Here is a 1,143,172-nt window from a genome sequence, read left to right as displayed (position 1 = left end):
CCTATATTTTCCTCAAAGCGTTTTATAGTTTTGACTCTTACATATTTGGCCTTTGGCCCATTTTGGGTTTATTTATGCTTATATTGCAAGGTAAAGGTCTGGCTTTATTCCTTCGGGTGTGAACATCGAGTTTTCCCAGCACCTGCGTGTTGAAATGTCTGCCCTTTCCTTTCGAGTGGTTTGGCACCCATGTTGGCAATCTTAATTATGCTTGGGTGTGTATGTGTGAGGATGACAACAGGTTTCAGTGTACTCTGTGTCTAAATGTGAAAAATAAAATCGCAACAACTGACACTTGCGTAACAGAACATGCTTGTTGGTCTGGGGCACTGGTTTGGGGGAAGTCGGGCTGGCTGGCTTGGAATCCTGGCTTCACAGCTCACTGCTGGGTAACCTAGAGTGAGGCACTCCCAAGCCTCAGCTTCCTCATTTGTAAAATGGGGACGACGCCATCCACTTCGTAGGATCGTTATGAGGATTAAATGAGATAATTCACATAAAGCGCCTGGCGCCCTTCCCAATATGCAGCAACTATGTGGAACACGATAGCTATTGCAACCGTTATAGTCATCATTGCCACCATCTCGTGGAGTGGTTTATATCCATTACTTCCTGCGATTCCCACGGTAACCCTCGACGTAAGCGCAGCGGTAATAACAGTCTCATTACAGAGATAAGGGGAGGCTCTGCTCTGAATGTGTTTTCCTGGACCACGGCCACGTGGCAAAGGAGTAACAAAACAAAGGATGGGTTTTTCCCACCACCCTAAAAAGGGACATTTCTCAGAAATTAACTCACTTTTGCTTAGAAATCTGCTCCCTGGGCCAAAGTTCCTTTTATGTCTTGTTGGCCTTCACTCACCGTGCAGTGGAGACCAATTACTCTTCTGTACCTTTAACAAAAAGCAAACTATGGCCCCGGAAGGGTCAGAGTCCCGTGTGTAGCAGACGAGAAATCAGGAACAGGGGCTTTCAGAGCCACATCTCACGGAACCGGTAAGAACCACCAGGAGCTTCTCAGAACGCTTCTTTGGGAATGAGAAGGGTCCTCAGTATGCAACAGCAAATTCGTGCCACACCACCTCCTGGCGTCCGCACCGAGTGGAACCCCGAGCAGGCACTCTTTTGAGTGTGGGAACTGCCGAGAAAAAAAAAAAAAGGCTGAGCTCAAACTAATGGAAAGACGCCGCTTAGCTTCACCAGAGAGGCGGATGCGTGTGCCTAAAGAGACAGGAATCAGGCGTGCACCCTGGGCAGGATGTTCAGGGGGTGTGCACGCACAGCGAGAGTGATCTTGGAGAAGTCTGCAAACAGAGAAGAACTGGAAACAAGGAAGAAGCACTGAAGGCAGCAAGTTCAGAGTGCCTGCCCAGCTTCTCGTGAACATTTCAAGCCGTCCCTGTCAAAGAAGAGGGGAGCCGGAGGTCCCTCCAAAACAATGTCCCACAGGTGACTCATGACCAAAATCTGGCGTGGCAGCTTGGGGCGCTCCGGACTGCGCCCTCAGCGTGCAAAGCCTTCTCCACGTCTCCAAGCACTGAAGGGAAACACGGCCGTGCTGGTGCAGTAATGGGGTGGAGGGTGAAGCTATAAATTTATTGGGATTTACGATCTGGCTCTCTCCCTCACCTCCATCTGTGCCAAGCCAGCCAGGGACGCTCCTGATTAATCACCCGGGGAAGAAGCACACATCGGCCGGGTGCACGTTCTCACTCTAAGTGCTTTCCACAGGGCCCTGGGAAGCTAACGAGGGGCTTTTAGGAAAGCCGCAGAGCAGAGGACAGCAAATAGTTGGCCTTTTCTGTATACCTCTCTGCTGTTCATAGCTGGAATGGGAAGAAATGCTTGCAGGCTCAGGAAGAATAGAAAAGCTACGCAGACTTGCACCGGCACTTCCGGTGTGAGGCTGGGCAGCTGTCCAGCAGGTGAATCTCAGAGGGTCATGGTCCTGTCAGTCCTGAGAGGACAGAACCAGGTGCCAGTGGCAGCCCGATGGAGCAAAGCGAGGCAAGCTTTGGAGACAGATGGGTCCCAATTTTGGTTCTGCTACTTTGGGTGTGGGCCAAGGTGTCAAGTTTCAGTTTCCTTTTTGAGAAAAGGTGAGAGAGTTTCCAGAAGTTCGCAGTAAATGGAACAAAAAGGTCCCATTTATTTTGGTGCAAAGGTTTTTCAAAACTACACCTAGGTTTTTCAGTCACGTGCACTCCTTAATGAAGGTTTTAGAGGTGCCTCATATACATAGATTTCAAAATTGTTTGCATCAACTCAATCCATCTTTTAATTCCATTTTTTCATGAATCCTTTGAGGCCCCCTCCTATTCTCTAGAGCGGCTGTCGTAGTGTCCCTATCTCTGGTATGTATCCCCTTTGCTAATCCCATCCCCCACAGGGTGCACAGGACCCAGCAACCTGCTCTCAGGAGGCAAATCCTGCAGGGTGATGCTTCTGCAACTGGGCTGTAAAGTCTGACTTCTGTCTCACTTGTCTCCCTCTGGCTGCTCCTCCGAAACAAGCCATGGGTTGAGTATCTCTTATTCAAAATGCTTGGGACCAGGACTGTTTGGGGATTTGTGAGGATTTACAGATTTGGGCATATTTGCATATACATCATGAGATGCCCTGGGGACAGGACCTAGGACATAAGTCTGCACACAAGATTCACCTATGGTCCCTACCCCACGGAGCCAGGAGGTAATTCTGCACAATATTTTAAAGTCATTGTGGGCAGGAAGCAGTTACTTGGTGTGGGGATTTTCCACGTGTGGCTTCATGGTGGGACTCAGAAAGTTTCCGATTCGGGGGCATTTCGGACTTCAAACTTCGGATCAGAGATGCCCAACCTGCCCCTTGCTGCCAGCTGCCCTACGTAAGATCGGGGTCACCAGGAACTCACTGCAGCCTCCAGCCAGGAGCTGCTGGGGAACGGAGACCTCCAGGCTGCCAGCCAGCAGGGCACGGAATCCTGCCAACAGCGCTGTGAAGGGGTTCAGGAGCAGAGCCTCCCTCGGGTGCAGCGTTAAGGTGCCTGCGGCCCTGCCAGCACCTTGTTTGCAGCATAGGAGACAGAGGACCCACCTAAGCTGCCTGCAGATTCCGGAAGTACAGCAACGAGGAGATAATAGCTGGTGACGGCTTCAGAACACTAAGCTTGCGGAGTGATTGATTAAGTGGCAATGGATCACTAACAGGAAGGGACCTCAAAATGTTCATGGAAAAGCTTGGTTTTGGTACACAAAAAAATTGGAATCCAGGCATGGTTTTCTCACGGGACGTGTTGTCCATGAGCCTCATAGAGGCCTCCTCACGCAGAGGTCGTGAGGGTTTCTTAAGGCGCCGCGGACGCCGTCCGTGCAGGAGCGGTAGCTGCTCTCGTGAGAATGAGAAAAACTAACTGCCGCCAGTCCATCTGTAGCACCACGGTGGCGTGAAGGGGGGTGGCATTTTCCAGGAAATCACGAACTAAGCAGAAACTAAAAAGAGAAACAGAGCCAAATGCCAACAATTTCGTGACATGTCATCATCTCCCTTCTCCACGGTCCCAAAATATTTCATCTGTGCCACTATTATGGGACCAGCCCGGCTGGCGTGTGTGTGTGTGTGTGTGTGTGTATGTGTGTGCGTGCGCGTACAGTCTCCCCCTTCCCCCGGTCCTGTCCTCAGAGACAGGGGCTGGGCCTGCTTGCTCAGAACCCATCCCAGCCTCTGCAAATGGCCAGAATAAGAACGGCCTCTGATTATTCTTCCTCCCATTAAAAAAAACGAAGATGCGATGTTGGTAAGTTGTTGCCTCTCATTCTTCGCCTGTTGAAATCCTCCCCAGCTTTCAAAGTCTAGTTCACGAGGGTCTGCCCCTGCATAGTCTCTCATTCGTTGCTCCTCTCCGGGCATTTTTTGCTCCTTTCCTTAAATGGCCATCCTGTTATCAGTCCCCCCACCCTGGGGAGGGAGGGTGCTGCAGCCATCTCCACCTCTCAGTAGGCCTCAGCCCCCTCCGAGCTAGCCGAGTGTGCCGGTTTTGTGTGATTCTGCAGCTTTCTCTTCCAAGCGTGTTGGAGAGCCTTTGACTGGCACCATTCCCAGGACAAAGAAAATGGAGCTGTTAAAGCTGCGCTCACAGTGAAAGGAAGACAGGTAAGAGAGTGCAGGTTAGAAACACGGCTCAAGAGTGGACAACACACAGACACTTCGGGAATTTGTCACCAAAGTCAAAAACCAACCCACACTCTATGACCCCCTCCCTGGCGCCAGTACACCATACATCAAGACCCCAGTGCAGCAGAAATTCTACCTTGGTACAGGCCCTGCTTCTCTGCTGGGAAGAACGGAAGCCTGGGCTGGTATTGTGGGCGAAGCCGCCACCTGCAATGCCGGCATCTCATACGGGCACTGGTTCGAGTCCCGGCTGCTCTACTTCTGATCCAGCTCCCTGCTGATGGCCTGGGGAAAGCAGTGGAAGATGGCCCAAGCCACCCATGTGGGAGACCTGGAAGAAGCTGTTGGCTCCTGGCTTCGGGCTGGCCCAGTCCTGGCTGTTTTATCCATCCTGAGAGTGATGGAAAATCCCTCTCTCTCTCTCTGTCTCCCCATCTCTCTCTGTAACTCTGCCTTCCAAATGAATAAAAAATAAATCTTTATTCAAAAAAAAAAAGAATAGAAGCCTCTGGAGAGTTACGGTTCCCCGGCTTCCTTCTTGCAACAGGACAGGGGCAGCCGAAGGAAGCCAGGGACGGGGCTCCCCAGCATCAAGGTCACGGGTGCAGAGGCAGCAAGGCAGCTAACTCCCCAGAACCCAGGCTGGGTGGGAGAGCCCCTCTCCGCCGTGATCTCAACAGCCCCAAACCCTCCTCCTGGGGGATAATCTCAACAACAAGTTGGCCAAGCCAGGATGAGGCCCCTCTACCCTGTCGCACCCCCACCCCACCCTCTTTCGCGGAAGCAAGGCCCCAGGCATCACCTAAAGGCAACGAACAAGCCACAGGCAGGCCCGACCGGATCTTGCTGCTTCAGGGGCACTCACACGTGGTGGGGACTGGTCGGAATAGCCCGTACAGGCTGGCTAGTGGTTAGCACCTGCCTGCCTGGCAACGGTTGCTCTGCGCACACCTGCTGGACAGGGAGGGGTCAACACTTGTCTGTGAGCTGGCGAGCGGTCACACTGGCCAGCATCCTCCCCCGACCTAACAAGGCATCTTGTCACCTGTTCTTCTTGATCTTCACCGCAACCTGTGATGTGATACGTGCTGTTTTACACAGTATTCATTCATTTATTTAACAGACGTTTGGAGAGCCCCTATCCTGGAGCCAACTCTTGGGAAGGTCTGGGGAGAGAGCAATGTTTGCTCTCAAAGTGCTCGAACTCCATTGGAGGAGGAGGCAGACACATCACCATGCTCATCCCTGAAGCAGCCAACACCACAATGCACCCCTGCATGCCAGGCACTGCTCTGAACACTACGTGGGGAACAGCTCGTTTTCACTCTGACAACTCTGTGACGTACATACTATTCTCTCCATTTTACAGATAAGAAAACTGAGGCCCAGAAAGCGTAACATGTCTCAGCTCTCACTGTCGGCAAATGGCAGTGGTTTTAACCCAAGCATACGGCTTGGGAGTTTACACACTTACATACTGTGCTGGATGATGAAAGTCGGGGTGGCGTGTTCAGTGTCAGCTTAGAAGTGTCCTTGCTTTTGCAGTAAAGAGCAGTAGCAGAAAACAGAAGAATCTGGGACAGGAGTTTTTTTTTTTTTTTAAGGTCTATTTATTTGAAAAGCAGAGTTACAGAGAAAGAGAGAGACAGAGACAGAGAGTTCTTCCGTCTTCCCCAGATGATCACAATGGCTCAGGCTGAGCCAGGCCAAAGCCAGGAGCCAGGAGCCAGGAGCTTTTTCCAGGCCCCAGGGGTGACAGGAGCCCAAGGACTTGGGCCATCATCTGCTGCTTTCCCAGGCCATAGCAGAGAGCTGGATTGGACATGGGGCAGCCGGGTCATGAACTGGTACCCATATGGGATGTTGGCATTGAAGACATCAGTTTGGCCCACTACACCACAGTGCTAGCCCCCAGGAATTGGCTTAAAGAGGGCCTTGCAGAGCCCAAAGGCTTCACGTCACTTCCATTTGTGACTCTTTGGTATGTTAAAATAAATATAAAAAATAAAAGTTTCAACATTTCAGTGTAGCTTAAATGTTCATATTTAATGAATGACTTTCATGCATATGCAACAAAATGCAATGGGACTCTGCTATTCACAAGAAGACCCCAAGATTATAAACACGTGTTGGTTCCTTGTACATTTCAGGTGGACAGTCCAGAAACAGGGTGCGAGACACATTGCTGTCCTCTCAATGTACTGGAATCTTTCAAAAACCTCGTGGAAACTGGAATCAAAAGATATACTAATTTTGGTGCAAAAAAGTTTCTGAAATCCATGCACAGTTCTTTTATAATATACATTCTCCATGAACTTGGCAAAGACGCCCTAGTATCTGCAGGACTGAATGAGCCCTTTCTCTTGGGAAAAAAGTCAACATTTTAAATGTGTTGCCATCTGTGATTGAGGGTCTGGCAGCCAAATGGCCTTTCAGGTCTCCTGTGATCTTGAACTTCAGCAATGTCTTAAAATCAGAGAGGCAGTGCACTAAAACGTGGCTAAAACGGTCATTCTACAGCAACACTGCATGGGCTCAAATCTCCATTTGGGGGGCAGGCGTTTGTCTAGAGGTTAAGACGCCCACATCCCATATTGGAGTATCTCAGTGGGGGTTCCGGTTCCTCCCCACATCCCAGCTTCCTGCTAATGTGCACCCTGAGAGGCAGCAGGTGATGTCTCCGGTGCTTGGGTCCCTACCACCCATATGGGAGACCTGGATGGAGTTCCCAGCTCCTGACTTCAGCCTCATCCAGCCCTAGCCATGGCAAGTATTTGGGGAGTGGACCAGTGAATGGGAGTTCTGTGTGTGTGTGTGTGTGTGTGTGTGTGTTGAATAAAAAAACATTAAAAATAGTGTATATAAAACAACCTCAGTTCTGCTGTTTCCTCACTCTGGGATTTGAGTAAGTCACTTGAATGATCTTTGCCTCAGTTTTCCTACCCATAAAATGGGGATGATAATAGCACCAGCCTCCCAGGTTTGCTGCATTAAATACATACCAGCTACAGGAGAGGAACACACAGCTCCATTCTTTGGACATGTGGTATCCCACCCTGAGCCAGGCTCCATATGTGGCCCCAGGAGGCGCACACAGGAGTACACCGTGTCAGCCCAGGACAGTGGCTCAGGCTGGGCTCCTTCAGAGCGGTGGATCCCAAGCCTGCCTGTCAGAGTCTCTGTTGGGTGGCAGAATCCGGGCCCTGGCCTGGCTGCTCCCCGGTGTGGAGCGAGACAGCTGGAGAGGAGAGGGCAGTCGCCACGTGGGTAGATCCCACGCACGTGGTGAGCCACGTGACTCGGGCCCTGCAGGTTTGCCACTCTGCTGCTTCCTAATCGGTACCCAAAGCGTGATGCATTTGGCTTACTAACTGCACTCGTTTCTTACAGTGATACACAATCCAATATTCTACCTTGGAAATTACATTTTACTTAGCGAATTTTAAAAAGTCACACTTTTTAGCAATTGCAGGAAATTTGGGGGGGGGGAATAAACCCAAAAAGAGAAAATCAAAATCACCCATCACCCCACCACCCAGAGGCAACCTCCATTCACTTCCTTCCAATCCTTTCTATATACATTTTTAACACAGTTGAGATCATACTGTATAATCAATTTTGTATCTTGCCTTTCAGAAATGTGAATTTAAAAGTCAAGCACCCAAGCACCCCAGCTATCTCATCAACACTTCAGATGCCTCAGAAATGCATCAGAATTTTTAAAAATTGATTCTACAAATCTCCCCCCGCCCCAGCAGCTCCACTTCTCTGAGGCCACGTGAGGCTCGCAGCAGAACGCACACGCTGTAGACACAACCCCTGAAGTGTAATAGATTTGAATTGCACACAAGTCCGTGAATGAATGTCTAAATAATTCGGAAGTTAATTAATTTGAAATATAGGCGGCTGAGAGAAACGTGAAGCAACAGTTTCAACCGAGAGCTCTGAAAGCCGGCCCTGCTGATGAAAATAGAAGGAACAGAGAGATCAGAGCAGGGAAGGAGAAGGTTACAGAGGCAGCTGGCCTGGCCGGCCGTACGTGGCGGGCGTCAGCCTCCTGCAGACCTGGCCACTTGACTGGCCTGTGCCTGTAGCCCCCAGGCTTCGGGGCATCTCAAGCCACAACGTTGACAAAAGAATGAAATGTGCAGGTGCTAAAGCCAGACGGTCTAGGTTCAAACTCAGGCTTTGCTGGTCATTAACATGCTTAATCCTGGACAAACGGCCTCCTGTCACAGACCTCAGTCTTCTCATCTATAAACAGGGGTGATAGTCACAGTGCCTACCTCATAATGCTAAAATGATTAATTCAACCCATATGCATAAAAGCATTCCCAGCACACACGACTATGTCACCTCTTACTTGCTTGGAAGCCATGTGTCTACAGCTTTCTCATATTTTTGACTATGACTGCAGTAAGAACTACATTGTACATCATGGCCCAGGACACAAAAACATATATGTTACGGCACACACGTGTGTATATCCTGTGTATGTAAATACGTATATATGTATCTCATTAAATGCCAGTTACCCTTACCCATGTGATGCGGCCGTATTTTCTATTGTATTTTATTTCATTTTGGAAAATGTTGGTAGCAACTCACTGACCTGACTTCCAGACTCACCATGGGGGTCTCAGCAGTCTGCAAACCGCCTGTGTAATACAAAGCATAGAGACTTCAGCCTAAGAAAAACCTGGGCCAGAACTCGGCTGGGCCACTGACTTGCTCATGGTGATACAGGTACAATCTCTCAGTTTCCTTGTCTATAAAACAAGGACACTGCCTGTTTTAGTGGTGTCGAACAGGGCCTGGGACCTGGTACTTAGTAGGTGCTCAGTAAGCTGTGGGTTTGTAATTTATCCACTTTGTTATGCAAACAGGGCTTTGAGACCATCTTGCTTCCATTACCAGTGCCCTTCGGGATCTCCAAATGCAATTACCATGAGGTTTTGTCTCAGGAGCTGGGATGGAAGCCACTTCCAAGGTCTGTGATACCCTCACTTAACAGCGTGCTTCCAAGTCCCGCTATTTGGATTTGATTTTTTAAAGTACTTCCTTTATTTTAATTCAGACCCCAGGGACCTGAAAAGTACACCGCCGCTTTTTCCCAATAAAAATCAGGCCGGCAATAAGCATATTGCATTTGAGCTGGTGGCGCTGGGCACGCCGTCAAAAGGACACCGCATTAGGACTTGGCTCATGCCCAGCCCGCGTTAGAGCGTGGATTTCCCTGGAGGCAATGGGACGTCCTGCTGCGGTTCTGCAGGCCGCTCGGCTACACAAGAGACCTTGGCTTTAACCAACTCCGTTGTGACTGGGACGATGAGACACTCGGAGGGGAAGCAAGTTGTCTGTGACACACAGCATGTGAGTGGCAAATCGGGACTCATCCTCTCCAAGTCGTACCCCAGGCCAGAAACCCTGAGCGAGAGGGAATTATCCAGCCCTCTGGGGGCTCCCCCAGACCCCGAAGCTCTGCTTCCCTAGACAAACCCTGCTATCAGCCGCATGTAACTCCCTGGGAGCGTGCTTTCAAGATGGCTATAGTTCCAAAAGCGGTTTCAGTAGTAGGGTTTCAAAAAGTTTCCGTGTTCTCTTCTGATTCCGCTCTCCAGAAAGCCGTCTCCTCTAATTTATTATTTGTTAGGTGCCAGCCACGATTTCCTTGCTTTATGCATTTCACTCATTAAATTTGCACAGCCAAATAAGATAGATCCGACTGTCATTACCCACATTTTAAGGATTAAAAAACCAGAGGCACAAGGGAATTAAGCGATTTGCCCAAATCCCCATGGCTAGGAAGTGGTAGGTCTGAGGTTTGTACTCAGGTGGTCTGGCGGCAGAGTCCCTGACCTTGGCAATGACATGAGGGCCCGCCAGCAGCCAGGCCTGTCCGCATGGTCATTCCTTAAACTCTCACTACAGCCTCCTGCGAAAGGCATCGTTGCTAGAGGTTCTCTTTACTTTTTTATGCAAATGAATGGGCTACAGTGGCCTATGCCCCATCTGCCTGTGCCCAGATCTGTGGTCTCTGGCAGCTCCCAGGACAGAGAGCTGTGCAGGAGCCTCCACTCTGAGGCAGCGTGAGGACCAACTCACCCGAGAGGAAAGAAAGGTTTTGTTGGCCGCTCGTGGCCTCCTTTGTAAAAGAGGCGGTGGCGACTGACCCATTCACCCAACGTGCATTTTTCTAATGACCATGCCGGGCACTCGGTTGGGCTCTGAGAATGCCACGGCACACTCATCCCAGCTTTCAACTAGGTCACAGCCTAGGACCGAAAAATCTTGCCGGCTCTCCTTCGTAAGTTCCTGGTGTGGGTCACACCTGGCGCTCAGAGCTCCCCACAGAGAACCACTGTGCCCTCTTAGCAAGACTGATGGACCATGCTATTCTTACTCCTAACTAACCAAACTAAGTGGACATCCTAGTTGTTATCCCAACATCCAGTTCAGCCATCCTCCATTGTGAAATAGCTCCTCTCTCAGCTCCCAGGGGTTAGGAGTCTAAATTAATCTAGATGATGCCGTCCCGTTTCATGGTGATTGGCTCACAACCCCGATTCAATCCCATCCACACCAGTGCATGGGCACCTGCACGAATTGGTTTGTGTGGTGGAGTCAGAGATGACTCTTCTGATCACAACAGGACGGCCAGCCTCCCTTCCCTTGCGTAGGGAAGCAGGAAAGCATGGAGCCCTGGTTGCTGCTGGCTGCAGTCTTGCAATGAGGGAGAAAGCTGGACTAAGGGTGGAGTCAGAGTTTAGGTTAATACAGCAGTGGAACAGAGCCAGAGCCCTGAGAACCAGGCCTGAAGCTCACTCAGTCTGCCTCTTAGATCATTTATGTGGGTCAAGGTCTCCTTGTCTGGAGACTTCCTAACCAACATCTAAGATGTTGAGGGAGAGATGGAGATTTCCAAAGCTCACAGTTCTCATTTTACTTATAAACTTTCTTATCTCTTTTGCCAAATCAGTATGACAAAACTACCAAACAGCTCACAAATGAAAGAATGTATCAATTTGGTTAATAAAATGCTTTCTAAAAATTTAAGTTTTCTAAACCAAAATAGAAAAACAATTCAAGAACATGCAACACCCCAGCAAATATATTTGCCACCTGCTCTGGTTTGAATATGGTTCATCCCCTGAAATTCATGCAAGAGTTTAATCCTCAAAGTCATATAGTGATGGTAGTAAGAGGGTAGAAACTTAATCTGAGTGTGGTGCTGAGGGTGAGGCTCACATGATTCAGCCTTGGTGGTTTTATGAGCAGAAGGAGAGAAATACACAAGTATTGTCTCTCTCCTCTCTCGCTGTGTGATATGCTGCGCCACCTTAGGGACTCTGCCATCACCGGATGAGAGCCCAGGCTTTGCCCTTTCAGAACCACGAGCTAAAACAAACCTCTTTTCTGTGAAAGTAGCCTGTCTCCGGTGTTTCATTATGGTAGAAAAAAGCGAATCGAGCACTCATTTTGTAGTTACGTCTATCTCCATTCATTTGCATAAAAAAGTAAAGAGAACCTCTAGCAAATAAATGAGCCTAGGACATGAGCAAGCATCTGGTAAACTGTAAGAAAGAGACAATAAGCAAAAATGTAAACAACAGTTACACCTGTGTAACCATCCAGTGACACCTGGATATTTACCTCCCGGATGGGCAAGGAGTAGAAGAGATGGTAGTAAGGGTGTGGACTTCAAAGTTTATGGAAGCTGGGAGTAAAGCATAAATGTATTTTGGTGCAAAAATAAATAAATAAAATTCGTGCATAGTTTTTTACATTACAGGCATTTTCTGTGAGCCTTTTGAAGACCCCTCACATGTCCTCAGGGCTGGAGATCTCTCAGGCCCTGCTGACTTAGGAACAAGGCTGCAGCACCCCTCTGGGGCAGAATTCAGCAACAAGTATCACAATTTTCAAGCGTGCATACCGTTGGCATCACCCGCTTCTCTTCTTGAAACAGGGTCAGGACATACTGCAAATCATCTGCAAAGTTACATATTCGAGGACATTCACTGAATTTTTTGAGGGATAATAATGAAAACAATCAAAATACTCAACAGTAGGTGCTCAGTAAAATAAACTGTGGCAGTCCCATGTAACAGTGTTCCATGCAGCTATTGGAAAGATAATATAAGCAGATATATTTAAAAATAAATGGGATGGGCATCGTTATCCCTTCTCAGAGGGCCTGAGTTAGAGTCCTGGCTTTGCTTCTGATTCCAGTTTCCTCTAATGTGCACCCTGGGAGGCAGCAGGTGATGGCTCAAATACTTAGGTATCTGACTCCCACAGAGGAAATTCAAATTGAGTTCCAGGCTCCTGGCTTCAGCCTGTCCCAGTCCTGGCTGTTGCAGGCATTTGAAGAGTAACCCAATGGATGGGATCGATCTCTCTCTCTCTCTCTCTCTCTTTGCCTTTCAAATTAAATAAGTAAATGTTTTTCTGAAAACAAATGATACATTGTTTGTATCATTACAGAAACAGTTTACAAAACAATATATACAGAGAGCATATATGGTCTACATATACAAGAGCACTTGAAGATGTTCATGGAAAATATAATTTAAAAAGTTTATTTTGGTGCAAAAAAATTGAAATCCATGCATATGAGTATGTAGAAATGGTAAGATATTTTATCTGTGAATCTAAAATTAAGCATCTAAAAATTGAAAGTTTTATTCTAAAAGGGTGATAAAAGAAAAATTCTGAGATGTCCTAAATTTAGTTACAAGGGCCAGAGGATGCTTGGGAGAGATAAGGGAGCTGAATTAGGCAAGAGCTTCAGGTGAAACCAACAGAAATATTGTTCGTGTTGAGACATTGGCTTAAATCCCATCACAGGCGACCGCCAGCATCCTGGTGCCCTGTTTACATATGAAGGGGCTTCAACTCATTCGCAAAAAAAATGAATTATAAGAGAAGTTTATTTTGGTGCCAAAAATTTTGAATTCCATGCATAGTTTTTCATAATATGCATTTTCCGTGAAGTTTTTGAAGGCCTCGCCTATGCATGGATTTCAATTTTTTTTTGGCATCAAAACAGACTTCTCTTTTATTTCTATTTTCCATGAACTTCTTAAAGTCCCCTGCTATAAACTTTCTGGACTGTTGACCCCTCTAATTCAGAAGCACTAGTTATTTTTATAGCACTTTTCTTATGAATAGTCCTCTTCTCCCAAAGCTGGGTTGTCTGCTTCCTTGAATCCCATGCCTATTATCTATATCCCATGTATGTTCCACGTAAACGGGTTATGCCTTCTTTCCTCCAATTTTCCTTGTGAAAACATCTCTGAGTTCTGGTCTGGCAAACTCCCAGCTCCTACCCAGCCCTGCTGCTGGGAGCTGTGGGAATTCCTCCAGCTAGGGTAACCGCCCTACAAACCCTTTCATTTCAGAGATTCCTTGTCTGCAGAGCTTTGGTTTAGCAAGGGTTTTTCACAGTTGCTTTACAAATCCTCTTCAGGTCATAATGAATGAGCCGGTTGCCCCTGTGAGTAGAGGTGGAGACTGGGGTGACCTGCAGCCCCTAATAGACAGCCCGAACAGGGTGGGGCTGGCTACCACCTGTCAGAGGCCATTTCCTATAGTGAGAACCCTGTCCCACGGGAGCAAGACCAGGGATGAGCCTGCTGCAGGTGCTACGGATGACGTCCAGAATTCAAGGGAATTTGTAAGGACAGGCTTGGCAGGGGCAAGGAGCTTTACTAGTGCCGTTTTCCGGAAGATCTGCAGTCACCACAGATTCTGAGGCTACATCAGCTTTGCCACAACTCCATCTGAAGATCAGGAAAGATTTCTTGGTAAATAGAAACATAGCATACATTTTTAAAAAATTTATTATAGAAATGCCTTTATATAATATTTTGCTAGCTTTATTTTTATGGGGCAATTCATTAAGAAAATATAGTATTGTGTTTGCATCACTAAACATAAAGGTTTCAGGTCAGTTTATTTTTCTATTTTCAGATAAAAAAAGACATTTTCAACAAATACAGCATGATATTTGTCGTCTATACTTCAATAGATTCACAAGACACATTTATATTCAATAAACCATTTTGCACCTCTCATTCTTACCACCAACCACATACCAGAGTTTCTGTCTAATGGATTTTTCTGTCACTGGGCTCCTTTCAAGTTAAGAATCTGAATCCCAGACACATTGTTAACATAAAATAAGTCAGCATCCAGACCTTCTGGGTATCTAATCTCTGCATGTATGTATCAAAATATCAGCAGTGGCTGTCTGCGGGTGGCTGGATTATGGGTGATTCAAATGATGATTTTCTTTTTTTTTTTTTTTTTTTGACTTGCCAGGTGCCAGGCCCTCGGTGGGTAGGAGGCCCCTGGTTCATCTACATGGGTCACTTCTGCATGTCTCTTCCAGAACTGGCTCCCCACCTAGTCTCCTGCCAAACCAGGACAAACTCTGGGCTGCTGTCTTGAACCCGTCCCTGCCTCCCCACCACGAAGGAGCATTCTGCAAGACTCACCGCCACCCACGCTCTGCTAGGGGTGAGGGGAGGACCCTCCCAGCCCATTGGAAGTAGCTGTCACTCTAGCCCTTCCAACACTAAGTAGGTCGGATGGGACGGAAGGCAGGGCATAAAGCTGCTTCATGTCTTTAATTTAGCTCTGCCATTTAACACTTGTGCTTTTTCTCTGTCCCAGTAATTTTATTAGTTCCAAAGGAGTGTGTATGCAGAAATTGAAAAAAAAAAAAAAAACCTGACTCTGATCAATCACACATACTTCTAAATCTTTTTTGCTTTTGTAAGTAAAGTCTCAAGAATTTGACTTTTTCGATCAGTGATCTTGCTGTGTCACAGGTGCTATTGCACCCATAGTTTGTCATTTAGCTTTGGTTTTTAAATAAGCAAGTAAATCAATACAGGAAGCAACAGAGTTAATCCTTACTCTACTTTTATCTTGCACAATCAGTCTGAGACTCAAGTAAAATAGAATGTGAGCAATAATGTCATACTGTACTGGCTGGGTATCAGGGAACGTTTTTGGTATTTTACCTGCGCGAGTTCTGCTGACCGCAAAATAACTCTTAATGTAGGTGCTACTATTCTTTCCACTTCACAAGTGGGCAAACTGAGTCAAAGAAAGGTGATATAACCTGTCCAGGGGCACGTAGTTTGTTAGTAAGAGCCAGGATTCAAACACAAGGGTTAGGCTGCAGAGTCCACGCACCTCTAGACACTAGCAAATTGCACCTGCTGATGATGTTGTCTGCTAGTGTTGTCTGGCCAAAGATTACCCGTCTGGCTTAGTAGGTTCAAACCTGGGCCTAGAACCCAGGTCTCCTGATTCCAACTGCCATTTTTTTTTCTTTGAATCTTTTTTTTCCCCACTTTTTGAGGCTGACAAAGCTGATAATTTTTCATACCAAGGCCAGTGTAAAACTACCAACCACTTGCACGCAGAGTGTCTGTGGAGCATAGCTCTGATCTCTAAGTCGAATCCAGAGCAAGACTGTCATTGCTTAACGTTCTCAATAGATATGATTGTCAGGTCCAGCTCGTGGGTTCAGAGAGAACTGCTCAAGCACAAGGCAGGGAAGGCGACACTCACTCAGCAGCAGTAGTCAATGAGGACATTCTCGGGGCGGGTGGGGGGCGGTTCACTGCCATGGCGCTAAGGATGAGTCAGCATTCTACACGCAGCTTCTCAGGTGCTCTCAGGCTGTGTGAACGCATGTGTCCCAGTGTCCCAAGGAAGGGATGTCCCCCTTACCTGAGCCCAGGCTCATTTCTGGATGCTACAAACAGCATTCAATCTGCTCTTGAGCCGCCGAAGAGGCTATGAGCTTGGTGGGAAGAGGGTTGGAAGGCACGGTCAGAGCTGGAGCTCGTATGCATGGAAAAGCACACAATTCAGGGGCCATGGCTTCTGTCTTTAGAACTCTGTTTTGTAAAGGAAGGAGGGAGAAGCCTGTGGATCAAAAAGAGTGAGCCGAGGGGCAAGTGTTCGACTCAGCAGTTAAGACACCTCTTGGGAGGCCTTCATGCCATATCTGAAGGCCTGGGACCAAGTCCCATTCCTGCTTCTGATCCAGCTCCCTGCTAATTCACACCCTGGGAGGCAGTAAGCGATGGCTCAAGTGCTTGGATCTCTGCCACCCACGTGGGAGACCCAGATTGTGTTCTGGGCTCCTGGATTTGGCCTAGCCTTGCCCTAGCTATCACAGGCATTCGGAAAAAAAAAAAAAAAAAAAAAACAGCAGCTAGAAGATCTCCCTTTGTTTCTCTCTCTCTCTCTGCCATTCAAATAGTTTTTAAAAAAATCATGAGAATAAATAAATAAAAGAGCAAACCCAAGGCCCCAAAGTGGAAAGAGAGTGAGAGTGGGAACGGGACCAAGTGAGAGGACCAAGGTGTCTGTGTCTGGGAACACAGGCGTTGGGTTAGACAAGCTGGGCTTAGTCACCACTTGGAGTAACTTAACCCCGCGGAATCACGAGCCTCCTCCCCTGTAACACAGAGGAAGCAGCAGCCCCCGCCTCACAGAATTCTCGAGAGACTGAGTGAAAGAATCCATGACAGTGCTGAGCACTCAGCAGGTGGAAGTGCTCCGTAAGTGCTCTCTGCAATAGTTACTGCTGCAGTGTTGCCAGGGCTGTCTAACAGTGGGTCGTGCTGCCCTGGGCAGCACAGGCCCCTCTACTCTGGGTGCGTGTAGCAGGTATTCAGACACGACCCTCGGTGAAGATGTGCTGAAGTAGACTCAGGCCCTGGGCTTCAGGAAGGGTTCCAGGATCTCCAAGAGCTCCGGTTTCTGCCTCTTTCTGCCATGAGCCACGAGTGCCCTTCATAGCAACACCACCTACCCACCGGTTCTGGGGTCTCAGAGCAACCTCATGCACCTGGCACTCCCTTTTCTGGTGAGAGTGGTCATGCCAATTGCCGGGAGCAACCTGGCCTGGGTCCCGCACATACGAGCAGCAACTGCCCATTCCCAGGCAGTACCCACTGAAGGTGATGACAACAAGGTGCTCAGTAATGACCGTGGCTCTGCCCACACGTGGTGTGACAATGAGCCAGGAAATGCCTATGGAGTGCCCCAAAGCAAAGGCAGGCGGCAGGCAGCATGCCCGATGACCTGGCTCCTGACTCAAGGTTGCCTGCATGTCTCTGGCAAGCTCGAGGTTAAGCACAAGGCAAATGTTGCAGGGGCTCCTTACAGAACCCTGAGGAAGGGTGGACTAACAAGGAGAGGCGTTGGGGTAGATGGGGCAGGTGCACCCTGTGTGGGATGAGGCAAAGGAGGACAGTGTATGCCAGACCAGGCTGGCAGCTGTGTGCCCAGCCAGCCCCCATCTGCACAGGCATGAGTCCTGGAGAGGTGAGAAGCAGAGGCAACTATGATGTGTTTTCAGAGAGGAAGCCCGGGGTGGGGTGGGGGTGCTGGGAGTCCAGGGCAGCCTTCTTAGGCTCTTCGCAAACCCAGTGCACCTGGCTGCTCCTCGCTCTGTCCCGTGGGACTGTGGGGGAGAAAATATGCTTCCCACTTCATCAGGCAGGTCCTGCACAGGTGCCAGCTTGGCCCAGGATGATTTTAGCACCATCCATGAGAGCCTGCTCCTGTGGTGGTAAGCAAACTCGCAGCAGCTAACCCCTTCACCCACCAACACATTAACTGGTTCATTAAATAAGTGATATTTTGCTGATCACCTTAAGTTTATGTTGTCAGTGTGAGCTGCAGGGTGTGTTGCAGTCTGTTTTCTGTTGCTATGATGGAGTTTCCAAGGCTGGCTACTTTATAAAGAAAAGAGGTGTATTTTGTGCATAGCTTTGGAGGCTGAAAGTTCAAGATAGGGTGGCCCCATCTGTTCAGCCTCTGGTGAGTGTCCTCTCGGTTGCGCCACACCACGGTGGAGAGAGACAAAGGAAAGTGGCCACAGGCAGAATGGGTGGGAGGTGGGGCAGGAAGTCAGAGAGGTTCAGGGGTGGTGCCAAGCTAGTGATCGCCATAGCAACTAAAGAGGGGAGCCACATCAGTCTTTTCCAAGGTCAGTGCCTCCGTTGACTTCTACTAGACCCCTCCTCCTGAGACCTCCACCTTGGAACCCACTAGCACGAAGCTTCCAGCTCACCAACTTCTGGGTGACTTGCTCAAGCCATGCCCAGAGCACAAGAAGACATCTAGACATTTGACCAAACACCACCCTGGGTGCAGGACCTTGAGGGTGCTTCTGGATGAAGGTACACTTAAGTCACAGACAGAATGAAGCAGATTGTCTTTCCTAGTGTGAGTGGGCTTCAGCCAACCACCTAACAGTGAGTACAAAAAAAGGCAGAGCAAGAGGGAACTTGGCCTGCCCAGCTGAGCTAGGACATTGACCTTCTGTCCTTGGACTAGAACTGACATCATCAGCTCCCCCGGGCCTCCAGCTTGCCAGTCACTGACCTTGGAACTTCTAGGCACCCATAATTGTGTAGGTTGCTTACTTGTTAGATTTCTTTATGTGTGTGTGTATGAATAGACACCCACATTTGTTCACACGTGCATACCTCCTATTAGTTCAATTTCTCCAGAGAACCCTAATATGCCTGTTGTATGTCATATGCTGTACTCTGTGCTCAAGTAGCTTTTTAGCAGTAGACCTCAGAGAAAAAAGAAACAGGTGGGTACCGTACCCAAGTGACAGTTGTTTGTGAGCACATGTAAGGCTCACTGAAATGATCTGAGGGGTGGGGATGACCAAGAGGATGGGAATCCTAAAATAAGCGGCCAGGGTCAGAGCCAGTCAAGGACAAGCTGCGGATTTTAGGTTGCTTTGGGAACGCAGTCTTTGATCAACACAGAGTCCTAGGCTTCAGGCCTCCTAGTGAATCCTGAGATTCATGTAACTCATCAGACAGGGATCACGTGGGGAGGATGATGCTGGTGCCTCTGAGTCCCGAATACAGCTCTGCAGACGAGACCAGAGCAGACAGAGCAGCTGGAGGGTGTGTGTGTGTGCGTGTGTGAGATTTCTTTCCATTTGATAAGGGTACTTTGTGCCCACGGGCCCCCTGGAATAGACCTGAACTCAGGGCCACACGTGCATGGATGGGAATATTGGGCATCAAGGCTGGCTGGTGAGGTGAGTGGCCATGGCTGCTGGTGCTGCCCCAGGCTCTTGCCTAAGCTCCGAAGCGCTGTATCAGGGCTCCTTAGGCTGGCTCACATTCTCTGTCCATTGTCCTGGCTTCACTTCCCAGGCCGGCTGCAGACTTCATTCTGCAAGCACAATGAGTCTATACCAGGCCGGGGACTGTATTAGATACAAACAATTCAGACTTAAATAAGACATGGGCCTTTTCATAGTGCCCTGGAAATCAGGCAGCTTTTCCCTTTTCCTTTCTTTTCTTTCTTTCCCATCATAGGTAAGCAGGAAGACAGAGGCCTGGGAGTCCCACACTACGCTTCATCTCTTCGTACACAGCTGATTGTTTCCTGAAGTTAGATTTTTGGAGTGAGCTTGAGTTCTACCATTTTCTGCCCTTTCACAAGTCTGGGACTAAGAGAAAAGACACAGGACACAGATGGAAATAAAAATATCAAAAGGTCGGGTGATTTGAAGAGCATGGCTTTAGACACAGGGCCACAGTGGGCTTCTCAGCGCTTCACTTCATGGTCCAGTTTGCCCACCCAGCAAATGGGCTACTGTAACGTGCCTGATTCAGGGCAGGGCCTGGAACCCAGTGCTGAAGGCATCCTCCCTGCAGGAGGAGTCAAGAAAACACAGCAAAGGCTGCGCTGAGCATGCCCAGTGTTGTCTGTGAAACTTGCCCCTTAGAGAAATCAGCCTCCCTTTGGGGACCAGCTAGGGAAGGGGTCCAAGGGCCAGCATTGCTTCTGCTGAAACTCCTGTCCTTCAGGCACAAAGGGATGGCGGCTCCTCCCAATGCTGACACCTCTGTCCAAGTTCTAGGCTGCTGGTAACAGGCAGGTGAACTTGGGATGCAAAAGCTCGTGGGTACCACAATGGAGAGCTCTGTACCTGGTGTCTGGATGCTGAGTCTGCACCTGGCTACCCAGGCAACCTTGGGTTAACCATCTTACCTCTGCAGACCTCAGCTCTGTCCTCCGAGAAACACAGACATCCCTCCTGGTTCTGTGGAGGTGGTACAGTGAGGACAAACTGGAGCTTGTGTGTGGACGGACAGAAGGATTGTGCTTGCTGTGATTTCTGAGGTCAGCTGGCCCAGGAGGGGAGGTGGTGCAGTGATGGAGTCTAGCCTGCACTTGCCCTTCATCCTGAGGCTCTGAGCAACTTGAAGGAAACAGGTAACTTGTAACCATAGGTCCTGTTGAATCTCGGCTGTTTTAGAAGGTCCTCAGGCCAGGCTGAGACCAACCCAGAAGGCAGCCTACTGCAGACTCCCCGTCCTTCAAACGACCTCAACATCCTTGGGAAGCTCGGGGAGGGCCTTGTATCCACTAAAATACTTTACATCTTCAGCTCTACTCCACACCACACACACACACACACACACAACACACACACATAGATACACATACACACATATACATGCACACAGATATACATACACACATATACATATACATACACACATACACACAGATACACATACACGTACATACACACATATACATGCACACAGATATACATACACACATATACACACACACATATATACAGATACACATACACATACATACACATATACATGCACACAGATATACATACACATATACATACATACATATATATAGATACACATACACACATGCACACAGATACACATACACATACATACACACATATACACATACATACACACATATACATATACATACACACAGATACACATACACGTACATACACACATATACATGCACACAGATACACATACACACACATATACACACACACATATATACAGATACACATACACATATACATGCACACAGATACACATACACACAAATACACATACACACAGATACACATACACATACATACACACATATACATGCACACAGATATACATACACACATATATACAGATACACATACACACATGCACACAGATACACATACACACATACACACACACTCACACATACACACACTCACACATACACAGAGACATACACATACACAACATATATACAGATACACATACACGTACATACACACATATACATGCACACAGATACACATACACACACATATACACACACACATATATACAGATACACATACACATATACATGCACACAGATACACATACACACAAATACACATACACACAGATACACATACACATACATACACACATATACATGCACACAGATATACATACACATATACATACACACATATATACAGATACACATACACACATGCACACAGATACACATACACACACATACACACAGATACACATACACATACATACACACACACTCACACAGACACACAGACACACACAAGAATCTGTCTCAAATCTAATGGCTTAGTTGTTTTTCAAGTACAGAGAGAATTTATAAACAGTCCCTCAGAAGTTAAAGGAAAGGAAAAATATATATATACATCCTGCTCAGAATGGATTGTAAAAAATCTCTCTAAGACTCAAGCTCTCCCTTCCCCTGAGAGATGATTACGGTTTCTGCCTTCTTCTCCCTCAACAGCTTCGTGTGCATTGAACACCCCACGTGGAAGTAGCTGGGGCAGCTTGCTGCTCTCTGCTGCTCCTTCCGGGCACCGAAGGGCTGCACTCCTGGCTCCTTGCGGCTGGATGCAGGCAGGTGATGAGTTCTGGTCAATAGTTGTCAACAGAAGTGACATGTGTTGCCTCTGGGCCAGAGCATTTAACCGGTGAGCTGCCATTGTGAGTCCTCCAGAGCATGCATTCTCTCTCTCTCTATCTCTCTCTCTCTCTCTCCCCCCCCTCCCCCCCCTCCCTCCCTCACTCCCTCCCTTTCTCCCCAACCCCCCGCTATGTGGCCCCTGTCAGTGCTCAAGATGGTGGCTGCTCCACTGTGCAGACCAGGTCCCTCGTGAGGACGCACAGGGCACAGCCCCCTGTGACCTGTGAGCAGCCCGTGGATGAGCAGGAAGTCACCTTTCCTGTCGTGAGAGTCGTTTGCTACTGCAGCTCAACCCCGCCTGCTTTGCCGGAGCTACCCGTAATACATGAGAAAAGCATGTATGCAAGGCAATTGGTCCTGACGAAGTGCCCGTGTCCTGGGGAAGCCAAGGTGGCCGGAGATGACACCAATTCGTGGGAGACCAAAAACATCCCGGCTCCGCCAGGTTCACTTTCACGGTCTGGCTTCCAGAGAAGACGGCGCTTCCCAGAGACCTGGCTTAGCCTTTGCATTAAACATCAGGCTGCTTCCTCTACCGCGTGGCAGGTTTTCATCTCCTCTGAATAATTTTTTAGCAACTTGAGAAACTGCAATCCAAACATATAGTATTTTTGGCTGGAAATTAAAACACGTCACTTTTAAAACATAAGCAGCATGCCCTGAATGTTTATGGTAAAAAGCTCACTCCTGGCCAGACTGCAAAGCTCGCATTACCGAGAGGCAAACCCTGGAGCATGCTAGCAGTTTGCCTCCCAGTTCGTCCTTCCCACACAGTGCAGCGACTGTGAATCATTTCTCCTCTGGCACCTGCACGCCCAGGCTTTATGGCTCCTTCTGTATCAAAGAGAGACTGGCTCAAATCTCCCCTTGCTGGAAGGGGACAGCTAGAGAAATGGGAGACCAGGCTTCTGTCCCCTGTGCTGCCCTTGTGATTAACCAAAGATGTCATTCAAACAAAATGTCCAGTGACGCTGCACTGAGGGCTCCGGGGATGGAGGCTCTGGTTGGAGGGAGCCATCCTGTTGCCCTGTGTACACATGCGGGTAGCTCACGGATGGGCGCATTCGATTGTTAATATTACAACTAGCACATGTCTGTGAAAGACGCAGCGAGGGACCCAAAGACAAAGATCATCTCTGAGTCTCAGGAGCCTGACTCTGACATTGGAGGCATCTGGAGGGACAGATCCTGAGCCAGCACAGTGCACTCTGGGAATCTGGGGGAAGGAGATAGAGCAGGGAGCTCAGGAAAGGCAGGAGGAAGGAAAGAGCATGTTCCGTGGCCGGTAATCTGTCTTACTTCACTGCGTTTCTTCCATGCCTTCCTGAGCTAGGAATTCGTTCACGCGTCAGACAAAGCAAGCAAGCCTTGGAGATGCAGGTCAGGAAACCATTGGGAGAGTCATGTGTCTGGTGCAGCTTCATCTGAGTCACAGACTGATGTCCTGGAGCTCCACCTCCCCGAGCCACCACTTACCCATCTACGGAATGCAGACAGAAAGCAAGTCCAGATCTCATGGAGCTGTATTTTTTTTAAAGATTTATTTATTTATTTGAAAGGCAGAGTTACAGAGAGGCAGAGAGAGAGAGAGAGAGAGAGAGAGTCTTCCACCTGCTGGTTCACTCCCCAAATGGCTACAATGGCCAGAGCCAGGATGATCTGAAACCAGGAGCCAGGAGCAAGGAGCTTCTCCCAGGTCTCCCACGTGGTCTCTCACACATCTTCCAGGTCTCCCAAGCACTTGGGCCATCTTCCACTGCCTTCCCAGGCCATAGCAGAGAGCTGGATCGGAAATGGAGCAGCCGGGACACGAACCGGCGCCCATATGGGATGCTGGCACTGCAGGTGACACCACAGCGCAGGTCACCAGTGTGAATATTATTACAGGCACCCTCTGTACTGCAGGCACCTGCTCAGTACTTTGCAGATGTGATTCTTAACCTCCTTTTAAGGACAGGGGGAGCGAAGCTCAGATAATTACGTAACTTGTCCAGAGTCAAGGAAGTGTTCACAGTGTTGGATTAGGACTGAGGTCTGTCTGACTTGAACACCAGTGCTCTTTCCACTCAGCCCAGGTGTCTTTCAAGGTTAAGTCAGAGGCCGCCACAGGCCTCCTGGGAGGTGAGTAGAGCTCATCACTGTACAAGCCTACACTCCTGAGCGGTAAACAATGTGTCATCCAAGTATACTTCAAAAAGTTCATGGAAAATGGAGTTCAAAGGTAAGTCTCTGGGGGCCAAAGAATTTTGAAATCTTTACATACAAGGGGTCTTCAAAAAAGTTCATGGAAAATACATGTTGCAGAAAAAGCTATGCATGGATTTCAAAATCTTTGCAATGCTCTCAAGAGCACGGGCTTTGTGTGGTCCGGGCAGCTCCATAGGTTCCTAGCCCTATGACCTTGGGCAAGCTACTCAACCTTCTGAGCTCTTCAGAGGCTGATGTGAGGATTAAGCGCATGACGTGTTTAGCAAGGTGCCTGGCACATAGACAGATCTCAATGGACGTGAATGTCGGTGACGACGATGGTGATGGTGATGATGGTGGTGGCGGTGGTGGTGATGATGCTGGCATCACTGAAATAGCCTGTGGGACACATCCACACAAGCTGCCACAAAAGAGGAGAAAATCTATTTGTAACGATTGCCTTGGCCAGCACACACTTCTGCTTAAACACAGAATGTGCAGGATGCAACAAGCTAAGGAACAGTGGAGAATGGTGATCCCTACCAGAATCAGCACACTAAGAAAATGCATTTTCACGGCATTGCTTCTTTATGTGACTTCTTAAAATGTTGGTTGGCGACAAAGCCAGAATCCTCTTATCAAAATGAAATCTGTAGAATACAATTTTCAGCTCAAACAATGTGGTTTACATAAAGCGCCACCCTTGCATGTCAGATGAGGAAATAGAAAACTGTTCCGTAATGGATCCATTGTTTGCACACAAAAAGACTTGTGAATCCATGTTTCATGCCAGGTCCCATTTGGCATCTTTAGTGAAAGGGGAAAATGCTGTGTTCTCCAGAGGGAACTCCAAAGGAGACCTCGACACCATCTTCACTGTCACCTCTGCTCCTCCCACGGCCTCTTTGTTCACAGGACTCCAAGTCCCTGGGAGACAAGAGGCCTGGCTTTTCCCATCCTTGGTCCATTTCGCAAGGCTGTGAGGACTCCGGGTGGCTTCCCCTACAGAAATGTATGGCGAGCCCATGGATTCCCAGCACTGGCCGTGGCACTGCACTGAGTACCAAGTAGATTAGACTCAGCCCGAAGTCCGCATCCTTCCCTCAATGGTGTGGGGGAAGGGCACGCCCATGAAGGCGAGGCCGATGGGTGCCCTCGTGGGACAGTCACCCACGCAACCAGTACCCTTCCCCCACTCTTTTGCTGTGTGCCTACTACTTGCAAAACGTGGATGGCCCACTCCTATTCTAGGAAAATTAAGGGTCCACGTGCTCTAGGACCTCAGCTGGATGGGAGAGAGCGTTTAATGGAGAACCAGAGGAAAGTTTTCAGAAGGATCTTAAAGGGACCAGGAAAATGCCACACATAGAGATGTGGCACTATCCAAGGACCAAGACCCAGATCAACCAAGGTCAGTTCCACGGGCGGCAATCAGGGACTGCTCAGTGGGTTTCCTGCCTGTGCTGGAGCTCCGAGCCACCACAGCTCTCTCCGGACACCTGGGGGCCGTGGGCATCCAGTTCTCCCAAAGCCCCAGCTCCTCGGTCTCCCCAGAAAAGTCCTTTTCTGTATGGAGACTTGGGAGGTGAAAGGACAAAGCTCCTCCAAGGAAGCAGAGGGGGCTTCACCCTCCCTCTCCCAGCCCAGGGGCAGGCCTCCCCAGGGGGGCGAAATTTGCAGGATTCCAACCAAGTGAAGAGCAGCCGGGGTCTCCTGGGATGGAGAAACAGAAAGTCAAGTGGCCTGAGGCAGCAATGAGTTTGGTGAGTTCGAGAACAGAGAGGGAGGCTGGAGCCAGATGCTGGGAGGCCCTGGCAAGCCCTGTGGAATTTATTCCTAAGCCAGTGGGGGGCGGTGAGCAGGCTCCTGCGATACTATCTCCTTCTTACCAGTTCCTCTGGCGGCTGGTTGAAGGATGGATTGGCAGAGGCAAGACAGGACAAGCCAGGGGGCTCCTGCTGTGGACCAGGGGCGAGATGGGGACGGGTAGAACCAAGGGAGACCCAGCGACATGGGAGCAAAGGAGAGGGGCTGGGATATAATTTTTAGGTAACATGCGTTGGATGTGTTCACTGATGTGAAAGGAGAGGGAAGGAAGAATCCAGAATGACTCCTGGGTTTGCAGGTTGAGCAAGCAGAACGTGCTACTTAGTGAGTATGGTGGATAATAGATCCTGCTGTCACTGATTGCATCCTGGAGAAGGCCGAGCTTTGGTGGAGAAAAAAAAATCCAGAGTTTTGTTTTCAGCATTGAAGCTCTGAGCTGTCCGTGGGGCACCCTGGCTGAGCCACGGAGCAGGGCATCTGTGATTCTGGGGTTGGGGGTGCAGGGTAGCACTAAAAAAGAGGATGCTGTGGCGTCCGCACTGAGACGGCATTTAAGACCAAGGGCATCTAAGGAGAGAAGCAGACAGGGCGAGGGAGGGCCAGGGACTGAGCCTCTAGGTTTCCAACAAGCCCTCTGGGCTAATCCCAAATCTCCCCTTCCCACCGCAGGATAATCCTTGGAGGGAAAAGCCGAACCCAACCCGTGAGCCCCATTGTAACCTCATTTGAATACTGTGTGTACATAATTAAAAACATTTGGCCCCAAAGATTAATAACTCCTTTTGCATCTTCCTCTGACAGTCGCTCTGATTTGTCAGGCGGGGCGGGCGGGTGCTTTCTGAGTTGATTAACACCTCCACGTTGCTTTGAGCAAAGTGTGGGGCGGCGACAGAAAGTGCCACATTACAGACGCCTGGCTTGGGGATGGGACTCTGACTTCACGCCTCCTGATACAGGCAGAGACTCACTTCTGACGGAGGGAAAGTATTACAAAAATATATATGTAACACATATTCTATTCCTGATTTAGGTCTATAATCTTATGAGCCAGACTGTAATGAATAAAGTTATAATTAGCTGTAGATGAAGAACACGCAGCCGTGTTTTCTAGGGTGCACTTTGGGGCTCGGGTCCAATCTGCACATTTACAAGCTGTGCTATTTGCATTGACTTCTACAGACTCCGCTTGGAGACAGAGGAGGCTGCATTACTGATGGCAGCGTGCACATCTTGCTTATCTCGTTACTACACCCCGTGGGGTGTGGAAATACAGGAGGAGGGGCCAGCCAGGAAATCCGGAAAACACCACCCCACCCCGTCTTCACAGAATATTTCCCCAAATCACAGCAGCATCAACGTTTATTCCATACCAGAAAACCTCTGGCATCCCCCCACCCACCAAACTAGATCTCCTGGAATGGACTGAACAGATGGCTGAGATGTGCTGTGTGATCTCAGGCAAGTCACTGCCCCTCTCTGGGCCCCAGTTTTCTACTTCCAAATGAGAAGTTGGGCTCGAATATCATTAATGTCCTTTCCAGCTTTCACATCCAGGGGTCTACAACTCCATTAAAAGAAAACCAAATAACATCAAAGTTTTGCAGGACTGGGGCTGACTCTGCTGCCAGGGGGTCCACTCCCGACACACCTTGTCGGTGCCTTAGATGAGGCACGGAACAGCATGCTGGGAGATGCTCACCAATGAGCTCTCCAGCCAGAAAGCCCCGACTCACAGTGTGTGCCAGTCCTCGTGGTGTAAATGCGCCCACTGCGATGGGTTTCAATCTGCCAACACAACGTCATTGATACAGAGTGGGGGAAACGATGCACAGGTTCAGGGCTGGTGTTGTAGTGTAGCAGGTAAAACCACCGCCTGCAGGGCCAGCATCCCATTGGACGCTAGTTCAAGTCCCGGCTGCTCCACTTCCAATCCAGCTCTCTGCTATGGCCTGGGAAAGCACTAGAAGATGGCCCAAGTCCTTGCGCCCCTGAACCTGTGCGAAAGACCCAGAAGAAGCTCCTGGCTCCTGGCTTCAGATCGGCACAGCTCTGTCTGCTGCGAGCATCTGGGGAGTGAACCAGTGGATGGAAGACCTCTCTCTCTCTCTCTCTCTCTCTCTCTCTCTCTCCCTCTTGGTAACTCTACTTTGCAAATAATAAATAAATCTTTTTTTAAAAAAAAAAAGCACACAGGTTCAGCTCTCCTGGGCCAGCGCTCCCACCAACGGCTTTGTGTTGGGAATGACTGGCAACTCATCCCCTCTAGCTTCTCTGCTTCTCCTGGTGGAGAGGTTGCACGCCGTAGCCAGCATCACTGGCATACAGTGTAGAGGGCGGCTTTGATCCCGTGCACAGTGTCCCGCAGCGTGGCCCTTCCCATGACACCCAGGGCCCCCATTCTGGCCCTGACACCAGCAGGGCAGCCTTGGTCAAGCGATTGGCTTCTCTGACAGATGAAAGCAGGGATAGGAAACCTACCTGCGGGAAGACATCAAAGAGTTCATGGGAAAATGGGTTCAAGAGATGTTTTTATTTTGGTGCAAAAAATTTTGTAACTGTATATGTATGAGGTGCCTTCAAAATGCTGAAGGAAGGTGAGTATTATGAGAAAACGACCTCTGGATTTCAAAAATGTGTGGGCCAAAATATATGGAGCCTTTAGCTCTATTTTCCCATGAGTTTTTTGAACTCATACCTCATAGGCATATGGGTGGCTTGGACAACAGGATTTGTTTCTTCACAGTTCTAGAGTCTGAAGTCTGAGATCGGGGAGCCAGCACGGCTGGGTTCTGGCTGAGGGCTCCCCTCCCGGCTTGCAGAAGGTGGCCTCTCACTGTGTGCTCAGACAGCAGAGAGAACTCTGGGGTCCCTTCCTTTCCTTACCTACGTGGTAAGCACTCAGTATATGCTAGCTATTGTTAGATGTTTTCTTTAAATAGATCATGATTAATTTGAGTTTGACCTGCAAAGATAAAACCAAAAAACAAACAAACAAACAAAAAAACACAGAAAGCAACTCTGGCATAGACTTTGTAACCAGAGAATTCAATTTCCTTGCAATATCCTAAGATCCATCCCAGGCCAAAAAATGTCGCACCTGGTGGTCAATTCAATCCACGTGTTGGCCTAGGAGCTCTGCACTTGGATTTGGTGTTGCACTCTGGGCAAGTCCCCAGTTTAGGGCGAGAGCCCTGAATGCCTAAATGTGGGATTCCATCGGATTCGTGCCCTGGAGTGAGCGTGCGGCTGGTGACTGGACAGAGAGGCCTGAGCACCTCTTGCTTCTCGCCCCTGCAGTCCTAGGGAGACGCGTTCCTCACGCTGACAGTCGGACTCTGGGGGCCGATGCTTGCAGACCCCAGGAGAGCCCTCCCCAGAACAGGAGGGTCTGCCGCAACTTCCTGTGACTCCCTCCACACCCAGCCCCGCCCACTCGTAAGGAAGCAGGTGAAGAAAAGAGAAGCTTGGATGAGAGTGGAGTGGGAAAGGCAGGAAGGAAACGCCCATTTCTTGGGCACCTCCGGCTGCCAGGAATGGTGCCCGTGCTTTGTGCCCCTCCCTACCCAGATAAACCCTCCAAGCCACCCTCAGGGAGAGCCTGAGGTGGTGAGCCTGATGCCCCGGCATTGGCACACAGCTGGTAAAGGTGGAGGAGCTGGGACTCAAACCCCATTTTGTGCCACTCCAAGCCCACTACAACAGCTTTGACTCTGCCTATCATGCCAGAGTGCAAATGAAGATAAGATGGCCGGAAGTCCTGACTTGGCCAAAACAGTCCTGGCTTCCGACAGCTGAGCCTCATGGTCAGGTGACCCCGAAAGTCTTGTTCCGGATACCCCTGAACCGTTGCTCACCTACATCCCATGGAGATGGAGCCAACTTAACAAGACCAGCTATCCTGTTCACAAGGGAGTGGAGGGTCTGAAGAGCCATTTCTCCAAAGAGGGCCAAAGGTGCCCAGGATCATCAGTCACTAGGGAAATGAAAATTGAAACTGCGGTGAGATGTGACTTCACACCAATGAAGATGCTATGCTTAGGAAAACCAAAAAACTGAAAATGGATGGAAGTGAGGCTATGCAGAAGTTGGAGCCCTGTTCAAGGCTGATGGGAAGGTGAAATGGCACAGCCCCGAATGGAAACGGTGTGATGGCTCCTTAGAAAATTAACCACAGAGCCTGTCAATTTCATGAGGTATAGACCCAACAGGTACCCAAATACTTGTCTGCCAGAGTCTGTAGCAGCACTAGTTGCAGTAATAAAAGATGAGACAACCCAAACGCCCATCAGTGCATGAACGGACAAACGGAAGGCAGCATACCCATTCAATGGACTATCACTCAGTCGTGAAAAGGAGTGACATACTGACACGCGCTGTGAGTCGGGTGAACTTGGATACGCTATGCCAAGAGAAAAAAGTCAGACACACGTCGTAGGGTTCCATGTATGTGAAATATCCAGACACGGTAAATCCAAAGAAACAAAAAACACACCAAGGTTGCCAGGGACTAGGATGGCAGGGGAACTGGAGCGACCCCAGCAGGTACGGGGATTTCTTTGGAGGTGACCTGAGTGTTTTGGAACTTGATGTAGCTGGTGATTGCACTGTATTGTGAATGCACTGACTCTGCCACTCAAGTGAACACTTTAAAGTTGTCAATTTTATGTTAAATGAATTTTATCTCAATTTTTTAATAAGTTATTTATGGGGCCGGCACTGTGGCACAGTAGGTAAAGTTACTGCCTGTGGTGCTGGCAACCCATACTGGAGCTGGTTCGAGGCCCGGCTGTTCCACTTCTGGACCAGATCCTTGATTCTAAGCCTGGGAAAGCAGCAGAGGATGGCCCAGGTGCTCGGGCCCCTGCACTCTCATGGGAGACTTGGAAGAAGCTCCCAGCACCCAGCTTCAGCCTGGCCCATCTCTGACCATTGCAGCCATTTGAATAGTGAACCAGAGGATAGAGAATGGAAGACCCTCCCCCCTCTCTGTAACTCTGCCTTTCAAATAAAATAAACAATCTTTAAAAAAAAGTTATTGACAGTTCTAAGTATTTTTGAGCTGTAGCTATTCGCCTTAGACAATGACATGAGAAACTCAGAGCTCCACTCAGAAGCAGAGGTAGGAGGTGACCCCCTAATCACAGGGTCCAGGGCCCGCCTGGGAGAAGAGAGGAGAGGAATGGAGGGGAGGAGTGGAAAGGAGGGGAGGGGATGAGTGGAGGGAAGGGGAGGGGAGGGGATTGGAGGGGTGGGGAGGAGAGGGGTGGTGGAGAGGAGAGGAGGTGAGGAGGGGAGGGGAGGAGGGGATGAGAGGGGAGGGCAAAGGAGAGGAGGGGAGAGGAGAGGAGAACTCCCTGTGACGGGGCTCCTCGCATGCCCTTTCTCCCAGCTTCGTTCATATCATCTCCCACCTCGCCCCACGTGGGCCCACTGCACTGGCTTCCGTCCGTTACAGATTGGACCGATCTAATAATCCCAACAAATATCTGCAGGCACTTAAAAAAATCCATGGAAAATGGAATTAAAAGATACGTTTATTTTGGTGCAAAAAAAAAAAAAAGCCCTTTGAAATCCATGCACAGTTCTTTTACAGTATGCATTTTTCATGAACTTTTTGAAGATCCCTCATGTGCATGGATTTCAAAACTTCTTTGTGCCAAAAGAAACTTATCTTTTAATTTCCTTTCCCGCCACAGGAGGGCTTTAATCCCACTTTACAGAAGCGGAGACTGAGACTCTGAAGTGTGGGGACCTGGTTTGGAACCCAAGCCACCAGACTGTGCAGCCTCAGGCTGTCCCATCAGCAGGTGTCCTGGAGCCAGGGCCCTCACAGCCACCGCCACCACCAGCATGGGCACCGGTGGCAGGGCAGGGGTCTCTTCTGCACAGCCAGGTTGGACTCTCTTGGCTGCCCCGTTCCTCCATCCTCCAATCGACAGGGTAAAGTGTGGCCCCTTGGGTAATTGTCCCCCTCTGCAGCAGCTGGATGGCAGAGAGTTCACCCCAGGAGAGCAGCTGCCTGGGCTGCCCTGGGCCTGGCAGTTACATGCGAGGAGTTCCAGAAGGGCAGGTGGTGTCTTTGACCTTGGTCTTTACAGCGGCGGGGGGTGGGAGTGGGGTGGTTTTGCACCTTGGCTCTCTGTCTATTTGGACAATCCTTTGGTAGCACCCACTGGGGTGCCCCGATTTCTCAGAGGGAAGCCACATGCACTGGCTGGGACACAGTGGGGCAGAAGGAGCCTGTCCAGCTTCTAGTCTTGACTCTCTTGGTAAATTTTTATCTATTTCCATTTTTACTTGCAAGGTAGAAAAAGAGAGAGAGGGAAGACAGAGACAGAGAGGGAGACCTTCCCATCCATTGGTTCTCTTCTCCAAATGCCTACAACAGCCAGGGCTGGGCCAGGCTGAAGCCAGGAGTCCAGAGCTGGATTTTGGGTCTCCATGTATTTGGAGACTAAAGCCGTCATCTGCTGGCTCCTAAGCAAGAAGTTGGAGCGGAAGCAGAGGACCTTGGACTTGAGCCAGGCACTCTGATACGGGATGCAGGCGTCTCAAGTTCTTAACTGCTGCCTCAAGCCCCTGTCCCTAATCCTCGCTCTTTCTGGGGTGCTGCCCGGCCTCCTCAACAAATTTTCTTTCCTCCTAGGGCCTCTGTTCCTTCCGGGGGAAATGAGGGGGGTGCACTTCCATCTTTAAAATGTCGCGGATTCTCCCTCAATGCTTTAACATTTGCCGAGAAACTTGGCAATGGGATGCGGGTATAGGTGTCCTCAAAAGTTACGCATGAATCAGATGCTTGGTATGGAACACACTGTGTAAAGTGGAGAGCCGTGGTGCTGTGTGAAGAACCAGCCTCGAATTCATCAAGCTGGACATCAGGCGCTCGGCAGCGAGACGTTGTGAGTTTGGAGTTGGCACCTTTGTGCTTCCGCTTGCTGGCAGGATGACCTTGGACCCGCCGCTGACCCTCTCTGGGTGCATTTTCTTGTCTGGAAAATGGGGGCACAAATACCTACTAAGTACTCTATGAAACAGAGTATCTGAAGGGCTTACCCAGGGCGCTTAGCAGGCACTCAGGAAAGTATCAGGTTAAAAGCAGACAGAAGGGTGGAAGGAAGGGTTTGGGGAGGCGAGGGGTTGAAGTTCATGAACCGGACCCATGCATTTTCACCCACATCACCCCCAGGAACGCACACAGAAGCTGGCCGTGAAACTGAGGGACTGGGCCTGCTTCTGGAGCCAGGAGGCAGAGGCAGACGCAGGATCCTCTCCAGGCTGCCCCCGGATCCCAGCTGCTGCTGCAGACGACCACGGGCCCGGGCTCACGGACATGCGCACTCACAGGCATTTTCAGCCACTCGCTTGCACACCCTCCCACTCACACGCAAGCCCAACCAGGTTTGCGTGGCCAAGGTCAAGGCTTCTCCTTGCAGGAATCAAAAGCAGTTGCCTTGTTCTCACTCTGCATTGATTATCTTAGCAGCATTCTCCCTGCCTCAGCCCGGGCTCAGTTCCTGTGTCACGTGGCTGTCAAAGCTCCTTTCCTGCATGGCACATCATACATATACACATACATACATGTACACATGTCCGTGTACATGTACACAATTACTCCGTCAGTGTCTTCTCCCCCTCCTAGACTCTCTTCGGCTTTGGAGCTAGGGTAACCAGATCAGTCGAGCTCATCCTGCACCTAGCACCAAGGCTGGCAAACAGTAGGAGTTTAATAAATGCATGTGGAAGGTTGAAATGAGTGAATGAGCATAGCAATGAGTCTTTTCAAACTCGAGGTCTCAATACCCCAGACCCCCCGCCCTGCACCTGCCTCACTGCCCGGCCCTTGGCCTTCTGTGAGGCTCTCGCCCCAGGCCCCCCCCCCCCCCCCCCCCCCGTGCAGGCCCCTGCCTCTGCTCTTTTGCCTTCTTGGCCAGGTGGGGCGCACTTTCTGGAATCCATGCCTCCTTCCTCAACAGTATGCTTAAAATCTCTCTTCCAAAAAGAGGGGCAGGGACCCCACTTGGGCTCTGAGCTGGGGACTCTGTCCAGCGCAATTAGGATACAATTACCCCCCAAGGGCAGTGACCCTTTCCCTCGCCCTTCCTGCCAACCTCAGCCTCGGATTCCCTTTGAAAAATCTTTACATGACTGCCCTTGTGCAGAGAACTGTGTCCATCGCATTAATAAATTCAACTCTTGCCCAAGCCTGGAGCAACGCTGGAGGGTCCTGGGCGTGTCCCAGCTGCTGCCAATCCTCCCGTATGGGCCTCCCGGTCGCGCCCCTTCCACACTGCCCTGACCCCTGTGTCGTGATCTGTTCCCTTCCCCCCCCCCCCCGCAGGAGCCAGGGCCCATTCTGTGCCCTCCCCCTCATTAAATCAGCACCATCAGGCTCCCGAGACAAGACAGCGGCAGCTGCCCGCTTCCCAGGAGGGAGTGGGCCCAAGGGGTTGATTAGCATAATGCTGCAGGGAGCCAAGCTGGAGTGGCCCTGGTTCCTGAAGAACCTCCCCGAAGGTTCCCTGGCCCTCCACTGGCCAGGGGCAGCCCGACTCTGCCCTCCTGTCTCCCCCTCCTCCCCTCTCTCACCTCCCCTGCCTGAGTCACCAGGGAGAAGCTCACCTCCTGTACAGACAGCTGGGCCGCCTTCCCTGGACCCAGGAGCTGCTGGGCCTGGAAAGCCACCAGAGTGACAAATCTTGGGACAAATTACTGATTTCTCATCTAATTTACATCCAATTAGCGTGAGTGAGATGAATCACGTGATCAGCCCCTCTGGGAAACATTCAGATAACGAATGCCCGAGGCTCCTCTCCTGGGGAGCCCCCCAGGGCCCTGGGGGGAGTCCATGACTTACCCCTGGGTCAGAGGGCCCCTCCCCTCCCCCCAGGCAGGTCACTGCAACCCATAGATCAACCCCGCCCCCTCCCTGCCAGCCAGACAAGCTGGCAAACGATGGGGTGGGTGCGGCTGAGACCTCCGCGTGGGGACTGGGGACGCACTTCAGGCCAGGATGCAGCAATGAGGTTTAGAGAAAGTGCCATGTTCTGGGCTGGTGGCTGTCACCACCTGGACCTCTGCCACCGCCACCAAGACCCAGGCACGCAGGCTGTCCTGGGTGTTTGCTGCCGCTCCCCAAATGCTAGTCCTGCATTAGGAACTTTTTATTTTTTTTTTTTTCTTTAAGATTTGTTTCATTGATCTGAAAGGCAGAGTGTCAGAAAGAAGGAGACACACACACACACACACGGATCGTCATCCACTGGTTCACACCCCAAATGGCCACAAAGGCTGAGTCTGGGCCAGGCTGAAGCCAGGAGCCAGGAGCTTCATTGGGGTCTCCCCCCTGGCTGCAGGGGCCCAAGCACTTGGGCCATCTTCCATTGCTTTCCCAGACATATTAGCAGGGAGCTGGATCGGAAGTGGAGCAGCAGGGATGCTGACATCGCTTAACCCACTGTGCCACAACGCCACCCTGGGGAGACAGGAGCTTTTAGACTTCTGCCTCACTGTGAGGGGTCGGAGACCCAGACAGGGCTCACCCAAGATTCATGGCCAGGCAGCTGCGGGGCTGAGGGCTTTGGACAGCAGCGGCGCAGGCCCGAGTCCAGGTACCTCTGTCTCTTTCTCTCGTTTCGTTTCTTCAATATAGTGAGGCGTGGAGGAGTGGGGTGAAGCCTCACTGGCCAAGGTCACGGAGCACATTTTATGGATCAGAGCTTCCCCAGCCAGGACTTCTCCTCCCAGTGCCACTCACTCACTGCTCAGGGAAGCCGTGAAGCATGGCTGACTCCAGGATCCGGAAACTGTTTCCAAGGTCATTGCCATCACCGAGAAGAAAAGCAAAGCCAAGCGCCCCTTGGGGTGCCTGGGTCACCGCTCGCTCGCTCCTCCATGCAGGAAGAGCAGCAGGTGGAACTCGGCCCGCTGGAAAACAAGAATGATGACTCTTGGGAACCAGGAGCAGTGGGGCAGACCGGGGCACGGCAGGGCGGGGCGGGGGGCGCAGGGGTCTTGTCTGAACAGTGCAGGAGCTGCGTGTTTGGGATGAGTTTGATCTTCCTGTGTAAACTTGTTTCTAGTCTGCTATTTAAAACCTGGCATATGGATGGGATCTCAGCTTCCAGTACTGGCAGTTCTCAACATTCACAGCGACTAAATAAAAAAGGGAATTTTAAAAACCAAATGCAGTTTTACCCCACAACGAGGCAAAGAGAGAACTACTAAGAAGTTAACAACTCCCGAACTTGGGCCCAGCCAACCCTTTAAATGTTGGGAGCTCTCCAGTGCCGTGTGGGGCGAGGAGCGAGGGAACTGACATTTCCTGAGTCGCTGATGTCAGCCTCGCTTTTCTGTGCTGGGGGCCCTCATCCCAGGGTCAGGGGTAGGGGAAAGGGCACGGCCTCCGCCGTCTGGCCACCAGGGGTGCCACGTTCCGTTCTGGCACTCGCCGGATGGTGACCTGGGGAAAAGTTACTTGCCTCCTTTGAGCTTCCTGAGCCTGAAATAGGCCCTGACTTGTGAGGCCACCGTACAAATTCCGGGAGCTCATGTCTGCAAAGTGTACAGCGTGTTGCTCAGCACACACTAAGTGTACAAAGCTCCAGGAAGCATCCTCTCACCTGCTGGGCCCCGAGGGTTAGTGCCCCAACTTTCCAGCACCGGCAGGCGGTTCGGGAAGCTGCACATGCACAGAGTGGGGTGCCTGACCCATTTCTTTCAAGGACTGAAAGCAACCCATGGTTCTAGGAGTGCGGTGAGCACAGTAGGAAGAAGCCTGAGGTGGACAGGAATGGGGACTCCAACAGCAGGCTGTGCAGAGAAGATGGGGTGGGGGGGTTCCTGGGGACACGTGGCTTAGGTCACTACGGGCAGCAGTGGAGTCCAAGGCTGCTGGGGGAACGGCTGGGATGATTCCTCTGTCAAGTCCCCCAGGCCCAACAGCAAGGATTACATGCTTTCTAGATGCCTGGCACGGTCCTAAGCTTTACAAGTTTTGTTCTGTTTTTTTGTTTTGTTTTGTTTTTGTTTGTTTGTTTTTTTACATAAGTCTCCAAATGGCTCCTTGGAGTGGTTATTATTATGTTTTGAAGACAAAATAGGGGCTCAGGAAAGTTAAAGACCCAAGGTCACCCAGCCAGACAGTGGGTGAACCTGACCTGGTGAGATTACTGCGGCTGCCAGCACAGGTCCTGGCACCAGGGGGCGTCCTGTGGCAGAGGACAGAGGCTGGTACGGGGAGAGCAGACTCAGCTCCGAGTCCCAGGCCAGCTTCCTGGAGCAGAGGCGCCTAGGACCCATCTGGGACTCCTCACGCAGCCCTCCCTGACAATCAGACCAAGGCCCCTTGAACAAGCAACCTCCTCCATCGAGGGGACCACCACTCGAGTGCAGTTTTCTGATCTGTACAATGGAAGGATCATTTCAATCTGCATCGTAAGATTGCTAATGAGGGATTAAAGCAAAGCAGGCAAGTATCTAATAGGTGATGTAAACCACACCTGGCATGGACTTCTCAGTTTCCGGGGCTGTGGTTACCAAGAGGAAACTGAGCTTTAGGCTGGGACTGGGGGAGAGCAGACCCACCTAGCAAGAGCAGGTGCCACTCATATCCAAAGCATTCGATTGGCTCACAGCTTGCCCAGGGGGCTGTGCAAAGGCGGCATGGGTGTTGCTGGAGGCCAGCGTCCAGGGCCTGCGTGGAGAATCCAGTGGCCCGAGGACCACAGTCCTGGTGATGTCTTAGGTCATCTTCCCCTCCTGTGTCCCCAGATACATGGCACTCTTGGCAGCCGCTTCCCAGACACAGCCTGTCCCAGCCGCCAGTCTGCGGAGCCTCCCTCAGGCAGAGGGACAGCGTCCTGACTGGGAGATCTGCCCCCCGGCGCCGAGGACGCGCCGGAGCGGGGCTCCTGCCTCAGAGCCTGCCACCGCCAAGACTTATGGCTGCCTCATCTCTCCTCTCTCCCCCTGGCTGGGTCTGGCTACATCACTTATCTCCCCGACGCTGACCTGCCAGCAGCTGCAGGAGGCTCTCTCCGGTAACATTTGATTAATGAGGTTCAGCAGCAACAAATCAGTCTTATGGAGCAGCCTCCCCTCTCTGGGACACACTCGCACAACACCCGCTGCATACAAACGCCCCGGGGTGCGGGGCAGCTCCAGCCCTGCCCGTCTGCAGCCCGCGGCTCCGCACCCCGACTTTCGCCAGCAGGAGGTGCCTGCTCCCCACCCCTCATCTTCAAGATAATAATATAATTTTATGCCAGTGTACAGAATGACAGCTACTATTCGGATAAGCGCCACGTGCTAAGGCACTTTGTGGTGTTATTTAATCGAGAGTCCTATGAAGTGAGAATCCCCTTAGCCCCACTTTACAGATGAGAAACCCAAGAGGCAGGTGGTCTGGTACGTTGGCCCACATCATGCAGTTAGAAAGGAGGCAGAATTTGAGGCTTGGTGTGCTAACCTTTAATTCCCCATCTTAACGATCCCTGCGTTGGGAGTCTTACAACCCTTTGGAAACATGATGAAAACAATGGACCTTCTGGGAGAACAGGCACGGATGGATGCCCATGCTGCCCCCTGTCTCCAGCACAGGTGCACTGCTTTCAACCCTACCCATGGGCCTGAGGAGCCCCACGCTCGGTCACTGGGAAGCTTGCACGCAGCCCTTCCGACCCTCTGAGCCGGCAGCTCTCCAGCAAGGACAGGCCCCTCCGGCTGCTCCTCTCTGTATCAGGTGTGTGGTGCTCACATCCTGTCCCCCTCCCCCACTCACGCTCTCCTCTTGAGTTTCTGACCCCTCCACACGCACCATGCACCCCACTGCTGCTCCTCGCCCTGACTGTCTTATTGGAACTGGTGGGTTTTCAGCAGTTACAGGAAGCCCACAGCAAGCAGAGCGTGGGCCATTGCTCTATGGTGTGACCTGGGCATCCCTCAAGTGCATGCCTCCCCCAAGCCGTTGGTGACCTCGTGGCACCTTTCTGAAGGGGGCACCCTGTCAGGCTGTGCCTTGCCCCACCCCCAGCCTCGTCACCCCCACTTACCCCTGGCCCCCCCCTTCAGCTCCCCTCTGTACCTTCTCCAAAGCCCTCACATCCCAGAAACATTTGTCAGGGATTTGCCAATAGTCCCTTTTTCATCCGCCGGGGCAGGCGTCATCTTTGCATATAGATGTTTTGTAATAGATGCTGCATTGATTATGTAAAGTTCTTTTGGGAATCGCCCGGCCATTTCTGGGTCCTCGCTGACCAGTCCCACCCCCGACACACATCTCAGATGTCCTGGGTCAGGAGAACTGAGCCACCTGAGCCAGAAGCTAGGGAGCAGGGCACAGCCCCAGACTCTCCCCACCCAACTCGGAATTGTATCGTCTGCTCTCCTTTGGACGGGTCCACAGGGAAAGAGCCATTTAACCCGAATATGGCCTGTTCCACTGCTGGCAATTATGACCATAACCCTGGTGATAAACATTTAAAAAATTTTTTGTCTTAATTTGAAAGGCAGAGTTTACAGAGAGAGAATGAGAGAGGGAGAGGGAGAGGGAGAGGGAGAGGGAGAGGGAGAGGGAGAGAGGGAGAGAGGGAGAGATCTTCCATCTGCCGGTTCACTTCCCAGATGGATGCAATGGCCAGGGCTGGTCCTGGCTGAAGTCAGGAGCTAGGAGTTTCTCCCAGCAGCCCAAGCACTCGGGCCATCATCCACTGCTTTCCCAGGCATATCAGCAGGGAGCTGGATCAGAAGTAGAGCGACCAGGACTCGAACCAGTGCTCATACGGGATGCCAGCGATGCAAGCAGCAGCCCAACCTGGGGAGACCCCAAACCTTTTTTTTTTATGTGCTTTGCCATGTACCATGCAAAGTGCCTGCCTCCAAGAGCTCATTCCATCCTTGCAATGACCTTGTGTGTGGGTGGGGGGGGGTTGTTACTCCACCCACCCTGCAGGTAAGGAAAGCAAGCCGTGGAGAAGGGACTTGCCCAAGTGTATGTGACTCAGGCGTGGCTGTTCCAGCCCTGGAGCCCAACTCCTTGGTCTGTGAGCTCTGTACTTTTCCTCTGACCTCACCTTGCTGAAAGCACATTTGTGCCGAGGGGTGTTGGCCAGGGGCTCTCAGATGTTTTTCTGAGTCTCTCTCTTCCAGGAGCAGGCGGGGAACAGCATGAGGTTATGTGCACCTGTGCCGGGGAGCGATGGGACTGTGCGTGCGTGGGGGTTGGAGAGAATGGAGAGTGTGGGTTTCTATCCCTGTGCAGCTTGAGGGTGTGTGTGAGGGAGTGGGTGTGGGTGAGTGGGAGGCGCAGGTGTTGGGGGGCTGCCGAATGTGCCATGGGGTGTGCAGTGAGCGCTGTCAGGGGTGTGGGCCTCTGTCCCACTTCCTCCTCTGCTGAGTCACTCTGCACTCTGTCTTTAGAACCCAAAGCCTGTGGGTTTCAGCCTCTGGAGGACAAGAAGACTGGACGGGGCTGCTGTGGTGGTGTCTTGGATTAAGCAGCCACTTGAGACAGCGGCATCCCGTAGGGAGTGCCAGCTCCCCGCTACTCCACTTGGGATCCAGCTCCCTGCTAATGCACTTGGGAAGGCCGTGGATGATGGGAGACCGGGATGGAGCTCCTGGCTTCTGCCTGGCCCAGTGCTGATCATGCGGCCATTTTGGGAATAAACATGTAGGTGGAAGATCTTTCTCTCTCTCTCTCTCTCTCTCTCTCTCTCTCTCTCTCTCTCATTCTCTCACTTTGCTTTCAAATAAATAAAACAAATCTTAAAATGAAGAAAGGGGAAGACCAGATGGGTCATCATTCACAGCCTATTTGGGGTTGACTGTAGAGCAAACACTCCGACCAGCTTGGCCAGCCCCCTTAGCAAAGGCATCCCCCTGAAATCTCAGACTCAGCCCGCAGTTTTGGAGTCGGGCTTTTCAAAGGAAAGTATCTTTGGAACAAGTGATCAAGCCACCAAGTATTCGAGCCATCGTTTTGTAGGTGTTGGCCACAGGCACGGAAGATCAGCGTGGGATTAAGCCAGCAGCTCCAGGAGGCAGAGGCGTGGGGAGGACAGGTGCAGGGGTGACAGGGCTCGTGGGGGAGGTGGCAGGGTCATTGAGACAGCTGGGCGGGGCCACCGAAGGTCTTTGTCTGGAGGTTGGTGGACCAGCTGAAAGCCTGGACGTCCCTTGACTCTTCCTCCCGCCTCCTTTCAGCACTAGGCTGATGAGGTCCAGAGAGGCCTCCTGGCTGGGTGGCCTCTGGGATCCGGTGGTAGCAGAAAGAGCTCACAAAGAGAGCTGGAAGCCCCACCGTGGCCTCTGCCCAAACACTGGAAGCAGCCCTCCACCCTTCAGAAACTCCCGTCTAAAGGCGGGGGAGACCGGGGCCGGTCAACTTGCTGGACGCCCCACTCGCCCACACCAAAATTGGCAGAAAGCCCCTCGCGGCCTGTCCCCCCCACCCCCACCCCGCCGCCCCCACTAGCATTCCCTGCAGTGACTCTGGAGCTTCCCCTGGAGCTTCCTGCTCTGGCTTCTACCTGAACTTGGCATCCCCACATGCCAATGACAGTCACACCTCCCATTCAACCAGAAGCACATTTTCCAGCTTGCTCTTCCACCAGGCTGGGCTCCAAATGCCTCTTGTGGTTGCTTCCCGAAATCAAATCCAAACTCAAAGCAGGAAGGTTTGCCATTATTAAAGACGAGCAAAAGCATATGCCCCGGGCTCTGGAGGGAATTTCTAATGAGGATTCCAAAGATCACAGCCGACTCCCGGGCTCTGGGAACCCAACAGGCCCTCTCATTACGCTCCCCGCACAGCCCTGCCATGCCGCGCCTGTGACAGGAGTGCGAGTGATGTAGAGACCGTGTTTAAAGGCAGCGTGGAAAGGGAAAAACCAGGCATGGTTGAAATCACCCTGACAAATCCCCAAGGAGGGACGCCAGGGCACCAAGCAGCACAGCTGGCTTCCCCTCCAGCGCTGGAACAAATCACTTTGCTCTGGGTTAGGGACCAGATGAGCTTCTTGGCTTGAGTTGCAGGGCTGCGCCTGGGAAAAGACACATGTCCTGGGATGCTAGTCTGTCCCCGCAGGGTGACGCAGTGGGCGAGAGGCCCCAGAACCCCCAAACCACTGGGGAAACGGCAGAACCCCTCTCCACATTGTGCCTGTCCCTGGGGGTGAAATGGAAGGATCAGATCCTCCACATGTACCCAGGGTTGTGCGTCATTGCTGTCACTGTGCTGTGTGTTTGCTCGGTGGAATTCGGAGACATGAAGAATGAGCGTCCCGGGAGATTCACCCCCTGCTTTATAATATATTTACATCCTCCGAGAATCCTTCAGCATGCTAGATGTCACTTCCTCCAGGAAGTGTTCCTGGACTGCTGCAGCAGGAAGTGGTCTTCCCCAACCACAAGTCCTTAGGTACCCTAGCTGCAGCCAAATGCTCTACGCCTGAGCTACACCTCATCAAGGTGCCCCATTTGTCCCCATGTGATGACCGAGGCCGCCCTGAGCGTCTCGTCCTAGTAACAATGCACATATCTTAGTTCCTCGAATGTGCCAGGGTCCCTGTCTGTTTCACCTCTCGGGGCCCCCTGGTACTTGGCTCACTGTCTCCCTTCCACCCCTTTTCGATAAACATTGGTTCAAAGACTAGACACATGAATGAATGAATGAATGAATGGATGACAAGAGTGGTTCGTCGTGGGCGATACACAGGTCTCCGCTGTGCTGACACAGAGGCGCTGGACGCCGGGGCTCAGGACAGGCTGGGGGAGGGCCTCCATTCAGACCTGACCCCACCAGGGATCATGCACTTTGGAAAGTGGCTCTCCATCAGTTCCCCACTCCTGCTGTCCAGACATCCGATTCCTCCCACTGGATGAAGCCTGGAGAGCAGCCTGGAGGCGGGAAGGGTAAAATAGCAGTGATCTCCCCACCCATGCATCAGGGAGCCGTGGCTGAGGAACAGCCGGGCCTTGTATACATACGTCAAACCCTTCTGCGTCCTTTCTTTGATTGATCGCGTGCTGCCCCAGGATGGAGACGCCACTTGGTCCCGGCCAAGCATCCCATTATCTTAGGGAGACTGGGGCGAGGCCAGGTGCAGGGCATCCCTGGTCCGTGGCAGCACCAGGGGCAGAGTTCATTTAGGAGGCTGTGGGCAGAGGGGTCAAACCCACGCACGCCTGGACCGTGCGTGTCAGCAGCTCACCTGCCCCCTCCATCCGGGTCTCTCAGGGTGCTGAGGTTTCAGGGTTTCCTTCTGGGACCTGCTGCCCAGCCCCAGGCCACACACCATGGGCCAGATCCCCTTCCTCCTTCCCGCCCGTCTCCATGTGGCTCAGGACTGTCTCCACTGCACGCCTCCCCTGGGGTGGAGCTAGTGGCTCTGAATTCCAATCGTAGCTCCGCCTCTAACACTTGTCTGTTAACAAGTCGCTTCACCAAGCTGAGCTGCTCCGTTTGTAAAAGCATTAGACTAATGCACACATCTGAGGTTGCTGATATGAAGTTAATGACCTGTGAGTAGCAGGAGTCTCAGTCCCCAGACCTCATTTAGCTGGATTCAGACTGATCTGGAAGGCAAGCCACACAGCGGTTAAAAGCAACTCCCAGACTCCACATTTATTTGCATGCTGTGTGACCCTGGGAAATGGAGTGAATGTCTCTGTGCTTCGGATTCCTCATCAATAAAACAGGGGCAGCAAAATAGCACTGAGACCGTGGAGCTGCTTTGCACCAAAAGGAGCTAACTCACATTTGCAGCTTCCCACAGTGTCTGGCACTGGAGCAGGGCTCGTGTCGGCCATTGATTATCAACCTTACTAATTCTGTTCACGGATGGGTGGGCGAGTCCAGCAGGAGCAGCAGGCTTGCTCGAGGAAGGCAGAGGTGCTGGCCCCCGGCATCAGCCTGGCATCCGAGCCCAGCTGAGAAGGGAGAAGAGCCATTTCCAGGGGCCAGGGAGCCACGTGTGACACCAGCAGGAAGGACAGTGGTATTTTCAGGGAATGTAGGGTTCCTATCTGATGAGCGGCTGTTGGGATCCTGGGCCTGGCTTGCACTAGGGAGGGGGTAGCCATCCCTGCCTCCTAGTCCACAGTCCTTGGATGCTCCTGGATCTGCACAGCGAGGCACCTGCCTGAGGGGGCGCCCCAGAGCTTGTGGCGGGAGCCGGCTCAGCAGGACAGGCAGGCAGGAGGAGTCTGGGGCAACAGAACCTCTGAGAACCTTACTGGGCTCACAGATGACATCCAGAGAGCTTCCAGCAACCACAGGGTGAGCAACGGGGGGCAGACGTTACCAGGGGACAGTGCTAGAGTGACGTGAGGGTGATCTCGGTGGACGGTCGCCTTGCTATCTCAAGGCCAGTGAGCCCTGGGGAGATGAAGGACCCGGTTGTGGGGCCCCGTGGATGGGGTGGCACCACCTCACTGGGTTCCAGGCCCACCCAGACAGAGTCTGCTGCTACAACACCCCCTACGGATGATTCTGCACGTGTGTGTTTAAAACATACAGCCACGGTGACATGGCACAGCAGGTTATGCCACCACTTGTGACTCGGGCATCCCATTATGAATGCTGGTTCAAGTCCCGGCTGCTCCACTTCCAATCCAGCTCCCTGCTAAGGTGCCTGGGCAAGCAGTGGAAGATAGCCCAAGTGCGTGGGCCCCTGCCACCCACGTGAGGGCCCTGGATGGAGTTCCAGTGTCCTGGCCCCGTCCTAGCTGTTGGGAACATTTGGGAAGTGACAAGTGAATGGAAGATCTTTGTCTTTGTCTCTCTGCCATTCAAACAAATAACTTTTTTTAATAAACAACCACAGAGCCAGCACACACTGAGGTTCCCACAGGGCACACTCAGGGACATGCACCTTCCAGGTGCTACTGAAACCAGAGTCCTCTGCCGTCGGCGGCATCACACACCCCGCTCTCCTCTCCCCTCTCTGCAGCGCCCTGTGGGCTCCAGGGCTGGACAGCCCGAGGGCCCGATCCTGGCTCTGTCTCTTGTTAGCTGTGTGACTGGGGAGAGTTAAGACCCTCTCCGAGTCTGTTTCCGGGACCACCAGGTTGCTGTGCGGAGGCAGCGAGCTCATGAGGGGGACGTCCTTCACCCAGGCCCTGGCACACACCAGGCGCCCCTGCCCACCCCAGCCAGACACACGAACTCCTGTGACCTCTCGCACAGCACCCGTGATCCTGAACATCGCAGCTCCTAGCCTGAAAGACCATCTCACCAGGCCACAACACCCCCCCCAACACACAGCACCCCAAAGATCCCCAGGCGGACCCTATCAGAAGGCCCCCACATGCACCTTCATCAAGAGGGTCCCAGGAGCCAGATCTGCAGGCAAGCTGCAGGAGCAGCTGTGCACATGGGGGCTGGGCCGGGGGCCTCAGACCCAGAGTGCTTCCCTCCGCTCCTCCCCAGCCCCCACGACCCTCCAGCATCCACTCAAGACCCCGGATCCACGCTGCTCCCAAGCCTCTGTTATCTCCACTACTTGGAGAGAGTTCTCTTTCCTCTCCCTCCACTCCTCTGATGCTAATCTCCCTCCATAAATCATACCCTCTAATCTTTTCATCACCTTTCCCTGATTAAAGCAGCCTCGGGGGTTGGGAGTCCCAGTCCTCAGCCACTCGGATGCTTTGATGTCCAAAGACAACCCCGTAGGCGGGGGCGCAGGCCGTCGCGCCTCGCCCACCACGTGCCAGCCTGGCGCATGCGCCCGGCGTGCAGCCTGCAGCCGCCCAGGGCTGTCCTGCGCCGTCCTGGGCTGCGGCGCCGCCCGGCAGCTCGAGGATTTCACAGAGCTCTTCATGAATATTTCTCGCTACATACTGGATGTCATTATTCTATTGAGAATCAATTAGCCCAAATGTTGTTATGACAGCTAGAGAAAAATGATATTTTTAGCTTTGCTTTATGCTGCTCTGTCTCTGAGCAGAATTATTGAAAACCTTAAAACTAATCTATTGGTGACAGGGGCCGGGAGCGATTGATCTGGGAGTGTGAGAATCGGGCTTTTCTCAATGAAGCGGCAGCTCCTGGGAAAGACACCTTCAGAGACGAAGCAAAGCGGGGCCTCGGGTGGGCGATTAACCCTCGGGAGCCCGGTGCCTGCGTTAGCGAAAGGCAGGGATAGCTGCCTGCCTTCTGGGTTCTTATGTGGATGATATCCGGCACCACCCCAAAAGCACTGAACCGGGCCGTGTGGCCCCCGTGTGGCCTCCCCCAGGGAGGCTGCCCAACGCAGGAGTGACATTGTTGCCAGCGGTTACGGCAGGGAGCCCAGGAACAAGGTGTCCCAGGTTCAAGTCTCACCGCTGACCCGGGAAAGGTTACTGAACTTTCCTGTGCCCCAGAGCTGGTGTCCATAAAACGGAATTGATGACACCTGTAATGCTGTTGTGAGGATTAAGTGAGCGAACACGAGCAGAGCCCTGAGAGGCCTGGTCTGGCTCAAAGAAGGCAGCCGATCTTGGCAGGCATCTGGCCCAGCAGCTAGGATGCTGCCTGGGACACCCACACCCCACGCCAGAGTGCCTGCAGAACTCTCTCTCTCTCTGTCTCTCTCTGTCTCTCTCTCTCTGTCTCTCTCTTTCTCAAATAACAAAGGCATCACTTTTTTAAAAATAAAAAAGATTTTACTTATTTAAGAGGCAGAGTTATAGAGAGTGAGAGGGAGACACAGAGAAAAATCTTCCATTGGCTGGTTCACTCCCCAAATGGCCACAATGGCCAGAGCTGGGCAGATCCGGAGCTGGGAGCCTGGAGCTTCTTTTGGGTCTCCCACGTGGGTGCAGGTACTTGGGCCATCTTGTCCTGCTCTCCCAGGCCATAGCAGAGAGCTGGACTGGAAGAGGAGCAGCTGGGACTCGAACCGGCATCCACATGGGATGCCAGCGCCACAGGTGGAGGATTAACCCCGCTATGCCACAGCGCCAGCCCCGGCATCACTCTTTTTAATGTGGAAGCTGTCACTCTCATCTGCCGTTCCCTTTGCTCACCGTGGCCTCTCAGCTCTGATCTTCCCAGGCCTCTTCTTGCAAGCCCAGATGCCCTGCTACAATAGCATCTAGCTCAAGCGCCACCTCGCCACTGAGCCTGGCAGACTGCCACTGGGGTACTGGGTCTAACAATCGCCAGGGGACATTGAACAAGGCAATGGCCTCTTGACTTAGATGTTCCTCTTCAGGAGTAAAGATAGTCGTTTCCCGACACTTCACCTGGGGGCAGAGGGCTGGCCACGGTCACCCCTATGGCCCTGTCAAGTCCAGAAGCTTAGTCAGCGGCTCCTCATTCAAACACCAGTTCTCCTGGAAGCCATTCCTTTAAATGCCTGCACACTTCTTCCCTCTCCAGGAGCCGTGTTCCAGATGTGCAGCAAACAAGGAAGCTGTTTCGTGGCAAACAGAAACAGTCTCAACTTCAGCCAGGAGAGAGGCAGTTCCGGGAGGCAGCCGGCAGCGCGTGCTCTGCCAAGACAGAGCTGGCAGCAGGAAAGACGTCCACGCGTTCTGAGCACCTGCGCTTCTGGCCGAGTCGGGCCCCGCGCGCCTGTCCGGCTGATTTTGTCCAGCTGGAGCTTAACAGCACCTGCTGGCTGACATCTTTCGGCAGGGATGGGGCCAGCAGAGCAGGTGGCGGAAGACCCCAGGGACCGGCAGCGTGCCCTGTGTCCTCTGCTGCCCCCCTGCAGTGCTCTGGGACTCAGGGGGACATCAGCCCTTGTGACAAGGCCTCCCTCGGCCCTTCACGTGGGATTACCTTCTCCTTCCTACCCACGGCCCCCACTGCCCTCTTTCTGCCCAGTGCCGCAGCCCATGCCGCAGTCTCTGCTTCTGATCCCAGTTCATTGTGTGCAGGGTTGCCGCCACCCCTGGACTGTGAGCAGAAAACCAAGTTCTGCACCGCAGGCGCTCAGGGTTTCGGGGACTCTGCTCTCCTTGTCTCATCACCACACTGCTTCCTGGACACAGCCGTCTTCCCTGAAGACTGCCTCACCAGGGCCACCCCCTCTCTGACCTCTGGAAGAGCATGCCACCCAACCTCGCCCAGGGGCGCCTGGCACAGCCATGAGGCTGCACCCTACACAACTCTAGGATGCCATTTGCACGGTCCCAGGAGCTGCTGCAGCAGCAGCTCGGCCTGTGCTCAGAACCTTTTTGTTTGTTTCTTTAAGATTTTATTTATTTATTTGAAACACAGAGTGACAGAGAGAGAGAGGGAGCAAGGGAGATCTCCCATCTGCTGATTCACTCTCCCAAGTGGCTGCAATAGTCAGAGCTGAGCCAGACCAATGCCAGGAGCCAGGAGCTTCATCTGGGTCTCCCATGCAGGTGCAGGGGCCCAAGCACTTGGCCCATCTTCTACTGCTTTTCCCAGGCCATCAGCAGGGAGCTGGATTGGAGGTGGAGCAGCTGAGACAAACCAGTGCCCATATGGAATCTGGGCATCGCAGTGGTGGCTTTACTGTTATTCCACAGCGCTGGCCCCACTCAAGGGCTGTGAAAGACTTTCTCGCTGGTTCTTGATACTTGGACTGCTGCAGACCCCACCCCACATAGAAACTCACTCACACACTTCAGTTTGTAATTTCTTGCTATAAAAGCATTTTGAGAAGGTTTTTATAATTTGACTTTTGAAATGATTTGGCTATAGCAACTGATTGATGTTTGGCCATGGTTTCTCAGCAATCATAGTTCATTCTTCAGGATTCTTGAAAAAAGAGAAAAATCAAATCTGTAAACTGGTTTCAAATGTCAAGCAATTTTTAATCAACTTAGCCATGAGTGAAGTTGACCTCATGTTTCATAGGCATTTCATTAAGCACTTAATTCTTTTTTATTTTATTTTACTATGTATTTATTTTTATTTGAGAAGCAGAGAGACCAAGACAGAGGGAGACCTTCCATCCTCTGGTTCATTCCTCAAAGGCCTATAACAGCCAGAGCCTGGCCAGACTGAAGCCAGGAGCCCGAACTCCATCTGGATCTCCCACATGGGGTCAGGGACCCGAGTGCTGCCTCCCAGGGTGCGCATGATCAGGAAGCTGGAATTGGAAGTGGAGCCGGGATTCAAACCAGGCACTCCCAGATGGGGCGCAAGAGTCCCAAGCGGCGTCGTAACTGCTGCACCAAACAGTCACCCCATCACCTGTTCTCCCTCATCTCCAGTTTCCTTTTCATGCCTTGGAAACAATAATTCCCTGGACCTCCAGCATGACTGCAGTCCTAGCTCCCTGTCCCCTGCCCCCGACAGAGGCCAGTCTGTGAAGATCCTCCACTGAAGCGTGAGTGAAAGCAAGTGTCACGTGGCCCATTTCTTCTTGCAGTCTGGGTGCAACTGTTAACAGCTGCCCCTCTACCTTCCAGGGTATAAACTGCACGGTCACGTTGCAATAAAGGAAGAAAGTCCCAGAGAGAGAAGGAGGGCCCAGGCCCAGACCCGTCCCTGCATCCCTTGCAGGACAGACCCTGGGCCCTTCTCCTGGCTGGGCCCCTATGGCCAGGGGATCTCACCTTGCATCCCACCCCAGTGCCCCTAGTAATGCCCCAAGATGCTCACACAAAGTCCGAAGCAAACTGCCTCCCAGCACCACCCACAGAACATCTTCCTCCTTCCCCACTGTGGCCTAACTTGCCAGAGCCCTCATTTCCTGTGGCAGGAGTGACATCTTTCTTAGAAGGCTGACAATGGACGCTTTCATTTCCTTTTGTGAAAACCTCACTCCCATCCAGAAGGGTGTGCTCTGGACCTGTGACCCCAACAATACAATGGCAGAATAGCTCCACACTGATTCACAGCCCAGAGTCTGAATCTACATATCTTTCAATCTTAAATCTTTCATAGAACAAGGCAGAATATCAATCAATCAACCAATCAACTTCTTTTTTTAGCACCAATCAGATGGTATTAGGACTGTGCCCATGGGGCCCCACCCTGGAGCATGAACTCCTGGGGAGGGATGGGGGTGTCTCATTTGTCTCTGCATCCCCAGTGCCAATCTCCATTTGGCACACAGAAATGCTTGCTGAACTATGAGGAGAGGAATAAGAGTTATGGGAATATTCTGTTAGGCTGTGAGTTCTTTAAGACCAAGAACTGCACTTGTGCACTTGCGCCTTCTCCATAGCGTGTGATAGCATATGGCAGAGGATCACTGGAGGACAGAGACTCATGGAACATTTGACTGGGTAGATGGATGGATAGATGAGTGGATGGATGGATGGATGGATAGATGGTGGATGGGTAGATGAGTGGATAGATGGATGGATAGATGGTGGATGGGTTGATGGGTGGATGAGAGTGTAGACGGATGACTGGATGGAAGGATGGTGGATGATGGATAGATATAGATGATGGATGAGTGAATGGATGGATGGATAGGTGGGTGGACAGGTGGATGAGTAGGTGGGTCAATGAATGGATGGATAGATGCATGTATCACAAAACAGATGCTTGCATAGGTGAGAGGTCTGGTGCAAGACTGGATGGGTGAATCCTGAGCCTGGGATATTGGGGTCCAGGCAGAAGATAGAGTTACTGGGACCAGCTCTGTGGTACAATGGGTTAAGCCACCACCTGCAGCACTGGCATCCCATATGGGTGCTCGTTTGAGTCCCAGCTGTTCCACTTCTGATACAGTTCCCTGCTAATGTGCCTTGGAAAGCAGTGGGAAATGGTCCAAGTGTTTGGGCCCCTGTTACCCACGTGGGAGACCTGGAAGAAGCTCCTGGCTCCTGGTTTTGGCCTTTCCCAGCCCAGCCATTGTGGCTATTTGGGGAGTGAATCAGTGGATGAAAGATATCTCTTTTTCTCCTTCTCTCTCTGTAACTCTACCTTTCAAATAAATAAACAAAATAATCTTGAAAAAAAAGAAAAGAGTTGCTTTGACATCCCAGTGGCTTTTCAGGTCTGAGCATCAATTCCTATAAGACCTGCCAGTCCTATGGTTTCCATCCTTGGTTTCCTTAGATAATTTTATATGTCATTACAATAAACTCCCTTTTATCTGAGTCAGTTTGATGGATCTGGTTTTTTGTTTATTCGTTTGTGTTTTGTTTTTGTTTCTCCTGACTCAGCCAGGAGCCCTTCTCCCAGGAGGAGTTGGTGGTGAAAACAAACTCAGGCCTCTTGCCTGCCCCGTCAGTGGGTCTTAGGAGTCCTGGCAGGTTCCCAAGACAGTGCCACAGGGCTGGGCTGGTTATCAGAGAGGTGGTGGCTCAGTTCAGTTCAGTGGCTGTCCAGGGAGGGCAGCTCTGTCCCCAGTGTTGGGGGACCTTATAGTCCTTGCCCTGAAACTGGCCTCCAGCTGCTGGCATAACCCCCAGCTGTCTCTGTGCCATCTCAGCTTGCTTGCTCGCTCACTGGCCGAGCCTCCATCCTGCATCTGCAAGGTAAGCAGTTGGAAGCAAGTCCTGAGCCTTTCCTGCTTTAACATTTTGAGGTTGTGTGACTTGCCCAGCGTTGCCAATATAACCCCGTTCTAAATGACTCCCACCCTTTGGGTGGGAAAGCAGCTTCTAGTTTACCAATCCCGATGCAAACCCCACCCCTTTGCCAGCTTCCCCACAAGCAGAGATCATAGTGTGGCTTTGTCATCTCTGTGGGTCCATGGGGGTTCACCTACTGCCCTACTCTTTTCCTCACTCCCAGAATTCTTCCCTCAGTTTCCTGTGCTTGAATCCAGCCCACCCTCCTAGGCAAGTCCTAGCCTCTGGAATGCTTTCCCTGAGCTCCCTGTTTTGGAAACTGGCCCCATCCCTAGCCCCCCACCTGTAGGGTGAAACACCAGCCTTGGGTTGCAGCAGGTCCCATCTCCCTGGTGTGATCCAACTTCCCCTGCAGGAGGGAGAATTCCCAGGGGACAGCCAGAGAAACGCTATCATCCCTTTCCCCTGAGACGGGCTTGCTCAGGGCTCTCCACACAGTAGACACCACTGATGCATAATGATATGGATAGCCTGGCAGTGATTTTTATGCTACTGTAGAGGATGGTGACCTAGTAAATGTTCACAGATTAGTGTTAGATTTTTTGAAAAAGCATATCACAAAACAGCAAGTCTTATATGGGATGGCATTTTTCTAAAACATTTTTTCTGAAATGTGGGGAGACGTGTGTGTGCCCAAGCCTTTCCTTCATGGTGGCAGGATATAGGGTGACTCTCATTTTCTTCTTTTGGAATATTTATATTTCTCAATGTCCTAGAATGAGCATGTATTATGTTGGGGATGGAGAAAAGCTATTGTAAAATAATATAAATATTTGTTTTATTGAATAGTGAATGAAGGCCCAGGGCTCCGGTGTGGGAGGAGAAACTCTAATTTGGAGCTGGACCGAGGAGCAAAAGCTGTCCTCCACCAGCCAAGTCTCCCTCACCCCCAGCCATTGCCAATGGCACCGCAGCCAGGCTTCCGATGCACAATCGCTTCCATGCCTTTGCAAGGCCCCGCGATCCCTCGCTCTGCACGAGGAGTCCCGGTGGTGCTGCCTTTACCGACAGCAGTAATCACAAGCCCTCCGAATACACGGTGCTTGACAGTTTACAGCCTGGTTTCTGTGCACACCCACATCTGCTCCTCCCAATCCTGGGAGACAAGTGTTAATGCCTCCAGTAGCCATGTGGGACCTGGGGCACAGACAGTATAACTGATGAAGTGGAGTTCAAGGTCACCCGACTGGCAAAGGGTAGAGCCCAGATTTGGAGCTCTACTTTTCCACAGGAAGGCCACTCTTCCTGTGCTGCAGATCAACCACATGGCACACAGATGAGGCAGGGAATCAGGGTACAACAGTACCCACACTTCTGCTTGCAAGGCGGTGGTGGTTCAGTCCCCAGCACAGCAGGGCTGGGCACATGCATTTCTTCCTCGTCCTCTATTGTGCTCAGGGATGAGCCAAGCAAGGCCTCTCTGCTGGAGCAGACCCTGCTGGAGGGTGGGTGTCTGCCACAGACCCCCACAAACCGCTGTCGTGGCTCAGGTGGCCGAGCCTAAGGTGACAGCAGGTGGGGAAGAACAGGCTGACGTGTGTGGAAGAGTGGGTGGTGATTCTGCCCTAAGACAGAGCCAGTGTCTAAAACCAGAAGTGTGGTCATCTCCCTAGAGTGGACTTAGTGCTGAGCTAGGGGTTGCACTGCGACCAGGAAGAGGCACAGCAGTGGCTCCATGAACTGAGATCGTTCGTGGCCCCTGGCTCTTGAAAAACACCTCACTGATGGCAGAGATTGGCAAGTAAGCGGACATTTACTATCTCTGCCACCGAATCGCCGAAAGCCCATTAGACCTCATCCAGAGCCACTGAGATGTGTCTAAAAATTAATGCATTTTCTTTATGAATATAATAAGAAAAGCAAACCACAAAGTTCCTAGGGGAGATATTAAGTATTCAAGGTTTTCTAACAGATTTATTTATTTGCAAGGCACTCTGTGTGTGTGTGTGTGTGTGTATGTATATGTGTATGAGAGAGAGAGTGAGAGAGAGACAAAATTTTCCACCCACTGGTTCACTCCCCAAATGCCCACAACAGCCAGAGTTGGCCAGATAGAAACCAAGAGCCAGGAACTCCATCCAGGTCTCTCGTGTGGCAGGCAGGGACCCAAGCACTTGGGCCATCATCCGCTGCCTTCCCAGGCACACTAGCAGGAAGACGACTTGGAAGCGGAGCAGCCAGGACTCCCCAGTACTCTGATACAGAATGCAGGTGTCCCAAGTGGTAGCTTCTCCTTGAATATTGAGTTCGTATGTAACTACAGAACAAAATCCTTTCAAATGTTTTTATGAGAAACTTGTTTCTGTCTGGAAACATGCATTTATTTCTTAAATGTCTTCTTGGGAAAAGGTATTTTTAAAATTTATTTGGGGGGGGGGAACATTCCCATCTGCTGGTTCACTTCCCCAAATGCCTGCAAGAGCCAGGACTGGGGTAGGTGGAGGCTAGGAGCCAGGAACTCCACCCAGGTCTCCCACAAGGAGGGAAGACCCACTACATGAGCCATCACCACTACTTCCCAAGGTCTAAATTAGCAAGAAATTGAAATCAGGGGCTGGAACAGGGACTGCAACCCAGGCACTTTGATGTGGGACATAGGCATCTTAATCAGTACATTAACCACTGCACCAAGCACCCATCCCAGGAAACATACACATTTTTAAATATCAAGTGTTGTGGTGGAAATGATTATACACAATTCATCAAATGACTCTGCAGGAATAGTCAAAGCTTTTAATGAGGATCTTTTCAAATCCCTAGTAGGCACCATCAATGAAAATGTTTGTTCTCACACATGATAAAGTATTTAAAATCATTTTGAGTAACTATTCTTTAATATTTATTTATTTATTTGAAAGCAGAGTTACAGAGAGGTAGAGGCAGAGAGAAAGAGAGAGGAAAGGACTTCCATCCTATCTGAAGCCAGGAGCTACTTCCTGGTCTTCCATGCAGGTGCAGGGGCCCAAGCACTTGGGCCATCTTCTACTGCTTTCCCAGGCAGAGAGCTGGATAGGAATTAGAGCAGCTGGGACTCCACAGTGCTAACCCCTGAACAAGTACTTAACACAATGATGGAAACTATATTTACACACATGAATAGACCTTTTCTTCATGAACACAAGTAATGAAACTTCTCGTGCTAAAGCAAGTGGGCACGGTCTCAATGCCCTTCCCCCCTGTGAATTACTTCCCAGTAACAATGCAGGTCTATCTGCAGACAAGAAACGCAGCATGTGGGGCATCAGCCTGCAGAATGCACTGCGGTAGCACCCAGCCTGGGGAAGTGCAGAGTGGGAGCACCCAGCCTGGGGAAGTGCAGTGTGGGAGCACCCAGCCTGGGGAAGTGCAGTGTGGGAGCACCCAGCCTGGGGAAGTGCAGTGTGGGAGCAGCCAGCCAGGGGAAGAGCAGTGTGGGAGCACCCAGCCTGGGGAAGTGCAGTGTGGGAGCACCAGCCTGGGGAAGTGCAGTGTGGGAGCAGCCAGCCTGGGGAAGTACAGTGTGGGAGCACCCAGCCTGGGGAAGAGCAGTGTGGGAGCACCCAGCCTGGGGAAGAGCAGTGTGGAAGCACCCAGCCTGGGGAAGAGCAGTGTAGGAGCAGCCAGCCTGCAGAATCACTGTAGAAGCACTCTGCCTGCATAAATGCATCTTGGAACAGTCAAGAATACCCCATCATGCCCCAGGGTCCACCTGGTTGCTGGGGGTAGGGGTAGTCAGTTTTTCTTGGCCCATCGGGTGGGAGACCCTGGTTTGGTGGCTCCATCTGCTAAGAGAGGCCTTAAGGTCTCAAGTTAGCCAGAAAGGATGTCTCCACTAGCCTTGGCAAGGCGATGGACAACTGTGACTGGGGGATCCGGAGCCCAATGGCAAACCGGGCCAGCATTGGAGTAAACACCACTGGAATGTCTGCCTGTACTGGTTGACCATCATGCCCCCCAAACCACAGGAAGTGAATTCTTATTGTTTCTGTGGAAGAAGAGGAGGAGGGAGAGACCGGAAAATCGGGGACGAGGAGTCCGCAGGGGAAGGGAGGGGATTGGGTTTTCTTGGGGAGAGATGAGGATGGAGAGGCTGGACAGGGAAGGAGCCGAGGGGACTCGGGATGGGGACTGGGATTGGGACAGGAAGGGAATTGGTGGGGAGACGGAGGCAGAGACCTGGCAGGGGTGGACAGGGGGCCAGCGAGGAGGGGCAGTGCGAGCGGTCGGAGCAGCCACGGAGACGCAGGGAGCATTCGCCTCGTTCCTCAAACACAGGAGGCGGGCGCCCTTTGGAGAAGCCACGCTCAGCGGAAGCGCTCACTCCATGGGCAAGTGCAAATGTAAAGAGGCCCTGAGAGCACTTTGTGCAAATATCAGGCCGGGAAGTGCTGCGCCCGCGGAGATGCCGGGCGCCCCGGCGCCCCTGCGCCCTCGGCTGCAGCTAATTCACTTTGCCGTCACTTCCCCTGGCGGGGTCGGGCAGCCCGAGCGCGCGGAGGGCGCAGGGAGCTCGGCCGGGCCAGGGGCCGCGGCCCTGCCTAATGGAGCAAAAGACAGATCAGCAGAAGCCAGGCAGGTGCGGCGGGAGGGGGAGCGGGGAGAGCCGGGAAGAGGCAGAGAGCCGCAGAGCCTGGAGCGGAGTGGGCGGGGCTGGGCCTGGCCTTGACTGGACCGCGGAGCTCCCAGCTTCTGGGGGTGGGTGCGGGTTAGGAAGGCGATAAAGTTCACAGCAGCCGGCTGGTAACAGTGAGAGCTCCCCTTTGCGTGCTTGGCACTTGATGGCAGCCTCTAAAGGCGCTCCATTGACTCAAGGGGTCCTCTTAACAGCTCCATTTACACCCATTTTACAGAGTACAGAACTGAAGCACCGGCCGGCCGGCTGTGTGGATGAGCAGTGGGTTAAGCCACTGCCAGCCACGGCTGAGCCCCAGTTCGAGACCTGGCTACTCCACTTCGGATCCAGTTCCTTGCTAATGCTCTTGGGAGGCAGCAAATGATGGCCCAAGTTCTTGGGTCCCTGATAGCCACGTGGGAGACCTGGATGGAGTTCTGGGCTCTTGGCTTCAGCCTAGCCCAGCCCCCGGGAAGTGAACCAGCAGACTGAAGATCTCTGTCTCTCTGTAACTCTACCTTTCAAATAAATTAATAAATCTTAAAAAACCCCACTGAAGCACAGAAGGGCCAATGACGCGTGCTCAGCCCCACAGAGCACAGCTGGCTAGTGGGCCCTGCGGTCTGGGTGCAGGGTCTCTGCTGCTCGGCAGTATCGGACATGGTTTATTAACGCCTGCATTTCACATGGATGAGAAGGAAGGTTTGAATGCTGGGCCCTTGCTCCGTGTCCCACGGGCAAGGGAACAAAGCCGGGGCTCGAGGCTTTGGACACAGAGAGTCCATGGGAAGAACGCGTCCCTTGGGTCCGATGCCTCCTTCTGCCACTGTGTGACGCTGAGGGTTGATTCTGCTGTGTGCTAAGAAATGCTGGCCAGCTCCACAGGGTTTTAGTAAAGAATGAATAAGAAAAAAGTGTATGAGGACCCAGAGATCTAATTGACACCCACTGAATTCCATCAATATTACTGAGCTTGTGCCGGTTCTCCGGATACAGTAATGACCAAAAGAGAGACCGTCCCTGCCCAAGGAGGACCTGCCTCATGATCAGGGAGGAAGGAGACAAGGAAGGGAAGGGAACCTTCTCAGATTGTGACCAGGAAGGCAAGGGACAAAATGCTGAGGCTCTACAACAGATTCCAACCGAGAAACTGACCTGGAGAAATCCGGGAAAGCCTCCCGGAGGAGGTGGATGTTGTGGCTGAAAGAGGAGATGGAGCCAACCAGGAGAGGGGCTGAGAGCCATGTCCGGGAGGGAGGGCAGCCAGGAACTGAGGTGAGGGAGCAGAAGAGAAACTCCAGGCCTTGGTGGTGGAAGCACCGGGCGCGGGGAGCACAGTACCAGAAGAGGGGCTCGGAAGTCGGCTCAGCCAGGGATTTGATCCTCAGCTCGATGGGAAGTCAGGGCAGGCTTCTGTTTTTGAAGTTAGTGTGATTTATTTGAGAGGCAGAGAGAGAGTGAGAGGGAGAGAGAGTGTGCGAGAGCGCTCTCTTCCACTGGTTCACTCCCCCAAGTGCTCCCAACAGCCCCTATCTGTGGCCAAACCCCGAAGTCAGGAATTCAGTCCAGGCCTCCCACTTGAGCTGCAGGAACCTGATCGCTTGAGCTATTGCTGCTGCCTCTCGGAGTCCACACCGGCAGGAAGCTGGAGTCGGGAGTCAGATCCAAGGATCACACCCAGGCTCTCTGATGTGGGACATGGGTGTCCTCAACGGTCTTTTTTGAAGATTTATTTATTTATTTGAAAAGCAGAGTTACAGAGAGAGAGGGAGAGGCAGAAAGAAACAAATTTTCCGTCTACTGGTTCACTCCCCAAATGGCTGAAACAACTGGGGCTGGGCCAGTCCGAAGCCAGGAGCTCGGGACTCCATCCAGGTCTCCCCCAAGGGTGCAGGGGCCCAAGCACTTGGATCATCTTCTGCTGCTTTCCCAGGTGCACCCGCAGGGAGCTGAATCAGAAGTGGAGCAGCTGGGACTAGAACTGGCGTCTGTATGGGATGTCCATGTGGCAGGTGGTGGCTTAACACGCTGTACTACAACTCTGATCCCCTAAGTGGTGTCTTGATCCTTAGACCAAATGCCAGCCCTGGAAGGCTTTTAAGCAGGGGTGACAATCCAACTGTAGAGCAGTGTAGAAGGGCGAGGAGCCATTAAGGAGTGAGGGTTCTGTCCAAGCTCAAACCAAGAAATGTCAGTGGGGATGGGAAAACTTGGGTGGATGGAAAAATATTTTATTATAGTACAAGGGTTCCTCAAAGAGTTCACGGAGAATCAAATTAGAGGACAAGTTGATTTTCGATGCAAAAGATTCTGAAATTCATACCATTTTCTCATAATAAATAACACATTTTCTGTGAACCTTTTAAAAAATCCCTCTTATGAACGGGTTTCACATTCCTTTGCACCAAGATGAATGTACATTTAATTGCATTTTGTCCCATCAACCTTTTGGAGTCCCTACTATAAATAAATGCTGGTTGCTGCTTGCCTTTTTGGCACTGATGGGTGCTGTCGGGTCTCAGACTCAGTGTTCGGTGGATGAATGGGCTTTGCAAGCTCGCCTGGGGGCACAAGACCCCCTGACACCTACAGCTGACCTTGCTGCCCCCATTGCTTTTCTTGAGCTGAGCTGGGGCTGCGGCTGTAGATCTTGGCGTGTGGGCACTGACCTCAGGATGCAGAAACCCAAATCTGTCCTCCCCCCTCCTTCTGTCTGCTGGAGGTGGCCTGTGACATTGGAAGGCATGGCTCAGCCGAGGTCACTGCCTTCAAGGTGAGGGATCTGGCAGGTGGTCACTCCGAGGGAGATCTCAGGAGGACAGGTCGGGGTGATCCTGTTGTGTTGCTTGAAGTTGTTGAAATGGAAGTGAGGATCCAAGCTCATTTGAATAACAGAATCATAGGAGAAACACCCTCTAACCACAAAAATGAATATTCAGCATTCCCACCTTATCTTCGTGGCTTCCTAGCGCTGTTTCTCAGCTGCATATTAAACGCCCCGTCATGGGAAGCTGGCAGAGTGGTGGTTTTGCGAGACAGAAATGCTGCTGGGTGAAGGCACTAAATTCAGAACATTCTGGGCTCCCAGAATTTCAAGGATCTTACAGGGACAGGCCTCGAGCCAAGAGAAAGGTGGGAGGACTGGGGAAACTTTGGGTCAAGACCCTGGAGTGGGCTGGCCTTGTAGCCTAGCAGGTGAAGCTGATGTCTGGGATGCCGGCATTCCATATGGGCGCCAGTTCGAGTCCCAGCTGCTCCACTTCCGGTGCAGCCCCCTGCTTAACGGACTGGGAAAAAGCAGTAGAAGCTGGCCCAAGGGCTTGCACACCTGCCACCCACATGGGAGACACAGGTGAAGCTCCGGGCTTTGGCCTGCTCAGCCCTGGCTGTTGCAGCCATCTGGGGAGTGAACCAGCAAATAGAAGCACTCCCCCCACCCCCACCTTCTTGTTTTCGCTTTCTCTCACCCTCTCCCTATAACTCTGATTTTCAAATAAGTAAATAAGCCCCTGGAGTGTGTTGAGTGAGAACTGTTGTCCCTGATCGGCTCTCCATTCCTGGAGGTTGCCACGCCTGTCCTGGCCCTGGTGGGGCTCACAGGGAAACCCTCAAGCAAGGAGCACCTGCTTTGTGGGCATCTCAGACAGCAGCCCCACTGAAGGAGTACTGTGTGCCCATGGTGCCAGAGTGGAAAGCCCATAGGTTGTGTTTACATGGAAAACTGAGAGTTCTCTGGAACTCACAGCACTGGGGTTTTCTGTTGCCCTCTTCCCAGCCAGGCAGGGCCTCTGCATACCCAGCCGTATGAGCCAGACGCAGCACACCACGTGCAGTTTCCCGGACACAACCAAACTTTCCAGTCGCCTTGCCTGTGCCTGTGCGGTGCTTTCCTCCCAGAGTGCCTTTCCTTTCAGTTGGACTCCTAACAAACACACGCTCGCTGCCACCTGTGCTTGCATTTCCTGGGACAGCCCTGCCCATGTTCCCACGGGGTGGACATGTCGTTCTATGCTGCAATCCCCTGTGCCCACCAAACTAGAGTATGGAGGCCCCCAGAGGATCTCTGCAGCTACAGCAATTGGCCAGAGCCTGGCATGAGGCCCTGAGCCACCCGGGCTTATATATGCACAAATGAGACATGGGCAGCTTTGGGGTGAGACCTGTGGGTGACAAAAAATGGGAGAATGTTGGCTATGTTGGGTGATGGGATCGAATTGCGAAAGATCTGTCTTGCTGCATCAGTAGGCTCAATCCAACAAAAATCAGTGCCATGGCCTGTGGTTCAATTTCAAACCAGTGGCTCCAGAACAGATGCACAGGGAGAGAAGTCAGAGAGGGAGCAGCTGGAGCAGCCCCTGCCATGCAAAAAAGCTTGGAGTGATTGACATTGCCTTTATGCAACAGGCTGCTGTAAAAAGCAAGCTCCTCCCAGGCAGAATTAACAAAGCTTTTGTGCCTAGAACCAGGGGCACTGGAGGAAGGACCATCCTGATGAATTAAAAGCAGACTGAGTGATATCACAGGAGGCACCTCTCGAGGGAACAAGATGAAGACACGAAGAAGAGCTGGCTTCAGCTCTCCAAGGCGCTGGCCGAGACAGGCAGTTGGGTTCTGCGGGGCTTAAAGGCTGATGGTAGGAAGTTCAGGATAAGGAAGAAATATTGGCAGACAAGCATGAGCAAATGTGGGTGATATGGCCTCGGGTAGAGGGAAGCTCCCAAGCCTGGAGACGTGCAGGCAGAAGCAGGACGGACCCCTTGGCGGGAAGCTGGGAGCCGGCTCTCCTACCATTCTCCTCCCTACTCCTGTCTTCCAGCCACCCTGGCCTCCTGGCTGTTCCTCGGCCACACCAAGCTCAGCCCCCACCTCAGGGCCTTTGCGCTTGCTATCCTCACAGCTTGAGAAGCTCCTCCCACCCCACGTATCAGCATATTTCTGCCATCAGTCACCCCAGAGAGGAACATTCCTCACCTGTCTCAACCTCACATCTGGTCATTGTCTGCTTCCCCCACTAGAATGCAGTCCCATGGTTTTATTTGTTGCCCCATCCCAGTGCTTACAAGAGCCTGTCACATAGTAGGAGCTCATTAAACCTTGGCCAAATGTAGGGGTGCATTATCACATTTATGCTCCCCAGTAACGCTTGCTCAACGTGGTTTCCACCAAAGTTTCTCGTGGAAGATGTAGTGAAGAAAGACGTTACTGGGTGGGTGATTGGGGTGCTGGTTAAATGCTGCTTGGGTGTCCACATACCATATCAGAGTGCCGGGACCGAGTCCCAACTCCACGTCCAGTCGCAGGTTCCTGCCGCCTTGGAGGCAGCAGCTGAGTCCTCATTGCCCACACGGGACCCCTAGGTTGAGTTCCTGGCTTTTGGCTTCCACCTGTGCCAGCCCTGGCTGTTGTGGGCACTGGGGGAGTGAAACCAGCAGATGGAGCATCTTAATCTCTCTCTCCCTCTCGCTCTGTGACTTTGAAATTTTCAAAAATGGAAATTAATGTTAAAAGGTCCATCATCGATGGCGTGTTCAACAACTGCATCAAGGCGATGAGGAAGAGGAGGGCGTGCGCCCTGCCTGGCACTGGCTGCTGCCCCACCGTTCCCTGGGCCTCGCACACCTCGCTCCATCCAACCTCTACCACAGGGCTCTGAGGTGCAGTTATTCTCGCCAGATTTCAGAGCTCAAGAGGCCACGTAGCATGAGGCTGTGCTGTCGTGTTTGCTGGTGTAAGCTAAGAGGGAATCCAGTGGAAGGAAGGCCCGGGGTAGATCAGATGTTCTGGAGTTCAGGGCGAACAAGCGGACTTCAGGAAAGACGGGGAGGCGAGCAGTTTGGGGACCTGGAGTGAGGCTGTGAATGGCTCCTTGTGACTGTTGAACTCACATTTCCGATTCCTCCCAAAGAGACAATTTGGTGGGCTGAGCTTGGGTCACCTGAGTCCCTTCACCCGGGAGAGATGAGAACTTGATTGACAGGCTCACAAACAATGTGCATGATGGGAGATGGGACTGCCCGGAGGAAGTGGGGATGCTGTTAGTGCCCCAGCAGGGAGTGGGTGCTGGACTGGCAAAAACAGGAGCCGATCCCTTCCAGGGCTCACGGAGGGACAGGCTAATCTCCTGCTGGTGCAGAGGCTCAGCGGGGGCAAGTGCTCAGCCTGTGGTCACACAGGGGCAGGCACAGGCCTGGCACACGGGGCTCCTGGCTCCAGATTTGCTGTGACAGCTGCGTCTCCTCAGCGTGGCATTCAGACTGCTCCACTTCACACAAGCCCTGGAGGCACAGCTCTCGCTCTGGTCGCGCTTGGAGGGCTGAGCAGCGCCATGCACTTTCTCCACCGGTCTCCGAATCCAGGCCCTAAAATACACCCCCAGAAAGGCTTTTACAGACTCCTCTCGCTGCAGCTCCGATGGCCACTGGATCTCAAGTGAGAACTCACATTGCCGACTTCAGGAAGTGACTGTCATAACTAATTTATTTCCATGTCTGTTACGGAGCCCTCCTGGGGTGGTATAATCCACAGATACAAGCCCGCTTCACCTCTACTAGAAGGGTTTAAAAAATGAAATTAGACATGTTTTTGAGGCAAAATCTCTCCCAGTTAACTCCCGGGTTCGGCACAAATTCTCTTAGCATTCGTGACCAAAGCAGACTCCTCCAAACCATTTCCTGTCATCTCCTCTGAGCTGTCAGCTTTGATTATCCCTTTCCTGGTACTGTGCCTTTTCTTATACTAAAGGAATAATAAATACCTCCTTTCCCCTCTCCAAATCTAGGGCTCTGGCACTTTTTCTTTCCTACTCTACTCAAACTTCTCAGAAAAAAGCACAAAGGCAGTACCAGCAGGTGCAGTCAGTCACTAGGGAATGAGATCGAGGATATTTTTGGGCTCTGACCCAGAAACTGGCTTGTTTGTCCAACACGTGGTGAACCTACTATGTGCCGGTCCCTCCCCTCCCGTCACTGGGTGATCGGCAGTGAGGTTTTGCACCTATTGGTCTCTGGGAACTGCTAGTCCTCACCCCGATTACCCTCTCTGGCAATGTGACCTAACCTCTGCTTGTGGGTCTTCCCCACCAGAGTATGAGCTGTGTGAGGGGACACAGGTTTGGATCATCCCTGGTGCAGCCTGCTTCCTGCTCAGAAGACGCTCCACCAACAACTGTGGAGTGAATGGACGAATGGGCCAATGAAGGAATGAATGAATGGATCCCCTGTCTTCTTGAAACTCCTTGGATCCCAGGACACCAGCACCTTTGGACTCTAGCACAATGCGCGGCACACAGTCAGTGCTTTGCATACTCTCCTCCCACCTCTCTCGCTGCTCCTTCTCCTCCTCCCTCAGTGATTTCATTCTCACCCTGCCCACCTGTTCCCTTCATTAAATGTTTCCATTCCTCGGGGTTCTGTCCTCACTGTCCCCGTACCTCTGCTCTTCCCACTCTGCCAAGAAGGCTCTGCGAGTGATCTCATCCCCTCCCACATGTTCAACTTCTGTCCCCACACCGAAGCATGACGCCAAAAGTGAAAAAATAAAACACAATCCAACTCATGGAGCTGGGAGTCCTTGGCTACCTGAAAGCTTGGCAGGTGGAAGGTGTGGTGGGAAAATGCATGGAACATCTCATTTACATTTTGTTTTCCCCGATGTAGAAGACTCAGAAAATGTTGTGTATTTTGTTCTCTGTCCTTTTTCCTTGTCAGTTCTGCAACAGTAGCAGGACTTCTGGCCTCAGGGAGTGTGGCATTGGCTAGGTGGACAGCAAAAGCAGCCTGAAGCCTGGCACTCACCATTGAGAACACAAACTGAGCAAGATTGCTCTCCATCAGGGTCTCTGCGCCTGAGCGCTGTTGACGTTCACAGATGAGTCCCTCTGTTCAGAGAGGCTGCCCTGTGCAGCGTGCCTGCTCTCTTTCTAGGAGGTGCTAGCAGCCCCCGCCACACGAGTTGTAGCAGCTGAAGACTCTCTAGACAATGCCAGCCATCCCCAGGGAGGTGGGGGGAGGGCAACAATTACCCTGGTTGAGACCCACTGAGCTAGGTTAGCCAAGAAAAAATAGAAGATAGGCCCTGTGGACACGGCCAGACTTGGGGACTAGACAGCTTCCCCTACACCAGGAAGCAGATGCATCGGGGGTTCTAGGAGTCACCTTAGCCTCTAACTTTTATTATGGGATAGGCTACAACCAGACACAACACAAGACCTTCTTTCTCAGGATTCTCCTGGCTAAGCATCGCCCCAAATCCTTGTAAGGTGGCATCAGTGTGAGGCAGAAAGGGAGTCTTGGTGTCCCCAGATATTGCAGGGCTGCTTCCTCGGGCTCTTCTGTGCCGAATGCCAGCTTCCAGGGATCCTGTCCTTTCCTGGCTGGGCCCGTGGACCAGAGATTCCTGTCCGACCTCTGAGCCCTGGCTGCCCACTTCCTGTCAGGGGGCTCCACTGCAGCCAGACACTTAGATAAAATCTGTGGGGGGGGTTGGTAGTCAATACTTTTAAATAAATATATTAATGTTCACCTTATTTGAAAGGCAGAGAGAGACACAAAGAGACAAACAGGCAAAGATCTTCTATCTGGTGATTTACTCCCTCAGATGCCCACAGTAGCCAGGGCTGGACCAGACTGAAACTAGGAGCCTGGGACCCCATCCGGGTCTCCAGTAGGAGTGGCAGGGACCCAAGTACTTGACTCATCATCTGCTGTCTCCCAAGGAAATCTTTGTCTTTTTTTAAAGACTTGTTTATTTATTTGAAAAGCAGAAGAACACTGAGAGAAAGAGAGAGAGGGAAAGGGAAAGAGAAAGGAAGGGGAATGGAAAATGAGAGAGAGAGAGAGATCTTCTATCTACTGGTTCTCTCCTAAAATGGCCTCAACGACCAGGGCTGAGCCACGCTGAAGCCAGCCCGGAATTCCATCCTGGTCTCATGTTGGTGGCAGGGGATCCAAGCACTTGGGCCATCTTCTGCTACTTTCCCAGGAGCATTAGCAGGGAGCTGGATCGGAAGTGAAGCAGTAGAGACTCAAACCTGTGTTTGTATGAGATGGCGGCATGAAAGGCAATGGCTTAACCCTCTGTGCCACAATGCGGGCCCCTAAGGTAGCTCATAAACTGCCTACGGCATCCCTCAAATTTGCTAAATGTGGTTAGACCTCCAAGTCTGAATCCCTTGCAAAAACTGACTGCTTCCCCCCATCTTTGTTCCCTCTGCGTCAGAGGGACGCAAAGGACAAAGCGTCCAAAGAGTGACTATTTCTACCTCGTCAAGGGGCCCCGGGCATTTTATGGAAACTCCTGTTCCCCCGAGTGCTGATGATCAGGTGACACTGCCCCCGCACGGTGACGCATCTCAGAGTTTCCTCCCCAGGTTGCAGCGGTGTCCCTGCCATCTGGGGAGTCCTGCAGGACAAACAGAGGACGTTTTCTCCCACCAGGAGACGGTACGACGCCCTTGTAACTCACCACAAGTGGCCCTGCATTTCTGCCACACTCTCCGGAGCATCCCAGATTCAGCACACGCCAAATTGCTCGCTCTTGGTTTGTTTAGCATCCTGTAGTGCACGTAGAGTCTCTCTCTATTTTTCTGGGCAACCATAGATGGAGTCACAGATGGACTCTTGGACTTAGGTAAAACGCTAGGAATAAACAGCTTCTTAACTTGTTCTTGAAATACTTTGTGAGGAGGCCGGCGCTGTGGCATAGCAGGTAAAAGCTGTCGCCTGCAATGCCAGCATCCCACATGGGTGGGTGCCAGTTCAAGACCTGGCTGCTTCACTTCCGATCCAGCTCTGCTACGACCTGGAAAAGCAATGGAAGATGGTCCAAGTCCTTGGGCCCCTGCACCCATGTGGGAGACCCGGAAGAAGCTCCTGGCTCCTGGCTTCGGATTGGCGAAGCTCCGGCTGTTGTGGTCAATTGGGGAGTGAACCAGCAGATGGAAGATCTCTCTCTCTCTCTCTCTCTCTCTCTCTCTGCCTCTCCTTCTCTGTTTAACTCTGACTTTCAAATAAATAAATAAATCTTAAAAAAAAAACACTTTGTGGGTAGAGTGACCCTTCTAGAATGTTTTCTCTCTTCCAGAAGTTCCTCCTTTCACAGCCTATCCATGAAGAGAAAACATCTTCCAGCTTAAGGCTTCCCAACCAACATCTCTGTCTATTCTTCAAGTCCTAGAATCACCAAAGTCAAAACAGACCCATCCCTCCGGGAGGCCATGGGCTGAAGCATGTCAGAGATTGGTGTCTAAGTCGTGCTCAGTATCAGCAAAAGGGGTGCACGCTGGTGAGTGATGACTCAGCCCTGGTCTGCCCACTGCTAAGTAGGGTGCAGAGGGAGTATGGGGAGACGGGCAAGACACTGACACCAGTATGTCACCCATGAGGGCAGGCTAATGTCAGAATGAGCAGAGACTTGGTCCCCCTGGGTGGCCTGTTCTTTCCAGGGTACTGAGATAATTTCTCCACCCAACACACACACAGCAGTGCCACAGCCTCTGAATCCCCACCACCCACCCGGAGAGCTCAAACTCCCACAACACCCCCCAAACCCAGTCACTCTGCACCTGGTTCACGCATACCAGGTCCCAACAGCAGGTGTAAACAAACACCGGCCAAGTCATGGTCGCAGAATGAGCGAAAAGGCATAGCAAATGCTCTGAGTTTTGTACTCCCCTTCCTTCATATGCCTGGATGGCTACGCCTGAGGTCTTGGTTCCCTAGCACTGAAGAGAAAGGCCTGGGACTGCAGGATGGCAGCTTCAGCAGCCTGGCCTTGGCTCACAGGCAGGTTTGAACCCATGGTTTCTTGGGCCTGACTTGCTCTGGCCTTGGGTGGGGAGCCACACCCATTACTCACACTTTGTGCCACAACCCCACCCACTGGTAGGCCCTGGCACCCTGCCTGGCTGAGCGACAGCAGCCCCACACACTTCTCCCCACAGTGCGTGCAAGATGCAAGTTGCTGTAGCACTCTGAGATTGGCCTTGACCTACGTACTAGGCCATCACTGAGCTGCAGTTTTGCCCAGGGCCCTGGGAGTGGAACTCTGTCTTTCAGTCCCAGCCTGGGGGACTCTTCCCAGCCTCCACAACTTCTGTTTCACTAAGGTAGATCGCTCTGAACCCTGTCCCCACAATCTTTTATGTTTGGAATAAGCCAAGCAAGGGCCGATCCCCAAATCGGAGCCCTCAGAAGTCTCTGCTTCCCCTCTCGCAGAGGACTGTGACCCCTGGGCTTGTTTGTCTCCTCTCCCCCAACACCACACCCAACATGGAGGCTCCAGATGCCCTGGACAAGCCCTGGGCTGATGGGTAACAGAATCCTGTGGTCTTGGGATCAGTGACTGTCTACACTGTTCAGTGGGCTATGGTCAGCCTGGGGATGAGGCTAAAGCTTCGGTGTCCTGCACCAGCATACACTTGAGGGGTGGAAGCGGGCAGCTTCGATGCCAGGTGCTGTGCTGAGTGTTCCCACAGAGCCCAGCACCCCGGGACCTGGATGAAGGCACTGGGGGCCGACCAAGCAGGAGACCAGGAGAGGCGGCATGGAGCCAGACGCAGCATGAGAAGATACCGCGGGCTGGAGCAGGTAAAGCAAGAAGGCACCGGAGTCCCATTGTGGATCCTGAACTTGCAGCAACACAGGGGACAGAGCCCACGCAAAGTCCCCTCCTCGCCCCTCCTGACCCTGGCCCTGGTCATCTCCCACTGCCACTTAGAAATGCTAAGAGAAATAGAACATTAAGGGGCCACATTGTGGAGTAGCTAGTAAAGCTGCCACAAGTTGATGCCAGCATCCTACCTGAGTGGCAGTTGGTGCCCTGGCTGTTCCACTTCCCATTCCGCTTCCTGCTATGACCTGGAAAAGGCAGTAGAAGATGCCCCTAGTGCTTGGCCCCTGCCACCCATGTGGGAGACTCACATGAAGCTCCTGGCTCCTGGCTTTAGCCTGGCCCAGCTCTGGCCGTTAAGCCACAACTTGTGACATCAGCACCCCGTATTGGAGGGTCAGTTTGAGTCTCCGCTGCTCTGTTTCTGATGCAGCTTCCTGCTAATGCACCTGGGAAGGCAGCAGGAGATGGCCCAAGTACTTGGGCCCTTGTATTCATGTGGGAGACCTGGATGGAATTCCTGCCTTCTGACTTCAGCCTGGCCCGACCTGGCTCTTATAGCCCTGTGCGAAGTGAACTAGCAGATGGAAGATCTCTCTCTCTCTCTCCCTCATTCTGATTTTCAAATAAGTAAATCTTTGAAGAGAGAGGGGGGTAAAAGAAGGACTCCAAGAGTATAGCCTAGTAGTTAAGACAGCCACACATCAAAGTGCCTGGATCTGGGGCCGGTGTTGTGGTGCCACAGGTGGCAGCTTTACCTGTGGCACCAGCATCCTATATGGGCGGCCATTTGTACCCTAGTTGCTCCACTTCCAATCCAGCTCTCTGCTAATGCACCCGATAAAAGCAGCAAAAGGTGGCCCAAGTGCTTGTACCCCTGCCACCCTCGTGGGAGACCTGGAAGAAGCTCCTGGATCCTGGCTTTGGCCTGGTCCAGCTCCAGCCATTGGGGCTATTTGGAGAGTGAACCAGCAAATGGAAAGTCTCTCTGTCTCTGTCAGTATGTGTCTCTCTTAGTTCTGACTTTCAAATAAATCTGGGAAAGAAGAAGAAGAAGAGGAAGGGGAAGGGGAAGGGGAGGGGGAGGGGAGGGCGGAGGGGAGGGAAGGAGGGAAGGAGGGAAGGAGGGAAGGAGGGAAGGAGGGAAGGAGGGAAGGAGGGAAGGAGGGAAGGAAGGAAGGAAGGAAGGAAGGAAGGAAGGAAGGAAGGAAGGAAAGAAGGAAGACAGCATCAAAGTTAGGAACAGATAATATGATCAAGCTTGGGACCAGGAGTCACTTAGGGACCTCAAAGCCACAAGTAGAAACCAGTGACTCCTAGAGGCCTTGGACCTGATGTCCTGGGGGCTGGGATTAGACATTTACAAAATTATTGTTCATACAAGAGGCACAGAGAAAGAAAGACACTCACATGCTGGTTTACTCTCCAAATGCCAGCGATGCCAAGACAGGCAGGGCCGGATCTCCCACCCGGTGGCAGGGACCCAATTCCTTGAGCCATCACTGGAGTCAGGAGTGGAGCTAGGAATCAAATCCAGGTGCTTTTTTTAAAATATTTATTTATTGATTTGAAAGCCCCTAAAGATTTATTTTTTTAAATTAATTTGAGAGGCAGAGAGATGGAGAAGAAAAAAAGGGGGACAGACAAAGCAAGAGAAAGGCAGAGTTCCCATTGGCCAGTTCACCCCCAAAATGCCCACAGCTGCCAAGACTAGGCCAGGCTGAAGCCAGGAGCCTGGGCATCAGTCTGGGTCCCCATGTGGATGGTGGGGACCCAAGTGGTTGAGTCATCACCAGCTGCCTCCCAGAAGGTGCTTTAGCAGGAAGTTGGAATGGAGAGCAGGGCTGGGGCTTGAACCCGGGTACTTTAGTGTGCCATGCGGGATTCCCAAGTGGCGGCTCACCCACTGTGACAAGTGCCTGTCGGGAGCTGTGATCCTGATGCAGGGGCAGCACCGTGACCCCCAGCCTGTGCAAGGTGAGAGCGTAAAGGGGCCAGAAAAGCTTTGTCCGTCAGCTCACAGAAGTATCAAATGAATTGCCAGGACCAGAGATGGAAACAAACTTAAGTCATCTGAAAGAATTCAGAATCCAGGTGACTCTTGTGTAGGCCTGAATTTATATTCTCTGGGTGGTACTGGAGCCCCAAGTTGCTTCTCTCTCTCTCTCTCTCTCTCTCTCTCACACACACACACACACACACACACACACACTGGGATGATCTGAATCATTAAGGATGTTCTCCCATCCAGGAAACAATCTGAATATACATCAGGAGATTTAGTCATTGTAGAGTCTTCACACAGCTAAATAGTATTACGCAGCATTAAGAACAAGGCATAGGGGCTGGTGCTGCGGTATAGCTGTAAAGCCCCTGCCTGCAGTGCCTGCATCCTATATGGGCACCGGTTTGAGTCCCAGCTGCTCCACTTCTGATCTGGCTCTCTGCTATGGCCTGGGGAAGCAGTAGAAGATGGTCCAAGTCCTTGGGCTCCTGCACCCACGTGGGAGACCTGGAGAAAGCTCCTGGCTCCTGGCTTTGGATCAGCCCAGCTCCAGCCGTTGTGGCCATTTGAGGAGTAGACCAGCGGATGGAAGACATTCTCTCTCTCTCTCTCTCTCTCTCTCTCTCTCTCTTTCTCTCTCACTGCCTCTGCTTCTCTGAAACTCTGCCTTTCAAATAAATAATTTTTTAAAAGAACAATGCATAAATACATGTATCAATGCAATCCATTCCTACAAATTATGATTTTGAGAACATAAAGCAACTTTCAGAAAGATTTCACTTTTTCATTTTTCTACATGAATTTTATAATCACTTTGTCACTTTCCTATTGCCTTTCTCTCCAAAAAAAGTTATTGGTAGCTTTTTTTTTTAAAAAAAGAAGTATTTCTTTATTCAAAAGTTATAGTTACAGAGAGAGAGGGGAGAGAAGAGAGGGAGGGGGAGAGAGAGAGAGAGAGAGAGAGAGAGAGAGAGAGAGAATCTTCCATCAGCTGATTGACTACCCAGATGGCCACAACAGCCAGCACTGGCCAGGCCAAAGCCAGGAGCCAGGAGCTTCATCCAGGTCTCCCATGTGGGTGGCAGCATCCCAAGCACTTGGGCCATCTTCTTCTACTTTCCCAAGAGCATTAGCAGGGAGCTGGATCAGAAATGGAGCAGCCAGGACTCAAACCAGTGCCCATATGGGATGCCAACATCTCAGGCAGTGGTTTTACCCGCTATGCCACAGTGCTAGTCCCAGTAGTTTTATAAAGCTAGTGTTAGGCTTAAAAATTAATTTACAAAAAGTTAATTGAGGAGAAAATGAAATAGTTGTGACATCCACTTTTGCCAAGAATACAGGCTTCTCATTTGTGGGGATTCTTCCCGTTGCCTACACAGGTGGTAAAGGAGGGATCTGTGTCTGGCTTCATTTCACAGGTGCCTTGGACAGTTCCTACAAGCCCCAGACACTGCATCTTTGCATTTCTTCCTCTGTCTTCTAACTGGCTGTCGTTGGCAGAGGAAACCTAATGACCTCTGGGCATTTATTGTCTGCGTTGCCAGCTAACTGAAATTTCTAATTGTTGGTAGTAGTTCCTAAGTATATCCTCCAGTATTTCCCAGGTATACCATCATATCTGAGAATTATCATTCTCTTCCCCCTCTTACAACTTGTATACGTCTACATTCTTCATCTTGTTTTGTTTCGTTGGCTGTTACCTCGAGGCTAATATCAAGTGAAAGTGCTGAAAGTGGGAATTCTTCTCCCATTCCTGACTGTGGGAGGAAGTCTTCTCTCATCTTCATATTACATTTTCTCATCTTAAGGAGACAGTCATCAAGTTTTATTGAGTTTTTAAAATAAAAAGTTGATTAATAATTATTACCTACTTTGATATGAAGAATCATTTAAACTGGTTTTAAGATGCTTACCCATCCTTGCATTCCTCAATTCCACATGGGTATAATATACTACCTTTATAAAATGTTTATTTATCTATTTTCAATTACTTGAAAGAGCAAGAGAGAGAGAGAGTATGGAGACAGAGAGAGAGAATCCATCTTCCATCGGCTGGTTCATTCTTCAAATGCCCATAATAGCCAGGGTTGGGCCAAGACAAAGCCAGGAGCCTGGAACTCCATCAGGGTCCCCCTGTGGGTGGCAGGGACCAAAGTTCTTGAGACAGCACCTGCTGCCTCCCAGGGTGCACATTAGCAGGAAGCTGGATCAGAAGCAGAGCAGGAACTTGAAACTAGAGTCTGCTATGGGATGCAGGTGCCTTAACAGCCGAGACAGATGCCTGTCCCTCTGTTCAGCTTGTTGGCTCCTCCTCCTTCACTGTCCCCTGCTCCGTCTCAGCTGGCTATGACAGCCCTTTCATCTGAATTCGAGCCTAGGAATTAAATCAGGCCTCCTAGTTTTACTGAAAGTGGAGTCTGCAGACTTTGTTATTCTAGTTGCGGCTTTGCCACATTTCCAGGAGCACGGGGGGGGGGGGGGGTGCTGCTTTACACAGCCTCATGCAGGAAGTCTCTTCCGGTGCACAGCGGTTAAGCCGCCACTGAGACCTCTACATCCATGTCAGAGGGCTGGTCTGAGCCCTAGCTCGGCTCCAGCTTCCCGCGACTGCACACACCGGGAAGCAGTAGGTGTCGGTTTAAGTACTTAGGTCCCTGCCACCCACTTGGGAGGACCCAGATTAAATTCTGGGCTCCTGGCTCCAACCTGGCCCTGTCCCAGCTATTGTAGGTATTTGGGAAGTGAACTAGTAAATGGAATATATCTCTTTGTCTCTTTATCGGTCATTTTGCCCTTCTAATAAATAAATAATTTTTTAAGAAAAAGAAGACTTTTCCAGTTGCTAAATAATCATGACCAATTTAAATCACACTTTAAAGGTTGTTAAATCACATCAAATGCATCTGTGGGTCCCATTCAGCCCATGGTATGGAAACACAGGACTTCCCCGTAAGCGTCAGTCACAAAGCTCGGGAGACGCCAACCCAGTGCTGTGCATTCAATGTCCCCTCAGCCAGGGACTGTCCACCAGGAGCCTATGAATATGACTGCTGCTTGGAAAAGAGTCTTTGCAGATGTTAGCAAGAGTGTACTCATGAGCTCATCCTGTGTGATCTGGGTGAGCCCTAAATCCACAGCAAGTGTCCTTCTCAGAGGGGATGAGAGGTCGGCAGAGGAGAAGGCAACATGGAGGCGGAGGCAGAGGCTGGAGCAGTGCAGCCACAGAGCACATAGCTCCCCTGGCCCTCTCCAGCACCTGGTACCCATGCTCCCACCTTGCCTCAGCAGGTCGAGGTCGGTGAGCGTTATGGATTGAGTTGCATCTCTGAAAGAGGAAATGTTTAAGTCCTAACCCCTTGCACCTCAACTATAACCTTGTTTGGAAACAGGGTCTTTACAGGAGGTATTGAGTTAAAATGAGGCCATCGGATGGGCTTCTCTCCAATACGACTGGGTCCTCCGTGATCCAGCCAAGGAATGCCATCAGTCATCAGGAGCCAGAAAAGGCACAGAACAGATCCTCTTCCTCAGGGCTCTAAACAGAATTAACCCTGCTGACGTCTTGATCTCAGAATTCCACAGTTTCCAGAACACATTCCTGTTGCTTTAAGCCATACCCCCAGTCTGAATCCAGTCTCTACCAGTTCCCAGCTATGAGACCTGGAGCAAGTCTTCAGGATGCAGTGGGAAGAACTGGTGGGAAAAAAGCATGAGAGCATTCAAAGCTTTGCAGGCATGGCCCTTGTAGGACAGCCGTGGTCCCTGTGTGTGTGTGTGTGTCCCTAGAAGACCAAGCTAGAACAAAGAACAGTTGGATCATAATAGGAGCAAGATACTCAGCTTTGAGCAACCGCAGGAGCCCTGCCCTTGATATAAGCAAGGAGAGAGGAGAAGCACCTGCCACATGAATTGTAATGGACAACTCCCCCTCCCCGGGGTGGGGGGCACTCAGAAGGACCAAGGTTACGATCCTGACTTCAGGTTTCTTGGCCTCAGGTGTCTCGTCTGCAGTCTGGGGACAACAGCGCCGAGGGTCGTCATCAGGATGCCTGCCATGAGAATTACCATCAGAGGAGCACTTTCTATGTGCCAGGCACTTGTGGCAAGCTTTGGCATTGACCAGTGAGTACTGCACTAGTGGGGTCCATCCTGATTTGGGGCTGGTGGTCTTCTATAGCATGCCAGAGAGCTCTTACCTGGGAGCTGGGCTAAACCCAGGGACGCCACAAACCCTGCCCAGGTGTGTGGGTAAATGGATGAGGACATGTGTATTTCTGAAGAGTGAATCCACAGTTGTCTCCTGAATCTCACAGGCAGCCATGGCTCAGAAAATCATAGGAAATCCACAGAAAGGGAATTGGAGTCTGTGGCCTGGGAGACCTGAATGACACGGAGCAAATGCCATCCCAGGCAACTGTGAATCCAGAACAAAACGAGTGGCGCAGGGGTCCCGGCTGGTGCGAGGTGCTCTGCTCCCTCCTGCCTGATAGCAACAGGCCACATTCCAGCGGGGGAAGCATCCAGAGAAGAAAAAAAGAAATTTGCAATTTTGATGCACCAGAGATGATTTCTCCAGACAATTCTGGGTGCCCCCAAACGCCCTCCACCTCCAGGGCCTCCAACCCGAAGCCCAAGGAGCATCCTTTTCCATTCCTGTCTCGGAGATAATAAGTTGGAGAGAAGCTTCATATTTCAAATGAAAACTATTTTCCAACTAGGGGAAGAGCAGAAACTTTTCAGGCAAATTTCATATGCAGTAACACAATTTCCTCCTGTTCCACTTCTTTTTTCACCTAATACTTGATAAATATTCACGATCTCCTTGAGGAAGCAAGAACGCAAAGCTGGGCGGTGGGATCGTCACGGCTGCGCAGTGGAGGCAGCCAGTGGGCGTCCAGAGGTCCCGCTCCTTTGGGGCTTGCCTGGGTAGCAGCCCCCGCCCGCCCTGGAGAGCCCTCGCTCCCTGGAGAAGCCACCATGGCAGAGCCCCACAGGATAGCTGATGAGTACTTCTCCTAATGGCTTGGAATGTCCATTGGGAAAATGCCTTCAAGAGGTGCTCAGGCTAGGACCCTTAATGATCTGGGAGCTTCATCTTCCAGAGGCCACAGCCAGGGGACAGGAGAGGCGGAACCCTCAGGGATAGGGCATTGGTAGAAGGGCGATGCCTGGGGGCCTGCGGTTGAGAGCAAATGGAACCTCCCTTCCGCCAAGAGAGAAGATCCAGCCCCGTGCTAGTGGGCATTTGCCATGCACCCAGTGCTACCACGGGTAGCTCTCACAGCACCACCAACAGGTGGGAACCTTGTACAAACAAGGGAGCCAAAGCTCAGGAGGCAGAATTGCCTAAGATTATGCTGCTAGCAAAGTAAAACACAAGCCACAACTACACAGGCTCCAGGGCGGGGAACTGTGAAAAAGATCCACCACGCCAAGTACTGGCAAGGATGCAGGGCAACTGGAGCACGCATATGCCACCCGTGAGCACGGAAAATGGCACAGCCACTTTGGAAAACTGGCCACTCCTAATACGTGCAAATATGCACTACACTTAACCTACCAGCCAGAGTTCCACTCCTAGGTATTTGCCCAAGAGCAACGAGTACGGATGTCCACAAAAAGTGTCCAAGTATGTTCACGAGAGCCTCAAGCCAGAAAGCTCCAGCTGTCCGTGAGCAGACGCATGAGCAGGCACCTTGGGGATCCACATGCAAGGGAAGATGGCTCAGAAGTAGAAAAGGGAAAAGACCAACACACGCAACACGGATGAATCTCAGACTGATCCAGCCGAGCAAGAGCAGCCACACAAACAGCGTGTGCTGTGTGATCCCAGAGGTGGGCTGCAAGGGGGAACCAGAGTGAGGGAAATGCCCTGTGTCTCGACGGCGGTGGCAGGTACATGGGGATAGACAGCTGTCAAAATCCATCCCGTGGACGCTGAAAATGGGTGAGTGCTGTGGTGTATGAGCAGTCTTTGAAAAGTTCATTGAAAATGTGTATTATGAAAGAAAACTGCATAGATTTACTAACTTGAAAGGTGGAGCTACAGCAAGAGAGGGGGAGAGAGAGAGAGAGAAAGAATCCTCATCCACTGGTTCACTCCTTAAATGATAACAACAGCCAGGGTTGAGCTAAGCTGAAACCAGGAGCCAGAAGCTTCTTGCAGGTCTCTCCAATGGGTGCAGAGACTCAAGCACTTGGAACATCCTCTTCTGCTTTCCCAGGCGCATTAGCAGGAAGCTGGATTGGAAATGGAGCAGCTGGGACTCAAATAGGAACCCATGTGAGATGTCAGCACGGTAGGTGGCAGCTTATCCCATTACACCACAATGCCGGTCCCTAGATTTCGAAGTTTTTGCACCAAAGTAAACTGATCTTTTCGAGGTCTTCTTGCATTTGTTTGCCATCTGTCTCTCACGTGAGCAGCCCCGTGAGAGCTGGGACTTGTTCTCTCCTGGCGGTGCTCTGAGCTCTGGAACCACAGCTGGCGCGGCAACCATGCAGCCACCCCTCAGTGAATGAACGAGCCAGGCCCTTCCCACACAGCTTTCCCTCTCCCATTCCCCACCGTCCTTCCCCTAAGAAAATAAAGAAAGGAAAAATCCTTTAATACAAAATCTCTTTCCCAGAAGTCTTTTTTTTTAAAGCTGCCCTGAGATAGAACTTCTGTATCTCTTCTTTTTTTTTAAGATTTATTATTTTATTTGAAAGTCAGAGTTACACAGAGAGAGAAGGAGAGGCAGAGAGAGAGAGAGAGAGAGAGAGAGAGGTCTTCCATCCACTGGGTTCACTCCCCAACAGGCCACAACAACTGGAGATGCACCAATCTGAAGCCAGGGGCCAGGAACTTCTTCCAGGTCTCCCATGTGGGTGCAGGGGCCCAAGGACTTGGGCCGTCATCCACTGCTTTCCCAGGCCACAGCAGAGAGCTGGATAGGAAGTGGAGCAGCTGGGACTCTAACCAGGACCCATATGAGATGCTGGCGCTGCAGGTGGCAGCTTTACCCATGAGGCCACAGTGCTAGCCCCTCTGCCCTGCCTCACTGATCACCCTTCTTCATGTGATTTTTAATTTACATAATCAAGATTTTACAGCCCAGCAAGTACAGTTCTGTGTCCTGTTTCTCTCACTTAACATTATAGAGTATTTTCCCAGGTCAATTCAAAATTCTTGGAAAATACAGTTATTAATGGCTGTGGAATGTTAGATCATATAGATGTACTATAGTTTATTTAAGCACTATCTTAGTGTGGAATATTAAGGTTGTCTCCTTTTTATTTATTGATTTGAAAGGCAGAGTGACAGAGAGGGAGAGACAGCAAGACAGAGGGAGATCTTCCATCCTCTGTTTCATGCTTTAACTGCCCTCAACAGCCCGGGCTGAAGCCAGTAGCCAGAAGCGCCATCTGAGTTTCCCATGTGGGTGACAGGGACCCATGTACTTGGGCCATCATCTGCTGCCTTGCAGGTGAATCAGCAGGGAGCAGGATTGGAGGCAGGGCGGGGCTTAGTGCCAGCCATTCTCATCTGGGATGCGTGCATCCCCAGTTGTTGCCTTTTGAAAACAGAGGAGACTCACTATTTGTGTGTTAAGTTTTCAGTGTGTGGTCCCAACTGGCTTCCAGAAGACAGATGCTGCTTTGAACGACCTATAAATAATAGGACAGGAGAGCACTGTGCTGCTTCACCCCACGAATCCTGGGCACCACCAGCTCCTAAAACCCTGCAGATTTAGTGGAGAAAGATGCTATTTTGTCTTAATTTCTGCTTCCTTAATTACTAGTCAAGTGGAACATCTTTCCACGTGTTTATTGACTATTTCTATCTCATCTTGTGCGAATTATGTTATTTTCTCATTTTGTAATTGAAGTGTTTACTCGGTGCATTGTCAGAGTCCTCAGTGGATAAGAAGGCTATTAACCCTTTCTGCTGAGAAGCCCTGCTTTCCAGTTTGCTTACCCTTAGGTGCGTGTGTGCAGCTTCCTGAAACACACACATTGTAAATCCTCTGTAGTGTTGCTGCCGGTGCTTTGCTAGAAGTCCTTCCCCACGGAGGATGGGCTTGGAGCCCTGCTGAGTATCAGGAACAGGTCTGTTGCATGAGTGGTCTCCTGCCAGCCCCCAGCCATGGAGTAAGGAAGGTGTTATCAGCCCTGCTTGCTATATTTCATTATGTAAAAAAAAAAAAATTTGGGACATGCTCAATCGGACTTGCCCCAAATGGTGGAGTTAGAAATGTGCCAGGGGATTCCAATACAATCCCATCAAGGTGGCATGTACCAATGCCATCTCACTAGTCCAAGTGATCAATTTCAGTTCACAATTGATCACACTGATAGGCCTAAGAGTCAAAGGGATCACACAAACAAGACTAGTGTCTGCGAATACTAACTGATAGAATAAAAAAGGGAGAGAAAGATCCAACATGGGAAGCGAGATACACAGCAGACTCATAGAATGGAAGATGTCCTAAATAGCACTCTGGCCTCAGAGTCAGCCCTTAAGGCATTTGGATCTGGCTGAAGAGCCCATGAGAGTATTTTAGGCATGGAAAGTCAAGACACTCTGGCAAAAAAAAAATAAAAAATAAAAACAAAAAACACCTAAATGAAAGATCTCTGCGAGTGAGATCCCAGTGGAAAGAACGAGCCATCAAAGAAGGAGGTACCTTTCTCTGAAGGGAGGAAAGAACTTCCACTTTGACTATGGCCTTGTCAAAATAAGATCAAAGTTGGCAAGCTCAGGGGGCTTCCATGGCCTTGGCAACTCAAGACTAGAGCCTGGGGAGATTGCTGACGCCTTAAACAAGAATGTCAATTTGTTAAGTCAACAATAGGAGTCACTGTGTACTTACTCCTCATGCGGGATCTCTGTCCTTAATGTGTTGTCCAATGTGAATTAATGCTATAACTAGTACTCAAACAGTATTTAACACTTTATGTTCTGTGTGGGTACAAACTGATGAAATCTTTACTTGATACATTAAATCAATCTTCTGTACATAAACATAATTGAAAATGAATCTTGATGTGAATGGAATGGGAGAGGGAGCGGGAGATGGGGGGATGCAGGTGGGAGGGAAGTTATAGGGGGGAAAAAGCCATTGTAATCCATAAACTGTACTTTGGAAATAATATTTACTAAATAAAATTTTAAAAACAACAACAAACAAACAAAACTTCCAACATACACAGAAGAAAATAAATATATCGATTCTGGGATTTGCTTCAAGGTAACAGGTGGAGGGCAGGAAGAGAAGTGGGAGAAGTCCCGGGTCTGGTGACAATGTCCATGAGTGGGTGACAGCTGTGACAGGGTTCTCTCTATAGTCGTAAGATGACGTGACCTGTTGACATCTCAGGGGTCCAAAAGGAGTAGCTGTTTCCTGCCTCTTCCCTCTGACAAGCAGCAACTGCCCCAGGATCCTGGAATCATCCCACTGAACCCCAAGACATCCCTAGGAGGAAAAATTATTAGCCCCATTTTACAGATGAGAAGACTGAGATGCAAACAGGTGAATTGCCCAAAGTCACATGACTGGTGAGTGCAGAACCAGGATCTGAACTCAGATCACCCTGACCTGATTTTCATGTTCCTTCCAGTGGGCCAGAGTATCTCCTTGAAGGGAGATTAAATGAAAGATCAAAATAGAAGGGCCTCTCTCTCTCTTTTCTTTTTTAAAGGTTAATTTATTTATTTGAAAGGCAGAGTTACAGAGAGGCAGAGTCAGAGAGAGGGAGATCTTTTGTCCACTGGTTTACTCCCCAAATGGCCACAACAGCCAGAGCTGGGCAGATCCAAAGCCAGGAGCCAGGAGCTTCCTACCTGTCTCCCACATGGGTGCAGGGGTCCAGAGACTCAGGCCATCCTCTACTGCTTTCCTGGGCCATGGCAGAGAGCCGGACCAGAAGTGGAGCAGCCGGGACTCTAACCAGTGCCCATACAGGATGCCAGCACTGCAGGCAGTGACTTTACCCACGACGCCACAGCGTAAGCCCCAAGAAGATCCTCTCTCACAGAGCATGGCATAGCCACACTCCCAGGAAAGGGATCAGATTATAAATTAGTCTTATTTCTTAGAGAATAAGAGATGTAATGCTTTTTGTTGGGCTGAATTTATAGGTCAAGATTCAGGCCTGCTACTCATTTATCAGTCATTATTCCTGCAATTATTTTGAGCATCAGTAGTGCTCAAATTGATTCGAGGTTAAAAGCAAGAGGGTAGAGAAGTTCGAAGAGCCCAACACCAGTCTTGTCAGGGTCTGCCCACCCTGAGTGGCTTTCCGGATCCCGGGTCACAGACGTTTGGCCGAGAGCTTTCTCGCTAACACAGCGCTATAACCCACATCCTGGAATTCCGGTCAGCCACTGTCACTGCGATTACGCTGAATGACAAATGACCCCCAAATCCCAGCGGCTCACAGCAGCAGCATGTGCTGCTCCCCCAGTGTCCACAGGTCGGCTTCTCCGAGGGAACCAATAGCCCTCATCCTTTTATCTTCTCAAAGGCACAAGAATCCACCAGGATTCTAAAGCCCAAGACATCTAGATTTTTGGTGACACCAAAAGCACTTTGAAGATACTGACATCTGGCATAGACCCATATCCTGAGCAAAGGCCAAGGCACAGATGAGACTAGGCAGGGACACAATTCCCAGTCCCCTGGTGGCAACTGTCTCGATCTTACTCAGAAATCCTGTTGGAATTGGAGAAAGGGAGAGTGTTATCACGACAGCGAGGACCTTCGTCTGTTCTGATTTATCGTTAAAAAACAATCACTCATAGCCCTGGTAGGTAGTTTACTATTCATGCCAAATCACCCATGGTATATTGTCACAGCTCTACCAGCCAAGAGCAGCTGGCTTACATAGCTTAGTTAAGAATGGCAAGTTGTTCTAGCAATGTGGGTAGCATAAATTAATTAAGCGCCTACTAAACTCCAGGCACCAGGGAGATCCTGGTCTCACAGGGCCATAGTTAGATGGAGCAAGAAATAAATAAACGCATTTTAACAATATCATTTGAGGGCCGGCGCCATGGCTCACTTGGTTAATCCTCCACCTGCAGTGCTGGCATCCCATATGGGCACCGGGTTCTATTCCTGGTTGCTCCTCTTCCAGTGCAGCTCTCCACTGTGGCCTGGGAGGGCAGTGGAGGATGGCCCAAGTCCTTGGGCCCTGCAACTGCATGGGAGACCAGGAGGAAGCACCTGGCTCCTGGCTTCAGATCAGTGCAGCGCACCGGCTGTAGTGGCCATTTGGGGGGTGAACCAATGGAAAAGGAAGACCTTTCTCTTTGTCTCTCTCTCTCTCACTGTCTAACTCTGCCTGTCAAAAAAAAAAATATATCATTTTAGTAAATGATAAGTACAACAACCTTGAGGGAAATAAAGAATGAGGGGTTGGGAGTTGGGCCTGGCAGTTCAGCCACTGGTTAAGTTGTCTGCACCCTGTAGCGGAGTGCCTGGGTTGGAGTGTTGGCTCCACTCCCGGTTCCAGCCTCTTAGCAATGTCTGTGCTGCAAAGCAGCAGGGATGGCTCAAGTGCTTCGGTCCCTGCCACCCAGGCAGGAGACCTGGATTGCATCCCCAGCTGCTAACTGCTGCTTGACCCAGCCCAAGCCATTGCAGGCATTTGGGGAAGGAACCAGCACGTGAGAGCTCACTGCCTGTCTACATGCCGGTCTATCTCTCTGCCTCTCAAGCAAATTAAATAAATCCATTTTTAAAAATAAAATAAAGCGTGGCAGTGAGATGGAGTGGGAGGAGGCTGCCAGGGCAGGCTCCTACAGGGAGGCTGATTGGATTGAATCTTGCCTGGGGAGGAGTCAGAAGCAGAGCAGGCCTGGCAGAGGGACCCGCAGGGAAGCCATCTGGAACAGAAAGAAGGCCGGCTTGGCGGGAGCAGAATGCACGAGGGGAGAGGGTGGACTCAGGATGGGAGGAAGAGGCGGTCCCAGAGCACCCTGGAGGCCTGAGGAAGGGTGCGAGGTCAGCTCCCAGGACATCCGAGGAGCCCGAGAGCTTCCGCAGGGGACAATGGGATCGCTCTGACCGCACCCCGGGACCGCCAAGTGTGGCGAGCTCATTGGCTGAGTGGCATGGCCGGTCTCCTTTCCACTTCCCAAGGCCCTCTCCGAGGACACACACCCTGGGGGAGTGGGGAGGGAGGAGAAGAGGAGGAGCCCGTGTGGTCCTGGAAAACCAGCGGCAGGGCCTCCCTCCTCCTCCCTACGGCAGAGGTAGCCACGGTGCAGGGGTGGCCACGGTGTTTTCTCCCTCCACGCAGCTCTGCCACCTTCCCACCAATCATCAGTGCCCACAACAAGCTGCCTCTGAGGCTCGGATGCTGAGAGCACCGGGCCTGGGAGCTGGGAGGACAGGGGAAGCTGGGAGGGAGCCGCTTTACAGCTCCACACCTGAACTGTTAGGATTCCCAAGGTACCAGCCACCCCTACACCACCGCCAGGAGCCTTTGATCCCGTGGCTCTCCGCAAGGTGACACTCCCATGGAGAATTTCCACGGAGACGGGTTGGGGGTTTCCTGAGGAGCTGCACCTCACCTGAGCCCTCAGCAGGCAGCGAGGGCGGGGCTATGCAACCCATTCATAAGCCAGAAAGCTGAGGTGCAGAGCAGGGGAGTTTGAGCCCAGGATCGTGGAGGCCTAAGTGACAAGGCCAGGGATCGGACTGGAGTCTTTCTGTCCCAAACCCTGTGCTGTTTTATTCTTGGCTCTCATAGCAAGCCACAGTGACCCCAGGACAGTCTACCACGTGCTTGGCACTGTTCTTAGGTTTTATACTACTAAAGAAAAATCTTATAAGGTGGATATTATTATTATCCCCATTTGTTAGATGTAGAAACTGAGACAGGAATATTAAATAACTTTTTCAAGATCACTTGCTCAAGATCAAGCTGGAGTGGCATTGGCCAAGACCAGACAATATTTTTTTAAAGATTTATTTATTTATTTTAAAGTCAGAGTTACACAGAGAGAGAGGAGAGGCAGAGAGACAGAAAGAAAGAGAGAGGTCTTCTATCTGCTGGTTCACTTTCCAATTGGCCACAATGGCTGGAGCTGGACCAATCCAAAGCCAAGAGCCAGGAGCTTCTTCCAGGTCTCATATGAGGGTGCAGGGGCCCAAGGACTTGGGCCATCTTCTACTGCTTTCCCAGGCCATAGCAGAGAGCTGGATTGGAAGTAGAGCAGTCAGATCTCTAACTGGTGCCCATATGGGATTCTGGCACCACAGGGGGCTTTACCCACTATGCCACAGCGCTGGCCCCCAGACAGTATTGATCCTTGTGCGCCTGCTTTTGCATGCACGTGCGCACAAGAGCATCCAGGTGTGGTTTTACATGTGTTTTCTCTGAAGTGCAGATATGCACACAGACATGAGTGTGTGCATTTGCCCACATACACAAATGCTTCCTGCCCCATATATGTGCCTCAGACATGCAGATATGCTTTGTGTGGGGGTGTGTAACCATGTGCTTTTGCTGGTGCTGATGAACATGGCTTTGAGGGCAGGTGCACCAGCTTATAGCTGGTTGGGGTGCCCAGGAGTGCACATCCTCTCAGGGTCTGCTCTGCCCAGTTCAGCTCCAGCCAGGGCTCCACGCAGAAGACACAGTGAGTCCCAGGATTAGAAAAAGCCCTCTGCAGGGCCAAGCTTCAGCAGCATCACCACCAGAACTCCGCAGAGAAGCGGTTTTGCAAGCAGTGAAATGGATATGTTTGTTCTCTAGATCCTTTATCGTTTCCCTCTTGGCTTTGGGGCATTTGGAAGCTGCCTGCAGCACCATGGAGAGATCTTTCATGAACCAGGTGCCATTTGCCTGTGAGCCAGTGCTGAAGGACAGCTGAAGGTCACTTCCAAGCGAGCTCCACAGAGGGCTCTGCCAGCAGCAGCTGCCCCCTTCCCTGCCTCAGCCCCGGCCCTGCCCAGCCTGCACTCACATCTGCAGGCCAGGTTACAGGCAGCGATTGTGCAAACAGGGGCACGGAGGCAGGAGCTGCAGGGTGAGGGGAGGGAGGACTTGGCCGGTGCTGTGAGGCCAGGGCTGGGCGGTGGCTCTGTCTTAACAGGCCTTTGTTTTACAGCTCCACACCTGGATTATTAGTATTCCCAAGAGTATTTGAACTGAGGCACCTGGTTAACCAAGGACTAGGGGATGTTCAGCCTGAGTTTGCACAACTCCCAGGATGGGCAACTCACTGCCTCTTGAAGCAACCGGTTCTCACTGGACGCGTATTAGGAAGTGAGCTCATTCAGCCTTTCCAGCCCTCTGTGTACCCAGCACCATGCCTGGTGCTGTGCAGCCAGGAGGCTCAGATGAGGCTGCATGCCCCAGGTGTCGCTCCCCGTCTTCGTGGAGGAACGACACAGGACCCTGCGCTGTTCTTTCGTCTGCTCGGCCCTCCCCGGGTTAGCTGCTGGTTCTTCCCGGGTTGGCTACTGTCCCTTCCACCTCCGTGGAAGGGCGGTTCCCCCTGCCACATTCCCCACTTCCGCGGGGGAGCGGCACACCGCCGGCCGGCTCTCTTGGGGGCTGCACAGGTGTTCCCCTTAGATGTTCCTGGTGCATGCCGTCTCTCTCCTCCTTTATAGTCCTCCTCCGCCAATCCTAACTCGGCTGCCCACACGCCGAGTACGCTGCTCTCCTCCAATCAGGAGCAGGATCAGCTCCTGGAGGTCATCACTCAAGTTGGCAAGAGGCAGCTGTGTAGAAGCTGTTTTCTTCTCTCCCAGCGCCATATTGTGGGAGAGCAGATGCATAGAATAAGTCTTAATTCCAGTAACTCAGTCCAGTCCGGGTTGCTCCCCACAGATCCCCCTTTCTTTTTATTTTTGGCGTTGATACGTGCCTGTCTTCGGTGCCCCGCGGCACACACTCTGCTCTACTTGCTAGAGTTGCCCACAGGTGCTTACAAGTCCTATCAATCAGGCAAACCGAATCCGGGTCCTCTCTTCGCCATGTTGTGAGGAGGTTTTTAGGCGCTGATGCGTGCCTGTGTTCAGTGCCCTGCAGCGCAGGCTCTACTCTGCTAGAACTGCCTGCAGGTGCTTACAAGTCCTATCAGGCAAACCGAATCCAAGCCTTCTCATTGCCGTATTGTGGGGAGACTTATTGGTGTTGATTCGTGCCTATCTTCAGTGACCTGCAGCTCATACTCTGGTCGAGCTGCCTGCTGGTGCTTACCGCCTTACTAATCAGGCAGACCGAATCCAAGCTCTCTCATTGCTGTGTTGTGGGGAGGCCTTTCTCTATTTCTCTATCTCCGGGCATTCCTATTTCTCCCATTTTACTTCTATCTACCAGCATTCCTATTTCTCTCATTTTACTTCTAAAACTTCTGTTTCTCTTATCCCTGCAGCTTCCCGGCGCCCGCCCCAAGGCTGCTTCTCGGCGGCTTCTCGGCGGCTTCCCGGCTCTGAGTCGCTTCAGCCAGCTTCTCTCATCTGTGCGGCTTCCCGGCTTCGCGCCCGCACCACGGCCTCACACCAGCCCAGCATTCCCTATCTACTTGTGCCCCGCACGCTCTCTCTGCGCGCGGCAGCCTCCACGAGTCACACAGCCCCAGCTCACATTTCCGCCACTAGCATTCAATCCAAGTTCCCCGGGCTAACCTGGCAAATTCAACCCGGCTTACGTTTCCGCTTCTGGTTTTAACTTTTCGCCCCTTATTCCCGGGCTAACTCGACGAATCCCAAAGTAGCTTTTGTCTCCACCTCAGCCTGCCCCCGCGGCTACATCCTCCCTAACATATTTTTCTCTACCCGGTATGTTTCCCTAAGTTTTCTTCCAACAATATTCCTCCCTCATTTCTCCTGGCCTCTCCCCACAGTCAGTATCCAAGTCTAAGTTTCTTATAGGTTTCACTTTCACTTTCAACCTGCAGTCCGTATCTGAGTCTAAGTTTCTTCTTGCTTTCACTTTAAATCCTAACTTCTTTCCCACAGTCCGTATCCGAGTCTATGCCTAGGCTTTCAATAGCTTCTTCCGGCACCTTTTCCGTCCGGCTTTCCCCTAGGCTCTTCTAATCTCTCTCTCCGGTATTTTCCCAGTTCTTCCCATTTCTTCCCTCCTAAGTTTCCTATCCGAGTCACGGCACCATTATGTCGCTCCCCCTCTTCATGGAGGAACGACACTAAGCCCTGCCTAGGCTTCATATCCGAGTCACGGCACCATTATGTCACTCCCCGTCTTCGTGGAGGAACGACACAGGACCCTGCGCTGTTCTTTCGTCTGCTCGGCCCTTCCCGGGTTAGCTGCTGGTTCTTCCCGGGTTGGCTACTGTCCCTTCCACCTCCGTGGAAGGGCGGTTCCCCCTGCCACATTCCCCACTTCCGCGGGGGAGCGGCACACCGCCAGCCGGCTCTCTCGGGGGCTGCACAGGTGTTCCCTCAGATGTTCCCCTTAGATGTTCCTGGTGCATGGCGTCTCTCTCCTCCTTTATAGTCCTCTTCCACCAATCCCAACTCTGCTGCCCACACGCCGAATACGCTGCTCTCCTCCAATCAGGAGCAGGTCCTGCTGTTTATTGGTTGAACTGGAGGCAGCTGTGTAGAAGCTGTTTTCTTCTCTCCCAGCGCCATATTGTGGGAGAGCAGATGCATAGAATAAGTCTTAATTCCAGTAACTCAGTCCAGTCCGGGTTGCTCCCCACACCAGGGGCTGTGCACAGCTCCGTTCATCCCACCCATTCTCCTGCTCCCTGCACCTGCCCAGCTAGTGGCTCCCTCCATCCCAGGACAACCTTGCAGAAGTGTGCACTCCTTCTCCCTCCTGCAAACAGCCCCCTTCCTCTTACAGCTCTCCAAATGCTGGGCACACACTGCTGCATCCATGTTCCCCTTTGTATTCCTGCCATGGCCCTGCCTGCCACCTCTCCTCCTCTCTCCCTACTTCCCAAAGGAGATCCCCGCAGCCTGAGGTATGCAACCTGCTGGCTTGGCAAGGCTGTAGGGTGCAGGCAGCTCTCAGGCCCCTGAGGCCCAGAGGCTGAGGAGAGAGGAGGGAAAGGAACCCGCAGGTGCTCTCTTGGCATGAGATGAGGTCTTCTGGAAAAGGCGGCCTCTCCTACTCAGTCAACCTCTGGACAGTTGGTCAAAGACAGGGCATGAAGGTCTTCAACCACACCAGTGAGAAGGCCACACTTTCAACAATGCAAGGGCTGCATCTCTGGCTAACGTGATGGTGGTAGAAGACTGGGGGGAGGAGGGGACAAAGATTCACAGGGAGAGGGAGCAAGACAGAGACACCAAGACCAACAGAAATAAAGACAAAGAACGTGCACAGAGCAGAAAGAGGTGGAGACCGACTCAGAGAGAAAAAGAGGAGAGGCACAGGGGCGGGTCCTGTGACATAGCAGATATAGCCTCCACCTACAGTGCCCATCCCATATGGGCACCAGTCCGAATCCTGACTGCTCCACTTCCAATCCAGCTTTCTGCTGATAATATGCCTGGGCTCCTGCACCCAAGTGGGAGACTCAGAAGAGCTCCTGGCTCCTGACTTTGTATCGGTCCAGCTCTGGCCATTGTGGCCATTTGGGGAGTGAACCAATGGATAGAAGACCTCTCTCTCTCTCTCTCTCTCTCTCTCTCTCTCTCTCTTTCTCTCTCTCCCTCCCTCCCTCTCCCTCTCTTTCTCTCTGTAACTCTTCCTCTCAAAAAATTAAATAAATCTTTTTTTAAAAAAAAAAGGATGAGTGGCACAGTGATGGGAACAGAAGGACACTCACACATCCTCAGTCCTTTCTTGCCTAATTCCAAAAAAAAAAAAAATTTATTTAATTTGAAGACACTTTACAAAAAAGATCTGTGTGCACTAAATGGTAAACATAGAAAGAACAATTCAAAGTTAAACCATGATGGAAGAAGAAAAAAATAATTACACCAAAGACCCACATGGAGCTATGTTAGTGACCACAGTGAGCCACCTGGTTTTCGTGCCCTGTGCACTCCTCTTGCCGTGATTCTGGGCTGGCCCTGGGATGGGCTGCAGCCCCTAGGATATGGTAGGTGTGACACTGTGTCTGTTCCCAGTCTATATTTTTAGGAGTCCTGGCAGCTGTGGTTGTTTTGCATTCTGGGGAAAAACAATGACCGAGTTAGAGGTCCGACCACACCGAGGTCACCTTGCCATTATGAGGACGCCCAAGCTGACCACGTAGACATTAGGGAACTCAGTCAATAGCGAGAGACATGATCCCAGACACGGGACCCACATGGAGCCGTGTCACAGCCCACAGCAGAAGCCGCACCGAGCAGAGACGAGATGGCCCCACCAAGCCGTGCCCATGTGGCAGACTCACAGCAACATGGTCAAGGTTAAGTCGTTAAGTGATTTTTTCTGCAGCATGAGAAAGCTGAAATACCGAGCTAGCACAGCTAACAGTGTTTTGGCTGAGGGGTGGTAGGGGAGACTGACAGCGTGTCCTTCCTGACCACACTCACCCTTCACTGGAAAGCCAGCACAGGTCCATCAGGCACAAACAGAAAGAATGTGGTCATCACACACTCACCTGCGGCAGGATGGCACTGTCCGTGCTGCTGCTGGCCAGGGATGCACCGGCCCTGGGGAAGAGAATCGGAGCAGTTGATGTGTTTATTGAAAGGCAGAGTGACAGATGCATGTGGGGCTGGGGGCCTCCCATCCACGGGATCTCTGCCCCAGGTCTGAGCCAGGCCTCAGCCTAGAACTTGGAGCCCAATCCAGTTCCCCCTTGAGAGGGGGAGGCACCCGACTACTTGAGCGATGCCCGTTCCTCTCGGGGAGTGCAGTAGCAGGAAGCTGAGCAGGATCCCAAGCCCAGGTGCTTCAATAGGGGGCACAGCCTTCCGATAGGGTCTTACCTGCTACACCAAACACCTGCGCAGGTTTTTTTTTTTTTTTAGCACTTACCCTGTGCCAGTTCACTCCATTTTATAGATGACAAGAGAGAGGCACAGAGATGTGAAACGGGTGCCCAAAATCTCCCAGCCAGGACTTGTCAGAGCCAGGATTTGAGCCCAGAACCCACAGGAGGGCTCTTAGTGCTCAAGAAAGTGAAGCAGAACAAACTGCACTCGAGAAATTCAATGAACAGTCACCTTCTGCATCTTCAGGCCTGGACGCTCACCAGACCGCAGGCGGTTGGCCCTGGAGAAGGGGCAGGTACTCGCCTTCTCCCTGGTGGGGTCCATTTATCCAGACCAGCCCCCTGGGGAACGAACACCCCACGAGGCTCCCCGCCGGTCCCCACCCTGACAGGACCCTGTGCACCTGCCAGGCACTGCACCAGCCTGGGCCAGCGGCCCCAATTGCAAGGCCCAGAGGAATCGCTTGACTCTGAAATCGGTTCCAGGAACACTCTTGCTCCATTATTGCACTGCCTTCCCTGACACCCCCTCCCCCAGCACTTTTTTTTCCCCACTAAACTTTCTCTGAATTCACCTGATTTTTCCCATCTCCTTTACATTCTTTATGGCAATGGAGAAATAATCACCGCTTCTCCGGCAGGGTGATGGGAGTGTGCAATATTAACTGTAAATCAGGCAGAAATTGGTGGAAGGGGAAGGGTTTGATGAGGTGCAGAGACATTATATCATTTTAAAGCACTTTTCTGGTCTGCAGTAATCCCCATGTAAATGAAAAGGAGGCGACGTGCCTCTCTCCCCGAGGCTGCCTTGGGGATGCAGAGAAAGTGTTCCTGAGGAGAGGAAGGCTGGCTGGGGCCTGACGGGGGAGGCGGAGATGCCCAGGGCTGCACCCCACCCCCAAGCTGGACCTGCACTCCAGGACTCCTGGAATAACACTGTGACTTCCTGGAAGATGAGGAGCCAGGCACCGAAGTGGGATGAGGCTGGGGCAGGTCTGCACCAAATCAGGCAGCTCTGGTGGCCCCGTGGGCTCACTCTGCAGTGGCCCTGCCCCCCAGGGGCATCTGGAAGGTCCTGGGGCTTTGGGAGATCTTGTCTGTGGTCCTATAAGACTCGGCAAAAGCAAGGATGAGGCCAGGATGCTGTAATGCATGACACACCTCCCCCCTCTCCGGTAACCAAGATCTGCCCCTCCCCAAATGCCAACAGCCCCCCTCCATGCTGTCCTCCCGCCAACAGGAGTTGGTTCCTGAAGAATGAGCATCTCTCAGGATCCACAGCCACAGAGACCATCTCCAGGGAAGATCCGCCCCTCTTCCTCTCCCAGGTTCCTCCAAACGTAAGGCAGTTCACCCAGGCTCAGAGATCATGTGGGCAGACATGTCTACGTGGCCTGGACCAGGACAGTGCAGGAGATGTGCCAGGGCCAAAGGGCTGGCAGACTTAGCAAATAAAAATATAGGACGCCTAGTTACATTTGAATTTCAGATGAAAGCCAAGTAATTTTTAGTGTATCTTCCAAATACCCATTAAAAGAAAAATGGTGGGGCAGGCGTAGTGGCACAGCAGGTTAAACCACCACCTGTGACGCCAGCATCTGTATAAGCACCCATTTGAGTCCTGGCTGTTCTGATTCCAATCCAGCTCCCTGATAAAGCACCTGGGAAAGCAGTGGAAGATGGCCCTAGGGCTTGGGCCCTTGCACCCATGTGGGAGACCTAGGTGGAGTTTCTGGTTCCTGGCTTCAGCCTGGCCCAGCCCTGGCTGATGCAGCTATTTGGAGAGTGAACCAGGAGATGGAAGATCTCTCTCTCTCTCTCTCTCTCTCTCTCTCTTTCTCACTCTCTTTCTCTCTCCTCCCTCCTCCTCTCTATGTAATTCTTTCAAATAAAATCAATCTTAAAAAAAAAGAAAAAAGAAAGATCAAATTTACTTGGGCATCCTGTAGTTCATCAGGCAACCCGATTGCAAGACCTACTACAAAGCTAACTAACATGTGCAGATGTGGCCGGGATGCCTGACCCAGCTCTGGGTTCCTGTGTCACCCTGGCTGCTCCACTGTAGGCCTGAGCTCAAGGTGTGGGCGAAGCTGGGCTAAGGTGGCCTGGTCTGACCTTTATGACCAGCCTAGAATCAGCCTGAATTTGGTTCATTTATCACTGCACGCAGTCCTCGAGGAAGCCGGGGTAACGGGGAGGGCTCAGGCCAGGCCCACACCTTGAAGGTCACACAAGGAGACACACCCGCATGACCCAAATGGGCTCCACCAGAGATGCCCAGCACCGAAGCAGAGACTGCCTGGGCCGCGTGGAGAGCTTCCCTGGACCAGGGTATACGTCGGACAAGCAAAGAAGAAAGACGCTTCAGGCAGAGGGAATCTGTGCAAAGCTGCAGACACGGGAAGGCACCAGGGCAGTTCCAGGGAGAGTGAGAAGTCCGTGCACTGGCGGAGGGAACTGGTCTGGGCTCCAGGCTCGGCAACCTCGTCTCTGCGTGACCTTGGCCAGCTGTTGACCCCTCTAAGCCTCAGCTGCCTGACCATCAGAGAAATGCTCGCCCTCAGAACCCGCGGAGTTCCAAGCAGTGCAGACTGAACACCAGCACTGAAGGCATGAGATTATTGCAGGATTTCAGACCCGAGACGCACCCGATCAGCTCCGTGTTTTAACAATAATCCCGCCCGTCGCAGGCCCGGATGGAGCGTTCACCGTATGCTGAACACGTGGCGCTCATTAAAAATGTTGAGTGGCTGCCGTGGACTGTGTTCCAAGCACAGCCACAAGCATTTCCCTGTGCTGTCCCATTTGGTCCTCACCGTGTCCCTCTGGGGGTGGTGGTTATTATTCCCATTTCATAGAGAAGGAAACTGACACTCGACCCCACACCCTGACTTGCTCCAAGTCCCACTGGCGTGGGAGGCAGGGCTAGCACGTGGGCCCAGTTGCCATGACTCCCTGAGTGACTGCAACTCCTGGAAAGCTGCAGAGCTTCCTGCCCGCGTGGCATGTTCTGCAGCTGTCCCTGGGAGAAGTCTCATCTCTCCAGGCACAAAGAACAGCTGGAATCAAAATTCCATGTGCATCCTAATTTCTGTGCATAATATTTTAAGTGACAAATCAGGCTGCAATTAGAAAGCCCCTAGACCAGCTTCGAGCCTGGTGCAGACGGGCTGTGGTCAACACCCACACAGGGATCTGCTCCGCTCGGCTCAGGGAGCCACGTCTGAGGGGTGGGGTCGTCTCTGAACTGGGGTCCCCCCAGGGAACACAGCCTAAGGGACCAGAGGCAGGCGTCTGATTTCTCTGCCAAGTGCCTGCAATTACAGCAATTCTCTCAGAGCTGCAGACTCCCGGGGAAGAGTCGTCTGTCGTTCGGTTAACTGATTAGGGATCACTCTCTCGGTTTCAGTCATGCCTGAATCGCAGCAGTGTGCAGAGCCGCTGCCCAGGCTGCCGAATCCACGTGGATCTTAGCCGCTTCGGGGTGAGCCCGGATGCCTTCGGCGGACTGGAGACTTCTGGTTCTGTCCTGTGTTCCCCACCACCACCACCACCACATTTACTCATAGCCTATTCTCTGGTAAAAGCAGTGTCCACTTCTTCCTGGCCACCTTGGGAAGTTCTAGAAGCTTCTCCTTACCCCAGCCAAGGGCCAGTGGCCCCTCTGGAGCTTGGGTGGGCCTGGATAGGGTTAGAAGGCAGCCCACAGTGTGGCCAGTGGCCAGCCTGTCATGGGAGGGAGCACCCTGACTCCTGGCCATGAGGGTCACAGTTTCTCTGTCATGCCCAGCTCCTTGACAGCCACAAGGTATTCCACAGCATCCCTCTGCAGGAAGTTTCTCATGTGGTTGGGGTCTTAGTCAATTTCTTGTCCCGTAACAAATAAGCCCACCCTCTCAGTGGCTTACCTCAACACACGTTTATTTCCAAATTTGTGGGTCTTTAAGTTGACCGAGGTTTGACTGATCTGGAGTGAGTTCCTGTGGACCAGGTTGGCCCAGGCTTCTGAGCCAGGTGCAGTGCTCCTCCACACGTCTCATTCTGGAGCCCAGGCTGGATGGGCAGTGGCCCCTTGGAGCATGCTCTGTCCATAGCTGATCACAAACAGGGGCCCCAGAGGGCTGAGGGGAGACAGTGCTACATGGTAGGGTGTCAGCTCGGTTACTATTGCCCACATGCCACTGGCCAGAGCGAGCTATGTGACACGGCTCATCATCAAAGGGCGGGGCAACACACGCCACTCCTGGCAGCTGCAAGAACTTCAAAGTCAGTTATAAAGGGCGTGGATGTGTAATCCTAGAGCAGGGAGGGAGTAGAGAATTAGACCAACAAAGACAGCGTCATAATGCGAGTTCCCACTTGGACACTTACTCATGCCTGCAACAGGAGACCCCGATGCACCTGCCAAGAGGCAGTGAAGCCAGACCCCGGGGGTGTTAACGTGCACACACATCTGGAGCTGCTTGGGAGAAGGGTGTGGGGCTGGGGTTCATTCCGGCTCCTTTGTGGACCTGCTGAGACCCACGACCTCCCCGGATGGTGGCACAGCTGTCCTGGGAGGATGCTGCATGGACATGGATGCAGAACCACTTGAAAGTCTGGAGCCACAGGCACAGCCCAGGCATCTAAGAGGGAGGTCCGAACCTTTGCCATCCACAGGGAGAGCGCACTGGGTTCAACAACAGTCCTGTGTGTCTCAGGGCCCAGGCACACACAGCCCAGCCAGGAATGTCAGTTACCCCAGCGTCGTGGCTCAGAGGTGCTCCACAGCAGGCCTGGAAGGGCACACAAGGGGGTCCCACGTGTGCCAATGGGGAAATCGAGGCCCAAAGAAAGAAAAGCACCCGTGAGGGCCAGCAGCAGGAACTCCCTGTCTCCCACCTCACCCAACACCCCTGGGAGCCTGGTGACCCCACGACCTCCTGGCCTGCCGCTCCTCCCATTCCCCAAATCTCCCACCACCCTTGCCTTGCTCTGGCCTGGGCCCGCCGAGCATCCTGGTGAGAGCTGCTGGGCCAGCCAGGCCCGTTCCTTCCAAGAGGAACGACGTTCTTCCCAAGGAAGAAGAGTCAGTGACAGAATGAGACAGGAACCCATCCAAGGAAGCCAGGCGGGGCCGATGCAAGGGCGACCCGGCTTCCGCGTCCGACGAGCACCCTCTGGCCTGAGAGCTGCGGGCGAGCTGGCTTCTGAGCAGCTGCAAGGGCACGGGCCGGCCCGGCGGCTGGCGACGGCACTAACTGGGTGTCAGGCGCGCCAGCCCCCACCGGCTCCCCTCTGGAAGACCACCGCAGACAGCCGAGGGGCGGAAGGCAGCTAATTGGTCCGGCTGGCCTTGCACCCCCTTCCTGCGCACTCTGACGCTCTGTCACTCAGCCTCCTTTGTCTTCTGTTTCAAGGGCTGGGAAAGTTGCCCACTTCGGCGCGGAGTTTGCTGTAGACCTCAGGGTGGGAGGAGAGCTTCTTTGAAAAGCAGCTGTTATCCGAGGCATTTTGGCACATTTTCCGCAGTGGCCCTGGTGGCCTGGGCTGTGGGGAACCATGGGGACACCCCTCCTCTCCCCACCATCACACTCCTGCTTGTCGGTGTTTTTGGACAAGATTTTCCATGTCACCCCAAAGCCAGCGATATGCTTTTTGTCAACTCCTGCCTCTCAGCATCACTATTCATTTAGGAAGAAAAAAAACTATTAATGATACTTAATCACTCGCCCTGAACTTTAACATGAAGAGAACACCTGTGCCCTAGAGGAATCCAGAGCAGACACCCAGACATCAGTAGACCCTCAGGTAAGTGCCCCAGACACTAAGAACATTAGATTTAAGTCACAAGGTAAGGCCAGGAGGCAACAGGTGAGGCTGGGGTGATATTTCCCATTTCCTTTATTTATTTGAAAGGCAGAAAGAAAGAGTGACAGAGAGGGAGAGGGAGTGAGAGGGGGAGATGGAGAGGAAGTGAGAGGGGGAGAGAGAGAGAGAGAGAAAGGCTGTCCACCGGTCCACTCCCCAAATGCCTGCAAGAGCTGGATCTGGGCCAGGCTGCAGCCGGAGCTGGGAAGTCAATCCAGGCCTCCCACATGGGTAGCAGGGACCCATACTTCAGCCATCACCTGCTGCCTCCCAGGGTACACCAGCAGGAAGCTGGGAGCAAACTGAAGACATGAGCCCAGGCACTCCAGAATGGAATGCAGGTGACCCAAGTCACATCTTAACCACTGATCCAAATCTCTACCCCAGGATGACACTTTGGGATGCAAATCTGCCCAATCTGTGGTTTTGCCTCCTCATGCCCACCCCAGGAAAGTGGTCATCCCTCTGCTCACTGCTCTGGGAAGCCCCCATGAGTTGGCCTTGATCTCCAGCATCCACAGAGCCCATGGAGGCTTGCAATGTGCTTTCCCTTGCATTCCTCATTGAATCTCCCTATGACCTGTCCTCGCAGGCTGGGGAAGTCATACATGAGCTCAACATAAAAAGGTAACTTGTCCGAAGTGCCCCACAAAGAATCCCAGCAGGGCCAGGGCTCACACCCAAGTCTCAGCCTTGGAGGAATAAAGACGCACACGCACACACACACACCCCGCACTGGGGATGAGGCACACAGCCAGGGAGGAGCCGCAGCCGGGACCAGAGCACCAGCATCCACCCACTCCAGGACTCCAGGGATGGAGAGGGCAGCCCAACCTTGTGAAAGTGTTCGCTGCAGCCACCTGCCCACGAGCGAGCGCTGCCTCTGTGTTCCTGGAACTTGGGCAAAGAGGACAGTGACGTTCTCCAGCAGGGGTCAGAGACCAGGCCTTCCCCACCAGGACGTCCACACCCTGGGCCTCTATGCGTAAACTGCTGACTGCACCCCTGGAATGTTTGCCCCAATTCATTATCAAACCGTTTGCAATTATCAAACCGTGCTCCCTTGAGCTGCCCTTTAGCTGGGGAACAGCTATATTTAGAGAAAAGCAGCCCTTTGCAATTACCCCCACTCAGATTACTTAAAGGTCGGCTGCAGATGTGACGGTTTGATCCGTGGGAAGGGCTGTTTCCAGGATCCCTGGGTAATTACTCAAACCAGACAATAATTAGCAAACATTTGCTGCAAATGAATCCATCCCTGTTGTTCAGCCCCAGAAGGGCGCTCAGAAGGCTCCCTGGGCCGGAGCCGCCCCTGCTGCTATCGCACCGGCAGGTTCTGCTGCACACGCCTGCACAGTCCGCAGGTCTCCCTGCCTGGCCTCGTGTCCTGGTCAGCCAGGGCTGTGAGACCCCATTGCTACTCTTCAGATGAGGAAACTAAAGATCAGAGAGGTGGCGTCACTTTCCCAGAGTCACACAGTTGGACCGAGACTTAAACCCAGGTCGAACGGCTCCGGACGCCTTGCTCTTTCTTAGGAAAATCACTCATTCAAAAGCAAGGCGCTGGGCCTCCTCCTGCAGGAAGAAGAAGGAGAAGGAGACCCCGGCACTGTCCCTGGTCTTCAGTGTGTGGGGAGAGGGGGACAGCAGAGACAGGAGCTGTGGGCCCTGTGGAGGCAGTGGTGTCTCCAGTTAGCATCCGTCACTCCCCTGCGGGAAGAGTGTTGGGCATCAGAAGTTCAGAGTCGATGTATTTGGAGAGGTGAAGGGTTTGGGGTACAGATGAAGCAAACCCAGTGGACAAAAACTCCAGATCAAGAGAGAGAAAAAGGCCTGAAGCTGGAGCCTCAGAGATCCTGACCATCGCATGTAAGCACCGAAGTGGTGAAGTGGCTCAGCCCCCTAGTCCCCGGGTGAAGAGGGCCTGGGCGTGTGAGCCACATTCCCTCAGGCCAAATTGGCTTGGTTTTCAAGGGTGTTCCTGGAGCCCTAGGGGTTCCTTGGCAGGACTTGGGCAGGGCCAGTCCTTAGCTTCATATTCCTCCTATCTGGAAGCCCCGTTTATATCTGTTTAACAGTGGGAGCTCCTGTGAAATGGAGGATTTTATTTTTTTAAAGATTTATTTATTTATTTATTTATTTATTTATTTATTTATTTGAAAGGCAGAGTTACACAGAGAGAGAAGGAGAGGCAGAGAGAGAAACAGAGAGAGAAAGAGGTCTTCCGTCTGCTGGGTCACTCCCCAAATGGCTACAATGGCCAGAGCTGCACGCATCCGAAGCCAGGAGCCAGGAGCTTCCTCTGGGTCTCTTACAGAGGTGCAGGGGCCCAAGGACTTGGACCATCTTCCACTGCTTTCCCAGGCCATAGCAGGGAGCTGGATTGGAAGTGGAGCAGCCGGGACTCAAATCAGCACCCATATGGGATGCCGGCACTGCAGGCAGTGAGTTTACCCACTACACTGGCCCCTAAATAAAGGGTTTTTAAAAATATAAAAGCTTCCAGCTGGTGCCGTGACTCAATAGGCTAATCCTCCGCCTATGGTGCCGGCACACCGGGTTCTAATCCCGGTCGGGGTGCCGGATTCTGTCCTGGTTGCCTCTCTTCCAGGCCAGCTCTCTGCTGTGGCCCAGGAGTACAGTGGAGGATGGCCCAAGAGCTTAGGCCCTGCCCCCCATGGGAGACCAGGAGAAGCACCTGGCTCCTGGCTTCGGATCATCGCGGTGCACCAGTTGCAGCATGACAGTTGCAGCATGACAGCTGCAGCGGCCATTGGAGGGGTGAACCAACAGAAAAGGAAGACCTTTCTCTCTGTCTCTCTCTCTCACTGTCCACTCTGCCTGTCAAAAAAAAAAAAAGCTTCCAGTTTATAGGTTTGCTTATAGGTATTTACAAAGGGGGGCATGAACACTGACCTCACCATGTCTTATTTTAATAACTTTATTTATTTTTTTTATTTTTATTTGAAGAATTTTATTTCACCTGCTGGTTCACTCCCCAGATGCCTTCCACAGTCAGGGCTGGACCAGGCTGAAACAAAGAGCCAGGAACTCAATCCAGGTTCCCATGTGGGTGGCAGGAACCCAACAACTGGAGCCATCACCCCTGCCTCCCAGGGTGCTCATCAGCAGGAAGTTGGAATTAGCAGCAGAGAAGTCAGGCCCTCTGACATGGGATGCAGCCATCCAAAGGGGTGGCTTAACTGCTGCACCAATGCTACTCCCAATTCCTTTTCTTTTTTTAAGATTTTATTTATTTATTTGAGAGGTTGAGTTTAGAGAGAGAGAGAGGTAGAGACAGAGAGAAAGGTCTTCCATCTGCTGGTTCACACCTCAAATGGAAGCAATAATTGCAACTGGGCTAATCTGAAGCCAGGAGCCAGGTCTCCCATGTGGGTGCAGGGACCCAAGCACTTGGGCCATCTTCTGCTTTCCCAGGCCACAGCAAAGATCTGGTCATAAGAGGAGCAGCTGGGACACAAACCAGTGCCATATGGGATGTCAGTGCCACAGGCGGATGCTTGGCCCCACTATGCCACAGCGCTGACCACCTCTCCCACTTCTTTTTTTTTTTTAACTTTTATTTAATGAATATAAATTTCCAAAGTACGGCTTATGGATTACAATGGCTTTCCCCCATAACGTCCCTCCCACCCGCAACCCTCCCCTTTCCCATTCCCCCTCCCCTTCCATTCACATGAGGATTCATTTTCAATTCTCTTTATATACAGACGATCAGTTTAGCATACATTAAGTAAAGATTTCAACAGTTTGCTCCCACACAGAAACATAAAGTGAAAAATAATAGATGATTTTTTAAATGATGATGAAATCAGATCAGACCTATTGTCATGTTTAATCCCAGCGAGAGTCAAGTTGGGAATTGCTAATTTCTTCTTTTTTTTTAACAGAAGATCAGTTTAGTATACATTAAGTAAAGATTTCAACAGTTTGCACCCCCATAGAAACACAAAGTGAAATATACTGTTTGAGTACTCGTTATAGCATTAAGCCTCAATGTACAGCACATTAAGGACAGAGATCCTACATGAGGAGTAAGTGCACAGTGACTCCTGTTGTTGACTTTACAAATTGACACTCCTGTTTATGGCATCAGTAATCTCCCTATGCACCAGTCATGAGTTTCCAAGGCTATGGAAGCCCCTTGAGTTCTCCAACTCTTATCTTGTTTAGACAAGGTCATAGTCAAAGTGGAGGTTCTCTCCTCCCTTCAGAGAAAGGTACCTCCTTCTTTGAAGACCTGTTCTTTCCACTGGGATCTCACTCACAGAGATCTTTCATTTAGGTGTTTTGTGTTTTTTTTTGTTGTTTTTTTTTTGTTTGTTTGTTTTTTTTTGCCAGAGTGTCTTGGCTTTCCATGCCTGAAATACTCTCATGAGCTTTTCAGCCAGATCAGAATGCCTTTAGGGCTGATTCTGAGGCCAGAGTGCTGTTTCGGACATCCGTCATTCTATGAGTCTGCTGAGTATCTCACTTCCCATGTTGGATCACTCTCCCCTTTATTTATTCTATCGGTTAGTGTTAGCAGGTACTAGACTTGTTTATGTGCTCCCTTTGACTCTTAGTCCTTTCATTATGATCAATTGTGAACTGAAATTGATCACTTGGACTAGTGAGATGGCATTGGTACATGCCACCTTGATGGGATTAAATTGGAGTCCCCTGGTATGTTTCTAACTCTACCATTTGGGGCAAGTCAGCTTGAGCATGTCCCAAATTGTACATCTCTTCCCTCTCTTATCCCCACTCTTATGTTTAACAGGGATCATATTTCAGTTAAATTTCAACACTTAAGAATAACTGTGTATTAATTACAGAATTAAACCAGTCATATTAAGTAGAACAGACGAAAAAAACTACTAAGAGGGATAATGTATTAAGTTGTTCATTAACAGTCAGGGCTATGCTGATCAAGTCACCGTTTCTCATAGTGTCGATTTCACTTCAACAGGTTTCCTTTTTGGTGTTCAGTCAGTTGTCACCGATCAGGGCGAACATATGGTATTTGTCCCTTTGGGACTGGCTTATTTCACTCAGCATGATGTGTTCCAGATTCCTCCATTTTGTTGCAAATGACTGGATTTCGTTGTTTCTTACTGCGGTATAGTATTCTAAAGAGTGCATATCCCATAATTTCTTTATCCAGTCTACCGTTGATGGGCATTTAGGTTGGTTCCAGGTCTTGGCTATTGTGAATTGTGCTGCAATAAACATTAGGGTGCAGACTGCTTTTTTGTTTGCCAATTTCAATTCCTTTGGGTAAATTCCAAGGAGTGAGATGGCTGGGTTGAATGGTAGGGTTATATTCAGGTTTCTGAGGAATCTCCAGACTAACTTCCATAGTGGCTTGACCAGTTTGCATTCCCACCAACAGTGGGTTAGTGTCCCTTTTTCCCCACATCCTCGCCAGCATCTGTTGTTGGTAGATTTCTGCATGTGAGCCATTCTAACCGGGGTGAGGTGAAACCTCATTGTGGTTTTGATTTGCATTTCCCTGATTGCTAGTGACCTTGAACATTTTTTCATGTGCCTGTTGGCCATTTGGATTTCCTCTTTTGAAAAATGTCTATTGAGGCCCTTGGCCCATCTCTTAAGTGGGTTGTTTGTTTTGTTTTTGTGGAGTTTCTTGATCTCTTTGTAGATTCTGGTTATTAACCCTTTATCTGTTGCATAGTTTGCAAATATTTTTTCCCATTCTGTCGGTTGTCTCTTCACTCTCCTGATTGTTTCTTTTGCAGTACAGAAACTTCTCAATTTGATGCAATCCCAATAGTTGATTTTGGCTTTGACTGCCTGTGCCTCCAGAAATTCTTTGCCTGTGCCAATATCTTGAAGGGTTTCTCCAATGTTCTCTAATAACTTGATGGTGTCAGGTCGTAGATTTAGGTCTTTAATCCATGTTGAGTGGATTTTTGTGTAAGGTGTAAGGTAGGGGTCTTGCTTCATGCTTCTGCACGTGGAAACCCAGTTTTCCCAGCACCATTTATTGAATAGACTGTCCTTGCTCCAGGAATTGGTTTTAGATCCTTGATCAAATATAAGTTGGCTGTAGATGTTTGGATTGATTTCTGGTGTTTCAATTCTGTTCCATTGGTCTATCCATCTGTTTCTGTACCAGTACCATGCTGTTTTGATTACAACTGCCCTGTAGTATGTCCTGAAATCTGGTATTGTGATGCCTCCGGCTTTGTTTTTGTTGTACAAGATTGCTTTAGCTATTCGCCACTTCTTAATTAAAGTGCAAAAACTGAAAAGATAGTTATTAAGAGTATTTTTTCAAAAACGCATTGCAACTTTTGACCAATCATCAAATTCTACCAAGATCAAGTAACAATTAAAACAATGTTACTATTAATCATCAACATATGTTTAAAACATAATAAATATTAGGGCCTCTTCACAGTGCTTTAGATGGGTTAACTGGATTGTCTCCACAACCCATGCGGTGATTGCTACAGAGTCTCTTACCGTCTCTGTTTCACAGGGGCACAAGGGGCACTCACTCGGGGTCACGTATTTAGGGCGAGTAGCACCAGCTGTGCAGAGGTTGGGGCAGGAATCTGCAGAGAAAGAGCGACCAATTAGGAGCCAGACGGGGGAGCTCTGGCCATGGTGCTGCAATCAGCGCACAGATCAACAAGGCTACCAGATCAGTAGGAAGGCGGACAGCTCTGCTCTCCAGTGGTGAACACCCACTGGTGAGCCAAAAGCACAAGGTGGGTGGACGGGAGCGGGCCGGGTGGCTGCTGAGTCCGCTATAATTCAGATTCCTAAGCTTCCACAATGCCCAGTTAGAGATGGAGACCCCATTTGAACAACCCAGATGCTGAGTGCACAAGGAAGTCCAGGGGGACAACATCCTCACTGCCCAAAAGCTCAGGGAGGAATTTAGGTCATAACTAACGCTGTTCTCCCGGGAACGAGTGGTTACAAAAGAAGTGTGACTTCTTCAGCTTCTTCCTGTCCCTACTTGCTTGCCTTTCGGCGTGTTAGGAGGCAGCGGGAAGACCCTCACTGGAAGCCGAGCAGATGCTGATGCCGTGCGCTTGGACTGTGAGCTCCATACCCTCTGTCCTTGCAAGCTACCCATTTTGCTACAGTGGCAGAAAACACACTAAGACAGGGAGCAGCGAATACCTCACACAAACAAGAGTTTGAGATTTGCTCGTGCTAGGCTTGCAAGAGGTGGAGGGCGAGTAGAGAGCGAGGAGGAAAAAATGACACAGACTTAATGAACGCGCGGATAAACTCCACCATAGAGATACTGTGCGACTCTAGGGAAGATATGCATCCAACACTTCAGAAGCACTCATTTGTCTACAAACAAGATTTATTTTTCCACTTATGACGTCAGCCTCCATTATTCTATTCATTAGTGCAACTCCCGCAAGACTTGCCCTGGCGGCATGCCTTCCGTCAGCTGGCCCTTGCTCTGCAGCCTCCCGCCGTCAGTCACTAGGTGGGGCTCTGGGCGTCCAGTGGTGGCAGAAAGGCCTGGAAGTTTTTGGATCTGCACTGTGCACCACTTAGCGAATGGCCACATGTGGTTTATTTCAATTCAAGTATAATTGAGTAAAATGAAATAAGATTTAAAATTCAGTTCCTCCATCACACGAGCCACGTTTTGAGTGCCCAGCGTGTGGACAGCACTGCGTCTCTCACAAGGCAGTGCAGACGGAGATCATTTCTGTCATCATGGACGGTTCAACCTAAAAGTGTTGACAGGGCAGGTGTCTGGTGCCGCAGATAAGAGGTTAGTTGGAGTCCCTGGTGTTGAGTCCAGCCTCTGCTTCCAACCCAGCTTCTTGACAATGCATAGCCTGGAGGGCAGCAGGGGATGGTTCAAGTACTTGGGTCCCTGCCACCCATGTAGAAGACCAGGACTGAATTCGTTCCTGGCTCCAAGCTGGTATAGGTATCAGGGCAGCTTCCAGCAGATGAAAGATCTCTCTCTCTCTCTCTCTCTCTCTCTCTCTCCCATCTCTCTCTCTTCCCCTGTCTTTCTCTCTTCCCCTGTCTCTCTCTCTTCCCCTATCTCTCTCTTTTTCCCTTTCTCTCTCTCTTTCCCTGTCTCTCTCTCTTTCCCTGTCTGTGTGTGTGTGTGTGTGTGTAAATCTCTGCCTTTCAAACAAATAAAACAAATGATAAGAAAACAAATTATTTTCTTTACAAACAGTATTGACTGATGAAGCCTTGGGTGGGAGGTTGGCCTACTTTAATCGCTAGCTATTCTGTACAGTAATGATTGTCTACCGTTCTCCATATCTGATAATTCTGGGTTTTAACCAACTCATACTGGCTCAAGTCAGATTGGTCTGAATTAGTAGGGCAGAGCTAGTTAGCAGGGTTCGTTAATTTGGATATCAAGAACTTGTAGAAAAAGCTTTTACGGGGGCTATAACATGTGGATACAACCAGACAACAGTGTGCAGTGCACCTGTTCCTCTGTACCTGTGTGCTGCACATGCACACACGCATGGACTCACAAGTGCTCACACACACACACTCACACACGTGCACATTCCCGAAAATATCTGCTCACTTAGATGCACACGTGCAAGTACACAGGTACACCCGTTGGTTAACCCACCAATGCTCAGACACACACCCCTTACACACACACACACACAATTTTATATGCAATCGCATCCAATTGTGCAGATACTCTGTATGTTCACACACACACACACACACACACACAAAGTGGTTTACACAAAAGCATCCTGCCTTGCTGCCAGGTTGTCCCACATGATTGAGTTGGCTACAGTTGAGTTCTGTGGCTTTTTGCTGTCCTGATATAATACAGAAACAGAAGGGCCAATTTTTCTTGCATTTTCCAGCTTCAAGATTAATGTCAGGAGCTCTGCGGTAACCCTGTCCTTGGGATCCGTCTATTCATTCACCATTCAGCAAACATTGATTGAGGGCCTAGAAATCGACAGACTCACGGGGGAGGTTTAGTCCTAAACACAGAAATCCCACAATGAGAATCAGACTCAGCCTGGGCAGGGGAAGGTGTCAGTGTATAAAACTCAGGAGGCAGTGGGCTCTAGCCTGTGTGTAGACATGCAAGCGGTTACTGCGTCCCCCACACCCCTAGACTGTGTGTAGACATGCAAGCAGTCAACATGTCCCCCAGCCCTTCTAGGCTCAAGGGAAAGAGAGTGGAATGACATTTACAGGAATTACCAGACGCTGTGGATTAGAGCGTCCGAGGGAGAAAAATCTACCAGGCGCAGCCTCACTTCCTGCTTTCTCTCTTGTCTGCACCTGCAGCCTCTCTCTTGTGCCCAGCACTGCCCTCAGCTTCTAAACATGCCCAATCTTCCCATTTAAAAAAAAAAATCTGATTGTATCCCAAATCCCCCTCCCTAACACTCAGTTATTGTCTAAACCCTCTGGGTCACAGCAAAACTTTCCCAAAGAATTGTCTACACTCGCTGCCTCCACTTCCTCATCCCAGTGGATTCTGGAACCTTCCTCAGTACAACTTCTGACTGTCCTTGCCGCTCCATGGAACTGCACTCCTGGAAGCCCCAGCGGCCATGACCCTGCCAAGCTACATAGTCCCTGCTCACACCTCGTCTTAGCAGACCCCTGCCCTTCACCTCCCCTGGCCGCACGGTCCCTCTAGAATCCTTTGCAATCCTCAGACTCTGCCATGCGCCAACTTCACTGGGTAACGCTGACACGGAGGGGCCTGAGGTGCTGCTGTCTGGGGACCTGGTCCCACTGGCTGCTCTTGGGAAGGTTTATGCTTATGGTTTGGAAGAAAATGATGTTGCCCAGCAAGGAGGAGGGCAGTAAGTGGTCGCCGGGCAGCTGTATCCCCAGGTTCATCCTTGCCTCCCTGAACTCTGGAGTCAAGGGCAGTAGAAATAGAGATCGACTCTGGGATTCATTGGTTCTGGTTCTGGGTTACCAGTCCCTCATAGGGTGGTTGTCAATGTCATCGATTGAGACGAATCCCACAGGGGTAGGACGGGTGCTTAATCCGATCCGCAGGGTGCCCACATAAGCCGTGGGGACACACAGGGCGCAGGGGCACACGTGACAGGTGCAGCTGTGCAGCTGCAAGCAAAGCTGCTTGGCAGCAACAGCAGAAGCCCAGACGCTCCCCTAGAGCCTGGGAGATGGGGCCCCGCCCGCAGCTCCACTGGTGACTTCCGGCCGCCTGAACCTGGGCTGGGAGGCTGCAGCCACCCGCTAGGGAGTGACACAGCCGGGTCCTCTGTGTTTTGGAAAAGGAGCTGATCACGGTGAAGCCCCAGTGAGGGAAGGTCTGCCAGAGACCTCCAGCTGCCCGCGCGGGGGTTCCCAGGAGGAGCTGGAGCTTCCGAATCAGACAGACCCGAGTCCTGGCTCCAGCGGGACCTGCAGCCCCTTGGCTGCTTAGCCCTCTGGAACCCGGTTCTCCTCTACTGAGTGCTGCGTGCAGTGAAGGGGTCGTGTGTGTGCTCTCAAGAGTCTCCGGCTGGAAAATCGGGGCATTGTCTTCTAACGGCCAGTTGAGGTGGCTCCAGGCCTTCTGGACGTGACTGATGGCCGCAGGCTTCCCAGAGCATCCCCATGTTTGTTTGTTTGTTTTTAAGAGTTGCTAAGGGAACCCTCATACCCTCCCACAGACCCAGGCGGCTGGATGCCCACCACCCAGTGTTGGACCTGCTCTCCCTCTCCAGCTCGGTTCCTGCCTGTCCGTGCCCCTCTCCTACCACGGAGGTCCTTGAGAAGAGCGGTCTCCAGGACACGCAGTCAGCAGCTACCTGCGGGGGATGGGGGGCAGCCCGCGTCCAGTGGCTGAGCCAGGTGGGCCTGAGCGCCAAGCACTTCTGCTGGCTGCGGGTGCTGCTGAGCCGCCACTGCCAAGTCCACATCCATGAGGTGGGTGGGGGGACATACTTCATTAGGCTCGCATCAGGCTTCTCCTTCTTCCGCCACCCAGCCTGTCCCTGTCCCCTGTAGCTGTGGCTCCCCAGCGACAATGTGTGTCCTAAACTCCTTGGCCCCTGCTAATGTGGACTGCAACCTGCAAGCACCATTGCACAGCAGCCTTTGGCCTTTGTCTACACCGACAGGGCTGCCCCTGGATGTCTCCAGCGCTGCCAACCTCTGGGGTCCAGACAGAGGACACTGTCCTCTTCCGGGGCAGTGTTGCTTAACCCTGAGCCTCACAGACTCTCCCTGGATTTCTGTCATTGCTGCTAGGATTTCTGGCCCAATCTTCCCCCGTGACTCACGGAAAAGAGAGTCTTGTCCACTCCTGGCATTGTCTCCCAACCATCATGCTCAACCCAGGCTACTGCAGGGGCTGAATGGGAAACACACCAACCTCCCCTGCATCCTCCCCATTCACGCACCCCCCCCTTCCCCTATGCAAATCAATGGTCATGAACCAGACCAGAGTGAGACCCTGGGAGAGGAGCAAAAGCAGGCCTGATTTCGCATGTAAAACACCTAGCCTTGTGCCTGGCCCACAGCAAGTGTCCAATAAATGATAGCTATTATCATCATTGTTATTACTATGAACGACCCAGCTATTGCCCGTGGTTGGTCTACTGGCAGCGGGAGGCAGTGTGGGCTGGGCTGCTCCCTGCTCCAGTTCACTAACCCAGGCTAAGCGGTGGCAATTACGACTGTGAGGAGTCCTGGTCACTGTGCCAAGTTCCAGGACAGCGACAGCCACAAGTCAAGAGGCGTCTGGCTCTGCTCCGGGCTGGAAGGCTGAGCAGGGACCTGCACAGCAGGCCATGTGGCAAGCAGAACGGAAACACTGTGGAAGAAATTCTCCTTCCTGGTACCCAGAAGAGGAGGGCCCCTCACAGGCATGCAGGGTGAGAGGTGCCGGCACCACCATGCAGAAGCAGCACAGGCCTCCTACTCTGGTGCAGTGACCCCAGTCGCAGAGGCCCAGGCTGCCTGGAAGCCCCTCTGTGCCTCACTCACCTCTGGTGGGCCTTGCTCCAAAGGGGAGCCACTGATGCCTCTGCAGCTGGGTCAGACCCTGGCCTGGGGATGCTTTCTGCTGCCAGTGACTTTGCCAGGAAAGCCCCCTGGCCACCAAGAATTCTGGGCAGATGCTCAAGGCCACCTCCACTGGTTACCAGCAGCTCAGCTGTGCGTGAGGCTTGGGGCTCAAGGAGTTGGTGCCTTTCATTCTAGAACACTGATCCACCACCACAGCCCCTACAGTTTGCCCCTGCCCTGCCCTTCATGGCCACAGGACAGTGGACAGGCCCAGAAGAGCCACAGTGACAGAGAGGGCAGCTGAGGTTATGCCTACCAAAGGGTTTCGTCCCTCCGCTACTCCCTGCGCCTCCTTCCCTTGGAAGGCTGGTCGCCCCAGGAGCAACAGGACAGGACAAGGCACGGCAGGCCCAGCAGCGAGCTTCCGGGGCCCCCGTGCCTTTCCTCTACTTCCTGCCCCTCCAACTGGCAGCAATGGTGTTGCTCTTCTCCCAGAGTCCCCCTGAGCTCAGGCCTGAACTCCTGCTCAGTGTGGGGAGTGAGCTTCCATCCCCACATGACAAGGCAATGCGCTCTGCACCCAGTCCTCTCCCTGAGATCCAGGCACACTGACGCCTCAGGCTCTTCCTGCCTCCAAGCTGTTGGCACATGCTACTCCCTCTTCCTGGAGGGCTCTTCTCTCTCTCTCTTGTCCACCTGTGAACCCTCAGTGATCGGTCAAAGCCCATCTCGAGAGTCAGCTCCTCTGTGCCTCTCCCTGACCTCCCTCTGCCTCCACACCTTCCCAGGGTTGCCCACTGATTCTTTTGTAAGATTTATTTTATTTATTTGAAAGGCAGAATGAGAGGAAGAGACAGAGAAAGGGAGAGATCTTTCACCCAGTGATTCACATTCCAAATGGCTGAAACAGCCAGGGCTGGGCCAGGCCAAAGCCAGGAGCCTGGAATTCCATCCAGATCTCCCACATGGGTGCAGGGGCCCACACAACTGAGCCATCTTCTGCTGCTTTATCAAACACACTAGCAAGGAATTGGGTGGGAAGCCAAGTAGCCAGGACTCAAACCGGCCCTCTGCTATGGGATGCTGAGGTCACAGGCAGCGGGAAGAGCAGGAGGGAGAACAGGAAAGAAAGAGAAAGAGGGAGGGAGGGAGAATGAGAGACACAGAGAGATGAGCACAGGGGTGGACGCGCATGGGCAGCTTCTTTCACGCCTCCCGCAGGCAGCCCTTTGTGCCAGGGGCTGCTGCAGAGGGGCCGGGGCTCCAGGTGCCAGGCAGAAACCCCACCAAATACGCACATAGAGGAAGCACTGCTGGTGTCAAGGCGCCCCTAAACCAGTAAAACCCCTGAGTTTGAACTCTGCTGACTCCTGCGTTACCTCCCAGCGTCCAGTCTGCCCACCTGTGACCCTGACCCTGACCTCCTCTGGCCTTCCAGGTCTCCTGCGTTCCTTTCATTCTTTATCTTGCATTCAAATCCCACAGGACATCTCCTGGGTCCTGACTTCCTCTGTCGCTGCCCAGTCACGCCTGGCTCAGGAGATAAACACCATACGGTGACTCTAGTGTGAGAGATGCTCTCACTGATTCCCACGGCCTTGTTGCCTGCACTGTCTACCTGCACTGACGTGAGACTCACACCTGCTTTTCACACTGTGGCACAGGAGATGTGCCCTGAGCCTGCACCTCACTATAAATTGTGAGCTTTATTTGCTTACTAGTATTTCAAGTCACATTTCTCCCAGTGAATTACAGGGACAGCAAGCCCAAGGGAGTAAGGACATGCACACAGACTTGGCCCCTGGGTTCCCAGTTCTGGTCCTCTGCTCGGATGCTGGGAGCAGCCCCACACTCCCAGATCCCATATACTTTGGAAATCTGTAGGCCATTTTCACGGTCAGCAACTTGAGTGTGAGCATATACTGGGCAGGACCTCCCAGGTGCAAGTCCAATACCCTCCATCCTGCATAGGAGAGGCCTAGCAAATGCCTCCTGGATCAATGAATGACTGAAGAAATAATGAATGGATGAGTGTGAACAAATCAGTGAATGAGTCAATGAGTCGGGGCTGAGGAAGACTGGTGGAGTGGCAGAGGATGCTACAGTTGTCCAGAGGGCGTGGTCGCAAGGCCAGCCCCTGTGGTCTTGGTAAGCCCTTCCTTTGTGCCATTACAAGTGTGATCTTCTGCCTTTGGGAAAGACCTGGGATATAAGCACATCGTCCTTTTCCCTTTAATATAAGTCCTCATGGTCTTAACCACCATACTACTCTTAAAATAATACCAAACATTCGTCAGCCTCCCCATGGTGGATGATTTTCTGTCTCAGACCTCCACGGACAACCCTCTACTGAGAAGAATGGAACTGTTTGGGGTCAGGGCACCCACAGAAGACACGAAGTCCTGCAGGAGGTAGGGAGCTCCCCATTGCAGTCATGGCAAGGCAAGTGTAGCAGAAAGTGGGCTTGGATAAACCAAAGTGTTTAGACACTGGGCATGTTGAAGAAGACTCACTCCTCTGATGGGCACGGTCCCATCCAAGTCTGAGTTTCTAAGTGCTGCACATAAGTAGAAAATCTCCCAAGTCCTTCTTCCTAGTTTTTCCCTTTGAGTGACACTTAGTACCTGATAAAATGGAAGAATTCTGTAAATAATAGCCATTCATCTGTGGAATCAATGGCTGCATCTCCAAGTGCATAGACTCCATAGCACCTCCTGGTGGCACTTGTCATGCTGCAGTTTTGCATTGACGGGAGGAGAGTCTGGTTCCCCTACGGGGAGACTGAGGGATGTGCCTTACCTTGTTGGAGGAGGCAGGTAGTGAGTGGAGTTCATGCTCTGTGTCTTCTATACTGTGAACTTCTGTACTGCATGACCTCTGGCAAGCTACTTACCCTCTCCGGGCCTCAATTTCCTCACTTGTAACAAGGAATTACATGGTGTGAATGTTACATGAAATAATTCAGCAATTCAGTATGCCAGGCACATAGGAAGTGACAAAAGCTGTCATTATTACTTTAATGTTTATAGGAAAAACTATAGAGTCACAATCACATTTCCTCAAATTTTGTAAATATTTTCCACTACATGAGGGGTCTCCAGGAAATTCATGAAAATGAATGTTATGAAAAAAACTGCATGGATTTCAAAAAAACTTTACACCAAAACACATGTATTGTATACTTCATTTTCATGAACTTTTTGAAGAACCCGTATAGTTGAGCACAATTCGGGGATAAATCAGATAACAATCAGATCCTCTTTCCTGTTGGTTTCTCTGATACTTGTAGGATAGTCGCTCAGTCTTGAACTCAGTGCTTTTTCTCAACCGTAGTTGGAGATTTTTAGTTGAAGAAGTTTTCCAACTCAAGGATATTTTCTTCTAGGATTTCTTTAGTAATCATTTCACCTCTATAAAGTTCTCTCTAGGACTCCATTAAGTGGAGGTGGATCCTTGGGAGCAGCCCCGGTACCTAATTTTGCTCAGAGATCCATTCTTTCTCCTCATAGTTTTCTTTTGAGTTTTGGAAGAACTTTTCAAACTAGAGTCTAGCATTAATCAGGCTGGTTTTCTGAAACGCCCGTTCTGCTGTGCAAGGCCTCCAGGGGGTACTTTAACTTGGAAATCATGCCTTTCCTTTCTGAGAACACTTTGGTGTTTTCAGATTGATCCTTTTAAAGCAACATAACAGAATTTCTAATGTTACTAAATATATAATTAAGCGGGCTTTTAAAACTTCCTCTCTATTTCTTTTGCTGGGTACAATTTGCACTAAATGTTCAGATTGGTCCCTGAGCTTCTCTCCTTAAATTGCTGAGTCTTTTCCCAACACCAGCAGCTTTTCACCATCTCTACATACTTGTTATTAACACCTATGGTGGTTTTACTTTGGATAATCCATTGGTAACTAGTAAGTCACTACATTTTTCTCCCAAAGTGACAGAGGTAGTCTACATCTAGGGCTTATCAATTAGAATTAACTTCAGCTGCAAATGACAGTAAATCTAAAACAATAGTGTTTTTTTTTTTGACAGGTAGAGTGGACAGTGAGAGAGAAAGAGACAGAGAGAAAGGTCTTCCTTTGCCATTGGTTCACCCTCCAATGGCCGCCACGGCCGGTGCACTGCGGCCAGCGCACAGTGCTGATCCCATGGCAGGAGCTAGGTACTTATCCTGGTCTCCCATGAGGTGCAGGGCCCAAGCACCTGGGCCATCCTCCACTGCACTCCCTGGCCACAGCAGAGAGCTGGCCTGGAAGAGGGGCAACTGGGACAGAATCCGGTGCCCCGACCGGGACTAGAACCCGGTGTGCCGGCGCCGCAAGGCGGAGGATTAGCCTAGTGAGCTGTGGTGCTGGCAACAATAGTGTTTTAAATAAGACATAAATTTATTTCTCATTCAGGCAAAATAAATTCAAAAGTTAGCAGGCAGGGGCTCATACAGTGTCAGTGCCCGGCTGTTTCAAGCTCAGCGTTCTGCCTCCCTCAGCCTGTGGTATCTATTCGTAGTCCAGAGTGGATACACTAGCTCCAGCCATCAAGGCTAGATGGGCATTCTGGGCAGCAGCAGGTAGGGGGAGAGACTTCACATACTTTCCCCTTAGGAACACTTGCTGGAAATGACTCTCACCATTTCTACTTGCATTCTGGGGACTGGAACTTAACCACATGACCATACCTACCACCAAGAGAGGCTAAGAAACATAATCTTGATTCTGGCTGTCTGCTTAATCAGCTACAAGCTCCATCGTTAGAAAAGAAAAGGAGAATGCATATGAGGGGACCACCAAGGTTTCTGACTTAGAGCCGTTCTTTTTCTATCTCCACCTGCATCGCTGTGACCCAGGAAGCATGAGGGGACTGGGGCAGAGTGGGAACTGCTTCACTGAGCGCCCCAACCAGTGGACAGCAGTGTGAGTCATCTGCACAGACCTACATGCTCTCTCTTCCTCCATTAGTTTTTTTTTTTTAAACTAAAGCTCTCTGGCTGGCGCCGCAGCTCACTAGGCTAATCCTCCGCCTAGTGGCGCCAGCACACCGGTCAGGGCGCTGGATTCTGTCCCGGTTGCCCCTCTTTCAGGCCAGCTCTCTGCCATGGCCCGGGAGTGCAGTGGAGGATGGCCCAAGTGCTTGGGCCCTGCACCCCATGGGAGACCAGGAGAAGCACCTGGCTCCTGGCTCCTGCCATCGGATCAGCGCGGTGCGCCGGCCGCAGTGCGCTGGCCGCGGTGGCCATTGGAGGGTGAACCAATGGCAAAGGAAGACCTTTCTCTCTGTCTCTCTCTTTCTCACTGTCCACTCTGCCTGTCAAAAAAAAGAAATAAAAAGAAAAAGAAAAAGAAACTAAAGCTCTCAGAGGTTGCAGCTAAGCAGGTAAGACCTCTGTGTGGTTTCAGTGATTAACATGAATTTCCATGTCACTTCGGCTTCATCGCTTCAGCAGGAAGAATGAAAAGAAAGCACATTTGAGAACTGAGTTGGCATCATGTTCAAGAGCCTGAAGCATAATTTTGATCATATGACTCCATCGTTTAAATATACACATGAAAATATGTCAATTAGGGAGACACCAATTAAGGAACAATGAGATAATACTACAGACCCAGCAGAGGGGCTGCTGGATTCCCATACACTGGCAAATGTTACTGCTTTGGAAAAGAGATGGTAAAAGGTACACAAATGCCTATGATGGGATCAGCAATTCCACTCCTAGATACTTGCCCCAGAAAAAATGAAAACACACAACCACACAAATTTTTGTACCTGACTGTTCACAACAGGTTTATTTGCAGAACAGGAAAACCACAAAGAGCATCCATAGGCAAATTGATAAGCAAATTGTGGAGATCCGTATGGTGGACTCAATCCAGCAATAAAAAGGAATGAAGTCCTGATACCCTCGATAACTATGCTAAATCATAAAATAAGCTAACCTACTCCAAACAGTGACAAATCAGATCAGCAGTTGCCTGCACAGGGAATGGGGATTGAACATAGACCGACATTCAGAAATGTTGAGGGGCTTAGAGAGTTAAGCCACTGCCTGCAGTGCTGGCATTCCTTATGGGGGCTGGTTCATGTGCTGGCTGCTCCACTTCTGATCCAGGTCCCCACTAATGTGCCTGGGAAAGCAGCAGAAGATGGCCCAAGTACTAGGGCCCCTGCACCCACGTGGGAGACCCAGAAGAAGCTCCTGGCTCCTAGCTTCGGTCTGGCCCAGCCCTGGCCATTGTGGCCATTTGGGGAGTGAACCAGCGGATGGAAGACTTCTCTCTCTGCTTCTGCCTCTCCCTCTCTGTAACTCTGCTTTTTGAATAAATAAATAAATTTTTAAGAAAAATACTTATTTTTAAAAAAAGAAACTTTGGAAGATGGAGGAGAAAATTCTACATCTTGACTATAGCTATGTTTGTGGGAGTGAATGTATCTATTAAAAGTCAACAAACCAAACACTTGAAATGAGGCATGGGTACGTTTTGCTGTGTATAACATGTCTCAGTAAAGTTGATTTAAAACAAAACAAACCCCTGCCCTGCTTCCTGCACCCTTAAGGATAAAGTTAAAACTCAAAAAAAATGTGCAAAAGCTTTCATAAGCTGACCCCTGCCTTCTCCCCCCGCCTTCAGATCCACGTGGTCATGGTGACCCTTCACTGCTCAAAACCACACTCACCTATGTCTTTGAGGAAGACTGTTGTGGGAAGGAAATCCATTATTGCTTAATAAATGCAGTATTCTTGGCAGGCACCACCTCCGAGGTCCTGAGATGTAGCAAAGTCGGGAAAGCAGACCATCCTGCTACAGGGAGTAGCCATGGTGAGAAAGGTTCTCTCTGGGTACCCCCAGCTCTCACAGTCTTGGCCTCAGCCCACCAATGCCCAGAAGTGCTCACCCCATACAGCAATGTGCTCCAAAAATGTGACTTTCCTGCTTATGAACAAGTGTTAAATGTTGAAGGGGGGGAACCCTCTCAGGTGCTTCTAGGCCTTCTTTCCATACCTCCCGTGATATGTCACACTGTCTCGAAATCTCACCCTATATGGTTTGGCTTTAATGGGTTCAGCATTTAGTGAGCTAGGCATGGATTATGTGCAAAATGCATTAACCTCTCACATGATTGTAAAAATTGCCTTCATAAAATAGAGCTCAATCCCACTTAATAGCCATAAAACAGAAGCCACTGTGTTTCAGGGATGCTAATGACCCGTGAGTCATCCCTTTTGATTTTAGAAGGTTGAGCATTTGGAATTTGTCCCTTTTTTTATGAAATTTTAAGCACGGACAGCTGCTGGAAAATCACACAAGTTGAAATAATTTTCCTGCTCAAAGATAACAGGAAAGCCAAGAAACTTCCATCACCCTCACAACTCCGCCATCCGGAGACAGGCTTCTGGGGTCACAGATGCAAATGACAAAAAGGAGAGCTCTGATTATAATAAGGAATGTTGGCCCAGAGCTTCGCTGCTTCCGAAGCTCTCTTTGACCTGTATCAGGTGACTCAACTCATGGACGCGTTTGGGGAGTGGAGGCTGTACTAGTATCTCCATTCTGCATGTAAAGAAATCGAGACTCAGAAAGTAGAAGAATTTGTCCAAATTCTCGTAGACAGAAGGATGAAGAGCTATTCATTGGATCCCAATTGTCTGAACTCAAGTTCCACATGGTCCCACACTGCTGCTTTCATGTGATCTCAAACAGCAGTCACCTGCTTGTGCAGCTCAGGAGAGCGACAGGTGCTCAGTAACTGGAAAGTGGCAATGCTTTGGCTCCTTCCCCTTCCCAGCCATGTCGGGTTTACCACGGCAGCCTCTCCTAACCTCTCTCAGAGCCACAGATGCTGTGGTCTGGCTGTGGTGTGCATGTGTCCCCCAAGCTTGATCCTCAGGGTGGGGTGGTGGGCGCTTATGAAACCTCTAAGAGATGGGACTTAGCGCATGGTCATTAGCGCTGCCCTTAGAAGGGACTGATCCTAACTCAAAGAATGAGGTTTTGTAAAGATGTATTTTTTTTTATTTGAAAGGTAGAGTTACACAGAGAAAGAAGGAGAGGGAGACAGAGATCTCCCAGCCACTGGTTCACTCTTCAAATGGCCGCAACGACCAGGGCTGGGCCAGGCCAACGCCAGGAGACAGGAACTCCATCTGGGTCTCTCACATGGGTGCAGGGGCCCAGGCACTTGGGCCATCCTCCATTGCTTCCCCAGGCTTTAGCAGTGAGATGGAGTGGAAGTGGAGCAGCCGGAATTCGAATCAGCACTTACATGGAATGCCGGCACACCTGCCCTGGCTCAGCTGTTCCTGAGAGAGCGAGTTGTATGAAAGAGTACATCTGATCCTGACGCCCTGTCTCACCACGTGAGCCTCCCTCCTTCTCTCTCTCTTCCTCCTTTTCTCTCCCTCTCCTCTCTCTCTCTCTCTCTCTCTCTCTCTCTCTCTCTCTCTCTCGCAGGCACTCTTGCCATGATGCCATTAGCCCTGTGGTGACACAGCCACGGGGCCCTCACCAGGACTTGGGAAGGAGTGTTCCCAGCTCTTGGACTTTTGGCTTCCAAAACTGTGAATGCAACAACCTTCTCCTCTTATACACTCTGCAGCCTCAGATACAAGGCTACTTCTAAACGTTTGTGGAAAAAAATGAAGTAAAAAACAAGTTTTCTTTGGTACAAAAAACTTGAAATTCACACATCATGTGTTTTTTTCTATAAGCTTTTTGAAGTACCCTCATATTTTGTTATTGCGATGGAAAAATGAACTAATACAATGGTTTCTAGCCAATCCTTGCAATAACTATGTTAATAATTATTATTATTACAATAATAATAGCAGCAACAGGCATAATAGTGACTGCTATCCCCACTGTGTACTGAAACTGCTATTGTTACTGAGCACTGTAACAGGCAATATTAAGTGTTTTGCACGTTTTGTTTAATTTAATCCTTGCCACAGTTGAAGTAGGTATTATTATCCCTCCACCATTTTTCAGATGAAGAAATTGAGGATTAAAGGAATTTTAAGGCTGGCGCCATGGCTCAATAGGCTAATCCTCCACCTTGCAGCACCGGCACACTGGGTTCTAGTCCCGGTCGGGGCACCGGATTCTGTCCCAGTTGCCCCTCTTCCAGGCCAGCTCTCTGTTATGGTCCAGGAGTGCAGTGGAGGATGGCACAAGTGCTTGGGCCCTGCACCCCATGGGAGACCAGGAGAAGCACTTGGCTCCTGCCATTGGATCAGCGCTGTGCGCCGGCTGCAGCGCGCCGGCCGCGGTGGTCATTGGAGGGTGAACCAACGGCAAAGGAAGACCTTTCTCTGTCTCTCTCTCTCTCACTGTCCACTCTGCCTGTCAAAAAATAAATAGGCCGGCGCCGCGGCTCACTAGGCTAATCCTCCGCCTAGCGGCGCCGGCACACCGGGTTCTAGTCCCGGTCGGGGCGCCGGATTCTGTCCCGGTTGCCCCTCTTCCAGGCCAGCCCTCTGCTGTGGCCAGGGAGTGCAGTGGAGGATGGCCCAGGTGCTTGGGCCTTGCACCCCATGGGAGACCAGGAAAAGCACCTGGCTCCTGGCTCCTGCCATCGGATCAGCGCGGTGCGCCGGCCGCAGCGCGCCGGCCGCGGCGGCCATTGGAGGGTGAACCAACGGCAAAGGAAGACCTTTCTCTCTGTCTCTCTCTTTCTCACTGTCCACTCTGCCTGTCAAAAAAATAAAAAAAATAAAAATAAAAATAAAAAAATAAATAAATAAATAAATAAATAAATGGAATTTTAAAATGCGACCAGTCATGGAGCGCTAACTGCAGACTAACTGAAATTGGCCCACTTTTCCACCCTGCCTTATATCCATGGCCTTTGCAATTGGACTGTGGAGACTCTCACAAGGAAGTAGAGATGTTTCCATACCCTTGGATCTGGTCTCCAACTTGCCTTTGCCAATAGGATGCAGCCTAAGTGACGATGGGCCACTTCCGAGCTTGTGCACTTCTGCTCTCTTGTGGAATCCAGCACATTCTGTGAGACACTCCCTGGCTTGTCTATTGGGCACTAACACAGAGCAAAGCTGATTTGTCCCAGCTCAGGCCAACCAAGGCCTCCTAGGCCCTAGCCGTCCCAGTAGGTGAACCAGGCAGACGCAAGCCCACCCAGTCAGCCGAGTCCATCCCAGAAAAACAGAACCTCAACCAACCCATAGACTAGTGAGAAATTATAAATTGGTTTAAGTTAGAAGTAGCACATTCCTAATTAAAACACACACACACACACACACACACAACAGAAATCCAAAACAACCTAAAACGCTGAAAACTTTGAGGCCTGATATGACTCTTGCAGAAGAAAATTCCATAGCATAAAACTGTTTCACGCCTAAAAGTATTTCAAATATTCTGTAAAATTACCTTCAGGCTTATGTGTATAAGGTGTGTGTGAGACATAAATGAATTCTGTTTTTAGACTTGGGTCCCACCCCCAAGATATGCCGTTATACATATGCAAATATCTCAACACAAAAAAGAATCCAGAAGTGGTTCCAAGCACTTGGGATAAGGGACACTCCACCTGTACTGGGTTTGGGGGTGTGGTTAATTTCATGTGTCCATTTGTCTGGGCTAAGAGCTGCCCAGGGTGCAGGTAAAACATTATTCCTGCATTTGAATCCATAGATTGGATAAAGAAGACCCTCCTCATCAGTCTGGATGGACGTCATCCATTCTACTGAGGGGGCACCTAGAACAACCAGACGAGCAAGTCCCCGGCTCTCCTGGAGCTGGGACGGCATCGTCTCCTGCTCCTGGACATCGGAGCTCCTAGTTGTTGGGCCCTCAGGCTCCAGGTCTCCACCAGTGCCTCCTGCCTGCCTCTGGGACCCATGGACTCGGGCTGAGTCACTCCACCAGCCTTCCTGGTGCTCGAACTTGCTGACCACATATTAGGAGATTTCATAACTGCAGGAGCCATCTCCCACACTCTATCTCTTCTTGTGCATCTGTATGTATCCTATTGGTTCTGCAGCAAAGTTTTTTTTAAGATTCATTTATTTCTTTGAAAGTAGAGTTACACAGAGAGATGAGAAGCAGAGAGAGAGAGAGAGAGGTCTTCCATCCACTGGTTCACTCCCCAATTGGCTGCAACTGCCAGAACTGTGCCGATCTGAAGCCAGGAGCTTCTTCTGGGTCTCCCACATGGGTACAGGGGCCCAAGGACTTGGGCCATCTTCTGCTGCTTTCCCAGGCCATAGCAGAGAGCCAGATCAGAAGCCAAGACTCAAACTGGCCCCCATATGGGATGCTGGCACTGCAGGCAGTGGCTTTACCCACTACGTCACAGCGCCAGCCCCTGTAGTGAAGTTTTAAATTTACTCTTTTCCTTCTGTGGTTTCAATCACTTTAGTCTATGAGATGAACTGACAACAGACAGTTAAACAGGGCAGAAAACAAACTTCATTAGCCACCTAAATACAGGAGCCCCACAATACAGCAAGAGGCTCAAGACTGCTGAGCCTTGTATAGACCTTAACAAACGGATAGGGACTTGGTCCTTTAGGGCAAAGGAGACGGCAGCAGGTTATGGGAGTTTAGGGGGAATAGGTGCATGGTTATCTTGTTAATAAAAATGAGGTCTCCCAGGTAACTCATCTCTCTGGCTACCAGACAAGTTCCAGTTTGCCCTCTTGATATGCGGTCTCAGATTCAAGGGTCCCAAGGTCAGCCCCAAGGTCCCTGTGAACAGGGCTGCTGGGCACAGATGTGCAGGTTCACAGGCACCTGGCTCAATGAGTAATAGACAAAAGAATCTTAAATCAGCTTCCCATTGGGAGCCACGCTGGGCACCCTCTAGGCTGCTTCCTTCCAGAAGGGGCTCCTCTTCCTAATTCTCACTAGGCTGCATCTAGGCTATTCCTATAGAGGAACCACAGCACACCAATGCCTCCTATGATGTCTGCTGATCTAATTTCCCCATTGCATTGTGTGGGGAGGATGCCTTCCAGAAAATGCATCGTCACACAGACATGAGAGGCCGTCACGGATGCAGCAAGCCAAGGATCCAAGGCTTCAGGCACTGAAATCAATCCTGCCCCTCCTCTTTAATTAATTCTCTCATCTTCTTTGTGTTTAACACAGGCTGGGCATGCTCCTCAAATTAGTTCATTTGTCTCTGCAAGAGAGAGCTCTCAGAGAAGCGGATTTTAAACATCCCAACTTTTGTCAGTGTAACTTATGTGATTAGGGCTTTCCACTGAGCTCTGTTGCCATGCCAAATGGCCCTTTTCCCTTGAGACTGGCCTTAGGAATGATAAATGATCCCCTGCTGGGCCCAGGGCGCAGCGTGGCTCTGAGCACTGCAACACTATATTCCTCCCATTGCCTTTAGGAGCAGGTCGCTTAGTGCTGTAACTGGAAAACTGAGTCTACCCAACTCCAAGGCTAAAACTCTTGCCTTTTCAGAGTAATGTCTTAGCCTTCTATAAGAACATCACTTTATACCAAATCTTGCGCCTGGTTTTACAATCATGTGAAACCTCAGTGAAACTGATACCAAGCTGGCACCAAGAAGAGTGCCTGTGTTGCTCCAAACGAATGATGTTTCTCAACCTTTGACAACAGGAATCTGCTACGTCACCCAATGATGCTATTGGTGCTCCAGTCACAGTGTGACAATCCCCCCCTCCCCATCCCACCTGCAGCTACACAGCTCCCCTCACCCTGGCCTGGGACTTCCAGGACCAGCAGCCCCGTATGGGTGTTCCAACTGACCCTCCTGCTGAGCCAGAGCCTTCGGCAACCCTTCCTCTGCTACCTGGCTCCAGGGTGCTGAGTCCAGCTAGGATCTGTTGGGCACAGCAAATGGAGATGTGGTTGAGAAGTCACAAAGCACCACAGAGTTTATAAGCTCTCATTGGGGCGGGAGTTTGGTGCACACATTCCGGATCAGAGTGCTTGGGGTTGAGTCCTGACTCTGCTCCCAATTCCAGCTTCCTGCTGGTGACTTCCCAGGAGGCAGGAGTGATGATGGCTCAAGTGGCTGGGTCTTGACCACTCACAAGGGAAAGCTGACTGCACTTCTGGCTCCCAGGCAATTGGGAAGTGAACTGGCAGATGGGAGTTCTCTCTCTCTCTCTCTCTCTCTCTCTCTCAGATAAACTTAACTAATTGGGGGCTGGCACTGTGGCATAATGGCTTCAGCCTCTGCCTGTGGGGGAATCATCCCATTTGGGCACCAGTTCGAGCACCGGCTGCTCCACTTCCAATCTAGCTCTCTGGGAAATGCACCTGGGAAAGCAGTGGCAGATGGCTCAAGTGTTTAGGCCCCTGCACCCATGTGGGAGACCAGAAAAAGCTCCTGGCTCCTGACTTCAGATTGGCCCAGCTCCAGCTGTTGCAGCCATTTGGGGAATAAACCAGCGGATGGAAGACCTCTCTGTCTCTCCCTCTCTTTCTCCATAACTCTGCCTCGCAAATAAATAAATAAATCTTTAAAAATCAATTAGTTGGTTATTTTAAAAAATGTTTGTGAGATCACATTATGATCCTTGCATGCACATCCTCACCTCCATCCCCTTCCCTAGTCCTTGCTCTGGGCTCAGCCACAACTTGGTTTCAATCTCTGTTCCTCTCTTTACTGATTGCATCATCTCAGCTGCATGGTCCAATCTTCCCCACCTCAATTTCTTAATTTACAGGTCAGAGATAAAAAGTAGTTCTCACCTCGTGGGATTATGAACAGCTCATGAGTCCAAAGTGTTTCTCATCCCCATGCCTGGCACAGAGTGAGGGATGCATGACCTGTCTACACTTCCCAGCCTTGGCCCTTTCTGTTCTCTCTGCCCCCAAAGTGTCTTCCTCCCCTCCTCTCGCCCTGGAGAAGTCCTCATTTCTTTCAGGGTCCACCCTTGATGCTATCTCTTGTAGGAACTTTCCTCCCACACCCCCACACACTGAGCCCTGCACAGCCCCCCCCCCCCCGTGCTCCCACAGGAGAGCACCAAGATCTTCCCACAGTTCTTGCACCCCGGCTATGAAGTCCTTGAGGACAGGAATTACATCATCCATCTATGGACCCCCAAATAAGGCTCCATGCATGGGACAAAATGGATGCTTCAATGGAGGTGGCTGACTCATAAGTAATGAATTAGTTACTTTCATTGATGGGGAGAAGCAACAAAAACACACAGAAAATCCGACAGCCGTGGAAAACATAGTGGGATGATGTATCCTTTTGAGCACTGTGGCCAGGGGGTACTACACCTGCCCTGTGATGCTCCACTCTGACTTAGTTGATCTACAGAGGGACCCAGACCCATTAAAATACTTTAAAACTCCCCAGCGACCTGCTCTGGCCTCATGTGCCCTGAGTCCAGTGTGTAGGCAATTCCTGGGCTTCCCTAGGGAAGTGCCCACTGCAGGAGCTGATCCTGGGGCTCTGATTGGACAGCTGAGAATCATGGGAAGGATGGGGCATGGTAAGGAAAGAGGGCTGGACACATGTGGAGGGTGACGAGGACAGACAAGGGGCCATGAGCTGAGGAATACATGCCAAATCAAGCCCTTCCAGACCGAAGCCAAACCCCACTTCCTCACTTCCTCCATGCCCCAGAAGCTCTCCCTCAGCTCCACACTAGCCCCCGCCTGAGTCTCTACAAGCCTGAACCCGTCTGTGAATGCCTTCCCTGGGTCTCTCAGTCAGCATCCCCCATGCTGGGCCAATACCGACAGACCAGGCATAGCATCAAATGGGTGTTGAATGCCAAGGCAAAATGGGAAGTCTGAACTACAGAGTAGTTGTCGGGAAAAGCACTGTGTCTCCCACTGCAGGAAGTTCTCCCACTAAAGCTTAAGTGTCCGGGGCAGGTATTGTGGTGCAATGGGTCAAGCCACTACTTGGGAGGCTGGCATCCCATATCCAAGTGTCTGGGATCAAGTCCTTCCTCTACTCTCCATGAAATATCCTGCAAATGTTCCTGGGAGATAGCAGATGATGGCCCAAGTACTTCAGTTCCTACCATCCACATTAGATTCAGAGGGAACACCTGGCTCCCGGCTTCAGTCTGCTACAGCCCCAGCTGTTGTGGACATTTGGGGAGTGAAGCAGCAAATGAAGATCTCTCGGGGCCAGTGCTGTGGCTCAGTGGTTAAAGCCACCACCTGGAACACCAGCATTCCATACGGACACCAGTGTGAGTTCCAGCTGCTCCACTTCTGATCCAGCTCCCTGCTAATGCACCTGGGAAAACAACAGAAGATGGTCCAAGTGTTTGGGCCCCTGCACCCATGTGGGAGATCTGGATGAAGCTCCTGGTTCTTGGCTTTGGCCTGGCCCAATCCTGGCTGTCGTGGCACTCCATTTGGGGAGTGAACCAGCAGATGGAAGATCTTTCTCTCTTTGCCTCTCCTTCTTTCTCTGTAATTCTGACTTTCAAAAGAAATAAATCGTTTTTTGTTAAAGATTTATTTATTTATTTGAAAGTCAGAGTTACACAGAGAGAGGAGAGGCAGAGAGAGAGAGAGAGATCTTCTATCCACTGGTTCACTCCCCAGATGGCCACAATGGACAGAGCTGCGCCAATCCGAAGCCAGGAGCCAGGAGCTTCCTCCAGGTCTCCCATGTGGGTGCAGGGGCCCAAGGACTTGGGCCATCCTCCACTGCTTTCCCAGGCCACAGCAGAGAGTTGGATCAGAAGTGGAGCAGCCAGGACTAGAACCGGCCCCCATATGGGGTGCCGGCACCTCAGGCCAGGGTGTTAACCTGCTGCGCCACAGCACCAGCCCCAAGAAATAAATCTTTTTTAAAACAATGAAGATGTCTGTGTGTGTGTGTGTGTGTGTGTGAGACTCTGTCTTTCAAATAAGTATAAATTAATTAATTAGTTATCTATCCATGGGTGAATGAATAAAGAACATATAGTTGGTATATATGGAATCCTACTCAGCTATAAAGAAGAGGGAAATCCTGGCCACATGGACGAATCTGAAGAACGTTATATTAAGTGAAATTAAAAATACAGATACTACGTGTTCTCACTGTGTGTAACCTAAAAATAGTTGACTTCATAGAAGTACAGAGTAGAATAGTGGGTGGCCGGGCCTGGAGAGGGTCGGGGGAGGGGATGATGTGGGGAGGGTCCGAGGGCACAGCACTACAGTGAGGAGGAGCGAGGCCCAGCGCCTGCAGCACAGTAGGCTGCCTGTGAGAACAGTAGGGCAAGAGCGCATGTCAAATAACTAGAAGAAAGGATTCTGAGTGTGCTCACCACCGCGATGTGATAAGTGAACTGATAGATGTGCTAAGTAGCATGGTGGGACCATTACACACCTGTACACGTATCAAAATATCACACTGTGCTCCATAGACATGTAGTTAGTATGTGTCAGTTAATACAAAACTTTCAAAAAAAAGTGAACAGACCAGATCTGGGAGCTGGCTTTGTGGAAGCCACAGTAGTTTGCAATTAGCACACTGTTGTGTAAGCAGCAGTCTTTTTTTTTTTTTTTTTTTTTCTGACAGGCAGAGTGGACAGTGAGAGAGAGAGACAGAGAGAAAGGTCTTCCTTTGCCATTGGTTCACCCTCCAATGGCCGCTGCAGCAGCCGGCGCACCGCGCTGATCCGAAGGCAGGAGCCAGGTACTTATCCTGGTCTCCCATGGGGTGCAGGGCCCAAGCACTTGGGCCATCCTCCACTGCACTCTCTGGCCACAGCAGAGAGCTGGCCTGGAAGAGGGGCAACTGGGACAGAATCCGGAGCCCCGACCGGGACTAGAACCCAGTGTGCCGGCACCGCAAGGAGGAGGATTAGCCTGGTGAGCCGCGGCGCCGGCCAAGCAGCAGTCTTGAAAACATGTTGTTGGCCTGCATTACCCTGCTCTTGCTGCACTATGAGAACTCTGGCCTAGCTTGGCTTCCCTTCACTTCCACGCCTTGTATTTTTCACTCTCTTACTCATAGCTTCTAGGAAGCCTGCTGTTACGAGCTTCAAATCATGCTCAACTCCAAACCAGTACAGTCTGAATCAATGAGCTTGAGCTGTGTGCACCTGCACCCTAAAGCTGTCCGGGCTCCCGGCACAAGGGTTCCTCCAACAACAAAACCTTCTTCCTGGTAGCAAATTCTTTCACAGTCCCCCCGCCCCCACCATCACAGTCCCATCCCCTTTTTATTTACTTATTTATTTGAGAGACAGAGTTACAAACAGAGAGAAAGCAAGGGAGAGAGAGACAGAGAGAGAGGACTTCCATCCACTGGTTCACTCTCAAAATGGCCGCAATGGCCAGAGCTGTGCTGATCCGAAGTCAGGAGCCAGGAGCTTCCTCTAGGTCTCCCACGTGGGTGCAGGGACCCAAGGACTTGGGCCATCTTCTTCTGCTTTCCCAGGCCATAGCAGAGAGCTGGATCAGAAGTGGAACAGCTGGGACTCGAACTGGCGCCCATGTGTGATGCTGGAGCTGTGGGCAGGGAGTGTAGTGGAGGATGGCCCAAGTCCTTGGGCCCTGCACCCGCGTGGGAGACCAGGATAAGCACCTGGCTCCTGCCTTCGGATCAGCGTGGTGCGCCGGCTGCGGCAGCCATTGGAGGGTGAACCAACGGCAGAGGAAGACCTTTCTCACTGTCTCTCTCTCTCACTGTCCACTCTGCCTGTCAAAAATAAATAAATAAAATAAAATAAAATAAAATAAAATAAAATAAAGAGCAGATTATGTCCACATTCCACATCAGAGTCCAATTCCTGGCTCCTGGCTCCTGGCTCCTGGCTCCTGGCTCCTGGCTCCTGGCTCCTGCTAAGGCAGATCCTAGGGAGACAAGGGGGTGCCTCAAGTCCCTGCCCTTCCACAAGGGAGTCCTGGATTGAGCTCCCGACTCCTGGACCCAGCCCAGGTGTGCATTTGGGAAGTGACCCAGCAGATGGGAGTTCTTCCTGTCTCCCCCTCCCTTCCTTTTCCCCCTCCCCCTCCCCTGTTGCCTCTTCCATAAGTAAATAAATAAATAAATAATACATGTTTACATAGCCTAGCTAACCCAGGATTGGAGCCCAGGGCCTCCGCCCCATGCCTGCATTTGTAATTGCCAAAGCCCAGTCCCACAAGGAGAAGCTTGGTCGTCACTGGGACTGAGGGAGGAGGGTGCTGGGGAGCCACTCTGTTACAGGAGCCGAATTTTGGTGCAGAATGACAAAAAGTTCTGGCCACGGATGGTTGTAAAACAGCACCAATGGGCTAATCCTCCGCCTGCAGCGCCAGCACCCCGGGTTCTAGTCCCGGTCGGGGCGCCGGATTCTGTCCCGGTTGTCCCTCTTCTGGTCCAGCTCTCTGCTGTGGCCCGGGAGGACAGTGGAGGATGGCCCAAGTGCTTGGGCCCTGCACCCGCATAGGAGACCAGGAGAAGCACCTGGCTCCTGGCAGCGGCCATTGGAGGGTGAACCAACGGAAGGAAGACCTTTCTCGCTGTCTCTCTCACTGTCCACTCTGGCTGTCAGAAAGAAAGAAAGAAAGAAAGAAAGAAAGAAAGAAAGAAAGAAAGAAAGAAAGAAAGAAAGAAAGAAAGAAAGAAAGAAAGAAAGAAAGAAAGAAAGAAAGAAAGAAAGAAAGAATCATCAATGCACTTAACGCCATCAAATCCTGGGCTTCAAAATGGTTACAATGGCAATTTGTACATTACACATATATTTTCCAATAAAAGAGGTCCAAGCCAACTCTGCCATCAACTGCACTGTCCTGTGACAGCCTGCCTCTCTGTGAGTGAGGACAACACACCCACTTCTAGGGCTTGTCGCGGGGATGAAACGCCAAGGGGCCTGTGAAGTCTTCAGCATAGCAGCTGCCATGCGGCACCAATTTAACGAAAGGCGGAGTTACCACTGCCTCGTTCCTGCCGATGCCTATATTCTTTGCTCTCAGCTCCTGTGTTTTACAGGTGAGAGAGCCAAGGAGTGAGGCGAGGCATCCTTCCCAGTGCCCTAGGGCTGCTGCATGAAGGGCAGGCAGGGCGCTGAGGTTCCAGCCTCCCAGCTGGGTCCTGCTGACGCCACAGAGCACCAGGACCCGTCACAGCCACACACAGGCGCACACACACGTGCACCGAGGAGCACTCTTGGCACACATCATGCAGCTGGGGACGTTGCTTTGTCCCCCATTGGCTCAGGAAGCCCTTCCACATGGGACACAGTAATAGGAATGCTGGGAGCACCCATGACTGTACCCTTTAAATCCTGTAGTCAAAACCACACAGGGAGGGGTGGTACTGTGGGGTAACAGGTTAGGCTGCCATCTAGGATGCCAGCATCCCATATGGGCGCTGGTTCATGTCCCAGCTGCTCCACTGCTGATCCAGATCCCTGTTTATGGCCTGGAAATGCAAGTGTTTGGGCCCCTGCCCTTAGGGGAGAGCTGTAAGATCCTGGCCCAATTCCAGCCATTGTGGCCATCTGGGGAGTGAACCAGCAATGGGAGATCTCTCCCTCTCTCTGTAACTTTGACTTTCAAATACATACATAAAAATCCTTTAAAAACCTAGTCAGGCGGCCAGAGAGCAGGCTCCAACCTGGCAGTCCTAGCTTTGTCTAGTTGTTTGGGGGAGTGAGTGGGGTGCCTCCCCCTCTCCTCGGAAAGAAGCAGAGGTGAAATGCCAACCCCCCATTGGGGAGACTCCCCACCCCTGCTCCTGCGCCAGCACCATCTCCCTACCCAGTGTCCCCTCCCAGGGCAGGACCCAAGCCCCCACGCAACCAATCCCTTGCCTACAATCTGAATGAAATACGGGAAACAGTGTTGGATGATAACCAAAAGTATAAAAGAAATATCTGTGAGTCGATGCTGAGATAAATACAGATGTTCCTTGATCTATGATGGATTACATCCCAATAAGCTCATAATAAATAGAAACTGTGGTGAGTTGGAAATGTGTTTAATCCACCCACCCTGCCAAACACCATAGCTTAGTCTAGTTACTTTATGGGAGTTCAGAGGAGTAGACAATTGGCGTAACTGTTAAGTTGCCACTTGGAATACCCACACCCATATCACAGCACTTAGGTTCAAGGACCGGTTCTGCTCTCAATTCCAAGTGGCTGCTAACGTACAGCCTAGGAGGCAGCAGGTGATGGCTCAAGTAGTTAACTTCCTGCCACTCATGTAATTGATCTCCCAGCTCCTGGGCTTCAGGCCGGCCTAGCACTGGCTATTGTGGGCATTTGGGGAGTGGCACAGAAGATGGGAGCTCGCTCACTCACTTGCGCTCTCTCTCTTTCCTTGCCTTCTGATTAAATAAGATAAGGAAATTAAAAACATAAAAATGTTTAATATGCTCAGAACACATTCACCTACAGTTGGGCAAAATCATCTAACACAAATTCTATTGTGTAATAAAGTGCTGACTATCTCATGCAACCTGTGAACACCTGTATCCCACAGAGCCTGGCCACATAGTGCACTACAGAGTAGTGGTGGTGGAGCTGTCTGGGAGTTGTGGCCCACCGGGGCCACCCAGCATCACCGAGAGAGTCTCACTGGTTCAGCATCTCATTAGCCTGGGAAAAGATTATCATTCAAAATTTGAATTTTGCATGGTGATTTCTACTGAACACATCTTACTTTCTCTGCATTGTAAAGTCAAGCCATCGTAAGCCAGGCACCTTCCCTAAATGAGTGGGAAAATAAGTAGAAGGGAGCAAAGACAAACCTCCCTTGTAGAAAGATTCCAAATTGTTGTGCAGCTATGTGCAGTGACTTCCTTCCCAGGAGTGCAGTGGCAAACTGGGGCACAGTGGAGACGCCTGGCAAACAGGACCTCAGCCAGCTGGTCAGGGTCAACAGCACAGTGGTGAGTCAGGTTGACGGTCAAGAGGGCACTCTGTGGTCACACACACTCACACACTCTCACACAAACTCACACGCACATTCACACACAGTCACACATACACACTCACACATTGTCACACATACACACACCTCACACACACTCATGCACTCACACATTCTTATACACTCACACACACTCACACAGTCTCATACTCACCCTCATACACACATTCTCTCTCATACACACTCTCATATACATTCATACACACACCACACACACACATTCTTACACATACACTCTCACACACATTTACACAGTCTCCTACACACACTCTCATGTACTCTCATACAAACACACACACTCTCTAACCACAAGGAAATCATCAGACAAATGCAACTAAAGATGTTCTGCAAATCAGCAGGCCAGCACCCCTCACAGTTATCAAGGTGGTGAAAAAGAAAGTCCAAGAAACTGCAGTGGGCCGAGCCGCTCTGCCAACCCTGACTGATACGCTGAAATCTTATTCCCGGGGGCTGGCGTTGTGGTGCAATGGGTTAAGCCAGTGCTTGCAATGCTAGCACCCCATATCAGAGTGCGGGCTCAAATCTTAGCCGTTCCGCTTCTAATTTAGCTCCCTGCTAATGCGACTAGGAAAGTGCAGCAGATGGCCCGAGTACTTGTGCCCATGTCATCCATGTGGGAGACTTGGATGGGGTTCTGGGCTTCTGGGTTTGGCCTGGCCCAGCCCTGGCCATTGTGGCATTTGGGGAGTGAATTAGTGCATGGAAGATCTGTGTGTGTGCGTGTGCATCTGTGTGTGTGTGTCACTCTGACTTTCAAATTAAAAATAATCAATCTTTTTAACAAAAAGAGAGAGAAGTTTTATCCCCCAAAGTGATGGCATGAGGAGGTGAGGCCTTGGAGAGCCTCCATGGTTGGTATGGGCAGCCTTTTCAGAGGCACAAGTGTTGGGTCTCACTCTCCCCAGGAGGCAGCAGCCGGCAATGAGCTCTTGTTAGATGCTGAGTCCTCCCCCACCTTGAACTTGGGCTTCCCAGCAGCCAGAACGGTGAGAAACAAAGGCTTGTTCTTTGTGCCACCCAGTCCATGGTACATTGTTTCAGCAGCCTGAACCAGGAGGGCACCCGTCACAGCCAGGGGGCCTTAGGAGAGAAGAGCACTATGGTGATGCTGTGTCCTGGTGGGGACCTGAGACGTCAGGGGGACCCGAAGGCCGCCTGCATGAAGTGTAGACAGCGGCTAACAGGACTGTGTCAGCCTGGCTCAGTTCACTCATGAGGGGTGACCCGTATCAGAGGAAACTGGCTGTGGGTTACGTGGCAACCCTCTGTGCCATTGTGCACTTTCCCCACAAATCTAAAACTCCTCTAAAACAAAAATTTACTTAACAGCAAAACAGAAAGGAAGAAAGCCTCAGTGGAGAGTCGAGTCCAGCACCTGCCTCTGCTGCATTACCCTGAACCATGAATAAGGCAGAAGGGGCCAGGCCAGCGCTGTGGCGCAGCAGGGAGAGCCGCTGTCTGTAACGCCGGCATCGCTTCTCAGAGTGCCGGTTTGAGACCCGGCTGCTCCACTCCCAATCCAGCTCCCTGCTAATGCACCTGGGAAAGCAGCAGAGGATGGCCCAGGTGCTGGGGCCCCTGCATTCTCATGTGAGACCCATATGGAGTCCCAAGCTCTTGGCTTCAGCCTAGCCCAGCTGCAACAGTTGCAGTCATTTGAGATTTGAGGAGTAAACCAATGGATAGGTCTCTCTCTGTCTCTTTCTCTCCCTCTCCCTCTCTCTCTTCCCCTCTCTCTCTATCTATGTGTATGTGTGTGTGTGTGTGTGAGAGAGAGAGAGAGAGAGAGAGACAGAGAGACAGAGAGACAGAGAGACTGTGCCTTTCAAATAGAAATGCTTTTATAATCTCTTTAAAAATGCAGCAGGGCCCTTGGTTCAACTGTTTGCAAGTTCCTGGGCACCTCCAGCCCCAGCCCCGCCAACTCCCTTTTCATCAGCTTTATACACTCAGCTTCCACACAGCACTTTTAACTGAAACATGGGATTCCTCTGCTCAAAAGCGATCGACAACTACTGACCTGGTCCAACCCCGTCATACAAGATGCAGAGCGAGGGGCATCGTCAGAGAACTCGCCAAGGAAGGGTGAGGGCTGGGGCTGGGACCACCATGGCGGGTGCCTGAGACTGCTCTCCAGGGGTTGCTGTGGCACTCACCTGTGGGTCCGGAGCTCCCTGGAGCAGGAACTGTGCCTGGTTCATCTGTGTAGGACCCAGAAGAGCACTTGAGGCAGGGGGGAACTTAACAAGCCCCACGGGAGAAACGAAGGACCCTGTTCCCATCACATGACTGCTCCCAAAAACACAGCTGACTTGTCAGATAAATGCAAAGGAGACAGCCCCCCATCTGTGGCTATAGACTTGATTTTAATAAAGCAAAACTTTTTTATAAAAAGATTTACTTTATTCATTTGAAAGGCAGATTGAAAAAGAGAGAGATTTCTTGCATCTGTTGGTTTACTCTCCCAAATGGCCTCAATGGTTGGGGCTGGGCCAGATTGAAGCCAGGAATCAGGAACTCCATCCAGGTTTCCCACAAGGGTGCAGGGGCCCAAGTACTTGGGCCATCTTCCACTGCTTTGCCAGGTGCTTTAGCAGGAAGCTGGATAGGAAACAGAGCAGCCAGGACTTGAACCAGCGCTCATATGAAATGCCAACATCACAGGTGGTGGCTTACCCCACTGCACCCCAATGCTGGCCCCTATTGCAAGCTTTCCTGTGGTTCTCCTGGGGCCTGTGCACTGCAACCTGGGTGGGAGGGCCGTTCATGCCTCCATCCACTCCTTCACTCATAAAACCTCCCTGAGCACCTGTGATAGGTTGCTCACAGTGTCAATCATAACCGTGTGCCTTCATGGGGCACCAACTACAGTCAGGCCCAGTCCAGTGCGCAAGATATAACCCCGAGCAGGACACCCATTCCTACCCTCACATGGCTTCCATCCCAGTGCCCTCACAGGGCTCCCTAACTCAGCTGCTTCCTGGGTGCCAGGCACAGCACTCCGATTTCCTGTGCAATCCTCGCAACAGCCAGTGGGGTCCATACTGATTTCTCCTTTGTTCAGATGAGGAGATGGAGGCTGAAGTCAACAAGCCGTTGAGATGGGTGTTGAACCCAGGCACCCTGGATGAGGGACACATGTTGTTCTCAGTTGTCACATTAGACGGCTGGCGCGGGTCACAGGGGCCAGGTTAGGGAGGCACACTCAGCCCTCCCCGGGTGTATTGCTGTCAACTGGAACATGACTCGTCTCTGTCACTGGTGACAGCTCGTGCGTTCAACGGCCCTTCTCCAACCCTGCGAGGAAGGCTTTCTGCTCCTCCCTCAAGTAGTCATCCCAGCCAGTCAGACCGGCACCCTGTGCCCATGGGAGGGGTTAGAGCCGGCGCTCCCCAAGTGTGAAGGAGGCCGGCGTTCTGATCCACAAGCAGAGAGGAAGCGTGGGACAGAGGGATATTCCCTGCTGCTCTGTGGGCACGCTGCACTGGGCACAGGGGCCGCAAGGGCAGTAAAGCGGGGCTGCAGAGGGAGTCAGACCACAGCAGCTGGGCGCTTTGTTGGGGAACATGGCTTTTTGTTTTTTTTGTTTGTTTATTATTATTATTCTTTTTTGGATAAGCAATGAATCCAGGGCTAAGTCTTGAGATACTTGGTTTTCTCAGGGGAGGGAAGAGCTGTGGGTTGGGGGCTTATGTGCTCAGATCTTTGACTTAGATATTTATCTTGACAACTGGTCTGAAGAATTCACTGTCCAGGCTGGCGCTGTGGCGTAGCGGGTAAAGTCACTGCCTGCAGTGCCGGCACCCCTTATGGACTCCAGTTCAAGTCCCAGCTGCTCCACTTCTGCTCCAGTTCTCTGCTATGGCCTGGGATAGCATAGAGGATGGCCCAGGTCCTTGGGCCCCTGCACCTACATGGGAGACCCGGGAAAAGCTCGTGGCTCCTGGCTTCGTGGCTCCTGTTGCCATCTGGGGAGTGAATCAGCGGATGGAAGGTCTCTGTCTTTCCTTTTCTCCCTGTGCCTATGCCTTTCCAATTAGAAAAAAAAAAACTTTAACTGTCACACCGCCATTCAAATAATTACTTGTCATCTACCATTTCCCCGGTGCTCCACATCTGGGCAAGAGACGAAGCAGCAAACTGAGCAGACTTGATCCCGGCCATCAGGCGAAGCTAGATATCAAATAAGTATTCAGTTCCCATGTGGCTACAGAGGAACAGCCCAGCGCGACACCTATATGGGGAATCTAGGACCTACTGGGGACCTCCGAGAAGGCTGCCCTGAACAAGCAGAGCTTAAGGGGAGCCCCGAAAACTCCAGGGGCTCCAGGGGCAGGGGAAGGGTTCCATGTGGAGGAACAGCATGTGCAAAGCCCTGGAGGTTGGAAGGAGGTCAGTGCAGTGGAAAAACCCGAGGTGGCTCTGTGCCTTGTGTGCGGCAGTGCAGGACAGAGTGGCAGCTGAGGTGGGCAAGGGGACCACAGCAAATCAGAGCAGGGCCTCAAAAACTGTGGTAGAGGCCAGCACAGTACTGTAGCAGGTTAAGTCATTGCCTGAGATGCCGGCAGCCCATATGGGCGCCAGCTTGAGTCTCAGCAGCTCCACTTCCAATCCAGCTCCCTGCTAGTGGCCTGGGAGAGCAGCAGGGTTGCCCCAGGTATTTGGATCCCTGATTCCCATGTGGGAGACCCTCATGGAGTTCCAGGCTTCAGACTGGCCCAGCTCTGGCTCTGGTGGCTATTTGGGGAGTAAACCAGCAGATAGAAAATCTCTGTCTCTTCTTCTCTCTTTGTAACTTTGCCTTTTGAATAAATAAATCTTTTTTTTTTTTTTCAAAAAAAATTATGGTAAAAATCTTAGACTTTTTCTCATATCCAGAGTCACACTAGTAAAGGATTTTAGGCAAAATGATGATGAGATCTCATTGCATTTTAGACAGAGTTTTACCCCTGTTATGTGGAAAACACACTGGCAGAAGTTTCCCTGAAAGCAGAGGGGTCAGGGGCCAGCACTGTGGCGTAGTGGCTAAAGCCACTGCCTGAGACACCACCATCCAACAGGGGCCCCAGTTCATTTCTGGGCTGTTCCACTACAATCCAGCTCCCTGCTAATGTGCCTGGGAAAGCAGCAGAAGATGGCCAAGTACTTGGCCCCTGCCCCCGCACATGGGAGACCCAAAGAAGCCCCTGGCCCAGCCCCGGTTGTGGCAGCCACCTGGGATAAGAGCCAGTAGACGGAAGGTCTCTCTCTTTCTGTGTCTCCCTCTCTCTCTGTAGCTTTGACTTTCAAATAAATAAACTAAGAAAAAGAAGGATGGGCAGGATGTGGGGATTGTCTCGGGGACGGAGGGGCCGGTAAGCTGAGACCAGGCAGGAGCAGCCCAGAGCGGTAGCGGACGGTGGCAGGGCCCAGCACAAGAAACCTCCCTGCAGCCCATGCTGGAGAAGAACAAAAAACCAGCATAGCCAAGCTGGCTGTGCAAAGAAGCGAGAGGCCCAGGCTGGAAGACAGGCTGCGAGGGGCAGCTGGCGGAGGTAGCCCGAGGCCTCTAAAATCCACCGCTCGTCCTTCCGGGCCCCTGTCCCGACCCGACCCCACCCAGGCGGGCCATCCTTCCAGCCGCTGGGTGGGGCGGAGAGTGGACTTGTGGGAGAGCTCACAGGATGGTGAGTTTCTCAGATCCCATGGCGGCCCCAAGGAGGAGCTGAAACATATTGTACCCATTAGAAAAGAAATGCAAATCAGTAAGTCGGGCATTTGTGTCCATGACAACAGGGGGAACGGATTTTGGCAAATCTGAGTTCATTTCTATTCAAATAAATATTTCAGTCTATGACTCTGGCACTTTTTTGCATGAGATATTTCAGAACCATATTGAATGTTGCTCTCATGCTAAGAACTTGAGAATTAAAATGAAGGCAAATTTCAGTCTATCCGGCTCCAAGCTTTGGGGGCTGCTTTTACCTCCAGGAACGAAAAGGAATGATCGACCAGGGGTGATTCAGCACATTTGTATGAAGCCTTTTTAATCGGAAAGGCCAGTTCAATATTAGCCCCTGCACGATCCTTCACAATGGGAAAACTGGCACAAGTGAGGCCAATGGTCACACAGAAAATTAGTGGAGAACTCAGGACAGCATCTCCCACACATTCTGCAGGATGTCGGGAGGCACTAGAAGATGGGGGGTGGGGGGTTGTGGCAGGTGTTGGTCCTGCCAGATAAAGGCTCCCGACCCGCATCAGAGTGCCTGGGTTTGATCTTCGACTCCAGCTCCCAAATCCTGCTGATACACACCCTTGGCAGCAGCCATGATGGCTCCAGTAATTGGGTCCCGGCTACCCATGTGGGAGACCTGGATTGCACTCCTGGCTGCTGGCTTCAGCTCGGCCCAGTCCCAGTTATAGCTGGCATCTGGGGAGTGGCCCAGCAGATGGGAGCCTCTCTCTCCCTGTGTGTGTATGTGTGTGTGTGTGTGCACACGCCTCTCAAATTTTTTTAAAGAGGAAAACCTGGACACATCATCAAGTGTTTTTTTCTTAAGGGAGGACATTGCCCTTTACAAAAGCCATTCATAAACTTTGTGGAAAACAAATTCCCCCAAACTCTGAAGATATTATCTCTAGTAATTCCTGTAACTCCTTATACAATCACAGAAACATTTTAACACATTTCCTTCCAGCATTTTTTCTGTGCATATATCTTGTACATAGATGAAGTCTTAGAATGCATATGCGTTTGAATCATAAGCATTTCCCCAAGTCATTAAAGCTTTTTCTGTACAAAGAAAAGCTAATGGAGAAATGAATAATATTCCACCCTACAAAAATACTGTATATGCCCTAAGTCACTTATGTAACTCACTATTTGATATTTAGGTAGTACTTGATATTGTTATTGAAATAATATGATATTCACCACCTTTGTGGGTATGTGTGTCTTTTAAATGACAGATCAAGTTCCAATCCACTGGTTTTCTCTTCAAATGCCTGTGAGCCAGGAACTCAATCCAGGTTTCCCACATGGGTGTCAGGGACCATCATCTGCTGCCCCCGGGACACGTATCAGCAGGAAGCTGGGGTTGAGGGAGAGCCAGTACTTGACCCCTGACTCTCTGATATGAGATGAAGGTGTCCCAACCAACAGCTTAATAACTGTGCCACTGTTATCTTTGCATTTTAACCTATACTTAGACGTCAGATTATTTCCAGGGACTGCACTCAGACATGGGGTTTTGGGGCGCAAGGGCACATACAGCAAACCCCTGGATGCATGGTTTTACTTTGCAAGATTTCAGTTACCCCACAGTCAACTGTATCCAAAATTATAAAATGGAAAATTTCAGAAATAAATGATTCACATGTGTTAAATAACTCTGTATCAGAGTATATTGTTATAATGGTTCTCTTATTATTATTGTTAATCTCTTGCTGCACTTAATTTATAAATTAAGCTTTATCATAGATATGGAAGCATTAGAAAAAACATGGGCTATATGGGGTTCAGCATCATCCATGGCTTCAGGAACCCAGCACGTACCCCTCAGATGGCGGGGTGGCGAGGACTGGGGGCGGGGGCTGCTGGGGACTAATCTAATTTTGCTGTTGGTGGCTTTTGGAATGCAACTCTCGCCACAGCCTGGTAACATAGGACACACTGCCCGTTCTTCAAGAACACACAGGAGCTGAGACAACAGAAGTCCAAATGAGCAGTCTGCTCCCTCATTGCGGAGACGTGAAGCGAGGTGCCCAAGCTGCCTGAGCCGGCTCGTGATTAGATGCTCACGGCTCCCGCGGAGAGTCCGCCACGTTCATGGCTTTCTGTGGCTCCTGACTCCGGGCTCTCAGGACTTGTTCCAGGCCCATGATCTCCCCGGCCACCGCGGAAGCAGGTGTTGACGATTGTTCCCTTCCTTGCGGCTGGGCAAGTTCAGGGACGCCACAGTTCTTTTAAGGCTCATCAGCCAAACCCCTCTTTCTTATCATACCTTGCCAAAAGCTGGAAGTCCAATCCAGCTCGTGTCACTGCCCCGATGCTCTTGAGCTGTGCTCCCTGGAGCACCAGGCTCAGTGGGCACGCGGTCTGTGTGCTGTCAGAGGTGACAGTGTCACCCGTTTGCTCTCGAATATCCTAGGTTTCCGTATTTCCAGGCTCTAAAGCCAGTGTCCTTGCTGCCGGCCGCCTGAACCCCAAGCTGCTATTGTGAATTTTAGGCTTCTGTCACAGCAACATCCCCCACGTCTGACAGCAAGTTCTGTATTAGTTCAAGGAATGAGCTGCTGGAGCATAAAGCCCCTGATCCTAGAGGTGTCACCTAAGGGGATTTCCCATTCCCCTGAAGTCCAAAAGCGAGGCGTTTTAGTGTGGCCAGGGGCCACTTCCTTTGCCAGTGGCTCCCTTTCCTGCATCCTTCTCATCTGATGACTCTGTCGTTTTCAGTCCTGGGCTTCTGCGTCTCTGTGCTCATCTGAAACAAGCTGCGAAAGGGAAGGAGAAGGGGAAACCGAATCTTAGGTAGTCCATGGCCAGGTCGGAGTGGCTCACGTCAAGTCCACTGATGTTCCAACAGCCAAAACTTGGTCACATAGTCACACTTCTCTGCAGAGGTGGAGGAGACATGTAGTCCACCTAAAACCAAGAAGGTTGGGGCAGGTGCAGGTGTAGCGGTTAAAATCCTGCTTAAGGCACCTGCATCCCGGATCACCGTGGCTGGGTTCAGATCCTGGCTCTGCCTCCTGCTCCAGCTGCTTGCTTATGTGCAACCTGGGAGGCAGCAGATGATGGCTCAAGTACTTGGGTCCCTGCCACCCAAGTAGGAGATCCATGGCGAGTTTCAGGCTCCTGGCTTTGGCCAGGACCAGTGCCAGCTGTTGAGGACATTTGGGGAGTGAACCGACAAATGGAAAATCATCTGTCTCTGCCTCACTTTCTCTCTGCCTTTCAGATACATAGAAATGAATAAATCAAAGCCAAAAATGGCTTCTGCAGACCCCATTACCGTGTTTTCCTCACCTGCCACAGCTCAACCCTGCGCTTGGCTGGTTCATCTCACTTCATCCGAATCCTGGCCCTGTCCAGAGATCCTGTCTTTAATTAAAATGTTGATATTTTTTAATCATAGGTTTTTTCATTAATTTTAATCTTTAAAAAATATAGCATTAAACTATTACTCTTGATTATTGAGTCTTTTTGGACACCCTTACAATTTGCCTGCTCTAATCCCAGCCGAGAAGAAATTTGTGGGGACTAATTTTTCTCTAACTTGAACGGAAGACTTTCCAGTTCCCTCTTTATAGAAGAGTCTGCCCACGGGGCTCCTCCATCAATTCTTATTCCACTCCATCAAACCAAAGCACAACCACAGACAAGCTGTGTAGCCTGACACTAGTTCCTTGGTGCACTCCGTGTGTGTGTGTGTGTGTGTGTGTGTGTGTGATCTGTTAAATAAGAACCACAAATCCTGGGTCCTGGATTCCTGGGTGAAATGAGATGGCACATGGGAAAGACCTCAGGCACGCGACACATATTGGCAGAATAGGAGTACAAAACATTTACTGAAAATCCAGCCTGGCCGAGGTTGTGCATGAAACACAAAGCAAATGTGTGTCCTCGTGGATCTGGTGCCTTACTGAGCTGTCAGTGAGAGATCCCAAGGAAGAATCAAACCCGCTGCCCATCTGCGACCACAGAGAAGCCTGGGTGCTGCCTGTGACCACTGCTGTTCAGTGTTTGCCTTTCTAAACAGGCTGCGTGGTGGAGCAGGGCAGGGGACGCCTGCAGTGGGACAGGGGCCGGCGTGGCTTCACATCAAGTACCAGGGCTCCCCTAGCAGCATCCTTCAGCCTGGAATACCTGCCAGAGTTCTTCCCCGAGGGCGCCGCAGCCCTCAGCACCAGACATTTTTAGCGCATCTAAAGCAGAATCCCGAGCACAGAGTGAAAGTGGTCCTGTGACATCATGCGGGGAAAATATAGAAAATTTCTATGAGCAGAATGTTTGATTGAGCTTCATTGTCAGTCGCACATCTGTCTGGGACAGCTGCAGAGGCCAGGCACTATTCTGGGCACTGCGGGCAGAAACAGAGCAAGGGGTGCGGCATCAGCTCCTGAGAGCCTCACTGTCGGGGCGGCAAGGCAGGAGAGAGCCATGGAACAGGAGAGCGCCTTCGGTAGTTGGAGATCTTTGGGGTGCATGAGATAGGCGCCCTACTCAGGCAAGCGTGAGCAAAGCAGGAATTAATAATGAGAATGCTGGGTCTTAGGAAACCCAAGGAAGAATCAGAGCCAAGGGGTTAAGTGCTGCCAGACCTCCCATGTGTGACAACCGCAGTCTTTCATCTGCTTTGCGGCCTGGCTCTCTCCTTCCCTGCAGCGACAACAGGGCTCTGTGAGCAGCTGCAGAGCTTGCGGTGTGATGCCCCCATTGCCTCCGGGGAGAGACGGATCTCGCAGTCCTAGGATCGAGCCGTTGCTTCCTAGGGAAGGCGGCAAGGGCTCGTTTTCAGACAGGTGCTACCCCTGGAACAGTCATCGCCCCAGTGGACAAAAGTCCAGTGCCCCGTGGAGGGCGTGCAGGAGCGGGGGAGGGTGTGCCTGAGAAAGAGCTGCTGGAGGAGCCTGCATAACCAGCACCAAGTCGGGGACTTCAGCAAGAGGTCAGAGGAGGAAGCAGAGAAGGTCGGTGGAGCTCAGGGTGAGAAATAACCAATGGACTTGCGTTCCCTCCCTTCTCGGATGGTGAAAAGGGGTGCTGGGGGTGCAGGAGAGAAGAAATGACAGCCCTGGTCAGCTCACTCCCTGGGGATGGGACGGCTCATAGGTATTATCAGAATAATCCTCACAAAAAAAAAAAAAAAAAAAAAAAACCTGTGCGGGAAAAAAATGAGTATCCGATTTTACCAACAAGAAATCAGAGCAGCCGCAGAGAGAAAGTAACTTGACCCAGATCACCCGGGGATGTGTGTGTGATGCCACAGCCCCAGCGCGGCACCCCTCCACTACTGAGGGGTTTCTGGATTAAAATGAAGCCTCCAGAAAGAGCTGTACGTTTCCTCCAGAATGTTCTTTTGAGAAGGTCTCTGGGAAGCAGAGACCACCCAAGAGAGGGTGTAGGGAGGCACCTGTGAGTGAGAGCAGGGAGGGAGCCAGGAGAGGCTGGGACCCTGAGGGACGGGAGTCGGGGGGCAGGGAGGTTGGGAGGAAGCGCCCGCCGGGGACTGTGGGGCAGTTCTAGGGATGGCTCGGCAGACTTCAGAGAGCGCCCAAGCCAAAGAGCCCGTGTCTCCCTGGGAACCAGCTGGCCTTCATATCCCCGCCCTCGCTCTGTCACTGGCTGGGAGCAGCCAGTAGGAAGCCTGGCCCCCAGGCCAGCACATGAGGAATTTTTTTTTTTTGACAGCAAGAGTGGACAGTGAGAGAGAGAGAGACAGAGAGAAAGGTCTTCCTTTTTCCGTTGGTTCACCCCCCTAATGGCTGCTGCAGCCGGTGCACTGTGCTTATCCGAAGGCAGGAGCCAGGTACTCCTCCTGGTCTCCCATGGGGTGCAGGGCCCAAGGACTTGGGCCATCCTCCACTGCACTCCCGGGCCACAGCAGAGAGCTGGCCTGGAAGAGGAGAAACCGGGACAGAACCCACCCCGACCAGGACTAGAACCTGGGGTGCTGGCACCGCAGGCGGAGGATTAGCCTATTGAACCGCGGCGCTGGCCATACATGAGGGATCTTCAGAGCTCAGTAATGGGGCTGCTGCCCAGTTACAATCCTGGTCGTCAGAAATCACAGAGGCACATTCCCACCATCACTACGGAAGGGCTGCATCAAACTAGCATCCATTGTCTTAAGGATTTTATTTATTTATTTCAGAGGTAGAGTTACAGACAGTGAGAGGGAGAGATAGAAAGAGAGGTCTTCTATCTGCTGATTCACCCCACAAATGGCTACAATGGCCAGAGCTGGGCCATTCCAAACCTGGAGCCACGAACTTCTTCCAGATCTCCCACATGAGTGGCAGGGAGCCAAGGACTCGGGCCATCTTCTACTGCTTTCCCAGGCCATTAGCAGAGAGCTGGATCAGAAGTGGAGCAACCAGGACATGAACTGGCATCCATATGGGATGCCAGTACCACAGGCAGAGGCTTAGCCCTCTATGCCACAGCACCAGCCCTTAGCATCCATTTTAACCATTATCTAGAGTATATGAATGCTCACATCCAGGATGGGAGAGGCAGTTTTTACAAGAATTTTCAATGAATGATAATTCTCTTATCTTTCTCCCATGATTGACACATGTTGTCCTGTTGCCCCATTTATCACTGGCTGGTTCAGATTTTTTCCTTGTCTTTACTTTCCTTATTAAGGTCTTACCCAGTGATGTTATTTCTTTCTGTCTCTCATGGGATCTGAGCCCTCTATAGTTGTTTCCTCTTCACATCTGTGTGTGGTGCTAGATTTGATTCCAGAATTCTAGGAACTCAGGGTTGTAAGTCTTTAAACATTGTCTCCTCCATGGGCACACAAAGCACTAGGGACTTCCTCTAGCACAACGAACCTCGTGGATATTTTCTTGAATATATCTCAACAAATAAACTATGAACTCCATGAGGGCAGGGACTGTGACTGATGCAGCATACTCCCAGTTCCCTAGCACAGGGTTTGGTTAAATAAATAGTTCTAGAATTAATAAATCATCCAACGGCTGGCACTGTGGCCAGCACCAGCATCCCATTTCAGCATGGATTCGAGTCCTGGCTGCTCCAGTTTTGATCTAGGTCCCTGCTAATGCACCTGGGAAAGCAACAAAAGATGACCTGAGTTCTTGGACCCCTGCACCCACATGGGAGACCTGGATGAAGCTCCTGCCTCCTGGCTTCAGTCTGGTCCAACTGTGGCCATTGCAGCCACTTGAGGAGTGAACCAGTGGATGAAAGACTCTCTCTCTCTCTCTCTCTCTCTCTCTCTCTCTCACTCTCTGTCTCTCCCTCTCTGTAACTCTTTCAAATAAATAAATCTTTTTTAAAAAAAATCATAAGTTTAGTCTCATATTTTTATCAAACATATTTGATGATTGATTGCTTGGTTTTTTTTTTTTTTAAATTTTTGACAGGCAGAGTGGACAGTGAGAGAGAGAGAGAGAGAGAGAGAGAGAGAGAAAGGTCTTCCTTTGCCGTTGGTTCACCCTCCAATGGCCGCCGCTGCAGCCGGCGCACCGCGCTGATCCAATGGCAGGAGCCAGGATCCAGGTGCTTTTCCTGGTCTCCCATGGGGTGCAGGGCCCAAGCACCTGGGCCATCCTCCTCTGCACTCCCTGGCCATAGCAGAGAGCTGGCCTGGAAGAGGGGCAACCGGGACAGAATCCGGCGCCCCGACCGGGACTAGAACCCGGTGTGCCGGCGCCGCAAGGTGGAGGATTAGCCTATTGAGCCACGGCGCCGGCCAATTGCTTGGTTTTTACTCAGTGATAATCTAATGATATTTCACCATTTCCAATTGACCAATTTCCCCTGAGAATGTATTTGATTTTCTTTACTGGAAGCAAACTAAACTTCATCTGGGAAAGGGCCCCAGAATCACCCGAGGCAGACACCTCTCTCCCAAGCCTTGTCTCCCTGCTGTCTCCCATGTCACTGTGACCCCCATCGTGACCCCTTTGTGCTGAATAGAGGGAGCATATTTGCCATCCTATGAAAAGCATGAGAGCTTTGCACGTGGCAGGTCTTTGAGAAGAAGCGTAGAGAGAGCAGAGTTGAGATTCAAGGCACTGTACCCAAAGTCAATGAGTAGGTTGGACAGCAGAGGAAGCAATAAGCCTAGATGCAGGAGATGAGTTAGGAGACCATGACATTAAGCAGCTGAGAAACATGGACAGTCTTGTGCCCACCTAAGTCCCCATCCTGACTCCATCTTCCTGCAGATGCAGACCATGGGAGATAGCAGTGATGGCTCAAGTGTCTGTGTCCTTGCCATCCACCTGGGAGACCTGGATTGAGTTCCAGGCTCCCAGCTGCCAGCTCCAGGCCATGGCAAACAGGAAGCTGACAGTCAGGCTCTTGCTCCTCACCCAAGCTTCTGCTCCTCCAAGAGAGCTTGCTCTCTCTCTCTCTTTCTCTCTCTCTCTAATTTAAAACCTCCCCTTGCCTCAGTCCCCTTGAATACACCACGGTTATTACAGCATATGTATTCCCATGGCAGTGCTCTGTTATTCCCAAAGACATATCATTATTCTTTGAGAATCTCTGTTTCTTTTTAAGGATTGACATGTGTAAATCAGACACCCATTATGTCTCTCAAACTAGAGGAGGTATGCATTAAGCTCCCCACATGATTGCCTCTACCCATGAAGCAAGAGGCAAGCATCCTCTCTCCATCCCTCAGGGCTCACACACTGTGGCCTCCATTTCCAAAACTCCTCTCCCCAGTCCACCTCTCCTATGGTTCACCATTTGGTTTAAGATTAAGAGGTAGCAGGTGCACCCCTCCAGGGGGTGAGGGCAGAGCCCTCAGCAGCTTTCTCTGAATAAATCCACCCCACCCCAATCTTTGACTCCTTCCTGTCGCACTCTCAATATGGGAGAGGAGTTAAGGGACTGTCTACCACACCCTTGAAAACTTTCCACCTGGTCTAGCTCCACACTCTCCGACACAGTGGCCACCCACCACGGGTGACTCGAGATCACCTGAAACATGAGATGGCTTGTAAGTATGAAACACACAATCAGCTCTGAAGACCAAGCACAAAGAATGCAAAGTAAATGTCTCCTTAATAATTTTAGCAATGATTATGAGTTAAATTACAGTATTTTGGAAATACTGGGTCAAATAAAATAGATTATTTTTTAAGATTTATTTTATTTATTTGAAATATTTACAGAAAGAGGGAGAGACAGAGAAAGCGAGAACTTCCATCTGCTGGAATAGCCCCAATGGCCAGGAGCATCTTCCAGGTCCCCAGCCTTTGGATGAGGGAGCCAAGGACTTGGGCTACCTCCTGTTCCCTTTGCAGGGACATTAGCAGGGAGCTGGGTTGTGAATAGAGCAGCCAGGACTCAACCCAGTGCTATATGAGATGCCGGCATCACAGGCAGTGGCTTTACCTACTACGCCACAATGCCAGCCCCAAATAAAATAGATTGTTAAAGTTAATTAATTAATTAATTTAATAAAAATGTAAACAACTCATTCTGCCAAAGATAATTAAGAGGAAAGCTACAAACTAGGGGAAACATTTTCTTTTTTTTTTTTTTTTTTTTTGACAGGCAGAGTAGACAGTGAGAGAGGGACAGAGAGAAAGGTCTTCCTTTTTGCCGTTGGTTCACCCTCCAATGGCCGCCGTGGCCGGCGCATCACGCTGATCCTAAGCCAGGAGCCAGGTGCTTCTCCTGGTCTCACATGGGGTGCAGGGCCCAAGCACTTGGGCCATCCTCCACTGCACTCCCGGGCCACAGCAGAGAGCTGGCCTGGAAGAGGGGCAACCGGGACAGAATCCGGCACCCCGATCGAGACTAGAACCTGGTGTGCCGGTGCCGCAAGGCAGAGGATTAGCCTAGTGAGCCGCGGCGCCGGCCAAGGGGAAATATTTTCAAACCTCATGTCTGACAATAGATTTGTATTAAGGATATATAAAGAATTCACAAAGCACAATGAAAGAAAGGCAAAGGAGTTGAACAGACACTTCACCAAGGGGATATTAAGAGGTCAAATAAGGATATGAAAAGATGCTCAACATCACTAGGCATTAGGAAATGATGGGATGTCACCTCACACCCATAGAACAGCCAAAATAAAAATTATCAACAATGCCAAGTGCTGGTGAAGAGGAGGAACAACAGGTACTTTGACAAATTGCCATGGAAACGCAAGTGGCACAGACACTAGCGAACAGTGTTTGATGGCTTCTTAGAAAATTCATACGCACACCTACCATGTATACTAGCCACCCTACTGCTGGGCTTTTCCCCTCATAAAAAGAAAATTTGGGTTTACACGCAGTCTGTACGCAAACGGGCTTAGCAGCCTTCAATGCGGCAGGCAGGAGCAGGAACTAACTCAGGGGTCCTCCTGAGCCCATGGACATAGCACAGTGCATTCACACCAGGCAGAGTGCTGAGCAGTGAAGAGACGCAAGCTACTGATGAACGCATGGGCTCCAGGGAATTCTAAAGACGTGACGGCCAGGGAAAGATGCCCGCCGCCCGGTGTTGCAGGGGGTATGGCTCCACTTATTTGATATTCTTAAAAAGACCCAACTGCAGAGGTGGGAAATGGCTGAGGGCTGCTGGAGAGTGTGGGTTGGCAGGTCTGAGGACAGGGGAAGCGTGGAGGTGCTGGGAGGGAGAGCGCCGCTCTGTGCTCCGTAGTCATGGCTACGTGCATCTATTGCATGGGTTAAAATTCATAGAACTGAACTCAAAAAGAGAAAGAAATCAATTTTCCAGTATAATTTTCAAAATTATACAGGAAGGGGCCAGTACTGTGGTGTAGCACGTTAAGTCACTACTTCCAACACCGACATCCCATATCAGAGTGCCAGTTCAAGCACCAGCTACTCTTCCAGTCCAGCTCCCTGCTTATGTGCCTGGGAAAGCGGCAGCTTATGGCTCAAGTGCTTGGGCCCCTGTCACCCACATGGGAGACCCAGATGGAGTTCCTGGCTCCTGGTTTTAGCCTGGCCCTGCCCCAACTGTTGCAGACATTTGGGGAGTGAACTAGTAGATAAAAGATATCTCTCTCTCTCTCTCTTTCCTCTCCCCTATTCAAAAATTTTAAAAAACTCTAAAAATTTAAAATTTGCACTTGCGGCTCATGTTGCACACATGCTCTTCATTCTTGTCATCTACTGGATGTTTTAGTTCAGCAGCAGAGCACACTGTAGAGTATGGGCTGTTCCCCTCCCAATTGTGTGGCTGCCTGGGAGCTGCAGCACCACAGGGAGTATCAGAAGTCTAAAACTCAAAGTGCAGCTACTATTGAATTCTTATGACCTTCCCTGTATCATACAATAAAACAATCTTAAGTTGAACCATCACAGGTCAGGGATCATCCTTACTCTTATTGGATTGTGCTGGCTCAGTTCCTCCGTTGTATCTGTCTGACTTGAGCCTGAGCAGACACACCTGTTGCCTTCTGCCTCTGCACTTTCTACAATGGTGATGTAATCTGGACCGATGACCCTCTCCACTGCTGGGCTGTAAGCACCCTCTGGTCAAGAATTTTTTTCTGGTGTCCAGTCTCTGGAACAAAGTAGACGCTTACCATCATTTGCTGCATGGATGAATGACCGCATGAGTCAATAGACTACAAGAAGAGATTTTGCAGAATTCAGGTCAATCAGTAAATGAAGTACTTTCTGAACCTTTCCCATCCTCTATCACAGGATCCCAAGCTTGAGAAAGACCTCTAGGAACAGAGGCTGGAGGTGTGGGTGGAGCTGACCAGCCTTCATCAGTGAGATGCAGAGGAAAGGAAACTGATGTCCAAGTCCTGGGAAAGTTCACCAGTGAGAAGGGAGGGGATCAACAGTGGAGTCTGGAGCCATGAGTGGGCCAGACGCAGGGGGCAGGAGCTTCCTGTAATCCTGGAAGGCAAGGTCTGTGAGCAAAGCCTCCAGGCAGGGAAGGAGCCTTGTCCATGCACACCACCAGCTCACACTACTAATTTCACAGTTTAGCATTCTTTGGAAGGTTGATGCCCAAAAGCTAATGGAGAAATACGACGTGCACTCTCATCGATACAAAGTGGCCATGTTTTCAGCCTGGTGCATTTTCCAAGGCAAATGCAAATTGTTATGAAAACAATTTATACCCAGCAGTCATGGATGATTGCCCAGGATGACCTTTTGCCAGAGAAAATGGGTCTGATAAAGAAAAAAATGCGAGCTCATTAGGACAAATTAGAAAAAGCAAATGATTGCTCTTAAATTATGGAAATTCCAAGACGAGTGAATCGCTCTGTCCTTTTAGGACATAAAAACAATAAAACACAAAAAGAAATTGTTTATTCAGAAAAAAAAGCATTGCAATTTGTGTGACTAGATATGGTTTTGTTTCTTGGAAGGTTTTAAAGTGGAGATTTTTTTGTAAACTAAATGAAATTCAATTGACTTATTAACTCTACTATGAATTCTGCTTTCATAAATCTAGCAACAGCTCAAAGACAAGGAAAAAAAGCATTGAGAGTGGGCAAAATTAACCTTTTGTTCTATAAATGCTATCCAAGGAATGTTCCCACCAGGGCAACATGATAGAATTGGGAGCATAATGTTGATATTTCCATGAAAAGAATGTGGGTTCCCAGAATTGCAGAGGAGAAGTGAGAACAGTGGAAGTGAAGACCTCATTCATGAAAGTTCGAACACCCTCCTTCTTCCCTGATAATCACCCCCTGGCACATAGAGCTTTATGGTTTGCTTTGGTTTGGATGGGCTTGGTCCCCCAAGGACTGATGTGTTGGGTGCTTGGTCTTCCACGTGGTGGTGCTGAGAGGGTGGAAATTCTCCTAGGCAGAGACTAGTAGGAGATGGTTAGGTCATGGGGACACTGCCCTCAAAAGGGATTAAGGTGATTCTCATGGGATCCAGGCTGGTTCCTGAGTTGAGTGAGTTAGTAGGAAAGAGCAAGCCTGAGCCCTGAGTCTCCTTTGCTTCCTGTCTCCCACGTGACCCTTCTTGCTTGCATTCCTGCCATGCCACCACCTGCCCTGAGGCCCTCACCAGAAGCTGAACCATGGAGCCACTGACTCTTAACTTTCAGCCCCCAACTTGTATACTAAACGAATGCCTTTTCTTGATACACTACCCAGACTCCAGTGTTTTGTGATGGAAAATGGGCTAAGATCCAGTTTATAAATTGACTTCACAGATACTATTGCCCCACAGCATCCCCTTTTATTTGTGTATACCCAATGCACATGTAAGGAGACTGAGACCGGACATGAAGTTGCTTGTCAGAAAGGGACAGGCAGGCTGAGAATCCAAGACAACCTATGCTCTCTCCCAAGTGATCCCGTGCCCTCACTTGATGTTAGGTACTCTTTATACATTAGAACCTGAAATTACTGGGTTGATACATTTATTTGTATGGAAGAAGATGGGAAAGGTGAGTGGAGCAGAGAAGGGGTAAGAAAAGGCCTTTTCCATGCAAATGAAACCAGGACTCTTAAAACTATATTCAGCCTAGAAATGCATATTAAGAGGGATAAACTAACTCCCACGACTGACAACTCCAAACTCTGTAAGGAAGATTTGTGAGGTTGGTGTTGTGGCATAGCAGGTTAAGCTGCCACCTGTGATGCCGACATCCCATATGGATGCCAGTTCATGTCCCAGCTGCTCCACTTCTGACTCAGCTCCATGCTAATGTCCTGGGAAAAGCAGCATAAGATGGCCCAAATAATTGGGCCCTACCACCCATATGGGAGACCTAGAAGAAGCTCCTGGCTCCTGGTTCAGCACTGGTCATTGTAGCTATCTGGGGAATAAACCAGAGGATGAAAGATCTCTCTCTCTGTCTCTGTCTCTCCTTCTCTCTTTGTAACTCTGCATTTTTATTTATTTGAAAGACAGAATTACAGGGAGAGGTAGAGACAAAGAGAGGTCTTCATTCCACTGGTTCACTTCCCAGATGGCCACAATGGCCGGAGCTGCGCCTACCTGAAGCCAGGAGCCAGGAGCTTCTTCCTGGTCTCCCACGCAGGTGCAGGGGCCCAAAGACTTGGGTCATCTTCTGCTGCTTTCCCAGGCCACAGCAGAGAGCTGGATCGGAAGAGGAGCAGCCGGGACTAGAACCGGTGAAATAAATCTTTAAAAAAGAGAAAGAAACATTTGCTTCTCCATCATAGTGCTCAGTACAGGTCTGTGGGTGGGACTCTGCTCCATGCAGTCATTCAGGGACTCAAGCTCCATCACCTTTTAGGGGCCCAGAGTTCTCTCTAGATCTCCGGAAAACAAGGAAAGAAAGAGAGCGTGGGGGATCTTTTGAGGGTCAATCCTAAAAGGAATACTCATGAGTGATCATGTCACTGGCCAAAATGAGCAAAATGTAGTGTGCCATGGAAGGAGGGGAAAACACAGATATTAGCATTAGCAGTGTCTGCTATCAATTTTTTAAAGATTGATTGATTGATTTGAAAGAGTTACAGAGAGAGGGAGAAAGGGAGGGAGGGGGAGAGAGAGAGAATCTTCTATCCACTGGCTCACTCCCAAAATGGTTGCAATGGCTGGGGTTGGGCCAGACTGAAACTAGGAACTCCACCCAGGTTCCTCAAGTGGGTGTCAGGGACCCAAGCACTCAGGCCATCTTCTGCTGTTTCTCCAGGCACATTAGTAGGACCTGGATAGAAAGTGGAGCAAGTGGGACTCAAATTGGTGCTCATATGGGATGCATATGTCATAGGTGGTAGCTTTACCCACTGCCCCACAATGCTAACTCCTGCTACAAATGTTTTTAAAAAAGTTTATGTACTTTATTTGAAAATTAGAGTGAGAGATCTTCCTTCTGCCAGTTCACTCCCCAAGATGACCACAATAGCTGGGGTTGGGCCAGAAGTCAGTAGCCAGAAACTTCATTTGGGTTCTCCCACATAAATGGTGATGGCCTGTGGGGAGCAACTTGGACTAGACTAAGTTACTGGAATTAAGACTTATTCTATGCATCTGCTCTCCCACAATATGGCACTGGGAGAGGAGGAAACAGCTTCTACACAGCTGCCTCCAGTTCGACCAGTAACCTGCAGGAGCTGATCCTGCTCCTGATTGGAGGAGAGCAGCGTACTCAGTGTGTGGGTAGCAGAGTTGGGATTGGTGGAAGAGGACTATAAAGGAGGAGAGAGACAACATGCACCAGGAACATCTAAAGGGAACACCTGAGGAACATCTGAGCAGCCCCCGAGAGAGCTGGCCGGCGGTGTGCCACTCCCCCTCGGAAGTGGGGAAAGTGGCAGGGGGCACCGCCCTTCCACGGAGGTGGAAGGGACGGTAGCCAACCCGGGAAGAACCAGCAGCAAACCCAGGAAGGGCCGAGCAGACAAAAGAACAGTGCAGGGCCCTGTGTCGTTCCTCCGCGAAGAGGGGGAGCGACAATGGCCCAAGTACCTGGGCCACTGTTGGCTGCTTTCCCAGGAACATCAGCAGGAAGCAAGATGGGAAGTGGAGCAGATGGGACTCGAACAAGTATCCCAGATATGGGATGCCAGTGTCAAAGGCAGTGGCTTGGCCCACTGTGCACAATGCCAGCCCTGCCACAATTTTCGAAGTGTTTCTTGGCGTGTGAATTATTTTCCCAGGTGTCCATGGAGGATCATTTCTGTGAGCCCCAGTCAAGCCCTCACCCCTTTGGTGATTCCCCAGGTGAGACCTCCTGACTACACAGGGCTGGACCAAGCACTTTTCCTTTTCTTTTTTTCTTTTTTTTGGGGGGGGGGGTAAGAGGAAGTAGGCCTTTCAGGCTTATAGAGCAAAATCTCTCTATATATTTTCTTCCAACGTAGCTGAGTGAAAGGGCAAACAGAAATTTGAAAGCGATGATTGCTTCCTTTGTGGGGGAGAAGGATGCCCACTGAGTTGGGAACATATATGAATTCTGATTTGCAATCATTTCCACTATTTATGAGGTCACTGGACTTACTCCTGCTGAGTCCAATTTACAAAGAGCTTTGGCTGGATCAGGGAAAGGAATATTAGAATCCCGTTGACTTGGTGATGGTCAGAGGACTACAATACCAAATGCACCGAATGTATCCATGAACTGCAAGGAAGCAAAATCCTCAACATCAGCTCCCATCCAGATGGGTGGGCAAACATATCCCTCCAGGGAAATCAGCAGTGTTGCGGCCACCACCACTGCAACTTCAATACACGCCCCAAAAACAGATGGGCAAATTTTCCAAGTAAAAAACTTGTTAGAAAAGGGCCAAGGGGCCAATGACAAGCAAAACAGCTCTCCTTATACCCACCTCAGATGTCACACCTCAGGGCAGCTGTGGGATGCTGTCTAGTTGTCGGTGTCTCTAGGACTGACCCTCTCTGAAGTTTTACCTCAAATATCCAGCATTCCCCCAAATGCTATATATATCTATTCCAGCATGTTCAATCCTGAGCTCATCTTCCCCACTCCAGCCCCAGTCTGCATGCCCTCTTCACCATCCATCACCATCTCAGAAAGCCATGTTCACACTATACAGTTCCTGGAGCCTCTGACCTAAGGATGATAACTCTGTCTCCTTACATGTAGCTCTACCCAACCAAGTTCAGTCAACCCTGCCTGCCAAATCTCTCTCTCCTTTTTTAAAGGTTGTATTTATTTACTGGAGAGGTAGAGTTACAGAGGGAGAGACAGAGAGAAAGGTCTTCCATCTGCCAGTTCACCTCCCCCTCAAAGTGGCTGCAATGGCTGGAGCTGTGCTGATCCAAAACCAGGAGCCAGGAGTTTCATCCAGGTCTCCCACATGGGCGCAGGGGCCCAAGCACTTGGGCTATCTTCTACTGTTTTCCCAGGCCATAGCAGAGAGCTGGATCAAAAGAGGAGCAGCCAAGACTAGAACTGGCACCAATATGGGATTCCGGTGTTGCAGCTGGACATTTAGCCCACTATGCCACAGCTCTGGCCCCCAAATGTCTTTCAAATCCATTCTCTCTCTTTCACCTCCACTGCCACCATTCTTCTGGATGAGAACAACTGCCTCCCCACCCTGCGGCCACCATAAAAAATCAGCCAGCAGTAACACTCCCTGCTTAAGCCCTTCTGTGGTTCCTCATTCCATTCAGGAGAGAATCTAAATGCTTTCAGTTGCTGGGAAGGCCCCTGCTCAGCCTGTCCCCTGAGGCCCATGCCATTTCCTGGTCAAGCTGCCATCGCCTGCTCACCCTGAGCTTTGCAACATCTGGCTGTTTTCACCTCTCCTAACTCTCTCCTGTTTGCTGTTGGCTCTGCTGCAAACGCTTCCCCATAGGTGTGTCTGTAGCTAAACACGCAGCTGTGCATCAGCACCATGGCCAGCTCACTCAGAAGCCTTGCTAGGACCTCAGGCAGGCTGATGCATCTGGAATACTGCTTTTCTGGAAGCTCATCACCTCTGTGCTTACCCCTGAGACCGCGTTTGGGATGTTGTGGTGTTCTCAACAACCTTCCTTCCCACCACACTCACCCCACGAGCTTCTTAAAGCCAGGGACATGTTATTTGAACTCCCTTGTCACCAGCACAGTGTCCTACAGAGAGGAGATGACCAGTAAATGCTGACAGACAAGCGTGTGAATCAGCAAGTGCATGATATACAGAAGTAAAACCCTGTCCAAGGGACTGGCACTGTGGCACAGCAGGTTAAAGCCCTGGCCTGAAGCGCCGGTATCCCATGTGGGCGCCAGTTCTAGTCCTGGCTGCTCCTCTTCCCATCCAGCTCTCTGCTGTGGCCTGGGAAAGCAGTAGAAGATGGCCCAAGTCCTTGGGCCCCTGCACCAATGTGGGAGACCCGGAAGAAGCTCCTGGCTCCTGGCTTTGGATTGGCTCAGCTCCGGCCATTGCGGCCATCTGGGGAGTGAACTAGCAGATGGAAGACCTTTCTCTCTGTCTTTACCTCTCTCTGTAACTCTGTCTTGCAAATAAATAAAAATAAATCTTAAAAAAAAAAAAAACCTTGTCCAAATGGTTTCGTCCCTGGGGTGGAGATGGGAAGGTGATGAGAAGCAGATCTCAGGTGAGCCAGACAATTCAGACGGCCGTGTGCCTGACAGAGGTGGACTATCACAGAAATACAGCAGATTCCTTAGTCTCCAAAGCAAATACTCGGGCACGCTTCAAGTACATGCTTTGAAAAAGATTCTGTGAAAATACAAAGCAGATGTTGTCACCGATACTGCAGTCAAACAGGATAAACCCAGAGGGGAAACAAAATCCTTGGTGAAAACTCCTGTGCTAGTCAGGATTGCTGGGTGCCAAGAATCAAAGGCTCAGACAAGCCAGTGAATAACAACGCAGTTTGGGTGTTTTGTCAGTATGTTGCCATTGTTTCTAATAATCCCAAAATGCAGTTATGGAGAAATGAGAAGCACAGTTCTAGACAGAGACTGCGTGGATCCAAAGCCAGTTCTGCTACCTTCCAGCAGCAGAAGACACAGGTGAACCTGTGTCCTCCGCTCCCAGAGAGAGACTAGACCCTACCAGAAGGCTGTCATGAGAGTGACATGGGATCTTCTGTGCTAAGGTTTAGCATAGACCCTGGCATATAAATCCCATTATTTTTATTTCAGGAGAATGTCTAGAATCTTCCTGGAAAAAGAAGAGCATTGGCTCCAAGGAGATGATCTCTTGTTTCCTATTGCCTTCTCAGAGGCCCTGCCTCACCTATCTCGCCCCCTGAGCCGTCTCCTCCCATCAGCAGTGTCTGCTCCCTGGCGCTTCAGCTCGTCCAAGGCTCTGGCTGCCTGGCTCCCACCCTCACAGGTTCCCAGTCTTGCAGCCCCAGACAGGTTCATCCTCTCTGAGCAGCAAGCCTCATTCTGGAAGAAAGATAATGCTCAGAACAGCTGGAGATCAAGGGGGCATCTCTGTTCAACCAGCCGTGGTTGGGGTGGGGATGGACAGAGGAAAGGGGAAGAGAGGTGAGGGCCTCGGTCACCTCACATTAATGTGGGTTTAGGACCAAAAATACCTGGGTTTGAACCTCAGCTCTGCTATTTATTCTCATTTTTGAACTTGGTCACATTTCTTAACCTTGGAAACCCCAGTCTCCAAGTCTTCTTGTTAAGTGAAGATAATAAAGAGAACTTTATTCATGTTTTAGCATTTTTCATGTTTAGCATTTTAAAAGTGAGGCGTCTTACATTGGACTCATGCATGCATTTACTGTGATAGTGTCCTCCGCCTCCCAAGAAATTAATCAATAAATGATGTGTCCTACAAGTGAAGAACTACAAAGCCAAGATCTCCTGCATGGGACTGTGGTACAGATCACATGAGCCAAGTCAAGTGAGGGCTTCACAAAGGGTCCAGCACATAGGAAATTTTAGTATAAGGCCTCCAAGTTAGTGTAAACAGGACAGTTAGACCTTCTCCCAGTGAAAACGGGAGCCCAAGAAGAGATTTCATTAGGAAGGGGGAGTGTCTGAGAAGGTGATGACTGGCATTTCCAACAGATAGAAAGTTGGCAATTCTAGAATTACCTGAGAGACAAAGACACATTCACATGAAAAGTCTTGTTTGAAGCAGGATTTGCCTAGAACATGAGGATCAGGCAGTACTGTGCATAGACTCTAAAGGGCAGTAGAGCTGGATCCCAGACCCTTCTCCACCACCACCTCATTGTGTGATGTTGGATCAGGGCCTTGGTTGGGTTCCTCTAGAAGAACCAGAGAAAGGGATCTGAGTACAGGTGGTTTATTTGGAAGGTGGAGGAAACACTGGCAGGGAAGTGGGGAACTGGATCAGAGAAGATTTGACAACAAAGAGTGCATTTTTGCTCCATTTGCTGCAGTGGCCAATGGAGCCTCATCCCACTAAGGAAACTCAAACAATCAAGGTAGGCCTGCATGCAGAGCTCTCCCACCCCCAGGGAGCAAGAACAATGAGATGCTATGTGCCACACCTGTCAGTCATTGGTTGAGGGCTGCTCTGGAAGTGTTAATTCCCCTGGCACTTCTGCCTACCACAGAAGCATTGACACAGCAAAAAGTCCTCTGGCACAGCTAGAAGCACACTGAAGAGGTAGAGGCCAAAGGAACCAACAGCATCTGCTGCAGACCATACTTTCCCCTAGTCTCAGTTCATCTGTGAAATGGGAACAATAAGCCTAATTTGAAATTTTCTGTCTCCAACCTTTGATGTAACCACCTCTGTTCAACCTGGATGGATTGATCCAGGTCCAACCAGGAAAGAGAAAGCATACAGTAACTTAAGCAGGGGACATTTGATGCAAGAATTAGTAACTACAGCAAAAGGATGGAATAGCAAAGATTATGAGATCTCTGAAGAATATAAAACAGAAAATATAAGAAACAGCCACCAGCACCCCACGGGCTGACAGCACCCAAGCAAGCCCCATGCTGTGATCCAGATCTTGTTGGGGGGATCTGAGTGGGCCCCATGCAGAGGCTGAAGGAAAACTCGCTGCAATTTTTTGACCTGGAGCCTCAAAATGCATCACAAGGATTTGCTTAACATTCTGCTCATGGTTATCTTGCCTTGATAAGAAGAAAGCAAAATAGTCAGCTCTCTCTGGATCCACAGGCTCTGCACCCACAGCTCAACCAATTGCACAGCAAAAATATCTGGAACAAAATAGTGTCCATACTGAACAAGTAGAGATTTTTTCCTTATCACTATTCACTAAGCAATACAGTATGACAACTATTTGCATAGCATTTACATTGTATTAGATATTGTAAGTAATCTAGAGATGGCTTAAAGCATATGGAAAGATGAGTGTGGATTACATGCAAGTACTACACCATGATCTTACAAAGGACTTGCGTGATCAGGATTTGAACATCCGCGGGGGATCCTGGAATCAATTCTCTATGAATACTGAGGCATGTTCTTCAAGAGCAGTGGTAAGAAAGCAAAAGTAATTTTGCCTCTACTGGCAAATGTTGATACAAAAATGCCATCCCTGGCATTGCTATATTTTGATGTACTGAGATAGATGCGGTTGGTCCAACGAGCTTTCAAGTCAAAAGCCACATGGGGTATGTGTGAGACCATAGGAAATAAGCCTCCCCTTCTAATACAGCCATGCTAGGGGAGACAGGCCAATGAGGAGCCGGCGCCTGTGTCTGACATCAGGAGCAGGAGAATACTCTGCATACAATGAGGTCTGGATTTGGGCCAGGACACAGGATGCATGAGTGCTCTGTTTGTTGGCGGTGACATTTTGAGACCCAACTCAAAGGGGAGTCTTCTCCTTTTCCTCCCATTTCCCTCTCGGCTCAGAAGGTGGCTGTAGAAAGCAACACCCAGCTCCTCTCACATCCCTGTGTCTCCTTCTCTTGCTGGAGGAGAGACAGTTGATCCACTGGGCTGAATTTAGACATTCACTGGAAAGGTGGAAAAAGCCCTGTGGTTATTGGCAAGAAGTAGGACACCCCCTTCTTCTTGCACAACAGGAAGACTTTTTTTTCTACTTCCTGAGCAACACTGGCTCTTAGCTAAGCTCTCTCTATCCTACCCATGCCTGCAGGACTGAGGCAGAGTCCCATCCTCCCTGTCAGTTGCAGAAATGGGCAGGGGCGACCTGCATTATGCTACACCACTGGGTCTGTTTGCTCCTTAGGCTCAGCCACATTTTGCTTTTTGAATTTCATGAAACACCCCAACATCCTTAAGGTAAACCTCTACTTTTGTTTTGTTTTGTTTGTGCTACTGCAACTGAACTCATGCCAGTTGCAAGCACTGGCCCTAATTAATATAGAGAAAATGCAATGTGGATGATTTTGGGATAGATAAGCCAATGGAAAACAGACCCTGCTTCAGATGAAAGGACAAGAGGGGACAGAGGGACTAAAGAGCTGGAATGTTCAACTTACCTCCCTGGATACTTGGAGACCTGGCTGAATTTCCTGATTTCCTGAATTACCAAATTCCTGAAGTCAGGTGCCAGGAATTTAGCTGTGATCCAAGAGCAGCCAAGTCCATCTCAGGGAAGGAAGAGAGATCTGCAAGGTAGCTCCCCTGAGCTCAGGAAGAGCAACTGCAAGAACAGGGAATCAGCTCTGCCTTCCCATCACATCCCAAGTAAACAGACCTCTGCCACAAAGTTGGTGCCTGCTACTATGCTCAATTCCACAAATCCACTTGGGCAAGTTGGAGTAAGTCACTTCTCCCTGATTCTGGGGCTCTGCGAAGGTGAGGTCTCCTGTGAAAACAGTGCTATCATCATCTCTCTCCAATTCTTCCTGCCTTGCAGACGTGTACCTTCCCCTGCACTGTCCTGGCCTCCCTCTGCCCTGTGCTTACCTTGCCTGGTGCAAAAACTCCATCTAAAGCTAGTTAGTGCTCACCCAGGCTCTTCATCTTGGAACTTACTTCCTGCTGAAGTTCTCTTTTCTCCCCCACTCTGTTGGCTTCCCCATCCCATGTCCTCATAGCTCCCTCGACCTCTCCTCCGCAGTCCCCTCACCACTTGTGATTTTACAGTTGGGTGAATGACTGATGCCCGCCTACCCCCCCTCCCCCAGGACTGTTAGCTTCCCAATGATCAAGACTGCATCTGTTTTGCTCACCATTCATTTCATGACCCTGAATAGAGTGGGCATGTGTCTTGGTCTGTTCAAGCTGCTGTGACAAAATGTCTTACACAAGGTGATTTATAAACACAAATTTATTGCTCAGAGTTCTGGAGGCTGGGAAACCCAAGATCAAGAAGTCAGCAGACCCAGTGTCTGGCGAGGGCCTGCTCCTGATAGATGGCAGCCTCTTTGTGTCCTCACATGGAGGAAGGACACAGGGGAGCTAGCAAGCTCCCCCTGGCTCTTCTAGAAGGACACTAATCCTCTTCTGGAAGGGCGAGCCCTCACGATCTACTCACCTCCCCAAGGCTCCACCTCTCAATGCCATTGTGTTGGGGCTTAGATTGTAACATACGATTTTGGGGACACACAAACAGACCATAATAACACATAATCAATCAGTGAGTACATCTGACATAGTCAAGGTTCTAGAGTCAAACTGGTTTAAATCAGATCTGGAGGGTAATATGGAGTAATGGTAGTAATTGAAGGGTTGTTGGAAGGACTAATGAAAACATCTACAATAGCGATGGTAGGTGTTCAATCGCTGATTAATAGTGGTACTGTCTTTTCTTAAGTCATTAGTCTTATCTGCACTGGTGGAAGGGGTGAGAGGGCATTGTGGATGCTGCTCAGTTGGGGTCTCTGGTGTGTGTGTGCACTGGGCTGTTGAGGAGTGGGCACTGGCCCCATGAGTTCCACTCAAACAGAAGATCCAGTAGGTGACAGGTTCATGTTCCTGGAAAGGGTCTGTTTATTAGCTTTGCAGCTAGTCAGAGCATGCTATTTCCAGCACTAGGTGACTTTGAAGTTGCATCTCATGGATAGTTCATGGCCCATTACGTGGCTGGGAATGAACTGGCACCCTGAGAACAGTGTCATCAGGTTCTCACCTTAAAGTAACCCATGTTGGGAACAATGGAGGGAGAATGCTTCCATTGATGATTCTGTGACATCCAGAATCATAAGGCAGAGAGAGACATCAACATCCATCAGGGAGGACCACATGATTTCCACCTGTTCTTCCAGTTACTGGGAGAACATCTTACAGGAAATTCAGTGCATAGACTTTAAAGAATGGGACAGCCTTAGTTCAACTGGATACCCAGGACCCCATCTCTTCAGCCTCCCTCCCAACCCTCAGTGCCCATCTAAATACTTCCAAGACAAGGAGTGAACATTTTTGTATGACTTCCTGTTGTGAGAGACATGAGAAACTTTGCTGTCCATATTAAGTTTCAAAGCATCTGGGAATGGACACACTCCCTTCTCTGGCATCAGCCAAAGAAGACGGAGGCTCTCCCTGGAAATATGGGTCTCCCTGTGCCTCCTATTTGAGATGACTTGAGCTTTGGTAGGGATGAAAGCGTAACCACAACAGCCACGCAAGCACTACTGGATGACCAGGGCCAGCCTCGTGGACACTTGCACAATCATACAGAGCCCTGTGGCTAGAAGGGCCTGCGTTTGATTTAATCATTTGCTATCATTGTCTTCAAATTTTTAATAATATTTTTTTAACAAGGAACCGCACATTTGCATTTTGCTCTGAACCCTGCCAATTGTGTGGCCAGCGTTGATGATCTGTAGACATGGCCCTTCCTTCTGAGCTTTCTGCCTTTGGAGACTGGGTAGGGATGGCAGCCATACAGCTGGTCTAAGCAGCCTGCTGGCCCAACAGTGCGCTCAGGAGTCTAGGAGCCAGATACCATTCTTGGTTTCTGGAAAGGATCTGTTTATCAGCTTTGCAGCTAGCCAGAGCATGCTATTTCCAGCTGATAAACAGACCCTTTCCAGGAACTAAGAATGGTATCTGGTTCCTAGACTCCTACCAGCTATGTGAACATAGGCAAGTTACCTTCTCTTTCTAGAACCCAGTTTCTTCATCTGCCAGATGGGAATGACATCCTTTCCCTCTTGGGTTGCTGTGGGATCCAGGGAGAAGCCAGAAGGCGCCCACAGTTTGTTGCCACCACTGTTTCCTCGCCCTGTGCCTCATCCTCAAAGGCTTCTTGAAAGATCACCAGTTCCACCTATCATACTGGCCACCTTGCAGGCTGTCACGCTCATGTACAGCACCGACATGGAGGCTGCTTCTGTGGGGCTCCCCCTCCGACAGTGTCTCCTCGTTACCCAGCCCATCCCCCACAAGGCTAGAGTGACCTCTCAGATGGCCATGAGCTCCCAGTTCCCTTCACGTTCAAGGCTAAAGTCCATAAGCATGCTGCCCTAGGCCTGGGGAGGTCCAGCCTCCCTCCCTCCCCACCCTTGTCTCTTTATCACCACCTGCACACACAGCCCAGTGAACTTCCAGGACCTGTAGTCCATTTTTTCATATCTCTAGACAATGGTCTTGCTGGTGCTTTTCCTAAGATGCCCCCTGGGCAAACTGATCTTCAACAACACCTCCCTTGGAAGGTAAAGCCCTTCTCAGAAACACTTCCTGTCTCTTCCTCAACTCTCTACTTAGGATATATGGGACGCTCCCATGAGGCCAGGCATACCCCTCACTAGAGGCATCATCCCTGTGAATCTTAATGGACTGCTTATGTATTTGTTGTCGTGAAACCACATTAAGCCGGCGCCGCGGCTCACTAGGCTAATCCTCCGCCTTGCAGCGCCGGCACACCGGGTTCTAGTCCCGGTCGGGGTGCCGGATTCTGTCCCGGTTGCCCCTCTTCCAGGCCAGCTCTCTGCTGTGGCCAGGGAGTGCAGTGGAGGATGGCCCAAGTGCCTGGGCCCTGCACCCCATGGGAGACCAGGAGGAAGCACCTGGCTCCTGCCTTCAGATCAGCGCGGCACGCCAGCACGGCAGCCATTGGAGGGTGAACCAACGGCAAAGGAAGACCTTTCTCTCTGTCTCTCTCTCTCTCACTGTCCACTCTGCCTGTCAAAAAAAAGAGAGAGAGAGAGAGAGATGGAGGCAATGTCATTCTCCTTGACTGAAGGGGCTCATGAGTGCTTCAACAGAGGGGTCACAAAAGTGTTGTTGTGTGACTTCCGAGACTGGGTGCTGAGGGGGCGCACAGCTCCCACCTGGTTCACTTGAGGCACCCATTCAGAGCCAGCCTCCATGGAGAAAGTCCAGCTGCTCAGAGAGCACTGTTCTGGGGAGGACACACGTTGGTGCTCCTGTCAACAGCCATAACTGAGTTCCCAGCCGGTGGCCAGCATCAACTCCAGCCACACGAGGAGACCAGGTTGAGTGTCCAGTCCACCTCCGCCTTTGGGAGACAACAGCATCAACAGAGATCTGTGAGGTAAAATGCTTGTTGTTGCACACATTAAAATGTAAGAGAATCACCATGCAGCAATTGCTACTGCAACATGGACTCACTTTGTTGTGGGTTCCTTGAGAGCACAAACTATCTCTTTTTCTTTTTTTTTCTTTTTTTTCTTTTTTGACAGGCAGAGTGGACAGTGAGAGAGAGAGAGATAGAGAGAAAGGTCTTCCTTTTTCCGTTGGTTCACCCCCCAAGTGGCTGCCACAGCCAGTGTGTTTCAGCTGGCGCACTGCGCTAATCCGAAGCCAGGAACCAGGTGCTTTCTCCTGATCGCCCATGCAGGTGCAGGGCCCAAGCACTTGGACCATCCTCCACTGTACTCCCGGGCCACAGCAGAGAGCTGGCCTGGAAGAGGGGCAACTGGGACAGAATCTGGTGCCCCGACCAGGACTAGAACCCGGTGTGCCAGCGCCGCAAGGCGGAGGATTAGCCTAGTGAGCCACGGCGCCGGCCCAAACTATCTCTTTTTCTTCTGTACCTCTAGCACATATATTGTGCCTGCTGCAGACTTGCTAATAATTCCCCTATCTCAATTCTATGATAGAGGACCTAGAAAGGCTGTGGTAGGAAGATCTTCAAGTTAGAGACAGAGATCATCTGGAGATGTTCAGAGATACATCCCTTGGAACCGGGCTCTGTTCTTCCAGGAGATGCTGCATAGTTACGGTGAACTGCTACATACGCCATGCCTGGCACACAAGTAATGTCCCCGACTATGGTTTGGATGTCATTTGTCCCTTGAAGAGTTCATGCACAGAGGTTTGGTGCCCACTGTGATTGTGTTAAGAGGTGGTGGAACTTTTACGAGGTAGAATCTAGTGCTAGGCAATTAGGTCATTGTCCTTTGAAAGGGGTTTATGTTCATCTCACAGAGTGAGTTAGTTTCTGTGTGAGTGACTTGCTATAAAACAGTGAGCTTGCTCCTGAATCCTTCTCACTTCCCATCTCACCATGTAATCTCTCATATGTGGAGGGCCACAACGCCATCCACTACTTTGTGACTACAGCCAAAAGAGCCCTCACCAGAGGCCATATTGATAGGGCCACCCAACCTTGAACTTTCTGCCTCCAAAACTCCAGTAAACCTCTTTTGGGGATGGGAGCATTTAGCCTTGCAGTTAAGATGCCCGCATTCTGTATGACAGAATCTGAGTTCAATACCCAACTCCAGCTTCCTGTTAGTGCAGATCCTGGAAGGCAGTGATGATGGCTCAAGTAATTGTGGGTTCCTGCCACCCACATTGGAGACCTGGATTGTGGTCCCAGACGCCAGCTTTCGCTCCAGCCTAGCCCCAGCCATTGTGGGTGCATTTGGAGGGTGAATCAGTGGATAGGGGGCACTCTCTCTGTGTGTTTACCTCCATCTGTCTGTCTCTCTCAAATAAACAATTAAAAAAAAAAAACAGAAGCCTCATTTCAAGCTATTTTGTTATAGCAACAGAAAATAGATCTGTACAGCCCCTAGAGCTGTCCATGTCCTAATCTACATAGTAATGTCCACACACTAATAATATGTTAAGGTGGCAGAGATGAATTAAGTCAGCAGATGAAGTTAAGGTTGCTAACCAGGAGATAAGGAGACAGTCCTGGAGTATCTGGGTGGCTTCGTATATTCAGCAGGGGCTGTAAAAATGGAAGAGGAAGGGGGCAATGTCAGAGGAGGTGAGGATGGAACACTTTATAGACTGAACAGGATTTGGCTCCCTAAGTTCATGCAGACATCTAAGCCCAAAGTCTTATGTTAGTGGTTAATGGATTAATGTCAATGGTTGTTTGATTTGGGTAGAGACTCACTGAAATTATGATGTTTGAAGCTGGGGCTTTGGGGAAATGATCGGGTTGGATTAGGGTGCTGGGATGGAGCCCCTGTGATCAAATCAAGACAGCATTCTGCCGGTGCTGCGGCTCACTAGGCTAGTCCTCCACCTGCAGTGCCAGCATACCAGGTTCTAGTCCCGGTTGGAGAGCCAGATTCTGTCCTGGTTGCTCCTCTTCCGGTCCAGCTCTCTGCTGTGGCCCGGGAGTGCAGTGGAGGATGGCCCAACTCCTTGGGCCCTGCACCTGCATGGGAGACCAGGAGAAAGCACCTGGCTCCTGGCTTCGGATTAGCGCAGTGCGCCGGCTGCAACGCACTGGCTGTGGCTTGAGGGGTGAACCAACGGAAAAAGGAAGACCTTTCTCTCTGTCTCTCTCTCTCTCTCACTGTCCAACTCTGCCTGTTAAAAAAATTAAATAAAAATAAATAAATAAAGACAGCATCCTAAAGAGAGATCACATAGAGTAGCCAGTGCTGCTGTGGCATAGTAGGTTAAGCCTCTGCCTGTGGCACCTGCATCCCATATGGGCACCAGTTCAAGTCCTGGCTGCTCCACTTCCAATCCACTTCCCTGTTGATGACCTGGGAAAGCAGTGGAAGATGGCCCAAGTACTTGGACTCCTGTGCTGGTATGGGAGACTGTAAGAAGTTCCTGGGTCCTGGATTTGGATTGGCTCAGTTCAGGTTGTTGTGGACATTTGGGGAGTGAACCAGTGAATGAAGACCTCTCTCTCTACCTCTCCCTCTCTGTCTGTAACTATGTATCTCAAATCTTTAAAGAGAGAGAAAGAGAGATCACATGGAAGATAGAAGAACACACTCCCTGTTTGCTTCCTGATACACCATGAGAGTGCTCCTCTGTACACACCCTGCCATTGCCTCACCAGATGCTAAACTGATGGGGCCACCAGTCCTTCCCTCCTGTATTACCCCTCTCAGTTACAAACAGCCAAACAACACCAAGTCAGATGGATGCAATATTGCAGGCTTTTAGATGGAGGAAGAGGCCACAAGCCAAAGGGTCTTCATGAGCCAAAGGACCACAGCATGCCTGTATCCACAAAAAGGGAAAGGAGAGCAAATAGATCTTCCCCTAGAGCCTCCTGTAAGGAATGCAGCTCTGCCACCAGCTTGATTTTAGCCCAATAAGATCCTCCCCAGATTGTAACCTACAGAGTTGTAAGATGATAAATTTGTGCTGTTGGCACTGAGTTTGTGGTGGTTCATCCTTTCAGGAATCAAAAGCAAATAGATCACCTTTATACCCTCATCCAAGTCACCATTCTCCAGCCAACTCCATAACTCTTTAAAAATGAGCCTTTTTCCTCTTCCCTTCTGGCTGCCTCCCCCCAACCACATACACACCAATCCCATGCTTTGTGCTAGACAGGCATGAGCAAACATTTGCTAAATCAATGGGTAAGTTCCTTTATTAACCAAGATTTCAGAATACCCTAGATCCTAGCTTCTAGAATGTAGTTAACACCAAAATGATTCAGAACAGTCTAGGATGTTTCTCTGATGATTCAGAAGATCTGTCATTTTATGGCAACTCACAGGTATTAAGGATGGAATCCAGTGTGTGAACAAAGGCACCCATTGACCCCATTGACTCCCCAGAATTCTGAACGGTCTTGGGAATCTAAGAACAGAAGGTTCTTGCTGACCCTGGGCAGGGAAAGCAACATCCCACTGAGCTTAGGAGTTGACAGTCTCGTCCCAGCTCTACCATTTTTTGGCTCTGGGGCCTTGCATAAGTTTCTAGTTCTTGGATAAAATGAGTGTCTTAGACAATATTATCTCCAGTCCTTTCTGATGTCAGCTTTTCTAGCAACTCCTTTGTGGCATCTGCCAGAAACTCCTGGCATTCTATAAACACTCAAGAAATTGGACTTGCAAACTGGACCTTTGGTTGATAACTGACATATCTGGGTTTCAGTGTTGTCTCCTGATGATAGATTGTAGGAAAATACACAGTCTTGCGGGGAAATGCGGCCTTATAACTTAGCTTCTCATCCCACGGAGGAGTCCTATACATTGGAAGGAGGAGCTGTAGGACTCAGGGAGTCATGGGCATACATGTGCAGTACAGAGAGAGCCACCGTGAGCAGAAGGCGGGGGCATATCCATGAAGGCTGTGGAAAAGGATGAAGCTGCAGAACTTGATCTAAATCTTTGCTTTGCTTCTCATTCTGGTCAAATCACTTCCAGTCTCTCTCTCTTTTTAATTATAAAAGATATAATTCCAAAAAAAGGGTTTCAAACACCTATGTACCATCTGGACAATAATAACAAAGTGAAAATCCATGCACTCACATCCTATCTGGAAAACAGAAAAGATTCCCACATCCTTTCCCTGTGTTTCACACTCTCTCCCATCAGCCACATCCCATCCCAAGGCAACCACCACCCTCAGTTTGCTTTGAATCATTCCTTAGACCCTCTCCATTGTTTTATCACCTTTATATGGATCTTCAGCAAAATATTATTATGCATATCTGTTATTAATTTTATATAAATAGAATCACACAAAGTAGGCTTTCAGAAAGTTCATGGAACATGCGTATTATGAATGAACTATGTGTTGTTTTCAAGTCTTTTACATCAAAGTAAACTGAAGCTTTAATTCCATTTTTCTAAGAACTTTTTGAGGTAGCCTTGTACTATAGGTCTTTGTCTATGACTGCCTTCTTTTAGTCAACAATGATTCTCAAATTCATCATAGACAATATATTGAGTAGTAATAAACTTGTTTTTACTGCCACATAGCATTCCAATGTATAAGTTTAACACAATTTCTCTTCCTGTTATGCGGTGGATAGACACTTTGGATAAGTCTGTTGTCTCTGCTGTTGTGGAAAATGATGCCATGAATACTTCTGCACATATTTTATGTACACCAGAGTTTCTTGAGAGTATACTCAGAACAGAATTGTTGGGTCATAGAGTAGGTGTATATATCTTCAACTTTGATAGACAACTCCAGTCTTCCAGAATGTTGTACAAATTCACATTCCCAACAGAAGTAGATTCACTCTACAGCCCCACCAGTATCTGGTATTGCTGACTTTTTCATTTTTGGCAATCTGGTCAGTTTATTGTATATCTCACTGCAGTTTTACTTACAACTTTCCAACTATCAGTGAAGTAGAATATAGTTCCTTTTTAAAAATAATATTTATTTATTTGAAAGACAGTTACAGAGAGAGAAGGAAAGAGAGAGAGAGACAGAGAGATCTTCCATCCACTGGCTCATTCCTCAAATGACCACAACAACTGGGGCTGGGCCAGGCCCAGGAACCAGGAGCTTCTTCTGGGTCTCCCACGTGGGTGCAGGGGCCCAAGGACTTGCAACATCTTCCACTGCTTTTCCAGGTGTACTAGCAGGGTGCTTGATCAGAAGTGGAGCAGCTGGGATTTGAACCAGCAGCCATAAAGGATACTGGCGCTGCAGACTGCAGCTTAAACCACTACACCACAGCGCTGGCCCTGAGTATCGTTTCCTGTGTTTATTCCATTCATGTTTCCTCTTCGGGAAAGCACCCACATGTGTCTTTTGCTCACTGCCCTCTTACAAATGCATTATTCCTACATATTGACCATCATCCCTTATCCATCCTGGATGTCAGTCGTATTGGTGATGTATGTAGCAGAGGTCTCTTCTCCCACGGGTTGACTCAGCTTTCCACTCTAGGGTCTTATAAGGAACAAGTTCTTAGCTCTAATGCAGTCACATTTGTTAGCCTTTTTCTTCATAGTGTACATGTTTCAAGACCTCAAGGTTATAAAGCTATCCTCGTGTGTTGTGTTCTAAAATTTGTCCAGTTTCTTCCCTTCATTTTTAGATTTTTAATTCACATGGTATTTTTGTTTGCACAGATGGTGAAGCAAGAACCAAATCCCTTTTCTTCAGTAAAGATAACCAGTTTTCCCAGCAGGATCAGTTAACTATTCCCTTCTTTCTCCGCAGATCACCAGTGTCCACTCAATCAAGCATCAGGTTTCTATGCACTCATGATTCCTTTCGGGGCTCTCCCTTCTGTCCCACGTCCTCTGTGGATCATTACTCTGAAGCTTTGTGAAAGTCCCCTGCTGCTGCTTCCTTAAAAGGCTGTTGGTCCTTTGTTACACCATGTAAATGTAAGTGTTGCCTTGTCAGTTCCAACTTTGCTGAAGATTGAAATGAAATTGCCTTGAAAGCTCATTTGGAGGGGCTGGGCTTGTGGCATAATGGGCTAAGCCTCCACCTGCGGTGCCAGCATCCCACATGGGCGCTGGTTTGAGACCCGGCTGCTCCACTTCTGATCCAGCTCTCTGCTATGGCCTGGGAAAGCAGTAGAAAATGGCCCAGGTGTTTGGGCCCCTGCACCTGCATGGGAGACCCAGAAGAAGCTCCTGGCTCCTGGCTTCAGATCAGCCCAGCTCCAGCCATTGCAGCCATCTGGGGAGTGAACCAGTGGATGGAAGACCTCTCTCTCTCTCTTTGCCTCTCTGTAACTCTGCCTTTCAAATAAATAAATATATCTTTAAAAAAAAAAAAAAAAACAAGGTCAGTTTGATGGATTTATATCTTTATAAAAAGTATGAAATATTTTGTTCAAGGACATGATATATTTTATTTAGATCTTAATCTGACATATATTAGTAAAATTCTATAATTTTCTCCATAAAAAACTTTCATAGTTTATTTTACATTCACTCTTGATACTTTAATGTTTTTGCTGCTCATGTGAATGATTTATTTTAAATTAAAATTCTCAACTGATTGATAACAGTACATAAAAATTGAATTGACTTTTGTATATCAATTTTGTATCCAGCAACCCTCCTAAAGCCCCATTTTTATTCTAATATTTTATCTAAAGTTTCTTTTGAGTTCTTGACACAGTTAAACACAGATAAACACTGTCTGTTTCTTGTCACCTAATCTTTATACTTCATATTCAATTTAAAAAAAATAAATCCTGGCTTTAAGCTAGAAAATGAAGTAAATAAACCATTATTCCCATGTTTGCAAATAAGGAAACTGAGCCTCAGAGAAGTCAACTCACTTGCCTAAGAAATAGACAAAGTTAGGACTCAATGCTCCATTCAGCCATTTCAAAATCCGAATTATCATCCTCCACACTGTAGATTGCTTTCTTCTTCCCCAAAATGCAAATATTTCTACATTTTTAAAGATTTATTTATTTATTTATTTGAAAGTCAGAGTTACACAGAGAGAGAGAGAGGTCTTCCATCCACTAGTTTACTCTCCAATTTGTCACAACGGCTGGAGCTGCGCCAATCCAAAGCCAAGAGCCAGGAGCTTCCTCCAGGTCTCCCACACAGATTTGGAGCCCAAGGACTTGGGCCATCCTCTACTGCCTTCCCAGGCCACAGCAGAGAGCTGGATCAGAGGTGGAGCAACCGGGTCTCAAACCAGCACCCATATGGGATGCTGGCACTGCAGGCAGCAACTATGTGGCAGCTCTGGGCCTTCCTACATTTGATTTGAGTAAATCTTGACACATAAAAGGGAAATAAGTTTTCTTTGTTTCTTTGAAGGAAAAAAAGATGATTTTCAGTTGACCAATGCACCTGCATCATTAAGAAGCAAACAAGGAACTAACACATTGTTTTCTATGCATTCACTCATTCTGTCCTAACCATCAACTTGAGTGTTGGTGTCCCAGGTAGGCAGCTGAAGAGACTGAGACTCAGAAAGATGACTATATAAAAGCAATGGCCCAAAACTGGAATTTTCAACTACAGAGAGACTGGCAAAAAGTGTGCATTGCATCAAAAGTAAATACCTGGAATAACTTCCAAGTATAATTTCCAAATTAGTGATACAGCCTCAAATAAACATTGAAGGATGACAGCTTGGAAAGCTTCCTCAGGTGTTCTCTGCAGTCCAGGGAGCCAAGGTACTCCTCTGTGGGCTGGGGGGGGGGGGGGGGGGATGAGAATAGGTAAGCCATTTGTGCTTTTGCACCAACTCATTCATTCATCTAAGAACTATATATTTGTCAAGTTGTGGGATTCCTGTTGAGAATACAGCTGCAAGCGTTCCCTGCCCTCAGGAAGCTTCCAGCCCAGAAGGACAGTTGGCCAGCATCAGGGGTCCCCAAGCCCAGCCCCCACCATCAGGCTAAAGGACACCCTGTGTGAGGCTCTAGGAGACCATGCTGTGTTCCATAGCATCCCCTGGTCCCCATCTGGGAGCTGCCACAGCCCTGCATTGGGCTGGGGACCCCCTCTCTATCCCACCCTCCCCAGGTCTCCAGCAGCCCTGAGGTTGCCAGGAGCTGTCCATCAGAGTGCCAGCCGCAGGGGAAATTGAATCCAGGGGCTCTTTCTAGTCGTGTTTGCTCACTTTTTTCTTAGCATGATCTTTAGTTTCATTATATTTAGGTATTTCTTTTATTTACCCATGCACCAGGAAAAAAGAAAAAAAAGAGAGAGAGAGAGAAGGAGAAGGTGCCTCTTTAAACCAAGCGTGAAATGTATTAGGAACCTAAAGTTGAGAATAATGGGTTTTTTTCCCCCTCCTGGAAAGCTAGCCTACAGGAGGAAAAAAAAATCCATTCAAATAATTTCGTTTAGTCCTAAGTATAAAATAAGCGAAGTCAAGGTGTCTCTGCTGTTATTATTTTTTCTGATGCTTTTGACACCCGCGTGTGGAGTTCTCCGGCGCTCACAGCTTCCCGAGCCGTGAGCTCCCACTTGGTATATTCGTAATACTCCTTAATATTTTCATTTTGATGTAATTTGCGGCCCCAGCTTTTTAAATATCCGCTCTGTAATAATGTTTAATTTCAGGGGTCACTCCGCCAAGGAGTATATTAAAGCTTATAAAACTCATTTCCAAAGCTCAAATATCAAGCTGTGATCAGGTTAGGAGGGCAGCATCTGTGAATATTTCATCTTTTATCATGCTGATAATAAGGAGATGACAGAGGCACATTATTACAATGAGAGAATTGCTCATTTCAGGCCTGGTGCTGGAAGCTGGGGTCTGCAGTGTGCATTACTCAATAAGAGCAATTCTGATATGAAAAGCAAGTTTACTGAGGCACCACTGTGTCTTATTTGATTGGAATGAATAATATATGGAGCTGCTGTTCGGGTGGCTGCCGGCCGGGGGAGGGGAGGTTTGCTTGGAGAGGTGTATGTGGGGATAGACAGCGAAATAATTTATCAAAGGATGTGTTTTATGGCCTGAAAATAAAGTTAAGATAACCACTGTTTATTAGAATCATTATTTCGGAAATCTGTATCCTGGAAATCTTTAACATGTGCTGGCTTACGCACGAGAAGAACGGTGATCCATTCCACTAGTAGAGCAGCCTCGTAATTATCTATTTGCACAGAGGGGCTGAGTGAGTTTGACACCCGGGCTGATTCCTGCCGCATTCTCCATTGGCAACTTTCATTATTGCTTTGCGTCAAGCCAACTTCATCAAGTGGGAACCTTAAAAGTCTGGTCTTCCCGGTAGGGAGATGATGAACCGGCAGCAAGTGTGAGAAGCCAGCGCCTAGCGCCTCTCACCCTGCAGCCAGCACTGCACCTGCACTCCCCTCCCCCGGCCCCATCACGGTGGAAGAGGACAGCTCCTCCCGCAAGGACAGTCCTCTTGGGGCCACGGCTCTTGTCCCTTCCTACCTGTTCTGACCCCACCACGGTGCCACTTTGCCCCTCGCCGGAGTCCTTCACAACCCTCTTCCAGCTGGCTCCTTGCCCTCCGTCTGTGAACGTGATCAAAACTCTCCCATCCCAGTAGAATATATATGTATTTATTATAAATATGGTATATTTATAATATATATTATACTAATGTAATATATATTACACACTATATATTCCTTAACCTTGTGTCTCCTCTAGTTCCCTCACCCTAGTTATTTTCTTAACTTCCTGTTCAGGTGTCTCTTGCGAGTTGAATACACCTCCCGCCCCACCAACTCACGCCACATCCGGCCCCTGCTCATTTCATTTTGACTTCCGTACTGGAGGTCCCAATAAGACCACTCCCACCAAGGTCGTGGATGTTCTGCTAACTAGCAAATGCCCTGGGCACTTTTCATCACACACCTGGCCTGACCTCCCAGCGACATTGGCGGCCACTCTGCTGGTTGTCCTCCTGCCTCCTCCTCCTGTCCTCTGCTCCTCCTCTGGCTCCTCTCCAGGAAACCTCCTACCCTCCCTGAAGCCTGCGGTGCTCATTCCGCAGGAGTTCGCCTCTCCCTCACCTCACTCTGTCCCCTCTGCTGGGCAGTAGCATTCGCTGCTGTGATTGTACTTTACTCACAGCAATTACTTTGAAATTCAGCTTCTTTCTTGGAGCTCCAGAACGCTGTGTCCATCCGGGTGCCCCATGGGCATCCCAACGGCAACAAGTGGAAAAGTTAACAGCTAACACAAGTGTACACACACCCTTCTCCTGACATCTCTGTCTCAAGTGGGGCCAGAGCCCTCAAAGCAGTCACCCAGGCTGACAAAAAGCCAGCACCTTCGACACCTCCATTTGCCCCATGCTCTACTTCTAGCCCCTTACCAAGTCCTCCTGATTTTATTTTTTTGAAAGTAAACAAATCTACTGTTATTTCTGATCATAAAGGTAACACGTGTTTTTAAAATTTTTTCAAATAATACATAAATGCACACAGAAGATAAAAATCACAAATAATCATTGTTAACATTTTGATGTTGACATATCTAAACTTTTTTTAAAAAATTGTATAGTGAGTCAATATTTACTTAGAGCCTCCTATGTATCAATCATTGTTAGGTGCATATACATACATTTCCTTCCTTAATGCAAAAGCATGGGTTTAGCTAGACCCATAACATCTTTAATTTCATTTCATTAAATACAGATCTGCATATTCCATTTACATAGTTCAATAGTTTTCCACTGAATGCCTACAGCCATCTCTATTGATGACTATTTAGGTAATTTATAATATTTGTTATTATTTATAATTTGCAATAAACATCTTTATACACAAATATTTTCTCACTTGTCCAATTATTGCTTTAGAATAAATTCTTGGAAGTGGAATTACATGATCAAGAGTGCACTTTTTAAGGCTTTTGATAACTATCAGCAAATGCTGTATCCATTGCTCTCCCACCAGTGTGAATATTTCCTTACATCCTCTTTGATACCAAATCCATTTTGTTAACCTTTGCCTATTGGATAAATAATATTTATTATTTTTAATTTGTCTTTACCACTATTAATATTGAGCATCTTTTCATACTTTTGTTGACTATCTGCTTTTTGTTTTTTTACAAAATACTGTCCATACCTTTTGCTCATTTAGTTAAGAAATTGTTCTTACTTTTCCTATGACTGTATATGAACTCTTTATACATTAAAGATAACAACCTTTTATCTATCAGATATGTTGCATACATTTTTAACCAGGTGGTAATTCGCCTTCTATATTTGTTTATGACATCTTTAGAACAACAATATACAATTTTTATACTGTGTAGTCTAACCTAGTAACATTTTTCTTTATGGTTTCTAGTTTTGGAGTCATGTTGAGAAAGAATTTCCATACCACTAAATTATAAAAAAATACATTCACCGATGTTTTCTTTCTGTAATCCTTAAGTGTTAATTTTTCCTTTTTAAACCTTTTCCTTCCAAAATTTCTTTTGGTGTAATATGTATTAATTTTAACAGAGAAAAATAATAAAATCAATACAAATGTGGGGCATAAAATTCAAATGTAACTACAAAAAATGTATAACTGAATAAGAAGCTCCAAACAAACTCAGAACAGAAGGTAATTCCCCAATCTGAAAAGTGCATCTTTGAAAACAAAGAAACAAGAAATGACAGTTAAACATTCTGAATGCTCTTCTAAAACTAGGAATAAGCTGATGATGATCACTCTTACCATTTTTATACAATACTATATTGGAGGTTGCAGCCAGCACAATGGAAAAAAAAATAAGAGAGAATTAGAAAAAAGAAAGACATAAAAATTATAAAGAAGCTAAATGAATTTTAATGACATAATTGCAGAAATTCCAAAGAATCTACTCAAAAGACATGTAATATAACAAATAAGAAAATTTATCAAAATCACAGAATAAAAGATCAATATGCAAAAATCAGCTGTAAGGGCCGCTGCTGTGGCTCAGTGAGTTAAAGCCCTGGCCTGCAGCACCAGTGTTCCATATGCACAGCGGTTCCACTCCTAGCTGTTCCACTTCCTATCCAGCTCCCTGCTAATGCACCTGGGAAAGCAACGGAGGATGGCCCAAGTGTCTGGGCCCCTGCACCCATGCAGGAGACTTGAAAAAACCTCTTAGCTCCTGGCTTTGGCTTAGCCCAGACTTGGCCGTTGCGGCCATTTGGGGAGTGAACCAGCAGATGGAATACCTTTCTTTCTCTCCTTCTCTCTCTCTCTCTGTAACCCTGCCTTTCAAATAAATAAATAAATCTTTTATTTAAAAAAATCAGTTATACTTCAACATCCTAACAAAAAAAATGGGAAAATGAAAAATTTTAAATGATACTATTTGTAATAGTATTAAATTAAAGAACAAAATACATAGAATAAATTTAAGAAAAGATTACAATATTTCCACACTGAAAACTACATGTGTTAGTGGGAGAAACTAAACATGACCTAAAGAAATGGAGATTTGGACTGCATTCATAGATTAGAAGACTCCTTAAACTACCTATTCTTACCAAATCTATCCATATATTCAATGCAATATTAATAAAATATATCCTTGACAGATTTTTTGTATAAATTAATAAGATGACTCTTAAACTAAATGGAAATGGGAAGAAGCTAGAATAGCTAACAGAAATCTGAGAAAAAAACAAGTTGAGAGATTTATTTACACTCCCTATAAAGAAGACTTATACTATAAAGCTACAGATATCAAGACAGAGTGATATTGCTATAAGCTCAGTCACACAGAGCAATTGGAAAGACTAGAGAGTCTGGAAATAGAGCAACGTGTGTATGGCCAATTGATTTTCAACAACATAGGCATCAATATAATTCAATAGGAAGAAGATGGTGTTTTAGACAAATGGGGCTGGAACAACTGGTAGTCATCTGAAGGAAAAATAAATTCAATTCCTATCTCATCTCATACCCAAAAGTTAATTTGAAATGATCATAGGGATAAATATAAAACCTAAAAGAATAAAATTTTGGATTAGGCAAAGATTTTTTTGACAGAAAAGAAAAAGTGGTAGCCACAAAAGAAAAAAAATGATAACTTAGACCTCATCAAAATAAACAACACAATCAAGAAAGTGAAAAATGCAAGCCACAAAGTTGGAGAGAACGTTTGCTTCATATACATCTGTCAAGGAACTGAAGTCCAGAATACGCAAAGAACTCTAATGTGGGGCTGGCACCGCAGCACAGCAGGGTAAGCAGTTTGAGTCCCAGCTACTCCACTTTCTACCAAACTCCCTGCTAATGCACCTGGGAAGCAACAGATGCCGGCTCAAGTACTTGAATTCCCGCCACCAGTGTGGGAGAGCAAGATGGGGTTCCCAGCTCCTGGCTTCAGCCTGGCGCAGCTCCAGCTGTTGCAGCCGTCTGGGGAGTGAACAAAAAGATGGAAGATTCCTTCTGTGTGGGGGGGGGGGGTCACTCTCTCAAATACATAAATAAATCCTTTAAAACAGAAATCTTATGACTCAGTAAGAAGACAAACCACTCCATTTTTTTAAACAAGCAGAACTGAGCAGATACTCCTTAAGAGATACTTCAAGGCCAATCAGCATAAGAAAAGATGTTCAACAACACTAACCACCAGGGCAATTAAAGCCGCAATAATACCTACTTCACTGCTCCAATGGCTAAAACTGAACAGACAGTTCCAAGATCAGATGTGGAGGAACCGAATGGTGAACCACTGACCCAGCAATCTACTGCTATGTGTCAATCCAAGACAAAATGTGTGTGCATGTGTGTTTGGCAAGGATACTTCAAAATGTTCATAGAAACATGGAATTAAATGATAAGTTTGCTTTGGTGCAAAATTTTTTGAAATCCATGCACAGTTCTTTCATAACAGCATTTTCACGAACTTTTTGATAACCCCTCATATGCATGGATTTCACAAAACTTATACCTAAATAAGGCTACCTTTTAATTCCATCTTCCACCGATTTTTAGAAGTACCCTGTGTGTACACGCATGCACACACACACACAGACTTGTACACGAATGTTCATAATAGTCCCAAACTAGAAACAAGTGAGATGTTCATCAACAGGTGAATAAACAAATCATTCTGTACCCAAAAGAAGAATACTATGCTACGATAAAATTATGCTGAGTATGGGCCAGCTCTGTGGTGGACTGGGCTAAGCCTCCGTTTGCAGCAATGGCATCCCACAAGGGCACCGGTTCATATCTCCGCTGCTCCTCTTCCAGTCCAGCTCTCTGCTTATGGCCTAGGAAAGCAGTAGAAGATGGCCCAAGTGCTTGGGCCCCTGCACCCATGTGGGAGACCCAGAGGGAGCTCCTCCTGGCTCATGGCTTCAGATAGGCCCACCTCTGGCCATTGTGGCCACTTAGGGAATGAACCAGCAGATGGAAGACCTTTCTCTCTGTCTCTCTTTCTGTCTTTAACTCTTCCTCTCAAATAAATAAATAAATAATATTTTAAAAAATTATACTGAGGGCCGGCGCTGCAGCTCACTAGGCTAATCCTCCACCTGCGGCTCCAGTACCCCGGGTTCTAGTCCCAGCTGGGGTGCAGGATTCTATCCCGGTTGCTCCTCTTCCAGTCCAGCTCTCTGCTGTGGCCCTGGAAGGCAGTGGAGGATGGCCCAAGTGCTTGGGCCCTGCACCCGCATGGGAGACCAGGAGGAAGCACCTGGCTCCTGGCTTTGGATCGGTGCAGCACGCCAGCTGTGTTGGCCATTGGGGGGTGAACCAACAGAAGGAAGACCTTTCTGCCTGTCTCTCTCTCACTATCTAACTCTGCCTGTCAAAAAAAATAATAATAATAAAATAAAATAAATTATACTGAGTAAAAGAAGCCAGATACAAGGAGACACATATGCTGTGATTCCATTTATGCAGTATTCTGGAATAGGCAAAATTAATAATCAGACCAGTGGTTACAGCAGCACCTTGACACAGGGACTCAGGGAACCTTGTGGGTAGACAGCGATGCTCCATATCTTCCCTGGGATGGCAGTTACACATGATACATGTTCCTTCACTCATCAGTCTGTAGGCTTAAAACACATGAGTTTTATTGGAAGTGCATTACAGCTCAAAAAGTTGATTAAAAAACAACCAGAAAAGGATTTTGACAGCATCCCAAAGCTGGTATCTTTTCCTTATGCTGCTGGTTCTTGCTTCTCCCGCACCCTGCCACTGTTCACATTGTTTAGTAAGGAAAGAATTGGCTGGTACATGGCAGGATTACACTCATCAAGGTTCTTTTGGTGACAGAACTCCAAAGTAGTTTAAGGCAAAAAAGTTTTCCTGGCTTGAACAAGTGTCTTGGGGTGACCAGCAGTGATGCTGCACTGGAGGACTCTCTACCATATCCCGTTCAGTGAATGCTGAGGCCATGGGCACCCTAGTGCCCTGTTATGGACCCTGGCAGGGAAAGGAGGGATGGTGCAGAGCTGCCAGTGGGAAGCTTGGATCTATACAAACCATCCTTACATTTGACATTTAGCAGCAGACTTTGCAATTGTTTCTCCCATTTATGAGAACTCCAAACCTTTCTGTCCCCTGTGGAGAGAGGCAGGTAGAGAAAGACATAATTCTTTGACTTAGAGTTATCAGAAGAGATAGAAAATTCTGTTTTGCAACTTAAATACATCTGGGTAGACACTGCAGTATGTAAAATGATATTCTCTTCAACCCCCATGGATTGTTGAAGGCTCTACCAGGCTTTTGTTCTTTTGAGTTCAGGCGGGGGGGGGGGCAGATCAGCATGTCAGAATCTATATGAGAAAGGGACCTCTTGGCAGTCACAAAGAGACCCAAATGCAAGTGAACTCTGAGTACTCAATACAGAGCCTGGCTCTATATCCAGGGCAATACAGGGCAATAAAGTGCTTTGAGAAAAAATTAAAGAAGAGAGGGAAGGAGGGAGGGAAGACAGGAGGAAAGGAGGGAGCAAGGAAGACAAGCGGTAAGGGAGGAAAGGGAGAAAGGAGCACATGAAACCAGTTATTCTCCAGCCAAACTGAACAATCCATTGTTCCTTGGTGCCACCTCCCCCTCCGCCTCAGTGCCACAGTCCCAGTGCCTTGGAGAGCCCCATCCCATTGCCCTGGCCTCTCCAAGTTCTCCACATATACAAATACCATCCATCCTGTAGCAGAGGGATTGGTCCCAGTTCTGGGACAGGGCCACCCTCCATCAAGTCTACCGGCTCACCTTCCCACTCACTCGGCCACTCCATTAAAAGACCAGACCAGGCTTATTAGCAAGTCTATAGCCTCAGAGGCAGAAAAAGTGCCACTCATCCCATTTATTGGGCATATTATTCTCGTCAATGGCTTTTAGAGGATTTTGCTAATGGCTCAGGGACTGTATGCACCATCACAATTAAGACATTGCTAATAAATTAAGTTTTATGGACATAAATCAGCAGGTATGCTTATTCAGCTGTTACACCTCACTTAGAAGTAGGCTCTGCACCTTAAGATGAAGTGTATTTCTATTCAGGAGTTGTAATGGCCTTGTTAATGGAATATTAATTACCTCGGTTGTTGGACAGCAAGATGTCTGTTCCTGCTCTCTTGCCACAAGTGTTCTTAGAGAAACACATTTTTCTAACTTTTGTCACTAAGGCTGTTGAATCTCAGCCAAGCCCACTCCATTGTCCCCAGCAGAAGGACAGAATGAAGTTCACCCTCCTATGCTCCACACCCCAAAGAAGTTGGTTAAACAAAGCCTTAAGCCGTCCCTGTGGTACCATTCACCTTGCTACCTGCTGCATCCCACAGCAGTGAGTTAGAAAAACCTTAGACCATTGCAATGCGAGTGTGTGGTTGACTCTTGCCAATAGACACTGGGGTGAAGAAAAGGAGGGCAGAGTCTGGGCCTGGCTTCTCTTGTCTTAATTTTGGCTGCTAAAAAACCGGATGGCTTAAACAGCAGACTTTCCTTTCTCACAGTCCTGGAGTTAGAAAGTCCAGATTCCTGGTGAGAGCTGCTTCCTCACTGAGGGTCAACTATCCTCACAAGGCTGTTCCTCCATGTATGCTCATGGAGAGAAAGAAAAAGAGAAAGAAAATCTCCGGCCTCTCTCATGGGCCCATCACAGGCCCCATCATGATAGGGCACCATCCCCATGACATCATCTAGACTACTCCCCTGAGGCCTCACCTCCCAATACATCCCATGGGGAATCAGGGATTCCACATATGGACTTGGAGGGGACACAAACATTCAGCCCCTAACACCAGCACTCCAACAATAACCAGCATCATGACCTTAGGCTGCTCACTTAAACTCTCTGGGTCTCTGTTTTCCATTTATTACATCATTTAATAAGACAACAATGGATAAAACTAACCAAAAACCCAACTCTTAGAAATACATCAATCACAAACTACTTTGTGATTATCTTTCCAAGACCAGGGAAGAAATACCCATCCCCAAGGACAGGAATGGATATTGCCTGGGAGAGAGTGAATGTCCATATTCCCATAAAGTTGTTAATCCAGGAGAAAGAAATGAGTCAGGATGGTGAATAGAGGCAGTGGCAACTTCTCTCTTTCTGCTGAAGCACTAGAATTTCTTTGGCCTCATACTTTGCAGCTAGGGAGGTGCTGGAGAAGAGTGGGCTGCCCCAACAGCATGAGGTAGACCAGAAAGAGCAGTGCAGCAGACCCCCACATTTTAACAGCAGCATTGGGGGTTGCAGCAGTTCAGGTTCTGCAAAGCAGGGAGGCAACCATACTCAAGAGAGTATCTAGGTTAACAGGGACATGCCCTGTTGCCAACCAGGAGTGATCCTTTGGACACTAGGAGAGTAAGGCCACACCATGAGAAGAGCTAAACACTCAATGAGGGTTATTTTCCAGTGAGAAGATAAGTGATAGCTACTAAGTTCATAGAAAATTGAACCACGTGCTATGATCAGCCCTGTGCTGGCCTTGGTGCTGAAAATCTGCTCTGCGAAGGAAGAGCCCAAACAGAATATGGCACACCTGGGCCCCAGCCCCTGTTCTGCCCCCAAATAAATCATTGTGTGATCTTAAGCAAGTCACCACCCCTCTCTGACCCTGGGTCCTTTCTCTTAACCAATGACCTCAAGGTCAAACAGCCTCTGCCTCTGAGAAATACCAGTTGAAATTGCTTTAGAGAGTGCATCACCTTTCTCTTCTTCATCTGGGGAGAAAATTCTTAAATGAGGGGACCTGCTGGAAGAATTTCTTTCTTTGCATCCATTTAGCATATCAAGTCTCACATTTTCTGCTTGAACTTCAGAGCAAAGACTCAGAAAGCTGAGCCTTTGCCTAGTTAATGCACGGTTTTGCATATTCTCCTCGACTCTTCAGGGCCCTCTTTGCCCTTGAGTTGCACACTGCAGACCTGCCCTGCTTCCTGGCTGAGACAAGGCCTGTTCTCTGCACAGCTAATTGGAGCAGAAGCCCTTCCCATACACCCTCCACTCCTCCTGTGGAGAGTCAAAGTCCAGGGATGGAGGGAAGGGATGGAGAATGAGAAATGAGCAATGGGCATCCCAGAAGGGGGTTGCAGAAAGAGGTGGCTAGAGAGAAGCTATGGTTTGCAAGACTGATGAAACAAAACCCAAGCTACTGGGGCTCTGTGTTGAGCCTGTGGATTTCCACAGAGACACAGGCTCTCGCGTGAGTCTCTGGGTATGTTAATGTCAGCAGCCTCCAGGAGTCCCTTCACTCCTTCCACAGAAGGCCCACCTGTGACAAGTGCCCTTCCTCTCCTGTGGCACATTGTCCTTCACTCACTCCACAATGAAATTATAACCTCAAAGAGAGAAATCTACTTTTTAGCCAAAAATGGCCATTTGGAAGTGCCTCCATCAGCTATTGATGTGTAACATGTCACTTCAGTCACACACCACAAAGGCGTTCAATTTACTCAGGAATCTGCAGGTCAGCTTGGAGCTGTCTGATCTGAGTTGGGCCTGGCTGGGCAGCTCCAAATGGCAGCTTTGATCTGAATCTGCCCCATGTTTCTCTCAGTTTCCTTAGACCATTGGGTTGACCAGGGCCTGTTCTTCTCATGGCAATGACAGAGACTCAAGACAGCAAGTGAAGTACACATTCAAGGCTGTTCAAGGCCTAACTCACTTTAGTACCGTATGCTCTCTGTGTTTTCCATTGGCCCAAGCAAGTCACATGACCAAACCCAAAGTTAAAGACCAGGGAAATACATTTGGCCTCAGTGGGAAGAATTGTGAGGTCATGTGGAAAAGGGCACAGATACAGCGGTAATGAATTAAAAACAATAATGTAATCTGCAAAAGGGCTGGGTCCCACAGCACTTCATAGTTGATGGGATGTGCTTTCATACTTTCCTTAATTTACTTCTCAGAACAATCCCAAGATATAATGATTGTATCTCCGTTTTATGGATGAAGAAATTGACACTCTGAAAGAAAAAAATACACCCAAGAAAATACAAATCATCTGAATGTAAAAGTGTGTATTGATCTCTTTCCACCCTTAAGCCCAAAATCTTTGCCATAATCCCAATGCTGATTTCTATTAGGAGACCCTAGAAGACCCAGTATTTGTGTAAGAGTTCCCCATTATGGGCATTCAGTGTCAAGTTTTATGTAAAGCAAAAAGGACCTTGATTTTTTACCCACAAAATAAAGGACTTGGAAGAAATCAGGAACAGAAAATATCTGGCACACATGCTGTCACTCACCACTCTCACATCCACAGCAGACATCACTAATCAACGATGGCACTCTTCTTGTGAGATTCAGACTCTTTCTCCATGCAGCACCGCTGGCAGCACTGTAACTAACCCAGAGCTGACACAAATGATGAAGACTATTTGTAAACACTGCATAAACCTTTCCTGTAGCTCATTCAGCCCCAATCACCTATGACTCTGAAACTGACTATAATGCAGAACAACAACATGGAAGCAATACTTGGCTGGGATCAGAAGAATTGATTCTAGTTCAAGCTCTGCTATAGCTGTGACCTTGGAAAGACATTAAGCTTCTCTGAGCATCATTGCATCAGTTCTATGACCTCTAAAACCAATTACTTCAATTCCATAAACACTAATTGAGTGCCTTTTGTGTGCCAACCACTGCTCTCAAGGGACTAAGGAAATGAATGAGACACCTATCAGAAATGAGACTGCCTACCCTGGAAGGAAGGCAGGGCAATAGGGGAGTGTTCTGATTTCTTAGGTCCAGTCCAATACTCTGCTAATAACATTCAAAAGCATAAGACATTATATTTCTGTGACACTCAAATCCTGCAGCCTCCCAAGGCTTAAAGTTCTCCTCCCAGGCAGGAGTGTGGGGTTACTGACAAGACTATCCTTGTTCCACTACCTCCTGTTCCACTACCTCCACAGCCCTAGAGTGAAAAACAAATGTTCCGTCTGAGCCAAGCCTCGCTAGATTCACCTTCCAGAGTTGGACAGACTCCCTGTGAGAATCCCTGGTCTGCTGTAGATTGCCAGCCTTACAGCTTGGGGCCATCCACTCACTCACTGAACCCTGGATTTCTCCCCTGGGAAATGGAGAGAACGCTCACTGCTGCTGCACGGGCTGTCTGGTACACCATGAGACAAGCACGCCCACACCAGTGCAGGCGACACACAGACGCCCCGACGAGTTCACATCCCTACCCTCTTCCCTGTCGTGTGCCCCTTACCCAGCTCCAGGGTGGAGCTGCTCCCCCTAGCTGCACCGTGGGGCCTCTGGGGACCTTTTCAAACGAAGAGATGTCCAGGGAGTCGAGTTTTTGGACCCACTGCCTGCTGCTCCCTACCAAGTGATGCTCATGTGCAGTCACAGTTGAGAACCACTGCCCTGCCCCGTTAGCCCAGGGGGACAGAACCAATACAGACAGACAGACAGACAGGATGTTGACTATAAAGAATTGCATTGCATGATTATGAAGGCTGAGGAGTTCCTAGATCTGTGGTTGGGGAACTCGAGACCCAAGAGAGCCAATGGTGTAAGTTCCAGCCGAGTCCGCAGGCAAGAGAAGATTCATGTCCCAGCGAGAAGAGAGGCGGAAGAATCCTCTTCCTCAGCCTTTCTGTTCGATGTAAGCCTTCAGGGGATGGCATGAGGGCCACTCACACTGGGGAGAGCCATCTGCTTTACTCAATCTGCAATTCAAATTCTAATCTCACCCAGAAACACCCTCACAGGCACACTCAGAGCAATGCTGCAGCAAATATCTGGGCACCCCATGGCCCACCTTTTGCTACCCAAACTCCCTACCCAAAGGACCAGCTCTCTCCTCCAGGGAGCCTCCCGTGAGCCTCCTGGATTTCTGGGAGCAGAATTGCTCTGGAATGAGCGAGATGACGCCATCCGCACCATGCAAGTGCTTGGCCCTGGAGGGCCTGGAGGCCTTCACAGCTTTGCACCTGCACCGCACTTCCCTGTTGCCGTGAGGCAGGGCAAGCACATGGCACTGACCTTTATGGGAGCAGCTGGGGTGTCTGGGTCACCAGCGGCAACTCTGCAGGGATGCATTTGGTTCAGGGTACACTAACAAAAAGAACCCCATTATCTCCAGGACTGACAGGCCCAAGGGCTTGACTGAGGTCACATGCTAGGATTATTCAAATTCCTCTTTCCCAAGCTGCCTACTGTAAACTCTAGCCCCACAAATGCGACTCCTCTGCCCTATGGGAATGTCCAAGGGGCCTGTCAGCTCACAAATAATGTTCTTGTGTGTGTGTTTTGTTTTAAGATTTTATTTATTTATTTGAAAAGCAGAGCTACAGAAAGGCAGAGAGAGAGAGAGAGAGAGAGAGAGAGAGAGAGATCTTCTATCTGATGGTTCACTCTCCAAATAGCTGCAAAGGCCAGAGCTGGGCCTATCTGAAGCCAGGAACCAGGAGCTTCCTCCAGGTCTCTCACATAGGTGCAGGGGCCCAAGGACTTCAGCCATCTTTCACTGCTTTCCCAGGCCATTAGCAGGGAGTTGGATCGAAAGTGGAGCAGCCTGGAACTGGTTCCCATGTGGGATGCGGGCCCTACAGGCGGTAGTTTTACCTGCTACGCCACAGTGCTGGCCCCACGCTCTTGTCTTTGTTGTCACTGCCACCTTCAGAAGTGTCGGGGCTGTCACCATTGCTCCCTTCTCCAGTGCCCTCAAGAAGAACTCCCTGCACCGTGTGGAATGCTGACACCACAGTCCAGTGCCCCCTGCTAACCCAAAGCCACACTGTGCATCCAGGAATAGTGGGAGTGGGGCTTTGTACCCAACCCTGTGTCATGCATTCTGCCAGGCTCCAGCCATGCTGACTGTGCCTTCAGTCACAGTGTCACCAGAAAACACAGCTCACGGCATGGATGTTTGACAAGGTGGCTAAGGTGCCTCTTGGGATGCCTGCATGGCATATCAGAGTGTCTAGTTCATGCACAATCCCAGCTTCCTGCTAATGCACAGATGACAGCTCAAATACTTGGGCCCCTTGCCACCCATCTGGGAGACTCAGATTGAGTTCCAGGCTCCTGGCTTCACCCAGGCCAGGTCCCAGCTGTTGTGGCTGTGGGCATTTAGAAAGTGAGCCAGTGTATAGGAAATCAAAATTTCCCTCTCTCTCTCTCTCTCCCCTTCTCCCTTCCCCCTTTCTTATATTTTTAAAATAAACATAATAAATGAATTATTTTTAAAGAAACACAGCTCAACCCCTATTTAGATTCCAGCCTTTTTCCTCCCAAGCCCCACGCTCAGTCCTCATCCTGGGCCAATCGACAACACAAGTGGACGGATGCCAAAGATGTGACCTGGCCAGGCTCCGTGCTGATGGGATTTCCACTTAGTCTTATTGGCAGCCCAAGAATCATTCTTCAAAATGCAGGCGGAGGGAAGAAGTGCTTTGGACAGAGTCGTCCAGTGTCCGGGAGATGGCGAGTACAGTGCGTTTGGTACCTGTGTACACATATGTGGCACACACCTACTGTGTGTATGTGGAGTTGTATGTGCTAGTGTGTGGGAAGTGATGGCTCACACGTGTGTGGTGCATGGCCCCTGTGTGTGGAGCCTAGGCAGTGTGGATGTGAAAGCCAGTGATGTGGTTCCGATACCCAGCACATTCACTGCTTGAGCAAGCAGTCCAGGATGTGACTGTTCTTTGGGGAGTGGGCGTGCATGTGCATGGATGGGGTGGGTGGGTGTTTGAGGGGATGAGAGGGACCTACAAGAGATCCAGGCTGACCTGGCAGGAGGCAAGTGAGCCCTTTCTCAGCTGAGCCCATCAGGCCTCCCCACAGTGGGGAGAAGCAGCAAGAGCATCAGTCACCTGGGAAGTGGCTTCCAGTGGACACCAACAAGAGGCTGATCCCAAGAAGAAAACCATCACGAGTCAAGGTTAGGCCCAGGAGACCTGATGCATGTGGTTGGGGGCCCAGAGCAGGCATCTGGCTCTTCCCTGGGACAAGGAAGGGAGGGGCCACTCAGAACAGGAAGGCAAGGGAGACACTCACCCAACACCCCCCAAGGGAATCGTGGCACCATAAGGCCCTGCCTGTGAATCCGGGTCTTGTGTGACCACAGCCGGCTGATTTAACTTCACGCAGCCTCAACGTCCTGATCCACAAACAGGAATGCTTAGAGACTGAGGTGAAGAGCTAGAGAAAAGGGTTAGCATGGTGCCTGGCACGCAGTCAATGGGTGGTCACGACCACCACGTCTCAGGAGCCTCTGCCGGCAGACGAGGCTCTGCTGGCCCAGGAGGACAGGGAGGCTTTGCACCCCCATCTCCACCAGGTGGGTGTCCTAGCCCTAGAATGCATGTCGCTTGTGCCCCTGCCCCACCCCAGCCAGAGCTGGAGCCTGTCTCACACAGCAGCTGTTGCTTCAGGAGGTGATGTGTGGTGTTGGAGAGAGGAGAGTGCTTGCGTGTGCTTTTAAATCTTTTAAAATTTAGTTTTCATCTTATTTGAAAGGCAGAGAGATCTTTCATCCCATGGTTCACACCCCAAATGCCCACAAGAGCCAGAGCTGGGCCAGGCTGGAGCCAGGAGCCAGGAACACAACCTGAGTCTCCCATGTCAGTGGCAGGGCTCCAAGTACTTAAGTCATCATCCTCCACCTCCCAGGATGTACATTGGAAGGAAGCTGCATAGTAAGCAGAGCAACGGGGACTTGAACTTGCATTCCCAAACATCAACTTAAGGCACTGTACCAAATGCCCGCCCTTGCTTGTGTGCGTTTTAGGGCAGCTGCCTGCCCTGAGGCTGAACCCACAAACAAATCCCAGGGAGCCGTCGCTCAAGCACCTATTCATTCACAGATGTGTGGACATGAGGGTGATAATGATAGAGTCTGTAGGTGTTCCAGCGTTCCAGCATCACTTGCCAATTTTAAGCACCAAAATATTAATGTTTTTGCTGGCATAAGACCATTGCTTCAATATCTTTTGTAACTTGCATTGTGAATTATTTACAACTTGGGGGACACCCAGAAAGTCATACGCTATCCTAGAAGTTCTAACCGATTCAAAGACAACCCCTTTAGAGATCTGCCTGTCCACATTTCTCCCTTGCTGCTCTTACCTTCATGGTGAGTTGCTTCATTGGTCATGACTTGCTTTTTCTCTTGATTGTTGGTTTGGATGCTGTTAGTCAATTATAATCTCAGAGCTAGACTGGGTTCTGCTGGTCTTCCAAAGATCCTCACAGGGTCTCTTGGGAATGGGGATGAAGGGTTCCAATAAGGAAAATAAGAGGCCAATATTGGAGCAGGAGTGAGGACAGGAAAGGAGTGGAGAAGAGTACAGGGAACAAGGCTCCCAGGGCCTCTCACCGCCCCTTCCCTGGGTCCAGATGGGCTCTGTTCCCCTCCCAAAAAAGGGCCAGACCCCCCCCCTTGGGGCTGCCTCCCCTAGAATAGCATCTTGTAGTCTATTTTTACTCTTACTCTCATTCTCCTGGAAGAGCAGACTGTCCCAGTCCTTTACTCTGCCTTCACTCAGGGAGAACTTGGACAAAGTGCAAAAGACGTGGAGGTCATTCTCATCTCTTGAATGAAATGCCAATATTTTGGTTTTTCTCCAAATACCATATAGTTGGTTTGATCCAATGCTAAACCCAGTACAGTACGATGATGAGCAAGGTCAACCCTGGAGTAATTTATGTTTTAGTTGGGAAGACCCATTAAAGAACTGGACACCTACATCAGATAATTCTAGATGCTGACATGGGTTGGATCAGTCAGCTTTCTCTACATAACCAACCATGCTAATGCTTTGTGATTTCCTTGCTCATGAGAGAAGAGATGAGCTTGGCAGTTCTGCTGGTCTTACCTGGGCTCCTTCACGTAACTACAGTTGGCACCAAGACAGTCAGATGGCTCATTTCTGGGAAAGACAGGTGGTGGGCTGAAGTGTCTAGCCTTCTGCCATGTGTGCTCCCATCCTGCACCCTGCTGGCCCTGGCCCTGTTCCATGACCCTTGGCGCAGTCAAAGAGCAAGGGTGGAAGACTGCAAGGCTCAGATCTGGTACATCTTTGTTTCCTAAACATTCTGTTCATCAGCATAAGTCATAAGTGCAGCCCAGATTCAAGGAATGGGGAAATACCTTCTGTCTCCTGATGGAAAGTACTGCGGTCACAGGTTACTCCAAAGAGGCATGGGAAATTACGGTCACTTTTGCAATCAGCAGTATGGGTTTTTAAGAAAATAAAAGGGAGTGGCCGGCGCCGCGGCTCACTAGGCTAATCCTCCGCCTAGCGGCGCCGGCACACCGGGTTCTAGTCCCGGTCGGGGCGCCGGATTCTGTCCCGGTTGCCCCTCTTCCAGGCCAGCCCTCTGCTGTGGCCAGGGAGTGCAGTGGAGGATGGCCCAGGTGCTTGGGCCCTGCACCCCATGGGAGACCAGGAAAAGCACCTGGCTCCTGGCTCCTGCCATCGGATCAGCGCGGTGCGCTGGCCGCAGCGCGCCTGCCGCGGCGGCCATTGGAGGGTGAACCAACGGCAAAAAGGAAGACCTTTCTCTCTGTCTCTCTCTCTCACTGTCCACTCTGCCTGTCAAAAAAAAAAAAAAAAAAAAAAAAAAAAAAAAAAAGAAAATAAAAGGGAGTAAGGAGATGGGAACAACATGGGGGAGAAGCTTCTCCATAAAGAGTAGTCAAAGAAGACCTCTCAGAAGAGAGAAAGTCTGAGGCAAGAGCTGAGAGACAAGAAAGAACAGTCAGGGGTTAGGTAGATGAAAACAGAAAGCAGAGTAGCAGGTGCAAAGGCCCTGAGAAGCAAAAGAGACTCAGTGATGTTTGGGATTCAGAAAGAAGTGGAGGCTGCCCAGAGTAGATGGATGGAGGAGGGAAATATTAGAGGACATTAAAGAAACAGGCAGGGAACCGCCATGTCTGGCCTGAGAGGGTGTAGTTAGGCGTCTGGGTTTTATGTTAAATGTGATAGGAAGCCATTAGAGAGTTTGAACAGAGATTGGAATGATGTGATTGAGAATTCGAGCAGGCTACTTTGGTGGTTGTGGAGAGTAGAGGCTGAAGTGGGGATAGGGCTAACAGGAGCAGAAGCCTTGGAGGAGTTGAAGAGTGCAGGGAGAAATTCCGTGACAGAGACAGAAGTGGGGGTGGTGAAGGTGGCAAGGCTGTGAGCTTCTGCAGGGTGGCTCTGAAGCACAGCCCAGTGGACTAGATGTTGGAGAAAATGGGCAAAAAGCTGGAGATGGCCCCAGAGCTTTGGCACCGAGCCTCTGAGTGAACAACGAGAGCGGTTGTGGGGACGGTCCTATTCCAGATTCGCATGGCGACATCCTCACCCACAACACACTAATATAAGAAGTGGGGCCTTTGGTTCACGGTGGTAGAGCCCTCGGAAATGGGATCAGGGCCCTCTTATTATAAAAGGTCTTTCTGCCAGTTGTCGGCGCAGTGAGAAGACGTGTAGCTATACAGGAAGCAGGCCCCTGCAAGACACCACACCTGCCGGTGCATAGGTCCTGGCATTCCCAGCCTGCAGAGTGATTCACATAGTCTATGGTATTTTGTTAAAGCAGCGCAAACAGGCTAAGACAAGAAGCTACTGAATAAAGTGTATAGCTCACACAGGAGGACCGTGAAAGGAACAATCTGGGGAGAAAGCAGAGTGATGTAGGAACCTTACCGTGGGCAAGTGGCCTAGAAGATATCACAGCGAGAGGCCATAAAGGAAGGAGGAGGTGACGGTCTGCGGTTCAGGGTGGATGTGGGGCCACAGATACCCATTTGGGAGCCAACAGCATATCCAGGAGAAGGCTAGGTGGATCCATCAGCTGAGAGAACGGATGGAGAAGAGAGACGACCTCCGGCTCAGGGCATGCCAATATTCATACGTAGGTTAGAAAGAAGATAAAGAAGAAAAAAGGAGACTGAGTGCCCAGTACAAGAGAACAACAAAGAAAAAAAGAAGGGGAGATTCAAGAAGGATGGAGAGATCACTCTGGCTTTGAGTCAAGATGGAGACCGTATACTCTCACACCTTAAGTAACTGGAATTTCAAAACATTGTTTATCCTAATAAGAGTTTTCAGTTCCTGTATAATAAGCAGCACAGAAATTCAATCCTTCAGAGAAGGGAAACGAGCAAAATAAATCAGTCATTGCACCAGCTCACTGCCTAGAGGCGACTTTCAGGCCTGAGCAAAGGAAGTGGAGACCAAAACAGAAGCCAACAGTCTGACTAATTTAAGAAGTCAGAGATAAAAGTTTGGGGAAGCCAAGAAGTTAGAATTTGTAAGGTAAGGCAGCAAAGAGGAGGAACCTGCACACACAGAGGGCTTCAGGGGTCTGCAGAGGGGTTCCTGCAAGTTTGTGACTGATACTGATCTGCACTATCCAAAGATATAAAGAAAGAGCCATCTAGAAAATACAAGCATAACAGTTATCAGAGTTACACAAGACGGAATAGGCCTCATCACACAAGCAGCATTGGGCAGAATCTCCAGAAGTAGTTGCCTTAGTATTGGTGATAAAAAATGTGTAGACTAAATGTTGCTTTGGACCTGCCACAGCAAAGCTTAACAGGGCTGAAAGAACTTAATTGGTTCCAAATTATTATGTGCCAGGAAAAAAAGCACTACTTAAGTAAATAAAGCCAGCAACCAATCAATAATGTGCAATTAATAATATCTAGCATTGAATCAAAAAATTCCAGGCATGCAAAGAGTTAGGAAAATGTTTTCTCCATGCCAAGATAAAAATCAACCCATAGAAGCAGACCCACAGATGGTGGAACCAGCAGAGAATAGTAAGCTATTGTAAATATATTCTGTTTATCAAGAAGATAGAGAAAAATGAATATGACAAGAAAACTAGGTGACATAAAAAAGAAGCAAATGAAAACTCTAGAGATTAAAAAATGCAATATATGAAATTAAAAAGTACACTGGATGGGGAATGGACATTTGGTGCAGTGGTTAAGACATCACTTGGGACACCCACATCCCATACCAGAGCACTGGGGTTTAAGTCTCAGATTCACTTCTGATTCCAGCTTCACGTTACGTGCTTGCTGGGTAGCAACAAGTGATGGCTGAAGTAGTTAGGTTCCTGCTAACCCTGTGGAAGACCCAATTCAATTCCAAGTTCCTGGCTTTGACTTGGCCCCAGCCCCACATGTTGCTGGCATTTGAGGAGTCAATTGATGGAAGATTTCTATCTATTATCTCATCTATCTATCTATCTATCTATCTATCTATCTCTTCCTTTCAAATAAGTAAAAATAAATTTTGAAAATGTTTAAATACGCTGGATGGAATGAACAGATTTGGCACTGCAGAAGAAAAGATCAGTGACGATAACCTTGAGAATATAGCAATTTTAACGACCCAAAATACAGCACTGAGAAAAAAGACCAAGAAATGCATTAGTGACCTCTAGAATAGTATCAAGAAGGCTAATATATGTGTAATTGGAGTTCCAGGAAAAAAGGAGGAAGCAGAAGTGATATTTGAATGAAAAAAATTTTTTTCTTCAAATTTAGTAAAAGTTGTAAACCCACCAATCTAAGAGACTCAATAAACTCTACAGTGGAAAAATGTCTAAAGAAAACCACTTCAAGGTACATCATAATCAAAATGCTGAAAGTCTTGTTAAAAAGAAAATCATAAAGGCAATCAAACACATTCTATAAAGAAAAAGATTAAAATGACAGCAAATTTCATGTCAGAAACTATGCAAGCCAAAAGAAAATAGAAATGCACCATTAAGATACAAAAAGAAAGAGAAAAAAAAACTGTCAACCAAAAATTCTTTACCCAGTAAAAATCTCTTTTTAACCTGAACTTGAAATAAAGGTCTTTTAGACAAACAAAAGCTGGGACAATTTCTTGCGTCAATATGTACTACAAGAAATGATCAAGGAAGTTCTTCAAGCAGCAGGAATTGATATCATATGAAAATCTGGATCAATGCAAAAAGAATGAAGAATAGTTCAAACAGTAAATATGTGAGTAGATGTAAAGATAAATAAAATATTTTTTCTCATTTTGGATCTCTTTAGAAGATAATGACAACTTAAATTTTAAGTATGTACTATGAAATTTTCTGCATATGTACAAATAAAATCTATGAAAATAATAGCAAAAACCAGGAGGGAGAAATGGAAGTATATTGTATGGAAATGTGGAAAATGAAAGTATGTTGTGAAGTTCTTAGATTATATGAAGTGCTATAAAACCATCCGAAGTATGACTATGGTGAGTTAAGGATTATATATAAACCTTCGATTAACCACTTAAAATATAACAAAGAGAGATAATAAGCCAGTACTGAAGGTAAAACAGAATGTTTCCTACAAACTTATGTATTACAAAAGGAGCCAAGGAAAGTGAGGAGGGACCAAAGAACAGATGGGAAAATAGGTGAAAAAAAACAGCCAGAAAGGAAAGCTAGACCCAACTATATCAATAATTGTATCCCATAGAAAATTTTTTTTTTTTTTATTTTTTTGACAGGCAGAGTGGACAGTGAGAGAGAGAGACAGAGAGAAAGGTCTTCCTTTGCCGTTGGTTCACCCTCCAATGGCCGCCGCGGCCGGCGCGCTGCGGCCGGCGCACCGCGCTGATCTGATGGCAGGAGCCAGGAGTCAGGTGCTTTTCCTGGTCTCCCATGGGGTGCAGGGCCCAAGCACCTGGGCCATCCTCCACTGCACTCCCTGGCCACAGCAGAGGGCTGGCCTGGAAGAGGGGCAACCGGGACAGAATCCGGCGCCCCGACCGGGACTAGAACCCGGTGTGCCGGCGCCGCTAGGCGGAGGATTAGCCTAGTGAGCCGCGGCGCCGGCCTGTATCCCATAGAAAATTTAAACATCCCAATCAAATGGTGGAGAGGATCAGAGCGGGCCCTTCTGAACGCTTCCTAGGAGAAATCCACTTTAAAGAGAATGTAGGTAGAGTATAGGTTGTAAAAATAAGTTGTCTGCTAACATGAATAAACAGGAAAGCCAAGCTGGGCTGTACCGACAAGCACACACGTATTAAACAACAGAAGACATCTCTTTTCAAGGTCACAGGAAACATTCACTAAGATCACTGGGGCATAAAATGAACCTCAGATAAATTTAAGATGATTAAAATCACGTAAAGTATGCTTACTGATCATAGTGGATTTAAGCTAGAAATCAACAACAAAGATTTTTTTCTTAATCTAAAATCCCTCATCTGGAAAGTAAACCGCACAGTTCTAAATCACCCACAGATCTGAAGAAACCAAGAGAGAACTGTATATGTTTTGAGCCAAATGAAAATGAAAATGAAGCACATCAGAAAGTGTGTATTATACTAAGGCAATGCTTAGAAGAAAGACTCATAGTGTTAACCATCTGTATTAGAAAAGCAGAACATTCTCGAATCAATGATCTATGTGTCCACCTTAAATAATTAGAAAAGGAAGGGCAAATGAAATTCGAAACAAGCAGAAAGGAGTAAATAATTAAGAAAAGAAATCAATAAAATAGAAAACAGGAAAACAATGTAACAAGTCAATGAAATAAAAAACTGGCTCATTGGAGAGACCAATAATCTTGATAAAACTATCCAGACAGGAAAAAAAAAAAGAGAAAATAAAAAACAGTTACCAATAATATCAAGAAATTAAACACCACTACAGATACTAAAAGGATTGCAATGAAATGGTGTGAATCCTTTTATGCTAATAAATTATCCAACCTAGATGAAATGGACAACTTCCTCACAAGACACAAGCTTACAAAGTTTACTCAAGAAGAAATAAATAACCTGAAGAGTCCTATATCTGTTAAAGAAGTTAAATGTATAACTAAAAACCCTTCTGCAAAGAAAACTGCAGTCCCAGACGGCAGCACTGCTAAGCGCTAGCATTTTAGGAAGAGAGAACAACTATGCCACTCAAACTCTTCCGGAAGCCAGAAGGGAAGGGAACATCTTCTCACTCATTTTACCAGAACCAGAGAACGGAATCACAGGGGATAAGAGACGGCACCATTCCCTGCGTGACCACAGATAGGTCTTTAATAAGCAGCAGGGGTGGCCAACGCCGCGGAATTCTGCTGGGGGCGAGGGGTGAGGGTAGGGGATGCTGGGTTAGCACCCTGCAGCTCCATGTCTTCACCTTCCACACACAAGACCTCTGCCTCCTGGAAACCCCTGTGGTCCCTTCACAACCTCTCAGACCACCTCCCCCGCTGCCTTCTGTCCCCCAGCTCCCGCCCACCACTCAGGTCATAGCCAAGCCTGGGATTGTGGCAGACATTTGCTCTGCCTTGCTCCGAGCTAAAACTGCAAACTGCAAGGAAGGTTTGTGATGAGGGAGGTGGAGGGAGGTGGCGCCTTCCGGGCTACCAGGGCCAACAGGTGCCTCAGGCCACAGGGGTCGGGAGTTATCAGAAGCTAAAACTGAGACTGGCAGACTGTTCTTGAGGATCTCCCCCGGAGGTCCAGCAACACCCCCCACTCCAAATGGTTTGTAAGCAACCGCTTACTCCAATGCTAACAACTGGCACGGACCCTGGTGACAACTGCGTAGAAAATTGAACAAGGCAGGCCGGAGCAAGACCTCTGGCTTCTCCCTTCTGGCCAGGGCACAGCGGGCGCACGCTACCTGCTCTCAGAAGGGAGGGATCCTAGTGTCCCTCACTCACTGAGCCCCAGGCAGCAGCTGCGCCCATGCCAGATGCCACAAGGCAAAGCCAGCTGCCACCAAGAGCACCATCCTTCCCAGAGCCTCCATTCTATTCCCTCTAAGCCACACTAAGGGCACAGGTGATGGATGAAGCTGCTTCTCTCTGAGCATGTGTCAGCTCGGTCCCTCCGGGAAGCAGGAGCTAGGGCAGAGTAGAAGGATGAGAAATTTATTGCAGAGAAATGACCGCGGAGGATAAAGTGGGGAGGAAGGAAGTGTAGGCACGGGCAGCGGCCAGTACTGGGGCGCACTGGGTTAAGCCACGTCCTGCAATGACAGCATCCCCTATGGGCACCGGTTCAACTTCCAACTGCTCCACTTCTGACCCAGCTCCCTGCTAATGCGCCTGGGAAGTAACAGAAGATGGCCAAGTCCTTGAGCCCCTGTGCCCACGTGGGAGACCTGGATGAAGCTCCTGGCTCCTGGCTTCCACCTGGCTCAGCCCTGGCCATTGATGTCATTTGAGGAGCAAACCTGTGGATGGAAGATCTCTCTCTCTCTCTCTCTCTCTCTCTCTCTCTCTCTTTCTCTCTGTAACTCTGCCTTTCAAATAAATAAATAAACCTTAACCAAAAAACATAGGTGGGGAAAACTCCAATATCCAATATCTGTGAAAGACAAAGAAGAAGGAAGGAGGATTGGATAGGAAGAGCCTTGGACGTCAGTGCAGCTCTGAGAACATCTTGGCCAGGCCAGTAGGGAGCCACGGAGCACAGAGTGTTCTAGAAGAATCCTGCTTGGGCAGAAAGTGGCCCAGCTCTGGCACTGCCCTCCCCTACAGGCCCCAGAGGTTGGGCAGGTGCAGTGCAAGGAGAATGAAGCCTCAGGCGAACATCACAGGGCCCACAGGCCAGCACCTGGAGGCCCCGCCCCTCACAGCCAGCTCTCGTGAAGTGGGGGGGCCGAGCGGCACCCTGCACAGCCAGCCCCCATGGCTGATTTCAACGCTCAGATGCTTCATCCACAAAGGATTTATTAAATGGAGTGGCAAAGGACACGTCTAAAAGGGTTGAGAATGAACTAGAAGAAAACAAATCAAAATGAGGCAGTGAGAACCCAAACCAGAGTTAGGACACTTTGTTGTCTTTTCTTGTGGCCTTGTTTGGTTTTAGCAATTTTGGTTGATTAAAGCGACTTGACTTTTGGGGGTTTATTTACAATGACGTCTGAGGAATGCTGCTGAAGTGTTTTCCTGAAGTTGATCTTAAGATGCCAATCTAAATCAGTTCAACCTCGGTCAATGAAAATTCAGACTCAAGCCCCATCCTGGTCTGAGCAAGTGGCCGGGAGCAGAGAGAAGGGAGACCTGAGCCCAGCACCGCCCACAGCTCTCCTGCTGTCCTCCAGGCTTCTGTAAACCCACTGTGGGCCCAGGAGCGAAGTCTGTGGTCAAGAGCTGATCAAGGGGCTGGCATCGTGGTACAGCAGGTTGGGATGCTTGCCTGAGACACCAGCATCTCATATGGGCACCGGTTCAAGTCCTGGCTGCTCCACTTCTGATCCCATTCCCACTAATGCCCCTGGGAAAGTAGCTGAGGATGGTCTAAGCGCTTTGGGCCCCTGCACCCACATGGGAGACCCAGGTGAAGCTCCTGGCTCCTGGCTTTGGCCTGGCTGCCCTGGCCATTGAGACCATTTGGGGAATGAACCAGTGCATGGAAGATCTCTCTCTCTCTCTCTCTCTCTCTGTAACTCTGCCTTTCAAATAAATATATAAATCTTTAAAAAAAAAAAAAAAAGAGCCAATCAAGTAAAAAAAAAATCAGCTGCAGATTCTTCAGGCAACAAAGAACTCAAGACTAAGCAGTTCTGAAACTGATAGTTGAGGCAACATTGAAATAAGGAGGTGGGAGGGGAGGCAGCCATGAGGAAGGCCACGGGGAAGGTCACGGTCCTCCAGCCACAGGATGGTGCACATAAACGTGGATTGAATGAATTCGTGAATCTGCACAAGGGTGACTTTATTCCAGCTCAATGGGGATTTGGGGGAACCATAGATAAGACCCCCCCTATCAAGAGGGACTAAACACAGCTCCAGAGAGCCCCACCAAGAAGCCAGTGTTGGGCCAAAAGAGGTCAACATGGAACTGAGAGCCACTCCATGGGACCAGGAGTTGGACAGGAGAGGATATCAGGCAGGCTCCCTGGAAGTGGCAGGAAGGTGGCAGCAGGATGAGGTACCCTGGTCATCCTCAAGGAACAGGGGGTGAAGAGAAGAATAAGCCTGAAGTGGGGCCTGAGTCACAAGGACACCGTTTTTTTTTTTTAATATCCTGTGGCCATTCTCTTACCCCTAAACCAGTAGGACCTAAACAGGCCTGGATCTCCCAGCTGGAGGCACTATCCTCACAACAGCAGTGAGAAGTCAGGGTTCCGTCTCCAGGGCAGCCAGGGTGCACCTGCAGAAGGCAGATTACAGAATGGCCAAGGAGAACTTTGAAAGGAGGGAGTGGTCGGCAGCAACACCATGGGAAGAGGAAGTCACGGACACCTGCCCTGGGGATCCAGAGCCTGCGGACAATAGGAGCCAAGAGAAGAGAGGAAGAGGCGTGAGAACTTCTTCCCTGGGGGGAGGGGGTGAGAGGGAAAGCATTCAGATGCTGTATCAGAAGTCCTCGATCCAACTTCCAAGTCGAGGGTGCAAGTCATGTAGTCCCTCTGATTCTCAGTCTCCTTGTCTGTAAAATGGGCTCATATTTAACACCTAGCTCCAAAGCACCAGTGGATTTCAGAGGTGATGGTGCCAGGGCAGGAGCTTCAGTCCCCCCGGATCTCATCATTCCCGGGCACAGAACTCGGGGTACAACTGGTACTCAAACTATGCTGCTTACAAGGTTGGGAATGCACCCCCAGGATCAGGCCTCGGAGAGAAGCCATCCTGACCTCTGGGTCCTGACCCAGGAGCCAAGCAGAGGCCAGCACCAGCCTCCCTCCTGGACAGGTTTGCTCCCTAGGGGCACCTTGTTCCCTCTTGGTGCACTACAAGCAAACAGAGCGTGCACTGGCCGCGCTGACTGCAGGCTGGCAGAGCAGGTGTGAGATGAATGGCTTCCCTGGACAACACAGACCTTCTTGCACAGCAGCAGAATTCAATATGCAAACCCCTCCGCCCTGGCCTCACACCCCACCCGCCCAGCTCGGTGGACAGCAGCAGCTCGAACTCCATAATGTATGCACGCTCCGGCTGCTGGGCCCAAGTTATTATTCATTACAGTTTTCTATTACCCAGTGATAAATGACGCCCCCAGGCTGGCGTTGCCCCCAGAATGCTTATTACAGCTCACTTAAGTAGGCGTTGATTTAGCTTAAATCGGTTGTTCTGTTCAGCCCAGACACCGGCCTGCCCCAACTCTGCCTGGAAGAATCCCTTCACCAGGGCCTAATTGAATTCTAACTATGCACAGCCTCCTATTAAGGAAGAGTGTGGTAGGCGGCCCCACGCAGGGCCACAGGATGGCCCAAGCCCCAGTGGTCTGTCCAGCCCGATGTAACCCTAATTTGATAAGGGACTTTCCTTTGACTCTAGCCAATAAATTCTGACAAAGCAACCCCAGATCGGCCACAGAGAACTTTCTGGATGGATTTAGCTCACAGGGAAAGGGTGGAAGCCGCCATTGGGTGCCCACGGGACTGTCCCTAAGTGCTGCCTCTGCAAAGTGTGCAACCCACCATTGAAATTGTTGGCCAGAGTGACCCTGGCCCTTCAGAAGGATCCAGCCCAGCCGGGTGTCCCTGGAAGGAGAACTACATAATGACATTGGGGCTGCACCACGCACCCATGCAACAGACTGACTATGCACGCCGTTTGCATGAGGTACTGGCTGAGGCATTATATGACCAACAAGACAGACAGGGTGCTGTGCCATCAAGGAGTTCACATTCCCAGCTTTTATTTATTGATTTTCAATGATATGACAGACACTGTCTTAAGGGCTTAGCCCCTAGGGTCGGCATTGTGGCATAGCAGGTAAAGCCGCCACCTGCTACACTGGCATCCCATAAGGGCGCCGGTTCATGTCCCGGCTGCACTATTTCCAATCCAGCTCCCTGCTAATGCACCTGGGAAAGCAGCAGAAAATGGTCCACGTGTTTGGGCCCTTGCCACCCACATGGGAAACCCAGAAGAGGCTTCTGGCTCCTGGATTCTGGCTTTGTCCTCACCCAGCCCCGGATGTTGTGACCATCTGGGGAGTGAACCAGCACACGGAATCTCTCTCTGACTTTGAAATAAATAAATAAATACTTAAAAGGAAAAAGGGATTTAACCATACCACTAAATTCATAATTTTTAAGATTTATTTTATTTTTTTAATTTATTTTATTTATTTGAAAGACAGAGTGCAAGAGAGGGAGAAACAGAGAGACAAAAATCTTCTATCTGCTGGTTCACTCCCCAAATGGCCACAAAGGCCAGGGCTGGCCAGGCCCAAGCCAGGAGCCCAGAATATTCTGGTCTCCCAGGCAACTTGGAGCGAGCATCTCCCACTGCTTTCCCAGGTGCATTAGCAGGGAGCTGGATCAGAAGCAGAGCAGCTGGGATTCAAACCAGTGCTCCGATATGGGATGCTGGCATTGCAAGCAGCACTGCACCCCAACTACCCCCAAACTTAATTGTCATCACAACCCCATTGTGATTTTCTGCTTTACAGAGAAAGAAATGAGTCTTGGAAACACTCAATGATTTGCCCAAGGTCAGTTACCTGATAAAAATCAGTAAGCGATGTTGCAAGATCCGAATGCAAGCTTATAACCATAAGCTGTACTCCCTCTCCTTTCTGTTTCTATACATTATTACACAGTCATATCTTCTTAGCACAGTAGCAATTACAGCATACTCTTCATATTCACTGGTGATCCCCACCACAGCCTCCTGGACAGCAGGTATTACCGTCACCATCTCAGAGCTGCAGCCGTGAAGAGCAGGGCCTCATGGTCCCACGGGCCTGCGTAGAAGCCTTGCTCCGTCTCCTCTTAGCAGTGTGATCTTGGCCAAGTTACTTCTATGCACTGAGCTTCCTCTTCCATGGCTGTGAAATGGGTGATAATAATACCACCTTAAAGGCTGTGGAGTTAAGGTAGACATCACACATGGAGCCTCGTGTGTAACAAGCTGTAATCCCGAGTTCTTGGCAACGCTAGAAGGTTGACCACTGTTGGTGGGAACTAAAGCTTCTTCGGTGTGGAGAAGGGTCAGGAGAGTGTCGGCTGGAAGTCCGACCTCAGTCCTGAGAAAACCGGGGCTGCTTGGGAAAGAGAATTCCTGCAGGAACAGTCGGGGGCCCTGAATCATAACGGCGTAGGACGTCTTTGGTTGCCTTTGTGCCTTTCCTTCTCTTTCTCCTTCAGTGAAGATGTTAGTAATAATGATAATTAATAATAATAATAATAAAGCCTACCTCAGTAAAGAGAAAGTCCACCTGCTTCATCATCTGGGGAGCCACGAGAAGGCGCACTTGGTAAGTAGGAACAATAACGACCGTGACAAGGGCTGGCATGTATAAGACACCAAGAAAGTACCGGGTCTGCACCACACGCTTGGCCCCAACTCCGTGTTCAGTATAACCCCCTAAGGCAGGCACTTCCTTTCTCATCGGTTTTACAAACAAGGAAACCAAGGCCCCCAGAGAGGAAGGAATTTGCCCACATAATTTAACCATAATTAAGAAATAGCTAAACTAGGACAGCAAGGGCCCTGTCCCATTTTTACCGCCCTTGCCCGCTGCCACCCGGGAAAGTGTTAACAACCTCAGGCCAGGTGGGAAGCTGAGTGGGCTGTATGAGCCTGTTTCCTTCTCCTTGCTGCTAACTTCTCAGAGAGAAGGAGAGAGAGCCGAGAGGTAGAAGCAACACAGCGCAAACAGACCTAGGAGATGGTCAAAAACCACAGAGCAACACTCAGCCAACGACGGGGCAGGTGACAAAACGCCCTAGATCATCAACCACATGCCCAGCGTAGGCTCCTCGCTTTCGTTTTTGTTTTTGTTTGCTTAAAAGTAGAGGGATTTGCTGCAGGACAAAGTTGCTTTCCTTTCCAAGCGTGCACACTTGCTGCTCAGCTCTTGGCTAGACCCTATGGGAGACACAGCACAAGGACATTTCAATAGAACAGGAGGTCCGGGTGTTTCTGGGACTCTGAAAGCTGAGCTGCCTTCCTTGTGTGCAGCATCTGCAGGGCGCAGGGTGTCAGCTCCCCCTCCGTGGTTTTCCAGGGGAATGGGACACACAGGTGTCCACAGCCCCAGGGTGTGTGCCGCACGCCACCCTGCCCTGCCTGCATTGATCCCAGGCCTGGAGAACATCTTCCATAGACAAGGTCACCTTTGGCTGCTAATAAGGCTCAGCGGTAGAATTATTCATCAGCTTTTAAAAAAATACATCATTTTCATCATAAAAAATAATATAACTATGTTACAGAAGAATTGGAACAGAAAAAAAAGGAAAGAAAAATAAGCCATAATTCATTCATCCTGACACAACCACTATTAGCATTCTTGTTATGTTTCCTCTCTCCTGAGCTCCGGCTGATACTTCACAGTAACCAAGTGCACTCACAATTGTATATCCCATTTTTTTGTAGTGTAATGGTACACTCTAACATTTGTTGGCATCATATAAGATCTAAATAACTGTCTTTTTAATAACTGCCCAGTACTCCATGGCATTGTGCCATAATTTACTTAGCTGTTCTATTGGACTATCGTAAGTAACGCTGCAATGAATAGCTGTATATTAGTTATTTCTTGCCCCAGTGTTTGGGATTATTTTCTTAAGATAATGTTGCCAAACAACACCTCAACGAACACCCCCAAACCTGGATCTGCTTGCCCCAAAGCCAATACTGGGGTGCTGGAAGAAAGGAGGTGCTTACTGCAAAGCCCAGAGCAAGAGCAAGGACCTGGGCAGCTTTGGCTTCCTTCCTGGGCTCCCCCAGGAGTTAGCAGTGAACGTTGTTATAGGTTGAAATTGGGGCTGAGAAGTAGGTGATCAGCTCATGTCCAGGTTCCTGGTGGTCAGTTGTGCTCTTGACCTCACTGGGGGATTTATTATGGCCAGGTGGGCTGCAGTTGGCCTGGGGGTTACATGTCAGTGGTCGTTATCTTCTGCCCCAGACCAGTAATTTCGCTGCCTGGACCTGGACTTCCCCTAAGCAAACCCCTCTGGACAATACTGGCCGACAGGGTTTTATCTATTGGAGAAGCAAATGACTTCTTGAGCGTAGGGATTAGAACCTTGTCAGGCCGGCTGTCTCACTCCCTCAATTCAGTGAATTCCTTTTGCTAAAGGACAGGCAAGGACACCCTGGGCTAAGGGAGACAGACAAGAGGCTGAGTCCTGTCTTCACATTATGGAGGTTTGGTCTCAATAATTTTTTAATCTATTGCAATATTTGGGTGACGAGTTTTATTTATTTGTGAGTTAGAGAGACAGTGAGTAACAAAGAGCTCCCATCCACTGGTCCTCTCCCCAAAGGCTGCTGTGATGGAGAGGAGTGTTAGTGAAGCCAGGAGCCTAGAACTCAAGTCAGGTCTCCCACATGGGTGACAGGAACCCAACTACTTGAGCCATCACCACTGCCTCCCAGGGTGCACATTAACAGGAAGTCAGAGTCAGGAGCTGGAGCCAGGAATCAAACCCAGGTACTCTGATGTGGGGCATGGATGTTCTAACTGATGTCATGAGCCCTGGCCAAAAATGCACCCTGTGACCAGCTGTGTAGCCCAGCATTTGTGCCACAAGCATAAGCCAATGTCTCATTCACTGCAACACTGTCAACACTGATGGTGTCCCTTTACAGTTGTTTAACAGGCAAACAAAAAAGATGCCTCTTTGTCATTCTAGTTTGCTTTTCTAGAGAATGGACACAGTATCATGTCAGTTTTAAGAGTTAAAAACTTGGGATTCATATGAGCTGGAGTTGAAAATCAGATTCTGTCATTTCAGTGGCTATGTTGCCTTCCTTCCCACTCTCTAGCCTTATCCAGCCTTCCCATCCATGACACTGCGATGGCACTACCTCCTGCCTGCCTGGTTGACATTAGGATCATGTGAAATAATTTGTCTTAGTCCAGTTCCGGGCAGAGTATCAGCATCCATGTTTCTGATTGAAATTTGCCAAAACGTTAAAGCATGAAAAAGTCGGATCACACAATGAACATCTACGGTGCTCTGGAGATGCAAGAATGAATCAGCCATTGCTCTTGTCCTTGAAGAGGTCCAGCCTTGTGGGCAAAAGCCAAGAAAGACTAACCCAGCTGCTTAGAGCTGCAATAAAACTCAAAATCAAGTAGTGTTTAGAGGTACAAACTAGGGCCACATCTAGGCATGGGGGAAGCAAACAGGATGTTATGGACAGGGCACAAGTGGAGATGGGGTGGAAGAGTGGGTGGTGTTCTCACGGGTAGACCCAGGGACACAGAGAGGGGCAGGACAGGTAGAGGGAGGGGCGCAGCTAAGACCTGGAGGTGGGAGCCATCACCCAGCCGCACCGGGTTCAAAGGCTGCAGACCTGGCCACACTGGGTAGCTGAACTGAGTGCCGGATGATTGTTTTTCCCTCCTAAACACTCTGTGGGCACCCTCCAGGCCTTCTCATTAAAGCTGATACTCAGCATGGCTGGGAGAGGGGAACAGTGTTGAACTTCCTCTTGGAACTTACTCTTAGCACTCTCTGAGATAAAAGAATGCTAAAAAACAAGACTGTGTGTAGGTGCGCTGGGAGAATCTTCCTCAGGGTCTAAGTGCTGCCTGTCCGCAGCCCCAGCAGGGCAGCACCAACAGGAAGTGTTGATAAACTCCATCCTCCAAGACCTAATGCCAGTCCTCTCCTATCAAGTCCCCCTCCCTCCTCACCACCACGCCCAGCACTAAGCAAGGACTTCCTCCCGCTCCGGCTGCTGCTCCGTCCCCTCCTCTCTCTCAGCCCCGTCCACACTGAATTTCTGGTTAGCCACAACCGTGTCTTACCTCCTCTCTCACCTGCTGGATGGGAAGTTTCTTGAGGGCAGGCTGTGTTCTGTTCAACTTCTTCCTTCGTGTCTTTCCTTCCTGTTCAGCAAACTAAAGCAAAAATAAAAATAATAAAAAAAATCAAGAAAATGGATTTACCTAGACATAGATAAGACCAGATCACCATGAACAGAAGCAGCACCAGGACCAGGAACCCAAGAACTTAAGCATCCTTACGCCTCTCCCCTCCTCCCCTGACCCCTTCCCCTCCTCTGTCTCCTCCTCTTCCTCGCCTTTCCCCCACCTCCTCCTCTTCCTTCTTTTCCTTCTCTCCTGCTTCTTTCCCCATGTCCGTCAGACCTCCTGGCTACCCCCCAGACATATGTTCCCTGCTCCCCCATGGAAACTAGGGCCTCCTTCCTCAGGGCCCAAACGGCCTCCCTACGACGTCTCTGTTCAAATTTGAGTGTCCCAACCTCACTCCACTCTTGATTCCAAATTTCAAAGAAGAGAGACACTCCGACTGGCTCAGCTGTGTCAGATGTCCACCTGGGGCGGAGAGCACCCTTGAGAGAGAACATTAAAGGACACGTCTCCAGTGGCAGGTGCTGCTCATACGTGGACTAACTCACCTCATCATTACAACAAGCCTTTGCGGTAGGTGTCACTATTAGCCTCGTGTTACGAATAAGGTCAGTACTGTAACAAAAGTCTGATTTGTGTGAGCAAATTCACACAGCTGGTGAGTGACGAGACCCAGCAGTGTGACCCCAGAGCCCGGGCAGTTAATGTTACTGGAGATTTGTTTTGGACATTGTGGCCCGTGGACAGTGTGGAGCTACAGCAAGCCCATTCTCAAAAGTGAGGCAGTCATCAAACACCATCCTTAAGAAATATTTCCCTTCTGCCCAGAGTAGTGGGGAGTGAGTGGATGGACAGATGATGGACAGATGGATGGAAAAGTGATAGCGCTATCTCCTTGTTGCTCAGCGCATTCCACAGCCAAGGAGAGAAGGGAGGGGTGGGCCATGAGGGTAGTTTGGATGCCTGTATCCCATACTGGTTCAAGTTCTAGCTCTGCTGCTTCCAATCCAGCCTCCTGCTAATGCATACTCTTGGGACACAGAAGATGACGGCTCAAGTGGTTGGGCCCTTGCCACCCATGTGGGAGATCCAGACTGAGTTCTGGTCTCCTGGCTTTGGCCTGGCCTGACCCTGACTGCTGTGGGCATTTGGAGAGTAAACCAGCAAATGGAATAGATTCTCTATCTCTCCCTCTCTCTCTCTTTCCTTCCCTCCTTCCCTCTCTCCCTTCTCTCTCTTTCCCTCTCTCCCTTTCAAATAAAATGAAATACCTAAAATTTTAAAAATAAAATAAAATAAGGCCAGTGTTGTGGCATAGCAAGTAAAGCCACTGTATGCAATGCCAGAATCCCATATGGGCACCAGTTGGAGTCCAGGCTGCTCAACTTCCAACTTAGCTCTCTGCTCATGGCCTAAGAAAAACAGTGAAAGATAGCTCATGCCCCTGGGTCCCTGCCACACACATGAGAACCCCAGATGAAGCTCCTGGCTCCTGGCTTTGGTCTGGCCCAGCACTGGCCATGGCGACCATCTGGGGAGTGAACCGAGTGAACCAAAGGATGGAAGATATCTCTGTGTGTGTCTCTTCCTCTCTCCTGTAACTCCTTCAAAATCAGTAAATAAATATTCTAAACTAAAAAGAAGATAAAATAAAATAACAGGAAGAAGAGAAATTGACTAAGGTTTTTGATTTCCTTACCTCAAGGTCTTTGTTGTTGAAGGAGCAAAAGCTGAAAATCCAGGACAGGAGAAGACAACTCACTCCTGCCTTTATTCTCTGGATTATCGCAGAAAGGGAAAGATGGAAGAGAATCCAGACGGTCAAGCCATTGGAAAGAGGAGGAAGTGACAGAATGGAGTTCTTTTTTTAAGATTTATTTTATTTATTTGAAAGAGAGTTACAGAGAGAGGTAGAGACAGAGAGAGAGGTCTTCCCTCCGCTGGTTCACTCCCCAGATGACCACAACAGCCGGAGCTGCGCCCATCCGAAGCCAGGAGCCAGGAGCTTCTTCTGGGTCTCCCTCATGGGTGTAGGGGCCCAAGCACTTGAGCCATCTTCCACTGCTTTCCCAGGCCATAGCAGAGAGCTGGATGGGAAGAGGAGCAGCCGGAACTAGAAGCCCACTTCAGTCCAGGGCTTTAACCCGCTGTGCCACAGCACTGGCCCCAGGATGGGGTTCTTAGGGACCCGTGAGTAGGGCACACAGTACCCACGGTGAGGGGTTGCTGTAATGAGGAAGGGCATAGGTAGGAGAAGGAAATTAAACACTAGGGCCTGTGGCCTTGGATCTACGTGAAAAGACCTCGGTGGCTGAGTGTGGCACAAGAGCTGAGGAGCACCCATTTCTAAACACTGAGCAGGCCTGGCCAGGAAGCTAATCCACAGTGACCTGAGTGGCCTGAAGACCAGGGTGGCCTGAGTGAGCCCCTCCAGCGTGTTTGAACTACTCCACGGTATGGGGGGAGATGCAGGCTGCAAACACTACTGAAGACTGCGTCTCACCCGCCTCGAGCGATGGGCCCGGAGAAGAGGCTGATTCTGACTTGCAGAGTTAGGACAGCTGTGCCAGCTCTCAACTCTGGACTTGGGATCCAACTTGAGGTGCTTCCTCAAGTGCAATCCCAGTGCTTGTCCCAAGGTGGGCACAGGCCTGTGAGTCCCCAGCACCCGCACCCCACGGCTCAGTTCGCTTCCCAAGTTGATGTTGCTTTGTCTCCCTAAATACGGAATATACCGTTGTGCTGCTTAAAACCCCGCAGTAACCCTCCACTGCCCCAGAATCACATGTAAACTCTCCAGCTGGCCTGCGAGGGCCTTCACACGATGCCCCCAGCTTCGTCTCCCCACAGCCCCTACCGCTCACATCACACCGGTCTTTCAGTGTCTTGAGTCAGCCCTCTTGTCTCAAGATCTTGGGGCACTCTGTTCCTACAGAGCTCACCCTCTCACCGGGTCCTTCTTAGGAATCCCAGCAGCCAAGCGCATGGCACAGCAGCCTGCCCGAGAGCCAAGTCGTTGTTTCTTGCCCATGTTCTAGACTGAATTATTATAGCCAGAGGGAGCCATTCATCAGCTCTGACACCGCAGGAAGCGTCCTAGGCAAACAGCTTTATTGCTGTGTGAGATTAACCCAGACTGTAGTAATTTGTAACAAAGATAAGAAAATTGCACTGGTCTCTCAGAAATAAATATGAATTTCAGAGTGGACAAAGGGGACTTCAACTTGAAATCTGCTTTTTCAGATATAATCAAATTTATAACAGCCCCTGAAGAGCAGAAAAAGCCAAGTGCTGTTGGAGATGTCACGTCACAACCCAACCTGATGGAACCAGTCTGGCTGGGAGTCCCACCCCTGCCTGCCTTCCACGGAAGGTGACTTGGCCTATCTGAGACTCGTGCCCTCGGCCACCTGCCTTCAGGATATGAGGCGGTGGAGAATGAGAGGCGGATGTGGGGTCAGGTGACCCGCCTCTTACCAGCTGTAAGATCTGCCTGAAACAGATGATAATGCCCCCCCCAGAGCCATTGTGAGGATTAAATGAGATAAGAACATGGAGAGTGGAATACGATGTCAGTTATTAATGAGTCTGGTAGCCTGAGAGATATCATGGCTTGAGCTTGTAGAACGGCTGTGGGGTGAGGACTTCACCTTGCCAGCATGGTGTCATCTCATCTTCCCAACGATGGCAGGATGGCACTATAATGACCTCCATTTACAAAAGAAGAGACTGAAGACCAGAGGGGTCACAGAACCTACCCAAGGTCACAGAGCCGGCAAATGGCGAGACGCGGATTTGAACACCTGTTCTTAGCCACTCTGCTGCGCTTTCTGCTATGCCACAGCCGCTCTGCTGGCCACAGGGAGGTGAAGATGACAATCTGGTGAGTGCAGAGCTGGAGGAGCACACGGGCTAAAGGTAAGTACCTTTACCACAGCATATTAAGTCAAGTCCACGGAGCACGTGTATGCACCAGGCACTGTTGTAGGAGCTTTAGACAAACCTCATTTGGTGCCTTGGCAACCAGAGGGGAAGGCTGATGTTGCCATTACCCTCACAGTGTGGATGAGAGGAGGCTCTGAGAGCAGACACAGGGAAGCTGTGGAGCCAGGAATTTGCGCTGGGCTGCCTTCTTCCTTCTCTACGCGTTGCAGGAGCCCACACCAGGAGACAGACACACTGGAAGCACCGTGGGAATCAGGGCTTGAAAAGGGCCCAAGAGTCTCCCTACTCCTGAGCTGCATGTGAAAGAGAAGCAGGAGTTTGTGCAAAAAAGGGGAAAAGCAAGCAAAATCTCAGGTTGCCCTGCGCCCCTGGCTGATCCGACCCTCGATGCGCGGGGCGCAGGCCTTGTGGTGCAGCTGCAGACACAGGCAGGGGCCGGCCAGCTGCACGGAGCTGGCCGGGCTGCGTGTTCATCTAGAAGGCACGTCGCCCCTGTCACCCATCTCCACACTCCAAAGGCACACGCAGGGGTCTGGTCCGAAGCAGGAGCTCGGTCCCCATTTTTGCACTTGAACCTGGAAGAGCTCGTGGAAGACGGAGTCCTGAGAGTCCCTCATTTTAGAAGCAGGAAACTGAGAGGCAGAGAGGGAAAGAACGGGTGAGACCTTTCAAGTTCATGTAGACAAGGACCCCAGGGTCCAGAGCAAAGGTGGCAGGGAGGAAGTAGAATGCAGTCAGTGGAATTCCCCTGTGTGTGTGTGTGTGTGTGTGAGCCAGATCAAGGCTGGAGCCCAAGTTCAGGTGATGACTTGGGGCAGAAGTGGTAGAAGGAAGCAGTATAGCCTGGATGTTGCTGCCACGTAGTTATTGGATTAAGTTGGGGTTCTACTTCCTGCTGGCTGCACAAGCTTGGACAAATTAACCTCCTTGAACCTCAGTTTCCACATCTGGAAAATGGGGGTAATAATCGGCCTCATAAGCTTGCTGTGAAGACTAAGAAGAATGATGCGTGCAAAGAACTCAGCACCATGCCTGGCACACAGTAAGTGCTCAACAAACAGTCCTGAATCCTGTAGTCCTAGTAACACTCTTTTTTTTTTTTAAGATTAAATAAATCTTGAAAGGCAGAGCTACAGAGAGCCAGAGGCAGAGAGAGGAAGAGAGAAGTCTTCCAGCCACTTGTTCACTCCCCAAATGGCCGCCATGGCCGTAGCTGGGCCAATCCGGAGCCAGGAGCTTCTTCCGGGTCTCCTGCATGGGTCAGGGGCCCAAGGACTTGGGCCATCTTGTATTGCTTTCCCAGGCCACAGCAGAGAGCTGGATCAGAAAAGGAGCAGCCGGGACTTGAACCAATGCCCATATGGGATGACGGTACTGCAGGCGATGGTTTTACCCGCGCCAGCCCCGAGTAGCATGTTTTTTGCAGATCCCAATCAGCTGCCTATTGAGCTGCTTCAGCTCAGCCTACCGTCTTCATCACTGTTCTTCCCGACTCTCAGAGCCCCTCCCAGGAACTCAAAAATTCAGCAAAATTGGCGCAACTCAGTGATGACTCAGCCCCGCTAAGGTGCCCTCACGGGGAGACAGGAGAGGAAGGCGGCCGGGCCTTTGGCTCAGCAGTTAAGTTCCCACTCCAGAGGCCCACGTCCATGTCCCGCGTGATGGTGCCTAGGGCCAACTCCCAGCTCCCTCGGTGTAGGGTTAAGCTTATGAGGGTAAAGTAAACTGAAAATAGATCTTTGTAAAAATTAAGAGTGGGAATAGGAGAGGGAGGAGGAGGAAGGGGGGAGCATAGGCGGAAAGCATCACTATGTTCTTAAATCTGTGTATGTGAAATACATGAAATTTGTATACCTTAAATAAAATGGAAAAGTAAATTAAAAAGAATGCAGCACAGCTGGGCAGTGGAAAAATAATATAAGCTACATACACCTTTGTATGTAAAATTTACATTTTTCTATTAACCATATCAGAAAAGTAAAGAGTTGGGTAAAAAAAAAAATCCCAGCTCCACTTCCAATTCTGCTCTGCTGATGCACACAGTGGTCGGCGGCAGGTGGCAGTTGAAATGCTTGAGTTCCTGTCAACCAAGTGGGGATCCTGATGGAGTTCTGGGCTCCCGGGTTTGGCCTGGCCCTGCCTTGTCTGTTGCAGGCATGTGGGGAGTGAACTAGCTGATGAAAGATCTCTTTCTTGTCTCTCTCCAGTTCAAGGAAGTATTTTTTATTTATTTTTATTTGAAAGAGTTACAGAGAGAGGCAGAGAGAGAGGTCTTCCAACTGCTGGTTCACTCCCCAGATGGCCACAATGGTTGGAGCTGCGCCGATCCGAAGCCAGGAGCCAGAAGCCTCCTCCAGGTCTCCCACACGGGTGCAGGGGCCCTAGGACTTGGGCCATCCTCCACTGCTTTCCCAGGCCATAGCAGAGAGCTGCATCGGAAGAGGAGCAGCCGGGACTAGAACCGGCGTCTATATGGGATGCTGGCACCTCAAGCCAGGGCTTTAACCTGCTGCACCACAGCGCCAGCCTCTCAAATAAGTATTTTTAAAAAGAGAGAGGAGGGGGAAGAAATGGATGTGGGTTTGTGCAAGCATTGCCTTCACTAACAGGTGTGGGCAGAAGACTCACGGGAGAGTGACCCCAGGTCGTGCCCCAGCCTGCCCCCCACTGCCACCGCCACCCCCAATTGAGAAAAACAAACCCACTTAAAAGTGGGCAGAGTGGTCCCCTGGGTACCAAACTCTCTCATCTTTGCCATCCTCAGTAGCCACACAGGGTGTCTGAAAAACAGGCACACAATTTCCAGGTTGTGCCCCAGAGCCAGATCCCTCCTGTTCCAAAGAGGGGCTGGGGTAGCTCATTCTTCCCCGAAAGGTGCCCCAGGCAGAGGCCAGCACTGGCTGGGTCACGATGCCAGCAGCTCCCGCCCCGCACTCACTTCCCCCAAACCATTCCTTCTTTGAGGGTCCGGCAGGATATCTCTCTGATACTTTGCCTGGAAAGAAAGTAAATATTTTTCAATGAAATTCAACGATCAATTAAACACCGTTCTCTCTTTAATATGAACGTTGAACCAACAGCCGCTGCACATTCCAACAAGAGCGTTTAAAGCAATTAAACTTTAGCTACTTTTAAAACAAATTCTTTTAAATGCTAATGACCATTGTTTTCACACTTGGTAAGTAAAATTTTGTGTCGAACAAGGTTAGATGATTGCAATGATTTAATTGTACTTCTCAAAGAAAGGAAAATGTTAAGAAAAAAGCTAAGATGGACCTCTTACCACATCCCTACCGCAAAATGTCCTGTAACAATAGAAGCGTGATTTGCTGAAATTAAAATGCTATTATGGGGAAATTAGGGCTTCAATATTTTTAGCAGCTTTAATAGGCCTTGCATTTTAAGGGACATCTGATAATAGATAATTACATTTCATCTTAAAGAAACGGAGTTGTTTTCTTAAGGAAAATACTTTCCTTTCTTCCAGAGAGGTTAAAGCCGAGCCATCATTAGAGGCAGCGCGGAGCTCCAGGTTCCTGCTTCAGCTTGGGAAATAGAGATTAGCATATAAATAGCCTTCGGTGCCTGCTTGATTCCAGCTATTTTGCGTTTCAATGTGGCATCAGAATGCACTTAGCAAGAAATGTTGGAGAGGAGAAAGAGGTTTGTAATATGTCGCTTTTATAGAGGGGGGAACTTTAAGTATAAAAGATCATCCACTCCACTGTGGGCCTTTTTTTCCGTATCCTTTCAATGCCCCAATTACAGGCTCCAAGGAGCCAACAGGCCCCCTAGAAGGAAGCCTTGGTTGACGCAGTGGCTCTTTCTTTGGATCGGGAAAATAAGTCAAAATGGTGCACAGGAAATAAGATAAATATGCGGCTTCCTCCTGGATGCAGCGGGCGTCCTCTGGGGGCGCGGCCACGGCCTTCCTCCTCGCCCCCACCTTCCCATCAGCAGTGGGGACAGGGGCGGCTCCACTAGGACTCATTTGCTGGAGCCATGAGGGAGACTCCTGGCTTCCTGCCTGAAGGCCTGCTTCCCTCCTGGGAAATCACAGGGGCTGGGCATGGAGCCCGAGGTTCTCTCTGCCTCCTTCTTCCCACCTCCCACTCCGCGCCCGGAACTACACACGCACACACACACACGCACACACACACATGCACACATGCATGCACACACGAAAATTCCCGCTGCCTGTGGCTCAGGCTGAGTCCTGGGCTGCAGCAAGGTGATCTGCAAATCCACTACTTTTCCTGGCTGGCACAGGGTGCTGGGCAGTTCTGAGAAGAACGGTGCTGGGAGCCCTGTAGGGGTCATGCTTCTTCCCAGGGGTGGCCGTGGTAAGGGAGCCAAGCAGTGGAAATTTCCAGTCCCATGCCTGGGATGGCTTGGGCCAACCCAGGGCCCTGGGCTCCAGTGCAGGCTCCTCTGTGAACTTGTTGTGATGCAGAGAGCAGGCAGGCAGGTGAACCTTCTCCTGCCCACCGTAAAGGGTCACGGCCAACACCCATATGAAGAGAGAGAGGCTCACAGGGGAAAAGCATGACAAGTTGGTGTAGCATCCTTGTGCACCATGCAGGAGCCTCAAAGACCCAGGTGGACTACACTGAGATCCAAGAGGCCACGTGGAAGTATGGCTGGACAGAAAGGTACGAGTGGATGGAAACAGACTGAGTGGACCCCAGCAAACCTGTCGGTTCTGCTCCCTCTGGGCCTCTCTGGGTAGCGTTTCTTCCTCCTGGGTGTAGGGCAGGACCCCTCTGGAATAAGGGTCTTCATTGCAGGCCAGCTCTTATACAGGAAGGCGGGGGCGGGGGCTGAGGGTGTCCTGTCCAGGGCCTCCGGCTGTCTTTGGGGGAATGGATCTTGTTTCCATGACCCACCTCGGGGAGGAAGGGTTCGAGCTGTTGTGATAGGAGGAGAGGGGAGACTTTGCCTCTGAGCCTTCACGTTGGGGTGTCACTTCCTGAGCCCCATAGACATCCTGCCAGTGCTAAGCCTGAGCTCCTCCTTCCACAAAAAGGCAAATTACAGATCCTGCCCCACCCCTTTACGGGGCTTCCTCCTAGGAAGCAATGCACAGTGGGTGGAGAGAACTTTGTGAGGCCCTTCCGTGCCAGGATGCTGGCGAGGTCACAGGACTCCAGGTTGCTAAGGCTCGGCCCAGCCCCATAACCGGCAGGTGAGGGGCAAGGAGTAAACGCTCTTTCAGGAAGCCAGTGAGGAGGTAACAGCACACACATGCCCGCACACACACACACACATGCACATGCCCGCACACACACACACATGCACATGCCCGCACACACACACACACATGCACATGCCCGCACACACACACATGCACACACACGCACACACACAGCTATTTGGAGACAGCTGCAAGGACCAGGCTGGAGTTTCAGGGCTGGGGCAGAACCCCCTCCCCCGGGCATGTTCTCCGCTTCCAGAATCTCTTCTCCTCAAACAGGAAATGCCCATCGTTTGAGGCTCAGCATGGGAAGACGAGGGCCAGAGGCCTTCGGGAACCGTACAGGCTGTGTGGGCCCCGACATTCCTCTTTGGGCCGGCAAATGCCAGCCAGGGGTTTCCCCGCGAGCTTCCCTGCCTTCGGGGCGGACCCTCCGCAGATGCTCAGCCCTGTGACCCCCTCCCCAGCAGCTCATCAGCAGGGCAGATAGACACCTATGGCAGCCAGAAGACGCAGCTGACCACACCCAGAGCCCACACTGACCTCGTCCCAGGCCATGGCCTGTTCCGTGGGCCCATGCCTCTCCCCCAGAATCCTTTACTCTCACACTGACTTTGTCCACTTCCCTTACCTCCCCTTCCCCTAGGAAGAGGATGGCTTCCAAGTCTCACTGACTTGTCGGAGCCTCAGCTTCCTGGGACGCCCATGTGCACAGAACCAACGTGACAGCGTCTCTCCTGTTGATCTGTCTACTGCCACCTACTTTCTCGAACCTCCAGAAGAGAAGTTTCCTTTGCCTGGGCTCTTGCGTTCTGGCAGCCTGTCCCCTGCCAATGCTCCCTTCCCAGGTAGCACCACGGGAACGTGCCCTGCTGGGCTGGGACACTCCCTGGCTTCTACACATTTGGCCCAGGCTCTGCAGGATCCCTCGGGGTGGGGGTGGGGGCCACACCACATTGTTGAGAAACTGGTGGGAAGAATCCAGGTTGGTGTCCAGCAGTTCAGGAAAATGACCAAGACCAGATGCAACAGTGAGAACAGAGGAAGTGAAGCTTTACCGGAGTAAGACCTAGAAAAGTTCCCAGCAAAGGGAGAGGCTGGTGGAGAGGGACTGAGCCACAGAAACGTGTAGTCTAGGGGTATTTGTATGTCTTTAACCCGTCCTCTCCAAAGAGCGACTACAGTGGTTATACATTAGCTATTACAAAACCAGGGGCTGTTCTTGATGGAATTTCTTCTAACTCACTTTTGTCAAACCCTACATCTTGCAGTCGGTTGGCAAATACTGTTATAACAGGAATCGCATCCTGTTTCCTTCAGTGTTCAGTGTGTACATGCTGGTAGGGATCTGGGAGATGGAGGCTGGTAGGGATCTGGGAGATGGAGGCAGGGGTCTGATCTAACATGGAGTTACTCAGGCCTGTTCCTAGCCCCAGGCTACCTTCACATCTTGGAGAAAGAGAGGAGGGCTCACTACCACTCCCAAGAGAGCCCCAGTAAGCCAGACTTGGGGGGTATCGCTCACCGTGGGTAATGTGCCAACAGCAAAACCTTGATCCCCTCTCCCGCTGCATCCCCGCGGGCTGACAGAACGCTGGCTCTGGACTTCATGAATGAAGACTGTTTTTATCCCCCAAAAGCCATGCATTTGGAGCAGGGGGGCTTCTCAGAGGAAAGCTGAGAGGCTGCCCGGCTGAGGGGTGATGGCTGGCTGGGTGGACCGGAGGGCAGTGGCTCAGCCTGTGGGCTGTGCTCTCTGCTGCCTGTCTTGAGTGAATTCTTTCCACTGTGCAGCGGAAATCCCCATCTACAACATCAGCACTCAGCGTCCCCATCTCCAGGGCCCTTCCTGCTCAAGCATCCTTCATATGTTACCCTTCTCCCGAGTTTCCCGTGGCCTGAGTGCTTTTCATTCCAGCCAAGCTGCTCAATGCCATCCCTCTTGCTAGCCAGTCAACTGTCACATTAGCCCTCATTTACAGGGTCTTCTGTTCTCCTTAACAGTAAACTGGAGCTCCGAGAAGTGGACTGATTGACCCCAAGCGGACGGCCAGGTTCCAACCCAACTCCAGTGGCCCAGGTTTTCATTCCTCCCACACTGGCACCTGCCCAGCCAGCTGTGCTAGCTGACTATGGGCTATAATTCACATGGATTGTTACAGGACAATCCATGTCTCTCATGCCTCAAACTGGTCTCCTAATCGTGACACAAGGAACTCAAATTTTGCAAATGTTAATAGGTTTTCCTTGAACAAAATTTTCATGAACAAAGGAGTTTGACAGTGGGTAAAGCAAGTAACACTTTTCATTTCAACTACAGGACTTTTAGTGCTTTTGTGAACAGGTACATTTAAAAACTGCAAGAGGCTAAGGATCTCCAAGCCTAGTTGTCCAAAGACCTGTACTCCTTTCTCTTCTTTTTTTTTAAGATTTATTTATTAATTTGACAAAGAGAGGGAGAGAGAGAGAGAGAGAGAGAGATCTTCCATCCATGTTTTCACTCCCCAGAATGGCCACAATGACCATGGTTAGTCCAAGCCAAAGCCAGGATCCTGAAACCCCAACCGGATCACCCACGTAGGTGGCAGGGCCCTAGCCACCTAAGCCATCTTTTGCTGCCTTCCTAGGAACAATAGCAGAGCTGGATTGGAAGTGGAGCAGACAGGACCCAAACCTGACTCTTACGTGAGATGCCAGTGTCTCAGGCAGCAGCTTTACCTGCTGTACCACAACCCTGTTTCTCTTTTCTTGAGCAACTTAGGTTCCACTATCAAATTAAGGTTCTACATCTTTCCACTCACAGTGTGATCCCCAGGCCAGCAGGATCAGGCATCACCAGGAAACAGAAATGCAGAATCTAGGTCCCCACCCAACAAGGACTTCTGAATCAGGTCTGCATTTTAACGAGTTGCCCAGAAGGTTCATGTGACCACAAAGATTGGAGAAGCAATGGCCTACAGTAGACAGCTTGGGAAACTAGGCTGATTGATTACAGACCATAAAATCCAGTGGTGAAAAGAGCATCCAGGGGCTGATGTTCTAGTGCAGTGGGTTAAGTCACTGCTTGTGACGTCAGCATCCCATAGGAGCACCAGTTCAAGTCTCAACTGCTCTACTTCTGATCCAACTCCCTGCTGATGCACCAGGAAAAGCAGTGGAGACTGGCCCAATTGTTTGGGCTCCTGCCACCTGTCTGGGAGATCCAGATAGTTCTGGGCCAGTCCCAGCTGTAAACAGCCAAGTGAGGAGAGAACCAGCAGATGGGAGAGTTCTCTCTCTCTCTCTCTCTCTCTCTCTCTAATTCTGCCTTCCAAATAAATAAATATATTCAAAATCTTTTTAATTTACAAAAAAATGGGGGGAAAAAGCATCAAGCATAATTTGGCATCATGTGGACCCAACCGCTAGATTTGGCATTAAGTTGAGATTCTGTCACATCTCACAGACATATCCAAAAGAGTTCCCACAATGGAGAGCTTCTTCCCATTCCTGACGGGAGGTAAAAACGGCTGGAGATGAAGGAATGATCAGTGCCCATAGCTAAAGCCGTTCCTAGAGTGTAGACAAGGTAAACACTGCATGTCCCTTCCTGAAAGCTGGGGGTCTGTTAATTCTTAGAAGGAGGTGCCCCTATTTCCTTTATCCCCTCTCTATTGCCAAAGTAGTTTGGTTATGGGATATCCTGGGTTCCTCATTTGGGATACCCTTGGAACGGGCACATTAGCCCCTACCTAACCTGGGGACTGCACAGACAGCCGCAAGGGTGCAGAAGCTTGTCTCAAGGTTTTAAAAATCACAGCTGAAATGACCCATTCATGCAAGATAAGACCTATGCCTAAAGAAAAATGCCTTTGCTTTTGGCTGCAATTATTTCAATTCATGTGGTCACACTCTCTCAAGTTGACCTGACATTTCAAGCTGCAGCTTGATCTATCTTTGTACAACAAAAGATGGGGGGAAGAATTAGTTCTTACTTAATGACTACAATGTTTGGGGAAACAAAAAATCCTTGACAGTACATGCACTAGAGATTCAGAATCTGCCCACAGTTGGTGACAGTGTCTAGAAAGCACTTAGATTCACCTGACTTCCAAGTCAGAACTCTGGCCACTATGAAGGCAACCCAAGGACACAAATGTGGCTGCCATACTCTTCACAGTTGGTTCTTATGGAGACTACTCTTCCCTAAACCCTTTCTTTTCTAAGGCAGAGTCCTGCTGCTAAACTTATGTCCCAGGGCCAGCTGTTGTGGTACAGTAGTTCAAGACACTCCCTGTGAAACCAGCATCCCATATGAGTCCCAGTTCAAGGCCCAGCTGCCCTGTTTTGGATCCAGCTCCCTGCTAATGCTTCTAGGAAACAACAGAAGGTGACCCAAGGACTTGAACCCCCTGCCACCCACATGGGAGACCTGCATGGAGTTGCAGGCTCCTGGATTTTGGCCTGGCCCAGCTCCAGCCATTGCAGCCATGTGGGGAGTGAACCAGCAGATGGAAGTCTCTCTCTCTCTCTCTGTAACTCTTTTAAATAAATAAATTTAAAACCCTGTGATCCTCCCCACTACCTCACCAGTTTTCTGTCTTTGGGTTTAAAACCTTTTGTTCACCTTTACTGAAATAGTTTTATCAGTTGCTGTCCAAGGTACCAGTTGGCCAAGATGTTTCCCCCATTCCAAACTGCCACACAAATCATTTTTCTAGCACTCCCCACAAATAGGGTAACTCTGCCTCCTTGAGTCAAGGCCTGAGAGCCACAGTCCTCTCCAGAAACTCATTCACTAGCAACCTGTCAACCAACTTAGATGCATCTCACAGTCCAGGTACCCAAAAGGTACCTCTGCACCTGATTCCTGCTCCAGGATTCACCTGCACTATAGCACCACCATCAATTCACTTGGGTAGAAGAAAAATAAAGTCTATTCCTCTTTTCTTCCACCCCTACATCTTATCCACCAGCATATCCTTCTCAGTCAGCTTCCAAGGCAAGTAATAAATCCACCACTTTCTGCCTTCACCACAGTCACCACTAGATCTGAACCACAGCCACCTCCTACCTGGACCACGCACGTCTCCATTCTGGCCTTCTTGCTTCTACTCAGGCCCTTCCAGTGCACCTTCTACAAGGCAGCCAAGAGGATCTCACCTGAAACAGGGTCAGATCACACCCTCCTCTGCTGCAAACCATTCTCTTCCAGAATGCAAGATCTGGGAACCAATTTTCTCTTTTTCGAACATTTACCTGTTTCTTTGAAAGGCAGAGCTACAGAGAAATAAGTAGAGACAGAGATCTTCCATCTGCTGGTTCACTCCCCAAATGGCCACAACAGATGGGGCTGTGTCAGACCAAAGCCAGAAGCCAAGAGCTTCATCTGGGTCTCCAACATGGGTAGCAGGACCCCAAGCACTTAGGCCATTTTCTCTTGCTTTCCCAGTTGCATTATCAGGGAATTAGAAGTGGAGAAACTGGGACTTTAACAGACACCCATATGGGATGCTGGCACTGTAGGCAGTGGCTTAACCCACTGTGCCACAGTGCTCCCCCAGCCCCCAGGACCCAACTTTGTTATTCACCTCTGTTAAACATTAAATAAGTAGCCCTATTTCTCTTTTGGTTTCTCTTTTTAGTCTAACAATATGCCTGGCCAAATCTAGTTTTAGGAGAGATGTCAGTGTATCTAGACTCTAAGCAATTTATTCCTGGCTTACCCTCCAGCCAGCAGAGGCAAAGGAAAAGGAACACGTGACTTACACGCACAGTTGCACCTCGCTTCAGTTCTGCTGCCCGAGACTAGATGGGAGGTTATGCTGATTGAACTGGACATTTTCCATTTTTATTATTTTAATTATAAACATAAACTATTGGGGGTAAAAACCAAATGGAAGTCTGCCTATCAGTTTCACAATTAACATCTCATTTCAAGAGACCAATCAACTCAAATGAGGGCCAGTGACCTTAATCTTTCCCCCAAATACAGTGCTTGATTCCTCTTATTAGTTGAAAATCTCCAAACTACAAAATGTGTGGGTTAACCCCATGTTTGCACCAATGATGCCTTCGCCGTATCTAAGTAAGTCAAGCAAGCCTTGTGACCTTTGTGTTATGTTTTATATGGACAAAAGCAAGAGGGCTAAAAATGTAGGAGAAATTACAAGGCCACTCAAATAGGCTCTCTTTTTTCACTTATTTTTATAAGACTGTGGAAGGAAGTGCGATTTTTAGAAAACTTATTTTGCCACTGATTAACTAAAATTAACCCAAGAGAAGAAGAAAGCCCAGAAGTCAAGAACAGCTCATTTTAACCGTAAACGACTGTTAAAAATCCAATAAAAATTCATTCTTTTTGTGATATAAAAGGGATAAAACTGCTTTAAAAGAGCAAGAAACAGGGAAAAAAATAAATTTCACCTAGCAAGCATTGCATCAATGAACCTGTAAGGATTAGAACAAGGCCATCTACAAGGCAGGGTTAATTGCTACTCCCCCAAAACCTAAAGCTACATGAGAGATACATCAGACATACACACCAACCAAGCATGAGGACTGGACAGGCTAACTGCAAATGGGTGTGTCAAACAGCTATCCAAGCAATTCACAGAGTGGACGGGGCGGGGGTGGGGCACAAGATGTTTAAACTGCCCATGAAACAGTTCAAGGTCAGCCAAGAAACTCCCGATCTGATCCGTCTGCCTCCATTGATTGATGTGCCTTGAATAGCTCCATCCAAAGTCTTTGCTGAGGTGACTCATTTTTCTTCAACTCACTTGCATGGATGATTGGCTGTTCTGGATCTGTATGGTTAGCATTCTTAAGCTGCAAGAAATAGAAACCAACATAAGCTAAGCTGAGGCAGGAAAGGGGAATTCATTAAAAGGCTGTAAGATTGTTTTTTGGACCTCAAAGGCAGTAACTCAAGAAAGAACTTGCTCCATGTCTCATTTCTATGCTACTCATTACACTTGCTTTTCAGTCTCAAGGAAGAAAGAGAGGGCCACCCTTTGCTCCCAGGTTCCCATCTGATCTATTCTACAAACCACCCCCGCCACTACTGGAATCTTCAGGTCTCAAGTTCTCAGAAGAAAGAACCTGAATCACCAACTTTGGGTCGGGTATCTGTTCTGACACACTCGACCATGGCCAAGCGGAAGCTCCCATAGCACAGCTGTGACTGTAAGGGCTGCTGGCCAAGGATGAGAAAAGCAATTTGAGAAGATCTACGTGGGCTACACAGCATCCCCAAAAAGTACCCAGTGAGTGACTGCAGCGTCACAGCCAGGGCTCCTGAACTGTGCACAGAGCCACAGTCAACGCGAATGGTCCACCCCCTTCATACTTCTCATCAGCCCATCTCCCTGGGGTGAGAGGCAGCACCCAGTGGGAACTGAGACCCTCGAGCTGCACACACTGGGGGAGATGAGTCCTGGCTATACTCTCGACAGAACACTGCATTATTTTTTATCCTGCTTATTATAGTTTATAATCTTACATAATCTATATTTTATAATCTTACATAATCTTATTATGGTTTATAATCTTTAAACTCAAGTAATGGTCATCTCCCTCCACTCCTCATCTTGAGGCCCTATGAAGTCAAGTACTATATTTTCAGTCCCTTCGTCTTCCTGGCATCATGTCTTGTACATGATGGACACTTATTAAAGAGTTGTTGAACAATGAATGAATAAAAATTAATGAATGATGCCGGCGCCGCGGCTCACAAGGCTAATCCTCCGCCTTGCAGCGTCGGCACACCAGGTTCTAGTACCGGTCGGGGCGCCGGATTCTGTCCCGGTTGCCCCTCTTCCAGGCCAGCTCTCTGCTGTGGCCCGGGAGTGCAGTGGACGATGGCCCAAGTGCTTGGGCCCTGCACCCCATGGGAGACCAGGAGAAGCACCTGGTTCCTGCCATCAGATCAGCATGGTGCGCCGGCAGCAGCGCGCCGGCCACGGCGGCCATTGGAGGGTGAACCAACAGCAAAAAAGGAAGACCTTTCTCTCTGTCTCTCTCTCTCACTGTCTAACTCTGCCTGTCAAAAAAAAAAAAGTTAATGAATGAATGAAGTTGAGGAGGCCAGGGAACATTTAAAAAATTATTGTTTATTTTTGTTTTATTTCTAAGGCAGAGAGACAGAGAAAGATCTTCTATCCATTGGCACACTCTCCCAAATATCTGCAACTGTCAAGACCAGATCAGGTCAAAGCTAGGAGCAAGAAACTCAATCTGGATCTCCCATATGGGTGGCAGGGACCCAAGTACTTGAGCCGTAACCTGCTATCTCCCAGGGTGCACATTAGCAGGAAGCTGGAACTAAACAAACCCAGGCACTGTGATGTGAGATGCTGACCTCCCAAGCAAGGGCTTAACCTCTGCACCAAACTCCTGCTCCAGTCAGGGGACTTTTGCCAGATGATTTGGTGTATGAGTTGAGTCTTGAAGGACCAATAAATGTCTTTTAGGAGAACAAGGGAGCTAGAGGCGGAGGCCAACTGGTGGCTGGTCTAGTGCAGAGAAGGCAGGACTTGGAGCTAGGAATTTTGTGTTCAGATTGTAGACACACCCATCTGATGGGAATGCGAGTGCAGGGATGTGATTAAGAAGTTCATGTGGTCACCCAAGAGGAAACAGCAAGAGCAGTGAGATGGGGAAGTAAAGATTTTTAAGAGCGCCAGGAGAAGGGGGGATAAAAGCACTTCAATGCACCCAAAAATACTGGAAGCCTTAGGCAAACACCAGAGTCAAATGCTTCAAAAAGCTGAGACCGAACCTGAACACACACCAGCAGCTTCCGGCCTTAGGAAGCAGTGCAAGTGAGTGAAGGTGTTTCCTTGCTCTGTGCTCGGTAAGCATGCAGTGAAGAAATGAACGAATGAGCAGATGCCTTCTGCCTGTTCATGGCAATTTTCCTTTTTAAAAAAGAGTTAGGGACCAGTGCTTAGCACAGAGGTTAAGAAGCCATCTGGGACACCTGCATCCCCTATCAGAGTGTCTGGCTCAAATCCTCATTCCTCCACTTCTGATCCAGCTCCCTGCTAATGCACATCCCAGGAGGCAGCATGTGATGCTCAAGTCCTGGGGTCCCTGCCACCCATGGGGGAGATCTGGAGGGAGTTCCTGGCTCCTGGCTTCAGTCTAGCTCAGCCCTGGCTGCTAAGGGCATCTGGGGAGTGAGTCAGTGGATAGAAGATCTCTCTGCCTCTCCACCTCTCAAATAAAGTGAAAATAAATAAGTTTTTAAAGTCAAGACTGGAAATATACAATTAGCCTTTATTATAATCTTGATCTATATTACTCAGAAGCTTAAAAAACAGAGTGAAATTTAAACACTATTTCGTCTCAATGAAAAGTCTTATACGAAAATCATAAAGTAACTGGAGAAGTTCGTTCAGGCTGCTGCTCTCCACACTCAGGACAAGGCTGGCCTTTTGACCTTTACTGCAAATGACACTTTCCCCTGCACATGCTTCAGTGGCAGCTACCCTAACACAAGTCCCAAACAGAGCTCAGGGGCAATAATCAGCCCAAGACTATTTCAAGGTTTTTGGCCTTAAAATCGCTGCTATCCTATCAGTCGCTGTTTACCCATAATTACTTTGATGGAAACTTTCTCTCCACGGATATCAGGGTCACTGAATCAAGCACTGTAAACGGGAAGATGGAAAGGAAGAGAAAGCTGCACTTTGTATAAAACTTAAACTGTAGCATCAATATTTTGATTGGTTTTCTTATCTCATTCTGATTATGCAGGTTTACGCTATAGTGTTTCCTCATGCCATTTGAAAACCTCTGCCAAAAGCACTTTTAGCAGGAGCATAGCATTCCTTCAAGCAGCTGAGCCAGGGCTTACTTAACCATGAACCTTGTTGTGGGCAATCAGACCTGTGTCCATATTGTTCGACTGCACACAACGCTGATGTGAACATCCCCAGGCTTAATGCAGTCTCTATGTGTCAGGTGAGCAAGCTCAAAGTGCTTCTTGGATAAGCAACTGAGGGAGATAATAGGCACATTCATGCGCATTTAAAAGAAGACATTGCCTTTGTGCCCTGCACAGATAATGAAGAGTATCAAAGGTTTGACCCCTGATCTCTAAACTCCTTCCAGGTTGAAGAATTACCCAGTCCAAATCCCCCAGGATTGGCTGCCTCAGGATCCCAGGGTAGGGCCCAGGGAAAGAACCACTGTGCCACATGGTTCCCAGCTCTCAAAAGACTCTCTGGGCCCGGGCTGTTTGTTACAAACAGCTGAAGCCAGTTGTAGGTGATTTAAGCAGCACAGGAAGACTATCTGGCTGCTTGCAGGAGAACCAACTCACAAACAGGTGGAAAGCCTGCAGTCAGTCTCAGTAGAACACTACTGCTGCCGCCTCTGGAGACACCACTCCACCCACGGGCCCCACAGCCACCACAATGCTCTGTGCATCGTGGTCCAGTCAAGAACCACTGCACAGGGCAGGAGCACTGGCTAAGCATGGAGCACGTGGGGACTGGGCCCCACTCGATTTCTGTATGGGAAGCAGAGCGCTCCCTCCCACACAGCCCTCAAGTAGGAAGAGCACTTCAATTCTGGGCAATCCCAAGAGACAAGGAGCTGCCGGGCATCCTTTGGCCTCCACCACTTCATCTGACTTCCCCGAGAACCCCAAGACAGGAGCAGAGCAGGAATCATTCCCCGTCTTCCCAGTGAGGAAGCTGAGGCTTGGCGAGCCACTGATTTCCAAGCGGATGGCAGAGGTGGAGGTGAGCTCCTCCTGCCCCCCAGAACTACCCCCTTCGTGGTCTGACTCTGAACCATCAACAACGAATGTCTCTCGGTCAAGCAGTGAGCTATTGGAAGAAGACCAGCTAGCACAACCATTAGACACCACACTCCATAAACTTTACTGATCGGCACATCACTCATCTTCTGTTTCATTGTTGTTAATACTTTTCAGCCCTGGAGACTCGACCGAGCAGTGAGCTCATCTGTCCTGCCATTCAATGTATTAAATTAACACCTCAATGCACGGACTACAAGTCAGAGGGGAAAATCCTGCCCTGGCAGCCAACACTGAGTATCGTTTCTTCCCACTTCGCAGGTTAGGAAAAATCTGTCTAGAAAGGCAACTTTGATGTCCATTGGAAGCAAAGATGCTAGCTGCCTTGTTTAGAGGACTAAATAAATCTCAAAGACAAAAGCTGGGCCTTGTGAAATTTGAGAATGGTGCTGCCTCTCTGTGGCATCTGGCCTCTATGTGCTTTGTGTTTTGCTGGGCTTCGGAGGCAAGCTGGGAAGGGCTCCGGGCAAGGACTCTAGGGAACTTTCTGGAAAAGATGATATTTGAGATTGATGGCCGTGGAGAGCAGACTCACAGGAGGCTCTCGGGAGATAAAGGCAGGTGGTGAGCTCGGTGCCCACAGGAGACCCTGGGAGCCAGCAGGAGCTGAGGCAACACAGGGCAGAGCCATCTCTGATTTGGCCTATGGGCCAAAGGACATGGACTTAAACATGGCCATTAATACCTCATCTGTTTTACTAGCAGGATAGTGGGTGGTGGCATCCTTGCCCCCTCCTGAGCCCCCACCCCATCTGGTAATATTAAATGGTCAGAAATGGTGTAGAACAAGGATTGTCTGTGGCACAGTCATTTTATAACAAAATAACTGTGCATTAGCATCTGTTCCTACTTGAGTTTATACATGCGTAGGGACAACTCCAGACCACCACCACAGCCCCGGCATCTCTGAGACTAGCGGGATTCTAAGGGATGCTCACTTCCTACATTATGGATTATTACAAGGTTTGGATTTTCTTCAAGCAGAAAATATTTATTTTGCCATCAGGATATATGAACAATAAAGATAAATATCAGGTTTTTTTAAGAGTTATTTATTTTATTTGAAAGAGTTACACAGAGAGAGGAGTGGCAGAGAGAGAGAGAGAGAGAGAGAGATCTTCCATCCGCTGGTTCACCCCAGATGGCCACAATGTCCGGAGCTGTGCCCATCCGAAGCCAGGAGTCAGGAGCTTCCTCTGGGTCTCCCATGTGGGTGCAGGGGCCCAAGCACTGGGACCATCCTCCACTGCTTTCCCAGGCCATAGCAGAAAGCTGGATCAGAAGTGAAACAGCCAGGTCTTGAACCGGTGCCCATATGGGATAACGGCACTGCAGGCAGTGGCTTTACCTGCTCGCCACAGTGCCAGCCCCTCTTTTTTTTTTTAGATTTATTTATTTTATTTGAAAGAAATGTCAGTTTTAAATGATGACTTTCCAGTCTGTCATTCCATGCTCACATGGCCACGTTAAACACAAAGTGACCACACCAACATGGCAGCACCCACGGGCCCTGCTTAGTGCCACTGAAGGAGCAGAGTAACCAATGTTCTGCCGCTCCCTGACCTCCCACCAAGCTGCAGCCTCTGGCCTATCCCCCTGGCCCATCCCAAACTCACGGGGACCCAAGAAGAAGCGCTTTGGCCACGGCTAGAGTTTGACACTTTACAATCCCCACGTTTCCCGCCTGTCATCGAGGGAGAAAGCCCAGTCTCCACAGCCGTCTCACGGTTTTCCAGGGACTCAGTAGAGAAGTGTGTATAACATATAAATAATAGAACGCTGAGGTTGGGGGAAGACTCGGGGAGTTCCTAATGACCTGACCAGAAGATGAATGAGGGAAGAAATAAGGTGAATGTGAAGTGATCTAATTCTGGATGGTTATTAGAATTATGAGCAAACTGCCGCGGGCTTCAAGTCAAGTCAGATCGCCACCGAGTTGCTGTTTGGAGACGCGCAACGGGAGCGTGAGAAGCTTTTCAGACTCAGGCGTCGGGGCTCAAATGTCATGAATGCCGTCCAGTTCCGGAAGGACTTAATAATGTTAGCCTCTCCTGCCTGGGCCCGGCTGAGACTTCCATGGTGCAAAATGTCAGTGCACAATTCCTCATGCCCAGCACAGGCATCTCTGTTCCCAGGTTGCACAGGGAGTCTTTGGCAGCCAAGGGAGCAGCCTAAAGGTGTGCTGAGTCCCAGGCCACCCCCCCTGCAGGGCCCCCATGAGGGGAGTCCGGAGGAAAGGCTAGCCTGGCGTGGACCAGGGCCTGTGGATGCAGGGCTAGTGCCCAGTGCACCTGTTGGCCTCGCCCACCTCCAGAGCCCAAGCTGTGGGCAAGAATCTAAGATGCTAAGGCTGCCAAGAGGGTCTCAGAGCCAGCAAGGATAGAACCCGGTGCCAGGGACAAGTGACCTATTGTGAGTGGTGCCTGTGAATAAAACCCCTCTGTGCCTACCCACACAGACCTCGCAGCCCGTGGGGGAGACTGACTTGAGGCCATGACTACAGAGCAACCCCTGGGATTGCAGCTGCCAGTGTCAAGAGAGGACGCTCTGAGCAGTCAGACTCGGTTCAGACAAGGAGTCAGGAAGTCTTCTGGGAAGTGCCACTGGGTCGGGAGCTTCAGAATGGAGAAGTGAGTGTGCCGTTAGCATGTGCCAAGGCCCTGGGCTGGAAAAGTGCCACAGACCATCAGGGAGTGGACAGGAAATCAGTGTGACTGGAGAGCTGGAAGAAAGGGCAGGAGTGACCTGCACTGGGCCAGGGAGGCAGCACAGAGAGCAGCAGCCAAGGGCCTGTGCTTTGGAGCCAGCCAGACTTGGGTTCAAATCCTGGCCCCACCAGCAATGAGATGAGCTCATCTCTTCAAACACATGAAAAAGAGGATAGTAAAAAAAAAAAAGAAGAAGAAGAAGAAGAAGAAGAAGAAGAAGAAGAAGAAGAAGAAGAAGAAGAAGAAGAAGAAGAATCTGTCCCTATGCCACAAAGTCAGGGTCATGGTGAAGTCATGGAACACACACAGGCAAATTACTTTCTGGGTGCAGCAATGGTCCAGGGTAAATATTCAGTGAATGAAAGTTAGGATTGCTGTCAAGGTCACCAATGGTCTGGGAGTCGCACGCTGTGTCTTCGCCTGCTGCCATTTGCCCTGGTGTCACTTTTGATTTTGACTCTGACCTCTGCCACCCCAACACAAGCCCTGTGTCCTCCGTGGAATCCATGGAATCATCACTCTCAGTTATTCTGCAGCTGTCAGTCTCCTGCTCACCCCTCTCCCCCTGCCTCACATCATCCTCTCCCACCCTGAGCTCTGCGACAACCTGCACCAGCCTCCGTGCTCCCAGTGGCTCAGCTGTGATTGCTGGGCTGGCTCCATTGCCACTCAGAGTTCCAGGGGCAAGTCCTGGCGCCCACAGAGCCCAGATCACCTCTGCCCAGCCCGGGCTGGCCGAGCTCTCTGGTTTCAGTGACCTGGCTCTTTGTCTGCACAACTGTCCCAGAACTCCCTATCCCTGGCAGTATGATCAACGCTGGTGGCCTGTTCCTGGCCCCTGCTTAAATCCTTCCCAGTTGCCTCGTGTCTAGGGGAAGGCAGCTTTGCCCATGGGACAGTCACATCTGGACAGAGCTTCCAGGGTCAACAGCCACCCGTGGGAGTCTCAGAGACCCCTATCGCTTGCTTCCTGCCCCCAAGCCACCCACTGGCCATCCCAGGAGCACAAGGGCCCATGTCCAGTCAAGTATGCCACACTTTGGCACCAGGGCCTTCGGTCCTACTGGCCACTCAGCCTGGCCCCAGAGGCCTCCTCTCCAGCCAAGTCTTTACCCAGGTTCCACCCCCTTGTTCCATTCCTGAGCCCACTTGAGTCAAAGGAACACAGTGGATTTCTACAATGCCACCCTCCTTCTCATCCCAGCCCTCCTGAGGACATCGGCGTTAAAACGCTACCCTATACCTGTGGAAGAGATACCCGAGAACCCAGATTCAAAGCTGATGGACTTCCTATAGCTGAATTAGGTGAGCATTTGCAATACACCAGCTATGATGTGAATGGTTTAGATGTGTCATCTCAGTTGGCCCTTGGGAAGTAAAAACAAAAACCAAAAACCCAACCAAGGACTCTGAAGTAGGCACCACTATTACCATTATTTAATAGTAGAGGAAATTGTGACCCAGAGAGGTCAAATAATTTGCCTAACATCACACAGCTAATAAGAGGGCTGGTGAGATTCAATCCCAGGGTTCCCAGTGTGCCCCTGCACATTACACCACACTACCTGCCCATCAGCAGAGACCCCGGGCACCCAGAGCAAATGGAGGCTCAGAGACAAGAGCACTGGGCCTGGCAAGGTCAGTGAACCCATGGCAAGGCCCAGGGCCTTCCAGGCTCTGTTCTCCACAGCAGCATTGCAGCACTAGCAAGGTAAGCACAGGACCTGGGGCCAGTGGTGGCAGCCCCCAGCCTCGGGGAGATTACTGGACAACATACTCTGAGTTTAGAAAAGAGTGAGACTCTATCTGCTCAGATACACCTCGGGAGATAGATGACAATTCTGTTGCAGTGGATTCGTTTCTGAGAGGAAGAGTGTGGTGGGGGCAAGAGGCACAGAGTCACCACACAGACCCTGGGAGTCAGGTGAAAGCAGTCCTGAGGCAAGCAGCCTGCAGACTCATTTATTTCAGTTGCCACAGCAGCTTATATAGCCAAGACAGCCAATCCGGTCAAGGGGCGGTCTATGCCCTAACCAATCACACCCTGTTGCCAGGCAGTTTCCGAAGCCATCCAATCACAGCCTGTTGCCAGGCAGTTTCTGTTGCCAGCAGCCATCTTGGCATGGCCGCCTCATTTCACCACACAGTTCCTCAAGAACTCTCCTGCCTGGAAAGTTCCAAGGGGCCCGTTAGGGGGTCCCAGAGGCTTCAGTGACCTAGGAAAGACTGCTGCCTATCCTGACATGGGGCGAGTTGGAGCCGAACTCGCCTCTCTCCCGCCACAGCTTGGGCAGCCCAGGTCTTGCCTCCCTCATCCATTTATTCCTTTAAATTCTCTGAGTGCCTTGTGTTTTCTTTTTAAAAGTTTGTTATTCATTGATTTTCATTTTATCTGAAAGGCAAAGAGAGAGAGAAGGAGAGAAATCCTCCTCTTTCACCCACTGATTCATTCCACAAATGCCCACAGCAGCCAGGGCAGATCTAGGCCAAAGACAGAATCCAAGAACTCCATCAGGTCTCGCACGTGGGCGGCAGAGACTGAAGTACTTAGGTCATCACCTGCTGCCTCCCAGGGTGAGCATTGGCAGGGAGCTGGGTCAGAAGTGGAGGAGTCCAAGCATGCACCAGGCTCTCTGAAATGGGATGGGAGTAACCTAAGCAGAGACTTGCTTAAGCACTGCACCTAACGCCTGCCCCTCTCACCCGTCTGCTGGAGCCCAGGACTGGATCTGCTATGGGCTGAACGTGTCCCCAGTGGCGGGCCCCACAGGAGGTGCGAAGGTCATGCAGGCAGAGTTCTGGCGAATGAGATGAACACCATCGTACAGGGCTGGAGGGAATGAGCCTGGCCCTCTCCCGTCTGCCCTCCCACCACGTGAGGACACAGCACTCATCCTCTCCGGAGGTCACAGAACACAGCACCATCCTGAAAGCCCAGAGCAAACGTCATCAGACACCGACTCTTCCCGAGCCTCCGTCTTGAACTTCCGGGTCTCCTGGACTGTCAGAAATACATTCCTGTGTATAAATGAGCCAGTCTGTGGTATTTTGTTATGGTATCCCAAACTTACTCAGAGTCCAAAGGCCTACATTTGGGTCCATACAAGGGATGACAATAATTGGTTTCCCTTCCAAATGCCATTTTAAAAATGAGCCATCCTGGGACTGGTGCTGTGGTGTAGTGGGCTAAGCCTCTGCCTAAAGCACCGGCATCCGGTAGGACACTGGTTCAAGTCCCAACTGCTCCTCTTCCGATCCAGCTCTCTGCTAATGGCCTGGGAAGGCAATGGATGATGACTCAAGTGCTTAGGCCCCTTAAAGCTGTGTGGGAGACCCAGAAGAAGCTCCTGGCCCCTGACTTTGGATCAGCCCAGCTCCGGCCATTGCAGCCATTTGGGGAGTGAACCAGCAGAATGGAAGACTTTTATCTCTGTCTCTCCTTCTCCCTGACTGTAACTCTGCCTCTCAAACTAATAAATAAAATCTAAAAAAAAAAAAAAAAAAAAAAAAAGGAAGGAAGGAAGAAAGCAAGCAAGCTATACTAACAGCTCTAGAGTACCATGTGTCCTTATTACACTCGGAGCCGAATGGCCATGGATGGACACCCACGCCTGGCTGGGCCAATCAGATGGCATCCTGCTGAGGGTTCAGACAAGGGCACAACACAAGGGCCTGTGTTGGTTAGGCCTGGGGCGGGACCGTAGTGGGTTGGATGCAAGCAGACAGGGGAGCAGGGCTCAGGCTGTGGTGGACAAGGAGCATGAAGAAGTCCTGAGGACATGAGAGGTCATGAGGCCCTGCTCCTGGGGTCATGCTGGGCAGAGCTCCATGGTGTCCCACAAAAGCCCAGACAGTGCCTCCTCCACATCTCCAATCCAGCACCCCCAGCCACTGCAGGCCTCCTGCACTTCCAGGGCCTCTGCCCCCCATTTCCAAAAGGTGTGACCCGCAGAGCAAGCGGAAGGCTTTTCCAACAAAGATCCCTTCCACACCTGCAGCCACAAGCAGGCAGAGGGAGTCAGGTCAGTGACCACGTCCCCCACCCGTACACACGCCTTCTTCGTACCTAGCCGGGCAGCTTTCCGGGGCTTTAGCAGTAAATGCTTGTGAGAGTATCTGGGCCCTTCTAGCCTGCTGCCTCACACTGGTCCAAGGAACAGCACTTGTAGTAGACATTGCAGCTGCTTAGAATCTGTTCTTCCCCACAGGGATTGAGCCTGTCAATCACATAGCCCCACCTCCCCAATCGAAGTTAGCCAATCAAAATGCCCCAGAATGCCCAGCAGGGCAAACCTGAGCCGGTCATCTTCCTGCTGCTGGCGACAGTAGCAGGGGCCGTGTTTTGGGTAGGACAGGCTCTGCTGGGTTGCAGGAAGAACTGAACTACAAAATCCCAGGGGCTTAAACAATCAAAGTTATTTTCTTTTTTGAAAGACTTATTTATTTATTTGAAAGGCAGAGTTACACACAGAGAAAAGGTGATGCAGAGAGAGATAGAGAGAGAGAGAGAGAGAGAGAGAGAGGTCTTCCATCCAATGGTTTACTTCCCAATTAGCTGCAACAGCTAGAGCTGTGCCATCTGAAGCCATGAGCCAGGAGCTCCCTCCAGGTCTCCCACGTGGGTGCAGGTGCTCAAGGACTTGGGTCATCTTCTACTGTTTACCCAGGCCATAGCAGAGAGCTGGATCGGAAGTGGAGCAGCCGGGACTTGAACTGGCACCCACATGGGATTCCAGCACTGCAGGCGGCAGCTTTACCCACTACGCCACAGCGCTGGCCCCTCAAAGTTAATTTCTTAGAAAAAGTCTGATGTGAGTCAGGCTACCCCTCTTTGTCGGGAATATTTGGTTCCCAGTCTGCAAGTAGAGGCAAACAGAGAGATGGAGAAGGCAGACCAGCTTCTGACATACGTCACCGTCACTCAGATTGGCCAGAACTTGTCACAAGGCCCCGGCCTAAACGCGAGGGAGCTTGGGAAACGGAAGAGTCACATAGCTGCTTGCTGGGTACTGTTGCCATCAGCCACGTGACATTTCTTTTTGACTCTCCAAATATTATTTGAGCCAGAGTTCTTTGAATTTGTTCCAGGACCCTAAAGCACCCTGGGTTTTAGAAGGAAACCCAGAACCCAGAAGCCTGGGGGTCCTCTTGCTTATGTGCCTTGAGGGAGCACCTGCCCAAGTCATGGAGGAGAGAGCTCTCAGACAACGCCAGCGCGGCCCCAGAGTTGCCCCACACGGAGACCCCGGCGTGGACCGGGCTCCGCGGCTGCCACCCCAGCACAGCACCCCTCTCCAAGCCCCTGGGGAGCCCTGGCAACTGGGCTGCTGGCCTCCACCAACCCATCTAGGCTGCAACTTCTGTGAAAAATGCTCTTTCTGAGCAATTAGGCCAACACAAACAAATTGGCCCGGAAAATCAAGGCTCCCGCAAGCGCAGGGACTTGATCTTGAAGGAAGACAGCATTTGCAGCCTTGTACCTCTTAATCAAGACAATTATGCAGAGTCCTTTGCCGACAGTCCCCCTGCTAGTCTCTCCTGGGCCCCAGCTACTGCTCGATTGGTGAGAGCCTAATTAGTGGGGAGAGGGGAGCCGGGAGGGAGGGAGGGGCAGCTGCTGCCTTGCCTTCGAGGAGGCCGCGTCACCTTCAAAGGCGCCATTCCGAGCCAGTGGAGGGCCTGGAGCTGGAGGTGAGGGGGAAATGGCAGCTCCACGCTTGTACATCAGCGCTGCCTAATGTAAACAGTGTGCGCTTCCTGCTTCTAATGAGCCCATTTCCCCGCAGCTGGAAGGGGCCGGCCGTGCCAGGGAGGCCTTTGATGTGATTCCCGGAAGCCTGATGCTGCGGTGAGGCGCGTTGGTAGCAGGCTGAGCCCTTTCATCTCAGCAATGACAGAACCCCCCCCCCCACACACACACACACGCACACACACGAGCACGCGCGCACGTCGCTGGCTCACCTGGAAGACGGCTCTTCCACAGCAGCACTCCTGGAATCGGCTGTAGAGGAAAAGCAGATGGTTTGCTTTCGCTCGCCCTGATCACATTAGTCTGGATGCTGTCTGGCTTCCTAGAGGCAAAAGGAGTGGGTGCAGGTGGGGCAGGTGCAGAGGAGCTGGCTGGCCGCAGTGGAGTGGATTCTGCCAATGTATTCATTTGTATGTTCTTAAGGAAATCAGCTGAATAAATTAGGAAAAAATTGCTCCATGATCAGTGGGCGGAGTTAGGTCAAACTCCTCCAAATAATGTGTACCCTTCCCTCTCCCGCACCCCACTGTGGTTGCCAAGAGTGCCGTTCCCTCTCCTTGCGTGGCCAGAAGGTCAGCTGAGGGCGGTAGGGTAGGAAGGGCCAGAGGTGGGAGCAGGCGAGAATCCCAGGCCACCCTCATAAAACACAGCAGGCCCCCGAAGGGCAGGGGACAGGGACTTCCGGGCTCCCCAGGCTCCCGTGGGGGAGGCATGCTTTCTCCCGGTTCGGCTTCCACCTCCCTCCGCTTGCAGCTCAGGTGCTGGTCGGAGAGAGCTGAGCGAAGGACACATCCTCCAGGCCCGCTCTGTTCTGTCCCCCAGATGCCTCTCTCTGACTTGGCCTCTGGCCTTAATGCCACCTTGGTTCTCGCTGGCCCCACCTTCCTGGTGCTGCCCCAAAGCCAGCCCTTTCCGTGCAAGGCTCGTGCTTCCTGGGGAAGCCTCAGCCCCTCTGTACCCCGATTTCTTCCCACCGCAAGGCTAGGAAGTCAGCAGGCTACCACAAGGCACCCGGAGACTGCACACACCATACTCTCACGTCCCTCCTTCTCCCCGAGACAAAACCAAGGCCCTAAGAGGTTACACAATGCAGCCCAGTTTACCCGGTCACTGAGTGGCAGAAGCACAAGAACAGAACCTGTCTTGAAGGTGCCAATTAAAGCCAGTGGCGTCTGCTTCATCGCTACTTCCTCCCAGCCCCTGCCCAGAGGCCAGCTCTCTTTTAGCATCCATGGGAGGCCAGGGCAGGCACCCATGTGTCCATTCACCCAGCAGTAACTGAATTTTCCAGCAGATCCAAGGCAGGACGTGGGCGTGTATCTGGGGACCCTCCACATGCACACACCCCCCTTTTGTGTCCACTAATGGACATCCAGCTAAGGAGACGTCTGTAAAACTAACTCAAAGAAAGTCTGCAGCTGGGGTCGAGGTAGGTGCAGGCCATTTACAGGCAAGCCGGGGAGTTGGGTTCCTGCAGATGTCATGTCTGAAGGAGGGCCAGGGGGTCCCGGGAAAGAATCAGACTTAGAGGGAGAGTCTGTTTCACCCACGGCCCGAGGACCAGGGAGAAGCTCCTCCCACCTGCTTCTCCCCAGCCAGAAGGGAGGACAGAAAGACATGCAAGCATAAACCCGGGCACACTGGAGCACCTTGGGCCAGAGCAATGGAGCCTCGGCCCCTCCCCCTCAGCTGGCGGCAGTGACAAGGATGGCCCTGAGGGGCAATGGCTGGAGCTCCAGGGAAGAAGGAGGGGTGAGGGCAAATCAGAGCAGCACCCGCAGCACAGACCCCGGAGCAGAGCCGTGGTGGTGCAACCCCGGGCAGGGGGCGCGGGGGCAGACATGGTGGCTGCAGCCACACAGGAGCTGCGAGAGCTGGAAACATGCTTCCCAGAATGCCGTGTGGCACCCCTGGAGCCTGCTGAAGACCCTGGGGCAGGGGTGGGAGGTTGGGAGCATCTCCAAAAGTAGGCTCTGAGTCTTAGTTCTGCACACAAGGCCTACTGGGCCCAGAGGTCTACACAGTAAGGGGACCTCATTTGTACCCAAAAGCTGTGCGGCTCCAGCAAACACTCAGGTTACATACCTAGTGCTATGGGACACCTCTTGTGGGTCTACTCCTTGTCCCCAGGGAATACAGGGACATACTCACCACTCTGTCTACACTCAGGGAGCTCCCTAGTGTAGGTAAAGAAAAATGGGGAAAAAACAGTAGAAGCTCCTTAGCTCTGGTCTAAAACATGACCGGGTGGGGGTGCAGTGGGTTAAGCTGCCGCCTGCCATGCATATCTGAGCTCTGGTTTGAGTACTGCCTGCTCTGCTTGCAAACTATGCACCTGCACCTAGGAGGCAGCAGATAAAGGCTCAAGTATTTGGGACCCTGCTGCCCACATTGGGACTGGATGGAGTTCCATGCTCCTGGCTTCTACCTGGCCCAGCCCTGCCTGTTGTGCCCATTTGGAGTGAACCAGCAGATGGAAGACCTCTCTCTCTCTCTCTCTCTCTCTCTCTCTCTCTCTCCCTCTCTCTCCCTCTCTTACTCCCTGTCTCTCCCTCTCTCTTTGTAACTGCTTTTCAAACAAATAAAATAAATCTTTAAAACATACATAATAATGGCCGGCGCCATGGCTCACTAAGCTAATCCTCCGCCTGCGGCGCCAGCACCCGTTCTAGTCCCGGTTGGGGCACCGGATTCTGTCCCGGTTGCCCCTCTTCCAGTCCAGCTCTCTGCTGTGACCCGGGAGTGCAGTGGAGGATGGTCCAAGTGCTTGGGCCCTGCACCCGCATGGGAGACCAGGAGGAAGCACCTGGCTCCTGGCTTCAGATCGGCGCAGGGCACCAACTGTAATGGCCATTTGAGAGATGAACCAACAGAAAGGAAGACCTTTCTCCCTGTCTCTCTCTCTCTCTCTCTCTCACTGTCTAACTCTGCCTGTCAAAAAAAAAATTCCTATCGGTCATTTGATTAAAAAAATGAAAAAAAATACATAATTAATGAGTGACGCATGGAGAAGGGAACAGGCAGAGAGAGGAAGTCTTGCAGAAGCCTGGCAGTGGGCGGGCACTTCTGGGCTCCCCACCGGTGGATGTCGCCCCCGGGAAGGGGAGCAGAAGCAGAAGTTGAAGGCGGGTTAACAAAGACCGTGAGGCCACACCTGGCATTTGCCTTTCGCCCACATGCAGGACACAAGCATGATGTCATGGGGACCTCCTTCGGTGCACACCCTGGGGAGACAGCAGCGTCTCAAGGCTGCAGCCCGGAGCAGGAGCCCCAGGCTGCCTGCTGTAAGCCTGTTCCGAAGTTTCGAGGACGACCAGAGGAAACGGGTCCGGAGAGCAGGACAGGGCAGGCAGCCTGGCTGCTCTTCGCTTTCCAATGTACCTTGCAATGTGGGGGCCCCAGCTGTCCCCTTGTGCCTCCACATGGACTCTCTGTCCCCAAAGCAGAGGGGTGAGGAACTCAAACACATGGTGTGCACAGCAGGGCAGCAGTCAGCAGTCGCCTCATAGGAGGCACGGTGGCAGATTTGAACTCAGAGCCCAAGACTCCGGACTCCTGCTTGAGGGTCTTCCTACTCACACCCTCTGTGTTCTCTACCCTCTGTGGATTACAGTCTATGCTTGCACCATCACAGGCTCCCAGAACTGTGTTTGGGATCCAATTACTAAAGGAAGGGGAGTCATTCTATCTCCCCCCACCCTCCAACACACACACACACACACACACACACACACAGCTGCAGGATCCATCATTGCAACCCCAAATATAACAGTGATCCAGCTCTTTGTTTCTTTTTTTTTTCCACTTTATTTGGAAGGTGGAGGACGAGAGACATGTGGAGAGCGATGTGCTACATGTCCCTGGTGGTCTAGTGGCTAGGATTCCCATCTCTCGGTTTACTCTGCAAATGCCTGCAACAGCCAGTGCTGCACCAGGCTGAAGCCAGGAGCCTGGAACTCAACCCAGGTCTCCCATGTGGGTGACAGGGACCAAAGCACTTGAGCCATCATCTGCTGCCTCCCCGGGTGCACATTAGCAGGAAGCTGCATCAGAAGCAGAGGAGCCGGGATTCGAACCAGGCACTCTGTATCTGACATGAGGGAGTCCCAGTGGCAACATTTAAGCACTGTGTCAAATCCTCCCCCCGCCCCCCACCAGCTCTTAATAAGTACTTCCTCAAGGCAGCCTCCTGGGGATCCTGTATGTGAGGGACTGGCATTGCTCTATTTTCCAGATAAGAGAAATAAGACTAAACACAACTGATACACAAAGAAACGTCCTCTGGAATTGCTAGGTGACACCATGTCACCCTTGCTCAACTCAAAAGGTAAACCTGGCCTCTGGGAAGCCACAAAAGACTGGGGGAGCCCAAACACAGCAGAAGGACCCCAGACTCCAACCAGGACTTTTAGGTCCCCAAAATCATCCAGCCTTGCACACTGCAGCCCAGTGAGATTTTGCCACTGAAGGGGCCAGGTGGCCCCCAATCAGCAGACTGTCTTCACCTGGGCTCAGGTGACATCGCAGCCTGTCCTATCAGGGAACACACACTTTTTTTTTTCTTTTTGACAGGCAGAGTGGACAGGGAGAGAGAGAGACAGAGAGAAAGGTCTTCCTTTGCCATTGGTTCACCCTCCAATGGCCGCCGCGGCTGGCACACTGCAGCCGGCGCACCACGTTGATCTGATGGTAGGAGCCAGGTGCTTCTCCTGGTCTCCCATGGGGTGCAGGGCCCAAGTACTTGGGCCAGTCTCCACTGCACTCCTAGGCCATAGCAGAGACAGAGAGCTGGCCTGGAAGAGGAGCAACCGGGACAGAATCCGGCGCCCCGACCCGGACTAGAACCCGGTGTGCCGTCACCGCAAGGTGGAGGATTAGCCTAGTGAGCCGTGGCACCAGCCCGGAACACACACTTCTGTTCCTCACCCAAACCACTGCCACAATCGCCTGGCTTCTCTCACTCGTCCTCGCACTGCCCAGGCGTCACTCACTCTCCATGGAGAACCCTGTGAGTGAATGCGTATCTGATAACTGCGGCTTCAAGCCTTTTAAAGGCTCCTCATCATTTGAAAGAATACCTGGATTCCTGCACTGGCCCACAAGGTCCTCCCTCCCTGAGTCTCACTCCTCTCCCACACGCCCACTCGGGATTTCTTTCATCTGGCCTAGGCACGCTCTGCTCCCTTGTCCCTGAGCTTTTGCACACGCTGTTCCCTCTACCCAGGACACTCTTCCCAGTCTACTGGGTTCTGCCATTCTTTAAGGCTCAGGTTAAATCTCCCTGCTCCTAAGACGTCTTCCCTGACCCTGCCCCACCTGCCCTCCTTCCCAGGTAAGTTCCGTGTTTGTTACCCTATCACAGCACCCGCACGTCCCCATGGAATCCCAGCTGCCTCGTTGTTAACCTTTGTCAGTGTTGTGTTGTAAACATGTATGTCTTCCTTGCTAAACTCCCAGGGGTGGGGAACCTATATAACAATTATAATAATAATTATTATAATTGCAATAATATTTTATATTAATAACATCATTCACAGGCCCTACAAAACCATCAATTTAAGAGTTAGCCTGCTGTAGACTTACTGAATTTCGAGTCCCCAATGTGGTTGCCTGGACAGGCTCAGACCAAATGATTTCGCCAGCCTTATACAGCCCGTAGGCCACATGTTCTACATTCTGGCCAAGCCCAAGGGGAACAGCAGCCGTATGTCTTGTTCTTCACTGTATTATATTCCTAGCTCCAAGTGCAATGTCTCATTCATAATAGGGATCCATGGATATTTGATGAAGAAAATGAGAAGGAAAATGAGGGAAAAAACGGAGGAGGAAGTCCTTGTCCCATAAAAGCTGCCATCCCCTTCACGGGGGAACTGACCGAGAAAACCGCCCTCCATCACCCTAAGGAGGAAGGGTGTCCCCAGAGCGTTCCACCTGCCAGGCACTTCCTAGCGCCTCACTTGACCCGCACCACAGCGTCATGAAGCAGAGACGATCGTTAGCCCCTTTGGAGGATCAGGGTCAGAGAGCCCAGGCGTCTTCTCCAAGTTCACACAGCCATCAGGGACGGCGGGATGTGAATTCAGGTCTGAGTGCAGAGGTTTTTGGCCAGCACGGTTCCAGCCCTCCTGGGAAGCTCCACCCAGCCACACAGGCCTGTGAGTGTCCTCTGCAGGCTACACCGAGTCGGCCAGAAAATGAACACGAAATCACATCTCCACCATGAGTTATGTGGAGGGAGAAAAAGTTTAATCTTGAAACCTTTAGAATATATTCACATAAAGCCCCATTCAGTCACTCCTAAACAAGCCGAGTCTCACATTATCACCTGTTATGGGAGTCAGAAAAGGCAAGTAAAATCTTCCCTGTGGAGCGTGTCCGCCGGGAAGATAAGGCAGGTTAGAGACAAGGGTGACCTCCCAGACTGCAAAGCAGCGGGAAGGGAAGTGAGGATTTCACTTTAGGGTGAGGGGGCCCCGGAAAGGGGACTGCCTCTTCCCTCCACACCCAGGAGGTGGGCAGTCTTGGCCCCTTGATCAGGCCAAACGAGGCCTCCCTGGGGATACAAGGCCCTCAAAAAGCTCTTGGAAAATGAGGATTATGAAGAAAAACATTCATGGATTTCAAAAAAAAATTTTTGCACCCAAAAAATAATTTAATTCCATGTGTATCAGCTTTTTGAAGTCTCCTTGTAGAAGGAAAGGACAGAAACTGGCAAAGGGCTCTAAGCATGCGGATGTTTTCTGTCCTTTCTTAGAAATGCAAGTCGGCTTAGGGTGCATAGCAAGGCTGGGCGTGATGTGACAATTCGGTGGTTGACTACCCGATGTCATTTCGCCCTCTCCCTGGCTTACGGAAGCCCAGTGTTGTTCTGGTACCAAGAGGTCGTAAGCTCGTAACGGGTCTGCTCTCTCTCTCTCCTGCCAGTGATTGGTTCCGGCATGGGTACAGGGTATGACCCTAGCCCATGAGCTGGAAGGAGGAATCTGCTGAAGGGTTTCTGGGCTCTTTCAGATCTTTGACCTGGAGTCGCTGCAGCTTGTTACGACCAGGAAGGAAACACTGAAATACAGAGGATGGCAGAGAGGACAGGTAGACAGAACCTGAGTCCCTGGTGAGGCCACGGGTGACAGAAATAGCCAACCCTGGAACTGCCCTAGGTTACATGAGCATTAGACTATCTTGCTTTACACGTGGAGTTGCAGCGTCAGTTTCTCATAGCTGGAAGCATCCTAATTAATTCATGTTATGGGAAAAGCACTGATCTCGGAGTTCAAACAGATTAAAGTTCAAATCTCAGCTCTGCGATCTCTTCTTGGGCAAGTAGCATCACCTCCCTGGGCCTCACCTTGTTCATCTCTTTCTGGGAATGGAATTAAACTCATTCACATGAAAAATTGCACTAGATACCTAATATGGAGGCTGTGAAGATGAATGGTATGGTCCCTGCCCTGGAGGAGCTCTGTTTGGAGGGAGAATTCTGAATCTTGCACAAATAATTACCGTATTTCCTGTAGTATACAATAGTATTGATCATTAGATAAATCATTATTTTTGGCACTAGTAAGAAAGAAAATGCAACAAATGAAACTAAGACACAAGGTCTTTTATTGCAGAATTTTTATTTTATTCTCATCATTTAAAAAAGACTCTCTGTTCAACTTAATTAGACCTGGGTTGATTTCTATCATATGGCACTTTTAAACATAAAGAAAACAGTAAGCGAAATCAATGCTTAAGTTCTCTAACTCTTCTTCACATTCAGAATGCAACCTTCTGAATCTGTTTTCTACTCAAAGTGAGCTATGGTGCACTTTTTTTCATATCACACCATCCTCTGTGACACCAAGAGCATGATAATGCTGTGTTTATTCAAAGAGGGCTCCATTACCATCTCTGGGATTTTCTTCCAAGCTGCTGACACTCATTTTGCAAGTTTTGATTCTGGATGTTCTTGCTCTTGCCAGAATGTGTCAACAGAAAACTTGCAGATGAAATCCCAGGCTCATATTCCTTCCTCAAATGGCCTTTAATTGGCTTGTGACTGAAACATCGAGGGACTGCAGCTGTGTGGCCAGGCCCCCAGGAATAATCCATTTCTGCATGCACAGGCAATGGTAACCTCCTACCTATCCAACAGTGATTGTGACAATGTCATGCCTTGCAAAAACGTGTCCCAATTTCAGAGACAGAACATGTGGAAAATCTGAGAAGTGATGAAACACAGCCATTTGGTAATTGCACTTGCGTGTGATCTGGGCTAACTAGGCTTAGACAGTACTAGAAGCTGCCAGAAGAACTGATGCATGCAGTTTGGTAGCAGAGGTGGCCTTTGAGCAGGACCCTGAAGCATAAAGTGAAATGTTCTGTAAGGTCAGGGGAGGCCCTTCGAGGTTGATGGGTGAGCCTGTGCCTTATCCAGAGGCATGAAGAATCTAGGCACATCTGGCAGACAGTCAGGACTTTGGTAAGGCTTAAACAGGGGGAAATCAACAAAATATGAAGCTTCAAATATGCTTTGAGAGATGCGTATGTTAGGCTGAGAAACTTGGACTAAAGTCAGCGGACGTTGGGAGCCACAGAAGGATAGTCACATGGTCAGATCTGCAACCTGGAATGATTGGTCTGATTGAAGAACTTCCTGGAGCAGAAGGGACAGAGAGCAGCATCACTGTTAGGAGTTTGTGCATGGAGAAGCTGAGCCTTAGGCAAAGAGGAAGGAGGGGAGCTCATCTGTAGCACCGACAATGCCTCTTAGCCCTGTATGCACGAGCTGCTCTTCACATCAAGAGGTGGACATCATTTCCCTTGAAGCTGGGTGGATCTGTGATCTGCTTATCCTTAAAACGAAAGGTTTTTGTGAGTTGACTGCTTCTACTTTCTCCTCTGGAAGCCAACTTCCTGGTAAAAAAGCTCAAGCTAGACTTCTGACCATCTTGGGCTCTGAGATGAAACCACACACGTGATCTCAGTTATAGGGAGCAGAAGAACCATTCAACTGAGCCCAACCAACTCAGAGAATCAGGAGAAATAACAAATTGTCATTTTAAGCCACTGGTTTTTGGTGTGCTTTGACACCCAGCAAGGGCTAATACTTGGAAGGATGACAAGATGAGAAAGAATGGGAAAGAAACCCATGAGGATGCAAGGAAGAAAGGGGTAGGGGGAGACATCGTGAAGACTATTTACAGGGGTTTCTTTGTGTGGGAGCCAGTGGGGAGGTGGAGCTTCCCAGAAGAGCTGCTGCACATCAGAGCAGACTCCAAGCAGGAATTTGTGCACTCTTTTCATAACGCATACTCTTCCCAAACTTTTTGAAGACCTCTGGTATGCATGGATTTCAAAATTTTTGCACCAAAATAAACATCTTTTAATTCCATTTCCACAAGCTTCTTGAAGCACCCTTCTATTCTGGAATCCACAGGACAATGTCGAAAGGCAAACATCCTTACTTCTGATGTGATCTGACAGGCAGCTACACACCCTCTAAGGGCAAGCTGCTGTTGACGCCAAGGGGCAGGGCCCTACCTGAGCTTCCTGGGGGGTCCAGGGCCCAGTGCCACATGGAATAAAGGAGATTTAGAGAAGGGAGAGAGCATGTCCAGTGGGAGAAGTCAAGCTGGGCTTTGTGAAAGTGGAGAGAATTTCAATTATTCCTTCAAGAACAGAAAATTCTGACAAGACCTGATAGGTCAAGAGAGCATTCTAGAAAGAAGGAACAGTGTGTGCAAAGGCGCAGAGGGGACCAGAGGTGGGGGGCAAGTGGGGTACATGGGAGAGGGAAGACGGAAGAGTGTAGTGTACCAATGGGGTTCTTTTTTTTCTTTAAAGATTTATTTATTTATTTATTTATTTGAAAGGCAGAGTTACAGAGAGGCAGAGGCAGAGAGAGAGAATTCTTCCATCTGATGGTTCACTCCCCTGATGGCCACAATGGCCAGAACTGTGCCAGTCTGAAGCCAGGAGCCAGGAGCTTCTTCCGAGTCTTCCACATGGGTGCAGCAGCCCAATGAGCCATCTTCCACTGCTTTCCCAGGCCATAGCAGAAAGCTAGATCAGAAGTGGAGCAGCCGGGCCTTGAACCGGCACCCATATGGGATGCTGGCACTGCAGGCAGCGGCTTTACCCCCTATGCCACAGCGTTGGCCCTGACCAATGGGGTTGTAATGGGAGCCTGCACAGGGGCTGAGTAAGATGTGCGAGTCTGCTCACTGCCATTATTGTCCTCTCACCTGGGGCTCTAAGGCAGTCCGGTACTAGAAATGCCAAGAGCCTGAGCTCCTACACCACGCCAACATTACTTCAATTATTTAAAAGCCTTTGTAACCCAAATGGAAGGGAGGACTTGGGAGCAGGCATCGTGGCTTCTGGTCCAAAGGTTGTCAAGCCTAGCAAGGTGACTCTGGAGCCACACCTCTAAGTTGGGTGAGCTCCAGTCTGACCTGGAAGGCAGGAATGGACATCATTCCCTGCCTCCCAGGCTGGTTGTACAAATCAAACAAAACAAGGTATGTGGCAATATTTTTACTTTTTCATGGGATTTTTTTCCCTCCCCACCACTGTTTGTCTAACTACTCCTGTCTTCTTGCCTTGCCTTTGTCCCTCCTCAGCTGATGGGTGAGCTTAGGAGAAGAACTGCCTCACAGTAAGCCCTGCCTCCAACACTGTCGGTACCAGTAATAAAACTGACCCTTCAATCTGGCCCTGTCTCACTCTTTTCTATTCTCTTCAGTTAATGCAAAGCCTAGATGGGGAAAAGAGGGGTATTTATTGAGCCTGCTCAAAACCCAATAATCTTCCGTGTAAACACTTTTCAAAATTTCAGGAAGCAAAAAACAATAAAAATTGTTCAATATTAGATCACCCAGAAATCACATTCTTAAGCTATTTCTGTGTGTGTATATATTTTTAAGCAAAGTCATAGTATGTGGAATGTTTTATATATACTTCTTCATTAAAACAGAATGAATGATTTTCCTTGTCATTAAATATTTTTGCAATGTGATTTTTGGTAGCTGAATATTATTAAGTTGTGTGACTGTTCTATGATTTCTTTGCCAGCCCCCTATTGGTGGGGTGCCACAGAGTTTCTGCACCCTTTTCTACCCTCTCTGGAACTCCCTGGAGCCATTGGTGACTCCTGTGCCCAAGAACACTGTGGGCTCCCAGCATGGCGGAGAGCAGGGCAGAACGAGGCTGTGACAGAGGCCCAAAGTCAGCCACAGAAGAGAGGCCTCCAGGCAGAGCCGTGGTCATGATGGCCCCAGGCACACTCTCAGTCCGTGAACCCAGCCCTGGCCACTCTGAGGACCAAGTAACAAAGAGCAGCAGTCCTGAGGGCAGAAGTCATTCTCTCCTGCACATAAAGTGGCCAGAGACCAGAGCCTCGGCCACCACCGCCAAAGCACGCGCAGAACACCACAGGGCCCGGGTCTCCTGCCTACACACCGGCGTTCCCCTCCGCCCCCAGCGCTGCGAGTCACGAAAGCCTTTCTGCCCAGAAGCCCTCTCGGCTACAAGCGCCCCTCAGCCACCGACAGGCAGGAACGCCCTGGGGAAACCACACTCCAGCTTCCTGGGGAGCTAACTCAGAGCCCTGCGGGCGAAGCCCCCGGGGAATGGCAGCAGAGTGCCCGGACACCCTCACTTCTCAGGCTTCTTTTCTTTCCCTGTTCTACTTCCCTACTCCCCCATCGAGATTTCCTGGGATCAGCTCCCAAATAAACTCCTTGGACTCAAATCCTTGCTTGGTGACTTTGTAATGTGGCAACCTGGCTAGGACAAACTACATTTCCCAGAATTCCACTTCCTACCAGTTTCCGGTAAAGGTCGTTCACAGACGACTTCCTGTGGGGGCCTTGGAGGGAAGAAAGGAGGCGGCAGCCATTTTGTGCCTCGCACGGCTTGTGGTGGGCAGTGTGGACTCACCTGTTTGGCGTGAGGGCCACAGCGGCTCCCCTTTTCCCAAGACCTTTCTTCATCCTCTCTGTCAGGGCAGGCATGTGTGTTTAGCTGGGTGACCCAGGACCTGGATTTAGCAGGACGTTCAGCACCGTCAGAGGCAACAAACAGCCACACCAGCTTGAGAGAGTTCTCGTAGGCTCAGCCTCAGTTCTGCCAAGACCCTGTTCTCCCTCACGTCCTCTGTGACTTCTCGTCCTGACTGCCACTTTCCCGGCATCAGTGAGGACAACGTTACAGAGACTCCCCCAATGTGTAAAGTCAAATCCTTATAGCAAATCCCTTAAACGTAGTATGTGTTCTCCCAGAAGAAACGTCAGAGACAAAGCGTATTAGGGTTCAGCTGGGCCCCACCAAGAGACTTGCATGGCGGTTTTATTTCAGATGTTGGAGTAGGGGGTCGCGGCAGGTGCAAAAGGATCCAGGTACTTGCTGCTAACACAGGAAAGAATTACAGGGCAGGACGCAGACGAAACCCAGTGGGAAGGAAGGATTTGTTGGCAGAGCCAAGGTACAACACCCCCCAGGCAGGGTGGTAGCAAGTTTGGAGGGTGCTGCAGCACCCCAGGCTGAGGGAGATCCTTTTATAGGGTTTTCCAACTCAGGGTGGCTCCCTTTACTGACTAGCAGGTTCTTTACCATGTTCTGGGTGGGTCCCTGTTGGCACAGGCAGTTGGGATAACATGCTTTAACATACATTGTATGTTTATTAGCAATCTTAAGTCTTTTATCAGAGATGTGTTGCTTGCTATTAAAATAAGGCAATGTTTGGTCAGCTGCTCAGTTTGGTAAAACTGATTTTTGCTGAGCTGTCCCATGTAAGGAGGTAGTAGGGGTCTGAAATGAACTGTTTCTTGATAAGACACAGTGGTGACTTCATCCATGTTTGCTGCATAGGGGATCGCCTGCCTAAGCCAATCCTTTTTTTTTTTTTTTTTTTTTTTTAGAGAGAGAGAAATTTATTTATTTATTTGAAAGGCAGAGTTACCGAGAGGCAGAGAGAGAGGAGTTGTCTTTCATCCTCTGGTTCACTCCGCAGATGGCTGCAAAAGCCGGAGCTGCACTAATCTGAGGTCAGGAGCTTCTTCCAGGTCTCCCATACAGGTGCAGGGGCCCAAGGACTTGAGCCATCTTCTACTGCTTTCCCAGGCCACAGCAGAGAGCTGGACTGGAAGTGGAGCTGCTGGCACTGCAGGCAGCAGCTTTACCTACTACACCGCAGCGCCAGGCCAATTCTTTACCTGTCCTGACTCAGTGAACCAGCCATCCAGCCATCCTGCCTCTGTTTTGCTTTATCCTGGTGGTGGTTGCACTTCTCTGATTGAATCCTCACTGACTCAGTGTCTGCCTCAGCAGGACCCCAAGGCAAGACATTCAGGACCTGCGGGAGTGAGTCAGCTAAGGCTGGAGCTCCCCCGGGTAGACTGAGGCATAGCATCCTTGGGCCGCTCACTGGGATACCATCTTGACCCCTCCTCCCAGTTGTTGAGGCCCATATGCTACACAATCAAGCTTTATCCTCACACCCCACACTTCCTCCTGTTCTAAGAAAACAACATTGGCATTCTCTCTAGCATCCAACAAGAAATATTTCTGTTAAAATGTCAACAACATTATCACTTTGTTTTTAAGTGGTGGCACATTCCCTGGTGCTCAAAACTGAGAACCTCAGTGTAGACTTGGTCTGTTTTATTACTCGATTTCCTGGGCTTGAATCAGAAACCACGTACTAGGGAGTTAGAGAAGGGCTACACACCCAGTGGCCAATGAAAGCAGCTCAAGAGTTGGCTAGAGTCAGACTGGGATGCTTGGAGGCTGGCCCCATGAGGTTTGACACCCTGCAGCTTCACAGTCACCACCATGAGCAAAGCTCTGTGGTCCTCTCTGCCGTACCACTGTGCTCTGAGCTAACATGCACCAGGCTGCTGACCACCAGGCCACAGTATTTCTGCTCCTATGGACCCTTAGCTCCTCCAGAGCAAGATCCGGGTGGACTCACACCTGGCCCATTAGACAAGCTCAGGTAGAATGTAGTGAATAAAATAAAAAGAAAATGGGCTGGTGCCAGTGTTGTGGCATAGAGGGTTAAGCAGCTTCTTGCAGCACCAACATCCTATATGGGCACATGTTCAAGTCCCAGCTGCTCTACTTCTGATCCAGCTCCCCACTAATTCACCTGGGAAAGCAGCAGAAGATGGCCCAAGCACCCACGTGGGAGACCCGGAAGAAGCTCCTGGGTCTTGGCTTATGGATTGGCCCAGCTCCAGCTGTTGTGGCCATTTGGGGAGTGAACTAATGGATGGAGGACTTCTCTCTCTGTATGTGTAACTCTGCCTTTCAAATAAATAAATAAATCTTAAAAACAGAAAAAGAAAAGTAAAGAAAATGGGCCAAAGCGCTCATGGTTCCAAAACACGACATGTGCAAGGGCCTTCAAAGAACTTCCACTCCAACCTGCTCTCTATACAGACAAGGAAACGGAAGCACTGGAAGGAGAAAGTTGCCGTGAATTCCATGAAGCACAAACGATGGCTTGTTTAGCTCCGTGTTCTCAGAGTCAGCACAAGATCCAACACAGAGCAGGCATCAGTCGCTGCTGAAAAAGGAAGAGGGAGCTAGGAGAGAGGGAGGGAGGAATGCAGCTGATGGGAAAAAAACCTAGAAGTCAAAATTCCAGACCTGCCCGTCTACCAGAACCTTCCCTCTGCCCTCATGCCTCCCCCACTCCACTCTCAATCTTACTTATATCTAATTTTTTTAGAGATTTATTTATTGAAAGGCAGAGAGAGAGAGAGGTCTTCCATTCGTTGGTTTACTCCCCCAAATGGCTGTAATAGCCAGAGCTGTGCTGACCCAAACCCAGGAGCCAGGAGCTTCTTCCGGGTCTCCCATGCAGGTGTAGGGACCCAAAGACTTGGGCCATCTTCCACTGCTTTCCCAGGCCATAGCAGAGAGCTGGATGGGAAGTAGAGCAGCCAGGACTCGAACAGGCACCCATATGGAATGCCAACACTGCAGGTAGCACAGGCCCCCTGATTCTTTAAAAGATGACCTTCACCCAGAATCCCCTTGGATTGGTCACCCAGAATCCTCACTTATCATCTCAGAAAGTAGAACTTTTGGAACACCAACAGAGGCCTTTGAGTGTAACGTCATGAAAATCCCGGTTGCTAGAGCAGCCGTTCCACGTCCACGGGCTGAGCAACCCCCGCTGTGAAAGGAGCAGAGCATTAGACAGCTTTCAGTCCTCCCATCAGCATTACCTGCGCCCTGGCTTCCCCACACGATGGTCACTGGGAGATATTAGCATCTAAATTATTTTAAGGAGACGTAATAAGATTCACCCAGCAGGCCATTAATGAAGAAACAGATTATGATTGGAAAAAATCCAAGACTGACTTTGAGCAGCGTTGGTTCATCTAAATGACCCTTGCCCTGCACCCCAGATCATCCTGGTCCCCAGAGAGGACCCAGACTTGAAAAAGTAACTGCCACGGAACATGCCCACGTTTGCGCAAGAGAATCTCTCGGAAGGAATCCCTTGGGAAGTGGGGTCAGGCGTGCGTAGCAGCGAGATAAATGAGATGTTCCCTGAATCGTAAGAATCCTCTGTGGCAGAATTTACAGGAAGCGTCTCTAGTCTTTGGATTTGGCAGGCATCCAGCCAGAGTTGTCAAGTATTAGATTAATTTTAATTCAATGCAAAAAACCACATTAGTGGAGTGTTGCAATCGAGAATTGAAACATACAAAAGCCAAGAGTCCTTGAAGTGGATCATTCCGAAACCCAAGCATGCTTTCAAGTGTCCATCAAAAAAGGCACAGTCTCAGAGCATTCCCCAGCTACCTGCTGCCTTCCAGTCCTGCTACTGAGCCAGGGAAACGAGGGGCTTGGCGGTGACCCGAAGGAAGGGAGCTGTTGATCAATGTCCCTCCATAGGTCCTGGCTACGGCAGTTAAAGCTCAAACTCTTGGCATTCAAAACCCTCCGCAATCCAGCCTCTGATGCCCCTACAACCTCTCCTCTCAGCTCAGTCTCCGTTTCACAGGCTGCAGCCATGCTCCCGCCACAGTTAACTCGCACTGCTAGTTTATCCACTCCGCTCGCACCGGCTAACAGTCGCTCATACCTCTCAAAGGGAGCAGCCCCAAGTACTGTATTTTCCCAGAGCCCCCCAAGGCTCAGTTTATTGTTGAGAGGGGAGCACCCATCACAGGGGAGGCAGTCCATTGGCTACCCGTCAGCCACTCAGATTTCTCTTGAAGTAGAAGATCAAAGTGATAGCTGTTGGGTCTTGAACCCATGAATGAAGATTTTTTTTTAAATGTTTATTTATTTGTGAAGCAGAAACACAGAAGGAGCACTCACACTGCTGGTTCACCCCCCTAGATGCCTGATATGGCCCAGGCAGGGTCTGAAATCAGAAGCCAGGAACTCAATCCAGGTCTCCCACATGGGTGGCAGGATCCCAATTATATGAGCCATCACCCCTGCCTCCCAGGGTCTGCATTAGCAGGAAGCCAGAGTCAGGAGCAGAGCCTGGAACCTAACCCAGGCACCAGCATGGGATCTGGGTGTGTTGACCACTCGATGGGACATCTGCCCCGGGAAAACATTTTGAGGCAGCATCCAATGCTGAGCAAGCAATGAGAGGATGGGATGGAGACCACAGGGTGGGGGTGGAGAGAGGATGTGCCAGCTCTCTCGTTCCCAGTCCCTGCCTCTCTCAGGACTCTTCACTAGGGGTAGGCGCCTGGTGTGGCAGTGAAGATGCTGCCTGGCATACCCACACCCCATGCTGGAGTGCCTGGGTTTGAGTCCCAGCTCTGCTGCTGATCCCAGCTTCCTGCCTTGCACACCCTGGGAAGCAGCAGGTGATGGTTCAAGTATCTGGGTCCCTGCCACCCACGCAGGAGACCCGGATTGAGTTCTAAGCTCCTGGCCTTGGCCTGGCCTACACCCAACTGTTGCAAACATCTGGGGATAATCCAATGAACAGAAGATGTCTGTGCATAGATGTGTGTATGTGTCTGTTTGCCTCTCTGCCTTTCAAATAAAATTAACTTTTTAAAGGAAGACTCCTCACTGCACTGACTTTCTTGGGGACTGTGAGATACCCCTGTAACCCAATGATCCATCTGTATCACAAACCCTCCTAAGTACATGGCTTTCATAGTTTCCTTGAAAATGTTCCCCCTGGGGACATGCAGCAGTGGTATTTGGTTTGGTGCAGGCAATGCAGCAGGTGGCCAAATAGATGGCCCTAATGACTGCCCCTCGAGTCTGCACCTGTCGATGCACCCCTCCAGCCTTTCTGCTGAGGCTGCCTCTCCCTTGGATGGAGGCCCTGTGGGTGGTGTAATAGGCTCTCCAGAGAAACAAAACCAATAGGGTGTGTAGAGGTAGGGAAAGATTTATTTTAAGGAATTATTTAAATGTCTATGGTAGGGGCCAGCGTTGTGGCATAGTGGGTAAAGCTGCCACCTGCAGTGCCAGCATCCCATACGGGCACCGGTTCAAGTCCCAGCTGCTCCACTGCCAATCCAGCTCTCTGCTGTGGCCTGGGAGAACAGAAGTTGTCCCAAGTCCTTGGGACCCTGCACCCATGTGGGAGACCCGAAAGAAGCTCCTAGCTTCTGGCTGCCAATCAGCGCAGCTCTGGCTGTTGCAGCCAGTTGGGGAGTGAACCAGCGGATGGAAGACCCCTCTCTATCTCCCTCTGCCTTTCCTTCTCTCTGTGTGTAACTCTGACTTTCAAATAAATAAATAAGTCTGTTAAAAAAAATGTCTATAAAAAAATGTCTATGGGGACTGGCCAGTCCAGAATCTGCAGAGTGGGCCAGCAGACCGAAGACCTAGAAAGAACTGGTGCCACGTTTCAAGTCCAAAGGCCAGGCCATCTCTTGCAGAGTTGCCTCTTGCTCAGAGGAGGCCACTACTTGGTTCTGTTTCATCCTTCAGCTCACTGGGTGTGGTCCACCCACATTAGAAAAGGCCATCTGCGTTACTTAAAGTCTGCCAATTGACACGTTCATCACATCCACAACACCCTTCCCAAAACATCCAGAATAATGTCCAACCAAAGAACAGGGCCCGCTGGTCCGGCCAAATTGACATAAACTTCAACAGCATGGGCCGGTGTTGTGGCACGGCGGGTTAAGCTTCCGCGTGCAATGCCAGCATCCCACTTCAGAGTGCCGGCTGGAGTCTCGGTTGTTCTACTTCTAATCCTGCTTCTTGCTAAAGCACCCAGGAAAGCAGCAGAAGACGGAGCACCTGCAGCCCTTCCACCCATGTGGGAGACCCAGATGGAGTTCCAGGCTCCTGGCTTCGACCTGGCCCAGCCCTGATCACTGCAACCTTTCAGGGCATGAACCAGCAGATGGAAGGTCTCTCTATCTCTGTGGCTCCCCTCTCTCTCTCTCACTTTGTCTTTCAAGTAAATAAAGCAAATCTTTTTTAAAAATCAGCCATCACAGATGACGTTTGTTTTAAACGATTCTGTTCACACCCTCTGGTTGGTGGAAGGTCACTGTGGCCACAGCCACTTCTGCCAACCTCTCAATGTAAACTGTGTTTTAGCCAATGCTGGACAAGACTTCCCTGAGTATCTCAAACTCAAGGGTAACACAGACACATAAGCCCACCCTACCCCACTCCATGAACCTAGGACTCGGGGGAGAAACGCCCCGGCACTCCAGTAACTTCTTGAAGATTGTGCTAGAACCAAGTCAAGACTTAGAGCCAATCATGCTTACATCTTCTCACACTAGCTTGGGTGGGTCTCCGTCTCTTGGGAGACCAGCCCTTGCTGGCTTCAGAGTTGAGTCCAACCTCTCTCTTTTACTGCAATACCCTTATTTTCAATAGTCCCAAACAAATTCTTCCTTGTCATTTTTTAAGATTTACTTATTTGTTTGTTTATTTATGGAAGCAGAGAGAGAGAGAGATTTTTTAATTTATTTTATTTATTTGAAAGGCAGAGTTACAGAGAGAGGTAGAGACAGAGAGAGAGAGAGAGATCTTCCATCTGCTGGTTCACTCCCCAGTTGGCTGCAATGGCCGGAGCTATGCCGATCTGAAGCCAGGAGCCAGGAGCTTCTTCTAGGTCTCCCACGTGGGTGCAGGGGCCCAAGGACTTGGACCATCTTCTGCTACTATCCCAGGCCATAGAGAGAGCTGGACCAGAAGAGGAGCAGCAAGGACTAGAACCTGCTCCCATATGGGATGCCTGTGCTTCAGGCCAGGGCGTTAACCTGCTGCACCACAGCGCCAGCCCCAGGATCGATCTACGATAGCTGGTTCACTCCCCAGATGGCTGCAACAGCCAGGACTGGGCCACACAGAAACCAAGAGCCAGGTATTCAGTCCAGATCTCCCACATGAGTGGAAGGGGCCATCTTCCACTGCCGTCCCAGGTGCATTAGCAGGAAGCTAGATTAGAAGCAGAGTAGGCCAGCGCCACGGCTCAATAGGCTAATCCTCTGCCTGCAGCACCGGCACCCGGGCTTCTAGTCCCGCTTGGGGTGCCGGATTCTGTCCCGGTTTCTCCTCTTCCAGTCCAGCTCTCTGTTGTGGCCCAGGAGTGCAGTGGAGGATGGCCCAAGTGCTTGGGCCCTGCACCAGCATGGGAGACCAGGAGGAAGCACCTGGCTCCTGGCAGCGGCCATTTGGAGGGTGAACCAACGGAAAGAAGACTTTTCTCTCTGTCTCTCTCTCTCTCTCACTGTCTAACTCTGCCTGTCAGAAAAAAAAGAAGAAGGAGGAGGAGGAGGAGAGTAGTAGTCAAAACTCAAAGCAGCACTTGGCTATGGAATACCAGTGTTACAAACGGCAGCTTACCCCGCTGCACCACAATGCCAGGCCCCTTCCTTTCAGTTTTAACAAATGTCAGAACAATTTCATCTTTAACATTGATACAATGAGGATAACGATAAGAACAATACCCACTATGTTAGTTCTCTTTTGCTGCTGTAAGAAGCCACAACGGGGCTGGCACTGTGGCGCAACAGGTTAACACCCTCGCCTGAAGCACTGGCATCCCATATGGGCACCGGTTCGAGCCCCGGCTGCTCCTCTTCTGGTCCAGCTCTCTGCTATGGCCTGGGATAGCAGCAGAAGATGGCCCAAATGCTTGGGCCCCTGCACCCACATGGGAGACCTAGAAGAAGCTCCTGGCTCCTGGCTTCAGATCGGCATAGCTCCGGCCATTGCAGCCAATTGGGGAGTGAACCAGCAGATGGAAAATCTCTCTCTCTCTCTGTCTCTACCTCTCTCTGTAACTCTGTTTTTCAAATAAATAAAATAAATCTTTTAAAAAAAGAAAAAGAAGCCACCACAGGGGGTGGTGTTGTGGCGTAGCAGATAAGGCTTGCCCCTGTAATGCCGGCATCCCTTATGGGTGCCGGTTTGTGTCCCAGCCCTTCCACTTCTGACTCAGCTCCCTGCTGGCCTGGGAAAAGCAGCCCAAGTGCTTGGGGCCCTGCCACCCACACGGGAGACCTGGAAGAAGCTCCTGGCTCTTGGTTTTTTCCTGGCCCAGCCTTGACCATTGCAGGCATCTGGGGAGTGAACCTGTGGATGAAAGTTTCTCTCTCTCTCGCTCGCTCGCTCTCTCTCCTTCTCTATAAATCTGTGAAATAAATAATAAACCTTTTTAAAAAGTAAACCACCACAAACATAGTTACTTAAAACAACGTGGATCTGAGATAGGCGTTCGCCCTTAGTAGTTAAGATGCCACTTGGAGCATGTGCGTCCCATATCAGAGTGCATGGATCCACTCCCAATGACACCAGCTTTCTGCTCATGTAACCTTGGGGGGCAACAAGTAATGACTTAAATAACTGGGGCCCCGCCACCCACATGGGCAACCTGGATTGTGTTGCAGATCCCAGCTTCAGCCTGAGCCAGTCCTGGCTGCTGCAGACATCTGGGGAGTGAACCAGCAGATGGGAGATTCTCTCTCTCTCTCTCTCTCTCTCTCTGCCTTTCAAATAATTTAAATAAATAAATGATGTTTTAAAACACGCACAGTTTATTATGTTAGTTCTGAAAGTCAGGAGTTCGAAATGGGTCTCCCTGGGCTGGCGTCAAGGAGCCAGCAGGGCTGCGTTTCTCCTGCGGGCTCTGCAAGGGAGCAGCCTCCCTGTCCGTGCAGCTCTGGAAGCCACCCGCACTCCTGGCCTCGTGGCCGCTTCCTCCGCCTGTGAGCACGACCCTTCTGCCCCCGTCTCCCCTATGTCACAGGGGTGGGGAGCGCCCGTATGAGGCCTACAGAATCATTCAGTCTGGTCCTGCCAAGGCAACCGCAGACAAGGCTCAAAATTCAATAAATGCATAACGGACTAACGTATAAGTTGATCATTTTGTATAGCCTGTGAATGATGCTATAAATATCCAAATGGCCAGAAAAATGTGCCCTACCCCCTGCCAGCCTAGGAGAACCCCGGGGGTATATTGGGTCCCCTGAGATAATCCAGAATTAGCAAATTGCTCAGGACCCTGAACTGAACCACACCTGCAAAATCCCTTTGCCTTGTAAGGGAATCTACAGCATTTCCAGGTTCCTGGGCCTAGGATGTGGACGTAACTCCTCCATTACTCTTCCTACCACACCTGCCCTGTGGGATTATTTCTAAGGATTAGATGCAGAATGCATACAAGGAGCCTTCACCCAGAGTAGTGTCAGGCGCTTGGTAAACTGTTACTATTGTCCCACCCCCACTTCCACCCGCACCTACTGCAAATACTCAGGACATACCAGCTAGTGTAGGTGGTGCCACTGTTGTCAGTGGGCCTCTCCTGGGGCAGTTGTGACACCACACTGTACTTGGTGGCTTACATGTCTCATCCCCACCTCTGCCTCCTTGGGGACCGTGACAGAGCCAGGCAGCCGTGGCCTCACACAGGGCCTGGAGTCCAGGGGGCTTCCAGTGACCGTCAGCATCAGGCCCTGGGGGCACCTCCCAGGGGTGGGCACCACACCGAGGGCGGATTCTGGGGACGAAGGTGACAGGCACCACCCAACTCAGCTTCCCAAGGCGGCCGGAGATTCGCCACCATCAGCCCGCTGAGCTGAGCTGGGCTGGGCCACCCCGAAGACAGTAGTCTCCCAGAGGAGGGAGTGTTCAACAGGGACAGGGAACCTGCGTGCATGGGAGCCTTGTGTGGAGCAGAATGGGACATAGGTTGCATTTGTTCTTTGTCCAAGTGCGTGACTGGGCTGTCCAGCCACTGGCCTGGGAAGTGGCCGTTTGGCAAACATCCATCTTCCGTGGGGAGAAGGAGCCCAGGGCAGAAACTTGATACATCTTGGCTCTCTCAGCTGCAAGAGTGCAGAGCAAGGTGCAAGAAGAACCAGGGACCGTGGAACCCTCGCCTCAGTTCCCAGGACCAAGGGGATCGGCGATGGACGGAGCCGCTCATTTACAGCCCCCGTCCCTCGACTCTGCCCTCTGTCTTGGACCGCCAGGGTGGCCGAGCCCTCCAGGGCCCCTGTTTCCTTGGGGAGATTTCTCTGAAGACAGGAGGTCCAGAAAGGGAGCAGAGACTGCTGTATGAACTCTTCCTTTCCTGGCTCAACGCCTGAGCCCTTCGCAGAGTCTGTACTGATCTCCTCCAACCACAGGACCCAGCCTCATCTCTCCTGGCCCCCCAGACACCACAGCACATGTGTGCACGTGTACACATGTGCCATTACACATTCACACGCACACATGTGCATGTGTGTGTGCATGTGCATCTACACGCACGCATTAGACTGCTTCCTGCACTCACCATGCTTTCTCCTCCTGTGCACCCCCGACACCTGCCAGGCCTTTGCACCTGCTTCCGGAATTTACCTTACACTTCCCCTTTTCACCCAGCTGCCTCTCAGTGTTACACCAGCACTCTCAACTGTGATTGCCTATTTGCTCCTCTAAGCATCAAAACACAAACAAGTCTATTTCACCCAACTTTATATCAATAGCATGAGCCTCATTTGACAATCTGTGAAATGGGTGGATGGCTGGATACAGAATCAGTCACTAGCTCATAGCCACACTTACCTCATGGAAACTGAGTGAGCCCCAGCCTCTGGCCCCCCATGGGGCTTCCAGGATGTCTCGTCTATGCCCCCAGATGGCCACAGGCATGGCTCACTACGCACTGCCTCCTTCAGTGTCTTGGGGAATCTCCAGGATGCGGGGTGAAGGGCTCCCGTGGTTTGGCCATCATCCAGAAGCATCCTCGAGTTCTGCAAACAATTCGCATCACATGGACAGCCTGGTCTTCCCACAGCGGAAAGCCCACAGCTGTTAGCCCCTGTCTCCCTTCAAACTGATGGCCCTGCCAAGTTGAGAGAGAATGCTGAGGGCTCCCGGGAGGAGCTGGTGGCTGAGGACAGCGATGAAGAATGGCATCCTCGTGCTGGGCTTGCTCTGAGACGGAGAGAGAGGTCCCTGTCTCGGGGGAAGCACTGTGCCCAGTTGTCTCTCCAGGGCAGAGTCCGGTGGTTTGTGAAACTTACAGCTCCGCCCTCGTCCCATGAAGCCTGCACCTGGGCCAGCTCCAGCTCAGCTTCCACAAAACAGGCCTCCCCCGTGTCCCATTTTTTCTCCCCATTTCACACCCCATGGCCTGCTCCTCCTCCTGGGCTCCCCACCTTGTCAGTTTCACCCCTAAATAACTCTCCCCCAGGGGCCCCCGGCCCGCCCATCCTTCCCAACCTGCACTTCTGCCCCCTCCCAACTCCATTTGCTCCCCCGAGGCGTCCTTCTAACGTAGATTCAATCCTTTGAACAAATGCATGTCTTTAGGGGCCGGTGTGGAGGCCATATAGGTGCCGGTTCAAGTCCCGACTGCTCCACTTCCGATCCATCTCTCTTCCTGGGAAAGCAGTGGAAGATGGCCCAAGTGCTCGGGGGACCCAGAAGAAGCTCCTGGCTTTGGCTTGGGCCAGCCCTAGCTATTGCTGTCACTTGGGGAGTGAACCAGTGGGTAAAAGATCTCTCTCTCTCTTTCTCTCTCTCTTTCCCTCTGTAACTCTGGCTTTTTAATAAATAAACCTTTAAAAACATCTTTGGAGCACTTTGTTTGCTGCTGAGAATATGCAAACGAGTGAGACCCGGCTCCGATGACACCCCTCTCCTGTTCAGAAACCTTTGTGGCTCTGCACTGCCCAGGGTTCATTTTCCCTAGCACAGCCACCAGGCCAGCCATGATGAGGCCTCAAACATGCCTGCTGGGCCACAGCGCCCTCCCAGACCCTAAGGATCAAATGGCACGCGAGGCCTCCAGTCCCCACACTACAAGTCCCCCCTGACTCCAAGCCTTTCTCTGCCAGGGTCTCTTTCTCTTCCCCTTATCAAAATCCCCCTTGTTCATCAATGAGAAACAACGCAACCGACATTCCTTCCGTGGAGTTGCCACAATGCCCCAGGTTGAAATTCATCACCCAGTCTCTCCCCAAGCATGGCTCTAATACCAGCATTGTAACATTTATTTCTTCCAGGTTCACGGCTGAGGTAATGAGCTGGGGACATTATCATCCTACGGCTGACACCAGGATTTCTCTTGAGTGGGAAGATGTTATCCTTTGGGAAAAGCCTTCAACTCTGGGCCTCAGAAATCATTCTGCCGCTCCTGCGTTGGATCTGGTTTGAGTGTGTTCCTCCAAGTTCATGAGCTGGAGGCTTGCTCCCCAGTGTGGTGACATTCACGGGTCATGGGGTCTTTGGGACCTAGCGGGAGGTCCTTATGTTGTGGGGGACCCTGCACATTCTGATGGGATGGACGTGGTCGTTCTCGTGAGACCCCCAGTGAGTTCCCAGCAGACAAGAAATGAGTTCTCTCCAGATGCCTGTCTCACCGTGTGGTCCCTCCCTCCCACAGGTGCACTCGCACAGTGATGCCATCTGCTAGGAGCTCCAGCAGAGCGAGCAGGTGCAGCCACCAGGCCCTGGAGCCTCCAGATTGATGAGCTAAAGAAACCTCTCCTCTTTACAAGGTGCCCCACCTAAGGTGTTGTGTTACAGTAGTGGAAAGGGCTAACGCAGAGGGGCAGCAGGATGTAGGAAGATATCACAGGCCAGGATGGAGGATGGGTAGCAGGGCTGGGGGTGGGGGAGGGATTCGAGCAGCAGCCCCAAGAGAGTGCCTTGCTTTCCTGTGGCTTCTGTAACATGTCGGTGGCTTAACAACACAAATTCCTTCTCTCACAGCTCTGGACACCAGAAGTCCCAAATCAGTTTCACTGGGATAGAGCCAAGTGTGTGTAGGGCTGGTTCCTGGAGTCGCCTGCGTTCCTTGGCTCGTGGCCCCTTCCTTGAATCACTCCAGCCTCGCCTTTTGATCCTCGCCCCTACTTCCTCTTCAGCAGTTGAACTCCCTCGGCCCCCCTCTTATAAGGACACTTGTAATTACATTCAGAACCCACCCACCCAGAGCATCTAGAGCTACACCGCACCCCCATCTTAAGACCCTGAGTTCACTCAACATCTACAGAGCCCCTTTTCTCCGTAGAAGGTGCGTTTCCAGATTCCGGGAACAGGGCACACACATCCTGGGGAGCCGCGGTCCAGCCTGCCAGAGGTGTGTGCAGGCAGAACGTGGCAGCTGATGCAATTGTGCGGGTTGAAGGGAAGGGAGGCGTCCAGGACGGTTCTGTGGTTTCTGGCTTGGGCTGCCACCCAGGGCTGCCTCCTGCAACCTATAGAGGGCGGTTTGGAGTGTGGCCTGCAAGCCACAGAAACGTGGCAGGGAATAAGAGTGGGCAGGAGGAAAAGGAGCCTTTTCCACCCTGTGTCTTCCCGGGGGGTTGGACATGATATCGTCACCACTAATAAACACACACACGAGCACTGAGAGGCAGTGCTGGGGTTCAGCTGTGCGTCCTTACTTTTGAACCAAGTGACTGCATGGACGGTTTTACCTCTCTGTTGCTGTTTCCTTATCTCTAAAAATAGAATGGTACCCATGAAATATGTGGAGTGCTTATTATAAATCAGGTCATAGTTAAAAGACACAACCAACCTGGTTTTAAATTCCATCTCCACCACCTATTAGCTGGGCCACCGTGAGCAATTTCCCTGTGCCTCAATTTCCTCATCTATAAATGGGGCTGCTATGGGTAATTATGTCGCCCTCACAGAGTTATTGTGAGAATTAAAAACCCTATCACGAGTGAGTACACCTGCTTCACTTAGAAGAATGTCTGGGGCCAAGCATTCAATGTAGCAGTTAAGATGCCACTTGGACATTCACATCCTGTATGTGTCTCCTGGCTTGACTTCTAATCCAGCTTCCTGCTCATGTGCACCCTGGGGTGCAGCAGGTGACGGCTCAAATACTTGGGTTCCTGCCACCCATGTGGGACACCTGGATAAAGTTTTGGGCTCCTGACTTCAGACTGGGCCAGCCCTGGCTGTTGCAGGCATTTGGGGAGTTAACCACTATATGGAAGTGCTCCCCCACCTCTCCTCCCTCTCCCCCTCCTCTCAATTTAAAAAAAAAAAAATCTTAAAAAAAAAAAAAACAGGCCGGCGCCTCACTAGGCTAATCCTCCGCCTAGCGGCGCCGGCACACCGGGTTCTAGTCCCGGTCGGGGCGCCGGATTCTGTCCCAGTTGCCTCTCTTCCAGGCCAGCTCTCTGCTGTGGCCAGGGAGTGCAGTGGAGGATGGCCCAGGTGCTTGGGCCCTGCACCCCATGGGAGACCAGGAGAAGCACCTGGATCCTGGCTCCTGCCATCGGATCAGCGCGGTGCGCCAGCCGCAGCGCGCCGGCCGCGGCGGCCATTGGAGGGTGAACCAACGGCAAAGGAAGACCTTTCTCTCTGTCTCTCTCTCTCACTGTCCACTCTGCCTGTCAAAAAAAAAAAAAAAAAAAAAAAAAAAAAAAAAAAAAAAACCAGTACCTGGCACAGAGTAAGCATCTGTAAATATTAGCTCTTGTTATTACTTAACAAAGAAATATTAGTGATTACTACAAATATGCATTGCATGGTTATTTTTACTTAAACAAGATATATGGCTGCCTTAGGCAAGAAGTAAATCTGTTGAAAGCTATTGGGGTGCTCCTGGACAGGATGGGAGCTGGGGACCAGGCTGAAGAAAGACGTGAGATGGGCGGGAACTGCAGTGAGGTGTTACCACACAGCTCTGTCTGTTACATAACAGTGTCTACCTTCTTGGGAGGTATTTTCACATCAACATTTAAAGACGCACCTTGGTCTTTTGAACCGCTGCATCCCTGGCTCACTGCACTTGCTCATGCTAAGGAAATCCCCACCCTATTTAAGTAGTCCCCGGCTGCTGGGCACTTAGGTTGCTACCAGCTTTCTGCCTCTATCAGCAGTGACCATCTGTGCTCTGTGCCAACGCATGTGGGTCATCTCCGGAGCAGGTAACTCCCAGCGGCACTGCAGGGCGCAGGGGATGTGCATTTTGATCTGTGACAGATGCCGCAGAGTGACCCTGTCCTGAGGCCTCATGAGCCCACATCCCCACCCACAGAGCACGAGAGGACCCACCTCCTCACCACAGCCCCACGTGCCAGAGCTTAGCACACTGTGCTCACGTGGGTCAGCCCAATGAGAAAGCTCGCTGTATCTTGCCCTTCCTTCTTGCTACCGCAGTTTCATCAGTGTGACCATGCGTGTGTCTCATCTATGACCTGCTGGTCTGCAGACTTCATCTCATTTCCTGTTGGGTTGTTTGTCTTTCCCTTACTGAGGCTAAGGGCTTGGAGACTGACTGGGTGTGGAAAGGGTTCAAAGGCACGCGTTCAAGCATTCTTTAGGTCTACACAAAGCTGGAGGCCATGGGACCGTTCACTGGCATGGGGAGCACTTGGCATGGGACTGCGCCTAGCACTCAGGAGGGGCTGCTGGGCACAGGGCTGGATGGAGGCTGGGACTGCACTCCAGGTCACGGTCACATCCCCACCGCCACCTCACACACGGGGGTCTGGCCTTTGGAGGCTTCAGGGCTTGGTGGGTCCAGACCTGTAGCATTCGTGACCATCATTCTCCCACCAGCCAGCTGCTGCGGAGGGCTTACCACAGGCCAAACCCCATCCTAGGCCATGGGGACATAGATGGACAGACAGACAAGATCACAGTAAGGAGAGGCACACCGTCAAGGTCACCTATAATCAACCGAGACCATCTCAGATCACGGCACGTGCTGCAAAGGCAGTAATACAGCGACCTGATGGAGGGAGCCTTTGGGCAGTCAGAGGGGCCAACCCTGGAGTCCAGATCTGGGAGAACTGCCCCTTCCGGGTGAGCAGCGAGAGCCGGGGCCAGAGCCAGACAGAGGCTCAATGCACGGGAATGGAAAGAAACCTGTGTGTTTGCAGGACAATGAAGAGGAGGGTGTTGGGGGAAGGCATAAGAACAAGTTGGAGACATGGAGAAGGACCAGGTCCCACAGGGCCCTGGCAGCCCTGGCAAAGGGCTGGGAGTTCATTCCCTGGGCAAAGGGCAACTGAGGAGGCGCTAGGCTCCTCCACCCGCTTCCTGAGATGGACGTGGGATGGAGGCGTGTTGGGTCTGCCAGATCCTAGTCCCTGGTGCTTTGGGGCTCAAAGATGCTGGGTGTGATCCAAGGTCAGTGTCGTAGTGGCAGCAGGTGTGTGAGGGTGAGGTCCTCCCTAAGGCCTGAACTTCCCAGCCATTCCTGGCGCCACATCTCACCTTTCTTCAGCCTGGTTCCCCAGCTCCCACGCATCCAGGAGCACCCCAGTAGCCTCTCAGTAGACTGACTCTGCCTAGGGCAGTGTTCACTCAGGAGCCCTGACTCATCCATAGGTGATGTTCACAGTCCTACGACTGCACGAGGCCTCCTGGGGAAGCCGTGGGGAGAGAGCAGTGGAGAAGGGGATGAATTCCCTTCCAGATGAGCTATATTTGGAACAAAGGCTGGGAGACCGAGACCTCCAGGGCACCAAGAGCTCCCAGTGGAAAAGGCAGTGCGGGAATCCCCAGTAATTAGCATAGCCCAGAGCACATTGTCCCAAGAGCTGGACTGGAATAAGGAGCAAGATAAGGCCTCTTACCTGGGGATCCTGGCTTAGGAGAAGACGGGAAATTTCCTTTAAGAGCAGAATTAAGGGCTGGCACTTCGGCACGGCAGGTTAAGCTGCTGCCTGTGACACCAGCATCCCATATGAGTTCCAGTTCTTGTTCCTGCTGCTCTACTTCCAATCCAGATCCCCTCTAATGGCCTGGGAAAGGCAGTGGAAGATGGCCCAAGTGCTCGGTCCCTGCCCCCACGTGGGAGACCCAGAGGAAGCTCCTGGCTCCTGGCTTCAGCCTGGCCCAGCCTCAGGCATTGCGGCCATTTGGGGAGTGAACCAGTGGCTGGAAAACCTCTCTCTCTCTCCCTCTCTCTCTCTTTCTCCTTCTCTCTCTCTCTCCCTCTCCCTCCCTCCCCCTCTCCCTCTCTCCTCTCCCTCTTTCTCTCTTTCTCTCAACTCTGCCTTTCAGATAAGTCTTTAAAAAAAAAAAAAATAGAAAAAAGAAAAAGAGCAGCATTGGGGCTGGGTATGGGAAGAGTTCCGAAGGATTCATCCCCAGTGTTGGCCTGCGAGCAGGGAGGGAGCGCCTGTCCCTGTGGCCACTGGGAGGCAGCAGCCACATGGGAGGCAGAGACGATGCCCAGCCCTGGTCACCACCGGTGGTGTTCGTCCCAGAGAACGCTCACCACCCTGCCACCCCATGTCCTTGCCCCTGCCCCTTGGTCGCTTCCAGCACGGCTCCAGCAGGGAGAACCTGGCTTCATCTGAGAACAAGAGCAGGAAGAAGGAGTGGAGATTCGGGAGCTGGAGTCAGGATCTGTGAAGACTGGGGTGGGGGAGGGGCACCTGCTGCTGGAGGCTGGGCAGGGTTGAGGAGCACTGAGCTGAGGGAGCCCGGGGGGAGGGGCTCCCCCCACCCCCGCAGGGTATGGTGAGTTGGACATGGAAGCTGAAGATACTGGGCCTGCGTTCCCGAGCGTCACTGCTGAACATGCCCGTGACCCAAGAAGCAGATTCCCTGGCACCTGTATTTTCAGGGCGCTGTACTCTCTAGGTGACTGAGAAACCCAAGCCTTGGGGGAAGAAATCTTCCCAACGGGCGTGCTCATCAAATGGGCTGCCGTCTGCAGAGGCTGGGAAGTGTCATTTCCAACCGGTGCTTGTCTTGGAAAGACAGGGAGATGGGAGGGGCGGGGCAGCAAGGAAAAGAGGAAGGAAGGGGAGGGGAAGGGAGGGGGAAAGGGAGGGGAGGAGAAGAAGGGGAGGGGAGGGATAGGAAGAGAAGGGAGAAAGGAATGACAGAAAAAGACTTCAAAAAAAAAAAATCCAAGCCAAGCTGCAGCTTCAGTGAGTATAACCTTTAACCCCTCAGAAAGCCCCACTGTGGCTTTCAAGTGTCAATCTGCGCGCCGAGCTGGAATTAGATAACCTTCAGCTCTGAGAGCCGCAGCGAAGAGGTCAGGGGGAAACTGTAGGACGTGGCAGGAAGTTTCTCGGCTTGGGACCCTTGAAAGGCGGCAGACTTTCAGAGACGGACGGACACAGCCGCCGAAGGCACCCACTTAGAGTACAGCAGCCCGGGCTGAGCGAGCCGCACCCTCAAACCAGTGTCCCGTGATTCAGTGTGGTGCCTTCTCGCCTCCGTGGTGAGGAGGAAAACATGGCACTGCCCTCTGGCTCCTGGGCTTCAGACCTTGCGGGGGCTGCCCCGTGCCCAGCGCCCGTGACTGCGCCCCTCCAGAAGTTAGGGAACTAGACGTGTGTGAAACACGAGAGAAGGACTTGTCAGAGCTCTCGCTTGTGTCCAGGTGGGGTGGCCGTCCTCAGGGCTGGACTCTCCGGGCCCGGTTTCTGCACCTGATTCAGACCCCAGGGGCTTCAGAGAGCATCGCTCAGGGCGATGGCTCCAGGGAGCACCCCTGAGACTCAGGGCAAGCCCCTCGTCTGGCACCGAGGCTGCCCACACCTGGCCCAGCCCCTGTTTCCAACCTGCCCCCCTACACATACACACTCACCCACACTCTCACACACTCACACCTGAAGCTCTAACCATCTACCTGCCCTCCACAAAACACTGGGCACCCGTTTAAGTCCCTGCTGCTCCACTTACGATCCAGCTCCCTGCTATGGCCTGGGAAAGCAATAGAAGATGGCCCAGGTCCTTGGGTCCCTGCACCCACGTGGGAGACCCAGAAGAAGCTCCTGGCTCCTGGCTTCAGATAGGCCCAGCTTCGGCCATTGTGGCCATCTGGGGAATGAACCAGAAGATGGAAGACCTTTCTCTCTTGTCTCTCCTTCTCACTGTCTGTGACCCTACCTTTCAAATAAATAAAATAAAATCTTCAAAAAAAAAAAAAAAAAAGCCGGCGCCGTGGCTCAATAGGCTAATCCTCCACCTTGCGGCGCCGGCACACCGGGTTCTAGTCCCGGTTGGGGCGCCGGATTCTGTCCCGGTTGCCCCTCTTCCAGGCCAGCTCTCTGCTGTGGCCAGGGAGTGCAATGGAGGATGGCCCAGGTGCTTGGGCCCTGCACCCCATGGGAGACCAGGAGAAGCACCTGGATCCTGGCTCCTGCCATCGGATCAGCGCGGTGCGCCGGCTGCAGCGGCGGCCATTGGAGGGTGAACCAACGGCAAAGGAAGACCTTTCTCTCTCTGTCTCTCTCTCTCACTGTCCACTCTGCCTGTCAAAAATAAAAAAAAATAATAAAATAAAAAAATAATAAAATAAAAAAAAAAAGAACACTGTCTATGGAAACAGCTTGACATCCTAGATGTACACACGACTCAAGGCAAGTCAGGTGCATGCAAAGATACAGCAAAGATGGGAGGGGCTGTCCTGAAAGGAGTTCCCAATCCTTCCTTCTTTCACCTCTGGCTTTGCCTGTAACACACCTCTGCCCTACCATTGCCTAACACACACCTATTCTTTCGTTAACAGTCGGTTTCAACCTCACCTCCTCCAGAAAACCTTCCCTGATAGCACCCCACAGGCTGGGTTCGATGCCCCTGTTGTGTGTTCCTAGGGACTCTGTACTTGCCCCACTGTGGTGGACCATCCACAGGACTCTTAACTATTTGTTCTATTGCTTGGGTTCCATAGTAGGCCACGAACAGCACAAAGACAGGAAGCCCATGCCATCCTCGGTAACTGGCGCAGTACTCAACACCCACGAAATCCACGCTTCCTGTTTGTCATAAGATACGTTATCCACGAACTTTCTGAAGTCCCTTGATAAACAGGCCTTGCAGAAAGCAGAAGGGCATCTAAATGAGGCTCTGTAGCACGGATCACCTGCAGGCTACGCAGCTGCCCATCTTTGGCCACATTAGTTCGGCCTTGTTCAGGGGCCTGCAGACGGCCTTGGTCACCATCTCCAAAGAACCAGGGGAGCCACGGGCAAGCGCGAGGTCTCCCCAGGCTTTCTCCTGCAGCCTGGGATCACCTTCCAAGAGGCAGGATGCAGAGCCACGGAGCAAACACAGAAACTTACATCACCCAGAGCCGGGAGGTGCAAGCTCTGAGTCTGCCACTCCCCGGCCAGGGCCGTGAGCGAGTCTCGTCACCCCTGCATCTGCGCGAGAGCTGGACGCAGCGCTTCCTGCCAAGGGTGTTTGAGGAGATGCAAAGAGACAAGTCGGAGAAGCCGGGCCCATCCTAAGTGCCCGGTGCACGTGGGCTCTCCTTGACGGTGCGCGCATCTGTGAGGACAGAACGGTGCAGAAGCGGTGACCCAGTTTATAACCGCCTGCCTAGGCTGTCGCTGGAGCCCCAAGGAGGTTTGCTGTTGGGGAGGGCTTGACAGACGAAGAGAGGATGCTTCTTTGGCAGAGGGAGCTACTGACCCCCAGGGAGGATGGAGATGAGGTCAGGGCCAGCCTCTGACAGATGCGGGCAGGGGGCGGGGCAGGAGCCAATTTTAGGAGCAGAACTTTCGCCCATTTTTCTCCCAGGACAGTTTTAGAAATCGCCCCAGAGCAAGTGGCTCAAGAGCTCCACAGAGTGCTGGACTCGAAGCGCTTGGATTCTCCTCCTGGACCTGCCTCTGGTGTGCTTGGGACCTGGCCCGCTCTGACCTCAGCAGGGCTCGGTGCTCAGGCCAAAGTGCCTCGGAGTTCTGCAGTGGACTGGCTTCGGGTTCTACCCCTTTAGAAACTCACGCTCACGGGGCATTTAACCCCCCAGAAGCAAGTCTCAAGCTTAGTCTGTGTGAACTGGAGATTTTCAAAGTATCCGCTTCCCAAGACCTCCCTGTCTCTGTTCTCCCACCAGCTCTTCTGAGGATTAAAGGAGGTAATTACATAAAGCTCTTAACCAGCCCTGGCACATGAGCACTCAATAAGTGGCTCTGTCGGGCTTATTTTTATTTGATCATTCCCTGGGCTCTTGATGGCGGTGAGACCTGTGGAAGGCTCCCACGGCCGTGCACTTGACAGACACGCATAAATCCCCCCGCCCCGAGGAGGCCCAGCTCAGCCACAGGGCGGGGAGGGCCTCCGTCCCAGGGCTTTATAGCTTTCGGCTTCGTTCAGCCTCAAAGGCCCTTTGAAGCGGCCAAGCACCTTATCGAGGTCCTCGGCTCAGATCCTGGGCTACGCTGCGGAGCCGGAGCCGATGCTTTCTATCCCCGGCGGGGGCTGACCCCCCTCAAAAGAGAAAACTCTGTGCTGGAGGAATCTGGAAAACAGAAAGCTGTATTCCTTCCAGGCTCCTGGCTTTTAGGTTTTTGTTTTTGTTTTGTTTTGTTTTGTTTTGTTTTGTTTTAATGAGGCCAAAGAACTCTGGTTCTGCCAGTGGTGGGGCTGGAGCAGACAACCTGAGTGGCCATGGATGGGCGTGGAGGCACTTGAGAGGGGTTTGATCCCGCCTGGTCCAGACGCACAGTCCCCACCCCTCCCAGCCCCGCCCTTTGCCACTTGCTCAATGACTCTAGTTCCTTCCTCCTCTGGACATCTGTTCCCTTGCCTACAAGAGGCAAGGATTGGACTGCACGGCTTTTTAAAGTCTAAATTCCTATAATCTGGGGCTCGCACTGAACTCCGAAAGGCAATTCTCACCTGCACACCCATCTGGTTACCTAATCACACCCCAACTCCGTCTTTTGTGGTGATCTAAATTTGCCACCTTTAAGCCTTCAGGTGTGCTTGGGGACAGATGACACTTTTAAATCAATGTATTCTTTGCCTTGGGACTTCTTGGGGGCCCAACACCAGCTTTAGGGACGGAGAGTCTGGGCTCAGCTTTGAAGGCTGTCACTTTCTCAGGGTGCAGGGTCACTCACCTCTCCTGACCTCAGCTTTCCTCCCCTGTGAAATGAGAACAAGGACAGCGTTCCCCCTGCTGGACCACCACAAAGATCCCAAGGACCAGGCGCTCTCTCTCTTCTGCTGGATTTGTACCAGGTGTTTGCTCAGCACCCCTGACCACCCGCCTGGGCAGGGCTGCCTCTGGGAAAAATCATCACAGAGAAGGCACAGCCAGAAACCAGACCTGGGCACAGTCACGGAGCCCCATGCCCATCCACGTGCTGCATGTCACATGAGACAAAATGCCAGCTCTTCTCTTTTTATAAAGATTTATTTATTTGAAAGACAGAGTGACAGAGAGAGGGAGGTGGTTCACCTTCTGGTTCAATGCCCCAAATGGACACAACAGCCAGGGCTGAGCCAGCCAAATGCCAGGAGCCCAGAAAACCGCATCCAGGTCTCCCACGTGGGTGCAGGCATCTAAGCCCTTGGGCCATCCTCCGCTGCCTTCCCAGGTGCATTAGCAGGACGCTGGACCAGAAACAGAGCCGCTGGGACTCCCACTGGGTCTCAATTATGGGACACAGGCGTTGCAAGCAGCAGCTTAACCCACTAAGCCACAACACTTAAACACCAATTTCATTGTTTTCCAAAGCAGTTCAGTAACTTTTAACATAAATGGGTCTTCCAAAAGTTCATGGAAAATGCACATCATAAGATAATAATTAGCATGTGGAAAGCCAAGGCACTGTGGCAAAAAATGTCCGACATGAAGGACCTCAAGGGGTGAGACCCCAGTGGAAAGAAGTGGTCATCAAAGAAGGAGGTACTTTTCTCTGAAGGGAGGGAGGAGAGACCTTCCACTTTGTTTATGGCCTTGTCTAAATACTGACGGAGTTTGTGGACTCAAAAGGCTTCCACAGCCTAGGCAGCTCATGTCAAGAGCCTCAGGTGATCACTGACGTCATACATAAGAGTGTTAATTATTAAATTAACAACAGGAGTCACTGTGCACTTACTTCCCCTGCAGGACCTCTGTCCTCAATGAGTTGTACTAGCAGAGTTAACAGTGAAACTTGTTCTCAAAGATTTATTTTGTTTTAGTGTATTAAGTGGAGGAAAGTCCTATGTCTCATAAGTTTCAGTTACGCCTAAGTGTCCAGCTCCATTGCTTGTTTTCTTAGGCGCTTCCTTAATTAATGATAAAACTCCTTCTCAAGCACTAACTTTCTTTTAATGTATTAAGTGGAGGATATTCTTATGTCTCATAAGCTATAGTTATGTCTAAGTGCTCGCAAAAGATGTATCATTCTTGGGTGCTTCTTTAAAGTTAATTAAGTTTCTAAAAAAAAAAAAGTGAAATTAACTTCAAGATGCAATGACTTTGAACAGCCCTTGTCTTGACTGTTGAGGAACAGGGTGTTTTGTTTTGTTTTGTTTTGTTTCTTGTTTTGTTTTGTTTCATGCAAACTGTTGAAATCTTTACTTAGTACAGAGTTGATCTTCTGTGTATAAAGTTAATTGAAAATGGATCTTAGTGGAGAATGGGACTGGGAATGGGAGAAGGAGGAGGAGGAGGGGTGGGAGAGTAAGGTGGGAGGGCGGGTATGATGGGAAGAATCACCATGTTCCTGAAGTTGTACTTATAAAATGCATTAAGTTTGTATTCCTTAAATAAAAGGTTTATTTGAAAAAAAAGATAATAATTCACAGACTCCAAAAAAAGTTTTGCACCAAAATAAACATATTTGCAATTGCCTTGCCCATGAACTTTTTAAACCCCCCTCCTATAACGCACACTTTACCATGTTTGTCATTTACTGTCTCTCCCTCACTAGAATGGAAGCTCCCTGAGCACAGTCTTGTCCCTTTTGTTCACTGACACCTAGCACCTGGCCCACAGTAGGTGTTCAGTAACCAGCTGCTGGATGAATGAACGAAGATGCCTCGAAATCCCAAGAGTGCAGCAATCGTCTGTCATCAAAGCCATACACCATTTCTCATAAGACTTTTTTTTTCCCAAGGTCAGCATTGTAGTATGGTGCAGGTGGTGATGCCAGCACCCCTATGAGTAGTACAGGTTCGAGTCCCAGCTGCTCCACTTCCCATCTAGCTCCCTCCTAATGCACCTGGAAAGCAGAGGCAGGTGGCTCAAGTGCTTAGGTCCCTGCCACCCACATGGGAGACCCTGATAGAGTTCCAGGCTCCTGGCTTGGGCCTGGCCCACCCTATTTGTGGAGTGAACCAGTAGATGAAATATCTCTCTCTCTCTCTCTCTCTCTTTCTGTGTGTGTGTGTGTGATCTCTCTCCCTCTCTTCCTTTTTTTTTTTTTAAAGATTTATTTATTTATTTATTTGAAAGTCAGTTACACAGAGAGAAGGAGAGGCAGACAGAGAGGCCTTCCATCCGCTGGTCCACTCCCAAGTTGGCTACAATGGCCAGAGCTGGGCCAATCCGAAGCCAGGAGCCAGGAGCTTCTTCCCACAGGTCTCCCACGCGGGTGCAGGGGCCCAAGCACTTGGGCCATCTTCCACTGCTTTCCCAGAGCAGAGAGCTGGATCAGAAGAGGAGCAGACAGGACTCAAAGCGACGCCCATATGGGATGTCAGCACTGCAGGCAGAGGCTTTACCCGCTACACCACAGCGCCGGCCCTCCCTCTCTTTCTCTAACTCTGCCTTTCAAATAAATAAATAAAACTCTTTGAAAGGAACTTTTTCATGTTTCTTTAGCCTTTGCTGATAGGATTTGCCATCCAGCCAATAACCACGACCAATCCAGATCCCCTCAGGCCTCCGACGCTGGCCAGGCTTCAAGGCTGCGTCTCCAAAGGCACAGAGCGGCAGCAGCCCCCTGAGTCTCTGCACTGGGAGGTTTCGCTCTCCGAGAGGCTGCCCGAGTCTCTCAGGGTCCTGTCCTTGACTCTGATCCTCACTCCCCAGGAGCCCCCTCTGTGAGCCCATCTGGGGCGATAAGCACCTCTCCTAACAGCAGGGCAGCCCGGACTCCTCCTCCCGCCCTGGCTTCCAAAAGCAGACAGCAAGCAGCACACTTGGATTTTCTCTGGGATCGCTGCACACGGGATCAGTGCAGACGTCTTATTTACAATGTATTATTATTCACAGTATTAGGAATGTAACGACAGTGACAGCTGGAGCAATCCACCAAGTGCAGAGCTCTTTGGAGCACAGGGCTACTGGCCGGGTCACACACCCCTGACACTGGGTGCTATGACCTTGGCTGCAGACTCTTCCGACTCAGCAGGTCCACACTTAACTCCTGCTACTCCCACGCCAGCACACTCTCCCTCACCCCAGGTGGCCCACTGAAGCCTCTGCCCCTCCTTTCCCCCAGTCACTCCATTCCTGCACTTGCCTCCTGGAACCACACCCCGCCGCCCACCCCACACCCACTGCAAAACCACTGCCTCACTGCAGCCAACCCTGAAGGCAGAGAGGGCCTGAGGGCCCGGCTTCTCCTTCCCTCTCCAACCTGGACTTCGTCTCAGTCCCTCCCATCTGCCCTTTTGGTTGCTGGAAATTCCGTTGCTCATCCCCGTACCCCAGTCCCCTTCCTGGACAACCTGGGCTCCAGGTGAACAGCTCCCCTGCGAACTCCCCAGGGCTCCTGCTTGCTCAGCCCCGTCACAGCGCCACTTCGGAGCCGGAACAACTCCTGTTTGCTGCCCCAGACCCTCTACGGATGATGAGCTACTGAGGGTGACTCTGCGCCCCACTGCTTCCAGGGACGGGCATGGTGCCTGGCTACGGGGGTGACTGCAGCCCCACCTGGGCCAGGTTCTCAGTAGGAAATGGAAGGTGTTGAGCCTCCAGCTGATAAACCAAAATCAGACAAAACTGGGCGGGCATCCTCCGCGGCAGTTCGCACATCCCCTCTCCGAGTGCCTGGGTCCAAGGTCTGGCTCCACTTTCTGATTCCAGCTTCCTGCTAGTGCACACCCTGGGAGGCAGCAGGTGGGAGATCCAGGTGGAATTCCAGTATCCTAGCTTCAGCATGGCCCAGCCCTGGCTGTTGTGGGCATCTCGCCTGTCTCTCTCTCTCTCTCTCTCTCTCTCTCTCTCGGCCTTTCAAATAAATGAATATTGTTCATTTTTTTAAAAAACAGTCTTTTTAGAGGAGACATGGGAGACAGCATCCACACCAGCCTACAGGTGTGTTTCCAGCCCTAGTGTGTATTGCAGGGCACTGAGGGCACACTGAACACCGGCACAGCCGCACTGCCGGGGTCTTCTGGAGCAACACCGAGGCTGGCTCACACACCCCCCCCCAGGGGGTGGGCTAAGGCACCACTAACATCTTGGGTCCTTACGAATTTCCTTTTTTATGGAAACACGAAGAAAAGCAGATCCCTGGATGAGAAGCAAGCATGTGTACTCCCTATGACTTCATTCTCTGGTGCCCTGATCATTTAAAAACTTGAAAGGGAACAGGATGTCTTTCCTTTACCCGCATACCTAATTATCAAGAATACTGAAACTGTTTATTTCATTTTAGGGGAATAAGATAAGAAAATATCTTAAGAGGAAACATGACCCATACTTTAAGAGATGGACATCATATGCGGGAAAACATTCCGAATGAGATCAATAGAAACAGGGTTCATTGTATTTTAAATAGTGGGATTTAAGTAGGCTTTTATTCATAACGCAATGGACAGCCCTTTAAATTATGCGGAAGCATCAGGGACAAAAGGAGAGAGGGGACTGAGTGATGGCTCAGAAGGCCTATCTGTGAGACCCTAAATGAAGCAAAATTGGAATGCATTTTTCCAGAAAGCCAAACAAATTAGAAGTAGGAACAATTAGGTAATGACAATTCCTCTAGTAGGAGAAACATATATTTCTGTTTTCTTATTTATAATGGAGCTCGAAGGTGTCAGAGGCCTCCCGTTACTGTGGGCTGCCTTGCAACAGAGCTTCAATTTAGGGTCAAACTCCTGTCTCCAGCAAGTGTTAGCCAGGTGGTGCAGATGCCCACAGCCCACACCAGAGACCCTGGTTCGACACCGGGCCCCAGCTTCTGATCCAGCAGCCCCTGGGAGGCAGTGGTGACGGCTCCAGGAATCAGGCTCCTGTGAGTTCTGACTGCAGCCTGGTTCGGCCATTGCAGGTAGTTGAGAAGTGAACCAGCAAAGGAGAGAATCTTCTCTCTCTCTCTCTCTCTCTCTCTCTCTCTCAGAGGGTGTTCTCTCTCTCTCTCTCTCTCTCTCTCTCTCTCTCTCTCTCTCTCTGCTGTTCAGAGTGTCTCTGCTCTCAAAAAAAAAATTTTTTTGTAATACCCTGGGAAGAAACCACGGCAGGGACTTGGGTCCAGATAGAACTGTGACCCCCCCCCCCCCTTCGCCAGCTGGTCAGCACCAACTCTTGCCTAAGAAGTCAGCAGAGAAGGAACGGTTCAGCCTGAAAAAGCCTGGGTCTGGCTTGGCAAGCAGTGCTTCTCGCTGTCTGCAGATGCAAGTCACCCTGGGAGGACATGCTCCCAGGAATGCCACCCAAAGGCTCCCCGGGAGACAAGCTGGTCCTAGGGGGACAGGAAGGAGCTCCCCGAGACTCCTGTAGACTTTCGGGCCCAAGTTCAGCAGGCAGTGCTCAGCAGCACTTTGCAAGGCGTCTGGTTAAAGATTCCATTTTGATTGCAGTGGAGAGACCCGTCACATCTGCAACCCAGGCCAGCTCTTGCCTGCTCTGGCCGCGGCGCTGCCCAGGGAGGCGGGCAGGAGGAAGCCTCGCGCCCCGGGAAGCAGCCTTGCTGCACGTGGAAATTTCTCATTTACCGACAGAGAACTCCCGGGTTAAAAAACAGGCTAGCTAGTCATCTATTTAAAACCACGGCTGACATGATAAATGAAACAGAATTAATGTATACAGCCAGAGAGCTTCCTCGGGAACACGAGGGGACCACGGCGCTTCTGCTGACAGCGACTTTCCCGTCAGTGGCCTGTCTCTCTTGGAGGCAGCTGTCAATCACGGGCCAGCGCGAGCTCCCGGGGGAGTTCATTGTGCCCGCAGACAGTTGTGGAATAACTGCTCCTAGGCGTCAGAGCAGCAGATGGAGTGTATCTGTCAATCATTGTCACTAATTATTAACTTCTGTCACTCAGAGCAAGGCAACATCTCGCCTCCTGATCCGCTGTGGTTTGATCTGCCGCGCCACCTCGGCGCAGCCCGAGCAAGCCCTCATTCCGGTCACACTCACAGCTCTTTGCCGGGTCAGCCTCCATGACTCCTGGCCGGGCGCACGCGGGAGCGCACGCCGCTCGCCGCTGCCAGCGGGCCCACCGCCGCCAGGGGCCGCCCCCGGGGGCCCCGGGGCCAGGGGCCAGGGGGGTTCCTGTGCAGTCACTGAGAAAGGCCGCTGATAGAACCCACGCCACAGAGAGCGAGAAGCCGGATGCGGAGGGTTTTCTCTTCTCCCTGCCTCACCCTGGGACTTGGGTTTATCCACCAGGTTCACGCAGACCCTGTTCCTGCGATCTTCCCTCAACCCTCAGATTTGGGAGCTGGACAAATCAGCCTGAAACATCAATTAAGGCCTCTGTAGCCGAGGTGTTTGCTACCAGGGGCTCCCTCAGCCTCTTGGCGATGAGACTGGGTGTAAGCGATCTTAAGTGAGCCCAAGGTCCCCCGGAGAGGAGACACCTTGCTCAAGGTCACAGAGCCACTGCTCCCACCCGTGCATACACACGGAGCATCTCTGCTAGTGGGCCCCTTGGGAGGACCTGGATTCTGAGCCCGCTGCCTCTGCGGGTTTGGGAAGAGCTGCAAGGCCCTGATCTTCCTTCTGGAGAGGCGCGATTCACACAACCACCCACCCGGGCTCTGCAGTCTGCCGGCTGAACCACCTTCCCCGGTCACTTTGCCTCTCATCCATGATCACCTTGAGGGAGGGATGGGGGTGCAAGGATAATTACAGAAGCTTCCTGAGGGGCAAATGGGAGTCTTCCCAGTGCAAGCAGCTGGCCCGGCACCAAGAAACAGTAGCAATGATTTTCTGCACCGGGCCAGCTCTGCAGCTGGACTACCCCCAAAAAACAAAAGTTGGACTTTCAAGAACTATGGGGAGACTCATCAATTATTGCTTTTTTAAGTACAAGTGACAAGACCAACATTAGCCAGGCTCTACATCCAATGAACCTGGTTGTGGTTTCCATAACTAAGTCCTTAGGGGCCTGCTTCCGTGAGTCAACAAGGGCTCGGGCGGGCATGTCTGCGGTTTACGTGTAAATACTGAGGCGCACTTGACTGGGTCGCTTCAATCAGGTGGAAGCTCTCCCCTCCCTCCAGTAGCTGCTCCTATCGGCTTCTGCAAGCCCTTTCTTGACGGAGGAGGCTCTGGGGAGTTCTACCCCAAGCCTGATTAGAAACTAAACCAAATCCCAGACTCTAAAATCACAAGGCTTTACTGAGACAGTGCACCTGCCAGGGATGCTCTGGGCCACCGGGGATGAAAAGCTGGTACTCTTCCCACTCTCCATGCATCCCACCGGGCCTGCCGCCCCAGTTACCATGGCTGTGTAACAAATCACCTCCCAAAGCTAGCAGCATACACATCTCTTTGTTATGCTCACGGGAGCTCAGACGGACAGGGAAGCTAGTCTCTGCTCTGTTATCTCTGGGGCATCAGCCAGAAGCTGGGTGGCTGGGACTCCTGGGGCATCCGTCTCCCTAAGGGGCTCTTCCTGTGATCTCTCCAGGATGTCAGCTTCAAGGTGGTCGGGTTTCTTTCCTGACAGCGCGAGGCTCCCAAGGGGCATGGAGAGGAGAAGGAAGAGGGACAGTGGAGGGGTTGGCAGGGGAGGGAAAGGAAGGAAGCCACCTGTGGCCGTTGATGCCCCAACCTCCAAAATTCTTATAGGAATCTACCCAGGTTCAAAGGCATGGCCACTCCCACATTGAAAGAAGAACATGAGTCAGCTGTATACTGGTACAGCCAGCTTTGGAAATGATAATCCTGCACACCCACTGTGGATGCTCTCCTGGAAGGAGCTCTAAGGAGAATGTGACAAGCCAGGGAACTTGATTCAAAGTCACACATAGGAGCTGGCACTGTAGTGTAGCAGGTTAAGCCTTCACCTGCAGCACCAACATCCCATATGGGCGCCGGTTCAAGTTCTGGCTGCTCCACTTCCAATGCAGCTCCCTGCTAATGGCCTGGGAAAGCAGCTGAAGATGACCCAAGTGCTTGGGCCCCCGCACCCACATGGGAGACCCAGAAGAATCTCCTGGCTTCGGCCATTGCAGATATTTGGAAAGTGAACCATTGGATGCAAGACCTCTCTCTCTCTCTCTCTCTCTCTCTCTCTCCCCACTTCTATGTTTGTAACTCTGCCTCTCAAATAAATAAATAAATCTTAAAAAAAAAAAAAGTCACACATAGACCCTCTGGGGCCCTAAGTGGGAAGAGTTCTAGAGGTGCTACCTTGAGATCATGTTTGGTCTTTGCACAGTACAGTTCGATCAAGGCCAAGGCTTTTGCCTGGACCTCTCTACCCTTTTCCTAGGCTGAGGGATGTCCTCCAGTTCCTAGAATACATGATTCCCCCTCCTGCCTTGAGGCCTTGGCATATTCTATGCCCCCTGCCGAGAACCTCTCCGACCCCCAGCCCATATTCTTGCTGACCCCCTACTCAATCTTTAGGTCTCAACCCCATTGCCACTTCTTCAGAGAAACCTTCCCCAACTGAGCTCCCTCCCTGGTTCAAGTCCCATCTCTTCAAACACAACGCATGTCTCTCTCCTATCACCTACCACAACTGTAATTAAATTATTTTTAAATGTGCCTGGAGTTTTGTTTTCATCAGGTACAGTAGGATAATTGTCACAGACACAGCTGTTAGGAAAGAAGAGTTTGTCACCCTGCCGAGCATGGCCACATGGGGAAGCACCAGGCTCGGACAGGGGCCAGAGCCAGGGGTGACCCTGGTCCCCAGCCTTTGCTGTGGTTCCCAAGGGAAGGAATGAGAAAGGAAGGATAGGCAAGTGTGGCAAATTTAGGAATGGATGGCGTGAATCTCAGAGGGCGCGGGGCTGTAGGAGTGGCCTCTGGTTGTCCAGTCCACCCTTGGTGGTCCTGGGGTGATCTGGGCCAAGGGAAATATGTGAGGCGGCTGGGTGTATGAGATTTGGATCTGTGGGATCGCCTGTGAAAGGCATGTTCTCGGGCAAATTATGGACTGTTTTTAGGAATTAGCTAGCCCTGAGAGGGCCACATTAGCAGGCTCCTAAGACATGAATGGATTTTGAAAATCATAAAATGCAGAAAATAAAGGACAGGGCTAATATATAGGACTATATAGGCTATATATATAGGACTCGGTGGTGTCATTTTTGCTTCCTGTTGGCCTTCCCTTCAGAAAGTCCTGACCCCGTGCAGGCAGCAGCAGGCTGGGTCTTACGGCAAAAGCCCCAGGGCCAGCTGGAAGGGAATGAATGCCAACCTAGCAGAGTCATGTGACGGGGCCCCACTGCCCCCCAAGCCCATGGCTGCTATCAGCCTCACTCAAGGACAGCCCAAGGTCGTTGGTTCCTTCCTATGCGCAGAGGCTCCTCCTAGCTCTCTGCCACTGCGCAGTAAGTCTTGCTGTCTAAACAGCATTGACACATGCAGACTTCACAGTTTTGTGCCTCGAGTATGTTCCAGCACTCCAGCGTGGGGCGCCAAGTCCAGGGCCTCGTGCAGATGCTGCCCGACAGCACCTGCTGTGATGATGGCTGTGTCTGGGCTGGCCAATTCAGGGGCCACTAGCCACGAGCGGCTGTGGACCCACAAGGCAGCCAGTGCAACAAAGTTTCCATTTCAACAGTGAACACACGCTTTCATCTCCTTCTATTTAAATAGCCACACGTGGGTATTGGCTGCTGGATGAAGCTGCACAGATTCCACAGGCAGGCTTGAGAGCAGTTCCAACTCCTGTGGCAGGAAGGAGGTGTGTAGCTCAAGGACAAGCCTGCAAAAGACAGGCTCACCTCTGTGCCACCAGCCCCTGTGGGTCCTGCCTGGCTGGTGTGGAGCAGCATTGAAAGAAGAGTAACGGAGAAATTACAAACGCTGAGTTCAGAACCCTTGACTACAGATTGCTCCATTGACTCCAGCCTTTTTTGAAAATCATATTCAGACTGCTTCACTCACTAAATATTAGACGGCCAGAGAGCTGGAATCCCGCATCAGAAAACCAATAGGCTTCTGCCCCAAGCAGCCTCTCCATCTTCCCACACCTGCACGGAAAGCAGACAACAACCGGGACCCATTTTTTTTTTCTTTTGATTCATAAAGCCCAGAAGGCCAAGGCCAGGCTGCCAGTGGTAAAAGGGATGTGGAGTATGCCAAGGAAAGAATGCAATAACACCAGGAACGGCCACCAGCTCTGAGGGCACCAGGCTCCCAAGCAGAACCAGCGGCTCCATTATACACCTCATGAGCCAAGTGGACTTATGCCCCTGACCTTGTTTGGACTGGTTTTTGCCCCCTCAGCTGCCGAGTGGAAGGAATTTTGTAGAGATGTTCAGTGATTTGCCATTCCCAAGGCCAGGGCGGGGTGAGGGGGTGTCAATTTAAAAAGCATCAGGGAAGGGCATCATTGGATTTCCGCATTGCTTATGCTGATCATTTAAGATTGGGTTTTGCCCTGCGGGGATGGTGGGAAAAACAACGGTAGTTGTAGGGCTTTTGATACAGAAAAAGTTCCCGGGGAGAGCATTTGGCACAGCGGTTAGGGCTTCCCTTGGGACACCTGCGTCCCACGTTGGACTGCCGGGGTTTGAGTCCCAAAGCTCTGCTTCTGAATTCAGCTTCCTGCTGATGCAGACTCTTGGAGGTGGCAGGTGGTGGCTCAAGTAGTTGGACCCCTGCCACCCACATGGGAGACCTGACTTGAGTTCTGGGCTCCTGGCTTCCGCCTGGCCCAGCCTGGCTACTGTGGGCATTAGCGGAGTGCATCAGCAGATGGAAGATCTCAGGGTCTCCCCCCAACACACACCTCTCTCTGCCTTTCAAACAAATAAAATAATAATAATAATTTTTTTACAGAAAGAAAAAGCCCTCTTACTGATGAGTCACGGTGCCATCCCTCATCTCTTCCTGCCCAAAGGGGTTTGGAATCCTTCAGCTCCATCTCCCAAGTGTTGCATATCTCTCTCTACTTCCCCACCGACTCAACACTTGGGGTGCCCAGAAGAGGAGGTCCCACGTGGAGCCCGTCAGGCCGCCTAACTCTCCGTAGACAAACGCATTCGCCCTACACGACACACATGCATTTTCCTCTCCTGCAGACCTTTCTGGGGGAAGCATGGCTGCGCTTCCTGCTGAAGAATTTCTCCCCAGAAAACGGGGAAATGAGCCCAGCCAGCAGCACGGCCCCCTGCCCCTCTCCCTTCTCCAGACCTTGGCCAGGAGCCACCAGCAAGCCTCTCGCTGTGCTCTCATAACCCCTGGCAACTCGAATCGCTAACAATATTTCCGTTGGAGGAACTTTTATAAAATATTACAATCAATTCGATTGCATTAACACATTTGAACCTCTAAGTTCAACACAGTGGAAAACACAATACTTCTCTATTACATCAAGTGTCTGGTCAGATATATATCACTCGGAACTGAAACCAGAGGCACCGAGGGGATCCTGTTTATCCCAACTTAGCAAAAGGAATTATCTGACAGTTGGAAATGAAAAACTACTAATAAACATTACGGTTTATTGAAAAGTTTAAACAATAAGATTAAGGAAACTTTTGCAATATTAAGAAATGTATATTATCCTACTTTACCTTGCTTGGGGAATTCCTCAAGGATTTATTATTCTGTTACACCACCAAAAAGACTGTGTTATGTTAAGGGAGTCTGCCTTCCCGCCTGCATTCCACATGAATCTAAAATTAAGAGGCAATCTTTCTTCAGCACATTGTACTCCCCTAAATTAGGTTTGGTTTCCAGAGCAGAATTTGGAAGTCAGTTTCTTTTTTTTTTTTTTTTTTCCTTCCGGGTGCCATTGGTCCCTAATAATAAATGCTCAAGAGAAAAGATCCCTCTTTTCTCTTGCGCTTCTGTTAGTGGTGCTGAAATGCATGCACCTGATACCTGGGGAGGGAAGCCACCCGGCCTGCAGAGCCTGGGGTGTGGGGTACAAAGCAAAGGAGAGGAGCCTGGGGCTGCGGGAACGGATGTGGCCTGTGCTGAGCCACAAACACAGAGGCCCAAAAAGAAGCCCCCAGAACCCATGTAGATCTTGGGCTCGGTGGCCTTGACCCATGGCAAAGCCCTTCTTCCTCTCTGCCTTATCCCCTGCCTCTACAGTATAGCCCTCCAGGGGTCACCACTCAGCCCCCCGAACAGCAGACCTGTCCTCTCTCCAGGCCACAGACGTTTCAGGAGCCGTGGGCTGGAGCGTGACTGCCAGTACTGAAAGCTCCAGGTGGGGAGCGGGCCCAGCCCAGAGTCTTCCACTGTGAACTGGGGGTGTTGACAGAGTGACCTGGATGTAACCGCAGCCTGGAAAACGTGAAGGGGAGCTTCCCACGCCTTCCTGGGTTGTAGATGGAGACCCAGACTCACGTGGATGTCTCCTGGATGCTACTCTTCTGCTCTCCCAGGGCATGGCTGTCCTGCCCCACATCACCCCAGGTGCGTAGCTCAGCCCCTTGGCCAAGTCCAGTGGAAGGCCCTCCACACTGAGCGCTGGGGGCCTTGAAGCAAATTCGTGAGGATACTAGCTATAGGTAGAAAGGAGACAGGAGGGGCCAGCACCATGGTGCGGCGGGTTAACACCCTGGCCTGAAGCTCCAGCATCCCATATGGGCGCTGGTTTGAGAACCGGATGCTCCACTTCCGATCCAGCTCCCTGCTATGGCCTGGGAAAGCAGTAGAAGATGGCCTAACTAAGTCCGTGGGCCTCTGCACTCACGTGGGAGACCCAGAAGAAGCTCCTGGCTCCTGGCTCCTGGCTCCTGGCTTCAGATGGGCACAGCACCTGCCGTTGCAGCCAACTGGGGAGTGAACCATCGGATGAAAGACCTCTCTCTCTCTGCCTCTCCTCTCTCTGTGTAACTCTTTCAAATAAATTATATATATATATATATATATATATATATATATATATATATATAAATAAAGGAGACAGGAGTCACTGCAGACAGCACAAAGCTCCGCACCACTTTGGCCCTCCATCCCAGCTGGGACTGGTAAGCAGCCATGGTCATGCCGCCACCCAGGGACGCTTCCTCTACAAGGCCACCTAGGCCTTGAGTTGTTGCTACAATGGGGAGATGGAGCACTGTGAGTCATCCACACTCTCAGCCTCCTGCAAAGGCAAACCTCAGCCGACCTCCTTCGCAGGCGCAGGCGCAGGGCCTTCATCAGCTTCCCAAGGTCTCTCTCCTCCCTCTTGCTAGTTAGCACCTGCAGAAGGAGGGTCTGTAATCCTGGTCGTGTGCACGCAGCCCAGCCTAAACAAGAGTCCCCAGCTGCTTGGATCGTGGAGAAGACCCACGTGGAAGATCAGAAAAAAAGCAGACGTGGGTTATTGTCTCAAGGTCACCTGATTCCTTGGGTGGCCTCTAGAAATCTCTGTGTTTCCACACCTGTTTCCCGCCACTGCAGAATGGACATCTTTCTCTGACCATATTGGCACTGGTTAGATCATCACCAGTTCTGGCACATTTTAGAAGCTGAATCTCCAAACCAAAACTATGCTCCTGTCCCTGGATTGCTTCCTCTTGCTAACCTCCCCCTACACCTGCTTGAATCCGACCCCTCCCCCTCCCAGCCCCTGGGTGGGGGCAACCATTGCTGTCTCCAACCTGAGGACAGAGCTCTGTTCCCACAGGTTAGCTCATTTAGACTTTGCTTTCAACTGTGATGCTCATGTACGTTGGAAATTTCCCCAAATGCATTTTAATCTCCATCTGCCATTATAGGGAAATTTTCCCAAATTTTTTCATTATTACATCTTGTAGTTCTAGAATACCGTGTTTAACCATCAAACCTCAAGACGGGCTTGCACTTCAAATCTTTCCTCTCCTGGAAAATGTCTGCATCACAAACTGCAAGCTGAGCACCCAAAAATGTAACGGTTTGCCCTGGCGTCTGGCTACATTTGCTCCCCCAGCACTCCAACCTGACCTTCCTCAGCCCACGGCAGCTCACAAGGCGGCCACATTTCCAGGCCAAGAGAGGTCATTTTGTCAAAGTGGATCTCCCAATGACAACAACAAAATCTAGGGGAGATAACCAATAGGCCAGCTGCAACCGAAACCAGCGGCAACCGAAACCAGTTGTCCCTGGCCCTGTGGCACAGTGCCCGTGGGGATGACCCTCTGATGCCGAACCTTCTGAAAGCAATCACTGCCTGTGCTTTGTGGGAAACATGAGGGTGGGCTGCCCAGGGGGGACAGCTGCCAAAACACCTGTGTTCCTCGTACGCAGCATTCGAGGAAAGCCCCCTGCCTCACGGAATCTCCAAGGGCAAGCAGGCAGCACCTCATCGCCTTCATCCCAGGGACACTTCTCATCCTCCTGTGAGACAGATGTTATCGTGCCATTTCACCGATGGGGAAACTGAGAAACTGAATGCAGTAATGTGCTGGACATCATACTACCAGGGAGTCAGAAAGATGAGCTTCCTCTGCAGCTCTGGCCACCTTGCAAGCTTAGTCCAAGCTCCCACATCCATCCCCGTGCCCACCTCTGTCACCCAGTGCCTGAATCCTGGCTACAGCAACCATACCTAGGAACCATCCTGCCTCTGCTCAAACATCTGCAGAGAGAGAGGTCATGGCCTGTTCCCCTTTTAAAATATTTATTTGTTTGTTTGCTTGTTTGTTTTTTGCTGTTTGAAAGGCAGAGAGAGACAGAGCAGGTAGGAGTAGATATCCTATCTTCTGATTCATTCCTCAAATACCAGGCCAGAGACAGAGAGATCTTCCATCCACTGGTTCACTCCCTAAATGGCCGCAACAGCCAGAGCTGTGCTGATCCGAAGCCAGGTGCCAGGAGCTTCTTCCCACAGGTCTCCCATGTGGGTGCAGGGGTCCAAGGACTTGGACCATCTTCTACTGCTTTCCCAGGATATAGCAGAGAGCTGGATCGGCAGTGGAGCAGCCAGGACTCAAACCGGTGCCCACATGGGATGCCGGCACTGGAGGTAGTGGCTTTACCGGCTGCGCCACAGCGCCGGGCTTGAGAGAGATTCTGTCCGCTGGTTCACTCCCCCAGTGGCTGTAACAACATCTCAAGCACATTCCCAGGGAGCTGGATGGGAAGTGGAACAGCCACAGCACTCCAGCTGGCATCCATACAGGATGCTGGTGTTGCAGGCAGTGACTTAACCTGCTGCCCCACAACGCTAGCCCCCTCCCCACCCCAATTCCCCTTTGAAGCAGCCCTCCTCCTATCAGCTTCCCTACGCTTTGTTGCCTCCCCAGTGAGGACAGGCAGAGAGCTGTCTGCTGCTACAGAAGTAGGATGATAAAAATCATCCTTAGAGCTAGCTTCTTAAAAAGTAAAAATTAGAAAGAATCATGCCAGACAAGAAGAAGACAGGAAATGCCAGGAACCCAGCCTGTCCCAAGAGCTCATCAATTTTATTTTAACCAAAACAGCAGCAGGTGAAATAAGTGGTGATGGAAAAGACATCACTCCAGGCATCTCATCTCTGTAGGACCCGGTGGGTCAGGCTGGACCCACATGGGAGATGACTCCTGAACTTCCCAGGACACAGCATGGCATCATTACTCTGCGTCCAGAAAACGCAGAAGGTAAAGGACACTGGTTTTGTGGGGTAGCAGCGAGCTCAATAGTTGGACTGATTCAGCTCAGCAGGGTGGCCAGAAGTAGCTTTGCTGGGCTGTCTGCCGCGTACTACAGTGTGCCAGCTGCTGTGAGAAGTACATTTACCTACTCCTGCACCTCCTTACTGCCCTCACAGGAGATGCTATGATTTCCCAGTTTTATAGGTGAGGATGCGGATGCCTTCTTTGTCTCCATCCTCTGACCCGGTCATTTGCCTCTCTCAGCCTCAGCAGCCCCGTGTGCTAGCTGGTGGTAGGGCTGGAATTTGTCCCCACTGGGTCCAAGAGCCTGTGCCCTGTGCCAGCAGCTGCACTGCCTCTGTATATGGTGTGTTCAGGCACAGTGATCCCAAAGCAGCAAGCAGCAAGTTTATGAGGGCAAATTAACCAACCAGCCAGCTGGAAAAAAAAAATACAGAACTCATCGATCCAAAATCACTGGATCAGAGCAGAGGAAGCTAAAATGCTTCCAAATTCACTGATACCAAACACCCAAAGACAGTATCCACTATGAATTGTTGTTTTTGAATTGTCTGAAATAATAATAGTCTGAAAATTAACATATGACTAAATAGAGTTCATCTTGGGAATGCAAGGATGGTTTAATTTGAGGAGACATATTATTATAACAACAGAACAAAGAACAGAAACTATTATACATATGCTAGGAAAGAACTTTATAAATTTTAACATTTATTCAAGATTTTAAAAAGACCTCTTAATAACATAGGAATAGATGGATACTTTCTTAACACAATTTACACATATTAAGCATGGAAACAAAATTCAGCATGTTGGTGAGGACATGGAGCGACCAGTGCTCTCACACATGTTGAGAGATATACAAAACACTCTGGGGAAAGTTCTGATGCTTCCTTATAAAATTAAATATATTCCTACCCTGCCACTCAAAATTGTACTCCCAGGTATTTTCCCAAGAGAAATGAAGGACTATGGGCCTGAGAAGACTTCTACTTGAATGTTCATAACAGCTGTACTCAACTTGTAGGTTTTACTAAAACCTGGAAAGAATCCAGGTGTCCACCAGTAGGATGCTGCCTAAAGAAACCAGGATTAACTAAATGATTAACATTAAATAGTTAACATTCATAGTTAACTCAGACTGCCATAACTAAATACCATTGTCTAGGTGGCTTAAACAATGAAATCTATTTTCTCACAATTCTAGATGCTGAGAAGTCCTTGATGGAGGTGCCATCAAGGTCAATGCTATGGTTGAGCTGTGGTTTGTCCCCAAGGTTTCAGATATTAGACTCAGTCCCCAGTACGGCAGTGTTAAGAGGCACGACCAGGTGGGAGGGCCTTAGGACAATACTCTCAGAAGGATTAACCTTGGTTCTCCTCATGGGACCCCAGCTGCTCCCTGGTGTCCTGTCTCAACACATGACTGCACTCTCTCGCACATGCTCTTTGCTGTAAAGCCTTCACCTATGAGATGAGGCAGCCAGGGAGCCCTCACCAGAGCTAGCACCATGCTGTGAGTCCAAAACTGTGAGCTAATGAACTTCTTTTTCTCAGTATCCAGCCTCAGGTGGTTCATGATAGTCACAGAAAGCTGTGTTCTAGAAGGTTCTCTCCTTGGATTGCTGATGGCCACCTTCTCACTGCTTCCTTACATGGTAGGGGGAGAGCAAGCTCTCTGGTGTCTCTTCCTTCAACGGCAGCTATCCCATTAGACTGGGACTTTCTCCTCAAGACCTCATCTACTCCTAATTACCTCCAGAAGCCCCCACCTTCAAAACACCATCAAATTGGGTGCCAAGGCTTCAAGACATGAATCAGGGGAACACACAAACACACACTCCCTAACAATAAAACACTGCTCACCAATAAAAAAGGGACTGTTGCCACCTGTAGCAACATGGGCAAATCTCAGGAACAATCCTTCTGCAAAGGTGCGATGCCTTTGATATGAACTTGTAGAACAGATCAAGCTAATCTGTGGTGGAAAAAACTGAAACAATTGTTGCCTGAGGTGGGAGAATGGGACTAAACCAGGACACTGAAATGACAGTGCTTTCCTATATCCAGACAGGGGTTATACAAGTGTGTTAATTTGTCAAATACATGTAAAATAGTATGCTTAAGATCTCAATACTGAATTGTGTGTAAATTTTACCACAAAAAATTATAAGCAAATATTAAACTTTGATTAATTAATGCATCCCAGAATTTTTAGAGATAAAGCCTACTGATATCCTCAATTTATTTTGAAATGCATCAAAAAATTAAGAGGATTTAAGGAATAGATGAAAGGAACAATAGATGGATAGAGATGTCATAAAAACCAAGCACAGGAAAATGCTAACTATAGCAACCAGGTGCTGGGTATGGAGTGTTCAACTTTTCTGCATGTTTGAAATTTTTCATAATCAAAAAGAATAAGAGCCAGCTTCATACTTAACATAAAGCACTAGAAGCTTTTCCATTATATTCAAATACAAGGCAAGAATACCTACTGTCACTAATACTATCTAATGTCATTCTGAAAGTACTAGCAAGGTTTCTTTTTTTTTTTTTTTGACAGGCAGAGTGGACAGTGAGAGAGACAGAGACAGAGAGAAAGGTCTTCCTTTTGCCGTTGGTTCACCCTCCAATGGCCGCCGCGGCCGGCATGCTGTGGCTGGCACACTGCGCTGATCCGAAGGCAGGAGCCAGGTGTTTATCCTGGTCTCCCATGGGGTGCAAGGCCCAAGGACCTGGGCCATCCTCCACTGCACTCCCTGGCCACAGCAGAGAGCTGGCATGGAAGAGGGGCAACCAGGACAGAATCTCGGCACCCCGACCAGGACTAGAACCCGGTGTGCCAGTGCCGCAGGCGGAGGATTAGCCTAGTGAGCTGCGGCGCCGGCCACTAGCAAGGTTTCAAACTCAGATGACTTCAGGGACCATGCAGATAAGCTAAAAACGTGAAGAAACATGGTTTTTGTTTTGTTTTGTTTTGTTTTTTAAATAAGAATGAATTCTGGGAGGTGTTTAGCCCAGCGGTTAAGATGCCAGTCTTCCACATTTCATGTGTGTGTTTGAATCCTGGCTCCAGCTCCTAACACAGCTCTCGACTTCCTGCCAATGCAGACCCTAGGAGACAGTGATGATAGCTCAAGTAGTTGGGTTTCTGCCATGCACAGGAGAGGTCTGGATTGAGTTCCCAATTCCTGGCTGCAGCCCCGGCCCAGCACTGACCATTGTGGGCATTTGGGAAATAAACCAGCAAGCGGTAGCGTGTTTGCTCTCTCTCAGATTAAAAAAATATATGTAAATACATACATAAGGACTAAATAAGAATCTAGAGCTTGTGAACTCCAGTGGACTTTCTCCTGTAGGAATGCCACCCCAGAGTTGTCAAATCATCCAAAAGTTCAAGAAAAGCTATGATTCCAACTTTTGGTATACATTTCAAAAAAACAAAGGTTTGTTTGGCAAAAAAACAGAAAATATACCTGACCTTAGAGCAGTTTCAACCTCCATATTAGCAAAAAAAAAAAAATAAGAAGAAAACAATAAAAGGAAAGATGAAATCTAAGGTAATATACTAAAAATCTGTTAGAAAATCTGCAGGGGCAGGCCTTTGACACAGCAATTAGACTTCGCTTGGGATCCTGCATTCCATATCAGAGCCCCTGATGTGAGTCCTGGGACATTTTTTTTTTTAAGATTTATATATTTATTTGAAAGGTGGAATTACAGAGAGAGAGAAGGAGAGACAGAGAGAGAGAGATCTTCCATCTGCAGATTCACTCCCCAAATGGCTGCAATGGCCAGGGCTGAGTCAGGCTGACTCCAGGAGCCACAAGCTTCTTCCAGGTCTCCCACGTGGGTGGCAGAGACCCAAGGACTTGGGCCATTTTCCTCTGCTTTCCCAGGCACATTAGCAGGGAGCTGGATTAGAAGTGGAGTAGCTGGGACTTGAACCAGTGCCCATATGGAATGCTGGCACTACAGGCAGCAGCTTTACCCACTGCACCTGAGTACCGGCCCCCTGGCTCCACTTCGATTCAAGCTTCCTGCTAATGTACACACTGGGAGAGAGCAAGTGATGGCTCAAGTACTTGGATCCATGACACCTACATGGGAGACCTAGATTGAGTTCCTGGCTCATGGGTTTGTCCTGACCCAGCCCAGGCTGTTGTAGACATTGGATGAGAGTGAATCCATGGATGGAAGATCTCTGTCTCTTTCTGTCTCTGCAAAATAAATAAAATTTTTAAAAAGAAGCTGCAAAATGTAGGAGAACAAATGAAACAATTGATGAACATTTACTGCCTGTTCCATTTATCCCAGGGTAAATGGAAGCCATATTGTGGTCTTGATTTAAACTCAATTGAGGGGCCCGGCTTTGTGACACAGTGAGTTAAGCCCCTTGCTGTCATGCTGGCATCCCATATGAGAGCCCATTAGAGTCTCAGCTGCTCTATTTCCTATCCATCTCCTTGCTAATGCTGCTGGGAAAGCAATGGAAGATGATCCAAGTGTTGGGACCCTTGCTTCCTGGGGAGACTCAGATGGAGTTCCAGGCTCCTGGTTTTAGTCTGGTCCAGCCCAGCCATTGCACTTGGGGAGTAAACCAGAGGATGAAAGACCTGTCTTTCTCCCTCTCTCTCTCACTCTCTTTTCCTCTGTAACTCTGCCCTTCGAGTAAATTAATTAATCTTAAAAAAAAAAAAAAAAAAAAAAACAAGCCGGCGCCGTGGCTCAATAGGCTAATCTTCCACCTTGCGGCGCCGGCACACCGGGTTCTAGTCCCGGTTGGGGCGCCGGATTCTGTCCCAGTTGCCCCTCTTCCAGGCCAGCTCTCTGCTATGGCCAGGGAGTGCAGTGGAGGATGGCCCAGGTGCTTGGGCCCTGCACCCCATGGGAGACCAGGAAAAGCACCTGGATCCTGGCTCCTGCCATCGGATCAGCGCGGTGCGCTGGCTGCAGCGGCGGCCATTGGAGGGTGAACCAACGGCAAAGGAAGACCTTTCTCTCTCTGTCTCTCTCTCTCACTGTCCACTCTGCCTGTCAAAAATTAAAAAAATAAAAAAAATTAAAAAATTAAAAAATTAAAAAAAAAACAGAGATATCAACTGTCTCTAAATTATGCTATAAGTTCAATGTGGTCCCCGTTAAAGCACCAATTGGATATTTCTCAGAATAAGGCAAGTCAGCAGGGCACCCCCATCTGTGGTTTCCATTTCTGCAATTCCAGTTACTCACAATCAACCGAAGTCCAGAAACATTAAGTGACAAATTAAAAAATTAATAACTCATATGTTTTAAATAACTTTTACTACAGGATATAGTCTAATTGTTCTATTTTATATTAATCATCTGGGAAATACAAATAAAAATACAGTGAGATACCACCTTGACCTAGTTTGATTGGCAATTATCAGCGACAAAGAGGACGAGAAGTGGCTACCAAGGATGGCAGCCAAGGGCACCCTCCCACTGTTGGCAGGAATGTACACTCGTATGGCCATTGTGACATTGCCTCCCAAATATTGAAATTAGAAGGGCTAGCGCCGTGGCTCACTTGGTTAATCCTTCACCTGCAGCGCCGGCATCCCATATGGGTGCCAGGTTCTAGTCCCAGTTGCTCCTCTTCCAGTCCAGCTCTCTGCTGTGGCCCAGGAAGGCAGTGGAGGATGGCCCAAATGCTTGGGCCCCTGTACCCGCGTGAGAGACCAGGAGGAAGCACTTGGCTCCTGGTTTCGGATTGGCATAGCTCCGATCATAGTGGCCATTTTGGGGGGTGAACCAACGGAAAGAAGACCTTTCTCTCTGTGTCTCTCTCTCACTGTCTAACTCTATCTGTCAAAAAAAAAAAAAAAAATAGAACCCCATCTGACCCAGGACTCACACTACTGCGTACATATCCAAAGGAAATGAAATCCGCCGGCTGGACACACATCTGCACTCCCTTGTTTATTGCAGCTTTCTTTGCGACAGCCAAGATACAGAGTCAACCTCCGAGACTCGCAGTTGGTGAACAGATAAAGAGAAAGTGGAATGTGTGCACAATGGAATCCTATTCAACTATAAAAAGGATGAAATCCTGTCTTTTTTGGCAACATGGAAGGGACTGGAAGATATAATGTTAAATGAAATAAGCCAGGCACAGAAGACAAATACTGCATGATGTCACTCAAACATGAGTTTTTAAAAAGTTGATCTCAGCGAAGTTCAAAGTCAAAGAGCGCTTGCCACAGGCGGAGAACGGCAGGCGAAGGTCAACAGAGCCTCAGTTCCACTTGGATAAGAGAAGTAGATCTGGTGTTCCAACATACACAGTGAGTACAGATATTAACACTCTAGAACAGACTATATGTCCCAAAAAAGCTAGAAGAAAGCATATTGAATGTTTTCACCCAAAAGAAATAATACATGCTTGAGGAGATAGGCTTATCTTGACTTGAGTATTAGACAATGTGTTGAAACATCACATGGCACCCACAAACATGTACACTTGTTCAATGTCATATAAAAAATTTCTTAAAATCGTGATATTTTATTCTTGGCTACTGTTGCTAATCTCTCACTGGGCTTAATTTAGAAACTAAACTTTGGGGCCGGTGCTGTGGCGCAGTGGGTTAAAGCCCTGGCCTGAAGCGCCGGCATCCCATATGGGCTGTTCCACTTCCCATCCAGCTCTCTGCTGTGGCCTGGGAAAGCTGTAGAAGATGGCCAAGTCCTTGGGCCCTTGCACTCACATGGGAGACCTGAAAGAAGCTCCTGGCTCCTGGCTTCCGATCAGCCCAGCTTCAGCCGTTGCGGCCAGTTGGGAAGTGAACCATCAGATGGAAGACCTCTCTCTCTCTCTCTCTCTCTCTCTCTCTGCCTCTCTGCCTCTCTTCTCTCTAACTATGACTTTCAAATAAATAAATGAAAACTTTATCCTGGGTCTGCATGGATAGGAAAAACCACAGTAGGTACAGGGGCTCAGGACTAGCCAGGCTCGGGGCACCCTCCGGGGCTTTTCCAATGCATCCTGTCCCAACGTAGCCTCGGAGGATAAGAGGGGACCACTGCTACCCTAAAGCTCATATGCCAAGCTGAACTAGTAAGGACAACCAGGAAAATTCCGGACAAAGCAGAGCTGCACACGAGAACTAACCCTCGCACATTTTAGAACACACTACAAAGCATCAATAAATAGAACACTCTGACACTGAAGCATGAACTGACAGATCCATCAATGGAAAGCACAGAGGGTCTAGAAAGAGATACAAGCATGCACACAGATGTGGCATAAAACAGAGATGGCATTTTAAAACAAAAGGGAAAATTTTGATTATTTCATAAATGATGTTGGGACACTGGCTGGTCTTCTTGGGGGGGGGAACTAGATCTTACCTCATTTTTCAGACTGAAACATATAATGGATCAATAAAAGAATTAATAATTTAAAAATAAGTTATAAAGGCACAGAAGAAAGTATGAAAAATAATTTCGGAATTTTGAAAGGTAAGATGTGTATCGCAGGAATTATTTTTATTCTTTTTAATTTATTGGGTTTATTTAAAAGGCAGAGTTACAGAGAGAGAGAGAGGAAGAGAGAGGGAGAGAGAGAGAGAAAAAGGAGTCTTTCTGGGAAAGCAGTAGAAGATGGCCCAAGTCCTTGGGCCCCTGTACCCGCAAGGGACGACCTGGAGGAAGCTCCTGGCTCCTGGCTTTGGACTGGCACAGCTCCTACTGTTGCAGCCATTTAGGGGGTGAACCAGTGGATGGCAGATCTCTCTCTCTCTCTCTCTCTCTCTCTCTCTGCCTCTGGTTCTCTGTAACTCTGCCTTTCAAATAAGTAAAAAAATATTTTCGAAAATAAAATTTAATTTTAAAAAATATCTCTTTCTTTCTCTGTATCTCTCTCTCTGTCAGGCTGCCTTTCAAATAAAAAAAAATTCTTTCCTTTCCCCATTTAAAAATTCACTTATTTGTTTTACTCAGTTGTAAGAGTTCTTGATGAGACCCCAGCAGAAGGAACAGGCCATCAAGGAGGGAGGCACCTTTCTCTGAAGGGAGGAAGGAACCTCCACTGTGATACGGCCTTGATTAAACAAGTTCAGAGTTGGTGAACTCAAGGGGCTTCCATAGCCTAGACAGCTCATAGCAAGAGTCTCGGGTGATTGCTGATGTCATAAATAAGAGTGCCAATTGTTAAATCAACAACGGGAATCACTGAGTACAGGCTCCCCACGTAGGATCTCTGTCCTTAATGTGTTTTACTATGAAACTTAAAAACAATACTACTAGTCCAACAATGCCCTATACCTTGTGCGGTTGTGTGAGTGCAGCCTGTTGAAATCCTTGTTTAGTGTATACTAAGTTGATCTTCTGTATATGAAGGTGATTGAAAATGAAACTCGATGAAGGGCGGGATGGGAGAGGGAGTGGGAGAGGGGAGGGCCGCAGGAGGGAGGGAGGTTGGCGGGGGAGCCACAACAATACAAAACTTGCACTTTGTAAATTCACATTTATTAAATAAATTTAAAAAAACTTTAAAAAAAAAAAGAGTTCTTGATGTACGTTGGATGTAAGTTCCTTACTGGCTATATGATTTGCCATGTTTTAAGCCACTTTGGTGTCTTAACTTTTCTGCAGCACACAGTTTTAAGTTTTGATGTATTTTATCGCTATTTTGTGTTTTTGGCGTCAAATATAAGACACCATTGCCTAATCCTAGTACGGATTTCCTTCCACATTTTCTTCTAAGAGTTTTATAGTTTTCGCTCTCCCAGCTGCGTCTGCGACCCATCTGGAGTTACTCTGTACCTGGAGATGCGGCTCTCCAGTAGCCCAGCCCCGCATTGTGGACAGGACTGGTCTCCCATTGAGATGTCTGGACACCGGCGTCCGAACATCACTGGCCCCAGAGGTCAGGGTTTGCTTCCCGCCACTAGTTCTAGTTCTAGCCCCACCACTCCGCGTGGATCACTGCAGATTTGCGGGAGTTTCGGCTGCTTTCCCTTCGCGCAAGACTGCCTGGGAGGGAGGGGTTGTGGGGCTGAGCCAGGCAGCCGCCCGCCGTGACCCATGCCGGGGCAGGTGCATGCTTCTCCCTGTGTCCGGCAGGTACGGGGCTTCTCCAGCCGCCTCCTCTCAGCGCGCGTCCAGGGCCAGAACGCTTCGCTCCCGCACCAAGTATGCTCCGCAGTGCTCCCCGGCGGCCAGCACCGCCCCGCTCGGCCGCTGTGGCGGCTTCCCGGCTCTGGGGACTACACCCCTGGGACCTTGGGCGGCAGTAAGACGCACCTCTCGGGCTGCGGAAGGAAATACGGGGTCAAGGGTCGGCCGCTGAGCGATGGCGCTGCAAGGATTCGGTTCCCGGCTAGGTTGTCGCCCTGGCCTCATCTCCGGGCTCCGGGAAGTGGTGGCACCCACAAAGGAGGCCCCGGGCCGGCCACGGCGGGCTCGGGGCTCGGGGCGCGGGGCGCGGGGCGCGGGGCGCGGGGCGCGAGGCGCAGGCCCACCGGTCCGGCCGTACGGCCCGGGAGAAGCCTCAGTGCGGCCCCCGGCCCTGCCCAGGCACGAGTCTCCCTGCGTGGCAGGAGGAGCGGCCTCAGCGGTTTCTCAGCGGCCCCTTCCAAAGGCCACCTGCCACCGCAGAGCGCTGAGGTGCAACCGTTAATTTCACCTTTCGCCGGCTGCTGGCCGCACCCCGAGGCCTGAGCTGCCCCGTCATTTACTCATCCCCATGGTTCCAGGAGGCAGCGAAGGAACAGGCACAGCGCGGCACGGGGAGCTGCCCCTGGTCACCCAGGCCAGGGTCCTGACTGCACTCTTGCTGTTGTCCCAAGTCGCTGAGCACCAGTAGGCAGGTCTTTGCTGTCCCGGCGCAAGCCTGGCATCTGTGTGTCTGCGTTCTGCTGTTTGCGTCCTGGCGATTGCAGCCCTGTGAGCTCGAGCTAGGGAGTAAAGAACCGAAACTGAATTTACTTGAATTGAATTCATAGCAACCCAAAGGGTATGAAATGCCAAGTGCTTCTCCTGCTCCAGAGTCCCAGCCTCCTGGCCCGGGACACCCTGCCAGCAGTTTCTTGGGCATCTTTTGAGAAGTTCTCAGTGCATATGGATTCCCATAGAAATGGCAGCACCTGCACCTTGCCTTTCCCAAGTAACACTGGACCCAGAGATGGCTCTATAGTGGCATATACAGATGGAGGTCATTCTTTTCTCTCTCTCTTTTTAAAGATTTTATTTTGTGAGGTAGAGTTACAGATAGTGAGAGGGAGAGACAGAGAGAAAGGTCTTCCATCCACTGGTTCACTCCCCAAGTGGTCCCAATGGCCAGAGCTGAGCTGATCTGAAGCCAGGAGCCAGGAGCCAAGAGCTTCCTCCAGGTCTCCCATACAGGTCAGGGGCCTAAACACTTGGGCCATCCTCCACTGCTTTCCCAGGCCACAGCAGAGAGCTGACTCTGAAGAGGAGGAGCTGGGACTCGAATTGGTGCCCCTATGGGATGCCAGCACTGTAGGCAGCAGCTGTACCCACTATGCCACAGCACTGGCCCCAGGGAAAGAATTTAAAAAAAAAAAAAGATTTTATTATTTATTTGAGAGGTAGAGTTACAGACAGTGAAAGGGAAAGAGAGAGAGAGGTCTTCCATCTGCTGGTTCACTCCCCAGATGGCCACAACAGCCAGAGAAACTGGGACATAAACTGGCACCCATATGGGATGCCAGCACTGCAGGCAAAGGATTAACATACTGTGCCACAGTGCCGGCCCCAGAAAGAACTTTAAAAGATGTTCTTCTGAAAGATTTACAAGTGGCCAATAAACATGATAAGATGCTCCTTATTATTCATCATTAGGGAAATGCGGATCATAACTGGTTCATACCCGCTAGGATGACTATAACCAGGCAGGCAGGATGTAGAGAAGATTGGAGCCTTGTGTAAAATGGTATAGCCGTAGAAAGTAGTTTGAAAGTTACTCCAAAAGTGAAGCGTAGAGTTACCATGCGACTTTGCAGTTCTAGATGAGGTATATACCCAGAAAATTGAAAACATATTCACACAAAACATGTACTTTAATTTCATAACAGCCAAAATGTAGAAAACGCAAATGTCCATCAGTGGTGAACAGGTAAATAAAATATGGCCTATCCATGCAATGCAATATTATTCAGCCTTAAAAAGAAATTAAAGAATATTTGGCTTCACAGTTAAGCCACCAGCTAGAACGCTATATAGGAGAGCCTGGTTTCCATGCCTGCCTCGGGCTCCCTTCCAGCTTCCTGGTAATGCAGACACTGGGAGGTAGCAAATGACCGCTCCAGTAACTGGGTTCCTACCACCCACGTGGAAGACCTGGGTTGAGTTTCCAGCTCCTGATGTGAACCAGAGGATGTCTTGCTCGCTCGCTCTCTCTCTCTCATGAGTAAATTTTTTTAATCTAAAAAATAGGAATAAAGTACTAATCCATACTACAACATGGATGAAAACATTATGCCAGGTGAAAGAAGCCAGCCCCAAAAGGCCATTTGGGTGTGACCCTGTTTACATTAATGTCCAGAGCAGACAGTCCATAGAGGCAGAAAATAGACTGGCAGCTGTCAGTGGGGGAGAGAGGATGGGACTTTGAACATGCACAAGGCTTCCTTTGGGAGTGATGATACTAAACTTCCCTGGGCTGTACATTTTTAACATGTGGATTTTATGCTAAGTGAATTATACCTAAATAACATTGTTCAACCACTCAAAGAGAGAAAGGGTTCATGTGTTATTAGTGCAGGTAAAAATCACTTTAAAAGCTAGGCATGGGATAGGTGGTGTGGCACAGTGGTTGGAACACCGACATCCCCTACTGGAGTGCCTGAGTTCGAGTCCCACCTCTGCTTCCAAGCCAGCTTCCTGCTAATGCACACCATGGGAGGTACCACATGAGGGCTCAAGTACTTGGGTCCCTGCCACCCTCGAGACAATGATGGAGTTTCTGGGTCCTGGCTCTGGCTTGGCCCCAGCGCTCGCTGGGGAGTGAACCTGCAGATGGAAAATACCTCTGTCTCCCCCTCTCCCCCTTCAAAGCTCTGAGCTGAGAAGAGGCATGATGGCGGAGTGGAGGAGGTCGGGGCAGGGGGATGGAGGCACGTAGTGGGCGTCAGAGGGCAGTGCATGGGGCCAGATCAGGAAGAGTCTGATGGGCCACACCGACACAGGCAGGCTTTCCCCCAACAACAACGGGCAGCCAGACACAGGTGCACAGTTCCGGGCTCACAGCCCTGCCCATCCTGGCTGCTCTGTACCGACAAGGCTGCCCTTAACCTTGTCTTCTGGGCTCCCTCACCCTGCCACTCTCTCTCGCCCCTGCACACGCTTTTCCTTCTGCGTGGAACGCCCATCATTCCTTCACCCACCTGGCCACTGCTTACCCATCCTTGCAGCTGCAGCTCAGATGTCAAGCCTCATTGGAAACTTGCTCCATGAGTCTCATGAGCACCCAGCATCAGAGAGGGCTTGGGGGCTGCCATCTGCTCTCCTTGTTCCCAAGGAGACGCCCTGAGGTCCCATTATCCCAGGCCCTCCAGGCACACAGGCAGTTCTGCCCGCATCTGCCCCTCTGCCGGCCCTCTGAGGCTGTCTTCTCTCCCTGGACCTGGGGACTCCTGCCCTCTCCCTCTCCCAGATCCTGAGGCCCTGTCTTCTCTGTCAGTGCTTTGCCAGTCACCTCCCACACCTGGCGTCATTTATACAAGGAGCTTTGGCTCTGGAGGGAGAAGGCCCCACTCCTCAGTCAACACCTGCTTCGCCCGTGCAAGAATCCCTGTGGCAAAAGATCTCAAAGGCCAGGCCCTTGGCTTGGAGCACAGAGATAGGAAAAGAGCAAAAATGTATCCGTAGGACAAAAACAGATTCTGCCACAAGCATGCACCTCAATGCTTTAATAGACTGTGAAGGGCCGTGCCTTGGGCAGGAGTCAGACAGAGCCAAGCCCAGCCTGTGTGGTACTTGTCACCTTCACGTGCCAACAGCATCCTTTGGGAAAGGCCGGCCGTCGGGGGCCGTTAGTGAACAATCGTGGAATGAGGGATGAAACAGCAGGAAGTTCTGACTCCTGCAGTCCCAAGCAGGAAGATTCTCTGGCCCATCTACAAAAAGCAGAGGCCGCGAGGTCAGACCTGACATCGGCCCGCGGGCCCTTCCATGTTGTTCTAGACCCAGGGCAGCACTGGAATTTGGAGACCTGAGTTTTGTTTGCCTGTGACCTCAGCATTTTGGTTCCCCCTCGGGGGTGTGGGGGGGCTTCATTCCAGGACAGCCTGGCAGATGTATGGCCCCAGTCGTCCCGGCATACCTCACTCAAACCACTCGCCCTGCCTGCCCTGGACTCCTTCCACACCACCTGCCCCCGGGCCTTTGTTCAGGATGCCTCTGCCTGTGAAGTCCCCTCCTCTGCCCTCACTGTCCATCCAAGTCCTGCTCGTCCTCCCACGTCCTGGCCAGGGGCCTAGCAAAGATTAGTAAAACAGTGCACGCAAGAGCTCAACAAGTCGTAGGCATTCCTGTCATCTTCCTCTTTACAAAGCTCCTCCAGAGCAGACAAAGTCTTTCTCTTCTGCTTCTGGAAGCTCAGCATGGGGTCCACCCAGAACGCGGCTAAACATTTTTTTAGAATATATAAAACAGGCCGGCACCGCGGCTCACTAGGCTAATCCTCCACCTTGCAGCGCCGGCACACCAGGTTCTAATCCCGGTCGGGGCGCCGGATCCTTTCCCAGTTGCCCCTCTTCCAGGCCAGCTCTCTGCTGTGGCCCGGGAGTACAGTGGAGGATGGCCCAAGTGCTTGGGCCCTGCACCCCATGGGAGACCAGGAGAAGCACCTGGCTCCTGCCTTCGGATCAGCGCGGTGCGCCGGCTGCAGCGCGCTGGCCACGGCGGCCACTGGAGGGTGAACCAATGGCAAAGGAAGACCTTTCTCTCTGTCTCTCTCTCTCTCACTGTCCACTCTGCCTGTCAAAAAAAAAAAAAAAAAAAAAAAAAGAATATATAAAACAGCCAAAGGTGGTTTCAGAGGCAGGCATTTGACACAGTAGTTAAGACACAGCTTGGGATGCCGGCATCCCACATCAGAGTGCCTGGGTTCGAGTCCTGGCTCTGGTCCAAATTCCAGCTTCCTGCTCATGCAGGCCCTGGGAGGCAGCAGGTGATGGCTCAGACAGTCTAGTGCCTGCCACCCACTCAGGAGGGTGAATTGAGTTCCTGGCTGCTCGGTATTTGGGGAATGGACCAGCAGAAGGGAAGTTTCTGTCTGGCCTCTGCCTCTTAAATAAAAGAAGGAAGTTTTCAGGCTGTATGAGTGTACTCATAAGCAACCTCATTAATAATAGCCGGAGTGTGGAAGCAACCCAAGTGTCCATTCACAGCCGAATGGAAAAGCAAATTACGAATACACAGGCAAAGGAATGGTTACTGAGCCTTAAAAAGGAAGGGTATGCTGACTCACACTACGAAACAGGTGAAAATGGAAGACGTTGTGCTGAGTGAAATAAGCCAATCATGGAAAAACACACATGGTAGGACTCCATCAGTACAGGCCCCCAGGACAGGCAGAGAGCAGAATGGTGGTGCAGGGCCACAGGGATGGGGCGTGGCTGTTTAATGGGAACAGAGATTCAGTTCTGCAAGATGAATCCTACCGGAGACAGAAGGTACACTTGAAAAATGGCCCGGATGGTACATTTTTTGTATCTTTCACCACAGTTAAAAATAAAATAAAGATGGAGCCGGCCTTGTGGCATAGCAGGTAAAGCCTCCGCCTCCGATGCTTGCATCCCATATGGGCGCTTGTTCATGTCCTGGCTGTTCCACATCCAACCCAGCTCCTTGCTAATGTGCTTGGGAAAAGCAGCAGAGGATGGCCCAAGTGCTTGGGCCCCTGCACCCACATGGGAGACCTGGATGGAGTTTCTGGTTCTTGGCTTCGGCCTGGCCCAGCCCTGGCAATGGTGGCCACTTGGGGGAATGAACCAGCAGATGGAAAATCTCTGTCTCTCCCTTCCTCTCTGTAACTCTTGCACATAAATAAATATTTAAAAATAATAAATAAATAACTTTTAGGACTTAAAAAAAAAAGGAGTGTCAGGCTGCACTCTTTAAGGACCTTAGGAGGAAAAGACGCAGCTGAACAAATGCACTTGAAGTTTAAAATGTTGGGTAGAAATACTGTTCAACACCCAGGAGCCTGGCCAGGCATGCACACCCTGAAAATGAGCTCATTTTTCTCCTCCTAACTGCTCTGAAGGGTGACATGGAGATCATCTGCCCAGGAAGGGTCTGAAGGACCTGCTGATTACAGGATAATATTCATACAATGAGGTTAAAAGCACTGGCTGAGAAGTTCTTTCATAAAACCTGCTACATGGTTAGAGAAAATAATTTATGAGAACATGAACAATTAGCACTTTGTAAAAAAGAAATAATGCACTTAACTTGATCCCTATATTTAACATCAATTAAAGATTATCCTCATGAATGAAACTCGACCTGGAAATTAACAAGGGATTTAAATTGCATTATGCAAGCGAAACGGAGAAGCCGGAGCGCTGGTTCAGGGCTGCCCACATTCGGCTGGGATGGCACCTGCGCCACGAGGCCTGGCCATTTCTGCACACTCCTCTGAGCTGCAAGATGTTGCTGAAGCTTAGAAGGGCATTTGTTTTCCCACAAGAACAACCACGTGATTAAAAAAAAATCCCTAGGTGGCTGCAAACACAAGGTTGGCACCCTCCATTTTTAACAATAACTTCTGGGTCTTTTTTTTTTCACCAACAAAACTCACCAAGAGATTCCCTAAAAAAGGGTGTCAGTGCTGCTCCAAGATTTGAATTTGGATCACTTCCCTAAGATCATTCATGTGAACCTATAGGGTAGAGCTAGATTAGAAATTATATCCTGGATCACCTGGTACCAAGTCATAGAATGCTTTGCTCCCTAAGAGGAGCAGCTAGAAGCATGTAAAATGGGTCTTTAAAAACAGGCGTGGACTAGGGCATTGAGCCAGGTTCTGCTGAACAACCCCCAACCCACCAGGCCAGTGTTATCGGCTCCATTGTACACACAATCAGACTGAGGCTGGGACAATCGCTTACCTGGGTTCAAAAAGGCAGATCAAGCGTGGGGGCCCCCGCACCTCTGTTCCCAGAGCTCATGGTCAGCAACCGCTACTCTTTACTGGGGAGGGCAGCCCCGTACGTGGACGCCCTCTGCGAGGGTACCCCCTCCAGAGCCTGCACCTGGGACCAGAGGCTGAGCTCTGTCAGTCTGTCCTTTCTCCTCCAGAGCCTTCTGCCGCCGCCCCCCAGCCCTCCCCCAGGGCACATGTCAGCACCACGGCTGGGAAGCTGACTGCTCAGTCACCACCTGGGAGGGGAAGCAGGACACTTCCTGCCAACTTTCAGAGCCCCTGGAAGAAAGGGTCTTGTTCACAGCCTAGAAACTGGCTTTGCTGTGTTTGGGGTGTGTGTGTGTGTGTGTGTGTGTGTGTCCTGTCACTGTCACTCTTCCTACATCTAAGTTTTCTGGCTGTTGTGTCTAGTGCTGGATTTGGAGGAGAGGGGACATTTGCCTGTCGACCGAGAGTGAGGAGGACAGGCAGAGAGCATGCACCCTCGTGCGCAGAGCACCGGCCACCCACTGTTATCTTGGGAAAAGAGAAGGCAGCCGGTACCCCCTGAGACTTCGCCTTGCTGCACTGTGAAATTCTGCATTATTAACATTCCAAAATCCTTCCACTCTTGTCTGTCTTAGATGGGAGTGAATATTTGAGAACTCAAGAATGTGCAGAGGATGGAGACGGCAGAAGTTTATTAAATTGGCCCAGGGCAGTTTTGAAATTTAAAAGTTCCTCGCACTCTGTGGCTCTGGGCCAACTCACAGCTAACTGGGCCGAGCCGAGCCGCCCGCACAGGCCTTTCCCACCAGGCAGCCCGATTCTGGCTACACGCAGTGGGGAGCCAGCAGCACTCCCCACACATGGGAAACGGGGCCAGGGCTCCGGAGCACAGGGGAGGCGTGGTGAAGTCATGGATACTTTCTTACGAAAACAAGTCCAAGACAGCTTCTGCTACCTCCTCCTCCTCTGCTGAGGCTGACCCACAGGAGAGTGACAGGCCTGCCTCTGGTTGTTCCGCCCATTTTTGAGAAACAGAAAGACAGCAAAATCGGACATCCACTGGCTGCGGAACTTCTGGTTCCAGCTTCCTTCTGGTTCCAGCTTCCTGCTGACGCTCACCGTGGGAGGCAGCAGGTGAAGATGAACTGCCTGTGGGAAATCTGAATGGAGTTTCTGGCTCCTGGCTTCAGCCTGGCCCAGCCCTGGCTATTGTAGGCCTTTGGAGAAAAAAACAGCAGATGGAAGTCTTCTCTCTCTCTCTCTCTCTCTCTCTCTCCCCCTCTATTTCAAAGAAATTAAATAAATAAATGTTTAAAGGAGAAAGAAAAGTCATATATTAAAAAACTGTAACATGATTTTTAAAAGATTATTTATTGAAAGGCAGAATTACACGGGAAGGGGGGCAGGAGGGGCAGAGAGAGAGAAACATCTTCCATGTGCTGGTTCCCTCCCCCAGCGGCCACAAGGGCCAGGGCTGGGCCAGGCCCAAGCCAGGAGCCAGCAGCATCTTCCAGGTCTTCCACATCAGAGGCACAGCTACTTGGACCATCTTCCACTGCTTTCCCAGGCCATCAGCAGCGAGTTGGATGGAAAGCAAAGCAGTCGGACACAAACCGGCACCCATATGGGATGCTGGCTACGCAGGCGGCAGCTTAACCCGCTATGCCACAACGCCGGCCCCAACATAATTTTAAATTTAAATAATTTTCCCAACATACGAATGTGCTTTGCAACAAGAGAACAGCAAGTTTCCGTAGCAGCACAGCAGTACAGCCAGGGCTTCAAAATCAGAAGGACGCAGGCTGGGTGCTGCCTGTCGCTTGCCAGCTATGCCACCTTGTCCACGTTAACTAACATCTCCGATCAGTGTGCTCCCCTGTAAAATGGAACTGCTCTGAAGATTAAATGAGATCACAGATATAAAAGGCCCAGTGTCCAGCACACACGTAAGCCGTTGTACATCAGTATTTCCGCCATCATTACTGGCGAGGTCTCTGTAAAGCACCCTGCACCCCACAGCTCCTGCCCCGGAGCCACCGTGCTTTTGCTTCTCATCAGGGAGGAGACTCAAGGTGCCCCCTGACCGGAAGCAATCTGTCAGACCAGGGGCCCGTCCAGCAGGGGGAGCTTCCCCTGCGCGTCCCTCGCTCCCCACGCGCGGGTTTTCACTGCAGAATTCCCAGATCTGCTAAGATCATCTGGAGTGCAGAAAAACAACACAGAATGTAAGTCCTGCCCTGCGCCGATTAACCTGGGCCCTCAGTGAAGAGACTTTAGGATGGGGAGACGACGCAGCCGCCCCTCTGATCGCTGGCCCTTCCCAGGGGTCACCTGCCCCACCCCGAGTGGCCCCTGAGAACAGGTGAGCCTCAGGAAGAAAGGCCCCTCGGGTTTGTCCTAAAGAGTCCAATGGTGGGGAGGGTAATGCGAGACTCCCACAAATCAGACTGAAGCCGAAAAGGAGGGGCTCACCCCCTCAAAGCAGCCACTAGCCAGCCCTGGGGCCACGCACTCCGAGCCCACGTTCCCCAGCAGCCCGGGAGGCCCAGCGAAGCTCACCGAGGGAGCTCTGCCTCCCAAGCAGGCAGCCACCCGGGAGCGGAGCGGCTGCAGGGGTCTGGGGGCACGTGAACCTGGTCCCCTTTGCCCGCCCCCTCGCTGCTCCCCGCTGGGCCGCGCGGAACCCAGGAGCAGAGCGCGCTGCAAACAGCTTGGCCCGGCCTCTGAGAGACAAACGCCGCCCACTCAAGTCTTCCCTTCTCCGCCAGCAGCCCCCGCTCCGGCCCCAGCACGCGCGCACAGGCGCCTTCTCCAGAGCGGGCTCAGGGGTCCCCGGGGGAGGCCAACCCTCCCCCCACCCCCGAGTCGGGGGCCCGGCGAGGTGCAGTACACCAACGGGGGCCTGAGAAGTGCGGGTCACAGCCCGCAGCGGAACCGCTTCTGATGCCCTGCGCGTCCTGCCCTGCGTGGCAAGGCCGGTTAACGCCTCCACTCCCGCCGCTTCCCCCGTGCCGAGCCACCGAGGCCTATGCCAAGCGGCCAGGCTCCACTGGATAGCACCTCTGCCATGGAAGCTGTGGTGGCCACAGAGAGGCAGGCAAGCCCACCTGCGTGACCATGGGGCCGGCACCGGGAAGGCACGGCCTAGAGACCCACTCACAACAAGGCCTCGTCCTTGCTGACCACTCCCAGGCCTAAGAGTCCATGTTCCGGGACAACCTTGTGAAGCTCCACGCAAGGTGCAAAGGCCTTGGGGCTGAAGAGGGGAGAAGTCCCCTGCACTGGCCCTGCAGCAGCCAGAGTCCCGCAGTGGGAGGCCAGATGCCACAAGTGACCCCGGGAGAGGCCGACCTTCCCTGGGCATTCCCGCTTTAGGGGGCCATGACAAGTCCCCATTTCTCAGAACATGAAACCCAGCAGCGCTCCGTCTCTGCGCAACGCACCAAAGTGGCTGCAAGACCAGGCCACATCCAGGAGCCCCTTCCTCCTGAGGCGGAAGCCGGCTGCGGGTAGAGGCCCGCACGCACGGCCAGGAAGGCGCACGGAGGCAGCCACCCTGGGACTTCACGCTGAAAAGAAGGGGGTGGGCTAGCAGGCGGAGTCCCTAAGCCGCAGCACGCTCTGCAGACCTGAGCCGCGGTGGGGCAGAAAGAGGCACGGAGACGCCGGCGGCCCCGCGCCCCAGGTGTGCGGGCCTCTGAGCCCCGCACCTGGCCGGGAGGTGAGCGAGGACCGATTCTCGAGCACCACACGGATAGTTTAGGGCTCAAAACGCCCAAGTCTAGAGGACTGGGGCCGGGGGGCCGGGGAAGACTCGGCCGTGGGTCGCGGCTCCGAATACGGCCAGGTGGCCTCCCGCCGCGCATTTCCCGCGCGCGCCCTCGCCCCACGCCGCCCCTCCGGGAGGGGGCCTGGGCACGCGTCTGGCCTTGCCCGGGCAGGGCAGGGGCCGCTGTGTCCCCGGAGAGCGCTCCCGAGCCAGGGCCGCCGCACCCTCGGGCCCTGAGCGAGGAGAGCCCGAGACGAGCCCCGGCTCTGTGCTAGACAGGGGAGGCCCTGGGCCGCTTCCAGAAACTCTTCTTCGTCCGTTGGTCACTTTGTCCCTGTGAATCTGGCCTGGGGTGCCACCGGCAGCGCCTCCCACAGAGCAGCCCGTGGGGCCGCCGCGCCCTCCGAGCCCCGGGGGTTGGCCCGCGTGCGCCGCGGAGACCAAGGCCGCCATCTAGCGGGCGCCGTCGGGGACCCGAGGCGGCCGAGCGCAGAGGACTCGCGGCCTGCGGACGCTCGCCCGGGCTCGGAGGCCCGGAACTCGGGCGCGGGGTTCCGCGCGAGCTGTTCGGCCCAGGGCAAGTCCCCAGCCGTCTCCGAGTCAAACCTGCTTTCCCCGTGAGGCGGAGAGGGCCGCACTACTGGGCTCCGGGACGCCCGGGAACGCCGGGCCCCGGGGGCATGGGGGCGGCGGCGCCTCCTCCTTCCCAGACCACCCGCCCTGTGCGCCCCACGGCCCGGCTCGGGTCCCGCGGGGTCTGCAGCGAGCCTGTCCCCCGCCCCCAGAGCCGAGACGTGGAAGCGGGGACTGGGGACGGCCCGCAAGGCAGGAACCCGCACTGAACAGCGGGATCTTTTCTAGGAATCGTAAACCCAGAATTGTAAATAAAATGCTAATGATTTATTCGTGCTCAAACTCCGGGGGCTGGCGCAGCTTTTGAAGACAATTCTGAGCGTGGCTTTCCAGGAAGGCGGGCCTCTGCGCTGCGCCTTGCAGGGCTCCCTCCGCCCTGGCCGCTGGGCCCGGCGCGGGGGCGGCCGGGGGCCCTGACCCGTCCTTCGCCCAGGCTCGGTGCGTTCTCCTTCAACGCACAGCTGAGCATTCACGCATCATTCAGTCAACAAAGACTTCATCACCCAGTACCCACTAAGCCCTCCGCGCAACACTGGCAGCCAAAACAGGCATGGCACTCCCATCTGGTGCGGAAGGGTTGGCTTAATGAACAATCCCACAAATAAATACACATTAGACATGGGGGGAGGGGGAGGGGCATACCTACAGGTCCTTAACGGCCAGAAGGGATTCCAGGGGGTAGCTTCTCTAAGTCTGGACTGTTCTAATATTTTAAGGTGTTTTTGTAAAAGGTGAGCTTCACAAGTTTTTGTGTTTTTTTACCAAAAAAAAAAAAAAATAAAATAAAAAAAAATTCAAACTATACGCCTTGGCACCTGCAGCTGCCTGGTACCCGACCTGATCCAGTAAGGTGGAGGTCACCCAATCCAGGCAGGTGGAGATGGACAGCACTGAACCCGGCCAGAACTGCTGCCCAGCATGGCCAGCTGAATGGAGGGGCAGAAAGGGCCTCGCCTACAGCTTCCTGTCCCATCTCAGCAGGGAGGGGCTCAAGACACCGCAGCCACTGCCTCAGAGCCACCAGAGAGGCTTCTGTGACCTCCACATCAGGGCCCAGGACCTGCAGCAGCCCCACCCAGCTCTGCAGAGCTCCCCCTGCAAAATCACAGTGCAGGCTTCCTTTGTTTTTAATAACAGCCTCTCTTCCACACACTCCTTTTATGTATTTTCTGGGGAAATAGTGAGTCTCTGATTCATGCTGACCCTTCTGGGGTCCTTTTGAATTTAAGGCACAAATGCACTGAAGATGATCAAGATTCCTGCCTCCCACAGGGGTTAAGTTACCACTTGGGACACCTGCCCCCCACATCGGAGCACCTGGTTCCTCCAGTCCTGGCTCACGGCCTCCAATCCACCTTCCTGCTAATGCACACCCTGGGAGGCAGCAGTGATGACTGAAGAGCTGGGTCCCTGCCACCCACATAGGCCACCCAGAATGAGTTCCAGGTACCCGGCTTCAGCCTGGCCCAGTCCTGGCCTTTGCAGACATTTTGGGAGTAGACCAGCACACAGAAAATTCTCTCTCTCGCTCTTGCCCACTCGCTCGCTCTCTTCTTTCAAGTAAAATGAAATTGTAAAAAAAATTTTTTAAAAAAAAAGATCCCTGCCTCCACCTTCAAGCTGGGTTGGCCCCTGGGAGGGCCTCCATCAGACCACCAAGGAAGCAGTCCCTTGGTCACTGTCACTCTGATGTAGAGAGCACAGCTGAGGAAGCTCCAGCATCCTGCAGAGGTGCTACTGAGAAACCTTTATTCTTTCGTTCAGTGGGCAAACTGAGTGATCTCCTGTGGACTGACACAATGCAGGGGGAGGGGGTTGTGAGGAGGGGGTTGTGGGGCGGGGGGGGGGGGGAGGGACGGGTAGAGGACAGGTGAAACAACCCCTGCCCCCAGGGGGCTCACACTCCAGGTCAGGTGCCTCCTCGGCAGAGCCCCACCCCACCCACAGCACAGAGTTCTGGACCCTCCTGCACCAGCCTGTGTCCCTTAAAACTAATGCCTAGTTTTTTAATTTTGGATAATTCTTGGTGCTATCAGATCCCTGAAAGAAAAAAGAGGAGGAGGAGGAGAAATGACTTGATTAAGGCAGCCAGGAACAAAATCAGAAAACTCACTTTTTTTGGCCATCGTTTGTCCAATATCCACCCTCTCGGCAGAGCTATATCAAGGATCACACTTGGAGCCAGTGCTGTGGTGTAGTGGGTAAAGCTGCCACCTGCAGCTCCAGCATCCCATATGGGCGCCAGTTCAAGTCCTGGCTGCTCCCATTTCCAATCCAGCTCTCTGCTATGACCTGAGAAAGCAGTAGAAGATGGCCCAAGTCCTTGGGCCCCTGCACCCATGTAGGAGACCCGGAAGAAGCTCCTGGCTCCTGGCTTTAGACCAGTGCAGCTCCAGCTGTTGCAGCCATCTGGGGAGTGGCCCTCGGATGGAAGACCTCTCTCTCTCTCTTCTCTCTGCCTCTGCCTCTCTATAACTCTGCCTTTCAAATAATAAATAAATGAATCTTTAAAAAAAATACTGGGGCAAAAAAAATTATGAGAACATGAATCAACATGCTACTTGCTACAACGTAGATGAATGTTACAGTGTTCAAGTAGAGAAAATAAGGTGCAAAAAAACACACCTGAAGTAGGACTGCAGTTATGTAAAGCTGACATGCAGGCAGCAGCAAGCGATTTGGGTGGAAAATCGCTAAGATGGGCAAGGACACGGTCACTGCCAGCGTGAAGCTTGCTCCCAGGAGGGGGAGCTGAGCCCAGGGAGGCTCTTTTCACGGGGGAGGCTGTTGTGGGCCTGGCCGCAGGCAATCTGTGACTGGGTGGTGTCACAGAGGTATTTGCTAATAGTGCATCTGTCCTACCCCTCTATATACGTGTTAGCTCACGGTAAAAATAAGAATAATAATAATTAGTTAATTAATTTTAAAAACATCCTGGCAGGCGCCACAGCTCACTAGGCTAATCCTCTGCCTGAGGCGCCGGTACTCCAGGTTCTAGTCCCGGTCAGTGCGCCGGATTCTGTCCCGGTTGCCCCTCTTCCAGGCCAGCTCTCTGCTGTGGCCCGGGAAGGCAGTGGAGGATGGCCCAAGTGCTTGGGCCCTGCACCCCATGGGAGACCAGGAGGAAGCTCCTGGCTCCTGGCTTCAGATCGGCGCAGCATGCCGGCCTCAACTCACCAGCTATTGTGGCCACTTAGGGGGTGAACCAACGGAAAAAGGAAGACCTTTCTCTCTGTCTCTCTCTCTCTCACACTGTCTAACTCTGCCTGTCAAAAAAAAATCCTAAAAAAAAAGGAATAAAGGGACTATGCAGTCTGTTTTCAAATTGTAATCCTCTCCAACCGAATTCTCGAAGTTGTTTATCTGTGCCTGCCTGGACTCTCTCCCTGCCAGCACCAATCCTTCTTCGATGGCTGCAGTGGCTTCTCATCCCGACTCAGCCTTAAGAGCGCAGGGAAGACAAAAGGCTTGGCCCGGAAGCTGCGGGCCTATCTCTCACCGCCGCTAATTGCTGCAGCCCCTTCAGGAGGTCCCTCTCCTCTCCAGGCCTCAGTTTCCTCTCCTGCACAATGGGAGGACTGAGAGGTGGTTTCCCAGGTGCCTTGCGTGTTGGGTGAAACCCAGCAACCCTGCGATGACATCATGCTGCCCCTCTAAGCCAGCCTCCCCATGGCAAGGCCACCAGCCACCCAAGGTGGTTCCCAGAACTGCCAGGGAGACTTCCGGGAGGCAGGTACCCCACCTCTTACCACCTCCCAGAGTGCACACGCGATCCTTCCCCTCTGCAGGCGAGAGCTGTCTTCGGGCCGGCCGCCCCTTGGGGATGGGAACACTGCTAAGATCCCATTGATTAATCGGGTCCCCGCCCCAGACCAAGGGCTGGCAGTAGTGAAGCTCAGCGTGGTTTTATTAGTCTGGCTGCCCTCTTGCAGATGTTATAGATGAAGAAATAAAATGAGGAGGAGAGGGAAAAAGGACAAAATCATTAGTCTGAAAGGAGCGAAAGAGCAGCATCTCTGTTTTGTATTCAGATTTGGAGCACACACGACCACCCATTTGTATGCAGCCTCCTGAGTCAGCTCAGCCTCCTGATCTCCCATTCTGCCTGCTACCAGAAGCCCCTTTCTCCCCGGGCGCCTTTGGTCCGGCCATTTGACAAGGCTCCAAAAACCCCTGGTGTCACATTCACTTGGTCGCTCACCTTTCTCAGGGGCAGAAGGCCTTTGCCTGGTGGAGGGAGGCAAGCCTAACCACCCACCACATAACTGGCGCTGAAGGGCCGGCCCTGGCACATGACTTACAGAGAGGCCACCTTGCCACCGCTGTGGTTGCAACAGAGGAGACCCAGGGCGTGGCTGGCCACAGCTCTCCCGGGAGGTGCTTTGAATTAAGCCCAGCAATGCTTTTAAAGACTTCAGTCCCCGGTCTTCTAATGCTGACCTCTCCCTTAGTTTTGTGATAGCTTTATCCGCCTTTTTCGATCATTTAGGTAGCTATAAAAAGCTAAACACCTCCTACTAACCCCATTAGGATGAAAGCGGAGGATTTTATTATTCATTTTTAATAGGGAAAAGCTCAAACTCCCCCAGGAAGTGTAAAATGTAGGATTTTGATGCACCTGGTTATGGCGAGGTTGCAACAAGGCAGACCTTCCAAGAACAGGAATGTCTGGTCAGGGAGTGATCGGAAAGGGTTTGATGAGCACTGTCTGCTCGGTCACCTCAGGCAGGGGCTGGCTTTGACCTAGAAAGTAAGACAGAGCAGGGATGCCCACTTTCCCGTATGTAGCGTCTGGGCTTGCTGGAGTCCCATTCCAGCTTCCTGCTGCTGTGCAGCCTGGAAGGTAGCAGCTGATGGCTCTGGTGCTTGGGTTCCTGCCTCTTGGACGGGAGACCCAGACTGAGTTCCTGGCTCCCAGCTTGGGCCTGACCCAGCCCCAGACATTGCAGGCATTTGGGGAGTGAACCTGCAGATGGGAGATCCCTATCCATCTGTCTTTCTTTCTGTGTGTGTAGCAAATAAATAAATAAACAAACAAAAAATGTTCAATAATGATAACCTCAGAGAGCTCCCTGAGCTTCCTGCTGCAGCCCCGTGGTGTAGACAGATTCCAGGGCCTACCTGGGGTTCCAGGAATAACCCAGCTCCCTGAGAACATAGTCTTCTGATAATTGTCCGTTAAACATTTGCAACACACACACAGGTAACTAAACGGAATGGTTCCCTCCAGGACCGTGCTGTTCATAGCGGTAATGAAGCCCCTGCCACAGACACTGTCATTATCCAAACGCCATTAACATCAATATTCGTATCAAACACCATCTGGCAGAGAAGCCTCAAACCAAAACCCCTCCTACTCTGGGACTTCCCAGCCTGGTGCGGAGGGGACAGCCGGAGGCCGCGGGCTCCTCCTCCTCCCACACGCGCGGGAGCTCAGGGCAGCAGGGAGCCAGGCCTGAGACTCCCCAGCCCCACCAGCAGGTGCCCCCGGGGAGGGCACTGGAGCATCCAAGGAAGAAAAGGACAGGGAGGTGGAAAACGGGCGTCTGATTTATTCTCCGTCACTGAGCTCTCCTCAAGTCTTAATTATGAAGATGCGACCAACTGCTCCTCAACGTTGTCATAATAGGAAACCGGTTGAGTACGTAAACCTCGGAGGGATCGTTGTCTTGAAGAGAAACAGAACTCAACCTTGCAGACCATGTCAAACGCAGAACCCTGTACTTAAGTGGGGAGTAATTATGCGACCCCAGAACACTACTGCTTCCTGGAGAGACAGGCTGGGAGCTTGGGGCACAGCTCAGCTCCTCCTCTCGACTGGATCCTGCTCCTCCAGGCACTGCATCGGCGTCTGGCCTATGGCCTCCTGAGAACCACTGGCATGGCTGAGCCTGGGTGTGTGCATGGCAGGAGGCAGTCTGGAGCAGGCTTCCAGGAGGGCTGACGACTGGCCAAGCCTCGGCTCTCCCTTTGTTGGTTTTAGCTGTTAGGATTATAAATATCTGTCCACGGATAAGCGAATCCCTGCAGCATAGAGTTGGGTGTGGTTGGAATCATTAGTAGAAATGATGATAATACTAAAAAGAGCTGTTTGCTGAGTGTACCATACACCAGGTGCCAGGCTGAGTGATTCACATTTTATCTTCTTTTAATCCTCACTATAACACTGCCAGGTTCAAAAGTACTTATCCATTTTCTGCACCATGAAACAGAGGTTCAGAGAAGTTAGGTCATCCACCAGAGCGAAGGAAGCCAGTGAGCAAGGGAGGGCGGGAGTTTGAGCCCAAATCTACCTACCCCTAGTGCCCAAGAGAATCCACGATTCTCTTCTCTACCAACAGCTTTCCATGAGCTCTGCGGCCCGGAGTACAGGATCTCCAGTCCCTGCTCCACCATATCCCAGCTGTGTGACCTGGGGTTAGTTGCTTTGCCTCTCTGGACACAGTGGTAGTTCCGCTTTGATGAGATGAAGGCTGAGACTGAGGGCTCCTCGCAGTGGGTAAAGCACAGCAGTGGATCTGGGGAGCAGTGGCTTTAGGGAAATGCCAGGGTAGGAAGCTCTGAGCCCAGGTTCTGGGACAGGCAGAGTGACCACTACTGAGAGCTCTCTGGAGAGCAGGCGAGGGCCAGAGTGATACTGCTAAAGACAGGCCTCTGGCCCACCCAAGCCTGCTTGGGGACAACCACACCTCCAGCACCAGGGCCATCCTTCATCCTGAGACGTGACTGGCTGCTGACAGCGCTGCAAACTGCTTTGATCACGCTGACTGGCGGGGGGGGGGGGGGGGGTCCTAAGCCAGGAAGCGCTTTTCTACACCCACTTCAAGTCCATGTAGGACATAGTAAACCCAGAAAAAAATAAAAGAGAGGTCCCCAGTATTAGAAACAGTCCAAGTCACTACCTGTGACCCCAGCATCCCAAATAAGCACCGTTTCAAATCCCGGCTGCTCTACTTCCGATCCAGCTCCCTGCTAATGCGCCTGAGAAAGCAGTGGTAGATGGCCCCAAGTGCTTGGGATCCTGCCACTCATGTGGGAGACTCGGATGGAGTTCCTGGCTCCTGGCTTTGGCCTGGCCCAGCCCCACTTGTTATGGCTATTTAGCAGATGAAAGATTCCTCTCTCTGTCTCTCTGCCTTTCAAATAAATACATAAATAAATCTGAGAGAGAGAGAAGGAAAGAGGGAGGGAAAAGGAGGATGGGAGGGAGGGAGGAAGATCCATCCTAACCTGCCAGGGTGTTCTGGAGAGGAACTTCTGCAGCGAGAAGAAGGTCTTCAAGTCCCAGAGCTTGGTTTCCATGATCACACAGCACAAAGCCTTCCACAGAAGACAGCGCCAGGCTTGGGGAAGGGACAGGGCATCTGCCAGGGAGACTCTGTCCTTGACGGCAGTGCCACACCTCCCAGGATAAAGTCTTCCCCTTCCGCAGCCTGCACGCCCCTTGGGACTGAGGTGGTGAACCCACGGGGCGGGCCTAACCCAGGGCAGGTTTGGAGGCCAGAACAGAGCTGGGGTTCCCTCACCTGGCAAAGCAGGAGACAGCGGGGACAGAGAGGAGCAAAGTTGGGGTGGAGCGCAGAGGGCAGAGGGTGGAGCAGGGAGACCCTGCAAGGGCAGCCAGGACCTGCTGGGAAGGGGCCGGCTTCCCAGGCCAGCAGCTTTGGGAACTCACCTTGAGGGCTAGTGGGGGGCGGGGCTCGGCTTAGGCTTCACCAGCACTGGGGAGGGAAGGGGGAGCGGCCGCGGGCCAGCACCTCCCTGCCCTTGACCGCTGCAGGCACAACTTTTCCCTTTCTGCTCTTCCCTGGCACTTCCAGGCGGGAGAGTCATTCATACTTCACAAGGAGTGAAGAAAATCAAAGCGGGGAGACATTTTTTTTTTACTGTAGTTTTTAAACATTTGGGGAAGAAAAGTCAGATGTCAAAAAGAAAATCCCCATTTACATCTTTGAAAATACAAGCAATTAATGTTTTCTGCGGAGGTTCACGCCCCTCTCTTCATTCTGTTTGCAGGTATTGTCAGACAGCCTTTGTAATTTGTTGCGCGTTTAAATATGCCGTCTGTATTTCATTTGGGCTACACATTTAATTCAGCCAACATGTTCATTTTAAGATCAATACTGTCATAACTATGTTGAAAAATTAAATTATTGTAACTTTATTTACATTTCTTAAAAGTACTGTGAAAATTATTCTTAACCAGGACCTAATCAATGTTAGAGTCTAAAAATATGCCACTCTGCATGAAGCTATAAAAAGATTAATGTACATTTTTTTACAAGAAATTAGTAGCTTAATGAAGTGGATAAAAACGCTGTCACAATTTTTATTGGATCTAAATTGCATAGTGGTGGAGGTACAGTAAGTGCCTTCTACATAATGACATAATGAGTCATGACTGGTGCTGGAAGGCTAATTTGCCCTTAACTGACACAAAACCAGGGAATTAACATCCCAGTCGCGCGACGCCAATAGCAGATGCATTATTTCATTGCACAGCAGGGTTTTTAACTAAACTCTTAACTGTAGAAATATTGATCTATTCTTCTGTGAAATGATGAAATTGGAATTTTTTAAAAGGACGTCTTAAATTATGGCTGCTGCACTGACATTTGCTTCCACACTCCGCTGCCTGCCTACGGAGTGGATGCAACAATGAAGTTTGGGGAGGCTCCTACCTGTGTTTTAGTTTTCCTCTTCAGTCAAGGGAGAAGCAGGGGGCGGGGTTTACATGGGAGCAAATGCTGGCATTCAACCACCATGAAAAGAATCACAGCCCGTCTGTGTGAGCCCAAGTTCTGAAGGGAAGGCTCTTGAACACGGCCCCAGTTCACAAAAGGATTTACATTGGAAATTACTCAGTGTTTGCAAGTTGTTTGGGATAAAGCATCACCCAAACCATGATACTGAACTTAAGGCCCCAGTACAAACGTGCTGATGGAAGTAGAATAAGAAGCAGTCGAAGGGGCTTCGAGACCCCTATGGAAGACAGGAATGAAGCCAGAGATGCCGCATTGCTCCGATTTCAATTTTGTCATTCATTCATTCATTCACCCTATAATTACTGCATGCCTGTGTAGCACCGGGGATAGATAAATACGGTAGCCACCCTACAGTAGCTAGTCTTTGCTTTCACCAAACAGTGTAATGCAACATTTTTGTTTGTTTGTTTGCTTAACCAAGTTAATCAAAATGTATCTTGCTTTGAAATTCTCACAATAATCCCTTGTACTAACTGCAGCTACTTTGAGCTAACACAACTCAGGAAGTTGGAAGAAAAAAGAGTAACGTACTGACTCACAGATCTGCATCTGACACCTCTTGTGGGTCTGTTTGACGCTTTGGGTTGGCACCAAAAAAATAGAGAAAGAAAATAGCAGCAAAGTCAGAATTCTTTGTGCTTGAGGAGCTGTGAGCCCAAATCCATTTAACTCAGCTCCATGAGCCTACGTCCCATGACATAGACCTAGACACTGAACACAGCCAGATGCAGCTGGATCCAGCCTAGAGGCTGATGGGTTTCAACCTTAACTCACATTAAGGCACATGGGAACAGCCTCAGTGACCTGGGCTGGGACAGGCCTGGTATCACTAATTTTAAAAATCATCCCAAATGATTCTAACATGCAATGAGGGTTAAGAACCACTGTTGAAGACACACACATGAAAAACAAATTGGGAGGCTGGCTCTGTGGCATAGCAGGTAAGGCTGCCGCCTGAAGTGCCAGCATCCCATATGGGCACTGGTTCGAGTCCCGGCTGCTCCAATTCCCATCCAGCTCTCTGCTATGGTCTAGGAAAGCAGTAGAAGTTGGCCCAAGTCCTTGGGCCCCTGCACCCACATGGGAGACCTGGAGGAAACTCCTGGCTCCTGGCTTCAGATCGGCATTGCAGCCATCTGGGGAGGAAGATCTCTCTCTCTCTCTCTCTCTCTCTCTCTCTCTCTCTCTGTTTTCTCTCTGCCTCTGCCTGTCTGTAACTCTGCCTTTCAAATAAAATAAAATAAATCTTTAAAAAAAAAAGAAATAAATTGAAACTGCACAGTGTGTTCTCAGAGGAGGCAGGACCTGGTGACCAGACTGCAACCAGGAGCTAAAGGAAGAGAGCCACAGATGGGCCAGGGGAGGTTGCACAGGCCGAGGGTGATTCGCCAGGCTGGAATCTGCAGACAGTCACCCTTGCTCTGAGCCTGGGACTACATTCTGTGACATGCTCAAAATAGGGGTTGGGTCTGGCACAACAGCAGCTGGGCTGCCATTTCAGAGGCCCACATCCTGTATCAGTGTGCCTGCCTCAATTTCCAGCTCCTCTTCTTCTGATTCGGCTTCCTGTTAGTGCACGCCATGGAAAGCAGGTGATAGCTCAAGCACTTGGGTCCCTATTGCCCACACAGGAGACTCAACTGATCTCCAAACTCCTGGCTTTGGCCTGGCCCAGCCCTGGCTATCGTGGGCATTTGGGGAGTGAACCAGCAGACGGGAGATCTTTCTCTCGCTCTCAGATAAACAAAGCCCAACAAATAGGAGTAGGCATTTGACCTAGCAGTAAAGACACTGCATCCCATATCAGAGTACCTGGGTTTGAGTTCCAGCTCTGTGTCTAATTCCAGCTTCCTGCTAATGCAAACCCTGAGAGGCAACAGATGATGGCTCAAGTAATTGGGTCCCTGTAATCATTGAGAACTGGACTGAGTTCCTGACTGCTGGTTTGAGCCTGGCCCATCTCTAGCCACTGTGAGTATTTGAGGATGAACCAGTAGATGGAATCTCTCTCTCTCTCTCTCACCCTCAAATTCTCAAATGAAATAAATAAACAGTGGCCAGCACCATAGTGTAGCGGGTAAAGCTGCAGCCTGCAGTGCCAACATCCCATATGGGCACCAATTAGAGTTTTGGCTTCTCCACTTCCAATCCAGCTCCCTGTTAATGTGCCTGGGAAAGCAGTGGAGATGGCCCAAGTGCTTGGGCCCTTACACCCATGAGAGAGACCCTGATGAAGCTCCTGACCCTTGGCTTTGGCCTGACCCAGCCCCAGTCATAGTGGACATTTGGAAAATGAACCAACAGATGGAATATCTCACTCTCTGTGTGTCTGTCTCTCTCTAGCTCTCTATGTAACTCTGCCTTTCAAGTAAATAAATCTTTAAAAATAAATAAATTAATATTTTTTTAAAAAACAACAAACAGTGGCCAGTATTGTGGTATAGTGGGTTAAGCCACTGCCTGAAACAGTGGCATCCCATATGGGCACCAGTTCAAGTCCCAACTGCTCCACTTCTAATCCAGCTCCCTGCTAATGCACCTGGGAAAGCAGCAGATGCATTTGGGCTGGAGTCACACATGTAGGAGACCCAGTGACATTTCTGGTTCCTGGCTTCTGCCTGGCCCACCCATGGCCACTGGGGTCATTTTGGAGTAAATCAGCAGATGGAAAATCTCTCCACTCTCTCTCTGTTGCTATAATTCTGCCTCGCAAATAAATAAATTTTTTTTAAAAAGCAGCAAACAGTTCCTCATCTTCTCTTCAGTGTTTGTAGGATTTTTAAAATGCATATGTGTATATTGTTAATTATAAAAGGATACATATTCATTCATTGTAGAAAAATTGGAAGACACTGTTAATATGGTTTAAAAAAAAAGTAATGAGACTTTTCAAATCTATGTTATTTTTAAGAAGTATAAGAATCAATCTATTTAAGAACACCCTAAAATTGGTTGCAAGAACACGGATGAACACTCCTGCTCTTGTCAACACGGAGTAGCAGCCTTGAAAAAATGCCTGTTTGATAGAGAGAAAGGAAGCACATTAGTTTCATTTGCATTTCCTCTATTACTAGGGAGGTTTTATGGTTTTTCGTGCTTTTGGCCTCTTCTACTTTGGGTGTCACACAGTTTCTCATTTTGTTTCAGAACGCATTTCCTACTGATTTGTAAGATCCTATGGAAAGCATTAACTTCGGAGGCAGGTGTTTAATCAAATACCAATGAGGATATCCGTATCCCACATGGGAATGCCTGCCTCCAGCTCTCTGCTAATGCAGACACTAGGAGGCAATGGTGAGGGCTCAAGTAATTTGGCTTCTGCCGCCCAGGTAGAAGACCTGGATTGAGTCCCCCAGCTCCCGGCTTGGGCCTTGCCTGGTCTCAGCCATTGCAGGCATTTGGGGAATGAAATAGCAAATTGGCAGCAGTGGTTGTGGGAATGGGGGTGGGGTGCTGGTGTTGTGACAAAGCTAAGCAGCCACTGCAGTGCTGGCATCCCATATCAGAGCACTGGTTCTACTTCTGCTTTAGCTCCATGCTAATGTGCCTGGGAAAGCTGCAGAAGATGGCTACAGTACTTGGACTCCTGCCACCCACACGGGAGACCTGAATAGAGCTCTAGACTCCTGGCATCAGCCTGGACCAGCCCTGGCCATTGCTGCCTTCTAAGGAGTGAACCAGCAGATGGAAGATATCTCTCTCTCTCTCTCTCTCTCCCCATAAAATAAATAAATCTTTTTTAAAAAATATAACAGGTGGGAGTATGCTTTCTCTGTCCTGCAATCTCTCTTTCTCTCTTCCTTCCCCCCTCCCTCTCTGCCTCTTCAATCAATAAATATGTAAAAGAAGATTAAATTTGTCTATTACGCATAGCAACCATTTCCCCTAGTTTCTCTCATTTTGCTTATAATACTCTTGACATCAAGAAGCTTTTCAGGGCCATAGCAGGTTAAGTCACCGCTTGTGACACCAGCATCCCGTAGAGGTGCTGGTTTGAGACAAGTTCGGGCTGCTCCACTGCTCCAGCTCCCTGCTAATTCACTTGGGAAAGCAGCAGAAGATGGCCCAACGCCTTGGGCCCATGTAGCCACGTGGGAGACCCAGAAGAAGCTTCTAACTCCTGGCTTTGGCCTGCCTGGTCCAGCTCTGGCCACTGCAGCCATGTGAGGACTGAACCAGCAAATGGAAGATTTCTCTCTCTCTCTCTCTCTCTAATTCTGCCCTTGAAATAAATAAATAAGAAATAAATATTTTTTAAAGAAGCTTTTCATTCTTGTATAAAAACATACAAGCAAACAGGACTCTTTAGCAAATTGTCTCTGTCTCTCTCCCTCACCCACTGGGTGATCAGCAAACCCACAGGACTTGGGATCAGAGAGCCAACACTCAGCTGCCTCTTCACTTCCCCGAGCCTGCTTTCCGGCACCTGCATCCTAACGTTGATCAGAATGAAATTCAGTTGGCACCATAACGGCAAGGCTTCTGCTCTCTGGCTCACTGCTATGCCCCAGGACCTAGAACAGAGCAGTGTGAATACCTGGTGAACGGGAGAATCGGTGTGGGGCTTGAGGCCTTGCCCAGAGCAGACGCTAAGCTTGGCCAGTGCTTGCAACCATGTACAGCTGGCCCTCCAACGTCTATGGCAGCAGCAGAAGTGACACTCCCAGCACTGCTGGTGCCATTTTTCCATCATCCCCAGCACGGTGCAGTCTGTGCTGAGGGTGCAGAGGGAGGCCGGCCCTGAGCCAGGCCCCTCGGGTGGAGACACAGAGAGCAGGTCTTGCCCATCAGCCATGCAATGGCTCTTGGGGGATTTTGTTAGACCTGAAGCCTAGTTGAGAGAAGAAACGAGATCTGCTGTAAGGGGGACCAGGAGTCTGACTGCAAAGGGAGAAACCTGAAGGGAAAAGCTGGATCAGGAAGTCAGCAGGGGCCGGCCTGGGATCTGAGGGTCGGTGACAGCTCGGCCACGCGGAGCAGAGGGCGCTAACAGGCCGGGCGGGGGCTCTGCCTGGACTTTTCCCCCCAGGACCACTTACTGGTCTCTATGGACCACGAGACAGTCATGCCCCCTATCCTTGATCTCCTTTGCTCGTTGACACCTGTGCCATATGCTAACAGGTGGGCACCGTGGAATGCTCTCCCAGCCGGCGCTGTGGTGCCACGGGTTAAGCCACCACCCATGATGCCAGCATTCACGAGGGCACCAGTTCGAGGCCCAGCTACTCCACTTCCCATCCAGCTCCCTTCTAATGGCCTGGGAAAGCAGCGGAGGACGGCCCAAGTGTTTGGGCCCCTGTCACTCACGTGAGAGACCTGGAAGAAGCTTCTGGCTCCTGGCTTCAGCCTGGTCCAGACGCAGCCATTGCGACCATTTGGGAAGTGAACCAGTAGATGGAAGATATCTCTCTCAATCTCTCTCTCTCATTGTAACTCTTTCAAATAAATAAGTAAATCTTAAAAAAAAATGGAAAAGCTCTCTTTTTATAGTCGTTTATGTGTGCTCTGTTTGGTTTTACATACATGGGGTGGGGGCAGAATTGGAAACCCCAGAGCAGGAAAGGTGACCCGCAGAGCCTGCATCCAGGTCTGACTTTGCGTTTCCAGCCTGACTCAGCCTCGAAGCAGCTTGTGCCCAGACTCCCAGCGCCGCCTTCCCCTTCGGGAGACTGGCATGAGAGGTCGGGGTCCCTCTGTCCAGTTGCCATGTGCAATTTGACAGCCCATCCATGGGCTCCTAGGATCGCTCTGGGGACTCCTTGCCCTAGAACTCGCCCTGAAGCATTTCCGACAGAGCCCAGACTCCACATTCTGCCATCACTTCAAACTCTTTGGCCTGGGCAATTTTTTTTGTCTTTTTTGGCATTTTGCAGCTTGTTCAGATCCAAAACTCAGAGCTTCCCGTGTGATTCCTTTGCAGATGTTATTTTCTTTCTCACTCACTAGCCAAGAATCCTGACCACATCGCGTGGAGGTGTCCAGGCCAGGACAACCCTGGCTGCTCCAACAATTAAAGCCCCCCCGGCCCCAAAGGCTGAACCCCAGAGACCCATGCATCATTGCAGTGTGAGTGTCTCTGCTCTGCCCATGCGCCTTCCACAGCTGACCCGGGATCCAGTGTCCTTCCACAACCAAGGCTCTGCGTTTTCCACCAGGCTGCAGCGCTCACGTGCAGCCATCTGCAGGGAGGGGACAGAGCCTGGAGGACCCCGCAGGAGGGGGTTTTAGGGGCTGGGCCTGCAGGAGGGAAGCAGCCTTGGCACTCACATTGCCTCGGGAGCACTGGCAGAGCTAGGCTGTGTCTCAGGGGAGGCTGAGTCAGCCCTGTGCCCAGGAAGAAGGGAAAGTCTGTGTGGCGAGCAGGGAGCCGGCCCCTTTCACCCTGGGTGGTACAGCCACTCCCCAAGAGCTCAGTGCAGTTCAGTGGCTCAGAGTCCCCCACCCCCCAGCCATTTCCTCCTTTTCCTTTGTAGCCTCAGCCCTTCAGGAGCTCTGCCACTACCCAGGAGGCAGTCTTTGCTCTGCCAGCAGACAGGTGGGACTTCCGGTCTAAGCTCTACCAGCAAAACTAGCCATGGATTCTTGCGCATTCCTGAGCCTCTCTGGGCCTCAGTGTTCTCCTCTGTCAAAGGGGCCACCAGAGTAGCTCCAATCCATGGCTCTAGGTGGATCCGATGAGAAGGCACAAGCCTTAGAGCACCCAACACAATGGTTGGCAACTTGGAACCAAATATTAAGACACTGATGTCGCTGCTAACAGTGCTATTATCATGATAGGCTAACCTAGAATTTTTTTTTTAAAAGAAGAATCTAAGAGACTTCGATAAGAATTGAGATAACATGGCAAAAGTCCAGTCTGGAGTGAAATGAAAAACAACATCAGTTAAAGAAGCGCTTTTCCAACCATTACCTTGGATCCTACGGACCTCGCTGATGACACAAAGAGGGAAGTCGATGCCTGACTGGGGCAGGAAGTGGGCCCTGACCTCCAGTTTGAAGGTCTTTCAAGGTCACCAGTATTCACAGGCAAAATCAAGTCCTTGTCGTTCAGGTCTGTGTGCCCTTCCAGGAGCGAGCATTCCTCCCTCTCCCCCTGGCTTCCTCTCACTACAAGAATCACAGGTGCTGGGGCCAGCGCTGTGCTGTAGTGGGTAAAGCCGCCGCCTGCACTGCCGGCATCCGGATCGAGTCCTGGCTGCTCCACTTCCATTCCAGCTCCCTGCTATGGCCTGGGAAAGCAGTGGAAGTTGGCCCAAGTCCTTGGGCCTCTGCACCCATGTGGGAGACCCAGAAGAAGCTCCTGGCTCCTGCTCCTGACTTCGGACCAGTGCAGTTCCCACGGTTGCGGTAATCTGGGGATTGAACCAGAACCAGCAATGGAAGCTCGCTCGCTCTCTCGCTCTCTCTCTCTCTCTCTCTGCTTTTCAAATAAATAAATAGGTCTTTAAAAAAAAATCATTCTAACTTGTCTCTGAGCCTCTTCCTCTCTCTGACTGATCACGGCTCCCCTAAGGCCCAGCTCTGCCCACACTGCCCAGTAGCTGCAGCCCCAGTTCCACCTTCCTCCCTTCCATCCAGCCTCGTCACTCTTTTTTTAAGATTTATTTATTTGAAAGGCAGAGTTACACAGAGACAAAAAGAGACGGAGACCTTTCATCTGCTGGTTCATTCCCCCAAATGACTGCAATGGCCAGGGCTATTCCAGGCCAAAGACAGTAGCCTAGAACTCCATCTGGGTCTCCCATGTGGGTGGCAGGCACTCAAGTATGTGGGCCCTCATCTGCCACTTTCTCGGGTGCATTAGCAGGGAGCTGGCTTGGAAGCCGAGCCACAGGACTTGTAGCAGCACTCAGTGTGGGAGCCCAGGCTGCCACCCCACACCATCAGCCCCCAGCCTCACTGCTCTAGTAGTACAGAGAACATTTCCACTGAGACCCTGTAACTCCTGGCCTCCAGATGAGTTCCTTCATTGCTTCTGCCTTTCTCAATGAATCCATCTCATCCATAGACTATTACAGGGGTCATGTAGAGGAAATGGGGCCTCTTTTTTTTTTTTTTTTTTTTTTTTTTTTTTTTTTGACAGGCAGAGTTAGACAGTGAATGAGAGACAGAGAGAAAGGTCTTCCTTTCATTGGTTCACCCCCAAAATGGCCGCTACGGCTGGCGCGCTACACCCATCTGAAGCCAGGAGCCAAGTGCATCCTCCTGGTCTCCCATGTGGGTGCAGGGGCCCAAGCACTTGGGCCATCCTCCACTGCCTTCCTGGGCCACAGCAGAGATCTGGACTAGAAGAGGAGCAACCGGGACAGAATCCAGTGCCCCAACTGGGACTAGAACCCGGGGTACTGGCACCGCAGGCAGAGGATTAGCCTAGTGAGCCATGGCACCGGCCAAAGGGCCTCACTTTAAAAAAATAAAAAAAAAAAGTATTTATTTATTTATTTGAGAGGCAGTGTTAGAGAGACAGAGAGAGAGGTCTTCCATCTGTTGGTTCACTCCCCAAATGGCCATAACAGCTAAAGCTGCGCTGACCCAAAGCCAGGAGCCAGGAGCTTCCTCCAGATCTCCCATGTGGGTGCAAGGGCCCAAGGACTTGGGTCATCTTCTACTGCTTTCCCAGGCCATAGCAGAGAGCTGGATGAGAAGAAGAACAGCTGGGACATGAACTAGTGCCCATATAGGATACCAGTGCCGCAGGCAGAAGCTTAGCCTACTACACCACAGTGCCAGTCCCAGATTGGTTTTTCTTTAAAGATTTATTTTATTTGGAAAGCAGAGAGAGATAGAGAAAGAGAGAGAGAGAGAGAGAATCTTCCATTTGCTGGTTCACTCCCCAAATGCTGCAATGGCCAGGGTTGGGCCAGACTGAAGCCTGGAACCAGGAGCTTCTTCCAGGTCTCTCATGTGGGTGCAGGGGCCCACATACTCCAGGCACATTAACAGGGTGCTAGATCGGAAGTGGAGCAGCTGGAACTCAAACCGGTGCCCATATGGGAGGCCAGCGCCGCAGGTGGCACCTTAACCTGCTACGTCACAGCACTGGCCCCTGGCCCCAATCTTGCATATCTCCCGAGAAGAGCCACGGTGTAGCAGAAGAGCAACTTCCACACACAGGGACGGCCAACAGCTTCATTTCCAAGGTCAAGACAGGTGCCAGAGAAGCGGCTCCTGGAGCTATAGGCATGCATCTCAGCGCCTCCACCAGAGCTGCACGGCCAGGGCCCTTTTCTGGGATGGAGCTCCCATAGGGAGAATTCCACACCTCATCTCAGCATGCCAGGGGCCCTGTCTGCTCAAACCAACGATCACTCCCTTCTCAGGTGACTCACTACCCAGCATACAAAAGCTGTATGCCAGATGGAACAGAGACAGGAGCAGGGACATGGGAAGAGAGGAAAACAGTGACACTACACCAACAATGTGTGCACAGCATCTTTATCTTAAAGAAAAGCATATAAGGCCAGCGCCGCGGCTCACTAGGCTAATCCTCCGCCTTGTGGCGCCGGCACACTGGGTTCTAGTCCCGGTTGCCCCTCTTCCAGGCCAGCTCTCTGCTGTGGCCAGGGAAGTGCAGTGGAGGATGGTCCAAGTGCTTGGGCTCTGCACCCCATGGGAGACCAGGAGAAGTACCTGGCTCCTGCCATCGGATCAGCGTGGTGCGCCGGCCGCAGTGCGCTGGCCGCGGCGGCCATTGGAGGGTGAACCAACGGCAAAGGAAGACCTTTCTCTCTGTCTCTCTCTCTCACTGTCCACTCTGCCTGTCAAAAAAAAAAAAAGAAAAGAAAAGAAAAAGAAAAAAGAAAAGCATATGGACGCCAGTTCGAGACCCAGCTACTCTACTTCCAATCCAGCTCTCTGCTGTGGCCTGGGAAAGCAGTGGAAGATGGCCCAGGTGCTTGGGCCCCTGCACCCATGTGGGAGACCTGGAAGAAGCTCCTACTCCTGGCTTTGGATCAGCCCAGTTCCAGCTGTTGCGGCCATTTAGGGAGTGAACCAGAGAATGGAAGACCTCTCTCTCTCTGCCTCTGCCATAAAGAAAAGCAAGGAGGACATGGAAGAAGAGTACCATTGCATCTGTGTAGCCCACTCTTCTGTGTGTCCTGCAGGTTATGTTGCAATAAACCACCCGGGGCATTTCCCACACGCCTTCTGGTATTTGGTCACTTCCGCTCCAAGGATGCTTTGTCAAGTGCCAGAACCGTCAAGTGGAAGTTACAGCCCTGTGAGGTAGCATGTGGCTGTCATGGGCACTGTGGAGTTGGGGGAGGGGCTGGCTTCCTGCCATTCAGTTCCTCATTTCAACTGTCCCTTGCAATTCAGTGACATACATATTTTCTTAAGATTCATTTATTTGAAAGGCAGAGTTACAGGAGAGTGTGAGAGAGATGGGGGCGGGGTGGGGGAAGGGTGGAGAGAGAAAGAGAGATCAATCTTCTGTCCCCTGGTTCACTTCCCAAATGGCCACAATAGCTGGGGCTGAGCCAGGTTGAGGCCAGCGACCAAGAACTCCATCCAGGTCTCCCACGGGGGTGACAGGGGCCTAAGTACTCCAGCCACGTTCTGCTGCTTTCCCAGGTGCATCAGCAGGGAGCTGGATGGGAAGTGGAGCAGTCGGGACCCGAACCCGCGCCCATATAGGATGCTGGCATCTCAGGTGGTGGCTTTACCTCCTGCGTCATAACACTGGCCCCTCTCAGTTGCATTTTTTAAAGAGGTCTGAAGTTACACTGGGGTATCTAGTTCTTCTTTCATTGAAATCTGTCTTCTCAGAACACAGTCACAGCTAGGGATTATGAAGAAATCCTATGGCTCTAACAGAAAGAGAAACAAGTGCCCGTGCGACGATACTGTGCTGCAGCCCTTGCTCTCTCAAGCCCACGTGTGAGGTGATTTTAATAAATCTCACCTAGGGCGAAGCAAAGAGGGAGGGGCACGAAAGCAGATATTTCAATTCAAATATGTGGCATCTCCTTCTCGGGGCATATTTAAGAGCACACACATCTGCAGCAGGTTCTGCCTGGCCCCGGAACAGGGGTACAGCTGTGTCCTGCAGGCTGCTTTGTAACTCGTAATTCATACAGCAGGATGCCACGACCTTGGTCCTAGCCACTCACAAACCGCTGCACTTCCAATAAAACGTCTCACATCAGTCCTGCATATTATTCGGGGGGCGGGGAGGACTTCAGGAATTCTTTGGCTCTCTCAGAGTTGGACATGCCCTTGGGTAAATCAGACCATATAAACTTTCAGTACAGAGCAAATCCGAAGCCAGAAAGCTGGCAGCTGTGTTTAAGTAATCCAACACCGCCACCTAGCGGCCAAGGACTGGGCCGCCACAGCCAGCAGACGGACAAGTAGCTTATTGCACCTGCCAGTGCCCGCTGCCTTCAGGACAAAGCTGGGATCACAGGCAGTTGAAATGGCCACAACTGAGGGAATGCTACGTGGTAGCCAAACACACCTCTCCTAACGCTACCTCCAAAGGCAGGTGCTAAACTAGGCAACTAAGAAATCACGGACTGAAGCATGCAGTAAGACTCGGAACAGTGTAACACACTTCCAATTCCACCCAACACAACTGTGTCCAGTGGCTATGGCATGCTGCTTCAATGGGCATTTCTTGAAGGGTCAAAAGCCTTCAGAACGTGGGATACAAACCAAGTTTAAAGCAGTTCTCAGAGCCTTTAATATTGACTGTACACAGAAAATCTCCACAAGGAGACGACAGAATGCACATTCAGAAAACTTAGCTGTAGAATCCTTTTTCTGCAAAACACCCCAAGAGCAAACCCCCTCCACCTGCAGGGGAAGCAGAGTCAAGTGACGGACTGAGGACGCAGGCTCAGGAGTTAAGTCCCCAGGCATGCATCTGTGCCTCGGCTTTCCCACCTGTGAAACGGGTACACGGTGCCTCCCTCACAAGACGGAGAGCTCGGGGGGTAACGCGTGGAAACCTGAAGTCATCGATCACAGTTGCTGTCCTTCCTGTCCTTGGATGCTACTTACCACCAGAGTTCCTAAATCGCGTGGCTAAGGGGAGCTAGTTTCACGATACTGGCTCCAGCTGTGCCCAAGCACAGTCCCCATTCTCTCTGGAGACTGCTCCTCCCGGGCTCCTGGGGCCTCTCAGTCTTGAACAATCTCTGCCGCACCACTGGAAAAGCTCCCAGAATTTGCAAAACAAAAATGGACCCACAGAACCTTGCGAAGCCCACAAAGCACACACGGCGCTTTCCCCAACACAACGCAGAAGGACCGTCATTTTATCATTTATGTCACTTCTTGTACAAGCACAGAACTCAACACACAGAAGGTAAATTAATACAACTCACAAATACCGCCAACAACCTCTCTGGGGCACCATTGTACACGTTTGTGTGTGCATCTCCATGTGTATACAGTACTTCAAATAGTTTGTGAAAAATGGAATTACAAGAGTTCAAGATTGATTTATTTATTAGAAAGGGGAAGTTCGAGAGGGAGAGAGAGGCCTTCTGTCTGCTGGTTCACTCCCCAGATGGCCCCAACGGCAGGGGCTGGGCCAGGCTGAAGTTGAGTTTACTTTGGTCTAAAAAATGTTTGGAATCCATGCAGTTTCATAATATGCGTTTTTTCCACGGCCGTTCTAAGAGCTCTCTCACATGCGTGCATGACTGTCCGTGAGAGGGAGAGTGCTGGCATGTGAGGTCACAGGCCCACCCGCCACGAGACACTCAGGTTTCACAAACCACCAGTGGACGCAAATATTTCAGGCAAAGTTTTAATACTTTCACTTCTCCACTTCACTCCTCCCACGCTGTCCACTCTCACCTTCACTGTTATCACTATCCCACCATGTATCACTTTTCCTCCTTACCCACTCCCTGGCTGTATGGGCCATGGACATCTTGAAGTCTTGTCTTCACGGCACCACAGGAGCCTGGGCTGCACGAAGCCGGGTCCCACCTTGCCACCAACCCCACCTGCGACCAGGGGAAGGTGCAGGCCGCAGGACCGGTCCCCAGGCCTCACCCCGAACAGTGCCCCGGTCTGAGTTTGCCGTCTGTCCAGCTCACCCACAGCTCAGCTGCGCTCTCCCCAGGACCTACCGCATGGCAGCAGCCACTGGCTGAGGTGCACTGCTAAGGGTTTTCTCCAACTGTTTCCATCACGTCTGTCCTACAACTGACCTCTGGCACAGTCTGACCGTGAACTTCACACTCCTCCCCCATCTCCACCTCCTCCCTTCCCCCCAGCTTAGGCCCCTGCGGGCCAACGACGAGCATCTCAGGAACTGGAAGAAACCAAACAAGCCGGAGTCAGCCGGCAGTGTCTACCCTCCTCAGGCGACACACGGCAGCCCTGGCGCCAGGCCCTGGGCGGGCGCCCCAGGTGGCACTTGCCTATGCCAACACACACACGTCTCGCCTGGCCACAAGGCCACAGAATCCCCCATGAGGACGAACTGGCTGTGAGGCAGCAGAGACAGCCCGGCCCAGGGCGGCCCCACCCGGGGCCAGGAGGAAGACCGATCTTGGAGTAAATACATTTATTGATACCCATTTTATATATAGCTCAATGAAATCACCTATAAATATAAAAGCACTTTTCTCTTGGATATCACCGTGGTCCACGTAAATACTCGACGGTCAGCGCCGGCTGCAGGGCACTGCGAGTCTCAGCGCAGGCTCCCCGCCGGGACACACGAAGCCGTTCAGAGTGGCACTTATGTACTCAGCTGGTCCAGTGGCTTTGGAACGCATGGCTATTGGGCATGTGGAGCAAAAATAATGTGTGAGTTGACATCAGCGGGAAGGGCATCACCCATCAACACAAAGTATGCGATTACGAGTTAACACCCCAGGCAGAGAGAGTACCACGGGAGCCGCGGCCCCACGTGCTCGCGCCGGCTCCCAGGGCACAGCCCGCCAGTGCCTGGGGGTCACTCGCGGTCACCGAACAGCACTTCTTAGAGACTCCCGAGAGCGGAGAAGTGATGCAGAGGCTGATCCGGAGGTTAAAGAAAAGGGAGCTAAATAGTTCAGTGACATAATGAGTGCCTCCCCTGGAAGCGGATTCTAGGGAAAACAAACTCGTCTCTAATCCCTTCATGACACTGAGCATGATCGTTATGAACACAGGAGAGAGAACCCAGGCATCCGGTGCCCCCACACGGGCGCGCATCTCCTCTCCCGGCTCGAGCCTCCAGGAAGAGACGCAGACGCGCCGCCCTCCGCAGAGTCGCTGTCTTCCGGGTTAGGAGCCAGTGCACCAGTGCACCAGTGCACCGCAAAGGTGTGAAATGTGCAATGTCCAAGATTCAAATCGGAGCGGCAGTGTTAGAACTTAAGCGAGGCAGAATTTTGAGAGACTACTCAAACGAAAGCCTACGTGAAGCGTATAAAAATCCGGTCTTTGCTATTACTTTTGACTGGAATCGATGGCAGCACTCCCTGGTAAGGATGGGGACGCCTCCAGGTCCAAAGGTCCCCGTACTTGCAGGAGGGCCGAGCCAGGAGAAAGCCACACAGAGTTCCGCGGTCTCCCGAGGGCCCGGGGGCAGGCTGTCCAGAGCAGACCGGCACTTCGGCTGTGCACCGCGGCCTGCAGGGGCTTCCCCCGAGTGAGCAACTTGACCCTGTGTCTCTAGGGGCCAGGCACCCGATTCCGGCCGCCCCAAGGCGGCAGCTCCTGGCCCCGGCGCACGGAGGCGGCGGCCACAGCGGCAGACTAGATGGCGGTGCGCGGCGTGCCGTTGTGCGTCAGCGCTTTCAGGCTGGGGGTGCTGGCCAGGTGGCCGCAGCTCCGGTGAGAAGCCACGCCCACCTCGAACACCTCGTGGATAGCTTTCCGGAAACAGTGGAAGTTGTAGTCTATTAAACCTGCAAGAGAAAAGACAGCCAGGCCTCCTGAAGGTCATGTGGGAACTCACCTCCCAGGAAAACACGCCGGATGTTAAAACCCATAATGCCGCATGGACCCCTCGGGGCCTGGGCAGGAAGGAGTGGGCAGGCTGCATCGTGACTCTAAGCAAGGGCCCGGGAAAGTCAGCTGGAGAGACGTGCAGTGCAATCTAAAGTCCAAGTCAAACCCTGCTCCTCGGGTGCATCTCGGGGTGGCCACGGAGAGCTGAAGGAGACAGCAGAGCTGGGCTGGGCAAGCTGTGGGCACAGCCCTGGAGCCCTGGAGCCCAGGCAGTGCCAGAGCTGCAGACGGCTGCACCATCGGCTCGTGCACGCGGCTCCTCTGTGGTAGGAACTGCTCCTCCACTAACATTTTGGTTGAACAATGGTTTCAAAGCTCATGACAGAAATGGCTGCTTGCAGGCGCCAGCACTGTGGCACAGCAGGTTAAGGCACTGCCTGCAGGAACGGCATCCCATATGAGCACCAGTTCTGGTCCAGGATGTTCCACTGGGTTCCAGCCCCCCGCCAACAGCCTGGGAAAGCACTGTAAGACAGTCCCAGTGTTTGGGCCCCTGCTCCCACATGGGAGACCGGACGGAGTTCCAAGCTCCTGACTTTGGCCTGGTCCAGCCCTGGCCACATTGGGGAGTGAACCAGAGGAGGGAAGAGTTCTTTTTTTCTGTCTTTCCCCCTCTTGCACTGCCTTCCAAATAAATACTCAGTAACTTTTAAAGAAATGGTTAGTTGCTGCTAGATAGCCATTTCCCCTTCCTCCTTAGAAACAAAACCCCAACCCTGCAAGAGCACCTTGGTGCTGAGCCAAAACATTAACTCCCCAGTCTTCTCGCAGTTAGATACAGCCACATGACCAATTCTGGCCAGAGGTATATGAGAATGTGTAGGACTTTGGTGACGTTTCCTTACGAGAAGGAAGATGTACTCCTTCATCTACACCTGCTGTTCCTTCTTTCTGTCCAGAACTCCAGAAGCCACTTTGGACCGTGAAGTAATCTGAAGACAGTGCTAAGCGTGGCAGAGTCGGAAAAGAGACCCCCGGGTGCTAGAGCACACCAGGAAGCTGCCTTGGACTGTCTACCTCCAGACCTCCTTCCCGTGAGGAGCACAGACTTCCCAACCCTGACTGATAAGCACTACTCGAAAATCTTCAACTTCCAACCTAGACAGCAACTTCTTCAATCACAAGAACGGCTGAGTCATCACAGCTGTCCACTATCATGGCATCCAACCAGATAACAAGTGTGCAATTTAATCATCACTCTGGTCAAATTCACATCTCCGGCATCCAAGTTTCCAATTGCTCAACTGACTTTCAGGAAGGAAAATACCAAACGCACAGAGTGGCCTGAACGTGGTGTGCCTTCACTACTTTCCACCTGACGGGGTGACGTCGTTAGACAGCTACCAAACAGCATGCCAGAGGGTACAACGTGTCAGGAGAGCAGCAGACACAGTCCATGCCTACCACGATGCGCTGGCTGGGGCATAAAGCCAGCTACACACAGAAAACAAACCAAAACAATCTGCTGTCACGTTGGCGACCATGTGAAAGGCGGCCAAGGAAGGGGGGGCTACGTATGGGGCACAGTGGTTGCTGGAAGCCTCAGAGCAGGCGGCACTCTGGGGGTACAGGCAAGACTTATCTAGGCGGCAAAGGGGAGCAAAGCTACAAGAAAACTGCAGAAAGCTGGCCAAGAAACCACACGAGGAACACAGGCCAGCTACTGGTCTGACCTTGGGGGAGAGGGGGACACGGGAGAACTCCCGGGAGGAAGCGCTGGCGATCAGGTCTGAGGTGGACCTGAGTTAGAGGCAAATTAAAGGGGTCCTTAGACTCTGAAGTAAAATAAACTCGAAAACACAAATTTTGATCAATTCAACTCCATTTAAATCAACTTTGGAACTGGTGTTGCACCCTAGTACATAAAGCTGCCACCTGCGACAAAAGCATCCCAAATGGGCGCCAGTGCATGTCCCGGCTGCTCCACTCCCAGCCCAGCTCCCTGCTAATGCCCAGGAAAAGCAGCAGAGGCTGGTCCAAATGTTTGGGCCCTGCCACCCATGTGGGAGACACGAATGAAGCTCCTGGTTCCTGGCTTCACTGCAGCCATCTGAGGAGGAAACCAGCAGGCTGGAAGATCAATCTCTGTGTCTTTCCCTCTGTGTAACGCTGCCCTTTAAATAAACAAACTTCAAAAAAAAAAACTGATTTCTGGGTTAGGCATTTGGCATTGCAGTTGGAAGGCACACATCCCATATCAGAATGCTTGGGTACGGCCAGCACCGCAGCTCACTAGGCTAATCCTCCGCCTTGCGGCGCCGGCACACCGGGTTCTAGTCCCGGTCGGGGCGCCGGATTCTTTCCCGGTTGCCCCTCTTCCAGGCCAGCTCTCTGCTGTGGCCAGGGAGTGCAGTGGAGGATGGCCCAAGTGCTTGGGCCCTGCACCCCATGGGAGACCAGGATAAGTACCTGGCTCCTGCCATCGAATCAGCGTGGTGCACCGGCTGCAGTGGCCATTGGAGGGTGAACCAACGGCAAAAGGAAGACCTTTCTCTCTCTCTCACTGTCCACTCTGTCAAAAAAAAAAAATGCTTGGGTTCAAGTCCTGCTCCACTTCAGATTTCCGCTTCCTGCTAATGCACACCCTGGAGGGCAGCAGGCGATGGCTCAAGGATTTGGGTCCTTGCCATACATATGGGAGATCCAGATGGAGCTCATGGCTTTGGCCTGGGCCTTCCCTGGCTGTTGTAGGCATTTGGAGAGTGAACCATCAAATGCAAGATCTCTCTGCCTTTCAAACAAAATGAAAATAAATAATTTTTAAAATTGATTTCTGTAAATAATCCAAGTTCTTGGGCCCCTGCACTCACGTGGGAGACCCAGAAGAAGCTCCTGGCTTCAGATCACCACAGCTCCAGCCATTGTGGCCGTCTGGGGAATAAACCAGAGGATGGAAGACACCTTTCCCTCTCTCTCTGCCTCTGCCTCCCTGTAACTCTGCCTTTCAAATAAATAAATAAATCTTTTTAAAAAAAAATTGATTTCTGTGCAAACAGTAAAATAAGACTGACAATCAGGGAAGTTTGAACACTGGCTAAATATTTGATGGTATTATTAAATCACTGTTGGTTTTTTTTGACTGTGTTAATGCTAATATCGTTTTTTAAAAAGCTCTACCTTTTAGAATTACCTACTGGAATCTGCAGAGGTAAAGTGATTTAAAGTCAGGGATTTGCTTCAAAATAATTCAATAAGAAAAACAGTATAGATGTGGGGTCGGTGCTGTGGTGTAGCAGGTAAAGCCACTGCCTGCAGTGCCAGCATCCCATATGGGCACCAGTTCGAGACCTGGTTGCTCCATTTTCAATCCAGCTCTCTGCTATTGCCTGGGAAAGCATTAGAAGATGACTCCAAGTGCTTGGGCTCCTGTACCTGCATGGGAGACCCGGAAGAAGCTCCTGGCTCCTGGCTCCAGACAGGCTCAGCTCTGGCCATTGCGGCCATTTGGGGAATGGATCAGCGGATGGAAGAGCTCTCTCTCTCTCTCTCTGCTTCTATCTCTGCCTCTCTGTAACTCTACCTTTATAAATCTTTTTTTAAAAAATTAATATAGATGTTAAAAGACTGATTTTTTTAGCAATTTAGGAATTTTATTCCCAGATTAATTATTACTCAAGAGGGCACAGCAGACATTTTATTTATTTATTTATTTATTTATTGACAGGCAGAGTTAGTGAGAGAGACAGACAGAGAAAAAGGTCTTCCTTCCGTTGGTTCACCCCTCAGATGGCCACTATGGCTGGCGCGCTGCACCGATGCAAAACTAGGAGCCAGGTGCTTCCTCCTGGTTTCCCATGTGGGTGCAGGGCCCAAGCACTTGGGCCATCCTCCACTGCCTTCCCGGGCCACAACAGAGAGCTGGACTGGAAGAGGAGCAACTGGGACAGAACCGGCGCCCCAACCGGGACTAGAACCCGGGGTGCCTGTGCCACAGGTGGAGGATTAGCCTAGTGAGCCGCGGTGCCAGCCAAGACTGGCTGATGTTGATAATTGTTGAAACTGGTGACAGGTTAAAAGGTGGTTGTAAAACTGTTTTCTCTTTATTCTTTACAAATTTACAGTTTCCACACCAAAAGCATGAAAAATAATAATCTAACTGGGAGGAAGATATCAGGAAACAAGACTGAACACACTGATGAGAGCTGGCCAGGAGACAGCACACGGAGATTCTCGGTGTGAGGCTACTTTTGTACACACCTAGAAATGTCCTTTACTGAAAAGCTTTATAAAACTAGAGAATAGAATAGAGAAAAATAAAGAAATTCTCAAGAATCAGTACCCAAAAAAAGTATAGAAGAGCAAGCAAACTACAAAGAAGAAAACTGAACAGGCATGTAAAGGCGCTTACCCCAATGAAAGACCTAAACATTAGAACCACAGGAGGCACCACTTCACACCTACCAGACGGAGTCGCACAACAACACACACCAGGAAGGACACAAAGCGGTAAGAACTCCCGTACAGCACCACGAGGGTGACAGAGGGAAAGCCACTCTGGAGAGCAGCTGGCAGTGCTGAGCAGATCCGTTCTCTACGAATTCCACTCCTAAATACTTACTCGAAAGAACTCTCCACAAATGCAAAGGCAGACTTGCTCATGAGCCTCTGCTGCAGAACCACAGGTAGTCTTTAAAGGAACCCATACGTCCGGCAGTATGAAAACAAACTGTGGTATACTCAGCCCATAGAACAGAACGTGGCAGTGAACACGAGTTACATGTCATCAGTGTGGTTAAATTTCAAAAACCCTGAACGCACAGAACAAGCAAGCTGGAGAAAAGTACTTACATTTTCCTATCGTTTATACAAGATGTTCAATACTCTGTACTGGTTAGCGATAGATAAAGGGGTAGGGATCTGCCTAGTGGCCGAGAGGCCCACAGTGCAATGCCGGAGTTCTATTCCCATCTTAAGCTCCCGAGTCCGATGTCTTGCCAATGCACACTCTGGGAGGCAGCAGGTGACGGCTCAAGTGGCTGGGTCCCTACCACTCACGCAGGAGCCCTGGAAGGAGTTCCCAGCTCCTGGTTCCAGCCCCAGCCCAGTCCAGGCCCAGTTGTCCAGCTGTTACAGGCCTTGGGACAGCACAGGAGCTTTCTCTATTTCTTTCATTTTGCAGAAATTTCTAGTTTAAAAAAAAAATATATATATGTAGGTGTGTATATATACATACATAAAATGTGTGCTTTCCATGAATTTGTTGAAGCACCCACATACATATTTTTGATTTACCTAAAACAACTGTGTATATCTGAACTATTTCATTAAAAGCTAAGGTAAAAGAAGGGGACTTGCTACAGTGAATAACAGGGCACTGGGGCCGGCGCTATGGTGCAGTGGGTCATGGCCTGTAGTGCCAGCATCCTATATCAGTACCAGTTTGAGTCTGAGCTGCTCCACTTTGGATCCAGCTCCTGGGAAGGCAGCAGAAGATGGCCCAAGTCCCTGGGCCCCTGAACCCACTTGGGAGACCCAGAAGAAGCTCCTGACACCTGGCTTCAGCTTTGCCCAGCTCCAGTCATTAAGACCATTTAGGGAGTAAACCAGAGGATGGAAGATCAATCTCTATCTGTTTCCTTTTCTGACTCATTCAAATAAATAAATCTTAAAAAAAAAAAAAAAAAAAAAAAAAAACCACACACACACAACCACTACAGATCTCTTGAGGAATTAACAAAATAAATTCTCTGAAAACTAGTCTGCCTTTGGGATAAAAGACAACAAACACTAGATCCTCAGTATGTTTGTCAAACACATGAATATTATCAAGTAGGCGGTCACTGCAGCACCACGGGCCTAGAAGAGCTGGACTAGACTCACTGACAGCGGAAACAGAAAGGAAACCCGAGAAATAGTTCCAAGAAACAGATGAGCCTTGGTGAAAATCCCTGTATGTGACACAGAAGAGCGAGTGAGGGAAACACGAGATCGCCTCCGTGAGCAGCTTTGTGAGGGCCTCTTCAGGAGTCGCGCAGTTACCTGACTGCAAGGGAACTAAGCTTGGCCCCGGGAGTGGGGTGGTCCAGAGTCACGAAACACAGGAAAATCACCGTCAATCAAGGATGGACACAACAGCTAAGCACTCAAGACTGTAAGTGAAGACGTCTGACAGTTATAGCTCCAAACACGAGCTGGAACAGAAGCCCAAGTCAGAGCTGGAGATGTGAACTTTTCCATCAACCACACCTGGAAGATTCACGGAAGCCAGGGGCTGGAGGGGCTGACCTGGACAGCAACAAAGGAGACAGAACACTTGGCTCTGAAGCACACTCAGGCCTGAGAAGAGTGTTCAGGGAATCAGACTCACAAAGCAACCCAGCGAGGAAGTCCCAGGAAGACAAAAAGGGAAGCAAGTTTTGGGAGAGGAGGGAACAACAGGGTCCCAGGCTGCAGAGACTGGAGAGGCTACAGAACGAGAAAAGGCCACAGGATGCAGCAAGAAGGCAGCAGGGAGCCTCCCAAGGAGGCTTTCAGGAGATGGGGAGCTCACTGCAGGCAGGCAGTGCAAAGCAAGAGAGGCCAGAGTAGGAAACTGGCCAAGACAAAAGAGCAAAGGAGGAAGGAGAGTCTGGACTCCGTGGAGGGGAGGGACAAAAGTAGTTTGAGATGATTTTCTTTCTTCAAGACAACCATTTGTCTACCCTGCAATATTACTTTCTCTTGTTTTCAAGAGCTCAAAAAATTGAGACCAAGAACTTAACATAAAAAAGCTCTTTAAAATGCCATTACCTTTTCGTTCAAAGCTTTCTTCCCTAAGAATGCAGACCAGTGCCAAAAATTTCGTCACCTCCTTTAAATAGAGGACGGTCGTGTTGTTCAGCTTGATGATTGCCATGGACTCTTTGTCATAAGCACTTCCACTGCCATCTTCCTTTAACCTGTTTTAAAAGAAAGTGCTGCTCATTACAGGTTTCCCAAGCGTTCGGTCACATGTGATTTGCACAATGACAACCCTTGCCACCCAGGTTCCTGAGTGTCTTTTGAGAAATACTAATACTGGCTTCATCTATCAGAACAGGGCTGCCACACAGGCACACAGCCCCCAAACACAGACTCTCAGGGATTCCTCTCAGAGCAGCAAGTTCCTCACGTATCCTTTACTGTCACAGGTAATCGGGCATTTGGAGAAAACAGGGGAGACACGTGTAGATTTTAACCAGGGAAATGACAACACAGCAACATCTTGCCAGATGGGGCAACCCACCGCCTTGGCTTGCCTGCACCCTAAGCCCCGGCTAAGGTGCCTCCTTCTCTCTTTGCCTCCCTCAGATCACTGGGCCCCTGTAGCACTGCTACCACCAAATAATATATCCTTCAAGGTGTATGCTGTATGGCAGGACAATCATACAGTTTCTAAAAAAAACATTCATTTTATTCATTACAAAAAACACACAAGAACAGTCAGAGTCAGAGACCTGTGGCAACTGTTGAAATCAACTGATAACAAGGTCTGTGTTCTGACATCCACCCTGATGTGCTTGCTTAATAAAAGTCTAAGGGTTGTCTAGTTCTTTAAAAAAAAAAAAAAATCAATTATTTTAAAGAGTTACAGAGACAGGAGGAGAGAGAGAACTTCCATCTGCTGGTTCACCCCCCAAATGACCACAGTGGTCAGGGCTGAGCCAGGCAGAAGCTGGAAAAGCTATCAGCCAGGAGCTTCATGTGGGTCTCCTACATGAGCAGCAGGGGCCCATCCTCCGCTGCTTTTCCCAGGCCATTAGCAGGGAGCTGGATCAGAGGTGGAGCAGCCAGAACATGAACTGGCATTGCAGGCGGCGGCTTAACCTGCTATGCCACAACAACACTGGCCCCAGGGTTGTCTAATGCTTGCTAAGGATTAAGAATTGTCAGAATTATCTTTTCACAAAAAGTATTTGGGGGCCAGCACTGTGGCAAAGCAGGTTAAGCTGCTGCTTCTGACACTGGCATCCCATCTGGGCACTCGTTTGAGGCCTGGCTGCTCCACATTTGATTCAGCTCCTTGCTAATGTGCCTGGGAAAGCTGCAGAAGTTGGCCCAAGAACTTGGGCCCCTGTACCCACATGGGAGACCCAGATGAAGCTCCTGGCTTTGGCCTGGGCCCAGCCCCATCCATTGTGGCCATCTGGCAAGTGAATCAGTGGATGGAAGATTTCTCTGATTCTCCCTTTCTCTAGAACTCTGCTTTTCGAATTAAAAAAAAAAAAAAAAAAAAAGTACTTGCCTTCCCAAACAAGGTGAAGAAAGGGAGATATTTATGCTAGCAGTTAAGACAACCTGCACTTCAGTCCCAGGTTCAACTCCTGGTTCCAGCTTCTGACAATGCAGACCCTGCAAGGCAGAGTGCTGGCTCAGAGTGCTGGGGGGTTCCTGCCACCTGCACATGGGAGACAAAGGCTGAATTCCTGCCCTTAGCTTCAGCCTTGGCCCAGCCCCAGTTGTTCCAGGATTTTGGGGAACAAACCAGCAGACAAAAGCTCATGCTCTCAAATAAATTTTAATAAATTAAAAATTTTTAAGGCAAAGTTTTTTTAAATTAATGGAAAACACATATGATAAAACTACAAATCTCAAAATTTTGCACCAAACTTACAATTTATTTTTCCACAAAAACTTTTTTAAAGATTCATTTATTTATTTGAAGATCAGAGTTAAAGAGGGAGATCTTTCATCCACTGATTTACTCTCCAGATAGTTGCAACAGCCACGGCTAGGCCAAAGCCAGGAGCCAGGAGCTTTATCCAGGTCTCCCATGTGGGTGCAGGAGCCCAAACACTTGAGCCATCTTCCACTGCTTTCCCAGGCACATTGGCAGGGAGCTGGATCAGAAGTGGTACAGGGGCCAGCACTGTGGCAAAGCAGGTAAAGCCACCGCCTGCAGTGCTGGCATCCCAAATGGGCGTCAGTTCAAGATCCAGCTCCTCCACTTCCGATCCAGCTCTCTGCTGTGGCCTGGGAAAGCAACAGAAGATGGCCCAAGTCCTTGGGCCCCTGCACCCACACAGGAGACCTAGAAGAAGCTCCTTGCTTTGGATCAGTGCAGCTCCAGCCATTGCGGCCAGTTGGGGAGTGAACCAGTGGATGGAAGCCCTCTCTCTCTCTTTGTCTCTCCGTCTCTCTGTGTAACTCTGCCTTTCAAATAAATAAATAAATCGTTAAAAAAAAAAATGAAGTGGTGCAGCCAGCACTCAAACCAGCACCCATATGGGATGTTGGCATTACAAGCAGCAATTCTACCTACTAAGCCAAAACTCTAGCCCTGATAGTTAAGACTATTAGAAAAATATGGCTATCTGAATCTGAACCAAAATATACTAAGGCAGAAGTACGGCAGTCTTAACCAAAAAGAACCAGAGTTGGCCGGCACCGCGGCTCACTAGGCTAATCCTCCGCCTTGTGGCGCCAGCACACCGAGTTCTAGTCCCGGTTGGGGCGCCGGATTCTGAATAATAGAGTAAGCAAACCAGACACTTCATTTTCATTATGAAGAGAACAGAAACAAAGGAGAGCATGTCATCACTAAAGTAACAAGAGCAGGCAGGACAAATGCACTCTGCTAGTAAGAGGCAACTGGAGAAAGACACTGACAGATGAGGCAGGGAGGCCAAGGTGAAGGGCAGGATCCGAGACAAAGCAGTTCAAACTAAGGGAGCAAAGAGCTGGGTCAAAAGGTAGAGGCAGGTATTAGAAAGCAAAGAGCATCGGAAAGCACTTGCGGAATTCTGACGTGAACATCCCCAGAGCAATCAATCAGCTATGACAGGGAACAAAAACTGGGAGTGGCTGCTGAAACGCCAGTAATTCTCCAAAGCATCATCCCTGTCCTGGCCCACAAATCACTTCTTCACTGGCTTTTGTAAATTTCTGTGCAGAGTTCAGCACATTTACATGAAGGCAGAGCTTATATTTTAGTATTGATTATGGAAATCCAGTTGTAGAGGTCAGATTTTTATTTGTAAGTCCTTCTAACACCCACAATTCCATTATTCTGACTCTTTGCTCTCTGAAAGAGTAAGAATCTTTCATTTCACAAGGCCTCAGGTTAAATCAGGAACCAACACTCACTTGTTTACTGAAATCACTGTAAATAATCGCTTTTCGATCTAGTTAAGTCCCAGTAGCGAGAAGGCACAGGACAAAACCCCAGACAGTGGCGGGAGAAAGCCAGCCTGAGTCTGCTTTCTAAGACTGCTCTCCGAGGAGACCCCACAGCCCACCTGAACAGAAACCATTCTGCAACCTGAAGCACCGGGATGAGAGCGAGCGGCCCATGCCCGAGGGTCCCTGCCAGAAGTCTCGGAAGTTAGACCCTTTTCAAACAGCTAGTTGTTTGCCACCTGAGAGGCTGCAGGAACATGTATGTAACTTACCCATATATACAAGACACATCGATTACTACATCAATCATGTCACAGCAAAGTTCATAAGACTGCATATCCACAGGGGAACTGTCTGTTGCAATGTAGATTTTGCTGACAACGTCAAAGAGAAAAGCTTTTTCAATACCTGAATTCTTGGAAAAACAAAATTGGGGAAGTATTCAGTATTTTTTAAGAATCACAATGTGCTAGTTATCAAAGATCTTGAATTTTTAAATAACAGCCAAGATCATTTTTAATTATACAATCCAGTACTAAAAAACGAATAGTACTTGAGACACTTATGTTATCTAAATTCTATTATCTAAAGAATAAAAGTGGAATTACTTCTCTGCCAAATGACATAATTGCACACATCAACAGTTTTTCTTTCAATGACCAACCAAACATTTGACAAAAACATTCTCGAAAAATCAAGCTATGCTACATTTTCAATAATCTTTTCTCCTTATTATAATAGGTTTCAGATGTAAATGACCTTGTAATCAGGAAAAATACTTTACGTGCCAATTAGCAAAAGATAAGAGAATTACAATTTGATGTCAACATCAAGTGTAACCCAAAGACCCTGAAGAATCAAAGTGGGAATCACATGACGGAGCCCTTTCAAAACAATGTTTGGAGGGGAGGCACTTGGCCTGCAGTTAAGCTGGTGGCGATGCCAGCATCCCATAGTAGGGTGCCTGGCTGCCGACTCCTGGCTCCAGTTTCTTGCTAATGCAGATCCGGATAGGCAGCAGTGAATGGCCACAAAACTGGGTTCCCACCACCCACATCGCAGACCTGGATAGAGCTCCTAGCTCCTAGTTTCAAACACGGCTGGCTTCAGTCCTCTAGCCACTGTGGGCCATTAGAAGGTGAACCAGAAGATGGGAGAATTCATTTCCCTGCCTTTCAAATAAATAAATGGCTTTTTTAAATAAGTAATGTTTGGAAATATAATAGCTAAATTATAAACTTACTGGGGAGCTTTCCTTTTTTTATTAAGCTGACTCCCCAAAATAAGAATGCAAAAAATACCAACATTACAGTCAGCAAAAGGAAAAGATCAGTTTCTCAACATAACCTCCAATAAGGTAGAGATGAAAATAAAACCCAAAATCCAGCTTTTTCCAGTTGCTACTCTTTCTTCAGGCAACAGACATCATGAAGGCATTTTCAATTAAGCAAACACGAGGAGGACCCTTGTGTGGCCTAGCGCCTAAACCACTGCCTGTGAAGCGAGCATCCCATCTGAGCGCCAGGTCAAGTCCCAGCTGCTCCATTTCTTATCCAGTTCCCTGCTAATGCACCTGGGAAGACAGCACCAGCCTGCCAGGTCCTTGGTTCCCTGCACCCACGTGGGAGACGCAGAGGAAGCTCCTGGTTTTAGCCTGGCCCAGACCCAGCTGCTGCAGCCATTTGAGGAGTGAAGCAGTGGACGGAAGATCAATTCTCTCTCTCTTTCTGTAACTCTGCCTTCCAAATAAAACAAATCATAAAAAAAGAGGAAGATTTTTTCATCAGCTCATTTTAAAGACTAAATACTAAGAATTCAAAACATGGCCAGCGCCACGGCTCGCTTGGCTAATCCTCCACTTGCAGGGCCAGTACCCCGGGTTCTAGTCCCAGTTGGGGCGCCGGATTCTGTCCTGGTTGCTCCTCTTCCAGTCCAGCTCTCTGCTGTGGCCCGGAAAGGCAGTGGAGGATGGCCCAAGTGCTTGGGCCCTGCACCCGCATGGGAGACCAGGAGGAAGCACCTGGCTCCGGGCTTTGGATCGGCACAGCGTGCCAGCTGTAGTGACTTTTCTCTCTGTCTGTCTAACTCTATCAAAAAAAAAAAAAAAAAGAATTCAAAAAACAACAACTCAAGCCATTATTTCATGATCTTACTTTTTATTTTACGTGTGAAGTGTGTCACTAGCCTTTAAGCTTGATTCAGACTGAATCATGCCCCATTTTTAGAGAATGTGAAGACATACATATATTTAACAAAAATGTAATCAGAAACTATAGCAAACTAAGTAGCTCACTTACTGATATAAAGATATTTAATAGGTTTTCCAAGGTCGGCAGTTGTGGAATGAGTTTCTGCACCACCTTACTAAAGGCTTCAAATATTGAATGGTCATAGATACTAGTCAAATAAAAGCTGAAAAACACAACACAGTTTAATTAATGACAAATACCTTAAATCCAGTGACAACTGTCATAATATGTACAATTTTGTCTCTTTTCTTCTTCTTTAATATACAAGTATTTTTATTTGGCATGTAGAAATTTTAAATCATTTAAGTTCAACTATCTTGTTCAGAAATGCAGTCTCCCACCTGCTCTGTGACTACCAGTCCCTTCACTGAGTCTGCACGGATGGCATGCAACTGAGGTGGTGCCCGAGAACACGTTTGCAGATACAGAAACTAAACAGCCATCCAGGTCTTTAGAGCCTGACCCCAAAAAGCTTCATTTCTTCAGAATATAACGGAGACAAAACCCAAGCTTCAAACCCAAGAGAAAGCAAGAAAAGATACATGTATGAAGAGCACAATTCAGCTTTCTGCTAAAGTGTCACCTTCTGGAAAAGTCCTTCCCTGACCACCCTGCCTAAAACGGTAGCCCCGGCCCAGCGCTTCCTGCTCCTCTCCCCCACGTGCTCTCACGCACAGCACGGCACTTAAGGCTCCACTAGACACTGCTCTGTGGGGCTTCGGAGCGGTGTCACTCCTCAGAGCCTAGGCTCCACGAAGACACCCTGTCTTGCTCATGGCTGCCAGCTGACTGCCCTACACGGAGTTTGTATTTGTCGAATAAGCACATAAAATTGCTGCTCAGAATGCATGCGGACAGCACACTGAGGAGGATGGGAGGCAGGGCTCCACGCAGAACAGCAGGAGTCTGTAGGCCTGCGGGCACGCACAGCAGGGAATTACATGCGTATCTAACAGAACACCTCCCGGCCAGGGACAGACCTTCAGCAATTTCAGCATGGGGGCAGTTCTACTTGCTTTTGCACCCAGGGAGTGTACTCTTCATCATACAGCTGCGTTCATGACACATCTATGTACACTTTACAGTCAGAGACACAGGACCGTGTGTATGACTTCACAGGTGACCTAAAGGTACTTTCCAGAGCCGACCTAAGAACCTAACCCTATGCAGGAAGAGGCTACCCTCTGCACAGAAGATCACTGAAGCAGCCAAGGCCAGGAGACCCTGCAGGCACTAGGGAGAAAGGAGCATGTCAGTGTTTCCTTTAGGCAAGAGGGTTAGCAGGCGGAGAAGGTCCTGCAGGGCTTGTGAGGCTTGGAGGTGGACAGGGAGAAAGAGAACCTGCACGGCACAGGGCACTTTCATAAGCTGAGTTTCCAGAAACTGCAGATCAAATACAGCTTCAGCCACAGGACTGCTAGTACTAAATAAGGCTTGCTACAAAATTCGACTGAGGTTACATGGGGAAAGGGATGGTGCGTAGCATAGGGGTGGGATGCCTCGGAAAGGGTCACAGACATGGAGTAGAGAAGCAGATGAGCCACGGGCACTGGGGGACACAAGACAAACATGGCTTCAAATCCAGGTGAAAGTTAACAGTGAACATCCAAGAAGTAAGATTCAGACATGTTCCAGGGCAGCACCTTCACCTTCTCTTACACACAGTGCTTATTTACATTCTGCTTTTTGAAATGTGGATTACTTGTAATTTTTAAAAATATAATCCAGGCAAACCACAGGTCAGTGAAGTATTTCTACATGGCTTCCTGGAATAATAACTGAACAATACTGGAGGCTGGAAATACCAGCTTGGGCCCATGGGGAAGTCACTACGAGGGAACAGGGGTAAGGAAACCATACTTGTCCCTCTCCCTGCTCTTCCCTTAAGCTCTTCACTTTATCAACAGAACATTTTTTCTTGAGTACTCCTCCACTTTCATTTCGGCCTATATCATCAAAAAAAGTAACATGCATGGAAATATTCATCACGCACTCTCAGCGCCAAAACACAGAGATGATCAATCCTATCTAGGAGGTGTTCTATAGTAATAACTTCTTAGTGATATTTAATTATAAAACAGCAATCCTTCAACTGAACGGCAGCTCTATGCAAACTTACAAGTAATCCCCCTCCCTAATACAACCGTTACAATCTCATAATATCAAGCTTTAAAAACTGATAGAGTCAGTGCAAACTTGAAAGTGGACTCCCTGCAAGAGGCTTGTCCTACTGAGAGCTCAAGCTAAAGACGTCTCCAACACAAGTGACAGATTCCTCCTCGCACTGAGATGATCAAAGCAGCAAGGGAGCCCCAAAGCAGAATAATGTCCTGAGCAGAGGGCTGACTCCAGTCCCAAGATGCACTGGCAAAAGCGCCACTGAAGACACTTCACGTGACTTCAGTCACCAGCAAAGAGCAAAGGAGGTGGGAAAGTAACTTCTCAGGAACACCAGGCCCCCACAACATTCCCAAAGGGCAAGGGCTGAGTGGCAGCAGAAAGCAACAGTGTTCGTGATGACAGAGATGGGAATACATTTACACGGCTCTCAGGGCTCTCACAGCAGACACACACGTTGTTACCTAAGATGGAGTTTTTCTAGCCCAGCATCTGCAAGGTCATCATTGGCCCTTTGATGAATGTCCCTCTGTGTTTCTATTTTGTGATCATCAGACAGACCATCAACTTTGTGAATAAAAACCTCAAAATTCATGTCTGGGTTAACTTTGTAGGCTTTAGAAACAGTAATGTGAAGTCTTGTTAAAGCCTCCATGTAGTCATCCTGTAAGTCAGAACAAAATATTTTTTAAAATCTTACAAAAGTCAAATAATGAGTTAAGAAAGCCTCAAACCACTTCGCTCCCCAACCACAAAATACGGATGATTCTAATTACTCACAAGCATTCAAACGTTCAAATACACTGACTTACACTAACAAATATCCCTTCACGTTGTTAAAAAATTCAGCTACCAAGTTAATGCTTATAATTTTTAAAACTGACAATATAAAGAAATTAAAAAGGAAAAGGCCATTTCTTCCCAACAGAATTGTTCTGAAGTAATCCCAGCTCTGCCATGTATTAGCTGCGTGGCTGTAAGCAAGTCATTGAACTCTGTGATCCCAGCTCACTCCTCTGTCAAACTGCAATTGCAGAATGGACCTCACAATACCGTGACAACTGAATTAAGTTGCATCATGTATGTGAGAGCACATGTGATGGGGACTGTCACTCAGAGCACGCGTAAGTTTAAGCTTATAAAAAGTAAGCTTCCTCAGGGACAGGGACACAGCCAATTCATCTGACCCCCGCCACAAATAAATATTTCTTGGACTAAATCTAACTTGGAAGTTAAGGACACGATTCACTCAAGTATCTCCTGACTCAGTTTGCTTATTCCTCCTTACATTTTGAGCACTAATGGGATCTTTCCAGTGAGTGACATCACTAGCGTAATAATTAATGAGGTACAGCAATATCTATGAGTAACCAATAAAAGTGGAGAATCAATGTTAACTACTCATTAACTAAGACTCGAGGGTGTAAAACGCATCTTGTAATCATCTGGTACTCTGTGCTCCATAACACTGCCCACTCCCAAACCACCTCTGTAACACCTCTCACGCTGTTACAGAATCCACTGATGATGAAATACGCTGCAAGCACACGACAAAACAAAGAACCTTCCTCTGCTGCCACATCTTTGTGCCCTAGGGAGAGACGTAAGCATCATCATTCCTAACTACCTGTGCGTCAATGACATAGATCAATGCTCCTGTTCCCCTGAAGATCATCTCATAGTCAAAGGTTGGGTCAAAAAAGTCCATTTGCCCAGGAAAATCCCATATCTGGAAATTCACAAAGGAGCTATTGGAAATGTCATCTTTGTAAATCTTGTTGGTACTTTCCAGGAAGAGGGTCTCATTGGGTGACATCTTATGAAACACCACCTGTCAAAAGAAACAAGAAAGTTTTATGACTATTAAACTGTACAACTTGCATTCAAAATTCCACCCTGGATTAACACAAGAAAATTTGGTCCTGTAGCAAAAAAAAAAAAAAGGGAAAGTTTAAAAAAATCTAAATTCACTGGTATTTACTATCATTGTATTATGACAAAAGAGGGCCTCAAATTAATTTCCATTAAATCTATTTTGGAGTTGAATTTTTGTTTTTGCTCATTTTTGTGCATCGATATTCAGTACTAGTAGTAGCATCAACTCTCACCACCACTGGTTTTCGGGGAAAGAACAAGATTACAACGTATTAATTCTGCCAAAATCTGCTTTAAGATTATGAAAGATGGGGTGGGTGTTGTGGCACAGTGAATTTAGCTACTGCTTGGACACCCATATCCGAGCACCTGGTTCAAGTCTGGGTTACTCTACTTGCAATTCAGTTTCCTACTAATGTGCCTGGGAGGTGGTGGATAATGGCCCAAGTGCTTATGTCCCTGCCACCCACAGAGAACACTCCGATGGAGTTCTGGCTCCTGATTTCAGCCTGGCTCAGCCCCTGTTGTTGTAGGAGTTTGGGGAGTGAACCCCAAATCACTTCACCCCATCCACCCCCCCACTACTCTGCCTTTCAAATAAATAAATCTCTTTTTAAAAGTTATGAAAGCTTTATGGCTGAAATTTAAGAAGTTTTGTCACTCCACTTACTTGAGGGGAGGGAGCTGCAGCACAGTTTAAGCCGGAGCTTGCCTGCCTCCCGCATCAAAGTGCCGGTTTGAGTCCCAGCTACTCTGCTTCCAATCTAGCATCCTGCTAATGCATTCTCGGGGCAGCAGGTGACACCTCCAGTGCTTGGGCTCCTGTCACCCACAGGAGAGACCGGGCTGGAGCTCCCAGCTCCGGCTTTGAACTGGCCTGTTCCAGCTGTTGCGGCCATCTGGGGAATGAACCCGGAACATATCTACATCTCTTGCTCTGACTTTGAAGCACATGAAAATAAACAAACATTTGTTTAATTACTTGAAAGTCTACCTCAGGCTCTGAGAAATAATAAAAAATGAAATGGACAGTCTTGCCCTGAGATTATAACCTTGTAGGAAAAATAAAATAAGGGCAGCAACTATACCAAGAAGAATGTGAAAATGTCCAGGGAGCGAGAGCTAGGAGATGACAGGGGAAAAGCAGCTCCATGGGGGTGGGGGGCTGACAAAGGCAATTGTTACAAATCACAAAGATCTCAATCCACAGGTTCTCACATCAAACTAACCTGAGTTACTTTCTGTAAGAGAAAAGCGGACAGATAGTTCCATGGTTTCACCACTAGAAAATGAGAATTAAAATCAGCTTGCTAAAAAACCCACTCTTAACTGTGCAGGTGAAAATCAAGGTATCACACGGTATTCCTGCAAATTGGGAAAGTTACTTCGTGAGAACGTGGCGTGTGCAGCAGAGGGGAAGGGGCGGCGGGCCCGGCTCCCTCCGGGGAACCGTCCCCCGGGCCACCGTACTTGAGAAAGTTCACGGGAAATGGAATGGAACGTCTTCTGTTGGGGAAGATGCTCTGAAATCCGTGCAGTTTCTTTCCTAGTACGCAGTTCCGTGGCCTTTCCGAAGGCCCCTTGTCTCTCCCTCTCCCTAAAAGGCGTGCAGCCCTGCGTTCCTTCCCACAGACCCCAAGCGTGGACAAACGGGCTGAGGTCGCTCTGCAAAACCTCCCCCAAGTCTTAGAAGATTCTGGTTGACCACCTGCCCGCGGGGGGCGACCGCCCGTCACAACCCTCACCGGGACCTAAGCAGCGAACAGGTGCAGCGGCGGCAGAACCCGACTCCCGGCGACGCCACTGGGACCAAGAGTAGGCGCGGGGTCGCTCACAACCCCCCGCCGCGGCTCGGCCAGAGAGGGGAACGAACCGACACCGAGCAGGGGCAGACGCCCGTCAAGTTCTCCAAGGGAGCACTGGAAGGCTCGTCTCGGTTTCGTCAATGACAGGGGCCGGGTCCCAGGGGGCGGAGGTCTCGGGCGGCACCGCCAAGCGCCTGCCTCCCCGCGGCCTCTCGGGTGCCGAGGTCGGGGTCCCGACGCACGCCGCGCCCCAGACTCGCACGAGGAGAAGAGAAAGTGCGGCGGGCCGGGGCGCCGGGCTGGCCGCCGCCCTCCCCGGCCTCCCGGCGGACAGCACCTGCGCACCGGGCAGCAGGCAGGGCCGGCGCGACCCCACTCACCTTCTGGATGGAGGACTTGCCGCTGCGCCGCAGCCCCATGAGCAGAATCCTCGGCTTGGAGCTGTCAGCGCCCCCCGGGCCGCAGCCTCCGCCGGCCCCCGCCCCGACCCCGCCGCCAGCCGCCGCCGCCTCCTCTTCCTCCTCCTCCACGCCGTAGCCGAAGTCCTTCGGGAACGAGTCGGCCGCGCCATAACTGCCGGCCAGGGGAGCCTCCTCAGCCCCGTACTGCAGGGACATCGTGCCGGACCCGGAGCCGGAGCCGCCGCCGCCGCCCGCGCCCTGACAGGCCAGGCCAGGCCGAGCCAGGCCGACGCCTCCCCACTCCGCTGCCGCCGTCGCCGCCGCCGCCGCCACCGCCCCCGGCAGCCACCACCGTCCGGCCCGCCCCCGAGCCCGGCTCTCATAGGCCCTGAGCTGGGGTCAGGCCCCTCATTGGTCGCCCAAGCTGCCACTCGGGAGCAGCAGGGTCTGCGGTGCCTGTCACGTGCCCGGAATCACCTGACTCGCAGCGGCCGAGGGGGGAGGAGGAGTCACGAGGAGGGCGGCCCGGCCGCGCCTCTCGCCGGGCTCCCAGGGCCTCTGCCCTCCGCCCCAGCCCGGAGCCCGCGCGCGTCGGGGTCCTCGCTGCTCCCCTGCCTTCTGCCTGGCTGCGAGAGCACCGACGGGGGAGATGCTGTCTGTGCACCTAAGGGTGGAGAATCGATTGCCGTCCTACGGTGGCGCTCGCCCGACCAGTGTTTATGGATGCCCGCGATGTCCTGGGAACCTACTAAGGGGCACAAAACTGGAACCGACTCGCACCCTGCCTGTCCTCAAGTTGCCGGGAGATGACAGAGCGCGCGGACCTCCCGTGAGTAGCCGCGAGCCGTCGTAGGGCAGCGATGGGCACAGGTGAAAATCTCGGAGTTGGGAGGACGAGGACGTCTGTTAGGGGGTGGCGTCGGGGCAGCTCTAGCGGGTGGACGTGAGGTATGGAGGAGGAGCCAAGCCTGAGGGCGAAGCCTCAGTCCAGGCAGGCAGGCAGGCAGGCAGGCAGGCGTCTGTGTGGTGGCCTGTTCTAGCAAAGCGAAGCCAGCGCGACCAAAGGAAAAACAGCTTCCCCCTTCAGCAAATGGCTTCATAGTGGGTACTGCTGCCACTTGTAACTCGACGGGACTCCGTATCCCTCCTTTCCACCTAGTCAGAGTGCACTTCTCCAGGGAAGTCCGTCCCCTCTCGGGACACTGTGTCTCTGTGACCCCCATCAGATTGGTGACCAAGGGAGTGACGAGAGCAGAGCAAATGCTTACCACCAGCTGTGTCTGAGAACGCTGTAGGAATGTTCGCTTTCAACCATCAGGCTCTAGAACCGCAACCTTAACGAGAGGCTCCTCTTAAAAGCATAGCCCTGATACATTTAAAGGGCAGGGGGCGGTGGCATCCTAAACTGGTAGACTTGGAAAGGCAAGCACACCCATGCAAGGTCTGCAACTTTGGGGAAGTCCAATCCTAGGAGGTAAAGGCAGCCCAGCCTCTCAGCTACACTGCAGAAGGCACCGATGATGGTCCTCCCGTGGTATTCATGGGAACTGGACCCCCCAGGACACCAAAAGCTGCACACACTCCAGTTCCTTGTGTAAAATGGTGTACTATTCGCGTGTAGCCTATACACACCTTCCATATACTTTATATCATCTCTAAACTATTTATAATACCTAATACAATTTTCAAACGATGGTTTGTTGAATCCGTGGATAGGGAAGGCTGTACAGATCCAAAGGAGGCGGGCTATCTCATCAGGCTGCCTTTCCCAGCGTGATGTTTTCTTGTTAAAGCCCACAATCTCCTAGACACCAACTACAATGAATACAGGAGCCGCCTTCATGTTTTTCATGACAGCCCCTCGTAGATTTCAGTCATCATCATCACCCACTTACTCTTTTCTATCCCAAAGGTTCCTTCAATTATTCCTTCTATAGCATTGGTCGATACAACTTTACGTAATGATGCAAATATTCTGCATCACTACAGTTCAACATGGTAGCCACCAGCCACATGTGGATTTAGCCCTTGAAATGATGTAGTTTTTTTACACCATTTTCACTTAATTTTAATCACCATGTGTAACTAGTGGCTACCCTGTAGAGAGCACAGCCTTGTATTTTCAAATCTCATCTCCCTGTTGGTCACCCTTATTTAAATTTGAGCTTCCTGACACCCTTCAAACCCAACACTAGCCAAAGCAGTCTTCAAGAAGACTATTTTAGCACCTGGACAATATTTCTAGTAATGCTTTCCTGGGCAGATTTTTTTCTTAATTATCTATAATGTGTCAGTGGTCTACACTGATAATCACTGGGACTTGTAATTTCTCAGCAATCCTAGTTCTAAACTTGTATAACTACATTTTCTAATCTAAATATAAGACTTGATATTTCAATTTCTTGGTTTAGCTCCAGCAGTTTGGGTACTCAGGTTGTTAGTCATTTTAAAGCTTGTTTCAATATAATCTACCAACGAGCCCTTCCAATTTTGTGGCACTTACAGATTTGGCGTTTCTCCCATCTGGTCCATATGTAGTCCTTTACAGTTTGCAAGGCACTTTTACATCCATTATGTTCAATCTGATCCTTACTACTATCTTGTGAGGTAGGCAAGACATAAAATCCCTATTTTATAAATAAAACCACAGAAGCATTGCAGGAACTGATCTGCTAGAATCCATTTTCTGTTCTATCGAGCATCTTCTGGTATACCGGTCTTCATCCAGATTCCTGATAGAAATATGGAGGAGGACTCCAGAGCCCAAGGTAAAACAGCACTGGCTAGCACAGCAGTTTAAGCGGGTCCGTTCCACCTGAAAGTGTGATTATCCAACCCACACTTACCACAATGTCCAAAAGGATGGTACAAGAAACAGACACCTAACTTACTGACAAATATTACTGCTAGGCCCCTGAGAAAAAAGCAGATGAGGGTGGCTGCCAGGAAAACAACTTGTACTTGTCTGTATCCACAAAGAGGCTGTCATACTAACTGCTTAAAAAGCCAAGTCTCCCTGTCTTCCAAAACCTTCTTGGGGCCATGTTTTATTATTCATATGGTTGTCAGCACATCCTAACCCACACTGTAACTGTTTATATACACATCTCATAACCAACTTCCAGTCACTCATCTTTATCACTCCCAACACTGAGCTCACTGCTGCCCATGTAGGAGGCACTCAACTTGGTAAGAGAAATCTATCCAAGTAGCATCTGGCCCCCCTCCAAAAGCAAACTTGTGACTAAGAGACACACAGACCACTGCCACATTCCTGCCAACATGACTGATTAAAATGCCCTTATAATTGGCTTGGTCACAGTTCCCAGCAGGCGCCAAGGTTCTTGTTTGTTAAACCAGCTTTCCTTGGATCATTTTGCTATCTATATGTGTTTTTACCAAAAAATACAGTTTCTCTAACAACAGGGATCGAATACATGAAATAAAAGCTTCTTTAAAATGTCTATCCATGAGGAAAATAAGTGATCAGTAAAACAAATATCTAACTACAGGTCTTCAGGACAAAAGGACTGACAGGCAAGAACATAGTGCATTACCATTTACAGATCTTTCACATACATTCTCATTTGATCCTCACAACAACCCTGTGAGGTAGGCAGCACAGACAGTCTTCTCATTTAACAGATGAAGAAGTATCTCAGAACACTAAATTGATGTGCCCAAGTTCTACAGTGAGCGCACAATTTGTATTAACATCATCAGTCTAAAAATTCAGCACCCAGTCTCCTCTCATATTTGCCCTACCTACTTCACAGGGATAATGAAGATAAAATGAATTCAAGGTTACAAAAAATATTTTAAGGAAAAAAAGCACTATGTAATTATACCCACAAACTCTAATTTCCCACAATATATGGCTCGTTCCCCATCGCATCCCAGCTTGTGCACAAACCCCAAATTTCCTATTGCCTCTGTTCTTGTGCTCAGTTAAGCAATGCAGTAAGGCAGGAAAACAGTGTGGTCCTGTTTAAAGTCATATAAATTACAATCAGGGTAACTGCTATTCTTAAGCAAACTGAAAAACACCACACAGAAAGGCCAGTGTGCAGCTAGGACTCACTGAGGCACAGAGCAAAGCAAGGCAACAGTATCAGATAGGGCACGATTGCATAGAAGGAAAATGTGGTGTCAGAGTTCAGACTGGCACACACAGTTCTCTAAGGCAAAGTGGTGGCAAAGAAGAGCTACTTGTTCCTCATTACAGAAACAAGAGCAGAAGATTCATGGGAACCCGCTGCAAAAGCATCTTGAATCTCACAGATCTCTCTAGCTGCCTACAGCAATATAAATGACAGTGTCATCTTCATTTTAAAGAGTGGCTGTAGCTGTGCTCATATCCTGAATTAAACTAATAGCCCCATGCTAACCTCTGCACCCTCATTCCTCAGCAGATTAATAAACAGAATGTCTTTAAGGTAATGGATTAGATGGCTGTATTTGGTGGGTTTGGTTTTGTTTTGTTTTCAGGATTTACTTTGGATTCTCCTGGTGTAAGACCCAAAGAAAGTTATATTGAGTTTTTATTGGTGATTCTAATATATGTGTTTTTAACAGTTAAAGTATAATAGGTGAATTTAACATATTAAAAGAGTTCTATAGCATCTGTTCAGAAAAGATTATATACTATACAAACTATGTAAGTCATACAAAACCATTTTTCAGTGTCTTTTCAACTGAGAAGAATCCTATTCAGCACGCTTCTCCTCCTGAGGTGGTTCATACTGAGCAAGCTATGGGGCAAAGACAGAGGAATTTAGGTGAATTGTATTCTAAATTGGGTAAAATAAAACTTAGTAACAAAACGACTCAACTATTATGTTCAGTTTAGATACTGAATCAGAAAGCTGTAGTAGTAACAGTTTCTATATCTGTGCTTCTGAAACCATTCGATGACTTTCAATTTAATACAGTCAAACCTAATGAAATTCCTTTTCATGTAAACCTTAAAATTACTGGAAAACAAATTCTAATTCATGACCAATTCCAATACTGATATGCAATAATCTCTATCTTCCCAAAGATGCAGTAGATTATAGTAAGGAATTTCTTCCCCTCCACCAAGTTTACTGACATATCCCCTGAAAACTAGAGAAAAGATGGCATGTACATGGATCAGTCTAGCCAGTAGAAAGTAACTAATGTCTTAGACTTAGATGGTGCCAAAAAGTTAGCAAGCACTGGCTCACTGCGAGAATGCATACGTTCATGCTAATGTGTAGTTTCCTGCAAGAACACTAGGTTAAATTTTGGGTTCTTCCAATTATCTGTTGGGTTCGATAAGCTTATTAGACTTCGCTGTGCTTTGCTTTCTCACCTATAAAATAGGCTGTGTACCTGCTTCACTTATCTCACGGAATGGGAGAGAAAATAAAGCCCATGATGAGAAATACCTAGAGTCATGTAAAATGGATTATGTGATTCAATCTGTGATAAAACCTCAAAGACTTAGAGTTGACTAATTTAAAGTTTATGAACAAAAAATAAAGTTTATAAAAATTCTCATAGGAGTTTGAACAAAGAAAAAATTTTGGCACTATATAAAATAAAGTGCAAACATATTTAAGCAGCAGATTTGTTAATTCAGGGCCACCACATATGACCATGCAGAGTATGCACTGCACAACTCTAAAAGGTACCATTTACAAAGCAGCAAGCTAATTGAATCAACTGCTTAACAATCTCAGAGCAACCCATTAACCAGTATTCTCATCTTTATGTTGATGCAGGTTCCCAAGAACCTCCTCTTGACCACACTTTGCTTGTCCTATTTAATCTGTCTTGAGGCTTTCTAGAGTCTTCCTAAGTTTGCCTTGCAGTTAATTCAGATTGGTAGTGACCCTACTCCCTCCCCTGTGACCAGTTTTAGTGAGGCCTTGATTATACAATCATTAAAGGTGAAATGACTTTTAATATGAATTCCTTTTTAAAATTTACCTTTGTTTTCAGTTTTTTATTTTCTTCTACAATAGCTTCATATTTTTCTTTCATTTCTGCCAATTCTAGGCGAAGCAGCTCTATTTCTGGATTTTCTGGGGTAGCAGCTCCTAAGTGATGCTTTAAAAAGCTAGTTTCAGTGTTAAGAATCCACCGCTCAGAGCTGAGTCAAACCACTGCAGTAACCCAAAGTAGCATCAGCATCCCTGACCAGAGTCACCCACCCTGCCAACAAAATTTACCCAGTGGTTACCCAAAAACTCAAAGGAAAATAATTTTTTCAATAAACAAAAGTACTTCAAAGATTATTATCTGTTTGAAAAAATGAGTCTCCAAAATGAGGCCTTTTTTTTCTTTTACTTCGAGATGAAAAGGATACTCCAAAGCACTATTAGGTTTCTCTGGTTCTTCATATAAGGCTACCAACACTGCAAATCAAAAAAGCAGAAAAAAGTAACAATTAAAGTCTTAAATTTGAATGGCTGAGATTCTGTTTCTTAAGCCAATAAGTACTAACTGCCTACTGCCTGCCAAGTACATTGTTAAGACAGCCAAGGCCCCTGCTGGCAAGGACTTCACAGTACAGCACAGAGCAGGGCACTAGACAGAGCATCAAGCAGCAGTCCGGGACCATGGGTAACAGGATTGCAGCCTTGGGCTTCAGGGAGAGCATCAAGGGAGGGAAAGACCTGCGATCTAGGCGATGTATGTTTCAGATCCAACAGGAAGGCCATGGGCAAGAGAACAGTACTGAACTGAAAATTCAAGTATGGCTGCCTGGAGCTGTGAGTAATGTGGCTGGAAAGGTGGTCAGGCACCAGCCTGTGGAGGGTCATGCAAGTGTGGCTGGACTTTGATCCAAAGAACAGCAGGCATCTAAGTAAACAGTTCTAAGCAAGGAAGACACAGGATCACCCTTGACTGCTGTGTGGGATGCCAACTGGAGTGGGACAAGGATGGAGGCTAGAGAAACAATTCCAAGGCAGATGTGGTAGTCCAGTCTAAGAAGTGACCTGCACTAGAGGGACAGAGGAGTGGGCAGAAAGAAATCTGGAGAAAATCCAGGTATCAAGAGGGCTATGGTGGCCAGTGCCACGGCTCAATAGGCTAATCCTCCACCTTGCGGCGCCGGCACACCGGGTTCTAGTCCTGGTCGGGGCATCGGATTCTGTCCCGGTTGCCCCTCTTCCAGGCCAGCTCTCTGCTGTGGCCAGGGAGTGCAGTGGAGGATGGCCCAAGTACTTGGGCCCTGCAGCCCATGGGAGACCAGGAGAAGCACTTAGCTCCTGCCTTCGAATCAGTGCGGTGCGCCGGCCCCAGCATGCCAGCCTCAGCGTGCTGGCCGCAGCAGCCATTGGAGGGTGAACCAATGGCCAAAGGAAGACCTTTCTCTGTCTTTCTCACTGTCCACTCTGCCTGTCAAAAAAAAAAAAAAAAAAGAGGGCTATGGTAATTACTGGAGGAAGCCTCAAATTCAAATGTTCTTCAAGAACGAAGTTTCACACATAGCATAACAAATAACCACCAACCAGAATTTCACCAGTATTCGACATTAAAATATATACTGTGATGGTTTCATATCCAATAGCTCACATGAGTACCACCTTGCTCTTCTATTGAACAAATTCCTCCTAGAATCTACTCAGAAATCTCACTAAACCAGTTAGACTTTTTGTAAATGAAACTCTTTGAAAGATCTCATGAAACAAAACATTGAACACGCAAAAAAAAAAATGTGCCCCTAGATCCTAAGAAGTCCTGTTGTAAGCCATTTTGCGTGCTTCCCCCTTTTGTCTTTTGCAGTTTTGATAAAATATAGAGTATGAAAAAAAATCAAACAGGCAACCACTTAACCATGTAATACCTTGACGGCACTGCTGCTTAAGAAGCTGGTGTATTTGCACCCCCGCTGTCCTCTCTCCTCTCCATCAGTGTCGGCTACAGTATTCTTTAAGCCCTGTTTATTACTTCTTTCTTCATATGCTCCAGCCTGTTCTTCTTCCATTAATTCCTACTGAGCTCTACTGAACCCTGAATTTCTGAGACATGGATATTCATACTCTTACCCTTTCCTCCCCCTTCTCTCCCACCCCACTTCTTTCAGTTTCTAAATTTGTCCATGGTCCTTAAAACCTGAATAAAGAATCGAATGTAAATGTTGTTTCCTGTGCTTTTCTATAGATGAAATATACTTCCTTTTAGTAAGAGAAGGAAAACTCTTTGCCTGATTATGTTCCCCTTTTTTGCCTAGGCAGCTAGAATGTTTAGAGGTTGATATAGTGCTCAAAATAACTAAAATGCCTTCTCTTCTAAAGATCTATCATCTTTAGCCATTCTCTTTTAGTATTTTGTTATAAGCAGTTCAAATCTTCTTGGAAATAGCTGGATAAAAAACTAATTTGTATAAAGAACCTATGTTTGAAGCTGAAAATAAAACTCTAAACTAAATTATACCAGTAGACACTACACTGGTGTTACGGAGAGTGGAAATCTAAGGAGATGAAGAGTTACAGTGCAGTGGGTGTGTGCAAGGGAAAAGGCGGCTCCAGGATCTTCCACCCTCATGAAGGAAAAACCCCACGTGGCCACAAGGCTGTGCCTCTCCTGTGCAGTCAGTTACCAAATCCTATCGTCCTCTGTTTTGGCTTTCTGCCACTCACTCCACCCAGCCACTTTGGCCTCCTTGATATCCCTTATCCAAAAAGCCTGGGCCAGAGTGTTTCAGATTGTTTTTTTTTTCTGGATTTTGGAATATTTGCATATACATGAACTATCTTAGGGATGGAATCCAAGTCTAAACAGTTTATTTGTTTCATAGACCTCTTATGCATATTGCCTAAAGACAAACTGACACAGTGTTTCTAAGGGTAAATTTACACAATGTGCATTATGACTGGCACCCATTACATGGGGTCAAGCTGCTGCATTTCCCACTTGTGGTGTCATGCTGACACTATGTTTCAGATAGCAGAGCATTCTGGATTTTAAAGACGATCAACCTGTAAGACTTCCTGGAACTCAACATTTCATTCAGGTCTCTGTTCGCAAGTTACTTCTAAAGGAAAGCCTTGGTACTCGCACACTTTGACTGAGTGGCACAATCACACCCACCACCTTCGGCCCCCTAACCTTGCTAGGTTTGCATTCCTAACACTTACCACTAGTTGACACTAAGTATTTATCTACGCTGTGTCTCCCCAGCTAGGATATTACTGCATGAGGCCTGGGACATTCTTCCCCCACTACTGTATCCCCAGTGTCTAGGAGGCCTGAATAAAATGGTTAAAGAAATGAGTTTGCTGGATTTTTTGAGGGAATGACATTCCAAGCATTCACGACAGTTGCAGTGACAACACAGCACAGCCTTTCACAGAGGAATTCCTTCACATTTGCTGAAACGTATTTGCAAAGACAGGGAGACTAGTATCGAACCCAACGTGGGTAGCAAGTCAAACAGCCATCCCTGCATAGGAATTAAGAGCCCTACCATCTTCTAAGACCAGAGAGTTCTTGGCCCAGAAGCTTCCCCCAAACCCTCGTTTCTGAACACAGAGCAGTTACCAAATTATTTCTCAGACATTTCCTGTTCTTTTCCCATGGTCCTGGTCTCATCTCTGCCAGCAATTCCGTTCTACACCCTGGAAAATCCCAGCCAGTGAGCCAGGCGACACACTGCTGAGCTCAGAAGCAAGCAGACCCCTTATCACCTCTGGGACCCCTGCTGTTTGAAGCATCTCCCCCAGTAGATCCTGAACCCACGCGGGCACTGATACAGTGTAACAGTGGACTTCCAGCTTTAAGCTTGTGCACAATATAAAAATTCTGATGTGTCCTCGGGCTTCACACACTGCATTTCTACCTTCAATACGAAATCTACACACAGCAGGAACTGAATTAGACCAAGACAGCGGGGGAAGCGAGGAGTGCTGCACAGCCCTCTTTCGTATCTGGTGTTTTCCCCAGCTGCCCTGGGTCGGAGGGAAAAATGTGTCTTAAGATTCAGGGGACGGGGTGGGGGTGGGGCTGGGGGGGTCCGCAAACGCCCCGAGGCGGGAGGAACCGGCACCTACAGGTCTCCAGCAAACACGACCACTGCGGCTGCTCCAGGCACAGCGGCGGAAGTTGGAGCGACTTTGCAACAGCTGCAAGAGCTGCGCTCTCGGCGCGGGGAGAGCGGGGAGCGGGAGCCAGGCCGCCCCGCCCGCGGCGGCCGGCAGCGCCCGGCCCCGAGCCCACCTCGCTGCGACCCGGACGGGTCCCACCTGTTCGCCCTCCTTCCCCGCGCCGAGGCCCGCCGGGGGCGCAGCGCCGAGCGGCAGGGCGAGGGGCACGCGGAGCCCTATCGGAGCCCATGCTCACCCTTGGTCAGCGTGTCCAGCACCCCCGACTTCTCCAAGTACCTCCGGAACTGCTCGCGCTTCGAGTCGGCGGCCTGAGGAGACACCGCGGGTCAGGGGCCGAAGCCCAGGGGCCGGAGCAGGAAGAAGGCTCTGGGAGTCCGGCAACCCCGCCTCCACCGCGCTACCGCGGGGACCCCCCACACCTGCGCGCGCTCCCACTCCCGCCCGGCGCCGACCCGCAGCTGGCGACCGCCCACACGCCCCCAGCCACGCCGCGCCCCCCTCACTTTGTAATGGGCCATAGTGACAGCGGCAGCGGCGTCGCTGGCGCCGGAGACCGTGGCTGGCGGGCTCCGGCCGGCACTGCTCATGCGCAGCAGGGCGCACGCGACTGCGCACTGGCGAGCCACGGGCCGGGGCGGCCGGGGTGTGGCCTGTTTTCATGGCGACCGGGACGCTCTGGATCCCCAGTCGGGGGCAGAGCCGAGGGAGGCTGCGTGCGCCCGCCCCTCGGGCTGTCCGAGCAGCGCCTCTTCCGGTCGCCGCGGCGATTCGGTTGCAGAGGGAGAAGCGAGGTCTCGGGAGCTGGGGCCTAGCGTCCAGGTGCGGCCGGAGGGGGCGTGGCGCCAGGGGGCGGGGCCCTCGAGCGCGCGGGCGGGAGGGGCGGTCGTCCCGGAAGCGCGCGCACGGTGGGCGCTGGGGGATCCGTGCGTTTCCAGTGTCCGAAGGTGCGTGCTGAGGCGTGAGCGTGCTGGCTGCGGCGCCCACATCTGGGTGCGGGCCCTGGAGGGCGAGCGGCCACGTGCTCCGGCAGCTGCCGGCGCCGCGGAGCGCTCACGGGTGCTTTCGCGTGAATCCTCACAGCCTCCCTGCCGTGTGCGAGCTGCCGGTGAAGTGGCGAGGTTGGGTGACCGGTGACGATGCGGGAGGCCGGTGGGAGACAGCCACAGATGTGTGTAGTATTTTATTGTGGTTACACTTCGTACACCTGAGGTTGCAGTCCACAAAGAAACTACGCTATGGAGTCCCAGGATACACAAAATACAAAATCACCCCCCCCACACACACACACACCGTTGTCCAAAGATAGAGGATAAAGGGGCTAAAAGAAGGCGCTATGGGGATCAAGAGCAATTTCCCAAAGCCATGGGCCCCTCCCAAGTAGGAAACCTGGCTCCAAACCACGTAGCCGCGATGCTGAACGTGTGGTTTTCACCTAGTGGATTTCACACATTCTAAAGAGAGCTATAGAAAATGAAGATAAGAAAAATCCTGACCTGGCAACCCTTGGTCTTTGAATTCAGAAGTGTCCCTGCACAGATGAGTCGCAGTTGCCACAGCCCTAACAGCTGCCCCTGGCCGTTTTGTCCGTGCTCCGCCTGGGCGAGGCTACTTCGCTGATAACGTAGGGCGCACCGGGTCCAGAAGCCAGAGCTGTTCAGATCTGGAGGTCGGTGGGAAGCCGCCTCCCCGCGAGGCTGTTGGTCAAGGACACTGCAGGATTTGGAGGACAAACAGGATTGTTGCAGGGTCTGACCAACCCAGGCTCACAGGACGGCTCTCTCAAAGAGCAGGGTCCCTGTGGAACAGGAAGCAGCTGGGAGTTCCCTTGTGAGGGTGGGAAGGTGCTGGTTGTGCCCTCCAGGAACTGGCCCTCGAGGTTGCCGTTTGGAATGAGGTGACCATTTGGAGGTGACCTCCAGTTTCCACCTTCTGTGGAGGGCCCCCGCGTGGCACTGAGCCACCTCGGTTTCCAGGTGTGGTTAGCTGGCAGAGAGACACCTGCTTGGGGCAACCTCTCGGTGTAGTTGTCCAGGTCTCCAGCAACACTTGACACAGAACAGTGACCTCTGCTGCAGTGGTTCCTTTGGCTGTCTTGGCCGTCAGTTGCTCTTTTTTCCCTTAACTGGTTCCCATTAGCTGCTTTTCCAAATGTTTTATGAGGATCTTTGCTATGATTGGAGCGGATGTGTTGAAGATGACTGTAAGCAGTATGAAGTGAACGCATCTTATCAGAAAATACAGCTCCTGGTTCATCCAGAGCACATTGCTGGTCATTTACACTGTGACTGCCAGGATCTGCCTGGAATGGGGGAGATGGATTTAAACTAGGGTGCACTGCCCTGTGTGTTTGCTTTTCCGCTGAGAGATGACCAGGCGCAGGAGGGAGTCGCTTTGGCGACTTGGCAGGTGCCCTCTGATTTTGTTTGGACTGGTTTGCATGGAATTCCTTATGTTCACCCTTCCATTTAGATTGGCCCCAAAGCCCTCTTTTAATCTTTTTAAACCCTAGGTAGAAGATTTCTAGAATGCTCAAGAAAAGTGAAACCGTGGCTATGGATTGCATAAATAATAGGAATATTGTCTTTTCTGTTGGTCGTGAGACAAAACAGTCAATTATGTTTGGACAGGGCTGCCTGTGGCATTTAAATAGAGGCTGCAGGTGGAATCCATATAAAAGGTATTGTCCAATCATGAAGCTGACTTCAAGCACAGAGCGAGTGAGAACGTGTATCACGTAGGTGCACAGTAGGGCTTCTGGGAGTGGAGCTTTACTCCGTTTCCTCTGTCCCAGCTGCCAAAGCTCTGGCTCCAGGTTCCTCTGATCCCCAGACGTCTCGAATCCTACCCTTTCCGGTTCTAAGTGGGCTTTCATCCTCCGCCGCTCTTTCCCCAGAACCCTCAGCCGGTACAAAGCATGGCCCATGTAGCACAGAGATGGCGATGACACAAAGACCATCTGCAAAGCCCAGTACCTAATGAGGGAGATGGGAAAGGCCTGGTCGTAGCATGCGTTTCTGCAGCCAGGTTGTTCCGTATTGCAGATGAAGCCAGACTGCTCGTCCTCCCAGATTTCTCCAGCTGCTATGCCCAGAACAAGCATTCGGAATATGAACAGGATGGTGAGCCAGAGCTTGCTGACCATGGTGGAGTGGATGTGAACTTCCTCTAGAATACGTCCCAGGAGACTCCAGGCCCCCATGTTTATTCAGCCGCCATCTTAGCTCTGAACCCCATCAGATAGAAGGCAGGGAAATCCTTCCACTCTGAAGGGAGTACCGTTCCTTTGTTAAAGCAAACCTGTGGCCAAAGGAGAAAAAAGCATCACTATTTACATGCGCTCCTTGCTTTGCTTTTTCCCAAAATAGCAGTGATCATCCAAATAAGAATGTATTTTGGATGTCAGGAATTTTCAAATATGTATGTGTAGATATAAAGCAGTGAAAAAAGAAAATACCTGGAGAGGTGGGTGTATGCCCTCTATTAAGAATGGAGTAACGGGCTAGCCTGTGGCACAGCAGGTTAAGCCACTGCCTGCAACACCAGCATCCCACATGAGTACCAGTTCATGTCCCAGCAGCTCTGCTTCAGATCCAGCTCCCTGCCAATGAGCCTGGGAAAGTAGTAGAAGGTGACCCAGATACCTGGTGGCCCATGCACCCATATGGAAGACCTGGATGGAGTTCCCGGCTCCTGGCTTCAACCTGGCCCAGCCCCATCCTTTGTGGCCATTTGGGGAGTGAACCAGTGGATAGAAGATCTCTCTGTGTCTCTCCCTGTCTCTCTGTAGCTCCACCTTTCAAATAAATAAAAATCTTGGTGCCAGTGCTATGGCATAGCAGGTAAAGCCACTGCCTGCAGTGCTGGTACCAGTTTGAAACCCAGTTGCTCTACTTCTGATCCAGCTCTCTGCTATGGCCTAGGAAAGTTGTAGAAAATGACCCAAGTTCTTGGCCCCTACACCCGAATGGGAGACCTGAAAGAAGCTCCTGGCTCCTGGCTTCGGATTAGCATAGCTTCAGCTGTTGTGGCCATCTGGGGAGTGAACCAGTGGATTGAAGACATCTCCCTCTCCCTCTCCCTCTCCCTCTCCCTCTCCCTCTCCCTCTCCCTCTCCCTCTCCCTCTCCCTCTCCCTCTCCCTCTCCCTCTCCCTCTCCCTCTCCCTCTCCCTCTCCCTCTCCCTCTCCCTCTCCCTCTCCCTCTCCCTCTCCCTCTCCCTCTCCCTCTCCCTCTCCCTCTCCCTCTCCCTCTCCCTCTCCCTCTCCCTCTCCCTCTCCCTCTCCCTCTCCCTCTCCCTCTCCCTCTCCCTCTCCCTCTCCCTCTCCCTCTCCCTCTCCCTCTCCCTCTCCCTCTCCCTCTCCCTCTCCCTCTCCCTCTCCCTCTCCCTCTCCCTCTCCCTCTCCCTCTCCCTCTCCCTCTCCCTCTCCCTCTCCCTCTCCCTCTCCCTCTCCCTCTCCCTCTCCCTCTCCCTCTCCCTCTCCCTCTCCCTCTCCCTCTCCCTCTCCCTCTCCCTCTCCCTCTCCCTCTCCCTCTCCCTCTCCCTCTCCCTCTCCCTCTCCCTCTCCCTCTCCCTCTCCCTCTCCCTCTCCCTCTCCCTCTCCCTCTCCCTCTCCCTCTCCCTCTCCCTCTCCCTCTCCCTCTCCCTCTCCCTCTCCCTCTCCCTCTCCCTCTCCCTCTCCCTCTCCCTCTCCCTCTCCCTCTCCCTCTCCCTCTCCCTCTCCCTCTCCCTCTCCCTCTCCCTCTCCCTCTCCCTCTCCCTCTCCCTCTCCCTCTCCCTCTCCCTCTCCCTCTCCCTCTCCCTCTCCCTCTCCCTCTCCCTCTCCCTCTCCCTCTCCCTCTCCCTCTCCCTCTCCCCCCCTGCCTCTGCCTCTCTGTAACTCTGCCTTTCAAATAAATAAATAAATATTTTTTAAAAATCTTTAAAAAATAATTACAGGATTCTCTATCAGAATAGTCATCTTATTTAGTTGAAGTTTGTTGTCTTTTGTTTTTCAAAACACACATTTAATGAAACCAGAACAAACAGATCTGGCTCTTGGTACTAGAATTTTAAATCAACATTTAAAATTCTCATACTTTGCTATGAAAAATTCTGTAAATTTTTATCATGCTAAAATGAACTCCAAGAACTCTCAACTATTATATGGCACCAGAATGTCATTAGATATTACGTGAAATAAACTAATCATTGCTGTGGTATTGTAGAAATTTCCATTGTAACAATGTTTGACCTGCTTAATTTCTTTTTGAAGGGAACACTGAGGCAAATTATGCTTTAGTGCTTGCATCCATATTCAGATTGACATCCTAGGCGATCTCACAACTGTACCCCAAAGGAAAGATAAAAAGAGTGAATGTCTGCACTCACTTTCATTTAAAAGACTCATACATGCCATATATCCCTATAAAAGGGGAAATGTTACACAAATACTAGGGTACGATAGACACAAGATATATTCAACACAAAAATCCTGTGAGGTAGCTATACTGTTTCCCAGGTTTACAGATGAGGAGACTGAGGCTCGCCTTACTTTTACCCAAGGCCACGCAGCCGGAGCTGCCCCTAAAAGTCTGGATCAAGTGTAGCTCTAGAGTCGGCTCTTGGTTTATTATGCTGTTAGTTTTCCTGCGAGCAAACTTGAAATTGGCATAAAAAGTTATCTGTTTTTTCTTAAAAGTTTATTTAAATGTAGGAGTGTCAAATACTGATAGTTTTGGCTTTCTAACTGGCTTTAGAGTCTTTACTTCCTTTTTTAAAACCTTGTACAGGGCCTGGCACTGTGGCACAGTGGGTAAAGCTACTGCCTACATCCCATATGGGTGCCAGTTCAAGTCCCGGCTGCTCCACTTCTGATCCAGCTCTCTGCTATGGCCTGGGAAAGCGGTGGAAGATGGCCCAAGTCCCTGGGCCCCTGCACCCGCATGGGAGACCTGGAAGAAGCTCCTGGCTCCTGACTTTGGATCGGCACAGCTCCGGCCATTGCAGCCATCTAGGGAGTGAAACAGCAGATGGAAGACCTCTCTCTCTCTCCATCTTTGCCTCTCTGTAACTCTTCCTTTCAAATAAATACATAATTTTTTTAAAAAAGGAAAAGTTTACTAAAACAGTAAAAAAAGGACAAATTTGTACAAAAGTAATAAAGTACATGTGATTCTTAAAAACAAACTTTGTACAGTTCACAAGACTTGCAAAAGCACCGTACATCCAAAATTCCTGAAACAGGGAAAGTTTCTGTTAACTTTATGATCTTAATAATCACATACTATGACCCAACAGTGCAAAACACTCCAACATGTAAGCAAGGATATTACTCATGTCTCTAATAGTCATAAATTGAAAACATCCAAAATAATTATCAACACAAGAAGGACTGACTAAATAATGGTGCATTCCCACTGTGCAACCAGTGCATGAGTATAGACTAATACAGAAAAGCATTTGACATACTGTTTCAGTGAAATTCAGGTTATAAAGTAGTAAGATCCATTGTTATAAATGTATTCATGGGTAGGGATACATACCAAACTAGAAGGTTATTCAGCAAAATAGTAACTGATTATCTCTGGATAGTGGGATTATCATTGACTTAATCTTTTATAATTTTAATTTTTTTTTTTTTTTTTGACAGGCAGAGTGGACAGTGAGAGAGAGAGACAGAGAGAGAAAGGTCTTCCTTTTTGCCGTTGGTTCACCCTCCAATGGCCGCCGCTGCAGCCGGCGCACCGCGCTGATCCTGGCAGGAGCCAGGAGCCAGGTGCTTTTCCTGGTCTCCCATGGGGTGCAGGGCCCAAGCACCTGGGCCATCCTCCACTGCACTCCCTGGCCATAGCAGAGAGCTGGCCTGGAAGAGGGGCAACCGGGACAGAATCCGGCGCCCCAACCGGGACTAGAACCCGGTGTGCCGGCGCCGCAAGGTGGAGGATTAGCCTATTGAGCCACGGCGCCGGCTCTATAATTTTAATTTTTCATAAATACCTTTATTATCACAAAAATAAATCAAGGATTTTTTGCTTCAAGGATAAGAGCACAGTGTGTCCTAAAAGAAGGAGCGGTATTATTTAGCCACAAATGAAAGGTTCCATAGCTAAGGGCATGAAAACTAGCATACATAAATTCAGTACTATAGAATCCAAAGGTTTCAGGCATCTCTTCCAGAATTAGCTAAGACAGAAATTGACACAGACCTTCTTGAGTGTAGGTAAGCCTGAGCAGCAGTCATGCCTGGAAGTTGGACCACGTCCTCTGAATTTGTCCCTTGGCACTGCAGAGCAGATTCAGTGCAAGGCAGTGCAGTGAGTCAGCCGATAACTGAAATCCATTCCCCTTTCTGCTCGTTGTTGCCTCTAAAACAGCACTGTCCAATAGAACTTCCTGCCACAGTGGAGATAATTCTCATGCTATCCAGTAAGGTAGCCACTAGCTACATGTAGCTATTAAACACTGGCCATAGGACTTGCTTATCACAGCAACTAAAATGTTTATTTTAATAGAAGCTTAAAGAGCTGCATGTGCCTAGTGGCTAACTTATTGGACATCACAGATGAAGAATGTTTCCAGTATTCCTAATAACATTGTAATAAATCAAGAGATGTCAATTTAAAGCACCAGGAGGGATGAGTGTGTGTGTGTGTGTGTGTGTGTGTGTGTGTGTGTGTGTGTGTTTGGTGTAATTGGTGTGACTGGGGACATCCAATAAAATGTAACTGTTTTTGGTAATGTGAAACATGTTTCCAGTATGAAAACACCTTTGTTATTAAACAACTTCTTAATCATCAGCCCTAATTAGTGGGTCATGTCCAATTTCATTATCAGATAAATCCTGTTTCTCTGTCACATTTTCTGTTTGTAACTCAGTGTTACACGGGAGATCGGATGGAGTTCTGAGCTTATGGCTTTGGCCTGGTCTAACCCTGGCTGTTGTGGGCATTTGGGAAGTAAGCATCCATTCCAGTGGATGGAAGATAGTCTCTCTCTCTCACTGTACCTTTCAAGTAGATGAAAATAAACATTTAAAAAAGTTTCATATTAAATGTAAGCATTTTATATACATGTTTATTACTATAGTCCATAAATTACATATGTGAAACATAAATTAATAAACTTGAAAACTATTCAACCTTAGAGAAATATAAATTTAAATGTATTATATTTTAACTATAAAAATACAAAAATTTCAAGATTTACAATCCCATCTTTTGACAAAGTAGGAGGAAATTTACTATACTATAGGTATAAAATATAACTAGATACATCTACTTACAAGGCAGTTTAAATATACAAAGTTAACATAGCATTTCTGCTTCTGGATGTAAGAAAAATTCATTCATTCAGCAAACCTACCCAAAAACATACTGCATGTATTAAGATGTTCACATAGCACTCTTGGTAATTGAAAAAAAATCAGCAATAACTTAAATGTCCAGTAGAGGAAGTGTTAACCATAGTACATCTATATAATCCAGCAATTCAGAGGAAAAATGATTTTTATACATTAACACAGAAAGACCTGTAAGTCATATTACAAAACAATTATAAAACAGTACATGCATTTATTTATTTTGTTAAAAACCTACATTTTATCTGTCTAAATTTGATTAGCACAAAGAAATGAACACAGACTTTTCTTGTTGAGGTAAATCTGGGAAGCCAATCCCGCTTGAGAGTTATAGCGTGTACACCTTCAGTCTGTTCTCTAAGTGCATTTGTTCCTTCGCAGGTGAAGAGCAGATGCAGTGCAGTTAATGCGGTGACTGAGTCAGCCCTCAACTAAAATTTCTTTCTCTTTCTGCTTATCATAGATAGAAGAAAGTCTGTAAGGGTATACACCAAAGTGTTGACAACGATCATCACTGGGAAAAAAGAGCCGGTTTGGGGTAGGAAGGTAAAAGGAGCATTTATCTTCTAAATTCCTATTTGAGTCTTTGTTTAAGCAAACACATAGTCATATTCTCAGACTCATGCTTAAATTCTCCTGGCAAGGGGCCGGCGCCGTGGCTCACTTGGTTAATCCTCCGCCTCTGGCGCCGGCATCCCATATGGGCTCCGGGTTCTAGTCTCGGTTGCTCCTCTTCCAATCCAGCTCTCTTCTGTGGCCCCGGGGTGACAGTGGAGGATGGCCCAGGTGCTTGGGCCCCTGCACCCACGTGGGAGACCAGGAGGAAGCACCTGGCTCCTGGCTTCAGATCAGTGTAGCTCTGGCCATAGTGGCCATTTGGGGGGTGAACCAATGGAAAAAGGAAGACCTTTCTCTCTGTCTCTGAATCTCACTATCTATATATCTACCTGTCAAATAAATTAAAAAAAAAAAATTCCTGGCAAATCCCAGATCAGTTTTTCTCAACATGCTAGAGTACTGACTATTCTCACTCTACCTAATTAAGTGTTATGTGCTCCTTTCAGAATTCAGTAACACATTTAAATATTTAACAAATAAAACATATTGATGATGTAAGAAGAAAAATCTATATTTCCTGTGTTCAGGTGACTGACAACTACCATTTTAGAAAACAGAAAAATCAGCGGTCCAGGTTTTGTATGGGTAAAAGGAATTAGGTTTCTCAGCCTATAGATGTGACATTCCTACCTTGTGTAAATAGATTCTTTCCACTGCAAGGAGAGCCACTAGCCACATGAAGAGTGAGAAGCGTATGACCAATGAGAATTCAGAGAGCCCAGGTACACAGCGTGCGCCAGAGAGCCAGTTCCAGCTTCCTTGGGAACTCAGACATAATACTAGAATCTTGAACTAGCATCCCAGAGAGCGCCACGTCTTCAGTAAGGTTTTGCTTCCACTCATGGCGCAGCCCCAGAGAGGCTTGTTTCACTACTCCTAGGATGCTCCAACCTCCTTCAATATTTGGCACATATATGGGCTTTCCAGCCATGTCTCTTAGGTTGAAATTCTTCCCCCTTCAGACAGACAATCGATTTTTTTTTTTTTTTTTGACAGGCAGAGTGGACAGTGAGAGAGAGAGACAGAGAGAGAAAGGTCTTCCTTTGCCGTTGGTTCACCCTCTAATGGCCGCCGCGGCCAGCGCGCTGCGGCCACCACGCTGATCCAAAGGCAGGAGCCAGGTACTTTTCCTGGTCTCCCATGGGGTGCAGGGCCCAAGTTCTTGGGCCTTCCTCCACTGCACTCCCTGGCCACAGCAGAGAGCTGGCCTGGAAGAGGGGCAACTGGGACAGAATCTGGTGCCCCGACCGGGACTAGAACCCGGTGTGCTGGCGCCACAAGGCGGAGGATTAGCCTAGTGAGCCGCGGCGCTGGCCCAGACAATCAATTTTTAAAAAGCGTTTCAGAGCCGGCGCCGTGGCTCAATAGGCTAATCCTCCACCTTGCGGCGCCGGCACACCGGGTTCTAGTCCCGGTCGGGGCGCCGGATTCTGTCCCGGTTGCCCCTCTTCCAGGCCAGCTCTCTGCTATGGCCAGGGAGTGCAGTGGAGGATGGCCCAAGTGCTTGGGCCCTGCACCCCATGGGAGACCAGGAGAAGTACCTGGCTCCTGCCATCAGATCAGTTTGGTGCGCCGGCCGCGGCGGCCATTGGAGGGTGAACCAACGGCAAAAGAAGACCTTTCTCTCTCTGTCTCTCTCTCTCACTGTCCACTCTGCCTGTCAAAAAAAAAAAAAAAAGAAAAAGAAAAAGAAAAAGCGTTTCATGTCGGGCCGGCGCCGCGGCTCACTAGGCTAATCCTCCGCCTAGCGGCACCGGCACACCGGGTTCTAGTCCCGGTTGGGGCGCTGGATTCTGTCCCGGTTGCCCCTCTTCCAGGCCAGCCCTCTGCTGTGGCCAGGGAGTGCAGTGGAGGATGGCCCAGGTGCTTGGGCCCTGCACCCCATGGGAGACCAGGAAAAGCACCTGGCTCCTGGCTCCTGCCATCGGATCAGCGCGGTGCGCCGGCCGCAGCGCGCCGGCCACGGCGGCCATTGGAGGGTGAACCAACGGCAAAGGAAGACCTTTCTCTCTCTGTCTCTCTCTCTCACTGTCCACTCTGCCTGTCAAAAAATTTAAAAAAAAAAAAAAGCGTTTCATGTCTAAGTTACAGACTAATTAATACCTACTTTTCAGGTTTGTTAAGAAGATGCACAATAATATCTGTACAGACCCAGAACAGCAGTGATCCACTTAAAGAGCAATCTACTTAAACATGGTTATCAAGAGTCTGACACAGGTATGCAAAGTTTTTATTGTCAGCATAGTACATTATTCATGGGTGCTGTCCAGCCATCTCCAAGGACAGCGACTTTCCCTTGGAGGACGCAAGCATGTCGGGTGCCCGAGGAAGGCTCAGCTCATGCCTTCCCTGCTTTTCTGTCTTCCCCTTCCTCCCTTTGCATCAGAAGCCCCTGCCTGCCATCCGAAGTGTCCCTTGTAAGCAGTCCTTGCGACGGACGGGTGCTGCTTTCGTCCTCCTTATACAATCGTTGGCACGGCTGGGACTTCTGTGTCTTCACAAGAGTTTCCACTCTCCCCACCACCACCAGCAAGATGGTAGCTTCATTAATTGGCTTATACTAGGGGTAGGTCAGTTTGCTGGGGATAAGAAAAGGTTGAAAACCACAGCAAACAAGACACAGGCTAAATAAGCAGCAATTGCTATCCAAAACCTTGGGTCTTTCAGCAGTGCCTTATCAAAGCAGCTGAACACAGTGTAACCTATGGACATTCCAGCAAATCCGCCTGCTATGTGCGCCGCAAAGGACACCTTTGGAGAAAAGATAAGAAAGGAGGGGGGATAGAAGTAAGTGAAGAAAATATGCATGACATATTTCACTTGCACCTCTCCTACTCAAAACACAAACTCTGTCACAGTCGAACAAAAATTTAAGCCTAGAGAACTGACACTGGCATTGTGATGTAATAGGTTAAGCCTCTGCCTGTGACGCCAGCATCTCATATGAGCATGGGTTCAAGACCCGGCTGCCCCACTTCTGATCCAGCTCCCTGTGAATGCACCTGGGAAAGCAGCAGAAGATGGCCCAAGTGCTTGGGCCCCTGCACCCATGTGGGAGACCTGAATGAAGCTCCTGGCTCCTGGCTTCAGCCTGGCCCATCCCTGGCTGTTGCAGCCATTTGAGGAGTGAACCAGTAGATGGAAGATCTCTCTCTCTCTCTATCACTGTAATTCTACCTTTCAAATAAATAAAATACTTTTTTTAAAAAGCCAAAACTAAAACACAAGTGATAACATATAATTATTCAAACAAAAACTACCAAATTAAAAGATGAATCCTAGTGAGACTGAAAGCATCAATCTTCTTTATGTTATACATTCAATGGGCTGAAATTTTCATCACTAGTCTGCAGCCTGCTCTTTTTCCTCTGTGAAAGGGAAATCCTTTCTCTCCTTTGGAATAGTCCCAGTAGGGTAGGGCCAGTGGGGTGGAGCCCAGTGGCCAGGGAGAAGGAGAGGTAAGTGAGGACAGTTCCCAAGTCTATTTTCCTTAGGAATTTTCTTAACTTACAAATGGAAATTTGACCTCAATCACAGAGTTATAACCCCTACTTTTTGATGGGCAATCACTTTTTATTTTTAGAAAAGGAAAGACTGAACTCACCGGAGACCCATTTGCAGGGACAAAGAACCTTCTGTAGAGAGCAAATCCCATGTCCGATACAACTAGAAGGAAAAACACCTTGATGAAGCCCAAGGGTCTCCATAACAGTGCACCAAAGGTCTTTGGTTCCCCCCAAATAATAATATAGTAATAGTAATAGAAGTTATTGAGACTCTGCTGGGTGCTGTCCAAAGGGCTCGTGAATCCTCACAACCACCTCTTGAGTAGGTGCTATCATCACCCCACTTTACAGACTTAGTCATTCATCACTGACATCCGCTGTGTGCCAGGCACCACTCCAGGCAGTAGATGTCCAGCATGGCAGAGACCAAACTGCCCTGCCTCATGGCGCTAACGGTCTCATGGCAGGAGGCAGACAGGTCAAGTACAGCGCGTCACATGGCACTAAGTGCTCTGGAGCAAATACAAAGAGGGGAAGGAGTGTTGAGGATGCCAGGAGTAAGAAGAGGGGCAGGGAAGGTCCCTCCAGGCACGTGACATGGGATGCAGAGAAGGGACCGGGCCTCGCTGATGTTAGAAGCAGGAGTCTTCCAGGAAGAAGAGCAAGCACAAAGCCCAAAGACAGGAGTGTGCTTGGTGTGTGAGAGGATTCCAAAGCAGCTGAGCAGGCGGATCCATGGTCTTCAAAGCAGTATCAGCATCACCTAAGAATTAGCAGAAATGGAAATTTCCAGACCCTCCCTAGACCTGTGACCCAGGAACTCTGAAGATGGAGCTCAACATTCTGCATTTCAACAAGACCTCCAAGTGATTCTCAACTAGGGTTAGGGATAAAGCAGCAAGCGATGAGGCCAGAGACATAGCAGAGGACAGATCCTGTGAAATAGACTATAAGGGAGCAAGAACAAGAGCATGGAAACCAGCTGGAAGATTGCTCTGATTGTAGCTCTCTACGTGAGTGCCAACGGTTCCATTTTATACGTAAAGACTGCTCCGCTTGGCTGGCGCTGTGGCACAGCGGGTTAAGCTGCGGCCTACAATGCCAGCATCCTATATGGGCGCCAGTTCGAGTCCTGGCTGCCCCACTGCTAATGTGCCTAGGAAAGCAGCAGGGGTGGCCCAAGTCCCTGGGCCCCTGCACCTACATGGGAGACCTGGAAGAAACTCCTGACTCTTGGCTTCAGCCTGGCACAGCCCTAGCTGGTGCAGCCATCTAGGGGAGTGAGCCAGAGGATGGAAGATCTCTCCCTCTCCCTCTCCCTCTCCCTCTCCCCCTCCCCCTCCCCTCCCCCTCCCCCTCCCGCTCTCTCTCTCTTTGTTACTCTACCTTTCAAAAAGAAAAAAAAAAAAAAAAAAAAAGAGTGCTCCACTCTCATGCACCGCACTGAGGCACTGACTAATCACCATCAGGCGTTAGATAGGCCAGGAAAGGAAACACGCCCACATTCTGTGGGCCTCTCTCAGCTCTCGCTGCAGAAGGAGCTTCCAGGTCTCCCTGCCTCGGCCTACAAGAATTCTGCCCTCTGTGTGCCATGCTAGGAAATTTCTCTTTCACACTCTACGGCCACCCTCAACTCCCTGTGCTCTGCTAACTGAGCCACTGCGTCCCGTGAGGTACTGAGACCTAGTCCTTGCCTTTGGGGAAATGGCCGCAGGGACCATGTGTTCTGGCCATGTCCCCTTTCAATACTGTATTGACGCTGAAGTCACTGCACAGAAATTGAGGTTGAGCAAGTATTCAATATTAATTTAATTGTACATGACTCTCCCACGCAGTGCTGGACAAATGAAGCTCTATCACACTTGCAGGCATTGGCATTTCTGGATGCAGCCTGAAAAACACAGGGCTACAAGAACATAACAAAAATTCTGCTCCAGAGAACAGGGCAGACTTAACTGGAAACAGTTGCTTTTGGTCTAGAAGTCCACAGTAGGAGTCCCCCTCTCCTACACTGTAGCCATCAAAATGTCAATGTCTTGTTTATCCCACTAGGGAGCTGCCTCTCATCTCTGCACGTCTTTCCTCAGGGGGGAGTTGCTCCTGGGTTGCTACAACCTCTAAACTGGGACTTTTTTTTTCCCACCTAAAATGAAGCCCTTATTGCAATAAACCAAGTCATTGTCCCCGTTAAAAATTCAGTACTCACTTTAAGAGTCACCTTTATATGGATTTTTTTTTAAGGATGAAAATGTGACATTCCCGTAACTTTTCTCAAAAGGAAACTCAGTTGCTTAGTTGGAAAACACATCCCACAACTAATGCTTGATGAAGAAAGGGTCCTAAGCCCAACTGTCCTTCACATAAAGAATAATATTGAAGAAAAGACATTCACTATTTAAAGCGAAACAAGGGGCAGGTGTTTAGCCTAGCCCTTAAGACAACTGCACCCCACATCAGAGGACCTGGGTTCAACACCCAGCTCTGGCTCCTCACTCCAGCAGGGATCGTGATGGCTAAAGTGATTGGGCTCCTGCCACCTATATGGGAGACCTGGATTGAGCTTCTGGCTCCCAGGTTTGGCCCAGCCTAATCTTGGCCATTGTGGACATTTGGGAAGAGAATTAGTAGATGAGATCTCCCTCTCCCTCTCCCTCTCTCCCTCCCTCTCAAATAAATAAACAAAGCAATACTGTATATGTTTCCAAGAAAATGGGTTCCAAATAAAAATATATTGGTATTCCTTGATTTGTATTTTATGAACCTAGTGTTGCAACTCTTCTCATTTTCAATCCCAGGGAAACCAGACCAAAGAACTGTTAGAAATAGCATGTGCCAGGAGCTGGGAGGGTTCCCATGAGCATATCCTGTGCACTCACCAAGAAGTCTGTAGGCTAACTGTGAACAGGCACCATCGAGTGCCGTCAGTACTTGCTGAGGAATGGCGTCACACTACATAAACTGCCTGTCCTGCAGCACTGAACAGTATTAAAAGACGTCTGTTGAGCCCATTTTCTTATTAATGGCATGAGGTGTATTTTACAAAGGTCACTGATAATCACCTAAAAGAAGTAGATTGACTGAAGACCCGGGTAACTTGGGGAATAACGCTGGCTCCTTCGTTGGTTCTGGCTGTGACTCCTAACAACTTGGGTGGGGGGTCTGCTCCTACGGGGGGTCTGCTCCTACAGCGGCTCTGCTAGACCCCAGATTCTCCCCCTCCTTTCTCTGCTGGCAATGTCCCGCTTGCTCTCTGGGTAACATGTAGAGAGAAGTATGCACAGTTCAGTATAAACAGGTAAATAATTTTATCTCCAAGTGAAATCATTGCTGTTTTTACCAATAGTTCAACACCTAAATGTAGTCTGTCCCATAGAGGTAGTGACCCTTGGTCCCATAATGTGGATGATTGAACTCTTGATGCCAATTAGCAGAATAATTTTTTCTTACTTTGAACAGTCAAAAGCCTAAGCTTTATCCAGTGTCACTTCTGCCTTGGCTTCGAAGTCTGACCTCAGGGCCCACCCAGGGTGGCTACAGCTGGACTGGAGGAGGTCCATGAACACAAGCCCCCAGCCCACCTTTGCTCATCCCTTCTTCTAGCTTGCCTGGCCTGCCAGCATCCCAAATCTATCCTTGCTTTCAGACTCGGCTAAAATTCCTCTCTCTCACCAGGTGGGGCATCCGTCCTAAATTCCTTTTAGCATGTAGTTCTAGAATTCTCCAGGATTCCAAAAGACTCAAATTAGATACCCTCCCCACTCCTGGGCCTCTCTGTTCCTTGGCCTCCACTCTCTTGTCTTCCATACCCAGTCACCACCTCTGGCCTTCTGTCCTAGATCAATTTTGTGTTTGTTTGTTTGTTTTTTAATTTGAACATTTAAAAACTAAGAAGAAGACAGGCTATATCAGTGGTTTCTGAGCTTGCCCTTTGCAGACAAAATCATCCACAAATTCCAATGTAGGAAAGAGGAAAGCCTAGCATGTGAGTCCTCTGGGAGGCCACTGTGGTTGAAGCAGAGGAGAGCACAGAGCGCTACTTCCTTAGCCCACAGGGAGATAAGAAAAGCAAGAGCCCACCACTGAAGCACCCCCAAGAACCACCGTAAGGTCTGTGCAAACGCCTCCATTCACCCCTTTCTGGGTAGGGATCCGAGGGACATTTCCTCCTGACCCAGGCCAGCAGTCGTCCTCACTGACAGTGTCTGGGAGATGTGAAAGGCCCTCGGAAGGCTGAGCAGCTGCAGGGGGAGGTGGGAGGTGTTCACAAAACACACTTACTTATAAGGATGATGATCAGTAGTCTGATAATTCCAAAGGCAGGAATCATTTCTCGAAAATTCTTGCAAAGAGATAAATAATGATAATATAAGCTATCTATTGGCAGATGAAACCTCAACTTCACACCCTCTTCATCTACTTTCCATTTCATTTGAGTGTCAGATATTTGCAAAACAAAGCATGAGTTTTCCGATGGACTTGGGTACAGCACCAGTGCACTTTGAACAAACTGAAACATGATGTTTCATTTCATGACATAAACTAGATACAGTTTTATCAGCCAGAAACAACCTAAGTAATACAAAACCAACACTTAACATGTTGTTAAAAAATAAATGCTGTCAAACTAAGTCTAATGGGATATTTACAAGTTTGCTTTGTTAATATCCGTTGGATATTTCTTCATCCTCTATCCCAGTGGTAATTAGCAAAGACGCTAAAATGAAGGAGACTTCAAAAGAAAAAATTAAATGTTGTTCAAAAAACATTCGGTTTTAGCTTTGAAAAACCATAGTGCACCTTCAATAACCCTTGTGTCACTACAAAACTGTACAGAAATTTCTCCTTTTACTGAATTACTACTCTCTTTTCAAGTTAGCAACTTTCTTCTCAAAAAGTAAAAGTGCTGAAATAGGCATGTTTACTATCAATCATTTTCAAGCTCTGTAACCACAACCTACAGCAAGAAATAATATACACTGGGGCCGGCATTGTGGCATAGTGGGGTAAGCAGCCGCCTGCAACGCTAGTATCTCATATGGGCAATGGTTCAATTCCTGCTGCCCCATTTCCACTCCAGCTCCCTGTTAATGCTCCTGGGAAAGCTGTGGAAGATGGCTCAAGTGCCTGGGCCCCTGCACCCACATGGGAGACACAGAAGAAGCCCTGGCTCCTTGTTTCAGCCTGGCCCAGCCTCAGCTGTTGTGGCCATTTGGGGAGTAAACCAAAAGATGGAAGATCTCTCTGTGTGTCTCTCCCTTTCTCTCTCTCTCTCTGTAACTGCCTTTCAAATAAAAATAAATACATTTCTTAAAAAAGAAATAATTTAGATCACAATTCAGTACACACATAAATCGAACCTACTTACCCATATCAGACATGATACGCTCTGATTTTTTTAATTTTGTTGAATTTTTGGCCACAATCCCTTAAACTAAATTCACAACAACTCAGAGTTGCAATCCAAAGTCTAAAAACCATTTTGCTAAATGACTTCTGCATTTGGGGCAATTTTATAATCATTTGATATTTTTTTCTCCTAGAGCACTTTTAAAGTATACCTATAAGGTTAAAGGGCTAAGAGCCAGTCAGGGTTTTAGCCCATTTTAAAAAGCAGTTGGCATTTGTACCTACTGCTCATAGCAGTATAAAAATGATATGCCAACTTCAGGGGGCAATCTGGGAGAGGGAGAGAGAGAGAGAGTGATCAAAATGTGAAGCCTTCATCCAGTAAATCCACTTCCAGGAACTTCTCTTACAAAAAAAAAAAAAAAAAAAAAAAAAAACCACACAGAAATACAAAACGATAAAACATTCTTTACAACATTCTCTGTAAATATGAACAGCTTGAGTCACCCCACGTTGTTTTCAAGCAGCAATTCCCTAAACAAATCAGGACCCAGCTCCATACAGAATACTCTGGGGCACCTGCCAAGACTGACAGCAGCTCCGTGCTGGCGAGGTGAGTGGGTGGGCAGCACCCCACATCAACATGAAGCACAATACAAAAGCACTTCCATGTTTCTAGTAGTAGCATCACCAGGGTTTTGAATACCAAGAGAAGGTCTGAATGGAGATACAATCATCAAACTTAACAAATACTATATGGAGGACCTTGACTTTACATTTTTTTTTTAACTTAAGCCATTATTTAGTGCTCATGATATTAGTGCTCATCAGGCAAAAAAAGATGAGATGGGCAAGGTGGACGGTTGGTCCTACGATTCTTAGAAAGCAGATGACTGCTCGTAAGCACTGGTCGGTGAGGACTGCCTGAACCAGTTCTGTTTTAAAAAGAGACCAAGAAGTCCACAAACTCCATTTCTAGAGGTCTTACCACCAGAACATTCATAAAATAGCCTCCTATCAGAGCGTAGACGCCTCCCGAAGCGCCCACGAGAGATTTGAGTGGGTCAAAGATGGAGCTGGCAAGGGATCCTGCGGGAAGAAAACAGGCACGATCAGACACGACGAATCGCGGAAGACAGACCACGGTGATGTTTCCGAGAACAAATTCACTTTGTCCCTTCCGTAATCAGTCAGCTTTTTGTTACTCTAAAATACTTGAGAGGCGCCACTGAGGAAGGAAGAAGGCTTATTGCATTTTACAGTTCGAGGGTTCGGGCCAGATGGGACAGCCCCATTGTTTAGGCACCTGGCGAGGCTGGGGCTGGTGGAGGGACAATCTCAGGTGACCCAGGCAGCAGAGGGACAGGAAGTGAACTCATCTTCTCCCGATGTGGCCTCTCCTGATAGTGCCATCACAGTTCAGTCCTGGGGCTCCGCCCAACCCACTTCCCAAAGCCCCACCTTCACATGCCATCACAGACTAAGCTCCATCCTTAATCCATCAACCATGAACCCATTCATGTTAATGTAAGACTTGGGCTGTGAATAAGCATCTGCATGACTTTGGGGCGCCAAGTCCTGTGCAAAACCTAACCAGGGAAGTACAACTCTGTAGGTTGACTACTACGATTTTTCCGAAACAAAGCAGGCAGGGACAGAAACGCAGATTCTGGAAGCAGAATTACCAGTTATTTAACCGCACCTCACTTTCCCTACCTGCAAAATGGGGCTATTAATAGAACTAAACTTCCTGAGTTGTTCACAGAAGTAAACTATCTATCTATCGATCTACCTACATATATATATATATATATATATATATATATATATATATATATATCGATATCACCTAACATACTTTTTTTAGCTATTACTTTGAAATATCTCACGCATTTAGTCAAAAACTATCACAGTATCTGAGACATGCCAACATTTTATCTCTCATGGAACCAGGATGTGGCCTCAGAATCCTTCTCAACATACCATTCAATCCTATTCACCAAGCAAGTCTTAATGTATTTGCTAACCCAATCCAAAAGCTCCTGGACTCAAACAAGGCTTTACAAAACACCTCATTCAAAGCTCAGATGTTCTCTCTCTTCTGGTTACTGCTAATGCTTAGTCTCTGCCTTCCAAGGCCAGGTCTCCTTCCTTCTGACTCGATACAACACCTACTAGGGGCAACAAAGTGTCTGACTATAGGAATCTTACAAAAAGGTGAGTAAACTATTGTAATAAAAATGCAGAATATAACAACTACTAGGATCACAATAAATGACTGCACTGTGGAAGCTTGTAGGAAGGAATGCCTTTCCCAGCAGAGGGTGGAGGCTCCGTTAACGTGAGGAAGGGATCTGGGTGGACATCATGGGAGCAGGCACTTAACCTAACAGTCAGGTCAGTCCTTGGAATGTCCACATCCCATATCAAGTGCCTGGGGTCAAGTTGCAGCCCCACTCCCAATCCCAGCTTCCTGGTAATGCAACTGGTGGACAGCAGATGGTGGATCCCTGCCATCCACGTGGGAGACCCACTTGGAGTTCTGCATTCTAACTTTGGTATGGCCCAACCCTGGCTGTTATGGCCATTTGGGAGTGAACCAACAGACAGAAGATCAATCGATCAATCAATCAATCTCTCTCTCCCTCCCTCCCTCCTTTCCTCCCTCTGTCACGCTGTCTTTCAAATAAATAAAAAGTAAATCTTAAAAAAAAAGTGAGAAGATTATTATTCACACAATACCAGTGCCACTGACTTTCTAAACTAGAACATTTCATAATCCACAAAGTACTAAAACACTTTCATATAGGATCAAAGTGCCTCCAAGTAACTTAACTGAGTTCCAGAACAAACCTAAAGGTTTATAAGAATACAAAAATATCCCACAAGCTAAAATATCTAGCATCTGATCAAAAACTATCAGGCATGCAAAGAGGCAGAAAAATATGGCACATTCTAAAGAGAACAATGGATCAAGCAAATAAAATCTGCCCAGAACTGACTCAGAAGTTAGATTTAGGAAAGGCATAAAACAATTATTATAACTCTATATTCTATGCTCAAAAGTTAAGCAAAGGCATGTAAGATATAAAAGGGGCTCAGATTAAATGTCCAGAGATGGGGGCCAGTGCTATGGCATAGAGGATAAAGCCACAGCCTGTAGTGCTGGCATCCCATATGGGCGCCAGTTCGAGTCCCAGCTGCTCCACTTCCGATCCAGCTCTCTGCTATGGCCTGGGAAAGCAGTAGAAGATGGCCCAAGTGCTTGGGCCCCTGCACCCGCATGGGAGATGTGGAGGAAGCTCCTGGCTCCTGGCTTTGGATTGGTGCAGCTCCAGCAGTTGCAGCCAATTGGGGAGTGAACCAGCGGATGAAAGACCTCTCTCTTCTCTCTCTGCCTCTCCTTCTCTCTCTGTATAACTCTTTCAAGTAAAATAAATAAATCTTGAGCCGGCGCCGTGGCTCAATAGGCTAATCCTCCACCTTGCGGCGCCGGCACACCGGGTTCTAGTCCCGGTCGGGGTGCCGGATTCTGTCCCGGTTGCCCCTCTTCCAGGCCAGCTCTCTGCTATGGCCAGGGAGTGCAGTGGAGGATGGCCCAGGTGCTTGGGCCCTGCACCCCATGGGAGACCAGGAAAAGCACCTGGATCCTGGCTCCTGCCATCGGATCAGCGCGGTGCGCCGGCTGCAGCGGCGGCCATTGGAGGGTGAACCAACGGCAAAGGAAGACCTTTCTCTCTCTGTCTCTCTCTCTCACTGTCCACTCTGCCTATCAAAAAAAATAAATAAATAAATAAATAAATAAATAAATCTTAAAAAAAAAACCTTCTAGAGATGAAAACAATGTCTACAATGAAAAAAAATAAGCAGTGGGTTCCATGGCAAATTAGATACTGCAGAAGGAAAGATCAGTGAATGTGACACAGAAAGAGAAACTACTCAAAAGGAAACACACCAGAGAATGTTTGCTAAAATAAATAAAGCATCTATGAGCCATGGGACAATTTCAACAGCTGCTATCTTCATGGTTCTCACTGAAGAGCAGAAAAGTTAGTTAGGTACAAGAAAAAAAATGATTGAAGTTTTTCCAAAGTTTGATGAAAATGATAAACCAACAAATCCAGGAAGCTCAACAAACCCCAAGCACAAGAAACATGAAGAAAACTCCATCAAGGCACACACATACAAAAATCAAATTTTTCAATGGAAACAGAAACCAATAGAAACCTTTTTTTTTTTTTTTTTTTTTTGACAGGCAGAGTGGACAGTGAGAGAGAGACACAGAGAGAAAGGTCTTCCTTTGCCGTTGGTTCACCCTCCAATGGCCGCCACGGCCGGTGCACCGCGCTGATCTGATGGCAGGAGCCAGGAGCCAGGTGCTTTTCCTGGTCTCCCATGGGGTGCAGGGCCCAAGCACCTGGGCCATCCTCCACTGCACTCCCTGGCCACAGCAGAGAGCTGGCCTGGAAGAGGGGCAACCGGGACAGAATCTGGCGCCCCAACCGGGACTAGAACCCGGTGTGCCGGCGCCGCTAGGCGGAGGATTAGCCTAGTGAGCCGCGGCGCCAGCCAGAAACCAATAGAAATCTTAAAAGCAGCCAGCATAAAAAGACTCATTTCAAACTGAGGAATAAAGACGTGGATGATAACAAATGGTCACTGGAAGTGATACAAATGACAAAACAGCACAGCAATAAGAAAAATACTGTCTCTGAGGACTAACCAGGCCATTGGAACCCAAATGGTTAACTCTGAACCTGCTACAGCAGGACCCTGAGGATAACTCTGAGGCATCACCTTGCCTCAGAGTGACTGCATGACTCTGACCCTCGCCCCTCCTTGCCAGGGCAGTGGGCTGAGAAGACCACACGGTGTACATCGCTGATGCTGATAAACCCCACTCACGGAGCTTTCTGCTTCTCCAGACCCTGCGGGCGTGGGTCCCTGCAAAAATACACGACAGGGAGCATCAAAGGACATCTGCCCTCCCCTAGACTCCCTGCCTACTGTCCAGGTGCTGTCTCTTCTACAATAAAAGGTTTGGACCTACATCCGTTATAACCCTACCACTGTCAAGCTTGACTGCAACCCCTAGGAAAAGTGTTCAGAAATGAAGGCGAGGGACAGGCGCTCGGCCCAGCAGTTAAGACACCACTTGGGATGCCTCCATCTCCCATTGGAGGGCCTGGGTTCAAGTCCTGATTCTGCACCCAATTCCAGGCTCCTGCTGAGGAGCACCCTGGGAGACAGCAGGTAACAGCTCAAGCACTTGGGTCCCTGACACTCACATGGGAGACCCGGCTGCAGTTCCTGGCTCCTGGCTTTGGTCTGATTCAGCCCTAGTCAGTTATTGTGGGCATTAGGAGAGTGAGCCAGCAGATGAGAGGTTTCTCTGTTTCTCTGTGTTTCTACCTCTCAAATAAATAAATATTCAAAAAGAAAACAAAAGTAAATTTTTTTTTTCAGACAAAAGCTGAAAGAATTAATAAGTGGGGCAAGCACTGTGATATTACAGGTTAAGCCACTGTCTACAGCATCAGCATCCCATCTGAGTGCTGGTTCAAGTCCCAGCTGCTACCTGCTCATGTGCCTGAAAAAACAGCGGAGGATGATCCAAGTGTTTGGGCCCCTTCCATCCATGTGGGAGACTTGGATGAAGCTCCTGGCTCCTGGCTTTGGTCTAGCCCAGCCCTGGTAGTTGCAGCCATTTGGGGAGTAAACTAGGGGATGGAAAATTTCTCTCTCTATCTCCTTCCCTCCCTCCTTCCTTCTCTTCCTCTTTTGCTGTAACTCTTTCAAGTAAATAAATAAATAAACCTTTAATTTTTTTATTTTTAACAGGCAGAGTAGACAGTGAGAGAGACAGAGAGAAAGGTCTTCCTTTTTCCGCTGGTTCATCCCCCAGTGGCCACTGCGACTGGCGCGCTGCAGCGGGCGCACTGCGCTGATCCAAAGCCAGAAGCCAAGTGCTTCTCCTGGTCTCCCATGCGGGTGCACCTGGGCCATCCTCCACTGCGCTCCCGGGCCACAGCAGAGAGCTGGACTGGAAGAGGAGCAACCGGGACAGAATCTGGCACCCCAACTGGGACTAGAACCCGGTGTGCTGGTGCCGCAGATGGAGGATTAGCCTAGTGAGCCGCAGCGCCGGCCTAAATAAGCCTTTAAAAAAAAGTTAATAACCTACATATCCATGCAATAAATACCACTTATACCAAAAATATAAAATATTTTTGCTGATAAATCCAGGAAGCTGGATTTGCTGATAAATCCAGGAAGAGATAAATCTAACAAAATAATCTGCCAGATCTAAACACTGACATCTGAAAAACACGCTGCAAGGAATTTTGAAAGACCTAAATAAATGGTAGGATATACCTTGTTCGTGGACTGGAAGATTCACTTTTGTTAAAATGTCAGTTCTCCCCAAGATCTATAAATTCAATGCAATACAAATCCAAATCCAAGACGATTAATTTTTGTAGAAATCGAGAAGCTGATTCATGTGGAAAAGCAAAGAACCTAGAATAGCCAAAAATGTTTGAAAAAAAGCAAAATTGGCATGCTAACACTTCCTGCTTTCAAGACATACTGGAAAACAACGGTAATCAAGAAAGTTTGGCATTGGTGTAAAGATCTATAAATACATGAGTAGAACAGAACAGAAAGTTCAAAAATAAACACACACATGTACAATGGACAGCTGATTCCAACAAAAAGATGCAGAGGAATTCACTAGAAAAGGACAGTCTTATTAACAGATGCCACTGGAACAGACATTCACATACCAAAACTGACACTTCAATCCACACCTCGTGCCAGTTCTAAGTGAGTCACACACCTAAATGTAAAGCCCCAAATCATAAAACTTCTAGAAGAAAATGTAGATGAAGGTGCTGGCACTGTGGTGTAGTGGGCGAAGCCTCCACCTGAAGTGCTGACATCCCATATGGGTGCCGTTTCAAGTCCCGGCTGCTCCACTTCCCATCCAGCTCTCTGCTATGGCCTGGGGAAGCAGTAGAAGATGGCCCAAGTGCTTGGGCCCCTGCACCCATGCGGGAGACCCTGAAGAAGTTCCTGGCTTCTGGCTTCAGATCAGTCTAGCTCCGGCGTTGTGGCCATTGAGGGAATGAACAAGCAGATGAAAGACTCTCTCTCCCTCTCTCTGTAACTCTGCCTCTCAAATAATAAATAAATAAAATCTTAAAAAAGAAAAAGAAAGAAAATGTAGATGAAACCTACACAACCATGTGTTAAGCAAAATTTCTTTGATGTAACACTAAAAACATAATTCCAAAAAATTATAAATTATATTTCATCAAAATTTAAAACTTCTGTTTTTCAAGAAAATGAAGTTTTTAAGAGAATGAAGGAGCTAGCATTGCAGCACAACAGGGTAACCCACCACTTGCCATGCTTGCCTCCCCCTATCAGAGTATTGGTTTGAGTCCTGCTGCTCCACTTCTGATCCAGCTCCCTGCTAATGTAAATCATCCACATGGGAGACCAGGATGAAGCTCCTGGCTCCTGGCTTTGCCTGGGGAAGCAGAGGAAGATGGCCCAAGTGTTTGGCACTCTGCCACCCAGAGTTCTAGGCTCCTGGCTTCTGCCTGGCCCCGCCCTGGCCATGGTGGCCATTTGGGGAGTGAACTAGTAGATGGAATCTGTCTCTCCTTCTCTCTATTAATCTGCCTTTCAAATAAATCTTTTATAAAGAGAGAGAATGAAAAAGCAAGCCACACACCAGGAGAAAATATTTGCAAGTCATATATCTGACAAAGGACTTATAATCATAATATATAATGTATATTATTATATATAATAAAGAATATAACCCAATTTTTTAATGGGCAAATGATTCAAACTGACCTTTAGCAAAGAAGACATATATGGGTGGCAAGTGAGCAAAGGAAGGCTGCTCTCCATCACTGGTACTGGGAGATGCAAATTCAGGCTCACTGAGATCTTGCTACATCCTTAATAGATGGGCTGAAATGAAAAAGACTGACCACATCCAGTATGTGTGAGGATGCAGAAGAACAGGAACGCCTGGTGAGAATGGAAAATGGTGCCACTTTGCTGCCCTATGACCTAACGATTCTACTCCCAAGAGAAATGAAAGCACATATCCACACAAAAATCTTACACACATGTTCACAGCAGGGTTATTCATAACAGCTAAAAGGTGGAAACTCTCCAAATATCCATCAGTGTGCTAATTTTATACCCATACAATGGAATATTATCCAACCATAAAAGGGAAGGAACAAAGAATAATACAGACTACCACAGTGATGAATGCTGAAAACATTATGTGAAGTTTTAAGAAGCAAGTCACAGAGGACCATATATTGTGTGATTCCACTTACATGAAATGTTCAGAACAGGCGAATCTGCAGAGACAGGAGGAGAGGAGTGGTTGGCCCAGAGCTGGGGTGAGGATGTGGGGCAGGGACTGAGGGATGACTGACAGTACAGGGCTTCTTTTCAGGGGATGAAAATGCCCTGTGGTTCTGTGATGATGGGTACCAAACCTTGTGAATTAACTGAACACTGGATTGTGCGCACTAAGTGTGTGGACTGCATGGTACATGAACTATTTCTCAGGGCTGGCACCATGGCTCACTAGGTTAATCCTCCGCCTGTGGCGCCAGCATCCCATATGGGCGCTGGGTTCTAGTCCTGGTTGCTCCTCTTCCAGTCCAGCTCTCTGCTGTAGCCCTGGAAGGCAGTGGAGGATGGCTCAGGTGCTTGGGCCCCTGCACCCGCATGGGAGACCAGGAAGAAGCACCTGGCTCCTGGCTTTGGATCGGCGCGGCGCCGGCCATAGTGGCCATTTGGGGAGTGAACCAACAGAAGGAAGACCTTTCTCTCTGTCTCTCTCTCTCACTGTCTATAACTCTACCTGTCATAAAAAAAAAAAAAAACACACACACACACATGAACTATTTCTCAGTCAAGCCAGGAACAAGCTTGTCAGTTTGGGGACTGTGTTTGGCTCAGCAGTTAGGACACCCATGTCTCACATCAGAGTGCCAAGGTTGGAAACCTACCTAACTCCAGCTCCTGACTTCAGCTTCCTGCTAATGGGAACCCTGGCAGGGCACTGGTGATGACAGCTCAAGTAGTTGAGTCACCCATGGGGGAGACCTACCTTGTGTTCTTGGCTCCAAGCTTCAGCCCCACCCTAATGCAGTCATTGTGGGCACTTGGGAAGTAACAAAACGATAAGAGCTCTCTGTCTCTCAAACAAGTAAAGAAGTAACTTTTAAAAGAGTGTGACTTTCTAGAAGTTAAACATACCATATCACAGGACCAAACTATCCCATTCCTAGGTATTTGCTCAAGAGAAATGAAAATCTTTGTCCACACAAAGACTTAGGCATAGATGTTCCTAGCAGCTCTGTAGCAGCCACAAACTTGAAACACCTCAAATATCCATCAACAGGCTAAACAAAAATGGGGGTATATGTCCCAACACTGACATAAACCAACAGAATCAACTGTGATGCATGCAACCATGTGGCTAAATCTCAAAATAATCATGAAAAAGGAAAGAAGCCAGGTGATAAAAAAACATATTTTCTATAATCCCCTTTATGGAAATGCCTAGAAATCACAAAGTAAGCCATAAAGACAGAAAATCCATCTGTGGGTGCTGGCGAGGGGAGGGTCACAAGGAAACCTTTGGGAGGTGGTGGATTGTGATGATGGTCTCATAGTTATATACTCATAGCAAAACTGACCAAACTGTACACTTCAAACATGTGCGGCCTATTGTATATCAATTACATCTCACTAAACAAATAGAAAAACAAAGACACAGATCCCAGGGCCACCTCCCCACAGACTCTGACTGGGGAGACCTAGGGGGAGCAGAATAGCTTTCCATGTAACATGCTCCCCAGGAGATCTGAGCGTGGGTCAGATTGGGGCAGCCCGCACTCCTCAGTCTTAGATGTGCATAGGCAACACCTGTGAATATGTTAACAATGTACATTCTGATTAGCAGGTCCCACATGGGGCCCAACAGGCTGCACTGTTCCAACCTCCCAGGTGATCCCAGTGCTGCAAACTATGGAGCACACTTTGCCAAGAGCAAGGGTAAGGAGTTGGAATCATATTCATATGTAGGAAATAATCTAGAGAAAAAGCAAAGCAAGAAAAGCAGCGAGGAGAGCTGGTGGCATTCTTGGAAGGTCAGTTGATCTCCGCACCATGGCAGGTATTTTAGGAAGGGTGGAATATGACCTCATCCGTGGTTGGGGAAGGAGACCCAGCCTGCACTGGGGAGGACAGACCGGAAGGGCAAAGGGATCTGTGCCAAGAAGCTATTGCAGAAACGGGCAGAGGACGTGAGCAGGTTACTCATGGTGGCTCTCTACTCTCTGCTCTCTCACTGGGGAGTGGCTGAGAGCACAGGTTGAAATTCAGCTGTGGGAGACACAGGCTTGTAGATGTGGGAGCTGAGCAAGGCCTGGCTGTTGCAGAGGACTTTGCAGGGCAAGGGGTGGGGGAGGCAGAGAAAAACAGGAGTGTGCAGAAAGGGAACGTGGGAAAACAGGATCCACAGAACAGGCGGAAGGAGGGCAGCTCTGTCACCCTTACTGATTCCATCTCTAGCAGGGCTAATGATGGCCTCCTGCTCTCCCTCCCCACAGCCAGGGCACCATGCAGGATCACAGGCCTCCCTGCAACCCTGGACTCTAGGCAGGTCAGGAAAGAAGTTGTGGGTGCAGTAATGGACTGGACTGTGTCCCCTAAAGGTTCCCTGAAGTCCTAACCCCCAGGACCTCACGGAAACAGGGTTGCTGTTGGTGTGATCTGCTAAGGTGACGTCATCCTGGAGTAGGGTGGGTCCCTACAACACAATGACAGGTGTGCCTCTGAGAAACACAATGGGAGGGCAGTGAGCAGAGGCAGAGGTGGAAGCAATGCAGCTGCAAAGCCAAGGAACACCTAGGAGGAACAGCCATGACCCGGGGTGCCAGAGGCCACAGGACTCTCCCCTGCAGCCACAGAGGCACGTGGCCCTGCAGACGCCCTGATTTCACACATTTTGTCTCCAGATCTGAGTCCGTGCATTTCTGTTAGGTGTGCCACCCAGTTTGCAGTGCATTGTTACGGCAGGCACAGCGCTAATACCACACCCACAGTAGTGTGAGTGTCCTCACTTATTTGTAAATCGCATGTATACCAGGGGGCTTCAGAAAGTTCGCAGAAAGGGGCGGGCATTTAACTGAGTAGCAGAGACCCTGGTTAAGATGCCTAAGTCCCACATACTCTATAGGACCTGGGTTCCACGCCCAGCTCTGGCTCCTGACGTTGGCTTCCTGCTAGTGCAGTCGCTGGGCGGCAGCAGTAATGGCTCAAAAATCGGCTCCTGTCCCCCATGAAGGAAACCTGAATTGAGTCCCTGCTCCCTGGCTTCCGTCCAGTTCAGTCCTGGCCATTGCAGTGGATGGGAGCTCTGTTTTTTGAACCCCTGCCAACCCACGTGGGAGACCAGGATGGGATTCCTGGCTCTTGGCTTCAGCCTGACCCAGACCTGGCTGTTGAAGCCATTAGAGAGTGAACCAGTGGATAGAAGTGCACTCTCTCACTCTCTCGCTCTCTCTCTCTCTCTCTCTTGCTTTGCTTTTCAAATAAATAAGTAAATCTTTTTATAAAAAAACATTCTTGGGGCATGCATTATGGGATTACGGCACAGCAGATTAAGCCACTGTTTGGGGTGCCTTCATCCCATATCAGAGCTCCTCTTCCTCCCTCCTTCTTCCTTTAAAATAAAATAAAAATAAGCAAAAATATAAGAACAAAAACAATTTTTAAGGTTTTTATGATAACCCTGGATCTCAGAGCATCCTTTATTCCTTGTAAAGATTACCTACCTGATTTTTGTAACCAGGCACACAGAAACTGCTATAAATCCGACGGCATGCAGGAGAGCATGCCAACGAGGGCCCTGAGCCCCTGGGTGCTGTGGAACTGCCACCCTGCCCCAGAAAACCACACACACCTACGGGACACAGAAAGACAAAGAGGGGCCTGTGTTGATCTGTATCTTACCTGGCTGTTATGCTTGATTTCTTCCCCATTTTTTTTTAGAAATAGATTGGTAAAGAACATCTACAAAGAACCCACAGCTAACATTACACTTAGTGGTAAAAGAAGAATTGCTGGGGCCAGTGTTGCAGCACTGAGTGGGTTGAGCCACCACTTGGGATGCCCACATCCCAAATCAGAGTGTCTGAGTTCGAATCCCACCTCTACTTCTGATCCTACATGTCTGCTAATGAACACTCCAGGAAGAGCAAGTGATGCGTCTGAGCTCCTGGCTTCAGCACGGCCCAGCCCCGGCTGTTGCAGGCATTTGGGGAGTGAACCAGCAGAGGGAAGATCTCTGTTTCTCTCTATCTCTGTCACTTTGCTTTTCAAATACATCAAAATAAACAAACAAACAAACAAAAAGACAGACTGCTTTCTGGCTAAGATCAGCAAGCAGGCAAAGATGTGTGTCCTCACCACTCTTACTCAGCAATAGCTCTGAAAGTGCCGGCAGCGCTCAAGGCAAGAAATGGAAACAAAAGGCACACGCTTTGGAGAGCAGAAATAAAAGCGTCCCTGTGTGTGGATGGCGCAGAGGTTTCTGTGTCCCCTCACGGGGGCTCAGGTGTCGGAGGCGTGGTGCCCAGGACGGTGGTATTTGGAGGTGGTAGAAGCTTTCAGACTGGGGGCAGGGGGAGCAGGAGGAGGTCTCAGGCCCTTGAAAGGGGTTAGGGTATTTCTTGCAGGACCCTGGTTAGCCCTTGAGAGAGGCTGCTGTAAAAGCTTGGCCCCACCTCATCTCTCTGTGGCTTCCTGTGTGAGATGTGATCCCCTTTCCCACCCCTGCTCCCACCGTTGTCATCTGCCATGAAGTGGCACGGTCCAGAGGGCCCGCGCCGGAGCTGAGCCTGAGCAGGTGCCATGCCCTTGAGCCTGCAGAACTGTGAGCTAAATAAGACGCTCTGCTTCATGCGTGGTCTGCCTCAGCTGTTTTGTTAGAGTAATTCAAAATGAGCTAATTCAGATGCGTGATGACTGGCAGATAACATGAAAATCCCAAGAAATCCGAAAAACACATAGGAAAATAAAAAACCTAGAACCCTTTACTGAGTTCAGCAAGATCACAAGATTTAAGAGCTACATGCAAAAATTAATTATACTTCTAAATACCAGCAGCAAACAGATGGACACTAAAATTAAAAATACAAGCCCGCTTCAGAGATGCAAATAAAAGACATACTCTTTATGGATTGAAAGACACAAGATAATGAAGATGTCAATTCTTCCCCAATGGATGTGCAGGTTTAATTCAAGTCCTACTAAAATTCCAGCAAAAAGTTTTAAAGATATAGACAGAATTATTGCACTATTTATATGGAAAGGTGAAAGAATTAGAACAGCTAAAATGATTTTGAAAATGAAGAGTATAGTGGGGAATCACTCTTAGTGATTTCAAGACTTACTATACAGCTTCAATAATCAAGACCGTGCAGTCTTGGTGGAGAGACACACAGATTGCTGGAACAAAAAGACGGCACAGCAGCCCCAGCCAACCACAGGCAAGAGATTCTGTTGAAGGTGCACAAGCCATTCTATGCAGGAGGGACAGTCTTTTCAGCAAATGCTCTGGCATAACTGGATATACACAGGCAAAATAAACAAAAAGAGCCTGAATTTGAACCTCATACCTTATGCAACAACTATCACATATCATAACAACAAATCACATATCCAAACGGAAATCATAAAACTATAACTTCCAGAAAATAACACAGAAAAAAACTTTCAGGACCCAGGGCTCAGGAAAGTCTCTAGACATAACTCCAAAAGCACAGTCCATTGAAGGAAACATGGAAAATTGGACCTTAGCGACATTTAAAACTTGGGCTTTGTGAAAGACCTTGTCAAGAGAAAGTGGGGCCAGCGCTGTGGTGCCACAGGTTACCAAGCCACTGCCTGCCGTGCTGGTGTCCCCACTGCCTTGCCTTGGATTCTGCTCCCTGACCTGGATGGGGTTTCTGGTTCTTAGCTTCGACCTGACCCAGCCCCAACCACTGAGACTGTTTGGAGAGCAAGCCAGTAGATGGAATATCTCTCCATCTCTCTCTGTCTCTGTTAACTGCATTTAAAGCAAATAAATGAACCTTAAGAAAGAGAGAATGAAAAGTAAGCTACAGACTAGGAGAAAATATTTGTAAATACACATTCAATAAAGGACTAGTACCTAGAACATATATAAAATGTTCAACATTCAATGGTACAAAAAATTTTTTTAAAAAATGCACAGACTCACTGAAGAAGACAGACAGATGGCAGATAAGTACAGGAAAAGCTGTTCATTGAGGAAATGCAAATTAAAACCACGATGAAATACCACTCTACAGCTACCAGAGCTGGTTAAACAAAAACCAGTGACAGCACCAAAAATGCAAGATGTGGGCAAACTGAAGCACTTATCCACTGCCAGGGGCAATGTAAAATGGAACAGATATTCTGGAAAACAGAATGTTTTCTTGTTTCTTTCTTTCTTTTTTTTTTTTTTTTTTTTTGACAGACAGAGTGAACAGTGAGAGAGAGAGAGAGAGAGAGAGAGAAAGGTCTTCCTTCCGTTGGTTCACCCCCCAAATGGCCAATCCGAAGCCAGGAGCCAGGTGCTTCCTCCTGGTCTCCCATGTGGGTGCAGGGCCTAAGCACTTGGGCCATCCTCTACTGCCTTCCCGGGCCACAGCAGAGAGCTGGCCTGGAAGAGGGGCAACCGGGACAGAATCCGGCGCCCCGACGGGGACTAGAACCTGGTGTGCTGGCGCCGCAAGGCGGAGGATTAGCCAAGTGAGCCTCAGCGCTGGCCTCTGGTTTCTTTTTTTTTTTTTTAAGACTTATTTATCTACTTCACCGGCAGAGTGACAGACAGAGAGAGATCTTCCAACCACTGGTTCACTCCCCAAATGATCACAACAGCCTGGGCTAAGTCAGGCCAAAGCCAGGAGCCAGGAACTCCATCAGGCCTCCCACATGGGTGTCAGGGACCCAAGGACTTGGGACATCTGCTGCTGTTTTCCCAAGAGTATTATCAGGCAGCTGGATTTGGGAAGTGGAGCAGCCAGGGCTCAAACCAGCACTCCTATGTGAGATGCCAGCATCATGGACAGCAGCTGAACCCACTGTGCCATAATGCCAGCCCCTGGAGTTTTCTTTAAAAATGAAATGTATCTCTATCATGTGAACTAGAACTGTGCTCTTGGGTATTTACCCAAGAGACATAAACACTTAATTTTAAAAAACCCTGAACTTAGGTTCATAAAAAAGTACACAAATGTTTATGGCAATGTTATTCATAAAAACCTAAAAACCTGGCAAGAACCCAGGTGTCCTTCAATGGGCACCTGTTTAAATAAGCAGTGGCACACCCAACCATGGAACGGCACGCAGCACAGAAAAGGAATGAACCACTGATACAGGCAACAACCACGGCGGACACCCGGAGCACCACGCTGAGTGAAGCCACTCCCAAGACTACACACTGGCTCAGTCCTTGTGTGTAACATTTTTGAAATGCCAAAGTTATAGGGAGCAGATAAGTAGTTGCCAAGGACAAAGGAAAATGGGGGAGTGAGAGGGAAAGAATACAGCTATAAAAGTCAGCAGGAGGAACCCTGGGAGTGTGGGGACTGCGTCGTAGCCGACCGGACGAATGTGGATGTCCTGGTTGTGATTCTGTACTAAAGTTCTGCAAGACGATACCATGGCGGGGGGCGGGGGGGGCAGCTAATGGGCCCATGAGATCTCTAGGTATTATTTCTCATAAGTGCCGTAAATACACTTATCTACAAACTAAAGGCTTGACTTTGTAAGAGGTGGGCAGTTGACACATGGATTAAGACGCTGCTTGGGACACCACACCCCTTACTGGACTGGCTCCCCTCCAGCTCCAGCTTCCTGCTAATGCGCACTCCGGGAGGCAGCAGCCGACAGCACCAGTACTTGGGTCCCTGCCACCCACACAGGAGGCCAAGACTGAGTTCCAGCCTCCGGGCTCTGGCTGGCCCAGCTCCAGCTGTTGCTGGCATTTGGGGAGTGAACCAGTAGATGGTGGATCTCTCTTTGTCTGTCTGCCTTTCAAATACATAAAAAGAAGCAAACCTTTAAAAGTTTAACTGTTAACGATGTTTCCAATAATTAAACAGATAAGCATTCTAGTATATTCATCCCACACCATAATGGGTCATTTTGGGCACACCCGGTTTTGGTGACCACTGCCCTGGGGCCTAGTCCCACTCCCCCACCCCTTCAGTTGGTCTCCACTCTGTCTGAAAGTTGTCTTTCGGAAACACAAATCTGCTCAGGTTGCTTGCCACAATCAGTAGTCTGACACCTAAGGGCCTCTGTGCTCTGGTTTTAGGTATGCACCCTGCACCTGGAACTTGCAGTTGCCAGGGTACCAAACCCAGGCTGAGAGTGAAAGACCTGGGGCCAGGCATAGCGACTTGACTTCGGGGACTGACATGACCTCTGACATCTGATCGCTAACTAAATGCTCGCTGATGCTCAGCCTGCAGCACAACCAATTCCTACTCAAAGGCAGACTATCCCCTCTGCTTTTACTCCCAAAGCCCAGAGGCACCGATTGCACTGCCCTCCCTCCTCCATCCCCTGACCTGGGGAACTGACCTGCAATCACGCCGGCCAGGTACACCAGCCCCACTCGGAGGCCCTTGTGCACCATTTCCAGGGGAATGCCCAACACGAGCTGCATGAAAAGGTTGCCCATGATGTGCTGAACGCTGCGGAGACAAACACTGTCATGAATGCTGTGCCGAACCCAGCGCGTACGCCCTTATTTATTTGAGAGGCAGAGTTACAGAGAGAGAGGGAGAGACAGAGAGGTCTTCCATCTGCTGGTTCACTCCCAAGTGGCTGCATTGGCTGGGGCTGGGGCCAGGCTCAAGCCAGGAGCCAGGAGCCAGGAGCTTCTCCTAGGACTCCCATGTGGGTGAGGGGCCCAAGCCCTGGGTCCATCTTCTGCTGCTTTCTCAGGTGCATTAGCAGAGAGCTGGACCAGAAGAGGAGCAGCTGGAACATGAACCAGCACTCAAATGGGATTCCAGCAACACCAGCAGCAGCTGCACCTGCCACACCACAATAGTTTAAATTTCAATAGGTTTTCAAACAGCCTGTGTGGCATCCTCAGGATATTTAATAAAACAGCGATGTCAAGGGAAACTTCCTTCCCAATTCTACATAAAAAGTTACTTAAGAACATGAGCTAACGTACCTTTCATATACTATAATTTGGTGCATAACATATTTCAACATGGGTGCTTTTTATTACAATTTTTATATTTAAAAAAATCTAGGGTTAGGGAGGAATTTTTGGCCTGGTGGTTTAGACACTGATTACGAAGGCTCCATCTGGGGCCAGCGTTGTGATGCCAGCATCCCATTCAAACCCCAGCTGCTCCACTTCCGATCCAGCTCCCTGCCAATGCACCTGAGAAAGCAGCAGAGGATGGCCCAAGTACTTGGGTCCCTGCCACCCACATGGGAGACCCAGATGGAGTTCTGGATTCCTGGCTTCATCCTTGCCCAACCCTGGCTATTGCAGGGATTTTAGGAAAGAACAAGTGGACAGAAGCTTTTCTCTTTCTCTCTCTCTCTCTCTCTTCCTGCTTTTCAAATAAAATAAAAATAAATAAATTTTTAAATGTATTTATTTTAAATGAAATTCATATCAGCTTGCTTGTCAAACCCCACAAACATCTCTGGAGAGTCTCTGAACAAAATTTTTAAAATCCCACAATGCTTTTTATTTTCTTTAAAGGAGATTTCAGATTAAATCAAAATGTTGAAAAGCAACACAAGGGCCGCATCTTCCAAAGAACAGCAGCTTTTTTTTTTTTTTTTTTTTTTTTTTTTTTTTTGACAGGCAGAGTGGACAGTGAGAGAGAGAGACAGAGAGAAAGGTCTTCCTTTTGCCGTTGGTTCACCCTCCAATGGCCGCCGCGGCCGGCGCGCTGCGGCCGGCGCACCGCGCTGATTCGATGGTAGGAGCCAGGTGCTTCTCCTGGTCTCCCATGCGGGTGCAGGGCCCAAGCACCTGTGCCATCCTCCACTGCACTCCCGGGCCACAGCAGAGGGCTGGCCTGGAAGAGGGGCAACCGGGACAGAATCCGGCGCCCCGACCGGGACTAGAACCCGGTGTGCCAGCACCGCTAGGCGGAGGATTAGCCTAGTGAGCCGCGGTGCCGGCCTAGCAGCTTTTGTATTAGCTTCAGTATTTGCATTTTTCGCACATTTACTTAACAAATCTCAGCCAGTGAGAGGTTCTCTGGGCATCAGTCACCCTCAGGGCCACATGCGTGCCCAGCCTTGGCCATCACCGCCAGGCCGTCTGCAAAGATGTGGGAGAGGGAACACGTCATGCGGCACACAGTGGTCTGGCAAGGAGAGGGGCACCAGGTTTCCAGAGACATCACACATGAAGGGGATTAGAAATGTCTGCCCCGGAAGTTGAAGAAGAAGGTCAAGGAAAGCCACACCGCCCTCTGAGAACTCCTTGAGGACGAGGTGAACAGTGAAAAACCTCACAGAATCCACACCCCCACCCCCGCCTTTGTCTCTGCTGCTTGAGGTAGGACTAGAAGTGGCACAGAGACACAATCCTGCCATGTGCCTGGAGCAGAAATACTGAGGTCCTCTGAAGATTTAGTAATTTATTTATTTGAAAGGCAGAATGACAGAAAGAGGTGGCAGGCAGAGAGAGAGAGAGAAAGAACTTCCATTCACTGGTTCACTCCCCTAAGTGGCTGCACCAGGCAGGGCTGGGGCCAGGAACTTTCCTATGTGGGTCGGCAGGAGCCCAAGCACTTGGCCATCTTCCACAACTTTCCCAGGCTCATTCGCAGGGAGCTGGATTAGAAGTGGAGCAGCCACGACTCGAACCGGTGTTCTGGTTTGGGATGCTGCAGGTGACAGCTTAACCAGCTGAGCCATAATGCTGGCCCCAGAAATACTAGTTTTGTTCTATTGTTGTTTTCATTCAAATTTTATTCATCCATTGAATCTGTGTCATCCACAAAGCCATCCCTCTTCTGATCTTTCTCCCTGTCTTTTGCTATTTTACTGCAGCTAGCCCAACACCTGTTTCTCTTATCCCAAGTCTGCCTCCTCCAGGGAGGCTGCAGGAGCTCACACTGACCTGGCCACAGGCAGCTGTGTCACATAGTTCTGGCCAGTGAGATTACAAGGAAGAGCACGTTAGATGTTTAAGGGAGATTCTCTCTTGACAAAAGGGATGATGCATCACCACCTGTGTCACTCCTTCCCTTTCTTTTGGCTTTGAACGCAGTGGTAACAGCAGTCAACTTGCAACCACGTGAGAAAGGCTAAGGGGGACAGAGGTGTCAAGATAGGACCTAGAGCCCTGGCTTTATTCAGCTGATGAACTAACTGGCTACCTCTGTTCTCAAACAGGAAATAAAACAGGCTCTATTTGGTTAAGCCCCTGTTATTTTTATTATTATTATTAATATTATTATTATGTTACATGGATTCAGAAGCATTCTACCCTGTGCCACCCCATATGTGAAATGTGCAACACAGCCCTGTGAATTCTGAGTGCCTTACTATGTGTCAGGTACTGGGAAAATGAGAGCGATTGTGTCATTTAATTGTAGCACCCTTATGAGGGAGGTGCTATTACCCCATTTTATAGAGGAAGAACCTGAGGCATAAAAAAGGTTAACTAACTATTGTATGCTGTTACACTGTACTGCCTCAGACTAATATTTAGCTGACTGCTCCCCTTTATAATTTTAAAGCCCTTGCATGCAGGACCCACATTTGTTCAGGATTTACTTGTTAAGTGAGAAACCAGTGTGTACAGAAGCAATTGCTGGTTTCATCTCTGGCTTACCAAGCCTCTGAGTCCTGTATCCCATACCTACTTCGTCCTCAGCCAAAAGAGTCATCTACCTGTTCAAGCCTTGGGCTGGACAGGTTGCATGGACAAGGTTGGCCTCATCTGACATCACGGGAGTCCAGCCAAGAGGCGGGGCCAGCACCAAGGCGCTCGTAGCTGGATGGGCTCAGGACGCTGAGCGGGATCACTGAAAGCCATCAGCATGTAAGACTATAACAAGACAGGCACTGGACCTCCTGTTGCCTGCATTATCTCGGCTGGATGCCAGCATTACACACTCAGCACACCAGTCACAAGTTCACTTTCTGCAAGTGTGAAGTAGTGCCGGAGGGAACCGGTGATTCAGCTCTACCTCTTCCTGACCTAAAGGGATCATTTAACAACATCCAACAACTGGTGGGCCATACTGTTGGTTTGGTAATGACTTGGTCTCTACTCACTAATATTGCTATTTCAGAACTGACTTCAGGCAGTTATAATGAAACATAAAGTACTCTGGCCTTAAGAGTTAGCACTAATGAGTGAAGTTGTAGCCCTGCAACTTAGCTGTGTGACTTGGAGCAAGTAACTGCATCATCTAAGCCTCAGACAAAGAACAGTAGGAGTTAATACTTGCCTTCTAGGGAACTTGTGAAAATCAAACAAGATAATGGATGTGAAAGTGTCCTACCAATGATAAAGCACCGGGGGCGGGCATTGGGTGCAGTGATTAAGATGCAGTCTGGCAGGGCAGGCGCTACAGTGGAGCAGATAAAGCCACCTGCAGTGCTAGCATCCGTATGGGTGCCAGTCATGGCTGCTCCACTTCTGATCCAGCTCTCTGCTGTGGCCTGGGGAAACAGTAGAAGATGGCCCAGGTGCTTGGGCCCCTGCACCCAAGTGGGAGACCCAGAAGAACCTCCTGGCTCCTGGCTGGAGATTGGCGCAGCTCCAGCCGTTGTGGCCATCTTCGGAGTGAACAAGCGGATGGAAGACTTCTCTCACTCTCTGCCTCTCTGTAACTCTGCCGTTCAAATAAATAATCTTTTTTAAAAAATAATAATTTAAAAAAAAGATGCAGCCTGGACACCCGAATTCCCTATCAGAGTGCCTGGGTTTGGTGCCTTGGGCTGGCTCCTGACTGCAGCCCACTGCCGATGTTCACCCTGGGAGGCAAGCCAGTGACGGCTCTGCATGGTTCTCTGCCACCCACATGGGAAAACCAGATGGAGTTGCAGGCTCCTGGCTTTGACCTGGCCCAGCCCCAGATGTTGTGGACACTTGAGGAATAAACCAACGAATGAGAGAGCTCTGTCTCTCTCTTACATAAAAATAAATACATAAAATTTTAAAATAATAATAGTGCACCAAACACACATTAGGGGTTACAATCACTTTATCATCGCTTCTGACCCCAGAAACTACACTGCCAGTCCTTACCCAGCATGCACCAGCATGTATGAGATAAACCTCCAGGCTTCCTGCCTCTTCTCGGGCCTGTAGATGAAGGGACTCTCCAGGATGCCTGTGTCCAGGGTGATCCACTGCTTCTGAGGCTTCCACACGGCATAGTAAATAAACACTGCCAACTGACAGGGAGGAGCAGGCAGGAATGTTAGCCACAGCCAGGTGCGGTAGGTGTGTTTCCAAAGATGAGCTCTCAAGTGGGCCACCCCATGGCACAGGCTCGGAAGATGACAGCAATTAAATGTCTCCACCAGGGCCAGTGCCATGGCTCACTTGATTAATCCTCTGCCTGTGGCACAGCATCCCATATGGGTGCCGGGTTCTAGTCCCGGTTGCCCCTCTTCCAGTCCAGTTCTCTGCTGTGGCCTGGGAGGGCAGCAGAAGATGGCTCAGGTGCTTGGGCCCCTGCACCCGCATGGGAGACCAGGAGGAAGCACCTGGCTCCTGGTTTTGGATCGGTGTAGCTCTGGCCACAGTGGCCATTTGTGGGGTGAACCAACGGAAGGAAGACCTTTCTCTCTGTCTCTCTCTCTCTCTCACTGTCTAACTCTATCAGTCAAATAAATAGATTTTTAAAAAAATGTCTCTACCAGGGGCTAGCACTGTGGCAGAATGGACTAAGCCTCTGCCTGCAGCACCAGCATCCCACGTGGGTGCCAGTTCGTGTCCTGGCTGCTCCTTTTCCGATCCAGCTCTGTGCTATGGCCTGGGAAAGCATTAGAAGATGGCCCAAGTGCTTGGGCCCCTGCACCCATGCGGGAGACCCTGAAGAAGCTCCTGGCTCCTGGCTTCGGATCGTCTCAGCTCTGGCCGTTGTGGCCATCTGGGGAGTGAACCAGCAGATGGAAGAACTTTCTCTCTGTCTCTCCCTCTGTCTGTAAGTCTATCTCTCAAAAAAAAAAAGTCTCCACCACTCTCCACTCTGGTCAGGCCCTGCCAGGGTTAGGGGCAGCGCTCGTGGACACCCTGATCTCTACCAACCCTTCCCCTCATTTAAATCCCTACTGCCCATCTCCCCACCCTACCAGTTGATCTTCCACTTACTACTTAATATGAGTCAGCAGTGCCTTCAGCAGGAAAAGGGGAAATCCTAACGTTACACTGGAGAAACCTGGCAAACGGTGCCTTAACCAAGCAATGAGCGTCAGTGTCGTGGTGATGGCCTATGGATGTCTTCTGCTCCACCATGCAACCTGATGAGATCATGTCCCCCTGTGGTATTCTTTCCCCACACCCACAATCTACGCTACTCATGTGCAAAACACCAGACCAACCCAGACTGGGGGACCTTTTACAGGCTGTGTGTCCTACCAATGATAAAGCACCGGGGGCGGGCATTGGGTGCAGTGATTAAGATGCAGTCTGGCAGGGCAGGCGCTACAGTGGAGCAGATAAAGCCACCTGCAGTGCTAGCATCCAGGTCAGAGGAGCCTGGGAACGCAGAACAACTCGGTGCAGTGGGAGACCCAGGACCGGAGGGCAGCAGAGGACTGGGAAGAGGACACTCATAGAAAAACCTGGTCAAATCCAACGAAGTCTCGAGTTCAGTTGGTAGCAACAGACCAAGGCCAGGGTCTGAGTTTTGCTAAATGTGTGGTAGAAAATGGAAGATATTACCAGTGGGAGAAACGGAAGAGTGATGTGCAGGAGCCCTCTGTATGCCCTTTGCAACTTGTGTATACAACTGAAGTTGTTCCGAAATTAAAAATGTATCTTTAACCTTTTTTTCAATTGATATTTCTGTGCGAGGCAGATGTCTCAGCACCTGCTCCATGACCCTTCTCGGAAAAGTGCCTTCTGAATAGTACGCATTGTCTAAGCAGTTGTGCTCCGTCCCATGTGACCTTGTCCCATTCTTCTCCAAGCCCCTGCCCGCCGCTCAGCACCCCCACCACATGCACTCACAGCTGACCCGAGCACGGCACCACAGCTGATCCCTGGGCTCGGAGGGGAGGAGCAGAAGGAATGCAGAATGCAGACACCCATCTGAAGCTTCTGCCTGTGCCCTGGATCCTGGTGACTTCCCAGCTGCAGGCCATCTCACCAGAAAACCCCTCTACAGAAGACAGACCCCGACAGCCTGAGGAGAGCTGCCAAGAACGCTTCCACACAGGCCTGTCTCTGCTGGAGCCCTAAGAGGCTTGCTCCCTGCCACGGTTAATTTACTGCTCAGTGAGGCTCGGGTACTAGGGCAGCCAGATGTCTGTTCAAACATTGTTCTAGATGTTTCTGTAAGGGTCTTTCTGTAGGTGAGATTAACATTTAAATCAGTAGACTTTGAGTAAAGCAGATTGGGTGGCTCTCATCCAATTATTTGAAGGTCTTAATACACAAAGTGTGCCCTTCATTAGGAAGAGAGAATTCTGGAAGCATCTGCCTTCGGCCTTGAGCTGCAAATCCTCCCTGGATCTGCAGTCTGCTCGCCTGCCCTGCAACCTTTGGACTTGCCAAGCCTCCACAATTATTTGTGTGAATTCCTTAATATAAATCTCAGTCTCCCTTCCTCTGTCTACACACATGCACACACATATGACATGTGCACACCTACTGATTCTGTTTTTCTGGAGAACCCTGATTAGCACAGTCCCTGATAAGGAAGCTGACGCATAAATGGGGACCAAGAGGATGACAAGATGGACTTCCTACTGTCCCTGAGTTTCCTCCCCTCAGGCAGCCAGGCTCTGCAGATGCCTTTATGAGACTGTACAACACGGGAGATAAAGCTAAGTGTTCTGAGGCTGCCCAGTCGCCAAGGTGCAACCTGGGGGAAGTCATTCCACTCTCTAGGCCCTGCAGTCTTTTCTGGAAAACAAGGGAAGACTAGACCAGAGTCTGAAAACACACCACATGCTGCCCAGAAATCCACCATTAGAAAGTCGAATTTTTTTCCTACGAAAATTCAAAGGCAACTTATAACTTTTCTAAACATATGGCCCAAACTGCCCTTGCTAACTGATCTTACTTGGCTCATAAGGAAAAGCCAATTTGCAACCCCAAGATTATCTGATTTCCAAAGACCCCACCAGCTAAAATGAAGGGAGCCAGTAGAGTTGCAGTCACTGCTGGGAAGGGGATTTGTCTGACAAATGGACCATAACCCCTGGCCAGCAGTGACCAGGAGCATAGGAAAAGAGGAGGCTCCAGAGAGGGGCGGGCAAAGGTTCCACGTGTGCTGTCCTGTCCCTGCTCAGCCCCCTCCCTTCCCACTCCCAGTCTATTTGCAGCTCCCCAGGAGGACCAGGACCCCTACCCACCGCCACATTTACCTCCGCCAAGCTGATGGAGATGATGAACAGAGGGGGCGGGAGGCAGTTGGCCCTCTCCAAGTAGGTTCTCCGGACCTTCTCAGGAAGCATCCACTTTGAGACAATCCTGTGGACCTTCCTAGCCTTGGGGGGAGCTGCATCTCCCCCATCCTCTCTCATCCGCTCCTCTTCCTCCAGCTCTTCTTTCCCTTCTCTGTCCATACTCAGGTTCACACTCTCCATCTCCAAGTCGTGAGCAACAGCCATTGTCCACCTAAAAGGGACACGAAAGGCAGGGAGAACAGGTGACCAGATGGTCTTCATTCAGGCCGTGGCTCTGCTGGGCTTTGGCACAACCACTGGTTTCCAAAGTCAAAATGGCATAGACTCCTAAATGGACCCAAAGTTTTTACTTTATTAATCATTTTAAAAAGCATGAGCCTTGAGCCAGATGACTGGGATAGAACGTGATTCCCCCATGTAACAGTTATAAGGAAACTTAGGGAAGTCACTTCAAATTATATCTTCTCGGGCCAGCACTGTGGCACAGTGAGTGAAGCAGCTGCCTGCAATACCAGCATCCCATATGACAGCCAGTTCGAGCCCCAGCTGCTCCATTTCTAATCCAGCTCTCTGCTAAGGCAGCTAGGAAGGCAGTGGAAGATGGCCCCAAGTGCTTGGCCTTCTGCCATCCATGTGGGAGACCCAGATGGAGTTCCAGGTTTCTGGCTTTTGCCTGGCCCAGCCCTGGTCATTGCAGCCATTTGAGGAGTGTCTCTCTCACTCCACCCCCTCCCTCTATAACTCTGTTTCAGATAAATAAATAAATCTTTTAAAAATTGCATTTGTGAATCTGTCACCTTTTATTTATCTGCTCATCTGCTGACGAACATTTGGGTTGTTTTCAGCTTTGGGCTGTTGTGAATTCAGCTGTTGTGAACATCCTTATAGAAGTTTTTGATTTAATACCTGTTTTCAATTCTTTGGGGTACAGACATACGAGGGGAACTGCTGGGTCATAAGGTAAGTTTATATTTAACTTACTGGGAAGCCCTCAGATTCTATTTTACAGTGGGGAAAATGGCAGCACTGGCATCATGGCCTTCCTGGGAAGATCATTTGAGACAATACATGTAAAGCACTCGACATGGTATCTGGCAGGTGGCAAATGCCCCATAATTATTAGTTGCCATTGCCAATGGATGAGTGGCAGGAGTGTGGAAGGACGGCTAGATAGATAGGTGGGATGGAGCTGAGCCTGCAGCCTATTTTCACACAGAAGTTACTGGGAGTCAGATCAAATCCAATTTATTTTTTTTTAACTTTTATTTAATGAATATAAATTTCCAAAGTACAGCTTATGGATTACAATGGCTTCCCCCCCCCATAACTTCCCTCCCACCCGCAACCCTCCCCTTTCCCTCTCCCTCTCCCCTTCCATTCACATCAAGATTCATTTGCAATTCTCTTTATATACAGAAAATCAGTTTAGCATATATTAAGTACAGATTTCAACAGTTTGCACCCACATAGAAACACAAAGTGAAAAATACTGTTTGAGTACTAGTTATAGCATTAAATCACAATGTACAGCATATTAAGGACAAAGATCCTACATGAGGAGTAAGTGCACAGTGACTCCTGTTGTTGACTTAACAAATTGACACTCCTGTTTATGGCATCAGTAATCTCCCTAGGCTCTTGTCATGAGTTGCCAAGGCTATGGAAGCCTTTTGAGTTCACTGACTCTCATCATATTTAGACAAGGTCGTAGTCAAAGTGGAAGTTCTCTCCTCCCTTCAGAGAAAGGTACCTCCTTCTTTGATGACCTGTTCTTTCCACTGGGATCTCACTCGCGGAGATCTTTCATTTAGGTGGTTTTTTTGTTTGTTTTGTTTTGTTTTTGTTTTTTTTGCCAGAGTGTCTTGGCTTTCCATGCCAATCCAATTTATTTTTAAATTCACCTCAATAGGCAAGGTTCCACATCACAACAGATCACATCCAATAAACTTGGGGAAGAAGAGAATTCTCTTTAACTTTTCTTCTCTGCAGTAACTTTTCTGAAAATAAAGTTCTCTCCCCTTCACTGCATCTTTCGCCCTCCTACACACTCACCCCTCAGGGTCAGTCACTTGGTCTGCAGATGCACCCATTTTATTCATTTCCCTTGAATATTGATGATTATTTCTTGTTTTTGCCACTTCCTATAATTGACAAAATTACAGTGTGTATTTGAGAGCATCAGCTTTTCACCACCAATATTAAAATATTTTAAAAATAAACTATGGGCCGGCACTGCAGCTCACTAGGCTAATCCTCCACCTGTGGTGCCGGCACCCCAGGTTCTAGTCCCAGTCAGGACACCAGATTCTGTCCCGGTTGCCCCTCTTCCAGGCCAGCTCTCTGCTGTGGCCTGGAAGTGCAGTGGAGGATGGCCCAAGTGCTTGGGCCCTGCACCCCATGGGAGACCAGGAAAAGCACCTGGCTCCTGCCTTCGGATCAGCGCAGTGCGCTGGCCGCAGCGCACTGGCTACAGCGGCCATTGGGGGGTGAACCAACGGCAAAGGAAGACATTTCTCTCTGTCTCTCTCTCTCTCACTGTCCACTCTGCCTGTCAAAAATAAATTAATAAATAAATAAATAAACTATGGTCTGGCACTGTGGCGTAGTGGGTAAAACCATCATCTGCAGTGCCGGCATCCCACATGAGTGTCTGTTCGAGTCCTGGCTGCTCCACTTCCAATCCCGCTCTCTGCTATGGCTAAGGAAATCAGGAGAAGATGGCCCAAGTCCTTGGGACCCTGCACCAGCATTGGAGACCCAGAAGAAACTCCAGGCTCCTGGCCTCAGATTGGACCAGCTCCAGCCATTGGAGTCACTTGGGGAGTGAACCAGTGGATGGAAAACCTCTCTCTCTCTCTCTCTCTCTCTCTCTCTCTCTCTGCTTCTGCCTCTTTGTGACTCTGCCTTTCCAATAAATAAATATAAATAAACTCTATTAGGGATGATTAACACAGTCTGAACAAATCCTATCGTAAATTTAAATGCCACCCACAATCATTTTATAAGGAAGTAAACTTTCACATCCCTAACAACACACTGTATATTTATAAAAGGAACTAGAAAAATGAGGATTGTATTTCTCACCCAATTTTCTCTTTTCTCCAGATTTCAAAAAGTTTCCAAGCATTTTACAAGTGCAAGCCCAGTTTAGGTCGGTTTGTGAGCTGTAGTTCCCACGCTGAAACGAGGTGCGGCCAAGACTCACGTCCCGAGTGCTCGCTCCCTTGGCATGCGCAGCACAGGGATCTGACGTGGGGCTCCAGCTACCCTGGGCGCTGGCAACAGACAAACGTTGGCAGCAATGTGCAGCGTTTTCCTTCTACCTCTCTTCTCGGTCAACCGCAAGCACGCCCAGCGTCCATACCTGTGGGACTGCCCGGCTCCCTGAGGACAAGGGCCACTGTCCGAGTCACCTTATCTGCAACACCTGCTGCTGTGGCGCTCAGAGGTGTTCCTTCCACTCTGTGACCGTCCCAGCTCTCCCACTCCTGTTGATCTTCCACCCCACACCTGAACCGCCAAGTGCAGCCAACCACCTTGGCAATACGACCAATCCAACTGGCAATGGTGAGAAATGCTGATGGCATTCCTCATGTTAGGGGGCTGTGAGCAGGCAGTAAAAACTGATGTGGCCTGTTGGAAGGCAATGGGGAAGCAGCTATGAACTAGAAAGAGGACAGGCCTTTCAAGAGAACCCTTCCAGAAATCTACACCACAGATGCACTGGAGCAAGCGTGCACGCTATATTGCAAGGACGTTCAGTGCAGAACCATTTTGGAGAAATGATAAAGAACCCGGAAAGCCATCAGTGGAGGTGCTGCATTTTCTGACAATTCTAATTCTTCGAACTGACATCTGCTCACCAGCACTTCCGCTCCTGGGTCAAGGTTCCCTTCCAGAGGGCCTCAGAAGGCAAGCCTAATCTAAGGTCATTAATCTTGTCCTTGTGAGGGTGGGGCCTGAAAACGAACTCTACAGGTTCTCTAGGCCAAAGGTGGGACACGAGGCCTTAGACACACTCTTTGGATTACCAGAACTTCGGGAGACTCAACTGAATACAGCAGCATCTCAAAACAAAACAAGGGGCAGCAGTTCTAACACACAAGAGTCTGCCAGAGACTCATCCATGCTCTCCAGTGATTTACGTGATCACTCTGGGTCCTAGGGTCGCTAACAGAGTGGATTTTTACTGCACTGTACCAACTGTGCTTCCTCACCCAGTAAGCAAAGATCACGTGAGTTTCTTGAACTTTCTTCCATGTTGGCTTGTTGTTATACCACACCTCCTACCTCTTATCTGCAGAGAGTTGCAGCTGCATACTGTTGAAATGCCACACATGTGCAGACCAAAACTGGGTGGCCCTGTCATCAATGTTCTCATCCTACTGGAATGCAAGACGTGGGGTGGATTGTTAGCTTCTAACCTTCTGGTTAAAACTGGAGATGGAGCCCTGCGTTATGGTATATCAGGTTAAGACGCAGCCTGCAATGCTAGCATCCCACATAGGCATTGGTTTGAGTCCCAACTGTTCCACTTCTGATCCAGCACTCTGCTAATATGCCTGAGAAAGCAGCAGAAGATGGCCCAAGTCCTTGGGCTCCTGCACCCACATGGGAGACCTGGAAGAAGCTCTTGGCTTCAGGCTTCAGCCTGATCCAATTCTGGCTGTTGTGGCCATCTGGGGAGTGAACAGCAGATGGAAGATCTCTGTCTCTCCCTCTCTGTAACTCAGCCTTTCAAATAAATAAAATAAATCTTTAAAATAAATAAAAAACCGAAGATGTTCCCACTATACTGCAAGAACCAAAATCCTTCCCTCCATGTCTGGAAAGTATTTCTAAGAGGAAATACAGAAAACTTTCCTACCAGGGGCCAGTGTTGTGGCACAGTGGGTTTGGCTACTGTCTGCAACACCAGCATGCCATATGAGCCCAGGTCAAGTCTCAGCTGCTCCACTTCTGATCCAGCTCCCTGCTAATGTGCTGGGAAAATAGCAGGTGATGGCCCAAGTCCTTGGGCCCCTGCCACCCACAGGGAAACCAAGATGGAGTTCCAGCCTCCTGGCTTCAGCCTGGCACAGTCCTGGCCGTTGAGGCCTTTTTGTGGGGGGTGAATCTGCAGATGGAAGATCTCTCTCTCTCTCTCTGTAACTCTCTGTCTCTCCTCTTCTCTGTAACTCCATCTTTCAAATAAATCTTTTTTTTTTTTTTTTTTTTTTTTTGACAGGCAGAGTGGACAGTGAGAGAGAGAGACAGAGAGAGAAAGGTCTTCCTTTGCCGTTGGTTCACCCTCCAATGGCCGCCGCTGCAGCCGGCGCACCGCGCTGATCCGATGGCAGGAGCCAGGATCCAGGTGCTTTTCCTGGTCTCCCATGGGGTGCAGGGCCCAAGCACCTGGGCCATCCTCCACTGCACTCCCTGGCCATAGCAGAGAGCTGGCCTGGAAGAGGGGCTACCGGGACAGAATCCGGTGCCCCGACCGGGACTAGAACCCGGTGTGCCGGCGCCACAAGGTGGAGGATTAGCCTATTGAGCCACGGCGCCGGCTCTCAAATAAATCTTAAAAAAAAAAGATAACAAAACTTTCCTACTCCCTGACCTTGCCTGGCATAATAAACATTGTTTATTTACAAATCATGGAGTTGATGTGTTGGCCGAAGACTGGAAGGGCAGGACTGTGCTCATTTACCCAGGACATTTGTCTACCTTTAAAAAAAAAAAAACACTGTGGAAAAGGAGATTTCCATAGGAGACCCTTGACATTGGCAAGGGATTTTTTTTCAAAGATCTTTCAGAGGTCCTAATTCACTATATATCACATAGTGTTTTTGAAAATTACATTGTGAGCCTATAACCAGAAAAGTCCAAGGAATTCCATTTCTGTCCTTAAAAGAGTCTGTAAACACAAAAACAAAGTTACTTATAAAATCAGCTGTCTGGGGGCCAGCACTGTGGCACCACAGGTTAACTCCCTGGCCTGAAGCACCAGCATCCCATATGGGCACTGGTTCAAGTCCCTGCTGCTCCACTTCTATCCTGTGGCCTGGGAAAGCAGCAGAAAATGGCCCAAGTCCTTGGGTCCCTGCACCCATGTGAGAGACCCAGAAGAACCTCCTGGCTCCTTGGCTTCATATTGGCACAGCTCTGGCTGTTGCAGCCAGTTGGGGAGTGAACAAGCAGATGTAAGACCTCTCTCTCTCTCTCTGCCTCTCCTCTATCTGTGTAACTCTTTAAAATAAACACATAAATCTTTAAAAAAAATTAGCTGTCTGATGGGGCAGCCATCTGGCTTGGTGGTTTAAGACACTGCTTGGGAGGCCCACATCCTATATAGAAGTGGTTGGGCTTGAATCCTGAGCTCACTTCTGATTCCAGGTGATGGCTCAAGTACTTAGGTCACTGTCACCAAAGCGGATACCTGGGTTGAGTTCTGGGCTCCTACCTTCAGCCTGGCCTAACCCAGGCTGTTAACAGGCATTTGGGGAGTGAACTAGCCAATGGAAGGTCTGTGTGTGTGTGTGTGAGTGTGTGCACACGCGTGTGCATGCGCACACCTGGCAAATAAAATGAAAATATAAATAAATAAATAAATAAATGGGTTGTTTGAGGATAAAACAGTGAGAAATGCTAAACCACCTTTGTCTTTCAGTGGAGCTGTATTTCTCAATACTTTGCACCAGAAGACCAAAAGAAGGGAAGACAAAGAACACTCCGTCAGAGATTGTGTCTCTTGTCAACTGTACAAGTCCCAGCTCTCAAACAGCACTTCCTGCACAAACCCCACTACTTCCCAGTGCACTGGTCCTTGTATCTCTGCGGCACACTGGAAGATCGGCTGATATCAGAGATCCCAGGCACCACTCAACTCCACATTCCATGCCGATTTTCTGATGGGAAAAAAAAAAAGCAACCTCATTTTCTCTTCCTTTCTATCACTAGCACTATCGAGAATTTTCTTTGGTGAGCCTTTTTTCACTCTGCAAAAGAGAAACAAAGATTTTGGGGCTGGCACGGTGGTGTAGCAGGTAAAACCACCACCTACACTGCTGGCATCCCACATGGGCGCCAGTTCTAGTCCCAGCGGCTCCACTTCTGATCCAGCTCTCTGCTAAGGCCTGAGAGAGCAGTGGAAGATGGCCCAAGACCGTGGGTCCCTGCACTCACGTTGGAGACCCAGAAAAAACTCTTAGATCCTGGCTTCAGATCAGCCCAGCTCTGGCTAGTGTGGCCAATTGGTGAGTGAACCAGCAGACAGAAGACCTCTCTCTCTCTGCCTCTCCTCTCTCTGTGTAACCTGTGCAACTCTTTCAAATACATAAGTAAATCTTTAAAAAAAAAAAAGAAACAAAGATTTTAATCACTGACTGCAAATTATATAAAGGCTATAGCCAGAGGAAAATAATAAGTCTTGTGAGATGTGCAGGGAGAGCGGCAGGCCCGGCTCACAAACCAGTAAATGGTCAGGTCGGGCAAAGCCACCCGGCTCACACTTAGCCACAAGGGGCCTTCAGAGGTACCCCTGAAATACCCAAACTCTGAGTGCCGAGTCTGACACGGCCAAGGACTTCCAGTGTACTCTTCTTTAAATTTTATTTTATTATTTATTTGAGGCAGAGTTACAGAGAGAGAGAGACAATCTTCCATCCACTGATCATTCCCCTGATGGCCACAGTGGCCCAGCCTGAACCATGCCAAAGCCAGGAGCCCGGAACTCCATCTGGGAGTTCTCCCACATGGTGGCAGGGACCCAGATACTTGGGCCATGTTCCACTGCTTTCCCAGGCGTATCATGAGGGCTGGATCAGAAGTGGAGCAGCCAAGAACCAGCGTTCACATGGGACTGTCCGCATCACAGGTGTGGCTTACCCTGCTTGCCACAACGCTAGCCCCATTCTTTCGATGACACTTACGTACTGGTCATTTTTCAGATTCTGTGGGAGATTCCTACTCTCAGCTTGGTGGACAACAAGGATCTCTTCCCATAAGAGAAGCCCAATGTGCAAGGAAGCTAGGGCTCAGGTATGTGACCTGGGCTGGACCAAACAGCTGCGTTTATTTGCTTATGATTTTGAGCTGGGGATGGGACAGCAGTATCCGGTGTGCAGACAGCTTCGTTACTGGGGTCAGCGTGGTATCCAGTGCCCATGCCAGCTGTATCCTGGCGGAGGCAACCAGGGGGCTGCCCTCAGCTGCCCGGCTCTGGGAGGGGACATCAGTGTGGTTCTAGGTAACAGAGTTTCCTTGGTTTCTGTTGACTTCTCAGTCTTGTCTCTGGTGACTCCGCCCCACCCACGGAGCCTTCAATAAAACTCATTTCCTGATTTAATCAGTCGAGATCTGTTCCTGCCCCTTACCCCAGGGAACCTGACCGACACACCCCAGTAGCCAAGAATTTCTTCTCGACTATCTGGAGTCTTCCTGCTGCGAGTGACGCTCACATCGCGTTGTGTTTGGATCAGACCTGTTCCTGGTCTCCACGCTGCCGCTTCCTGGTTGTGTGACCAGGGCTGAGCCCCAGCTCCGGGCCACCTGCACAGTGCTCTCACCTGCACACAGAATGGCCTGCACCGCCTTAGAACCCGGAGGCAGTTGTTCAACACCTGTTTCCATCCAGGTTCCCGGGGCCCACTGCGGAAGGAGAGTGAAACAGGCTCCATAGCTCTCTGGCCGGCACACCAGACAGGCAGACGCAGCAGCGTCTTTGAGAGCCGTGGAGGCTAAGGGTCCCCACGACCTCCCCAGCTAACCTAGCCTGGGATGCTCTCCTGAAGGGCAGAGACAGTGTCACTGCTCTGTTCTTTGTGCCCAGAACTCTTCTTGGCACACAATAAATATTCAAAAAATACTTAGATCTGGAAATTTACACCACCTTTGCAACTTTCCTATCCCTCTAAAATTATTCCAGGCATGGAGTTTTAGCCTAGCAGTTACAATGTGGGTTAGGATGCCCACATCCGGGTACCAGGGTTTGAGTCCTGGCTCTGGCTGCTGAATCCAGCTTCCTGCCAAGGCAGGCCCTGGGGAGCAGCAAGGGAGGCTCAACTGAACTTCCATTGTCATCCTGTGGGAGACTTGAATGGAGTGAGTTCCTGACTATAGCTTGGGCCGAGCACAGGCCTGGCTGTTGCAGGCATTTGGAGAGTGAACCAGCAAATGCAAACCACTACTCTCTTTCTTGCTCTCTCATATAAATATGTATTTTTAATGTAATTTTAATTTTAATGTAAGTTATGTATTTTTAATACAAGTTATGTATTTAATATAAGTTATTATTTATTTAATTTATATATTTAATATATATTATATAATATATAACTTATATTTAATATAAGTTATATATTTAATATAAGTATTTAATACAAGTTATTATGTATTTAATATAAGTTATGTAAGTTAATGTATTTTTAAAATAAGTTTATTTAAAATACTTGTGGAAGAAAGGGAGGGATTTAGGGAAGGAAGGAAGGCAGAAGGAAGAGAAAAGAGAAGGAGGGAGGCATCCCAGCCACACCACAGTAACTGAAACTTTGACAGTGCCCCCACCCACCTGTGCCTTCGCACACGGCCCCCACCGCATTACTGCTCTGCGTTCACCGCGTTGTCAGAGATCTGTGAAGCCACCATGCTGCAACAGCTACCAAAAGGGGGCTCTCGCTGCCTTTGAAGAGCCCCATTCCTTGTGCACGGCGCTGTGAAGACCAGAGTTCTACTCCCAGCACGTGCATCTCATTACACAGGGTCCGGTTTCCTCAGCTGTAAAATGGGGCTCACTTTTACACAGAATTGTTGTGAGAATCAAAGGAGATAGTAAGAGCTTCTTGGGGATGGGCGTTTGGCACAGTGGTTAAGATGCAACTCAAGGTGCCCGCAGCCCGTATCAGAGTGCTTGGTCCCAGCTCTGCTCCCAATCCAGCTTCCTGCTGATGCACACTGGGAGGCAGCGGGGATGGCGCTAGTAGCTGGGTCCCTGCCACCCATGGTGGAGCCCCGGACTGAACTTCAGCTCCTGGCTTCAACATGGCTCCTGCTGGCATATGAGGAGTAAACCAGTGGATGGAAGATCTCTCTTTCTATCTGTCTCTGTCCTTCTGTCTTCTAAGTAAAACGAAACTAAACAAAAAAAAATTTTTTTTTTGACAGGCAGAGTGGATAGTGAGAGAGAGAGACAGAGAGAAAGGTCTTCCTTTGCCATGGTTCACCCTCCAATGGCCACCACAGCTGGCGTGCTGCAGCCGGCGCACCGCACTGATCCGAAGGCAGAAGCCAGGTGCTTCTCCTGGTCTCCCATGGGGTGCAGGGCCCAAGCACCTGGGCCATCCTCCACTGCACTACCTGGCCACAGCAGAGGGCTGGCCTGGAAGAGGGGCAACCGGGACAGAATCCGGCGCCCCAACCGGGACTAGAACCCGGTGTGCCGGCGCCACTAGGTGGAGGATTAGCCTAGTGAGCCGCGGCGCCGGCCACTAAACAAAATTTTAAACACGGCCGGCGCCGCGGCTCACTAGGCTAATCCTCCGCCTAGCGGCGCCGGCACACCGGGTTCTAGTCCCAGTCGGGGTGCCGGATTCTGTCCCGGTTGCTCCTCTTCCAGGCCAGCTCTCTGCTATGGCCAGGGAGTGCAGTGGAGGATGGCCCAGGTGCTTGGGCCCTGCACCCCATGGGAGACCAGGAAAAGCACCTGGCTCCTGGCTCCTGCCATCGGATCAGCGCGGCGCGCCGGCCGCGGCGGCCATTGGAGGGTGAACCAACGGCAAAGGAAGACCTTTCTCTCTGTCTCTCTCTCTCACTGTCCACTCTGCCTGTCAAAAAATAAAAAAAAATAAAAAAAAAAATTTAAACACTGCTTTTTTTTTAACTGTGTAGGGGGGCTACCAAATGCTTACTATGTGCCAGCTCCCATGCCAAGCCCTGTATGAGTGCTCTCCTCCTTGATATTCACTGGAGGGAGGGGACTAACATCCTCATTTTGTAGATCAGGAAACTCAGGCTCCCGGGCTAACTTGCTCAAGACCCTACAGCCAGTGAGGAGGGGGCTGGGAGAAGAGCCCAGGGCGGCCGAGCCCCGAGCCCCTGCAACTGCTGCTGCCCCTGAGATTTCTGACAGCAAATGGGATACAGGTGCCCACCCTCTGGCGGGTCATTTTCATCCCATTCTCCCTTCCACCCTCCTCTCCCTCTTCCTCTGGCTGCCCCGCCAGACCCTGGGGATTCCTGAATGGAGGCTGTAGAGGAATGGGGAGGTCACCACCTCCGTGGGAAGCTGAGGCTGGGACTCCCCATCACCTCGGTGCTATCGCCGGGCGTCTAGATGGGGACCAGCGGCCAGGACAGGACAGCACCGGTGGTGTTGCACGGGGACAGGCTGCATGCCCTTCCTCCTTGCCTCAATCGGGAGGGCACTGGCAGGGCCACACCCAAGGCGTGAAGACACTTTTCCTCAGCTGCATTCAAACAAGTGGCTTTAAATGCCTGAATTATCCTTATATAAACAGCGGGCCCCACCCACTCATTGGTACCAGGCGGGCTCCTGCCAGCGCAGGCTTCAGCCTTGATGTGGCCGGGGGAGCCCAGGCGCCTGGGCAGCAGGCTGTGCCGGCCATACCCCATGGCTGCCCAGTGGGGCTCGGTGGGCAGGCCTTTGGTGGTGTTGCTAGGCAACCTTGGTAACTGGAGAGGCCCCTGGATGGGCAGGCTCCACCAGCACACCGCACACTGTCATTACTCGCGGTGCCAAGGCCCACAGCAGTCTCTGTGTGGTCAGGGCCCGAAAGGATGCTTTTTTAGCTACGGAAATTAAGAACCAGCCTTTCAGTATTACAGGGTTGTGGTTGTGGCTGTTTCTGCTCCATCTCTGAAGATACACTTGGAAGAAATCGGCAAAAGATTTAGACAGAAAAAGCCTTCAGAAACCCCCTTTTCCAGAAGTTTTCCTCTGTCCTGCAGCAAAGCACGCTGGCCCTCAGCCGTCAGGGCGGCTCAGAGAGGGTGGCTGCGCTTCCTGGGGCTCTCCGTGGCCCACGGGCTGCTAAGGCTTCTTCCTCGGACTTCCTCTCTTCCCCAGTTGCTGGGGGGGGTGGTGCGGGGGGGCCAGCACTTCTGCCACACACAGGGCAGAACGTTGGAAGGCAATCAGAGCACTCACCCTTCCCAGGCTACAGATCCACTCGCATTTACTGTTTTGGCAGCTCCTCCCATTCACCCACATTAATTTTTTGGTTTATCTGGCAGGCAGAGAGACAGATAGACACAGAGAAATACTGATCCACTGGTTCACTCCCCAAATACCTATGTGCCTATGAGAGACAGAGCGGGGCCTAGTCACAGCCAGGAGCCAGGAACTCAATCCCGACCTCCCCTTCGGGCAACAGTACTTGAACCATCATCCGCAGCCTCCCAGGGTGCATATCAGCCAGCTGGAATAGGAAGCAGAGCCAGGACTCGAACTCGGACACTTCAGTATGGGATGCGGGCAACCCTGGTAGCATCTTAACCACTGAGCAAAACAATGCTCCTAAAATTCCCACTTTATTTCTTAATGTTTATTTGTTTTCATCTACTTGAAAGGTAGAGAGAGAATCTCCCATTTTTCTATTTGCCAGAGAGAGCAAGATCTTCCATTTTTCCATGTGCTGGTTCACTCCTCAAATGCCCATAACAGTCAGGGTTGGGCCAAGCTGAAGCCAAGAGCCTGGAACTCCCTCTGGGTCTCCCACGTGGGTAACAGGGATTGAAACACTTGGGTAATCATCTGCTTCTCCCAGGATGCATTGGCAGGAAGCTGGATTGGAAGCAGAGTAGCTGGGACTCAAACCAGCACTCTGATTTGGGGTGTGGGCATCTCGCATCGCGGTTTAACCCACTGTGCCGCAATGCCTACTCCAGTTCTCACGTTGTCAATGAGCAACTGAGGCTAAAAGAGGCAGCCATGATTGCATACCTAGTGACAGCAAAGCAAACCCAGTGAGCTGAGGGCAGGTCCTGGCCTTTCCTCTACACACTGGCTCCTCAGAGCTTTTCCATACAACAAATATGCACCTATATATAGCAATGGCAATACACGGTGGCATAGGAGACACGGGAATTTCGCCCTGGGTCTTGCACTCTCCTCAACTCCCAATGCTTGCTGACCATGGCTGTGCTTTCAAAGCTGTCTGTGCACACTAAGGAACAGTCTGGAAGAACTCCCAAAGACAAGCACACTCACCAAGTGAATTGATAGACTTAGCCCACTCGTGCACAAGGCTGAAGGAGGACCCTGACCCTAAGCCACTTGCTCCTTAATTCAACAAGCTGGTCTGCTGGACAGCATCGGGAGACTACCCAAGACAGTAAGGAGGCAAAATCACTACTTTCATTAGATATTTGTAGATATTAAAAAAAAAAACCCTAAAACCTTTTCCTGCCTCATCTACAATGTTTCTTAAATAATGGTCCCCGTTGGCACAGGGCCAGGGCTTTCCCGGAATGTGGGATTTGTGGTGCTAAAATAAGGACTGACCCTGGCAGAGGACGTCTGACCTCCCTGTCCCGTCAGAATCACCCGGGGAGGTTAGGTGAAGATAGCCCGCTCTACCCCCAGGCAGTGGCTCCTCACTCTGGCCTCACATCCAAACCCTCTGCCGATTCTGTTTGTCTCACTCACACCAGATCAGTGGAATCAGAGCCGGGGGGGTGGGGGGTGGGGTGGGGTGGGGGTGGGGAAGCACAGCACTGGTGTTTTAAAATGTACAGCCAGGATCAAAACTGCCTGCCCTAGAGGGTGTGGGCTGGGGTCTTGCCCAGGAATCTGCATTCGTTTCCAGCAGCTCCCCTGGGGATTCTTCTGTATGCCACATCTGATAACCAACCAATGCTTACGGTCTGCGTGCTCTCCTGCCACTGGGCAAGCATTTCCTGAGTGCCTTGCCTGTGTTAGGTTCTAGAAACACATGGGGGAGGGCGGGAAATGGAAAGAAACTACTCCTGTTTCCAGGCCCTCCCTACTCAGTGGGAAATGCAGACCTATAAATTTTCCAAAATTGCATACTGCAATTTAGATTAAAAAGTGGGTCAGCATCATCACACTGGTGGCAACCACTCAGTTTCCAGCACCCCAGTGTGGTAGGCTAAAGACAGAGCATAGTATTTGCAATTTTTTTCCCACTGAGAGATGAGAGTTGTTTCCCCTCTCCCTCAATCTGGGTCAATCCTGTAACTGGTTTTGACCACTACCACGTGGCAGAGGCATGCTGGGTACCACCCAAGGCCGGCCTTACAAGACCCAGGACCCCCACTTGTGCTCCTTCTGGAACACTCCCTCTCTGAAGTCTCTTGTCATATAAAAAGTTTGACCACCCTGTGGCTGCCACACTGAGAGGCCCACGCTACCCACCTATGGAAGAGCACTAAGTGGCAGGCCCATAAATGAAACTGGCTTGCACTCCCCGCCCAGCTCCCCCCTCTGCTGACCACAGCCAAGCAATCTGACCTCTGTAGACCCCACAGGAAGCCGATGAAGGACAGAGCTGCCCTCTGCCCAAATTCCCAGGTCACAGAACCATGACAAAAGATAACGATCGTTGTGTCAAGTCACCCGGTTTTGGAGTGAGTGGTTAGACGGCAGTAGCAACCAACCCAGGGACAGAATGCCATCACCTGCCACTGGGGCTGGCGTGTGGTCCAGCAGGTTAAGCCATACGAGCACAAGTTCCATCCTGCAACTCTACGTTTCAAATAAATAAATAAATCTTGGAAAAAAAAAAAAAAAGGAATTGGCGGCGGGGGGGGGGGGGGGGGTGATACTGTGGCACAGCAGGTTAAGCTGTGGCCTGATACTCCAGCATTCTCCATAGGAACCAGTTCCAGTCCTGGATGCTCCACTTCCAATCCAGCTCCCTGCTAGTGGTCTGGGAAAAGCAGCAAAGAATGGCCCGAGTGTTTGGGCCCCCGCCACCCAAGTGGGAGACCTGGATGAAGCTCTCGGCTTCCACCTGGCCCAACTCTGGCCGTTTTGGTCATCTGGGAAGTGAACCAGCGGATGGAAGACTTGTCTTGCTCACTCTCTCTCTCTCTCTCTCTCTCTCTGGAACTGACTTTCAATATAAATAAATAAATGTTTAAAACAAAACAGAACAGTGGTCATCCTCATCTCCCTCCAGGGAGTAGACTACAGGGCCTCATCTGACATATCCCAGGTTCCACCCCCACCTCTGTTCCACTCTTGCCCCCTGCACAACAAAGCAAAACCACAAGTCAGAGTTCATCAGCTCTGCTTGAAAGCCTTCAACAGGACAAATAAGCACAGATTCCATAGCAACAAGGCCCTGGGTGACCTAGCTCCCGCCTTCCTTGCTGAATTCAGCTTCTACCCTTCGCACCCAACACCTCTCTGCTACAGCCACAGGGACTCTTCCTGTTCCTGGAACACATCAGCTCTCTCGGCCTCAGGGTCTTTGCACTCGCTCCTCCTTCCACCTCATCCTTTCTCCCCCCACCCCGCCCCGCCTGTGCTCCAACATACACCCCCATGGCTGATGGTCACAGCAAACAGCTCCTCCCCAGGAAGCTCCCCTGCCCATGCCGACCCCTACGCCCATAAATTCTACCTTCGTCCCTGCTTATTTCCTCCCAGCACTTAACCACTGCCTAAAAATATTCTGTTCACATCTTATCTGTCTACTGGAACGTAAGCTCCAGAAACATCGGAAATGTTTATTTTCTGCTCCCTCTGTAGCCCGGCACCTATTAGAGCACCTAGCACACAACGAAGCTTAGCCAGTGTTTGCCGAATGGACCATCAAAAGAAGAAAAGAGGAGAAAAGGAACAGAGAAGAATGGAGCCGCGGAAACAGCACTGACATTACAGGACTCAGAAAATCCTGGTTCTGGCTCCACTGCCCTTGCTGACTTATGGACAAGCCACTGCACCTCACCTGACCAGGAACCTCAGCCCCACCAAGACACAAGGGCTGGTGGTGCTTACAAGTGCCACGCATCAGAAGTCGTCACATCTTTTGTTCATAAATCTCCTTACGAATATTTGGAAAAGCTTTGTCCCTTCTTGCATATATTAAGATAATAAGTGAAAATATTTTTCACAATTAAAATTAGTTCCAAGACTGAAATTTCTGGCACAATCCTTGTGGGAAATATGCATTAAATACATTGTCATTCAACCCATGGAGGTACACATTTAGCTTACTGAGCTCCTGGAACCTGTCTACCCATCAATCCAATGGACAAAGCCACTCCTCAGTATCAAACCAATCAACCAAATCAGATCAACTTTCTGTAAGAAAATCCACTTTCATTTTTCTAAAGTTCCATAACTGTGTTTATTTGCATCCCCGCAACAACCAACTCAAGTCTCAATTCTAATGTTACAATAAACAGATAAAGAACTAAAGCACTGTTGTTTAATATAGAGTAGCCCAAATTCTCGAGCAATTCTAAAGTACCTGAGTTCAAATCCTGGTTTCGTCACTCAACAGCTTGTCCGTGGCCTTGGGCAGCTTAGTAAAGCTCCGGGTGTCTGGGAATCTCATCTGCAGGAGGACAGTGAGAGTGGGTATTCTAGATGTCGTAGGAGTATCACATTAGCTTATTGCCCATAAAGCCCTTGGAACAGTGCTCAGCACATAGTTAGCATCCAATGTGTATTCCGAATAAAACACGAGTAAGTCCCACGCGAGATCGGGAGCAAGGCACCGCTCCCTGCAGTCTGTCTTTCTCTCTCTCTCTCCTTCTCTCTCTCTCTCTCTCTCTCTCTCTCTCTCTGCTTTCTTTCTCAGGAGCAGACCTCCAATCATCCTTTTGGACAATTTATCATAGGAAGCTTGAGGGTGGGCAGAGATGTAACTTCCTTTTATAAAGCCAAATAAGGGACCCAAAGGGAGCAGAGTTGGCCTGTCCCGGGCCCCTGGCACATCTGACACACTGTCCCTGGCATGTGAGAGCTGGGTTCAATTCCTGGCATCCCACCCACAACGCCACCCCCCACTTACATAAGAAAACACAAGGGGTTGCAAAGGAGTAAGCAGGAGATCCCTGATTTTGCTGCAAAGTATGCAGATGTAATTTATTCATACATTTCAATACTTTCTCTAGAGAAACAGATTAGCCGGGACCCAGCTGCGTCCAGCTGAGAGCAAAGTCGCAGATGCGCAGTCACAGAAACCCGCCAGGGGCCCTTCCTGAGTGAGCCCCACAACGGAAGGCTCCTTCCCTCAGACAGGAGGGGGCCACCTCAGGCCTGAGCACCTTCGCATCATCTCCCAGGCCCCCAGGCCTCAGCACCACCTCTGAAATGCAAACCAGGGGGTGTCTCTCCCATGCTCAGTCCCTTCAGTGGGTACTTAGTGCCCTTGGTATAAAACCTAGGCTCCGGGGCCGATGCCGTGGCTCATTTGGTTAATCCTCCACTTGCGGCGCCGGCATCCCATATGGGCACCAGTTCTAGTCCCAGTTGCTCCTCTTCCAGTCCAGCTCTCTGCTGTGGCCCGGGAAGGCAGTGGAGGATGGCCCAAGTGCTTGGGCCCCTGCACCCGCATGGGAGACCGGGAGGAGGCACCTGGCTCCTGACTTTGGATTGGTGCAGCGCCGGCCGTTGTGGCCATTTGGGGAGTAAACAAATGGAAGGAAGACCTTTCTCTCTGTCTCTCCCTCTCACTGTCTATAACTCTACCTGTCAAACAAATAAATAAAATCTTTTAAAAATTTAAAAACAAAAAACTTAGGCTCTGTGACAAGAGCCTATGCACCAACCCTCATCTCCTCCCATTCACTCCCCCAAATCACCCTGCACTGCAGCCACACTCAGCCCCTGGCAGCTCCAGCTCCCACTCCCCGCCAGGCCCTTTCTTTTTTATTTGAGAGACAGAAAAAGATCTTTCATTCCCTGCTTTACTCCCCAGACACCCAGGACAGCGAGGGCTGGGCAAGGCTGAAGCCAGGATCTCTCTCTCACCTAGGTGGCAGAGACCCAAATACTTGAGACATCACCTGCCACCTCCCAGCATGCACATTAACAAGAAGCTGGGCCGGGAAGCAGAGCCAGAACTTGAGCCCGGCCACGCCCACAGGGGATGCAGGTGTTCCAAAGGCTACCCTAACAGCTGCACCAAGCATGCCCACACCTTCCATTCTCTCCCTCTGCCGGGATACCTTCCCTCACCAGTAGGTTCTTCCAGGGAAGCCTTAACGCCCCCTTCAAGACTCTGTCCTTTCCAGCCGCTCCACAGAGCCCCCCTGAGCACCCTCCAAGTCCCTGGCATTGCGCTGGGCCCAGAGGACACAAAGCAGACACGGAGACGACCCGCCCCTCTTGGTCCCTCAGCCACCCCTGCGCAAGCCTAGAGCAGAACTGCCTCCTTTGCGTCGTAACCGTCTCCCGCACCAGCCTCTGTGCGTCCCGAACAGCACATCCACTTTGAATCCATTACCCAGTCCACGCAATGCGTCAGAAATGCAATCAGCTTCATTTCTTGTGTTTTTTGCTTTTAAGGTTTATTTATTTGAGAGGCAGAGTTACAGAGGGAGGGATAAACGGGAGGGGGAGGAAAAGGGAGAGGGAGAGGGAGAGGGAGGGAGAGAGATGGAGGGAGAGAAGGAGGGAGGGAGGGAGAGATCTTCCAACCACTGGTTCACTCCCTAGATGGCTGCAACGCCTAAAGCTGGGCCAATCCCAAGCCAGGAGGCAGGAGCTTCCTCCAGGTCTCCCATGTGGCTACAGGGGCCCAAGCCCTTGGGCCATCTTCTACTGCTTTCCCAGGCCCTAGCAGAGAGCTGGATTGAAAGTGGAACAGCAGGGACTCGAACTGGCTTCCACAGGGGATGCCAGTGTCACAGGAGGAGGTTTAGCCTACTACGCCACAGCGCCGGCCCCCAGTCAGCTTCATTTACTCACAAAGGGTTCATCAAACAGTTTAGACCAGGGCCCTTCAAGGTGCTGGCTATGGAACCGTGAACCAACAGATAAGACCCCGCCTGCATGGGCCGGAGGGTCTCAGGGCTTGGGCAGAGCACTGGAGTGAAAGAACCAGGCATGAATGAGTGAATGGATTAGCGATTCCGGGCAGGAGGCTGTCGCCTCACCTGCATAGAGCAGGAGACAAACAGGAAGTGCGGCTGGGGGAAAGGCGAGGTCCTTCGGGCCTTTCCGATAGAGAAACTGAAGGACAGCAAGGAGCCCCAGCCGAGAGCACGGAGCTTACATCAGTGTGATGCACAAGAGAATTGTGGACCCATGACGCCTGGGCCACGTGACCCTAAGCAAATCCATTAACCTGTATGTGCCCTTAGCTCCTCATCAGCCAATCGGGGATGATAATAATAATAAAACGGAACTATGATTAAAGGTGATAGCGCATTTAAAAGTCGTTCGCCTGGGGCGGGGCAGAGCTGGTTTGTAGGAGCGCGGGTACAGATTCAGGACCCAGCAGCCGGCTCTTCCCCGCCCCTCCCCTGGTACTTCCCAAGTGCCTTCAAGGTCGGGGTTGTCATATCCCTGTACGGGAGGGGGGAGGGACCAGTGAGAGAGGGGCGTGGCAGGAAGGGGGTGAGGGAGGAAAGAGCACAGGTGTGGATCAGGAATGCCCAGGTGTGCCTGGCAGGTGGCCCGGGGCCGGCCCTGTGTGGTCGCCCGCCTGTTCTCTTCATAAAGATGCCATTTTACAGACGAGCAAGCCGAGGCTCAGCGAGTCAACAGGAGAAGACCTGGGCTGCGAATCCAAGTCTCTCTGGGAGACTCCAAAATAACTCTCCGCCGCGCCGCGCACGCGGCCCGAGGCTGGTCTGTGATCACCTGGAGTTAGCGGCAGTTGTCTTATTCCCAGGGGGAGCAGAAATTGTACCCCCCCACACCCGGAGCAGAAATTGTACCCCCCCCCACCCGCCCCGCTCCGAAAATCCAGGCCCTTGCTCAAACAGCTACGGACAAGCAAACCAAGAGTAAGAAACTGGAGAACGAGCCAAAACCCCGACACCCGCTCCAGGAAGGAGGCAGCCAATGGGCCCGGAGCCGCCACGCCGGAGGAAACGCCTGGGCTCCCCCCTCCAGTGCCCAGGGCAGGCGGGAGCGCTGAAGACTGGCTCGTCGCAGGCACAAGCCGCTGGAGGGATGCGGGGTGCTGGGGAGAAAGCCGGCGACCCAAGCGAAATGTCCCGGGGGGGGGGGGACCCCTGACTCCTGGCCCAGTCTGCCTGCAGGCCTCCCTGCGGCCCCTCGGGGAGGTGGCCCTGGAAGCTGAGGCTGCCCAGGCGCGCCCTCCCTTCCAGCCTCCACCAGCGCGGGGTCTCCGGGCCCGCGAAGTCGCCCGCGCTTCCTGCCGCGCGCCCCGCGCCCGCACCCGCACCCGCACCCGCCGCCAGGCGCCGCCCCTCACCTCCGAGGGCCCTCAGCGGGTCCCCGTGCTCCGGGCGTCGCGGGGCCCTCGAGCTGCCTGCGGCTCGGCGGAAGCTCCCGCCCCGCCAGGCGCTGCTCCGTCCGTCTGCCCGCCTGGGACTGAAGTCGCCGGCCCGGGGGAGGGAGCCCGAGGAAATCCCCTCCCAGCCTGCTCGGCGGGCTCGCGCGTGGGCTGGCCCGCGATGAATGAGTCCTCCCGCTCCGCCTGCTTGGGTCTGAGCCAGGGCTCCTCTGACGGCCTCTCCCGGGCTCTGAACTCCCTTCCGCCTCCATGGCCTCCCGCCCTACCTGCCGCCTGGCTCCCCGGCCCTCCACTTCCCTGGGGAAGATCTCTGTAGGTCTCTGCCCTGAGGCCAGGCCCAGTCCTCCCACCACCCTCTCCCATCCCACCCGTGCCCAGCGACAGGGACTTGTGTGTGGGCCCAGGTCGGGTGGTTTGATGAGGATCCTTCGCGAGCCCCCTGGATCCTCCCCACCGACCTGGATCTCCCTGGGCACTGGTAAAATAGGCCTGCCAGTTTCTGTGGATTCATTCGATGCGTTTTGAGAATAACCCACTTTGAAGGAAAGGGTGGATTAGCATGGACCCCTCCCTGCTACTCCACTCAGAAGACACAGAATGAAGTCCCACAGTCGACGGCTACTCAAGATTCTGGCAGCAGGGACCCAAGGAGGGGCGCCCTGTATGGGAGGGCACTGGGAAACTCAGAGGAAATGACACACAAGATGGGTTTTGAAGGATGAATAGGAGTTCTCGAAATTCTAAGGCTAGAAGGGGAGCAGACAGAAGAGTCCACACAAAGGGAGGGGACGTGGCAAGAACGGCTGGGAGCTGGGAGCATCACCAGGTGTGGAAGGACCCTGCGGACTCCGGCCGTGTCCTCAGCCACTGGGACTGCCCTCAGGTCACCTGCAGCAGCGTCTGGTGTCGCCGGCTGGGAGACACAGCGCCTCGCTGACCTTGCACAGCTCAGGTGCTTCATGGACTAGGGCTGAGAACGTGGGTCAAGCATGTTTTAAATCAAGATTTAACATCCCCACATGTAACAGTTATCCAACAACGCCTTGCGGCCGGCACTGGGATTCCTGCCTGACGCCTGTGCCGATACCAGTAGGTGCATCCCACAAGCACACCAGTAAGAAATCTCACTAGAAAGTAGCTACTCTGAAGAAATACTTTCCTTCTGTGGCCATATACTCCTTTGAGTGGAAGCATCTCCATTGCGTGGTTTGACAGATTTAGGTTATCTAGTGACTGCCCAGAACACGTTGAACCAATTGAGGACATGTGCAAAGTGTTCATTCGATGGATGTGGAGGTAAAGAGTGGGGGCTAGTGTTGTGGTGTAGCCGTTAAAGCCGCCACCTGCAAGGCTGACAGCCCACATAGGCGCCAGTGCAAGTCCCGGCTGCTCCACTTCTGATCCAGCTCTCTGCTATGGCCTGGGAAAGCAGTAGAAGATGGCCCAAGTGCTTGGGTCCCTGCACCTGCATGGGAGACCTGAAAGAAGCTCCTTGCTCCTGGCTTCAGATCAGCTCAGCTCTGGCCTTTGCAACCATTTGGAGAGTGAACCAGTAGGTGGAAGACTTTCTCTCTCTCTCTCTCTCTCTCTCTCTCTCTGCCTCTCCTTTTCTCTCTGTGTAACTTGTCTTTCAAATAAATAAGTAAATAAAAGGCAAACAGTGGCATAAGGGGATATTCACAGGAGGACATTCGGTGGGAGGATACAGGGCAGCCAGCATGTAGACAAAGCTGCCAGGGAAAACAGGAAGGCAAAGTGAATGATCCAGACTGGCTTCCTAGTGGCCGTGTAATTTCTTTGTGGAAAGTGATTTTTATTGCCACATGTAATAGTAAGCATTAAGAAATAACTATTGACTAGTTTATGTATTAATTATTCAAATGTCTATGTAGCACCATAGAGAGCAATAAAAATTAATTTAGACAAATACTCGTGCATTGTTTTTCAGTTATGTTTTTATAAATATTTGGAGACCTTGTAAGTATGTAGTGGTTTAATATTTCAGACCGGTGTCCCTTCGGCAGAGCAGTGAAGATGCCCGCATTCCGTGTCAGAGTGCCTGTGTCTGAGCTCCAGTCTGCTGCAGTCCCAGCATCCCACTGAAGCACACCCTGGACGACAGCAGATGATGGCTCAAGTACTTGCGTCCCTGCCGCCCACATGAGAGATGTGGATTGAGTTCCAGGCTCCCGGCTTCGGCCTGGAGCTGAAGAATTTCAGGAGTGAAGCAGCAAGATGGACAATCCCTATCTCCCTGCCTTTAAAATAAAATGAAAATCAATTCAACTCCATTTTTCACAAAGAGAGAGGAGCTCAAAACCAGATCAGCAAGGGCTTCGTAGTCCGTAGTGAGAACTTTTGAAAATGAATAAATAAGGGCGGCGAGAATGCACGAAAGGAGGCCTGTGACGTCACTCTGGTTGACGGATAAACCACACTAGCAGTTGTGCACGCATGGTTTGGGTCCAGGACTTTTCCTCAAAGACTGGTGTCTGGGAAGCTAAGATTATACATCCGAGGCAAGAAATCCTAGTGCCTCCCAACCACCATCTGAGACACCTGTTGCTGTGACTCCACTCTGCAGGGACGCACTCGCGAGAGGTGCTGGCGGCCGGATGCTCTGTTGCAGGGCACAGCCCTTGCTTCATTGCTGAAGGCTCGGCATCACTGAGAATCACCACGATGCAGGAGGTTTTCCCAGACCGCAGGGGGAACTTGCTCTGAGGGTGCCCATGGCGTGCAGTTAGTTATTAACGCTCTGGGTTGGGGTAATTTTGCTGCTTTTGCTTATCTTTGCTTATTCTGCTTCTGTAGGCATTGTGGGAAGCTCATAGATTTGGGGGCTCTCTTAAAGGACATGCACCTCTTGGAAAAATGACTATCTTTTTTTTGAAAGCTTTTATGTAATAAATATAAATTTCATAGATACAGCTTTTGGGAATACAGCAGTTCTTCCCCCCCCCCATACCCGCCCTCCCACCTCCTACTCCCTCTCCCATCCCATTCTTCATTAAGATTAATTTTAATTATCTTTATATACAGAAGATCAACTCTATATAAGTAAAGATTTCAACAGTTTGTACCCACACAAAGTATGAAGTACTGTTTGAAGACAAGTTTTATCATTTTTTTATTAATTTATTTATTTATTTTGACAGGCAGAGTGGACAGTGAGAGAGAGAGAGACAGAGAGAGAAAGGTCTTCCTTTGCCGTTAGTTCACCCTCCAATGGCCGCCGCGGCCGGCGCACCGCGCTGATCCGATGGCAGGAGCCAGGTACTTATCCTGGTCTCCCATGGGGTGCAGGGCCCAAGAACCTGGGCCATCCTCCACTGCCTTCCCGGGAACAGCAGAGAGCTGGCCTGGAAGAGGGGCAACCGGGACAGAATCCGGCGCCCCGACCGGGACTAGAACCCGGTGTGCCGGCGCCGCAAGGCGGAGGATTAGCCTAGCGAGCAGCGGCGTCGGCCACAAGTTTTATCATTAATTCTCATAGTACAACTCATTAAGGACAGAGGTCCTGTATAGGGAGCAAGTGCACAGTGACTCCTGTTGTTGATTTAACAATTGACACTCTTATTTATGATGTCAGTGATCACCTGAGGCTCTTGCCATGAGCTGCCAAAGCAATGGAAGCCTCTAGAGTTCACAAACTCTGACCTTATTTAGACAAGGCCATAATCAAAGTGGAAGTTCTCCCCTCCCTTCAGAGGAAGGTACCTCCTTCTTTGATGGAATGACAAACTTCGGGGTTGAAATTGGTATTAGGGCAGTGGGGACACTCTGGCTGCTCAAGTGCGGCCAGACGGGAGTCTTACGTCCCACATAAAGCGGGAGGAGGGACAGCTCAAAGGTGCTCAGTAGCCGTGGATGCGCAAAGAGCACCAGGAGGCAAGTCCTGCAGTGCTTGGTTGTGCAAATGCACAGCAGAAGGTGGCTGGGAGGGCCCATATGGTAACCGCCACAAAGTTCCCAACCAGGGTTTGCGTATCTGTTTCTTATCAGCCTCACAAATGTGAATCAGTTCCATCAAAGGACAGAATTACAGCTCTGCAAAGATCACAATTGACTTTTCTTTCAGTTTCAGAGTTGGGTTACACCTCATTCCATAAACGAGGGCAATCACTCCAATGAGTGGAGCAGAGGAGGTGGGCTGTACAGACAAGGAAGGGCTAACGAAACCAGAAACAGACATCGAAGGATGGATTTGTGATTTCAAAGTTACTTCCTTTTGAAAGCGGAGACGGGGAAGCAGATCTATAGAAAAACAACTGACGGGAGAAGTTCAGGTTGCCTTTTTCCTGTGAGGATTAAGGCAGAGGGAATTTCGCAGGGTCTGCAGTGAGACGGGTCTCTTTGGGAAAGCTGGCTCTTATACCGCAGCTTTCGGGGTGAATGGCGCCATTGTGATTTGTGGTCCAGTCTGCTGAGACCCAGGACCCGGGCTCAGTCCAGCAACTCTGGCCTCCCCTAATTTTTATTTTTACTGTACCCGCAAATCACTTCAGTTCAGAGACCCTGACAAGCTCCTGTTTCTAAGCACACAAAATTTACAGCTTCCCTCTGACTTCACCAAGATCACGTCTCGCTGAGCCAGGCTGCTGCACAATGCTATCCAACCCGGCCAATCCAGGGGCCGCTCGGCCAACGTCAGGAGACACACGGAGCCCTTGACATCTGACATTTCTGCAGCGAGCTGTTTCTCGTTCCTCACCAGCTGCTGAGGCAGAGACCAGAGAAGAAGGGTGGCAGGACTGGGTCAGGACCAGGGCTGGCGTCTAGCACAGCAGGTGATGGCTCACGTCACTGAGTTCCTGCCATGCCCACAGGAGACCCGGATTGAGTTCCAGCTCCTGGCTTTGGCAGGGCCCAGCCCTGGCTGTTGCAAGCATTTGGAGAGTGAACCAGCAGATGGCACATCTTTGTCTTACCCTCTGCGTCTTCCAAATAAAATGAAAATAAATTTTTATAAAAAAATTTGAAAGACCAGGGCCAGGTGGCCTTCCAGCTCTCCACAATCCCCTTTGTCAGAACTGCCCCTACCCACACCCCACCACTCAGGACTGTAGCTGCTGCGGCCACAGTGATTGAGCCAGGAAAGACGGACACTTGACCCAGGTGGAGCCAATTAGTTTCTGTTTCTGGAAACTGGCGATTAGTGCAGAAAGAGGCTACTCTGTCTCTTCTCCTATCTGCAACTTTCAAAGGGAGCAACCCCGGCAGCTTCCGAGTTCCTAGTACCGAGAGTAATCTTCAGGGCATCTGGGTTTATCACCACCGTCACACCTACCACAATGAATTTAAATCACCTACGCCCGTGTCTTTCTCTTCTTTTGCCAAAGGACACACCTTGAGATCCTGAGCTCCTCAAGAGCAGAAACCCCCATTTCATCTTTGGGTCCATCTTTGGGTCCATGCTCTGGTACCCAAAATCAGACACAAAGTACAAAGCAATTAATGTTTGCTGAACTTGCAAGCTGGGGAGCCTAGAACCATGACAATCTCAAGGCTCCCAGGCACCAGAAGGTGCTGGGTCCTGTCCTTTGGCCACCGAGAGTCTTGTCTGAATTCTGACCCACATGTCAGGTTACCTCAGAGCGCCCCCAGACCAGCGTGTCCAGCCTCTTGAGTGCAAGGAATCTAAACAGCCAGGCTGCATAAAGCGACTCACGGGATCCTTCCAGGTTCCCTGCACCATGTCTCTCACGTGCTCAGTCCTTGTGTTTGACGAACCTACAGTGCGGGAGTCCCAGTAAACCCTTCTGGGTTTCAGCATTGTATGGATCTATGATTCAAAGAAATTATGAATTTTTAAAAATGTGTACTGTTTATGAAGTATTATATATACTAATAGTGTCCATAAACCCCAGTAGAGCAGAATTAAAACAACAACTAGGTTAAAAAGTAAAGAAAATCTTTTTAAATCCAAGACCGACCTTGATGGGAATGTAAAGAATCCCCGGAGAAAACAAGAGTAAGCAGTTGAGAGAGCGCTGTTTGCTGTGGGACAGGTTAGGGTCCCCAGTGGCCCAGAGCCCATGTTTTCCTGGGCCGTGGAAGTGAGGCAGGGACAACAGGACAAACCTGCGTCTGAACAGAACAGGAAGGAGAATCAAAGCTCCAAGCTCGCACTGACACAGTGGGGTTATGCCATTGCCTGCATCCTATATTGGATGGAATGTCAGTTCAAGTCCTGGCTGCTCCGCTTCCTATCAAGCTTCCTGCTAATGTGCCTGGGAAGGCAGTGGAAGACAGCCCAAGTGGACCTCTGCCACCCATGTGGGAGACCAGGAGGGAGTTCCCGGCTCCTGGCTTCAGCCTGACCCAGCCCTGGCTGTTGCAGCCATTACAGAAGTGAACCAGCAGATGGAAGATCCCCTCCACTCCCTAGCCCCATCACTCTGCTTTCAAAATAAATAAATCTTAAGAGGAAAATAAAAGTACAAAACTGAACCTCCCCAGTTCTCAAACTTCCATCCTCAGTGGGTCTACCAAAACCAAAAGCAAACAATTGCCAAACGGTGGGGATGGGGGCCTGTCTCAGCCTTGGATCAGAGGTGAGTGAAAAACAAACAGAAAGGAAAGAACGTGGCTTAGCAGTAGGAGTCTCATTATCACAGAGCCTGGGTTCCCACCCAGCTCCATGTCCCAGCTCCAGCTCCAGCTTCCTGCGAATACACAGCCTGGGAGGCAGTGGCGACGGCTCAAGTGCTCATCTTCCTGCCACGTGGGAGATGGGAATTGAGTTCCTGGATCTCAGCCTTGGCCTTGGACATTCAGTGCCTCTGGGGAGTGAACCCGTGGATGGGAGTGCACTTGCTCTCTTGCGCTCTCATTTTTTTTTAAATTACAAACAGCTTCTGTAAAGAAAAAAAAAAAGAAAAAAAAAAAAACCTGCCTCTTCTGAGAAGTCTCTATCTCATAAGCTACTCATGGGGATTTAAGCCGGGGAATAATCACATTATCTGTGTGGTCCCAAACACTCCAAGATGGACATTTCTAGTGTTCCTGGAATGGTAGCGCCCAGGGCAGGAGCAAAACTGAGCTCCCTGCCACTAACCCCAGACCTCAGAGACGCTCACCATGTTTCAAGTGTCAGGACTCAGGGCAGGAGAAACAGGGATCTCCCCACACAAGGAAACAATCAGCTATGGAATCTACCCATAGCTGGGAGAGAGGCTGAGTGGACACAGGCTATGATTTAAGTGTCTTCATTATGTTGAGACAAATCAAAGGGATTAAAGTCACAACCAGGTGGGGTGGGTGTTGAGGCGCAGCCGGTTAAGCTGCTGCCTGGGGCCCCTAGACTCCACTTCAGAGTCTGCTTCGAGTCCCCAGCACTCCATGCTTCCAATCCGCTTCCTACTAACAAACTAGGAGGCAGCAGACAATGGCAAATGTATTCAGGCCCCTGCCACCTGCCCTGGAAATGCGGAAGGAGCTCTTGGGCTCTTGGCTTTGGCTTGGACGAGGCTTGGAGGTTGCAGCCATTTGGGGACTGAACCAGCAGGTAGAAGAGTTCTCCACGCCCACATTCTCTCCCTCTCTTTCTGTCATTCTGTTTGTGAAATAAATAAGTAAATCTTTTTTAAAAAAAAAATATATATATATATACTTATTTATTTGTAAAGCAGAGTTACAGAGAGGTACAAGCAGAGGCAGAGAGAGAGAGAGAGAGAAAGAGATCTTCTATCCTCTGGTTCACTCCCCAAATGGTCACAACTGCCAGAGCTGTGCTGATCCAAAGCCAGGAGCCAGGAGCTTCTTCCAGGTCTCCCACATGGGTACAGGGGCCCAAGGACTTGGGCCATCTTGCACTGCTTTCCCAGGCACATTAGCGGAGAGCTGGAACAGAAGTGGAGCAGCAGGGTCTCAAACCAGTGCCTGTATGTGATGCCGGCACTGCAGGCAGCAACTTTACCCACTATACCACAGCACTGGCCCCAGTAAATCTTACAAAACAAAAAAATTGAAATTGAGAGACCTCAGAACAAATTCTTATTTGAAAACACACATACACACACACACACACACACACAACCCAGAAAAAAAAATCCATCAAAGTTAATCAAACACATTTAAAGAAGAATCAAATAAAATTTAGAGAATGGAAAAATGTAATAATTGTTATTGGAAACACAAAGTACAGGTTATATCGCAGATTAAAAATAAAGGAAACAATTAGTGTATTAGAAACTGAGTGAGGGTCCAGCATTGTGGCACAGCAGGTTAAGCCACTGCTTGCAATGCTGGCATCCCATATTGGAGGAATGATTTGAGCTTCTTGCTACTGCACCTGGGAAAATAGTGGAAAACGGCTAAAGTGGCCCCTTCCCGCCCATGTAGGAGACCTAGATGGAGTTTCTGGTTCCTGGCTTCATTCTGCCCCAACCCTGGCTATTATGGCCATTTAGGGAGTGAATCAGCAGATAGAAGATATCTTTGCCTCTCCCCCCCACCCATTGCTACAGCTTTCAAATAATTTTTTAAAATATTTTTAAAGATTTTATTTATTTGAGTGGTAGGATTACAGAGAGAGGAAGAGACAGAGAGATCTTCCATCCCCCAAATAGCCACAATGGCTGGAGCTGAGCCAATCTGAAGCCGGGAGCCAGGAACTTCTTCCAGGTCTCCCATGTGGGTGCAGGGGCCCAAGCACTTGGGCCATCTTCTACTGCTTTCTCAGGCAAGAGCAGAGAGCTGGATGGGAAGAGGAGCAGCTGGGACTCAAACCAGCACTCATATGTTAACGCAGAGTTAAGGGAAACTTTAAAAAGTGTGCAGTCCTATATTAAAGCCTCTCTCTCTGCGTCTTGCGGCACAAGAAGCTTCAATGTAGTGATCTCAGCCAGGCAGCAGTCTCCCCCATCCTCCACTAGAACAATCCTTCAATTTATTCTGGTGTTGGTTTCCTGGCAATCCAACAGTTCCTGAATAATTCTGATGAAACTTGACAATGGAAAATCTCCAGGGCTTGGGGAATCCCTTATTATTTCCTCAGATTTATTGTCACAGCCATTTACATTTTATCCATTCACTAATTTTTTTTTATTTATTTGAAAGATAGAGTTATAGAGAGAGGTAGAGACAGAGAGAGGTCTTCCATCCACTGGTCCACTCCCCACATGGCTGCAACTGCCGGAGCTGTGCCTATCCAAAGCCAGGAGCTGGGAGCCAGGAGCTTCCTCCCAGTCTCCCACGTGGGTGCAGAGGCCCAAGGACTTGGGCCATCTTCTACTGCTATCCCAGGCCATATCAGAGAGCTGGATCAGAAGTAGAGCAGCCAGGACTCGAATGGGATGCTGGCACTGTAGGCGATGGCCTTACCCGCTATGCCACAGCGCCAGCCCCAAGATCTATTTTTCTTTTGAAAGGCAGAGTGACAGAAAGAGCGGGAGAAACAGAGAGAGAAAGAAGTCTTCTATCCAGTGTTCACTGCCCAAATGCTACAACTGCCAGTGCTGAACCAGCTCACAGCCAGGAACCAGGAACTCCACCTGAGTCTCCCACAGGAGCAGCAGGAACCCAAGCACTTGGGCCAGCGTGCTAGCCGAGAGCTGGACTGGAAGCAGAACTGTCAGAACTCAAGCCTTCACTCCAAGCTGGGATGTACACATCCCAGGGGAGGCTCAACTACTGCACCCCAATGCTCTCCCAAAAAAGGGGTTTGATTTACCAGAGCCCTATTACAATTCTAACCGATAATGGGTAGGTACATAGACAGACAGATATAAAAGCTTTTCTAAAAAATTTAACACAGCATCTCAGATGAAAATGTACATGGCCCGATTTCTGCAACAAGGTAAAATAGGCCATTTGAAGAGAGGATGTGAGCGTCTCGGCTACAGCTGTTAGTTATTTGTACTCATTCCAAGGCTTCTAGCACAAAATCATTTGCTCACATCACCATCATTCCACTGGTTTTTTTGTTTGTTTGTTTTGTTTTGTTTTTGTTTTTTGACAGGCAGAGTGGACAGTGAGAGAGAGAGAGACAGAGAGAAAGGTCTTCCTTTGCCGTTGGTTCACCCCACAATGGCCGCTGTGGCCGGCGCACCGCGCTGATCTGATGGCAGGAGCCAGGTGCTTCTCCTGGTCTCCATGCGGGTGCAGGGCCCAAGGACTTGGGCCATCCTCCACTGCACTCCTGGGCCACAGCAGAGAGCTGGACTGGAAGAGGAGCAACCAGGACAGAATCCAGTGCCCTGACTGGGACTAGAACCCCGGAGGATTAGCCTAGTGAGCCGCAGCACCAGCCTCCAATGTTGTTCTGCTGCCCACTAGTTGCCCTCCCCACACATTCATCTGTCAGAAGATTTAGGAAGGGACGAAATCCTCACGTTACTCCTTGGACAAGCCTGCCACCATTTAATTCAATGAGAACTTTTTGTCTATACATTTTTTCAGTTTGGGAGAGAGAGCTTTGCTTGTGGTGTCTACTTGGTGGGCCCAGAATTGTCTTGAAATGGATACTTTTTTTTAACATTTTATCCACAGATAACATGATGGGTACATAAAATTTATTAGACATTTCAAAAATCTATTCTGACAAATGAATTTACCAAAGTCACAAATACAAGATGAAAACACAAAATTATAGCAGATAATACGTAATAAACTTGGAGTAAACACTTGGAAAATGAAAGCTTTATTGTTTTATTTTATTGATTTATTAAAGGTATATTCTTTCTTTGTTTCTCATAAATTCTCATGTTAATGTGATATTTGCACAAAGAGAACAGATTCAATGGAGTTCCTAGGTATAGTTCTACAAATAAAATGACACTTCCCTTCCTCTTCCAACAAAATCTTTTTTTTAGGATCTTATTAGCTCAGAACTCAAATCACTTAAATTTATTAGGTTCTAAAAATTTACTGTTCTAGGAGCTGGTGCTGTGGCATAGTGGGCTACGCCTCCACCTGCAGTGCTGGCATCCCTTATGGTCACTGGTTCAAGTTCCACTGCTCCTCTTCTGATCTAGCTCTCTGTGGCCTGGGAAAGCAGTGGAATATGGCCCAAGTGCTTGGGTCCCTGCACCCAAAAGGAGACCGGAAAGAAGCTCCTGGCTCCTGGCTTGGGATAGGCCCAGCTCCAGCCGTTGCAGCCATTTTTGGGGAGTGAACCAGCAGATGTAAGTCCTCTCTCTTTCTCCCTGTCTCTCCTTCTCTGTCTGTAACTGAGTCTCAAATAAATAAATAAATAATGTACTAACAAGTGTATGAATATAAGCATAAGAAAAAGCATAAGAAAAATTGGCAAGTGTGTTACTATAGTAGAATATTTAATATAATCATCTCAATCGTTAATAGATCAAGTAAGGATTCAATGAACTTAAATAGCACAGTTATCCATCTTGATCTAATGTACTTAAACATACAAAATCTTTCCAAGTCATATTAATGTTTATAAATATTGACTTGTATTAGATCATACAGCAAGTTTCAACACAATTCAAAGAGTTCGAATCCTATAGATCACATCTTCTCACCAAAATATAATTAACCTAAAATTAAAAACAAAATGATACACACATACAGGAAATATATAGAGCAGGACAGAGACAGGATGTAGATAGAGGTTGCCAGGACTGGGGGAAAGGCAGAAAAGGAATAATGTTCAGAGTCTATATTGGGATAATGAACAAGTTTTAAAAATATACAGTGACTGGCTGCAACGCTTTGTGAATGTAGTTACTGCCAATGAACTACACCTTACAAATGCTTTCAGGGGCCGGAGGTTAGCTTAGCGGTTAAGAGATCCACATCCTCCATCTGAAGGCTTGGGTTCAGGAACCGGCTCTGATTCCTAACTACACCTGCAGACCTGGAGAAGCAGCGTGATGGCTCAGGTAACTGGGTTCCTGCACACACGTGGGGATGTAGATTAAGTTCCTGGCTCCTAGCTTCAACTCTGGCTACTGCAGGCATTTGAGGCAGTGAGCCAGTGGACGGGAGCTTTCTCTCTCCCTCCCTCCCTCTCTCTCTGTTTCCCTACCTCTCAAATAACCTTTTTTAAAAGTTCTCAAATGGTAAATTTTATGTTATATGTATTTTTAAATTATAATAAAAAACTAGAAAAACACCAAAGAGATCAATAAAAGCAAAATGAAAAACATACTTTGGAATCCAATAACATACTTCTAAATGACCCACAGTCAAAGAATAAACCTTAGTGGCAAGTAGAAAATCCTTAAAACCAAAATATTATATATCAAAATCTGTATCATGCAGAAAAATGTTTAAGGAGAAATTATATATATATATATGATTTATATATTTAGTTTAAAAGCAGAATTACAGAAAGGCAGAGAGGTCTTCCATCTGCTGGTTCACTCCCCAAATGGCCACAACACTAGAGCTGGGCCAATCGGAAGCCAGGAGCCAGGAGCTTCTTCTGGGTCTCCCACGCAGGTGCAGGGGCCCAAGAACTTGGTCCTTCTTCTACTGCTTCCCCAGGCCATAGCAGAGAGCTGGATCGGAAGAGGAGCAGCCCAGTCTCCAACTGGCACCCATGCTGGTGCTGCAGGCAGCAGCTTTACGCCACAGTGATAGCCCCAGAGAAATTATATATTTAAGTGACATATAAATCAGCTGTTGCTATAAAAAGAATTACCCCCAAGTGTAGTGAATTGAACCAACGCTTCTTATTGCTCACCCTTCCTGTGGGTAGCTTGGTGGGACAGCGCAGGCGCAAGCTGGGCAGGAGCTGGAGAGAGCGCTTTCAGGGCGCTCACGTCTGACAAGGTGGCCGCAGCCGCCAGCAGGAAGCCTTCAGTCCTCTCCTCTGGAGCCCACACAGCGCTGCTTGAGTCCACACAGCACAGAGACTGGTGACTTAGTTCCTTGGGAAAGGAAGTCGTTCAAGGCTGTGAAGCTCACGGGGTAAGGATCCTCGGGGCCATCCTGGGGGCTTGCCAGGCAGAGTGGACAGTGAGAGAGACAGAGAGAAAGGTCTTCCTTTTTGCCGTTGGTTCACCCTCCAATGGCCGCCACGGCTGGCGCGCTGTGGCTGGCGCACCGCGCTGATCCGAAGGCAGGAGCCAGGTGCTTCTCCTGGTCTCCCATGGGGTGCAGGGCCCAAGCACTTGGGCCATCCTCCACTGCCTTCCCGGGCCATAGCAGAGAGCTGGCCTGGAAGAGGGGCAACTGGGACAGAATCCGGCGCCCTGACCGGGACTAGAACCTGGTGTACCGCCGCCACTAGGTGGAGGATTAGCCTATCGAGCCGCGGCACCGGCCAGGGTGAAAAATTAAAAGCACTTTTTCCTTAGAATCAGAAACAGGACAGGAATGGCTATCATCCTCATTTCTAGTCAGTATTATACCAGAAGTCATAAACTGCTAGTTAAAAAGAGACAAGGGGGGTGCAGTGGGTTAACGCCCTGGCCTGAAGCGCCAGCATCCCACATGGGTGCCGGTTCGAAACTCGACTGCTCCTCTTCCAGTCCAGCTCTCTGCTGTGGCCTGGGAAAGCAGTAGAGGATGGCCCAAGTCCTTGGGCTCCTGCACCCACATGGGAGACCCAGAAGGAGCTCCTAACTCTTGGCTTCAGATCGGCACAGCTCTGGCCATTGCAGCCAGTTGGGGAGTGAACCATTGGATGGAAGACCTGTCTCCTCTCTGTGTAACTCCGCCTTTCAGGTAAATAAATAAATCTTTAAAAAGAGAGAGAGAGAGACAAGGATCTAATTCTTTTTAAGGGTTAGAAAGTAAAAACAAAGTGAATTATTTGCAGGTAATACACTGGCCCATACAGGAAGCTGCCCCCAGCACTACAATCTCCTTCAATGAATAACATTTAGCAAGTTTGTTGGATTTATCATCAAGGTTCAAAAACCAATTGAACACAGGTATAGCTCAGAGATGTTGCCGGTTCAGATCCAGACCACTGCAACAAAGCTAGTGTCACAATTAGGTGAGTCACACACTATCTGATTTCCTGGTGCAAATTTTATATTTACGTCATACTGTAGTTTATTAAGAGTGCAGTATCTCTTCCTCTCATCTGTCTCTATCTCTCACTGTCTCTCAGCCTTTAAAATAAATGAAAATAAATAATTTTTTTTTAAAAAGAAGAAGGGCTGATGTTGTGGCATGGCTGGTTAAGACGCAGTACTCCACATCAGAGTGCCAATTCAAGTGCAAGCTGCTTCACTTCAGATGCAGCTCCCTGCTAATGAGCCTGGGAAAGCAGCAGAGAATGGCCCAAGTACTTGGCCCCACCACACACGTGAGAGACCTGGATGGAGTTCCAGGCTCCAGGCGTTGGCCTGGCCCAGCCTCAGCTGTTGTGGCCACTTGGGGAGTGAAACAGCAGATGGAAGATCTATCTTTCAAATAAATAAATAAATACATCTTTTAAAAACTAGTGTTAAAAAAGGAGGCAGGAGTTTAGCTCAGCAGCTAAGATGGGGGGACCCAGGTCTGGGTCTAGGCTCCTCTGGCTTCCTGCTCACGCACACCCTGGTGATGCACGAGTGGCAGGAGGAGTCTGTAGCTCCAGTTGCTCAGGTCGGGTCTTGTTCCCAAGCAACGTGGCAGATTCTTTAGACCTCACAGCTCCTGTGCTGCAGCTCTCCCCTCCATGGATCACAACTTCTCATCTCTGCCCGGTTCATCGAGAAGTGATGGCGTCGTCGGCTTCTCTTCTGTGATGGGTTCTTTGTCTCACAACCAAAAGAAAAAAAAAAAGGAATAATAACAAGGAAGAATGAGCAAAGCAAAGGAAGTTTACTGAAAGACACAGAGAAAGGGGCTGGCGCTGTGGCATGGATGGTAAGCCGCCAGCATCCCATATGGGCGCCGAGGTCATGTCCCAGCTGTTCCTCTTCCAATCCAGCTCCCTGCTGTAGCCTGGGAAAACTGCAGAAGGTGGCCCAAGTCCTTGGGCCCCTGCACCCATGTGGGAGACTCGAAAGAAATTTCTGGCTGCTGGCTTCAGTCTGGCCTGGCCCTGGCCCTTGTGACCATTTGGGGAGTGAACCAGTAGATGAAAGACCTCTCTCTCTCCCTCTCTCTCTCTCTCTCTCCCTCTCCCAACCTCTCTGTAACTCTGCCTTTCAAATAAATAAATACATCTTAATAAAAAAAGAAGCAGCAGCAGCAGCAGCAGCAAAATCTCCTAGCAGCTGCGAGGGGAGGCCACAAAGGGGTCTGCCAGCCAGAGCTACCTTGCTTGGGATGTGTGTGTGTGTGTGTGTGTGTGTGTGTGTGTGTGTGTGTTGTTTCTAAAGGTGAAGTTTGCCTGATAGGCCGAGGTGTATGCTAATGAGGTATTCTTGTGAACCAATCATGGGACTGACATGAGTAGCCTATTTTGCATAGAAGTTTGCTGAGTGCTCAGCGGGTTCTGAGACAGCAGGAAGTGGGGCAGATGCAGCAACATCTGAAGATTACATTGTATACCTTTCTCCTGTCTGCCAGGACTCTGAGAGGTTTATACCAGGAATGTTTCTCCCTTTCCTTCCCAGGGGCCTCTGGGATCCCTAATCACTGGGAGGCAGCAGGTGATGGATCAAGTACTCGAATCTCTGCCCCCTGGTGGGAGACTCAGACGGACTTCATGCTCTGGACTGGCCTGGCCCCGCCCTGGTGTGAGCATTTGAGGAGTGAACCAGAGGATGGAAGATCCTCCCTCTAGCCGTCTCTGTCTCCATCTCTTTCTTTCAATGAAATTAAAACAATCTTTAAAAGAGTGTTACAGCATTATACTTTAAAAACAATTCATGTGACCGTGCTTTGGCGTGGCGATTAAAGCCACCACCTGCAGTGCTGGCATCCCATATGGATGCCAGTTCTAGTCCCGGCTGCTCTTCTTCCGATCCAGCTCTCTGCTAAGGCCTAGGAAAGCAGTAGAAGATGGCCCAAGTGCTTGGGCCCCTGCACCCGTGTGGGAGACCCGAAAGAAGCTCCTGGCTCCTGGCTTCGAGTCAGCACCACTTCGGCCATTGAGACCAATTGGGGAGTGAACCAGCAGAGAAGACCTCTCTCTCTCTCTCTCTCTGCCTCTCCTCTCTGTGTAACTCTGACTTTCAAATAAACAAATCTTAAAAAAAATTCATACATACCTTAATCAAAAATTTTATTACTAAAAATGCTAACAAATCATCTGAGCTGTTGGAAAAATGGTGCCCATGCATTTGTCCATGCATTTGCTCAACAAAAGGTTGTCACAAACTCTCAATTTGTTTAAAAATGCAATGTCTGTGACATATTTCCAATCCTGCTTCCTGTTGATGCATCTGAGAAGGCAGTGGAAAGTCTCTCTCTCTCTCTCTCTCTCTCTCTCTCTCTCACACACACACACACACACACACACACACACTTCTGTCATTCTACCTTAAAAATAAATAATTTGGTTCGGGTGTGAGCATTATGATACAATGGATTAAGCTATTACTTGGGACACGCACTTGGCATAGCAGAGTGCCTAGTATCCGGTCCTACCTCTATTTCTAATCCAGCTTCCCAGTTATATACCCGGGAGGCAGCAGATGATAGTCCACGTACTCGAGCCACTGCCATCCACAGTGGAGACCGAGAAGGAATTCTTGGCCCCTGGCTTCAGTCTGGCGCAGCCCCAGCTCTTGCAGTCATTTGGGAAGTGAACCAGCAGATGGAAGATCTTTCTCTTTCTCCCTCTCTCTCTCTCTCCATCTGTCAAATAAATAATTAAATAATAAATCTTTATAAATTACCCAATCTGTGGTATCCTTTTAAAGCAACACAAAACAGAGTAAGACAATACCATGTTCAGGGATGGAGAGATGAATATTTAAAGATATGAGCTATCTATGGAGTCAATAGAGAGTCCTATGGAATTTTTTTTTTTTGACAGGCAGAGTGGACAGTGAGAGAGAGAGACAGAGAGAAAGGTCTTCCTTTGCCGTTGGTTCACCCTCCAGTGGCCGCCACGGCCAGCGCGCTGCGGCCGGCGCACCGCACTGATCCGATGGCAGGAGCCAGGAGCCAGGTGCTTTTCCTGGTCTCCCATGGGATGCAGGGCCCAAGGACTTGGGCCATCCTCCACTGCACTCCCTGGCCACAGCAGAGAGCTGGCCTGGAAGAGGGGCAACCGGGACAGAATCCGGCGCCCCGACCGGGACTAGAACCCGGTGTGCGGGCGCTGCTAGGCGGAGGATTAGCCTATGGAATTTGACAATGGGCATGAAAAAGACCAAGAATAACCAAGACACACCCAAGAAGCAGAGCCAGTCACAAGGATGTGATACCAGAACTGCCCTTTTTCTGGGTTTTCCCTTGGTGCCCTCAAAATAAAAACTTCCTGTGCTTCCCCATTCTCCTTAATGTCTCCCTGTTTTATGTTTCAACAATGGGTCTGGTCACATTTTTTTAAATCCCTGCTTTTTAGGACATGGTCACGAAGTGCCCAGGAAACCCAGGGCAGAGAACTGCATGTCAAGCAACTGGAGGCAGGTGCACAGGAAGGGAAGTCCAATGGGCAGAACCAAAGAGGCGCAGCAGCCCCGGAACTGTGTGCACTGGAGCTCTTTCAGAAACAAGAACACCACAAACTCGGAAATCAGGCATTACAAGTCCATCTCACCTTGCCGACCTCATTCCAAGGGTCAGCGATCGAGATTTGCCTTCCTGGGCATTTCCACATGCCAGCTCTCTCCAGCATAGTCTGCAAAGCTTCCCCCACCCCCTGGTGGCAGAAGCAGATTTGAGACATTTCTCCTGCTTCTTACCCAAAACTAATAATGATAATATAGTAATAAAGTCTTTCTCCTCCCAAAGAACCAGCCCCACAGAGTGTGGCTGAGAGTGGTGGACAGGGGCCCCGTAACAGATGTGCCTTACTAAATATTGTCTTAACCAGAGCCATAATAATCATGGCAAACACATTAAATATTGTCTTAACTAGAGCCATAATAATCATAGAAAGCACATTAAATGTTATCTTAACTAAAGCCATAATAATCGTAGCAAACATACATATGTATTTGTGTGTGTGTGTTTCTTGTCATGTGGAAGACACTGCCCTAAGGGTTTGACTTTTGTTAACCTATTAAGTTACAGTAGTTAAAACCATGTGATGTGAATTCAAGGATAAATAGACTGATGGTATAGAAGAGAGAATACAGCCACAAACCCACACATACATACATGGTAGAGTTGGTATTTCAGATTAGATTACAGGGGAAATAAATGGCAAATACCTATCGATGTGGCAGAAAAGAAAAAAGAGAGAGAATCCTTCTCCTGTGGTCTTAGCCTGTTTGGGCTAATTTAAGAGAAATGCCATTCACGGGCCAGCTTGTGAACAACAGCTGTGGAGGCTGGGAAGTCCCAGACCAAGGATCCAGCAGATTCCGCGTTTGGGGCGGGCCCATTTCTTCTCCAAGGCAGCCTTCGGGGTGTCCTCAAGTAGTGGGGAGAGTGAGGACCCCCAGAGTCTGCTGCATGAGGTCTCCAATCCCATGCATGAAGGCCCATTCATCATGAGCTATTCACCCACCAAGGGCTCCATTTGAGTCCCATCACTTTGGGGGCCAGGATTTACGAACGCATGAACCTGGAGACACACGGACCTTCATCTCTCGTGCTCACCTTGCAGAAAAATTCCAAGCAGATCAATGACTTAAACAAATGAGGGCAAAAAACTTTTCAAAGAAAACTTATAAAAATGTGTTTGAGAACTTCAGATAAGAAAAAAATTTTTAAAGATAAAAGCAAATGCCTACTGTGATATGTGAACTATGTATTTAGCCTTCTCCACTCCCCCTCACCCACCCATTTCCTGGCACTCAGTTCCTAAAACCTTGGATTCTCTTATGGGGTAAGTGCCTGTTGGTATCCTAAGGAGAAGAGTGGGGGCTGGGGTCCCTAGATGGCCTCAGCATGGGAGCTGGCTGCCAGGGAGAATCTCAGTCCCACTCCCCAACTTCTGGAGAGGGGAGAGGAGCTAAAGCTTTAGTGGTTTATCAGTAGTCAATGATTTAGTCAATCAAACCAAACTTACGAAGCTTCCATAGGACCCAAAAGGACTGTACTGGGAATGTTCCTTCTCCCCACTTCTCCCCATGCATCTCTTCCACCTGGCTCTCCATCAGTATCCTTCATAATAGCTTTTACAATAAAGGAGTAAATTCCAGTAAAATGTTTCCCTCAGGTCTGTGAGCCATTCTAGCAAATTAATAGAACCCAGGAAAAGGGTAATGGGAATTCCAATTTACAGTCTATCAGTCTGAAGTACAGGAAACAGCCTGGGACATGTGATCAGCTTCTGTGAGACTGAGACCCTAATCTAGGGATCTGAGCTAGCCGAGTAAATTGGTAGTGTTGGAATTGAATTGAACTGGGGCAGGTGTTAGGGGCAGCAGTTAAGTCTTCACTTGGGATGCCCACATCCCACATCAGAGAGCTTCACTTGACTCCTGGCTCTTCAATTCCAGCTTCCTGCTAATGTGCTCTCAGGGAGACAGCAGGTGACAGCTGACATACTCGGATCCCTGCCACCCTTGTGGGAGAACCTGGTGGAGTTCCAGGTCCCTGGCTTTGACCTAGACCAGCCCTGGCTGTTTGTAGGCATTTGAGGAGTAAACAACCCGTGGGTGGAAGATTTCTGTCTGCTTCTGTCTCTCTGCATTTCAAAAGCATAAAAGTTAATTGTGGCTGATCCTGAGTCTGGCTGGGAGACTGCCTGCCTAGCCCATGCAGGAGGTTAAGAGGGCATGGCATGGCCGGTGCCTCAACTCACTAGGCTAATCCTCTGCCTGCAGCGCCGGCACCCCGGGTTCTAGTCCCGGTCGGGGGGCCACATTCTGTCCCGGTTGCTCCTCTTCCCGTCCAGCTCTCTGCTGTGGCCCGGAAAGGCAGTGGAGGATGGCCCAGGTCCTTGGGCCCTGAACCCGCATGGGAGACCAGGAGGAAACACCTGGCTCCTGGCTTCAGATCGGCGCAGCACACCAGCTGCAATGCACCAGCCGTAGCAGCCACTTGGGGGGTGAACCAAAGGAAAAAAGGAAGACCTTTCTCTCTGTTTCTCTCTCTCTCACTATCTAACTCTGCCTGTCCAAAAAAAAAAAAAAAAAAGAGGACATGGCACACCATGCATCCTGGGAAAGACCCGGGTAGGAGGCTCAGCACACTGAGACCCACACATGATGTGACTGCTGGCAGGTGGCAGGGACCCCAGGCATATTTCCCCACCCCCACTTCCTGTTGAGGGGCCTTGTGATTGTCAACTAGGTAAACAGCTCCCAGGTGTGGCCCAGACCCATAAGGACCACCTGGAAGGCTACATAGGCTACATGACCTTCAAGCTGATTGGAGAAGTCTAGAAGCACCAGTGTCTGCTTTATCCTGTAGAATTAGTGTTGCTACCATGAACTAGCTGCTCCTCTTCGCCTGCCCTATAAAAGCTTGTGCCTGACTGTTAATAAACGGACATGTTCACCAAAACTGTCTCTGGTGCTTCTTGTCGAAGAACACCGTCGCCCCACCACTCCGACAGTGTGGACCTCACAGGACAAGCCCACAGTTAATAATTTTTTTTTTATTTTATTTTTTGACAGGCAGAGTGGACAGTGAGAGAGAGAGAGACAGAGAGAAAGGTCTTCCTTTGCCGTTGGTTCACCCTCCAGTGGCCGCACTGCGGCCGGCACACCACGCTGATCCGATGGCAGGAGCCAGGAGCCAGGTGCTTTTCCTGGTCTCCCATGGGGTGCAGGGCCCAAGCACTTGGGCCATCCTCCACTGCACTCCCGGGCCACAGCACAGAGCTGGCCTGGAAGAGGGGCAACCGGGACAGAATCCGGCGCCCCAACCAGGACTAGAACCCGGTGTGCCGGCACCGCAAGGCGGAGGATTAGCCTAGTGAGCCGCTGCGCCGGCCACAGTTAATAAATTTTAAAAGATTTTTTTTTAAAAGAACTGTAGAGCACCTGGTTCATATCTGCTATAGAACTGGTTGTTTATGGGAATTTCTGGTGACCAAGGAAAAAGATCTCTATGTGAATAGGAAAAAACTTTGGGTTCGGCTTTTCTTTCTTTTTTTTTTTTTAAAGACTTATTTTATTTATTTGAAAGACAGAGCTAGAGAGAGAGGTAGAGACAGAGAGAGATCTTCCATCCGCTGGTTCACTCCCCAGAGTGAACAGCCAGAGCTGCACCGATCCGAAGCCAAGAGCCAGGAGGTTCTTCCAGGTTTCCCATGTGGGTGCAGGGGCCCAAGCACTTGGGCCATCTTCTACTGCTTTCCCAGGCCATAGCAGAGAGCTGGATGGGAACAAGAGTAGCCAGGACTAGAACCAGTGCCCATATGGGATGCTGGCGCTTCAGGCCAGGGCTTTAACCCACTGCGCCACAGCACCGGCCCCAAGGATTTGGCCTTTTTTTGGCCTTGTCTCTTAGATGTATTATTAAGGAAAAGATTGACAAATTCATTCACATTAAAACTCACATCTTTCCTTCAAAACACATCAAAGAGAATGAAAAGACAAACAGCCAAGTACAAAACTGGGCTAAGGGCATTTGATAACAAAGAAACTAACAATGGTCAAGAAAAATACAAAAAGTTGTTCAACTTTTTGTATATGCATGGAGTAATCCATGGAAAGATGCTAATCAGACCTATGGTGAGATATTGCTCCTTTTACATCCACCCTATTAAAAACAGTGAAAAAGCCAGACAATATGGGGTGTTGAAGAGGATGCAGAGCACTGGAAATTCTCATCGAGAATGGAAAAGCAGTTTAATATTACCTAACACAAGTTTCCAAACGCATATCCTGGATCCCAGCATTTTAACTTGTAGTGTATACCCAAGACAAACCCATGCACCTGTATACCAAGAGACATGTTCAAGAATTTATAGGCAATATTTCTGTTCACAGCAACAAAAAAGTGGAAACAACTTAAATGAATAAATTATGGCATATTCACACAATAGGGTGCAAAGCAGTGGACCTGACTAAATTCAGCTATAATGTACCACATGAATTATCTCAAAAGCTACTGTTGAGCAGAATAAGTAGGTTGTGAAGTAATACATATGGTATGATTCCCTTTATATAAAATTCAAAGATCAGGCAAAAATTTTTAATATACTATTTAAGAATTTACAAGCATAATTCAAACAGTTCTGGGGAAACGGAAGTGAAAGCTAAATTTATCCTGGTGCCAAAAATTTTGAAATCTGTGCATATGAAGGGTCTTCAAAAAGTTCATAAAAATGCATGTTATGGAAAAGTATGCATGAATTTCAAAAAAAAATTTAGACCAAAATAAATTTATCTTTTATTTATTATATTTTTAAATTCACTTTAAAAATTTTACTTGAAAGGGACTGTGCTGTGGTACACTGAGTTAAGCTGCCACTTATGATACTGGCATCCTATATTGGGAGACCAGTTCGAGTTCTGGCTCCCTGCTAATGTGCCTGGGAACGCAACAGAAGGTGGGCCAAGTGCTTGGACCCTTGCTCTCTCTGTCTCTGCTTTTTGCTCTATAACTCTGCCTTTCAAATCAAATAAGTCCTTAAAAATTAAAAATTTAAAAAATTATTTGAAAAGCAGAGTGATGGGGTCAAAGGGGAGGAGAGAAATGTAGAGAAAAAGAGAAAGAAATCTTCTATCCAATGGTTTACTCCTCAAAAGCCCTCAACAGCTCGGGCTGGGTCAGGAGCCTAAAACTCCATCTGGGTCTCCCACAGGGTGTTAGGAGCCCAAGTGCCTGAGCCATCAGCTGCTGCCTCCCCAGGTGCGCATTAGCAGGAAACTGGATCAGAAGCAGTAGAGCAGTCAGGAATTGAACCCAGACCCAAGCAGAGGTTTAACCTACTGTGCCACAATACCTGCCCCATGATTTAATTCTTCTACATGCCTTGATTTGCAACTTGATACATTTTCCTACTTCTATTTGCTCTACAGATGAAGCAGAAATGATCATCTCCAAACGCTAAGGTTGACAATGGAGAACCTGGGAACGGATCTGCACTTAGAAAATTGAACCTTATGGAGTCAACTTTCCTTTTTGGCTGAGTGTCCCTAGGATGTTTCACAAATTCTAGTCTCATTCGGAGACTTCTGAGAGCAAGGGCTTTGGGCTAAGTAGGTTTGGAACACGCTGTGTATCCTAACGCTCTCCTGATGAGTCACGGAGCACTGTTGGCATCATCGTCGACAGGGCCCTGCAACAAACAAGTCTGTTCACCTCTGCTTCACCTGGCCCTTCCCAAACCTGTCTGCCCTCTTTCCTGCAGCACTTGCTGTGATGCCTGTCATCCTGTTCAACCCCAAACAGGCAATGCCCTCTTGCAATCATGTTGTGAACTACATGGAACATCTCTTGCCAAGTTCACTTACAAAACACATCTACTCTTGTTTAGTAAAATCTTATCTTTAGAGATGGCAGTTTTGTTATGCTAGTATATGCATCCTATGTTGGAATGCCGGGGTTCAAATCCCAGATCCGTTTATGTGTTTTTTTTTTTTTTATAATCCTCTTTTAAAAAAAAATGTGCTTACTTGAAAATCGTGGTGGGCGCAGGATTGGAGAGAGAGAGAGAGGTCTTCTATTTGATAGTTCATTCCCCAAATGGCCACAATAGCCAAGTCTGGGCCAGGCAGAAATTGTGAGCCTGGAACTCCATCCTTAGTCTCCCACATGGGTGGCAGGGGACCGAGTAACTGGGCTTCCCTCTGCTGCCCTCCCAGGTACACCAGCAGGAAACTGGATCAAAAGTGGAGCAGCTGGGACTCAAACTGGCACTCCAATATGGGATTTCCTATTGCAAGCAGTGGCTTACTCCACCACACCACAATGCCACTCTTCTCTTCTGCTACTCCACCCTACCCCACTCCTGCTACCCCCACCCTCACACTGGTTCTGCTACTGATTCCAGTTCCCTGCTAATGAGCACCTGGGAAGATAGCAGGTGACAGCTCAAGTGCTTGGGTTCCTGGTACCCACCTGGGAGACCTGGACCTCTGGCTTTAGCCAGGTTCAGCCCTGACAGTGGTGGGTATTTGGGGAGTGAACAAGCAGATAGGAGCTCTCTTTCTGGCTCTCTCTCTCTCTCTCCCTCTCTTTTTTCCTCTCTAATAAATAAATACATTTTTAAAAAAATGAGTAGATGTCAAGTTCAATGGCAATGATTCTTGTTACCTCCATGTTCTCCTGATACAGTATTTGGTAATATTATTTCATTGGTTTAAATGTTTTAAGTTAGGTGAAGAACTAAGGTGTGTTTGGCTACAGAACATTCAGACCATTCTGACTATTCAAGCACTTTGAGGCTAATAGGAAAAAACAAACTCAGTTTCTCCTATGCTCTCATTCAACAATCAGAGAAGACTTCTGTGACCAAATGCGTGTGTGTGTGTGTGTTCGTTCATGTGTGCATGCGTGCATGTGTGTATACGTGTCCAGCGGGAGTCCCCACACACGCCAAACAAGCAGTGGTTTCTGCAGCAGACACCAGCTGGGTGTCCTCTACTTCAAAACCTGGGTACAGGTGCTGGCGCTGTGGCACAGCAGGTAAAGCCACCACCTGCATTGTCAGCATCCCATACGGGCGCCGGTTCCAGTCCCGGCTGCTCCACTTCCAATCCAGCTCTCTGCTATGGCCTGGGAAAGCAGTAGAAGATGGCCCAAATCCTCAGGCACCTGCACCCGTGTAGGAGACCCAGAAGAAGCTCCTGGCTCCTGGCATCAGATCAGCGCAGCTCTGGCTGTTGCAGCCATCTGGGGAGTGAACCAGCGGATGGAAGACCTCTCTCTCTCATCTCTGTTTGCCTCTGCTTCTCTGTAACTCTACCTTTCAAATAAATAGATAAATAAATCTTTAAAAAAAATACCTGGATACAGCGTCAGACCCACCAGCTAACGGCTCAGTCCCCAAGACTGTACCCCTCACTTTGGACGCCAATCAAAAGCCCCAGGTTGTTTCACCTGGGCTCCCAACCGATCAAGGTTCCCACCACGCCCTCCTCCAGCTTCAGAACTCGAACACTGAGATTACTAGTTTACTCCAAAGGATATTACAAGGGTAACTGAAGGACATCAGATGAACAGATAGGTAGGGCAAGGCACAGGGAGAAGGGGAGCAGGCTCCTATGACCTCTCTGGATGTGCCACCATCCGGGAGCCACTAGAGGATCTGCCATCTGGAAGTGCACTTGAACTCCGTCCCTCTGGACTTCTAAGGAGGCTTCCTTCGTCGGCACAATTCAGTCCTTGGCCATTGGCAATCACTTATCTCAGCTTCTCTCTCTTCCTTGGAGATTGAGGGGCTAGGCTAAACATTTCCAGTCCTCCCTAATGAAGCCTTGGTCTTTCCTGTGACCCCTTCCTGATGCAACCCACAGGCTGCCAGCTACCAGTCAGCTCAACATACAAAAGGCCACTTACAGACTATGGAGATCCCAACGACTTTAGGAGCCATATACCAGGAAACAAGGAGGAAGACCAAGTCTGTATTTCATAGCGAGACATAAACGTGTGTTTGAGTACAAATAGGATCACATGACGTCAGGACCACACATGTGCTCAGGGCAGCCTAATGCTGCCTGTCAGAGAGAGAGTGCCAAAGGGAAGGGCCTAGTTGACTCCTTTCCTGCTTGAGACCTAGAGCAAGGGATCTTTGTGAATGGTTCGGGAGGCAGTGGTCCACAAAAAAACACGGTTCAAGTGTTTTCCAAAATACAGTAGCAAAGGATCCTGTCTAAGATCTGAGCTCAAAGGTTTCCTCCATATGGAAGCTCTTCCCACTGCCAGAGCACAGGGAAGATGCTCTCCTCTTGTGTATTACTAAAAGCTTTTTTTTAGTAATACATAGGTACAGTATACAATTTTTAAAAATATTTAAAATTACCAGCTTCCATGAAAAGTTTCTTTTTTTCTAAACAATCGACAAGTTAATTCTTTTTTTAAAAAATATTTTATTTATTTATTTGAGAGAGAGAGTTACAGACAGTAAGAGAGAGAGACAAAGAGAAAGATCCTCCAGCAGTTGGTTCACTCCCCCAGGTGGCCGCAACAGCTGGAGCTGCACCGATCCAAAATCAGGAGCTAGGAGCCAGGAGCTTCTTCTGGGTCTCCCACGTGGCTACAGGGGCCCAAGCACTTGGGCCATCTTCTATTGCTTTCCCCCGCCATAGCAGAGAGCTGGATTGGAAGAGGAGCAGTTGGGGCTAGAACTGGTGCCCATATGGGATGCCGGCACTTCAGGCCAGGGCGTTAACCCACTGCACCACAGAACCAGCCCTTCATTTTCTAACAATACAATCATACAACACTGAGGCCATTCCAACTGCTTAAGTCAGACAAACTAGCAGTTGTGTGCTACTTAAAACAAATAAACAAACAAACAAACAAAAAAACAGAAAACATCCCTCCTTATAGCGCAAATCCACCGGGAAAATGGAGAGAAATTGAGTGGAGACAATTCTCTCGTTCCACTCTTGCTGAGTGCGAGCTCACACTGAAGACCTGTAAGCCAGCCCCACCTGCCTTTATCTCCCCATTTAGACAGCAGATGTCTCACCGCCCATCTCAGTTCTCTATGCAATCGCTGCTCTGCGGGCGGCATACAACACTGTATGTTCATTTGATATGCAATTTCTTTGCTCACTAGTGGAGACTCTGGGCTGAAGAAGTGTAGCTCAGAGACCCAAAATGGCACAGCACCTTCTGTCCCAATGCTTTAATAGTATTTTGAGCCTTTGCATGTACCACTGGCAATGCAAAGCCCAGTTCAGAGCAGGTATCTATTGCTGTCAGGACCCATTTATAGCCACAGGGCTAAGGCTTGGGTCCAATGTGATCCGCTTACCACTGTGTCCCAGGCCTTACCCTGGGGACCTCCCGGTAGCCACCTGCAGTCCATCTCTCTCATTGATGGAACATTTCTTGTTGGCATTTTTGCCTCTGAAGGTGTGATAGGAAGATGTGCAGACTCAGCCCATCTCTGCGCTGCAGCAGCTGCCCTGTCCACTCATTTTGTGGACCCATGTGGCCACTCCAAGGGAATCTACCAAGAAGTCCACTTGTTGGTTCCAATCACTTTCTGATCCCAAATGGGGTTCTCCTGATAGACATTGATATGTCCTACTTTAATGCACCCCTTAAACCCCCAGAGTGATTTCCACAGGGCTGCACCCCATTCAGGCATCCCTTTAATAGTTGGGTTTTCCATTTCTTGTCAATCTGACCATGTGATCAGATCATTGGCTACGGCCCCCAATCAGGAGAAACCTGAGCACAGAGGCCATTTTGCCATTGCTCAATTTTTCTATCACTACTAGGAAAACAGCATGCAATTCAGTCCATCAAGCTAATATAGTCTTAATTTCTTTAGTAAGAGTTGCTCCATCTGCTGGCCTTTTGTTTTTGTTTTTGTTGTTGTTTTTAATGTCATTGAAAGGCAGTGACAGAGAGAGAGAGAAAGAGAGAGAGAGAGAGAGAGAGATGTTCCATCTGCTGGTTCACTTCCCAAATGGCCTCAACAAGCAGGGCCGGGCCAGGATGAAGCCAGGAGCCTGGAGCTCCTTCCGGGCCTCCCACATGGGTGGCAGGAGCCTGAGCAGTTGGGCCATCCTCTGCTGCCTTCCCATGTGCGTTAGCAGGGAGTCGGATGAGAAGCACAACAAGAGGGACTCAGACCAGCACCCTGATATGGGATGCGGCGATGTAAGCAGCAGCTTAACCTTCTGGGCTACAACACTGTCCCAGCCTGCCAGGGTCCCATCTACTGGTCTTCATGAAAACATTTCCGAACAAGACACTGTCCCTAACGTATTGAAACTGCTGTCAGCATGCCAAGCTGTTCTTTGGTCAATTGAGAGCTCTTCGTAGGGTACTGTCCACCCGGCAACAGATCCTGGCAGCTCCTCAGATTGTCCCAGCATGGGTCCTAGAGGCTAGCAGGCTGCCTGCTTGTGGGTTTCATGGGTGCCCCTCGCACAGCTCCTCCTCCATGCTCTTGGATAAGCCATTGTCACTTTAGTATGGAACTTTTCTGGACACTGCCTTTCCAATCACACTGCTTCCTTGGGGTCACCTGAGACACAATGGGTTTCTCAGTCTAATTATTTTATGTCCCTCCATCTCCATGGATGACCAATAACAAGCTAGTAATTGTTCTCGGGAACAGCAAAGGGACATTTTTGGTCCAAAATCCCAACAGCCACTGCTGGGAGGCACTTGTGGGCCTTTACCATAAGTTCGTCTGTCTTGGTGCAAGAGAAGTCACTTCCAAAATGACATCTCAGGGGCCGGCACTGTGGCACAACAGGTTAACCCACTGGCCTGAAGCGCCGGCATCCCAAATGGGCACCGATTTGAGACCCAGCTGCTCCACTTCTGATCCAGCTCTCTGCTATGGCCTGGGAAAGCAGTAGAAGATGGCCCAAGTCCTTGGGCCCCTGCAGCCACATGGGAGACCTGGAAGAAGCTCCTGGCTCCTGGCTCCTGGCTTCGGATCGGCACAGCTCCAGCCATTGTGGCCAATTGGGGAGTGAACCATCAAATGGAAGACCTCTCTCTCTCTCTCTCACACACACACACACACACGCTTTCTCTCTCTCTGCCTCTCCTCTTTCTGGGTAACTCTGACTTTCAAATAAATAAATAAATCTTTTTTTTTTTTTTGACAGGCAGAGTTAGACAGTGAGAGAGAGAGACAGAGAGAAAGGTCTTCCTTTTTCCGTTGGTGCACCCCCCAAGTGGCCGCTACAGCTGGCGCGTTGCGGCCGACACGCTGCGCTGATCTGAAGCCAGGAGCCAGGTGCTTCCTCCTGGTCTCCCATGTGGGTGCAGGGCCAAGGACTTGGGCCATCCTCCACTGCCCTCCCGGGCCACAGCAGAGAGCTGGACTGGAAGAGGAGCAACCGCATCAGAATCCGGCATCCCAACCGGGACTAGAACCTGGGGTGCCGGCGCCACAGGCAGAGGATTAGCCTAGTGAGCTGCGGCGCCGGCCAATAAATCTTTTTAAAAAATGACATCTGGGCCGGCGCCGCGGCTCACTAGGCTAATCCTCCGCCTAGCGGCGCCGGCACACCGGGTTCTAGTCCCGGTCGGGGCGCCGGATTCTGTCCCGGTTGCCCCTCTTCCAGGCCAGCCCTCTGCTGTGGCCAGGGAGTGCAGTGGAGGATGGCCCAGGTGCTTGGGCCCTGCACCCCATGGGAGACCAGGAAAAGCACCTGGCTCCTGGCTCCTGCCATCGGATCAGCGCGGTGCGCCGGCCACGGCGGCCATTGGAGGGTGAACCAACGGCAAAGGAAGACCTTTCTCTCTGTCTCTCTCTCTCACTGTCCACTCTGCCTGTCAAAAAAAAAAATAAATAAATAAATAAATAAATAAATAAATAAAATGACATCTGAATGGGAATCATAAGGGCCCATGGTGTCCAGAATCACATCCTGAGGTCCTGGGGTGTAGGACCTTGACACATGACTTGGGGGAGGGAGAGACGCAATTCAGTCTAAACAAGGAGCCCTGATTTTCCTCCACTGTTGTGTATAAGGTACATTGCTAGGCATCAAATGTTTTATTCTGACCACAGGTTGTAAGATCTGCAGCTGACTGAGAAGACTGAACACCCCCCAGAGATGCTATACTCAGAGCTGGGTGCAGTAACTAGAAAAAAAATGGTATATGAATGTTCTTGAAGTTATATGCAGTATTATGCCATTACATTAGGTAGGGGGTTTTGTTTTCAGATGTATTTCTTTATTTATTTGAAAGGCAGAGTACAGAGAGATCTTCCACCCACTGGTTCACTTCCCAAACAGCCACAACAGCCAGGTGTAGGCCAGACCAAAACCAAGGTATCCAGGGCTCCATATGGGTCTCCCGCATAGGTGTCAGGGGCCCAAGCACTTGGGTCATCTGCTGCCGTCTTGCAGGTGCATTAGCAGGAAGCTGGACCATAAGCAGAGCAGCTGAGAATCCAACTGGCACTCCAGTATGGGATGTTGCTGTCCCAGGTGGTGGCTTAGCTTGCTGTGACACAAGATAGGAAAATTTGGTATGTGTGGGTATAAAGGGTACTTATACATATTACATGTATATGCATGTATGTGTGTGCTTATTTGCACGATGGTCAAGGGGTAGACTCTGTTAAATATCTACGGTATATGGTATATCCAGCACTTCTCCCTTCTTTTGAAAACTATCTCATCCCTTCTCACCATTCATGAGCCCCATAGGAGATAGCATGATTTAAATAACCACAACCCCTGCCAGCGATGTCAGCCTTGGCTCAGTATCTGCAGACCTCAGACAGCCTGTCACAAACAAGCTCACCGTTGTAACAATGTATCCTCAGAACTGGCTACTGAAGGATTTAAGTCAGGCAGGAGCTTTCACCAGGAATGCTGTCAGCTGTGTCACATCAGATAAGGAGGAAAGTAGAAAGCCACTGTTGCAAAGGTTGGCTCCAGGAGCACAAGGCCTTGGCCACCACCACCCAGGGTGCAGAGGGCCCCAGAGCCGTGGCTTACTAAATCCTCACATGCCACTCATTTTCTCCCCTACTTTCCCTCAGTTCCAGATTCAAGCCCCTTAGACGTGTGTCTGTGGAGGACTTAAACCACATCCAGCGATCCAGCTGTGAGAAGGTCTAGAAAGGGTAGTTTTAGCTTTCCAACCTCTGCGCTGCAGGGGAGCACGGTGAGAGAGGGCTGATTGTATGCATGCTACCTTCATCTGATCTTTGAGTGCTACTTTTCTAAAAAGCTATTTTTAGTAGGCAATATATTCACATGATTTAAGAAATAAAAATCCAAACACTGGGCAGGCATTTGGCCTAGTGGTTAAGTCACCCACAGCTCACTGCTGTCGTGACCTTTGCCCTTGACCTGTCTGCTTTAGCTTTGACAGGGCCATCTCCACTCTTTGGTAGCCATTGCTTTGATTGTGCATTGTCTTCATGATCATATTTTTTTAAAAAAAGATTCATTTATTTATTTATTTGAAAGGCAGAGTTACAGAGAGGCAGAGAAAGAGAGGTTTTCTATCTGCTGGTTCACTCCCCAGATGGCCGCAACGGCCGGAGCTGCGTTAGTCTGAAGCCAGGAGCCAGGAGCTTCTTCCGGGTCTCCCACGCGGGTGCTTGGGCCGTCTTCTATTGCGTTTCCAGGCCATAGCAGAGAGCTGGGTCAGAAGTGGAGCCAGCACTGCAGGCTGTGGCTTTACCTGCTATGCCACAGCACTAGCCCCCATGATTGTATTGATAGAGCCATGTTTCATCTACTGTTATAGTTCTCCAAAGAAATGCTTCAGGATCTTGACTGTAATTGTTAAAAATTTCCAATGAAAGCTTTGCTCTTGTTTGCAACTGATCAGAATACACCAGTTTTGATGGCCATCAAGCAGAAAGTTTGCTCCTCTTGAATTGTTCAGCCAGGATTGTGTAAGCTGAACCAATAGGATTTCTACAATGTCAGTTATTTGTTTCTGCTATTATCTGTTGCTCCTTTTCTTTTCTTTTTTTTTAAAGGTCTTCCTTTCATTGGTTCACCCCCCAAATGGCCGCTACAGCCGGCACGCTGCGCTGATCTGAAGCCAGGAGCCAGGTGCCCCCTCCTGGTCTCCCATGCAGGTGCAGGGCCCAAGTACCTGGGCCATCCTCCACTGCCTTCCAGGGCCACAGCAGAGATCTGGACTGGAAGAGGAGCAACCGGGACAGAATCTGGCACCCTGACCGGGACTAGAACCCGGAGTACTGGCGCCGCAGGCGGAGGATTAACCCAGTGAGCCGCAGCGCCGGCCTGCTCCTTTTCACTTACAGCATACACAGGATAAATTGCTTTCCTTGCAAATTGATGTGAATGGTCTGCCACTATGAGCTTCATCTTCAAAATCACCTTGGCCTTTCTTTGTTTTTTTTTTTTTTTAATTTTTGTTGATGTATTTGAGAGAGAGAGAGAGAGAGAGAGAGAGAGAGATGCTCCTCTAGTTCATTCTCCAAATGCCCACAGTGGCTGAGTCCAGGCCCAGCAAAATGAGGAGCATGGAACTCAATCCAGGTTGCCCATGTGGGTGACAGGAAGTCAGCTTACTTGAGTCATCAGCTGTTACCTGCCAGGCTGTGTGTCAGTAGGAAGCTGGAATCAAGAGTCGGAGTCGGAGTCGGAGCCAGAGCCAGGCACCAAACCCAGGCACTCCATATGGATGTGGGTGTCCACACAAGTGTCTGAACCGTTAGACTAAATGCCTATTCTTTACCCCTTAAAACTAATTACACGTTTATGAACTGCTGATCTCTTTGAGACACTGTCCCAATAAGATATTTGTAAAGCACCAATGATTTCAGCGTTCTCCTCCCCAAGCTTCACCATAAATTTGATGTTCTTGGTTCAATTTTAGCTGAATTTGTTTGACTCTGGTAAGGGCTCTTTTCACACTGATATTTTATCCTTCTTTGTGCCTCCAACCAGATCCTATTCATACATGTTATAACAAGTTAGTATGAATCTATTTTGGTGCAAAACTTTTTTGGAATCTATGCACGATTTTTTCGTAGTATACATTTTCTATGAACATTTTTAAGATTCCCTGTATATATGAAGCATAAAACAGGCATTATTTATGCCAATATTTTTAAGATTTATTTATTTATTTTGAAAATCAGAGCTAAAAAGAGAGAGGGGGAGAGAGAGAGAGATCTTCCATCTGTTGGTTCTCTGTAAGCCACCGCCTACGGGGGGGTGGGGGGGAGATCTTCCATCTGTTGGTTCATTCCCCAGATGGCCACAACAGCCAGAGAGGAGCCAGGTCATAGTCAGGAGCCAGGAGCTTCTTCCGGGTCTCCCACATGGGTGCAGGGGCCCAAGCACTCGAGCCATCTTCCACGGCTTTTCCCAGGCCACAGAAGAGAGCTGGCTCAGAAGTGGAGCAGCCGGGACCCAAAGCAGTGCCCACATAGAATGCGGTGTCGCAGGCAGCAGCTTTACCAGTTACACCACAATGCTGACTCCCCAAAAATATTTTTAATAACCAGTGAGAGAGGACAATATTACAGAATCTAGAGCCAAGTAAGGACAATCTGACAACAATGAGAAATCCATTTTCCCCTACCGTCTTCATTTTTAGAAAATATTTTCTTTAGTTGCAAAATATCTAAGCAATATGAACATGTAAAAAGTTAAAAAAAATTCAAGTGTCTCTCAAGTCCATTTTTCAAAAGTACTGTAAATAGTTTGGTTATCTATCTATCTATCTATCTATCGCCTATCTATCCCTGTGAGTATTAACATGTGTGTATAGGGGCTGGCGTTGTGGCATAGCAAGTAAAGCCACCGCCTTCAGTGCTAGCATCCCATATGGACACCGGTTTGTGTTCCAACTGTTCTTCTTCTGATCCAGCTCCCTGCTGATGGCCTGAGAAAGCACTGGAAGACGGCCCAAGTCCTTGGGCCCCTGTACCCACATGTGAGACCTGGAGGAAGTTCCTGGCTCCTGGCTTTGGAATGGCCCAGCTCCAGCCATAGCAGCCATTTGAGGAGTGAACCAGCAGATGGAAGACCTCTCTCTCTCTCTTTCTCTTTCTACCTCTGCTTCTCTGTAACTCTGCCTTTCAAATGAAAAATGAATATTTAAAAAAAAAATGTTAGGTACCCATGCCTGTTATTGTCAGGTTTCATTTTAAAATATATATGTGGAGGCTGGTGCTGTGGTACAGTGGTTTAACGCCCTGGCCTGCAGTGCTGGCATCCCATATGAGCGCCAGTTCGAGACACACCTGCTCCACTTCTGATCCAGCTCTCTGCTATGGCCTGGGAAAGCAGTAGAAGATGGCCTAAGTCCTTGGGCCCCTGCAGCCACATGGGAGACCTGGAAGAAGCTCCTGGCTCCTGGCTTCAGATCAGTGCAGCTCCAGCCATTGCAGCCAATTGGGAAGTAAACCATTGGATGGAAGACCTCTCCCTCTCTCTCTCTCTGCCTCTCCTCTGTGTAACTATTTCAAATAAATAAATAAATCTTTTAAATATATATATGTGTTTGTGTATAGTTTTTGTGGTTTTAAATTCCTTCCACAATATCATTCAGATTCTTCAGTAACCTGGATATTATGTCCAAATTTGTCCCACAACCCTGTAATCTATTAATGCTAAGGCCACAGCCTTCATTGATCCCTTAAATCTTGCGTCTGTATGAGCAAAAATGCCTGCTCTAACCCTGTCCTTGCTGCTCGTTGGTGTTGAACTCTTGAAATTTAAGCTCCTATTTTCCCTCTTAGATTCTGCCAGAATTCAGAAGCTCCCCCTACATGTATTCCCTGAGGCAGTGCAATCCTTTCTTTTTGCCCTCCCAGATTCCTCCCTCTCTTCTAATCACAGACCTGTGTTTACCTGGGGCACAGGGATGGGAGCATAACTCAAGACAAGCTAATTAACATTTCCCTGGGATTTTTAAAATCAGAGGTCAGAGAATAATACTTCTTTCTTTTCTGGTTTAAAAAAAAAAAATTGGGCCGGCACCGCAGCTCACTAAGCTAATCCTCCGCCTTGCGGCGCCAGCACACCGGGTTCTAGTCCAGGTTGGGGCGCCGGATTCTGCCCTGGTTGCCCCTCTTCCAGGCCAGCTCTCTGCTGTGGCCAGGGAGTGCAGTGGAGGATGGCCCAAGTGCTTGGGCCCTGCACCCCATGGGAGACCAGGAGAAGCACCTGGCTCCTGGCTCCTGCCATCGGATCAGCGCGGTGCGCCGGCCGCAGCGCGCCGACCGCAGTGGCCATTGGAGGGTGAACCAACGGCCAAGGAAGACCTTTCTCTCTGTCTCTCTCTCTCACTGTCCACTCTGCCTGTCAAAAAAAAAAAATTGTGCTTAGAGGGTGGGTGTTTGACCTAGCAGCTGAGATGCCAGCTGGGACACCTGTTTCTCTTTTCAGAGATCCTGGGTTTGACTCCTGTCCACAGTTCGGGTTGATAAAAACCCTGGGGGCAGCTGGTGATGGCTCAAGTGGTTAAATGAGACCTGGATTGAGTTGCCAACTTCAGCTCAGCCTAGTCCTGGACATTGTGGGTATTTGGGAAGTGAACCAGTGAATGGAAGCTCTCTCTCTCTCTACCTCTTGAACCACAACAAAAAAATTGTGATTACTTGAGTCTGAAACTGCTGGTGGCCATAGATCCACGGGTGAAGTCAGATTTATTCCCCATAGTAATTCTACTATCTATTAATAAATGTTTTTCTAATGGATTGCTGACATAAAGCTCACATACAAGAGATAAAGGCCAGTTGAATTCTTTATTATGCAATGGGTAATATTCACCCCTTTGCCATATAAGGTAATATGCTCAGGTTACAGGGATTAGGAAGTCAAAAGGTATAATCTTGAGATTAGGAGTTTATCCTGGGCCCTAAATATAATCATGTGTGTCCTTATTAGAGGGAGGCAAGTAGAAAATTTGACACAAAGAAGGAAAACGGAGTGTGACCATAGCGTCAAAGACTGCAGTGACACAACCACAAGCTAAGGAATGCTGGCGGGCACCAACGGCTGGAAGAGGCTAGGCAAAGCTTCTGTCTTAGAGCCTTCAGATGGAGCATGGCCCAACAAGCACCTTGATTTTAGCTTGGTAAAACTGATCTCAAACGTCTAGACTCAAAGAATCACTTTCTGTTGCTAAGCCACCATGTGTGCGGTAATGTGTTACAGCAGCTACAAGACACACATCCCATTTACAAATGAAACCGAGGCCCAGACAGGTGCAGAAACTTTCCCAAAGACCTGCAACAAAGCCAAGATCTACATGCAGGCCAGCCGACTGCAGAGCCTGTGCCCCTAACATGCTATCCTGTAACTGACGGGAAGAAGGTTCTTCGCTTACCACCTTGTGGTTGTCACATTCGCTTCCTCAAAACTCCTGCCCCTTGCAACCCCACTCCTGGGGCTGATCGCTGCACTATAAGTCCTTTCAGGCTAAAGGAAAGAAAGGCATTCCCAGCTTAACCCAGGAGATGGGGCTTCTCCATCACAAAGGTTTATAGGAAAAAAGGCATAAAACCATTCTGGCTATACACCCAAGCTTTGTGGAACTAAGTCCTACAACAGCTCTAACGTTTGGATAGCCAGTCATCATTCCCCACCACACTCAGGTGGTCACCTATTACTGTCCCTGCTGGGTCCCCATTGTCCTGAGACAGTTTGTCTCTGTCCTTGCCCCTGCTTCTTCCTTCTGCATCTACTGATGGTGTTTCTCTTTTTGCTCTTGCTAAATCCCTTTTGTTCTCTTCTTTCTCCTAGATGCTATTGTCTTACGGCTTCTCTTAGTGCTTTTTGTGTGTCTTTATTTCGTTTCACTCACAGCCAAGTGCCTCTAAAAGGAATGGTTAGCTTGGCCAAGTACGATCTGACATGACACCCTTGCTGTTCAGAGCTGTCATTCTAGACCTCTTTTGAGGTTTACATTCCACTCAATGAATTCAAAAGTTATACGACTATAGTAAGCTTTTTTTTTTTTTTACTTTAAAATGGTGATATTGACAACATGTGGGAAATCTTATTCATTGCAATATTTAAACTGAGGATGAAAAATGTAAATGTGAACTTAATATACATAAAGGATACATTCAAAATTTAGAGGACATGCAAAGTAAAACAGCTGGCTTTTTGCCCAGCATCTTGCTTTGTTGGCATCCCAAAGTAAACAACGGGGAAAAAAAAGCTGTGAGCTGAAAAGTAAAGAAAAACCCACCAGACATAAATGCCAGCACTGGGGCAAACATTCTTTGTTTGTCACAGCCGCACTAAGCATTTGAGCTTTTCTTATCCCAATTAATCTTGGTGGTCAACCTCTGCTACAGGCTCACTTTGCAAGTGGGGAAACTGAGGCTGAGGTGGGCTGCGGCTGGCTCAGGCTCACAACGTGGTCCACAGCAGAGCTGATACCTGAGCCCACATTCCTGAACCACATTCCTCCGCCGTGTGGCAGGGAGAAGAGCGGCCTCCCGTCTCCCATCGCCCAGAATAGCAGAAGCTGCAGCAGCAGCCGCGAGGGCAGTGCTAGCAGAGAGAAAGCACGGAAGCAAAGCAGGACCTAAGACACCGCACTACCTGTGGCCGATACTCCACCAAAGGGAGACGGAGTGACCTCTGGCGGCCTAAGGAAGTCCATTCCCCAACCACTGGGAAGGGAAGCCCCGAGTCCTGTCTTAGTGGATGTAATTGTGGTGACAAGGAAGTCAGCGGGAGTGGGGAACACTCCCTAATAATTGCTACTGGATCATTAGTCCACCTGTGTCCCTTGTGCCTTTGACCTTATGGCATTTAGTTGTACCTCTCTGTCTTCTTTTGTTATTATCTACAACTTTCTATTCACTTTCCCTTAAAAGTGACATCATACAGTGACTAAATTCATGGACTCTGGAACCAGACTTCTTCAATCCTGACTCTACTTCTTATACTACTTATTGTGCAATCTTTCACGAATTACATAAATTCTTTTTTTTTTTTTTTTGACAGGCAGAGTGGACAGTGAGAGAGACAGAGAGAGAGAAAGGTCTTCCTTTTGCCATTGGTTCACCCTCCAATGGCCACCGCAGCCAGCGCACTGCGGCCGGTGCATTGCGCTGATCCAATGGCAGGAGCCAGGTGCTTCTCCTGGTCTCCCATGGGGTACAGGGCCCAAGCACTTGGGCCATCCTCCACTGCACTCCCTGGCCACAGCAGAGAGCTGGCCTGGAAGAGGGGCAACCGGGACAGAATCCGGCGCCCCGACCGGGACTAGAACCTGGTGTGCCAGCGCTGCAAGGCAGAGGATTAGCCTAGTGAGCCGCGGCGCCGGCCACATAAATTCTTCATACAACTTAGTTTCCTCTTTTCAAATCCTACCATATAAACTTGTATACCTTTGATCTCCTCTCTCTCTCTCTCTCTCTCTCTCTCTCTCTCTCTCTCTGAAATGCAGAGAGACAGAGACAGACATAGCCACAGAGAGATTTTCCATCCTCTGCTTTACTCCCCAGATGCCCACAACAGCCAGGACTGGGCCAGGCTGAAGCCAGGAGCCTGGAACTCAGTCCAAGTCTCTCATATGGGTGGCAGGAGCCCAGATACTTGAGCCATCCTCTGCTGCCTCCTAGGGTGGTATTAGCAGGGAGCTAGAACTGGAAGCAGAAGCAGGACTCAAATCCAGGTGCTCCAATATGAGTGCAGGCATCCTAAACATTGCTCCAAATGCCTGACTGCCCCCCGCCCAACCGCTTTTTAAATTTACTTATTTGTAAGGCAGAGAGACAGACAGACAGACACACAAATCTTTCATTTGCTGGTTCACTCCCTAAATGCCTGCAAGAGCCAGGACTAGGCCTTGCAGAAACCTGGAGCCAGAAACTCCATCCAGGTCTCCACATGGGTGGCAGAGACGTAAGAGATCATCCATCACACTCTGCCTCCCAGGCTCATTAGTAAGAAGCTGGAGCAGAAGCAGAATAGCTGGGACTTGAACCAAGCACTCCAATATGGGATGCGGGCACCCCCAGCAGCAGACTAACCTGTTGCACCACAACACCTGCCTTCCCCCTATTCTTTTTAATAATTGCATTAGGTCCATCATAATTCATTCAATCATAGCTTTGGATGATGAAGTTCTCTTTAATGTCAGTGTTTAATCACTGTGAACGATGACGCAATAAACATCCTCCTAGATGTATTGCAATGCTTTTCTTTTATAGGATGCCTACCCTGAAGTTAGATTTGCAGATGAAAGGATACAGTTTGATTTGTAATAGATGTTGCTGGAACACTTTCCAATAGGCTATAACAACTTACCTACCATACTTTTTCCGCAGGCCCGCCAGCACTAAGTGTGATCTGATTAACTTTCACAGTCCGATCAGTAAAAGCAACATCTCACTGCTACTTTCATTTGCATCTCCCTGTTAGTGAGGCTGGGTCCTTCTCGTGTGCTTCGTGCCCATTCGGACTTGTTCTGTGACTGGCTTCTTCCTGCCCTTTGTTTTCCCGTGGGAATATTAGTTCCCTTCTGGTCAATTTGTGGGAATTTCTTCGATTGTAAATGTGAACTCTCTGTCCACTCTATTTCATTTCCCCCTCCGACTTGTTGCTTACCTACAAACATATTTGAAGTATTTCATTTAGTAAAATTGTGGTTTCTTCTCTCATAATATCTGCATTTGTCACCTTGGTTAAGAAGGTCTACCTCAAACCACATTTTTGGGGGCGGGGGGTGGAGGTGGGGGGATGAGCGGAGGTCGAGTTACAGACAGTGAGAAGGAGAGACAGAGAGAAAGGTCTTCCTTCCATTGGTTCACTTCCTGAATGGCTGCAGTGGCCAGAGCTGCACCGATCTGAAGCCAGGAGCCAGGAGCCAGGAGCCTCCTCCACATCGCCCACGTGGGTGCAGGGGCCCAAGCACTTGGGCCATCTTCCACTGCCTAGGCTATAAGCAAAAAGCTGGTTCAGAAGAGGAGCGGGACAAGAACCAACACCCATATGGGAAACCAGTACCGAAAGTGGAGGCTTAGCCTTCTACGCCACAGAACCAGTGCTGGTCTTACCTCCTTTTTTTTTTTTTTAAGTTTCTTTTAGGTATCTTCATTTATTTTAATAAATGCAACAGAGAGAGGGAAAGAGAGCAAGAGATCATCTTCTACCCACTGGTTCATATCACAAATGCTCACAACAGCCAGCACTGGGCTAGGCAAAAGCCAGGAGCCTGGAACTCCATCCAGGTCTCCTACATGGGTGGAGGGTCCCCAAGCACAGTAACCATCATCTGGTGCGCCCGTGGTCCACATCAGCAGGAAGCTGCATCAGAACTAGAGGGGGACTTAATCCCAGACACTGGGATTTTGGATACGAGCCTCCCACTGAGCCACAATGCCCACTCCTGTGGGCTTATCTTGTAGTAATTCCAGGATGATATTTAACAATGATGCTGATTGTGGTCATCCATGTCTAGAGTTTCTAAATTTTGCCATTTTGAATGCTACTCTCTGTTGGTTAGAGATATATAGTCCTTTTTGTGTGCAATTATTTCTTTTTTTTTAACTAAAATTTTTATTTTTATGAGGTTCTCAAGTTTATTAGAGGACATTAATTTGCCTCTGTCCCTAAATTATAGTTCACACTTGCTCTTGGCATGTGATAAGAGCAAACTATACAATCTTAGTAAGAATGACTACTGGGGCCAGCATTGTGGCACAGCTGCTTAAAGCCCCAGCCTATAGAACCAGCATCCCATGTGGGCACTGGTTCAAGTCCCAGCTGCTCCTCTTCCGATCCAGCTCTCTGCTATGGCCTGGGAAAGCAGTAAAGATGGCCAGAATGCTTGGGCCCCTGCACCCACGTGGGAGACCCGGAAGAAGCTCCTGGCTCCTGGTTTTGGATTGGTTCAGCTCCGGCCATTGCAGTCATTTGGGGAATGAACCAGAAGATGGAAGATCTTTCTCTCTCTCTCTCTCTCTCCCCCTCTCAACTATCTGTAACTCTACCTCTCAAATAAATAAATAAAATCTTTTTTAAAAAAATAGCTACTGAACTTAAAGTCTTTTTAGCATCTATTGACATAATATTAAGGTTTTTCTCCTTTGGTGCACACAATTTATGAGTTATTTTGTTTTGTTGCCTGTTAGTCAATCATCCTTACAAGTTTGGAATAACCCATTGTGGTCATAATGTGTTACTTTTATTTATTGGATTCCATTTGCTAACATTTTATTGGAATTTTTGCTTCTGTTCATTAGTAGAGGTGACCATAGGTGTTTTTGTTTTTTAAGATTTACTCATAGAAGCAGCACTGAGGCACAGTTAGTTAAAGCCCCAGCCTGCATCGCTGGCACCCTATACAGATGCCGGTTCAAGTCCTGGCTGCTCCTCTTCCAATCCAGCTCTCTGCTATGTCCTGGGAAAGCTTTGAAGATGGCCAAAGTTCTTGGGCCCTTGCACCTGCAAGGAGACCCAGAAGAAGATCCTGGCTTTGGATCAGCTCAGCTCTGGCCATTGTGATCATTTGGGGAGTGAACTAACAGAATGAAAGATTCTCTCTCTCTCTCTCCCTGGTTCTACCTCTCTCTGTAACTCTGTGTTTCACATAAATAAAATAAATCTTTAAAAAAATTTACTCATTTGAAAGACAAAGCTACAGAAAGAGAGCTTCCATCTGCTAGTTCAGTTCCCAATTGGTCACAATAGCCAAGTCTGGGTTGGGCTGAAGCCAAGAACCAGGAACTGCCTCTTGGCCTCCCGCATTGGTGACAAGGGCACCAAGGACCCCAGTACTTGGGCCATCTTTAGCTGCCTTCCCAAGTGCTTTAGCAGGAAGCTGGATTGGAAATTGAGTAGCTGGAACTGAAACAAAAACTCCCATATGGGATGCCAGCATAGCAGGTGCTGGCTTAACCCTCTGTGCCATGATGCTGGCCTCAGTCACAGTTCCTTTTTTAGTACTATCTTAGTGGGAGTTTGGCTTTAAAATTATGTCACCTGGATCCGGCACTGTGGCATAGCAGGTAAAGCCGCTGCCTGCAGTGCCAGCATCCCATATGGGCGCCGGTTCAAGTTCCGGCTGCTCTACTTCCAATCCAGCTCTCTGCTATGGCCTGGGAAAGCAGTGGAAGATGGCCCAAGTCCTTGGGCCCCTGCACCGGCATGGGAGACCCGGGAAAAGCTCCTGGCTCCTGGCTTTGGATGGGTGCAGCTCCAGCCATTGCAGCCAATTGGGGAGTGAACCAGCAGATAGAAGACCTCTCTCTCTCTCTCTCTCTCTGCCTCTCCATCTCTCTCTGTGTAACTCTGACTTTCAAATAAATAAATAAATCTTTTCAAGAAATTAACTATAATAAAATTATGTCAGCCTCACAAAATAAATTAGGGAGTTTCCAAAGTTTGGTTAGACTAACAGATCAAATATGTATGGAACTCTGCATTCTTCAAAGGTTAAGAGGAGCCTGGCGCCTGGCTCCTGGCTTCGGATCGCCGCAGCTCCGACCATTGCAGCCATCTGGGGGGTGAACCAGCAGATGGAAAACCTCTCTCTCTGCCTCTACCCCTTTCTGTAACTCTGTCTTTCAAATAAATAAAATAAATCTCTAATATATGTATATATATATATCTACTTAATTAATTTCAGAGGCAGAGGAGTGGGGAGGAGAGCTTCCACCTACTGACACTGACTCTGCAAATGCCTGCAACAGCTGAAGCCGAATAAGGTCAAAGCCAAGCCTGGAACTTAACCCAGGTCTCTCATACGGTTTGCAGGGAGTCAAGTATCTGTTGTCTCTCAGTGTGTGGAGTCAGAAGCAGAGTCAGGGCTCAAACCCAGGCACTCTGACATGGGATGTGAGCAGCCCCCTAATCTCTGCACCAAATGCCTGCCCCCTCAAAAAAGTATTTACTTGAGAGATAAAGAGTCAGAGAGACAGGCAGCTCCCAGCTGCTGGCTCAGTGCTCACAAAGGTTCTGACTGGGACTAAAGCTGGGCATCGCCAACTCAGTCCTGGACAGGAACACGATTACTGGAGCCATGATTGCTGCCTCACAGGGCAGCAGTGGGTAGCTGGAGGGAGTTGTTGGAGCAAGGAATTGAACTCAAGTACTCTGCGATGTGGGACGTGGACATCTTAACTCTTAGGCTAAATGCGCTCTCCTCCAATCCCCCCTCCAACGTTTTTCTTGCTAATTTTTTTTTTAAGATTTATTTATTTTACTTGAAAGTCAGAGTTAACAGAGAGAGGAGAGGCAGAAAGAAAGAGAGAGAGGTCTTCCATCCAATGGTTCACTCCCCAGATGGCTGCAACAGTCGGAGCTGTGCCGATCCGAAGCCAGGAGCCAGGACTTCTTCCAGGTCTCCCATGTGGCTACAGGAGCCCAAGCACTTGGGCCATCTTCTACTGCTTTCCCCCGCCATAGCAGAGAGCTGGATTGGAAGAGGAGCAGCCGGGACTAGAACCGGCACCCATATAGGATGCCGGCGCTTCAGGCCAGGGCGTTAACCCGCTGCGCCACAGAGCTGGCCCCTCTTGCTAATTTTTAAAGATTTATTTATTTATTTGTTTGAAATACAGAGAGACAGAGGCAGAGAGAGGGAGAGGTCTTCCATCCGCTGGCTCACTCCCCAAATGGACACAATGGGCAGAGCTGCACCAATCTGAAGCCAGGAGCCAGGAGCTTCCTCCCGTGCAGGTGCAGGGGCTGAAGGACTTGGGCCATCTTCCACTGCTTTCCCAGGCCATAGCAGAGAGCTAGATCAGAATTAGAGCAGCCGGGACTCAAACCGATGCCCACATGGGATGCCAGCACAGGAGGTAGTGGCTTCACCCACTATGCTACAGTGCTGGCCCTGCTTGCTAATTTTTGAATTCTACTATCTGTCCTCATTTTATCTATCTTTTTTTTTTTTTTTTTTTTTTGACAGGCAGAGTTAGACAGACAGAGAGACAGAGAGAAAGGTCTTCCTTTTCCGTTGGTTCACCCCCCCATATGGCCACTGCAGCCGGCGAGCTGCACCGATCCGAAGCCAGGAACCAGGCACCTCTCCCCGGTCTCCCATGCGGGTGCAGGGCCCAAGCACCTGGGCCATCCTCCACTGCTTTCCAGGGCCACAGCAGAGAGCTGGACTGGAAGAGGAGCAACTGGGACAGATTCTGGCACCCCAACCGGGACTAGAACCCGGGACGCTAGCACCGCAGGCGGAGGATTAGCCTAGTGAGCCATGGCACCTATCTTTCGTTTCTTTTCTTTGTATGTGTTCATTAATACTATATAAAAAAAGTCCACAATTTTCACTTTAGAGATTTCTCTACTTCTTCTCTAATAAGATATTTAGAATAATTTCATATCCCCATTTTCCTCCAACTTCGTCATACCATCCACTCACATAAAATCTTTAGACGGTTTTACCGTTTGCTCTTTTCTCCTACTCCAGTGTCTGAGTTTTGCATGGATAGTTTGATACTCTTTGTTTCGTGCCATTATTTGAAATCATTTCCATCTCAATTATTCTTCTTTTAACCTTCATATTATATATTTCCAGAGGCTCTATCAACATTCATTGGGTTACTCCAAATGGGTATATATATATATATATATATATATTACTCCAATGGGGTGTGTGTGTGTGTGTATGTGTGTGTATATATATATATTCCAAAATATTTAAGGAAAAATGTGGATTATAAGAAAACAAGTCATGGATTTCGATAATATTTTTCACCAAAATAAATTTCTATTTTAAGTTTCAGTTCTTCCATCTCTGTTGTTTTTTTTTTTAAGTTTTATTTATTTGAAAAGCATAGTGACAGAGAGGAGTAGAGGCAGAGAGAAAGAGATTCTCCATCTTTTGGATCACATCCCAGATGCCTGAGACATCAGGGGCTGGGCCAGGCTGAAGTCAAGAGCCAAGAACTCCATCAGGGTCTCCCAGGTGGATGGCAGGGACCTACCTACTTTGGCCTATCTTCTGCTGCCTCCCAGGCACATTAGCAGAAAGCTGGATCAGAAGCAGGAATGGGTCTGGATTCCAGGCATTCCAATATGGGATGCGGTCATCCCAAGTAGCAGCTTAACCCCAAGGCTCACCCTTAGTTCCGTTTTTCAAGAGCTTTTTGAAGTATTTGTGTGTGTGTTTGTGTATGTGTGTGTGTGTCTGTGTACTTCCATAATCTATCAGCACTTAATGAATATTCAATGGATATCAATAGATCATCTGGAAATGTATTAAATATACAATTTATGTATATAAATAAATGAATATATAAATACAAAATCCTAGCTTAGTAATGAGGATGACAAAAATACCTAATCCAGTTTGAACATTAATGTCTCAGTTAATGGGCAGTGTGCTAAATAAACCGTGCCACATACTATAAGTATTATAAAGGCAAATTGGTTTTCAATTGTTTATGTAAATTATCAAAGTCACAGTTACCAAAATCTGATAACTGACCACGAAAACTCTCATATGCATAGCTGTCAAATTTTTTGCATCAAAACGCTTGTCTGAATTTTAAAAAACATATATTAGTAAGATATATATAATACAAACATATAAACAAATATTTCATATTAATTGTGTTTCTCTGCATGTATATCCATTTCATTTTAGGCACTTAAAAATATTCAGAGAAGGGGGGCCGGCGCTGTGGCACAGTGGGTTAAAGCCCTAGCCTGCAGCGCCAGCATCTCCTATGGGCACTGGTTCGAGTACTGGCTGCTCCACTTCTGATCCAGCTCTCTGCTATGGCCTGGTTCCATTGGTTCACTCCCCAGGTGGTTGCAACGGCTGGAACTGTGCCAATCCGAAGCCAGGAGCCAGGTGCTTCTTCCTACGTGGGTGCAGGGGCCCAAGGACTTGGGCCATCTTCTACTGCTTTCCCAGGCCACAGCAGAGAGCTGGGTTGGAATAGGAGCAGCCGAGACTAGAGCTGGTGCCCATATGGGATGCTGGTGCCACAGGCGGAGGATTAACCCACTGCACCACGGCGCTGGCCCCAGCCAATTTTTTTCTCTAATCCAGATGTTTCTTGAGTTTCAGATCCACATGTTTATTTACAAACATTCCCCCTTGAGAATCTCAAGTGAAATTTTAAAGAAACTTCTAATCTACGATGTCTGAAACCAAAATCATATCTTCATCTCCAGTCTGACCCTGCTCTACTGAATACTTTCTCAGAGAACGGTACTAAGAAAGCCAGAAGCCCAGGACTCCTACCCGAGTTCTTCTTCTCCCTCACTTCCACACCTAACCTTCACCAAGATGTTTCACCTCCTAACCTTTACTCACTCTCCCTGTTTGCTCATCTCCATAGCTGGGAGATCCTTGGTGACTTTACTGTAGGATAGGAAGGGCACAAGTCAAACAGGTGGTGAGTTGGAGACACATGAAAGGACAAAGTAAGTACAGACAACTCCTTTGGAACTCTGGGCTAAGAATTCTGGCCGCCTCTGGAAGATGGCACTCTTCTTTCCATTCATTCCCAAGCCCACCTTTAGCCCAGGCTCACCCCAGGGTCAGACAACTGCTAGCAGCAGTAAGTGGGCAGAGCCTCAGACCTCTTGCTTAGTGTTGACAGGTGAGCTAGCAGAAAAACACTCTCACGTGGGGCTAGGAAAGAATACGTCTGTTCAGGCAGGTGCAAGGTTTCTTACGATATTACAAATACTATGACTAACACTACGAGGCACAATCTGCACAGGTGCAATAACTTCTTTGTTGATCTCCTCCATCCACCCCTGCCCTTCTCAAATCAGTTTCCCACACCAGCCAGGAGCCTCTTCAAACATAAATCTGCTTATATTTAAACATCTTCCTCTGCCCCCTTCACCAACTTTTGGTCTCTGACTCTCCACACTCGTGCTCTGTATCACAGCAGCTTAAAATTGAAATCTTTTTTATGTGAAAGGCAGACACATACAGAGAGAAAGAGAAAAAGAGAGAGATCCCATCTACTAGTTCGCTCCACAAATGGCTGTAATAGCCGGGGTTGGACGGAGGCTATGGCCGAAGCTAGGAGCCAGGAACTCAATCCAGGTCTTCTTCCATTAGTGGTAGGGACACAATTACTTGAGCCATCACTGCTGCCCACCGTGGTATGCGTTAAGCAGGAAGCTGGAGTGGGGTGGACGTATCAAATCTGGCAATCCAACGTGTGACGTGGGTGTCCTTGTTGCTATGCTAAACACCAGCCCTGAGATTTGATTCCTCAAACATGCTATGATCTCTTCTACCACAGGGCTTTGTATATGCTGCCCCCCTTTTAGGATGTCCCCATCTTCTCTTTGTTTAGTTAACGCCTACTGATTTGTCAGTTCTTAGCTCAAACAATTCTTCAGGAAAGTCTTCATCGCTCTCCAAGACAGGTTAACAGCTCCAGTTGTGTGCACTCATCGCCTCCTGCCCTTTTCCTCTATAGAACTTGCCTGTCTGCCATTATATATTTGTTGGGGTTATCTGAATAATGTCTGTCATCTCTTAACAGATTAGGAGTCCTAGGAGGACAGAAAACAGGATTGTTTTCATACCATGTTGTCCTCAACCATGATAGCATGATAGTATAATGCCTAGCACACAGGAGGTACTCAATGATGTATACATTAAGTATCTGGATACAGAAGCAAGGGAGACCTAGACTACAGTGATCTCATAAGGAGAACCCACACAAGCGGCCCCTTCAGAGCAGCCCATCTGTCTCCCTCAAGGACATTACTCTGCTTGGGCCAGTGACAGCCGCAGCATAGAATAGGATCTACCACCTGCTTGTTTGGTTTCTGAATCATCTGAATCCACCCTCATTCAGCAATGTGGACTATCTGCTTTCAGAGACAGAACAATCGCCGTATATTCATTCAACCAATGTTTATTCTGTTCCTACCCCTACTGTACTCAAACACTGCGGCACGCGGAAACACAGATGAATGGGGCCTGGTGATTATTCTCAAGGAATCTGTAGTTTAGAAGCACATAGATAAACAAACTATAACGTCCTCTTTTAAAATACTAATACTACATGGCACACTCAGTTTTAAAGGATCAGAGAAGAGAAGCACCTCGCAACACCCTAGCTCAAAGAAATGCTATTTAAAATGACAATCCAAGGCACTTACTTTGCAAACCCTCTAAGCTCTAACTTTGGACATTTTTAACCAAAACAAAGTAATTTTTCTTGGACCACTTTAGACAATTCCCTTAAAAAATAACCATCACTAGATTGCTCTTTCTGTCTTTGGCTTTTAGGATATAAGAAATACTTGTATGAATTTTGCTTCCAATCCTCTTGTTTCATGAAGTCATTCATTGTTTCTTAACAAAGTCACATGAGAAACTACCTTTAGAATTTAATGAAACAGAAAGCAAAATGAAACAAAATCTATGGTCTGTCTCCTCTGATGAAACCATTCTGGGCCGGCGCTGTGGCGTATCGGGTAAAACCTCCGCCTGCAGTGCCGGCATCCCATATAGGTGCCGGTTTGAGTCCCGGCTGCTCTACTCTCTGTTATGGCCTTGGAAAGCAGTAGAAGATGGCCCAAGTCCTTGGGCCCCTGCACCCATGTGGGAAGACCTGGAGGAAGCTCCTGGCTCCTGGCTTCAGATCGATGGGCTCAGCTCCAGCTGCTGTGACCATTTGGGGAGTGAACCAGAGGATAGAAGACCTCCCTTTCTTTCTTTCTCTCTCTCTCTCTGCCTCTCTGTAATTCTGCCTTTCAAATACAATAAATCTTTTCAAAGATGAATGGAAAAGTAAAATAATCAACTCCTTAAGAAAAGAACACAGGGAGCAGCACTATGGCGTAGCAGGTAAAGCTGCCACTTGTGATGCCAGCATCCCATATGGGCACCAGTTCAAGTCCAGGCTGCCCCACTTCCAGTCCCTCTACCTGTTAATGGCCTGAGAAAAGCACAAAGAAAAAGTCCAAGTGTTTGGGCCCCTGCACCCATGTGGGAGACCCTGATGAAGCTCCTGGCTCCTGGCTTCCACCAGCCCAGCCCTGGACTTTGTGACAATCTGGGGAGTGAACCAGCAGATATACCTCTGACTTGCAAATAAATAAATAAATCTTTAAAAAAGAAAATGAAAATATTACTTGGAAGCCAACAGACCTCTTCAAAACTCTTTATCTAATGGACATAGACTCAAAATTACCCAGAATTAGTGAAAACCAACAATCCTCTGATTCAGGGAGCCCAAGAGATTCTGAGAAGAACAAAGAAAAAGAAATCTACAGGGCCGATGCTATGGTGTAGTGAGTGAGGCCACTGTCTGCAGTGCTGACATCCCCAACGGGCACCAGACCTGGCTGCTCCACTTCCGATCCAGCTCTGCTGTGGCCTGGGAATGCGGTAGAAGATGGCCCAAGTGCTTGGGCCCCTGCACCTGCGTGGGAGACCAGAGGAAGCTCCTGGCTCCTGGCTTCAGATGGGCACAGCTCTGGCTGTTGCAGCTATTTGGGAAGTGAACCCAGCGAATAGAAGACCTCTCCTTCTCTCTCTCTCTCTCATCCTCTCCTTCTCTCTGTGTATAACTCTTTCAAATAAATAAATATATTTTTAAAAATCCTTTCAGATGACCAAGTCGATGTATGGTTTTCATTCTGTACTGTCATCCCAGGAAGCTCAGAACCAAATTTCAAATTCAGTTACAGCCATGTTTAGTTCCAAGATAATCGTCATCCATTTCTTCTCTTGCCCTAATGTTCTACCTTGAGTCTTCCAGCCTATTATAAACCTCCTTTATGTCCTTACTGACAAGAGATGGGAAAAAAATAAAACTAACACCTGGTATGCTCAGTTGGCTTAGAATTATTTCCACTTTACAAAAATAAATGCAAAAACACATGACCTGTGATGATCTCTAAAGAATGGAGAAATTGAAGAGGACTGAGACAAAAGCAACAGAACAGGGACAAAAGAGGAACCGGGAGACCGCACTGCGGCACAGCGGGTTAAGGCGCTGCCTGCAGCGAGGCCATTCCGTATGACTGGTCTACTACAGATCCAGCTCCCGGCTAATTAGGCGCCTGAGGAAGCAGCAGAGGATGGCCCGAATCCTTGGGCTTCTGCACCCATGTGGGAGACCCTTATGAAGCTCCTGGCTTCAGCCCTCCATCCTCGCCCCCCCCCACCAGCCCAGCCGAGGCAGCCATCTGGGGAGTGAACCAGCAGATGGAAGGTAGCTCTCTCCCTCTCTGTAACTGTGCCTTTAAAATAAATAAGTTTCAAAAAGAAAAACAAACACAAAGAATGAGACTGAGGCAGTATGCCCATATTCTCCAACTCAAGTACAGATGCACAATGCTCTGGCCTAAGAGTCGTTATAGGAGTACCTGCAATGGGGAGTATTCTGGAAAGCCCCGGAGATGCGCTGAACACAGCTCCCAGGGGTGTTAGTGAACAGTTACAGAAAGGCTTTCACTTTCTTTGGGTCACGGATCCCTTTGATGATGTGCTAAAAGCTTGGGAACAGCTCCCCGGGGAAGTACCAGCAGAAGCCTCCTGCTCTGTATGCATTCCTCCTGCACAGCAAGGGCAGTGCTGCAGAGAACTCGACCCGACGAGAGCCAGAGCTGCCAAGCTGCCAAGCCGGACGGGGAGCCGGGCAGCCAGCTACCAGCTGGAGTTCCCGCTGTTCTCTGACCCCTTCTGAGTGATAGGTCGCCTCGAAGAGCAAACTAGGGTATGGGTCCCCTAGCCCCAAATACATGCGTAATCACCCCACCCCAATTTTCCACCTAATTTCAGGGGTTCGGGGATCCCCCTAAAGCCCATCCTCAGACGCGCGGTTACGCCTAAGCGCAGACTTCCCTAGACCGCAGAATGCCCTTGATGACCTTTTTAAATCACCCTTTATCAGAGACAAGAGCGGCCCACAAGGAAGTTATCGGACCGCGACGCTCCCAAGCCCGCGGCCTCCCTCCAGGCCCCCTCCTCCCAGCCCTCCCTTCCCCCACGCCCGTGCCGCGCAGGTGCGAAAACCTAAGGGCCCACCCAGGCGCGACGAGCGGGGCGCGGGGGATGGGACCCTGGGAGGGGCGGAGGCGGGGGTGGGGGCCTTCCCGCTGTTGCTTGGTGACCACGCTCTCCGCCCAGGCCGTTCCATTTCCTCAGCAGGGGACGCGGCGGGCCGGGCCGCGGCTGACGGACCTCCCGGGGCGGCCCTCTTCCGGCTTCTCCCCCTCTGCCGGACAGTGGCCAACGCCCGTGACGTCACAGGAGGAGGGGTCAGCGCCGCTGCCGGGTGCTGGAGGCGCCATTGGAGCCGGCTGGGCTTGCGAGCCCCGCTGAGGAGCCGGAGGTTGGGCAGTAGTTACCTCCGCGTCGGCGCCAGGCCGTTCTGGCCCCCTCAGCGGCATGGCGTGCGGAGCGACGCTGAAGCGGCCCATGGAGTTCGAGGCGGCGCTGCTGAGCCCCGGTTCCCCGAAGCGGCGGCGCTGCGCCCCTCTGCCCGGCCCCACTCCGGGCCTCAGGCCCCCGGACGCGGAGCCGCCGCCGTTTCACACGCAGACCCCACCGCCGACTCTGCAGCAGCCCGCCCCGCCCGGCAGCGAGCGGCGCCTTCCAACACCGGGTAACCTGTGCTGCTGCGGGCTTGGCAAGAAGCCAAGCGCCGGCATTTTTTGGGGGGGGTGGGGTGGGAGGGCGTAGGATTCTGAACGCCGGACCAGCTCACCCACGGACCCCCTTCATAAACGGCTCGAGAAAAGGGAACCGGGGTGCAGCTGGGCCTGGCTGCTTCCGGGGAGAGGAGGCATGGGGAGGGGTAATGGGGCCCCAGGGCCGGTTTTCCTGGTGCTGGAAAGCTTGGAGGGGTGGGTCACCAAGAGGAGGGTGGGAGTACTCGCGGCCGCCCTAGGACCCTCCCTGGCTCCGGAATCCCTCTTGCTTCGCTGAGCCGCCCTGCAGATCCACTGGGCCATGGAAAATTGGATTCTACTCACGAACCGGCCTCTGGAGTGGGGGTTGGGGGCGGGCTCCTGGGAAGGGGCGTGTGAGCTGGTCCGCCCTGCGTACCGCGGCTCGGAGGGAGACCTGATTTGCAGAGGTCTTTGGAGGCCGGAGGCTGCCGCAGGAGTCGTGGAATCCGATTCCAACGTGACCGTTTCTGAGGGCGGCTGGCCATGTTCTTTGATTGTATGGCTATTGTCTTGTACCATATATGGCCTGCAGCCGGTGGGTCGTTGGCTAGAATTTGAGAATTCTTCAACATACAGAGGTTCTGGAAGCAGGCATTCAGCCGTGCGCAGGAGAGGGGCTCTCCAGTACGACATTCCACTTTGGCGAAGGAAAGGGAGAGGCTGGCGTGACAGCAGAGGGAAGGTGCATCCGCATTAATACCCGGCGCTTTCACAGGGCTTGGGCCGAGACGTTTCTCTTCGTGTTCTACACGCGTTGGCAGCGCCTTAACACCGTTCTTTCCTCGCCGCTTTTGGGTTACCAGTACCTTCAGCTTTCGTTTCCTCTTTCCTCTGCACAGTGCAGATTTCAGGGCCTCTTCCTCACACCAAGATTCCTGCAGCCAGCTGAGTTCCCCCAGAATGTGTATGCGCACCTGCGTCCCCCCTTTTCCTGGACTTAGAAGGTCGCAGTCTTGGGTTCTTTAACCCGCGCCCTTGCCTTCCCCCAGAGCCTCCGTGCTGTGCCTGTGGTCGGATGTTTTCCCCTCTACTCGCTAATCCCGGCAGAGGCCATTCTCAGATCTCCCATCCATTACCTCGCTGACTAACACGCCCCGTGAGGGAACTCTTCCACTTTAAATTCCCTGCCCACTTAACGTTGTGCAGCGTTCTGCGCAGGGGAGTGTTGGCGAAGTTTCTTTGTCATGTGCCCTCTCAGGCAGGAGGGGGGTGTCCGTTTGCGTGATGCTTGTTTCCTTCCTCGGGACCCACAGATGCCCAGGAGACCTTTTTGGGTCTCTCCTATTCTGCAAAATGGAATCAGTATTTGCCCTGTCTTGAAGATCTAGCAAGATAGTTGTGAAAACTGTTTTGAAAAACATAAATAATGTGTTGTGTGCAAATGTTTAATTTCTTTGTACCACCCTCTAGGTTGGTTCTATTGGTAGTTCACATTCCAGCACAGCCTTCGTAAGTGAGCGGTGAATGTATTTGGAAGCCTGACTGGCTGAGTGTTATAATGGAGCCGCTGTTTTCTGAATCTTTAAGTACACTTTTTGCAAAGACCATGCAAACTAATTTATTGGTTCTTTGTGTTAAGTAGATTGACCAGTTTATTAACAGTAATTAAAATATTCCATTATGAAAGAAATACACTATTAATGATTCATTCTCTGATGCTTGGGCTAAAATGAAAGATGCTTTCGGGGTTAAAAAGAATGAATGGCAGATGGAATTTTAGTTGCTATTCAAACAGAAGGAATAAAGTCAACTAATGGAAAAGTGAGTTTAAAAGTCAGTGACTTCATTTTTATGACATCTCACTTGTTATCTCAAGGGTCACAAACTTCTGTCTAAAATGGCCAAGAAACTTTTTATTCCACTTAAAAAAAAAAATAAAAAGATGTGTGTACTGTAACACTTTGTGTGGAAAAAGCCTATAAAATTAAGCCTTTTATTGCTTAAATTTTTATTGAGTGCTAGGCGGATACCAGACATGGAAGGGGTTGCTGACCTCAGGGTTTGTAAACATCGAGTGAGTTTAGATGCAGAACAATCAGGACCTGAGAGAGCTGGGGAATAGCTTCTGGATTGAGGTAGCATTTTAGCTGAGTCTTGAATATTTGGGGGTAAAGCACAGCCCCATTTCAGTAAAGGGAAACTAGTAAAGCAAAGGCCAGAAGAGCCCCCAATTAAGGGAAGAATAGTTTAATGCAGTTACTTTGGGTGATGGAACCTGGAAAATAAATAGACCAGGTCTCAGAGGGCGAATGAATGCCTTGCTCAAGAGCTTGAATTTTGGGCTGCAGCAGCTGGAAACCAAAAGAGTTTTGAGACTGGGTTTAGCCTGATAAAAGCTGGAAGCACAGGGTTTATCAATCATGGGAGGCAAGGATTCAAATTATCCACTGTTAAAAAGAAATTAGCATTTTCCCTTTTTTTTAAAAAGTGCTGTTTCCTGTTTCATGTGGCCCTTTTCAGAAGAAAATGACATCTGCTTCCTTGTTTTGGTTAGATTTCTGAGCTTGCTAGTCCTTACTACCCTTAAAGTTTTATGTTTCCGTTTGTTCACTTTGCCATACAAGAGACAGTGAAGAGGTTATCAAAGAACAGCTGTTCTCCTGAGCACTGTCCTCACACTTGTTCTTTCTTGTTTCGTGTCTTTGCAGTTCCTCACATCCTGGTATTGATTCTGGCCAGTGTGTGCTTGAGGAATAGTACATTTTAAAAATGAAGATTTCTACATTCAGGGGTCTAAAGTGTGAACTTCATAGCGCTCTTAAAGGAAAACCTTGCTAATCTTATATTGATCTAGTGTGTAGATTGAGAGTTAGGTTGTTTGAACCGCGTGTGGAGGTACTTTTCGTTCATGACAGTTCCTGGAATATGCTGTCACTTGTTACGGCATTATTATTTTTGCTTGTGGTTCTTACTACCTTACCAGATAGGCATTTGGCATTTATATCAAAACTTAGACGTCCAAGGTTACAGTCACACAGCTAATAAGCAAGCTGGCATTATTAACACTTCCTATTTAAAAAAGTAATATACATTAGAATCACTTAAGGAAGGAGAGGGTACAGGTTTGTTTTGTTTTTGTTTTTTTAATTAGGAAGCGCTGTTATTTGGAAAGTGAATATAATTATAATTACACAACAAAAACAAAAAACTTGAAAACCACATCCTTGCAGATTCTTTGTTGCCCCTGGAAGCATTCTTCAAGGTGGTTAGTAATGTTTCCTGGACTCCCTGTAGTAGTGTTAGCCAATCTGATGTGTAAGCACCTTGAGTCAGAATAGTAATCAATAATCTGAGTCTTAACAAATACTACCTCTTGTAGGATCAGAGAATTCTTTTCTAAGCCCTGACCACCATTTCAAAGCATTAAATTGCAGCTGTTTGCCTGGGCACTGACCAGGCTGTGAATGTAATAGTTTCTGCTGTCCTAGGACTTCATTATTAGAAAGCCTTGGATGGTAAGAGACTCTACTTAATATCCTGGTTTGTGAAACTGTAAAACTTAAAAGATCAATGATAACTCCCCATTAGGTAAAATAAAGTTCATCATTTACCATAAATTGTACTAGTTAGTCTAGCAAATGGCTGATCTGGTCTCACTGCCACAGGAAGCAAGTGAACTAAGTGGTTTATGCCAAAATAGCTTTGGTTCTGTGCATTGTTGAAATGGGGCAATAAAAGCATGCTGTCTAGGGATATAGAAGTGCTTTGTACAGTATAAGCATTTTAACTCATTAATATTAATAACATGGGGAGAGGGAAAAGATTGAACTTGTATGCTAAACGGAGTATCTAAATCCCAGTGAAATACCTTCCTTGTCTCCTCTTCTAAGCAAAGAGTGAGGAGGAGGAGGAAGGTGCTGGATGCAGTGGTAACTGAGACACTGCTTGGGACATGCACATCCCATATCACAGTACCTGCGTTCCCATTCCAGCTCCACTTCTAATTCCAGCTTCCTGCTAATACACACCCTGGGAGGCAGCGAGTGGTGGCTGCAGTACTTGGCTCCCTGCTGCCCACATGGGAGACAGGGATTGAGTTCCTGGCTCCCAGCTGCATCCTGGATCAGCCTCAGTTGTTGCAGCTCAGGAATGAACATGGCAGATGGCAGCTCTGTCTGTCTCTATCTCTGCCTTTCAAATAAAATGAAAAGTAGTAAAATTTTTTAAAGTTTGAAGAAATGACACGATAAATACTCAAGTATGTTTCTTTTTTATTAGAGCAAATTTTTCAGAACATAAAACAAGAATATAGTCGTTACCAGAGGTGGAGACATTTAGAAGTTGTTCTTAATCAGAGTGAAGTTTGTACTTCAGAGAGTCAGCCTCACTCCTCAGCACTCACAGCACCTAGTTCTCCAGGTAAGTCTGTATCAGTGTTTGTACAAAACCCATTTAAGGGTTTGTAAACGGTATTTACTATGATGGTTTGTTTCCCAGTCTAGCATTGGTCTCTGAAGTAATAAATTCAGTTGAAGTAAATGCATTATATTATTACTTAAAAATAGTTTTAAAACTGTAAACTCGGGAAATTAGAAAAGAGATTCATTTGATTGGCCTTTCATCCATCCAATGCAAGAGTACCTTTTTCTGTAACTGCAGTAATACTGTAGCCACTAACCACATACAGCTATATAACCTTAATTTATATAAAATTTAAAATTCTGCTTCTCAGATGCAGTGGTTACGTTTCAAGTGCTCAGTACCCACATTTGGTGGCTGTTGTATTGGACTTAGCGCTGTAGGTCATTTCCATCATTGCATAAAGTTCTGTTGGACAGCTCTGGTCTATAGATCAGATCCCTTCTGCAAAAAGATTCATTGACAGGTGGTCAAAAAGGATGAGCTCAAAAATAGAATCCTTTAGGATCAGAGGGATCTTCATGGCGACATAGTAACTTGCCGGCCATCTGCCTACAAATAATAGAACCGTATTTAAACATCTCTCTTGGTGAACATTTTACTTCAATAGTAGAGAGGTTTGTTTACTTGCAAAATAATCTACTGTTTAACAGTTCTAAGGGGTAAAAGTTACCCTGATTAAAAATTACAGAACAGATGTATCTTTTTTGCTGTTAATTTTTACACGTAATTACGATACTCCTCCTTGGTTAAACGTGAGTCCAGATGACCTCCAATAATCTTGGAGGCTGTCACATCATGAATCTGCTTTCTATAATTCTTACTAAAGGTTTTATATCAGCTTTAACCTTTTTAAGTCTAGACTCAGGTTACTGTGACATCAGAACATTTTTTATATGCAAATCACTGAACACACCTGGATACATGTTGTTCTCTTCCCTCTCAATTTCTCTTTGGTTTTGCTATGTAAAACAAATAGTAGAAATTGAGATAACTTCGTGAAAATATCCATGTAGTGAAAAATACAATTTTTGGAGGCCACGTTGTGGTATAACTGGTTAAGCTGCCTCTTGCAATGCCAACATCCCATACAGGCCCCGGTATGAATCCCAGCTGCCCCACTTCTGATCCAGTTGTCTGCTGATATGCTTGGGAAAACAGCAGAGGATGGTGCTTGGGTCCCTGCACCCATGTGGGAGACCTGGATTAAGCTCCTGGCTTCAGCCTGGCCAAGCCCTGGCTGTTGCAGCCATTTGGGGAGTGAACCAGTGGATGGATGATCTTTCTGCCTGTCTGTGTGACTACTGCCCTTTAAATAAATAAAATAAATCTTTAAAAAATATAATTTTTCTAACTGTTTTTTAAAAAAATTTATTTATTTGAAAGAGTTACATAGAGAGACGAGAGGCAGAGAGAGAAAGAGAGAGGTCTTCCATCCAATGGTTCACTTCCCAATTGGCTGCAACGGCTGGAGCTGCATGGATCCGAAGCCAGGAGCTTCTTTCAGGTCTCCCACGTGGCTGCAGGGGCTCAAGGACTTGGGCCATCTTCTGCTTTCCCAGGCCATAGCAGAGAGCTGGATTGGATGTGGAGCAGCTGGGTCTCGAACTGGCGCCTATATGGGATGCCAGCACTTCAGGCCAGGGCATTAACCTGCTGCGCCACAGCACTGGCCCCCTTTTGTATGTCTTGAAGACTGTTTATATAAAGTTATTAATTCTGAATTAGAACTAGAATGTAACCTAGAGTTACCTTTTGGTCAGGTTCTTCCTGGATGAAGAAGGACCAGCCCACCTTTACCCTCCGACAAGTTGGAATAATATGTGAGCGTCTTTTAAAAGACTATGAAGACAAAATTCGGGAGGAATATGAGCAAATCCTCAATACCAAACTAGCAGGTAGGCTTAAGGCAATGGCTATGCTGATGTTATTGATAGAGTTCAGTAAGAACCCCCAGTTAAGTAACTTTGAAAAAGAGTAGGGCTGCCCTCAACTGGATTCATTAAGTTCTAAGTGTTGAAGTTACTCTTAGTGATTCTAAACACGTTACTTATACATTATATGGAAGGCATCAAGTAGGCCATTTGGGTTAGTCAATGAGTGAACAAGTGTTGGGATATGGTACTAACCTCCCAACAGGTGTTTGGGAGGAGTTTAGTATTGTCAATGTATTTGGACTCCTAGTGGGAATTACTTTGTGCCTATGGGAAGTTGGGCATCCTGTGATTTGAGAGGTGTGATAGTAAAGCAAGGAGAGCCCAGCTTGGCTAGAACAAGGTAGCGTTTAGTGATGTCAACAAGTATGTGTGTGTGTATGTGTGTGTGCGTGTGTGCACATGCATATCGGGGATCTGAATCAGGACAAAGTTACTGTTTATTGAAAGAGGACAATATTGGGATCAGCGAACTGTTAGGCAGCTTCTACTTCCTGTAACCTGGTGTCGCTACAAAGTGGTTCCTCAGAATGTTACCCAAGTCTGCTTTCCATTCGGCAGAGTTGGGTTCCTTATAGAATGCCTCGATCCTTCAGTATACCTGTAGATAGTATGAGCAGCAGCTCTCGCGTGTCATTTCTTCTCCCACTTCAGATAGTTCAGATCAGCTGGCTCTAAGCTACTTCTTTGTTTACAGATGGCTGTTTTCTACCTTTCTGCTCAGTTTCCTCTTAGAAGGGGGCATTTCTGTCGAATTGTCTATGATTAGAAGGTATAGAATTTTCTCATAGCTTTCTGGCCATCTTACCTCTTCTCATGCTTTTCACTGAGTGTGTGGTTGAAATGCATAACAAGGAAAGAGTTTCAAAGCTTCATGATACCCCATAAATATGTGTAGTTTTTACATGTCAGTTTAAAAAAAAAACTTCATATCCCATAGGAGATTACTGAAATTTGCTGGCCTGTTAGTAAGGAGTGATGTTAACAGTGGGGGAGATGTTATTAGGAAAATATTATGAACAGTGGCCAAATCTAGGAGCCAGATATTTGGTTCTGGGATCTAAGCCAGAGCAACAGATCTCAGAGTGAGTGTTACAATAGAAGAGTCTGAGAAGGTAGAGAATTGAAACTGGGAAGCTATGGACCTGCTTCCTTGATTCTTGAAAAATGGCCAAATATTTCTGGGGATAAGAATACACAGTTTTTCTCCTCACAGAACAATATGAATCTTTTGTGAAATTCACACATGATCAGATTATGCGACGATACGGGACAAGGCCAACAAGCTGTAAGTATTGCCAGGTTTTTTTTTGGAATTTTTTTTCCAAGTTCCAAGAGCAAGATTTTGACACTAAATACCTTGTCTCCTGAGTGGGAACAGCTGATGTGAAGTAAAGTAATAGCTAAAAATATTTAAGTGCTGAGTACTGTGCTTGACCCTTTAAATCATTCCCAGAGCTTGTGCAATCTTTACAGTAGCCCTATGAATGAGGAACTGTTAGTGGCTGCAAGCTGCAGGTTAGAATATTCCTTCCAGAGGTTAAATAATCTGCCGGAGCTCATAAAGTTAGTGGTTCAGCCACAGTTTAAATAGGTAGTCTGATTCTAGTACCGATTTATCTTTTTTCCAAAAAGTTTCAATTGTTAATTTATGAAAGTTTATCCCTTAAGTATATCAGGTGTGTGACCAAGACTTCTTGAATCTAGACATTCGCCACCACCGGTCCAGAGCATAAATTATGAATAGCCATGTATCTAACTGAACTTGAGTCAGGTTTCTTCAATTCTTGAGTTTTAAGTACCTTTTAAGTAGCAGCTCATTCTCCATGCTGTTAATCGCGAACATTGTTAATTAGCATTAAAGCATGGTGTTATATTTCTTGGGATTTTTACCCTCTTGGTTTTTATTTCTGCTTTACAGATGTGTCCTGAAGCTTTTTTGCGTATCTGGGTACCAGGTTTGACCTCAAAAGATGGCTGCTGTACACTTTTTGCAACTGGTTTGATATCACATTTCAGCTCCAACTTCGCATCCTGAGAACACTTAAATGTTTTCTGCAGGTCCATTTTATACAACTTGAAAGACCTAAAACTTTCTGGTTGCCACAAGCATATCTTTCTTTTCTGCTCATCCAATAAACAGCTGTGCCCTACTGTGATAGATTTTCCAAACAAAATACCTGGAGCAGCAGTTTAGCAAAATATGCCTTCAGTGGCACTCAACAAATGGAGTTTCCCCAAGCACAGTTCTGTAAGAAGTGTGTGCGAGAGTGTGTGTGTATGTGTGTGTGTATTTTAAGTTATTATTTGTATTGTGCAAACTTTTTTAACCTTGGGGATTCTGGCTGTGAATTTGATGCACGACAATTATGGTTAAAAACATTGGCTTGGTCTACAGAAGATCATTAATGTTTTGTGACCATATAAGTTGTAACAGTGGATTGTTCATGTGTAGGTATTATTGTTAAACACCGGGACTGTTTCCAGGCACAGAGTATGAATCATAATTTAGGATGGACATTAGATGTGATGATGATGGTAGAATGGAGAATCTGCAGTCCTAGATCTGCAAATGCGTGGTGAGAAATTAGAACAAACTGGAGATGGCGCTTGACACATGGATTCTGCCTAGCTCTGTTAGAAAAATACTTTGACTCCAAGCCTTAAAATACCCAGTGGAGTCTGCGCTCACCTCATTCACACAAAGAGCTCCCTGGACCCGCCCCTCTAAAGGGAAAAGACCTCCCTGGAGCGGGAGCATAACATGGGTGAGCACAGGGCAGGGCCAGCACCGGGCCCCAGCAGAACTGCTACTCGGGAGGAGCCACTTCACCTTTGTATCAGTTCTTAAAGGTAGAATTTGGCTCCTTGGATCAGGTTCCCCAGATTCTTAGGAGGTGTCCATGTTCAACTGCTTGAGCTGTGTTTGGCAACCCCCTGCCCGACGTTGCTCACAGGCTGTTCTTCACCTTGTTTCCAAGGCTGAGGAACAGAGAGTAGCCTCTGTTTTGAGGAGGTGGAAGTTAAGTATACATTTATTTTTTACTGTGACTTGTTCAGGACCACATTTTACAAAATGCCTTGTTTTCATTATTATTGTTTCTGGAAAAGAAAGTTCTATTAAAATTGTTTTAGTTTGACTATAGAATAGTTTTTTTTAATTAGGGCTTATTTTGAAATTTTTGAGTTTAATTCAGATGTATGCCAGTACCTTCCAAAGTAAGGTCATATTCAGAGACAGTTGTTCTGATCAGATGGCTTAGAGAAATTTCTGGAATATTCACATTCAAAGATTACTTATTAATGAATGTCTTTGACTTAAATCTAACCAAAAACTGCAACCTTATTCTTTGTACATTTTCATTATATAGTGTTAACAAGCTTAGTTGCAAACAAATAAAATACTTAAGCTATTTGTTTACCTTGCCTTCTTAATACTGTGATAATGTTGATATTCAGATAACTTGTATGGGGCTGTTACAACCATCTCCTTGGTTCAACATTATGTTGAAGATTTATAGACTTTTATTTTAAAAGTTCAGCAGTGATCTTTTATTAAGGAATGGTTTTACTTCCTGTTTGAAGGGCCATTTGCTTTTTTTTTTTTTTAGCAGTTTTTAAAACTTTTTATTTTTACATTTTTTTAAGTTTTTATTTTACATTATCTACAAAGTAAAAGTTTTTTCCCTTAACTTAAAAGTTGAACCACTGAGACAGTGATCACTTCATCAAACTTGATTTATAAATAATAATCCGTCAGTTTGACGGTAAGAACTGACTGAAACCTTTGTCAAGTTTAGTAAAAGGGTGTTCCAAATCTTGATTTTTTTGTTTGTTTGTTTTAAGCGGTAATAGCAGCAAGAATCACTCTTGTTACTTCTTTTGCTAGCTGATGTGTTCATGACTTTCAAGGGCCATTAAAAAATAACTTCCAGTTTTGGCAAGCAGAGCTGGGGTACTTGCGGGACTCTGCAAACAGCATGTGGAATTACGCACAGCCCCAAGTTCCTACAGTGCCTCTACTCGGTCCGAGTATCTTCCACTGCAAGTGAACTGCTAGCATTCCTATTGGATGTTACAGGAAATCAACGTATATCGTTTAAAAACAAAATAAGTGAACTTCTAGTTTTCTGTGCTTCCAGCTGGTAGAAGCAGGAGAAAGGAGGAGGGGATCCGGCCCTTCGTTTCTTCCAGGGCGGCCTTACAGCGGCTGGTGGTGGTGGGCTTGTACTGTAAACAGAACGCTGCAGCACAGCCCACAAGCCCAGAGTATGCAGCACGTGCCTGCCATCTAGCCTTGGCTAGCTAGGAGGAGACTCGAAGTTTAATTCTGCCCCCCTCGCAATCTTTAACCAGTGGGTAGATAGAAATAAGCCAGTCAGACATGAAACCACTTCAGATAAAACTCCCAGAAGACTTGTTGCTCATGGGGTAGGAAAAAAGGCCTTCACACACCCCCTCCCCAAATACTAGCCAAGCACCAGTTAGACTGTCTACACCCACCCATCAAGTACTGCAGCACAATCATGGGGCACTCTTGCTGTCAGGACAGAGGCTACAGCTAGCCCTGCACTCGAAACCAGTCCACACAGCACTTGCTCATCACTGGTCTGTTCCAAGCTACAATGATTCGGCCATGGTAATAACCCCCAACGTGTCGGGACTCAGGACGGAACCTCGGCCCTGTCCAGCCTGTCATAACCAGGAAGGCCAACTCTGCCCTAGGCATGCATCAGCTACCCAGCATGCTGCTGCTGCTTCTCATCAGGTCAAATCCTGGACACCATCAACACACACAGACTCGGCCCTGACACGGAACTGATGGTCACAGTCCCTCCTGCACACGCTTGCATGGGGCTTGCTAGTTCTCAGGTGTGAGGCTGGAAGCACTGGCGCTGCCTGCGAGCAGAATGCTTGGGGTGCCCCGGCGGCCCCTGCACACACACGCCTCACTTGAAGGGTGCATCATATAAAGGAAATGCACTGTTGTCGAGACTGGAATGGGCTGTGGTGCACTTTGAGCAAGGGCGCCCTGGGGACCGCCGGGTGGCTGTGGCATCATTAGCATCATTGGCGCATGGGCAGTTGGATGAGAAGGAACCATTCCTGACTGTACATGAGCCTGAAACAGCTCTTTTACGCATACAGGCAACATTTCCAGCTTAAACAACATGTCAACTGTGTTCCTTTCACTGGGCTGGGAGTCTCAGGAAAGGGCAGCAGCAGGCCCAGGCCCCCTTTCTTTTCTCGGGACACTCCTTAGTTCACCTTTTTGGCAGCTCCTGCAAGGCTGGAGGAGCCTAGATAAAACATCAGGGCCCCAATGACTGGGTCGTTAAAACTCTGAGCACAGAACTCATGTGTGGGCCAAGGTCTTCAACAAGAGCAGACCCCTGATCCAAGAGCAGCTTTCTCAACTGAGCAATGGAAGATCCGATGATGCTTCCGGTGGGGGCCTGAGCGGGTTCTGCAGAGCACATCCCTCGCAAACAGCAAAGCAGGGACTGTCCGCTGTGCCAGTGTGCAGTACTCTGCTCCTTGTCTGCCCGTCTCCCTCTGCTTGTGGCCTGCTCCCCCAGGCAAGAAGAAACATGGCTTCCTTCACTCTCTAAAGAACATGCTGACAGGGCAGGAGGAGGAGCAGGTGCAGGGCTCCCGGGAGGTGGAAGGAATCATCTGCAGTGACCTGGGCCAGCCCAGTGTCTGTACTGAGGGCCGATGAGTCTGAGTAGGACAGGCAACTGCAGGCAGCCCACAGCAACACTCATTTTCTGCCTCCCACAGTGTGCACTGCTCTAGACCGGGACAAGCCCTGCACCAAACACTGCTTCTGCTCCCTCAAATTCAAACGGGTCCAGGACCTACTTGGGCTTCCCTGGGTTGACCTTTTTGTTCTTTCTGCACAGCACAAACGTGAGGTTGCAGGGACCTCTCTTGCAGGGAAGCTCATGTACCTACTTAGCCTCCAGCCTCTGCTAGACACCCACAGGACCCAGCTGTCATGCAGCTCATTCCACCACACCGCGCTGATCCACACTGACCAGAACCAGCTCCCTGCCAGCTCTCAGAAGCACACCAACTGCAGTGCACTGCCCCACAGAATTACCCTAGGCAGGTGAGGCTGCCCGACTCCCTGGAGCTGTGACCTTCCAGTCAAACTGAGTTGCATCCAGCCTGTCCCTCACCAACACCACGCTGGAGCACTGCCTGGCAGGAAGCCTCAGAGTTGGTATGAAAGGAGCAGAGACGTCTGACACAGCCACCTTGCCCTGCCTAGCCCTGGGAGGGCCGCAAGGACGGCGTCAGAGCCCACCCTGGGCACGGCTCCTGTCCTGAGCCCTCGCCAGCAGCAGGTGCACAGAGCCACCCCTGATGCAGCAGCCATGCCTGCCAACCCTCAGCAGCTCACACTGCAGGGGAGCTGCCAAATGCTTCCAGAGCTGCTCTTCAAGAGAAAACGAGAACACCTGGGTGCTTCCAGCTGATTCACTGCACCAAGGGCCATTTGTTTTCTCTCTTTTTCTGGACTAGTCACTGGTTCCTGGAAGAGGAGCGTGGGAGTGGCCCTGCAGTGGGACTGTCACACCAAGGCAGCGGTGGGAGCTTTCCAAAGTTGTGAAGGCTGGACTAGGGATGGGAAACTGCCTCGGTGAAGTCTTCCAGACCAGCGTGGTGTCTCCCCTACTACTGGACATGTCCCCTCCCCATGCTAACTTCGGGTTGGGAAGTTGAGCAGCTTTTGGTAAGGAAAATGGCACCCTCTCACTGCAGTCAGTGTTGGTGGGCTATTCTGTTACGATAATGGCAGCCCTCTGGATTTGGGGGTCTCCTGAGACATATTGGTTTAGTGTTGATAATCACAGAAAAGACATTTCCTGGGGATCGGTGTTGTGGTGTAGTGTGTAAAGCATCCCATATGGTTCATGCCCTGGCTGCTCTATTTCCAATCCAGCTCCCTGCTGATGGCCTGGGAAAGAAGCAGATGTCCTAAGTATTTGGGCCCCTACTGTCCACAATGGGAGACCTGGAAGAAGCTCCTGGCTTTGGCGTGGCCAAGTCCTGGGTGTTGCAGCCAACTGAGGAATGAACCAGCAGATGAAGGATTGATTCTCTCTTTCAAATAAATAATAATAAAAATTCTGGGACAGAATGTGGGTGCCTAGAAGATGAATCCAAGATTTTCTCCAAGACCCAGTTTCTAGGACTTAAACTTAAGGACAACTTCCAGAAAGGAGTAAGTGTCCCTGCCTGGGTCAGAGAGTCAAGGGAAGAGCACTGGGGAAGCCTTTCTCATGTGGAGGGTGGAGTGGCTGGTGCGGTAGTTAAACGAGGGCCTGTGGATGTTTGCAGCCCTGGAAGTTAGTCTCTGCCCTGGCACTGACTTGGTATCTGGACCGTGCCACACTTCTCAGCTTGTTTCCTTACCTGTAAAATGAGCACGTATAGTATATACATCATTGGGTTTTATGTTCAAATGCAAGAAATAGTTGTAAACAAAGTATGGGGTATGGAATATGCACTTTAACATTGAAGCACATTTCTTTACAGTGGTCATGATCAGATCTAAAGACCCAAATCAGATCTTCCTGGCTTTACTAGATTTTTTTTTTTTTAGGATTTATTTATTTTTAATATCAGAGGGAGACTGGTTGATTCCCCAGATGGCCACAACGGCCAGCACGGGTCCAGGCCAGAGTCGGGAGCTTCATCTGGGTCTCTCATGTGGTAGCAGGGGTCCAAACACTTGGGCCATCCTCCGCTGCTTTTTCCAGCCCATTAGCAGAGAGCTGAATCAGAAGTGGAGCAGCTGGGACATTAACCAGTGCCACAACGCCAGCCCCAGGAGTGATCTTGACTTTCCAGTATGAACAGCATGAGTACCCCACATCACAGTCTCTTTTAATACAGTCTCTGTTTTTAAGTATTTGAGGAAACAAAGGTGAGTGACAAATGCATGCAGTAATGTTTTAGTTACTCCACATCATGTATGTGATATACTCTCTAAAGCAGATGTGTGCAAAGTGGGGGAATAAAATTTTATGGGAATACTGCCACACCTATCCGTTCGCATCTGTGATCACTCTCACACTGCAATTCCAGGCCTGAGTAGGTACAGCAAAGACCACAGTATGGGCCAAAAAGCTGAAAATCTTATCTGGCTCTTACAGAAAAGTGATTTTCAAGGATGGGGAGAGATAAATACTCAAAATGACCAAGTATTTTATTTCCTGCTATGGTTTGAACATGTTTTAGTTCCCAAACTCACATAGGACCTTAAACCCCAAAAGTTATGGTGTTTAGGAGGTAGATCAAGTGGGAGGTCCTTAGGTCATCTCACAGGGAGGTTCTTGCCAGAGGGTTGGCCATGAAAGGCTTACGGGGGTGGAGGGGGTGGGGGGAGCACCTGTTCTCTCCACATCATGTGATCCATCCTTCACAAGTGCTCACCTTTGCCATCTGCCCCCTAACCCGACATCCAGCCAGTGGGGCCACCCAGTCTTGTACTTGAACCTCTGAAACTGCACTGTAAGCTTTTCTTTCCTTTATAAGTAGCTTGTGTTAGGTTTTTCATTACTACCACGAAGATAGGTATATTTAATTTTGAAACTAAATACAAAAAATGGCTGTGGTAGTTTTAAATTTATCAGAAGATAGCATGAGTTTAATGATAGCTTGTAAAATGCTCAATTTTTGCTTTTAAGATTTATCAATTTATTTTCAAAGAGTCACAGAGAGAGGAAGCAGAGATCATCCATTTGCTGGTTCACTCCCCAGATGGCCTCAACAGCTGGGGCTGAGCAAAGCTGAAGCCAGGAGCCAAGTGCTTCATCCAGCCTTCCCATATGTGTGGCAGGGGCCCAAGCACTGGGCCATCTGCTGCTGCTTTCCCAGGTGCATTAGCAGGGAGCTGGATCAGAAGTGGAGCAGCCGGGACTTGAACTGGTGCCCATCTGGGATGCTGGTGCTGCAGATGGCACTTTGCTTGCTATCCCATAGCTCTGGCCCCAAAATGCTGTTTTAATTTTTTAAAGACTTATTTTATTTGAAAGGCAGAGTTACAGAGAGAGGGAAAGACAGAGAGGTCTTCCACCCACTGGTTCACTCTCCAAATGGCCCCAACAGCTGAAGCTGAGCTGATCAGGAGCCAGGAGCTTCCTCCAGATCCCAAACACGGGTGTAGGGGCCCAAGGACTTGGGCCATCTTCTGCTTTTCCAGGCCATAACAGAGAGCTGGATCAGAAGTGGAGCAGCCGGGTCTCGAACCCGTGCCCATATGGGATGCCAGCACTGCAGGTGGTGGCTTTACCCGCTACGCCACAGCACCGGCCCCCAAAATGCTGGTTTTTTTGTTTTGTTTTTTATTTTTTGACAGACAGAGTGGACAGTGAGAGAGAGAGACAGAGAGAAAGGTCTTCCTTTGCCGTTGGTTCACCCTCCAATGGCCGCCGCGGCCGGCGCGCTGCGGCCGGCGCACCGCGCTGATCCAATGGCAGGAGCCAGGAGCCAGGTGCTTTTCCTGGTCTCCCATGGGGTGCAGGGCCCAAGCACCTGGGCCATCCTCCACTGCACTCCCTGGCCACAGCAGAGGGCTGGCCTGGAAGAGGGGCAACCGGGACAGAATCCGGCGCCCCGACCGGGACTAGAACCCAGTGTGCCGGCGCCGCAAGGCGGAGGATTAGCCTAGTGAGCCGCGGCGCCGGCCCAAAATGCTGTTTTAAGAACAGACTTCCTGTGAGGCAAGACAGGCAAACCAGTAAACACTAATCCAAGACTTAAAAGTGAAGAAAGTAAAGTGAGAGTAACCAGCACCTGAACTGTGTTGAGGAAAACTTAGCACTTCACTTTATGGCAAAGAGTCGTATAGTGCACATGTGTGTCTAGATGACTCCCAGCATACTACTGACTCCTGGTATTAACTTGATCTATTACTTCTGCTGTCTCTTCAGTGCTAAATGGTTACATGAATTACGCGGCTGCTACTCCTCAGGGTAGTAACTCCCAGATCAGATGAATAAGCCTTGTGCAGGGTCTCTGCCGCCAGTGTAAACCAAGCTGCCTCCCCCCGTGAGAAGCTCACAGTCTGGCGGAAGTGCGATTAAAACGTGCTGGGTGTTTTGTGTCTGCAGAGACCAGGATGCTTTCTAGTCTATTCAGCTGCCCTGGCAGCTTCTCTCCAGGTACTTTTGATCTGTGCGGGGAATGCGGACTCAATTTTTAATAAAGCTGTGTCTATAAAATGAGGCTCTAGTGTGTTAATTTATGATGAGAATGTGTCAGGAGCTAGAGTGTCCCTTTGGTCTCACTAGTGTGTGTGCTTTCTGTAGTCTTAACACTTGGGAAGCCTAATTAAAATCAAGAGGCAGGGGCCTCTGGTGCAGCGGGCTAACGCCCTGGCCTGAAGCGCCGGCATCCCATATGGGCGCCGGTTCGAGACCGGGCTGCTCCACTTCCGATCCAGCTCTCTGGATGGTCCAAGAGTTTAGGCTCCTGCACCTGCTTGGGAGACCCGGCAGAAGCTCCTGGCTCCTGGCTTCGGATCTGCGCAGCTCTGGTTGTTGGGGCCAATTGGGGAGTGAACCAGCGGATGGAAGGCTCTCTGCCTCTCCTTCTTCTCTCTCTGTAACTCTGCCTTTCGAATAAATCAATCTTTTAGGGACGGAGCGTTCACCGACGTCGGTGCCTTCCGCTGTGCGCCTGGCACTGCCTTCCCCATCTAGTTAGCCTCAGCGACTCTTGACTGTTTCACTTATTCAACTCGATAGCTCCCCTACCCACAAGTGGCGCGTTCTTTTTTTGATTGAGGTGGCCACCCTGGTTTCCATCACATTCCAGACCCTAGGGCCCATTTCTCTCAGGTTGCTCTGCTCTCTGTCGTGCGGGCCTGGAGGGAAAGGGGAGCTGCCAAACTCACCGTGTCCCGCAGTGTGCTGGGACTCACAGCTCCCCAGTCCTCCTTCGGCGTGCGGCAGGGGTGTCGGAGGCACACGCGCTAGGTTACAGCCTGCCCCACCTGTAAAGGAGCAATACAGCCACTCTCGGAGTAAGGGGGCGCACGCGTGAGGCCACGGACACGTGTCTGGCGAGCGGGATCCCGCCTGCCACCTCGAGGTTCGCTCAGAGCGCGGGAACTTCCGGCCGGCCGCGTTTGTAGCAAGGCTGTGTGTCGGGCAGCGCACGTCGCCGCGACCCCTGCTGCCCCATCGTGTGCCGCCTCGACGTCCGAGTACGAAACGGAAGATGGCGAAAGCTCGGAGCTTAAAATCCCTTGGCTTCTTTACAAACGCACATTTCCACGAAGCCAAGGATCCTGCAGAACGAGGCGATGAGAAGGGGAGAGCGAGAGCCGAACACACTCTCCCAGACGAGGCGCGGCTCCGGACCTCCCTTGTGACGTCGGAAGTGCCCGAACACGGCTGCCCCGCCTTGGGCGCCATGGCAACGGCGCAGGCTCGGGTCTGGCAAGGGATTCTGGGAGTTGTAGTTTCTCAGTCTGCGAAGGCTGAAGGCCTGTCCGCGAGGCCTGGCGGCGGGGGCGGGGCGGGGCGGGGCGGGGCGGTGGGCGTGGTCCGGGCCGGACCTCGCAAAGGCCTACTGCCCGAAGAACTAGGGACGTTTTCCCCAGAAAATGGCGTGATAAACTGGGTCAGGGCAAGACCAGGCATTCTCCTGGGAGACGGCAGGAAGGTGGCAGCCAGTGGCAGGGACCCTTTCTAGCAGAAGAAACGACTCCTCCAACGCTTGGAAGCATGAGAGAAATTCTGGATGCCCCAGAACGCGAGAGTGAGCGGGGATGGTAAGCGACTGGATCAGGATTTGGAACTGGAAAGAAACCAGATCGTAAAAGGTCTCGAACATCAAACCCAAGAAATGTGACCGTTTCTGGACACGTCAACAGCCTTCACACAGCCCAAGCTGAACGAACGACTCCCGGCTCCCAGCTTGCTTCCTCTTCCTGCAACAGCAAGATCACATGCTGCATATAGTACTCGGATTGCGCCTTGTCCCGAGGACTGTGGCTTGTGAGAAAGGCTCAGGAAGTGATTTTGGAATGATTAAAGTGTTAGAAAAGTAACAATAGGGGGCCGGCGCTGTGGCATAGCGGGTAAAGCCAGCCGCCTGTGGTGCCCGCATCCCATATGGGCGCTGGTTCTAGTCCCGGCTGTTCCACTTGTGATCCAGCTCTCTGCTATGGCCTGGGAAAGCAGCAGAAGATGGCTCAAGTGCTTGGGCCCCTGGGCCTGCGTGGGAGACTTGGAAGGAGCTCCTGGCTTCAGATCCTCAGCCATCTGGGGACTGAAAAATAAGTAAATAAATCTTTAAAAAGAATAAAAAAAAGTAACAATAGGAAAATGAGTAAGAATGGAGCAAGACCAGGTGCAAAGAGCCATCAGAGTTCAAAGCAAAGTCCTTTGTCCACCTGCACTTCACTCCAAATCTGTTGGCTGAAATCTGGTAACCCTAACTCCATTTCTAATATAGGTTTGGTTTGATCACTTTTTTTTTTTTAAGATTGATTTATTTATTTGAAAGTCAGAGTTACAGAGAGAAAAGCAGAGGCAGAGAGAGAGATCTTCCATCCACTGGTTTACTCCCCAATTGTCTGCAATGACCAGAGCTGCACCCATCCGAAGCCAGGAGCCAGGAGCTTCTTCCGGGTCTTCAATGCAGGTGCAGAGGCCCAAGCACTTGGGCCATCACCTACTGCTATCCCAGGCCATAGCAGAGAGCTGGAGCAGAGGTAGAGCAGCCAGGTCCCGAACTGGTGCCCTTATGGGATGCTGGCACTGCAGGCAACAGCTTTACCTGCTATGCTACAGTGCTGGCCCCTAAAGATTTATTTGAGAGAGTTACAGAGAGAGGGGGAGAGACAGACAGACCTTCCATTGGCTGATTCACTCCAAAAATGGCCAGAAGCCAGGAGCCTAGAACTCCCTCGGGTCTCACGTGGGTGCAGGGGCCCAAGCCCTCAGGTCATCCTCTGCTGCTTTCCCAGGCTGGATCAGAAGGGTGTCTGGGACTTACACCAGTGTTCATATGGGATGGTGGCATTGCAGGAGATGGCTTAACCTGCTGTGCCACACCTCCAGCGCTGACCAGCACTTTTTAAGAAAAAAATAAGTTGCCATATATTTTAAAGTGTGAGGTGTCATGTTCAAGCAGCGACAGATTCTAGCTTCTCTTGAAAAACCTGAGGATTTGACAACTTGCGGTCCTGTTTCTCTCATAACAATAAGAAGATAGAACTGAGTAGCTGCACCTTTACCAAAACTTACGGCCTCCAGTTTGTCACGTCTACCATCCCTCAAACTGAAGTCCCGTGTCACTGGCCACTTAGCATGTTTTTGTTGTCGTTGCCTTAGAGTGAGCATTATTGGCCCTGCAGGCATCTGAGTTGCATGTGTTTGTACTAACGCTGCGTGGTATTTCTGAGTAACGCTCGTATCATGAGATTTGTACTAGAGGGTGACTAATTGTGTGAGATTGAATGAAATGGGGAGCCGGGAGACAGGAAGAAATAAAATGGAAACTTGGTGAAGGACTATTTGACTGAACCGGGGCCATAATTAAACAGTGGATGAAAGATGAGGAAACTGCAAATTCTAACCCCAGGATTTCCTGCCTGCCTGCCTGGGAAGATGACCCCACTAACAAGGAAGGGAGGGAATCGGAAAGGATGGTCATTGGTACCCTGCCTCAGATTCTTGGTGATCAAGGGCCAAGAGTTACAATTACATCACTCCCCAGTGTTCTGCTAGACATACATTAGGTGCTCAGGAAATTCTAGTTGAACTGAAACTCAGATTTCAGGTGAAGCGCATGGCTGATGGGGCAGGGCCGGGGGAGAATCTGAGTGCTAGAATGAAACCAGTGAGTTGTAGGGCCTTCAGAATCTCTCCAGAGTGGGTGATCAGCCTACCCATTTGGGGGAAACCCCATACAAAGACATGAAGCAGAGCTGGAACTTGGCACACAAAAATAGGGTTGGGGGTGGTGATGGTGTCATTCCAGGGGACGGAATTAAAGGGCAAGGAGACTGGACTCCCAAGACACTTCCTGGAATATGCTGGAACAGCACGTTCTTGGTTGGATCATCAGGCAGGGGATTCTGTAAAATGAGGTTAGGAAGAGAGGAAGACTAAACTTCTCAAAGGTTTTGAATAGTTCACTATTTAAAAAGGGAAAAGTGGCCGGCGCCGCGGCTCACTAGGCTAATCCTCCGCCTAGCGGCGCCGGCACACCGGGTTCTAGTCCCGGTCGGGGCGCCGGATTCTGTCCCGGTTGCCCCTCTTCCAGGCCAGCCCTCTGCTGTGGCCAGGGAGTGCAGTGGAGGATGGCCCAGGTGCTTGGGCCCTGCACCCCATGGGAGACCAGGAGAAGCACCTGGCTCCTGGCTCCTGCCATCGGATCAGCGCGGTGCGCCGGCCGCAGCACGCCGGCCGCGGCGGCCATTGGAGGGTGAACCAACGGCAAAGGAAGACCTTTCTCTCTGTCTCTCTCTCTCTCACTATCCACTCTGCCTGTCAAAAATAAAAAAAAATAAAAAATAAAAAAATAAAAAAAAAGGGAAAAGTGGACCAGCGCCGCGGCTCACTAGGCTAATCCTCTGCCTTGCGGCGCTGGCACATCGGGTTCTAGTCCCAGTCAGAGCGCTGGATTCTGTCCCGGTTGCCCCTCTTCCAGGCCAGCTCTCTGCTGTGGCCCAGGAAGGCAGTGGAGGATGGCCCAAGTGCTGGGCCCTGCACCCTGTGGGAGACCAGGAGAAGCACCTGGCTCCTGCCATTGGATCAGCGCAGTGCGCTGGCTGCAGCGCGCCGGCCGCGGCAACCTTTTTAGGGTGAATCAACAGCAAAAGGAAGACCTTTCTGTCTCTCTCTCTCACTGTCCACTCTGCCTGTCAAAAATATAAATAAATAAATAAATTTTTTAAAAAAGGGAAGAGTTCAGTGCAAACCTCCAATGTTTATTCACAAGTTATCTGCACATACAACTGCAGTAATGTTACGCATTTTATAATTGCTTACACAATGAACACTGAAATTCTAAAAGATTAAATATAAATGTTCTAGCATTTTCTTTGCATTTGCACAATGCATCCTATCTCACACACTGTGTTACCCCTCCCTGCCCCACACCACTTAGGAGGCTCAGATGTAGTCAAAGGGAGTCACGGAAGGTTCTGGAACACAGGGGGCAAACGAGAAACTGAGACATCAAAGAACTGCAAGGGCTTAGTCTTTTCAGTGTGCAAGCCAGGGCCTCAGCGCTTTCCAGGAAACTCCCTTAATCCCATTACTGTGGGTAGTGTTGCTGTTCTGACTGATGAGGAAACAGGCACTATCCCAGAATCTGGCCCCACGTGGTCTGCGTTCACAGCCCTTGGGCTGAAGCACCCCTTGGGGTGGCCGGAATCAATGGTCTTTCTCTCGTGTGACGCTGTCCAAGTCGCTGACCATCACAGATGTCGAATAACAGCTCCAGGCACAGAACTAGGTGGCAGCAAGAACTCCCTAGCGGACTTCCCTAAAAGCTGCCTCCAGGGAGGTTGGGGTGGGGCGGTGCGGAGGTCAGTTTTACCACTCCAGGTCGGCCCGGGCACGGCTGGCCGGGTGCGCAGGCGCAGCTGGAGGTGCTTGGTTTCTATGGTTTCCGGGTCTCGGCGGCGGCGGAGAGGCCGGCTCCGGGCGTCGCGCTGGAAACGTCGTGCTGCGCCTTCCTTTGCGGCAGGCGTCCGCGTCGCTCGCCGGTCGTCCTGAAGCTTCGGTCTGCGAAGAGACAAGGGCATTGCAGCGGCGACGGCACGGTAGGGCCTGCTCGTATCCGCGCGGCTCCTAGCCATGGCGTTTTCTTCCGGTGTCTCTAACGCACCTCCTCTTGGTTGGCTGGGCGCCCCGTCCTCCCAGGGCCGAAGTCTCGGGGTGTCGTCTGCTTTCCTAGGCCCCTTCACCCGCGCAACCGGTGTCCCCGAAGCCTGGAGGCCGCCTGGCCTCCGCTCTCTTTGCAGGCTCGCTCGGCTTTCTGCCGGGCTGATGTGCTTTGGCCTTGTGTTTTATGAGCTCGAGGCCCCGCCCGCCTCTGTAGCTCGCTTTGTTCCTGCCGGGGCCTGGGGGTCCCCCAAAACACGCCCGCACCTCCTCCGGCAGGAACTCGTGCCCGCCTGACTTCAGTTGGCGGGCTCTTGAACTCGTCTTAAAGGCACGTTCGGGTCCGCTGGGCAGAGTCGATGCTTCTTCCTGCCAGCTGCCCGCTCGTGGTCCTCTGGAGCGCTCCCCTTTCCCAGGGTGTGTGTCCGGGGCTCACGCCGGAGCTGCTGCCTTCGCGCATTAGACACCAGCTGTACAGGTGCGCTGCCTACACAGTTACCCTGCCGTTCTCCGGTCGTCTTATGCAAACAGCTCCCATTATTGTGGTCTGTTTTTTAAATTTAACATCAGTATGCATTTGCCTGTATATGGCATTCTTCCCCCAGCGTCCGTCATAGTCTTCTCCGAGGTAACCGGCACTGCCTTCCCCGTAGAGACGCGAGCGTTCGGCAGTTACTGAGCCCCCGCTTAGTTTCTGCCCTCAAAGCACTCACTTCCCATGGGCGAGACATAAAGGAACTGGTCGTCTTACAGAGTGCTGCCGTGGGAGTTCAGGGTCCTGGAGGACCCCGGAGCGCTGCCGCCCAAGTTGATTGGGAAAGAATGAGTAGAAATACGCAAGGAGATGTTTTGTGCCTAGGTTTTGTTCTTTTGGTTATTTTTTTCAGACCTATTTCAAAGAATTGGACTTCTTTAGTCAGACCTTTTTTTGACTTTTGACAAGAATTGGGTGATGAGTTCTCATGCATTGTGTAGTTCTGGTTTCCATGAGATTTGTGAAAACAGAAAAGTTGCTCATCAACCTTGAATTGGAAGAACCTGTCTAATGAAACAGTTTGAGGAGAAATCAGGCAGATAGTAGAAAACAGCTTTGTAGAGGGCCATTTGTCATTGTTTTCTGCGAAATTTCTCATTTGATTGTACTCTTGTGGTATTGGTATTTATTATTTTTTTTTTAATCTTCCATTACAGCCATGCCTTTCTTTGATGTGCAGAAAAGGCTAGGCCTTAATTTAGATCAAGGATTGACAATCCAAAGTGCTGAGCAGCCCTTCAAGATCCCTACTCGATGCCATGCTTTTGAGAAAGAGTGGATAGAATGTGCACACGGAATCGGTGGTATCCGGGCACAGAAAGAATGCAAGATAGAATTAGATGACTTCAAAGAATGCATGCTTCGGCAGAAAACGGTAAGGAGATGATGTTTGTGGGAGCTGAACACCTGCCTTGTTTCTTTGGGGCTACTCCTCATGTGTTTTTCATCCATCACTGAGCAATTGCCCTTCGTCTGTGGATTGGCAAAACTCCGGGCTGAAACGGAACCGTGACAAAGAAGTTGGATGCCTTTAGATGTGAGGAGGGCCCATTGTTCTTTCTTGTCTTTTCCTTCATTTTTGTTAGTATCGTACCCTGCTGCAGCCAACACGTGTGTGTATGTGTGCCATTTTGATTTTTTTTCAGTAGGCTATAAAATAGCAAAAATGTCAACCAGCTTAGAATGTTTGTCTTAAATCATCAGGTGAAAAATTTAAAATTCATTGAGCTGTCATTGGAGAAGAGGTTAAGCCTGCAGGTTGATTTCACTGAACATGAAGTAGCCATCTCTGGATTCATTTCTACTCTAAGATGGAGGTGTTAATGAGGCTGCTGTAGGTGAGCCTGACCAGAGATGTCAGGAGGGGGTGGGAGAGGATGGTAGCAGCATGGTGTCCACTTCAGCTATTGGAAGAGGTGTGTACTGTAGAGGGCCCTGTTCACAGAGAAAGAAGCAGAGGCAGAGAGAAAGAGGTCTTCCATCCACTGGTTCACTCCCCAGTTGGCTGCAACAGCTGGAGCTGCACCAATCTGAAGCCAGGAGCTGGGAGCTTCCTCTGGGTCTTCCCACATGTATGCAGGGGCCCAAGGACTTGGGCTATCTTCTACTGCTTTCCCAGGCCACAGCAGAGAGCTGGATCAGAAGTGAAGCAGCACATATGGGATGCCGGCACTGCACATGGCTGCTTTACCTGCTGCACCACAGCACTGGCCCCATAGAGAAGTCTTTGGATTTAGGCTATGATTTTGCCTATTTCTGTGGTCCAGGTTTATCAATTGGAAATGTTTTGTCACTCCTAACTTCTTGTAGTTGAAGGAGACAATTTAGATTTTCAGTTAAAGTTATCTGGATCAAAAGGTTTTTTTTTTTTTTTTTTTTTTTTTTTTAAGGATGTATTTATTTGAAAGGCAGTGTTAGGGAGGGAGGGAGGAAGGGAGGGAGGGAGAGACAGACAGATCTTCCATCCGTTGGTTCACTCCCCAATGGCTGCAACAGCCGGAACTGGGCCAGTCGGAAGCCAAGAACCAAGAGCTTCATCTGGGTTTCTTTTGTCGGTGCCGGAGCCCAAGTACTTGGTCCATGTTCTGTTGCTTTCCCAGGCACATTAGCAGGGAGCTGGATTGGAAGTGGAGTAGCTGGGGCTCAAACCAGTGTGCATATGGGATGCTGGTGCCACAGGCAGCAGCTTTACCTGCTATGCCACAGCACCAGCCCCGGATCAGAAGTTTTTTCTTTTTTCTTTTTTTTTTTTTAAGATTTTTTATTTATTTATTTGACAGGTAGAGTAATAGACAGTGAGAGAGACAGAGAGAAAGGTCTTCCTTCCGTTGGTTCACTCCCCAGATGGCCACAAAGGCCAGAGCTGCGCCGATCTGGAGCCAGGAGCTTTTTCCTGGTCTCCCACTTGGGTGCAGGGGCCGAGCACTTGGGCTATCCTCTGCTGCTTTCCTGGGCCATAGCAGAGAGCTGGATTGGAAGAGGAGCAACTGGGACTAGAACAGGTGCCATATGGGATGCCAGCACCACAGGTGGAGGATTAACCAAGTGAGCCACGGTGGCAGCCCCGATCAGAAGTTTTAAAGATAATATTTAATATCTGTTGTTGGTGTTCAGATATCAAGTAGTAATTTTGTACTGGTTTGTGCAGAAATATTGTTTAGTGAGTAATATTTTTGTGTCACTGAGGGACAGTGGGTGGGTTATGCCTGGCACCTTCCAGCCATTTAGTTCATGTACCTTTTTTTTTTTTTTTTTTTTTTTTAAGATTTGTTTGTTTATTTGAAAGTGTGACAGAAAGAAAGAGACAGAGAGAGGTTGACTTTCAATCCCCTGGTTCACTCCCAAAACAGCCACAACAGCCAGGCTGGGCCAGGCCAGAGCCAGGAGCTTCATCTGGGTCTCCCATGTGGGTGTATAACGCAAGCTCTTGGACCATCTTCTGCTGCTTTCCCGTGTACTTTTTCAGGGAGCTGGATTGGGAGTGGAGTATCTGGGATTCTAACTGGCATCCATATGGGATGCCAGTGCTGCAGGTGATGGCTTAACGTGCTGCACCGCGACACCTGCCCCACGACACCTGCCCCAAAAGCATGTCTTAACTTCCTTCTTCTGGTCCCTGGTTATTTATTGCTCAGATCATGATCATTTATGTCTTCAACACTCTACACCCAGAGTAGGCCATGTAGTGAGGGGGAAAGAACACTGGACTGAGAAATAGGAGAGCCAGGTTCTCATACTGGTTCTGCCACCACTAGTTTTGTGTCTGGGCAAGTCACACCCTTTCTTGGTCTTGGTTTCCTTACCTGGAAAAATTAAAGAGGTTTTTTTTTTTTTTTTTTAAGATTTATTTTTATTTATTTGAGAGTCAGCTAGAAGGAAAGACAGAGAGAGAAAGAGAAAGAGATCGATCTTCTCTCTGCTGGTTCGCTCCTCAGATAGCTACAACAGCCAGGAATTGGGCCAGGCTGATGTCAGGAGCCCAGAACTTCATCCAGGTCTCCCATGTGGGTAGCAGAGGCCCAGGTACTTGAGCCGTTTTCTGCTGCTTTCCCAGGCACATTAACAGGGAGGGAGATCGGCAGCAGAGCAGCTGGAACTCAAACCAGTGCTCTGATGTAGGATGCCAGCATCACAGCTTATCCTGCTACACCACAATGCCAGCCCCTAAAGGGTGGCTTTAAAGTCACCTCCCAACTCTGAATTTATGAATAGACAAGTTACTATTATTTTTTTAAAGATTTTTTTTTTAATTTATTTAAAAGGCAAAGGTACAGAGAAAGGAGAGAGAAATCTTCCAGCCATTGATTCACTCCCCATATGGCCAAAACAACCAGGAGCTTTATATGGATTTCCCTCCTGGGTGCAGGTGCCTTCTTCCACTGCTTTTCCAAGCACATTAGCAGGGAGTGGGATCAGAAGTGGAGCAGCAGCACACCAATGGGTGCCTGTAATGGGTGGCCTCGATAAGTTACTATTTTGAAAGTCATGCTAAATGACTTAGCTGCTTCCCTTTACCAGGTAAAGAAACTAGTGAATTAGTATCAAGCACTGTTCTGAATGCTTAGCATGCAACAATGCATTTATTTCTCTTAACATTCCTGTGCTATGCGTCACTGTTCCCCACAGTAAGAACTGAGGACAGTGCCTAAATTCTTAAAGCAGTGGGAGGGTCGCGGCAGAGCCTGTGCTCTCAGCCACACTACACTCTTTCTCCTCTAGCTCGGAGAAGGATCAGACATACAGGCAGTATCTTCGCTGACAGTGACTCATTCTCTTTTGAGAGTCTCTTTAATGGAGAAATGGTAAGAATGTAGTCCTTTTAAAGTGGTTCTAATGTTTGTATCAGTATCTAGGATACTTAGAGTTTTTTCTACTAAAGTCATAGTTAGACTACTTCTTTAGGTTAATGAGATGTTTAACTGAATATACTACCTTTCAATGCATTTGGAGAAAGTTATTCATTTTAAAAATACTCGTTGGAGGGGCTGGCACTGTGGCATAGCAGGTAAAGCCACCACCTGCAGGGCCAGTGTCCCATATGGACGCTGGTTCGAGTCCCAGCTGCTCTGCTTCCGATCGGCTCTCTGCTGTGGCCTGGGAAAGCAGTAGAAGGTGGCCCAAGTCCTTGGCCTCTACACCCACGTGGGAGACCCAGAAGAAGCTCCAGGCTCCTGGCTTTGAATCGGCCCAGCTGTGGCCATTGTGGCCATCTGGGGAGTGAATCAGCGGATGGAAGACCTCTCTCTGTCTCTCTCTCTGCCTCTACCTCTCTGTAAATAAATTTTTAAAAAAATAATAATCTAATTTCAAATGCCAAAAAAAAAATAATAATAATAATAACTTGTTGGAGCATCTGTGGTGTCAGGTACTATTTGAAGGCCCTAGAAATATAGAAGTAAGCAAAATAGCAAAAACCCTTGACTACATAGATGTTATATTCTTGTGGGAGGAAGTATAGAAAATAAACAAGTAAAATGTAGTGTCACAAGCCACGATAAATGCAAGAGGAAAAATGAATGGGATAAAAAGTGTTATGGCAGGCTGGCGCCATGGCTCAATAGGCTAATCCTCTGCCTGCAGCGCCAGCACCCCAGGTTCTAGTCCCGGTCGGGGCGCCGGATTCTGTCCCGGTTGCCCCTCTTCCAGGCCAGCTCTCTGCTGTGGCCAGGGAGTGCAGTGGAGGATGGCCCAGGTGCTTGGCCCCTGCACCCGCATGGGAGACCAGGATAAGTACCTGGCTCCTGCCTTCGGATCAGCGCCGTGCACTGGCCGCAGTGCGCCAGCCTTGGCGGCCATTGGAGGGTGAACCAACGGCAAAGGAAGACCTTTCTCTCTGTCTCTCTCTCTCACTGTCCACTCTGCCTGTCCAAAAAAAAAAAAAAAAAAAAAAAGTGTATGGCTTGGAGCTAAGTGGATGCTACTTTGAATAGATAAGGTTGTCAGGAAGACGTCTGAGTAGGCTTCATGTAAGCAAGCCACATGGATGTGAAAGAATGTTCCAGGCGGCGGGCAGCAGGTGTCCAGGGTCCTGAGCTGGAAGGGAGGGAGCCAGGGGAACGGTATTCAGAAATTAAGTCACGTGGTTCACCCTGTAAGTCATTGGAAGGATTTGTCTTTTTCTCTCAGTGTGATGAGAAGCATTGCAGGGTTTTGGAAAGAGGAATAATGCCATGGGATTAGTCAGTACGTTTTCCACATCACAGGGTCCAGAGGGCCAGTTCATTGGTGTGGCATTGACAGTCTTGTTTAGCATGGCTTTGATGCATTGGGAAGCAATGAAAGCCTGTCTAAGAAGAAGTGACAGAGCTCAGGGCTCAATGGTGACTGGTGGCTGAGCACATACCAGGCCTTCAAGTGTAGTGAAGAGAGACCTCATGTTGGCTATTCCTGCTTCATTCATTCCCGTTTAGTAATCAGCAACAGCAGCGCCACTTTCATTTAGATCGGGAATACATAACCTGTGGGATCGTAACTTTTATTGTCTTCAAAGATTTTAGTATGTGCACGTGTACTTCAGAAAGATTCTTGTAAATGCAGTCATACTTAGGTATCTGCAGAGGACTGGTTCCAGGACCCCACCCCCAGGACACGAAAAACCACAGCTGTTCTGTCCCCTTATATTCAATGGTCTGGTATTGTGTGTGTACAGTCTACACACATCCTCCTGTGAACTTTAAGTCATCTGTAGATTACTTACAATACCTAATTAGATGCAAGTACTAGATAAATAGGTGTCATACTGTAATGCTTAGGGAGCATTGACCAGGAAGAACAGTCTACGCACGTTTAGCACACACAGATTTCCTCTAAGTATTTTTGATCCTTGGTTGGTTGACTCCATGAATGCAGAACTCAGTGATCCGTAGTCCTAAATATTAGGAATCTTTATTTCTTAGGGTGCAAGGAGGTGTTACTGCCATGTATGCTAGAAGTGTATTTGTTTTGTTTTATTTTTTAAAGATGTATTGATTTATTTGAAAGGCAGAGTTACAGAGAGGCAGAGAGAGAGAGAGAAAGTCTTCCATATGCTGGTTCACTCCCCAAATGGCCACAATGGTCAGAGCTGGGCCGATTTGAAGCCCGGAGCCAGGAGCTTCCTCCAGGTCTCCTATACTGGGACAGGGGCCCAAGGAGTTGGGCCATCTTCTACTGCTTTCCCAGGCCATAGCAGAGAGCAGCCAAGCCTAGAGCCAGCACCCATGTCAGATGCTGGCAGTACAGGTGGCATCTTTAACTACTACGCCGCGGTGCTGGCCCCAGAAGTGTATTTGTTAAAAAGCCTGGGAAGCTATTTCAAGTGAGGTCTTCAAAGATGGACCTCAGGGGCTGATGTAGTGGGTTAAAGCCTGGACCTGCAGCATCGGCATCCCATGTGGTCACAAGTTCAAGTCGTGGCTGCTCCACTTCCAGTTCAGCTCCCTGCTAATGCGCCTGGGAACGCAGCAGAGGATGGCCCAACTCCTTGAGTCTCTGCTGCCACCTGGGAGACCAGGAAGAGGGTCCTGGCTTCTGGCTTCAGATCAGCTCAGCTCTGGCCATGGTGGCCATTTTGGGTGTGAACCAGCAGATGGAAGACCTTTCTGTCTCTACCTCTCTCTGTAACTCTGTCTTTGAAAAAAAAAACAAAAACAAAAAAACAGATGGAATGCAGTTTAGAGGCCCTCCAGAATGAGAAACTTACCACCCATGGTTGAAATTGAAACCCAAACCCAGCCCTCACTTTCTGGTGCGTGTCTCCCCCTGGTTGAAATCTTTTTTCCTTTGACAGATGAAACGTGTGAGTGCCATCAAGAAGCAGCGGGACAAGCTGATAAAGGAAGGGAAGTACACCCCGCCCCCCCACCACCTGGGCCAGGGGGAGCCTCGGCCCTGAGCAGAGTGGCTGCTGATGGCTGCAGGCTGACTGTCCTGTTCTCTGTTCTCCACTGCAAAGATTGTTTACTGAAAACCTCTTTGTCACAGTGTGTAAAAATAAAGGATTGCACCATCCTAGTTCTGTTTTCTCTTGGATCATACCTTAATGAAATTGCAACTTAATTTTTTTAAGTTTGAAAAATTGCCTTTACTTGTGCCTAAAAAAAAAAATCAACATCTGGAGAATGGTGACTAATGTTTTGTGAACACTTGCTGTGTATGAGGAACTCTGAATGTCAGCTCATTTAAGAAGTTGCAGTGCAGTGCGCCTGAGAAGGCAGCAGATGATGGCCCGAGTACTTGGTCTCTTACCACCCATATGGGAGACCAAGAACGAGCTCCTGGCTTCGGCCTGGCCCAGACCTGGCTGTCACAGCTATTTGGGGAGTGAACCAGCAGGTGGAAGACCTCTTTTTGTCTTGCTTTGCCTTTCAAGTAAAGAAAAATTTTTTTTGTGGAAAACGGTGCAATGGGGGTTAGGCATTGTGGTGAAGTAGGTAAGCTGATGCTTATACCTGCTTTCCATATTTGAGTGCTTGGTTCAAGTCCCAGATACTCTGCTTCTAATCCAGCTTCCCGTTAATGTTCCTGGGAGGCAGCCAATGATGGCCTAAGTACTTGAGGTTTTTTGTTTGTTTTGTTTTGTTTGACAGGCAGAGTTTAGACAGAGAGAGACAGAAAGAAAGGTCTTCCTTCCATTGGTTCACCCCCCAAATGGCTGCTACTGCCAGTGCGCTGCACCAATCCGAAGCCAGGAGCCAGGTGCTTCCTCCTGGTCTCCCATGCGTGTGCAGGGCCCAAGGACCTGGGCCATCCTCCACTGCACTCCCGGGCCACAGCAGAGAGCTGGACTGGAAGAGGAGCAACCAGGACACAACCGGGGCTAGAACTCCGGGTGCCAGCCAGTACTTGAGTTCTTTACCACCCACAAGAGAAACCCAGGTGGAGTTCCTGCTTCCTGGTTTTAGCCTGGCCCAACCCTGGCTATTACAGCATTGAGGAATGAACCACCAGATAAAAGATCTGTCACTCTGCCTTTTGAATAAGTAAAAATAGAGAAATTTTTAAAACAAAGGTGTGGTGTTCTTAGTACTTTCAGTCCAAAAAGGAGGTAGTGGCTGTGTGTTATAGGCCTAAGAGTAAGGAAAGGTAACATGAAAAGGCCAAATTTAGATATTTTTCTTTGACAGAGTTCTAGATAGACAGAGGGAAAGGTCTTCCTTCAGTTGGTTCACTCCCCAAATGGCTGCTATGGCCGGTGCTGTGCTAATCCAAACCCAGGAGCCAGGTGCTTCTTCCTGGTCTCCCATGTGGGTGCAGGGCCCAAGGACCTGGGCCATCCTCCACTGCCCTCCCGGGCCACAGCAGAGAGCTGAACTGGAAAATGGGCAGCTGGGACTAGAACCAGCGCCCATATGGGATGCTGGTGCCACAGGCAGAGGATTAACCAAGTGAGCCATGGCGCTGGCCCCCCTAGATATTTACTTTTTTATTTTTAAAGATTTTTATTTTTTACTTGAGAGAGTTACACAGAGAGAAGAAAGGCAGAGAGAGAGGTCTTCCATCCAATGGTTCACTCCCCAGTTGGCCGCAATGGCCAGAACTGCGCCAATCCAAAGCCAGGAGCTTCTTCTGGGTCTCCCACGCGGGTGTAGGGGCCTAAGGACCTGGACCATCTTCTACTGCTTTCCCAGGCCACAGCAGAGAGTTGGAACGGAAGTGGAGCAGCAGGGACTACGTGGGATTCCAGCGCCCATGTGGGATGCCGGAGCTTCAGGCCACGGTGTTAACCCACTGCACCACAGTGCTGGCCCCGTAGATATTTAATTTTGAGGAAGTAATACCATTGTTTTAATCAGTAGTATTAGTACTTTAATATGCTTAGAAATTTTTTTTAGTTTGCTGACACTTTCTCAAAAAATTTTTTTTTGTTAAGATTTATTTATTTGAAAGGCAGAGTGATGGAAAGACAAAGAGAGATCTTCCAATATGGTGTTACAAGCGGTGGCTCAACTCACTGCACCACAATACCAACCCTACTCAAAAAAAATTTTTTTTAAGGATTGATATATTTATTTGAAAGGCAGAGGTTCTCCATTCACTCCCCAAATGGCTGCAACGGCCAGAGCTAGGCCAATCTGAAGCCAGGAGCTTGGAGCTTCTTCTAGGTCTCCCGCATATATGCAGGGGCCCAAGGACTTGGGCCATCTTCTGCTTTCCCAGGCCATAGCAGAGAGCTGGATCGGAAGTGGAAAAGCCAAGACAAACTGGCGCCCGTATGGGATGCCGGCACTGCAGGCGGCGGCTTTACCCACTACCCCACAGTGCTGGCCTCTGTACTTGTAGTTTTGTACCTGCTGACCAACCTTTCCCTATCGTCCTTCCCCTTCAACCCTTCCCAGCCTATGGAACCACTGCTGTGTGTTCATGAGATCAGCTTTTTTAGCTTCTACCTAGAACTGCTTGTTCTTCTGTGCCTCGCTTGTCTCAATATTATCTCCAGGCTTAACCATGTGGCTGCAGATGATAGAATTTTATTCTCTTCTATTTCTTTTAGAAAGATACTGTTCTTTTTTCAGATTTTTATTGGAAAGGCAGAGAGAAGAGAGATAGGAATCAAACTGAGGTGCTTGGGGTGAGCATTTTAGCACAGCAGATTAAGCCCTGATTGTGACATATTCCATATCCGTGTGAGTTCCGGTTCCAGCTGCTCCATTTCCTACCCACCTTCCTGCGATTATACCTGGGAAAGCCGTAGAAGATGGCCCAAGTACTTGGGCTCCCGCCATCCGCATGGGAGACCCAGATTGATTTCCTGCCTCCTGGCTTTGGCCTGACCCAGCCCCAACCTTTGCAGCCATTTGGGGAATGAACTAATGCACGGGAGATCCCTCTGTCTGCCTCTCCCCCTCTTTCTCTAACTCTGCCTTTCAAATAAGTAAATCTTTAAAAAAAAAAAATTTAAAGTCAGATTTTGATAGGGATTGCATTAAGTCTGCAGGTTGGTTTGGATAGTATTGACATCTTCATATTAATAATTCTGATCCATTAACATGAGATATCTTTCATTTGTTTCCCTTAATTTCTTGCATAAATGTTTCATACTTTCATTAGTACTTTTTTCTTCTTGATGGTATTATAAGTGGAATTGTCTTCCTAACTTCATCTTCCAGCTGTTCACGCTAGCCCTGCAGTGTTTTGAGTCATAAATAGCACCTGTGAGATGTGAATGCATAGTTGTCCTCAAAAGGGAGTGTGCACTGTGTGCTGGTGTCAAGTGGAAGGATGGGATTTAGCGTTTGATCAGGGCCCTGCCAACTTGAGTTACGGGGAAAATCTTCAGCAGACAGCATTTTCTTAACCTACGTATTCATCACTGATCAGTCACAGTGGAGAAGCAAATCGCAGTCTTTCCAGCAAGATCCCGTGCTGTGATCCTGTGGTAGGTTTACTGTGTTCTGTACCCACAAGCTTTTCCAAAATGACATGCAGGGCGTGCCCATTTTTGTGAAATCAGCCCAACTGGAAGTGTCAGAAAAGCAGACTGTAAATCAAGTCTTAAAGTAGGTACATGCCCTTTCACACAAAGATACCTTGTAGTCCTGAGCCTTGGCTGTAGAATGAAGGAAAAGCAAATCCCATTAGATTGTATTTAGCTAGAGGTAAAATATGAGTGAAAGAGAAGACTTAATTGTATTTGTTGGAAAGCATTACCTCGACGCCTTTATATCCGATACCCATAAACAGCTCTGAGACAAGCAGGCCTGCCTCTTGTCTTTGTATATCTGGAAAATTCTGTGCCTTAACATTTTCTTTTTAAGAAAGTAGGACAGAAATGTGAGGTGGTAACAAGACTAGATCTACAGGTTCACCTCCCCAGCACTTCTGTTCTTTAAACAGTGTGAACAAGAACAAGCAGAATGCGGATTTGTTGTTTTGAGACAAAGACGAGAGATCCCATCTGCTGGTTTACTCCACAGATGCCTGCAATGGCTGGGGCTGTGCTGGGGATGGGACTGGAACCGTGAACAGGTCTCCCTCTTGAGTGGCAGGAACCCAGTTAATTACTTGAGCCATCACTGCTGCCTCCCAGGATAGGAAGCATGTGGGATGTTGGTATCCTAATCTTTCGGTTGAACACCTGCTCCCAAGACTGTATTTTTAAGTTACAACTTCAGTCCTTAAAAATTATTTATTTGGAAGGTAGAGTTAGATAAGCAGGTCTTCAATCCACTGGTTCACTCCCCAAATGGCTGCAAAGGCCAGGCGGAAGCCAGGAGCCTGGGAACTCCATCCAGTTCTCCCACATGAATGGCAGGGGCCCAAGCGTATGGGCCATCTTGCTGCTTTTCCAGGTTCAGAAGTGAATCAGCAGGGACACGAACCAGAGCTTATAAGGGATGCTGGTATTAGGTGGTGGCCTAACACGCTGTGTCACAACACCCACCTCAAGACTATTATCTTTTTTTCTTTTTAAAAAGATTTATTTGAGAGAGTTAGGGAGAGGCAGGAAGAGAGAGATCATCTGCTGATTGACTCCCTAGAAGGAAGCAACGGCCAGGTCTGGGCCTCTGGGCTGGCCTGGAGCTAGGATGCAGGCACTTCATCCTTGTCTCCCATGTGGGTGCAGGGGCTCAAGCACTTGGGCCATCTTCTGCTGCTTTCCCAGGCCACAGCCGAGAGCTGGATCAGAAGTGGAGCAGCTGAGGCTCAAACCAGGTCCCATATGGGATGCCAGTATTGTAGGCTTTACACACTGCAGCTTTACCCACTGTGCCACAGCATCGGCCCCAAGACTCTATCTTTTTGAGCAGTCGGTTGGTACAGGATAGAACTTAGTTTAGGAGACCAGAAGGGGAGGAAGCTATGAAGTCCTTTGCAATTGATGATTTAAAACTCTGAGAGGACAGGTTCCTTGCCTGCTCAAAACAGCATAGCTTCTTGCCTTTGCACAAATGAGAACCCAACCCATTTGGCCTGTGTGTGTGTGTGTGTGTGTGTGTGATGATTTTATTTATTTATTGGAAAGTCAGAGTTAGAGGGAGAGACACAGAGAGATCTTCCATCTACTGGTTCACATCCCCAGATGACCAGGAGCTTCATCCAGGTCTCCCACATGGTAGGGGCGGAGGTCTGAGCACTTGGGCCATCTGCTGCTGTTTTCCCAGACGCGTTGCAGGGAGCTGGATTGGAAGAGAAGCAGCTGGGACCCACACCAACACCTACATGGGATGCCTCTGTTGCAGGCGGAGGCTTTACCTGCTTTGCCACAGCCTTGCCCCATGGCCAGTGCTTTTTAACCCTGACTACACAACTCAGTACTGGAGGGAAAACACTGAGTACTTTGGCAACTATGTTGAAATCTTTCATTTAATTTTTAAAATTGGTAATTATGTGACTCAGTACTCCAAAGTTAAAAGGATATATAATGAGAAATCTTTCTCAGTCATATAATTTCCCACCCCAGAGGTGACCAGTGTTGTAAGTATCCTAGAGACTTTTTTTTTTTAAGATTATCTATTTGAAAGGCAGAGTCACAATGGAGATCTTGCATCTGCTGGTTCGCTCCCAAAATGGCCTCAACAACCAGGTCTGGGCCAGGCCCAAGCAAGAAACCTGAAACTCCGTCCTCGTCTCCTGCATGGGTGGCAGGGTTGGGCCATCTTCTGCTGCCTTCTGAGGCCCATTAGGGGAAGCTGGATCCGAAGTGGAGCAGCCAGGACTTGAACCAGCACTCCTACAAGTGCTGGCTTCACAGGTGGTGGCTTAACCACAACTCCGGCCCCTCTGCTCCTTTTTAAACTGTAGCAAATTGTTCATCTAGTTTCTGTATTTCCCTTTCTTTACTGTATTTTCAAGAATGTTCCCAATCAGGCACATGACCCCACTGGAACCAATGATTGATGTGGGCATGAGTGTCTCATTTCCAGTCCAGGTGGTCGTCTCACGCAGAGATAGTAACGAACACAAGCAGGAACAGGATTTATTTAACGGTGAGGGAACAAACGTGCATGAGCGTGGGCCACCACCCCACACGGAGAAATGCCCATCAAGAGTGGGCCAGAGGGCTGTTGTGAGAGAGAGAAAACAAGAGCTGTATCGCTGAACGTGGCCTGTGCTGAAAAGAGCTCTCCCACATCCTAAGCCTTTTATGAGGTCAGGGGTGGTACCTGGATCGGATATACACATGGGGTGGGGTCTTAGCATGCATCCTGTTTCTGGATGAGTCTGGTGCATCCTGGGAGGGGGGGGGTGTATCAAACCAACAGTTAAAGAGAGAAACATTACTTGCAGGGTTGTAAGAATTCCAGCTCACCTAGACCCAGCTGGCTGCCTAGACAGCGCATTAGAATGAGCCTTACTTGGAATCCCGGAAGAGAAGGAGGCTACTTCCTTTGCTTTAATGCAGAGGAAGTTTAAGGTCCATAGATGTTTTAGACATTTTTCCCCAGCAAATATTTACTAAGGACTTACTTTATCACAAGAAGAGAAATGTAATAATACATTCAGTACATGAAGAAGAGCAGCCTAGTGGAGAAATGTAGAACTGGCCCTGGGATGTGTAAGCTACTGCATCAGACCCCTACCCTGCACTTGAAGTTGTGCCCACCAATAAATTCCTTTTTAAAACATTTGTTGGGGCCGGTGCTGTGGCATAGTGGGTAAAGCTACCGCCTGCAGTGCCAGCATCCCATGTGGGTGCCAGTTTGAGTCCCGGCCACTCCACTAACGGTCCAGCTCTCTGCTGTGGCCTGGGAAAGCAGTGGAGGATGGCCCAGATACTTGGGACCCTGCACCCATGTGGAGACCTGGAAAAAACTCCTGGCTCCTGACTTCGGATCAGCACAGCTCCGGCCGTTGCGGCCAGTTGGGGAGTGAACCAGCGGATGGAAGAGCTCTTTCTCTCTCTGCCTCTCCTCTCTGTAACTGACTTTCAAATAAATAAATCTTTTAAAAAAACCAAACATTTGTTTTTGCCTTAAGCTAATTTCAAATGTTCACTCACTTGCAATGAAAAGAGACCCAGTTGATTAACAAATGCATCAGCGCTGCCTCATTTTCCTCTGTAGGAAACTGAGGCTTAAACGGCTGAAGTAATTTACCTGGTATCAAACAGCTGGTAAGTACTGGAACAGTGTGGGCCTAGACGTCCACTTTGGATTATATGGAAGGCCTTAAGAGACCTTTGGTAAGATAATCAAAAATGAATCTTGATGTGAATGGAAGGGGAGAGGGAGTGGGAAAGGGGAGGGTTGTGGGTGGGAGGGACGGTATGGGGGGGAAGCCATTGTAATCCATAAGTCGTACTTTGGAAATTTATATGCATTAAATAAAAGTTTAAAAAAAATCTAAAAAAAAAAAATAAAAAAAAAAAAACAAAAAAAAACTATAAAAAAAAAAAGAGACCTTTGGTAAATGTGGCAAAACAAGAAAAATCCGGACAGGAGTGGGCATCTGGCGCAGCGGTTAAGATGCCCCTTGGAACGCCCACTCCCTATATCAGAGTACCTGGTTCAAGTCCTAGCTTCTCTGCTTCTGACTGATCCAGCCTCTTGCTATCACACAGTCTAGGGAGACAGCAGATGATGGCTCAAGTGCTTGGGTTCCTGCCACCCACGTGGAAGACCTGGATGGAATGCCAGGCTCCTGGCTTTGGCCTGGCAGCCCTGGCCAGTGCAGACATTTGAGGAGTGAACCAGCACATGGAAGATTGATTTCCTCTCGTACCCCCTTCCTTTTCCTCCCCTCCCACTCTCTCTTCCTTTCCAAAAATATGGAAATGAATAAATACATCTTAAAAAGAAAAACCCAGGGGGCTGGCTCTGTGGCTCAGTAGCTTAATCCTCCACCTACAGCACCAGCATCCTGGTTCTAGTGCTGGTTCTAGTCCTGGTTGCTCCTCTTCCGATCCAGCTCTTTGCTATGGCCTGGGAAAGCACTGGAACATGACCCAAGCATTTGGGCCCCTGCACCTGCGTGGGAGACCCGGAAGAAGCTCCTGGTTCCTGGCTTTGGATTGCTCAGCTCCAGCTGTTTTGGCCATTTGGGGAGTGAATCAGCAGATGGAAGACCTTCCTCTCTCTCTCCCTCTCACTGTAACTCTACCTCTTAAATAAATAAAATCTTAAAAAAAAGAAACCCAGACAAAATAAATTATACTTTTCCATGAGACAAAAAGTATTTGTGAGGAAGCCTTGATGAACTGAATTCCAAAGAATTCCTAGGTGACAGAGCGCTGGTCAGCTTCCAGCCCAGGAGTTGGGCTCCTGGTGTGGGTGTGGTAGGCCTGCTGTCTAGGAGGGCACATTATAACTGAGTGTAAGCTAACTGGGGAACGCTAGGACAGCTTGGGCCTGAAAGAACCCTGATTTCCTGGCTCAGCAAATCTGCCCTCAGCCCTGTTGTCCCCACTTAGGTCTTGCTGAGAAGATAGCATGGAGGCGGAACTGATGCACGAATGACGCGTCCTGCACAGCGTTGGGGTGGGTGTGTATTCTGAGACCTGGTCAGCAGGTGAACAGAATGTATCTGCAAGTGAACCGAGCCCTTCCCACATCAGATGCCGAGAAGCTGGTTCGGAGTTGGATTAATCCCAGGTGAAATCTGCTTAATTACAGTGGAGATGGCCCCATCTCGGGGCTTCTCCGAGACCACAGAAATGCTCATCACGGCCTCTGGTTGTTAGAGGAAGGGGCTGTAAGTGTAGTATTGTACTTCGTTCCCTGCAGTTCTTTTATACACGGGATCTGGACTACACTATCAAATTATGACATATGGCCAGAAGTAGGAAAATGTTTGCTGTAACCAAGGGGAACTATTGTAGATAAAAAGAAATGAATGGAGGCCGGCGCCGCGGCTCACTAGGCTAATCCTCTGCCTTGCGGTGCCGGCACACCGGGTTCTAGTCCCGGTCGGGACGCCGGATTCTGTCCCGGTTGCCCCTCTTCCAGGCCAGCTCTCTGCTGTGGCCAGGGAGTGCCGTGGAGGATGGCCCAAGTACTTGGGCCCTGCACCCCATGGGAGACCAGGAGAAGCACCTGGCTCCTGCCATTGGATCAGCGCGGTGCCCCGGCCGCAGCGCGCCAGCCGTGGCGGCCATTGGAGGGTGAACCAACGGCAAAAGGAAGACCTTTCTCTCTGTCTCTCTCTCTCTCACTGTCCACTCTGCCTGTCAAAAAATAAAAATAAAAATAAAAGAAAGAAATGAATGGAAGCAGACATTTAGCCTCGTGGTTCAGACGGCCATGTGCCACATTGGAGTGCTTGGATTTGGTTGCCGGCTCTGGCTCCTGACTCCAGCTTCCTACCAACACAGACTGTTAGAGGCAGAGATCATGATTTGATTCGTTAGGTTTCTGCCACCCATATGGGAGACCTGGTTTGAGTACATGGCTCCTGGCTCTGGCTGCAGCCCAACCTGGCTGTTGTGGACATTTGGGGAGTAAACCAGTGCATGGGTTTCTCTGTCTCTCTTTTTTCTTTCTCTATGTTTTCTCCCCTTCTCCTTCCCTCCCTCTCAAATAAGAAAATATCATAAATGTATTGTTATAAACAAATGAAAATTCTAGACCTGAAAAATGCACCTGAATTAAATTCATTGAATGGGTTTAATAGCAGAGTAGAGACTGCGGAAGAAAGGGTTAGGGCTGTTTGGTGCAGTGGTTAAGGTACTGCTTGGAGACTCCTGCATCCCACATCAGGCCCAGGGTTTGAGGCCTGGCCTGATCCGGCTTCCTGCTAGTGCACACTGTGAGAGGCAGCAGATGATGGCTCAAGTGTGTAGGTCCCTGTCACCCATGGAGGAGACTGGAAGAGTTTCTGGCTCCTGGCTTTAGCCTGACTCAGTCCTGGCTATTGTGGCCACTTAGAAAGTGAATCAGCAGATGGAAGATTCCCCCACCCCACTCTGCTTTTCAAAAAATATACAGGCTTTTTTTTTTTTTTTTTAAGAGAATAAAAGATCAGTGAATGTGAAGACAGGGCAAAAAGAATCACCAAAATTAAAGCAGAGGGGCCGGCACTGTGGCGCAGCAGGTTAACGCCCTGGCCTGAAGTGTCGGCATCCCATATGAGTGCCGGTTCGAGACCCGGCTGTTCCACTTCCGATCCAGCTCTCTGCTGTGGCCTGGGAAAGCAGTAGAGGATGGCCCAAGTCCTTGGGCCCCTACACCCATGTGGGAGACCTGGAAGAAGCTCCTGGCTCTGGCTTTGGATCGGTACAGCTCCGGCTGTTGCAGCCATTTGGGGAGTTAATCATCAGATGGAAGACCTCTCTCTCTCTGCCTCTCTTCTCTCTGTGTAACTCTGAATTTCTTTTTTTTCTTTTCTTTTCTTTTTTTTCTTTTTGACAGGCAGAGTGGATAGTGAGAGAGAGAGACAGAGAGAAAGGTCTTCTTTTGCCGTTGGTTCACCCTCTAATGGCCGCCATGGCTGGTGCGCTGCTGCCGGCGCACCGCACTGATCCGAGAGCAGGAGCCAGGTGCTTCTTCTGGTCTCCCATGGGGTGCAGGGCCCAAGCACTTGGGCCATCCTCCACTGCCTTCCCAGGCCACAGCAGAGAGCTGGCCTGGAAGAGGGGCAACCGGGACAGAATCCGGCGCCCCGACCGGGACTAGAACCCGGTGTGCTGGCGCCGCTAAGTGGAGGATTAGCCTATTGAGCCGCGGCGCTGGCCCCTGAATTTCAAATAAATAAATAAATCTTTTAAAAAAAATACCTAAAGCAGAGAGACAAAGATTGGAGGGGAAGAAAAACAGAATATCATTTACCCATGGAAAAATCAAGCAGTAAATACAATTGGAACCTTGAAAGGAAAGGAGAGGAAGAGTGTAGCATACAAAGTACTTAAAAATCACATCTGAAAATTGAATTAAGAAAACCCATTTATAATAGAACCAAAAAGAAGAAAATACATAGGAATAAATTTAGCAAAAGAAAGTAAAACTAACCCTCTGTGGGGCCGCGCTGTGGTGAAGTGTGTTCAGCCACCACCTGGGACACCAATGTCCCACATCGGAGCACTGGTTCAAGTCCCAGCTGCTCTGCTTCTGATCCTTCTCTCTGCTAATGCGCCTGGGAAAGCAGTGGAGGATGGCCCAAGTGCTTGGGCCTCTGCCACACACGTGGGAGACCTGAAAGAAGCTCCAGGCTCCTGCCTTCAGCCTGGCACAATCCTGGCTATTGTGGCCATTTGGAGAATGAACAGTAGATGAAGATCTCTTTCTCTCTCTGTATCTCCCTCTCTCTGTGTCACTTTGCCTATCAAATAAATAAATAAATCTCTCTCATACAGAGAGAGAAAGAGAGGCAGAGAGAGAGAGAAAGAGAGGTCTTCCTTCCTCTGGTTCATTTCCTAATTGACTGCAACAGCCGGAGCTGTGCGATCTGAAGCCAGGAGCCAGGAGCTTCTTCTGGGTCTCCCACATGGGTGAAGGGCCTAAGGACTTGGGCCATCTTCCACTGCTTTCCCAGGCCAAAGCAGAGAATTGGAATGGAAGTGGAGCAGCCGGGTCTCGAACCAGTGCCCATATTGGGATACCGGCACTGTAAGGTGGCGGCCTTACCCACTACACCACAGCGCAGGCCCCAATAAATAAATCTTTTAAGAAAAGTTATATTCTGGGGCTGGCATTGTGGTGTATAAGGTTAAGTCTCTCCCTTCAGTGCTGGCATCCCATATGGGTGCCAGTTTGAGTCCCAGCTGCTCCACTACTAATCTAGCTCTCTGCCAATGAGACTGAGAAAGCAGAAGAAGATGGCCCAAGTGCTTGGGCCCCTGCACCCATGTAGGAGACCCAGAAGCTTCTGGTTCCTGGCTTTGGCTTGGCCCAGTCCTGGTCATTGCGGCCGTCTGGGGAGTGAACCAATAGATGGAAGATCTTTCCCTCCCCCTCCCTCTCCTCCCTGTGTGTGTGTGCCTTTCAAATAAGTAAATTTAAAAAAAGGAAAACATATACTCTGAAAACTACAAAACATTGGTGAAAGAAATGAAAGAAAATAGGGGCCGGCTCCGTTGCTCACTTGGTTAATCCACTGCCTGCGGCGCCGGCATCCCATATGGGCGCCGGGTTCTAGTCCCAGCTGCTCCTCTTCCAGTCCAGCTCTCTGCTGTGGCCCAGGAGGGCAGCAGAGGATGGCCCAGGTACTCTGGGCCCCTGCACCCACATGGGAGACCAGGACTCCTCCTGGCTCCTGGCTTCAGATTGGCACAGCACCAACCTTGGCGGCCATTTGGGGAGTGAACCAACGGAGGGAAGACCTTTCTCTCTATCTCTTTCTCACTGTCTGTAACTCTACCTGTCAAATAAATAAATAAAATCTTAAAAAAAAATGAAATGAAAGAAAATAGAAACAAATAGAGCCAGCGCCATGGCTCACTAGGCTAATCCTCCGCCTGCGGCGCTGGCACCCAGAATTCTAGTCCTGGTTGGAGCACCAGTTCTGTCCCGGTTGCTCCTCTTCCAGTCCAGCTCTCTGCTGTAGCCCGGGAGTGCAGTGGAGGAAGGCCCAAGTGCTTGGGCCCTGCACCCGCATGGGAGACCAGGAGAAAGCGCCTGGCTCCTGGCTTCAGATTGGCGCTGCGTGCCGGCTGTGACAGCCATTTGGGGGGTGAACCAATGGAAGGAAGACCTTTCTTTCTGTCTCACTATCTAACTCTGCCTGTCAAAAAAAAAAAAAAAAAAAAGATCCTGTGTTCATGGATCAGAAGAAAATATTGTTAAAATGGCAGTATTCCCCAAATTTATCTCCAAATTTGAAACAGTCCTTCTCAGAAGAATTCCAGCTAGCTTCTTTGTAGAAATTGGCAAGATATTTCTAAAATTCATATGGAAGTAAAAGGGACCCAGAATAGGCAAAACGATCTTTAAAATGAGGAGCATAATTGGAAAATTCACACTTCTCACTTTCAGTACTTACTACAAAGCAGGGGTATTCAAGACAGTGTGGTATCAGCACAAGGATAAGCATATAATCACGGGTCCAGGGAATAGAATTGAGAGTCCAGAAGAAAGCCCATATAACCATGCTTAGCTGAGTTTTAAAATGAAAATGTCAAAGACCATTCAATGGGGGAAACAATATTCTTTTCAATAAATGGTCAAGGATAACCAGATAGCCATACGCTGAAGGATTAAATGGGGAGGTGGGTGCTATGGCACAGCAGGTTAAGCTGCCACTTGGAATGCCCGCATTCCTTATCAAGAGTGCCAGTTCGAGTCCCTGTTAGTCCACACTTCCAATCTAGCTCCCAGTTAATGCACCTGAGAGGTAGAAGATGGCTCAAGTATTTGGATCACTGCCACCCACATGGGAGACCGAGATGGAGTTCATGGTTCCTGGTTCCTAACCCAGGCCCAGCTGTTGTGAACCAACAGATGGAAGATCTTTCTATTTATTTGTCTTTCAAATGAATAAAAAATAAACCTTTTAAAAAAGATAAACTCATCGGGGCCAGCATTGTAGCACCGCAGGTTAAGCTGCCATCTGCAGTGCCAACAACCCATGTGGCACCAGTTTGAGTCCTGGCAGTTCCTCTTCCAATATAGCTCCCTGCTAAGGTGCCAAGGATAGCAGTGGAAAATGACCCATGTTCTTGGGCCCCTGTGCTCACGTAGGAGACCTGGATGGAATTCCAGGTTCTTGGCTTTGGCCTTGCCCAGCCTTGGCTGTTACAGCCATTTAGGGAGTGAACCAGCAGATGGAAGATCTCTGTCTCTCTGTCTCTGTCTCTGCCTCTCTCTCTTTCCCCTCTGGTTGATTCACTCCCCAAATGCCTACAACAGCCAGAAGCCAAAGCCAGAAGCCTGGAAATCCATCTGGGTCTCCCACATGGGTGTCAGGGACCCAAGTACTTGGGCCATCATTAACATCCCTCCCAATTGCATTAGCAGGAAGCTGAATCAGAAGCAGAGGAACTGGGACTCCAGCTGGCACTCAGTATGGGATGCAGAGGTGCCAAGTAACAGCTTAACCCACTGCATCACAATGCCCACCCTCACTCTGGTTTTAAATCTTCGTTTTGGAGGCAAGCATTTATCAGAGTGGTTAAGGCACCACTTGGGCTGCCTGCATCCCATATCAGAGAGCCTAGGTTTGAGTCCTGGCTCCAAGCCCGATTCTGGCTTCCTGCCAGTGTGCACCCTGGGAGGCAGCAGGTGATGGCTCATTTTGTTGGATCCCTGCCTTGTACATAGGGGACCTTCACTGAGTTCCCAGCCCGTGGCTTTTGCCTGCCCGGGCCCAAATGTTTCAAGCATTTGGAGAGTGAACCAGCAGATAGGAGATCTCTTTCTCCCTTCTGGTCAAATAAAATAAGCTAATTAATTAATTAAGTCTTTAGAAGTCCTCAGTTTGAGTAGTTGAATAAACTATATCCTTGATTTTCCAACCAGAGTCTGATTATTTCATTTGACAGTTGGATAAAATCAAGTGTTCACTTATTTAAGAACTACCTGACAGAACCCAAAAATCAAGACTTTTCTGTGAAAAAGAGAACCAAAAGAAAAAAAAAAAGAACCAAAAGAAATTCTAGAACTGAAAACTATACTATCTAAAATTAAAAAAACTCTCTAGATGGGCCTGACAACATATTGCAGGCAGCAAATGTCTTGGTCTCTTTTGTGTACTGTAACAGAATACCCAAGGCTGGTTATTTATTTTAAAATGAGGTTTATTTGGCTCCTGATAAGGTGGCTGGGAGGTCTGAACAGCATGGTGCTGGCATCCTGGCGAGAGTGCCCTGGCTGTAGCACAACCTGGTCAAGTGGAAGAAGAACTGGCTCTGTGCAAAGGAGCCAGAGACTGAGGAGGGGCCGGGCTTACCCTTTTCCCAACAACTGTCTCTTGCAACAAACTAATCCACTCCTGCCAAACCTGAGCCAGGGACTCCATCTGGGTCTCCTATGTGGTGGCGGGGGCTCCAGTACTGGGACCATTTCCTCTGCCTTCCCAGGCATAAGTGGAGCAGCTGAGACTCGAACCAGTGCTCAAATGGGATGTCGGCATCACAGGCAGTGGCTTAACCCGCTGAGCCACAAGGGCAGCCCCCAAAACTTCAAAGGAATTAAAGAAAACTATGGTAGGTTGCTTCTGAAACAACTCTTAGTCATCCCAGCCCTTTTTATTCATGGCTTGATATGATTTTTATTGTGACTTATATCTGAGTTAGTGACTTGCTTCTAACAAATAGAATATAGCAGAAGTATTGGATGTCACTTCTTTTTTTAAATATTTATTTATTTATTTGAGAGGTAGAGTTACAGAGAGAGAGAAGTGGGGGGAGGGAGGGAGAGAGAGAGAGAGAGAGAGAGAGAAAGGGAAAGCCAGAGAGAAAGGTCTTCCATCCTCTGGTTCACTCCCCAAATGGCTGCAACTGCTGGAGCAGGGTCTCCCATGCAGGCTCAAGGGCCCAAGCACTTGGGCCATCTTGCACTGCTGGAGTGGAAGAGGAGCCGCCAGGACATGAACTGTTGCCTATGTGGGATGCCAGCACCACAGGTGGAAGCTTAGCCTACTAAGGCACAGCGCCAGCCGCTGGATGTCACTTCTGTGATTAGATTACAAAAGGCTGCTACCATCTTGCAGGTTCTCTTCCCCTCTCATTCTCCCTCTTGCTCCTGGTGAAGAAGCAAGCCCTCATTTGTGAGCTGCCCAGACTTTGCCCTATTCAGCAGGATCCCCATCACCACCCAGCAATGGCACTCACCTATCCAAATGAGGACTTTACAAGAGATAAAACTAACAAAAAGGGATCTTTAAACCTGTATGTGAACTCCTAGGCAAATCCTTGATTAACCAGCCTATCAAGCTGAATAGAACAACAGTAACAAAACAAACAAAAACCATGAGAGCTGAATTACAGCATGGAATGTCACGCAGTGTTTCGAGTAGTCTCTGATGAAACACAGCGGAGCAGACAGAATCGCACAGCAAGCACTCTGAAAACTCAATTGTCTTTGGAATGACAGTCCACATAATTAAGCCAGGACCTGTGCACTAAACTCAATAGGGTGACAGCCAACTAAAATAGAAAATTGAGATAGGATCCAGACTCTCATAACATAATGCACAAAATGTTCAGATTTCAATAGAAAATCACTCAGATTGCCAAGAATTAGGAAAATCACAACGTACAACACAATCAGTAGATGCCAACACAAGGATCATTTAGATGTTGGAATTATCTGTTCAAGCTTTTAAACTAGTATTCAGAAAGATGCTTCAATGTGCAATTACATATTCTCTTGAAACAAATGAAAATTTAAACTCTCAGCAAGCAGAAGATATAAAAGTAGAAACTATTATGAAAGAGTCAATCTGAAATTATTGAAAAGAAAAATATGGTAACCAAAATAAAAAGCCCACTAGTTGGGCTCAGGAACAAAGAGAAAATGACAGAGGAAAAAATCAGTGAACTGAAAGATGCACCAGTATTACAATTCTAGAAGAAAATGCAAGATAATATACAAAGATATTGTAGAAAGAACACAGAAATCCCTAACCATTAAGAAAAATTGATAAATTGGATTTCATCAAAATTGAAACATTTGCTCATCAAAAGACATCATTAAGAAAATGAATATATGGTATTTGTCCATTTGGGACTGGCTTATTTCACTCAGCATGATGTGTTCCAGATTCCTCCATTTTGTTGCAAAGTACTGGATTTCGTTGTTTCTTACTGCGGTATAGTATTCTAAAGAGTACGTATCCCATAATTTCTTTATCCAGTCTACCATTGAAGGGCATTTAGGTTGGTTCCAGGTCTTGGCTATTGTGAATTTTGCTGCAATAAACATTAGGGTGCAGACCGCTTTTTTGTTTGCCAATTTAAATTCCTTTGGGTAAATTCCAAGGAGTGGGATGGCTGGGTCGAACGGTAGGGCTATATTCAAATACCATATGTTCTCCCTGATCGGCGACAACTGACTGAACACCAAAAAGGAAACCTGTTGAAGTGAACTGGACACTATGAGAAACGGTGACTTGATCAGCATAGCCCTGACTGTTAATGAACAACTTAATACATTATCCCTCTTAGTAGTTTTTTTTTTGTCTGTTCTACTTAATATGACTGGTTTAATTCTGTAATTAATACACAGTTATTCTTAAGTGTTGAAATTTAACTGAATTGTGATCCCTGTTAAACATAAGAGTGGGAATAAGAGAGGGAAGAGATGTACAATTTGGGACATGCTCAAGCTGACTTGCCCCAAATGGTAGAGTTAGAAACATACCAAGGGACTCCAACTTAATCCCATCAAGGTGGCATGTACCAATGCCATCTCACTAGTCCAAGTGATCAATTTCTGTTCACAATTGATCATAATGAAAGGACTAAGAGACAGGCCGGCGCCGTGGCTCAATAGGCTAATCCTCCACCTTGCGGCGCCGGCACACCGGGTTCTAGTCCCGGTCAGGGCGCCGGATTCTGTCCCGGTTGCCCCTCTTCCAGGCCGGCTCTCTGCTGTGGCCAGGGAGTGCAGTGGAGGATGGCCCAGGTGCTTGGGCCCTGCACCCCATGGGAGACCAGGAAAAGCACCTGGATCCTGGCTCCTGCCATCGGATCAGCGCGGTGCGCCGGCTGCAGCGGCGGCCATTGGAGGGTGAACCAACGGCAAAGGAAGACCTTTCTCTCTGTCTCTCTCTCTCACTGTCCACTCTGCCTGTCAAAAAAAAAAAAAAAAAAAAAAAAAGAAAGGACTAAGAGACAAAGGGAGCACATAAACAAGTCTAGTACCTGCTAATACTAACCGATAGAATAAATAAAGGGGAGAGTGATCCAACATGGGAAGCGAGATACTCAGCAGACTCATAGAATGGCGGATGTCCTAAACAGCACTCTGGCCTCAGAATCAGCCCTAAAGGCATTCCGATCTGGCTGAAAAGCCCATGAGAGTATTTCAGGCATGGAAAGCCAAGACACTCTGGCAAAAACAAACAAACAAACAAACAAACGAAAAACACCTAAATGAAAGATCTCTGTGAGATCCCAGTGAAAAGAACAGGTCTTCAAAGAAGGAGGTACCTTTCTCTGAAGGGAGGAGAGAACCTCCACTTTGACTATGACCTTTTCTAAACAAGATAAGAGTCGGAGAACTCAAGGGGCTTCCATAGCCTTGGAAACTCATGACTGATGCATAGGGAGATTACTGATGCCATAAACAGGAGTGTCAATTTGTAAAGTCAACAACAGGAGTCACTGTGCACTTACTCCTCATGTAGGATCTCTGTCCTTAATGTGCTGTACATTGAGACTTAATGCTATAACGAGTACTCAAACAGTATATTTCACTTTGTGTTTCTATGGGGGTGCAAACTGTTGAAATCTTTACTTAATGTATACTAAACTGATCTTCTGTAAAAAAAAAAAAAAAAAGAAGAAGAAATTATCAATTCCCAACTTGACTCTCACTGGGATTAAACATGACAATAGGTCTGATCTGATTTCATCATCATTTAAAAAATCATTTATTATTTTTCACTTTATGTTTCTGTGTGGGAGCAAACTGTTGAAATCTTTACTTAATGTATGCTAAACTGATCTTCTATATATAAAGAGAATGGAAAATGAAGCCTCATGTGAATGGAAGGGGAGAGGGAGTGGGAAAGGGGAGGGTTGCGGGTGGGAGGGACGTTATAGGGGGGAAACCATTGTAATCCATAAGCTGTACTTTGGAAATTTATATTCATTAAATAAAAGTTAAAAAAAATGAATATAGGAAAGCTAAGATTCAGAGAAATTTTCAAAATATATGTTTAAAGGATGGCGCCGCGGCTCACTAGGCTAATCCTCCACCTAGCGGCGCCGGCACACCGGGTTCTAGTCCCGGTTGGGGCGCCGGATTCTGTCCCGGTTGCCCCTCTTCCAGGCCAGCTCTCTGCTGTGGCCCGGGAGTGCAGTGGAGGATGGCCCAAGTGCTTGGGCCCTGCACCCCATGGGAGACCAGGAGAAGCACCTGGCTCCTGCCATTGGATCAGCGCGGTGCGCCGGCCACAGCGCACTGGCCGCGGCGGCCACTGGAGGGTGAACCAACGGCAAAAGGAAGACCTTTCTCTCTGTCTCTCTCTCTCACTGTCCACTCTGCCTGTCAAAATAAATAAATAAATAAATAAATAAATAAATAAATATGTTTGATAAAAGCCTTCTATCCAATTGTGTGTGTGTAAGACATATGTGTGCACATGTGTTTATATGTTATTTCTGTAAGTCCACAATTAAAAGGCTAACCGGGGCCGGCATTGTGGTGCAGCGGGTTAAAGCCCTGGCCTGAAGCACCGGCATCCCATATGAGCGCCAGTTCTAGTCCCAGCTGCTCGTCTTCTAATCCAGCTCTCTGCTATGGCCTGGGAAAGCAGTAGAAGATGGCCCAAGTCCTTGGGCCCCTGCACCCCTGTGGGAGACCCGGAAGAAGTCTTGGCTCCTGCCTTCGGATCGGCACAGCTCCGGCCATTGTGGCCATCTGGGGTGTGAACCAATGGAGGGAAGACCTCTCTCTCTGTCTCTACCTCTCTCTCTAACTCTTTCAAATAAATAAAATAAATCTTAAAAAAAAAAAGCTAACCACACTTTTTAAAAAAAAATTATTTATTTATTGAGAGGCAGAGTTATAGACAGAGAGGGAGAGACAGAGAGAAAGGTCTTCCATCTGCTAGCTCACTCCCCAAATGGGCGGATCCAAAGCCAGGAGCTTCTTTCAGGTCTCCCACGTGGGTGCAGGGGTCCAAGCACTTGGGCCATCCCCTGCTGCTCTCCAGGCGCATTAGCAGGGAACTGGATAGGAAGTAGAGCAGTTGGGACTCAAACAGGCGCCCATATGGAATGCTGGCTCCACAGGCGGCAGCTTTACCTGCTACACCACAGCACCGGCCCCCTAGTCACACATTGTTTAATGGCAGAAGATTTGAATAAATATTTCCACAAAGGAAGACATACAAATGGCCAATAAGCACATTAAAAGGTGCTCAATATCATTAGTAAGCTGGAAAATGCAAATTAAAATCATAATTAGATACCAAATCATAATTAGATACCACTTCAGTCACCCATGAGGGTGGCTGAAATGCTAGGAAAACAGCGCGCCGTGCAAAGAGGAGGCAGAGCGGCTGGAATCTCACGCTGCAGGTAGGAGCAGACAATGGCACTGCTTTCTGCTACTGACGTGGCAAACACCTGGGAGGAGCTCCTTAGGAAGGCAGAGTTTGCTCAGGCTCACCATTCTGCAGGTTTGCAGCCCACGATCAGGCCGCCCCCTGAGTCTGGTGTTGGCTAAGGACAGGGAGTGAGAGAATCCCTGCAGAAGGAGCACAGGAAAGCCGGGAAGCAGAGTGAGAGTGGCCAGACCAGACACAGCGTACGTAACCAGCCCTCTCATAGGAACTGTGGTCCAAGGGCACGCCCCAGAGACCTAAGGACCACCTAAGAGGCCCAGCTCCTTATCACTGTCATAGGATCAAGACTTGGCCCTCAGTCCATCAGATTTTTTTATGTATTTGTCTTTATTATTATTATTATTTTAACTTTTATTTAGTAGATATAAATTTCCAAAGTACAGTTTATGGATTACAATGGCTTTTCCCCCCATAACTTCCCTCCCACCCGCAACTCTCCCATCTTCCACTCCCTTTCCTATTCCATTCACATCAAGATTCATTTTCAATTATCTTTATATACAGAAGATCAATTTAGTATATATTAAGTAAAGATTTCATCAGTTTGCCCCCACACAGAACACAAAGTGCCAAATACTGTTTGAGCACTAGTCATATCATTAATTCACATTGAACTACACATTAAGGACAAAGGTCCTACATGGGGAGTAAGCGCACAGTGACTCCCGTTGTTGACTTAACAAATTGACACTCTTGTTTAAGGCATCAGCAATCTCCCCAGGCTCTAGTCATGAGTTGCCAAGGCCACTGAAGCCCCCTGAGCTCGCCGACTTTTATCTTATTTTGACAAGGCCACAGTCAAAGTGGAAGTTCTGTCCTCCCTTCAGAGAAAGTTACCTCCTTCTTTGATGGCCCATTCTTTCCACTGGGATCTCATTCGCAGAGATCTTTCATTTATGTTTTTTTTTTTTTTTTTTTTCCAGAGTGTCTTGGCTTTCCATGCCTAAAATACTCTCATGGGCTCTTCAGCCAGATCCAAATGCCTTAAGGGCTGATTCTGAGGCCAGAGTGCTGTTTAGGACATCTGCCATTCTGAGTCTGCTCTGTATCCTGCTTCTCATGTTGGATCCTTCTCTCCCTTTTTTATTCTATCAGTTAGTATTAGCAGACACTAGTCTTGTTTGTGTGATCCCTTTGACTCTTAGACCTATCATTATGGTCTATTGTGACCTGAAATTGATCACTTGGACTAGTGAGGTGGCATTGGTACATGCAACTTTGATGGGACTTCACCCTCAATCCATCAGATTAAAAAAAAAAATTTTTTTTTTTTGGACAGGCAGAGTTAGACAGTGAGAGAGAGAGAGACAGAGAGAAAGGTCTTCCTTTTTCCGTTGGTTCACCCCCCAAGTGGCCGCTACAGCCGGCGCGCTACAGCCAGCACACTGCAGCCGGCACACTGGGCCGATCCGAAGCCAGGAGCCAGGTGCTTCCTCCTGGTCTCCCATGCAGGTGCAGGGCCCAAGCGCTTGGGCCATCCTCCACTGCCCTCCTGGGCCACAGCAGAGGGCTGGCCTGGAAGAGGGGCAACCGAGACAGAATCCAGCGCCCCAACCAGGACTAGAACCCAGGGTGCTGGCACCATAGGTGGAGGATTAGCCTATTGAGCTGTGGTGCTGGCCAATCCATCAGATTTTAACATTAATCCATTAACTGGTAACAAGACTTCAGGGTTTAAACACAGAGTCAAATCCTGTTCAGACCATAGCAAGCCACTTTGGAAAGCTGTTTGCCAGTTCCTTCTTTCCTTTTCTTCCTTTCTTCCTTCTTTCCTTTCTTTTTAAGATGTGTTTATTTTATTTGAAAGGCAGTAACAGAGAAAGAGGGAGAGACAGAGAGAGATCTTCTGTCTGCTGATTCACTACCCAATGCCTGCAATTGCTGGAGCTAAGCCAGGCCAAAGTCAGGAGCCAGGAACTCCATCCCGTCTCCCATGTGAGTGGCAGGGACCAAGCACTTGAGCCATCATCTGTTACCTCCCAGACACATTAGCAGGGAGCAGGATCAGAAGCGTGGAGCAGACAGGACTCCAACCAGCATTCCAATGTGGGATGCAGGTGTCACAGTGGTGGCTTCACCCACCGCACCACAGTTCTCCCCACCAGTTTCTTATCAAGTTTAGCATATGCTTATCATATGATTAAGAAGCTTCATTTGGATGTATTTCTCAAGATAATGAAAATGTTTATCCTAATTTTTAATATATTTGAAAGGCAGAGAGAGACAGAGATCTTTTGTTTACTGGTTCACTCCCCAAATGCACACAATAGCTAGACCAGGCCAAAGCCAGAAGCCAGGAACTCAAACCAAGTCTCCCAGGTGGGTGGCAGGGTCCCAATTCATTGAGCCATGCAAGGGTGTACACTGGAGGGGAGCTGGAAGCAGAAGCAGAGCCAGGACATATACCCAGGCACCACAACGTGGGTGTAGGTATCCCAAGTAGGTATCTTGTTTTTGAAGGTTTATTTATTTATGTATTTATTTGTTTGAAAGGCAGAGTGACAGAGAAAGAGGGAGAGACAGAGAGAGAAGTCTTCCATCCTCTGGTTCACTTCCCAAATGGCCGCAATTGCTGGGGCTGGGCCAGCTGAAGCCAGAATCCAGGAGCCTGGAGCTTCCTCCTGGTCTCCCATGTGAGTGCAGGGGCCCAGGGACTTGGGCCATCTTCTATTGCTTTTCCATGCACATTAGCAGAGAGCTGGATCAGAAGTGGAGCAGGGGCCAGTGCTGTGGCATAGCGGGTAAAGCCACCCACAGCCTGTATTGCCAGCTTCCCATATGGGTGCCGGTTTGAGTCTCCACATGGGAGACCCAGAAGAAGCTTAAGGCTCCTGGCTTCAGATCAGTGTAACTCCGGCCATTGCAGCCATTTGGGGAGTGAACCAGCAGATGGAAGACCTTCCTCTCTCTCTCTGCATTTGCCTCTCTGTAACTCTGTCTTTCAAATAAATAAATAAATCTTAAAAAAAAAAAAGGTGGAGTATCTGGGATTCAAACTGGTACCCATATAGGATGTGGGTGTTGCAGGTAGTGGCTTTACTACTACACCACAATGCCGGTCCCAAGTGGTGTCTTAGCCACTGCACCAAACACCCACCTCTTTTAAAAAATATATTTATTTATTTATTTATTTGACAGGCAGAGAGACAAAGACAAATATCTTCCATTTTCTGGTTCATTCTCCAGATGTCTGCAACAGCTGGGCAGGAATCAGAAGCAGAGCCAAGATTCAAACTGAGGCACTCTGATATGGGATGTGGGCATCCCAAACAGCTTCTTAACCACTGTGCCAAATGCTCACTCCAGAAAATGTATGCATAAACAGAACTTTGTGCATGAATACTCATAACAAAGCGTAATAACTATAATAATAATAAGCAATTACTATATAACAAAAAATCGTCATCAGCTGGGTAGATAAATTCAGTTATATCTGAATAATGAAATATCACAAGTAATAAAAAATTTATAAACAGGGGCTGGTGCTGTGGCAAAGCAGGCAAAGCTGCCACCTGCATGCCAGCATCCCATATGGATACTGGTTCAAGTCTCAGCTGCTCCTCTTCTGATCCAGCTCTCTGCTATGGCCTGGGAAAGCAGCTGAAGATAACTCAAGTGTTTGGGCCCCTGCCGCTCATGTTGAAGACCTGGATGAAGGTCCTGACTCCTGGCTTTAGCCCAACCAAGCCAGTGCAGCCATCTGGGGAGTGAAGACCTCTCTCTCTCTCTCTCTCTCTCTCCCTCTTTCTCTAACTCTGCCTTTCAAATAAATAAATAAATAATTTTTAAAAAATAAAAAAGGAGTCCAACAGAGTACATTGAATGAGCCCATTCATACGCAGCTCTAATAAAGACCAATGAAACACATAGTACTAGAAAGCAGGGGAGAGGCCGGCGCCGCGGCTCACTAGGCTAATCCTCCGCCTGCGGCGCCGGCACACCGGGTTCTAGTCCCTGTCAGGGCGCCGGATTCTGTCCCAGTTGCTCCTCTTCCAGGCCAGCTCTCTGCTGTGGCCAGGGAGTGCAGTGGAGGATGGCCCAAGTGCTTGGGCCCTGCACCCCATGGAAGACCAGAAGAAGCACCTGGCTCCTGCCATTGGATCAGCGCGGTGTGCCGGCTGCAGCACACTGGCCGCGCCGGCCATTGGAGGGTGAACCAATGGCAAAAAGGAAGACCTTTCTCTCTGTCTCTCTCTCTCTCACTGTCCACTCTGCCTGTCAAAAAAAAAAAAAAAAAAAAAAAAAAAAAAGGCAGGGGAGAAAAGGGGAAGTGGATTTACTGGGAACCAGCGTAAGAGACTCTTTTAGGACAATGGACATGTCCTATATTTTGGGTTGTTTCTGTTTTTGTTCTTTTTTAAAAAAAGATTTATTTATTTATTTGAAAGAGAGAAGGTTACACAGAGAGAGAGAGACAGAGAGAAAGAAAGAGGTCTTCCATCCTCTGGTTCACTCTCCAGTTGGCCACAATGGCCAGAGTGGGTGGAGCTGCCCCAATCCGAAGCCAGAAGCCAGGAGCTTCTTCTGGGTCTCCCATGTGGGTGCAGGGGTCCAAGCACTTGGACCATCTCCTACGGCTTCCCAGGCCATAGCAGAGAGCTGGATCAGAAGTGGAGCAGCCAGGACTTGGACCAGTGCGCATATGGGATGCTGCCACTGCAGGTGGTAGCTTTACCCACTACACCATAGTGCCAGCCCCTGTTCTACGTTTTGATAATAATTGTGCTTACCTGGGTGTTTATATTTGCCAAAATACATAGACTTGTAAACATTTTTAAATACTTTTTTAAAAGATTTTATTTATTTTTCTGAGAAGCAGAGTCACAGATAGAGAGGAAGAGAGACATAGAGAAAGGTCTTCCATCCACTGGTTCATTCCCCAAATGGCCAGAATGGCTGGAGCTGAGCCAATCAGAAGCCAGGAGTCAGGAACTTCATACAGGTCTCCTACATGGGTGCAGGGACCCAAGCACTTAGGCCATCTAACACTGCTTTCTCAGGCCATAAGCAGAGAGCTGGACTGGAAGAAGAGCAGCTGGGACACAAACTGGCACCCATATGGGATGCCAGCGCCGCAGGTGGAAGCTTAACCTACTATGCCACAGTGTCGGCCCTAACCAGTATACATTAAAATATGTGCATTCTAGGGGCCCATGTTGTGGGGCAGTGGGTTAAGCTGGTGCTAGTCACACCAGCATCTCATATGTGTCAGTTTAAGTCCCAGCTGCTTTGCTTCTAATCCAACTTCCTGCTAATGTACCAGGGAAGGCAGCAGATGATGGCTCAAGTACTTGGGTCCCTGCCGTTCATGAGGAAAACAGGATGGAATTCTTGACTTCTGGATTTGGGCTGATCCAGCCCTGACCGTTGCCATGGCTTGGGGAGTGAAACAGTAGATGGATGATCTCTCTTTCTCTCTCTCTGTCACTCTTTCTTTTTTTCAAAATTTTATTTTATTTATTTGAAATGCAGAGTTAGAGAGAGAGAGAGAGAGAGTCAGAGAATTTTCCATCTGTTGGTTCACTCCCCAAACAATAGCAACAGCAAGGGCTAGGCCGGGTTGAAGTCAGGAGGTGGAAGCTTCTTCTAGCTCCTACATGGTTACAGGGCCATCGTCCTGCTTTCCCAGGCACATTAGTAGGGAGCTGCATCAGAAGTGGAGCAGCTGGAACAAAATCTGGCACCCATATGGGATGCCAGCTCCGCAGGCAGCAGCTTTACCCGCTATGCCACAATGATGACTCCAAGCAGATCCTCCTAAATGATATCCTTTGTCCTATGATAAAGACCATGACAGGGCAATTGTCTAGGTGCCATGGCTTAAGCCTCTGCTTGGTTCAAGTCCCTAATTTCCTTCCGATCCAGCTTCTTGCTAATGCACACCCTGGGAGGCAGCAGATGACAGCTCAGGTACTTGGATCCCTGCCACCCACATGGAAGACCCAGATGGAGTTCCTGGCTCCTGGCTTTGGCCTGGACCAGCCCTAGCTATTGTGTGTATTTTGGGAGTGAGCCACTGGGAAGATTCATTCATTCATTCTCTCTCTCTCTCTCTCTCTCCTGTGGGGTGTGTGTGTGTGTGCCTCCCTCACTCTTTCTTTCCTCTGTCACTCTCTCATGTAGATAAAAATAAACGTTTGTTTTTTAAAAAGATTTATTTATTTATTTGAAAGGCAGAAATACAGAGAGACAGAGAGAGAGAGAGGGAGGGACAGAGGGAGATCTTCCATCCACTGGTTCACTCCCCAACTGGCTGCAATGACCAGGGCTGGGCCAGGCCAAAGCCAGGACCAGGATCTTCTTCTGGGTCTCCCATGCAGGTGCAGGGGCCCAAATACTTGGGCCATCTTCTGCTGCTTTCCCAGGTGCATTAGCAGGAAGCTGTACTGGAAGTGGAGCAGCCGGATCTTGAACCGGAGCCTGTTTAGGATGTGGACACTGCAGACGGAGGCTTAACCTTCTACACTTCAGCTCCAGCCCCAGTAAATAAACTTTTGAAAAAATGATCCTCTGATGAGTCAAAAATGATGGATAGAGCATCCTGGCCCCTGCTCTCATGGAACTTCAAGTGAGAGCTGAAACATGACCAGCTCACAGAAAAAGTACTCATTTCCAGGAGAGAGACCCGAGTCCCATGAGAGCCCAGGATCTGGTTGGTGTGAGTGGGTGTTGGGGACTTGTGGCCTCATTTTGAACCCTAAGTGACAGATAGGCCTTGAACCTGGGGAGATGCCAGCCATTCCAGGCAGAGGATGCAGCAGGAGCAAGAGCGCAGGGATATCTGAGGTCAGCCATGAGCAAATCATTTGGTGACAACAGCATTTTCCGAACAGAAGGGAGAATGGATTTCAGATTGAGTGTCCCTTGTCTGAGAAGCCTGGGATCAGAGTTTCTTAGTTTGCATTTCTCAGAACCTGGTATATTTACACATCCATGTAATGAAATATCTTGGGAATGGGAACCAAGACTAACCTACAAATTCTTTTGTTTCATATACACCCAGTATACATAGCCTAAAGGTAATCTTATATGATTTTTACAAATAATATTGTGCATGAAACAAAGTCTCAAGGTGTGGAATTTTTCCTTTCTAGCATCCTGGCAGAGCTCAAAACGTGCTGGATTTGGGGGCATTTTAGATTTTGGATCTGGGATGCTCCACCTGTATTAGCAAGTCCTTTACTTCCTCTCCAACCAGAGCGCCTCCTTACAAACTGATCTGTATGTCAGCATTCCGGTGCAGCCAAAATGATTCAAGAACCAGGAAGCCCAAACCCAGAGTAATGGAGAGGAGGCAGGGAGAGAAATGTGAAATGAGCTAATAGACGAACACAAATGCAAGAGTTACAGAAAGCACTGGGGAGCCATTGTAGGTTTAGGGTCAAAGAGGTGACATGAGCAGAGGTTTTGTAAGACTGGTCGGGACAAGAGAGGCTAGAAGTGTATGTTTTGGGGGCAAGTACACATTTTCCAGTAGTGGTTGGCTGGGAGGAAGCAGGGAGAGCAGCGAGGAGGCCATAGTGGTGGAGGAAATGCAGAGGAGGTGATGAAGGCAGATGCCCTTGAAGGTAAAGGCCCTGCAGTCCTGTCAAAGCCAGCCCTGAGGTCCCTGCTGGAGTCTGTAAAAATGGTGTCCCTCCCTCTCCCCTACACAGCCTACCCAGCCCCCGGAGGACTCATTTAACTCCAGTGAGCATCCAAGTTCCTGGAATTGGCACCTGTCACTTGCAAACCAAAGAGATTGGAGCAGAAATGACCCGAGCCAAGATTCTTATCTTTTATCTGCACACCATTTGGAAGCGCTTATCTGCCAACCCTGGTTGAAGACCCACCGTAGACCGCCATGGCTCCCACTGCCCAGGCAGCTCCTCCAGCTATAACAGGTGCCAGAAGAACCCCAAGTTACAGGATCCCACATGGAGCTGCAAGGTCAGTAGACGTGGCACATCCCTGGGTCTGCAGAGCATGGATTCTACAAGGATCTTACAGCGCAGGACTGGTTCCAAAAGCAAGGGCTGAGCGACGTGGCCGTCAGCCCTGACAGCCGGGAGAACCTGCTGACAACAACCCAGGGGAAGCTCTGAGCACTGCGCCCTGCTCCCTCTGCTCTTTCCAGAAGAAAGCGGTTGGTGACAGCGACACCAATCACTGTGTGTCCCGTGTCTTTCAAAATCAGTCCCCGTCAGGGTTCTGATGAATGATGAATTGAGCCTGATAATCTCATCTGCAGCGCACCATTAGGAGCTGTCCTCAGAGGGTCCCCGTAGGAAACAGATGGCATATTTGATTTTGTGTGATCTGGAGAGAATTTGATAAAGGGATAATTCACAAAGGTATGGAGAGCATATAGAGAAACCAGAGGAGCGAGCCGGATCGTGGGGGCTGGGGAGGCAAGGGGAGGAAGCCGCTGCAGAGAGCTCAGGGTGCAGGGGCGCAGGGGTGGAGGTGGAGGTAGAATGACCTGACAGCAAGCCCCATCCTGCAGCAAGCCCCAGCTGTGTGAATACATACCCATGCTCCTCTCTCCTCTAATCTCCACCCTGCTCGGGCTCCTCATTAGCCAAACCCAGGCAGAAGCAGAGGAGCAGAGAACCTGTGGAGATTAGATTGTCAGACTCCTGGGGCCTGGGTTAGGGTGCAGAATTGTTGAGAGCAGACCAGGAGGGGGCCATGGGATACATCTGGCAAAGAGGCTGAGAGCAGGATTCAAAACCCTGTTGTCTCTTTCTAGCTGTGTGGCCTTCCACACACCAGATGCCTCTCTGAGCTGCAGTTCCTTCAGCTGCAAAGTCGGGCTCCCGTGATGACTAAGTGAAAACCCTCGGGCAGCGTGTGTAATCCAGGACTATTTTGTGCACAGAGGTATGAGATAAATGACAACGGGGCTGCTGCTGCTCTTCTCTCTCTCCCTCATCCCCTCCTCCTCCTCTGTTATTATTATTACTGTTGCTGCATTGTTTATGGCCAGGTGCTCTGGAAGATTCTCTTCATGTTGGGTCTCCTCCAAGTCTGACACCAGGACTCGTGTTTCTCTGTGGAGCAGAGGGCCAGGCCTTTGGCTCTGAGGCTGAGGGAAGTGCCGAGGTCCTGGGCCGCACATGACTGCACTTATGTTGTGCTGGGGTCCGGGCTGACCAACCAAATGGGTGTGTGTTTGCACCCCCGGAGCCCTAGCGCCTCAGAGAAGCCCAGCCCCTGCAGGCGGTGCATGGGCTTAGTCTGGTCACATCCGGGAGCCTGCCCATCCTTTCTCAGCTGTTCCCGGGAGTGGGGAGATTCAGGCAGCAGCAGAGCAAGGGGCTTTTTCGTGATATTTCCCCTCCCAGGAAGAATTTGGAATGTGTTGGATCACATGAGTCAGTGAACCTAGAAGTCTGAAAACACCTGCTTTTGGGGGTTGGCATCGTGGTGCAGCTGGTGAAGCCCGCACCTGCCATGCCGGCACACCTACGAGCACTGGTTCAAGTTCCAGCTGCTCCCCTGGGGATCCAGCTCCCTGCTAATGCACCTGGGAAAGCAGCAGAAGATGGCCCAGGGGCCTGGGCCCCTGCACCCACATGGGAGACCCAGAGGGAGATCCAGGCTCCTGGCTAGGCTGTTGTGGACATTTAGGGAATGAACCAGCGGGTCAAAGATCTCTGTCTCTCTGTGTTTCTCCATATTTCTTTCTGTAACTCTGCTTGTCCAACAGATAAATAAATCTTAAAAAGAAAGAAAATCGCTGCGTTCAGAGTGGTTCTGCCCATCCCCATGCCCGCTGGTGCTGACAGGGTTAGAAGCAGACACAGCAGAGCTGACCCAGCTACCACACTATCCATGTGAGTCCACAGTGAGAAATGGGCCACATTTTTAGGTCTCCCCTGGGGCCCATTGAAACGCCTACATTACTGAGATCACAGCCTGGCTGCAGACAGCATCCCGGCCGGCCGTCTTCCCTGGGCTAGCACACAGCGCTGCCTCCCACTGGGGCTTCAGCCAGTAGCCACTGAGTATGCCAGGCCTCTGCTAACTCAGGTCCGTGTGGGCCAGGCGGCTCGCTCAGCAGTGCTCCCACAGGCACGGGCTGGCGCTTACCTCCAGGTCATGACTAGGGCTGCTCAGGAGAAATGAGCTGGCTGCTTCCTAAAGTGAGAGGGGAATTTCTTGTTAATGGCCACTGATGAGCACAGTGCGTGCCGAGGCAGAGCGCTTGTTCTGGGAGACCGAGAACATTTCTGCAATGATGTAGCAGAATCCTGTAAGGATCCTGCCAGTGACTCTTTCTGCTGTCACATCCAGCTTTTACTGTGGCCAACACTTCCTGGAGATGAGACGCAAGTTCCCACGCAGAGGTAGCAATTTCAGACTCCTAGGGTATGCATGAATGAGCAAAGCAGGCCTTACGGGAATTAGAATAAGGGGGTGGGGCCTGTGGCAAATACAGGTCAATATCATCCATCCTCAGGGGTACAGGTGCCCGACGTCTCCAGCCATTTGTTCCAGGATGAATCAGCACCCAGTGTTTCATGAGAAGACGGGAAGCTACATTTTTATGAGAAACCTGTGATTTTATTTAAAGATTTATTTATTTATTTGAAAGGTAGAGAAAAAGAGAGAGGTATTTTCTATCCTCTGGCACATTCCCCAAATGACCATAACAGTGGAGGCTTGTCCAGGCTGAAGTCAGGGATCAGGAATCCATCCTGGTCTCCCAATTTGTGACAGGGACCCAAGTACTTAGACCACCCTCTGCTGCCCTCCCTGGCACATTAGCAGAGAGCTGGACTGGAAGCAGACCAAGGGCTCAGACAGGTACTCTGATGTGGGATGCTGCCATCGTAAGTGGCAATTTAACTGCTATGCCATAATGCCAGGCAAATCTGTGATTTTAAATGCTGATTTTAGGGGCAAGCGCTGTGGTGTAGCTGGTAAAGCCGCCATCTGCAGTGCCAGCATCCCATATGGGTGCTGGTTCAAGTCCCAGCTGCTCCACTTCTGATCCAGCTCTCTCTGCTGTGGCCTGGAAAAGCAGTGGAAGATGGCCCAAGTCTTTGGGCCCCTGCACTTGTGTGGGAGACCCAGAAGAAGCTCTTGGCTCCGGATAGGTGTGGCTCCAGCCGTTGTAGCCAATTGGGGAGTGAACCAGCAGTTGGAAGACCTCTCTTTCTCTCTTCCTCTCCTTCTCTGTGTAATTCTCACTTTCAAATAAATAAATAAATCTTTTAAAAAATTAAAAAAAAAAGAAAACAAACATAAGACGACTCTGAATAGTAAGAGAGCAGATTGGCCACGGACCTTGAGACCCAAACAGTGACTCAGCAGTGAGCCCCCTGAGTCTTCTTTTTGCTTCCTGTGTCACAGTGGGTACCAGAGAAGGAAGCCAGGACCCCGAGACCATCAGTGGGTACAGGTGAAAGTCCCAAGAAAAACCTGCTTTCTCTAGTCAACTGCCCAAGGGCAGCCAAGAAGGACAGACAACCCCAGACAATCTCTCTCTTTCTCTCAGTCTCTCTTGTCTCTCAAATAAATCAATTGAATAAATAAAAGCACAGTTCTAGGCACATCACTGACCATGAAAATCCATCAGCTAAGTAACTCTGATCCCTATAATTTAAAAAAGAAAATGACAAATAGGTCATCCAATTAAATGGGGGGAAAACGTGCAGAGAGGATATTTGGAGGACAGTGAAGCACTTAAACACATGAAAGAGTGTTCAACATCACTAGCCACTGGGGAAATGCAAGTTATAACCACTGCACACTTGAGAAAAAGGAAAATGAAAATTAAAACAACAACAACAAAACAGGGCAATACCAAAAGCTGGTGAGGACATGGAAGAACTGAATCTCTCCTACATTGCTACTGGGGCTGTAAAATGGAGCAGCCACTCAGTAAACTAGTTTCCCCTCTTCCTCCCTTCCTCCCTCCCTCCCTCCCTCTCTGCCCCCATCCCTCCCTCCCTCTCTCCTTCCTCCCTTCCTTCCTTTCCCATCAATGTCCGCAGTGGTGAGACATCCTGGTGTGTGCATCTTGACCAGACGACATGAGACACATCCATTACCTTCGTGAGAGTCTTGCCAAGTGGGATCCACTAAGAGCCTAAGCAGGAGAAACCAGTGGCGTTCCGCAGGCTCCGGGTCATTTGCCTTGCAGACTTCCCCGTGTTTCTGGTTAGCCTGCCGTGAGCATCTGTGAGACCCTAAGGACCCACCTTCCAGACAGGTGATAGCAATGCCGGGAGGGGACCCCAGTAAAGACCACCCTTGGAGTCAGATTGTCCCATCTATGCCAGTCATGTGAGCCAGTTGTCAGAACACAAAGCTTCAGGCTGGCGCTCCAGCTCAATAGGCTAATCCTCCGCCTGTGGCGCTGGCACACCGGGTTCTAGTCCCGGTTGGGGCACCGGATTCTGTCCCGGTTGCCCCTCTTCCAGGCCAGCTCTCTGCTGTGGCCCGGGAGTGCAGTGGAGGATGGCCCAAGTGCTTGGGCCCTGCACCCCATGGGAGACCAGGAGAAGCACCTGGCCCCTGGCTTCGGATCAGCCCTATGCGCTGGCTGCAGCACGCAGGCCGCAGTGGCCATTGGAGGGTGAACCAACGGCAAAGGAGGACCTTTCTCTCTGTCTCTCTCTCTCTCTCTCACTGTCCACTCTGCCTGTCAAAAAAAAAAAAAAAAAAAAAAACATAAAGCTTCATTTTTTCTTTGAAACCTAAACACACCCTTACCACATGACCCAGAAATTGCACTCCAGCCAGCATCATCGCTGGTCTGGGGGACCTTTGGATGACGAGCAGAGAAGAGCAGGCAGCAGGGCTGAGGCCACACTTGGGTCCTGGGAATCCAGGTGGCCAAGGGCCTACCTGCACTGCTGCTCAGCTGCCTCCACTCTCCAGCCAGCCCCTGCTACCTCTGTAGGAACCTCAGGCTGATGTTGTGGGGCCGGTGTTGTGGCGCAGCAGGTTAAGCTGCTGCCTGCAATGCCAACATCCTATTTCTGGGTGCTGGTTCTAATCTCTGCTGCTCCACTTCCAATCCAGCTCCCTGCTAATGTGCCTGGGAAAGCAGCAAGTGCTGTGGCTCCTGTCATTTGCATGGGAAACCCAGATGGAGTCCAAGTCTCCTAGCTTTGACCTGGCCTAGCCCTGACCATTGTGGCCATGGGGAGTGACCCGGTGGATGGAAGCATTCTCTCTCTCTCTCTCTCTCTCTCTCTCTCTTTCCCTCCTTCTCTATAACTCTGCCTTTCAAATAAATCAATAGATCTTTTTTAAAAAGCAAGCTCTGCTCTGTAGTGCATTCTTTCCAACTTACATTTTTCTTTTTTCTTTTTTTTTTTTTTTTTTTTTTTTGACAGGCAGAGTGGACAGTGAGAGAGAGAGACAGAGAGAGAAAGGTCTTCCTTTGCCGTTGGTTCACCCTCCAATGGCCGCCGCTGCAGCCGGCGCACCGCGCTGATCCGATGGCAGGAGCCAGGATCCAGGTGCTTTTCCTGGTCTCCCATGGGGTGCAGGGCCCAAGCACCTGGGCCATCCTCCACTGCACTCCCTGGCCATAGCAGAGAGCTGGCCTGGAAGAGGGGCAACCGGGACAGAATCCGGCACCCCGACCGGGACTAGAACCCGGTGTGCCGGCGCCGCAAGGTGGAGGATTAGCCTATTGAGCCACGGCGCCGGCTCCCAACTTACATTTTTCAGAACAGTTCTTGAACATTCAAAACTTTTCCTGCTTAAAAACAAACAAGCCAACAATCGAAGTCCCAGCACTAATTCCTCAGTGACTGCCCTGGCATTTCTCTTCCCCTTCGCTTCGTCTCCTTCTCACCCCTCAACTCACTGCAGTCTGGCTTTTGCCCCCAAAAGTCTGCCACGCCTGCTTGTGCCCAGCCATGGGCACAAGCCAATTTAAAAACTTTGCTCTGCTTCCTGATTCCAGCCCTCTTGGTGCCTGCATCTCTAGATGGCCAATGTGACATCGGAGGGCAAGAGTGGCTTTCCCCATGCAATGGGAGAGGGCTGGGGCCCCACGCTGCTTCCCTTATAGTCAGGAAGCCCTAGTGACAGCCAACATCAGCACTGTGTTTCAGATCACGCGGAGGCGCAGTGGCCCTTGCTCAGAATCCTTGCAGTCTACATCTCCCAACCACACGACTCCCAATACTCGCTACTAGCTGCATTACATCGCAAATCCATTCTGTGGTTAATGCCCACCTCTGGCTGAGACAGATCCGGAAGTGATGCTCAACATCTCTTCTCCCTTACTCCCAACATCTAGTTTTCCTTCTGTCCTGTTGATGTGACCTTCCATCCTCACCTCTACCACCAACTTTTGCCAGGACAAGTTTAAATGTCTTCTAACTGGCACCCAGCAGTGGCTTTTTCACATCCAATTTAGCTTCCTTGTAGCACTTAGAGCAGTACGAATGGCTTTTTTAGAATAGACATTAGATTAATGCTATGGTCTCCTTGTAGTTTGCCCCCTAACACGTGTAGCAGTGTTAAGAGATTGTAAGAAGGGCTGGCACTGTGGTATAATGGGTTATGCTGCTGCCTGCAGTGCTCACATCCTGTATGGTTGCCACTTTGTGTCCCAAATACTCCACTTCTGATCCAGCTCCCTGCTAATGCACCTGGGAGACAGTGGAAGATGGCCCAAGTGCTTGAACCCCTGCCTTCCACATGGGAGACCCAAAAGAAGCTCATGGTTCCTGGCTTTGGTCTGGCTCAGACCTGGCCAATGCAGCCATTTGGGGAGTGAACCAGCAGATGGAAGATCTCTCTCTGTCTCTTCTCTCTCTGTAATTCTGCCTTTCAAAAACATAAATAAATCCAAAAAAAGAAAAGAGGTTATGATACCTTTAAGAGATATGGTCTAGGCTGGCGCTGCGGCTCAATAGGCTAATCCTCCACCTGCAGCGCCGGCACACCGGGTTCTAGTCCCGGTTGGGGTGCCAGATTCTGTCCCGGTTGCCCCTCTTCCAATCCAGCTCTCTGCTGTGGCCAGGGAGTGCAGTGGAGGATGGCCCAAGTGCTTGGGCCCTGCACCCGCATGGGAGACCAGGAAAAGCACCTGGCTCCTGGCTTTGGATTGGCGCAGCGCCGGCGGTAGCAGCCATTTGGGGGGTGAACCAATGGATGGAAGACCTCTCTCTCTCTCTTACTGTCTAACTCTGCCTGTCAATAATAATAATAATAATAATAATAAAAGGTATGGTGTAGTGGAATGTGTTTGGGTCATTTGAGGCAGGCTCTCAGAAAGGATTAATGTGGTTCTCCAGGGACCCCAATTCCCACTGAGAAGGGTTGTTATCAAAGAGCTTGCTTGCTTTCTGCCTGGCTATATAATCTCCCTTCTCTCACTAGCTCTCACCAGGATACCACTGCCATGTGACACAGCCAGTGAGGCCCTCACCAGAGCTTAGCCAATGTTGGTACCCTGTTGAGTCTCTAAAACTGTGAGATAAATAAACCTCTCTTCCTTAGACATTATACTCAGCTTCGGATATATTGTTATAGTAAGCAAAAGTGGACTATTCCGGGTTAAGTTCCTTCCCTGTTTCAAACCCTCCAATGGCTTCATATGGAACTTGGAAGAGAGTCTAAGCCCAGCATCTTCCATAATTTTTCTTGATTACTGCTCCAGCCTCAGGGACAACTTACACCTTAACTCTCTTCGTGCCAAGTGTTCTGAACTTCTTTCAATTTCTTAAGTATCCTATACTCTCTTTGAATTTCAAGTCTTTGTACATACAGATCTCTCTCCTGGAAAGTCTCTCACCTTCTGTCCTCACTCACTGCATCCATCCATGTATCCATCCAAGTATCTGTTAGATTCCTAACAGGTGCCACATATGGAGGGGTAGAGCAGTGAACAGCACAGACAGGATCTTCATTCTTAAGCTTACATCCTGGGGGTGAACGAAAGACAGAAAATAAACAGGTAAACAAACGAATAAAATGAGGATGGAGTAATAAGGTTTAGAGGAGGGGCTGTGTGGGGAGCAACTCGGACTAGACTGTTACTGGAATTAAGACTTATTCTATGCATCTGCTTTCCCACAATATGGTGCTGGGAGAGGAGCAAACAGCTTCTACACAGCTGCCTCCAATTCAACCGATAAGCAGCAGGACCTGCTCCTGATTGGAGGAGAGCAGCGTACTCGGCGTGTGGGTAGCAGAGTTGGGATTGGTGGAAGAGGACTATAAAGGAGGAGAGAGACCGCATGCACGAGGAACATCTGAAGGAGCACCTGAGCAGCCCCCGAGAGAGCCGGCCGGCGGTGTGCCGCTCCCCCGCAGAAGTGGGGAAAGTGGCAGGGGGAACCGCCCTTCCACGGAGGTGGAAGGGAAGGTAGCCAACCCGGGAAGAATCAGCAGCAAACCCGGGAAGGGCCGAGCAGACGAAAGAACAACGCAGGGTCTAGTGTCATTCCTCTGCAAAGAGGGGGAGCAACAGGGCTGCTTAGATGGGTGGTCCAAAAAAGCCTCTTTGTGAAGGTGACTTTTTATTTTTAAGAGATGTATACATATTTTGGGGCCAGCACTGTGGTGGAATGGGTTAAGCCTTGGCCTGAACTGCTGGCATCCCATATGGCACCTGTTTCTGTTGTGGCTGCTTGACTTCCAACCCAGCTCTCTGCTAATGTGCCAGCAGAGGATGGCCCAAGTTCCAGGGCCCCAGGCACCCACATAGGAAACCTGGAAGAAGCTCCTGGCTCCTGATTTCGGCCTGGCTGTTGTGACTATTTAGGGAGTGAACCAATGAATGGAAGATTCCTCTCTCTCTCTCTCTCTCTAACTCTGTCTTTCAAACTGAGACTTTCCGAGGAACTCTATCTGGATCTTCCACATGAGTGGCCAGGGCCTGAGTACTTAGGACATTATCTGATGCCTCCCAGGGACATTAGCAGGAAGTTGGAGAGGAAGCCAGATCGGGGTTCTTTCAGCATTCTGATATGGGCGTCTCAAGAGGCAGTTTGATCAGCTGTGCCACAATACCTGCCCTAAGAAGGGGACTAAAAAAAAAAAAAAAAAAAAAAAAAAAGATTTATTTATTTGAAGGCAGAGTTACAGAGGGAGAGGGAGAGAGAGAGAGATTCTCCATCTGCTGGTTCACTCCCCCAAATGGCCACAACCACTGGAGTTGGGCCAGTCTGAAGCCAGGAGACAGGAGCTTCTACTGGGTCTCCCATGTGGGTACAGGGGCCACATCCTTGGACTCGGACCATCCTCCGCTTTCTCAGGCACATTAGCAGGGATCTGGATTTGAAGTGGAACAACCAAAACTCAAATTGGCACTCATATGAGATGCCAGTGTTGCAGGTGGCTTCACCACTATACCACAATGCTGGCCTGGAAGAAATGACTTTTAAAATGAATTCTGGGCAGTGCAAAAGGCAAAGATTTTAGGAAAGGGAATTACAAACAGCTTTGCAAAGCCCTAAGATACAAAAGAGCTCCACTTACTAGAGTAATGGAAAAATCTGATCTATTGGACTTCATCCAATGAGCCAGGGCTTCTAAGACGAGGTCTAAGGGGTGAGCAAATGCCGCATGGTAGACAGCATTGTGGACCACTGTCATGAGCTTGTATTTTAGGGTAAGTGCAAACTTGAACTATGTGTGTGGTGACATGAGTTACGTTTTATAAATCACTTATTTGAAATACAGAGGGGGTGTGTTGGAGAATCTTTAATCTGAAGTTTTGCAGTTTTACAGTTTTACTCCCTAAATGCCCACAACAGCCGGAAATGGGCAAGGCCAAATCAAAGAGCATTGTACTCCATCCAGGTGTCCCATATGAGTAACAGGGACCCAAATACTTGAGCCATCACTGCTGCTTCTTGGGGTGTAAATTAACAGGAAGCTAGATTAGAAGCAGAGCCAGGGCTGGCGCTGCGGCTCACTAGGCTAATCCTCCGCCTAGCGGCGCCGGCACACCGGGTTCTAGTCCTGGTTGGGGCACCAGATTCTGTCCCGGTTGCCCCTCTTCCAGGCCAGCTCTCTGCTGTGGCCAGGGAGTGCAGTGAGGATGGCCCAGGTGCTTGGGCCCTGCACCCCATGGGAGACCAGGAAAAGCACCTGGCTCCTGGCTCCTGCCATCGGATCAGCGCGGTGCGCCGGCCGCGGCGGCCATTGGAGGGGGAACCAACGGCAAAGGAAGACCTTTCTCTCTGTCTCTCTCTCTCACTGTCCACTCTGCCTGTCAAAAAAAAAAAAAAAAAAAAAAAAAAAAGATGCTGCTTGGGCTGCCTGCAACCCATATTGGAGTCCCTAGGTTTGAGTCCTGGCTCTGCTTTTTTTTTTTTTTTTTTTTTTTTTTTTTTTTTTTGACAGGCAGAGTGGACAGTGAGAGAGAGAGACAGAGAGAAAGGTCTTCCTTTGCCGTTGATTCACCCTCCAATGGCCGCCGCAGTCGGCGTGCTGCGGCCGGGGCACCGCACTGATCCAAAGCCAGGAGCCAGGTGCTTCTCCTGGTCTCCCATGGGGTGCAGGGGCCCAAGCACCTGGGCCATCCTCCACTGCACTCCCTGGCCACAGCAGAGAGCTGGCCTGGAAGAGGGGCAACCGGGACAGAATCCGGCGCCCCGACCGGGACTAGAACCCGGTGTGCCGGCGCCGCAAGGCAGAGGATTAGCCTAGTGAGCCGCGGCGTAGGCCCCAAGCAGCATCTTAACTGCAGCACCAAATGCCTGCCCTGGGAGTATTTTTTTTAAGATGCATTTATTTGTATGTGAGGCAAAGTTATAGAAAAAGGGGGGGGGTGGAGAGAAAGAGATCAGTCTTCCATCCCCTGATTCACTCCCCAAATGGCTTCAATGGCCAAGGCTGGGCCAGTCCAGAGCCAGGAACTAGGAACTTCATCTGAATCTCCCATGTGGATGGCTGGGGCACCAGCACTTGGACCACCTTCTGCTGCTTTCCCAGGCACGTTAGCAGGGAGCTGGATCAGAAGTGGAACAGCTGGGACCTGAACTGGCACTCATATGGGATATGTATCACAGGTAATGGCTTAACCAGCTGTGCCACAGTGCTGACACAAAAGTTATTTTAAAATATTGCCGTACGGATTGAAACAGGGGAGGGAGCAAGCATGGAAACAGACAGGCAGAGTGGTGTTGTTGTCCAGTGAGCCCATGACAGAGGCTGGACTAAGGTGGTGGGAGGAAGAAGGGAAGACTTCAGGCTGTTTTATAGAGGTAGTTGGTCAGACCTTGCTGATGGGGCGCACGGGAGTGAGAAAAAGAAAAACCAAAATAAGTTTTCTATCTTGGACCTGAATACCGGTAGGTGGCAGAACCACTTTCTGAGAGTGCACAAACTGGAGGACAGGTTTGCAGGTGATGGGGGCAAATCTTAAGAGTCAATGTGGGGGCCGGTGCCATGGCTCACTAGGCTAATCCTCCGCCTTGCGGCGCCGGCACACTGGGTTCTAGTCCCAGTCGGGGCACCAGATTCTGTCCCGGTTGCCACTCTTCCAGGCCAGCTCTCTGCTGTGGCCAGGGAGTGCAGTGGAGGATGGCCCGAATACTTGGGCCCTGCATCCCATGGGAGACCAGGAGAAGCACCTGGCTCCTGGCTTCGGATCAGCGCAGTGCCCCGGCCGCAGCACGCCGACTGCGGCGGCCATTGGAGGGTGAACCAATGGCAAAGGAAGACCTTTCTCTCTGTCTCTCTCTCTCACTGTCCACTCTGCCTGTCAAAAATAAAAATATATATATACAATGCATTGTATATCTCACAATAGCTAGAAGAGAGGATTTTGAAAATTTTATTATGTTCATTTCATTTGAAAAGGAGAGAGGCAGAGACAGAGACACAGGAAGACAGAAGGAGGAAGATCTTCCATCTGCTGGTTCATTCCCCCAAAATGCCCACAACAGCCAGGGATAGCGCAGGCTGAAGTCAGGAGCCCAGAACTCCATCCAGGTCTCCCATGTGGGCAGCCGGGACTCAAATACTTAAGCCATCATCTGCTGCCTCCTAGGGTGTGCATTAGCTTGAAGCTGCAATTAGAAGCAGCGTATCCAGGCCTCTGACCAGGCACTGCAATATGGGATGTGGGTGTCCCAAGCCACAGTTTAACCAGTGTACTAAAAGACCACACCAGGGCCAGTGCTGTGGCGCAGTGGGTTCACGCCCTGGCCTGCGGTGCTGGCATCCCATATGGGTGCTGGTTCGAGACCCGGCTGCTCCACTTCTGATCCAGCTCTCTGCTATGGCCTGGGAAACCAATAGAAGATGGCCCAAGTCCTTGGGCCCCTGCACCCACGTAGGAGACCCAGAGGAGGCTCCTGGCTCCTGGCTTAGGATCAGTGCAGCTCCAACCATTGTGGCCAATTGGGGAGAGAACCATTGGAAGGAAGATTTCTCTATCTATCTGTCTGTCTCTCTCACTCTGCTCTCTCTGTGTAACTCTGACTTTCAAATAAATAAATAAATAAATATTTTTAAAAAGACCACACCAAGATAGGATTTTGAATATCTTCACCATAAAGAAACAATTACATTTCAAGGTGATAGATAAGTTACATAATTACACAGTGTATATGTGAATGAAAACATCATAATGTATCCCATAAATACATATAATAATTATGTGTCAATAAAAATGATTTTAGAAATAGTCTGTGTGGAACATTTTGAATTTGACATGTTCTTTAGACATGCAGGTGTCGGGGGGAGGTCAAGGAAGAAGCTGAATATGACGCTGGAGCTGGTAGGAGAGAGATGAGAACCGGGACACAGATGGGATTCAGCCAGATGTCGTCCATGTGCCGATGGAATGAGTCAATCAGGGGAAGGTAGCAGTGAGAATGTTCTGGGCAGAGCTCAGAGATCTTCGAGGGATTCCGTGCTACTTCCTGTTTGGTGGCGTTACCTGCAGAGGGCTCCAGTCTCCACTCATTCTCATGTTGCCCCTGCAGGCTGGACACCTATCTGATGCCAGAGAGTCCACTGGAACAGGTCAGGATGGAGTGCAATCGTGTAAAGAAAAGCCGCTATGGAAGAACAGAGCTTTTCCATGAAGTTTCCATTTTGGCAAGGACCTAAAAAGACAAGGATGAGAGGCCTGGTGAAATCGCATGCCTTCTGGGGCCAGTGTTGTGGTGTAGCAGGTAAAGCCAGCGCCTGCAACACTGGCATCCCATATGGGCACTGGTTTGAGTCCTGGCTGCTTCACTTCCCAGCTGCCTGCTAACGGCCTGGGAAAAGCAGCAGCAGAGGTCCCTGCCACTCACATGGGAGGCCGGGATGAAGCGCCTGGCTCTTGGCTTCAGTCTGGTTCAGCCTTGCCTGTTGCAGCCATCCAGGGGAGAGAACCAGCAGAAGGAAGACCTCTCTCTGTCTCTCCCTCCCTCCCTCCCTCTCTCTCTCTCTCTAACTCTTTCACATAAATAAATAAATCTTTTTTAAAAATATTACACATCCTCAAGCTTATTGGGAATGTCCCTTTCTGTGCTCAGTTCCAGGGTACCTGTACCACCCCCAATCACAATACCAATCAGGGAAGTATAATTGCCCTTTACTCTCTGTGTGTGTGTGTTTTAAGATTTCTTTCTTTATTTGAAAGTCAGAGTTAGAGAGAGAGAGGGAGAGACAGAGAGGTCTTCCATCCACTGCTTCACTCCCCAGATGGCTGCAACGGCTGGGACTGGGCCAGGTGAAGCCAGGAGCCAGGAACTTTGTCTGAGTCTCCCACATGGGTGGCAGGGGCACAAACAGTTGGGCCATCTTCCACTGCTTTTCTGAGGCCATTAGCAGGGAGCTGGATCAGAAGCGGAGCAGCTGGGATGTGAACGGGCGCCATAGGGGATGTCGGCATTGCAGGGGGTGACTTTACCCACAATGCTGCTGAGCAGCAGTGCTGATCCTGCCCTCTCACTTCTTTATGCCCACCCCCTGCTGGACTGTGAGCTGTCTGAGGACAGGGGCCGTGGCTATCTGATTTTTTTTTTCCTAAAAAAACAAGCACTGGCATTGGTTGCTGAATGATGTCATCCTCCTGGTGTGGGTGGGAAGCAGCAGTGTGGGGACTAGCTCCGGGCTCTGAGCAGCAACATTGGTGACAAGTTGCTCTGTGCCTCTCCAGACCCCAGAGAGGGCCCTACTTCGGTGTTAAGGATGTGAGAGTCAAGGCCACTTACTCCTGGAGGGAGTAGGCTGTGGCCTTCCACGGGTGAAACGGTACACAGTCTGGGTGAGCTCTCACCAGGGCTGGCAGGAAATCATGTCCAAGTGCCTGCTCAAGGACAAGGACCTGATTGGATTCACTTCTGTGCTCTGGACAGAGCGCAGAACTCTCCCCAGCACATAGCATTCCTCAATAAAAGACGGCTGAAGCCCGGTAGCCCAAGGTGACCGGCTGTTTGCCAGCTGCAAAAAGCTTGGCAGAGCCCGGCAGCAGCTCAGTCCCCCAGTAACACTGTCGGAGCTAAAGACACAGAGCCCTGGGGAGACACAGCCGAATGTCCTCAGGCCAGAAGCTTCCGGAAGCTCCACTTGCTCAGAGCCCACAGCATGAATAATTCAGGACAGGACCGGTGGTCAGATTGGGAAGGGCACTGAGGTTGGGGACAATGGTTCCATGTTCTGTAGGCAGAGAGGAGCGCTGCCGGCATCCCAGGCGGGTTAACAGTTTTCCCTGCTGAGCCCTCACAGCTGGCCCTGTCTGCCCAGAGCCTGCCCACAGATCCTGGCCCCTACAGGGACTCAGTGTCCCACCCAGGCCCCCCACCCACTGCCCATGATTCCAGCTTGTCTCCCCTCTTATACTCATGTCCTCTTTCACTAGGGAAGTGCCCTGACACTTATTTCTAAGCTGAAAAAATTCATGCCTTGGTGTCTCTTAGTCTATTCCATAGGAACTTTATATTTTTTATTATTTTTTGCTTGTATTTATTGGGGCTGACATTGTGGTACTGCAAGTTAAGCTGTTGCCTGCAATACCAGCATCCCATATGAGCACTGGTTTAAATCCTGGCTGCTCCAGGGAGTACAGTGGAGGATGGCCCAAGTCCCTGGGCTCTGAACCCCATGGGATACCAGGATAAGCACCTGGCTCCTGCCATCGGATCAGCGCGGTGCGCTGGCCGCAGCGCGCCGGCCGCGGTGGCCACTGGAGGGTGAACCAACGGCAAAAGGAAGACCTTTCTCTCTGTCTCTCCGTCTCACTGTCCACTCTGCCTGTCAAAAAATAAATAAATAGATAAATAAATCCTGGCTGCTCCACTTCTACCAGCAGCACTGGCATCCCATATGGGTGCCAGTTCAAGTCCCGGCTGCTCCACTTCCAATCCAGCTCCCTGCTATGGCCTGGGAAAACAGCTGAAGATGGCCCAAGTGTTTGGGTCGCTGCGCCCACATGGGAGACCCAGAAGAAGCTCCTGTCTCCTGGCTTGGCCTGGCCCAGTCCTGGCCATTGCAGCCATCTAGGGAGTGAACCAGCGAATGGAAGAGCTCTAGGTCTGTGTCTTTTCCTCTCTCTGTGTAACTCGGACTTTCAAATATAAACAAATAAATCTTGTTAAAAATAATAACATAAATAAAAAGGGGGAAGGGCAGATGTTTGGTGCAGTGGGTTGAGCCACAGCTTGGATGCCCTCATCCCATGTCAGAGTGTTGGTTTGAACCCTGGGACTGCTCCACTTCTGATCCAGCTCCCTGCTAATGTTCCTGGGAGGCATCAGATAATGGTTTAAGTATTTGAATTCCTTCTACCCATGTGGGAGACCAGATGGAGCTCCAGGCTCCTAGTTTTGGTCTGGCCTAGCCCTGGCTGTTGTGATCATTTGGGGAGTGAATCAGTGGATGGGAGATCTCTCTCTCTCTGTCTCTGTCTCTCTCTGTCATTCTGCTTTTCAAAAAAACTGCTTTTAAAAAATAATAAAATAGGCCAGCGCCGCAGCTCACTTGGCTAATCCTCCGACTGCGGCGCCGGCACCCCGGGTTCTAGTCCCGGTTGGGGTGCCGGATTCTCTCCCGGTTGCTCCTCTTCCAGTCCAGCTCTCTGCTGTGGCCCGGGGAAGGCAGTGGAGGATGGCCCAAGTGCTTGGGCCCTGTACCCGCATGGGAGACCAGGAGGAAGTACCTGGCTCCTGGCTTCGGATCGGCGCATCGCACCGGCCATAGCAGCCATTTGGGGGGTGAACCAACGGCAAAAGAAGACCTTTCTCTCTGTCTCTCTCTCACTGTCTAACTCTGCCTGTCAAAAAATAATAATAAAATAAATGGAAAATTAAAAATACAAACTACAGTAGTCCCCATGTTGTACATTGGGTCTCTTGAATGTACCTGTCCTGGCTAACTGAAATCTTTTATCCTTTGACTAATCTCTCCAACCCCTACCCCTCACCTAGCCCCTGAAAACTACCATTCCACTCTTGGCTTCTGAGAGATAAGCTTTTTTTTTTTTTTAAGATTTATTTATTTATTTATTTATTTTCTGAAAGGCAAAGTTACATAGAGGCAGAGGCAGAAACAGAGAGAGGTCTTCCATCTGCTGGTCTACTCCCTAGATGGCCGCAACGGCTGGAGCTGGGCTGATCCAAAGCCAGGAGCTTCGGGTGGGTGCAGGGGCCCAAGGACTTGGGCCATCTTCTACTGCTTTCCCAGGCCATAGCAGAGAGCTGGATGGGAATTAGAGCAGCAGGGACTTGAACCAGCGTCCATATAGGATGCCAGCACTGCAGGCAGTGGCTTTACCCACTACACCATGGTACCGGCTCCAAGTTAAGCTTTTTTATATTCACACGTAGTCTTTGGATTTCTGTGCCTGATTTGTTTCACTTAACATGATGTCTTCCAGGTTCATCGTGTTGTTGCAGATGAGATTTCCCTTCCAAGGACAGGATTCCCTGTCACTGTCCCAGAGGCACTGCAGGATCCGGCTGCGGAGGCCCATGGGCTGAGGCCCTGCAGGTGTCTCTCAGACACCACCCCACCAAGGCGCCTGCGCTACTGGCCCACCGGCTGTTTAGGTTACAGCTGTGTGCTCCTGACCTTTCTCTGGCAGTCTCAGAGGCACCGTGGTCTGAGCAAACAGCCTTCAGCTGAGTCTGGGGACCTGCATTCCTCGCCTTTTCTTTAAACAGTAAAGAGCAATGGTGGTGAGATTTAGAGACACGCCTGGGTTCAAAGCCCAGATCCAACACCAGTTTGTGGGCTTCAGAAAATCATTTTACCTCTCAAAGTCTTGGTTTCTTTATTCGTAAAATGAGGATAATAAAGGAACCTACTGCACAGGGTGTTGGGAACGATTTAATGAGATAATATGTACCAAATGTCCAGGGCATTCCCTAGCATTCAAGAGTTTAATGAGGGTGGCTCCTTTTCCTTATTTACTCTGGAAGAGTGCCTGCAGAAACAGAGACCTAGCCCATTTCAGTGCATGGAAAACACCCCTTTGCATCCCCTCTGCTCCTGCCTGGCTCAGAGCTGCATTATTTTTGGCTGGGACTGGTGCAGTAGTCTCCCAGCCAGCATCTCACACCCATCTTTAGGTTACTTTCACTCTTCTGCCTTGACCCTTTCCTTGGCTGCTCCTGACCAAAAAATTTAGACCGAATTTCTTTCTTTCTTTCTTTCTTTTTTTTAGATGTATTTATTTATTTAAGAGAGAGAGAGAAAGAGAGGTCTTCCATCTGCTGGTTCACTCCCCAAATGGCTGCAATGGCCTAGAGCTTCTTCCCGGTTTCCCATATGGGTGCAGGGGCCCAAGCACTTGGGCCATCTTCTACTGCTTTCCCAGGCCATAGCAGAGAGCTGGATCGGAAGAGGAGCAGCCGGGACCAGAACCGGCGCCCATATGGGATGCCGGTGGCCACCAGAGAAGGTAGCCTAGTAAGACACAGAGCTGGCCTCAGTAGAATTTCTTTCTTTTTTTTTTTTCAGTCGAATTTCTCAACTTGAAGTTCAAGGCTCTCTGTCCATTGCTCCAGCACATTTGTTTTCTCAACAATATAGTTTGTGTGTGTTGGCGGTGGGGTGGGGTGGGGTGGGGTGGGGAGCACACAAAGGATGTGAAATCTGAAGGCAGAGTGCAGTCCTGGGATCATGCACTGTCTCCTAGATGACTGAGTAAGTCATCTAATCTTGGGGCCGGCACTGTGGTGCAGCAGCTTAAAGCCCGGGCCTGCAGCATCAGCATACCATAAGGTGCCGGTTTGAGTCCTGTATCCTCCTTCCCATCCAGCTCCTTAGCCCCTGCACCCACGTGGGAGACCCAGAAGAAGCTCCTGGCTCCTGGCTTCGATCAACTCAGCTCCAGCCATTGCGGCCATTTGGGGAGTGAACCAGCAGATGGAAGACCTCTCTTTCTGTCTTTCTTTGTCTCTACCTCTCTCTCTAACTCTTTCAAATAAATAAAATAAACTTTTTTTAAAATCATCTAATCTCAGGTCTACATGTACAAAGAAAAGTTCATAACGGTACCCCATGAGATACAGTATGATTTTCGTCCTTCTTTCCTGCTGGACTGTGAGCTTTGTGGGCAGGAACCGGGTGCATCCCGCTCATTTTCTCTTCTGGGCTCAGCCCGGGTCCTGGCCCTTGATGGGTGTTCAGTACTTGTTTGTGGAATGAATGATGAACCCGGTAGTGAGGATTCGTTTCGGCACCGCAGGTGAACCGTCTCGGACAGTTACCAGGAGGCAGGCGCAGGAGGTGGCTGTGGCTCTGCAGGTTACTCGTGCAATGACCTCAGCGACATTCCCTCCCTTTCTGGACACAGTCCATGAACTGAGATGCGAGGGTCAAAGGCACTCCTGGCCGTCCTTTGCTCCATCCCAGGCCGGTGCAAGCTAAGAGTTCAGGAAAAGCTTTCTCAGTCTAGTCTGGCTCTGTCTAAAGCAAAGTCCGGCCTGGCCCCCTCTGCCCTTTACCCCACGGGAAAGAGGGCGCCCTCTTCGGGTCCCGCCTACACTCGGCCCCCGAAGGGCGTTCATTATCCGGGGAGCCAGAGCAGGAGCCCCAGGAGCGGGAACGGAATGTGGGTTGGGGGAAGTGGGCCGAAGCGGGGCTGTCAGGGGAAGGGGCCGGTGGAGCGCAGGCCGCCTGGGAGAGCGGGTCGGGGACTGGCGGGGAACAGGCCGAGCGGGTGGGCCCGGGAGCACCCCGGGGTCAGCGAGCGCCGCGCGGCCGGCAGGCGCGGAGAGGTCGGCGGAGCAGCGGGCGGGGAATATGGGGGTGTGAGCTGGCCCAGGGCCCCGGCGGCCGCCAGGGAGGACTCGCGGGGGAGGGAGCGACAGGGAGGGCCGGGGGCAGCTGGAGGACGCGGGGTCAGCGCGGAGGGGCGCCGGGCAGCTGACCGGCAGCGGCTCGCGCGAAGCGCCGGGGTGGGGTGCGGGGCGGGGAGCGCGCATCGGGGGCGGGGGGCGGCGTCGGCGCTGGGGGTGGGGGAGCGGGTTGGGCGGCTGCGCCGGCTCCGCTTCAGCCGCTGCCGCTAGGGCGCGGGGGGCGGGGGGCTCGGCGCCGCGAGCTCGGCCATTGTGGGAGCCGCTCCCCTCGGCTCCGCCGCGCTCCCCTCCGCTGAGCTCCAGCCCGGGGCGCGCCGGCCGTCGCCGCCGCCTGGGTCGCTGCCGCCTGCCGGTCTGCTTCCTCCTGCCGTTCCAAGGGTAAGGCGCGGGGCGCGGAGCTGGGTCCGGGCTCCTTGCGGGACTGCGGGGTGTGCGGCGGCGCCCAGGGCGCGGTGATGGATCGCGCGGGGCGACCGCGCCCCAGCGCCGGACAGAGGCGGCCGCGGCAAGCCGGGTTGACAGGCACGGGCAGAGAGGTTGCCTGGGCCTCGCACCTGCAGCCCCAGCGGCCGGTGCCCGGGAGCTGCGAGCACGCAGGGCTGGGGTTTCCCCTGGGCGGGCGCTGCCCGGGCCGGAGGGAGGCGTGTTCCCCGGGAAAATGGAGCACGGAACCTTCCCGGGGCCGGGAGAGGGACCTGCGGGAGGGGCAGAGCCAGCCGTGGAAAGACGCTTCCCAGCTGCTGGGCCCGGCCGCTGGCCCCCGCGCCCTCTCGGTCCTTGGTCGCGCGTCCCCGCTCTTTGTCAGCCACGCGCGGCGGGCACGCGGACCCACGCGCGCCGCCACCCGCTGGCGGGCGCGGCCTTCCCCCGCTGTGAGGGGACGTGGATGGGGGTGAGGCTGGGGCTGGGGGCGCAGCCGGCGAGTGCTGGGTAACCTGCGGGTCGCGGACCTGACCTACGGCCTTCGGAGTCGACTGGGGACGTGGGCGCGCGCTTCTGTGAATGCAAAATTGATGGAGTGACTCGGGCGACCCAGGGGTGGGGCAGGCGCCCCGGGGTCAAACAGGTGTGTGCGAAGGGCCGAAGAGTGACCCGGGCAGAGCCGCGGAGGGACGGTTTCTGGGGGAGGAGGCCGTGGGTGAGCCGCCTTTGTAGTAAAATGGGCGTCTAGAAGAGGAATGGGCGGTCCTGAACTGAAGCAGGTGGTCCGAGAAGAGGGGCGTTTTCCTGCCCCGAGCCGAGGGTCGGGGGCCCAGGTTCCGGAGCCTGGGACCGTCGTTCCGGCTCCTGAACCGGCTGTAAGAGCCAGGAGGTGGGCGCCGGGATTAATGAGGGAGGGGGTTAAATGCTCCAATAAAGGGCAGAGCCGTGCCAGAACCCGGGTGCTTTTCTTTCTGCCTTCTATGGCTGGATCCCTTCTGGGTGTTCCATGGGAAGAGGGCTCCCATTGCTGCCGCCTCAGGGGTGCCCTGCCGGGCTGTTCTGTCTGCCCAAGGCTGCCTAGAAGCAGCCCTTGCCGTCTGATGTTTCTTTTGTTATCTCTTTGAATGCTGTGTCTGTGGTGGGGGCCCTGCCAGTGACCCAAGAGGCTGACTCTGCCCCTTGCAGCCTTGAGGCTGCAATTCCCAGAGTCCAGGAGGGGCTGTGCCCAGGGCCCCGTGGTGTCTAACCATTTAGGCCACCTCCGTGTCTCCACAACAGCCTATGTGCAGGAATTCCCCCTAAGGGAAAGTCATGGTTTCTGCGCTCCCTGGAGCCCAGAGCCACAGCGAGAGCTGGTTACCTGGGCTGCATCTGGGGCCTGTAGGAAGGCAGGTGGCTGAAGGCACGCTCTGCTGGAGCCAGGGAGGTGAGCCGTGCATAACAGATGGCTGTGGGAGGTGAGCTTGGCCTGGCCAAGGAAAGGCTGCCCAGTCTGGCTGATGGAGCCCAGCTGGCTCCATAGTGACTGTGTTTCCATGCATCTCTCTCACCACTATCCAAACTGACCAGAAATACGGACTTCCTGTACCATCCGCCCACCCACCCCATGCTGTGCCACTTATTTCCATACCAGCCCTCGGAATGAGCAAATGAGTGCTTTATCTCATGCCTCCTGTGTGCCATGCATGGCACCAGCCCAGTTTTACCTTTGCATTTCACGATGTTTGTAAGACATCCTCTAAGGTGGAATATTGCCCCCATTTTACAGATTAGAAAAGTGAGTCTCAGGTGAAGTGACTTGCCCCAGATCACACCATTCCTAAATGGCTGGGCTTTATAGCCAGATCCGTCTGACTTGGAGCTGAGTCCTTGTTCTAATATAGCTGCTGGGGATAGAGTGGGAGACATCAGGGAATTTCTGCTGTTTGAGTTCGTGCTTTGTTTCGTGCCTGCCATTGAGATCGTGCTTTAACTTTTTGAAAATACTTTCCATATGTTGCCCTATTTTATCCTTATAGCATTCCTGGGAGGTAAAGAGACCAGAAATGTAATAATAGATGCTGTTCAGTGCATGCTTGCTGGGAAGCAGGCGCTGTTAAGTACTTCACCTGCAGGGCCTCCCCTAGTCCTTGCAAACAACCCTGGGCGGTTAGCTGCTGTCAGCCCATTTTTGTAGCTGAAGATACTGAGGCTCCAAAGAGATTGAACGGCTGCTCCAAGGTCACAGGGCTGTACATGGCAGAGTGGAGTTTGAAACCACATCTTTCTGTCTCTGGAAACCATGAGTTTAATCCTTCAAACATACCAAATAACAATAGTAGTGCTCACCAGTAATAGGAGCTAACTTTCATGTAGGTTTTTCTTTTTTTTTTTTTTTTTTTTTTTTTTTTTTTTTTTTTTGACAGGCAGAGTGGACAGTGAGAGAGAGAGACAGAGAGAAAGGTCTTCCTTTTGCCGTTGGTTCACCCTCCAATGGCCGCCGCAGCCTGCGCGCTGCGGCCGGCGCACCGCGCTGATCCGATGGCAGGAGCCAGATGCTTCTCCTGGTCTCCCATGGGGTGCAGGGCCCAAGCACTTGGGCCATCCTCCACTGCCTTCCTGGGCCACAGCAGAGAGCTGGCCTGGAAGAGGGGCAACCGGGAAAGAATCCGGCGCCCCGACCGGGACTAGAACCCGGTGTGCCGGTGCTGCAAGGCGGAGGATTAACCTAGTGTGCTGCGGCGCCGGCCCTTTCATGTAGGATTTTAAGATTGATAGATATATCATATATATATATATTTATAAAATTTCATGGGATTTCCCCCCCACCTTGTGAATTACTTCTGGCATGCACTGTCATCGTCCCATTTTCCAGATGAAGAAGTTGAAGTTCAGCTAGGTAAAGCAGTCAAGTCAGTGGCAGAACCAGTGTTCCTTGTGTGACCCCCTGCCGTCTGTTCACATTCATCCCTCTCTCCTCCAGATCCCTTCTCCCCTGGACTCCCAGGCTGTCCCGCTGCAGCTCCTGCCCGGGCCATGTCTTCCTCAGATGAAGAAACGCTCAGTGAGCGGTCGTGTCGGAGCGAGCGGTCCTGTCGGAGCGAGCGGTCTTACAGGAGCGAGCGCTCAGGGAGCCTGTCTCCCTGTCCCCCAGGGGACACCTTGCCCTGGAACCTGCCACTGCATGAGCAGAAAAAACGGAAGAGCCAGGATTCGGTGCTGGACCCTGCGGAGCGCGCTGTGGTCAGAGTCGCCGGTAAGAGCGGTCCCCCAGCGAGCCGGGCTTCGTGGGTGAGAGGGAAGGCTGGGTTGGTGTGCACCTGCCGGTGTGGGGGACAGCGGGACCCTCCTCATGACCATGCCAGCTGCAATCTAACTTGTAACTATTCCTGCTGGAGAGATGATGAGATCATATGCCAACATCACACCTGTCTCAGTTTTTGCCTCTTTCCCTGTCTTTGTCCCCATTTAGCTGAATTTTCTATGCATTCCCCATCATGGCCTATGGACAGTCTACGTTGAATCTGTTCAGTTACTCTTATCTCAAAAATATTTCCTGTATTACATCTTAGACTTTAGACTTACCCCTTTTAAAGGCTGAATAATATTTCACAGTTTTCTAAATCGTACTTTTTTTTGCCATCATCACAATGGTGAGCATATTTAAGAATAATAACGTCTGACTCTATTGAGTTACATTCTTGTAAAGAAGTCCTCAGAGAGAGTGGCTTCACTCCTGTCCCCTTCCAAAGTGGGGTGTACGTTCACCCTCGGGGCAGTGTGGCATCTGGGGGCTGCCTGCTCCCCAGCTGGGAGGTGCCCAGTCCCTGGCCAAGCCGCAGAGTCAAGTGGTTGTGAGTGTAGGTTCTGGGGTCAGAGTGGCAGGGTGCTGGCCTGTGGCCCTGCCGCTGATCAGCTGTGTGGCCCTGGGCAAGTCCCTTGTCCGGTTGAGCCTCACTTTCCTTGTGCTTAGAATGCCCCCTCTGCCTGTTCGCGCTGAGGGTTAGATGAGGCAATGTGTGTAAACCCTTAGCCCGACGTGTGGAGCAAGGGAGATGCTTCCATGAAAGTCACCCCAAGCTCCACCCCGGAGTACGCTCTGCATCTCAGCAGCAGTGGGTGCCAGGGTGCAGACCGGATGATAGACGGAGCTGTGCCTGCTGACGGTTCACCGACGTCTCCTACTTCCAGTCCATCACCGAGGCCCGTCCTGCTGCCTCCTCTGTGTCTCTCAGACACATCCCGCTCCCTTCTGCTTTATCGTCCCCTATTTGCCCCTTCCAACGACAGTCTAATAGTTCGCTTTTCTCAGGCTGCCCCCCTTCCTCCACATGGCTAACAGTATTTATTCAAAGATGCAAACCTGATACCATTCCTCAGCTGCTTATACACCGTCTTTGTTGCCTCACTCCCTGAGGGACAGAGGCTTCCCCATGCCCGGCAGAATCAGGCCCCAGCCCACCTCTTCAGCTCCACCTGCTGCCACGTCTGCCCCCAGGTGCCCTGGCATGTGTTCCTGTCACTTGCCCTCCGGAGGTTTACATCTCACAGGGTCAAACCTGCATGCTGTCGTTTTCTTTTTCTGCAAGATGCTGCTAACCCCTCCTCCTCCTAAGTGCCGCCTCCTCTGTCCCTAATGCCCCCCAGTGGTATCCAAAGCTCCCTCCTCTGCTCTCATAGTCACATTCTTCTGTCCTCTGGGTTCCCTGGTCCAATCTAGCAGTTAACCCCTAGGGGGCCCAGCACTCCCTTGGGATTGTGCCTTGTTTATGCTTTCACCCCCAGTGACTTGTCCAGGGCCTTGTGCATGCTGGAGATCAACCAGTATTGAGTAACTGAATGTATGCAGAGTGTTTAGAGGATTATATGCAGCAGATTGCGATCTGGGAGTGGGCAGTGGGCTGTAATGGAAAGTTAGAAGAAAGAGGATTACATGGGCTCAAGTAATCAGGAAAGGGTTGTAGCCAGAGCTACCCCCAAAGAAGGAGATGCCAGTGGGGCCTGGATGGCAAGCTGCAGAGCCTGAACTTTTGGTGGGCAGTAGGAACCCTTGGGGGAAGTTATTCTCAAGACCTATGGGTTGGGGTGGGCACTGTGGTGCAGTGGGTTAAGCTAGTGCCTGGGATGCCCGCATCCCACATTGGAGTGCCTGGGATGTCCCACCTCTGTTTTCTTTCTCTCTCTTCCTTCCTTCCTTCCTTTCTTTATTTTTTCCAACAAGCAAGCAGAGTTAGCAGAGAGAGAGAGAGAGAGAGAGAGAGAGAGAGAGAGAGAGAAAGGTCTTCCTTCTGTTGGTTCACCCCACAGTGGCCACTGCGGCCGGCGCACCGCCCTGATCCGAAGCCAGGAACCAGGTACCTCCTCCTGGTCTCCCATGCGGGTGCAGGGCCCAAGCACTTGGGCCATCCTCCACTGCCCTCCTGGGCCACAGCAGAGAGCCGGACTGGAAGAGGAGCAACCGGGACAGAATCTGGCGCCCCAACCAGGACTAGAACCTGGGGTGCCAGCGCCGCAGGTGGAGGATTAGCCTAGTGAGCCGCTGCACCAGCCCTCCCACCTCTGTTTTCAGTCCAGCTTCCTGCTAATGCACCTGGGAGGCAGTGGATGATGGTCCAAGTACTTGATTCCCACCTTCCATGATGGAGTTCTGGCTTTCGCCTGGGTCAGCCCTGGCTGTTGCAGGCATATGAGGCGGGTAGGGGGGAAGTGAGCCAGCAGATGGAAGACCTCTCTCTGTCTCTTCTCCTCTGTCAGTTACTCTGCCTTTCAAATAATATATATCATATATAGATATTATACATATAAATATATATTTATAATGTATACTCTTTTTAACCAAGGAAAAAAAGTCCTCTGGGCCTGTGGTGTCAGCCAGTAATAGATTTCAGAGCTGTCTCCTGGGTGCAAGGGCTTCACTTGTGCCCGGGCTCACGGGGCTATGACTCAGGGTGTCTGACTCAGTCTCCTTGTTCTGCTGCAGGCAGAGTAGACGCTTCCTTCTCCTTTCCTCAGGCCCTCTTCCCGATCCTCCAGCACTCGCACAAGCATATGGATGCCTTTGTGGCGGTTTCTCCTTTCAGTGTTCTCTGGAGGAGAGGCCCACGGGACCACTGGCCTGCTGTTCAGGATTCTGAGTCCAGATTGGTAAAGTGGAGTGGACTCCAGAGGGCTAAAGCCTAAGGCAAAGCCCCTGGGGACGCTGCTAGGTTAGCTGAGCAGAGGGGTGCGGGTGCTGGCTGGGTCTCTGCATCCTGACACTGCCGAGTGACTGTCTTGAGGAGGGGGCTGGGCCAGTGAGGCTGCACATGGGGAGACTGCCGTGGTTAAAAATAACTTGTGCGCTGCAGTCGGGCGTGTGTTTCTTTAGCAGGAGAGAAGGGAGGCAGCAGAGAGGAGGCGGGACTGCCGCTTTAGGGTCTTGGCTGAAATCTCTGTGTGATCTGAGGACGTTGTCGCCCCCTCCTGAGTAAGGCACGGGCAGCCTGACCCCTCCGCAGGGACGCCCTGGTGGGAGGAGTGGGGGCCCAGGGTGGCTCTGGAGCTGGCTGAGGCAGACCTCTCCTTCCGGGAGGAAATGAAGTCAGTGTTACACTGGAAGCCAGCCTGGCCTGTGCAGTCTTCCCTGCCTGCTGGATCTGGGTTACAAGGCCAAGTCGGGGTGTCGGAATCCGTCTCACTAAGCGCAGAGCCTCTCCCTTCCCTGGCCCCATTTGCTGTCCTGAGCTGCTCGAAGGGCCTCACCCTTGGTTCAGAAGGCTGGTGGCAGAACCCTGCTGGCCACACACAGTGGAGGACAGAGGCCCGGCGGGCCAAGAACTCTGCTGATCTCAGTCTACAAAGTCAAGGCAGGTTCCAGGGGCTCCAAGCTGCTGCAACCCTGTCCTGTTTTCTTTTTCCCAGCCTCATCCTTTCCCTCCATTGTTTTTCCTCCCTCTTTGCCAGCCGTCTTCTCAGCTCCCTAAGCCCAGCCACACTGAAATGTGGCAGCGATCACTCAGGGGAGTGCCTTGTTTGTGTTGGTCAGCTTTGTGCCTTGCACAGAGATTTTATAATAATGCCGTGTGTTAGGCAAGACGGGTGTCAGGAGGGCTCACAGGACTGGTAGGCCCAGATCTTCTAAGTACATCGATATTTCCCTCTTCTTAGGCAAGACCTTGTAGATAATGATCTAGATTGCTGACTTGGCCTCCACACATACCTGGGAGACCTTTTGGTCTTTCCTGGGAGAGGCCTCATGATCCTGGCCCATAGCAGAAGGAGAGGGCAGTGACCAGCGATGGAGGGGACTTCCTGTTCCCCTGAGGCTCTCCTGTCTTTGGTGAGTAGCAGTGGTAATAGCCTGATTCAGGGGTGGAGGGCAGCCCCACCTGCCCTTAATTGGGCAGTCACTCAAGCAAGGAGCACAACTCTAACAGGTGCAGAAGGGAAGAGGAAGAAAGGCTGCATCCCTCAGGACCTGTGGGAAGTGGGTGCCACGGAGGACAGGACAGACTGTCACACAGTTGTACACTGTGTACCCTCTAGGGAGCAGCGGTCACATTTGCTGTCAATGTAGATTTGGTTATTATCACAGGTTTCCTGCAGTGGGCAGCCAAGTGGGTCATGTTTGGGTGAGGTCAGGGTTGGGTGCAGGAGGGGCCCATCCACCAATCAGGTATTCATCCAGCCAACATCACACACTCAAAACCCTCCTAGGGACTGGTGCTGTGGTGTAGAAGGTTAAGCCTCCCGCCTGCAGCACCAGCACCCCATATGGGTGCCGGGTTGAGTCCTGGCTCTCCACTTCTGATCCAGTTCCCTATTAATACTCCTGGGAAAGCAGCAGAGCATGGCCCGAGTGCTTGGGCCCCTGCACACATGCGGGAGATCCAGAAGAAGCTCTTGGCTCCTGGCTTCGGCCCAGCCCAGCCCAGGACATTATGGCCATTTGAGAAGTGAACCAGTGGATGAAAGATCTCTCTCTCTTTCTCTTTGTAATTCTGCCTCTTAAAAAGATAATAAATATTTAAAAAAGACCCTCCTGTCCCCCCCCCCTTTTTTTTTTCAAGATTTATTTGAAAGACAGAGTTACAGAGAAAAGGAGGAACAGTGAGGGAGATCTTCCATCTGCTGATTCACTCCCCAAATGGCCGCAAATGATCAGGATGGGTTAGGCCAAAACCAGGAGCCAAGAGCTTCATCTGGGTCTCCCGTGTGGGTGCAGGGGCCCAAGCACTTGTGCTATCCTGTGCTGCTTTAGCAAGGAACTGGATCAGATGTGGAGCAGTGGGGACTCAAACCAGTGCCCAGATGGGATGCATGAGTCACAAACTATGGCTTTACCCACTATGCCACAATGACGTGTGTGTGTGTGTGTGTGTGTGTGCGAGAGAGAGAGAGAGAGAGAGAGCATGCGAGAGCAAGCCATCTGCTTGGTCACTACCCCAGATGGTCCCAGCATAGGGGAGCTGGGCCAGCCGGAAGCCAGGAGCGCACTGGCACGGAGCTGGGTGTGAAGTGGAGCAGCCAGGACTCCAGCCAGTGCTCCTACAGGATGCCGGTGCTGCAGGTGTCGGCTTAACCTGCTGTACCACAGTGTCGATCCCATGACTTCACTTCTTGCAGCCTCGGTTTCTCTTATCTGGAAGTGGGAGATGATGATGCCTTCTCAGAGGACCCCTGAATGAGAATCGGGGGCCTATTACCACACTTAGTGGGACCATTCCTTTTATCTCCCGTGGCAACCAGAATCGGGGGGGGGGGGCTGTTACCACCCTTAGTGGTGCCATTCCTTTCAACTCCCGCGGCAACCAGGAGGGGTGGCAGCTTCCTGGAGCAGCAAGGAAGCCCAGCCAGCTCTATTTCTTCCTTTAGTCCACTCCAGGGCTTTGTCGGAGAGCGGTTGGAAATGGTGTATTCTGACCAAACCAGTGGTGAGAAATGAGGCCCTAAAACAATTCCTTTCCTCCTTTGCCTTGCAGCCTTTCTTGCCCTGAGGCTCTTTGGAGCTTTAAATCGGAGAAAGCTCCTCCTCCTTCCCTGGCTTCTCTACTTCTTTGTTTCGGTGTTCCCCGAGTTCCTGGGCCTGGCCTGGAGCTCGGTTTCAGTGGCATGAGGGATGAGCAGCGCGCCCTGAAAGTGGGGCAGAATGAATTGTAGCTACACACCACCAGCTCAGCTGCAGCTCTTTGAAAGTAAATCTGGGTCACATCAGCTGCAGGGATGGAAACTGACCACGTGGGCAGAATTCTGTGCAGGCGGCAGAAGACAGCCGATCTGTCTCTTCTCTAAGGTTCAGGGTCCCCGGGGGACCCCAGCTGGTGAGGGAAGATAGTTGCTGCATTGCAAGGTGCAATGCTGTCATTTTTAAAAAAGGTTTATTTATTTATTTGAAAGTCAGAGTTACACACAGAGAGGAGAACAGAGAGAGAGGTCTTCCATCTGTTGGTTCACTTCCCAGTTGGCTGCAACGGCCGAAGCTGGGCTGATTGGAAGCCAGGAGTTAGGAGCTTCCTCTGGGTCTCCCATGTGAGTGCAGGGGCCCAAGGACTTGGGCCGTCTTCTACTGCTTTCCCAGGCCACAGCAGAGAGCTGGATCAGAAGTGGAGCAGCCAGGACTCGAATCGGTGCCCATATGGGATGCCGGTACTGCAGGTGGCAGCTTTACCTGCTGCGCCACAACGCGGCCCCTCAATGCTGTCTTATGCCATCAGCTTCCCATCATGCTTTTTCAGAGACTTCCTAGGTGACGTGGAATGGCAGTCTGCCTTATGGCTTTCCTGAGAAGCCTGGGACTGAGTGAGGTTAGGGCTGCAGAGGAAGGACTGGTTACTTTGGGGACTGTGCAAGGCCGATGGGCGTCAGAGACTGGATTCCCCCAAAGGAGCTAAGATTGCAGCAGGATCTGGGGCTGCACTCTGCACTGGCTTTTATTTCAACAGCCCTACGCCCGAGGAACAGCCTGTGAACACACCTGGGGGTGAGTACTGCATTAGCAAGCCAGCATCACTAATGTGCAGCACTGAGCCTGGCCAGTGTCTCTCTTCTTGTTTGCTGTGGCCAGGGTGGGTCATGACTTGGCCCCTTGATTGCCTGCTGCCATCTGGCCAGCTTCCTGGCTCTGCCTCGGCTTTCCTGTAGGAGCAGAAGGGGTGCGTGCGGCTGGCTGCAGTCTCTGCCTGGACTGAGGGTGCGGATGCAGAGAACATCCGAGGCCCCTGCGAGCTGAAGAATGACTATGGGCTGATGTTTCTGTCCTGAGCTCTGCCCCACGCTTACTCCAGGAGATACCAGACTTTTGTCTTGTGGTCCAGGGGAGGATTCTGCCCTGATCCTCATTGGGTGTATCTCTGGGCACAGCTCATCTTCTCACTCCACTTGCTTCCTTTACCATTCATTTTGCAAGGGTACAGCTTTTGGAGTCAGTTGGAATCTGTTTCATCCTTTGCTTGCCAGTTGAGTGACCTGAGGAGTAAAGCTTCATTTTTTCACACTTAGGATGGGGACACAAGAATGGGTATAAGATGCGTGGTCCTGACTCGGCCTGCTCTGTAGTCGGCCCTTGATACATGTTGGCTATCCTCATTAATATTGTTTATTCACTCATAAACTTGTTCCCTGGTTCACAAATGTCCTTATTTGTCCCCTTGCCCATTCACTGATCATGCACTTGCTCGTTTAACAAATGGGCTACTTTATTCTAGACTCAGACTGGGCCTCACAGCCCAGCCCTGCCAATGAAGCCAATTAGAATGGAGCATGGGCTGTGCTATACTGCCAGCCCAAGGGCACTTGGAGGAAATCCTGGAAGGAATGGGCCTTGGAACAGTGATCACATTTGCGATGGGACTTGGCAAACAAATAGGAATTTGTCTGACAACCTGAATATCTCTGTTGCTTGTTTTTGTTCTTGCTCTCCTTTCTTTGGTCTCAGTAGGAAAGAAGGAAACTGAAGAGAGAACAGCTGGTGGCAGTTAAGAATTAAAGAATCCGGAGGGTGATTTGGGGAGTGAACTTTGGACCCCAGTTCAGGAGTTCCTAAGAGCTGAAGCCAGCTGGAACCTACTAGTAAATGATATCTGGGAAGGCTGCTAACTACAGTCCTCAACGTGTGCTAGGTATTTTTTTTTAAACTTAAATTTTTTTTTTAAAAAATTTGACAGGTAAAGTTATAGATAGAAAGAGAGACAGAGAGAAAGGTCTTTCTTCCATTGGTTCACTCTCCAAATGGCCGCTATGGCCAGCACTGTGCCGATCCAAAGCCAGGAGCCAGGTGCTTCTTCCTGGTCTCCCATGCGGTTGCAGGGCCCAAGCACTTGGGCCATCCTCCACTGCCCTCCCGGGCCACAGCAGAGAGCTGGATGGGAAGAGAAGCAACCGGGACTAGAACCCAGAGCCCATATGGGGTGCTGGCTCTACAGGCAGAGGATTAACCAAGTGAGCCACGGTGCTGGCCCCAGGTATTTTTTTTTTTTTAATTCAATTTATTTATTTGAAAGGCAGAGGTACAGAGAGAGAAGGAGAAAAAAGATAGAGATCTTTCTTTTGCTGGTTCACTCCCTAAATGGCCTGGGCCAGACCGAAGCCAGGAGCCTGGAACTCCATCCGGATATCCCAGGTGGGTGACAGGGGCCCGAGCACTTGGGCCATCATCCACTGCTTTCCCAGGTACATTCACAGGGAGCTGGATTGGAAACAGAGGGGACTCAAACTAGCCCTGGGGTATGGGATGCAGGCAGATTGACCCACACAGCCCTTCACCTACCCTTGTGCTAGGTGTTTTACATATGTTTTTTCATCCTCACAGAACCCTGGGAGGTAGATGCCATTCTCAACACAAAAGAAAGGTCAAGGAACTCTGAAGTTAGGAAGCAAATATAGGGCTGGGATTCAGCATTGCTCAGTGTGCATGGCAGCCCCAGGCACCCAGCAGGGCCAGTCCGTCCTTTGGAGTTCTTCAGTGCTGTGCTTCAGGTCAACATAACTCCAAAGCCCTTGCATTTTGCAGAACATTTCAAACCTATACTAAAGAAGTTGGAATAGTATAATGAAGCCCTATCAGCCAGAAACAGTTATCAGCTCATGGCTAATCTTTTTTTTTTAAATAAACATCTCTCTCTCATTTTTAAAAAATACTTATTTATTTGAAAGGCAGAGTCACAGAGAGGCACAGGCAGAGAGAGAGAGAGAGAGAGAAGGAGAGATCTTCCATCCACTGGTTCACTCCCAAAGATGGCTGCAACGGCTGGAGCTGGGCCAATCCAAAGCCAGGAGTCAGGAGCTGTTTCCAAGTCTCTCATGTGGGTGCAGGGGCCCAAGGACTTGGGCTATCCTCTACTGCTTTCCCAGGCCATAACAGAGAGCTGGTTGGGAAGTGGAGCAGTGGGACTTGAACGAGCATCCATATGGGATGCCGGCACTGCAGGTGACTGCTTTACCTGCTAAGCCACAGCGCTGGTCCCCATGGCTAATTTTATTTCATTTACATACGCCAGTTACATAAAACAAAGTTGAATAATCATAAACTTTTTCCTCCCACACTTTTTATTATTTTATTTATTAATTTATTTGAAAGGCAGAGAGAGAGAGTGCAACAGAAATAGAGACCGTCTATCTGCTGGTTCACTCCTCCAAGGCCTTCAATAGCCAGGTCTGGGACATGCAAAAGCCAGGAGCCTAGAAATCAATCAGGGTGTCTTACGTGGGTGGAAGGGACCCAAATACTTGATCTAACATCTGCTGCCTCTTAGAGTGCATATTAGCAGGAAACTGGACCTCAAGCCCAGGCATTCTGATATGGGTTCCAGGCATCCCAAATGGCATCTTAACTGTTGCATCAAACACCCATCCCCCTCCCACATTTTTAAACCATTATATTCCATCACTTACCTGCTCCAGAGATCCTGTCTAAAGACTGGAACCAGTGCCCGTTGATCCACAGCCCAGAGAGTTCATAAGGGATTGTGACTGCCTAATGCCAGAGCCCCAGGAGCAGCATGGCCCTCTAGTGCTGCTCAGCTGATCTGGTCTTTCCAGATCTACCCCTCCAAACATACAGAGATGGAACCAGATCCAGCATCTGGAAACTGGATAACTTGATCTCTTAGGATAGCGTCTGTTTTGTCTACAGCATCTCCAACCCATGCACCCTGGGTCTGAATTGGGACCCTGCCAGTGTAATTGGGAAAAGGTACCTAAAAAAAATGGGTTTCAAGGATTCAATCTTGAGAGACAGAAATTGAGATACAACAGGACTGAAGCCTTTAAAATCATGGAGGGAAGGAGTTCTGTTGTGAGAAGGACTGTGCACTCCAGGCCTGTGTGTCCTGAAGCTAGTGAAAGTTCCACAAGACTGATCTCAACTGACAGCAGCAGCCACCACCCTTGGGCGCCTTCCTGGGCTTCAGGGTTTGTGCTTGGTTTCCAGGCTACCTGTCCCTGTCCTGGTCCCTTTAAGGGCAGTGGTAGCTGGGGAGATGTTTTCAGTAAAGGAAGCTTCATAGGTAAGACACTGCCCCAATTTGGGGAACCTCCCAGTTTCCAAAAGAGAGCAGGCTGCCTGCAGCCCTGCTTGGTAGGAACCTCAGAGGCCCCCAACACAGAAAAGACCCTCTCCTGGCCCAGAGCAGGAAAGGGGATTTGGTGTCAGCTGATTCCTTCAAGAGGAAAAAGAAAACAGCTTAATCACAATGAGACTGGGGGACAACAGAAGGGCCAATGCCTTTCCCACCGTGATTATGTTCTGAGTGCCAGCCTTTGTGCTCAGCGTGTCCCATGCTGTATTTGACCTTGTCCTCAAAACAACTCTAAGAGACAGAAGCAAACCCAGAGTTCTGTGACTTTGCTCAGGGTCTCCCTGCCAGTCAAGGGCCATGCTGGCAATGGTGCTAACTCTGCCTAGGGCAACCCATTGCCTCCCCCATTATAAGGAACAGTAGTTTAATGATAGCTAACATCTGTGCAGCACTTCAAGGTTCACGAAGTGCCTTAACACCCATTATCTCCATGTGCTTCAGGAGGTCCTGGGCGGGTACGCATTCCACCCCCCTCTGGGACATCTGCCTATCAGGGGTCCAGCCTTTGCTCATTTCCTCCAGGAAGGATTGGAGGATCTCTGGCATTGGCTCTGCCAAGCCAGGGGAGGTGGCTTAGGAAGAAGCTGAGGTGGAGAGACGTGGCCAGTTGCTATGGTAACCCAGATGGCTGGGTAACCATTTTGAAGGTTGCTATGGTGACAGGCCACTGGGTGGCAGGGATCTTGTCTTTCTGGGTGGCTGGCACCATCCACTCCTCTGAAATTTGAGATGTTTCACTTTCTGAACAGAAGAGGGCAGCATGAGAGTAGGCAAAGGCTTCTTCCCCCAGTGCAGATTTGGGAGCTATGGCTGGGATTGGCCCAAGTCTGTGCCCCAGAGGCTGGGGGAACTAAGACTCCTGAGACTAGAACTTGGCACTTTTCTCCCAAGAGGAAGAGAGAATAAGACTTGGGGCAGCCACTTCCGTGTGGCTGGCATTGGCTACTGCTGGGAAATGTGAAAGGCACAGGAGACAGCTTAGCCCTCCAAGGAGGAGTGGAGGGAACACACCACACACACAACTACCTATTTATAAAGCATCAATTAACACATGTAAAATAATGCAGCATGAGCCAAGCTGGAGTGCTGGGGGTAAGCCTTCCAGAGGTTGGGGGAGGGGCACTAGCAGGAAGAGAACAAATCTTGCACTTCCCTCTTTCCCTTCTGTTGTGAAATGCCTTCAGTTCTTGAGTGGACACTGAATTGTGTTCTCAGTTGTCTTGAATCACAGATCTAGCCCCTACCTCTCCACCTCTGTATGTGTTCAGTGAAGCGTCCATTCCCTCAGCAAATATTTGCAAAGTATTGCACTGGGTCTATGATGACTAAAGATGAGATAGATGTCTGCTCTCAAAAAACGCAGGGACCAGGAGGTCAGTCAAGGAGGCAGTGATGCACATGCCCACAATTCATGTGGTTGGAGCCCCAACAACAGGGGAGAGAAACTGTTTGGGATTTTTTTTTTTTTTTTTTTTGACAGGCAGAGTTAGACAGTGAGAGAGAGACAGAGAGAAAGGTCTTCCTTTCCATTGGTTCACCCCCCAAATGGCTGCCATGGCCAGTGCGCAGCAACAATCCGAAGCCAGGAGCCAGGTGCTTCCTCCTGGTCTCCCATGCGGGTGCAGGGCCCAAGCACCTGGGCCATCCTCCCTCTGCCCTCCTGGGCCACAGCAGAGAGCTGGCCTGGAAGAAGAGCAACCGGAACAGAATCCGGCGCCCCGACTAGGACTAGAACCCGGTGTGCTGGTGCTGCAGGTGGAGGATTAGCCAAGTGAGCTGGGGCTCTGGCTACTGGTTGGGATTTTTGTGATGGTGTTTTCTACCCGGGTTGCTTAAACACATCTTCACCTGGGGTGCGCTTTCCCGGTAGGATCTTAGTAGGTGGAGTTGGTGGACTCCTTGGGCAAAGGGTCAGAGTTTGTTTATGGGGGAGGTGCTGTCCACAAGGAAGGTAGAGATCAACATATGGAGGACTTTGACTGCCAGGCTTGCATAGGGATGCTGTAAATTAGGATGATGTATCTTCTTAAATACCCTAACTTTCTACTGACAACAGTATTTTTGGATCATCTGGTTCACTCATTCATACAACTAAGCAAAACTTTAAACAAATGCTTAATGAGGGCCACGTTATTTGCTAGAAGCTAAGGATCCTGTGGTGAGCAAAACAGACTACAGGCCCAGCCTCCAGGAAGCTAATGATTCAGTAAGAAAGACACTGAACGGGGCAACTTTAAGTACGATGGGTTTGAACAAAAGGCTATATGGGATTCAAGAGGCTCTACTAATAAAGAGAATCAAGGCAGGCTTCCTGGTGGTTATTTCATAGGAGAACGCCTGGGAGGAAGCAGGTGCAAGGCCTGAGGTGAGAGAGAGCACACAAGAGGAGCTGAAAGCAGGGCTGCTTTTTTTTTTTTTTTTTTTTTTTTTTTTTTTTTTTTTTTGACAGGCAGAGTGGACAGTGAGAGAGAGACAGAGAGAAAGGTCTTCCTTTGCCGTTGGTTCACCCTCCAATGGCCGCTGCGGCGGGCGCACTGCGGCCAGCGCACCGCACCTATCAGAAGGCAGGAGCCAGGTGCTTATCCTGGTCTCCCATGGGGTGCAGGGCCCAAGCACTTGGGCCATCCTCCACTGCACTCCCTGGCCACAGCAGAGAGCTGGCCTGGAAGAGGGGCAACCAGGACAGAATCCGGCGCCCCGACCGGGACTAGAACCCTGTGTGCCGGCGCCGCTAGGTGGAGGATTAGCCTGTTGAGCCGTGGCGCCGGCTAAGGCAGGGCTTTAAGGACACTGGCACCTGATGAGCTTAAGTGGGCAAGGACAAGGAAAAAAAACCAAGGTCTTATTTCCTTGTGTTACCCTCCTTCCCCACTAGATGCCCTCCTGAGTGCGTCCCCACTGCAGCCCCAGAAATGCAGCAGCAGTCTCTCCTGTCCAGAGCAAGGAAAGGAGAAAGTCTCTGAGCCCTCCTGATGGCGTGGTCTGGCTATAAATGCAGACTAGTGCTTGAAAAACACCAAAAGGCCCTCCCCTTCCTAGGCTTCCTTCTTCCCATCCTCTCTCCCCAGCAGCCGCTTTGTTCCTCTGGTCTTGTCCAATTTTCTCTGTATAAAACAGGAACATCAGCCAAACATGTGGACTTCCCCCTTCCCATTCATTAGAAGAATGCATTACTTCAAACTCCCATGGGACCATTTAAATGCAAATTTTTGTCCAGAAAGCAATTTGAGTCTGAGAGAAGCCCTGTAGCCACAACTCAAATCAGAACTTTCTTCCCTGATGACTGTGTTTCTCAGCAGGAATCTCACCCCTTACTCTCTGCCCCCAAGACCCAAGTCTTCAACAGAGCCTGATTCCCAGAGTCGACTTTCCCTTGTGGCCGCTGTTCTCGCCTCACCTTTGGCAAGCATCGGTTAACAATTCTTAAGGACCTGCTCCCAAAGTGGCATGTGCCCCAGGAGAGGATTGAAGGGGCTTTTCTGTTCACTCTGATGCAAACGAGGAGGCAGACGTCTATATGAGGTGTCTGTGTATGTGTTTGTGTCTGGGCCTTCTTGGCTCCACTGGTATAAAATAATATAGGAAATGCAGATGACTCAGCACTGATACAGTCAAGATCCCCGGAGTTAGCATTTCTATATTCTCTGCTGTTTATGAAAAATGTGCTGTGCCATCAATCACTGACTCCTTCATCCTGCATTTCCCAATGGAAAGCCTTTTACACATTAAAAAAAAAAACACCTCAAACTGATTCCCCTCCTTTTCCTAATCTGACAGCAAACTGAATTAGCTTTTTTTTTTTTTTTTTTTAAAGCACACAGGATTAAACCAAAAGGAAATGAGTGTTTGCCCAAGGATCCTCCCTGTCTTTTGGGTCCTTCCCTGAGTGATCTCCATGCCCAGCACTTGGGCAGGTCAGCAGAAGTCGGTGAAGAAAGATGTGATTAATGACTTGCTCACCCGATTTCTGCTCATGGTGTGATGTGGAAACAAGCAGCATGTGCCTGTTAGTTGAAAAGCACTCCTTCTCCTTCTTGGTATTAAAGTGCTGAGCATTGACCAAGACTTGGCATTACTCACAAGGTAGAGACAGTCCCAGCCCCAAGGGCAGCAGGCTCCTCCTTCACAGTCTAGAGAACTGGCCCTGAAATGGAAGCCCTTTGAGGCGTTCAGCATCCTGAGGATTCTTTCTTTCCTTGCTCACGTGTCCTTACCGTGAGGTGAGCCAGGCTAACTTCTTACCCACAACCACCACTCACCCCTTGAAAAGTCAGAACGGAGGGAGGACGATGGCTGAAAGGCGTCGCCTACCATTGATCTACCTGAGTTCCTCATCCAGGGCTGCCTGCCCCAAGGCACTGAGTGGCACACGAGTGACGACCTGCCGAAGGGGCGAACTCCCCCTCCAATGGCCCCAGATCAGCCCCTCCCTATCCACTAGTTTTCTTCCTTTACTTTCTCCTTTCCCCTAATAGCAGACTAATTGGCTTCTCTTTTCCTTCTCTGACCAGTTACGCTCCAGAACCCACCTTTGTTCCTTAACCGTCCCGGTTCAGGCTCGGGTTCCCACATCTCTCCCTTTTGGTCTAATTCGCTGTTCAGATGCCTCTCACAGTTTACTAATCGTGGCAGGGCCTTGTCCGCCACAGATTTACGGCGTTCACGCGGCGGCGCAGTCAGAACCCCGTTTCTCCCCCCACCCACCCCTGTCATTGCCACGGCTCCTTGGTCTGGGTTACTTCGCGGGGCTGGGTCTGCCCCCCTCACTTTTGGTGCAGTTTCTCCCGTTCCTGGGAAACCCTTTGTTCCTAGGGGTTTCTCTGCGGTCCGTTTGCCCTTTGCCCTCACACTGCAGCCCTGTCCCGAGCTTGTCCTTGTCGTCCTTCTAGCCCTGTGTGGCCCTGCGATCTGAGGCATCCTGGTCTTTTCCCGCTCTGCCCTCCCTCCCGGGCTTCTCCAGGTCCTTCCCCAGCAGCCTCAAGGGCCCAGCTCGGTTTCTTTCCAGCCAGGGGGCTCCCTTCTTTGTCTCGGCTCCAGGCGCGGGTCAGCACGGATTGGGGCCGCCCGCCCACCCTGTGGAGTCGGCCCGGGGTCTGCCCGTCGCAGCGGCCGACTCAGCCCGTCGTCCCGACCCGCGGGGCCTCCCCGGCAGCCGGCCTCCCGTGTGGGCCGGCCTCTAGCTGCGGCCCTCAGTCCCGGCCGGGGAACCCGTGTGGACAGCCGGCATTCAGCCGGCCGCAGCCCGGGGGGCCGGGGACGCGCCGGACCGCGGAGGCGTCCGGTAGAGGGGCGGAGAACGGGCCGGGCCTGGCGCTCCTGACAGGAGGAGCCGCCGCCGCCGCGCCGGGGCGGGCTGAGGGAGGAGCGGAGCCGAGGGGTGGGGAGGCGGAAACGCGAGCCGGGACCGGCGGAGCGCGAGCGGGCCAGCTGCGAGCGGGCTGAGGAGCGGAGCGCGACTAGTCAGGCCGGGCGAGGCGGACAGAGAGCGAAGAACCGACAAGCGAGGGCGCCGCCGCCGCCCCCCGAGCCGCACAAAGGGCCGAGGCTGGGGCCGCCGCCGCCGCCTCGGCGCGCGGGCCTGGAACCGGTGCCCCCCGGGGCCCGGGGCGAGCGCGGCGCGGGCGGCCATGGCCGGCTACGTGCCGGGTCAGCAGCCGGCCAACCGCAGCCAGGAGAAGGAGTTCGTGCAGGCGTACGAGGATGTGCTGGAGCGCTACAAAGGTAGGGCCGGAGCTGAGGCCCGCGGGCCGGTGCGGCGTGGCCTTCGGAGCCCCGCGGCTCAGCCGCTGCAGGTGGGGCGGCCGGGCGGGGTCGCGCCCACCGCGCTGGGGCTTGGCTCTAAGCAGCTGTTTGTCGGGGCCAGTTTATTTAGAGTTGAGATAAGCCCTGGGAACCCTCAGCTACAGTAGTCGGCGCTTTCATATCGCCCGGTACAGTATTTGCCCTATTATCTGGCCCAGCTGGAGGGAGGCGAGACTAGGCGCTGGCCGGGGAGGAGGAGGAGTTGGGGGCGAGGGAACTCCCCCTGCTCTGCTCCCTGCGCGATCGTCCTAGGACCTGTGAGTGCCCGCCAAGGGCCCCTCGCCCCCTTTTGTCTCTCCAGAGCTCGCAGGAGTGGCGCCGAAGCAGAGGTCTCGAGCCCCGGGGTGTTTCGGGTCGGGTGGGCAGCGGGGTCAGCAGAGTGTGCAGTTTTTTTTTTGGGGGGGGGGAGGCCACCCCCTACCCGCTTTGGGGGTCTGGGCCTGAGTGAGGCAAGGGGGCTATTTCTGGTTTTCCTTCAAAATTAACATTAATCTGGGAGCTCGGATTGCAGCCCCCGGAGGCTCTCTTGGGAAGCAGTTCTGCAAGTTAATGCCTGCTGGGAACCGCGAGTGTAGAGCGAGAAAGTTTTGACAGGGGCTGCGGGCTGCCTTTCCCTCGCCACTGGAGGTGCCCTAAGTGGAAGCCCTGGGTGCGTGGCCTTGGGAGGCCCTGGCTTTGATCTTTAACATCCAGTTCTGGGATTTTGCTTTGGGTGGCAATTGTGCTTTCCGCAGAGGTGGAGATTTTCCCAGAAACCACATAGGCAGCACTTTTTTTTCCCCCAATTTTATTTAGCTCTGGACCTTGTGATTAGGCCTTTAGTTTCTTTTCATGTGAAGGAGAGAAAACTCAGCCCTTATGACAGAGTCCAGTGTGGTGGTTTATTTACGACACCTACCCGCTGAAGGGAAACTAATGCAGAAGCTGTAAAACATTCCTTTTTTTTTTTCTTTTCTTTTCTTTTCTTTTTTTTTTTCCTTGTGGCACTAGAGCTGTGCTTGAGAATGCAGCAGGGAGAAGGAGGGGGAGAGAGAAAGGGAGAGGAAGAGGGAGAGAGAGAGAAACTAGAAGGATCTGCTGGGACTTCTACTTTTCCCATCTGCATCACCTCCTGTAAACTGTCCGGCTTCTCCTACCCTCAGCAAGTTTTCTGTCAACCCCCTGTGGTCTTTCTTTTAAGAAATGTGGTTCATTTCAGAGCACAAAGAGGTTAGATCGTGCTGAACTTAATTGAAAAAAAAAAAAAAATGCCGCTCAGTGAATGGGTCCATTAAGTTTCCTTTGCAGGCTTTTGAGCAGCAGTGTACCCTTCAGAGGGAGGATTGCGCTGGGGCTGTCTCCGGCTGTGACAGCTTTAAACCCGCAGAGTGGGAGCAGCAATAGGTGAGGAATCTCAGCACCTCACTGGCTCGCGTTGCTGGTGGCCTCTCGCTGAAAGGAAGTTGTGGTGCTGGCGAGCAGGGCAGGCACAGAAGAGAGAAAGAAGCAGGGCTCTCTTGTTTCCGAGAGGCCTCTCCTGTTCAGTTCCTCTAGCTGTCTCACTCAGTGTGACTTTCCTCTGAAGGACTTTGATCAGGTGTGTAGGAATTTGATCTTTCCCAGACACAGATGTCTTTCTTGAGAGGAGGAATGAGTCAAAAATTGCTGGCCAAAGTAAATGAGCTTGAGCTGGATGGGGTGGTGGTGCAGTCTGCTCTCTGATAGGTGCACAAGACACTCTCTTTCCCCCACTGCACCAGCAACATTCTCATTGGGAAGTCTGAGTGGCTTAGCATCCGGGCCTTTGTTACTTTGCTGTATGGAATTCCTGCATGTGCAGACTTAGAGATCCTCTTACTGCCTAACAGAAGAAGTGTTTGCTTAAGCAAGGGAGTGTGCTAAAATATAGAGTGACCTAAGGATAATACCAGGAATTAGTTTTGGAGAGTGATGGGGAAATAGATATTGAGGTTGATGGCATTCTCAACTCATTGGTTGACCTCCAGATTACTTTGATCTTTTTCTGTCTGCTGCTGATAATTTGTAGTCATCTCATTCTACAAACTGAAGCAGTATTTTTTAATGCAGGAGAGCTACAGTTTTCAGCCACATAAACTGCCCCTGGAGGGGCTAGGGTGAGAAGGGGAGCAATGCACTTGCAGTGTGAAGGGAGCAGAACTGTGTATATTGCAGCTGTATTAGAAGTGGTTGTCAGGCATGGATTTTCCAGAACTGTCTTTGGCAACCATTTCCCTGTGTGTTGGTAGTGAGCATGGTCTTGGCAGGATTAGATGATTCAGCATGGACATAAATGCTCTCCCTCATTTCCTAAATGTCCCAAAGGCTCTTTCAGATAGCTGGCTAGTAAACAGGAGGCATTAGATAATAACTCTGGATCCTAGAGTTTCAGTGTGGGCAGCAACCAAGAGAACCAGGGTACATCCTTACTTCTTCCAGTCCTCCAACAATTATTCAATCTCTCAGAGGTGACACAATTTCAGGTACTGGAGATGCCGGAATTCTGAATGAGATCTGGCTCCTGCCCTTGGTTAGTCATATCTAGCAAGGGGAAGATATATGCCAACAAGTAATTATGATACTGAGATAAGTGTTAGAACAGAGGCATATATAAAGTACTATGAAAACAAGAGGAGGGGTGAGAATCTCCTCTTGGGGTTCAAGGGGAGATTTGACGAAGGAGGTGACACTTGAGAGGACTTTAAGGGATGAATAGGAGTTAACCAGTTGGAGGAAGGTGGGTGGAGAGCAGAGAGTGGAAATAAATAGCACGAGAGGCAGTAGTGAATGGAGGGGTTTAAGGAATTTAAGTAGCTGGGTGCCACTGAAGGACCAGAGTTTAAGTGGGAGCACATGATACTGTAAAGAACCCAGTGACCAGCTTATAAGAATTCTTTTACAGCCTTACTCCATGGCCAGTGGTGGAGTCATTGAAGGTTTTTAAAGAAGCAACAAGTAGTATGCCAATTTTATTAATTCATAGTAAGGAAATACCTGTCCAGGTATTGGAATACTTTATGCTATCTCAAGCACCCTCTTCCTTACAAGAAAGTACTTGTGAAGCTGAGTTAATAATCATGCCTAGTGGTTAGGACACTAGTGTCCCACACTGGTGTGCCTGAGTTCAATTCCTGGCTTTGGCTCCTGATTCCAGTTTCCAGTAATTGGGTTCCTGCTACCCCTTTGGTAGTCCTGGATTGAGTTCTTGGCTTCTGTCTTTGGCCTGGCCTAAGCTCAGCCATTGCAGGTGTTTGGGTAGAGAATCAGCAGATAGGAACTCTCTTTCTCTCTCTCAAATACAGAAATAAAAGATTTGAAATAGGGGCTGGTGCTGTGGCATAGCAGGTTAAGCTGCTGCCTACAGCACTGGCATCCCATTTAGGTGCCAGTTCAAGTCCTGGTTGCTCCACTTCTGATCCATCTCTCTGCTAATGTGCCTAGGAAAGCAGTGGAGGATGGCCTAAGTGCTTGGACCCCTGCACCCATGTGGGAGACCTGGAGGAAGCTCCTGTCTCCTGACTTCAACCTGTCCTAACCCTGGCCATAGTGACCATTTGGCAAGTGAACCAGTGGACGGAAAACCAGTGAACCAGTGGATGGATACATCTTTAAAAATTCTAAACACTCAGATGATTGTTTGGGAAATTTGGAAACAAGGGAGAGGTGAATTGTTTTGAGTACTATTCCATCCAAATGATGATATGTCCAGCAACAAAGTGTCCTCTCTGTGGGTTGAAGTCTTTATGAACACCAAAGGAAACTAGGAAAGAACAGTCATAGAGGTAGGAGAACTAGTATCTGCCTCCTGTCCTGGGATAGAGGCGAACTCTACTGAAGAAGCAGGTCCTGTAGGGGCCTAGTTTTATTTATTTATTTATTTTATGGATTTATTTTATTTTATTTGAAAGGCAGAGTTACAGAGAGAGAGAATGAGAAAGAGATCTTCGGTCCGCTGGTTCACTTCCCAAATGGTTGCAATGGCTGCAGCTGGGCCAGATCGAAGCCAGGCGCCTGGAGCTTCTTCCGGGTCTCCCATGTAGGTACAGGGGCCCAAGCACTTGGATTATCCTCTGGAGCTGGATCTGAAGTGGAGCAGCCGGGTCTCGTACTAGCCCCCACATGGGATGCCGGCACTGCAGGCAGCAGCTTAATCTGCTGTGCCACAGTACCGGCCCCTAGGGACCTAGTTTAAGGTTTTAGAGAAGTTGTTTAATTACAGATAATTGGGGTCCATGATGGCAAGAAAAGATAACATGTATGTAGATACATTGGTTTAGGCAGAATTAGACTTGGCTGTTTTCACAAAGACTTAAATAGTAGAGTCTTTACTTGCCAGGGTGGGCTAGGAATAAAAGAACATCCACATTTCAACATTATAACATCAACTCTCTGCTACTTACACACCTCAGAGTTCTCAATAGTTGCCATGGGTTATATGAACCTAGTTAGGACTGATTTTATTTTTAAATCTATCACATAAAGTAACTTATAAAAGTTATTTAATGGAAAGTTAGGAGCGAAGGGTCTGCATTTTTTAAAAAAAGATTTATTTATTTATTTGAAAGAGTTACACAGAGAGAGGAGAGGCAGAGAGAGAGAGAGGTCTTCCATCCGATGGTTCACTCCCCAGTTGGCTGCAACAGCCAGAGCTGGGCAGATTCGAAGCCAGGAACCAGGAACTAGGAGCTTCTTCCGGGTCTCCCACCTGGGTGCAGGGGCCCAAGGACCTGGGCCATCTTCTACTGCTTTCCCAGGCCATAGCAGAGCGCTGGATTGGAAGTGGAGCCATAGCGCCACCCCAGGTCTGCATTTTAAAAAAAAATTTATTTATTTATTTATTTATTTATTTATTTATTTATTTATTTTTGACAGGCAGAGTGGACAGTGAGAGAGAGAGACAGAGAGAAAGGTCTTCCTTTGCCGTTGGTTCACCCTCCAATGGCTGCCGCCGCCGGCGCGCTGTGGCCGGCGCACTGCATTGATCCGATGGCAGGAGCCAGGTACTTATCCTGGTCTCCCATGGGGTGCAGGGCCCAAGCACTTGGGCCATCCTCCACTGCACTCCCTGGCCACAACAGAGAGCTGGCCTGGAAGAGGGGCAACCGGGACAGAATCCAGCGCCCCGACCGGGACTAGAACCCGGTGTGCCGGTGCTGCAAGGCAGAGTATTAGCCTAGTGAGCCGCGGCGCCGGCCAGGTCTGAATTTTAATGTACAAACTTGCAAGGCGGGTGGATGGATTTCTTTGTTCTTGGGCTCCAGTGCTAGGACTTCAATCTTAATTTCTGCTGTATGGTCTTGGAAAGGTTGCTAAACCTCTCTGATCTTTGGGCTTCTCTTCTGTTAACATGGGGGTAATTCTTCCTTTTTGGGATTCATGAGAATATAAATGAACTATTGGCATATAGTAGGCCATTGCTATTTAGAAAAGTTTCACATATATATTATTTGATATTTTACAAAGCAGTTGCATATTCATTATCTTATTTGAGCTTTATTTTTTTCCTTAAAGATTAATTTATTTGAAAAAGTTATATATATTGAGAGATATATCTTCTGTCTGCTGGTTCACTCCCCAGATAGCTGCAAAAGCCAGGGTTAGGCCAGGCATGGTTTCATGTAGACTCTGGGCCTCCCATGTTGGTGGCAGGAGCACAACCACCTGGGTCATCTTCCACTGCTTTTCCCACACCATTAGCAGTGCTCGTTCAGAAGTGGAAGAGCTGAACATGAACGGGCACCCATATGGGATGCTGGCATCACAGGCAGCGGCTTTACCTGTTATACCATAATGCCAGCCCCTTGAGCCTTTTTTTTTTTTTTTGATTTGTTTATTTGAAAGACAGAGTCACACACACACATACAGATCTTCCATCTGCTGATTCACTCTCCAAATGCCCACCATAGGGCTGGGCCAGGCCAAGGCCAGAAGCCTGAAACTCCATCTGTATCTCCTGCATGGATGGCAGGAAGGCAAGTACTTGGTTCATCATCTGTCGTTTCCCTGTTTTAGCAGGGGGCTGGCTCAGAAGTGCAGAGTAGCAGGTATGCTGCCACTCCAGTATGGGATGCAGGTGCTGCGGGGGGCCAATGCGCCACAATACCCACCTCTTATTAGAACTTTATAATCTCTTATAAGGATGTTATTATACAAATGGATAAATTTAGTCATAGAGACAATATTATTGTTTAGAACAAGACTCTAGATTTCTGGACCAAGGTTACATAGAAGGAAGTTTGAAAATCAATAGCAATGGGTTAACTGAGATAATTGTTTGAAAAATATAAGTGAAATATAATTGTTAGAGTGGGTGTTTTTAGCCTACTGGTTAAGACTCCAGTTAAGACTTGTGTCCAGGGACCCGCGCTGTGGCATAGTGGGTAAAGCCACTGCCTGTCGTGCTGGCATCCCATATGGGCACTGGTTCAAGTCCCGGATGCCCCACTTCCAATCCAGCTCTCTGCTATGGCCTGGGAAAGCAGTAGAAGATAGCTTAAGTCCTTGGGTCCCTGCACCTGTGTGGGAGACCCGAAAGAAGATCCTGGCTCCTGGCTTCGGATTGGCACAGCTCTGACCATTGCAGCCAATTGGGGAGTGAACCAGTGGATGGAAGACCCTTCTCCCTCTGCCTCTCCTTTTCTCTCTGTGTAACTCTGCCTTCAATATAAATAAATAAATTAAAAAAAAAAAAAAAAAGACTTGAGTCCCATATCCAACTCCCTAGGTTTGATCACTGACTATGGCTCTTGACTTCAGCAGTGATGGCTCAAGCATTTGAGTTCTTGCTACCCACTTGGGAAACTTGGATTGAATTCCTGACGTCTGGTTTCAGCCTGGCCCAGTCCTTGGCTATTGAGGTTATATGGGAAGTGAACCCAAATGGGAGGGGTCTGTGTATGTGTGTCTGTCTGTCTGTCTTTCCCAAATAATTTTTTAAAATGTCATTGTTAGTATAATTATATCACTATTGTTTTTAACATCTGAAGTACAATCACACATATTTTTTAAAAGATTTATTTATTTGAAAGGCAGAGTTACAGAGAAGCAGAGGCAGAGAGAGAAGTCTTCCTTCTTCTGGTTTACTCCTGACATGGCTACAACAGCCAGAGCTGGGCCCATCTGAAGCCAGGAGCCAGGAGCTTCTTCTGGGTCTCCTATATGGGTACAGGGACCCAAAGACTTGAGCCATCTTCCACTACTTTTCCAGGCCATAGCAGAGAGCTGGATCAGAAGTAGAGCATTCTGGACTTGAACTGGTGCCCATATGGGATGCTGGCACTGCAGGCAGCGGCTCTACCTACTACACCACATTCGCACATCTTAAGTGGCCTATTCCAGACATGTAAACTGTGGAGAATTTCTTTGCCCCATATTATAGGAGAAGTTTTATGGTATATTAGTTCCTTTGGAAATTCTGTATAAAAGTTTTGTGGTGTAAAGTGATGAAATGTTGTTAACACATGGGCTGAGGATTTGAAATTGTTTTCCTGAGTGACACTCTGAAACAGCCTATTTTTGGTTTCATGTAGACTCGGTTTGTAAGTTCCTCTTTAGAACGACGTCCTAGAGGTTGGAGTGGATAGCTTCTAGACAGAACAATGGAATAATTGCTACTTCTAGACATGGACACTGTTAATTCAGAAAGTGAGTCAAGTCCCTCTGCTGGGAAATCACAAGCTTTGGCCACATCCATGCTGTTGCAATAATAAAATGTGATCATGTGCTAACAGTGCTTATGGGAGTTATTGTCTTCATCTTGGACTTGCTTGGCAAGTGATGTCATGCAGGCCAAGGAAATGCATCAGCTGAGGTCCTGACATTTTTCCAGTGCTAATTCTAGATTTTAGAGATGGTGATGGGAAGAATACTTCAGAGTACATGTCAGGAAAGAGAAACATCCCAAGATCAAAACTCTTGACCCTTTCAGTTTCTGATAGTTCTCTCCTGAGCCATGCTGTGACTAACCTGAATGGTGTGCCAGTGCCTCTGCTTCCACTCCCCTCATTTTGACTGGAGTTGAAGTCTTTGTTGTTTAGATTCTGCTGGGGGCATTTTCTGATTTCCTGGCTTGGAGGAACCCTTTCATGCCCCTTGGCTTGGCTTATAATAATTTTTTTTGTTACTTCTAATAGAATGTTATTTTTCCTTCTAGAGCTTCCCAATTGCTGGAATAAAATAAAATGAATTCTGTCTACAGTTTTCAGGGCCTCCCATAATTCGACTTTACATACCCAGCTGTATCAATATACAGCCCAGCACAGCTTCCTGCTTGATTTGGGCTGGTCTCTGCTCTCCATCTCCCGGGTCCTCATACCTGCTTCTGTGTTTTTGTTTATCCTTCTTCTTCCTAGAATGCCTTCTCCCTTTCTTATTATTAAAATGTTACCTGAGTGTGTGTGTGTGTGTGTGTGTGCGCGCGCGGGCGCGTGTAATCAAAACTAAGCATGAGAACCTTGTCTTCCATAACAGCTTTCTCTTGGTACTCTCAGGCATCAGTCTTTCCCTTCTCTGATTTCTTATATTGTCTATTTCAGAATCTCTTAACCATATACTGTTTTGTAGTATTCTTGTATCTATTAGAATTTTATCTAAGATTTATTTATTTATTTGAAAGGCATAGTGACAGAATAAGGGAGAATGAGAGTCAGAGCAAGAGAGAACAAGAGAGAACAGAAAGATCTTCCACCCCTTGGTTCACTCCCCAAATGGCTGCAACAGCCAGAGCGGGGCCAGGCCAAAGCCAGGAGCTTGGAGCTTATTCCAGGTCTTCCATGTGGGTACAGGGGCCCAATGACCTGAGCCATCTTCTACTGCTTTCCCTGGCACATTAGCAGGGAGCTGGATCAGAAGTGGAGCAGATGGAACTCGAACCCGTGCCCATATGAGATGCCAGTGTTGTAGCTGATGGCTTTACCTAGTATGCCACAATGTGGGCCCTTCTTAATACTTCTTATGTTTGTGGTTGATTGGCAGGGAATTTCAAGAGAAGGAGTGATTTTATTAGTCCTTATAAATTCAATTTTTAGATAATTTTCTTTTTGTATTATAAAAATAATGAGTTTAATGTAGAAAATTGTAAAAAATACAGAAATAGTATATATAGCTTTACATAATATGCTTTCTTTAGTTGTGTGTAGGGACAGAATGGTGGGGGGTGTGTGTGTGAAGAGGCAGGCAGACTGATGGAGAATGGGACACTCAAGGATAGACTCTTTTTGGCCAGCCTAGAATCTGGCCACTTGCTATGTCTATATACAGTGGTCTTACAATGTGAGTCTGCAGTCATTGGGCACATTTATTTTTCTTTCTCTTCAAAATTTCTTCTGTATGACCATGTGTCAATCATTAGAGATGTTCCAATTATCAGGAAAGATTTGGATAGTTGCCTAAGTTAATTAATTGGTCAATGACCGTCTGTCTTTGGGGCAAGGGCTTTGTCAGCTGTACTGCTGGACTGCCTCTTACAATAGCAAATTTCTATAGTGATTTTTGTCTAGAAAAGTAAACACAACTCCTTTGTGTTGATGAGCAGAAAGGGCTTGCTTGAAGTGTCTTTGGAGTTCAGCTGGTTTCCAACCTGCAGGAGCATGTTAGAGACATATAGGAAATAATTTTTTGTTTTTCTTTTTTTTGGCACGTTTCAGTCAATCATCAACAGTAAATAAGCTCACTGTGTGCGTATTTTCTATGAGTACCTATAAGGAGACATGGTTGGGGAAGGTGGTGCTGGGGAGATGGCTGGGCTATTAGAAACACTGAATGATATTAAGGTTAAGAGTGGGGCAGGAAGGTTCTGAATGTCAATAGGTATAACCTGAGTTTTATACAATGGGCAGGATTAATGTAAAGGTTATGTAAATGATGAATGAGAGTAGAGATCTGTCCAGGAGGCTACCATTATAATTGAGTCATGAAGTTAGATTAAGGCATAATTGTTAAAGAGGATATTTTGAGCAGGTACAGGGACTTAAATTTACTCTTTTCTAAAATACTGTCCCTCATCCCAGGACTCTTTCTTCTTATGTGAAAACCTTCTTTTATGAATTTTACTCCTTATGGAGTAAGATAAAGCTGTTAATTTGAGTCTCTGATTCAAGGTTATGTTTCTTAGCCTTATTTCTCATTTAAATCAGCAATACTCATTTACCTGTTCTACCCATTTATACCTGCTCTACTACCCCTTCTCTGGATAACCTTCATTGTATGCTTCCGGGAATGAATACCTGGCAAGAATTGCATAAGAAATACCCTAAATCCTCTCCAAAATCTTCAGTTCTATGTTGATTTTCTCTCTCTCTCTCTCTCTCTCTCTCTCTTTTTTTTTAAAGATTTATTTGTTTATTTGAAAGGCAGAGTTAGAGAGAAAAGGAGAGGCAGAGAGAGAAAAAGAAGTCTTCCATCCACTGTTTCACTCCCCAGATGGCTGCAACGGCCTGAGCTGCACCGATCCGAAGCTGGGAGCCAGGAGCTTCTTCCAGGTCTCCCATGCGGGTGCAGGGGCCCAAGGACTTGGGCCATCTTCTACTGCTTTTCCAGGCCATAACAGAGAGCTGGATTGGAACTGGAACAGCTGGGACTGGAACTGGCGCACATATGGGATGCTGGCCCTGCAGGTGGCGGCTTTACCCACTATGCCACAGTGCCAGCCCCAGTTCTTTGTTGATTTTCTAATCACCCAGGGTACCAGGACTTTGTTTGAAGAATCCATTTATTTGCTTAATTAATAAACATTTATTGAATATCTGCTCTACGTCAGAAGATAGGTGAAGGAAATGAAGATACTGTCCTTGCACCTCTGTGATTTATTGCAGGAAACATGTTGGTAAACTGTCAATTAGCTTTTGTAGAAAGTGTTATAAAATACATGCTTGTGCTATAGTATTGTATAGTATTGTATTACTGGTACGAGCATTGTATTACTTGTATTACTGATGTTATAACAGATAAATGCTTGGTGCCATGGTAGTGAAGAAGAGTACCCAATATGGCCAGAATGTGTAAAGATCAGGGAAGGCATCCGAAAGGAAATGAAGCCTGAACAGTGATCTAAAGGATTCAGGACTCTGGGCAGAGAGTTCCAGTTAGAGGCATTTTGGTCAGTGTGAACCCAATTAAGGGGATGAAAGTTTGAGGGGAGGGATTATAGAGCGTTGGTAAGGTTGGAGGTAGGACATAAGGGAAGGAGAAATGAGATGAGGTAGGAAAAGTAGACAGGACTGAAATGTTGACTGGCTTTGTGTGTCATACTATGTTGAGTTTGGACTTTATCCTGAAGGCTTTGGGGAGCAACTGAAGGGTTTTAGGCAAGGGTGACTAGTGATTGGATTTACATTTAAGGGACACTTGCCGCTGGCAGCAGTGGCAGGAAGACTAGGCATGGGCTAAAACCAGTGACAAACCACAAAGAAGTGTTAAGGGATGAAATCCATGTGTTTTAGTGATTAATTGTGGTGTTTGAGGGGGAGAGGAAAGAACCTAGGATGACTTGCAGGTTTCTGGCTTGGGAATGTGTGGGTATGTAGTGTCATTAACTGAAATGGGGACTATAAGAAGAGGAGGGTTATTTACGGTGAGGTGGTGGCAGCGATGGTACAGGAGAAAATACTGTCTTGGGTTTTGTTGTTGGTGCCATTCTAGGCTCTAGTTACCTGCCCCTCCCCCCCCCCCCCATGGGGTTCACTGCTCCTGCTTCCCTGCCTGCTCCCAGGCAAAGGTTTAACAGGAGCTGTTCCTGAACATGTGCTCTCTTGATCTCTCTCTCTCTAACGCTCTTACTCTCTCGCCCTCCCCTTGCCCTCCTCCCCCTGCCCATCGGGCTTCCCCCACCCGACAATAAACCTTTCTTCTAACTCCAGTGTTTGGTGTGTTTTGTGGTGGCCTTACATCTTCCATCCGCCGGTTCACTTCCCAAATATCTGCAGAAGCCAGGGCCAGGCCAGGCTGAAGCCGAGCACTTGGAACTCCATCCAGGTTTCCCATGCAGGTGACAGGGACCCAAGTACCTGGGCCATCACCCTTGTCTCCCAGGCACATTAGCAAGGAGGCAAATCAGAAGCAGTGCAGCCAGGGCTCCAACTGGCACTTCAATACGGAATGCCAGTGTTTAGGCAGTGGCTTAACCCGCTGTACCACAATGCTGGCCTCAGTCATGAGTTCACTGAATCAAAGCCGTAAGAGTGGAGACGGAGATTGCATAGGGAGAGAGTGTACAAGAGAAGAAGTTTGAGACAAAAAATTCCTTGAACTCCAAAAGGAGAGTGGTTTTAGGAGCGGAGAAAGAGGATCCCCTGAGGGGAATTGGCCACAGCAAGGGAGTGGTAGAGGTAGGAGGAGCAGAAGAGAAATGAGTTTCCAGGAGGGTGTGGTGTGTGGACGGTGTGTCAGAGCCTCAGATCATGAAGAGGTCAAGCAAGTCGAGGGCTGTAGGTGTCCAGTGTAAAGATCACTTTAGTGGAGCATTGTCAGGGAGTTGTAGAAAGTGAATAGGAAGTACAGCAGTGGAGACAGTGAGCTTTGAAACCTGGACTTTGAAGGAACAGAGCAAGAAGGAAGGCTTTATATAGAGGCGGATGTAGGGTGGAGGGAGTGATGTTTGTTTATTGTAACCTAGCAGAGACTGAAGCATGTTTATGTGCTGTTTGGAAAGAGCCAGTAGAGGAAGAGAGATAAAATTCAAACAAGGGAGAGAGTAATTGAGGGAGCATGGAATTGAGTCAAAAGATTTGTCTCTGAGAAAGATCAGAGGGAATAAAGCAGGAATGCAGGTGATTGGGTTGCTTTGGTTAATGTGTAAGAACTTTGCTCTCTGTCAAGTAGGCAAGTGATATTACCTGCGGAGAGGAAGGAGAGAAGGGGCTGTTTGCGTGTGTGTGATACTCAGGCAGACAGGTGGATTGAACTAGGGTCAGAATTTTCAAGCATTGTTTTGGTGGAAGAATGAAGGATTCTTCCATCTGTCTGAAATTGATTATCAATTGTTCAGATGGATCTTTAGCTGGCTTTTTTTTTTTTTTTAAGATTTATTGTATTTATTTGAAAGAGTTACAGAGAGAGGTAGAGACAGAGAGAGGTGTCTTCCAATCTGCTGGTTCACTCCCCCAATTGGCTGCAATGGCTGGAAGCTGTGCTGACCCAAAGTCAGGAGCCAGGAGCTTCTTCCAGGTCTCCCATGCAGGTGCAGGGGCCCAAGGACTTGGGCCATCTTGTACTGCTTTCCCAGGCCACAGCAGAGAGCTAGATCAGAAGAGGGGCAGCTGGGATTAGAACCGGCACCAATATGGGATGCCGGTGCTTCAGGCCAGGGGGTTAACCCTCTTGGCCATAGCACCAGCCCCTAGTTGGCTTCTATTTGTCCCCCAAGCAAAATTGTTTTTTCAGGGCAGGAGCCATATATATAACTTTTGTGTTTCTTTATATCATTTATCAAATTGCTAGTCAGAAATTAATTTGGCTTTTGCAGACAAGATCATCTTTGACTCATAGATGAGCCTTTTCTCATCTATGGTCTTGAATCCTCGTCTCCTATTTAATATAGAGAGAGCAGAATTCCTTGGTTTGAGAGTGAGCTCTAGGCCTTGCTTCTGCATAAATCTCACCACTCTCCCCAGGGTGGTTGAGCTTAGAAACGTTTGTGGGCTTAGCTTTCCAAGAAGCTTACGTGATTAGTATACCCCATTGTGTTTGTGGCAGGGCTTGTGAAGACCCGGGTTCTTTGCAAGACTAGACAGAGGGGCTATTGTGGAACATGCAGCCTCCTCCTTGCTTATTTTGGCAGGCAGGCAGCAAACGTGATGGATTTGTTCTCATGACTCAGAACCCTGTCTGCCTTACCTTGACAGTTCAATGTGATCACTGCCCTTCAGATCATGATAGTGTCCTTCAGAGTTTATCTGACCTTTATATCTAGACCAAGTAAGTATCACTTACACTTTCTCCTCTACTTGCCTTTTTTTTTTTTTAACCTTTAGTCCAGTGTAGCAGATATTTCCTAATGTTATCAGGCCTAATTTGGAATCGACTTAGGTCTGCCCCCTTTGGCACACTCCATTTCCTCTGGTTGTTAATTGGCATGTTCTCCACTGTGTGGTTTGTTTTCTGCTCCTTGTTTTGTAAATTTGGACTCCATATCAGATAAGTTTGACATGAGTCACTCTAGGGAGTGGAAGGTATGTCTCCACTAATTTGGAGAGTCTTTGATCATGTTTCAGTCCCTGCTTTGGCTTATGTGGTACATTTTTTTCCTGTGTCCTGCAAGAGGTATTTGTGTGTGTGTTTGAGTGTACTGTGTGTCCTTTGTGTCTGGTTTCACATTTTTGCAATGGATGGTCTACTCTGTGGCTGTCACTTTGCATATATAGATCCCCTCTAGTATCATTGTCATTACCATCAGCAAAAATGCCTCTATTAGCCAGCACCGCGGCTCACTAAGCTAATCCTCCGCCTGCGGCGCTGGCACCCCAGGTTCTAGTCCCTGTTGGGGCACCAGATTCTGTCCCGGTTGCCCCTCTTCCAGTCCAACTCCCTGCTGTGGCCAGGGAGTGCAGTGGAGGATGGCCCAAGTGCTTGGGTCCCTGCACGCGCATGGGAGACTGGGAGGGAGTACCCAGCTCCTAGCAGTTAAGATGGTGGTTAGGATTCCCACTGCTTGTATCTCACTCAATACATGGATTCTATTCCTGGGCAGCTCCTGGCTCCAGCTTCCTGCTAATGCAAACCCTGGAAAGCAGCAGTGGCGGCTCAAGTAGTTGGGTCCCTGCCACCTATATGGGAGATCTGAATTGAATTCCTGGCTCTTGGCTGTGGCCAGGCCCAATTCTGGCCATTGTGGGCATTTGGCGAGTGGACCAGTCAATGGGAATGTGCTTTTTCTCTCTCTGCCCCACAAATAATTAATTTTTTAAAAAAGGGAGTCCTAGTTGAGGAAAGGACTGATAGAGACAAGATCTTTTTTTCTAACTAGGATGACAGGGAGCTGCCATACATGATCCTTTAGTGCTAGGCAATTTCTAACATCCTCTTTAGTCATGCAGGACCTTTTCACTGTGTTATCTTTGTATACATCCAGAATAGGATCCTAAGAGGGCCCTCACCCTCCAGTGACCTGTGGCTGAAGTGGTAGGCTCTAGTTTCCAGTAGGGAGCACACCTGGAGGGCTTGACTCCTTGGATATAATTATCTTTGTAACAGGAGGAAATTCATCCCAGACCTATACAAACACTCGTGTACTCGTAAGCTGCAGCCCTAGCCTGAGCATGGAGTCAGTTCTGGGTTGGAAGGTTGCTGACCTGGCCGGCCTGAGCTACTTCTAGGGAGCAAGAATGTAGGACCTGTCCTAGCCTTTGTTGGTTATTTTGCCAAATAGAAAACAGGGATCAGACTTGTTTAGTTGAAGCTCTTTGAGAAGAATCTCTATTTTTCAGAGGTTTGGTTTATGATTTTTATTGTCGTTGCTATTGTTTTTTTACAGGCAGAGTGGACAGTGAGAGAGAGAGACAGAGAGAAAGGTCTTCCTTTTTGCCGTTGGTTCACCCTCCAGTGGCCGCTGCGGCCGGCACACCGCGCTGATCCGAAGCCAGGAGCCAGATGCTTCTCCTGGTCTCCCATGGGGTGCAGGGCCCAAGGACTTGGGCCATCCTCCACTGCACTCCCTGGCTACAGCAGAGAGCTGGCCTGGAAGGGGGGCAACCAGGACAGAATCCGGTGCTCCGACTGGGACTAGAACCTGGTGTGCCGGCACCGCTAGGCGGAGGATTAGCCAAGTGAGCCGCGGCGCCGGCCTTTTGCTGTTGTTAATAAGTATAATATCAGTAGTTCTGTGGTGCTGCCTTTATTAGGAAGAAAGGGAAACTGCCAGGGGCTGGAAGTTCTCTTTACCTTCCCTGCAGGAGAGAAAGACAGAAAGAGCATTAAATTTCCATCTCTCTGGCCTCCTGTCTCTGATTTTCCTATGGGAAGTTCCTGGGAAGGGGTAAGGGAATGGTTTAGGCCCTGGTCCAGCCCTAAAGACTCCTCTTTTTAAGCATATGCTATTGTGAAGAAGTAAGAGGCTGGAGTAGCTATAGCACAGGTGCTGTGGTGGTCAGAGAAGACAAGTGTGGAGGCAGAATTAAGGGCGCTAATAAAGACAGAAGAGAATGTTTGTTGCTGTCATTAGCTGCTTCCCTATGCTGCATGTGTTGTCTAAGAGCACAGCCCAAATATCTTGATGACATCTCATTTTTCTGACATGTAAAGATGCATAATACCTTCAACAAACAGACTTGTGGTGATACGGAAAGTTAAATAAGCAGAACTTTCCAAGATTGAAAAGCTAAGTGGTAATTTGATTATGGTCTTTAAATATGACAACTGTTTTTCATGCAATTTATCATAAACCAAAACTGCCTTATAATATTTTTTTCTGTCTTTTGTTACTTAACTTTTTGTGAATATTTGTCTGAACTTCCCAAACCAGTTGTGATCTCTTAAAAGGCTTAGATTACATCAAATGTGCATGTGATGCACTTCATCAACAGGACCAGTTTGCAAGTAGTGGTGATTACTGTTTCTTAGTATTTCTTTCAGCACCTTTCACAATGGATTTTTCCATGTGATTGTCTCATAGACATCACAAACTTGATGGGTATCACTGTCTTCCTTCTTCTAGACCTGCAACTTCTCCTGTGTTTTATATCTTGGTGAATGCCTTCCCTATCTCTAGTGGTCCAAGCCCAAAACCTCCTTTTTCCTCATCCTGTCCTGTGCCTGTTGGTCATCTGTCCAACTCTGTTGCTAATGCATGAGTTCAAGGTCTTATGATCACCTGCTTGGACTGCTGTGATTGCTCTTAACTGGTCTGATCTCATTCTTTTCCCTGAGTCTTTCCTATTCCTACCAGGAAAAACAAACAAACTTCAGAAGTACAAAGCTAATCCTGTCCATTCCCTGCCTAAAACCTCTCAGGGCTTCCTGTTGCCTGTACCATAAAGGCCAAGCATGCAACGAAGTCTGTGATGGCCTCAGCCATCATTTCCTTGCATTTTTCGCTTTATCAAGATGAAGCTATTTCAGCCTCCTTCGTACGCCAGGCTGGAGAATGTCCCTCTGGTTTTCTCAGCCCATGTTTTCTCTCTTCATAGAATCCCTCTTTCACCTGTTAACCTCACCTGCCTGCAAATTCCAGTTTACTTCTATTAATGCCACAGTGTGGGCCCCTTCCCTTGGAGAACTTCAAGAAGAATATAGAGCACTCTCATGGATGTTTTAATTCTTCATTTACAGTAGCTTTTTCCTGGTCTTCTCTTCCAGTGTGGTTAATCTCTTTCCTCCCTGCTACTGGTATAGGTTATATATCCTTTGACATCATGGAGTGTTGTGGTTTGGTTGTTTATTTGGTTATCTCCTGTCCACACTTTAGGTGCAGTGTTCCTTAGCCTTTGCACAGTGACTAGCACATAGAGGTGCTAGAAATGTTTGGTGAGTGAATGCTGCATACACCAACTTGCTATAGGTGTTTGTTCACAAAATTGTGTCTACAAAAGAGAAATAGTACATGTTGAATATTCCTTATCTGAATGCTGGGGACCAGAAGTGTTTTAGATTTTGGGTTTTTCTCAAATTTTGGAATATTTACACATGCATAATGAGTTATTTTAGGGATGGGATTCAAGTCTCAATGCAGAATTCATTTATGTTTCACATATACTTTATACATACGGCCTGCATTATACAGCATTTTTAGTGCACCTGTGTTTTGAGTTCAGGTATGGAATTTTCCACTTGTGTTGTCATGTCATTCTCAAAAAGTTTTGGGTTTTAGAGCATTTTGGGTTTCAGATTTTTTTTGATTAGGGATACTTAACCTGTTAGATAATAGGAGAAATTCCAGTGAGTCTAAGGGGAATCCATTGTATTGTAAGAATTCGTCATTTTTGCCTTTGAAGAATTTCTTTTTTTTTTTTTTTAAAGATTTGTTTATTTGAAAGGCACAGTGCCAGAGTAAGGGGGAGAGAGAGAGAGAGAGAGAGAGAGGGAGGGAGGGAGGGAGGGAGGGAGGGAGGGAGGGAGGGAGGTGATCTTCCATCTACTGATTTACTCCATAAATCACACAAGCCAGGCTGGGCCAGGCTGAAACCAGGAGCCTAGACTCCATTTGGGTCTACCATATGGGAAGCAGGGGCCCAAATACTTGGGCTGTCATCTGCTGCCTTCCATCCAGGTGCATCAGCAGGGAGCTACTGGGGGGGAGCTATGGGATGCTGGTGTGGTTACCAGCAATTTAACTCACATGCCACAATGTGGGCCCCTTCCCTTGGAGAATTTCAAGAAGAATATAGAGCACTCTCGTGGATGTTTAAGTCTTCATTAACTTAAGACAGGAAATGAGAACAGATATTCTTATGGGATTCCTTTTGGATCTCTGACTCTCTCTCTAACCTGAATATATGGCTAAGTTTTTTAAGATTTATTTATTTGAAAGGGAGAGCGAGAGCAAGAGAGCAAAAGAGAGGGAAGGAGAGAGAGCGAGCGAGCGAGCAAGTAAGCAAGCACACTAGTTTCCATCTGCTGATTCACTACTCAAACGGCAGCTGGGACTGGACCAGGCTGAAGCCAGGAGCTTGGAACTCCATCCAGGTCTCTCATGCAGGTGGTAGGGGCCCAAGTACTTGGGCCATCCTGCTACTTTCCTAGGCATATTAGCTGGAAGCTGAATCAGAGACAGGGTAACCGGGGCTCAAACTCGCACCCTGATATGGGATGCTGCAAGTGGTAGCTTAACCTGCTATACCACAATGCCAGCTCCAGTGGCTTTTTTTTTTTTTTTAAGATTTATTTATTTATTTGAAATTCAGAGTTATAGAGAGAGTGGGAGAGACAGAGAGATCCATCTTTAATTCACTGGTTCACTCCCCAAATGGCTGTAGCTGACAGGGCTGAGCCAGGCTGAAGTCAGCAAGGAGCTTCATCCAGGTCTCCCACGTGGGTGGCAGGGACCCAAGGACTTGAGCCATCTTCTGGAGTTTTCCCTGGCCATTAGCAGAGAGCGAGAACAGAAGTAGAGCAGCTGGCTCTCCAACTGGAATCCATATGGTAGTGGCTTTATTGGCTACACCACAATGGCTAACTTTTTAATCTGTCTAGGGATTCACTATGAGGTGCTTGTGTGCTGAGGACTTTGTGTATACTAAATATACATTATATCCTCTTAGAATATAAGACTAAGATGTTGCTATCAGATGGAGAATTGTAATATGTATAATATAATGAAGCCCCTTATATTGTCTTCTAATTTCTACCTCATAGAATTTTAGAATAACTTAAGCCCCTTATCTGCATTTCTTAAGCTCAGTTTCCCCTTTGAAATATTACAATTCTATGTTACCTTCTTCCTGGAACTTCCTGTTACTATCTAATGTATTTTATCTATGGTTTGATTTTTCCTCCCTACTAGAGTGCAGACTCTGTAGGAGTAAAGGCTTTTATTTATTAATTCTTGTATCTTGGCCCTTAGAAGAGTGTCTGGTGTATAGTAAGTGCTCAATAAATATTTGTTGACCAATGAACTAGAAATGATCAACTTACTCTGATTTGTGATAAGGAAAAGAGTCAAGGAAAGATAAAAGTACTTGTTCAAAGTCATATAATAATTCGTTCTAAAGCCAGATCTCACCAGGTTCCTTTATGTGACTTGATACAAATGTGTGTTATGAACTTAACTGAATATCTCTATGAGCAGGAGTAGGGGGAAGAAAAGGGAGGAAGCAGATATATACTGAGTCTTCACTAAGTTCCAGGTACTTTATCTCAGTCACAAACCATAAATGATAGTTTATGACAATCCAATGATGAAATTTAGGCTTAAAGAACCTAAAGTAGCTGTCCTGAGGGTTAAGGATTACCCAACTAGTAAGTGACTGAACTGGGTTTTGAGCCCAGGCCTAATTTGTTCTGTTTGGCAATAGGCCCTCTTTCCCTTTTTTTTCTTTTTTGACAGGCAGAGTGGACAGTGTGAGAGAGAGATCTTCCTTTTGCCGTTGGTTCACCCTCCAGTGACCACTGCAGCCAGAGTGCTGCTGATCTGAAGCCAGGAGCCAGGTGCTTCTCCTGGTCTCCCATGCAGGTGCAGGGCCCAAGCACTTGGGCCATCCTCCACTGTACTTCCGGACCATAGCAGAGAGCTGGCCTGGAAGAGGGGCAACCAGGACAGAGTCCGGCGCCCCAACCGGGACTAGAACCTGGTGTGCCGGCGCCACAAGGCGGAGGATTAGCCTAGTGAGCCACGGCGCCGGCCGGCCCTCTTTCCTTAAGGCACAGTATAGTTTTTGGATTTGTGGTGTGAACTGCATTATTATTATTATTAAGATTGATTTATTTACTTGAGAGGTAGAGTTATAGGTTACAGATAGAGAGGGAGAGACAGAGAAAGAGATCTTCCATCTGCTGGTTCACTCCCCAAATGGCAGTAATGGCCAGGATTTAGCTAGGCTGAAACCAGGAGACAGGAGCTTCCTTCTGGGTCTCCCACATAAGTGCAGGGGCCCAAGCACTTGGGCCATCCTCTACTGTTTTCCCAGGCCATAGCAGAGAGCTGGGTTGGAAGAGGAGCAGCCAGGACTCAAATATGAGATGCTGGTGCCACAGGTGGAGGCTTGGCCACTATGCCACAGCGACGGCCCCAGGTCTGAACTGTTTTAAGCTTTGTAAATCAGTCTACTGTTGAAGATGGTCTGAGCTGAATCATTCGAGCTGAGGAAATTGTTTACATTAAGAAAACACCAAGGGGCAGGAGAATTGTGGTCGCAGGAGACTAGAGGGCTGTTGAGTCAAAACATTATCCAGTGTTGTACATGCTCTAACACAGTCATAATTCAGATTTCAGACTTTTTATTGAATTTATACTGTTTGTTCATTTATAGTTTTATTTGAAAGGCAGAGTGGCAGGAGAGGAAGAGACAGACAGTTCACTAACCAAATGTGTACAACAGCTAGGGCTGGACCAAGCCAGCCAGGATCCAGAGGAGCTTCATCCAGGTTTCCCACGTGAGTGACAGGGACCCAAGTACTTGAGCCTTTGTCTGTTGCCTCCCAGGATGCATTATCAGGAAGCTGAATAGAGTGGAGGGTGGGGCTTGATTCTAGGTACCCTCATGTGGGATGCACGTGTTCCAAGTGGCAGCTTAACCCACTGTGCCCCAGTGCCCACTCTGAAAGGTAATTTTGTCACACTTATGCAGTGCAAGCACTTCTGTTGGTAGTACTCTTAAGCACTAATAGCACACAAAAAAATGATGTCTAAAATGTAGGGCAGGTAGAGTGAGGAAGGACTGAACCCAGTTGAAACTGCCTGTTTCTGTAGTAAATAGGCAGACCATAATTACCTGTGTTGCTCAGAGACCTGAGCTGAGAAGGGGTGGGGAGGTCACACCCATCATCTTTGGAGAAGTGATGGGAGTAAATAGCAGTTCCAGGTTACTCCAGTAGCATTCACTCTCATCAGAGTCACTGTGGTGATATGGACTTTGGGTTGGCACCTTGTCACCCTCAGATTATCCTCAGCTATCCAAGGTTTCCTTGGATACCACAGCCATTCATTTTGAACTCCCTATTAGCTGCTTCTCAGGTGGCTTTAGAAAGGAGGGTACGACTGAACTGGTAGGGCCAGGGAGCACAGAGGAGGGAATAGTGAAAGCAGCAGAAAACAAAGGACTAATTAGGAGTTCCTCTGCCTTTTGGGAATTCAGGACCTTTTCATTAGCTGGTTGCTGAGATCTTGGATGGAGTAGATACCCAGGAGGAGGAGGGGATGGAGGAGAGGTTATAGAGGGAAGCAAAGTAGTTTGTGCTTATGCTAGTCCAAGGACCAGCAGCATCTGGAACTTGTTAGAAATGGAGAATTGTGCTGTTCACTCCAGACCTGCTGAATTAGTCTTCATTTTAGCAAGATTCCCAGGTGACTGTGTGTACGTTATCAAGTTTGAGAAGCACCAAGTTTGTGATTGAGTGGTTAAGTTTGGATAGACCTGGTATTGAAACTTAGTTTAGCCAGTTATTAGCTCTGTGACCTTGGATAAATTTTTAAACTTCTGTGCCTCATCCCTTTTCTTTTCTTTTCTTTTCTTTTCTTTTCTTTTCTTTTCTTTTCTTTTCTTTTCTTTTCTTTTCTTTTCTTTTCTTTTTCCTTCCTTCCTCCTTCCTTCCTTCCTTCCTTCAATTTATTTACTTATTTATTTATTTATTTATTTATATTAGAAAAGGCACAGTGACACAGAGAGATTGATTTTCCATTGATTTTTCCATCCACCAGCTCACTCTCCAAATGGCCACAACTGGCCAGGTTGAAGCCAGGAGTCAGGAACTCCCATGTGGTCTCCTATGTGGGTGGCAGGAACTCAAGTACTTGGGTCATTTTCTGCTGCCTTCCCAGGCTCATTTTTTAAAATTTTATTTATTTATTTTTATTTTGACAGGTAGAGTTATAGACAGTGAGAGAGAGAGACAGAGAGAAAGGTCTTCCTTCCGTTGGTTCACTCCCCAAATGGCCGCTACGGCTGGCGCTGCGCCGATTCAAAGCCAGGAGCCAGGTACTTCTTCCTGGTCTCCCATGTGGGTGCAGGGCCCAAGCACTTGGGCCATCCTCCACTGCCTTCCTGGGCCACAGCAGAGAGCTGGACTGGAAGAGGAGCAACCAGGACTACAACCTGGTGCATATGGGATGCCGGCACCGCAGGCAGAGAATTAACCAAGTGAGCCACGGCGCCAGCCCCTCCCAGGCTCATTAGCAGAGCTGGACTGGAAATAGAGCAGACAGGCCTCAGTATTGGATGCTGGTATTGCAGGAGGCAGCTTAAACCATCAATACCATCCCTGCTTCAATTTCTCTTCTGCAGAATAGGGGACTGTTGGGGAGAGTAAAGAAAATACTGATTGATGCATTTCGCCATTAATATTGTCTTAATGAAATTTTTAAAAAAAGATTTATTTATTTGGATGAGCAACAGAGAGAGAAATCTTCATCTGCTGGTTCTCTCCCCCAATACCTGCAACAGCTAGGGCTGGGCTAGGCTGAAGCTAGGAGCCAGGAACACTGTTTGGGTTTCCCACGTGGGTGCAGGGGCCCAAGTATTTGGACCATCTTCTGCTATCTTCCCAGTTGTATTAGCAGAGAAATGGATCGGAAGTGGAACAGCCAGGACTTGAACTGGCACTCTGATATGGGATGCCAGCATCGCAGGCAATGGCTTAACCCAGTGTGTCATAACACCAGCCCCTACTTAATGGAATTTTGTAATGTATACAAAATATGAAACACTGAGCCTGGCACAGAGTAAATACTCAATAGATGTTGTTACTAATAATTAAGTTATGCGGTTTCTAGGAATAAAGAGCCTATCTTTCTTTTCTCTCCTTATCTCTCAATGGGTACATTTGTCTGCACTTTTATAAAGCCCTGCTGTGTTTAGACACTGGTGTTTTGCTTAGCATTATTTAATAGTAGTTGCAGCAAGAGTAGCAGCCAAACACAAACAGCATTTATTAATACTTCAGGCACTAGTTTTAGTACTTTGTTTTATTTATTCAGTCAGTCCTTAGAGCAACCATATAAAATAAGTATTATTATCTTTATTTTCAGGAAACAAAACAGAGATTAAGTGACTTGCCTAAGATCACATAGTAAATGGCAGAGCCAAGATTTGAACTGAACTAGTCTGTCTCCAGCACTGTACTATTTAGTTTCATGAATTGCTGTTGTCCTCAAACTTATATGGTGTAGTGGAATTCAGGAGGCTGTGGTTGGATACCTGGTTCTGCCATTGACTAACTTTGTGACCTTGGTGAAGTCTCTTTTCTTCTTTGGTTTGTTTCCTTGTAAACAGGGAGGATTTATGAAGTCTTCTCAGAGGTTTCATTCAACACAATGTGATTTCAGTCAAAAGCTTGGAAGAAAATCCTGTCTAGAGAGTACTTGTTCAAGCAGGTCAGAACTGTTAAGAACAAGGCGGGGGGGGGGGGGGTTGAATCTTGGCTCAGCTGCGTAGTGGCTGTATGACCTTGAGCTACTTACTTAACTTTTCTAAACACTGATTTCCTCGTTAGTAGTGGAGAGAATACTTCATATGTTGCAGGGATATTGTGAGATTAAATAAGATAATGTGTGTTAGCACCCAACCCATTTGAGGCACCTGTAGATGAGTTGTTTCCTTCCTTCTGTTCACTGTGGTTAGGGAAGCAAATGGAGCATATTCAAAGGGATCTGGAATCTCTCTTGTTCATAGTGTCTTTTTCTTATGGTATTGGGTGGTGGGAATTAGTCCTCTTGTTTTTCGATAACCTACCTTCTGAATTTAGGTTAAAAATACTTTTTAAAATACATAGTTTACAATGGGATAAATGCTAGATTTTGTTTTGTTTAAAGATAGTGGGGACCCGCACTGTGGCTTAGTGAGTAAAGCTGTGGTGCCGGCATCCCATATGGGTGCCAGTTTGAGTCTCAGCTGCTTCATTTCAGATCCAGCTCCCTGCTAATGTGCCTGGAAAAGCAGTGGAAGATGGCCCAAGTGCTTGGGCCCCTGCACCTATGTGAGAGACCCAGAAGAAATTCCTGGCTTTGGATTGGTCCTGCTCCAGCCATTGCAGCCGTTTGGGGGAACAAATCAGCGATGGAAGACCTCCCTCCCTTCCTCTCTCTCTCTCTCTCTCTCTCTGCCTTTCAAATAAATAAATAGATTAAAAAAATGGTATGTAGTTTCCTAGAGCCACCATAACGAAATACAACAAACTGAGTGGCTGAAATAACAGAAATTTATTGTCTTAGAATTCTGGAGGCTAGCACTCCAAAGTGAAGTTGTCAGCAGAGATTGGTTCCTTCCTGAGGGCTGTGAGGGAGAATTTTTGCCTTTCTTTTTTTAGTTAAAAAAGAAAAAAATTTGAAAGGCAGAGATGAGGGGGGTTGCTGAAGAGATAGCGTCCATCCTCTGGTTCACTCCCCAAACACCCATAACAGACAGGACTGGCTGGGAACTCCATCTGGTTCTCCCACATGGATGGAAAAGATCCAAGTACCTGAGCCATCCCCTGCTTCCTCCCACAATGTACGTCATCGGGAAGCAGGATCAGAGGTGGAGAAGCCGTGACTCCAACTAGACACTCCAGTACTGGCACATCCCAAGTAGTGGTTTGACTGCTCTGCTACCAGACCCGTTCCCTGGGTCTCTGTTAGCTTCTGGTAGTCTCAGGTGTTCCTTGGCTTGCAGATAACATTCAGTGTCCTATATCACTTGGATATGTCCGTCTGTGTCAAAAGGTCTCCCCTTTATAACAGCACTATTCATGTTAGTTGGGGCCCACCCTAATGACTTTTTTTTTAATAAGATTTATTTGTTTGAAAGGCAGAGTGACAGAGATCAGAGATAGAGAGGGAGGGGGGAGGAGAGAGAGAGAGAGTTAGTTTTGTCCAGTGGTTCACTCCCCAAATGGCCATAACAGCTAGGGCTGGGCTAGGCCAAAGCCAGGAGCCAGGAACAACATTCTAGTCTCCTACATGGGTGCAGGGGTCCAAGTACTTAAGCCATCATTTGCTGCCTCCCCAGGTGCATTAGTGAGGAGTTGGATCAGAAGTAGAGCAGCAGCTAGGACTCAAACTGGGATGCTGAGGTCAGTGCACCACAATATCAGGGCCCCCCTATGACTTCTTACCTTGATCAGTTGTGAAGACCCTATGTCGTGGCGGTGTTGTGGCGTAGTAGGTAAAGCTGTCATCGGCATCACCCATATGAGTGCCTGTTTAGGTCCTTGCTGCTCCACTTCTGATCCAGCTCTCCGCTAATAGTTTGGGAAAAGCAGCAGAAAATGCCCCATATGTTTGTGTCCCTGCCATGCATGTAGGAGACCTGGAGGAAGCTCCTGGCTTCAGCCTGGCCCAACCCTGGTGGTTCTGGCCATCTGGTGAACCAGCAGATGGAAGATCTCTCTCTCTCTCTCTTCTCTCTCTGACTCTGACTCTGACTCTGAATTTCAAATAAATGAATACATCTTAAAAGAAAAAAAAGATGCTATTCCCAAATAAGCCACATGCACTGTTGTTTGGACATTAGAACTTCAACACATTTGGTGGATACAGTTCAACCAGTAGCAAATGGGTTAGCTACTTTCTAACTTGGAGAGAGGAGCATGTATGAAATTGTTTGGTAGTCTTCTAAGACTTAGAACTGAAATTCTTTTTTTTTCTTTATTTTTACAGAGCATAGTTTCCTTTGTCCTTGCAAACTGTGCTTCTTAAAGGGCTTTGGTGGACGTCGTGGGCAGTCCCAGTCCTTGAAGGTCTAAATCGAACCGGTGGTGTTTAGTCCTTCCAGGCTTCACGAGATGGATTCTTGACTGCCTTGCTGGGAATGACATCTCTGGCACAATACTGTAGCTCCATATACATTGGCACTGGGAATGTCTCTGACCACGGCAGCCTCCTGTGCTTTGAATGGCCTTGTCCTTGGGCATTATCAAGCACAGTTCATGCAGAGAACAGGCTGCACAGGGCTGCGGCTCTTTCTGGGCCCTTTGTGGCACAACTGTGGTTTCTTCTTTGTCATCTTGGAAGTAAGAGCTTTGGAGACAGGCAAAACCCAGGTTCACCCCTTGTCTTGCTAATTCTGTGCTTTGGTTTTGGCAGCATTTAAGAAAGTGCTAAGGACTGGCGCTGTGGTGTAGCAGGTAAGGCCACTGCCTGCAGTGCCAGCATCCTACATGGGTGCCGGTTTGGACCCGGCTGCTCCACTTCTGCTCCAGTTCTCTGCTATGGCCTGGGAAAGCAGTAGAAAATGGCCCAAGTCTTTGGGCCCCTGCACCCACGTGGGAGATCCAGAAGAAGCTCCTGGCTTCAGATTGGCTTAGCTCTAGCCAGTTGCCGCCAATTGGGGAGTAAACCAGCGGTTGGAAGACCTCTCTCTCTTTCTCTCTGCCTCTCCTTCTCTCCCTGTGTAACTCTGACTTTCAAATAAATGAATAAATCTTAAAAAAAAAAAAAGACAGAGAGAGCTGAGATAGAGCCGTTTTGTAGCTTCGGTGAGAGATGCCTCACTTTGCTGGACTAAATGGGTTAATATTAATAGTAGCTGCTAAAATTTTCCCTATGTGCCAGGAACAGTGTCAAGCACCTATACACATACCCCAGGTAATTCTCCTATGAAGTAGATCCTATTGTCATCATTCCAGAGGAGAAAAGTGAGGCTCAGCCAATGTAACAACTTGCCCAAGGTCACATCTAGCAAATGACAGAGCAGGCATTCAAATGTAGCTCAGCCAGACCCTTCCTCCTTCGCCACAGTATTAAACTTTTCCTTCACTTCCTTGAATGGCACTGTCTGTCCTGAGCTTCCTTCTTTTCTCTAAAAACTCCTAGCTCTGGAATCATGCTGACTGGAGGGGTCAGGGAAATGACCTTTACTGCATGCTTGTGAGCTCTTATTGTGTGTAAGTGGGAAAGGGAGTGTGACTTCAGTTGGTACTTTTTACCTAGTGAGTTAGGTCAGGGGGCCCTAGTCAGGTGTGGGGTATTGTGAATTACTTGGAAAAAAAAAAAAAAGTCCTAGACTTTAAGAGGGAAAACACAGGCCTACTCTGTTGACTTACCTCTAATATAACACTGCGTATATTGTCATGAATTAACCAGAAATTATAGTCTTTTTTTCAGCTCAACCTGCTGGGCAGGGTAACCACTTGATGTTCAGGCTTTGGTTTTATTCTTCCAGGTTTTCCTTGCCAGCCTTCCTTTGGAACTGCCCCTGTATCTCCTTTACATTCATGGTGTCTCTGGTCTCATGAGCCTTGCCTCTCAGGTGTTTTTATTGCCACACTTTTGAGTCCCCGGGACACTTTCTCGTGAGGTCTCTCCTACCTCTCATAAAATCCTACCTATCTTTGGAGCCCAGCTCAAGTTTTCCCTTTGCCATGAATCCTTTGTAACCTGTTTTGTAGTCCATCATAACTCACTCTGCTTCTGAACTGATAGCATTAACTCCTGCCACTCATTTGCCAGGTGTAGGAAGTCCTGTGAATCATAACTTGTATTTTATTATTTGCTGTTTAACTTTGCATGTGTTTGCCTGGTTAGATTGTGCTGTCAGGCTCATGGATTATAATGGACTCTTCTTTGTTCCCCATTTTGCCTAGCACAGTGCCCTAGTAAACCTAGCCATTCACCAAATGTTGATGCTGTTGGATTTTGTTTGTAGTTTGTACCCTGTTCATGATCAGGTGCTCAGAGCTGGAAGCCTAGGGGACACTTGACTGGCTGATGGTGACATCATCCTGGCTGCCTGTCAGGCTGGGGTGTGTGCCACAGAGGAGTGTCTGCCGATGAAATACCTGTGCAACAGGTTATGTTTTTCCTCTTGTAATGGATGGGACTGAGACTCCACTTGAGGAAAAGAGATAGTGAGTGTAGGAGGAGGGCTGAGAAGGGGATGGATGGGAGGATGCTACATTGTTAGATGTAGGGATATAGCTTTATTAAAACCATAAATAAAAAGGATGGTATAATTTAGAGAGAAGCTTCTTGGAACCATTAGGCTAATTTGACAAACCGGCTTCTCTGGTGCAAACCAGTTATTAATTGCCATCTATTTTTGTTGCAGTAAAACTGTACCACCCAGTTACTTGCTTTCTTATTAGGTTGAGTCTGGAGAAAGGCTTAGGTTTGAATTAGGAAATTCAAGAGAGATGTAGGGTAAGTCAGAGTGGGGCAGGGAGTGGGGATATACCCTTCTCTCATCTCTGCTACCAGTCCTGGGCCTTACGAGTGGCCAGGACCACCTTACATTTGCTAATAAGAGTTGCTGCTGGAGTGGTATGAAACCTTGTTTCTACCCCTGCTCTGCCCCTCTTGCTTTCCTCCTCCACGGATACTTTCCCACCCACACACTGGATCCGTCATCATCCCCATCTCTGAGGTCTACCCTGACTTTCCTTAGCTGCTGTGGCTAAGGAAATGGAATCCATTTTTCTATTCCACTCTCCCCTCTCCTGTCCCCTCCCTTCCTCTGGTGGGAAGGTAGAGAAATGGAAATGGAGTATGAAGGTTTTAACTCCTCTGTGGCTTAAGGAACACAATGTTTTGATTTCTTGATTTAAGGCTCTTGGAACCTCCTAATATGAGGCTCTATTCTTTTTGTTGATAGAGAAATCTCACTCCATTCTTCATTTTTTATATTTATGAATTTTTTAAAAAGATTTATTTATTTATTTGAAAGTCGGAGTTACACAGAGAGGAGAGGCAGAGAGAGAGGTCTTCCATCTGCTGGTTCACTCCCCCAATTGGCTACAATGGCTGGAGCTGCGCTGATCCAAAGCCAGGAGCTTCTTCTAGGTCTCCCATGTGGGTGCAGGGGCCTAAAGACTTGGGCCATCTTGTACTGCTTTCCCAGGCCATAGCAGAGAGCTGGATTGGAAGTGGAGCAGCCCGGCCTTGAACCGGCGCCCATATGGGATGCTGGTGCTTCAGGCCAGGGCATTAACCTGCTGTGCCACAGCGCCGGCCCCCATTCTTCATATTTTTGTTCTGAGTAATGTGGACCCAGAGAAAGTCTTGTGTTAGGGGTTGGTACCTGCCTCTGGAAGTAAAAAGATCACTCTTGAACTTGATTTTTTTTCCTTCTTATTTGTGGATTATCCAAAGAGGAGGATTAATGGTCTTCTGAACAGAGTATAAATATAGCTAAGGCCCTAATACATTTCAAATGATTGGGCTTTTGATTTTAAAAATACCATTTTTAGGAGCAGTGTTTGGCCTAACAGTTAAGATGCTGGTGAAGACACCCATGTCTCATATTGGAATGAATGCCTTGGTTGGATTACTGCTTCCAGTTCCCAAATCTGGTTTCCCACCATTGCAGACCCTGGGAGGCAGCTCAGGGATTTGAGTTCTTGCTATCCACATGGGAAGACCTGGATTGTGTTCCTGGCTCCCAGTTTCAGCCTGGCCCTGTCCTGGTTATTGTGGGCATTTGGGGAGTGAACCACTGGCTGAGAACTCTGTGTCTCTCAAATAAAAAAAGTAGACAAACAAACAAAAACCCAACCCTTTTAAAAGTGCATTGTTTTAGCTAGATGCCTCCTTACCATTTGTGGGATGATTTGGCTGCAGGCTAAGCTGGAGGGACTAACTACTAAATGACCTTTTTGCAGATCATTAAACATTGTGACATTACTGAAACTATCTTGAGTTTTGGTCCATGGGAATAATGTGGGTTTGGTTGTCTACCTTCAGATAAACCCTCCTACATGTCCCATTCCCTGGCTTTGGGAGGGACAGACAGTGGAGAGAAGCTAGTACACTTGCCTCATTGTTCAGGTTGTTTCCTGGGTGCGGTTGTGTAGAACTTCCTCTGAGAGCTGACTCAAGAGTTCTTTTCCATTGTGGAGCTGTTCTTGTTCTTACATGTCATACCAATTATAGCCTTGGAATTTGGGGCTACATCATCTGGAGGTGTTAAGTTGGGAATGAGGGAGGTAAAGATTTTTCAGAGATTCCTTGAGAAAAAGGGTCTTTTCACTAAGCAACCAAAGTATCCCTGTATGCAGTGACTGACAACTGAAGGAGTCTAAACACAATATTCTTCCTTTTCAGTGCCACCAGTCCTTCTGAATAACAATTATTTTCCTCCATAAGACCATGAGCACATTATTGAGAGCTAGGATGACAGCTCATTCATCTTTGTGTCTCTGATGTTAGCACCATGCCCAGCTTAAAGTAGATGTTCATAATGAAGGTTGAGTTGAATGGAAGGATGTTTAAATGCAACTACTGCAGATTGAATTGGAAGACATTAGTAGAAACACTTGTTTTGCAGTTTCTTTACATAGGAGAGAACCTAGACATTGAGGTAGTTTTGTCTGAATAACTAATGATGCAGCTTGTAGTCACTGTGACCCTCCTGTAGCAGGGACTGAAGATACCTGCCTATCCCTCAGCAAAGGGAGCGGCTGAGGATTAGATTGGGAGTGAGGAAAGTGGAGAAGTACAAAACTGTTGTTACGATGATTGCTACAGGCAGGTAAGAACCACTTAGTCTCTTCTCTGTTTCGTACCCCACACTCAGTCACAAACTCAGATTGGGTGAATGCACACTAAATATGGGGATCGCCTGTAGCTGTTGGCAAATGTCCCTAACTATTTCCCTGGGTATTTTGCAGATGTTATTTTTTGGCTCTTTTCCTTCTGTCCAAAGGCAGTAAGTAAGGGGGTGTGTGGTGATGTGTTTTTGGTTGGCATTAGGGCATGGCATACCTTTATTTTCTCCATTTAATTAGTAAATATTTGACTCTGTAATCAGATGATGCAGCTTGGAAATGCTTACGGGGGGGGGGGGGGAGGGCTGAAGCCAGAGAGCAGCTAGACATTGCACCCCCTGCAAGAGAATGGAGCAGTCATTTTCCTGAGCACTGCTTGGATCCTGATCAACTGGTTTCCTGTCTATATAGGGATGTGTTTCCTCCCCCTTCCTTCTGGAAGAAATGGATATTTTTTCATTTCCTGTTTGATAGCATATTTTCTGAAGACCAGGAGACACTGGGTGACTATAAATCAGTTGGGGTGGGTTGGGGGAAGGAAGGCGGCTGCTTTTGTTTTCAGCAGAATGGCCTTCATTTAAGGGACTCAAAGCACATCCATGAAGCCAGGCTTCCTTGTTCTCCTGGGAGAGGCACAGACCTAAGAGGATTGTTTTAAATTCCTTTCCTGGGCTGTGCCTACTGGACCTATGGTGTTACAGCCTCCCAGCTTAGGTCAGAAAAGCTCCCTCCTCAGGGAGGCCTACATATTGTGGGTTCCACTGTTACCACATCCTCCACGCAGCTCTTTTTGTATCAGAATCTACTGGGGAGCAACTGTTGATCTCTAATGGAAATGACACCACCCTTGGAATGAACCTGGCAGGATGCCCTCCTGAGCCCTGATCTGCTGAGTGACATAGCTTGGGGTTGGAATCAGGCTGTCCAGATTTCCTGTCCAATCTTCACCAGCAGCCCCTCTGGCTTCCTCTCTGGGAGGTGGGGGTGGTAAGTTGTTAAGAAGCAGCGCCACCTGTGGACCTGAAGCGCTACTTCCGTTTCCTGACCAAGAGCTGACCATCCAGTCTAGCCTGTTTCTGATCCATCTGGAATGAAAGCAGAGAACAAGAGAGGAGTTGGTGGAAGTCTTTCTGATTCCCCCTTGCTTCTAGTGGAGCTTCACTTAGTGTTTGGGAACCAGTGGTCTAATTTTGCAGCATACCAACTCTTTGTTGTTGCTAAATTAACAGATTTTTTTTTCTTGACCTTGGAGAACTCCTTAAAATTTTTTAGAAAATAGGGAATTATGTTGAAAGTTATGATGAATTTGATTTTGGATTTTTATTTTTTAAAGATTTATTTACTTATTTGAATGGCAGAGCTACAGAGAGGTAGAGGTAGAGGTAGAGGTAGGGGTAGGGGTAGGGGTAGGGGTAGAGGTAGAGGTAGAGAGAGAAGGTCCTCTATCCACTGGTTTACTCCCCAAATAGCTGCAATGGCCAGAGCTAGGACTATCTGAAGCCAGGAGCTTCTTCCAGGTCTCCCATATGAGTGCAGGGGCCCAAGCACTTGAGCCATCTTCCACTGCTTTCCCAAGCCATAGCAGAGAGCTAGATCAGAAGTGGAACAGTTGGGACTCAAACTGGCATCCATATGGGATGCTGGCACTGCAGGCGGAGGCTTTACCTGCTATGCCACAGTGCCACCCCCTGATTTTTGAGTTTTGTGAGTACTACAAAAAGTAGCTTGCTAAGGTTTTTGCATGATGAGGTGATTGGTATGCTTAAAGGTCTTAGATACTATCAGAGGAAGAACAGTTTTATAAGTGGGATTAGGGAGCAGATGTCTTAATTTTTAACAGTAAAACCTTCCTTTTACCTCTGTTGCTACCATGTATTTTTTTCTTCTAGCTCCAAGGGTTTTCTGGTTTGTGACTATTTTGTAGCATCATGAATTTCTCCTCCAGGGTGGAAAGTTTTGAGATCCTGGTTCTGGTAGATACTAGTTCTGTGACCTTAGGCAGCAACTGAATCTCTCAACCAAGTCTGCTGTTCCTAACCTCTCCTTTTCAATAAGTTAGTGATAATAACCATCTTGCAGGATTTTTGTAAAAATTAAGAGTTAATATATGTAAAATGTATTACTTGGTGTATAGTAGATATGTAACCTTTTTAACCTTTTTTTTTTTTAATATTCTGTGAACTAAAAGTATTTGTTTATGTTCATCTGCTTGAAAGGTAGAGCAACAGATAGACATTTTCCATTTGCTTAGCCTCCAAATGCCTGCAGTAGCCAGGGTTGGGCCCAAGCCAGGAACCCATGACTCCATCCAGGTCTTCCATGTGTGTGACAGGAACCTAAACACTTGAGACATCATCTGCTGCCCCCCCAGGATGTATTGGCAGGAAGCTGTGTCAGAAGGGAAATAGCGAGGATTCAGACTGGCACTCTGATATGGATTGCTGGCATCCTAAGCAATAGCTATCCTGCTATACCACAATACCCTCCCTTCTAACTTATTTTAATTAGTAGGAGTTATGAAAACAAATTGATTTCCTTTTTTTTTTTTGAATGATTTATTTATTTATTGGAAAAGCGGAGTTACAGAGAGGGAGAGGCAGAAGCAGAGACATCCGCTGGTTCACTCCCCAAATAGCCTCAAAGACCAGGGCTAGGCAAGACCTAAGCCAGGAGCCAGGAACTTCATCTGGGTCACCCGTGTGAGTGCAAGGGCCCAAGCACTTGAGCCATGTTGCACATTAGCAGGGAGCTGGATAGGAATTGGAGCAGCCAGGACTTGAACTGGTGTCCCTATGGGATACCAGCACCTCAGGCAGCAACTTACCCCACTATGCCACAGGGCTGGCCCCTAAAGTGATTTCTTTATTGTAGTAAAATATATACATAACACAGTATTTACCATTTTAACATTTCCAAGTGTACAGATCAGCAACACTGCTTACATTTATGTAGTAGACTCTCACCACCATTCACCTCCAAGACTTTTCATTCTCCCAAAATGAAATTCTGTACCCATTAAACAGTAACTCTCCCTCCTTAGCCCCTGGCAACTGCCATTCTACCTTCTATCTCTATGAATTTGGCTGCTCTAGGTATGTTATATAAATGGAACCATATAATATTAGTCCTTTTGTGACTGGCTTGCTTCACTTAGCACAGTCACTTCAAGGTTCATTCATATTATTAGCATATGTAAGAATTTCCTACTTTTTTAAGGCTAAATAGGATTTCATTATTTGTATATACCACATTCTGTTTATCTGTTTATTTTGTTGGTAGACAGTTGGGTTGCTAATAACAGTATTTTTAATAGTAATATTATTGAACCGATTTTCCAAGGTTAACCCAATCTTCAAAGCTGGGAGAAAGAGGATCAAGTGGAATGATACTGTTGTTTCTGTGTTGACTTTGTCTCTTTGGGTTTTGGTTGCAGGATCTATTTTTTTTTTTTAAAGACTTGTTTATTTATTTGAAAGTCAGAGTTACACAGAGGGAGAAGGAGGGGCAGAGAGAGAGAGAGAGGGAGAGGGATCTTCTATCCGCTGGTTCGCATCAGCCAGAGCTGCACCGATACAAAGACAGGAACTTCTTCCGGGTCTCCCACATGGGAGGGGCCCAAGGACTCAGGCCATCTTCTGCTGCTTTCCCAGGCCATAGCAGAGAGCTGGATCAGAAGTGAAGCAGCTGGGACTTGAACTGGCGCCCGTATGGGATGCCAGCACTGCAGGCGTCAGCTTTCCCCACTGTGCCACAGCGCCAGCCCCTGCAGGATCTATTTTCAAAGGAGTCTGACAAATGATGGATCCATTGAGTCCCATGCCAGAGGATCTAGGCCTGGCAGAATTCTCAGGGAAAAAAAAAATTGCTTTGTAGCCTAATTTTTCCCAGGAGTAGACTGTACCACCTGCCTGTATCTTACTGGTCTTGACCCCTGCTCTTCTGGGAATGGGACCTTGCCTTGATGATATGTCTAGATTGTTAGTTTGTTTTGCACAGGTCAGGGTCTGAGAGGGAGAGTCCTGTAAAGCAGTGGGGTGATGAGAACAATGAATGGTCAGCTATGTACCAGCCTATCTTGCCAGGGTGCAATCTTTAGGGGGTACATATAGAAGTGTATTTGAAATACATACATGCACATATATGAGGGAACTTTGAAAAGTTCATGGGAAATGTATATTATGAAAAACTGCATGGAACATAAACAAGTCTAGTATCTGCTAACACTAACCGATAGAATAAATAAAGGGGAGAGTGATCCAACATGGGAAGCGAGATACTCAGCAGACTCATAGAATGGCGGATGTCCTAAATAGCACTCTGGCCTCAGAATCAGCCCTAAAGGCACTCGGATCTGGCTGAAAAGCCCATGAGAGTATTTCAGGCATGGAAAGCCAAGACACTCTGGCAAAAAGATCTCTGTGAGTGAGATCCCAGTGGAAAGAACAGGTCTTCAAAGAGGGAGGTGCCTTTCTCTGAAGGGAGGAGAGAACCTCCACTTTGACTATGACCGTGTCTAAACAAGATAAGAGTCGGAGAACTCAAGGGGCTTCCATAGCCTTGGAAACTCATGACTGGTGCATAGGGAGATTACTGATGCCATAAACAGGAGTGTCAATTTGTAAAGTCAACAACAGGAGTCACTGTGCACTTACTCCTCATGTAGGATCTCTGTCCTTAATGTGCTGTACACTGAGGCTTAATGCTATAACGAGTACTCAAACAGTATATTTCACTTTGTGTTTCTATGGGGGTGCAAACGATTGAAATCTTTACTTAATGTACACTAAACTGATCTTCTGTAAAAAAAAAAAAAAAAAGAAATTATCAATTCCCAACTTGACTCTCACTGGGATTAAACATGACAATAGGTCTGATCTGATTTCATCATCATTTAAAAAAATCATCTATTATTTTTCACTTTATGTTTCTGTGTGGGAGCAAACTGTTGAAATCCTTACTTAAGGTATACTAAGCTGATCTTCTGTATATTAAGATAATCGAAAATGAATCTTGATGTGAATGGAAGGGGAGAGGGAGTGGGAAAGGGGAGGGTTGTGGGTGGGAGGGACGGTATGGGGGGGGAAGCCATTGTAACCCATGAGTCGTACTTTGGAAATTTATATTCATTAAATAAAAGATAAAAAAAAAACAAAAAAACAAAAACTATACAATCTAGGGAAAAAAAAAATAAAGCGTAACTTTGTGTTTGAAAAAAAAAAAAATGCCCAAAAATAGAGACGATTCAATCAACCCTTGATAACCTACTGTTTGTCTCAAATAGTTATAAACTTTCTGCAGTTCCTAAGTAATTTAAATTTTTTAACTTTTTTTTATTTTTAGTTTGCTGTCTTGGATTTTTCTAGGTAGAAATTTATATCATCTGCAAATACTAATAGTTTTGTTAATAATTGCTTTCTGTTACTTAAACTTTAAAATATGTTGTGATTCCCTTGACTGTAACTTTAATAAATTCTTCATAATAACTTTAAAAAAAAAAAAAGAAAAGAAAAACTGCATGGAATTCAAAAGGTTTTGTACCAGAATAAACTTACACTTTAATTCATTTTTCCATGAACTTTTTGAGTACCCTCATAAAAATATAGTTACATACATATGTGTATATGCACACACATATACAAATATCCCATTGTTGACAACTGACACAATATGGAAGCTATGTGTTCTCCTCTAAGGAGAACCCAGGCCATTATTGGAATGTATCCATTAGTAATGGGGTCTCAGAATGATGAGAGAGGTCTCTGAATTTTTTTTAAAGATTTAGTTATCTATTCGAAAGTCAGAGTTACACAGAGAGGAGAGGCAGAGAGAGAGTGGTCCTCCATCTGATGGTTCACTCCCCAGATGGCTGCAATGGCCGGAGCTGCACTGATCCAAAGCCAGGAGCTTTTTCCGGGTCTCCCACGTGGGTGCAGGGGACCAAGGACTTGGGCCATCTTCTACTGCTATCCCAGGCTACAGCAGAGAGCTGGAGGGGAAGAGGAGCAGCTAGGACCATAACCGGCACCCAGATGGGATGCTGGCGCTTCAGGCCAGGGCGTTAACCCACTGAGCCACAGCGCCAGCCCCCTCTAAGTAAATTGAAGTCTAAAGAACTGTAACAGTGGGTCTTGACAGCTTAGACAGGTTCTAGTTTCTACCAAAATTCTGAAGAGAGAGTAGTGTCCTACCACCAGACCTGCCATAGATGTGGAAAAGTGAGAACCCAGGCTTCTGTGTCTTGTGTTTATGCTGGAAATAGAGGGTACAGGATGAGAAGAGGCAACCCCTCCCAACCCGTGGGTCTCTGTCTATTTGTTTAAAGGGAGAAGATGTGGTTTATATTGGTTTGTCCCCAGTCCCCTGTCCATGCTTGAGGGGGACTGCCTTGTCAATGGGTTTTTGCCCAGTTGATTTAGTGGTTCAGGGACACATGTCCTTGGTGCATTCCCCCACCTGAATTGGCATTTTTTCATTTTCCCTGCTTCTGTAACTCTAATGCCTAAACACCAGTTATATTTCAAATGCGATGTGGGATGACTTTGTGCATCAACATAATATAAATAAATGAATTATACTAAATTAAAAAAAGACCGCATTTATTAGTAGTCAGTTAAGATTGTATATATAAATAATTATGTTTGTGCTTTCTGAAGGACACTGCAGGAGAAGATCAAAAAATGAACCTTAAAGCCCTGTTTTATGGCCGGCGCTGCGGCTCAACAGGCTAATCCTCCGCCTAGCGGCGCCGGCACACTGGGTTCTAGTCCCGGTCGGGACGCCGGATTCTGTCCTGGTTGCCCCTCTTCCAGGCCAGCTCTCTGCTATGGCCAGGGAGTGCAGTGGAGGATGGCCCAAGTGCTTGGGCCCTGTACCACATGGGAGACCAGGAGGAAGCACCTGGCTCCTGCCTTCGGATAGGTGCAGTGCGCCGGCTGCAGTGTGCCCGCCGCGGCGGCCATTGGAGGGTGAACCAACGGCAAAGGAAGACCTTTCTCTCTCTGTCTCTCTCTCTCACTGTCCACTCTGCCTGTCCAAAAAAAAAAAGCCCTGTTTTAGAGAAACATAGGTTAAATATGAACGACAGTAGGGGGCACTTGTATGACAGTGAAGTAAAGACAGGCACAGGAATGTTCAGTTTGAAATTTGAACTTCAGTTTTTTTCTTGTTCCTTTTGCAGTTTACTGAATGCAAAATTGACAGTTGGATTTTAAATGTAAGATATTTTACATGATAGAGTTATATTTACTCTTTTGTTGACTGAAAATGAACTTTCTCAAAGCTTGTTAAATTTATTTTCTTACTTTCAGATACTCTTCTGTAAGAATTGTTAGATTAAAAGCACATCATGTCACTTGGCTACATCAGATTTTAAAGCATTATTTTAGAAAGTCCATTGAAAGCCTGAATTTCTATATGAACACATTTGTACTACTCTAGATTATGTGCTACTTGTAACTCAAGGATCTTGTTGAAAATACTTTTCTTTGGGACCAGTGCTGTGGTGCAGTGGGTTAATACCCTGGCCTGAAGGGCTGGCATCCCATATGGGTGCCAGTTTGAGACCCGGCTGCTCTACTTCTGATCCAGCTCTCTGCTGTGGCCTGGGAAAGCAGTAGAAGATGCCCAACTCCTTGGGCCCTGCACCCACGTGGGAGACCCAGAAGAAGCTCCTGGCTCCTGGCTTCGGATCAGCGCAGCTCTGGCCGTTGCGGCCAATTGGGGAGTGAACATCGGAAGGAGGGCCTCTCTCTCTCTCTGCCTCTCCTCTCTCTGTGTAACTCTGACTTTCAAATAAATCTTTAAAAAATATTTTTCTTTTATAAAAATAATGAATGAAAATAAAGGAAAAACAAAATGAGGCAAAAATAATTGTGTTCAAATACAGACTACAACAAACACTTGAAAATTGAGCTTTTTATACTTCATTTTGCAATGGTATTAGATGAACACAGTTTTCTTTTTTTTTTTTTTAAAGTTTTATTTATCTATTTATTTGAGAGGTAGAGTTAGAGACAGTGAGAGGGAGAGACAGGGAGAGAGGTCTTCTATTCGCTGGTTAACTCCCCAAATGGCCACAATGCCTGAAGCTGCACCAATCCGAAGCCAGGAGCCAGGAGCTTCTTCCGGGTCTCCCACGCAGGTGCAGGGGCCCAAGGACTTGGGCCATCTTCTACTGCTTTCCCAGGCCATAGAGAGCTGGTTGGGAAGAAGAACAGCCAGGACTAGAACCTAGAACTGGCGCCCATATGGGATGCTGGTGCCGCAGGTGGAGGATTAACCTACTGCGCCACAGTGCTGGCCCCTGAACAGTTTTCTCTCTCTTTTTTTTTTTTTTTAATGATTTATTTATTTATTTGAAAGAGTCACAGGGAGAGGTTTTCTATCTGCTAGTGCACTCCCGAAATGGCCGTAACGGCCGGAGCTGGGCCAATCTGAGGCCAGGAGTGTGGAACTTCCTCTGGGTCTCCCATGGGGGTACAGGGGCCCAAGGACTTGGATCATCCTCCACTGCTTTCCCAGGCCATAGCAGAGAGCTGGATCGGAAGTGGAGCAGCCAGGACTTGAACTGGCGCCCATATGGGATGCTGGCACTGCAGATTGTGGCTTTACCCTGTACACCAGAGTGCCAGTCCCAGTTTTCTCTTATCAAATAGTGTTAGCAAGCCATTCTAAAGGCCAGCACAGTCTTTATGAGCTTTCTCTTTCTTGACTTTTCAATGAGAGGCTTAGATGAGGAATGACAGCATCATTTTCAAATTGGCCTCTGTACCAACTGCATAATTATAGGTTTTCCGTGTTCCAAATACATAGCCAGCTCTTAATCATCCCGCGAAAATGGAGGATGAGACTGGTTGATGCTTTAAACTCACAGATAAACCCTAACACAAATTTTAACCAACTGCACTTGAATTATCAGAAATGTTTATGAGGGGAAAAGGAACCAATTCTTTTCCTCCTGTGTACCTATTTCCTACTTTTTTTGAAATGTTATCTGTTGTTTACTTTCCAGCTAAAATTAAATCATGCCCTGGCCTTTCTGCTTCCTTGGCTTTGCTCATGCTGCATCTTACTTGTGCTACATCTCCTTCAGATGTCACTCAGTGTGTTTATAGCTTTTCCTGATCATCTCAGGTACAGCCTTCCTGAGCTCACATAGTATTGTTGAGGAGTAACAGCATCATACAGGCTTCTACAGAATGCTTTCACTTGGAGCAGCTCCTTTGAACCGCACAGGTAGCTTACTCTGAGACTCAAAGACACCAAGTGGCTCACCTCTTGTAAAACAATCTGAATCTTATGACCTCAAGCCTCGGGTCTTTGCACCAAACAATGGTATCTTCTTGTCCTTATCACTTGATATTGGGTGTTATTATTACCTGTGTAAATGTCATCTCTGATCCACTACTTTGAGCTGTCCTTGAAGGAAAAGTTAATGCCTGTTCTTTGTGTCCCTCACATCCGCCATCACCAGGAATTGTATCAATAAACGTTTGTTGAAAGGGGGAGACTTTGATGAATGCATGCGGCTGGCACATAGATACCTAATAAATATTTGTTAAATTTAACTGTAAAATTGTTCAAAGCCCACAGTTAATAAGAGCTTATGTGGCATTTACTAAGTGGTAGGCACAGTTATAAAAGCTTTGTATGGTGGTAGCTCAGTTAATCCTCACACTCCATCTCTGTTTTATACTTGCTGAAACTGAGGAGCAAGAAGGCATAGTGACTGCTTCCGGGACTCAGAGCTTGTAAGCAGCAGTGCTAGGATTTACACATGCTTCTCTGATTTGGGTGTGGCTCAAGTAAAGAAAAAGCCAAAATAGCATAGCTTCTGAACACATTCCAGAAAGGTGATTGTCAAACTTGGGCCTGCATCAGAATTACCTGGAGGGCTTGTTAAAACCCAATTACTGGGTCCCACTCCAGTTCCAATTCAGTTGTTTTGAATCTAGGGTGGGCTCGAGAATATTTCTAACAAGTTCCTGGGAGTACTGATGCTGCTTGTCCAGTTACCACTGGCAAGGAGCATAAGGGTTAAGACCATGAACTTGGATTAAAATGCCAGGATTTGAATCTCAGCTCTGCACTTATTAAATGTCTTTGGGCAAGTTCTTGAACCTTTCAGTTCTCATCTGTAAAATGTTTTACCAGTAGCATCCAAGTGTTGTAGGATTCTTAGGGAGATTGAATGAAATGTGTGTAAAGGGCTTAAAATGGTGCTTGGCTCTTAGTAAGCACACAGTCCTCACTTCAGTAATGGTGATGACATGTTCCTTCCTTTGTAGATTTTAGAGTTTATTAGACTGTAATTTAACTAATAACAATGAACAGAATGAAACTAGGTATAGTATATAGGGTTCTGACTCTAACTTAGGCTTGGAAAGGTGAAGTATAAATTTTGGAACAGAGGGGAGGCAGTAGGGGACCAGGAGGAGGAGAGGTGCATGGGACTGGAAGATGATGGAAAGTTATAAAGAGTTTAGACTGCCAGTGATTTTGATTTTGCCACCAAAGAGAAGGAGTGAGAGAGCGATGACTGTGTACTCTCTGTTTGCCAAAGAAATAACTGACTCCATGTCCCATTCTTCTCAGAGCTGGTGTCTCGCGTGAAGGTGAAGTTCCTGGCAGTGTTTGCCTTTTGTGGGAAACAATGGCTAAGGAAGTGGTTTGCTAGTGGCTTCTGAAGCTGGGCTCTGCAGCCTTTATCCTCCACAGCTGCCACATACTTTTGATTCTTGCTGAGAAAGGCAGTTGTTAGGTTTGGAAATCTTAAGATTCCAGAGCCAGCTGGACAGCTGACCCGCTGGTAGCTATTTCCCAACCAGCCAGCCTCCTGTGCCTCATTTCCCTGGGCCCCTTCCTTTTAACTTTGAAGCAATATCCTATATTTAGTGAACCAACCAGTTAGAGGTTGGAGGGGATTTGATGGGGAGAGTCTCTTCCATCTTAAAAGTCTGGATGAAAGTAGTATTTGGTCCCCAAAATGTATCCTGTCCAAAAAATTTAACCCCTTCTTCATATGGCAGCTTAGGGTGCTAATAATCTACCTCTTGCTCATGAGTAAGGAACAGCATTTATTTTTGGGTGTTCTGAAGAAAGCATTTAAGGGAAGGAGTGGGGAGAGGCTCAGGCAGCTCCATTTATGGTTGAGCAATGCTTGGTATTCTACAGAAGGGACCATATGGACAGTGGGGAAGAGTTCAGCATTCTGAGTGTTCACCTCTTGCTCCTTCCATTCAGGGACGATTAGAGACACCTCATTAGCTATCAGAGTGGAACAAATATTTCCTGGACTCCCATGAACCTGAGCCCCACATGCTAGGCGTCTTCTGTTCTCCCAGCTGACTGACTCACCATGTAGGAATGGCAGTAGCCAGGTTGCTGCCGCCTGGAGCACCTGGAGCGCACTTGGCGGAATGCACTGTTGACTGGTCTTGGTCTCCTGGACACGACTTGGGCCTCTCCAGGCCTGTTGGAGCGATAGGCTGGGCCTTAGTTCTCCCCCCAGCTTGTTCCACAAGGCACTGACCTACTTTTCTGGGACAATTAAGTGTTTGTGAGCAAAGGAAGGCGGTGACCCGAGTGAAGGTGAACCAGAGCTGCGTTAAACAAACATTTGGAGCTACTTTTTCCATCTCACACAGCAGGGCCCATTTCAGTCCAGATGGAATGGCAGACCAGGCTGATGTGGGAGCCAAATTCCAGGTGCTTATCCAGATAGCCAACCAACTTTTGAATTCTTATTCCATCAGTGTCCTTGATTATCAGAGTTAACTTTAATAATCATTGTACCCTTTGTTTGGAAGGAAGTTGTGGCTTTTAGAGTGGATCACCAGTATAAGACACTAGTTTCTCTTGGCTCATTTTTAGCATCTCTGAGAGGATTTGAACCATTTTTTCTTTTTTGTAGTAACCTGGGAACCCAGATCTTTATTTTTTTAAAATTATTTATTTTTTAAATTTTTGACAGGCAAAGTGGACAGTGAGAGAGAGAGAGAGAGAAAGGTCTTCCTTTTGCCGTTGGTTCACCCTCCAATGGCCGCCGCAGCTGGTGTGCTGCGGCAGGCGCATCGCGCTGATCCGAAGCCAGGAGCCAGGTGCTTTTCCTGGTCTCCCATGCGGGTGCAGGGCCCAAGCACTTGGGCCATCCTCCACTGCACTCCCAGGCCATAGCAGAGAGCTGGCCTGGAAGAGGGGCAACCGGGACAGAATCTGGTGCCCCGACAGGGACTAGAACCTGGTGTGCCAGCACTGCAAGGCGGAGGATTAGTCTGTTGAGCCACGCCGCCGGCCAGAACCCAGATCTTTAGGAACAAGTAAGCAACTTGTTTAGGTTTTCCTGTCCTTATGCATCAAGGGCCTAAGAGTCAGATTTAGTCTTTCAACTTGAAGTGAAAAGACGTGAACTCACATTTCCGCCCTCATCCTGCATGTTACCTTATTAACAGACCCCAACTTTGCGTCCCTGTTGAATATAATTATAATGTTCAGGTTGTCGTTACTTTGGTACTGTACCATGTAGGAGCATCCAAGGACCTGAGTAGTGACTCTTGTCCTGTATTGACTGGCTCCAAACACTGAGGGAATTGCCAAACTAGCAATCAGGCAGTTTCTTAAAGCTTTTTAATTTCAGCAGCTCCTCATACATGAAAAGCCTCAAACCCTCTCTGTCAATAAAAAGAAAAGTCATCAATATTGCATCCAGAGATCTAGATCAAATCTTAAAGTTAAGGAAGGAGAAAGCTTAGGAGAATCCCTCTGTGCCACTCTGTGTCATTGGAATTCCTGTCTAATTACTTGTGATGTGTCAACTTCATTTGAAGAACTAGTTTATATATCAAAACATGGCCTAGGAGTAGCATGGTATCAATTTTAGTCTTACAGATGGCTGAGTCTTTGAGGAGAAGGGTATTTTAGGTGATCTGAAATTGCCCCATTTCTCTCAAATTCAAGTCCGGTCACAACCTCCTTTTCCCCACTTTTCCAATTCATTTATGGTCATGAACCCTGGGCTCTGCTCTTTCCCAGTCTATGAGCCCCTGTAAATGTCCATACCTGCCTGATGAATCCTATACAGCAACATTTGCACAAGTATTCGCGGGTCTCTTTCAATTTAATTTTTATGATTTATTTGAGAGGCAGAGAGAGTGAGAGCAAGCATGTTACCATCAACTGGTTCACATCCCATATGCTCACACAGGGGAGCTGGGAACTCAATCTGTGTCTCCCCATAGGTAGCAGGAACCCAGGGTCTGTACTAGCAGGAAGCTAGGCTTAGGAACAGGAGCAGGGAAATGAATCCAGATACTGTGATGTAGGGCCCAGGTGTCCTAACTGGCATCTTGCCAGCTGGGCCAAATGCCCACCTGAGGTCTTTTTCTTTCTTCCATACCTTTCTTCCCTGTTCCAGTCCTGGACCCATGTTCATTTTCCCCACTGAGCTCCCAAGAGCTCCTGTATAACTTCATGCCACCTGACTCCTTTGCAGATTTATGAGTGCCAACCACAGCATGGCTCCCAGCCTTCCTCTGCAATACTTTCTGGGTTGACTCCCATTCCTTTCTCCTGAGCAGCTATTTCAGACTTTCGTCACTCTCCTCAACCTCACAGCTCCACCCAACCTGAGAAAGCCTCAACCAGTCATGTAGCCTTTTACTTTCCACAGCTTTGCCTCTCAGTTTCTCTGTTAAGTCTTTACCACATCATTCCTTCCTATATCTGACGTAGGTCTCTGGGCACATCCATATATATTTTGTGTTCTTAGTCTCTCCCTTCCTAGAAGCTCTTTATAAATGTGCTCAGGTTTTATCTGTCCTAAGAAAACAGATCCTTTTAGTTTATTTTTTCATCACACTAATTCTCTCTACCTTTGTTTTTCTTAACCAGTAAACTGTAACAGTCTTTTTTAACATGGCTGTAGTCGCCTTGACCCACTGTGCTCAAGCTTTGTGCCCACCAGCTCAGCTGAACTTGCTCCCACCTGTGATGACTAGCTTGGAGAAGTCAGGTGCCTCTGAACTTTCAGTTCTCTCACTGACCTTGTCATAGCATCTGGCACCCCTTGGATCTTCCCTCCTTTCCTGCCCCCACTCTCTGTGCTTTCTCTAGGTGAGTTTACCTGCTCTGATGATTTCATTTGTCAACTTCGTCTGTGTGTACAGTGATGACTCTCAAATGAAAATCTCTGATTATGTGTTACTGTGGATTCGTTCTGAGATGAGGAGCATGGTAATGGCAAGAGGCACAGAGTCACCACACAGACCCTGGGAGCCGGGTGAAAGTGGGCTAGAGGCAAGCAGCTCGCAGACTCGTTTATGTCAGTTGGTATAGCAGCTTATATAGCCAAGGCAGCCAATCCAGTGAAGGGTTGGTCTATGCCCTAACCAATCACAGCCTGTTGCCAGGCAGTTTCCGAAGCCATCCAATCACAGCCTGTTGCCAGGCAGGCTCCGTTGTCGTGTATTTTCTGAAGCCATCCAATCACAGCCTGTTGCGGGGCAGGCTCCATTGCCATGTGGTTTCTGAAGCCATCCAATCACAGCCTGTTACCAGGCAGGCCCCTTTGCCAGCGGCCATCTTGGCATGGCCTTCTCATTCCACCACAATTATGAGCTTTTCCCTGAGTCCCAAACTTGTATTTCCAAATGACTGCTGTCCTTTTCCACTTAGAAGTCTACAGAAATTCTAATGGAATGTATCCCTCTTTTTCCCAAACCTGCTTATCTTCCTATAAACCCTATCTCAGTTCCATTATCACTCTCTACCTATTTGCCCACACTAGGTCATTGAGTTTTTAATTTATTTTCATTTACCTGACAGGCAGAGTGACAGAAAGCTATCTTCCATCTTCTGGTTCACTCCCCAGATGCCATCAACAGTTAGGGTTGGACAGGCTGAGACCAGGAGCCTGGAGCTCTGTCCTGTTCTTACATGTGGGTGAGAAGAGCCAAAGCACATGAGACATGTTCTGCTGCCCTCCCAGATGCATTAATAGGAAGCTGGGAGGGAAGCAGAGGGGCTGGGACTTAAACCAGCACTCCAATATGGGACGCAGGCATCCTAGCCAGTGGCTTAACCTGCTGTACCACAGTGCATGTCCTGGAAATCAAGTTTTGTTTGTCTTCTTTCATTTTCTTCACCTGAATGGACACTAAATTCTGTTTATCTGGTTCAGAAATATCTCAGCTACTGTCCTTTCCTGGCTGGATGCTATGCCCTATATTAGATACTCATCTTCTTTGATCTCTGCCAGCAATCATGCCCCACCTCTTCTTAAAAATGGATTCTCAGTTTTATCGCTTATTTATGCTATTTCCTACACTCCTGTTCACACTTTTGTCTGAGCTTTCAACTTGACTAGCTTTTTATGGTAGTCCTGCTTCTTTCTTTCTGCTTCAACCAGGAAGAACTGAACTTATCTTCTCTGCATTCTTATAGCACTTGGTACATCCTCCTGTAATAGTACTTAGTTTAACTGTGTGGCTTCCCTAGACCATGAATTGATTGAAAGCAGATGGCAATTTCTTCTTTTAGTGTTTGTTTAATTTTATTTATTTGAGAGGCAGAGCAACGGAGGTGGGGGGAGGAGATCTTCCATCCACTGGTTCACAACAGCCTGGGGCAAGCCAAAGCCAGGAGCCTGGAACCTCATGTAGTTGTCCTGTGTGGGTGTTCTCTAACATCCCAAGTGCCTGGACCATCTCCTGCTGCATGCCCAGGTGTATTAGTGGAAACTAGATGGGAAGTGGAGTAGCCAAGACTCAAACCAACATTCCAATATGGGTGTGTGCACCCCAGGTGATGGTTTAACTCAATGTACTACAACACTTGCTCCAGACTATACTTTCTTCATTTTTGTTTGTTTATCTTTTTCAACACTTATTTATTTGCTTGAAAGGCAAGGTTTTAGAAAGGGTAAAACAGAGCTCTTACATCTGTTGGTTCATTCCCCAAATGGCCACAGTAGCTGGGATTGGGCTGAGCTGAAGCCAGGAGCCTGGAACTCCATCCGGGTCTCCCATGTGGGTACAGGGGCCCAAGCATTTGGGTCATCTGCTGCTGCTTTCCCAGGAGCATTAGTAGGGAGCTGGAGTGGAAGTGGAGCAGCTTGGACTTGTTGCAGGCACTGGCATAACCTGCTGCACCACAACACTGGACCCACTATTATAATTGCTGCTGTTGTTGATATTGCATTGTAAGGATGCGTTGCACTTAAGCCAATTTCCTATTGTTGGACTTTTAGGTAATTTTGATGATTTGTATTATATGTAAGATGAATATACTTGAATATGTATTTTTGCATACTTAATCACATTTTTTCATATAAATTCCTAAAAGTGGGATTGCTGAGTCCTAAGGTATTGCACACTTTAAAAAACTTTAGATATATGTTGCCAAACTACACTTTGCAAAAATTTTTATCATGTGGTTAAGTTTTTGTGCTTCATTGAGATTTCCCCCTCCTTTGGCAGGTTGTGTGTTGCTGTTGGAGAATGTCTTAATTGAGACTGTGTTTTAGGAAGACTAGTCTAGGGCCATGTGCAGAAGGATTGGTTGAGAATAAGAGAAATGTTTTGTGTGTGTGTGTGTGTGTGTGTGTGACTATTTTAGTAATATAGGTGAGAGGTAAGAGGGTTAGCTAAGAGAGGTGATTGTGGAATAAAGGAGAAGATGACTGTGAGAGGCATGTGTAAGAACTGATAGGTCTTTAAAAAAAAAAGATTTTATTTATTCATTTGAGAGGTAGAGTTACAGACAGTGAAAGGGAGAGACAGAAAGAAAGGTCTTCCTTCCGTTGGTTCACTCCCCAAATGGCTGCGATGGCCAGAGTTGTGCTGATCCAAAGCCAGGAGCCAGATGCTTCTTCCTGATCTCCCATGCAGGTGCAGGGCCCAAGCACTTGCACCATCATTGCTGCTTTCCCAGGCCACAGCAGAGAGTTGGATTGGAAGAGGAGCAGCTGGGACTAAAACCAGCGCCCCTACGGGATGCCGGCACCACAGGTGGAGGATTAACCTACTGCACCAAGGTGCTGGCCCCAAACTGATAGGTCTTGATAGGGGGTTGGGTAAAGGATGGTGCCATTACTCCAAGTGCGAAAGTCAAAGGAGGCATTGATTTTGAGAGGAAAAATAAGAAATCACTTTTAGTAAATTGAGTTCTAGTTGCTGTGGAATGCTCAGGCACTACAGAGAGTCAGGGCTCTGTCATTTCAGTCTGATATTTAAGGCTTCCATAGTTGCCTTTTTGGCCTGTAATTCATCCCTGTCCTCCCATCTAGCCACACAAGACTGAATTCCTGTCAGGCCCTCACTTAACGTTACAACTTGCCTCAAAACCTCCTAGGAAACCTCTGATTACCTTACTTGAAGTTAGTTTCTAGTTTCCTGAATACTAATAGCTATTTTTTTTTTCTATATCATTTGTCCTTTAACATCCTTCTTGTATGTATACATCATTTGCTTCTTCACGATTGGAAGCTCCTGGATGTTGGTGGCTGTATTACAAACTCTTTCATCTCCCACATCAGCAGCCTGTATTTTGTATGTGTGTCCAAGTATATTTGGTGATTTACAGAGTAAATGTAACCTGCCTAATGGTAGAAGTAGCAATACACTGGATTATCATAATTCTACACCTAATACATAATAAAGTGTTAATATTATTTTAGGTACACTTCCCTATGTTTTTTATTAAATTTTAAAGAGTTATTTATTTATTTGAGAGGTAGAGTTACAGAGAGAGGGAGAGACAGAGAGAAAGGTCTTCCATCTGCTGGTTCACTCCCCAAGTGACTGCAACGACCGGAGCTGAGCTGATCTGAAGCCACGAACTTTTGGATCTCCTGTAAGGGTGCATGGGCCCAAGGGCTTGGGCATCTTCTGCTGCTTTCCCAGGAAGAGGAGCAGCTGGGATATGAACTAGTGCCACATTTGGGGTGCTGGTGCCACAGGCAGTGGCTTTAGCCCACTATGCCACAGCACCAGCCCCTCCCTATGTTCTTTAATACTCAGTTATATTATGAAAGGGGCAGAGGAAAATAAGAGATGTTAAGTGACATTCCTTTTTCATGGCCATGTCTTTGTTTTCCTCAAGATTTTTTTTAAAATTAAGATTTATTTGAGGGGCAGAGAGAGAGGGAGAGAGAGAGAATGTGTGAATGCACTCCCATCTGCTGATTCACCTCCTAAATGCCCACAAAGACAGACTGGGCTGAATCTGGAAGCCAGGGACTCAGTCCATGTGGGTAGCAGGAAACCAATCATTTGAGCCACCACTGTTGCCTCCCAGGGTCTGCATTAGCAGGAAGCTGGCTGGAGTCAGGAGCTGGAACTGGATATGGAGACCAGGCTCTCTGATATGGAATGCAGGCATCTTAGCTACACTAAATAAATGCCTGCCCTCCCGCAAGGTTCTTGAGAATGGTATATACCTGTCCTTTAGCTTCCAGCTCCCTCAGTTCTACTGAAATTGCTGTTGTCAAGGTCACTAATCACCTCTTAATTTGGCAAGTCCAATGGTAATTTTTCAGCTCTGATCTTAATTGACCTTTCCGTGATACTCGACACTATGAAGTATTCCATTCTCTTTGAAAGTTTCTCCTTCTCTAATCTTGTGACCCATCCTTTTCTGATTTTCATCCTTCCTCATTTATAGGTTTATCTTCTTTACTGATGCCTTCTAGGATTTTGTCCTTGACCCTCTTCATAGTTTTCATGAGTGATCCTATTCATACCCATGCCTTTCACTGCTGTTGTGTGACTCTGGGTCAGATTTCTTTCCTGAGCTCTAGATGTTTACCTGTGAGTACTAGAGGATTTCTTTTGGAAATCCTGTGAGTGTCCAATACAGAGCTGTTTTTCATTCCACTAAACCTACTTTTCTCCTATTCCTATCCTCTACCCAACTGTATAAGTGGAATATTTGGGAATCATTAGGGAATTTTCCCTCTCTCTATTCATCTACCCTATCCCACCTCAACTCAGGTAAAACCACCATCAGATGTTGTATATTCTACTTCAGATCTCTTATTCCTGAGGCCAGCATTGTGGCACAGCGAGTTAAGCTGCCGCCTGCAATGCCAGCATCCCCTTTGGGCATCAGTTCAAGTCCTGGCTTTCCACTTCCTATCTGACTCCAACTAATACACCTGGGAAAGCAGTGGAAGATGGCTCCTGTGCTTGTGCTCCGGCCACCCGTGTGTGAGACCTGGCTGGAATTCAGATGCCTCTTTTTCCCTGTCCCAGCCCTGGCTTTACGGCTATTTAGGGAGTGAATCAGTGGATGAAAAAAACCTCTCTGCCTCTCCCTCTCTTTCTGTAACTCTGCCTTTCAAATAAATACATAAATCTTAAAACAAAAGAAAGCTTTTATCACCTCCTTTCTTCTGACCCCAACACTACTTCCTTAGTTCGGATTCTATTATTTTTCAACATACAACAATAACGGTGTCTTCACTGGTCCCCCTCCCTTCTGTATTGCTCCCCTCTTGTTCACTACTGCTAGAATGCTTTTTATCCTCCCATTGTCTTTTGGGTGAAATCCAGTCGCTTTATCTGCATCCAAAACTTTCATGTCATTCCCCTAAGATAGTGACCCACATTCTAGCCACATCACCTTGCTTTGAGTTCCTTGAATGCATCATGTTCTCTCATGTTGCCACTTAGTTTCCTCTGAAACTCTCCTGTTCCCCTCAGTCTAGTTCTCTGTGGCCCTCATGTTCCATTTCAAGCAACATCTCCTTCCCAAGGTGTTCCCTGAAGGTCAGGCTCCCTTGTGCCTTTGTTATCCACACAAATTTATCAGCATCCATTGCTTTCTATTATGTGTGGGGTTGCTTGTTTTTCTCCCTCATGAGAGTGTATGCTGCCTGCGACAGTGCTCCATCCTCAGTGCTCTGCAGACTTGACACAGAGTAGGCAGCAGAATACTGCTTGTTGAATGGCCAGAGGCAGTGATGGGCTCAGGACTGAGCATTCACGTTCTTGTCTTTTAATTAAACTTATGTCTATTTTTGACTAGTTAGAATATTTCAGAGACACAAAAATATACCTCTTGAAAAATCTCAAGCTCACCTTAACCTGCCTTTTCTCTCTCTAAAGCTAGTAACTGGTTTTTTTGTTTGTTTGTTTCTCCTTCCAGAGATGACATTTAGGTTTATTCCTTCAAGAAATTAATTCAGCAAAGATTTATTCAGCACCTACTATGTGGATTCTATGTTAGACTCTGGGGATAAACTGAAAACAAAAAATTCTTGCCTTTCTGGAACCTAAATTCTATATACAGCCTTCTTCCCTTTAAAACAAACCATAAATGAGATTATATATTCTCTGTTTTCCACTTTGTTTTACTTATTATGTCTTTGAAGCTTAACCTGTCTCAGTACATAAAAACCTTTTCTGGTTCCTGCTTTTTTTTTTTTTTTTTTTTTTGGACAGGCAGAGTGGAAAGTGAGAGAGAGACAGAGAGAAAGGTCTTCCTTTTTGCCGTTGGTTCACCCTCCAATGGCCGCCGCGGCCGGCGCACTGCGCTGATCCGAAGCCAGGAGCCAGGTGCTTCTCCTGGTCTCCCATGCGGATGCAGGGCCCAAGCACTTGGGCCATCCTCCACTGCACTCCCGGGCCACAGCAGAGAGCTGGCCTGGAAGAGGGGCAACAGGGACAGAATCCGGCGCCCCGACTGGGACTAGAACCCGGGGTGCCGGCGCCGCAGGCGAAGGATTAGCCTATTGAGCCACGGCGCCAGCCCTCTGGGTCCTGCTTATTATCCTGTTTTATAGACATACTGTTATTTATTTAACCATTCCCTGTTGATAGGCAGAGAGTTACCAAACTTTTGCTATTACAAAATGCTACAATGAAAGCCTTGTTATATACTTGTCATTTTGCATATTTTTATCTTTAAGGAATATCCAAAATCCTTAGACTTAGAATTGCTAGATCAAAAATTGTATTTATATTTGTAACTTTTCTGGATGGTTTGACCCACTGCTTTAATTATTTTTTTCTTTTTGGTAAAGATTTATTTATTGGGGCTGGCACTGTGGCACAGCAGGTAAAGCTGCCACTTGTAATGCTGGTATCCCATATGGGTGCCAGTTCTAGTCCTGGCTGCTCCACTTCTGATCCAGCTCTCTGCTATAGCCTGGGAAAGCAGTAGAAGATGGCCCAAGTGCTTAGGCACCTGCATCCGTGTGGGAGACCCAAAGAAGCTCCTGACTCCTGGTTTCAGATCGGCTCAGCTTCGGCCATTGCAGCCATTTGGGGAGTGAACCAGTGGATGGAAGCCTTTCTCTTTCTCTCTCCCTCTCCCTCTCCCTCTCCCTCTCCCTCTCCCTCTCCCTCTCCCTCTCCCTCTATAACTCTTCCTTTCAAATCAATAAATAAATCTTTTGAAAAACCTTTTAAAGAATCAAACCAGTACCCATATGGGATGCCGTCGCTGCAGGCAGAGGCGTAACCTACTATATCACAGTGCCAGCTCTACTGCTTTAATTTTTTTTTAAAAGATTTATTTATTTGAAAGAGTTACACAGAGAGACTGGGGGGGGGGGGGGAGATCTTCCATTTGATGGTTCACTCCCCAATTGGCTGCAAGTGCTGGAGTTGCACTGATCTGAAGCCAGGAGCCATGAGCTTCTTCCGGCCTCCCATATGGGTGCAGGGGCCCAAGGACTCGGGTCATCTTGTACTGCTTTCCCAGGCCATAGCAGAGAGTTGGATTGGAAGTGGAGCAGCCAGAACTAGAACCGGCGCCTACATGGGACGCCAGCGCCACAGGCGGAGGATTAACCAACAGAGCCATGGCGCTGGCCCCCTACTCAGACAGCGCCGTGGCTCACTTGGCTAATCCTCTGCCTGCGGCGCTGGCACCCCGGGTTCTAGTCCCGGTTGGGGCGCCAGATTCTGTCCAAGTTGCTCCTCTTCCAGTCCAGCTCTCTGCTGTGTCCTGGGAAGGCAGTGGAGGATGGCCCAAGTGCTTGGGCCCTGCACCCGGCATGGGAGACCAGGAGGAAGCACCTGGCTCCTGACTTTGGTTCACTGCGCCGGCCGTAGTGGCCACTTATGGGGTGAACCAACGGAAGGAAGGCCTTTCTCTCCGTCTTTCTCTCTCTCACTGTCTAACTCTGCCTGTCAAAACACAAACAAACAAACAAACAAAAACAAAAAACCTCCATCACAAGACCAGAAAATATTAATTATAAAGATTGCTGACCAAGCAAAGTTTTGCATCAAAATGTCACCTCATTACTCTGACCAAAGACTGACTCTTCTGGTTGTAACTCCTCTCTGTGAAGCATTTCCCCCAGGCCCCTTTCTGAAAGACACAAGGCAGAGCATCCTTTACTTTGTTTCCTGTTGCTGAATAGGGAGTTTACATGTGAACAGAATGTTTAGGATGGCAATGTTTGACGAGCATTTTCAGTACTGTATTTGAAAAAAAAAAAAATAGCACAGCTAGAAGCCTCTGACACTGTCTCGTGTTTTATGTGGTCTGTCCTTAAAATTCTCTTTTTTGGTTTGTAAGAATGTTCCATCTAACAGAAAAAAAATGCTGTAAATATTTATAAAATTTTTAAAGCCAGGCCAAAAAAAAAAAAAAGAGAAAAAAAATTTTGGGGAACAAGTTAACATAGAAAGTGGTTTTATGTAAAACATCAATTGTCTTGTATATTTTGATAACCATCAGTACCAGCTTTCATTTGTAACATGGTTTGTGGCATTGGAAGAAAAGGATTCTGTGATTGTTGAAGTGAATTGTTATAAATGCAAAGAGGTGATAAAATATTAACAAACATATTTTCTAATAAAAAATTTCTGTTCCAGAATGGCCACAATGGCCAGGCTGGGCCAGGCCAAAACCAGGAGCCTGAAACTCCATCCGGTGTCTCACATTGTTGACAGGGACCCAAGCAAGCACCAGGGCCATCTGCTGCTTTCCCAGTCACATTAGCAGGGAGCTGGATTGGAAGTGGAACAGCTGGGACTTGAACTGGCACTCTCATATGGGATACTGACATCATAGGTGGCAGCTTAATCCACTCTGCCACAATACTATCCCCTCATTCAACAGATATTGATATACCTTATTGAGGTGCTGCCTATTAGGTACCTTTAGTACTTTTAGTACTTTCTTAACATTGGAATGTTTTCCCACAGAATTTATTTTAGACTTGAGAGTAAGTTTCTCAGAACTCATACTCTGTCATTTTGGAGTCCCTACCATACATTCTATCTTGGACTCTTATTAAATATAACCTCATTGTTAGCAAAAGGCAACTTCAGAGGAAAATTCCATTATGCTATTATTAGTGTCTGGAATGTGACTTCTCAAAAGTGTTTATTTTGCCTCCTTCCTCTGCTCAAAAGCAACAGAAGAATGCTACTGGAAGTCAGTGGTCTGTTTTTGGAGACTGGTTTGCTGGCAGAGGAGTTCAGGTGAACTAAGCCAGCAAGCACTTTCCTTCCCCCAGGTTTGTCAGAATGACTAAATGTGGTTTTCTTAAGTGTGCCCATTTTTAACTGTCTTGGAAGTGCAGTTGCATTCTCTGGGCGCTGCTGGAAGAGATAGAAGGCAGTTGACCTCTATTACATCTGGATGCTATGGCTGTTTCAGCATACTTTTGTTAAAATGAATTTCCTTCCCTCCCATCTCTCTGCTGGGGCTCTATAACCATGTTCCAGTGGTAGATAACCCTTTTCTGATCTTTTTCTTGTGTTCTCAGAATTTCCAGCACTGAGACATCTAGGTTATTTGTGATTTTATAAACTGTGAGGGGAACCCCAGTCTCAGGTGGACTGGAATCTGAGATTGTCCAGGTACGGATTCACCCTAAGAGCAGATATATTTTTTGCCTTCCTCGCAGTTGTTCATTACTTCTTACCTTGTTTGGTCTGATAGCACTACATAACCACTATAGAGAGGAAAGGACTCAGGACACAACTATTTCTCCATGAGCCATACAGCCAAGAAGAGAATCAAGGAGAGTAAGCTGATTTGACAGTCTGTGGCCTAAAGCACAAGATATATATATATATATATATATATATATATATATATATATATATATATATTTATTTATTTATTTTATTTATTTTATTTATTTTATTTATTTTTTTTTTTTGACAGGCAGACTTAAGACAGTGAGAGAGAGAGAGACAGAAAGAAAGGTCTTCCTTCCACTGGTTCACCCCCCAGATGGCTGCTATGGCCGGCGCGCTGCGCTGATCCGAAGCCAGGAGCCAGGTGCTTCCTCCTGGTCTCCCATGCGGGTGCAGGGCCCAAGCACCTGGGCCATCCTCCACTGCCTTCCCGGGCCACAGCAGAGAGCTGGACTGGAAGAGGAGCAACCGGGACTAGAACCCAGGGTGCCGGTGCCGCAGGCGGAGGATTAGCCTAGTGAGCCACGGCTTCAGCCAAGCACAAGATTTTTAAAAGCCCATTGCTGAGCCCTCTAGCATGGGTCTAATCTTCACCAAATACCTCCCCTAGGTCTGGTAGGCACAGAATGGACAGAGCTCCTAGCACCCTTTTTGCCAGACATGCATTCAGCTCCATTTAAAGCCTTCCTTGGTCTTGCCATTTCAGTCCTCTCCTTCTAAGCATTAGACCCAATTCCCTTTGTCTTCTTTTCCTTACCTCTGCAGTGGCAACTTTTGCCCAGGGGACAACCCTTTCTTTGGGTGGCAAACTCATTTTCTCTCCAGGACACCAGAGGGACAAGGTGTAATTCAACTCTTCTCTCTATCAGACACTGCTGCCAGGAGGAGACAATGAAGAAAGTGATCTTTGTTGCTCCCTGAATAGGACCCTGAACATGGCATCTGCTTTTGTTACTGGCTCCTTAAGTCACTGGAGACATTTTTGCTGTCTTCCTGGGCAGCAGCTGCTCTGGGGTACTAGTGGCAACTGGCTGTCACTGGTTGCTGTATTTATATGAGGAGAGTTACCTTTCATGTAACCTCTTGTCTTCAGGGTTTGTCTGGTGAGTGAGCAGTTGGAAGTCAGCTGTGCCCTTAATTTGGTGACCCCATGAGCCTCATCTTCTCTGCATCTGAGGAGTCACTGTCATTTCTTTTTCCTGCTGTGCTCTCTCTTAGACTCTGAATTCTTTGTTCCTAGCACCTAGGTTAGTGCTTAGTGCCTGCTATGCATACAACGAATAAATGTGGCACAAATGCTTGAACAAATTCCTTCATCTGGCTGTCCAGGTTTAGTCTCACTGATCTAACATGGGACTGCTCGAGGGGAGGAGGACCTCTACTTTTAGGAGAAGGATGACTTCGGAGGAATTATGGGAGGCATTAATTTCTAGAGAGGTTTTGGGGGAACTTTGGGAGCTCCAAGGTAGACTTGTTCTCTCTTCACTGGCCTAGATCTTCTTCCTTGGTTGTAACTCTGCTGGTGGACTCTTTCTCCTGGTTCAGGGGCAGTGTCCTGAACCCAAAGCAGACCTTTGTGTCACCTGAGCTCTGTCCCTGAGAGTAGGGCAGGATATTCCTCTAAACAGTCATCCTGTGATGGTAGAGCCAGCAGGGCTCAGGACCACTCCTCACACACTGTGGTCTGGGTATCCAGACTGGGGCTGCATTCAGTCAAGTCCCACTCAGCTCCAGGGTGTCTGTGCCTTTGTAGAGCTGTTGGAGACATCAGGGCTTTTTTTCCCCTTTGTCAGCAGTTGGCCAGAGAGTGTCTCTTGGGTTGCCAAATCCTAAGCCTTTTTGCATTTGTCTGTCTGTCTGGAACACAGGGCAGTCTCTCTTACCACCTGAGGCTACATCACAGTATTCACCTTTGTGGAACCTGCTGGAGGGTAGAAGGCGAACAGCCATGGAGAGCATGTGGAGCTGCCATGGTGTTTGAAGTGCTCTGATTGTGGGGAAAGGTCCCTGGTCTCCAGGAATGCAGCTGGAGTCCAGACCATCACACCACCCCCAACTCCCCAGAGCCTCAAGTTGGAACCATCACTCATTCTGTAATCCCAAACATCCTTGTTTTTGTTTAATTTTTATCTGATAAAATGTGATTAACCATGGAGTGAACAGGGGAAATGACAAACTAGCATATGTTGTCTTTTAAGTGCACTTAGTTCAAGTGGCTATTTTAAAAGTCAGTTGTTCTTGCTGTGAGATTGCTGTTGTCCATCTAGTCTGATTTCCTCCTTTAGGTGGGAGGAGTCTCTGAATAGACTTTCATAGCAGCATTAAAGTAAAAGGACTCAGCTCTTTTTGCTGGTTGATGGATCATTCCTTTATACCTACCCTTTCCAGCCCTTGTATTTAGATTGCACTATGTTAACTGACTTCAGATCATGACCCAGAAGGGGTCTTGGAGATCAGTCAGGGGTTCTTTACTTGAGGTTTGCTGATCCTTCTCCACTTGGAAACGAACGTTCATATGTAGGTGAATGTGTACCTTTTTTTTTTTTTTTGAGAGAAGAATATCCTTAGTTTTCATCAGATTCTCACTGAAAGACAGTTAAGAACAGGCTCCTGCTCCCACAGCTACTTAGCGGCGAGGTTAGATCTTGAGACAAACTCTGGAATCCAGGAATTGACTCCACAGCCAGAGTTCTTCCCACTGTCCTCTGTTCTCCTTACTCTTCCCAGAGAAGGACGTGAAGACACTTCTGGAAGACAGTCACACATGATCTGAACTATTATTTAATGTTTGCCCTTCTGTATTCACAGTCTTATTTCACAGATGGTGAATGCAAGGCTCTGTGAGGCAGGTCACATGGCTGGTCTGTTGGGCTAGGTAACCTTAAAGATACTATTATTCTAACACCAGTGCATTATAGAATCTCTACTTGTCTTTTTTTTTAAAAAAACTGTATTCTGCTCTCTAACTTAAGCCTCATAAGTGTTAAACTCCCTTTATTTAATTAATTTATTTTTTTAAAGATTTATTTATTTATTTGAAAGTCAGAGTTACACAGAGAGGAGAGGCAAAGAGAGAGAGAGGTCTTCCATCTGCTGGTTCATTCCCCAATTGGCTGCAACGGCCGGAGCTGCGCCAATCAGAAGCCAGGAGCCAGGAGCTTCTTCCGGGTCTCCCACATGGGTGCAGGGGCCCAAGAACTTGGGCCATATTCTGCTGCTTTCCCAGGCCATAGCAGAGAGCTGGATTGGAAGTGGAACAGCTGGGTCTCGAACTGGCGCCCATATGGGATGCCGGCACTTCAGGCCAGGGCATTAACCCGCTGTGCCACAGAGCCGGCCCCCTAAACTCCTTTTAAAAAAAAATAATTTATTTGAAAAGTAGAGCTACAGAGTGGGAGAGAGGAGAAATAGATCTTCCATCTGCTGGTTCACTCACCAAATAACCACAATGGCCAGGGCTGGGCCAGGCTGAAGCTAGGAGCCAAGACCACGCATTTGTGGCATCTTCCACTGCTTTCACAGGCACATTATCAGGGAGCTAGATCAGTAGTGGAGCAGGGGCCGGTGCTGTGGTGTAGCGGGTTAAGCTGCTGCCTGCATCCTTTGCTGCTTTCCCAGGCCATAGCAGAGAGCTGGATTGGAAGTGGAGCAGTCGGGTCTCGAACCAGTGCCCATAATGGATGCTGGCACTGCAGATGGTGGCTTTACCCACTATGCCACAGTGCTGGCCCCCCTTGTACTTTTTTTTTTTTTTTGAAGATTTATTTATTTACTTGAGAGAGTTACAGATAGAGGGAGAGACAGAGACCTTCCACCTGCTGGTTCGCTTCCCAAATGGCTGCAATGGCTGGAGCTGGTCCAATCCGAAGCAAGGAACCAGGAGCTTCCTCTGGGCCTCCCACATGGATGCAGAGGCCCAAGGACTTGGGCCATCTTCTATCGCCTTTCCCAGACCATTAGCAGGGAGCTGGATCAGAAGTGGAGCAGCTGAGACACGAACTGGTGCCCATATGGAATGCTGGTGCCACAGAAGGATACTTAACCTACTGTGTTACTGTGCCAATCCCTTGCTGCTACTTCTAATACTAAGATCTGCACAACATGACTGGCTACCTTGTTGGTACTGTTAACTGACTAGTGTCATCAGAAGGCACTTAGGCTTGGATTGGTTACTTCTATTGTCTTCCCCATTCTGTTATCTAAGCAGCTGTTAAAATTGTTTAGCTTATCTTTTCAAATGAGTGTACTCTTTTTTTCATAATGCTATTTAATTTTTCCACTTGCATCCAGCCTATATAATTGAGAGTTCTGCAACTCTTTGACACAGTGTGAATTCTACACTTAGTCACTTAATGGGAGCCTATGAGCCAGGTTGTCTGAAAAAACTTAGATCTGGTAGGTGTATGTATCTCTCTTGTGAGGGATAGTTCAGGGCTGTCTGACTCCAGTGGTTGCTCCTGGCTTACCTGGAGCAGACCAGATCTGGTTACCATATCTGGTAGGTTATTTCCATGCTGTCTCCTTGGCCTGATATATGACATTTGGTCAGATTACTTAACTTCTATCTGTTTTCTTATCTGTAAGTGAAAAGTTTCAGTTATTTTAATTAAAAAATTTATAAGTTTAATACAGATGAACCACATTGAATTATAGCACAGAGATGCTATAGAAATTTCAGAGGTTCTCGTCTAATTATGTAGCTTGTCCTAAGATCCTGTGATTATTGGGTAGACATCTTTTTGTATTATTAAATATTTATTTTATTTATTTGAAAGAGTGACAGAGGGGAAAGAAAGAAAGCCATATGCTGCAATGGCCCAGGGCTGGGCTGAAGCCAGGGGCCCAGAATTCCATTTGAGTCTCCCATGAGGGTGGCAGGGGTCCAAATATTTGGGCCATCATCTGCTGCTTTCCCAGGCACTTAGTAGGGAGCTGGATCAGAAGCTGAGCAGCTTGGACTCAAACTGGAGCTGCACTATGGGGTGCAAGGAGTACAAGGAGCAGTATAACCTGCTGTGCCACAGTGGAGACCTCAGGTGGGCATCTTTTTGAGACTAGAAGGAAATTTACAGCAGTAGCTACTGATGTATTAAAGCAGCTCTAAAACAAATGAGCTGAGAGAAGTAATGTTTTGGAGTGGGAGCATGCTGGTAATTCAGGACATCTTTTCTCCCTAGTTACCTGTGAAAAAGGTCCTGCGTCTCTGAATTGTTAGGCTTTTAATATTTAGGGAATGGGCTTGACAGTTTCTGCGTCTTTCTTCTTCCTGGCTTGTACTGCCTTGACATGCATTGTCTCCTCTATTGGGTGGCTGTATTCCAGTCTGCTGTCCTGGCTGTTGAAAGGAGAGTGCAGAACTGGTTGTTTGTTTTGTGAAACCTGTCCCATTGCCATGCAATATTTGCCCAGGAGTGCCTGGTGTGACATTCTTGTGGTGAGTGTGGCCCTTTAAAGATTTCATTTGTAGATGTTAAATGAACCCGTAACTGCTGTGTGCCAAGAGCACTGAAGTCATTTCTCCTTAGGGTTTAAACAGGAGGAGTAGTAATCCCAGTGGAGCCTGGGCTGGGGTCTAGAGCCTGGAGGTGGCAGATGATAGGCAGGGGCTGTTGTGGTCTCGTGGCTCATTTGCACAGAGGAGGGGCTGGCCTCCCTTGGGGAGGTATTTCCGCTCACTGTAACAAATGAGGGTGCACAAAGGGCTGAAATGTAATGAGGCTTCTCTGGTGACGTCACTTGTAAATGTGGTCAAAGTCCAGTTCTTGGAAGCTAGTAGAAGCAGGAATAGAGATCAGGCCGTTTGCATGCTCTCACTTCTCAGCTGTCACTGCTCGATGGTGCCTTCTTCCAGCCACTGAAGCAGCACGACTGGACTGGGGCATGAACGCCTACAAGTACCAGAAGTTCCTGGAGGGCCTCAACAGCCTTAGAGGTATTACCAGGCGGCAGGCTCCCTGCCCTTTATCTTTGCCAGTTGTGTGAACACTTGTTGTGTTTGTTGTTTGAAGTCTTTACTTTCTATCACCACTTGTGTACTTAGAAAGCCCTGTTAGTCCTAGCTGGCTGTATTTTTTTTTCCTGTGTTTTAACAGTTAACAGGGAAAGGCTAGAGTTTATAAGTGTGGTCCTAAGTGAGAAGGAGAGAATCCCCTCAGTGACTTCACCAGCAGCTTGTTATTTTTCTTCAATAGGCAACTGAGGAATGTCCCCTGCTCTGGTAGCTCTGCAGCCATCAGCGCACGCCTTGTTTTCTGGCAAGCAGCTGGCCAATGTGGGTGGAGGGCTCTTGCCAGCAGGCCCTGCAGCCTCACCTAGGTGTAGCTAGGTTTTCTGGGCCGGGTTTTCTAGTTAACTGTGTCCACAGTGAGTCAGAGACCCATCTGGAGAGAACTGGGAGTGGGAACGGGATAGAGGGAGGAATGCAGGTTGATTGTCCATAGATGCTTTTGTGACATGCAAGTCAGTGACTTTGAAGGAGACAGCTTTCTATGAAAATAGTATTTAAGGGAAGTAGTGTTTTCTTTATATCATTAGCAAACGCTTCACTGGCCATAGATAAGAATGTACTCAGATGTGGTGATGCAGGACTGTTTTTGGCTGTTAAGGAAGAAAATGAATAGTCTTTTTACTTCTCCTTCTCTAATTAATTGTCTAATTATTTCCATCTGAGAAGAGGGTGCTCAAACCAGCTCTTTTAAAAGGGAGGACAGGTGGCCTGGTGGTTAAGCAGTTTTCATATCAGAGTGCCTGGGTTTTTCCCAGCTCCAGCTCCTGATTCCAGCCTCCTGCTAGTGTACATCCTGGGAGGCAAAAGGTCCCTGCCACCCGTGTGGGGGACCTGAATTGAGTTCCCAGCTCCTGACTCTAGCCCAGGCCAGCACTGACTGTTGGGGCATTTGAGGAATGAACCAGTAGATGGGAGCTATCTTTCTATCTCCCTGTCTTCTTGCCTCTGAAATAAATAAATCCATAAAATTTTGAAAAATCATCTGTCTTTCATCAACAGACAGGATTCTGGGCCCAGAGCAATCATGAAATATGGCAAGAATGGGAGGAGGTAGAGGGTGGAAAAGGGTAAAATGGGCTTTTTAAGAGATTAAGAGAAGGCCGGTGCCGCGGCTCAGTAGGCTAATCTTCCGCCTTGCGGCGCCAGCACACTGGGTTCTAGTCCCGGTCGGAGCACCGGATTCTGTCCTGGTTGTCCCTCTTCCGGGCCAGCTCTCTGCTGTGGACAGGGAGTGCAGTGGAGGATGGCCCAAGTACTTGGGCCCTGCACCCCATGGGAGATCAGGATAAGTACCTGGCTCCTGCCATCGGATCAGCGCGGTGCGGCGGCCATTGGAGGATGAACCAACGGCAAAGGCAGACCTTTCTTTTCTCTCTGTTTCTCTCTCTCACTGTCCACTCTGCCTCTCAAATAAATAAATAAATAAAATAAAATAAAAAGAGATTAAGAGAGTGAGAGAGTGGCAGACAGATTTGGGCAAGAGATCTGGATTCCATTTCAGCCTGGGTTAGAGATATTTTACTTTTCTTTTACTATCTGTTAAAAAGCTCTTTCTGTTGATCTCTATCTTCCATTCCCTTTTCTCCCCTCCTTCTCCATACAGACTTTTCTTCCTTCCCAAGAAACTCTGACAGCTGAGTCTGGTCTTTCCTAAGTGGAGGGCTTTGCAGTCGTATCATGCATCAGGTCTCAGGAAGAGTGACATTAACTGTTTCTCTGACTTCCCTGTCAAGGATAGTTGTGAAAGGGCAGGGAACTCTGGGTTCTTTATCCGGTCTCATGGGAAGAGATGGGAGGAGGGGGCAGAAATCAGTGGTGATTCTCAGTAGCTCTTTCAGTTCTTGGGTCTTGCTGGGGCCTGGATGAGGGGAGGTGCCAGAATGTACCCTTGTTCCCTACAAAGTCTCCTCCACCCTTCTTGCCCTTCAGCGTAGTGTTAGTGTTCACCCAACAAGGAACGTTTTCCCTCTTTTGTTTACAAAACTCAGTGGCAGGATTATCAGACTTCATTAACCTGCATGTTCCTTCAGTAGAAGAAAAGGCTCCTAGTAGGAATCCCAGGGTTCTGCTTGGACACTGAGCTCCTAACTATGCTGAGTGTAGATTTACTCCCTATTACCCTTAGTGTCATTCTGATAAAATCTGCCAAGACTTTTTTTTTTTTTTTTTTTTTTTTGACAGGCAGAGTGGACAGTGAGAGAGAGACAGAGAGAGAAAGGTCTTCCTTTGCCGTTGGTTCACCCTCCAATGGCCGCCGCTGCAGCCGGCGCACCGCGCTGATCCTGGCAGGAGCCAGGAGCCAGGTGCTTTTCCTGGTCTCCCATGGGGTGCAGGGCCCAAGCACCTGGGCCATCCTCCACTGCACTCCCTGGCCATAGCAGAGAGCTGGCCTGGAAGAGGGGCAACCGGGACAGAATCCGGCGCCCCAACCAGGACTAGAACCCGGTGTGCCGGCGCCGCAAGGCGGAGGATTAGCCTATTGAGCCACGGCGCCGGCTATGCCAAGACTTTCTAAAGATGGACAGGTGACAGAGTGACTGGAAACTGTGGGAGATTTACTTGTCTTAGAGTTGAAGAATACAACTTTTCTTTTCTGGGTCCCCATTTAGTTAAGGGTTTAGATGAGCAGTTAACCACACTAGGATGGCCACAGCCTGTGCGCATCTGGTTTAGACTCATGCAGATTTCTGAGGTTCTCAGGAGAGACTGACTCCTAACTCTTTCTGCTGTGTGTGCTTTAGGACCACACTACAGGTACAACTTGTGCGGGGCCCTTCTTGCTTTCCTTTCATAAAACATGCATGGAGGAAGAAGTTCCTTTCTGTTCTTTAAATAAGAGTTGTTCTGGTCCTCAGTTTCCTCTGACTCTACTGACTTCCTCAGTGGGAGTAATGGAACCACAAATCTTGGTTTGACCATCCTCTCAGGGGTTAGAGATTTGTGATTACACCCTAGGAAAGGTTGTTTCTGCCTTTGAAAGAGGTTATATTAAAACCAGAACTGGCAAGCATTTGTTTTCTCAGCCCAGCTATAAAGTGATTTTTTTTTCCTTTCCTTCGCCCTGTTTGTACTTGGAATCAATGAGTAACAGACTAGATGGACCTATCATTACCCCGTATGGGTCTCTAATCAGAGAAGAGAAAAGACTACAGCAGGAGCGGTCTACTACATTCTTCCCGCTCCAGGCATAGGGATTCTCCACTGCGTTATTTTGGTTCTATACATCTAAGATGAACTCAGAAGTGCCTACTGCTGTGGGCATTAAACAGGAGAATAGTTATTCTTAGTTCAGTGTCTGGAATGTGGTTGGAATTCACCAAGTGTTAGTTCTGCCTCTTCTTGCTCCCTCCTCTTCCAGGGACTTCTTTGAATCACAGTAAACCCTTGTGTCTCTGAGCTCCAGGATGAGCTGGCCCGGGTCACGTCTGGTTGGGGGATTATAGCCCCAGTCATTTATCCACATTGGACTCCCGGTCTTACTGGATCTCCCTGTAGGACAGACAGGACGGTTAAGACTAGAAGACAACCACACTGATGATGATAGTAATGATGGTAAGCGCTATGTGTGCTAATCCAAGTAGTTGTTATGACACCCTGATAACCAAGGTAGTTTGCATTGGCACACCTAAGGCTTAGCTGGCCTGAGAACAGGGTTTGGTCATCTGTCCTTGTGAGGAGATAACGGTGCCTGAGAGCACATCAGCCAATTTTATTGTGCTGCTCTGTGGGGCTGAAGACCATGTAAATTAGGGAAGAATATCCACATCTGGCCCAAACAAGTGCATAATATACACTTGGGCACTTTCCTCCCTGAGAGCAAGCAGCAATATGGTACTTTGGAGTGAAGATAGCAGATCTGGAACAAGGGGAGGCATGTAGTTATTTTGATTTTGTCCTTATAATCATTTCTGAAATGTTGCTATAGATATCAGACAAATATTCACCCAACCCTAGGCTGCCATGTAGAGCAATAGACACAAACCATTGTCTTTGCCAAACCTCCTGTGGGTTGAGTTTGAACTAGTGTCCCCCTGATTCTGATGAACAGCTACTTCCTTTTCTCATTTCACCTGTACCTCTGTGTATTCCAGAAAAGCTGACAAAGATAATTGGCTCCCCTGTTCATTATGTTATTGGATTTTTGCTTTTCCTGACATGTTTCTTCTTGCAACCATTCCTCTATCTATTCTAGAGGGTAATTGTTAAAGGGGTCCCAGTGAGAGAGTAGAGACATTGTACACATTTTTTAAAGATCTGGTTCCCAATTTCCTATGACTCTAGTTCTTTGATGCCAGGATTGGGATGTGACATATTCTGTTCCATTGCTGAAGAGCATCTACCCCAACATAGCCATACACTCTTTTTTTTTTTTTTTTTTTGAGAGGCAGAGTGGACAGTGAGAGAGAGAGAGAAAAGAAAGGTCTTCCTTTGCCATTGGTTCACCCTCCAATGGCCGCCGTGGCCAGCGTGCTGCGGCCGGCGCACTGCGCTGATCCAATGGCAAGAGCCAGGTACTTATCCTGGTCTCCCATGGGGTGCAGGGCCCAAGGACTTGGGCCATCCTCCACTGCACTCCCTGGCCACAGCAGAGAGCTGGCCTGGAAGAGGGGCAAGCGGGACAGAATCCAGCGCCCCGACCGGGACTAGAACCCGGTGTGCTGGCACTGCAAGGCGGAGGATTAGCCTAGTGAGCCGCGGCACCGGCGCCGTATACTCTTACCCTTCTCTTTTCTTGTGTGGACTGTCCTTTTCCCTCTGCCTAGAATCTGTTGTTCTATTCTTTTTGTGTCAAACTTCTACTGCTTCCTTTAGTGCCTCGCTCAAATCTCCCTTTCCCATATATATTTGTTTTTGCTTTTGCATTCCCAGGTAGAATTATCTCTCTCTCTCATCTGTGTTGCCATAGCACTTTAAGCATACTTATTTTAGAGTATATCACATCAGATTATGGTTATTTTATTTTATTTATTTTTTAAAGATTTATTTATTTATTTGAAAGAGTTACACCGAGAGAGGAGAGGTAGAGAAGAGAGAGAGGTCTTCTATCTGATGGTTCACTCCCCAATTGGCCATAACAGCCGGAGCTGCGCCAATCTGAAGCCAGGAGCCAGGAGCTTCTTCTGGGTCTCCCACACGGGTGCAGGGGCCCAAGGACTTGGGCCATCTTCTACTGGTTTCCCAGGCCATAGCAGAGAGCTGGATCAGAAGTGGAGGAGCCGGATCTCGAACTGGTGCCCATATGGGATGCCGGGTCTTCAGGCCAGGGCATTAACCCGCTGTGCCACAGTGCCAGCCCTGTATGGTTATTTTATTAAACATTTCATTTTCTTACTATTTTTTTACTTCTTGAGAAAGTTTTGTGTAACTTTTATAAGCTTCAGTTTCCTTGCTCGTAAGAATGGGGATTATAGTAGAATTTACCTCACAAGATGTAAGTGAGATAGTGAATGTGATATCCAGTACAGAATATAGGAGTTGCCACAGGTGGGGACTGCATCTCATTTATGCTTTTGTCTTCTGCACCTAGCATAGTGCCTGGCACATTTTAAACAAGAAAGAAACATTTGAGGACTTGAATTTAATTAAACTCCTGTGTTAAACTGAATAAAAAAAAAAAACATTCTGACCATGGTGCCTGTGTTGTATAATTTATCTAACTATGCTTTGTGTGTGCACATATGCATTTCCGTCTCCAGTGTCAGATTATGAACCTCATCAGGAACTTCAGTCATCTTATAGTCATATCTAATTTTTGGTTAAAAAATGATATTACCTAAGACAAATCCATTTGAAAGAATGAAAATGTACTCCTGTTAAATACATTGGAAAGAGAGTACTACTGGCATGTAGGAAGTTGGAAATGAGGGGTTCCAGCTACATTTGAACAGTGGCAGCTTTGTTGAGTAAGTGAAAAAGGCTACTGAGAAGGAATACAGGCCTTTTTGGTTCTGTTAATGCTGGTGGGCTTGTCAAATCATCTTTCTCCTATAGCTTTGCTTTGGACGTCCACTTAGTGTGCCAGCTGAGAAGCCTATTCCCTGTTGCTACATCTGGGCAGGCAGGACAAGCCCTCACTCACTCCTCTTAGAGCCCCTAAGAGAGTAGATATTTGTTGTTTCTTAGGAGGTGGAGGGGAGGTATGCTTTTTTCTCCTTCTCAATGTGGCTAATAAAGAATCCCAGGCTGGGTTGTGGCACAGGGAGTTAAACTGCTTGCAACACTAAGACAGGCATCCTGTATCTCATATTGAGTGCCAGTTCTGCTTCCAGCCCAGCTTCTTTCTAATGCAACTAGGAAGGCAGCAAATGGTGGCCCAATTACTTGGGCTCCCACCCAAGTGGGAGACCAGGATGGAGTTTCCTAGTTCCTGGCTTCACTCTAGCTCAGACCTGGCTGTTATGGCTATTTGGAGAGTAAACCAGTGGATGGAAGATCTTGCTCTCTGTCTTTCCCTCTGGCTTTGAAGAAATTAATCTTTTTTTTAAAAAGGAAGAAAAAGTGTTAAGTTGTTTTTCTTATGATAGCTGCTTTATATTGTCTTAGCAGAAAGTGCAGAAAAATAAAAAGCAAAAATTATCCAAATCCTAAAATGCACAAATAACTATGTTCATGTTTTATTGTATTTTGTATTTCTACCTAGTCTTTGTCCATATATATATATGTTAAAAATTTGTATTTTTATGTACTTATTATTATCGCAATATAGCTCTCTCTTGGTCATTTTGTGAGCATGCTTTATGCCTTTAACTGTTTACTTACAAGATAATTTTATTAGCTGTATGAAATTCTATCAAATGGAACCATGCCCCAACTGTGGGGCATGTACCTTTCTAATTTTTCTAAGTTATAACATAATGAATATCCTTGTAAATACATTTTTCTGTGCATCTCTGATTTTATGTTGCTATTTTTGGAGAAACAGAATCCTAGGAGTGAAGATACTGAGTCTTAATACTTGTATTCAGGGGCTGGCGCTATGGTGTAGTAGGTTAAGCTTCTGCTTGTGACACTCGCATCCTGTATGGGTGCCAGTTCGAGTCCTGGCTGCTCCACTTCCAATCCAGCTCCCTGCTAATGGCCTGGGAAAGCAATGGAGAGTCGCCCGAGTGCTTGGGCCCCTGCAACCACATGGGAGAACCAGAAGAAGCTCCTAGCTTTGGATCTCAGCCCAGGTCTTGCCATTGTGGCCATTTGAAGAATGAACCAGCAGATGGAAGATTTCTTTCTCTGTTTCTCCCTTTCTTTGTAACTTTGCCTCTCAAATAAATAAATAAATCTTTTAAAAAAGAATGCATGTATTCAAAGCTCTAGATGTTGGTTTCTAATTTTATTTCACATTTTAATCTGTTGAGGGTAAGAAGAGAGCACCTGTAACATTGAGAACACCTCTGATAGCTGCCGGCCTCTTGTCCTCTAGGGATGTCTCTGTCTTCAGGCTTAGTGGCTGGCTGGCTCAGATGTTTTATTATCCAGTTAATTTCACAGTGGGACAGATGCCAAGTGTCTCTCTCACTTAGTCAGCAGCTCCCACATGTCATCATCATATCACCGCACAGTTTTACTCTGAAGCTTTTCTCTCAGCTGCTCCAGCCATTAAATGGCTTCATTGATCCTTCTTCCAACCCTGGTACCTTTTTGTCTTGTACTGGGAAGAGATCCATTAATGTTGTTTGGGAAACTGCAGTACAAAGAATGACTTAATCAATGCTGTGTAGAAATCCCAGACTGGTACCAGCTTGAGAGTCTCTTTACATTCCTGCTGTTACTAAGCTAACAACTATTAAGTTGGACAGTTTGACCTGATACAATGGGTTGACAAGCTCTACTATAATCAACACTTTGTTTATGGTAGGCGCCTGCCTTTAGAAAAGATGGAGCTGGTTCTGTGTTGATCAACATATTACAGTCAAAACTTTTCTTTGGTGGCCTTGGAAGAGACTTTCAAGAGTATGTTCTTGTTTCTGACTTGGAGTTGCTGTCTTGGGGCAAGAGTGGGAGTGTTGGAGAATAGCTTGACGGAGAGACCCATGTGTGGGACTTTCTGTGCAGGGAGGGAGGGAGTCAATAAGAAAGTCACTGTAGCAGCAAGGATAGTGGAAAATGGTTTGAGTCACCTGCAGGATTGCATCCTTCACAGTGAGAACTGTCTGCCCCTCCCATTCCCAGAGCCCTTAAGCAAACCTGTCTCAGTGGGGTGATTCTCTCCACTACAGGGATTCTGGGAATCCGCATACTTCTGGGGTGAGGTCGGTCAACAGCTTTTACAGCATTAGGCACCTAGTAGACCCTGTATTTTGTTTGAGTGGTTGGCAGTTTTATACTGTTGAAGTTTATTTTCTCGTTAATTGTATGTTTTTTAGCCTTACTGCATCATGCCACTGGGTGAGAGAAGAGCGTTAGCACAAGTTCACTTTGGGATTGGTTTCTGTTGCTACTGGTTTGCAGTTTTTTTTTTTTTTTTTTTTTTTTTTTTTTTTTTTTAAGATTTATTTATTTATTTGAAAGAGAGAGAGAGGGAATGAGAGAGAGAGAAAGAGAGAGAGATCTTCTGTCCCCTCCTTTCCTCCTCAGATGGCTGCAACCGCTAAGACTAGGCCATGCTGAAGCCAGGAGCCAGGAGCTTCATCCTGGTCTCCCATGTGGGTGGCAGGGGCCCAAGCACTTGGGCCATCTTCCACTGCTTTTCTCAGGCTGTTAGCAGGGAGTTGAATCAGAAGTGGAGCAGCCAGGACATGAACTGGTGTCCATATGGAATGCCAGCATTGCAGGCTTCGGCTTCACCTACTACCAACACCAGCTCCTGCAATGTGTTTTTTGTTAGAATAAAAGATGGTAGCTACACTCTCTTTTTCTCAGAGTGAGCCTAAATGCCAAACAAAGTATAAATGATCTTTTCCCCATAGTTGGTCGTCTTTTCTTTTCTTTGAAGTAGGTCTCAGTGATTCTGCTGCAGTTTATATTGGCTATAGTCCTATAGAAATCCTGGGCTAGTAATCTTAATTGTGTATCTATTTCTCAACAATTGTGGAAGCTGTTCTTCTGAATGAATACCAGTTACTAAATAACATCTTCTGCCCATTATGGGATGTCCAGAACCTTTTGGACTTCTTGGATTGATGTGTCTTGGAATCTTTTGATTTGAAATGTGACTTTTTTATAATATTTTGCTAACGAGCAGTCTCACTTTTTGATAATGTTCTGTGTTTCTTGTTTCTTCCACTGGAAGTCCCTATGTCCTTCCTTTCATTGAGAACCTTCTGAATGCCAGACCTGTCCAAGAAACTGGGGGACAAAAATTAATGACAGCTGTTGTCCTTGAGGGGTTGTCAGTCCTAAATACAGTATAATGGGGAGATAAGTATGATATATGTGTATATACATGTGTGTGTATGTGTATAATTTCCACAGCCCCAGCTGGTGCTGTTATTGAAATATGAATGAAGTGCTGTGAGAACAGAAGAGGAGTGATTACTAAGGGCAATGTGTTGGGAAATTGGGAAAGCATTTCTGTGGAATTGGTATTTGAGCCAAATCTTGAAGTAAGTTGGGTAGGAGTTTGCCTGTTAAGAAGGGATATATGGTGTTCTGGAAGGACAGTGCGGTGTGCAGAATAGAGTCATGAGTCTCTGTTTCCTCTGGAGAAGAATGCAAAGCGTTATGAATGTAGAAAACTGAAAGAATGGGTAGTTGTTTAGGATGAGAGATGAGGCTGGCATGGAGAGTTGAGTCTGTTGCAAAGGTCTAAGGAACAATGTAGGAGTAGATGGCGTGGGATGTTTTTAAGGCAGATAAATGACAGAAGCAGTTTGGTTTTTTGAGGAAGCAGGAGAGGGGCAGAGGATAGTTCTGGCAGCAGTGTGAAAAAGTATATACCTGATTTCAGTTTGTTTAGGATGCAAAGAGGTAAGAGAAATAAAGAATAGGTGTACAGAATCCTTCTAAAAGATTATAAAGGGATAAACCATTTCTGGGTATTCTTCAAGCATAAATTCCTTGTATCAGTTTCTAATTAAATCATCCTCTGAAAAAGAAATTATACATTCCTAAAACAATAGCCCAATCAGAGGTTCAAAATATTGTCCTAATACTGTGAGACTCTATCTACCTGGGCATCACCCTATACAGATGAAATCTCTTCCCAAACTTGTCTTTTCAACATTCAATTGAGTTTAACCCCTAAAAATCTTGTGATGGTGGCACAGAGTTTGATTTTTAGAAACAAACAGGTTCTGTGTTGAACTGTTGCTGGGAGTGGAGATTGACTTTACACTCCCCCACCCCAGCTCATTGACCTTTCTGTTGTGCAATGCTTTGTACTTGGGTTGGTATTTTTTAGGAATGGTCAGATGATTCACTGTACCATGAGGCCTGTGAAGCAACTGGAGACCAGCAGCCCAAAGGTGTCCATCAGTGATAAGACAGCGAGAATTATCTCTGGGTAGGGCTTCTGTTTCTCTGAGATCCCCTGGGCCACTCTACCTATCCCAGGTTGTGCTGTTGCATAACTTCTTACAGATAGATTTGGAGTGTTGACTTCATTCTGTGTTGGAGTGTTGGCACTGGGCACAGATTACAACTCTACCTATTTAAAATATGCTCTTCCTTTAGCTTGATTGAGAGTATTTTCTTGTTTTTCTTTTGTTGTTTTTGCCTGATTCTGCCCCGCTTTCTGTCTCCCATTGTTGGGTCTTTTTCTTCTTCTGACTCTTAGCTATAGAAGCTTCCTAAGGGGTGAGACTCTTGATGGAGCAGGAAGAACATGGGCTTTGGATGCAGTCAGGGCTGGGTTCAAATCCAGGTTTCTACATTTAGCAGTTGGGTGACCCAGCTTAACTCAGTTTCTTTGAGCCTCAGTTTTCTCTTCTGTGAAAGGGAGATGATAATATCTTCCACATGAGATTATGAAGCTTCAATGGAATGGCATAGGTGAAGCTTCTAACACAGTGCTGACACATGGTGCATAGCTGCCCTTAGTATCACTCTGCTTCTGACCTTTCCTTTGTCTAGCTAAGATATTTTGGCTTCAGTTTTTCTTTTAATTGCAAATTCCCCTATTTGTCTTCTATTACTTAAAATCTCTCAAAAAATTTTGTTATTTTTGTTGTGGTGGTAAAAGTACATCACATGGAACCTACCCTTCAATGAAACTAAGTGTACAGTACAGCAGTGATTCTCTGCACAGTGCTGAAACACTGTGCCCACTGAACAGCAGCTCCCCATTTCTCCCTTCCGACTCCGAACAACTGCCAGTCTCCTTTAGCTTCTGAGTTTGAATGCTTTTTTTTCTTTTTTTTAAGATGCATTTATTTGAAAGGCAGAGTTACAGAAAGAGAGAGACAGAAGAGAAGTCTTCTAGCCACTGGTTCACTCCTCAAATGGCCGCAAGGGCCGGGGCTGAGCCAGGCTGAAGCCAGGAGCTTCTTCCAGGTCTCCCATGTGGGTGCAGGGGCCCATGAACTTGGGCCACTGTCCACTGCTTTTCTCAGGCACATTAACAAGGAACTGAATCAGAAGTGGAGCAGGCTGGTGCCACGGTTCACTTGGCTAATCATCCGCCTGCGGCACCAGCACCCCGGATTCTAGTCCCACTTGGGGTGCCAGATTCTGTCCCAGCTGCTCTTCTTCCAGTCCGGCTCTCTACTGTGGCCTGGGAAGGCAGTGGAGGATGGCCCAAGTGCTTGGGCCCTGCACCTGAATGGGAGACCAGGAGGAAGCACCTGGCTCCTGGCTTCCCAGCCGCAGCCCGCTGACCTTAGCGGCCATTTGGGGGAGCAGCCAGAGACTCACCCACGTAGGAACTGACACCCATATGGGGTGCCAGCATCACAGACAGTGGCTTAACCCACTGCACCAGAATGCTGGCCCTAGATTGGGTGCTTTAAATCCTTCCTGTGAGTGGAATCATGCAGTATTTGCAGGATTCTGGGTCTGGCTTATTTCAATTAATGTGATGTCTTCAAGTTTCTTCCATGTTGTACCCTGTGAAAGGATTTTCTTCTTTCTAAAGGCCGAGTAACATTCCCTCTATGCATAAAAACATCTTGATTTTTCTAAAAAATTTATTTGACAGGTAGAGTTATAGACAGTAAGAGAGAGAAACAGAGAGAAAGGTCCTCCCTCCGTTGGTTCACTCCCCAAATGGCCACTACAGCCGGCGCTGCGCTGATCTGAAGCCAGGAGCCGGGTGCTTCTTCCTGGTCTCCCATGCAGGTGCAGGGGCCCAAGCACTTGGGCCATCCTACTCTGCCCTCCTGGAGCCGCAGCAGAGAGCTGGACTGGAAGAGGGGCAGCCGGGACTAGAACCGGTGCCCACATGGGATGCTGGCACCACAGGTGGAGGATTAACCAAGTGAGCCACGGTGCCGGCCCCAACCTCTCGATTTTTTTTTTTTTTTGTCCCTTTTTTTCAGCTGCCTGTGGAATCTCTGTCCTTGAATGTCACCTCCAATTCAGTATTTTCAAAACCAAGCTTGCACTTGGCTTCCCTCCCTGAGGCCCATTTTTGACATCTGTGCTCACATTCTTCCAGTCTCTGAGATCAGAAACCTTGGAGACATCTTTGACTTCTCTCTCTTCATCAACTCCCATTTTCAGTCTGTCACCAAGTTTTTTTGTTTCTTCAGCATTTCTCTTAAATTTGCCCTTTCCTCCCCATTCCCTTTGCCATGATTCTAGTCCAGTCACTCATCACCTCATGCCTGAGTTGCAGCCACTGCCTCGTGTTCTGCTTCCTGCATCCTGTCTCCCCTTTCCAGTTAACACCAGCAGCTACTTTTCTAGTATTTCCTAATTGCTGAAAGCCTAAATTTGTTAAAAAGACCTTTTGTGCACTGACTGCCTCATGCTTATCCAGCTTATCTCATGTAACTTCCTTCAGCTCCAGTCAAACCCATCTCCTCCTTGTGCTGCAATGGCCCTCATTCATTCTCTCCTCTTGCCTTTCCTTATTTAGTCCTCTTTACCTGGAATGCCCCTGTTCTTTATTGTAACTGAAGTCTAACCATTCCTTCAAATCTCACTTTGGGTCTTAATTCTCATGAAGACTTCTCTGAATATCATAGTCCAAGTTGATTTATACTTTCCCACACTGCTTTTGTCTCTCTATTGAAATTGTGAGTTTTTTGAGGAGACTGTTTTAAATACATTATGTATCTGTAACTCTCATGGAGTTTATTTAAATTTTAAAAGATTTATTTATTTGAAAGAGTTACACAGAGAGAGGAGAGGCAGAGAGAGAGAGAGAGAGAGAGGTCTTCCATTTGATGGTTCACTCCCCAATTGGCCATAACAGCCGGAGCTGTGCCAATCTGAAGCCAGGAGCTTCTTCTGGGTCTCCCACCCGGGTGCAGGGGCCCAAGCACTTGGGCCATCTTGTACTGCTTTACCAGGCCATAGCAGAGAGCTGGATCAGAAGTGGAGGAGCCAGGTCTCGAACCAGTGCCCATATGGGATGCCGGTGCTTCAGGCCAGGGCATTAACCCACTGCGGCACAGTGCCGGCCCCTCTCATGGAGTTTATATCATACCCAGTCAAGTTTAAGTGCTCATTACTGAGCCCTTATGAAGTCTGGGGACCAAAGTGAATCATTCTTTCTTCGCTCAGCAAGTATGTATGAGCCCCTAGGGGGTGTGCTGTGGTGGGCCCTGGGATCCAGCAGTAAGCAATAGAAGAGGAAGGCTGCTTACACTATCTACAGCAGACATGAAGCAAATACTTGTTGGTCAGCTACATTTCAGGAAGCCAGGCAAGACTTTAATTGAGGACGAATAGCAAGAAGGGAACCTTTTGAAAATAAGGCCATCTGGCCGGCGCCGCGGCTCACTAGGCTAATCCTCTGCCTTGCGGCGCCGGCACACCAGGTTCTAGTCCCGGTCGGAGCACCAGATTCTGTCCCGGTTGCCCCTCTTCCAGGCCAGCTCTCTGCTGTGGCCAGGGAGTGCAGTGGAGGATGGCCCAAGTATTGGGTCCTGCACCCCATGGGAGACCAGGATAAGTACCTGGCTCCTGCCTTCGGATCAGCGCGGTGCGCCGGCCGCAGCGCGCAGGCCGCGGCGGCCATTGGAGGGTGAACCAATGGCAAAGGAAGACCTTTCTCTCTGTCTCTCTCTCTCACTGTCCACTCTGCCTGTCAAAAAAAAAAAAAATACTCAAAAAAAAAAAAAGAAAGTAAGGCCATCAATAAAAGAGCTAACACAGGGAAAAGGAATTTAATGGCTTCATTCAGCAAATAATTTATTATTTATCAGTAAAAGTATCAGTTTATTCCAGGTATTCAAGGAGTTAATAAGGCATCTCTTCTGGAGCTTAAATGAGCATTCTGTCATTTAGATGCATTTTTTAAATGAAAAATACTTAATATTGGCTGAAGCCCATCCATAGGCCAGCAGTGAAGGAGTTAATATGTCTCTGGGGCTCTAGGCTTCATTGAAACAGATGGTTTCTCTGCCTTACAGAGTGTTTCTAAGGGGGAGTAGGGAACTGGGCTGAGGAGGCCTGAGACCTCTCTCCTTCACCCCACAGCACACACACCTGCTGTTCTGGCGCCTGGTGAGCTGTGTACCTTGTCCCCCACTTGGTAGGCATTGATTTGCAGGCTTGTGATTGTTGCTATAGAGATGGCTGTGTGATTCTGGTATTTTTATTTTCCTTTCTTGATTTCGTTTATTACATAACATCAATGAAGTCCCATTTTTAATTAATGGATATTGGGACTTGAGAGTGTTCCTTTCTGGTCCATATTTACTTTTATATAATTGCAATGTGTGTGTGTGTGTGTGTATTTTGGCTTCCTGATTTTTTTTTTGGTAATGTTGATGTTAACATACACGTAATATTTACCATTATAACCATTTTAAAGTGTATGATTTGTCAACATTAAATACTTTCACAGTATTGTCCACCATCATCTCTGTCATGACCCCAGATGGAAATCTCATGCCCATTAAGCAGTCACTACCTCCTTTTCTCAGCCCATGCAAGCACGGATATGCTTTCTGGCTTGCCTCTTCTGGACTTACCTATTCTGGATATTTATATAAATGGAATCCTGTGGCTTTTGTGTCTGGCCTCTTCCACTTAGCATGTATGTATTGTTTCCATATCTTTTTCATATAAAGATTTTTTCTAATGTTTCTTTGCAGTTGTCATAATTTTAAGTTATCTTGTTGATAATAGCTTAATTTAGCCATTCCCTATTTGTTGAATATTTGGGTTGTTTGAAGTTGTTGTTGTTGTTTAAAAATGCTACAGTGGACATTTACCTGACTGTTCTGCCATTTTCAGAGGACTCTGTTTTCCACATCAGCTGCAGAAGAACTTTGTCCTTGACTCAGGAGAGTGCAGTCTTTTTTTTTTTTTTTTTTAATTATTATTTTTTGACAGGCAGAGTTAGACAGTGAGAGAGAGAGAGAGAGAGAGACAGAGAGAAAGGTCTTCCTTCCGTTGGTTCACCCCACAAATGGCCGCTACGGCTGGTGCGCTGTGCCGATCCGAAGCCAGGAGCCTGGTGCTTCCTCCTGGTCCCCCATGTGGGTGCAGGGCCCAAGCACTTGGGCCATCCTCCACTGCCTTCCCAGGCCACAGCAGAGAGCTGGACTGGAAGAGGAGCAACCGGGGCTAGAACCCGGGAGAATGTAGTTTCTTACTCAACCCTGTGGGAGAACAGTCAAGTAATGAACTTAGATAACTAGGAACATTTTTCTTTGAAACATGAGAGTTTGATTGCCAAGGAAAAAGCTGTCTTTCTCCCTTCTTATACGCACACTTTAGAATTCTTCTCTGACACTTCATCCTACCCCCTTAGATATATGAAAAAAGATGAAATGTTCAATTCATTTATGCATTCAACAAGTATTTGAGATCCTACCAAATGCCAGATGTTCAAAACTTGCTGGTGGGCTGAGGTTGGCTAAATAGTGTCTTTCACTCCATGGGCCTTTGATATTGCCTGGGAGCAAGATGAGGACCTACTTCCAGGATAATCAGAGAGGATCCAGAGGCCTGAACCGCCTGGGGTTGTATTCCCTCATGGTTGAACACCTCAAGGTTTGGTGCCATCGTCCATACTAATCACACATTAATTGAGTTGCTCACTCCAGGGGATTTCAAGGTCAGGCTGAGTGCCTTCCAATGTGGTGGCCCCTTGTTTACTACCCTGAGGAAGTCCTGGTTGCTAGGAGATGTGCCATTGGCCTGTAGCCTCATAATAGTTTTGTTCATAATTTCCTGGGCAAGACAACAAAGGGGGAGGGTGCTTGTTGGCTGGGTATAAGGATTTGGGGACTTTTTTTATAGTAATGTTACTATGTTCATGCAAGGGTGAGGTTGGAGTGTCAGACATTCTGAGCTCAGCACCTATGTATTGGGGATATGTGCTCCTGGGGCCTTCTCATCTTTTGACAGATTGTCCCCTCCTCCTTTTCCTTGCTGACCTATTTAACAAAATATTCTTAATTTCTCTCTACTCTGCTGGGAAAGTGTAGATCACTTAAGTCCATTCAGGGTCACACCATGCCTCCAAGATCCCATGTTGAGTAGAGAAAGCACTGAAAGCAAGTGCCACATCTTAGTACTTAGTAAAGTGCTAACATTCTGCATTGTTGATTTGGAGTGAGAAGCAGGGAGGCTAAGTGAGAGTACCAGGAGCTAAGTCTGGTCTCTACCACTTGTTGCTTTTCTTTCGTTAGCAGAATCAGATTTGTTCTATGCCCGTATCTTCAGATACACTTTTCCTAGTATTCTTGAAAACCTGTTGAACTGTTCCCTCTGAAGAAGCATGGAGAGGGTAAAAGGGGTTGGACAAATCAGAAGTAGAGATTCTGCTCTCTGTCTCTCTAGATCCTGGAGTTAGCTGAAGACTGGGAGTTAGGAGGGTGACTGTTTGTTTTTCAGTGGGCTGGCTTTACTGTGTGGGACAAAAAGGCCTAGAGCACAGGCCATTCCAACAAGCCTAACATTTTCATATTTCTTTCTCTGCCAAAGAATCTTTGGTTAGTGTTAAGAATAACTAGTCTGTCCCTGGAAATACCAAGGCCTTTTGTTTGCCAGAAGAAAAGGCTTTTGATTAAGGCCTTTTCTCTCTCTCCGCCCCCCACCCTTCCCCTTTTCCTTAAGCTGCTGTGAGAAGACTTCATAGCCTCTTAAGGTGGTGTGTCTGAAGGGTTTAGACAGACAGTTTGCAGTTTGGACAGATAGAGACTTGATCTGCCTTGCTCCCTATTTGTGCAGAAATGAAAAACAACATAGTCATTTAATTTTTTTTAACAGAGAAAAGCAATTTATGCCATTAAGCGCTTATACAGTTAGTCATGGAGAGTACAGGCTGGTAGGTGAAGCAGGTCACCACAGGTGGAGGTGGTAGCACGAGGACTAACTCCTAAGAAACAGCAACTCTTATCAAGGATTAATTTAATCTTGAATACAAATACGGGCTATCCATTCACTCTTCTCAACTTGACAGTCTACATGTGGTATAACTGTCAGGTAAAAGCATTTATCATTACAACTTGGTGACCCCAAGTTTATGAAAAATTTTTTTTCACAGAAAGGAAAGAAATGACATGAAGACAGCTCAAGAAATATAGTAATGAGCAAAAATACTGGGGAAAAAGAAGCATAGTTTTGATTTAAAAAACCAAGTAGAGCCTGGTCTACTTAGAAAAATGTGCATCCTGGAAAGTCAGAATGTGAATATTTGAAAGTAGGGATCTGTATGAAGTACTTCAAAAAGTTCCTGAGAAACAGAATTAAAGCATGAGTTATTTTGGTGCAAAAAGTTTTTTAAATCCATGCATATGGGGGGGGGGTCTTCAAAAAGCATATCATGAAATGCACATTATGAAAAAAGTCTGCGTGAATTTTGAAATTTTTTTTCTGCCAAAATAAACTTTTATTCATTTATTTATTTGATAAGCAGAGAGACAGAGAAAAAGAGACAGAGATTTCTTATCTGCTGGTTCATACTGCAAATGCCCACAGTAGCTGGGACTGGACTGGGCTGAAGCTAAGACCCCGGAACTCAATTTAGATCTCCAGCATGGGTCACAGGAACCATTATTTAAGCCATTGCTGCTACCTCTCAGGTTCTGCATTAGTAGGAAGCTGAATCAGTTGTCAGAGCTGGCTATTAAACCCAAGTACTCGAATGTGCAATATGTACATCTTAACCACTAGGCTAAACTCCTGCTCCCTCAGCCTAATCTTTTAATTCCATTTTCCATGAATTTTGGTGTTACCTTCCTATGACTTGAATCTCCCTTATTTCTTTAATAAAAAGGCCAACTTGCAGTATTTAAACTTTATCTACTTCAATTGTCTCTGATCCTTGCTCACTCAAGCCTTTACTTAATTGAGTCTGAAAACTTGAGGCTATGGCATGAGAAGAAAAATAATCATATATAAAATACATCTTTCTGTGGCTATTTTTAAAAGATTTATTTATTTATTTATTTGAAAAGCAGAGCAACAGAATGGAGGTGAGAGGAGAGATCTTGCATCCGAGATCTTATATTTGTTCACTCCCCAAACAGCCAGACTTGGGCCAGGATGGAACCAGGAACCAGGAACTCCATCCTGACCTCTCACATGGGTGTTGTCTCCTGCTTCCCAGGTGCATTTGCAGGAAGCTAGATAAAAAATGAAGCAGATGGGGCTCTAATGGGCAATTCAATATAGAATACTAACATCCTAACATCCCAAGGTGCTACTTAACCTGCTGCAACACCATGCTGGCCTCTTTATAGGTATTTTTTTTTAAAAGATTTATTTATTTATTTAAGAGGCAGAGTTACAGAGAGGCAGACAGAGAGAGGTCGTCCATCTGCTGGTTCACTCCCTAGATGGCCACAACGGCCAGAGCTGAGCTGATCCGAAGCCAGGAGCCAGGAGCCAGGAGCCAGGAGCTGCTTCTGGGTCTCTCATGTGGATGCAGGGTCCCAAGAACTTGGGTCATCTTCTACTATTTTCCCAGGCCATTGCAGAGAGCTGGATCAGAAGTGGAGCTGCTGGTACTCGAACTGGTGCCCATATGGGATGCTGCCACCTGCTATGCCACAGCACTGACCCCTGTAGTTATTTTAGACCTGAATTTGTGAATAGAAAATTCATGAAGAAAATTTAATTATGCTTTTTTTTTTTTTTTTTTTTTTGAGAAGTAGAGAGAGAAAGAAAGAGCGTACTTCTGTCAGCTGGTTCACTTCCTAAATGCCCACAATGACCAGTGCTGAGCTATAGCCAGAGCTGGAAGCTTAATCCGGGTCTCCTACATAGGTGACAGAAGACCAATTACTTGAACCATTACTGTTGCTTCCCAGTCTTTATTGGTGAGAAACTGGAATCACGAGCCAGGAATCAGATCCAAGCATTCTAGTGTGTGGGGTATGGGCATTTTAACTGCTATGCTAAATGCTTACTCTAAAAGTGTCCAATTAAAAAAAAAAAACTTTTGTTTCATGATAACTTTAATTGTGAAGTAATACAAAGATTTCCCATATACCATACATCCAACTTCCCCTATTATTATTATCTCTGATTAGTATATTGGTCACAATTAATGAATTGTACCCATTTTCCTCTGTTCTTTTATTCAAACTCTTTCTCTCTCTCCTCTTAGCCTCCAGTAACCAACATTTTGTGGTCATATTTTCGTTTTTTAGCTCCCTCATATGAGGGAGAATATGCAATATTTGTCTTCCTTTGTTTGGCCTGTTACACTCAACATGGTATTTTCCAGTTCCATCCATTTTCCTACAAATGACAGGATTTTGTTCTTTTTAATGGCAGAAAAATTTTTCATTGCATATACCACATTTTCTTTATCCATTCATCTGATGGACACTTTGTTTGATTCCATGTCTCGTGAACAATGCTGTGATAAGCATGGTGGAACAGGTATCTCTTTGGTCCCATGAATTCACATTTTTTGGGTATATACCAAGTACTGGGATTACGGGGTCATATGGTAATCCATTTCTAGTTTTTTAAGAAATCTCCATGCTATTTTCCCTAGTGGCTGCACTATTTTACATTCCCACCCACAGTATGTCAGAGTCTCCCTTTGCTCTATATCCTTACTAGCATTGTTACTTTCTGTCTTTTTGATAATAACATTCTGACAAGTGAGATGATGATCTCATTGTAGTTTTGATTTGCATTTCCTTGATGGCTAGTGATATTGAGCATATTTTTTAAAAAAGATTTATTTATGTATATATTTGAAAGGCAGAGTGACTCAGAGACAGATATTCTGTCTGCTGGTTTACTCCCCTAGTGGCCACAAAAGCTTAGGTTGGGCTAAGCTGAAGCCAGGAGTCAGGAACTCTATCTTGATTTCCCAGGGGGTGGCTAGGACTCAAGCACTCCAGCCATCAACCATTGCTTTCAAGGGATGTTAACAGGGAGTTGGATCAGAAGCAGAATAGCTGATATGGGATGCAGGCATCTTAAATGGTAGTTTAATTTACTGTATTATAACCCCTGCCTCTGAATATTAGTTTTATATATTTGTTGGCTATTTGTATTTCTTCCTTTGAGAACTGTTTATTCAAGTCCTTTGCCATTTTATTTTATTTTATTTTATTTTATTTTATTTATTCGAAAGGTGAGCAAAAGAGAGAGAAATCTTCCATCTACTGGTTTTCTTCTCAAATGGCTACAGAGGCTGGGGCTGGGACAGGCCGAAGCCAGGAACCAGGAGCTTTCTTCAGGTTTCCCATGTGGGTGCAGAGGTCCAAGGACTTGTGCCATTTTCCACTGCCTTCCCGGGTACATCAGCAGGGAGCTGGATCAGACGCGGAACAGCCAGGACTCAAACCAGTACCCACTTGGGATGCTGGTGCAGCAGTCAGTGGCTTAACTCACTTTGCCACAGTGCTGGCCCCACTCATTTCTTAATTGAATTGGTTTTTTGTTGTTGGCTTTTTTTGAATTCCTGATATATTTTGGATAGTACTGCTTTGTCAGAAAAGTAGCTGGCAAGTATTTTCTCCCGTGCTGTTGGGTGTCTCTTCACTCTATAGATTATTTCCTTTGCTACACAGAAGCTTCTGAGCTTGATACAGTACCATTTGTCTAGTTTTGCTTTTGTTGCCTCTGCTCTTGGGTCTTATATAAGAAATCATTACCTATACCAACGTCTTGAAGAGTTTCCTTTATATTTTCTTTTAGCAATTTAATAATTTCAGGTCTGACACTTAGGTCTTTGATCCATCTTGGTGTTGATTTTTGTATGTGATGAAAGGTAGGTATCTAATTTTCATTCTTCTACATGATGAAACAAGTACATAAGCTCTGCAACTCTTTTCCTAACACTACATATGTGTGTTCAGTTTTGCCAGCAACACTTATTTAAGACTGTCCTTTCTCCAAAATGTCCAAGCTTTGTCAGAGTGCTTCTACTTGCCTTTCTTTCTTCTAGTCTTTTTATGAAATCCATACAAAGCATTTGTTCCCAAAGGACCTGCAGTACTGCAATGACCTTGAATCCTGCTCTGTCACTCAGTGTGACTTTGAGCAAGCTACTGCTTAACCTTTCTCTTTATACTGCACTTTTGTGGCTATGAAATTGGGATTTTGCAACCTAAATTTTTCATAGGGTTAAAATGAGAATGGAATGCATTCATATGTGGAAAGTACTTAAGAACATTACCTGACACATACTAAGTGCTTGTCTTGGTAAATATCTCTACTAGTATCTATGGCAAATCCCGAGTATAGCTTTATTTTCCTGATCATTAAGTCCAAATGTGGCATTCCAGAGTTAGTAAAGGGAAGCTTTTAGCTTCTTTTTTTTTTTTTTTTAAGTTTTTATTTATTTATTTAACAGAGAGAGAGAGAGAGAGAGAGAGAGAATCTCCCATCTTCTGCTTCACTCTCCAAAAACCCACAACAACTAGGATTGGGCCAGGCCAAAGCCAGGATCCCAGACATCAAACTTCATCTCCCAAAGGTGGCAGGGACCCAGATACTTCAGCCATCACCTGCTGCCTTCCAAGATGCACATTAGCAGGAAGCTGGATAAGAAACATAGTTCAGGACTTTGATAAAGGGATGCAGGCTTCTCAAGTAGCAAGCTGTGGCAAAGGCCCACCCCCTTATGTCTTTTTAGAATGAAAAGGAGGCAGATGTTCCCATTATGTATTTTTTTTATCAGAGCAAAAGGGAAAGATTTATTCTCTATACAAACACATCCTGCAGGCTTAGTGTCTTTTTAGTTGAATATTAGCAAGGAAATGCTTTTCATTATGAGGACTTTATTCTTTGGCGAAAGAGGTTGCTATTTGTGGGATGAGAATGGGTTGTGACACAGAAGGCCATCCACTTTCTCAGTGTTTGTCTGAGGGAGGTAATGTGCCCCAGGAGAACTTGAATCAAGGTATAGAGGAGGGGCTACCATTTCTGAAAAAATATACAGTAGCAAGAGAAGCAGGAGTAATGTTGGTAGGAAAAGGAGGCATCTGTAGGGCTGGGACTGGTTCTGGTGATGCTATTACCAGCTCTGGGGAGTGTTGCTAACGGGGGCTTTGAGTAAGTACCTGGCCATAAGTAAAAGACTGTTTTCTAAGATGCCACTTCCTTTCCCAGAATTCTGGGAGTGGCTTACGAAGTGACACATGTGTTTAGGTTTTTGTCTCTCTTTTCTGTATTGTCTCTAGCTTTTAGGAAGGATTTCCTTGTGTGCCTTTTTACTACCTCTCCTCTTCTCTTCTGGAGGGCGAAGTCTCATCTCCTGCAGGGGGTCAGGCTATAAGGTCTTCACATAACACAAAAATAATAATCAGGATGGCGCCGTGTCTCACTTGGCTAATCCTCCACCTGCGGCACCGGCACCCCGGGTTCTAGTCCCAGTTGGGGTGCCGGGTACAAGTCCCGGTTGCCCCTCTTCCAGTCCAGCTCTCTGCTGTGGCCCAGGAGGGCAGTGGAGGATGGCCCAGTGCTTGGGTCCTTGCACCCACATAGGAGATCGGGAGGAAGTACCTGGCTCCTGGCTTCGAATCGGTGTAGCGCCGGCCTTAGTGGCCATTAGGGGAGTGAACCAATGGAAGGAAGACCTTTCTGTCTCTCTCTTTCTCACTGTCTATAACTCCCTCTCTGTCTCTCTCTCACTGTCTAACTCTGCCTGGCAAAATAATAATAATAATAATAATCACAATTATCCTTGAAAAATATGTTATACAACTTAGAAATAAAAGTACATAAACATGATTTTGTATATATGCCCAAATAGACTTAGAATACTGTCTTCAATAGTCAGCCTGTAATTAGGGGACATTTTATAAAAAAAAAAGTGTTATATGAAAGTGTTCTCAAATACTAGAATGATATTCAGCTCTCAGGGTGCTCAGAATGCGAGTCACATGGGGACAGATTTGCTGATGTCTCAAATTCAAGATTTCTCATCTGGTGTATATCCTGGTATATAACCTCACTATGGTGTAAAACCTTAAGTGGAGTCAGAAGTGAACCTCTACGCAATCTAAGTTATTTCTCTCTCCTGGCCAAGCTGGTGGAGTTAAAGGCAAGTGTGTTGTGATTCTACCATGTCTATCTTTTCTGCTTTGTTTTTCTCTCTTTTAAATCCTCGTTTGCTTCTTCTGAATCCATTTTATAACTTTTAGCAATTCTTCTGTCACTCAGAATGCTTATTTATGTGTTTGCTTGTTCCAATTCTTCATTGTCTTAAATGTTTAGTTTTTTTTAAAGATTATTTATTTGAAAGAGTTACAGAGAGAGAGGGAGAGACAGAGAAATAGAGATCTTCCATCTGCTGTTTCACTCCCCAAATGGAGTGGGGGGGGGGGGGGAAACAAAAACAAAAACAAAAAACCAACGTCCAGAGCTGGGCCAGGCCAAAGCCAGGAACCAGAAGCTTCCTCTGTGTTTCCCACATGGGTTAGGGACCCAAAGACTTGGGTCATCCTTTGCTGCTTTCCTAGGTGCATTAGCAGAGAGCTGGATAAGAAGTGGAGCAGTGGGCCGGCGCCGCGGCTCACTAGGCTAATCCTCCGCCTAGCGGCGCCGGCACACCGGGTTCTAGTCCCGGTCGGGGCGCCGGATTCTGTCCCGGTTGCCCCTCTTCCAGGCCAGCTCTCTGCTGTGGCCAGGGAGTGCAGTGGAGGATGGCCCAGGTCCTTGGGCCCTGCACCCCATGGGAGACCAGGAAAAGCACCTGGCTCCTGGCTCCTGGCTCCTGCCATCGGATCAGCGCGGTGCGCCAGCCGCAGCGCGCTTGCCGCGGCGGCCATTGGAGGGTGAACCAACGGCAAAGGAAGACCTTTCTCTCTGTCTCTCTCTCTCACTGTCCACTCTGCCTGTAAAAAAAAAAAAAAAAAAGAAAGAAAAAAAAAAAAAAAAAAAGAAGTGGAGCAGCCAGGACTGGCACCCACCTGGGATGCTAGCATTACAGGAAGCAGTTTAACCTGCTGCGCCGCAGTGCCGGCTCCTGTTCAGGATTCTTTAAAGGCAGATTGGGAATGGGAAGCAGAGGCGCCTAATAGTCCTCATCATTTAAATTCTGTAGTCATCGCTTCCACCTTCCTACTCTCAGGTCTTCTACTTGTGATTCTTACCTATTTTCTTTCCCTCTTTTTCTTCCCCTTTAGATCATTTTTCTGTTGGAAATTTCTTATGGTAGGGCAGTTAGAAATGAATTCTTTTTCTACTTCTATTCTGGTTCTGCCTCTAGGTGTTTAGTCTGCTCTTGAATCAACCATACATTTATAGTATCATTAAAAAAAAAAAAAAAAAAAGAGGAAGTGAGCCCACCTGGAGAGGTCACACAGCTGGTTATTGACAAATTGAAACCATGACCCAGGTTCCTGGCTTGTGGTGGAATACCATTCCTCCCAATCACCTTGCTTGCCTTTGAAGGCATAGATAGGAGGATAGGAGCATTCCTTTGTAAGATCCTTTAACTGATTTTTTTTTCCCACTCAGCCTTTGGGGAATTGTGATTTCTGCTTAATTCTATTACAGTTCTTTTCTTTAACAAAAGTGTTAGATTATATGAACTTTGAGGGGTTAAAATGAGTTCTGTTTTAAAGATGTATTTGAGAATTATGTGGCATCTCTTGAGATGATTTAGTAACCTAGAGCTATGTTAGAATTTTCAAGTTTGGAAATCCCCGTCGCTGGTCTACAGGTTTGAGAAAAGGGAGATCGGTGACCACAAGTTCTAGGGTAGTAAGAGTTTCGTGTAGGGAATCTACTGGAATGTGGAGTGGGTAGTTAAGTTAACCAGCCAGCATTTTCTCAGTTCTTTGCAAGGCATAGGGTAAGTGTTGGGGGGCAAAAATATCCCACATAATCCCTGGGGCCCGTGTTGTGCTGCAGTGGGAAAAGCCACCGCTTGCAATGCCAGCATCCTGTGTGGGCATTGGTTTGTGTCCTGGCTACTCCACTTCCACTCCAGCTCCCTGCTAATATCCTGGGAAAGCATGGAAGTAGAAGATTAACCAACTATTTGGGCCCCTGTACCCACATGGGAGATCCTGAAGAAGCTCCTGCCTCCTGGCTTCGGATCAGTGCAGCTCCAGTCATTGCGGCCAACTGGGGAGTGAACCAACAGATGGAAGACCCCCACCCCCACCCCCCGCTGCCTTTGCTCTCTGTAACTCTGCCTTTCAAATAAATAAATCTTAAAAAAAAAAAAAGAAGAAGAAGAAGAAGAAGAAGAAGAAGAAGAAGAAGAAAAGATAGTATTTCTAGAAAGGGCTCAGTGAGGCTATGGTTTCCATTGTATTGATTTGGTCATAGAATTGGAGGAGATAGACGTGCTGTTCATTGGGACTTTGGGGAAATCCCCAAATACAAGGCACTGGATGCTTGTTTGGGCCTTGAATAGAGCAAGGTGGAGTTTTCCCAGGGTCTCAAGGGCCAGTGTACTTAGTGAAAAGGGCAGCTGGGAAATGAAGGGAATTCTTTAGGCCCTTTCTTCCCTTTTCTTCTCAATGTTCTTCTTCTAGGAGCTACTACTGGTACTCATATTCAGCCAGCTTATTTTCTTCTTTTTATTTTTTAAAAAATTTCTTTTGAGCAGAAGAGCTAACAGGACAAAAAATACCTCATAAGAAAAAAGCAGCCTTTGCTGCATGTGAATCAAATGACCATCAGGCCTGAGGGGAAGTTTAGGTAGTGTTTTCAGATACTGGGGCAGGCAGCAAATTCTGGCTGGAAGGGACTTGGAATTGTTCTGGTCTTTGCAGTCCTGCCCTGGCTTGTCCCATTAGTGTTGTCCTTTAGCTTGTTTTGTGTAAGACATCACATGCTAACAGAGGTCAGTTTTTAGCCCCTGCTTTCTCAATCCTGAAGAAGGAAAGCAGATTAATTTCACTGTTCTGATACAAAAAGTTTTTTTAATTAATGCATGTTTTTTAGTAATGTATTTTCCACAAACTTTTTGAAGAGCCCTTGTATATTGTATTTGCCCCAGTTTTTTCCAAAAAAATCTTTTATTTAAGGAGTACAGATTTCAAAAGTACAACTTCAGGAATATAGTGATTCTTCGCACCATACCCACCTTCCCACCCTCATTCCCACCCCACCTCCTCCCTCTCCCATTTCCAGTCCCTTTCTCCACTAAGATTCATTTTCAATTAACTATACTAAGTAAAGATTTCAACAATTTGCACACACGCACACACACAAAAAAACTGAGAACAAGTTTTACAGTTAATTCTCATAATACAACGCATTGAGGACAGAGGTCTTGCATGGGAAGTAAGTGCACAGTGACTCCTGTTGTTAATTTAACAATTAACACTCTTATGTATGAAGTCAGTGATCACCCGAGGCTCCTGACATAAGCTGCCAAGGCTATGGAAACCTTTTGAATCCACAATCTCCATTAGTATTTAGACAAGGCCGTAAGCAAAGTGGAAGTTCTCTCCTCCCTTCAGAGAAAAGTATATCCTTTGATGGATACTTCTTTCTGGGAAAAATATTAAAATAAACAACAATAAACCAACAAAACATTGCAATGAAACTAAAACTTCAATAACATGATTGACTTGTGGAGCATTGGACTTGTTAGACCGCCTGACAGTTTGCTAGCCTACCAACTACTGTTTATTTCTTTCTTTCAACTTTTATTTAATAAATATAAATTCCAATTACTGTTTCTATAGCAGGGCTTTTCTGGATTGGGGGCCAATGTATGGATACTTGCATCAGTCCCTGGCTGTCACCATTTTGCTGTACAAAACCGGAGGAGCAGGAGCTGCTGAACATACCATTCATAACATTTTTGTTGCTAGTGGAGGAGGATGGAGGTAGCAGTAGAGATGTTTGTGTTTCCAGAGGAACGAAGGATTACAATCCCCAAGTCCAGTTTCTAATTGGCATTGGTAATATGTACAACCGTTTTGCAGAGTTAGCTTCAAGGGGTGACTTTATGGCAAGACCTCAGTTTTGCACCCTGCATTGTTTACTTTGCTCTCTCTACTAGTAGCTGTAGTGAAAGGGGAGCCATTGCTTTCTAAAGTGCCCTTAGGCCATTCTTAGTGACCCTCCAGTCTTAAGAATCATTTGGGTGAGAATAATGCTGAAATCCTGCAGCTATTTGGCTCCAAAGAAAAGCTGCACTACTATGGCGATAAAGCTTCCCATTGAATAAGTAAAATGGCAATTTCCAAGAATCTGGGTGGTGGTTATTTCAATCAAGTTGAGAAATGGGACCACTGAGAAGGGGATTTCCGCAGAATCTAGGCTGTCAGGGAAACAGACACTCCATGCTGTCTTCTATTTAAAAATTTCAGAAGAGCAAAAGGCCTCAAGGCTGTACAACAAGAAGTCAGTTGAGCTCTGTCAGCATGCTACTTTACAGTTACATTGAAAATTTCCTTTTAAAAATACCTTGACACACTGAGCAAAATCTTAGTACCTCACAGAGGAGGCACATTAACATTCTTCCTGAAAGCTGAAACATAAAAGAAATATAGAAATAATGGTATCCTAACCTTCTGTTCTTAGGGAAGCCAATGTTGTATTTTCCTTGTATCTTTGTCCCATTTTACTACTATAGAAAGGCAACAAGGACGCTCATTTCTTTTTCCCTCTCTGTGGTCTGCTCCAGTGGGGCAAATAGTTGTTGGATTCAGCAGCATTCCTTCCCAAATGATTCTTAAGGCATGCATGTCACTGAGATTTATTTTTAAATTCATAACTCTGAGTTGAGGGAAAGCAGTTGTTGCTGCTGAATTCCCCTGTGGTGACTTTCAGCTGCCCAGACACCCCCATGTCTTTACTAGGCACATTCCAGCAGTCTTACAGTCCTGACCCCCAGGAGTGCAGTTCTGCTCTGGCCTCTCTCTCCTGGAATCCCTTCATGAGGCGTGGCATGAATTAGGTGTCAGATTAGAAAACCAAAGAAACAGGTGGCCTGTGTCCTTAGCCTGAAACTTCCAACTGGTGGAGTGGCTTGGGTAGAGTGGTTTGGAAACTTCGGCTTGCTGAAAGCTTCCTTCTGCTTGAGCCATCTCTAGTTCTTTTTTCAGGGTTTTTAGGAGCATGCTAGAGACAGAATGTAAGGGGTTAAACTGCAGAGTGAACTTGTGGAGAATGATTAAACGGTGATTAAGTAATATTTTAACTTCTGTTTACAGGGGAGAAATGGAAATCATTAGGAAAAAAGTTTGCAATTTTGACTGAAGTCATCTTATCTTAGTTGGGCAGGGCTGCCTGCCCTTACTGAGTTTCATTTTAGCCGCAAGGTGAGCTCCCACACACTCTTCTTTACTGATGTCCATCTTTGTCTTTGCTCATATTTTACACCTGTGCCCCAGTGCTGTTCTAGGAAGACCAGTTCTTCTAGCAGAGCTGGTGTGGGACTCAGTTGCCCCTCTGTGTCTTCTGTTTCTTGAAGGCCTGGGATAAAGCACAGATAAAGATTTAGGATATTGGAAAGCTGTTGAACTGGTGGGGAAACACCAGAAAAGAAGCTGAAAAGGGCTGGGTTTGAATCCCAGCTTTTCTGCTTACTAGCTGTGTGATCTTTGACAAGTTACTAAATCTCTGTGAGTCTCAGTTTCCTTTTCTGTAGAATGGGCATGATAATTCCTACTTGAAAAGGGGAGGAATTAGGATTAGAGTTAGAGCAGAGTCAAGCACATGGTCTGGCGCACACAGTGGGCACTTAATCGTGTTTAAAAGTAGGATCTTTACTGCGTGATTGAAGAGATCTGAGTTGATGGTAGGGTTTAGACTACCTTTGGTTAGCTTTTTGCCTATTTTGATAATGTTAATTGTATAGCTTATATATTGTAGAATTAAGTTGTACTATTCTTTGCCTTTATTACAATTGAGTAAGTGTAGTAGCAGACCCAAGGAGCTTAGAGGGCTTTAAAAAAAAAAAAAAAGAAACAAGATTTATTTATTGGAAATGCAGAGTTACAGAGAGAGAGAAAAGGAGAGACACAAAGAGGGAGAGGTCTTCCATCTGCTCGTTCACTCCCCAAATGGCCCCCACGGCCAGAGCTGGGCTGATCGGAAGCCAAGGAACCAGGCGCTCCTTCCAAATCTCCTGCATGGGTGCAGGGGCCCAATTACTTGGGCCATCTTCCACTACTTTCCCAGGCCATAGCAGAGTACTACATCAGAAGTGGAGCAGCTGAGACTCAAACCAGCACCCATATGGGATGCCAGTGCTGCAGGCAGCAGCTTAACCTGCTATGCCACAGTGCCAGCTCCACTTAGAGGGCTTTTAACCCAATAATTTCACTCACCCTTTCCAAAGCTGCTCTACATAAATACTTTTAAGTAAAAAGCATTTATTTCATAAAGATAGCATTAAGACTTAGTGTGATTGTTTTACCTCTTCTAACCAGATTGCCACATGTAAGCCTATTTTATATGAAATTTCTGATTCCCTACTTTGGTACTGATGTGAAGATTTTTTTGAGTGATTTATGGATAATTTATGTGAAAGAAGATATAACTTCTGAACACTTTATTTTGCCATTTGTGCTAGAGAAATGGATCTTACTTATTTGTCCTTTTATCAAGATGGAGGGAGCCAAGGCCAGCAGGGCCTGGCAGATCTCAGGGCTTTTGCTGCTCCTCTCAGCCCTACGTCTCTAGCTCTAGGTCTCAGGGTGCTCCTGTTGTTTAAGAAACTTGTTTAAAAATGTGGCTTTATAATATTAAAGACATGTTATGACTTTATAATCATAACATGTTACTTACTTTTTCAAATTCAGGAGTATCCAATTTGCTAAGGTGCTGACAGAGCATAAGGAAATTTAGATGCTTCAGTCTCAAAATATCAGTGAACAGTGTGTTAGATTCCTTTATTATTTTCTATTCATGCATTATTAGACTTAACACTGTTAAGATGACAGTACTCCCCAAATTGATCTACAGATTCAGTACAATCCCTTATCAAAATCCCAGCTGGTTCTTCCACTGACATTAATGAGCTGATCTTGAAATTCACGTGGAAATATAAAGACCTGTAATACTTAAGACAATCTCAAAAAAGGAAAAAATTGAAGGACATACACTCTTCCTAATTTAAAAACTTACTGGAGGCCGGCGCCGTGGCTCACTAAGCCAAACCTCCGCCTGCGGCACCGGCACCCCAGGTTCTAGTCCCAGTTGCTCCTCTTCCAGTCCAGCTCTCTGCTGTGGCCCGGGAAGGCAGTGGAGGATGGCCCAAGTGCTTGGGCCGTGCACCCGCATGGGAGACCAGGAGGAAGCACCTGGTTCCTGGCTTCGGATCGGCGCAGTGCGCCAGCCGTAGTGGCCATTTGAGGGGCGAACCAACGGAAAAAGGACGACCTTTCTCTCTGTCTCTCTCTCACTGTCTAACTCTGCCTGTCAAAAAATATATATATAAATAAATAAAATAAAAACTTACTGGAAAAATAACTGGCATAAGAATAGGTATGATGGGAGACCAGGAGAAGCACCTGGCTCCTGCCTTCGGATCAGTGCAGTGCGCCGGCCGCAGCGCGCCAGCTGTGGTGGCCCTTGGAGGGTGAACCAACGGCAAAAGGAAGACCTCTCTTTCTGTCTCTCTCTCTCTCTCACTATCCACTCTGCCTGTCCAGAAAAAAAAAAAGAATAGGTATGGAGATAAATAGGATAGAATTGAGAATCCAAACAGAAATCCTTTTATTTGTGATCATTTGATTTTTGCTAAAGATGCCAAGACAATTCAATATGAGAATAGTCTTTTTTACAAGCTATACCATGACAACTGAATATCGATAGGCAGAAGAATGAATTTGGACCCCTGCCTCACACAATCTATACAACTTAACTCAAAATGAATCATGGGGCAAATGTTGGGCTTGGTGGTCAAGGAAGCTGAGTGGGACACTGTACTCCCGATTCTAACTGCTTGTCAGTATGCACCTTAGGAAGCAGCAGGTGATGACACGTGCAAGACCCAGATTAATTGCTTTGCTCCTGGCTTTGACCTGGCCCAGCCCTGGTCATTATAAGCATTTGGGGGAGTGAACTATAGATAGGGAAGCCCCTTCTCGCTCTTGCTCTTGCTCTCTTTCTTTCTCTTTCCCTCCCTCTTAAAAAATTAATAATAGGCTAGCCCTGCGGCTCACTTGGCTAATCCTCCGCCTGCAGCACCAGCACCCTGGGTTCTAGTCCCGGTTGGGGCGCTGGATTCTGTCCCGGTTGCTCCTCTTCCAGACAGCTCTCTGCTGCGGCCCAGGAGTGCAATGGAGGATGGCCCAAGTCCTTGGGCCCTGCACCCACATGGGAGACCAGGAGGAAGCATCTGGCTCCTAGCTTCGGATTGGCACAGCGTGCTGGCCATAGTAGCCATTTGGGGGGGTGAACCAACGGAAGAAAAGGAAGACCTTTCTGTCTCTCTCTCTCTCACACTGTCCAACTCAGCCTGTCAAAAAAAATTAATAATCATACTCCTACATGCGAGAGCTATAGTTACAAAACTATTAGAAGAAAATTTAGGAGTAAATCTTTTTGACTTTAGATTCAGCAGTGGTTTTTTTAGATATGATATCAAAAGCAAAAAAGCAACAATAAGATAAATTGGACTTGACTGAATTTAAAACTTTTGTGCTTCAAGAAACTTTTTAAAAAGTTTTATTTATTTGAAAGTGAGAGTTACACAGAAAGAGAGAGAGACAGAGATACAAAGAACTTTCATCTGCTGGTTCTCCCCCCAAATGGCCACAAGGGCTGGGGCTGGGGGAGACCTAAGCTAGGAGTCTGATGGCAGGGGCCTAAGCACCTCTGCTGTTACTTTGCCAGGCACATTAGCAGCTGGGATTTAAAAAAACATTTGTGCTTCCGTAGAATGGAAGAAAATTTCTTTTCTTTTCTTTCTTTCTTTCTTTTTTTTTTTTGGACAGGCAGAGTGGACAGTGAGAGAGAGAGAGACAGAGAGGTCTTCCTTTGCCGTTGGTTCACCCTCCAATGGCTGCCGTGGCCGGCGCGCTGCGGCCGGCGCACCGCGCTGATCCGATGGCAGGAGTCAGGAGCCAGGTGCTTCTCCTGGTCTCCCATGGGGTGCAGGGCCCAAGCACTTGGGCCATCCTCCACTGCGCTCCCTGGCCACAGCAGAGAGCTGGCCTGGAAGAGGGGCAACCGGGACAGAATCCGGCACCCCGACCGGGACTAGAACCCGGTGTGCCAGCGCCACAAGGTGGAAGATTAGCCTAGTGAGCCGCGGCGCCGGCAAATTTCTCAAATCATGTATGTAATTGGGGACTTGAATCTAAAATATTAAAAATTCTTGGGACTGAACTGTAAAAAGACAACATAATCCAAAATTGGGCACAAGATTTGAAGAGACATTTCTCCAAAGAAGATATACAAATGGCCGGTAAACTCCTGGTAAGATGTTCAACATCATTAGTCGTTAGAGAAACTCAATTAAAACCACAGTGAGATACCACTTCATATGCACCAGAGTTGCTGTAAAAAATAAATAAATAAAAGGATGTGGAGAAACCCTTACACACTCCTGGCGGGAATATGAAATGGCGCAGCTGCTTGGCAGTTCCTCAGAGTTAAACATAGAGGTGCCACATGACCCAACAGTTCCACTCCTAAATATACATCCAAGATAACTGAAAATGTACTTCACAAAACTTGTTCACAACTGCTTATAGCAGCGTTATTCATAGTGGCCCTAAAGTGGAAACCACTCAGATATTCATCATCTGATGAATGGACAAAAAGTGACATACCCATAAAACAGAATATATTTGACGATAAAAAGAAGTAATGATTGCTGACGTGGATCAACCTTAAAAACATAGGGGGTGCTGGTGCTGTGGTGTAGTGGGTAAGGCTGCCACCTGCATCCCATATGGGTGCTGGTTCTAGTCCCAGCTGTTCTAATTCTGATCCAGCTCTCTGCTATGGCCTGGGAAAGCAGTAGAAGATGGCCTAAGAGCTTGGACTGCTGCACCCGTGTGGGAGACCAGGAGGAAGCTTCTGGCTCCTGGCTTCAGATTGGCCCAGCTCTGGCCATTGTGGCCATTTGGGAAGTGAACCAGTGGATGGAAGTTCTCTCTCTCTTTCTCAGCCTCTGTGTAACTCTGTCTTTCAAATAAATAAATAAATCTTAAAAAGGAAAAAAAAAAAAAACCAACTTTAAGCTAAGTGAAAGAAGCCAGGCACGAAAGGCCACATGTGCATCTAAGGCGACCTCTTACAGTTTTACAGAATTCATGTATAAATCAGCATTCTTAGAATATTATTATATATCCTTTGAATCAACCCCTGTGAAGTTTTTCCTCCTCCCTGAAATGGTGCATAATATAAACACAAAATGTGTAGTATGCAGATGTCATTTATTTATTAGATTGTAATATATAAATTTAGAACACATTTCTTTTCAACAAAGGGTAAACTGATTGCTTATTTAGCATTTTATTCTGTCAGGTACAGACAAAGTAGATTTCTTATCCTAGATGATCCAGATGCAAAGTCATTTCTGAATTTAGAGCAGAGATTAGAAATAATACAAATGGCCATTTCTACTTTGGCCAAAAATAACTAATACATTTCTTTCTTTTAAGTTAAGCGAATGATTTTTTTCATCCGTAGCAGTTTGCGAGTCCAGTGTTAATGCGCTATCTCTAGTGAGAAATTCGTGTTGTTAGAAGCATGAGAGTCAAGTAGTGTTAACAGTTGATGGTGAGTACTTCTGCCATATTATTGTAGGTACTTGGGCTGGTGCAAATTTGGTTCCTTTTCATGCCCCTGTTAAGGAGCTGTAAAAAATATTACTGTTAAAAATCCAAATCTTTCTTTGCTTCATGTAATGAGAAGATAGCTAAATTCACTTTAGAGCTTCTCAGAAGAGCTCTCCTTTTATTGAAAATTACTAGAGTTGAATGTGGTAAGAAACCACTTAGCCTATGTATTGGATTAAAAAAATCAATGTCATGATAAAATTCCATGTTAAGAGAATTCTCAGAGGCTTTAAAAAATGACCTATTTTCACTTAGGCTTAATGAATAAATATTATGCAGGGAAGCAGATCAGAAGAATATCTGTAGCAGACAAAATTTTTAATGGTTTGGATAAGGATGGGTGGGTAGAAGGATAACAAAATTGCTGTTAATGTTTCTTTCCTTAAGGAAAAAGATGTGAATCCCAGCCTTATTTCAGGGAATCCTTTGAAGCTATGATGGATATAAGTCTAAATTAAATGTATGTTTGTTTCATTATAGTGCTCTTAAGACTACTGAGGTGACAGCTCAATTCTTAATAAAAATGGAAGCATAAATACTAAAAAAAAGGCCACATGCTATGATTCCATTTATACAGAATAGGCCAATCTATAGAGATAATAAGTATATTAGTGGTTGCTAGGCTAGGGGAGAGGGAAATGGGAAGTGATTGCTCATGGTCTTTTGGGGGTAGTGAAACTTGCTAATGTTAGATAATGGTGATGGTTGTACAGCTCTGAGAATATACAGTCATGTGCCACATAATTATGTTTCTGTCAATGAAGGACCACATATACAGTGGTGGCTATATTATATCACATAGGGATGTGTGGTTGGCTATGCTGTTTAGGATTGTGTCAGTATGTGCAACTATGAAATCGTCTACCAGTACATTTGTCTGAATGTTCCCCTGCCATTAGATGACTACATGACATATGACTATATTAAGATCTGCTGAATTGTATACTTTAGAAGAATTGTACAGTATGTTAACTAAATCTCAGCAAAACTATTATTTAAAATATTAGGTTGATTTGTATGTATGAACAGCATTTTGTCAGTTTATACTTGGCCCCTTATCCTTGCCACTGTGAATTTTGGAGTTCAAATATTGCTGTTTTGAGCCTTGGGCAGGTCACTGTTGCCCCAAGGCCTCTAGGTGAGAAAGAAGTTTGCAGTCATTTCTTGCAGAATAGTTGCTAACATTTGTATCAGAAACCAAACCTTGTAAGGAAAACTGTGCCCTATCTTACTTTATCCTTTCAACTTTGTATCCCACTGGAGTAGCCAGTTTATGTTCTGGTTCCCAGCTTCTTTCTCAACTCCACCAAAATCCTCACTTCAATGATTTTTTCCCCTTTTCTCCTCTGGGCCATCTATGATTTTGTTCTGAGGCATTCTTTTCTGGGAAGTGTGGAGAGAGTAGCTAGAGAAGCCGCTTGGTGGCGCCTTCCCCCAGAGCATTGCCAGAAAAACCTGACATGCCTGGAAGAGGCTCAGACCTGTGTTGGCAAGGAGAAATGACTCATTTTCATGAAAGAAATTTCAAAGAAAATATAATGACAGGATGATGTTGGAGGAGCAGGTGGAGACAAGAACCTTGATTAAAGTGCTGGAAGGAGGTTTTGAATGGTGTGGTTGCCTGGGCAGTCAGAATGGTTGATTGGCATAGATCATAGGAAACATCACCTGCTTTTTAGTTCCTTTCTCAGCAGCCCTGGTGTGGGCAGTGTTGCTCATGTGTCTTCAGAGTATATGGTCAAGCCTATGCATGCCTTGGGTGTATCTGTTTTTGGCTTACAACATCCTGTACCAGTCATGGACTTTTTTCTTCCTTTCTTTCTTTCCTTCTTTCTTTCTTTCCTTCCTTCCTTCCTTCCTTCTTTCCTTCCTCCCTCCCTCCCTCCCTCCCTCCTTCCTTCCTTCCTTCCTTTCCTTCTTTCTTTCTTTCCTTCCTTCTTTCCTTCTTTCTTTCTTTCCTTCCTCCCTTCCTTCCTCCCTTCCTCCCTTCCTCCCTCCCTCCTTTGTTTCTTTCTTTCTGGTTCTCCCACATGAGTGCAAGGACCCAATGACTTGGGCCATCTTCTGCTTTCCCAGGCCATAGCAGAGATCTGGATCGGAAGTGGAGAAGCTGGGTCTCAAACCGGCTCCCATATGGGATACCGGCACTGCAGGCGGTGGCTTTACCCAATTCGCCACAGCGTCGGCCTCCTCATGGACTTCTTTCACATGCAGGGTAGTCTGTGTGGTTCCTGCTTTCTCTGCATCATTTCCATGGCTAGCAATGTCTTTGACTTGGAATTGAACCTCATGTGCTCATGGTGGCTTATTTGAAGGTGTGGCATTTCCCTTACCATATTTAGGTAGAGGAATTTCCTAGACATCAGGAAGTCGGATCTCAGGGACTTTACATTATTGCCAAAAGTTCTCTGGTTTCCTCCAGTGTTTTGGCAAGAATTGATCTTTGCTTTAATAACTCGGTTGTTTTCTTCTTTTTTGAGAGCCTTCCAGTTGATGCTGGGGTGGGGAAGGGAGTTATGGTCAGGGGGAACATTAGATTTGGTATCTTTTCATATTGCAGAAAACTAAAGTCGATTAGGTATTCAGGCTCCCATTTATACAGGATTGTGAAAGAGTGCTCCTGGTCATCCCTGTGCCTTCCCACGCACCTACCAGAGTCTGTGTGATTGTGAGGTTGGAGGCTCATAATGATGATCAGCAGTCTACATAATGATGAGAGAGGATATGTATTACTATTGCTCTACTCAGGTTTCAGGTCTCTTGGATCTTGGGGAGAGATGGCTTAGCACTATCAGTTGCTTGCTTTTGTGCTTTTTAAAACTTCCATCTGAAGGTGGCATGAGATATGGATCCTACCACCAGAAAGCAGAAGATATTCATAATGCTATTTAAGATAAATGATAAGCTAGTTGGAAAAATGTTAAAAAAAAAAAAAAAAGAAAGAAAGAAATCCTGCAATTTAACCAGGAGGGAAGAAAGTTTTCCCACACTATCTTCAATTGTTGGTTCCTTCTGGCTTACCATTAGTTCTGTTTTTAGACAATACTACTAGGGAGATGAAAACTGTGGGATGAAAAGTGACCTTTGGGGCTGGCGCCGTGGCTCGATAGGCTAATCCTCCACCTGGAGTGCCAACATCCCATATGGGCGCCGGGTTCTAGTCCTGATTGCTCCTCTTCCAGTCCGGCTCTCTGCTGTGGCCCGGGAGTGCAGTGGAGGATGGCCCAGGTGCTTGGGCCCTGTACCCGCATGGGAGACCAGGAGGAAGCACCTTGGCTCCTGGCTTTGGATCGGCACAGTGCCGGCTGTGGCGGCCATTTGGGGAATGAACCAACAGAAGGAAGACCTGTCTCTCTCTCTCTCTCTCACTGTCTATAACTCTGCCTGTCAAATAAAAAAAAATAATAAAAAAAAAGAAAAAAAAGAAAAGTGACCTTTGGAGTGGTGCAAGAAGGAAGTAAGTCAGGAGGGACTGAATCAGATGATTATTCCTTGGAGATGCGCGCAGACCTTCCCTGGGCTTAGGTTAGCAATATACCACCTCCTTGCTTACAGTGCTTCTCCCTGCATCTCTTCATGAAATAACAAATCATTAGAAGAGACTTTTAATGCCAAAGGAGCCAGGGAGAAATGCCCCCTAAGGTAGGTTTGATTTTGGAACCCCTTGAGGGTAATCTGAGATGATGTTGTTTCAGAGGTCACCATCTGACTCCGAGAGTTAATGAGTCTGAGCAGAAAAAGCAATCTTGACCTGTCTGCATTCTTGTACTTTCCACATAAGATATATAGGACCTTTTCAACTTGCTTCTGAGCTACTGAGCTAAAGACCTTTAATCATGAGGTATAACAGTGGTAGGGGAGACATATTCTGAAACTCCAGTTAGCTAGAATGTTAAGAGAATTGATATGGGTGCTAAGGTTCTAAATAGCTCTTTCTTTTTTGGGGGGTAGAGGAAAATGACTCCTTTAGAGGATCATTATCATGGATGGGATAAAATTCAAATTCATCTTGTTATTTAAGACCTCTCATAACTCAGCCAAACTTTCTATACTTAAACAATGGAAATTGTACATATTCTTACATTAAAAGGTCATCTATTGAGATGAACATATGGTACAGCAGTTAAGATGCTGCTTGGGCTGCTTGCATCCAATATCAAAATGCCTGTTCAAGTCCCAGCTCTTCCACTTCTAATCTGGTTTCCTAATGTGTACGCTGGGAGGCAGTAGGTGTTGGGTCAAGTATATGGATCCCTGCCACCCAGTGTGGGAGACTGGGATTGAGTTCTGGCTTCTGGCTTGTTCATCCCTGTTTATTGTAAGCATTGGGGAGCAAATCAGTGCATGGAAGATCTTTCTTGGGGTTGGTTCTGTGGTGTAGTAGACTAAGCTTCTCTTGTAGCACCTGCATCCCATATGGGTGCCAGTTCATGTCCCAGCTGCTTCTCTTCCAATGCAGCTCTCTGCTATGGCCTGGGAAAGCAATAGAAGATGGCCCAAAGTGCTTTGGACCTGAGCTGATCCAAATCCAGGAGCCAGGAGCTTCTTCTGAGTCTCCTGTGTGGGTGCAGGGGCCCAAGACTTGGGCCATCTTCATCTGCTTTCCTAGGTGCATTAGCAGAAAGCTGGATTAGAAGTGGAACAGCCAGGACTCCAACCAGCACCCGTATGGGATGCTGGCACTGCAAGCGACTTCTTTACCTGATACACCACAGCATCGGCCCCTCACATCTTTCATTTGATAGTTCTTTGATAAATTTCTCCCTTCCACTTTTTTTTTTCCCGATTGAATATTGGACTTCTGTTGGTTCCCCCCTCTATGTTTTCTCTTTTTGTTCTAATTTATAGTATGGATATTCAGCTCTGTCTTCCAACTCTAATTTTTAATTGTTTGTTTGCTGTGGTATTTTTTCATTTGTAAATATTTTTATCTTATTCTCTGAATAGCCCTTTTATAGTACTTGTTGTTGTGTGGCTCTCTGAGGGTGGAGTTTCTTCTTTTTCTTCATAGCATTTTCTTCTGCTTCTAATATTGTCTCTGTTTCTTCCAAGCTTCTTCTGTTTGTTCATTTTAGTTTCTGTATTTCATATCAGAGTATTTCTTAAAATGTCTCATATTGTTGATGATGTTCATATTTGACAGTTAGACCCTAAAAAGCTGATTGGTGGGACTTGTTTCCCGGTGTGCTTTTAGTGAATAACCAAGTAAGGGAGGCCAGTTTCCTCAGTGAAGAATTAAACCATTGCTATCCAGGGCCTTTGACTTAAAGCCTGGCAGGCAGAGCTCTGGGACCGACAAGCAGAGGAATGGGGCAGTGGGGTAGGGGCGTATTGTTCATTATGTCACATTTCACTTAATTGCCCCTGTTTTCACCTCAGTCTTGTTTTCATCCTCACTCTGCAACTCTCCTTTCCTTTTCCCCAAGCCTTCAGAAATGCAGGTGCCGCCAATGCCTGTCTTTCTGGGGTTCTGTAGTACAGTTTTCCTTCCTTCCTTCCTTCCTTCCTTCCTTCCTTCCTTCCTTCCTTCCTTCCTTCCTTCCTTCCTTCCTCCCTCCTTCCCTCCCTCCCTCCCTCCCTCCCTCTCTCTTCCTTCCTTCCTTCCTTCCTTCCTTCCTTCCTCTCTCTCTCTCTTTCTTGATGTATGTATGTATGTATTTATTTATTTGGAAGGCAGAGTGACAGAGAGGGAGAGACAGAGAGAAAAACAAAGAGGAGTCTTCTATCTGCTGGTTCACTCCTCAGATGTTCACCACAGTTGGAGTTGGGCCTTTCTGAAGCCAGGAGCCAGGAGATTCTTCCAGGTCTCCCATGCAGGTGCCGGGGCTCAAGGACTTGGGCCATCCTCTACTGCTTTCCCAGGCCATAGCAGAAAGCTGGATTGGAAGTGGAGTGCAGGGACTTGGAACCAGCAGCCCCATGGGATGCTGGTACTGCCTGCAGTGGCTTTACCCACTACACCACGGCGCTGGCCCCACAGTTTTCTTTTTTCGTATTATTCTCCATTTCACACAGGCACTTAGCAGAAAAGAAAAAGCTGGAATTTAAATAGTGGTCAATAGTTGAGCCACCACTGCTGCCTCCCACAATCTGCATTAGCAGGAAGCTGGAGTCAGGAGCTGGAGCTGGAGCTGGGCATTGAACCCAGGTATTCTAATATGGGACATGGTCATCTTAGCCTGCATCTTAACTTTGAAGCTGAATACCTGGTTGATACTTCTTTTCTTATTCTTCTTGTCTGTGTTTGGTGCCATTTTAATCACCTTGCTATCATTTTTAGGAGGTTTCAGAAAAGAATGGTGGTAACTTGCAGTTGGCAGAGATTACTCTTCCTAATTTACTCCCTCCCCATCCCCTCACATGCCAACGTTGTGCTCTAGGTGTCACTTGTCCCTTTCCATTCTCTTCCACAGGCCATCTCTCTTCATGGAGTGTCAGTTCTTCTTCTCCTTGTCCTCCTCCTCCTCCTTTTTTTTTTTTTTTTTAAGATTTATTTATTTACTTGAAAGTCAGAGTTACACAGAGAGAGGAGAGGCAGAGAGAGAGAGAGGAGAGAGGAGAGAGAGAGAGAGAGAGAGAGAAGGAGGTCCTCCTTCTGCTTGTTCACTCCCCAGCTGGCTGCTACAGCTGGAGCTGCACCGATCTGAAGCCAGGAGCCTGGAGCTTCTTCCCGATCTCCCACATGGGTGCAGGGTCCCAAGCACTTGGGCCATCTTCCACTGCTTTCCCAGGTCATAGCAGAGAGCTGGATCATAAGTAGAGCATCCAGGACTTGAACCAGCGCCCATATGGGATGCCAGCACTGCAAGCGACGGCTTTATCCGCTGTACCACAGTGCTAGCCCCATCAGCTCTTCTTATTTCAGACTGGTAAATCCTATGTATTCTTCCAAGCTCAGGTCATTTCCATTTTTGCAGCTGGAAATGACCATTGTATGCAGTGATTAAATTTTTAAATTCTGTTAAGTGAGTTCTTTCAGTCCTGCCACCCTCATGACACAGCATCTACTAGCTTATATTAAAGATTATTTGTATACATATCACTTCCCTAATTAAGCTCTTAAAGGATAGTGTAATACTGGCTTTGTAATTTTTTTTTTTGATGAGGGGGTATATGAATAACAACATGGTACCTATACAACTAAATATTTAACACACCGTAGAGTTACAGAGCTGGAAAGGTTTTTTAGGACCTAGAATGATGACTCATTTTATGAATGAGTAAGCAGATCCAGTGTGGGTAAATGATCCTCAGAATGAAACTAGAGCTATAAACTCATTCTCTAGTTCTCTATTAAATGTAGTGATAAATATGATATATGGTTAATTTGATATTCTGGTTAATCCAAGGTTAACCAGAGGGCACTTTATTTATCATTCTTGTTGAAAAATTATTTAAATAACTTTTTTAATTTAGTAATTAGGTATTAGGACATACCTAATTACTTTCTTTTTTGCTAAATCAGGATCTTGAATATTCTGAGTTTTGTCCAAAACGAGCTTCTTCTAAGGCATATGAACATCAGAGACCCAAGGACTATAGTAAGAGAAAATGTAGGCAACTGTACTGAAAGTGCCCTGATTTTCAAGAGAAAAATATTTCATTAAAAATATTTGAGAGGCAGAGAAAAAGACAAAGAGCTAGCTTCCATTGCTGGTTCACTCCTTGAATACCCATTAAGTCCTTGGGGCTGGGCCAGGCTTAAGCCCAAGCTGGGAATCTATCTGATCCAGATCTTCCATGTGGGTGGCAGGGACCCAACTACTTGAACCATCACCTGTTACCTCTCAGGGTATGCAGTAGCAGGAAGCTGGAATCCAAGTGGAGCTGATACTTGAACTGATACACTCTGATATGGGATGCAAGTGTCCCAAGTGGTGTCTTAACTGCTGCACCAGATGCTCACCCATCAGGAAAATTTTAAGAAATCAGTGATAAATGTATTTAGAGTGATTCCTTTCTTACCTACCACTAGAATGCAGACCTGATTAGGTCCAAGTTAATGAATGTTTTTTGTTTGTTTGGCAATTAATCCGGGATTATTGGTTAAACTATCTTTGAAGTAGGTTGTGTCAGAGACCTTCCTCTATTTCTTTCACTTACCTAGCCGTTGGCAGCTATTTCCAGAATGTTGAGCTAGCTCTGTAGACTCATGTTTGAAGGGTTAGATACTCCAGGAATATCTATTGGGAGAAAGCTGAACCACAATTATTGACCATTTAGGAGTTGTTGAATATCAAGTGTGCCAGTCACTAATCCAAAAATCCAGATGCTTTTCCTGGTTTGAGCCTGGAGGGAGGATGGGCAGGCACTCAGGAGGCTGATCCTTTCCTCTGAAATCTGGCCTTTTTTTCATTGGGGCTTTGCCTCACAATGTGATGGCAGATGGTCTGATAATGGGCTGCTTTTCAGTCTTGACTGGGCAGAGCTGTTGCTATACAAGCAGTCTATGGTGGAATGAACCATAGCTGACCCCTAGCCTGGCGTGGGCTTTGCCTTATCATATCACTTTTGGTTTTATCTAAGTAGAAGCTGTGGTCCCCAGATTTTAGAGAATAAGCATTAAATTTACTCACTACTTCTGCCTTTGCCTATTTCTGCGTTGCCACCTGTCTGTCATTAGAGGGAATTCACTATAATGCTGAGGTCCCTGCAGGGCTAAGAGGAAATATCCCTGTTTGCAAAATGAGACATGCATCCTTAAAACTTATGACTATTACCCAGATTTCCTTTTATGACTTGTTAAGTCTAAGACAGTTGGGAGGAGGCGCTGGAGAAGCATTACTCACCAAGCACACATAGTGGCTCTGACTACTGGCAGGTAGTCTGGGCTGTGCTGAGGGTGAGTCAGCTCGGAGAATGGAAAACTTGCAGGGAACTGGGAGGGCTGTGTGCCCGTAACTGCTCCTTCTCTGTCTGCTGTTTTCTCTGCAGGGACTCATCATGAAACTAAATAATGAGGATCCTTTTGGCAGCCGTTAAGTCAACCAACTTTATGGCAATAATATTTCCCGTGAAAGGAATGAGCTGCCTGGACATTGCCTTCTGTGTTGTGGGCATATAGATTTTGAGACAAGCTTGAGTTTGGGTAATGAAAGTTTTATGTATATTTCAGTAGAATAAAAGCAACATAGGATCCATTTGTCTTTGTTAGAAAAGTCAAGTCTCCTGGATCTGTCTGTCCAGTAGGGGTCACTGAGGGATTAGGCTCTAAATGAAACTGTTGCAATTCTATGGCAGACCAATAAGAGTCTCTGTGTTTATTGTAGCATCTTTGTTCATTGAGTACTATTTTTTGTGTGTGTGTGGGCTTTTTGGTGTTAGAGTAGAAACAAAATGTGAATTTGTATTAAGGATTTTGTGGGTCTAGCTAGCATTTGAAGAACACATTATTCCAGAGACCAAGTGAAGAAATAAACCAAAGCTGAGATAGAATTGGTTTTATGAGTAAAATCTGAGGAGCAATTTAAAGCAGGGGGGGAACGGCAGAAAATTGCTTACTAAGCATTTGGTGTGTGCCTAGATCTGTGCAGGCATCCCTTACTTAATCTTGATAACCACCCTGAGGAAATACATATTTTTTGAAAGATTTATTTTATTTATTTGAAAGACAGAGTTACAGAGAGAGGTAGAGATAGAGACAGAGGTCTCCCATCTGATGGTTCACTCCCCAACTGGCCGCAATGGCTGGAGCTGTGCTGATCCAAAGGCAGGAACCAGGAGCTTCTTCCAGGTCTCCCATGCAGGTGCAAGGGCTCAAGGACTTGGGCCATCTTCTACTGCTTTCCCATGCCACAGCAGAGAGCTGGATTGGAAGAGGGGCAGCCAGGACTAGAACCGGCACCCATATGGGTTGTCGGCACTTTAGGCCAGGGCTTTAACCCGCTGCACCACAGTGCCAGCCTTGGAAATACATATTTTTTAAAAAAGATTTATTTATCTGAAAGGCAGATCCATCTTTCATCCACTGGTTCACTCCCCAAATGGCCACAACAGCCAGGGCTGGGCCAGGCCAATGTCAGGAGCCAGGAGCTTTATCCAGGTCTCCCATGTGGATGCAGGGGCCCAAGGACTTGGGCCATCCTCCACTGCTTTCTCAGGAGCATTAGCAGGGAGCTGGATTGAAAATCGAGCATCCAGAACTCGAACCAGCGCCCGGATGGGATGCTGGTGTTGCAAGTGGTGGCTTTACCCACTGTACCACAATGCTGGCCACAATGCATATTTTTATATGTGTTGTGTAAGTTAGGAGCCTAAAGTTCAGAAATACTAAGCAGCTTCCCCTAGGGTGGTGTCATCATGGATTGGTGTTCCTAGTCAAACAAAACATGCCCAACATATTTGGTGCTTGGACTCTTGGGGTCTTGAAGATTTTACTAGAAAGTAAGAAGAGCCTGGTGGTAAGCATTTCTGAGAATGATTAAAAGAATTCTTCGGTTGTGGATTAGAGTTCTAACCAGGCTCTAAGTGTCCCCAGGTGAAAAGAAGCTGCAGGACGCCTTTGTCTTCAGGTGGCCAGTCTTGCTCTTTTTCTTTTAGCGTTAACTGCCAAGGTTTGGAAAACTGTCTTACAAAGATCTAAAATTAGCTGTTTGTGTGCAAAGCCCGGTTTCCATGGATAAATAGTTTAAGTTTGCTTCTCTTGTGTTGGCTTGGGTTCAGTTTTCTGAGCCTTGGGCTTGGCTTTTTTTCTGAGCCTTGAGCGTGGCTACCTATTGGCAATCACAAGCCTGCTGCATTACCTCACTGTTGGGCTGCTGACCACTTTATCAGCTGTATTACACATAAGACTCTCTTGCGCATTCTGCTTTCTTGCATTGTCAGGAAAACTAAAACCCATCCCTTCCTAGCCAGAACACCTAAAGACATTTCCCAGTGAGAGTATACTTTTTGTTTTTATTTAGAAAAGTATTTTAAACACGCATTAACTTTCCTTACTGTGCAGTTACTTGGAATGAGAAGTATTTCTGGATACAAATAACAATCCTTGGTGAGACTCAGGAGTGGTCCCCATGGGTAGTACTTCTTTTCCTTATTTATTTAAGATATTGACAATCAGAGTTACCTGTAAAGAGTTTAATATCTGCATCTTGCTATCTTATTGGGAAATGGTCAGAATTCCAGAGAGAAGGATTACTTCAACTGATAATATGATTTTTGAGGTTGGCTACATATATTCATCCTTTCCTTTTCTGGAGCAATGCCATCGAAACCTAATTTGATTTATTCATTAGGTTGGTGGCAAATACCATACACTTTACCTTGGCTTGCCTCTTTGCATGGATTACTGAAGATGACTTGATGCTCTCCTAGAGTGTAGATGCTCCTGTGTAGTGATCATATAACAATAGTTAATGAGTTAATGTTTAATCTTCTTAAGTAGGTAATGCTCACTGTGTACCAAATATTCCACACATTTTATCACTTAATCTTCACTGTAACACTGAGAAGAGGCAACTTTATTATTCCCATTTTACAGATGAGGAAACTGAAAATTAGAGAGGTTAGTTAGTTCTGGCTAAAAATGATGAAATCAGAATTTGAACAGATATGTTTAGAGTCCTGGGCACAACAGGCAGCAAGTGGCTTTCAGAGTGCATTTTCCAAGTATGCTTTTCCAGAGCTGCTGCTGCTTCATTTTCTACCCTTGTTAACTTTGCTTTCTTTTTTCTTTCTCTTTCTCATGGGTAAGGGCCTCAATTTGTGAGCTGGACAAGGTGGCCACAAAGTTAGAATGCTAGGCAGAATCCATATGTGGAGAGATTTCCAAAAATAGAATTTCTGAATTAATAAACTGGCTTCAAGAAGAAAGCCAAACTTATGCATGTGTTCTTGGAGTCACATTTCCCCCTACACTCCCAAGTAGATTTGGAAATTCGGTGTTTAAAGATGGTTCAGCTCCTTTTTTTTTTTTTTTTTTTTTTTGTATATATTTTCCACTGAGTTTATATAGAGGTGCATTCTCAGAAAAAGAGTTTATATGTGGGGAATATTCATGTTTTATTGCACCCAGTTTTGTTCTTTCTAGTGTGCTCCCACCCTCCCCCCTTACATTTCTTGCTCTTACAATGCTGTTTAGACCCTCTTGTCCATAAATTAATTTATTCACTCATTCTATAAATAGTTATTTAATGACTAAGGTTTTATAAAGGAGGGCAGACATTTATCTAGCTTAAAACCTAAACTAGTGAGGGAAAAAAATGTACTCAATTGTATTATAAAGTATCATGTGCTAAGTATCATGAGAAAGAAACAGATAAATATAATAAAAGCTCAAGGGAGGGAGAAGTTTACTTCTCACTGAGGTTGAAGGAAAAGCCAAGGGAACATTCTGTCGAAGTTCTGGTTTTAAGCTCGTCCATAGGAATGAGATTTTGATGTAGAGAAGGAAAGGAAAAACATTCCAGGATAAATGAGGGAAATACTGTGAAGCCAGAGTTTTGAACCATGTGCTGATAGGAGGAAATTGAAAGTTTTAGAAAAGAATGAGATTACAAATAAATCTTTATGGAACATCTAAGATATAACAGTCATTGTGCATACTGCAAGCAGACTAGTCTCATGGTGAATGGAGGAGTGGCAGGTTGGAGACTGGGATTGGGTGAATTAGATTAAGTAATTTGAGTGATGAATATGCAAATCATCAGTTTGCCAAGGTTTTGTAAAGTCTGAGTAATATTCAAAGGTCTTTGTGGTCAAATGTGCTTTGCTTTATGTCCCTGCAAGTGATGATAATAATAGCCAGTAATTATTGAGCACATATTGAGCTTCTGAAATACATTAACTCAATTAATCCTTACTAGAGCTCTGTGAGTCAGGTACTGTTTCATCATTTTATAGAGGAGTAAATTGAGGTTGCATGAAGTTAAGTACCTTACCTGAAGGTGCTAAATGTGCTATATAGAGTAGTCTGAATTTGAGCCCAGGCATACTGGACTTGTAATTGCCATACTACTATAATACACTTAGGCATCTAGGTTTAGTGAGTAAGAAGTAGAGAGATTTTCCCTACTTTATTATAAATATTCAGTGACAAAAACTTGAGTGTGTAGAATATTCTTTGTAGACATTCTGGGCTTATTTATGGTATTGCTATTTCAGTACCACATTGCTAAATCACAGAGCCAGAGTCAGGGATATCTCCTATTTATCTGCTGTGAAGCTACAGCCTCTGCTTATCTGCAGTTAAATGCTTAGTGTTTTTTTTTTTGTTGTTGTTGTTGTTTTGTTTTGACAGGCAGAGTGGACAGTGAGAGAGAGAGAGACAGAGAGAAAGGTCTTCCTTTGCCGTTGGTTCACCCTCCAGTGAAGGTGGCCAGCAGCTGGCGCACTGCGCTGATCCAAAGCCAGGAGCCAGGTGCTTCTCCTGGTCTCCCATGGGGTGCAGGGCCCAAGCACTTAGGCCATCCTCCACTGCACTCCTGGGCCACAGCAGAGAGCTGGCCTGGGAGAGGGGCAACCGGAACAGAATCTGGTGCCCTGACCGGGACTAGAACCTGGTGTGCCGGCGCCGCAAGGCGGAGGATTAGCTTATTGAGCCGCGGCGCCGGCCTAGATGCTTAGTGTTCTCATGGGACAAGGCAGATGACAAGTTCAGGACCAGTCTTTGATGCCTGCGTCCTGCCATTTCAAGGAACCCGAGATTCCCTCTAACAAATTTACAATCTCTAGTATATTTGTATTTTTCTACAAAAGCCGCCTCCCTTTGTAAGCAATATTTTTTCTTTTTATTTTATTTTATTTTATTATTTTTTTTTTTTTTTGACAGGCAGAGTGGACAGTGAGAGAGAGAGACAGAGAGAAAGGTCTTCCTTTGCCGTTGGTTCACCCTCCAATGGCCGCCGCGGTCGGCGCGCTGCAGCCGGCGCACCGCGCTGATCCGATGGCAGGAGCCAGGAGCCAGGTGCTTATCCTGGTCTCCCATGGGGTGCAGGGCCCAAGCACCTGGGCCATCCTCCACTGCACTCCCTGGCCACAGCAGAGGGCTGGCCTGGAAGAGGGGCAACCGGGACAGAATCCGGCGCCCCGACTGGGACTAGAACCCGGTGTGCCGGCGCCGCTAGGCAGAGGATTAGCCTAGTGAGCCGCGGCGCCGGCCTGTAAGCAATATTTTTTTATAGATTTTGATCTTTTAATGATAATATGTCTTAAACTTTCAGTCTGTGTCTGCTGAAGTTATGATGCTTATGGATAACAGTTATTTTGAGACCAAGTGGAGCTCCATGTCAGTTTAAATAAAATGCACAGCATACCTTCCCATGGTCTTGTTTTGATCTCAGCCTCAAACGTTAATGTGATTCTAGGGCACTGCCTTGTGCTGAGGTATCTTGTGGGTAACGGTTGTGGGAGACAATCCTAAATTCATGTGAATGAAGTAATCTCAAAGAGAGGTGGGCATAAAGTTTTAATAAAGTTCTGAGTCTTGTTTCTACAAGGCTTTGATGATTTGAAGTCCTGCCCACTGGCTGTTAGCAAGGGATATCCTGGGAGGTGCGAAATGTGACTTTAAATGGTCTGTTTCTTATATAATAAATGATCTCTGAAAAAGAAAGCTAGTCACTCCCTCCTGCCAACCTCCAACCACTTCCTGTAAACGACAGTACACAGATCCATCTTAGTTTCACTAAGTGAACGATCTGTTTTATTTTCACAAAGGCAGTGGCCCTCCCCTTCCTTCCTTCCTATGTGCATACTTCAAAAAGTTTGTGAAAAAGTGGAATTAAAAGTTAAGTTGATTTTGAAATCGATGCATATGAAAGGCCTTCAAAAAGTTTATGGAAAATTTGCATTATTAAAAAACTGCATGGATTTGAAAAAAAATTTGCACCATAATGAACTTATGTGATATCATCTAGTCTCCTGGTTTTAAAACTGGAGAGACAGAGGAGATAGAGAGATCTTCTCCAACCACTGGTTCACTCCCCAGATGCCTGGAGTGGCTAGAACTGTTGTAAGCCGGATCTCCCATGTGGGTGGCAGGAACCCAGTCACTGGAGTATCACTGTTGTCTCCCAGGGGTTGCACTAGAAGGCAGCTGGAATCAGGAACCACAGCTGGGAATTGAACCAGAAACTCTGATATGGAAGGCAGTATCTAAACTATGCTAAACACTTGCTCCATGAACCTCAAGGTCTTGATTTACAACATGTGGATGATGATATTAATCTCCCAGGGGTATTATAGAAATTAAATGATGTAAAAAAATATGAAGGTGCTTTTTTAGTAGCTGCTTACCAGTGTTAGTTCCCTCCCCAGGCAAGTCCATCTTCTTTGACCATCACATTTCAGGAGCTTCTGTGCTTCTCAGTAAGGGACGTGTTTTGGTCATCTTTGTGTGTATGGCACCCTGGATGTTTAAACTGAATGGACGTGCTGTGTTTCACATGAGAGGGAGCACTGGCTTAGTCTTCCTCAGACTCATCATCAGTTTTCCCTCTCTAGTGCTATTCACTTTGGCAAACACATGTCACATGTCACGAAGAATCTCTTTTGACCTTACCGTCCCTCTCTTTACTCCCCTGTACAGTGGAGTTCCTTGGAAGCATTGTTTTTACTTGTCCCTTGCTCCTCTCCTCCTGTTCATCTTAAATTATTCCAAACAGGCCTTTTCTCCACTGTGCCATCAAAACAGTCCTTGTTAAAGTCACCAGTTACTTCCACATAGCTAAGTTCAATGATCAGTTCCCAGTCCACATCTCCACACACTAACAGCTCTGACTCGGTTAATAAACACTTCTATCCGTGTCTTCTAGGACAACATACTCTTTTGGCTCTCCTCCTAACTCACGTCTCCTCTTTTCAATATTTCTGAGTGGTTCGTCCTCTTCCCTAGCTAATGTTGGAGATCTTCAGGGCTTTGTCCCTGAACTTGATTCCTCTCTCTCTCTCTTTACTCCCTAAGTGATGTCATCCAGTCTCTGGGCTTTAGAACCATAGCCCGAACTCCAAATACATATTGTGTGGATATCTATTAGGTATTAGGTATTTCAAACATGAAGTATTCAAAAGGGAATTCCTACTCACCTCCCAAAACACCAAATAAGCACAACCATCAATGAACCTAAAACCCTCTGTTTCTCTCTCGGTCTTTTGTGACTCAAGAAATGGCAGCTCTGTTCTTTCAGTTATTCAGGCCAAAAACCTTGGAGCTATTCCTTATTATTTCCCTCCTCATCTCACATCCAGTCTATTAAAAAAATCCCGATAACTCTGTTTATGATTATTCAGAATCTGACCAACATCTTTTTTTTTTTAAAGACTTATTTGAAAGGCAGAGCATCAGAGAGAGAGGGAGAGGGAGAGGGAGGGGGATAGTTCTCCCATCCACTGGTCCACTTCCCAGTGGCTGCAACTGGTAGGGGCCAGGCCAGGCTGAGGCCATGAGCTTCGTCCAGGTCTCCCATATTGAGGCAGGGGCCCAAGCATTTGGACCATCTTCCAATGCTTTCCTAGGCACATTAGCAGGGAGCTGGGTCAGAAGTGCAGCAGCCAGGACTCCCACAACGCCAGCCCCTGTTCCTTTTTCTTGCAGAGTAGTAGTTCATTGTATGGGTGTAGGTGTATCACAATTTGCTTATAAGTTCACTAGTTGATGGACATTTAAGTAATTTCCATTTTTTAAATTTGAATAATGTGGCTGCACATAGTCCATATACAGACCTTTGTGTGAACATATGTTTTAATTTTTTTGGGTATTCTCTTCATTGTTCATTGCACCTAGGTGTCAGGTCTGTTTTCTTGGAGTCTGTTCAGATCCTCTGCTTCTCAGGAACAGCTTGGCTGCAGGTGTGGCGGGATTGCCCTCCAACTGCACCAGGGCACTGACGGGGCTTGTCTGTTCCTGTATACTTTGCCTCATCCCCACAAGAGTGCCCCTAGTGCTCCCGTAACTTCCCTTCTGGCTACATACTGAAGTCTAGTGTTCCAGCCCAGCTGCGAATGGAAAGTTGAGAGCATGTCGTCCTCCGACACCCTCCCCTCTCGTGGAAGGGTCTGAGGTTGGTTTGTTTAAGCTGAGCAGAGGATGCCAAAGATAGAGGTTTGAGTCAGCCTGACGCTGGCTTAGGCACTCCTTTCCACTCTCCTTGTCCCTCCTTCCCGCTCCCCTCCCCCTCTGGCCACTTGTTTCCTGGGCTTTGTCTGAGATACACTGTACACTTTTAGTCCCAGGCTACTACCGCTTGCGGAAAGCCAGTCAGAGGCGAGATGGAGGAGCAGCAGCCAGGAAGTTGCTGAGCCCGTCGCCCGTGCTGATAGTGCGGGACGGCAGTAAGCTCAGGAGAAAGGCATCCAGAGGCCAGCGCTGATCGGGCCTCGGGGCTAACGCGAAGGAGGAGAAAGGCCAGTCCCAAAATGCCGTTCTTAGATTCGTCTTATTTGCCACCAGCTGTCTTTATTCTGACTCACATTCTTGGAGTTGTCGGTGTTCTGTACTGGAAGAGCCGTGCCAGGGGCAGAGCAGGTAACCAACTGGTGCTGAGTTATTCTTTAATCTTCTGTGAGGCTTGTGAGGGTCGATGAATGACGGAGGGCTTCCCAGTCACCCTCCTTAAAGGGCCAGTGCTGTGCGGGGTGTGGGGGCCCAGACTTTCCTGCTCCATGGGGCTGTCTGGCTGGAGAGTGCTGGTTAGATGAGGTGATGTCTGGGCTCAGCTGGGGGGAAGTGGCTGCTATGCTGACTGTGTCCTTCCTCAGAGAAACAAGCCTTCCTTTCTTCACTTTCCCAGTCTCAAAGTGGTCTTTTGGATTCCAGTTTTTAATCAAAAACATACACAGTTAAGGATGTCATCCTCTTTCAGGGGTAGATGTGGGGAACGTTTCTGAGTTCGGTGGGACTGGAGAAGTCTCTGGATTTGGTGTCTTTGGGGATGAGAAAGGCAGAGGAGGCAGGGTCGGTGAGAGGAAAGGGTCAAGCAGTGTCCTTGGCGAGATGCATCCTGGGACACAGGGTGCCTGTGCTCTCTTTGTTGTGATGGATGCTGCTCCTTACAGTTTAGCTCTGTGTACTCAACGTGAGGAAGTTAACTGTTCTTTTTCCTAGGAAATTGAGTTTGGATAATTTTTAAAAAAATTTTTTTAAATTATGCAAGAATCCTCTTTCTTCCTGTATTGCTATCAGTCACCACAGTACACTCCACTGACTTCTGGCAGCCCAGTGCAGGGATCCACCTTGAGTTAGCTGGTTCTGTGACTCTGTAATTGAGGATTAATAAGGTCTGAGTTTTCCTGGATGCACCCTCCATACCTTCAGTACTCCCGCTGTGATTTTGAAGCATCCTGCCTTCAAGCCAAGTTATGTAGACTTTTGTTTCTGTGTGTCTTACAAGTTAAGATGGAGACTTGATGACTTATTACTTAACTTTCTATTAAAAGTTCATGAATGCTTGACAGAATTAGAGTTGGATTCAGTCATTCCCCAGTGTCCTTTCCAGTAAGTCTCAGAAAAGCTTTTGAGTAAATAAATATTCAGATCCCAGTGTATGTCTGTGTCAGCAAAGGCAGAGATAGACACTTAGAAATACTAGCATGTTTGATGGTGTGGTGGTATGTTTAAAAGGTACCCCAAAGTGGCTTTTCTGTATTCAGCTTAGCAGGAAAGAGGTGATAGGCAGGCTTCTTATTTGATCCTATTTACTATTTCATATGGAATGAAAAAATGAGTATCATTCAGATGGAAGCTGCTGCTTTCATTTCCTTGTGCATTATGATAATGACATTTCTAACCCAATGATTGATTAGTATTTTAAAAGTTTATTTTCATTATAGGATTTTCTGTGGAATTCAAGAGCCATTCCTCTATCTGCTTTCTTTTTAACATTTCAGAATATTAACTTCATAAACATGAAATACACTAACATAGAAATACATTGTAAAAGCTTTTTATTTTTATTAAACAACTTTGATTCTAGTACCTAAAAGTTACACTGGGAATGAACTGTGTTCAGCTTATGTGTAAAATCAGAACAGTGATTTTTCAGTTGGACACTTTTTTTTTTTTTATTGTCGTATGGTAGGAAAAGATGCCAAGAGAAGTTGGACACTTTGGATATCAAACTTTCCATGGGAGTACTTGAGAGATTCTGAACCCATTTTATTGTCATTTCAACTTTAAGATGTATCTTATCTGTTAAAGATGTTTAAAAAGATAATATGTGCCCTGTAATTACTACCTCCCATTGGACATTGCCAGAATAAAGATTCCTCTACCATCTCTGCGTGTATATTTGACTGTTAATAAATGTACACTTGGTTAAAAACATGAAAATAATCTCTTCTGAGTGAGTCTTTTTAAATTTTAGTATGTACACTATCACAGGACATAGATCATGTACATAATAAATTTGAAGCAAGGCTCAGTTGTAAGGGCTAGAGTTCAGTGCATGAAGGTGAGTTGGTGACACATCGCTGTGGTAGTATTTTGTTTTTTAAAGATTTATTTATTTACTTGAAAGTCAGAGTTACACAGAAAGAGAAGGAGAGGCAGAAAGAGAGAGAGGTCTTCCACCTGCTGATTCACTTCCCAGATGGCTGTACTGGTCGGAGCTGAGCCCATCCGAAGCCAGGAGCCTCCTCCAGGTCTCCCAGGTGGATGCAGGGCCCAAGGACTTGGACCATCTTCTGCTGCCTTCCTAGGCCATAGCAGAGAGCTGGATCGGAAGTGGAGCAGTCTCAAACTGGTGCCCATATGAGATGCCAGCACTGCAGGCGGCGGCCTTATCTACTGTGCCACAGCGCCAGCCCCTGCTGTGATAGTATTAACAGTTTTTGTTCTTATCACACTTTTCTTTAAAAATTAATTTATTTATTTGAAAGGCAGAATGATAGTGTTGGGGGGAGAGGAGAAAAGAGAGAGAGCAAGATATTTCATTTGCTGGTTTATTCCCTGAATGCTTGCAGCAGCTGAGGCTGGGCCAGGCTGAATCCAGGAGCCAGGAACCATCTGGATCTCCCATTTGGGTGGCAAGGAACAACCCAAGTACTTGGGCCATTCCTCATTCTCTGCCTGTCAGGTGCATTAGCAGGAAGCTGGATCTGAAGCACAGAGTAGCTGGGACTTGAACCAGCACTATGATTTAGAAGGCAAGCAAATTAATTTGAAAGTCAAAGTTACACAGAGAGAGAAAGAGACAGAGACAGAGACAGAGAAAAGATTGTCCATCTGCTGGTCTACTCCCCAAGTGGTGGTGGGGTGTGCTGGGCTAGGCCGAAGCCAGGAGTCAGGAGCTTCTTCTAGATTTCCCACATGGGTGCAGGGGCACAAGGACTTGGGCTGTCTTCATTGCTTTCCTGGTCACATTAGCACGGAGCTGGATTGAAAGTGGAGCAGCTGGGTTAACGGTCAACACCTATATATAATGTCACTGATGCAGGTGGTGGCTTTACCCACTACACTACAGCGCAGGCCCCTCAAGTGACAGCTTAACCCACTGTGTCACAATGCTTGCCCCATCTTCTTTTCTGTTCATGTTTACATACTATAAGGAAGGTACATAGTTTTAGATAGTGAAGATATTCACCTTTGTTACAAAGATTTCTGTTGTTCTTTCAGGCTTTTGTTTCTGTTCATTTGGCTAATATCCTGAAATTACCAAACTGATGAAGCTGCTGCTGTTTTTTCTGTTTATTTATATAAATCATTTAAAAGAAAGTGATTCACTACAAAAAAATACAACATAGAAATAAGCTAGATACTAAAGCTAATATAACTGCAATTGATTCATCTCCCAATTTTTGTAAAAATTGAATATTTATATAATTTGGCTTTAAAATAAGTAATACAAACTTAAAAACATAAAATTGATACATACTATGAAGTACTGCTTTCGTGTATGTTCTCTGTTGAGTTCTTTATACAACTTGTTTGAAAAAGTATTAGAGTTGAAAATCATTGCACTGGGTCGTCTCTGAGGTTCCTTTTAGTACTTCAGTTCTTTTTTTTTTTTTTTTTAAGATTTATCTTATTTATTTGAAAGACAGTGTTACAAAGAGAGGTAGAGACAGAGAAAGAGAGGTCTTCCATCTGATGGTTCACTCCCCAGATGGCCGCAACGGCTGGAGCTGTGCTGATCTGAAGCCAGGAGCCAGGAGCTTCTTCCAGGTCTCCCACCAAGGACTTGGGCCATCTTCTACTGCTTTCCCAGGCCATGGCAGAGAGCTGGATTAGAAGAGGAGCAGCCGGGATTAGAATCGGCGCCCAAATAGGATGCCTGCACTTCAGCCTGGGGCTCTAACCCACTGTGCCACAGCGCAGGCCCCTAACGCTTCAGTTCTAAGAGATCGTGTACTAGTAAATTCTCACTATGTATAGATTTTTCAATTCATATACTCTTAGTGTTTTATTTAAGTATATTTATTTTCCTCTTAGAATTGGGAGATTCTCAATTGCAGTTATATTAGCCTTGGCATCTAGTTTATTTCTATGTTGTATTTTTTGTAGTGAATCACTTTTTTTAAATGATTCATATAAATAAACAGAAAAAACAGCAGCAGTTTCATCAGTTTGGTAATTTCGGATATTAGCCAAACACATTAGCCAGTCCAACTTCCTACTTCATCTTACTCTTGTCAGAAGTTCTTTTTTCTTTGCTTGAAGATTTATGATTGTAGAACATATAACATGTGTTGACAATTGGGGAGTTTTATTTTTTTAAAAGATTTATTTATTTACTTGAAAGGCAGAGTTACGGAGAGGCAGAGAGAGAGAGAAAGAGAGGAAGAGAGAGAGATCTTCCATCTGCTGTTTCACTCCCCAGGTGGCTGCAACAGCTGGAGCTGTACCAATCCAAAGCCAGGAGTCAAGAGCTTTTTTCGGGTCTCCCACGTGGGTGCAAGGGCCCAAGGACATGGACCATCTTCAGCTGCTTTCCTAGACCATAGCAGAGAGACTGATCAGAAGAGGAGCAGCCAGGACTCAAACCGGCGCCCGTATGGGATGCTGGCACTGCAAGTGGCGGCTTTACCCACTACGCCACAGCACCAGCCCCATGGGGAGTTCTTTTTTAAGCTGAAAGTTGCCTGTTTGTAATTTATACTTGTTAGTCCAAATTCTACCTAGCAAAGATTAAGTCTGCTTTCTCTTCTAGGTTTCAGATTGGCTTATATTTGAAAGCTGTATTCTTTAGGCTGAACAGTTCCCTTTTCATTAATTTGTCTGGTTCTAGTACTCCCTTTGGAAAGTTAAATTTATTATTTTTACTTTGAAAATGTGGTTGCCCTGTGTGTGTGTGTGTGTGTGTAGGGAAGTGAAGGGAATGCAGAAGTGTGTAGAAGCAATCATTGATAGTGATTGATGAGATCTGATTATATGACATAAGTATGTGGCTTTTGCAACCACATTTCATGTCACTAGCAGATATAAACAAGATACAGGAAGACACACAGACAGTTTATACCAAAGGCATGTAATGCCTATAATACAGGGCTTAACACTCAATTTGTATTGAGAATTTTAAATAATTTTCAGTACATCTTACCCATACTTGAATTTGTGTGTATTATGTCATTAGTCTTAAAACTACCTACTTTTTATTTTCATTTTTCCTCTCTCAGACTGCTAAAATAACCTGTTATTTCCCTCTTTCCTTTTCTCCTCCCGTCTGTCGTCTTCACTGTAGCCAGAGATGTTTCTAAAATGCAGAGCTGTCTGTGTCACTCCCCTGTTTAAAATCCTTCTATGCTTCCCCTGTGCTTTTAGAAGAAAGTTCAAACTCTTCAGCATAACATAAAAGGGTTTTTATGATCTGCCCCCTGCCTGTTTCATGGGTTTCATTTCCTTTCTTAGCCTTACTAGCACCCAGTATTCCTGCGTCATTTAAAAACATGCTGATCTTCACCTGAAATGCCTCCTTTGAGTATACTACTTGACACTTGTCCTTAAAGCTAAGAAGTTACTGCTCCTGGAAAACCTTCCTATGCTCCAGTAACACTCTTGTCAGTACCATGTGTTCAAGCCTGCTTTGCCTTCTTGCTCCTCAGTAACTAGAACAGGGACTCTTCCTCATCTTGGTATCTCAAGTGTTGAGACAAAGTTAGGTGTTAGTAAAGTAACTTGAATACATAAATGAAGGAATTAAGATGGCATTAGTTATAAGCTGTATCAGGAACCATGTGGCCTAGTTTTATGTATAGCCTTAGGTGGATGCTCAGTATATCTCTCATTGTGATAGAAAAAGGGCTTTGTGGTTACTTGAAAAAAGCATTTGAGTTTTTGTGTGTTTCCTCTTTAGGATCTTGTTTTCTTTATATGTAAAATGAATGATTGGAAAATCGGATCTCTTAAAGTTCTTTCCATTTCCAATATCCCACTAGGAGGATCAGCTATAATCCCTGGATCTCTACCAAATGAAGTGCAGCCTAAGGTTGCATAGACCACCCCCCTTAATATTTTAAATTAATTTTTCTTTATTTATTTGAAAGACAGAGATAGAAACAGAAACAGAAACAAAGATGAAGAGAGGGACTCCCATCTACTGGTTCACTCCCCTAACATTGGGCTGGGCCAGAAGCCAGGAGCCTGGAACTCCATCCAGGTTTCCCACGTGGGTGGCAAGGACCCAACTACTTAAGCTATCACCTGCTACTCAATCAGATTACACACTATCAAGAAGCTGGACTTGGGAGTGGAATTGGAACTCAAACCCAGGCACTCTGATATGGGATGTGGGTGTCCTAAGCAGTGTCTTAATTTCTGTGAGAAATGCCTATCCCCTTCCCCGACCTTTTAACAGCAACTATATTGCACTATTGGGTCATGTTAACTTAAGATCAATTATGAAATAGCAAAGCCTTGTACGTGAACTGCTGGACTGCTATTCTCTCCCCTTTAGTCATTGTTGTGTCCTTGGTTTTCTTGAACCTGGGTATACTAGCTAAGGTGTTTCTTGAACTGTAGGTGTGTTAGTTAAGTTTTTTCTGTGGGCTTTACTGCAGCTTTCTAACTTTGTGAGATTTCTTTGAATTTTACTTCCTCCATTTATGGCATTTGCTGTGTGTCTTCCATTTGTGTTACCTACAAATTTTTTAAGCATGTAATGTGTACTCAATAAATAGAATAAAATATATCTAATAAATCTCTGCTCAAATAACTAAGGCAATAGATGTTATAATCAAGGTGGCGTCTTTGTCTTTTTCTTTCCTTTACTACTTGTTCCCTAGGTTTGTACAGTGTAGTAAGAAGACCACTGAATTTAGAGGCAGAAGGTCTGGGCTCTATTCTGTGTCTTCCGCTTACTACCTTGTGATGGCAGACAAGTTGCTTAATCCTTCCAATCCTAGTCAGTATGAAAAGAAAAAGAACACTAGGGTCTCTAATTTTCTGTGATTCTGGCAGTGTAGTCATCTGGCCTGTACTTGAGAATTGTGGTGGAGAGCAAGTTGAGGATCTGGATTCAGACTATTTTTATCCTAACTCTGTGCTTTTGGCTAGGTGGTAATTTTTCTGGGCCTCTGTTTCTTCACCTGTAAAATGGCGTTGATAATGCTGCATAGTTAGGGCTATTTAGTTGTTCCTATCATTATTATAAATTTCTTTCACAAAAGGTACCATTAAAGACATAATATCTTCCTCTGGGCTATTGGAACAAAATGTATTCCAACTTTAGGATTGGAAATTAAGAAATGGATAGAAGACAGTGTAGGAGTATATAAAAAAATTAGTGATATATTATGAATCACTGCCTTACACATGAGAAAGGAGCTTCTGTGTCTGCTTTTTTATCTTAGTAGTGGGTGACTTGGAGCACTTTAGGAAAGAAAATATATGTAGCTTCAGTTTTCTATGCCACTGTAAGAAAGCCAGTCTCTGTAAATTTTCAGGTAACTTGTGTCCACTTCTGGAAATGCTGGCGTCATCGTCTTCCCTCCACTCAACCTTTTCACTGAAAACTGGGCAAAAAAGAAGGGGAATAGCCTGGCTAATCTCCCTGCCCAGCTGCTATGGATAGTTCAAAGCTGACTGTCCTAATCAAAGTCCTCTCCTCCAGGCCAGCAGCATCTTTCTCTTTCTGGGACTCAGGACCTGTTGGGAACCTTAAGGGAAGTCCTATCTCCTTGTAGCTCAACTGGCCTTTTCCCAGACTCTAGGGCGTTAGGAGCACATGGCAGGTTTTGGTTCACATTCATCAAACTTGACCCAGTCATGATTACTTTGATGTTTAGAGGCTCCAAATTTATTTACTATTTCTAGATGTTGCCCCATCTATTCATTTGGAAGGTGCCTTAAATCTTCAGTCAGCCACAGCTATGTGTTTTTATTTCTCAAGCTTCCCGAGAATATACCAACCACCTCTTTATTTACCGCTCCTCCACCCAGTTTACTTATTTTGGGTAGGTCCCTCTCAGAAACAGCAGGGTGTAACAAGAGGCATAGCTTTGGAGCTGGGCAGATGGATGTATAGTCTTGGTCAAATTATTTAACCTTTTAAAGTCTTACTAATTTTTATCTCGTAGAGAATTGTTGAGATTAAATGAAACTACATTTACAATTCCTAGCACCTTACCTGTGAACTTGCGGTTCTGGTAGATGCTCAGTTAACTTTAGCTGAGATTGTTGAGTGCCTTCTAATTGTGCTAGCGACTGGGATGTGATGACAAGACAGTCTTTGCACTCAGAGAATTTAAGTCTGATAAAAGAGGAAGCTACTAAATATGAATCAGGAAATATTCATTCCTCCTCTTCTCTCCTCCTGTGCATTCATTTTCCCAGGACAAGGTAAATTCTAGGAGGACCCTTCCTCTTCAAGACTCAGAAGAATCTGATAAGAGGGAGAGATTGAATACAGTTGTCACAGGTTATTGGGGTGACTGGGAGCTTAGTCAAGGAAGGATGAAGTCAGCTGTGAGTCCCTTTATTAGTAAGCAGTAACAAGATTATCTGCAGTTTGGAAGTGGGAGGGATGCCCCGTTGGGAGTGAAGGAGGTCGACTGGCCACTAAGGCAGGTCATAAGGCTTGTTTAAGTGGCAAGTCCATGTTTACATTTTTTCATTTGTGGTCTTTGGGGCTGCTCTCTGGAAACTTGTTTTCCTGGGTGCTGCCCCTCCTTCCCCGCCTTCAGGAACAAGATTGAAAGCAGCATTAGCCTGAAGAAGTCATTCTATTTAGGGAGCTAGAGCACAGGGCCAGTGATTAGGCCCTTATCAGCGGCAGCGCCCTTCTGCGAGGTGTGGGGCAGGAGTGGTGTGTCCTGACATCCAGAGGCTCAGCTCTTCTATGCCCTGGTTGGGTCAGAATCGTGCAGAAGCAACCGCTGGGTTGGGCTATCTGAATGAAAAAGGCCTTCATTGTGTTTCTTCAGCATTCCAGTGTCTGGTACGATTAGCCAAAACTCCGAAAACAAGTTGGACAAATAAGCAGGCAAGCAGCCTTCCACTGATGGATAAAGGGATTTCTGGCACAGCTGAGTTAAGTGCACTGACTATAAAGACAAAAGTGGGAGGGTCTGGGACTTTGGGATGCCATTCCTGACTGGATGAGGGGAAAGAATGGAGCAACCAGCAAACCCGTGGTTTTGATGTTGTTGAAATCTGCCGAGCTAATCTACTATGCAAGGCTGGCTGAGGCTGGGCTACTCTGTAAAGTAGGTGGACTCACTGAGGAGAGACCTGGACTCTTCCCTTCGGGCAGTTGTAGTAAGTGAGGGGAAGAGAATTTCTCTTTGGAATCTAGGACTCTGTTGGCAGTGGACAGTGTATGGGCTTGCGCTGTTGTAGTCTCTCCTGTTGTGAGACCTTGGTTAACACATTTTATATGTATTTCTGATGAGAAGAAGAGAGCCTGAGGAGCAGGTTGTTGGGCAATGGATGCACTATTTCCTAACTTGGCGGTAAGCCGTTGTAGTTCACCAGCTCTTTTGCAGCTGTCTGAGACTCACCAGGTTGGACGCTTCTGCTCTGAAAACGGAAGGTACCGCAAGGGCCAGCTTCTATCTGCTCAGCTTACTCACCTAATAGCTTGACTGGACTTGTGTTTATGAAGCTCCCACCTCTGTAAGGCTCTGTGGTCTGAAGACACTGAGTTGGTGCCACTTTGGAGTAGCTTGCTGCTTGCCTGAAGACGCAGACCCAGGTTTTGGAAGTACCCTAGGGAGGAGCTTCCTCTCTGACCTCAAGGGAAGAAGGAGGTCAGTAGGAAGTTGTGGGTGGAGCCACTTCTCTGTTCGGCTCTCTCTCCCTCCCTCTCTCTCTCTCCGTTCATTGCACAGCCTTTCGGCTGTCTGTCTCTGTGTACCTCGCAGTCCTTTTTGAGGAGCTGCAAAGGGTGGCCGGGCCACTACTTGGAGGCTCTTTGGGAGCCTTTTTTTTTTTTTAGGTGGGGCTAGCAAGACGCAAGGGCGCCATGTGGCCCAATTACCAAGATGAGCACGAGTTCAACGCCCACCTGGCTTGCCGCATGTGCTGTATGGGTTAGTATGTGAAGGGTTTTTTTATTTTCGTTGTCTGGGCCTGAGGATCTCAAATAGCCCTTGTTCTCATTGACTCATAGAATGCATGGCTTTTGAAGTCCTGGAGGCATCACCACCTTTGAGCTTATTAAAATGTGCAGCAGAGTAGAAGGGGGTGCCCTACTTCCTGGGGGAACTTGTTAAGTTTCCAGGGACTGGCAGTTAAGAGCCCAAGCTTTGGGTGCGGGACTTTTTTTATAGAGGCTGAATTCATGCTCATGCTTCTGCCTATGTCAGGAAACCACTTTTAAGTTACGTTGCACAGTGCTGAAACTCCAGAGGGTATTTTTAGCAGAAGTTGGTTGGTTATGAGTCCACCTCTGAGCCCTCTGGAAAGGGGGAGGGGTGGAAGGAAAGCGTCATGGTGTAGGTTTCCTCTTTGGGCCTGTTGCTAATTCTCTTAACTTTCTTCTGTCAGCTATGACAGAGAGAAAAAGGCTAGAAGGTGGTCCTGGGTAGGGACCTAGAGGCTTGGGAAAGAACCAGGTTAGCTGCGACTTAGATAAGAGAGAAGACTTCATTTAAATAATCTTCTGTGGCCTTCAGCATTTAAACCCTTTGAGCCATAGGTTTCATTCCAAACTGTAGGGTATATAGACTGGTGCTGGACTGAGACATCAGTTAGCAATTCTCAGTAAAGTGGGAAAAAAAAAGATAAAAAATGTGGTGTGTCTTTCTTAAAGCTGAACTTAAAGCACTATTCTTTATTCTGAAATTTCCCTTCCTACTTTTTTTGTGTGTTTAAAAAAAACTCTTATTTTATGAAAGGATTGTTATTTGATGGTAGTTTGTAGATCTCTTTAGCAAAATAAAAAGTTGACAACTTCCTTAGGCTTTCTGATTTATTTGGAATGCATAGCTCTGTAAGATCTAAGTTTGGGAACTACTAGATTGATAATCAAATGTCTTTTAATTTTGTACTGTGAGTCTCCACGTGGAAGAAATTGTGAACCAGACAGGCAGACTTTCACTAGTTGAAATTGCTGCTGCTTTGGTCAGTAAGAGACCTTAGAAGAAATCTCAGAGAAGGGAGAGAAGCAGAACTAAAGTTCTGATCCTGTCTCCTTGACTGCTAGGCCAGTGCTGCCAAATATTTAAATGTTTTTTGAGAAACAAAACTGATATGATGATAATAATGCTTGGGGCACAGGAGGGGCAGGTTTTCTTTTGAAATCTTTTATCTTTCCTTTATAAGTATCATTGAGATTTCTTCCCTGGGACTGAAAATGCTGAGATATCAATGGATAGCCAAAGGATCCTTTTCCTGAAACGAACAGAGGGATGTAAATAAGTACAGAATCTTCATTGAAAAAGGCAGGGCAAAATATACCCTCAGTTCACCCTACCACATTTAATCAGCCAGGGGCACTTCAGCCTTTTAGTTAAGAAAATGGGCTCTGAGGTCTACCGTCTATGTGGGGTTGCTATTCTAGCACTGGAAAAATCGCTTAGCATTTCTATGCCTCCATTTCCTTATTTTTTAAAGGTGATTAAAATAGGTCCTAACTCATAGAATCATTGGGAGTAGATATTAAAGCACTTGGCCCCTGCTTTACATATAGTCAGTTCATAAATGCTAGCTGGTATTGTGGTAGTAATATAATGTGAAATGTATATAAAATGAAAATTCTGTGCCAATCTTCATCCATTCTCCCTGTACAAATTTAGGCACGCGAATGCACACCTAGTTTGCTGAAGCAAAGACTTGCTTGCATAACCTTTGTTTCTCTCTGAGATGCCTTGGTGGCTAGAGAGGGTACCCCTCCCTTTTATGAGCCTAGTCAAACTCTGCTAGCAACAGGACGTATGGGACCACTGTGAGGAAGGGGAGGCCTTTTGAACAGAGATACAGATTTTGCATTTGTTTGCTTGACTTTGTACTTTCTTATAAGCTTCCCATTTGATTTTGATATGGCTGATTTACAAATTGGTATTTGGGAATCATTGGCCTAATCCAAGTTCATCATTTTGTAGATAACACTTAGAGAAGGGGAGATGAATATCATAAAAATGTAGAAACCATGTGCTAGAGTCCAGGAAATCCAAGTTCTGACTAACCTTGTTCTGCCTGGGTGTGACTTTGTCCAAATTCATTAACTTCTCTGAAACTAGGTGTCTTTTTTTTAATAATGTTTTAATCATTTTATCAAAATCACTCTGAATATGATTTTTGGGGGCTCTTAAAACCCTGTGTCCCTTTGTATCGATGAAATATTTAATTTTTCTGAATGTAATAGTCCAATGAATAGAAACTATTGCACTTCTTTCCTTCCTTCCATGTCTGTGTCTCTTTTGTGCTGTGTTTACTCTGGGTCTATTTCTTGATCTAGCTTCAGTCCTGTATTCTCTGATTCCTAGTAGTCCAAATAATTATCATTAGTAAAGATAAAGTTTTCCTAAGAAGAAAGATAAACTTATAATTTTGCACTGAAGTTTGTAAAGTTGTCACTTCCTTAAGATCTCAGCTCTCAATCCTTACCGAGATCTCATCCTGTGTCAAACCTTGGTGATAGATGCCTTTCCTGATTCTCTATTATAAGTATAGTTTATGCCTCTCATTTTCCCTTGATTATATAGGGCTATATTGTGTTGCCTTGTAATAATTTCATGGAGACTGTGCAATATAATGGTCCATGACTTAGAGTCTGAAAGACCTGGGTTTAAATTTCAAAGTTATCACCTGCTGTGTGATTTTTGGGGAAAATTACTAATAAGCCTTTCAGAGCATTGGTTTCCCAAACTATAAAATGAGGATAAATAATATATACTTGATAGAGTTGTGAAGATTAAGTTAAATACTGTGAGGCAGGCCTTGCACAGTGCTTAATATGTAGTGAAGGCAATGAATATTGAAGTCGATCTTAAAAGTCGATCCTAAAGAGGACTTGCAGCCCTTTGAAGATAGGAATCATTTGTAATGCTGGTGCAGCTATCATACATTAGTAGAAAGCATATTTTAATTGCTTGATCTCCAGTTTACCTCATGTCCTTTGAGCTTATATAGGGACCATTAAGTGACATCCAGATGTGTCAAGAATTTAGGAAAGCTATAGCTATAGAAGAGACAGCTGAGTGGGACTCCCTGCTCTTTGAAGAGGATCAGTGGAGATCAATTTTTAGTTTGACTTTGAGCATACTATTTCAGTGTGTTCTTTTAAATATAACCTTGGCACACAGTGAGTGCTTAGTATATGTTAAATGAATGAGTATTCTTGATTACCTACTGTTAACCTAAATGTTGGATATTTAAGGAAATTTAAAATATGCAGCTTGACTCTGAAGAGCTCAGTTCAGTGAGAGAAATAGGGCTTCAATACAGAGATAGCCAACAATAGGTATTATATGCTCAGTGCTAAGTAAACTGACTAAACTTTTAAGTTCCACAGCACATCTAGAGGTGGCAAGCATGGCCAGAAAGGCTTAAAAGGTAGGAATGGGATTTCAGCTGGACTTTGAAGGGAGTCTCTAATTTAGATAAGCCAAAAAGGGAGTAGATAATTCCAATTGGGGGGGGGGGGGCAAGTGAACAAAGGGAGGAGAGAGGTGTGTTTGGAAACAATGAGATTAGAATGGTTGTAGCTGAGTTCCATTGGAGTCATAAATTCCTCAGGTCAGAGGCCAGATACTATCTTTGTCTCCTCCAAATAACCAAAAAAGAGAATTTAATTTCATAAGGTTGTAGAGAGCTTTGAATATGAGTATGATCCTCTAGTTGTCTGGGAGTCCCTAAAGTCACTAATGATTTTGAATAGAGGAGGGATGTGGATCAAATGGTAATTCTGGAAGATTTGTTAAAATAGTCTATCTGCTCCACTTGCCACAGCTTCGGCTATCAACTGTTAACTACAAATCTGTATCTTAATTCTGACTGTTCTTCTGAATTCTAAACCTAAGATTCTAGCTGTCTACAAGATTCTGCTAATGCTCTATTTGTCCTTTGCTTTTCCCAACCTACCCTGCCAGATCTTTACCTCCTATTTTCATTATCTTGAGGTACCATTCTCCTCCCAATTGCTCTGGCTGGGAATTTTAGAATTAACTTGAACTCTCCTTATCTCCCCACATCTAGTAAATAATTGAGAATAGATTAGCAGTTAATTACCAGCTAAGGGCTATTGTTTCTGCTTCTGCATTATCCATGCAGATCTGATTGTCCACTTTGCTGTTTGCTTCTGCTTCTCCTCTAGTTCAGGCTCCTAGATGCCTTTCTTATTCTATCACAGTATGCTCTAACCTGTTCCTCTACCTCTTAGTGTGTCTCTAGTGTAGTATGGACAGATTAATCTTCCTAAAATACACTCTGGTTCAGAAAATTTTAGTACAAAATATCTTTTTAAAATATTTTATTTATTTATTTGAGAGGTAGAGTCACAGAAAGAGGGACACACAGAGAGAGGATCTTTTATCTGCTGGTTTGCTCCCTAAATGGCCTTCATAGCTAGAGCTGAGCCTATCCAGAACCAGGAGCTTCTTCCAGGTCTCCCAGGTGGGTGCAGGAGCCCAATCACTTGGGCCATCTTCCATTGCATTCCCAGGCCTAGCAGAGAGCTGGATTGGAAGTGGAGCAGCTGGGACTCGAATCAATACACATATAGGATTCTGGCGCCGCAGGCTGAGGCTTAGCCCACTACGCCACAGTGCCAGCCCCCTGTACAATCTCTGTGTCTACTCAATTAAGTACACACTCCCTTGCTCTGGCTTTCTGGGTCCTCTGGGATTGGACCTCAGTTAGATGATCCTGCTGGCTGTCTCTCAATACATTGCTAAATGTGTGGGGGGCCTACCACTCCTGAAAACACATCTTCTATACTGACATGTTTCCTAATCACTGTGCTTTTTCTTATCTGGGATTCCTTAACCCCTTTTCCAGCTACCAAAAACTTGTGATCCAAGGTTTAGTTCCCATACCAATTGCTTCTTGGCCTTTTGACTAAGATGAAATATAGTTCAAATACCATCCCTTCCAAGAACTCTTTTCCTATTTCTGTCAGAATTAACCAACTCTGTAATTGTGTGTCAGTATTATTTTTTACAACTTGTATCTAGTATGTTTTCTTAGTGTTATTGTTAATTATTAACTTGTTGGTCTCTGCCACTGTGAACATCCTGAGATTATGGAGCAGGCATGTTCCCCTTCTGTCAGCTTCAGTGTATCCTTTTTAGATTTCAAGATGGTAGGTACTTCTGGGCTTCTTGTGTCCCTTAGCAAAGCAAAGCAGACACTTTCTTCTCATCTGCTTTTTGAATTATTCCTAATGCTCTGGGACTATATGGGTAGACAGTGTTGGATCATGACGCAGGCCTTCATTTGATGCTAGGCCTATGCTTCTGCTTCTTTTTTTTTTTTTTTTTTTTTTTTTTTAACAGGCAGAGTGGACAGTGAGAGAGACAGAGAGAAAGGTCTTCCTTTGCCATTGGTTCACCCTCCAATGGACGCTGTGGCTGGCGCGCTGCAGCCGGCGCACCGCGCTGATCCGAAGGCAGGAGCCAGGTGCTTCTCCTGGTCTCCCATGGGGTGCAGGGCCCAAACACTTGGGCCATCCTCCACTGCACTCCTGGGCCACAGCAGAGAGCTGGACTGGAAGAGGAGCAACCGAGACAGAATCCAGCGCCCTGACCAGGACTACAACCCAGGGTGCTGGTGCCACAGGCGGAGGATTAGCCTATTGAGCCGGGGCGCCGGCCTGGCCTATGCTTCTTGAGTTCCTAGTATGGTGAGACAGATAAACAAATGAACAGTGATACTGTTCAATAATCATCTCAGCTAGTGTGTGTAAGGGATAGGAAAAGCTCCCAGAAGAGGGGATAATTGAGTTGAGTGTTGAAGGATGAGTAGCCAGAGAAGGGAGGGAGAGCTACATTTCACCAAGAGGGAATAGAATGTTCAAAGACATGGACCCACTTGGGGATTTTTTTTTTTTAATTAGAAGTTCGAATTTTATGGAAGGGTAGAGAAGGATGAGTGGCAGGCAAACATCATATCAGGGGTCTTATATCCCAAGCTAAAGAGTGAATGTGAATGTTTTTCTGAATGGAGTCATCAGGCTTTGGTTTCAAATCTACCTTTATTATTTACCTCATGATCTTGGGCCATAACTACATTATAGGTTTGTTGAGCATTTGAAAGGATATATGTAAGGTGCTTAACACATAAGTGGGTGCTCAGTGATGTTAACTATTATTATTATTAGGAGAATAAAAGGCTCACTGAAGGATTTTAAGGTGACCAGTAACAAGATCAGTCTTGCCAGAAAACTTACTGACAGCAATGAAGAAGGGTGGATTAGAGCAAGGAAACCTGAAAACAAGGAGAGAAAAAAGAATTCTATTTCCAAAAAATTGAGTTTGAAATGAGTGTGAAAATTTTAGAAAGCAACTGGGTATATGAGAGTTGTTTGGGGGACAAAGGCCAAACTTGAAGAAATAGATTTGGGAATTATTAGTGTGTAGGTTATAGTTAAAAACATGAGAGTAGATTAAATCATTCTGGGAGAATGTAGAGAATAGCTATTCCTGACTTTTTGGAAAACTATGAATTTCTTCACCTCCCATGTAACAACAGTTTTGCATGCAGTTTTAGGTGGTCCATGAACACCTCCCTTCCATATTCATCAGTGGATTCTTGGTCCATAGTTGTCTTAAGACAACAGAATAAAAAGAAAAGATAGCTGGGGCTGAGTAGACATTTAAGGGGTGGGCAGAAGAGAGGGAACAACCAAAGAAGGAGGAAAACTAGGGTAGAGTTGAGTCTCAGATATAAGCTATTTGAAAGGTAAAGGAATGATCATCAGTATCTTCTGCTACAGAGAATTTCCATGAGATAGGACTTAAAACTATCCATTGAGGTGACAGGCAACTGTGGAGAGAGCAGTTTCAGTGAATTTGTAGGGCTGGAAGTTAAAGCCACATGGGTGAGTAGGAGTGAGGAAGTGGAGCATGAGCATTGTCATACGTGTCCAGGAAGCTGAGGGGAGAGAACCAGTGGAGGGGGAGATATGGAAGGTACACAGTGAGGGGATAATTATTGGATTCAGGTTTCCAGGGAGAAGGGGAGAGGTACGATTAGATATGAGGTGGAGAAGGGGCCAGTGCTATGGCGCAGCGGGTTAACACCCTGGCCTGAGGCGCTGGCATCCCATATAGGCTGCTCCACTTCCAATCCAGCTCTCTGCTGTGGCCTGGGAAAACAGTGGGGGATGGCCCAGGTCCTTGGTCCCCTGTACCCACATGGGAGACCAGGGGGACGCTCCTGGCAGATCGGCACAGCTCCGGCCATTGCAGCCAATTAGGGAGTGGGCCACCAGATGGAAGACTTCTCTCTCTTTCTGCCTTTCCTCTCTCTCTGTGTAACTCTGACTTTCAAATAAATAAATAAATCTTTTTTATTAAAAAAAAAGATATTAGGTGGAGGGGCCTGTGCTGTGGTATAGTAGGTTAAGTCTCTGTCTATGGCGCTGGCATCCCACATTGTCATTCATTCAAGTTCTGGCTGCTTCACTTCCAATCCAGCTCCCTGATAATGGCCTGGGAAAACAGTGGAAGATGGCCCAAGTGCTAGGGCTCCTGCACCCACTTGGAAGACCCAGAAGAAGCTCCTGGCTTTGGCTTTGGATTGGCCCAGCTCCAGTCATTGTGACCATTTGGGGAGTGAACTGGCAGATGGAAGACCTCTCTGTCTCTCCTTTCTGTAACTCTGCCTCTCAAATAAATAAATAAATATTTTTTTTGAAAAGGTGGATGATCTGACCTAGTTATATGGAGGAACATCTCTGCCAGTGAAACTAAAAGAAAATTAGGGTAGGTAATAGTAGTTTGGTGCCCAGAAACCTGTGGTGGAGGTCTTAATAAAGTTGAAAACAACTATTAAATTCTTCTAATTCAGTTAACCCACAAATGATTAATACGCCATTGATGCCTCATGGAGTTAAATCTAAGAATTTCCCAGCAAGCAGTTGGGGTCCCTGATGTCAGTTCATAGTCTTTGGTGGGACTATGTTGATAAGAAACCAGCGGCTCATTAGATTAATCCTCCGCCTGCAGCACCAGTACTCTGGGTTCTAGTCCCGGTTGGGGCACCAATTCTGTCCCGGTTGCTCTTCTTCCAGTCTAGCTCTCTGCTGTGGCCCGGGAAGGCAGTGAAGGATGGTCCAAGTGCTTGGGCCCTGCACCCGCTTGGGAGACCAGGAAGAAGCACCTGGCTCCTGGCTTCGGATGGGTGCAGCGCACCCGCCGTAGTAGCCATTTGGGGGGTGAACCAACGGAAGGAAGACCTTTCTCTCTCTCTCTCTCTCTCTCTCTCTCTCTCTCTCTCTCTCTCACTGTCTAACTCTGCTTCTCAAAAAAGAAAAAAAAAGAAACATTAAAATAAATATCACCCTTTCATTGACTATTTTCCTCTCTCATATAAGGGTACTTTCTGAGTTCTACCTTCAGTGTAAGGCAGAAAGATCTTGGCTTGAGCCTTGAACTAAATTAGGGACTTAGGTATGTGTAGGGAGCCAAACCTAAAATGTACTAGTTTGAAACTCTGATCTATTTTGAGTATTCTGAGGGTCTGTATAATAGTTAAGATTGCGCCGGCGCCGTGGCTCACTAGGCTAATCCTCCGCCTTAAGGCGCCGGCACACCGGGTTCTAGTCCCGGTTGGGGCGCCAGATTCTGTCCCGGTTGCCCCTCTTCCAGGCCAGCTCTCTGCTGTGGCCAGGGAGTGCAGTGGAGGATGGCCCAAGTGCTTGGTCCCTGCACCCCATGGGAGACCAGGAGAAGCACCTGGCTCCTGCCATCAGATCAGTTTGGTGCGCCGGCCGTGGCGGCCATTGGAGGGTGAACCAACGGCAAAGGAAGACCTTTCTCTCTGTCTCTCTCCCTGTCCACTCTGCCTGTCAAAAAAATAAAAAAATAAATTAAAAAAAAAAAAAAAAGAAAGAATAGTTAAGATTGCTTCTTGGCTTCCCTAATGAATTTCCTTGCTAAAATAGTAAAATTAAACTCCAGGCACTGCCTTGTCCTCTTATTCTGGTCAGGAAAGAACTTTTCCTGCAATTGATGGGCCTATCAACTCAAGATACTAAAACAGGACCATCCGGTTCTTAGGACCAATGGAATTCTATATAAAAACTCTCTTTTGAGGAGCTTATGGCCTAGCTGTAATAGGCCAGCTAGTCTTGGGACAAGCCTACAATTGTGCTGCCTTTAATAATATTCAGAAAAAAGACTTGGACCTCCTCCCCCAGAATCCAAAGTCAGTTTTTTAGCTTTTGAAAATGTGATTGATATGGAACTATCAGGTTCCCCTAGTGCCTTAACCTCATGCAAAAGCTTGGTAGATGAAGTGAATAACTGTATAATAAAATTAAAAAGACTTAGCTGGACCACTTACATCTTAAGGTATGAAAGAAATTAGGGAGTGGACTAAAGAGAAATCGAGTGAATTCCATCTCTTTATATATAAATACTGACTAGTTGAAAAGAAAATCTGTTAGCATTTTCCTTTTCCATCTATTTATTGTTTGATCCTACAGCAAAAATATATACCATTAAATTAAGAGAACTCCCATGAAGAAAATCAAGAGAGAAAACTTATGTCTTCAGAATGAAAATTTTGTAAAAGTAGAATGAGACTATTTTTGGTTATGAGAGTAATTAATATACTGAATCATGGTGGGTCTGGTATTGATGAAAACATTTAGTTAACTCTTCAAGTTATCATCATGGCTACACATTTGAGCATAAGTGATACTGTGGTGTTGGGATTTTTACACATTGAACTGTAAGTAGGTAACTCAGTTTTGTAGGTAGCTCAGTTTTGATTTTATTTTCTGTTTCTTTAACCAGTATTCTAATCATACATTGGCCCATCAAAAAAGTTTTTATTTTGTTGTTTAGGTCTTATTCTATAGAGTTTTCAGCTGTTAGAAGTTGTGGAAAATACAAAAAGTAAAGCATGATCTCCTTCTTCAAGGATTTATTGATTTCACTGATGATGTAAGAATAAGTATCTTAACAGCTTAGAACCCTATATACAATTATATAAGTGCTAAATGATTGAGTACCATAACAGTTTTGAGGACGAAGAGACCATTGAGAACTGGAGTTGCCAGGAATGGGAGCCAGAATAATTTTTCTCAGATACAGATTCCATCATGTTATTCTCCATTTTTCTTTTCCCTTTTTTTTTAAGATTTATATATTTATTTGAAAGTCAGAGTTACACAGAGAGAGGAGAGGCAGAGAGAGAGAGAGAGAGAGAGAGGTCTTCCATCCTTTGGTTCACTCCCCAGATGGCCACAATGGCCAGAGCTGCACTGATCCGAAGCCAGGAGCTTCTTCCGGGTCTCCCATGTGGGTGCAAGGACCCAAAGACTTGGGCCATCTTCTGCTGCTTTCCCAGGCCACAGCAGAGAGATGAATTGGAAGTAGAGCAGCCGGGTCTCGAACTGGCGCCCGTATGGGATGCCGGCGCTTCAGGCCAGGGCATTAACCCGCTGCGCCACAGCGCCAGCCCCTCTCCATTTTTCTAATGCTTCTGTTTACCTACAGGATAAAGTTTGAGCTCTTTAGCTTGTCATGAAAAGTCATGATTAGGCCTAATTCATCCTATCTAGTTTAAAATCTCATGACTAATAAACATCCCATCTTTCAACCATCCTTAATTCTGTGCAGTTCTCTGAACATAAACTCTTTCTTGTCTCCATGAATTTGCAATAGATGTAACTTCCTATAGCAGCTTTGTTGAGTCCCTTCTCTTTGTGCTAACTTCTACTCATCTTTTAAGGTTAGAGTCAGTCCTCTGGGAAACTTTCATGAATCTCTTGTTTTCCTTTCTGACACAGGGAAGGGAAGCTTATCCACTTCTCTTAGCATCTTTTTTTTTTAAACCACAGTTTTTTTTTTTTTTTTTTTTTTTTTTTTTGACAGGCAGAGTAGACAGTGAGAGAGAGAGACAGAGAGAAAGGTCTTACTTTGCCATTGGTTCACCCTCCAATGGCTGCCACGGCCAGTGCGCTGCAGCCGGCACATCGCGCTGATCCGATGGCAGGAGCCAGGTACTTATCCTGGTCTCCCATGGGGTGCAGGGCCCAAGGACTTGGGCCATCCTCCACTGCACTCCCTGGCCACAGCAGAGAGCTGGCCTGGAAGAGGGGCAACTGGGACAGAATCTGGTGCCCCAACTGGGACTAGAACCTGGTGTGCTGGCGCCGCAAGGCGGAGGATTAGCCTAGTGAGCTGCGGCGCCGGCCTTCTCTTAGCATCTTTAAAAATTTTTTTTTGGTTTGTTTGAAAGGTAGAGACAGAGATCTCCCTTCTGTTGGTTCACTCAAGTAGCTGGGACTGGGTCAGGCCAAAGCCAGGAACCTGTAACTCAATCCAGGTTGTCCATGTAGGTAGCAGGGACTCAACTACTAGAACCATGACCTTCCAGGGTAGGAGGAAGCTATAATCAGGATCTGAGCTGGGACTCGAACTCAGGCACCCTGCTGACATGAGAAGCAGGTCTGTCAACCTGTGTTTTAACTGCTATGCCAAATGCCCACCCTCTCCCTCATGTTCTTGAGCACTCTGTGCTTATCTGTTGTAATGAAGTTATTTCTCATTTTTGCTATGCTGTCATCTCTTTTAATATGTGAGGACTGTGACTTTGCTATTTCTATTGCTAGAGTCTGAAAGACTTGGCAGCTAATTCCTTAATAAAGAAATATTGAAATAATAATAAGTGAATGAAGGAGTTTGATTTTCATGAGTAAATAACATTTGGAAAGGTAGCAAGGGAGAGAAGTAGTATGCCAAGAATGGAAAATAAACAGTATGAGCGAAGTATCAGTGATTTAGATGAGACTCCAGTTACAAACTGGTTCTGGTTCAGTCTGCAGGTGTCTTGGGCTTTGAAGGATGATGAAGATGTTGAATAGCTGAGTCAACATCTAAAATATGTTGAAATGACAGTGGTCAAATCTAAGAAGAATCCTGCCTTTAAATACTTTAAAAAAAAGTGTTAAGTGAAAGATACATGTGAATTAAAAAGAAAAAAATTCTAGCAGTCCTAAATGAGAGCCAATATGTAGGGTGTATAAGGATGCATGTTATGGCATTTTATAGAACTGCTAAATTACTATATTGCTTTATGAGGTTGTGAGTTCTCTGTTAGGTTTTTAAGCATCAGGAATATTGTAGATATATGTGAAATTTGGACAGCTCTTTATTTATTTATTTATTTATTGACAGGCAGAGTTAGATAGTAAGAGAGAGAGACAGAGAAAGATCTTCCTTCCGTTAGTTCACCCCCCAACTGGCCGCTACGGCCGGCGCGCCGCGCCCATCCGAAGCCAGGAGCCGGGTGCTTCCTCCTGGTCTCCCATGTGGGTGCGGGACCCAAGCACTTGGGCCATCCTTCACTGCCTTCCCGGGCCACAGCAGAGAGCTGGACTGGAAGAGGAGCAACCGGGACAGAACCAGCGCCCCAACCGGGACTGGAACCCGGGGTGCTGGCGCTGCAGGTGGAGGATTAGCCTAGTGAGCCGCGGTGCCAACCTGGACAGCTCTTTCAACGCCGAACACATGATTCTTTGTTGTTGAAGGGATTCATATATCAGAAAATTAGACTAGTTAACATCTAAGATCCATCCCTTAGTTCTATGGTCTGTAGTAGGAAGATAATTGTTTGTTGCAAAACAGGAAAGGTTTCAAGGATGAAAAGAAATATATGAAGATAAAACAGAGACGAAGATGAGGATTACTTATTGAATGACAACAAGCACAGAAAAGAGTGTAGATAAGTGCATTTGCCTGGGATGGAGATAGCACGTTGGCATTGTTTGGATGGTGCTATGTGACTTTTACTACTGGGCAGTATAGAGAGAGAATCTCACTAAATGTTGTGTGAGTTATTAGTTATGAGTTATACACCTTTGCAGTTTTCTTCTAAAATGTTCTCTGACTTAGAGAAGAATTGAAAGAGTCAAGCAGTGGTGGTGATTAAGGTTTGGAGATTGTCAGGATGAACACAGTAATATGAGGTTAGGCAAGTGAGAATCCCTGGAGGAATAGTGAGGGCAGCTTTAAGTTGCTTAACCATGTCGTCTACCACCAATTGGGATAATATTAGAATTTCTTATATTGTAAAATAAAAATGGAGTGATGAAAAATTGAGAATGATTAGGGAATATCAGAGATTGGTAAAGATACCTGCTGAATTGTGAATAAAACCCAGGATGATCAGTGTGGTAGCTGGATATGAATTGCAAGTGAAGGTCAGTGGAGCCACGCAGGCTGAGAAGCATTGCCAGCGTACATGTTGACGTATATGTGGAGAGAGTAAGTGGGAAACAAGTTGTTCAGGAAAGATGAAGATAGACGTGCCTTGTGGAAGGGGACAGTCAGGAGGGAATGGTCAGTGACAGCAAGGATGATTTGAATGAGGTGGTTTAGAGGGTGGGTTGCTGTGGCTTCAGATAAATATAAAAGTGGGAGGACTGCTGGCTAAGTGATCTGGAAGTGGTTTCGGGATTTGGCAGGAGTACAAGAAAGTGGGGCCTCCTCGGAACAGGGCCTCTGGAGCAGTGGTTGTGGTGGGAACAGTCCTGTTTCTGTTAAAGATGGGGAAAAATTGAGAAAGCAGTTTGCTTATGTACTTACTACTTAGGAGAGAAAAGGAAGAATGAGATGTGCAGGGGAGGTAAACTGGGGCTTTAAGAGTCTGGCTGGTGGGGAAGTTGGGAAGAAGGAAGTGCTGGGCAGGAGTGGGAGGCTGCAGAGCGTGGCCGAGGCAGAGTGGTGAGAGTGGTGTATGAAGAGTGAGGCCTCCCCACCTCTTCTGTCACCGGTGATCACAGCTTCTGCCTTTTGGAAGCAGGGAATCACTCTGATCCCCTCACTGCTCAAATTGTTTTTACAAGGAGGTGTTGCCATAACATGACTTTTGAGGCTTGTGATTTTTATCTGATCTGTAAAGTAACAACGTGGTCAGGACCAAAGAGGAAGTTCAGGTAGGCCAGAACTTCCTAATAAGAAGTCACTGTCTCCTGGTTCTGTGGGTAAAATCACCCTTTTTAAAGCAGTCCTGGAGAAACTGCGGAGGGTGGGCAAGGCAGGGGAATGGGGACTTGTGCCTGAGTAGTGCTAAGCTGGTGCTTTCTCTTTCCTTCACAGATGAGCGAGACCGGGTTCAGAAGAAAACATTCACCAAATGGGTCAACAAGCACTTGATGAAGGTAGGACTCCCTCATGTGGGCTGCCAGAGCACCCTTGCCACTGTTTCTCAGGGGCTGTCGGTCCTTTCTGTCAGGTGGCTCAGAGTGGCTGCCGTGTGATGGAATCTGGGAAGATACACATGGGATTTTCCTTTCATTCTGTTTTAAACTAATACAGTCATAGTAGTGTGGAAACTTGTATTGGTCAGTTTTATTGGTAGGACAATATTTTTTTTGTAAAAAAAAAAAAGGAAAAAGATTATTTATTTGAAAGGCAGAGTTACAGAGAGGGAGGGAGGGAGGGAGGGAGGGAGGGAGGGAGGAAGGGAGGAAGAAAGAGAGAGAAACGAACCAGGAGCTTCATCTGGGTTTCCCACAAGGGCCAAGTACCTTCTTTTGCAGGTCCATTAGCAGGGAGCTGGGTCAGAAGTGGAACAGGCAGGACACCAACCAGTTCCCATGTGGGATGCCAGCATCTTAGGAGGTGGCTTAAGCAGCTCTGCCACAACATCAGCCCCAGGACAGTATTTTTTTTTTTTTTTTTTTTGGCATTTGAGGAAATTTATTTGTATAAACGATGGAGACCAAAACAAACTAGAAGAAACATGAAAAATCCTCCCCTTCCAGTGCTGGTGCGTAGACTCCGTGGCTGGACTTCCGAGCCGTGGGCATCCTTGCTCTCCCTGTAGGTCCTCCGTGTCACATCCACTAGATCTGGAAGAGTTTCCTCTGCAATTTTTTTCCTGAGCCTTTCCCTGAGACTACAGTAACTCCACTTTTATTAAACTATCTTTTCCCAGACTCTCAGTGCGCGCCCTCACTATTCTGCCATCTTCAGCCCCAGGACAGTATTAATGTGCCGTTATATGTGAAGGCCCAGGTTGAGGATACTATGGAGTGATGCTAGGATTCTAAGAATACTGCTCCTGGCTTTCCAAATTATTTTATAAGCCCCTTTATTTTTGTTTTTAAAATCTGACTATTATGTAAAGATGGGACAGAGGGGTTTTAAAGTTTACAAATCTGAATTTTCACATGAATTTTACCACTATTCCACTCAAGGTACAGGACATTTCCTGTATGGCTAGGATTGGGGGAAGATTTTATGATGATGATGCCTAATATTTTTAGAGAGGGAGATACAGAGAGAAAAGTCTTCCATCTACTGGTTCACTCCCCAAAAGGCCACAACAGCCAGAGCTGGGCAGATCTGAAGCCAGGAGCCAGGAGCTTTTTCCGGGCCTGCCAGATGGGTGCAGGGGCCTAAGTACTTGGGCCATCCTCCGCTGCTTTGCCAGGCCATAGCAGGGAGCTGGATCAGAAGGTGGAATAGCTGGGACATGAACCTGTATGGGATTCGGCTTTTTGGGTGGAGGCTTACCCTCCTACACTACAATGCCAGCCCTGTGATTATGATTTTCAAGTAGGAAAGAAACCAAGGCAGAGGCACATGAAAGACCCACCTAAAGATAAGCAGTGTGACTGCTGTGGCAGCCAAGATCTGCAAACAATGTTTTTGAGTTGTAATTACCGTTGATCTGAGAGAGGTCTTCAGTGATCTCTTAATTGCCAAATGCTGTGGCCTAGTTTTATCTTCCTCCAACTGGATTTTTCGATAGCATTTGATACTGTTGTCTGCTCTTTGAAGCCCTCTGTTATACAGACTTCTAGGACAATGCTTTTTTCCTGAATTACCTCTTCCCTGCCTCTTCTATGGGCTTTTCTTCCTCTGTCTGATCCATGTTGATGTTCCCCAGGGTCCTAGCCTTGGCTGTTTTCCTGTTTTGTTCTCTATATTCTTTTCCACCCGTCTCATCTGATTTAATTATAGGGTTGTTTGGTTGCCTGGAACGCAAAAAAGTTTAAGTAGTAGAAGTGGACACAGGGACACAGGACTGTCTCACACATTCTGGTGTCTGCAGGCCACTGGGCTTTATGAAAACTAAACAGGTATCAAGGGACTGCTCTTTTTTTTTTTTTTTTTTTTTTTTTTTTTTGAGGCCTATGTTCTTGCTTCCCTGTGCATCTCACACCGATTTCTCTGTATTCCTCCCATTGCAGCCATGGTGATGGCTGTCCATCAAATGATAATGCAAACCCCTGAGCCTGGGGCAGGTGGTTAAGACATAGCCTAGGCTGCCCACCTCAAATATCAGTGTGCTTGATTCAAGGCCCAGCTCCTCTGCTTCCAATCCAGCTTCCTGCTAATGCATATCCTGAGAAGTAGCAGATGATGATTCCAAGCACTCAGGTCCCTGCCACCCATATGGGAGACCTAGACTGAGTTCTGGGTTCCTGGCTTTGGCCTGATTCAACTGTTGCAGGCATTTGGGGAGTGAAGCCGCAGGCAGGAGATCTCTTTCTCTGTCTCTCTTTCCCTGTCACTCTGCCTTTCAAATAAAAATGAAAATAGTGGCGGGCGCCGCGGCTCACTAGGCTAATCCTCCGCTTTGCGGCACCGGCACACCGGGTTCTAGTCCCGGTCGGGGCGCCGGATTCTGTCCCGGTTGCCCCTCTTCCAGGCCAGCTCTCTGCTGTGGCCAGGGAGTGCAGTGGAGGATGGCCCAAGTGCTTGGGCCCTGCACCCCATGGGAGACCAGGATAAGTACCTGGCTCCTGCCATTGGATCAGCGTAGTGCACCGGCCGCAGCGGGCCGGCCGCGGCGGCCATTGGAGGGTGAACCAACGGCAAAGGAAGACCTTTCTCTCTGTCTCTCTCTCTCACTGTCCACTCTGCCTGTCAAAAAAAAAAAAAAAAAGTGTAAATTTTTTTTAAGTTCATGGAACATAGAATTAAAAGATAAGTTTATTTAAAACAAAAACCACCTAAGGGCACATTATTTTAAAGGCACAAACACAGAAAATTTGATGAGTGAATTTTCTTTTCTTCTTTGAGTCAGTTGCCAATCTGTGCCTAAATAAATTGTGGCCTTGGAGATCATTACAAAAGTAATACATGGCTCTTTAAGTATTTGTTTATTTTTTAAGATTGGTTTAATTGACAGGCATAGTGACATAGTGGGAGACAGAGACAGAGACAAGAGATGAGAAGAGAAGAGACTACACTGTTTTTTTTCATCGGCTGGTTCACTCCCCAAATGGCTAGAACAACCAGGTCTGAGCCAGGTTGAAGCCAGGAATTCGATCTGGGTCTCCCACATTGGTGGCAAGGGCCTAAGTACTTGGACCATCATCTGCTGCTTTCCCAGGATCATTATGAGCAGGAAGCTGGATCAGAAGCATTGCCAGTGGCAGCTTAACCCATTGTGCACACTTGTTTAGAGGGAACCATAGGAGAAAGCGGTTTTCACACTCCAAGATCTGAATAAGGCAATGACTGTGCCTTTTCTGCACTCTTCCCTGAGCCGCAGACCTGTTTCTCACAGTGTATAGATACATACATCTGGATGCTATTCAAGCATATCCTATATGAGTATTGAGCACATCCCAAATTGCTAAACGTTTTCACTGTTGTGCGTAATTCTCCAAGCTGAAAATTTAGGATCATAACTGATTCCGTACTGCCCAGAATCTCCCCCTTGTTACCCAGTCCCGTTAATCACTTCCAGCTCAGAAAGATTGCTTTCCTCTTTCTTCTCCATCTCCATTACCTCTTCTCTCACCCAGGGCCTCTTCATCCCTCACTTGGACCATTACAGTTGTTTCTTAACATTTTTCTGTAATAACGATGATAATGGGAATAGCAATAGTAGTTTGTTGATGATCTCCTATAAATCAGCATTCTACACTAAGTCATTTACATGGTTTATCTCACATAATCCTTCAGTGATGTTAGGTTGTAGGTTTCAGTAATATCTCCATTTTGACCAGTGAAGAAAATGAAGTTTAGAGAGCGTAAGTAAATTGTTCAAGGTCACATTGCTAGACAGAAGCAGACTAAATTTTTAGAATTCAGGCAGCCTGAAGTTCAGAGCCTGCACTCCTAACCTATTCATTACTGGCCCTAACTTCTGCCTCCTTTTCCAGACTTGTGGTGCTGCCAAGTTCTCTTCATACCTTAAACCCTTGCTAACCTATGTGTCATTCTATTTTATGGCTCTGTATCTTTGTCATATCACTCCCTCTTCTTGGAATACCTTCCCCAAGTCTGTTCTGCCTGGATAACAGCAACTTAACACCTCTCAATATATAATCTCCTGGCTTTCCCATGTGTAGTGGACTACCCTTTTCCTTGTGCCCCTTACTGAATTTCTTAGGTGCTCCTGTTTTACACCTACAGCATTTATATGCATTCTGCATCTTTCTGCTAGATTGTAACTTGAAGGCAGATACTGTGTCTTGAGGCAGAGAGGCTGGGAAAATAGCTATTGCCTTTGTAAATGTCTTCAGGGTCCAGCAGTTACCTCTAGTTGATGACTACCATGATGCAGAACTGTAGCACCTGGTTCTCACTTCACTGTCCAGCGGCATTTCCAGGCGCAGCCTCCCCACAGCCACCAAGAGACAACTCACTGCTCCCCAAACACTGTGTACACACCTCTTTGCTTGCATTTTGCAGACTCCTCTTCCTGGTTATCACCCATTAATTGTTCAAGTCCCAGCTCTAATATAACCTTCCTGAGACTCTGACCTCCATGCCTCAGACTAAATCAGTTGCAAGTCCATCTGCATTCCATTTCACTTTGAAGAGATACCTGTGTGTTCACGCATCTCCTTGTTAGTGTGCTCATTAAATGGCTGGTGCTGTATTGTGCTACTTTCTCTGTCAAGTACTGTACAAGGGATGTGAGAGATTCCTATGTTTGTGTATTGAGTAAATAGTAGTATTTTGATAAATCTTTATAGCTCATGAAGCCTATTCTCCCCTGGCCTGATCCTTTATCCCTGAAGAAGGTAAAGGTATTTTATCTTCTCAGTTTTTACAACCAAAGAATTAGAGGGGTGACATGAATTTCCCAGGTTCCTATGGCCCCTGGGAGATAGAGCTGAGGATGAGAAAAGAATCCTCTGATCAAAGTTGAATGGCCTTTCTACTGAATATGCCCCCACTTACTCTCCTGCCATACCTCGTGTCTCCAACAATGGCAAGAACAGAATCCATCCTGCCTTGAGCTTGTCCCCTAAACTTTATAATTGAATTCAAGTGCTCTGACTCCTGCTGCTCATTTGTAGCTGATGCTGCCTGTTGGACTTCTGCCTCAGCGCTGTGTGATGACAAGAGGCCCAGGGAGAGGGAAACTGGAGGAACACATCATAGCATTGTTAGACATTGGAAGCCAGCCAGAGCTTTACTTAAATCCTTGGCTATTTTTCATCTCTTCTCAGGCTGCCAGTCTCACTGTTTCCAACAGCAGTTTCTCATTTTAGGGTATTTCAGAGAGAGCTTCACTGCTAATCGGAATCTTTGCCCTGAGTTAGGATTCTTTGAACTTTAGGCCGAGAATTAGGGATCAAGATTTGGTTTTGCAACTCAAGCATCCTTTGTCTGGTTCCCCTAAGTACACCCAAATTACTGCTGTCTTTGGCAGTAAACCAGTGCAAGATCTAACCAATCAAGCCTTGCAAGTTCTAGGTTTAGTTGATTTAGGATCTCTTGTGTTCCCAGGTATCCCTTTAGGAAACAGTTTGTTCTGGAACGAGCAAATTAAATTCCTCTTCGTTAATTGAGAGCACTTTTGATCCAGTGGATCCAATGTTAAAAGAGGTTTGTTAAGGGTATAAGCATGTGAAATATATAAACGACCTAATTTAGAATGCAAGTCCACAAACCCAAGAGTTCTGTTTATTATGCCAGGACCATCAAAATGAAAAATCTAAATGAGATCTTATTTAAATTGTCTTTGCTAGGGCTGGATATTATGGCACCACTTAGGATACCACTCATATCTGAGTGCCTAGTTGAATCCCAGCTACTTTGTGCTTCTGGTTCAGATTCCTGCTAATGTGCCTAGGAGGCAGTGGATGATGACCCAAGTACTTGGGTTTCTGCCACCCATCTGGGAGACCTGAATGGAATTCCTGACTCCTTGCTTCAGCCTGGCCTAGTACTGGCTTTTGTGGGCATTTGGGAAGTAAACCAGCAGATGGAAGATACCTCTTTCTAATCTCTCCTTCTCTGTCTGTCACTCTGCATTTCAAATACATAAATAATCTTTAGGCACTGACAGCTGATAAGAGAACTTGAAAAACGGAGAAATGCTTTCTCTGGCCAGTTCCTGTTGACTGCAGAAATCAGTAGGGAGAAAGGAAAGGCCAGTATTTAATCTAGCAGACGGAATAGTTCTTTCCAGTTTTAATGCATTTAACAATGCAGAAGCCACTGGCCTTCCTGGAGTTTTAGTTAAAATTTCAGATCTGTTAGCAAATGTATTCAAACTAATATTCCCAACTCTTCTCTTTAAGAAGCTCTCATGCACAGCCTCTGCTGGGACCACAGCAGACAACTCACTGTTCCCTAAACACTGCATGAACTTTCTCACCTCCCTGCTTCTCGCTGTCTGGGAAATGTCAGAAGGTTCTGGTAGTGAGTGTGATTGAAGAGCTTGACAAAGTGGTGCTGCTTAGACGCTGAGGAAGGGAGCTCTGCCTTGTGACTGCACAGTGGTGGTTTGTGGCTGGCTGTGCCTGGACCTGATTATTCAAGGCTTGATTGCACTCTTAAATGCATTTCAACCCTCACCAAAACTCTTGAACCTGCATTTGGACTTCAGCTTTTCTGTGGGTTCTCCATTCTTGGTGCCCGAAGTGCCTGCTTATTAGGTAAAGCTACCTTTTGTGGATTTTAGAATCAGCCCCATCCTCAAAGGATCTTGTTACTCAGAGTTGGCTGGTCACTACTGTTGTTAGATTCTTTAAAACTTAGGGAATCTACGGCCGGCACCGTGGCTCACTTGGTTAATCCTCCATCTGCAGCGCCGGCATTCCATATGGGCGCTGGGTTCTCGTCCCGGTTGCTCCTCTTCAAGTCCAGCTCTCTGCTGTGGCCCAGGAAGGCAGTGGAGGATGGCCCAAGTGCTTGTTGGATCCTGCGCCCACATGGGAGACCAGGAAGAAGTACCTGGCTCCAGGCTTCGGATCAGTGCAGTGCCGGCCATGGTGGCCATTTGGGGAGTGAACCAACAGAAGGAAGACCTTTCTCTCTGTCTCTCTCTCACTGTCTGTAACTCTGTCAAGTAAATAAAAAATAAATTAATCTAAAAATTTTTAAAAAACCTTAGGGAATCTGAAAACAAGAAGATGATGGTCTCTGCAAAGAACTCATACTCTGCTGCCCTGTCTGCTCACTCCATCAGGGATTCCCAGCCTCTACTCTTACTCCCTGCATTTGAACATAGTTCTTTCCAATGTTAAAGTTATAGGACAGTTGTTTTAAAATTCTAGGCCAGTGAATCAATATGAAATTCCCCTCTCACAGTTTAGAAATCTGCTTACTCTCATTTACCCTGTATCCTTTACTTTTTTTTTTTTTTAAGATTTATTTACTTGTTTGTTTCCTTTTAATATGTCATCTTAGAAGAGAGCTTTTCTAGATCAAATTTTCTGCAGGAATTAAAGAATACTTTTTTGGGGGAGAGTGGTTTCTCTTATTACTTATGTTGATAGTATGTCATTTTGACCATTCAAGTGCCATAAAAGCCTTGTGAAGGGAAAGGACACAATTGGGACTTAGAAGACAATCACCTGTACCTAGCTCTGACACTTCCCAGCTCAGTGATCTTATACATGTTTTTAACTTCTCTAAGCAATGATTTCTCATCTGTAAACTGAGAGGATTAAGGGTTAAGTACTCTTTAAAGTCCCTTTGGGCTTAGATTCTAAGCACGTCAAGTGTAATTTATATTCCCTTTATTGAAGCTGCTCAGAAATTAGTGCAAGCTATTTTTTCATAGTTTTAAGCCAGTACTTTTCAAAAATTGGGAGAGCAGAGCTCTTCTTGGTTTATCAATGCATGGGGACCGGGAGGAATGGCCCTGGGTTAGTAAAAAATTGGTCATTCTCCCAAAATTTAGTTGTTCACTAACTTTACAAGATTGCTTTGTTGAGATTTAATTCATACATCATATGAGTCACCTGTTTAAGGTATACAATTCAATGACTTTAAAAAAAATATTTATTTATTGAAAGAGAGAAGGCCGGCGCCACGGCTCACTTGGCTAATCCTCCGCCTGTGGCACCAGCATCCCGGGTTCTAGACCCGGTTGGGGTGCCGGTTCTGTCCCAGTTGCTCCTCTTCCAGTCCAGCTGTCTGCTGTGGCCCGGGAAGGCAGTGAAGGATGGCCCAGGTGCTTGGGCCCTGCACCCACATGGGAGACCAGGAGGAAGCACCTGGCTCCTGGCTTCGGATGGGTGCAGCGCACTGGCCGTAGCAGCTATTTGGGGAGTGAACCAACGGAAGGAAGACCTTTCTCTCTGTCTCTCTCTCTCTTTCACTGTCTGTCTGACTCTGCCTGTCCGAAAAAAAAAAAAAGAGAGAGAGCGAGCTTCTATCCACTGGTTCACTCCCCAGATAGCCACAATAGCTGGGGCTTGGCCAGGCCGAAGCCAGGAGTCAGGAGCTTCTTCTCAAATGTGGCTGTGGGTCCCAGGCACATTAGTAGGGAGCCAAATTAGAAGTGGGGTAGCTGGGTCTTGAACCAGCACCCATATGTAATGCTGGTTTTGTAGGCGATGGCTTTACCTGCTATGCCACAACACTGGGCCCAATTCAGTGGCTTTTGGTATATTCACAGATTTGTGCAACCATCACATTTAATTTTAGAACATTTCATCATTCTAAAAAGGTACCCTATGTCTCTTAGCCAGCACCCTTTACCTAACCACAAGTTTTTTCCAGCCTCAGGCTTTCTAGTTCCATGGATTTCCTATTTTGGATGTTTCATACTAATAAAATAATGCAATAGGTGGCCCTTTGCAACTGACTTATTTTACTTAGCATAATCTTTTCAAGATTTATTCACATTTTAGTATCAGTACTTCATTTTACAAACTGCTGGATAGTATTGTTTTTATAGATATACCACGTTTTGTTTATCCATTTGTCAGTTGATGGGTATTTGGGACTATTTTCACCTTTTTGCTTTTATGAACAGTGCTACTATGAATATTCATTTTATAAGTTTTTGTCTGGCTGTGTTTTTAGTTCTCTTTGAGTAGAACTGGTGGATCACATCATAACTTGTGTTTAGCTTTTGGAGGAACCATCAGATTATTTCCCAAACCAGCTGCACCGTTTTACATTCCCACCATCAGTGTATGAAGCTTCTAGTTTCTCTACATCTTCCTTAACCCTTCTTATCTGTCTTGTTGGTGATAGCCATCCTAGTGGGTGTAATCCTTGTGGTTTTGATTTATATTATGACTACTGATGTTGATGTTGAGCATCTTTTCATGTGCTCATTAGCCATTTATCTTCTTTGGGTTCATTCACTAATTTTGACAATGATTCTTTTTTTTTTTTTTTTTTTTGACAGGCAGAGTAGACAGTGAGAAAGAGAGACAGAGAGAAAGGTCTTCCTTTGCCATTGGTTCACCCTCCAATGGCTGCCACAGCCAGTGCGCTGCAGCCAGCGCACCGCACTGATCCGATGGCAGGAGCCAGGTACTTATCTTGGTCTCCCATGGGGTGCAGGGCCCAAGCACTTGGGCATCCTCCACCGCACTCCCTGGCCACAGCAGAGATCTGGCCTGGAAGAGGGGCAACCGGGACAGAATCCGGCGCCCCAACCGGGACTAGAACCTGGTGTGCCGGCACCGCAAGGCGGAGGATTAGCCTAGTGAGCCGCGGCGCCGGCCGACAATGATTCTTTATCAGGCAGTACGAACAGGCAAGGTATTGGGGTAGCTGAAGGTTTTTGCTCATCTGCTATTGGCAGTATAGCATGATTATTTGTTGGAAAGAAACATCCTTATTGATGATTCTTAAGCACTCTTCACTTGTCTGTTTCTAAAACTTCTGCTGCTTAGTCAGAACTTCATATTAAGAGACTTATGGAAAATTTCAGAGGCTACTAGTTTGTGCAGAAAGATGTAAAGACTTTAAAATGGCACAGGTCTAGATTTTCCAGACCATTTATGAGCTGCATGACTTTGAGATGTTAATTGAGCCCTCCAAATCCCATCTGAAATATTTCTGACACAGAAACACTTAGTAAATGTTAGCTTTTTTTTTTTTTTTTTTTTTTACAGGCAGAGTGGACAGTGAGAGAGAGACAGAGAGAAAGGTCTTCCTTTTGCCATTGGTTCACCCTCCAATGGCTGCCACAGCCAGTGCACTGCAGCCGGCGCACCACGCTGATCCGAAGCCAGGAGCCAGGTGCTTCTCCTGGTCTCCCATGGGGTGCAGGGCCCAAGCACTTGGGCCATCCTCCACTGCCTTCCCGGGCCATAGCAGAGAGCTGGCCTGGAAGAGGGGCAACCGGGAAAGAATCCGGCGCCCCGACCGGGACTAGAACCCCATGTGCCGGCGCTGCTAGGTGGAGGATTAGCCTAGTGAGCCACGGCGCTGGCCATGTTAGCTATTTCTTTACCTTCCTCTAAGCAGAGCTGTGTCCAATGTGCTTTAAGAACAGACTGTTCTGTCTTGCTGAAAATTCTGCAGGTGGGATGGGTATTTGATGCAGAGATTAAATCTGGGATGCCCACATCTCATATTGAAGTGCCTGGGTTTGAGTCCTTGCTTCTCCATTTTCCTTCCAGTTCCTGCTAATGTGCACCTTGGGAGGCAACAGGTAATGGCTCAAGTATTTGGGTCCCTGTCACCACTGTGGTAGACCCAAATGGAATTCTGGACTCCTGGCTTTGGCCTGGCTGTTACAGGCATTTGTGGAATGAATCAGTGAATGGAAGAGCTGTCTCTCTGCCTTCCAAATAAAATGAAAATAAATAAATTTTTATATTCATAAAATAACTCTCCAAGAAATAAAAATCTCTATATTCTCTTTTCCTATTACTTCTTGTAGTTTTATTTTCTTAGCTATTTGGTTATTATAGTTAGACAAAGAATGAGAGACATAATAAGCTAGTTTTCATCTAAATTTCTTGTAATGGGGTATAAAACATAACTGCAGTTTTGATAAGGAGCTGTCAGGGCCTTCATGTGAAATTAACTTTACATTTAAAAGTGCCATTTTTTTCTTCCTAATACTCTGCGGTGTTTAATATCCTATTAACATGATTTCACTTGGTCCTCAAGTCCTTCTATAATTTATTTAATGATTATTTGATGACCACTCTTGATATTTATATCCTACATTTAGGTCTTACCTATCAAAAAAGTTGACATGCTTGTATCCCATATTGGAGTGCCTTCATTTGAATCCTGGCTCTGTTTCCAATTCCAGCTTCCTGTGATGTATATCCTAGAAGGTAGCAGGTGATGGCTCAAGTAGTTGGGTTCCTGCCACCCATGTGGGAGACTCAGATGGAGTTCCTAACGCCTGGATTTGGAATGGCTCAACCCTTCTTGTTGCCGGCAGTTGGAGAATGAGCCAGTATTAGATGATCAAACTCTCTGTCAGGTGCACACAATGTCTGCCTTTCAAATAAACATTTTTTTAAAAAAGTGGTCTCCTGAGACTAGTCTTTTTTTTAAAAAAAAGCATTGAGTATTTAATATTTTATAACTTTTAAAAACAGATTTATTTATTTATTTTGAAAGGCAGAATGACAGAGATTTTCCATCTACTAGTTTGCTCCCTAAATGTCCATAATAGTTGGATCTTGTCTGGACTCAGCCAGGAGCCAGGAACTCCATCTGAATCTCCTCTTTGGGTCAGAGGGACTCAAGTACTTGAACCACCACCTGCTGTCTCTCACCTGCAGTAGTAGGAAACTGGATTGAAAGCAGAGGAGGGGTTGGCGCTGTGGCATAGTGGTTGGAGCCACTGCCTGCAGTGCCGGCATCCCATGTGGGCGCTGGTTCGAGTCCCAGCTGTTCCACTTCTGATCCAGCTCTCTGCTATGGCCTAGGAGAGCAGTGGGAGATGGCCTGGGTCCTTGGGTTCCTGCACCTGTGTGAGAGATAAGGAGGAGGCTCCTGACTCCTGGCTTTGGATCAGACCAGCTCTGGCTGTTGCAGCCATCTGGGGAGTGATCCAGCGAATGGAAGACCTCTCTCTGCCTCTGCCTCTCTGTGGCTCTGCCTTTCAAATAAAATAGATAAATCTTAAATAATAAATAAACAATAAATAAATTTAAAAAAAACTTTAAAAAAAAGAAATCAGAGGAGCCAGGTCTTGAACCCGCACTCCAATATGGGATGTGGGTATTCCAAGTGATGGCTTAACCTACTGTGCTACAATGCCTAGCCCTTATGACTTTAAATAACCCTCCCTTCATTTATAATCTGATTTCCATTGTGCTACTCTGTGGAAAATTATTCTCACACCCACCAAGAAAAAACCCCTCTTGTTTGTTGAAAAATTTGAAACTTTTTTCCTCATCCTTCTTGACCCCTGCTGTAGCATTTGGGGGTCCAATCGTCTTGCCTTGATTGCATTTTGTTTTTCTGCCTACCTTTTTCACTGCTCCTATATTTTTAAATCTCTGTCCTTTGTTGATTGCTTTTCCATCTCCTATGTTCTAATTTTGGCTATTCCCTAAGGCTCAGTTGTTAGCACTCTGCTCTTTTTTGCCCTATAACCCAGAAAACCCTGTATTTCCCATGTCTTGAGCTAGCACCTCTGTGCATGTGATTTCTAAACTTAAGTTCTCAGCTAACCCAGATTGAATTCTGGTGTTTCCAGATGCTTCAAGAACATTTCCATTTGTATCTTCTTTGTGCCATTAATTTATTTTTTAACTGGGGAGTCTGGGGGTGAAGATTGAGATATTCCATGTGCTGGTTCACTCTCCTAATGTCCACAAAAGCCAGAGCTGGGCCAAATTGAGGCCAAGAGCCCGGAACTCCATCTAGGTCTCACATGAGTGATAGAGACCCAGCTACTTGAGCCTTTACCTGCTGCCTTCCAGGGGGCACATAAGCAAGACACTGGAATCAGAAGCAGAAGCTGGTACTCAAATCCAGATGAGAAGATCCTAAGCAGTGTCTTAACTGCTGTGCCATTTTAAATTCAACATACATGTGAAAAGAACCTATCCAATCCCCTCTTCCAGCCCTCATGATCTACTTAGTTCCATTAGTGGTGCACTGTGGTGATTCACATCATGAACTTAGCCTTGAACCCATTTGAGAGAAGAACCTTCAAATTTTGGAGCTACTGGTGTGCTGGAGCCAACTTAGATGGACTCACAAGAGCCAAATCTTAAATTTTCAGCGATTTTGTGAGCTGGTTGCTAAGTATAGCCATTATTAAATATTAAATTGTATAAATTTATGATCAAATCCGTTTTATTTTAAATGAAAAGTACTCTTCATCCTTATCTTACTACATGTTATCATCTGTGCTCTCAAGATTAATTATGTCTACTCATGATGGAAATGCTATAGAATGTGCTACTGTACATTTTTTCTCAGTATTGCACTTAGTGATGTTTTATTAATAGCTTAAAGTTTGTTGTCATGGGAGTATTTATCACATAGAAACCAACAATTGCTGCCAGTTGAGCTAGGTATCTTGTTTTGTTCATTATCTAGGTTTAAGAAAATGTTAATATTATAGATGCAACTTAAAAGTGGGTCATGGCTATGGCCAGTACATTGTAACTAACATAAACAATTGAAGAAATATCTTTCAATATATGAAAGCTATTACCCAACTCATTGTGAACTATTTTTTCCAGTTGAGCATCTGCCTGTCACTTTAATCTTTACACACACGCACGTACAGACTTTGCATATTTCCACCTCTGTACCTGGTCTTAGGTAATTTTTCCATCTTTTTTCTTTCAACCAGATCATTTGGCAATCCTCCAAGTCCCATCTCTTCCAGGAGGTTTTCCAGATATTTCCAGCCTTTATGTTTTCCAACTTCCATTCTAGTTTGAGTGTTGTAATTGGACAGGATTTTAGTTTTCTATTCAAATGTAAAAATCCCCAGTCCCAGCCTCTGTTTGCAAAATTCTAGTAACTAGAAATCTAGTATGCGTGAAAGTAGCCCTTTCTTTTGTCCAGGAAATCCTTTATGTTAGACATCTTCTACCTTGTAATGTCCCAGTCTTGTGATACCATGTTGAACCTTATCCAGTGACATCACTGTTGGACTGAATCAGAAGACCAGCTGCCACTTAACTTGTAGCTCTGTGACCCTGACTTCTCAGAGATCCAGCCTCTTCATTTTCTTCTGTGGAATGGGGGTAACAAATAAACTTCACAAGGCAGTTTTTAATTAAACAAATTAAATGAAGGCTGATTGTGAGGCAAGGTAGTTAAAAGGCAAAGACTCTAAAATCAGAAAGATCACAGTGAGGCCAGTTTTTCCACCTGGTGACCTTGAGTAACTTACTTCTTGTGCCTTATTTTCTCATGCAAAGTGGGGAGGGCTTTTCTGACTCTGGGTGGACTCATCTGTCCATTGTTAGCAATCCTATCACATATTGCCCATAGTCATTCCTGAGATATTTCAGAATAACAAAGACTTCCCATCTGTTTGTTCAAACTTTCTAGAATGTTGTTCATTATTGCTTAGAGTGTGTAATAGATATGACTTCAATTAAAAAAGATACACACAAACACACATTTTCTGACCACCATCACCATGGGTCATACACATGCTTCAGAAGAAGGCCTGTCCAGTTAGCTCTGCCCTGTTGCCAAAGCATTCCTTCCCACGGAGGGTCTGACTCCTCCCAGACTGGCCTGATGCTGAGAGACTGAAGCCTAACATTGCACAAGTGTATTTTGTGATGGACAGTAAGAACCTGAGACTCCTTAAGTCCAAGGACTTGCCCCTGATCTTCTTGAGGATGTCTACCATAATTAAGAAAGCAGTTGCTGCTTGAAAGCATCTTGAGAGGAACAGAAAGGATCAGGATGGTAAATTCTGTCTGCTCCTGAGTAGAGAACTGATTTTACCAACTGACTAAATAATATCATAATACCTTGTGAATCTTTCCCTCAATTAGAACTGTGAATCATCCACAGCCTCTGTCCTGGTGGCATAAATATGTCAGTATAGTTTAGCTTAAAAAAAAAAAAAATTACACTTCTCTTTTCCCCAATTCTGGTATGTACTACCATTTCATGTATATTTTACTCCAAACTGAAAATTCCTAAATTTTTAATTATTGCTTTTAGTTTTAAATTCTTTAATTTGTATTTACCTGGAACTAATAAATCAAGGGCAAATAACAATCAGTCTGTTTCACTCTCATTCCCAGGTCCGCAAGCACATCAATGACCTTTATGAAGACCTGCGGGATGGCCATAACCTGATCTCTCTGCTGGAGGTCCTCTCGGGTATCAAGCTGGTGAGCTTCTCTCTCCTCCTACTGAGTGGCCTCACAAGTTCATGTTGATGGCAAATTGGTCCATCTTGTTGAGTGCTAGGGCATTGAATGACCAACACCGCCAGCTCTATTAGCTTGCAGCTGGAGGGGAGGAGGAGGAGGAAGATGAGATTACTAGCGGGATTTTATTTCTAATCACACTTATAGTTTACAAATGACATAACTTCAAGGTGTGTAATAGATTCTATGTCTTCATGAAATCAGTAATCTAGTATTTTTTTTTTAGATTTATGTGTTTTCTGCTTACTTGGTGTGTGTGTGTGTGTGTGTGTGTGTTTTCCCCCAGTGAGTTGTTTGAAAGGCAGAGTTACAGAGGGAGAGAGAGATCTTTTTTAAAAAAAAATTTTTTTTTTTTTTATTTTTGACAGGCAGAGTGGACAGTGAGAGAGAGAGAGAGAGAGACAGAGAGAAAGGTCTTCCTTTTTTGCCGTTGGTTCACCCTTCAGTGGCCACCGGGGCCGGCGCGCCACGGCCAGCGCATCGCACTGATCCAAAGCCAGGAAGCAGGTGCTTCTCCTGGTCTCCCATGCAGTTGCAGGGCCTAAGCACTTGGGCCATCCTCCACTGCACTCCCGGGCCATAGCAGAGAGCTGTCCTGGAAGAGGGGCAACCGGGACAGAATCCAGTGCCCCGACCAGGACTAGAACCCCGTGTGCCAGCGCTGCAAGGCAGAGGATTAGCCTATTGAGCCACGGCGCTGGCCGGAGAGAGAGAGACATCTGTATCCACTGGTTCACTCCCTAAATGGCTACAATTGCGGGGGGCTAGGCCAGGCAGAAGCTGGGAGCCTGGATCAGAAGTGGAACAGTTGGAACTTGAACTAGCTTTCATATAGGATGTCAGCGTCACAGGCAGTGGCTTAGACCCCTGTGCCATAATGCCAGCCCCTCCTTACTCATTCTTACCTAGTCTTTATTCCTAGATTGTAATATTTCAAGAAGATTAGATTCATTTTCCCGTTTGTTAGGAATTTTTGAGTTTTCTGCTTATTTTCAGCTAAGGACCTGTAGTTTACATTTAAAAGCCTATGTAATTGGAGTTTTGGCTTCCAGTTCATCTCCCTTCTTCCCTCCCATGATCATTTAATTGTACACATTTGGAGAGATGCTGAAGTCGATGTCTGAGCATAGACCTGGATGCAGGACATTTGGGCTCCCTGGACAGCTGGATGTGTCTGCCTCCTCCCACAGTGCATTAAACATTGCTTGTAGGAAACACTTACATGTCTGAAGGCAAATCCTGTCTGAGCTCATGGCCTGTCAGAGGATAGTTCTGAGAAATCAAAATAACCAGATTGTGAGCCCATTGTTTCATACATTTGATTCCAGTAGAAGCAAGTGATCCCGTGTGGTTCATGTTCTGTCTCTAGTGCTGTAAGACAACATGATTTTCATTTAGAGAAATCCAGGGCTGAATATTGGAAACATCTGTGAGGAAAGAGAGCCCTGGAGAGGCACAGAGCACTAGTCGTCTGTGAAACCCAGCCCCCTCAGTGCCTGTGGCGAATTCTGATTCATTGTTTGTTGTGTTTAAAGACCAGAATTTGGCACATCAGCGTTCGTTCGCTGTTTAAGTGATATTCAGCTCTTTCTAGGACTGGGGCTTTGGCTTCCCCTGCACCCTTTGTTTTGATTTCACATTTTTTTTTCCCTTTCAATAAAATTAATTATATATATTTTTAATGGCTCAAAATTGACAGAAACTTTTATTAGCATAGCCAGCACATGTAATTTCTAGTTCTTTCCTGATCTGCATTTAAAAATCTAATATGTAATTAGAATTTCATTCTATATACTGTGTTAGACTGTATTCTTTAGCACTCACCAAGTTATATTTTGGGCAATGTGGCTGATATATTTGATGAGATTATATTGATATAATTCTTTTTTAAAGGTTTATTTTATTTATTTGAAAGACAGAATTAGAGAGAGAGGGAGGGAGAGATAGATCATCCATCCACTGGTTCACTCTCCAAAAGGCCTCAATGGCTGGGACAGGGCCAGGCCGAAGCCAGGAATCACAAGCTTCTTCCAGGTCTCCCACATGGGTACGGGGTCCCAAGGATTTGGGCCATCCTCTGCGGCTTTCCCAGGAGCATTAGCAGGGAGCTGGATTGGAAGTGGAGCAGGCAAGACTTGAACCGGCACCTCTATGGGATGCCAGCATTGCAAGTGGCACCTTAACTCATTGTGCCACAGTGCCAGCCCCAACAAGATCTTTCTTGATGACAGTTACTTACAAAACAGGTTAAAACTTCAGCAATCAAATTTATTTTCCTAGCCCTTGAAAACCTACAGGTGTTTCTGGAGATACTCCTAGGATATCATCTTTTCTGCAAAATCCATCCAGATATTACTGTCATGGTTATTTTCATCATCTTTTTCTCCCTTGGTTGATTCACAAAAGCAGAATGGGTGGGTGACTGTTTAGAATTGAAGATGAATTTCAGCATAACAAGTGTTTAATCATCTGCTCTGGTCTTGATTTGGTTTTGTGTCTCTCTTGGAAGTGGGAGGGTATTTTCATATTTATTTTCATTTCTTATTTTTGTGTTAAATTCACTTCCATTTCATCTTTGTGTTGTGAATTTCCCATTTGTCTGTTGTGTCCTTGCCTTGGTTGGTGGTCAAAGGAGCCAGCAGGGCTGAAGACCCTCCGTCTGGTGAGCATGCCCTCCTGGCGCCATACAAGCAGCGAGGAGCAGGAGGAGGAAGATGATGATGATGTCGTAGGTCCTCCCGGGGATGCCGGCATCCCAGCTGGCACTGCTGGCACTGCAGGGCCATCAGAGAGTCTGAGGTTCTCTAGGTCTCCAAGTAGCTTAGCCACCAGTTGTCTTCTCTTTCCACCTGGGAATTTGAGTCCCAGTGAAAGTGGTTAAAACTAATTGTGCCTCTTGCCACCGTTAGATGATCCTGAAATGGGAATTGTTTTGTTTATCTAAGAATGATTGATACCAAAAGAGGTATCAAGTCCCTTTATGACCTAGAGACCCTTAGCTTTCTGGTGACCTTGCTGTGTTTTGTGAATCCAGACTGCAGAATTATGGAAAGTTTAGTTGACAGCATGACAATTAATTGCTCACAGCTTCACAGTCCAGACTAACTGGTATTCTCTCTCCACCTCTCTTGCCTCTAGTTTCTTACCACATGCCATGCTGTTTGTTTTCAAAACAGCCTGTTGTTTGCCAACTCACTGCATGAAGATTCTCTGGTCTTGGTTAATAATATGTATAGTTGCTTTAGAGGACAGAGATTTAACTTGCATGTTCTTAGGATATTTATTTTTGGTGAGGGGTACATTAGAAGTAATGACAAGAATATAAGGAACATTTCCTGTGTGCAGGCCTTAAATTACAGCCCATAATCTTTCTGTGGAGAATAGACAATATCGCCAGTCCCTGTCCTCACAAAGTCAGCTTTTCATATTGATTTCTCTTCCTGAAGCCTTAGAATCATCAGTCCTGCACACTATATCACCCTTCTAGGATGGGGAACCATTTTTTGCCAAGGACCATTGGATATTTATAATGTCATTCACAGACCATACAAAATTATCAACTCAAACCTTAGCCTGCTGTAAATTTATTGAATTTTAAGTCCTACCTGTAGTTGCTTTGGCAGGTCCAGATCAAATGATTTCACAGGCCTTCTATGGCCCATAGGCCAGACATTCCCCATCCCTGTTCTAAGCCAAATTCATAATCAGTTTAGCTGAAATGACAGAAAAGAAGCCCTTCCTAAAAGATTTTTCCCTAACATTTGACTTAGAAGGTATCCTGTTGCCTAAACGGGGCTTGGCTTCTCTGTGGACTGTCCTATTTTGGGGAGTGTTGGGGGTGTCCAGGGAGAGGCTTCAAGCCTTCCGTCTCCATGTCTTGGCTACTCTTTGGCTCACTGTGACCTGGGACACTGTTTCCTCTATGTAAACACCCACAGTAAAGCTACATTCTGTTTTGTTAGCCTCTACTCAGTACCAGTTTGAGATTTGCAAATGAACTGGGTATAATCCAATGAGACTGATGTGTCAGTCCCAATTGTAGTAAAAATAAAAGCAATGCTGGAAAACAAGCAGAAGGAATGGTTATAGAGATAGATAGCTGTTCCTGCAAGTACTCACTAAGCAAATAGATGAGGCAAACTAAGTGAGCCTTGGACAGGTGCCAAAGACACCAAGTGGAGGTAGACTTCTCTCCCCTGGGTTGCATGATGTCCAGGATTGGAGGATGGGCAGAAAATAACTTTCACTGGAGTAATTATGTTGAACAGCTTTACATCACCGAAGTTTGGTTTGCTTTGAGTATTTCCCATTAAGGTCAAAGGTGACTTTCCTGCATTGATACCCCTCTTCCTGGGAAATGAGTTACTTCCTGACCTTTGCCTCTGATTTTGGATTTTTTCATGTTTCTTGATCGTTTCTTCATCATGTATTACTTCTCATTCCCTGTAGTTAGAAATTGGCTACCTTGAGCTCCTTTTGCCAGGTTTGTAATAAGGTTGGCTCCATCCATTACTACCCAATTAGGACTTTCTGCTCTTTCTCTACAATAGCGTTTAATAGGCCAGAGAACCAGCCTTTGTTCCCATTAACCTCACATTCAGAATCAAGTTCTGCCCCATAGAACTGCAGGAGAACCTGTAGAGAAGCTATGGCCCTGATTCAGTGTTAGTGGTCAAACAGTGTTGTGTGTGTGCACAGAGAGCCTGTTGAAACCTCACAGGTCCTACACTAAAGGGGTGCTTTGTGTAATGTTCCCACGCCTGGCTTCAACCACGAGGAGTTCTTGTGTGGCCTTTTAATCCTTGAAATGAAAGAAGGAGTCTGTGTGGGTACATTGGTATAGCTAATATTAACATCCACTTTTGTTTGTTTGTAGCCCCGGGAGAAGGGCAGGATGCGATTTCATAGGCTGCAGAATGTGCAAATTGCCCTGGACTTCCTAAAGCAGCGGCAGGTAAGACCACCCCATGTTCCCTCACCCTGCCAGGGACCCTAGTTGGCAGTGTCCTCAATGCCCCTGGTAAGCCCTCAGTAAATGCCAAGTCTGACCCAGTTCCGAGTTTTACCTGCTGGTGAACGGTTGTATTCTAGCCGGACTAACCATCCTGACATAGCCCTGACATAGCCCTCATGGCTTCCTTGGGAAGGAGAATGTGATAGAGAAGAACAAGATGCTGGGGATGGAACCTTGTTAGATCCACATTAGATGGAGTCAAAACGAAAATGAACAATAAACCAGCAAAGAAGATGGAGAAAGGGGGTAGCATTCAGGAAGGAGAACCAAAATGCTGCATCGTCATGAAAGTGAGATGAAGTGATCTGGACTGTTGAATGCCACAAGTCTGAGAAAAACGTGGGAGCTGCTAAGTGTTGGTGGTTTGAGAGAACCGTACTAATAGAGGAGAAAATAGAATATAGGAGACGTAGGTACAGGACAGGAGAAGCTTTCCCCTTCCCAATAAGGAAGGAAGACAACGTTGTGTTTTTAGACACACGAGGAGAAGCCATTGAAGAGGGTAGGATTGAAAATGAGTGGGAGATAGAGTTAGAATGTTTGGCAAAGAAGATACCGTCAACATCCATCAGTCCAGTTTCTTCATGTTACATATAAAGAAGTCTGTACAGATGGAATGGCCTGCCCAAATCACAGAGGCAGAGCAAAGATGAGACGTTAACTTGGATTTCTTGAGGTGTAGTTCAATATTCCCTCTGCTGTCCATGCTGTTTTCTATACACCTTCCCTCCTCCAATTGCTTCCCAATTGATGGAACCAAGTCCAGGAATTGGGCAGTGAGAACCAAAGCATGAGTGGCATGGTTGTCTTTGAAAAGAAAAGAAAGATGCTCCTTTTTCTGAGACACAAGGAGAGGGACAGAAGGCAAAGTAGAGATGCAGACATGGTTTGTGGTGGGGAGGAGATGTGTGAAAGAATCAGAGAGTTCATCTGCTCAGAGTGAACTGTTTGGAAAAGATTTGGTATAGCTCAGGTTGCCAAGCAACACGACATTAAACACAGGTCAACACGACATTACATGGCATGCATATTTTTGGTGTCACTTCATTTTTGTCCCTCTTATCAGTGATTCTCATTAACTTGGGAAATTCTGTATGCTCCCATAGCAATTTGCTTCATTTATTACTTTATCATGTTTCTCTGTTGCAATGTGCTACAGGCCTTGTAAGGCTAGGGAACATGATCTTAAGATTTGCCTGGGCCAGCATTATGGTAAGGTGGGTTAAGCCACTGACTGCAGTGCCAGTATCCCATATGAGCTCTGGTTTTGAATCCTAGCTGCTCTGCTCCCAATCCAGCTCCCTACTAATGTGCTTGGCAAAGCAGTGGAAAATGGCCCAAGTGCTTGGGCCCCTGCCACCCATATGGGAGATCAGGACGGAGTTCCAGATTCCTAACTTCGGCTTAGCCATTTGGGGAGTGAAACAGTGGATGGAAGATCTCTCTCTCTCTCTTTCTCTGTCTCTGTCTCTGTCTCTGGTTTTGTTGTTGTTTGTTTGTTTGTTTTAAGATTTATTTATTTGAAAGAGTTACACAGAGAGAGAGAAGGAGAGAGAGAGAGAGAGGGGTCTTCCATCCGATGGTTCACTCTCCAATTGGCCACAACAGCCGGAGCTGCACTGATCTGAAGCCAGAAACCGGGAGCTTCTTCCGGGTCTCCCACATGGGTGTAGGGGCCCAAGGACTTGGGCCATCTTCTACTGCTTTCTCAGGCCATGGCAGCGAGCTGGATTGGAAGTAGAGCAGCCAGGTCTTGAACTGGTGCCCATATGGGATGCCGGCACTTCAGGCCATGGTGTTAACCTGCTGCACCACGGCGCTGGTCCCTGTTTTATGCTTTATTTACTTATTTGAGAGGTAGAGTTACAGACAGAGAAGGAGAGGCAAAGAGCATGGTATTCCATCTGCTGGCTTACTCCCCAAATGGCTGCAATGGCTGGAGCTGGGCTGATCTAAAGCCAGGAGCCAGGAGCTTCTTCTGGGTCTCCCACATGGGTGTAGTGGCCCAAGGACTTGGGCTATCTGCTTTCCCAGGCCATAGCAGAGAGCTGGACCGGAAGTGGAGCAACCAGGACCCGAATGGGATTTACTCACTATGCCACAGTGCCAGCCCCCAACCCAATAAATCTTTTTAAATAAAGATTTTCCCTTTAGCAGCTGCCTGACTGATCTGTAATTGGCACTATTTGAATAAAATATTTGGTAAAATAAATTAATAAGTGAAAAGTGGTAAGGACAGTGGAGGCTGCTGAGGTGTTTAAGGAATGAGAGGAAGCAGCGTTGAAATGTCTATGTAAGGAATTAGAGGAAACTTAAGGTGTCCTTCATGGACAAGGCAAGTTGAGAAGAATTGGTTTACTAGAGGCCTAAATAATTACAAAGATTACTATGTGAGTGAAAGCATAGGCAAGTAAGAGCCATGGACTCAGAGTACGAGGGGAGTCTCTGGAACAGTTCTTAGTAGTGGTGGGGTCCAAGTTACAGCTGTGCAGGTGGCCAAAGTGCAATAAAATGAATCAGCAGAATTGAGAAAGCAGGCACAAGGTTCAGATAGGATGATAATTTGGGTCATCAACACGAGTGCTGAAATTGCCAAGAAGGATGGTGGGTGATGAGGTAGGAAAGGAGAATAGGAGTTAGGTGTTGACGTCACCGAGGAAAGGTCAGTAGAGATTTTAAGGTCATCTGGCCCAAGGAGGGAGACTTCACAATGAAAGGGGAAACCTCACAGGTGAGACTGAGGGATGTGCACTTGGCTAGTACTACCAACCCACCAACTGTTGATGGCTAGTGATTAGAAAAGCTGAATTCTCCCACTTCTACCCCATCTGCCCAACGTACAGAAGCAAAGACTGAGGTACTGAAAAGGGAAAGAACTTGCCCAGGTGAACATTAGTGTCAGGAAGAAGTAAGTCTCCTGTTTGAGAGGTTGCTAGCATCTTTTGGAAACTTGCACATTTCAGTTCAATGGAAGAGATAAAGGAAAGACAGCTCAAGTGTAGTTTGTTGCAATTGCACAGGAGCTCTGTGAGGCATGACAAAGAGGCTAATGGGGTTGAGGTGGAAGCAGAGTGGTTTACCTAGGATGCTCTCGGCTTTAGAATTCCTTGTCCCAGGAAACCCCTCAGTTCCCAGTATGCTGGGATGGCTGATCACCCTGGGTTGGGGAAGGATTTGTGGGGCTGTGCACAGCTACAAGAGGCGTGACAGGTGTGGATGTCTGTGACAAAGGAGGGGGTGTGGGGTGGGAGAAGGCCAAAGACTTATTGTGATGAAGAGGCATCTCTTCCTCAGTTTGAAAAGTCAGAGCTTGAACAACGGAATAGAAAAGCAGCTCACAGTACCATGAGCTTGCAGGGTTGCTTTGCTGGTAGAATGCAAAATGGTCCAGCCGCTCTGCAAAACACTTTGGCTGTCTCTTACAATGCTCAACATCTACCTTATGACCCACAGTCCCACTCCTAGGGAGTTACTGTGCAGAAATGAAAACACGTGCTCACACAAAAACCTGTACATGAATATAGGAGCTGTATTCATAATTGCCAAATGCTGGAAACAACCCACATGCCTGTCACTGGATGAATGGATAGACAGGGCTGTGGGTCTGCACAATGGAGTACTACTCAGCAAGAAAAAGGAGCAACAACTTGGTGAGGGATCTTCAAGGCATCATGCTGAGTAGAAAAAAAACCAGTATCAAAGAGTTTACATACTACACGATTACATTGATATAACATTATGAACAGAGCAAAACTAGGGACCAGCAAGAGATCACTGGTCACAGGAGTTGGGGCTTGGGGTGGGGTTTAACTACAACATGGGGACATCACAAGGGACCTTATTGGAGTGATAAGTATTTGAATTTATGCATGTGTTAAAACTCATAGAACTAAGAAGCTTTTAAAAATCAATTTCATTGTATATCAGTACTGAAAATCTGTAAAAATCAAAAAGTTCAGTGCTCTGAGGTTGGCTTTTGTTTCTTTTTCAGGTGAAACTGGTGAACATTCGCAATGATGACATTACGGATGGCAACCCCAAGCTGACCCTGGGCCTCATCTGGACCATTATTTTACACTTCCAGGTAGGGACTCTGATGTTGGGTTTCCGTCTGCTCTGTCTGGACATGGCCTGGAAAGTTGGACTGGACTGCTTCCATTCCTTCTGTGTTTGGCAGTGAACAAGGTTGAGTGGGAGTTGAAAAGGAAAATTAAGATTGTCCTGGAGGTGAGCTGTTGTATCCTAAACCCAAAACTAATGATTATTGACATGACAAAATTGGAGGATTTTTCACTTGTTTGTGGCTTGGTGGTGTGTTGGCAGTCTGGTTATTAGAAGTCTGTTTCCTTAGCAAAATCAAAGCCAGGCTCTTGCAGACTCAGAGCATGAGGCTCTCTACATGAGAGGCAGAGAGAGGAGTGTGCTTGGGGGTGGGGGGACGGAATGAAGGTTCCTAATCCTGCTTTGATGTTTTCTGAACTCTAGTGATCTAAGGAGCCTGGTTAATTGCAACATTGTAGCAGCTTAGTTAGCTGGGTGATATTTGTGTTGGCCTTGTAGCACTGGCATTTTAAAGAATGTTCACAAGGTCACATGGCCTTTCTGTCCTAAGAAGACCAATCCTTTTAAAGTCATGATTGCTGTTGGAAAGAAACATTCCTATTTTTTTTTTTATAAAGATTGTTCTTTTGAATAACTTTTAGCCTAACATAACAAAGCTTCTTATCAGACAGCTCTACACTGCCCAACTGCTGCCCAGTAGGCCTGGTGGTAGAGGAAGCACTCCTTGAGCAGGTGGGAAAAGGCAGCAGCTAGGGAGGTACTCAAGGCTCGCTCCAGGGGTGAGGTCACTGTGGGCAGTTAGCGACACCTACCGACGGAAGGGAGAACAGATGTTGCTGAATTCCTTAAGACCTTTGCTTCTGAGCACAGGCTTTTGTTTTAGTATTGGTTCGGAGTCAGAACTGGCGATCTCCAGCATGAGTAGGGTTATGATGTGTGAAGATAACATGCATCTTTTGTGGAACCACAGGGCTATCTTAGAAAGCTTTGGATATAGGAATAACAAGGAACTTCAATGAACTTGGTGTGCAGAGTACAATAGTGTCATGCTTTAAAAGTTAATAATTTCTTAAAATCATCTAATATTTGACTAGTGTTCAGATTTCCCCAATTATCTCATTTGAAAACAGCAACATTGGTTTGAATTAGGATCCAAGTAAAGTCCACAAATTATGCTGATGGCATCTCTAGGATGTCTTTAAAAAAAAATTTTATTTATTTGAAAGGCAGTGTTACAGAGAGGCAGACGCAGTGAGGGAGAGAGAGAGAGGTCTTCCATTTGTTGGTTCACTCCCCAAATGGCTGCAATGGCCAGAGCTGGGCTGATTTTAAGCCAGGAGCCAAGAGCTTCTTCCAGGAAGACCCATGTGGGTACAGGAGCCCAAGGACTTGAGACATCTTGTACTGCTTTCCCAGGCCATAGCAGAGAGCTGGATTGGAAGTAGAGCAGCCGGGTCTCGAACTGGTGCCCATATGGGATGCCGGCGCTGTAGGTGGCAGCTTTACCTGCTATGTCACAGCACCAGCCCCTGGTATATGTTAATAGTGTCCTGCATCTCTGTATTGCATTGCCTGTAAACTGGTGATTTAGACCCAGGCCTCAGATTCCATCACATTCAGGTTCAGGTTTATTGTTGCTGTTTTTTGGCAAGCATAATGATGTTGGGTTGTGCACTTTTAATTGCTGCCCAGGATGTCTGTTCTCTCTTGTGTTTAGATTGGTCAGCGGGTTCAGTGTTAGCAGCCTGATTCATCTATTCCACATGTACTTCTAGCCAATTGCTTTAGCAGCTACTGATCATAATTGCTCATTCCATCCTCTTATTAGGGGTTGCAGAATGGTGGTGTTCACATTTTATTATTCCTTCTCAGTTAATAGGAACTTAATCTCATCATCTGTCTTGAGAGAGAGATCCTACAGGCAAGGCAAGAAAACTGGTCCCCTCTTCCCATTATTTGCCAATGTTCAGAATAATTGGTTGGTTCCCTAAGATTATTCACCTTTTTAAAAAACTTGTCACTGTTTTTCATAGGTGTTTTTTTTTTATTTATTTATTTATTTGAGAGGCAGAGTTGCAGAGAGAGACAGAGACAGAGACAGAGAGTGAGGCCTTCCATCCACTGGTTCATTCCCCAACTGGCTACAACGGCCAGAGCTAGGCTGATCCGAAGCCAGGAGCCAGAGCTTCTACCGGGTCTCCCACATGGGTACAGGGGCTCAAGCACTTGAACCATCATCCGCTACTTTCCCAAGACATTAGCAGGGACACAAACTAGCACCCATATGGGATGCTGGTGCCACAGGTGGATACTTAACCTATTATGCCACAGTGCTGGCCCCAAATTCATGGATTTTTAACAGACTTAATATGTTTCATCAAATACAGTTACCATTCTTCCTAATATTAAAATAACTCTGTCTTTAACCAATAAGAGACTTCTGAAGTTGATTATCCTATTCTATAACCCTAGTAGTCTTTGATAATTTTCTTTATTTCTTATGTGATGAAATGTTGCAGACACTTTGTATAATTCTTGTCCTGGATCTTAAATTTGCAACTTCTCCAAGGAACCAATTCTTTATTAATTGACCCTGATATGAGAATTGCCAAGTTATTTGATGTTTCTAGGCCCTTTCTGTAAATAGAACTAGGCAATATTTATATTTTTCTCTTGAATTTATACTGATATTTTTAATTGAAATTTAGAGTTACAGAGTTTTATTTGCCTTCTTCGACTTGGTGTTTTTTTTTACACTGAAAATGTTGATTCTAAGTTACAAAATTATTTATTCCCTTTTCCATACACATGCAGTCATATGTATTATAGTTGTGAATCAAGATAAGAGTTATTAAAAGGCTTGCTTAGACATTGATGATTTTTCTACAATCTTTTTGTCCTTAGGGACAAATATTTTAAAGTCATTTGAAATCATTTCTCTCTGTTGTTAAACCACCAATTCTATACACAGGTTTGTTTTTATTTGCTTTCTGTTTTTAAGGATTGCTGTTTTTTATTTCAGTGTTGTTTAACATTGTGTAGATCATTTACATTATTCCTAAGGGGAATGTTAAAAAGGAATACCGGGGCTGGGTGTTGTGGCCTAGTGAGTTAAGCCGCTGCCATCCAACTCCCTGCTAATAATGTGCCCGGGAAAGAAACAGTGAGTGGCCCGACTGCTTGGGCCCCTGCACCCACTTTGGAGATCCGGAAGAAGCTCCTGGCTTGCAGCCATTTGGGGAGTAAACTAGCAGATGGAAGACTTCTCTCTTTCTCTCTCTTTAATTCTGCCTTTCAAATAAATAAAATAAATCTTTGGGGGAAAAAAAGTGAATGAAAGGTGTTTTCAGGAAGTTTGGATTCCCTCCATCCTGTGTCCTCGCCATCCTGTGTCCTCGCCATCCTGTTTCTTCCCTTTCCATATAGCTCACCATTGAAACATCTTTTGGGTAATCATTCTATTGTTTGTTTATTTTAGGAAAATGCACTGATTTTTAAAAACATCTTCATTGACTTGTAACTTTGTATCATAAAAATTAGCCAATTTTTACTGCACAGTTCAATGATTGTAATGAATTGTGCAACCAAAACCATAATCCAGTTTTGGAACATTGTCATTCTCATCAGATGCCTTTTACCCATTTACGGTGCTCTTCATTCATCACAGATCTCAGGGAACCACTAACTTGTTTTCTATCTCTATAGGTTCACCTGTTGTGGACATTTCATGTAAATGAAATCATACAATATATGGTCTTTTATATCTGGCTTAATTCACTTAGCATAATTTTCAGCTTCATCCATGCTGTAGTTTGTATCAGTACTTTATTCATTTTTATTGCTGAATAGTATTCTGTTTTATGGATATTGGTATATTTTATTTATTCAGCAATAGACAGACATTTAGGTTGTTTTCATTTTTTTGGCTATTGTAAATAATGGTGTTTTTTTGTTTTTTTTTTTTTAATTTTTTATTTATTTTAATTTTGGACAGGCAGAGTGGACAGCGAGAGAGACAGAGAGAAAGGTCTTCCTTTGCCGTTGGTTCACCCTCCAATGGCCGCCGCAGCCGGCGCGCTGCAACCAGCGCACCGTGCCGATCCGATGGCAGGAGCCAGGTACTTATCCTGGTCTCCCATGGGGTGCAGGGCCCAAGCACTTGGGCCATCCTCCACTGCACTCCCTGGCCACAGCAGAGAGCTGGCCTGGAAGAGGGGCAACCGGGACAGAATCCGGCGCCCCGACCGGGACTAGAACCCGGTGTGCCGGCGCCGCAAGGCGGAGGGTTAGCCTAGTGAGCCGCGGCGCCGGCTTAATAATGGTTTTTTTAAAAAAGATTTATTTTATTTGAAACACAGGGTGACAGAAAGGGAGGGAAAGACAGAGAAAAAGAAATCTTTCATCTGCCTGTTCACTCCCCAAATGATCGCATTGACCAGGCCAAAGCCAGGAACATGAAACTGCATCCTGATCTCCCCATGGGTTGCAAGGGCTCAAGTACTTGAACCATCTTCTACTGCTTTCCCAGGTGCATTAGCAGGCTGCTGTATAGGAAGTAGAGCAGCCAGGACTCAAATCAGCACTCTGATGTGGGATGCCAGCCTTGTAGGCAGCAGCTTAACTAGCTGCACCAGAATGCCAGCCCTTATAAATAATGTTGATGTGGACATTTTGTACCAGTTTTTGTGTGAGTGGGTGTTTTCATTTCTCTTGTGTATACAACTAGGAGCAGAATTGTGGGAGTGCTTGGCAGGTTTGTTTAAGAAACTGCCAAACTGTCTTCCGAGTGGCTGGAGTATTTTACATTCCTACCAGCAATGTGTGTCTCTCTACATCCTCACCAACATTTATTGTCTGTATTGTCATCACAGTAGGTATGGAAAGATACCTTCTTGTGGTTTTAGTTTACATAAAAATACATTGTTTAATTCCTCAAATTAGCTGAGAACCAGCTATGAGCAAGGTCTTAGGTAGCATGGGTACAAGAAAGAACATTGAACTAGATACAGACTGTCCAGTTGGACTGTGTAATTCAGAGGAGTGAGAGAAATCAGGACTGCTTGGGGTAAGGTGCTAGAACACAGTGTGAATGCAGCCATGGCAGCAATTACAATAGCAACTTGTTACAATTATTAAGGGATCTTATAACTTCCGGGACTCTTGGCTTAGCCCACTGTTATCTGTCATTACCAATTTTACAGAAAAGTGTAACAGCTTTCTGTTTACTCTCTCTTCTACATGCATATTGGCTACCTGTTTTTCTGTTTACTGTTTCAGCATAGCTAAAGCCTATTTTGTTTTCTTGTAGATGGAAAGCTCCACTTCCAGAGTGGAGCAACTAACTAGTAATTCCATTTCTTGCTGCTCTTGAAAGCTTAGTGTTTGCTGTATTAGTGTTTGGGAAAGGCTTCCTGCTTGCAAAGTTTTATTTGGCTAGTAAGGATTATGTAGATTTCTCAGTGTTCCTTGTCTTTTGATGTTAATTACCTATCCTTGTGGTTTTCCAGTCTTTTATATTATTGAGCGACTGTTTACAAATATAAATGCAGAGTAGAAGTGTCCAATGTTAGGGCATCAGCAAAGTAGCCATGGTAGTCAAGTGTGTTACTGGTGCTAATGAAGTAGAACAGGGGGTACGTGTAGACATAGGCCATGGTTGGCAAGGGAGCAGTCATTGGAAGGAAGGGATGGTTCCAGGTTTAGAATTTGCTGATCCTGATGAGACTGACACTTGGGAGGTAAATGGCAGGGGTTCTTTTCTATTTTATTTGAATTTTATGACAATTTCAAGCACTCAGAAATATATACAACAGATCCTTTAATGTGTAGTGCCTTCAAAATCAAACAGATGTTAAGAGTTTCTTTGCTTCAGTTTTTTTTTTTTTCTTTCTTCCTTTCTTTAATAAAGTATTTCCAACATAGGCACCTTTCTTTCCCCCTCTGCCACTCAGGTACGATCTATCCTGAAGGTGATGTGTATCATTATCAAATGTTTTTGTGCATTTAGAGCAGACAAGGAATTAATAAACAATATATGCTCTTATTTATGTTTTTATTTTTGACACAAATAATATTTTCTATGTATTTTAAAAATATTTATTTGAAAGGCAGGGTTACAGAAAAAGACAGAGGAAGAGATAGTAAGAGATTTTCCACTCACTGGTTCACTCTTCAAATGGCCTCAGTGGCTGTGGCTATGTCAAACTGAAGCCAGGGGCCTTTCCCAGGCACGTTAGCTGGATTGGAAGCTGGATTGGAAGTGGAGCAGCTGGGACCTGAACTGGTGCTCATATGGAATGCCAGCGCTGCAGGTGGCAGTTTAACCCACCACACCACAAAGTTGTCCCTATGTGTTCTATTTTTAAAAAACTTATGTGAGGAGCTGGTGCTAAGGCATAGAAGGTTAAGCCTCTGCCTGCAGTGTCGGCATCCCATGTGGGTGCCTGTTCAAGTCCTGGCTGCTCTAATTCTGACTCAGCTCCCTGCTAATGCACCTGGGAAAGCAGCAGAAAATGGCCCAAGTACTTGGGCCCCTGCACCCATGAGAAAGACCAGGAGGAGGCCCCTGGCTCCTGGCTTTGGCCTGGCCCAGTCCCAGCCATCACAGCCATTGGAGAGTAAACCAGTGGATGGAAGACTTCTCTCTCTCTTCACTCCCTCTTTTTCTCTCTGTATTTCTGCTTTTCAAATCAGTCAATCAATCAATCAAAAATTGTGTGAAAAGCAGAGTTACAGGGGATAGGGAGAGTGAGCCAGTGTGTGTGTTTCTGTATGCTGATTCACTCCCCAGATGGCCACTATAGCTGGGACTGGGCCAGTCCAAAGCCAGGAGCCTTGAACTCTTCCCTGGTTTCCCACGTGAATGGCAGAGGCCCAGACACTTGGGCCACCTTCTGCTGCTTTTTCCAGGTGTATTAGCAGAGTTGGATGGGAAGTGGAACAGCCAGGACTCAGGAACCAGTGTTCATATAGGATGCTGGCATCACAGGTGGTAGCTTAACTCGCTGTATTTTTGAGGTTTGTCCATAATAAAAGAGACATGATTTGTTCATTTTAGCTAAATATATAGAGAGTATAATGTGAATGCCATCCCCTGCAGTGGTATGACACAGCTGCTATTTCTAATATGTTATTTAATTGTATGAGCAAAGTGATCATTGCTACACTGAACATGTGTCCTTATGCATATAGAAAAGGGGTTTTTTTAAAAATTTTTATAAATACTTGGAATTGCCGTGTTATACACTTTGCTTCAGCTTGCCTGTGTTTTGCCAAATTGCTCTCAAAAATACTGTATGACTTACTGTCAATACTGTTTGACATATTACATGTTTACATGATTGATTGTTTCTCTCTGGATCCGTGCAGTAAGATGAAAGCTTCACAATGGCAGGAAGATTTATCTATTTATTTGAAAGGCAGAGTTACAGAGAGGCAGAGGCAGAGACAGAGAGAGAGGTCTTTCACTCTGGTTCACTCCCTAGATGGTTGCAACAGCTGGAGCTATGCCTATCTGAAGCCAGTGCTTCTGCTGGGTCTCCCACACAGGTGGAGAGGCCCAAGGGCTTGGGCCATCTTCTGCTTTCCCAAGCCGTAGCTGAGAGTTGGTTGGAAGTGGAGCAGCCAGGACTCAAACTGGTGCCCATATAGGATGCAGGCACTGCAGGCAGTGGCTTTACCCACTGTGCCACAGTGCCGGCCCGGTTTACATTTTTGTGCACTTGATAGCACTTAGTCCCTAGCATGTAGATGATGTAGATCATGTATATGGAGCAAATGGATGAACTTTCATTCTGTAGTCTTTTACTCTGGCCGTCTCTATGGAGAATTATGGGCAGTATGTCTTTATAGAAAAGCAGAAGGAAAAGTCAGGAAGAATAGGTAGACTGTAAAATTCTGGCGTTGTGGAGTAGCAGGTGAACCCACCACCTGCAATGCCAGCATTCTGTATGGGCACCGAAATATAGGAAATATTCATGAAAAATTTAAGTTTATTTTGGTTTGAAAAGTTTTTTAATCCATGCATATGTGAGGGGGCTTCAGAAATTCATGGAAAATGGGTATTATGAAAAAGCTGTGTGTGGATTTCAATTTTTTACACCAAAAATAAACATCTCTTGCTTCCATTTTCCAGCAACTTCTTGAGGCACCCTCATATTAGGATCCTCTGAGGGTTTGGAGGTGTCTCATAACGTTTAGCTCTGGAAACAAATGGGAGCAAAGGGACTTAGCGCAGATGAGGCACCGAGCCAAGTACTTATTGACATCATCTCATTAACCCTGTCTACAACCACATTAAGTATGTGCTGGTATCCACATTTTACAAGTAAGGAAATGGAATTGCCTAGTCAATGAGATAACTTACTGAGCTTGTATGTTAACCAAGATGGGAATTTGAACTTAGGTGTACCTTACTGAAATCTTTGTCCCTTTGCTCATCCTGTTTTTCTCTGGAGCAGAAGAAAAGAAAGTCTCATTGTTCTATACATGCAGAAGTTTAGAAAAGACTAGGCTCACAGAAGTTTATGTGCTAGGTTCTATCTGGCTTCTCTCAAAGAAACCCTGTAGCAACTGTTAGGCAGTTGTTTCTCTTGTTCCTGCCTTGATCAGTTTCAGGAGTTTGGTTTGCTTGTGTTTTGTAAATAAAATCAAGTGCAGGCCTTAAGATGTGTAGCTGGAAAGTTCTGCGGTTGCAGTTGCCTTCACTGAGGAAATGGGGGCCTGGTGCCTGCCTAGAGAACTGTATTTTATAACATCAGGTATTTTGCTGATTTAATGATTGGCCATATTCTGAGTTTCTCTCCCATACTACCTCCTTTTGTTTCTTGCTGTGGCTTATGATAGCCATAAGATGGTGCTGCAGCCTTGCAGTCAACCTTAAGGAACCAACTTAGAGGAAAAGACCTATTGCGGTTGTGCGGCTAGTGGGGCGTTAGCAAGGTCTCAGAAGGAGCTGTGTAGGAGCTGTTGCTTTAGGACTTCTTACTGCTTCCTTGAAAGTCTCCAGGAAAGCTGGGTAGGGCTGTTCCAGTACCAGAAGAGCCTAATGGGTCACTTGCTGCTGTCTAGTCTAGATCTTTGTGGAATCAAAAGCTAAACAGGGAAGAAACTGTCAGACACTGTACTAAAAAATCGCGTGTGTGCATGTATGTATTGTGTTGTGTGTGGGGGATCCCATTGACATCAGAGGGTGATTTGGATTTTTAGTTTAGCTTTTAAAATCTGTGATTCAGAATTTCTGACCTACTTCAGTTCGAATAAAAATCACCTAGCCCTCATTTTAGCAGCTGCTTCTCTTACTCCCAGATGCAGCAAGTGTTCTCTTTTTGTTTGATCTCTTGGTTCATTCAGAGCCTGGGTGTCACTTCAGAACAGTTGGGTGGGGTGGGGGAGGGGTCTTTTCTGTTTTATGTGACATTACAGTGTTCATTCCTGCAGTGATTAGAAGGTAATGTAACATGGGATTGAAATTAAGTCTCAACAGCAGGAATTCATCTTTTCATGGTGCCATTTACTGGTTATATAACCTTGGGCAAATTAATTGTCTTTCTTAAATCTCAGTTTCTTATATATTTGTATGAGACAGGGAGGGAGGGAGGGGAGAGAGAAGATCTGCATGTGCGAAAGAGTGCGAGAGAGAATGCACAAGAGAGTGCTCCCACTAGCTAGTTCACTCTTCAGATGCCTGCCACGCTGGGGATACACAGCAGCCAAGAACCAGGAATTCAATCCAGGTCTGCCAGGTGGACGGGCAGAGACCTAACTTCTTGGATTCCAGGGTCTGCATTGGCAAGAAGCTAGAATCGGAAGCCAGTAATCAAACCCATGCACTCCAATATGAGATTTGGGCATCTTTACTGGTCTCAACTTCTAGGCCAAATATGTGCCCAACTTCTGTTTATTTACTTGTAAAATGTAAAATAGTAGTTTTGATCTCATGCATTCACTATGAGAATTAAATAAGAAAATCCACATAAGTAGCACCACACAGCACTTGGCATATAACAAGTGTTGGGAAAACGTTGGCTGCCCACAGCAGCAGCATCAGGATTCACTGATGCCAGATTGTGCCAGATATCATTCATTAGAGACCTTGCTTCTGTGTTGTATTTGGAAGTGCTGTCCTTTATATCAAGCTGATATAAACTGATTCCCAGGTTTTTCCTCTGTGTCATTGGCCAGCAGAATGAACAGATCTATCTATCTGTCTGTCTGTCTGTCTATTTATCTATCTATATTTCTTTCTTTCAAGAACTGGAGGGAAATAAATAATGCAGGAGGCTGGCAAAGGTTGTGTTCCTTCTCTTAAGCACTAGGAGTAGGCTCTGGTCTCTTTTCAGGTTACAGTTGATTTAAATAATTTTATTGTGTTCTGAAGTGAAAAAATTGAGAAAATGTGTATGTTGTTTTATATTTTCTTTTGTACATTTGGTGCAGCAATTAAAATCTATTTCATTTTGTGTATTGGGAGCCATAATCGCGAATTCCTCAGCCCTGGTTCTTCTCGGCCCTTCCCTTCCCCGGCTGCTTGGTGCCAGCCGAGCTGGTTTGCTTTTTCCCTCTTTGATATTGTTCCCCTCCTCCTTCCTTCACGTTACCCTCTCCCATGGCCTCTCTTCTTTTCTCCTCCCTTTTCCATTTACTCTTACATCCCCCCCCTCCACCTCAGCCTCCCTAGTTTCTCCCCTCCCCTGGTTTCTAGCTCCCTTTTGCTTTCTGTTTGTGTTACTGAGGGCAGTGCTCCAATTACCTCATATTTGGAGAGAGGAAGCTGCAGCCAATCCGGTTTCTGTCTGCTTTTAGGTCAAGTGATTTCTGAACTGCAGTGAGATGCTTTGAATTTGTCTTGTTGCAGCTCTGAGCCTGTAAGATGGCTGTCTGAACGGCAGCGGCTGGAAGAGACAGAGAGAGGCGGGGAGGGAGGGAGGAAGAATTGGAGGGATTGCTGGCATAGTGCGTGTTTTTAAATGTGCATCGAATCCGATGAAGCCAAGGTTGGGATTTCTCTGGGATTCCAGGACTGTCTTAGCTACATTTTTGCTGAGATTAGGAGAGGTAAGAAATGGGAAATTCGCTGGGCTGTGTTAAGGAGCCGAAAGAGTCAATAGCTATTCCTGCGAAGGCTCCCATATCTCCAAAGAAAAGGGTTCGCTTCAAAAGGAAGTGGAGGGGGAAGAAAATCCCTACTCCAGAGGCATCTCACCAGGAGGAGCCCTTGGAAGGAACTGGAGTCACTGAAGAGACTGAAACCCTAACGAAGTTAACAGTGAGTCTCCAAAAGGAGGACGGAGTGGGAGGGGCAGAGCTTCCCCCCTCAGACATTCTGCTGCCTGGAGATTCAGCCTCTAACTCAGGGGCCGGCGACCAGGGGATGATTGTGCAGGTGAAGGAGAGATTCCAAGGGGAGGTCCAGACTGCTCACCTTTTGTTAGAGAATGAGTCATCGGTTGCTGGAGGGGTCTGGGATTCCCTGGAAGAGGGGATGACTGTCATTGCTCGCCTGCTTGATAACCCAGCAGAAAGGAACTGTGAGAAGTCAGTGAGCCAGCTGGTGCAATTTCCGAGGACAGCATCCTGCAGCAGCAGGGCTGTGCTGCTGCCTTTGCAAGGGGAGGCTGCCGTGGAGAAAGGAAATCCTCAGCTTGGGTTTCGGAGCAGTGCTGTGCCTAGGACAGACTACCACAGCAACGCAGGAAGCCGAGACCAACTTCCAGAGGGCCAGAGAGCAGGGGGAGGAACCAAGAGTAATTCAGATGCTTCTCACACGGCTTCTTGGACGGCAGAATGTTCTGTTCCTTCATCACTGCTGGACCAGTCCGGAGGCCACAGACAAACAGAACTTGTCCACGTGGGCCAAGAGCCCAACCAGGGTCTCAGACTGTCCGCCTCTCAGAGTGATTTATCCGTCAGTGGCATGACAGTGAGCATTTTGCCCTCCTCTTCTGGCTATGGCAGTGATGGGCCACACGTACATGGGACCCAGCTTAAAGACACAGAGCCAGAAAAGAGCTCCACATCCTTCTCAGAAGAGGATGGCACCCTTTCCTTGGAGGCAAACCACACCCCATCATGGGGTCTGGAGGAGGTAGGTGGGCATGTCAAAGGATGATCGAACCATGGTTTGGATTCCTGGCCCTCCAGTGTGGTAAGCAGTGAGTGCTTCTCCAACTTATTGCCCGCTGGGAACTGTGAGTTAGTGACTGCTGGGGCTTGACAAGCAGAGTCTATTTGAGATCTGACCCTTGATAATTGAAACCAAGACTTGTTTTCTCTGGGGAATCCTGATTCTGGGTAACCAAGTGGCATAATTGCTTGAGCTGTCTGGTGGGACTGTCTCTCTAGGTGCAGTGCTAGGTGTACTTATTCTCAGGCAGGTCTGTTTTCCAGCTTTCCTGCTGTAAGAAGTTGTGATGTTGTATGAAAGACTATGAAGAGGCCTAGCTGAGTCCCCAAAAAGAATGCAGAAGGGGTGAGGAATGTGGAAGGGGTTGGGGGTGAGGCAACTATCTTCAGCATGTTTGCTCTTCTCCCCTGGAGAGTGGTGTTCTTACTAGAGCTGACGCAATCCCTCTCCTATGGGGAGAATGACAGCGCTCATTCAGTATTTGTCGATGGAGAGGGCTCATCCTCCTTCGCTTGTTAATTCCAGGAATAGAGCAGGGGGCCATTGAGTTTTCAAGGGATGGGGAGGGAGGGCGAAGAAGGGAGAGTGGGAAAGAGAGGGGAAAGGAGATATTAGGGCAGTTTGAATTTCCAAGGCTGGAAAGAGTTTGTTTTGTGATTCGGGGCTTTAACATGTTTTTATTTGTGAGGTATGTAGTGAGTTTGGTGGTGGTGGTTGCTGTGAATACTTTTTTTTTTTTTAATTTCATTTTATTTGAAAGGCAGAGAAACAGACACAAAGGGCGCTTCTATCCAAATGGTTCATTGTCTAAATGCCCTCAACAGCAGGGCTGGGCCAGGTTGAAGCCAGGATCCCAGAACTCCATCTGGGTCTTCCACATGAGTGGCAGGGACTCAAACCATCACCTACTACCTCTCAGGGCATGCATTAGCAGGAAGCAGGGTTGGAAGCAATGTAGCGAAGACTCAAACGAGGCACTCTGATACAGGGTACAGGTGTCTGGAACAACAGTCTACCACTGCACCAAATGCCCATCCTGCTGTGACTATTTCTAAGGATCATGGAGCAAGTAATAATTCCAAGATCTGAACACTCAGATAACAACTCAGCAAGACCCTGAGTAGCATCCTGGTCTGGCATATTGGTGACTGAAGTTATAATTCAGTGGTGGCTAAAGATCTTTTACTGATGTGTTGACCTCTGTGGGAAAAGAAATAGAAACTTATGATCTCAAAGCAGTTCTAGGTGGAAGACAAAGTAAGACACCTTGGTTGGATAGATTGTGGGCCCTGATGCTTGCAGAGCAAGGGATATGGCCCAACTACTGGTGCTCTTCTTATCCCCAATAGCAGAAGCCTGAGAATAGACACAAATTTTAAGCTAATGTGCACTCGAGATCTCCTCTTTGGGGATGGATTTCTTCTGTGGATGGGCCCATCTCAGAGCCTGCTGTTATTTACATTTGGATGGGCAAAGAGGCTCCTTGGGCCTCTTGTAAAAATAGATATTTCTGAATATGCAAGTGTACGCATATATAACCATGTATTCTAGCAAGGAGGATGGCAGTGACACCAAATGAGTCTACAAATGTTTGGGGTTTCATCAGAATATAGGAAATGTCAAAGTCAGCTTTTGTATTTGTGTGGAATGGGTGTAGAGTAACTGGGGATAAAACCAACTACTGTCTGATTGCTCTTTTAATACCACTGGCATCAAAATTGATATTCTGGAGTCATAATATCATAGGATACTTGTTTATAGTTGTGTGTTACATTTTCAGAAAGTCTATAGAGTAAAATTTTAGGAATTCCTGGTAGAAATCTGTCTAAGACAATAGACCATAGGTAGCAGTGACACTGTAGTTTGAGAGCATCCACAGCAGTGTGGTTCTTCTGGTGTTCAGTGAGTCCAACTGTTGACATTTTACAGGCAGCCAACCCCTACATCCGTCCCTCTACCCTTTCAATGCAGATACAAGCAGACTACTCAGATAGTCAAGGCCAAACAACTAAGGGACCACATCACAGCTCAGACACCTGGTGTGTTTCTGAGACTCTGTGTCTGTTGTATCACGTAGGGACCACAGACTGACCATCCTATGTGACAGATGAGAAGTAACTTCTCAAGATCGATGTGAAGCCCCTTGATGGTAAAGGCCTGAAGTCCTCCTGGCCTATCTTCAGGGAGCTCCCACCTTCACTGTCAAGGCTGCCTGAGGCCAGAGAGCAGCATATCCTGTCGCTGCAGGCCTCCTGTGAATGAGGATTGAGACTCAAAGTGAGAGCTCACAGTGCTGAGAGTAGGAGCACTGGCCAAAGGGATGTATGTCAGCCAGGCAGCTGCTGCCAGTCACACAACAGGAGTCAGCTGGCCGTTCCGTAGACTTGATTTTTTTTGTATACTTCTTTGGTACTGCTTTTGTTTTTAATATGTCAGTGTAGTAACCCTTCTCAGAAAATAATTCAAGTTCCAGAGTGGTATCTGAACTTGGAATAATTCAAGCTGCATTTTGTCTCTGGTTGATTATTTCAGGGCATGTTGATGGGAGTGGGACCAGGCTGTGGCTAGAAATAAACTTCACAATGGATTTTGTTGCTGTAAAGGATATTGAGACATGGTGGGCGATCTGATTCTTGCTGAGTACAGGGTTTGGATAATAGAAGATAAATGCTCTGCTTCCCTCTTCTATTGGTATGGTGCTTACTTTCACTGTCAGGAAACAGTTAACGCAGAAGGATGACAGGGCTAGCTGACAGGAATGCTTTTCAGAATGATAACTAGACTAGGATTTGAAGCTGGACATGAACAGGCTGATAGGAATTGTTCTTTGATGTCAAACAAAGGCTTTCTCTGGCCTGTTCCTTCTCCCAGAACGCCCTCCGCTCAGCTGCCATCGTATTGCTAATACCTGGCTTATTTTGAACAAGGAAAATTGTTGAAAAATCCCTTCCTCCTCCTCCTCTTGGCTTCTTCTGCCAAACTCCTGTCCACACTGTTAATGGATCCAGATGGATGAAGAATGTGACTCTGTACCTCTGTGCTTGCCACAGCCTGTGTAGTCCCTGCAACTGGAAATGAATAGTCCTGTAACACTGGGGACTCAATGATGAGAAAGAGATCAGGTGGCATATTATCTCCAGGCTCGGCCTTTTCAGTTTATAAGTATCCCTTCCTCATTTCTCCTCTTTATTTATAAGGAAAGTTGTTTTATTAGTATTGGCTTTGTATTGCACAAAGAAAGAAAAATTAGCCAGATGATACCATTGAAGGAACGTAGAAATTAAAGTTACAGTAAAGGCATTGTTCAAGATAACATTTTATTTCTGTAAAGTTTTTTTTCTTGATTAAAAATACTACTAAGGAAGCATTATTATGTCTTAGGTATACCAGTAGTGTTGTGGGTAAGTTAAAAGAACCTTATATTTGGAGGAAATGATATGTGTGGGATTTACCTCATTGTACTAAGGGAAGGTTGAGGTTGAGTGGAGTGTGGGTGAAACAAGAGGAGTTGAGTTGACAATGTTTGAAACTGATGACTGCATAGAGGATTGTTATGGTTATACATATATACATATACATATATACATATATATGTGTATATATATATTTAAGCATTTTCTGTTTCAAATGGGAACTTAAGAAACATGAAATAGAAAATTAAGACAAATACATATAAAATGAGCAAAATAATAATGCATATACTGGGGGAAAGGTTAGCATCCAGGATATATGAAATGTCATATTAGTGAAGCAGCCAAGAGTGTGGAGCCAGACTGGCTGCATTGTAACCCCAGATCTATCACTGACTAGTGGTATAGGGCAAGTGACTTCTCTGTGCCAAAATTTCCTCATTTGTATATTGAGGATAAGAATAGTATATTCTTTCAGAATTGTGAAAATTACATGAGTTAATGCAAGTGAAGTGAAATAAATGCTAGTTATAAAAAAGGTTTCTACACATGACAAGGAAAAGACATACACCCTTACAGAAATATAGTGAAGAGCCAGGAACAAGCAATTCACAAACAAGGAAATCCAAATGCATCACACACTAGAGTATTTCTCACTAGTATCCAAGAAAATAAAATGAAAGCAATAGCAAGATACTGTTTTACATCCATCAGATTGGCAGAAAATAAAGTCTAAAAATATCAAGTGTAGGTGAGGTAGTAGAGTGAAGGGAAACCTCTTAGTACACTGTGGGTAGAAGAATAAACTGGTGCAGTTATTTACAGAGCGGTTTGACCATATTTAGTAGGATTGAAAAATGCCTATATTCTGGAGATAGATTTTCCATTCTAGTTCTTCTCTGTTGAGACCTTCAAGACTCAATCTAAATATTTAAACAAGCAATCACTGACCTTTACCTGACTGTCACATTGATTATCAACACCTTCTTTCTATTTCCCCAACAAAGTTGTCATTAGATACCTTTAGGCAGGCATTTGTAAAGAACCACTGCACTGTGTACTCAGCTGCTCCCTGAATGAAAGTTTTCAAAGTCTGTGCCTCCTCTGTTGTAGGATGAGGTCAGCTGGTAACTTCAGCACATAATGGTCAGGTATCTGGTTGCTCAGACCATCTCACCTCATTTCCTAAGATTTATAGAGATGAACAAAATACAGACTTCTCCGCCTGATAGCCTGGCTCCTCTGTAGTCTGTCCATTCTTTTCTCCTATCAACTCCCAGATTGAACCAAGCCCTTAACCCTGTACTATTTATTCCTGTTTAAACTTATCTCAGTTTTAAATCTTTGCTTACACCCACTTTCTTTCTGGAATTCTTTTCCTTCAGAAATGAGTTTAAATCATATTTCTTTAAGAAAGTGATTTGATCATTCCAGCCTGCACTAACTCCGTTCTGCCAAGATTCTGTGTTGGATATTACTGTGATTGTTGCTGGTTTGGGCACTAAATTGTGTGTGGCTCTTTCATGTGACCTCCCACATAAGACTAAATGCAGCTGAGCTTTTTTGTTTCCTCCAGAAATTAGCCTTAAGGAAAGAGGGGTTCTCTATATATTTGACTTATAAAGTTATTATTTATATTATCTTATAAAGCCTTGTGGTAACTGGGCTCCCAGTGATATTATAGTCAGTTAAAAAAAAAATGGATGAGGGCCAAGTGCTGTGGCATAGCGTGTTTACATCCTGGCCTGAAGCACCAGCATCCCATATGGGCACCAGTTCAAGACCTGGCTGCTCTACTTCCAATCCAGCTCTCTGCTATGGCCTGGGAAAGCAGTAGAAGATGGCCCCAGTGCTTGGGCCCCTGCACCCGTGTGGGAGACCCAGAAGAAGCTCTTCGCTCCTGGCTTCGGATCGGCACAGCTCCAGCTGTTGTGGCCAACAGGGTAGTGAACCAGCAGATGGAAGACCTCTCTCTCTCTCTGAGCTCTCCTTCTCTGTGTAACTCTGACTTTCAAATAAACAAATAAATCTTTTTTTTTTTTTTTTTTTTTTTTTTTTTGGACAGGCAGAGTGGACAGTGAGAGAGAGAGAGAGAGAGAAAGGTCTTCCTTTTGCCGTTGGTTCACCCTCCAATGTCTGCCGCGGCCGGCGCACCACGCTGATCCGAAGGCAGGAGCCAGGTGCTTCTCCTGGTCTCCCATGGGGTGCAGAGCCCAAGCACTTGGGCCATCCTCCACTGCACTCCCTGTACACAGAAGAGAGCTGGCCTGGAAGAGGGGCAACCGGGACAGAATCCGGCGCCCCGACCGGGACTAGAACCTGGTGTGCCGGCGCCGCAAGGCGGAGGATTAGCCTATTGAGCCACGGTGCCGGCAATAAATAAATCTTAAAAAAAAAAAAAAAATGGATGAATCTGCATCACCATGTGCTTATTCAATTGAGATCAGTTTTTGTGGAGCTCAATTGAGATAATTCATTAAATAAAAAAGAGGCCACAAATCTAAGAAAGTTTTAGTTATTGTTTTTAGGAAAAGAACCTCCTAATGTGAAGTATTGAACATAATTGCTAGCCTTAACATTAAAATTTTTAAAAAAACTATGCATATCTCTTACAAAACACAAATAGACACCAGCAAGTGGTCATACTGAGCAAAGAATGATATTTTAAAAAAAACGGATTCATTGTTATGCAACTATGTGCTTGATGTTTGGAGTGAGATTTCCAGATTCCTAGAGAATCAGAAAAATGTTGTATCTCAGAAATGTTGATGATAGTCTCTAGAAGATTTGCTTAAAAATTAGTTTTATTGATGAAAAAGACATTGATGTCAAAGATACATGTAAAGGCCGGCTAATCCTCCGCCTGGCGGCGCCGGCACACTGGGTTCTAGTCCCCAGTCGGGGCGCCGGATTCTGTCCTGGTTGCCCCTCTTCCAGGCCAGCTCTCTGCTGTGGCCAGGGAGTGCAGTGGAGGATGGTCCAAGGCCTTGGGCCCTGCACCCTATGGGAGACCAGGAGAAGCATCTGGCTTCTGGCTTCGGATCAGCGCAATGCACTGGCTGCAGCGCGCTGGCCGCGGCGGCCATTGGAGGGTGAACCAACGGCAAAGGAAGACCTTTCTCTCTCTCTCTCTCTCTCACTGTCCACTCTGCCTGTAAAAAAAAAAAAAAAAAAGATACATGTAAAGTTTGAAATAGGCATTTTTGAAATGTAATGGCAGGTAGCCGGCGCCGCGGCTCACTAGGCTAATCCTCCGCCTAGCGGCGCCGGCACACCAGGTTCTAGTCCCGGTCGGGGCGCCGGATTCTGTCCCAGTTGCCCCTCTTCCAGGCCAGCTCTCTGCTGTGGCCAGGGAGTGCAGTGGAGGATGGCCCAGGTGCTTGGGCCCTGCACCCCATGGGAGACCAGGAAAAGCACCTGGCTCCTGGCTCCTGCCATCGGATCAGCGCGGTGCGCCGGCTGCAGCGCGCCGACCGCGGCGGCCATTGGAGGGTGAACCAACGGCAAAAGGAAGACCTTTCTTTCTGTCTCTCTCTCTCGCTGTCCACTCTGCCTGTCAAAAAAAAAAAAAAAAAAAGAAAGAAAGAAAGAAAAAAAATGAAATGTAATGGCAGGAAAAGCATGAGCACTGAATTAATGTGTTAGATATATTGCTTATTTTTGAATATATATACATGTAAATAAATTTATCAAACTTTTGTGTTTTCAACAGGACTCAAAGTTTCTCTTCCTTTATCACTCTATTACTTTTTAATCTATTTTTTAAAATAATTGCCTTGTTTCCATGAACTTTTTTTTAAAGGTTTATTAATTTATTTGAAAGGCAGAGTTTTTTTTGGGGGGGGGCAGAGGCAGAGAGAGAGAGAGATCCATCTTGCATCTGCTGATTTAGTCCCCAAATGACTGCAATTTCCAGGGCTGAGTAGGACTGAAGCAGGAGCCGGGAGCTTCATCCAGGTCTCCCATGTGGGTGTAGGGGCCCAAGCACTTGGGCCATCTTCCACTGCTTTCCAAGGAGCATTAGCAGGTAGCTGGATCAGAAGTAGAGCAGTTGGGGACTTGAACTGGTACCTTGTATGGGATGCAAATGCTACAAGTAGTGGATTAACCCTCTATGCCATAGCACCAGCCCCTAATCTTTTACTTCTGTCCATCTGTTGTCATTTAGGAAAGATCTGGGATAACCTTATTTTAGTTCAGATAGAGCATGTTTCAACTAAGTTCTTAAGTACAAATATGTCTTTTGTGTGTTTGTTTCATCCCTTTTATACCTGCCTAACTTGTGCTTCATAAAACTCAGTGTAGATATTGTCTTTAAGAAGTTCCTTGTCATTGATAGCTTGGATTACTTGCTTATCTCTGTCACAACATTGATCTTATATGTACATTGTCTCCCTGACTAGATTGCTTGAGGCCTGAGCCTATGTTTTTATTTTGAGATGTCCAAAACTTAAACACATCTCCCAGAACATAGTGGTTGCCCAAGAAAAGATAACAATGAATAAAAGGTGCTGTGGCTAAATACCAGTTGGGTTGACTGTATCCCATATTGGAGTGCCTGGGTTTGAGTCCTGACTCTGCTCCGGTTTCCAGCTTACTACCCATGTGTACACTGGGGGACGCCAGGTGATGGCTCAAGTAGCTGCATCCCTGCCACTCACATGGAAAACTCAGGTTAAGTTCCTGGCTCCTGACTTCAGCCTGACACACTGCTGCCTGTTGCAGGCATTTGAAGAGTGAACCAGCAGATGGGAGCACTCTGTCTGTCTTGGAACAGATCAGTTAGTGGGAGTTCTCTCTCTCTGTCTCTCTTTCTTTCTTTCTTTCTCTCCTGTCAAGTAAATAAAATAAATAAATATAAGCTTAAAAAAAAAAAAAAAGAAACCCTGTTCAATAAAACATTGGATTTTAGAAATATAAGTTTCCGGGAATGCTTTAGAGAAGGAATTAACCAAGACTGGGGAAGTGGGAATTAAAAAAATTCAGATAGATATGTATAGTCTCTGGTATGGTATTGGGGCTGTCCTCTCTCCCCTAATGGCCTCTTACTTAAAACCCAGATGGTAGAGAAAGCTCCCTAAAATTGGAGCTGGATTTCTACATTTGAGAGATTAAGATAAAAGCTTCTGCATGGCCCAAAGGACTGCACTGTGCACACGCATCACATGTGAGTATTATAAGAAGATATGGACAAAAGCCAAATTTAATTACTGAGATGGTTGTGATGATAATCCCATTTTTCTCATCCAGTTTACAGTCCAGGAAGGGCTCTAATCCACATAGGGTATTCTTCCTTTTCCTGAGGGATCTAAATATTTCCCTGTCTCATTTATAGCTGTCTTGAAAATCTGAAGGAAAGCCATTTACTGAAGTAGTTTCAGTGCAATATATGCAAATAATATGATTGGCAGATAGGAGAGGTTATCAGAGATTGGCTTTGGTTTTTTTTTTTTTTTTTGAACATACAATATTAATAAACTAACTGGAATTTAATTTCTGATAAAGAGCCTAGCTACTGAGACTTCATTTAATTTATTCAAGTTCTATCTCTTTTTGCTTCAACAAATCTTTTTCCTGCTCCCAATAATGTGTTGCCTTAACTCGTGCATGTATGTGAAGTGGCTACAGGGAAGGTGCTGGGGTATATCAGTGTTGGCATTCAGCCATTGAAATAGGCAGCTAAATGCGTTGTTGAAGAGAACTGGAATAGAATATGTGCTAGGGAGGGACATTAAGTTGAAAACGCATTCATACACCTGGACTTCTGAACAGCCTAGATGACCTTACTTGTGCTCAGAACGCTTACATTAGCATCTAGTTAGGCAAAATCATCTTAACAAAAAGCCTATTGTAATAAAGTATTAAATATCTCATGTGATTTTTTAGATACTGTACTGAAAATCAAAAACAGAATGGTTGTATGAGTATGCTTTTGCAGCATCAAAAAGTCAAATCATTCTGGCATTGTGGCACAGTAGGTTAATCTGCTGCCTGTGATACCAGCATCACATATTGTAACACCAGTTCAAGTCCCGGCTGCTCTGCTTCCAATCCAGCTCCCTGCTGATGGGCCTGGAAAAGCAGTGGAAGATGGCCCAAGGGCTTGGACCCCTACTACCCAAGTGGGAGATCTTGATGGAGTTCCAGGCTCCTGGCTTTGACCTAGCCTAGCCACAGCCATTGTGGCCGTTTGGGGAGGGAACAAGCAAATAGTTCTCTTTCTCTCTGTACTTTTCTCTCTGTCATTCTGCCTTTCAAATATGTAAAAATAAATCATTAAAAAATTAAAGAGGGGCTCAGTGCAGTGACACCAGCAGGTTAAGCCACTGCCTGCAATGCCAGCATCCCATATCCGTGCCAGTTTGAGTCCCAGGTGCTCCACTTCTGATCCAGCTCCCTGTTAATTTGCCTGGGAAAGCAACAGAAGATGGCCCAAGTGCTCGAGCCCCTGTACCCACATGGGAGACTAGGAAGAAGCTCCTGGTTCCTGATTGCTAGCTCCTGACTTCAGATCAGCCCAGCTCCAGCTGTTGTGGCCATCTAGGGAGTGAAGCAGTAGATAGAAGATCTCTCCTTCTCTCTTTCTTTCTCTCTCTCTGTAATTCTGCCTTTCAAATAAATAAATCTTTAAAAAGGAAGGGAGAAGCCAGCGCCGCAGCTCACTAGGCTAATCCTCCACCTTGTGGCGCCGGCACACCGGGTTCTAGTCCCAGTCGGGGCGCCGGATTCTGTCCCGGTTGCCCCTCTTCCAGGCCAGCTCTCTGCTGTGGCCAGGGAGTGCAGTGGAGGATGGCCCAAGTACTTGGGCCCTGCACCCCATGGGAGACCAGGATAAGTACCTGGCTCCTGCCATCGGATCAGCGTGGTGCGCCGGCCGCAGCGCGCTGGCCGAGGCGGCCATCGGAGGGTGAACCAACGGCAAAGGAAGACCTTTCTCTCTGTCTCTCTCTCTCTCTCTCTCTGTCCACTTGCCTGTCAAAAAAAAAAAAAAAAAAAAAAAAAGAAGAAGAAGAAGAAAGGAAGGGAGGGGAAAGGGAAAAGGAAAAGGAAAAGGAACCTCTAATCCTGAGACCAAGATTTATTTATTTTACTTGAAAGAGTTACAGAGAGGCAGAGGCAGAGAGAGAGAGAGAGGTCTTCCATTCACTAGTTCACTCCCCAAATGGCTACAACAGCTGGACCTGGGCTGTTCCAAAGCCAGGAGCCAGGAGCTTCCTCTGGGTCTCCTATGCGGGTGCAGGGGCCCAAGCACTTGGGCCATTTTCCACTGCTTTCCCAGGCCATAGCAGGGAAATAGATTGGAAGTGGAGCAGCTGGGACTTGAACTGGCACTCATATGGGATGCTGGCACTGCAGGCAGCGGCTCCACCAGCTATACCACAGCATGGGCCCCTAGATATGCATTTGAAAGGAGGCATATACTAGGAATGTAAACTCAGGTGAATCACTTACACCTCTTGTCCATTTTGTTTCTTTTATTTTTTTTAATATTTATTTATTTATTATTTGAAAAGCAGAGTTATAGAGAGACAGAGAGAGAGAGAGGTCCTCCGTCTTCTGGTTTACTTTACAAGTAGCCACAACAGCAAGAGATGGGCAAATTTGAAGCTGGGAGCCAGGAGCTTCTTCCAGGTCTCCCACACAGGTGCAGGGGCCTAAGGACTTGGGCCATCTTCTGCTGCTTTCCCAGGCCATAGCAGAGATCTGGATTGGAAATGGAGCAGCTGGGACTCGAACCGGTGCCCATATGGAATGCTGGCACTGTAGGCGGCTACTTTACCTGCTACACCACAGTGCCAGCCCCTCTATTTTCATCATCATTAACACAGGGTAATTTTCACATAGGATCCTTACAAGGATTAAGTCAGGTGATAGGGACAGTGCTTAGGAAATGCATATTCGCTTCCCATAATACTACAACAGCAAAGCCAGTACAGTTTTGAGGCTGGATGTTTGTAGCAGGGAAGGCATGGGCATGTCTACAGAACATCCTGTCTCTAAAGTTATCAGGTGCAATGCTGTGAAAGTAGTATCAGGCTGATGTCAATAATCGGTCCCTCCAACTGTCTGAAGGGGTAGGCATTTGGCTAAGCAGTTATGGCACTGCTAGGAACACTCACATCCCTAATCAAAGTGGATTCAAGTTCCAGCTCCACTCCCAATTCTGGATTCCTGCTAATGTGTACCCATGGGAGACAGCAGGTGATGGCTAAAGCTGGGTTTCTGCCACACAGTGGAAGACGCAGTCTGAATTCCCAGCTCTGGGCTTTAGCCTAGCCCAGCCCTGGCTATTGGAAGTATTTGGAGAGTGAACCCGTGGGTGGGAGGTCTCTGTCTCTGTCTCTTTCTCTCTACATTTCAAATAAATAAAACTTTTAAAAGATCTATTTTATTATTCATTTGAATGGAAAAGTTACAGAGGAGGGAGGGGGACAGAGATCTGTTTGCTGGTTCATTCCCCAAATGTCTGCAACGGCCAGGGCTGGGCCTGGCCAGGCCAAGCTGAAGCCAGGAGCCTGGAACTCCATCTAGGTCTCCCATGTGGGTGGCAGGGGCCAGAGAACTGGGACTATTCTTCACTGCCTTCCTAGGCACCCTGGCAGGGAATTGGAGAGGAATTGGAGCAGTCAGGACTGAAACCAGTGTTCATATGGGATGCCAGTGTTGCAGGAAGCAGCTTAACACTCTGGGCCACAACGATGGCCCTGACAAATAAATTTTTTAATATTGTATTCTCTTTTTAAAAATTGAAAGATGGGGCCGGTGCTGTGGCATAGCGGGGAAAGCCACCGCTTGCAGTGCCGACACCTCATATGGGCGCTGGTTCGAGTCTCGGCTACTCCACTTCTGATCCAGATCTCTGCTGTGGCCTGGGAAAGCAGTGGAAGATGGCCTAAGCCCTTGAGCCCCTGCACCCATGTGGGAGACCCAGAAGAAGCTCCTGGCTCCTGGCTTTGGATCAGCACAGCTCCGGCGATTGCGACCAATTAGGGAGTGAACCAGCAGATGGAAGACCTCTCTCTCTGCCTCTGCCTCTCCTTCTCTCTCTGTGTAACTCCAACTTTCAAGTAAATAAATAAATCTTTTTAAAAAATCGAAAGAAATAAATGCTACCTGGTTATGATGATGGTTCAACTTTATTTTTTAATTTTTATTTTTTAAAGATTTACTTATTTTATTTGAAAGAATTTGAGAGAGAGTATAAGAGACACACCAGAAAAATTTTCCATCCGCTGGATCACTCCCCAAATGCCTGTAACAGCTGGAACTAGGCTAGACTGAAACCAGGAACCAAGATCTCCATCCACATCTCCCACATGAGTGGTAGGAACACAAATGCTTGGGCCATCATCTGCTGCCTCATTAGCAGGAAGCTGGATCAGAAGCAGAGTAGCCCATGCTTGAATTGGCATTCAAATATGGGATGTGGGCATCCCAAGTGGCGACTTAACCCATTGCAGCACAATGCACACCTCTGCTATTCATTTTTAAGCTACTGTAATTCTGATTAAGATGTGGTGCCAGTCCCTCAGGAAACCTATAGTCTTGACAAATTATATTTATTAAATGATAGTCAGTAATGCAAAATAATGTTTAAATGATACAACTATCCATGCTGTGGGACTTAGACCAAAAAAATTGAAGGCAGACCATCATCTCTACTAGGTAGAGAGAGGGAAGGAAACCCTTTGTAGAGTATGACCCTGAGTTTGCGCAAGGTGCTTTCATGTGTGTCTGATTGATTATCACAGCAATCTTGGAAAGAGGGTAGATATTATTCTCACTCTAAAGATTTGCTAAGTAAGCTTCTAGTTGGTCATGCTGGGATTCAAATCCAGGTCTGTGTGGATTCAAAGACATACACTTTTCCCTCTTCAATACTTCCATCTTTCTAAAGTTGGTCTATATTTTGTAGATTTCTTATATACAAATGTACTTTCTATGGAAGATTTGGAAAATATGGAAATTAACTATAATGATGCCACTCATAGATAATTATTATTACTAGCTTGGTATATTTCTAGTATTTACACTCATATATAAAAAGATATTTGTATTACATTATGTACATATACATATGTGTACATAAATATACACATATATATGACTACATGAGGGTACTTCAAAAAGTTCATAGAAAAATAGAATTAAAGGTTTAGGGGCAGGCATTGTGGTACAGGAGTTTAAGCTGCTGCTTGGGAGATGTGCATCCCACATTGGAGCACCTGACTATTCTGTGTTTCTGGTCTTGTTTCCAGCTGATGTGCCTAGGAGGCAACAGGTAATGGCTCATCCTCCTGAGAGACCATGATGGGCTGGCGCCGCAGCTCACTAGGCTAATTCTTCGCCTTGCGGCGCCGGCACACCGGGTTCTAGTCCCAGTCGGGGCGCTGGATTCTGTCCCGGTTGCCCCTCTTTCAGGCCAGCTCTCTGCTGTGGCCAGGGAGTGCAGTGGAGGATGGCCCAAGTACTTGGGCCCTGCACCCCATGGGAGACCAGGATAAGTACCTGGCTCCTGCCATCGGATCAGCGTGGTACGCCGGCCATTGGAGGGTGAACCAACAGCAAAGGAAGACCTTTCTCCCTGTCTCTCTCTCTCACTGTCCACTCTGCCTGTCAAAAAATAAAAAAAAATTAAAAAAAAAAAGAGAGACCATGATGGAGTTCTAGGCAGGCATTTGGGGAATGAACCAGCAGGTGGAAAATCTCTCTGTCTTAGTCACTTTGCCTTTCAAATAAATAAATACATCTTTTAAAATAAAATGCACATCTTTTTTTGGTGTTAAAAAAATTGAAATCCATGCACTGTTTTTTTCATAATACACATTTTCCCTGAACTTTTTCAGGATCTCTTTATACTTAAATATACATTTTTATATCCTTTGTTCAAAATCAGGATTACTACATGTGTACATACACATTCACACACATATACATTTTATATTTTATAAAATTTGACAACTGTTTTCATTGACTTTTTTTTAAGATTTATTTTATTTATTTGAAAGGCAGAGTTACAGAGAGAGGTAGAGACAGAGAGAGAGGTCTTCCATCCAATGGTTCACTCCCCAGATGGCCACAACAGCCGGAGCTGTGCTGATCCGAAACCAGGAGGCAGGAGCTTCCTCCGGGTCTCCCACTTGGGTGCAGGGGCCCAAGCACTTGGGCCATCTTCTACTGCTTTCCCAGGCCATGGCAGAGAGCTGGATTGGAAGAGGAGCAGCCAGGACTAGAACCGGCACCCGTATGGGATGCTGGCGCTTCAGGCCAGGGCTTTAACCCACTGTGCCACAGTGCCAGCCCCTCATTAACATATTTAAAGCACATGTTTTAAAGTTCTACAAAGAATTCTATCCCATATATGTTATATACTTTGAGATCAATCTCTCATTAGAGTTGAAGCTCTTCATAACTTTTACAATTTTTTAAATTTTATTTATTTAAAAGACAAAGTTAGAGAAAGGCAGAGACAAAGAGAGAGGTGTCTTCCATCTGCCGGTTCACTCCCCAAATGGCTGCAGTGGCTGAAGCTGAGCAGATCCAAAGCCAGGAGCCAGAAGCTTCTTCTGTGTCTCCCACATGGGTGCAGGCACCCAAGCACTTGAGCCGTTTTCTCATGCTTTCCCAGGCACATTAGCAGGGAGCTGGATCAGAAGTGGAGCAACCAGTACTCAAATTTGCACCCAATATGGGATGCCCGCACTGTAGGCCAAGGCTTTAACCCGCTGCACCACAGCACTGGCCTCTCCTTATAACTTTTTTTTTTTTTTTTTTTTTTTTTTTTTTTTGCTATGCCATGTTTATCATGATTTGGTAAAGATTATATAAAAAAATCCTACCTGAAATAAGCTCCTGGTTCCTGGCTTTGGATTGGCCCAGATTCGGCCATTGTGGCTATTTGGTGAGTGAATCAGCGGATGGAGGATTCTCTCTCTCTGCGTCTACCTCTGCCTCTGCTTCTCTGTAACTCTGCCTTTCAAGTAAATAAATCTTTTTAAAAAATCCTTTTATACCTATCTCTGGTAATTTCTTATAAAATTGTTTGTATCCTTTAAGACTTGATTCAAAGCTGACATCCTGACAAGTTGTACCATTTATACTCTCACTGGTCACAGGGTATAAGAATACTCAGCTTTAGATATTCTGTCCAATCCTAAGTAGTATCATTATTTAGAAACAGCCTACCTTGGTCTGATAGGTGGAAAATAGCCACACATGGTTTTAACTTACATTTCTTCGACTACAAAAGAAAATGTATCATAGGTTGGAGTTGTTATCTGAAGCACTGCCAGAGTTATACTATATGGAGAAGAGAAGATTAAAAGCCTTCATCTTATTTGTGTTTAATTATTGTGTGTCCTATCTTTTGGCAGATCTCTGACATCTACATTAGTGGGGAGTCAGGGGACATGTCAGCCAAGGAGAAACTACTCCTGTGGACTCAGAAGGTGACAGCTGGTTATACAGGAATCAAATGCACAAACTTTTCCTCCTGCTGGAGTGACGGGAAGATGTTCAATGCACTTATTCACCGATATAGGTAAGTACAGTGGCTTTCCATGCCCCTAGAGGAGTTCCTTCTCATCTCTTATTTGGTCAGTAGTTATAATGTCATTTCCCCCTCAACCAAGAATCAAGGCCGCTTCATTTATTTATTTGAAAAATGAATATTTATTGAACTCCTAAACAACGGGCATATACAGCAGTGAATAAAACAGCAAGGGTTCTCTTACAGATCCTGCCTCCAATGGGCATAATAAGGAGTACATAACTGTATGCTGTCCTACAGTGAAAAATGCAGTGGAGGGATAGAGTGACAAAGGGTTGTATTTTGGACAAAAGATTCAGAGATGACTTTTTGATAAGGACATTGGAAAAATGAGCCAAATGAGCCTCTGGGGTCTGGGTGTTCCAGTAGGAGGAACATTTTTGCATTCCCTTTGCAAGTGCAAAGGATCTGAAGTAGTTACTTAGAGTGGTTGAGGAATAGCTGGTGGCTGAAGTGAGGAAGATAGGAATTTTGAATGACAAAAATAAAAATTATTGAGCTCTTAGTGGTCATAAACATGCCCCAGTTTTCACTTTGTACTGGTTTATGACTCCTTTCTCATGCAATCCATGAACCTGCTGTTGTGTAAATTTAGAATTAGGGAGGACAGGCTCCTGATGTGTAATTTTAAAATGGGATTAGTGCCCTTTTAAACCTCCTGCTTTCTAACTTTATCAATGTTTTTTTGGGCTCTGGGGACATTTGAGAGGTTTTCTTTGTGGGAACTTGTGTGATGTGTAAATGGTGGCCTTTTACAGACCTGATCTGGTAGATATGGAGAGGGTGCAAATCCAGAGTAACCGAGAAAACCTGGAACAGGCTTTTGAAGTAGCAGAAAGACTGGGGGTCACCCGGTTGTTGGACGCAGAAGGTGAGAGTTTAATTAACTTGAGCTCAGTTTGGCATATATTCACTGTACCTTCTCCTAGCTGATTGCTTTGTTCCAACTGAGGGATTTCTTGCCCATTCTCTCTTAGATGTGGATGTGCCATCTCCAGATGAAAAGTCTGTAATCACTTATGTGTCTTCAATTTATGATGCCTTCCCTAAAGTCCCTGAGGGTGGAGAAGGGATCAGTGCCACAGTAAGAGAACATTTCCTAAAATACCTTCTGGCTTTGATTTGTTTGGGTGGAATGCATTCATAAGATAATGTTCTCAAGAACTCACTGTACACAGAGCACTTTTATACAGAGTAGACTGGATGTACGTGGACACTGTCTTTGTCTCTGGGAACAAGTTTCAATATTTCTAATTTTGAATCATCCAGCCCAGGTCATTTGATGCTAAATGCCAGCAAAGAATGTCCCTCTCATCATTCCCCGCGGTAATTCATTGTAAGGCATTGTTTTCTCAGCCACTGATACCAGCTTGTCTAGGTGTAGCATGACTCTTGTCTAAATATTTTTAGTGGTAGTGTAGACTTAAGGTGTCAGGAAATAGAGTCCCATCCGGAGAGCCCTTGAGGAGCTTTGAAATTGGAGCTGTGTGCAATAAACTGAGCAACTTTCTAAGCAATTAGAAGGAAAAGATTTTATGTGATTTGGGGTGGCCTGAACTACCTTCTCCTGTGCCTGTTTTGGATATTGCTAATCAGGTATATGACGTTTACTTTCTGACAATAGGAAGTGGACTCCAGGTGGCAAGAATACCAAAGTCGGGTGGATTCCCTCATTCCATGGATCAAACAGCACACTATACTGATGTCAGATAAATCTTTTCCCCAAAACCCTGTTGAACTAAAGGTAAAGCCATGAACTTAAACTATTTTTATAAATTTCCTCTAGGGAGTAAGTCTCAGCTTGTTTCTGCTGGCTTCTGGATGAGCTGAAATGAAAAAGTGGACTAGGTGCTTATCTCCATTCATTCATTTACCAAATATTAATTTTCTAGGCACTTTATAACCAATACATACACTTCAAAGAAACAGAAATTCTGGCCAAGGAGAGAGAAAAAGGAAGAATCGAGGAGTTGTACAAATTATTAGAGGTAAGAAAGCTGTCCTTTGCTGAGTCTTGGGGTTTGCTGGCTTGTACTGTTAATTGCTTCTTTTCTGAAAGGGGTAGGTGATGGAGGGAGGGGTGGAGGGAGGGAGAAAAGCATTTATTTATTTGAAAGGCAGAGAGGAAAAGAGAGATATCTGTCTGTCTTCCATTCATTGGTTCACTTCCCAAATGCCTACAACAGCCAGGGCTAGGCCAAGCTAAAGCCAGGAGCCTGGAACTCCATCTAGTTCTCTGCTGCCTCGCAAGACACATTAGCAAGAAGCTGGATTGGAAGTGGACCAGCCAGGACTCAAACCTAGACATTTTGATATGAGATATGACATCCCAAGCAGCAGCTTTTTTTAAAGATTTATTTGATTTATTGAAAGGCAGAGTTACAGAGAGACAGAGGCACAGAGAGAGAGAGAGAGAGAGGTCTTCCATCCTCTGGTTCACTCCCCAAATGGCCCCAATGGCCAGAGCTGGGTTGATCCACAGCCAGGAGCCAGGAGCTTCTTCTGGGTCTCCCACCTGGGTGCAGGGGCCCAAGCACTTGGGCTATCTTCTACTGCTTCCCATAGCAGAGAGCTAGATCGGAAGTGGAGCAGCCAGGACTCCAACCAGCACCTGTATCAGATGCTGGCATTGCAGGCGGTGGCTTTACCTGCTACGCCACAGCACAAGCCCCCCAAGCAGCAGCTTAAACTGCAGTGCCACAGTGCCTAACCTACTGCCATCTGCTTTTTCAAAAGAACTTACAGAAAAATGGTGTATCGTATTCAGAAATCTTGAGTTTCTTGGTTTTTAAAATTTATTTATTTATTTGAGAGGCAGCGAGACAGAGAAAGAAAGCTCCCATATGCTGTTTCATTCCACTGCATCTCTCTGGGGCAGGCCATGAGTGAAAGCTGGGAATCAGGAACTCCATTTAGGTGTCTCTTGTTGGTAGCAGGAACCTGATCACTACTGGCTCCCAGGGTCTGCATCAACAAAGCTAGGATCAGGAGCCAGAGCCAGGCCTTGAACCCAGGTACTCTGATATGGGATGCAGGTGTCTCAACTGGCATCTTAACTACTAGACCAAAGGCCTGCTCTAGAAATCTTGAATTTTCTGGATGTTAACCTGTTTCTCAGAGGAAAGGAAGCTAAATCTTTCTTTAGGATGAAAACAAAGAGCTTCCATTCAGATTGGATTCTTAGAGAATGTGGAGCTGTAGAAATGGGCATTTAACCTTGCCAGGATGGGGGTTATTAAGAGGACATGAAGATATGTAGAAGGAATGAAAAGATTTAGAGCAAGTTGTCCCTGCATTTTAGAGATTTTGTTGCTCTCACCTCAAGTTGAGACACTGCTAACTCATCAACTTTAATCATGTTAGATAATGGCTGGATAAAGAAGCACTGAGCATGTACATGAGTAAGCGAAGAAAGGCCTGAGGACATGGCTGTGGTTTTGTACTGAAGGAGTGTCTCTTTCAGGTGTGGATAGAATTTGGCCGAATTAAACTGCCTCAAGGTTATCACCCTAATGATGTGGAAGAAGAGTGGGGAAAGCTCATCATTGAGATGCTGGAGCGAGAGAAATCCCTTCGGCCAGCTGTAGAGAGGTGAGTCCAGAGCCTGAGGATGATCTGATGTGACTACTCAGCTGCTTGAACTTGCACTTGACTGTGGTTTCCTTATTTTAGGCTAGAATTGCTGCTACAGATTGCAAACAAAATCCAGAATGGTGCTTTGAATTGTGAAGAAAAACTGACACTAGCCAAGAATACACTGCAGGCTGTGAGTCTCTGACGGTTTTGTCCTATTTCCTCTGTCACATGTGCTCCACACCTACTCTCTGCTCTAATGGTCAAAGATAACAGGTGTGGAATCCAGCCGTATCGTTTGCTTTTTTCTTGAGATTGCAGTGGACTGCTTGGCTCCTTCCATTTTAGCAGGGGGGGGAGTGGAAGTTTTCTCATTCTTACTCTCCCTTTCTGTCTCAGGACGCCGCTCACCTGGAATCGGGACAACCAGTACAGTGTGAGTCAGATGTTATCATGTACATTCAAGAGTGTGAAGGTCTCATCAGGCAGCTGCAAGTGGATCTCCAGATCCTACGGGATGAGAATTACTACCAACTAGAAGAGCTGGCTTTTAGGTGAGAAACGAGATTCAAATGAAAGGCTTGCTTATTGCTGAAGTTCAAGGATCAAGATGGGATCAAGAGTCAGGCCCTGAGTCTTATAATTTGGAACTTAGAGCGCAGTCAGGGTCTTGATGGAGATACTGTAAGTACATACTTTGGGCAGAAAAATTTTCATGTTAGAGGACAATCTCCCCTTATTGCATACCCCTCCCACTAAATACCTGTAGGAGTCCCCCAGTCCCTGTGGCATCTTACAACACACACACACACACACACACCCTGATTTCAGCATGACCTGCTAGTTTGTGATAGCACAGCTGTTTTAGAAGCATTGATCCAATGCACTCATTTTATAGAGGAGGAAACCAAGACCCACTGTGTGGAAGAGGGTTGTCTAAAGTCACAAGGCTAATTTTTTTTTTAAGACTTATTTATTTTTTATTTGAAAGGCAGAGTTACACAGAGAGAGAGGGAGAAACAGAAATCTTCCACCCACTGGGCTGCAACAGATGGAGCTGGGCAGACTGAAGCCAGTAGCCAGGAGCTTCTTCTGGGTCTCCCACGTGGGTGCAGGGACCCAAGCACTTGGGCCATCCTCCACTGTTTTCCCAGGTGCATTAAAAGAGAGCTGGGTCAGAAGTGGAGAAACTGGGACTCAACCTGGCACCTATATGGGATGCCAACACTGTGGGTGGCAGCTTTATCTGCTATGCCACAGCACTGGCCCCCAGGGCTAGTTTTTTTTTTTTTTTTTTTTACAGAAACAAGACTTGGACCCTCATTTCTTCACCTCTAATCTTTGCTTTCTTCCTTTATACCATTCAGGCATTCTTTAAATAGATATTGATTTAATTCCTTCCAATTAGAACTGTAATTTGGCATTTGCCTTAAAGACAACTCAGAACGAGTTGAAGATGTTGGTAATATCACCTTGCATTCATGTAACACTTTTCCAGATATGTTCTCATTTTTATTTTTACCATGTTCTTGTCATATGGATTAGGGAAAGTTTTATATTTAAAAATATGTTACAGGGATGGCTGTTGTTACCGCAGGTTAAGCTACCACTTGAGATGCCCAAATACTGATTGGAGTCCCAGCTAGTTTGCTTCTAATCCAGCTTCCTGCTAACACATCCTGGAAGGTAGCAGTTGATGATGGCTTGAGTGCTTTGGTCTCTGCCATCCATGTGGAACACCCAGATGGAGTTCTGGGCTCCTAACTTTGACCTGGTCCAGCCCTGGCTGTTGTAGGCACTTGGGGAATGAACCAGCAGGTGGAAGATCTCAGTCTCTCTCCCTGTTTCTCTCTATTGCTCTGCCTTTCAAATAAATAAACATTTAAACAAAATATGTTATAGATTTAAGTGTCTTCCTTTTTTCTCTTCTTCCATTTCAGGGTCATGCGTCTGCAGGATGAGCTGGTCACCTTGCGTCTAGAGTGTACAAACCTGTACCAGAAAGGCCATTTCACTTCACTTGAATTGGTTCCACCCTCTACTTTAACCACTACTCATCTGAAAGCAGAACCCTTAACCAAGACAACCCATTCTTCTTCTACCTCCTGGTTCCGCAAGCCCATGACTCGGGCTGAACTTGTGTCAATCTCTTCCTCTGAAGATGAAGGCAATCTCCGATTTGTGTATGAACTACTATCTTGGGTAGAAGAGATGCAGGTAGGTATATGTCCACAGTGTTAATACAATGCACTAATGTTTATTACTCTGTATCCCTTGTATGGATTCCCTTAATTAGTTTTATAAAATACTTATTTATGGGGCTGGCATTGTGGCCACCGCCTACAATGTCGACATTTCATATGGGTGTCAGTTTGAGTCTCTACTGCTCCACTTCCGATCCAGCTCTCTGCTATGTGGAAGATGGCCCAAGTGCTTGGGCCCCTGCACCCATGTGGGAGACCCAGAAGAAGCTCCTGGCTTCAGATTGGCACAGATTTGGCTGTTACAACCAAATTGGAAGTGAACCTGCAGATGGAAGACCTACCTTTCTCTCTCTCTCTCTCTCTCTCTCTCTCACTCTCACTCTCGCTCTCTCTCTCTCTGCCTGTCCTTCTCTATCTGTGTAACTCTGATTTTCCAATAAATAAATCTTTAAAAAAAAAGATTTTTGTTGAAAGGCAGAGTTACAGAGAGATCTTCATCTTCTGGTTCACTCCCCAAATGACCACAACAGCCAGGACTGGGCAGGCTGAAACCAAGAGCGAGGAACTTCTTTTGAATCTCCCCCATGGGTGGCAGGGGGCCCCAAACATTTGATCCATTTTCCACTGCTTTTCTAGGAGCATAAGCAGGGAGCTGGATTGGAAGAAGGGCAGCCTGATCCGGGGCCCATATGGAATGCCAGCATCATAGCTTAACCTGCTACACCTTAATGCTGACCCCTGGATTCCCATAATTATTGATGCTGTCTGGACCTAAGTCCCTTCTCCTTAGGTCTTAAGTGGACAAGGTCAACTCAAATCCTCCCAATTCTGTACTGCATACCCCATTGTTTTCTAATTTGAAGCTCTTTGGAAATCAGCTAACTGTGCTATAGGTCGAAGCTTATGGGAAAATTTCAGTGTTTATGAATCTGTTATCTTTTCTGAAATTCCCTCATAGACAGAGGAATTTATTCTTCAGTTTCTGCAGTTGGTCTTAGCTCTTAAGTTTAAACAATGTTTCTGTGTTCCACAATTCCAAGGGACATGATTTGTTGTATTCTAGGATAATGGTTCAAATTTGATGTTGTCCTTATCTTTCTAATCCTTTTGTTTTATATTCTTCCCTTTTGCAGATGGTATATGTCCCATGTGCCAATATCCAGAGACAAGCTAAATAAATAAAAATATCCAAAGACAAGCTAAAAGTATCTTCCATTGGCCAGTAGTTGATTCCATGAGTGAAGCTACAAGTGGTCTTCAAAAAGTTCATGGAAGATGTGTATTATGAAAAAAAAGTGCATGGATTTAAACATTTTTGCATGCCAAAATAAACTTATTTTAAATTCCATTTTCCCACAAACTTTTTGAAATACCCTTGTATCTGTTCTGATTGTGAAATAAAGAGACTCCATAAAGGGAAAAACTAGGCTGTTAAGTAAAGCATTTTCATCCCATGAAGATGCCTTTCAAAAAAAAACAAACAAAAAAAAGATTTATATGAAGGGGTGGCAGAGAGAGATATTCTATTGGAATGGCTGCAAAAGCCAGGGCTGTGCCAGGCAGAAGCCAGGAGCCAGGATCTCTGAGTGTCCCAAGTGGTTGGCAAATACTCAGCTACTTGAACCACCATCTGTTAGCTCCCAGGCATTATAGCAGGGAGCTGGATTAGAAGAGTAGTAGCCAGGACTGGAACCAGAATGCCGCTACAGGACGTAGGCATTCTAAGCACTGGCTTAACCTGCTGCATCACAATGCCAGCTCTAAGACTCCTTTCTGAATAATAAATTCAGGACTATATTTCTATATGTGGCAGCAAAAGGCTGCCTCTGTTACTTTAGCTGTTGGGGTTTGATCTCCAGCTCCATGGGGATGATTATGGATTATGGTGTGGTTTTCTTTAAGAGCCATGGAATGATAGAGGTGATTTAGATAATACTTTTGTCCAAACATCGATTCTGACTATTTTGTTCCCTGCCAGTGCAACAGTAAATTATACCCATTTTTTCCTTTTCCAGATGAAACTAGAACGAGCAGAGTGGGGTAATGACCTGCCTAGTGTGGAGTTGCAGCTTGAAACACAGCAGCACATCCACACCAGTGTAGAAGAACTGGGCTCAAGCGTCAAAGAGGCCAGATTGTATGAGGTGAGTATCATTCAGAATCCACATTATGGGAGGGGCAGAGGTGGAAGCGGTAATGGGACAGTGTGCAAAGTACAGCTGTCTCTAAGGAGAAGGATCTCTAGAAAGGCAGAATAATGAATATTCATGAACAGCACTTTACAATACATTTCCTTTTTATGTGAAGTGTGTCTGTTAATCTTTGAAATAACCTTGCCAGAAAGGATTTTTATTAACCCCTTTTTTACTAAAAAGCGAAGACATCCTAGAAGCAGTATCTAGATTCAGGCTCTCTGACCGCAGACATTCATGTTCTTATCCCTTCACCTTCTATAGTAGAGAGCCAGTGTGGAGAAACCATTTATTAAATCTCTCCTCTCTTTTGTTATTCTGTCTTTCCATTTTTAATTTCAACTCTGCCCTTCAGAAAAGCAATAGAGTAGTTTGGGGTTCACTGAACACAAGTTTTGCTTAGAAGCCTCCCACAGTTACTGGAAACACAGCATGGGGAAGTCTGTTGGTTGTAATCATCATGCTAAGCTGTTGCCCACCTAGTGTTGCTCCAGCCTATAGGATCTGACTCAGACTTGTCTCAGCTTCTGTTTGTTTAGGGATGCCAACCCTTATCTATATGCAGACATAATATTTACATAGTTGAAACCATAACATGTAGTTTACTTACTCTTTCTCTAATGTAGTATTATTTCATTCCTTTCTTATCAGGGAAAAATGTCCCAAAATTTCCATACCAGTTATGTTGAAACACTTGGAAAGCTGGAGACACAGTATTGTAAACTGAAGGTAAATTTTGACTGACTCTTACGTTCCAGACAGCTGTCTTCCCCAATTCAGAAAAGTTTATGGTTTGGCTGTGTTTGGGTTTTCTGTTTATCAGGTTGTATCATTTACTATGTTCGTAGGTAAAATTTTTTCTTTAATGGGTCAGAAACTACTTGCTCCAGAAAGTTTTAAATAAATAGAACTTAACCTAGCTATTGTGCTTTGAGACACCAAAGTTAAAAGTTTGTGGTTGATAGAGAGGGGACTCCCCACCTACTTGTTGTTTTTTATTTCTATGTATCAAGATTTTCCAGAGTAGCACAGGCCCAGGGTCATTCTTTTTTTTCTTTTCTTTTCTTTTTTTTTTTTTTTTGACAGGCAGAGTGGACAGTGAGAGAGAGAGAGACAGAGAGAAAGGTATTCCTTTTTGCCGTTGGTTCACCCTCCAATGGCCGCCCAGCTGGCGTGGTGCGGCCAGCGCACTGCACTGATCCGATGGCAGGAGCCAGGTACTTATCCTGGTCTCCCATGGGGTGCAGGGCCCAAGTACTTGGGCCATCCTCCACTGCACTCCCTGGCCACAGCAGAGAGCTGGCCTGGAAGAGGGGCAACCGGGACAGAATCCAGCGCCCCGACCGGGACTAGAACCCGGTGTGCCAGCGCCGCAAGGCAGAGGATTAGCCTAGTGAGCCGCGGCGCCAGCCAAAGGGTCATTCTTTATCCAGAAACCCCTGTAAAAGCCTTATGTGCTGTGTCTGCTGTCTAGGATTGACAATGGCTCTGTGGGAGTCTTTTTTTTTTTTTTTTTAAGGATTTATTTATTTATTTGAAAGTCAGAGTTAGAGGGAAAGACAAAAAGAGGGAGATCCATCCGCTGGTTTACTCCCAAATGACTGCATTGGCTAGGTCTGGGCCAGGCCTCATCCAGGTCTCCCACATGGGTGCAGGGGCCTGAGCACTTGGGCCATCCTCTGCCCCTTTCTAGGCACATTAGCAAGGAGCTGGATCAGAAGAAGAGCAGCCAGGACTCATACCAGCATGCACATCATGCTACAGGTGCTATAGGTGGTGGTTTAACCCACTGTGCCACGGCGCACCAGCCCCTCTGAGAGTTTTATGTCAAATTTGTACTAAACTTGACTCCATAAAGACAAACCCAGAGATTAAAAAGCAAAACTAAATTTGCTTCCTGTGTTGTTATTTCCTTTTATGTCAAATGTGCTATCTTCTACAGATGCAAAGACTGTCAGTCTAACTTTATAATCTTTGCTTTGTCTAGGAAACTTCTAGCTTCCGAATGAGGCACCTTCAGAGTCTGCATAAATTTGTCTCCAGAGCTACTGCTGAGTTGATCTGGTTGAATGAGAAGGAGGAGGAGGAACTAGCATATGACTGGAGTGACAACAATCCCAATATCTCAGCCAAGAAAAATTACTTCTCTGTGAGTCTAGCACAGCAGGCCTGTCATATTTATTTAATAGCACCAGAAGGAAAGAGGATTAGTCTGCTTGGGTTTCCAGAGTTGCACTTTGATAGACAAAAATAGAGACCCTGCTCATTGCATCTATGCATGTGAGAAATGTGTACTGAGAGATGGGCAGTAGAGCTGTAGAAGTGATTTATTTAGAAGGACAGGGTCTTGGGTGAATGGAGCAGACCTCTGCAAGCTGAGTCAATTCAAAGGCAAACCCTTTGTGGTAAGGTTATAAGCTTTGGAGTGAGAAAGACAGGTTCAAATTCTTATTTCTGTGCTAACTAGCTCTATGTCCCTCTTCAAATCATTTAATTTGGACCATTTGTGAAGTGGGAAAACAGCATCACTTTAAAGAGTTGAATAAAACATTAAGATTGAATAAGTTAATCTAGGCCAAAGATTTAGTATAGAGCTTAGTATTATCTAACTGTAGTGTACTTCTAGCTTCCATAAATTTCTGAATTCTTCTTAATTAATTTTTAAATTTTATTAATATAAAGAGAACAGATTTCATAGATACACTTCTTTTTTAAAATATTTATTTATTTATTTGAAAGTTGGAGTTACATAGAGAGAGAAGGAGAGGCAGAGAGAGAGAGAGTTCTTCAATCCGCTGGTTCACTCCACAGATGGCCACCACAGCCGGCACTGTGCCAGTCTGAAGCCAGGAGCCAGGAGCTTCTTCCAGGTCTCCCACTTGGGTGCAGGGCCCAAGCACTTGGGCCATCTTCTACTGCTTTCCCAGGCCATAGCAGAGAGTTGGATGGAAAGTGGAGCAGCCAGGTCTTGATCCGGCACCCATATGGGATGCCTGTGCTTCAGGCCAGGGTGTTAACCCTCTGTGCCACAGCACTAGCCCCTCATAGGTACACTTCTAAAAAGATAACCATTCTTAATTAACAATGTTTCGGTCTGAATCTCTTTTGTGTAATGGGAAGGAAAATTCAGTTTTGGACAAAGAGATAATCTTTACTTTTCAATGAAAGATGTAGACAAACAGGTTTTTCTTTTTATCTTTTTTTTTGCTGCTTTCAATATTCCCACTCTCAGAGGTCTCTAAAGGATTTTATAAACCCTATGCAAATTGAAAGCTTTCTTATTAGCACTCACTTTAGATACTTCAATTTCATTCATTTAGGGTTCTTAAAAATATGAGCTTTTATATAAAAAACGAGCTTTTCCTGATTGAAGAAGGAAGAAATTGATGCAAATAATCTGAGAACGGAAGTCAGGCTGTGCTAGGCATACAAAGAAAGTACTCTGAAAGCATCAAAGAGAAGGGATAAATCTGATTGTGAGGATTAGAGCTGGCATTTAAATTGGGTCATGCAGTATTACTGGAAGTTAGAGCCAGAAGGGGGCCTTGTAGGCTGTGGGAATAGTCTGTGTAAAGCCAACTGGAGAGTGATAACTGCTCTACTGATGTGTCACGTATTGGCATGGGAGTTAATGTGAACTGTCCACTCTAGCCGTGCTGTCTTCTTTCTCTGCCTCTGGTGCTCATTCTGTGATCCCTCACGTTGCTCAGGTCTGGCTAGGTCCTGTGTCCTTTGGAAATCATTTCCCAGTGATTCTAGTGCACTTGTCCTACACTGAAGTCCTCTGGCACATGATACTTACACATCTCATTTTGGAACCAACCCTGGGTTGTTGTAGTTTCCTTTATAGGAGGACAAGGAATGTAGCTTTTTCTTTATTGTACTCTCTGTCTTTATTACACTTATTCCATAAAACTGAATTCTGTTTTCAGGAGTTGATGATGGAACTGGAAGAGAAACAGGATGTATTCCGGTCTCTCCAAGATACAGCAGAACTGCTGTCACTTGAGAACCACCCAGCCAAACAGACAGTGGAGGTATGTGGCTTGAGAATGTATGAAGGTCAGATGCTCAGAGGTGGTTGTTGTAAAAGTATTCAAATAAGAGTCTTTGTTCTGCTGAAAGACCTGGAGGTAGTATCTGGGATCATTTGCCTTGGGTCTTCTTCCTTTTCCACTGTTCCTGCATCACTCAAAAGCCTGCAGTTTTGATAGTCTAAGGATCATACTAGGAAAAACAACAGAAGAGAGGCTGACTCTTAACTTCAGGAAGAAAGGTGACTTGGACCCTATTTCTTCAAATAACTACCTGTGTATACCCTGCCTCTAGTTGGTATGGTTTCTTTTCCCTGAGAAGAGAACCTGTGGAGGAATCCAGGAGGGATTTCTTTAGGCCTAGGTTCTGTGACTAGATCATTTAATTGCAACTGAATGTGGAAGAAGCCTTTTCTGTGTAACCCTTCTAACAGAATGATGTTGGATAAGAGGCAGTCCTCTTTCTCATTGGAAGCATTGATCAGGTGCCAGACAGGTATCTGCAGTGTCTCTTTTGGTGGCGAGTCAAGAGAGCATTGCATATATGGATAAGGCCTGTTCAACTCGTGCCCTCCTGTCTGTGTGTTGCTGCAGGCTTACAGTGCTGCTGTTCAGTCCCAGTTGCAGTGGATGAAGCAGCTGTGCTTGTGTGTTGAGCAGCATGTCAAAGAGAATACTGCTTACTTTCAGGTATAGTGGGCTGTTGTGTGTGTGTGCACGTGTGTGTGCATGAAGGTGAAGCTAAGAACACATTTCTATCAATTCGCTTTTACTATATAAACTAACCACTCCAAAACATAGTTGCTTAAAACAGCATCACTTAATTAGTTCAGTTTGGTCAGGGCTTAGCTAAATGCTTTTCACCATTAGAGGTTAGGCTGGGAGCTGTTTGGTCCCAAACAGCATCCTTCACATATCTGACAGTTGGTGGAGGGGTCAGGATGGAAAGCCTTACATCTGTAGCATCTGACAACCCTCTTTGTATAGTAACTGTGTTCCGCAGCAGAGGAGAGCATGCCCCAGGGCACGAGCACTCTTTCCTCCTTGTCACACTTACGTGCTGTGGGCAAAGCAAGTCATGTGGCCATACCACTTCCTATCACAGCAAGAAAGACTCCACTGCTTGTTTTCAGGTGAGGGTGGAGGAGGAATCAGCTGTTACCTATGTATCTCTGTGACCATTTTGTAGTCATATTAAGTCATTGAAACGTTTGATCCCCTGACCTCCAGGCTTTTCATGCAATATCCCTCACAGCCCAGGGTTGTCAGTAGCCAGAAGTCAAGAGGAAAGAACAGTGGGTTCTGAGGGGTGAAACGGGCCAACTTGTCTGTAAGGCTCAGTCCTCCGGCTGCTGCTTGGGTGCGCTTTGTGGTGCACTGACAGGGATGCAGTGACCCCTCTGCTGGACCGCACAGAAGTCACACTTCCCTAGTCCGCACCTCCAGTGCATTAAGCAGAAGGCATGCCCTCCTTACCTTCCCACAGTTCTTCAGTGATGCGCGGGACCTGGAGTCATTCTTGAGGAACCTCCAAGACTCCATCAAGCGCAAATATTCCTGCGACCACAACACCAGCTTGTCCCGCCTCGAGGACCTGCTCCAGGACTCCATGGTGGGTGTTGTATCAGTGGGGATGGTTACTTCTGAGCAACAGAGTAAACCCTGTCAGCGGCTGCTGTTTATATCCTTGAAAGCTCCAGGGCGATGGGCCATGGTTAAGAAAACAGTTAGCTCATATTCAGAAAGTTTACCCAGTTTTCTTCTGTCCCCTTCCTTTTTCCTTTTCTTTCCTTAGTAAGTTGCTGGTGAGATTTCTTTGGGTATGTTACTGAAGTGGAGTCCTAGTCATCTCCCTGAGCCACTTAGTGCTCGCTGTCCTTTCTTTGCATTGTCCCTATTTCAGTGCAGAAGTTGGGGCCTAGAATGAGGTAGATAGAGCATGGGAAAAAAGGGGGAGGGGCCTGAAGCAGATTAGCTAACATCAAATTCTTTTTTACTCTCTTATGCAAAAGAAAATTTTTAAAAAATGAAATAGTTCTGAGCCAAATTTTTCCTCCTTGGTAATTTTCTTTTGGTAATGATGAAAATTAATTTTAATGAAGGCTAACATTAAAATCTTATTTAGATGTAATACAGTATTTGTCCAGTTTATATAGCCATATTAACTTTAAAAAGTCTAATATTTTATCCAAATAATTTTATATTTGTTTTCTCCAAAAAATACTTGCTTCTTGAGGGGCTAGCTATAAAATTAATAGCAAAACTATTTACATTTGTTGAATGTCTGTTACACAGAGTTGGCAACAGGGCTCAAGCTGCATCTCAAATTGAGATAGAAATGTGTGTGCAAAAGGGAAATTGCTTTTCCTGCATGAGAAGCTAGGGGATCCTCACATTTCCATAGGAAAGTATAAAGAGGAGAACCAGAATAACCCCAAACAGTTCCTTTATTTGGTGGGTGAGATTTGGGCATTTGGATTATTATTTGATTTTTTTAACACTTCAACTATAGTAAACTTTGTGTTCAGTGCTTCACCTGAGCAAATAATCTGTTAATTTATTTGGCATGAAGGATAAAAATCTGACTTTTCAGATGTTGTCTCTAAAATGTCTCTCTCAGGGGTACTACAGTATTGAAGGAGAAATATAATCCTTGGCTATTATCTCCTCCCTCCCACAGAGTGTCTTCCTGTCGTAGGGTAACTCCTCTGCAATTGTCATATCTTCTCTTCTCGAGGGTCGCTGCTGTGTTCCCTCCTCTCCAGGTCAGGGGCATCGGGTTGGCGGCGTCATCGGGGCATGGAGTCACCTGGGTCTGCTCCTCGGCTTGTCTGTCAGGTTCGGGAGCATCTGTCCTGGCTTCTGGTTCTTTTCAGAACTTTTACCACGCTGAGCACTTGATCTCTGGAGCTTGAGATGTTTGGCTGTGGGTTAGAGAGAAATTGACATCTTTATTGCAAGGAAACTGAAATGGGTAGAGCAGCTCTCAAGTATGGACGTATGGCTGCCTCCCTGATATATTCTATTCCTCTCTCTTAACTAAGAAGTTAAAGTTGTATTTCTTCCAATCATGCTCCCGGGGACAGGCACAGGTAGTTTATTTAAGCATTTCTTTTTTTTCTTTACTTGCATATTCTTAATTCTTTAATGGCATTTCTTAACATTATTAACTCTTCGCTGTCATCACATCTACATCCATCCAAAGAAAGCCCTCTTCTGGGGACTTTTATGCCACAAAATGGGCTTGAACCATCATGGTTAATAGATAAAGGCTATCTTTTATTCTCTAATGGAATTTTAGTAGATTGCTATCAAGTTTGGTGACAAGAATTTTACTAGTTTTTAAGATAATTGAGTTTGCAGAGATTTGAGTGTTTCAATTTTGCATGATACTTTTTTCAAATCAATCAGATTCACGTGAATATCGCATGGCAAGATATTGAAAGGTAAACCCTAAATCCATTTATCATAATGCTTTCACCAATAGCATTTGTTTATGGATTGTTGGTTGAAGAGCTATGATCTTTCTCTATAAAGTTTAACTCATTTTAAGAAAGTGAGATATGTGAAGTACAGTGTGGGAGATACAATAATTTAAAAATTTTTAAATAGTGTCTAGCTTCTCCTAAGCAGGAAGGTTAAGAACTGGTTTTTGCCAGTGAGAAATTTAATAATAATAATAATAATAATGCCATTATTATTATTATTGTTTTTAACTGCCATGTTCTCTGAACTTGGGAAATCCTTTATTAGCTATATGCCACTATATCTGGCAGCTGAAGTTCATTTTTGTTTTTGTTTGTTTTTTTGCATGTGGCTTTATGATTCATTGAAAGAGAAACAGGGAGGAAGCTGCAAATTTTTGGTGCAAAAGCACTTGATAGCGGACAGAAACATTCTCTCCTTTTTCCTTTATCCTTGTCTAAAGTTTAATCTAAGATGGCTCCACCAAGGTTCCCTGCTTAACTGAGAAATGACATTCTCTTAGGGGAGTGGAGCACTCAGTTTTCTTTGTTGGCTTGGTCACCCTGAGTGGTAACATGTCTTTTTGTTTTGTTTATTTTGTAGGATGAAAAGGAGCAGCTTATACAGTCCAAGAGTTCCGTTGCCAGTCTTGTTGGGAGATCAAAAACCATTGTTCAGCTAAAGCCACGCAGTCCAGACCATGTGCTAAAGAGCACCATTTCTGTTAAGGCCATCTGTGACTATCGGCAGATCGAGGTGAGGAGGTGAAAAGGGTAACTTGGGGCTTCAGAGGGAAGGAAGAGAGAAGAGAAAAAGGAAACCTTCAGTTAGGGTTATGATAATAGGGAAAGATCAAATTGTAGAATTTTTGACATTCACATCTTTTCTATCATTTAAACAAACTCTATAGTCCTGATCTGTTCCTGCCTCAGTGATTGGCCTCACCAACCACATAGGTGCCTAAGTGTTGGAGAAAATGCTCCTTTGTGACACCTGGGAGATATCTTTGCTTGCTGTCCCCTCTTATCCCCCATAACGAGTCGGACCAAGTCAGTACTAATCTGTAAATATCCCTTACATGTTCTTTCTGTCTCTCTGCTGCTATCCTACATTCGATCATAAGTTTCATTCACTTGGATATTGTATCAGCCTCCTCATTTAATGCATACTTTGTCCTACAACAATCATCATCTTAAAAAAAAGAAAAAGACACTCCTACAATTTCTCACTGGTTTTGGGAGAAAGTCTGAACTCCCTAATGTGGCCTTCAATGCTGAATAATCTGTCTACTTCTCAAGCCAAGACAGGGTCCCGTCCTTTCCACTGATCCTGGAAAATTGCATTTGTCAAACAACATGGTTTACCATATGGTCCCACCTCAGTGTGTGAAATACAGACTGTGTTGTTCTACTTGCCACTGTACCATTTCCATCGCTAGTGTCTAGAACACTTCTAGGCACATAGCAGGCCCTCAATAAATATTTGTTGAATGGAAGAGTGAATGAGTGGAAAAATGAGACAGCACTCTTCTTTGTCTCAGTTCTTCTGTCTATAAAACAGGGATCATAATGTTGGTTACTTGTCTCTCAAGAGAAAATTGATTATAAAATATTTAACCATTTACAGGGGGTTTAGTGGAAGGATAGGAAAGGAGGAGGAAGGATCACAAGACCATTTTTACTCTAATAGTTTTTGGTTCAGAGATTGCTCTTGAGGACTTTTATGATCTCTATGACTCTCAAGTATTAAGTTACTTGACATGTAACAGGCATTTAATGAACACATGTTTCCTTGATTTATTTCATTTCATAACTTTTCCTGTGTTGTAGATTTAAGAAATCAAGAGCCTTTACTAGATGATAACATATCTTAATCAGATTTTTTGAAAGGATTTTACAGCTCTGGCATCAGACAACAGGTAATAATGGGTTATTGTTTTGTCCATTAGCAATAACTTGTGAATTTGTATCTCTAGATCACGATTTGCAAAAATGATGAGTGTGTGCTAGAAGATAATTCTCAGCGGACCAAATGGAAAGTGATCAGCCCCACAGGGAATGAGGCAATGGTGCCATCAGTCTGCTTCCTCATCCCCCCACCCAACAAGGATGCCATTGAGATGGCCAGCAGGTAACTTTTCTCACTGTCCACTCTGCTGTTTGTCCTGGGTGAACGGATGGAGGGATGAGCCTGTGGTCGTGATCTCCCTGAACACAGTGACCAAATTGTGTGTTTCTGGGAAAGAAAGGCCTCTTACTAGGGATGATGAGTCTGACACTGCCAGCTACATAACAGATCTTCAATAAATGTTTTTGTTCAATTGAGGTATATTCAGTGATAGTTATTTTTGAAAGGATTATTGCTTGTAAATAGCTTACTTTTAGAAAATCAACTATTGTGAGAGCTAATTTTCAGTTTTTTGGTAGTTATTTTTTAAGATTTTATTTATTTTTATTTTATTTGAGAGGCAGAGTTACAGACAGACAGAAGGGGAGATGAAGAGAAAGGTCTTCCACCCTCTGGTTCACTCTCCAGATGGCCACAACTGGGCTGATCTGAAGCCAGGAGCTTCTTCCTGGTCTCCCACATGGGCGCAGAGGCCCAATTACTTGGGCCATCTTCCACTGCTTTCCCAGGCCATAAGCAGAGAGCTGGATTGGAAGAGGAGCAGCCGGAACATGAACCAGTACCCATATGAGATGCCAGCACACCAGGCAAAGGCTTAAACCTACTACACCACAGTGCTGGCCCCAGCTAATTTTCTTTAATTTGTATTTTATTAAAGTAGTGTATGTACATAGTTTAGAAAGTTGGATTATATCCAAGAGCTTATAGTAAAAGTAAACAGTCTCCTCCCTGACCCCAGTGTTCTTCCCAGAGTCAACTGCTTTCAACTCTTTCAACAGATCTTTTGGAGTTTTAACTCTGTTTCTGAATAATTTTCCTGATTTTTTTCAACTTCAGAAATTAATTTCTTACTCTAGGAGATTAACATTTAGCTCTCTGTACACACACTGCTCCTTTCTTCATGTCCCAAATGTAGTTAAGTTACAATTTTTTGTTTAAATTGGTAATTTTAATTTTATTGTTAAACTGTTTACCGCTGAGCCAGGTGATACTCCAGGGGATCTTTGTAACAAGCTTGCCTTCTCTGGACTGCTCCTCCTCTGGGCTCCTCCTGTGCTCTGCTGCAGTCACTCTGGTCTTCCTCCTGTTTCCCAAGCACAGCTAACCTGCTCTTGCCTCATCCAGGAGCTTTGTACTTCATGTTTGCTCTAGATATCCGCGCAGTTCACTCCTCACTTCATCCAGTGCGTCCAGTCTCTCTCATGGGCCACCATCCCCACTCACTGCAAATGTCCCTTTCTGTTCTCCTTGTTTGTCTTTATTTTGCTTAAAAACACTAAGAACACTTAATACTGCTTAACAGATTTTATACTTACAAGGGGCCTTCCAAAAGTTAATGCAAAATGCATATTATGAAAAAGCTAGGCATGGATTTCAAAATAGTTTTTTGCACCAAAATAGACTTCTCATTCCATTTTTCTGTGAACTTTTTGAAGTTCCCTTTCATTTTCTCTTGGGAACAGCTCTCTGGCCTATCCATTCTCTTCTTCCTTTCTGTCTGGCCTTGTTCTGTAGATGTGATTCAGTGCTGCCTCTCTGGCATTCTCCTTCACCTGGGGATTTGCTTCACCTCTCTGCTGGGCCTATTGAGTCCTAGTTTCCAGATCTTATTTATTGATTCATGGCCTGGTTTACGGTAGCACACTCTCCAGTAGGTTACTGAAAAAGGCTGCATGGGAAGTAGTTGTTTTGACACCTCTCATGTCTGAAAATGTCTTTCTTCTCCCTTCACTATTATGTAGACATACATACAACATTCTTTGGGAAAAGTCTGAACCTTGAAGGTGTGGCTCTGTTGTTTTCTTACTTCCAGGGTATCTTAACTAAGAGACACATAGTGTCATTTTCATTCTTTATCCTTTTTTTAAGGGGTAACTTGCCTTGTGAATGAAATCTGTTGCTCTGGAAGCTTTTAAGCACTTCTCTTTATCACTAACATTTGAAAGGAATGCCGTACCTTTGAGTGAGTCTTTTTGCAATCATTGTGCTAAAAAATACAAACTGGAAACTCGTCTTTCTAATATGCATAAATTTTTACTGGATTATTTACAGTTTTAATTCTCTGTGTTTTTCCTGTTCTTGCTTTGAAGAATCCCCGTATGTCAGATATTGGACTAATTCTGTTATCAGTTCTCCTGGGTTCTATTATTTTCTATTTTTCATTTCTTTTGAGATGTCCTGAACTTTTAATTTCTTTTATTTATTTTTTTAAAAGATTTTATGTTATTTATTTGAAAGACAGTTACAGAGAGGTAGAGACAGAAAGGTCTTCCATCTGCTGGTTCACTCCCCAGATGGCTCCAATGGCTGGAGCTGCGCTGATCCGCCAGGAGCCAGGAGCTTCTTCCGGGTCTCCCACGTGGGTGCAGGAGCCCAAGGACTTGGGCCATCTTCTGCTGCTATCCCAGGCCATAGCAGAGAGCTGGATCAGAAGAGGAGCAGCCAGAACTAGAACCAGCGCCCATATGGGAGGCCGGTGCTTCAGGCCAGGGCTTTAACTCACTGTGCCACAACGCTGGCCCCCTAATTTCTTTCTTTCTTTCTTTCTTTCTTTTTTTTTTTTTTTTTTTTTTTTAGTTTTATTTATTTATTTGAGAGGTAGAGCCACAGTTACAGGGAGGGAGAGAAGGTCTTCCATTTGCTGGTTCATTCCCCAAATGCACACAATGGCTAGAGCTGGGTCAATCCAAAGCCAGAAGCCAAGAGCTTCCTCCAGGTCTGACATGTGGGTACAGGGGCCCAAGCACTTGGGCCATCTTTTTCTGCTTTCCCAGGCCATAGCAGAGAGCTGGATAGGAAGAGGAGCAGCTGGAACACTAACTGGCAGTCATATGGGATGCCAGCTCTGCAGGTGGAGGCTTAGCTTACTACACCACAGTGCTGGTCCCATGAACTTTTAACTTCAACTTTACTAAAATCTTAGTGGGATTTTTGGAGAGAGGGAAGATAAACTGAGTCTGTTATGTAGCTGATATCCTAGCTTCTGGTTTTTTATCCTATTCTTTTTATCTTGTATTTTGGTCGCAACTCAAATTCAAAGTAACTTGGTGTGAGTGTGTCTATGTATCTTCATGTTTTTAAGTCTTAGAAGTTGAGAGAATCAGCTAGACATGGAATGCTTATTAAAAATCTCAAACCAGGGGCCAGTGCTGTGGCTTAGTAGGCTAAGCCTCTGTCTGCAGCACTGGAATCCCATGTGGGCACCAGTTCCTGTTCCAGCTATTCCTCTTCAGATCCAGCTCTCTGCTATGGCCTGGGAAAGCAGTAGAGAGTGGCCAAGTGCTTAGGCCCCTGCACCCATGTGGGAGACCCGGAGAAAGCTCCTGGCTCCTGGCTCCTGGCTTCAGATCAGTCCAGCTCCAGGCGTTTCGGTCATTTGGGGGGTATACCAGTGTATGGAAGACCTTTCTCTGTCTCTCCTTCTATCTGTAACTCTGCCCCTCAGATAAATGCATTCTAAAAAATCTCAAACCATTCAACTGCAGTTTTCTTTTATATTCCAGATGAACCTCTTAAGTTGCTGTTAACTTGTACACATTTTAGCATTTTTATAAATATATAGAACACAGAAATTTAATTTTTTTAAGCATCAATGTCATTTTTCAGCAAATGAGGTTATTTTATCTATACTGTTCTCTATTATTACTTTCCCTGGCTATTTTTTCTCTCTAGCTTCCTGTAATTTAGTACATTTTTGTAATATTTGTGAGATTGCTAAATACATGCTAACATACATAATACTCTAGCAAATCCAAATTGAAGATCTCAATTTAGTTCCAAAGATTAGTATTTGAGTGTTGCCTTTCTCTGCTCAACATGTAAACTCAGTTTCATTCAAGCAATCCCATTTTTCCTTAAAAGGTCTATAAACTATAAAGGTCAAGTATTGAGGGGCCGGTGCCATGGCTCACTTTGTTAATCCTCTGCCTGCGGCACCAGTATCCCATATGGGTGCTAGGTTCTAGTCCCGGTTGCTCCTCTTCCAGTCCAGCTCTCTGCTGTGGCCCGGGAGGGCAGAGGTGGATGGCCCAATGCTTGGGCCCCTGCATCCGCATGGGAGACCAAGAAGAAACACCTGGCTCCTGGCTTTGGATCAGCACAGTGCCGGCTGTGGCAGCCATTTGGGGAGTGAACCAACAGAAGGAAGACCTTTCTCTCTATCTCTCTCTCTCTCACTGTCTATAACTCTACCTGTCAAATAAATATATTAAAAAAAAAAAAAAAGTTCAAGTATTGAAAAAGCTTTAGCCAGGTTCTGTGTTGTTTGTAGGGTGGAACAATCTTACCAGAAGGTGATGGCCCTTTGGCACCAGCTACATGTTAACACCAAAAGCCTTATCTCCTGGAACTACCTTCGGAAGGACCTTGACCTTGTACAGACTTGGAACCTGGAAAAGGTAATTAAAACTTTACCCCAGGCTTGCATCCTGTTGGTTCTGTTTTTCCAGAAGGAGATTTTTTTCATTACTGTGATATTTTCTTCCCATTCAAATAGAATGCAGTGGCATCAGGGATAGTTTTAGAGTTAGGGGACTATGGGCCCTAGGAACTAGAAACAACAGCTTGAATTGTTAAAGAAATCCCTGATAAAAATAAGTAGCATTACCCCTAGGGGTAAAGCTAATAACTTGCCATGGGACTCCAAATCCCATTAAGTTGGCAGATACCAATGCCATCTTACTAGTTAAAATGATAAGTTTAAGTTCATAATGATAGGATTAAGTGTCAAAGGGATGACATAAATAAGACCAAGTGTCTAATAATAATAATTGATAGAATTAAAAAGGAGAGAATGATACAACATGGGAAGCAGGCCACACAGCAACTTCATAGAATGGCAGATGCCCTAAACAGCACTCTGGCCTCAGAATCAGCCCTTAAGGCATTGGATTTAGCTAAAAAAGCCCATGAGAGCATTTCAGGCATGGAAAACCAAGACACTGTGGCAAAAAATGACCTAAATGAAAGATCTCTGTGAGTGAGATCCTGGTGGAAAGAAGGGGCCATCGAAGAAGGAGGTACTTTTCTCTGAAGGGAGGAGAGAACTTCCACTTTGATTATGGCCCTGTCTAAATAATGTCAGAATTTGTGGACTCAAGAGGCTTCCATAGCCTTGGCAGCTCGTGACAAGAGCCTCAGGTGATTACTGATGTCATAAATAAGAGTGTTAATTGTTAATCAACAACAGAAGTCACTATGTACTTGCTCCCCATGTAGGACCTCTGTTCTTTATGTGTTATACTATGAGAATTAACGATAAAACTAGTCTTCAAACAGTACTTTATACTTTGTGTGTCTGTGTGGGTGCAAACTGTTGAAATCTTACTTAGTATAGAGTTGATCTTCTGTATATAAATATAATTAAAAATGAACCTTAATGAAGAATGGGATGGGAAAGGGAGTAGGAGGTGGGACAGTTTGAGGGTGGGAGGATGGGTATGGGGGAAAGAATTGCTATAATTCAAAAGTTGTACTTATGAAATTTATATATGCTAAATAAAAGCTTTCTATTAAAATAAATAAAATAAGTAACATCTTGGTCTTCTTTGCAAAGGCATGTGGTTGTAGTTCTGAATGTTGGCCGTGTGAGTGAATTGAATTTATGAAAATCAACATGTTTACAATCATGGTTTGTGTACTGTTTTACATATATGTTAGACTCAAAAAAAAAAGGGTTATGTTCACATCATTGAAATTTCTTCTGGCTTATTCCCACTAGCTTCGATCCTCAGCACCAGGGGAGTGCCACCAGGTTATGCAGAACCTGCAGGCCCACTATGAAGACTTTCTGCAGGACAGTCGTGACTCTGTACTCTTCTCCGTGGCTGATCGCTTGCGTTTGGAAGAGGAAGTGGAAGCTTGTAAAGCCCACTTCCAGCGCCTAGTGAAGTCCATGGAAAATGGTGTGTGTATACTGTGGGGAGAGAGGCAGATGTGAATAGAACCCTGAAGGAAACTGCTAGACCCTTCTTTCAAAATGGAGAGTGGCATTGCCACCTCTCCCCAGTTGACTTGCTAAAAACCTGAGGTAGAGGAAAATTCGTAGAGATGGGCTCTCAAAATCAGATCATGGAAGAAGAGGCCTATTGAAACTTAAGTTGTTATTGCTGATCAGCCTGCCACATTTTCTTGTGGCTATAACATATTTGCATCCTTAAACACTAATACGTAATATAAGGGGTCAGACAAAGGATCCTCTAAGCAAGACCTTGCTTTTATCTGTGCAGTGTCCAGTCTGCTAGAGCCAGTGATGCCCTCAGGTATGCTGATCTTAGATGCAGAGCTTAATGGTCTTCTGTGCTTGTGCATTCACAGAAGACAAAGAGGAGACTGTGGCCAAGATGTACATTTCAGAGCTGAAGAATATCCAGCTACGCCTGGAGGAGTGTGAACAGAGGCTGGTCAAACGAATTCAGTCTCCAGCCAGCTCTAGGACTGACAAAGATGCCCGGCAGGAAAGTGCGTTAAGGATTGCAGAGCAGGAGGTAAGCCCTGGGAGCAAGGTGGGTGCTGGTTGCAGAGTAAATGCTTTTGGAATCAATTGGATGGCAAAAGAGGATGGATCCTAAGAAATGCAGCAAATAGACTCACGATAGCCCTGTTCAGGAATTCTGCCCTGCAGCCTATACATGCCTTTTCTGCGGAGAAGCAGGATTGTAGCTTAGTGTATTGCTGAATGTTAATTAACTTCCTACAGAGTTGAGAAGCAGACTAGTGAATTGTTGTAAGCTCTGCATTTTAGAGATGCTTCTCTCTCTCTCTCTCTCTCTATATATATATATGTATATATGTATATTATATATATTCATATATATTCATCAAAGGTATGATTACCTTTGATCATAGGACTTAATAAATATAAGGAAAGAAGGGAGGAATCAAATTCTCAAGCGGGCTGTGATGCACAGTATGGAGCAAATTAACTTTCCTCCTTAGTTTTCTTTCTTATAAGATGGAGATGATAAATGCAAGTCACAGAAGTGGCATAATACGTAGAATGAGCCTCCTGAGAAAATAGAAAGCTATAAAAATGTAGGGTCATGTTCTTGAAACAAAAGCAGCAAATATGAATAGCTTTATTAAGTCCTCTGAGGCATGCAATGAAAAGTAAGCCAAGGTCCTTGTTTTGGCTTGTAATGTAAAGAAGAAGAAGAAAAGGTTGAAGTCACAGAGAGTTCAGTGTAAGATATGTCATAATAACTAGTGTAGTTCCAGATTTTCAAGCAGACATATGAATCTTTCTGCTTGGAATGGTATAAAGGAGCTCTATGAAGACTATTAAATTTGATCTGGGAGCTTAAAGGAGATGGAACAGAATGGCTAATGAAGAGGAGTGTTTTTTTTTTTTAACCTTTTTCAGTTATTCTTAAGCCTGAAGACAAAGATGAAAGGGATGTAATATGCCTGTAAGAGGCATATCATATAAGCCTGTAATTTGAATATGGAAGTCTTGTACTTTTCTATAGGGTTATCCTGAATCTATTTGTCCCTGAAAAATAGAATGTGATAAAAAATGAAGATCAATATCCAGCTGTTCTAAAAGACCTTCTCCCAACTTTTAAACATTTTTTTGAAATAATTTTAGATGTGCAAAAAAGTTTTAGCACATACTCTTTTCATCTAGATTCTCCAAATGTTAATCTCTTTCTTCTCCCTCCTCCCCTCCTTTTCCTGTCTAATTATTGGAAAAACAGAGAGACAGACAGAAAGATCTTTCCTCTGTTGGTTCACTCCTCAAATGCTTGCACCAATCGAGCAGGGCCAAGCCAAAGCCAAGAGCCTCAAACTCAGTCTGAATCTCCTATGTGTGTGGCAGGGACTAAAATATTTGAGCCATCAGGGTGCATATTAACAGGAAACTAAAATTGGAAGCACAACAAGATCTTAAAGTCAGGCACTCCAGTTTGAGATGTGGGTGTCATAAGCAGTGTCTTAACTGCTCTGCCATAGTTCCTATCCACTGGTTCACTCCTCAGATGCCCAAAATTGCCAGGGCTGGACCAAATCGAAGCGGAGAGTGACAGATTGAATCCAGGTCTTCCATGTGTGGTTGACAAAACAGCAATTACCTTCCAAGGTCTTCATCGGCAGGAAGCCGGAGTAAGCATCTGGAGCTGGGAACTGAACCTAGGCATTCCAGTGTGAGATGCAGGCAACCCAATTGGCATCTGAACTGCTAGTTCAAATGCCCACTCCTAACATGTTTCTGCATTTGATTTATCATTTCTTCTATATTATATATGTTATAGTACTCTTTTTTTTTTTTAGTTCCAGACATGGTGTTCTTTTACCCCTAAATACTTAAGTGTATATTTATTTCCAAAAACACAGTCTCACATAACTATAGATCAGTTAAAATTAAAATTGATGTAATACTGTTATACAAATTCAGACTTCATTAAAATTTCATCAGTTGACCTAATAATGCCACATATACTCCTTTGTTTCTCCCTGAAAAAAAAAAAAAAAGGAATGTTTTTGGTCCAGGATCACACATTGCATTTAGTTACTGTATCTCTTTAGATTTCTTTAACTTGAAATAATTTCTCAGCTTTTCTTCATCTTTCCTGAACTTAAGATTTTTGAAGAATGCAGACCATTTATTTTGTAGAGCATTTTGTCCCTCTCTTTGTATTTATATGAGGCTTCCTCATGATTCGATTTAGGTTATTTGTTTTTGGTAGGAATGCCACAGGTGTGACAATGTATTTTGGTGTTTCCTATTAGAAGATGTGCAATGCTGAAATATCCTTTTGCTACTGATGTTAACTTTGGTTAGTCGGTACTGTTCTCTCCTTTGTAATGACCAAGGATACTATGGAAAGATATTTTGATACTTTGTAAATATCCTATTTTTCATCAGATTTTCACCAATTAATTTTAACAATGGTTGATTTTTTTTTAATCTATTTGAAAATCAGAATTACATAGAAGAAGAGACAGAGAAATATCTTTTATCTATTGGTTAAAGTAGCCAAGTAGCCACAAGGGCAAGTGTAGAACTAGGTGAAGCTAGGAGCCAAGAGCTTCATCTGGGTGTCCCATGTGAGTGTAGGGGCCCAAACACTTGGGCCATCTTCTGCTGCTTTTGCCAGTAGCAGGGAGCTGAATTGGAAGTGAATCAGCCAGAACACAAACCAGTGCCCATATGGGATGCCGGCATCGTAGGTGGCAGCTTTACCCACTAGACCACAATGTCGACCCCTCCATTGCTGATTCTTGATTGAATCACTCATCAGTATCACAGTTGCCAAAACCTGATTTTCTGATTCTTTTATTCCTTCTACATTTAAAAACAAATTTCATTCTTTGGAAAGAGAACAGTCAATCTGCTGTCTCTCCTCCTCACCTTCTCTCCCTTCTTCCTTTATTTATGTCAGTTTACATTCATAATTTCTTAGTTTTATTCAGTGGTGTGTAAATTTTGATCTTTTATGATTTTGATGCTCTAAATTTAGCCAATGGGAGCCCTTTCAAGGCTTCTATGTCCTTTTAACATGACTTCATCCATCTGTGAGCCCTAACTTTTTGACAAAACAAGATGTTTGAAGTTCATCTTGCCTTTGCCTGCCCCAACCTTGGAATCAGCTATCTCTCCAAGGAGTGCTACTGCTTTCGTATGGAGAATGTTGTTTAGAACCCAAGATCTGGGTGCTTGTGTGCTGATTGTTTTTGAGATGTCATTGACCATAGACCTGCTCAGCAGAGAATATGAGAAAGCATGTTTACAAATATTTGCATACACACATACATACATGTTACATATATGCATGCATTTATACAAGTTGAGCATCCCTAATTCAAAAATCTGAAATCTGAACTGATCCAAAATCAGAAACTCTTTGACTGCCAATATGCAGCCATAAAACTGCTGGTTCTGCATACATAAACTTTGTTTCTTACACAAAATTATTCAAGTATTGTATAAAGTTGACTTCAGTTCATGTGTATAAGGTGATATGAAACATAAATGAAGGGCCAGCAGTGATGCTGGCATCCTATATGGGCGCTGGTTGGAGTCCTGGGTGTTCCACTTCCAATCCAGCTCCCTGCTAATGCACCTGGGAAAATGGCAGAGGATGGCTCAACTGCCAGGGTCCCAGCACCCACGTGAGAGACCTGGAAGAAACTCTTGGATCCTCCTGGCCTTGGTCTGGCCCAACCCCGGCCATTGTGGCCACTTGGAGAGTGAACCAGCAGATGGAAGATTTCTCTCTCTGTCTCTTCCTCTTGCTCCGTAACTCTGTCTTTCAAATAAATAAATCTTTAAAAAAAAAAGAAATATAAATGAATTTTGTGTTTGGACCTGGGTCCTGTCGCCCAGAAATTTCATAAGCATATGCAAAGATTCTAAAATCTAACATTTGAAACACTTCTGGTCTCAAGCATTTTGGTAAGGGATACTTCAACTGTGTTTATATGTTTACATATGTATACATGTACATACATACCTGTATCTGTGTATTTACATATGTATATTTCACATAGATAAATGTATTTATTGATCTGTGTCAAACACACATAATGTACACAAACGCATACATCCATGAATTCATGTGTATCTGTCTCCATCTAGTTCCAAAGCAGTAGCACTGGGCTGCTTCTTACCCCTTTCCAAACTTGTAGCTCTCTTCCTAAGAGTGAAAAATCCTGCTTTGTGACCCACAGTATATTTTGTTCAGCTAGTATTTACAGATAGAAGTTGCAAAATTAGTAACTCATACTACTGCATTAAATAAACTTACTAAACTGGAGTTTGACATTATTTATATTTCCTTTTGTCTTTAGCCTGAAGAAAAATCTATAGTCCCCATATTATGTTTAGAAGCTATTTGTGTGTATTCTTGCCTCCTAAGTAGTTTATAGTATTTTGCTATTTTTTTTTTTTTTTTGAAAGGCAGAGTGGACAGTGAGAGAGAGAGACAGAGAGAAAGGTCTTCCTTTGCCGTTGGTTCACCCTCCAATGGCCACCGCGGCCAGCGCACTGCGGCCGGCACACCGTGCTGATCCGATGGCAGGAGCCAGGTACTTATCCTGGTCTCCCATGGGGTGCAGGGCCCAAGCACTTGGGCCATCCTCCACTGCACTCCCTGGCCACAGGAGAGAGCTGGCCTGGAAGAGGGGCAACCGGGACAGAATCCGGCGCCCCGACCAGGAATAGAACCCGGTGTGCTGGCGCCGCAAGGCGGAGGATTAGCCTAGCAAGCCGTGGGCGCTGGCCAGTATTTTGCTATTAAAAATAAGTACTTCTTTCTAGCTTCCTCATTAAATTCTCTACCCATCTTTGTTGTATGTCTTGTTCCTGATAGCACACACAAGAGGATCTGCAGCAACTGAGGTCAGACCTGGATGCTTTTTCTGTGAAATGCAACAGCTTTCTCCATCAGTCCCCATCTGGTTCAAGTGTTCCAACTCTACGCTCTGAACTGAATCTACTGGTGGAGAAAATGGACCATGTCTATGGTCTCTCTACTGTCTATCTAAATAAGTGAGTGAGCTGAGGTTTTGGGTCCAAAGGGCAGTATTTTCCCACTGGAATGAGAAAGAGAAGGGCCTGAAATATTTCATGAATAATCCAGAAAGATTGTAGATCTTGAGGAGTGTGTATTCATGATGAGTAACTCTTGTCTTTAGTTCCTAATAACACAAAGTAGACTCATTTGAACCAATCAAGTGAATGGAGAGTTAATTTGCCATGTTAAAACTATTTTGAACCTGATTTCCATTTGATTAGATGCCTGTGAAAATATTGCTTAAGGGCATTAAGAGGAAGGAAGATAGACTAAAGAAAGAAAGGTTTCCAGCTGAACTAGATATTATTAACTCTTTAAGGTCTTTCCCTTCTCCAACCATCTCCATCAATGGGCCATCTTAGGCTATTCAAGATGTTGAGTAGGTTTCCAGCCCCAGGCCTTTTCTCCATTGAGTCTACCACACGTGTGTATGTCCTGGTACCACTTAGAAGTTCATTTTGAGCTTGATTAAACTCAAAGAAATAGTACTATGCTTTCTTGTTTTTAGAAAACCATGCCCTTATCTAATAATGGTGACATTGATTTTGGTAGTTATATATTGTGACCCTCTCAGTAGTACAAGTAGCTATGTAATCCAGATCTTCAAATCCATGTATTCATGAGGGATGTTGATTTTTATTCCCACAGATTGAAGACAATTGATGTTATAATGCGTAGCATGCAGGATGCTGAACTCTTGGTCAAAGGTTATGAAATCAAGCTGAGTCAAGAAGAAGCAGTCCCAGCAGATCTCTCAGCTTTGGAGTCCCATCGGTCTACATTACGGGTTGGTGGCTCCAAGTTTCTTAGAAGGCTGATAACATATACACCACCATGGGTTAGCAGAGAAATGCAATTTTGGATGGCATGAAGCTGATTGAAGTTTGTATTTGAATTAGGGAGAATGTCATTTAGTATATTTTAATATGTTTGCAAAGAAGAAGAAACTGAGAAATATGCCTAGCTAAAAAAAGAAGAGAAAGGGCCGTTGCCGCGGCTCAGTAGGCTAATCCTCCGCCTGCGGTGCTGGCACACCGGATTCTGTCCCAGTTGCGCCTCTTCCAGTCCAGCTCTCTGCTATGACCCAGGAGTGCAGTGGAGGATGGTCCAAGTGTTTGGGTCCTGCACCCACATAGGAGACCAGGAGAAGCACCTGGTTCCTGGCTTCGGATTAGCGCGTTGCGCCGGCCACAGCGGCCATTGGGGGTGAACCAACGGAAAAAGAAGACCTTTCTCTCTGTCTCTCTCTCTCACTGTCCACTCTGCCTGTCAAAAAAATAAAAAAAAGGAAAAAGAAAGAACTTTATCAAAAAAATTTAAAAAAAGAAAAAGAGAAAGGACTTTATTTATTTATTTATTTATTTTTGTGACAGAGAGACAGAGAGAAAGGTCTTCCTTTTCCATTGGTTCACCCCCACAACGGCCGCTGTGGCCGGCTCACCGTGTTAATCTGAAGCCAGAAACCAGGTGCTTCTCCTGGTCTCCTATGTGGGTGCAGGGCCCAAACACTTGGACCATCCTCCACTGCACTCCTGGGCCACAGCAGAGAACTGGACAGGAAGAGGAGCAACCGGGACTAGAACCCGGTATGCTGGCGCCGCAGGTGTAGGATTAGCCTTTTGAGCCGCAGCGCTGACCAGTACTTTATCTTTGATTTATTTTCTCCCTTCCCCCCAATTTAATTAGATACAATGAATGGTTAAGGTGTAAGTTTGTAACATACTTAGCTATTACCTCATTTGATTCTCACAATTTTCTGTGAAATGGATAGGGGAGGGATTTTTATCTCCATTTATGGATGAGAAAATCAAGACTCAGACTGGTTAATTGACTTGTTTACTCTCATAGCTTATGAGTGGTAAAGTTCTTTGTACATTTCTCTGTGTGGTACTCTCTGCCCTCAGCCTCCCTACATGCATCAGGATTGATTAGATGACTTTTGGAGGCATTTCTGACACAAATACTTCAGGGCCTAATTTCTGAATCATAAATACAGCGTAGGGTCAACTCTAGAGAATATCCTTGTTTCCTACCTTAGTCTGAACTGTTTTTGGCATGGAAAATATTTAATCTGTTCCTGTGTTCATGTTTTTATAGCACTGGCTTAGTGATGTGAAGGACAAGAATTCAGTGTTTTCAGTCTTGGATGAGGAAATTTCCAAGGCCAAGGTAGTGGCAGAGCAGCTGAATCGTCTGACACCAGAGCGAAACCTGGATTTGGAGCGCTACCAGGAGAAAGGCTCCCAGCTGCAGGAGCGTTGGCACCGTGTCATTGCCCAGCTGGAGACCCGGTGAGTGATGGTTCCAACTTGTTCTCCAGTTAGAGTTTGGGGACTTAAACATAATAAAGCTGTGTCTGTGTATTCAAGTTTAAAGAAAGGAATTGATAGGGAGTAGTAGATATTTTACAATAGTATGAATTCTGGACAAGATAAGTGACAGAATGTTGAAATCACTCACCCCAATGCAGACCAATGGCTTCCTTTTGGATTAGTAGCATTGATCTTATTAACCGTGCCTCTCCTGTCTCCCAGGTCTTATTTAATTAAGACACTGATGACAGTGGCTTCTTAGAAGATAGACTTGAAAGGTTACCTAGTGATCTTTTTTAAGGACAGAACCTAGATTTTAGTTCTTGTTTCATTAGCTTTGAATCCAGATGTGAGTCATTTTTGTAGTGAGGCTTCGCAGATTTTGCTTCTATCTCATTTGGTAATTCAGTGGTTTTTAATCCCTGTTACTTGAGGTCCTGTTTCTGTTGACAGATATAAATAGGAAAGGGAGAAAATTGCCCTTTCTGAGACTAACCTGGGTAGGAAAAAATGTAAGGAGAGGAGTTTAGCAACTCCTAGATGTTTGAATTGATTCTAATTGAATAATAATTCCAAGGTTGATTAGACTAACAGAAATGATATAATTGGAAGTGCCAATAAATGACTACTATTTTTCACTCCTCTCTGCTTTCTTGCCCCAGAAAAATTTTAGTAATTCGTAAGTCATAATTGTGGTACTCTTAGAAGTTACCCTGTTGTCAGGATACAGAAGTGTATAGCCAGCGGAACATTATGGGCAGCTATGGTGATCCTTGACAACTTAGATGGTGACAGGGCTTATTAGGGGATGCCAGGCCTTTAGGGCACAGATGTTTTCTACTCACTTGTTATTCCACATGCTGGGTAGATGAATTGGACTCTGTTGGCTTTGCATTGCCATTCCCCATAAATAAAGATGTATCCTCTGAAATCAAGCCCAACTAGACATATGCGCATAGGAGGGAATTGCCTCATTTACTTCCTTGTATTTATACTAAGGTCTCTGATAGCAGTTTCCCTTTGCTTCTACAGCCAATCTGAACTAGAAAGTATCCAGGAAGTTCTGGGAGATTACCGAGCCTGCCATGGAACTCTCATCAAGTGGATAGAAGAAACCACTGCCCAGCAGGAAATGATGAAGCCAGGCCAGGCAGAGGACAGCAGAGTACTGTCGGAGCAGCTCAGCCAGCAGACGGTAGGTGTTACAGTAGCGTGGTGGAAGTTGCAGGGGGATGAGTTCGCTCATCATAAATGTCAAATAGACAATGTTCTAGCAATTAAAGCTTCCCCCAAATGTCAGGACATCCCACTCTTAGAGGGTTTCATACAGATGATCTCGAGATACTGGTTTTACATTTGGGTCAGAAGTCCTATAAGAACTCTTCAATACTGGATTTCTATGACTATGTATTGAAATCACTAGATAAATAGATTAAATGTTTATATTTTATTTATTGATATTACATTTTATTTTACTAGGATTAGAATGTAGGGTTTTGAAAACCCAAGGAGAGCTATGAGCAGAAGAAAATTATTTAAAGCCTTTTTTCTTGTTGTTTTGCTTTTTTTCTTTCTTTAGCATTGTAGTCAGGAGTATGAGGTTCAAAGTTTTATTACCTAGATTCTAATTACCTGACTAACCTACCAGCTATGAGATGTCAAACAAATTACTTGACCTCTTAATACTTCCTCATCCTTAAAATGAATATAGTTTTTTATTTATTTAACCTACCTTATAAGACTATTGTTGTTACGATTGAGTGAAACACAATAAATACTTAGAAGAGTAGCTCTTAAAGCCAGGACCCTGGACCAACAGCATCAACTTCACCTGGAACATGGTAGCAGCACGAGTTTTTGAGTACAACCCTAGACCTACTGTCTCAGAAACTCTTGGGTGGGGCTGAGCATTCTGTGTTTTGATCAGCCTTCCCAGTGATGTGAATGCAGGAAGCGATTGGAAGTACCTGCCTCAGAACATGCTAAATGTTCCGTTGTTTCAGTGGTGATAATGATTGTGATAATGTTGTGCTTTTTGGTTCCTAGGATCTATTTGCAGAAATCGAGAGAAATCAGACAAAACTGGACCAGTGTCAAAAATTTTCCCAGCAATACTCAACTATTGTGAAGGTAACTTTACCACATCTTAAAAGGAACATAAATGATCTCCAACTTAGGAAAATCTGCATTGTCCCTCTGTTGTTCTGTTTAAGGACAAATTAAGCAGAGTTCTTCTGCAAGAGGCTGGCCCCATTCTTCAGTTAATGCAGATGTACACGTCCAGCGGCCCATGTTTAGGGATGCTCAGAGAGGTACCAGAGATTGGCTGTGATTTGAGGAGTCTCCACTTGTATGACCACAGGCCTCTTAAACTTACCATAACAAAAACAGAATATTAGGGTTTCCTTCTCAAATATCCTCTCACCTGTCTGGTTTATCTCGGGAGATAGCATCACCATTTTTTCCCAGTTGCCGTGGCAAAAAATCCAGGACTCATTCTTAGCTCTTTTGTTTTAATCTTTATGTTCAATCTGTGATCAAGTGCTCTATTGGTTGATTCTTCAAATATGTCCCAAATATGACTACCTCCTCTCAAATTCTCTAGTTCACATCCAGATGAGGACTCTTCTTTAAACTATTGCATTACCCTTGAGCCAGTCTCTAGCTTCTGTTCCTGCTCCCATAGATTATTTTCCCACATAGAAGGTGGGCTATCCTTGTCACTGAGTCTCAGACATGTCATTGAATTTTTTTTTTTTTTTTTTTTTTGGACAGGCAGAGTGGACAGTGAGAGAGAAAGACAGAGAGAAAGGTCTTCCTTTTCCATTGGTTCACCCTCCAATGGCCGGCGCGCTGCGGCCAGTGCACCGCGCTGATCCGATGGCAGGAGCCAGGTACTTATCCTGGTCTCCCATGGGATGCAGGGCCCAAGCACTTGGGCCATCCTCCACTGCACTTCCTGGCCACAGCAGAGAGCTGGCCTGGAAGAGGGGCAACCGGGACAGAATCCGGCGCCCCGACCGGGACTAGGACCCGGTGTGCCGGCGCCGCAAGGCAGAGGATTAGCCTATTGAGCTGCGGTGCTGGCCGTCATTGAATCTTAGACATCATCAATGATAATCTATGCCATAATTTCATGCATACCAGGGGAAAAAAAAACTGCCAATTCTGTGACATGCCTCTGATTATGTTAGTAGTACCCTAATTTTAAAAATAATAAAATATAGGGGGAAATCTGTACTTCAGAATGGATAGAATAGAATAAATCAAAATCATATCACTCCTTGCTTAAGACTGTCCAGTGGCTTCAGATTGTCCTCATAATAAAATTCAAAATCCTTATTTGATTTAAAAAAAGCCATGGAGAGGCCAGCATTGTAGCACAGCAGGTTAAGCCTGCAACACTGTCACCTCCTATGCAAGCCCCAGTTCGAGTCCCAGCTACTCCACTTCCCATCCAGCTTCCTGCTAATGTGCATGGGAAAGCACCAGAAGATGGCCCAAGTGCTTGTGCCACTACCACTCATGTGGAAGACCCAGAATAAGTTCCAGGCTCTTGGCTTCATCCTGGACCAACCCCAGCCATTGCAGCCATTTGGGGAGTGAACCAGCAGATGGAAGAACTAACTCTGTCTCTCTCTCTCTCTCTCTCTCTGTCTTTCAAATAGATAAATAAATCTTTAAAAAATAAAAAGATCATGGATGATCTGGCCCTTCTCTTTTTCTCTGAAGCATCAATAAAGAAAAATGACTTGAGGTTATTTATTTATTTATTTATCCACTAGAATGTAAGTTCCAAGGGAGTAAAGTTTTTTCTCTCTTGTTTTCCACTGTATGTGTCTCAAAACAATGGTAGGCACATAGTAGGTGATCAACAAATGTTTTTTGTTTTTTAAATACTGTTTGTGTTGTCTTTTTTTAAAAAAAATATTTATTTATTTGAAAGACAGAGATACAGAGCAAGGTAGAGACAGAGAGAGAGAGGTCTTCCATCCACTGGTTCACTCCCCAAGATGGCCACAATGGCCAAAGCTGCGCCGATCTGAAGCCAGGAGCCAGGAGATTCTTCCAGGTCTCCCATGCAAGGACTTGAGCCAGCTTCTACTGCTTTCTCAGGCCATAGCAGAGAGCTGGATTAGAAGAGGAGCAGTCGGGACTAGAACCAGCACCCGTATGGGATGCTGGCGCTTCAGGCCAGGGCGTTAACCCACTGCGCCACAGCGCCGGCCCCAAGAAATGTTTTTTGAATGAATACATTTAAGTTCATGACTGAAAACTTGTTATCAGAAAAAAATCAGGCTTGAGACTTTCTTAGAATTAATTTATTTTGAAAGTCAAATTACAGAGAGAGAGGATAAGACACAGAGAGAGAGATCTTCCATCTGGTTCATTTCCCAGATGGCTACAGTGACCAGCACCAGGCCAGACCAAAGCCAGGATCCAGGAACTTCTTCTGCGACTCCCACGTGGGTGGTAGAGGTCCAAACAGTTGAGCCTTCCTCTGCTTCTTTTTCCCAGACTATTAGGGGAGCTGGATCTGAAATGGAGGAGCCATGACACAAACCAGTGTCTGCGTGGGATGCCAGTGTCACATACAGCCACAATGCTGTCCCACAGGCTTGAGACTTTGAACAAGCACTTAACCTGGGTTTCTGTTGCTCTATCTATAAAATAGGAACAACAACTGCTTGAGTGGTTGTAAAGATTAAGTGAGATAATGTATACATAAGACAATTCCACAAACTTAGAGTGCATTCAATAAACGGTAGCAATTGCTTTCACTATTATTTATTTTTTTAAAGATTTATTTATTTATTTGAAAGTCAGAGTTACACAGAGAGGAGAGGCAGAGAGAGGGAGGTCTTCCATCTGATGATTCACTCCCCAATTGGCTGCAACGGCTGGAGCTGTGCCAATCCGAAGCCAGGAGCCAGGAGCTTCTTCCGGGTCTCCCACGCTTTCCCAGGCCACAGTAGGGAGCTGGACCGGAAGTGGAGCAGCCAGGTCTCGAGCCAGCACCCACATGGGATGCCAGCACTCCAAGCCAGGGCATTAACCTGCTGTGCCACAGTGTTGGCCCCACTTTAATTATCATTATTATTAATACTCTTTTATTGGTACTACTATTACATGTTGTCCTTTTCCCTAGAGTTTTCTAATTGGACAATAGAAGCAGTGCATTCTAGGCAAAGGAACTGCATAATAACTGCTTTTGTCATACAATACAGGAACTCTATTATGACTAAAAAACTGTATGATACATGAGGAGCAGTGACCATAGGAAATGAACAGGGAGGGGCCGGCTTTGTGGTATAGCGGGTAAAGCTGCCACCTGCATTTCTGGCATCCCCTACTGGCACCGATTCAAGACCTGGCTGCTTCATTTCCCATCCAGCTCCCTGCTAATATGCATGCAAAGCAGTGAAAGATGGCTCAAGTTCTTGGGCTTATGTGAAAGAACCAGAAGAAGGTCCTGGCTCGTGGCTTTGGCCTGGCCCAGCCCGAGCCATTGCAGCCATTTGGGGAGAAAACCAGCAGATGGAAGATCTCTTTCTCTGTAACTCTGCCTTTAAAATAAATAAATCTTAAAAAAAAAAAAGAAAGAAAGAAAAAGGGGTGCTGAGGCCCATTTATGAAAAGCCTTGTTCACCTGTTTGGGCTACATCTTTTTTTCTTGCTCTTCAGAATGTTGTCTGAACCAATAGCATCAGCATCACCTGGGACCTTGTCAGAAATGTGGAAACCCAGACTTACTGAGTCAAATTTTGCATTTTAAACCAGATCCCTAGTTGATTTATTTGCATGTTTATATTTGAGAAGCTCTGCTCAAGGCCACTGAAGCTTTTATGCAGAGGAACAATGTGGGCATCACTGTGTTTCAGAAAAATAATTCTGGTGGCGGGATGAAGAATAAATTGGAGGTCAAAAGAAAAGCACTGGTAGCAAGTAAGAGCTGCTGCACCCACCCATGGGAGAGATGAAGAAAGCCTGGACCAGGACAGTCCTGTGAGGGTTGCAGAGGAAGGGGCAGAATAGAATGATGAAATGTGAAGAGCTTGGGTCAGGGATCTTACTGTAATCTGTTGTTCACCCACTGAGCTGATTAGGGACATTCACTTCCCCTCTCTGGGCTTCAGTTTCCTTATGAATGCGATGAAAGCATTGCTAGAAAATAGCATTAAAAACTCTGGATTCAGCAAGCTATGACCCATAGGCTAAATCCAGCCTGCATGCTTTTTTATATGACCGGTGAGAAGTGGTTAGAAAAAAAACTATTAGGAATAATATGTTGTGCCATGAAAATTGTATGAATTTGCAATGTCCGTAAGTAGTTTTATTGTAACACAGCCACACTCTTTCATTTACTTATTGTCTATGGCTGCATTTATTTTATTTTATTTTTTTTATTTTTTTATTTTTTTGACAGGCAGAGTGGATAGTGAGAGAGAGACAGAGAGAAAGGTCTTCCTTTTGCCGTTGGTTCACCCTCCAATGGCCGCCGCGGCCGGCGCGCTGCAGCCAGCGCACCGCGCTGATCCGATGGCAGGAGCCAGGAGCCAGGTGCTTTTCCTGGTCTCCCCATGGGGTGCAGGGCCCAAGCACTTGGGCCATCCTCCACTGCACTCCCTGGCCATAGCAGAGGGCTGGCCTGGAAGAGGGGCAACCGGGACAGAATCTGGAGCCCCGACCGGGACTAGAACCTGGTGTGCCAGCGCCTCTAGGCGGAGGATTGCCTAGTGAGCCGCGGCGCCGCTATGGCTGCATTTATTTACAATAGCAACAATGAGTAGTTGTGATGGAGATAGTATAGCCTGGTATTTTCTGTTTGGTCCTTTACAGGAAAAGTTTGCTAACCTCTCATCTGAATTATCACCAGAACACTTCATAGCAACAAAATGTTGTGTTCTGTTGCATGGTATATGTTAGCTATAAAACCCAAGTCAATTTTTGAAATTTCTTCCTTTCCCAGGACTATGAATTACAGCTGATGACATACAAAGCTTTTGTGGAATCACAGCAGAAATCCCCGGGCAAGCGCCGTCGTATGCTTTCCTCCTCAGATGCCATCACACAAGAGGTGAAAGGGAGGGAAAAGGAAATAAGCCATCTTCCCTTAAGGAAAGATTCATTTGGGCCTTGCACTGTGATTCAGGCCCACCTTTCTGTTGAATATACAACGTCACGAAAATTTTCTTATATTTTCCACTATTTACATGTATTTCTCTGGAAGACAATTCATTTAATTTGTCCTTTTGAACCGTAGTTCATGGATTTAAGGACTCGCTACACAGCACTGGTGACCTTAACAACTCAGCACGTGAAGTACATCAGTGATGCGCTTAGGCGGCTGGAGGAGGAGGAGGTAAGGAAAGTTAGGTCCTAAATTGTCTTAAAAGTACAATTAAAACTCCTGTGCCTCATCCCTCAGAATGTGGAGTGCACCTCACTGATTCTAATGATTTAGCGGTCGTCATGTCCTCTAAAGTTACTGCATCAGTGAGCCCTGGCTTCCTAAGGGAAATACAGAGTTGGCTGCCTGCAGGCCTCTGCAAGCCTCTGGTTGTGTTTTTGTCAACAGATCGATAGATAATCTTGTTTTAAAATCTTGTTTTATAATCTTGTTGTTTAAAGACATCTAATATGGATTGTTAACCCACTAACTTTGCCTTCATGGCCGTCAGCACTGTAACTCACATCTGAACAAAACTTACCTGATACATGTTTTTTCTCCATAAGACACATGACAGCCTTCCTGTGCTTAGAAATACTAGACAGCACTTCATCCCTACCTTGGGGCCATTTCAAACAGTAAAATTACCAACAAAAACCACAAAGCTGCAAGAAACATGGCCCTTAATAGACTGAAAGGTCTATTAAAGAGAGCTGGATTAGAAGAGGAGCAGCTGGGACTAGAACCAGCACCTCAGAGCTGAAACAAGAAGGCTGTGTGCCCCAGTGTCTTCCCTCTACTGATAACATGGCACCGAGCAACTGAAATGTTTTTGTCACTCTGTACACTTGTGAATGACCAGGAAGTGTCAGAAGTATGGATTTTGAAATTACAGATACATTTTAATGAGTAGATGAATGTACAAATACAGAATCCACAGCTAATGAGACATGATTATATTATATCCAAGACTCCTCCAGGTGTCTTTATTATAGAAATATAAGAATATATAAAGGAACAGATGTTAACAAAATTCTTCAATAAAGTATAATTTGTGTTTTTTTTTTTTTTTTTAACATTTATTTATTTGAAAAGTAGAATTACAGAGAGAGAGAGAGAGAGAGAGATCAATCGATCTTCCTCCCCACATGAGTACGATGACCAGGCTAGGCCAGGTCAAAGCCAGAAACCAGGAGCTTCTTCTGGGTCTCCCACATGGGTGCAGGGGCACAAGTACTTGGGCCATTTTCTGATGCTTTCCCAGGCACATTAGCAGGGGGCTAGATTGGAAGTAGAGCAGCCGAGACTCAAACCAGTGCCTGTTCGAGATGCCAGCACTGTGGGCAGGAGCTTAACCCACTGCACCACAACTGGCTCCAAGTGTAAATTTTTTTTTAAAGATTTATTTATTTATTTGAAAGTCAGAGTTACACAGAGAGAGGAGAGGCAGAGAGAGATCTTCCATCCGATGGTTCACTCCCCAGATGGCCGCAACGGCTGGAGCTACGCTGATCCAAAGCCAGGAGCCAGGAGCTTCTTCCGGGTCCCATGCAGGTGCAGGGGCCCAAGGACCTGGGCCATCCTCCACTGCCTTCCCAGGCCATATCAGAGAGCTGGATTGGAAGAGGAGCAGCTGGGACCAGAACCGGTGCCCATATGTGATGCTGGCACTGCAGGCCAGGGTCTTAACCCGCTGCGTCACAGAGCCAGCCCCCAGCTCCAAGTATAATTTAAGTCAAATACTATAAACTCCCAAATTCTATCCCATGGAATGCGATGGAAGTATTAAAAATAATGAAATAGGACCCAGTATTATGGCAAAGCAGGTTAACTCTCTGCCTGTGACACTAGCATCCCGAATGGGTGATGGCTTGAGACTCACTTCCTATTCAGCTTCACTTCCTATTCAGCTCCCTGCTAATGTGCCTGGAAAACATCAGAAGATGGCCCAAGCACCTGGGCCATCCTCCACAAGTGCATGGGCTCCTGCACCCGCGTGAGAGATCCACAGGCAGCTCCTAGCTGCTGGATTCAGCCTAGCACAGCCCTGGCTGTTGTGGCCATTTGGGGAGTGAACCAGCAGATGGACGAACTCTTTCCCTCTCTCTCTCTCTTTCTCTCCTCTTCTCTCTGTGACTCTACCTCTCAAATAAATTAAAAGTAAATCTTAAATAAATAATAAAAATAATGAAATAGATTTGAGTGAATTGACATAGGAAGATATTTGTAGGGGGTCCTCAAGAAGTTTATGATAGGGGCTGACACCATGGCATAAGCCTCTGCCTGCAGCACCAGCATCCCATATAGGCGCCAGTTCGTTTTCTGGCTTCTCTTCTTCCAATCTAGCTCCCTGCTAATGCTCCTGGGAAGATAGTGGAAAATGACCCAAATGCTTGGGCCCCTATACCCTTGTGGGAGACCCAGAAGAAGCTCCTGTCCTCTGCCTGGCCCAGCCCTGGCCATTGTGGCTATTTGGGAAGTGAACCAGTGGATAGAAGATCTCTTTCTCTCTCTCTGTAACTCTGCCTTTCAAATAAAATAAATAAATCTTTTTTTTAAAGTTATGATAAATGCATTAGGTAAAAACTGCATGGTTTTAAAAATTTTTATGCTCTAACATGAACTTGTGATTCCATTTTCCATGTACTCCTTGAAATATTCTTATAATTTATTATATGTACAAAAGAATTTGCACTATGTATAACTATCTCAGCAAAAATAAAATCATGTGGGGCTGGCACTATGATTCAGCAAGTTAAAGTCATGGCCTATAGAGCCAACATCCTACATGGGCACCAGTTCGAGTGCAGGCTGCTTTATATCTGATCCAGCTCCTTGTAATGCCCCTGGGAAGGCAGCAAAAGATGGCCCAAGTCCTTGGGCCCCTGCACTCACATGACCCAGCGCAATCATTTTGGCCATTTAGGAAGTGAACCAGTGCATGGAAGATCTCTCTTACTCTCTCCTCTCTCTGTAACTCTGTCTTTCAAATAAATAAATGTTAAAAAATAAAGTAACATAAAAGTGTATGCCACAAAGACACAATATTGTCACAGAAATACATTTAAAAGCATAAATAACAAATTTCTGGGGAAATAAAATTAAGAGTACATATATTATAGGCTTACTTTTTGTTTACATTTTTTGTAATGAACATTTAATCTTTTTGTAATTATAAAATTCTGTGTCTTTGCTAAATAAGTTTCCACATACTCAATCACTCTTATAAAAGGAGTGCTATTGAAATCGTTAACTTTACCATCTTTTGCCTATGTAAGTTAGCACAGCTTCCTTTATAATCAATAAATATTAGCTCATATAATTTTGTAGACTTCAGTCTCTTCACTTCTAAACCAAGAATTACGAAAATGAATAAGATGCTATATGTGGATCTCTTTTTTAAATATTTATATTATGTATTTTTATTTGAAAGGCAGAGAGAGACAGACTGCAGAGACATCTTCCATCTGCTGGTTTACTCCCTAAATGCCTCATGCAGCCAGGGCTGCACTAGGCAAAAGCCAGGACGTGAATTTAATCCAGAGCTCCAGTATGGGTGGCAGGGACTCAACTACATAAGCCATCAGTGCTACTGCCTGGGGTATACATTAGCAAGAATCTTGAATCAGAAGCAGACCTAGGACTCAAACCTAAACACTGATATGGGATGCATATCAGTGCTTTGACTGTTGCTCTAAACACCTACCCCTAAAGAGATTTTTTTTTAATGTTTTACTTATTTTTACTTATTTGAAATGCAGGGAAAGAAAGATCTTGCATCCACTGGTTCACATCAGGAGCAGACCAGCCCACAAGTCGGAGCTGGGCCAGGCCAAAGCCAGGAGTCTGGAATTCCATCCAGATCTCCCATGGGGGTGATAGGGATTGGAGTACTTGAGCCATCATCTGCTGCCTCCCAGGATGTGTATTATCAGGAAGCTGGACAGAAAGTAGAGCAGCTTGTACTTGAACCATGCACTCGAGCATGAGATACAGTCATTCCAAGTGGCAGCTTGACTTGCTGTGCCACAGCATCCACCCTTGAATAATTATCATATTTTTTTAATTTTTTTTTTGCTAGGCAGAGTTACAGACAGTAGGAGAGAGACAGAGAGAAAGGTCTTCCTTCTGTTGGTTCACTCTCCTAATGGCTGCCATGGCCGGCACTGCACCAATCCAAAGCCAAGAGCCAGGTGCTTCTCCTGGTCTCCCATGCGGATGCAGGGACCCAAGCACTTGGGCCATCCTCCACTGCCCTCCCGGGCCACAGCAGAGAGCTAGACTGGAAGAGGAGCAACCTGGACTAGTACACAGTGCCCCAGCTGGGACTAGAACCTGGCGTGCCAGCACCGCAGGCAGAGGATTAGCCTAGTGAGCCATGGCACCAGCCCTGAATAATTATCTTTTAATCATTCAATAATAATTATTATTAAATGCCTATCATATGTAAAAATGATGCTTTTTTAGAAAGGCACTAAATTAAGTATTACAGACTACTGTGAGCAATGCCGTAGCCCGGGTCAGTTACATGTAACTTAGAGTTCTTCTGACCACCTGCTGCTTTAGGTAACTCTCACTTCTGATTTTACAAAATCTGAAGTTATGCATATCTCCTAGTAGATTGATCAAGGTACTGATTTTCTATTTCCTATTGTAGAAAGTGGTAGAAGAGGAAAAACAGGAACACGTGGAGAAGGTTAAAGAACTTTTGGGTTGGGTGTCTACCCTAGCAAGGAATACGCAAGGCAAAGCTACCTCATCCCAGACCAAAGAATCAACAGACATTGAGAAAGCCATTTTGGAACAGCAGGTGAGTAGAAGGTGGCCCAGCTCTCTCTGGTGGGAAGGAGAATATGTGATAATGCATTTGGTGGAATAACACAGTTCACATATGGGCCTTTTCAGACTGATTATTACCTGAATAGATGTCAACTTAAGAAGCTACCTTGTCTATATGGCCAACTTTTTAATCAGCTGTAGCTCATTGGTAATAATAGTCTGGCCTAAGCTTCGGGATTTTTACAAAATTATTTTAAATAATTTCGATTCTGTAATGCTTGGGTTTTGAACCTTTTCTCTTTATTTCCACTACATAGGTTCTGTCAGAAGAGCTGACAACCAAGAGAGAACAAGTCTCTGAGGCCATTAAAACATCACAGATCTTCTTGGCCAAACATGGTCATAAGTGAGTATTTTTTTTAAAGATTTATTTATTTATTTGGAGGTCAGAGTTAAACAGAGAAGGAGAAGCAGCGAGAGAGAGAGGTCTTCCATCCAAGGGCTCACTCCCTAGTTGGCCGCAACAGCCGGAACTGTGCTGATCCGAAGCCAGGAGCTAGGAGCTTCTTCCAGGTCTCCCATGCAGGTATAGGGGCCCAAGGACTTGGGCCATCTTCTACGGCTTTCCCAGGCTACAGCAGAGAGCTGGATCAGAAGTGGAGCAGCCGTGACTCAAACCGGTGCCCACAGGGGATGCTGGCACTGTAGGCAGTGGCTTTACCTGCTATGCCACAGTGCCAGCCCCCATAAGTGAATATTAAATGAGAAATTATGGCTCATCTGGGGACCTCTCTACCTTGCTAAATCTTAGAGTCATGATGAGAATTCACACTGAAAAATGTAGGACAACAAGAGCCAAATTATAAAGAGCTTCTGGTTCATACTGAAGAATTTGTATTTATCTTAATAGGCTGTGGTGAAGGTTTTGTGTTTTTTTTTTTTCTTTTTCTTTTTCTTTTTTTTTTTTTTTCTTTTTTTTCTTGACAGGCAGAGTTAGACAGTGAGAGAGAGAGAGAGAGACAAAGTCTTCCTTGTTCCGTTGGTTTACCCCCCCCAGATGGCTGCCATGGCTGGTGTGCTGCGCTGATCCGAGGCCAGGAACCAGGTGCTTCCTCCTGGTCTCCCATGCGGGTGCAGGGCCCAAGCACTTGGGCCATCCTCCACTGCACTCCCAGGCCACAGCAGAGAGCTGGACTGGAAGAGGAGCAACCGGAACTAGAACCTCGTACCCCAAGTGGGACTAGAACCTGGGGTGCCGGTGCTGCAGGCAGAGGATTAGCCAAGTGAGCCGTGGCGCCGGCCAGTGGTGAAGGTTTTTAAACATAACTGCATTTTGTTTAGGGCTGCTACAGTAGTTATTTAGAGATGGGTTGACAGTGGGTGAGAAATGAGGCAGGGTGGAAAAGAGAAGACAGAGATTCAAGTTCTATCAAGGGTGGTGGGTATTAAGTTTTTTTTTTTTTTTTTCCAAATAGAATTATTTATTTATTTATTTGTTTGACAGGTAGAGTTATAGACAGTGAGAGAGACAGAGAAAAAGGTCTTCCTTCCGTTGGTTCATCTCCCAAATGGCCACTACGGCCGGAGCTACGCCAATCCGAAGCCAAGAGCCAGGTGCTTCCTCCTGGTCTCCCATGTGGGTGCAGGGCCCAAGCACTTGGGCCATCCTCCACTGCCTTCCCGGGCCACAGCAGAGAGCTGGCCTGGAAGAGGAGCAACCAGGACTAGAACTGGCGCCCATATGGGATGCCAGTGCCACAGGCAGAGGATTAACCAAGTGAGCCACGGCACCAGCCCCAGGTATTAAGTTTTAATAATAAATGAAAATCAACAGATAGAATGGCCAGGCTTCTGGCTTAAGCCACTGGTTGTATGATAATGACACTAAGGTAGAGAACAAAGGAGATAGAGTAGTTTGAGAGAGAAGAGGGTGAATTTGGTTTTTGGATACTGTGAGTGTGAAAAACATGTAGGACATCAGAGCTGAAATATCTAGAAAATATTTACTGCGGGGCTGGCGCTGTGATGCAGCGGGTTAATGCCCTGGTCTGAAGCGCTGACATCCCATATGGGCACTGGTTCGAGACCCAGCTGCTCCACTTCTGATCCAGTTCTCTGCTATGGCCTGAGAAAACAGTAGAAGATGGCCCAAGTCCTTGGGCCCCTGCACCTGCGTGGGAGATCCGGAAGAAGCTCCTGGCTCTTGGCTTCAGATCGGTGTAGCTCCCACCATTGCAGTGAACTGGGGAGTGAACCATCGGATGGAAGACCTCCCTCTCTTTCTCTCTCTCTCTCTCTCTCTCTCTCTCTCTCTCTCTGCCTCTCCTCTCTGTGTAACTCTGACTTTCAAATAAATAAATAAATAAATCTTTTTTTAAAAAAGGAAAATATTTACTGCATTAATTTTTTTGCCTTATGTAGTTCTTTTTTTATTAATTTATTTTTTTAACAGGCAGAGTGGACAGTGAGAGAGAGAGACAGAGAGAAAGGTCTTCCTTTGCCGTTGGTTCACCCTCCAATGGCCGCCGCGGTCGGCACGTTGCGGCCAGTGCACTGCGCTGATCCGAAGCCAGATGCTTCTCCTGGTCTCCTGTGCGGGTGCAGGGCCCAAGGACTTGGGCCATCCTCCACTGCACTCCCTGGCCACAACAGAGAACTGGCCTGGAAGAGGGGCAACTGGGACAGAATCCGGCGCCCCGACCGGGACTAGAACCCGGTGTGCTGCCGCCACAAGTGGAGGATTAGCTTAGTGAGCCGCAGCGCCGGCCTGCCTTATGTAGTTCTACTAAAGATGTCTAAAGGGCAGGTGCATATATAAGCTTAGGATTAATGGCAGAACCATAAGGCAAGATTAACTTGAAAGCGGTTTTCAGAGTTTCTCAGCCTGCTATAAAGGAAAACTCAGAGAAGGAAAAGGAAACTTCGAATGATAACTCAGGACCCAAGAGAACGAAGTTCCAAAAAGAAGGGAGTACTCTGAAGTTAAGAAAAATTGAGAAGTGTCTATTAAATTTGGCAAGTTGGAAGTCTCTGGTGAGAAAGTAGGTAATAATGCCAGATTTAGTAAGAGGAATAGCATATGAGAGGTGAGGAAGTTCATGATAGAAAAATTAAAGTGCTCTTTTAAGAAGCTTGGCCGGGGCCAGTGCTAAGGCTCAGTAGATTAAGCCTCCACCTCCAATGCTGGCATCCCATATGGGCAGTGGGTCTAGTCCTGGCCGCTCCTCTCGCAATCCATCTCTCTGCTATGGCCTGGGAAAGTAGTAGACGAGGGCCTAGATCCTTGTGCCCTTGCACCCACGTGGGAGACCTGGAGGAAGCTCCTGGCTTCAGATCAGTGCAGCTCTGGCCGTTGCAGCCATTTAGGGAATGAACCAGAGGATGGAAGACCTTTCTCTCTGCTCTCCCTCTCACTGTAACTCTACTTCTCAAATAAATAAATAAATAAAATCTTTTTTTTAAAAAAAAGGGGAGGGGAAAGATAATGAAATTCTTCAGAGGGTGTGAGAGGATGAAATTCACCAGTGGAAAGAAAGCACAAACTTAAATAGGAGGTGGGACAACATTTCCTCTGGTGTAACAGGGATAGGAAATTAATAAAGGTACGGAAAGAGGTAAATTTGTCAGGACGGGAGCCAGAAAATGAGAGAATTAATGTCTAGTGGTCGGTATTTTCTCTTTGAAATAGGCAGAGGGATTTCCTGAAAGTGAGAGGGAGGCTAAGGGGAAAAGCAAGGGGCTTGACTGGGAAGTTGCCAGAGGATTGTCAGGAAGGAATGAGGCTCAGTTGAGGTTGGAAACCAGTAGGATCTCTGCATGGTTGCAGGACTTTCCCCCCTTGCTGGATGTATTTATTGGCCTGGATGTGGGAGCAGAGAAGCCCAGTGTGATTGATCTGAGACTGAGGCTTTATCAGATCAGTGACTGGAAAGAGCAAGAATAATAGTAGAGAGCTGATTAAGAAGATGTACTGGGAGATCTGAACTCCAAAGGGAAGAAACTGAACATAGCAGAGAGGACTAAAAGATTAAGAGAAAACAGAGGAGTCAAGGAAGCCTTGGGAAATCTCAGAGTAGATAGATAGTTCTAATATGAGTCAGCATAATTCATTCTTGGAAATACAATGTGGGGGTGGCATTGTGGTGCAGCAGGTTAAGTTACTGCTTGCAATGCCTGTATTCCATACTAGAGTGCTGATTTGAGTCCTGGCTGCACCACTTCTGATCCAGATTCCTTCTAATGAGTCTGGGAAGCAGCAGATGGTGACTCCAGTACTTGGGCCCTGTCACCAACAAGGAAGACCCAGATGGAGTTCCTGGCTCCTAGCTTCAGTCTGGCACAGCCTGTCATTATAGCCATTGGGGGGAGTGAATTGGCAGATTGAATAGCTGTCTCTCTCCCACCCACCCCCCGTTGCTCTGTTCCCTTTCAACTAAATTAAAAAAAAAAAAAAAAAAAAAAAGAAGAAGAAAAAAAGAAATGTAAGGGGCTGGTGTTTGGTGTAGTGGGTTAAGCTGGTACCTGTGACACTGGCATCTCATATGGGTACCAGTTCTAGTCCCAGCTGCTCCACTTCTGGTCCATCTCCCTATGGAAGATAGCTCAAGTACTTGTGCCCCTGCCACCCATGTGGGAGACGCAGATGAAGTTCCTGGCTGTGGCCTGGCCAAGCTCCAGCCATTGGGGCTATTTGGAGAGTGAACCAGCAGGTGGAAGATCTCTCTCTCTCTCTCTCTCTCTCTCTCTCTCTCCCCCTCCCTGTCTCTATAACTCTGCCTTTCGGGTAAAATCAATCTTTAAAAAAGTAGTATAGAATGATAAAAGCAAGTTGTAAGATACACCATATTCAAGAGGTGGTTTCCTCTGGCAAGAAAGGAAAAGGAATGGTCTTGGTGACCAATACACAGCAGGCTTAATTATTTCAGTAATGTCTTCTTTCTTAGAGTCTAAAGCAAATATGGCAAAAGAGTAAAATTTTGTAAAGTTGGATAGATGGGTAATGGATAAGTGAGAGTTCTCTTATGTTCTTCTGTTATTTAAAATATTTCTATTTTAAAAGAGAATAAGTATAAAAGAGGTAAAGAAATATGAAACAAAGGTAGGGCTGTAATCATGTAGTAGATTCTTAAGTTTATTATTTCAGAAGTGTAGTTACTTCTGATGATGGCAGGGTCTAAGTTTGCTATGAAAGGGTGTGACTAAAGTGGAGAGGAGGTCATTCGGATCGATCTCCGTCACCAGAGAGGTGACATAGCATTTTCATCACCAAGAGTAGTACTTTATGTGAGATAGAAAAACAGTGACCAAGATGCCAGAGTTGTCAGTGGATATGGAAGAATGACCACATAATCCATCCATGTCAAAGAAGTAACAGTTCTGAAGCGTTAGAGGAAATTTTTGAGATTTTTTTTCCCCTGTGCTGCTTCATTTTCCAGGCTCTCAGAAAAAGAGAAGGAACAGATATCTGAGCAACTGAGTGGCCTGAATAAGGCTTACCATGACCTTTGTGACGGTTCTGCAAACCAGCTTCAGCAACTTCAGAGCCAATTGGCTCAGCAGACTGAGCAAAAGGTACTTTTAGTTTTAAATGCTAAATACTGGGAGGGTATCTGTAATGTATGAAAGCAGCTTTGCTGATTGAGAGTCATGATCACTAGCTACCCATGACCAGTGTAATTTAATTCTTAACCTCACCTTAGCAGCCATTTGTCTTGCGTTTCTTTACTGGGGTTCCACGATGTGTTGGTCAGTCAAACACACTAGAAGGCACTCATGGCTCAGCTTTTAGACCTATTCCACCTTTATTGTTGTCTGCCATTTTGTGGCAGACAAGTCAGGGAGCACATATATTCTATATAATATATGGTCACAGGGGAAAAGATTACTTCTTTATGGCCTTGCCCCCAAAACCTGGTAGCCAAGATATCTGGGTACGGAGAAGAAAAAGCTATAGACCTCTTTCCTCCATATAGCAAACAAGGGGAAATGTTCAGTTTCAAAGCAAACTGTTAGATTAGCTTCACTGACTGAGACGCTGGTTCCCTCACCCATCCCATCCCATCATGTGGCATCCTTACCAGTTCCTACTCCATGTTCATTTCCCAGACCATGTGGACGTCATTATAGCTCCTGCTGGTTGTCCTGAGTCCTTTCTGGATCCTTATGTGTATGTGTACACTCACCATATTATATACATGTGTCTCTGGGGTGTATATGTGTGTTTGCCTGCTTATTTCCTATGTTGTGAAGCAATGGCCAACTTATGTCGGGCAGGTCAAAATTTCAGCTCATGTGGTAATCAAATTTGGTCCAGTTAATACTTAAAGTAATCTTCAGATATAATGTGCCTTGATTCTGATCCTTGGATATTAGATGTATGCAACAGGAGCTACATTTACAAAGAGCACAAGACAGGACCAGCTATGATTTGATGGTGTATTTCCAAAAAGAATGTGCTGGTGTTGCATTCTCTGTGTAAGGTAGCCCACATCTAATGGCTTGTTGCTTCACCATATAAGGGAGTATGTGAAAAGTTTTAACAATTGCTTGCAGAGAACAACCAGTTCTCATTTTGAAAGTTAAAAAGTGGGGCAGGAACGAGATGGGGGAGAAAAAAGGAAAGAAAGGCAAGCTGCTGAGCACCACTGCATTGAGCATGATGTGTCCCTGTACTGTGCGTGTTTCGTGTGAATAGTGTTCTGATTAACTGACATCCTTGCTTCTAAGTTTCACTAACCCTTTGGAGTTTAAGCACAAATGCACAAAGGGAAAAGAGGACGACCTGTTTGGGGTTCTTTTTTGAAAAAAAAATAAATAAATAAAAACCAAAAAACAGTCGCATGCTGGACGCTAACACCAAGCTTACACTGTATGTGTGACACGGCTGAGCTGCTCCGTAAGGCTCTCTCTCTTGTCTGCCCAAGGCGTGCACGCCCTGCAACTCTGGTAAGTAGAAGCCGTTTATGTTCTCTTTCCTCCTCTCCCTGTCTTTTAATGCGTGGTTAGGTCAGAATGTCCATGTTTGGTAGGACTGAAATGGATTTTTCTGGATTACTTCCCAGCTCAGTGCTTCCTGCCTGTCCTCACATTGTGCGGGTGTTGGAAGGAACAGTGTAATCTTTTCTCTTTGGCTAAATTTCTTCCATGTCAGCTTTTCTGAGACTCAGGAATCTCACAGGAGAATCTTTTGCTTTGTCATATTGTCTGTTTCTGAGTAGTCCTTCTATGGATTTTCTAAAAGGAATTTTTCAGGTATCTCAAAGAGCCTGATGCTGGTGAGCTTTTTGTTTCAACTTCTGTAAAATAGACACAGTAAATTTGCATAATATACACATAAATTGAACTCTACATTTTGTGTCAGAAAACGAAGAAAGCAGAATAGCAAACAACATTATAAAATAGTGGGCAAACTCAGTTGATTATTCCACTAATTAAACATTATATAAGGGCATATCAAGAAGTTTGTGGCCCAGTGTTATGGCACAGCAGGTTAAGCCACCTCTTGCAATGCCAGGGTTCATATCAAGAGAACCAGTCTTGAGTCCCAGCTGCTCTGCTTCCCATCCAGCTTCCTGCTAATGTACCTGAGAAGACATTGGAGGATGGAGGATGAGGATGGCCTGAGTTATTGATCCCCTGCCACCCATGTGGGAGACCAGGAAGGAATTCCTGGCTCCTGGCCCAGCCCTTCTTTTGCAGCCATTTGATGATTCCATGTATGCAGGAATTTCAAAATATCTTGCACCAAAATAAACATCTTTTAATTCCATTGTTCTGTGACCTTTTTGAAGTAGCCTCATACACTGGAATAGAGGTCAGAGTCAATCGTGCCATTCCTTCATTTGCTGACCATTCTACATTCTCCTTTAAAACCTATCAAGCATGGAATCCTCAGTGCATGTTTTTAAAATCCAAAGGAGGCCGGCGCCGTGGCTCAATAGGCTAATCCTCCACCTTGCGGCGCCGGCACACCGGGTTCTAGTCCCGGTCGGGGCGCCGGATTCTGTCCCGGTTGCCCCTCTTCCAGGCCAGCTCTCTGCTATGGCCAGGGAGTGCAGTGGAGGATGGCCCAGGTGCTTGGGCCCTGCACCCCATGGGAGACCAGGAAAAGCACCTGGATCCTGGCTCCTGCCATCGGATCAGCGCGGTGCGCCGGCTGCAGCGGCGGCCATTGGAGGGTGAACCAACGGCAAAAGGAAGACCTTTCTCTCTCTCTCTCTCTCACTGTCCACTCTGCCTGTCAAAAAAAAAAAAAAAAAAAAAAATCCAAAGGAAATGGCTTAATGACTTGAAGGGTTTTCTTTCAACATACCCATTTATTCCTTTTTAAGATTTATTTATTTATTTGAAAGAGTTACACACAGAGAGAGAAGGAGAGGCAGAGAGGAGAGAGGTCTTCCATCCGCTGGTTAACTCCCCAGTTCACTGCAACGGTGGGAGCTACACCGATCTGAAGCCAGGAGCCAGGAGCTTCTTCCGGGTCTCCCATGTGGGGGCAGGGGCCCAAGGACTTGGGCCATCTTCTACTGCTTTCCCAGGTGATAGCAAGGAGCTGAATCAGAAGTGGAGCAGCCAGGATTTGAACCAATGCCCATATGGGATGCCAGCACTGCAGGCAGCAGCTTTACCCTCTACACCACAGCACCGGCCCCCCATTTATTCCTTTGTTCATCAGATATCTATTGAACTGCAGGCACTGTTCCTAGACCTGAATGGGCAAAGTCTCTGCTGTTAGGGGGCTCTCTTCTTCCTCACTGAGATAGAATGAAATGCATTTAAGAGACAGGAAGTGATTGGCATTGACTTAACAAGATTCTCGACAGATAAATTAGAGTTAAATAAGGACAAGAAAGTAACGCTGACCAAAGAGGGGTAAATAGAATCATCTGTATCAAATGGAGATAATAAATGCAAACAAGAAGAGTTGAAAAGTTAATAATAAAAGTGATGAAATGTATCAAGTGGTTATACACTTGGTGATTTAAAATCTGTATTCTATCACTTTGTCATAAAAGGTTTTAAAATGGGAATTCTGTTGGGGTTGTTTCTGGGATTTGCAAGGGTAACTTTGACAGTGTGTAAGGTTTGCCTTATTCACTGACTGTAGGACCTAACTCCTGTGTCAAATAAGACTCCTTTTCTTGTTCTCTGTGCTCCTCTGGAACTGCTGGAGAGGCAGTATAATAGCACAAGATTTTGAGGCAGACCTTAGATTGCTTCTGGAAACTCACTAGTTTTGTGATGTGGGACAAGTTACCTAACCTCTCCATGCCTCATTTTCTTTCTGCAAATTAAAGATTAAAACACTTCTTTTCATAGGATTGTGAAGCTTAAATATCATTGCTCAATAAATTTCATAATGGGTGGTAGCTGTCATCATATTGTACTGCCTGTTCCAGCCTTGACCAGAAGAAAAGTTACTGGTGGTTCCAGAGGCAAGGGTCCCTGCTCTGTCCCTTCCTTGACTTGCTACTTCCTAGTCCTAGAACAAATTTACTTGAGGCTATTGCCTTGGGAGAAGCTAACATTGGCTTCCACGAGTGTGGCTGTCCCAACTGTTGGACAGTTGCTTGAGTAGTGTTCACAGGCCCACTTACAGGCATGCACAACTGTTCTGTGAGTGCTGGGCTGCTTAAATCTCTCCTCTCATCCTATGGACCAGTCCTGTGCATCAACAGGAAAGTGCTATTTCCACAGTGTTCTGCATGGGTTGTAACACCAAGAAGTTGTCATGTGGGATTGAATTCTCAGTCTTTGGGAAAGGGTATTCATCAGTTTTTGATGGTTTAGTCTTAGAAATAGCTGTCCTCTCACTTTCACTGCTGCCACTTTATAGAGCTTGTTATTTAGATATGCTTAATGCTACCATTCCTCAAGTAACCTGTGAACTTCTAGCCTTGTTAAACATCCTGCAGTTTAGAAACGTTCTTTTTTAACATTAACACTGCCAGGCTTGCTTCAGAATATTTCCGACATGTTGAGGTTTATTTAGAATAGGTTTTTCTTGTGTTCAGAATTGTATATGTTACTTCTTTCAACAGCTGTGCTCTGCCATTGGCTCTGATTCAGTTTTCTTTTTCATTTTTTTTTAGGGTTGCAGAGCAGTTGCTGGGGTGATTGACCTAGGCACAGTGGAGATATTTCCCATCTTCAGAGCCATGCAAAAAGGCCTCATTGACCAAGACACAGGCCTTGTCCTCCTGGAATCCCAAGTTATCACGTCTGGCCTCATTGCCCCTGAGACCAGTGAAAAGCTCTCTTTGGAGGAGGGCTTAGCCAGAAACCTCATTAATTCCCAGATGTACCAGCAGCTCCAGGAGCTACAGGATACCCTGTTCTTAATACACAGGTTTACTAAAAGCCAAGGCCCTCTTTCTGTGGTGGAAGCAATTGAAAAGAGGATAATCAGTGAGAAAGTTGGACTCAAAATCTTAGAAGCTTACCTGGCAGCCGGAGGTTTCAGTCTATCCCCTGGTGAGAACTGCATTAATCTGGAAGAGGCTTTTCATCAAGGCTTCATTTCTGCCTGGCTTCATTCAGTGTTAGAGTCTCACCTGAGATCATCCAAGAATTTGATAGACCCCAATACAGCTGAGAAAATCGGTTTGCTGGATCTGATGCAGAGATGTATTGTCCACCAGGAATCAGGGTTGAAATTGCTACCTGTCAAGCAATTGGCAGGTGGAATGGTGAGCTTGAAATCAGGCCGAAAAGTCAGCATTTTCCGAGCAGTTCAGGAAGGGCTAATAGATAGGCAGGTCACTGTCCGACTACTAGAAGCTCAGCTTTTTGCTGGTGGCATAGTAGATCCAAGAACAGGACACAGACTCACGGTGCATGAGGCTGTAAGACATAATTTGATTGACCAAGATATGGCCTGTGCTATTCTCATAAGGCAGCTTCAGACAGGAGGCATCATAGACACTGTCACTGGACAGAGGCTGACAGTAGATGAAGCAGTGAGCAATGACCTGGTAGCTGCCAAGATTGCTCTTGTGATTCTGGAGTCCCTGTGGTCATTTATGGGATTACTGTGGCCTGAATCTGGAGAGATCCTCCCAATTACAGATGCCCTAGAGCAAGGTATTGTGTCTACTGATTTAGCACATCAAATCCTTAGCAATCGGCAACATATTAAGGCTCTATTTTTACCAGCAACCACAGAGATTTGTTCCTGGGAGAAAGCAATAGAAAACGGTATCTTGGACAAAGATCTTGCCAATAACTTAAAATCAGTTTGTATACCAGATGTGATGCCTCACATGCAATTAGCAGACTCTTCAGAACAAAACAACTTGAGCATTAACTCTGGAGCAGCAGCTCTGCCATGCAACAAGGACCAAACTGAGGGTGTAGCAAACCAGAGGGAGAAGCTATTGTTTCAGCTGATGACTCACAGCTACATTAACGTGCGGAATGGACAGAGGCTGCTGCTGTTAGATAAAGAGCTGATGCAGACATTAGCATCCCGAGATGAAGCTCAAACAAGTGCTCCAGCAGTGTCTGGGACTGGGCCTCAAGGACTAAGAACTCCTGAGGAATTCCAAGAATCAGCTAATGTGAAAATCACAGAAACTTTCAGTGATGGGTTGACTGTGAGACATGATGAATTCCAGTTTTCGTCTCAGAATGAAGAATACTCTGATCAGAAAGCTCACACTGAAGTAAAAGGCAAAAAGGCTGCTGGAGAAATAGCATGTCCTTCTGTAGAGAACCCTGAAAAGGATCTGTTTGTAGGGGAAGAAAGAGTGAGAAATCCAGCTGTTGGCACTTTGGAGGTCCTAAGTCAAGTCAAGTCAGAGTTGCAAAAACAGTTGATAGGTGTCAAAAAACAAAGCCACACAGAAATGTCTACCAGAGATATTGTCAGCAAAGGACTCCTGACGGTACCTCCTGAGGAGACAGAAAGCGTACCCTCGGTGGTTGACGAAGACCTTCTGTCTATTGAAACACCAAAGGAAGAATGGCAGGCTCTCAGAAAGATTTCATTTACTTGTCAGAAAGAACTAGCAAACCCTCTTGAGATTAAATGTATTCCAGATGAAACTGGAGAACCACTCATAAAACCCCAAAGCAAAAAGTCACAATTTCAGGTAGAGAAAACGCTAGGCTTAAAATCAGAACCAAAGTCTGAAAAAGATATGAATATTCATTGTCCAGACAAACAGAAAGTGTTAAATAAAACATCTTTGTCTAGGGATGACCATAAACAAAGCCAAGAAGAAGCAAACATTTCAGATACTTGTATCAAGGTGTTAGAAAAGACCAATGAGGAAGATGATGGGATTGAAACTTCCCAGTCATGCAGTCATCCCTCAGAATTGCCTGAAGAAGCTACCTTAAATTTATTATCTGCACAGCTCAAAAAAGGTGGTATATTTCATGAACAGACCGGTGAAAAGCTCTTACTAAATGAAGCAGTAGCTCAAGGCATCATGCCCAGCCACACGGCAGTGAAGCTTATGGGAAAGCTGAACATGTTCCGGGGTTTCTTTGACTCTCAGACCTTTGAGTCTCTGACAACTGAAGAAGTCATTGATGAAGGGCTGATGGATGAGAAATTATTGCATAAAGTCCTCATGGCAGACAAAGCCGTCAGTGGCGTCTTAGACCCCCGTACCCACACACTGTGCTCTGTAAAGGATGCAGTTGCAGTCGGACTTCTTGACAAGGAAACAGCCACCAGAATTTTAGAGGGGCAGGTGGTGACTGGTGGAATTGTTGACCTGAAACGAGGGAAAAAAGTTTCAGTAACTTTGGCCTCAAATCTTGGCTTGGTGGACAGTGTTGACCAGACAGAGCTTATAAAGCTGGAGAAAGCTGTCAAAGGCAGAGATGCTGGAAAAACAGTTAGAGAGAGATTGATTAGCCTCCAGATGGAAACAACAGGACTTATGGACCCTGACAGGAAAGCCCCCTTGACAGTTGTAGAGTCCATGGACAGAGGCCTCTTAGATAGAGAGGAAGCTCTTCATTTGTTGACTAAGCAAGTGGTAGATGGAGGTATCATTCACCACACCTCTGGAATGAGACTTTCTGTTGATAATGCCTTTCAGCGTGGCTTGATCAGTGAAGATTTAGCCAAGCAACTCAAAAAAGTTGAGAACTTAAATGTCCATCAATTTTTCCATCCTGAGACAAAGGAAACTATTTCTCTACCTGAAGCCATAGAATTAGGTCTTGTTAACCCAGATTTGAAAAGAGAAATCCAAGAAGTTCAGGCCTTTACTGAAAATTTTGTGGATCTCATTTCTTCTCAGAGATTGACCTTGGCAGAAGCTAAAAAAGAAGGGTTGTTAACTAACAAAGCAGTAGTATCTTCAGGAATGGTGCATGGAATTGTAGATCCTGAGAGTTATAGAATTGTTCCCTACTCAGAACTAGTAAAGAAATGTAAGATTGATATTGAATCTGGACAGAGGTATCTAGAAGTAATTCCTTTCTCAGACATCAAAGATGAAGTGAGTGACAAAGTACTTACCTTGTCTGAAGCAATTCAGCTTGGAAAGGTAGACTTCGAATCTACACTGAAGGTTCTGGAAGCTCAGGCAAATACTGGTGGAATCATAGATACTGCCACAGGAAAAAGACTGACATTGGCATCAGCTTTGGAACAGAAACTGGTGGATGAAAACATGGCTAGAATTATTGCATCTCATCAGGTGTTAAATGGAGGGATTGTTGACATATTTAGTGATCAGAGAGTGACTTTAGAGGAAGCCATTGAAAAAAGATTTATCAGTCCTGAACTGGCAACTATGATCAAAATAGATACTTTGGAGTCCAGTGATCACAGAGTTCAGTTTGAAAAGCAAGATGGAACTAAAGTATGTGAATTAAAGGATGAATTTCCAAGAAAGGAGGTAGTGGTGGCTTGTAATGAGAATGCTCAAATGAGTTGTGATAAAGGAGAAAACAAGAGATTATTTCAAGTAAAAAATGAGTCTGCACCAGAAAAGTTTAAAGTGAAAGTTTCTCATGGAAAGCAGGTAAAAATGAGCAGGGAAATTTCATTAAAGGAATTGGAGCACAAGGATCAAGATCCGCACAGAACTCCTCCAGATGCTAGAGAATCTGTCAGCACGATAACTCTGAGTGATCCTAAACGTGAACCCTTGGGCCAAGTTTCAGTGACACACCCCCACTCAAAAGTTCGTGATTTTAAATTCAAGGAAGGGGCTAGACATAACAAGGAAAAAAATAGAAATGAAGACCAAGAAATAATGACACAAATAGAAATTATCACTCATTTGAAGCCATCTGCTCCACGTCTAGATTCTGAAGACGTAAGGGAAAATCAAAGGGAAATGCTTTCAGGTATACAAGAATCAGATCCTGAAATGTCAGGCAAATTGCTGAGTGAGCAACCAGTGAATACAAGTGTGAGAAGTATGAGAGAGAAGAAGATGATTGTAGAAGAAAGTGTAAAAATATGCAAGCCAGCAGTTCTTTCTGAAGAAGAGTTGAATCAGGAAATTGCCATTGGAGATGAGCCTGATTCTGCTATAAAGAGTCAACCTGTGGAAATGACTGCAAGTGAAAAGGGGAAAGAGACCATTAGAGAGAAGGGATTTTCTGTTGTTTGCAAAATTGAAAACTCTTCTTCCCAGCTGATACCCAAAAATATTTCTGTACAGAATCAAGATAGTTTAACATTCTTCGGCTCTGAACAGGTCAATGTAGGGGAATTAAAAAATGTAAGCCCCTATTTGACTTTAAAACCAGAAGCAAATTTATCTCAAGAAATTACTAGTGGGGTCTCTAGAGAACTGTTCTCTTCTGTGATCCCAAGACCTGAAGAATTACACTACCAGGATTCAGTTGGAAAAACCCAATTTACAGACACATCCCAAATTTCCAAAGTAGACAAGACTTCCCAAGCAACCACTGGACTGCAGCCTAACTATTATCAAGATTCTTGTGTTACTTCTAAAACTAAGGAAACTAAAGATCTTATTTTCTCATCTAATGAATATGAAGAAAAGTCATACCAAGAAGTTCCTTTCAATTCAACAAGACCTTCTGAATTGGAAGAAATTATAGTTTATAAAGTAAATCCAAAAGAAAGTAGTTATCTAGACTTAGATGGAAAAGGTCTTTATCATCAGGGTTGCAAAGGTAATTATGAACTTGCAACAACTCAGGAAATAGCTAGGGAGAAATTTCCAGAAGCGGCAAACCCTCTAGTTACAGGTTCAAAAGCAGAGTCTCTTGAAGGTACAGTGACCCAGAGAGGTCCCACTGTCTTGGTAACCATTCTTCCAGAGAAACTACCCAAAGATGTGTCTCAAAAAGAAAGTACAAGGCAACAGGATATCCTGTTTAGTCCTACCACTCCAGAGACCAGTGAAGAGAGGCCAATGACCCTAGCATCATATTCTGTGAAGAAGATGGATGAGAAGACACCACAGGAAAAGCTCAGACAGAGCCCTGTTATTGAACAGACTTCCTTCACGACTGCACCTCTAGGAAAAGGAAATGAAGGTGCAAATCTCGAGCCCTTCCGAGCGACTCAAGTAAGTTTCCGAGTATGTTTGCATTTTTATTTTATTTGTTAGATAGAACTAGGCTAATTCTAAAATTCTTAACTGGATAGAGTCTACATACATATAACAATATGCATATTTACATTGTAGGCCAGTAGGTGCTTCTCCAAGACAAAATTCATCATCTGCTTGTAATACGGTTTTTGGAAAATCAGCCAGCAGCTGTAAACATCCTTCTGAAATGTGCGAGCATTTTAAATTAGAAACTAACATTGGAGCTAATTTGAAATACTGAGATGATACTACTGAGATTAGAATAGCCTTTAACATTTTGCTAAAATGATACTTGTATATTAAAAATGATAGGCTTCTCATGACACGCTGGCAAAAAGCAATCTAAATGAAAGATCCTGGTGAACAAGACCCCAGCAGAAGGAACAGGCCATCAAGGACGGAGGCGCCTTTCTCTGAAGGGAGGAAGGAACCTCCACTGTGATGTGGCCTTGACTAAACAAGTTCAGAGTTGGTGAACTCAAGGGGCTTCCATAGCCTAGACAGCTCATAGCAAGAGTTTCGGGTGATTGCTGATGTCATAAATAAGAGTGCCAATTGTTAAATCAACAACGGGAGTCACTGGGTACAGGCTCCCCATGTAGGATCTCTGTCCTTAATGTGTTTTACTATGAAACTTAAAGACACACTACTAGTCGAACAATGCCCTATACCTTGTGCGGTTGTGTGAGGGCAGCCTGTTGAAATCCTCGCTTAGTGTATACTAAGTTGATCTTCTGTATATGAAGGTAATTGAAAATGAAACTCGATGAAGGGCGGGATGGGAGAGGGAGTGGAAAAGGGGAGGGCCGCGGGAGGGAGGGAGGTTGGTGGGGGGAGCCACAATACAAAAGTTGCACTTTGTAAATTCATATTTATTAAATAAAAATAAATAAATAAAATAAAAAAATGAAAAAAAAAAGAAAAGAAAATGATAGGCTTCTGCTCTGAGAAAATTAAGAAAATCAGTTTTGCCTATTGGTTTGAAATAGAAGAAATAATGTATTTTTATCTCATAGATTTTAGTGAAAATTGCTTATTTCTGTGTGTCTATAAAGAAACTCTGCTTGATTTTAAAAGTTGACCTTAAAGGAGAATACCAGAACTGAGTGAGTTTCCTTTTTGGCTCCCCAGAATGTATTTAATCGACGACTCTGTTTAGAACATGATGAGATGCTGGTATCCTATCTTTCTCTGTTACGGAACATTGAGATGAGGACCAGACAGATTCAGCCTTTGGAACTAGACCTGGCAAAACTGCAGGATCTGCTGTGTCAGGCTGAGGTAGGTTCCCGGAGACTTTCAGCAGGCCTACACTTTGGAATAGTTGCTTCCATCTTTCTTGAAAATTTCAAGACTTAAAAGGATCTACTTGTCACTTGATTATTCCTGGGTAAACACTCTCAGACCCTTGTCAGACTGTGGCATGGGCTAGGTTTGGAGAACCATACAAGATTTGTAAGGGCTAGACTTGAACAGACTGGACAGACTTGGCTATGAATCTGATTACCACCTTTTTTATTCATGTGATCTGGGATTGATCACTTTTTTTTTTTTTAAGATTTATTGATTTATTTGAAAGTCAGAGTTACACAGAAGAGGAGAGGCAGAGAGAGAGAGAGGGAGAGGGAGGTCTTCCATCTGCTGGTTCACTCCTCAATTGGCAGCAACTGCTCAAGCTGCGCCAGTCTGAAGCCAGGAGCCAAGATCCAGGAGCTTCCTCCGGGTCTCTCGTGCGGGTGCAGGGGCCCAAGAACTTGGACCATCTTCCACTGCTTTCCTAGGCCATAGCAGAGAGCTGGATCAAAGTGGAGCAGCCAGGTCTCGAACCGGCGTCCGTATCAGATGCTGGCGCTTCAGGCCAGGGCGTTAACCCTCTGTGCCACAGCACTGGCCCCGATCAAATTTGATCATTGACCAAACATAGTGGTTTGTTAGGGAAGTGTTGCAGTTAATTCAAGCAAGAAATATTGAGGGCTTAAAACAGTAAATTATATATATGTATGTATGTATGTAAAATCTCTATTATTTCCCAAAACTCCATTAAGACATCAGGAAAATGTAGTTTTTAGAAAGCAGGTTAGAAAAATGGGAGCCAGCATTGTGGCACAGTAGGTAAAGCTGCTGCCTGCAATTACAAGCATCCCACATGAGCACTGGTTCTAGTCCCAGCTGCTCCACTTCCCATCCAGCTCCCTGCTAATGCACCTGAGAAAGCAGTGGAAGATGGCCCAACTACTTTGGCCCCTGTACCCACATGGGAGACCCAGGTAGAATTTCGGTCTCCTGGCTTCCGCCTAGACCAGCCCTGGCCAGAGTGAATCAGTGGATAAAAGATGGAAGATCTCTCTCTTTCTCTCTCTCTCTCTCTCTCTCTCTGTGTGTGTGTATGTCTGTCTGTCTGTCTCTTCCTCTCTGTCTATAACTCTCTCAAGTAAATAAATATTGTTTAAAAATATAAAATAACAATTTAAAAATGCAGGAAGCTTCAGTCCAGCCCAGCCTCAGCCACTGAGGCGTTTGGGAGGATGTCTCTGTCTCTGTCTCTTTTGTGCCATCTCTGTGCTTCTCATATAAATGAGGATGCAGACTGTAGAGGTTTGCCAGTTCTCTCAACAACCAGCCTTAGGCAGGCTGGCTAAATGAGAAACGAGGATGAAGCCTCAAAAAACTATTAAGCTTTTCTACAGTTAATTTGTGGTATCTGTGTTGAAGATCAGAATATTATAGACTAGCTGAGTGGAAAGGCTGGTTTGGAATATTTTTATGGTCTTTGCTCCTGCCCCCTTGGAATTTTGAGTGGAAGAGTTCTCCTTTTTATTGACTTAGCTTTCAGTGCATTAATTCTGCGTAACAGCTCCTTGGAGAAAATCATAATGACACTCTTGGAGAGTCAGCAAGTGTAGCGGAGGAAGCACTGCACTGAGTCAGCAAACCTGAATCCACCTCCCAACTCTGCTGTTTGCCAGCTGGGTGACAAAAAGTTCACATTTTTAAGTACTGACACTTTTTTTTAAAATTTATTTATTCATTTGAAAGGCAAAATCACAGAGATGTAGAGGGAGGGAGAGAGGGAGAGAGAGAGGTCTTCCATTCGTTGGTCCATTCCCCAGATGGCCATAGCGGTCAGGACCATGCCAGCCCAAATCCTGGAGCCAGGAGCTTCCTCTGGTTTTCCCACGTGGGCACAGGGGCCTAAGGACTTGGACCATCCTCTACCACTTTCCCAGTCCATAGCAGTGAGCTAGTTCAGAAGTGGAACAGCAAAGACTCAAACCAGCGCCTATATGGGATGCCAGCACTGCAAGCGGCAGCTTTACCTGCTACACCACAGCTCTGGCCCTGTACTGACACATCTTTAAATCTAAAATAGTAATGCCTATCCAGCCAATTTATGAATTTTTGATCACAAGAATCATATAAACTGATGAATTTATATGAAAACATTTTCTGAGCCCTAAAGCCCACGTAGGCATGAGTGAGAAAGACATGTGTTCACAGCTGATACCCAGACAGAATGATTTCTAGTCTTCATTTTAGAGGTAACCGCACTGTGTCTCCTCAGGTATTAGACAGGGAGCTAAAGGATCTGTCCACCTTGGTGAGTCAGGAATTGGAGTGCGTGAATCAGATCATCATCAGTCAGCCTCAAGAAGTCCCTGCTCAACTGTTGAAGGCTCTAGAGAAAGATGCCAAGAATCTTCAAAAGTCACTCAGCTCCGTGAGTGACACTTGGAGTTCCAGACTACTCCACCTCCAAAATGCTATGGAAGTTAAAAAGGTAGTGTCTTGCTTTTATTACTAAAGGCTCACAAAAGTCTTGGCAGGTTTGGAAATTCTTATAATGTGACTTGCCGTTTTTCTTAGACTGCAGTGTTAAGTCAGCATGCACAGCTAGAAGACAAGCTCCAGGACCTGAGAGCCTGGGTTGGCAGCACCAGTCTCACTCTGAGCAGCAAGGGCTGCAGCAATAAGACAGATCCTGATAGCCTGAATCACTCCCTCCAGCAGTTTGAGGTAAATTCTCCACCTATTCTCAAGCTTGCTTTGATTTCTCAAGCAAGCTTTGCTTTTGTCTTTTGATTTGCATCAGTTTTATTTTCTGCATGGCAAACCAGTATCTGTACTGTACTTAGAAGATCCTGGCTTTCCACTTCAGGTGTAGAGTCAGCTATGTTTAGTTTTTTGAGTTATCACACCCTGGAACTTCAGTGATTGTGATTATTTCTCCTTTCTGGTGTTCTGTGATGCACAGAGAGTCCAAGCATCCCTAATTTCTCTATTACTTTCTTTAAAAAAAAAAAAAAGGTTTATTTGTTTATTTGAAAGGCAATGTTAGAGAGAGAGAAAGAGAGATTTTCTGTCTGCTAGTTCACTCCCCAAAGGCCTGCAACGGCCAGAGCTGGGCCGATCCAAAGCCAGGAGCCAGGAGCTTCTTCTGGATTTCTCACATGGGTGTGGGGCCCAAGCACTTGGGCTGTCCTCCACTGCTTTCCCAGGCCATTAACCAGGAGCTAGATCAGAAGTAGAGCAGCCAAGACACAAACGGGTGCCCTTATGGGACGCCTGTGCTGCAGGTAGCAGGTGTACCCACTATGCACAGCGCCAGCCTCCATAGTTTTTCTTTTGCTCAAGATCTGATTCTATACCCAGCTCCCTACAACTTCAGGAAAATTTTTTGTTGGTGATCTAGAGCACGGATTGACAAATCTTTTATGAAAAGAGCCAGATAATTAGTATTTTAGGCTTGGAGGGCCATACACAAATGGTCCATTTCTGTTGAAATTACTCAACTCTCGCTTTGAAACATTAAAATGTAGATAGTGCATAAACAGATGTTTGTGATGTGTTCCAATAAAACTTTCATCATAAAAGCAGGTGGCAGGCCACATTTGGCGAGGGATCCATAGTTTGCTGACTCTGATCTAGAGAGATGCTTTTCTTCTTTTTCTTTTTTTATCCAGTTTTTTTAAAGATTTATTTTTATTTATTTGAAAGTCAGAGATACAGAGAGAGAGAGAGAGAGAGAGAGAGAGAGAGAGAGAGGGGTATTCTATCCACTAGTTCACTCTCCAAATGTCCGCAACAGCCAAAGTTGGGCCGAACCAAAGCCAGGAGCCAGGAGCTTCTTCCAAGTCTCCCACTGGGTGCAGGGGCCCGTGCACTTGGGTTGTCTTTCACTGCTTTCCCACACTGATTAGCAGATAGCTGGATCTGAAGTGGAGCAACCAGGACTTGAACTGACACTCCCATGAGATGCCGGCGCTGCAGACAGCAATTTGACTCACTATGCCACAGTGCCGGCCCCTTTTCTTCCTATTATGCTCCAAATTAATTAATTAATGCAAAAGTTAAGACTCTGTATATGAGAGTTTTTCCACCCAGCATTATTCTTATTTGTTGTTATACTTAAAATTATGTCCGTTATTATTCACACTGCTTTATCAGCCATCTCTTTACACTCTTCAGAAAGTCAGAGCAGAACGACAGATGCCCCCCCCCATTCTACCTATTCCCTTTCCCCAGTCTTTTTTTTTTTTTTTTTGAGAGGGAGAGACCGAGAGAAATGTCTTCCTTCTGTTGGTTCACTCCCCAGATGACTGCAATGGCCAGAGCTGTGCTGATCCGAAGCCAGGAGCCAGGTGCTTCTTCCTGGTCTCCCATGTGGGTGCAGGGGTCCAAGGACTTGGGCCATCTTCTACTGCTTTCCCAGGCCATAGCAGAGAGCTGGATTGGAAGAGAGGCAACCAGGGCTAGAACCAGCGCTCATATGAGATGCCCTCGCCACAGGCGGAGAATTAACCTACTGCACCACGGCGCCAGCCCCCCCCTTTCCCTAATCTTAAGAGAAGCAGGCATAAAGATTTGCACATGATCATCAACCTTACATGCAAACTCATCTTTCTTTATCTTTCAAGAATTGACCTTCCTCCTTTTTTAAAAAAAAAGATTTTTATTTTTTATTTGAAAGGTAGTTAGAGATAGAGGGAAGGAGAGACAGAGAAAGGTTTTCCATCACTGGTTCACTCCCCAGATGGCTGCAATGGCCAGAGCTGGGCCAATCCAAAGCCAGAAGCCAGGAGTCAGGAGTCTCCCACTTGGTTGCAGGGGCCCAAGCACTTGGACCACCTACTGCTTTCACAGGCCATAAGCAGAGAGCTGGATTGGAAGAGGAGTAGCCTGAACTTGAACATTGCCCATAGGGGATGTTGATGCCGCAGATGAAGGCTTAGCTTACTACACTACAGCACCGGCAGCCTGCCTCCTTCTTTCATATCCCTTATCCAACTATATCATTGGGAGAGAGAATTGCAGACTTTATTTGTTCCCTAAAATATAAAGAAACAAGTATGAAAGCAATTTCTGTGACACAATTTGAAATATGAAAACATAGAGCAACTCATGCATTGGTGCCCTTCCCTCATATCTTAACATGAGTTCTCTTCTGGGAAAAGCAAGACAGTCTTGTTTCCTTCTTTCCTTTTAGTTTCCCAAACTCATATGTCATAAGTGAAGGAAGCACTGTTTTGTGAATAATTTCCCAGAACTCTTCCCAGTTTTAGAGTGATAGAGATCTGGATATCCTAACTAATTTTATTTTATACAGACAGTATAATATAGTTAATGACCACTAAATGTGTATGTGAAAATTTTGTGTTTTTGGTGATCTGAAGACAAATGACTTTAATGTTTGACCATATTACTACTTTAAGAGAGCAATATAGCTAATATACAAGAAGTGTACATGATGTTTAACAGATCAAAAATGTATGAGCGGGGCCAGCGCTGTGGCACAGCAGGTTAAAACAACAGCCTGAAGCGCCAGCATCCTATATGGCTGCCGGTTCGAGTGCCAGCTGCTCCACTTCTGATCCAGCTCTCTGCTATGACCTGGAAAGGCAGTGGAAGATGGCCCAAATGCTCGGGCCCCTGCACCCGCATGGGAGACCCAGCAGAAGCTCCTGACTCCTGGCTTCAGATCAACTCAGTTCTGGCCATCGAAGGTCATTTGGGGAGTGAACCAGTGGCTAGAAGACCTCTCTCTCTCTCTCTCTCTCTAACTCTAACTCTCTCTCTTTCAAACAAATAAAAATAAATCTTTAAAAAAAATATGAGCAGCATTAACAACTAAATAATGTGTTTTCTCAGGACTGGCCTACCAGCAACTCACTGGTGGACAAATACAAGTAGATACTTGAACCTAAGAAAATACAATTATACAGATACATCTTAGACCAGAAATTCATATTATACTTTCCAGAAAATTTTTTTAAATCGTAGATAATTTTGGAATTAGTCATAGTGTAATTCTGTTAATATAAATAATTGAAAGTTTACTGCATTTGGAAATCAAGGTCCAATAAAGGAAATGTAATTGTCATTTATGAGGAGTTTGGAGAGACCAAAAGTTAGACTTGCAGGCTAGTTTGGCCCTATCAGTGCCAATTTAAAAAATGAGAATATAGAAACAGAGATTTCATCTCTTCTCTTTTTCCTTTCCCTGCTTATCTTAGGACTTGAAACAACCCATGGCTGAAAGGAAATCCCAACTGGATGCTCTTGCTTTTGACATTCAGTTTTTTGTCTCCAAGCATGCCCAAGACTTGTCCCCTCAGCAGAGTCGACAGACACTGAGGCTTCTGAATGAAGTGCAGAAGTCCTTCCAGGACCTTGTGGAGCAGACTGCAGCTCAGGTGGACGCCTTGCAGGGCCGCCTTCAACAAGTGGAGCAGGAAGCCCAGGTTAAGGTCAGACTGAGCCAGCAGCTGGGCTCAGTTTATTTTTTGGGATGTCCTCTGTCTTTGGATTTTCTGGCCAGATTCCATGTATTCCAGGAGCCTGGGTTTACCAGTTTTGAAAGTTCATGTCATTTAGGCCAGTATGGCTCTAGGCCAGGAGGCAGCTGTTTTGGCTGTTTTTCTTGCCGTGTTTTTGGTTCTCTGTGTGAGTGTGAAAGAACGTGTGTGTTTATATGTGATTGCATGTGGAAGGGTTTTCTTTCTAGCGAGACTACCTTCATTGTCTCTGACTTTCAGATGACAATTGTATACCTAGCTCTTTCTCTCTCAGTATTCCCCCGCCTTTTTTCCCCCTTCTAATTTTATTTATTTGGAAGGGAGAGAGACATCCCCTGGCTTATTCCTCAAATGCCTGCAACAGCCTGGGCTAGGGCAGACTGAACCAAGAGCCAGGAACTCGGTCCTCATGGGTGGTAGGGACCCAACTGCTTGAGTCATCGCCTGCTGCCTCCCAGGGTGCACGCTATCGAGAAGCTAGAAGCAGGGGCAGGGCTCAAACCCAGGCATTCTGAAATGGGTGGTGTCTTAACTGCTGTGCCAAACTCCCACTCCCCTCAGTAGTCTTTTGAGGACTATTAAGAGCATCTAACATCTGAGCTCTTGAGAAGAATGGTTCTGAAATCAGTTTTTATTCTGGGGTTTTTCAAACAACTGACAAAATTTGTTTTCAGAATCAGTTATTTTCTAGCACCTCTTAAATTCTTACTATTTTCTGATACTTTTCTTTATAGTGCCCATTACTTACTCAATTGTAGCAAAGTGTACAGAAGCAGGGGTGCTTCATTAAAAAAAAAAATCTACTTTGGGGCTGGTGCTGTGGCGTAGTAGGTTGAACATCAAACTACAGCCATGCTATCCCATATGGGTGCTGGTTCAGGTCCTGGCTGTTCCACTTCCAATCTAGCTCCCTGCTGATGGCCTGGGGAAGCAGTAGAAGATTGCCCAAATGCTTGGGCCCCTGTGGCCATATGGGAGACCTGGAAGATGCTCCTGGCTCCTGGCTTCGGATTGACCCACCTCCAGCCACTGCAGCCATTTGGAGAGTGAACCAGCAGATGGAAGAACTCTGTCTATCCCTCTCTCTGTCTGTAACTCTGCCTCTCAAGTAAATAAATAAATGTTTAAGAGAAAATCTGCTTCATACCAACTTCCCATACAACACTTTTCCTGTAAATCTCAACCTAATTTCATTAATAGTGACATCATAAGCTTAGAATACCTAGAATGATCTCTATGCCATTTCTGGTGTTTGATAAGTTGTAATACAGTAAGATGATATTAGAATTGTCTTATCATGAAAATTGTTTCAGGTGCTCCTTTATTAAATATTGTACAAAGTAGAATTGAGCTTTTGAGTCATACTTAAAGCAAATCCAGTTAGTCAGTGCCATATGTTCCCCACTGGTGCTTAATTCTTTTGATTATATTGAAATTGAAATAAAATACTAAGAAAACACTTAGGTTACCTTCCAAATCCAAACATTTGTCATGCCCTCTCTTAGGTATTTATCTAGAGTGGTATAATCTGCTGTCATTAATGAAGTAGCATAGGTCTAAGCCATCTTCAGACCCAACCCAGATACAGTGTATGCCCCTGAGCTGCAGCCACTGATAGAACTGCATGTGAGCATTCCCTCTGAGCACATAATTAATTCCACAATGTTTATTAACCTTGTTATTGTGAGAAATGCTCTGCTTCTCTCTGTATTTGCCCTGAATGCATGTGTGTGTCTCTGTGTTAACTTGTTTGCTTTGCTTTTTTCAGATTCAGTCTGCACCCATCCTAACCCATGAAGATCCTGTTTTACAGCTGAAGAGCTCTTAGGAGTTTTCTTCCAGAGCCCTTCTGTTTGTCCTAAAGAGGGGAGAGAGGGCCAATTTGGGCACCTGTTTGTAAGTGCAGGTGACTAAAGCACTATCAGGAAGTAGCATCTGGTGGAAAATGGTTTAAGAAGGATGGTCAGGAGAACACATCATGCTCAATTGCTCGGTCAGGTGCTTCAGTGTCATGCAGCTGAGATGAGATCTGCAGAAAGGATCAGGCAGAGAAACATATTCCCGCTCTCCTCTTGGGCCTTGCCTTTTCCCTTTAGTGTCAGTGTAGACACCTAAAGGACTGAGCCAGTTGCTATTCTTGGCAGTTTCCTTCTGCAAATAGCCAAATCAAGGCCCTCATGGCCGGCATATAATCATTCTACTTAATAGGTTTCTGCATTTGGGAGACATTTGATTTATAAAGTCAGCTCAATTATTAAAAAGCTCAATTAGCTTATGAATTATTCAAGTTCTTGGTTTTTCTCCTACTCCAGTTCTGCTTTGACTTAGTATGCAGTGGTTCCTCTGGTTCTTTTGGAGGAATTAGAACCACTAATTTATTATCATCACCATTCTCAATTATTTGGCTCTCCATTTTCCATTTCCAAAGATAATAACAGCAAATGAGGTTCCAAACCAAAACTTGGACTCAAAGCATTCTCTCCCAAAATTACCCCTAATTGTCATTCTAGCCCTGGACCCATATCAACAGACGGCCCAAATAAGGGGAGCTTTGTGAATATGATTTCTGTGCCTTTTCCTGTTCTCATCTCCCACCAACTTTCCGTCTTTGAGATCTAACCTTCCTTTTTTAAATTTCAGGGAGTTATCTTGTATTTGTAAGATGAGAATTACTAATCATCTCTTGATCCCCTTTGCATTTTAATTAGACCCTGCAGAAACAACAAAATACCTGTCACCAGAAACTGGAGGATCTTTGCAGGTGGATTGGACAGGCAGAAAGAGCACTGGAGGGCCAGCAGGACAGAGGCACCCAGCAGGATCTCTCTGCTTTGCAGAAGAATAAAAGTGACTTGAAGGTCAGTGTGAGTTGGTTTGTTTTTTCATTCCTTCAACAAGCATTTATGAAGACTGACTATGTGTCAGTCAAGTGCTTAGTACCAGCAAAAGTGGTATACAGGCATTGGCTTGCCTTGTGAAACAATCAGTTGGGTGAAACAGATGTTACATAGTATATCATAAAGTGAATATAATGATTATTAACTGCTATATTTGTAAAGGGAAAGTTATATAAGAATGTTTTCCAGAGAGACCCAGTCTAGTCTACTGTGTTGAAGAAGTGTCACTTAAACAGAAATGAAAGATATGTAGGTGTTAATGCAAGATTAGTGAAGGCTGAAGTTGGAGAAATCAACAGGACCCCTATCATACTGGGCTTTGTAGCCTGCAATAAGGAAAATGAGTGACCACCAAGAGAGTATAGCGAACCAGCAGGCCTGAATTCTGCTAGAATTGTGTTGTCAATTTTCTTTATAGAAAGGATGATCTCTTTGATGATAACACTGCAAAATGAAAATCTCTGCTGTTCATCATATTATGGGCAAGCTTTTTTGTCTATACTAAATATTTGCTTCAAAATTAAATATTTTAAAATTTCTTCACATTGGTTTGGGCTTAAAACTTAAGCAAACTTTAGTCAAGGACTTCATGCAGATATGTTATCTAGTCTTTGTACCTTTAGAGGACTTACAAGTACTAAGGTTAAAGACTCTGCCATCCCTGTTTTTATGTGTTTAGGATTTACAGGATGACATTCAAAATCATGCCACCTCATTTTCCACTGTTGTCAAAGACATTGAAGGCTTTCTGGAAGAGAACCAGACCAAACTGAGCCCCCAGGAGTTGACAGCTCTTCAGCAAAAACTTAGTCAAGCTAAGGAACAATATGAGGCCCTCCAGGAACAGACACGGGTGGCCCAGAAGGAGCTGGAGGAAGCAGTGACCTCAGCTTTACAGCAAGAAACTGAGAAGGTAACCAGACTGCTTGATATTTTCTCAAAAGAAAATTTTAGTACTTCTACAAATAAAAGTTAATGAAGGGGAAGCTGCCTTATAGAGCAAATCAACAAAAAGGGCTTCTTCAGGAGCTAGTATGTGAGTGTTTATTTTTACAAGAAATATCCAGGAGGACTTCAGATCAGGAGTAATTGGTAGGCAGTACATACTGTATGCTTGCTATCTGTATGCTCAGTACTCTGATCTTTATAAATCAAAGATCAATGAGAACTTAGGAACAGTGTTATCCTGGGAAGGAAAAAGTGAATGGTATGTTTCTAAGATGAATATAGACTGATGATACAAAAGTACTAGTGGAAAGTATCTGTGGATTCCTAGTGGACCACAAGCTGTCCCCACACTGCCTCTATAGTTTTGATGAGAATTCTGCATTGAGATAAACCAAAGAGCAAACAGTCTCAAATGGTTCTGCACTCCACCCAGCACTGTTAGATTAATTCCCATCACTCCTTCAGCCTTAGACTCTGACACCAATGAGTGAGGTAGAGATCGTGGGAAAGAGAAGTAAGTTACCAAAAGATGAATTCCTTTTTTAAAAGATTTATTTATTTATTTATTTATTTGAAAGAGTGTCAGAGAGAGAGAATCTTACATCGATTGGTTCACTCCCCAAATGCCCTGAATAGCTGGAACTGGGCCAGGGCAAAGCCAAGAGCTTAGAGCTCTGTCTGGGTCTCCCATGTGGGTGGCAGGGACCCAAGCACTTATATCATCTTTTGCTGGCACTCTAACTGGCACTCATACAGGATGTTGCCGTTGCAGGCAGTGCTTAACTGCTGCACCACAGTGCAGACCTCAAAAGATGAATTTCAGAAGACGTGAGTGCATAACGTGGCAGTGATGCTCTGGTGTGGTAGGGGAAGAGGTAGCGTGGTCACATTCAGTTATCTGGTAGCTCTTCTCTTATAAGAGGGCAGATTTCTCCCATTTAATCTCAGTCAAATAGAACACTTAGTTTGTAAACTTGGCTCTCAAGAGAAAGGATTCTGTGAAGATTTGCTGGGAGAGCAACACTGAATGTTTTCTTAAAGTCTCTTAAATCCTGAAACTTGCTCTTTTCATTGTTAAGAGACAAAAATCTAGAGATTGCTTTGAATAATTATTTTCAGTAGATTTTTAGAAGCTGTTTATTTTTTCATATGTGCAAAAAAACCTGTTTATAGCCTGTCTTAGAGCCTCTCTTTTTCTTTAGCATAAAATCCTGCCCCCCTTTTATTTAACCTCTTATATAGTTGAATATCTAAGGCCTTCTCATCAGACTACCCCTGTCACTTTCAGAGTAAAGCAGCAAAGGAACTTGCAGAGAACAGGAATAAGATTGATGCGCTCCTGGATTGGGTGACTTCAGTGGAATCGTCCTGTGGACGACTGCAGACCAGCCTTCCAGGGATGGAGCAGCTCCCGGGGGCTGATCCAGAGAAAAGAACCTTGGATACCACTGATGGCCACATGGTGGTGAGCCATGCCCCAGAGAACCTCGACAGGCAGTGTGCAAAGATGAAGGTGAGAATGGTAGCTTGTCCTCACTATTCGAGAAGAATCTCTTCTGCCCTAGGCAGCTCCCCCAACATTCCCAGCCCTATATCCAGTGAGCACATCACAGTTTCTATCTTTTTTAATGTTCTAAAATACTCCCTTTGAAACACTGTCTCCCTTGATTTCCATAGCGCTACCCTGCCTGATCATCCTTCTTTTCCTTTACCATCTGCACTGATTGATTCCATGTACATACTTCTTTCAAGCCCTAATGCCTACCTTGAGCTTCAACCCAGTATGTGAATCTGCCCATTGCAACTTACAAGCACAAGCACCTCAACCTGAAAATGGAATCCTATTTCCTGTAATACCCATGTCCCAATCAAACACATTCTCCTTCCTGTATTCCCACTTAATTGCCTGAATGAGACACAGTCCTGGATTCCTTTTTCTCCCTCACACTTGCATATTGAACCACTCATTAAATCCCATGACTCTTGTATCTCATTCAAAATCATTGACATTTCCTCATCCCCATTAAGACATTAGTATAGTTTAGACCACTACCAGTTTTTAGTTATATTACTTTTTTTTTTTAGAGTTTTGTTTATTTATTTGAAAGAGTTACAGAGAGGGAGAGGAAGAGGCAGAGAGAGATCTTCCATCTGCTAGTTCACTCTCCAAACAGCCACAACAGCCAGGGATAGGCCAGGGCAAAGCCAGGAGCCATAAGCTTCATCCAGGTCTCCCACATGGGTGCAAGGACCCAAGGACTTGGGCCATCTTCCACAGCTTTCCCAGGCACATTAGCAGGGAGCTGGGTTGGAAGAAGCAGCTGGGACTTGAACTGGTGCCTATATGGGATGCCGGCGCTGCAGGTGGTGGCTTTCACTGCAGTGCTGGCCCCCACTTACATATTGTAATAGTTTCTTTTATTTATTTATTTATTTATTTATTTAATTAATTAATTTCTTGGGAGGAAAGGTAGTTACAGAGGGAGGGAGATGGAGACAGAGATCTTTCATCCACTGGTTCACTCCCCAAATGGCAGCAATGGCTGGAGCTGGGCCAGTCTAAAGTCAGGAGCCAGGAACTGGTGCAGGGGTCCAAGCACTTGACCTATCCTTTGCTGCTTTCCCAGGTGCATTAGCAGGGAATTGGTTCCCATATAGGATGCCGACATCGCAGGCAGCAGCTTATCCTACTGCGCCACAATGCCAGCCCTGTAGTAGCTTCTACCAGTCTCCTTGCCTCTTGATTTTTACCATCCAATCCATTTCCTGTACTATTGATTGACCTTTCTTAAGTGCTATATTCTTACATAGCCCTTTTAATTGCTACCTATCACCTTCAAGATTGAGTCCAAACTGTAACATGGTTTACTGTCTATACCCTATTCCCCCTCATATCTGTTCCTATTTATTTCACCTCACTTCTCATCTTTCTTTACACTTTAGTCACGCTTTCCTTTACACTACAGCTATATTGATCTTTTCATCCTGTTCACTGTACTATGCTCCTACTCTCCTCTGGGCCTCTGCCGACTCTTGGAACTTTCTTGGCTCTCCAATGCAGAAAATAAGAGAAAGGCCCAGCTCTTGGTTCACTATTATTCATCCTTCAGATCCAGTTTATACATTGCACTTCCCCTAGGAAGCTGTTATTCTCTACTCCCGAGTTAAGCATATGTATTTCTCCCCTGTGGTTCCTCTTATAATCTTCCTGAATTATGGCATTTTTCATCTGTATTTATTTCTTTGTATTCCTCTCTAGATGCTAGACTTAAAAGCAGAAACCATTTCTTACTCGCCATTTATCTCTATTCCTTTGTTCATTCATTCAGTGAATACTGAATATCTGCCATGTGTCAGGCATTGTAAATAAACCAATCAATGGGATAAATAGATTACAAATATTTTAGTAGTATCACTTTTGTAGCAAAGAAAATTCAGATTAGCTGGAATACTGTAGAATGGCCTGTGTGGGCCATTACTTTATTTTGTATTGATAGGATTTCTTATCTTGCATACTGCCTCTAGACTTGGAAGCTCTAGCGGTATGTAGTATGTCCCCCAAATCCCTTGCAGTCTTACCATTGCAGAGAGCAGAAATGATTCTCTTGTCAAGGGAGGCTCCTGGCACCACTAGCTGGCCCATCACCCTGACCAAGCAGCAGCTCCATCCCAAGGCTGAAACTGCCTCCCCCATAAGTGGATGGGTAGGAGGATAAGAATGGGGAATATGGTGCTATATAGAAAAAACTGTAGTACTACCCCTTCTCTGTATTTGAGCAAGATGTAGTTGTTACTCCAGTTTTCCTGTGATGATATGAGAAGCTCGGGCTGTCAGGTTGCTGTAGACACAGGATGAAAATGAACAATATTCTGAGGGAAAGTAGGCTGTAAGTCTAGGCACTTGCATAAGCAAGATAGATAGTCAGGAACACTGACTATGCTCCCCTTGTCTCTCATGTTTGAAAATAAAAGAATACCCACAACTATTTTCAAAGAACTTACATTCTATTAGAATAGGAAAGAAGTTCACATAAAAGCATATAGAAATAGGCCGGCACTGCAGCTCAATAGGCTAATCCTCCGCCTGCAGCACCAGCACCCCGGGTTCTAGTCCCGGTCGGGGTGCCAGATTCTGTCCCGGTTGCTCCTCTTCCAGTCCAGATCTCTGCTGTGGCCTGGGAGTGCAGTGGAGGATGGCCCAAGTGCTTGGGCCCTGCACCTGCATGGGAGACCAGGAGAGAAGCACCTGGCTCCTGGCTTCAGATCAGCACAGTGCGCCGGCCGCAGCAGCCATTGGGGAGTGAACAAATGGAAAAGGAAGACCTTTCTCTCTGTCTCTCTCACTGTCTACTCTGGCTGTCAAAAAATAAATAAATAAATAAAAGCATATAGAAATAGCACCTACCAAGAAAAGTAAATATTACTTTTAAAATTCATTATGTCAAATTTACTCTCTAGCTAATAAATTTTCCAAGATCTTTTTTTTTGACAGGCAGAGTTAGTGAGAGAGAGAGAGAGACAAAGAAAGGTCTTCCTTTCCTTTGGTTCACCCCCCTTATGGCCACTGCAGCCAGCACACTGCACTGATCCGAAGCCAGGAGCCAGGTGCTTCCTCCTGGTCTCCCATGCAGGTGCAGGGCTCAAGCACTTGGGCCATCCTCCACTGCACTCCTGGGCCACAGCAGAGAGCTGGTCTGGAAGAGGAGCAACCAGGACAGAATCCGGCACCCTGACCGGGACTAGAACCCGGGGTGCCGGCGCCACAGGCAGAGGATTAGCCAACTGAGCCACAGCGCCAGCCCCAAGGTCTTTTCTAATAGGGGCAAGTCTACAGGGAAATATGGGTAACATATGTCATAGCTAAGTTTTTGCAGTTTTTATATTGTCATATGTATGACTTATCTAGCTATTATCTTTCGTTAACGTAGATCACTGTTAGTTGGCCATTTGTACATTTTCTTACACTTGGGTTGGTTTAGTAAAAAGAGTGAGGTTCTAGTCAGTTCTGATCATTAATTACCTATATGACATTACTTAGGATGTATTTGTGGTATTCATTTATCTTGTCTTGTATGAGCTATATATTGTCTATCTACAATGGCTTATTGAAGTAGAAGTAGAGACCTTTCTGTACCTCTGGTTGGAGGCATAATCAAATTATGTGGTTTCCCTACTGACTGTCCTTGTTTGGGGGTATTATTTGCCAGGCCTGTCACCAAGAATTGCTGTCCCAGCAGCAGAATTTCATTCTGGCCACCCAGTCAGCTCAGGCCTTCCTGGACCAGCATGGCCATAATCTTGAACCCAAAGAACGGCAGATGTTGCAAGAGAAGCTAGGAGAGCTTAAGGAACAATATGCCACTTCCCTGGCCCAATCAGAGGCAGACCTGAAGCAAGTGCAGACCCTCCGGGATGAGCTGCAGAAGTTTCTTCAGGATCATAAAGAATTTGAAAGCTGGCTGGAACGTTCTGAGAAAGAGCTGGAGAACATGCATAAAGGAAGCAGCAGCCCTGAAGCCCTTCCCTCCCTGCTAAAGCGGCAGGGAAGCTTCTCAGAGGATGTCATTTCTCACAAAGGTGACTTGAGATTTGTGACTATCTCAGGACAGAAAGTCTTGGACACAGAAAATAACTCTGAGGAAGGCAAAGAGCCATCAGCAACCAGACACTTAGTGAAGGAGAAGCTGAAGGATGCAACAGAAAGATACACTGCTCTTCATTCAAAGGTAAGAGGGCCTTGCTCAGCCTCTGCTGAAACTGATGCAGCAGCCCTAATACAGTTGCGGGTGGTTTCTGGGGCTCAGAATAAGACCCTTAGGACAGTGGGTTTCCATGAACTGTGCAAAAAACCACGAAGTGTGTAGGCCCATGGGCTAAGGACTGATTCTAACCGTATTGGGAGTGTTATACTCATGCTGAAGGTCAAAGTGCTCACCTTCCTGTATCTTGACCAGCATCTTGGGCTCCCAGGAGACATAGCACAGGGGAAGCTTAAGTCAGTTGTACAGAACATCTAAGGTAAATCCTTATCTTCTCTATGTAAGGAACTCTCTCTCTTAAAGTTTAGAATCCAGACAGTTTTTACCTCTCTTATTTATTCTTTGTTTTTAAAAGATTTATTTTATTTATTTGAAAGGCAGAGTTACAGAGAGAGGTAGAGCAGAGAGAGAGGTCTTCCATGCACTGGTTCACTCTCCCAAATGGCTGCTACAGCTGGAGCTGAACCAATCTGAAGCCAGGGACCAGGACTTCTTCCAGGTCTCCCACGTGGGTTCAGGGGCCCAAGGACTTGGGCCATCCTCTGCTGCTTTCCCAAGCTGTAGCAGAGAGCTGGATTTGAAGTAGAGCAGCTGGGACTCGAACCAGTGCCCATATGGGATGCCAGTGCTTCCAGCTAGGACTTTAACCCACTTCACCACAGTGCTGGCCCCATGTTTTCTGTTAATGTGCTTTTTGTACTCTCAGTCTCTATCTTTGCCTGCAACCTGTTGTATATGTCCTTTTTATTTTTTTAGCTTTACTTATTTGACAGATAGAGCTGCCATCTGCTGGCACTCCCCACATATTTGCAAGGACCCTAGGCCTCAGGCTGAGGCCAGGAACCGGGAATGCATGCTGCCTGCCAAGGTGCATACTAGCAGAAAATGGAACAAGAGCTAGGATTCACACCCAGGCGCTCCCATGTGGGTGTGGGTGTCCCAACCAGTGGCTTAACAGCTGGGCTAAATGCAGTCCCCGATGTGTCTTTCTTTGGTGGCTTTTCATATAACTGATTAAATATCCCTGGGTTTATAACAAGGTCAAGATGGGTAGTATGGAACAATGAGGACCACTGTAGATGATTGCCACCAATCTGTCCTCCATGGGTCCCTGACATGACCCTTACCTAAAGTCACAGTGAGTTCTCTCTAACAAAGCCAGGCCTGTTTCTTTGGCCTGTGCTCAGGAAACCGCTTTCTTTAGTCTGACATTACATAGATCTGCTTTCCTGTCATTCTGTGTTACAGTGTGCACGACTGGGCTCTCACCTGAACATGCTGCTAAGCCAGTATCAGCAGTTTCAAAGCAGTGCTGACAGCCTGCAGGCCTGGATGCAGACTTGTGAGGCCAATGTGGAGAAACTCCTCTCAGACACTGTTGCCTCTGACCCTGGAATCCTGCAACAGCAGCTCTTAACGACAAAGGTAAACCTAGACATGGGATCTGTTGTGGTGTGAAGGTCTTATGTGGCTTAGAATACCCCCAAAGAAAGCCAAATGCTTGCATAGATTAAATGCAGTGGTTGGGATGCCTTGGACAAGATCTGATTCCTAAACACTTTATCTTAATATCTATAGCAGTGGATAAACTGAGACTTCTTCTATAAAACTGCTGACTAAGTCTGAGTTTCTAGAATCAATTTTGATTATCTTCTCAGATGTTTTTCTTTTGTCCTTTTTCATGGGCAAGCAGCAGTTACAGGAGGAACTGGCTGAGCACCAAGTACCTGTAGAAAAGCTCCAAAAAATAGCTCGTGACCTCATGGAAATTGAAGGGGAGCCAGCCCCAGATCACACACATGTTCAAGAAACAACAGGTATAAAGCAGTAATAGCAGTAGTGCTCCCTGAACTCTTGAGTATATACCTTTGTTTTACACTGTATCTCATTGTGTTGTGTAAGTGTCTGTGATGGTAAGCTAGAGGCTGAGGATAGACAGGAGTAAATTTAGACTCTCATCAAATAGCTCTTCCTCTAATGAACTCCATTCTTGCACCATGGAAGGACCGTCACAATCTGGCCTCAACCCTTTTCTCCCAGGCACCCGCCTTCCAGCTGTACTCTACTTCTTTCATTTCCAAAGCAAGCCAGTCATTTCTGCATTACATTCTGCCTGAAGTTTTTCTATTGCTTAGCTACTAACATTTATCGAGTGTCTACCATGCATGATAGAAATCTTGCTCATCCTTAAAGATGCAGCTAAGAGTAATAACATCCTGGTGACTGTAGTTAATAACAATATATTGTATACTTGAAAATTACTCTGAGAGTGTTCTCATCACAAATAAGTAATAATTATGTGAAGTAATGTATGTGTTAAGTAGTATAATTTAGCCATCTCATAATTGTGAGTATGTGTATATATGTAGATTTCAAGATATCATATTGTACATCATAAATAAATGATCATTGGTTTAAAATATATATATATATATACCAGAGAGGTTACTTCCTTTGTAAAATCCTGACCACCACTTCCACCTCTTAGAAAAAAATAAAAGATAAGAAATAATTACTCTTCCTTCTGGGCTTTTCTACAGCAGAGCTGCTAAAGTGCTAACATAGCACTTAATATTTTATTTTTACTGTTAGTTGTCAGGTAACTTCCTCTGCCTTTGTTCTGTATATAGCCTTAAATTTGTAATTTATACTATATCATAAATATCATATTATAACAAGGTCAAGATGGGTAGTATGGAACAGTAAGGACCACTGTAATGATTTTTAATCCTCAACATCTAGCATAATTTCTGTTTAAAAAATGCTTAATGAATTTGACTCCAATACTAATACACTTTGAGCTTATTCCTTTTGTTTCTCTTGATGTCAGTTGTTCTTATACTTAATATGTGTAAATTAAATATTTTTTAAAGCATTAAGCAAAAATAGTATTCACTCTTTCTTCTCATGGCCTTGGTTTTCCAGATTCCATTCTCAGTCACTTCCACAGACTCTCCTGTAGCCTGGCTGAGCGCTCTGCTCTGCTGCAGAAGGCAATTGCCCAATCTCAGAGTGTCCAGGAAAGTCTAGAGAGCCTGTTGCAGTCCATCAGGGAAGTTGAACAAAACCTGGAAGGGAAGCAGGTGGCCTCTCTTTCGACAGAAGTGATCCAAGAAGCCCTGGCCACTAATACGGTAAGACCTGTGTCCCAAGCATTAGCAAAGAGGGGTGTTTGCCATGTGCCATACTTGTATAATTTTGAAAAAATAATAGGAAAACTTCATTTTCATGAATCTTCTAGTAAGTTTTAAAGATGTTGACTAATCCACATACAGATACTTCTACCCAATTTCCAAGCTACCATTGAGCTTCAGGAAAAGTGACAATAGCCAAGTCATTTAGTGGAATGGGTAGAGAACGAAAGGGATAAGACGCATGGTACTCTGAAAACGCAGTTGCAATCTTCCAACCCGCCTTGAGGAAGTGACCATGAGAGTATTAATGTGTTATAGGTTGTGGCTCAGATATCCTAGAATAAATGAGCCAGGAGCTGACAGCCATCTCCTTTTTGACAGAAACTGAAGCAAGACATTGCTCGACAAAAGAGCAGCTTAGAGGCTACCCGGGAGATGGTGACCCGATTCATGGAGACGGCAGACAGCAACACCGCAGCAGGACTGCAGGGAAAACTGGCGGAAGTGAACCAGCGCTTTGAACAGCTCTGTCTACAGCAGCAGGAAAAGGAGAGCTCCCTAAAGAAGCTTCTGCCGCAGGCCGAGATGTTTGAACATCTCTCTGATAAACTGCAGCAGTTCGTGGAAAACAAAAGTCGGATGCTAGCCTCTGGAAATCAGCCAGATCAAGATATCGCACGTTTCTCCCAGCAGATCCAGGTGGCTACATAATCTGCCTTGTGAGCATGTGGGGAGGGAACTGGCAGGTGGGGAGATCTCTGCCCTCTCCCATCTGTCTCTCAAGTAATAAAAACAAAATTAAAGGAAAATAAGTAAATAACCTGAATTAATTTTCCCTATAATTTAATATATAATTAGATTTACTTGTTTCTGTTTGTGCTCCACTTTAGAGTTTTAATTTCCTATCTTTGTTTATTAAATTTTATTTCTAACTATGTAAAGCATTTCTATAGCTCAAATATAAAACTACTCATAAAGTTCTGCCATCTCATTTACACCCACTTTTGTAGTAATGGATTTCAAGTTTGTTTTTTCTATTTATTTTTCCAAAATGTATACACCACGTTCACATTTCTCATCCTTCCTTGCCAAAGAGAAGAATATATAATGTTTTTCACTCTGTTTTTTCTTTAGTATGTCCTAGAAGTCACTTAATATCAATTCATAGAGATCTTCCTCCTTTTTTTAAGATTTATTTTATTTATTTGAAAGAGCACAGAGAGAGGGAGAGACAGAGAGAGAGAGATCTTCCATCTGCTGGTTCTCAGCTGTACATTCATTGGGTAGATTTACCATAGTTCGTTTACTGAAATTCTGTGTGTGGGCATTCTCTGACTGTTGTTTCCAGAATTGTGCTATTACAAATGAATAACCTTGGCCGGCGCCACGGCTCACTAGGCTAATCCTCCGCCTAGCGGCGCCGGCACACCGGGTTCTAGTCCCGGTTGGGGCGCCGGATTCTGTCCCAGTTGCCCCTCTTCCAGGCCAACTCTCTGCTGTGGTCAGGGAGTGCAGTGGAGGATGGCCCAGGTGCTTGGGCCCTGCACCCCATGGGAGACCAGGAAAAGCACCTGGCTCCTGGCTCCTGCCATCGGATCAGCGCGGTGCGCCGGCTGCAGCGCGCCGGCCGCGGCGGCCATTGGAGGGTGAACCAACGGCAAAGGAAGACCTTTCTCTCTGTCTCTCTCTCTCTCACTGTCCACTCTGCCTGTCAAAAAAAAAAAAAAAAAAACACAAATGAATAACCTTTTCCATTTTTCCTATATTGTTGCAACTGTATCATTATGAGTGGAATTGTTGCATCAAAGGTAAACGCAGGGACAGGTATTTGATGCAGCAGTTAAGTCATCACTTGAGATGCCCACATCCCATATCAGACTATCTGGTTTGAGTCCTGGCCCCTCCACTTCTAGTCCAGCTTCCTGCTAACACATACCCTGAAAGGCAGCAGATGATGGTCCAAGTACCCAAATGGGAAACCTGAATTGAATTCCAGACTCCTAGCTTTGGCCTGTTGCAGGTATCTGGGAAATGAACCTGTGGATGGTGATTTCTCTCCACCTTCTCATTCTCTCTCTGCCTTTCAAATAAAATGAAGATAAATTTTAAAGAAATGTTTTTAAAGGATAAACACATGTGTAGCTTGGTTAGCTATAACCAATTTCTCCTCCATTGAGATTTTATATTTTGCATCCACCCCGGCAATATGTGAGAGTACCTGTTCCTTCCCACAGCCTCACTGACAGAATGTGTTACTAAGCTTTTTGAGCCAGTCGAATACATAAAACATGATATCTAAATGGAATTTTTTTTTTTTTTGACAGGCAGAGTGGATAGTGAGAGAGAGAGAGACAGAGAGAAAGGTCTTCCTTTTGCCATTGGTTCCCTCCAGTGGCCACCACGGCTGGCGTGCTGTGGCCGGCGCACCGCGCTGATCCGAAGGCAGGAGCCAGGTACTTATCCTGGTCTCCCATGGGGTGCAGGGCCCAAGCACTTTGGGCCATCCTCCACTGCCTTCCCTGGCCACAGCAGAGAGCTGGCCTGGAAGAGGGGCAACCGGGACAGAATCCGGCACCCCGACCAGGACTAGAACCCGGTGTGCCGGCACCGCAAGGTAGAGAGTTAGCCTAGTGAGCCGCGGCGCCGGCCGCTAAATGAAATTTTAATTTCCTCTCTCATGAGTGACATTCAGTTATTTTTATACATTTTTAGTTTGTTTTTATACATTTAAGAGTCATTTATTGGCCGGCGCCGCGGCTCACTAGGCTAACCCTCCGCCTTGCTGCGCCGGCACACCAGGTTCTAGTCCCGGTTGGGGCGCCGGATTCTGTCCCGGTTGCCCCTCTTCCAGGCCAGCTCTCTGCTGTGGCCCGGGAGTGCAGTGGAGGATGGCCCAAGTGCTTGGGCCCTGCACCCCATGGGAGACCAGGATAAGTACCTGGTTCCTGCCATCGGATCAGCGCGGTGGGCCAGCCGCAGCGGCCATTGGAGGGTGAACTAACGGCAAAGGAGGACCTTTCTCTCTGTCTCTCTCTCTCATTGTCCACTCTGCCTGTCAAAAAAATAAAATAAAAGAGTCATTTATGGACTGTTGGTTTGCATCTTTTTCTATTTTTATGTCAAGTTTGTGGGTCTTTTTTCCTCACTTTTTATTTTCTTAAACTATTTTTTATTTATATCTGAAAAGCAGAGAAAGCAGAAGTAGAAATCTTTCCAGTGATTTTCTCCAAAAATACCTACAACAGCTGGGATCAGGCCAGGTTAAAGCCAGGAGCCCAGAACCCAATCTGGGTTTCCCATGTTGGTGGCAGGGACCCAGGTACTTGAGCCATCATCTGCTGCTTCCCTGGGTGTGTGTTAGTAAGAAGCTAGAATAGGAAGTGGAGCCAGAACTAAAACCTTGGCACTGTGACGTGGAATGCTGATATCCCACCAGTATCTTACTGTACCACAAGCCCACCCCCTCTCAATTTTTAAATAGTGCTTAAATATTAGAGAGATTAGCTCTTTATCTATATTGGGAGTATTTTCTTCCCATTGTCCTTTGTCTCTTGACTTTGCTCCTGGTAATTTTTTTTTGACATGTAAATTTTTTGTTTGTAAACAGTGGATTTCATCAGTCTTTTGTTAAATATGTATTTTTACTCATAGTTTGAAAGCCCTTTTGAATTTTTTAACAATTTGAATTTATGCTGAGGTACGACTCAAGTTCATCTTCTACCAAAAATCTATTTAGTTGTTCTTGATACCATTTATTAAGACGTGTATCTTTTAGATTTGAGAAACCACCTTTACCACATACAGAATTTCCATATGTATTTGAGTCTGTTTCTGGATTTTCTGTTCTGTTTCTTCAGCATGTCTATTTTTGTGATATAGCATATTACTTTTAGTTACAGGTGCTTTATAGTACACATCAATATCTGGTAGGGATAAACTTCCTCATTGTTTTCCTTCAGTATTTTTCATAATTGTAGTTGCACATTTATTTTTTCATATCAACTTTAGAATCAAGTTATTAGTTCTAGAGGAAAAATTCTGTGGCCAGTGCCTTGGCTCGCTAGGCTAATCCTCCGCCTGCGGTGCTGGTACCTCAGATGCTAGTCCCGGTCAGGGTGACAGATTCTGTCCCAGTTGCTCCTCTTCCAGTTCAGTTCTCTGCTGTGGCCCAGGAAGGCAGTGGAGGATGGCCCAAGTGCTTGGGCCCTGCACCTGCATGGGAGACCAGGAGGAAGCACCTGGCTCCTGGCTTCAGATCGGCGCAGCACACCGGCTGCAGCACACCGGCCGTAGTGGCTATTATGGGGGTGAACCAATGGAAGGAAGACCTTTCTGTCTCTCTCTCTCACTCACTAACTCTGCCTGTCAAAAAAAAAAAATTGTTATTTTTATTTGAGTCACATTAAATGTATTCATACCACATATATGTGTGTGACAACATTCTTCAAAAAGTTCATGGAAATGGAACTAAAAAATAAGTTTGTTTTGGTGCAAACATTTTTTTTTAAGATTTATTTATTTACTTGAAAGTCAGAGTTGCACAGTGAGAGGAGAGGGAGAAAGAGAAAGAGGTCTTCCATCCTCTGGTTCACTTCCCAGTTGGCTGCAACAACTGGAGCTGTGCTGATCCAAAGCAAGGAGCCAGGAGCTTCTTCTGGGTCTCTCACATGAGTGCAGGGGCCCAAGCACTCAGGCCATCTTCCACTGTTCTCCCAGACCATAGCAGAGAGCTAGATTGGAAGTTGAGCAGGACTCAAACTGGTGCCCATATGGGATGCCAACACTGCAGGCTGCGGCTTTCCCCACTACATCACAGAGCTGGCCCCTAAACATTTTTTGAAATCCATATATAGGAAAATTCAAAAAGTTCACTAAAATGCATATTTTTTTAAAAAATGCATAGATTTCAATTTTTTTGCACCAAAATAAATGTATCTTTTCTTTCTAATTTATTTATTTATTTATTTGAGAAACAGAAAATGAGACAAAAAGAGCAGTCTCCCAATTGCTGGTTTGCTTCCCAAATGTGCACAGCAGCTAGGCCAGGCCCAGCCAAAGCCAGGAGCCAAGAACTCAGTCAAGATATCTTATGTGGGTGACAGGAGCCTAATTATTTGTGTCATTACCATTGCCTCCCAGTGTCCGCATTAGCAGAAAGTTGAAGTCAGGAACCAGAGTCGGGTATTCAGCTTCGGCACCCCATGTGGAACATGAGCATCCTAATCTCTAGGCCAGATTCCCACTCCTTATCTTTTTATTCCATTTTTCCATGAACTTTGTGGTTTACCCTCATACGTGATGCAAATACACATCCTCATGGGTGTTTCCATTTATTCAGATCTTGTTTTTGTGTTTTTCAGGAGTATTTTAAAGTTTAGGTTTTATATATTTCTTATTGATTACTAAGATTGAGCTTTTTGTGTTGCTATAAAATGAAGTTTCATTCTTGATTTATGTAACTTTATATTCTGCTACCTTACTGGATTATTTCATTTTTTTATTTAGTTGTATAGTTGATTCTCTTGGATTTTATAAGAATATACTCATGTAACTTGCAAATATAATTTTACCTCTTCTTTCCAATTCTATGTCACAAATGGTTTATCTTAATTGTGCTTGCTAATATCTTTGTTTTTTTTTTTAAGATTTATTTATTTTTTATCTGAGAGTCAGAGTTACACATAGAGAGGAGAGGCAGAGAGGTCTTACATCCAATGGTTCACTCTCCAATTGGCCTCAACGGCGGGAACTGCACTGATCCGAAGTCAGGAGCCAGGAGCTTCTTTTGGTCTCCCACGTGGGTGCTTGTACCAAGTCTTAGAACATTTGAATAAAGGAGATTAGCTTTCTTTTTAACTCCTACCCACTCTCCATCCAGTGGATTGTAGAGGCCATACGCTTTTATTATTTTGGTCTATCAGTTGACCCAGCAAGCGTGCCTCTTCTTGTTGCCTCACTTTCTACAGATTAGCAAGAACTCAACCCCAGACTTACTCTAGATATTTTTCATCTGTTTGAGTATATTTACTTGTAAGTATCAGAGCTTTAACACATTTCATTTTGTGCTTGACAGGAGGTCAGTGTGGAAATGGAAGACCAGAAGGAGAACCTCGATACTCTTGAGCACCTGGTCACTGAACTGCACTCTTGTGGCTTTGCACTGGACCTGTCCCAGCACCAGGACAGGATACAGAACCTCAAAAAGGATTTCACAGAACTGCAGAAAACAGTTAAAGAAAGGTGAGCAACCTATCTCCTTAAGGTTTAGTGATTTTTCTGCTATGAACTAGTAAATTCCTTCTCAGTAATGGGGCTGAATTTCTGCTCTTAAGCCCACCTACACCAAATAGAACAAATTGGATAGCAAGCAAGAATGTGGCAGAATTTGAAATAAGGAAAATAATTGGAAGAGACTTCCCAGACATAAGTAAAGGCTACCTTGGCATTTGCCCCACTTGTTTTAACTACATGTAAGTTGCTGTTCTGGAGGAGTGTCCAGATTCTTCTTCCAAAGCAAACAAGCAAGTAGATGGCAAAGACTGGCTGATTTTAGTTTACTATTTTTTGTTGTTGTTGTTGTTGTTTTTACAGGCAGAGTGGACAGTGAGAGAGAGACAGAGAGAAAGATCTTCCTTTGCCGTTAGTTCACCCTCCAATGGCCGCCGCGGCCGGCGCGCTGCGGCCAGCGCACCACGCTGATCCGAAGGCAGGAGCCAGGTGCTTCTCCTGGTCTCCCATGGGGTGCAGGGCCCAAGCACTTGGGCCATCCTCCACTGCACTCCCAGGCCACAGCAGAGAGTTGGCCTGGAAGAGGGGCAACCGGGACAGAATCCAGCGCCCCGACCGGGACTAGAACCCAGTGTGCCGGCGCCGCTAGGCGGAGGATTAGCCTAGTGAGCCACGGCACCGACCTTAGTTTACTGTTTAAAAGTCATGATTCCCCATTGAAAAGTCTTACTTGGGTTTAAGAATGTGAACAAGACTTCTAATCTTGATTTAGCCATAAACAAAGTCATCTGCCTTATTTATTAGAAGAAAGTAGTTGCTCAACCATCACTAAGCAACAGGTTATTTATTAGAGGAAATGGGGACAAAGGTCAAGACTGCTTTGTTTTTCTTCTGTGCTGAGAGCTTTTAAGAAACCAGAATCTCTGGGTTGACATCCAATGATAGATGTGACTATTTTCACTTATTTTATGCATTGGCTTAGTTAACAAGAGCTAATGATCCAACTTTTCTTGGCCCCAGATTCAACAGCTTCCTTGCTAACAGAATAAGCATTTGAACTGGGCTCTGAAAGAGTCAAATACCTAAAATATAGCTGAGCTGGAACTGAGCTCCAAAGCCTGCATTCTTTCCATTGTATCATAGTACCTAAATAGCAAGCTCCCTTAGTTTTTCTCACTTTCACTTTAGCCTAGAGTGAGATTGAAGACTTCTTTCCCAAGAAATATCCAAACAAGGGCAACAGATTCCTGAGTTTGATGCTCTCCTATATTATATGTGGTTGTTCATCCAAACTTGCTGTGGAAAAGATTATGGGAAGGAAGAGCCCTGTTAGAAAATTGATGCCTGGAGTCCCAGAGTGAGCCTAGTTTTAGTTCAAGTTGATTTTACAAGACTAGTCTGGTAACTAACAAAACTTTGTTGACAGAGAGAAAGATGCATCATCTTGCCAGGAGCAGTTGGATGAATTCCGGAAGTTGATTAGGCTTTTCCAGAAATGGCTGAAAGAAACTGAAGGAAGCATTCCACCTACAGAGACTTTCTTAAGTACTAAAGAGCTGGAAAAGCAGATTGAACACCTTAAGGTAGGTGAGAAAAAGGCTCTCCAGGAGTCAGGCTACATAGTCGTTTAGAAGCCTCCATCAGCTGATCTTCAATTGTGGTGGGGATGTGATGTGAGAACGAGTTATCTGTGTGCATCAGCATAGAGATTCCTCCATCATCTTCATGGGGTTTCTGTCTATCCCTATCTAGCACTGAGCACTCTAACATGTCCTATGTAAACACCAAAAGCGAACAAATCATCTGGGAATAAAATCCGTTAAGTTTCAGCTATTTCTTGGCTGCCTCTCCTGCTGTGGTGAGTTATAAATAAGACATCATAAAAAGCTTGGTCAAGGTTTGAGCATTTGAAGCTTAAACTCTCATTTAATTTTGAAAATTAGGCAAATATATGTAAGTGACTAAGTACATGATCAGGAAATTGAGGAGGGAAGAACTTTTACTACTCCAGCTAATAAAGAAGAGGTTAGAATGATGTGGTTGGCAGGTACCTGCCAAGATAGGACCAGCCTTCTTGCAATCTCTTGCAGAATCTCTCCTGTATTGTCTTTGATGTGTACTCATCTAGCCTCTGTACCTCTGACATACCTCTTCTTTTTGTTGAAATGAGGCAAATCTGCCTATAACTCTAACTTAGGTGCACTCCTCCTTATTTTCTCAATAGAGCAGGCTTTATCTTAACCAAAGAAAGAGAAGAACTTTATAGGTTCCACAGAGTGGGTGCCAAGGGCATCTGCCATCGAGAGTTCCCTGGGACAGAGGTTCCCCGCTTTCTTGGCTCACAGTGCTCTCATTGTTTTAAGAAGTTTTTTCATGGCACCTCAGCGTCCTGCCTCTGCGAAACACACAAAACTGAAAGACAACTTAGAGTTCCACTTGCTAAGCAGTGCAGTCCAAACAGCTCAATGGTAGTTGTTCATGTAGTGTCCAACAGATGTCACTGTATTTCCCTCAAAGATTTAAAATGCCCTGCATGTTAATGCATTGTTTGGGGACCGTGGTTCTTTGGAATCAAGAGTGATTAATAAAAGAATTGACAAGCAGTGATCCTGGGTCACTTAGAAGTTGGGGAGCATGGGCTTGCCAACTGTCTGCTGATTCTCCATCTTTCTCTGCTGCTCCCCTGCAGTTAAACATCAACAGCACATTGAGCAGATTGTCAGAGGTGTTTGGTGTGAGGACAGAGGCTAAGGGCTAGGATGTTGTCCTGGCTTTGAAAGAAGTAAAATCCTATGGCTACGTCAGATCATCATGTTTTTAGAGGCTTAGTATGATCTGGTCCTTTTGTCTTAGAGCAGATGCCATTGGTTCCTAATGGCTTTCTGTGGTAATCTGAACTCTGATGTTAAACCCAACATAAAGTTCCCTTGATAACTGCAGAGTACAGTCTGTGATACTAGGTATTTCTTCACATCTGTTCATCTCATTCCTCATTTATCCTCCAGTTATCATTTCTTATTTATTCTTTATGCAGAGGTTGCTCTCCTTTGTCCACCTAGCAAGTATCGTAACTCAAAACCTTCATCTCTCTAGGTAGAGGTTATGTGTCTCTTCCTGTTCCCTCAGAGTTTATTGACTGTCCATAATTCTGTAAAAACATTTCACACATTATAATGCAGTTGATAATCTGAGCTCTTTGTTTTAGGAAGTATGTCATAATCCTATTTTGTATCCCCAGTGCCTGACCTATAGTAAACCAATGCTTAGTAAATATTGGATGGATGAACAAATGAGTCTAAATGTCCTAAAAATTCCAAGGTGTCATTCTGCCAAACCTTGGCAGGCTAACTTGGGATCTTGAAATGCTGAATATGTGAAGATGGTCTCCTAGTGCTTCTAAAACTTTAAGGAGTGTATGTAGAATTGTTCCTATTTATGAGAAGGCCCTCAGATGCTGTATTTGGCCATTTTGTTCTTTAAACAGGGCCTCTTAGATGACTGGGTCAGTAAAGGATCTCTGGTAGAAGAAATCAATTGCAAAGGCACTTCATTAGAAAATCTCATCATGGAGATCACAGCACCTGATTCCCAAGCCAAATCAGGTAAGTACGGACTCTTCGTACTGTAGTGAATAAACATCATTCTTTGCTCTTGGCCTTTGGAGATGCCCCTTTATTTTAAGAAAAGTCAAAATCAAGGTCAAATATGAACACAAAGGGCATCTACAAAGAAGTTGTCCCCACAAGCTGATCTGTTTCCTCCATTGATATGTAACACTGCTCCATTTTGCAAAATTCTTTCCCATGATGGGAAGAGTAAATGGACTAGTTGGCCCACTTAGAACTGTGAAGTGAACATAAAAAAATTAAAGGTTGGTAATTGGGGTCTCAGAAGTTTTATAACCGGTCTGTGATAGTGCAAGTGTTTACTGTACTTTCTTGCTTGTGGCTGAGAACATTTACCTTAGTATTCTGAATTTTAAGGATTTCTTGGAACCATCCAGAAGTGACAACATTTCAGAGAATTGGTGATAATTATGCTCTATACATAAGCTTTGAAGCTCAGTGAATTAGCAGCATAGGATTAAATCAGGAGCCTGCAAACTTTTTCTATAAGGAGCCAGATAGTAAATATTTTAGACTTGTAGGCCACATGGTCCTTGTCACAATCATGTACCTGCTCAGAAGTAGCTATGACAATATATGGTGTGGCTGTATTCCAGTAAAGCTTTAAATGTGGAAATATACCAAGGACCAGATTTGGCTGATGGGCTATAGTCTGATGACTCTTGGACTGTTTTTCAACTTTTTAAGCATTAGAGTCTTTTTAGAAATAATTCCCCTGTAGAAACCTACCACATAAATGGAAATTTTTGTCATAAATTTCCCTTATAAATTAATTTATAGCACTTATCTGTTATGAAATTTTTCAGAATAATGATACCATCTTAATACATATAAAATAATTTGGTATAAAATTTTGAAAAGGAGGATGCCAGCTTCTTGATCTATTTCTAGATTTTATTTGGTATTGTGTCCAGAAAATATGATTTGTACAGATAGTTACAAATGATGACAAATGTTTTTTAAAATTTCCTTTACAATCTTAAAATACTCTCTGACTAAACTGAACTAGAAACTTGAGAGTGCTGTAATAAATGCTCATATCAAAGTTAAGTCACTAAGAATACTTAATGAAGCCTCACATTCTTTTCTTAAACATAGATAACACAAACTGACATTGAGGAAAAATTTGAAATGTTAAGAATTCTGTTATTACATAATTGTGCCCTGATAAGAGCTTGCTTTTGGTAGGTGAATCTAAGCTTTGATTATCATTTTATTTAATGTGCGACACATGCACTATAGTTTTCCTCTGTATAGTATACTGGAGTGTTTATGTACAGGATTGAATATTGTAGAGTACTAGAGAAGAGCTATAACTTTTGCTCAGTGACACTCAAAAAGAAGCTTAAATATATGCATAGAAGTGGCAGGAGCTACTTATTTTTCTCAAAAGGACAGTGCCAATTGGTTCTATCTAGTGGGGGAAGATGTAGCATTCAGTGTAATTGAACAAGCATGTTTTCCTGCCATTTCTAAGTAGCTAGAAATTTATCTTAATATTAAATTTAAACCAAACTCTAAAGTGCCTCTTTTGGGTGCTATGAAAATTACTAACCTGAGTTTTCAAGTTCTCTTCCAACTCTGAAAAACTATGAATATTCCAGTTTTTACATTTGTGTTACTCTTTCTTGTTCAATAAAATGCTCTCATATACATTATCTTGTGACCTCTCTTCAGTAAGCCCTGAGCATTGACAGGATAGAAGTAGTATTGTTTTCCCATCTTAGAGAAGAGGCTGAGGGGCTGTCCACAGATTAAAGTCCACATCTGGGTTAGTGACTACCTTAGCCATGCCCTTCTTCTCCTTATTACTGTTCAGTTGCTTTTTGTCATCACCACACTGCCCTGGAAAATTATTTTTTAATTAAAATACAATAACCTTGACATTTAAAAGTTTTATTATCACCACCCTAATGCAACTATTTTTATATAGCCTTGCACATGACTTTTTGCAAAGTGAAATCAGTGTTCATGAGTGTTTTATTCTCTACCTTAAATAACATTATATTGTGAATATTTTTCATGTTTCTGTATAATCTTTAAAATGACACGACCTGGTTTTTACTTAACTTGGAAAACTCTTTAGAAAAACAAACAACCTGAGGAGAATATAGGTGATATTGTGGTAATCAGAAACAGAACCAAAGACCTAAAAGAGAATTTATGAGAATATTTGTGAGCCAGATATATTGGCACTTAACATTTCTGTCTTTCTGGTGGGGCAATAGGAGCCAGAAGAGGTATGAAAATTTTCTTTAGAAACAATATAGGAAGGGTTCATTTTGATATCTTTATTAAATGAATGCTGCTTTTTATGTCCTTAATTGTACTCATTGTTCATTTTTAGTGTAGTGAAAGATATTGACATTAAAGGTGAAACTTTTTGCTTCATTGTAAAGGCTCATCCAAAAATGTGACAGATACTATTCTAAAGACCTGATAATTTTACCTGTACTTGCTTCACAAAACTAGGGCAGGATCCAGAGGATTTAAGAACTGAGTTTGCATTTCCTCTCGAAAGGATTAAGAATCATTACTGCTAAGGAGCTAAAATATCTCGAATGACACTTTGTTGCCTGGCAGCTAAAATGATTTGTCTCTTTTCATTAGTATGTTGTCTTGTGCTGTGTTAACTTCCTGATACCCAAGCTTAAAGTGAGTGTCAAAGAACAAACGCCTTGCCTGTATGTATGCCTAACCCCTTGGTCTTGCCCTGTTTGTCTCCTTGTCATTCTGCTCAGGTTCCATACTGCCCCCTGTAGGAAGCTCTGTAGGCAGTGTAAACGGATACCACACCTGCAAAGGTGAGAATGCCATTTCCACAGTGCCTCTTTGTTGGGTGTGTTAGGACAGTGTCCGTGTTTGTATCTGTGTGTGTTTCAATACGTGTGGAAGAGCTGCTGCCAAGAAAATCTGAAGGTGAAAATCTGGGGGAAAGCAACTTGGGAAAAACAGAGATGCCTCTCTGTTTGCTGGCTATGGGCTAATTAGGTTGATGACCCCAGAATTAAATGTACCAAGGAGATAAACAGCATCACTAGGTAAGGCCAATAAAGAAAGACCTTAAAAATATGTGGGCAAGTATTTGCTGAGCAGTTAAGACCCCATATCCCATATTGGGTTTGAGCCCTGGCTCTACCCTGATTCCAGCTTCTTGCTGATACACACTTTGGGAGGCAACAGGCTCAAGTAGTTGCATCCCTGCCACCTATGTGGTAAATCTGTATTGAATTCCTGGCTTTGGCCTGGCCCAGTCCCAGCTTTTGGGCATTTAGGAAATAAATCAATGGATGGGAGATTTCTATCTATCTGTCTATTTATCTATCTCTCTCTATGTATCTGTCTTTCAAATAAATAAAATTAGTATATAAAAATTAGAACAGCTCTTCATTTGAGGCCAGTATTGTGGTACAGTGAGTTAGGCCACAGCTTATGACACCAGCATCTCATATTGGAGTGCTAGTTTGAATCCTGGCTACTCTGCTTCTGATCCAACTTCCTGGGGAGGCAGGAGAAGATGGTTGAAACACTTGGCCCCTGCCATCCATCTAGGAAACTGGGATGGAATTCCTGGCTCTTGACTTTGGCCTGACCCTGTCCTGGCTGCTGTGGCCATTTGGGGAATGAAGCAGCAAATGGAATATCTCTCTTTCTCTGTTTCTCTACCTCTTTTTCTGTCACTCTGCATTTTAAATAAATAAATAAATCTTTGAAAAAGAATTTCTCTTTATATAGGTATATGAATCTTTGAATTATAAAGAAGTTGTGCTATTCTAGAGGTAATCTAGTCTGACCTTCGACCTCCTAGCTAGGTGACCTGTCTGGTTTGGAGAAGAGACAGCAGAAAATGCTCCAAGTCTTAACCCCGGCAGTGGCTAACTGACTTCTTACTTTTGCTCCCCTCACTTTTGTTCCCATATGTATTGAGCATTTTAAAGTGTGAATCTTATATATCTGAGTATATCATGCCCTAAGCAGCATTGTGTGATGTAGCAGGGATATCATCTGTAGTTTGTTAGAAGAGTAGAACAGATGCTTAATCCTGACGTAGTTTAGAAGTGAGGACCAAAAGGAAAAGCTTGTCAAGCTGTTCCCACTGACTTCTGTTTCTGTGATATTAGATCTGACGGAGATCCAGTGTGACATGTCAGATGTGAACCTGAAGTATGAGAAACTAGGGGGATTACTTCAGGAGCGCCAAGAAAGCCTTCAGGCTGTACTTGACAGAATGGACGAGGTTCAGAAGGAGGCAAACTCGGTGCTACAGTGGCTGGAATCAAAAGAGGAAGTCCTGAAAACCATGGATGCCTCTTTGTCTCCAACCAGGACAGAAACAGTGAAAGCCCAAGCTGAGTCTAACAAGGTAACAGCTGTATCCTGGCACTTAGAGGAAAAGACTTTTGTACCAGTGTTCCTGCCTGAGCCCAGGCAACCGAGAGTGAGACCTGGCCAACTCCGTGCTGTGGGAAACAGTGTGTTTGATTTCCAAGTGAATAATATGCCTTTGACTCTCCTACAGAGTTTTCTTACCTATACAGTTAGAGATTGAATCAGAAACAAAACCAGACATGTTAGAAAGACTTGCCCTGCCCCCCAAAGCATCAGCTGATTGAGAATGGGATCTCATTCCTGATACTTCAAGAGAACCAAACCATTCTCCTCAAAGCCCCTTTCTAATTCTCAAATGGCTCTGGGGAAAAAAAAAAAAAAGCACATGATTACAGCTCATTCTTAAGACTGACATGTGGGATTAGGGAAAATGTCAGAAGATTAAAGACCATAGAAAATCCTGAAAGAAATTTTAATACTCCACTTGAGCATAGCAAGTCCTCCCCTCCAAATGTAAAAACATCATCCTCATCATCTGTGGGTGCTTTTGGTTTGTAGAGAGTGATAATTCCTTCGTATTGGGTTCATTGATGTATTATACATGCAAGAAGCTGAGATGTTGCCATTTAAATTTTCTTTTTAAAATAAATATTGAAACAGAAAGGTTAAGTATCTTAAAATCACAGACAAGTCATCAAAAGCATCAGAAGAGAACCTGTAATTGGCACCTACTCCTTCAATTGTTTATGGTATGCATGGTATTCTTTCTCCTAGGCCTTTCTTGCTGAGTTGGAACAGAATTCTCCAAAAATCCAAAAAGTAAAGGAAGCCCTGGCTGGATTACTTGTGACGTACCCCAACTCCCAAGAAGCCAAAAATTGGAAGGAAATGCAGGAGGAGCTAAGTAAGTTGTCACATGGGCATTGCAGACTCACTAAATTGTCTGTCTTCAAAGCAAATAGAAAATTTAGTACATCCTGTAAAGCAGGAATTATTTTTAGTTAATTTTTATAAGCAAGAAAGAAACACAGATAGAGCCAAAGAGTAAGTCTGATTAGGGAAAAGACTTAGAGATTCTCACAAAGAGTCAGAAGTTTGGATTTTTTTTTTTTTTAAGATGTATTTATTTATTTGAAAGACAGTGTTAACAGAGGAGAGCGGGAGAGCCACAGATTCACTCCTTAAATGGGCCTCAATAGCTGGGGCTGGGCCAATCCAAAGCCAGTAGCTAGAGCTTCTTCTGGGTCTCCCACATGGGTGCAGGAGTCTAAGCACTCGGGCCATCTTCTGCTGCTTTCTTGGGCACATTAGCCAGGAGCTGGATCAGAAGTAGAGCAGCTGAAACATGAACTGATGTCCATATGAGTTCCCGAACCTGCAGGCAGCAACTTTATCCGCTGTACCACAGCACCAGCCCCTAAAAGTTTGGTTTTTTTTTTTTTTTTTTTTAAAGATTTATTTATTTATTTGAAAGTCAGAGTCACACAGAGAGAGGAGAGGTGGGGCGGGGGGTGTCTTCCATCAGCTGCTTCACTCCCCAGATGGCTGCAACTGCTGGAGCTGCACCAATCCAAAGCCAGGAGCCAGGAGCTTCCTCCAGGTCTCCCATGCAGGTGCAGGGGCCCAAGCACTTGGGCCATCTTCTGCTGCTTTCCTAGGCCATAGCAGAGAGCTGGATTGGAAGTGGAGCAGCTGAGTCTCGAACCAGTGCCCATATGGGATTCAGGTGCTTCATGCCAGTGTGTTAACCTGCTGTGCCACAATGCCGGCCCCAAAAGTTTGGTTTTCTTTGACAAGTCAAACTGACATTATACTGTGGCCAAGAACTAGAGGGTACTGATGATTAAAATGAAAAATGGGGTCCAGTGTTGTAGCATAACAAATTAAGCCAGTGCCTGTAACCTGGGCATCCCATATGGGCACCAGTTCAAGTCCCAGCTGCTCCACTTCTGATCTAGCTCCCTACTAATGTGCCTGGGAAGAGCAGTGGAAGATGGCCCAAGTGCTTGGGCCCCTGCACCACCCATATGGGAAACTCAGAGGAAGCTCCTGGCATCTGGTTTCAGCATGGCCCAGCCCCAGCCATTGTGGCCATCTAGGGAGTGAACCAGTAATGGAAGACATCTATCTCTGTGTGTGTGTGTGTGTGTGTGTGTGTCCTTCTCTCTCTGTAACTCTACCTTTCAAATAAATAAATGTATCTTTAAAAAAATGAAAAATGGTGGGGTAGAGGGGGGAGGCGAGTGTTGGGGTACAAAAGATTGAGCCCCTTTTGGGACACCTTCATTCATCCAGCTCCTGATACAAACCTCAAATGATGGCTCTTGAGTTCTTGCCATCCGTGGATACCCAGTGGTGTTCCTGGCTCCAGGCTTCAACCTGGTCCAATCCTGGCTGTTGACAGCCATTTGGGGAGTGAACCAGCAAATGGAAGATTGATCTCCCTCCCTTTTCTATTTCAAGGAAAGTGGGGAGGCCAGCATTGTGACATAATGAGTTAAGCCCCACCTACAATGCCAGCAACCTATATGGTTGCCAGTTTGAGTCCTGGTTGTTCCCCTTGCCATCCAACTCCCTGCTAATGCACCTGGGAAAGTAGCAGAGGATGGCCCAAGTGCTTGGGCCCCTGCACCCATGTGGGAGACCGAAGAAGCTCCTGGCTTCGGATTGGCCCAACTCTGTTGCAGCCATTTAAGGAATGAACCAGCAGATAAAAGACCACTCTCTCTCCCTCTTCCTTCTTTGTAACTCTACCTATCAAATAAATAAAGAAAACTTTAAAAAAAGAACAATGGAAAATAATCTACATATTCAATAAAAAGATAAATTATGTGTTCATAATATTGAGCTGTAAATTATGTAGATTATTATTTAGCATGAAAAAACTTAGCAGCATGAAGGTTGTTCATAATATAGTAAATTTTAAAACAGACTATGAAATAATATAGGTAATATATTTGTATACATTCATGTATTTGTGTGTATATATTCTATATACACATCTGTAGAATTGTATCACATATGTAGTTTCTTATAATCACTACTGCAGTCAAGATACAGAACTGTTATTTGGTTCAAATTTTTAAAAGTTTATTTTTAATTTAAAAATGCTTGTGGGGTTATTTCCTGTAGTATATTAAAAACATAACTGAGGGACAAGGTCAGTTGCTGATGAGTCTCTCATTTCCTGTCTACAGATTCTCGGTGGGAAAGGGCCACTGAGGTGACTGTGGCTCGGCAAAGGCAGCTAGAGGAGTCTGCAAGCCACCTGGCCTGCTTCCAGGCTGCAGAGTCCCAGCTCCGGCCTTGGCTGATGGAGAAGGAACTGATGATGGGAGTGCTGGGGCCCCTGTCTATTGACCCCAACATGTTGAATGCACAGAAGCAGCAGGTCCAGGTAAGCCGTACAGCTCAATGCCTACAAGCAAAGAAAGTGGAGTCACATGAACGTGGCTTTGAATGCTGTTCCCAGCAAGTAGATTTCATGTCACTTTAGAGATTCATTTAATCTCTCAGTCTCACTGCCCTTCTTCAGTTTAAATGGGATGTTTGTAAGATATGTATCATGGTAGCTGTAAAATGGTAGACAGTTAATAGCTCTGTTGTTAGTATCATTAACAGAAGCAGTAAGGGCCAGCGCTGTGGCTCACTAGGCTAATCCTCTGCCTTGTGGCGCCGGCACACCGGGTTCTAGTCCCGGTCGGGGCGCCAGATTCTGTCCCGGTTGCCCCTCTTCCAAGCCAGCTCTCTGCTGTGGCCAGGGAGTGCAGTGGAGGATGGCCCAAGTGCTTGGGCCCTGCACCTCATGGGAGACCAGGAGAAGCACCTGGCTCCTGCCTTGGTATCGGCGTGGTGCGCCGGCCACAGCACGCCGGCCGTGGCGGCCACTGTAGGGTGAACCAATGGCCAAGGAAGACCTTTCTCTCTGTCTCTTTCTCTCCCTGTCCACTCTGCCTGTCAAAAAAAAAAAAAAAAAATCCCCAATGCTAGTGATCCTTATTACTTTTTTTAAAAGATTTATTTATTTATTTGAAAGTCAGAGTTACACAGAGAGAGGAGAAGCAGAAAGAGAGAGAAAGGGAGGTCTTCCATCCAATGGTTCACTCCCCAGTTGGCTGCAACGGCCGAAGCTGCATTGATCCAAAGCCAGGAGCCAGGAGCTTCTTCCAGGTCTCCCCCATGGGTGCAGGGGCCCAAGGCCTTGGGCCATCTTCTACTGCTTTCGCAGGCCATAGCAGAGAGCTGGATCAGAAGTGGAGCATGCGGCCGGCACTATGGCGCAGCAGGCTAACACCCTGGCCTGAAGCACCGGCATCCCATATGGGTGCCAGTTTGAGACCCGCTGCTCCACCTCCCATCCAGCTCTCTGTTTTGGCCTGGGAAAGCAGTAGAAGATGGCCCAAGGCCTTGGGCCTCTGTAGCCGTGTGGGAGACCTGGAAGAAGCTCCTGACTCCTGGCTTTTGATAGGCACAGCTCTGGCTGTTGTAGCCAATTGAGGAGTGAACCATTGGATTGAAGACCTATCTCTCTCTCTCTCTCTCTCTCTCTCCTTCTCCTTTCTCTGTGTAACTCCGAGTTTCAAATAAATAAATAAACCTTTAAAAAAATTTTTTTAAAAGATGGAGCAGTAGGTCTCGAACTGGCACCCATATGGGATGCTGGCATTTCAGGCCAGGGTGTTAACCCGCTTAGCCACAGCACTGGCCCCTGTGATCCATATTACTTAATGTAATATCTTATATTTGCCTGCTTTACTTGAAGGCTTTCTCCTGATCAAAACTCAAAAAAGTTGATTTAAGTTTCTGACAGTATAGAAATTTAGTTTGCTTAAAATTGTGACAATTCCAATAAAATCCTGCCTAGGATCTTTCCTTGCTCTACTTCCTATCCTTTCCTTTTTACATTCCATGACATTTTCTAAGTTAAGACCTGAGACTAGGCCGGTGCCGCGGCTCACTAGGCTAATCCTCCGCCTTGCGGCGCCGGCACACCGGGTTCTAGTCCCGGTCGGGGCGCTGAATTCTGTCCTGGTTGCCCCTCTTCCAGGCCAGCCCTCTGCTATGGCCTGGGAGTGCAGTGGAGGATGGTCCAAGTGCTTGGGCTCTGCACCCCATGGGAGACCAGGATAAGCACCTGGCTCCTGCCTTCGCATCAGCGCAATGCGCAGGCCGTAGCGCGCTGGCTGTGGCGGCCATTGGAGGGTGAACCAACAGCAAAAAGGAAGACCTTTCTCTCTGTCTCGCTCTCTCTCACTGTCCACTCTGCCTGTCAAAAAAAAAAAAAAAAAAAAAAAAAAAAAAGACCTGAGAGTAATTTTTGAGAAACTCTTTCAGCCCCTGCATCTAAATAATTATTGAGTCTTAGCCTACCTAAAAATATTTTTGTGATCTTGTGGTTTTCAAACTTTTTGTTCTCAGGAGGCAGGCCTTGTGGCACAGTGGGTTAATCTGCATCTTCTCTCTAACTCTTTCAAAAAAAAAAAAAGATAAAAAGCCATGGTCTTTCCTTTAAAGTAGCTCTGTGTGGGCTCTATTGTCATGTACAGGTTGTGTGTGATGTTATAATTCTGAGAAATAAACTAAGAAAGGCAGAGGCATGGGGCGTTGAAATGACAGAGCCAGACAGAAATATGGCAGTCTCTGGGACCCAGTGTTCTACTCTGCCAGTTCAGTCTTGCCTGCTACATGGCAAAGCTGAGACATGCCAATCTAGAGAATAAATTTCAGTTTCCCAGCCTAGGCCAACCATAGTAACCAGTGTTAAAGCAGAAAAGGACAAATAAGGAAAAGAAACAAAATAGATACAATGATACTTTCAAAATCAGTTTTTACTAAATGTTTGTTAGGTGATACTGCCTTGGCCTAGAAGCCTGTTCCTTGGAGTTTTCTGGTTTATTTTCAAAAAGGATTGGTACTATCTGGCACACTCCAAAAGCAGTTTTTGTTTTGACACTGCTTTTAGTTCTGTTTTTCCTATCTAAACATCTTTGTGTCATTTCTCTTTCAGTTTATGCTGAAGGAATTTGAAGCACGCAGACAACAGCATGAGCAGCTGAACGAGGCAGCTCAGGGCATCGTCACAGGTCCTGGAGATGTCTCTGCAGCTACCAGCCAAGTACAGAAAGAACTGCAGAACATCAATCAGAAGTGGGTTGAGCTGACTGACAAACTCAATTCCCGCTCCAGCCAAATTGACCAAGCTATTATCAAAAGCACCCAGTACCAGGAACTACTCCAGCACTTATCAGAGAAGGTGAAGGCAGTTGGGCAGCGACTAAGTGGCCAATCGGCCATCAGCACCCAACCTGAAGCTGTGAAACAGCAATTGGAAGAAACAAGTGAGATTCGATCTGACTTGGAGCAATTAGACCATGAGATTAAGGAGGCCCAAGCACTGTGTGACGAACTGTCAGTGCTCATTGGTGAGCAGTACCTCAAGGATGAGCTGAAGAAGCGTTTGGAGACAGTTGCCCTGCCTCTTCAAGGTTTAGAAGACCTTGCAGGTGAGTTGGGAGAAGGTACACATTTCTGCCATTATTTGTGGCAAGCAGAAAGAAGGAGTGGGTTAGTAGTAGGCCCCCATCAAAGAAGGAGGTACCTTTCTCTGAAGGGAGGAGAGAACTTCCACTTTGATTATAGCCTTGTCTAAATAAGGTCGGAGTTTGTGAACTCAAGAAGCTTCCATAGCCTTGGCAGCTCATGACAAGAGCCTCGGGTGATGACTGACGTCATAAATGAGAGCGTCAATTGTTCAATCAACAATGGAAGTCACTGTGTACTTACTCCTCATGTAGCATCTCTGTCCTTAATGTGTTGTACTATGCAAATTAATGGTAAAACTACTACTCAAACAGTACTTTATACTTTGTGTATCTGTGTGGGTGCAAACTGATGAAATCTTTACATAGTATGTGCTAAGTTGATCTTCTGTATATAAAGATAATTGAAAATGAGACCGGAGCCGTGGCTCACTAGGCTAATCCTCCGCCTTGCGGCGCCAGCACACCGGATTCTAGTCCCAGTTGGGGCACCGGATTCTGTCCCGGTTGCCCTTCTTCCAGGCCAGCTCTCTGCTGTGCCCAGGGAGTGCAGTGGAGGATGGCCCAGGTCTTTGGGCCCTGCACCCCATGGGAGACCAGGAGAAGCACCTGGCTCCTGCCATCGGATCAGCGCAGTGTGCCGGCCGCTGCGGCCATTGTAGGGTGAACCAACGGCAAAGGAAGACCTTTCTCTCTGTCTCTCTCTCTCTCCCTGTCCATTCTGCCTGTCAAAAAAAAAGAAAAAAAAAAAAAAGAATCTTGGCCGGCGCCATGGCTCAATAGGCTAATCCTCTGCCTGTGGCACTGGCACACCGGGTTCTAGTCCCTGTCGGGGTGCCGGATTCTGTCCCAGTTGCCCCTCTTCCAGGCCAGCTCTCTGCTATGGCCCGGGAGTGCAGTGGAGGATGGCCCAAGTGCTTGGGCCCTGTACCCCATGGGAGACCAGGAGAAGCACCTGACTCCTGCCATCGGATCAGTGCGGCGTGCCGGCCGCGGCGGCCATTGGAGGGTGAACCAACGGCAAAAGGAAGACCTTTCTCTCTGTCTCTCTCTCTCTCACTGTCCACTCTACCTGTCAAAAATAAATAGGCCGGCGCCACGGCTCACTAGGCTAGTCCTCCACCTTGTGGCACTGGCACACCAGGTTCTAGTCCCGGTTGGTGCGCCGGATTCTGTCCTGGTTGCCCCTCTTCCAAGCCAGCTCTCTGCTGTGGCCCAGGAGTGCAGTGGAGGATGGCCCAAGTGCTTGGGCTCTGCACCCCATGGGAGACCAGGAGAAGTACCTGGCTCCTGGCTCCTGCCATCGGATCAGCGCAGTTTGCCGGCCGCAGCGCCCTGGCCACGGCGGCCATTGGAGGGTGAATCAACGGCAAAGGAAGACCTTTCTCTCTGTCTCTCTCTCTCACTGTCCACTCTGCCTCTCAAAAATAAATAAATAAATAAATAAATAAACAAACAAATAAAAAAGAAAATGAATCTTAATGAAGAATGGGATGGGAAAGGGAGTGGGAGATAGGATGGTTGTGGGTGGGAGGGAGGTTATAGGTGGAAAAGTCGCTATAATCCAAAAGTTGTACTTTGTAAATTTATATTTATTAAATAAAAGTTTTTTTAAAAAAGTAGTAGGCCCCAGAATCTAGGATCATTCTTGAGTAGCTGTGGACACAGAACACTGTTAATGAGCTTCCAAGTACAGTGACAACTTCTATGATTATTATGCATTGAACACTAGGTTATAAGAGGCTTTACATAGCATAGCCTAGAGATTGAAACTCTGCCAACAGGTAGGGATTCCTGCTCATAGACACATACACACACGTATTATGTATACAAAGTTAGAACATACTCTGAACTTATCATGATGACCTCATACAGAGAAAATGTCATCATAAATCCATTGCCTCGTTCTCTGGATATGTTTATGACCTTTACTTTTTACTGGCTCAGAAATGAGAGTTTATTTTTGTTACTCAGATCACCTTATAAGGTTGATACAAGGATTTATTAAAATATAAAATGTAGGGGCAAGCATTTGGTACACTTGTTAAGATGCTTCTTGGGTTACACACTTCCAATATCAGTCCCTAGGTTCAAATCTTGGCTTTGCCCCCTATCCAGCTTTCTGCTAATGTGCACCTGGGAGGAAACAAATGATGGTTCCCTGCCACCCACATGGGAAACCTAGGTTGAGTTTCTGGCTCCTAGCTTTGGCCTGGACCAGCTCTGGCTATTGCAAGCATTTGGGGAGTGAACCAGTGGATGGAAGACCTCTGTCTCTCTCTCTGCCCCTCTGCCTTTCAAATTAAATGCATAAATTATTTTTTTAAAAATACATATGGTAGGGCCGGCACCGTGGCTCACTAGGCTAATCCTCCGCCTTGCGGCGCCGGCACACCAGGTTCTAGTCCCAGTCGGGGCACCGGATTCTGTCCCGGTTGCCCCTCTTCCAGGCCAGCTCTCTGCTGTGGCCAGGGAGTGCAGTGGAGGATGGCCCAAGTGCTTGGGCCCTGCACCCACATGGGAGACCAGGAGAAGCACCTGGCTCCTGCCTTTGGTTCAGTGCAATGCGCTGGCCGCTGCGGCCATTGGAGGGTGAACCAACGGCAAAAAGGAAGACCTTTCTCTCTGTCTCGCTCTCTCTCCCTGTCCACTCTGCCTGTCAAAAAAAAAAAAAAAAAACATATGGTATGTGAAAGAGCCTAGTTATGTGCCCTTTTTCATGGTAGACTCTCAATTAACCTTGGTTTCTTCCCCTAAGATTGGTTCACATACTCTCAACAAACATTTCAAACACCATGTTTGAGCTTGATTGATTTCAGTTTTGTTTTCTCATTTCAGCCGATCGCATGAACAGACTCCAGGCAGCTCTTGCCAGCACCCAACAATTCCAGCAAATGTTTGATGAGCTGAGGACTTGGTTGGATAACAAACAAAGCCAGCAAGCAAAAAACTGCCCAATTTCTGCAAAATTGGAGCAGCTACAGTCTCAGCTACAAGAGAATGAAGAGTTTCAGAAGAGCCTTAATCAACACAGTGGTTCCTATGAGGTGATTGTGGCTGAAGGGGAATCTCTGCTTCTTTCTGTACCTCCCGGAGAAGAGAAAAGGACTTTACAAAACCAGTTGGTTGAGCTCAAAAGCCACTGGGAAGAGCTTAGTAAAAAAACTGCAGACAGGCAGTCTAGGCTCAAGGACTGTATGCAGAAAGCTCAAAAGTACCAGTGGCATGTGGAAGACCTCGTGCCATGGATAGAAGACTGTAAGGCCAAGATGTCTGAGTTGCGGATCACCTTGGACCCCGTGCAGCTGGAGTCCAGTCTCCTGAGATCAAAGGCTATGCTGAGTGAGGTGGAGAAGCGCCGCTCCCTGCTGGAAATACTAAATAGTGCTGCTGACATTCTGATCAACTCTTCAGAAACGGATGAGGATGATATCCGGGATGAGAAGACTGGGATCAACCAGAACATGGATGCCATTACAGAGGAGCTGCAGGCCAAAACAGGGTCACTGGAAGAAATGACCCAGAGGCTCAAGGAGTTCCAGGAAAGCTTTAAGAATATTGAGAAGAAGGTTGAAGGAGCCAAACACCAACTTGAGATTTTTGATGCTCTGGGCTCTCAAGCCTGTAGCAACAAGAATCTGGAGAAGCTAAGAGCTCAACAGGAGGTGCTGCAGGCCCTGGAGCCTCAGGTAGACTATCTGAGGAACTTTACTCAGGGTTTGGTAGAAGATGCCCCAGATGGATCTGATGCTTCCCAACTTCTACACCAAGCTGAGGTCACCCAGCAAGAATTCCTGGAAGTGAAGCAAAGAGTGAACAGTGGTTGCATGACAATGGAAAACAAGCTGGAGGGAATTGGTCAGTTTCACTGCCGAGTTCGAGAAATGTTTTCCCAGTTGGCAGACCTGGACGATGAGCTAGATGGCATGGGTGCTATCGGCAGAGACACTGATAGCCTCCAGTCCCAGATCGAGGATGTCCATCTGTTCCTTAGCAAAATCCAAGTCCTCAAGTTAGACATAGAGGCCTCTGAAGCAGAGTGCCGACAGATGCTAGAGGAAGAGGGGACTCTGGACTTGTTAGGTCTCAAGAGGGAGCTAGAAGCCCTGAACAAACAGTGTGGCAAACTGACAGAGAGGGGGAAAGCTCGGCAGGAGCAGTTAGAGCTGACCTTGGGCCGGGTGGAGGACTTCTACAGGAAGCTGAAAGGACTCAATGATGCGACCACAGCAGCAGAGGAGGGAGAGGCCCTGCAGTGGGTAGTGGGAACTGAAGTGGACGTCATCAACCAACAGTTAGCAGATTTTAAGGTAAGTCTCACCCTCGTTTGTAAATGTTTTCCTGTCTAATGTAAGCATTTCCTTGCCTGTAACTTAGAAACCGATTGAGTATACATTTTAACTTCTCTCAGTGATTTCATTATTCTCACTTCCACCACCATCAAAACACACTGTTTGGAGACTAAACAGTCTCTTGGACTTCTGAGCAAACTGGTTTGAACATTTTTCCTCTTGTAGTTTGTTTTATTTATTACAGTCAACTAAGGATACAGAAAAAAGTGTCTAAGCCTTATCTCTTACTCTTAGAATATCCTCTTGTGATCTCTTGAGATTGTAAATTAACTGATTGTGAACAGAAAGAAATGTGCCTTCAGGTCTTTGTTTTTCAAATTGAACTATGAGAAGCTATAACATGAACAGGGGCTCACCTTTCTAAAGTGCTGATTTTACACAGATTTCAATGGGGCATTATTGATGTATTGTGGAATAAAATGTAAAATTCTCATGCATTATTAAGATTAAACTTGACACTTCAAAGGAATTTCTCACTTCCAGCAAGCAGCCTTCAGAATACACCCCAGAACCCTTGTACCTGTAGGAGAGTTTGAAAAATGCTGCTTTTATTAAAAAAATAATTTAATTCTTTACCTGAGTCAGAATTTGTAGTCCTGAGATTTGTGTGAGTCTGCCCAACAGGTTAGGGCTGGCACTGTGGCATAACAGGTAAAGCCGCCACCTGCAGTGCTGGAATCCCATATGGGCACCAGTTTGAGTCCTGGCTGCTCCTCTTCCGAGCCAGCTCTCTGCTATGGCCTTGGAAAGCAGTAGAAGATGGCCCAGGTGCTTGGGCCCCTGCACCCGTTGGGGAGACCCGGAGGAGACTCCTGGCTCCTGGCTTCGGATCAGCTCAGCTCCAGCCGTTGCAGCCATCTGGAGAGTGAACCGGTGGTTGGAAGACCTTTCTCTCTGTCTCTCCTTCTCTCTACCTCTGTAGACGCCACCTCTGTACTTCTCTCTACCTCTGTAACTCTACCTCTCAAATAAAATAAAATCTTAAAAAAAAAAAAAAAGAATAAGAATAAGAAGATGAGTAGACAGTGTGACCCAAAAGTGTGGATTTGTAAGGTCACAGGCTTGTCTGTTGGGTCTTGGCTCTCTCACTATGTGAGCCTTTTGCCTCATGAGTTTTCTTTTAAACTTAAACATGCCTCACTCTACTCTGTTGCTGTGTTATTCATGGTGCATGGATAAATTTTTTTTAAAGACTTATTTATTTATTCTGAAAGTCAGAGTTACAGAGAAAGAGAGGGAAAAACAGACAGGAGATCTTCCGTCTGCTGTTTCACTTCCCAGATGGCCTCAATATCCTGTGCTGGGTCAGGCCAAAGCCAGGAACCAGAAGTTTCATCCACATCTCCCCTGTGGGTGTCAGGGTCCCAGGCACTTGGGCCATCTTCTGCTTTCCCAGGCAGGCCATTAGCAGGAAGGTGGATCGGAAGTGGAGCAGCTGGGACTCAAACTGGCACCCATGTGGGATGTTGGCATTCACCGATGGTGGCTTTACCTGCTGTACCTACTGGCCCCATGGAATAAATTTACAAAGGTTACTTCCAGCACTTTATTCCCATCTCTAGCATAAATTATTACACCTACACAGTCCATTCACATTTCCTGACATCAGAGCCCCTACCTGTCAGCATTGTTTGTTTGTTTTTTGACAGGCAGAGTGAAGAGTGAGAAAGAGAGACAGAGAGAAAGGTCTTTTGCTGTTGGTTCACCCTTCAATGGTCGCCGCGGCCGGCGCGCTGCGGCCGGCGCACCGCGCTGATCCGATGGCAGGAGCCAGGTACTTATCCTGGTCTCCCATGCGGGTGCAGGGCCCAAGGACTTGGGCCATCCTCCACTGCACTCCCTGCCACAGCAGAGAGCTGGCCTGAAAGAGGAGCAACCGGGACAGAATCCAGCGCCCCGACCGGGACTAGAACCCCGGTGTGCTGGCGCCGCAAGGTGGAGGATTAGCCTAGTGAGCCACGGGGCCAGCCAGCATTGTTTGTCTTTTAAAAACACTGATGAAGAGATGGTTTTAACATCAGGTGAGAGCCTCATGGTCCCCATAAAGGTCTCAACTTTGTAAATAAGATTCAAGTATAGAAAGGGCTAGTTTTTTTGTTTTGAAAGATTTATTTTATTTTATTTATTTGAAAAGCAGAATTACAGAGAGAGAAAGGGACAGACAGAGCCCTTCCATCTGCTGGTTCATTCCCCCAATGGCCACGATGGCTGGAGCTGGGCCAGGCCAAAGCCAGGAGCCAAGGGGCCGGTACTGTGGCACAGTAGGTTAATCCTCTGCCTGCGGCGCTGGCATCCCATATGGACGCGGGTTCTAGTCTCAGCTGCTCCTCTTCCAATCCAGCTCTCTGCTGTGGCCTGGGAAAGCAGAAATGGCCCAAGTCCTTGGGCTCCTGCACCCATGTGGGAGACCCGAAAGAAGCTCGTAGCTTCAGATATCAGCGCCGCTCTGGCCATCGCCACCATTTGGGGAGTGAACCAGTGAATGGAAGACCTTTCTCTCCGTCTCTCCCTCTCACTGTCTGTAACCCTACCTGTCAAATAAATAAAATAAAACCTTTTAAAAATTAAAAAGAATTTTAAAAAGACAGGAGTCAAGAGCTTTGTCCAGGTCTCCCATATGAGTGCAGGGACCCAAGCACTTGGGCCATCCTCCACTGCTTTCCCAGGCCATTAGCAGGGAGCTGGGTCAGCAGTAGAGCAGCTGGGACTCCAACCAGTTCCCATATGGGATGCCATTGCTGCAGGTGGTGGCTTAACCTGTTATGCCACCATGCCAGCCCCAGAAAGGGTTAGTTTTATTTTTTTTATTTATTTATTTCGACAGATAGAGTTAGATAGTGAGAGTGAGGCAGAGAGAAAGGTCTTCCTTCCGTTGGTTCACCCCCCTAAATGGCTGCTTTGGCCGGCGTGCTGTGCCAATCTGAAGCCAAGAGCCAGGTACTTCCTCCTGGTCTCCCTTGTGGGTGCAGGGCCCAAGCACTTGGGCCATCCTCCGCTGCCTTCCCGGGCCACAGCAAAGAGCTGGACTGGAAGAGGAGCAACCGGGACAGAATCTGGCACCCCAACCGGGACTAGACCCCCGGGGTGCCAGTGCCACAGGTGGAGGATTAGCCTAGTGAGCCGCGGCGCCGGCCAAGAAAGGGTTAGTTTTAGAAAGGCCCCTCTCGGAGCTCACAGCACTGAAGTGGAACATTAGCAGAAAGCCCCCTTACCATGTTTGTTGATTGTACAGTTTAGAACAGTGGAAGTCATCATATTTGGGTTTCTTGAGGCACCCACATAGGAATGGTAAGTAGAGAAAATTCAAATCTGTGAGCCAATTTTTGTGCTGCTTAGAAACCCCCACACCTCTATTCTCCTAGCTGAATGGTTGTCCTTATTTCAGCTTAGCCATTTTTCTTTCCTTTTCCGTTGTAAACTCCTTGAAAGCAGTGACTTCTCCGCAAGTATGCCTACATTATTTAGTTCACTCAGATCCAGGTTATTTTAGAATTTTATCTAACTAACTAACTGAGTTTCTTTAAAAATTGAAATGTATCTTTCTAGGCTCAAAAAACAGTTTTATGTAACCAGATTCTCATTTATATAGGAATATTTTGTTTTATTTTCCTAATATTCTAAACACTATATGTTGCATAGCTTTTCTTAATGTGTACATATTAACATTATTAAAAAGGTAATGTGCTGTTTTCTACTATGGTGACACTCTCACGGCTATTAGAGACATTTGGGGCTGCTTTGCATTAAATGTTCCTGTGTACTGTGCAGTTTGACTTCTGTATTGCAGTTCTTGTATGAGGTTTCCACGCTGTTGTAATGGTTGGATTGACTGTGTATTCTTAGGGGAAGGGAATAGGTAATTTCTGATTTTTTTTGCCTCCATTACCATGGTATCAGATGTTCTCACTGCTGGCACTGGGTCTGCCTTTTTAGCAACCTACTCCTCTCTTCTAATCTTTAGTAAACCAGAAAATGAAGTAAATAACCCTGTTAAATTTACATTACATAAGAGCTAGAATATAGGAAAGAGTCTATAGGCAGGCATAAATGTGTTTGGATATGGAAGCCAAGTCATCTTTTTATTTAGTTGTTGGTATCTAGAGTGATCCTGAATTTTAAGTTGCTAGAGGATTTCAAGAAATTACCGGGCATTACTATATTTTATTTATATCTTAGTATGTTGCCTAGTAATACCCAGAGTTCAGTAGCTGCTTAGCTGCTTGTTATAGCCAACCCGTCTCACAGATTTCTAAGAATATGCCTCCCACCATGAACACTACGGATGAGAAGGCTGGAACCAGAGACTGATCAACTGGGCACATGCACTTCGTGTTTATCTGTAGTGGATTGCTGCTTGACAAGGCAAGCCTGGAAGGAGAGTGGGAGAAAGGCTGAGGGTTAATGGAGGACCTGGCATGTGACCCATCGTTAAGGCAGTAGATAGGTAGTACAGAGTAATGGGGATTCCTCTTCAATTTGGTGGTACACAGCAGAAGCCCTATTGCACTGATCCACCTTAGAGAGAAGTCAGAGCTTTTGGAAGATTTTTCATCTATTCCCAGCAAAAGGCTTTGATGGGAGGGGAAGAGTTCACTCCTGGCTGAGCTCATGCTGAGCTCATGGGAAGTGAAAACAATGAGGGGGAAAAACTCTGTGTCAGTTCCACAGTTCCCAAGAGGCTGTGTAAAGGGAAGGTCTTTTTGGACCCATTCTAAAGACTGATTCATTTTTACGGTTTGAGTGCTATATCCGAGCTGTAGATTAGTCTTCCTCTATACTAGCAGCAGACCAGATTCATAAAGTAGGACTCTACTTTCAGATTCAAATTATTTTTAATAAGGAAAAATACAGAGATAAGGATAAAGATTTTAGAAAAGCATTACTTTTTAAGTTTTTGGCTTCTTTCGTTTTCAATGAAATCATAGTCTAAGCACAGAAGCTATGTGAGAGAAGAGGACATCCATCTGTGAGGCCTGAGTCCGGGCTCTGCATGGCCTTAGCTAGCTCCTCTGGTCATAGAGCAGACAGATGAGTACATCTGGGGAGAACCCCTAGGCTTACTTGGAACTGTAATAGCACTGACAAACCCAGGAGGCTGCAGTTCATTGTGGTAAAAGTTTCTTCCTTAAATGAACGTGAAAAAACTGGAAGTCATTATTCCTAGGAAAGTCTTTCCATCGATCACTTCTGAGTAATCGATAGAATCTGGCCAGCCAGTGAAGACCTATCAGATGGGGATGGGACAGAGCGCTTTTCTACTTCAGCCAGCAGAAACCTCAAGCTTCCTGAGTTAGTGCCTTACTGGGGTCAGCTCTCCGTTGTAAGCGGACAGGAAGAAACCATTCCAGAAATCACTATTGAAGAGTATTGAGCATGTTTTCAGAAAACTGGAAGGAAAAGCCTTTGGCTAATCTCTTTAGGAAATTCCGTTTTCCTGAAAAAGAGAGCCTCTGATAATTGAGGAAAAAGAATTGTATGTGCCTATCAGGAGACTGACGAGAAAGGAGGCACCTTATATCACTGAAACTTGAGCCAAAGAATTCACCCAGTGTGACCTTCTTAGGAAGGAGGAAAAAAAAGAAATCTGTTAAGTCTGATGATAACGAGAGGCTTTCCGGCTTTTGAAATTCCCTATGTAGGTTTTACTTGTCAAGAATTGAGATCACTCTGAACCTTAAGCCAACCCTTCCCCTGCACCCCAACTTCCCCCTTACTCCAAGAACCGGGTTGTCCTCTCAGTCAGAAAGTATTTGGTGGTTTTGGCATCATACTGATGAGCAGTGTTGAGAATCCTGGATGCTCCATCATTCACACTCCATGTTTCAAGTGTAGTGGGTGTATTCAGGCCAGACTTCAGATGTGGCATTGTGCCTCTCAGTGACAAAAAAGAACAGTGGGAAAAGTGGAAACCTCCTTTAGGCTCTGTGGGTTTCTCACAATGGTTCCCTTCATCTGATGGTGTATTTGTAGCATCTAAGCCCACAGTCTTTTTTCCTTTGCAGTCTAGGTGGGATATAAGTGTAGTATTGGGCTTCCCGAGGGCTATTCACATTCCTACTGCAAAGCCCAGGATCAGGGGCTCAATACACTTAGCAGTTTCTGCCTGGAAGTCTTAAATTCCCTACTGTGAAAATACAAGAAAGTCCTCTAAACCCCTTCATCTGTTTTATTTGTTTATTTTTTATTGGTGGGTGAGGGGTGTGGTTTTGGAGTTTTTGCCTCTTAGAATGCTTGCTTAGGCATCCCGAAGAACACATGTGAAAACCATTGGAAGATAAGGCCCAGCATGAAACTAAAGACTGCCAATTTGTACAGGGACACTTACTCCCTTTCAAATGATTACAAAGGTGATATCAGCCCATCTGTGTTTTTTTCAGTCAGTACACTTGCCTGAGAGTGAGTCACTAGAGGATAAAGTAAATGAGGTCAGCATTATCTACCTGCCCTTGGAGAAAAGGGAAATCAAACCTGGTATGACCTGTCACCTTAGTTTTAGGTATCACTAGCTTTACAACAGCCAAGATGGATGAATAGGAGCCCTCTATACCCAAAACTCCCTCCCCTGTGCTGACCCTTGAACTGTCTTGGTTCTTTTCTTTCTTCCTTAAACAAGGCTGCTCCAATAAGAATGAGGTTCCAAGGAAGTAAAGAGAATAGCCTAAAACAGGATTTCTCAATTTCAGCACTGCTGACGTTTTGGGCTGGATAATTCTTTGTTGTGGGGCACTGTCCTTTGTATTGTCGGGTGTTTAGCAGTGCCTCTGATCTATCAACGCTAGACGTACTGGTAACTTCTCAGTTGTGACCATCAAAAATGTCTCCAGACATTGCCAAATATCCCCTTGTAGCAGAATCACCCTGGGTTGAGAACCACTACCCTAGAAGAAAATTGCCGTCTGTATGTGGGAAAGTTAGGGCTCAACTGGAATAGATTTGTTTGATTAAATATTTATATGGCAGGTGGTCTTTTGATAATCTGATTATGGCTGTATATAGTAGCAAAAACCCCTCTAAGTCAGCCTTCCTTTAGGGTAAGCCCTGGATTCTTTGTTTTTGCTGGTGCTGATCTGTGTCTGGCATAAAATCTCCTAACCACTTTGCCTGGCATCTGGGAATTTGCGTACAGTTGTTGATGCAGGTGTTGGTTGATGATGCATTTCTAAAGAGAAGAGGAACTTCCTTTGTGGGAATTCTTGAGGGAGCTTCTTTGTTCTGTGTCTTTTTTTTTTTTTTTTTTTTTTTTTTTTTTTTTTTTTTTACAGGCAGAGTGGACAGTGAGAGAGAGAGACAGAGAGAGAAAGGTCTTCCTTTGCCGTTGGATCACCCTCCAATGGCCGCCGCTGCAGCCGGCGCACCGTGCTGATCTGATGGCAGGAGCCAGGATCCAGGTGCTTTTCCTGGTCTCCCATGGGGTGCAGGGTGCAAGCACCTGGACCATCCTCCACTGCACTCCCTGGCCATAGCAGAGAGCTGGCCTGGAAGAGGGGCAACCGGGACAGAATCCGGCGCCCTAACCGGGACTAGAACCCGGTGTGCCGGCGCCGCAAGGTGGAGGATTAGCCTATTGAGCCACGGCGCCGGCCTGTTCTGTGTCTTTAAGGGGAGACTACAGTCTGTCAGTTGTTCTCCAGCCAACCCGGAGTTTGGCCACTGATATTTATAACCCTTGTGTGACCACCCTCCCATCTACCCCCTCAGAGAAGAATTCCAGTGCTCTGTAATAGTCCTGTCCACCCACACCAAACCAACTGGATGGAGAGAAGGTGAAGGAGCCTTCAAGGCTATTAAGTTTGCTTCATATTGCAACTTTTCCAGCTGCATGCTGAAGTATTGCCAGTTAGTGTTTTCAGTATCAGCATCAGAAGTAAAAATCCCAAGCTTGCAACCATTACATCACCTTAAAGGAGCCCTATGCCTCACTGTAAAAAAGGTAGTAAAATCAAATAGAAAGTTGTCAAAGTGTTGGTAGTTTTCACAAAAATCTGTCTGAGACTTTGGTAGCAAGGAGAGATTTTAAAAGCAGTAAACAAATACAGTGTCAGCTAAAGAAAAGGAAAGAGCAGTTTTAGTTTTGTGAAATTCTTCACATACAATATCAGCATGTAGCACTCACAACTAAGATTCAGCATACAATTTTGCACAAGAAGGGAAAAAAATCTGTTTCTGGAAAAACTAGGACGTACCCTATGTAGAAGTTGTATTTACTGTTGTATTTCTAACTAGTGGACCTGGTTAAGATAAACACAGACTTGCAGAACAGGACTGTTTCTCACTGTGTCTAAAAGTGAATGATCGGTGGCCTCAGCCTAGCCTGGCCCTGGAACTTGAAAAATAGACCCTGGGCTCTTTCTAGCTGGCTGGCACAAGAGCAGGGAGCCTCTGGAAAGCGTGATAAGTTGCTTTCAAGGGGCCTTTTTTGTTAGAGTCAGTTGATTTAACCAGGAATAAAATGAGTCCCATGGGGAGTCATGTCAGGTCAGGGGACCAAAGCATCACTACACCAAAGGGCTGCCTCCTGCCAATGAATTCTTCCTAAGTCACAGCTGTCCCAGTTGGAAGAACCTAGCTATGGGGAGAATGTGCTCCCTCCCCACCTTCGTTAATATTTTGCCACCACTTAATGCTTTTCAAATAGGAGTTTCTGGTATTGGCTGTGCAGGATGAATGGAGTACATGTATTCCCTAGGCCTTCACAACCTATTTTCCTGCCACCAGTGCTGTTATTTGAAATATGGATCTTTGAGAACTTTAGGCCAACAAGGCATAAAAAAACAAGGGTGCTCCAAAAAGTTCATGGAAAAATTAAAATTATAAAAATGATGCATATTTCCCATGAAATGAACTTCTCATAAGTGCTACCAGGTAATGGTCCATGTATCCCTTTGTGGGGATTAAAAAGAAACAGATTCATATTCCTTTTGCACCATTTTTACTTAGCATTTTGTCAGTCTTTGTGGTGGGCACTAGGTTAATAATGTAGTGTGGGAAACAGATACAAAGAATTGTGGTAGTAGTGGTGTAGCGATAGTAAGAGACCTGAGTCCAAATGGTCTGTAATCCAAAAACTCCTCTGTAAGTCAAGACATTTAAAATCTCAGTTTTCAGATGAGAAACCTGAGAATTGAGGAGGTTAAAATACCTTTTTCAAACCACATAATAAGTAAAACATTCAAGTTGGGGTTAGAAAAGGTGTTTGACACCAAAGCTCATGCTACACCAGTGGCTGTCAACCAGGGCAGTTTGCCTCTTAGGAGACATTTGACAATTTTTTATTGTCACAACTGTAGATGCTGCTATTGGCTTATAGTGGATGCTGCTAAACATCAGAGAACACACAGGACAACCCCTTACAATGAGAGAATTTTTCAGCCTACTTCTTGAAAAATAGGTTTCATTTTTGCTTTCTTCAGATTCCATGACAAGTGAGAGTTAACTGGTGCAGTAATTCTACTGCCTAGAGAAGTTCCTGGGGTTTTCTTTTCCTTTTTTCAAAAATAGTTAAGAAATAGTGTTGCTTTCCAGATTGACTGTTGTACAAAGTCAGGATCTTGCTGAACTAATTTGAGTCAGTGTCTAAAGAATTCTCTCCATGCTTGACCAGTCCCCACCCAACCCTGCCACAGGCTCCTGCTGTGGAAATCAATCAGCTGTGTATCTCAAGCTGCTTCCTGTGTGGTGTGTTATGGAATGGCACCAGCCCCTGCACCAGCTGGGAGTACTGATCTCAGTGTGATTTTTATCAGACTCTGTCTCTTTTGAGCCTTGCTGTTTGGAACAAAGAATCCTCTGTTAAAAATGTAGAGCTAGTGTGATTGGATATCCGACGTGTATGCACATGGTTCCTATGGGGGGAAATAAAAAACATAAATTATCCTGTAATCTTCTAAAACTTGGGCCCCCAAGGTGGGTTTCCTGAAACTCAGTCTGTACTCACCCTTCTTTCTGTGAGTGCTTATTCTTTCCTTCAGTGAATACAGCATCTGATGGAACAAGTGATGGTGTCCTTCAGAACTGATCTGGTTCTGCCTCCAGGTTCTCCTTCTCCAGCCTTGGAAACTACATAGCTGATCCCCCACTATCTTTCCAGTCTTACTTCCTGTATAAACCAAGCTACCTACTCCAGACACTCCCTACACATTTTATCTATTTGATTTCTATTCATACCTGAAGTCATAACTCAAGTTCAATCTCTTTACAGGAGTTCCTGATCTCCCCAACTCACTGCCCTCCTAAATCACTTAATATGTGTAACGCATTTGGCCCTTAACACACACTGCTTAATTTTGGCATTTCCTGATTGTGTGCATTTGTCCCATCTCTCATCTCAATGAATCCATTTTTGTGTCTCTCAAAGCATTTAATATATTTGTATTTACGTAGTTGGAGACTAGTGAAAACTTGGATGAATTCTCTTTATTTCTCATAAACCTCATGAGCTCTAAGTTTCAAAATGCTGTCTTCTCTGCAGGGTAGAGGTGTATTCTGTGTGTCCTGAACAAATGCTAATCTTAGCCTGGTTTCCTCATTTCTCCATCTTTCCTCCATGTTCTCTTCCTTCTTTACTAGTTAACATATGTTAAGGGAACACGATTTCATTTGAGTATTAAGCCTAAGAAAGAAAATTGCTACTTCGCATGAACTTGAAGACAACCAGATTCTGAAATGGTCTCTGTGGTTGTCCATCACCTCAGGGTCACTGCCGTTTACTCAGGTAGTTGACAGTTAACAAGAGTCTTCACACTTCATTCAGCTTGACATGGTAAAAAAACTGACTATAAGTTCAAGTCAGAAATATCTAGCTTTGAATCCTGGCTCTATCATTTTACTAGCTGAGTAACCTTAAGGAAAATTACTTAGCTTTTCTGTCTCCTAGTTACTTTGACCATAAAATGTCAACAGTGGCAAATCATACTTTTAACATTTTTATGAGAATTAGAATTAAACAAAATGATATAGGTAAAACATGTAGATTATATTAGGTGCTAAGTATATGATACTATTCTTTTTTTAAGTTTTTATTTATTTATTTGAGAGGGGGAAGAGAGGAAAAAAAAGATATCTTTCATTCACTGGTTCACTCCCAAAATGCCTACTATAGTCAGGGTTGGACCAGGCCAAAACAAAGAGCCAGGAACTCCATCTGGGTCTCCCACATTGGTGGCAAAGACCCAAATACTTGAGTCATTATCTGCTGCCTCCCAGGGTGTGCATTCACAGGAAGTTGGATCAGACAGAGATGAGATTCAATCCCAGGCACTCCAATATGGGATGCAGGCATCCCAAGAGGCAACTTAACCCGCTGAGCCACAAAGCCCCCCTCCATAATATCCATTTTTAAAAATAAAATCTAGGCAGGTGCCACGGCTGTCCCAGTTGCCCCTCTTCCAGGCCAGCTCTCTGCTGTGGCCCGGGAGTGCAGTGGAGGATGGCCCAAGTCCTTGGGCCCTGCACCTGCATGGGAGACCAGGAGAGAAGCACCTGGCTCCTGGCTTCGGATCATCGCAGTGCGCTGGCCATTGGAGGGTGAACCAATGGTAAAGGAAGACCTTTCTCTCTGTCTCTCTCTCTCTCACTGTCCACTCTGTCTGTCAAAAAAATAAATAAAATAAAATCTATCCAGGCATACTAATTAGAATATTATGAAATTTTTTCAGTAAGAATAGTGATCTCCCTTTTTGCCTGAGGGTGATCATTCTTTTTTTTTTTTTTTAAGATTTATTTATTTATTTGAAAGTTAGAGTTACACAGAGAGAGGAAGAAAGGCAGAGAGAGAGAGTGGTCTTCCATCCACACTGGTTCACTCCCCAACTGGCTGCAACAGCCGGAGCTACACCTATCCGAAGGCAGGAGCCAGGAGCTTCCTTGGGATCTCCCACATGGGTGCAGGGGCCCAAGGACTTGGGCCATCTTCTACTGCTTTCCCAGGCCATAGCAGAGAGCTAGATCAGAAGTGGAGCTACCAGGACTTGAACCGGCACCCACACGGGATGCCAGCACTGCAGGCGGCTGCTTTACCCACTCCACCACAGCGCTAGCCCCTAACACAGCTTTAAATATACTTTATGTATACATGCATACATATACCAAAGCCCCTAGCTAGCAAATTTTTCTAAGACCATTTTGGTCTTGGCATATGTGCTCTACACATCAATATTATTTTCAAATCATTAACCAGAATTAACTGGAAGCCATTACCAGCTCAGTGACTTCCCCAGCCACTCAGTTATCCATCAGATAAGCTTTAACAATCTCAGAGTTCTTAGCCTAATTAGCTTTTATCATAGACCATGTTGTCTTCCTCTGTTGCTGTATAGTGGCACCCACCAAGTCAGCATCTTTAGGAAAGATACCTCTTATTATTAATCTGTCTTTAATTAGAAACTTGAGGTCTGAGGGAGAAAAAGATCAGCTTAGTTTCAGAGGAAAACAGCTTAAAAACACAGATACAATTCATCTCTCTGCTAATCTCACACCAGATTGAGATGTTTTACAGAAAGCCTTAAATTCTTTAGTTTTGGCAAATATACGTATGTTTCTAAACATATGTATAATAAATGGTCATGAGTTCATACGAGTCGAAGAAAAGAATCGAAGACTTTGAACTTACCAGCTTTAATTCATTGTATCCATTCAAGTGAACCTTTTTTTTTTTTATTTTTTTTATTTTGACAGGCAGAGTGGACAGTGAGAGAGAGAGACAGAGAGAAAGGTCTTCCTTTGCCGTTGGTTCACCCTCCAATGGCCGCCGCGGCCAGCGCGCTGCGGCCGGCGCACCGCGCTGATCCGATGGCAGGAGCCAGGAGCCAGGTGCTTTTCCTGGTCTCCCATGGGGTGCAGGGCCCAAGCACCTGGGCCATCCTCCACTGCACTCCCTGGCCACAGCAGAGGGCTGGCCTGGAAGAGGGGCAACCGGGACAGAATCCGGCACCCCGACCGGGACTAGAACCCGGTGTGCCGGCGCCGCTAGGCGGAGGATTAGCCTAGTGAGCCGCGGCGCCAGCCATCCATTCAAGTGAACCATTTAATGTCACTGTCATCTTGTAATGCATTCCCAAAACATGAGGTTGCAGGGTTTCAAACCAGGCACTCCCATGTGGGATGTGGGCATCCCAAGTTGCAACTTATCACCTGCACCAAACATCTATGCCCCTGTTGTTGTTTAATGGAACTGTTACTATGCCCTCAGTAACCCAAGAATAATATTGTAATGTTATCTTTTTTTTAAAAAGATTTATTTATTTATTTAAAAGTCAGAGTTATACAGAGAGAGGAGAGGCAGAGAGAGAGAGAGAGGGAGGAGGGGAGAGAGAGAGGTCTTCCATCCAATGGTTCACTCCCCAGTTGGCTGCAACAGCTGGATCTGTGCTGATTAGGAGCCAGGAGCTTCTTCCAGGTCTCCCACACAGGTGCAGGGGCCCAAGGACTTGGGCCATCTTCCACTGCTATCCCAGGCCATAGCAGAGAGCTGGATCGGAAGTGGAGCAGCCAGTACTAGAACCGGCACCCATATGGGATGCTGGCACTTCAGGCCAGAGCGTTAACCCGCTGCACCACAGTGCCGGCCGCATAATGTTATCTTTCATTTATTTTTCCCTGTAACTTCTATCTTCTATCTGGTCAGTTGTAAAATCCAGATATTGTGTTTCTGTGATTTCTTTTGCAACCCCTTGCCCCATTTTCACTAGCTGTGATATTTTAGACAAGTAATTTTAGTACCCCAAGCTTCATATATAAAGATTTAGTGTCCTTCTTTTTAAAAAAGATTTATTTACTTGAAAAGCAGAATGATGAAGCTATGGTGGCAGCGGGGGGGCGGCAGTCTTCCATCCAGTAGTTCACTCCCCAAATGGCCACAATAGCCTGTACTGGGCCAGGTCAAAGCCAGGAACTCTATCTGGATCTCCCACATGGGTGGCAGGGGCCCAAGCAGTTGGACTATTATTCACTACCTTCCCAAGCACATTAGCAGGAAGCTAGATCAGAAGCAGACCAGGCCGGCGCTGCGGCTCAATAGGCTAATCCTCTGCCTAGCGGCACCGGCACCCCAGGTTCTAGTCCCGGTTGGTGCGCCGGATTCTGTCCTGGTTGCCCCTCTTCCAGGCCAGCTCTTTGCTGTGGCCTGGAAGTGCAGTGGAGGATGGCCCAAGTCCTTGGGCCCTGCACCTGCATGGGAGACCAGGAGAAGCACCTGGCTCCTGCCATAGGATCAGCGCAGTGCGCCGGCCGCAGCAGCCATTGGAGGGTGAACCAACGGTAAAGGAAGACCTTTCTCTCTCTCTCACTGTCCACTCTGCCTGTCAAAAAAAATAAATTAAAAAAAAAAAAAGAAGAAGAAGCAGCAGACCAGCCAGGATCTGAACTGGCACTCTGATATCAAATGCTGACATTGCAAGCGATTGTCTAACCTGCTCCACTACAACGCTGACCCCAGGATTCGGGTTTTTTCAATGAGCTAAATGGCAGTGAATGAGCACCCTGTCTCAAATTCTTAGGAAACCTTCTTCCTATTATTCAATAACTCATACTGCAACCACCACCTCCTGAAAGTTTCAGTTAACTAAATCTTGATGTAATAAAGGTTTTCTGTATAAAGCATAAATTCCAAGGGCTGGCGCTGTGGCGCAGTGGGTTAAGCTACAGCATGCAGTGCCAGCATCCCATTTGGGAGCCAGTCCATGTCCCGGCTGTTCCACTTCTGATCCAGTTCCCTGCTAATGCCCCTGGAAAAGCAGCAGAAGCTGACCCAAATTCCTTTGCCCCTGCCAGTCATGTGGGAGACCTGGAAAAAGCTGTTGGTTCCTAACTTCAGCCTGGCTCAGCAACCAGCAGATGGAAGATATCTCTGTCTCTCCCCTCCCCCAATTCTACCTTTCAAATAAATAACTCTTAAAAAAAAATTCCTTGGGTTGGCATTCAAAGGCCTTGGTGAACTGACCTTGAGCTACTTAACCATTTTTCCACTTCATGCACCTTGTACCTAAACCTCGCTGAATTAGAATTTGCTTCTTCAGGGTCCCATGCTTTCCTGACTCTAGCACTTCACTTAGAAATATTTGTCTTCAACATTTCTATATGTCCAAATCCTAATGAGTAAATACACTTCCCTTCTTCTATTAAACTTTCCCTTAGTCCCCCTGCCTGCCTTCCTGCCACCTTTGTCAGGTCTTTTCTAACTTTCAAAGCCCTGTGGTTTTGTCATCACCACTCTTTTTTGACCATTAGTATAAAAGAGGCATTAATACACTGTGTCTTTTCAGAAAGTCAACAAACAGGAAAGGGCTCCCAAGGGTCATGAGAGTTCCTGCAGAGTGTGTGTAGAGTTTTCTCATGGGTAAAGCAATAGATGAGCACACTCAAACCCTTCCCATTTAAAACTCCCCATCATGCTGTTACTTTATGAGCCACTTTGTAGCCGTTTTTATAATAAAGCAGCAGAGGATGGAAGTAGCTGACAGCATAACAGGTACAGACTAATACTGTGGGGTTTCCACTTGCCACTAAATAATGCTTGTAAAGTTGAGGCCCAACGATGAAAGGTATTTTGTAGATTCAAAATGAGCAAGACCCAACCAGCCCTCCATATCTCTTTCTATTCAGATTAATCCTCCGAGAGCAAACCTTCTTAAAGGTGGATGAAAAGATGTAGAATCTATGGAGGTGTGGATGTGAGGTCTCCACACTGTCTCAGCGGACTGGCAGGATAGGTCTGGAGCAGACCAAGGCAAGGTGCCAGGTCTGGAACTTGGAAAGGGCATTGTGTGAGGGTGTGAGGAGGCTCCACCCGGCTGCTTTTAATTAGGAGGACTGCAGGGAGGAGCTGGAAGGGTCAGGACTCTTCATTCTCCTGAATTCACTGAAGGAAAAACTGACACCAAAGTCTCATCTTAGGGGTTTCAAAATGAGTAGAGAATTCTTTGAGCTCTGTAATCAACTAACTGGAAACTAATTTGAAATTTGGCTTCAGTGCCTGTATTTGTGGTTTCAGGGGTGGAGGAAGCATGCAAAGAGCTTGTCTGGGAGCTCCCTGTATTTCTCTTTTAAGAAGTTTGCACACAGCTTGTGAAATGAGCAGATGCTTTTTGTTGTTGTTGTTATAGCTATCAGGGCAACAAGAGCTGAAAGCTGTATCAGGTATTTATTTCAGTCTCTGAGATGGCTATTGGCAGAGTTCCACATACCAAAACCAGGGAGAAATTCATGAACAGATAAAAAGACATGGAGGAAAGAGAACCTATGCTTCCTCTGATTCCTTTCTGAACACATGCTGATGACATAAAAAAAAAAAGAGTTAAAGCACTTAAACATTCTTTGGCTTTGTGGGTTTTTTTTTGGGGGGGGAGGGTAGGGACTAGTAGACCATATGTAATCTTTTCTATTGGTTGTGTTTAAACTTTTGAGGGTTTCTCTGAAATATTTTCTTCACCTTAATTAGAGAGAATGACTAAACCTGATAAGTAATTTGGATCAGAACTCCACAGTTTGTGGAAAGCTCCATTTATTTCTATGGTGCTTTGAAGGGAGGTAGGGGGAGTCCAATAGTGTAAACAGGTGTAGGGAGGGATTAATTAAGACTGAATTGATTGGCACCTGACTTGGTGAGGAAACAGGAAAGGAATTTCTGGCTGTGAAGTTTGTGATTCCACTTCAAGATCGTTCTTTTTTACAGAATAACCACCCACCCTTAGTCCACAGCCTGAATTCCTCAGATTCTTCCAACCAGAGGAGCTGTGGCATGCTAAACGGTCTGTTATGATATCTGAACACTTAAGTGAATGTATTTGGCCAGGGACATTTGCTGGTGAAATTGATCATGCCTCCCCTGGGTTTTTCCAGTTCTTCTGAATAATTGAAGAAAACTAAAACCTGTATTCTCCGAACTGTCAAGTATCCTTAGGATCACAATGTGTCAGAATTAAAAGGAACTTTAAAACTCATCCTGAACAAGCTGTAGAGGATTCGTAAATCTGTGTCCCTAAATCTCTGCCATGAAATTTCTGCTTACACTTTCAGAGTCAGGGGAGTCACCCCTTCAAGGGGGTACCCTGTTCTTTGAGCAGCTGTGAGAATGCTCTCTGTTGGTTTGAAAACTGCCCTTGGATCTTAGTGTGCCAGCTTAAGGAGACATCCAGAACAGATTTCCTTCCTCCCACGTCCCAGCCCTTCAGAAAATTCACATGGATTGCATCTCCTGGAACTTTCTCTAGGTCAAGCATTCTTGGTTCTTTCTACTTTTTGTTCCTCATAGGGCAAGGTTTCTAGTGCCTTGCAGTATAGGGCCAGAAGAGCACAGGAGTGTGCGGCAGCTAAAGAATTCTGAAACTGGACTGGCGGTGATCTAGGCTGCCTCCCCTCACCCCTCTTCCGGATGGGGGAGTCTTCTGTATGTGAGTGGGGAGACTTGATCGGCAGCCTCTTTCAGAGTAAGAAAAGAGGTACAGAACGTTTTGCCAGAGAAAGCTCTTTCAGCGGCTTCATTCTGATCACACCTCATGTTTGGCAGGGACCTCTCCGGCTCCCAGGGTTTCACTGCCACATCTCCGTACACCAATCTGCCTTCACTTCATGTTGGTGTGAATGATAAAACTAACTTTTCCCTAAGTTTTACTAGGTTGATCACATGGTTCAGCGGGATTCAGAGTCGTTAATACACTCCTTCTCCTTCATCAATCAGAGAATGACCATCACAAAGGGAGCACGGTTTGGCACCCTCGCAGCCACACACAGCTGCCTCTAGCGGACTGTTTCCGGGGTTGCGCTTTGTTTAAGTCACCAGGTGACCAGATGGCTTTTCCGCTACCTTAATAGCTTGTGTTTTGAGACTTGAAATACAGACCCAAGGAGGCTCAGGTTTCCTTGGCTGTGCGCAGCCGGAAGGAGCTCAGGTGTTTGGGCGCGGGGTGCCGCGGCGGGCATCCCCGCCGACCCCTTCACTCCACCTTCCCCCTCACCCCCGAACACCACTCATGTTTGTGGTCCGAGAAATCCCGCAGGGAGAATGGACCAAAGCCGGCTGTGGGGAGAGAGAAGGAATGTGCCTAGAGTTTATCCAATAACGGGGTCTCAGCGTGACCGAATTCCTTGGGACACCAGAGAAGCGCCGGGTGTGAGACTGGTAGTCTGCGGGCTGGCGGAAGGGGCGCGGAAAGGTGACATTGCAGAGGCGAGGGCAGCCTTTGGCGGCAGGGCTGGATCCCAGGGCGCTACGGGCGGCCCACGCTGCCAGCACGACCCTGACGGCAGATGGGGCCCCGAGGGGCCCTTGCCAGAGCCGGCTGGCTGCGGGGAGGCGGGGGCGCCGTTTCTGGGTTCGTTCGCCCTTGGGCTGGGCTGGGCTGGGCTGCGAGCCCGGTTGGCTGGACCCAGGCGGGGGCGGCGGGGCCCGGCCAGCAGCGGGAGGGGGCGGGGCCTCCCTTTGTCAGGGGATTTGCGCGGCGCGGCCGAGCCTCGCGCGGGTGCCGCTCCCCGCTCGGCTCTCGGGGGCGGGGCTCCTGCTCCGGCCCCGGGGCGCGGTGGGCGTGGGTTTCGGGAGCCGAGCGACTGGCGCCCAGGATCCCTCGTTCCGAAGCCCGCAGAAGCCCCTCCCTCGGCGCCTCGGCCTCCAATCCTCTCTGCCGCCCCCTCCCTCGCGGGGGTCGCTCCTCCACGCGGCCCCGCCCCGCCCTCCTCCCCTTGGCTCTGCGCGCAGCGCGCTCCCGGCCAGGGGGGCTGCCCGGGCGGGGCGGCGCGGCGCGGCGGCGGCGGCAGCGGCGGCGGCGGCGGCGCGGGAAGGGGGAGGAGAGCCGCCGCCAGCCGTGCACTTCCCGCGAGCGGCGAGCGGACGAGCGAGGAGGGCGCCCCCCGCCCGGCCGGAGCGGAGCCTTTTGTTCCCAGCCAGAAGTTTGCATGCCGGAACCGTGACAGCTGCGGGCGGGGAGGACGGCGGGCCGCGGGGTCGGCGGCACAGCGGAGAATAGAGGCTGCTGCTTGTCATGCAGCCCACGGCGCGGCGACCGCGGGCCGGGGACTGGCGGCGGCGGGGGCGGCGGCGCCAACGGCAGAGGGACGCGGCTGCCGGAGGGACAAACTAACTTCCTGAGCGCGGGACCTGAGGCCGTCGCGGCCGGGAGCCACCTGCCAGCCTGCGGTGAGGCGAGCCTGGCCCGACGGGGCGCGCGACGGGGCGCGGGGGCGCGGGCGGTGTTAAGCGAGCCCCTCCGACCGACTCTCGCCGCCCCTGCAGCCCGCCCGCCTGCCTTCCGGAAGGCCCGGCGCGGGCTCCACTCGCCGTGTTTTGCGGCCACAGCGCGGGGTTGGCCTGGGAGCCACAACAATGCCATGATGTTTTGGAGACAGGAAGCCCCAAGCTGGCCCCGAATGAAGGACTTCCTGTGTTTAAAGTTGCAGGAATATCCGCCGACCAGCCCAGTTCAAATGCAAACATCCCAACTGGGGAGGACGAATGGCTAATTCAGACCAGCTGGACTCTCCTGGGCTGGGACTGAAGAGAAAATGAAAGGAATTCTTAGGAGCTTGGGCCATACTTGAAGACTAGAGAGGCTGTGCCATTGTTATTAAAGGACACACTCAGCTTTGATGAGAAGTGAGTGGAACTTAGGTATTGAATAAGACGCGTCAATATCAATGATTTTTGCTGACTGCAAAAGAGCAGTGCTCTCTAAAATAATTAAAAAAAAAAAAACAGAAGCCATACAAAGAATTATTTTGTTTTCTGATTAAATTATGCCATTTATCTGTCTGTGACTTTGAGGCTGCTGGCTGGTGAGGAAAAAGCTGTTGCTCTCAGAGCTTCTCCCAGAATGGTTTCTAAGTGGGGCTTCCAGGCCTTTCTGAAAGACGGATGCACTTGGTGGTGTGGAGTATGAACATGTAAAAGGACTTTCGTAGAATGCATTTTGGGGGAACCTGTGAAAAAACTTTTCAGAGATTAATGGTTCATCTTAATTAAAAAAAAAAAAAAAAGTATGGGTAAGCCACTTAGCAGGCCAGACTGTTTAAGACGGAACCCCACCTGCCTGGGGAAGGGAGAGGAGGAAGATGGCTATATAGAAGATTGTTACGTTCCACAGCGATCTATCTATGACACAATGAGGATAAATGAGCAAATTGACCAGGGGTCAAAGCTTAATCAGACTTCAAAAAGCACCATGGAAAAGATGGAAGGAAGTACTCTCTCCAGCAATGGTACATTAGGAGCAGCATCTAATGTTTTTGAACCTAGAGCACCAGAAGGCAAAAAGCTGGATGAGAGAATAATATTTGATGCATTAAAGCTAAGTAGTGATGTGCAGAAGTCAGCACCTGTGCCACCCAGGAGGCGGCCAAATGCAGAGCGCAAAGACAATGTTAACAGGAGGTCGTGGAAGTCCTTCATGCCACCCAACTTCCCAGAATTTGCAGAAAGGATGGAAGCTTCTCTCAGTGAGGTTTCAGAAGCTGGTGCTTCAAATCCCTCCTTGCAAGAGAAGAAGGAATCCAGGTCTGCAGTAACAGAAAGTTCTGGTCATTTGGACCAGAGGGAGCCTCAGTCAGAGGCAGTAACTCTGGAACATGTGTCCAAGTCCATAGGTATTTCAGAAGGGCAAGCTGTGAAAATCTTAACTGGAGACTGCCAGGACTTGAGATTTCAGCAGCACAGCGAGAGCTCTCCCTACGAATTCCAGCCTGTGGAATCAGAAGCTATAGCAGCAAGTGCTAACACAGATGTTGTGCAGGAACACAGATTCTCAAGTGCAACCTGGCCCAGGGCCATGAAAAGTTCTGCTAAGGGAGGCTTCAGTGAGAAGCAGCACCCCCTTGGGGAAGTAGCCTGCACTGTGGAAATGCCGCCTCTCTCCCCTTGCCTGAGTGAAGAAGTCTTGGATCCAGAATTGAATATTCTTGTAACCCCCACCCTGAGAGAGAAAACAGAGTCTGAGCTAAAGTTTGAGGAGGATGAGCGATGGATCATGATGGAGGCTGAGGAGGAGTGGGAGGAAGAGAAACTGTCAGAGAGAGGAAAGATTTCTCTAATGGCAGAGGAGAACAGCCTGGCAGATACTGTTGAGGAAAAGGAACAGGCAAACCCAATAGCAGTGGTGGAGGATGGAGCTGATTGCATAGTTGCTGTCTTGGGGACTCTTGACGACCTAGCTCTTGATCAGGTTTCTTGCTCTGATAACCCACGGCCAGCTCAGGACCCGCTGGCTACTGTTCCCAAGGATACACCCCTAGACGGCAGTTGTGTTCTTACAGGTGAGATGCAAAACAGAACCGCTCAGGAGCTCGAGGGTCTTGTTTCAGATTTAGAGTGTGCTGTTGGTCCTGTTGATGCAGAGCAGCTCTCTGACACAGATTCAGTGCAGATGTTTCTTGAACTTGAAAAGGAGTGTTTATGTGAAGAAGGCGTGACTCCTCTAGTTGAGCGGCAGAGTCAAGCCTCTTCCGAAGGGCTGGCCCCATCCCAGGATGCAGAAAATTCACTTGTAATTAGTCATTTTCCAGGGGCACCCTTAGAAAAGGGACAGCATGTAAGCCTTTTAAATGTAAGCATAAAAGACTACGATATTGGATTGGATTGTGAATATTTTAATGCCCTGGATTCTTCTCAGGTGCCTAATGCTGTGGAACTTACTGCCTACCCTGATATCATTAGGGACACTTCCAGTGTTAGCAAGGAGGAGTGTGAAAAAGTGCCTTTTAGCCCCGAGACTGCAGGGGAATTTGAGTCTGGTAACCCAGCAGATCTGGAGTCACTAGCAATGCTGGGCTTGGGAGAATTGCCGAACTCTGATCACAGGGCTTCTCATGCAGATTTATCAGGCTTTATTGCTTCTGAGCTGGCCAAAGAAAATGGCAATATGTCCCTGGTAGACTGCAGTCAGACTGAGGGGAATGCAAAGACATACGTGGAGAGCTCCCCCCTCAGTTGTGCTTTTAACGATGAACTAACAGATGTTACCTCAGGACCTGAAGCAGAGGTGGTGTTGGATAATTCACATTTACTAACAGATGAGATGCATTTGGAAAGTGAAAAAGGAGCTCTTAATCCAGAAAGTAACAGTCTGATATCCTTGGGAAATGTGGACCCTTGCGAGTTGTCTATGGAGAAGGTTTTTGATGAGGCAAAGGAGCTGGATTGTCAAGCCAAACTTTTGGAGGGTGGAGTCCCAACACATTTTCATGGAGATTTCCCAGAGCAGGTCTTGGAGAACCTCCAGAGGAAGTCCCTAGAGGCAGACATTCAGAGTCTGCACCTGCTGGTGAAAGAACCGAGACAGAGAGATGGAGTAGAAACTGTGAATGATGGAAAGCCCGAGCAGAGTGTGGCATCAGAGGGAGGGGCGACGGAAACGAGAGACTCAGAGTCACTCCCAAGTGTCTTTCCAGAGGAACAAGCTACCAAGTCCACTAATACTCAGTCTGTTTTGGAGGAAAGGATAGCCATCCTACAGAGGCTTGCCACAGTTCCTACAGTGCCCACCCCAGCGGAGAATGTCCCGGTTGCTGTGGTGTCTGCACCACAGGAAACTGCTGTGGCCGCTGCTATAGTGCCCTTCCCAGAGGAAGACATCCTAGTTGCTTCAGTGCCCGCCATAGTGGCGCACGTCCCAGCTGCTTCAGTGGTTGCCATAGAAGAGAATGTCACACTTGCTGCAGTGTCTTCCCCAGAGGGGACTGTTCCAGCTGCTGCAGTGCCCAGCACAGAGGAGGGCACCCCAGAAAAGCCCATCACGCCAGCTGCTTCAGTGCCTACCCCCGAGGAGCCTGCCGCCCCGGCTGCAGCAGTGCCCACCCCCGAGGAGCCTGCCACCCCGGCTGCAGCAGTGCCCACCCCCGAGGAGCCTGCCGCCCCGGCTGCAGCAGTGCCCACCCCCGAGGAGCCTGCCGCCCCGGCTGCAGCAGTGCCCACCCCCGAGGAGCCTGCCGCCCCGGCTGCAGCAGTGCCCACCCCCGAGGACCCTGCCGCCCCGGCTGCAGCAGAGTCCACCCCCGAGGAGCCTGCCGCCCCGGCTGCAGCAGTGCCCACCCCAGAGGGGCCTGCCGCCCTGGCTGCAGCAGTGCCCACCCCCGAGGGGCCTGCCGCCCCGGCTGCAGCAGTGCCCACCCCCGAGGGGCCTGCCGCACCGGCTGCTGCAATGCCCACCCCCGAGGACCCTGTCGCCCCGGCTGCAGCAGAGTCCACCCCCGAGGAGCCTGCCACCCCGGCTGCAGCAGTGCCCACCCCCGAGGAGCCTGCCGCCCCGGCTGCAGCAGTGCCCACCCCCGAGGGGCCTGCCGCACCGGCTGCTGCAGTGCCCACCCCCGAGGACCCTGCCGCCCCGGCTGCAGCAGAGTCCACCCCCGAGGAGCCTGCCGCCCCGGCTGCTGCAGTGCCCACCCCCGAGGAGCCTGCCGCCCTGGCTGCAGCAGTGCCCACCCCTGAGGAGCCTGCCGCCCCGGCTGCAGCAGTGCCCACCCCCGAGGAGCCTGCCGCTCCAGCTGCTGCAGTGCCCACCCCCGAGGACCCTGTCGCCCCGGCTGCTGCAGTGCCCACCCCTAAGGAGCTTGCCGCTCCAGCTGCTGCAGCAGTGCCCATCCTCGAGGAGCCTGCCGCCCCGGCTGCAGCAGTGCCCATCCCGGAGGAGCCTGCTGCCCCAGCTGCAGCAGTGCCCATCCTGGAGGAGCCTGCCGCCCCGGCTGCAGCAGTGCCCACCCCCGAGGACCCTGTCGCCCCAGCTGCAGCAGAGTCCACCCCAGAGGAGCCTGCCGCCCCGGCTGTAGCAGTGCCCACCCCCGAGGACCCTGTCGCCCCAGCTGCAGCAGAGTCCACCCCAGAGGAGCCTGCCGCCCCGGCTGTAGCAGTGCCCACCCCCGAGGAGCCTGCCGCCCTGGCTGCTGCAGCAGAGTCCGCCCCCGAGGAGCCTGCTGCCCCGGCTGCTGCAGCAGAGTCCACCCCAGAAGAGTCTGCCACCCCAGCTGCCCCAGTTCCTTCAGTGCCCACCCCGGAGGAGCCTGCCTCCCTAGCTGCTACCGTGCCCACCCCAGAAGGGCCTGCTGCCCCAGCCGTTGCAGTACCCACCCCAGGGGGCCCTGCTTCCCCAGTTGCTGCAGTGCCTGCTAAGGAGGACAATTTCCCCCCTGGCATCCCTTTTCTGGGAGATACTGCCCATACTGAATCAGTGCCTATCTTGGAAGAAGGAACTCCTGTTCTAGAGTGGATCAAGGAGGACCTTAATGCTTCAGCATTTGGATTAAAAGAGGTGACTGGCACAGTGCTACATGGGAAAGCGCCTCTGGCTACAACTGATGGATTAAATTCAAATGAGGTAATTGTTGCTCCTTTTGTTGCCTGGAAGGGTCCAGAGAGTAAAGTGAGATTTTCAAGTTCTCTGACTTGGTGTTGATGAGAAATGGCACAGACAGTGTTTTATTCTTTCTGATCCCTCTGGACATATAGTTTCTGGTCCTCATTGAATTAATGGGGAAAATATATCTTTATTATTTTTAATTCAGGTAAGCCAAGTTCAAAGGGAAAATGGATGTCAGTTTGCCTTTTTTTTTTTTTAAGGATAATTAGCATGAAAGAGTGATTTGCTTTTGAAATATACAGTACTTTGTTTTTTACTCAATCAAGAGATTGTTTATTGATCTGTGATGTCAGTAGTTAGGTAGAAGCCAAAGAGTGAGCTTTGCTGTGAGAACTGGAGTACTTGTGAGTTGCTGTGGGAAGGTTAGATATCCCTGTGAAGATTGTGAGAATAATATAACATTTGGAGTACCAAGCATACAAGATTTCCATCACTGGCCCTTTCTCTCCTTTGCTTTCAAATAGATTCGTTAGTTGAATTCACCAAAGCCGATTGGGTGAAACCAGTATAGAGATGTTTCAGTAACAGTATCTTAATACAAATGTGTATTCTTAAAACCAGAGACATCATAATGTTTATAAACAATAAAGTAGAGGTCTCTTAGTCATTTTGTCAAATTGCCTCTGAGTCTTTAAGGAAGTCATTTTCCTTTCCTGGACCCCTGGTTTCTTAACATACGAAACGAGAGAATTGGGCTAAATATCCTCCTGGGTCTCTTCCAGCTCTGTGTTTCTTGATACTGGAGAACAAAATGTGTTAGGAAATAGTTGAGAACAGTGTTCCACATCCTTGAGCCCTCTTGGACAAAGGAATTTGGAATCAGTAGCTTTCTGTAGTTAATTGTCCTGGGGTCATTTGCTCAGTGTTAAGGAGTAAAGTTAGAGGTTTAACCTAATTCAATGAGTGAGGAGGCTGTCTTGATTGGACTCCATCCCTAGTATCCAAATCAGTGCCTTCTTCATAGTATGCATTCACTACTGAATGAGTGAATAGCAATCTCCTGGAATACTGATGGATGCTACATGGAAGATGAGGTCTCTCATACATCCCATTGAGAGCCTTTCACGCCAGCCTTAGTCTGCTAACCCATTAAACAAACATGCAGCTCCCAGCCACAAAATCACATTGATTGTATCCTCTAGGCTGTTGTTTAGCTGAGTGGTGGTTGTGTCACCTTGGGCTTTGACAATTATTTTGTATCACAGTCTCCCATCGAATTAGGATCTGTCACCTTTCAGACTGATGGATTTTGATTTGATTTTCTAAGTTGTATTGAATTTGGTATTGACGTCAAGATCCCAGTAACCTGTCTGAAGATAGACATTAGGTCAATGACAGTAAATTTCTTATGCTAGCATTCTTGATAAGACAGTATTTCTGGTATAAAGCCTGTTGCAGCAATCAATGAAATGTAAGGATGAAATTTATCAGGAGCCAGTCACATCTGCGTAAGGGGTGGAGGGTTCCAGAGAAACTGGTTTTTATTTTTTTTATTTGACAGGTAGAGATATAGATAGAGAGACGGAGAGAAAGGTCTTCCTTCTGTTGGTTCACCCCACAAATGGCCACTACAGCTGGTGCGCTGTGCCAATCTGAAGCTAGGAGCCAGGTGCTTCTTCCTGGTCTCCCACGCGGGTGCAGGGGTCCAAGCACTTGGGCCATCCTCCACTGCCCTCCCGGGCCACAGCAGAGAGCTGGACTGGAAGAGGGGCAACCAGGACTAGAACCGGAGCCCATATGGGATGCTGGCGCCGCAGGTGGAGGATTAACCAAGTGAGCCACGGTGCCGGCCCCCAGAGAAACTGTTAATAGCAGTCTCTGGGATCTGTTTCCTGATCTGCAAAATGAGTATTCCTAACAGGCTAGATTGTCTCTAAGGATCCTTCCAGCTACAGGTGGCAGTCATTTTGTGAAGTACTGCCTGATATTAATGATATTAATAAAATGCTAGCCCAGCTGCAGTGTTCCCCATCTTTGAAGTGATCAGAAGTGAAATATCTGAAAGCCAGCAGATGCCTACATCTGTGTAACAAAAGAAAAGATCTAAGCTATAGTCCAAGGTAGGACCCTTAATAATGCATTATAGCAAACATTTTAGAGTATATAGGTTTGTTAAATTACTATTTTTAAGAAGTTTATCCAAGATGAGAGATGTATGAATTTCTCTTCCATTTTTAGAGGGTTCCTAGAGGCTGTTGAGCCTGTAATGTGTATACATTGACACTGAGGACTCAACAGGTGATCATACCTGGAATGGGGTGACAGAGGAACTGCTTTGGATCCTGTGCATATGTGTGTACAAATGCACAGATGTTCACATGATAAAAATAAGTGTAAACTTTCCCTTAGCCAATAATGACAGAGTTTGATATAAGAAGCCAATTGCCAAATTTTGTTAGCTGTTTCTAGGGGAGCAGAGGCCCTCTGAAAGCCATCTGTGGTTTACTAGACCCCTAATCATTTATAAGTTTATTGACATCCTCAGTCTTATCCCAGTCATGGGTTCAAAAGAAGAAAATCACTATTGTATAAAATAGAAGTTCAATAAAATTGAAATCTTAGCAAAAATTAGGGAGCATCACAATCCCAGGTCAGTGTTAGAATGCAGCTGATTGGTAAATCCATCAACAGTTTGCTTACCCTAACCTCGTTTGTAGACAATAATTCATTCATTCACTGAATAAATATTTATTGAATAATCTACTCTGCGCCAGGTACTAGGCTCCTGCAGTGAACAGAACTGGTGTGGTTCCTCCGCCCTTGTGGAACTTAGAGTATAGTAGAGAAGACATACAGATGTTGAGCAGAAAATGACACAAATCAGTATAGCAATTACACATTGTGGCAGATGCTTTGAATAGAGAGATGTCAGTGGATTTAGTTGGACGGAATCAAGATATATTTTGAAGTAGAATCAACAAGACCTGATAATGGCTTTTGTGTTGGGGTAAGGAAAGAGGAGTTACCAAGGCTGAATTTTGGGCTCTTGTTTGTACCGCTGGGGAGATGAGGACAGTAGGAAATTGATTGAGGGAAGAACAGGTTTTAGGGGATAGGAAAGTAGGAATACAGTTTCATTTTGGAAGTGATAGGTTTGAGATGCCTGTGATTTGTTTGTATGAAGACATTAAGAAAGCATTTATGAGGCCGGCGTTGTGGCGTAGCTGATAAACCACCGCCTGCAATGCCAGCATCCCATGTGGGCGCTGGTTTGCATCCCTGCTGCTCCACTTCTGATCCAGCTCCCTGCTAATGGCCTGGGAAGAGCAGTGGAAGATGGCCCCAACCCACATGGGAGACCTGGAAGAAGCTCTTATCTTCTGGCTTTAGCCCAGCCCAGCCCCAGCCATTGCGGCCATTTGGGGAGTGAACCCAGAGGATGGAAGACCTACTTCTCGCTCTCACTCTCCCTCCCTTCGTCTCCCTATCTCTCTCTCCACCTCTGCCTATCTGTAACTCCACCTTTAAAATAAATAAGTAACTAAGTTCATGGAAAATGGAATTAAAAGATACATTTTGTGCAAAAAAGTTTAGAATTTGTGCATAGCTCTTCATAATATCTTTTTTTCACACACTTTTTGAAGATGCCTGGGAATACGTGATTTTTTTTTTAATACTTATTATTTGAAAGAGCAAACAAAGAGAAAGAGGGAAAGAGAGATGGCTTCCATCACTGATTCACCCCCAGATGGCCACAACAGCCAAGTCTGGGTCAGGCCAAAGCCAAGAGCCAGGTGGCAAGAGCTCAAGCAAGTGGGCCACCTTCCACTGCCTTCCCAGGGAATGCATTAATTAAAAAAAATTTTTTTTAAGATGTATTTATTTGTTTGAAAGGCAGAGTTAGCAGAGAGAAAATGGTCGATCTTCCATCTACTGTTTCACTCAGCTTAGCTGCTGTGCCACAATGCTGACTCCAATGTCTTATAACCCTATTTTCCATGAACAACTTTTTTTTAAGACTTACTTATTTGACAGAGTGGCAGAGAGACGAGGGACACAGAGAAAGAAAGAGATCTTGCATCTGCTGCTTCACTACCCCAGTGGCCACATTGGCCAGGGTTGGGCCAGGGTTGAGCCAGGCTGACACCAGGAGCCTGGAACTCCACCCAGGTCTCCAAAATGGGTGGCAGGGGCCCAAATACATAGACTGTCTTTACTGCTTTCCTGGGCTCATTAGCAGGGAGCTGGATCAGAAGCAGATCAGTCTGGGTTTGAACCAGCACCCCAGCATGGGATGCAGATGTCACAAGAGGTGGCTTAACCTGCTGTGTCACAATGTTGACCCCTCTGAACTTTTTCAAGAACTCTCATATAGATTTGAAACTCAGAAGAGCGATATAAGTTGAGAGTCCTAAGTGTTTATCATGATTAATAAAGCCATGAGAATGGATAAAATTGCCTAGAGAGAGAACAGAATTGAGACTAGGGCTTCAGACTGACAGCCTGGCCACATTTACCCACAAAGACTCCAGAATTTGGAGGTCTAGAACAGAAAGAGAACTAAGGACATTAAAACGAATCAGCATGAAACTGCAAGAATGCAGTATCACCACAGATAGAAGTGTTTCAGGAAGTTCTTTGGGAAGTTACCTGTTTTGTGTTCTTGTTGCATCTTACAGCCTTGCAGTAATTTTCGCTAGTGTACTGGTCTGGACATTTTCTGCCACTGCTGCTTAGTTAGCACAGCCACTTCCATTTCACTAACCATGTGTGAAACACTAAGAAGGAGGATTTCAGCATGCCTAAAAGTATTGGTTTTAAAAAACAGCTTTATCTGGGAGTTGAGAGAAGGGAAAAGTGTTTCCAATTTTCCTTTTTTTTTTAAAGATTTATTTATTTATTTGAAAGAGTTACACAGAGAGAGGCGAGGCAGAGAGGTCTTCCATCCAGTGGTTCACTCCCCAATTGGTTGCAATGGCAGAGCTGTGTGGATCCGAAGCCAGGAGTCAGGAGCTTCTTCCTGGTCTTCCCATGTGGGTGCAGGGGCCCAGTGATGTGGACCACCTTCCCCTACTTTCCCAGGCCACAACAGAGAGCTGGATCAGAAGTGAAGCAGCCGGGAGTCGAACTGGTACCCATATGGGATTCTGCCACTGTGGACGGCGGCTTTCCCCCTATGCTACAGCACCGGACCCTCCAATTTTACTTTCTTTAATGTTCTGTTTTCTTGTGTTCATAATGAAAATCTAAATAAATGGTTATTTAGAGGTACTTTAATATAATTTTCAACTTCTGAAGAATGATGAGACAAAGAAAGGTATAGTGAATGCTTCTATAGGAAAAGTTCATAAAGTAAATCCAAATTTTAAAAGAAGAACTAACTCCATTGTATGAGAGATTGGCATGTTATTTGAATGTATTTCACTTTTCTGCATCATGTATAGCCTAGCCCTCTAGAACTTTGTGCTGTGATGGAGGTGTTGTCTGTCTATGATCCAGTGAAGTAGGCACTAGCTGCATGGGGCTGTTGACCACATGAAATGTGGCTAGTGTAACTAAGCCACTGAATTGTTAGTTTAATTTAAATTAAATTTAAATAGCTCTGTGTAGCTAATGGCTGCCATATTGGACAGCACAGAAAGAGTTTATAAAAAGCAGTCATGGGGCCAGCACTGTGGCGTAGTGGGTAAAACCGCTGCATGCAGTGCTGGCAACCCATATGGGTGCCAGTTCGAGACCTGGCTGCTCCATTTCCGATCCAGCTCTCTACTATGGCCTGGAAAAGCAGTAGAAGATGGCCCAAGTCCTTGGGCCCCTGTACCCATGTGGGAGACCTGGCTTCAGATTGGTACAACTCTGGCCATTGTGGCCAACTGGGGAGTGAACCAGTGATAGAAGACCTCTCTCTGTCTCTGTCTCTGTCTCTGCCTTTCCTTCTCTGTAATTCTACCTTTCAAATAAATAAATAAATCTTAAAAAAAAAAAAAGTATGAGACAGAATTTAATTATTGGGTGAAAAAGGGCCCTTCATTGTGAACTTGATGTCTTCTGTCTATCCCTTTGGATTTTTGCCAAGCCTTTCTAACCTCCATTCTGCCCAATCACCACCATCATTTTTATGCACACAACAATTTTAAACTTCTTTCCCCCTTTCTGTTCTGATTTTTCTTCAGTGAAAGCATCTTTAATGTCATAAAATGGAATTATAGCACTTGGTTTTTCTGGGAACCATGTTGTTGGAGAAACAGTCATTTTAGCTAAATACTCTTGTAGTGTTGCCTAACAAAATATGGTATAATCAAATTATAGTCTACAATGAAGTGCTCTGGCAGTTGTCTTTGTAACCTTCCTTCTTCAGTGTTCCCTGGAGCTTTTCCTCGCTAGTGACTCATTTATCCAGCCATAGGCCATTCTTTATGGAATCAGGTTCATAACCCTCATATGGTCTCACATATAGATCAAAATTAGGGGCAGCCCTTGTAGTACACTGGATTAAGTGGCCACTTGGAACGCCACAATCCACTTGTGCTGGTTCAAGTCCCGGCTTTTCCACTTAATCCACCTTCCTGTTAATGCATCCTGGGAAGCAGCAGATGATGGTTCAAGTGCTTGGGCCCCTACTATCCACGTGGGAGACCCGGATGGAGTTCCTGGTTCGTGCTTTTGCATGGTCCAACCCTGGCTGTTGCAGGCATTTGGAGAATGAACCAGCAGATGAAGAGTGTGTCTCTGTGTGTGTATGTCTGTCTGTGTGTCAGAGAGAAAGAGACTCTCAAGTAGATGAAAATAAACATTTTTGAAAATACTTCCCAAAATTTAGTTGTACCCAAAGTTACACTTTTCTTCTACATTTATTTTTGTATTTTCTGTTTTCTGTCATCCTCTGGCCTTAATTAACTCACTTGTTTCACTGAAACTGAAGAAACTTTCTATGGAAGAAAAAAAATGTAAATAACATTTCTTCTGACTTTTTGTTTACTTTTAGGAATATCTAAATCATAATGGAGCTTTAGTAGAGAAAGATATGCACGTTGCTGGTTATACTTGTTCACATTATTTTAGAATTCCATTTTATGATAAACATGGATATACAGTATTTTGTACAGTATTTGTGATATATATTTATACACACTCATATATGCATGCACAAGGGGGCTTAAAAAATTCATGAAACGTTCACATTATTTTATTAAATTTATTTATTTGGCAGAAAGAGAGAGCTCTGATCCAAAGCTCACTCCTCAAATGCCCAAAGCAGCTAAAGCTGGGAGCTGGGGATGCAATCCAAGTCTCCCACATAGGTGGCAGGAACCTAAGTATTCGAGCCATCACTGCTGCCTCGCAGGGAGTCCATTAGCAGGAAGCTGGAGTTAAGTGTTGCACCCAAGCACTCTGGAGTGAGATACAGGCATCTTACTCCGCATCTTAACTACTAGGCCAGATGCCTGCCCCATGCTGTCTTTTATTTTAATTTTTTCATGAACTTTTCAAGCCCCTCTCATATCTGCATCTTATTCAGAGTATGTGTCTGAAGTTGTTGAGGACACCTCACAACATTGCTGGACCATTTCCCTTTGTAATAAGAGAAATACTCTTTCAAGATTATTGGCTGTGTGTGGTCTGTGGCCTTGAACAGAATGAAGTTAAATGGCCCCAGGAGGATTAAGCTGTGAGGTTGGAGTTTTTCACACTAATATTTTTTGGCAGAATGAGTTACTCTCTGACAATTAGTTATTGTCAGAGAAGAGCATTGCTGTTATCAGTGGCCAGTTAAGGCTATTCTCTAAGGTAGTTTTCATCTGAAATCATTTGGTATTATTTCTTCCCTTTCAGGATTTATATACATTGTACTTTTACAGTATTTTAAAGCTGATTCTTCTATTCCCTATCGCTTTCTACATTAAAAATTAAACAACAAATGAAAAAATAAAAACCCATGAGACATTGGGTTAAAGACCTAGGTGGTACCATAACTCTGTAATTACATGTTCATAGGAAGATGTATCGATGTAAGAAAGCATGTGTTTCCTTGATACATCACTGTGCAGATGGCTTGTTTTCCCTTTTGATTCCTGGTCCCCCTTCATTGAATTGCAAAGCTTTCAAGAATGATCATTGTATGGTATACTGGACCTAATGGCCTTTAGATTAAATCTTCTTTGGCTTGCGTTTATCCAGATGTTTCAGAAAGAACAAGTGGATCCTCTTCAGATGAAATTGCAGCAGGTGAATGGACTTGGCCAGGGATTAATTCAGAGTGCAGGAAAAAACTGTGACGTGCAGGGTTTAGAACATGATATGGAAGAGATCAATGCTCGATGGAACACACTGAATAAAAAGGTGAGTGGCAAGTGTCCTGGGAACAGGAAGCATGGAAAAGGGACATCAGAATCCACAGTTTCCCTGGAACCTGAATGCAAATAAAAAGTTAGCAGTTGCGATCTGTATGTAACTAAAGGGGATTAGTAGTGATGTAAGAATTGCTCTCTCCTTTCTCATAATGAACCTTTGTTTCTGTAATACAGGTTGCACAAAGAATTGCACAACTACAGGAGGCTTTGTTGCATTGTGGGAAGTTTCAAGATGCCTTGGAGCCATTGCTCAGCTGGTTGGCAGACACTGAGGAGCTCATAGCCAATCAGAAACCTCCATCTGCTGAGTATAAAGTGGTAAAAGCACAGATCCAAGAACAGAAGGTAAGTGAGAACGTTGGGACAGTGAAGTGTAACAGCCGTAGGGAGTGGTAGACAACACATTTGCTTGAAGTTTGAGTTTAGGAGTTTTAGTACAATCCTAACCTGCTTTGAGTCATCCTGGAAAGAAAGGTAAAACTGTTTTTTTGGTTTTTTTTTGTTTGTTTTTTTTTGTTTTTTTTTTTATCTTAATCTGCTAGCTTACTGTGGCATATAAGACTGAACAGTTTTACTGGTTCATGTATCCTGCTTCAGTGTGTTATCCATAGCTTTGTGTTTAGAAGATTTTGATGCTTTCAAGATCAGCAGTATTCTAAATAATGTTTTATTTCATAGGCAAGTTCCTATTTTTTTTTTGGTTTTAATTTCTATTTCAGTGTACTTCCTTTTTTGAAAGAAATTTATCCCAAAAGAAATACTATTTTTTCCAGCGTTACTGAGGTATGATGACAAAAACTGTTTACAGTGTACAATATGGTGTTTTAGTATGTATATCTACATTATGAAATCATTGCCATAATTAAGCTAATTAACATCTGTCACCCCACATATTATCCATTTTCTTTTTTTTTTTTAAGTATTTATTTATTTGAGAGGTAGAGTTACAGACAGACAGAGGGAGAGACAGAGAGAAAGGTATTCCACCTGCTGGTTCACTCCCCAGTGGCCAAAACAGCCAGAGCTGAGCTGATCCAGAGCCAGGAGCTTCTTCCGGGTCCCCCATACGAGTACAGAGACCCAGGCACTTGGACCATCTTCTCCTGCTTTCCCAGGCTATTAACAAGGAGCTGGATTGGAAGAGAAACAGCCGGCACATGAACCTGTCCCCATATGGGATGCCGGTGTCTCAGGTTGAGGCTTAGCCCACTATGCCACAGCACCGACTCCCTATATTATCCATTTTCAATATGCTTTTTCTCTTGGTTCAGAGGAGTTCCCTGTTAGTCACACAATGACACGCAGTGCTCCGTTTAAAAACCTTAGTGTGGAAAGTTTATGTGGATGATGGAAACTTGCCACATCTCATGTTTTTTCCTCAGGATGAAGAAAACTTCTGGTATTCAGTTAAGCTTAGGATTTGGCAGGTTGGGGTTTGTTTTTTGTTTTTTTCTTCCTGTTTTGAATTTTTAAGTGACCCTGCATTACCACTTTCCGTTCTCTTTAACCATGTGTACAACAGCTGCTCCAACGGCTCCTGGATGATCGAAAAGCCACAGTAGACATGCTTCAAGCAGAAGGAGGCAGAATAGCCCAGTCAGCAGAGCAGGCTGATAGAGAGAAAATCACTGGACAGCTGGAGAGTCTCGAAAGTAGATGGACTGAACTGCTCAGCAAGGCAGCAGCCAGGTAAGGGCACAGGGGCCAGGAGCAATGGGTCAGAGGCTTGTTTTGTCCTGTTTTTCACTTGCTGTTGCTAAAGTATGCTGACAGCTCCTGGACAGCTCATACCATGCTTTGGAATGCATTTCAAGCTTTGATTTGAAGAATGATACTTTCTGGAGATGATTCTCATAAGCAGAATCACTCTAAGGAAACAAGTTTTTAACTCCTTGTATGACTCTGAAACCTGGAAGACTCACTGATCTGTGTTGCACTTCAGCATAATTGAGGCTCCACATGACAGATTCCTACAGTCCAGCCAAGTTTTCACTGAGTTTTTTTTTTTTTTTAAAAGACTTATTATTTATTTGAAAGAGTTACACAGAGAGAGGAGAGGTAAAGAGAGAGAGAGAGGTCTTCCATCCACTGGTTCACTCCCCAGTTGGCCACAACGGCCAGAGATGTGCTGATCCGAAGCCAGGAGCCAGGAGCTTCCTCTGGGTCTCCCACTTGGGTGGAGGGGCCCAAGGCCTTGGGCCATCTTCTACTGCTTTCCCAGGCCATAACAGAGAGCTGGATCAGAAGAGGAGCAGCTGGGACTAGAACCGGCACCAATATGGGATGCCGGCGCTTCAGGCTAGGATGTTAACCCACTGCACCACAGCACCGGCCCTTCTCTGAGTTTTTGAAACAGATTTTTTTCCCCTTCATATTTATAAATAACACTATTGATACTTGGAATGGAAATTTGTCATATTTCTTTTCTTTGAGCTTATCCTAATATTAAGTGTTTTTGGCTCTAGGAGTTAGGCTGTGGTTAAATGTGCAGGCATGCAAGAGATGCGTGAATGAACATTCTTCAGTAAAAGTGGTCAAAAGACAGGCAGAACACTTTTTCCTCCAGGAAAGTGCTTTCCCCTTCTACAACTACAGATAAACCTCATGTCAGTTGAGCTTAATAAGTCACATGGGTGTCTTTACTTTTATACTGTTCCCAGTTTTAAAAAAACGCCAGCTAAGTGGAAATCAATAAGAAAATAATAGAGTTGATCATTTATTATTGTATTCTCTAAGTTTTCTAGGTAACCAATGGCAGTCTTCAAATAACTCCCTCATTAATCTTTTCATTTCCACCTGCACATGACTTGCTTATTTCTGATTTGTGAAGTATGGCTTGCACATATTAGTGGGAGAAACAAAATTGAAAGAGTTTGTTTTTATTTCCAGATTAGAACTTTTTTTTTTTTCTTTTCTGCCTGTCCATTTCCATTAAGGGTGCCGTTAGCCTTCCAGTTACCTAGGCTTAAAACCTCAACCCCATTTTTACGCTTCATCCTTCCTTTATGCCCCACATTTATCAGAATGCAAAGTTCTGTCCATTTGTCTTTGCTGGTCATGTGTTTCCTGGATTCCCACTCTCCTACTTAAGTGCATGTCTCCTGAGCTCTCCCCTCAGCTGTTGAGGTAACTTCCTACTTAATCAGTGACCCCTCTGGTACTCTTGCCGTCAGCTAGCTGCAGGTAAATCTTTTTATCATTTGATGACTTCCTGTTGCCCAGAAAGCAAAATCCAAACTTCTTAACCCAACATTTAAAGGCCTCTACTATCTGACCCTAACCTGCCTTCCTTAGTTTCCACTATTATTCTTGCTCCTTATATCCTTATATTATGTAAATATAATATTTAAATATATTCTCTTCTCTTTTTTGTTTTTTAAAGATTTATTTATTTATTTATTTATTTGAGAGGCAGAATTACAGAGAGAGGGAGAGACAGAGAGAGGGCTTCCATCCACTGGTTCACTCCCCAAATGGCTATGACAGCCTGAGCTGGGCCAATCTGAAGCCAGGAGCTTCTTCTCGGTCTCCCACATGGGTGTAGGGGCCCAAGGCCTTGGGCCATCTTCTGCTGCTTTCACAGGCCACAGTAGAGAGCTGGACTGGAAGAGAAACAGCTGGGACGTGAATTGGCACTCATGGAATGTCAGTGCTGCAGGCAGAGGGTTACCCGAGTATACCACAGCACCAGCCCCTGTTCTCTTTTTTAATATACTTTACCAGCATCCTCCGTGAAATGCTTTAATCAATCTTCCTTTCCAGGGAACTTTATTTCCCTAACATAGAATAACTTCTGCCTCTTTAGTGGCCCCTTGCATTATGATGATACTTTATGTACTTACCTCCCTCGTCCATGATCTCTCTTAAGTCATGATTTGCTTCTCATTGGCATTTTGATGATGTTTTCTTTACTACTTATTCCATCCTCCTAGCCCAATGTAGTTTCTGGACCATTATTTTAAAGAGAAATACCAAGAGTAGTTGGTTAGAGACATTCTAAAGACTTACTTGGATTCCTTAATTTTGAATATTTGATACTTGAAATTATTTTGACATATCTCTTTGATACCCTAAGTCTTACTACATTGAGTTCTTCACACTTACAGATTGCTAAACCTGGTTTTTGGGAACTGGGGAAGGAGTTCTAGTTTGTAGCATTTGCTCTGCAGACACTCTCCTCACTCATAAGTGAAGGTAACAGAGACAGAGAAATGAAGACTGATGATGTTTTGATTTCTTTAAACTTCATTTTGATCACATGTTCAGGTGATAAAGGTGCTGCATTCCATTTTGATTTGTGTCAGTGTGTAAGAAGAAAAGCATTAGAAGATCTGATTATAACCCTCATATACTATTGCTATTCACTAGATGATTGGACAGATTTTTCTTTAAGCCTTCAGGGTCCAGTATTTTTCTTATAATAGTGGAGTAATTATTCTAACTCCTTACAAAGTTATGACAAGATTGGAATGAGATAATTCTTTGAAAACAGCAATGCTACATAATGCATGTTCTGTTTACTATTGGTATTTTTGAACTGTACCTCCTAAAGACTATTCTGTTACTGAATCTTTTACTATTATTAGTCTTAATGTAACTTTCTGCTTCAGCAGCTTGTTCTATATATTTGTGTAGGCAAAAACAGCTGGAAGATATCCTGGTTCTGGCTAAACAATTCCACGAGACAGCTGAGCCTATTTCTGACTTCTTATCTGTCACAGAGAAAAAGCTTGCCAACTCAGAACCTGTTGGCACTCAGACTGCCAAAATACAGCAGCAGATCATTCGGCACAAGGTAAGAAGTAGTTACAATAAATGAAAACACAAAGCTAGACTAGAAATCCTAGAAATTAGAAAACTGCCTACTGCGTTCTGTAAGATGTGTTTTAAGTTTTATGTCAAATTATTAATGGGAAGAATCACATCTTTGAAGTAAAAATAGAAATTGACTAATAGGCAGCCATCCAAGAAAACCACTTTTGTTCCCAATTTTTATATTATTTTTGTAATACATGAATTTTTGAAATTTAATTTGTTATATCATTTGTTATTCATTGTTTCATGTTTGCTTTTCAGTTACTTTGTTGTTTCTGTTATTCATTCTTTCCATCTGGATTTCCAGGCTCTGGAGGAAGACGTAGAAAACCATGCAACAGATGTGCACCAGGCAGTCAGAACTGGGCAGTCCCTCTCCTCCCTGACATGTCCTGCAGAACAGGGCTTGCTGTCAGAAAAGCTAGACTCTTTGCAGGCCCGGTACAGTGAGATTCAAGACCGGTGCTGTCGGAAAGCAGCCCTGCTTGAACAAGCCCTGTCTAACGCTAGACTGTTTGGGGAGGATGAAGTGGAGGTGCTCAACTGGCTGGCTGAGGTTGAGGACAAGCTCAGTTCAGTGTTCGTAAAGGATTACAGACAGGATGTCCTGCAGAAACAGCATGCCGACCACCTGGTATTCATGTTTTCCATTCTTCTTGGTTATGTTACTAACTTATTTTATAGTTTTGATTTCTGTTTTTCTTCATTTCTTTCTTTTTCTTTTCTTCTTCATTCCAAACACTTTGAATTTTTTTTATACACAAGTGCATAGTTTACAGAGTTGGTGTTAAATAGTAATCCTTTTTCGGATGAGTCCATGGGAATATTTATATTTAACAAACTGAATTGGTAATTCTAGAAAGTGATACAGGATATAGTCAGAGGCTCTCTTAACCTCAACTTGTGATTGACATCACTAGGTCATGTATCTCTCAGTATCCATTTGAGCAGTTTTTTGAAAGAGAATGTACTTTAACAAAACCAGATTTACCTAAATAGTGTCCAGGATTTGATCATGCAGTTATCACTTTAAAAATGTTTTTTAATTTATATGCTGAAATTCTAGGGATTCTGTATCATTTTAGTGGAAAGCAGAGTTTTCCTTTGCTATTCTTTTGATAGTCTAAGATTTCTTTTGCTTCATTGACTTCAGTGGAGAAAGTTTTTTACCAGGCTCTGATTTAAGTTGATATGTTCTTGCTGACTTTCTTCTCCTAAACATCTGTCTTAGTGTTTTGTTTTGTACATAATAGGACATTTTGCTGAATTCCGCTGCTACTTGTCTTGGGTTCATGTTTGGTGCCTCACAGATTGGTAAAGCTGATTTAATCCTAAATCTCTTCTCAACCAGAACAAAGGAAGACTGCCTTTAAGTATCTGGTTTAATTATTTTGTAGAATCAGTGGGATAACCAAAGAGATAAGAAGGGAATCTGGGCCGGCGCCGCGGCTCACTAGGCTAATCCTCCGCCTTGCGGCGCCGGCACACCGGGTTCTAGTCCCGGTCGGGGCGCCGGATTCTGTCCCGGTTGCCCCTCTTCCAGGCCAGCTCTCTGCTGTGGCCAGGGAGTGCAGTGGAGGATGGCCCAGGTGCTTGGGCCCTGCACCCCATGGGAGACCAGGAAAAGCACCTGGCTCCTGGCTCCTGCCATCGGATCAGCGCGGTGCGCCGGCCGCAGCGCGCCAGCCGCGGCGGCCATTGGAGGGTGAACCAACGGCAAAGGAAGACCTTTCTCTCTGTCTCTCTCTCTCTCACTGTCCACTCTGCCTGTCAAAAATAAAAAAAATAATAATAAAAAAAAAAAAAAAAAAGAAGGGAATCTGTTGTTTAAACTGGTGTTCTTCTCCTTACTTTAAATTTGACCTTTAAGGGTCTCAAATTTCTTTCTCTTTGTTTGGGGAGTAATGATGTTCTTTCCTTTCAGGCTCTAAATGAAGAGATTGTTAATAGAAAGAAGAATGTAGATCAAGCTATTAAGAATGGTCAGGCTCTTCTAAAACAAACCACAGGTACTTTGAGAAGTGCATCTCTTATCATCTCTGTGGTCCAGGGAAATAAGCACCCTGCATTAGCCACCTCTCACTGATTGTATTACCCTGTGCTCCAAGGTGGGGCTGACAGCCTGTTCTCATTTACTGCTAAATCTTTGCAAAACCAAAGACTTAGTCTCTCACACCCAGTTATAGATAGTGATCCCCTCTGCCCTCCAGGATCTCCAATACCAGTGCTCACTGAACAGTGCTGGAGTTCTGGAAATACCAGCAACTGAACTCTGATCCTATAGTGATCTCAGAAGTGGCTTCTTTTTATCAAGTGAAAGATTTATTTCATTTCCCACTTACCCTCCATGTGGGATGTTAGGTGACATCACTACCACAGGGGGAGAAGCATATATAAGGTTTAAACTCTGATTTGAAAAAAGAGAGATTAAAAGGACTCCCGCATCTTTAGATCTCTTCCATCAGAATGATTGTGTGCCATCTTCCACAGGTGAAGAAGTATTACTTATCCAGGAGAAACTGGATGGAATCAAGACTCGTTATGCAGATATCACGGTCACGAGCTCCAAGGCCCTCAGAACTTTAGAGCAAGCCCGGCAGCTGGCCACCAAGTTCCAGTCTACTTACGAGGAACTGACCGGGTGGCTGAGGGCTGTGGAGGACGAGCTGGCAGCCAGTGGAGGACAGTCTCCCACAGGGGAGCAGATACCCCAGTTTCAGCAAAGACAGAAGGTGAGCCATCATTTCACTGTAAAAGGAAAAAAAGTGTCCTCTTTGCCAGAATCCTTGTTTTATCACCTTTACACTTAAATCTAAATCAGAATTTCTGCCTGCCTCCTTCTTATTTACTCACGGGCATTAAGGTTTGATGTAAAACTGTGTAAAAGAGCACTTGTTATGGTTTGAAGAAGAAAGAAGTTGAGTCAGAGACTCGTAGGAGGTTTGCTTTGTGTGTACCATTTTCTAATTTACCTGTATGGTTCATAATCCAAAGAGTGCTTCATGATTTTATTTGATTCTCCTGCAAGATCTAGTATCATTCAAGTTGTGCAGAAATACCATGTAGGTACGTCTTAAGTTAAATACCTAGAGTTAAAAGTATTATTTACCATTTCTGTGGTAGTGGGAATAAAAAAGAAAAGAACACTTACTTGTTTTACAAGAGTCAGTCTGGCTTAAATTGTGCAAATAATTCTAGCTAAGCAGCAGCTAAGCCTAAGGGATGACTGAAAAACCTGAGACAAGAAAAAAAATAACTGAAGGAAGGAGGTCAGTGCCCTGCTGGGATGAGAGGTAGAGATAGCGCTTTACACCCAGCACAGCTGCTAATGTGCTTAATTTAGCAAAGAATGGCCTGAAAACTTTTTTCCCTTCTTAGGAATTAAAGAAGGAGGTCATGGAGCACAGGCTGGTGTTGGACACAGTGAACGAGGTGAGCCGTGCTCTCTTAGAGCTCGTGCCCTGGAGAGCCCGAGAGGGGCTGGATAAACTTGTGTCCGATGCCAACGAGCAGTACAAATTGGTCAGTGACACCATTGGACAAAGGGTGGATGAAATTGATGCTGCTATTCAGAGATCACAGCAGGTAATGTTTGTAAACACTTGGCATTAATGTTTTCATCAGTGAGGATAGGTGTGTGAGGTACAATACCTTGATCCCTATAGCTACTGCCTCAGGAACAAGAAGAATGAGACCAAACTAAATCTGATGTGACTGGCGTATTTCAGAGGTTTGTGAGGGTGAATCCAAGGCTGATCCAAAATACTCGACCCCTTTGTATAGAGAAGAACTTAGAGACAAGTCTATGTGAGGCCTTTCTTCACCACTACCCTCCTAAGACAGATTAATAGTGAAGGGAGGAGGTGATATCGAGACCTAAAGGACCAAGTGCATCCCAGTCTTAGTTTGATATAATCAACTGTCTTAGCATTAGATGGAAGAGGGGAAGGAACCAAGAACTATAATTACTATCAAATATGCAAACCAAAATAGCTGAGCCATCCAAAATAGAACCCTCTCAGTAAACACAGGTGTCATATTTCCCTTGATCTTTTTTCCTTCCTGCTTTCTGGAAAAAAGATACTTGCTTTTTTCTGTAGCTGGATGTGCACCTATTAATGTGTCATGTCATAAACACACACAAATTAATAAACATGACTCCTTGGGCTCATGGGGATAAGCAAATGCTGTCTGAGCCACATGGAAGTTTGCTTTGATTCTAAGTATATCTGCAGCATATCTTCCGTGTTATCCTTGATCTTGCCCAGATATTTCAGTATGAAACTTATGCTTGGGAGAAGCTTACTTTTGTCTTTAAATGTTAGCATAGATTGGCAGAGTTGAAGGGGAAGAGATATAAGATTGGGGATATTCATGAAGAACAATCATATAGAACATGTTTCTGGTTGTTGTACAACCATGGGAAGGTTTGATGTTCTTCTGGGGACTTCTTCAGCTGAGGGAGTTTTTCCAAGTTAACTTGACTCAGCTGTCTATAGCCATGCTCAGTTTATATTTAAACGTCTGACTACTAAAACTACAGTTCAATTTATGGGTAGGGAAGAGGGCTGGCAGGAAGAGAATGCAGTCTTGTAAAAGCAATCTGATTAGAAGCATATTTCTGTTGAAGGGTGTTAATGTCTGTTGTTGTTTGTAGCTGTGAGACCAGTAACTGAGATCTGTAACTTCTTTTTAAAAGGACAAAATATGATCAGTTCTGATTTGTCTGCATCTGGATTTGTGATTTTATGAAATTCTTCCCATTTTTTCTTTACTTTGTGAGATATAGACTGTATTACTAAAAATCCAGGCTTTTTGGTATTGAATAATTTAAATTTCTAAGGAGGCCCTGACTGTGTATAATTTTTCCCTTTTTTCCCTCACTATGTCTGTTAGTATGAACAAGCTGCTGATGCAGAACTAGCTTGGGTTGCTGAAACAAAACGGAAACTGATGGCCCTGGGTCCAATTCGCTTGGAACAGGACCAGACCACAGCTCAGCTGCAGGTGCAGAAGGTAAGTGTGACACCCATGTGTCCACCATGCCCTGAGCTAGGAGAGCTCCCAGGAGCGTAGAGAGACTAGGAGAGTTTCTGATTATCCAAAGTCAAGTGGAATGATTTAATGGCATAATTGTGGATAGAAATTTATTTTACAGATACTTTATATGAAGAAGAGATTTTTGGCCTTGTATTAAAGGAGAAATAGGCTTTTGGATGATTTTTAGGAGGGAATATATTTTTGTAAGCTACTGAAAAGGTGTTGGATAGGTGAAGTGTCAAACTTTCTAAGAACAATTTTTTAGGTGGCTTTAAAACAAGGAATTTTTCACAGGTTCTGTCTTACCGTTCACTGACACAGGCCCAGGTTCCATTTACTTCCTGACCTAACTCCCGTTTACTTTTCAAAGGCTTTCTCTATTGATATCATTCGACACAAAGATTCAATGGATGAACTCTTCAGTCACCGTGGTGAAATCTTTGGCACATGTGGGGAGGAGCAGAAAGCTGTATTACAGGTGAATTTCAGTTATTAATTCACCATATTGGGTTTTTATTGCTCATAGTGAATTAGAAGAACAATTGTGAAATGATGGTTAAAGATGTTTCCCTTTTTGGCTTTCTTGTTACTGATTGTTATTAAAGGACAATTTTTGATTTTCTGAGAAATTCAAATCCCTAGTCCTGTGTTCATACATGTCTAAACAGCTATACTGTATCACGTGAAATATAGTGCAAATCCATCTTCTTTATGGCTTCTTATCCTCAGTCTATAGGGAAGTGGCTTTGTATTACTTCTCAAGATATGTATGGCAGGTTTTTCGGACCCACATTCGGATACTAGTTTTTTTCTTTAAGTCCTTCTAAAAGGTCCTATACGTATTTTTAAAAGGATTGACCCAAGAGAGTTAGTGTATAGACCAGTTTCACTTGTTTTGAAAGGATATAGTTAACCATATTTCATCAGGAGTTGTGCGACTCATCCTAGCTATTTGAAACAAGAATACCAGGTTTCTGGAGACTTTTTGATCAGAAGAAAGACAAGGGAAACTTGATAGGCAAAGGCTTCCTCATAGCCCTGGAGATACCCTGTTCTGAACTGATCTGTTACAATAATGGTTTATCATTGTATGTCTTTACTAAAACATTAATTTTTCTTGCTTTTCTTGTGCTATTTTACTATCTTTTAAACTGTTTTCAGATTTTAAACATTGAAATAATATGTTTGATTTGAAAATTAGAAAATTCAGATAAATTTAAAGAAATAAAGATCACTTACAGTGGCACTACTATAGGCCATATTTGTTAATAACTTTTTGTGTGTATTCCTTTAGACTTTTAAATGGATGTATGCCTACTTGTTTTTCTTAAAAGGCAGTTCCATAATAGTAAAACTTACACCTTTCTTTTCTTTTTCACAGGAAAAGACAGAGTCTCTAATACAACAGTATGAAGCCATTAGCCTGCTTAATTCAGAGCGTTATGCTCGCCTAGAGCGGGCACAGGTCTTAGTGAACCAGTTTTGGGAAACCTACGAAGAGCTCAGCCCCTGGATTGAGGAAACTCGGGCACTAATAGCACAGTTACCTCCTCCAGCTATTGATCACGAGCAGCTCAGACAGCAGCAAGAGGAAATGAGGGTAAGGAGCTCGCCAAGTTTTATTTTCCTGCAGAACTTAAAGTGGGCTTGCTCTGTAATTTACTGAAAAACAAAATGTGTATCAGTGTCTGCTAGGTGCAACTTTTTTTTTTCAACTTTTATTTAATAAATATAAATTTCCAAAGTACAATTTTTGGATTATAGTGGCTTTTCCCCACATAACCTCCCTCCCACCAGCAACCATCCCATCTTCCACTCCCTCTCCCATCCCATTCTTCATCAAGATTCATTTTCAATTATCTTTATATACAGAAGATCTACTTAGTATGTACTAAGTAAATATTTCAACAGTTTGCACCAACACGGATACATGAAGTCAACTGTTAAGCACAACCTCTTTGAGCAATAAAAATGTGTATCTGAATTATTTCCTTTGATATTTAATTCAAATTGATGAAAGAATAAGATTGTGGAGATGTTGAGAACTTAGATATTACAGTGCTAAAGAAAGAACAAACTAAAAGGGAACTTAAAACATTTCTGGGAACAATGGACTCTTGTTAAACTCAGGGTGTGGTTGGGTGACTGCACTTGATGAGGCACCAACTCGAGTGAGAACTATGAAGGAATGTCAGAAAGCATTTGCTGTGTATGGTTAAGACAGAAGGGAGATTTACAGACATCTCAGCTAATGCTGTTGCCCTTAAAGTTTGTTTCTTCTGGTGCATGGCTTGTGCTTTTTGCTACCCCCATATTCCTGTAAGTGGAAGAATGTAAACTGGAAGTAGTCAGAACAAAGTCTGCGAGAGATTGGCTTGCCAGGACTGTTGCTATTCATTGTCTATCCTGCTTGGCATCTCTGATTCTGGGGATGCAGACAGATGTTAAACCATATAAGGTGCAAGATAGTGTGTAGACGTATTTATGGTACAGAAGAGGGTAGGATAGCCTTGTAAGTGTCAGACCAAGACTTACGACTTGTGTGTTTTTTGATTCTCCACAAATAGTGAGATCCTGGGACTTGCTGGTTTTTAGCAGTTTGATTTATTCCTCAGAGTTGGCATTGGCTCCAATCAAATTACCACACAAAGAAACTGGGCATTTGGGCTAGCAGTTAGGAAACCCACATTCCACATCAGAGTACCTGGGTTTGATATTTAACTCTGGCTCCTAACTCCAGCTTCTTGCTCATGCATACCTTGGGAGGCAACTGTGATGGCTCAAATAATGGGGTTTCTACCACCCATATTGGAGACCTGGATTGAGTTCCTGGCTCTTGACTTTTTTTTTTTTAAGATTTATTTTTTTTTTATTTGAAAGAAAGAGCAGTAGAGACAGAGAGGTCTTCCATCCACTGATTCATTCCCCAAATGGCTACAACAGCCTGAGCTAAGCAGATCCGAAGCCAGGAGCCAAGAGCTTCTTCCAAGTCTCCCATGTGGGTGCAGGGGTCCAAGGACTTGGGCCATCCTCCACTGCTTTCCCAGGCATGTTAGCAGGGAGCAGCCAGGACTCGAACCTGCACCCATATAGGATGCCAGTGCTACAGGCTGGAGTTTTAACTTGCTGCACCACAGCACCAGCTCCAGCTCTTAACTTCTGTCCCCCAGCCATTGCAGACATTTGAAGATTGAACCAGAAGATGGGGGAGTTCTTGCTCTTGCTCTCTCTTTCTCTCTCTCCCTGTCCCTCTTCCTCTTCCTCTCTCTCTCCCTCAAAAATATATGCTTATTATGTTTTAATCTGTATTTCTTTCCATAGCAACTAAGAGAATCCATTGCTGAACACAAACCTCATATTGATAAACTACTGAAAATAGGGCCACAACTAAAGGAGTTAAACCCTGAGGAAGGGGAAATGGTGGAAGAAAAATATCAGAAAGCAGAAAACATGTACGCACAAATAAAAGAAGAGGTGCGCCAACGGGCCCTGGCTCTGGATGAGGCCATTTCCCAGTCTGCCCAGGTATGTGTCTGTCTGAGACTCCTGCAGCCTTCAGTTGTGTGTTAGTCTAATCAGGAGTTCTCTGAATCAGTTATGCCTCTGTGCTTAGGAATATCCAGACCAGCATGCTGGTGATACATGTACATTTCCAAGAAAGTAGGAAGCTTTGCCTACTTGCATTTTTATTCCCAGGAACGTGAGTCTGTGGGCACTGTAAGGAGGTTAAAATGCACCTTGGCTGATATGTATGTCTGTTATTGGTTTCCCTGAAACTCTGTGCTGTGATAATCCTTTAGCAGAGATGATTTTGGATAAATTTACCTTGTAGATTGAGAAGCAGTGATAGCCTCAGCAGACTTCAGGTTCCTAATAGCCTGTTACTTTTGAGATTTAAAAGCACCACACATTAGTTTTCTTACTCAGGGAGCCGCCTGCTAGCTCCTAGAGCACAGAATGATGCTTGAGTAGGGAGAAGTCAGAGCCAAAGAGAAACATAAACCACCAGCAGTGGATTTAAAGCATGTAACTACATACTGTGCAACTAATATATGCGTATTACTGTTAGTGGCACTTTTGTCATGTCTGGGTATTTTATTCCTATGTTTAGTCAGTGTTCTTGGTTAATATTTGTACTCACTCAAGTTTCTCCCCCCACCTCCCGTCCCATCTCTCACTCACATTGTGGAATGTGTTACTTTGTGTGTTGCTGCCTGCTCCTGTCTTCCCCACATCGTCACATTTCATTGTTGTGTTGACCGCGCCCACCATTACAGATTACAGAGGTAAGGTCCCCACCCTCTTTGGGATTAGGGTATTCTTATAAAACTGAAAATCCAGGGCATTGCCTATAAGGAAATTTTCCTTAACTTTGGTGAATTTGATTAGTGCAATTTATTATGCCACTTTCACCTGGGGGTGGAACTGAAAAGTGATGGGAAGTGATTTTGTTAAGGAAATCCCACTATGTCTTTTCAATTTTACATTTAAAATTGATAAGCCTTACTCTAATTAATGAATACAGAGTTGATTTTAGATACCTTTTTTAGAGACAAGCATATCTGTTCTGACCCCTTTTGTCCCCTCTGTGCCATATTACAAATGAAAATTTTACAATTGTAGGCATGTTATTCAAAGTACCAGAAAAAGTAGGAAGGTAAAAGTTAGATCTGGCCTGCCTTAATTGTCTTTTCATCATGCGAACATTTTCCTTTCTCACTGTTCCATACAGTGGGGTTGTTAAATTGCATGCCATAATAGTTTTAAACTCCAAATCATGCAGTTTATTAAGTTCCCCATCCATTGACACAGCTGGTGGAGGGCATCTAACTCATTGGTCTAGTCTGTTGCATGCACCTGTCATCTGAGATGTTGACACACTGACTCTCGCCAGTTTCATAGTCTTGTCCCTTTCTTGTCACATTAGTTGACAGAAAAAAAAATGTGGCAGCACCAGATTTGAGTTGATTTCTGGTGAATTAGTTAATATTTTAATTATCAGCTTTTCTTTTTTCTGATGTGCCAGCTCTGGTGTACTATGCCCAAAGCAGTTTGTTAGCCAAATCCAGTGTGTAACAGCCATTGGGCTAGGCTGAGCACAGGTTATGCTTAATAGTAAGAGAATTATGGCTTGTCTTCATTCCCTAACATTTCCTCTAAGAAATGAGGTGAATTGCCATGATGGCTAATGTTCCAACATTTGTTTAGTTCCACGATAAAATTGAGCCCATGTTGGAGACGCTGGAGAACCTTTCCTCTCGCCTGCGGATGCCACCACTAATTCCTGCTGAAGTAGACAAAATCCGTGAGTGCATCAGTGACAACAAGAGTGCCACTGTGGAGCTAGAAAAACTGCAGCCATCCTTTGACGCCCTGAAGCACCGTGGAGAAGAGCTCATCGGGCGATCCCAGGGAGCAGACAAGGATCTGGCTGCAAAAGGTGCTTGATGGAGCTCATCATTTTTAAAGAAAATCACTAGATAAATTCCAGGATGTGGTTTTATCCAACATCCCACCAGATGTGTTTCAGTGAAAGCAAGAGCCATCCCCAAGTGATGAGTATTCCAGAAAGCCATTTGAAGTCACTTAGAATTCAGAGCACAGTTTCCCATTGAAACAAGGTTACAATTGGTAGTTAGATTCCCAGGCCAGGAAACAAATGCTCCTTTAACCCCTAATGTGAGTAAACTACAGTATCAGTAGTGGGTAGAACTACCTTTTGTAACACTTTCCTTAGGAAGCATGCCACAAGTCCCACACAGCACACTGGAAATAGTTCTCTTCTCAGCCCCTTTATAAATGAAAGGTTTTGTAAATTAGCAGCACCTTTATATCACGTGGCAGTCTGTTTCCAGACTACTCTGTGATCCCTTCATGTAGGAGACCAACATAGGCAGAAAATGCTAACTCAAAATAATAAAAGTAAAGCTAAGGTAGAGAACTAGAGCTTTTTGATAAATATTTCCTTGAAAGTGTCAGATTTAGATGGACGTGCTTATTCAGGTGTCATCTTTACCTCCTCAGAAATCCAAGACAAATTGGATCAGATGGTATTCTTCTGGGAGGACATCAAAGCTCGGGCTGAAGAGCGAGAAATTAAGTTCCTTGATGTCCTTGAGTTAGCAGAGAAGTTCTGGTATGACATGGCAGCTCTCCTGGCGACCATGAGAGACACCCAGGATATCATCCATGACTTGGAAAGCCCTGGCATTGACCCATCTATCATCAAGCAACAGGTTGAAGCTGCTGAGGTAAGGCAAAAACAAAACCCTATCTCTTATGTCTTAGAGAAAAGCATTTTATCTGAGAATAAACAGTGGAAAATAAGAATCGATCTTGGATTCATTTTCCAGCAATAAGAATTGTTACTGGGGGTTGGTCCTGTGTAACAGCGGGTAAAACCACCACCTGCAGTGCCAGCATCCTGTATGGGTTTGAGTCCCAGCTTCTCCTCTTGTGATCCAGCTCTCTGCTATGGCCTGGGATAGCAGTGGAAGTTGGCACAAGTCTTTGGGCTCCTGCACCCACATGGGAGACCCAGAAGAAGTCTTGGCTCCTGGCTTCAGATTGGCACAGCTCCGGCTGCTGCGGCCATTTAGGGAGTGAACCAGCAGATGGAATACCGGTCTCTCTGTCTCTGCCTCTCCTTCTCTCTCTGTAAATCTGACTTTCAAATAAAATAAATAAATCTTTAAAAAAAAAAAGAAATTGTTACTTTGACATGTTTTTGTAGTCTTTTGAGGGAGTCTAATTTTTGCTAAATTCATTTCTTATCCGTTTAACACAAAGACAAGCCTATCTTAATATTCTGTCTCTTCTTACATTTATTTATTAAGATTTACTTATTTGAAAGGCAGAGTTACAGAGAGGCAGAGGTAGATGTAGAGAAAAAGGTCTTATATCTGCTGTTTCACTCCCCAGATGGCTGCAATGGCCAGAGCTGAGCCAATCTGAAGCCAGGAGCCAGGAGTTTCTGAGTCTTCCACATGGGCACAGGGACACAAGGATTTGGGCCATCTTCTACTGCTTTCCCAGGCCATAGCAGAGAGCTGGATAAGAAGTAGAGTAGCTGAAACTCAAACCAGTGCCCACATGGGATGTCGGCACTGCAGCTTCACCCACTACACCACAATGCCCCATTATTTATTTATTTTTATTTCAGCTATTTTTCCTTATAGAAATTCTCCTCTGTACCACATCAGTGCCAGTCCATGAATCACTCTTTAGGACCTGGTACAGAACTGACTTTCTTCCAGATTATATAGCCTAGCACTCCTGTTACGCTGGACTGTCTTTCAGCACTCAAGTTTGTGACTTGTGCTGAATTAGTTTACCCCTGTTGTTAATCTCTGTAACAGACTTCTGGCTATAGATTTTAATCTCCTTGGAGGCAAGAAGGGATGAGCATTTGGTAAATTACCGAAGCTCATTGTACTTTTGCTATACTGTTTTGTATGTTTGCGTATGTATCTGGAGTGTGTGTGTATATATGGGAAATAACCTCCTGGAGCCTGAAGCTTCACCATCTAGAAAGTGAAATATTATTATAAACATTGAGAAACTTTTGTGAAGCCACCAGTTCTGCTAAACATCTGCTATTGATGAGGGTATAAATTACATTTGCAAAGTTTGAGAAGTTTTGTTCTACTCTGTTTTGGCTCATGTTCTGTTCGTTTCCATGTAGACTATTAAGGAGGAGACAGATGGGCTGCATGAGGAGTTGGAGTTCATCCGAATCCTTGGAGCAGATTTGATCTTTGCCTGTGGGGAAACTGAGAAGCCTGAAGTAAAGAAGAGCATTGATGAGGTGTGGAGGAAGGGACAAGGATTCCGTGAAATGTGGTGGCCTCGGACTGGAGAGTGGCAATAATGGGAAAATCTGATTGAGTGTTTTTTCCCTAGATGAATAATGCTTGGGAGAACTTAAACAAGACATGGAAAGAGAGGCTAGAGAAACTGGAGGACGCCATGCAAGCTGCTGTGCAGTATCAGGACACTCTTCAGGTGAGAGGTCAGGAGGCGGCACCAAGGAAAGACAGGTTCCATTTGCCCTGTGTCATTTTCTGAATCCAGCACAAGATTGGACTATCTTCTTCAAATGTGAGACAGGTTTCCCACTTTTAATGAGAAAAGTACTGACGTGTACAAATTTCTGCTCCTCCTGCTGTTTCTGTCATCCTGCGTGCTCACCATACCTGTCCTTCAGCTGTACGGTGAAGCTGGCCGTACGTTGCCTGCTTGAAGTTCCAAGCCCAGGTTATCTGGAGATACAACTTGGCACAGTAGCTTTAGGACATCGTGAGCTAGCTAGCTGCCAATGAGAAACACTGACCTTCGTTCAAATTGAGTTCAAGGGTACTTCTAAAAGTTTGTAGAAAAACAGAGTTAAAAGTTTATTTTGGTGCCAAAGAATTTTGAAATCCACAAAGCTTTTTCATGATACACATTTTCCTTGAACTTTACAAAGACTACTCAGGTGTTTGTATGGACTTCAAAAATTTTTGCACCAAAGTAAACATTATCTTCTAATTCCATTTTCCAAGAGCTTTTAAGTACCTCGTATTTCTAGATTGTAGTTTATTTTTGGCATCATGCCAATAATGTTGACTCTATTCCCAAATCCTGATGTTTTTGGAATAAAAATCATTCTCCCTTACCTCTGCCCCTTAATTAAACCACAGATGGCATAAGGTGCTTTGATTTAACTTTTATGTTATTAGGAATCCTGGCAGTTCTCTCTTGACTCCCATGTTTTGTTTTTGACTCTTTGTAATTTTATTTTAGGCTATGTTTGACTGGCTAGATAACACTGTGATTAAACTCTGTACCATGCCTCCTGTTGGCACTGACCTCAACACTGTTAAAGACCAGCTGAATGAAATGAAGGTTTGTATGTGGGAATGGGATTTGAGAATATTGCTCCTTTTTCATTTTTAAAGGCTTGGTTTGATGTTAAGTATGTTTTTAATAGGAGTTCAAAGTGGAAGTTTACCAGCAGCAAATTGAGATGGAGAAGCTTAATCACCAGGGTGAGCTGATGTTAAAGAAAGCTACTGATGAAACGGACAGAGACATTATACGAGAACCACTGACAGAACTCAAACACCTCTGGGAGAATCTGTGTGAGAAAATTGCCCACAGACAGGTAGGGTGCATGGTAGAGTCGGTAAATGAGCTATTACTGCCTTTTCTCACTTCCTAACCAATGTTCCCTTTCTGTCTTTTTCTGAGTAGCATAAGCTAGAAGGTGCTCTCTTGGCCCTTGGCCAGTTCCAGCATGCCCTAGAGGAACTGATGAGTTGGCTGATTCACACTGAAGAGTTGTTAGATGCTCAGAGACCAATAAGCGGAGATCCAAAAGTCATTGAAGTTGAGCTCGCAAAGCACCATGTAAGTATTTTCATTTTTCATCTCTACTCTCTTAGTTTGAGACCAGATCCAGCCACCAGAGGAAGCCTTTTGATGGTGTGTGTATCTTAGAGAACCAGGCTTGGTGATATCTGTAGAGATAAATTATGTTGTTCAACATGTTTTAGGTCCTGAAAAATGATGTTTTGGCTCATCAAGCCACAGTGGAAACAGTCAATAAAGCTGGCAATGAGCTGCTTGAATCCAGTGCTGGAGATGATGCCAGCAGCTTAAGGAGCCGTTTGGAAACCATGAACCAGTGCTGGGAGTCAGTGTTACAAAAAACAGAGGAGAGGGAGCAGCAGCTGCAGTCGACACTACAGCAGGTACAAGCGTCATCCAAGCCAGGTCAGAAGATCTGTGCAGATAACATCTGAAAGAGAGCCTAAGTCAAGGCAGAGAGAGGAAAGCAATATGAGGCAGAACCCCCTATATCTTAAGAGGGAAAATCCTTTCTGTTCTGGAAAAGAACTGCTTTTGAGTGGAGGTTCTTTCGGTACTCATTTGTAGCCCAGTCTGTAAACTGTTCAAGGTTAGTAGGTCTGCACTGTAATACCTTTGTCACAGATTCAGTTTTTTTTCCTCAGATCAAGTCAGGTTCCTCCTCATTTAACAGCACCTTGGTCAGTTAGTCAGTTCATCATCAGATTATAGCAGGTGTCTATAGTATGTTATAGAGAGGTTTTTTTCCTGCCAAGGGCATTTAGATATTTATAACATCATTCATGAGTCTTACGAAATTATCAACTTAAAAATCAGGCTGCTGAGTTTCGAGTCCTGTTTGCATTTTGAGTCCTGCCTGTGGTTGTCTTGGCAAGACCAGACCAAATGATTTCATAGGCCTTATATGGCCTGCAAGCCGGATGTTCCCCACCCTGGTAAAGAATTCAGCTTGATTGTAACAGTAATTAAATAAATCAGCCCCATAGTAATCCCAGCAACAGAATACCTCTGCCTGAGAACAGACCAAAATTCCTCCTCAAAGTTCTCATATGATCATCTTGCAAGTTTACTCTTGAAACTGAGAATTGACTGCTGATATCCTGGTATCTTTCTCTCAAAAGGCCCAGGGTTTCCACAGTGAAATTGAAGATTTCCTCCTGGAACTGACTAGAATGGAGAGTCAACTTTCTGCATCTAAGCCCACAGGAGGACTTCCTGAAACCGCTAGGGAACAGCTTGATACACATATGGTAAAAGCAATTCTTGAAACTGAGCATAAGCAGCCCTTATTCAGTAGCCCCTTTCTCAATGCACAAAGATAAATTTATCTGAGTGTTTACAAAGTAATACAGTAGAGTTAGAGAGAAACCTTCCATTCTCTGGTTCACTTCCAGAATGGCCAGGGCCAGGTCAGGGTGAAGCCAGGAGCTTCATATGCTTCTATCACATGGGTAGTAGGGGCCCGGATATTTGGGCCATCTTCCACTGCTTTCCTAGGTGCATTAGCAGGGAGCTGGTTCAAAAGTAGAGCAGCCAGGACTCAAATAGGCACACATATGGCATGCTAGCATCACAGGCAACATTAGCATGTTGCACCACAGTGCTGGCCACCCCCTCCCCTTTTAATGCCCCTCATCTATAGGTTTTTAGTACCTAACCATAGGCAACAGTAGTGACAGGGAAGAGTTAACGGGAAATACATTGGTGAGATGGAAAATTTTTAATTGATCCCTTTGGTTGACACAAGAATATTGACTTGAAGTTGAGAGGATCAGAAGACTAAAATATGACACAATGTGTTTATATTTCAGAAGACTCCTTAGTGGAGATTTGGGGAAATCCAGTAGATATTGGCAATATTTCAAAAAAGAATGCTGAGAACAAAAGGCAACATAATTTCCAAGCAAATCCTTCATGAAAAGGAGAAACTATTGGGGTCTATTTTTATAATCTCTGATCCTAAAAATTGTTTTTCTCTTATTTACTTGGTGACAAAATCATTTTACTGTTAAGGGAGATGCATTTTTCCCTAGTGCTCACTCAGCAGTTTAACTGAATCCAGAAGAAAAGTTTTTTGTCATTTGAGGCCTTCTTGGAATTTTCCAGACTGCTAGTGAACCTGTGGGGGTGTCTTCCCCAGAGTTAGCATTATTGATATCCTCCCTGCCTTTTCTCATAGGAACTGTACTCCCAGCTGAAAGCCAAGGAGGAGACTTACAATCAGCTGCTTGACAAGGGCAGACTCATGCTCCTCAGCCGTGGTGATTCTGGATCTGGCTCCAAGACAGAACAGAGTGTGGCGCTCCTGGAGCAGAAGTGGCGCGTGGTCAGCAGTAAGATGGAGGAAAGAAAGGTATTGCCACAGAGCACACCATGGGATTGCGGTGTCTGAGTCGTGGGCCTGGTGATTGTGTGTGGTTACCATCTTGTTTCTGTAAAGATCTTTGCATATTCCAACAGAAGCTGCAGAACCAAACCCCGCCAAGCTGGCCTCTGACTAATCAAGCTCTCTTTTCTGCCATTAAGTTTCCATTTTACATTCATGTCAAATTGCATTGATACTGTTTATGATTAATTATGAGTTTCTTTTCTATATCTACCAGTTAAGATGTTAGTACCTGGTAACGCTTTAGTCATGGACTTTAAATCACATGCTACTCACCAGTTTGTCTTCTCACTCAAAAACAAGGTTTTGCTTGAGTTGGTGACTTGGAATTGGGAAGGTGGGGTCAGGCCACATAAGGAGAATGACTACTCATTCTCTACAAGGAATTTGATTTCTAGTATCAATGCAGTGTGGAAAAAAATTTACTAAAAATCAAGATGGCTTCTTGCCATTCTTCAAAAATCAGTTCCTTTTCAAAAACAGAGAACTATAAATACCTTGTCCTGAATTATTATTTTTTGGAGTAAAAATGTGGGGGAAAAAAAAAAGCTTTGTCAGATCAAGTGTGAAATGTGCGTACAAACCTGTTTTGCACATAATAAATACTTTCAGAGCAAGTGTGTACTAGGTTTTACACTGGGTTTATTAGTGGGAATAATAAATGCATGGACCCTGTCATTGTGAAACTACTAGGCAGAAGCTCATAAAGCATTTAACATATAAGTGAACATTTTGCCAGATTAGAATCCTTGTAGTGTAGGGTTGGGTAATTTTGTTATGAAGAATGGCCAGGGGCTGATGTTGTGATGCAGCAGGTAAAGCTCACTCTTGGGATGCTCGCATACCGGATCAGAGTGCCAGTTTGGTCCCAGCTGCTCCACTTCCCAAATGTGTCTTGGAAGTAGCTGTTCCTCATCATGGAACTGGTCAAACAAAAACTGGGCATCAAGGATATTTGTTTCTGATTTTGCAGAAACATTAAATTTCAGAATCACCCAAGTCATTTAAGTAAGTATGTATGGTGCTCTATTAAAGACTACTGTGTGGAAAAATTCTTGACATCTAAGAGCTTGCAATGCCTTAATTTCTAAACGTTCTTTTAATATTAATTTTATTCATTTTAAAGGCAGATGGCTGCAACCACCAGGCCTGAGCCAGGCTGAAGCCAGGTGCCAGGAGCTTCATCTGGCTCTCCCACGTGGGTGGCAGGGACTGCTTTTTCCAGGCCATTAGCAGGGAGCTGGATCAGAAGTAGAGCATCCAGGACATGAACCAGCACCTGTATGGGATGCTAGTGTTGTAGGCAGTGGCTTTACCTGCTACACCACAGCACTGGCCCTGATTATTTGTACTTTCAATGACATTAATTAATGTTTGGGTGGAAGAGGGGAGCAATTACAAGATTAACCTGAAAACGCAAAGAGGAAAATAAAAGTCATACATAACCCAAACAGAATTAACAGCAGTTAGCATTTCTAGTGTACAACTTAGGGTTTTTCTGTGTATTTTCATTTTTGGTGTCCTATCAGGATTTTGCCTTGCCTGCCTCATAGATGGGTAAGAGTCAGAAGTGATCACCGAGACGCTGGGGTTAGGGTCTCTGAGAATAGAGCTTGTGGACCCTGAAACCGGGGTTTGCTCTTGTCCTGACAGTGCAGTTCTTTTGCCATCCTGGGTGGGTGAAAGTGGCCAGTAATTTACTTGTAGTGTGGTCAGATGTCTGCCTAGAATGTCATGGCTTCTTTTAATGACCTTTCCTGCTTTCAGACTTGGGCTTTTTCATGTGCCTTGTTTTCTGAAAGCATGTATTTAAGCAGAGATCACAGCAGTGGACATTATCTTTGGGGTAACGTGCTTTTCATTTAACCATTTTACACCACAAAAACACATTAAAGGAAAGAACCTGAGACTTTGCCCAAAGCAAGTTACAGATCTTGCAGCTGTCCCCACTGAAAGGTCTGGTGACTTAGCATTTGCTGAATAGCTTTATTCCTGTTTGTTTGTTTGTTTGTTTTAATGTCCCAGGAAGTGTGGAAGAGCAGAGAAAGGAAGTCCACTGCTAATTGTGCCGTGTTTTCCACGAACACAGTCCTTATCCCATTGTTCAGTTTCAGACAGACATTGAAATGTCCCCTTCTTTACAAACAAGGCATGTTTGGAGGTTGATTAAATGAGGCTTCCTTTTTAGAGATCATTTTATGTGGTGTACAGTTCATACTTTTGTTACTGAAGCTATAATTTCTGAATTTGGCACTTTTTCTCTTTGTGTGTTTTACTTAAAAATTCAGTCAAAGCTGGAAGAAGCTCTCAACCTGGCAACAGAATTCCAGAATTCCCTACAAGAATTTATCAACTGGCTCACTCTAGCAGAGCAGAGTTTAAACATCGCCTCTCCTCCCAGCCTGATTCTAAACACTGTCCTTTCCCAGATAGAGGAGCACAAGGTAACTATGACATGATGGTGTTGTCTGCCTTTTGAAAGGGCTAAAGGATAGGAATACTTCTTTATGTTACCTTTCATTTAAAAAGAGCATTGTTGGTCCTCTCCAACCCAGGTTTTTGCTAATGAAGTAAATGCACATCGAGACCAGATCATTGAGTTGGATCAAACTGGGAATCAGCTTAAGTTCCTTAGCCAAAAACAGGATGTTGTTCTGATCAAGAATTTGTTGGTTAGCGTCCAGTCCCGGTGGGAGAAGGTTGTGCAGAGATCTATTGAAAGGGGCCGATCACTAGATGATGCCCGGAAGCGAGCAAAACAAGTAAGTGTAAGAAAAACATAGTCATTTATTAAACAACTTTGAACTGTATGTATTGAGTCTCTGGAATGACTCTCATATGCAAGTTATGTACTTTGCATATTCATTCATTATTTCTTATATAACTTCAGTTCCATGAAGCTTGGAAAAAACTGATTGACTGGCTAGAAGATGCAGAAAGTCATCTGGACTCAGAACTGGAGATATCTAATGACCCAGACAAGATTAAACTTCAGCTTTCTAAGCATAAGGTAAAGCAGTTCATTGTTCTTAGGTATTCACTAAAAGTTGTAGCTTACACAAAAGGAATCAGAACTAGTTAAAAAAAAAAAAGCAGGTTTTGCCACACAGTTGAGTTGTTTTGTTGTTTTTGTTTTAAAGATTTATTTATTTTATTTGAAAGGCAGAGTTACAGAGAGGCAGAGAGGGGTCTTCCGTTTACTGGGTCATTCCCCAGATGGCTGCAATGGCCGGAGCTGAGCCAATCCGAAGCCAAGAGCTTCTTCCCCATCTCCTGTGGGGGTGCAGAGGCCCAAGGACTTGGGCCATCTTCCTTTGCTTTTGCAGGCCATAGCAGAGAGCTGGAACAGAAATGGAACAGCCAGGACTCAAACTGGCACCCATATGGGATGTTGGCACTGCAAACGGTGGCTTTACCCACTACGCCACAGCACCAGCCCCCCTAGTGAGTTTAAACCACAATTTAGGACACATGTATCCCCTATCAGTAACAAGTCCTACCTGTTTTCTTTTCTTTCTTTTTTTTTTTTTTTTTTTTGACAGAGTGGACAGAGAGAAAGGTCTTCCTTTTTGCCATTGGTTCACCCTCCAATGGCCGCCGTGGCCAGCACGCTGTGGCCAGCGCACCGCACTGATCTAAAGGCAGGAGCCAGGTGCTTATCCTGGTCTCCCATGGGGTGCAGGGCCCAAGCACTTGGGCCATCCTCCACTGCCTTCCCGGGCCACAGCAGAGAGCTGGCCTGGAAGAAGGGCAACCGGGACAGAATCCGGCGCCCCAACCGGGACTAGAACCCGGTGTGCCAGCGCCGCTAGGCGGAGGATTAGCCTATTGAGCCACGGCGCCGGCCCTTGCCTGTTTCTAATCCAGCTTCCTGTTAAGGCACACCTGGTGAGAAGCAGGTGATGGCTCAAGTACTTAGGTCCCTGCCATACATTTGGAGGTCCAGATGGAATTCCTGGCTCTTGACTTTACCTTTGGCCTAACCTTGGCTATTATCAGCATTTGGGGAGTGAATCAGTAGATTGAAGAGTTTGCTCTTGGTTCATGTGCATTTCCCTCGCTCTCTCTCACTCTCTCTCTCTCTCTCTCCCCCTCCCTCCCTCCCTTTCTTTCTCTCTCCCTCCCTTTCTCCCTCTCTCCCTCCCACCTTCCCCCCTTCAAATAAATAAACTTTTAAAAAGTCAATTGGCTAATGATAAAAAGTCAAGATGATGAAGCCAGATTTTTTGTTTTATATCTAGGCATTGTAAGCACTGTCTAACAATGACATTTGGCTTTTTTAAAAGTTCAAATAAAGTGGTTATGAGCAACAGGTGCCTGTGGGCTTTTAAAAATTGTTATATACTACTGTATGTGACATAAACAAAAATCACAAATTTATATAGAGTAAACTATCATTAACTTTAGGTCAAGAAGTAGTGTTATTCCCACTGAAAACTCAAAAAGAATTGTTTTTTATTCCAAGTCAAGACATCATTTGAATTTTAACATGTTTTTCTCTGCTTTCTGGAAACATAGGAGTTTCAAAAAACTCTTGGTGGCAAACAGCCTGTGTACGATACCACAATTAGAACTGGCCGAGCACTGAAAGAGAAGACTCTGCTTCCTGATGATACTCAGACACTTGACAACTTACTGGGAGAAGTCAGAGACAAATGGGATACAGTCTGTGGCAAGTCTGTGGAGCGGTGAGCATGAGTGTCCCCTTCCTGTGTCTTTATGGCATCCCCAAAAGCAACTTGAGAGACTGTCGCCAGCTCCCATCAGGAAGAGAATTTGTCAGGAAGAGAATTTGTACCATCTTTTTTTTTTTTTTTTTTTTTTTTTTTTTTTTGACAGGCAGAGTGGACAGTGAGAGAGAGAGAGACAGAGAGAAAGGTCTTCCTTTGCCGTTGGTTCACCCTCCAATGGCTGCCGCGGCCGGCGCACCGCGCTGATCCGAAGCCAGGAGCCAGGTGCTTCTCCTGGTCTCCCATGGGGTGCAGGGCCCAAGCACTTGGGCCATCCTCCACTGCACTCCCTGGCCACAGCAGAGAGCTGGCCTGGAAGAGGGGCAACCGGGACAGAATCCGGCGCCCCGACCAGGACTAGAACCCGGCGTGCCGGCGCCGCAAGGCGGAGGATTAGCCTAGTGAGCCACGGCGCCGGCAAGAATTTGTACCATCTTGATAGCTCCAGTTACTTCAAAGGGAGTTATGAAACAATTTGAAGAAAATGTATTAAAATTCTCATTTTAGGCATGTTTTAGAAAGAGGCCTATAAAAATCAAGCCAGTGGTAATAGAATATGAGTGACTAAAATATTTGGAAGTGCGCCGTTTGTAATAGCAACAGGTGCCTCGTGGAGAGTGCTCACCGCGTGTCAGTGCTGCTTGAATTACTCCATGGAACTGTAATACCTGACTCTTACTGAGCTATTATTACAGAATTGGTGCCAACAGGTGCCTGCTAATCATTTAATCCTCTTAGCCACTTGGGTGGATTCTGATTTTATTCCCACTTTACAGATGAAAAAATGATCATAAGGAGGTTTCTTAACTCCCCCCTCCAAGATCACTCAGCTACTGAGTGAAAGAGCTGGGGTTTGAACCCAAGCAGTTTGGTTTGAAGAGTTGCACTTTTATTCATTCAGGCCACTGTGCTATGCTAAATGTGAGAGTCTCTCTGCACTATTTGTACTCCACCGATTGGGGTAGGTTGACGTAATCAACGTCAGACCTTGGGTGTCAGGGTGGGTCTGTGTGTCATTAGACTGTAAGATGCCCAAAGAGCGTCTATGCCCATACCCTGCACTATACTTAATCCTTTCTAGAGAGTGGTTTGTTTAAAGATGTCTGGGCATCTCTCTTAATCCCTTTTTACTCTACTTCTAACTGTTTTAACATAGAAGTCTCTCTCTGTATAGAGTTCAAGCAATATTCCCTTTCAGCAGTCAGACTTGTAGGCCACTCATAAAAAGAATCCTTAAAAATGATGGGGCTCATATGCATTTCTCAGGCAGCACAAGTTGGAGGAAGCCCTGCTGTTTTCGGGACAGTTCATGGATGCTTTGCAGGCCTTGGTCGACTGGTTGTACAAGGTGGAGCCACAGCTGGCTGAGGACCAGCCTGTGCATGGGGACCTCGACCTTGTCATGAACCTCATGGATGCCCACAAGGTGAGGAATGAGATCTGGGCTGCGTGATTTTTATTAATCCACTTCTGGACCTAACAAGCCTAACACCACACACGCCAATATTTAGTATGACCTACATGTCTGTCGTGTTGAGCTGCATAATATTCTGTTTCAGCACAAAGTATTCAGCAGTATCTTGAAATCACATCAAATTCTTCTGTGCACAGCTGATGGTGTTCTTTTGTATCTCCCTTAATTCTGGCAATGTTAATATAATTATTCCTGTTTTACAGATGAGGAAACTGGGACTCAAGTTAGGCAACTTATCCAAAGTCACGCAGCTTATAAATGCCTGAGCTGACATTTATTTTAGAGCCAGGTCTTCTGGTTGTTCTTTCCTACACATTGTTCTGCCTCCCTCTGTGCATAAAAGATGCATGATTACAACCTACCAAGGCAATGATTACCCTCTCTGTAGTTTTACTTCTCAGATTCAAACATTCTCCAAGCAAAGGAATTTTCCAATTTTCTTTTCTAGGTTTTCCAGAAGGAACTGGGAAAGCGAACAGGAACAGTTCAGGTCCTGAAGCGGTCAGGCCGAGAGCTGATTGAGAACAGCCGTGATGACACCACTTGGGTCAAAGGGCAGCTTCAGGAACTGAGCACTCGGTGGGACACCGTGTGTAAACTCTCTGTTTCCAAACAAAGCCGACTTGAGCAGGCTTTAAAACAGGTGAGAGGAGGTGGCTGGGCCAACCTAGTGGGTGTCTGAGCTGACTCATTATTTGTTCATTGGGATCAAGTGTAGCCAGTCATGAACATAACAAAGTCGAAAATGAATAATCTAACATGTCCTACAAGACTCTAATACTCATTTGTACTAGTGTTAGAGAAATGATTTATTTTATTTTCTACGAATGAACGATGACCTTACTCTGATACACTAAGGATTCAGTAGTGGTCTTTTTCCCTGGCACGCCACTGTGTCTGGGACCTCAGCTGCAGCAAGTGGTTTGATCTTTTGTGCTCGGTTATTTCAGGCAGAAGAGTTTCGGGACACAGTCCACATGCTGTTGGAGTGGCTTTCTGAAGCAGAGCAAACACTTCGCTTTCGGGGAGCACTTCCTGATGACACGGAGGCCCTGCAGTCTCTTATTGACACCCATAAGGTAATCCAGCCCTCGATGCAGTGACCTCTGCTGCCCACCGCAGCGAGGGCTGCCTCACCCTCAGGAAAACCGCTTTTGCTGAAAGGGAGCAAAACAAGAATGGGCTCAGCTCACTGTTTTAGCAGGAATGAGGGGGAAGTGATGGCAGGTCATTCACTTTTACAAAAATAACATGTTGGTTGTAAACAGTTTAAACACCTAGCACTGTGTAAAGGAAAATGTAGGTTATTTCACCTTCTTTGCACTTCACTAGCACATGCTTTGATTGGCTTTCTTATGTTAACAACTTTGGACCCTATTCTGATTTCCAAGAGCCCTTCTAAGCTGTTGAAAGCAATGGAGTATCTGAGGCATCCATCTGTCCTACTAATGAATGGGGAAATGTTTCATTTTTAAATTTTCATGTTGTGGCACAGTAGGTTAATCCTCCACCTGTGGTGCCAGCATTCCATATGGGCACTGGTTTAAGTCCTGGCTGCTCCTCTGCTGATCCAGCTCTCTGCTATGGCCTGGGAAAGCACTGGAAGATGACACAAGTCCTTGTGCCCCTGTATCCATGTTGGAGACCCAGAAGAAGCTTCTGGCCCCTGGCTTCAGATCGGCTCAGCTCTGGCCACTGCAGCCATTTGGGGAGTAAATCAGTGAATGGAAGAACTTTCTGTCTTCCTCTCACTGTAACTTTACCTGTCAAATAAATAAATAAAAATTTTTAAAAAGATGTTACTTCCCCAGAGATTCTATTTGATCTTATTTGCTGATTGGAGAAGGCAGACAATGACACAGAGATTGTTCCTGTCCCTGGTTCACTGCCCACATGCTGGGAGCTGGGAACTCAATGTAGATCTTCTACTTGTGTAACCTGGACCCAACTACTTGAGCCATCACTACTGCCTCCCAGGGTATGCATCAGCAGGAAGCAAATGCCTTCCACCTGCCCAGATTTTAATTTTGTTTCTATCATTGAATTATATTGTGGATATTTTAAAAATACTCTGTTTCATAACCATTGTTACATTTTTCCAAGCTAAATGTGTTTACAAATATGGAAATGAATAAACATGGGGTTAAAGAAAGAGAAACTAACTATAGTCTTTTCTAATACAGAAGGTTATTCTTGTAGAAATCCTTCACTTTTTTCCACATCTTTTAGAGCTGGAAAGAAAATGTTAGAGATGTCAAAGTCCAGGCTTTTACAAGTCTGTGCCAACACATTGAAGGAAAAGAATACACTAACAGTGCTAATAGCGTAGATTTGATCAGTTTTTGTTTGCAAATCTTTCTTGCTTAGGAATTCATGAAGAAAGTGGAAGAAAAGCGAGTGGATGTGAATGCAGCGGTAGCCATGGGCGAAGTCATCCTGGCCGTGTGCCATCCTGACTGTATCACAACCATCAAACACTGGATCACCATCATCCGAGCTCGCTTTGAGGAGGTGAGTTGGCACGCACGCCCAGAAAATGGGATTATAGTGACGAAATACTGCAGAGCCTTCTTTTCTTCCTGCTCCCTCCCGCCCACCAATCTCTCAGTCATTGGGACTGTTTCAACAGAAATTATGTTAGCTTGGTAAAGTGTGCAGTGGTCTGGGAGAATAGTGCTGGGGTGGTGATGTGTTGGCAGTGACTCCAGTGGATCCACGTGCTGTGGACCGCTGCCCCAGCCCTCTAGCATGTGCTAGAGTTGCTTTCAGGAGAGCAGATTTCCTACTCCAGCTTCGTCATTGGCATAAGAGCGAAGCCTATTGACTGTGTGGTGGTCTCACCGCTAAAAAGTCATTGTGAGGAGGTGAAAAGGACACAAAAGGACCTGCTTGACTGAAAGAGGCCATGGTTTCCCCCACCTGCACAGGTCTTGACATGGGCAAAGCAGCACCAGCAGCGTCTGGAAGCAGCCCTGTCAGAACTGGTGGCTAACGCCGAGCTCCTGGAGGAACTTCTGGCATGGATCCAGTGGGCCGAGACCACCCTCATTCAGCGGGATCAGGAGCCGATCCCTCAGAATATCGACCGAGTGAAAGCCCTGATCGCTGAGCATCAGGTATCTGAGCCTCCTTGTGCAGCTGCTGGTGTTTCCTGTGCTGGTCATGGGTCCCCTTTCCTTTGCCCTGTGTGTGTGTGTTTAATTGCTGTTTCACATACAAGGATGCTTTTAACAGTTTATGGAAGATGAAATTAAAAGCTGTTTATTTTGGTGTAGAAATTTTGAAATCCATGCATACAGGGGTCTTTAAGAAGTTCATAGAAAATACAAATGATGAAAAAACTATACCTTACCACAGGCTTAGCATAAAACAACACACCACACATGCCTCAGATTCTGGTTCAGGAGACTAGACATTCGTAGTAAGCTGGGTCCATTCCTTGGGATTACACCAGGCTGAAATCAAGGTGTCAGCCAGGGCTGCACTTCTCCTCTGAGTTCAGGATTTCTCTCAGGCTCATTCAAGCGGTCAGCTTACAGCTGTAAGACTGAGGCCTCCACTTTCTTGCTGGCTCTGTTAGGACTTGCTCACAGCTGCAGAGGCCACTCTCAGGTCTTAGACACACAGCCTCTTGTGTTTTCAAGGCTGGCAGGAGAAACTGCCAAGCATGCCCTGATGGGTCTTACATAGCAAAATGCAGTCAGGAGAAAGACTGTTCCATCATTTTCACTGATGCCCACGCCAGAGGGAAGGCCTTACACAGGGCATGTGCACCAGGAGTGGGAGTCCTGGGTGCTGTCTCAAAAGCCTGCCCCCCCATCTTTTGTTTTACTGTTCTCTGAGTCAAGGGCCCACTGACCTACCTCCATTGTGCCTGGGTTTGGAAAGATCTCTGGTATGAACCCAGAGGCCTCTCAGACCAAACCGACTAAAGGAGTTTTCAGATGAGCTATCCTTAAGAGGCAAATATGGTTTTGTTTTTTTTGTTTTTTGTTTTTTGTTTTTTTGACAGGCAGAGTGGACAGTGAGAGAGAGAGACAGAGAAAGGTCTTCCTTTTGCCGTTGGTTCACCCTCCAATGGCCGGCGTGCTGCGGCCGGCGCACCCCGCTGCCAATGGCAGGAGCCAGGTACTTCTCCTGGTCTCCCATGGGGTGCAGGGCCCAAGCACTTGGGCCATCCTCCACTGCACTCCCTGGCCACAGCAGAGAGCTGGCCTGGAAGAGGGGCAACCGGGACAGAATCCGGCGCCCTGACCGGGACTAGAACCTGGCGTGCCGGCGCCGCCAGACGGAGGATTAGCCTAGTGAGCCGCGGCGCCGGCCACAAATATGGTTTTTAAATGTGATAATTTACCCTGAACACAGTATGAATCTTGCTTATACTGTAGACAGCGTAGTCCTTTTCGTTTATGTAAATGATTGCGCTAGCAAGTGAGAACTCTTATACTTCCTATGAAGTTTACCCACACTGCTGCCTCCCTCTTCGCTCTGTCAGTCAAGCTTCTTGTTCCCTTATTTCCCATTCGCTCCCCAGGTCCCTGTGATCTGGCTCCCACCCCCAGGTCTGCAGACATTTTCAGTCTTTGTCTTCCTGATGTGTGACGCAGTTGACTCTTCCTTATCAATACTCCTCTAGCCATCTGTGCTCCTCTGTCTTGTTTTCCTCTGATCTTTCTGACCCCTTCTCCCCAGCCTTAGCTGATTCCTCGTACTTTGCCAACCCTTTAATGTAGGTGCTCCCCGAGTTCATCCCTGATGCTCTTCTCACGCTGCTGGGACTTATCCTATCCAGTGGCTTCAGCCATCACCTGTAAACCAAAGACTTGGATCTGTTTTTCTTCATCTCCAGCTCCACCATCCTCTGAAGTCCACGTACAGTAGACTAGAGGCAGCTCTGAAACGGCACTTTTATCTTTCTTCCTGGCCTGACCCCGCCCCCTCCCTTCCAAACCTGCCATATCTTGAGCCATTCACTTGACCAGCCACTCAAGTCATGAGTCGGCCATTCCTCCCTCTCCTCTACCCTTGCACCAAGCCATTCAACAGGTCTTGTCTGTCCTACTTTCAGAATACCTCTTGGTTCCATGTATCCTGCCCTGGTTCAAGCCCTCACCATGTTTTGGCTTCATTGCTACAGTGGTTTGCTAATCTTTTTACACTGCTAGTCATCCGCCTCCTCCCAACCCCATTCCCAGTTACTCTGCCTTCTACCCTGAAGCCACAGTAATGGCTCTAAAGTGTAGCTCTGATCATCTCTTCCCTGGATCAAAATCCTTCAGTTGTTCTGCCTCCCATCCCCACTGCTCTCAGAGTAAGACCCTAATCCTTAGCACAACACAGGGCTTTTGCTATATTTTCTCCTGCCTGCCTCTCCCGCCCCACCTCTTACCACTTCTCCATTTGCATCCTCTGCTCAGCTAGTGATTGGAAGGATCCTGGTTCACAACACTTTTTGGCCTCCCTGGTTCTGCTCAGGCTGTGCCCTCTGCCAGGACTGCCCTCCACCTATTCTTTGAATAATTCTTCATCCCTCAGTAACTCAGCCAAGGCGCCAGCCTCCAGGCAGCTTAGGCTGGGAAGTACCCCTCCTAAGTCTTCTTTGAACCCTGGGTGGCACTCAGTACTCTGACTTCTTGGTTCTTGGTTCTTGGGCTATGAGCTTCTTGAAGTCAGAGGAAGAAACACAAGGGTGTCTATCACTTCATCAGCCTGTCATGGACTTGGCCTTTGTTAGTGAAAAATTGCCTGATTCCATTTAAGTCGAAGGAATCTCAACTCTTTTTCCTATTTTTGTGTTTAACCAGACGTTTATGGAGGAGATGACACGCAAACAACCTGATGTGGATCGGGTCACCAAGACATACAAAAGGAAGACTGTGGAGCCCGCCCATGCACCCTTTGTGGAGAAATCCCGCAGCGGCAGCAGTATGTTCCTGGGCCACTGTGTTAGGACGTTTAATTCCTGCTCGTTGGAGTGCCTGTCAAAAAAATTCTGTCTTTCCACTTTCAAAAGCATACTAGATTTGAACCAAAATCCTTCTTATTTTAATGTTCCTCCTCACACTTCTTCGGCTGGTGCACTGCGCCGATCCGCAGCCAGGAGCCAGGTGCCTCCTCCTGGTCTCCCATGCAGGTGCAGAGCCCAAGCACTTGGGCCATCCTCCACTGCACTCCTGGGCCACAGCAGAGAGCTGGACTGGAAGAGGAGCAACCAGGACAGAACTGGTGCCCCAACCAGGACTAGATCCCGGGGTGCCGGTACTGCAGGCGGAGGATTAGCCTAGTGAGCCATGGTGCCGGCCCTCACACTTCTTTTTAATGTATGTTTATTTTCATCTACTTGAAAAGCAGAGTGACAGAGATCTTCCATTCATTGATTCACTCCCCAAATGCCTGCAACAGCCAGGGCTGGGCTAGGCTGAAACTAGAAGCCTGGAACTATATCCAGGTCTCTCACATGGATGGCAGGATCTCATGCCTCCCAAGATGCTTTAGCAGGAAGCTACAACTTGGAACAGCATGCTGAGATAGGAATCAGGCATCCCAAGCAGTGGCTGAACCCACTACACCACAACACCTGAGACAAAAATCTCGGTTTTTTGAAATTTACTTTTCTCACACTGATAGACGGTAGTTGTATTCCACAGTAAGAGGTTACAAGGTGGTTACACCTGTTCCTTTTTTTTTTTTTTTTTTTTTTTTTTTTGACAGGCAGAGTTAGAAAGGTCTTCCTTTTCCGTTGGTTCACCCCCCAAATGGCTGCTACAGCCAGCGCGCTGCGCCAATCCAAAACCAGGAGCTTCCTCCTGGTCTCCCATGCGGGTGCAGGCGCCCAAGCACTTTGGCCGTCCTCCACTGCCTTCCCAGACCACAGCAGAGAGCTGGACTGGAAGAGGAGCAACCGGGACTAGAACCCAGGGTGCCGCGCCACAGGTGGAGGATTAGCAAGTGAGCCGCGGCACCGGCCGATTATACCTGTTCTTTAACCATCACCTTCTAGTTCTTTTAGTGGCCTTTCCATTGTTTTGGTCGTCAGTGCTAGCTGCTTACATTTGGCTTGCACTAAATTAATCATAAGTAAGTCAGCCCCTGTAAAATCCATGGCTCATTTTGTTGAGTTGATGTGTCTTCAGCTCTCTAAGGTAGATCAGATACTGGCTGGAGGTAATTAATGTCGGAGACATACTAATTGGCTGGGGAGAATTTATAGTTTTGGAATTTTTACACCTCCCTACCTAAATATTGCCAGGTCTCATATTTTATTCTCAGTTACTATCTACATGTCATTATAGAGATCTCTTAACTTCATACATGTGGCTTTTTCTCTCTGTGGACTAACAAAACTAGCTTTTCTAATCTTGTGATTGGTTCTTCCTTATAGGGAAGTCCTTGAGTCAGCCCACACCCCCTCCCATGCCAATCCTTTCACAATCTGAAGCAAAAAACCCACGGATCAACCAGCTGTCTGCCCGCTGGCAGCAGGTGTGGCTGTTAGCGCTGGAGCGGCAGCGGAAGCTGAATGATGCCCTGGATCGACTGGAGGAGGTAAGGCCCTGCTGAGTGGCTGTCCCTGGAGGGAGGTGACCTTTGATCAGAGCACAGGCCTCCTGGCATGACCTGTGTGCCCTCTGTACCTCTTCAGTGGCAGAAGCGCCTGTGCGTAGCTAGTGCTCTTTGCTCCTGGGCCCTGAGCAAGAGAAGACTTGTGAGAGGAAGTCACTCTCAGCTGATGAGGCCGTAGCACCTGCTTGTGAGAGCAGGATACCAGCCGACCCATACAGGGCTCAGGGCCGTGAGCTGGTCCTCCTCAGCACCCTGCCGCAACTGAGAATCGGCAACAGAACTGAAAAGTCATCTGCAGATAGTTAGCTTATCACAAAAATGACCATTTCTGAGCCTGTGATGTGAAGCTACATGTTACACAGTTATGACATGCTTGTTCATAATGTTATTATCTGATTTGTGTTCACTAGACCATGAATAAGTCTGTTTTGAAGTATCATTAACCAAGTAAATATAAAAAATATAGAACTACATTTCCTAGCTTAAAAAACCTCTAATACCTTCTGTATTTTTTTATTTGTGCCTGTCAAAGCAGCTATGTCCGGAAGTGAGTGTTCTGTGTTGTTTGTTGTTATTCCTGTAGGTCAGCTGAGTTTTAAGTGTATTTGGTTCTTAGCGCTTTTATCCCCGATTCCTTTCAACTTTGGAGTTTGAAAGACCAGGGGGAAAACTGCTGCACTGTTTAAGTCATCCTGAGTGTTGACATAGCCCAAGTAGCTAAAAAAACGCCTTGCCTACTGCACAGGCCTGCTGCTTTCTGTCAAGGCCAGACATTGAACACAGAAGTCAGCTGGGCAGTTTGCTCCCTCTGGTGCCATTCCAAAGAAACATGCTTGGATGCAGTGCCGAGTTCCTGACACCTCCAGTGGAACTCAGGTGGTGGCATAGAAGTCTCGGAAGATGCTGGGGGCACGAGCCTCCTGAGGGCCCTGTGTGTGACTACAGTGCCTTTCAAAACAACAGAAGTGAGGGTGCCAAGGGTCTCCCTTCTGGGATAGCATCCGTTCCCTTACATCTAAGATCCTTGGAAAAAATCCAAAGGGAGAGCAAGGCTGGCACCACCCCTTCTGTTCCACATGCTCTGTATTCTCCATGGTGGTTATTCAGTTGCTCTTTCTCCTGCTACTCCATTATATACGCAGCTTGTGTGAAGAATCATGGCTCTCCATGAAGGAGCCAGACTGCGCCTTCACAGAACAGGCAGCACACAGGCCTCATTGTTGCTGCTCCCTTGGAAGGCCTGCATGGCTTTACTCGGTGTCTGCAGGTTTGGGAGTTACTCTGGGCAGCTCTGAGGGCCAAAACAGTAGGTCTTATTGATGCCTCTGATTTCTGTCTAGTTGAAGGAATTTGCCAACTTTGACTTTGATGTCTGGAGGAAAAAGTATATGCGTTGGATGAACCACAAAAAGTCGCGGGTGATGGACTTCTTCCGGCGCATCGACAAGGACCAGGATGGGAAGATTACACGTCAGGAGTTCATCGATGGCATTTTAGCCTCCAGTGAGTGCAGTCATACTTCCAACATGGGTCCATACCACATCTTGTGGTTCACACGGTTTTATGGAAGCTGCATTTATCCTGCCTTAGCAGTGTTTGAGAGGTTAAAGTTGGAGCTGGAGCTGGGGCCTGGTGGCGGGGAGGGGTGGGTAATTGCACACTGATCAATCATTCTGATGAAGATAAGAAAACAGTTCGTCATGTTTGACACCTTGGGACAAGTAAAGCACATTTGAGGTATAGATAAGGAGCTGGCTTTTGTGAATGATGAGGCTCTAAGTAACGTGTTTTTAAAAAGTAAGGTTTTTTGTAAGAACAGTTTGACACCTACATAACAACTTAGAAAGTCTGTGGTCTCATTTGTTTGTAGCCCAAGACATAGTTGAGATATAAAGCAGTTAAGTGACCTCACCAAGGTCACAGAGCACTTCTTGCAGCTGTGTGACTTCACATGTGGCGGTCAGAGAAAGCCTGTCTGTGGGGACAAAGCTTGAGCCGAGCCAGCTCTGAATTATGAGGGTTCGGCCACATGAAGACCAGAGAGGAGTAGGGGTTGGCTAGAGGCAAAGGGAGCAGAAGGTACAACAGTGCAGAGATGAGAGTGAAGGCACATTCTAGGGGTGGAAAGGTTAGTGTGGCCAGGGTGTCATGGCCTAGACGGGGACTGGAGAATGCTGAAGTTGGAAGCATGGTAGGCAGGAGTCAGGTAAGGTAGGGCCTGGTGGGCCACTGTGAACAGTTCAAGCGTCGTGTTCTTCTTCTTTTTTTTTTTTAAGATTTATTTATTTATTTATTTATTTGAAAGTCAGAATTAGAGAGAGAGGTAGAGAGGAATTTGCCAACTTTGACTTGGATGTCTGGAGGATCACTCCCTGAATGGCCACAATGGCCAGGGCTGGGCCAGGCCAAAGCTGGGAGCTTCTTGGTCTCCCTTGTAGGTGCAGGGGCCCAAGCACCTGGGCTGTTCTCTGCTTCTTTTGCAGGCATATTAGGTAGGAGCAGGATTGGAAATGGAACAGCCAGGACTCAAACTGGTACCCGTATGGGATACTGGCACTTCAGGTGGAGGCTTAACCTGCTATACCATAGCACTGATCCCTGAAACATCATTCTAAAGACAATGGGACAATAAGTAGCTACCAGAAGATTTTCAGCTGAATAACAATAGGATCTGATTTATGTTTCTTTTTTTTTTTTTCCAAATATTTTATTTATTTATTTGAAAGTCAAAGTGACAGAGAGAGAGGGAGGTCTGCTATCCGCTGGTTTACTCCCCAAGTGGCTACAATGGCTGGAGCTGGGCTGATCTGAAACCAGGAGTCAGGAGCTTTTTCTGGGTCTCCCACACAGGTGCAGGGGCCAAAGCACTTGGGCCATGTTGTACTGCTTCCCAGGCCATAGCGGAGAGCTGGATCACAAGTGGAGCAGCAAGGACTGGAACCGGCTCCCATATGGGATGCCGGCACCACAGGCGGTGGCCTTACGTCGCTACACCACAGCAGCTTGCCCTTGATTTGTGTTTCAGCATATCATTCTGACCACTGTAAATACACTTCCCTTTGGAAAGCAATTTATCAAGAAGATAAGGCAGTAATTCAAATAGAAGAAAAATTCATGCTATTCCAGATTGTCACTTCTTCTGAAGTAATCTAAGCATTCAACAATAGTGGAGGGGCCAGCACTGTGATGCAGTGGGTTAACGCTCTGGCCTGAAGCGCTGGCATTCCATATGGGTGCCAGTTCAAGACCCGGCTGCTCCACTTCCCATCCAGCTCTCTGCTATGGCCTGGGAAAGCAGTAGAAAATGGCCTGAGTGCTTGGGCCTTTGCACCCGCGTGAGAGACCTGAAAGAAGCTCCTGGCTCTTGGCTTTGGATCAGTGCAGCTCTGGCTGTTGCAGCCAGTTGGGGAGTGAACCAGCGGATAGAAGACCTCTCTCTCTCTCTCTCTCTCTCTCTGCCTCTCCTCTCTCTGTAATTCTGACTTTCAAATAAATGAATAAATAAATCTTAAAAAAAAAATAACAATAATGGAAGGATAAGTAAATTCTGAAGTTGAATGGCAGATCTATGGGTGGTCGCAATATATATTTATGAGTTTTGTGATATCTGAAATACTTTTTTTAAAATTGCATAAGGAACAAGGAAATCTATAAGCCAATAGTTAACAGTGTCTCTGGATGCTATAATCTTGGTTAATTTTTATCTTTACAATTTGTATCTCTTAGAGTTTCTAAAGTAGACATATACTGCCTTTCAGGAAAAAAAATTACATAAACCTGTATGTCCAGAAGTATTTAGTATAACCACCAACCAACCAAGGAAGCCCTCTTAGTGTTTAAACTTGATTCCTTTTCTCCAGAATTCCCTACCACCAAGTTGGAGATGACTGCTGTGGCTGACATTTTTGACAGAGATGGGGATGGCTACATTGATTACTATGAATTTGTGGCTGCTCTCCATCCCAACAAGGATGCTTATCGACCAACAACTGATGCAGATAAAATTGAAGATGAGGTATGGAAAAGAATCAGATTTTTAAGAAGATTTACTTATTTACTTAAGAAGCAAAGTGACAGAAGGGAAGAGATAGAGATCTTCTGTTTGCTAGTTCATTCCCCAAATGCCTGCGATAGCTAGGGCTGAGCCAGACTGAAGCCAGGACCTGAACTCCCTCCAGGTTTCCTTATGTGTGTGGCAGGGACTCAAGTACTTGAGCTATCATCTGCTACCTTCCAAGTGTATTAGCAGGAAGCTGGATTAGAAGCAGAGTAATGAAACCAGGTACTACAGTAAGGGGTACAGACGTCCCAAGCAGCAGCCCAACCTGCTACACCACAACTCTCACACCTGAGTTCATTTTTGACTATAGGTTTATATTGTCCTGAATTTGATAGGATGCAGTTACCTTATCAGCCCTTTGACTTATCTGTTTGAGGGTGATTATTTGAGGTTCTCTTTTGGGATTTCATTTTGCAGTGGCCCTCAGAGAACCCTGGAGGTTCTCTGGCCACTGAGCTCTAGCCCTACCTATCTGGATTATTCAAATGAGTTTGGGGCCAGCGCTCACTTGGCTAATCCTCCACCTGAGGTACCGGAATCCCATATGGGCACTGGGTTCTAGTTCTGGTTGCTCCTCTTCCAGTCGTGCTCTCTGCTGTGGCCCGGGAAGGCAGTGGAGGATGGCCCAAGTGCTTGGGTGCCTGCACCCGCGTGAGAGACCAGGAAGAACCACCTGGCTCTTGGCTTCAGATCGGCGTAGCTCTGGCTGTAGCAGCCATTTCAGGGGGGAACCAACGGAAGGAAGACCTTTCTCTGTCTCTCTCTCTCATTGTCTGTAACTCTACCTGTCAAATAATAAAAAAAAAAAAATCAAATGAGTTTGATCTGTGTGGGCCTCTAAAGTTTACAGAGAACCTCTCCACTCATCCTGGTTCACAGGTACCACGTTGCTTAGGATGGATTTATCCTAGCCTTGATTGTCCTACCTTAGAATACAGAGAAGAGGTGGTCAAATGTAGCACTTGGGGCCAGTGTTGTAGAGTAATGGTGCAGCTGCATCCCATGTGGGCACTGGTTTGAATACTGGCTGCTCCATTTCTGATGCACCTGGGAAGGCAGTGGAAGGTGGCCCAAGTCCTTGGGCCCTTGTACCATGTGGGAAACCCAGATAAAGCTCCTGGCTCCTGGTTGTGACCATTTAGAGAGTGAACCAGCAGATGGAAGATCTCCCTTTCTCTCTCTCTAATGCTGCCTTTCAAATAAGTAAGTCTTTTTTTTTTTTTAAATGTAGTACTTAAGAGGTAAAGTGTAATATTTAAGATATTGTATACCTATCATGCTTTCTGCTTGGTTAAAAACTGTATCACATTAAAAGTAGCAAACTTAGTAATAGTAGCACATGGGTATCTGAGGATGCATTGATGACAGGTCTTGGGGAGGGAGAGGCAGCAGGGCAGGTCTTGGGAGTCACCGGGAACATAACAGGAGTAACTTCAGGGAATCTAGCACTACTAGGTTGAAATTCAGGTCAGTTCATAATTTGCTCTATTAGTCATTGATTTTGACTCATGTATGTTAGCACTTCTCTGAAGGAATTGTGAAACAGGCTGGATAGTTACTTGGGAATTTCTGTCATATTCTTTCTGGGTATCTAGATTTTCTCAGTAAGAGCAACGTGTATTAATTTGGAATGTAAGATAAACACATGTGTCAGAAGCCTGACATGTGTAAAAAGGCATGATGCCTAGCTTTTCTGTATACGTGTGCAAATCTTTGTTTCTCTACAAAGGAAGTCATACTCTACTCTTTATGTTGTTGTTCACAACCAATAGGTCACAAGACAAGTGGCTCAGTGCAAGTGTGCAAAAAGGTTTCAAGTGGAGCAGATCGGAGAGAATAAATACCGGGTAAGGAAGAGAAAAACCAGTGCTTTGTGATGGAGATTTCCCCATGTGTGGCCCTTATAGGTGTAAGCAACCTGACTAAGCAGGCTGGATGATCCCACCTTCTCCCTCTTGATGCTGGAAAGTGCAGACTTCGTGGGACTTGGAATGTGGTCACCTCCTGACCCTCAGTTCTCGATGTCAAATATCATGTGTCCTGTTGTGCTAAGCTTCTGTAGTGCCCCACGTAGCCCCAGCTGAGACAGTTACTGGGATATTAGGAGACATTTCAGAGCCCTCATTACACAGGTGACCAGAGTCTTTAGGGAGACAAAGGTACTTTTGGAAACAAGTACATCTAATGATTGGCCCTTTACCCCAAAGAGCTGGTCATCTTGTGCCTGGAACAGTTCTGAGGCTCAGATAAGGATGTTTTAAGGCCCCAGCAGATGTGCCTGATCTGAGCTGGACCACAAATGAGGCCTGGGTGCACTGGCAAGCCAGGCCCAGTGGTCTTCCTTGGGAAGCCATGCTAAGTGTGGCCGTAACTGATGGTGAACTCTGCTTGTGTTTCAGTTTCTTTTAGAACAACGATCAGTGATGTAGAAAGGATCTGAAACAGAACTCCTAAAAATACAGTCAACAGCTTGTTAGGATTCTTTAAAGTCCTAAGAAAAATCTGATTGGCAAAGAGGATTTAGATGACCATGGTAGGTTGTAGTTAAATGCACTGTTTGAGAAACACAGGAAAATCCAGGTTCCATCAGTACATCAAAAATGTCCTTGGAGTGCACTGAGTCCTCACCACACTTCTGTTGACTGAGGAGCATTTGGTCCCAGGGCAGTAAAGCTCCAGCTACTCCTATGTGTGCTTGTTGAGTTTTGTTTTATTGTTTTGTTTTGTTTTGAAATCACCTATGAGGGAAATGAGTTAACCAGAGCAACATAGGATGGAAAGTTAATCTTAGCTTGTAAAACCACATCCCCGTGGCCAACAGGAGCCTGGTAAGCATGCAGTCAGTGTGTTTCACCCTGCTGAAAGACAGGTAACACAATGAGAAGATTTTGTTTCCCCACGTTAATTTGACCAAATGTTCTCTTTTTTTCCCTCCAACCTGTACTCTTTCTGTCTGTAGTTCTTCCTCGGCAATCAGGTACAGTGTGCCTTGCGATGCTCTCCTTCTCAGTGGATGTGGTCTGTGTAGCTAAAGCTGCCTGCTCTTTGCTGTGGGGAGAAGATGTAATCTGAAGCATGCCTGGGTCACCTCTGGTTGCCTTACCAAGTGGAGAAGCTGCTAACTGGGACAGTTATTACAAAGCTGTCTCAGCAGCCAGAGGATATAAGTTCATTTCTTAAGGAGGGAAAAAAGAGGAGATAAAATTTTCATTCAAAAATCACGTTGGCTGAGGATGATGATATTATGCCAGACTGAATTGTGAGTAATATGGCTCATGGAGTTGGAGACTGTGGTATCAGTCCCTTTCACCTTTAAGAAGAGCCTACTCTTATGCTTGGGTGTTGGCGGTCAGAATGCCATCAGCGCAGTACTGATTTACCTCAGTCTTTTGACAGGTTAGTATAAATTGCATCGTGTACACCAAGTCAGAAACTTCTGGGGTACCTTAGTATTGTTTACTTAAATGCCTGATTAATATTATAGTTATTTGTACTTTAGGATTATAAGGTACCTGAGACAGAATATGGAAATTATAATTGGCTATGGCCCAAAGTTTGCAGATGACAGCCAACCAAAGTCTAATGGAATCAAACTAGGCTTGCAAGAAAAGATTAGATGCTCTGACTCCACTTGGTAACTCTAACCTTCTCAGATTTTTCTGAGGGCTCTGGGGTCCTGTGTCTCCAAATGTGGAAGGAAGTTGCATGAATAAAATCTGTCTCTGAAATGAAATTAGCAATACCAAGAGTTGATTTTGAGGCCTTGAATCATTGTTAAGTTACAAGCACTATAGCAATCACTAATGGCAGTAATGTCCTGGGCTAGGTAGGAAGAACAGGGAATGGGAAAAAAATTGAGAAGAGTCATACTGCAGCAGTGTGCCCAGTGTGCCCGTTTCCTAGTGGACTCAAGCAGTACGAGGGCCCTTTTGGAGGGGCGCTGATGCCCCCTCTACTGTTCAGTTGACCAGGAGAAGATTATGTAAGTTATTCTAATGTTGGCAGCAAAATTACAAAGTTGATTCTATACGCAGGCACCTGAGACCTCAAGATCAGAATGCCTGCTATCAGACAGCTATTGTCAGAGCCACTGCTCAAGTCCCTGTAAGAGGAGGAAATGGGTTACTGGCCCCTAGGACTCTTGTTCCAAGTTCTTTGCCTCACAGACCAGCCTGTTGTATCAGCTGTGTGGAGGTCCCCATTTTTAGAGCTACCCTAACCCTTTCCACCACTTGTCACTCTGGCCTCAACTTCCCCATTTACACTTGCTGCTGGCTGGAGTCAAACCTACTTTTTCCCATAGCTCAGCAGAAACAAGTTAGAATCTTTCAGATAGAGCTTCACCAGAAAATATTGGGGAGGGACAGGAAGTAAATGAAGTAATGAGCTATAGAGTACGGTACTCCTGGGGTTCCTTCCTGTTTCACTCTGGAAGGATACATAGGTGCATATTCCCTCCCTCCCCTCACCTGTCCGGAACAGACCCCAGTGAACCAAGCTTTCACTCTGCTTGCAGTCCTCTGGGATTCCCCAGGTCCTGCAGAACCTGCTCCTGAGGCCCCCTGTGTTCACTCATTGGGCCCAGCTTCTGAGGGGGGCTCCCCCTGAACCCACTGAGCAGCTTCCTTCCCAGGACCAGACGTTGATCCCCTCACACCTCTGGGTTCAGTGCTGCTTCACTACACCGTGCTGTTGCTTGTAGTCACTTGGTATAAAAAGCTTAAAACTGTATGAGACAAAAGGTGTGGGGCTGTTTTATTTTCAAAGTAATGGCTAGGGAGGAGAGGGACAGTACTTTGTAGTTGCCTGTACAGACAGTGCATTTGAGGCAGAGCAGCAAAAAAATGTGGAAAATTGCAACAGGATTTTGAAGGAGGATGGTTACCTGTCCTCCTCAAACATCCTTTCTGGTGTTTCCAATCCGTGTGCCCTGTTTCAAAGTCAGGATTCTCCTTTCTGACTTTGAAAGTCCTCGTTAGGTGGTTAAGCAGTCCCTCCCGTCCACGCCAACATTCTCTTTGAATTAAATAACCAATGTGTGGTGTTTGTTTTGGAATCTCAGCATGCTTCTCTTCTGTTTCCTCTCACTGCATTTTGGGAAAGGGGTAATTTATGCAATGGGGAATTCCAAATGTTAAGGTAGAAATGCAAAGCAGGAGTGTTAGATAGGAAATCCTGCTTGTTTTAATGTCTAAAATGATTATTAAATATGGTTTATAATCATGGGAGATCAAATTTTTAATTTCTTCAATAAATGTTAGTGTAAATATTATCTATTCATTTGTTAAGCTAAAGGAACTTTGCTACTAATGACAACACAGTTAGTGCATACTTGATGTTCCTTTCTGAAAACCTGATGCAGAAAATCAGATTTTCTTCTAAGCTGGTAATGAGGCTGCTCTGCAGGAGTTTCTTTAAGGCTTGAAATAGTATTTGCTGTTCTCCATTTAACTTTGGAGCACACTGTATTCAGAAGTTGACATCTCCTCCCTTTCTTCTAAGAAAACACTGTCACCACAAAGAATGGGGGGTTTTAATTCAGGCAGATTCTCTAAGAGAATCAGAACAGATTGTTCTCCGCTCCCCTTTTGGCACAGAGGCTGGGCTATGGCCATCACACATTAACTCTTTGACTTGCTCTGTCTGCTTTTCTATTTTTTTAACTTCATTGTGAAAAATGCATACATAGAACTTAAGATTCCCCCATATGATCGCACTGCCATTCCTTTCTGAATACAGTCTGCTCAGGGAAAAGCACAGGTCTGCTTTACAGCGTTCACTTCCTAATTCCGTTTCGCCTCGATTCTGCAGTTTGGGGATTCTCAGCAGTTGCGGCTGGTCCGTATTCTGCGCAGCACAGTGATGGTCCGCGTTGGTGGAGGATGGATGGCCTTGGATGAGTTTTTGGTGAAAAATGATCCCTGCCGAGGTAAGGAACCATCCTGAGCAAGGATCACTTGCTAGGTAGGGTCACACAGCTGATCTCTTGCTTACAGGAAGGGGGGTGGGGGTGAATCTGGTTTTTACTTTGTTGTAAAGCTGCCCAGGTGTCACCCCACCAGCATAGATTAGAACTTGAACACAGTCATAAGACTTAAGAATTTGCTGGTGTCATCCGGGTGTTTCAGTTTGGGGTATGAACACGCACGTAGACAGAGGAGCCCAGTGAAGCCCTCTTTGATCCCCTCAGGGCTTCAGAGCCCTTTGCCTCCAATCCCTGTCACTGAAAGTCGGGGCGAGTGTGGGTGCCTTCTCAATCAGGAAAGGACTAGTGAGCCCTTTGACCAGAAGGGAGGATAAAGTATACCTGCCACGAGCCCATACACTCCTAGGACAGGCAGGATTGTTGAAGCATCTTGCTGCTAAATGTGAAAAGTCTTGCACACCAGCCTGAAGACGAAAGAATCTGTTAATTTGGGCGTTAAGTGATGGCGCCTGCAGCTAGGGCTGCAACAAGAGGAGACCTGACCTGAATTCTAGGGGCTAACGCTCTTCTGCTACATCCATTCCTTTTCCTGTTAGCAGGGCAGCATGTGGGTGTAACAGGAAGCTCCCCCACTGTCTGCCAGTTTGTCTTTCTAGACTAGTTTCTGCATTTCCTGCTCTGTCTCTGTGTGTTTCCATATTTTTTATTCTAGTTCACCATCCTGGGAGTAAAATAAAGCGCTCTGATTCCAGCTCTTCGATTTCCAGTCAGTCTCCCATAGGTTGGCTTTTAAGCTTTGTCCCTCTTCCCTACACGTTAGCCCTTTGAGAATGGCTTTGCTTCTTGAACTGTTAACACCTATTGGCTCTGTGATAGCTGCTGCCTTCGTGAATGCTTGAAATAGCCAAACCACAGCTTTTCTGAGTACACTGAGTTGTCAGGACATAAAATACTCCTGTTGAGACAGCATCCATGGAATTGACTTTCTTTTTGTTTAACAAATGCTTATCTGGCCTTATGTGTCACACATTATTTATAAACACTTCACAGATAATAAAACTTTTATAACATACAGAGATACTATGATCTCCATTTTGCAGAATAGGAAATTGAGACATAGAAAAGTTAAGCAGCTGGCCCAAGGAGAAATAGCAGGTAAACGGCAGAGGCAGGATTCAGGTTCAGGGTGCAGGCTGCAGAGTGTCCTGCTCCCCTCCCTGCTGTGTATCTCCAAGTCTGACATACAGTCCCCCTTCTTATGTGTATATTTCTGGTCCAGCCTGGTTGTTTATAAACCTAGCATATATAAATGCTTATGGCATGGTTGCATTATTTCTTTGGAAGTAGTTTATAATCATATTCTAAAGCATTTAGAGAGGACAGAACTTAAGAGTATAGCTCTCACACGAATTCAGATCTGCCCATAATAGTTCCTCTTAACTCATTCTGCATTTACTCCCGTAAACCAGAGTGAAAGCTAAGCAATAGTGGTTTCATTAGACACTTCTTTTTTAAAAAAAAAAATAGTTAAGTTTGAAAATAGCTTGTCTCATCAAAACTTGAAAAGGATCAATGAGTTTTAGGGCTTAATTGTGCTATAAACCAATGCCCGTGATTTAAAAGTTTCTTGTCATTGTTCCTATGAGGAGTAATATATACCATTTTAACTCACTCAGTATAGTAACATTACTCCTTTCCAAAGATATTCAGAAGGTCATAGTTTTCCTGTTATGTCTGATTGGACTAAAGAGATACTGCATGTAGCACTTTGGAATCCTTGGCTGCCTGGTTTTGTTTTGTTTTGTGGTTTCTTTTGTTTGTTTGTTTTTTGTTTTTTTTGCTGCCTGCTCTGTTTATGGTAACATTATGCTGCTGGCCAAGGGAAAAAAAAAATGCTTGCTTTGTCCTTGTCTTAAGATCCAAAAATTGGAACCCCAGGGAAATTTGGGAGGGCCGTCTGGTAGCTATTTAGCGTTTTTCAGCATCCTTTGGAGCAAACAAGGTAAGGCTTTCATCTGTCTCTCTCCAGGGTTTTCCTCCCAGAACTCAATTTTCATCTCCATTCATTGCTTGTGGAGTGAGTACCCCAGTGGCTTTTGGTCATAGCTCTACTAGTGGTAGACAGGATGAACTATTTATAGTTGAATGAAAAACAGTGCTAGGGGTGGACAGCTGTGGGCTGGAGTGGACTGTAATGAGTCAGTGGAAGGGCACAAACACCAAAAAGGGAAAGAACTTGCAGTGGCCTGGGGTTCTGTAAGGACTGACGTGGCTCCTAGAAGTACTGCTTGTAGTAGACTTTATGTTCATCTGTGTCTCATTTCCTTGGCCTACAGAGAGCATCGTGCCAAATATATGCCTGGATCCTTGAGGCCAGTGCATGCTCTCATTTGTTGTCTCCTTCTGTGCAGCAGTTTAGGAGGATGAGAGTTAGTTCAGTGCAAGCCTGGTATAAAATGTGAACACACTCCACTCGGCAGGTTGCCAGTTGTACAATCTCCTGGTCCTGCTGCAGTTGGAGAGTTCAGTTTCTGATTTCATCCATGGTAATTGTGTTTTGGATGGAGATAAAAGCAATGCTCCTGCTCAAAGAATTGGGTGCACCTGTGTACACAATACTGGGTATATGTTTGAGCAGAACACATACCAGTTCTCCCAGGTAAGTGAAGATACAGAAAACTTTAAATTTATGAAGATTTAAAAGACACAGTTTGTCTTAGAACTGATTTTGTTTTCAAAGTGTCAATACATGGAATGTAAAATCTACTGGTTTTAAGTGTACAGTTAGGGACATGAACTGTATTACATGTCCACAGAACACCTTTCAATATGTAAAACTGAAACTCTGCAGTCATTAAACAAATGTGCAGAGTCAGGCTTTGTGACACAGTGGGTTAAACTGCCCCTTGGGACTCCTGCATCCCAAACAGAGTGCCCCTGAAGTTCACGTCCACCTCTGTCTTCAGTCCAGCTTCCTGCTAATGCCCCTGGGAGACAGCAGATGATGGCCCAAGTGCTTTGGTTCCCACCACCCACATGGGAGACCCAGATGGAGTTCTAGGCTTCTGGCTTCATTGTGGCCAAGCCCTAGCTGTTGCAGGCATTTGGGGAACAAACCAGCAAATGGGAGACCTTTTTTCTCTGTCTTCATCTTCTCTTTGTTGTTCTGCTTTTCAAATAAATAAAATATTTTTTGAAGATTTATTTATTTATTTTATTTGAAAGGCAGAGTTACAGAAAAAGGGTGAGAGAAAGCAAGATCTCCCATTTGCCAATGGCTGCAACAGCCAGGACTGAACCAGGCTAAAGCCAAAAACCGGGAACTTCAAATGGGTCTCTCATGTGGGTGGCAGGGGTCCAACCACTTGAGCCATTTTAAAGATTTTATTTATTTATTTGACAGAGCTACAGTGAGAAGAAGAGACAGAGAAAGGTCTTCCTTCTGTTGGTTCAGTCCCCAAATTGGCTGCAACAGCTGGAGCTGTACTGATCCGAAGCCAGGAGCCAGGTGCTTCTTCCCAGTCTCCCAAGTGGGTGCAGGGGCCCAAGAACTTGGGCCATCTTCTACTGCTTTCCCAGGCCATAGCAGAGAGCTGGATTGGAAGAGGAGCAGCCAGACTAGAACCGGCACCCATTTGGGATACCGGCGCTGCAGGCAGAGGATTAACCTACTGCGCCATGGCACCAGCCCCTAGAACTGGATTTTAACTAACGTTTTCCAACCAGCAAAGGGTGGCCAGCATAACTCCTGTGAAAAACGATAGTGGGGCTGGCATTGGGTCTAGCAGGTTGAGCCTCTGCCAGCATCCCATATGGATGCCAGTTCAAGTCTTGGCTCCACTTCTGATCTAGGTAATAGCCTGGAAAAAGCAACGGAGGGCAGTCCAAGTGCTTAGGCCTCTGCACCCATGTGGGAGACACAGAAGAAGCTCCTAGCTCCAGGCTTCAGCCTGGCCCAGCCCCAGCCATTGCAACCATTTGGGGAGTGAACCAGCAGTTGGGAGATTTTTCTCTCTGTGTCTCTCCTCCTCTCTGTAACAAATAAAATAAAATAACAAAAAATAAACAGCCTCTTTGGTAATTGAAGAACTGAACTTATGGTGACTGCCTTTGGAATCTGGTCCTATAGATTTCAGCAATAGATCTCTCCTCAATGAGAAGAATTGTAAGGGGAGAATCCTAACAGAGTGGTCAAACATGCCCTGAGTAGCAATGTTCTTTTTTAACTAGGAATATAATACCAGTGTTAGGAAAATATTTGAAGTAGTATAAATACTAAAAATATCATTTTTTAAAAGATTTATTTATTTATTTGAAAGGCAGAGTTAGAGGCAGAGGCAGAGAGAGGTCTTCCATCCACTGGTTTACTCCCCAAATGGCCACAATGTCCAGAGCTGGGCCAATCTGAAGCCAGGAGCTTCTTCCAGGTCTCCCACATGGGTGCAGGGGCCCAAGCACTTGGGCCATCTTCTGCTTTCCGAGGCACATCAGCAGGAAGCTGGATCAGAGGTGGAGCAGTCAGGACTCAAACTGGTGCCCATTTGGGATGCCGGCACTGCAGGCGGCGGCTTTACCCACTACACCACAGCACTGCCCCCAAAAATATAATTTTTACTAAATCAGTTGCTAGTGATTTGCTTAACCTGAATTTGGTTTACTCCCCAAATGGCTGCAACGGCTAGAGCTGAGCCAATCCGAAGCCAGGAGCCTAAAGCTTCTTCTGGGTCTTCCACGCGGGTATAGGGGCCCAAGGACTTGGGCCATCTTCTGTTGCTTTCCCAGGCCATAGCAGAGAACTGGATCAGAAGTGAAGCAGCTGGGGTTTGAACTGACACCCATATGGGATGCCGGCACTGCAGGCAGCAGCTTTACCCCATTCACTACAGTGCCAGCCCCAAGAATGTTTACTTTTTACCTTGTTACTTTAATTCAGTTTCCATCTGTTTAACTGTCATTTGTTCTGTCCCTCACCACCAGCCTTTTCTGGCGACAAAGTCAAAGTAATAGTTGGCCTCCCTATGTCCATTTTAATTCCCTTATTTATTTTTATTTTTTGCAGATTTACTTATTTGAAAGGCAGGGTTACAGAGAGATTGATTTTTTTTAAGATTATTTATTTATTTGAAAGGCAAAGTTAGAGAAAGAGAGATATCTTCCATCTGCTCGCTCACTCCCCAAATGGCTGTAACAGCTGAAGCTGGGCTGGCCCCAAGCTGGGAGCCAAGAGCTTCTTCCAGGTCTCTCACGTGGGTAGAGGGGACCAAGTACTTGGGCCAGCTGCTGCATTCCCAGGCACATTAGCAGATAGCTGGATTGGAAATGGAGCAGCCAGGACTCAAACCAGTGCCCAAATGGGATGCTGGCATTGCAGGCAGCAGCTTAACCTACTGCACCACAGTGCCGGCCCCCAGTCCACTTTAATGGTGGAGATTAGCTGCTTTAAGTATGTTTCTGAAGAAATATCGTTCATTTCTGAAAAAATAGCTTTCATTTCTTCAAAGTAATAAATAGGTATGTGAAATGTTTTTTGTTAAGAGTCATTTCTTTGCCTTGCATCTTCAAGTATTTTATTTCAAGATGCAGATTCCTATGGGAGTTGTAGCACATTAAACTGTTAGTCATACATGCCTTAGAATAAAGTAATCATTTGTTGGCCTCTTTACTAAGATGAGAGCACCAGAAATACGGGTATTTCACTCTTGTGAGCTTCAGGACGATAGAGTCCAAGAAGATAGAAACTACAGAGAAAGAAAGGAAGGGAAAAATAAGACTCTAAAGATTAGAAGTGTCCACTCTGCCCTGTGAGGTAGGCCCCATTGAATCGAGCTGTTGTTTTCAGGATGCCTGCTTTCCCCTTAAGTTGAGGCCTTCTAGGTGAACTTTTGCTGGAGTCTCATGCAGGAGTGAGCTCTACGCTGCGGTCTGAGTTTGCTCCAGTGCGCAGTGCTGCATGCTGTGGCGTTTTATAGTAACTTGGGAGGACGACTGTAGGGAATTCCTCAGTCATCGTAGCATCTCCAGCCAGTGAAATACTCCCCAGGAGGTGACCGTTGGCTGGAGATTGTCTCTGAAAAAAGGGACTGTCTCATTCTGTTGCTTTGTTTCCTTACGCCATGGGAGCACACCCAGGAAATGTGAGCATGCCCTGGGAACGTGCTGAGCTGGGGTTTCCCAGCTTCCAGCACGCACCCAGATGGGAGGATGAGTTGAAGCACCCTCTGGGCCCTCAGCAGTCATCTAATAATGACCATGAACTTGTCCCATGGGTCTGGCACAGTCATGAAGAAGGACCTCAGCATAGGATCCTATGATAGAATTAAACAGGTCCTCAAATTACAATATACAAAGGTTAGATGTGTTGGTGATAATGTTGGTTAATCTCCATTCCTATTGTACCTTTCTTACAGAAAACTGTTCTCCCTCTGCTCTTTGAAATTGCTTTGCTTTCATATTTTATATACAAGAGGTCTTGGCAGTTATCACTTTAACCCTGTGGGTTCAGTCATGAAGATTCAGGGATTTGCACATGTGGCTGGTGTGCAAGATAGACAGTCACACAGCCAGAGAATGTGCCTCACTTCAACCCAGCCTCATGCTTTTGCTCTTTACCCCTGAGAAATAATGTGTACTTCTTTTTTTTTTTTTTTGACAGGCAGAGTGGACAGTGAGAGAGAGAGACAGAGAGAAAGGTCTTCCTTTGCCGTTGGTTCACCCTCCAATGGCCGCCGCGGCCGGCACGCTGTGGCCAGCGCACCGCGCTGATCCGATGGCAGGAGCCAGGAGCCAGGTGCTTTTCCTGGTCTCCCATGGGGTGCAGGGCCCAAGCACCTGGGCCATCCTCCACTGCACTCCCTGGCCACAGCAGAGAGCTGGCCTGGAAGAGGGGCAACCGGGACAGAATCCAGCGCCCCAACCGGGACTAGAACCCGGTGTGCCGGCGCCGCTAGGCGGAGGATTAGCCTAGTGAGCCGCGGCGCCGGCCCTGTACTTCTTTTTTTAAAGTTTATTTTTATTTATTTAAAAGACAAAATGACAGAGATGGGAGGAGATGGAAGGTCTCTATCTGCTGGTTTACTCCCCAAATGCCTGCAGTAGCTGGGGCTGGGCCAGGCCAAAGCCAGGAGCCAGGAGCTCCATCCGGATCTCCTGGATGGAGTGGCAGGGGCCTAAGTACTTGAGCCATCATCTGTGCCCTCCCAGGCATATTAGCAGGAAGCCGGATTGGAAGCAAAAGTGGAACTCGATCCCAGACACTTCCATATGGTATCTTGGGTTGTGATTTAAGCCTCTGTGCCATAACACCAGCCCCAGTGAGCACTTCCTGATGGAATGAGATTGTGAGGCCACTCCATTTTTAGAAATTGTGAATTCATGTATTTATTGAAACAGCTTGGCTGGCACTGGGATCTAAAGGTCAGTGAAGGTGACAGTCCCATCTTCAAGAAGCTCACAGCCTTGTGTAGGGAGCACCATGAATAAATAAATACCCCTGGGTTTGATGAAGTGAGTGAGCTGGGAGAAGGAGGCAGGGATGGGATAGATCTGCCCAGGAAGGTGGCGAGAGCATCAGGAAAGGAGGTGCTGCTTCAGCTGCATCTTAGAGGTAACTCTTGTCAGATAGCAGAGGGAAGCCGGCCATTCCCAGGACAGGAAACCACACATTCAGATGAACAGAAGCTTCCATAGCAGGACTGGCTGGGGACCGTAAGTAGTGACTTACCCAGTGGGACTGCAGACCAGTGTGTGAAGGTAGTAGCCAGATGGGACTATGGGGAGGAGTCGGCAGCAGGGACCAGGTGATGGGCACCAGAGCTCTGAGTGCTGCGTGCTGCCCTCATGATTCCTACGAGGTGATCTTTAAGATACTGATGACAGTCAGGTGCAGTGCTGTATGTGATGACACTTTGGAAATTGTACAGTACACAGAGGAACATGATGCTATCATTATGTTATTACAGATGACCCACTGTAAAACATTGAAAATGTCGTTCATTGCCCTCAAGTGAGATGTCGTTGCTAAGTTTTCCTTTTATTTCATTCTGTTGTTTGTTTGTTTGTTTGTCCCTGGCATAATTTACTCAGAAATGAGCTATTAAATGTTTACCAGGTTCAAACCATACCACTGAAATTTCTTTAAGGGTTAGGACCACAAACAATTCATTTAGGTGTCCTGATTCTCAGCTGAGTGGTTTTCATTCATTAGTGTTATCTTACTGCCTGCCGTGTGCCTACCACTGTGCTGGGTGCCTTATCAACCACCAAATGAAAAGGGCTAAGTCATGATTCCATAGGTATCAGCTCTAGTAAAGAACCCAAGCTAGTGCTGAAGATTTTCTTTGAGAATCATCAGTATAGACACAGGAAAGTACTAACATCTGGAAAATGGAGGAATAGAGAATCAAGAACCAAAGAGTGAACCTTGAGAAGCTTGTATTTTGGGGGCTTGAGGAGGAAGGAAACACAGGATTGTGGGAGAATACCATTTAGCATGTCAAGTACCCCTAAGTCATGACCACCCAGACACGCTGGACTCATAGGGACCTCTTGGTCTGATTGCCTCTGGTGAAAGGGAGGCCCAGAGCAGGAAGGATCCCCGTTGGTGGTAGGGCCTGGGCTGGAACTCAGAGGCTCCAAGTTAGTGCTTTTGATCCCTTAGGGGAGCATATAAGTTGAGAAGGACTGGGATTTGGGACCACTGTGTTTGGACATTCATGCCACCTGATCTAAAATCTAGTCCTATCAATATGCCTCAGATTCCTTGAAAGGCAAATGGGGTAGAGCAGCAAAGAGTTTGGGCACAGTGACCTGAAATCTGCTGGGCTTATGGTTTCTGAGCAAAGTGAAGAATCTGGTGACAAACATTGCATTCCTCATGGCCCAGCTTCCCCAAGCAGTCCCATTGGTGCAGGTCTGTCTAGTACCTTCCAAAAAGTGAACAGTCTAGGAAGAGGAAGAATAGAGGTTATCACAGGAGAGCGTCATTCAGTGAAGAATAATCTAAGGATGTATTCCAGAGGATTTTCTGCAACTTAAGTTAGTGCTGTCTTTCACATTGAATGTTCGCATTGGCTGTATCTGATACCCTCTGCCTGAATCCAGATTTCCAGTTCTGGTCTGTCTTAGAGCTCCAGAAAGCCACAAGACCGCGCCTGTTGGCCTTCAGTACAGCTTCCAGATTGTTCCACCTTGACATCCCTCTCCTACATGCAGCCTTTCATTGCTTTCAGTTTTTGACCTAACAGTTTCTGACTGGCAAGTTCTGTGCATGGTCGGGATCTTTCTCTCTCTCCCCACATGTTTACTTCTTAGTGATTCTGTCCTCATCTTTTTGCTCCCCTGAGTTCCCCTTTCTTTCCGGTTGTTGTCAGCTCAAATACCAGAGTCTGGACAATGTCAATTTCAGTAATCTATTTCTCTCCACTATTCATTACCACGTATCTTACAAAAATTGAACAGAAAGTACACATGTACTATGAGAGAGGAAAGAATGGTTTTGACTTCAGGTTTGTGAACTTTTGCATCTGCTTTCCCTTGAGCCATTACAGTGCTTACCCCAGAGGACAGTGGGACAACAGGATCCCAGCAGCAGAATGGGGTGGGACCTTGTACACTGAGACTTGTTTATTACAGCAAACCAAGGGACTTACTGCTTAATGTGTCTGCTGCTGTCTGTAAGAATCATGACAAAGCTGACAAGTCATGAGTTCGTCTCTTTTTAAAAAACCCACAGATGGTTCTAGGACTGTAACTTACATAACTGTTATCATGGGGTCAAGCAGCTGTATGACCATCAAAGATGTATTTTTTTTTTAAGACTAGCCGACATTCTATGTGTATGTGTTTTTTCCCTTTTTAGCACGAGGTAGAACTAACATTGAACTTAGAGAGAAATTCATCCTGCCAGAGGGGGCATCCCAGGGAATGACCCCTTTCCGATCACGAGGTCGAAGGTCCAAACCGTCTTCCCGGGCAGCTTCCCCTACACGATCCAGCTCAAGTGCCAGTCAGAGTAACCACAGCTGCACATCCATGCCATCTTCTCCAGCCACCCCAGCCAGTGGCACCAAGGTATGTATTGTCCTCCATTGCCGATTTCTTCCCCGTCCACGCCTCTGCAGACAGCTGTTCTGTTCAGTGTAGCCTCTGAAAGCCTGGTGAGCTAGAGGAACAGGAAAACACACAGTCCCAGCCCACCTAGACCAAGAATGCCTAGGCCCTGGCATCACACAGATACGTGAGCTTTAAGACGACTCCTGGGACCCTTACTGAAATGTGCACTCAGGCTGTTTTTAGGTCAGAAGCGTTTCTTTCCTTGGACTCCCAGTTTTGTAAATCTAGGCACTGTGTGTCCAGCCAGAGCTGTCAGATAGGTTTGTTGTTAATGGCAGGTTATGTATGGAGAATGCTGTTGCCTTTCTGCCTGGTCCCTCTCCTCCCATTGGACTGATGTACGTTTTATTTTGTTTTCTGTTTCTTTAAAATTTAGTGTCTTCTATTTATTTTTTTTTCTGTTCCCAACTTGCTCCCTTTCTGTTCCATTTTCACTTGTTCCCATCCTTCCCTTTGGATTTCCGTTTCACAGACTCCACTTCAGTTCTCTCGCTGTTATGACAAACCCTGGTTGGTAAACAGTAAAGCTGGCACCCCTGTCAGGGACAGCCATTATCCTGACCTCCAGCTGCCCAGCCCCGAGGTAGAGTATGGCTTTGCTGACTTACGGACACAATCAAGATGAGATCCTCACTCATGCCAAGAACTTGCCCGGCTCTTCTTCCCGACACGAGCCCGTGCGCTGTTCGATCTTTATGGTGCTTGCTGGCACAGCTGATTCATTTAGTCAAGTGTTTTCATGGGTTTCTAACTCGGATTCACCAAATTTGGAGATAAATAAGAGATGCCTAAAACTAGATTATTCAACAACTATTTAACAACTATATCTAAAACTAGATTATGTAGAATATCTGTTCGGGATGGTAATCAGTGGCTATCCCAGGTGATTTGCGTACTGATACAGTTTTTAATTGGGCCTCTTGAAGTCTCCAAATGTCAGATACACAGACGAGTTATGAACACTTGAAATTCAACTAGGGCGCATGTTCACCAGTGTTCTATCTTTGCTTAGAACAGAAGAGTGGTTGGCACCACCCACCCTGCGATGTCTCCCCAGGGTGACTGGTCTGAGGCATGGGTGCTGCCTACCTCAGCCAAGCATAGTAATTGTGAACACTGCTCTGAGGCTCAAGAGTTTAGCTTCTGAATTTCTTGGCTTAGGCATTTCGGTTTCTGTAACCCTGATTTGAACATACATGCCAGCAGTTAAGTATGTTCAAATACAGCAGTTAAAATCCCCAAACACATTGGGAAGAGCAGTGTTTCAGAAAGAGAACACAGACGAGCAGCTTGTCTGGTAGCCGTCCAGTTTGCATTCTAGCTCCTGCCGGGAAGCACTGGGTTCTTGTGCCTCAGGAACTCAAAGGTGGTGTTGTCTTATCCTGTAAAGCCTCTGTGGGCGAAACCGCAGAGGCACAAGAAGCCAGTGCCTGTGAATGAGCTGCTGCTTTGGGCTTCTCCGCTCCACGTTGAAACTCCAGTTCAGCAATGTGTCTTGTTTAAAACATGATTTGGGGACCTATTGCCACTAAAACCCCAAGATTCAACCTGCTGATCTTGCCTTTCCTCATCCCTAATGGCTCCAGTTTCATGAAAATCTCAAAATTATAGAACTTTAAGTGTTTATGCTAAAGTACAAATTCTCATGATTTTAATAGATCAGCCTTTTTGTTTGGTCTTAAGTTTTTATCTTTTGTTTCATTTCCTTTCGAGTTTGCATCTTTCCTTACTCACCAGTGCTCAGTAGCCAGGCCACGTCCCGACCTGGATCCCTAGCCCAGGCCGGTGCTCAGGAACCACAGCTTCTGAAACTGGCGCCCTCCTCCTGTGTGGGCCAGGAGTCTGTATGGGAATGTTAATCACTCTCTGTCGCTTGCTTTTGCTTCACACATTAAAGAAATACAACAAACACGATGACATGGGTTGCTTTACTCTTCTCTATATACATTTTAAAGGTCCTGGAAAACAATTGATTAAAAAAAATTGATCACATTGGATACAGTGCGAATGATATTTAAAACAGATACAAGATACTCTTTCCCCAAATTAAGTCTACCACTATCTAAAATAAAAACCTGAACTCAAATAGGAAATATAGCTCCTCCTGGTAACATCAGCATTAATAGACAGCTGTCTCCCAGCTGGTGAAATGCCTACTGCATGTATTGACTCAGCAAGTTTTTATTAAGAGAAAGTGAGGGTGAACAAAGTCCCTGCTTTTATGGAGTTTAAACTTTATGTAAGAAACATAGGGCACAAGCAGATAGTGGTAAGTACTCTGCAGAAATATGAAGCAGGGGAAGAGAATAGAAAGCTGCAGGCAGTGTTGGAGGAGTGAGACAAGACCTCTCTAATGACGTCATCCTTTGAACCGAGCCCCCTGAAGGAAACAAGAAGGTGAGCCATGAAAATATCAAGTAGAAGTGGGGATCGGAGGTACTGCAACAACTGTCTAGGCTGAGTGAACAACACCGGAACAAGCCCAGAGGACCCTGCCTGGGCCGTCAGAGAAATAAGTGAGGAGGCTGGGTGGCTGGGTGGACTGAACAAGAGAGCATGGCAGACATGGTGTGCAAAAGGCAGGGGTTATCCCTGATTTCCCAAGAGAGAAGGAGACACAAACGTTAGATCAGTCCTGGAGCTCGGACTCAAAGCCAGCTCTCCCGGTATGGATCACAGCCTCACTCCTGTTTTTCTCATAACTTGTCTGATCCACAAGTCTAGTCATTTTATTTACATCTTGCCAATGAGGGTGTAGACTGAAAGAGCTTGACTGAAGTGCCTTCAGCGCCTTAGTGACAGAGATGGAGCAGTGTTTGAATCCCTGTGTTAAGTAAGTGGAGCTAAGCCTCACATTCTAACTCCAGAATATGGATACAAAGCACTATCTGAGTTTCTTTTTTCTTTACTCATTCACCCTAATTCTGTTTGCTATAGCTATTATAATCTTACCAACTGAGGATTTTTTTCCCAGTTCTAATCGAAATTTGTTAGTGAGATAAAAGGTTTTGTAAGACATTTTGAAATTTTAAGTTGAAACATAAAAATTTGAATCATCAAATACATCACCTAGGACACTTTCAGAATAAATCTTTGTTTTCCTGGACTTTTAATTTGCTTTACAGCTGGCCAGATTTGGGAGCCCTAAGTAGACCTTTCGAAATTAAATTTCTATTGGTGATTTTACTGAGTAAATATGACATTTTAATTTTTTTTCAAGGTTATTCCATCAACAGGCAGCAAGTTGAAACGACCAACACCAACTTTTCATTCTAGTCGAACATCCCTTGCTGGTGATACTAGCAATAGCTCTTCGCCAGCCTCCACAGGTGCCAAAACTAACCGGGCAGGTAAGTGTCTGTCCCATGACCCACATGTTAGGCTGAGGGGTGAGGGGCAGTGGCCAGGAAACAGCAGCCTGTCAGCAACACTTCACTGCCCTCCAGAAAGCTGGTGAAGAGGGGGAGCACTTCCCCGGTGAGCTCTGAGCTTGCTCCAGGGAGCAGACATGGCCACAGCCCCCAAAACTATCACATCAGAGAGGATGTGGAAAGGAGGAGAGGGCCTCCTGAAGCTGGCTGTCCTCGGGAGCCAGCCCAGTGTTGGCGCTGGCTGTTTGCTAGTGATTTTCCAATACCATGTATTTACTGTGGCTGCTGGTGAACTGACAGCTCTGGGGGCGAATCCCATCTGTACACCTGCTAAGGTTCCTGCTGGGAACCTAGGAAAATGGCTTTGCTTCCTGGCTCTCTGCTTCCCATCATGCACCCCCACTCTCGGGCTGCCTGCACCTTTCCCAGTGGCTTGACCTGTCTGTGCTGAGACAGTCAAGCAGCCCTGCCTGACTCCACTTTGGCTATGGTAGAAGCTGCTTTCTCCTTGTCAGAGGCAGTCTGGAGCAGAATGGCAAGCCAAAAGAGGCTTCAGCAGCTTCTGCGCAGATGAGGGTTGGCCCAAGGCCACACAGCATATTAGGTGGTATTAGGACCAGAATCCCGGCCCCTGGTCACTTGTTCCTCCACTCCTGTGCTGTGTCTGTTAAGTTGTCTGCTTTATTCCTGATTTCCAGACCCTAAAAAGTCAGCCAGTCGCCCCGGAAGTCGGGCCGGAAGTCGAGCTGGGAGTCGAGCCAGCAGCCGTCGGGGAAGCGATGCCTCTGACTTTGACCTTTTAGAGACACAGTCTGCTTGTTCAGACACTTCAGAAAGCAGTGCTGCAGGGGGCCAGGGCAACTCCAGGAGAGGGCTCAGCAAACCTTCCAAAATCCCCACCATGTCCAAGAAGACCACCACTGCCTCCCCCAGGACTCCGGGCCCCAAGCGATAACACTGCACAAGCACCCCCAAGCCACTATCCACTTCGAATCCTGCTCCATACGTTGGGTGTATATTTATTCTGAACGGGAGAAGTTATATTGTTAAAAGTGTAAAAGAAAAATTGTGTTATGAAGCTGCCTTATTTTTTTTTCTTTTTGTAAGTTACTATTTTCATGTGAATATTTATGTAGATAAAATTTGCCTCCTGGTAACCCTGTAATGGATAGGGCCCAGAAATGAAATATTTGAGGAAAACAAGTGAAAAGGTCAAAAAAAGAATGTGTATTAAAAAAAAAAGCCTCTAACTAGGGTCTCTGCACGGTGCAGGGTTGTAAACCTGCTTTATCTTTTAGGATTATTCCTAAATGCATCTTCTTTATAAACTTGACTTGCTGTCTCAGCAAGATAAATTATATTAAAAAAAAAAATAAGAATCCTGCAGTGTTTAAGGAGCTCTTTTTTTGTAAATTACAGACACCTCAATTAACAAGAACTGAGGGGAGGGCACTTATAATTGCTTTTTCCATTGTTTTAATGTTGTGTGATTTTAGCTAAAGAGAGGGAACCTCATCTAGGTAACATTTGCACATGATACAGCAGAAGGAGCTCATCGCAATACTGTCTTTGAATACTGTTTCAGTACTGGGTGTTTACAGGACAAATAGCTGCTAGCATTCAGGGGTAAATGTAACTGTTCAGAAAACGTCACAACACTAGGATTGTAAGCCGATTTGTAACTTCCTATCCAGCCTCGCCACCACTAACCTGTGCTCCCGGGACCCAGACCCTTGGCAAGGAGACTTCCTTGGTGGCATTGTGAATCACAGATTTGTTTATCTGCATTTTTTGCTATTTATTTAAATGGTCAATCAACTTCCCACAAACTGAGGAATGAATCCCATGAACCTATTCTGACAATGTGGACATAAGGCGAACACTGGCTCGTCCTAATGGAGTTCACCAGCACACTCGTTAACCAGTCCCGTTTGCTTCCGTCTTTTTTGTGAGTAACGAAGTCAGCTGACCAAGTGACCGTGAAGAGGGGCTGTCTGGGGCTCCTGTTTTTTAGCTGCTGTTCCTCTTCAGCTCCGACCATGTTGCTGTGTGATTATCTCAATTGGTTTTAATTGAGGCAGAAACTGAAGCTCTACCAATGAACTGTTTAAAAACAAGACACACTTTTGTATTAAAATTGCTTGCAGTAACAAATGTTTTGTATTTCCTGGTTTTCTTCTTGTTACCGTATATTTAAATGTTTTACCCTGGGGTATAATAATGTTGTAAGTGGTGTAATTGCATTATTCAAATCCAGATATCTTAAAGGATAAATTATACAGCTCATTAATAGATTTTTTTCTTGTTTATTTTATCCTTGTTAATCATAGCAACGAAGAATCAGGATATTGTTAACATAAACATGTAAGGTATTGTCCCACTTAGATGTTTAAACAAATACCAAATGTAAAATTTTTATATTAGAAGTCACAAAAATCTTGGTGTTTGAGAGAATGGAGCCAATTTGCTACAGTCTGCTGACATTTCTGGTTAAACGATAGAATTTATCTTTTAGATTTATTTTATTTATTTGAAAGGCAGAGTTAGAAAGAGGGAAAGAGATCCTCCATCTGCTGGTGCACTCCCCAAATGACCACAGCGAATGAACTCCACCAGGACCCTCATCCAGGTCTGCCATGTGAGTGCAGGGGCCCAACCGCCTGGGCCATCCTCCACTGTTTTCCCAGATGAAGGAGCAGCCGGGACTTGAACCAGCACCAGTGTGGGATGCCGGTGCTACATGCAGCGGTTATACCAGCTACGCCACAGCGCCAGCCCTGTTAGAGTTCCAGAGACAGAGAATAGCGCCTTTGCTTGACAGATGGAGAAACTGGGATAAGAAAGTGAATGAGAAAGTGATTTCCTTGACACCACAGAGTAAGAGGGGGGCAGGTGTGGACCTTGAATCCGTGCTTGACACCCCATTCGAGTCGGGCACTTCTGTTCGTCCAGCGCTTTGTAAGGATTACAGCCCCCTCCAGCGACGGGAAAGGGCTGGAGAACTTGAGCAGAGAGGTGCTCAGAACTCGGGCCGCTGTGTTCCTGACCTTTGGCCTTACTCCCATTACCACCCCAGGGTTTGGTGAGATGAATGCCTGTTGGCCAAAGCTGGTGGAAGACAAATTGCCAGTTGGGAAGGAGTCTGCAGCTTGACGGGTTCTGAAGGAAGTGCTTGCTCCCTCCTCTGTGGAACCTGGTCTCTGCAAGCTGCCGGAACACGGGACTTGCACTGCCTACGTTTGTTAGCCAAACTGCCGTGTCCTGCTAAGCCACGTGGCAGCAGAAGCACACGGAGACCGGTGTGGCTTCCATCCTTGCAGAATGTGGACTGCAGCCACTTGTTTTTCTTTCAGATTTTCTATAGGTTCTTTTTGGCAGAGCTCAGCTGGTGGTGGCACCTGCAGGAAGTTTCTTTCCATGCCTCAAACATGCAGGCAAGCCTGTGTAGGAGGTAGAAGGATGCCAGCAAAAAGGTGAATGTAATTGATTGCGCTTCTGTGAGAGAAACGCTGAACAGGAGTGCAAAGCTGGTGTGTCTGCTGGGGCCTTGAGTGATGGAGTAACAACAGCTAACACTTAGTGCTCACGCCGTCCAGCCTTTGTGCTAAGTGCATATGTACTGGGCTCTCAATCCTGTGATCTTGACCCCCTCCTGTGGATGAAACTGGAGGGAGTGAGTAGCTTGCTCAGGGCACACAGTTGCCAGGGGTGGGGGAAGTCCTGGGTTTGACGCCACTTTCTCCGAGTCTCACTTCCAGTACTGTGTCCTGGGATTCCACTCACATGTGACCTACGCCCCTGCCCAGCTCCTCTGCCCTTGTGGGTACTTTTCGGCGGTTCCCCTGTGGGAGCACAGCTTTCATCCCTCCTTTGGGAGTGACTCTGTTCACCGACCCATCCCTGTTGAGCGGGGGCTGCTCCAGGTGGAGTCCTTGTCCAGCTCTGGTTCTGGCCACAGCACAGAGAGCCCAAGTGATTGTTGCTGAATTGAATTGTGGGCCAAGGCCCTTAAAACAGCTGAAACCTGCTGTGTAGGTTTACGGGAGTATGAAGCCCTTTCAGAGAACACACTGGCAACCTAAGTTCAGACAATGATTTTCGTTGTAAGAAGGCGCCCAGCACTGGGCCACTTGCAGTCTAGCCGGGAGCCCAGCCTTGCACAAAGTGCCAAAGATCTGAGGCCCCAGGCGACACGGTGTGACTCAAAGGGCAGTTCAGAGGGATGTGGGAGGAAGAGCAGCACATTCAGAGAGTGGCTAAGCTGACACGGGGGCAACATCTTCACTGTGCCCTCTGCCTCAGTCACCAAAGCCTTGAAAGAGTTACAGAGAGGTAGAGACAGAGAGGTCTTCTATCTGCTGGTTCACTCCTTAAATGGCTGCAATGGGCGAGAGCTGAGCCAGTCTGAAGCCAGGATACAGGAGTTTCATTCAGGTCTCCCATGTGGGTATAGGGGCCCAAGGACTTGGGCCTTCCTCTGCGGCCTTCCCAGGTGCATGAGCAGGGAGCTGGATTGGAAGTGGAGCAGCCAAACACGAACCGGTGCCCATATGGGATGCCGGTGCTGCAGACCAGGGCTTTCAACCCTTCGTGCCACAGCACCATCTCCCAAAGAATTTATTTTTTTTTTTACTTAGGCACTTTTGTTTTGTTTTTTGTTTTTTGTTTTTTTGACAGGCAGAGTGGACAGTGAGAGAGACAAAGAGAAAGGTCTTCCTTTGCCGTTGGTTCACCCTCCAATGGCCGCCACAGCCGGTGCACTGCAGCTGGCACATCGCGCTGATCTGAAGGCAGGAGCCAGGTGCTTCTCCTGGTCTCCCGTGTGGGTGCAGGGCCCAAGCACTTGGGCCATCCTCCACTGCACTCCCTGGCCACAGCAGAGAGCTGGCCTGGAAGAGGGGCAACCGGGACAGAATCCGGCGCCCTGACCAGGACTAGAACCCGGTGTGCCGGCGCTGCAAGGTGGAGGATTAGCCTAGTGAGCTGCGGCGCTGGCCAGAATTTATTTTAAAATATGTAAAATGGGGCCCGGCACTGTGGTGCAGCAGGTAAAGCTGCCACCTGCAGTGCCGTCATCCCATCCACGTCCTGGCTACTCCACTTCTGATCCAGCTCTGCTGTGCCCTGGGAAAGCAGTAGAAGATGGCCCAAGTCCTTGGGACCCTGCCCTCATGTGGGAGACCCAGAAAAGCTCCTGGCTCCTGGCTCCTGGCTCCTGGCTTTGGATCAGTGCAGCTCCAGCCGTTGTGGTCATTTGGGGAGTGAACCAGTGGATGGAAGACCTCACTCTCTCTGGCTTTCCTTCTCTCTCTCTGTAACTCTGACTTTCAAGTAAATAAATAAATCTAACAAAAAAAAAATAGAATATGTGAGGTGGTGACTTTAAAGTTGGGGTGGGTCATGCAGCAGTCAAGTCGCTGTTTGGGATACCTGTGTCCTTTATCTCCCTCATCCTACAGCCCATGTCAGAGCCCTTGGGTTCCAGTGCTGGTTCTGCTTCCAGTTCAGCTCCCTGTAATGCACATCCTGGGAGGCAATGGGTGATAGCTCAAGTGGTTGGGTCCCTGCCCAAGTGGGAGACCTGTTGAGTTCTCAGTTCCTGGCTTACGTCACCCAGCCCCAGCAGATGAAAATTTAATCTCCCTCCCTCCCATCTCTTCCCCCTTCCCCTCCCTCTGCATTTTAAAATTTAAAACTAATTAAGATGTGATTTTTACATAGGCATCATACACTTATTTGTAGGTTTTCCCTTTTTTCAACATTTATTTGAAGGGGGGAGTATCTTCTTCGTCTGCTGGTTCACTCCCCAAATGCCAGCAACAGCCAGGGTTGGTCTAGACTGAAGCTAGGAGCACAGAACTCCATCCAGGCTGCCACATGGGGAGCAGGGGACAAGCCCTTGGGCCATCTCCCATTGCTTCCCCAGGTGCATTAGCAGGAAGCTGGATCAGAAGTAGAGCAGCCAGGATTCCAGCCAGCCTTGCAGTGCTGGCCTGCAGTTTTGACCTTGAATTCACCATAATCACTTGGTGCCTAGGACCTTCCTCTAGCTCTGAAAGGCCCTTTGTGGCTAGTCAACCCCTTGGCTTGCCAGGATCCACTGCACAGCAAGCCTGCCCTTGCCCACCTGCCCTGACCCAGGGCCACTTTTGTGTCACCTGGGGGAAGTCCCTTAGCCTCGGTGAGCTTCACCTGTTAAAAAGAGGTTGGGTGATCCCCAGCGCATCACAGCGTGCGAGCCTCACAGAAGGACACGGGACACACACGCAGAGGGTGCCTGGCACAGGGAGGGTGCTGGCTGTCACCTGTGGGCACTGCGCCCCCACAGATCTGAGGCAGCTCCCACTGCCTGAAACGCTCCCTGCCGCTGGCCTGTCCTGTCCTCCCAGCCAGGCTTTTCCAGCCTCCCGGCTCAACCTAGGGCCGGCTTCATCCCAGCGCAGCGCCTCAGCCACGGACCAACACATGCTGGGGGAGAGAGGCTGGGCACCGGCAGGGTGTGCAGGCGGCGGAGGCAATGGAGGCGTTTCCGTGAGGATCCCTCTCCTGCAGACCGCTGGGGCCTGTGACATTCATTAGATGCGCAAAGGTGGCTCCGGGGTGCTCGGGCAGGGCCCCAGAGCTCCTTGGCCCGGCGGGAGGTGGGTGCGTGTTTCCAGCGCAGCGGGATCAGCCTGGGGCCCGCAGGGCGCACAGCAAGGGACGGCGGGGTCGGCCCGCTCCAGGCACTTCCAGAGAGCACGCGGGAGCCAGGGGGTGGGCGCGCGGGGAGCGGCCCCTGAGCAGGTGTGGGCTCAGGAGGAGCACGTAGCAGCGCAGTCAGGTGACGCAGGCCGGCACGGGAAGGTGGCTGGAGCTGTGGAACCGACACACAGGCTGCGCGTGTGGAGGAATGCGCCCATCCTCGGGACAGCACCGGCCGCCCCTACCTGCAGACTGAGGTCGCTGTCTCCTGGAAGCCGACTCCCTGCGCGCCGAGGCGGGGCCGCCGGGTCACACCGCGGATCTGACCGGGATTGGACGCCGGCCTGGGCGAGGTCGCCCTGCGGGAGCTCAGGTCCCAGCCTTCCGGGCCCGCGCCGCGCCCCTGAGGTCTCCCGGCCGAGCCCCCGCGAGGGGCCTGACGGCGTGGACAGGGCTAGGAGCAGGAGGAAGGGTCCCAGGACGACCCTGACCATGTCCGCCTGTCCGAAACCACCTCGGGGTCGCACTTTAGAGTCACCACCACCGGCGACATCAGGCTCCACCCGGACCCTTCCCGGACGTGGGTTCGGAGCCTTGACCCCACCCCCGGGCCCCCATTGGCCCGACCGGGCGGGGGCGAGGCCGGGGTGGTGCGGGCTACAGGGTCTGGCTGAGGCCGGTGCAGGTCCGCGCCGCCCGATTGCCCGGAGCTCTTGCGCCGCAGCAGCCCGGGGCGGATCAGCCGACGGTGCGGGTCTCGGGAATAGCTCCAGTTCCCAGGCGGCGGCGGCGGCGGCGGCCGCGTCCACAGGGCCCCAAGCAGAGACAGGTGCCGCGGGAGTGCCCTGGGGCCCTAGCCGTCGCCGCGGACGGCAACTGCCCGGTCCCGCCAGCCGTCGAGCCCAGCCCACCGCTCGCCGTCCGGGCGGTCCCGGGCTCCTGTCCCAGCCGCGGAGCCGATGCGCGTCCGCTGAGCGCCCAGCCCGGCCCGCCATGGCGGCGCGCCCCGGGCCGCTCTGGCTCCTGGGCCTGGCTCTGTGCGCGCTGGGCGGCGGCCCCGGCCCGCGCCCCCCGCCCGGCTGTCCCCAGCGTCGCCTGGGAGCGCGCGAGCGCCGCGACATGCAGCGCGAGATCCTGGCAGTGCTCGGGCTGCCCGGGCGGCCCCGGCCCCGCGCGCCACCCGCCGCCTCCCGCCTGCCCGCGTCCGCGCCGCTCTTCATGCTGGACCTGTACCGCGCCATGGCCAGCGACGACGACGACGACGACGCCGGGCCCCCTGAGCGGCGCCTGGGCCGCGCAGACCTGGTCATGAGCTTCGTCAACATGGGTGAGTGCGTCCTGGGGAGGGCAGGACCCGCGGTGACCGTGTGGACGCGGCCTGAGCGTGGGGCGCCCAAGCCCGCCCCCTGGGGAGCGAACACGACCTGCTGGGAGTGTGTGCGTCCCTGGCCGGAGCGGGGACCCACAGGCGAGGAGGACCCCCAGGCGGGGCAGCAAGGGTCTGAGAGGTCCGTGCAGGCTGGATGGGTGCAGAGGGGAGTGGAGACTCCCGGGGTTGCCTTCGCCTGGGCGCGAGACCCACCGAGAGGAAGGACCCCACTCCACCCAGGTGAAGACAGAGAGGCTCGGGGAGGCAGTGGCACAGGCAGGGTGGTGCGGGCTGGACATGGCCCTGGCCAGGACAGGCCCGGGTTGTCCAACTCCACACCTGCACCTTGCGGAGGTGACGTCAGCTTCCAGGGTAGAGGGAGCGCTCTAAGGGATTTGGGCAGAGGAACCCGGCAGACGAGCAGGTTTGTGGAGTCCTCAAGCCACTGCTTCCTGCACTAGGGCAGGAAGAAGGCACAGCCGAAGGCCACGCACCACATCCAGGTCGGCATCCCCGGCTCTGACTCCCAGCCCCGGCTTCCGGCCCTGCCCTCGCGTGTGTTTCGTTAGGATCTGGGCCTCGATGCTGTGGGATCACAAGCAGCTCTGTGTTCAGCGGATGCCAGGTCGTGGGCGGGCGGGCGCCGCCAGCAGCGCCTCCCCGACTGGATGCGCCCCTCGGCCCCTCGGCGGCAGCGCCAGGCTCTGGCGGAGCAATGTGCGCCCTGGTCAGCAGGGCTGCGTGTGGGGCTCAGACACAGACGGGCGCCTTCCTGTGTCTGGAGGCCTGGGCCTCGGGCTCTGAAGGTCGGGGCCCTGCAGCACCGTGGGGTCTAATAGCAGAGTCGCCGCGGTATCCACGCCCACGCCCAGGCTCCCACACCTGCTGCCTCCAGCTCCACCTCTGCTATCGGCCTCATCTGGCTCCTGACAAGCCCAGCCCGTGCCTGCCTGGCCCCTGCTCGCTGATGGCGGGCGGAGCACCAAGCCTGGGGCGTCCCACAGGGCTCCCACCGCTGCCGCCGCCGCCTGAGGCCTCTGTGAGGAGCAGGTGCTTTAGGAGGTGGCTGACAGGGCCTGATGGGGCGGCCAAGGCTGCCATCAGAGCCCGCAGCCCTGCCCGGCCTGAGCGCTCAGCATGTGGGCCCGGCACCTACTGTCTGCACACAGCCATGGGCCGGCTCCCCACGTGGCACCAGTGAGGCCTGCCCGGGTCTCCGTGTGCCTGGGGCGGGAGGCAAGACCCAGACTCCACCACGAATTCCCGCCTGTCCCATCCCATCCCCGCCTGGTGCTTCTGCTCTCCCGTCCACCCGGCCGTGATGGAGTCAGTCCAGCGAGGGGCCTCCGGGCTCTGTGTCGGAGACACCTGCCCGCCACCCGTCCGCAGGGCTCCAGCCTCTCAGGCCTGCCCAGCCCCTCCCGGACCGTGTCTGCCTGTTCTTGCTGAATCCCTGTCCGCCCTGGAGCAGAGGCAGCGCTGTGTTCCAGACTGAGAAACCGAGGCACAGACCGCGGCCAGCGGAGGGCTGGCCAGGGTCATGACGGGACCGCCTTCACTTCCGTCCTGCCCCTTTCTCAATCCCACGCATGGTTCTCCTGGCCTCTGGGGCCGAGGACGGGGTGGGGAGGCGCCGAGGCTGCTGGATTTAGGAGACTCAGGGCTGCATGGGAATTAGGGACCTGCCCAGTCCCGCCCTGCCCTTGCCAGCCCCATGACCCTGAAGGACAACGCCTGGTCCCTAGGGGCCAGGGTCAGTTCTTTGGTTCTTACCAGGGAGAGTTTTCCTTTTCCCACTCATTCTTTCAGCAAACAGTGCTGGGCACCTGGCGCTGTTCTGACTGCCATGGGTATAGCCGTGGACAGAACAAAGGCCCCGCCCTGGGGCGCTGACCTTCTGGTGGGAGACACAGATGGTGGACACATTGCCAGGTATGCTGACCGTGACCGCCGGCCCCGTCTGGAAGCAGCAGGTGCTGGACAGTGTCAGGGCACACAGGCCTGGGACTCAGGCACGGGGACTGCCCCTCCTCTGCCAGCGTCTGTGCGACCCGGGCTTTCCAGGCTACCTCCCCCAGCCTGTCTACCCCTCTGTAAAATGGAGAAACTCATTTTATGGAGCTGTCAGGGCTTGTGGGCGGTGACACCCAGTGACCTCCCTGTCCCTTCTCTTGCATCTCACAATTACAGTCACATCTTTGTTTTCAAAAGAAGAATGAGCTCAGAGAAGGCAGGGGCTGCGCCCAGGGCCACACAGCAACCCCCTCTGCCTGAGTTCACTTCCTGAGCTCTTCTGGCCACAGCAGCAGCTGCCTCTCCACCCAGCCTGGGGCCTGGCTCATCATTAGATGCAGCGAGTGCTAAATATGAATGTGTGTTGGGATCTGAGAAATCTGTTTCTTAATTTTTTAAAGATTTATTTATTTATTTGAAAGTCAGAGTTACACAGAAAGAGAAGGAGAGGCAGAGAGAGAGAGAGAGAGGTCTTCCATCTGCTGGTTCACTCCCCAATTGGCCACAACTGCTGAAGCTGTGCGGATCTGAAGCCAGGAGCCAGGAGCTTCTTCCAGGTCTCCCACGCAGGTGCAGGGGTCCAAGCACTTGGGCCATCTTCCACTGCTTTCCCAGGCCATAGCAGAGAGCTGGATCGGAAGTGGAGCAGCTGGGACTTGAACCAGCACCCATATGGGATGTCAGCACTGCAGGCAGCAGCTTTACCTGCTGTGCCACAGTGCCAGCCCCTATAGCTCTTTTTTATTTTTATAAATGAGATATATTCCATTGCATGAATATACCACAGTTTATGCTTAGTAAATTTATTTTTAGTGGACATTTGAGTATTTTCCAGTTTAGAGTGATTGTAAATAAAGACATGGTAGACACTTTTTTAAAAAAGCTTTCCATATTTACTTTATTTATTTATTTGTAAGGCAGAGTGACAGAGAGAGAGAGACAAAGAGAGAGAGAGACCTTCTATCTGCTGATTTACTCCCCAAATGGCTGCAACAGTCAGAGCTGGGCCAGGCTGAAGCCAGGAGCCAAGAACTCAGGCTGAAGCCAGGAGCCAAGAACTCAGTCTCCATGTGGGCCTCTCCATGGGTGGCAGGAACTCAAGTACTTAAGCCATCATCTGCTGTTTGCAGGGACATTAGCTGGGAGCTGGATAGGAAGTGGAGTAGCCAGGTCTCACGCCAGCACTCTGATACGGGATGTGGCATTCCAAGCGGCGGCTTAACCCGTGTGCCCCGGTGCCCACCCCTTGGTTGTCCCTGTATGCAGCTTCCCGTGGTCATGGGAAACCTCGGCTGATTCTCAGTGCCGCTGAGGAGCTGTGAAATGGTGCACAGGTCGCTTCGAGCCCTGAGTCTCAGTTTTTATGCCCTGAAGACTGAGCAGAGCCCGCCTAATGGGGCTGTGTGGGAGTGATGCGCACAGGGCCAGCGGGGTCCCTCACTCAGGATGCGAACTTAGCCCGGGGGGGTGCTGCCCTCTCACCTGCTGCCTCTGCACCTGCGCTCATTGGGTAGCCTCCGCATGGAAGACATGCACGCCCTTGTCTCCTTGTCAAAACCCGACGGCACTTCTAAGAGGGTATGGGCCCGGCTCCCTGGCTCTACCCCTAGGAGACAGCTTCTGTGATGGGAGTCCATCCTTCGTCACATGCATTTCTTTTAGGGCTCTCGGCATTTTCTGCCTGTCTGGTTTAGGGGCATGGCCAGCCCCTCTTTCTCCTATTCCTGGAAACAGTCTGAATCTGACCCTTCGTGGCACCCGCAACCTGTCCACATTCCCCAGCCCCCGCGTGGCAGGTGCTCGAGGCAGATGGCCAAGGTAAAGGGAGAGGAGTGCGGCAGGAGGCAGGGGAGCACCGATGGCAGCTGCAGGGACCTGGGCCTGGCCGGGCGGGCAGAGTGGGGCCGGCCTCTGTGTCTTTGTGGAAGCCGACGAGGGGTGCAGCATCTCCCTGAGCCCTACCCTGGGACCCGGGGTCTCTCAGGCCCTGCCTGGGGGAGGGGGCTTCAGCAGCATCCCCGGGGCAGCTGCCGACAGGTGGCCTCCCCGGCTGCAGCGTCACCACCCAGCTGGACCTCAGGACCGCTGATTTCACTGTAGCTCCAAGTCCGGAAGTCCACATCAAGGGACCCGGTCTGACCCATGACCCCTGGAAAGCCTCTGCCCCTCTGGGCCTCAGTTTCCCCATCTCTGCAGGATTGCCCAAAGCCTTTCCAGCTCTGACAGTAGAGAGTGCCCACCTCCCGCCACTCCAGGGGTGAGGGACAGGGTGGGGAGGGGCGCCAGCCCACCTCCTTGTGGGAGCCCCTCCCTACAGGCAAGAGGGGATGTGCCTCGGTGACCACAGCTTTCTGGAAAATCCCCACAGTTCCTTCCCCGGGTCCCAGCTGGAGGCATTGCTCCCCTCTTGCCCGCAGCTCCTGGGGTCTATTTTGGGCCCTGGCAGGCTTGATGTGGCGGAGTGTGCGGGTGCTCCCTTTTAATCTGGGGTCTGCAGCCAGCTGAGGCTTGGGCCGATAATTACGTGTGCAGAGCCGTTTATGGAAACAGCCCTTGAGCAAGGTCGGTAATGGGACCCAGCTGACGGCAGCCCGACGGCAGCCCTGAGCCTGTCCCCGCAGCTCTGTGGTCTCTGGGTGGCAGAAGTCCTTCAGGGCGCAGGGTCAGTGGCCGTCAATTCTGTGGCTCCACCGTGGGCCTGCAGAGGTGGGGTGGAGGGGGCCGGGGCTGGGGAGGGGAGTGCCCTGGGCCTGGTCAGCAGCAGGAGCAGCCAGATAGGCCCAGCCTGTCCACCTCTGGGCCCTGGGGAGCCCGTCCCCACCCTCAGGAGCCAGGCCAGCAAGGAGGCCAGTGCCATGCAAAGTGGTGGCTTCTGGCGGGAACACATTGTGACATGGAGGCCATTGAGTGGGGGACTCTGTGCCCCTGGCCAAAAGACAAGCAGCCATTGGGAAGAACGGGCCTGACACAGGGCTCTGGTAAGCAGACTGCCAGCAGCTCCAGTGTGCCCCCAACGCTGTCCCCTACCCACCAAGAGTTCACTGTCTGTAGGAGCAGCTGCATGAGCTCCTGGCCCAGGGGAAGTGGAGAGACCAACAGGCTGACCTGTGTGGGGTCAGAGCAGTGCGAGAAGGCGCCACTGGGCTGAGGGGATGGCAGGCTTGCAGTGGGCAGGGGTAGGGCAGCCTGGAGGGCGGGCTCCAAGGGGTCTCCAGGAGGAAAGTGTTTGCAGCCTAAAGCATGAGAAAGGTCAGACAGTTCACAAGAATTCTGTTTTGTTGTTGTTGTTGTTAAAGATTTATCTATCTGAAGGGTAGGGGGAGAGAGAGACAGAGAGACAGAGATTTTGCATCTACTGATTCACTCCCCCAAATGGCTACAACAGCCAGGGCAAGTCCAGGCTGAAGCCACGAGCCAGGAGCTCCATCTAGGTCTCCCACGTGAGTGGCAGGGGCCAAGCACTTGGGCCACCTGCTGTTGCCTTCCCAAGTGCATTGGCAGGGAGCTGGATCAGAAGAGGAGCAGCTGGGACTTGAACCAGTGCTCCTATATGGGACATCGGCACTGCAAGCTACAGCTTAGCCCACTGCACCACAGCACCGGCCGCAGAGGGCTCCTCCTCTAACAGCCACTCTGAGTTGGAAGAAGTGGTTGTCTTTTGATGTCTTAATATTTGGTCAGAAACAAGGGAGACTTAGGTTGTGGGAGTAAAATTTTATCCAGGGCACAAAAGTAGCCAACATGTGTGCTTCCATCATCCTGATAAATGCAGCGTTTGGCACCTGCTGTGGGAGGCAGGGGTGGGCCCCCAGACGTGGCCAGGCAGAGTGTGGGCAGTGCCGTGGCCCACAGCAGGCCCTTCCCGGACGTGTGGAATTGTAAGGCTGTTTGATCCAAAGCTGGAGGAGGAAGCGAAAGCTCCTGATCGTTCATTCTCCCAGAGCCACAGGAAGGCAGTTCAGAACATCAACTGGTTGCTTCCCCAGGTGGAGATGTGGAGGTGGCACTGTCCGTCCCGACACAGGGTCTGAGTCCCAGCAGCCTGTGTCATGTGGGTGTGGCTGTCCAGAGGCCTGGGGGCTGCTGCAAACCCTACAGGGGCACCATGGCCCAAGCTGCGTCCACTGACATCAGCAACAACTGAACTTCACAAAATTCTTCCTAGGTCTCAGGGGCTTGGAGTGTCGCTGTATTGAATTCTTATGGGCTGAAAAGAGGGTTGCTTAGTGATAGACTGGCCTTGCCTGTCCCTCCTGTCTCCTCCGGCCCTCAACCACACGGCCCCCTGACTGCTAGATTCTGCCACGCAGGCCACCCTGCTGTTCCGGGAACACCCAGGGCCCTCGCTTGGGCTCTTCCCTCCGCCTTCCTTCTCCTTCTACAGACTGGGCTGTTCACCGGGTTGTAGAATCAAGAATGGAGTCCTCGCATTCTTCAAAGGCAGCAGTTCTCAACCAGGGACAAGTTTGCATCCCAAGGGATCATTGGCAATATCTGGAGATCCTTTTGTTTGTTGTGACTGGGGAAGGTTAGGGGATGCGTCTGGCGTCTAGGGGCAGAGGCCAGTGAAGGTCCCACCACCCACCCACACAAGTGTCAAAGTTGAACCACCTGTGCAAGGGGACCAGAGGTTCATGATGATGATGAAGATGATGATGATGACCTCATGAACATGCACATGTGATGGGTCTCAATCTACTATTGCAGTTGTTATTCATGGCATCTCTTCAGCCTGGGTTCTGAGTGGTTTTCAGTCCTCTAGGCTGCTCTGAGAGCTCCCTGGCTTTCCGGTTTCAGATGTGTGTTTGTGCGTGGGTTAGTAAAAGTTGCACGTCCCTACTTCAGAAGGCACCCCCATCTGAAACATTCTGAGCTTCCAGTCCCAACATTTCAGATACTCAACCTGAACAACACACACGTGTCTCCACCGAGAGAAGCAATGCACCCCCCAGGCCCAGATCTTGGTTTCTAAACACCTCCCCAAAAAGGAACCAGAGCTCACTGGGGAGATGACTGATTCCAGCTGTAGGGAGTGGGAAATCAGAAGATGAGCCTGGAGCACCCTATGGTGCCAGACAGGAAGTTCTCTTAAAAAAGAGGACGGGGGGGGGGGGGTGCGTCAACGAGACATAGGAGCCAGCCCAAGTGCACTCCTGATGGCCGGCACTGGAGCAAAATTTGAGCAATGAAATCAGTGCCAATACTGTTGGCTTGTAACCCATGAAATAAAATAAACCTCCAGGAATCCATAATGAAATAAATAACTAATTCAATAATAACGGAAGATCAAAGTCTTCCTTTTTGAGGAGAAACAGGATATGTGCACAACCTCAAAGTATCTCCCCATGACACTTATTATTTACAAAAGGAAAAATTGTGACATTACAGTAGAAAAAAAACTGGCACATACCACCGTCACGAAGGGCTCACAGTCACTAGCAATAAGATATAATGGCATCATATTGTCCAATCTCATGCTCTGAGGAGGACACATATCTGTGACATTCTCCCAAATTTTTAAAAAGGTTTGTTTATCTATCTATCTATCTATCTATCTATCTATCTATCTATCTAGAAAGGCAGAGAGACAGGAATAGGGAGAGCTCTTCTGTCCACTGGTTCACCCCCCAAATGACTGCAACAGGGCTGGGCCAGGAGCCAGGAACTCCATCCTGCTCTCCCATGTGGGAAGGCAGGGCCTCCTCCCTAGGAGCGTAAGCAGGGTGCCGGATCCACAGCAGAGCAGCCGGGACTTGAGCCAGCACTCCCGGTATCAGACAGCACAGCAAGCAGTGGCTTAGCCTGCCGCACCACAATGCCAGCCGCTCTCCCAATGCATAACTTTCATCCAGACCTGAAAAAGCATCAGACAAGACGTGCTACAACATAACAGCAGCGTTCCTCTAATGTGTCAAGACCCCAAAAGGCAAGAAAAGATCTAGCAACAGTGACACATCAGAGGAGCCGGCAGAGAAATGATGACCGCATGCAATACAGGGTCCTAGACTGGGCCCAGGAACAAAATAGGGACAAATGGTAGAGAAACAAGAAATTTGAGTCAAGTTTGTAGGGGCATAGTGACTTAAACCGGCGCCTGCAATGCCAGCATTGCATATGGATGTCTGTTCTTGTCCCAGCTGCTCCACTTCTGATCCAGCTTCCTGTTAATGACCTGGGAAAGCAGCAGAAGATGGTCCAAATACTTGGGCCCCTGCCACCCACGTGGAAGACCCAGATGGAGTTCCCAGCTCCTGGCTTCAGCCTGGCCCAGCCCTGGCTGTTGCGGCCAAGTGGGGAGTGTGAGCCAGCAGGTGGAAGACCTCTCTCTCTCTCCTTCTCTCTGTGACTCCACTTTTCAAATAAATAAATCTAAAAAAAAAAAATTGTACCGATATCAATTTCCTGTTTTTTCAACAATTATCCTACAGATTGGCTGTATAGGATGTTAGCATTAGGGGGAGATAATAAGAGAAGAATATGTGGGAAATCTGTGAATGCTTCTTGCAACTTTTCTCTAAACCTAAATAATCTAAACTTATCTCAAAATTAAGTTAACGAGATAAGTAAGGTAACCCTGCATTATTCCTAACCCCACCCTCTCTTCTTGTCCATCAAGGCATTTTGCACTTGATGTCTGCACTTTCTTGTTTGTCATCTGACTTTTCGACAGGACAATTCACTCCGTGGGAGCAGGACCTGCTCTGTCCTGTTTACTCCCATGTGCCCTGTGTGACTTGCACATGATAGACGCTGCTTCCAAACGGGTTGAATAAGTGAGTTAACCACTGCTCCTGGACGTGAGCAGGAGAAATGAACGGGAAACATGAACGGGGCAGAGAGCCTGCAGACCGCAGGCCACAGGCGGGAATCTTCTCACACATGCCCAGAGAGAAAGGATGGACTCCCTGCATTAGGAGTCCTGGCTCTGGATTCTGCACAAAAGAGGAAATACCGCCCGGAAACCTTGCTCCAAAGACCCGTGGTCCCTCCCAGGGCCACCCCGGAGAGAGGGTTCCTGGCAGGATGTGTCTCAAATGGCCACAGCCCAGGACGGGGCCTGGGCAGAGTGCAGCCGCTGGCACTGCGCCCAGCCTGTCTGAATCACCTGGACATGCAGCAGTGAACTTCCCGACCCGGCAACTGGCAGCAGAATTTTACTGGGAAAACCCAAGACATCGCATTGTACCTTTCCCGTAAATCCCCTCTGTGGCGTGGGAAGCAGCAGCAGGCATTTCGTGCTGTTTGGTTTTCATGCTGTTTTTGTCCACTGCAGTGAGAAGAGACCCTGGAGTCCTGGCTTCTGTTTCTGCCTGTCTGAGAGTGGGAGAAGATGGCACTGGGTGCTGGCAGGCGGTGCCAGTGGGGCCCCCGAGGGGCTGCCTCTCTGAATCTGGGCATCCCTGGGGGATTCCAGGCCTGGGCTATGTGGGTGTGAAGGAAATGCTCCTAAATAATATTGGGAGAAGTGCTGGACCACAGCAGAGCAGGCTCTCTGGGGCTTCACAGACCCTGCCGCAAAGGCTCATTTTGCTGTTGGTTGACACTGAGCCCTGAAGGTCATCTGGTGCCAGGAGGCGCCTTGAGCCGGACACAGCCTTTCAGCCGCTCTGTTTTCTCTCACTCTATTCTTCTACTTAGAAAAAGAAAATCCAGGGGCTGGTGCTGTGACACCGTGGGTTAAGTGTCTGCCTGCAGCGCCAGCAAACCAGTTGGGCATCGGTTCCAGCCCCAGCTGCTCTGCTTCTGATCCAGCTCCTTGCTAATGTGCGTGGGAAAGCAGCAGAAGTGCCTGGGCCCCTGTGCCTACGTGGGAGACCTGGAGGAAGCTCCTGGCTTCTAGCTTTGGCCTGGCTCAGTTCCAGCCACTTGGGGAGTGAGCCAGTGGATGGAAGATTTCTCTTTCTCTCTCTCTCTCTCTCTGCCTTTCCTTCTCTCTATAACTCTGCCTTTCAAATAAGTAAATAACTTTTTTAAAGAAGAAAGAAAATTGAACATCTCCCTACCCTTCCACTCCACTTTCAGTACTTTTTTTAAAAAAGATTTATTTATTTATTTGAAAGGCAGAGAGACAGAGAGAGGGGGAGAGACACAGACAGAAAGATCTTGCGTCCTCTGGTTCACTCTCCAAATGCCTGCAACAGCTAAAGTGAGCCAGGCAAAAGGCAAGAGCCAGGAACTACATTCAGGTCTCCCACATGGACAGGAGAGACCCAAGTACATGGACCAGTATCTGCTGCCGCCCAGGCGAGTTAGCAGGGAGCTGGATCAAGCAGAGCAGCCGGGACTCGCACTGGTGCTCCAAGCTGGGGTGTGGGCAGCCCAAGCGGCAGCATGACCAGTTGTGCCACAGCACCTGCCCCTTAGGCCGGCTCTTGAGCTTCAGGCATGACCTCCTGATGATGCTGGCTGGGTGTCAAGTCTTTGAGACATCGATTAAGTGAGGAAATCAGAGGTCAGCACCCCTGTCACCTCCCGCCGTAAGGAATGGCCACTGCTCCTATGCCATAGCCCCTGCCCTTTCACAACCCTCTGTGGACAGGATGCCAGTGTCCCCACTACACAGATAAGAAGACTGAGGCTAACAGGAGCAGCTGCTGGCCCGGGTAGGTTCAGAGATGGGATTAGGAACCCCAACAATGGCCCGGGCAGCTACATTTCCCCACGCTGTCTCAGTGGCTGAAGCAGGGTCAGGCTTCCCAAGAATCGCCCTGGGGCAGGGGCCAGAATCCAGGTCCGGATCAAGGCCATCCTCAGCCCCAGCTGGGAGGAACGCCGTTCCTAATCCACAGCCGGCACTGAGCGGCTGCAACTCCCCCCGCTCCCGCAGACAGGGGCCTGTCCCGTGGCCAGTTACCGGAAGGTCGGTTCCAGTGTTGTACCCCACGAAGTTCTTATCAATTTTCCGACAAAAGTCAAAATTCCCCAGCTTCTAGCGCTTGCCTGGAATAGCTAAGGTGGGCAGTTTCCTGCGCTGGGCTGGTGGGTAATTAATGGAGCTCAGGAACCCGCAGTGCAGAAGTACCGAATGGGGGCACTTCCGCACAGCAGGAGGTCTCCAGCCGGCCTCCTGGTCCCCCGCTCAGTGAGAGCAGTGGCCCCAGCCTGGAGCCCACACACAGCTGGTGGGGCCCTCAGTTGTTCCTGCAGTCTCTGGACTCCCATAGAGAATCAGTGTCTGGGGGCTGAAGCTGTGGAGTAGCTGGGAAAGCCGGCATCCCGTATGGGCTCCAGGGAGTCCCGACTGCTCCACTTCTGATCCAGCTCTCTGCTATGTCCTGGGAAAACAGCAGAGGACGGCCCAAGGGCTTGGGCCCCTGCACCCATGTGAGAGACCCAGAGGAAGCTCCTGACTGCTGGCTTCAGCCTGCCCCAGCCTGCCTATTTCGATCATTTGGGGAGTGAACCAGTGGATGGAAGACCTGTCTTTCTGTCTGTCATGCGCTCTCTCTGCCTTTCAAATAAATAAAATAAATCTTTTTTTTAATTTAAAATTTTTTAAATTTATTTGACAGGTAGAGTTACAGACAGCGAGAGAAAGAGAGACAAAGAGAAAGGTCTTCCTTCCGTTGGTTCACTCCCCAAATGGCTGCCACGGCCAGCGCTTCGTCGATCCAAAGCCAGGAGCCAGGTGCTTCCTCCTGGTCTCCCATGCGGGTGCAGGGCCCAAGCACTTAGGCCATCCTCCACTGCCCTCCCGGGCCAGAGCAGAGAGTCGGACTAGAAGAGGAGCAACCAGGACTAGAACCCAGAGCCCATATGGGATGCCGGTGCCACAGGCGGAGGATTAAGCAAGTGAGCCACGGCACCAGCCCCTAAAATAAATCTTTAAAAAATAAAATCAGTGTCTGCCCTGGAGGCAGGTGCATTTAACCATGCTCTGAAAGAGGTCAGGGCAAGGGTGTGACTGAGGGACCCTCCCTCACTGTCCCACACCCTGCCACAGCCAACAGAGGGGCCTGACTCATTGGGCAAACCAGGGACCTTCCACAGTCCCTCCACACAGGTGGTCTGTGCACTGCCTGGAAGCACTGATTGTCAGCAGGTTGTGTGTGTGAGCCAGGAGGGGGCGCACTGTGCACTCAGGGCCTGAGCATCACTCAGCAAGGCCATGCCCTGCCTGCTACCCTCTCTGCTTTATGGGGAAAGGGATCCTAATCTTGCCCTTGACACTTGCTCCTGAAGCCTCCCAGTTCTCGGGTGGGCATTTGCTGCATGCCCTGCACGCCCCGTGATGTCGGACAATGCACCTCCTATTCTCCTCTTCCCTGGACTGGTTGAAAGCCCGCCATCTGCCCCAGCCCAGACACGCCCGCCTGTCCCCTGACCCGCCCAGCACAGCTGTGTGCCTGTCCATCCCTGGACCAGGTCCCTGCCGCAAGGACAGGAAGTGCTCCCCACATCCGCCCAGGGCCGCACAGCCTGGTGCTTTTAAAAAACCTGCCTTGTGGTCCCTGAGCCCAGTAGCCAGAGAGAGAATTTTTAAAGAGACTCACAAACATATCATTAAAATCTCAGTGCTGGGTTTTGGGGAGGGCTGGGCGGCTCCCACCCCTGCTTTCCGGAAACACAGATTTTAGCGTTTGAAAGTAACAGGCTGCTCGAGTGAGGCCACCCTAAATATCCCATCCGGCCCTTGCGGGCAGCTGGGGAAGCATGGGATGTGTCCCGCAACCATGGCCTCTGCCCAGACTGCTGGACCGGCCCCGCCCAGGCCCCCACTGCAGTCCACCTCCAGTTTACCCTTGACCTCTGCTTGCACGGGGTCTTCCTATGAGCCACTCAGAGCCCCCTGCTCCCCTGCAGCCCCAGACCCCCAGGCTCCCCACTGGCCAGAGGCACAGGCTCCCTCCTGCCAGGGGAGTCTGACCCCTTTCCCCACAGACCCAGACCCCTGCTGTACCCACACCTCAATCTGTGGGTCGCTGCAGCACCCCCACACTGTGCACAGAGCCCCTCTGCCGAGAGCCCCCTCCCTGGCCTCCACCAGCCGCTGCGTCGCCACCCCGTCCTTCAAGGCCCATTCAGAAGTCATCTGCACCCTGAAGCCGGCTGCCATGCTGCCAGCGGGGACCCTCGGACAGCCGGGCCCTCGATTGGTTCTTTCCAGAAGCTTGTCACCCCCTCCCTGTTCCCACCTGCCTTTCCCACACCTCCTCCTTCAGCTCGCTCCCCAGAATGCACTTGGGCCTTTGCCCTCGCGGTGTTCTTCCCTCCCAGCCCCAGGTCCTTCCACTCTTGGCCTTGGCTCTGCCAGCATGTCCTCTGCAGCGCCCTCTCTGGACACTGCGGCAAAGCTCCAGCCATCCCTCACGGCCGGCCCAGCTGTCAGCCGGAGATCTCTCCTCCTCCACCTCCCACGGAGGCCCACGGGGTGACCTGGAATGACCCCGTCCCCCTGAGATGCGGGCAGTGACTTCCCTGCCCACCGGGTGTCCCCGGGTGCTGTGGCCTTGGGTCTGGTGTCCACCTCCCCTTTAGCCTGGGAGGCCAGAGGAGGGCCTGTCCCCTGTCTCATCTGTGGAGCCCAGGGAGTGCAGGAGGCTGAGGGGGGACAGGAGACAAGACTGCTGTTTGGGGCTTAGGGCCCGCTGGTCACCTGCCAAGCTCCTCACTACACAAGCTCGTGGAGCCTGGTCTACACCCCCAGAGCCAGCCAGGTGCTGGGAAGGAAGCCACCCCACCCAGGCTGCTCAGGCCCTGCCCCAGCACCCCCGCCCTGGTGACCGCCCACTCCTGCTTCATCTTTCAGTGGAGCGTGACCACGTCCTGGGCCGCCAGGAGCCCCACTGGAAGGAGTTTCTCTTCGACCTGACTCAGATCCCAGCGGGGGAGGCGGTGACAGCTGCCGAGTTCCGGATCTACAAGGAGCCCAGCACGCAGCTGGTCAACAGGACCCTGCACGTCAGCACGTTCCAGGTGGTCCAGGAGCACTCCAACAGGTGCCTCTCTCAGCCCTGCCCTGCCATGCAGCAGGGCCTCAGTGTCAACGTCGAGGCCTAGGAGCTGTGTCCAGTCCAATTGGGCAGGGCGGGGGCGGGGGGCGCATTTCCTGGAGGAGGAGGGGGGCTTCCCGAGAGAACAAGAAGCCTGAGACGGGGAGATGCTCAGCCCCAGGCCGCTCAGCCCCGTGGGAAGAGCCCCAGCCGCTGTCCTGGCTTCAGGCCCCGCCCCCCGGCAGCCTGGCTGTGGGGCTGTGGGTGACTGAGCCCCTGAGCCCCAGTTTCCCCAGTGTACAGACACAGACCACCACGGAGGGTTGGTTCCATGAGACAAGGCACAGAGGGGCCCAGCCCAAGCCAGGCGGGGCAGGTGCTCGGGGAACGTCCCCCACGCGGGCACGAACGCACGCGGCGGCTGGTGGCCCTCGGTTAATTGTTCTTTTGTGTCCACAGGGAGTCTGACTTGTTCTTTTTGGATCTTCAGACGCTCCAGGCTGGGGACGAGGGCTGGCTGGTGCTGGACGTCACGGCAGCCAGTGACCGCTGGCTGTTGAGCCGTCACAAGGACCTGGGACTCCGCCTCTATGTGGAGACGGAGGACGGTGAGGCTAGGGGCTGGGCTCCGGGCTCCGGGCTCCTCAGAGCTGTCCCAGCAGGGGCTTCTGGCACGCAGCGCCTTCTCAGCTGTGCCCTCAGGGATGCCAGTGAGGTCCACGGTGAGGTCCCAGCAGGAGGCCCTGGCATAGGCTGGCCCCCCACTCCTGACCGGCAGGATCTGGGCCTGGAAGGGTGGGGGGGGAGTGACTGGGCTGCAAGCAGTGAGCCGAGGTCCTGCCACGTCCTCAGCCTCAGTTTCCTCATCTACAGACCACGAGGTGCTCCCCACTCACCCACAGGAACTCTGGGCTGAGCCTCCTTTGTTCCAGGTGGTGGGTAGGAGCCCCAGGAAGCACGAGGGGTGGCTGTGGGGGTGGGGTGGCTGGGGGGGGAGGGGAAGCAGATGAGAGTGGGAGGGCGGCAGGGGTCGCTGGGGCCAGGCAGACCAGGCCGGATGTTGGAGTCCGAGGGTGGTCTGTTGGATTCACAGCCGCAGAGGCTGGCAGGAGCGGCTCAGGTTCTGGAAGCCCTGAGATCTGCACTCTAAAGGAGTTGGCTTCCGTGGGGACCGTGCGCGGTGACCTGCTCCCTGGGGGTACAGAGCAGGGGGGTGAGGAAGCTGACAAGCACCACCTCCGCCATCAGTGCGGTGGTGCCCTGCGCCCCGACAGGAGGTGGTGAGAAGGGCACTTCCCCTGGGGGCTCCCTCCCCAAACCCCAGCCCCAGTCTAACATCAGAAAACCCCAGACCAACCCAAACCAGGGACATTCTGATAGCCAAAGTCTGCACCTTGTCAGCAGTGCCAATCAGAATGACCAGGACAAGGCTGGGGAATTCACCGGTGGTGAGGATGTGGCAGAGTGGGGGTGTCAGGGTCACTGTCCTGCCCGGCGAGGGTGGGCTGGGGCCGTGCAGGAGCCTGGGAGGGAGGCTGGCTGCGGGGACATGATGAGTGGCAAGTCGGGGTAGATACGTACTAAGGCTGGTTGCAGATCTGACAACAGCCTATCCCCAAAGTCAGTGCACTTCCTGGAGGAACCTGCGTGATGGCTTGGTTAGCACAGGAGGGAACAGCAGGGCGCTCTGAACAGCTGAGCGTCGTCCCGCTGAGATCTGAGACAGAAGCACTGTGCTGAGACTCCAGTGTGTCTCTAAGCAGCCACTGCCCTGGATAAACTCAGTCCCTGGTCGTGCTGGCCGGGGAGGGCCAGGCTGCTTGGCCCCTTCTGTTGGCTTTCCCAAGGCCAGTTTCTGGAATCCACAAGCAAGCGTCCCAGGCTTGGAGTTAGCTTGTGCTCAGCAGAATGTGAGAAGGTGTCCTGGGCGGGTCCTGGAGCAGCGAGGGACGTCAGGGGAAACGTGCAGATCTAACCCACTGCGGTGTGTAGACTCACAACGACACTGGTTCCTTAGCCGTGACAAATGTGTCCCAGGAATGTGCCATGCTGACTTCTCCCCAGGGAAGCTGGGTCAGAGTGTGGGAACTCCCCGAGCCATCGGTGTGGTTTTCCTGAGAATCTGGACATTGTGACACTAAGATTTTCCTGAATAGATGTAGAAAATTAAAATAGCCCTGACTCAGTGGGGAGAGCAGACCGTGCTGGACAAGAGCGAGGTCAGGGAGAGGAGACCTGCAGAGCGAGGGGACCCGGGCCCAAGAGAAGAAAGAGTTTCCGGAAGCAGGGAGCCGCCCCTGTGTCCGGCTGGGAGCGCTAAAGACGTGGGCAGAGCAGCGGCCAGAGCTGGTCACACGGAGGTTGCTGCCCAAGAGCGCAGCGGAGTGTGGGGACAGAGCCTGAGTGTGGAGCTGGAGGGAGGCAGGGAGACAGGCGGAGGGGACTGGGGAGCGGCAGCAGGGAGTGGGGTGTGGCTGGAGAGAGCTGGGGACCCGGGGCGGCCTTCTCAGCTTGGGAGACACCTGTGCCCTGCCGTGCCCCCAAGTGAGCACTCCGCTGGGGAAGACGCTGGGAAACCCGGCCAAGCTGAGGATGGATGCAGAGGGCAGGGCGGGTCAGACCCTTCAGCAGCAGGGGCCCCTCCCGCGGCTGTTGGGGACCCGGTGCCCAGGCACGATGGGGGTGAAACTGCAGCTTCTCCTGGGTGGGGGGCAGCCACTCCCTCCCCCGGCTGCCAATGAGATTCAACAAGTGCAGGGGCCAGGCACACGGGGGCACCAAGAGGGCCGGCTGTCCCCTTCTCCGTGTCATCACCATCGTGGCCGGGCAGGGCCGGGTCCTTACATCCTTGGTGACTCTGAGCAAGCTCTGGAGGGGGAGGCGGTTCTGTCCCAGGCTCCACTGGGGCAGGCAGGGCCAGAGGGATTCCTGATGGAGCCCCATCCCCACCCAACCCCGGTAGCCTGGCCTCAGCTCTGCCCTGCCGGGACCCGTGCGCTGTGCAGGGTGGTCGCAGTGCAGCTCTGTCCTGGCAGCTCCAGTGCAGTGCAGGCGATGCCCACTGGGTCCGGCAGGACAGAGCGGGCTGGTCGTGGCTCCAGCCCAAGCAGCTCCCTTCCCGCCAGGGTCAAGGGCTGTGGGGGTCCGGTGTGCACGCCCGGTGGGGAGCGGGACCCCGGGCGGCCGCGCCCTCCCTGCTCTGTGACGCGGCGGCTGGGCTCGCCCGTGGGGCGCACACGGCCCGTCCCTGGCCTCTTGCAGGGCGGACCATGGCGCGGCTGTGGCTTCTGGCGTCGGCGCTCGGGCGCTGCGTCCCCGCCGGCCGCTCGGGGCCCGCGGCGGGCCGGGGCTGCGTCCGCCGCTTTGCCGCCAGCCCCCAGCCCCGCGCCCGCTTCTACACGGACCCCGTGGAGATGGTGAAGGACATCTCCGATGGGGCGACCGTCATGGTCGGGGGCTTCAGGCTCTGCGGGATCCCCGAGAACCTGATCGCGGCGCTGCTGCGGACGCGCGTGAGGGACCTGCGGGTGATCAGCAGCAACGTGGGCGTGGACGACTTCGGCCTGGGCCTCCTCCTGGCCACCAAGCAGATCCGCCGCATCGTCTGCTCGTACCTGGGCGAGAACGCGCTGTGCCAGCGCCAGTACCTGGCCGGCGAGCTGGAGCTGGAGCTGACGCCGCAGGGCACCCTGGCCGAGCGCATCCCCGCGGGCGGCGCCGGGGTGCCGGCCTTTTACACGCCCACGGCCTACGGGACCCTGGTGCAGGAAGGGGGCGCCCCCATCCGCTACTACCCGGACGGCCACTTGGCCATCCGCAGCCAGCCCCGGGAGGTGAGGGAGTTCGAGGGCCGCCACTACCTGCTGGAGCGCGCGCTCAGGGCCGACTTCGCGCTCGTCAAGGGCTGGAAGGCCGACCACGCGGGCAACGTGGTCTTCAGGGGCAGGGCCAGGAACTTCAACGCGCCCATGTGCAAAGCCGCCGACGTGGCGGCCGTGGAGGTGGAAGAGATCGTGGACGTGGGGGCTTTCCGCCCGGAAGACATCCACGTGCCCAACATCTACGTGGACCGCGTGATCAAGGGCCGCGCGTTCGAGAAGCGGATCGAGCGCCTGACCGTGCGGCCCGAGGTCGCCGCGGGCGCCTGCGCGGGAGCCAACGCGAGGACGCGCATCGTCAAGCGCGCAGCCCTGGAGTTCGAGGACGGCATGTACGCCAGCCTGGGCATAGGCATCACTCTGCTGGCCAGCAACTTCATCCGCCCGGGCGTCACGGTCCACCTGCACAGCGAGAACGGCATCCTGGGCCTGGGCCCCTTCCCGACCAGAGGGGAGGCGGATGCCGACGTCATCAACGCGGGCAAGCAGACGGTCACCGTGCTGCCCGGCGGCTCTTTCTTCTCCAGCGACGACTCCTTCGCCATGATCCGCGGGGGACACATCCAGCTGACCATGCTGGGGGCCATGCAGGTCTCCAAATACGGGGACCTGGCCAACTGGATGATCCCCGGCAAGAAGGTGAAAGGGATGGGCGGGGCCATGGATTTGGTGTCCAGTGACAAGACCAAAGTGGTGGTCACCATGGAGCACTACACCAAGGACAAGAGCCCCAAGATCCTGGACAAGTGCAGCATGCCGCTGACCGGGAAGCAGTGCGTGGACCGCATCATCACTGAGAAGGCCGTGTTCGACGTGCACAAGAAGAGGGGGCTGACGCTCATCGAGCTCTGGGAGGGCCTGACCGTGACCGACGTCCAGAACAGCACGGGCTGCGCCTTTGCCGTATCTCCCAACCTCAGGCCCATGCAGCAGGTGGCCCCCTGACGGGCCCTAGCTGGAGGGTGGGTCCCGGGGAGCCTCCTGGGTGTGCAGGAGAGGGCACTGGGGGCCGCACACACGGGTCGCCTGCGCTGTGACCACGGCCGCAGCATCTCAGGGGCTCCACCGCCCGACAGACCCTCTTGCATCCAGAGGACCCTGGCTAGAATTAAAGACAAAGGGGAAACCCGCGCGCCCTCCCGAGTGGTCTGGGTGAGGGCACAGCTCTGAGCTCTGCGTTGCGACGGGCAGTCGGCCCGCGCCTGCCTCCGGTGGTTGTGCGGGCAATCAGCGGCGGGGGAGCGCTCCCGTGGCGGATTCCGGTCAGGGCCTCCGCACCCAGGGAGCCCAGGAACGGAGGGGGCGTGGGGAGGCAGAGCGGCCCTGCCCTGCGACCCCGACCCGGCCTCTGAAACGCTCCTCACATGCAGGAGGGCTTTCTGACCACTGAGCTGCGTGGGAGTGTGAGGCGCTGATGTGTGAATGCGTGGGAGTGTGAGGTGCTGCTGTGAATGTGTGGGAGTGTGGGGTGCTGGCGTGTGAATGAGTCCATTGGGTGTGAATGAGTGTGTATAGGAGCGCATGTGAGCTGTCTGTGTGGGGTGTGAAGTGTGTATGTGTGGGATGCATGTGTGTCAGTGGGAGGTGTGTGTGTGAGAAGTGTTGAAAGTGTCTGGCAGTAGTATGCCCCTGGTGAGAGCGGCTCCCGGGTTGGTGGGGGCCGTGGGTGGGGCTGGCTGGCGGGAGACTCCAGGGAGGGAGGGACTTTCTGAGAGGTCCCTTTGGAGCCTCCCCCAAGGCCTGGGCAGATCCTGGGAGGAGGGCGAGGAGGGGAGACAGCATTCAGTGAGGGCACCGTTTGGCCAGCTGGGCGGTGGGCCGGGACCGTGGCCAGGAGGGGTGAGACGTCACGGAGTGGACAGCCCTTCCCCAGGCTCCTGGGCAGGGTATGTGACCACCCTGGGCTGCCGAAGCTTCTGTCATTGGTGGGGGAAGGCCCTGGGGGAGGAGGAGGAAGGCCCTGGCGGGTCGCTCCTGCATAGCTGACAGCGGCTGAAGAGGGGCCCCAGGCACAGCCCACCTGGCCCTTGGGGCAGCCGCTCCTGGCAGCAGCAGCTCTCCGTCAGGTTCACCTGGCTCTCAGCTTCCGGTGGGCCCTCCCCCCTCACCGCCTGCAGGCCAGGCTGGCTCCCGGAACTCCGCGAGAGTTTGTCACCGGCTGGGTTTCCTGTGGCCTCCGCTCTTCATCCACGAGGTCCTCAGATGGACATGCACAAGACCAAGGCAAAGATCAGGCCAGCCTGGAGGACCGAGGGCCTCCTTGGCCCAGAACAGCCGGGGCTCCCCAGGTCTCCCCAAGACAGTGCAGTGTCACACACAGACCTGGGACCGTCTCTGGGCCAAGGGCATCCCGAGGTTCAGCCGTTCTGAGGGCTCCACTCAGGCCGGCACTGGTGACTGCTGACCGCTCAGCTCCGGGCTACTCCACTCTCTCCCCATGGGGACCTCCCGTGGCTTTCCCTCTGCTCCGGGCCCCGCCCTCACAGCTCTGCTACTTCCCCAGCCCTGACCTGCCAGCACCCACTCTCCCAGTGGCTTCTCTGTGGCCCTCCCTCCATGTCAGCTCCTGCAGCACGCAGCGTCCCGTCTGGACAGGAGCCTCACATGGGTCAGCATGTGTGCTTGGGGCAGGTGACATCATGGGTCAAAGGCTGGCCTCTGGCTGTTCCGTCATCCAGTGGTCAGTGGACTTGGTCTGAGTCACGCCACTTAAGGGCTGACCTCGAGTGGGCCGGCAGGTGGGGCGGGCAATGTCCTTGACCTGTGGTGTATAAGGGAGACCAACGTTAGCCTTGCCAATGGAATGAGCGAAGCTGCACGTGTCGTGTTTACATGTGCACACATATACTCGTACGCATGTGTGTGTATCATGCTTGTAACCGGTGTGAAGTAGGCGCCCATGTGAGCTGAACAGCTGGCGCTCTCTTTAAAGAGCTGTGGAAATGAGCCCGTGGTCACGCTTCCGTCCTGTGGCAGAGGAAGCTTTGGCAGAGGCACAGTGCAGGAGGTCTGTCGCGCTGAGTGTCTGAGCATGCGCAGCACGTGAGGCTGTGCCTGCTCGCAGGGACTCGGACACCAGGAATTTTGTTGTGGAGGCTCAAAGGCCAGGACAATGCTACTGGGAAAAAGCTGAAAAGGGGCCAGTGCTGTGGCACAGCGGGTTAAGCCGCCGTCCACAGTGCCAGCTTCCTATATGGGCACCGGTTCGAGTCTCAGCTGCTCCACTTCCTTTCCAGCTCCCTGCTAATGCACCAGGGAAAGCAGCAGAGGATGGCCCAATCCTTGGGCTCCTGCACCCACATGGGAGACCCAGATGTAGCTCTGGCTCCTGGCTTTGGCCTGGCCACCATTGCGGCCATCTGGGGAGTGAACCAGAAGATGGAAGATTCTCTCTCTCTCCCACAGCTCCCCTCTCTGTAACTCTTTCAAATAAATAAATCTTTATAGATAATCTCTTCTGCAGCAAGCGCCACGGCTCACTAGGCTAATCCTCTGCCTTGCGGCGCCAGCACACCGGGTTCTAGTCCCGGTCGGGGCGCCGGATTCTGTCCCAGTTGCCCCTCTTCCAGGCCAGCTCTCTGCTGTGGCCCAGGAGGGCAGTGGAGGATGGCCCAAGTGCTTGGGCCCTGCACCCCATGGGAGACCAGGATAAGTACCTGGCTCCTGCCATCGGATCAGCGCGGTGCACTGGCCGCAGCGTGCCTGCTGTGGCAGCCATTGGAGGGTGAACCAACAGCAAAAAGGAAGACCTTTCTCTCTGTCTCTCTCTCTCACTGTCCACTCTGCCTGTCCAAAAAAAAAAAAAAAAAAAAAAAAAAACCTCTTCTGCTTTCTTAAAAAAAAAAAAAAAAGCTGAGAAAACCAAGCTTCTTTGAGCGCTGAACTCTGCCCAGAGCTTAGATGGACACAGTGAGAATAGCCCAGAAAGATGGAGAAGACTGAGCCAGGCCTGGGTGGGGGGGTTCCACCAGTGCTTGTTCTCTTTCCTGTGCTGACAACGCTGCTGTTTCAGGAAAGAGGCCAAGGGGCTGTTACCACCAGCAGGTGCTGAGCATGGCTCTCTCGGTGGCCTCCTGGCATCCCCGACTTAATTGTGGGGTTTGTGAGTTGCCTCCTGGGCTCTGACTGGCTGTGGGGGAAACCGCGCTTTTATGGGCATCCCTCTTCCTAGGGTTGAGGTCTGAGAATCGGCCCCACTCGCAGCCTTTTTTTTTTTTTTTTTTTTTTTTAAGATTTATTTATTTATTTGAAAGGCAGAGTTACAAGAGGCAGAGAGAGAGAAAATCTTCCCCAGATGGCCACAATGGCTAGAACTGGGCTGATCTAAAGCCAGGACGGAGAACTTCTTCCAGGTCACCCACTTGGGTGCAGTGACCCAAGAACTTGGGCCATCTTCCACTGCTTTCCCAGGCCAAAGCAGAGAGCAGTCAGAACTCGAACTGGCACCCACATGGATGCTGGCACTGCAGGCTGCGTTTTACGCACTAGGCCACAGCACTGGCTCCTTCATTCTCTTTCTGACTGTCAGCTGGGCCCAGTGACCGTGAGCTCGGGCCGTGGGGTGAGACCTCCGCGCTGGACCCTGCTCTGGGGCTGTGTTCCCGCGGCCCCACCTCCGGGGCCCACGTCTCATCGGTGGGCCCGGGAGAGGTCACTGCCCGGCTCAGGGCCGGCTGGGCAGAGCAGGCCTCGCCGAGCCCTGGTAGATGCTGCTGTGAGCCTGAGCTGCGCCGGGCGGGGCACTGCAGAGGAGCTGGTGTGGGCGGAAGACGGACCCCGCCCTGGCGCCCCGCGATGTCGGCGGAGCCTGGTTCTGAGGGCCTCTGTCCTGGCCTCTGTCCTGGCCGAGTGACCCCCTGTGGAGCTGAAGCGCAGGGCTGTGCAAAGACGGAGTGAGGGCAGCAGAGGGGAGCACGGTGAGCCTGAGGACCCGTCGCCGACGTTAGGGGCGCGACCACCGAGCCAGGTCCCTGGGGGCTCACGGGGCCCCTCCCCCGCGCTGCCTCAGGCACCGCCTGCTGGGAGCTGTGCTAGCTCGGGACTCCGAGCTGCAGATGAGGACACTGAGGCCCAGGGGGTGCCCTCCGGGCCTCGGCCTCCAGCTGCGTCCACGCGGGGCCAGCGCTTGCGAGTGACCCTCTTCCTCTCTCCGTCTCAGGGCTCAGCGTGGATCCCGGCCGGGCCGGGCTGCTGGGGCAGCGGGCACCGCGCTCCCGCCGGCCATTCATGGTCACTTTCTTCAGGGCCAGCCCGAGCCCTGGACGCGCCCCTCGGGCCCTGAGGCCGCTGAAGAGGAGGCAGCCGAAGAGAACCAACGAGCTGCCGCAGCCCAACAAGCTGCCGGGGATCTTCGGTGAGGGGCGGGGCCTGGGCCTGGGGCGGGAGGCCGGGTGGCTGCAGACCCCTGCCCCCTCTCCGTGGTTCAAGCCTCAGTCCCTCTCCCGTCTCCTTTCCTGACTGTCCCGTGCCAGATGCCCGCTGATGCAGGGTCTGAGCTCTGTCTCGGCTGTCCCTGCCTCCCGATGTCCCCTCCCTGCCACCCCTGGCCCCACAGGCCTTTCCCAGGAGCCTCTGTCAGAGTCAACTGCTCCTTCCCTGGGCAGCCACAGCCCCTTGAGGACCCTCGGTTCTATCCCAGGGCCCTGTGGGACCCACAGTTGTTCCTGGGCAGCGGAGGCCCTAGGGGTCAGGGTCAGACCTGAGCGCACCCCTCGGCCGCCACCGGGAGTCAGCCCCATGCCTGCCCTTGACTTGGGCCCCTTGCACCTGTGCAGTGGGCGGGGAAGAGGAGCCTGGGGTGGCCCGGGGTCTTGCTGGGCTGTCGTGGAGCATCAGAGGCCCCCAGGTGGCCAGGCAGGGAGGCGGGGCTGAGGTGGGCTCACTCTGTAACAGTCCGGAGCCACTGAAGGCTCTTGAGCTGGGCCAGAGCAGGACCGGGGTTCCAGGCGTGGCTTTACGAGAGCCGACGGTTTAGTGCCTTGTCATTTGTTTATGGGTCAGATGTGCCCACGGCACCCCCAGAACCCCTGAAATGACCTTGACCGTCTGTCCCTGCAGATGCTGTCCACGGCTCCAACGGCCGGCAGGTGTGCCGTCGGCACGAGCTCTACGTCAGCTTCCGGGACCTCGGCTGGCTGGTAATCTGCGACTCTGTCAGTGACGTCCCCACCTGCGGGTCGTGGCTCTCCAGGGAGGGAGTAAAACTGGGGGACTTGGATATCCTTGTGGTTTTTTTTTTTCTGGGTTTTAAGTTTTCTAAAGTGACATTGTGGTACTTTATGGTGGACTTTTTAAACTGCAACAGTGAAGATGATCTGAGCCTCAGCCAGCCAAGCTGTCAGGGGCCGAGGCTGGGCAGCAGCACCTTGCGTATCCCCCAGACTGCAGCTCCAGCCGGCCTGGCGGGGGCAGGCCGGGGAGGTGGAGGCAGAGCGAGGGTGCAGAGTGACGGGGACAGAGCTGGCGCCCAGCCCTGCCTGCCCTGGGTCTCTGGGAGGGCGAACGGGGTGGCGGGGCCCTGAGGCTCAGGGAGGGAGAGGGCAGCCCTGTCTGTGCCGGGGCTGGGCTGGGCTCACCTCCTCCTTCCCCCCAGGACTGGGTCATCGCCCCCCAAGGCTACTCGGCCTATTACTGTGAGGGCGAGTGCTCCTTCCCCCTGGACTCCTGCATGAACGCCACCAACCACGCCATCCTGCAGTCCCTGGTCAGTACCGCGGCGTCCCGCTGGGAGGGCAGAGGGGGCCCCGTCCGGCTGGGAGGGCCATGAGTGCTGCTCCGGGCTCAGCAGCTTCTCTGTGCGGAGTTAGCAGGGTGGTTCAGCCCCGCACCTCTGGGGAAACTGCTCCTCACACGGCCGCTCTTACACACGGAGACTCGCATGCACTGAGCATGTGCACACCACGGCCCCCCATCAAACAGCCAGGCGTGTGCACACATGTGGGACACCCATGTGCCTGTGTGAGGCCCAAGTGCAGGAGGGCAGCAGAGCCTCTGGGGCTCCTGAACGCCGGGTGGAGAGAGCCGGCCCCTTCATATCCGCCCCGCAGGGCCACCGTCCATAACCTTTCCGTGCCGCCCTTGGTCAGGATTTCCGTCCTCCCACGATGCCCAGGAAGAGGTGTGAGCGTTTGGCTGGGGCCACGGGGCCTCTCGTTAGCCACATTACAGACCTGTCCAGCGTCCCCTGGCCACACACCCTTCCCAGGAAGCAGCCTGTCCCCTTGGGTCGCTCCTGCCTGGTCCTGGTTGCTCCCTGAAATGCTCCCCTCTGTGTCCGTCCAGTGAGCTTGGGTGACAGGGACCCCGCTGAGATATTCCTGGAGGATTCCCACCCCCCAGCCTGTGATCGAGATACGTCTGTGTCAGGAGACAGAGAAGTGCGATGCTAACAGGCTTGGCAGAGAAGCTGGGCTCAGAGATGTGTGATTTATTTGTGCCGTTGGATGCGCAGCCTGTGGGCACTAGGGCTTCCCACCCGGTTTGCCCCGTGGTGTGTGGCTCAGATACGAATGACATGGGTGGCACATTTGACTCCATGGTTCCTCTTCGTGTCACTCGTCTGATGAAGCCTGGGTCTCCAGGGAGGAGTCCGGAACGGCGACCCCCTGTGGCCGGATGTCCCCCCACAGTGTCCCAGCTCAGGAAAAGCCCTTTCCCCTGTCCAGCGGCAGCTGGTGGCTTCTGGTGTCTACGGTGGGCTTATAGCTAGAAGTTGGGGATGGCAGCCCGAGGGGCCAGTCTGGCTGGACATCCTCCAGAGGCTTGGCCTCCCCCTGGGTCCCCTGGGGTACCAGCTCCAAACTGGGGTGCAGGGGCCAAAGAGGGAGACGGGGGACAGGGGCCCTTCAGACAGCTCTGTCTGGGTCCTGACAGCCCCACTGAGCAACCAAAGCACACAGCTGGGGAAGCAGGCGCCCCATGCCGGCCTCCCCCGAGGCTGGAGGCCCTCGGACGGCAGCTCGCCTGCCAGGATTTTTACGGAGACTGGAAATGGGCAGCTCACTCCGTCAGGCCTTATGGTCAGTGAAAGCTGTTTTTGGGGGGGTCCAAGGATCCAGCTGCTGGTGCTGTCACGTGGCCTGCGTGCCTCAGTTTATCATCTGCAAAGAAAACTACTTGCCTTGGACATTGTCAGGAGGGTGAGACACAGAACTCCAGGCCTCAGCCATTCCCGGGGAACACAGTTGGAGGGGGAGGGGACCCGCCCGAAACTGAGAACAAGTGCCCTGAGGGGGAGGTGGTGCAGTTGCAGGGAGAAGCACAGAAGGCGGCCTCCAAAGGCTGGGGTGCACAGGCCCCCCTCAGGCGTGCAGTGTGCTGGGGACTGGCACAGCAGGGTGTCAGCACCCAGGGGCCAGTGAATGGGGCCGAGGTGGAGAGAGCACCACAAGATGCAAGGGGCAGGGGTGCTTGGGCAGTGCCCTGAGTGGGCAGGGGCAGCTCTGCATGGTGGTACCTGCCTTGGCTGCAGGGGGAGAGAGAGCCCGGGCAGATGAGCCCCCCCAAGACGGGCCAGGGTGGGGAGCAGGTGGGAGCCGGGGTCCGGACTGGGCAGGTCCTTGGAGGAGACCGCTGGGCTCATGTCCCTGCCTGCACCCCCTCTGGTCAGGTGCACCTGATGAAGCCAGACGCGGTCCCCAAGGCGTGCTGCGCGCCCACCAAGCTGAGCGCCACCTCCGTGCTCTACTACGACAGCAGCAACAACGTGATCCTGCGCAAGCACCGCAACATGGTGGTCAAGGCCTGCGGCTGCCACTGAGCCCGGCCGCCACCGGCTGCGGCCAGCCCTCCCCAGCCTGCCCCCTTCCTGCCAGGCTTCTGTCCTTTCTCGGCCCTCGGCCCCACTCTCCGGGCAGGCCTCATACTCGCAACCTCAGAGCTGGCTGCTCTCTCCGGCGGCAGCATGGAAGTCCTGGCTAAGACCCATCCTTGGTCATCCCTGGCCCCTGGCACTTGAACTTGGCTGACTCGCTCTGTAGCACTCCCACGGGGTTCAGGTGTGGGCCGAGGGCTGCGTCCCTCCCCAGAGGCAGCACTTGGGCATGACTGCAGCACGCTGGGTTCTGGGCGTGGGCATCAACATTCTAGGAAAAGACCAAGCTGGGAGGGCCCCGGCGCTTAGGGCTACAGCCGCTGGGGACGTCTCTTGGAGTGTGTCTTCCCCTGCCCTGGACCCGCCCCTCCTCCTGCCTGGGAAAGAGGTGGCCCCCAGAGAAGCAAAGAACCTGGGGCTCCCAGTTCCATCAACTGTCCCCACCACGTTGACTGAATATGGTGTTGGCTCTGGGGAAAAAAGTTAACTCTTTGTGGAAGCAAGGACAGCAGCTGCGGGGGGCCCCACTGCCCGCCCCGGGCCACCGCCGTGAGTGGATCCACTGGGCACTTTCCTGGACCTGCAGTTGATCCCCAGCAGCTGGTCAGAGCCGCGAGGGGCTCAGGCTCAACTCTAACCTGCAGAGGAGTATGGGCTCCACCCAGCGCTCCATAGACTGCCAGTACCCAAGGCAGGTGTTTGTGTCTGGGAGTCAAGAACAGGCAGGACACCAATGTCTGTGTCACCTGATATGCCCAGCAGCCCCTGTCCTCTTTCTTGGTCATGTGAGTCAAAGAGAAGGCCCCTGTCCCCGGGAGTGACAGGCGGCAATTAGGCTGAGTTGGGTGGGGACCCTCGTCTCAGCCTGCACCATTCCGGAAACCGCTGTTCTCCCTGGAGCAGTGCTGGGAGTCCCAGTGTTTATTTGATTTCTGACTTGCTAAGCCTGTAATTTACCTGCTGGGACAGACAGAGTCCAGCTGTCTGAACCCTGTCATTAAAAGCGGATCCTGGGTCCACCCCGACCACAGGCACGCCCAGCAGAGGTGGCACCGCCGGGCTCCCAAGGATGCATCTCGGGCTCACGCTCCACACCCCTGAGGATGGGCTGAGCAGGGGTGGGGGCTGGGGCCACGCTGTGAGACAGCTGCCCTGCACCTGTGCCCCCCACCCCAGCCATACACAGACCCTGGTGGGGAGCGGGTTTCTTGTTAGGCTGGGGCTTCCGGCTCAGGCTGGCGGGGAATGGACCAGGCACTGGCCTGAATGTCAGGAGGTCCGTATTTTGGTTTCAACTTAACCACCAACTTGCTTAGTTTCTGAACAAGTTCCCTTTCCCATCCATGCCTCATACTCCCATCTACAAGAGGACACAGGACACTCTCATGACAGAGGCCCTTCTTGCCAGGGCACAGGCCTGCCACCTGACCCTCCCCCTCCCAGAGCCGGGAGCCCAGGGGCCATTTTGGGACCTGATCTGATGGCCCAACAGCAACCTCCTCCCAACACTGGGAAAGTGGCAGCTTGGAAACCAGGGGACAGCACACAACCTGGCCCGGCCCAGCAGCCCTAGGAATGCTTGTGATCGAGTGTTCTGAAGATGCAGGGCAAGAGTGGAAGGTTCATGATGTGACTTCCTTTGCATGATGGGCAGCAGAGTACAATGGCCATGGCCTTGCCATCCAGGTGGCCACCAAATGACATCAGACAGAAAACAACGGGGAGGGGTGTGTGTGAGATCATAATGGACAAAGAGTTGATGAGGTGGCCGCGGACAGCGACCGAGAGCATCATCTCACCTCCATTCCAGGCTGCACATCAGTGGCGTAAGGGCGGCCAGCCGAGGCCCCCTGGTTGCAGCAGGTGCACGCTGGCTGGTAAGGGCAGCCAGCCGAGGCCCCCTGGTGGCAGCAGGCGCATGCTGGCTGGTGGGGAGGAGGCAAGGCTGGGTTGGTCCATGTGGACAGCCTCACAGCTGGCTGCACAGTGTGTGGAATAAATAGTGACTAGGAGAGGTCTTTTAAATGGACTTGCAAGGGGCCTGCTTTCTGGCACAGCAGGTTAAGCCATCACCTACAATGCCAGCATCCCATATGGGCACTGGTTCAAGTCCCAGCTGCTCCAATTCTGATCCAGCTCCCTGCTAATGTGCCTGGGAAAGCAGAGGACGGCCCAAATGTTTGGGTCCCTGCCACCCACTTGGGAGACACAGATGAAGCTCCTGGTTTCAGCCTGGCTCTGGTCACTGTGGCCATTTGGGGAGTGAACCAGGGGCTGGAAGATCTTGCTAACTCTGCCTTTCAAATAAATAAACAAATAAATCTTAAATAAACAAACAAATGGGGGCCAGCACTGTGGTGTAGCAGGTAAAACTGCTGCCTATGGTGCCAGCATCCCACATGGGTGCCGGTTCAAGTCTTGGCTACTCCATTTCTGATCCAGCTCCCTGCGAATGTGCCTGGGAAAGCCGCAGAGGGTGACCCAAGTGCTTGGGCCTCTGTACCCGTGTGGGGGACTCAGAGGAAGCTCCTGGGTCCTGGTTTCGGATTGGCCCAGCTCCAGCCATTGCGGCCCTTTGGGAAGTGAACAAGCAGATGGAAGATCTTTCTCTCTGCCTTTAAAAAAAAAAAAAAGTGGACAGCAAGTTTGGGCCTCCCCACTCTGCTGTCCTAGGAGAGCCAACCCCTCCCAGCAGGCGCCCAAGGGCACCTGCTGTGTTTACCTCAAGGCTGGGCTTTTCCTAAAGGAGCTACACGGGGTGGTCTGGGAGGAGGCCTGGCCTCGCACCCTCACCTGTTCATGTGCTCAGGGGACACTGGAGGGCATCTTTCTGTTGAAAGCTTCTCTTACTGGGAGCCCTAAGCACCTTTTTTCCAGTGTTTTCCCACCTAAAATATCACGTGTGGCAGGGACACTTCTGAAAAAGGCAAGAAAAGAACAAAAGCAGCCATGATCCCACCACAAAGACAACCAGGCAAACTCCTTACACATCGGTCTTCACAAACGATACACAGATACTTGAAAGTTAGGAACACACTCTACGGACTGTTTGGTGATTTGTTTTTCAATTTATGATACGTGAGTACTTAGAAAATTTATCAAATATTCACTGGAAACGTGGTTTTCAGCAGCACTTCAGGCCTTGAGCCCCGCCTTGTCTTCTCCCTCACACAGCAGGTCTCAGTGCCTTCCCCAGAGGGTGGGCAGAGAGAAGCCCGCTTGAAGCCCACCTCCTCAGGGGAAAGGGCCGAAGCTGGGGCGCAGGAAGACACCACAGCCTGTGCCCTCAGCCACCTCTGAAGACACCTGGGGTCTGCCTGGGGACAGCAGTCTGAGGACGAGGATTTATTTTGGTGGAGAAAACCTCCAGGGTCCCCCCGGGCAGGTGGGGGTCGGGCCCTGGCAGTAAATGCCGGGCCTGTCCGTGATGGGGAGGGCGGTGCCTGCCTGGCTGCTCTGGCCCAGGCATGATGGGAAAGAGCCCAGAGAAGTCCATGTTGTGCCTGCAAGAGCTGACGCCGAGGAAGGGCTCTGGCCACGAACGCTGCTTCCGTGCTGGTCCCGGAGGCCGCAACTCCTTCCTGGGTGTGCAGAGCAAGGGCAGAGAGGGCGCCAGCTCAGCTCACGCAAACTCGCCACAATCCGCGATGATCACCTTCTGCTTGGGCTTCCCGTCCTTGCTGCCCTGGGCCTTGGGGGGCAGAACAGAGACCAGAAGTCAGAGGCGTGCAGGTGGAGAACGAAGTCTGGCTCGGGCACTCCCGCCCTGCTGCCCACTCCCAACCTGGAACCTTCCGCCTGGGGACAGGACTGCTGCAGGAAGCACACCCGGTCCACCCCTGCTGGCTTGGGCCTGTTCCCTGCCACCCACCTCAATCTGTCGCAAGACATCCAGACCGTCGGTCACCTCCCCAAACACCACATGCTTTCCATCCAGCCAGTCTGTCTTGTCACACGTCAGGAAGAACTGGGAGCCATTGGTGTTTGGGCCAGAGTTGGCCATAGAGAGCAGGCCTGGGGGAGGGAAGGAGCTCGTCAGCTCCCTCCACCCCAGCGCACATGGGTGCAGCCCGTATGCAGCCCCCCGCTGGGCAGGCTGGGACTGCAGGATGCACAGACCACGTGGACATGGCCACCTTGTCCTTCACTCAGTTGACCGTGATACAGGATGGGCAGGGTTGTTTCAATCACTTCACGCTGGTTTGCCCTTGCATGCATCCGTGCATGCCCCGTAAGTACCTGTTGTCTACTTTGTAACAGGGCCCCTGTTGAGCCCTGGGGACAAGGATCCCAGCCCTGGTGGAACTCAGTCTCGGGGACCAGTCATTCCAAAGATAAACAGAACTCAACGTTGGCTTAGCACCCAAAACCCAGTCTGTGTAATATACCATGTCAACAGAATAACGAACAAAACCCACATCTTATCATGAAAGATACAGAAAAAACCCTTGGCAAAATTCAGCACTTCTTCATCATGCAAGCACCCAGCTAGGGACAGAAGAGGAACTTCCTCGACCTGAGAAACGGCGCCTGCAGAAAACCCCAGGATGAAGCCCTGGATGCTGTCTCCCCCCCACCAACAGAATGCCACTGTCACTCAGCACTGCACTGGAGAGGCCAACCAGGCCACTTAGGAAAGCCGAAGGGAAGGAGGTCCAACTGGAGAGCTACATGGAGATACTGAGACAGCTCCATTTGCAGACGACATGATCCTGTGTACAGGAAATCCAAGGAGTCCACTAAAAAAACTATTGGCTGGCGCCACGGCTCACTAGGCTAATCCTCCGCCTGCGGTGCCGGTACACCGGGTTCTAGTCCCAGTCAGGGCGCCGGATTCTGTCCCGGTTGCTCCCCTTCCAGTCCAGCTCTCTGCTGTGGCCCGGGAGGGCAGTGGAGGATGGCCCAAGTGCTTGGGCCCTGCACCCGCATGGGAGACCAGGAGAAGCACCTGGCTCCTGGCTTCGGATTGGCGCAGCGCACCAGCTGTAGCAGCCATTTTGGGGGGGTGAATCAAAGGAAAGGAAGACCTTTCTCTCTGTCTCTGTCTCTCACTGTCTAACTCTACCTGTCAAAAAAAAAAAAAAAAAAAACTATTAAGAACTAATTAACAGGTTTCTGTAAGGTTGCAGGATATAAGATCAATATAAAACATCAATTATATCTCTATACATTAGCCATAAACCTGAAAATAAAAACAATTTCACTTATACTAGCATCAAAAATAATAAAATACATGGCAACAAATTTAAAAGATGTATAAAATTTACACTCTGAAAATCACAAAACATCATTGAAACACATTAAAGAATAGGTAAACAAAAGGCAAGATATCGTATGTTCATGCATTAGGAGACTCAATGTTGTTAAGAAGGCAATACTCCCAAATTGATCGAAGATTCAGTACAATCCTTACCAAAATCTCAGCTGGATATTTTACATGAATTGGCAACGTTTATCCCCAAATTTATATGGAAATATAAGAGAATCAGAATAGCAAAAACAATCTTAAAAGAAAGTTGGAGGACTAGCAGTTCCTAAATGCAGAACTTACTAAAAAGCTACAGAATTCAAGACTGTGGTAGTGGCATAGAATAGATACACAAGGTACTTCAAATGTTTGTGGGAAATGGAATTAAACGGCAAGTTTAGGGGGAAATGGGTTAAGCTACTGCTTGGGATATCCATATCTCATTACCAGAATGCCTGGGTTCAAGTCCTGTCTCTGCTTCTGATCCAGTTTCTGTAACACACTAGGAGGCAGCAGCTGATGACCTCAGTGTTGCAGTTGCTGCCACCCACGTGGGAGACCTAGGCTTTGGCCGGAGCCAGTCCTGGCTTTGGCTGTTGTAGGTATTTGACAGTGAATCAGCCGATGGAAGATTTCTCTGTTTCCATTTCCCCCTCTCTGTCACTCTGCCTTTCAAATAACTTTTTAAAACAACTTTATTTTGGTGGAAGAAAATTTTGAAATCCATGCACATTTTTTCATAATGTACATTTTCTATAACTTTCTGAAGACTCCTCATATGCACAGACTTCAAACATTTTTGCACCAAAATAGGCTGATTTTTTTCTTTAAATAGATTTATTTATTTATTTGAAAGTCAAAGTTACAGAGAGAGGGAGTGATACAGAGAGAGATTTTCCACCCACTGGTTTTATCCCCAGATGACTACAATGGCCAGAGCTGGGCCAGGCTTCAGCCAGGAACCAGGAGCTACTTCTGGGTCTCCCACATCGGAACAGGAGCCCAAATACTTGGGCCATCTTCAACGGCTTTTCCCAGGAGCATTGGTGGGAGCTGGAGTAGAAGTGGAGCAGTTGGGACAGGAACTGGCACCCATTTGGGATGCCCGCATCAAAGGTGGCCGCCCAAAGCTGATCTCTTAATTCCATTTTCCCACGAACTTTTTGAAGTCCCTCAAACAGCTCAATAGCTGGAGTGTGGTTTGTAACCCCAGGGGTCATGTACCAGAAGCGTGGTCCTCAGTGTGGTGGTGCTGGGGTGGCACACTCTTGGTGGAAGGTAATTAGGTCCTCAGGGTGCTGCTTCAGAAGGGATCGATGCTGGCCTCGCTGCTAGAGGCTCCCTGGAGAGTTAAGACAGCTCCTGCCCGAACCCTCTCTGCACCTGCTTCCCGTCTCGCCATGTGCTCCCACCAGGATGTCATCTTCCACGAGGCTCTTCCCAGGGGCCAAACGGGGCCACCTGATTGTGGAACTCCAGCAAATTCCAAAACTGTGAGCTAAACACTCCTTTTTATTATACAGTGCCCGGCCTCAAGTACTGTGTTATAGCAACAGAAAACAGACTAATACAAATGGAGGAGAATTTACAATCCAGAAATAGCCCAGTCACCTCGGGTGCCAAGACGAACAGGAAAATAGCAGTGCTGGGACTGCTGGATTCCCACGTGCCAGGGAATGAGACTGGCCTCTTCCCTCACACGCTACACAAAAACTAACCCCAAAGGAATCCAAGAGCAGGAATGAGAGCTGAAACCACAGACTTCCTAGGGAGTACAGGAGGAAATCCAGGACCAGGACCAGAAGTGCAAGTGACAAGACACAAAAGTAGTAACTGAATTTCCCCAAAATTAAAATATTTTCTAAAGGACATCACAAAAGTGAAAATAGAACCCACAGAGTTAGAGAAAATATGTGCAGATCATCTGATAAAGGACCTGTGTCTTCTTAACAATAAAAAGATAAATGACCCAATTAAAAATGGGTAAAGGATCTGAACATTTTTCCAGAGATTTACAAATGACCAAGAAGCACATGAAGAGGTGCTCAACAGCTTAGCCTTCAGGGAATCCCCAACCCAAACCTCAGTACACTAGCAATGCACAACATGGGGACGGGCATAACCGAATAGACAATAACCAGGGTTGGTAGGAATGTGGATAAACTGGAAACCTCACACATTCCTGATGGGAATGCAGAGAACAGTCTGGCAGCTCCTCAAGCTGTGAAGAGTTATCATATCACCCAGCAATCCCAATTTCCAGGCACACATTCAAGAGAAAAACACACATCCCCAGAGCCGGTGCTGTGGCACAGCAGGTAAAGCTGTCACCTGCAGTGCCAGCATCCCATATGGGCGCCAGCTCGAGTCCCGGCTGATCTCCTTGCTAATGCACCAGGGAAAGCAACAGAAAGTGGTCCAAGGGCTTGGGCCCCTGCATTCATGTGGGAGACCCAGAAAAAGCCCCTGGCTCCTGGCATCAGACTGAACCAGTTCCAGCTGTTGTGGCCACTCGAGGAGTGAACCAGCAGATGGAAGATGTCTCTCTTTTCCCCTACCCCTCAGCCCTGTATCTCCCTCTCTGTGAACTCTGCCTTTCAAATAAATAAATTTTTTTTTTTTTTGACAGGTAGAGTTATAGACAGTGAGAGAGAGACACAGAGAAAGGTCTTCCTTCCATTGGTTCACTTCCCAAATGGCTGCTACGGCCGGCGCTACGTCAGCCTGAAGCCAGGAGCCAGATGCTTCTTCCGGGTCTCCCATGTGGGTGCAGGAGCCCAAGCGCTTGGGCCATCCTCCACTGCCTTCCCAGGCCTCAGCAGAGAGCTGGACTGGAAGAGAAGCAACCGGGACTAGAACCCGGCACCCATATGGGATGCTGGCGCCACAGGCGGATTAGCCAAGTGAGCCATGGCGCCAGCCCCTCAAATAAATAAATTAAAAAAAAAAAAAAAAAAAAAAAAAAAAAACATCTGGGGCCAGTGCTGTGGCATAGCGGGTAAAGCCGCTGCCTGCAGTGCCGGCATCCCATATGGGTGCTGGCTTGAGTCCAGGCTGCTCCACTTCTGATCCAGCTCTCTGCTGTGGCCTAGGAAAGCAGTAGAAGATGGCCCAAGTGTTTGGGCCCCTGCACCCACATGGGAGACCCTGAAAAACCTCCTGGCCACTGGCTTCAGATTGGCGCAGCTCCAGCTGTTGTAGCCAATTGGGGATTGAACCAGCGTATGGAAGACCTCTCTCTCTTTGCCTCTGTCTCTCCTTCTCTCTCTGTGTAACTCCTTCAAATAAATAAATAAATCTTTTTTTTTAAAGTCTGCACAAAAATATATACAAGGATGTTCAGAGCAGCATTATTCTTTTAATATTTATTTATTTGAAAGGCAGAGTTGGAGAGAGAGAGAGAGAGAGAGAGAGAGGTTCCATTGCTGGTTCACCCCCCAAATGGCAGCAATGGCTGGTGCTGCACAGATCCTAAGCCAGGAGCCAGGAGCTTCTTCCGGGTCTCCCACGCGGGTGCAGGGGCCCAAGCACTTGGGCCCTCCTCCACTGCTTTCCCAGGCCACAGCAGAGAGCTGGACTGGAAATTGAGCAGCCAGGACTCAAACTGGTGCCCATATAGGATGCTGGCACTGTAAGAGGCAGCTTTACCTGCTACGCCACAGTGCCAGCCCCAAGTAGCATTATTATTAATAGTCAAAAAGGAGAAATCACCCATAAACTCACCACCAAGTTACGTGTGGCTAAACAAGTTGAAGCATATTTATGCAGAATATTATCTGGCAATTAAAAGGAATGAAGAACTGATACGTGCTACCTCACGAAGGCCATATGAAAACATGTGCTCCTCATTCACTCTTTCAAACAAAATAAAAAATGTTTTAAAGATTTATTTATTTATTTGAGAGGCACAGTTAGAGAGAGAGGGAGAGACAGAAAGGTCTTCCATCTACTGACCCACCCTCCCAAATGGCCACAAAGGCTGGAGGTAGGCCAATGCAAATCCAGGAGCCAGGAGCTTCTTCCTGGTTTCCCACACAGGTGCAGGGGTCCAGACACCTGGGCCATCCTCCACTACCTTCTGTGCCATCAGCAGGGAGCTGGATCAGAAGAGCACCAGGACACGAACTGCCACTGCAGGTGGAGGCTCGACCCACTGCGCCATAGCACCAATCCTTGCAATAAAAACCTTTAAAAACAAAAACACCATTATGCCTACATATTGTGATTCCATGTCTACGGAACGTCTAGAATAGGCAAATCCACAGAGACAGAAAGGAGACAAGTGTTTATTTAGGGCTGGGCAACAACGTAGCAGGTTTTTGGGGTGATGAAAATGTTCTAAAATTATTTGTGGTGATGGTTGCCCAACATTGAGAAGGCATTTTACAAAACCATTTAAATGTATACTTTAGCTCGGGACCCTGCACCCATGTAGGAGACCCAGAAGACCTTGGCTCCTGGCTTTGGATTGGCACAGCTCCATCCAGCCGTTGCAGCCCACTGGGGAGTGAAGCAGCGGATGGAAGAGCTCTCTCTCTGCCTCTCCTTGTCTCTCTGTGAAACTCTTTCAGGTAAATAAATAAGTAAATCTAAAAAATCATATATTTGAAAAGTTACACATTAAAAAAAAGTATACTTTAAATAGGTGCATGGATGGTATGGAAACAGTATTCCAAAATGGCTGTGAAGATAACTGTACTACAACACGGCAAAAACACTGACACAGATCAGTACACAGAACAGCAGCGCAGGGCCGTCACCCGGGCATGTGTGTGACACAGTAGTATCACGGGAGGTCTTCCAGAGGAGGTGAGATTTGAATCTAAAAATAAAAGGCCTGCCTGGGGTTGGTGGGGGCCCTCAGGGGGGTATAGCAGGAGAAGCCCAGATCCCCATAGCTGGGATTCTAGACTGTGGGCGGTGTCACGGACCAGACCTGCCCATCAACATCAGTCTTAAATATCTGAATATTCAAACAGTTCCTGTGCATTTCCTGTGTGCTACATGCTACTCCAGAATACCGTGGTGATGGAGACAGACTAGGACAGCCTGTGTGAGGCTGACACTCCAGGAAAAGGGGGGAAAGTCTGTAACACGACTTCAGGGAGTAAGCAGATGGAGGGAAACGCAGCCAAGGAAAAACCAGAGTGAGGTGGCAGGAAAGGCTGTTTTAGAAAGGGCAGGTCAGGGCAGACCTCCTGGGCCAGGTTACAAATGGGTGGCATCTGAAAAAAGTGAGGGGCGAACCACTTGGTCACTGAAGGCAGGCCACTCGGGAGAGGGAGCAGCACTGTCAACAGCCCTGAGGCAGGTGTGAGCACAGTGTCAGCACAGAGCCAGGCCAGACCCCAGGTTGGCTCAGCACTGCAGGGCTGGGTCCAAGGTGGGCGCAGGCACGGGAGGGTTGCCAGCCAGGATGCTGTGGCCAGATTCATGCTTGAGAACGAGTGTCTGACTTCCCAAGATTAGACCAGCTGGGAGAAGCGGCGAGCTGGAAGCACAGAGAACAGCTAGGAGGGCCTGGTACCGTGGTGAAAGTGGCTGGGCCAGGGGACAGCTTGAACACAGATGTGACAGGGGGACAAGGTCACAGGAGCGAGTCAAGGATGAGCCCTAAGTTGGGACCAAGAGCGGAGTAGATGGCGGTGCCATTTACTCAAACAGGGGAGTGGGGGAAAATCAGTATGTGGCAGAAGAGAAGCTGTTTTGGCCACAGTGAGTCTGGGGCGCCCATGGGACATTTGGTGAAGATGACAGGTGGGCACCTGGGCAGCGCTCCGAAAGTCAGGGAGCAGCAAGCGTGGAAACTGTGTGGACAAGCTTAACTTAGAGGTCCCATTGGAAGTCCTTAGGTAAGACGTGACTGCCTGGGCTGTCAATGGGGCAATACTGCCCCCTAGGGGCTCTCTGGGAACTTCAGGCACGTTTTCGGCTAAGAGCAGGATGCTGCTGGCACGGCTGGGATAGGTTGGGTCCTCCAACATCCCACCTACTGGACAATTACTCTCAATCTTCCTGGACTTTCAAATGCCCTGACAAACATTCACACAAGGATGAGAAAACTCCATTATAATGATCTGAGCCTAGAACTGAACTCAGTTTTCCAAATAAATTCAATGGATTATTTTGTTACTCTGAATTGTTCCAGAAATAAACTGAGGGACCACTTAATTGCTTTAAGATTTTACTTATTTGAAAGAGTTACAGAGAGAGGTAGAGAAAAAGAGGTCTTCCATCCACTGTTCCAATCCTCAAATGGCTGCAATAGCTGGAGTTGAGCCAATCTGAAGCCAGGAGCCAGGAGCTTCTTCCGTGTCTCCCATGTGGTTGCAGGGGCCCAAGGACATGGGCCATCCTCTGCTGCTTTCCCAGGCACATTAGCAGGGAGCTGGGTAAGAAGTGGAGCAGCTGGGACTTGAACCAGTGCCTGTATGGGAGGCCAGCACTATAGGTCGGGGGTTTAACCCATTGCGCCACAGTGCTGGCCCCCATTTAATTGCTTTCTGTTCAGAATTTTACCAAGAGATTTTTTTTAAAAAGATTTATTTATTTATTTATTTGAAAGTCAGAGTTACACAGAGGGAGGGAGGGAGGGGGTCTTCTATCTGCTGGTTCACTCCCCAGTTGGCACCAATGGCCGGAGCTACACTGATCCAAAGCCAGGAGACAGGAGCTTCTTCCGGGTCTCCCATGTGGGTGCAGGGGTCCAAGGACATGGGCCATCTTCTGCTGCTTTCCCAGGCCATAGCAGAGAGCTGGATTGGAAGTGGAACAGCCAGGACTCGAACTGGTGCCCATATGGGATGCCAGCACTGGGGCCGGCAGCTTTACCCACTATGCCACAGCACTGGTCCCACCAAGAGATTTTTAGAAAATCATGTTGCTGTGATTCTGCCAACACCATATACCTATACCAGTGCGCATTACCAACTCTTGCTCTGAGCAGAAAGGTTTAAATATTTTAGACACTTAAATGCTTAAATAGCTTATATATGCAGTTGTGTCCAGACATTTAAATACAGGAATATGTTTTTCAATATTTCAAGGATACACACACACACACCCCGGTATACATATTGGTTGGGAAGCCTGCACCCCATATCAGAGAGCCTGGGTTCAAGTCTCAGCTCCTGCTCCTAGCTTCCTGCTGATGTGCACCCTGGCAGGTTTCTGAACTGACATGGGAGACCTAGATCGAGTTCCTAGCTCTTGGCTTCAACCCACAGCAATGTAGACATCTGGGGAGTAAACCAACAGATGGGAGTTCTCTCTTCAGCTCTCAAGTAAGTAATGTAGGATCTACTAGCTAGGACTTTTCATCTCAGCAGAGATTAGTATTAGATTAGTATTAGCCCTAAGAGGCGGGTACAGGGCTAAGGACCACTGAAGTAAATGGGGGAAATGGATATGGCAGACAGACCCAGGCTGAGCCCTGGGTCCTCTGATAATTTAGAGGCTGGGATTTGAACCCAGGAGTCAGGAGGGCAGAGGGCAAGCAGGGGAGCAGGGTGTTCTGTCGGCCACATGAACAGGTAGCAAGAACATGATGCAGCCTCCAACACTGCTGCAAGGTGAGAAAAAGGATGGGACTTGTGGCCAGCGCCGAGTAGGGGCTCAGCCTACAACTGTGGCGTTGGTATCCATATGGGTGCCAGTTCATGTCCCGTCTGCTCCTCTTCCAATCCAGCTCTATGCTGTGACCTGGGAAAGTACTGGAAGATGGCCCAAGTGCTTGGGCCCCTGCACCCATGTGGGAGACCCCAAGGAAGCTCCTGACTCCTGGGTTCAAATCAGCCCAGCTCTGCCCATTGCAGCCATTTGGGGAGTGAACTGGGGAATGGGAGACTTCTCTGTCTCTCCCTCTGTAACTCCATTTCTCAAAAAAGGGATGGGATTTGCCTCTGGCAAGCTGGACAATGCTGGCATCTGTGATGAGAGGGGAAGGGGTAGGAGTAGGGGTGTGGGTGGCGGTGCGGGAGAAAGTCTCTCTGAAGGGGCTGAGGAAACAAGCAGTGAGTCTACATAATTGTTTTTCTAAAATTTGAAAATTGTTTTATATTGAGCATTTCAAGAAAGAAAATTACAATGATTTTAAAATGCAATCCCTGGATTCAATAAATATCCCTTACAACCATACCTCATCAATATCTACAAATATACACAGATAGCTTAAGAATAAGTAAATAACTAGATAAACTACAAACCTCAAACCTCAAGGATGGGGAGCAAGCATCATCATGTCTAACACCCCCCACACACACCTTTTCTGGGAGGGAGGAAGTGATCAAGCCCATCCTCAAATGCCTATAGCAGCTGGGACTGGCCCAGGGCCACTCCAAAATGGGAACACAATCTGGGGCTCCCCGGAGGGTGGTAAGAACCAAATGACTTGAGCGATCCCTGCCACCTTCCAGGGTTTGCATCAACCAGAAGCTGGAGCAGGCAATCAAACCCAGACTCTCCAACGTGGGACACAGGCTTCCTACCTGCTAAGTTAAACGTCTGCTCCGGCCAGCGTTTAACAAACAGGATTCATGTTTGTTTCTAACACATACACATCCCCTAGAAAAACTAGACTCCCGATGCTAACAATCTGAAACTGTGACCTTTGTTATCTCTTAAATAATCAGGACCCTTGGGCCCGCATCCCATATGCGCACTGGTTAGAGACCAGGCTGCTCCACATCCCATCCAGCTCCCTGCTAATGCACCTGCGAAACCCTCGGAATATGGCCCAAGTGTTTGGGCCCCTGCACCCCCCTGGGAGACCAAGCAGCAGCTCCTGGCTTTGGCCTGGTCCAGCCGTGGCCATTGTGGCCATTTGGGGGAGTGAACGAGCGGACAGATGATCTGTCTTTCCACCTAGCTCTGTAATTCTCCACTTCAAGTAAATAAATCTTAAAATAGAAAATCAATCGGGACGCCCGATCAGAAGCTTCCGGTGCTTGTGCTCCTTTGGTGCAGCCATTCAGGTGAGGGTCAGAACGCTTGTTCGCCACGGCAGACGCTATGCGAGCAGCAGGTGAGGGCAGGCACTGTGATGCAGCGGGAGAAGCCACCACTTGGAACACTTGCATCCCATACCAGAGTGCCTAGGACAGACTCCCCGCCCCACTTCAAATCCCCACCCTGGGAGGCAAGGACAGCTCACATGGGAGACCCAGATGGAGTTCCTGACTCCTGGCTGTGGCTTTGCCCAGGTCTGGCTGTTGTGGTCATTTTAAGAGTGAACCAGTGATCTCCTTTTCTCTCATTCTGCCTTTCCAATAAAAATAAATTTTCAGCACACACACACACAAAGCAGCAGGTCACTTTCTGTACAAACTCTGAGCCATCAAGAGGGAACCAATTGGGACTCCTTATACGAGCAATTAAACACATTAAGTCTAAGCCAAGGACAGGTTGTTGTCAGAGTTAAGCTGCTGCTTAGACACTGGCATTTCCTATTAAAGCGCTGGTGCAAGTCCTGGCCGCTCCACTTTCCATCCAGTTACCCACTAATATGCCTGGTAAACAATGAAGGATGGCCCAAGTTCTTGGGCCCCTGGCTAGGGCCTGGCCCAGACCCAGCTGTTACAGCCATTTGGGAAGTGAACTAGTGGATGGAAGATCTGTCTCTCCCTTTCTCTGTCACTCTATCTTTAAGATAAACAAATTTTTTACAAAAAAAAGCCTTAGCTTATGGTGTTGTAGGTTAAGCTTCCACCTGAGGTGCTGGCATCCCATATGGAGACCAGTTCTAGTCCCATCTGCTCCACTTCCAATCCAGCTCCCTGCTACTATGCCAGGGAAAGAAGTGGAAGATGGACCAAGTCCTTGAGTCCCTGCACCCCTGTAAGAGACCCAGAAGAAATTCCTGGCTCCTGGCTTTGGCCTGGCCCAACCTCAGCTGTTGAGACCATTTAGGGAGTGAACCACTAGATGGAAGACCTCTCTTTCTGCAACTCTGCCTCTCAAATAAATAAATCTTTAAAAAATTAAAAAAAAAAAAATCCTTAGCCAGCATTACAAACACAAAGCATTTAGAGTAAATGTATGAATATAAGCCCAAGTGGCTTTTTGTCTTATTTCTGAAACAAAGCGAGGGTTCCAACGGGGCCACTGTAAGCTGGGGGGCACAGGACGATCTGCTGACCCCTCTTCCCCAAGTGCCCTCTGAGGCTGTGGGATCTGGCTTGATCTTAGGAAGACCTCATGTGTTTGCGGGCAGACTCCATGTGCTTCACAAACAGGATGCCTTTGCCAAGCAGGAGCCCTGGGGCCCCACTGACGCTCAGATGTTCATTTCACTGGGGTTGGTCCACTACGAAGAGTCCTCCTGGACAAGACCAACGCCTTCCAACAGCACCCTGTAGTCTCAGGAAACTTGTGGGGTTCAATCTGACAAGAGGGTGGTGTCTGTGTGGCCCAAGCCACCATTCTTCCTTGGTGTTTTGGTGCAGGCAAGATGGCCAAGAAGCTGGACAAAAAGCAGCTTTGTTAAAAATGGAGTGACAAAGGTGGCGGCGGCGGCAGAGGCCCGTGGGGGTGAGGGAGTTTACCTTGTAAAGGTGGAAGAGCTGCAGCCTGGGTGCAGATGGGATGGGGGGGGGGGGAGGGAGGGAAGGAAGGAGGGTGGGGGGAAATAGGGAGGAGCAGGAGAGGGAGGCGGGCAGTGTCAGCCACAGGAGGCTCCCACGGCCACAGGAAGGAAGGAGGGGAGGACAGCTGGCTCCTGAGGGCTGCTTGGGCAGAGTCGATCAGGCCAGAGGAAGACAAAACGGTTGTGATCGTTTCTATAAACAACGGAGAGCATCAGCTGAGCGAGAACATGCAGGGTGGCCCGGAGGGCTGAGTGAGGAACAGGTGCGCCTTCTGTCCAGAAGGGGCAAGAATCACCTGTGGCAATCTGGGAGGACCGCTGGCCACTGCCCAAGGCGCCCTTGAGACCCAAGCTGGCCAGCTTGAAGGGGCCCAGGTGCACACTAGCTCAAGAAGGCTGGGCGCCACGGCAAGAGTAAGGAAGCACCAAAGAGGCATGGGGTGTGAGGGGGACAGACAGGAAAGCCTGGGTGCAGGGGGCAGAGGGAGTAAACACGAGGGCGACCCGGGACCCACGCCGGTCTTGGGAACCTCTGAAAGGACTGCACGGTGTGGATCAGGTAATAACATTCTATCAGTTATTAAGATAATCGAAAATGAATCTTGATGTGAATGGAAGGGGAGAGGGAGTGGGAAAGGGGAGGGTTGTGGGTGGGAGGGACGGTATGGGGGGGGGGAAGCCATTGTAACCCATGAGTCGTACTTTGGAAATTTATATTCATTAAATAAAAGATAAAAAAAAAATTCTATCAGTGCTCACTCTGGGATTTTGAGAACTCTGCTGTGTTAGTATTAGAAGTGCCCGTTCGCAGGAAACACTCCCTGAAGTAGTTAGGGGAGAAGGTGCACGAAGTTCCCAATCTACTGTCAAATGTCAAATGGCTTAAAACACCATGCACTGTCTGTGCAGCTTCCTTTTGATAACGGAGACAAACAGCAACTAGGATTCACAAAAAAATAAATAAAATAACCTTTTGAAGCCCCAAACTAAGTCACTGCAGGAGGGCTGGGTCTCCCCAGGCTCCCTGTCCCTTGGCCACAACCATAGCCCGTGCTTCTGGTCCAGAGCCTGGCACGTCACCAGACTCCTACCTGGTCCTGTGTATGAGGATTTAGTTTTCATCATCAAACGTCTTCCCATAGATGGAATCACCCCTGGTGCCACTGGGGTTTATGAAATCCCCACCTTGGCACTTGAACCAGGAAACTGCAGTGGAAGCTGCTTTCCTTGCAGCCAAAGCCCTTTTTTATTTGACAGGCAGAGTTTGGCAGTGTGAGAGATAGAAAGGTATTCCTTCCATTGGTTCACTCCCCAAATGGTTGCTATAGCCGGCACGCTGCGCCAATCCAAAGGCAGGAGCCAGGTGCTTCCTCCTGGTCTCCCATGCGAGTGCAGGGCCCGAGCACTTGGGCCATCCTCCACTGCCTTCCCGGGCCACAGCAGAGAGCTGGACTGGAAGAGGAACAACCGGGATTAGAACCCAGTGCCCATATGGGATGCCAGCACCGCAGATGGAGGATTAACCAAGTGAGCCATGGCGCCACGCTGGCCCCCAAAGCCCTTTCCATGGGTGCACAGGGAACAGAAATTCCCTGGGGTTAAGAAAAAAGGGCTGAGGTTAAAAATATCTAACTAGAGAATTCAATTGCCACGTTCAAGCATCTGAAACAGTGTTTGGGGCAGGCATTTGACCTAGCAGTCGGGATGCTGCTTGGGCTGCCCCATCCCGTATCAGAGTACCTGGATTCGAGTTCTGCCCCTAATTCCAGCTTCTAATGCAGTCCTTGGGAGGCAGCAGGCGACGGACGGCAAGTAATCGGGTCCCTGCCACACACACAGATCCAGATTGAGATCATCAGGGCAGACAGGCTTTGTAAAAAATGGTAGTGGCAGTGAAAAGAAGGGGTCAAAGAAGGGACCTCTCTCTAGAGGGGAGAACTTCCACTTTGATGATGGCCCTGTCTAAATAAGGTCGGAGTTTGTGGACTCAAGAGGCTTCCATAGCCTTGCAGCTCAGGACAAGAGCCTCAGGTGACCAGACGTCATATATAGTGTTAGTTGTTAAATCAACAACAGGAGAACTGTGCACTTACTCTCCATGTAGGATCTCTGTCCTTAGTGAGTTGTACTATGAGAATTAACGGTAAAACTAGTCTTCAAACAGTACTTTATACTTTGTGTCTGTGTGGGTGCAATCTGTTGAAATCTTTACTTAGTATATACTAAGTTGATCTGTATATAAAAATAATTAAAAGTGAATCTTAATGAAGAATTGGATGGGAGAGGGAGTAGGTGGGATGACTTGAGGGTGGAAGGGCAGGTACAGGGGAAGAACCACTATAATCCAAAAGCTGTACCTACGAAATTTGTATTTATTAAATAAAAGCCTTCTTATAAAAAAATGGTGGTGGGACACTGATGTTAGGAAAGAGGTGAAGTTGGATCCATCTCTCACTCCATTGTAAATCCCAAATGCATCAGCTACCTAAATGTGCAGAAAAAATTACAAATACCAGGAGACAACACAGGTTCAATTCTTCTATAATTTGGATATAAGCAAGGAGTTTGGGAGACCCAGAAGCAGCTCCTGGCTCCTGATCAGCTCAGCTGTGACTGTTGTGGCCATTTGTGGAATAAACCAGAAGAATGGAAAACTTCTCTCTCTGGATCTACTTCTCTGAAACTCTTTCAAATAAATAAAATAAATTTTTAAAATAAAAAAAATTATATCAGAGCACCAGTTTCAGTACAGCTGTTCCACTTCCCATGGAGCTCCCTGCTAATGAACCTGGAGAAGCAGTACTTGGGCTATGGCCACCCATATGGGAGACCCATATGGTGTTCCTGTCTCCCTTCAGCATGGCCCCACCCCAACTGTTGAAGTCCTTTGGGGAGTGAACCAGCAGAACTTTGTCTCCCTCTCTATATATCACTTTTCCAAACAAAAAAAAGGAAGCAAAATAATAAAGGAAAAAACAAACTGGAAGAGTTATTCATGTATACCATGAATACCAGAACATAAAATAACATCAAATTACGGATCTACTCCTAGCAGGGAACTGATGAGGTTTATACTCTGCTTTGTGGCCGTGGTTCCCTGCTCATCACTCCTTTTCCAGATTCTTGGCCTTTCTGCAGCAGTGGAGGTCCCTGGAGGGCAGCACACCTGGAAAGGGCAAGGAAGCTCCACACTGCACCCTTCCTGCCCTCAGCTCGGACTCTTCTGTCTGTATCCTTTGTAGTACACTTCATAGTAAGCTGTTAGCTAAAGTGCTTCCTTAAGTTCTGTGAGAATTAATTGAACAAGCAAATTAATTGAACTAAAGAGGTGTGAGAATCCCAATTTATAGCTGGTCAGAATTACAGGTAAATTGGGAAGCTGGCACTGTGGCATAGTGGGTAGAACAGCCACCTGGAATGCTGGCATCCCATATAGGTGCCAGTTCGAGTCCTGGCTGCTCCACTTCTGATCCAGCACCTGCTGATGTGCCTGGGAAAGCAGAGGAGGATGGTCCAGGTCCTTGGACCCCTGCACCCTCATGGGAGACCCAGAAGACGCTTCTGGCTTCAGACTGGCCCTGCCCCGAAAGTTGTGGCATTTGGGGAGTAAACCAGTGGATGGAAAGTTTCTCTCTGCCCCTCTAACTCTTGCCTTTTAAATAAAATAAATTTAAAAAATAAAAAGAATTATAGGTAAATCTACCTGAGGCTTCCTACTGGCATTCAAAGTTGGGGCAGGGGACTTGAGGACTGACCTCCCAGCCTGTGGGATCTGACACTGTCTCTGGGTAGCCATGGTCAGAATTAAGCTAGGGTTTGCCTAGACAGATGTGTAGACTCTAGGACTCACTTCCAACACAACCAAAGATAACCCTTCAAAGATTGAATCAACAGCTCTAGGTTCAATTCCAAACCGACAGAAGAGCAATTACAAATTCTCATCAAAACCTTTAACCAAAAACCTTACTCATGTTACGCTATCAAACAAAAACTTGCTTTGAAAATCTATACTGGGAGCTGGCATGGTGGCGTAGAGGGTAAAGCCATCACCTGCAGTGCCAGCATCCTATATGGGCACTGGTTCAAGTCCTGGCTGCTCCACTCCCAATCCAGCTCTCTGCTATGGCCTAGGAAATCAGTGGAAGACGGCCCAAGTCCTTGGCCCCCTGAACCTGCGTGGGAAGACCTGGAGGAAGATCCTGGCTCCTGGCTTCAGATCGGTGCAGCTTGGGCCATTGTGGCCAATTGGAGAGTGAACCAGCGGATGGAAGACCTCTCTTTCTCTCTGCCTCTCCTTCTCAAATAAATAAATCTTAAAAAAAAAAAAAAACTCATAAAACATCTGAAAATCTATACTGAAGAGACCGGCACTGTGGCTTAGTAGGCTGAGGCTCCACCTATGGCGCTGGCATCTCATATAGGTGACAGTTTATGTCCCAGCTGCTCCTCTTCCAATCCAGCTTTCTCCTTGTGGCCTGGGAAAGCAGAAGATGGCTCAAGTGCTCCCCTGCGTGGGAGACCCAGAAGCAGCTCCTGGATCCTGGCTTCAGATCAACCCAGATACATCCATTGCAGCCATTTGGGGAGTGAACCAACAGATGGAAGACCTGTCTGTCTCTCCCTCTCAAATAAAATGGAAGGGAAGAGGATGGGAGAAAAATCTATCTTGAAGAGTCAAGATTCTGGATTTGGTTTCAGAATAGAAGAGCTAGGCACCAACACCGGAAAAGACCAGAACTTAAAGAATCAAGCCAAGGCAACAGATTACGTTTAAGAGCAGATTCAAAACAGAGAAGCCAGATGATGTCATATTAGTACAGTTCTTCTGAATCCCACACCTTCACAAAGCATTTATGAAAACTTTTACCCTAGAATTGGTTCCAGAGAACTTGCTAAAGAAACTGGGGTTCCTGAGCTAAGAGTCCCAATATGGTTGTCCAAATCAAAGTTCTAGACTCCATGTCCAGAGACAGGAATAGGTGATGAGTCCTGAAGCAAGACAGGGACAGGATCTCTGAGATAGTCTCGGGATCTGGCCGAGGAGCCTGTTGTGTCCACTGCTTCCTGAGGGGAGTGACCACAAAGTATCCTCTCACGTCCCAGAGTCAGGAGCTGGCCACAGTCCCTGAGGCCTCTTCCCATGCCTGTGAACATGCCGAGGAATTCCACTGCCAGCAATCAATTTAGGATGTAGATATTGTTTGTCAGTGTCTGCCCACTGAGTGCCTGCTACAGGCCGGCACTGTGGTGTATAAGCTCTCTCTGCATATAGCCTAGGAAAGCAGAAGCTGGCCCAAGCGCTTGGACCTTGCAACCAAGTGGGAGCCCCGGAAGTTCCTGGCTTCAGATAGGCCTAGCTCTGGTTGTTGCGGCCATTTAGGGAGTACACCAGCGGATGGATGGAAGATCTGTCCTTTTTTTTTTGGACAGGCAGAGTGGACAGTGAGAGAGACAGAGAGAAAGGTCTTCCTTTTACATTGGTTCACCCCCCAATGGCCGCTGCGGCTGTTGCACCGCGCTGATCCGAAGCCAGGAGCCAGGTGCTTCTCCTGGTCTCCCATGGGGTGCAGGGCCCAAGGACTTGGGCCATCCTCCACTGCACTCCCGGGCCACTGCAGAGAGCTGGACTGGAAGGAAAGCAACTGGAACAAAATCCGGCACCCCGACCGGGACTAGAACCTCGGGGTGCCGGCACCACAGGCGGAGGATTAGCCTAGTGAGCTGCGGCACCGGCCCCTCTGTCTGTCCTCTCTTTCTGTAACTCTCTCAATCAAATAAAATCTTAAAAAAAAAGTTGAAAGCCAGACCCATTATTTTTATTGCATTTCATTACATACTTTTAAGCTGGAAAGCTAGAAGGCAAGTTATTGAAGTTAACTAAAGACCTAAAATGGAGATTAGGAAAAAAACCTAGTTTATAATACATAAAACTAATAGAAAAGGAAAAAGAAGCAAATTTTATTTCAGTATGCTAAGAAGCACATTTCAGTGGGAAAATTAGTTATTTTGTGTTCTATTTAAAGTTAGATTTTAACAGGGCCAGCAATGTGAAATAGTGGGTTAAGCCACTATCTATAGTGCCGGCTTCTCTTATGGGTGCCAGCTGCAGTCCTGGCTGCTCCACTTCTGACCTAGCTCCCTGCTAACGTGCCTGGGAAGGCAATGGAAGACGACTCAAGTGCTTGGGGCCCTGCCACCCATGTGGGAGACCTGGATGAAGCTCCTGGCTCCTGGCTTTGGTCTGGCCCAGCTCTGGCCATTGCAGCCATTTGGGGAGTGAATCAGCAGAAAGAAGATCTATCTCCTTCTAATTCTGCCTTTCAAATAAAGAAATCTTAACATGATAATCTTGTAATTTAAGATCTATAAAATTAAAGAAAAAAAAAACACTGAAATCAATTTGTATGCAAACTCAAAGCAAGTCTGAATTGTAACTAAAGGAGTAAAAATGGGACTTAGAAAAATGGATGACTGGGCAAAGACAACCAGAGATTTGGGAGGTCAGCCACAGGGATTTTCAAAAATTATCTCACATAAAATGAAATAAATCTTTAAAAAAGAAAAGGGAATAGTATAATTTCATATGTACTTTATTGTAGTTTTGACTTTTAAAAGATTTGAGAGGCAGAGTTACAGAAAGAGGGGAAGACAGAGAGAGATGTCTTCCATCTGCTGGTTCATTCCCCAAATGGCCACAACAGCTGAGCTGATCTAAGCCAGGAGCCTGGAGCTTCTTCTGGGTCTCCATGAATGTAAGGACTTGGGCCATCTTCTGCTGCTTTCCCAGACACATAGTAGGGAGCTGGATCAGAAGTAGAGCAGCGGGGACTTGAACTGGAGCCCATATGGGTAAAGCCACAGGCAGTGGCTTTATCTGCTATGCCACAGAGCCGGCCCTAGTTTGGACTCTTGAAGCATGTTATTGTTTACACAAGAACTTAAAATTAGGAGAGGGCATTTGGCACAGCAGTTAAAGCCGCTGCTTGCGACACCCACATACCCATTATCAGAGTGCCACGTTCTAGTCCTGGCTCCTCTATTTCTGATACAGATTCTGATAATGAGCACCCGCTGTCTCTCTGCCTTTCAAATAGAAAGAAAACAAATTTCTAAAAAGACAAAAACTCACACGAGAACTAAATACGTGGTTCTGGGTTATGGGGAAAGTCTGCCATAAAGAACAGTATTGGGACAATCAGCAAAACTTGACTATGGACTATCCATTAGATGGCTCTAGCATTCAATTTCCTTGATTGAGAATTGAACCATGATTAAGTATTTAGGAATGAAAAGTCCCCATTGCTGTAACTAATTTCCAAATAATAACAACCATAGGCATACATATGTAGACAACAAATATTAACAACGGAAGAAAATACATAAAATATGTCATTCATTATATTCTCACAACTTTACAGGCTGGAATTTTTTCAAATATCACCCACTTGGAAAGCTTCTGGGATGGTCCTGGGGTCTGTTAGAGATGGAACACCTAACCATGGGCTCTGCCAAATCAAGTCATAATGTCCGGCAGGCCCAACAACTTGTTGCACCCTAAGATGGATACAGGGCATTCAGGATCAGGCACAGCGGGACACACACACACACACACACAAGCTTCACTGGCAGGTGACCGGCTCCCCAGTGTTGAATCCACCTCTTCTTCTGTTGACACCTTGGGTCACACGGAGGTCCCTTAGGACCAGTTAGCACAGGAAGGAAAAGGTCAGGATTGGTTCACTGATAGGTGGGTTGGTTCAGTATATGGGAACACGCTGAAAATGGACTGCCACTGCACAAAGCCCTACTTGGGGTGGCTTTGCAACAGTGATGAGGGGCAATCCTCTCAAACAGCAGAGCTTCAGGTGACAACTCCGGGAGCAAAGAACACAGGCCCCACGGCAGTGTGACACATCCCTTGGATAACAGGTCAGGAACCTGGAAGAAAACATGGAAGGCTAAGGGCTAGAAGGTACAGGAGAGTGTACAGTATGTGAAGATCTTTGATGAAGATCTTTGACGTTACTGCCCGGCAGACAACACCCATCTCAACAGAGAGAGTAAACAACCACAGAAAGAGAAACTCAGTGAGCTGACATCAGCCAGCTTCTCTCAAAGGTCACTGCAGTGCTGGCCCAACAGGCATATGAACTAAGTAGCCATGGGAACCAGATTACAGGCAATATGAGACCAACACCGAGCTCCACTCACCAAGGCTGAGCCAGCTACTACCACGACCACCAGATACCCAAACTACTAGGAACTAAGGCCAACGCTGAGCCTTCGAGGTGGCAAGCTGACTGCAGCAGACCTCTCAGGCCCACAGGGCTGTAATTAGCCTGCTGTAGACACGCATTTGCTTCCACTGCCTACGGGGCTTCAGCTGACTCCATGATCCTCGTGCTTACACAATCAAATGACATAGCACATGTATGCTTTGGCTGGAATGTGTGCCCTCCAAAATTCATGCTAGGCGTTGGGGCCTTCAAACGGTAATTAGGTCATGAGGGCTCCTCTCCTGAATGGAACGAAGGTCTTTACATGCAGTCTTCAGCAGGCTGCCTTTCTCCCTTCTGCAACATGAGGACACTATTCCTCTGCTCCCAGAGAACACAGCCCTCCCCAAACCTACTAGTGTCTTCCTCCTGGACTTCTCAGCGTTCAGAAGTGTGAAAAACAGAATTTTTCTTTATAAATTACCCAGTCTCTGGAATTTTGTTGCTACACAAAAATGGACTAAGACACTGCATAACGTTGCATCAACAGCAAAGGAGGCACAGCAGACAGCGCACGAACGTGGGACGCACTGTTCCTGTCACAAACCACACCACTCAGAACTGACCGACAGAGGGCAAGGCCTACAGGTGCAGATGAGGCACCAGTTTAGAAATGATACCTTGAGGCCAGCACTGAGGTGAAGTGGGCTAAACCTCGCCTGGCACACCAGCATCCCATGTGGGTGCCTGTTCTTCTCCCGGCTGCTCCTCTTCCGATCCAGCTCTCTGCTAAGGCCTGGGAGAGCAGTGGAAGATGGCCCAAGTCCTTGGGACCCTGCACCCACATGGGACTCCCAGAACAAACTCTTGGTTCCTGGCTTCAGATCAGCCCAGCTCTGGCCATTGTGGCCAACTGGGGAGTGAACCAGCAGATGGAAGACCTCTCTCTCTGCCTCTCCTCTCTGTAACTCTTTCAAATAAATAAATCTTTAAAAAGAATAAAATAAAATAGATACCCTGCCCAGCGTTATGGCATAGTGGGGAAAGTTCCCATTTCTGACACTGGCATCCCATTTGAGTGCTGGTTCTGTCCCGTATGTTCTACTTCCAATCCAGCTCCTTGCCTGGGAAGAGCCCTGCCACCCATGTGGGAGACCCAAATGAAGTTCCTGGCTTCAGCTAAGCCCCACCCTGGCCATTGCAGCTATCTAGGGAGTAAATTGGCAGATGGAAGATCTCTCTCCCTATTTCAAATAAATAATTAAATCTTAAAAAAGGAAGTGTGGGGAAATTAGGCACATGTGGCAATTCAAAGATGGTGCCTGCAGGGAAATTAGGCACACATGGCAATTCAAAGATGGTGCCCAAAGGAAGTAAGGTGGGCGGTACCCAAAGTCGTTTACCACCAAAGCTGATTGGCCGCGCAGCATCAGGGGAGATGACACTGATCGTGAGTATACAGACATATGGCTGGTCCTGTAAAAAGTCACCCCGTAAAATGACCTTTTAAGTAATTGGTTGGTCCTTATGCCCTGCCCCAGTAATCCTGCAGTCTTGTGCTTTAAAGAGGCCTTGCTACACGTGCAATAAACCGAGTTCTTGCTTGCTTGACTTGACTCCCCACTGCGTCTGATTGTCTCCAGGATCAAGAGGCTGGGGAACAGGTGAGCGGTGCACTTACCTTTCTTCGGACCCAGTCCATCCTCGTTCGGGTGGACTAAGACCCAGCAGGAAGAGGGGCCAGTGCTGTGGCACTGCAATGCCAGCATCCCATGAGTGAGTATTGGTTGGAGACACAGCTGCTCCACTTCAGATCAAGTTCCCTGCTAATGCCCCTGAGAAAGCAGAAGATGACCCAAGTCCTTGAGCCCCTGCCATACATGTCGGAGACCCAGAATTAGCTCCTGGCTTCAGCCTGACCCAACCCCGGTTGTTGTAGTCATTGGGGGATTGGATCAGCAGATGGAAGATCTCTCTGCCTTTCAAATAAAAAAATCTTAAGAAACAAAGGTTAAGGATCAGAACCCCAGCTCTACAAAAAAGAGCAAAGCAAAGCTAAGCTACCCTTCGAGGATGGGCCCAATATGCGTCCTGGGTCAGTGACCATTGGAAAATGTCTGTCTGGGGGTCCCGGCACCAAAGGCAGACGCTGGAACGATCCTGCTTCCCATCACTCTTCCTCTCAAGCCCCACAGATCCAGGCTTTGAGTATGGAAGTCTTGGTGCCCAGATAGTTAAAACTTCCACCCACAGAGACAACCAGAATCCCATTAAACTCTAAGCTGTGACTGCTGCCTCATCACATGAAGCTCCTTAAGGCAAGAGATAAGAAAAGGCACTGCATGTAAAGCCACTGCCTGCAATGGCAGCATCCCATATGGGTGCCAGTTTGAGTCTTGGCTGCTCTACTTCCAACCCAGCTCCATGCTAATGCATCTGGGAAAGCAGAAGACAGCCCAAGTCGCTGGGTCCCTGCCATCCACATGAGAGACCCAGAAGAAGCTCCTGGCTTCCGCCTGGCCTGCCCAGCTTAGAGTCATTGCGGCCATTTGGGGAACGAACCATAGGATGGAAGATCCGTCTGTCTCTGTCTAACTCTGCCTTTCAAATAAATAAGTAAATCTTTAAAATAGATATGAAGACTTTCTTTAAACTACGAGCAACTCTGATTAACATAAAAACGTTATATATTAAAACAGAAAGGAGGCCGGCGCCGCAGCTCACTAGGCTAATCCTCCACCTTGCGGCACCGGCACACCGGGTTCTAGTCCCGGTCGGGGCGCCGGATTCTGTCCCGGTTGCTCCTCTTCCAGGCCAGCTCTCTGCTGTGGCCAGGGAGTGCAGTGGAGGATGGCCCAAGTGCTTGGGCCCTGCACCCCATGGGAGACCAGGATAAGTACTTGGCTCCTGGCTTCGGATCAACGCGGTGCGCCGGCTGCAGCGCGCTGGCCGCGGTGGCCATTGGAGGGTGAGCCAACGGCAAAGGAAGACCTTTCTGTCTTTCTCACTGTCCACTCTGTAAAAAAAGAAAAACAAAAAAAACAGAAAGGAGTGTAGGTCAAAAGTGCTATGAGTATTTAAGAAAAACACAACTGTCAGTAGTAGTTGCATCTGGGATAAGGGACAGAGACGGTGGAGGAAATATTTTAGCTATTAATTTATGCACTTAAAAACAGTAACCTTCCAATGGAAAAACCTAGTAAATTTCTCCTTAACAAGTGGTCAAAATTACCATCACAAATATTTGAAGTGATATCATGTACTTCCTTATACAGCGTGCTAACACTTTTGTGGTAATCATGCCAAAACACACAACCTAAATGTGCTCATGAAGAAAACACCGAGAAAAGCCTTAAACACAACTGGTCTGTTTTCTCCAAAGATGTCAAAATCAACAAAGACAACGAAAAAGCAAGAAACTAATTCAAATGAAAGGAAACTAAAAAGACTCAACAATTAAATGCAATGTGTGCGCTCGTCAGGGAAGAAAAATTACTAAAATTAGAGGACAACATTGGAACGTATGATGAAATCTGGCTGGAATATTCAAGTATTGTGTCAAATTTCACAAGTTCGATTTTGTTAACGTATTTATTTATTTTGCAAGTCAGAGAGAGGGAGAGACAGAGATTGATCTCCCATCCACTGATCACTCCCCAAATGGCTGCAATGGCCGGGGCTGAGTCAGGCTGAAGCCAGGAGCCAGGAGCTTTTATCCAGGTCTCACGAAAAGGGTGCAGGCGCCCAAGCACCCCGCCATCTTCTGCTGCTTTCCCAGGTGCATTAGTGGGGAGCTGGACTAGAAGCAGAGCATCCGGGACTCCAAACAGTGCCCATATGGAACACCAGTGTTCCAAGTGGCAGCAGCTTAACCCATTATACCATAATGCCAGCTCCAAGAGATTCTTATGGAAACATATACTGAAGTATTTCCTAGCTACCAGCTCTGCTACCTGCCAGTGCAGACACTGGGAAGCAGCAGTGATGGGTCAAATAACTGGGTTTCTGCTACCTATCTGGGAAACAGGTGTTAAGCTCCTAGATTTGGCCCTGGCCCAGCCCTGGCCACTGTGGGCATTTTGGGAACCAGCAAATAAGAGCAAATTCTCTGCCTCTCAAATAAGCAATTTTTTTTAATGCCTGCTCTGTTTCATGTTACCAAATGCTAGGGTTGAGAGCTCTCGGATGAACTCAACCAGAAACAGTATCAAGGGCCTAGGGTCCAGGCAGCTCCCTTCCTTCCCCAGCTGCCCAGCATCCTGACCAGAGTCCTACTCACCTGGCATGGGCACAGGACTGAATACAGCAGGAGCATCTGGATGCGGTCAGCCAGTTTGGCCCAACCTTGATGTCCATGTACACCCGAGGGTTTGACCGAGCCTTATTTTGCAGTGGGCTCTCCCTGGGTACAGAAGAAACGTGCTAGTTAGAGAGAACTGCCTGACTTCCCAAACACAAGCACAAACAACACCAGCGAGCAGGCTGGATGGAGCAAGGGGCTGACAGGGAAGGGAAGCTCTTGGTCTGACCGGGATACAGGAGGCGGGAGTCATGGCCACAACACCCAGCAGTGACGCACAGTGACAGGAGACCTTGGCACTATCTCAACCCAGCTCCAGGCACGCTGTCTCATCATCCTGTGTCCCCCTGCCAGCAGTCAGAGAACCACATTCTTCTGGCCCCCACTGTACAACTCCCACCATCTTCCAACTCTGGTTCAAGCCCAGCCACCATAATCCAGTTAAGCAGATGCATTCGCATACCAGCCCCTCCTGTTTCTAGCCCTGCAGAGTCATAGGCTGGCTGTCTGGAAGAACAAGGCAGGGCAACCCTCTTGCTCAGAAGACAATGGAGGAGGCTGGGGCCTTGCTTTATCCTCTAAGACAAGCCTGACTAGAGGATAAGTTAGATGGATATTCAGTGGAAATTCCCCTCTGTAGCTTGGATTCACAGTTCAAGGTACTGACATTGAGCTTTTAGGCCAAAAATTAAGAGTTATTAAATAAACAGATGTGGCCTCTACCCTGAGGTGCTGGTTATGGAGTTGGGGAAGGCATACAGATCCTAGAGCTCTATAGCCTGAGTTCAAGTCTCAGCCCCACCACTGATGAGCTGTATAATGCAGGACAAGGTATTTGACCTCATTGTGCCCGTTTCCTTCCCCAGAAGTGGAGATAACAACAGTTCTTATCTCAAAGAACTATTATTAGGACTAAGTATTTGTGAAGCACTTAGAACACTTGCTGGAACATGTAAGCATGTAAGCATTTGTTAAATACTGAACTTCAACAGAATGGAGTAAATGCTAGATAAAGGGTATCACAGAAGCCTAGGGTCATGGAAGCCTGGAAGGGACATTCATCTGCGTCTCTAGGCACGTTTTTCCCTTCCTACTCACCTAGCTAGATCTTAGGAATTTAACAGAGCACAGATTCCATTCAGGTGATGGAGAGCAGACATAGGACAAACAGGAATGGGTGGTGTCAAGCCAGAGGGCTCAGAGCTCTGCAGGACCCATGTTCTGCATTCTGACAGAGGCACCCTGAACCAGGCCTGGAAGCCCACTTTAACCAGCACTCCTAACACACCTCGAGCCCCTGCAGAGGGCTGAATAGGGCCACCCAGGATTTCACTTCTAGACCTCAGAATGTCATCTTACTTAGAAATAGTTATCATAGATGTAACTAGTTAACCTGTGAAATATTTTCTTAAGTCACAGAATACAGGAAAGGCCATGTAAAGAGAGAAATTAGTGACGCTAAAAGCCATGGATTTGTGAGGAGCCACCACAATCTAGAAGAGGCAAGGAAGGATTCCTCTAGGGAAGACTTCAGACGATCATGGCCCTCTTAACACCTTGATTTTAGAGTAAATTACTTCGGTTTTCACCACTCTTAGGTAGGTTGCTATTATAGCCCCAGGAGGAAACTACTACACCTACTTCTTATAATCGGTGGCTTTTTATAATCAATGATGAGAGTGACAATCATCAAATACTAAATAGCGGAAATTTCTTACCTCGGCAAACTCAAATTCAATGAAAGAATTCTTGGTGCTCCTCTACAAAAGCAGAAATTGATCATTAATATGTAGACAGCAGGAGAAAACATATACAGCTACCTTCTAAAATACTTCTGATTATATTTTACATTGCTTCTGGAAATATTAGTCATTTTTTAAAAATATAGCCAAATAATGCACAAGATTTTTAACCAGTTCTACTACTAATTTTAAGTTGCTTCCCATTTTGGATAACAGTTTGTAAGACCCAAGTCCATAACCACACCACCACCCTGGCCTTCCTGAGCTCATGTTGCGTTGCAGCAAATGCACACACAGGAGAGCAGGGACCCAATACTTAAGGGTACACAAAAATCACTTCCTTGGTACACGCCTTCCCCATTCTCCAGACCTCATCTAGCTTGATCACAATCTCCTAAATGGGCTCAGTTTCTCATTTAGTCACTAGGATTCTCGGTACAAACCTTCTTACCGCATCACCAATGGACTGACTGGTCATTCCCCAAATGCCTGTGCCCAGCCCTGGTCATCAGCGCCCATCACACAGCCACATCTCACTGTCACCAACCCTAGCTATTCGTGGAACCCTTTCCTCTAAGAGTGAGACTGGGATTTACAGGAAGAATGGACACCAGATGAAGGCTGAGGTAACAAGCACCTGTCCTGGGTCCTGGGTGATGAGCCTGCTCTCACAGGCTGGGTGCCACAGCAGACCCATGCCAGGTTTCCTGGGACCACGGGTCTGTACCCTGTCTACTCTGTCACCAACCCTGACTCATCATGCTGGTCCGTCCTCCAACCCAGAGATCACATTTGGAGGAAGCCATCTTGCCCAACCCGCTGTTCCAACTGCCAGGTGGAGCTGAATTTCACAGGGAACTTAACAGTCACAGTCACAAAGCACGGGGCTGTCACGAAATAGGGACACCTATTTCAGATCTGTCATTTAAAGTGAAACCCTGCAGGCCTTTCAGGGAAAGGAGCCTGCCGAGAAGGAAGAACATTTACGGAAGGCCTGTGTTAAGGCCCCGAGGGCTCAAGGAACGAGAAGGAAGCATGGCTGGAGGGCAGGACCTTGTCACACTGAGGACTGATACAGTGCCTGTGTGCTGCAGTCACAGATCCCCGAACACTTCCCCGCACAGGAAAGCTTGCTTACAGAATCTCGGCAACTGCTAGACAGACCCTAACCAGCACAGTACAAGGGAAGGGGGACAGCTCATCAGCCCAGTTCTGCAGACCTTACTGCCTGTCCTTGGGCCATGTGCCAGCTGCCTCTACTCCACACTTCCCTGAGCCAGATTGTGATTCTTCAGACCTCTGTCCTCTGCACATTCCACGGGGCCAATACTCACTGATGGAACCTACCACAATACTGTGCAAAGGGACAGGGCCATAGTCAACAGGGCTGCACACCTGGTCATCCACTTGTAAACAGGAGACAGGAGCTCGCTCCAATCTAGTCACATCCAGAAATTACTTCTAGTGAAGACTGGAATTTATAGAATAAAACTGTGGTAAGATGGAGGCAGTTTTATGGAGATTTTTCTTTATTGAGAAACATAAGACTTGGGTACATCAAATAAAACCAATTTCCAGGGAAGGGGGAAAAAAGAAAATCAAAACCCACAATAGAAAAAAAAGTTCACACTGTCTGGGCCAAAGCAGAACCCAGAGAATATAGTCATATAATTGAAAAATTCTAGGTGCTTCATTAATTGACCTTTTGATACAAAATGACCTATTAAATTTGCAATTTGTGGTTCTTGGTGTTGAGGTCCATAGGACAAGCTACGAAGTCTTCAAACCTTGAGCTGAACTCCACGAGGGGTTATTTGGCTTTTGAATCCTGAAAAGAAAAGCACCAACACAAATACATAAAATAATTTCAGAGATTTCATTAAAATCTCGCTAGTAAGAAAATACTAGATCAGAGTTTCCCACCCTCAGCACTACAGACATTTGGGGCCACCTGACTCTGGGCCATGTCCTGTGCACTGCTTCCCTCTACTCATTAGGTGAGGGCTCCTCGGGCCGTTGGTGCACACCTATGCCCAATCAATCCTACTAACACTCCAGCTCTGGCCATTCCACGCACTCTTCCTTACCTTGCCTCTGCTCATCTCACCAAGCCTGCTACAGACAAAGTCCACAACCTTATGGTGAGTGGTCAAGTGGAACAGTCACATGTAACTATAGTCAGGCATGTGTATCTCTCCCTCTAGGTCCTGATCCTCGATGACAAAGCCTCTCTCTGGAAGCCAACCTCTGAACAAACCAGGAAGATGATACTCACAGAATGAGACTTTATGTCCTGATTAAGAGAACTCCTTGTAGACCCATCATTATTTCGGATCAACAAGGTGATTTGGGAGGAAGATTGGACCAGGAACTCTTTTTTAAATTCACAGCCCTGTACTCCTTCCTCCATATTAACTCATCTAGATAACAGAAAAGGCTCAGCAATGACCTGCACAAGTTATCAGGCTGGGTGACAGAAATGGCGTTCTATATACTGCCCCTCTTCTTTTAGTAAGACGTTCAAAACCAAAAACCACTGCGGAAAAATGAAATAGCCAACATACGGTTTTTCCATGTCTAAGAGGTAGCAGCAGCAACAGCGCCCACCTTCTGGGCAGCTTCTTTCTTGGCATGATGAGCTTGTAAAACTGCCACAGCTTCATCCACCTGTGAGAAACCTCCAGGTGGTCAGTGAGGCTGAGGAGAGCCATGTCACCCCTCCCCAGTGTCTGAGCCCAGGGGTGGAACACAGCCCAGTGTGGAAATAGCCCTTGGATTTCTGGTGCTGGATGCTTTCCCCATCACAGGCAAGGCAGGAGGACAACCCCACCCCCCACCCCCGGCTGCACCTGAGCGTCCAAGGGCACTGTGATCTAGCTGGGAGCTGAAGCTGTGGGGTCTGAGGACCACTCACCTTGGAGCGGAGAGACTCGGGGGACTCCAGCATGTGCAGCAGCTCCGAGTTGTCGATCTCCAGCAGCATTCCCGTGATCTTGCCCGCCAGGTTTGAGTGCATCGTTTGGATGAGCGGGAACAATCGTTCTCCTGTGGGTGGGACAGCTCATGAAGAACCAAATCGCTTCCCAGTAGAGAGGACACTGCTGTCTGGGTCAGCCACCCTCTTCTGCAGGCACATGGGCACTCACCCAGCATCTGTTTCTGTTCCTGGGGGGGTGCTGCAGCCAGCATGGAGGCAGTCAGGGGCTCTTGCCCCTGCACGTGGACAGCAGGCTGGGGTGCCTGGGAACCAGGAGAGGCAGTGGTTAGCATCAAGGACAGGACATTTGCTGGTGGCCACATCTGAACTGTCGACATGTGAATATCTTAAGCATGTCAAAGAGGAGACAGAAGCATCTGTCCTCTCAAACTGGTTTCAGTCCTCGTGGGATTAAATGATACGGTGAGGGAAAGTACACAAACCAAAACTAACGAAAATAGCATGCTATCAGTAGGAAAAGTGCAATAAATATACCAAACCTACAAAGCCAGGTCAGTATTTTCTGACATTTTCATTTAATTTGCCCTAAGTTACTTAAATTCCAAGTCTTGTTATATTAAAGGCTACAGCAAACATTTTATGTGTGTGAACTACCTGAGAATCAGCTTTTCTTTAGGGTGACCTCCAATACAGATGGAGTCAAAGGGTGCAAATATCACCCTTCCACATCACCTTCACTGCTAAGGACAGCCAACACGAATGCCAACGTCAGCCACAGCCCTAAAAGAGGACTTTGTAGGCAGAACATCTCTCCACACAGCATCAAGTTCTGGAAACTCCCCACCCTGGAGAGCAAGGGCACAGAGGTGGCTCAGGAGCCTTCTCCCAGCTCACAGACCTGAAGGCTGAGCAGAGTGGCACTACCACAGCACTGCTACTGAGCTCTACGACAAACTCACTGCTTCTTGGTTCGCCTTTAAGAGCACAGCTCTGGTGACAGCACACAAAGTTCTAAACTCTGGTTCCACCTCTTCCTGCCTTCATGTCCCCCAGTCATCTTGCCTAACAGCCAAAGATCAAACACGTCACCAGATGTTAAAGTGACCTGGATGGTCAGAGTTAAGTGAGATTGTGGATTCCACAAAAACAGGAAGCACCGGCTGTCCCTTCAGGGGCATTCCGTAGTTAACTCGCATTAGAACCCTTTCCAGCCCCTGCTCTCCAACTGGTCAGCCTGAAGGCAAGGACACAGACCACGATGCCCTAATGCAGAACAGACATTTAATGCCCGTTTTAAGAATCAAAGAGGCTGCTGGTGTGATGTAGTAAGTTAAGTGGCCACCTGCAAGGATGACATCCCATATAGGCACTGGTTCCTATCCCAGCTGCTGCATTTCCCCCATCCAGTTCCCTAATAATGTGCCTGGGAAAGCAGCAGAGGATGGCCCAATTGCTTGGGACCCTGCACCCACATGGGGGACCCAGAAGAAAAACCTGGCTTTTTGGCCTGGCCCAGCCGCTGCCCTTGCAGCCATATGAGGAGTGAACCAGCAGATGGAAGATTGTCTTTCCCTCCCCTTTTCTGTAACTCTGCCTTTCAAATATATAAATAAATCTTAAAAAAAAAAAAAAAAAAAAAAAAAGTCAAGTCACCTTCTACAGCAATTGGTTATGAGGAAAAGCCTTTTGGCAAACTGCCTGGGACCTCACCTGCAAAGGCTGTATGGCAGGGTGAGGGCTGCGGACACTGGACGCATATTTATATGGAGCAACAGCCCGAGGGGCAGCAGCAGCAACAGCAGCGCGGGGTGCTAGATTCTGCACAGCTGTAGGAACACCTTAGGGAAGGAACGAATACAATTAAAGCCCATCAGTCTGGGCACAGACCCGTCAAATCCCATCTTTCCCCCTTCTGTGTGCATCCAATACCACCTCCAGACTGGCAGCTGTCAGTCAGCCCTTGCTGGGCGGCACCAGCCCCACCAAAGTCCATAGCCAAGCGGTCCGGGCACTCAGACCCTACAACAGACCAGCAAACGCACATCAGTGTTGGCGGCACATGTCCAACTGGCCACGCCCCACGGAAGGAGAAATTCCAACACACGTTCACACAGACACATCACACATGGGGCCACTACCGCTACTAGGAGGAGCCAAAGGGTAACACAACTCTCGGCATTCCACATCTTGGAATACAGGACAAACTCTGTAAAAAAGTTTCCTTGCATTCCCCACTCTACCCACAAGAACAGGCTACCTTTGTAGTCATCTGGCTAGCAAATTTCTACAGTTAGCCTTTGTCACACAGATGAGCAAAGCATGTTAAAAGAAACCAGCACACCTAGAACTCACTGTTTCCCCATTCCTGACTAAAGTACCTACTAAAGCACACAGCTAGGATTACAGAACCAGGACTCAAAATACTTGAGCCCAACGCTGACCAGAGCCTGCTCATCCTAACCCTCCTCCCGGGCCACACTCCTAAAGGCCAGTGTGCTCACCGACTCTCTGAGTGGTAGTAGGGAGGCCACGAGAGGCCGGAGCATTACCAGTTGGAGCCAGATGGCGAAGAGTTGGACGAGGCCCAGCCTGGCGAATAGCACTTGGCATTCCTTGGAAGCCTGGAGAAAACACAAAAACTGTCTATCGCTGGCAAGCAACATGGACCACATCCTAGGACACACCTCAGAGGGGCAGGCAGGAAAGACAAGCAGACTAGGACAGGTGCAGCCTGGGTAATCAAATCGCTTCTCCCCACCACCTACCTTGAGGTCTCCCACCTTGCTGCCAGCGTGGATTAGGCCTCATCTGTGCTAACTGGTTAGGGGTGTAATAAGGAGGTCTTCCCTGAGCCTGTAAGAAAGAAGAGCACTCAAGCCCTTTTATCTCAAGGACCTGAATCCACTCATTTTACCACCACCTGGCCCTAGGGTAACTGTCTGGAGTAAAGGGAGCTCTACTCAGAAGCTGAGGGGTCGGTTAATGGGGACTGTTCACACCGCCACTGTGTATACGGATATAAGTAAGTCCTTCCTCATTTTCGGTTAATGGGGACTGTTCACTCTGCCACTGTGTACACGGATATAAGTAAGTCCTTCCTCATTTTCCCTTAAAGGGTCTTTACTCTGACAGTCTAGAATTCCACTACCCCACATCCCTCTCCCCAGTCAGGGCAGAACTGCTGTTACTGGGCAGACTCCAAAGACATGAACTGACAACAGACCCACCTGTGGAACTGCTGGCACAAAGTAGCCACCAGCTGCAGGCTGGAACTGATTTAAGATGGCGTTGGCAGGGAGTGCTCTCATTCCAGCCACCCGCTGCATATACTGGTTGGTCAGGTGGGCCTTTCTCTCTTCCTTCCTCTGGGCTAGGGCAACGTACAGTGGCTTGGAGCCCACAATGCGTCCGTTCATCTCAGTGACTGCTTTGGTTGCCTCTTCAGGAGATGAGAAGCAGACAAAGCCAAATCCTTTGCTTCTTCCATCCTCCAGCATCACCTACAAAATGAGACCAGCCTCTTAAGAAAAAGGTTTTGGGGTTGGGAGGAAGCTATCCCAAAGAACAAAAAAACAGAACCCCCAAAAACCTGAGATCATCACAGCCTCTAGGGTTCCTAGACATTTTCAAGTCCACAGGGACTGCTAGAGTTCCCCAACACTGTGATACAACTAATGATAAAACCAGGAATATAAAGATGTTTCCTGACACCTAGAATCATAGCCACCACAAGCACAGATCACAAGACATCAGTAATGAGGAACAAACTCTGTAGAACTCATCCTTTCCAAGACCCTGGTGGACAACAGGCTTGGCACAGTTAGGATGATGCTTTTGAAATACCACCCGTGAGCAGCAGTCACAGAACCCTCAGGTCTCCAATGACAGCCACTATGAGTGCAGTGAGAACGGCAGGGATGACAAGCTGGGAGACAGGCAGCCTGGGCTCTAACTCTAGGTACCTGGCCCTGAGCTGCATTTTCACATTCTCCTAGACAAACAGCTTCAAAGCCACGTGTCCACTAGACCAGGCAATCTTTTTCCAGATGAAGTCATTCACTAACAGCATTTTTCTCCACCTCAAAGAGTACGTATGGCTTTTCCTCAGACTGCGTGTGCTTTGTACTGTGAGTGTCTCTGTGTAGGGCCCAGAGAGCCTCCTGAAATGGAGGCTATGGAGGTAAAGCTTTGCACCAACCCAACACTCTCCCAGGGAGGCAGGCTAGCAGGATGTGCGAAAACTGCAAGGTATAGTTCTGCTGCTGCTTGCACAAAGGCAAACTTGCCTACTATGTAGATAAGCACTATCATTCCTTAGACTGATGGGAACAGCTGGGTGAGCAAGGGGTAAGGAACAAGCCCCAGGGAATTAGCGTCGCGTTAACTTCCTACAACTCAGAGTTCTTTTGCACATCATTCACAGGCTGGGACAGGCCACCAAGCCCTTACCAGCACACCTAGCCTCCTTTCTCATCACCTAAAGGACTCGGTGGCATCTGCTGCACCTCTGCCAAGCAGGCCAGTGTCTCCAGAGTATGACCCAAAACTTTCCAATGCCATCAGTCTCCATCATACTCCGGAAGTGTCAAGGACATGCAATATAGTCCCCCTGTAGCATTTGCTTGCTCACAGACTCAAATTCTTTAGAAAACAAATGATGCAAAGAGCAAAACGTAGAAAAGCAAACTCTCCACTCCTTTTTCCTTTTCCTACCAAAGACCGAGCAAGAAGTTGCCAACTTCAGCTCCAAAATCTTTAACACGTTCATTCTCCAGAAGGAGAAAATGTAGCAGAGCTGTAGAGACAGGCTCCAAGGTGAATGGAAAACAGCCCGTCTGGATTTCCTCTGCCCACGCTGTGGCACCATCCGTCCCCACACCAGCACAGAGCAGCAGGGAATGGGAAAGACTCAGGTGCTATGAGGGCTGGCAGGGAGGGGCGCGGTCTCATCTGCCCTTACTCCAGCGCTCAGGAGGTCCTAACACGAGCCCAGAGATGTCATTCCCCAGGAAGAACTCAGGAGAACTGAGAGCAAAGAGGAATTTTCTAGAATAACCTAGCAGCTACTTTTTAATAGAAAGCTTTTATTTAATAAATATAAATTTCATAAGCACAACTTTTGGATTTTAGCGGTTCTTCATTCATAACCTCCCTCCCACCCACAAACCATTCCATCTCCTACTCTTTCTCCTATTCCATTCTTCATTAAGATTCATTTTTAATTATCTTTATATACAGAAGATCAACTCTATACTAAGTAAGATTTCAACAGTTATCACCCGGACACACAAAGTATAAAGTACTGTTTGAAGACTATTTTTACCGTTAATTCTCATAGTACAACACATTAAGGACAGAGATCCTACATGGGGAGCAAGTGCACAGTGACTCCTGTTGTTGATTTAACAACTGACACTCTTATTTATGATGTCAGTGATCACCCGAGGCTCGTCATGAGCTCTAGCAGCTACTTTTTACAAGTTTAGACCCTTAGGTAAAACACAGCCAAAATCTGTAACAGAATACTGCTATTTCACTCCCCCAATATAATTAAAATACCTTAGCACTGGTGATTGACCCAAAAGGAGAAAATTCTTTCCGTAATTTCTCATCATCAATGGTGTCATCCAAGTTCTTAATGTAGAGGTTCACACCCTAAATAAAGGAGAAACATCCCTGTTAACTGAATGTCGCATCTATTTCCCAAGACAATGGTCCCCAAAGTGAAATCCCTAAAGCAGCCTGTCAACATCCTTGGAAATTTGTAGAAATAAAAATCTTGAGGCCAGTATTTTGGCACAGAGGTTGGGCTGCTGCCTGCGATGCCCACATCCCACATCAGAGTGCTGGTTCAGGCCCCACATGCTCTGCGTCCAATACAGCTCCCTGCTGATGTGCCTAGGGATGCAACAGAGGATGGCCCAAGTACTTGAGGCCCTGCTACCCATGTGGGAGAACAGATGGAAGATCCTTCTCTACAACTCCTGCCTTTCAAACTAACAAAATAAATCTTTGGACCTCAGATCTGATATAAGAGCAATTCTGGGGCTAGGGCCCAGCATTGTGTCAGCTCTGCAAGTGATTCTCCTGCAATCCCAATGTTAGAAATTACTGCCCTAACAGTTCAGATCATCAAGGCAATCACAGAGACAGAGTCTTCCCATCTTTGTTCACTCCCCTGGAGCCAGGAGCCAGGAGCCAGGAGCCAGGAACTCCTTCCCAGTCTTCCACTTGGGTAGCAGGGGCCCAAGTAATTTGGCTACCATCTATGCCTTTACAGGTACAACAGCAAGAAGCTGGATCAGAAACGGAACAGGGGATCCGTGAATGAGCAATCTGATTTGGTATGTCAGCACTGCAAGCAGTGGCTTAACCTGCCATACCACAACGCCAGCCCTGGGACCAACTACAGAGGTATTATCCACTGACTCCTAGGATATGCATTAAATGGAACTGGAATGCTGGTCAGGAGTGGACACAAGACTTGAACCCAGGCACTGAGATACAGGATGCAGGTGTCCCAAACAGTGTTATTTGCTCCATCCAACTCACACCCACCCCAAGGTAACCAGGCATCTGCTTCACAGCTGCTCTGGCTGGCCACTCACCGCTGTAGGGCTCTTCTCACCAGGTTTTATCTTAAATAGAAGGAACCCACATAGCAAAGTCCAACATGCCAAGTTTTCTAGGAAAGTTGGCCCTCCAAAGGAATCTCTGTTCTATAATCACTATAGTATCTCATCAGTGACTTATCCTTCTAAACCTGGTGCTGGAAGAACTGAGAGGAGGCAGTCTTGGGTGAACAAAGGGTGCTATGCATAGGTTTCACAGTATATCCCACTGGCAGGCTGGGCCAAGACCACCTCACCTGGTATCGACTAATTCGCTCCTGTTTTAGCTGCTCAAATTTCCGTTTTAATTCAGCTTGCCGTTCTACTTTCTTCTGTGCGCGGCCTACAAATATGACTTTCCCACCAATCTCTTTTCCATTCATCTCTTCTACGGCCTAGAGAAAAAATAAAGTTGCAGAGACAGGGGCCTTATTTGAGGTCTATTTAAGTCCAGTTCAACACTGAGAAAAACCTCTTTCCTGTGGGTTAAAATCAAATTTTATGCCATCTCTGAAGTCTGCTAAACAAGCTCACACTTCCTCACCTCTAAAGTGGAATTAATATTTAAATGGATATTGGTCCAGATAATATAAAAGGAAACGAGAAAACCCAGGTTTTTCATTAAATACAAACATGATGGCATGGCTGTCATTAAATTTCTCACGCTCTCTGATGTGTTTTTTGGGGCTGAGCACCATACTTTGCCTACAGTGTGCTGTCATCAATCAGCAACTCTCTGGGCTTTGGTCACCTCACCCATGAATGGGAACAACCATCCTGTTCTTTCAACAACAGGCTAACAGGTACGTGCCAAGTGCTCTGTAAACGATCAATGACAAATTTAGGACCTATTTATTACCAGACCCTCAGACCATTCTAGCTCTGCTCTACCACCTGCTAGCAAGACCCTACCCTTACTCTGGGACCACCTCCTACAAAATTCTCCCCGTCCTTGTGGTACTCTCACCTTGTTGGCATCCTCGTGTTTTTCGTAACTCACAAAGCCAAAGCCTTTGGATTTCCCACTGGGATCTCTCATCACCTTGACACTGAGGGTTTTACCTATTAAAGCACAGAACTATTAGTAACATCATCTCTACCGTAGCTAGAGAAAAGGCTTCTCTATAGGAATTCTCAACGTAAATCTCTGGCCAGCCCAAATGAACTCTTAAGACAGAAAGACACTATGCCTTGGTCTTCTCTTATCAGCTGTATCTCCAGACAGGATCCAAAGAGGAGATGACAATCTCTTCTCTGGGTTTTAGGGAGACTTACTTTCCCCTTCTGTGTTAGCCTCTTAAAGCACTGTCAGTTTTAAAAGGGCACAGGAAAGGGTGTACGCCTGGTCGTCTAATTGGGACTAAGCAGCTGAGGTGGCCTTAGGGGTAGGAAGAGGTCTACCCCACCTACCCTGTGACCTTGGTCATGCAAGCTGTTTTATTTCTGGGTTTACTGTCCTCATCTCTTAAGTAAAAATAGATGAGTTCTGGGGTCTAGTAGACTGTGAAAGGGGACAAATAGGGCAAAGGACTCTCAACTTACCAAATTGACTAAATAGGTCTTTCAGACTTTCATCATCCACCTCCTCCCCAAAGTTTTTAATATAAACATTAGTGAATTCCTTGGCTTTGGCTCCAAGCTCAGCTTCCCGCTCTTTACGTGACTTGAATCTGCCCACAAACCTAAAAAGAGACCATGAAAAGCAGTCATTACCCAGAGGAACAAAACGTGATTTCCAGGGGTTCCAAAGGAATGCGAGTTAAAGGCCGACAGGAGAGGTTAAAATAAATAAGGTCCCCATCCACCACCAAGAATAAGCTCAGAGACAAGTCCCCAGCAGAATGAGAAAGAGGCAGGACTACCCTGCGAGGACCAGCCCCAGGGCTCCCGGCCCAGACCAGGGCTACTCCTACCACATCACACTGCCTTCGTGCAGAAACCTGATGGCCATGTTTTTAAAACGTTCCTTTCTGTGCATCTATGTAAATGCATAGAAAAGGTCTGGAAGGATACAAACCAAACTGTTAACAGTGGTTAGTACTAGCAAAGAGGTACCCTTTGCTCGGCTATTTGATTCATTTTGGTTCAGGAAAATTTTTTTTTTTCCTACATGTAACTGACCGCTGTGCACAGAAACATCTGAAACACAACCCATCTTCTCTTTTCTGCCCAACACCACGAAGAACAGAAATGATTTCAGCTTGCACTGTCCCTTCCTCAACGTGGTTTTCTAAGTTCCCACTCTCTGTGTGCACTTTAACAAGTGACAAGGTCTGTTATGACATGTGTCTGCAAGCAAAGGGATGGGACTGTTTCCATTATAATCAAATTAAGTATTCCAGTGGAGCCAGCCTTGTTTTAGACGTCACTGAGTCACGATAGAAAACAGAGAACTAGAGGGACAATTTGGAATCAACCACTAGCGAGACCCATGGACAGACCTGAGTCACAGGAAGGCCAAGGTCACATAGCTAGTACACAGCTCCTGGTCAGCCCAGGGCCCTCTCCACTCTGCTGCTGGCCAAGACCCCTGCTCAGAGTGGGCTCAGAGCTGCCTTCCCGCCATCCCTGCTGCTGATGCTCACAAAACCCACGGATGGATGCCTGTAAGGGAGGCGGCAGGCAGGCCACGGCTTGGGCAGGAAAGCCCACCTCGGCGAGTCAAAAGGGCTGCCACAGCTCAGGCAGGAAGACTCACCAGCCCTGGAGTGGAGAGGTAGGAGCAGGCCACACTTGGGCCGAGAGAACCAGTAGCCGCCTTGTGTGTGCCAGTTAATACCGAGGTGGGGCCAACGGCTGGCTCATGCGATGGCTGTTGCTCCGGACTGGGACACTCACACTTTGCGGTCATTGAGGAGCATGCCATTCATCTTCTCGATGGCCTTGTCGGCAGCCTCTTGCGTCTCGAAGTGGACAAAGGCATAACCCTTAGAGCCGTTCTCATCACACACCACCTGGCAAGGACAAGGCAGATCGTTTAGCACCACCGACCATACTTGGTATTTTTTTAAAGTGTATTATTTTTACAGATGTGAAAGGTTATCTTTCACTGGTTTACTCCCCAAATGCCCATTAACTGCTAGGGCTGGGCAGGCCAAAGCCAGGAGCCTCAGCTCCATCCTTGTCTCCCTGGTAAGTGGCAGAGAGCCCTCAATGCTGCCTCCCAGAATGCATTAGCGGGAAGCTGGATTAGAAACGAAGGTGCTGAGATGCAAACTAGTACTCCGATACGGAATGCAGTACAGGAGAGCCAAATGCACAGCCTAGCCCACCGCACCACAATGTCTACGCTAGTGTGAATCTTCCAACAACGCGGCACATCACCACACACCTCGTAAATGCTCCATGTACAAATCATGCTGCTTAAATTCCACATGATGTCTTACTCATTTGTATCACAAAATCCTCTAAGAGCTCTGGGTGCAAACACAGACAAACCACTGCTCGAGGCCACATGGAACTTTAATCCAATGTGGTATGAGACACAGGAACAATCATCATGGAAGTTCCATGAAGTGTCTATATCACATAAACAATGTGTGGAAAAGAGGGTGAACAGAATATCAAATTTTTAAAAATCTATTTTATGATCTGTGAGGCAGAGTGCTAAGTAAAGCTTCCTAGAGACCAGAGGTGCTTCTCAGCCCCTCCCCTGCCAGCCTCTGCTCTATTGAGGCTTCCAAAGCTGGGAAACAGGGAGGGTATTTCAGGAGAGGGAAGCCAAACAAGACATGCAAGCACCTGCTGCTTCCGCTGGGACCCGCAGGACTCCATTCCCAGCACTCTGAAAGTCACCACACCCTGCTGCCCCCAACAACAAGGCAGTTCCAACTTGGTATTTCTCATGTTTTCAAGGTTCGGTAACTATTCTGCTAAAATCATTTACTCAGCATTTACCTTGCAGGACAGAATGTTTCCAAAAGCAGAAAACGTATCATAAAGTGCCTTGTTATCTATAGATTTGTCCAGGTTCTTGATGAAGACATTTCCCACACCAGATTTTCTCAAAGAGGGATCCCTCTGAGACCACATGATACGGATTGGCTTCCCCTTAATCACATCAAAGTTCATGGTGTCCAAGGCCCGCTCAGCTGTTGGGAGAGAAACATTTCAATCAAGGACATAAAGCCTCAGCCCTTGGGGAGGTGACCACCACCGTTTCGAGAACCAAAGGGAATCACACTCCTCTAGCCGCACTGAGAATCCGACCCCTCTGGGACCGTCCTTGTCAGGTAAAGACAACCTGAAGGTCCACTGGCACCAAGATCCAATGACAATACCTCCCACGTGAGATTAATGCCCCCCACTGTGACCCGGGTGGGCCTGTGGGCTGGCTGGCACAGTGCACCTGTAAACAGAAAACACTTGGGAATGGGGTGGCTAAGCTGTGCAGCTAGCTAGTGAGGAACAGCAAAGTTATCACCTAGCTTTGGTCTGCAGTCCTTCTATCTACAGACAAATGATAAAACCTATGAGCAACTGATTTCAAAGAATGTGCTATCCCTGAAGCTAGCCCAGTGTCCTGAACCCAAGTTTATTTAGACAAAAAAGCCTCAATCACCAGGCTGATATAACTGGCAACACCCAGCAGGCAATGTTCTCTGCCTTATCAGGACAAGGAGGCAGCCACCACACCTTTCCGCTAAGCAGACAGCACAGCGCAGCGCAGGCGGCTCCTGTCCCCAGGGCTGGGCTTTCCAAGCTTTCACCTGATTTCTACAGAATTCTGGGACTTCAACCACCCTGGTGCCCAACCAAGTTCCTCCTCCAGTACGTAGGATGCTTCCTTGGTTTCCCCATGAAGTGTGTACAGGTGTAACCAAGAGCCCATTTAAAGAACCAGAAGTCAAAATATTATCACCTGTCAGCCTGGAACGTCACTGAGGCAACAAGGATGCCCAGATCCGGTGGCCACTTCTCTGGGCATCATTGCCGCACAGGTACTGAGGTCACTGGTGCAGCGACCTCACCAAGAACCTCCTTCATGGGGGATCCACTCACTACACAGGGGAACAACACTGCCTAAGGCTGACTCCCCACAAGTTCAACCGTCAGTCAGCCAACCTTCCCTACTGTTCTCAGGTGGGTTTGTCTGCAGAGAGAAGAGCCAGGGAAAGGGGAGAAGACCAGGCAGATCCAGGAGCGCACTTAGCACAGCAGGATACACAGCCCGGGACCCCAAACCCTGCCACTAATTAGCAAAAGGAGTCCACTTCAACACAGCTATTTCCAGACAGCACCGCACAGGCAAGTTGGCTTACCCCGACAAATCTGGCTGCACTTATTTATAGCAGGGACAGGGCCTGCAGAGGTATGCGCTGGCAGACACACTGACCAATGGCTTCCCCTGTCTTTAAGTGACAGGACACTGGTTCAGAAGAGTCAAGAACGCAGGTAACAGCTAATAAATTCACCTCCCTGCTCCCCAGAAACAGTCCACGGGCAGTTATCTGCTCCTGGGACCAGAGACCACACCACGTCCACCTCACAGCACCTAGGTTGACACCTCTCAAGTCCGAGCCCCTGCATCGTGGGAAGTAACACTCTGTCTCATGGACCCTGAACAAAGTGGGGACAAAAATAGGGACGCGGAGAGCCTTTGCCACACAGAGGCTTGTTTCTTCCAGTAATGGTCCCTGCAGTTGTTCCCTTTTAATCTGGAGTCACGTGCTGCCCCTGATTAGGTTTCCTCTGGGCTCACTCCTGCCACGCCCGCGGCATACCTCCCGCCACGCCACAGCCACAATCTGGGGTGGCCCAGCCACTGCACTGGGAACCCCACGCCGGTCCCCCACCTCCGGCAGCTCCTTTTCCTTCTCAGGGGTCCTGTTTTCTTCAGGTGGCGAGAAGTTAAAAGGTCTCTTGGAGAAGGGAGAAGCAGTTCCTAGGTAAGGCAGCCCCTGCCACCAGACCGGTCATTTTAAAGCGACACTTTCCTAGCCTGCCTGGACACCATTTTCCACAGCCCGGCTTCTCCTAGAGCCAGCAACTCCTCCACGCCAGAGGCACACGCAGCCCAGGGAGCCGACCAGGCCCGTGCTGCTCTGTTCACTCACACAAGTCCCTGCTAGGAGCTCAGTGCCCAGAACTGCTCCCCCTGCTTCCTACCTGCCCTGCTAGATCCCTTATCAGCACACAATCAAATGGGACTCTTAATCCAGGGTCCAGGTGGGGGAGGGGCAATCTAAAACTTTTGCAAGCAACTGTTTCAATTGTACCATCTTGCTGGCAGGCCTCTGAGGGTCCCTAACAGCCCAGCCCCACAGGAGCAGGACCAGGCACAATGGGACAGCAGCCACTTCGGTCTGATCCTGTTCTGCAGTCTCCTTAGGCTCCAATCCCACCACCACCAAGTAGCCCAAGGTCACCCAGTCAGCAAGTGGTGGAAGCAAGACTGCATCTGGGGTCATGACAACACGCCCTGCCTTGCCGGGCCCGCACCCTGCCTCCCCACTACTGCTTCTGTAGCCACCTGCTGTCGGGACGCCGCCCTCCCTGGCCACACAGCCCTGCCGAGAAGAGACTCCCAGGGTCTCCTGGGATTCCAGGAGCGAGTGGGCATGGCTTCTACTCACCGTCAGCTGGCTGCTGGAAGTTGACGTAGGCATAACCCAGGGAGCGCCGGGTGATCATATCGCGGCAGACCCGGATGGACAGCACAGGCCCCGCAGGACTGAACTTTTCGTACAGCATGGCCTCGGTGACGTCCGAGTGCAGGTCACCCACGTACAGGGAGGCCATGGGGTAGCTGCTGGCCGCAGCGTTCATCTCCCCACCCCCCACCACCCCGAGCCCCGCCAGGAGGACGTCTTAGGGGACCCACTGCAGAACAAAAGGGGCTCCTCTCGGAGCCTTGGCCCGCGCCGCGGCTCACAGGTGGCACGGGGCGCAGCCGGGAGAGGCCGGAGTCCGGAGGCTCAGAGACAGGACGCAAACGGGAGTTCGGGGCTGGCCAAACCTCAGACAAAAGGCGCTCAAAAACAATATGGCCCTCGTCGGGAGTTTGTTAATTTTCAGCTGTCCCGGTTTGAAGCTCCAAATTAACCAAGCACAAAAAAATTAAAACGGGAAACCCCTTTCCGAAGGGGGAAAAAAAAATTTCTCCAGCAGGGAACCAGATGCTGCCCACGGCGGCCCGGGGACACGCGTTTCTCTATAAATACAGGCCCCGGGCTCCCGGCGGTTTAAGATTACAGCAGCCAGGCAGAGGGAAACCAAATCGTTGCGGGTGCCGACTCGGCAAGCCCCGGGCGGGCGGGACGGCGAAGGGCAGCGCGGACACGTGGTGGCCGCCTCCGCCGGCGCGCGGGGGGCGAGGGCGCGGGGGGCCGGGGCTGCCACGCGGCGCGGGCGGCGGCCGGCGTGGAGGCAGGCAGGCAGGCGGGCGGGCGCTCACCACCGGGCCGACGGACCGGGACCGACGGACGCCAAAGCACGGCGGCGGCGGCGAGGGGCAGGCCGGAAGCGCGCAAAAGTGACTTCCCCGCGGGTTCTCCGAGGAGGATTCGCCTTTTCTTGTCCTTTTCCTTTTCTTTTTTTTTTTTTAAAGATTTTAAAGCGTTTTCGGGTTTTTTTTTATCTTTTTCTCTTTTTCTTCTTCAGGCTGCTGAGCCCGAAAGCGGCGGAGGCAGCGGCGACCCGGGGCGGAGAGAGGCGGCCGGGGGAGCCACCGCTCCATTTATACCCGCCCGCCCCGGGCGCTGCTGGTCGAAGGGCGCCTCGCGACCTGGGCGCAGTCGTGCCCGCCCACTCGGCCCGGGGGCCCGAGGCGGGGCGGCCACGCGAGAGCGACCGGTGCGGCCGCGCGGCGCCACAGCGACCCCTGGCGCGCGGAGGACCGCTCCGCTGACGGCTTCGGGAGACCCCGGGGCCCCAGATAGTGATAATAGATGGAGCCACCTGCGTCGTCTGGGAGTAGAACCCGCCGGTCGTTTAACCCAGCCCACACTCCTCATGTAGAAATCAATGGGATGGGGGCCAACCTTGTGGCGTAGCAGGTTAAGCCGCTGCCCGCCACATGAGATCCCTCATGGCTGAGGGTTCCAGTCCCGGATGCTCCACTTCCAATCCAGCTCCCTGCTAATGCGCCTGGGAAAGCAGCAGAGGATGGCTCAAGTGCTTAGACCCCAGCACCCACTAGATGGAGTTCCAGGCCCCTGGCTTTGGCCTGGCCCAGACCAGGCCATGGCAGCCATGTGTGGAGTGAACCAGTGGATGAAAGATCATTGTCTTTCTCTGTAACTGACTTTCTTTTTTTTTTATTTATTTTTTATTTTTTTGACAGGCAGAGTGGACAGTGAGAGACAGAGAGAAAGGTCTTCCTTTTTTCCGTTGGTTCACCCCCCAGTGGCCACTGCGGCCGGCACGCTGCGGCCAGCGCACCGCGCTGATCTGAAGCCAGGAGCCAGGTGCTTCTCCTGGTCTCCCATGTGGGTGCAGGGCCCAAGCACTTGGGCCATCCTCCACTGCACTCCCTAGCCACAGCAGAGAGCTGGCCTGGAAGAGGAGCGACCGGGACAGAATCCGGCACCCGACCAGGACTAGAACCCCAGGGTGCCAGAGCCCCAGGCAGAGGATTAGCCTATTGAGCTGTGTAACTAACTTTCAAATAAATAAACCTTTAAAAAAGAAATCAGGGCCGGCGCCGCGGCTCACTAGGCTAATCCTCCACCTAGCGGCGCCGGCACACCAGGTTCTAGTCCGGTCGGGGCGCCGGATTCTGTCCCGGTTGCCCCTCTTCCAGGCCAGCTCTCTGCTGTGGCCCGGCAGTGCAGTGGAGGATGGCCCAGGTGCTTGGGCCCTGCACCCCATGGGAGACCAGGAAAAGCACCTGGCTCCTGGCTCCTGCCATCGGATCAGCGCGGTGCGCCGGCCGCAGCACGCCGGCCACGGCAGCCATTGGAGGGTGAACCAACGGAAAAAGGAAGACCTTTCTCTCTGTCTCTCTCTCTCACTGTCCACTCTGCCTGTCAAAAAAAAAAAAAAAATCATAGGGTTGCCTAGTTGTGAAATAAAGGGATGTACAACAAGTGATAATGAAATAATAGCCGATGTGGGAGTATCTGTGTCCAAATACGGGAGATGCACTGAGGATTGCAGAGCATAGAACGGTCGTGAGCTGGGAATACGGTCATATCTGTGGGTGATGTGGTTTTCTGGAAAGATGAGCAAATTTTTTTTTTTTTTTTTGACAGGCAGAGTGGACAGTGAGAGAGAGAGACAGAGAGAAAGGTCTTCCTTTGCCGTTGGTTCACCCTCCAATGGCCGCCGCGGCCGGCGCGCTGCGGCCGGCGCACCGCGCTGATCCGATGGCAGGAGCCAGGAGCCAGGTGCTTTTCCTGGTCTCCCATGGGGTGCAGGGCCCAAGGACTTGGGCCATCCTCCACTGCATTCCCTGGCCACAGCAGAGAGCTGGCCTGGAAGAGGGGCAACCGGGACAGAATCCGGTGCCCCGACCGGACTAGAACCCGGTGTGCCCGCGCCACTAGGCGGAGGATTAGCCTAGTGAGCCGCGGTGCCGGCTTAAGATGAGCAAATTTTAATAAAACTTCAATGAAGCCAAACGCAATTTTCCTCTCTATGTACTGAGGGCATTCCTGGAAATTTATATTTAGGAACACAAAAATACTACCTAAGAGGGAGTTAGTGGGGCTGAGGCTATGGCATGGTGGGTTAAGCTGCCACCTGCGACACCGGCATCCCATATGGGTGCCAGTTCGAGTCCTGGTTGCTCCACTCCTGATCCAGCTCCCTGCTAATGTGCTTGGGAAAGCAGCAGAAGATGACCCAAGTCCTTGGGCTCCTGCATCCACATGGGAGACCCAGAAGAAGTTCCTGGCTCCTGGCTTCCACCTGGCCCAGCCCCAGCCTTTATGGCCATCTGGGGAGTGAACCAGTGGATGGAAGATCTCTCTCTCTCTCTCTCTGTAACTCTGTATTTCAAATAAATAGGGGTGAATATTTCAAATAAATAGGTAGGGGTGAATATCTGGACTTGGGTACTATGAAAAGATGTTTTTCATCAACCTTAGGGTCTGGCAGGTCATTTGAAAGTCCTGTTACCAATGCTTGTGTCAGGGCCGGCACTGTGGCGTAATGGTCTAAGCCTCTGCCTGAGGCACTGGCATCCCATATGGTCACTGGTTCATGTCCTGGCTGCTCCGCCTCTGATTCAGCTCTCTGCTATGGCCTGGGAAGGCAGTGAAAGATGGCCTAAGTGCTTTGGCCTCTGCACCCACGTGGGAGACCCAGAAGAAGCTCCTGGCTGCTGGCTTTGGATTCGCTCAGCTCTGGTGATTGCAGCCATTTGGGAAGTGAACCAGCAGATGGAAGACCTCTCCCCCCCCCCCCCAACCCCTGCCCCGTCTATTCTCAAATAAGAAAAAAAAAAATATGCTCATGTAGCAGACCTTCCTCCAAAAATGCCAGGAACTACCCTCCCTGTCCTTGTGTCATTGAAAAACAGGATAATCAAAAGACACACAGACACTCCCCTTCAAAACTACCAATTTAAGTAAATGATGAAGAACTATATGTATTTATATAAGCATTCACTCAAATAAACGATCCATCAGAGCCTACTCTGTACCAACGCCTGAATTAGGTGCTGGGGACACCATAGAGAGCAAGACAAAGGAAATCCACCCCCCACCCTACCCCGCCTTCCCTCCTTCCTGGAGCTTATGGTCTAGTAAGACTATGAAGGGACTGCAAAGAGCTTGCAGAAAATGAATTGAGAGAAATTGATTTGGATGCAAAAAATTTTTGGAAATTCATGCACTTGGAGGGCTTCAAAAATTCATGGAAAGTGCATGCCCTGGTAAAAGTATGTACAGATTTTGCCCTCACATGGGTGGACTTCAAATTTTTTGCACCCAAATAAACTTTCTTGATTCCATTTGCCAAGAATGAACTTTCTGAAGTGCCCTTGTATTCAGTCAAGGAACATGTGTGGCATGTTCTTTCTATGGAATTCTCACCAGGGAACTGTGCCCCAACCCCCCACCTGCACCGTTAGCCACTGTCACAGTAGCTTATCTTCTTGTCTTGAAGGCTCCTATTACTACCCAAAATTATCTTGTTCACATGCAGATTGCACATTCCTGATCTGAAAACCTGAAATCCAAAATTTTGAAGCTTGTTGAGTGCCAACATATTGCCACAAGTGAAAAATTCCACACTTGACTACATGTGATGGGTCACAGTGAAATGCAGGTGCATTAAAATATTGGATCAAATCAAAATATGTGTGTGAGGTGCATATGAAACATAAATGAAGGCTGTGTTTAGCCTTGAGTCCTATCCTGAAGCTATCTCACTATGTATACACAAATATTCCAGAATCTGAAACAGCTCTGGTCTCAAGCACTTCATGTAAGGGCTGCTCAACTTGTACTTGATTGATTACCTGTCTAGTGTTTGTTCCCCCACACACACTGGTATATGAGCTTCAATAATCGGGAATGGTGCCTAACATAGCACATACTAAATGTTCAATCAGTATTTATTAAATAAGCAAATGAATACTAGGCATAGGTGAGCAAAACTCAGACAGTCCCTGTGCTGGTGCAGCTTGCGGTCTACTGGGGGATTCACCAGCTGTATGACCTTGAGTAAGTCAGTTCCTGTTCCTGGTGTCTAAGCTGTAGGGATTTTGTTACTACGGAGCCACATCTGCACTGAGAAGAGAGAGTTCCCGAAATGAAGGCCCTGAAGGCAGGCACAGAGCCCGCAGGACAGACTGCAGGGCTGTGAGAGGCAGAACACGGAAGAGAAGGCCTGCTGTTAGGTGAAGTCAAACACTTTGGCCTTTATCCTGAGATCCAAGGGCTAAGCCTCAGATTTTAAGAGGCAAATGCCTGTCTCAAATTGCGTTTAAAAAAAAAACAAAAACAAAAAACAAAAAAAAAACTCATTGGCTGCAGAATGGAAAGGGTTAAAGTGTAAGTGCAAGGACACCTACTAGGGAATGACTACAAGGTCATGTTCATGGCCATGGAGAAATTGTCTTAAGAAAATATTTAGGGAGCCAGCACTGTAGCATAGCAGGTAAAGCTGCCGCCTGCAGTGCCGACATCCAATATGTGCACCAGTTCTAGTCCCGGCTGTTCCACTTCTGGTCCAGCTCTCTGCTTTGGCCTGGGAAAGCAGTACAACATGGCCCAAGTCTTTGGGCCTTTGTACCTACATGGAAGAACTGGAAGAAGCTCCTGGCTCCTAGCTTTAGATTGGCTCAGCTCCGGCTGTTGTGGCCATTTGGAGTGAATCGGCAGATGGAAGATTTCTCTCTCTGTCTCTGCCTCTAACTCTGCCTTTCAATTGGCATCACAATACCTGATTTCAAAGCATACTACAAAGCTATACTAATTAAAACAGCATAGTATTGGCACAAAAAGTAGCACATGGATCAATGGAACAGAATAGAGAATCCAGAAATTAATCCATGTACATACAGCCAACTGATTTTTTGACAGAGGTGCCAAGAACATATACACTGGAGAAAGGATAGTCCTTTCAGTAAATGGTGCCAGCAAAACTGGACATCTGTCTGCAGAATTAAATTCTGTCACTATTAATTCTGCTGCGAGTGTAGTAACGAGGCTGTGTTGGTTCCAAGCAGGAATTTATTATGCAGTGGGGAAGTTACACATTCTAATTCACACAATGCACTGAGCAAACTGACTACCCAAGGATCCCAAAGTATCTGCGAAGCTCCTCACTATGTGTCTTAGCCACAGAAGGCCGATCCTCACAGCGTCCACACGGGGGGTGTCTCTGAGCTGCAGAACACAGGTCTCGAAGGGAGAGTAGAGTCTCAGCTTCAGGCGAGCAGGCTTCATTGCCAGGTGAGCTCAGAGCCTTGGCGTCAGGTGGGCGCAGGGCTGGCTGGGAGAACTCTCCCCAGGAAGGTCTGAGTGCTGCGGGTCAACCCAGAGCTTTGGCTCTGCCGCTCTCAGGAGAGTCTGTTCAGTCTCTCTGGGCCTCTTCGTCTGCAGTTTATGCACACTTTTGGAGGTCAGTGTGGAGTTGATGAGGTCGTGAGGAGGGTGTGTGCGGGCCATGGGTGGTTCTTATCAAGTTCACACAGATCTCCTGCAGTAAACTTAGCTCTTGCTTATTTCTTGTGAATATTATGGTGAAGCTGCTGTTGAGTTTTTTTCTTAAGTTATTTATTTTTATTTGAAAGACAGAGTGTGTGTGGCATGACCACGGACCAGGGTATTAAAAGTGAGAACTGACCTAGAAAATCCATTCTCTCTGGAGGTCAAGGTTATGAATGGGGAGGTCTGTAGATGCTTCTTACTGTTCAGGGCAGGGAATTACTAAGTGGCTACTAAGATGGACATGATATTGCCCATTCCCTGAAACTGATCACAATCTAGTGTTAACAACTCACACTCACATCAATCGTTATATCCCCAGGCCTAAGGAGTTAGGGCCCCCAAGACAAAAAGGAGAGATTATCTGTAACAACAATGATGGTCAAAGAGGACTTGTTGAAGGAGATGGCAACAGAGCTGCACCCTTAAAAGAAGTGGTGTTTTGAAAGGTAGAAATAGACTGGAGGCAAGAATATTCTACAAACAATAGTTCAGAGGTAGATAAGCCATTTCACAAGTATTGGCCTCAGTTTCTCCATCGGTAAAATAACAGTGATAAACCATGTAAACCTTTACACAGTGCCAGGGACCGGGTAAGCATTTGCTAGAGAGTGGCCAACACTTTATTTTTACAATGTGACATTTTTAAGGTTGCTAGGAGCAGCTGAATAAACTAGAATTTAGAAGTGTGTATGTGTGTGTGTTTGTGTTGTGGAGAAGAAAACTGCGGAGTTGAGGTCTTGTATGGGTCCTGGAACACCTGTCTACAGCGTGGCATTTCCCAGATGTAGTTAATCTAATACTGTTACTTGAAAATAACAACAGAGGGGCCGGTGCCGTGGCGTAGTGAGTAAAGCCGCCACCTGCAGTGCTGGCATCCCATATGGGCGCCAGTTCAAGTCCCAGCTGCTCCACTTCTGATCCAGCTCTCTGCTATGGCCTGGAAAAGCAGTGGAAGATGGCCCCTGGAGCCACATCACATGGGAGACCCAGAAGAAGGTCCTGGCTCCTCCCAGCTTTGGATCAGTGCAGCTTTGGCTGTTGCAACCATCTGGGGAATGAACCAGCGGATGGAAGCCCTCCCCCCACCTGCCTATGCCTTTCTGTAACTGTGCCTTTCAAATAAATAAATAAATCTTTAAAAAAAAAAAAAAGAAAAGAAAGAAAATAGCAACAGAAATATCCAGGGCTACACAGTGCTTTTCACATGCCAGGACTTGTTCTATGCCCTGGAGAATAACTGGACAAAGTCACACATCAAACAAGACTGGGCTCAGATGACTAATTTTTAAAATTTATTTATTTGAAAGGCACAGTTACAGAGAGGAAGACACACACACACACACACACACACAGAGAGAGAGAGAGAGAGAGAGAGATCTTCTATTCGCTGGTTCACTCCTCAAATGGCAGCAAAGGCCGGAGCTGGGCCAGGCTGAAACCAGGAACCAGGAGCTTCATCTGGGTCTCCCCTGTGAGTGGCAGAGGCCCAAGCACTCGGAGCATCATCTGCAGCTTTTCCAGGCACAGGGAGCTGGATCAGAAGTGGAGCCGCCTGGGCTCAGATGAGTGCGCATGTGGGATGCCAGCGTCGTAGGCAGCAGCTTAACTCATTATGCCACAATGCTGGCCCCAACTATTTTCTTGATCTGACTCCCACGCTGCCTAAAGCATGATGCTAATGCATCCTTCCGTGTTATCCTCACGATGTCGGGGAAAGTAGTGCTACATCACCACCTTGCCGATGAGGGACCCGCGGTGCAGTGGAGGCGCTTGCTCGTGGACTGACCTGCGGTGGCCAGCAGGAAGTTGCAGCCGCCGCCCCCTCCTAACTCCTTCCAGACCTGTACTCCCAGGACGCACTTGAACGGCCATTGTCCCTTTGGGTCCACTGTCTCGGGCAGGTAGGGGCCACGCTTTTCCCAGGCTGCTCGTGTTGGGGTAAGTTTCGGGCCACCCGGGCCTGGCCTGGCACTCTCCTAGTAGATCTGTGCTTAATAGCGTTACGGGAAAGCGGCAGTGTAGAAATTATTGTTACCTTGGTTCTTTCTCTCATGTGGAAGAAGAATTTCCAAGCGGACAGCAAAGAGTTTCAAAAGTATTTATTAGAATCAAGAGAGGAGCCGGCGCCGAGGCTCACTAGGCTAATCCTCCGCCTTGCGGCGCCAGCACACCGGGTTCTAGTCCCGGTCGGGGCGCCGGATTCTGTCCCGGTTGCCCCTCTTCCAGGCCAGCTCTCTGCTGTGGCCTGGGAGTGCAGTGGAGGATGGCCCAAGTGCTTGGGCCCTGCACCCCATGGGAGACCAGGATAGGTACCTGGCTCCTGCCATCGGATCAGCGCGGTGGGCCAGGCGCGGTGGCCATTGGAGGGTGAACCAACGTCAAAAAAAGGAAGACCTTTCTCTCTCTCTCTCTCTCACTGTCCACTCTACCTGTCAAAAAAAAAAATAAAAAAAAAAGAATCAAGAGAGGAAAGAACCCAAAAGTGCAATCTTGGGGACCAAACTGTCAATCAACAAGGTGGAGGCAAACTCAACAAATGACCTGACTTACAATTCTCCATCCTGCCTGGCCTGCTAAGGGTGGGAGAGGTAACTGGTTTTCACAGTAAGCTGTGAGCTCAGGAAGAGCTGCCTTGCTATTCTCATGGTAAATTTGGAGATTCCAAAGGAAGGAGGGTGGCCTGTTTGCTCTTGCTAAAGACAACCTTTTGGGGAAAGGACACAAATATTTTACACCCCAAATTCCATTGGGATCTGCTGACTCCCTGTGAACCAACCTGACTCCTCACAAGAGCTCCGCAGTGCTCTGGCGAAGATGTTGTCCAAACCGTGCTGCAGATGGAAGCTCCTCCCACGGAGTCCGTCCTTCCCCTCCGCTCACGGCCCTCAGCCTGCATTGTGGTCTGGACGCTCTTCCTGCCGACTTCTGCCCCCTCCCCTTATCCTCTACAGATGTCGTCCCCATGGACGTCTCTGGCACAGGCACTTGCACCTCGCTGTTGGGGTCAGAGGACCCAGAGTAACGCATGGAGCACAGGCTACAGCCTCTGCCCTTCTGCACAGCCCTGGAGGCTGGCACAGCCGCTCAGCCCAGTCGACGGGAAGCACTTGCGGCATAGCCGGTCCCTGAGCGGGTGGAAACAGCAGCCTGCTGTGGAAAGTCTGGGGCCATGAGCAGGGCGAGGGACACCGGGAGGGAAGAGCTCTTGCATCCTGCCAGGGGAGCCTTGCAGACTGCTGGCTTCCTGAGCCCCGGTCTGGTGCTGACCCAGAAATAGGCCCGGAGACAAGAAGAATGCTTCAGCAGGCTCCACTCCCAGCTGGCCCAAATGACTCTCAGAAGTAGCCAGCTCCCCTTGCTCTAATTCACACTCAGCAGGTGGTTTACCTGGGCTGCGATTTGATGTGGGAAAAGAACTCATTCACCCAGAAGGAGGTGACCTTGGTGTTTTAACCTTGGGGTAAAACCATGTGGATGCCTTATACAAGAAAGAGCCCCAAACCCCTCACCTTCTGTTCTGTGCAGAATAAATGGAATAAACCTTGCTGAAGCTGTGCCCAGACTGCATGCTACCTGGGTCTGGAATCCTGAATGTAAGTTACCCTAATAAAATTTAAATCTTTATGGAGCTTCCTTCTTCATTTTATAGTCTCAGGATTCCCACTCAGTTCAGAGGACACCACGTGCTATGGATACCACATTTAGACACATAGGCATAAGAGCAAAAACCCCAGAGGATTTCTGAGTGAAGTACAGGTAAATTGGGGTAGCTCATAAGAGAAATAACTTTTCTATTCATTCATCCACCTACTCATCCATCCATCCACCCATCCATTAATCCACCCATCCATCTACCCACCCATCCACCCATGTATCCATGCATCTATGCACCCATCCATCTGTTCTGGGATGGTTAGACCCAGATTCTTGTTTCTGTTTTAAGAAAATAATTTGAGGATGAGAAGCAGGTAAAGGTCAGCAGAGAAGCAAGACTTATTTGCATGCAATGTGAAGTACACACTCAAGAAGGCATGTGGATAAACTCAAGAGACAGCTGCACTCCATGAGTTTGGGGCCTGCCCTTCATAGGACCTGGAGGCATAGAGAGTGGGGCTTCACTGAGTATTCAATGGTGACAACTTGGGGTAGGGCTTCAGTACTGCCCATTTCTTTGCCCCCCCCCCTTTTTTAAAAAAAAAAAAACTCGGAATGTCATGGCCTTAGGAGTAGGATGGCAATAGGCATGTCAGCTATGATAATTTTATTATAGCGACCTTACAAAGTCATTGTGGAGATACAGCCAGCAGCCACGTTGGTTGTTTTTAACTAGCACCTGTTGTAAGTAGAAAAATTGTGGCGGTTGTACTTTTCATTGTACCGATGTGGGGTCTTTTGGGTGGTGGTGTGGGTGGGGGTGGAGATACAGGTGAGGCTGCAGAGAGGAGCTGGCTCCCTCAGTTCCTCCCTGCTACCTCCCTCCCTGCCTACATCACATCCAACCACCCCACAATGGTCTGACACCTGTTACCTGTTGGATACTAAGGAGGCAGAGGTGAATACAGGAGGAAGGCATTTGACAGGTAAGTTTCACTGTGTGTCCCAAAGAGGAGACATCAACCAACTGAAGGGGCTAGAAGTATTTTCTTCGAAGGGGGCCATAAAGGTCATTGTCTTTTCCTTGATACGAACGTGCCCTACTGGATAGTTTGAGCTGAAGAAAACTGAGAAGCCCACATGTCTCTCTGATCTTCTGTCTTGAAGATCTTCATGTGACAGGTGCTCTGTCTTATACCCAGAGGGAAGGAATGTCACACAGCAAAGCCAGGAAAAATGAAGCTTGCTAAGTTTCCCCAGGTATATTACATTAAGTCATATCTGCTTTGTCCAATTGCACTTCTGCTTGATTCTTCACGAAACCTAAGGATAAAAATTGTTAGTCTGTGGGTCTTCATTTCTTTCTAAAATTATTTACTTTTATAAATAAATATTTAATTTTTATTTACTTGAAAGGCAGAGTTACAGAGAGAGGAAGAGAGAGGGAGAGGGATCTTACATCTGCTGGTTCACTTCCCAAATGGCTGCAACAGCTGGGGCTGGGCCAGGCTGAAGCCAGGAGCCCAGAGTTCCTTTTGGGTCTCCCACATGAGTGCAGGAGCCCAAGTACTTGGACCATCCTCTGGCACTTTCCAGGCTGTTAGCCATGAGCTGGATCAGAAGTGGAGCAGCCAGGGCTGAAACCTGTGCCCATATGAGATGCTAGTGTTGCAGAGACTTAACCCACTATGCCACAATGCGAGCCCCATATTTAATTTTGTTTATTTGAAATTCAGAGAGAGCGAGAGCCCTTCTATTTGTTGGTTCACTCCCCAAATGCCCACAATAGCTGGGGCTGGACCAGGCTGAAACCAGAACTACATCGAAGTCTCCCTTGTGGGTGGCAGGGACACAAATGCTTGCGCCATCACCACTGCCTCTCACAGTGACCTTGGCTGGAAGCTAGAACCAGAGATGGAGTTGAGGCTTTAACTCTGATGTGGGATGTGGGCGTCCCGAGTGACATCTTAACCCCTGTGCCAGATGCTCACTCCGGGTCTCCATTTCTGAAGGCTGCAGTGTAAGTTAGTGCTCTCCAGATGGGCCAAACCCATAAAAACTAGATGAAAGGGGGTTTATTAGTGCATTTGCTCACGTCCTGGTTGTGGAGACTGATAAGTCCCACGGCAGGCCGTCAGCAAGCAGGAACCTCTGGATGCTGGTAGCCTGGGTCAGCCCAAGTCTGCAGTTCTCAGAACCAAGGCAGATAAGGCAAAAACCTGGGAGTGTAAGGGCCAGAGGGCCTGCGTTCTGATGTGTTGAGGTAGATTCGTTCTGAAAGGAGGGGCGTGGTGGGGGCAAGAGGCATGGAGTCACCACACAGACCCTGGGAGACAGTGAAAGCAGGCCAGAGGCAAGCAGCTTGCAGACTCGTTTATTTCAGTTGGTACAGCAGCTTAAATAGCCAAGGCAGCCAATCCAGTCAAGGGGCGGTCTATGCCTTAACCAATCACAGCCTGTTGCCAGGCAGGCTCTGTGGCCAGTGGCCATCTTGACATGGCCTTTTCATTCCACCACACTGATGTCCAAAGGGAGAAGTAGGAGTGTGGTCCAGCCCCAGGAGAGAGAGGAACTCTTTTTCCCTCCTTTCTTGTTCCGCGTGGCCCCAGCTGTTCGGATGGGGTCTGCCCACACTGAGGGCAGGTATTCTGTATTCTGTCCTGGAACGCACGCAACAACCTCCTCTGGAAATGCCTTCACAGACACACCCAAAACTACTGCTTTACTAGCTCTCTAGGTATCCCGTCATCTAGTCCAGTGACACCTAAGATCAACCATCACAACTCCCAGGTCACATAAAACTTTGGTTACACAAATTTGTTCTCTGTCTGCCTTTTGTTCTGGGCTGTCAGCAGTGACTCTTGCAGTGGGTAGAGAAAAGATGCGACTTCTTCTCATACACGTTCTGAACTAGTAAGGCTTCTTTATTACTGGGGTGGGGTGGAGTGGGGGGAGGGGCACAAAAATCAACCCTTAAGAGAGGGAAAGAAGGCGCTCACAGGAAGCTGTTGTCCACAGGAAGACAAGGGTAACAGGAATGGACAAGAAAGATGTGACTCACAGAGATTTAGGGAGCAGAGTCAGCGGGAATTGGTGATTGAATATTATGGACGATGAGGGAGAAAAGGAGATTCCCACGTTTCTAGTTAAGGGTGTTGGGTGAAATGAGGTGGACTCAGTGGGGATGGGGTGATGGAGATGTGGGACCCAGTTGCAAGGTGTCCGGCTCATCAATTAATTCACAAGTTTTATTGGGATTCCACTTCCGGGCGAGGTTCCCCGGTCCCAACAGAGGGGGGGCGGGCAGGGAAGTCGCGCGTCAGAGGTTGGGAGGGCTCCTTTACAGATAGAGGGCATGGAGGTTAAAAGTTGAGGCAGGTCTGATCCTCATTGGTTGACCTTTAGGCATCCATGGGGACCTTGACAAGGACTTTTCTTCCCCGGAAGTGTGGGTAGGGACTCTACTTTTCTGGAAGTATAGGCCTTCTCTCCTTGCGGATCCCAAAGCTACCACCAGTGAGAAGCTGGGTGTCCATGCCTAGGCAACCCTAAGTGTTTCTCACTTTGGCCAATGCAGTGACTTCCTAATAGGCCACCAGCTTCCACTGTGGTTGCTTTCAAATCCATGTTTCTCTCTTCCTTTCTCTCTGTCTCTTGCTAAAATTTATTTATTTATTTGAAAGGCAGAACGAGAGAGAGAGATCTTCCTTCCGCTGGTTCACTCCCCAAATGGCTGCAATAACTAGTGTTAGGGTAGCTAGGTAGACTTACCCTAAGTGTGTAAGAGGAGCCAGAGAAAATGGGAATTTTTTTTAGAAAAATGGGGATTTCTGTGTGGAGGAATAAGGAAAAATGCAGAAGCAAGTCTGATAAGTACTTGCACATCTAAAGAATTGCTCTGGTGCTTGCTTCGGCAGCACATATACTAAAATTGGAACGATACAGAGAAGATTAGCATGGCCCCTGCGCAAGGATGACACACAAATTCGTGAAGCGTTCCATATTTAAAAAAAAAAAAAAAAAGAATTGCTCTGGTTCAATAACCTTGTTAGGAGAGTTTCAGCCCTCTCCCTGGGGGCAGTTTAGGGGAATCGCCCCTGCCCTGCACCCAGAGGGCCATTAGGTCCCAAAAGCACTGTGCTGATAAGGTCCAGGGAGGGCTCTGGGGAATTCCACACCCAGAAAGCCCTCCACCCGGCACTTTCCCAGAGGAGGGAGGAGGGGAGGAAAAATAGGGAGGAACAGTGCACGCATACAGCCGTATAAACTCCGGTCCTAATGCAGCCTGGGCTCTCAGCCCTTCCCTGAGATGGCCACCGGGTGGTCAGGTGTGTACTCTCTTCATTAAACTTGGCTGCCATGCTTACTGCTGCTCTCTGTCTCATGTCCACATTCTCTCTTTCACAAAGACAAGAATCTCCCATCAGCCATCTCCAGTAGCCCTAGGGCCAGGCCAGGCTGAAGCCAGGAGCCAGGAGCTCCATTCAGGTCTCCCACATGGGTGGCAGGGGCCCAAGTCTTGGGCCATCTTTGGTTGCCTTTCCAGGAATCCGGATGGGAAGCAGAGTGGTTGGGACTGGAGCCAGCACTCCAATGCGGGATGCCTGTGTCACAAGAGGCAGCTTAACCCGCTGTGCCATAACGCCCGCCCCCAACCCACAGGGGCCGGAGTGGACTTTGCAAAGCCCTCCCTCCTGATTCAGGCCCTTCGCTCTTTGCTATTTGCTGTTTGCTGAGATCCTAAGGCGCTGTGTGAGCTGATGGACACAGGTCTCTGCAGCCGCATCCCACTCCGTGCCCGGCACACTGCACTCCAGACAAGCTCCCCTTTCCACGGTTCCTCAAGCCCTTGCCCTTCCAAGGCCTTTGCTGGGATCCGTCCTCGGCTCGGAAGCTCTTCCCCGGCTCCTCACTGCCTGCTTCTGTCTCCCTCCTCAGATGCCTTTTGTACAGGGACAAAATTACAACAATTTAGTGTAACGATCATAATTGGCTTTTATTTTTAATGGCAGCATCAAGGCAAGACTTCATTCTATAAAAGAGAATAAGGGTTCCAGTGGGCTGAGCAGAAGAGTTGGTTTTATAGACAGAGGAGGGCTGAGAACAGCAGAACAAAAGCAGATTGATTGTGGCAAAGTTATTGCCTTGCGAGGTAGGGGCAGGGAGGCAGAACAATAGAAAAAGAACCAATTGGCTAACCTCAGGTTACTCCAAGTTACCCTTTAGTGTGGAAAGATTAAGGCAGGGAACTTTATTATGGCAATTGCCGCTGGCCTCTTTGGGAAATTTGACTGTTACATCTCCAACCCTAATTTCTCAGAAGTCCAGATAAACAGCCTAGTTTCAGCTTGGGAATGTGGCGCTTTTCCAGGAGTGACTCCCTGCTGATTGTTAACCCAATCTGTTCTGTTCTGGCCTAGCCTAGTGGAGGAACAATGCATCAGACAATGCATCCTGTGATTTTTTTTTTTCAAAGATTTTATCTACTTATTTGATAGGTAGAGTTACAGACAGAGAGAGGGAGAGAAGTCTTCCATCCATTGGTTTACTCCCCAGATGGCTGTGATGGCTGGAGCTGGGCTGATCCGAAGCCAGGAGACAGGAGCTTCTTCCGGGTCTCTCACATGGGTCCAGGGGCCCAAGGACTTGGGCCATCTTCTACTGCTTTCCCAGGCCATGGCAGAGAGCTGGATCGGAAATGGAGTAGCCGGGGATCAAAGCAGCACCCATACAGGATGCCGGCATTGCAGACAGTGCTAAGCCACAGTGCCGCCCCATTGTGTGATTTTTAATTGACCTTCAATATCACCTGCCCTCAGCAGTCCTAAGGCACAGGACTTTCCTTCACAGCCCGTCCCATTCTCTGTCGCCTCCAGAACACTGATCTCACTAAAGCATAAACCAAGCTAACGGATGGTGTCATGGCCTCTATCGCATCCCCGTGGCTTAGCATGTCTGACGGGAAGTAGTTGCTGGAAGCAGTTCTGGCTGGATAAGCTGACAACCCCACAGGCCTGTAAGTCATCAACAGACACAGGAAGGAAAGCAAGTGGAGGGGACAAGGAAAGACGCTGGAACTGGGGTGTGCTCTCTCAGGGGCCGACGGTGGAGACTCCAGGAGGTGGCAGCAATGGCCAGGGGACCTGCTATATGGGATTTCAACCCAGAATCCATCAGGAGGCTTGTTAAAATGGCAGTGACCTGGGGCCAGCGCTATGGCATAACGGGTAAAGCCGCAACCTCCAGTGCCGGCATCCCATGTGGGCACTGGCTCGTGTCCCGGCTGCTCTTCCTCCGATCCATCTCTCTGCTATGGCCTGGGAAAGCAGTAGAAGATGGTCCAAGTCCTTGGGCCCCTGTACCCAGGTGGGAGACCTGGAAGAAGCTCCTGGCTCCTGGCTTCATATCGGCCTAGCTCCGGCAGCTGCAGCCATTTGGGGAGTGAACCAGCAGATGGAAGACCTCTCTCTCTCTCTCTCTCTTCCTCTCTCCCTCTCTCTGTCTGTAACTCTACCTCTCAAATGAAATAGGCATGTGATGTCCTCCATTGTGCCTCCTGGGGAGAGGGAAGGAACAAAGGGTAAGAAGTTTCTGGAAAACCAAGGTAGCTCTTTAAAAAAAAAATAAAGATAGATTGATTGATTTAAAAGGCAGAGTTAGAGAGAGGGAGGGAGATAGAGAGAGATCTTCCATCACTTGTTCACTCTGCAAATGGCCACAACAGCCAGGGCTCTGCCAGGCTGAAGCCAGGAACCAGGAACTACACCCTGGTCTAATACCAGTGAAAGGGATCCAAGCACCTGGACCATCTTCTGCTGCTTTCCCAGGTGGATTAGCAGGAAGCTGGATTGGAAGTGGAGCAGCTGGGACCGGAACCAACACCCAGATGGGATGCAGGTGGTGGCTTAACTGGCTGCACCACAGTGCTGGCTCCCAAGGGGGCTCTTGGCTGATACTATCAGCCTTCTGGAAAACTGGCATGTGGGGAGAGGAGGGCTCAGGGAGGCAAGGGCCATGAGGTCCAAATCCGGTTTGCCTTTCTGGAACTTTTGGCACTGTGGGCTGCCACCTCTGCACAACGCTGCCCTGCCTTGGCCTCTGTGACTTGGCTGTTTCTCTTTGTAGCAAAGCTTAGCACCTTCCAGTGCCACACTCTGGGGAGGTGCCAGGGACTCAGAGAAGCCCGCGGGCTTGCAGGGCACAGGGATCACCATGTCTTCACGCTTTGCTCTCACCCCTCCAGCTGCTCCCTCTCGGTAACTTCCCCAAACCTCCTTCCTCTCTATCTGCGCTTCACGTGTTCCTGTTTCTTATTGTGCGGTCCTGGGCCCTCCTCTCCCCTAGGTGAAATCAACAGTCCGCAAAGCTCTGGACCTCAAGCAACGCAATACCACCAGGGAATTTGTCAGATATCAAATTCTCTGACCTCAGCCCAGGGCCCATGCAATCAGAAGCTCCAGGGATGAGGTTCAAAAACCTGTGGCACAGTGGGTTAATGCCCTAGCCTGAAGCACTGGCATCCCATATGGGCGCCAGTTCGAGACCCGGCTGCTCCTCTTCTGATCCAGCTCTCTGCTATGGCCGGGAAAGCAGTAGAAGATGGCCCAAGTCCTTGGGCCCTTGCACCCACGTGGGAGACCCGGAAGAAGCTCCTGGCTCCTGCTTCAGATCGGCACAGCTCCGGCCATTGCAGCCAATTGGGGAGTGAACCATCGGATGGAAGATCTCTCTCTGCCTCTCTCTCTGTGTAACTCTGACTTTCAAATAAATAAATAAAACTTATAAAAAAAGATTTATTTATTTTAAAGGTAGAGTTACAGAGAGAGCGAAGGAGACAGAGAAATTTTCCATCCCCTGGTTCACTTCCCAAATGGCTGCACGGGCTAGAGCTGGGTCAGACCAAAGCCAGGAGCCAGGAGCTTCTTCCAGGCCTCCTACATGGGTGCAGGGACCCAAGGATTTGGGCCATCTTCTACTGCTTTCCCAGGCACATTATGGGGGGAGCTGGATCAGAAGTGGAGCAGCCAGGACTCGAACCGGAACCCATATGGGATGCTGGCGGAGCAGGCAGCAGTTTAACCATTATGCCACAACACGGGTCCCTCAGCGAGCTGTTTTGACAATGCCTCCAGGTTCTTCCAGGGCAAGCCCAAGGTCAGAGTTCTAGCGAGTCTCCTTAACTGGTCTTTTCTATTCACCTAGTTTTGATCATCATTCATAGCCCAGACCACTCTAGAGCTCCAACCTGTTCCTGGAGGAACTGCAGGCCACCTCAAAGCCCAGAGGGCACTGAGGACCTCTCCCTGCCTCTCCTGTGTCGCTAGCCCAGTGCCTCCAGTACTGCCAGGGTCTCCCTCTGGCTCCCGAGAGTGGCACTCGGTGCCTGCCTGTGCTTCCCGCCAGTACCGGGGCTCCGCCTGGAACCCTTCTCCTCCTCCTCTCCTGCCCCTCCAGGTCCCTCACATCAGCTGCATCCCCGTTCTGGGACTCACTTTCCCTGCCTGAGCCTCTCTCTTCCTCCAGGTCTCAGCGCACGCACCTGTCCCTGAGGGAGGCTGCAGGCGCCTTGTGAATCTCTGCATTCAGCTCTGCCTGCTCCCTTCCCAGAACACCATGGAATCCATCATGTACTGGCTGGAGCGTGAGCCTTCGAGGCAGGGACAGGGTAGCCTCGGTTCCTAGCACGGGGAGGAGCTCAGTGGCCCTTCCCATTCACCCGGTTGCACAAATCAGAAGGACCTGGACCTAGACCTGTTTCTCTTTTCACCCTGCTCCCCGATCCAGCCAGTCATCAGCTCCTACTCTGATCCCACCTCAGGCGATCTCCAGGCCCACCCCAGTTTTCATTTTCTCTTCCCCTGGCATCTCCTCTGTCACCTGTCTCTGGTGCAAAGCCAATTTTGGCCACTCCCTTGCCTACTGCCTTCGGTGATCTTCACTGTGTTCAGAATAAACCCAAAGCATCTTCAAGGCTCCCCAGAGCAGCCTGCTCTGCTCTCCTCCCTCCCTTGTCCACGGCCCCTCCCACCACCAGCCCTCGCAGACTTTTGGGAGATGCAGCCCAGAAACTGCGTGCTCTAGAAAGCCTTCCTTCCTTCCTCATGGTCCAGGAACCGCCTCCTATCCCACTGCGCGGGGTGGGGTGGGGGGCTGGCAGTGTCTGTCTTGCTCACCTGTGCATCCCTGGCATCCAGCTCAGGGCCTGCACATCGGAGCAGGCCCTCCCCAATTCGGTCATCCCGTAGTTAGTGAGCCGTGGGGGGTCTTAGGAGCTGAGTGATGTTGTTTTACAAGAGTGAGACAGGGCCGGCGCCGTGGCTCAATAGGCTAATCATCCGCCTAGCGGCGCCAGCACACCGGGTTCTAGTCCCGGTTGCCCCTCTTCCAGGCCAGCTCTCTGCTGTGGCCCGGGAAGGCAGTGGAGGATGGCCCAAGTGCTTGGGCCCTGCACCCGCATGGGAGACCAGGAGAAGCACCTGGCTCCTGCCTTCGGATCAGCGCGGTGCGCCAGCCACAGCGCGACGGTCATTGGGGGGTGAACCAATGGCAAAGGAAGACCTTTCTCTCTCTCTCACTGTCCACTCTGCCTGTCAAAAAAAAAAAAAAAAAAAAAAAAAAAAAAAAAAAAAAAAACCAAAAACAAAAAAACCACCAACCACAAGAGGGAAAGACAGACGGTTTGGAAGCTGTGATGGGGGCAGGCGTTGTGGTGCAGACGGCTAAGCCACCTCCTGCCCGCATCCCATATTGGAGTGCCACCATATTGGAGTGCCGGTTTGAGTCCCAGCTCCTTGCTAATACTCATGGGAAAGCCGTAGAGTACGGCCCAGGTGTTTGGGTCCCTGCCACCCATGTGGGAGACCCAGATGGAGCTCTGGATGGACTCCCAGTTTTGGCCTGGACCTGCTCTGGCCCTGGCCGTTGCAGTCACTGGGGGAGTGAATCGGTGGATGGAAGATTTCTTTGTCTTTCTCTCTTTCTGTCTGTTTTTCCCTCTTTTGTTCTGCCTTTCAAATAAACAAATATACAAAACTTTAAAGAGGTGAAATAAATTATAAAAATAAAAATAAAAGCAGTAGTGTTGAAGAAAAGCCATTTCTGGGTGAGCAGACAGAGGCCTCATGGACCCTGGAGCAAGTCAAGGCAGAGGTGTGAGAGTGAGGAGGAGCACAGCGGTGCGGTGCAGTGGTTAGAGTGTGGACTTCGGGCCGTGCAGATCTGGGAGTCATCCACACACATTGCAGCTAAGAGCAACCACACAACCCACTTAGCTCCTGAAACTTGCACAGAGTGGTTTGTCGGAGGAAGCTGTGGCTGCTGCATTGGAGAATGCAGGGCCTAACTGGACGTGACCTAGAGCTCCTAAAAAAAATGAATAAATCTCAGAGTCCAGAGATTCAGGCTGACGTGGGTGCGCTGGACACCCTGTCCTGGACCCACAACCCCAGGCCCGATGCTGGGGAGGAGGATCACGGAAGGCACACTTATCTGCAAAGGCCTTGAGTCAGCATGGGGAGATAAGGACGGCTTTGCATTTGGTGGACAGTGGGGCTTTGTGCAGGCCCTGGCCACTCAAGTCCAATCCCAGGGTTCTCCCCGGATGCCCAGAACAGCCTCCTCCACCTCTGACGCCTCCACCGTCCACTCTGCATGAGGCATCCAGAGCCCTTTGCGAAGAGGTGATTGAGGGGCTCATCCCATATGGGCGCCAGTTCAAGTCCTGGCTGCTCCACTTCCGATCCAGCTCCCTGGGAAGCAGGGCTGAATCCCGCGTGAGGCTCCCGGAGCTCTCAGATAGGCGTGGGCAACACTATTTTCCAGACCAAATGGCAAGGGAGGTCATTTTAGGTGGGATGTGGAGGAACATCTTTAAATGTCAGCTGTGCATTACAAAATGTGAGCAGTAGCTCAACCCTTTGAGTTCATGAATACTCTTAGGAGGAAAATACAGAAAGAGCCAATTTAAAGAAAAATACTAAACAAAAGATGGTACAAGTGGAGCCCCGTGAAAGGAGGTGCCCAAATGACGCTCGGGGAAATTAGGCCCCTCCCTCCTGAGCTGTAGCTGTATCAGCCTTGTGGTCCTTGAAGATGATACACGCTTGTCTGCCAGGAATGTTCTGGAATGTTCTAGCCAATCTCACCCCCGCACCACTTCCCCGGACTGTGGCTAAGATAATGGCTCTCAGATACTGAATCCAGTGCTACTCTTGGGGTGGGGTGAGGGGGTCATTTTTTCCGGGGACCCCAGTCTTGTTATCCCAAAGGCCTCTTACTGCAGAGGGGAGGATCTGTCCTGTGCACCTGTGATTAAGTCTGCATCCCCTCCCCCAGCTAGACACGGGACTGGACTTCTCTGTCCCGCACCCAGCCCAGTGCCAGCCACACATGAAGCATGCGACACCTCCACCTAGCAACTCCGGGGTCAGTGTCTGGCACGCCTGCCTCGTGGCTGCTGATGGGGACAGAAATCAGCCTTTCCATAAGAGCTCACCTGGCCCCACCAAGTGCGTCCTGAGCAGGGAGCCGAGGAGAGCGGAAAGTGAGTATAGTGCGGGAGAGGCTTCAGGGAGAGACTTCCAGAGCCGGTAGAGAAGGAGACACGGGGTTGCCGACCGTTGCTCCCAACCTGAACCTGTCTGTAACCGGGAGTCATGGCGATCAGCTGTGGGCCCTCTTCGGGGGAGGTTCTGTGGGCCATGCAGGCCGCTGGGTGCTTCTGCCCAAGTTCCTTTGTTTTCCATTTCTCCTTCCTTCCTTCCTTCCTTCCTTCCTTCCTTCCTTCCTTCCTTCCTTCCTTCCTTCCTTCCTCTTCTTTCTTTCTTTCTTTCTTTCTTTCTTTCTTTCTTTCTTTCTTTCTTTCTTTCTTTCTTTCTTTCTTTCTTTCTATCAGATTTTTATTTATGTATTTGAAAGGCAGAGTTACAGAAGGAGAGAAAGAGAGAGAGGGAGAAAGAGAGAGAGAAAGGTCTTCCATCTTCTGATTTGCTCCCCAAATGGCCACAAAGGCCGGAGCTGGACCAATCCACAGTCAGGAGCCAGGAGCCCCCTCGGGGTCTCCCACGTGGGTGCAGGGGCCCAAGGACCCAGGTTACTCTCTATTGCTTTCCCAGACCATAGCAGAGAGCCAGATTGGAAGTGGAGCAGCTGGGACTTGAATTGGTGCCCCTATGGGATGCTGGCACTGCAGGAGGTGGCTTTACCCACTACACCTCAATGCTGGCCCCTCTGTCCAGATATCTAAGGGTCTCCAGCAGCTCCTCTGTGGCCACGGCTTGGCCTTTTCTCTTGGTCCCTCACAACCCTTCAGTATCTGCTTAACCTGCACCGAGCAGCCTCCTGATGCCAGGCTTTTGCTTTGTAAAGATTTAGGTCCAGGATGTATGTTGTTTAAATTTCAAAAATATTATTGTTATGTACTTATTTGAAAGGCAGAATGATTGAGAGAAAGAGAAAGAGATCTTTTGTCCTCTGGTTCACTCCCCAAATGGCCACAATGGCTGGCCAGCCCTGGGCCAGGCTGAAGTCGGGAGCCTGAATTTCATCGGAGTCTCCCTTGGCAGGAACCCAAGTACTTGGCGCATCATTGACTGCCTCCCCAGGCACATTAGCAGGGAGCTGAATAGGAAACAGTAGCGGGGACTCAACTCCGCACTCAGATATGGGATGCAGGCAGCACCGCACTAGTGTCTACCCCTACACAGTCCTAATTAAAAAATTGTGTGATGCAGGAAAGTCCAGAGACGAAGGTAACAAACACCCGTATGTTCGTCGCGGAGAATAATCAGCTATAAACGTTCTTGTTCCGGATGTACCTTTCTATAAAATAAACAGAGCATCACAGATAAAGCTGACGTCTCCTTCGTTCCTCCGCAGGGTCCAGTTCCTCTCGCTCCCTTCCGTTTCCAGAACAGTTGTTATTAATCTGCCGTGCATCTTTCTCTTTTATTTCTGTGAACAAAGCAGTGTGTGCTTATAGCAGCATCATTCCGAATAGCCAAAATGTAGAAACCAGATGTCCATCAACCGATGAATGGAGAAACAAATTGTGGTCTGTCCCTACAATGGAATATGACTAAGCAGCGAAAAGAAACCAAGGGCCAATCCCCGCTCACATGGATCAGTCCTGAAAACACAGGTGAAAGAGGCAGCCGGAGCAGGTTCCTACCGACACTCAACACCACAGGACATTTACATGGAGACGGAGGTAGCTCGGTGGCTGCAGGCGGCTGGGGGCAGACAGCAAAGCAAGCTAGTGCTTTTCCTGGAGATGTCTCATTGCCGCGTGTTTACTTATCTACTCGCGTTTATTTTAAGGGTTCTATGATCGCTTATTGGAGGAACGTGATTTTCTTTGCAATTAGCAGATGGTACAGTTGATGCAATTTCCCTCCCCGAGCTGAGCGCCGCCGCCTGAACAGCCTTGACAGCGTCTCCTCTCTGGGATAAGGAAACTGCTTTCCAGGATGTTGTCCGGTCGTCCTCCAAGTGGTTGTATCAACTGCACTCCCACCAGCGCTTACAAATTCCCACAAGTCCTTCCCACCAACACTGTTTGTTTGTTTTTTTAAATCAGCCTTTTGGATTTTTGCTACTTGGTCCTTGTGCACTTTTAATTTGCCCTGATATGTGATTTTTTATTTTTATTTTTTGACAGGCAGAGTGGACAGTGAGAGAGAGACAGAGAGAAAGGTCTTCCTTTGCCGTTGGTTCACCCTCCAATGGCCACCACGGCTGGCGCGCTGTGGCTGGCACACCGCGCTGATCTGATGGCAGGAGCCAGGTGCTTCTCCTGGTCTCCCATGGGGTGCAGGGCCCAAGCTTGGGCCATCCTCCACTGCCTTCCCGGGCCACAGCAGAGAGCTGGCCTGGAAGAGGGGCTACCGGGACAGAATCCGGCGCTCCGACTGGGACTAGAACCCGGTGTGTCGGCGCCGCAGGCGGAGGATTACCCTAGTGAGCCGCGGTGCCTCTCCCAGATATGTTCTTTATTTCTAGGTTTTTTTTTCCCCCCTGTTTCTTTTTCTCTCCCCTTCCTCCCCACCCCCTCCTCTCTGCCTTTCTAGTATTTTATTGCCTATTTCTCAACCTGCACACTTCCATATGGATTTGGAATCACTGAGTTTAGATTCTAAAGTAACCTAACAAACTGGAACCACATCAGCGGACAAATCAGGCCCTAGCTGCTCGCTGCTGCCACGGCTAAGAAAGGGCTTGTTTCAAGAAACCAGCGCCTTTACCAATTGACACTCCTGTTTATGGCATCAGTAATCTCCCTATGTAAAGTCAACAACAGGAGTCACTGTGCACTTACTCCTCATGTAGGATCTCTGTCCTTAACGTGCTGTACACTGAGGCTTAATGCTATAATGAGTACTCAAACAGTATATTTCACTTTGTGTTTCTATGGGGGTGCAAACGACTGAAATCTTTACTTAATGTACACTAAACTGATCTTCTGTAAAAAAAAAAAAAAAAAGAAAGAAAGAAAGAAATTATCAATTCCCAACTTGACTCTCACTGGGATTAAACATGACAATAGGTCTGATCTGATTTCATCATCATTTAAAAAAAATCATCTATTATTTTTCACTTTATGTTTCTGTGTGGGAGCAAACTGTTGAAATACTCACTTAAGGTATACTAAGCTGATCTTCTGTATATTAAGATAATCGAAAATGAATCTTGATGTGAATGGAAGGGGAGAGGGAGTGGGAAAGGGGAGGGTTGTGGGTGGGAGGGACGGTATGGGGGGGGAAGCCATTGTAACACATGAGTCGTACTTTGGAAATTTATATTCATTAAATAAAAGATAAAAAAAAAAAAAAAAAAGAAGGCAAGGTGAAAAAAAAAAAAAAAAAAAAAAGAAACCAGCACCAAGGCTCACTAGGCTAATCCTCTGCCTGCGGCGCCGGCACCCCAGGTTCTAGTCCCGGTTGGGGCGCCAGATTCTGTCCTGGTTGCTCCTCTTCCAGGCCAGCTCTCTGCTGTGGCCCAGGAAGGCAGTGGAGGATGGCCCAAGTGCTTGGGCCCTGCACCTGCATGGGAGACCAGGAGAAGCACCTGGCTCCTGGCTTCGGATCAGCGCGGCGCGCTGGCCGTAGCAGCCATTTTGGGGGGTGAACCAACGGAAGGAAGACCTTTCTCTCTCTCACTGTCTAACTCTGTGTCAAAAAAAAGAAACCAGCAGTCTAGGGGAACGGCGATCTTTCTGTCCAGCAAGCCACAAAAAGGATTTTTAAAGGGAAGGGGGTGGCCGCAGGGTGGTTGGAAAAGACAATGAGTCCAGGCAATTGATAATTAGGCAGATGTCCAGGCTTTGTTCCGGATTCAGCCAGGTGGAGGTTTCTTGCTAATGCAACTTAGAATCAGTTGGGAGAAGCTTCTTTGATAGCCGGGTCTAAGGTCGGCCTTTCCAAGTCCTCGCCTTTCCTAGCTCGTGAAATTCCTATGGTAATTCACGCTATTAGCAGCTGGCTTTTGTTAGATAAAATATGAAAAGAAGGGAAGGCAAAATGCCTCACCAAGGGGAAAATGTGAAAAGAAAGGAATGGGCACTGCTCCCCCGGAGTCTCCCCCGCTGCTGCAGCGGGTTTCTCACTTACGTAAGTCTTGCCTTGTTCACGGTCCCGTCCGGGAGGACATTTATTTTCACATGAGATGGGAACCAGACCGCCTTCCGTGTCCAGTAACAGTATTAGAGAAATTGCAACAGGGGTGTGCGTTGGGCACAGAGGTTAAGGCACCCCCTGGGGAGTGCCTGCTTGGTGCTTTGGCTCCACGTCCAAGCCAGCTTCCTGCTGATGCACACCCTGGGAAGCAGCCGGCGGTGGCTCCAATACTTGGGTCCCTGCCACTCACCCGGGAGACCCAGAGATTGGGTTCTGGCTCAGTCCTGGCTGTTGCAGGCATTTAGGGGGTAAGCTTGTGGATGGAAGAGTAAACTCTCCTCTCTCTCTCCCTGTTTCTCTGCCTTTCAAGTAAAGTGAAAACACGGAAGTAAGATTTTTTTTTTAAAAGAAAGATGTCTGGGGCCGGCACTGTGGTGTAGTGGTAAAGCTACCGCCTGCAGTGCCAGCATCCCACTATGGGCACCGGTTCAAGTCCCGGCTGCTCCACTTCCAATTCAATTCTCTGCTGTGGCCTGGGAAAGCAGTAGAAGATGGCCCAAGTCCTTGGGCCCTTGCACTCACTTGGGAGACCTGGAAGAAGCTCCTGGCTCTTGGCTTCAGATTGGCGCAGCCCCAGCTGTTGAGGCAAATTGGAGAGTGAGCCAGCGGATGGAAGACCTCTCTCTCTCTCTGCCTTTCCTTCTCTCTATGTGTAACTCTAATTTTCAAATAAATAAATAAATAATTATTTTTTTAAAAAAGAAAGACACCTTTGTTATGGTTACAATAGTTTCAAATTATAGATTTATTTCCAGTTAACTGGAATGTTATTTTATTGAGTATTCTCATCCATGAACAAATGAAATATTTCCACCTTTTTAGGCCTTCCTTTACTTATTTTTTAAAGACTAATTAATTTATTTGAAAGGCAGAGTTACAGAAAGAGGTCTTCCATCTGCTGGTTCGCTACCCAGATGGCCACAATGATCACAGCTGGGCTGATCTGAAGCCAGGATCCAGGAGCTTCTTCCAGGTCTCCCGATGTGGTGCAGGGGCCCAAGCACTTGGGCCATCTTCTGCTGCTTTCCCGGGTGCATAAGCAGGGAGCTGGATTGGAAGTGGAACAGCTGGGACCCGAATCGACGCCCATTTGTGATGCTGGCGCTGACTGGCTATGCCACGGCACCGGTCCCGCCTTCCTTTATTTTTTAGAGCAGTTTTAGATTCCTAGGAAAAAGCAGTACAGAGTTCCTATACCCCCAGGCCCCAGCCTCCCCACTAGCAACATCCCCCAAACCCCCTCCAGTGGGACAGCCCCACCACAGCGGTAATTTATGACAGTGGATGAACTTCCATGCATTTCCAGGACTTTCTGAAGATCCTGCGAAGAAACAGAGCCAGCAGGGTTTATTACCAGTTATTACAAGGAACCGGCTTGCGCGGTTACAGAGGCTGCGAAGTCCCAAGACTGCAGTGCGCAGGCTGGGGACCCAGGGCAGCTCCAGCCCAAAAGCCTGCAGTACGGAGACTGAGAACAGATGTTTCCATTGGAGTCTGAAGGCTGCGAAAGACAGGTGGGCTCCGGTGATCGCCCAGGAGTTTCTTCTTTCTTGAGGGAGAGTCAGGCTTGCGACTGATTGGATTAGAGTAGCAATCGGCTTTATTCCGTATATCATTTCAAAAATTTTTTTTTTTACTGCCTTACACTATCTGCTTTCCTATTGATCATTGTAGGCTTTAGAGTCAGAAAATGACTGTGGTGCGATCTACACCCCAACCCCACCCTAGGCTCTAGCCCCCCTCCCTCCTGTGCCATTGCTGGAAGCCAGGTGGCCACACGGGCCAACCACCAGTGTCAGCCCCACCCACATCCTGATGGGATTCGCTGCTCCTACTTCCCTGCCCGCCCCCAGCAAAGTTTGAAAAGGACCTGTTCCTGAACACGTGGCTCTTTCCTGATCTCAGTCTCTCTCTCTGTCTCTTGATTTCTCTCTCACCCTCTCTCTCTCTTTTTCCTTCTTCACCCCTCCCTTCCAGTCTGTTGGGTTTCCTCCAATAAACTCTTTCCCTTACTCCGGTGTTTGGTGTGTTTTGTGGTGGCCTTACAATGACAGTTTTATCACTGGGCATACTAAAAACAATAGTTTACAAGCAAATCTCTGTAATTCAGAATACTTTGCAAAATATACACCTTGGTACACAACTGAATTGGGCTATGCTAAAATTAGAATTTAAAAGGCAGCTCAAGGGGCGGGCACTGTGGAGCAGTGGGTTAACGCCCTGCCCTGAAGCGTTGGCATCCCGTGTGGGCGCCGGTTCTAGTCCCAGCTGCTCCACTTCCGATCCAGCTCTCTGCTGTGGCCTGGGAAAGCAGTAGAAGATGGCCCAAGTGCTTGAGCCCCTGTACTCCGGATCTCCCACTTGGGTGGAGACCAGGAAGAAGCTCCTTGCTCCTGGCTTCGGATCGGTGCAGCTCCAGCCGTAGCTGCCAATTGGGGAGTGAACCATTGGATAGAAGACCTCTCTCTCTCTGCCTCTCCTCTCTGTGTAACTCTGACTCTCAAGTAAAAAAAAAAAAAAAAGTAAATCTTTACAAAAAAAAAAAAAAAAAAGGGCAGCTCAAAGCTGAGGGATTAAAATCCCCTGAGGGATTTAACACTGAGGCCCATAGAACAATGCTGACAGTCAAATGTTAATCTCATCCAAACACCCTCACTTTGGACACACCCAGAATAATGCTTGACCCTATCTCCAAGCACCCCACGGCTGGTGACACGAAATTGATAATCACATAGTGACAATTATTTTTTATATGTAGAGATTTTTTAAAAAGATTTTATTTATTTATTTATTTATTTGAGAAGTAGAGTTATAGACTGAGAGGGAGAGACAGAAAGGTCTTCCATCTGCAGGTTCACTCCAAATGGCCTCACGGTCGGAGCTGCGCCGATCCGAAGCCAGGAGCTTCTTTCGGGTCTCCCACATGGGTGCAGGGGCCCAAGCACTTGGGCCATCCTTTGCTGCTTTCCCAGGCCACAGCAGAGAGCTGGATTGGAAGAGGAGCAGCCGGGACTAGAACCGGCGCCCATATGGGATGCCAGCACTGCAGGTAGAGGATTAACCTACTGCGCCAGGGCACCGGCCCCGTGTAGAGATTTTAAGTGTACTTCATTTAAGAGGTGGAGAGACACACAGAGAGAAAATCCCTACCTACCGGTTCACTCCCCAAATACTCAGGAACTGAGAACTCAATCCAGGTCTCCCACATGGGTGGTAGGGACCCAAATCCTTGTGCCATCACTGCTGCCTCCTAGGGTGAACATTAGCAGAGCTGGGGCTCAACCCAGGCGCTCTGCTATGGGAGGCAGGAGTTGTCTCAAAAAGGAGCATCTTAACTGATGCACCAAACACCCACCTGTTTGAAGATCTGGAAAATTTGCCCATAAATCCCACTGAGCCTGTTTGTCCCTGGCTGGGGGAGCTGGGTAACTTGTTCTTCATGAATATCATTTCCCCTGAGCCATTCTGCCCTCCAGGAACCCACATGGGCCAGTTCTCCCTGGTTCTCTTTGAGGAATCTTGGTCTCTCAGTTTCTGAAGGATCCAGGAGCCTGAAGATCGAGGCGCTGTTCTATTTGTGCAAACTACTGGGGTTTTTGGAACAGTTATGGTGTTGTTATTTAAGGTGACCACTAGAGGGCAGTAGTGGATCAAGGACTGTATAATAAAAGGCTTAAAAAGAATTTAACAAAGGTAGATTTTTTTCTCCTCGTTTTTTGTCCCTGAGGATCCTGAGACAGAGAAGCTAAGAAACTTGCCCAAATCCAGAACATAGCAAATTAAATGTCAGCATAGGTGTGCCTGGCTCTAAATTTTATTGTTTTTAGTACAAATAAGTGATTGCTTTCTTTCATTGTTTTTTCCCCATTTATTCATTCAAGGGCAATATAGCAGAGTGGCTAAGGATTCCGTCTCTGCACTCAGACCTTAAATCTAGCATATACTAGCTAGTGCTCGGTGCTCGGTGCCTCTTAGCTTTATCTGAATGAGTCTATGGGAGAGATTAGAACTTGCCTTATTAAGTTATTATTTGCTTTCTTGTAGCAAGTTGTTTTTGTTAAGATTTATTTATTTGAAAGTTAGAGTGATAGAGAAAGATCTCCCATCCATTGGTTCACTCCCCAAATGGCCACCATGGCTGGGGCTGGGCCAGGCTGAAGCCAGGAGCCTGGAGCTCCATCCTGGTCTCCCATGTGGGTCTTCCCACTTGAGCCATCCTCTGCTTTCTCAGGCACACTAGCAAGGAACTGGATTGGAAGTAGAGCAGCCAGGACTCGAACTGGCGCTCATATGGATTGCCAGCATTGCAGGTGGCAGCTTAACCTGCTGCACTGATATCACTGTATGCTTATTAATAAATTCCCAGAATTAATAAGTCCATTAATAAGTCTTGCCTAATACTCAGAGAAGAACTCTGAATACCGGGATAGATAAACGAGGCAGCATGGTACTTTTTTTTTGACAGGCAGAGTGGACAGTGAGAAAGAGAGACAGAGAGAAAGGTCTTCCTTTTGCCATTGGTTCACCCTCCAATGGCCACCGCTGCCGGCGTGCTGCGGCTGGCGCACCACGCTGATCCGATGGCAGGAGTCAGGCGCTTATCCTGGTCTCCCATGGGGTGCAGGGCCCAAGCTTGGGCCATCCTCCACTGCACTCCCTGGCCACAGCAGAGAGCTGGCCTGGAAGAGGGGCAACCGGGACAGAATCCGGCGCCCTGACCGGGACTAGAACCCGGTGTGTCGGCGCCGCAAGGCGGAGGATTAGCCTAGTGAGCCGCGGTGCCGGCCTAGCATGGTACTTTTATTCCGTGAGAAAGATTCAGAGGAGAGTGAGAGCTTTTTCTAAAAGAGAGGGATAAATCTGGGTTCATACTGAGCGCCAGGAGCTAGCCACGTGGAGGAGCATCTAAGCTAGGAAGCACGGTGTGGGTGCATCTAGGCCATGAAGCCTGGAGGCAGGCGCAGGGTCCTGTGGGCCCACAATGGCAAGAGGCCAAAAGGAAAAAAAAGGGCTGGGCACACTGTGTCCCAGGCTTTTAATCCACTTCCAAAGAGGTGTGGTTAATTAACCTGATTGGCCAGTGGGTGCTCAGGTGTGGCCAGGTAGGGCATGAGGTCACAGAGGGGTGTGGTGAAGGCGTGGTCTTCCAGCTCACAAACCTGATCAGTTTTAACCTGTATGTCTGCCTACAGCAGTATCACAACACCAGCCCCTACACTAAGTTTTAAAGGTTAAGAAAGAGCTAGGGTTTTTTTTTTTTAATTTTTTATTTTTTTAAGATTTATTTATTTATTTGAAAGACAAAGTTACAGAGAGAGGTAGAGACAGAGAGGTCTTTCATCCACTGGTTCACTCTCCAGATGGCCACAATGGCCGGAGCTGTGCCGACCCGAGGCCAGGAGCCAGAAGCTTCTTCCGGGTCTCCCATGCGGGTGCAGGGGCCCAAGGACTTGGGCCATCCTCTACTGCTTTCCCAGGCTGTAGCAGAGAGCTGGATCAGAAGAGGAGCAGCCGGGATTAGAACCGCTGCCCATATGGGATGCCTGTGCTTCAGGCCAGGGCTTTAACCCGCTGTGCCACAGCACCGGCCCCAGAGAGCTAGGGTTTTAACTTAGTAACTTTCATAAATATAAACTAATGATGTATTCCAAAAATAAAACTTGTAAATCGTCTTTTCTGTATTTGAAAAGCATCCTCAGGAACCACGCCAGATGTCTGTCGACAGGCGGATGGATAAGCAAAGTGCATCCATTCTCCGCGGGGAGAGGCGGGAGCGGCCGATGCGCAGCACTCGGGGGATTGCTTCCAGAGCGTGCTAAGCGAAGGGAGCCAGACTCTGATTCCATTGCAGTGAAAATTCCGAGACAAAATACAGCCAGAGAGAGCAGATCCATGTTCCCAGGAGGCTGAGGCTGGGGAGGTGACTGACAGACAGCATGGGGTGGGGGTGGAGGGCAGAAAGGCTCTGCGTAACGATGGTTATCATCAGAGGGATACATTGACGAGAGACTCATAACATCGTGCACGTCAAATTGGTGATTATTTATTTGTTTATCTGAGAAGGAAAGAGACATCTGCTGGCTCATGCCCATATGTCTACAACAGCTGGTGCTGGGCTAGGCTAAAGCCAGAAGCCGGGAACTCAAACCAGGTCTCCCCGGTGGGAGGCGGGAATCCAATTACTTGAGCTCTCCCCCTTGCCTTCTAGGGTCTGCATCTGTGGGAAGCTGGAGGCAGGAGCTGGAGCTGTAACTCAAGGCCAGGCACTCTGGTGTGGGACGTGAGCACCTTGGCACACCAGTTGTCCATCCCCACAACTGACAAGTTTTATTGTATGTAAAGTATACCTTAATAATGCAGATTTAAAAAGAAATAATACTATTCTCAAGGTTACCAAAACAGGGTTTGAGGAAGGAAGGAGGCAGGGTCCCTTTGAAGAATGCTGTGGGAAGGGGGGTGGGACCCTCAGGAGAAGGCAGGGAATCAATCACCTTGTTGTCATGGAGCCCGGGAGAGCCGGGCAGGTGGAGAAGCAGAGGGGTCCCCCACTTGAGGTTCTGACTCCATCGAATCAAACCGCGTCACCTGGACTGAGTGAGGCCTCCCCAGCAGGTGGCAACCAGGGCTCAGCTGTGGCCTAGTGTGGACGTTCTCCACCACTGTGTAACAGTTACGGTACACTGAGTGATGTCAACAACCGGCATTTATCCTTTTACACTTTTGCGGCTCTGAGCGTGGCACGGCTGAGCTGCGTTTCCGCTCGGAGTCTCACCAGGCTGCAACCAAGGTGTTACCAGGCTCACCTCGAGCCTCTCTTGGGGCAAAACCCACTTCTTTTCAACTTTTATCTTTACAGAATGGCCATGCATTCACAGAGAGCCCTGGTCCGGGGAGTCCTGTTCATAGGCGGGACCATGATGTCCTGCATTCCCTCCATCTGCCTGCTTTTCACACCCGAGGGGTCTGAAAGCTGAGTGCTGACCACACTCCAGGGTCAGGGGTCATACTCGCAATTCCTCCTGTGGCCTGCAGTTTGCTGTGTAGGGCAGTGAGGCCCAGCTCCTTGCACCTCAGGGCCACATGCTGGGCAGTCGACATGGCAGTGTTCGGTGAGGATCCGCCCGGTCAGCCTCCGCCGACAGCCTGCCAGTTAGATGGTTTCCCTGCCAGAGCAGTCAGTGGCGTGGGCAGAGGCATCGCTGAAAGTTGCAAACATCTAAATCCTAGAGTTGCACGTGCGGAGCTCTTGGTACAGTCCCTGCACGCAGTGGGTGCTCGGGAAGCGCTGGTTCTTGCCGCCTTCTGTCTCCCTGACTGTGGGTGCGCACTCGGGCACTCGGGCTTCCCCTGGGGTCCAAACAGGTTCCGCTGTTTACTGTTTGTCAGACACAGGGGCAGGTGGTTTTTCTTTTTTTCTTTTTTTTTTTCTTCTCTAAGATTTATTTATTTATTTTTTGACAGGCAGATTTAGACAGTGAGAGAGAGAGAGAGACAGAGAGAAAGGTCTTCCTTTCCATTGGTTCACCCTAAATGGTCGCTACGGCCATGTGCTGCGGCTGGGGCACTGCACTGATCCGAAGCCAGGAGCCAGGTGCTTCCTCCTGGTCTCCCATGCAGGTGCAGGGCCCAAGCACTTGGGCCATCCTCCACTGCCTTCCGGGCCACAGCAGAGAGCTGGACTGGAAGAGGGGCAACCAGGACAGAATCTGGCGCCCCAACCGGGACTAGAACCGGGGGGTGCTGGCGTCGCAGGTGAAGGATTAGCCAAGAGAGCCGCAGCGCCGGCCTATTTACTTATTTGAAAGCCAGAGTTACAGAGAGGTAACACTGAGAGAGAGAGGTCTTTCATCCACTGGTTCCCTCCCCAATTGGCTGCAATGGCTGAAGCTGGGCTGATCCGAAGCCAGGAGCCAGGAGCTTCTTCCCAATCTCCCATGCATGTGCAGGCACCTAAGGATTTGGGCCATCTTCCATTGCTTTCCCAGGCCATAGCAGAGAGCTGGATCGGAAGTGGAGCAGCCAGGACTTGAACCGGCACCCATACAGGATGCTGGCACTGCAGGTGGAGTCTTTTTTTTTTTTTTTTTTTTTTTTTAATTTTTGACAGGCAGAGTGGACAGTGAATGAGAGAGAGAGAGAGAAATCTTCCTTTTTTGCCGTTGGTTCACCCTCCAAGGACCGCCACGGCTGCGGCCAGCGCATCGCGCTGAGCCGAAGCCAGGAGCCAGGTGCTTTTCCTGGTATCCCATGCAGGTGCAGGGCCCAAGCACTTGGGCCATCCTCCACTGCCTTCCCGGGCCATAGCAGAGGGCTGGCCTGGAAGAGGGGCAACCGGGACAGAATCCGGCGCCCCAACCGGGACTAGAACCCCATGTGCCGGGGCCGCAGGGCGGAGGAGATTCAGTTTCCTCGTCTACATGATGGACATAGTAAGTTCCACCCTTGCTCCCCAACCAAATCGTTGACAGGCGCACTGGCGCTCACACGCACTTCGTGTGAGCGTGAAAGCCTTGGAAGTGGCCCGGCGCCGTGCCGCGGAAGGATTAGTTCTTTGCGCTGTCGCTGACTGGTTCCTTTGAGTGTTGCTGGAGGCGAAGGCGGTGGGAGCGTCAGGGGTTTTCAGAGGTTGCCACAGAATGTCTGGGGCACCTGGGGTGGGGTGTGGCCGTACCAGACTTCCGGGAGCAGGGCAGTGCCCTCAGGACCGAGCCAAGCCAAGCTTGAAGCGGAACTCTGGGCCCCGGGCAGTGTGGCGGCCAGCCCGCTGTCTGACATTTCTCCGCCCACCACAGTCTTAGTTCTTCGCATCGCTACGTGATCAGACACCTGCTCCGTTTCACCAGCCACTATCGAGTAATTAACAAGGGAGTCGCAGCAGCTCTGTCCACGGGAGAGCAGTCTCCACCAGCAAGACCCACAGCCCCTAACCCTCCCTCAGCTCCGAGAGGAAGGCTGCCCAGGCGGTGCTGATCTCCAGCCATGAAACATCACTGGGATTGTGCTGGAGGAAGCAGCGTGCTCTGCCCGCCGAGGCTGACTCGGACAGGCCTGGGTTGGACTTTTGGCTAGAACTTCACTAAGTGTTGTGAACTTAGGGCGCCTTGAGGGACGACGTGAGCCTCCACTTTCCCTTCTATAAAACGGGGCTACTGACAGCTGAGCCCTGCTGTCCGAGGAGCCTGTGAGGTAACGCAGATCACCTGCTGTCATTAATGGGGTGAACCCACACCCAGTCCTGGCTCACCCCACGGTCTTCCTCCAGAAGGAGGCAAGGAAGCTAGTGTCGCGAGTGTTCCACCAAGCTGTGAATTCCGTCTCCTAAATAAATTATTTCATTCAACTCTTGCCCAGCCCCAGGAGATGGAGTCTTGGTTCAGTGTCCTTATCTGTGAAAGGAGATATTCAAAAAAAAAAAAAACAAAAAAACAAAAAAACAAAACAAAACAAAACAAAAAAACACTGGGCACAGTGTCAGGTGCACAGTTACTCAGTCCACAGCAGCTGCTGCTGCATCATCCCTGCTTTATAGATGAGGAGGTTCAAGTTCAAGGAGGTTGAGTAGCTTGCCCAGAGCCTCACCTCATTCGTAAGGGCCCAGGCCGGCCTCCTCCTGCCCCGTGGCTGAAGGCCTGTGCTCTTCTCGAGCTCTCCTTGATGGAGTGTCCGGGTGTTTGCAGAGCCAGGTCCCTCTGTTGTGTGCATGCGTCTCTTCCCCCTCCCCTGGGATGGCTCCCTCCCATTGCTCCCCACCAATGGCCCTGGAACCACCCTCAGAAGAGGCTCAGAACCCCCGCTGTGGCTCCCAGCCTTCTCAACCCGCTTCTCCACTCTCCTCCCACCAAACTGTCACTCACCTCCCCAGGCCAACAGCATCCTCATCTCCTCTGGCTGCACCAGGCCTGGCTGGCACGGGGCAGACCTCCACGAGCCTGCTGGATCGTCGGGAGCCAAGCCGAGTGCAGAACGATGCCTGCCGGCCGGGCAGCCTACCTGTCTCAGCTGTCAGCATGCACTCCCGGCGATCACACTTGCACTTGACTGGGGCCAGGGCCTGTTCACTGTTTGCAGGAACTTCCAGGTCCTTGGCCCTGGCTCTTACTCTGCTCTCTCCCACCCCTTCCCCACAAAGTGGGCGGGCCAGGAGCTCATCCCTACAGGGGCCCCGTTCCATCCACAGACTCAGGCCAGAAGACGTCTCTCTTTGGCAGTTCATTTATTCAGCAAGACTTATAGAACAGAGACTATGAGCCAAGCACCCTGCTTGGTGCTGGCTGCAGACAGAAGAGCAAACCAGGCATGGTCCTGGCCTCATTGGGCTTACAGCCTAGTACGGGGGACAGTCAACAAAACAAGTTAATACACAAATGGATACACAGGGCAAATTTCCCATGAATGGAAAGAATGGGGGGGGGGCTTTGAGAGAGATCGTTCAAGTACAGTAGTCAGGGAAGGCCTCTCAGAGGAGGTGACATTTAAGGCAAGGCTTAAGAGTCTCAAGGACTCAGGCAGAGAGAAAATAGCATTCTAGGCAAAAGGAAAAGCACATGCACAGTGCTGGAGCAGGAATGTTGAGAAGTGAAGGCAGGCCACAGGGGCAGCAGCACAGGAGCAAGTCTGGAGACAGCTTGGGTTTTGCCTTCATTCTTAAAAAATGCTTTAGAACGTTATTTGAAAGAGTGACAGATGGAGAGGGAGAGACAGAGAGAAAGAGATCTTCCATCTACTGGTTCACTCCCCAAATGGCAAAATGGCTAAGGCTGGGCCAGGTTGAAGCCAGGAGCCCAGAGCTTCATCCAGGTCTCCCACGTGGGTACAGGAGCCTAAGTACTTGGGCCATCTTCCACTGCCTTCCCAAGTGCATGAGCAGGGAGCTCGATCGGAAGTGGAGCAGCTGGGACTTGAACCCGTGCGCTGATAGGGGACGCCAGCTCCTGATTTTACCTTGAGATGAGGCAGAGTCACAGGCAACAGAGGAAGCTTTTTTAAGCAGAGTTGATGCATGATGACATGCACGTGTCCAGTGCTCTCTGGCTGCTGTGGGAACGGACTGGCAAAGCACTGGAGGCCATGCCAGGGCCCTGTAGGGCACCTGATGTGGCCTGACCAGGATGGTGGCTGTGGGTTCAGATGGAAGTGGATGGGCTCCAGAGATGTTTAAGAAGTAGAATCGATCGGAGGTTTCCAGAAGGACTAAAAAGCTTTACTGGATGTCTGCAATGACCCCAATGCTGCGGTGGGAGTCGGCGACTCGGTCTAGTAGGCTTGGGAACAGAAGGGGAAGTGGCGAGGTGTGAGCCCTGGGAACAGCCACTTTGCCCCACAGTGTCTCAGGGGAACCAATCCCGGATCAGCCAAGACACAGGAGGTGCTGGCTCAGGGCTTCCTTATGCGCGTGCGGTCCAGACTCTGGGGCTGGTGTCTGCAGAGGATAGGCTAGGGAGCTGCCGGGACTGCAGCAGTGCCTGGACAACAGGGGGCGCAGGAGAGCAGGACGGAGGAGGACGTCCCCAGCCCTGATGGCACCTTGGGTGGGAGAGTCCACCCTCGGGGGCTCCCAGCCTGAGCTCCTGCCGCTGTCACACATCACTGGCACTGGACCATCTGAGAAGGGGGCAGCAGGAAGAGGAGGGGGAGGAGGAGAGGGAGGAGTCCTTCCTGTCCCGTGTGCTCCTTGGTAAGGAAGGTGAGGTTGGCCTTTGCCTGCTGTCACCTCCTCTGGTCGCCTCTCACTCCTGAGAGCCTGTGTGACTGCCCTGCCCCCCATCTCAGGGTCCCCTGTTCCCCCGCAGTGATCCCTCTGGGAAAAGACGCCCCCTAGAGGAAAGCAGCACTCAGATGGCCTCAGGCCCCTTTCCCATTTCTCTGATAGCAACCCCCCCACCCCCACCCCCGTCTGCTCATTCTACTCCCGAGCCCAGGGCATCTCCTCAATGCCACCTGGGGGGGGGTGTTCTGCGGAAGGGAGAGGGTGGGAGGGCCTCCCTGGGTGACGGCTCCAAGTGAGCACCAGTGAGCTGCTAGGTCACGGGCTGCACGGGGCTGTCAGGTGTGGCCCAGCTGGTGAGGGGCAGGGCACTGGGATGCCCCCAGGGGGAGCAGACATTTACCCATGAGCCCAAAGTGTTGCTGCACTTTTTCAGCTGGCGAGGCCTGCCTGGTCCCATGAGTGCCAGGCCAGTCTGCTGCTCTCCTGGGTGTGGGGCCTGGGCCATTTGTGCCCTCTGCCAGAGGGCGAGAGCTGGCTCATGAAACGGCCCCTGGATAGCGGCTGTGTGGAATCCTGGCAGAGCGGGATCTCAGGCCCTCGACCCATGGGTGACCCTGCAGCGCTGAGCCGCCTCTGGTTGTCCTTCCTCCTGCCTGCTTGTGGTTATTTTTGTCCATCCCGACGGCCCTTGGCCGTTCCAGCAGTCTGGGCTCTGGGAGCCGGATGCAAGCCACACGGTGCAGATGTCTGGTGCTGAGTCCCTGGAGGATTCTTCTCTGGGTGCCATCACGTGGGGCCATGGCCCTTGCCCACTGTTCACCCGCCGGGAGGGACCACATGCCTGGAGGATGGTGACAGGAGGGGCAGGAAGCTCAACCCGGGCTTGCCTGGGAATGCTGTCTGAGGCCTGGGGGTTAGGCCGCTCTGTCTCAGTTTCGCTACTGTCCCCAAAGCTCCAGGGGCTTGTCGGATCAGCAGTGTGCTGCAGAGGGTGGTGCCTGCAGCCCGGGCCTCCAGTCTTCACACCATGGCTGTGGGGTCCGAGAAGGTGTCTGTCCTGTGGTCAGTGCCATGGAGCAGGCCACAGGCAGGCAGGGGCACAGAGGGCTCCCTGGGAACTTCTTGGTGGTTCCTGCTGAATTACTGTCTCCAGGAAATGAGGCAGTCATCGTGTTCTGGCCCCCAGGGGGCAGGCTGCAGCCAGCCAGTCATTGTCCCTAATGGGGCCTGTCCTTTCTGTAGAAGCCACCTGCCTCGGCCCTGGTAGCTGAAGCTTCGTTCCCAGAGCCAAGAGTCATGCCTGCTGCCCCATGTGTTCCGGGCAAGAGAGGGCTCTGGGTACTGCCCTGAGGGGCTCTTCCAAGATTCATCCATGCAGGTGAGAACCCGGACTGAGGGTCAAGACCAGAACAGCTCCAGCACGGCTGGGCGGACGAGCCGGGAAAGGCAGAGAGGAGGCGAGGCAGACGGAAGGAGGGCGTCTTCCCACAGGGGCCAGTCTGGGGAGCCATGCAGAAAAGGCTGTGCGTTTTTACAGCTCCTGGAGAAAGACTCTCCCTCACTTCTGGCTGGGGGCCTTGGGGGGCGGGGCGGGGCACCAGCTCAGAAAGCCCCAATTTCTGTGATTTCGGAGACCCAGGAGCGGTAGCGCACGGCTCCCACAGGCCTTCCAGCCGGCCCCAGGGAAGATGGGCTGGGCTCCGAAACAGCCACGTGAGAAGCAGACCCCACAGCGTCAGGGGATGTGGGGGAGGAGGAGCGCGGGAGGGGAGCCGCGTGGGTGCTCCTGGCAGCTCTGCTGCTGGGGCCTGCGGGGACAGGGGCGGCTGGCCTCTCCAGGGCGTGGGCCCTCCGGGCGGACAACGCCCCGCGACTGGGCAGCATATGCCTCCGGGCCGGCAGGATGGTGCCAGCGGCTCTGCGCACGGGAGTGGTTCGGAGGCTGGAGATGGGGTAGGCGGGAGAGGAGGCGCTGGGGAGGATGGTGCCGGGCACTCTTCCCAGGATGGCAAGCTGACTGCTCAGGGCCGGCAGCCCTGGGCAGCTATGGAAGAAGGACCAGGGCCAGGCAGGGAAGGCTAGTGGGCCAGCAGGCATGGGCGACGGCTCCATCTCAGCTGCGTAGCTGTTGAGGTGCGACAGAAGGCGAATCCGGACGGGGTCTGCACGGCTGCTGGGCCCTTCCAGGACCCCCAGGTACCTGATGACCTCGGTGAGGCACTCCCGAAATCCAATGCTCCGGAAGTCGATGGCCAGGGCTCGGGCGTCGAAGAATCCTGCAGAGTGAGGGACAGCGAGGGGATGCGGGTGGAGGGCGGAGCACCGAGCCTGGAGTCAGACTGGGTTCTGGACCTGCTCCACCCCAGTGCCTGCATGACCTTGGGAATGTTCCCTCCCTCACTGAGCTCCAGTCTCTCCGTCTAAGAGGCGGGAAGGAAGTCCCCCAGCTAGGATGAGAGGTGGTGGGTTGCTAGAGTCAAAAGTGAGCTCAGTCAGCCTAGAAGCACGGCACACTGGATCGTTTTCATCACAACCCAGGATTAACGCAAAGAGGAGACTTCGTGGCCAAGATGACTTGATTAAGTAGACCCTCGCCAGGTGTGAAAAGGCTGAGCAGGTGGAGGTGCTGGGACAGACCTGCCCTGCTGATGGGGGCAGGTTCAGGGAGGGGAGGTGGCCGCTACAGCCAGCAGAGCTGGGAGGTCTCTCACAGAAGGCTACAGAGTGCAGCAGTGAGCCAGACATCTTCGGAAGCCAGCAGAGCTGGGTTCGAATCCCGACTCTGTCACTTAACAAGCAGACTGGCCATGGACAACTCTCTTCATCAATTGGCCTCAATTCCCTTAGCTGTAAATGGGGTTATGGCAGCACCTGCTGCACGGAGCTGAGAGGGTGAAATGAATGCAAGGGTACTCAGCAAATGCTCAATGGACTCTTGTTGTCACTTATGTTACTGGTATGGCTGCTGCTGGTAACCCCTGTTCAAAAGACAGGCTAGAAAGCAAGACCCCACCCTGGTCCTCCACTGCTGCCACCAGCCAGGGGCCTGCGCTTGGACCTGATGTCAGCAGGTGACAACCAGGTGGACTGCCCACACGGGTACTCAGAGCTAACTGCTGCTCCGCACCTGCCCCTCTCTCCATCACCGGGCCAGCACGGACTCTGTGATTATGACAGCAAATAGCTGGTTCTGGCGCTCAGCTGAGGCCCCCATGGGGGGACAGCTTGGCAGGTGACCGCGTTTGGAGTCAGGCCATCTTACTGGTGAGCCCTTGCTCTGCTGGGTCCTTAGTCACATGACTTCAAGCAAATCCATTTCCCTTTCTGTGCTTGCTGAGTTCTTACTGAGTAATTAATTGCATTATATGATTTACTCCTCATAAAACCCTCTTATTATTTCCTTTTCAGAGATGATGTAATCGAAGAATAGAGATGTTAAATGATTTGTCCAAAGCCATAGAGTCAGTAAATACAGCCAGGATTCAAATCTAAAGCCTGCGCTCCAAACCACAATCCCCTGCCTTCCTATTGGCCCTGGTGACAACCGCCCCCTTCCAGGTTGTTGTGAGATTGTAAATGAAAGCATTCTGAAGACTGAAATGCCACCCACATGGTAATCACTACATGTCTCTTAATAGGATCACCACGAATTAATCTGAAATCCCCCCTCCCGTCTCCACTATTAGCAACGCATTCCTTTAGCAGAAGTTTTCCAAAGGGCCACCAGCATCAGAATTCTCAGGCCCAGGACGCTACCTGTCCCCAGGTGGCTGCACACTGAGGCTTGAGACACATCTGGTTGAGCTACTTAAATTGTACCTGTCAGGGCAGACATTTGGCACAGCAATTAAGATGCCACCTGCAATCCATATCAGAGTGCCTGGGTTCAAGTTTCAGCTCCACTCTCAATACCGGCTTCCTGGTAACGTGCACCTTGGGAGGCAGCAGGTGATGGCTCAGGAATTTGGGTTCCTGACACCCTCATGGGAGACCCAGGTTGAGTTCCAGGCTCCTGGCTTAATCTTGGCCCAGCTCAGCTGTTGCTGTTATATTTGGGAGTGAACCAGCAGATGGGAGATATCTCTCTCTCCTTGCCTTTCCAATCAAAAATAAATTAAAGCCTCGGAAATAATGAAGAATAAGAACTGTAGCACCTGGGTCTCTGTGGCAAAGGTCTGTGGCGCTTTCAGGGTTTCCCGGTTGTGAAATCATCAAACACACAGAGAAGCTTCATGCAGACAGAATTTCTGTTTGTCTGGAAGACTTTTTAGCGCCAGGGTGCCTTGAGGCAGGGACCACACCTACTTAGCTCCAGGCCGACTCCCCCCACCCCTTGCACCTGTCATTCAAACAACCGCAGCGTGAGAAGAGCACGGGTACCTGTCCCGCCAGTGGCGTGCAGCATTTTCAAGTGATCCACCGTCATCTGCAAGACCTCGGCCTTCTCCAGCTTGGAAGAGCCCTGCGTGGACGGAGGCAGAAGAGCAAAGGGTCAGGCTGATCTCTGGCACTCACCTCCCCTGCCCGTCATCACTGGCATGCACTGTCTCCATTTTCTCAGCTTCTTCCCACTCTGCCGCCGCCTGCAACTGAGCTCCTGCATGGCCAATGCCTCCAAATCTGCAGGATTCTCTTTGGCTCGCGTCTTGGTCCACCTGCCCCCTGGACTGCTAACTGGCCTCCCTGACACCCTCTGCTCCCTAGGCTGCCAACAACACCACTTCTGGGTCCCCCTTTCAGCTTACCTCTTGCTCTGCCTGTCCCTGACCACAGCGGTGCTCCCAGTGGGGGTTGGCCCACGTCTCACTCTGCCTGCTCTGCCCATGGAGCACGCCTACCTCCCTGGCTTCGCCCACCATCACCTGAATGCCATGCGTGCACACCCACTCGCCTCCTGGACCAGCTCTCTGGAGAGTTCAGCCTCAGACTCAGCATGCCCATCATCTAGCTCAGCACCTGACAGGGAGGCTCCTGTTCTTCCTCTTCTCCCCTCCCCCCCACCCCTCCACGTTTCCTAAGCCTCCTGGGTCACGTGGGGATCAGACCCCTCTGTGAGCCCCTGGAGGGCAGACACCAGGTCTAGTTCAGGGCTGGTCCTGGAAGGCTGTGGTGATCACGTGTAGAATGACTTGTTCTCACCAGCATCTGGGAAGGCAGATGACCTGTGACCTCTGGAGCACAGGGTGAGACTCTCCGAGGCCCTCTGACCCCCCACTGTGGCCCCTTTCCTGAGCACGGGTGATGACGCCGTGCCCGGTCCTGGGGAAGCCTGTCCCGGGCTTTCCATAGAACTCTGGACCCCACGGCTCTGGGCTCCAGTTCTGCTGTGCTATCTGCTCTGCTGTGTGCTGTGGCCTAAGTGACTTCACTTCTCTGGGCTTCCGTCGCCTTCCCTGTGCAGTGGGTGTGCTAATTCAGAGTCACGCTGAACATTCAGTTCAATAGAAAGACGGCCATAAAGTCACAAGCCCTGAACACCTCCCTAAGTACAAATTCTCATTCCTCCTTATCCCTGAGCTGGCGATGATATTAAGCACACGACAACACCACAGGCAGCTGCAACTTTATCTGCCCCTTCTCAGCACATCCTGCGGCACCATCGGCCCCCACACATACCTGCTTCTCGAACGCGGTGGGCACCAAGCGCCTCAACTCAGACAGGCTGCTGTTGATGCGGTCTCGGCGCCGTTTCTCTATGATCTGAAAAGTACAGACGAGGCTGTTACCAGCAGGTGCTTCGTCACGCTTGCTTGTTTCACATCAACACATCTTGTCCCTCGTCATACTTTCGTGGGGGAGGGGAGCCTATTCTTACTTTACGAAAGCGGAAACCGCGCTCAGGGCGGCGGACTGTGATTTGCTCACAGCCACAATGCAAGAAAACCCAGAGCTGGAAGCAGAACGCCGATCTTTAGTCTTGGTCTGTGCCACATTTCACCAGCGGCACAGCCGGGCACCAACCAATCAGAATGCAGACACAAGTCCCAGTGCTGGGCAGGCCCCAGAGGCTGCTGCTGGGCCAGGGTCACCCCTTCTGTTGCTGGGTCCCGGGGAGGCCTGGGGTGTCCTAGGTACTGCTTTGTCCGGCTGTAGGCCTCTTGTTCACAGTCTTCTCCCACTCACAGCACCATAAGAGAATACTGAGGCCAGGGCAGAAATTATGAGCCCATTTTACAGATAAAGAAAATGAGGGTTGGAAGGATGTGGTTTGCCAAGGGCTTCTGGCTGGTCTCTGCCAGGTTCCAGGTCTCTGGGCTCCCAGGACAGAGGCACAAGTGCATGCCGGGGGGAGTGGGGCAGGATGGATGGATAGCAGGAAGCTGGGAGGCATCCTTTTGTCCCCTCCTGTCCAAAGAGACAGAAGCTGCGGAGGGGGTGGTGTTGGGCACTGATCACTGATTCTCAGAACAGCCCTTCCTGGTCGTCCAGGCACCATGCAGGTACACAGGTAAGAAGATGGCACAGACAGGTGCAGCGGCTTGCTCCAAGTCACCCTGATAGCTGCCCGTGGAGCTGGGATTTGAACCCAGGCAGTTTAGCTTCCGAGTCATATTTCTGACCAGTCTCCCACCCCAGGGCGGGGGGTTCAGGACAACCCTCTGTGGGGATACTCACCCCTCGGCGCTTCTTCCTGGCTTGCATCTGCGAAGGGCTGGGGGTGGACAGCGGCCTGGCCATCTGGCTGCAGGGGAAAGAAAGGCTAGCTTTTCAGAGCTGGGGGACCATCCTGCTGGCCTGGGCTGACCTCTGAGGCCGGGCTGTGGGCAGACTTGGCCTCCGTTGTCTCCCAGGCCTGGGGGAACTGCAGGGCGGCATGGGAGGGGTGCTGCTCCCTCTCTCCCCTCCTCTGAGCTCCCAGTGTCCCGCCTCCGAGTCCCTCAGGGGCTTTTGCTCTTGGCCCTGACCTGCTAGACCTTGCCCCTCGCCCCTTGGGCTGCTTTGGGGGAGCCGTGATCCGCCTGCGGCCTGGCCGACTCCTGCAACCCGATCCCCAGGGGCGGGGCAGCCGAGGGCACGGGCGGCCGGGCTGGGCCGGGCAGCTTGGGTTTCAGAGGGAGCCGCTGGGAACGAGCGTGGAAAGAGCAGATGCCGCCGCTTCCCACGGGCCGGGTGCGCCGGCCGCCCGCCCTCCGCCTGTCCTGCAGCTGCCGCCTCCTCCCACGCGGCGCGGCCGGAGGCGAGGGGGGGGCAGCATCTGGGTCCCAGGCCCCTCTCTCAGGCTGGGGACACTGCCCTGGCCTCCCAGAAGGCTCCTGTCCCCATAATGCCGGCCTTGGCTTCCTCCCGGGCTTTCCCTCTGCAGCCCTGGCTGAAGGAGGGATGTCTGCCCACAGCCCAGGGGCTCAGTCTCAGGACTTGGCTGCCCAGACTTGGGCCCAAATCATCTTGGGCCCAACTGCTCCCCCTCTCAGCAGTTTTCTGCTCTGGAGGGGCCCTTGGAAAGAAGAGGTTGGCAGGGTGGCATGGAGGTGTCATCCTTCAGGTAGCCAGCACTTGGGAGTCACTAATTCAGGTCCCTGGCAGGTGCCAGGTGCCCTTGGCCACGCCCCAGCCCTCAGTCACTCAACTCCCTGTAGTCACTGTGGAGACAACTTTATTCACGGTGACTTCTCTGCCATTATGGAATGCAAGCAGCCACATACCTGAGCAGGAAACCAAGAGCCTGCCCCCATCCCCACACCTGCTCCTTGTCCCCTGGGTCTCCAGCTCAGGGAAGGCACCCGCAGATTCCAGCTCTGCAAGGCAGAAACCTGGCACCATCTTTGCCTCCTCCTGTGCCCTCACCTCCACTTCATCAAAACACGACCCAGGCCCCCCTCAGACCACGCCTCTCCACGCAGCCCGTCACCTGGTTCCTCCTCTCCCTGCTGCAGGTCTGCAGGCAGAGTAGACATTTCCAGGCAAATCTGATCTGACCATTCTTTTAGAATTCCTCAGTCCACTTCCCAGGGCTTTTAGGATCAAGGTCACTGCTTTGGGCCCTGTCACCTTTTAGATTTTACTCTCTTGCTCTGCACGCTGCAGCCTACGAATGCATTAACTCCTTGCTGCTGTTGCACACACTGTTCCCCAGCCTAGAATTCTCCAGCCCACCCACCCCATCTCCCTAGCCCTAGTAACCTCTGCCATCCTTCAACTCAAACATCACCTCCCAGGGGAAGCTTTTCTGACAACCCCCTCCTACAAGGCGTCCCTTGCTATATACTCTCCTAGCAACCTACACGCACAGCATGTATGCCAGCTGGTTTACATGTATGTGATTATTTGGTTAATGTGTATTTCGCCGACAAACCCCAAAGCTCCATGAGCCCGTGAACCCTTTGTGCTCCAACCACCATCACAGCCCCAGGACTCAGCGAGGGCTTGAACACAGCAGAGCTCATGGTAGTGCTTCCCCCTCCAGCCCTGGTTTTGGGCATTACTGGGGAGCAGGGAGGTGGGCACCACCCAGTCTGCGTCCTGGGGCTCTGTGGAAGGGAGCTTCTGTGGCTCACAAGGAGGGGTCCAGCCCGGGTGACATCCCCTTGGCATTGGTGGTTGGATCCTTTTCACCAGCTGCTCAGAGAGGATGTTGTAGGAGAGACCAAATAGCATGCGTCAGATCCCACTGCCATGCTCCTGGCTTTGGCCACATCTGGAAAAGGATACCTCTCATCCAAACATCTGGGCAAGCAGGGCTGGTAAGAGGCCTGGGAGGCCTCCTGGGAGGCCCAGGGCTCTGCCAGTCAGACCCTGGGACCTGTAGGGCAGCTTGTTTATCAAGCATCCCTGGTTCCCTGGGGACAGGCCCCAGGAGCCAAGGTACACTAAGAAACAGGGCCTTTGTTCTTCCCCAGAGATAAAGCGCTCTCGGGTATTGGGTTAGCCTTGTGCACGTCCCTGCCCCTCAGCCTGAGCCCTCCTCAGGGACCATCTGGCAGGGCCTGGCTCACCCATTTCAGGGCAAGGCAGCTCTGCCATCCCTTTCTCTTCTGGTTAGCTTTCTTCCCTGCAGTATCATCTGCCCCCTCCCCTGTATCTCACAGGCAAACCTCACTTCACAGTTTTCTGGAGGCCACTCCATAGATCCCCCCCCCCCCCCGGACCCTTAACAAAAGCCCCATTTTACAGATGAGGACGCTGAGCCCCACCCCAGGGAGCGAAAGAAGCTTGCCCAGCCTTTACAGCTGCTAAGGAGCGAAGCCAGCCTGGGAATCTGTGTCTTCTGGCTCCACATTCAGCATTGTTTTCCCTCCTAATTCCTACTTCCTGTCTGTCTGAATAGCCCTCCAGTCCCCTAGCCTCAAAGCTCCCAAGAGCACAGCCGCCGGAGCTGCTCCCAGCCCAGGATCTGCCCTGGCAGCAGAAGGAGGTGTGGGAATGAGGCAGATTTTCACGAGCCCAGAGAAGAGAGGTTCACTTCCCAGATCCACTTCATGGGCCTCCAGCGGCCCCTCTCGAGAATTCCAGGGTGGTCTCTTGGTGGGGAGGCAGCTTTCCAGGTGGTCTCACTGCCAGTCCTGACCACCCTCAGTGCTGACACTACCCCACCCCCCACCCCCGGCTGGAACTCCCACGGAACCTTTGCAGATGACCTTGCTCATCTCACATGGACCCAAGGCAGGGTCACAATGTCCCAAATGTAGGGATCTCAGAGAGCACCGGGCCTACGTGTAAACTGAGAAAACGCATCGAGGGGAAGGGATGTCCCCCTGGCCACAAAGTAAATAAAAGGCAAATTAAGGCTCAAAGCCAAGTCCGGAGGCTTTCGATCCAGTGCAGTGTGTTCCAGACCACACTTCCATATCCATCTTTCTCACTTATTTCAAGAGAAGTGCTATTTGGACCATTTCACATTTAGGAAACAGCGAGGTGACAGACACAGGGCTTAAGAATCATACCTGGGGGCCAGCGCTGTGCAGCAGGTTAAAGCCCTGGCCTGATATGCCGGTGTCCCATATGGGCACCGGTTTGAATCCCAGCTGCTCCACTTTTTTTTTTTTTAAGATTTTTATTTATTTATTTGACAGGTAGAGTTACAGACAGTGAGAGAGAGACAGAGAGAAAGGTCTTCCTTCCATTGGTTCACTCCCCAAATGGCCGCAAGCACTGGAGCTATGCCGATCGGAAGCCAGGAGCCAGGTGCTTCCCCCAGCCTCCCATGCAGATGCAGAGGCCCAAGCACTTGGGCCATCCTCCACTGCCCTCCTGGGCCATAGCAGAGAGCTGGACTGGAAGAGCAGCAACCAGGACTAGAACTTGCTGCCGATATGGGATGCCGATGCCACAGGCACAGGATTAATCTAGTGCGCCACTGTGCCAGCCCCGCTGCTCCACTTCTGATCCAGCTCTCTGCTATGGCCTGGGAAAACAGTGGAAAATGGACCAAGCGCTAGGGCCCCTATACCCTTGTGGGAGACCCGGAAGAAGCTCCTGGCTCCTGGATTTAAATTGGTCCAGCTCAGGCCATTGTGGCCATTTGGGGAGTAAAGCAGAAGATTTCTCTCTCTCTCTCTCTCTCTCTCTCTCTCTCTCTCTAAGTCTACCTCTCAAATAAATAAATCTTTTATAAAATCACACCCAATAATGAAACTTTCATATGTCCAGTCTTTTCATCAGACCAGGCACACAGTCTCATGCCCATGGTACCCCCCTACCTGAATGGTGTCCCCTAAGATGGCAGCTTTTGTTGGAAGTCGCCTTGTGCCAAGGCAAGGAGCTGTGTGTTCTGCATGTTATGACCTCATCAAAGCTCACCCTGTTAAGCAAGAGATTCTACAAGAGAGAAAACTGGGGTTCAATAGGGGGTAAGGTCACTTGCCTAAGTAAACAGCAGTGAGAGTCAAAGTCAGGTCCATGTGACTTCAAAGGCCATTGTGCACTGTGAGTGGTGTAGGTAGGACCCACAGACCCTGAACTGGAGTCAGACATGTGGCAGGTGCTCATTAAGGGTTTGCAGAGGAGCAGGGGAGAGGTAGACGCTGGGTCTGGACCCAGCACGTCACAGCCAGGGCCCCTGGGGGAGATTCCCACAGATGGGGCTGGATCCGGCCATGAGGAAGATGTCCACCCTGCTCTTCACTCTCACGTCTCTGAGTATAGGGATTTGCACCTGCCTCTGACCCTGGGTGGGGAGGGAGCTTGCTGGGCCCACCCTGCGGCCCTTGTCACTGCTTTGCTGTCTTTCTTTGTATGTCAAGTTCTTCTTCCCTGAGGGCAGAGGCCACGCAGGATACATCTGGGCCCCTCCATGCAGCCCAGGGTCAGGCCGCAGCAGGCATCGTTCAGCACACCCTGAATTGAAAGCATTGATGTCTGCTGGGGGGAGGGCCCTCTGGGGATTGCCACAAAGAGGCATCTATAAGTCAGCCTCTGCCAGATGTCCAATGCTTCCCCTCCTCGGCGGGGTCTGCCTCTCTAAGCACGCTCTCTGAAAATGGGCTCTGGCAGACATGACAAAATGCTGTACGGGCAAGAAAACTCACGGAGTCTTTACAGCTTGGTTCCAATGCCACCACCTGCAACAAGCCCACCTTGCCATGCTTAGCTTTGAGTGACCCTCTCCCCGCCAGGTGTCCTCACAGCCCACAGTCTGTCCCTCCTTCCATCCTGTCCCTGGCTTTTGTATGACCTGGCAGGTTACTGAGGCTGCAAACCTGCAGAGGACAGAAGCCAGCTCTGATCAGTCCAGCTCTCTGCCACCGGCTTTGGGCCTCTCATATATGAAGACCCAATGTCCACTGAGTCAGGGACGCTCCCCTTCTCCCCACCCCCAGGGTGCTAGATTCTTTCCTGCCCTTGATGGGCACTGATTCAGAGAACTGCTTATCTAAATAGCAGTTTTTTCTTTCTTTCTTTCTTTCTTTCTTTCTTTCTTTCTTTCTTTCTTTCTTTCTTTCTTTCTTTCTTTCTTTCTCTCTTTCTTTCTCTCTTTCTTTCTCTCTTTCTTTCTCTTTCTTTCTCTTTCTTTCTTTCTTTCTTTCTCTCTTTCAAAAAAATTTGTTTATTTTGAAAGTCAGTTTCAGAGAGCGAGACAGAAAGATCTTCCCTTCACCAGTTCACACCCCATATAGCTGCAATGGCTAGCTCTGGGTCAGGCTGAAGCCTGAAACCCGGAGCTTCATCTGGGTCTCCCATGCAGGTAGCAGTGGCTTAAGCACTTGGACCATCTTCTGCTGCCTTCCCAGGCCACCAGCAGGGAGCTGGATAGGTAGTGAAGTAGTCGGGACACAAACTGGTGCCCATATGGCATGCCAGCATCACAGGGGGTGGCTCAACCCACTACGCCACAATACTGGTCCCCTAAATAGCAGTTTCTGATAAACTATTTTTAAAAGGCTAATATGTTGCATAAGAAATTGTATCATATATCCCAACACCTAAGGTAGAGGACATAAGAAGGATTTATTGCCCTTCACCGTATTATAAGGTATAATTGGCAGTTGGTGGCATTTTACTAGAATTTGGGATTGAAGTAGGATCCTCTGGTCACAGAAAACTGAGAGTTGTGGCATAGCGGGTTAAGCTGATGCCTTGGCACACTGGCAGCCCACATGAGTGCTGGTTCAAGTCCTGGCCGCTGTGGTCTAGTTCCTTGATAATACGCCTGGGAAAGCAGCAGATGATGACCCAAGTACCTGGGCCCCTACAGCCACATGGGAGACCCAGAAGGAGTTCCAGGCTCTTGGCTTCTGCCAGTGAACAATCAGATGAAAGATCTCTGTCTTTCTCTGCCTCACCCTCTCTCTGTAACTCTGCCTTTCACATAAATAAATAAATCTTTAAAAACAAACAAAAAAGAAAACAGTGCTGAAATTATTGAAATGCCCTCAAAATGCCCCTAAGAATGCACCGAATCACCCTTTAATTCTTTCCTAGAGAGTCAGCTCTGGATCAGCCAAGCCTTCCCCTCCCCACCCCTGTTCTCCTGTACCGCACTGATGTGCAAACAGGCTTCAACAGGGAAACCAATCGCTCAAGGCCACATGGTGAGTTGGTGGCAGACTGGGGCAGGGACCCTGGCCTGTGGACTCCCAGTCAGTCCCCACAGCTCTTTCAGGGACGTATGCCTCACACTAAGGCCTGTGCTAAGCCCTAGACATAACATCATCTCACTTGATCGTACCAACCCGCCTATGAAGTCGACTCTATTATTTATACCCATCGTACAGTCGAGGAAATGGAAGCTTAGAGAGTTCACAGAGCCAGGAGGCAGGCAAACTTCGCAAGTGCAATCTGTTCTATAGACTTGAGGCAGGTCAGAATATTGGCCAAAGGCTGAACGACTTGGGCAGTGGAGTGAGAAGTAGAAACAGCACTGGAATCGGAATCGAAGCCCTCATAAGTCAGTTACTATTTTCTTCAGTACCAAACGCCAAACTCCAAAGTCCAATTCTGCTCAGAGGAGGCCAGACTCCTCCTGAAGCTTTTTGTGGGCTGAAGGAGCACTGGACCCAAGCGAGAGAAAGGATGGTTACTCTGCAGTCAGCAGACTCCGGACAGAGGGTGCGGTACCCAAGCCTGTGATGGTTTCAGCAAAACTGCTCACCGGTGCGCTCCACCTGAGGGACCCATCCCACCGGCCATCGGAGCGTCCGAGTGGACTCCGCCTGGGTCCAGGCATCTCCAGAGCGCACCAGGACCCTGGGCACGTGGGCGGCCCGCGGCCCAGCCCGCCCCCACCCCTACACGCCGACACCTGCGGGCCGCCGCGCACACCTGCGCCTCCCTCTCAGCTCGCCCCTCGGCGCCGACGGCCGCCCCAGCTCGACCCTTACCTCAGCTCGCTTTCGCGGCCCACGTCGATGGGGCCGTCGGACTCGCCGTCCGAGCCGCTCGGCTGCCGGGGTCGCTTCATGGCGAGCGCAGGCTGCCGGGTCCCAGCCCCGCGGCGGCTGCGGCGGCGGCTCCCAGTCCGCCAGTCGGGCTCCGCCCCGGCCCGCCCCGGCCCCGCCCCGGGGCGCCGCCACCGCCCTTTCCCAGGGCCCTTTCCTGCGCCGCAGCCCCGGGCGCCCCGGCGCCCCCGCGCCCCCGCGGTGACGCGCCGCCGAGCCGTGGGAAGGCCGCGGGCGGTCGCCGCCCCCACCGGCGGCTGGGAGGTCCGGCTCCGCTCCGCCGCCGCGGCCGCCGCTCTCTGGGTGGCCTTGGGCAGGTGCCCTGGGAGGCCCCGTGGCCAAGGCCAGGGATCCCCGCTTGTCCCTAGTTGGCCCGGTGCTTTCTGGCCTCCTGTAGTTCCGGCGGCAGCCGACACGTTTGGTTTTGCAAAGCTGATGGGGGTGACTGTGGCCTGACCCCTGGAGAATTCCCCAGCAGCTCTCCCCAGGGGCCCAAAGCCGGTAGAGGGACTGCAGAAGCTGTGGCCAGGGCTCCCTAGGGGCCTGACTTGGGGGGAGGGCGGTGTGGTGGCTGTGGTGGGAGTGGTTGGTGGAGAATCCCTGGAATCAGTTCCCAGTTGGACAAAGACACAGCTGTCCTGGGAGGCCAAGAGCCCAAGAAGAGGGTTCTTCCAGAAGTCAAGGCAAGGCCTCTTAACGGGAGCCTGGGAGAGGGGCACCCTACCCCATACCCAGCAGATCAGGCTGCTGGCACAGGCAGGGACCCTGCTGCCCCTCCCCTGGGAAAGGGGCTTCAGCAGGTCCTGAGATGCACCTGCCATCCTCAGGGGCCAGTGGTACCCCAGAGAATCCCCCAGGGCACAGAAGGGAGCGTCCTGGCAGGTGGACTTCTTGGCAGGGAGATGGTGAAGGGGGCGTTGGTGTGCTGGGGCAGAGGTCAGAGAAGGCTCTTCCCTTGCACCACCCATCGGGACGGACAGACGGAAGCCGCTCTCAAGTTGGGGGGTGCAGTTGGTCGGCTGAGGGTAACCACATTCTCGCCTCCACAGTATGACCTGCTGGGGACGCTTGATTTCTTGGTGCCTCCTTCCACACAAGTCCACAGATAACCAGTTGGCCAAATACCCAAACCCACACGTGCAGACAGACCTCGGACACACGTGGAGACATAGCTGACACAGTAGCGCGTATCAGGAATCCCTGGTGGTCATCCAGCAACACCTACAGCCTCTCTTAGTCCAAATGCCCTCAGCGCTCGTGGACCTTCTGTAGGCACCTGCCCATGCAGTGGAAACCCCAACCAATGCAGAAGTTGCACGGTCCCTGACACCTTCCTGGTGAAGGCTGCCTGAGACAGCCAGAGCAGGTTTGCAGAAGACAGCCAAGGCCTCCATGGTGGATATGTTCATATAAGATGTCCTGGAGTATCTAGATATGGTGTACACTTCAACAGGGGCCTCTGGAGTTCTGAAACGAGGTCTATGCTGCACATTTAAGTTTGGAAGTCTTTAAGCAGTAGATGACATTTAAAGCTATGGGAGCAGATGAGATCACCCTGAAAAGTGTGGATGGAGACAGAGGAGGGGCACAAGCAGATGTTTCACATTTAGCAAGTGCTTATTATACTGCCTGAAACTGTCCTAAGTGTTTTGTAAATATTAACGCATGTAATCTTCTGCAGCCTGTCAAGTGGTAATATAATTATCATCCCCTTTTATAAATGAGAAAGACAGGCATGGAGGGATGCAGTAACTCAAGCCAGGTCAGCAGGTCGTAAATGGAAGGGCTGGAGCTCCACAGGGCTGTTTGGTTTCAGAGCCAATCCATTAGGCTTTATTGCCTCATGGAGCCCTTAAACACTGGGCTCTTCTATCCAAGACGGAGCCCACAGCCGTCCAGCACACAGCAGGCATGAGCCACACATGCGGCTGGCTGGAGCTGCTGAGGGCAGTAGGCTGAAATGCATACCAGAGTCTTTAAAGAAGTGAAGCACTGCATGGATTTTTTTTAAAAAGTGTGGTTACTACAACACTTTTGATGTATTTGTGGCACCCGTGGTATTTCCGCCAGGCGGTGCTAATCTGGTGAAAGGCTTCTTCACTTGTAACTGTTGACATTTGGGGCTGGGTAAGTCTATTGTGTGGGCTGTTCCGTGGACTGTAGGGTGTTTGGCATCATCCCTGGCCTCTACCCACTCAATGCGGGTAGCACCTGCCCCACTCATGGCCACAGAAATATCTCTAGAAAATGTCAGATGTCCCTTGGGGCAGAAATCGTCCCTGGTTGAGAACCACACGTCTCTGTGATTTATGGGGTGAATGGAAGAGAAGGAACAGTCATAAAGAAGATCGAAAGGAAACAGCCAGGCAGATGGAGGAGAACCAAGTGGAGGTGTGGCAGGAGCCAGAAGGTGTTTCAGGGACTCTGTCATGAGCCTTTTAAAATGTCCATTAGATCGTGTCTGCGCCTGCTCAAAACTGCCCTAGGCTTCGCACCACATTTGGAATAAAACACTGCGTATGGCTGCTGGTGCACAAGGTGACTAGATAGCTTATCATCTAAGCCTGGGGGCAGCCTTGAGTGGGAAAAGCAGGCGATAGTAATAAGTACTCTGGGACAGTGCAGGCCACGCTGGATGTGTGGCTGCTGTAAGCTCTGGCCCCTGCCCGTCTCTCCACTTCGTTGCCAACCACTTTGTTCCTGGCTCACTCGGCTGCTCAAGCTTCTTGCATTCTCCTGACATTCCCTCTTGTTCCTGCCTCGGGGGTTTGCATTTGCATCTCCTCCCCCAGATCTTCAGTACAGTCACATCTTTGCTCAAACGTCACATCTTCAGGGAGAGCTGTCCAAAATAGCCTCCAGTCTGCCGGTCGCTCTCTGCCCCAACCTCTCGGTCTCACTCCCCAGGTGTTACATGAGATGATCATCGATGCTTCATGAGATCTGTGCACGGAGTCTCTTCTGCCCACTCGCTGGCTCCTCGAACGTGCCTGGCATGTACTAGATGCACAAATACTACTTGCTGGGGAGCAAATTCCTGGCAGAAACTTGGCTGAGGAGGGAGAGTAGGTAGGACAACAGCTGGGGACATGTGGAGCCCAGGGTGCCTTTGCGTTTGCCTTGTTCTGGGATGGGAGAGGGCAGAGCAAGCAGAAGGGAGCGGAAACACTCACTCCATGGGACCTCTATGAAGAGCTTTTCTCAGTAGCCATCCTTGTGTTCCTTATTATCCAGCACGGTGCCTAGCACATAGAAGGCATTCTAAAATGTTGGCCAAGCAGATAAATAATAATGCCCTTAGCATGTGCTAGGCCCTGTACTAAGTAATTTTTTTTTAAAAAAAGATGTATTTATTATTTCAAAGGCAGAGAGAGAGAGATCTTTTATCCATTGGAATGCTCCCCAAATGCCCGCAACAGCCGGGACAGGACCAGGCTGAAGCCTGGAGCCAGGAACTCTGTCAGGGTCCCCCATGTGGGTGGGAGGGACCCAAGTTCTTGGGCCATCATCAGCTCCCTCCCGGACGCGTTAACAGGAATCTGGGTTGGGAGTGGAGGTGAGTTTTGATCCCAAGCACTCTGGTAGGGAACGTGGCCATCGGAAGCAGCAGCTAAACCTCTTGTGTCACCAAGTATTCTGCCACATAGTAACTCACTGAAACCTAACAGCAACCCCACAGCAGAAGTTATGGTTATTATTCCATTTTATAGAGCCTCGGGGAGGTTAGGTAACCTAGCCAAGATCCCACAGTAGGCCAGGTGTGAAGACTGATTAGAGGGGGAAGAAGGTGAGACCAGAGCCGGGTGAGGCCGGCTCCTGTCTGGGTTCTGTGGGGGCGAAGGCGCCGGGCAGCATCAGGAACTGTGGGTGAAGCTGAGAAGTCAGCAAGGCCATGCTGTCTGTGGGGTCCAGGGGACTCCCAGGAAGGGAAGCTGGAGTGGGCTGGGCTGGAGGAGAGGTTCCAGCCCTGGGACACCCGAGAGGTCTGTCCCAAGAAGCTGGTGTAGAGAGGATGGGAGGAGAACCTAGGAGAGGAGCTTGGGGGGCAATGGCCCAGGGGACTCTGGGAAGGGGGAGTGGAATCAGGCAAGACAGGACTGGAGGGGCCAGGGCAAGAGGGGCTGAGAAAAGGGCGTGGCTGCCAGTGCAGGGGCCCTGAGAGGAAGATGTCCATGAGTGCAGGGCCATACCCCATGGGCTGGGCAGTGTGTCTGGCGGAGGATGCACAGGCTGGTCTGGATGGGAGAGGGCACCGCAGGCAGCTCCAGTGCCCAGAAGGCTGCAGGAGGACACTGTTCACTGATGGACAGAGCTCAGGAATAGGTGTGTCGGGGGGTGAACTCCAAGGGGCCCAGAAGTAGCAGGGCAGCCTCAGTCCAAAGAGAGGGAGTTGGGGAGGGAGTCTCTGCCCTCACTGCTTCCCCAGTCCTGCTCCCCTGGAGCTGAGAGATGGAGCCAAGACCCACTGATACTTTTCCTACCTTTTTTTTTTTAAGATTTATTTATTTATTTATTATTTGAAAGTCAGAGTTACACAGAGAGAAGGAGAGACAGAGAGATAGAGATCTTCCATCTGCTGGTTCACTTCCCAAATAGCCTCAATGACCAGGGCTGGGCCAGGCCAAAGCCAGGAGCCAGGAGCTTCTTCCTGGTTTCCCACATGGGGTCAGGGGCCCAAGCACTCGGGCTATCCTCTGCTGCTTTCCCAGGTGCATTAACAGGGAGCTGGATCAGAAGTGGAGCAGCCAGGACTCAAACCAGTGCCCACATGGGATACTGGCACTGCAGAAGGCAGCTTAACCTGCTGTGCCACAGCACAAGCTCCTTTCTAACCTTGACCTTCACCCTAGACCCACCCCATCTATCCTCAGGGCCAGTATTTGGATTACTAAACTGAGAGGGCCCAGGCTCCACACTTGGATGCTGGCTGGCAGAGGACCACACACTGGAGCATGTTCAGGAGACCTCTGCAGGGCCAGTTGCTGGGCACACAGATGCACAGGCCGGCAGCTGGTAGCTATTAATTGCACAATAACTTATGTCTGAACTAGGACCAGGCTGAAAGCCCCATAAGAGCAGAAACCACGTGGGGTTTAGTCGCTGTCATCTCCACCAGGCTTAGCAGTGTGTGGCATACAGTAGATATTTGCTTAGCATTGGCTGAGTGTTTAGTGACAGGGAGAGAAGCTGAGTGGCTCCCCAAGGCCCCCCAGGGCAGGTGCTGCCTGGGCCTGTTTTGGAGAGACAAGGAGAGGGTGGGCCTGGAGCCTCATGGGCCACTCAGCCTTCCCTCTGCCTTGCCCCTCCTTTGGTGCCTGGGGACACTGAGACCCAGAGTGGGGCAGAAACATTCCTAGGGCCATGCAGTGAGGCTTTGGGTTTCTGGTCTATATAAATGGGGTGATAGGAGTTGGCGCTGTGGCGTAGCAGGTAAAGCCTCTGCCTGCAGTGCTGACATCCCATGTGGGTGCTGGTTTGAGGCCCAGCTGCTCCTCTTCTGATCCAGCTCTCTGCTATGGCCTGGAAAACTGGCAGAAGATGGCCCAAGTCCTTGGGCCCCTGCACCTGTGTGGGAGACCCAGAAGAACCTTCTGGCTCCTGGCTTCTGTTCAGCCCAACTCCAGCCCTTGCTGCCATTTAGGGACTGAACCAGCGGATGGAAGACCCTTCTTTCTCTCTTTCTGCCTCTGCCTCTCTATAACTCTGCCTTTCAAACAAATAAGTAAATCTCTAAAAAAAAAAAAAAAAAAAAAGGAAGAGGGATGATAACAAAGCACTCAGTCTTGTTGTGAGGTGAAACGTGGTAAGACGCACAGAACAGCTCCTGGTGGCCCGGGAGAGCACCTGGAAACTCTGCCTCTGGGCTCTGCCTGTCCCCCCACCCCTTCCCTAGCTGACCCATCTCCTCCCGTGGCTTGACCTCTGAGAAGCCGACGGTTCCCACATTTATATCTTTAGTGCAGGCCTTTCTTTCTGATGTTGGGACCCGTTTATCCTACTGCCTAGTCTCTCTCTCTTCACACTCCTGTTGGGCCAGCTCCGTGCCAGGCTGGGGTGGGCCCCTCTGGGCCTCCCCAGACACCAGGCATCCCTATCACCTCTCTCTACTCCATCCTGGGAACAGTCGGAGCCTCCTCGCCTCTCCCCCGACCTCTGCTCATCCCAGGCCCTTCCTGTCCTTCCTCCCCTGCTCCCCTGGGACCCATCAGCACTCACCCTCCACCTCCACAGCTGCCGCCACAGCTGGTCACTGACGGAATGTGCAGCTGCTGGAAGCCACATGTGCGGAGCAGGCGGTGCACAGCTACCTCTGGGGTCAGTGGGGGCAGGGCAGCGGGGCCATCTGTCTGTGTCTGTCCGCCTACAACACAGAGAGGCACACGCACACATACCCCCCAGCTCCTACTCTAAGTGGGGTTTCCCTTGCCCACTGCTGGCTTGCAGAGTTCCTGAGGGCCTTGCTCTCCCTGTTGGGGCCCCTGAGAGCAGACTGGCTGGGCTGGCGCAGCCCTCCTGGCCCTGTGGGTCCAGACAGTGCATGTCCTGCAGAGGCGGCTCTGGGTTGGAGTGGGGAGCTGGGTGTTGGAGCCTCCCCAGCTTTCCCAGGCCCCGGGGGGCAGCCGTCACGGAGGAAGCCAGAGGCCCGGGCAGACACATTCCAGAGCGCCCTTGGCAGCACCCAGAGGAGCCTCAGCCTGGGGCAGCGCCAGCAGCATCTGTCCTGGTTCCCACACTCGGGCCTTTCTGGAATCTCACAGATTCCTTTTCCATATGTGCATGATGTCAGCGGGACAAGGACACTGGGGGAGGGGGGAGAGGGGAGGGGGAGGAAGGAGGGCTGCAGTCTGATGGTCATGGGCAGGGGAGGGGCCTACACCAAGAAGAGAGGATGACTCTGCCTCTGGCTCCTAGGCCTGGGCCCTGACACTGCTCAGTATATTCCCATCAGAGCCCTCCTCCATTGCTCTGGGCCTCAGTTTTCTTATCTGTAACATGGGAACAAGACCAGCACCCACCTGGAGGGGCACCTGAGGGCTGGAGCCCCTGACCCTCTTTGGAGGTCCCTTTTGGTCTTGGCACAGGCAACTATTCCATCGCTGTCCTCACCTCCCCTCCAGCCCTGCCTCTTCTCATGTGCTATTTTTTTTCCTATTTTTTTTTAATTTTACATTTTTGTTGGGTACAGTGCAATATTCCAGCACACATGGACTCATCAAACCAGGTGCTTAGCATTGCCGCTTCCTTGTCTTTATATCTGGAGCCTTCCAGCTCCTGTCTTCCAGTTCTGTAAAGGAAGTCACAGGTTATTGTGGACTTGGGGCGCCTCCCTGTGCCCTGGGGCTCTCTGGCCCCTACTCCTCCTCTCTGATGCCTTTGTTACTCTCATGTTTCCTGGAACACAGAGAGCAGGTTCACACCTCCGGCCTCCTTATTCTGCCTGACCTGGAAGTCCTTGCCCTGGCTCCATCTGGAAGACTTACAGTCATTCTTCGAAGCCCAGCACAGCCCTGCCTCTCCAGGAAGTCTGCGATGGCTCGTCCTCCTCCTGGCTCTCCTCGGGTCCCTACAAATCCTTCCACGGTAGCCGGGCCTCCACGGAAGCTGTGGCTAAACAGGAGCTGTCCTCCCTGGCGCTGACGGCCACCCTCAGGAGCCCAGGCACAGCACCCAGAACCTGGGGGGGATCGGAGCAGATCAGCACATGGTTCTAGGCCTGGCTCCTGCCCTGCTGCTGCTGGGTAGAGCTTCCTACCTGGTCTCCCCGTTCAGCACCTACCACTCAGAGGAAGGAGCCTGGGCCTTACCAGCGGCTAATTACACTCTGTTCCTCCTCCCCCCAACACAGGCAGCCAAGATAAAACCCCACTGTACAGATGGAGCACATCACAGCCCAGAGAAGGGGTGTCGGCTGCAGAGCCCAGGGTGCCCAGCCCCAGCCCAAGACCTGAAGACTCCTTTCCCTGCCCCCGGATACCCTCTTTGGAACCTGGAAAGTGGCAATGGGGTGCATGAGTGGGTAGCGAGCGCAGAGCGTGGGAAGCAGCTGTCCCCACCTCCGGCAGTGGCTGGAGCTGGATTCCACCATGTGCCCTGGTGTTGACAGGGAAACCATGCTTCTGTTTTAGCACTGAGCAAAGTCATCAGGCACAGCCCTGAGCCACCCTGAGAGGCAACGGCTGCGGGACCTGCGGCGCAGAAAGGGGGCGTCAGTCCATGTCTCTTAGGAGACAGATGCTCAGGTTTGTTAGAGATGCAAGGGAATTCCTGGTGAAACTGCTCGGAAGGATTAAAAGGGAGGATGCAAGAGGGAGCAGGGGGAACCTTTTGCCACCTGTGAGGGAGAAGGCAGGGAAGGAGGCCAGGAAGGAGGCGCCTCAGACTGCGATGCAGCTCCACGAAAAGTCTAGATCAGGCCCAGAGCAGAAAGTGTCCGTGAGAGGAGTCCATTGGAGGGTGGGAATGGCCTGGCATTAGTTGACCCCACTCTCTGTGCCCAGGCACTGTGGGAGCAGCCCAGAGAAAGGGGGTGTCTTCTCCTTGGAAGCCACAGCAGGGCCACACGTATGGCCGCTGCAGGCTGGGGAGGGGATGACGCCCCTCGCAGCAGGTTCCTGGGAAGGGAGGTGAGTGGTGTCCACCCCTGCAGTACTGAGGGTTCCTGCTTTGCAAGGCCACCCAGGAATCAGGAGACAAGTTCACACCCCTGGGCCGTGGCTGCACAATCCTCCCACAGAGGGGAGCTGCATATGGGTTGATATTTCCAAGGCTTCTCAGGGCTGCCTCAGCTTGCTTGGGGCGGCATCCCCACAATCCCTACGGGAAGCCACATGGGCAATGGGAGGCTGTTAGCAAGGTGCTGAGGTCCTGAGGGCTGCCCTCGGAGGTGGGATCAGTGCCCTTCTACAAGGGGCCCAGAGAGCTCGCTCGCCCCGCCCCCACCATGCCAAGGCATCTTGAGAAGATGCTATGTATGAACCAGGAAGTGAGCCCTCTCCTGACACCAGGTGTGCTGGGGCCTTGATCATGGACTTCGCAGCCTCCAGAGCTGTGAGAAGTGCATTTCTGCAGTTGATAAGTTACCCACTTGTGGTATTTTGTTACGTATTGCAGCTTGAACAAAGACAGGGACGACTGCCGGTGAAAAGGTGACCTTCTGGACGGACCAGACTGCACTCAGGGCAATGGCTGGTGTTGAGTTTCCCTCCTGTATCCAACAGCAGGTGCCCTAGGACAAGCTGCTTCCCCTCTGGAAGTCTTGGTTTCTACCTCAGCAAGCAGCAGGTGGGAAAGCTTCACTCATGCCTCTTACCCGGAACAAAAAATTGCAGGCGAGGGATCCAGGACCTGAAAAGTGGCCCTGCTGCTCATGTGGGAGACCCAGCTGGAACTCCTGGTTCCTGGCTTCTCCCAGCCCCAGCCCCAGCCATTGTGGCCATTTGGGGAGTGAACCAGAAGATAGAAGATCTCTCTGTCTCTCCTTCTTCGTCACTCTGCATTTCAACTTTGGAAGGTAAAGTTACAGAGAGAGACCTCCCATTGGCTGTTTCACTCCCTAAATGGTCCAATGGCTGGGGCTGGGCCAACCAAAACCAGGAGTCCAGCGCTTCTTCCAGGTCTCCCACATGGGTGAGGAGGCCCAAGCACTTGGGCCATCTGCTGCTGATTTCCCAAGTGCACTAGCAGAGAGCTGAATTGGAAGTGGAACGGCTGGGACTTGAACCAGTGTCCATATGGGATGCCAGCACAACAGGTGGAGGCTTAACCTACTATGCCACAATTCCAGCCCCTAAACAAATAAATCTTAAAAAAAAAAAAAAAAGACTCTTATTCACCACAGGGTTTGGAGAGTAAAATAGCTCAAACTAAATGTTTGCTTAAAATTTCTGTGTGTTTTAGCTTAAAAATATACATGAGCAGGGGTCGGCATTGTGGCACAGCAGGTCTGATGCTGGCATCCTGTATAGGAGTGCTAGTTCAAGTTCCTATCCGGCTCCCTGCTAATGTGCCTGGAAAAGCAGCAGAAGATGGCCCAAGGGCTTGGGTCCCTGCCACCCATGTGGGAGATCTGGATGGAGTTCCAGGCTCCTGGCTTTGGCCTGGCCTAGCCCTGACAAATGCAACCATTGAGAGAGTGAACCAGAGGATGGGAAGACCTCTCTCTCTCTGTCTCCCTTTTCGTAACTCTGCCTTTCAAATAAATAAAATAAATCTCTCTCTCATATATATATATATATGTATATATATATATATATGTATATATATATACACAGTATAGCACTTAAGAGACATTTTCTGGAGCCAGGCAACTTAAATTTAAATCTAGCTCTGCCAATTCTTTTTTTTTAAATAAACATTTATTTTTCTATTTTTAAATTTTCTAAAAGTTTTAAGTAGTTTTTGATAGATTCAATGGGATTTGTAATTCTAAGAGCATAGTGATGTTCCCTCCCACTGCTTTCCTTTCTCCCCATCTCTCCCTCCTACCCTCCTCCTCCTTCATTTCTGTCTTTTTTTTAGATTTTGAAACAACATGTTTTAAATTTATATTAAAGTAGAAAGGCTTAATTCTTCACTGATAAGAAGTTTAAAAGAAAAAAGTAAAAGACCCTAGTTTAATGGGAATATAGAAAACATCTAATAAATAGTAATTAAATGGAAAAGTGACCATTTCAGCTATATACAGTACATTTTAAAGTAGTTACAGATCATTAAAACTCTAGTGCTATAACATTCTTAATCATTGGTTTAGCCAAAGTATAAAACAAAGGTTCACAAAACTATATTTGCAGCAATACTGATATATACAGACTTTCTTCTTTTTTTGTTTGTTTTTCAAATTTTAGCTCCCACATATAAAGGAGGACATGCAGTATTTGTCTTTCTGGGTCTGGCTTATTTCACTCAACATCATGTCCTCCAGTTGTATCCTTATTGCTGCAAATGGTGGAATTTCATTCGTTTTTAAAGCTGAATAATATGATGGTTGATTCCAAATTTTGGCTATTGTAAACAGTGCTGCTATAAACATAGCGGTGCAGGTATCTTTGATTGATTGTGTTCAAGTCTTTTGGGTGTCTCCCCAGTAGTGGGGTTGCTGGATCATATGGCAAGTCTTATTCCCAGTTTTTCAAAAAACCTGTCTGTCTGTCTGTCTCTCTCTCTCTCTCTCTTTTTTTTTTTTTTTTAAGATTTATTTATTTATTTGAAAGGTGGAGTTACAGAAGAGGAAAGGCAGAGGCTGAGAGAGATCTTCCATCCTCTAGTTCACTCTTGTGGACAGGTCTGGGCCAGGCCAAAGCCAGGAGCCTGGAGCTTCATCCAGGAACGTCAGCCATCTTCTCCTGCTTTCCCAGGCCACAGCAGAGAGCTGGATCGGAAGAGGAGCAGCCAGGACATGATGAACCAGCGCCCATATGGGATGCAGGCACCACAGGCAGAGGCTTAGCCTACTACACCACAGAGCAGGCCCAAGCCTACATACATTTCAAAATGTCATACATGATGTCATACAAGATAAATATCTTCAAAACATCATACATGATAAATACATACAAAATTATATGTCAGTTTTAGGAAGCATTATTTTTATAAATGAGGTAACTCAAGAAGTTAAATAACAATTTCACTTTTTTTTTAGATTTTATTTATTTTTTGAGAGGTAGAGTTACATGACAGTAAGAGGGAGAGACAGAGAGAAAGGTCTTCCATCTGCTGGTTCACTTCCCAAATGGCTGGAATGGCCGGAGCTATGCCGATCTGAAGCCAGGAGCCAGGAGCTTCTTCCAGGTCTCCCATGCGGATGCAGAGGCCCAAGCACTTGGGCCATCTTCTACTGCTTTCCCAGGCCACAGCAGAGAGCTAGATTGGAAGAAGAGCAGCCAGGACTAGAACCGGCACCCATATGGGAAGCCGGCGCCGCAGGCGGAGGATTAATCTATGTGCCACGGCGCCGGCCCCCAAATTCACATCTTAACAGTGAATGGAATAAACCCTTTCTGCAAATCAGTTCATTTAATCCTCACAATAGACCCTATGACCTCAGTGCTGTTATCACCATTTTACAAATAAGGAAACTGAGGCTCAGAGACATAAGGTTGCTCACTCATGGTCCACAACTAGTAAGTGGCAGGGCGGGGCCGGCACTGTGGCATAGCAGGTTAAGCTCTTATCTGCAGCACCAGTAGTGGAAGATGGCCCAAGTCCTTGGGCCCCTGCACCCACGTGGGAGACCTGGAAGAACCTCCTGGCTCCTGGCTTTGGATCATCCAAGCTCTGGCCGTTGAAGCCATTTGGGAAGTGAACCAGGGATGGAAGACCTTTCTCTCTATCTGAAACTCTGCCTCACAAATAAATAAATAAAATCTTTAAAGAATATAGGTATGTTGGCTGGTGCCATGGCTCACTTGGTTAATCCTCCTCCTGTGGCGCCGGCATCCCCCATGGGCACCAGGTTCTAGTCCTGGTTACTCCTTTTCCAGTCCAGCTCTCTGCTGTGGCCTGGGAAGGCAGTGGAGGATGGTCCAAGTACTTGGGCCCCTGTACCCGCATGGGAGACCAGGAGGAAGCACCTGGCTCCTGGCTTTGGATTGGCGTAGCTCCGGCCGTAGCGGCCATTTGGTGGGTGAACCAACAGAAGGAAGACCTTTCTCTCTGTCTCTCTCACTGTCTAACTCTGTCAAATAAATTAAAAAATATATATATATACATATAGGTATGTTGTGGAATAGTTAAATCTAGCTAACGAACAAATGCACTACCTCACATAGTTATCATTTTTGGGGTGAGAACACTTAACATCCACTCTGAATTTTTTAAGAATATATCATTGTGGGGCCGGCGCTGTGGCATAGTGCAAAGCTGCTGCTTGCAGTGCCAGCATCCCATGTGGGGGCCGGTTTGAGTCCTGGCTGCTCCACTCCTGATCCAGCTCTCTGCTATGGCCTGGGAAGGCAGCAGAAGATGGCCCAAGTCCTTGGGCCCCTGCACCCATGTGGGAGATCCGGAAGAAGCTCCTGGCTTCAAATCAGCCCAGCTCCAGCAGCTTTGGTGAATTGGGGAGTGAACCAGCGGATGGAAGACCTCTCTCTCTCTCTCTCTCTGCCTCTCCTTCTCCCTCTGTGTAACTCTGACTTTCAATAAATAAATGTTTTTTAAAAAAGAATATATCATTGTTAATTATAGTCACCCTGCTGTACAATAAAAATATATTTTTAAAAGATTATTTATTTGAAAGGCAGAGTTACTGAGAGAGGGGAAGGAACAGACAGAAAGAGAAAGAGAAAATGATCTTCCGTCTGGTGGTTCACCCCGCCATATGGCTACAATGGCTCGGGCTGGGCCAGGCTGAAGCCAGAAGCCTGGAACTCCTTGGGCTATCTGCTGCTTTCCTAGGCACATTAGCGGGGAGTTGGATTGGAAGTGAAGCAGCTGGGACTCACTCGTATGAGACGCCGGCGTCGCAGGCAGTGGCTTACCCCACTGTGCCTAAATGCCAACCCAATAAAGATATTTGTAAATGACCTCTTGGCAACTAAAACTGACCTATAGTAAGCAGAAGGGTGGGGGAAAAAAAAAGAACATGCAGTTCTCAAAGGGAAGGCAGGAAGAGGAAGGAGGAAAAAACTACACTCACAATTTGGCCAACCCACGGTCCCTTGTCTTCCAGCTCCAAGTCACAGTCACATCTCTGCTGTGTCATGGTGTTTGCCCCAAATGCAATCTGAGATGATGTGAGAGAGCAGAGGATTCCGTTGTGGCCAGAGGGTTGGGTTTGTTTGTCCAGGGCCTGAGGAGGAAGGGCTGCCAACTCCTCTTCCACCCCTGCCCTTTCTGTCACCTTGGACATGGTCCATTGGCTACAAACCAGCATAAGCAGCTCTGGTACCATGGCCGTATGAATGTTATAAAAACTTGACAGTGAGACCGAGATTTCAGGGAAAACAGTTTGCATCGTGTCCCCAAGTAGATGACTCTAGGGCCCACGAAGGAGTGTGCTGGAAGGGGTGGAAGGAAGTGGATGAACAGTTGTGTCTCTCTCCATCAGTAGTGCCTGGGTAGGGGCAGGGGGGACGGTGGGGAGACTTCAGGTTGGAAAGTCAAGGAAGCACCTTTGCGTCTGGTCTTGCCAGGAGGCTGGAGAACGGTTAGGATAGCCTTGGAGGTCCTGGCTGCACCAGGCTGATGGAAGTATAGTAATGTAGGGTAGCCAGGCTCCAAGATGACCCTGAGGCTCTCCACTCCCTGGCATTTACACCCCGGTGTAGTCATCTCCCTCACTGTGTCAGCGTTGGTCTGGAATACCAGCAGAACGCAGCAGAAGTGAAGGTATGGCACCTATGAGGCTAGCCATAAAAGTCGGCGTGACTTTTTCCTGCTGTGTCTGAGAGTACCCACTCTGGGGGAGGAGCCAGGCCAGGCCAGGAGAACATTCGAGCAATCCCGTGACAAGGCACTGAGGCAGCTGCCAACGGCCACGTGAGTGTGCCCCGCGGGAAGCAGCTCCTCCAGCCCCAGGCACGCCGCGTGAGGATGGTCAGCTTGACTCCCCTCCTGAGAAGTCTGAGCGAGAGCCACCAGCTAAACCATTCCTGAATGCCCGCCCTGCAGAGCTCAAGGAGGAGCGGGGAGGAGGACCACGTGCGGGCCGGGGCTGGAGGTAGAGTGACTCTTCCTGCCCATCGCACACCCTTTCTCCTTTCCTCTTCTTTCTTACTCTATCCCCACACACCGGGGCCATGCCCGGAGGGAAGCCTTGTGCTGGGCTCAGGCTCCCTCACAGACTATCCCCCAGGGGCTCTTCGTGCAGGGGGTGGAGGTGTCTACAGGAAAACCCCAGCACCAATGCATGGTACTGCCTGTGTCCTAGAAGCATTTCTTTTTTCTTTCTTTCTTTCTTTCTTTTTTTTTTTTTTTTAAGATTTATTTATTTATTTGAAAGGCAGAGTTACAGAGAGGCAGAGGCAGAGAGAGAAAGAAGTCCTCCATCCACTGGCTCACTCCCCAAATGGCAGCAACGGCCAGAGCTGGGCCGATCTGAAGCCAGCAGCCAGGAGCTTCTTCCAGGTCTCCCATGCGGGTGCAGGGGTCCAAGGACTTGGGCCATCTTCTACTGCTTTTCCAGGCCAGAGCAGAGAGCTGGATCAGAAGTGGAGCAGCCAGGACTCGAACTGGCGCCCATATGGGATGCCAGCATCACAAGTGGCAGCTTAACCTGGTATGCCACAGTGCCGGCTCCTCTAGAGGCAGCCACAAGTTAGTTTGTGAATCCAATTGTGGAGAAAAAACAAACAAACAAAAAAACCCCAAAGACGATTCAACTGCATTGAAAACCTTTGATTTATTTTTATGGCTTTTAAGAGGCAGAAGCCCCTGTTGCAACAGGAGGGGACAGGACACGCATAAGAAGGAGACGGCGGGCTCCATGCTGACAAGCACATGGTGCCTGTAGCACATACCTGGGAAAAGGCTGCAAGGAGCCAGGCAGTGCAGGTGCCACCGGCGTGCTAGCGGCAGCCATGGAGGGTGACACTGGGGGAGGCAAGGGTAGGGTCATCCCAGGCCAGGGCAGCCGCACCGCTGGGGAAGCACGCACTGCCACCATTTCGGGAGGCACTTGGGAGGTTAAAGAAATTTGTGTGCACACAGTTTGAACACCAAGGGCAGAACCAGGTCACCCCCAGGGTCTCCTGAAGATCGCAAACTGTGCATCTGATGTTGGTACCCTCGCACTCCTGGTAATGTGAGTCTCAGAGACCCAACTCCCTGGGCCTGGGTCAGCTGGGCAAACTAGAGCTTGCAGGGCTGGTTCAAGCCCGAGATGCGTGGCATTTGGCCTGCACGCTGTTTCTCAACTTTCAACTCATTGCCAACACCTGAAAATCTGGATTTGTAGCTCCTCTTGAAAACTGGGGTGGCATTGCTGGCCACAGAAGCCACAGCAGACCCCGAGACAAGTGTCTGCCAGCCTCATCCTGCCTCAGCTTCACCCAGGCCTGCTTCCTGCCTGGCCCCTCAGCATAGGGGTTTGTGACCCCTGGCCCAGGCCTCTGGTCTTTGGTGACCTCAGAGGGTTTCATCCCAGCGGCAGCTACAGGTCTGGCCTAGGGGCCTTTATCCTAATTCTGTGGCTGTCAGCCTGTGCAGGTGCCCCACCCACAGGCCAGGAGCATGGAGTCAGCAAGCCCCGTCTACAGAGCTTTGGTTTACCTTACTGTGCAAAGATGAGCAACTGGCAAGTTCCCAGCCATATTTCACTTTCATAAATCAAACCACAAAGGCCTCTGGGGCATGGCCCATCAGGGAGCTACTTCCCAACCAAAGCCAAAGATAAGTCACTTCTGGGCCAGACTAGCAGAAGAAGGAATTCCAGCCTATGTTGGGATGGGCCAGGGGGCAGGGTGGGAGGCAACTCTCCTACCACAGCCGTGAGCTAGCTGGGCCACCTGTGTGCAGCTGGCAGTCATAGTATGAAGGGACTCCCTTCAGATTTTTGCAGTGCATAATCTGCCCAACTGGACATATTGGCCCTGGCACTGTTAGGGAGAAGGAAGAAACAAGTGGGCATGATGAGGCAGATACAGTATAAGGTTGTCTTAGTACAGATTCTAGCACTTCCCTCCAAGGCTGCAGGGGGTAGGAACAGGAGACAGAAAGTGGAGAGCCAAGACCCTGTAGGCCTGAGACTGGAAGCCGGAGAAGAAGGCTGGGACTCAGTAGCCCCCAAGCTGTTCCTGTGCAAATGCCCGTGAGACAATGGGCAGAGCCAGAACTAGTCCCAGGAAGCAGGGTGGCCCAAGGGTCTCAATTCTTAGAGATTTCCATTGGGACACACTTTTAGTGAAGAATAAACACACACAAACACACACACTCATCAGCAGTGTCTGAGCCATTGTGCATACCCACATGACCCCATGACCACATACGGGTATGTGCATACCCACATAACCACACCTTGTACAGGCTTTTGTCCTGTTGTACACTTGTACGTACATCCATACACACAATCACAGTGGTTACCGGTGAGAGCCATCAGCTCCTCACACAGGCGTGTCAGCAAACATTGCAGAGCACCTGAGGTCCTTTATGGCTGGAGAGAGCTGCTTGGCAGAGGGAGAGTCCAGCACAGCCCCAAGCAGCAAGGAAGGAGAGAAATAAACCCGTGAATACCGTGACCAAGGGGTCTGCAGCCTGAGGCTGGCCTGCAGTGCCGCCTGCTGGTGAGAGGAGTTTTGTACTCTGCTTCTAGCCGAGCGGACGATCCAAGGTGTTGGGGATCTGTCAGCCACCGAATGCTGTTCCTTTTCTCCCATGTGTTGGGCCCCGAGGCAGGTGAGATCCTGGCATCATAGTCTTGGAGAATGAGCATTCAGGACTTTGCATGCCTCCTGAGAAGCAATGCCCCAAACCAGTAAGGATAGCAAAACAGGTTTCAGCTTTCACACCAACTCCCACCCACTGGTGGTGCCTTCTCAGGATGCCGAGTTGAGAAGGATTCTGAGGCCAGGTCTGGGTGTAGAGGGGAATTACGCTGGAGCGGCAGCTGTGACTGTGGGTGGGACCACGCCTGCCACTCTGCAGGGGTTCTGGAACCTTCGGATGCACAATTCCATCGTGAGGGCAGCTGTGTTCGCTGTTCACACCCCAGTACCATAAGAAAAGTGCATTCCTACTTTCTCGGGGTTTGATCTGTAGCTTCGGGTCGGCTAAGCCCTTGCTGGGACCCTCTGCTGAAGAACTTCTTGCTTTCACAGAGCCTGTGGACGAGTTTTTAGATCTGAGCTGCTGAACGCAACGCGGAACACTTTTAATCCAAACCTTGTATGTTTGGATTAAGCCTTTCCACCTACCAGCACTCACAACTGCCCGAAGCCACCCAGGAGGCCAGCAATAAGTCAGAAGCACCGAGCCAGGCTGGGCAGAGGCTGGACAGCCAGCTGGCCAAGGAACCCCACAGCCTCCCCCAGGGAGGGAACACCCAAGTGAAATTCATGCATGAACAAATTGCAGATTACAACGGGCCATGGGCCTCTTGAAAGGGGTCGAAACCTGGTGGCTTCTCCTCAACTGTCAATCAGTGATCAATGGGCATGGAGCCCGTGTATCTGAGCTCTCTGCCCTCAGATGCTTAGGGGCATGGGACCTGCTTCATCCCCCCCAGGACAGGACTGGGCGAACACCCGTTCGCCTTAGCAACACCCAGGGGTCAGCAACCATTTTCTGTAGGGGACCATCCAAGAACTATTTTCGGCTCGGCAGACCCTGTTGTGACAACTCAACCCTGCTGTGGTGTTGGGGAAGCAGCCACAAACAGATGGAAACAGATGGACCCACTGTGTGCCAATAAAGATTTCTTCACAAAAGTAGGTATCGGGTCAGATGAGGCCCAGGCCCCTCTGATTTGCCAAAACAGCATTAATCCAAGACAGGAGTCTTCAAACTGGGATCCAAAGAACTTGGGTGTTGTTGGGAAGTGCTTCAGGGGGATTTATAAATGTTTGGCTCTCATTTAAATCGGTTTCTTGCTATGCAGGAAGCCATAGCAAACATGTACCCGCTCCAATGCATTCCAGCAGGCAGGAAGCCAACAGGACTGTCGGGAACACGTCTTCAGCAAAGGCCTCAGAATGAAGTTTCTCTTGATATGGGCGTCCGTATGGGAATAGACAAGGGTATTTCAGAAAGTTCACCGGAAATGGACTTCAAAGATAAGCTTATTTTGGTGCAAAATTGGTTTGCAATCCATGCATAGTATTTTCTTCGTTGTTCCATGAAGTTTCCAAAGTTCTCTCCTAGAAACAGGACGGCAAAATGGTTGAGAGCCTGGCCCCAGCATCAGACAGATACGAGTTTCAGTTCCAGCGCTGTGGGGCCTTGAGCAAGTTATTTTACCTCCTAAGCCAGCATGGCTGGGACACCATAAAACAGAGGGTTCTCTGGCCACAGGGCTGGTGCAGCCGCCTGCAGGCTGGGTTATGAGAAAATGGGAAAGTTCACAGTGGAAGGGCCACGGCCACCACGGCCTCCGAGGGACCCTCCTGGTGTGGAGGCATTTCAGTATTTTACTCACGAGTTTGTGCTAGTGCACACGAACTGGGTATTACTATAATGCCAAATCGACCTTGGATTTGAACTGCTTGCGGGTTTCTGGTTTTGTTTGTTTGTTTGTTTTGTTTTTCCTGGTATATTCTGCTACATTTCTGCTAATCTGATGGGGCTCTCAGGCCAGGGAGAGGGCTGTTGTGCAGTGATCTTGGCAACCTCAGTGTGCAGCAGCAGGGTGTCTGCTCCCCACGGGATCAGCACTGCGGACCAGCCTGTGCTGGGAACCGTGTTCTGCAGCACTTCTTTGGGAAATGGTGCTTTCCAGGGAAGGGGTGCAGATTTTCAGAAGTGGAGGCCTCTCTGCCTGAGCCATGCGGTCCCCAGTCAGGCCTGGGGCTGTGGCGCTCCTCTGGCTTTGTAATTTCCAGATGATGCAATAAACACTGCTCCCCGCACGAGACCATCAGGGCTGTCTGGCTGTGGCCTATGCCAGCCCCCAGCACCTCGGGCCGCTTACTCCCAGGCCAGAGATGCTCCCTGTGGTTTCTGTAATAGAATTTGGACCGCCCGGGGCTGTCTGTCCCTGTCTGTTAGTGGTGGCTCCAGGAAGATCCACGGCTTTTACTGCACCTTATCTTAGTGTTTCCAGTGCCATTCTGCTTCCTGAGAGCAGCTGTTCATCGTTCGGCCCCCGGGGCAGGACCTCATAGGTCTCAGAATCCCTGGAGTTTATCTCAATTGGGTGACATCTGGTGCTGTTGTCCCAGTGCATGGGTCACCCCACCCCTGGGCCAGGCAGCTTAATGCCATTCGGAAGCCTGGGTTGTACCCAGCCTTGCAAGCTTCATAGAACTACCAGCTCCATGAGTCCTGGAGACTCCTCCAAGGGGCAATTCTGATCCTGGCAGCAGATGGCTGTCACGTGGTCTGGCCCCCACTGAAGGTGACTCCGAGGCCAAGCTCCCCTCTCACCTGCTTTTCATGTTGTTGGGGCTGTTCTTGGGCTAGGCTTAGAGCTCCGGCAGTGGAGGGAACTCCAGACCAGGCCTGCGTCCTGAGGCCTGCTGTGTTGGCCACAGTGGTCCCGGCTATGCGAGGAAAACGACCTTGTGCAAAGCCATCTCCGACGCGCCCTTCTGAGTGCACTGGCGCCAGTGTCCCCTGATAAGACAGCCGCAGTGGGGGCAAAGCCTTCCTCCCTGAGACCGGCCGCTGGAGCTGCCAGCACTGATGGCAAAAGGCCAGCCCAGCACTTCTCTTCCAGCCCAAACCATCGCCAGTTTTAAGAAGCATCTCCATGTTCTTTTTCCTCCTTCCTGGGTTAACTTTCTGCCCCCCCCCCCCCCAGTGCCCAGAATCTGTGCCCATTCAGACTCCAGGCTGAGTCCACCCAAGGGCAGAGTCAGGCCTTGTGCCGCCAGGCCCCCGCCCGCTGTGACGCTGCCTTTGGCTTCCTTCCCCAGGTGCTCGCTCACAGCTCGGACTCCTCGCAGGAGCTCCTCCTTGGTCCTCCTGGGGGCCGGCACCGCCGCTGCACACTCTCCAGAGACAGCCAGGTAGAGGTAGAGGGGACGGTGAAGAGGCACTGCGGGGGCTCCCACAGGGGTGGAGGATCCACTGATGCAGCTCGCCCCATCCTGGAATCCCTCGCATAGCATCCCAGTGACGGGGAGCTCATTCCCTGCAGGGCAGCTCCACCTGGCCTCCCACTCACAGGCTGGAGGATTTTGCTAGCGCACACTTCACCTCCTTCCCCTCGGAGCGGTCGCTGCCTTTGTATCCGTTGTCTCAGACCAGACACCCGCCGGCCGCCTCACACCTCACGAAGGTGGCACCGTGCCCTTGGGTGCAGCCTGGGTGACCGTCAGCTTCAGCCGCTGTGCTTTCTCCCCCTGCGTACAGCAGTAGCCAGATACTGTGCCTCTTTGCCTGCGGCACAGCAGGTGCAGTAACTGGGAGAGTGAAGGCTGAGGCAGGGGGTTGATGGGCAAGAACAACTGAACTTTGGTTAAAAGGAAAAGAAACTTTGATATGGCCGCCAATAACACGCCTCCCTAGGAAGAGCCTGCAGTGCCCCCTGCTGGCCTGAGGAGAATCTGCATGCTGGTGAAATTTACACTTTCTGTCACTTTCCACAAACCTTCCACCTGGACACAGACCCGAGATGGCTTGGGTTACAGAATCGCAGGAAGCAGAGGGGTCATCTTGTCTAGTGGTTTCCAAACACATCAAATTATTGGTGGGGTTGCTGTGGAGCACTGCACACTTTGCCCACTTGACAAAGGCCTCTGGGTGGAGGGACGGGCAGGCGGGAGACTTGAGATCCAGCTTCCACTCTGCGATTGAGCTGTGTAACCTGGCAAGGGTCCAGGTGAGGCCAGAGGAAGGGCCATCTTTGTGTTATTTGTTCATCTAGAGACAACGTCCCTTTTGCAATTGGCACAAAGATGTCACCCATTGCAGCAGCAGCCCTGGCACGGAGCGCTTCCTTCAGAGAAGGCAATCTGGGGGCAGACGTGGGCTGGGCAAGTGCTTGTGCCCCACAGCACAGTGTCCGGGTTTGATACCCGGCCCCACTCCTGACTCTGATTCCCGCTAATGTGTACCCCAGGAGGCAGCAGTGATGGCCCAAGTGATTGGGTTCCTGCCACCCACATGGGAGACCTGGACTGAGCTCCAGGCTCCCAGCTTTAGCTCTTTTGGGCTTCGGGGAAGTGAACCAGCAGATGGGCGTGACCCCCCCCCCCCCCCGCCTCCCAAATGAATAAATTTTTAGCAAAATTTAAAAAGAGGGCGCTCTTCTAAAACCAAGCTTCTTTGGCTAAACGAGAGTTTGAAAACCACCCGAAAGCTGGGAATACTGAGGCCCACAAAGGGGACAGACTTACTTAAAGTCGTGTGATGAAGACCAGGATAGAGCTTTGAAGCCAGATCCACTCTATCTCACTGGAGAGTTCTTGCTCTCCACTGAGCTGGTCTTCATCCCAGCCAGGCATCCTGGCGTCTCCGGCCCTCAGTCCCATCATCTTCTCCCTGAAACCCGGCTTCTCTGCCCCAGTCCTGCTGTCTCAGCCTGGCTCACAGCCCCGAGTTTTCCCTAAACAGGGGATGGTGAGAATGCTAGCCCAGTCCCACGATCTCCTACAGGCACCGCACTCACAGGGACGAGGCAGACATGCAGAAGGAACTAGCAAGGTCCACAGGGCGAGGTGTCCGGGTGCGACGGGGAGCCTGAAGCGGGAGCTCAGCTACTGTGCAGGTGGGGCCTGCTTTGGAGGTGAAGTTCGCCGGGGTGCCTGCGCCACGCCGTAAGGCACGTGGGCGGCCACGGTGCCCATCTCCTGAGCCCCAGCCACGTGGAACATCTGGTCATCAAAGAAGATGTGTGGGCGGATCTTCTCCAGGAGGGGGCCCTTGGGCGCACCAGCTAGGAACAGGGCCTCGTCCGTCTCCAGGCCCCAGCTGCGCAGGGTCTTGAGAGCCCGGGCCCCGGAACTGGCCGCACTGCGGGCCGTCACCAGGTAGGTGCGGATCGGGCACTCTAGCCGCAGGCCCTTGGCATAGAACTTCTTCTGCAGCCGGCCGAGCGCCTCCAGGAAGCCCTTTAGTGGGCCCTACAAGAAGGCACAGGAGCGGAGTGAGCTCAGCCTCCTCCCAGACACTGCCCCTCGCTTCCCTAAAGTCAGGGTGTGTTGGCTAGGGTGAGAAAGTGGCTCAGGATCCCAAAGTCTCCCAGGAGGTCCTGCCTGGATCTCTGGCGGGTGGGTGGTGCTGCAGGTCCCTGTGTCAGTTTGTGACTCTGTCCCATCATGATTGGAGCTGCGTCACAGGGGTCGGTCCTACAGCTCAGGAGCATGGCCTTCTGTGCCCAGCAGGAGGGAGGACGTTAGAAGTATTTTGTCACCTGGGCACAGGCACCCTCCAATCAGAATGGACCCCGGCTGTAAACAGCTGGGACAGACGGACCAAAGTGTCGCTGCTGAATGCCAACTTTGCCCATCCCGCCGGGCACCCTTGCGGCACAGGGAGTCACACTCAAGTTCTCCAGGGCAAGGATTCATTCTCGACAGCAGCCAGGACAAGGCGGCTCAGTAAGGACACAGCAACAAAGACCCAGACGATGATGAAGCAGCCAGAATTAAGGAAAGGCGGGCTTCTAGTCTTGGGGACCCCTCACTGTGGGTGACTGAGAGCAAGCAGCGGGCTCCTGGGCTGGGCCTGTGATTCAGTGGGAACACTCTGCTGCCCTGGATGCCCAAGGACGTCAGAGGGAACCCTCAGGAATGGAAATAAAATGAGCATTCTGGAGCCACACCTGAAGCCTGCTGAGCTCCTAAAGAGAGGGGCTCTGGGAATTTTGAGCACCTGCATTTTTGTTAAAAGCTCAAACAGGGGCCAGTGCAGTGGTACAGCAGGTTAAGGTACCGCCTACAATTCTGGCATCCCATATGGGATTGCCAGTTCCAGTCCTGCTGCTCCACTTTTGATCCAGCTCCCTGCTAATGTACCTGGGAAAGCAGTGGAAGATGCTTGGGCCCCTGCGCCCATGTGGGAGAACTGGATGGAGTTCCAGGCTTCTGGCTTAGGCCTGGCCCAGCCCCTACCATTGTGGCCATTTGTGGGAGCGAACCAGCAGATGAAAGATCTCTCTCTCTCTCTCTCCATTGCCCTACCTTTCAAATAAATAACATAAATCTTAAAAAAAGAAAAGTTTAAGTAGGAGCTCCCAGGAGGGCTAGGAAATCCCAGTAGCTCCAAGTCCAGGGAGTTCCCCCCAAGCTGTAGGACACAGTTCACTCTTGGGTGGACACTGAGCCCCACCAACAGGCGGCACAGAGGAGATAGTGTGCCCGGGGTGCCCTCCCTCCTCAGCTGGCTCACCCTGCTCAGAGAGGGCCAGGGTTCCAGAGAGACGATGCTGGCTACAGTGAGAGAGGGTGGGGCAGAGAGGGACTTCAGAGACGGGGGTCTAGAGAGAGAGAGAGAGAGTGGGGGTTCAGAGAGGGGATGGAGACTTCAGAAAGGGGTCAGGGGCTTCAGCAAGGGGGCAGAAACCATAGAAAAGGGATTGGAGCTGCAAAGAAGAGAGAGCCTTAGAGAGAGCCGTAGAGAGAGCCATAGAGAGAGCCGTAGAGAGAACCATAGAGAGAGCCATAGAGAGACCATAGAGGCTGCAGTGGCGGGGTGGGAGCTCGGTGAGGGAGAGGGGCTCAGGGAAGGGTGGCAGCTCACTGGGGAACCCTCAGGGGTCAAGTGACAGGGATGAAGCCTGGAGGTTTGGTCAGGGACCTGGCTGGAGTCCGGGGAGGAGGTTCAGGCCCTGGGGAGCCGCCCTGTCGCCCGCCGGGGCTCGGGCCGTGCGGGTGCAGCACCTGGGCCAGAGGCTTGTTCTCGTGAGCCTTCTCGTGCTCGAAGAACCTGTCCAGCCCGTGGGCCTTCACGATGCGCTCCGACTCGTCCGAGAAGAGCACGGCGTCCCCGTCGAAGGCCACGCGCAGCTGACTCTGGGACACGGTCACGTCCCTGCTGGGGCTGAAGATGGTGGCAGCCGCGATGCCTGGCAGGAGAGAGGCAGCATCGCCCGGCGTAAGTCCAAGCAGGCTGGGTTGCCCCAGAAACTCCGGTCCCAGCGGCTCACCCAGGAATCAGGGCAAGGCGATGTCAGTGATGCAGACCTATGTGGGGGTGGGGGGAGCCCCGACTCTAACCGGGCCTGGGCTGCTCTCTCACTGTCAGTCTGCCCACGCTCTCACCTTCTCTGGGCTGAGGTAAAATGAAGGCCTTCTTAGCTCTGTGTGGGACTGGCATCTCGAACTGCCGTGTGGGGTGGAGGGTGGGCACCCTCAGTCTACAACCGCAGTGGCACCCAGGCACACTTCCTCGGGGCACCTGGCTGTCCAGGGTTCATGAGACAGTGCGCCCTGGGCAGTAGCACCAGCTCCGGCTGACTGAGCAATGTCTGCAGCCCTGGGCCCCTCCAGGGGGTCATGGACACCTGCTGGACGCCAGGCTCCAGGCTAGAGCTGCGCTGGACCGCAGAGCACCAGTGCTAGGAGGCTGCAGAGCTGGGGGCTGCGGAGCCCATTCTGTAGTCTCTCCCGAGGCCACTCCCTGCCTGCCCTCTGGGACTGGAGCATCCCGCAGAGCTGTGGAGGAGGGAGCAGAGCCAGCCTCACAGCCACTTCAGTAGCTTGAGGATGCTACAGGCAGGCCCAGACTCTGGGCATCAGACCAGGCGCTGTCTACTCTGCCACATCAGAGCCCGGGTGACCCAGAAACACTGCCACCCTGAGAAGGGCCTCCCCCAAACGCCTCCCTGCTCCCCAGCCCGAGATCAAGTTGCCCACGCGCCAGTGCCAAGGTGCTGACCCAAAGGTGCGACACCAGTCTGGGGAAATGGCCTTTGCTTCCTGGTTAAAGAGAGCCTCTTTGGCCGGTGCCATGGCTCACTAGGCTAATCCTCTGCCTGTGGCGCCGGCACCCCGGGTTCTAGTCCCGGTTGGGGCTCCAGTTCTGTCCCAGTTGCTCTTTCTTCTTCCAGTTCAGCTCTCTGCTGTGGCCCGGAAGGCAGTGGAGGATGGCCCAAGTGCTTGGGCCCTGCACCCGCATGGGAGACCAGGAGGAAGCACCTGGCTCCTGGCTTTGGATCGGCACAGTGTGCCAGCCGCAACGCGCCAGCCATAGCGGCCATTTGGGGGGTGAACCAACGGAAAAAGGGAGACCTTTCTCTCTGTCTCTCTCTCACTGTCTAACTCTGCCTGTCAAAAATAAATAAATAAATAAATAAATAAATAAAAAGAGAGAGCCTCTTTGAGGGCAGACTTTTGCTGCAGAGGGTAAGACACTGCCTGGGACCCCTGCATCCCATACTGGAGTGCCTCGCTTCGAGTCCCCAGCTCCACTTCTAATTCCGACTTCATGCTTATGCGCACCCTAGGAGGAGGCTCCTCATGCAAGCTGTTGGATCCCTCCACCCAGGTAAGAGACCAGACTGAGCTTCTGGCTCCTGGCTTCATCCTGGCCCAGTCCTGGCTGTTGTAGGCATCTGGGGAGTGAACCAACAGATGGATGATCTCTCTCTCTCTCTTTCTCCCCCCTCTCTCTCCATCTCTGCCTTTCAAACAAGTTAATTAAATTAAAAATAAATAAGAGCAAGCCCCGTGGCACTCTGAGCAGCTCTGAGAAGTGAGTCAGCAGGGCGAGAGGCCGGGCTTGCAGGCAGGAGGCAGCACGGGAGAGGAGGATAAAGTGACTGTGTTGCTGCCTGATAGAGGGACCTGCCCCTGGCAGCCGGGCAGTGCTTGCTCCGCTGTGGGCTCTTCTGTCTCTGGGCAAAAGGATGCATGCGTGGTCGGGAGGGCTGCGGCTGTGGATCTCGCCTGAACTGCCCCTTGGCACTTGCAGCTGGGTCTCCTAACCTCCCCACAGCCCCGGCCAGTCCAGCTGTTGGCAATGACCCTCCCCGTGGTCATGCAGAAATCAGAATTTCTTCCGACTGACATGGAAGCCTCTCAGAACCGGGTGGCTTTCTGGGAGGTAAGGAGGGTTTCCATGGAGACAGAGGCTGGGGGATGCTGGTGAGTAAAAGCCTCCTTCACAGAGCAGGGCCAGAGTTAGGAAGTAGAAAAGGTATGGGTGTATGGATCAGGTCGTAGGAATGAAGGATGGGCTCCCCTTCTGGTTACCATGGCAACCCCAGCACCAGCTCCGAGCTGTAGGCCCAGGCCTCTCATCTCTGGCTCCCCTTTGCCTGACTCCCCACGCTCTCCCCTCTCCCCACTGACTTACCTTCATCAATGGCTTCCTGCACTTTCTCCGCGTCAGCTGACAAGTAGAGGTTGGTGTGATAGGCCTTGAGGTAGCAGATGGGGCTGTTTCCACCTGTCATGCAGAACCTCTCGATGAACAGGTCTGGGAGGAGGACGAGAGAACCCAGGTGAGGTCAGGGTCAACCCTCAGGGCCTCAAAGTGGTCCCTCTGTGCCCAGGAGATGCCACCTTGGTTCTGAAAGGTGGCAGGCTGCAGGGGGATCTCAGGCCCATGGCCCACCTCCATGCCCCTCCATTCTTCGTCCACGAAATGGGAATGATCACGTGATCACGTCTCTGGAGCAATCACCCGGCTCCCAGCATCCTCTTGCAGGGAATCCTCTCCTCGTGATGTGTGACCCTGCCTTTTGTGTGGCAGCCGATCTGATAGGTGCAGATACCCGACCCGAGACGGCCCAGCAGGTACCCTCCTGGTATCTAGTCCCCAGGGCTGTGTGGGCTCTGAAATAGTTTCTGGTTTCTAAATGGATGCTGCTCTGAGTCCACTGGGTTACCCAACACTACCCCACCCCATTACCCAGGCCCCCTGTGTTCCCCACCGTCCACGGCAGGTAGGCATGGCCGGACTTCTGCGGGGCCCAGTACACAGGCACTGTCGATCCTGGCTGCCCAGCATCCATGTCACATAAGTGGTTAAATATTTTGAATATCGCCTCTGTTCCCAGCGATTTGAAATTAGCATTTTAAAAATGCCAACCAGACTGTCCTGGCTGCTTAAAACAAGGCCATGTAAACCTATAAACGTACATTTATGTCTCTCCCTCTCCAAACTGGATTTTTCTGCTTTTCCTGGATATGATTTTATATTCAAGAAAAGCAGAGCAATCCAGTTTAGGGGGGAGAGAGACGAGGGGGAAAAAAAGGAACAAACTTGCAAGAGAAGCACAAACAAGGGCTCACGTGGCCCTGAGAGGAGAATAAACCTGGAGAGACCAGCACTGCTTGGAGCCAAGCCCTTGAAGGCCCAATCTGGCTTCCTGCCCTGGGGTTCTGAGACACCTCTGTAACCCAATAAGAAATTATTTTCTTCCACTTCAGCTGCCTTCGGAGGGTCTATTACCTTCAATTCTGAGCTTGGTCTTAGATACAAAGCCCTTTTGCTCTAATAATAACACCTGATTTTCCCAGGAGCCTTGGGAGGCCTGACGGCCCCATCCTAGTTAGGGAAACCGAGGCACGGAGGCAGAAGTGCCCTCCCCAATCACAGAGAGCAGGGTCTGTGCCGTGTGCACTGGAGCTGGCTTGCGCCGGCTTGCAAGAGACCACACTTGACCTTCAGGATTTTGGGAGCTGGATAGGGAGCTTGAAACCCGCCCAGTAGGAAGATCGACCCCCTGAAAACCGATAATCCTGCAATTCAGGGTTTGGCTGGTTTGTGTGAGGAGCCAGCTTACCAACACGCAACTGGGATTCCAGTTTGCTACCACTTCCCTCTGCAGGGTCTGGAGCCTTCCCTGGGGCTGGGGCTGGGGCTGGGGCTGGGTGTGTGTGTGGGGTCCCGTGGTTGGAGCCCCCGTGCTCACCATAGTGGTTGATGCTGTTGATGAGGCGGACCCCCACTTGAGCGTGGTTGTTGGTTACGAGCACGATGTCAAAGAGCTCCTCGCTGTCTGGGTACAGCTCGCGCAGCCGTCTGTTCACAGCCTCCAGAGCCTGTAAGGCACGGAGGGCTCTCATGATGTGTGACCCTGCCTTTGGTGTGGCAGCTGATCTGATAGGTGCAGATACCCGACCCGAGACGGCCCAGCAGGTACCCTCCCGGTCATCTAGTCCCCAAGGCTGTGTGGGCTCTGAAATAGTTTCTGGTTGCTAAATGGATGCTGCACGGAGCCCTGAGGATGGCACCTGGAGTCGGTGGCCAGGGACCCAGTGAAGGGAGGCGAGGGGGTCAGGGGTCAGGCTTGGGAGGGGATAGGTGGCCATGGACTCCCTCGTCCTGATGCTGTTCTCTGCCACACATGCAGGTGGTTTACTGCTCAGGGCACCTCACTAAAGAGCTGAGTGGGAGGGACCGATGTCGTGGCGTAGTGGCTGAAGCCATCGCCTGAGATGTTGGTATCCCACACAGGCACTGGTTTGAGTGTTGGCTGCTCCACTTCCGATCCAGCTCCCTGCTAACATGCCTGAGAAAAGCAGTGGAAGATGGCCCAAGTGCTTAGGCCCCTGCCACCCACATGGGAGACCCGGATGAAACCCCTGGCTCCTGGCTTCAGCCTGGCCCAGTGCTGGTTGCTGTGGCCATCTGGGGGAGTGAACCAGCAGATGGAGGATTCCCTCCATGTCTCTCCCTCCTCTGTAACTCTGGCTTTCAAAATAAATAAGTAAATCTTAAAAAAAAAAAAAAAATGAGGTGAGTGGGTGCACCCGTCCAAAGAGTCCCCCTTTTCCTTACTCCGACCCCCAACGGGAGCTCTTTGCTCTAACCCCTCCCAGGGGGAAGCACCCTCACCTTCACGAAGGGGAAGGCGGGTCCAGGGCCGAAGGGCTCGTTCTCGTGCTCCAGCTGGTAGCGCACGTACTGCTCCACGCCCTGCTCCGTGTAGATCCGCTGTTCCTCGTCCATGCGGAACAAGGCTCGGGAGGACACAGCGACGGTGACCGCATTCTGAGGCTTGGGCTGCACACACGCAGGAGAGGGGCCGCCGCTCAGACCCCCCCCCCCCCCCGCCCCGTGCAAGCCCCTCTGGGGACCTGGAGAAGACCCAGCCGGTCTCTGCCCTAAAGAGGTCCAGCTTTGGGCAGGAGCAGACTCAGGCCAGGACCCCGCCCTGGGCAGTGAGAGAGAGGGTGGCTCCCCACCTAGGAGCACAGTGTGTTGGAGGGACAGGCCCTCGGGGAGATGGCAGCCTGCATGGCCATCTGGACAGGACAAGAAAATGAATACCACGTATGTGGCCAGAGCAGGACTGACGCTTGCGATGGTCTCCAGATGGTTCCCATTACCAAATGGGAGCTCCATGCCCTTAGGAAGAGACAGTGCCCAGAAACATGACGATTACATAAGAAATTTCACCTCCAGCTCCGATCTGCCTACTGAGCTCCAGCCTGGTGTATCTGACTGTGCCGGCTGACTAACAGACACTGGGACTCAATGTGCCAAGGCAAACCTGATCCCTGCCCCCGTCCCACTTCCTCAGCTCAGAACTCAACACCACCATGCACTCACGGCCCAAGCAGGAGCCCCGAAGGCAACCTCAACCTCCAGTCCCCTGGCCGGTCATCTCCACGGGCCTCCACCCACCTCTCCCTGCATTCCCTCCCACAGTCCCGGCCACCGGCGTCTCTCACCCCCTCCAATCTGTTGTCCACACTGCTGTCAGGGAGTTTCCTGAAATTCAGGACTCATCACAGCCCAGCTCTTCTGCGGGTGCCCAACCCTTCTCAGAACACGGTAGGCAGCCTTCAGGACGCGGTAGACTTCCGACAGACCCCAGCCTCTCTTTCCCAGCTTTGCGCCATCTGAGCCTTCTCCCTGGCAAGCACCCCTTCCCTGTCTTCCCCTGAGCCTTTGCACCTGCTGTTCCCTTTGCCCCAAATGCTCTCTGTTAGACCCTCTACCCAGCTAACTTCTACTCAACCTAGAGTCTCCCCTAGCTGCCGTCTCCAGGAAGTCTTCCCCACCCTTGGTCTCCATCTGGGAGCTCTTCCACCAGTCTCCTTAGCAAAATGTAACACTTGCTTATTTTGCTATTTCTCTCTCTAGGAGGCGCAGGAGACCTGAGTATTTACTTGTTATTTTACAGCTAGTATTTGATACTATGCGTGGGAGGTAAACCTTTGGTGTCCCTGAAGTCACAGAGTCCAGTAGGAAAAAGTATGGACACAAAGAGAACCTCTCTGGGGGCCGGCGCCCTGGCACAGTAGGTTGATCCTCCACCCGCGGCACCGGCATCCCATATGGGCCTGGTTCTAGTCCTGGCTGCTCCTCTTCCGATCCAGCTCTCTGCTATGGCCTGCGAAAGCTGTAGACGATGGCCCAAGAGCTTAGGCCCCTATACCCATATGGAGACCCGGAAGAAGCTCCTGGCTCCTGGCTTTGGATCGGCACAACTCTGGCCCTTGCAACCATTTGGGGAGTGAACCAGCAGATGGAAGACCTTTCTCTCTGTCTCTCCCTCTCACTGTCTGTAACTCTACCTCTCAGAAAAATAAATAAATAAATAATAAATAAATAAATAAAACCTCTCAGGCGGGCAGTCCCTCATCTGGTCCTACCTGTTCAAAGTACTTGCTATACAGTAGGTGCTCAGAGGATTTTTCTAGTGGATACAAATCGGACAAACACTTACTGGCTCTCTGTGCCAAGCACCCGAGTCCTACCTAGGAGTGGTCCTGGTGAAGAGCTGGCCCCTGCCCTGTGGTGCTCACAGGCTGGTAGGGGACAGAGATAGGTACACAGAGGGCTCAGGTGCAAAGAGAGGGGAATGAGTGGCAGAGCAGAGGTGAGCGCAAGGTTTCGGTGCGAGGGCTCTGGAGGAAGATGTCATGGGAGAGGAGGCCCTGGCATCCTGGAGCAGAGCTTGATGGAGGAGTGGGGTGAGGGCAGGCCTGGGGAGGGGCACACGGGGCATTCACAAAGCTGCACAGCGGCCAGGGCATGGGGGAAGGGTGCAGGCGAGCCCAGAAGAGTAGGCAGGCACTAGATTGCAAAGGACCTCCTCTCAGATTCTCAGAACTCCCTCCCCAAGGCTGGAGTCTGAATCGTGTGGCCCCAGAAAATGTGTATGTTGAAATCTTAACTCCCAAGGTGATGTATTAAGAGGCAGGGCCTGGGGCCAGCGCTGTGGAGTAGTGGGTAAAGCCGCCACCTGTAGTGCCGGCATCTCCTTTCAGCCGGTACCAGATCAAGTCCCAGCTGTGCCACGTCCTATGCAAGCTCCCTGCTATGGCCTGGGAAAGCAGTAGAAGATGGCCCATGTCCTTGGGTTCCTGCACCTGGCGTGGGAAACCTGGAAGAAGCTCCTGGCTTTTGACTTCAGATCTTTTCAGCTCTGGCCATTGCAGCCACTTGAAGAGTGAACCAGCGGATGGAAGACCTCTCTCTGTCTCTGTCTCTATAACTCTGCCTCTCAAATAAATAAATACATCTTAAAAAAAAAATAGGTGGGACCTTTGGGAGGTGATGGAGTGGGGGCTCATGATGGGACTAATGTCCTTATAAAAATCAGCCCCCCGGCCCCCCCCCCCGCTGTCCTTGTCCACAAGTGAGTGGGAGGGGCCTCAGCAGACAATGGGAGGGGCCTCAGCAGACAATGAGACTGCCGGCACCTTGACCTTGGACTGCAGCCTCCAGAATTCCCGTTGTTTACAGCAGAAGCCACTGGCCTAAGGCACTCCTTTATAGCAGCGCAAATAGACTCAGATACCCACCTCTGCTGGAATGGAGAGCGGCGCCCTGGCACCCTGAGCGCAGCTGCACCTCTGTACTCCCTGGGGAGGATCAGAACGTGGGCATCCTAGTGGCTCACAGATACCCCGCTTCCCACCACCTCTGTGACCTGAGCTCTCCGGGGTAACGATCCCCAGGGCATTACAGAGGGGGAGAGGGGGCTCACACCCCCAATTCTGGCTGGGTCCTGAGAGGCCTGTGGGCTGTAGACTCAACTCCACTGGTTCTTTGTGGGGTCAAGCCTGGGACAGACACGAATCTGCTGCCCAGGTGGCTGTGAGCAACTTCCAACCAGTGAGCCTGAATTCTCAATGTCGCTTAATGATAATGAACTTAAATAGCCACTTGGAGCGAGTGGCAGTGTACCTTCAGAACTTAAAATAGGACTGGGAGACCCAAGAGTGCCCCAGCTTTTAACCCTAACCCAGGTGACGCATGTGGCCCACAGGGTCGCTGTGAGGCAGTGGTGGGACGGGTGCCTCCCCTCCAAGGCTCAGCCCCAGTGCCTCTTCCAGGTGCCCAGCACCATGGCCTGTCTGTCTGTGCGTCCTTGGGCACCAGTGTGAGGGTTCAAGGAAAGAAAGTGGTGTTAAAGAAAAAGGAGTGACAGGCATGGTGGTAGGTGGGGTTAGAAGGGAGAAGACACCCTCTCTCGGCAACCCAGGAAGCCTGTAGGGCAGGGGTGGGGAACCTGTTTTCTACCAGGGGCCATGTGGTATTTATGACTTCATCTATGGGCATACAAAATTATCCACTGCTAAACGAGCCAGTTATAGATGTATTAAATTTTGAGACCCTGTCTGCCATTGCCTTGGCAGGGCCGGGGGCCCAAGATTTTGCGGGTCCTACCCCTGCTCAGACACGGCCCTAGGGAGGAGGAGTCCAGGGCTCAGAGGTCCTGGGCTTCTGGGGGAGCCGCAGATCCCAGACTGTGCAGGCTTTTGGCGGAGCTGAAGGAATAGGTGAAAGGGCTGGCCACAGCTGGGGAGGAGCTGAGCACCTGCACACACGCAGAGGCAGGCCCCCCACCAGGCACAGAAATCAGAAAGAAGCCCAGATCGATCCCAGGCTGAGAACCGACCTCCATCAGGGGCTCAGTCTGGGAGCTCGGAGTTCCAGAGAGCCAGGGTCCTGCCAGCACACTCTGCTGTCCCCCACCCTGGGGTGTGTGTGTGTGTGGGGGGGGAGCTGAGATGCAGGCTGAGGACTGGCTTGGGGGATGGAGATGGAGGGACAACAGAGGGCAGCTCGGCCCCAGCCACCCTGACCGCCCCAGGCTCCAGGAGCTCCCATTTAGGCCAGCACAGTTCCAGACACAAACATAGCCCGAAGGCTGTTCTTTCTAGAACTTCAGAGCAGACTGAGCGGCTCTGGGCTGAGGAGGTCCTCTGGCCCCCTGAGGTAAGGGCCCCCAATGGTTAAATATTCACTCAGGTCCCTGGGAACAGGAGCAAACCCAGGTCAGGCCCTGATGGGGCCCATGAGGCCCAAAGTCCCCAAAATAGCCTATGGGAAGAGGGGCCCCCACAGGGAGGAGCAGGAAACCTCCAGGCTGCCTTCTTCCCAGCGAGCAGGGAGGGTCAGGGGCTGACCAGGGGGTCGTGACCGGCAGCTGGTCTGGAGCTCTCCACGTTTCCTTGGTGTCTGGGGAGGAAGTGGATTTTGAGCATGGAATCATTTGCTACTCAGTTCCCAGCATCCATCCCCTCTTGCCATGCCTGGGGATGTGACACAAGCCAGCTTCCTGTGCAGGCAGGGGCCACTCGCTGGTGTGCCTGCTGCCACGCTCAGCCTCTCCAAGCCCCTCCCGAGGAGACGATGCCCCGGAGCGATCTTTCTGAAATGCCAAATGGGACCAAGTTAATCCCCTGCTGCAAAACCCTGCAATAGCTCCATAATGGTTTTCACGTTTTGCAAAAGTAGGTTGACCTTTTATTTCAATGAACTCTTGGGCAGAACTCCAATATGTAAGCTAGATATTGCTATAGATAATTGGCATAAATTCATTTTACAAATTCAAATGCGTCACATTTATATGATTATGTTGATCATAAAGTCAGCCAATGAAAACCACCCAGTTGTCTGGATGACAGCAAGCTTGCAACTCGGGGTTAGGATGCCAGAGCACACTTCGGCTTCAGCACCCAGCCAGTTGGCTCCCGTGTTTTTCGCACAGCATTGAGGAAGTCCTGATTTACATCAACGTGTGGTTGTAAATTATCAGAAGCAGTTTGCTTTGTTTTGTTTTAAAGCCTGGCCACCTCAGGATGTTCTTCTTTGACACAAGATTACAGGAAGAGCTTTATTCTGAAGTTTGCGAACAAATAAATACATAGCAAGCAACCTGCCACACAAGTCAATTGGTTCATGGTCTCCAAGATGCTAAAATTTCCACCTAACACATTGGAGGAACTTGGGTCTTAGAACGCACTTTGAATTGTCTAGGACGTAGATTGAAGAAGGAAGAAATCTGATCCATACGTGTGCAGACCCTTGGAAACGTGGGGTTCCGCGGAAGCTAGTTTGAAAACCCAGAGCCCTACTCAGGTGAGGTGCCTAAACAAGGCGCTCAAGGGCCTCCAAACCTCCCCTCCCCTACAACACCCCACCCCGACCCCCTTCTCCCAACAACCCTGCACTTTCCTACCCCGTGCGACCTGGCAGTACATTTGCCGGTCCTGCCACTGCTCTCTGTCCAGGCAACTCCACCTTCCAGTCAGCTCGTTCCCCAAAGCCGTCCCCAGTCTGAAGTCTCACCGCACCGTGCAGGGTCTCTAACCTGAGCCCCCACCATCCCCACAGCACTGGGAGCTCCGGACACAGGCAGTCAGCCTCCTGCATTTCTCAACGTCCGCACTGCCGGTGGAGGCTTGGAGGTGCCCCGGGAGTGACTGTGGACAGGGTGGGCCTCCTTGGGCCCCAATGCAGGCTCGAGCTTCCTGGAGGGTGCCTGTGGGCCAGCCTCTGTCCTTGGTCCCTTCCCCAAGCTCTGAGATCGCAGAAGCTGGAGGGAGCCACGCCCAGGGGCCCACCAGGGCATCATGGACTTGCCTGATGAGGGAGAGGCTGGCATCCTTGCAGGGGTCAGGGGTCGCAGGGATCTTAATGCTCAAGGCGAGGCAAGCAAAGCTCCGAGCTGGAGCTCTGGGTCAGCGGCGGGAGCCCTGGCAGATCGCAGATCCCAGAGCCTGGAGCTGGCAGCTCCTTTCCCCTAGGACGCAGGGAGGCAGTTCTCGCAGCCCAATGCGGAGAGCCGGGGTCCGGGACCCGCTGCCCCCATGGCTGGGCGCGGAGGGCACGGCGGGGAGGGAGGTTTCCAGACTCAGGTTACCAGAGCCCGGGGCGCTTGGCAGCGCTGATGTCCGCTTTTGCCAACAAGTGCAGCCCGCTCAGGGAAATGCTGGGGCCGGGGCCACCAGCCCGGAGCTGGGCCCTCATGACAGCATGGGGGAGGGGGATCCTGGCGTGGAACTCAAGGCCCGGGGGGGGGGGGGGGACCAACACAGCACCAGAGCAGAGCTCCCAAAATAAACCCGAGCCCGCGCCAACTGCCGAACGCGTTCTGGAACCGAGGAGCTGTGCCCCCTCCCGGAGGGGAGCCAAGGGTTCCTTCCTGGGGGTGGGGGTGGAGGGTGGAGGGGCGGGGCTGGCGACCCCTTCCCAGGAGTGACACCTCCCCTTCATCCCCCCCCCCCCCCCCGCACACGCACCAAGCCGGCACCCTGCTTTTACCGATTTGGGTTTCTTCTTGGGCGCGAGGTTGTCGTAGAAAGTCTTGGCTTCCTCCCAGCGCGGGGCCGCCGCCGTCTCTGCCCCAGGCCCGGGCTCGCGGGGCTCCTGGGGCTCCCGGGGCTTCTCGGCGTCCATGCTCCGGCTCTGAGCCCGCCCGGCCGGAGCAGGCGCGGCGGAGACGCGGAGCTCGCCGGGCCCAGGCGGGAGGGAGGAGGCGCACCCCAGGCGCGAGCCGCGGAGGGCGGCGGGCGGCGGGGAGGGTGGCGGGGGCGCCGGGGGCGGGGCGGGGTGCCCTGCTCAGAGCTGTGCTGCCAGCGCCGCTGCGGAACGCACAGGGGGCACAGCTGAGAGCTCGCTCCCCCACAGCCTCCTGCCCCTATCGCACGGGGCTGCGCTGCCTCCCTGACTTCCTGGAGGAGGGGGCCTGGAGCCAGGTTTGTGGCCCACTGCGGGTCCGCGAATACAGGGGCGACGTGCAGGGGCGAGGAGAGAGGCCAGGCCTGATAACTTTTTCCCCCAAAACGGAAAACAGAAAGCTGCCGTCCTCTCCTCTGCTTGTCCCCGCACCCACCCCTAGCTAGCCGTCCCCCTTTCTACTCGTGGCCAGGATCCTGGGACCTTTCTTTCAAACCCCAAGTCCATTCCGCGGACTGTGGGAGGTGGGATTGAGGGTGAAGGCACTGCTCCATCCAAGAGCAGGGGCCCGCTCCGAGTGGAGAGAGCAATGGAAGGAGGGGGCCAGCCAGCAGCCCTTCCACGCCAAGGCGAGGGTCCCCTGAGGTCCACTAAGAGAACAGGTTCTCCTACGAGGGGCTCCTGAGGTCCACGGAGAGACCAGGCTCCCCTCCTCTTGGCTAGCCACCCGGACGGAAAGGACACATAGGGACTCTGAACCTGGACTCCTGCTGGTCCTCGCGGTAGCCAGAAGAGGGCGCGCGTTCCCTCCCAGGTTCCCCCTGCGGAGCTCGGGATGCGCAGTTGATAAGCTAAAAGGGGCTGGAGCGAAGGAGGGTAGAAGAGGGGCGTGGGAATCAGATATTCTGAAACTACCATCCCAGGATCCGAGAGCATTATCCCATTGGCGCAGAGCCCTGTACTGCCTCCAGGGCGCCCACACCAGCCCCACCCATCTGCAGGTACAGGGCAGGAGGAAGACAAGTGACTCAGAGGTGGGCACAGCTGGGTGGGAGCGGCAGGAGAAATAGCTTAACCAGGAGGACCTCTGGCTGGGAGGGGACGGTAGGATGGCGGGGTCTGCCCAGCCTCCAAGCACGCCTTGTGTTGAGGGAAGCGGAGATAACAGCAATGAATGGTTGAGGACCGAGGGAGGGAACCGTGCTTAGCTATGTTCTTCTGCAGGCATAGGAGGCTGTTTCCCAGGCTCCCCCCCCACCCCTTGGCAATGTGACTGTGACACTCCTTCCGTCTGCAGGTGGGCTCCAGTCTGAGCTGGCTCTGAGACCTGCTTTTTTTTTTAAATTGCTTTATTTGATTGATGATGGTGAGGGTGGGGCAAGGGGCTGGGGGGTGGGGAGAGAGAGAGAGAGAGCACGCTTCCATTTGCTGCTTCATTCCCCAGATGCCCACAACAGCCAGGGCCAAAGTCAGGAGCCGGTAACTACAGCTGAATCTTCCTCATGGGTCCTTTGGCCATCATCTGCTGCCTCCCAAGGTGTGCACTAGCAGGAAGCTGGATAAGGAGCAGAGTAGCCAGGACTCGAACCAGCACTCTGACCTGGGATGCCAGCGTCCCAAGCAGCAGCTTGGCCTCCTGTACCAGGGTACCCATCCAAGAGACTTGCCTTGACTGCAGAATACAGCAGAAGTGATGCTATGGCCCTCCAAGCGAAGTCTTTTTTTTTTTTTTTTTTAAGACTTATTTATTTATTTGAAAGGCAGAGTTACAGAGAGAGAGGGAGACACAGGGAGAGTGAGATCTTCCATCCTCTGGTTCACTATCCAAATGGCCACATGGCAAGAGCTGGGTCAGGCCCAAGCCAGGAAGCTGGAGCTCCATCCAGGTTTCCTATGAAAGTGGCAGGGACCCAAGTTCTTGGGCGGTTTTCCACTGCTTTCCTGCATTAGCAGGGAGCTGTACTGGAAGCAGAGCAGCCGGGACTTGATCCTGCACTGTTACATGGGATGCCAGTAACTTGCTGCAGTACAGTGCCAGTCCCCCACGCTTAAGGTCCTTGCAGATGCCATTTTTTTTCAAGATTTATTTATTCAAAAGACAGAGTTATAGAGAGGCAAAGGCAAGGAGAAAGAGAGGTCTTCCATCCTCTCGTTCACTTCCCAGGTGGCTGCAACAGCTGGATCTGCACCAATCCGAAGCCAGGAGCCAGGAGCTTCTTCCAGGTATCCCACACAGGTACAGGGGCCCAAGGACTTGGGCCACCTTCTACTGCTTTCCCAGGCCATAGCAGAGAGCTGGATCGGAATTGGAGCAGCCAGTACTCAAACCGGCACCCATATGGAATGCCAGCACTGCAGGCGACGGCTTTATCCGCTAAGCCACAGCGCCGGCCCCAGCAGATGCCATTTTTGCCCTCTTGGAAGCCAGCTACTAGTATGGTAGTAGCTGGAAAGGCCATGTAGGGAGACAGAGTGGCTCAGGAGCATGAGACAGCAGGTGGAAAGGAACTCAGGTTCCTGTGCGACCATCAGCACAAATTGGCAGTCACAGGAGTGAGGCCATTGTGGCTTCCCCTAGCTCCCATATGCAACTGTGTGAGTGGCTCCAGCCAACACCACATTAGGTGGTAAAACCTAAACCTTGAGCTGACCCCAGGCAACTCAGAACCGTGGTCAATTGTGATAAAAACGGAGTTTGGGCTGGCGCTGCGGCTCAACAGGCTAATCCTCCGCCTTGCGGCGCCGGCACACCAGGTTCTAGTCCCGGTCAGGGCACCGGATTCTGTCCCGGTTGCCCCTCTTCCAGGCCAGCTCTCTACTGTGGCCCGGGAGTGCAGTGGAGGATGGCCCAAGAACTTGGGCCCTGCACCCCATGGGAGAGCTGTGATATGTGGCCTGAAGCTGGGAGTGGGTAGAAAGTGTCCAGGAGCAGATAGCGCTGGGAAGACGGGCAGAGGGCAGGGGAGGCCCCCTGTGTGACCCTGCTGCCCCAGGAGGGGACGGCCTCTGGTGCTGACGGTTTCCCAAGTCCCCACTGGAGGCCTGGCTAGAATGCCATCTCTATATTTTCATAAAATTCTCTGCATTGGGCTGGTGCATGGTGTTGTGGGTAAAGATACCAACTGTGGTGCCGGCATCCCACATGGGCCCTGGTTCGAGTCCCAGCTGCTCCACTTCCGATCCGGCTCCCTGCTAATGAGTCTGGGAAAGCCACAGAAGGTGGCCTGTCCTTGGGCCCCTGCACCCACGTAGGAAACCCAAAAGAAGATCCTGGCTCCTGGCTTTGGATCAGCCCAGCCCTGGCCACTATGGCCATTTGAGGAATGAAGCACCAAATGGAAGATCTCTCTCTCTCTCTCTCTCTCTCTCTCTCTCTGCCTCTCCCTCTCTGTAACTCAGCCTTTCAAATAAATAAATAAACCCTTAAAGAAAAAAAAAAGATTCTCTGCACTGCTTCCAAAAGTGCCCCCAAAGAGTTGGTGGCCTTGGTTTTGCTTGACTAAGCCACCTGTCCACACTCTTCTGATAACAAGCCCTACTTCCACAACTCACTGGCCAAAGAGCAAGCAAGTGATTGAGACCTGAGCAATTGTAGAATCCTATTTCTCTGGACACAGTGATTGGTCCAGGGACCAGTAGTACATGTGATCCCCTCTGGGCCACACTGCAGCACTTGTATACTGTCATGTGCTGCATAGTGACATCATGGCCAACAACAGACTTCCTGTGTTACAGTGGTCCCATGTACAAAACAACCTAGTGACAATTTTTTAAAAAGATTTATTTTTTATTTATTTGAAAGGCAGAGTTAGAGAAAGAGGAGGAGAGACAAAGAGAGAGAGAAATCTTCCATATGCTGGTTCATTCCCCAAATGGCCACAACAGCCAGGGACGGGCCAATCAGAAGCCAGCAGCCAGGAGCTTCTTCCGGGTCTCCCACATTGGAGCAGGAATCTAAGCACTTGGGCCATCTTCCGCTGTTTTCCCAGGCACATTAGCAGGGAGCTGGATTGGAAGTGGAGTAGCCGGGTCCCAAACCGGCACCCATATGGGCTGCTGGTGGTGCAGGCAGAGGCTTAGCCCACCGTGCCACTATGCCAGCCCCTTGTGTTATAATCACCTCCAGTATCCAGCATCAGAGCTTACTGGACAGCAGTGCAGGTGTGTGGTGGGTGGGTGTGAGTACACGCCACATGATTCACACAGTGGTGACAGAGATCACCTCAACATGCGTTGTGAAGTGACACGTGACAGTACAGGGATGCTGGGGCACTGGGCTCTTCTTTCTCTGGGGTTATTATTTTGAGATGAAAAGAGATGGACATGCATCTTTTCCTGTGCGGGTGACAGAACACAGAAGCCCATCTGGGAGACAGTGGGGTCACCGAGAGAGAAAAGCAGAGACCGAGAGGGAGAGAGGGTGCAGCACTGGGCTGCCAGGCCCAGCCTGAAATGCCTCCAGGCCTCCTTTCAGCTTAAGCTTGCTGGGGTTGGGGCCACCCAAAGTCCCGACTCACCATCTCCCTCTCCCCACACAGCCCTGGGCTGGCCTGTTCTTTGCCATCAGAGGATCCCGCCCAGACTCAGCTCAGTCCCTTTAAGAACTTTCCCTAGACCCTTTAGGGAAGGGTGGTTAGAGAACTGGATCCCCGGCTGCCCTTCCAAACGCCTGTGGCCACGTCTCTGGCTGGCTGGGTGCAGGGATTCCCTGGCTCTGCATTCCTGAAGCCCAGCCAGCGTTTTCCCTCTGGGCCCAGCTCTTCTTCAGATGAATCAGCCCGGAACAGACCTCTCGGAGGCCAGGGCCGCGCCTCTCGAACCGCTCCCCTGGCAGCCCAGCAAGGCACCAGGCAGATGCCCCTTCCTCCTTAAAGTCATCAGTCCCCCTTCACCCCGTACCTACTACCCCTCCCACCAGGCCAGACCTTTCCTTTCAAGGTCTGTTATCTGCTTATTCATATTCTGATTTGTCTTCACACCCATGGCTGAGAAAGCACAAGAACCAATGGCCTCGATGTTAGAAGACATGAGTTCAAGTCCCAGGTTTACCACTCTCTGAGCCTGGGCTTTCTTGTCTCCAAACACATGAAGAGGGGTGAGCAGTTGGTGCAGTGGTTATGACATCGGTTGGGATGCCCAGCATATCAGAGTGCCTAGGTTCGAGTCCCGCTCTGCTCCTGACTCCAGCTTCCAGCTAATGTGTATCCTGGGAGGCAGCAGGTGATGGCCCGAGTAGCTGGGTCCCAGCCACCCATGTGGGAGACCTGGGCTGAGTTCTGGGCTCTTGGCTTCAGTTGCAGGCAAGGGTATGAACCAGCATAAGGGAGTTTTTTCTGTGGTCTGTATCTGTCTCTCTCTCTCTCTCTCTCTCTCTCTCTTTTTTTTTTTTTTTTTTGACAGTGAGAGAGAGAGAGAGAGAAAGGTCTTCCTTCCGTTGGTTCACCACCCCCCCCCCAAATGGCCACTACAGCCGGAGCTACGCCGATTCAAAGCCAGGAGCCAGGTGCTTCCTCCTGGTCTCCCGTGCAAGTGCAGGGACCCAAGCACTTGGGCCATCCTCCACTGCCTTCCCGGGCCACAGCAGAAAGCTGGACTTGGGACTAGAACCTGGAGCCCATGTGGGATGCTGGCACCTCAGGTGGAGGATTAACCAAGTGAGCCAAGGCGCTGGCCTTCTGTCTCTATTTCTATCTCTTGGTCTCTCTGCCTTTCAAATAAAAATAAATAGTTTTTGAGAGTGCATTATTTTGAAACCCTGGAGCCTTCCCCTGCACTCGGCTGAAAGAATCACACGGGTGGTTGTGGGCTGTGATGGGGCCCTGTGCACACGAGGCCCCTGCTAGAGGGTCGGGAGGGCTTCCAAGAGGAAGGGATGCTGGAGACGGGAATGAGAGGCCCAGGGAGGGGCAATGACTTGAGCATAAGCATAGAAGACTGGGATACTCCTGGGAAATCTAGGGCGTGGTTCAGGGGCTCAAGTACAGGTACAGGAAGGGGAAGTCAGAGGAAGAACAAGGTTTCTGAGGCCAGGCATGCAGGGACTTGGGGCATTGCCACAGTGAGGGGAGGGGGATCACAGTGAGGGGAGGGGGGAGCATAGTGAGGGGAGGAGGGATCACAGTGAGGGGAGGAGGATCACAGTGAGGGGAGGGGGGAGCACAGTGAGGGGAGGGGGATCACAGTGAGGGGAGGGGGGAGCATAGTGAGGGGAGGAGGGAGCACAGTGAGGGGAGGAGGATCACAGTGAGGGGAGGGGGGAGCACAGTGAGGGGAGGGGGAGCACAGTGAGGGGAGGGGGGAGCACAGTGAGGGGAGGGGACCAGTGAGGGAGGGGTCACAGTGAGGAGGGGACACAGTGAGGGGAGGGGGGAGCACAGTGAGGGGAGGGGGGAGCACAGTAAGGGAAGGGGGATCACAGTGAGGGGAGGGGGCCAGTGAGGGGACAGGGGAGCACAGTGAGGGGAGGGGACCAGTGAGGGAGGGGTCACAGTGAGGAGGGGACACAGTGAAGGGAGGGGGGAGCACAGTGAGGGGAGGGGGGAGCACAGTAAGGGGAGGGGGATCACAGTGAGGGGAGGGGGCCAGTGAGGGGAGGGGGGAGCACAGTGAGGGGAGGGGGTAGCACAGTGAGGGGAGGGGGTAGCACAGTGAGGGGAGGGGACCAGTGAGGGAGGGGTCACAGTGAGGAGGGGACACAGTGAGGGGAGGGGGGAGCACAGTGAGGGGAGAAGACCAGTGAGGGGAGGGGGGAGCACAGTGAGGGGAGGGGGAGCACAGTGAGGGGAGGGGACCAGTGAGGGAGGGGTCACAGTGAGGAGGGGACACAGTGAGGGGAGGGGGGAGCACAGTGAGGGGAGAAGACCAGTGAGGGGAGGGGGGAGCACAGTGAGGGGAGGGGGAGCACAGTGAGGGGAGGGGGGAGCACAGTGAAGGGAGGAGGATCACAGTGAGGGGAGGAGGGAGAACAGTGAGGGGAGGGGGGAGCACAGTGAGGGGAGGGGACCAGTGAGGGGAGGGGTCACAGTGAGGAGGGGACACAGTGAGGAGAGGAGGGAGCACAGTGAGGGGAGGCGGAGCACAGTGAGGGGAGGGGGGAGCACAGTGAGGGGAGGGGGGAGCACAGTAAGGGAAGGGGGATCACAGTGAGGGGAGGGGGCCAGTGAGGGGACAGGAGAGCACAGTGAGGGGAGGGGACCAGTGAGGGAGGGGTCACAGTGAGGAGGGGACACAGTGAGGGGAGGGGGGAGCACAGTGAGGGGAGGGGGGAGCACAGTAAGGGGAGGGGGATCACAGTGAGGGGAGGGGGCCAGTGAGGGGAGGGGGGAGCACAGTGAGGGGAGGAGGACAGTGAAGGGAGGGGTAGCACAGTGAGGGGAGGGGGGAGCACAGTGAGAGGAGGGGGGAGCACAGTGAGGGGAGGGGGATCACAGTGAGGGGAGGGGACCAGTGAGGGAGGGGTCACAGTGAGGAGGGGACACAGTGAGGGGAGGGGGTGGTTGAAAAGCTGACATGGTCAGCCCTGTGCTTTAGGAAGGTCACTCTTGGTGGCTGCAAGGTTGGGGAGAGAAAGAAAGAATACCGGGCAGGTGGCCCCACCTGGAGAGAGAGATTATGAGGGCCCGAGTGGGGAGTGCTGAGAGAAGGAAACTGAGGACCTGAGCACCCCAAGGCAGGCAGGGCACAGGGCCCCCACCCCGGTGTGCCTTCAGCTGGGAGCAGCAGCCCCAGGCTCTCAGCTTCTGCGTCACCTCCTTAGGCTCCTGGTTCCCCCCGGGCCAGGTCAGCCTCCTTCCTGGGACCTGACTGCTTCCTGCCGGGGAAGCTGCCCCCGAGTGTCCTTGAGGAAACCCTTGCAACAGCAGCTGAGCCTCGCAGGAGGCAGCAGGCACCTCCAGCTGCCACTGCCTCCCAACTGCTGTAGGGGACGGCGCCTGTTCTCAGAGGACGGTGTTACCACCTCTCCCTGCCCTAGGCTGGGGTCAGGAAAGGGGGTCTCAGGGCTCCAGGCCTGGCCCCTGGGACTGGTGAAATGGGTTATGCACCACACAAGGATCCCTGAGCAGGACAGGTGGGGGCTGAATCCAGTGCATGTTCACTGGCCTGAGATGGCAGTATGCGTCCAGAATAAGGATATCTTTTTTTTTTTTTTTTTCCAGATTAGTTCACTGCTGCTTACATACTTTTGAGGTCACTCTAGTTCCTAACTGTATGAGAGACCCCTCATGGACTCATTGTGACCCTGGCTCTTGGTCTTTCTTTCCACTGTCATGTCATGGATAGTGGTGCCTTCCACTGGTCACAGGGAGAAACTGAGTCTTAGCAGGGAGGCTGTTAGCTTCCTTTGCTGGGGGGGACTGCTCTGCTCACAGACCCCAGAGAGCAGGGTGCAGTGTGGCCATGGATAATTGGACTACGGGAGGATGCCTGACCTCAGGGGTACCACTGAAAGCTAAGCCAAACCCATCAGATCCTTTTGCTTGAGAACTGGAACTGAGACCCAGAGTGGAGGGTTGTCAGGCACAGAGTGGGAGGCACAGCCACTTTGTGCAGGGAAACCAAGAAATTTTGAAGAGAAGCCAAGGAAAAGGGCACAGTCGCAAATACTGCCCAGTGCACGAGAGCCCGGGAGGCCCTGAGATGAGAAGGGGGAAGCCCAGTTGCCAGTTCCAGTTCTCTGAAGGCCCACGTAGCCTTTGATTTTCCATCTTCAGGGCCCCTTGTCATCTGACTCTCCCTTTCTTGGAACCAGCTCAAGTGGGTTCCTGTGCCATATAACCAGAGTTCTGGCTAGAACCGGATCCTGGGCCCCAGGAAGGCTCTGAGGCACCCCCACCAGCCTCTTCTCTCCCTTTCCCTTCACCTCTGCCCTATCCCATGATAGGAAGCAGGAGCCCCTAGCGCAGTCACACCTTTTATTCATTGTCAGTGGGGAAAGAAACACACCACACAGCACAGCGTGAACAGTGAGGACAGTCACTGTGGGCACAGCCACAATAGCACATCTGGAGGGGAGAGGGGGCTACACTGGGGAACTGGGGCCCCCCTCTGCCTCCCAGCCCCGTTGTGTCCCAAGGCCTCCTTGTACCTGCTGCCTTGAGACTCCACTGAGCAGGAAGGGCCATCGACCCCGGGAGGCTCGGTTCTGCCCCTACCCTCCGGCAAAAGTAAAAGAAAGAAAACCCTACACTTTTCTGGGACCTTTACTTGTAGGATTCAAATTATTTCTTTCTTCAAAAATGATGAATAAAACATGTAAGAAATGTATTCTTACCTCCACAGTGATCTCTAAAGTCAACACAAAGCCTCACCCAGGGTGGACCTTCAGGAAATATTTGTTGCTTTAATGAATTTTTGTGTAAAAATATGTACAGTGTCAGCTTAATACCCTGCCTAGAAATCCCAGCTGCTTCTCTTTTCCTCTCTTTTTCCTTTCTTCTCCCCACCCTATATCTTACCTTCTCTCTCTCTCTCTCTCTCTCTCTCTCTCTCTCTGCAGCAAGATGAGGGTCTGCCATTGCCAGGAAAAAAACTAATTTAGTTCCTTTGCTTATGAACTCATTTCTCCTTAACTTTTACTTAATGGTAAGTTGGGAGTGGGCATGTTAAAGAGCCCTGGCTATGATTTCTAGAGACAGCAAGTAAGGGGCTCATGATGGAGCCCAAAAGGATGAATGGAGACAGAATATGTGAGAAGGCAGATTCTGAGACCTTGCCATTCAGAGTTCCTCTAATACATGCAATTTGAGAGGGGAATTTTGATATATTAAGATTTTAACTGTCTGGATATTTTTGTGTCTGTGCAAGTCATATGCAAATCTCTGTTAAACTTGTGCTATGTGGCAAGACTTTCTCAGCTGAGGCTGGAATGTGAGACATGTGTCTCTTCTCAAGGCAGGTCCAGGGCTCTACCACTGGAGCTCTTGGGTGCACAATCCTCAGGACACCCTGGAGCATGTGGGAGCAAGGCTGGCCCACCTGAAGCTCCACGCATCAGAAAGATAGTGGTCCTAGATCGTGGTCTGGCATTGTGTGTGTTCATACTACTGGGCTATCTGTGAACACTTGCCCTGACCAGCAGATATCACCCATGGTTATATGTCCAGTAACATGGAGTGATCACACATCCCCTCATGGGAAAGACTTGCCTGCCCAGCTTGGAAAAAAAAACTGTTCTCTTATGGAGGAAGATGCTTCCAGGGTGCTGAGTCAGATGCCATCCCCAAAACCACCTTAGCATGTTAGCAGAGATGCCCAGAAGCAGAAACAAAATTCTTGGAAATATCTTGGGAAACAGGAAAATGTGAGAACTTCAACCAAGTTGAAGTTCCTTTTGGTTCCTTTTGGAAGGCGGTAGCCGCAAAAACTTCTGAGCAGAAAGCATACTAAAGTGAAAGCAACCTGGCTTGCCCCACAGACAACCTCCATACAACACAGAGTCAGAGAAATGAGCAGGGAGGAGAAGGGAAGAAACTGTCTGAGCCTGGTGTCACCTCTTACACAAAAAACTCCCCCTCTCTGAACCTTGGCTTCCAAGTTCCAAGAAAAGGGACAAAAACCCCCACCTTCCTGGGCTGCAAGGATGCAATGGAATGGGGTATAGGGGAGCCTTTGGAAGCCATGGAATTCTGTGTGACTGTGAGCAAAGCTAGATTCAATCTTTTGGAGGGAAGGAACCCCACTTTTGGGAAAATGTCTTCCGCTAGAAGATTCAAGTCCCGAGCTGAGCCCAGCTGCTGAACATTTATGTCTGTGGTGCTGACTGACAGCACAAGACACACCTAATAGCCAGCTTTGGAGAGCAACAGAACATTCCTTGAGGCTTTACTGGATAAATACCTGCTAGCTACTGTCTGAGGGTGTCAACTCCCCAGTGTCACCATGTTGGTGACACAAGCAGGACAGAAAGAGTGGCAACCTAGTGGTCTTGGTACCTCAAGGTCCAATGCAGCATCCCCAAGACTTTCCACCTGCAGAGAAGCAGGACTGGTGAGCACTCAGTAGTGAGGAGTACACTGAGTCTCTCTCCCGCAGATGCAGTCCCTGCCTCCCTGTACCCCACGTCAGCAATCACTCCTTCCTCCCACCCTGGGCTGCCAGCACCTGTGTGTTTTCACCCGCAGTTCAAGAGAAAGTCAACTGTCACGGCACATCAAAGCTAATTTCTGATCACAAGTACAGGAGAAAGTGAAGTGAAAGACTTGCTGAAGAGGCAAAATGACTTTTTCTGGCAGTCAAAGCATGCAGATGTATGGCTCACGGATGCAAAACTGGAAAGCGAAGCCAGCACATTTGGAAGATGATGAGTTACCTGGCAGATGTAGGATGGGGGTTAGAAAAAGCCTTTCAAATGGAGCATGCCCAGCCCATTTTTAGGTATTTGGTCCATAAATGCAGCCTGGGAGCCTTGACCGGTGCCTAGGTGGTCCTTGACCTCTACCTCTTTCTGCATCTGTAGTAGTGAAAGAACAAGCTCATTCCTGAAATGCAACCAAACCCAGAAGTGAAGCACCGAGACCCGGGCCACGCATTTGTCTCACTCTTGGCAAACCTTGCTTTTCCTGTTCCTGAAGTCAGCACCCGACCAGAGTAAGTGTGTGATAGAGGGTCCCTTGTGGACTTGGCAAAGGTGATAAAAAGGAAGCAGAAGCAGCACAAAGCTGCTGATGGTGACAGCTCAGGGCTTTGCCTGACAAGAGAAAGCATTTTCTGGTGAGTTTGATAGTATTTCCTTCTGTTTTCTCAGGTTTCCCCCCACGATTATAATTTTCTACATTTATTTAATCATTTTATAAGAAACCAAATAATATAGAGTATATTTTAACATCCTAAACTCATAAAATGACTTTAGCTCTTTTAAAGGGTAATAAAAAAATAACTATTATGTAAATTTTCATTTTTCTTAAAATGTCCACTCAGATTTCTCCTGAACTTGCCAACACTTTTCTGGCCCTCTTTTGCAGCTTTGTGTGGAGCTGAGCTGGAAGATTTGAAGTTCCTCTCAAACTCGCCAGCCTCTGCATGCCCTCGGCTCTGCTGTGCTCGCCATCCCACCATCGCTGCGGGAGACTCTGATCACCGGAAGTCCACCTCTGGAGCCTCCTGGGGGCCAGGACTGCGTCAGGTAAACTGCCATTATCCTTAGCACCTGGAGGTGCCTGGCACTGAGCAAGTGCTCAAGAAACTTTAGCTGAAGAAAGAACTGAAGAGCTGCTCCAAAGGCTGGGGCCAGAGGGGCCAGGCAGCATTGAGAGAGCAGGACACAGACCACCATCGAGGGTTCTGGGTCCCCAGGAAAGGACACACCCAATCTGACTCTTGGAGTGGGGCCTGCGAGACCACATTCTACAAAGCATATCCCAGGAACAGCAGAATCTCAAAGCAGGACCCCAGTCCCCCTCCCTAACCCTGCCTCTTGGGGCAAAAGCCAAGCCCCCTTGCCCAAGGGATGTTGGTTCTGGGCCAAGGCTGGGGGGTGGGGATAAATGACAGGACACCTGAGGCCCTGTCTGCTTTTTAGCACGGCGACGTGGGCCCCCAAGGATCTTTTGACTGAGGGGAAGGAGGGCTTGGGCAGAGAGGAGGGAGTGGGCCAGAGAGTGAGGCTGGAGTGCCCCTCCCCCAGGGTAAGGACCAGCCAGAGAGGTCATCAGGTAGGGAGGCGGCCATGCCCCCCACGGCCAGGGGCCCTGCCCCTCACCAGCCTCTACTTCTGCATGTCGCACTGCAGCAGCAGCACAATGGACGGGTCGCTCTTGGCTGCCTCCTTGAACTCCTCCAGGGTAATCTGGTCGTCCTTATCCTGGTCCATCTTCTTGAAGATCTTGTCCACGCGCTGCTGGGGTGTGAGCCCGTCCTGGTTCATGCGCATCATGATCACAGTGCCCACCATCTTGTAGATAGCCTGGTGGGGTGAGGAGAGAGGTGGGTGTGCCCACAAGGGGTGTTGAGGATTGGGAGGTGAATGAGAGGGAGCAGGGCAGGGCGGGGAGAGCACTGGGGGAAGGTGAGGATACCGGGCGGTAATTAAGGCTGGATATCTGGGACTGGCATTCAGCCTAGCAAGTAAAACCCTGCTGGCAATGCCTGCTTCCCACATGGCAGTGTCTGAGTGTGAGTCCCAGTCTTGCTCCTGATCCCAGCTTTCTGCTTATGCGTGCCTTAGAAGGTAACTGCTCAAGTACTTGGGTCCTTGTCACCCATGAGGGAGACCTGGATTGAATTCCCAGCTCCTGGTTTTGGCCTGGCTGTGCCCTGGCTTCTTCTGGGTCTCCCACATGGGTGCAGGGGCCCAAGCACTTTGGCCATCTTCTACTGCTTCCCCAGGTGCATCAGCAGGGAGCTGGATCGGAAGTGGAGAGTGAAGCACCCAGGACAGTCGAATCGGCACCTATATGGGATGCCGGCTCTGCAGGCAATAGCTTTACCCGCTACGCCACAGCACCAGCCCGGATACAATTCTTGACTCTGCTCCCCATCACACTCTACATGCAACCATTCAGCAAATCTTGCTGGCTCTAATTTTTCAATGGATTCCAAACCAACCACTTCCTACTGTTTCCACTATACCTCTGAGATTGTAGCCCCCCACCAGCTCGTGACTGACTATCTGGACATCTCCTAACTGGTCATTCTGCTTCTGCTGCTCTCTCCCTTCCCCTCCCCCATCATCTAGAGCCATCACTGAAGAGCTCCCCACGTCACTCGGAACAAATTCAAAGTCTCCACCTGGTCCACAAGATGCACAGAGATTGGGTTCCTGGCTCCCCATCTCCTCACCTTTCCTATCGCTGTCCCCTCACTCACTTCTCTCCAACCACCTTGGCCTCCCAGCCCCTCTCTGCACAATACAAACACAGTCCACCCTAAGTCTGTTGGCCCCTCATCACAGAAGGCCCTCCCCCCACCCCACGCAGGGGTCAGCTGCTCTACACTCTTTTCACCTTATGTAGAATAACTTCTGCACCATTCTCTTTCTTTTGCATGGCTTATCTCCTTTTTTAATTTTATTTTTTTATTTTTTTATTTTTGACAGGCAGAGTGGACAGTGAGAGAGAGAGACAGAGAGAAAGGTCTTCCTTTGCCGTTGGTTCACCCTCCAATGGCCGCCGCGGCCGGCGCGCTACGGCCGGCGCGCTGCGGCCGGCGCACCGCGCTGATCCGATGGCAGGAGCCAGGAGCCAGGTGCTTTTCCTGGTCTCCCATGGGGTGCAGGGCCCAAGCACCTGGGCCATCCTCCACTGCACTCCCGGGCCACAGCAGAGGGCTGGCTTGGAAGAGGGACAACCGGGACAGAATCCGGCGCCCCGACCGGGACTAGAACCCGGTGTGCCGGCGCCGCTAGGCGGAGGATTAAGCTTATCTCCTCCCTAGCACTGACTGGCTGAAATGGCATAGGCTTATTGATGGTAAATTTCTCACTAGAGGGTGGGCACTCAGCACAGCAGCTATGATTCCCCTTGGGACCCCTGCTTCCCACATTGGAGTGCCTGGGTTAGAGTCCTGGATGCATTCCTGATTTCAGCTTCCTGGTAGTGTGTATTCCTGGAGGCAGCAGACAACAGCTCAAGTAGTTAGGCTCATGTGGGAGACCCGGATGGAGTTCCCAGCTCCTGGCTTTGGTATTTGGGGAATGAACCAGCAGATGGCAGATCTCTCTCTCTCTCTCTCTCTCTCTCTCTCTCTCTCTTTCACTAGAAAGAATGTCCCATGAAAGCAGGAACAGTGACTGGCAGGTGTCAGGCGCTGGACACCTCCTCATTGGATGAATACTTTGACGCTGGAGTCAGACTCCCTGGATTGAATCACAAACCACCACTTGCTACCGTTTCCCCATTCATAAAATGAGGTTTCTGACGGTACCCACCCCAGGGGGTAAAACCCTGGGGCCGGGCTGAGGGGTGGGGCGCTGGGGAGCAGCGAGAAGCTCCCGAGCTGACAGGAGGGTGGCTGGAGAGGTGAAGGCAGCCCGCCCGCGCGCACCTCGATGATCTCCAGCATCTCAAGGCGGGTGATGCGCCCGTCGCCGTCCAGGTCGTACATCTCAAAGGCCCAGTTGAGTTTCTGCTCGAAGCTGCCGCGGGAGGTGACCGAAAGGGCGCAGATGAACTCCCGGAAGTCGATGGTGCCGTCGCCGTTCTTGTCAAAGGTGCGGAACGCGTGTTGCGCGAACTTGGAGGCGTCGCCGTAGGGGAAGAACTGCGCGGGCAGAAGCGGGAGGTTGGGGCGCGGCCGGCCTTGCCCTGCCGCGCTTCCGCCCGCCAAGCCCGCGCTGCTCGGGGTCCCGCCCTGCCCTCCCGGCCCCGGCCACCTTGATGTAGAGCTGCTGGAACTCCTCCAGGTTGAGGATGCCGCTGGGGCAGTCCTTCAGGAAGCCCTTGTACCACTGCTTCAGCTCCTGTTCGCTGAACTCCGTGTTCTGAACCAGGTCGTCCAGCACCTCGGGGGCCAGCTTGCTGTTGGTCTTCCCCATGGCGGGGCCTGGGGGAGAGAGGGCTGCTTCGGACCTGGCCCAGAGGCCAAGTCCCCTTCCCGCAAGGAGCCGGACCTGCTCTCCCCCAGGGTCCCTCCTGGGCACAGGTGCCCCTCGTGTCACCACCTTCCTCCAGCCGGGGCTCCATCCTTTGCCTCGCTGCGTCCACAGGAGATTGCCCCCAACACATCTGGTTCCCCTTCCTCTCACAGCCCTGCCTCCTCTCCCTCTCCCTCCTCATAGCAGGTCTCCCCTCCTGGCCCTTGGGATCTCCCGCCTTCCAGGGCTCCACTCTCCCAGCTGATCTGGGCTGCAGCTGGCCGCCACCTCCAGCCCCTCCTCTCCTGGGCACACCTGCCACTCCCCACACTGGGGGAACGAAGCTGCGGCTCCTCTCCTGGCTGTGCAGGGCCGGCTGCAATCAGCCCCCTCCCCCCAAAGCAAGCTCCTCTCCTACCAGGGATCGGAGGCCATTTCCTTCTGTGTCTCCCTGTCACCATCTCCCGAGATGTTCCTGAAGGCATTTCTGAGCCCTCCCCCACCCCTTCACCCTCCCCAGCAGCAGGAAGTCTCTCTCCCTCCTTCCTCTGTACACACAGAAACCCCAGCCTGTGGCACTGATGACCTGATTACATCCTGCTTTTCATTAATCCATTCATTCCCTGAGCATGTATTGAGGCTGACTGTGTGCTAGGCCCTGGGCCAGGGACAGAGATAAAGCAGACACAGCCACTCTTCTATATGAAGAGGTAGATGAGGGATTAGACAAGGCCTTCAATCCATGCCAAGGAGCCTGAACTTCACCTGTAGGGGACAGGGCTTTTCGAACAAGGCTTGCAGGGTGCTTACAATATGCTGAGTCCCCATCTAGGTGCTGGGGACCCAGAGGGAAGGCATGTGTTTTCAAATCTCTCCTCTGGCTGCAGTGTGCAAGATGAGCTGGGCTCACAGGCAGGTAGGTGGAGAGGGGGGAGGGGCCTGCCATACTGTTCAGGTGAGAGCTGATGGCGCTAGAATAGGGTTGTGGAGAAATGATTTAGAAATTGGGGAGAATGCGAGGGTACTGCAGAATGTGACGGCTGCTTGGTTGCAGGTGAGGGTGAGGGGGACAGAAGAGTGGAGGCAGATGCTCAGACTAGGGCGGAATGGAGGTACTGGTGCTGAGAAGCAGGCTTGGGGAACAGCAGGTCAGTCCCTGGCTGGAATAAGAGTCCCTCAAGTAGCCTGAGCCAGGAGAACTGTTTGCACACGGTGGTGCAGACCCTCCCCCAGAAGCATGGCCAGGCCTCAAATACTGAATGGCTACTCCTGTCTGACCTCCCTGGGAAGCATGTTCCTGTGGAGCCTAGGTTCCTCAGGGTGTGGCTTGGAAAACACCTCTGACCTGCCCAGAGTCTCTTTGGAAGGGGGCCAGTGCCCCACCCCAGGGTGGCCTGCCCTGAAGATACTCTGGAACAAAGGAAGTCCTTGGGCTGGCAGAGGAATTCCACTTCCGCTACCTGGCCCATGCCAGCGTGGCCTTGGGCTACGCCCTTAACAGCCAGGTTTGGGGCTGGTTTGTTCCATGCCTTATCTTTTGCTGGGAGACCTCAAGCTGTTTACAGGATATCTGTGGGGTTCAGACTGCTCCACTGAGCCATAGGAAGATCAAGGAGCAGCGAAAGTAGCAATAGACACCCCCCCCCAACTTCTGGGGGATGGCAAGGAGGGGCAGGCATGGATGTCTCTGGAACACCCATGGAAAGAGGCAGATTCCATCCCCAGCTACCCCCCTCCCTAAGTCCAAAAGATTTTGAAGGCTCAGGGTGTAGTCAAAGAAGCTGGAGAACTCGGAGGCAGAAGTGCCTGGTGGGGGAGGCAGAGCCTCTCTCCACTGTCTCCTGTGGGGTGTGCCTGAGTGCTGGGGCTGGGGCTGTGTGTGGGAAGGTGTTAATGCGTGAGGCTGCAAATCTGTCAGAGCACACATGTCTGTGTGTGTGTGTGACACAGTGTCTGTGTGGTCCTCACCTTCTGCCCCTTTTCTCCTCCCTGCCCACAATTCTGTCTCTTGGGGCCTTGCTTGTTCCCTGCCTATACCTGGTCCCTAGGCTCCTTTTTCATTTCTCTCCGTTCCCTATAAAGCTTGAGACCCTCAGAAGTCAAAGTTGGAAGTGAGCTTCTCCATTCTCTTAGTGACAACTGAAATTGAGAAGGAGGAAAGGGCTAGCTCAGAGCTGCCCAGCAGGTCAGCACAAGGCTCCAGATGAGCACTAGGGCTGAAGCCACTCATGTGCCTGGACTACCCTCTCTGAATCACGACTGCTTTTGTTCAGCACAGACCTTTTCCATCTCTACCTGCCTCCTTTTTGGCCTCAGTGGGACCATCTTGCCTGAGCTCTGGGCCACAGTTTCTGATACCCATGAGATGTCCACCTCTGGGGTGCCCAGTGGCACCTCTGAGACAATGTGTCCACAGCCAGACTCACCCTCAACTGAAGATGATCCATCTCTCTCCCCTCACCCCTTCCTTCTTGCTCTCCCGTCAGGGTTGGGAGGAAAACCCCATCTTAGTTGTCTTCGGTTTTCCCCTCTCTCCTTCCCCTAGATCTAGCTGGCTGCCACGTCCTATAGTCTCTTCTCTGGAAGTGCTTCACTGTGTCCAGAGCCAGGGTATCAGTCAAGGGGGCTGAAATCCACCTGGCACTGAGTTTGCCAAGCCAAGCCCAGGCTCATAGGGATTCACCTGCTTCGCGGAAGTTCCTTTCTTTGGATTCTTCTACTTTGAGGTAATGGCTCCCGACATGCTAGAGATACAATGATAAGCTACAGGTGACCATGGCCATGGGTCCCTGGGAACTCCAAAATCCTCTAGAATGTGGTCTCATATATCCACCTGTCTAGGCTCACCTCCCTCTGCTCCCTTGTCTGCTGTATATTCTTCTGGAACCAGGCTTCTCACAGCCAGAACTGACCTCATCTATGTGCTTAGCTGTTTTTCTCTCCTGTAACATATTTTCTTCTCTCCTGGACTGATGCAAGCTACAGTCAGCCTTGGGGGCCTGGCTGGAGCCCATTTCCTCAAGATCAGCCCTATCCAGCTTAAAGTGGGCTCTCAGCAGCATGGGCTCAGGGCTCCAGGCATGAATGGACCCTGTAAGGCCCTGGAGCCACTCACACATGCAAGCAGACTTTAGAGCTCTCTGACCCTCAGTTGGTACTCTAGGAGTACAGACTGCAGCCCGGTTTAGTGGAAGTCTTTGCCTCAGAAACCGACCGGAGCCAGAAAAAGCTCAATGGCAAGGAGCTTATCCTCCCCCGCCCCCCAAGCCCCTTCTGAGCAGCTTGGAAAGTGAGAAAAGTGCCTTTCCAATGGTTCCCGAGTCTGCCCTCTTGTAGCTCCCCAGTGCTGCCCTCTGTGCTGGCACAGAACCACCCTGCAGAGACCTAAAGGCAGTGCCTAGGACGCAGCGATGCTCAATGAATAGCTCTCAGTGGAGGATGTAAGAGGAACAGACCTTCTTCCTCCTTGGAACCTGTCAGGCTGTTTTGTTTATCTGTGTTCTCCAGCTGTCGCGCCCACTTCAGAGACAATGGAACCCAGAGCCAGAGAAAGGAAGGGTTCACCCAAAGCCAACTAGAGCCCATCAGCAACAAGGCAAAGGCCAGAGCCTGGCTCGGGGCATGGTCTGCTGGAGCCGTGGCCCTGCTGGACATGGGCAGCTTCCTCTGCTTACCTCTTGAGGGCTGTCCTCCAGCCGCCAAGGAGCCGGCACTGCCCCGTTCCCAAGGCCACAGCCCGTCTGTGTTCAGCGGCTTTTAGAGGGCTCGGGGTTGTGGGCTGTGGATGGGAAGGTGGCAGTGAAGGTAGGCGGGACTGGAGGAGGCAATAATCCCACACCCTCACCCAGCTCCGGAGGAGCTGGTGCTGAGGCAGTTGCCATGGTGACAACAGCTCCCTGGTCAGGAGATTTTCTCTTTCCTCTCCTTCGTTTGCTCTTCTCCGGGCAGCAGCAACGGCAGCAGTGGCCAGGTCTTCCTCTCCTTAATGAGAGGCAGGGGATGAAAAACAAAGGGTGGGCCCTGGTGTCCTCCTCCAATTTGGAGCTGCCCATGCCAGGGCGGGCTGGTGACCCAGGAGGGACTTCTTGGAGAAGGGGCTGGGAATGTGTGTGGGAGGGGGTGGCCTGTGCCTCGGCCTGGGTGAGAAGCAACGTTCCTTCAGCAGGGTCTGAAACCCCTCAGGCTGCCCCTCTGAAACGTCCTAATGGTTTGGGGTCTTGTTTTCCAAGATCAGCCTTAGACCCAGAGTGAATCAGTGTCAGGGGCCCATCCTCTGTCCTGTTCCCCATCCCCGTCCCACGAAGAATCAGAGAATAGACTTGGCCAAAGTCAGTCACTGAGGCAAAGGCAAGATTTGAACCCAACTCTTATACCCTTCAGGTTCTGGCCTTAGGGTCAGGAGTGACACAGTCCACATGGAGCTCTGGCACTGTCCCTGTGCAGCAGCAGGAGGATGGGAGCAGGTCAGCGGCCAGGTGCAGGAAGCCAGAGCCGAGAGGAATTAGAAAGATACCTGAGAGGCTGAAGGCGAGCAGTTGGTGCTTTGGCTGTGAGGTGTGGGAGGTGTGCAGGAGGTGTGGAGGCCGGGGCCTTGGCAGAGATGGACAGGGCATGGAGGCCTGCTGAGGCAGTGTCCCGGGCTCAGCCTCCAGCCAGGACCAGAGGCACATAGGGGGCCTCTGCCTAGCACTGGGGACCACTGTGGGGAGGTTGTTGAGAGTGTGAGGAGGAGGCCTGCTGACCTGGGTGAGGGGTTCTTCTCACCCTCAGGTGGGCTGTGAGCGCTGTCAGCCCAAGGGGTGACAAGTAGGGACTGGGTGTGGGCCAATGGGAGGAAGGAGTGGGCTCCCGGTGGCATGGAAGCTGTGTGTGTGGGGACCCCCAAGATGAAGTGCAGTGGGCTATCTGTGGTGATGTCAGGGTGCCCTGGGGCTGGGTGACTGGAGCCTCCCCAAGTCCTAGCAATGCCACAAGTGTGCATGTGTGTGTTTGTGTGTGTGTGTGCCCCAAAGCAAGAGTTGTTCTTACCTGGGCTGGGGGTTAAGGAGGCGGCTTTGCCTCCTTGCTGGGACCCATGGAGCCTGGGTTGAGATGAGGGTCCCTTGCCCAGGGGCGGGCCCTCTAGGTGCTGCCCCCTTTGGCGGAACCGGGTCCGGATGATGAATCAAGGGTCAGGGGATGGAGAGAGGAGGAGGAGGACACCAGGGCCCGACGACGTTGACCCCAAGGGCCCGGCCCCACCCGCGTTACCTGAGGCCGCTCGCCGGGTGGCTGATGGCTCGGCGGGCCGCGGGGGACGAGGCTGGCTGGCGGGCTGGCGGCGAGGCTCTCCGAGGTCCGCGCCGGAGCCGCCTCCCAGCTCTTGTATCACTATGTGCCTCTCGCAGGAGACACGATTTGCATAAGCCCCGCCCCACCACGGGAAGATCGGACGCGGATTGGCTCCGCTGGGCAGAGTGGCAGGCGGGGTTTCAGGTGGGGATGGGCGGCCGGAGAGGCCGGAGAGGCCGGAGAGGCCGAGCGGCGGGAGCGCGCCCCGCCCTCCCGCGCTGACCTTCCCGCAAGACCCGGGAAGGCGGAGGCTTATGCCCCAATCTATGCCCCCGCGCCGAGCCTCAGAGCCCGGGCCGTGGTGTGCGGTAAAAAGTGTCGACGGTTGAGCAAGTGGAGCCACAAAACAACCGCGCCGTTGCTATGGAAACGGGAGAACCACAGCGGAATCGCGAAGCCCTGGCGGCGGGTGGGGGTGGGAGAGGGGATGAGTCACAAGATGAGACCCCACCCCACCCCCATATCCTGCCCGAAGCTGGAAGGGGGCGACGGCTAGCGGCCGAGTGTTCGGGTGGGCGGTGCCGGGGAGGAGACCGGTGGTCAGCAGCTCCCGCCGCTGAGCCGAGGGGGCGCAGCGTGCGCGGCGTGGACACCGCGCCTGACTCCCGCTGGCCCCGCGTCTGGCGGGGGCTGTCTCCAGGCGCCCCGAGGCCCTCACCTGCGACCCCTGCCCTGACAGACCCTCCTTCTCGCGGGCTCTTCCCCAGCAGGCCCCCTCCGGCCACCCCCACGGACTCCTCCATTCCCCACCCTCCCGTCCTCCAGTCCTGTAGACGGAGCCGGTCCCCAGCCGCCGCCAGTCTCCGGCCTCGGATGTTGACACAAACCCGAGGCGGTTTACACTGAGCGGATCTGGAAGGTTTCAGGGCCCTGGGAACAACTCCTCCCCGCACTTGGGGGTCTCCCCAAAGCCCGGCCTGGCCCGGCAGCCCTGGATGCTCTGCGGTCTGAGCGCTCCGACGCGAGCAGGCGGTGGGAAGGGACCCTTTGAAGCCAAACTAGTGGTGACAGGGGAGCGGTTATCTCCTGGCTGGGCCACGTGCGGGGGTGGGACTTTCAGCGAGCTGTCAAAAGTGGGGCGGGGCGCCCGGGGATTGGTCAAATGGGAACGCGGATGCAGAAGTGCCTGAGCGGCGGGGCGGGGCGGTTTGATGGGGGATGGGGACGCACCTGCCGCGAGCGGAGCGAAGCTTCTGGGGCGGATCCCAGAAGCTCCGGACTAGGCTCGCTGAGGAGGAGCTGTCCCACTCTGCTGTGAGCCGGATTTGTAGTCCCGTTCTCCAGGCTGCAGGCCAGAGCTCCAGGGTAGGAGGCATATGCTTTGGTTGGTGACTTGTAAGGGACAGGTGTTTGAATGCCCGACCTGTTTCACTTGCCCGGGGCGCTTTCTCAGCTCTGGGTCCTGGAGACCCAGACGTGGGCAAGAACCAACCCTGCTTCCAGCCGACCATATTCCAAGGCATGAGGAAGTGGTATCCGAAACCTTGCAACGGCGTCCCATGTTTGCCTGTGATTCTGCATTGGACTATGAGCGAGACATTTAATCACCCTAGGCTCCAGCTCTGTAGAATGCTGGAGCTGGGAGAGGGGGCCCAGGAGAGCAGAGGGAGAAGGTCAACCGTGAAGATGAAGAGAGTCTGGCATCTTGGACAGAATGATGAGGGGATCAACCCGATGGCTCCACATAGACTCCCGGGTCCCTAACAACAGCTGGTATACAGCAGAGCTTTATTTTTGTGCCAGGCGCTATTCTAGCACTTTACCATAGTCCCTCCTTATCGGCAGCTTTGCGGTCCAGAGTTTCAGTTACCCATGGTCAACTGTGGTCTGAAAATGTTAAATGGAAAGTTCTAGACATAAACAATTCATAAGTATAAAATTGCATTCCATTAGGAGTAACATGATGCAATCTCGCCCCATCCTGCTCCATCAGCCCTGCCTCAGCCCACCTGGGGTGTGAATAGGCTCACTGTTTGGAGTATCCCTGCCGCTCAACAGGTAGTGGCCTGGCAGCCATCTTGGTGATCAGGACTGTCACAGCATCAACGTGTTTGTATTCAGGTAACCCTTCTTTTACAAGACCACAAAGCACAAGAGTAGTGACCATGGTAATTCAAATGTGTCAAAGACAAGCCCTGAAATGCTTCCCTTAAGTGAAAAGGAGAATGTTCTAGACTCTAAGAACAAACGGAGGGAAAATCGCATGCTAATTACTAAGATCTACAGCAAAAACAAATCTATCTGTGAAACTGTGAAGCAATCTACAGTAAAAACAAGTTGTGAAGTAAGCTACAGTAAGAACAAACCCTCTCTCCATGAAACTGTGAAGAAAGAAAAATAAATTTATGCTAGCTTTGCTGTTGCACCTCAAACTGCAAAAATGACACCATTAAATTACTGGATTCAGTACTATCTGTACTTCCAGGTATCCACTGGGGCCTTGGATAAGTAGGGGCTACCATATATGTATTTCCCAACTTATTCCTCATGAGCTCTCCACAGACAGGTGCTGTTGCTCCTTTTTAACAGATGAGGAAATCAAGGCACAGAGCAGTTAAGTGGCTGGCGCAAGTTCACCATACAGAGCTGGGATTTGAACTCAGGCATTCTGCCTCCAGAGCCTACGCTCCTAGCCACAATACTGCCTCTGCAGAAGATCCTCCAAGGAGTAATCTTGGGTTGGAGCATGCATCTCTGATTCTCGAAGGTCTTAGAAAGGCAGAGCCCAGTCTCCTGGAAGAAGCTTCTCTGTCTCAGGCAAACAAAACCTGGTTTCCAGCAACATAGAGGATCTGTAGTGGTGAAAACAAGAGGAAGCCTGCTGCACGGTAGGGGTTGGTGCGTGACTACGGCTGGCCACCCCAGCCAGGCAGGAGGACCCATGCAGCCCCACCCATGAGTCATCTTGGGGCTCTCTGACTGCTCCTAAACTGCCAGTCATAACCCATCCTCACCTGCTCACAATACTCCACTCGGACCCTGATCTTGATCCTGCCTCTCTCCCTTCAGGTTGCAGGTTTAAACCACTTAACAGCTGATGTTGGCTGAGCCAGTGATTTCACATGGCCTTTACCATGTACCAGACTCTCCACCGTGTCCTTTGCATCATCTCACTTAATCCCAAATACAACTACTAACAGGGATGGTATTAAAACCATATGACAACCCATTCAGACAGGAGCATAACCAATCAGAAGGAATGCAAGCCTTGGTGCCAGATTAAGTTATTGGATTCAGTGGAGCAGGCAGGGGGAAAAGTAGGGTGGTGGAGGACCAAAGGCTTTGGCTATCAATTTACCAATTTGTTTGGAAGGCTTTTGTTGCTTTAACAACCTGTTCAGCTGTACCAGTGCACAGTGGATGAGTTTATGTCATGGCAGAGTTTAGAGGCTCATAGGGCTTCCGCAGAGGTACAGGTCATTAGCAACAGACCTTGGAACGACTCCACTGCCCGTACTCACCACTGGCTGACCTAGACTCCTGGGAAAGAGGTAATGTCCACAAGGGAGCTGGGGTTTCCACTGTTACACAGCTGCCGGCTGACCCAGAGGTATGTGGTTTAAGTTCTCAGGCTTGGAGCCTTCTCAAACACCTGTTCTATGTTGAAGGAAAAGGCCCTGTGGAACAAGAAGGGCAGGGGAAGCTATGTGGGAAAAGGGCAGTGTGGCTATGCAGGAAAGCACAAAAGGGGACATGAAGGGAATTAAAAATTCAAGCCCGCAGAGTTCCAGTGAGGGCAGAGTTCTGCATGCAGGGGCCACCTGGACTTGCTTTACCACAGCGCTAGCATTCCTCGCCTCCTTGGTCCAGAGCTGCAACTTTATGATGGATAATGCCTTCCTGATTCCCTGGGCTTTCTCCACCTTGGCTAGTGCAGCCTGGTGACAGCTGGAATTCCCCTGGGTCCTAGATAACTCACAGTCTCCTTTGTGGCTGGGAGAGAGTGAGATCACCAGAGTCGGGCTCCTCTCCTTTCCCATTGGCTAAGCAGGATTTTTTTTTTTCTTTCCAAAATAGAAATCTTTTTTTTTTTTTGCTTGTTAGTACATGGTGACTAAGAAACTGATGCAGAGGAGGTAGAAATTCTTCATAATCCCCTGAGTGGTAACTCCAGGGATCTTATGTTTCTGCCTGCTCTGCATCTATTCCCCTTCTGTGGAAGAAAGTTTCAGGGGCTGGGGCTGTAGTGCAGTGGGTAAAGCTGCCATCTGCAGCGCCACCATTCTATATGGGTGCCAGTTCGAGTCCCAGCTGCTCCACTTCTGATCCAGCTCCCTGCTAATGTACCTGGGAAAGCAGTGGAAGATGGTCCAAGTGCTTGGGCCCCTGCACCCATGTAGGAGAGACCTTGATGAAGCTCCTGGCTCCTGGCTTCAAATTTACCTAGCTCCAGCCATTGTAGCCATTCGGGGAGTGAACCAGTGGATGGTTCTATCTCTCTCTGTCTCTCTGTTTGTCTGTCTTTCTCTCTCTCTGTAACTCTGTCTTACAAATAAATAATTAAAAGTTCTTCAAAGTGCTCACAGAAAATGCATATTATGAAAAAGCTATGCATGGATTTCAAAAATGTTTCGCACCAAAATAAACTTTTATTTTAAAAATGTTTTATTTATTTATTTGAGAGGCAGAATGACAAAGAGAGAGAAATCTTCCATCTGATAATTCACTCCCCAACAGAAGTGGTCTGGGCTGGAGCCATGAGTTCGTAACTCTAGCTGGGTCTCCCATGTGGGAGGCAGTGATCTGACCCAAGTGCTTGAGCCATCAGCAGGAAGCTGGAGTGAAAGCAGAGGTCCAGTCCCAGCTGCTCCACTTCCCATTCAGCTCCCTGCTGATGTGCTTGGAAGGCCTCGGAAGATGGCCCGGGTACTTTGATCCCTGAACTCATGTGGGAGATTCAGATGCAGCTCCTGGCTCCAGCCTGGCCATCTCCAACTGTTGTGGCCATTTGAGGAGTGAACCAGTGGGTGAATGATCTTTCTCTACCTTTCTCTGTCTTTCCCTCTTTCTGTAACTCTGCCCTTTCAAATAAAATAAATCAATCCCCCCCCCCCTTTTTAAATGAAGAAGACATTGAAGCTGGCACTGCGGCTCACTAGGCTAATCCTCTGCCTGCGGCACCGGCACCCCAGGTTCTAGTCCCGGTTGGGGCACTGGATTCTGTCCCGCTTGCTCCTCTTCCAGTCCAGCTCTCTGCTGTGGCCCAGGAAGGCAGTGGAGGATGGCCCAAGTGCTTGGGCCCTGCACCCGCATGGGAGACCAGGAGGAAGCACCTGGCTCCTGGCTTCGGATCAGCGCAGTGTGCTGGCCATGGCGGCCATTGGAGGGTGAACCAACAGCAAAAGGAAGACCTTTCTCTCTGTCTCTCTCTCTCACTGTCTAACTCTGCCTGTCAAAAAAAAAAAAAAAAAAAAAAAAAAAAAAAAAAAAAGACATTGAGGAAGCTAAAGGGATTTACTGGGGGAAAGAAAAACAGTATGCTTTTCCCTTTGATCAAAACCGGGCCTTGAACAATCCAGTTCGTGAAATACAATTGTGAAACTTGGATGAGAGCTGGTGTTTTCCAACTCCAAGGCTAACGGACATTTTTGCTCCCTCCCACTGGTTTACCAGGAATTCCAGGTGACCCGAGGCTTAGGGAAAGTGTCTGAGATTAACTTTCAAGACACGCCAGTGGTCCTATAGGGAATCCGCTACACATAAATAATAAATTGGCTCATCAAGAGAAGCACACACAAGGCTGAGCACCAGTGATCTGAGCCCCTACAATTGTGTGGGCAGCAGATAGGAGAAACTGAGACATGTAAGATAAGCAGACAGCTCAAAGCAGCGCCCTTGATCCACCACGTTCAAATGCGTAGACTTTGTCTCACTGAAAACGTGAATGGGAAGCAAGACATCTAAAACTGAGATTACTGGGACGTTTGATGGAATTCAGGTACAATACCTATAGAGCTCAAGATTGCAAGTCTCGGTCTCTCTCTCTCTCTCTCTCTCTCTGAAAGCATTGCTGGAGGTGACACAACCCTAACCCTACCAAGGGAGGGCAACTTTGAGATACCTAAACTGGTGCTTTTGCATATGAAACTTTAAAGGCCAGACTAGAACAAAGCAACCGGAGTGGAACAGTTATTTTTATTGGTATTTAAAAAAAAAATCAAAGCGGGGAAATGATAGAATTATTTCCTTCCAAGAAATCAATAAGACCTTAATTGAAACTGTGTCAGGATTAAAGAAAGCAGCCAAAGCAAACTTGGTAACCATAGCAACAGCAGTAGCTGCACCAGCAGGGCCAGAGGCGCTGATCTTCTGCCTTCAGCACTCCTCCCTGTCCTTTGTGTCCTCTGCTGCCGGGCAGATTCTACTTCTCTGCCTCCACC

General features: G+C 48.4%; 14 protein-coding genes, 2 long non-coding RNA genes and 3 other non-coding genes across 77 annotated transcripts; 8 read left to right on the top strand and 11 right to left on the bottom strand.

The window, feature by feature from the left end:
• Window positions 1-319,857: 319,857 nt before the first annotated feature.
• RRAGC (Ras related GTP binding C) lies at window positions 319,858-341,438 on the bottom strand. The gene is made up of 7 exons (XM_002715735.5): window positions 341,073-341,438; window positions 338,640-338,843; window positions 337,477-337,676; window positions 334,943-335,057; window positions 332,918-333,060; window positions 329,298-329,446; window positions 319,858-322,465 (listed from the first exon to the last, which is right to left on the bottom strand). Exons 1-7 carry the CDS (start codon window positions 341,307-341,309, stop codon window positions 322,314-322,316), a joined length of 1,200 nt encoding a protein of 399 aa, XP_002715781.2. The 5' UTR covers window positions 341,310-341,438; the 3' UTR covers window positions 319,858-322,313.
• A 3,201-nt stretch (window positions 341,439-344,639) lies between these two features.
• On the bottom strand, window positions 344,640-351,810 carry MYCBP (MYC binding protein). Its single transcript, XM_002715204.5, has 5 exons — window positions 351,676-351,810; window positions 351,408-351,480; window positions 347,428-347,476; window positions 347,049-347,178; window positions 344,640-345,844 (listed from the first exon to the last, which is right to left on the bottom strand). Exons 1-5 carry the CDS (start codon window positions 351,757-351,759, stop codon window positions 345,800-345,802), a joined length of 381 nt encoding a protein of 126 aa, XP_002715250.2. The 5' UTR covers window positions 351,760-351,810; the 3' UTR covers window positions 344,640-345,799.
• A 44-nt stretch (window positions 351,811-351,854) lies between these two features.
• LOC138850675 (uncharacterized) lies at window positions 351,855-402,017 on the top strand. The gene is made up of 5 exons (XR_011390769.1): window positions 351,855-351,991; window positions 356,941-360,053; window positions 362,240-362,342; window positions 396,797-397,926; window positions 400,341-402,017. It is a non-coding gene; the product is annotated as an uncharacterized lncRNA (long non-coding RNA).
• GJA9 (gap junction protein alpha 9) lies at window positions 352,084-355,269 on the bottom strand. Its single transcript, XM_002715203.5, has one exon. The coding sequence runs from the start codon at window positions 354,369-354,371 to the stop codon at window positions 352,827-352,829; it is 1,545 nt and encodes a 514-aa protein (XP_002715249.1). The 5' UTR covers window positions 354,372-355,269; the 3' UTR covers window positions 352,084-352,826.
• RHBDL2 (rhomboid like 2) lies at window positions 362,338-414,255 on the bottom strand. 3 transcript variants are annotated; one of them, XM_008265525.4, is made up of 9 exons: window positions 414,052-414,247; window positions 410,128-410,214; window positions 393,650-393,902; window positions 390,357-390,505; window positions 385,688-385,800; window positions 369,966-370,066; window positions 367,910-367,970; window positions 363,730-363,791; window positions 362,338-362,876 (listed from the first exon to the last, which is right to left on the bottom strand). In XM_008265525.4, exons 3-9 carry the CDS (start codon window positions 393,893-393,895, stop codon window positions 362,697-362,699), a joined length of 912 nt encoding a protein of 303 aa, XP_008263747.1. In that variant the 5' UTR covers window positions 393,896-393,902; window positions 410,128-410,214; window positions 414,052-414,247; the 3' UTR covers window positions 362,338-362,696. The 3 variants fall into 3 exon arrangements, with proteins under 3 accessions (XP_008263747.1, XP_002715248.1, XP_069934826.1); XM_002715202.5 differs by lacking the exon at window positions 410,128-410,214 and having other exon boundaries at window positions 414,052-414,248; XM_070078725.1 differs by lacking the exons at window positions 362,338-362,876; window positions 363,730-363,791 and adding an exon at window positions 363,828-364,394 and having other exon boundaries at window positions 414,052-414,255.
• A 50,469-nt stretch (window positions 414,256-464,724) lies between these two features.
• Window positions 464,725-474,869, top strand: AKIRIN1 (akirin 1). Its single transcript, XM_008265528.4, has 5 exons — window positions 464,725-465,088; window positions 469,374-469,514; window positions 471,278-471,412; window positions 472,665-472,736; window positions 473,370-474,869. Exons 1-5 carry the CDS (start codon window positions 464,872-464,874, stop codon window positions 473,378-473,380), a joined length of 576 nt encoding a protein of 191 aa, XP_008263750.1. The 5' UTR covers window positions 464,725-464,871; the 3' UTR covers window positions 473,381-474,869.
• Window positions 474,870-486,828: 11,959 nt separating this feature from the next.
• Window positions 486,829-495,337, top strand: NDUFS5 (NADH:ubiquinone oxidoreductase subunit S5). The gene is made up of 3 exons (XM_002715201.5): window positions 486,829-487,250; window positions 488,503-488,720; window positions 495,114-495,337. The coding sequence occupies exons 2-3, from the start codon at window positions 488,505-488,507 to the stop codon at window positions 495,216-495,218; spliced, it is 321 nt and encodes a 106-aa protein (XP_002715247.1). The 5' UTR covers window positions 486,829-487,250; window positions 488,503-488,504; the 3' UTR covers window positions 495,219-495,337.
• A 6,991-nt stretch (window positions 495,338-502,328) lies between these two features.
• Window positions 502,329-503,410, top strand: LOC138850674 (uncharacterized). Its single transcript, XR_011390768.1, has 2 exons — window positions 502,329-502,379; window positions 502,827-503,410. It is a non-coding gene; the product is annotated as an uncharacterized lncRNA (long non-coding RNA).
• A 38,911-nt stretch (window positions 503,411-542,321) lies between these two features.
• Window positions 542,322-949,766, top strand: MACF1 (microtubule actin crosslinking factor 1). 44 transcript variants are annotated; one of them, XM_070078713.1, is made up of 101 exons: window positions 542,322-542,396; window positions 546,029-546,301; window positions 699,089-699,150; window positions 714,367-714,456; window positions 719,372-719,449; window positions 723,501-723,593; window positions 751,480-751,646; window positions 752,414-752,526; window positions 752,633-752,739; window positions 753,280-753,399; window positions 753,548-753,643; window positions 755,119-755,246; window positions 755,328-755,421; window positions 755,628-755,782; window positions 757,169-757,445; window positions 759,448-759,576; window positions 760,276-760,353; window positions 761,612-761,773; window positions 763,557-763,661; window positions 764,253-764,348; window positions 765,145-765,270; window positions 767,727-767,879; window positions 769,099-769,253; window positions 773,521-773,647; window positions 774,970-775,153; window positions 775,566-775,735; window positions 780,560-780,738; window positions 781,412-781,550; window positions 782,861-783,054; window positions 784,108-784,270; window positions 785,122-785,205; window positions 790,046-790,153; window positions 790,340-790,438; window positions 794,904-795,056; window positions 795,343-795,431; window positions 800,461-800,596; window positions 805,117-810,552; window positions 811,696-811,845; window positions 814,127-814,342; window positions 814,429-814,578; window positions 818,076-818,309; window positions 821,066-821,215; window positions 821,934-822,167; window positions 823,491-823,715; window positions 827,410-827,928; window positions 829,210-829,386; window positions 829,655-829,778; window positions 830,887-831,095; window positions 831,477-831,794; window positions 837,169-837,335; window positions 838,750-838,906; window positions 840,808-840,925; window positions 843,691-843,753; window positions 845,071-845,312; window positions 846,053-846,182; window positions 848,476-848,675; window positions 851,286-851,781; window positions 854,656-856,127; window positions 888,614-888,775; window positions 888,961-889,131; window positions 890,309-890,475; window positions 893,422-893,581; window positions 893,909-894,235; window positions 895,526-895,610; window positions 896,092-896,333; window positions 896,980-897,186; window positions 898,498-898,617; window positions 899,012-899,119; window positions 900,023-900,241; window positions 901,963-902,166; window positions 903,850-904,081; window positions 904,666-904,892; window positions 906,326-906,448; window positions 906,544-906,645; window positions 907,426-907,527; window positions 907,613-907,786; window positions 907,876-908,031; window positions 908,178-908,375; window positions 909,114-909,242; window positions 910,172-910,345; window positions 912,667-912,822; window positions 912,934-913,140; window positions 913,269-913,388; window positions 914,897-915,066; window positions 916,375-916,534; window positions 917,031-917,225; window positions 917,533-917,661; window positions 918,950-919,093; window positions 919,510-919,698; window positions 922,387-922,507; window positions 923,964-924,127; window positions 925,486-925,648; window positions 928,006-928,160; window positions 929,978-930,052; window positions 931,165-931,182; window positions 934,017-934,134; window positions 934,844-934,912; window positions 943,988-944,199; window positions 944,714-944,824; window positions 947,462-947,591; window positions 948,311-949,766. In XM_070078713.1, exons 2-101 carry the CDS (start codon window positions 546,082-546,084, stop codon window positions 948,565-948,567), a joined length of 22,668 nt encoding a protein of 7,555 aa, XP_069934814.1. In that variant the 5' UTR covers window positions 542,322-542,396; window positions 546,029-546,081; the 3' UTR covers window positions 948,568-949,766. The 44 variants fall into 44 exon arrangements, with proteins under 44 accessions (XP_069934814.1, XP_051713884.2, XP_051713890.2 ...); XM_051857924.2 differs by lacking the exon at window positions 542,322-542,396 and adding an exon at window positions 542,866-543,021; XM_051857923.2 differs by lacking the exons at window positions 542,322-542,396; window positions 546,029-546,301 and adding exons at window positions 623,024-623,249; window positions 717,128-717,223.
• A 4,686-nt stretch (window positions 949,767-954,452) lies between these two features.
• On the top strand, window positions 954,453-982,383 carry LOC100341360 (bone morphogenetic protein 8B). 2 transcript variants are annotated; one of them, XM_008265524.4, is made up of 7 exons: window positions 954,453-955,623; window positions 969,428-969,617; window positions 970,071-970,219; window positions 978,648-978,842; window positions 979,547-979,626; window positions 980,082-980,192; window positions 982,098-982,383. In XM_008265524.4, exons 1-7 carry the CDS (start codon window positions 954,789-954,791, stop codon window positions 982,245-982,247), a joined length of 1,710 nt encoding a protein of 569 aa, XP_008263746.3. In that variant the 5' UTR covers window positions 954,453-954,788; the 3' UTR covers window positions 982,248-982,383. The 2 variants fall into 2 exon arrangements, with proteins under 2 accessions (XP_008263746.3, XP_051713907.1); XM_051857947.2 differs by lacking the exon at window positions 982,098-982,383 and adding an exon at window positions 980,771-980,901 and having other exon boundaries at window positions 954,640-955,623.
• On the top strand, window positions 972,489-974,630 carry LOC100341106 (succinyl-CoA:3-ketoacid coenzyme A transferase 2, mitochondrial). Its single transcript, XM_002715195.5, has one exon. The coding sequence runs from the start codon at window positions 972,881-972,883 to the stop codon at window positions 974,432-974,434; it is 1,554 nt and encodes a 517-aa protein (XP_002715241.3). The 5' UTR covers window positions 972,489-972,880; the 3' UTR covers window positions 974,435-974,630.
• Window positions 982,384-985,344: 2,961 nt separating the features above from the next.
• Window positions 985,345-1,013,923, bottom strand: LOC138850673 (peptidyl-prolyl cis-trans isomerase E-like). Its single transcript, XM_070078724.1, has 6 exons — window positions 1,013,785-1,013,923; window positions 1,012,366-1,012,407; window positions 1,010,627-1,010,749; window positions 1,008,029-1,008,182; window positions 986,173-986,315; window positions 985,345-985,992 (listed from the first exon to the last, which is right to left on the bottom strand). Exons 4-6 carry the CDS (start codon window positions 1,008,114-1,008,116, stop codon window positions 985,924-985,926), a joined length of 300 nt encoding a protein of 99 aa, XP_069934825.1. The 5' UTR covers window positions 1,008,117-1,008,182; window positions 1,010,627-1,010,749; window positions 1,012,366-1,012,407; window positions 1,013,785-1,013,923; the 3' UTR covers window positions 985,345-985,923.
• PABPC4 (poly(A) binding protein cytoplasmic 4) lies at window positions 1,013,901-1,029,654 on the bottom strand. Of its 7 annotated transcripts, none has more exons than XM_008265521.4 (16): window positions 1,028,514-1,029,654; window positions 1,025,836-1,026,029; window positions 1,024,777-1,024,892; window positions 1,023,481-1,023,620; window positions 1,022,906-1,023,000; window positions 1,022,196-1,022,333; window positions 1,020,887-1,020,982; window positions 1,018,555-1,018,827; window positions 1,018,093-1,018,180; window positions 1,017,829-1,017,948; window positions 1,017,260-1,017,346; window positions 1,017,038-1,017,165; window positions 1,015,536-1,015,629; window positions 1,015,304-1,015,434; window positions 1,014,954-1,015,056; window positions 1,013,901-1,014,217 (listed from the first exon to the last, which is right to left on the bottom strand). In XM_008265521.4, the coding sequence occupies exons 1-15, from the start codon at window positions 1,028,704-1,028,706 to the stop codon at window positions 1,014,967-1,014,969; spliced, it is 1,983 nt and encodes a 660-aa protein (XP_008263743.1). In that variant the 5' UTR covers window positions 1,028,707-1,029,654; the 3' UTR covers window positions 1,013,901-1,014,217; window positions 1,014,954-1,014,966. The 7 variants fall into 7 exon arrangements, with proteins under 7 accessions (XP_008263743.1, XP_017201924.1, XP_002715240.1 ...); XM_017346435.3 differs by having other exon boundaries at window positions 1,014,997-1,015,056; window positions 1,028,514-1,029,614; XM_002715194.5 differs by having other exon boundaries at window positions 1,017,877-1,017,948; window positions 1,028,514-1,029,614.
• LOC127493856 (small nucleolar RNA SNORA55) lies at window positions 1,020,110-1,020,244 on the bottom strand. The gene has a single exon (XR_007924394.1). It is a non-coding gene; the product is annotated as a small nucleolar RNA SNORA55 (small nucleolar RNA).
• LOC127493863 (small nucleolar RNA SNORA26) lies at window positions 1,023,146-1,023,264 on the bottom strand. The gene has a single exon (XR_007924400.1). It is a non-coding gene; the product is annotated as a small nucleolar RNA SNORA26 (small nucleolar RNA).
• A 12,882-nt stretch (window positions 1,029,655-1,042,536) lies between the features above and the next one.
• LOC127493778 (U6 spliceosomal RNA) lies at window positions 1,042,537-1,042,643 on the top strand. Its single transcript, XR_007924322.1, has one exon. It is a non-coding gene; the product is annotated as a U6 spliceosomal RNA (small nuclear RNA).
• Window positions 1,042,644-1,064,502: 21,859 nt separating this feature from the next.
• HEYL (hes related family bHLH transcription factor with YRPW motif like) lies at window positions 1,064,503-1,079,949 on the bottom strand. The gene is made up of 5 exons (XM_051857949.2): window positions 1,079,771-1,079,949; window positions 1,072,629-1,072,695; window positions 1,071,630-1,071,713; window positions 1,070,394-1,070,475; window positions 1,064,503-1,068,289 (listed from the first exon to the last, which is right to left on the bottom strand). The coding sequence occupies exons 1-5, from the start codon at window positions 1,079,848-1,079,850 to the stop codon at window positions 1,067,616-1,067,618; spliced, it is 987 nt and encodes a 328-aa protein (XP_051713909.1). The 5' UTR covers window positions 1,079,851-1,079,949; the 3' UTR covers window positions 1,064,503-1,067,615.
• Window positions 1,079,950-1,091,448: 11,499 nt separating this feature from the next.
• On the bottom strand, window positions 1,091,449-1,116,079 carry NT5C1A (5'-nucleotidase, cytosolic IA). 5 transcript variants are annotated; one of them, XR_011390767.1, is made up of 7 exons: window positions 1,115,819-1,116,078; window positions 1,109,147-1,109,314; window positions 1,108,221-1,108,350; window positions 1,106,657-1,106,779; window positions 1,104,241-1,104,425; window positions 1,101,757-1,102,482; window positions 1,091,449-1,091,686 (listed from the first exon to the last, which is right to left on the bottom strand). XR_011390767.1 is itself a non-coding variant. In XM_051857948.2 (6 exons), the coding sequence occupies exons 1-6, from the start codon at window positions 1,115,951-1,115,953 to the stop codon at window positions 1,102,117-1,102,119; spliced, it is 1,107 nt and encodes a 368-aa protein (XP_051713908.1). In that variant the 5' UTR covers window positions 1,115,954-1,116,079; the 3' UTR covers window positions 1,095,146-1,102,116. The 5 variants fall into 5 exon arrangements, 1 of the variants encoding a protein (XP_051713908.1); XR_007924096.2 differs by having other exon boundaries at window positions 1,102,029-1,102,482; XR_011390766.1 differs by lacking the exon at window positions 1,091,449-1,091,686 and adding an exon at window positions 1,095,146-1,097,580.
• Window positions 1,116,080-1,124,851: 8,772 nt separating this feature from the next.
• HPCAL4 (hippocalcin like 4) lies at window positions 1,124,852-1,136,843 on the bottom strand. 3 transcript variants are annotated; one of them, XM_070078704.1, is made up of 5 exons: window positions 1,136,712-1,136,843; window positions 1,131,261-1,131,430; window positions 1,130,933-1,131,148; window positions 1,128,651-1,128,854; window positions 1,124,852-1,128,052 (listed from the first exon to the last, which is right to left on the bottom strand). In XM_070078704.1, the coding sequence occupies exons 2-4, from the start codon at window positions 1,131,420-1,131,422 to the stop codon at window positions 1,128,657-1,128,659; spliced, it is 576 nt and encodes a 191-aa protein (XP_069934805.1). In that variant the 5' UTR covers window positions 1,131,423-1,131,430; window positions 1,136,712-1,136,843; the 3' UTR covers window positions 1,124,852-1,128,052; window positions 1,128,651-1,128,656. The 3 variants fall into 3 exon arrangements, with proteins under 3 accessions (XP_069934805.1, XP_008263741.1, XP_069934804.1); XM_008265519.4 differs by having other exon boundaries at window positions 1,124,852-1,128,854; XM_070078703.1 differs by lacking the exon at window positions 1,136,712-1,136,843 and adding an exon at window positions 1,135,136-1,135,346 and having other exon boundaries at window positions 1,124,852-1,128,854.
• Between the last annotated feature and the right edge of the window lie 6,329 nt (window positions 1,136,844-1,143,172).

This window comes from Oryctolagus cuniculus, chromosome 7, assembly GCF_964237555.1.
Source record: "Oryctolagus cuniculus chromosome 7, mOryCun1.1, whole genome shotgun sequence".
NCBI lineage: Eukaryota > Metazoa > Chordata > Mammalia > Lagomorpha > Leporidae > Oryctolagus > Oryctolagus cuniculus.
This window is presented reverse-complemented; position numbering and strand designations above follow the sequence as displayed.

Coding starts and splice junctions, on each gene's coding strand:
- RRAGC (XM_002715735.5), bottom strand. CDS start 341,309: ATGTCCCTGCAGTACGGGGCTGAGGAGGCTCCCCTGGCCGGCAGTTAT. Junction 333,061..334,942: donor TATTAAATATCTTTATATCA/GTAAGTGAGCTA, acceptor TGTTTTTCCAAG/AATTCAGGTATTGAAAAAGC. Junction 322,466..329,297: donor AGAAAGCTTTGAACGAAAAG/GTAATGGCATTT, acceptor TTTCTCTTGCAG/GTTTAATAGACTACAACTTC.
- MYCBP (XM_002715204.5), bottom strand. CDS start 351,759: ATGAGCAGTGCCGGCCGGAGCCCGCCAGCCACGGTCTCCGGCGCCAGC. Junction 351,481..351,675: donor TCACTATGGCCCATTACAAA/GTGAGGGGGGCG, acceptor GTGTCTCCTCAG/GCCGCCGACTCGAAGCGCGA. Junction 345,845..347,048: donor ATAAAAAACTGAAAACAAAG/GTAAATTTTAAA, acceptor TTTGCCCCATAG/CTTGCTCAGTATGAACCACC.
- GJA9 (XM_002715203.5), bottom strand. CDS start 354,371: ATGGGGGCCTGGAGTCTCCTGGGACGTATTCTAGAGGAAGTTCACATC.
- RHBDL2 (XM_002715202.5), bottom strand. CDS start 393,895: ATGGCTGTTGCTCACGACTTGGAGATGGAGAGTGTGAACCTGAGTATG. Junction 390,506..393,649: donor TCTCCATCAGCTTGGCGGAG/GTAAATGTGGCG, acceptor CCTCCCTGTCAG/TTGGCAGTGTTTATTTACTA. Junction 367,971..369,965: donor ATTTTATGAATGTTCTGGTG/GTAAGACCTCTA, acceptor TCTCTTTGCAAG/AATTTTCGAGAAATGATTCC.
- AKIRIN1 (XM_008265528.4), top strand. CDS start 464,872: ATGGCGTGCGGAGCGACGCTGAAGCGGCCCATGGAGTTCGAGGCGGCG. Junction 465,089..469,373: donor GCGGCGCCTTCCAACACCGG/GTAACCTGTGCT, acceptor CTTTTTTATTAG/AGCAAATTTTTCAGAACATA. Junction 471,413..472,664: donor CCTCAATACCAAACTAGCAG/GTAGGCTTAAGG, acceptor TTCTCCTCACAG/AACAATATGAATCTTTTGTG.
- NDUFS5 (XM_002715201.5), top strand. CDS start 488,505: ATGCCTTTCTTTGATGTGCAGAAAAGGCTAGGCCTTAATTTAGATCAA. Junction 488,721..495,113: donor GCATGCTTCGGCAGAAAACG/GTAAGGAGATGA, acceptor TTCCTTTGACAG/ATGAAACGTGTGAGTGCCAT.
- MACF1 (XM_051857907.2), top strand. CDS start 734,634: ATGGGAAATTCGCTGGGCTGTGTTAAGGAGCCGAAAGAGTCAATAGCT. Junction 831,096..831,476: donor AAGCCCTGGCCACTAATACG/GTAAGACCTGTG, acceptor CCTTTTTGACAG/AAACTGAAGCAAGACATTGC. Junction 915,067..916,374: donor TGTGGCAAGTCTGTGGAGCG/GTGAGCATGAGT, acceptor TGCATTTCTCAG/GCAGCACAAGTTGGAGGAAG.
- LOC100341360 (XM_008265524.4), top strand. CDS start 954,789: ATGTCCGCCTGTCCGAAACCACCTCGGGGTCGCACTTTAGAGTCACCA. Junction 970,220..978,647: donor CTATGTGGAGACGGAGGACG/GTGAGGCTAGGG, acceptor TCTCCGTCTCAG/GGCTCAGCGTGGATCCCGGC. Junction 978,843..979,546: donor CAAGCTGCCGGGGATCTTCG/GTGAGGGGCGGG, acceptor CTGTCCCTGCAG/ATGCTGTCCACGGCTCCAAC.
- LOC100341106 (XM_002715195.5), top strand. CDS start 972,881: ATGGCGCGGCTGTGGCTTCTGGCGTCGGCGCTCGGGCGCTGCGTCCCC.
- LOC138850673 (XM_070078724.1), bottom strand. CDS start 1,008,116: ATGCTGGCATTGCAGTGCCACAGCACTGGCCCCTCTTCCTGCTGGGTC. Junction 986,316..1,008,028: donor TGGACTGGGTCCGAAGAAAG/GTAAGTGCACCG, acceptor TCCCTCCCCCAG/GCCTGCTCTCTATGGCCAAC. Junction 985,993..986,172: donor ATGTCTTGCGACAGATTGAG/GTGGGTGGCAGG, acceptor CTGCCCCCCAAG/GCCCAGGGCAGCAAGGACGG.
- PABPC4 (XM_008265521.4), bottom strand. CDS start 1,028,706: ATGAACGCTGCGGCCAGCAGCTACCCCATGGCCTCCCTGTACGTGGGT. Junction 1,017,949..1,018,092: donor GCAAGGTGGGAGACCTCAAG/GTAGGTGGTGGG, acceptor TGTTTTCTCCAG/GCTTCCAAGGAATGCCAAGT. Junction 1,015,630..1,017,037: donor CTGCCATACAGCCTTTGCAG/GTGAGGTCCCAG, acceptor CCTGGTTCCCAG/GCACCCCAGCCTGCTGTCCA.
- HEYL (XM_051857949.2), bottom strand. CDS start 1,079,850: ATGAAGCGACCCCGGCAGCCGAGCGGCTCGGACGGCGAGTCCGACGGC. Junction 1,072,696..1,079,770: donor GGCCGCGAAAGCGAGCTGAG/GTAAGGGTCGAG, acceptor TTTCCCCTGCAG/CCAGATGGCCAGGCCGCTGT. Junction 1,068,290..1,070,393: donor GCACGCCACTGGCGGGACAG/GTACCCGTGCTC, acceptor CTCACTCTGCAG/GATTCTTCGACGCCCGAGCC.
- NT5C1A (XM_051857948.2), bottom strand. CDS start 1,115,953: ATGGACGCCGAGAAGCCCCGGGAGCCCCAGGAGCCCCGCGAGCCCGGG. Junction 1,106,780..1,108,220: donor CAACAGCATCAACCACTATG/GTGAGCACGGGG, acceptor TCCTCCTCCCAG/ACCTGTTCATCGAGAGGTTC. Junction 1,102,483..1,104,240: donor AGAACAAGCCTCTGGCCCAG/GTGCTGCACCCG, acceptor GCCTTCTTGTAG/GGCCCACTAAAGGGCTTCCT.
- HPCAL4 (XM_008265519.4), bottom strand. CDS start 1,131,422: ATGGGGAAGACCAACAGCAAGCTGGCCCCCGAGGTGCTGGACGACCTG. Junction 1,131,149..1,131,260: donor TCCAGCAGCTCTACATCAAG/GTGGCCGGGGCC, acceptor CTGCCCGCGCAG/TTCTTCCCCTACGGCGACGC. Junction 1,128,855..1,130,932: donor AGATGCTGGAGATCATCGAG/GTGCGCGCGGGC, acceptor TCACCCCACCAG/GCTATCTACAAGATGGTGGG.